A 1,119,377-nucleotide genomic window follows, 5' to 3' on the forward strand; every position below is an offset into this window, starting at 1 on the left:
GTTAGTACAGGTGGCCGATTTTGGCGGGTGGCCGGTAACACAGGTTTTACCGTATTATAATAAAAAAAAAAAAATCACTTGGGTTGAGAGGGGGGGCCGATCGCCCCCATCGCCCCCCCTGGATCCGCCACTGCATTGTGACGTCACAATCCTTCTTCAAATATAATATTTTTTGTTTTCGTTTGACGCAACTAAACATCAACACAAAATTGAAACGTCAAATAAATAAAATTTATATAAATAAATAAATAAAATTATATTAATGTTAATGCAATGTTAAATTCAGCTCACTATTTTTTATTTGAGCTGTTTACCCAATGATATGTATTATAGTATGGGAGGAAAGTATGCTAAATTTGCAGTTACTCGAGCGTTACGGGGACCTATTGGGTTGTGAAGAGTAGGTCCTAAACCAAAAAAAGTTAAGTTTTCCATAAAGGGGGGATTTTCCATTTTTTAATTTAATTTTCCATTTCCAACAATCGATTTTTCCTATTATAGCGCCATCTATTCATAATTCGAAAAAATGTCTCGAATAAAAGTTACTTATTTTTACGTAAAGAATCCAAATTTGCAATAAAAATTGGGAGCTCCTATTTAAGATTTTAAAGTAACCCTCCACCCCATCTGCGTGGGGGGGTCGTGATTGGTGCCATTCGATAGACTTTTCAAAAATATTGAATACATTTATTTTGCAGTTTTTAGATCTGATGTTCATTTCGCGAAATATGTTGGGGTTCGTATTTAAAATTTTAAATTTACCTCTCCGTGGGGAGGGGGGTCGTGTTTGGTATCATTCGATAGATTTTCGAGAAAAATTCGCTTTTTTGTGAAACTTTGTGACTCTCATTTCCTTACGCCCCACTTAAATCGTCAGATTTTTGAAATATACACTCTTTTGGATGTAGGTACTTAACTTATCTTAATCTGACAATTTCGAGTTTTTCTAACGATAGATTTTTTTTCGGACCCCCCTTAACGAACTCCCCTGTATTAATAGCTAATATGGTAGAGGTACATTTACAGAGTACAAGGCTTCTCCCCATGTGACAATCTGACGCGCTCGAGGTAGTGCAAAAATCTCCGCTTGGGCTCCCCTACCATTATGTACATTATATTTATGTAGGTATATACTATATTTATACAAAGTGTCACTTAAGTTGCACACATACATTCTGGGAAACTTTTTTATTTTTAATTTTACGAAGAAAAGTAATTTTCATCATGCCAATGAAGTGCTCGCTGTAACAGGAATGACATGTCAATAAAATCTGATTAATTCATTAATTAATTAATTAATTAATCTGATTAATTCATTAATAAATAAATTAATTAATTAATCTGATTATATTCCCTACATATATATTTTTTCAAATTTAAAATATGGTAACAAGGGGAAAATTGCGTAATTGTTCTAACTGTTAGCCTAATTGTTCTAATTGTTCAAATAAAAAGCCTAATTGTTCGAATTCTACGAAGTATTAAAACAGATTTATTAGTTAAATTTTATGACATATTTTAACAGTGATTTGTGTTCTAGTAAAATTGGTTCTTTCTTTCACATGTCATTCATCTAAAAATAAAGCTAACATATTTTCGTCAAACTTGATATTCTGCATAGGTAGTACGCCTATGGATTATAATAGTTTTTGATGTTGTTGCTATCTTCGCACTGTCTTATAACTTATAATAGCTATAACCTCAATTTTATCTGCCAAATTTGAAGGTAGTATCAAAATGGTATCAAAGTAGTATTATTTTTTAAAATACGTGTGTATATCTAATGGTATATGGTATCATAAGCTTTAACAAACAGTGGAGTAAATAAAGAATCTTAAAATAAATAAATGGATTGAGACGATGTGTTTTGAAAATAGAAAATGCATAAACAGTGAAGACAAACAGTGTATTTATGAAAGTTATATATTGTTAAACAGATAAATATAAATGTAGAGCAGTTGATCAGTTGTATTTGAAAATGTTAAGAATGGAATACATGGAAAATCGACGATTCAGAAAATATATAATATATTTTCTAATACTATCATGCATGCTGATTTTCTGGAAAGTTATTACAATGGATAAAGGTAAGACTTGAATGACAATTTTTATTGATTTAAAACAACCTTGTTGTAATTAGGTACTTATTTGTCATCCAACACCTTGAATTTAAAAGGAATGATGAATAAATACATCATCATATAAATCTTACAAATAATTATACTGTAATAATGATATTTACAAATATTTGCGATGGCTCTACTTTTACAAATAATGATATTTATAGTTAAAACAAATAATGCCTAATCAAAATATAAAATTTATTTAGGTACAATTTGTCTAGAAAATGATGTATTTATTAAAATTAATATCTTAATTCTTTCTTGGTATCTTACGTAAATATGTTTGTTAATCTCCTTAACTTTTGCAAACACTATTCTAACATCTACATTGGATATGCCCTAAATATCTTAAATTATATTCTCTTATTTTCAATTACTTAATTGAATGAAGGTTGGTTATAACCATTGCAAATTCGTATCTATCTTTTGCTTTTCTTAAAAGCATCTGTGTGTTTAACCCTCTAGTGCCCTAGCCCGCCTCAAGGTGGACCGTAATAAAAGTTTCCAGGCTTACTATTTAAGTATTTTATAGCTGCAATACAGAAACCAGCCTCTAGATTATATCGGATAAGCATTAACTGTTAAAAATTTGCATTATCTCGGTTTTATAGTGTTCTACACCTTTCCTAATCGCCACTCCTTTCTATTGTGGCAGTCTTTCTCTCTTAGATTTCTTTCAAACATCGCCTTGGAGATGCCCTTTATCCATGTAGTTGCTGGTCTTCCTCGTTTTCGTTTTTCTGTGGGGTCCATTCTAACACTTCTTTGGGATTCTTCGTTCGTCCATTTGTCATACATGTCCATACCAAACTAACTGTTGTCTTTCGATGTCATCTATGATTGTTCTTTCTATTTCCATTTGTTGTCTAATGTCGTTTCTTATGTGTTCTAGTTTAGATCTTCTTGCTGACCTTCTAAAAAAATCCATCTCAGTGGCTTGTAATTTATCTTTGTACTATTTGGTTAATTGCCAAACTTCAGCTCCATAGGTTAACAATGGTTTTAATATTGTGTTGTAAATTCGTTTTTTATTTTCTGTTGTTATATTTTTTTGTCACAGTACAGAATTCAGGGGTCCTATCACTTGTTTTTCCTTTACTATCCTTTCCTTAATATTTTCTTTGTTTCGTCCTGTACTAGTTAGTTTTATTCCCAGATATATGTATTCATTGCAGCTTGTAATTGTCTCCTGTTCCAGGTTCAGGTTCTCCGTTTCTTCCCATCTTACGCATAGATATTGTGTTTTTTTGGTATTCACCTCCAGGCCCCATTTTCTATATTCCTCTATTAGTTTCCTTGCCATATATTCAAGATCTTCCTTGTCCTGTGCAATTACAATTTGGTCAACTGCATAGTGCAGCATATAGAGTATCGCATCTCCTATCGGTAGTCCCATTCCATTGCACTTCTTCTTCCATTGTTTAAGGGCTTCATCAATATATATCTTGAACAATACTGGCAATATACAGCATCCTTGTCTTATACCTTTAGTGGCCAGGAAACCTTTTGATATTTTATTTCCGTTTTTAATTTTGGATGTTGAGTTTCTATATACATAGTTCTTTGAGTGCCTGTAATACATTTATGCTGGGCTTTTCTAGTACTTCCCATAGTCTATTAATGGGGGCAGTGTCATATGCCTTTGTTAGATCTACCATGAGTAAATGCAACTCTTGGGCTCTTGACAGCCTTTTTTCTATTACTTGAATTCTAGAGAAAATGTTGTCTATTGTGGATCTACCTGCCCTAAAGCCACTTTGTTCCTCTGATTCGTATGGATGGTACTCTTCACATATTAGATCTTTTAGAATTCTTCAGTACAGTTGACTTAGTGTACTAGTTACTGTAATACCTCTGTTGTTATTTGGATCTGGTTTACTACCTTTCTTATGTATAGATGTTATCCATTATTCTTTCCATGTCTGTGGTACCGGTTTTTCATTTAAAAATCTGTTCATTAATGTTGTTATTATTTCAGCTAATTTGTCAGTACCATTTTTAAGTAGTTCTGCAGGTATTCCTTCCGGCCCTGGGGCAGCCGTTTTTTAATAAGGATATTGCTTTTTTGTCTGTTCTTCGTTTATATGAATTGGCTGTCCTGTGACCTCGACTGTATTGTGTGATGTGATCCTGTATTCTGGTCTGTTTTCCACCAATAGTGATTTGTAATGTTCTGAAATTTGATAGTGGTACTAAAAAAATTTGGGCACTAGAGGGTTAACTTAACCCAGTCCAGTCACCAATATTTTTCAGCCAGGATATTTGTTGTCTACAAGGGCCCCTTTTTACTTTGATTTCACCCTTCATAATCAGCTGCAACAACTTGTACTTATCATTTCTAATTATGTGTCCCAAATATGCTGTCTCTCTCCTTTTAATGGTGGTCAAAAGTTCTCTGCCTCTTCCCATTCTGTGCAACAACAATTCGTTCATAATATGATCGGTCCATGCTATTTTCAAAATTCTCCTAAAAAGTAAGTCTCCCCACAAGTCAAAAGCTTCTAGCTTTCTCATTCAGTCAACATTAACACAAGTTCAATACCATAAAGAAGAATAGAATGGATATACTGAATTCGCTCTGCCGAGATTCACTTTGACACATTCGGAATAGGAAACATACAACACAAAAATTCCTACCTCACACTATTAACTGCTCAAATCAACTTAATCTTTCATTAAAAAACGAAGAATTATTAGAAATAGTGGGAGTGTATACTAATCTCATAAAATTTTCTGGAGTTTATTTCTACAAAATATTTTTATTTTGTACAATAAATAATTTTCTCATTTGTTATCAATACATTATAATGGTGTAAATAAATAATTATTGATTGGCATAAAGTTTATGGCTAAGAGCAGGTATGTTTGGTTGTGTAGTAATTTCCAGTCACGCCTAACAACTGAACTTCCCAAAAAAGAAATTACTAACGTCACTAGACAGTTGTGTCTCAGAAAAGCGAATCGACTTTATAACATTTTACCCTCGGATATTGGATTTGCAGATTCTTTGGTTACTCAGAAATTTCCTCATCTTTAAAAAGGCTGCTCTTGATTGCTCTATTTTTGATCGAATTTCTGATTTTGGATTTAGTCCTTCAATAATTCAGACTTCTATTTCAGTATTTCATTTTGTCCACTTGTTCAATATCTTCATTTTTTATCTGGATCCTTGTTATGACTTTACCCTTCTTAATGATAACCATGGTTTTTGTTTTCTTTATGGTTATTGTTAAACCAACCTGTTCCCCAGTATTACAAATTGTGTTTAGTGCAGGTCTTACTCACTTTCAGCGATGACTGAATAGTCAGCATAATAAATGTTATTTATATTTTCTCATTTATCTTGTTCCCTGGAAAGTTATTACAATGGATAACAGTAAGATATGACAATTTTTATTGACTTAAAACAACCTTGTTGTAATTAAGTACTTATTTGTCATCAAACACCTTGAATTTGTAAGGAATGATGAATAAATAGATCATATAAATCTTACTTTTACAAATTATATTTAGAGTTAAAACAAAAAATGTAAAATTTATTTACAATTTGTCTAGAAAATGATAGGTACATTCATTAAAATTAAAATCTTTGTAATTCTTTCTTGGTATCTTATTAATATGTTTGTTAATCTCCAACTTCTGCAATCAGGATTCAAACATCTACCTACATTGGATATGCCCTAAATGTCTTTAATTATTATAGTCTCTCATTTTTTAATTAATACTTGACATACAGTTGTTCTAACAGATCTTTGCACATGCATGAAATTATTCGTGAATTACTTTTTATACTAGACAGAATTACAGATTACTCGCAGAAAATAGTATCGCAAAATTAAGCCGCCTGTCCATAGAAACCACAATAAGTTAAACAAGTATAAGAGATACTTTGATACATTATGTACGAAGAATTTTGACGTTTATCATTTTCAGTGACATTGGCGCATTTCTTGGGTTTAAAAATGGTTTTTCATATGATTTAAACTTTTAGTCTTTGTTTGTACATTTCATTGTAATTTTTATTTTCAAACATAATTGTTAGAACAACTAACTGTTGCTCTCTTATTTGATTACTTCCGGTAATTATTTATATTTAAGCTAATGAGACAAATAATATTTTTATCCAAATTGTCAGTATACTAGGTACATGAGTCTAGCTATAGTTCTATTCGCGGTGTGCAAGTACTTGGAGGGGATACGAGAAAAGATCATGAGCGAATAGCGGAGAAATCTATCAACTTTCCTAAATAAATCATATTGAAATTGTCAAATTGACGTATATTTCATACCTACTGTCATTGAAGAAGAAAAATTATCTGTTGGTCCACAATATTGATATGATAAGCAATTGTTATATAAAAGTAAATTTAAATAATTGTATTTTGCTTGCAGCACTGCATTTTCATAATTAATTTTATTTACTACATACAATTGTTTACCCAATAACATAACCTAAATCTTACTTTTTCTTCTTATAATTTTTTTGGGCTATAGCCTTGACAATTATCCAGCAACCAGGACTAATATAATTGGCCAATATAACTAAAAGTGCGAAAAATGTTCCTGAGCTATAAGACCAGGTGTCGCTTTTCCGAACTTGCACGGTCCCAATCGAATAGAAACTTATTTGTTTATTTTCTAGATTAATGTTTAACTTTTTGTTTTTTTCTAAATTTATTTATTACTATTTATATTTTTATACTATTTATACAGGGTGTCCCGAAAAGAATGGTCATAAATTATGCCACACATTTTGGGGTCAAAAATAGTTCGATTGAACCTAACTTACCTTAGTACAAATGTGCTCACAAAAAAAGTTACAGCCCTTTGAAGTTACAAAATGAAAATCGATTTTTTTCAATATGTCGAAAACTATTAGAGATTTTTTATTGAAAATGGACATGTATAATTCTTATGTCAGGAACATCTTAAAACAAAATTATAGTGAAATTTGTCCACCCCATAAAAAATTTATGGGGATTTTGTTCCCTTAAACCCCCCCAAACTTTTGTGTACGTTCCAATTAATTCATTATTGTGGTACCATTAGTTAAACACAACGTTTTTAAAACTTTTTTGCCTCTTATTATTTTTTTGATAAGCCAGTTTTTATTGAGATGCGGCTTCTTTTTCAATATATTTACGTAAAAATTTTATGGGGGTTTTGTTCCTTTAAACCCCCCTAATGTTTGTGTACGTTCCAATTAAACTATTATTGTGGTACCATTAGTTAAGCACAGTGTTTTTAAAACTTTTGTCTCTTAGTCTTTTGTTCATAAGTCACCTTTTATCGAGATGTAGCTTCTTTTTCAAAATATACCTAAAAATGTAAATTATAAATAAATTTTCAGATTATTAACAGGTCTCTATAACCGTACTTAACCATATACAAATATGTGGTGGATTCGACAAATATTCAAAATATCTCGATAAACACTGGCTTATCGAAAAAGTACTAAGAGGCAAAAAAGTTTTAAAAATAATGTGTTTAACTAATAGTGCCACAATAATAATTTAATTGGAACGTACACAAAAGTTTGGGGGGGTTAAATGGAACAAAACCCCCATAAAATTTGTATGGGGTGCAAAAATTTTACTTAATTTTTTTTAAGATATTGCTGTCGTAAAAATGCCACATGTCAATTTTCAATAAAAAATCTCTGAGTGTTTTCGATATATGAAAAAAAATCGATTTTCATTTTGTAACTTCAAAGGGCTGTAACTTTTTTTGTGTGCACTATTGTATATAGGTAAGTGAGGTTCAATCAACCTATTTTTGACCCCAGAATCTGTGGTATAATTTATGACCAATCTTTTCGGGACACCCTGTATATCTAGTAATAGTCGGTATGATATATATATATATTTATTTTTTTACAGGCCTTTCAGGCCCAGAGCTTTGTTGTTCTTTTCCATAGCTTTCCGTTACTTGTCAACTTCTTCCAGTCTGTTATTCCCTTTTCTTTTAGGTCTTCTACTACCGCCTCTCTCCATCGCTTTCGTGGCTTTCCTCTCTTTCTTTTATAATCTGGTACTCTCCATGCCTTTTATTTGACCACTCTGGCATCATTCATTCGTTCTATATGGCCCAGCCACTGCAACCTTCTTGATTTTATTACGCTATCTATTTGTGGTTCTTCGGTCGGTATGATGTTCAAGGTATTTAATGTTGAGTTATAAAATACGTCCACCGGGATAATAGCCATTTCCTAATCATTACATTGACAGTAGGTACATGCTGATGTAGGTACATGCTGATGAAAAAAAAATGAATTAACTAGACCCCCAACTCTAGACGAGGTCCAAACGGCAATCCACATACAAAAAAGCCATAAAGCACCGGGAATAGATAAAATACCGGCAGAACTACTCAAGCAAGGAGGAAGGAATTTGACACAACAGATGTATCAGCTAATACGAGAGATATGGATAGAAGAAGAAATCCCCCAACAATGGAAGAAAAGTATAATCTGCCCTATTCATAAAAAAGGAGACAAACTGTTGTGTCAGAATTATAGAGGCATCTCTTTACTTTGTTCGGGATACAAAATATTCACAAACATCCTTAATCGAAGACTTCAACCTCTCACGGAAAAAATCATCGGGGAATATCAAGCAGGGTTTAGGCAAAATAGATCTACCATTGACCAACTATTTACAGTTAAACAAATACTAGCCAAAGCATGGGAATATGACATGGACGTTTACAATCTCTTTGTAGATTTTAAACAAGCCTATGATTCAATAGATAGAACAATTCTACCTAATATATTGGAAGAATTTGGCATACCATCAAAATTAATACGACTAGTGCAAATGACAATGACAGAAACAGAAGCACAAGTATTTATGTATTCAAGGACAGATCACTGATGCGTTTACGATAACGCAAGGACTGAAACAATGCGACGGACTGGCTCCAACGCTTTTTAATCTTGTTCTTGAATATGTAATTAGACGGTTGACGGTAAGCGGAAATAACATACTTACAAACAAATCTACCCAATTAGCAGCATACGCGGATGATATAAACATAATGAGCAGAACAATGAATGCAGCGAAAGAAACCTACGTTGAGTTGAAACAGAGTGCAGAAGCAGTAGGGCTAGCAATAAACACAAATAAAACAAAACTACTCATACAAACCAGATCAAATAGACCGGCGCAACAACACTTTATTGACGATATAGAACATGTGAATAGATTCACGTACCTAGGAATGGATCTGGTTGCAAGCAGTGAAGAAGAACCGGAAATAAATAGAAGGCTTGTGCTGGCAAATAAAGCCTATTTCGCGATGGGCCACATATTCAAATCGCGAGACGTACACCGAAAAACAAAACTCCGGGTATATAAAATAATAATCAGGCCCATAGTAAGTTATGGCTGCGAAACATGGGTGGTGACACAGAAATCTGCCAATTTATTAGATGTGTTTGAAAGAAAAGTATTACGTAGGATACTGGGCCCAATAAGGGAAAATAACAACTGGCGAATTAGGTATAATAGAGAAATATACGAGCAATATAGCGAACCAGCTCTAGCACAACACACTAAACTGCAGAGATTACGGTGGGCAGGGCACGTGGTCCGCATGCATGAGAATAGAATCCCCAGAAAATTGCTGAATGCAAGAATGCAGGGAAGAAGACCGGTTGGAAGACCTAAAAAGAGATGGGAAGACGAGGTCGATGAGGATGCCAGGAACTTCCTGGGAACGCGTTCATGGAAAAGAACAGCGGTAAATCGAAATGATTGGAGAAGCTTATTGAAGGAGGCCAAGGCTCGATTTGGGCTGTAGTGCCATTGGATGGATGGACATGCTGATGTACGTTTCATTTAATGTTTTGATTTAACTTGTTTGCAAAATCAATCATTACGTTTGTGCAAAGATTCATTGAAACAACTGTACTTACCTTAACAAATTCATTTTTAATCATGCTCTTTTATGATGTTCGTGTAAACTATTTTCTTGTGACATGTTTTTAACATTATTTTAAAAAGGCAGTTTAAAAATATCATTTTTAAATGAATAATCAACACTACACATGTAACAGCGTTACTAAGCAGTGTTTTACAATTGAACATGAAAATTGCCAATTTGAAAAGTGGATATGCACTAGATGGTGCTACTATAGCATGCATCCTACCTTTCTGCTATGGCTTGAGGTCTACTGAGGGATGAGGTGGATAATACCTACTGTATTATCAGTGCCGCCAAAAAAATCTTTACAAAGTGAATAAAACGCATAAATCAGAAAAATGAATATTTTAATTTTACAGATTAATACTTTGTCATATCAATTTATTATTTTATTTGGGAATAAGCCACAAAATTAGCGTATTCTGCACACTATAATAGATATGCACAGGTAAAACGCATCCTTATGGGGTAGACCGCATACTACGGTAGCACTTACTAGATTTGCATACTCATAGTAACCCGTTATAGGCAAGCATCCTATGTATAGATCATTGAAAAAAAAAATTTGACCGTTAAAATTTGTTTATTTTAAAAGAAAAATTCTATAGATATTTTAGGCTCTAGTAACTTGTAAATTGAATTATAATTGAATTTACTGACAACATAAAGGCAAGTAATTATTCGTTGGGAGAGTAGTATTAGACGAGATACGATGGTGAATGTTTATTTTCCGTGCCGCGCGTAATAAAAAGAGATATAGAGGAGTAACAAAAAATAGGTAAACAAATTTAGACAATGACGCCATAGTGTTAGGACAATATGAAATTATTTGTCTTGACGGTGAGTTGTTCTTATGATATCTAGGTATCTCTGATATCTTCTCTATTTTACAGAAGATGAATTACATCTTTGATATTACTCTGTCAAAAAATGTTTTCTTCAAGTCAATCTAACATAGAAATGCTGGTCTGTTATAGGTACTCTGGTGGTTTCTAATTAAGTTAATGTCACTACTTATTTCTAGTTAATGAACCCTGGATAGAGATTAAAGACAAGATAAGGGAATACCAGTACAAATTGCACCTAACCCCTCTACAAGTGGAGTTATTAGAAATGCTTGAAAAGGGGCAGAATATAGATGACATACCCACTATATATGCTATCACTCCTACCTACTACAGGTAAGTGTTATTGAATTGTTTTATGGTTTTTCTTTTGTAACTCATCATACTTCATGTGCTGGTCAAGCAGTCAATCTTTATTTAATAAATGAAAACAACGCAGGATGTTAACACATGTAGAAATACTCTAGAGTTGGACTTATTGAAATTTGCAGTGAGGAGTCATAGAGAGATGTCCGGAGAATAATATATGCTTACATCAAAAAAAAAGTGCGGGGCGGAGTACTGACAGAAGTGAATACTTCTTATAGATTCGATTCAATTCGTTTCGATTCTATTCGACCCGATTCGTTTTAGATATTTTATTTAATTTTGTAGATATAAATTTATCTAATTTTATTTAATTTAATTAATTTTATTTTATATCATTTTATTTTATTTTATATAATTTTATTTAATTTTCTTTAACATTATTTAATTTTAATTATTTATTTTTATTTATTCTTATTTAATTTTATTTCATTGTAATTAATGTTAATCAACACCTATAGGGTTGAAACCACCTCGAACCCAGTCAATAAAAGAAAATTCTCAATCGATATTTGGTATTACCTTAAAAAAATGTGCTTCACTATTGTTCTGAAAAACTGAACAAATTAACCTCTATAGGGTTGAAACCACCCAAAACTCAGTCGATACCTAAAAGTAAAATTAGTGTATAATATGCATATTACGGTATACCGCAAGGTTACCACTCGCGTCACGATTTTTGAATGACGCCAAATACCATTTTAGCCCCTTCAAAATTCCATACACAGCGATAAGAAGTGTTCACTTCAAAAAAATTTAATAGGTAGATGACGACACAGTATAAATAAAAATAAATTTATTAAGGGCCGGTTGTTCGAACACTAATCAAGAAGTTGATTATAATTAAGTCCCCTTAACAACCATCAAATAACAACACTCCTCATTCGTACGTCAATCAGTTGATTGTAATCAATTATGTTAATTACCATTATGCTAATTAACATAATTGATTGATTAATTAATTATTAATTATCATAACAATTATTAACATAATTGATTAATAAATCTCATAATTGTAATCAACATAACAATTATTAACATAATTGATTAACTAATTTCATAATTGTAATCAATAATTATGTTTTCAGCAACCCAATCAAAGTTGACATTGACAGTTGTGACAGTAATTAAATATTTGATAATGATCATTTTTGATTAGCGTTCGAACAACCGGCCCTTAGGGCCTGTTGTTCGAACGCTAATCAACAATGATCATTATCAAATATTTAATTACTGTCACCAAAACTGTCAATGTCAACTTTTTTTGGGTTGCTGAAAACATAATTAATTACAAGTATGAGATTTATTATTAATTATGTTAATAATTATTGTTATATTAATTGATTATAGTCTCAGAATTGTAATTAATTATGTTTTTAACAACCCAAACAAAGTTGACATTGACAGTAATTAATTATTTGATAATGATCATTGTTGATTAGCGTTCGAACAACCGGCCCTTACGCCCGGTTTCCGAAAGGATGATCATCTCAAAAATTATGTAATCGACGATTAACAATAGATTAAATGCGTCAGAAACGTCAACCAAACTAGTTTTAACAATAGTCGATCACCTGACAAAAGATTAATCGTTAGTTAACAGCCGATCATGAGTGTTTTGAGTCTACGAAAGGTCGATTAACCAGTTTCGCTTGTCAAACGGCGGTAAAAATGGACTGTTACCTAATCTGCGACTATCCGTCGATTAACGAGCTGTTAAGAGTTTTTTTAGTTTTTTAATTACTGTAATTAACAAATACCGGGAAAAAATTGTCAAATAACACATATATAAATGATATAAATCATATTATTCAATAAAAATAAGATTTTTTTATGGAAGAAATAATTTAAAATATTTATTTAACTTGCAGAACATGGATATCTCGGACATTTTTTATATTTTATTATATAATTTATATTTTTTTCTTTTAAAAATGTAAGATAACAAGGATGCTAGACTCATAGAGCTATTTTTTGAGAGGCCAGAGCTCTAAAAAGCAGAACATAATGATTATAGCGATGTAAATAAGAGGGAAAACGTGTGAGAAATTATAGCAGCTAACTTTGAAGACAATAAAACAGCCGGTAAATAAATTAAAAATAAATATAAAAAGTAAATATATAGACCAAAAATGAAAATACGATTATAAAATATTATAGATCATAAATAAACTGTTTTATATCTCCAACTCCCGTCACATAACCTAGCCTCATTTTTAAAATGCTCTCGTTCAATTCTTGCTCCAAACAAAAGTGACAGTACGTAAGAGAGAATGCACCTTTAGAATCTAAAGATACAAGTTTGGATTTAGAGGTTAATATAATTGAAATTTTGAAGGATAACAGCCAATTGTGACAGTATCGCTACCAAATCGTATGTCAGATCATCGATTACATGATCTATGATCATGCAATTTTACAATAATTGGCGTTTGAGAAACCCATCACAGGTTAACAGTTGATCAAATCTGACAGCCGATTAGATGATCGGAGATTTGAATAACGTTTCGGAAACCGGCTGTTAGTCTATCATTGTTCAAAAACTTGATGCCATTCAATCATAAGCCAACATCTAATGCATACCTCATGTAGTGGTCATACTTCATGTGCCTTGTGGTACTGGTATTGTGGTTGTCTTTGATTACGGCTAAACTATGGGATATACAAAAAAATGTTTATAACAAAACTAATGTGTAACAAAACTAATATGTAAAAGATATTAAATTATTTAAAAATGACACTATACTATAAAAACTTTGACATGTCACTTAAATTTTTATTACCTTGGAAACATAATCCATAGTCCTATAAATGTCACCATTGGTCTCAATAAAAATGTAAATATTTCGAAAATTATTAACTTTAGACCTATAAGACCTTATACAAACCCTTCATATATTTAAAAAATATATTAAAAAAATATTTAATATATAGGGTGTTCCATTTAAAAACTCACAACTTTGATTCATACCGTCGTTCTGACTCACCCTGCATAATCGACAATAAACAATAATTTTAAATTATAGAACTCTTTGATACACATTTGTTGTATATGCTATAGTTTAGCTGTAATCAAAGAAAACCAGAGGTTTGGCGCACTCTGTACATTTTATATAATTTGAAGTAACTGAAATTTTTTAGATATTCAAAAATTGGGCGAAACACAAAAACATGTTTTTCAAGGGTGTTAATAGTTTTTGCGGGATTAATAATATTTTTTGATATCAATACAACTTGAATAAAGTTTTTCATTTTTTACGTTTTATATGTTTAAAAAATAACACTTGGTGTAATGTTAGCCCGCCACCTCCTCTCTCTGCCACCAAAAACGTCATTTTCTCGTTTTTATTTTTTTTATATGGAATTCAATCAATTTAAAAATTTCAAAAAATTTACATTATTTATAGTTGAGGCTTTTACGAAACATGTCTCTTTTTATAAACCCGTAAGTTGAGTGTACATAACCTCAAAATTTTTTTGGGGATTACTGCAGGTCTAATTTTTTTACTGTCACTAAATTTTTTCCAATTTGTAGGTATCTCCAAAAGGCAGAACTAACCAGAATCTCCCAAATGTTGATGCTTGTTCCAAATATCCATTGGATTGTAATAGAGGATGCAGATGAAAAATCAGATCTAGTCACTAATTTAATTGCAGACTCTGGGCTAAAAGCTACACATTTAACAGCGAAAACTCCGTCATTGGAAAAGCTTAAAGCAAAGGTAAAGTAAAAGTCAAACAATAGGGAACTTGCATAAATTTTTAAATTCGAAAAAAATGTTATAAATCACAACAGAACATAATTTAAAACATGTATCAAAAAAAAAGTTTTGTAGGTCTTTCGTTTGGCCCCCAAAGGCGATTAAAAATTCAAATTAAAACAGGTGGCCTAAAACGCGTCGTGACGTCACTCCGTTGTACATTTACATTTTTCCAACAAAGTAAACAGAATTTTAAATTAGACGTTATAAACGTCAGTAGAAAATACATTTATTTGACGTTACAAGCGTTTTTAACGTTTGAACTATTCATAGAAAACTGTACTTTTACAAAATGGTTTTATTTTCCGTAGTAAACCTTCTTTCCTTTCCTTTAATAACTATATCAAACTCCAATGTCAACAAACTGGTATATATTATTACAATGACATACGATAAATGTTAATAGAATATAAATATTTTTCCTTTATTCCGCGACGAGGTATACCAAAATAGGTGGAGGCCAATAAACTAAAGAAGAAGAAGAAGAATATACCTAATTATAACTATAAACGGAACCATATAGTTAAACTGAGTGACGTCACGGGCCGTTTGACCTATTTTAAGATACCGAAGACTTTAAATTTGTACTTCTAAGTTATTATGAGTTTTTGAAGCGTGAAATTTTGGAAATCTCATTTTTATACAAAACTGAACATTATTATGTAATAAAAAAAATGTGCAAGTTCCCTATTAGGCATGCACTTCATAGATTTATTGACATCATAACCCACCTCAACCCAATTCAACAAATTTTTCCTCATATATTGGTTTTTTCGCTACCGTCAAGTTTAGCAAGAAAGCGCGGTTGCCAAATAAAAAACGTATGTATTTACCACAGCAGTTATTGGCTACACTGTTTCTCTTTGTCGTTAAGAGTGTGAAACAAAGATAACTATATATAATATACTTAAGTATCAAAGTTATGTTGTCCTATAGAAGGTTATGTAAGATTTTTGTTTATTTTTTTTTTCATCTTCTTTTATGGCCTTTGGGAGCTGTGCCCATTTAGCCAGCAACATTTCTTAAAATTAACACCTAAAACCAACCATACATCAAGACTATTATGAACTTATCGAACAATCAAGGATAGGGAAAGGAAAGTGAAGTTGGTTAAAATATAATTTGACATTTTATTTAACCTCCTTATGACAGACGTCAGTTACCATTTGCCATCTCACCCATAGAGTTATATATTAGCATAGAGAGAGTGTCATTCAGAGCAAAGTGACGACGCCATCTTTTTTATTTGGATTAGTGCTGTTTCACTCTTACGCATAGTAAAGCTGCTACAGTTGTCCTCCTCTTACGTGCCTATATTCACACTGAATGTCATCATAGATTTTCGATACAATGTGTTAGAAAGAGATGCAAGCAAACCAGTCCATGAGATCTTGTCGTCAGGAAGCGCGGAAGGTAGGCTCCCTCTATGTTAATATATACCTCTATGATCTCACCAAATATAATAATGACGTCATATATACTCGTCACTACTTCTAGCCAATCAAATGCTCGCTGTAATAGGAATGACATGTCAAGAAAATTTGATTATTCCTTATATATTTTTTCAAATTTAAAATATGGCAACCAGAGGAAAATTGTATGCGAGCGTTATTGTTTGATTCGACCATACATAAAGCGAGCATCACACTCTCGGCGAAGTTACTTCGCCAAAGTTGACCGAAGTCCGAAGTACCGTCACTACACACTCGTTCTACTTCGCGAGGAACACATTCACGCCGGGCGATAAGGACTTCGTTCCTTTGACTTGATCGCAGAGATCGCCACCGAATGGAAGTAGACCGAGGCGCAGCAAAGTCTCACAAGGTGGCCGTCTACACTCTCGTACTTGTTGAACTTCGATCGACTTTGCCGAGAGTGTAGACGGCGTTTTACAGGCACACATTGTGTGATCGAAGCGAAGATCGGTGGGATATGCGCATTTTATCAATGAAATTCGATATTTTTAAGACATTCCAGAAGCCGCTACAGATATGTAAAATGTTTTAACAACCCATTAATCATTCAGAATTAGTCGACGGATATTAGTACAGTTAAAATAATTAAGACGATAATGATTTAATGAGTGAAATTTAAAGTTTTTTCTACTTTAATGACAAAAAAAACAAGCTCATTAACAGAACCCAATTGAAAATTATTTTGCACATCATATTTGAAACATTATTTGGTTGAAAAATCTCATTTTTATATCATAACATTTTTATATCATTTTTTGGCAAAAAATATATTAATTTGTCTGGACTAAATTACAGTTCTATTTATCTTAAAAGGGATTTACTATCAACATTCACACAGTGTTGCCAAACTGAATTTTGTTATTTTGAGTGTAAATTTTCCCAGCGATCTCCGAGGGTACAATACATTGTTTGCTTTTTAAATCATTTTTTTTTACATTTCTAACATAACACACTTGAAAGCAAAATAATCGACTCACTTGCTGAATTGTACACGTTAGTAGTCTCGAATTTCCTAAATCTGTTGTCCGATTTGAGTGATTTTTTTAGTAGGTATGTTATAGCCTTCTTATTTAAGAAAATCGATGTAATATTATTGTTGCTAGACAGGTAAAGGTCATTTTATACCGGGTGTAAAAATCATACTGTGTTTTTTTCTTAAAATTCGGAACACCCTGTGGAATATTCTAGCATATAAAAAATATTTAAATTAAAACTCAATTGTAGCCTTCGGTTTTATTAACATTTTCTTTTTTGATTCATTTGCTTATGTTGGATAATAAAGAAGTTAGGTACGTTAACAACTAGCGATGTTTTTAATCAATAAATCCTCGTTTTCTGCTTAGTTTAATAAACAAGCCTAAAGTAGGCTATGAGAAATTAACAATTTAGTGAATGTCAAATGGTTAACAGTCAAAAAGTGTCTGGTTTGCTGTGAAAATTAGTAGATTTATTGTTTAAAGCTTCATTTAAGTCCGTAGTTTTTTTTTTGTTATTTGGTGGAAATGGAACGCGCTACACGAAATTTGACCCGCGATGAATGTGTTCAAGCAGTGATCTTACATAGCAAATGACTTAGCTACTATGCTATCGGCTCCTTATATTGCTAACAATTTTTTGCTAATGCACGATAATGCAAGACCTCACGTTCACGGACTGTAACCGAATATTTACAACAGGTATACCTTCGGGCTTCGCATTGGCCATCGCATAGTCCAGATCTTGACCGGATCAAACATTTGTGGGACAAAATTGGCAGAAGAATACGACAGCGTTTGCCACCTCCTAGAACCTTACAAGAGGTAGAAACAGTAGCTCTCGAGATTTGGAATGATATTGATCAAGACCAAATAGCATACCTCATTTGTAATACAGTGGAACCTGCTTAATTCGAACTTCCATAATTCGAAATCTTCTTTAATTCGAATTTTTATTCTGGTCCCTAGCATTTCCTATATAAGTAATGGTAAAAAGTCGTGAATAATTCGAATTATATTTTGGATAATTCGAACTTTTCGACTATCTTTTCTGAATATCTTAGAATCTTTGTCATTACTGAGAAGATAAATTCTAAAAAGCAGCTAAAAATTTTGGATCTCTTTGGAAAAAAAGTCGGTCTTTTTTATAGCTTGCAAATGTTTTAATTGGTATTTTTGGCCGAATTTTGTTTGGCCCATTTTTTTAGGTTGACAAAACTCGGGCAAGAATAGGAACAAAAACTTCTCCAGCGATAAAAATGATCAACTACTGTTTTTTGTTGATCAACTACTGATATTTATCATTATTTGCAGATGTTTTTGTAGGTAATCCTTGTTTTTGTAGATTTATTTTTTAATTCGAATTTTTTGATAATTCGAATTTTTTTAACGGTCCCCTGAGATTCAAGTTTCACTGTATAAAAGTACATATCTCTTTTATTATCGAACATAAGCGAATGAATCAAAAAACAAGAAGTTAAGAAAGCCTTAGGCCACAATTGAGTTTTAATTGAAATATTTTTTATATGCTAGAATATTTTTCTAAATAATAAGGCTATAACATACTAAAAAAATCACTCAAATTGGACAACAGGTTTAGGAAATTCGAGACTTCTAACGTGTACAATTCTGCAAGTGAATCGGTTTTTTTGCTCTCAAGTGTATATTTATATGCTCATCTTATTTCGCATTTTATCGCTTATAAAATTTAAATAGTAATATTTGTTGTAGGATCCTAGATGGAAACGTCACAGGGGTGTAGAACAAAGAAACATAGGTCTCAATTGGTTAAGAAATAACTTAAAACATGAAAAAGACAAAGGTTTTGTGTATTTTATGGATGATGACAATACTTATAGCATAAAAATATTTTCAGAGGTAAGGTTAACGTCATTCTTTGATCAATATTTTTAAATTCTAATAATGTTAAGGAAAGATATATAAAAAAGAATGTGTGTGTACTTTGTACGCACGTAAGAAGTTATACTTCTATTATATGATTATATGATTATATGATTATAAACGAAATTAATATACTTTTTATTTATATTTTATTTAAATATTAAATTAATTTATACTTAATACTTCTCAAACATTTTTATTAAAACAGTGCCAAAAATTAAAATAATAAAAAAATAAAACACACACAAACACATTAAAAATGCCACAAATGATTTCTGAACATTAATTGTCGGAAAAATTTTTAACTAAATACGTATTTTCTGAAAATAAAATTATATAATAAATATACTTACAATCATAAAATGTATAAAAAAAATAAAAAAATAAAAGTTTCTATTGGGATTCGAACCAACTTACCACGCGGCTGGTATTTGCGTTGTATTGGGATTCACCCGCATTAAAACTGCACCACAGAGACAGCTTGTCATTATGTGCGAAGATCGTCTAACTAAACAGATTAACCTTTTGACATTTTTAACTTATGTAAATCAAATTATTTTGATTTTGAATTGAAATGATTTAGAATTGAAAAAATACAACAAAACATAGGGTAAGAAGACAATATATTAGGTGAATATTGATAGAAATTTTGATGGTAATCAAATTATGTAAAAAAAAGTATTACATACTACTTATGTATTTTGGTAGGTTCAAGGTAGGTATCGGAGCCCGTATAACGACTAATAAATTTCGCAATCACTTGCGTCGTGCAAAGTGGCTATGTTCAAATATCATAACAAAATTTGATCAACTATTTATAAAACACTTACCAGTGAAAGATTCTTTAGCTTTGAATAAGCGAGATCTGCGGCACTCATACTAGGCACAGTTTGATGAGCTTTCACATTGGCATGCAACAAGCATCTCTTCTATGTAAATAAGTCCAAAAATATAATATGAAAACTATTTAAAAAGGCAGTATAACCATTAACTAACTTTTTGTTTGTTGTTTCTCTTCCTACAAATTTTAAAACGCAACAAGCATACATTATAACCAAACACAGTCCCACAGCTGTGCCACAGCTGCCATATTGGATAATTTTTGTCATGTCATTTGAACATCCAATCAGAACAAAGTTATAATGCGCATGCGCCCGGTCGCTAGGTTTTCCCATATAAAATTTCACCGTCATTACGCCCGTAAAGAAGTATAACTTCAAAAAACAAGCTGAAAATGCGAGCATTGTCATAACGGAAACTTTGTTTATTTACGTATTTTAATTCATAATATGGAAAATTGCTATTATGAAAAGTTGTTTAGAATTAAAAATTATGTTTTAATGTGTAATTATATCATTCTAATTTAAATGTTGTGAACTATAAAGGTACTTTACTCTTGATCGAAATTCATATTTTTTATATACCTCGTATAAAATTAATAAAATTTGATATATATGATGGTTGCATCATAAATCTTAGACCATGAAGAGCTTTTTATAAAGAATAACTTTGCTTCGTCAAATTAAAAATAAAAGAGTTATAAATGAAAATGTTGTTGGTATCCATAATTTGAGAAAAATCTTCAAATATTTTTTCCATTAGAAGGATGTAATTGCACATATCAGACTATAATTTTTTATTCAAAACAACATTTCATATAGTCGGTTCGCTAAAAAGGACACAACTTGCTAGTGATTTTAGTCAGTAATTTTGGCCAAATTGGCAAAAAACAAAAAAATTACCTACTAAAATCACTAGCCAGTTATGTCTGAGTTTAGCGAACCGACTATAATAATAATTTTCATTTCATAACAAATGGAACAGTCCATTTATCATTAGGTACTCCCATTAAAGGGAAGGCCGTATACTCGTATAAACCTTTTAAAGTTGTTAATAAATGATTGCTTTCAAAATATACTCAAATTGTATTTTTGAACATCTTATTTATTTTATATAATAATTAAATTGTATAAATTAAATAATAATCAAATGTCATTGATATTTTATTAATACTTAATTTAAAATTTACTTTGATATTTACGAAGTGTCAAACTCAAATGTAAATAACCTAACCTATGCTTTGCTTAACAAATTCAGATTAAAAAACTAGCCTACTTACTAGCAACGATTTCAGCTGACGTTTAGTGTGTCGGCAGAAAATAAAAGGATTGTGACATCACATTTTAGACTTTGATTGCGATTATCTCGAAGACGGTTAGAGATATCGAAATGCCGTTTTCAGATTTGGATTCAGAAGACAAAACTACATAAGAATCCATCTATAATCTGCTCTAAGTATTGCAGGAGCGGCAACGCACTAACGCACAGACTTTGCGAATTTATAAACGAAAAATGTTCGTTGAAAACTGATATATTTTTGTGCACACTTAAGCACAATTATGAATTCTAAACAATTATCTTAAAGTATGTAAAATATTTGCCAAGTAACTGTAGCGAAGAGATATGTGTAGGAATAAGATCCATAAACCAGGTAATGTTGACCAGTCCATAGACCATAAACCGTTGAGCTTCTCCGTCGTATAAGACTGACTTGGGCAGCCTTCTGCAAGCTGAACCATATTTTCAAATCCTCTGACATACCAATATGCCTTATAAGAAAAACCTTTAATCAATGTGTTTTGCCAGTGTTGACTTACCAAGTGGAAACGTTGACCATGACAAGGAGAACAGGGCAAAAGATCCGTGTGTCTCAAAGGGCGATGATCTACGTGACAAGATCCCAAACCGCCAGCTAGAACAAATATCAGGAGTGGCTGATGCAATAGAGAGAACAGCAACACTGAAATGGAACTGGGCAGGTCACGTGGCTCGAATGACAGATAACATATGGACAAAGCGGATACTGGAATGGAGACCAAGAGATGATGCCTATCGAAGCAGAGGTCGTCCACCAACACGTTGGACTGATGATCTAAATCGTTGTCATAAGAATTGGATGCAAGAGACCAATGGCGGCCGGTCAGGGTCGGCAGTGCTGACCCACATATTTATATAGATTTTTTTTAATATTTAATTTAATCAGAGTTGATGTCATTTGTATCTGTGAAATAAAAAAAATCTGTCAGATAATACAGACTGAATTTTATTCATAGTTTTTAAAAGGATTCGGCCAATCCGAGCGTAACTGATCCCTGCGCATAAGAGACTTTTCAAAACATGAATGATCCGTGCCATTCATCTGACTGTTTTCGGCAAGCCGACCCCAGCTCATCTCGAGCTTGACGATTTACACGTAAAACTCAACGAAATACGAGTCGAAGAGCAACCAAACGTATATTTCTCTCCGTAGGCATTAAGCGGCAGGTACGGCACATTTAAATCTGCCGATGTTTTATTTGGAAGCATCGGCAGAAATTGTAAAAAATAATCACGCCGTTTTACATCGTTTAATTGATATTGTAATTTATTTAAGTTGTCAGGAATTATCATTTACGGGACATGATGAATCGGAGCATTCGTTGAATCAAAGTAATTATAGAGAACTAATAAAATTGTTTAAGAAATACGATTTGAAATTTTCCAATTTTTGTCTGATTCGAAGATATTTAGCGGCGTGTCTAAACCAGTACAGAATGAACTAATATAATCAATTAGTTACATTTTGAATAACGTTATTGAATCTGAGATTCTGAAAACCATTTGCTTTTCGCTAGAAGTAGATGAAACTTCTGATTATCATGTCATTCACAACTATCAATTGTTATTCGATAGGCGTTACGTGGTAATATTTATGAGAGGTTTTTAGGTTTTACAGACTTCAGTAAAAGCAATAAGGCAGAATATATTTTTGGTGTTTTAAAGGACAAATTAAAATTTTTGGATATCAAAAATAAATTGGTAAGGCAAATTTACGACAGCGCTGCCGTCATGTCCAGTGAAATGAATGGTCTCCAGGCAAAAGTTAAAACTATTGCCCCACAAGCTTTATTTACTCACTGTCATGCGCATAGAATGAATATAATTTTGCAGGATACGTGTAAAAAAATTAAAGAATATCGTCTTTTCTTGCTATTTTAGCTCGCCTAAACGGACTACTGTTTTATGCAAACAGTTTGTCAGACGAGATGAAATTTTAAATCTCGGTTAGTTTTCACTGTAGCAGATTTTCGTGAACAGCTTTTTGGAAGTTTTTTTATTTTATTATCAAAGGCGACGATTTTGAAACCGGTGATATCTCGATCCGTGAAGCAATCGGTTGGAGAACTTTATTAAATGATTACTCTTTTAATTTTCTTTTAAATATTTTTAAGAAAGTATTTGCCCAAACCCATTTTATATTCATCGTTGTTCAAAATCAGTCAATTGTCATTATTTATTCCAAAAATAAAATAAGAAAGCTGGTGCAAAATCTCAGAGATTTTCGTAATGATAGAAGTTCCCAATATATACGCAGTGACGTTTTGGATTCGCTTGATATTTTCGAACCACCCCAAAAATGACAAAGACATGATACATATCTCGAAAAACGAGTATATTTTGAAATTTTGTATACCTACAAAAAGGAGACAAAAAAATCTTGCCGACCCTGTCTCTAAAGGCCACGAGCCGCCACTGCAAGAGACACAGGATCGAAATATATGGTAAATTATTAAGGAGATCTATGTCCAGCAGTGGACAAGCGAAGATTAAATGATGATGATGATGATATACACTAGTCTGTAATAAAGGTTTAATTTGTAAAACTTATTGTTTATCATAAATTTTCTTTTAGATTATGAAAATTAAAAGGGTGGGTGTATGGCCAGTAGGATTAGTAGCAGGATTGACAGTAGAAACTCCAATCTTAAATCCCGAGACAGGTAAATACCACAAAATATTTTATACCCTTGTTTATCAAAGCATAAATTTAAACATTTTTTGAGGTGTTGTAGCTTTTAGCAAATAATATTTCCTTTTGAGTAAACTACAATTTAAAAAAATATATTTATATGAGATTTTCACTTCCACAAAGCTCTTATGATTTTTTTTTTTTTTCAAAAAGTATATTTAAACCAATTTAAGAATTTATTTTATAATCTGGGATTTGTTCTCAACAATTTACTCAATAAAAAATTTGATGTCTGTATTATTTCACTAAATATTGAATTCTGTCATGAAATACCAACTTTTGCATATATTTAGATATGATATACAGGGTGTTTGGTATAGAACATAGCTTAACCTTAGATTCCTGAGATTAAAATAGGTCGATTTAAGCTAACTTACCTTAGTACAAAAGTTGATAATAACTGAAATACAGGGTGTCGAAGTTAAACTTTTATTTTATTTATTTTTGAATATTTCCTGACAAGCATGGGACAACAACACGAAATTTGGTAAGTGGTGCTGGTACTGTACACTGTACACCCTACTAAATTATGTTAAACAAACGTTTCTGGCTACTACCAGAGGCGTACTAGGAGAGGTGTACGATAAAGCCATTATTTTTCGAGATATTTGAAGCTAAAAACGAAGGAGCATAATACATTAATCAAAATAAGTGTGACTTTTCATGTATAAATTCAAATATCTCGAAAACTAATGACTTTATCGTTACGAATAAAGAGTATTTTATTTGCATAGAAAGTACTGGAGAATCTAAAAATTATGCTAAAATGGCAGTTTCATCAGTGGCGTAGAATTTGGGAAGGGTTAAACATTTACTTTCCCCTGTCGTACGCCTCTGGTATTAACCACAAACGATTATTTAACATAATTTAGCAGGGTGTACAGTACCTACACTTTCTGACAAGTACCCTACGGATATGTCAAATAGTTCTATAGTACCGGGCACACATAGTTCTTAAAGTTTAAATAAAGAATAAATTATTTAAAAAAAAGAATACTTTAAAATAATTTGACATATCCATGTAATACTTGGCAGAAAGTGTAGACCCTGTACACCCTACTAAATTATGTTAAATAATCGTTTCTGGCTACTACCAGAGGCGTACGACGGGAGAACGTGAATGGTTGACCCTTCCCAAATTTTACGCCACTGATTAAACTGCTATATTAGCATAATTTTTAGATTCTCCAATACTTTCTATGCAAATAATATACTCTTCATTCGTAACGATAAAGTCATTAGTTTTCGAGATATTTGAAGTTAAAAATGAAAAGGCACATTTATTTTGGTTAATGTATTATGCTCCTTCGTTTTTAGCTTCAAATATCTCGAAAACTAATGGCTTTAGCGTCACGAATGAAGAGTATGTTTTTTAAATAGAAAGTATTGGAGAATCAAAAAATTGCACTAAAATAGCAATTCCGCAAGTGGCGTAGAATTTGGGAAGGGTCAACCATTCACGTTCCCCCGTCGTACGCCTCTGGTAGTAGCCAGAAACGTTGGTTTAACATAATTTAGTAGATTGTACAATACCAGCACCACTTATCAAATTTCGTGTTGTTGTCCCATGCCTGTCAGGAAATATTCAAAAATAAATAAAATAAAAGTTTAACTTTGACACCCTGTATTTCGGTTATTATCAACTTTTGTACTAAGGTAAGTTAGCTTAAATCGATGTATTTTAACCTTACAAATCTAAGGTTAAGCTATGACCCATTATTTATCAAACACCCTGTATTGTGTTATAATTGCCAGGAGGATGGATCATATCTTTTCAATTTGAGTTTTTCACAATTCCTTCCTGATGAGTGAGTAACAAACTACAAAATGCGTATAGCAGAACGGTGAGACTCGAATTGAAAAGAAATGTAACCGTTTATATATATATATTTATCACCATTAATATTTTGAATTGTTTTTAAGACCCGTATTTTATTTTTTAGGAAAAGTGAAAGGCTATAGAAGCGGCTGGAAACCTAATCGTCCATTCGCTATAGATATGGCAGGCTTTGCTATAAATCTAGACCTTATCCTTCAAAAACCGGAAGCCAACTTTTCGTACAAGATGGAAAAGGGTTACCAGGAAACCGAATTTTTGAGTTTCTTCACTAAGAAAGAAGGGCTGGAACCTCTAGCAAGTAATTGTACTAAAATTTATGTGTGGCATACAAGGACAGAAAAACCGGTGGTTAGAGGAGAGGTTAAAGGTTTCGAAGTTTAGTGAAGTCTGGTATTTATTTTAAAAAATCTATTTATACACTTTTTACTGCAAAAACACGCGTACGTCAGGCAATATTTATGACGTCAGAGCATTGCTAAAACATTAGAATCAATGGTGCTCAAAGAATCGATCGCGATCGACCAGTCGATCGCCAAAGTTTTCGAAGTCGATCGCGATTCACGGAAAAATACAAATTGAAAAGATATGTTTGCTATCAAAGAAATTTGGCTAAAGAAAAATTGTTAACAATGGTGCATCTGAAAGAAAAACCTCGCGGAGAAGATAAATACAACGTTTTTTTTTTTTATTTTATAAAACAATACGAGCTAGCGATGTACAAACTATTGTGTGTATTACAACAGATGGTGCACCATCCATGACTGGCGTTAACAGTGGATGTGTTGAATTATTACGAACTTACGATGACTTTCCATCGTTTTTTCATTTCATTGCATCATTCACCAGCAAGTTTTGTGTTCCAAAATTTTAAATATGGACGACGTCATGAAGATAACAATAAAAACTGTGGATTCAATCAGAGGGCGAAGCTTGCAACAACGTCTTTTTAAAGCGCAATTGAATGCTAGCGACCCTGCGGAACACACTGATTTACTTCTTCATACAGATGTGAGGTGGTTGAGCCGTGGAAAATTTTTAGATAGGTTCCAGGAGTTACTTCCCGAAATAATTTCTTTTCTAGAAGAACAAGGGGACGACACTCATTTACTTCAAAACGAAAAATGCCTCGATAATCTGGCTTTCGTATCGCAAATCATTTGAATCTTCTTAAGTTGGAACTATAGGATAAAAATAAAACAATTATACAGGGTGTCCCCGAAAATAGTGCGTTCCTTTAAGGTTAGGATATAATACACAATGTAGAACAAAAAAGTCATATGACATTTTTTTCTAAAGTTAACCGTTTCCAAAAAAAAATTACATTGTTCGCCATGTAAGCGAACTTTTATTTTCATAAAAATAACTAATTTGGCATCACTGTACACGAACTGTTTGTGATTGAGTTTATTGACACCACAAATGTAGGTCAGACAGGTACACCTGCAAAATAATTGTACCACCCCATGTTTGAAAATCCAACAAAACAAGAATTTGTTTGTTTGTTTAGGATGAAGACAGGGTTTAATGTAAATACTTATGGCTAAAATGTTGCAACTATTTTTGAATTGTGATTGTCTATGTTTAGATTTTTGTATACATAGTTGTCAGATTTCAATTTGCATACCAAAATGTATTTTGGTTTTTTAGTCAAACGGTTGCATTTAGAAAAAAATGTTAAAAATGAAAAAAATTTAGAAAAAAAAGACTTTTTTGCTCTACATGGTGCCTTCTACCTATACCTTTAAGGAACGCACTATTTTCGGGGACATCCTGTAGATATGATGAGCGCAGTACATTCTTTTGTCAACAATTTGAAAGTATTGATTAATCAAATGAACCGCAAATAACCGCTCATTTGAATTATGTTTATTAGGAGACGGAGCTGCAAGCAGTTCATAGCGAGTTTGAAAGACGCTTCGCTGATTAAAAAACCGGCATATATTGTAACATTCATGGCTAATTCATTTTCTTGTAAAGTGATGAAAAAAATTGCCATTTAAATATCCATTACTTTCAATATGGAAATTATGTCCGTCCAAAATGAGGTACTAAAAATAATTTCGGATATACACCTTAATGGGGTAGGCGCAAAACCTTGGTCCAATACAATTTAAATGCATTCTTTTTTTCAAATCCTAAGAAAACTAATAAGTATTTTTGAAAAATTTATACGCAGAATGAAAGATTACATTATTACCGACGGCCGAAATTCCGTGAAAACTTCTGTAATGTTTATTTTAATAAGTTACAGGGGTGAAAAAAAAAAGAAAATTTAGTGTGATTTTTAATTTCAAATGAAGACATAAGTGGAAAAAGGTCGTATGTCACATTTTTTGAGAAAATTGTTTTATTAGGTTTTTGTTCTTCTAATACGTTGTTTCACTTTTTAAAATTTTAGCTAGCTTTTTAGCTAAATAAAAATAACAGGAAGGTATTAAAGCAATATGTCCCACTAGATTTTCGAATTCTAGTGGATAAAGGTGTTATGTCCAAAATCACATTTGGACATAATACCTTTATCCATGTGAAATGTGTAAATGTGGAGAATTTTTCTATTACTTTGAAGATCTGCTGACGATCTCTATTTATGTAAAAATCAAACAAACTCTTTGATAAGAATTTGAAATAATTTGGCTTCTACCTCTATAAGATATAGATACCTTAATGCCTACATGCCATTTCAGCAAGTAGATTTAAGAAAAAAAGGACAGCACATCTGACCGCAACTGAATATAGACCAAGAAGACTGGAAAACAAAACTGGTAGTTTGAGTTTGGAAAAACTGGGAAATTTAAGAGACCAAATAAAATTTGTTCCCGAAGAGTATAGATGGTTTTATGAAAACGCGATAGAGGAAAATAAAGAAAATCCCAAAAAGAAAAGAAGAACCTATTAAACAATATGTTTTTATTAATTTTACAGTTCGTATTGCAGTTTTTGAAGTTATACTTCTTTAGACGCGATTGAGAGTAAAATTTCATAATACTGCGCGCATGCGCATACAGACAGTATGTACTTAGTTGCAATAAATTGTTCAGAATTAAAAAACGGCTCCGAACTTTTGGGAGGAAATAGATAAGAGGTAGAGCATTGGATTAGAGATCGAGAGGTCGCGGGTTCAAATCCCGGACTATTCACGTTTTTTTTAATTTTTGGTAGTTTTAATAAAATATTTTTAAAAGTGGTAGGTAAGAAAGTATGTTTAATATTTAAATAAAATGCAAATATAAACAGTTAGGTATATTTATTTCGTTGAAATTATATAATAGAAGTATAACTTCTTACGTGCGTACAAAGGACACACACATTCTTTTTTTGACAATAAATGCCCATTTTTGACACTTAACTCTTTTATCCAATTAACCCTAACATTTTTTCATTATTTTGTGTGAATAAAGGTAATAGGTCCACAAAATTTAAAATATTTGGCCTTAAGTTACTTTTTTTTAATTCAATTTATAGTGTGAAAAAAGTACCTTCAAATACCTGTTTAAAAAAGTGTAGCAATGCAAATGTCTAAAATAAATAACTAACTTGGAATAAAAGACACTAAAATGTTCATTACTCAAAAACATTATTTTGTGACATATTATGACGTTTATCCACTTTATCCATTTTACACTCTGCGTTTAAATTTTAAAATTTTTCAAAAATATTTATTAGTTTTCTCAGAATTCGAAAAAAAAATGAATGCATTTAAATAGCACTGGACCGAGATGCCTATCCCCTTAAATCCAGAGCGACCGATACGAAATTGGTCTTTCATATCGTCTGACAAATATCCATCTTTGAGGCAAATAGCTCTGCAGCTCACAGCATTCTTTGGATCAACGTACTTGTGTGAGTCTGCATTTTCCCAAATTAAGGTAGTGAAATCAAAATATCGTATTCGGCTAACTGACGAACATCTCTCATCATGCTTGCGTTTGGCCCTCGGTAATTACGTACCATCATATGAAAAACTTCTGGATGATATGCAGTGCCATGCATTAACATCCAGATAATAAGATGAAAAACATGGCTTTAATTACAACTCTCTTTAGTTACAACTATCAAATAGAAATGTGCAATAAAGTTTTTTATTTTCAAAATTGTTTTTTTTTACTAGCAGTCGATCGCTGGACGCTTGCAGTTTATGTGGTAGATCCCACACAGTACAAGTCTGGGCACCACTGCATTAGAATATAACTTTTCATCATGGCCATATTTCTTGTATAGTGAGAAGCTAGGCATTATTACTTGTCAGAGATATTCTTCTTTGGTTTTGTTTACTGTACAAATAATATCTATTATTCTGTATTCTAATTAATGATGACCGAACTCGGACCCCTCCACATTGCCAAAGTTTCATGGCAGCCGACATTCTTTACATAATATAGAAAATTTCTGTTTTTTTTCTGCTGAGAATGTCGTTTTCTAATGATACCAATGAAAAAAATCAACTTGCTAACAAAGCTAAATATTTCAAATGTGTTGTAATTCATAATCTGACGCGTTCCAGTAACTGTAAAAATCGCCCTACCATTAGCAGAAAAAACAAACTTTTCTATTTGTAAACAGTGTTGGCAGCCATGACACTTTGACAATGTGTATAGCGCACTAGCACGTACGAGTCCGGGTTATCCCGATACACTATGATAATTTTGTTGTTAATAATTAATATACTGACCACACCAACGAATTGATAAATAATTTATTTACCCAACCACTTAACCACTTTGTGAAAGAAGACTGAAGAGAGTTTGGCCAGGCGACCTACCACAATAATACTTAGAGAGCCGTTACTGGACGGTACCTAACTCACCTTAATTAACTTACATACCATTTACTTATTACTTTGTACAGTCCGTCTAATTTACTTACCGTTGCACGTCATTATTTACGTTAGAGATCTAAGTTGACATTGTTGCCCAATTACAAAAAATTCGTGAATTCATTTTAAATCAAATAGGATCAAATGTGATCAAATTAAAATTAAATTAAATCAAATTAAATCAAATGTGATTTAAATTCATCACACAATTTTTGCGGAAGTGGATTATACAGCAAAACAAATATCCAATGTAAATAAATCAAAACTTTAGAAATAGAAAACAAGAATTAAGTTACAATCTTACGTTAAAGTACATAATAAAAACAGTAAATATAATGAAACAAATACTTATAGTAATGTAAAGAATATAAACAAATATGAAGTGTCATCACCGCAACTGTCAAATAAATGTTACCAATTTATGCCAAAATATCACCTTCGTTCGATTATAGTTACAGTGTATTCCGAACAAATGTGCTTCATAAAAACGTTTTATAATCCACTTATATAAATTAAATGAAACATATTATTGTGTATTTCTTTAAGTTAACATTAATAGAAATCTTTAAATATGATCTCTACGCGTATATAATAAAATATGCCTAGGGCTGTAACGCCAGTGTACTCGGCAAAGTGATTCTAAAAAAGAACACACCTACCGCCTAAATATTTCCTGTTGGTATCATGTGACGTCTCGGGCTATGACGCGGATGACGTGCAACGGTAAGTAAATTAGATGGAGTATATATAGAGTAGATTGTAAAATGCAGTGTATCAAAAAAAAATAATGAATATATTTCGGCAAGTAATGAAAACCGATTGACGTCATTAATTAGCATAAAGGCTTATTCGCTGTGAGCCTATGAGTAGAGGTGATTTGACAGTTTTCGCCTGCGCTGTTAGTGGCAGTTTTGTGCATTGAATTTGAACAATTTTACAAGAAAAGTATAAGTCTCAAACCGCGAGAGAGCGCTACCGACGAAACTCACAGAAACCTATGCCCACAGCCAATAAAAACAGAGGTAACCTCTAAATTTCACATAAACTTCTTCTTTTTCTCAATGGTCTCTTGCGTAAGCAGTCATCCAGTCGCACGAACTTATATAGTAAATATTATAATTATAATGAATAAAATAAAAAAAACATAATTACTTTTACTATTAATTCTGTGTATTCGTTCAGTAATCAGGTTACAATAATATTTCAGTTCATAATTTGTGTTTTTCTAGATAAATATCTATTTTTCTCGTTTTGTATATTTCACATACACCAATTTTATAAGAAAAGTGCAAGTTTCAAACCGCGAGAGGGCCAAGGGCGGCCCGTCGGGGTAGGCAAGGTAGGCGCTGCCTAACCTCTCCAAATGTACAATACAATAATAAATTATTTATTAATATAAATTACTTATTTCAAAATTGTAATTTATACATTTTGACACAATACGTAAGTATCTAAAATAATTTTAATTTCTCTTCGAAGTTGTAACTATTGTACGCTCCTCGTAGTACTGTTACTCACTTCTATTACGGCACTACCCTATGGTCAGGCACTTTAAAATCCGCCTAATCTAAAGAACAGAACAGAATGATATGTGTCTCTCATTCTACGCTAAGCACAGCGCTGTAACTGTGGCTTGTCTAGCCATAAGTGGACGGGAATTTCCGGGAACTTTTTGGGGCTAGGTTAGGCTACATTTTTTTGCGGCTTCGGCAATGGTTGTCTCGAGCTGCATCTCGGGATAGCCAATTGTATGTTTTAGGATCCTGACTACAAATACTGAAAAAACTAAAAGTGCGAATTTTGTCATGAAATTTGGTACGTGGGGTTAGAATAATATTTGGAACAACTTTTTCCGATATCTCTAACGCGAAGCCAAATATCGAAAATTCGCCCTGTTTGTAGATTCGCAGTAGACAGCGTTTAAAATTTAAATTTGAGTTGACTATGTCTATCTTAAAAAATGTGAACCATCACACTTGCTTGACTGCAAAATTTTAAATCTGTATTTATTTTGATAGCCGCAATATAGGGGTGTCTTCATCTTAAATGCGACAAGGTATACGAGTATATAATAACGTGTGATCCAAAATTATTGTCACCATAGGTGGCTCTGAACGACAGAGATAGCTATACAGTGCATGTCTATTATTAATTCAGATATATAGTATTTTTACTACAAAAGCGATATTACGTTTGACAGTTTTGACAGTTCTCTTACGTCAAAAATTTTGACCTACGTAATATCCATAGAGGTATATATTGACATAGAGAGAGGATCATTTAAAGCGAAGTGACGACACCATCTTTTTTCTTTGGATTAGTGCTGTTTCACTCTTACGCATATTAAGCTGCGACAGTTGTCCTCCTCTTCCGTGCCTATATTCACACCTTAATGTCATCTTAGTTTCTCGGTACAATGTGCTAGAAAGAGATAGCGCAAACCAGTCGAAGAGATCTTGTCGTCAGGATGCGCGGAGTGAAGGCTCACTCTATGTTAATATATACCTCTATGGTAATATCGCTTTTGTAGTAAAAATACTATACTTTCCAGTTTACGTTAACTTTGACAGATGCTTGTCAGTGTACGTACGTCAACTTAAAAAACACTATAATTGAACATAAAAAGTAGCAGAGGAAGCAAAATTCGACCTTTATACGAATTAAAAGGTCTTGAGATTGGGTATCATTTCAACGTGTTTTCAATCTTTATTCTTTGTTTGGAAAAGTGATCATAACAACACTGAATATAGCCGCAGTTCGCCGTGACGTCACACTCCGGCGGTCTTTCAGATTAAAACAAGACATACGTAATTTTTTTGCACGGATAGCTTTGATTCCAATAATTGTGGATCGCTCGTTATGTAGAGTATAGAGTATACCTATATAAAGGTATATGTGTCGCCTACCCGCATACTGAGGTCACGAGCCGCCACTGGAGAGAGCGATACCGTCGAAAATCATAGCCAATATATATTATTTGTACAGTAAACCAAAACAAAGAAAAATATATCTGACACGTAATGAATCATAGTTTCTCACTGTAAAAGAGATATGGCCATGAGAAAAGTCAGATTCTAATGTGTTGGCAATGCTCTGACGTCAGAAATCTTGACTGGCGTAAGCGTGTTTTTTAGTAAAAAGGGTATATTCCAAAAATCTATTTAATTACTACATTTTGTTTGTTGTAATTTTATTTCAATATGAGGTAGTATTAAAAGACACTATTTTTAGCGAATTAAATTCTGGTATTAGTATTATAGTAAATCACAAGACACTCACAAACACACATCACATAAAAAATGTAACAATTGATTGACAAACTTAAGATTTTGCATTTATTGAATTGTTTGTTGCGCTTGCTTTAACGATAGTGGCAGCTGACCTAAAACAGCTTTTCCTAAAATATTATAATGCTCAGTAAAAATTCAGATTAGCAAACACATCGCTAACTGATTTGTTCAGAAATGCGTGAGAGTGAACATACATTGAAATGTGCAATTTTATGTTTAAGTTTAATTTACTATTTTATAGTTATTACTATTATATGGTTATATATAGTATGTTATAGTTTATTTAAAGTAAGAAAACTTGTTTCGAAATATTGGAATCGCAGCTATTCTAATAATTGATATCGCATAAATTCAAATCTTTTAGGCCTGGATCCCGCGTACCAAAAAAAAGTGTATTAATGAAAAGCTGAAAATTTGTTAAAGCTGAAAATTTGTTAATAGCTTAACGGTTAATAGCTTGTGGGAGAGGTTACAGGTTTCGAACGTCAGACTACGAAAACGTCCCATGTATTTTGTTCCAATTGATTTGTTACCCTTTCATTAAATAGTCCGTTCTTTAACGGTAAAATATTGCAAAATCTCTAAATTTTAAAGAACCGCTTGGATTGACATGAAATTTGGCATACACATAGCTAACAAGTCAAAGAAAAAAAGTAATATTGTGCCGATATGTGCTTTTGCCCTGGGGGTGGTTTTCACCCCATCTTGGGGGTGAAAAAATATTCGTCCAAAGAAAGTCAGGAAATGGATAAACTGGCTAATTTTAAGTAACTTTTGTTGTATAGAGTTTTTTCACTAAGTCAATACTTTTCGGGTTATTTGGCAGTGAATATGTTCATTTTTTCAACAAAATAAGCACGCTTTTAGACAGTTTTTCGCACATAACTCAAATAGTAAGTATTTTGTCGAAAAAATATTTTTAGCAAAAATATAGCCTGTAAAAATTTTTAAAAGATGGTGTATATATCACGTCTCTACACCTAGTAGAAGCAGAGTTATAGCTAATGAAAAATAGGTTCATATTCGTCAAATTCCGAATGATTTACTTTACCGTGAAATAAACAAAAATGAAGCACATTTCGGGGAAAACTCATTACAACTTATTTAAAGTGTTTAAAAAAGCTTCATTTTTGTTTTATAAAAAAAATTTCTAGCATCAAAATTAAACAAGTTACGCTCAAAATAAAATTAGTCCCTTTTGGTTTCGGTAAAAAAATCGAGAAAATCACCCCCTAATTAGTATCTTAAATGAACTTAATCGTTACGACTTCACAAGTTTCTTGACTCGTGTATGTATTGTTTATATGATCTGTAAGTTTCATCGGTTCAAAGTCCTTATTATTGAAAGGGCTGTAGTTAAAAGGGGTTGAACGAGTCACTGATCACGAATGTATGCAAATTTAGAAACACCAAATCTTAATCAATTTTTGTCTAACAGGAAAACAAAAACATACATGATATTCAGAAAAGCAAATCTGACTTTTTTTTGTTTTTCGAGATTTTTGGTATCTCTAACAATTTTTAAGTTATTTTGAAAAAAATCATATTTTTCAAAATTTAAATTTTTAAAAATTTTACTTTGAAACCAAATTTTTTCAAAAATAAGCACTTTGAATCGATGAAACTTACAGAACATATAAACACAACATAAGTAAAATAATTTGTGGAGCGGTAACGATTAATTTCATTTAAGTTGCTAATTAGGGGGTGGTCTTCCCGATTTTTTTTTGCAAAAACAAAAGGGACCAACTTTATTTTGAGCGTAACTTGCTTAAATTTAATGCTAGAAACTTTTTGTAAAAACAGAAATAAATATTTTTTTAAACACTTTAAAAAAGTTATAATGGGTTTTCCCCAAAAAGTGCTTAATTTTTTGGATATTTCACGTCGAAATATTCTATTTGAAATTTGGTGAATATGAATCTATTTTTCATTGGCTATAACTCTGGTTCTACGAGATCCAGAGACCTAACGCGTACACCATTTTTTTACTTTTTTATAAGCTATATTTTTGCTAAGAACGTTTTTTTCGAAAAAATACTTACTTTTTGAGTTATTTGCGAAAAACCGTTTAAAAATGTGGTTATTTTGTTGAAAAATGAACATATTCACTCGCAAATAACTCGAAAAGTGTTGACTTGGCGAAACAGCTCTATAGAACAAAAGTTACTTAAAATTAGTCACTTTACCCATTTTGGGACTTATTTTGGACATATATTTTTTCACCCTCAAGAGGGGGTGAAAGTCACCCCCAGGGCAAAAGCACACATCGGCACAATATCACTTTTTTTCTTTGACATGTAAGCTATACGTATGCCAAATTTCATGTCATTCCAAGCGGTTCTTTAAAATTTAGAGCAAAAACCGTGAAAGAATGGACTAAAACTCTCATGCAAAAATCAGGCTGCTATTTACCACCAATATAATTCCTGTCATTTGACTTGATCTACGTGTCGGACTTATTAAAATGCCCAACATATTTGTCGGACAAACATTTTTTCATATATTATATAAAGTTTGTCATTGAGTAAACTTAAAAACAACCTGCTAGTTTTCACAATCATAAACTTGTCAGGATGACACTTTCCACAATTAATATAGTAGTTCCATTTTATCTTTTCCCATGCGTCATGATTTATTTTCAAAAAAATTCTATCAAAACATAAAGTGAAACTTACGACGATGTATATAGTATACAGTATACACAATATATATATACACATCGACGTACGTTTCACTTTATGTTATGACTTAGTTTGTTTGAAAATAAATCGTGATGCATGGGCAAAGATAAAATGGAACAACTATATCTGCATAGATCAAAAAATAACATTGGTTTTTGTTGTTTTGGGTTTTGAGTATTTGTCTTTTGGACCTGAGGATCTTTCACAATATACTTTAGGTAATTTCTAGTTGGAATAACATGATCCTGAATGCCAAGGAGAAAACCCTCTGTCTCGGGAAACATCTTTCCTGATGCAAACCAATAGTTCGACGCTTTATTGTCGACATATTCTTGGTTAATCTCATTGAGATGCCACCCATGCAGATGTTTACCTATCCAGGTGCGCATTTTTTCTTGCTTGGATAGGTGTTTTATGCGCATTTTTGGTTCCCTTAGTTTAAGCGCCTGAAAATAAGTTCTTAAGTTACCAACTTGTTTATCCAATTGCTCACCTATGTCCATGAGTTCTCTTTCCCCTAGATACCGCGGTAATGTTTACTCTTATTGTATTATTACTATGTATATTTATTTTATTTCTTGCTTTGTGTGAAAGATTCATACATTAGCTTAAACAAAACCGCAAAACAAAATAAATCCCAGTTCCAGGAGAACGAGATATCAGGAGTAAGGTGTTCTAATGCCTGAAGAACAAAGTCGGTACCCTCTGACCCCAAAACTACTTCCTGCCTAATGATGCACGGCCTGAATGCCCAGGAATCGCTGCCCTCTTTTTGATAACCTAAAACTCAGAAGTTGATTAAATGGTGTGAAGTAGTAGCACTTAACCTATGAGGTGAGGCATGCATTCCCAGGTATACAGTGCCCTCACACCCCTCATGTACGTTTTTTCTTTTTATTTTTCTAAACCTACATATCCCATTTTTTTTAACCTATTCTAACCATATCCGGGTTCAGTGCAATGCCAAGCCATTGAGTCCCGCTTCCTGCTATGTGACTACCTTTTCATGTTTCACTCTTCGGATTGAGACCCTACTAGTTGGCGTCTGGGTCTTCTGTGAATTGTGGGTCGATTTTCATCGTAGGTCGTCAAGTTCCTTAGACTTTCATTCGAATGATTTCTTAGTTGGTTGAAGAGTACATACACTTTTTCATTAATTTTATCTATAAGTCATAGAATCTGACAAAACTGTGTAAAGAAATAAAAGAAACCTAACGGTTACTGAACTTCTATATTTTTAATTCTAGTAAGATTCCATTGTTGGCATTACATCCATACTTTTATTCTTGAGCCTTTTTTCTTACCAAGTGGTATATTTTGTCTCTGCTGTCATATTTAGTGCGCATAGGTTGATACTTTATTTTCAAGATTAATCAAAAAGACACATGTTAGCACAAACAGTTTTTTATTATTGTATTTCTGTAATTATTATCAAAATAAATTTTATTTGATATGATTAATTTATATACACAAGGATTTTACTATAGTTGAAACGATTTTTTGGATTATTGTTGTATTCGATATTATTTACCTATCTTTTATTGAATAATATTTTTGTATATTGTAAATTAATTATAGTTCTGGACCGTCCAATATTGTTTAATATACTTTGTATTATGTATCATACAGGGGCGTGCAGTCCATGGAAGCAAGGGAAGCATTGCTTCCCTTGGTTTCCGTAGTAATGCCGTACCATCTGAGTAACTGAGATAATTTTAAAAAAATTGAACAAACACATAATAAGCAGGATTTTAAGTTGCGTACGAGAATATTTAATTATGTAGTACAAGCAGCAAGTACCTACCTAATAAGAAAAGACAAACGTATTTTACTCTATTTTTGTCATACAGTAAATAACTAAGCAATGAAATAGGTACCCATACTAGTATAAGCAGCGCTGTATGCTGCATCCTTCCGTACTCGGACCATGATCGTATTTCTACGGTGGTATTCGGAGTTATATCGGCATAATAATCTGATTTTTAAGTTGCTTCTCTCCAGCGACTCAAGCCTATGTAAAAATCATCGGGGTTAGATGGTGAGCGGTGAGTTCAAATTTGGGGCATATCTTTAGCTTATAAGCAGTTTTGTCAATTGCATACGAAGATGTTTTTGGTGAATTTAAATGGGATTTACCAGCATTTGACAATGACGGGCTTCGTTGACTGATTTTTTGAAAGTATGAAGATGGATTTTATTGAATTATTTATATAAATAAGTACATAGAATTATTTATATTATAAATACTAAATATAAATATTATTTATATAAATATATTATAAAATATGTATTAGTGTTTTGGAAAATGGTGAAAATGTGAAATGTGGGATACAGAAACCATAAATAGCTCGAGAGGATTTTTGGATAGTTTAAAAGATTATTTGAATTTTACTTTATAACTTAGCTTTTTTCAGAAATATTTCCATTCTCAGATAATTTATTTAATGTATTGCAATGCAAGATAATCGAGATTGGTTTCTGTGTAAAAAAATTAGCGTATTTAAAGATATTATTAACAAAAAGAGAGAGATGACTTTGAAAAATGCTCGAATATGATGGCAAGAAGTTAAGTTAAGCCTAAAAGGATAACGAATAGGTACGCACTGATAATGTTGGAGATGTCGAATCGTGCTACCGCCAACTATACAATTTACCAGATTTTCGATCAAATATGTCAACGAATGGAAAATAGGTTTTAAGAATTTTGATGACCGAGACTTTCTTTAGCTGTGCAATTTTAATACATTAAAAAAACACATTTTCCTGAAAAACAAACAAAATCTTTGATGCGTCTTTATGGACAATATTTTGACTTGATTTCATTAAGTTCAGAACTAACAGCTTTATATGAGACTGAGGATATTGAGTATTGACACAAAAAATATTGCCAGTGAGTTACTAATATTTTTTCCACCTACCTCTACCGAAACTATACATTTCCTGACCTGATTGTAGGGAGGAAAGGCGTACCTACTTTTCGTCCCTAGGGAGACAAGGTACTTTTACTCCCTAGGGAGTATACCTAGTAGTATGTATACGTTTTATAAAGGATTTTACTTGTTTTCTTTTCCAATTGAATATAATCTGATTAAAGAAATGTCACAATATCCACGTTTGTACAAGGAAGTTATAGACAAGTTTTCGAAAAATGGTAGAAGAACTGAATTACATTATAAATAGGTGTTTTTACAATTTTTTTATAAATTGCTTCCCCTGTTTCAAATTTCACCGCACGCCCCTGGTATCATATCAAATTACGGTTAAAACTAAAAGAATAAACACTAATTTTACTTTGATAATGGCTATAAAAAAAAGATATCTCCCAAGCCCAGTCTCAAACTAGGTGGACTCCGACGCATATTTTTAGTTATAATTTATGAAAATTAAAAATATTTACGGTACGTTTCTGATAATAGCAATAACGTAGTATTCTATAATATGTACATATACCGTACATTTAGGATTCTGTTATTGAGGCATGGATTACATTTTATGAGAAATAATACGTTCATTATTATTCATCTAAAATATATAATGTCATATCATTTTCACATAACCGTGTGATAACTTTAAGCGCATGCGCTAGCTAGTACATTATCAACGAATATAGACACTTTTATGAGCGGTCTGTCTACTTTTACACTGTTGACAGTATCAATATGGCATGCATATGAATAAATACGTAAAAAAACTTTTGTTAGATTAGATTTTGTTGTTCATTTTTGTAGTTAATCATAGGGAAACATTACTACTGAAAGAATGCGTTGTAAATAACCGTATATATTGATTTATGCAATTGAGGAACTAGGTTTTAGTAAATATTCACAAATTATGGCATATGCTGGTGATCTGCGACCTTATCGCCTTCACTGACCTAAAGAAGCGTTCACATATTTGTCAACTGCTGCAGAAAATATGGACCTCGGACTAAACGAAGAAAAGACATCAATTCACATTTTTTTTATTTAGCGTATGGCAATTTGATACACAACATTATCACACATATGTTATAGTCTAACATCTAATGTATTAATATATTCAATCGACGCTGGTGTTGCAGAGGCGAAGTCCAGAGGATCTCCATCATACTTTCTCCAAGGGCATTCGGCAATCATATGCTGGATGGTCTGTTTCTCGGCGCCGCAGTCGCACTCAGCAGAGGTACATCAATTCACAAATATGTGTTATGTTAGTTTAAGAAAACATCAAAAGAACAAAAACCAAACTAACAATATACAGTAAGCGCCACGCTACTAGATACATGGGAAGGTATCTAATTGCTATGCTTATGGGCTAATCCGGGCCGTTCTCAGATGTGACTTTCATCCCTGGCATGTTACTGTCAAGAAACTATTCACAATAATTGTTTTTCCATACAAAAAATACATTAATTAATAGTATTGTTACTCTGCTTTAAAATAACTCTATTCAAACACCAAGAATGTTACAATACTTTAAAACTTTTACAACTTTAACAAAATGACAAGTATAAACGTTAAATACAGCTGATCTATTATTTGTCAACTTTCTATGTTAATCAGTTTCTATACATTTTCTGGGTCTAGGACGTTTCATCGCCGCCGTTTCGATGCCGCCAGTTCATCGCCGGCCGATTCATCGCCAGTCAGTTAAGCGCTAACTGATATATTTCCGAATTTTCGACCAATTTTCGACAGTTACATTTATTATGTATTTTTAGTATTAATTAGGAATTCTAGGAAATACGAAATATGACCATTCCCGTTGCCATACTTAATCTTTTAATAGACTTTTAAACTTTTATAATATAAAATATAATTTAACACTACAAACTTAATACTATTTAGTATCAAATTTAGGGGAAGTAGAAATAGAACAGTAAAATAATATAATAATATTTTTTATCTTTTTATTTGCCATAAGTTTTGAACTGAATTTAACGTCGTGTCGTGTCATCTCCCATAATACAAAATCAACTGACTAACTGGCGATGAAACGGCCGGCGATGAAATGGACTGGCGATGAACCGCCGGAGATGAAACGTCCCATTCCGACATTTTCTGACGTTCTAAACGTCACTAGACATAAAAATAAACATTGCAAGAAGTGAAGGGTCCAGGACTGTAATAGCTCAATGTTCCTATGTATCTAGTAGGGTGGCGGTTACTGTATATGACACTTATTATGTCCCAACGTACGAGTCGCAAACGTGGACTATTTCTAAAACAGGTGCAAATCATCTACTCATCTTCGAACGAAAGATCTTAAATACTTGATGCATTCTGGAGAAGGCGATATAACTTTGAAATATATGAGAAATATAAAGAAAGAGCAGGTGCATAGATGTGGCATCCTTAATAAAAATAGGTAGACAAAAATCAAGAGATCTTTTAAGAGAGAATAAAAAATTTTCTCATAGACAAACTTTATTATCGCTCTTTATGGAAAATAGAGCCAGTTTTAACAAAATGAAAAGAGTGCTCTGCACAAGAGATTTGAAGTTAGATCTAAGAGTTGGCTAGTTGCTACATTTTCTCGACTTTGTTTTATGAAATTGAGGCTTGGACCTTGGAAAAAATTGGAATCATTCGAGCTGTGGGCGTATAGAAGAATTCTGGAAATATTTCGAACATAACACGTCAAAAACAAAGAGGTTCTGAGGAAGATGAAATGGAAATCTAAAATACAATCAAAACAAGAGAATCGGAATATCTCTGAACATATTACAGGTGAAGAGAGGTACAACTTGTTCCAATTGATTATGCTGGGAAAGATTCAAGGAAAAAGAAGCACAGGGAGACGTAGAATATCGTGTCTGCACAAACTGAGAGAATGGTACGGATGTACATCACATGAACTTTTCAGAGCAGCTGTCTCTAAAATCCGAATAGCTATGATGATTGCCGACCTCCGTCGTGGAGCTAGCACTTGGAGAAGATGGAAAATAACATTGATGTTGAAACAGACTAGGGACGGTCGATGTTCAAATAGGGCTGCAGTACAACTCTTGATGGCGTGTTTTGTATTATGATAAACATATTCATTTGACAATTTCCTCAAAAAAGACAAAATTCATGGTTATAACAGCAGATCCAATAAGATGTAAATTGGAGCTGGAAGGTCAGATAATAGAACAAGTGATGAAGTTTAAATACCTAGGCATCACAATATCTAGCTACGGAAGGCTCGAAACAGAAGTGGAAGATCAAGTGAATAGAGCAAACAGAGCCGCAGGTTGCCTGAATGACACAATATGGAGAAATAAAAATATCGGAAAAGAAATGAAAGGTAGAATTTACAAAACAGTCATCAGACCAATAATGACATACGCGACAGAAACACGACCCGGCATAGAGAGGACAAAAAGATTGTTCGAAACAGCGGAGATAAAAACCCTTCGAAAAATCAATGGTAAGACTCTATGGGACAGAGCTACAAGTACAGATATACGACGGAGATGCAAGGTGGATAACATTAATAACTGGGTAAGAAACAGAAGAATAGAATGGAATGACCACATAAGCCGAATGACAACAAATAGGGTAGTCAGGACAGCGAGAGACGGTTCCCCAATAGGAAGACGATCACTGGGAAGACCACGAAAACGATGGAACGACAACTTACTAGAGGCACATTGAAAAAACAGACAGAGTCATGTCTATACAAAAAGAAGAAGAAGAAGATATTCATTTGACATGAAGAGAAGTATCCATATTTCTCAAATGTGGTCTCGAGGTAACCAAGTACAAAAACTCGAAGAAGTACAAAAACTTTGTGGTACTTCTTCGAGTTTTTGTACTTGGTTATATTCATTTGAATTGAGTTGGGAGTGATACACGCACAGTGCAGAACTTTTAACACACGATACCCAAACTTGTCTAGCAGGTGTCTTCAAATTTTTCGGACATATTACAAAAAGAAGTGATGAAAATCTTTGACATTATTTGAGTTCATGAGAGTAGCACAGGATAGAAGACGATGGATAGAGATAGTTGTTCGTATGGTAGGAAATCACAACACTCAGTAATGAGGACACGACTAGAGAGAGAGCAGCTTCTACTTTAGTATTACCGAAGAAATACATATATTATTATTTTTATTTCTATGACCATTCTTTTATTTTATGCACTATCTAATAGGCGTTTGTTGGTTGCCTATTTATTAACCACCTTTTTTACGCTATTTCGCAAACATATCGGTATTTGTATTTGATTGTAACGAAACAAAAGATGGTTGATTTTGTTGTGTATTTCATACTGAGGTGACAAATATCTTGTTGTCATTTATTGTCTTAGCATGTAAAATAGTATAACACTAACCATTAATTATTGTTGTAAATATTTTTTTATGATTTTATTTGTAAAGGATTAGATTAGTTTGAAATCTCTTTAACAATAAACAAATATATTAAAAATAGATTTAGTAGCAAACTTAATTATTTATTGTTTACACATTTTAAGATATTCAAACAATGTATGGTAAATATTGTCTTGATTAATTTTCATATGCTTTTGTTAATACTGTAAAAAAGATTATAAAGGAATAATTCTGTTTGAATTCAATTTAGAAAACTTTGTTTTAATTTTCTCAATTTGAGCAATTTACTTTCGTATTTCTCTTGTTGCATGGTGAAACAAGAACATTGGCAGTTGAGTTTTTAGTTTTAATCTAAAACGATCGAAAATAAATGGAATGTACTAGGTAATATTATATTTTCTATATCAATAGGGCTTTTCATCGATTGTCATTTGTTTCGAGCTTCTGTCATAAGTTTTATAATCTGTGTATAATATTAATATACACGGATTATATGACATATGACAGAAGCTCGAAACAAATGACTGTGAATGAAAAGCCCTATTATGATTTCACTACCTGTATCAAAATGAACTTCATTATGATACAGATTTTCATTACGATACAGATTTTTAACCAATAGAATTGCGATATGGCATTCGCGATGAAGGTGGCACACGCGCAATGACCAATGGCGAGTCAAATACATACGCTTTGACAGTTATCAATATGTAAACAAACTGACAAATTTATTAATTTTGTTTGCGTTACAAAATTAGTAAATTTGAATATATTTTTTGTATTTTTCATACATGATTATTGAAAAAATCGTGTACAGTAAGGTCTCTTTTTATGCGGATTATTTTTATGCGATTTTGAAGTTATGCGGTTGGTATTTCATTCAAAAATGTCTATTATTAATAATTAGTATAATTAATAGTTGCGTTCGCGGGTACCTGAAATTGTCAGAAAATTGGATAAATGGTCAGAACACGCATGCGCACTTTAAAATAATATAAATAATATCTTTAATAGATAAATATACGAGGTATATTTACCTAGTATAATTTAATAATTAGATATTAATATTAATTAAAAGTAAATATACCTTGTATATATCTATTAACGGTATTATTTATATTAAGTGAGGTTAGAAATTGTCGGCGACAATTTGTCAACTGTACCCGCGAAAGCACCTAATATTAACTATTCCCATCCAGTAGTCTGAGAGTTTGCAATTCGGGTATTCCCCTTGTTACATGATGCACCATGCAGCTATTACATACATATAGCAATCTGAATTTCGCATTGAAAGGTATTATATATAACCTGTAATTGTTTTGAAATTAAATTTAAATGTTGCTGATTTCAAGTTGCAGTATAATAAACAGTACATTTTGATTTCTGGATTGAAGCATTTAATTATGTGTCGTAAAGTTTTATGTTCAATTAGAAGAGATTTTTGCAATCTCAATATCGTTAGTCTGCGTTTTAATTTCTTCTTTAAGATTTTATTTGACCCAATGAAGAAAAAAAAAACATCAGACACAATTTTTGGTGGACAAACGTCCACCATTTTATGTGATTTTAGAAAATCACGGAACGTATCCCTACTTTTTCAATGCAAGTAAAGTCTTCTTTTATATGCGGTTTTCTGAAGAACGTATCCACCGCATAAAACGAGATCTTACTGTATACAACTTGCATTTAATTATCATTATGAAGCTCGTACTCTATACGAAATCATACTCGCTTCATAATGGCCATCATTAAATGCTCGTTGCATAATATATTATTATATCGCATGTCTAGATGTTCAAATGTTATTAAAATGTATTATTTATTTTTTCGTGAAAATGACTTTACCAATTATAATTTTAGCTGAACAATAATAATTATGAGCGATTCGTTTTCTAAAAAATATGGTCGTGTAGTCTGCCTTTTAACGAAGATATGTGATTTTAAGGTTTATTTATTTATTTTACGAAAAATTTTAATTACACTATTACAAAAATAACTTATCACTGACTAATTAATTCGACGAATAGGACTTTTCAGCGCTTCTCATTTTTTGTTTCGAGCTTCCATCATATGTCGTATATTAATAAGTGCGTTCGCAGAGTTGTCAGGGACTAATCCCTGACCACTCCACGAACGCACTTAGGTAATATTATACACGGATTATACGTTGCGTTGAAAAGCCATATTAGACAACTTTCAGATATTTTAAATTATGTAATTGTTTTTAATAAATTCCGTATTAGATGTACAAGCTTTAATGAGTTGCTCAAATTAACTATTAGCTAAATATAATCATCTTGACTATTATTTTTAAATAATTAAGTGATGAAATATGTTTCCTTATTTTTTACATTTTACATTAGGTCCTATTTGATATAAAAATTAAAAATTGTGATATTTTATCATCTTTTGTAATTACCTATTATTGTAAATTATTTTAGAACTACGTTTTATTGTATTAAATTTTATGTAAATAAACTATACAAATGAAGTTTTATCTTAACTAGAATACATGTTTGCTTAAAATATATGGCATTAATAGGTGTAATACTGGTCCGTGTCCTTAGTAGGATATTACACGTGCATTCTGGGTAAAGCTAAATGGACTAGCGCATACTGGCGGTCAGACAAATCTTAGTATCTCCTGAGCTCGGCACATAGAAACATGACACCAACAAGTGCTCTCCTACTAGAAAAATTTGACCTTCAGTTTCTCCAAAAGCCAGTATCTATCAATGATACCAAAAGATAACGATATCTACTTAGTCGCCACTCAGGAAACTCAGTGTGTAAGAGAACATGATCATGGGAACCCCTCCAAAAAAGGGGAAAATACCAGGCTACGAACTGCTGGGTGCTACCTACCTATTATCAAACATACGGCACAGCCACATACATAAAAACGAACATAGAAAACGCATGTCTTGTTACCACCTCACCTTACAAAGACATACAAAAATCGGCAGCATCACTATCGCTCATCATTTCTCTTTGCCTTATCCCTATGCGGGGTCGGCTTCCCTAATTGCATTTCTCCACACAATTATATCTTGGGTCATATCAATGTTAATCCCCTTTACCAACATGTCCTGCCTTATCGTCTCCCCCCAGGTCTTCTTTGGTCTTCCTCTCCTGAACATGACCAAACCATCTTAACCTATGCTCCTTCTTTTTTTCATCAATTGGTGCCACACCTAGACTTCCCCTAATATACTCATTTCTAATTTGATCCTTCTTTGTCACTCCACTCATCCATCTAAGCATTCTCATTTCCGCCACATGCATTCGTTGTTCCTCTTTCTTTTTCACTGCCCAACATTCAGTTCCGTACATCATCATATCCGGTCTTATGGCTGTTTTATAAAAATTTTCCTTCAGCTTCATTGGAATTTTTCTGTCACACAACACACCACTCGCTTCTTTCCACTTCATCCATCCAGCCCTAATTCTACTGCATGCATCTCCATCTATTTCTCCATTACTCTGTAATACCGATCCTAGGTACTTAAAACTATTGCTTTTCACAATCATTTCACCATCCAAAGATACCATTTTATTTGTAGTAGCTCCATCTTTAAATGAACATTCAAAATACTCTGTTTTTGTCCTACTAAGTTTTAAACCTTTTTCCTCCAGAGCTTGTCTCCACTGTTCCAGTTTTTGTTTTAAGTCTCTTTCACTATTTCCTATTAACACTACATCATCAGCATACATTAGCCACCATGGAATGCTACCCTGTAGTTTCGCTGTTATCTGGTCCAAAACTAATGAGAATAAATAAGGACTAACCACCGAGCCTTGGTGCAATCCTACTTTCACCTGAAATTTATCAGTCTCTCCCACACCTGTCCTAACACTAGTCGTTACTCCCTCATACATATCTCTCACAATCTTTACATATTCGCCAGGGACTCCTTTCTTATTGCGTGCCCACCACAGAATCTCTCGAGGAATTCTACCATATGCTTTGTCAAGATCAATGAATACCATATGAGCGTTGGTCTCTTTATTCCTGTATTTTTCCATCAGTTGCCTTACAATGAAAATTGCATCTGTTGTTGATCTGGCCTGCACAAAGCCAAATTGATTATCGGATACGTCGGTTTCTTCACGTCTCCGTCTATTAATTACTCTCTCCTATATTTTCATGGTGTGGCTAAGTAGTTTTATAGCCCTGTAGTTTGTACATTGTTGTATGTCTCCCTTGTTTTTGTAGACAGGCACTAATATACTACTTCTCCAGTCGTCTGGCATTTGTTTAACTTCCATAATTATATTAAATAAACCTGCTAGCCAACTTATTCCTTTCTCTCCCAATGCTCTCCATATTTCCCCAGGAATATCATCTGGTCCGACTGCTTTTCCTTTCTTTATTTTTTGAAGCGCTTGAGCCACTTCCTCGTTTCTTATTCTGGTTACCATTGCTGTTACTGTCTCCGTTAACTCCACAGGCTGTCAAATTCTTCAGTTAATAAACTGTCAAAATACTTTCTCCATCTCTTTTTGACATCCTTTTCGTGAATTAGTATTTTATTATTTTCATCTCGGATACATCTAATCTGATTAAAATATCTTGCTTTCTTTGCTCTCTGTTTGGCATCACTATCACTAATGCCTATAAACCTCCAGGTAACATGTTCTAGAAACTTAGTACTATGCAGCGGTGTATGTAGGCGACTTAAATAGTCATCACAAGCAGTGGAAATACATTTCCACTCATTTCCATCACAAGCAGTGGAAATACATTTCCACTGCTTGTGATGACTACATACATTTGGAGAATTATATAAATGGGGATGCCTTTTTAGGAAAATAAGAAAGCCTTTTTACAATACAGAACAAAACAAAACAGGCATACAATCACTATAAATGCATTAGAAACGAAACGAATACTTTAGTCAGACAAATAAAAACGAAACGCTGGCAGAGCTTCTCAAAAATGGCAAAAAAAAATATGGAGAATGATCAGAGGACAAAGAAACGAAGAAATAAACATTGAGGAGGAAGAGGTAAAGGAAGCACTAGGGAAATTAAAAAATATAAAATCACCAGGAGAATATCGAATGAACTACTAAAGTACGGAAGACAGGACCTGACCAAACAACTATTAAAATTAATCGAAGAAGAATTTAATATAACCGACATAAATTTAACATGATATGAATGGTTATAACTAGGCTTACCGTACGTCCCGGTCGGTTTGCATTGGCGTCCTGGTCAAACTTGAACAACACCGATACCCCGGCCATTGATCAAGGACCCTCTAAAGTGCTCGGAACACAAGGCCAGCGCACGTGCCTTTACAAGCTCATCTACAATAAAATCGTTTTTCAAAAATGCCGAACCCCATAAAATGAACTTCATTGCTGCTAAAGAAGCTACTTTTGCATTACATACAGCATTGCACGATATAAATTTTAAAACATGTGATTGCTCCTCAGAATTAATATCGAAGCTGTTTGAGCTTAAATTCGGGTCTGCGCGTACCAAGTGCGAAGCGATGATAGATGGATGTTAAATTAGCACCGATATTGGAGAAACGTCTGAAATCTTGGCAAATCACATAATGTCAATAATCAAAAGACACGAAACAGAAAACAAGGTGGCTGCTTTGTGTGGTGATGTGATAACTAATACGAATTTCGGAAGGGTAAACAGGCGAGGTACCAACAACGTCCATTCCAGGCTCAAGGAAGGTCTCGGCGTTAACATAAAAAGCATTTAGTCCAGAAAGCCACTGCGCATCCGCTAGGAAAAATATTCTGATTCGGATTTTTTGCACAATATTATTCAAAAAGGACTCCTTTTAACAAATTTGCATGTTGCCAGGACCAAAAGATGGTCAAAAATTTAAGGTTTTTTTTTGTTTTTTCCTAAAATTATTTTTTTTTACATGGAAAAAAGTTTTTTTAGGTTTTTTGGATCATTCCAAACAGAAAAGGTCTTTAGTGACTTTTCTCTAAAAATGATAGTTTTTGGCATATGAGCGATTAAAAATTGAAAAATTGCGAAATCGGCCATTTTTAACCCTCAAAAACTATGTGAAAAACTGAAAATTTGAATGTTGCCAAGGTAGGTAGATATTCTTTAAACATTGACGGAATCCCGAGTTTTTTGCAATACAATATTCAAAACTCCTTTGTTTTTTAATTGGTAATCAAGCGTGCGCGACACTATTTTCCACCGACAGTAAAGTGCAAATGAAAGGAATGAATTCGTTATTTCGTAACCCGGCGACTTTAAGGAAAAATCCCGAAACAGGTCGATTTTTATTTTTAAGTTATGATATTGTGGCATATACGGTATACTAGTGACGTCATCCGTCTGGGCGTGATGACGTAATCGATGATTTTTTTAAATGAGAATAGGGGTCGTGTGGTAGCTCATTTGAAAGGTTATTTTATTCTCTATTCAGTAATGTAAACATTTACATAATTATTTATACTCCTTGCTACTTCTTTTTTTGTCAAATAATTTAATTTAATAAAAATTTTTTGGACACCCTGTATAAATAATTATGTAAATGTTTATATTACTGGATAGAGAATTGAAGAACCTTTCAAATGAGCTAGCACACGACCCCTATTCTCATTTAAAAAGATCATCGATACGTCATCACGTCCAGATGGATGACGTCACTAGTATACCATATATGCCACAATATCATAACTTAACAATAAAAATCGACCTGTTTCGGGATTTTTCCTTAAAGTCGCCGGTTTACGAAATAACGAATTTATTCCTTTCATTTGCACCATACTGTCGGTGGAAAATAGTGTCGCGCACGCTTGATTAGCAATTAAAAAACAAAGGGGTTTTGAATATTCTATTGCAAAAAACTCTTCGGGATTTCATCAATCGATGTTTAAAGAATATCTGCCTACCTTGGCAACATTAAATTTTTCAGTTTTTCACATAGTTTTTGAGGGTTAAAAATGGCCGATTTCGCAATTTTTCAATTTTTAATCGCTTAAATGTCAAAAACTATAATTTTTAGAGAAAAGTCACTAAAGACCTTTTCTGTTTGGAATGATCCAGAAAACCTAAAAAAACTTTTTTCCGTGCAAAAAAAATAATTTTAGGAAAAAAACAAAAAAAAACGTTTAAAAAATTTTTGACCACCTTTTGGTCCTGGCAACATGCAAATTTGTTAAAAGGAGTCCTTTTTGAGTAAGATTGTGCAAAAATCCGAATCAGAATATTTTTCCTAGCGGATGCGCAGTGGCTTTCTGGACTAATTGGTGCAGCGCACACATCGTTCATAATACAATCCAACATGCAGTTCATGGTCTTCCAGCCAAAATAGAGGCTACCGTAGTAAAAATATACAAATATTTTTCGTGTACAAATAGTACGTGTTACAAACTTAAAAGAGTTTTGTGAGACAGCTGACATCGAGTATAAAAAACTAATTAAATTCTGTCTTTATTACCAGCTGTGGAAAGGATACTGCAGCTATACGAATGCCTAAAATCTTATTTTCTTGCTCAAGTAAACTGCCCTCTCGCATTGCGACAGTTCTTCACGACAGAAATTAAAGCACTTTATTGTTGGTTTGTGCTCGGACAGTTAAATGTATTCAACAAACCCATTGAGTCTATGGAGAAGACTAACTCAACTGCGAAGAACTACAATCTTCATGATGGAATCTTCAAAAAGGATGGAAAACAAATTCACAAGCAGTTAAACAACTCTTAAATAAATTGAATGATTCCATATTATATCTAAAACTTCATGAGTGACGTTCACGCTTTTTATGACCGCTGCATTTCGTATTTAGAATTGTGGGAAGAGCTTCGACGGAGCCGAAAATTTTGAGTGGATCTGCTTCAAAAATGAGCTTAACTGGAGTGAAATAGAAAAAGCAGCAGAAAATATAAATACAATTCCCAAATAATGATTGATGAGGTGTTATTGGCAAAAGGCTTCTTCCAAAATTCTAATGAAGCTATACCGTGAAATGGGTCCACCAGCTATTCACCCATTTTCACGAGCACCATATTCAGGTGCCAAATTAAACAAAAGTTGTGGAGTTTGATATGTGTCTTCCCGGTACTTCAGCGTCAGTGGAAAAAATTTTTAAATATGAAAAAAATGTGGTCTGGCGATCGGGGGAGTGGATGGAAGAAAGCATTTTGGAAGTCTTGCTTACATGCAAATGCTAGAAACAGCAGAGATGAAAACCCTCCGAAAAATCGATGTTAACACAATATAGGACAGAGCTAGAAGTACAATAAAATATACGACGGAGATACAAGTTGGAGAACAGTAATAACTGCGTAAGAAACAGAAGAATAGAATGAAACGACCACATAAGCCTAATGACAACAAATAGACTAGTAAAAGTGGCGAGAGACGGTTCCCCAATAGGAAGACGATCAGTGGGAAGACCACGAAAAAGATGGAATGACAACTTACTTGAGGCAGGATGAAAAAACAGACAGTTATGTCTTCACACATAGAAGAAGAAGGGATGGCTTAGTATAATGGACTGAATATGACCATTTATTTCTCATTTTTGATGCTAAAGAAAAAGGCACTGGGAGTACAACCCCAATCTATGTTTTGTATCAAGCGAATGTGACAAAGTCGCTCTCCCCTATGGTAGCCACAGGAAGTGTTCTCCTAGATTTTCCACACAGCCATCATCGTCCAGTCATTGTAGAGCTGGACATACAAATTTCCCTATGTAAGTCAATTCCATGGTGTTAACAATTAAGTCTTACATAATCTTCTATAGGATAACATGACTTTGACACTTATATTACAGATAGTTAGCTTTGTTTCACATTCTTAAAAACAAAGAGAACTAGTGTAGCCGGTGGCTGCTGTAGTAAATACATATATGCTTTTTATTTGGCAACGGCGCTTTCCTGCTATTTGTTGCGGTCATGTTTGTACCGGTGGATTATGATGTCATTAAATCTATGACGTGCATGCCTAATTGTTTGTTGCTATCTCTAATTTTCCTGTCTACGCCTTCTCTGTACATATAACCGTACCCGTTGTTGCTTTGTTTTAATACCATGTACAATTGTGTGATCTACTCTCATTATTTCTCTGAAACGGTGATTTCTTATTCGTTCTTTCCTGTGGATCGTCGCCAAAAGATGATTTACTCCATAGATCTCTGCCATAAATCATAATGCTCCGGATTATGGTATTACATTATAGATATTTTTGTTTATTGGCTTTTGATATCATCTGATGACGAGGACCCCAGTTAGTATCGATATTGCTCTCCTATCCTGTATGTTTATGTACCGTATTGCGTGGTCCATTATGCCATGATTCGTAATCTGTAAACCTAGATGTTTACAGTTTTGATGTGTTCTCCACTTTGTAATACTAGGTCTTATTTTACCCCTATTATTCCCATAGTTTCTGTTTTATTTATGTTTATTTCCGGTCCCCATTTACTATATCCCAAGAGTTTCCTTGTCATGCATTATTATACAGTATGGTGTAATTAAAAGGATTATTTCGTAAGCCGGCGACTTTAAGGAAAAATCGTGAAATCCTAAATTTTTATTTTTAAGTTAAGATTTTTGGCATATGTATCTTACTAAAGTCCATTCATTTTACAGATTCCCAACTGTAAACAAACGCGCATGGAAGCTAAACAGGGTCGTCCTGAAGTGTATCTTAAAAACCAACACGCTACCTACAATTTGAATTTGGAGACTGACCAGTTTGGACCTGTAAAATGAGAATCCGCCTCGTTTAGGGCAATAAATTACATTTAACAGCCTCTTGACGAATGAGACGGCGAATAGTAACACGTGCGTTTGTTTATATTTGGGAATTTGCTATTTGAATGTGGTTTAGTGACGTCATCCGTCTGTGCGTGATGACGTAATCGATGATTTTTTAAATGAGACTAGAGGTCGTGTGAAAGCTCATTCAATTCTCTATTCAGTTATATCTTCTTCTTCTTTCTCGAAACTCCTTATGCTCCTTAGGGGCGTCGGAGCTATTCAGTTATATAAACATTAAAATAATTATTTATACAGGGTGGCCAAAAATTTTTTTTTAAATTAAATTAATTGACAAAAAAAGAAGAATGTATGTAATTTATTTAATTTTACTGCTGTCTCAAATCAGAAAAAAATCCACGAGGAAAAAGTTTTCCTGTAGTTGGCTGCTTGGCTGTATACCATATATTAGAAAAAACGACTAAAATCCTTTATAAAAGGTATATTTGTTAAAATCCAATTAGCCACTTGATATTTTGTACATCCATGTTAAAGTTCACATATTTTATCTATGTTTCCATCACGGATCAATTTTAAAAAGTTTTTACCCATATATTTTTGTATTTTGGTGGTTAGCATGTTAGAATCACGTAAGCACTGATGATGATCGGTCATCCGATCGAAAACTAGTTCTGTGATGTAGCACTTTTTAGGGATTTTAACAAATATACCTTTTATAGAGGATTTTAGTAGTTTTTTGTCAGAAAAAAATGTTTAATTCGCAAAAAAACATTGCTTTTCGTTTAAATTAATGTTCAAACTTCCAAGAGGCAGGTGGCTGGGGGTGCTGGCTTGAACATGGAATTTAAGCGAAAAGCAATGTTTATTTACGAAATAAACTTTTTTTATGTATTCTGGCAACAGCAGAATGCATTTTGAATTAAATAAATTACATAAAATCTTCTTTTTTTTGTCAATTAATTTAATTCAAAAAAATTTTTGGACACCCTGTATAAAAAATTATGTTAATGTTAATATTACTGAATATAGAATTGAATAACGTTTCAAATGAGCTATCACACGATCCCTATTCTCATTTAAAATATCATCGATTACGTCATGACCCAGACGGATGACGTCACTCGTATGATGAGTATATGTCAAATGTATATGATAAATTTTTCAAAAGGTATGCATTCGTTTTCTTAGGATTCGAAAAAAATGAATACATTTAAAACACATTGAACATTTTGATAGGCGACATTTTGCGCATATGCCCTTAACTGCCTTTATGATGTTGATGTTAATATTGCTGAATTCTAAGGCTTCCCAGAGTCGTTTGATGAGAAGACTATCATAATATGATGCTTTTTTAAGATCGACGTATAGTAAATGTATCTCTTTTGTCCTAGCGGTTTTATTTTCTATTGCGTAACGCAAAATAAGTGGTCCACCGTCGATCTTCCGACTCTAAAACTTAGTTGCTCTTCGGCTTCTCTATCTGTGTCCTCTCTTTCGATAAGTTTCGGTTTTGCAGTTGTTCTCTCAATCAAAACATTTAGTTTTTCCTCTTTTTTTAGGATTCTGAATTTAGAAAATTTCTGTTGATAGAATATGTAAGTTCACTTCACTCTTAATTGCTGGTATTACCAATTACATCCTCACTTTCAGACAAATCAGTGTCCCTTTGGTCATTGTCATTTAACTCTATAATGTCTCACTTTCTAGTAAATGGGATTGGTCAGAATCATTGGCTACAAACTCACTCCCTGATTCAGATTCTTTTATGGTTACCTTTTCTTCAATGGCTATCTATCTAATTAGCCCTAAACATCCATCCTTGGATATAGGCCCTCTTCCTTCTTCAATGTCCCTCTATCTTAGGCAATTTGCATCCATTTTGACCCGGTGTGTTTCTCCATGTCATCTGACCATCGCATTTGTGGCCTTCCTCTTTGTCGTTTGTGCTTCCACAATCTACAACGTATAAAGCCGGATTGATGTTACAACTGGGACGGGACTCGTTGAAGGATCGTCCGATATGAAAAGCATTGGCTGATTTACCTTACGACGGAACGGGGCGAGACCGGTAAGTGCCGAGGACGTGCAATTTCTATTGTTCTGCCCTATCTTTGTCGATTATCTATGTAGTTCTTCCATCATTCTTTGTAATTCTTCACTTTTTTCTGTTATTAATACAACATCGTCATCGTCAGTATATCGTAAGTGATTCAGATTTTGCTCGTTTATGTTAATACCCGAGCCATCCCAGTGTAGGTGTTTGAACACATCTTCTAGCGCTTGGTGAATAGCTTGGGCGAGATGGTATCTCCTTGTCCTACTCCTCGGTTTATTTTCGCTTTGTTTGTTTTATTAGCTTAAAAGTTGTTCTTGCCTTGTTATAATATATTTGTAATTAAATCGGTATATATGTAGTCTATTCTGCCGTTTTTTAGGTAATTCTTTACTGCCCAGTGTTCCACACGATCAAATGCCTTTTCTAAGTCAATAATGGCTACTTCGCATAAAGTATAACTTGCGCTTTTCATGTTCCATTGTATTTTAGTTATGAATAAATATCTAAATAAACCACTGTCTAGCTAAACGGCACTAATGTCAACCGCAGATGTCTTCTTACTAGTTTACTTAATCACCCAATTAGGTGGACACAAGCAAAGATTTTGTTTTTGTGTCCACCAATTTGAGTAGCCGTAAACAAATTTTGAGTTTATGGAAAAAACGCGCGACACTTAATCTGTTAATACTGATAGTTTGGACGTTGACTGATAAATATACTGGAAGATACGAAACTAAATGAACGTTTATGTACGACACCAGTGGTTTTAGAAATAGATGGCGTTAGCAGCTTTCTAGGTGCGAGATTGAATTTACCTGAGACAACGATGAGACGTATTCAGGTAGCTTTGGTTATCGGAATTTGGGGTCGGTCGGGTCGATCGGATTATAATAAAAATTATTTAATTCTTTTGATGCATTTAAATTTGAGTTCTCATTCAACGATAACAATGGCAATCTTTAAAATAATTATTGGAGTGTACCTATGTATTACTTTCTAAACTCGTTTTTAAATTAGCAAGAATAATTTTGTAGTTGTAATTTGTCTTCTAATTTGAATTCTTGAAACAAATCATTAAATATTATAAAGTTTATTTAATAAAAAATTTATTTAACGAGAAAAATACTCACTGGGTGATTTTAGATATTGTACATTTCTTATTTGCCTCATAATCTCGATAAAAAAATAGGTAGTTATTTTCGTTAATTTCAGTCTCTTCTGATAATTGTATATTTTGTTTTGAGATATTGCAAACGTATTTACTTAAATGAAATTGACTTAGTAACCCGCTCGGCCACTTTAAACTCTTCGAGAGAAAAATGGTAAGGACTCATGAATTGTTGCAATCGCGATTTCCAACAATTTCTTCCAAGTTTTTTCGTGCCGTCGATATTTTCCGAGTTAGGGGGAAAATAGTGACTAAGTATTGAATTATTTATTATTAACTTTACTTCTTAAAGGTGCCGTGTATTTCTGCGTAGGCGTCCACTGTGCATTGTATTGTCAGGTGAGATATTAGATAGTCACGATTACATTATTCTAGTACGAGTAATTTCATTAATATCATTTGGCGAATATTACCCAGCCATGACATCTTTTTCTAGACCTCTCTTACCCTCTATATTTCCTTCGAGTTCCAGTTGCCGACAACTATATCGTTCTCCTCGCAATATGTCCCTAAGTATGTCCATGATATTTTAAGCATTCGGTGCAGGCACCTTATTTCAAAGACTTCAAGTTTGTTAGTGGAGCTGGTCTTTATTATCCATGCTTTCATTACATACAAGAGAACAAGCCAAACGTAACACTTTAGCGTATTGTACAGTAGAAAAAATGAAAGAATACCCATGAACGAACATATAAAACACGCTGTATTTTCCTGTCACCGTGTCACACAAAAAATTGGCCAGCACAGGTACATGTAATAATTATTATTACATGTACTTGCGCTGGGCAATTTTCTTTGCGACATGTTGACAGGAAAATACAGCGTGTTTTATATGTTCGTTCATGGGTATTCTTTGATTTTTCCGACTGTATCTCAGGTTGAAACCCAAATTTCAGTGAACAGTCATAAGAGTCTGGACGTCGACATCTCATTGTTTATGAGAGATATTTTTCATTAAGTTAAGCCCGTTTGAGCTGACAGTCGGAGTGAGTGTATATTGTCTTACCAAGATAGACGATTATCCAGTTTTATTCCCAAGAAGTTAATCAATTCTGAATAATTTATTGTAAACTCTTTAGGAACTACTTATTAACTTTTGCTCTCAGAACGAATTTCGAATAAACAATACGTTCTTCAGACACAAAGATCAAGAAAAATATACATTCAAAAATACAAGAGCACACATATCCGATATTGATTATATGTATATTGACAAACAGAAACATCCATCATTCTCAAGTACTAGACATAAGATGTTTAAGTGCAGCTAATATCGGAAGTGATCACAACCTAGTACTTGGAAAAATCAGAATACATCTACAAAAAACAGGAAAAAAGACCCTATTGAATGTGAGACAAGAATAAAAGTAGAACAGCTACAAGACTTGTCAACACGAGATCTATACCAGACAAGACTGCAAAAAGTACTGAACGAAAACTACATAACACCAGATGAAGACAGAAGAAAGTTGGAGGAAGATTAGAGATAATATCAAAATGGCAGCAACGGGCGCACTTGGAGAACTTAAGATAAGTAAACATATACGAAAGAAAAGGAGAACACCCCATGGATCTGTGAAGAAATAAAAATAAAATGCCAAGAAAAAAAGAAAATCTAGCTAGAATACAAATTCAAAAGAACGAGACAAACATATGTGAAGAATCTAAAAGAGTTTGAAATGAGTTAAACTCAATAGTAAGAAGGAAGAAAACAGAACATTGGTAAGCATTTTCAAAAGAGATGGATCACGACTTATACGGGATGCAAAAGGGAATGTGGAAAATGATAAGAGGTCAAACAGCAGAGATGAAGGAATTGATAGAAGTAAAACATATTGATACAAATACATGGACAACTTACCTAGAAAACCTGTATCAAACAGCTAATCATGAAGAACTGGAAAACCAGGATTAGAATTCGGATGAGCAAACAGAAATTAAAGAGGAAGATATAACGAACGCCTTAAAACAGATGAAAAATCGAAAAGCACCAGGGAAAGATGGAATAGCTAATGAACTTTTAAAATACGGAGGAGAGAGACGTCACAAAGAACTGAATATCCTGATAAGTAAAATAATAAATACAGGAAGAATTCCAGAAGAATGGAGTACCACTCAGATGATAGCGTTATTAAGAAAAGTGATAGGGCAGACCCCAGTAATTATAGAGGGATAAATTTACGGAGCACTATACTGAAACTCCCAACAAAAATACTGATGAAGAAAATAATGGCGTGCATAAATATATCGGTTGAACAACAAGGATTTAGAAGGGGAAGATCATAACGATGCAGTTTTTGTGATAAGACAAATAGCGGAGAAATCATTAGAGTATAACAAGCGAGGGTTTTTCTGTTTTATATACCTAGAGAAAGCGTTTGATAGAATACAATTAAAAGACGTGATACACCTACTATATGACAAAAATTTACCACTGGATATTATAAAACTGATAGAAAACATTTATGTACGAAATAAAATAGAAATGAAAGTCAATGGAATAATAACAGAACCCATATTATAGAAGCAAACACAGGAATCAAGCAAGGAGATTCACTAAGCCCTCTACTTTTTAACATAACGCTGGATGGAATAATAAAACAAGTGAAGAAAAAAAGAGGGTAAAAAATGGGTGATAAAGAGATAAAAATACTCTGTTACGCTGATGACACCGTGTTAGTAGCAGAGTGCGAAGACGACCTACAAAGATTACTGCACGAATTCAACATTAACGCAAAAGAAATGAATATGAAAATATCAGCCCAAAAAATAAAAAGCTTAGTAATATCCAAAGAACCAATAAGATGCAAATTGGACTTAGACAATAAAAGTAAATACCTGGGAATTAATCTATCAGCCGACAATAATATCGAAGAAGAGGTTAAAGGACTAATAATTAGAGCCAGTAGAACGGCCGGATGCCTAAACGACACAATTTGGAAAAACAAATACCTTAGAGTGGAATCAAAGGACCGAATATATAAGTCATTTGACTGAAGTTATTAGACCAGTTATGACTTACACTGCCTAAACAAGATCAGATGCAAGCAAAATACAAAGACGTCTGGATACCAACAAAATGAAGATCTTAAGAAGGATTGCTGGAAAAGGACTACGGGACAGGTTAACAAGTGAGGAAATCAGATGCATATGTGGGGTAGACAATATAAATACCTGGGTAAAGAATAGAAAAGAAGAGTGGAATCAACACATAAGCAGGATGTCTGAATCAAGGATAGTAAGAATAGCCAGGGACAAGTCACCGTTAGGCCGAAGAAGTATAGGAGACCCAAGGAAAAGATGGAATGACAATTTAGGGACAGAATGAAAGGCACTGTTGAAGAAAAACAGGCAGTACTGCCTATATAAAAGAAAAAGTAAAAGAAGAAATTCTTTAGGTAGATTTTTGGTAGTATAATGTGCTTCTTTGGAGTTTTACTGAAGATTATTGTTTTCGTTTTAGTGGGAGAAAATTGTAGGCCAGTAGTGTTTGACCAATTCTCTAATTTCTAAATGACTAGTGGGTTAAGTGATTTAGCGATGTCATTGATGGCAATAAGGAAAAGTGCAACGAGTAGACCATTGAGGAATGTCGTTTAATTGGATTTTTGAGTCTAAAAAAACGTTATTTATTCGAATAAGTTTCGTCTATATAGGAAATTATTAATAAATTTTATATTTCCTGGAATTGACCAACTTAATAGAATTCTTATATCTAATCCCCAAATGGCACGCGTTATAAAATATAATAAAAGATAGCCATAAGCCAAACATACTTTATCACATCCAAATGACCCATGAATTACAGATTCAATATCCACTAGGTTGGCTAATGTAGATGTGGACTTTCTAAATCCACTTTGTATAAGGCTAGGTAGCTATAATATCAATAATTTTAATACTATCTAGTATCTATCAAGTGGATAAACTGACTAATTGTAGCAAGTTTTGTTCCATTGAGTTTTTTCAGTAAGCTAATACTTTTCGAGTTATTTGAGAGTGAATATGTTCGTTTTTTAACAAAAAAAAACACGTTTTTAGACGGTTTTACGCAAATAACACAATAAGTAAGTATTTTATCGAAAAGAGTATTCAATAAAAATATACTTTATAAAAATTAAAAAAAAAATGTCTGTAAAGTCTTTATACTCAGTAGAAGCAGAGTTGTAGCTAAAAAAGTAAGTTCTTATTCGTCAAATTCCAAATCGAATATTTCAACGTGAAATAACCAAAAAATAAAGCACATTTCTGGGAAAACTCATCGCAACTTTTTTAAAGTGTTTAAAAAAGCTTTGTTTTTGTTTTTAAAAAAGTTTCTAGCATTAAAGTAAGCACGTTACGCTGAAAATAAAGTTGGCCCTTTTTTGTAAAAGATAGTTTTAAAAAAGCCTGAAAATCGCCCTCTAAAAAGGAACTTGCAAAACATTTTTATTTCGAAAGAGATGCTATAAATTTGCTAACTCATCGCAACTTTTTTAAAGTGTTTAAAAAGCTTTGTTTTTGTTTTTAAAAATGTTTCTAGCATTAAAGTAAGCACGTTACGCTGAAAATAAAGTTGGTCCTTTTTTGTAAAAATAGTTTTAAAAAAGCGTGAAAATCACCCTCTAAAAGGGAACTTGCATAAAATTTTTATTTCGAAAGAGATGATATAAATTTGCTATAAATCACAACAGAACACGATTTAAAAAGAAAAAAAGTAGTTTGTGTTTTTCGTTTGGCCCCTCAAGACGAATAAAATCAAATTATTGTTACCGCTTCACAAGTGACTTTACTTATGTATTGTTTATAATACATATGATCTGTAAGTTTTTTAATAATAATTTTTCAATTATCAGTGATACGAAATATCCCAAAGTGTAAAGGTTTTGGTTTTCTGAATATTTTGTTTTACTGTAATACAAAAATTGGTTAAGATATGGCTGTTCCGAATTTGCATATACTCGTGATTAGTGACTCATTGAAGCCCTTTCAACTACAGCCTTTCAAAAATAAGCACTTTGAACCGATGAAACTTACAGATCCTCTATAATAAGCATACATACGTAAAGTAACTTATGAAGCGCTACTGATTAATTTCATTTGAGATGCTAATTAGGAGGTGATTTTTAGATTTTTTTATAAAAAAAGGGATCAACTTTATTTTGTGCGCAACTTGTTTACTTCTGATACTAGAAACTCAAAAAAAAAATAAAGCTGTTTTTAAACTTTTTAAAAAAGTTATGATGAGTTTTCCCCGAAAAGTTCATAATTTTTTGGTTATTTCATGTAGAAATATTCAATTTTGAATTTGACAAATAATAAGAACCTACTTTTCATTAGCTACAACTCTGCTTTTACTGGGTCTACAACTTCATAATATGTCATATTTATATAAAACATTTTTTTCACTTTTTGATAAGCTGTATTTTTGCTATGAATGTTTTTTTGGTGAAATACTTCCTTTTTTAGTTATTTGCGAAAATCCGTCTAAGAACGTACTATTTTTTGAGAAATGAATATATTCACTCGCAAATAACTCGAAAAGTATTTACTTGTGAGGTCAAGACTAGTGAAAAAAACTCTATAGTCAATTTATATTTCCAACATTTTTGCAGAAACAAAAACAAAAAAAAATTAATACAGATTAATATGATAGTGACTGCTGCGTTAAAATTTTGAATACGGGCCATGTAAAATAACCGCGTGTTCTTGGCTAGTTCCTTGAGTAGGGGGAATTTTACACGTCCCTCTAAGGCTAGTTCCAACAAATTTAAGCTAGGCGCGCCACTATACGGGCAGGTTTTAAAGACAACAAAATAATGCATAGGCTTTCGTATCTTTCCGTATTTATCAATCAACGGTTTGGATAGGAAAAGGAAATAAAACACATTGCTTATTATGACGGTGATTTACTCCTACAATCACTTTTGATCCACATAAATTATATGTACAACCTTTGAATCACACAGCTTAAATAAGTGTACGTATTTTATATATAAATATATCTATATATTTTCTCAAGATAATTATAAGCTCTGGCCCTTATGCGTGTCTCTTGCGCATCAAATACTCAAAAATAAATAAGTAGTCACAATGGGACTCGCACCAAAGCCTTGCGAGGTCATGGCAGTTTTATGCAAACATATCTTTCATAGAGAAATACGTCTGTATGATTATCTTGCAATTTGATATAAAAACGTTTATGCTTTCAAAATTATATTTATGTAAAAACTCAGAATTTAAAACACTTTTAAAAGATGCAGAACTTATTTTTCGAGACTTTTGTATATAAAATGAGCTTTAACCCGTTTTTGAAGTTCGCACCAATTCACTATATCACTACAATTCGTTTGAAAATTGTATAGCTATAAAACAAATAAAAACCTATACAAGAAATATAAAAAATATCGTTATGTGTGTTTAACATAATTACACAATATATTTATTTGCAAATATGTACATCAAACCAAAAACACACAAAGTTTCAAACAAAATATATGTATAATGTATATATATCTGGAATGTACATATATAAGCAATTCCTACTCTGGCGTCAAAGAAAACATTCATAATCAATGTTTATTATTATCACACTGCTTTTTCTGAGTAATCATAAACCTCAGAAATATAAAAATACCTGCAATTTTTGTAATAGGACTTATAAATATTATAAGTCTTAATAAACTGTAGGTTTACTTTAGAAGTGAAAGTTCCACAAAATCTTTAAAACAGAAGTATGAAAATGGCATTCTGATTGTGTTTGTTTGAATTAAACAAATCCAAAGTATTAATTATTATTATAAAGTATTAATTATTAAAGTATTATCGGCCATGCATGGGAATTAAAAAAAAAGAAATAAAGAGCGAAATCGTCGCAAGAAAGTTTTAATATAGAAATAATACCTACATAATATTCTTACGAAAAGAATAAGGAATATAATATACTGCTATAGAATATTTTTTTCTTCTCTATGTTCTTAACTACGAACATCAATTAGTAGATTTGGATAAACGTATCTAAAGATTTATAACCCTCGTAGATAGATAATTTTTATTGTTGGCGCGTAGTAGAAACTTGAGACGGATCTGAATTAGCTGTTGTTTTTCCTTACTACATATTTTGTCAATTTTCCCTTATATGCGTTTCTTTAAATTTGTAGTTTAATGTGTAGTGTGTAACCCGTTTTACCTCTTATTCCTTTTAGTTACTTTATTACAATAGTTCTTGCTTTTATCTGTGTTCAGATATTAGTTATATGGCATTTTTCTTATAGTCCTTCACTAGTTCAAAAGTAGTAGATGTCTCAATCTTGTCTTCTAATAACTCATTATGATAAGATTAAAAATTGGACCGGTTGAAACTTTGTCGCACAGAACATATTGCTGCGTACTATAGCAATTTAGCTTAGGCCAGACAGTAAAGACATCTATCTACGAAGACTGCTCCAAAAGTCTTAAACTTTTGTCCATAACTTCACGCCAAAACTTTCCAGCGTACTTTGTGGGCTACGAGCGTATTTATTAGGTTTGTTCCAATCCGTCACATAACCGTTCTTGAATAGTTACGAGTATGCGCAGTAACGAAAAATGTGTTTTAATTTTACGTTATTGTGCATGTGTGCAACGATTCAAGAACGGTAATATGACAGGTTGGAAGAAACCTATTAGCGTTTTCTGGTGTTTGTTTCTGGCGTCCGTTTATATCTACATACAATATAAGGAATTTGTATTAAGTTTTCCTTTGAACTCAAAAAGTTATACAGAGAGATTCAAATGATGTGAAAGTCCTGTCCTTTAGAGATGGACGTATAAGCAACAAGCAGGTAAAAGAATTATTTAATCGGTTTAAAAACGGTCATACGTCTGTTGACAGCTAGCCGCGTTCTGGTGAGACCTTCTATCACAACATCGGAAAACAAGGAAAGTGCGAGAACGATCTTGAAATTATGAAATAGTATATTGTACAAGAGAGAAAAAAAGACATATTTCTCACGAGCGCCGAAGTTTGTTGGCACGAGGCGAGTGCCGCAAATCAAGCGAGGGAGAAATATGTCGTTTTCTCACGTGTTGTACACTGTAGATTTTCTATGGATGTGTTTTTGTCAAGAGTCCAAATTTCAAAATTAAATAATTTAGGTGCTTTTATGTAGATTATATGCCAAAATTGAAATAAAATACATATTATACACATATGTAGGTATTTAATATTCTTAATATTGATATACTTTTATTTATTTAAAATTATAGTTACCAGTTTATATTTGAACAGTTTTGAAAGGTAATTCCTGGTAAGTTTTGATTTGGCACATTTTATTTGACAAAAATATTTGTGTTTGTATTGTGCACATTACCATGGAAACCGCGAATCTACGTATGGAACCCGTTAGAAAAAATATTTCTCACTGCAATGGCCTTTTCTCACAGCCTGAGAAATTGTTCGTTTTGAATGTATGTAAGTATTGAGAGAAGTTGCACATTGGATAGCATCCATAGAAGAAATTGTTTTCTCCGCCAATTTCTGTATAGTTCCGACAAAGATCTGATAATTTAGAGAGTGACCTTCAAACATCATTATAAAAGAGAACCTTTCTCATACTTCTGAAGTTATCATTTTTCATTTATAATATTAGCATATTTTTTGTATTAATGACGTAAAAAATTCAGTGCTAGAACCATATTATATGTATACCTAGACCATTCAGAAAATATATAATTTTTGCTTTTTACTGTGTTCAAATACCACCTTAGGTTTGATTTTATTTTCAATAAAGGTTTTCACAAATTTGAAGCAAATGTTTAGGTTCAATTTCAAGATTAAAATGTCATTCTGGCACTTTTTGGAAAGAAAAGAACTCTTAGTTCCAACCCAAAACCATTTAATTTTCACAGAAACTCAAATTAAATTTTTTCTCAATGACTATAATTTTAGTAAATGCAACAAGTGCACAATAATATTTAAAATCAACTTTACTGTAACTTCCTAAAGATATTATAGACTGTATTTTTAAAGATATAAACAAAACAAAACCTCCAATAGGAATAGAAACAAAAGAAGTACGGAGAGAAAAGAAGATAAGGAGAGAGTTCACAATGTTCGTAAAATGTAATTTTTCATATTCTAAACATCGAGCACATGTACAAAATGAATTAAATGTCTTCTAGTTGCAAATAGGTGAAGGCACAGCTTTGTGATTAATAAGAACAAAGACAGTTATAATGAGCATTCTCGAAGACATGGCTGCATGGTTCAAATTCCATTCCACTCTATCACAAAACAATATAATAATATATAACAAGTAACTGATATCTTATAATTGTTATATGTACGATGATTGTGCAACAGTTTTATATCCATATACAGCCAATACTTCTATATGTTGGTCAACATGGCAGATGCAAATAACTTTCTTGCCAACTATGGTCTGTTTTTAAACCAGGAGGAGTAATTCAAATTTACCGCGCCGTAATGCTTGTTTGTAATTGGTCCAACCTCGGGCATTTATGAAATTTTTACACGATTGGCATTTCGTAGGTTAATTAAGTTATATCAGCATTTTTGAGTTTTCTGCGTTATTCCTTTAATTTTTAGATTTTTAGTCTGCTTTTATACATAATCAACCAAAAATGAAGATGTATTTGGTGATTTTTCTAGTGACTTTCTTGAGTGTGAATCTGCCTTTTTAGATTACTCCTCTTGGTTTAAAAACAAACATTAGTAGCCGTCAATAAGGATATTGACAGCAGCATATAATTATTTTGACATTTGACAATTCCATCAAAACCCAACTGAAAAGATTTCCACTTTTCCAACAGAAAATCAACAATAGCAACTGACTTACTCTTACGTATGTATTAACAAATACGAAAAACTAGAAATACATAAAATAAAAATTACACATAGACAAAACCTAACACAAAAAAGTTACTCTACAAAAACTACCAAGAACAGTTAATTTGTTGGTTAACAAAATATTTCCTTAACAGTAAATCTCTTATTGTCCGAAGAGGAATCCCCTGCACCATTGCTTTTACTATCTAAACCTACACCTTCTAGACTAACTACACTCCTTCTTAGCACCTCCTACTTAACTAGCTAACCTAAACCTGTTACGATTCACAACCATTATCTGGAGCATTAACAAATAGTAAGTGCAGATGGATTTTCTAATTTTAGGCGATTGTTGAATGATTTTATGTAATTTACCATTTTCTCGTTTTCAAAACTCAATATGCCACAGTTTGCTGAATTCTTCAAGTAACTAACGTATTTTAGAGGCACAATTTATTTATACACAAATATAAATCAATTATAGAACTGAAGATTAAACACGATATTTATTTCTTTTAATCCTTATTTTAATATTCCGTATATGCAGGCGCGGATCTAGAAATTCATAATAGGGGGCCAGACTTACCTCAAATAAGTCAAATATTGTATTTTCCAGATTTAGCCATACGACTCACACTTACTCCAAGGATAAAATGCACTATATAATCCCAGATACCTACGGTATATATCAAAAGGATTGATAGACAATTGACGACTATTAATCTCACTGGTCGTTCTTTACCATAAAGATTAACCTTTATACCATCAATGGGTAGGTACGTATGGATTATCTAATAAAATACAAATTTTTATATCTTATCGCAAATTTGAAACGTGACTTTTCATGAGATAAGGTTTATACCCAGTGTAATGTATTTGCATTTTAAAATATCATTTTTGTTATTCTTTAAATTGACAAAAATATTTCCGTTGTTTATGGTTCCACTGGTACCCAAACAAATGCGCCTGCCGATTATTTTTCAGAGAAGGGTGTTTTATTAGATTTTATGGCCTCTTTCAATCCTTTGGACGCGGTTGTCGTGTAATTTAGTGTTGTACTGATGGCTTAAAGTTTAGAGTTAACAGAAAAAAATAATAAATAATAAAAAAATACTTATAGACTAAATACAATAGGGTGTCCATGGACCCGTTGACCCCCCTGTATCCGCGCCTGCGTGTATGTAACTGTGCATTTATTTGACTGTATTGTGAGAATTAATGTGAACATATTTTTATATTTTTCATATTACTTTCTTTAAAGTTGGCAACGCATTTGTGTCAAAGTAGTTAAGTTCTGACAGTTTCAGTGAATATTGATGCATGCCAAGCGACATACATGTTACATTTTCTTGTTGCTAGAAATGTTGTGTTGGATAGACAAGGCAAGATGAGCAAAATAGTGAAACTTGGAGCACTCTAGCCTATCTGACTATGAGTGGTCTATCTATCTCTCTTTACCACGCGGGTGACAAAGATAGCTAGGCCTCTCAAAGTGAATATTAGCGTTTCACCTCTATGGGGCTTTTCATTCACAGTCATTCTTCTTCTTCTTCGTTTTTTTGGCTTGCATATAAGTGCATCTGCCAGCACATTTCATGTAGGTTATGCGAGTCTTGCTCGAAGCAATGCACAACCTACGTTTTTATCCTTACAAATAATAATACATATATATAACTTTTCTTCAAATATCCATTATTCCATTTAACTAAGAACAAACGCATTAGCAACCATGATCGAAAATAATTCTTCCTTAATAAAGATAAATTGCCATAATTTTACCACAATAACTATAACAGACAACACTAAGCTACTTCACTTTCACGAATTATAACTAAAAATTAACTTTTCTTTGGGGATTATTTAGATAACTTCAAATAAATTTTTCATTCTACATAAAACATCCTTCGGCGGCCATTGCCGCCAAAGGTCCCTTCATTCACAGTCATTTGTTTCGAGCTTCTGTCATGTGTCACATAATATTAATATATCTACGTCGTACGTTATTGGTGTATACCAATGATACAAACCAAAGACGTATGACGTAGATATATTAATATTATGTGACACATGACAGTAGCTCGAAACAAATGACAATCGATGAAAAGCCCTATTCACAAAGCGGTCCATACCTTACTTAGTCTATTCCTATTATGTCTATGGTTTTGCTGAAGTAAGCTGGACGGATTAATTTTTGTTATTTATTTATATTAATCCAATTTGAACAATTTTGCCCAACAAGATCAAAACTACTTGAGGCTGTAATCCAGATACGGTGAACTTGTTTTCACATTAATTCACACAATGCTGTATGTGTAAATAAAACTTCTACGGGGTAGGCAATATATGACACATGTATATCCCATCAATGCATTTTCTTGTTAACCCTTTCAGCACCAGTGGACGTACGACGCAAAATCTACCGTATAGGCAAGACGCAAGACACAATACACATTAACGCATTCGCATTTGTATATAAAAATGCAGCAAAAAATAAAAATGAAATTAGCCAACCAAAACAAATTCCATCAAGGAATAATAATCTAGAGAAAAGAGTATTCGATGTATCAATTAGGTAACTATAATACTATACGACTTCAAAAAGTAATTTTTGAAATAAAAAAAAAAGATAGTGGATGTATGGGGAGTTTAATCTACAACCTCGGATAAAGAAAACAGATAATTAATAATACGCCAAAACAACTACTCTATGTAAATGATATGACATTAATTTGTAAAGAAGTGATGGGGTAAAAGGTAAAGGTTTAAAATCAATTAAACATAAAACAATTGCAACATGTAAAATGTAATAACATTTAATGTTTTAGTTGTTGTTCCATATATACATACTGAGATAAAATAATGTGAATTTCCTTTGGTAAAAGCAAAACATACGAGCCAAAAAAAAGTTTCTTATAGATAGAAACCAAAACCAAAAATTTGAACGTATTCCGTAACCTACAATGGGTTTATAGTAAAATTTTTATAGGAAGGACTTTATATGTAAATAGATTGTGTTTTATTTAACGACCAGTGATGCTCTAAAATAAATCTTATTTGGCTAAAATTGATATAAAAAAATATTTCAACACTTCTACTAATCTGATCAGTTTCCCGATAAACTTTGAAACAACCAACAATGTGATGTAAAAAAATAATTTCAAAAATACCTACATATACATCTTGCTATTATCATACATACACCCTATTTTTTATACATATTTACACAATTTTTATCACAATGTTTGAAAATTAAAAAGTTTTTATTATGGTTCTAGGACTGGACGAATAAAATAAGCATATGTCTTGTACTATAACCTTAAATTAATGTTTATGAAAAGCTTTTTGGTCAGTTAAAAGTATCGTACTTGATTATTTTACAAAATATTTGTATATTTTATTTTTTAAGGTCCGTATTCACAAAGGCCCGTTTATTGGATGGTTAACGGATGTAGTGTCAATTTAAATTTAATTATTTTTAGTGAGTTTCATTTTTAACAAGTCCAATTAATGTGCTTTTGTGAAAATGACCAAAAGTGTACGAAACTTATACATATAGTGCAGGTATGACATTTTAAACATTATTCAAAAGTATTTCCAACCTTTAAACATAATATTTTGTGTATAAAGTAGGTAGAAAATGTAAGAAAACAAAAATCATTTTCATTGTTGAAATATAAAAAAATATATAAACGCTTCAATTCTTACTCTCTCATCCTTTATTTTAAGCTTTTAATCTTTCCATTATCACAACAATCAAATAGCACAGAACACCACCAAAATGATATACAGCAAACATTGGACCCGTATATTGAATACTGCCACTCACATATATTTATCTATTATGATTCTTTCTATTATCACAGCAAAATTTATTATACTAAATTTACAATCAAGATACAGTAGAAATAAACAAACCAAGACACGTTAAATGCTACTAGGAGCACTCCCAAATCATAATTTACAATGTATAAACTTCGGAAATCATGATTTGGGATTTACAATGTATATACATTGTAAATTATGATTCGGGAGTGCTCCTAGTAGCATTTAACGTGTCTTGGGTTCTTTATTGTTACTGCATCTTGATTGTAAATTTAGTATAGTTTAAGATATTTCTAATAAAATATTGAAAGTTAAAATTTAAATAACCAGTTAAGTCTCTTTGGTGATGCATCAACTAAAAATATTTAAAGTAGACTCCAAAGCTATATTGTCAATTAAAACTCTAGTCTTTTCAAAGACGCGTGTATATAATTACCCATAACTTATTATTATCAATAATAATTTTATTATGGGTCAGATTGTTTAAAAAGACTGACCGAAGAAGTACATATTAATTAAAAATAATTCACAGTACAACTTCTGCAAATAAAAGTGTTATTTATTTGTATTTTTTTCTATGTTAAAGAAGAAAAATATTGAATGCAATGTCGCTGTTAGCTTTCATGGATCCTTAGTTGGAGATAGTAATAATAATATCGTAAAGCATTTTTGCCGGGAAGATCTTTTCGGACATGTTCCGGCGCCACTTGTATTCTTACTCCTGTTTGAGGTAGCTAGTGTCGATGTTTACACTGGCCCAGGGAAACCGACGGCTTAACGTGCTCTCCGAAGCACGGTGGACGGCTCGTATCATTTTTAGAAATGAAAATGTCGTTGTTTGTGGCGAGATTCAAACTCGTGCGCTTCTGGCTTATGAAGCCAGTATCATGACGCTGAGTTACGGCCGTCCACATAATATGGAGATATGTGGACTTTTGTGGTCTCTTTATGAGTCTTCACTTGTTTTATACTTTGGTTGTCTTGATATTTTTAGGATTCTATACCATCGATTTGCGTTTTTCATCGTTTTTCATTGAAGAATTTTTGCATTCCATTCGTTATCCTCACATTTTAAAATCTGCTCCGTAAACTTGTTTCAAAAATGCCATTGTAGTAATATTTCTACTTAATATTTCTTCTTCTTTCTCCTTTTATTGGCTTGCATACTTGTGCAACTGCCAGTACTTAATGATTTCGGAATGAAGACAGCATTTGTTTAAAATCAATATGGACCGTCGATATAAGTTTGAAGTGTACTTACTGTAGAAGTTGTGTACATGGATAAAAATACTGCATTGTCAATACTTTTGATTAATGCTTGACAGTAACAGAAAAGTAAAGAAATTATTTGGTTTCTTCCAAAACTGCACTTATTTTTAGCTCATTTTTAAAGTCAAAGTATCAAGACATTTTGTATTGTAGTATTAATTATTGAGGAATTGATAAAATGTTGATTTGTTTGCATACAACTGCCAGCGGGGTAACCTGCACTAAAAATTTAATAATAATTGGTAGTATAAAGTTTGGGAGAATTTGTAACAACAGTTATTTCACCTAATAAAGACTTCTTAATCCTTTAAATTAAAAAAAAAAAGTTAAAAATTTATAAAAATATATTTTTGAGTCAACAATTATTATTCTTAATAAGATTCAAAATGTATAAGAAAAATAGTCTTATACTTCAACAATTATAAAATTTCTTGATATAAGGAAAAACCAATATTACTAAAGAGTTTTAACAAATTTAAAAGTATATCATCAAAATACTTCTCACTAAATTTGGTAAAAAAAATTTGTCAAATATTTCTTTTACTTAATAAAATTAACTTGATGTATTCATAATAATTATGTTGATTAAAATGAAAGACAGCTTATATTTCAATTGGTTTCAGAGGTGACCACCATCCTCTAACGTATGTTTCACCCTCTTTAGGGATCATCAGAGAGGCTCTATGGTCTACCCTGAACCGAAAAGAAAATAAGCTGTCATAGTCATGTAGTTATCGTACATAATATGTACATTCAATAAAGAATTTGATGTTAGGCCTTTAGCGGATAGATGTGTACCATAATTTCTGAGTTTCACATTCTTGGTATAACCAAAAAATACAGTGAAAAAAGATCCACGTAGACTTGATCTTAAACTGAGAAACTTTCTTTTAATAACAAGATAAGTTGTTGACTCATTTTTAACCAATTACATTTATTCTCTGAAAACTGATCTGTATTACTTGCTATGGGGACCCAGCTCTAATAGTCCAAGAGGCAGGGCTGAAAATTCTCTTTGAATGTACTAAAGCTAGATTTTTCACAGTTGATTACCGTGATTGTGTAGAGAAACATACTGCGGTCGGTCAAGCGAAACGTAGAACAGGGGTTACTGAGAGGGTATCAAAGTTGCTTTCCTGCGAAGGTAATTAAATCCATTTACTAAGGCTGAAAATCAGTACACACATTCTAAATTAAATATAAATAAAAGTTATTATAGTCGGTCAGCTGTATGACGGGACAGAGCCGGTCGGTCGGCCCCAGTGAATGTACAGGGCTATTCACTATATTTTGACCCCCTTGTAAACTGCTTTATTTACAGAATTATAAAAAAATGTAAAATACAAAAGTTATTCGATTTTTAAATTATGATATTTTGACATATATATCGTACTAGTGACGTCATCCATTTGGGCGTGATGACGTAATCGACTATTTTTTTAAATGGGAATAGGGGTCGAGTGGTAGCTCATTTGAAAGGGTATTCAATTCCCTATTCAGTAATATAAACATTAACATGACTAATTATACATGGTGTCAAAAAAAAATTTTAATTAAATTAATTGTTTAATTAATAATTCAAAAAAAAATTTTGGACACCCTGTATAAATAATGATCTTAATGTTTATAGTACTGTATAGAAAATTGAATAACCTTTCAAATGAGCTGGAACACGACTCCTATTCTCATTTAAAAAAATAGTCAATTACGTCATCACGCCCAGATGGATGACGTCACTAGTACGATATATATGTCAAAAAATCATAATTAAAAAATCGAATAACTTTTGTATTTTACATTTTTTTCTAATTCTGTAAATAAAGCAGTTTACAAGGGGGTCAAAATATAGTGAATACCCTGTAGATTCACTGGGGCCGACCGACCAGCTCTGTCCCGTCATACAGCTGACCGACTATACTAACTTTTATTTATATTCAATTTAGAATGTGTGTACTGATTTTCAGCCTTAGTAAATGGATTTAATTACCTTCGTAGGAAAGCAAGTTTGATACCCTCTCAGTAACCCCTGTTCTACGTTTCGCTTGACCGACCGCAGTATGTTTCTCTACACAATCACAGTAATCAACTGTGAAAAATTTAGCTTTAGTAAATTCAAAGAGATTTCTCAGCGCTGCCTCTCCGTCTATAACTGGTCACCTTTATTCTGACAAATGAGCTCTGTGTATGCTACTAGAGGGATTGATATATGTTGTGCACGAGTAAATACAGAAGTAATTGAAAAATTGCTCAAGGCTACCACAGAAAAAACAATACTAGTTCGTGAAAACTAGTATTTTAAGGTAGCAACTGTTGGAGAAGTTAGAGGAATGGAGAAGGGCTATAGAAGAGAGAAAACTTAAAGATAGCAGGTCAAAAACAGAGTATATGTGGTTGGGAATAACAGAAATGGTTGAGGACATCGAATTTCTTATGAACATCTGAAGTGATCCAGCGAGCTGGCATGAGTGGCTTGGTGGGGTTTAAGTAAATCACTTAACCGTTAAAGCAGGGCCTATTCCAAAAATTTCTCGATAGCAGGTGCTACAGTCCATCTGAAAGCTAGAAAGATAGATACAAAAAGAATTTCTCTTCTTTCAAATTGGTTTGTGTTCTCTTACTAATATCTTCATCTTAATTGTTCAGTATCTTTAAACCAAGTCATCCGGGGATTTCCATTTTTGCCTTTTCTGGATACCAAAGAACTGTTAGAAATGTATGACACTTTAAATTCCCTGTCTTTTTTTAATCGAAGGTGCCGCAGAGAAATATATTCACATCAACACTGATTACTGTATTTATCAATAAAAAAATATACAAAGTAACACAATAGATAACAACTAACAAGGTGGCTGTATTATGTGAAATAACTGGTATTTGTATTTACATTGTCATTCCTCTTACACCATTTGATAATAACAACACAAAATTAGACCACAGTACCAGCTCTTACCTCCTCAATTAATCAATATTAACATTCATAATATATATAACATAATATATAATAAAGTTTAACTTAATATCTAATAATAAATTTTTACTCTAATAATTACACGTAATATTACAGAGCTGTTAGTTTTACCTGGACGGTAAGCTTTTCTTTAAAGAATTATCCCGCCTTTAAACGATCGATAGCTTTTACACCGCGACGAGATTTCAACTTCCATTTTGGAGTCATCTTCCGAGTTCAAATCACCAACAGCATGTTTTAATGAGAAGTGTTGATGATGTAAACTGAGACGTAGTTCCAAGTCATGAAGACGGCTCAAATTAGGAACTGAAAACTCGTTTGTACCAAAATCGTAATGGTTGAGCCCGGGTATATTAATCAGACACCATTTTAGCTACCAATTGTTTCCAGGACAAGGTTGCCCACCGTCCCAAGTAGTTAGTCCATCACCACAGTTAAGCTACACGTACTGCTGTTACGTTTAACACGTTTTTTAGTGCTGTGCACGTTCCATCCTCTCACTCACGCAACCGTCCTCGAACACTCGAAACGAAAAAAGCTATAAGACTTCTTAGCCTAAAATTATAGGATGCCCTTGTATCCCTTGGGATCACATCCTCGTGGAATGTATTTTATAAAAAAATCCAAAACTTCAACATTAATATAAATAAAAAAAAACAACGAAGAAAAAGCTCGAGAGACTGGCGCTGTGGTCTGAGGTTTAGCTTATTAGAAAAATATGTGGTTTGCTCTTTGTACTTCAAAAAGGCATCAATGTCAACAATAATAGTTCGGACTAATAGAAACAGATATGAAAACACACAAAAAGGGAACCGAGAACAGTCTAAGGGTCATTTTTTGTGTAGATCAATTCGATTTAATATCAAAACCAAACTGTACCAGTAATGTTCCAGAAAACTGGTCCAAATTTAATGTTTAGTGTTTATCTTTATCTTCATATACATACCACGATTCATGCCGAGTTCATGACGCTGTAGTTGATCTCAGATAGTCTACAATTATTATAAACGTCAGTTGTAAACTAATACCAGATGTAGTGGTACTTTTAATTGTTTATTTTTTTTTTAATGAAATACAGTTTATGTTTAATTTCGGTTCAGAAATGATCAATCATCCCCTTACGTACGTTTCAGTCTCCCCAGACCTCATTAGTGGAGCTACCTGATCAGCTCTGAACCAAAATGAAACCAAACTGTCTATTGTCTATTTTTTTCTAGGCGAATGGACGGAATGTGACTGCATATTCTAGAGTTCCTTTCGTCTCCTTTATTCGTCGTCTGCTTGCCTTATAAATTGTTAAAAGACAGATATTAAGGATGTACCCAAAAATTGGTTCCATGAGAGGTTTTCAGATTTACGGATATGGAACTTCTCATTTCATTTATTTTTTATTTATGATTATATATCGTGTTTCTTTAGTCTCGATTAAAATGATTTTTGTAAAGAATATCCATATGGATATTCTAATACTAAACCCAATTCATCTACACAAAAAAACCTTCCCAAGCCATCCCTTCCCCGTTCAAAAATATATCTCTACTAGTCCTTATGAGATTTCCAGTAACCTATGTACAGAGTGTAAGCCGGTATTGCACACAGATATGGTAACGTGGGGTGGGAGAGGACGGCGGCCGTTATTTCCTCTTGGCGTGGAGCATCTCCATGAGGAGGGTTTGCGTCGGAGCGCTGCCACTGCAGTGTTTGTGGTAGAGATGTTCTTCGCCTCGCGCCGCTAAGCTGTGGATTTCCGGTAACAGTTGTTGCATCTTGTTGAATTTATCCTAAAAACGAAACATATACATAAATAAATATAATTTACGCTATTACTATAAACACTACAAAGCTAGCAGATAAATCTTAGTTCTAGCAGGGTGGTAATTGATGTTAATCAGGACAATTTGGCCAATCTGTCTTAGTTTGCTAATTAGTTTTCCTTCACTCATTACTATTCGGTTCATAATTGTTTCAAACTCTTTTTGGATGAAATTGAGATAGGTAACAATACTGTCATCAAAGATAGAGCTTCTGATCCAGATGAAGTGCAATCAGAGATCATCAAACTCTTCGATAAAGAATGCAAAAAAGGAATTAAGTGTCATATTCAATGAGATATAAAACACTGAAAAATACCTAGGCAAACACTTTAAACCGAGTTTATAGCTCTGCCTCAAAAGTGCCTCGATTATAGAACAATATGCATCACTATTCGCCGTGTGCAAGTACTTGGAGGGGATACGAGAAACGATCGTGCGCAAGTCGCGGAGAAACCTTGCAACTTTCTAACATAATTCATTGTCAATTGAAATTGTCAAATTGACGTATATTTCATATCTACTGTCAATGAAGAAGAAAAATTATATGTTGCTCCACAATATTGATATGATATGCAATTATTATATAAAAGTAAACTTAATTAATTGTATTTTGCTTATAGTAGTGCATTTTAATAATTCATTTTATTACTACATACAATTGTTTACCTTTTAATAACATAACCTTAATATTACTTTTTCTTCTTATAATTTTTTTGGGCTATGGCCTTGACAATTTTCCAGCCACCAGGACTAATATAATTGGCCAATATAATTAAAAGTGCTAAAAATGTTGCTGAGCTATGAAACCAGGTGTCGCTTTTCCGAACTTGCACGGTCCGAATATCACTTGTAAAAACTATTAAGTCGTACATCGGAGCTCATGCAGAACTCTTCAAAAAATTACTGCTAACGCATTGTGGTCTCCTGAGAGGTCTTTGAACAAGAGATGCTCTATTCAGCATATAGTTATAAACTGTTTTTCCAAAATAGCAGAAATGTGAACTGTTTCATTGAGTTTCAAAAGGCATTTAAAAACGTTCAATGGAAGTCCTGCAAAATAGTAGAGTTGACGGCAAAGACTTACGAATACTCAAAAACCTGTAATGCAAACAGTCAACTTCTGTTTTAGACAACCATTAGAACACTGGAGAAAATTCTACGAGGAGTCCGACAGGAATGCCTAATGTCCCCTCTCATATTCAACATGTACTCATAGCCAAGAAGCCCTAGAACACACGGAAGTAGGAATACTATCAAATGACACAAAGTAGTTGAAATTAGTAATAAATATGGCCTAGAAGTTAACACAAAAAACCAAAATCATGAAAATTATCAAAGAAAAAGTAAAAAATTAGATGTTGTATCACATTCTGATAAATGAAACCAAATATCAAATATCTCCATGAGGACAAGTATCATGACTAAAGAACTAACGAACCTGATCTATAACATGCACAACAGAACGATACGGATCTTCAATGTGTAAAATTATCATTGCCAGAATACTTGCCAGCAATCGATAACGAATAGGCATTGGAAGAAGAAGTGACATAAAAAGAGTAGATTATTACTACTCTAAAATCTTTGTTATGAAAACAGCTGTTGTAAAACTTCGTTTACTTTGGAAGAACTGAATCCATTTCTTATAAAATGGAGCTTCTTCTTTAAGTGCCGTAACCCAATTGGACGTTGGATATCATCATCACTACCTTGACTCTATCTACCGCTGCTCTAAAGAGTTCTTGGAGCTGCATTTAAACCAGTCCCTTAAATTTTCAACCATGACTCTTTCCTTCTTCCTATACTCCTTCCTACTCTTATCTTTCCCTGTATTATCAGTCTTAGCATTACGTATCTCAGATGTTGTAAATTTCTTATTTTTATTCTGCTCATTTCGTTCCATTTTCCGCAACACTTTCGTGTTCGTTTTCTTCTGTGCCCATACTATTCTAAGCATCCTTCTGTAACACCACATTTCAAATGACTGTAGTTTGTTTATGTGTTCTTTCTACAATGTCCAGCTTTCAAGTCTATATTGTAGTATCGAAAACAACGAGCATCCGAGAGCTCTAACTCTCAACTCCAATCTACGGTCTTTGGAGAATTGGTTTCGTTTTTACAAACACATTACTTGCTATTTATATCCTGGACCTTGGTTCAATGTAGTTTTGAACCAAGATGCAAAAGATGCTTAAATTCAGGCTGTCTCAAATGACTATATTTTAGATATGTAATAAAACAGTTAAGCAAAAAAATAGGTTAACCCATTTTAGCCCAGCGTTGCCATATGGCAACGAGAATCGGGTGTCTATAAAAATATTCCTAGTGTATAAAATTTGTCTTTTCTAACACAGGTGATGCTGTAGATCGCTTCAGTAAGATTGTCTTAACACGTGTTTTCTACTCTTGCTGTTTTTTGTGAATTTACACGTTGGCAAGGGATGTTTGTAAACAGCGAATTTTTGTGGTTACGTTCAAAATGGACATTCAATTCAAGTAAGTAATATTATTTGGTTACGTTATAATTTTTCGCGTAATTTCATAATAAATATCAAGTAAACAGATGAAACTTTAATAATAATGTCATGTAATCTTGTCATGTCATGTCACCCTTGTCAAATTGTATATCCACTTCCTAATTTCTCGGTCTGTGCCCATTGAATTGGCAAGTACCTAGCATCTTCGAGCAGGGAACCATGGCACCCTTTTAGCATGTGTTCCACTTTATCTATTAACATCGACTTGTAGTCATAACATTTTAATATATTACATTATGTAAACCATATATGATGATGTTAACACTATTTACAGTGTGCTAGTTTCAAAATACTCGGCAGGATGTAAGTATTCCCACATTTTTCATTTTAACAGTCACATTTTTAACCTTTTGCTTTAAACTAACGTGCAAATACTTCATTCTAGGCACTGAAGATGTTCTGTTTAGAACGAAAACGTTCTGCAATCCATGACATTTTATAGTTTTAAATAAACGATTTTATACCAGAATACATCTCGAAGTTTTTACTTCTGTATTGGTTTTTTAATAATAATGTTGTAAAATACATAAAATTATTAATTGAGGTCCATTTATAGTGACCGTGATATCGGCGTTGCCATATGGCAACGCTAGGTCAATACGCTACTATTTAATTATTTCTATATTTATTTCTTCAGACGGGGTTGCATATGAAGATGATTTAGATGTGGATCAGATACACGTATAACTTCCTGAGCCTAATATTCAAACAGACGAACAGTCGGGGGGCGATAAAGATACTTTCGATATAAATCTACTACCCGGGGGGCATGCAAATGCTGAAGTTGTATTAGACAATAACCAAATAATAGATGGTAATATTGGCATCGACAACATTTGGGTCAACAAAGAGGATGAATCATGTACTACGCCGCGTTTTGAGTCAAAAAGAACTTTTCTTGGATATTTGTATAATAGTGGAATTGGTCAGTATAACAGTAGAATGGGTGGAACTGACCTAATGGACGGAGATGTCAGTCAATATAGGATTGCAATACGTTTGAAGAAATGGTGGTGGGTGATATTTACGGGTGATATGGTTGGCTGATGTATCGATTTTAAAAGCTTGGATTATTCATCGATCATCTGTGGGTACAGAAAATGTCACAGCTGGACTTCGGATGTGAAATTGCAAATATATATCTCTATCTCGATAGATCATCCATAAATAAAATTATTTTTTTCAATTTAATTGTGGCTTATTTCCCATCTAAATAGTTAATTATAAAAATGCCACAAGGAAAAAGCTTCAGAACAAGATCATCCAGAATCATCAATACATCAAGAAATAGTATTTCCTTGAACAGAATTAGTGATGATTTGAGGTATGACGGAAGAGATCATCTTTTGGTACCCACTTCAGAGAAAAAAAGAAGAGACGAGCAGGTGAATGATGTTCGTTAATTGTTCGTACAATGTGCAAAAAATGTAATGTATGTCGTGTTATGTTTTTAACATGCATGTGTCAGTAATTTTCTGAAATTGTCTGTGCGATCTCATAAAGACCTAGCGTTGCCATATGACAACGCGCATTTTTGAAAAAACTACAAAACTTTTTTTGAAAATAATAAATATTTTTATTTAATTTAACTCATTGTGGATTAAGTTTAGCAAAAAATTGACAATTTTCGAAAAAAAAATTAATTCGGGCTTTAACGGGTTAATATTATACATATTATATAAAAATATTATACTAAGTACTAATGGGCATTAGAGACAGATTAGAAGCTATCGAGCGCTTATAAAATATTACCCATTACTAAACAACTCAGGAACACGGTTTATTATCTTTAGAGTAGCTTCATCAAAACTACTAGTTACTATGATAGTTGACGAATGTTTTAGAAGAGAATGGCCAAGAAGAATATGTCTAGTAGATCTGGAGTAGTAATACTGGCAGATCAGGTATAGGAATTTTTGGCACAAGGGAAAACACAGGTGGAGATTATCTAAAGAAAAAAAAAATGCAACCCAAGAAAAAGCTAATCAGTACATTCAGGAACATTAAGTACTGACACTTACCTGTACTTGTGGATAGCATGTAACTGTGTATTCGAGTAAAGCTTGTTGGACTTGTTCATATCCCTCTTGGACGTGTTTCCTATTGGTAATCCCTCGAACATCTACAAAATATATATTTCAGAATTAGTATTACTGTATTAGTTATTAAAAAAGTATACTTTTAGCACAAAATATCTCTTCAAAATATCAATAAGAGGTGCAGCATGCTTGGAAAAATAAAAAATATTACCAACAGGAATAATTTAGCGTTTTCTGCTTAAATGAAATAACTAACAAACGAACTTTTTGCAAATTAGATACAATTTAACAGTCCCTTAATCATTTTTTTGTATAAAAACTTGGGATATATTATTATTATATGTTTAACAAGTAATATTAATTAAACCGCGCCTTTTTTGTCCATATGTGGTACTATAAATTTTATGATTGCTAATGAGTCATTCGCAATAATATAAATGCAGTAATTTGTCAACTAAAAGCAAAATCTTGTTCGTTCTTGGTGGACGTGAATATTTTTGTAATAGAAATATAATAAACCGTTTTTGTTAAAAGAGTAACAATTATGGATCAAAGTACACCGTAACATAAAGAAAATGTTAAAAGGTTAAACCATCACTAAAAAAGGCAAACTGAGCAAAACATATTTATATATTTTGTTAATATTTGACAAAATATATTTGTTAGTTGACAACTCTTGACTTCCGTTCTGTCATCTCAGTCTCTATTTAAATACAATGACTTTTCTGCATCTTGTGTCTATTGAAGACGATATTCATCTCATAAATTCGTTTTATATCGTTTAAATCTCTATTGAATTTTTTTGGCCTTTTATTAATTTATATCTCCCTTTTCGCGAGGGACTTCCTGAAGCCTACAACACATCGTCGACGATGTAACCACGTGGAATAGAATAAAACCAACTAAAAATTGCAGCTGACTCTAAGTGCACAACGGCTATTTGAAAACATTTGCATGGCAAACACCTAGATCTTCATATTCTGGAGCCAACTGGATTTCGGCGGAACTAAAATTGAGGGCGTTTTTGGAGTATTTGGAGTAAATTTACACGAACACGTTCTTTAAAAGATACGTTTGTAAGCTTTTAATTAAATCTTTTGTATTAAAATTTATTAATTATATTGATTTTCGAAAATACTGACAACGATTTGACATTAAAAACCCCCGTTATGCAGGCCAATAAAACGAAAACGCCCTCAATTTTAGTTCCGCCGAAATCCACGAGAGGTCGTCATTGTGACTTAACATCGCCAATAGGGCTTTTCATCGATTGTCATTTGTTTCGAGCTTCTGTCATGTGTCACATAATATTAATATATCTACGTCATACGTCTTTGGTTTCTATCATGGGTATATATCAGTAACATACGACGTAGATATATTAATATTATGTGACACATGACAGAAGCTCGAAACAAATGGCTGTGAATGAAAAGCCCTATAGGCAGGATTTGCTTGTACAGTCGACTCTCTCTATAACGAACACGGATATTACGAGGTTTCGCTTATAACGAGGTACGCTAGATGTACGAGATATTGAACTATAACACCTCTATAAGGAGGCATAATTGGTTATAACGAGAAAAAATGAAATCAACAATATGTTTTTTTACCTGTTTTTAGCGAAGTAATGGCTATAAATAAATACCTCAACTGCTTGTATATAGAAATTCCCAATATCTGTGTTTCGAGGCCAGTGGTGTAATAAACACCGCCTGCAATAAACTTCTTTCTGTTTATGTGTCGACCGATATTGAATACATATTGTAGAAAAGTTACAATTTACGATGGTAAATTTACGATGGTACGAAGTTTCTTTGTTCAGGTCGACCATCGACACCTAATAAACTACGTGAGGCATCAAAACATTTCAATATTATTTTTGTCTGATATAACGAGATCCGCTTATAACTGTATTCATAAAATTTAATTTCATTTTATTGTGAAATCCCAAATAAATATGATTAGTTATATTTTATTTGTCCCTTCCAAGACTCATTGTTCATTTTTTTAGAAGATAAAACGAAGTTCCGTTTGAGTGACTGAGCTAGGTGAAGCCTTAACAATCTGCTACCATCATCATCATCATCGGCTCTATAACCCATAGTGGGTCTTGGCCTGTTCCAGAATCAGCTTCCATTCTTTCTTATCCCTCGCCTTGGTTTTGCAATTTCATACTCTTAATACTCGAATCGACTCCCATAGTTCAGATTTAATTGTTATACATTAACCACCTCACTTTCTGTGGTAGTTCGAATATTGCAAGTTTGAATAAAGTTAATGAAGATTCAATTTAACAATTATTACTAAATCTGCAAAATTTATTGGCAGCGTATTACACTGTATATTGTATATATATATAGCTCTAAATTAATAGTACAGTAATCACCAGCAAGGAAGAACCAACAAGGCGCATCTTTAGTATGCTGTGGAGAAGTTTTTTCAGTGAGATTCTTAACAAAGAACAAAGTATCGTGATCTATGTTGACAACCGTTTCCTGTATTGGCATATTTATATGACAAAACAAAAAATATAAATATTGCGGAATGATTCTATAATAAAGGAGGATGTTCTAGTCTCCCACGCTTTTTGAACATAAAAATATAAAAGAATTAAATAATGTAATTCTGAACCCTTGAACTGAGACGTCGAATTAGTTCAGATCGTGTTAATTGTGGATGTTCAGGTATAGCCGGCTTCTGTGGTGCTTCTTCAGCAGCAGGTTTATTATTGGGTACCAGTTGATTATCAAGATGGTCAGATTCTATCACTGAATCTTCAATTTCATAGATAAGGTTTGGATGTAAATTAACTGGAGGAACTGAAAGTTGGATAGATATCAGAAGATGTATGTGAGCTTCTTGATATTGTGGCTGATAAAGAATTACTTCTGGTTCGTTTACAAATGTTACATTCTTTTTATGTACCATGGATTTACGAATTTGGTCAACATCAATAAGTTGGATTTGGTAATGTAACAATCCATACTCTTTAACAATTGTGGCAAATTTTCAAAGTTCCTTGTTTCCTTGGCAATACTTTACTTCTACTCTCTCTCCCACATTTAACTTTCTTGCACCAGGAGATTGATTTTCTGATCTGGCAAGTTTTGGTTGATGTGGATGCAGTGCGTCGAGTTTGATTCTTAAACTTCTGTTTAAGTACATCTCAGTTGATGATTTCCTACAGAAGAGTGGAGTCGCACTATATTTTAAAAGAATTTCTTGTAGTTTCTTATTCATGGGTATACGATCAGTAGACATAGTTTTTAGTTTCATTTTTAGGGTTTGAACGTTTCGTTCAACTAAGCCATTTGTAGCAGGATGACCAGGAACAGTTTATATGGTTTGTTATATCATATGAATAGAATATGTCTTGTCTTCTTCAACTGCCAGTAAAATAGAGAAAACAATAATTGTCACATTATAATCATTATAAAAATCATCTAAGTAATTATTTTATCGAAAGATATAATAAATTGGCGATGAAGATGGGATATTATAGGTTGGATATGAAGACAAGAAAGTGCGTTGGTTCTTTCTAGCTGGTGGGCAATGTAGTTTGTTTAATCTTACCTGGATTAAGTAGAAGCATAAACTTTATACAGATATAGTCACTGATGTCAAATTTCAACTCTTGCAATTTGACAGTGATGTCATTAAAATGATCGGCCAGACTCGGGACTCCCAGCAATCCCAAATTGAGGAGGTCAAATTTCTGGCCGTTGTGGAGGGTGGTTTCGTCGGGTAGGTTATTGTGCGTGCGCTGGTGTATGTGATCCAGCACCAACATATCCGACCATGAATGCTGCAGAAGTTTCATTTGATCGTCCACCTAGAAGAAATAAATATGTTTTATAAAGAGAATAGTTGTGAGTGTTAGTTATAGATACGTTTTTTTGGCGTGATTTGTACGTGATTCCTGATTGTTGGTGAAGATGGTTTGGTTGGAGAGAGTATCTCCAAGCCGGAAATGATGTTTAACTACGAAAAAACAATACATTAAAGACGCACAAAAAACCACATGACATTTCATAGGTTTGTATGCCATGAATATGATTGCATATACTAAAAATAGTATAGAAATGACATACACTTAATGAGTTACTTTTGTGTGAAATACACAACGCTCTATAGCCGTGACTCTACAAGTCATGTTGTTCTTTTTTATATAACCAAAAATAATCTATGTAATCAATCATCTTCTCAGTTTTTTAATTTTATTAGATATTTTATATCAACTAAATAAATCTGGTCAAAATAAATCTGGACACTTGCATTCTTTTTTTAAATTCTGCAGGTGTCGTCCTCTATCGTTTCTCATCATATCATTTATTATTTTTAAATGATATGATTATAATCACCGTATCATTTATTATTTTTATTAGTTCTACTCCTATTCTGAGTATTGGGAACTAATCTTTGTTGGAATTTTACGGTGCTGGACAGGCGGGTGGTGAGATGCAACTTGAAAGATCTCCCTCGGCCTTCTTTGCTCCGGCGATTCGTTGGCTTGCAAATTTTAGAAGCCACGATTGGTGTAACCAGAAGATTAGTTCTGATGAGGTTTTATTTTTAATATTGTTAATATTAAAAGTAAAACTTTCGCTCGTCTTTAGCAGATGCCGCCACGGCATCCATATCGTCATAATCTTTCGTTTGTGGATCGAGGCTGACGGCCAGAATTTTAGAGGTCCCGAGAGAATCAAATATGTGCTCTCTGAAGATACTCTAACAAGAGTCAAAACTAGTTAGAGCACTTTTGGTGCTCTCTGAACTAACTAAAATAAGACGGCTCTTGTTTCGATTCACAACGAAATGATTATTTATTTTAGCAATAAAAATAATTCAAAAAATGTATTGCTAATAAACAAGATAAAGTATTTTTTGCCAATTGTCAAAATGTTGTTTCTATGCTGACGCGATCATTTCAAAACATTAAAAGAACCATTTTTAATGTTATGGATGAACGTTTTTATTAGGTTTGTTCCAGCAGAATCTTGAACTGATTCAGGATCGTACTGAGCGTGCGCTTTACATAAAACGCGTTCCAGCAACGAGAAGTTCAGGATTATAAATTCGCGGGGATTATTGGTTCTGTGTTCTAGCCCAAAGAACTTTTAATTCCGAACCAATCTAGAATCGTAAATTCGACCCTCGATTTTAAACTGGATTTTTAGTTGCACATGCGTAAATCTTGATTAATCGAATGTCGAACTACATTGTTTATTTTTGTTATTCTATATGTGTCAGTACAGTGTATCAGCTTTTTCTGTATTGTTGAAATACTTACATAGTAGTGTTTATATAATTTGAGAGCTTTATTGAAAATGGAAGATTTCGATTCAGACATGGATAGTTTAAGTAGTGATGAAGAATTATTATTATTATTAGAAAATCATCAAGAAGCAGGCGCTAGAAACAGAAATTATATTGAAGAAATTGTTCCTCAATATAGTGATGAAATGTTTGTGGAACATTTTCGAGTATCAAGAAATGTATATCATCAGTTGGAAGAAAAATTTATGCAAAGCTCATATTTTAATGCTGAGGCAAGTGGTGGCAATGGCAAGTTAACAATCAAACACCTGAATGACAATATCCTATGTCATCTATCAAATGCCAATTTTAATTTAATAAAATGCATGTGTTCCAGCCACTGCCAAAAACTGAATCGATTCTGAATAAACTAGGAATTGACATGCGCACTCAAAAGTTCCGTATTAGTTCAGAATTGGTTCTGAAAATGTCTGCTGGAACAAACCTATTATTAACGTTTGCCTCCTCCCATTAAAACCACCATTCTTTTCTTGATGTACCTATCCGTGACGAATGTTGGTTATCATCATGCCAATCTTTATCTTATAGCGGAAAAGTTGTACAGATGTTTTGTTGAACCATGTCCTTAGTCTTCTTCCTGGACCCTGTTTTCCAAATATTTTTGGAAAACCGAGTCCAAAAAAAAACAAAAAAAAACGGGTTCCAAAACCTTCATACACTGACAAAATAAAAAAAATAAACAAAATGCAAGTTTCTGGATTTTTTTGACCAGGAGTGTATTTCACTATTCGCATTACCGCACCGTCGAGATCAATATTTCATTACGTCATATTCCACATTCTTATTTGATATCTTTATTAACATTCTCTTCATTATTTCCTAGTTTTTCTACTAAACTTTTAGTAGTAAATATTAACAACATTACATATAATGCACAAATAATAAACTGGTTTTTTCCACTTTTAATTACAAGTGCTACAGCAATAAATAATAATTTGAATAAATATTCATAGCAACAAACTGCGTTGGCTAACATAACAGCAGCAGTTACCTTTGACCTATTTGGATTACATGTGTCTCCACCGCATCGAACTATCTGTGTACTATTTCACTTAACTTGCGAATATTAAAAGTCTCTTATGTGGATTAAAAAGTGGAGCATGGAAATTAAAAACGGCTCAATTTAATTAGTGCACGCAGCGACAGCGTTGCCAAATGCGCAAAAAATAAAATTCGAATTAATTAATGGCAAAGTGGGTGTTAGTTGCCGAAAGATATAGTAGTCTGAAACTGAAGCATTAAATTGGATATAGTCCATTGGCATATAAAAAAAAAAAAAATAATTTGAAAATTTTGTATCCTTCTTCTCCTTGCATTTAGGGTCTCATGTGGAGGTTGCTGATCAACATGGCTATTTGCACTTTCGAAACTGCAGCACCGAATAATTCGACCGATGTATCCCTGTCTTTTTCTGCATTATAAGCTTTACGAACCCATGCCTCTAGAGATGTGTCCTTATGAACAATTAAAATGTATGATCATCAGTCCTAGTCTATTTCGTCAGTAGTCCATGCTATACCAATCTTTCTGCGCTCCTTCTACACCGTCTTTTCACCTCAGTTTTGGAAATCTCCAGCTCTTATTTCCCATAGTCACTGACATAGGATTCATTCCCGAATTGGATTCATTTGGGAAGGTAGTTTTCATTCCCTTTTGATAACTGTCATGCCCTATCCTGCCCAGCTTAGCCTAGGTATTTTTAATAAGAATAGTTACATCCCTGTTACATCTTAAAGCGTTAGACAAAGTCAAATGACTACACCTATGGCAGATACTAAAAGAAGTAGGCGTACCAGAACATTGAATTTCTTCATGACACTTCTTAATCTTGTTCTTAAAGTTCCCTCTCCTATCGGAAGTTGGATATCATAAAGTTGGCTGCTGCTCTGAATAGTTGTAATGAACTACAGTTAAACCATTCTCTAAAGTTCCTCAGCCAGGAGATGCGTCTTCTTCCTATGCTTCTTCTTCCTTGGATCCTTCCTTGCATAATAATTCCCAGCAACTAATATTTTTCTCCTCTGGTAATGTGACCCAAATATTCCAGTTTTCTAGTTTTTATACTTTTCATAATTTATAACTCCTTATTAAACATCGTAGCACTTCAACATTGGTAATCCTTTGAACCCACTGAATTTTCAATATTCTTCTGTAACACCACATTTCGAACGCTTCTATTCTTCCTATGTGTTGTCTCTTCAATGTCCAAGCTTCCATTCTGTATAGCAATATAGAAAATATGTAGCATCTTAGAGCCCTCAATCTGAGAGGCAACTGAAGGTCTTTGTTTGTAAGCAGTGTCTTCATTTTTATAAATGCTTGCCTTGCAGTTTCAATTTGGACTTTAATTTCTTTGCTTTGGCCATTTTTGTCATCAACCCAGGTTCCCAGATATTTGTATGTATGTCTTAACTTTTTCTATTTGGGTTTATTCTATCATTAACTTTTCATTTCCATGTTCTGTTTTTGAGACAATCATAAATTTAGTTTTTTTCTTGTTTTTTTTAGTCCGTATCGAATGCAATAATCGTTAATTCACTTCTTAATACGAACACACTATTGGAGAAGTGCTGGACACACTTTCAAACAAATTCCATCCAGAACAAGGTATCAGACAAATATTGTCTCCACAATTATCTAACATAGGGAGGTTGCCATGCGAAGAGCGCTTGAAGGATGGGAAAAGGGCATGTCAATAAATGGCCGAAAAATAAACAACCTACGTTTTGCAGATAACACAGATCTTTTTTCAAATAGTTAAGAAGAGTTAAGGCTATGGGTACATAATTCGCAAATATTTTACGTGTATCTATACTTTTTTGGTCTTTACACGGCAAATTACGTGTAGTAAAATTCACACTGGTATGGATATGTAAACATTACTAGAATATCATTCTACTTGAAAATGTCATCATTAGTTTAAAGAGATGGGTTTTGAATGTTCTTGGATAACTGTTATTTTTATATTGTAATTGCAAATTATTAATTCAGTTAATCAGTGTGATAATTTTTTCACTAACTATGTATTCAGTGATTGTAATAATTTATTTGTACAACAAAGACTAATACTCAATCGAGAAAAGAGGAAAAGTGTTAAAGTGATTTTTTAATAATATATTGTTATGGAACGCTTACAATTTTGAACATCTTTACCAACAAAATACTTGGATCACAGAATATATATTATCCTGATGTATTCTCTGCTTGGATCTTCCACAAATAATACACAATAAATAACTTTTTATTAAGTTCACGTCTTAAATCAATTATTTATCAAATACACTATATATCAATAATATTTAATCAATAACTCAACATATTCCCGATGCAATGTCAAATATTTAAAATTGTCTCTGATTGTCAGTCTCTCACTGACAATATATGCTGACAATATTATATTCGGCTGAGTGCGTTGTAAGACAAAGATAGATTTGGAAAATATTACCACGGCATTGTGTTCATTTTTTTCGAATCCTGAAAAAACCAATAAATATTTTTGAAAAATTTAAATGCAGAATGAAAGACTAAATTATTACCGAGGGCCGAAAGTCCCTTAGAATAAATATAAAGTTTATTTTAAATGATATATTTGAAATTAAAAATCACACTAAATTTTCTCTTAGTTTTTCACCCCTGTTACTCATTAAAATAAACATTATAGAAGTTCTCAGGGACTTTCGGCCCTCGCTAATAACGTAATCTTTCATTCTGCGTTAAAATTTTTCAAAAATACTTATTAGTTTTCTCAGGATTCGAAAAAAATGAATCCCCATTTGAATAGCATTGCAGCCGAAAATACGTACCGATCCTCTTAATCGATCTCATTGGTTAAATACGAAAGATAAATACGAGGCTCGTACTTGGCTAACTTGGCCTGCAGTTAAACATATGCATATACACACACTCAAAAATGTTTTGCATATTATCTGTAACGCCACTGAACGTTTCTCATTTGAAATTTTTTGCACTGATTTTTTTTTTGTCGACTAAAATAATTTATTTTATTGCTTGTTTTTTGTTTCTTAATCGTCGCAAAGATTCTCAGTATTCATATTGCGTTCATCAGTTTTCGAAAACCGATATTTGTAAAAATTGGTTTGCGTTTTATTCACTTTGTAGTGAACAATATGAATAGACGAGTGATATCTGAGTTCAACAGAGCTAGAATCGTTACTTTGATTGAGGAAGGCCACACACAAGTCGACGTTGCTGTCCGGGTTGGAGTTAATCAGAGTGATGTGTCTCGGATTGTGAAAAAATATCGAAAGACGAATTCTGTTAGCGATCGTCCAAAAAGCGGAAGACCCAGAATGACTACCAATGTCCAAGAACGCTTTTTAACGTTAACTATCCGGAGAAACCCCTCTATGACTGCCCCAGCTATTAGAAGAGAGCTCCAGCAAGCTCATAATATTGTAATTTGCGATCAGACTATTAGAAACAGGTTACATTCGGCGAATTTATTTACAAGAAGACCATTGTTTGTACCAAAGCTTACGTTAGAGCAGAAAAGGACTCGACTGGAATGGGCCAATGAACATTTACAATGGCATGACAACAGATGGGGAAACGTGTTATTTTCTGATGAAACCAAAATTAGCCTTTTGTCGGATAATCGCCGAATTAGGATTTGGTGGAACCCAAATCGACAGGATAGACTTAACCAACCTGCCCAAAGAGACCCATATCAAGGTGGCTCCATAATGTTTTGGGGCGGCATCATTTTTATGGACGACAATGCGCCTCCCCATCGTACGAGACATGTGGCAGATTTTTTAGAGACAGAAGATATCGTCAGATTACAATGGCCACCTTGCTCACCTGACCTCAATTCCATTGAGCACGGATGGTATATGCTCAAAAGAAAAATTCAGTCCCGGCAGCCACCTCTAAGGACACTACAAGACCTTAGAATAGCAGCGATTGAAGAATGGGGCACCATGGACCAGAACTACATTAATACACTTACAAGAAGCATGGGACATCGCATTCAGTCTTGCATTGAGGCAAGAGGTGGAAATACGGCATATTAAGTATTAGTTCCTATATCTGTACAAATTTAAAAAAATATATTTATAATACATATTATAAATAATAATAATAAATTGTTAATCCTTTAAATTTTGTTTATTGTTTTTTTCAAAACATTCAATTTTATATAGAGTGAGCACGTAAAGGTTGGAATAAATTAATTTTCTCGAAAATGGACGATTTTGGAAAAAAATCCCGAAACAGGTCGATTTTTAGTTTTAAATTGCGACTTTTTGGCATATTTATCATACTAGTGACGTTACCCATCTTGGCGTGATGACGTCATCTGTAATTTTTTTAAATGAGAATAGGGTCGTGTGATAGCTCATTTGAAAGGAAATTCAATTCTCTATTCAGTAATATAAACATTAACATAATTATTTGTACAGGGTGTCCAAAAAAATTTTTTTTAATTCAATTTATTGACATAAAGAGAGGAATGTGTGTAATTTATTTAACTCAAAATACATTTTACTGCTATCAGAAAACAGGCAATAATGTTTATTTGACAAATAAATATTATTTTTTGCCTAAATTCAATATTAAATCCGCCACCCAACTTCCTCTTGACAGTTTGAACATTTCATTTAAGCGGAAAGGAATGATTATTTTTCAAATAAACATTTTTTTTCTGTTTTCTGAGAGCAGTAAAATGTATTTTGGACTAAATAAATTATATGCATTCTTCTTTTTATGTAAATAAATTTAATTTAAAAAAAATTTTTGGGCACCTTAAATAATTATATAAATGTTTATATTACTGAATAGAGAATTAAATTACCTTTCAAATGAGCTATCACACGACCCCTATTCCCATTTAAAAAAAAATCATCGATGACGTCATCAAGCCAGATGGGTGACGTCACTAGTATGATATATATATGCCAAAAAGTCGTAATTTAAAAATAAAAATTGACCTGTTTCGGGATTTTTTCCAAAATCGTCCATTCTCGAGAAAATGAATTTATTCCAACCTTTACGTGCTCACTGTATATAATAAAGTATTTTGTTAAAAAAATAGATTTTACCAGATTTGGCGGATAATTTTGAAAATATTACATTATGCAAAACATTTTTGAGTGTGTGTAGATAGGCTGGTCATGTCCATAGACTCCCTAATGCCAAGTTAATCTGGGAAGCCTCCCTAATGCCTTGCCAAGTTAATCTGGGAAGAAGCCACTGACAGGAAGAAGGCCATTAGGACGCCCACGAAGGCGATGGAAAGATAACATTATGTCAGATCTAAAAACAGTGTGGCTACCCACTGACCCAACGTTGTAAGCGAGTTGGCAGTCAGCGAAGACACACCGCGAGTTGTAGTGCTACGAGAAGTTAAACTTATCAAAGGCAAAAACCATGATAGTGGATAGACTATCAGCAAACGGCTGTCCAGAAAACTCTATCTCCAACAATTAAAATACTTTGGACATTTTATAAGAGCACACACAGAAAACATGGAAAGAGTTATTATCCAAGGAAAAGCAGATTCGAGAGGAAGATCCTTCGATTTTGCCCTAAATAATCAACCGGAGTAAGCGATATTTAGATCCTCTCATTATATGACCGAAGTATTGAACCTTTCTCATTTTTATGACATTGATCAATTCTCGCTCTTTGTGCATGGTCTCGTTGGATATGTGTGCTGTCCATGGGATTCTGAGCATTCGACGGTAACACCACAACTCGAACGCTTTTAATTTGTTGAGATTTTTCACTTTTGTTGTCCAAGTTCCACATCCCGTACGAGTTCTATTCTGGTCGAAATTTACAGCCAGTCAATACAGCTACCCAGATATCTAAAGTGGTCCACCCTTTCCGGGATTTCCTGAGTCAATATAAGAATGAGTTAATATGAAATAACTAAATGAATAAAAAAAAATCTGAACAAAAAATCATTAGATAATTAGATGTGGGATAGATAATTACTGCAAAATATTCTTTGGGAAAGAATGCATAAGTAAAAATCAATAAAAGAGCGGAAATACAGAACCAAAGAAAACCAATAGAAAATCCAAAAATGTAAATCCATACTTTTAAATACTTGTTCACGTTGTTCTGCCTTTTTCATTTGAATGTCAATATCAAACAATTTTAATTTATTATAACCGTAAAACTTATAGGTCTGGATCTCGCGTATGAAAAAAAAGTTGATTAATAGCAAGCTGAAAATTTGTTAATAGCTTAAGGGTGTCTAGTCGGACAAACTTTGATATATGGGAACACTGGAACAGGTGAAGTTTTAGTTGTGGAACAGGTTAAAAATTTGGAACGGTCAGATCACGAAAACGGCACATGTATTTTGTCCGACAGAACAGACTTAAACTCTCCGAACAGAGATTAAACTCGCATGCAAAAATCAGACTGCTATTTATCAACAAATGGGCGTTTTAATGAGTGGAACATGTAGAATAATATGTCAAATGACAGGAATTATGGCAGGTGATAAATAGCAGTCTGATTTTTGCATGAGAATTTAATCTATGTTCGGAGAGTTTAAGTCTGTTCTGTCGGACAAAATAAATGTGGCGTTTTCGTGGTCTGACCGTTCCAAATTTTTAACCTGTTCTACAATTAAAACTGCCCCTGTTACAGTGTTCCCATATATCAAAGTTTATCCGATTAGACACCCTTAAGCTATTAACAAATTTTCAGCTTGCTATTAATCAACTTTTTTTTCATACGCGGGATCCAGACCTATTAGTTGTTTTAATTAAAAATTAGTCTCGTTTATACGTCCATTAAAATGATTAAAGTTATATACCTCTCAGATTTTAATTTTTCTAGAATCATATTCTTGTAAAAGAACCGGCTACAAACACTTATAACCCGGTCTATATAGACATTTCAAATAACAAAAATTGCCGGAGAGCCAAATTTTGGTGGAGAGCTAGGGTATACCATAACAAATAAAGTTTAAAAAGTCCCCATCGATCCCATGTGTGCGTCAAAAGTTATTCGGGGTCAAAGGTCAAAATTTGAGATTTTTTGGATTTTTTTTGAAAACGGTAAGTTTTATCAAAAAAAACCTTAAACCAAAGTTGTAGATCTTAAAATTCTCTACAAAAATAGTCCTTACTATTTTTTACCTAAGAGTTGCCATTCCTAAGATATCGCGATTCAAAGAGTCACATTATACATGATATCCACACGTTTCCACACCACCTGGGAGTTAGTGTACTCGGCGCGTTTTTTACCGTGGTTTCCCCTGTAGGCCTACTCCACTAACTGTTTTGACAATTTTAGGATAATTTAAGGAAACAATACCGGTTATGTTCTAGATATTACCTTATTATTGATATTGATTATTGATATTGCTATTGATTATTAGGTTAACTATTGTTTTGATTTATTTAGATATTTTAATCAGATTCATATTCTTGAAAGTCTACTTCAACAGTCAAGTCTTCTTCGATTTCATCTTCTTCCTCTTCCTCTTGCTGGATGTTCAAAAATTGTTCAAATGTGACGGTCTCTTCATTAAAATCACAGGAGTCTTCCTCTGTTGTACTAAACTGGACATTAGAGCAAGACTGACCTTGGCAGTTGGTACACACTAGAGAACACAGCAACCCGACTTTATAACATCCACATTTGGCACTACAACCTTTTTTGCAATTGCAAAAAATAGTGTTAAGGAGTTTTTCTGGAGCAGGTGGGAGTAAGGTTTTAATCGGTTCCAGAGTATTATCTATTAATTTCCAACCCCAGTCTTCTGGATTCAGTTCATTGCCTAGCCATGTTTGAACTTGATAATATACTCGATACAAATGTTGAAAAGCAGATGCTGATGTTGGAGGAAGACATGATAGTTGTACTTGTTTCTTGTTTCGCGTATTTTTTACAAAAGTTAAGTATCGGTATTTATCAAGACAAATAATTTTTTTTGGAGCTCCATAAACCGCAAGAAGAAAGCGAATTCCTTCCGTAATTATTGTTTGCGGTGTAGAATCAAGTTCTGTAAAAACTTTACAGCAGTTAGTCAAATCTTTTTTTTTTTCGAATAATTTAAGTACTGACGTTTTGCCCCTTCTGTACATTGCGGATGTAGTGTCGCAGCCGGTTATCGCATGTAAAAATAAAATGTACTTTTGGCATTTGGGATAAGCCGATAAACTATTCGAAGAATATATCTCTGTTCGCTGTTGAGCCCTTCCAGGTTTCAGAAAATAAATAACTTTATCTACTGGAGTCCTTGCAGTAATCAGTACCAACAAATCAACATCTTCACCAACTACAATTGTTGTGTTTTTTGTCTTAAATTTATCAATTGCTGTCTCAATTATAAGGACATCTGCGTCATTTTTAGCTTGTTTCACTTCAATATTCGCAGCTGTTAATTTGTCAGTTAACATGGAAATGAAACGAGATTTATTATTAATGTTGGCGAAAAATTGTTGTTGATTCGCTGGAACTGTTATATTTTCATCAAAGATAATCTCGGAACCCGATGATGTTTTTGTAGTTCGACGACGTTGTTCTGCAGCTTTAATATTCTTTGTCGAGTCATTGTAGCCGTCAAATACCACTGTCACTGTAAGCCCGTAATGTCTGCGTAGATACTGAACATATTTATCAAAAATAACGCTAAAGGTTTCTTCTCGATCCCACACAACGTGATGTAGTAGGTACCCTCCATCAATAATGTAAGTAGGGTTTCTACGATCAACCTCAGTATTGACTGATTGAAAGCAATCATAAATTGCTGACTTTGTTGTTTTACGCATTCCAGCTGCATCGAAAAGTGATAAGGGGTAAGGAGCTAATTCATACTCAAAAAATTTTTCAATCTCATCCTCAAAAGCTTCAGTGATACTCATGCGTTGAAATAATAATACAGGATCTATAGCTACTTCTTCTTCGTGAACTTTCACGGTACTACTCGCTTTCATGGTAACGGTACTAAATGGTAGACTCTTGTAATAAGTACTTATATTCACTTGAACTGAACCTTTAGCACTAAAAAAACAGATATTATGAACCAGACCTATCGACAATACTGTAGCCATTGCCTATAATAGACAATCTGTTCTTTTTTAAACAATGGTATAGCCAAATGTTTTTCCAGGCCACGTGGATAGAGGAAATTCAGTTTGGGACTGATTACCTTTTGAAGAAATATTTTCAGAATAGTATAATATACTATATAAGAGAGACACAAATAGGCATTTATACTTGTCTTAAGGGCCACATATGTATATACGTGGCTTATATGTGCATATAATGTATAAAGTAACTTTTAGAATCGCGATATCTCAGGAATGGTAACTCTTAGGAAAAAAATTGTAAGGACAATTTTTGTAGAGAATGTTAAGATCTACAACTTTGGTTTGAGGTTTTTTTTGATAAAACTTACTGTTTTCGAAAAAAATCCAAAAAATCTCAAATTTTGACCTTTGACCCCGAATAACTTTTGACGCACACATGGGATCGATGGGGACTTTTTAAACTTTATTTGTTATGGTATACCCTAGCTCTCCACCAAAATTTGGCTCTCCGGCAATTTTTGTTATTTGCCAAGCATTTTGATGTCTAAGTTGACCGGATTATTAGAAATCATCTATAGTTAAAAATTTGACCTGGCAACAATGCGGCGTTTCAAAAGGCAGACAGAATAAGTGTATCAACCTGATACGGTGGGGTACCCTTAATTAATTATATCAATTTCATCAACCATATCGTTTTCCCACGTATTTTGATGCATACAATGTATATGCAGAGTTTATTCGTCCATTATTTCCCGTCATATCCTGATAAGTTCTGTTTTTAAATTCAACAACTAGCGTATCATATTTTCGAATAGAATTTAGTAAGTTTTTTCTTTATTTAAAACCACATCAACCGCGCAGGGTTATTAGTGGATATAAGAAAACAAGAAATATTATATTAAATCAAGGGCGGATTCAGAGAGGGGGACATGGGGGCCATGTCCCAGAATTTAAAAAAATATAAATTTAAATATTTGCAGTTCAAATGTTTTTAGTTTCAAACACATATATAAGTACAAAACACGGGATAAATATGTCTTCTAGATTAGAATTGAACAAAAGCAGCAACGGAAGCTTCAAGAATTACATAGGATGTTTTGTAAATCAAAATGTTGATAATTTTACAAAGTACCAATTGTTAGAACGACTTTGTCAGCCATCAAAATGATATCAATTTCCATATTTTATACACACAAAGAATAAAAAAGAAGAATAAGAAAGAAGAATGAAAAATGTGGTCACAGTAAAAGAATAACAGCCCAAAGCCTTGTCACGAAACCTTAAACATCTTTCGCCAAACTCATGGAGCCATACAAACCCATGAGAAAACATCATACCACAAGGAGTGCGTTCAAGTTGGGCTGGATATTCTACAAAGTTATCGCAACCCGCAAACGGCAGTCAATAACTAGATAGAAAAAGAAAGACTACGACCAATATTAAAGTCTATAGTGTTCTTAGGTCGACAAAATATTCCTCTAAGAAGCCATCGTGATAATGGCCTTGTGCTTCTTGACAAAGATGCTGACCCTATCAATGAGGGACATTTTAGGGAATTGTTAAAGATTAAAATCGCATCAGGAGATGAGACTTTTTAACAATACAGGTTACAATAACGGTAATACAGGTAACAATACAGAACAATAATGAATCAGGTCCACAGTTCAAATTATTGGGTGCGACCCAAAATAATGACAACTCTACCCTTATCGATAATAATCTACGAGAAGTGCAGGGCTTTAAGGTGGAATTACAAAACAAATATTTTGTATGTCTTTGTACTCACTTTATAATGCTCAAATGTGATCTGGATTTCAATGCATATTTTTTTATAATTCTCGTATCAAAGTAGGCGTGTATAGATTCTGGAGACGACCCCAAATTATTACTCTGTCACATTTGAGAACACGTGGAACAGCTTTCTCTAAATTTGAGATACATACATACTAACAACATTCGTGAAGACTTTGTCAAGTTCCAAACTTGTTGAAAGAACTGATCCAAAGAAATGTGTAAGAATCGGTACTGACTTTAATAATTCTTTAATAACGATAAGTATTGAATGTCTTTATGGCACTTAAAAGTGCCTTAAAACTCACCATTTTAGACCTAATTTTTAAAAAATTTCCTCCAGTCCCCCGCTATCAAAACCCATGGCCCCCACCGAAAATCGGTCCTGAATCCGCCCTTGTATTAAATACAATTATATAATTTGATGTCTCTTAAATAGGTTAACTATAGGTTTGTTCCAACACGACCGAGAACCGTCACGAAACGGTAACGCTCCTGCGCAGTAAACAAAATCCGTTCCAACAAAAATATGATCGTCATCGGATCGTCCTTCCCACTGTTCCAACAAGAATAATCTTTCGATGACGGTTTCGTGATGATCATTTCAGTAATCGGGCAAATGCATGATGTGCTCGTTGGACTGACTTGCGCACTAGGATTTAATTCTTTAAATTTTTTGAGCCTTTGATCGACTGAAAGCACACAATCTGTCACCAACAAAAATGACAAATATATGATAATGATAGGTAAATCAGTTATCAGTCAGATAAGCGTTCCAACATCGGTTTCCAAATTACCGTCATGGGACGATAACTATAACTGGGCAATACAATTACGAACATGCGCACAACAAACGGTACAAGTAGTTTCGTGACGGTTTCTGGACCGTCCAAAAGTTCATGTTGGAACAAACCTACTGTTAAGAGTTTTATCAGTCAGATAAGCGTTCCAACATCGGTTTCCAAATTACCGTCATGGGACGATAACTATAACTGGGCGATACAATTACGAACATGCGCACAACAAACGGTACAAGTAGTTTCGTGACGGTTTCTGGACCGTCCAAAAGTTCATGTTGGAACAAACCTACTGTTGAGAGTTTTATCAGTCAGATAAGCGTTCCAACATCGGTTTCCAAATTACCGTCATGGGACGATAACTATAACTGGGCGATACAATTACGAACATGCGCACAACAAACGGTACAAGTAGTTTCGTGACGGTTTCTGGACCGTCCAAAAGTTCATGTTGGAACAAACCTACTGTTGAGAGTTTTTGGTGAGAACTGTTTTGAGATCACCATCTGTGTTTCCATGGAATCTTCTTTCTTCCAGGAATTGCGGACAGTAGGATATGGTTGACGGTCAGTGGATCTGAGCAGTTTGACTAGATTGGTGGTCGTTCTTCTGTTATTAAGTATTTGTGTGTAGGCAGAATGGCCAATTCGTAGACGGTTAATAATAACTGGGTTTCTTCTGTTTGAAGGATTATCCAGGACAGCATTTATTTTTGGGCAGATTACATTTAACTTTGTACCTAATTTTTCCCAATGATTTTGCCATGTATTCCTAATTGGAGCCTAATTCCTAAGTGGAGCATAGAGCTTCAGTGAAAACGCGCCATCGGGTTCTATTTTGCGCTAAAGTCTTCACCTCATTCCAAGACTTTCCTTGGTCTTTTATCTCGCCCATGATGGATCTTCTCCAAGTTTGTGCTGGGCGACCTCTTTTTCTTTTTCCTTGGGGATTCCCCTTTAGGGCAATCTTTGCAATGCTTGACTATGATACGTTAGCAGTGGCGGATCCAGGGGAGGGCGATGGGGGCAATCGGCCCCCTCTCAAACCAAGTTATAATATAACTTAGTTTAGTTATAATATAAACATTATAAAACCATTCATTTACATTTAGCCAATCGCCCCCCCCCCCCTCTTGACGATGCTGGATCCACCACTGTACGTTAGGAAATTGTAACTTTTTTCCATCAAAACTATTTCCCATTTTTTTTTTGGATCCGTATCTGTACGTGAGAATAAAAACGAAAACATACAGTGCGCTTTGGATATTACGTAAAATGAACAAATAATCGAAAGTGAAAACCGCCTCAAAATTTAGGCCAAGTTCAAACGAGTGTGGACCGCGCTTTATCTATCTTTGTTCAGCCAATGCGATGAGTCAGAATATTGCAATAACTTTATAAAATGCTTTTATTCTCTTTAACAATGACGCACTGTAGCAATTTTTATAGCCTTTAAACCAAGGTAGTAGAAGTTGGTAAATTGTAGTGAAGCAATAGATCTTGTTAAAAACTAGTTAAATCTTTTTTGTTGCTGTTGTTTCTTTTTATATAATTTTAAGTTATCACCTAGAGAACTGTCGAATAAAAAAGTTAATTGCCATTTGTTAATTCTTTTGTTTTTATGAGCTAAGAATTATATTTTCCAACTCTCGTAAAAACGTTAGAAACTATATTTTTTATTATTTTCTATCTTCTTAACGGATCTTTACTGAATGCCAACGCTTAGTACTATTTCGAACCAAATAATACAGGGTGAGTCATGAGGAACTGTACATACTCCTACCTCGTATAGAGGCCCCTATGGGGAATAACAAATGACCATTAAAAAGTGTCTGCTCCCATTGTTTAATAATATACAGGGCGAGTTTCGCATTTTGACAGACATTTGTCTTCATCATACTTTTTGAACGATCAAATCGATGTGTCTCTTATTTTGGTCAATCGTTACACTATTACCACCTAATCAACTGATTTATTCACACTAAAAAAATCAGGTCCGGCTTTAAAAAATTAGTTCGTTTGGGCCTTAGAAAAAGTTTCACCCTGTAACGCATTTGAAAACTCTAATATGAATTTTACAAATTAGACAAATTGGCAATTAAAATGGCATATTTATTTTTTCCCCACACGATTACTTAATTTTTTATAAAAAAAATCAAATTTGACTATGAATTAAAAGTTTGGTAAAATGAACCATAGATTTGAAAAAAAATAACTTTTATTAAAAAAATTAACTTTTATTACAAAAATTAATTTTTTTTAACAAATATTTAATTTATGTTACCACCCAATCAACTGATTTATTCACACTAAAAAAAGATCAGGCCCGGATTTAAAAAATTAATTCGTTTTGGTCTTAGAAAAAATTTCACCCTGTATACGCTTTTTGAAAACTCTAATATGAATTTTACAAATTAGACAAATAGGCAATAACAATGGCATATTTATTTTTTCCTCACAAGATAACTTAATTTTTTATTAAAAAATCAAATTTGTCAAAATCGGAATTTTAACCTAAAAATGAAAAAAAAATGAAATCACGGTTTGACTCGCTACAACTCTGTTCCATTTTAATATTTTTATTTCTGAAATTTTTACAGCTAATATCTCTTACCATTGTGAAGACTATGAAAATTGTTGTAGACTTTCAGTCTTCTTTTCGTAAAAGATATGAATTTTTACAAATAAAAGATGCAGATTCCTAAATTGCAAAGTTAAATCGCAAAAATTGAGTGAAAAAATTTAAAATTTATCTATTTGATCACGTCTATGTTAAACTATAGAGTACAATGAGAAGTGTTATGAGGAGTTATAAATCTAGACGTGTTATAGAAACAAAAATGGTGAAACTTTTAATTTTAAGAAAAACGTTGTTTAATTTTTTTTTATTTTTAAGGTAAAATTGCGATTTTTACTTTGATTTTTTAATAAAAAATTAAGTAATCGTGTGGGGAAAAAATAAATATGCTATTTTAATTGCCTATTTGTCTAATTTCTAAAATTCATATTAGAGTTTTCAAAAAGCGTATACAGGGTGAAATTTTTTCTATGACTCAAACGAACTAATTTTTTAAAGCCAGACCTGATTTTTTTTCTAGTTTGAATAAATCAGTTGATTGTGTGGTAACATAAATCAAATATTTGGTTAAAAAAATTAATTTTTGTAATAAAAGGTAATTTTTTTAACTCTATGGTTCACTTTACCAAACTTATAATTCGTAGTCAACCTATTTGTCTAATTTGTAAAATTCATATTAGAGTTTTCAAAAAGCATATACAGGGTGAAATTTTTTCTAAGACCCAAACGAACTAATTTTTTAAAGCCGAACCTGATTTTTTCTAGTTTGAATAAATCAATTCATTGGGTGGTAATAGTGTAACGATTGACCAAAATAAGAGACACATCGATCTGACCGTTCAAAAATTATGACGAATACAAATTTCTGTTAAAATGCGAAACTCGCCCTGTATATTATTAAACAATGGGAGCAGACACTTTTTAATGGTCATTTGTTATTCCCCATAGGGACCTCTATATGAGGTAGGAGTATGTACAGTTCCTCATGACTCACCCTGTATAACCAATTCGGAAAAACACAATTTCGGAATCATACCTATAATGATGAGGCAAAGAGAACTGAAGTATTAAATAATTTACCTTGAAAGCAAATCTCAAATTTAGTATTTTTTATTTTAAAAAAATGCACAACGCCCAAGTGGACCAAGAACCGTGTATCTAATATTTACATATTAAACATATTAAAAAATATATACAGTTTTATGTATCCACTGAATATAATATTACATATGTACAGTTTTAATTGCAATAAATATGGATTTGACAAATTATGTGCATATGCAAAGGCATAAGTGGGTAGAACTCATATATCAGGTTCCTCAAAGACGCCCGTTGTAAAACTTCCTACAGTGTTGCCACGTCATACAAATGCACTACAAACAATACATGGCTAAAATATTGTTCTTGTGTTTCTGGTACACCCACGGCGCTTCTGTGACATGTGACATGACGCCGGCAGAAATACGACCTGACGCAGAGAGGACAGAAAGATTGCTCGAAACAGCTTCGAAAAATCGATGTTAAGGCTCTATCGGACAGAGCTAGAGGTACAGATATATGACGGAGAGGCAATGTGCATAACATTAATAACTGGGTAAGAAACCAAAGAGTAGAATGGAATGACCACATAAGCCAAATGACAACAAATAGAGTAGTAAGGACGGCGAGAGATGGTTCCCCAATAGGAAGACGATCAGTGGGAAGACCACGAAAACGATGGAATGACTACTTGGCACATTGAAAAAACAGACAATTGAAAAAACATGGACCAAATGAATTAAAAACACGGTGCAAGATTTGTGGTTTTCCAAAACAAGTCCTCTCTACACCTACCCTAAAAACCTTTTGTTATTCTATTATACATATTGCTCACAATTTTCAGATACTACTCATCCTTTCTTATTCAGTTACTACTCTGTAGCGTTACAACCCTTCGTGGGTTTTAGGCGACTCAACAACATGCCTCTATTCTTCTCTGTCTTGAGCAATATCTATCCAGTTCTAGGTCTTCTTCCAGTTGGGACTTCGTTCCATACCAGCCTTACTGTTCTTTCGTCAGAATGTCTTCTGAGGTGTCCTGTCCATTGCAGTCTTCTGCACTCTATTTCTTTTATTATGTTAGCGTCTGGGCAAGTTCTTCAAACTCTTTGTTAGTTCGTATCCTATATTATCCTGCTTCATCAAGCAGCGGTTCAAAAATATTCAGTGACCTCCACAAAACCTCTTGAGGTACGCTATCATTCATATGTTATTTAAAGATTAACAATGAAAAAGAAAAATATATTCTTCAAAATTATAAACACCACTCTTTAACCAGGCACAAAATTGTCATAACTTTTATTTTCTGTTCCCCGATCTTTTTTGTAGCCTAATTAATTTATTTTCGGATTTTACCTTGTACTTGTTTCTATAACAGTACTGTTTGTAACAAGTTCTTCTTCTTCTTCTTCTTTTTATATAGACATTACTCTGTCTGTTTTTCAATGTGTCTCCAGTAAGTTGTCATTCCATCTTTTTCGTGGTCTTCCCACTGATCGTCTTCCTATTGAGGAACCGTCTCTATCCGTCCTTACTACTCTATTTGCAGTCATTCGGCTTATGTGGTCGTTCCATTCTACTCTTCTGCTTTTCACCCAGTTATTAATGTTGTCCACCTTGCATCTCCTTCGTATATCTGCACTTCTAGCTCTATCCCACAGCGTCTTACCATCGATTTTTCGCAATGTTTTCATCTCTGCTGTTTCTAGCATTCTTTTTGTCCTTTCTGTATCAGGTCGTGTTTCTGCCGCGTATGTCATTATTGGTCTGATGACTGTTTTGTAAATTCTGGCTTTCACTTCTTTTCCGATGTTTTTATTTCTCCATATTGTTTCATTCGGGCGACCTGCGGCTCTGTTTGCTTTATTCACCTGATCTTCCACGTCTGTTTCGAGCTTTCCGTAGCTGCATAGTGTGATGCCTAGATATTTAAACTCCATGACTTGTTCTTTTATTTGACCCTCAGCTCTAATTTACACCTTATTAGATCTGCTTTTATAACCATGCATTTAGTCTTTTTTAGGGAAATTAACATGTTAAATTTTCTAGCGGTTATATTAAATTCGTGCAGCATACGTTGTAAATCATCTTCACTTTGAGAGATTAGTATTGCGTCTGCATCGTCTGCATAGCAGATTATTTTAAGTTGTTTTTCTCCCATTTGGTATCCTTTTTTTGTTCTTACTTTTTTTATTATTTCGTCCATGATCAAGTTGAACAACAGAGGACTCAGGGAATCTCCCTGTCTTATCCCATTGCCAGCTTCAATTGGGTCAGTGAGTTCTTCATTTACTTTTATTTTTATTGTGTTGTTCTGGTAGATATTTTCGATCCTTTTAATTATTCCTAGAGGTACCTCTCTTGCGTACAATAAATGGATAACGTCCTTTAACAAGTTCTATAATAATAATTACCGGCAACACTGTGTGGCGAGAAAGAACGACAACTGGTTAAGTAAGCCAGTACAGCAAGCAAGTAGGTAGACAGAATTGAATAATAAACAATTGAAAGCGAATCTGAAACAACAACTTTCCCCGACTAATACTATTCGGAACACTTTCCATTTTTGCCATAGAATTCGCTTGTTACGATCCACCATTTCGTAATAGACAGTAATAATATAGAAGTAATGACCTAGTGACAGTGACCTAGATAAAGATTGTTATTATTATAAAATCGACAAAGAATGAGGAGGAATAGATGAATTGGCCGGATTTTTGTATAGTGATGAGTTGTTCTGAATATATGATAAATGTATCTGCATTTTTTGATAACTACTATGATGGCCTTTGTATATTTCGGGATTTTTTATTTAATGTTTTGACGGGTTTCTGGAGAAGAATGTTTGTGGTAGGTTCAGTAAATGGACGTTAGGCATATTATTTGTGAATTTTGCATTTAGATAAAGACGTGTTTTAATAATATCAACCATAATAAGTGAATGGCTGAATGTAACGAATGCCACCTTCTTCTTCTTCTTCTTCGTCTAGCCATTCACGTCCACATCTGAACATAAGCCTCTTCAAGTCTTCCTTTCCATTGTTTGTTGTTGTACGCTACTTGTAGCCAATTTCTCCCGGCAGTTCGTTTCAGATCATCTGTCCATCTCATAGGAGGTCTGCCTCTGGGTCTTTTGTGTTCGTATGGTCTCCAGGTTAGAATTGTTCTGTGCCATTTGTTAAGATCGCTCCTAGCTACATGTCCAGCGTATTCTCATTTCAATTTTAGTGATTTTTTAACCACATCGGTGACTTTGGTTTTCTGTCTTATCCATGTGTTTGTTTTCCTGTCCTTAGCTTTTGCTAAGCTGTTTCCATCGCGTGTTGAGTGACACATGAGTATGTTCATATTCTTTTTTGTGATTGTCCATGTTTGTGCCCCATATGTTAATATCGGAATAATGCATGCATCAAAAACTTTAGATCTAAGATGTAGTTGAATTTGCTGATTTCTGAGTATATAGTTTGCCGAATGCTGCCCATGCTAACTTTCTTCTTCTTTGAGCCACCTATTTTAGCAATATTCAAAGATTAGCAATGTTGTCGTTAGAAATCAATAAATTCAATACTTCTAATAGCAGTTAACTTCTAAGTTAACAACAGACAACATTTTTTTTAAACTAATCATTCTAAGCCGGTCAAATCTCTACAACCTATTATTAATACATAAATATAGAAGGCCAAATAAGGTCAATGACTAATTTTAATTAGGGTGGTCAGTAGGGGGAAGTTTCCGATCACTTTTTCGCTGAAAAAAAAAATAGGGACTGACATTCTTTTCATAATAAGTCATTTAATTTTTGAGCTAGAGACTTTTTTTATTTTTATAGATAGATATTTTTAAATACTTTAAATTAGTTTAAACAAGTTATCCTCGAAAAATGCACAGTTTTCCCGTCTTTTGAGTTTGAAACTACAATATTTAGCATTTGACGAAGAAGAGCTAACATAATAAAGTATAGCTCGATTACTATTGGTCTTAAAGAAAATAAAAAAACTGTGTTGTTTATTTTTTCAAAAGATACATTTTTGTTAAGCAAAGTTGTTTTGATTATAATTCAATACTCAATTCTGCTAATAACTCAAAACTTTTGAGTTATTAGCAGATAACTGATTAAAAACATTGCTTTTTTCGATATAAAACTAACACTTTCGATAGCGAATAAATCGAAAACTATTAATTTTATCAAAAGAATGTATGGAACGTTTTTTGCTTAGAATGAATGTTTTTACCAACTTTTGCGGTCAAAATAAAATAAAAAATTTCCACCCCGAGATGGGGTGGCAACCACCCCCATGGTAAAAGCGACTTTCGGTTTCATATAGATTTTGATCCTTGGACTATCTACTAGACTTATTCTCAAATTTTCAAGCAAATCGATCTATTCTGTAAAAATTGTGAGGTTTTGTCCTATTTTGAGCTTCATTACTTGGACTAAATGACGACTCGAGATGAAGAATTTGAAGATTACTACGAATCTTTGAAAGAAAAACATTGAGGACCATATATGGCGGAGTGAACTAAGAGGGTCTGTGAAGGCGAACTAATTTTATAGACTTGATGTTTCGGTGATGCAGATGTAGATATCGTGAAAGTGGAAACTATCAGACTAAACAGCCAAGATGGAAGGCCACATTATTGGAAGGAGGAAAGTGATTCTGTTAATATGCTAAATAGGCCGGTCGGAAGAAGAAGAAGAAGAAGAAGAAGAAGAGGGCGACCTAAACTCGGATGTCTGGACAATATGTACGAAGATTTAAGGGAGATTGGAGTAAGGGGATGGAGAAGACAGACAGACGACAGGAAAGGATGGAAGAATATCTTGAGACAGACAGGCTCACGAATAGTTGTAACGCCAACTGATGATGAATATGACCACTCCGAGTAACTTGGAATACAATACAACATATAGAGCAAATGAGCTTTTATGTGTCTTAAAAATTGTGATCAATGATTTTCAAACCCAGTTACATTAAAACAAATATGTTTCAAAATTTCGCAATTTTGTCAAAGAAAATGCATCAAACTATTACAGTACACTCTCTATATAACGTTCACGGATATTACGAGCGTTCGCTTATAACGAGGTACACTAGATGTCCCATGAAATTCCTATTGAACTATAACACCTCTTTAACGAGGCATATTTGGTTATAACGAGTAAAAATGAAATCGAAGAATATGTTTCTTTGCCTGTTTTTAACGCAGTAATGGCTATAAATAAATACCCCAGCTGCCTGTATATAGAAATGCCCAACATCTGTGTTATTATCGAGGCCAGTGCTGTAATAAACTTCACCGCCTGTAATAAACTTCTTCCTGTTTATCTATCGACCGATTTTGAATATTGTAGGAAATTTACAATTTACGATGGCGAAGTCTCATTGTTCAGGTCGACCATCGACACCTAAACTACGTAAGAGGCATCAAAACATTTCAATATTATTTTTGTCTGATATAACGAGATCCGCTTATAACGAGGTAATTAGTCCGCCATTTCAGTCCTCGTTATAGAGGGAGTCTACTCCCTGTATAAAGAAGTCCATCTGGACCAAAATTGATTAACCAGGAACATATTGCTCGGCCTATAATGTCTAACTTGGATATATTGTATGAATATATTTTTTAACAAGTTTACTTGAATTGCTCTCTCAACTGCTACATTGTTGGCGTTTACCGTCTGACGCCATGCGACCTCTTAATCACGTGATAAGATTAACGCCTCCATAGAATAAGAATTGGAGCAGACTTACCTACTTCTAATCTGTTAGGCGCAGGAGTGGCGACCCCATAAATTCTTAATACGCAATTTGCTGAGAAATGAGATGCAAATAGTTCATCTACTGTTGTAATTAGTTCCTCATTTGCAAGTGATCAACTTGGAACAAACGATTTATTCAAATACTTGACTAGACGCGACGCGAAAGACGTAAATTGTACTGTTTCTTTATAATATAAAGAAACAGTACAATATACGTATTACATGTAATTTGAAGGATTTCACTCACAACTTCTACTGAGCGTATTATACCAGTAAACAAAAATAATTATTCTCCAAATCTTGAAGTTCCTTCTTCTTCTTCTTCTTCTTTGAGTACCGTTCCCACATTTATGATAAGCCAGGTCCAAATTTATGAAGTATTAATGAAGGATTCTGAGCCATGACTATTTCGTCCTACCAATTCCTCTTTTTCCGTCGATCTTTTCGTTGAATATTAACTGCAGTATCCAGTATCTGCTACCTCTCAATATATGCCCCAGATATTCAAGTTTTCTCTTTTTTATCATCTTTGTCAAGTCACCTTCGCCTTGACCTTATCTTGTTAAGACTTCTATGTTTGCAATGCGTTGAACCCATGATATTCTGAGCATTCTACGATACGGCCACATCTCGAAGGCTTCTAATTTGTTCATCATATTAACCTTCATGATCCAGATTTCACATATAATAACACAGGATACACATTAAATTTTAGGAACTTGAGTCTTAATAGTAAGTTCAGCTGAGAATTGCTCAGTATAGATCTAAGTTTTATAAATGCTCCTCTTGCAACTTCTATACGAGTTTTAATTGCTTCATCATTATTTAGTGTCTCGTTTATCCGAGACATTTTAGGTATTTAAAATGGTTAACTTTTGTAATCGGCTCAGTGTTAACAATTAGTTGCATAGGGCCAACGTCTTGTTTACTAATCACAAGTAACTTTGCCTTTGATGTATTTATGCAAAGTCCGTTATAGGAGCATTCTCTAGTGACTCGATCTATAAGTAATTAAAAATTTTCGATACTTTCAGCCATGATCGCTGTGTCATCTGCACATCTGATGTTGTTAATAGTTTCCCCCGCAATTCGAACTCCACACCGCCCTTCCAAGGCTTCGATAAATTTTATTTCCGACTGCACGTTAAATAAAGTTGGGCATAACAGACGTAAATTAGTTTCTGTACTTCCCAATGATCTTTGAAGTAATGGTAGTAGCATTGAGAACAAAGATTCCCCAATCCTTCTCTGAAACCGAATTGTTTGTTTCCCATTGTTTCTTCACATTTCTGCTTAAAATTATCTTGAGAAGCCGTATGAGAGTTACTCATGAGACTAATTAGTTGAAGTAAATTAGTTGACTAAATAACAGAAGTTCCACAATTTAAAATATTATTGGAAGGAAGATATTTTGGAAGAACCACATGTGATTTTTTCCTATCAACCGATCTTCATTTGCAAGCAGTAAAATATAAGTATTGTGCACGTAACTACTTTCACCTATAACGACTGTGTTATCGATATATCTCTTTGTTTAACCCCTAATAGCATTGTCGTTATCAATTGTTTTCAAATACTGGCTCCAAACAAAGTTTTGTACTTTAATAGTTATAGCTTCCCTACATTTATACTTTTTTATCGATATTTTCCTCAATTCTTTTAGTAAACAAAATACAGGAGTGGAGGCCCATGGCTTCTATTTTGGTCTCTATTTTTCTCAAATTATTTCTGTTTTTCGTATTTTCCTTCCAGTCCGGTATTCTTAGTTGTCTTACATCGGTTTTAACCTCTTCTAACCACTTCTTTTTTGGCTTCCTCTTCTGCGCTTTCCGTCCGTTCCTTCTGTTAATATGTTTTTTGCATATCTGTGGGCATCCTATAAACATTTCCCATCCCACGTGCTTTTTGTGCTTTAACTTTTTGTAGTATGCGTGGTTCATTATACAGTTCCATTTCTTCCTTATTTGTTCTTTACCATACGCCGTCATTGGCTTTAGCTGCTTCATGGATCTTAAGTGATATCTTTCTTTCCAATCATTCCAATTTCTGTATATTTTCCGACTTAACACCAAAGTTTCGCTGCCATACATAACCGAAGGTTGCACAGTCGGTTTGTAAATCCTGACTTTTGTAATCCTGGATATTAAATCCAGGATTACAAAATTAAATTACAAAAGAAAAAATTAAATTTTGTAATCTGGACTCCCTGTCTGTTTTAATTTCCATAGTTTTGACTAAGTACCCAAGTTACTCCTTCAATTATATCATATATGCAATCAAAAAACGCTTTTTGGAACTGCATTAAGTTAATAAAAAGATTATTTTGTTTGGGTTAAATAATATCGGTCTTCAACATAATGAGCATGTTGGTATGCTGGCGAAAAAAAGTGTAAAAAATGATTTGCCTAATAAACATCCTGTAAGTTTTTGTGATGCAGTCTCTTATATTAAAATGAAATACCTCACAGTCTGGAATGAATGTTGGTCACATCATACTTATACCAACCCTTCTAGGTACTGTAGTATACAAAAGAAAATACCGAATAGAACGTGGTTCCAGCCATATAATTATTCAAGAAAATACATCACAACTATAACACGTCTTCGTTTTGGTCACGCCTGTTATCCCACACACCTGCATAAAATTCGTGTTCTCGAAAATGATGTCCAAATTGTGATAAAAAAAGGTGATTTAGATCATATTTTTTTGAATGCCAAAAATATAAGAATGAAACAGATCGATTTATTCAACAGCTACAGAGACTTAAGATACCAGCTCCGTTTAATATCCTTAGTATCTTAGCTAATGGACAAGAGAGTATGTATAATGCATTGGTGATGTTTCTGTCAAATACCAAAATAGTTTTGTAGTGTCAAGTATTAAAAGTATATGTATGATATATGCATGAATATAGAGAAAATGTGGTGAGCAACTTGGACAGTCCATAGCAAGGCAGCTTTCGAATTGAGTAGGGAGCCGCGGAAGATAAAAAAAAAGAAAAAACTTGCTGTGGAACTTTGAGGACCTCACCGTCTTGTTTATTATTATGTATTCTTATATTATTATACTTATATTATTGTTATTGTTATTAAATTTTTTGGTAGATCGTTTTTGAACACACCTATGATGTTGAAAGGAAGCTATAATTAGCTTACCTTAGCTTAGTACCATCTTTTTATTTCAGTACCTAAATTACGTCTCAACAGCTACTGAACTAATTTTTCTTCGTTATTGATATTTTATGGACTTACCAGGAGAGTCATTTGATAGGGGTCAGGGGGCATTTGCCCCCCCCCCCTCTCTTGACCCTGAAAATGACTGAAATTTACAAAAAATACATAAAGTTCATGCCATTAAAAAAACTTAGTTTTGATCATTGTGTTTGGCTCCTACAGCTTTACTTCCTTTAGCTTCACTTTCTTGATCCAGTTTTTCAAAACAATATTCTCTACTTCTACTACTTATTCTTAGGTTATCTTCGGGTTCCATTTTCTTTGCTCCCATTTCAAAGTATTTTGATTTATTTTCGTTTATGCATAATCTAAACGTTTTCAGTTATTACCACATCATATTATTATTGACACATACTAAAAAGACTTGATACGACGCGCGACGCCGACGTGACAAAATTCATGTGACTAATTGATTTATGTATTCGAAGTTATTAATGACTTCTTCAAATTCATGTATCAAATTCAATTCTAATTCATTTTTATCAATATTTTAATCAACCCGTCGCAATGTACGGTAGAAAAAATCTAGGATAAAATGCAATTAATTAACCCAATAATGAAATAAGGCGAGACGAATAATGAAATAGGGACACAGGAAATGCAAGGGAAGTCTTAGAATAGTTACTTACTACACTACTAATCAAATTGTTAGTCACTTGAGAACATTGAGCTACAAATTATATTTACATGGTAAATATAAAGGGTTAATATTTTCTAACGCAGAAATGCAGCATTCTATGTGTGTGCGAGTTCTATCATAAAATAGTTTTTATAAATTGTGCGGTACGTGCATATTTATTTGAAAGCATTTACTTATACAGTGTAGATGTAGACCAAACGTCTGGAAACGTCTAATGATCTCTTAAATGGATGGCCCGAGTTCTGCAATTAAGGTATTGGAGTGAGGTACATAAATCCATACTGGATACGTGAAAACCTTACTCAAAAGACACAAAAACTAAATATATTGTCGGGTATAGGAGGTACTCAGTTAATCGGGCCATTTTTTATAGAAGGAAATTTAAAAAGCGATAATTATGAAATGCTACTTAGAAATACCTGCCCTAAAAACAAGTTTGGAGCCAATTTTAACAAGATATGGCTTCAGCAAGACGCAGCTCCACCTCATTTTGGTGTAAATGTTTGGCGAATTTAAGAATTAAGTAAAATTTAGATCAAACATTTTCGGGACGATGGATCGGTAGATTAGGTAGTACTGAATGGCCTCCTCGTTCACTCGATTTGAATCCTAATGATTATTTCTATTCGAGATACTTGAAAAAGTAGAATTTGTAAAACTAAATCAGCAAGCGTTGCAGAGCTAAGGCAAAGAATTATCGATGAATCCATAAGCGATAAATCCATAATTCATCTAGCAACATGGCCACAGCAACTAGAAAACTAAACAACCTGGTGTGGAGTAGTAAAATAACTAAAAACAACACGGATTTAAACGGAATCATCTTGTGTGACGTGGAGCAATGATGAAACAGTGAAATTATATACGAGATCTCTTCAACGTGAAATCCGTAGCAGACATTTTTGTAAATTACGCAAAGAAAAAATCCTGTATATTAAAATCAGAAGTGGAAAAAGCTATACAATAGGGCAAAGAGCAATAAAGAAATTGGAGTTGACCAAATTCCTTGGGAACTAGGTACTTAAACTCTTAGATAGTATGAGCCAGCCACCCACAGACTTTTTTAAGTAAAATCTACAAAAGCTGCAAGCTACAAGATTGGTTACAGCTATGTTCATAACGAAGCCAAAAACCGGGAATGCATCTATATGTAGCGACTTCAGACTGGTAAGCTTAATGAGTCATACCTTGAAAATCCTTTTATGCATTCTGAAGAATATACCCGTGGAGAAGGGAGAAATTGGGTAATAAAACAGCTTTGATGCCGAAACGGTCTGTAAACTCGAGAGACTTAGTTCTACGTGCGTCTCCTTCTAAAGAAAAGAAAAAAAACGTGAATGTCTGCTTTATAGATTTAGAAATTCAAACTTTCTTTTTGAACATTTGGAGTGCGCTGTGAATTGCGATGGAGAAAGCTCCAAACAGAAGTGGAAGATCAAGTGAATAGAGCAAACAGAGCAGAAGGTTGCCTAACAAACCTGACACAGAGAGGACAAAAAGAATGCTAAAACACAGCAGACATGAAAACCCTTGGAAAAATCGACGGTAAAACACGATGGGACAGAGCTAGAAGTACGAATATAACTCCTTGCTTAGAAAAAAGTCCATAAAGGTGATAGATTGGACGTAAAAAAACTATCTTGGCCACGGAACATTAAACAATGTACGAGGACTCTTCACGTGAAAGATCTATCGAGAGAAAGATTCCTCGATGCTGTTGGCATGATTATAGCCAACGTTTGAAGACTGACACAATTTATAAACACAGCAAATTTAACAAAATCAAAATTATTTCACCACCTATCGAATGTCATATAATAAAAAATTATTTTGTTCATTAGCATGTCGATTTAATTTGTTAAAATGCACGAAGTAAACCATTTATGATTTATTCCGAGTTTGTTCTCTGGAAATACATTGCAATAATAATGGTTATTTGTTTAGTTAGAACATTAGGGATCATAAATACCATATTACTGCACTTTAACGCTCATTTGGATATCTCCGCAGAAATTCGCCCACCTCGTTGGTTTTTATTCCAATAAATCTTAATTTGGTAAAGACTCGTTGCTCAATTCCAAGTTAACGTTCGACTTGGTTAGATAACTGGGTCGTTAGTTGCACATTGCTCTAGCTGTTTTTTCTATTTCGTATCTTTTCCAGGATCGCAATAAGCTGATATATAGACGAATTATAATTTAAATTAAGTTAAAACAACAACGCCATTAAGAGCGTCATAATTAAAATAAACTGCGCAATTTAAATCCGTCCGTTTCTTTTCTAATTCTATAGATCGGCATTTTAACTCGAAAATTCAAACTTAAAGTTTGTAATACATTTTTCAAAACCACTGTTAACAAAATTAAATTTAAAAAGGAAAGTATTCAACAAAATTAAAACAACAAAGTTTTACTTTTTATGGATACTGGCAGGCATTTAAAGATACAATGAATTGTTCCCTTACATGTGTAGGGGTAACATTTTATCAATTTTCAATGAAATATCATAGGTACAACGAATTATTGTAGGTACATTATGGTAGGGGAGCAAAGTATGCTAAATTTGCAGTCACTCGAGCGTTATGGGGACCTATTGGGCTGTGATTATTAGGTCCTAAAACCAAAAAGAGTAAAAGTAAAATTTTTCATTTTAGTGGGGACTTTCAATTTTTTAATATAATTTTCCATTTCCAACAATCGTTTTTTCCGATTATAGCGCCATCTATCCATAATTCGAAAACATTTCTCGAATAAAAGTTGCTTATTTTTACGTAAAGAATCCAAATATGTAATAAAAATTTGGGGTCCCATTTAAGATTTTAAAGTAAGCCCCCAACCCCACCTCCGTGGGAGGTCGTGTTTGGTACCATTCGATAGATTTTTAAAAAACATTTTGAAAGTGTATTTTGCAGTTTTTCGATCTGAGGTTCATTTTGCGAAATATCGCGGGGTTTAATTTTAAATTTACCCCCCCCCCTTTCCGTGGGGGGTCATGTTTAGTACCATTCGATAGATTTTTTAAAAATATTGACGACGTGTTTTTTAGTTTTTCGATCTGACGTTCATTTCGCGAAATATTCGCTTTTTTGTAAAAGTTTTAAACTCATTTCCTTACGCCCCGCTCAAATCGTCAGATTTTTGAAATATACACTCTTTTGCATGTACTTAACTTACCTTATCTTAATCTGACAAATTCGAGTATTTTTAAGGATAGATTATTTTTTCGAGCCCCCCTTAACGAACTTCCCTGTGTTAAGAGCCAATATATGGTAGAGGTACATCTGCAGGGTACCAACCAGGTTTCTCCCCAGGTTTGCAGAGTAACTGCATAAATCATCGCTTGGGCTCCCCTACCATAAACTGTGTATTAAAAACGTATTTCCGTCGACTGTCCATTTATGATCAATTTTAACACCCTCAAAATCATTGATTAATAACCCCTATTAATGCATGATTTTCTATTAATGAACGATTTCATTATAGGCAACACAACATACATTGCTTGCATAAATTAATTAACGCTCTGTGATTGGCAGTGACCTGTGGTGTAGGCAACCAAACATATACCTATTTATATTCCCACTAAAAAATTTAAAATCAAGTAGCCGCTGTTAGTACTATCTGTCATTGTATGTCATTATTTACTTTATTGTTTAAAATTCTGTGTATTTGAAAAATCAAAAGATGGATATATCTTTATTTCTGAAAAGTACGGTCGACGGAAAAGTTTTGTAACGAACTCGTGAATTAAAATGGCGATTAACAATCTCGAACATTAACGCGCTCGCACCGCTCACGCGTTAAAATATCTCAATTGTTAATCGCCCTTATTAATACACTTGTTGGTTACATAACTATTAAAAATACCATAATTTTCCCTTGCAGTTTAGTTATGGTAAATATTGCTTTGACTGTTTATATATCTTTTATAAGATAAAGATAGCAATACCACAGTAAAACCAAACACCATAACTTACCTTGAGATCTTTAAAGAATATCGAATTCCTCGCCCAATCGACTTGAGAAAAGAGATTTTGGTCCAAAACTTTACACATTAGTTCAAATAAGTCCACTTCACACTGATTGTACGTCTGGTTTTGTAAAAGAGTGTACAAAGAGTTTTGCCATTCGCGATCGTCAACGGCGGCAACGAAATCCCTAATGAGCGGCGACACTTTACTCGAAGGCGGTACACTGCTGCCCGGTACGACAGTCTCGAATTGGAACACTTTGGGACTAAGGGGTGATGTGGTGGTGGAGTTCGCTTGGGCCCAGAGTTTGTTATCCGGGCCCATGACCATCGACGAGTGACCTCCAGGAACGCCGACGATCTGGAGAGCGGGCTGCTGATTGGACGTGGGCTGCACCAACGAGGAGTTCACCTGGCAAAATAAAATACTCTCTTAAATATGAGGAAATATTAAATAAGGAAATAAAGGATTATAGTAAATTAAAAACAATTACATTATACATAAAAAATTGCATTACCAATATAGTTACTAATTTATAAATATTAAGAGGACATAAAGGTTTTGAGTGGTCACTTATACTCCTTTCTCCTTCTCATTCCTTAAACCCTTGTCAGCAGAGCATGGTGACACTCTAAATATTGTTAGCTTGCTGTCTTCATTGGGTGCGATCCTGTGCCAGATGGACTGCATCATGTAGGGATTTGGTCTTCACTTGGTCTGCCCATCGTGTTGGAGATCTTCCTCTTGGTCTTCCTCCTTCTACCTTTCCTTCTACTACCAACAGTTCCATGGTACCCGTTCTTCTGGCTATGTGGCCAAAGTAATTTAGGTATGCTGGGTTTACTTTTTTTAATAGCCTGTCTTTTATATGAAGCTCTTCCAGAATTGACAGATTGGTTCTGTCCAGGACACGCTTAGAATTCTTCTGTAGACGCACAGTTAAAAGGCTTCGATCTTCTAACGATTTTGTTTTAAAGTTCATGTTTCAGCTTAAGTAGCAATGGGACAAATAAGGGCATTCACCAAACTCAGCTTAGTATTCCTTGTTATTGTTCGATCTTTCCATATTTTAATTAATTTAGCTGCTTTTGCGGTTTGTAGCATTGCTAGTCTACGCTTGATTTCTGAGGAGCAATCATCATTGTTGGTTATCACGCAGCCCAAGTATACATATTTGTCTATTATTTCCACCGCACACATCTTATGGGAAATATAATGTCACTCAAATTCAATAAAATTTATAAGAACAGATTCGTTTTAAATTAACGGTCAATTCTGATCATTGCGCCAACTCTTAATTATGATTAATTACGGCGCAAATTGCAATTAAAGTTTATCGAAATCACATTTTTGGAGTCCATAAAAGTGTCAGTTACAATCACTATTGCTCTGGGTGCTATTCAGCCCGCTGGCCCTAAGCGGATTAGTGAAACTATTATAATAAGATGCTTAATAGCCCGAGAAGATTTTTATGGAGTACCGATAATTTGGGTATTTTAAAATATTTTTTCTCTCTCTCTCTAACTTATGTACAGCTGGTTCCTAAAAAAACTGATACGACTCAATAAGATTTGATCATTTTGAGCAGTGTATGATTGGTCTGACAATATATTATATTTATTATGACAGACAAATAATAAAATAAACAAACAAACGGCCATTTTTTGAGGTTGACGTTATCTGACCAATTTTAAGATTTGGCAGTAACAGTGACAGTATGTAAATAATAAGTATTTATCCTTCAAAATATAATAAATTAAATATAATTAAACTCATATTCATTATATCACACCTCATCAAAAGCTTTTTACAAGAACATAGTCAGCGATTTTGATATGGCTTAGAGCCAGACTACATCAAGATCGCCTATAAATCGTGCTGGTAATTGCCTTGCAGCGAGACCAAAAACAAAAAGAAGAAGAAGAAGAAAGTACACTGCTCAATTTTCTGCAAAATACGCTTTAAGAGTCGTATCAGTTTTTTTGGAACCAGCTGTACGTACCCATTTGATTCCTGATTTATTTATATCAATTTCTGCTCTTATTATTGAAAATTCAGAGTTGGCGCAATGATAAAAATTGACCGTTAATTTGAAACGAATTTATTCATATAAATTTTATTGAATTTGAGTGACATTATATTTTCCATAAAATGTGTGCGGTGTCCTTTCCCACTTGGTGTATGTGCGTTAGATTACTATTTGCCCCGTCTATCATTTCTTTTGTTTTTACGGTGTTGATCTGAAGTCCAAAATCTTTGCTTATATGGCTTAGTCGTTAGTTGATGGTAATCATTTTGACTTAATTCGCTGCTAATGTGGCTTTTTATCGCTTCTCATTTATTTTGGCCACTTGTCATATGTCGTATAATATTAATATAGCTACGTCATACGTCTTTGGTATGTATAATTGGTATATACCAATAACGTATGACTTACATATTATATTAATATTATAAGACATATTATATGACAAGTGCTCGAAACAAATGAGAAGCGATAAAAAGCCCTATATAAGTGTGTTATCTGCATATCGCAGGTTACTGTTTGTTCTGCCTCCTATAGTGATTCCTCTATCCCAATCCTCTAGAACTGATCTCAATAGACCTCCCTGTCTAACGCCACGTTTGATTTCGATATTGTCTGACTCTTCTGTCCCTATTGCACCTACTTCTTCTGGTTTATGTGGGTCTACTATTATTTTTATTATTGTATTTTTGGTTCCATTCTGTCTATACGGTCTACGTGTCCAAGTACATAGTTTTATAGCGTTCATTATATGTATTGCCCCAACTTCGTTTAATATCTTTAAGCATATTTTTTTACACAACTGGATCTAGGTCTGGATCCCGCATATGAAAAAAAAGTTGATTAATAGCAAGCTGAAAATTTGCTAATAGCTTAAGAGTGTCTAGTCGGATAAACTTTGATATATGGGAACACTGGAACAGGGGCAGTTTTAATTGTGGAACAGGTTAAAAATTTGGAACGGTCACACCACGAAAACGGCACATTTATTTTGTCCGACAGAACAGACTTAAACTCTCCGAACAGAGATTAAACTCTCATGCAAAAATCAGACTGCTATTTATCACCTGTCATAATTCCTGTCAGTTGACATATTCTAAATGTTCCACTCATTAAAACGCCCATTTGGTGATAAATAGCAGTCTGATTTTTGCATGAGAGTTTAATCTCTGTTCGAAGAGTTTAATTCTGTTCTGTCGGACAAAATAAATGTGCCGTTTTCGCGGTCTGACCGTTCCAAATTTTTAACCCGTTCCACAATTAACACTGCCCCTGTTCCAGTGTTCCCATATATCAAAGTTTATCCGACTAGACACCTTTAAGCTATTAACAAATTTTCAGCTTGCTATTAATCAACTTTTTTTTCATACGCGGGATCCAGACCTAATCATATTATATCTACATAATTTGAATATTATGACCAGTTTGTAGTAACTAAAATAAAAATAATCCAAAGAAAATAATATACCTGTAAAAAAATACAAACAAATTATTAAAATATACAAAAAATAACAATATTAAATAAGAAATATATATGAAAAAAATTAAAAATCAATTTTAAGTTTAAAAACTTGAAGAATTACCAAAAACAAAAATACAGACAAACGGAATAACAGGACATAACATCAAGTTTTCAATTCTCCATATTGCTCACAATCCAATTCGTTAGTTTCATTTAATAAAATAATGGCAGCTTCATCGATTTATATTTTTTTAAATAAGGATCTTTCAAAACCAGTGATGAAGTTTTTACTACACTTCCAGCCGAGCAAATTGATCTATCTTGACTCATTCCTAGATTACAGTTGTACTTTCAGCCCAGCCTTTTTAAAAAACTTGACCTTTGATGATACTTCTACGAATTCGAAGGGTTCGAATTGATAATGCTCAAATGTATTGAGCCTTATTCTCTATACAACCCTGGGCAGTTGTCTTCAGCCTAACAAAATCTGCAATCTGCGCTTTCTGTCAGTCCAATTAATTCCATTCATGTGACATTTGAGGTGACAATAATTCGTAGTTCATTTTTTATCCATATCAAGTAGATTTATAGATCTCTCCTTCGAAAGTTTATGTGTAAAAGTCTTCGAATGATTAAGATCCATTTTCAATGTCGGTATGTCTAGGCAACCATAGTAATCTTATTTTGTTACTTTTTCCTATCCGAATCAGATTTTGAAAACAGTTCCAAACTAATTTAGAATCAATTAGATTCGATTTCAGAGCCCTTAATGACTGGCTATCTGATACAATTCTTATAGATCTGTCGTAATGATTGTTTACTCCAGTCCCAAATCCTTATCGGTTAGAGTTAGAGTAGTCTATACATCAGCATTGATCTGCCATTATGAAATTCGTTTTATTCGAATCACATTCGTCTCTTCCTAAAAATGACGGTAAACGACTTTTCGAAATTAGGTTGCATTGCATCTGGTATTTATCATTTCTAACTTGGGATGATTTTTTATTATCTCTTAAGATTTGATCACAGTATCATTTCGCCCTGCTTCCTAGCGTCGTAACAGCCTAACGGGTGAGTCGACATCGCTCTTGTCAGGATTAAGCGTCTTACTATTAAAGCCTGACATTTTTCCTGCCTTTGACAAAAATACAGAATGATGAAAAAATAATTTTCAACTTTTGTATAAGTACATAAATTTTTGGAAAAGACTGTAAACTGGAAAAGACTGTAAGACTTGTACACACTTCTAAGTAGGTCAAAACGGCAAACAGGTGTATGTTCTCAAAAAATTTTTGATAGTGTGTAAAAAGTTTTAATATCAGCTAAGTACTTTCAACACATAACGTGCCATCATCAGAGCTTCCTAAAAGGACATTTAAGATAAGATTTTTTTATAAAAAATGAGTGAAAAACTTACGTCCTCTTATAAAACCTTCATAGAAGAGCAATTGCTAAACGACACAATAAAATACATGGATACTGGGCAAAAGCCACAGATATCGGGTATAACAACCCCTTAAAATTAATAAATTCACATCTAAATTATTTTACATATTAAAAAGACAACATCGCTGAGTCAAACCATTTTGAGCCCACGTGAACAGCTGAGGAAGACTGTCATTTATTAAAATGATAAAGAAGGAACCACAATCTTATGCGACCTCTATATTCGTAAATAATAATTAAAATTAATTAAAAATTGAAAATGACTAAAAAGCCATGTATAGGTTTTAATTTTAATTATTATTTACGAATATAGAGGTCGCATAAGATTGTGGTTCCTTCTTTATCATTTTAATAAATGACAGTCTTCCTCAGCTGTTCACGTGGGCTCAAAATGGTTTGACTCAGCCATGTTGTCTTTTTAATATATAAAAGAATTTAGATGTGAATTTATTCATTGTAAGGGGTTGTTATACCCGATATCTGTGGCTTTTGCCCAGTATCCATGTATTTTATTGTGTCGTTTAGCAATTGCTCTTCTATGAAGGTTTTATAAGAGGACGTAAGTTTTTCACTCATTTTTTATAAAAAAATCTTATCTTAAAGGTCCTTTTAGGAAGCTCTGATGATGGCACGTTATGTGTTGAAAGTACTTAGCTGATAATAAAACTTTTTTTACACACTATCAAAAATTTTTTGAGAACATACACCTGTTTGCCGTTTTGACCTACATAAATTTTTGACATAATGAGTAAATTATAAACATAAAAAAGTATTTCTAAACAGTTGGTACCTCAATATTGTCAAATAAAAAATGCTTTTGTTTCATGTATAGAACTGAAAAGGCCTTTACTTTGCTTTACGGAGATCTAATATTAGGTACATACAAAAATTACTTACGCATGATACATTTTACCACACTGTAGCTTTTACATATTCTCTCGATTTTTGAAGACCAACAATATGATTTTAGGTTTATCCACGGCCTTAGAAAGAGCGACGATTCCTCAACCAATATATTTTTCTGCCATCTGGTCCTCTATATTAATGTCTATTTTATCTTATAGGATATTCTGCGGTAACATATTTATTGCGCATGACGTCCAAACTAAACAAATTCCCCAATATATCCAGTGGGAATACAATATATATTCCCAATCATTTAAGCTAAGTCAGTCGGTCCATGTTCTTGCAGTGTCATATATCTAACTTAATGAACTATTAAGTGGCACACATAATTATTGAAAAGAACTACTGGATTTTTTTTTTATTTTCTCTCTTATGTATGGTGTGTTGTCCCAGTTTTCATTGACCCTTATTAAACGGTCTTTAGTGCTAGCAAAATAATCACGCGTTCAAAAATGTAATGTTTTCTATAAAAGACCCACTATCACCATTTGAATACTTTTCTAGATTCAAAAATAAAAAACACAATTATGTGCATGTGCACAACATCCTTGTAGTAACAAAACAAAGACCTGAGAAAATAATTGATTATAACTCATTAAAAGAATTAATTTTCAACCTGCTGGGAAGACAACCAGCTAAAAGATAAATTACGTTGATTTAGTAATTATTAACCTTTTACCTCCCACAGAATAATCAATTGTTAAATGTGCAGTGTTTAATTTGTCCTTATTCTGAAGATTACGAATTGCCCAATCATTGTAATCCGAGAATAAAAATTAAATACAAAAAGTAATCGAATTAATTATTACAATGATTATTATAACAATTTATAATTTTCATGTGCATATCTATACAGTGCGAATGCAAAATTCGGTGCTCTCCTATAACTACACATAGTTTCAAAAGTTATGCATCACCCCTCTAATTCACGATGTTTACGCTTTTATAAATTCGTATCTTTATCACATATTTAATGGGTCTTTTTTTATAAAAAATATACCTTTTTTGGTTTTTTATTTTATTTGAATACCCATTTAATTGACCTGGTTTTGCCAAGGTGTAAACATTTGAAAATTTATTCTGGTGAAATTTTTGAAAACGTGATTAAAAATGAATCGTACTATAATTTCTGAGTTGGACCGTATAAGAATTATCGATTTAGTTGAAGAAGGCCATTCACAGCGGTTCATGGCGGAAAGAGTGGGTGTTTCTCTGAGTGATGTCTCACGGATATGGAATAAGTTCCTGGAAACAAACTCGATACGGAATAGAGCTCCGTCTGGTAGACCTCGAGTTACCACTGATCGACAGAATAAATATATCAGAATTTCCATCCGTAGAAATTCTTCTATGTCTGTGCCAGCCCTCCAAAGAGAATTCAGGCATGTTGCAGGAGTAAGAGTATCGTTGGCTACAATAAGAAGAATTTTAGACTCAGGTTTGAGGAGTGGTCGACAAATAAGAGTTCCTCAGCTATAATCTAGACATGTTTTGGACCGCCTCTAGTGGGCTCAAGAACACATACATCTCCCTCAACAGTTTTGGAATTTTGTGCTTTTTTCAGACGAGACCAGAATCTGTTTAAATAGTATAACCGGCGAATTCGTGTGTGGCTAGTTGTGCAGCTCTTGTTGGCTCTCTCCACACACGAATTCGCTGGGTATCACTATTTAAACAGATTCTGGTCTTTTCTGAAAAAAGCACAAAGTTCCAAAACTGTTGGGGGAGCTGTATGTGTTCTTGAGCCCACTGGAGGCGGTCCAAAACATGTCTAGGTTGTAGCTGAGGAACTCTTATTGGTCGACCATTCCTCAAACCTGAGTCTAAAATTCTTCTTCTTATTGTAGCCAACGATACTCTGACTTCAGCAGAATGCCTGAATTCTCTTTGGATGGCTGGTACAGACATAGAAGAATTTCTACGGATGAAAATTCTGATATATCTATTCTGTCGATCATTGGTAACTCGGGGTCTACCAGACCGAGCTCTATTTCGTATCGAGTTTGTCTCCAGGAACCTATTCCATATCCGCTAGACATCACTCTGAGAAACACCCACTTTTTCCGCCACGAACCGCTGTGAATATCCTTCTTTAACTAAATCGATAATTCATATACGGTCCAACTCAGAAATTAAAGTACAATTCATTTTTAATCACGTTTTCAAAAATTTCACCAGAATACATTTTTCAAATGTTTACACCTTGGCAAAACCAGGTTAATTAAATGGGTATTCAAATAAAATAAAACACCAAAAAATGTATATTTTTTATAAAAAAGACAAATTAAATATGTAATAAAGATACGGATTTATAAAAGCGTAAACATCGTGAATACGAGGGGTGATGCATAACTTTTGAAACTATCTGTATTTTCTGAAACAGCTGTTCCGTCCCACCACGCATATTTTGCTTTTATCTCTTATTAAGTATTTTATTAATTATTTCTTTTTCATATTTTATTTAATTAACAGGTATGCGTGTATGTCTTTACGTTAGGTTATCAATGGGGTCCTATAGATGCAGCCCCTAAAGTACCTAAGGGACGCCAAGCTTACATAGCGTTCACATATACGCTCAGTCATGTTTTAAACGTCATAAGTGACATATTTATAAACAGTTTTAAACCCATCCCAACAAGTGTAAGGCAGTTCAATTGCAGAGTCAAATGCACTTGGAAAAGAAGAAGAGCCATTCATCGTCAAAGGTAGCGTTCCATATTTTTACATACACACACATTCAATTAATTTATAAATTTTGCTTATAACTTATTTCATTATAATATAATATATAAAAACCAGTACCGATTAAATAAATATATTATCTTAAATCTGAACTCATTAGTTAATAGAATTTTAAGATTGGTCCTTCGAGACGGATTTGCTATTAGTTAAAGTAATTTTTAAATTAAAACGCGATCATATTTATTATAAACTCTTAAAATATAGCAACAGCAATTTAAAAAAAATGGGTACCAGAACTAAGGCGCAAGGCTAACTAGGGGTATGTAAATTGTTCTGATATTTTAAATTACTGAAAATGGCAGATGGGACCCATTCTGTAAAATTATTTTAAATGAGATCATACCTCTTTTGTTATTGACTATATTCATTATTTTCCTATATTTGTAACGATTTTTTGGAATCATTTCAGACAAATCGTAGAGTAGGTATCAAGTTGGTAATCAAATCTGAACGTTATGATAACCTGACTTAGGCTTTCGTCTCTTAGGCAACGTCAATTGCAAATTGATACAGTGGCAGAACTTCTAGTGGAGCGGAATGTTGAAGGTGAGCAATAAGCCAAGAGTGTTGTTATATTTTTAAGGAGAAGCTAACCAAACCGTGAGTAGAGAGCAACTCAGATGAGCTCTACCTTGAAATGGCTCTCAATCAGCGTTTTTGGCTTGCAGCGTAGTATTATCTGCAAAAGGGGAGTTTCTTCTAGGACGTCGTAACTCATCAGGAAGTTCGTTACCAGTGTAAAAGCTTGGCTGGAGGGAATGGAACTTTCTTCTTTTGGCACCTGGCGAGTATGTGCAAGGAGTTTTCAGGGCCTCTTTAGCTTTGATGTTGGAGCTGTCTATCGTGCATAAGACGTATCTTTTGCCGAGACAACTAATTTTCTCCTCTATAGTGGAAATATTAGCAAAGGAGTCAACTAACAATAGTTCGCCCATTTCCTCAGAATTTTTCTTTCAGTAGCCAAAATGGTGTTACTTTGGTATTTGTTTAGTGACGCACATCCAGGAAATTTGCTCTTTTTCTTATCCTGTCTAGGGTGTTTCTGATGTCGATGTTCCAGTTGAGAGTTCTGCTTAAATGAACTCCGACATAGGACACCTAGGATCTGAGTTCGAGTCTCTCTCGAAGAATATGTAGGTACTATCTGGTTCCTCGCATCTTCGTATCGAATGCTATGAGGATTTCTGAATAAGATACACGGGTTTCAGAGGGATTAAGTATAACTCTCCATTTGTTGTAACACCTCACGATTTTTTGTCAGTTATTTTGAACTCTATCGATACAGTTTTATGTTTTAGCGTCCTATGAGCGGTACCTGCGGAAAGGAGTGCAGTATCGTCAGCACATAGCAGGACAGACTCGGGCCTGCTGATGGGGTGGACTCGGGCCTGCTTATCGGGTGGAGAAAGGCACTCATGTAGACGCTGTATAAAATTGTAGCTAAAATTGAGCCCTGATAGACCCCAGCTTGTGTACTGAATGGTGTATCATAAATGGAGTACAAGAGAAAGGTCAAATAAGACATTATAACCGACAGATAGTATGACACATCCCTGTGAGGGGGAATGTTGGTTATTTGAACAAATACAGAAACCTTTAGAAGAATGTATTTAAGGAAGCTGAACCTGTATACCGATCAGTGCAAAAGGGAACTTATGAAACCACAATAAGAGTTACATTTGTTTTGACGTATCTAACTATCTAAAATATCTATTTATCCAGGAAATTGTTTCTAAAATATTCTAAAGTAAAGATTATTAATGATCTTAACCGGCAAATTTGTATAATTGGCAGTGGGCGGCAATACCAATTTACCAGATGGCTTACTTGGCCTCGATCTGATAGGCATTAGCCATGTTTTGAGTGAAATCCTGAGAGGTATTGTACAATGAGATATCAAATTATGACCTTTCTATGCTTATTGTACATGCTTTCAAACAATTGGAGTGGGACGCCAAAGAAATAAATGTCGACGGTAAAAGGCTCTCCCACCTACGATTCGCAGACAACATAGTTGTTATAACGTACAACTTAAAAGAGATTAGAACTATGCTTACTGAGTTAGATGCCGCCTGTAAAAAAGTTGGTTTAAACATAAATTTTGGAAAGACACAATACATGACAAACCTGGTACCAAACGAAAATCCAAAAGTCGACGTCAACGAAATAGCATTGGTCCATAAATATAAATACTTGGGGCATGAAATCCAAATTGCCAGAGACAATCAAACTGCCAAATTACAGAGAAGGATCACCCTAGCATGGGCCGCATATGGAGCTCTATCAGACATCTTCAAGAGCAACTTGCCAAATTATTTGAAAAGGAAGACGTTCAACCAATGTGTGCTTCCAGTCATGACTTACGGCGCCGAAACATTATCGTTAACCCAGGCCACAGCAACGAAACTTAGAGTGGCCCAAAGAAGAATGGAACGGTCACTACTTGGACTGACTCTCAGAGACAGGGTCAGAAACGAAGAAATCAGAAGGACAGGTGTCACAGATGTCATAGAGCGAGTAGCATGGCTGAAGTGGAATTGGGCTGGCCATGTAGCCAGAATGAAGGACGGGAGGTGGACCCAAAAAATTACAGTGTGGAGACCAAGAGAAGACAGAAGAAGTAGAGGTAGACCACCTACACGATGGACAGACGATGTCAAAAGGATTGCTGGGAATTGGTTGCAGAAAGCCCAAGATCGACAAAACTGGAAGAAATTAGGGGAGGCCTATGTTCAACTTTGGATGCAGAAGGCTGGATGATGATGATGATGATGCTTATTGTAGTTAATTGTAGATGATGTCTCTGACTTGCTATAGTATTAGTTGTTAGTATTGCTGAGTTCTTTGGCAGTAGAGAAAATTGTTCTGAGAATTGCAGTATTGGCAACCAGATCGAAGAAGTACACAGAAATACCAAAGAAGTAAGTCAAAGAAGAGTGCTTAGCTAACGTTAGGATAACCTAATGTACTTTTGTCTACGACGCAATTATATAGCTTCTAATAACTAGACCTATGGTTTTTAAATGTGAATTAAACCCTCTCCAACTCCAAGCCATTTCTCCCATACTAACCTGGCCTAAAGCTACTGCTATGGGACTGGGCGACGAATCTGGCGATGAGGTAAGGGAGGACACTTGAGGTATTTGTATTTCTTGTTTGATGTGGATGTTGGCGAAAGGCGAAGTGCCCGGTTGTCCGGAATACATATCGGGCCCTAATCCGCCCCTCAACGTTTGAGCCGCCAACTGCCGCTGCCGCATTATCTGCAGCTTTCTGGCCCGATCCCTCTTGTACATGGGTCCGAATTTATTTCTTCCGCCCCTCATCCTGTCTGCTCGAACAGCTGAAATCAAAAAATCAATGTCAAAAAAATTATAGGTCATGTCAGTAGGTAGTAATACAATGGTAAAGACAGTGTTAATTATAAAAGAAATAATTTAGAGAGCTCAAATCAAGATTTTCTTTCAGTTTTCTTCAAACTTTTTTACTCTTTTAGTCCAAACAGAAAGTCTTATTTCAACTGGATTTGCTATTTTGTATTTGTTACAATAAAGAGTAACACACTGTATTTAAAGTATACGTGGATATTGAGGTCTTACCACGCGCGATTTTTTGAATTTATTGTTTATTTGTTTTTTCAGATTATTTAACTTTTAGTCTTTGTGTATATTTTAATTTTAATTTTCAAGCATAATTGTTATTGTTAGAACGGCTAACTGTTGTTCTTTTAATTTGATTAATTCCGGTAAGTACCTGTTTATTTTTTACACAAATGTGACAAGTAACATTTTTTAACCTATAAATTGTCAGTAAACTACATGAGTGTGGATGTGGATAGTCATGTCGAACGAAAGCTTATTTGTTTATTTTCAAAATTACTGATTAACTTTTTGTTTTTAAAATGTATTTATTGCCATTTTATATTTACCTTTATACTAGTAATAGTAGTATGATGTTCAAGCTGTTTAATGTTGAGTTCAACAATCTCCTCAACAGTGAAAAAAGAATTAACCCTTCAATAAAATAACTTCATAAAATACGTCCATCGTGATAGTAGCCATTTCCTAATTATTACATTACCAGTAGTATGATGTATCAATGATATTACACATCGACGTACGTTTTACTTTATGTTTTGATTTAACTTGTTTGAAAGTGAATCATGACGTTTGGGCAAAGATAAAATGGAACAACTATACCTGTTAATCAGTGATGAAAACAAGAATAAACAGCATCTTTTGTTGATTAGTTTTCATCCATTTCCTCATTCATTTCTTATTTCTGATTTATTGCAAAGCGAAATTATTATTGATATAAATAAGGAAATGTCAAAAGCATGTTGATCGGGTCATACGAAATGCACGTTTTCCTAGAGAAACACTAAAATCATTTCATCATAACAACGCTTGTGATTTAATGCACTACAATTTAATGTAACATGGATAAATAAAGTAATATGTATAATAATTATATGGCATTCTTATTGAAAATATATTTCACTTGGTGTATACAGGGTGTCCAGAAACTCTACCGATAAACGAAGACAGGAGATTCCTCATACAATTTTAAGACATTTTAACACAATTCATCTAGTCCGAAAATGCTTCCTTAAGGAGCTAGAGCCCTTTGAAGATGGCGTCTTGTAATTAGTTTTTCTTAAATACCTCCATAACTCTTCTATTTAGAAAAACAAAAATTGGTACGCATATTTATCTTCCAGAGATAAACCGATTTCATCCATTGTGAATTTCTAGTACCGGTCATAGGCGTCCGTTTTGGGTAGGGCAACGGTTATTTTATCGCATATCTTTTTTGTCTTTAACTTTTAGCATTTTTGATACTGGATTATTATATTGTGAGATATTCTAGTACTAAAAGTTACTCTTGATTTTAGTCGGTAGAATACACCGTTTTCTAGAATAAAGTATGTAATATGTATAATTATATGGCGTTCTTATTGAAAATATATTTCACTTGGTGTAGAGATGTTTGTAAACTGAACTTTTAGTGATTTTATTATTAAATAAAAGAATTATGCCTTTACAAAAATTCACTTTATAACAAATAAGTTACAAATAAAAATTCTATACTCGATTTGGAAATGCCTAATAGCACAGTTTCTATAGCAGAAGAACAGTCTTTATACAGAACTTATTAAAGCAGAAAGATTATAAATGTCGATACCTTCTTGTCCCAGTTTTATACAGGAACTTATAAAAAATACTACCTCGGCAAAGTTCATTTCCAATACAACATAAAATGTAAATGAGCAAGACCTCGGATTGAAGCTAAAACTGCACGCCTCAATGCAATCTAAAAGCCAATTAGAACCAGAATAAACATAATCCAATTGTTTATTTATCTAGACAAATGCCGCTAAGCGAAACCAAATGACCGAAACCGAGAGTTTGAGATAGCCTTGGCATTCTTATTCTTGAGTTGCTTGAGTACACCTTTGCCGATATAGTTGTATCTTTGGCAGTTTTTGTACTTTTATTTTTGTGCAAGCTTTATGGTTTATCTCTTGTTCGAACCCCGGCCAATCGGCTTGACAAGTCAGTACCTATTAGCTACTGAGCTCTGGCCGCCACTAGTAAATAAGTGCACATCATGTTTTTCAATCACTCCAAATTTGTACTAGATTTGTTTTTTATGTAAAAATTGTATTTGTATTTATATTAATATGTATTAAAGAACGAATATGACTCAGTACTACCAACAGCCAAGTTATGAAACGCTATGGCGGATCGCAAATCTAGATATACCCCAACAGCAGTGGCCAAGATGTATATAAGTAATATAGTAAGAGAAAGGATGGGAACGAAATTTTCCAGCAGCTTTAAAACAACAAAGGGATGCAAAGAGATGAAAATGTATGCACATTAAACTCTGGAGACGATTAAGTCGTTATGGCACAAAATGAAGAAGATGTAAGTTTTATGGTCAGAAAATTGGAAGAAGAGTATTGTAAGAATGGTCTAGAAATAAATTTTCAGAAAACATAATACCTAGCAACAAGTGAAAAAACAGTAAGAAACCTTGAAGTGGATGAAGATCAAAAATAAAAGGCTTAAGTCATAAGGAACGGAACAACAGAAGATGAAATAAAAAGTCGATTGGGTCAAACAAAAACGTGTATCAAGCCGTTAAATCCGGTGATATGGGACAGCCACATCACAAAAAACACGAAAACAAAAATTTTCCGCTTAATAGTCCGTAGCATTATGACTTATGGGGCAGAAATCTGAATACTGAACAAAAAAAAATGAAATAAAGTTATGGCCACCGAAATGGAATATAAGAGAGATAATAGAGAGTTACAAAAATGGATAAAATCAGAATCGAGGAATTTAAAAGGAGAATGGGGGTAACTAAAAATGTGCTGGAATATATAGACTATAGACGAAAAAAACTAAATTGGTATGGGTACGTCAGAATAACAGATAGGAATAGGTGGATATCGAAAATACCAGATTAAGGAGTCCCATGCATGGTGAGCACGGTGAGATAAGAAAGTTACAATATCTCGGCCACGTTATGAGAGGGGATAATATGTATTGCTGCAAACCATAATGCACGGAAAAATACAGGGAAAACGAAGTATTGAAAGAAGACGCATCTCCTGGCTCAACAATCTGAGAAAGTGTGGTATAATTGCGGTTCCGTCGACTTGTTCAGAGCTGCAATCTCAAAAGTGAAAATAGCCGTGATGATTACCAACCTCCTTAGAGGAGACGGTACCTAAAGAAGAAGAAGATGGTGAGCACAAGAAGAGGCAAACCCATAGGGTCGTGGAGGGAGGAGGGATCAAGTAGACGATGCAATGGAAAGAAGAGACAGAACGGAGAATGGCAGGGCGGAGAGTGTTGAGAATAGAAAGACATCGGTAAAATCTTATATGAATCAAGTTACCATATTTTTCAGTTTACATAAAATAATATTATTCCAGTGCATAAAGTTAATTCGTGGATCCTTTTATATTTAACTATAAACCGTAGAATAACGATTTCTTTCTTGATTTCACCTCAAAAATGCACCAAAAAAGTAGATAATTAAGTGTGTATACCACTTTTATGTTAGAAAATGCCACATCACTCCGTTCAAGGACTAAAGATTGTTATAATATGGGTCCATTATAACGAGGAATTTTTTAAACCAAAATAACATTCTATTCTGCCTCGAGATCAGTTTGAACTTCCCTTCTCACGGATTGAATTTGAAACGATGGTTCTAATTTACAGGGGGATATGATTTGTTATCGTTGTAAACTGTTTCGATATTTTTAATTTTTACTTATTTTAAAATATAGAAAAAAATCAAATATTTTAGTCTTGTATTTTATTTGACGTTTCGGCTTCCACATCAGCAAGTTTTCCAAAATCGATTTTTTTGGACGGAAATAAAAATTTAACAAAATTCGCCTCTTGATTCTTCTATGATTTGTGTGCCTATTCGTCAGCGCATACTGCATATTGTAGATAAAGAAGTCGACCTCATACATCCTTTCATACTTGCGACCTGAAAGCCACTTTATGTATACCTTACAGAATATGTTTAAGGCTGCCGATAGGTTCTAGCACCTGCCGATACCTGCAAGAACTCTTCTGCATCAAAGTATTTTTTGTCCAACAAAAAGTTAATGAATACATAGTTACTATCGCCAGAGTTTCGCTTTCTGGACAAGGCCCATGAAATCTGGGTGTCAGCTTGTATATGAGTCGAGCCACCTTTAGCTTCCACTCGGCTGTACTGGTCTCACAGAATTATTCACCAGGCCGAGTATAAAGAGCCTCTCCATCACAATGTTCCAACGCTCCCATAGAGGTCGTCAGAGGATTAGTACTGGACAAACTGCAACAGTTATACAAGTATCTGAAATAGTATAAGCAGAAAATACAAGTACCCATGTATATCGATATTTTTCTCGTGACACAATTGCAGCCATTATTTTTGATTTTGGTATGTTCGTTTTTGGAGATCGGGAAGAGTGCGAGAATTACAGAGCAATAACCCTATTAAGGTTGATCTGAACCCCCCCAAAAATAAACTACACATTCAAAAAATTTGAAAAAAATTGAGAAGGTATATGTGATCACTAGAAGTATTTTGACAAATTTTGAGCAAACTTCATGTTTTCGTTTTCGAAAAAACTCAAAAAAACTCCTTTTTTTCAAGTATAAAGCTGGAAAACTAAACATACAATTTTGTTAATTTTCTTACAGCATAAAGATATAATCCTAGGAAATACTTATGAATTTTTTTAAAATTTTTGAATGTACAGTTTTGCCACAGTAAGAAAAAATAATATGTTTCGGCTTATAATAAAGCTACCGGTAAGAAATTGGATAAAATTTCAATAACAACATATATAAAACTGTAACAATGGAAAATATTTCCAATAAAATGTTGAATATTTTTTCCTAAACATATGAAAAATCTCGATAAACAAGAATTATATCTTGAATTGCCGCTAATAATTTGTGCAGTCATGACATGGCGCCATCTACACCATCGGTAATATTTATGTTCGATAGATAGCAGTGCCTTCTGCTTCAATCGCGTCACACAGAATTTTATCCTAACAGCGTTGCCATATCAATTACTTTGTACAACAAAATGTTTTAATGTTAGTAGGTAATATAAGCCTACTACTATAACGTCTATTTATAACGCATCAACGTGACCTTCTGAAATTAATTTAACTACTTTTGTTGAAATGTTTTCAGTCCCCTTGGCCGTATTAGATTTTGATATATTTAGGGCCGGTACTTTCTGTTTCGATTAAACCCTAGTTGGCAATTGGCATTTTAATGTTTTTAAGTACCATAAAGTTGTCTTTTTTTATTTGTATTTTTTCATGTATCTCTGAAGCTTTGTATTTGACTATATTTTGAATTGGAATTGGAGCAGTCTTCATTTGTCAAATAGTGTTTCTAATAACTACCATCGATGGTATTTCTCTTTTGTCGCACTTTTATGTTTATTAAAGATTTTAACTGAAATTATTACTTTATCTTTAAAATTTTCATTGTCCATTACTTTTTGCATTTGTGGTGAGCTAAATTTAAGGGAAAACAATTGGACGATATGTAAATTGATATGGAGTAAGAGCAGTAAATAACCACTTCTAAAATTAATTGAGGAGAGGTTAAAAATATTTTCACCTTCATATTAAAAATAAAAAAGGATCAATATACAAGGAATAATAGGTAACAATCAATTTTAAAAATCTTACATCTATATTGATTTCTTCTCTGTACAAAAACAACAGAAATAAATAAGACAAAAGAAAAAATGTGTTGTCACTTAATAATAGGTATGTTAAATAAACGTATTGATTAGTCTGATGGAAGTAGAACTTAAAACTGTTATATGGAGCTAATCTGGATCGGTATAAATTAAATGAGAAAGAAAAAAAATCTAATAAACAGTTTCTTTAAGAGCAGGAAGAGAAAGATTATGGAATATTAGAAAATGAAAACGGCGCGGCAGAATAATCATCGATAAAGAACTAAAAAGAGGAAACGCGATAACGATATCTGGAACAATTGTTTTATCTGATAAGAAACGAAGAACAACCAGAAATTGCTATCAAAATAAAAAATATAGTAAAGCAGTGTGGATTGTTTCTGTGTTTGAAAAAGGTTATGGGTTTTTACGAGCTTGTCCGGACGGGTCAGTAAGTGACAATAATATTGTGGAAGTTAAGTGACTGTATTCATCCCGAGAATATACATCTCTAGAGGCAGCCGAATCCATAAAAACATGTAGCTTGTTAAGTGAATGTCCCTAAAGAAAACAATAACTTCTTCTTTAGCCTGGTTGCATCCACTCCTGGACAAAGGCCTCCCATGAGTTCTCCACTCTTCTCTGTTTTGTGCTATTTGGTACCAGTTTCTCCCCACTTTTGCTTTGAAGTCATCTAGCCATCGTCTTTGTGGTCTTCCTCTGCTACGACTATGCTCGCGTGGTCTCCAATGTAAAATGTTTCTCGTCCACCTTTCATTGTTTTGCCGTGGCACGTGTCCTGTCCTATCCAGCTCCATTTCATTTGCGCAATTCTTCCATTAACAGATTTCACCTTCGTCCTGTTTCGTACGTCCCATTTCGAATATGTTCTCTCAGAGATACTCCTAAGATAGCTCGTTTGATGGCCCTCTGTGTTGTTCTTAATATATTGGCTGATAACCCTGTAAGTGTCACGGTCTCCACTCCATAAGTCATAACTGGTAGAATACAACTGTTGAGTATCCTTTTTTCTAGATTTATTGGTATCTTTTTGTTTTTCAACACATCACTGAGTCTTGCAACTGCTGCCCAAGTAATTCAGATTCTTATAGCTATCTCGTCCGTTTGATTCTGTTTGCCTAGTTTGATCGTGTGACTCTTCGACACTTTCGATCTCACTTCCAACTAAGTCGATTCTGATATTTTGGTTTGTCATCACTTTTGTTTTATTTAAATTCATTTTTAAACCGCCTTTCTCAGATTCATGTTTAAGCATCTTTAATATGTAGATTGGTTCTTCTGTATTGTTTCTTATGAGCACTATGTCATCGGCAAATCTTAGATGACTTCCTTGCGTTATTCATTCCGTTTAATACGGTCCAGAGTTCTATGGAATCGAATGCCCCATTGTACAGCAAGAACAACAATACAAATGAAATATTAACGGTAGGCGGCCAGCAGTCTGAGAGAGTAAAAAATATATTTACTGGGAACGATAATCACAGAAAATAACGATTATACTCCAGAAATAAGAGAGAATTGAAAAAGCACGTGCCAACTTCGTGAAAATGAAAAAGATTTTATGCAGCAAAGATCTGATATTGGCCCTCAGAATAAGGCTAATTATATGTTATGTACACAGTGTGCTTTACTAAGGAGCTGAATCATGGACATTAAATTGAAATGCAATAAATCGACGAGCAAGTCAGAGAAGAACTAGTTTTGGTGTTAGTGAAATAGTTTTGAGTATTTTTTTCTGTTAACAATCATTTTTAATATCTTTATTATAACCTTTTTGGACCTTATTCTGCGGTATCTCATGAAACTGATTACGCAAAAAGATCTCATGGGAATATTTTTCTCAAGAAACACGATGTTTTCGCCTTGCTTAAACATATTTTGCCGAATTTAAAATCAAAATCCTATTCTTTTATTCTATTCTTTTTCTATCATACATTGACTTTATTCTCTCAGATATTTTTAGTTCTTAACACGTTGATGAACAGAACGTCTATAGACGACATTTTTAAAATAACGAGTTATGACAAAAAATCGGTAGATTTTTGTACACATTACATCTACAGATGCATATGAAATATAATACGACATCCATGGTCGTCGTCCACATGTTTACAAAAAACATATTGTTTCCATAAAACAAATTTAGCAATTTCGCTATTACACTGGCGGACAAAAAATTTAGGTCACTAGATGAATTATTTGATGCCTTGGATTTCCTAAACCTGTTGTCCGATTTGAATGAATTTTTAAGTATGTTATAGCTTTATTATTTAAGAATCTTAATGTGTTAATATTGTTGCTAGACAGGTAAGTGTCATTTTATACCGGATGTAACAATCATACTGTGTTTTTCCTTAAAGTTCGGAACACTCTGTGGAATATTATAGTATAGATAAAATATTAAGATTAGAACTCAATTGTAGCCTTTCTTAATATTTTCTTTTTTGATTCATTTGCTTATGTTGGATAATAAAAAAGTTAGGTACTTTAACAACTAGCCATGCTATTCATCAATACAGGGTGTTTCTAAATAAGGGCGACAAACTTTAAGGGGTAATTCTACATGAAAAATAATGACAATTTGCTTTATAAATATATGTCCACAAATGCTTAATTTCCGTGATACGGATGTTGAATTTTTTTCTTCCAACTGACGGTTTATTTCTTGCTCTAAAACCGATTGAGATATGCAACTGAAATTTGGTAGGTTTTAAGAGGTAGTTATTGCGCATTGTTTGACATACCATTAAGAATTTTATATTCACCATTGGCGTTCATACGGGTATAAATATTTTAGATACATCCGGTATGCACGCCAATGGCGAATATAAAATTCTTAATTGTATGCCAAACAATGCGTAATAACTACCTCTTAAAACCTACCAACTTTCAGTTGCATATCTCAATCGGTTTTAGAGCAACAAATAAACCGTCAGTTGGTAAGAAAAAATTCAACATCCCGTATCACGGAAATTAAGCATTTGTGGACAATGTTTATAAAGCAAACGGTCACTATTTTTTCATGTAGAATTACCCCTTAAAGTTTGTCGCCCTTATTTAGAAACACCCTGTATTGATGAAGAACATGGCTAGTTGTTAAAGTACATACCTACACCTAACTTTTTTATTATCCAACATAAGCAAATGAATAAAAAAAGAAAGTGTTAAGAAAGCCGAAGGCTACAATTGAGTTCTAATTTCAATATTTGAGGCGTCCAGGGCAACAGTGGCCTAACCCACATCCCACAATTTTACCAAAATGCTTTTAATACATTAAAGTTATGCATTACTTCAGTGTTTTCAGATGCAGAGTGGCTGAAGCAACCATTGCTTGAACTAGTCTGCATCTAAAAACACTTAAATAAAGAATAACTTTAATGTAATAATATCGTTTTGGTAAAATTGTGGGATGTGGGTTAGGCCACTGTTGCTCTGACCGCCTCATTTTATCTATGCTATAATATTCCACAGAGTGTTCCGAACTTTAAGGAAAAACACAGTATGATTGTTACACCCGGTATAAAATGACATTTACCTGTCTAGCAACAATATTAACTCATTAAGATTCTTAAATAATAAAGCTATAACATACTAAAAAAATTATTCAAATCGGACAACAGGTTTAGGAAATCCGAGGCATCAAATAATTCATCTAGTGACCTAAATTTTTTGCGCGCCAGTGTATATTCTACTTTGCAAAATTCATATAGTGTCACAACACTTGCTTATACATTTGACGCCCTGTCCGTCAACGTGTTAAAAAGTTTATGTATAAACAAAATTTGTGCTAATACATTTTTACAAGATTGCAAGCAGTCATAAAATTTTATTACCATTTTTCAGTGTGAGATAAGAGATGACTAACAACTGGAATATTTAGTTACTGAGAAACATAATATGCAATTAGTCTATGATGTGAGGCCGCTCTCGTCTGAAAAAAATTCTGATTTGGTTTCTTTGCGGATTCCTATTCAAAAATGTCCCCTTTAAATAAATCGGAAGGGTGCCGGCGAAATTTTTGGGTAGAAATTGTCTAAACAATGTTTCTAAACAAATTCACAAGATTGGTAATTGGTATTTAGTGTAACTCAATCTGAATCTTTCTGAATCTATTTCGATTATGACTGGTCGATGTTGGCTGCGGGGGGAAACTATGGAGTACGGTTCGGAAGCTTGGGAGTAGTTGCAACTGTGAGTTACTCGAAACCCAGCATAGATCGAGGTTGCGCCTTTGCGCCATCTCCTATAAAAGAAAGTAGTTTTATCTTTTAGACTATGAATAAGGTGAATATTGATTTCTTCGGCCAACTCCAGGAGTTTCCCCCATTTACATATGGTGACTGCTTAAGTCCTGTAAGTCCTAAACTGTAGGTTGGTTGTTGGTTTTCCACAGTTTTGTCGTGCGATATGATTGGCGTATGTAATTGATACATTGTAAATAATTAAAAAAATAAATAAATTGTTTAAAACTATGGTAATAATAATATACAAAATTTAAAGAGAAGTAGTCCCGGTTGTGTGGTAGCTCCCGCATGAAAAATGTTTCCCATTCAGTTTCTCTGGAATTTCTGCTCAAAAATGTCTCCTTTAAACATTATGAGAAGGGTGCCGGACGGCATTTTTGGGCAGAAATTGTTTAAATAACTTTTTTCTACAGCCTTGTTAAAAATGCAATTTTTAGCACTCCATACGAGCGTTAAAAATGCTACTTTAAGGCACTAGTGCTTTAAAAATTTTAAGGCACTGCAGTTAAAAGTGAATTGTCAAATTGTGAAACGTCAAAATATTTATATTTCATATTTCATTTATTAACATTAATATTAATAGTACAACTTGCTCAATTTGAAAAAGGTAGTTTAAAAGGTTTTTTAAAATTTAATTTAAACTGTATTATTGCATTTTTAACACGTTTGTAGAAAAAACTATTAAAATTTGTTAGAATATACTTACAACAATAAAAGTAGATGTTATTCTATAGTTGTTATATTATGATTTACGTATTGACAGTATAGACGGTTTTGATGTAATGTCAAGAAAAATATAAAAATGGAATGTCAGTCAAGTTCAAGTAAAAGTTTTTGTAGGTATTGTCATTGTCCTGTAAATGAGAATGAATAAATTATAATTGTTGATATATAAGACGTTTGTAGAAAAAATATTGTACGTGTTAAAAAGTACATTTTTAAGGTACTCGTGTGAATTGCAGAATTCGCTTCGCTGATTCTGCAAACTTTCACATGCCTGCCTTAGACGTGTACTTTTAAACTTTTAACATAAACATAGAGGAAGCTTTTATATGAAACAGATGGTCACGTTTATAAGGATGCTTGTTGACGAGGGATGTTACGGCCGCAAAGCGGGCGGTGGTGAGATGACGGTGACTACGGACGTTGTCAGATCTATGCACCTCCATAGTACCTACTCAGTTGGAACGCAAAATCCTATGCTAAAACGTTACAGGGCCGTAAACTTCTACTCACTATATATTCTTTGATACATTTTAAAAAGAACGGTCTAAATTTAAGATAGAACCGACTACTCTTCATAATTTTGAAAAAAAAACTTTAATTCAAGCACTTGGCCATTTCAGATATATTAATATACATAAATCTAAGTTTTTAAACTTCGAAAATGCGTATTATCGCATTTTTCAGATTTTAAATCGCCCTTAACTCGAAATCTATCAACTTTTGAGAAAAATGACAACACACCTTTCTTGTTAGAATGGCCCAAAAAACCTAAAAAAATATTTTCCGGAGCAAAAAGGGTGATCTTTTGAATTTCTTAAAAAAAATTTTAAACAATTTCTGGCCAAAAATTTCGCCCTGCGCACTTCATATTTCCTTAAAGAGAACATTTCTGAATAGGAATCCGCAGAGAAACCGAACCATAATTTTTTTAGACGGGAGCGGCATCACAGCATGGACTAAATGTTTCTTGCTACATTATTTTACATTGTTATTAGGCCTTGATAAAATTACTGTCTAAACAATTTGGCAACAGGACCAATTGAGCCAATGGGTGTAAGGACAGAATAGTCTTCAGGTTTCTACATTATTACAGAGTCATCATGTAGAAATCTACAATTAAGTTGAAAATGTTACCACAGTAACATGCTACAGTACAGCCATCTCTAGGATCAGAAACAAATTAATTAAGGGTTCATATCAACCTTAAACACCACATACAACATTCTAGGTAACATACTAAACATGAGACTTAAATCATGCACTCAACGAATATTAGGAGAATACCACAACGGGCTCTATTCAGACTAGGGAGATCGACAATAATTAATTCCATATATACAGTAGAGGAAATAATTCAAAAATCAAAAAAATACAACAGAGAAATGCACCTAATATTCATAGATTTCAAAAGCGCTTTTGATACAATTAATCGGACTAAAATTATGGAAGAGCTAGAGCATTTTGAGATCCCAGAAAAATTAAGATATAAAATATGGTAACAGTGAGCCTAAAGAACACCACAGCGACGATCAGTTTCAACAGAACAAATTCTGAGGAGATCAAAGTAAACAAAGGCGTGACATAAGGTGGCTCTATCTCCCCAACACTGTTTAACCTGATATTGGAAACAATAATAAGAAGGACAAACTTCGCCAATAAAAACATTATTACAGATCAACTTCAAGTATTAGCATAAGCAGATGATCTAGTCATCATACAAAAGACGAAGATGAGACTTATAAAAGATATTATCCTTGTTTCCTTATTAGATAAGGAAACAAAGAGAATAATAGGGCTAGAGATAAACCAGTACAAAACAAAATACGTGGCGATAGGGACGGATGACACAACAACTCAGAAATATCTAATAACACAGAACCATAAATTTGAAACTGTATCCACCTTTAGCTAATTGGGCGTAACAATAGGGAAAACCGGAAAAGAGACAACAGAGGAAAGAATTCTGAAAGGCAAAAAGCATATAGAATGAATAGAAATCTGATGAGAACTAAGACTCTAAGTAAGAGAACAAAGTTGAACCTTTATAATACTTTAATAAGACCTGTTGTTACATATGGGATGGAAACAACGACGATTGACAAGAAAGAGAAAGATAATCTTCTGAAACTTGAAAGAAAAATACTGAGAATGATACTGGACCACAATGTAACAAGTGAGGGAGAAAGAAGAATGAAAACAACTGCCGAAATTGAAGAAGAATTAAAGGGAAAAAATATAGTCAGATACATAAAATTTCTTCGTTTATAATGGATAGGACAAGTGTAGAGAAAGGCCTAGAAGAAAATGGCTGCATGATGTAGAAGATATAAAAGAACAATGAATGTTAAAGACTGGCAAGTTCAGTGCAAGGTCAGGAAGAAATCGAAAAGAGTCACAACAGCAACGAAGACACACAGCAAGTTATAAATGGCATAGAGGAGTAATTCACCACACCAAAGAATAGGATTTTGAGCGCCGTGGCGTTAGCTATATTTCCTAGGGTATTTGTAATGTTTAATGAATGAATGCATGAATGTTACTGATCGCCTGTTGCCCTGTTGGCCTTTTACAGATCATTTTCTCTAATTCGTTCATATTGTTTGATAATAAAATATTATCTCGTCTGCAAATCTCAGGTTTATCATATTATAATAGCGTTTGTTGAAATATAATATTCCACTGTTTTCTCAGTTAAAAGATGTATTTATGTCCATACAGGCTTAATAATGGCAATATAAAATAGGATTTTATAATATAAAATAAAGTTTTAAGCGACAAACTGCATTATGGACATAAAAAGGAAGTCAAAAGTCGAGCTAAATATATTACTACAGTGGACATTAATAGCAAACTTAAAACTAGCGATATACAGTTGATTTACTGGCGCCGCCGACCTTGACGGAAGTCTCTCGTACTATAATTAGCACAATCAACTTGTGTATGTTGGTCTATTATAAATGAAATGATTCCTTGTTCATTTCATGCACATACGAGCATAGACTGCAGCAACACAATCAGGGATGTTTACGTTTCATCTGCCTCGTGAAATTCAAATAAATCTTTGTTATACTAGTTAGAAATAAGGCGTAAAAGCGGCACAAATGAACAAAGATTGACTAAAAACTGTTTGTAGATGCACAAAGGTTAATTCTTTGCCGCGCAATGCAATTAGATGACGTGATGTAGGATGTAGATGTTGTTGATTATTGGTTTTTGAATTAGAAGAGGCATTTTCGTCCATGATTTACAATTGGAATGTTCTTTAAATGAGGTGGTGCTACTCTTATATTGTAGGATGTAGACTGTAGAGTGCATATACTCTGTGACAGAAAAAAGAACATCAATTCTCATTCAAGGTGTGGATGTGTGGAACAAACTTATATGGATCAAAATGATCGCGAGTTTCCAATGAGGATATGGTACTAAATAAAAATTGCTACTGAAACACAAATATATATTATGCTTCACTAGCAGCTGCAGGAATATGAAGGAGTTTCTCAGGCATTTGTCCGGCTTTAACATTATTATTATTACATATTTATATTTTCAGAAGGATAACATCGAGAGAATAATTTTTGGAATACAAAATAACTAATCCACGTATTAAATTTTTAATTTCCGACTTCTTTATCAGAAATCCGGTTAACTCGATTATAAACCACTTCGGTTCTTTGAATTTATTGTTTCGTTAATTAAATGAATTGATTATGTATTGCGATACAAACACACTTATATCGGCAGTTCCGTATGATTTAATACAGATAAGGATATGGAGCAGTATTATATTGCTGCATTGTATAGTGGGTGGAGTCACTATGCACGGTCAATCGAATTAATCAATATGAACTATTAGATATACAAACCCAATGAAGCGTGTAGGCAAAAACGCAGAAACGCACAAACACTTGTGCACAATGCTTTATTTAATACAAAATGATGATTAATACAATGTTTGCGAATGAATCTACCATTGAAAACTCATCATACCATTGTTCTGTTTGCCTTTAACAATTTTTTAAGAAAATTATTGTTTTACAAAATTTGTAATATTTTACAATATTGTTTTAGAAAATTTTTTAAACAGAAATTATTTGTTTCAACAATTAGAACATTCTTTACCCACAATTGTTATTAAAGCCTCGTGAATTTGCGACAAGAAACATTATCTACCAATTATATTTAAGTTAATATATTACTACCAATAATTATCATAGTCATTTTCTTGGCCACTTTTTTGGCAATTAAGAAACCTTCCACAACATATTTGTACCATATGTGAAACAAATTAACCTTATTAAAATTCAAATTCCCATGGCAAATTAGAACAAGATTTTACTATTGATGGATGATAAAACACATGCAGTTTGATTCACCAAAGTATTATATGAACCATAAGTATTAATTTTAGCATTTCGAACAGAAACATGATCTTGAAATTTTCCAGACAATTTTTATCAGTTATTTTCAAGATAATACTGTAATTTATACAGTGCGCTGGAATAAGTGTTACGCCCCCCCCCCTTATTAACTTATTTATTTTTAGCACATAAGCAAAATGCTCGGACAGGTCGATTTTTAAAATAATTATAGTATATTATAGCATCAAGATTTCGAACTGTATGCGACCCCTCTTCAGGTGACAGGCATAACTTTGATTTTTTAAATAGGAAAGTACATCATGTGACACCTCATTTAAAAGCCTTTGAAATACAGATTACAAAAATGTATAATACTTTAATCCTTTTTGAGTATGCTCAAAATTTCGGTCGAATTCTTTTTAAACGCATTTATTTTTTTCGAATCTGAGAAAACTAATATTTATTTAATAAACTGTCGAAACCCAAAAGACTCCATCTTTAAACAAATAAATGTTTAAAAATAATAAAATCTTTGGATTTCTTGGTTCGGAAGCAGATCCTCTCTTATACCTATTCCCCATCCTTCTAAAAATTGCAAGGAAAAGGGTGATGAATGTAGAGACATGGGGAGTCTACATAGTTGCACTCCACAACATATCAATTCACCGAGGTAAAGATCAACAAATCTGCTTCCTAGTACTCGATACGTGAGTAAAACCGTGGGTAGTTAAAAGGCATTATATTTAATTTTGATTCAGAGATCATTACCATCTTTCTATGGACCATTTCGAACTCTTTTGTTCTCGTCAGGAATAATATTTATTTATTTGTAGTATAATGTTCAAGTATTTTTGAAAAATTTAAACGCAGAATGAAAGATTACAACATTACCAAGGGCAGAAAGTCCCTTAGAATAAACACAAAGTTTCTTTTAAATGTTATATTAGAAATTAAAAATCAGACTAAATTTTCTATTTTTTTCACCCCTGTGACTTATTAAAATAAACATTATAGAAGTTGCAAGGTACTTTAGACCATCGATAATACTTATAATCTTCATATAATCTTCAGAGTTTCAGAGTTATATAAACTTCAAAGTTACTTATAATCTTCATGAATACTGAATTAGAAATAATTTTTTTCAATGTTATTCATCGAAGAATAATTATTTTCAACGAGAACTTTTTAGTAATTGAGGGGATTAGATGCTAAGGGGTACAAGTGATAAAATGGTTTTGTTGAGAAAAACGAAGTCAAAGTTAAATTTACATAGTAAATTCTACAGCGAATAAATCATTTATGGACTTACTTTAAATTAATTTTATACATTTTATTTATCTAATTATTGTAAAAGCTTTTGTAAAGTTAATATTTATTTTCATTCAAAATATTTGAAAATTTGAAAAAACCTTCAAATTTTGCACTTGTTTCTCTTTGCCACTTACTACTTGAGTACCTTAGGAATTTCTTAAAGTAAAAGAAAAGAAAAATTAAGTAAAAATTAAACTAAAAAGGGAAGTTCCCTAGGTTGGCTGTATACCATATAGTTAAAAAACTCTTAACATGAAGTAAAAACCACTTCTACGTAATTGGTATATTTATTAAAATTTAAAAATCCCAATGGATTGAATAAAATGTGTCCAATTCAGAACGTTTTCGGACCTATCAGTCCATCATCAGTGAATTTGAATACTTGCTAAATAGCCCCAGAACCAAACAATGGTTGAAATTATAATTCGATCTACATTATGTCAAAGTAATATTGAAGAGGCTAAACGCCGATGTTAAAAGATATAACCTCCGGGAACATGGTGAAAAACCTCTGGTTGTTTAAGTTTCCTGGTAGGGTTTCACCATGTTCCCGGAGGTTATATCTTTTAACATCGTCGTTTAGCCTCTTCAATATTACTGAATGACTTCAATATGACATAATGTAGATCGAATTATAAATTCAACCATTGTTTGGTTCTGGGGCTATTTAGCAAGTATTCAAATTCACTGATGATGGACTGATAGGTCCGAAAACGTTCTGAATTGGACACATTTTATTCAATCCATTGGGATTTTTAAATTTTAATAAATATACCAATTACATAGAAGTGGTTTTTACTTCATGTTAGAGTTTTTTAAAAATTAAACGTTTTTAATTATGAAAAATTACTTGTTACATTTTGTGTTCTAATTTCACTTATTTTGTATACTTTTTTAAGGGCTTGATTTGCAAAGATGCTAAACGATTCCCTAAAATAATATCAAACACCTTATAGGCAAAGGGATACAAGTGTAGTTATACTTGTTTGCAGCAAACTCTTTTTAAATATTTCGAAAGTAGTCAAACTAGAACCTGCGATATGTTGCCACCAGTAGCTTAATTCACCTGTATCTCTTTGCCACTAAAATTTTAGTACTATCTAGTATTATTTTGTGCGCTTAACTCAGTTTACAATATTTTGTCACTTGTACCCCTTAGCATCTTATCCCCTTAATTATAATTTTAGTAGACCCACAAACAGAAATCATGTTTTTTGCTGATACTCCTCAAAAAATATTTTTTTTCGATTATTTCATTCATAGGAGATTCTGACCAATAGAAAGCTACAGAAATCTAAATTAAATTGATAATTTTTGATAACTTCCCGTCGTCAAGTATATTACGTCAGATGCCCTTCGTTGCTACGAAAAAATACATTCAGTGACATTAATCTCAATTAATGTTTTAAAAATTATAAAAGTGATGACTTTCAACCGTAAAATATTTATAACAACTGTGTGTTTAATTGTACTAATTTGTACTTACATAAATAAATTACAATAAAATTTTGGTTTTGAACAGTTTTATTCATGAAATAATCGCAACAAATTGCACTCGATCTCTAAAATTAATACAGAATTTTAAAGCTCTTGTGCAATTACTACTGATAACACTTTATTAGGGATTATAATTTTCACAATCATATAACCGAAAATAATATTTTTCGCGGCGTTCATTGAAAGTTATACTCTTCACCGCATTTTTCGGAGTTATACTTTTCGTAGGCGGCGGCGATATTATAACTGAAAAACAAGTGCCCACAATACATAAAATTCGTAAGAGATTTGTTGAAGAATTTGACTATAATGGAGGCAAAGAAAGTACGCTCACGTCTACTACTATTCCGGTCGTATCTATGTACGCATCTATGTTTTATACTTATTGAGTTTTTATCAGTGATTATACTGAAGTTTTAGATAACCTTTTCTTCTCTTCTATATGTCAAATTTGTTATAAAAATATGTTTATCGTCATTTTAACCGAATGTTTTCGAAATCCAATGCATTGGAAGCTACTTGTGACTTCCGACTATCCAAACCGCCAGACAATTCGGCCTGTTTTGCATAAGGGAAGTACAGAGTCTTTTGTTAAAACCCACACCATAAACCATGACAATACGTACAGTATACATATTTCCTTTATGTTGTTTTTTAAGTTCGATGAGACGGTTTACCAACACGTAGCAGCACAGCTCTGTTTTGGTGAAAGTTTTGGTTTCATTTTTACTGGCGAAATTTTAAATAATAATTAGGTAACGTCGGTTTTGTAACTCTTTTTGGTACTTATTGTCGACTATGGAATTGGATCCATATGAGTCGTGCAGAGGCGTATTAGGAAACAAAGAAAATTAGTACATTACGCATGATTTCCAACAAATGGTGTCACACAACTATAAGTCTAGGATGAGGGATATAGCGAAAAGCCAAATGTAAAAGAGTGTGTGTACTTTGTACGCACGTAAGAAGTTATATTTCTATTTTTATGATTTTAAGGAAACAACTATATTTTAAACATTTTAATTGTATTTTTATTTAAATATTAAACTAATTTTAATACTTAAAATAATACCAAAAATTAAAAATAACGCTAATACGTCATTTTTTATGAACTGGAGCGTTCCCACAATTGCTTTTCCCTTGAGGAATCATAGAAAATTTAAAAAACGTCAGATTTTCTACACAAATGTTTAATTTTAATAGAAGTATAACTTCTAACGTGCGTACAAAATACACACACACACATTCTTTTTTCTATATTAATAAGTCCAAAAATATATATAAAAACTATTTAAAAAGTCAGTACATATATAATAGTTATTTATGATATAAATGTTAAAAGTACACGTTTAAGGCACGCATGTGAAAGTTTGCAGAATAAGCAAAGCGAGTTCTGCAATTCACATGAATGCCTTAAAAATGTACTTTTTAACACGCATATCATACAATTTTCTACAAACGTAATTACAGGACAATATCTACAAAAACTTTTACTTGAACTTGACTGACATTCACTTTTTATATTTTTTTGACATGTACATCAAAATTGCCTATACGGTCAATACGAACAGCAGTGCCTTAAAAATTTTAAAGCACTAGTGCCTTAAAGTAGCATTTTCAACGCTCGTATACAGTGCTAAAAATTGCATTTTTAACACGGTTGTAGAAAAACTCACTTTTGTCTCTGTTTTCGCAGCTTTTAAAAACTTTCTTCTACGACCGTATTAAAAATGCAATTTTTAGCACCCCATAGGAACGTTAAAAATGCTACTTTAAAGCACTAGTGCTTTAAAATTTTTAAGGCACTGCAGTTAACAGTGAATTGTCAAATTGTGAAACGTCAAAATATTTATATTTCATTTATTAACATTAATATTAATAGTACATCTTGCGAAATTTGAAAAAGGTGGTTTAAAAGGTTTTTTAAAATTTAAAACAATAAAAGTAGATGTTATTATTCTATAGTTGTTATGATTTACGTATTGACAGTATATTCAGTTTTGATGTAATGTCAAGAAAAATATAAAAATAGAATGTCAGTCAAGTTCAAGTAAAAGTTTTTGTAGGTATTGTCCTGTAATTGAGAATGAATAAATTATAATTGTTGATATATAAGACGTTTGTAGAAAAAATATTGTATGATATACGTGTTAAAAAGTACATTTTTAAGGCACTCATGTGAATTGCAGAATTCGATTCGCTCATTCTGCAAACTTTCACATGCGTGCCTTAAAATTGTACTTTTAACACTTTTATATCGTAAATAACTATTAAAACACAACTTAACATACCTAACCATAAATAAAAATGACAACAACACATTCTTTAACCACAGCCACCATATTGGATAATTCTTGACATGTCATTGGAATACTTAATCAGAGCAAACGTATAACGTATCTGCGCGTAGCACTAACAATTTTTGATGAATTCGCGCACACTTACATTTACTCCCAAGCGCGCCTAGAGAAGTATAACTTCAAAAATATTGCTATAAACCTAATCAAAAGCCTTGGACTAGACAGGAAACTTTGTGTACAGGGTATCTCAAATAAAATAAGTGGAAAGTGAAGTAGACAGGTTAAACATTAATATTGCAGTGTTGACAAGAACCAAGAAAAAATGTAGAGAATCAGAAAGTTGAGGAAAATATGATCAATTCTCTGGTGGGGTTCATAAAGAAAAGAGACCACAAAAAGGAATATCAATCAGCAGATACAGAAGGTTTAGAAAATACATAACAACTTGGGAACCACTTAGTGAGCAAATAATAAAAATTAACCTATCAATACAGGAATGCAGAGTTAGTTTATTGGGAATATACGGAATAAATGAATAAATGATGAATTGGTACACAACAAAGATTTTTCGTCGAACAGTTACATGAAGAATCAAGAAGAATTGGTACAAGAGAAATCTGATACGGCGACTTCAAATCAAGAATAAGCAAAGCAACAGATGATATGGTAGTTGAAAAATTTGGAGAAGATATGTACCTACCTTGAATGAAAATTTCCAAATACTAATAAATTGATATATGCAAACAGAACCAACTGACGTCCAAGTCTGTCCAAGACGTTACAGAACACAGAGAGAGGTCCATCATGCGAAAGTGACTATTATTTTTTGAAGATAAAAATAATGAAGCCAATAACTCAGCATTTATTTTTCTAAAAATCACAAGTGGTTGGCAGGCTTAAAATGCATAATTTGCTTGAAACTTTCGAAAGGTGGTGCTATAGAAGAATTTTAAAAATTTCTTGAGTGGAGAAGATTCGAAACTCCACCTACTGAGACTATAAAAAGCATCAAGAAGAGAGAGACTTCATGGTTGAAGAACTTGCGATATTAGTATAGTATTGATACAAGCACGGTATTTAGGGTGGCAGTGAACAAATTTAAGATAATTATGATGTAACCAACGTTCTGAAAGGACATTGTACGTGGTACATGAAGAAGAGGTTATAATTTGTGCTCATACGCCACATTAAATTAGGCAGTCTAGTTTTTATCCATGTTCGGTGTATTCATCATTCGACGAATACACCGAACATTAGGAAAATAATGTTGAACGACATAAATTTAGAATCAGTAAGCGAATACATCTACCTGGGACACATAATGAAAGTCAACAAACTGCCGAAATTACCAGAAGAATAAGGTTAGCGTGAGCAGGATTTGGAAAACTGAGTTGGATCTTAAAAAACACTAAAATAGAACATCTTCTTTCTCATAATCTTTAGTGCCCTTCAGGACGTCGGATAAACTAAAATAGAACAATATTTTAAAACCAGAGTTTACGGCTAGTGTATCCTCCCTATACTCACGTATGGTTCACAGACGTGGACCCTCACCAAGGCCAATATGGACATAAATAGTAAAGGCACAAAGAGCGATGGAAAGATCAATGCTCGGGGTGAGACTTATAAGACAAAAAAAAAACAAACGACTGGATTAAAAGCAAAACCAAAGTAAAAGACGCAGAACATGCTGCCAAATTAAAATTGAGCTTCGCAGGACACAATACCCGACTGAAGGATAAAATATGGAACCACGAAATACAAAAATGGAGACCATGGCTGGGAATGAGAAGCAGAGGAAGGCCACAAATGAGCTGGGCCTATGACATTAAGAAGATTTGAGGACTCAACTGGAAGCAAGTGGCGTAAAATAGAAAACACTGGATTGAATTGAGAGAGGTCTATGTCCAAAGTTGGATTACTTAAGGCTAAAGAAGAAGAAGTTTTTATCCATTGAAAACAAAGGAGCGAATTGAAATAATAGTGATGGTCAATTTAATTGATTTTGATCCATTTTGATTTCCTGAGTAGTTCTCAACTCAGTTTTTTTATTGTTTACAAAATTACATTGGCACTTGGAAGACTTAAAATGCAGACTAATAGGCAGATCGCTTTTTACTCTCATATTAATCTATTAAAAGATGATTGCACATAATGATTCTCACCATTACATAGAAAGGAGGAAACTTAGAAATAACATATTGTCAGATTTAAGAGCAATGGGGCTACCCACTGACTCAACTATTAATTATGGACGACGTGCGAGATGAAATCGAGTTGTGCAGTTAACCAAGACTCACCCCTGGTTGTAATGCTACGAGAAGAAGAAGAAAAAGAATGAGGAAACTACTAAAATATTAATACACACACTGTTTACCGATCCACTGAATATTATATTCTCCTCCAAGACACGTCAAAATTTCCCATTCTTTGCTATTCTTTTGTTACGCCACGAAGCATTCTGTTTATAATACGGGCATTCTGTTTCTTTGGTTCCTTACAACGCTGTCTTTACTTTTTATTTTACTCCGGTCCTGATGTTCCGTTGGGAACGAATTTGTGTCAACTTTTGTCTGGTCTTCATGAAAGTGAAATTAACACACAATGCTATATATTTAATTTTGTTTGATTACAGTTATTACATATTACGAAGTCAAAAATTGTCGCCACGAACGTATTTTCAGGCTTTTCAATTAGCCTAATTCGCTTGTAGTTTGTTTTTTCAAAAAAATATTTGTTAGTACATAGCAAAGTTGCAGAATACGTTTAATACAGTGTGGATAAATTTAATTTTTTTTGGATATGAGAGGAAAAGTATTTATGGTTGTAAAAAATAGAAAAATAAGCATTTAAAAAACCACGAAAAAGGCTCTAAAGGCTTGAGGTTTGAAGAGGCTCTAAAAGATATTGATGAAGGCATCTCAATAAATGAAGTCAAGATCAGTAACCTGTGGTATGCAGATGATACAATAGTGTTTTCCAATACAATAGAAGGGATGCAAAACTTAATGAACAAAATAACGGAAACAAGTAGAACATAATATGGACTGGATATAAACACCAGCAAAACCAAGCTAATGATCATCAGCAAGCAAAACATAACTGGAGCAAATCTGTGAACCAAATGAGAATTGAACGTGTCTTACAATACAACTATTTGGGAACTATAATCAATGAGTCTTGGGACAATACCCAAGAGATTAGATGTCGCAGCGGAAAGGCAAAAAGTGCATTCTTGACTATGAGCTCTGTGTTCACGAGCCATGACCTCACCCTAGAAACAAAAATAAGGCTCCTTAAATGTTACGTGTATTCAGGGCTTCTATATGGAGTAGAAACATGGACATTAAAGGCAGAAACTCTATCAAAACTTCAGGCTTTTGAGGAACCCGAAGACACCATGGACAGACAAAGTCACCAATGAAAAAGTGCTACGGAGGATTAACACAACTGCAGATTTAGTCAACATCGTGAGGCTCGTAAGCTGCAGTACTTGGGACATATAATAAGAAATCAAGGCAGATACGAGCTACTCCAATGCATTTTGCAAGGTAAAATTGAAGGAAAAAGAAGAATATCCTGGCTTGCTAACCTAAGAGCGTGGTATAGAAAGACCTCAACACAACTATTCCGTATAGCAACCAACAAAATCATCAAAGCCAGAATGATCGCCAACGTTCGGAACGGACAGGCACCCTAAGAAGGAGAAGTAAGAAAATGACTACGAAAAGGAAAGAAGGAAACTTACGGGAATGTGTTTCAACTGCAGCCAAAATCGATTTTTAGTTCTAATGTCTCTTTACAGCCAAATATCACTTGGATACCAAATAAAGGTATCCACTTTGTACAGAGGTACCTAATCAACGCTGCAAGATTAAAGTAGTTTCGAGAGTACCAAGACTTCAATAAAAAATAACTGATGTTGTTCTGAAGCTATTTCCTTGTGGCATTTTTGTAATTAAACGTTAATAAAATCATTTTCTAGTTAAATTGTGGCTTATTTCCCATTTAGAATAGTTAATTACAAAAATAACTGAGCTACAGATTTATTTACCGATGAATCCTGATTTATGGATGTAAACCAGATTTGTGTCGAATAAGAATATGGAGACATTTCCAGGAAGTCTACACATACAGAAATGGTAAAATAATTGCATGGGTGAGAATTATAGGCGACCTCGATCGGTTTCTGACAGCCCAGCAGTAGGTACCCCAATACCATTCTTCAACCTAGTGTTGGTCCACATGTCGCACGTATTGGGTCAAACGCATTGACCAACGGGAGTATTGATGTATTTGTATAGCCAGCACAATTCCCAGACCTCAAATCTATTGACCATTGGGACATGCCTCAAAAACGAATACTCCAAATATGGACAACATGCACAATGCATTTCTTGTTAGTATGTAATTCCATTTTATATAAATCTAAACGAAAATCCCAACAATGTTATCACAACGCATTAATTATTTGATCTCATACGTATTTTCCTCTATTTCATATATAATTGCAGTTCCTTTCATTCTTCGTATATATTTTTTTCAAAAAACAACCTCCATTGTTGCTTTTTTTCGAAATTTTCTTTTTTAGTAATCTGGCTCTGTCCAATGCGAGATGTTGAATCAAGGCAGGTCCAATGTCTGATATTTTTAAGCCATTAAATCTTGCGTCTACCGGGGCCCCGTTTTCCTTCAATCTTCCCCTGGATGATCAGTTGCGCCAGGCGGTAATTTTCGTTTCTCATTATGTGTCCCCGGTAACTAACTTTTCTAACTTTGATGATCTTTAGCAGCTCCGTATCTGTGTCTCCTCAGAACATTTTCGTTGGTGGTGTGGGTTGTCCAAGGTATTTTCAAGATCCTTCTATAAAGCTAGAGTTCAAAGGCTTCTTCAAAACTTATTCATCAGCGATATGTTAGCGTCCAGGCCTCCGTTCCATACACTAGTATTGATCATACAAAGCAATGCAGAAAACGACATCTAAGGTTATTATTAATGCTACTGTCACATAATAAGCTTTTCATTTCGAAAAAACCTTGTCAGGCTGCTTCTATTCTCGCTCTTACTTCTTGTATCAAGTTCTTTGGGTTATAAAATTTTTTAACAATGATGTGATTTGACTTGTAACTACAGTAAATATCTGTTTATTGCTTTTGTCTACACTCGAGAGTATCTAATTTTGCCTGGAAATGTTTATGACAGATTCCGGTTTTGAAAATCGTTTTCTGCATTTATAGTGGCATACAAGATGAGAAAATTCTTCTGCAACAGAGATATAAGCATCCCTCTACAATTAAGAATGCTAAGCTAAGAGGCTACGTATTTAACAAGCTATTATACGGTGTAGGGGCCTGGACTCTCTAATAGAACAACATAAAAAATATTGAAAGTTTTGAGATGTGGTGCTACCGTCGAATAATGGTGAAGTTAAGTTGGGTTGAAAGAGTCACAAACTTTGAAGTAATACGAAGGATAGGAAAAGACCCAGAAATTTTGTTAACGATAAAACGAAGAAAACTCAAATATTTGGGTCACCTGATGAGAGGACATAAATACGCATTACTTCAAAATATAATGCAAGGAAAAATAGAAGGAAAACGGAATCCAGGCCGTAGAAGAATGACATGGTTGCGGAATTTGAGAGAGTGGTTTGGCTGCACCACTAATGAACTCTTTAGGTCAGCTGTAAACAAGGACAGGATATACTTGATGATTTCCAATCTCCGATAGAAGTGGCACAAGGAGAAAAAAACGACATCTAAGGCTGATATTAATGCTACTGTTACAAAATAAGCTTTTCATTTCGAAAAAACCTTGTCAGGCTACCTCCATTCTCGTTCTTATTTCTTGTTTATAATCAAGTTGATTGTTCAACGAGCAGCCAAGACATTTGTATTGCCTTACGTATTCAAGCTGTTGGTGGTTCACATAATGTATTGGAAGGGGTAAATTTTTTTGTTTGATATTTTCATAACTTTGGTTTTCGCAGTATTAATCTTCATCCCCATTTTTTCAAAACTCTCAGTGACCCATTTGTATATTTATTTATTGCAATTAACTCATTTGTCTGATAGTAGTTGTCCCATTTATTTTTTAATTTCCTGTCTGTACTTTAATACAAAGCAAACAGTTAAAGAGTCTTATTATCACGTTTTTGTCGTATAATTGCCTAATTTGTAATGGGTAGAGTGTGTTACGCATTTTGCTGACCTGAATTTTGTAGAATGCATGGGATCCTACAAACCCAGATGAGTTTCATCACCATCACCAGATTGTGTGATTTAAGCGAACAGTAGTAGGCGTTTTGGTGTCATGGGCGCCAATTGCGATTCACTTCGTTTGCGTTTGTTTGAATGCGTAAGTACAAAGCGAAACTATTATGGATATTACCTCACTCGAATTTGAAAAAATTTTCAAGTTTTACTTGAATGTACTCGATAATCGAATGGCAATTTTCTTCTTCTTCTTCTTTAATTAGGCCTCTTGGTCTGTTCTTAACCGATGTTGAACTTGTATTCGTAGATGTGATGTTGACTGCCAGCTATCTCGCCACCTTTTAAAGGATGTTCCTATTGGTCTCTTGCCTGTTGGCTTCGAATCCCTGCTTATACGGGCTATTCTCTCGCTGTCCATTCTCGTCACATGCTGATTCCACTCTCATCTTCTCTGTCTTCCCCACCGTACTATATCTTGTATACAGAGATCTCTTATTCTGTCGTTCGGTATTCTGTCTTCTGTCTCTTAGTGTTTTCCCAGTTATTGACCTCAACGTTCTCATTTCTGATGTTCTCAGTATCCTCTTGGTTTCTGGTGTGTCACCTCTTGTTTCTATCGCGTACGTCATGATCGGTCTTACACATGATTTGTACATGCGTACTTTCCCTTCCAGCCTCGTATCTTTGTTTCTCCAGATGATATCCCTCAGACATCCTGACACGTAATTGGCTTTATTTGCTTGCTTTCGGACGCTCTCTTTAACATCTCCATAACTACTTACATATTTCGACTCCCAGATATTCGAATCTCGAGACTTGTTCAATTAGTTCGTTGTTAATTACTAATTTGCATCTTATGGGTTCCCTTGACACTACCAGGGATTTTGTTTTAGCTGTTGATATTTTCGTGTTGTGTCCAGGAAAACAGACAAATGACAACATATATTATCACTAGTATTAGGAACCTAATGGAAAAAAGCATAGGTACGGGGCGAAAACTGGTATTAGCATTCATAGACCTAAGAGCAGCATTTGACAAGGTAGAACGGCAAATTGTAGGGAAATGCTTGAGGAAAATAAATGTACCAAATACCTTGATAAACATTACAGAAAGTATTTACAACGAGCTAATACCTACTTACAAATTACAGGGAAAAGATTGGAAGAATTTAATTACAAGAGAGGCATTAAACAAGAAGATAGTCTCAGTCCTTTGCTATTCATAATAGTAATGAACGAATTGATAAAAAATACTAAAGTGAGAACCAACCAACTAGAGACAATAATAGGATACCATAGATAACAACCGGTATAAGTCCTTAATGTATGCGGACGACATACTACTAATGTTAGATCCCGAGAATAAAATGCAAAAACGAATGGATATATGGATAGAACAAATAATAGAAGAACTAAAAATGGAAATAAATGAGGAAAAAATAAGATAATTATAATCAGCAGCAAAGAAGATAATGAAATAAAGATAAAATGAAAAAATTTAGAACTGGAAATACATAGTTACAACTTATGAATACCTGAGAAGCATAATATTAACGACGGAAAAATAGACTGGGAAATGACAAATAGAGCAAAGGAATCAAACAAGTTATATCTGCTATGCGTTAGCCTCAATACTAGGAAAAAGAGGAGTTACAAAAGGGACAAGGATAAAAATATATATAACACAACACTCATACCGACGTGCTCTATGCAAGTGAAAACTGGACAATTCTGAAAAAACATGAGATGAGACACATAAAATTGATATTTGGAAAGATAAAATGGAATAGATTAAGCAACGAGACTATTAGGATATCATATATAATAGTCTCGTTGATATGATAACCAAGAACAAATAATGAATAAAATAGCAAAGAGACAAATGAACTGGTATGGGCATTTGATGAGGATGCACCAACAGAATTTCCAAGAAAAGTCCAAGCAGCAAAGAACATCGTAAAAAGAAAAAGATGCAGACCAAGAAAAAAAATGGATACAGCAAGTAGTAGAGGCCGAAAAGTTAAACAAAAATCACTCGAGGAATTAAAAGTAAAGACAGGAAATTGAAAAGAATTGAAGAGACGGGTGAATGGAAATTAAAATAGGATAAAAGGGCCGAAATTCGAAACCCTGATAAGGTAAAAGCAAGGGGAGAAAGAAAACAATATATTCGCATACTTTGGAATTAAAATAGTTTGTTATTAAAGATTCCTGTAAAATTGTTTGTACCAGGTCCAGTTCTATTATTTTGGTAGCAATTCATTTTTTCCATATTTATATTTCTTTTTCACTTTTCATCGAGCTTTTGTTTAAGGCAAGTATGCATTCTAATTTATTAACAATAGCTGTTGAATGATAATGGCTTCAAAGGTTGAAAAGGTGTGTAGCTAAGTGGACATATGTCTCTATTTCGATGACGTCAAAACGGATCAAATAATAATTACTGATAAAAGTTATAGCAGGTATCTATTGTGTTCTTGACTGCATGCTTTAATTGATTTATATTTAACACACCCAATGAGAACGGGTCAGACAGCATTTTTGTTTGAAGACATTCAGAGTCTGAAAGAAAGAGTTCGAAAAAAAGACATTTTTACAAACTATTTTTTAAGAACGTCATAGCTTGAGCCACTCTGCACCTGAAAATACTTAAATACTTAAATAAGAGATAACTTTGTAATAAAAGCGTTTTGGTAAAATTTTGGGTTGTGGGTTACTGTTGCTCTGAGCGCCTCATTTCATATCGCCTCAATATCATTTTTTAGCTCGAAAAAATTAAACTATCACGAAGACGAGACTTTTTATCCAAATAATATTTCACACACATCGTACAAAATAATTTAAAATTTGTTTTCGTTAATGACCTTGCTACATTTTCTATTTTTATATACAAAAAAAAACGGCGCGTGGACTTGGGAGTGCCGACAGAAGTGAATACTTCTTATAGCGCGTTATTACCATATGTGGGTTAATGAAATTATTTTATGTCGACTTATTACGGACTTGTGAATATTTTTTTAAAATAACACCACACACTTTTTTTACAAAAATTTTGTCTATTGATAATAGTAATTTTTAAAATTAAAATGCTGTGAGCGACAAATTTAGAAAAATCATTTTTCGGAAACTATAAATCCTAGAGACTTCTACCAAACGTCATTTTAAAGAGGAAGAATGGAAGTTTCTTTTCTGTGAAGCGATGCCTATACCTATATCCCCGTGGAAAAAAGTTATGGGGCAAAAAACAAAATTGATTTCTTTCGTGTTTTTTTTTTGCTTTTTCTTTTGAATATATTTTTGTAACAAAGGAGGAAAAAGGTTTAAAACTTAGTAGGACAAAGACAGAGTATTTGGAATGTTCATTTAAAGATGGAGTTACTACAAATAAAATGGTATCTTTGGATGGTGAACTGATTGTAAAAAGCAATAGTTTTAAGTACCTGGGATCGGTATTACAGAGTAATGGAGAAATAGATGGAGATGCATGCAGTAGAATTAGGACTGGACGGATGAAGTGGAAGGAAGCGAGTGGTGTGTTGTGTGACAGAAAAGTTTCAATGAAGCTGAAAGGAAAATTCTATAAAACAGCCATAAGACCGGCTATGATGTACGGAACTGAATGTTGGGCAGTGAAAAAGAAAGAGGAACAACGAATGCATGTGGCGGAGATGAGAATGCTTAGATGGATGAGTGGAGTGACAAGAAAGGATGAAATTAAAAATGAGTATATTAGGGGAAGTCTAGGTGTGGCACCAATTGATGCAAAAATGAGAGAGCTTAGGTTGAGATGGTTTGGTCATGTTCAACGTCGAGACGTGAATCATCCAATACGAAGAGTAGCTGAAGTGCAGATTCCTGGAAGGAGTAAGAGAGGAAGACCAAAGAAGACGTGGGGGGAGACGATTAGGCAGGACATGCTGGTAAAGAGGATTAATATTGATATGACCCAGGAAAGAATTGTGTGGAGAAATGCAATTAGGGAAGCCGACCCCGCATCGAGATAAGGCAAAGAGAATGATGATGATATTTTTGTAACAAAAATATTTTTGACTTTAAAAGGTGATATTTCGATAGTAAATTTCATCTGGAACAATTTTTCTGTAGACGTGTTTGTACCAAAAGTGCCTAGAACTTGCCAAGAAGGTGCCTTAGAAAAGTGCCCTTTTTTAAAAACGCACTCCTTTAAATGGTAGCACTCCGCGGTTTTTTCATATTTACAGGTCCATTGACATATGAAACAATAAAACCCCGTTAACGTTGTAGTTCTTTTCTAAAGTACATATTCAATAGCCTACAAGTGAAATTTACTCAAATTTTCTAGTTTCCTTTGTTGCGCCACCAACTTTACTGTGGAGATGATCCTAACCTGATGACATTTCATAACAATCCGAGACGATTAATAGGAATGCTCGTAATGCGATTGACAACGTGTAGTTTGAATATTAATAACAATGCACAATAACTTGAAATCTTTGTTGTTGCGATTTAACTTTTTTTGTGGGCACGTGCCTAGGAATCTGGGTCAATTGGGCATTGTTTCTTTATGAAGACAATAAATAATCTCACAGTCGGTCTATCTTTTTGTTCCACAGGTGAGCAACCACTATTGTTTAACTATTTTAAAATTAACTTGAACACAGATAGCATGTGTAGCTGTATTGTTACAATGTAACAGAAATATCTCAAAGCGAGATATGTGTTAACTTGGGGACAAAGACGATCGTTTACTCCATGTTGCTAAATGAATTAATACTTTAGTTTTGGTTTTTCCAGCACATTTACATAATCTGTTCGAATAATTATTCGAACATGTAAAAATTATTGAAAATATTTTTAATTAATGTTGTTCTGAAGCTATTTCCTTGTGGCATTTTTGTAATTAACTATTCTAAATGGGAAATAAGCCACAATTTAACTAAGAAAATGAATTTTTAACGTTTCGACGTCCACATCGGACGTCGTTGTCAAAATACAACAACGACAACTACGTCCGATGTGGACGTCGAAACGTTAATAAAATTGATGGATTTGACCGTTACTTATGGAAGTTCATTTCATCTAACAATAAAACACTGAAAACGTTTGTTTTCTATACTTCCACAAAATTTATTACAACTATGTGACTACAGCTGTTTCGGCAGAGTGCCTTTCTCAAGTGAATTAGTTTACTATGTTATGTGTTTGCCTTTTTAAAGTCTTTAACTGAAGAGGTTGAGTAGTGGGGAGCTGTTTGTCTCGAGTTGGTCATTCAGAATTATATCTTTATTTTTCAATTTATTAATTTCCATAGATTCTAATAAAGATAGCTTAAGGCCTTTATTTTGAATATGCAAAATTTTAAACTATTCATTAAATTCTTCTTCTAACCTTCTAGATCATAATCATTCTTTTAATGAACAGTTTCAAATTCTGCATATTCAAAATAAAGGCCTTAAGCTATCTTTATTAGAATCAATGGAAATTAATAAATTGAAAAATAAAGATATAATTCTGAATGACCAACTCGAGACAAACAGCTCCCCACTCCTCAACTTCTTCAGTTGAAGACTTTAAAAAGGCAAACACATAGTAAACTAAATCACTTGAGAAAGGCACTCTGCCGAAACACTGTAGTCACATAGTTGTAATAAATTTTGTGAAAACAAACGGTTTCAATGTTTTATTGTTAGTTAATAAAATTATTTTTTAGTTAAATTGTGGCGTATTTCCCATTTAGAATAATTAATTTTTAATTAAGTCCATCTTTGAAATGCAACACTGCCAACAGTGCAACTATCTATAAAGGACAAATGTTTAGTATTATGTGATGTGTCTAAAAGACGTCATGTGTTTATGAAATGACTTTCTATCCCGGTACCACCCGCTTCACCCACCAAGTACCAGGGAAACTCGCCTCTTTTGAGCTCAGTGACAGTGTGTCTTTATAATAAACATAGCAATAATGAAAAGTCACATTCTAGTGGTTTGACAGTTCTCTTACGTCAAAAATTTTGACCTACGTAATATCGCTTTTGTAGTAAAAATACTATATTTCCCCATTTGTAGATACATATGGATTTGAGACTGCGCCACTTTTTAAATACTATACAAGAAGACTACATCACACTGAGTAACGGAGCGAACAATTCTGAGTATTTCACTACAACACGCACAATGCTGAAGATAATAAGAATCTAAGAGATCACAAACAGATTAGAAGGAATGAGAAACATAAAATGGCCTGAGGCCCATCGGTTGGTAAGAAAATCTGAAAATAGATAACGTAGAATAACAACGTGGAGACCGAAACAAACTAAAAGAGAAAAGATGCAAAATCTGGGTGATGTATGTCCAGCAGCGGACAAATATGTGATGAAAAAGAAGAAAAACACATTCCACTTTTAATGAAATGTACATATTATATGCTTACTAAAACGCATTAAAAAGTTCCTTCACGGTTATATACCTTCCATGTTTAGCATCTTTCTCTGTAAATGTTTTTTCGACTCTACACGTATTTTACCTTTTACCCCTCCATCTACTGAGCAAACTAACAAAAGCAAGTTTTCCATTTGTGGTTATTCTCTTCTCTAAACCAATTTGTTTTTCTTACAACAACGTCTTTAAATAATTACTTATTTATTTTTAATACGAAATTGTCAGCATTCAAATTCATTCCCAACATTAAACAGGTACAAAGAAATACAGGTACTATGAAGCAATCTTCAACAACAAATTACGATTTTTTCTTCGCACGCATTGCGTGTCTTGTACAAGATTGATAAACAAAACGTTGTAAATAATGCTTCGTCCAGCAGCGCTCAGGTAACCATTAAGCCGCGTTTACACGGCGCGATTTTTGTGTGATTTTTAGCAAGATATTAAGCGAAAATAGAAAGAGTTAATTTATTGTATTATTGTAATTGCCTTTAGACAAGGCGAAAACGGCGAGTTCGTTGGGAAAAATATTCCCATGAGATTTTTTTGCATAATTACATTCGTGAGACATCCCAGAATAAGGTTCAAGAAGTCGCCCACGTGAAAAGTGGGCCAATTTTTTTTAACAATTTTTTTTAATGAAATTGCAAAAATCAATATGTTTGGCCCGGACAATTTTTTTGTAGGTTTTTTGGACCATTCTGGATAAAAAAGGTCTCTTATAATTTTTCTCTCAAGTTGATCGTTTTCGAGTTATAAGCAATTTAAAATTGAAAAAAAAACGAAAAATGGCGATTTTTAAGGCTTAATAACTCGGTTAAAAGTTATTATTATAAAAGTCAGAAAGTGACTAAATCAAAGTTTAATGCCTCCCTACAAGATACCGAAGAAATTTTTGTCATTATTTTATTACTAAGCTGTTATTTTTAAGTAACAATATTGAGCGCCATGGACGTGGTAGGCGGCCGTAAATGTGAGTGCAAGTAAGATGCACAATTGGACTGCCGGAGTGGCATCTCTCTCGCACTCAGCATTTACGGCTGGCTACCACGTGCATGGCGCTCAACATTATTACTTAAAAATAACAAATAACAGCTTAGTAATAAAATAATGACAAAAATTTCTTCGGGATCTTGTAGGGGGGCATTAAACTTTGATTTAGTCACTTTCTGACTTTCATAATATGTAATAACTTTTAACCAAGTCATTAAGCCTTGAAAATCGCCATTTTCCGTTTTCTTTTTTTAATTTTAAATTGCTTATAACTCGAAAACGATCAACTTTAAAGAAAAATTATAAGAGACCTTTTTTATCCAGAATGGTCCAAAAAACCTACAAAAAAATTGTCCGGGCCAAAAATATTGATTTTTGCAATTTGATTAAAAAAAATTATTAAAAAAAATTTGGCCCACTTTTCACGTGGGCGACTTCTTGAACCTTATTCTGGGATGTCTCACGAATGTAATTATGCAAAAAAATCTCATGGGAAGATTTTTCCTAACGAACCCGCCGTTTTCGCCTTGTCTACTTGTACATTTTTTTATTCTTTCTGAAGTTGAGTCTACAACTCGATGATTGTCACTGCGTCTTTACGTCCACTTCATGCATCATTATTTGTTGGCTATCTCTAAATATTCTGGTGATTTCGACGTATTTCAAAGTGTTGAGAGTTGCTCTTTTTATTTTTTTCTATATATGCATTTATTGTATGGTTTGTATGTTTCCATCACAATTAACTCATCGTTTCTTCTTTAATAAGTCTGTAAAGTGCACATGCCTATGTTCATTGTATGATCTAATGTCTAATGTGTTCTAATACTTCATTCACTTAAACCTCATGTTCTCTAGCGTCCAAGAAAAAAGGTAGATGTATGTTAAGTATGCAGAGTGAAAACGATATGATACGACACCGATTACTTGTTTTACTATTTATACAAAACGGTCAGATTATGTACAGTAACTTAGCTTTTGAATACATACAGTAAAGAGATTTTGATAGTTCCATTGCTGGATGAGAACAATGACAAAAAAGGACACACAAATAAGTCCATCTGACACGATATAGCAACGAACAGGTCAAATTAGATTCAATAATTTTTCTCGAGAAATAATTTATCGACTTGTTACCATACTACATTCATTCCCAAGATAATCGGTGGACGTGTCATGTGTAGCAGCTTGTCATTGGTTACAAATTTATTAATTTATCTTCGGTTTATGGTCCTTCGGTTTATGGTTTACGGTCTTCTCTCCAGTTCAAACGAGGTGTTCCCCTTTTTCCTCTTCCGTGTGGAGTCCTCGATAAAAAATGGTGAAAAACTTGATCTTTTGTCATTCTCTCCGTAGCTGTTGGATTACGATATGATCTATTGTGTGCTGTGCCTTCATGATTTATTTTATTTTTATTTGTTAGTTTAAATTTCTAGAATACAGTGGACTAAAAAGCTCAAGTAACTTGTAACTGGGTTGAAAAACTTACTAGTAGATTGTTGGTTTCGATGTTGTTCATTGCTTTCTTTTAACTATTTTAGCCAAAATGTTCTTGTAATTATGTTTTGTTTTGATGTTTTGTTGCATCGAATTTTTATCGTAACACATTCCCTGTGCTGTACTAAACATCTCACATTCTTGTTACGCAGATGCGTAACGATGCGTAACCCCTTTTTACCTTCAAACTTTGCCGTCTTCTTCTTCTTTTAGGGCCTATTCGTTTCGAATATTGGCGATTATTCAGGCTATAAGTATTTTATTAACTGATGCTTAAAATAGATTAGTTGTTCTTCTCCCAATTCCTCGCTTTCCGAATACTTTACCTTGAAGGATTACCTTCAGTAATCTGTATTTAGTGCCGTTTCTCATTATGTGTCCGAGATATTCTAACTTTCTCCTTTTAATGGTATAATACATCACCTCTCTTTCTTTCCTCACTCTTCGTAATACGGTCTCGTTGGTTATCTTGTCCGTCCATGATATTCTTAGGATTCGCCTGTATAGCCACATCTCGAAGGCTTCAAGTTTTTTCTCCATTGCTTCAGTGAGTGTCCAGGATTCAACTCTTCAAACTTTGCCATATATATTATAAAAACTTCGTATTAGAAAAAATCGTTAAACTGATCGTATAAAGACAGTCTTAGCGATTTACAAAACTGCCACAAAGTATTTGCTAACTAGCCGGTCTATGTTAAGCAATGAGAATAAGATATGCTGAAATTTAACGTAATAAGAGATTATTTGAAAGCCGAGAGAATAGTGCTGTTGGTAGGTATGACATAATTTAATTATATTATAAAATATAGCTTTATTTTGTGAAAAAAAAAATGATCTTTTATGACTTGTTTTTTAAGTCTTATTTTAAAATTGATATTATGTACATATTAAGAAGGCCCCAAGAAACTATAATTACCAACAATATATGTAATAAACAAGCTGAAAATGCGAGCATTATCATAACGAAAACTTTGTTTATTTACGTATTTTAATTCATAATATGGAAAATTGCTATTATGAAAAGTTGTTTAGAATTAAAAATTATGTTTTAATGTGCAATTATGTCATTCTAATTTAAATGTTGTGAACTATAAAGGTACTCTACTCTTGATCGAAATTCATATTTTTTATATACCTCTTATAAAATTAATAAAACTTGATATATGATGGTTGCATCATAAATCTTAGACCATGAAGAGCTTTTTATGAAGAATAACTTTTCTTCGTCAAATTAAAAATAAAAGAGTTATAAATGAAAATGTTGTTGGTATCCACAATTTGAGAAAAATCTTCAAATATTTTTTTCCATTAGAAGGATGTAATTGCACATATCAGACAATAATTTTTTATTCCGAATTTCATATAGTCGGTTCGCTAAACTCAGACACAACTGGCTAGTGATTTTAGTCAGTAATTTTTACCAATTTGGCAAAAAAAAATTACTAAATAGTTAATAATTACTAAATAATTAGTAGTCTTGCCAATTTTGACAAAACTGGCAAAAAACAAAAAAATTACCTACTAAAATCACTAGCCAGTTATGTCTGAGTTTAGCGAACCGACTATAATAACAATTTTCATTTCATAACAAATGGAACGGTCCATTTATCATTAGGTACTCCCATTAAAGGGGAGGCCGTATACTCGTATAAACCTTTTTAAAATTGTTAATAAATTATTGCTTTCAAAATATACTCAAATTGTATTTTTGAACAACGTATTTATTTTATATAATAATTAAATTCACTATCAAATGTCATTGATATTTTATTAATACTTTATTTAAAATTTAGTTTGACATTCACGAAGTGTCAAACTCAAATAATGTAAATAACTATGCTTTGCTTAACAAATTCAGATTAAAAAAACTAGCCTACTTACTAGCAACGATTTCAGCTGACGTTTATTGTGTCGGCAGAAAATAACAGGATTGTGACGTCACATTTTAGACTTTGAGGTCGATTATCTCGAAGAGGGTTAGAAATATCGAAATGCCGTTTTCAGATTTGGATTCAGAAGACAAAAGTATGTACATACGAATCCATCGAGAAATCTGCTCTAAGTATTGCAGGAGCGGCAATGCCATAACACACAGACTTTGCGAATTTATAAACGAAAAGTTTTCGTTGAAAATTTTTAATAGTGACTGACATTTTTGGTATTTCAAACTAAAATTAATACCCCAAAAACAAAAAAGGTGTAATTAGGAAATGAATACATTTCGTCTTTTGATGTCTTTACGTTACGAATTTCGCAATTACTTTTTACCAGAGCTTGACAAAGATCCGACGTCCAGATATTGAATAATAGGTACTCATAAATTTTTATTGACACTGACACTTTTTTTTCTTAAAAAAAAAGTGGCAAAAACGTTATTAGATCAAGCCAGAAGTGGATATTTTTTATTACAACGGTTACTTTTTAATATTCAGTTTTATTCATTTTTCTTTCTTTATGCTGTTCACTGTAAGTTACAGCCTCATAAGCGTGTCAACAAAGTTTTTTTTTTTGAAAAAAAAAAATTCAGGTAATTCTGAATCTACTACTATACGTTCAACAATTGCAGAGTGGTAAAATCGATGGATTCGACCGTTACTTGATGGAAGTTCATTTTATATAACAATAAAACACTGTTGTTCTGAAGCTATTTTCTTGTGGCATTTTTACAATTTTAACTATTTATAATGGGAAATGAACCACAATATTATTAAAAAATGATTTTTATTAACGTTTCGACGCCCAAATCGGGTGCCGTTGTCAAAATACAAAATACTACTAACATAAACAAAAATGTTGTTGCTTAGTAAAAAAATTCTTCTAATAATTTATTTAATTTGACTCATTTATATCGGCAATTCAGATACATATGATACATTTTAAAGTAGAAGACTTTAAAATGATATTGCCAATATTTATGAGTTGCGTTCCTGGGACGACTTTACTGAAAGATAGTTCATTCGATTACATGAAATCAACCCCAACTCAAGAATATCCGTCACAAAAAAAATCATAGCATGTGATCTGTCTTTAAAAAGACAACCACATGCAACGGTAACATTAAAATTCTCGCGTTAGAGATCTCATAGTAAATCACAAGGGAAAACCAGGAAAAACCTCGTGATACTATCCCGACATCGTAAGTATTTGGTCTTACATATAATTTACTCTCAAAATTAATACCAAATTCTGACTTTACTATAATTTTGTTTAAATTATAAATAATATCAATAATACATGGATATATAAGTAATACTAAAATATAAAATAAGTACTAAAGTAAGAAACCCATTATGAACGCCCGGCACGGCACAGACCGGCACGGCACAGCACAGGCCGGCACGTCCAAAAACCCATTTGTAACGGCCGGCACGGCACGGCACCGGAAAAATGATCATATATTTTAAAAACTATCGTAAAATAAAAGTTTTTAAAAGACATAAACTACACAATTTTAATGAATATGCATCATGCTAAAAAAACGAATTCATGGTTAAAAGATAATGTACAATGTACGTACCTGTCCATTGATCAAAATTTTCGGATATTTGTACCCATGTATTGTCCTTTTTCTTACTATCATGATAACTTGAGTCCGATGCATCATACAAAAATGGGTATTCTCTGACACTCTCAATGAAAAAATCTTCAAAAGAAACAACGCGCTTTCAATTAAAAAATCAACAATATATCTGCTTATTACCAACAATTATGACGCACTGGCGCCGACTGGCCGTTCAGGCCGTTCGACTTCAACGGATTTTATTCTCCTCGGAGAATTTTGGCCGTTCCGTTTGCGTGCTGGCCTGTGCCGGGCCGAGCCGGCCGCTCATAATGGGTTACGTTGCATTTAAAACTATACAAATGAATTTGGACTGTCCTGTGCCGGGCCGGGCTGTGCCGTGCCGGCCGTTCATAATGGGTTTCTTGCTTAACTCTACTATTGACTTACTAATTGTGGTATTTTCTTTCTATTGACTTCCTCTTTCAGTATGGGTATCCACATCCTACTGCATTCCACTGAGGAATTTGCGACACAATTGGTTTCGTTTAGCATAATTAGAGCCGCTTCTTTGATTTTTCTCTTTTTACTATCTGTTTTTTTCAGGACTATACTTGAATCTCTCCACTGAACTCTATGTTCATTATCCCATGCGTGTTGACATATTTGAGATCTATCAAATTCTCTATTTTTAATATAAGATTGATGTTCACTTATTCTAACGTTTAATGGTCTTGATGTTTCACCTATATAAAACTGTTCGCATTCACAAGGTATTTTATAAATACAATTCTTTGTCCTTTCTTGTTCATTGTTAGATTTAGTTTTAGATAGAATAGATCTCAATGTGTTGGTTGTTTTGAATGTTGTTGAAATGTTGAATTTATTTCCTATTGTTTTAAGTTTCTCGGATAGTCCTTTTATGTATGGTATTGATATTTTCCTCTTATTATTTCTTGTGAATGTTGTAGGATCCCGTTCTATGTTGTTCTGTTCCATTCGATCCAATCTTGACAATTCCTTATTTATAAACGATAAAGGATAATCATTTTTTAATAAAACAAATGTTAAGAATTGTTTTTCTTCTAAAAATGAATTTTCTGGTTTTTTAAAAAAATTAATTTTTTTCCTGGTTTTCCCTTATGATTTACTATGAGATATCTAACGCCAGAATTTTAATGTTACCGTTGCATGTGGTTGTCTTTTTAAAGACAGATCACATGCTATGATTTTTTTTGTGACGGATATTCTTGAGTTGGGGTTGATTTCATGTAATCGAATGAACTATCTTTCAGTAAAGTCGTCCCAGGAACGCAACTCATAAATATTGGCAATATCATTTTAAAGTCTTCTACTTTAAAATGTATTCTGAATTGCCGATATAAATGAGTCAAATTAAATAAATTATTAGAAGAATTTTTTTACTAAGCAACAACATTTTTGTTTATGTTAGTAGTATTTTGTATTTTGACAACGGCACCTGATTTGGGCGTCGAAACGTTAATAAAAATCATTTTTTAATAATATTGTGGTTCATTTCCCATTATAAATAGTTAAAATAATAAAACACTGAAAACGTTTGTTTTCTATACTTCCACAAAATTTATTACAACTATGTGACTACAGCTGTTTCGGCAGAGTGCCTTTCTCAAGTGATTTAGATTACTATGGGTTTGCCTTTTTAGAATACAGAGTGGTAAAATTTGGATCTCTTTTGTGGATTTTCATGAATTGCCAAGTTGATGTAGATACTTTGAAAACTACTACAACTTCCACCTGTGTCCCTAGCAAATCCTTCAGTGAGTTCCAAAAACCCCCCAAGTGCTCGAAATAGCTACTTACAAAAGAGTTTCAAACTTTATTCAAATATAGCATTACTTGAACAATATACCAATGAAGCCACGAAACAGTTATTTACCAAAAAGGGAATAGACAAAAAAATTTTAACTGAGGCATTTTTTTAACTTCGGAATTAAAATTGATAATCGTTGGTATCATCTTGAAAATAGGCACTAGTCCAAAACGCTATTAATGAATTTTGACCAGACAGAACTGAGATACAATAGGCCATTTCAGGATTTTGACGTTTATGTCACCGCTGCTGGGAGGAAATTAATAAAAGTGTATTCGCAGAGGCAGTCAGGGTCTAGTCGACGACAAGCGGAGCATGCCATGACTAAAAGTCCGCTTCAAAACAAATAAAATACGAACGAACGTATTTTATTTGTTTATATTTTTTGACATTGTGTTTCTTAATTTTTTTACCGCTTTAATAGTTTTCTAGTTGTATTTTGAGAACATTTTGTTGTTGATTTTGTGTAGTTTTTACGTCTCCGCGTCTCACAGCGGTCGAATCACTGTTTTATGTGAGCTCCACACTCTCGTCGAAGTCGATCGAGGTTTAACAAGTACGAGAGTGTAGACGGCCACCTTATGCAACTTTGCCTCGCTTCGTTCTACTTCCGTTCTCTGTCGGTATGGCGCGTCCGGGTCAAAGGGAACTTTGCGGTATCGCACCGCTTGAATGTGTTCCTCGCGAAGTAGAACGAGTGTGTAGAGATGTACTTCGGACTTCGGTCAACTTTGGCGAAGTAACTTCGCCGAGAGTGTGGAGCCCGCTTATGAGACGAGATAGAGTAGGGCAAAATGTTACTCATATAACTTTGAAAGAGTGAGAGTTTTAAATATCTCAGAGCGACAATCATCTTAGATAACGATATTTACGGAAGAGATAAAAGACAGAATTCAGACAGCAAACAGTTTTATGTATAGCCTCCATAATTATATATCCAAATTATTTATATTCGTGTCAGGCTCTTAGATTTAATAGTGTTATGGAGGCTATACATAAAACTGTTTGCTGTCAGAATTCTGTCTTTTATTTCTTCCGTAATATCGTTATCCGTAATATTTAAAACTCTCACTCTTTCAAAGTTTTATGGGTTTATTGTAACATTTTGCCTAACTCTATCTCGTCTCTTTCAATCTCTTAGTTACTTTGATGAAAAAGCACTTTCTATTTGAGTTTGTCGCTCATTTTTTGCACAAATTGGCGTAGCTCATACTGGTCATTTATTGTTTTTGTCTTTTTTAACCCTTTACTACTGATGACGTCTAAGAACGTCACGCCCTTACTACTGCCGAATGCGCATGACGTCTTCAGGCGTCATATAAAGATATGTATGCACAACATTCGTTTAGAGGTTACGGTTACTATTTATTTGATTTTGACTGAAACAAGTTGTATTTGTATTGAGTACGTAGATAAAAGCGTATTTATAACGTCGGTTTAGATTCATATTCTAGATGAAGCAATTCCAGGGCCATTTCGACCAAAACACTGCAATGTAAATACAGCAAAAAAATGAGTTAGCACCCAGGAGCTCGATTTTTGACCCTTCGCTTCGTTATCGAACGTATTCGCTTTGTATACTAAACAGATTCGAAGTGATACGTTCGATAACGAAGCGAAGGGTCAAAAATCGAGGTCCAGGGCCTCGATTTTTGACCGTTCGCTTCGTATACTAAACAGATACGAAACGAATACGTTCGATAACGAAGCGAAGGGTCAAAAATCGAGGCCCAGGTCGCGTTCGGTATATTTCGTCAGCAATGAAAGGGTTAAGCGATCGAATTCTTTTTTCTTCTTTTCGTGTAAATTTCACTAAAAAATTCAATAGAAAACGAATATACTCCTACAAACCGGACATTATATATGGACGAATTTAAAACCTGCAGCAATCCATTTTGCGAAAATAGGACTTCCTCTCATAACGACGAATTTCCTTTTAAAAAGTACATTTTATCTGTAAGTGCCATCATATATTTCCACACAGACACTAAAAAGCGACGATCTAAAATAGAATTCTATTTCAGTCCTAGTTTTAGCAAATTGCTGAGGACGGATGTTATATGCATTTGCAGATATTATTTGGCATACTAACCAAGAACTCGCAATGCGTCTGCAGCTATTAATATCGTTCACTCTTCAATGGCAGCAATAAAGAAGTTCTTTGTGTCGAGATAACTAGTTATGCAATTTCAAGGTCATAGAAAGCCGATAGGCTAGTGCTAGATTATAAAATATTAACTAGAATTTGTTGTATAGTACGGGGATAGTTCGATAATTATGTGGCTTAGCTGTATGTTGTATAGCAACGACTTAGAGACAAAATCTAAGAAAAACTGTTTAATTTACTACTATAAAAAGAAAATATCTAGTCTTATAGAATCCCAATGCGACAAGTCACGCAGGCTGTTCGGTACGGTTTCGATATGTAAACATTGAATGGCGTTTAATGAACGTCATTTTATTTTGTTATATCTTTTTTTTTATAACAGCTCCAGAATGACTGGATCGAATTAGCTATTTTCGATTTTAAAACATCTGTAAAGTCCAAGGAAGGTTTAAAAGGTGAGAAAATGTGATAAAATTGTAAAGAAAATACTAAAAACAACAATATTATTGTCATATACACACAGTTATACAGGGTGTAACAAAAATACAGGTCATAAATTTAATCACATATTCTGGGACCAAAAATAATTCGATTGAACCTAACTTACCTTAGTACAAATGTGCACATAAAAAAAGTTACAGCCCTTTTAAGTTACAAAATGAAAATCGATTTTTTCGAATGTATCGAAAACTATTGGAGATTTTTTATTGATAATGGACATGTGGCATTATTATGGCAGTAGCATCTTAAGAAAAATTATAGTGAAATTTGGACACCCCATAAAAATTTTTATGGGGGTTTTGTTCCTTTAAGCCCCCAAACTTTTGTGTACGTTCCAATTAAATTATATTATTATATTCCCATTATTTAAACACAATTTTTTAAAACTTTTTTGCCTCTTAGTACAAAAGTTAAGACATACAAACATCTAGGAACCTGGGTTGATGACAAAAATGACCAAAGCAAAAAAATTAAAGTCCGAATTGAAACTGCAAGGCAAGCATTTATAAAAATGAAGACACTACTTACAAACAAAGACCTTCAGTTGCCTCTCAGATTGAGGGCTCTAAGATGCTACATATTTTCTATATTACTGTACGGAATGGAAGCTTGAACAAGAGACAACACATAAGAAAAATAGAAGCGTTCGAAATGTGGTTTTACAGAAGAATATTGAAAATTCAGTGGGTTCAAAGGATTACCAATGTTGAAGTGCTACGACGTATAAATAAGGAGTTAGAAATTATGAACAGTATAAAAACAAGAAAACTGCAATATTTGGGTCACATTACCAGAGGAGAAAAATATGAGTTGCTGAGAATTATTACGCAAGGAAAAATCCCAGGAAGAAGAAGCATAGGAAGAAGACGCAACTCCTGGCTGAGGAACCTTAGAGAAGGGTTTAACTGTAGTTCATTACAACTGTTCAGAGCAGCAGCCAACAAAGTAACCATAGCCATTATGATATCCAACCTCCGATAGGAGATGGAACTTTAAGAAGAAGAAGAAGAAGCCGCCTCTGGCCCTTAGGACTTCTTGGAGCCGGTTCGGTAATCCATTCATGATATCCTGGATATCCCACTGGGGGATATTGTGCCACTCCTCTACCTCAGCCGTCTTGAGGTCTCCGAAATATGTAGGGGCTGAACTACCTACGGTACGGGATGCTATCAAACGATTTCGGGAGACAGGTTCATTCACCCACAGGCCAGGTCAAGGCCGACATCGATGCACTAAAATTCGAGATGACCTCGTTCATTATCAGCAATGTGTTGAGAAATCGCTTTTGCACTGCTCCTGAAGCTCGTACACGTCTTTTTGAGGCGAGAAATGTTACTGTGAGTGAACGTACCATTAGAAGAAGACTGTCAGTATAAAGAAATTTGATGGCTTTCCGTCCAGCTTGCGCCCCACAGCTGCTCCCACAGCACCGTAGGTAGAGGTAGACTTGGTTTTGAGGGAAAATATGCTGACTGGAATGTGGCGAAATGGAAGAACATACTGTTCTCAGAGGAGAGCAGAATAGCCCTTAGAGGTCCAGATGGACGTCAGCGTGTCTACAGGCGCCAAAATAAAAGGTTTGCTCCATGTACTGTAACTGAAACAAGGCTTACCGAGGAGGGTCAATAATGATTTGGGGAGGTATCTATTACGAAGATCGTACTGAACTTGTGTTTGATAGAGGTAGTGTAAATGCTCAAATATACGTGGAAAAAGTTCTCCAAGACCATGTCAAGCCTTTCGCACCGTTCATGGGTCAACACTTTAGATTAATGCATGAAAATGCACGTTGCCATACCGCAAGATTCACCTGTGAGTACCTTAATGAGGTCGGGATTCAAGATTTACGAGTTACAGATTACAGGTGAAAAATCGCCTAAATGCCGTAATTTTTCAATGCGTTTGCACTGATTTTGCTATCTTTTTGGTTCTAATAATTATTGGATCAAAGATTCCCAAACATCATTTTTAGGAACAAATTGCATTTTGTAAAAAAGTTTTGTATCTGTTTACGAATTATAATCAATTAAATAATTAAATTGTTTATAACAAATTTCCACTTCCGACGCCAAAGCAAGTTTGATATTCGAATTCAGCGGGTCAAAATACATAGAAGTACACTGAAATTCCGTGGACTTTCATCGGCCACGAAAAAACGCTGGCCTTTACTATTTATTCATTTCTTCGTTTTGCAATTTTTTTATATATTTTTTTATTCTTCTAGCTGTTTAAAAGACGAAAAAAACACCTAGAAATATTTTTATTTAACAGATCCAGAGACAAGACCATAAATAATTATCTAAACGATTCTATTAAAATTCATGAACCACCTATTTTGCAATAAAATATTAGCTTTTTAATTAAAATAATTACAGCTAATATTAGATCGCGATAATGCTGAAACAAAGTAAAATATTGCCAGATGTAGTTTACCTCAATTAACTGGCAACTGGGTCAAAAAGTTGCATGCAGTCGTTTAAAAGCGACTTTGTATATTTATTCATGAACTACAAGTTCCTAATAGCAACTTTGCTGTGTAATAATAGTAGTTAATTTGTCAATTTTAGAGTGTAGCTGAGAAGTGAAAAAATATTTTGGTGAAATATGGCATGTATTCAAATCATTTTCAGACAAACTAGGATTATCTTGGAATGCCGTATCAATTGTTGAAGCTTCTCCATTCAATTTTTGTTTAAATAATATAAGTGTAATAACAAGGGCATTTCACAACAAAAAAAAAATGGTGAAGGCCTTGAATTATTTTTATCTGTCTGTCCGTCCGTCTGTCTGGAAGCACTACTCCTCCGTTATTAGAACAAATAGAACGACAAATTAGGTGTCGAATGAGAACTCATAACCTAAAAATAGTTTTAAATTTGAGAAATTTGATATCGGACTTTCGGTTCGGAATTTGCAACCGGAAGTACAACACTATGTTACACTGTCAACATGGTGTTACAAGTAACAACCTGTTTTAAGGTCTTTTTAAGAAATAGTACAAGCGATATATTATTCGACGCACGAGAAGAAATTGGTACATATTTCCGGTTGTTATATCACTTCGAGTTAAAAAGTTATGACCGGAACTTTGTCAAAAATGACTCAAAAATCGTTTATCAATCCACGCAAAGGTACACGAAGAGTTCAAACATCGACTTCGGGTTCGAATTCTCTTCACGTGAATGAAAACCGTGGATCAAAACCAAACGAGGTAAAGAAGGAGAGTGGAGTAATGAGCCAGGGCTCTGAAGAGATGCCTGAGATTACCATAGAGGAAATAAAGAACGTACATACATACTTAAAAAAAATGAAGAACGGGAAGGCACCAGGAGGCGATACCATAATGGTGGAGACCATAAAAATTGGAGGAAGTATCCTCTTGTAAAAATTCAAGGCCTATTTAATTTATGCCTTTTTCATAGCATAATTTCCAGTAAATGGAACAAGGGTCTATTGAATAAAAAGAAGTATTTGCTTTCACTTATAAGTATGTAAGTATTTACTTAATAGTAATTGAATAAAGTCATTTCTTTAATGCTTTATTTAATTACTATTAAGTAAATACTTAAATACTTGTAAGTGAAAGCAAATTCTTCTTTTTATTCGATAGACCCAATGCCCTTATGGTATAATATATAATATCGTATGGCATTTTTGCCGGGGAGATCCTTTCGGATAGTTCCAGCGCCAATTACATCTTTAACCCTGTTTCAAGTAACTAGTGTCGATGTACACTAGCCCAGGGGGACCGACGGCTTAACGTACTCTCCGAGGCACGGTGAGACGGCTCGTGTCATTATTGGAAATGAAAATGGTTTGTCTTTGGCAGGGATCGAACCCACGTCTACTGGCGTATGAGGCCAGCGTTTATGCCGTTACCCACGGCCGCTCAGCCCTTATGGTGATCATGTATAAAAAAAGGGGACCCCACAAATATCCAAAACTACCGATCCATTAGTCTCCTGTCACACATGTACAAGCTTTTTACCAGGGTGATCACTAAACGACTTGAGAGCAAATTGGACTTTTACCAACCTGTTGAACGATCACCTACTATCACTGAACGTATCGACAGAAAAAAACTGTCGAGTATAACCGACCGCTAGTACTGATATTTGTTGATTTCCAGAAAGCCTTCGAGATAATTAAACGTGATAAAATAGCGACAGCACTTGTCCATTGTCGAATAGATTACAGATCTGGACCTCAGAGGTAAACTACACTATGTCATTTCGAGCAACTGTGTTTAGCGTGTGTTTGCAACAAAGTTTAGAGCACTTACAATGTTAATAAAAGTCGGAAATTTGCCATAGTTGTTTGATAGACAATATGTCTATATTTTAATGATAATATATAATCAATTTCTATAATCCAACTAAAAAACAAGGAGACAAAATATCACCGAAGCTTTTCACGACTGTCTTAGAATATGCGTTTAAAAAACTGGACTGGGCCAACAAAGGAATACGCATAGACGGAAAGCAACTCAACAATCTCCGGTTCGCTGATGATATTGTCATAATCGCTGACGACATCAACGAAGCAAAGCTTGCAGAGCTTGCGAAAGCAGCTGAAGAGGTTGGTTTGCAAATAAATAAAGACAAAACCAAAATGATGACTAACTTGGTGTTAGAAGGATCAATAAGACTCGAAGACAATATCAAGGAAGAAGTAAGTCAATATCGACATCTCGGACACGACATCAAAATTTCTGGAGACAATCAGACCCAAGAGATAGATAGAAAAATTGGACTAGGCTGGGCAGCATATGGCAGATTGAAAGACATATTCAGCAGTGAAATTCCTTAAGCCTTAAAAGGAAAGTATACAATCAATGTGTTCTTCCAGTCATTACGTACCGAGCTGAAACACTAATATTAACCAAAGCAAGGGTGTCAAAGCTTAGAATAGCACAGCGGAAAATGGAGATGCATACTAGGAATAAGAATTGCAGTTCTAGTTAGAAATTTAGACATAAGGCAAAGAACGGGTGTGCGAGATAGAATAGAGACCTCACATGGACAAGAGAAGCAGAGGCAGACCACCAACACGTTGGGCAGACGACATAAAAAGAATAGACAGTAGATGGATGCAATTAGCACAAGATCAAACTTCCTGGATACGTGCTGAGGAGGCTTATGTCCTGCAGTGGACAAGAGAAGAAGCTGGATGATGATGATAATGGATGAAAACCTAGGCCTTTCGAAGTCCAATTGCTTGTTAAAGCAAATACTTTGTTGATATACCTAGTATTAGGATTGTTTTGTTCATGAATACAAAAGAACTGTCAAAAGGAGCGTTTTGCTTTCATGATTAAATAAAATGGTCCGATTGATAGGTCTGGATCCCGATTATGAAAAAAAAGTTGATTAATAGCAAGCTGAAAATTTGTTAATAGCTTAAGGGTGTCTAGTCGGATAAACTTTGATTTGTTTGGGAACACTGGAACAGGGGCAGTTTTAATTGTGGAACAGGTTAAAAATTTGGAACGGTCAGACCACGAAAACGGCACATTTATTTTGTCCGACAGAACAGACTTAAACTCTCCGAACAGAGATTAAACTCTCATGCAAAAATCAGACTGCTATTTATCACCAAATGGGCGTTTTAATGAGTGGAACATGTAGAATATGTCAAATGACGGGAATTATGACAGGTGATAAATAGCAGTCTGATTTTTGCATGAGACTTTAATCTCTGTTCGGAGAGTTTAAGTCTATTCTGCCGGACAAAATAAACGTGCCGTTTTCGTGGTCTGACCGTTCCAAATTTTTAACCTGTTCCACAATTAAAACTGCCCTTGTTCCAGTGCTCCCATATATCAAAGTTTATCCCACTAGACACCCTTAAGCTATCAACAAATTTCCAGCTTGCTATTAATCAACTTTTTTTTCATACGCTGGATCCAGACCTATGACTCTTATGTTAAAGTTTGTATTATGCTATCAAGTGATCACATGACACAAACTCAAATGTGAGTATAAGTGAGACAGACACTAATCCATTATGAGAACTAGTTCAACTATATTCAACTTAAGAATATCGTCTTTCTTATGCCAGGGTGGCCAAACTGTGACTCGCGAGCCACATGTGGCTATTTGAAGGATTATTTGTGGCTCTCAATAAATATACCTGAATTACTTTTAATTTTTGTATTTCAAAATGTCTTAAATTACTGACAACAAAAATAACAAAGACAAATTGTAACAATTCGGCCTTATGCAATATGTAATAAGTAAAATATCATCTGAGAATACAGGGGATTTGAGAATCGAGGATCAAAACTATGGTTGGCTTTTGGTGATAATCTAGGTGCAGTCATTCATTCTACAAAAGACGCGAGAGAGGTGTTTTCACAACTCGAGCAAGAAACAGGTAGTCTGGGCCTTCGAATAAATGAAGAGAAGACGAAATACATGCTAGTAACCAAAAATCCAAGACCAAGAGTTAGCAGAGCATAACTATTAATGACCACAACTTTGAAGTAGTAAACAAATTTAAATATCTGTGGTAATCACAGATGACAAATAACAACCACATATAAAAAGAGTCTCAGCAATCAGCATGGATAGCTGCTTGGAATAGAGCATTATACTCCCTATCATCATTATTAAGATCTAAGATGCTAAAAAGACAACCTAAATTAAGACAGTAGGTACATGCCAATTATTCGCCCAATTGTTACATGGTAGTAAAACATGGACTCTGCATCAGCGGGAAATAAATATGCTGCTGGTTTTTGAAAGGAAAGTTCTCTTATTTGGGCCTCAAAGAGATGAATTGACAGGAGAGTGAAGAAGGCGCCGCAAAGCTGAGTTGGTGACTGTATGGCACTGAAAACATCGTCAGACATATAAAAGCTAAGATAAGATGGGAAGGTTATGCGGTAATATCAGAGGAAGACAGAGGACAGAGTGTTAAATACAGTGTTTTTTGAGAGACGGTAGATCAGTAGGCCGTCCCAGAAATAAATAGAAGGATGATATGAAGAATCGAAGAATCCTGAATTAGTAAAAACTGCTTGTAGAATTATTTACATATTTGAAACAACGATGTGAACCATTTTATTTCAAAATTCGTGAATCCAAACAGTGAGAGAAAAATTGAATACGATTTTTACACTTTTAAAATAATTGTTGTTGCGGCTCGCCAAAAATTTCAAAGTTTTAAAAATGGCTCGGACTATCAAGGAGCTTGGCCACCCCTATTAGGCCGTAGAAAAGTGCTGCCAAGATTTATTCCCTACATAATTTAATGAAAAGTAACAGAATGTCATATACAAGGCATTTCAAGCCTAATTACATTGTTAATCTGAACATAAACATGGGTAGGGACTTCGACTTGAACAATATACATGTAGGATTGATTTTTGTCTTTAAATTTTTCCATCTAGCGAGCTATAGGCTAAATGTCAACTAAATGTTTTCGAGAATATCACGGTGCAATGATCAACTGGGTTATATTATGTGCAACATTGCACATACCATTGAACAACAAAAATTTGAGATTTGTAAAAATCGTCCTGTTCTATCTGTGTCATGGGTCGTAAGAAATAAGGTGTTGCTCGGTTTTATATTAAATTGATTCGGTTAATTTCCCGTGAAAATTTTTAATTTAGCAGAATTTTAATATTCTAGTGGGTGGAGCCGAAAGTGTCAATTACTCAGTCACATACTGGGATACTAAAACGATATGTCTATAAATTATTCTAACATGAACGGTATAATTTTCAAAAACAAAACACAATCTTTCTGATGCCTTTTCATGATTGGTATTGCTATATCTCCGTTCTAAGCTTGGACTTAAAATTAAAAGCAACTTCTTCTTTATGGGCAATCTATAAGGTGAGCAATTCGCACTTTCGATACCGCTGATCTCATCAAGAACTCAGCAGAAGTGAAGTTAAACCAAGCACTCATATTGTTAACCCAAAAGATGCGTCTTTTATGAAGGTTGGCTACAACCATTGCAAATTCGTCTCTATCTTCTGTTTTTCTTAAAAGTGTCTGTGTATTTAACACGGTCCAGCCTACCAAGCCCCTTTTTACTTCGATTTTACCCTTCATAATCAGCTGCAACAACTTGTACTTATCATTACTACGTATGTGCTCCAAATATGCTGTCGTCTTTCGTTCATAATATGATCTATCCACGGTAATTTAAAGCCACTTATCAAAAGCTTCCAGCTTTCTCATTAAATCAACATTAACGGTTCAACCTTCGGTACCATAAAGAAGAATAGAGTGGGCATAACGTTTCACACATTTTACCACCCGATGTCGGAATTGCACATTCAGTCATTGATTACTCAGAAATGTCCTCATCTTCCGAACATGTCCCAGATATTCCAATTTTAACTGTACTAAAAACCTCTTTTTCCATTCTTGTCAACACCTCGACATTCGTGATTCTATCTTCTATCCACCCAACGGATTCGTAATATTGGAGAATACGTTGCATCCCAGTAGTATCTTTACAGGAATTGTAACGTTCTGCTACAGAACACTTTTTTCAGTTTGTTGAAAGCATTTTTTGCGTGTCCTATTCTCGCGTAGTAAGCTTTTTTGTATAGGTACTCTTATTTTCATTAAGAGCACACAGTAGCGATCAACAAGTAGCAACAAACGCGGTCCAAGATTGCGAAAGTTCTGCGAACTTTCAAAAGTGAGGCAATAGTGCGTCGGTAATTCGACACTGACAGTGACGTTTATACTATCAAAAACGATCATTTTTATACACATAGGCGCGAAATGTTGCCAAGTCAGTGACGTTCGATTTCTTGTTATAAAAAAATCGATTTTTAGTAGTTCCAATGTGACACAAAATCTAGGCACGAGATAAAAAAGTTTATTTGAAGAAAGTTTATTTTTTTGTCTTTCTTAATGGCGGTACAGGCTCCTTTTTTCAATATTTTATTTAGTTATAAAGTAATTTCCACATACTAACATATTTCTGAAATTGGGCTCTGTACCGCCATTCTTTAATTTATTACGAATATGTGTGCCAAATATCTCGACAAAATATTCAAAATTAGAGCCGCAATCTTGGAACGCGTTTGTTGCTACCTGTTGATCGCTACTGTTTGCTCTTAATTATTGTCTCCAGATATTTATATTTTATTTTATTTATATTTATATTTTATAAATTATTTTATTCCTTTTATATTTTTAGGATTTCTTAGCGCTGTTAGACTTTTATAATCACCATCAGTTGTGTCTTTATCGTATTTACAATTTAGAGACCATCCATTTTCTTTATTGACTTCTACCACTCTGTCAACCATTTGTTGTAAATCCTCTAGTACAGAGGTCGGCAACGTTTTTAATGTAAATAGTGAAATACCAAATTAAAAATTCATGGCGGGCGCCAACGATTTTTTGACCTAACAAATATATAAATATAAACGTCTAAAAAATATACGTTTTGAATTTTTTGTCTAAATTAACAATAGTTAAAGGGCGCACTAAAATTTATTGAAGGGCGCAGTGGAGCCCGCGGGCGCCGCGTTGCCGACCTCTGATCTAGTAGTCTGGGCTGATTATCGGAGAATAGGCCATTTTTGGGAGTTATTTACCAGCAATTTTATTGCTGGAATCGAATTATAAGATCCTATATATTAATAATATAGGTATGCAAAGTCCTCAGATAGTGTGCTACTTTTTTTATAAACAAAATGGCGCACGAAAATCGTGTTTTTTTTCAATTATTGCTCTATAACTCCGAATATTTTAACTTTACAACAAAAACACTCAAATAAAAATTCACCGTGATTAAATTCTGCATAGGGACGCGTTTTTCCCGATCTGCTCCGACGAAAATTTTCCTCGGAAAATGCGGGTTTTCCCAACAAAATCTTTAATTTTCAAATAAAGTTTTAGATAAGTAATTATCTACCAATAATTAAATAATTTGGTGACTTAAAAGCCTTTTTGGTTTAGATTATAGTTCCACAAGCTGATGAAAATTAAACGAATATTTTAGCAACAATTCAATTATTAATTATTAATTTACGGTCGCAATAATAACCAAAATAATTATGATACACTTATCAAGCTTTGATATCTTATAAAGATGAGATGCCTATTTAACATTTTGTCGACAAAATATGAATTTTCTATTTTTTTGCATAATCTTTAAATGTTTAAAAAAAAAATAGTTATAAACAAATTAACGTTTCTCAGAAAGTTTTTATATTATAATTTAAAATAATAGCTAAAATGCGCATTTCAAATATCTTGAAAATGAATGCTTTAAAACTTTTTTGCAACCATTTGTAAAAAAGTTATGAAACATACGATTACTACTGTGTTTATAATTTTTTTTTAATTCTTTCAAAGCGTAGAGGTGAGTTTAAAGTACAAGCTAATTATTTACAAAAAATATCGATTATCAGTTTAACGGTTATATTTTAATTAAAGATTATAAATATATTTTTTTGTAATTTACACGCGCGAAAGTAGAGTAACACAGTACTGTAGCTAAAATTTTCACTCGGAGCGACGACCGGCCGCGTGATGTACACTTTTAATTTAATAATGTATGCTGCGTGTCAGTCGCTTCGAGTGAACATTTTAGCTCCGACTCTGTATCAGGCCTACGTTTGCGCTAAAAATTACAAAAAAAAAGTATTTTTAATATTTGATTAAAATATAACCATTGCACTAATTTTTGACATTCTTTGTGAGTAATTAGGTTGTACCATAGACTCACTTTTAAGCTTTGAAACAATTAAAACAAATTATAAACAACGGAGAACTCGTATATTTACTTTGCTGTTTCATAACTTTTTTGCAAATGGTTGGAAATTTTTTTTAAAGCATTCATTTTTAAGACCTATGAAATACGCATTTTAAGTATTTTTTAAAATTAGAATATAATAAACAATTTCTGAGAAATGTTAATTTGTTTATAACAATTTTTTTAAACATTTAAAGATTATGCAAAAAAATGAAAAATTTATATTTTGTCGACAAAATATTAAATAGGCATCACACCTTTATAATCTTTCTAAGTTTGATCAATGTCTCATGATTATTTTGGTTGTTATTGCGACTGTAAATTGTTAATTAACAATTGAATTGTTGCTAAAATATTCGTTTCATTTTCGCCGGCTTCTGAATTTATAATCTATAACAAGAAAGCTTTTATTACACCAAGCTATATAATTATTGATAAATAATTACTGGCCGAAAAAATTTATTTGAAAATTCGAGATTTTGTTGGGAAAACCCACATTTTCCGAGGAAAATTTTCGTCGGAGCAAATCGGGAAAAACATGCCTCTATGCAGAATTAAATTGGGGTGAATTTTTATTTGAGTGTTTTTGGTGTAAAGTTAAAATCTTCGGAGTTATAGAGCAATAATTGAAAAAAATACGATTTGTCGGCGCCATTTTGTTTATAAAAAAGTAGCACACTATATGCGGACTTTGCATACTAATATATAGGATCTTATAATTCGATTCCAGCAATAAAATTGCTAGTAAATAACCTTTCTTTGTACTTTACTAATTAGACCAGCGTATTATAAATATTTTTTTTTTCAAAATTTAAAGATTATGCAAAAAAAAGAAAAATTTATATTTTGTCGATAAAATATTAAATAAGCATCTCATCTTTATAATATTTATAAGTTTGATCAATGTATCATGATTATTTTGGTTATTATTGCGATCGTAATTTGTTAATTAACAATTGAATTGTTGCTAAAATATTCGTTTAATTTTCACCGGCTTCTGGAATTACAATCTATACCAAGAAAGCTTTGATGTCACTAAGTTATTTAATTATTGATTAATAATTACTTATCTAAAACTTTATTTGAAAATTAGAGTTTTTGTTAGGAAAACCCGCATTTTCCGAGGAAAATTTTCGTCGGAGCAAATCGTGAAAAACATATCTCTATGCAGAATTTAATTGCGGTGAATTTTTATTAAGGTGTTTTTGTTGTGAAGTTAAAATCTTCGGAGTTATAGAGCAATAATTGAAAAAAATACGATTTTCGTGCGCCATTTTGTTTATAAAAAAAGTAGCACACTATCTGAGGACTTTGCATACCTATATTAATAATATATAGGATCTTATAATTCGATTCCAGCAATAAAATTGCTGGTAAATAACTTTTCCATGAATTTTGCTAATTAGCCCAGAGTATAGCTAGACTCTGGACATTCCGCTATTTGAATAGTGTCGTCTGCGAACCGTATATTATTGATTTGTCGACCATTTACTTTTATTTCTGTAGTTAGTTATTCTAGTACTTCCTGGATCACTTTCTCTCAAAATGCATTGAATATAGGAAGGAGACTTGCCTACCCTTAATTTGAATTTCTTCTAAAACAACGTTGTTCTATTTTAACAGCTATCTGATTATAATAGAGAGAGCTAATGATTTTGGTCCCTCATGACAAAATTTTCATTTTCAAGTACCTAATTTGATAAGGCGACTGTGCCTGATCTTATCGAAGGCTTTGTTTTAATTAAAAAACACGTACCTTTGTACGAAATTATACCTTTGTGCAAGTACATTTACGGCGAATAAGGCTTTCCTCCTTCATTAAAACTAACAGTGACATCATATCATTAGTTTTATTATCAAAATTTATTCGTTGAAGAGAATTTATTGAAAAGCTATGTGGAAATTATTTCTTGTCAATTTCAGCTTCATGTAAGGCACTATTTTCCTATGCCAACTATACTTGTTCTAATGCCACTTTAGATCCCTTTTTGGTTGATGTTAAGATGATGTTTGGATTTCTATAATATCAACTCTAATTCCTTTGCAATTACTGGGACTGTTATACGTCTTTGGATACGTCGTCCCAACTCATCCCAGTTATGTTCGATGGCTTTGAGATCAGGATTGAATGCTGGAAAATCTAGTATCGTCTAAATACCCGTCGCTTGAAAAGAACATCCTTGTCCATTTTAAGCTACAAAGCTACAATATGATTTAGAAATTCAATAATGTCGATGTGAGCTGTCAAGGACAGGCCCGCCGGCAAGGGAGGCCAGGAAGGGTCCGTCGACCCCCACTGGATAATTACAGCTTAAGATATTATTGATAAATTTGGTCAAGATCGAACTCTGGTCAAGGAGCTATTATGTATGACTGTTTTCTTGTGAAGGAATTTATAATCTAACCATAACCAATCTACTGCTAAATTCTCAGATTTGAATAGGTTTTACGAACTATGTAAATCACGAAACTGTTGTACTGTTGTCCTGTTTTATTTTAGCTCATTGAATTTTAATTTTTTGTCGTACACCACTGTAGCTTCTACCTCATGTTTTATTCGATACCAATGACCCCAATAAACAAATACAGTGCACTTAAATAATTGTGGTTATCGTCGTATTTACTTTGCTGAAATTTAGTCTACATTACTTATTGGTTTATTTTTATTTTGAAGGTTTATGAAATGTGTAGGTTAAATTTACAATGTTGTTACTCCTATTTTTGATCTGTAAACAAATTTAAGATAATTTTTATTGAGATTTTTTCGGTATTAAAAAATGTGTATAACTGATGACGAAACTTTTATTGAAAAACTCTTAGGAGAGTTAAAGTTGATGTTCAATTAATGGATTTTTTTACTGTTTTACTGTAGAGTTTATCTACAAACCGTACTATAAATAAACATTCCCACATATATAGCAGGTCGAAAATGGAGTACATATTATGAGGTGCTTACAGCAACAGTGGCCTAAGCCACAAATTGAGCATTTTTAGATTAACATATCAATAAAAGCAGCAACATGAAATCTTCGGATTAACAAGAGTCTACACAACCTACAGTCCGTCTAATATACTTACCGTTGCACGTCATTATCTACGTCAGAGATCTAAGTTGACATTGTTGCCCAATTACAAAAAATTATTGAATTCATTTTAAATCAAATATATCTCATAATTATTGAGAAGTGGATTATAAAACAAAACAAATTAATATTCAATGTAAATAAATAAAAACTTTAGAAATAGAAAACAAGAATTAAGTTATAATCTCATGTTAAAGTAAATAATAAAAACAGTAAATATAATAAAACAAATACTTATATTAAAGAATAAAAACAAATATGAAGTGTCATCACCGCAACTGACAAATAAATGTTACCAATTTATGCCAAAATATCACCTTCGTTCGATTACAGTTACAGAGTGGTTCCGAACAAATCTGCTTAATAAAAACGCATTATAATCCATTTATAGAAATTAATTGAAACATATTATTATTTATTTCTTTAAGTTAACATTAATAGAAATCTTCAAATATTATTTCTGCGCGTATATAATAAAATATGTCTAGTGGCTGTAATTTCAGTGTACTCGGCAAAATTATTCTAAAAAAGAACACACCTATCGCCTAAATATTTCGTGTTGGTATCATGACGCGGATGACGTACAACGGTAAGTATATTAGACGGAGTATACCTCTATATTTGGCTAAATGGCGCTACATAATTTGTAGCGCCTTCCCATAACCATAATGGAAATACGAATGCAAAGATTGCATTTATCTGAAAACTCCGTTTTTGGGGTTATGCCACTGTTGCTCTGAGTGCCTCATGTGGTCGGGAGAAGCGGGAATGTTTGTGGACAACGAATGGCTTGGAGACAAACCAGGATGAGTAAGATTTAAATACCTGGGCTCCCACATAACGGAAAATGGGACACTAGAGCGAGATATTCCCCACAGGATACAGGCTGGTTGATTTAACTGGAAGCGAATGAGTTGGAGAGCGAACTCTGTCATCGAAAAATCAAGGAAGGGCTGAAAGGAAAGATATACAAGAGTGTGATGAGCCTGCGTTAGTTAACGGTGAAGTGTGCCCTATAAAGAAGATCCAGGAAAATAAGATAGGAGGTAGCTGAAATACAACTGTTGTGGATGTTGGGTAAGATTAGGGAAAAATCCGGGATGACTGCTGTCTCCCGGAAAAAAAAGAATATGTGTGTACCTTTGTACGCACGTAAGAAGTTATACTTCTATTATATGATTTCAACGAAATCAATATATTTACTTTAAACAGTTTTTTTGTATTGTATTTAAATATTAAACTAATTTTAGAAAGAACTAAAAGAATACCAAAAATTAAAAAAAAAGAATATGAATTGTCCAGATTTGAACGCGGGACCTCTCGATATGTAGGCGAATGCTCTACCGATGAGCTACCACCGTTGTGTATACATACGATCATTTCTCGGACATAAATTACAATCACTTTGGCAAATAGACCAAGTGAATAAACATTTTCAATAATACTTATTATCTTACTCCCGAGGAAGACAAATCCAGACACAAAAATTATAATAAATATATTTACTAAAAACACTAATATATTCTTTTCACGCACAACTTATTTGCGCTACATAACTTAAAAGATTTAGCGACGAACTCCATACTGTCTGTGTGCGCATGCGCGCAAAATAATAAAAATTCACTCTCAATCGCGCCTAAAGAAGTATAACTTCAAAAAGATTCAAGAGCACAGAGTGCAATGTTGGTTTGATCACATCAGACATATAAATAAAAGAGAGGTAGACGAAAACCGAGGAGAAGATGGAAGGATGTATGGTAAAGGACTTCAGAGAGAAGCTTTTAGGTGAAGAGGACATGACGGACAGAAATGAGTGGCGAGGAAGAGTCAGTGGCGGATCTACGGGGAGGGGAAAAAGGGGAAATTTCCCCCCTAACAAGGTCCATAATTAAAGAAAAAAAATTGATGAAACATAAAAATATATTAGCTGACATGATACTTCTTAAACCACAGACACAAATTAAATCCAATAAACACACTAGTTAGGAAAATTAAGGGAACTTAATTTTCTGTTTTATGTATTTTGGTTGGTATTTCATTGGAAGTTCTCCCAAAAGGCAAATTTCCCCTCCCAAGGTAAATGTCTAGATCCGCCATTGGGAAGAGTAAGGAACAGCGGCCCACCCCTAAAAGGGAAAAGCCAAGGGAATAGCCAAGAAAAGAGAAGAAGAAGAAAATGTTCCCACATACAAATTCCTACATTCCTAGAGACAGGTTTTTGTACTGACATGACATTATCATTAAAAAATGTACTCACAGGAAAATATACAAAATTATAACAGAAAAATACGAACTGGTCAAATCAAGATTACAAAGGAAAATAGGAAAAAGAGTGGTGGATACCTCTAATATAAAGTTACTCAAGACGAAAACACTTCCTATGAAGAACTGAATAGGAGGACCTTCTGTTAGTAGATTGAAAAAAAGTTTGCTGTAACTGTCTTAAGACTCTTGACACCTTGCCCTAGATGGATTTAATGTTCAAAGAGCAGTGTCGGTTTCCAGCTGGTAGATCTTGTTCAGAAAACGTGTTCTTCTTAAAACAAATTATAGAGATAAACTATGGCAGATACTCCAGGAAGCTTCAATCAATACACTCATAAAGGCTGTTCAGAATATATTATACAACAACATGGAAGCCCAGATAAAGTTAGGCAACAGAATATCGGAACCATTCAGAGTCAATAGAGGCCTACGACACTTTTTACAATCTATGCTGGTAAAGCCTCCACCAGTGGAAATTGAAATGTAAAAGGAATGGACATACAGGTGGACGATGACACTTGCTTGTATACTATGTATACCCTCCAATTTGCTGATGATCAAGAATATGTGCAAATGACAAAGAGAAACTCGAAGTACATGACACGAAAATTGAATGAGGAATTTGAAAAATGGGGTCTGATAATGAACATGGAAAAGACGTTGTACCTCTGTGTAGGAGAGGAAACTACTGACCTACAACTGGAAAACAATAAAACGATGTGAAGACTGTAGATACCTGAGAATAAATTTTAACAAAGAAGGAATGGATGACGCAGAGATAAACTGCAGAATAAATAAAGCTAGAAAATTAATTAAATCTCTGAATGAAATATTATGGAAAACTGAAATCGGAAAACAAAGAAAATTGAGAATATATGACAATTATAAAAAGCACCCTGCTGTATATACGGATCTGCAACATGGCGTCTTAAAAAATATCAAATAAGGAAAATAGAAGCCACAAAAATTGATGCATTAAGAAGAGCAGCTAAAAAAATGAAACTTGATAGGGTTCGAAACAACACAATAAAGGAAGAAATTGGTCGCATGAAGGCAAGCCGCACACCAAAGAAACATGAAACGAAAAACATGAAACATGAAACGAAAAACATGTTTCAAGAAAATAAAACACTGCTAAACAAATCTCAAAGTCCCCCTACCAATGAAACGAGTGTGATTCATGCTCATGACATATTTTTATTTTCGGAGTTCGGATTTTTATTTCATAAATGGCCGCACGTATATTGGTTTAGCAGTGTTTTATTTCCATGAAACGTAATTTACGTTTTATGTTTCTTTGATGTGCGGCCTGCCTAAAAGAAACTGTGACTGACTGCATAGAGAGAAAACAGCTTACATGGTATGGGCATGTTCAAAGAATGCCAGAAGAAAGGCTACCAAAGAAAGTAGCAAACAGGATACCACTGGAACACAAAAAATGAGGAAGCTCAAAGAAATCGTGGATGGAAGGAGTTAGAAGAACAATGAACGAACGACGATTGTGAGAAGAATATTGTAATGATAGGACGCGGTGAGATAATCTATATCTATGGAGCTACCTTAATAGATTTAGAGTTAGTTGTAATAAGAGGGATAAACAAGTAGCCACTATATATTCTCCACGTAACTCTCATTATAGAAATAATGACCCTGTATGATAAACACACTCTAAATCTCAATACGTAAAAGACTTTCTTCAACCGCAGAATCAAAAGCCAGTTTCTATTTGTAACACAATCAAAGGTTCTGTTTCTCGTAAAAAAACTTCTTAAGGCGTCTCTGTGTCGAGGCAAGAATTCAGTAATTATAGATTAATTCCCGTAAAATAGGCCAATGTCGAGCAGACCAAGATCATGATAGCGTCAGTGAGAGTAGCAAAGAAAAGTAATCTAGTAAAAGGTGCAATGTCTTCATTCGATTCGTTTCACAGTTGCGTAACAGTTGATGGAATGCACTATGGAAGGAAAGGCCAACGACTGTAGTCGCCATAATTGTAGTAAACATGATAAAAAGGATTCAAACGTTTGGAATTTATTATGAATAGTTTGTAAAAGTTTTCTTTATTTTTACAATCAGAGGTGATGAATAGTGATACGATAATACCTGTTCTGTTCTTATCGATTTTATAATTATTGGATATGAATACGTATGAAGTATGATCCTTTTTCCTTGCCGTCAGCCGATTGCAAATGACAAATCTTTCATTCGAGAATTTCTTTTTGTTTCTCTTCTCAAGGTTCTATACTTCAGTAATTTTTCTCTTTTATTATTTTAATTTTATGGCTTTATGTAATTTACTATTTTTGTTGAAAATAAGCCACACTTTAATAGTTATTTGTTATTTTTTATGATATAAGTGTTAAAAGTACAATTTTAAGGCACGCATGTGAAGGTTTGCAGAAGGAGCGAAGCGAATTCTGCAATTCACATGAGTGCCTTAAAAATGCACTTTAACACGTATGTATATCATACAATATTTTTTCTACAAACGTGTTAAAAATGCAATAATACAGTTTAAATTATATTTAAAAAAAAAACTTTTAAAAAACCTTTAATACATTGAAAGGAGATTATTTTAAATTGCATCGTATATTACGGACCTTAGCAACCATTGTTGACTTAATTGTTTACGGAAGTTTTGAAGCATCTGCCAGACGTCTGTTAGTTTTTTAAAACAAGGTTGTAGATTTTTCGTTAAAGTGCAAGAAAATATCGTAGAAAAAAGATCAATTTCAAGATATCCTGGATTTGTTGCCGAGGAAATCCAGAATGCAATAATATGATACCGCTTATAATAAGTTTGAGAAAATGTATTTCTGGCGTATTTTGAGGAGAAAGCAAAGGTGTGGAAGGCATCATCTTTGTGGTCGAATTATTCGATGATCAAATCTGTGCTACGTATAAATAGCGACATAGATATCAGCAAATATTAATATTAATGTTAATAAATGAAATATAAATATTTTGACGTTTGCTTTCAAAACCTGACATTTCACTTTTAACTGCAGTGCCTTAAAAATTTTAAAGCACCCAGTGCTTTAAAGTGACATTTTTAAGGCTCCTATGGAGTGCTAAAAATTGCATTTTTAACACGTTTGTAGAAAAATATGTTAATTAAATAAACTTATGTTAGTTTTTATTATTTAATATTTTATTAGCATTTTCAGTCGGTGAGACACTGAGTCGGTCAGATGGCCAAGCGGTCTGAGGCGCTCGATGGACAAATCTAGTGGATTTACGTTCGAGGTTCGAGTCCCGGCCCGGTGAATAGAAAAATAAAAAGGCTGTAGTCTAAAATTCTAAAGAATCTACGGCTTGGTCTGGAATAAGCTGGTGTCTGATCGTCCTATGGAGAAGCAGTACGGCAAGTGATAAGGGCTTGCGGCTCAGTGATACTCCTCCATAGATCCCTAGCGGAAGTTCGCCTAATAACGGTGTATATAGCTGGACCTCGGAGCTAAACTACACTATGTCATTTCGAGCAACTGTGTTTAGCGTGTATTTGCAACAAAGTTTAGAGCACTTAGGATGTTAATAAAAATCTGGTACATATGTATTATGTATACGTGTATACCCCATAATTGGTTGAAAGATACTAAGACCGTATTTTAATGATAATATATAACCAATTTGTATAATCCAACTAATAAAATAAGTGGATTAAAGGAACTTATTCAAAACAACACCATGTCGACATAGTGTAGTTTACCTCCGAGGTCCAGATACAGTAGAACCCCGCAAATCCGAACTAGTTGGGTGGACAGCCTGTTCGGATTCCGAAAAGTTTGGATTATCCGAAAGTTAGCCTAAGAAGCTAACGAAGATGATTTTTAAAAGATTTGAACTGCCACCGATCCCTTTATGAAACTTTATCCGCACGTTTATGCCTCCAATATTCTAAAGCTGAAAAATATTTAGATCACTGAAATATTAAATCGCTAACGCCAGTAGTTTTGTTTAGTCACGGGACATGTGAATTCGGTTATGTAACTGATTCATTTAATTTGTAATCTGGATATTGATTACACTATGTTTCTCATGTTTCTTATCTTTTTCAATGTTTTCGTTCATATATATATAGTATACCATGGGAAATGTGTATTATGCACATTCTTTTATTGATTGTGTTAAGTTTTTATAAGTATGTATAGTTCTTACGATGTCATTTGGACCAGTATAAAAACAAAATTCGACACCGATTGTCGGCACCGTTTGTAAAACATAGGCGGCGCAATAGAAATTAATGAGTAAACTTTTATTTTTAAATTATGGTTCAATATTTGTTAAACAGTAATAATGTTGTTAATTGTTCACATTTCTTTATGAAATTGACACCAAAGATAATTAAAAATACATAATACAAATGAAATTTAACGTGCTTATTAATTTGAGAACTAAAGAAATAAGACTACACTTTGAATATACACATAAAATACATGAAAACGAACAATTCCTCTTCCAGTCGAATTGTCTAATTCATGACTAATGAAGAGATCACTTTTACTACTGTATAGTATTTATACTACAAAAGCGATATTACGTAGGTCAAAATTTTTGACGTAAGAGAACTGTCAAAACATTAGAATGTGACTCTTCATTATATCCATGTTTATAATAAACATGGCAATAATGAAAATTCACATTCTAATGTTTTGACAGTTCTCTTACGTCAAAAATTTTGACCTACGTAATATCGCTTTTGTAGTAAAAATACTATACGCTCTGAGCTTGGCTGGTGTCGCTCCTAGCAGTTACTAATTCAACTTTTACCGGTAATTTTTAAATTTATTATTTAATTGTTATCGCTTAATATTTACAACGCAAAAAAGTAATTAAATTGTAATCGATTTTTTTAAGATTTTTCTAATCATTTTGACGTTCTATTGATAAAATATCAATTTCTTACTTCGGATACTTTGACAATAATCGTGTAGATGGCGCTAAGATTATAATAGATTATTTAGAATTAGATATTACGGAAAATTAAAAAAACTTAAATTCAGTATTTAAAACGTAAGTATATTTAAGGTAAAAATATATACCACAGCTTTGACCAACTAATATTGTTTATAATTAATGTTTTTAATTTTAATTTTAAATTAATCACTTTCGACATTTATGTCAAATTTCCAGTAAACGTTTACAAACTTGTCACTACTGGCGTTCGCGAATTTGTAAATATCCCCTCTACGTACGAGCTCACAGCGTATACATAGGACATATTTTTGACAAGTTGAAATATATCACTATCCGTGTGTTCAGAACTTGATTCGACACTTGTCGTGTTTATAACTACCACACCAATATTGGAAAAGAAGTGAAAGGCGCAATTTACACAACAGTTATCAGACCAATAATGACATAAATACGCGGCAGAAACACGACTTGATACAGAAAGGACAGAAAGAATGCTAGAAACAGCAGAGATGAAAATACTTTGAAAAATCGATGGGATATGGGAAGAGGTAGAAGTGCAGATATACGACAGATATGCAAGGTGGACAACATCAATAACTGGGTAAAAAGCAGAAGAGTATAATGGAACAACTACATGAGCCAAATGACAAAAAACAAAGTAGTAAGGACGGCGAGAGACGGTTCCCCAATAGGAAGACGATCAGTTAGATCTGTATCCCGCGTATGAAAAAAGAAGTTGATTAATAGTAAGCTGAAAATTTGTTAATAGCTTAAACGGTGTCTAGTCGGATAAACTGTGATATATGAGAACACTGTAACAGGGGCAGTTTTAATTGTGGTTAAAAATTTGGAACGGTCAGACTTAAACTCTCCGAACAGAGATTAAACTCTTATGCAAAAATCAGACTGCTATTTATCAGCTGTCATAATTCCTGTCATTTGACATATTCTACATGTTCCACTTATTAAAACGCCCATTTGGTGATAAATAGTAGGCTGATTTTTGCATGAGAGTTTAATCTCTGTTCGGAGAGTTTAAGTCTGTTCTGTCGGACAAAATACATGTGCCGTTTTCGTGGTCTGGCCGTTCCAAATTTTTAACCTGTTCCACAATTAAAACTTCCCCTATTCCAGTGTTCCCATATATCAAAGTTTCTCCAACTACACACCCTTAAGCTATTAAAAAATTTTCAGCTTGCTATTAATCAACTTTTTTTTCATACGCGGGATCCAAAACTAAGTGGGAAGACCACGAAAACGATGGAATGACAACTTACTGGAGCCACATTGAAAAACAGACAGTCATGTCTACACAAGAAGAAGAAGAAGGAAAAGAAGAAGAAGACATTAATATTGGTGACAAAGCAAGATAATATTTTTATTTTACTTGAACATGAGCTACACAATTTTTCCAAATGTCACTTTTGACTTGTAAGTATATATATTGTATTAAAACAGAAAATAGTGAAGAATTACCAAGAATGATGGAAGCACTAGATAGTGAATCGACAAAGATGGGACTGAACATCGCTTACAGTAAAACAAAAGCCATGACCAATCAACAAGGAGAACCAATAATTACAGTGGCACAAACAAGAATAAAGCAAGTAAAAGAGATATTCTAGGACAAATCACTAAATTAAATAAAAAATATCAGACCGAAGAAATAAAAAAAAATAATAAGATTGGCCTGGGCATCACTCGGAAAACTGTCTTTTATTCTAAAGAAAAAAAATACCCCTAATATCTAAAATCAAGACTCTTCAATCAATGTACACTCCCTCTCCTCATATATGGCTCTTAGACATGGACACATACAAAGGAAAATATGGAAAAAATAAAAATATGAAACATGAAAAATTCCATTAATTACATTATCCAATCAGCGGACTGAGCAAATTGACGTCATTAAATCTCGCATAATATATGGGACATCCTGTATAAACAATACAGTTTCAGTATAATACAATACAATAAAATTTAAAATTGATCATTAAAAGTATATAATACTTACAAATGCAATTTAATGTGCTTATTCATTTTTTAAGTACTAAAGAAATGAGACAAAAAATGTATTATAAAAATAAAATAATTGTAAGTTATGACGACGACACTGTTTATTTAGTGTTTATATTGCTTGCCGCCTTTGAAACATGAGAAGGTATTTTGACCAGATAACGATATGATTTGAGCCTAAGCACTTCCGAACAATTTGACCAATTACTCTTCAGTATTGCCCAATAAGATACGTTAGAAAGTAGTAAGCCACACCCGCGTCCATGTGGACTAATACAAGGAGTGATCAATTTTGAAGCAAGCGAATGTTTATATGGTTTATCTTTATTTCTATGCTCTTCGTAGAATTATTGACCGGACCCCAAAAATGCTTCTGGTCCAACTGACATCGTAAGAACAGTACTATGTGTATTTATTTTTAATAAATTTCACATGTCCAAATTCCTATTAATTTTACATTGTTAAATTTTCTGGTTCTCTGTACATATAATAAACATGTTTTTAAATTTTTAAAAAATTTTTCACTCTCCGTTGGTTCGGATTTGCCGAAAGTTCGGATTTGCGGGGTTCTACTGCATATGTATTAGTAATTTAAGTAAATTGTGGCTTATTCCCAACAAAAATAGTAAATTGCAATAATATTTCACAAGAAAATAGCTTCAGAACAGTATTCATAACTTTATATTTTATGCTTTATTCTTTCGTTGGTTATTTGCTGAAGGATTTTTATTTCTACTTTGATATGATTTTTTTAACTACATAAATATACCCGCATCAACCACTAAGGGTTATTAGCAGGCGGAAATGCACAGACAGTAAGATACATATTATTACATAGAAACACTTTACAATTTGGTATATATTTTAGATACTAAGTAAGGGCCACTAAGGGCATACACGATACTTTCGTTGGGGTATACTGGACACTGACCAATTATAATGTTTCACTGATAGATTGAGTGTTGTAGTTGGTACACATCGGAGCAGCCTCCTTGTTGAAGATATGTTTTTGCATAAGTAAATTACATAATATGTCCTATTTGGACTCGGTTGATGATGCTGACTTGGTCTAACTCAAACGTAGGAAATACTTTGAAAATCTTACAATCGCCATGCGGAGTTACGGCGATTGTAAGATTATCAAAGTCCTTCCTACGTTTGACAAACTGTATACTTTATAGTTTATAAGATTAGTGTGGTTCCTACTTAGGCATTCTTTGAGTTTGATGGCAGTGTGATTCCAAATAACTTGTTAAGCTCTGTAGATGTGGCCTTTGATGTATACTTTGTGATCAGCCCAAGGTATTTGATTTATGATAGAAATATTTTGGTCGGTTATTTCACTGCTTTGCCACTTCACTCACTTCCTCATTGTCGCTTATTCCCATATGGAAAGGTATCCAGGTGAAGTAAATATCTTTTTGTTAAGCCTGTAGATAAGATAATTCTTCTTTGATCTTGAGAATAAATAACTCAAAGAAGAATTGTCTTATATACAAACTGTCTTATGAACAAAAATATATATCATCTAAAAGTTTTTTTTTCATTTCACGGTTACTGAGTTCCGTCATTTTTTAGATCATTCCTTTATTCGTACTTTTTATTTTATGAATTTATTCTTTCGTTAATTATTTGCTTTAGGTTTTTTATTTCTACTTTTATATGATTTGTGATTTGTTTATGATGTAAAATCTTTTTCATTTCACTTTTTTTAGTTCCGTCATTTTTTAGATCGCTCCTTCAATTTATTATTATTTGTTTAGGTTACTCTGTGTGAAATCGGTGTAATTACTTCAGGTATCATTTAACCAACTGGCGCACCCAATTTCGAAATGTACCGAGTAAACGGTTTTAGATCCCAGATAATTGTTTATTAAGTTATGAATAACTTTAAAATGAATCCGATAAAATAGTGTTACCACCCACAACCAAAGAATAACTATTAGAGATGGAGTGGTTGGCATGTCGGTTCACAGATAGATAAATAAATAGTCACGATAGTTCATAGTGGAGTTATTAATCAAGATGACGAAAAAATCTCAAAGTACATAATATTTATGAACCGTGATATTGTTCTTTCCTCGATTTCTTTTTTTATACATTTTTTATTTTCCATATCGTACTTAAACAATTTTAATAATAAATATATTTATTATGATTCGCTTTTTGCTTACAATTCTGCCAAATAGGAAAAAACCCAATGGCAGTTTCATAGTTACGTTAGTTAAGATTGCTTAAATATTTGGTATATTTAACGTGCAGTAATCTAGATTGGAAACAACCATGGAACATTAGTAATCAGTCGAAATATCTTGGATTGAAAGACCGGTACACTACACAATTAATTTCGTAACTCATTATCGATTTTAATAATACAACTACTGTACATTAACAGTTTGTTTTCCAAGTTTAATTTAGATTTCCCTCCGATTCTCCGAATTTTTGATTAGTTATTTTCTATATCTATGCATGGACACACATATGTCACATATGTAAGAAACTGAACCTCCGAAATATGGACCTACCGGCATATGCTGTGAATTGTGTGAATCAACAGCATCCCAAATACAGCCTGGATGGTTTCGTATGAACCTGAAAGCAAACAACAGTCCACTGTTTGTGTGTTTGACAACGAACCAATCCCATTGAACAATAAAATTGTTCAATGCTTGTTTCTTGACACGTTTTACTGGACACGTCACAACCATTTCATTTTAGTACCGAAGAACTATTAATGCTAATATTTTTTTTGCCAACGGTCTTCAATGGAATAAGGAAAAAAGAACAGAAAAACATCGATTTATTCTTCATCACGACAATGTTAGCTCCCATGCATCACGTCAAGCAACTGAATATTTGAAGGATTTTTCCCTCAATTTAATTTCCATTGAAGAATTTAATGTCAAATTGCCCGTATTTATCCAACTTATCACCTAATGTCTTTTTTCCGCACTGCCAAAGAAAAGATACGTCGCCGACTATTTTCACCATCAGCATGAAGCCCTTAAGCCTTCAAAACCACTTTTACAAAATGTAGAGATCTTATAAAGATGAATATTTCGAAAAGCAATAATACTCTTTGTTTCGAACTTGTTCGTATCTTTTACACTTTTTCATTTTAAAAACTTAGGCAACCCTCGTACTATCATTTTCCTAGAATAAGTACGTAGAATACCTTTATGTAAAGTAATTTCCGTTCCACAATGAATTATCCGTTATAATATATAATGAGTAGAAAAATGTTACTAACAACAATAAGTACCCACCTCTAGAGAAAAAGTGAAAAATTGGCATAAACGAAACGGAAAGTGTGTCTGTGGCGTGCAAATCGACTTGACGTGCATAATGGTCGTGGAACAAGGATGGAAGATAGTCATTAAAAGCACGACAATTATGTAGAAAGAGAAAAAACATATGATGCAAGAGACGATCTTGGTGATGTAGGTTGTTAGGTCGGTATTAAAACGTAATCGAGGCGGTGTTGCCGATTTTGAGTTTACGTTTCTGGTACCAACATTAATGAATAGTTTAAATATTTTAATCTAAGGAGGGGATTGAAAAAGTGGATATAAAGAGAGACAAAATGTAAAAATAAAAATAAGACACAATTGCATCGATTTTGTTTAACCATCGAATATCCCTACAATCTACAAAATTTAATGAATTACTTAACAATGTAATAAAATACCAATTACATACCGATAACCATAAATGATAGCTATAATTATTAAAGTAATTAAGAGCCTTTCATTTGTTTCTTCGTATTATTATTTATACACATTAGTATTTATACACAATATAATGTGTCTTATTAAGACAACAGAACTTTTTCGTCTTTATGTAAACTGGCAATAACTTGTTTCTGCGGACGATGTGGTGTAAAAATTTTGTTGCTCAGAAAACATAAAATCTTTTCCACCATGAATGCTGATATTTTGCATCGTTGTGTTATACATATTTTCTTCTTTTGGCACTTCAATGCAGCGCGTATTACAGTATTACTATAGTAATAGAGAACAAATTTTTAACTTTTTGCTAAATATTACATTGATTTTCAGGTCTTGTAGGGTTAATGAATATGTGGGTCGATCTAAAAGAAGATACAAAACGATACGGATGAGTAGGTTTTGGAACGATGGTGCAAGTAATATACTTTAACCAAATAGCAGTAGCACTCACAATTAGATAAGCCGAATGTTAACACATTCTTTCAAAAAACGAAGTCAAGTTATCATTTATATTAGATTTGTTCTAGCATCAGTTTCAAACGGTTTGAAACCATCAGCGAATAGTCGACCAGCGCGAGTAGAGGGGATAGCACTGGTGACTGTATTATGTTCTCTCACTGACCAACTGTTTGCTGACGGTTTCTGACTAGTTTGACTGTTTGCTAGAACAAACCTAATATTATAAATGTGACCAAAAACAGTTTCAAATAAATTATTTTATGGCAAGAAGATATAGCTAGTAGTTATTGAATGTAAGGAATGTAAGACCAAGTAAAAAAATAGTTGCTTATTCTGTTCTGAACATGAAACCAAAATGTGGAAAACGACCACTGAAGTTCAAATGGTGAATGTTATAAATGAGAAATACAGCGTAAAAGTCGTCCTAACATAATTTATATAGATAAATATATGGCTATATAGTATTAGAGATCCTACAATTGTATTCATTGGAAAAACATCCTGAAAAGAAATTTGAGAATAAGACGGCCTAATGATAATAAAACGATGACCAGAAGAGAGAAAACTGTATAAGGAGCAGCCAGAAAACAAGCTTAACACATGTGTTTAAAAATGACGGATATCAAAAAGCTCCAGGTCGATGGATTTAATTATAATCAAAGATTTAATGATCATTCGCTGTACAACTATAGATTAGTCTTAGCTGCTTTTACTATTTTCCTCCACTGTTACTAGTATGTGCTAAAAATGTTAGTAGCATTTTTGATCCCTCGGCGCCAGCTGTTAGCTCTGGTTGTACTTTATTTGCTGCATGTTCCAAGGCGAAGTTCAAGAACAAAAAGGCAACATGATCTCCTTGCTTAATATCAGTACAGTACGAATGAGTTCTCTATGTATACCTGTGCCACTAGTAACAGCTTTCTTAAGATTACATTACTGTTATAGCCATCCACAAAACACCTCTGCTTACAGAATCGTATGCTTGATTAAAATCTACAAAGATTTTATGTACGTCACGGTTGAATTTCCAGATCTTTTCGAAAATCTGGTGTAGAGCAAATATCCGGTCTATGGATGATATTCCAAGTCTAAAAACACACTGGTAATCGCCTATATCTACTGCGTAGGGAATTAATCTTCTCAGTAATATTATAGGCATTAGTTTATATTTTTATATGTTGTATTAACTTAAAGGGAGTCCTCTATAATTCCTACATATGTCTTTATGTCTTTTTCTGTGGATGATTACTATATGGCTTCCAGGACGCTGTTTTAGCATTTAAAGAGCAAGGTAGCGATTTAGAAATATTTTAGAAATTATTTCAGTTCATGTCGAAAAACGGTCTATAAATAACATCATAGAAGCCATACGTTTTCGTTTTTCGTAACAGCAAACAGAAAACGTGTCTATAAACAGCAGTTGGTCAGTTATTATTAGGGAGTTTTTGTGCACACAAATACGTAAACGTAACGCATCTTTTTGACATATACGCTTGCGCATTAATGGTTGAACTCCCGTATCGCGATACGTATTACCTAACGTTACGGGCTGGTACGTTAGGTTCATACGCATACCTATCGAGCCGAAAGTCACCGAATGCACACGAGGATCTTGCCCGATTACCTACCAAATGAACATTTCATCAGCGTACTATCCGTTTATAAACATTTTAAGGTTATATTGGTTATTGGTTTAGTCTATTTAAGTAAAATTATTCTGTTTGTAATTGGAAATTGGAACTTCATAATAGATTTAAAATTTTATTGTTTTTAAGTTGTCTATTAATAAAGCAAAACAAACAAATCTTGTATTAATTTAAGAAATACAGTGATCACCACAATTAATAACTAGATAAACAAATGACCTAGTTTCAGTAAAATTTTCAAATAAATATTACCACACTATTTACATTATACCTACTGGAATTCTGATGTAGGTATACAATAATTTACAACTAAAAAGTAGGTATAAACAAAAATAAAAAAATTTTAACCTAAGGAAAAATAATATTTTTATATTTAAATAGAAGCAATTAAAACCATACAATTTCATTATTCATTTATCTTTTTTTACATTTGTATATTAATTGTATATTGTGTGAACATTGTTTTATTTTTTTGAATGTCAACGGAATTTAAAAGTGACTTTACGATTTGCTTTACGTTACGTTAAGGCAGTTACAAAAACTACCTATTTTAACATTCATCCTCTACGACACGTTAGTTGCTTTACGTATACGGAGATGCGTACGTTACGTAGCAACAAAAACTCCCTATTATCACAATTCTGATATAATTTAATTATTTAAATACTAATTAGTTAAATAATATTAAAATTAAATAAAGAACATCGTCTAGCGCGGCAGCATTGTCAAACTTTGGTATTGAATAAACAATACACTTCTTCTTCTTCACATGCCATCTCCGTGACGGAGGTCGGCAACCATCCTAGCTACTCGGACTTTAGAGACGGCTGCTCTGACAACTTCATTTGATGTAAATACATCCGTACCATTCCTCTCAGGTTGCGCAGCCATGATAATCTGCGACTCCCTATGCTTCTTTTTCCTTGAATCTTTCTCTGCATAATCAATTGGAGCAAGTTGTATCTCTCTCCACGTGTCATATGTCCGAGATATTCTAGTTTCTGGTTTTGATGGTGTTTAAGATTTCCATTTCTTTATTCATCTTTCTCAGAACCTCTTTGTTTGTGACTTGTTCAGTCCACAATATTTTCAGAATTCTGTACACACACAGCTCGAATGATTATAATTTTTTCATTGTTGCTGTATTTAAGGTCCAAGCTTCCATTCTACAAAACAGAGTCGAGAAAACTTAGCACCTACCCAACCAAACTCTTAGCTCCAACTTCAAATCTCTTGTGCAGAGCACTTTTTTCATTTTCTTAAAATTTGCTTTTAATTTACTGGAAGTATGTAATCAGCTGTGGGCTGTGGAGTTAATCATTGTTCCAAGATATGCATATTGGTCTACTAGTTCAACATTGGTTCCGTTTATGAAGATATTCTCGTTATTTCTTTGAGTTTTCGATATTCTCATAAATTTTGTCTTCTTGACGTTCATTGTTAGACCGTATTCTTGTCCAAACTCCGCTATTCTGGTCACCATCCTCTGAAGATCCTCAATATTTTCGGCTAAGATGGCAGTGTCATCCGCATATCTAATGTTGTTAATGGGAAGTCCCTTTACCTTTATTCCAACTGCTTCTCCCTCAAGAGCTTTACACTAGAGAACCTAAAAAAATCACTTATCCAGGTTCACATGCTAACGCAAGAGCTATTTTAATTCTTATATCTTTCCTTTTTCTGTTGCACCCCGAGGAATCACTGGACAGTTTCTAATACACGAACAATATTAATGTGTGATTACAAAACTACCGTTAGCTTTCCATAACTATAAATTCTAACACAACTAAGAATGACATGACAGCGTCTGCGGTATTTTTAATAGATAAAATTGCATTGCAAATGTCATGTTTGGTTCGATTTAACGACAGTTCGACTAGAGGACACGTTCCAACAAACACGTGAGTGAACAAATAACACTGTATAAAGAAAACGGTAAAAACCTTATATATTTCTATTACTATTTGAACTTCTCCTGGTATGTTTTAAGCAAATTGTATTAAAAATTTTGAGTTTATAAACAAATGAAGGTACAAACTACATTTCGAAAGTTATGAAAAGTGTCCGTGATAAATATGAAAAATTGTTCGTGTATTACAAAATACGTGTCTGAACAGTAAAGGATGTAAAAAAACTTCTCAGTGTACTTTTCTGGCAGAAAAAGAAGGTAAGTTCATGTCAAAAATGTGACAATTCTCTTAAGAACAATAAGAAACGGAATCATAAGGAAAAAATCAATCTACAGATTGAGGATACAACAGATAGAACGGATGAAATAAGGCTTAAGAAAGATGGAGATAAGAACATGGATAAGAAAGTGAATGATCGAAAATAATTTCAACAGCTAACATAATGTATGCTTATTTGGGAAGTAATTTTGACCATTTTATTTTAAAAACGTATTTTACTTACTCACTAAATTTTCCGACCATCGGTTATTTCTACATACCTGAAACAGAAAATAAAATATTTAAAGAACTTCCGAGTACAAACAACAAAAAAAAATAAAAATATTAATTTCTTTTTTTCGCAAAATTTGTTATGTGTACACTTTTATTCAATTTCGAAATGGTTCCCTTTTGTTTCTTATTTCGATAAAAGTCCATTAACCTATGGAGATCCCTCAACTACAATTTTTGTTCAAGTTCAAACAATACCTACTTATTATAGACCAGGAAGCATCTGTAAAAATATTAGTACATTTGGATGTTGAGAGGTGACTTATATTTGTTTGCAGAAATTGCTTGAAAATAACTCATATAATAATATTTGAGTTATCCTCCCACTGAAAAATGTCCGGAACATTGTTTAAATAATCGGTTTAAATAATTAAGATCGGTTCAATATATTTTGCAAAATAAATTTTGCAACCCAGCTTTCGCAAAAAAAATTCAATTTTTTAAAATGTTGCAGGACTGAAAATATAGCAGACAGCAAGTTTAATTTTATTTACATATAGAAGAATACTGTTTCTTTCATTTGCAATTTGCAAACTTAAAATCGGTTAACTACCGCAGCGTCAGGAATTTTTTAAAATAAACAATAATTTTTGGTGCTAAGCACAGGACAGCGGATACGTTTGCTCTGATTGGGTATTCCAGTGACCTTTGATAATAATGATTGATAAATTTTAATTTTTAGTACATTTCGATATAAATAAATAAATTTGTTTATTGCAAAATAAAAACACATACTCTATCCTTTAAAATAACACTTTTTTTAGCAAACAATTTATTTGTTCATATATTTTAACTTAGAGAATAAAAGTTTATGATTTTTAAACATTTGCAATTGTTCAAACAATATTTTACAAACAATAATCAAATTAGTTTGATTTTTGTGGAATTAAAATATTGAAATACAATAAAATATAGAGTAAGAAAATAATATATTAGATAAAGATTGGAAGAAATTTTGGTGGAAATCAACTTGTGTGAATCGAACACCGCTGTCCTGCGCGTAGCACCAAAAATTAATGTTTATTTAAAAAAATTCCTGACGCCGTGGTAGTTAACCGATTTTAATTTTGCAAATTGCTAATCAAAGGTAAAGTACTCTTCTATATGCAAAAAAAACTAAACTTGCTATCTGCTTTATTTTCAATCCTGCAACATTTTGAAAAAATGAATTTTTTTTGCGAAAGCTGGATTGCACAATTTATTTTGCAAAATCTATTGAACCAATCTTAATGAAATTTACACTATTGTTTTATTATATCATAACGTTTTTCTGTATACAGCGGTAAAGTGTGGCATATAAAGAAGATCCAGGAAAAGAAGATAGAGGTAGCTGAAATTATGTTAAGTAAGATTAGAAGGGACAGGATCAAGAATGACTTGAGAAAGTTTCTACAGATCTGTTCCAAGAAGGACGAAGGATAGAACTGTTAGAAGTTGGTGGAAAGAGAAGTAGAGAAAACCGAGGCGAAGATGGAAGGACTGTGTGGCAGAAGGAAGGGAGGTGAAGACAGTCAGACAAGGTGGAAATGTTGGGGTAACACAAGCTATGAGAAATGAAGCAGGTGAACTGATAATGATGGAAACAGAAATCGTAGAGCGATGGAAGGAATACTTTCGGAATTTACTAAATATTGAAAGTGAGATGGAGGAATCAGAGACTCCAAGAAGTAAAGAATGCAATAGCATCTCTTAAAGATCACAAAGCACCAGGAAATGATGGTATAAATGGAGAATTGATAAAAAAAGGAGGAAACGTTTTACATAAAAAATTGTATGACATTATTCTCAGAGTATGGCAACAGCAGAAAATGCCTAGAGAATGGAATGGAAGCGTTATAATACCCATACATAAGAAGGGAAATAAAGAGCAATTCCGAAACTACAGAGGCATATCGCTTATTACTACAGCGTATAAGATTCTATCAATTATCTTACTAAAGAGACTCACTCCGTATTCGGAAGATATTCTAGGCGACTACCAATGCGGCTTTCGAAGTGGAAGGTCAACAATAGATCAAATATTTACCATCCGACAAATATTAGAAAAAAACTGGGAATTCAACCGAGATGTACACCAAATCTTCGTAGATTTCCAGCAAGCATATGACTCGATAAAAAGAAGCAGACTATGGCTAGCAATGCTAGAAATGGGAATACCAAGAAAATTAGTGCAGCTCACTCAAATGTGCGTGGCAGACTCATATGCACAGGTAAAGACAGGAAACAGAACATCGATGCCATTTAGTATAACATCAGGGCTTAGACAAGGAGACCCTTTATAACCATTGCTATTCAATTTGGCTTTAGAATACGCAATAAGTAAAATATCGTCTGAACTAACAGGGGGATTCGCAAATCGAGGATCAAAACTATTGTTGGCCTTTGCCGATGATCTAGATGCAGTCGCTCATTCTACAAGAGACGTAAGAGAGGTGTTTTCACAGCTCGAGGAGGAAACAGGTAACCTGGGCCTTCGAATAAATGAAGAGAAGACGAAATATATGCTGGTGACCAAAAATCCAAGACCAAGAGTTAGGGAGAACGTAACTATTAATGACCACAACTTTGAAGTAGTAAAAGAGTTTAAATATCTGGGAGCAGTAATCACAGAGGACAATCACATAGAAAAAGAGGTCTCAGCAAGAATAGCTGCGGGAAATAGAGCATTATACTCCCTATCATCATTATTAAGATCTAAGCTGCTGAAAAGACAATCTAAATTAAGACTGTACATGTCAATTATTCGCCCAGTTGTTACATATGGGAGTGAAACATGGACTCTACATCAGCGAGAAATAAATAAATTGCTGATATTTGAAAGGAAAGTCCTCAGAATGATATTTGGTCCTCAAAGAGATGAATTGACAGGAGAGTGGAGAAGGCGCCGCAATGCTGAATTGGTGACTCTATATGGTACTGAAAACATCGTCAGACATATAAAAGCTAATCGGATAAGATGGGCAGGTCATGTAGTAAGATCAGAGGAAGACAGAGTGCTAAAGACAGTGTTCTTCGAGAGACCAGACGGTAGAAGATCAGTGGGCCGTCCCAGAAAAAGATGGAAGGATGATGTTGAAACCGATCTATCTAGGATTGGGGTACAACAATGGCAAATCGAAGCGCAAGATCGCAGACGATGGAGGGCCATAGTGGATGCGGCGAAGACTCACCCCGAGTTGTAAAGCCAGTCAAGAAGAAGAAGAAAACTGTGTGGCAGAAGACTTGGAGAAAAAGGTTTAGGTGAAGAAGGCGATGAACAGAAATGAGTAGCGAAGAAGAGTAAGGAATAGCGACCCCTGAAAAGGGAAAAGCTGAGTAGAAAGAAGAAGAAGAAGAAGTTTGGAGCAAACTACAGAGAGAAATATAAAAAATTAGAAAAATCCACAGATTTGAGAATAACGTAGAGAGAGTATGTAATATTTAGTCATATGGATAACAAATAGATGATACACTGGGATAGAATAGATAAATAGAAAAAAAATGTGAGTCGACCAAAAAACAACTTATAAAATCAGTTAGTAAAAAAAATTAATTGTCAAAATAAATATAAAAATCAGATAGGTATTACGATTGTAACCCAAAAAACTTAAAATTCCAGCAACATATTTCCTTTCATTCTCTCTACCATGTACCACATAATTAAACTCGATTGAAAAACTTTCTATTGCCACTTATGGCCTGTCAAGTTTTCGAAAGAAAAAGTATCCCCCAGGAAATCATTTAAGGAGCGATCCTCCCATTATGTGGATAGGTGGCAGAAGTCGATCAAAAAGTTTTTTGATTAAGTGGTATCATTAAGAAAAACATCAGTAAATAACAGGAACAAACCAAGAGACTACGGAATACTTTTTTGTTCCAATTCTGTATAGAAGAACCTTTTGATAGTATCGTTTAGCTGTTACATCAATTTAGATATTTAAACTACTATTTACCTATATGTTTACTTTTTACTATTATTATTCATTTAAAAATTCTCGGGTGTGACTAATACATTCACTTGTTCATACAAAAATGTTCAAAATCCATACGTGTATTGTCGCCTCTAATAGGGGGGCGATATCATATGCGGGTTGTTTGGTTCAATAATTAAAATTAAAACCATTTTACATCACTTTAGGCCATGCTAAAATTATCCCAAAGTTTGTCAGAAAGAACTGCTAAGCACACACTTTTCAGGAAACAAAATAAATATCATTTGACAAATAACAAAAATATAAAATGAAAAAAGCGAGGGTCAATCATGAAATACAAGCACGGAATTAGACGAGGGTATACAAAAAGTAGATAAAAAAGAGAGCGTATGAACAAAAGGGTAGTTGTTAATAAGCGGTAATAATAAGTAAAATTTGCGGTCTATGTTTGAAGAATAATAGTGGAAACAATTATTTGTAAATATTAGTTCCTATGTGCAAAAATTAGTTCTCCATTAAAAGATGTGTTTGCAAAAAGTATTAGACAGCCTCGGAATATGAACGGAAAATACGGAATTCGAACTGAGGCCTATAGGATCAAAACCTGCTAGATCCATGTTTTGAAATTTTTCAGGAGACTAAAAAAACATTAAAAATTTAAATTTTCCAAAAAGTATCTGCCGTTTCTCAATCAAAAGTTCATCAATAAATGTCATAAAATGGCACACTCATTTGGTATACAGCCTTTTTTCTGCATGCCCCTTACATCTTCAGGAATTTGTACTTTTAGTTTTTATTAGCAGATTTTGATTCTAAACCCACATAATTTTGTCCAAATGCCCTCATTGGAATGTACTTTGAGCTTAAATTGGCGGTATTCTATAGCCCTCCAAACCCTCCAGTAGTTGTAATCTCCCTCTTAGGATCATCCTGGTTACACCGTTGCTTCATTGTTCATAACAAAAATGGACATAGCAGGGTTTGATTTTAACGTCAACATTCCACTGGTATTTTAAAGCGGATTTAGAAGGTTTTGAGCCGAAACCTTATGCCTGTAAATTTATACTTGAACTTTGAAAATGTATAAAGGGAAAACGAAAAATTTGGATTTAGCAGGGTTTGATTCTGATGGGCTCAACTACAAGGAACAAAAAAAGAGAGCAACAGAAAAGAGTAGTGATACTTGTAAAATATAAATAAAAGGCACGTATCCACTATGTTGGCGTACCTCTTGCGCTCCACGCTCCCTGCAACTGGTCCGATTAAGGCATGCGCTCCTCTACAAATAAACGCACTGAGCGCTGAGAGGGGAGCGCGAACGTATCCACTATGTGGAGCAGTTACAGGGAGCGCGGAGAAAAGATTCTCGAACGTAGTGGATACGTGCCTTAAGAGAAACATCACAAACATCAATATAATAAATAAAAAAATAATTAAAATACACATGAACGTTGTAGAGTTTTCATTTTTCTAGTAATAACTGCCCCAAAATTTTGATTGTGCTATATCAAGGTAAGCCTTGTTGTGCGATGGTTACAATTGTTAAATAAAATATTCTTTCAAGTACAGTCTTGTGGCGATAACTCGCATTTTGCGGTAAGTATTTTCCGTTTTTTTCTTTCATGATAAAATATAGAAGGAATTTATCGTTCTAGTCTTTTATCGCTGGGCTTCATAAAGAAGCTGCCTCGGTGTCATGTCGTCACCTTTCCCGCTTCTTTGTCTTTTTGCCGACCAGATAAAAATGGATTTCGATCTGAGTTTGAAGGGAAGGTCATTGCTTGTTTGTGCTTCAGAACACATGGCCTCTAATGTTGATGAATTTGATTTGGTCCTGTATAAATCTCTGGTTAAGATTTATAGGCTCATTGATCTTTGTTAATTCATTATAATTCATTATTTCTTGTTTTTTTTATCAATATGTTATTTATCTGCTTATTACCACCTAAAGTCACTTTTTGTGCATGTTGGACTATTTATCGTTATATAAAATGGCGCCAAACGTGGGGATTATCTTCTTTTTGGCCATTATAGCGTTATAGAAAGAAGACTTGCAACGTATATGCCAAATAACCAGTCCAAACAAAAGAAGACTTTTTTGATGAACTCAAAAGTGATCGACGAAAAAGGAAATAATCGAAAGAAAATACTACTAAGTTATTTTAATAGGTGGATTGATTATATAAAAACGATAAAATATTGGGACAACGTGGAATCATTAAAAGATTTGTTTTGCCAAGTAACAAAAACAAAATTTGTTAAAAAGGGGTGATGGGGCGGCAATGGCCGCCGAATAAGGTTTTATGAAGCATGTCAAATTTATTTGACATGCATATTCTTACAAAAGATTACATTTTTAGATACAATTTGTACAAGGTAAATATTTTAGTGTTGATATTTGTTGTTATTGTAGTAACATTATTGGAATTTATTTTTATCGGTGGATCGAAAGATTTTCGAACATGTTAGTTAATGCTTAGTTTCTTAGTTCAATGCATATTAGAAGAAAAATTATATATTTATAAAATATTTTATATTGCTTTATTCAAGAGAGTAAAAGCCAAGAGAAAAGAAAGAACAGGAACAAAATTTGTATTTTGAGAACGATTTTCGAGGTGGAAACAGAAACGTCAAAAAAAACTTATTTTAAACTGAAATTATGGTTAGTTTCCAGTAAAAATCGAATTGTATTTTAGGAGTTATTTAAATGCATTTTTGAGACAGATATTTGAAGGCTCTACATAATGATATGTAGAGCATATATTTGCCTAATTCCATTAAGAGATTAGTTGAGTGTGTCGCGTAAAAATGTACGAGATCGATGAAGTAATTCCGACTTTAAAACTAGGTCAGTTGTCGAGCAGTTGTTTGTGTAACTAGCTGAAATTTAACTCTTTCAATAAATTACTAGAATTATCACTGAACTTTTTTTGCCGGCTTTGTTCAATTTTTATTCAGGATAATAATATTGAAGGTTCGAAACTTTTGTGACGGGTGCCTCCTTCCGTTTATGTAAACAGTCTTTACAGAAGTTTTCAACTCTTGCATAATTCAGAAAGTTAAATGGATTTTTTTTCTTTATTAGCATACGGAAGGTGTTTCGTAGACAGTACGACACTAATCAAGTTAAATCTGGATTATAGTACAGCAATGAGTTTGTTAATAAACAAATGAAAACGCATTCCGATCTTGAAATTGAAACTTGAAAGAAAGTATTTTTGTTAACACAAAACTTACACTGAAGTCAAAACTTCTGATGTATGATGGATTATTGTAATGCTATAAACATTACATATTTGTTAATTTATTTATAAACAATTATTTTATTGTAATTCCTTTAATAATTCATTAATTTGTTAACTTCTTCTACTGGTTTTACTGGTTTTCGTTAAAAATTAATTGGCACCCTCTCTCGTTCTTTCCTGTGGGCAACATTCTCCGTCCATTTGTAATTAAACATTGAATTCTATCATAAGACATTCATGTTCTATGTTCTATGCTATGGACATGCTCCATGTCAATGTCAAGCCCCACCGATTCTATCAAAGTCAGTCTCTCTGAAGATGAATGGTTCTTATATAATTTTTGTGACTACTTAAGGCCCCATTTAGCTTGGTAACATTTATTTTCCAACAACGTTCATTTGGGATGAGTACTTTATTTTACTATTCGACCTAGAGTTGTATGCTTATATTCACAGTTCTTTTAACATATTTTTTCATATTTAACCTCACTTCTCCAAAATCACTTTTCTTAATTTTTTAATTTTATACTTTCTTTACTTATATGCATGTAGGAATCTTACAAAATTTAACTATTTAACATTACTAATAATTCTATTTGCTTTATCCTTGTCATCTGCTAGTTTTTTTGATTATTTTTTGAGGAATGGCAAGGAACTTTTCAGTGCTTCTTGATGTCACTAAGACGCAGCTTGTACTCTAGTTTTTATTGTACAATACTTAAGTAACCGTCCCTCCCTTAGGGAGAAATTACTGAGGCCTCCATCGCCGGCGATGCACCAATTAGCAACAACTACCAACTGCAGTAGACCTGGTGGCCACATCTCGGAGCCCAGAGTCAGTCGCAGAACCAACAGTCAACCTACACCAAGAAGCCAAATACAAAAAGCCATAATAAGTATAATCTAAAATGTTAGCTTTCGGCAAATATTTGATTTGATAATCCATCATTTTCTTTATATTTTTAATGAAAAATAAACATGATTAGTTAACTTATTGTTTTATTTAAATCAATCTAGATCTAGATCCTCTTAATTCATATTTTTTATTAAGACTATTATGTACTCACAACCTGAGAGACTGAGCTGGGCTAGCATAAACGACGACTATCATAGTCAATTGAAATATTATTTTCCAATGGTATTTCAATTTTCTGTGGTAGTTCATCGTATGATAAAATTTAAATTATCCAAAAGGATTAAAAATACTTCAAAACGTTTTCGGTCCTATCAGACCATCATCAATTAACTAGATCAGAAATTAATTACAGGTGACAAGGCCTTCAAGACAGGGACAGGTGAAAGTTAATTTTTAGTTAACACTAAAATAATAAACGTCCACTAAGTGAGTTCGTTAGAGAACAATGTGGCTTCCGGGATATCATAAGATAGGCTAGACAGAGACGCAGGGAGTGGATAGACCAGATCAGTAGAATGGATGATGAGAGGCTCGCAAAAATTGGTACAAAATGGTACAAGAGCTGGACGCCGCCCGGAGTCTAAGACTTGGTTGTAAGAATGAACAAAACTTAGTACGCATTAAGAAGAAGAAGAACACCTGTGTACATACATCCTCAGAGCTATAATTTGTAGTTTTCATGATATAGTCAAGTCACAATCCAGTGCCTTGTGGACATCTATAAACATTTTATGCAAGTCATTTTTTATTCCTTGACACATAAGATATACTGAAAAAATGAGACCTATTCTCAATTCCTTGAGCATTTGCTCATTGTTTCAGATATCGTATAGCAACTTATGAAGTGTCGTAATCAAGCTTTCTCAGCTTCAAATAATAATGTGTTTCAATGACAATTTTCGGACGATACAAATACTGACAGAAAAAGCTAAATGATGTCCACAGGATTTATGTACAGCAGTAATTGTATAGACGTATACAGAAAATAAATATCGACTACTGCTTATCAGTATATGGGTCAATTAGTATTAGTTTACAGACCTTAACACAAGCAACAGACACATTATATGCCACGCTCAAACTCAAAATGTACGAAAAGCAGAACAATTTTTAAGATCTAACGTTAGAACATTGACTGTCGGTGAACAAACTACGCTTTGAAAGAGACAATAAAAAGATAGATACAGAAACATGTAACTTTTCCCTTTTTTTTTTGAAAAACCAAAAATCAGTAGGTAGACACAAATATACTTGTTTCTGCTTATTTTATATAAAAATCCCTTCGTATAATTCACGAAATTCTTAAGAACCATAATGCTAATTCAAACAATTTATCTGATGAACTTAATTAAGTTTGAATTAATTTTAAATAAAATGAATGCTTGGAATATATTTAGTAGGTAATAGAAAAAAGAATCTAAGGTCTGGTCATGGTTATTTTAAATCAGAAAATTAAATTAAGAAGATTAAAACTGAATCCAAAATATAAGAGACCTTTTACATTATTTAATTTTTATCCGAATTTAACGATACATATTCAACATCATAGACGAGTATACCAGCAGATTAAAATCATTCTAATGGCTTTTTTCAACATGTAACAGTGACACTGTTACATACTATCATTATGAAACTGCCTATGAAAGGTTTCTAAATCTGAACATGTGTAGATTTCACCTTTTGGTTACGAAAAATCAACACAAAATCAGGACGCAATAATAAACGCGAGTTTTATTGACATGCTCCATCTAGTGTTAATAAAGCAAATGCATATTGCGATATTTTTCAAATGTTCCGATGTATTTTGATTTTATTGATTTTGGCGAGTGTGAAAATAAAGTGTTGCTATTTGGTAAAATACAGGTGAAAACTTTAAATAAACCAATTAATAGCTTAATTGTGCGATCACCCATCAATTTCCAGGTCAATATTGTGTTAATAGTGAAGAAAATAAATAAATTTAGGACAACCAAAATGTTTTTTATTAATTTCGATCGGATGACAGGGAAGTGATCTGTAGTTAACTAGAAAACTTACAATGAAGTAAAAAACACTTCTTGTTTAAATGGTATACATACATATTTATAAAATTACAAAATAGTGAAAATATCCAAAAGGATTACAATTTTCATCCGAAAATTTCTGTTTTATCAGACCATCATCAGTGAAAACTGGAGCATTTGCAAATAGCCACTTTAAAGGGGTAAAAACCTTTGGATTGCATTTTGAATGTTTTAAAAATTAAATTAGATTAGATTAGAAGTAGATTTAACAGAAAAGGAACATACTGAACCCTAAACGAAATGGTGACAACATGTGAGTCTGACCAAAGATACAAGCCAACTGGTATCTTATTCTTCAAGTGCCATCTCCGCGACGGAGTTTGGCAATCGTCATAGCTATTCGAACTTTAGAGACAGCTGCTCCGAAAAGTTCATTTGATGTACATCAGTACCATTTTCTCAGGCTTCGAGAATATCTACAACCATGCAAACCTTACCACTGTGTGTCATTCGTATTCATCTGACAGTTACTATCACTTTTTCCAGTACAGTTAAGTAGAAGGTACTACATACAGTCCCTCTCCTTGTCATAGCCCATTTTTAAAATGGAAGTATAATGGATTCTTCCTTTGCTATCTGTTCTTATGAATGTTAGTTTTGGTATTTGAAGTACATATTTGAAATTCCACCATAGTATGGAACTGTCTGTTTACTGTCATGTGCTGCTTTAAAATCTACGGATATATTTAGGGTAGGTATTGACATCTAATCCTAGGGTTTTCTCACTTTAGGGTACTTTTATTTTAACTTAAAAGCCTTGTCTCTACTTTTGAGGTACTGCATAATAAAATGAATGATGCACTGAGTAAATTTCTGGCTTATAAACTTCTTTTATTGTGAAAATTATCTCAAAATACAATTTATATCTGATATAACTTTTATATGAAACAAATACGGAACGAGTAAAAGAGAGTCCAGAACCTCAGTCAAACACTTGAAAGGAGCAAGAATATGATAAGAGCAAAAAAAATATGAAATATTGTTATTTCTTTTACGACTAAGAAACGATGTATCCTGTTTCGAAACTATAGGCCCTTTTCTTAACGAAAAAAGGCATAATAGTATGTATAAGAATTGTCATAAATCCAATGGAGTTCTTCGTTGCGCCAAGAGGAACCTATGTATCAATTTTAAAGGCTCTACGGCTTTTTCTTCAAGAAGAATATATAAAGAAGGATATGAAAAGATTGTCCACAAATTCAAAGTTTTTTTCTACACCAAGAGAAACCTGTCCTTCAAGAGTTCTTATGCACAGACGGATAGACTATAATGACACGATTTCACTAAGGAACTGACGGTTCTTTGATAATTACAAATTGGTAATTTATGACAACATTGTAACTGAGACAAACCGCCAAATCAAAGCGCCACCGTAATTGGAGATAGCTACACCGACGAAATCTTCATAGAACCAGAAATCAGACAAGGTTGTATTTTATCCCCAAGACTCTTCAATGTTTACTTTAACCATTTATTTAAAAAAGAACTTGAGAGACAGTCGTATGAAATAAGAACCGGGGAAATACTTAATGTACCTAATTAGATATGCGGACGATACAGTAATTCTGTCAGAAAACATTGAAGGTCTCCTAATTCTGCATATCGTATTCACCCAGTAGGAGAGGAAATGGGCATTACTCAATTACTCGATAAACTCAAACAAAACCAAATTTTTAGTACAGTTCACCAAATATAGCTGAAAGTGTGAAAATAACAAGATCATGATGGGTATTCGTCAAACGACGGACCTCGCACTCGCACTGACGGTCCAGACCGTTTGTATGTGCCTTCTCATTTCATTGTTAGCGCAGGCAATGGGAATTTCACACTTTCAGCTATATTTGGTGAACTGTATTTAACCTTAACCGACATCCAGATGCAGAGCTTCGATTAAACGGAATTTTAAGTTGAGAAAGTTCAAAATCACATATTTAAGAACTGTCATAACGGATCAACTAGATCCAAACAGAGAGATAAAATGCAGAATAGCAATGACTAAAACCACTTTTCTGAAAATAAACACCTGTCTCTCTTTCACATATCTCACAATTTAGAACTAAGACAAAGAATGATTAAGTGCTATGTTTAGTTAAAGCAGGAGTGTGAACCCTAACAATATCTAGCATGAGCCGAATTGAACCATTAGAAATATGGATTCATGGACGGGTGTTGGACGGCAAGGAAAACTAAGGAGAAAGTACTAGGAAGGGTCAACACAGATAGAGAATTCCTAAAGATTGTTAAACAACGGAAAGTGTCTTGTGTGGGACATAACATCTTTCCTCAACCTCTTCCATCCACTGTTGGATATATGTCTCCTCCATATTCTTCCATTGTTCTCTATCTCGTGCCTTCTGTATCCAATTTCCTACTGTTTTCCTCAAGTTATCCATCCATCGTTTTGGTGGTCTACCTTGGTGTCTTTTATCTTCTCTGGGTCTCCATTCTATGAGTCTTTTGGTCCAGCTATTATCATTTAAACGTGCTACATGTCAAGCAATTTTTTCGATGACATCTGTTACTTTGGTCCTCTCTCTCACTATCCTATTTGGTACCACATCTCTTCTTGTTATTCCCAACATTGCTCTTTCCATTTTTCTTTGGGTTATTCTCAATTTATTTGCAGAATGTTTAGTCAAAGTTATGGTTTCGGAACCATATGTTATTACCGGCAGTATGCATTGGTCGTAAACTTTTTTCTTCAAACAAATCGGTAGCTGTTCCTTTTAGAATATGTCGCATCTTGCCAAATGCTGCCCATTCCAAGCCTATAAGACGCTGGATCTCACAAGTTTGATTGTCTTTTCCTGTTCTAATTCCATGCCCTAAATAGATATAGCTAAAAACCTTACGTACATATTTCGTCCCCACCTACTCTCTCATAACATCACTTGGAACTAAATTGGTCATGTATTTTGTTTTTTGAAAGTTTATGTTCAGGCCTACTTGTTCTATTACCTGTTTTAGTTCTGCTTTTTGTGAGCTTTTTTTAAACTCTGGGCTAACTGACAATGTCATCTGAAAAGCGCAAGTGGCTCAGATATTCATTCTGGTGATTGTGAATATCTGGGACTTATAATTGAGGGGAAATCGGAGCCACTGAATCTCAAAGGAAAAATAGCAAATCGGCACAAAGAAAGCAGGTTTCTTGGCTAAAAGATATTCGTGAATAGCGTTACCAGGTGTCCCGATTTGCGCGGGACGTCCCGATTTTCAGGGGTCTGGGGTTGCGTACCGATTTGTACCTGATCGGGACACTAAATGTCCCGATTTTCACCCACGAAAACAAATTTCAGGAGGACTTGCAGTGAATTTTATAACTATGTTATGAAAACAAGGCACTCCTGAAAGCGGCAAAATCGAATGAAAAATAGAATTTTAATAAAAAATAAATAATTTACTTAATCTGCGATTTTTGTTTGTAATTTTGTCTGATTATTATTATTATGTAGGATTAAATACAGATTATAGAAACACCTTGTAGGAAAGGTAAATACGGCGATACCGTGTAATTTTCAGGATCAACTCCGAATTGCATGAAAATTTGGACAGCTTGTGCCGTTGGTTCCTTTTACTCGGGGGGTGACAGTCACCCCCAACTAGGGGGTGACTGTAACCCCCCGAAAAACCGCGCGTTTAAAATAAGTCCGAAGATGGATAAATTGAATAATTCTAAGCAATTTTAGTTCTATGGAATGTTAACTTAGTTAATACTTTTCGAGTTATTTACGATTAAAAATGTGTATTTTTCGACAAAAAATTCAAAATCACGCTTTCAGGCGATTTTCACAAATAACTCAAAAAGTAAGTATTTGATTGAAAAAAATATTCTTAGCAAAAATGTAGCACAATATAAAAAAATGAAAAAAATTGTGAACTCAGGTAAAGTCTATAGACCCAGCAAAAGTAAAATTGTAGCTCATGGAAAATACGTTCTTATTCGTAAAATTTAAAATCAAATATTTCAACGTGAAATAACCAAGAACTGAAGCATTTTTCGGAAAAAACCAATTAAAACTTTATTTTTATGTTTTAAAAAAGTTTCTAGCATCGAAACTAAACGAGTTATGCTCAAAATCAAGTTGATTCCTTTTTTTTTTGTTAAAAAAATCGTGAAAATCTCCCCGACTTAGCACCCCAAATGAAATTAATCGTTACCGTTTTACAAACAATTTACTTTACTTATGGACTTTTTACATGATTGAAAGGGCCTGAACGAGTCACTAATCACGAGTGTATGCAAAATATGAATAGCCATATTTTAACCAATTTTTGTCTTGCAGAAAAACAAAATGAATCTATCATATTTATAAAAGCAAAACCCACCTACTTTTTGCTCCTTGAGATTTTCAGTATCCCTAATTCTTTTTAAGTTATTTTGAAAAAAGGGCATTTTCCAATATTTTAGGAATTTTTTTTTACTATAAAACCATTTTTTTTTTCAAAACTAAACACTTCCAATCGGTAAACCTTACAGATCGTATAAACAATACACATATAAAGTAAATATGGTAAAGCGGTAACGATTAATTTTATTTACGGTGCTAAATAAGGGGATATTTTCACGATTTTTTTTTTACCAAAAAAGGAGCCATCTTTATTTTGAGCGTAACTCGATTAGTTTTAATGCTAGAGACTTTTATATAAAACAAAAATTAAAGATTTTTTAAATACTTTAAAAAATTTGAATAGGTTTTGCCCGAAAATAGCTTAATTTTTTGGTTATTTCAAGTTGAAAAATTCGATTTGGAATTTGACGAATAAGAACGTATTTTTGATGTGCTACAACTTTGCTTTTACTGGTTTTATAGACTTTCTGAACATAAATTTTTTTTTTGCTTTTTTAAAAGCTACTTTTTGCTAAGAATATTTTTTTTCGATAAAATTACTCGAAAAGTATTGACTTAGTTTAAAAATTATATAGAACAAAAGTTTTTGGAGTTAGTCTGTTGATCCATTTTGGGACTTCCTTTAAACGCGCGTTTTTTTACCCCCGAGAAGGGGTAACTGTAACTGTCACCCCCCAAGTAAAAGCATCCAACGGTATAAGTTCAACTTTGAAGTAGACAGTAAGTATAACCTAAAACTAGATTTTTATGCAATTCGGAGTTGACTCTGAAAATGACACTCCAAAACGGTCATTTACTGGGCTATTGTTGTTTATTTGTCCCGATCTACAACCCTAAATCCCGATTTGTTTTTGCTTATGTACCGATTATAAACAAATCGGACCTGGCAACACTATTCGTGAATGAACTCAGATACCAAATGCAGAGCAATGATTCATGCCTCCATGTGGCATGTGGCAGAAGATCGAGAATATTAGCAATACTTACCGGCAACGACGGATAATTCTGATATGGTTCGTGAAGAAGTTATCAATCGATTTTATGCTGATGCCAAATTGAGATTAATTCCCTATCTCAAAAATTATATTCTTCTCTAGTATACCTATACAAGGTTTATGTAGACGAAGAAGTCTAAGTGGTTTCGGCACCGGCTGCTATCTTTGATTTGCTATCTAATCATGTTCTATTGCGATATTGGCGCCACTCCTGTCTGGCTATCTGGCTCAACCGCCCCATACTCTGACAAAAAAAATTGTTACTGATTTCCTTTTAATCCTAAGGAAAATGAGATTAAAAGCGATGTTATCCCGACAATAATATAAGAGTCTAATTTAATATTCTTTCAATATCTACATCACATTATTATTTCATTTTGTACTTCAAGAAAAATTTTTGCACCAAACAACAATTTCAAATAAATAAGAATATCGTCATAAGGTAACTGTGAAAACCAATGAAAATTGTGTGGAAAGTGTGGAGAATGAAATAATAAACTGGGATAAAATAGTAGACCGAAGAAAAAATGAACCGAAGAAAATAAAGTCTTACGAAGCCTTAAATAACTCATGTAATAAATCTCAGGAATTACAAATCATGTACATCAGAAGTTCACCAATGAAAATCAGCAGCCAAATAATTATTTTTTTCTCGGTATAGAAATACGTAATACATACAGTCTACAGATACATTGGGCTCCGACAAACCGTCAAGCTTGGATGATTCCCCGACCAAAAGTACGATTTACACGAGTTAAAACCCATTTAACGAATTGGCACCGTCAAGTAGGTACCAGAACCAGGTACCGCTGACATGATTCATAAAATAATCACAGGAAAACGAGTGAACGTCCACTAATAACCGCTAAAAATACGGCAACTCATTATTTCGCAGAGGCCAATTCAGAAGTACGTAAATAAATAATGATTTTGTTGATACCGTAATTCCCAGTGTTTAGAAATGTAAATAGCCATCAAGGTAAATATGAACATAAACAGACTTTACCATATATTGTTAAGCTACTTATTTACAATTTGTTCGTTATCCTTTTTTTTTCGTGTTCGCCTGTACATCATTTTTTTTAGGTCTGGATCCCGCGTATGAAAAAAAAGTTAATTAATAGCAAGCTGAAAATTTGTTAATAGCTTAAGGGTGTCTAGTCGGACAAACTTTGATATATGGGAATACACTGGAACAGGGGAAGTTTTAATTGTGGAAGAGGTTAAAAATTTGGAACGGTCAGACCACGAAAACGGCACATGTATTTAGTCCGACAGAAGACAGAACAGACTTAAACTCTCCGAACAGAGATTAAACTCTCATGCAAAAATCAGACTGCTATTTATCACCAAATGGGCGTTTTAATGCGTGGAACATGTAGAGTATGTCAAATGACAGGAATTATGATAGGTGATAAATAGCAGTCTGATTTTTGCATGAGAGTTTAATCTCTGTTCGGAGAGTTAAGTCTGTTCTGTCGGACAAAATAAATGTGCCGTTTTCGTGGTCTGACCGTTCCAAATTTTTAACCTGTTCCACAATTAAAACTGCCCCTGTTACAGTGTTCCCATATATCAAAGTTTATCCGACTAGACACCCTTAAGCTATAAACAAATTTTCAGCTTGCTATTAATCAACTTTTTTTTCATACGCGGGATCCAGACCTATTTGTTTTCGTCATCTATTTATGATCTGTAAGATAAATTATAATATGGTATAGGAAAATAATTTGTTAATCTATAGATAATCTGCAGGACAGTGTCCTATGACAATTTGTTTGACCTTTGACCTCATGAGGTTCTGTGCTAGGCTTCTAGGCTGATTTTGTTGAGTAATTTGGACTCTCAATTTTTTGTCAATTTTAAAGCGGTATCAGTGTCATGAGACGCTCTTTAAACGCTATGAATGGGTTAGGAATTCCAAAAAAAAACTCAAAGCATGATAAAACTGAAAATTGCCAAGATGTTATTAGTAGTAAAAATTCAAAACGACGAGAAATACATAGTTTAGAGTTTAGATATAGTCGGTTCGCTAAACTCAGACACAACAAACTATCTAGTGATTTTAGTAGATATTTTTTTTGGTTTTTGACAATTTTGCCAAAATTGGCAAAATTACTAATTATTTAGTAATTGTTAACTATTTGTAATTACTTTTTTGCCAATTTTACCAAATTGGCAAAATTAGTTGCTAGCCACTAGCCAGTTGTGTCTGAGTTTAGCAAACCGACTATACTTGTTTTTTTTTGCGTTTTCCGAGATAATTAGTTTTAAACTATCCAGCATAAGTCTTCTCTAGTCTTGGGTGGTTTAGGAATTACAATAATTGTGCATTTTGCCACTATAGGGGATAGTAAAGTAACCATTTTTTAGAATTGCGTTAAATATGTGTTGGGTAATAATGTATCTCTTTTTTTCTTCGTTAAGTATATCTACGTAAGTAGGTCACATCGGGGATATTTTCCGGGTTCAAGCCTGTTTGTTTATTGTGATGCATTTGTTTGCCAGTGAATTTTTCTAAGTGTACTTCAAGTTGATGGAGATTCTAAAAACAATTGAAGGGACAGAGGGAAAAACGATGAATGTCAATTTTTGGTCATTTTGTGCAATCATTTTGTGGTAAGATTTTTGTGCAATCTGTTAGCTTAGAAAGAGTACTATCAACCTATGAATGGAGAAGGGGAAATACAGATGATCTTAAAATCACGTCACAAGATTGAACGCAAGGGGTAAAAACAATGAACATGTAACTTTGTTTCTCATTTTATCGAAAATGCTTGCAGATAGACATTCATCGTTTTTCCCCCTGGCCCCTGACCCTTCAATTGCATCTCGTTGACGTTGACACGTCGTCTAGGGCAGCGGTTCCCAACCTTTTTTAGCTTGAGGCACACTAACTTAGAATCTCGTTCATCCACGACACACTTGGGTAAATAATCTCTATAATGGGTATAATTTTTACTGTTACTTTCTTGAAAAATTGTCACTATTTCACTAAATTGTTAAAATCATTAAATCTAGTGAAATTTCACTAAACCTGGTAACACTGGTGAGATGTGAGTGTCTTCAAACGCTATCGCCACAAGCGGTAATATGTTGAACTAACGCACGTCTGCATATGATACTGCTGCTACCGCATTCTGTTGGTCGAGTGTCGAACTATTGAAACAGAAGACAAGCGCAGAACAAAAGTTTTATTCAATGAAAAATAGTCGGTAAAAGTTATTATCATGGCGAATTAAAAAAGTAAATACTAGTAAAAAAGACAGTAAAATTTCGCGGCACACCTACAGGGACTTCAGGGCACACCAGTGTGCCGCGGCACACTGGTTGGGAACCTCTGGTCTAGGGGATAGGCTGGAACACTTTATGTACAGTGTATGGTGGCGGTATTGTGAATGAATGAGTTTTAAAAAGCACAAAGACTTTCTTGCATACGAATCAAGGGTGATATGAGATCCAGTTCTATTGCAGCCTTAGAGATAATGCTAGACTTTCTGTCACTGCAGATAGAGAGTTACGCTAACATAGACCCAGTACCTAAAACACAGTTACTGAATATCTAGAGATACTAAGCAGTGTAACAACAAAGAAGACGTTCGCAGATTGGCTGCAAAAGAGATTTCGAAGAATCACTAAATGTTATTGGAGCAAATTGGAGTTAGACACAGAGTTTATCACTGCAAATTGGAGTTAGACAATCAAATTATACAACAAGTAATGACTTTAAATACTTACCTGGGAATTAATCTATCAGCCGACAACAATATCGAAGAAGAGGTAAAAGACCAAATAATTAAAGCCAGTGGAACAGCCAGATGCCTAAACGACACAATTCGGAAAAACAAACACCTAAGATTGGAAACAAAGGCCCGAATATATAAGTAAGTTATTCCTATTCCACGAACATATGACTGTTTTGGATTATCTCAACAACGAATATTTTACTGTGCGCAATATGAAGAAAGAAAGTAAATTTCAAATTACATTGTTGCTTATTGGAATAATTATTAGAGCCATTTACTTTCGTACTTCTTATGTTGCACACTAAAATATTCGTTGTCGCGATAATCCAAAACAGTCGTATATTCGTGGAATGGCCTATAGGCCAGTTATGACTTACACGGCCGAAACAAGACCAGATACAAGCAAAACACGAAGACATTTGGAGACCAACGAAATGAAGATCTTAAGAAGGATTGCTGGAAAAGGACTACAGAATAGGGTAAGAAGTGTGGAAATCAGACGCATATGTGGGGTAGATAATATAAATACCTGGGTAAAGAACAGAAAAGAAGAGTGGAATGAATATATAAGCAGGATGTCTGAATCAAGGATAGTAAGAATAGCCAGGGACAAGTCACCGTTAGGCAGAAGAAGTATAGGGACGCCCAAGGAAAAGATGGAATGACAACTTAGGGGCAGAATGAAAGGCACCGTTGAAGAAAAACAGGCAGTACTGCCTATATAAAAGAAAATGAAGACTAAATATTATAAACAAGGTTAGTTAGAACAACACACAATGACTCAAATTACAAGAAGTATAAGAACAGGGGTTAATTGTCCTAGCAAACACTTATGTGACAGTCAAGCTGCACTGAGCACTCGAAAGCTCACAACGTATGAGTCCGTAACAGTTTGGAACTTCACATACTTTCTTGTGACTGACAAGTACAACAAAGTAATTCTGTTGGAGTACTCGGGCCTAAAGCCATTCCTGGTAACGAGAATCGAAAAAAAACTTAGTGCAGCATACTGTGAAAATATCCCAGATATTGAGCCAGATCAATGACAAGCAGAAGGTTATTAAAACCTTCTGCTCGCTCTGCAAAAATACTCCTAAAGCTTCAGTACACTGAATACATGGTAATAACATTCTCGTAATAACTAGTGTTCTCATTGGACACTGCTGCTCATTCTGATATCTTCTTTGTAAAATGAGCAAAGAGGACAGAGCGACATGCATATTCTGCGAAAATGTAGATGAAACAAATGGCCGAGTACACTGGCTGTAACGGCAGCTTAATGGGTCGCTAAACACAAATTTCTTGAACAGGTGTATTTAGAACCTGATGTGGTTAGATATAACAAACGCAGTCGCTTTGTTTTCTAGAAGCCGTCTATTATAAACCGGCAGTACTGCAGCCAAGAAGCTTATTGTACAACTTCTATTTCCTCATGATACCCTTTCCAAGATTCGGGAACCCTGTACCAGTTTATACAGGTCCAGTGAATGGATACCATATATTCTTGGAGTCACTTGGTTGCCGCCAAAAAGTATTTGCCACCTGCGATATAATACCTCGCAGTTATGACAGATATAGTTGACTCTTCTCTTTCAGGTTGTCTGTTAGAAAATCTGCAGCCTAAGTCTCCATGAAACAATCCTATTGTATACAGGTGTCCCTTCTCTGGCACATGTGCAGTAAGGAGCTGATTCCTGCTTGCTTTCCATTACTTCAGTTCTATTAGCATAAGTCCTTCCAAAATGTATAATTCCAGTGTGACACTGTTATGTTCCGCAAGCCTGTCGAGTTCCTCTCGCCATTCTCACACTAACATAGAGTCCACCTTAGGGCTTATGAGTGCCCCCATGGCCGCTTGGCTATTGGTGTATATATTGATCCGCTTCAGAAGGCTTCCGCTATCAAAAATAATTGCAATAATGGAAGATGTGAATAGACACTTTTGATAAGACACTACATATATTTTATAATTAAGAATCAATATTTCTGTCATCGAATGTGTATTATTTAAACAAGGTATTCAAATTATCTCCATTAACGGAATAACAATTAACTTTTACGAATCCATTAAACGTAAAAACATGTCTAGAGTGTTAATAAATTCATGTTATTTATAAAATTCGAATAAAATTGTTAGAACCTCATCATTGAGGAGTCCACAAAATTTGCGTTTACTAGAATAATTGAAATTCTCGGAATATACGCGTAACTGTTTACGAAGAAATATAAATAGTTGGTGAAAAACTAGCAACAGTAAAACTAGAAGAAATAGTTGGTAAAAAGCAAGCGAACCAAAACTTGCACAAACGAATTTAATGAAGAACTTAAGAAAAACGTGATCAAGTGACTAAAAGGACATATACCTTAATAACCACTTAATGCAATATCCCGTGTCTGACACGGTGCGGCTTGCCGACAAATTCAGGTACTTGCCCGTTTCTCACACGTCCGACCATAGCACAGCGCTATTCAAACATGCTATGGTTATTTTTGGTTCATAACGAATTTATTACGGTATTTTTAACCCTAACTGTATTTTAGTTCAAAAGTTTTATGGCCGTTTTTAGTTTTTCGATTCTGTCAGGTATGTAGTAGATGTTTCTTGTGTTACATTTGTTGCAGTAAAAGGGATGAAAAAGGAAAGAGAATAAGGAAGGAAACAAGGTACATATTACTGCAGAAATTGTAATGTGGGACTTTGTGCTATGTGCTATACCTTGGTTTATGATTTACCAAACGAGATTAACTTTTTCAAATAAAACTTTTTTGATTTTTTTTATTTATGCCTTTACTATAAATAGTCCTGTCGCCAGGGGGGGTACAACGGCCTCCTTAATTCAGATGGACTTACCCAAGTTTTTTTTATATATTTTGACCCGTAGAATACGAATTTTTTGGGTAACAGTTGATCCGGATGTCGATAAGATTGTTATAGACAAAGAACTTGAGGAATTACATAACAGTGATTTCTCGCAAAACAAAACATATTTTTGTATTTTTTGGGTCATTTTAAGCAAAAAATATTCCTACAAGTTTTTTCGTAGAATGCATAGTTTTCGAGATAACCGCGGTTGAACTTTCAAAAAATCGAAAAATTGCAATTTTTGAACCCGAATAACTTTTGATTAAAAAATAAAGTAGCAATTCTGCTTACCGCATTTGAAAGTTTAAGTCAAATTATATCGGTTTTGATTATTTGCATTGCTAAAAATTAATTTTTTTATTGTTAAACTAATCTATAAACACATAGGTTTCCCGTGCCTAATACATGCGTTTTAACGCATGCTACGTAGAAATTGCCTCGCTTGCACTTGTAGCTACCCTACTTACTCGTTCGATTTTAAATGAGAAATCATTAGAAAACATCACTCACATACTAGGTGTTTACTACAGTTTACAGCTTGGTTTAACAATAAAATAATAAATTTTTAGCAATGAAAATATACAAAACCGATATAATTTGACTTAAACTTTCAAATGCGGTAAGCAGAATTGTTACTTTATTTTTTAATCAAAAGTTATTCGGGTTTAAAATTTACAATTTTTCGATTTTTTGAAAGTTCAACCGCGGTTATCTCGAAAACTGTGCATTCTACGAAAAACCTTGTAGGAATATTTTTTGCTTAAAATGACCCAAAAAATACAAAAAGATGTTTTGTTTTGCGAGAAATCGCTGTTATGTAATTCCTCAAGTTCTTTGTCTATAACAATCTTATCGACATCCGGATCAACTGTTACCCAAAAAATTCGTATTCTGCGGGTCAAAATATATAAAAAAAACTTGGGTAAGTCCATCTGAATTAAGGAGGCCGTTGTACCCCCCCTGGCGACAGGACTAAAATATACGTCTCTAATATGTTTTTGCTTTTAATTATGCACAAACATTAACTTTTCTAACGTAAAAATACTAAAACAATTTTTTTTAAACTCCCCTGTCATGAAACACTTATTACGCCCCTTAAAATCATTTTTTTTAGTTATTTTACACGCATCATCAAATTAGGGTGTAAAAAAATTGATAATTTTTTTACAGTAACCTCGAAATTAATGTGTGCATTAAGTGCATAATTTCGTCCATGTTTCACAAGTTTTCATGTTTATCTACCTTCTAATTCCAGACCTATAACTGTCTTTTATTGTGATAATTATATTTTATGAAAAGAAACAAAAGAACTGAAAAAAGATTATACGAATTCAAACAAGATCAATGTCGTAGTTTGGTTCAGGCAAACTAATGGGTGCGTTCACCAGACCAGTGCGCTACGTCAGCGCTCTGAAACTGTTTAAGATTTTTCGGGTGAACGTCACGTCAATTTAGGCTAAACTTCAACGTATTGACGAAGCGGTCGCCATTTTATTGAACGTAGTATTTGTATCGCTTCAATATTGAACGTGTTTAAGAAATATATTGTAATGGCGCGATTATTTGAAAATATTTATTTTACAATGGTTTTAATTATAAAGTAATTGAAACTTGGGAGATACATAATTGTATATGCTCACGAAATTGTAAATTTGTGTATTAATGAACAATATTTTCAACGTAATTCATATTTACGTGATAATTATTATTTATTTATGGTGGTTCATCCAATGGTTCTGCTCTGCCAAGTCCAGCACAGCCAGCAGCACCAAAAATTATTTCTTGTTCATTTCATTCTCAAACATCAACAAAGGTAGTATATTATCCATTTTTGAATTAAATTTGTTATAGATACGTCCAATTTATCGTTGAACGATAAGTATAATAAATCAACAAAAACAACGAATCTCGTTTTAGGTTAGGTTCATACATAGAACAGGTGGGAACACAAAAAAACCAACTATGAAAGTGTCAAACGGAAAAATACCATTCACCAGACTAAACGTAGTTTTAAAGCGCTGCAACATAGCTGTTTAGTTGAAACTTAAACCGATTATTTCTGGTGAACGCAGCCAATGTTTACTACTTTATTTCCTCGCACTAACAAAACAACCTACTAAATTACTTCCACAGAAAATACTTAATTTAAGTGGTCAAAAAAAGTGAATTCTTCCACATGACTGCGTTTCCCCAGAATTAAAGATTTTAGTTGTGTGTACATGGCTTAAACTAGCATGAAGTAGGACGAGGCCGACAGAGCAAGAATAACGTAACATTGAATGCGACGTTGTCGGAATAGGTCATTTATCAAACGTTTTACCACAAATATGTAGTTCTTTTGGGTACCTACAAGTTACTTTGATATTCCATAACAAATTTTATATATTATGTAATTATCTGACAAAAGACCAAATTAAAAAAAATCGATGTCGTATAAATATGAACAGTAGTAAAAAAGGAGACTATATTCGCCATGAAAAAGTTATATAAAGATGTATCTTCTTCTTCAAGTCCGTCTCCTATCGGAGGTTGGAAATCATCACAGCTATTCTTATTTTACTGGCGGCTGCCCTAAATAGGTCGATGGAACTGCAGCCGAACCATTCCCTCAGATTTCTTAACCAAGATATTCTGCGCCTACCGAAACTTCTCTTACCCCTGATTTTACCCTGAATGATCAGTCTCAGCAGCGAGTATTTGTCACCTCTCATAACATGGCCAAAGTATTCAAGCTTTCTTCTTTTAACAGTAAGTACAACTTCACATCCTTTTCCGATCCGACGTAAAATTTCGGCATTCGTCACGTGGTCCACCCAAGATACACGTAGCATTCTACGGTAACACCACATCTCAAAAGCTTCAATGTTTTTAATGCTGCCCATCTTGATGGCCCATGACTCAACTCCGTATAATAAAGTGGAGAAGATATAACACCGCAGCATACTCTCAGATCAAGATTTATGTCACGACTACAGAGAAATATTTTCATCTTGTTAAATGCTGATCTAGCTATTTCTATTCTTGCTCTTATTTCTTTTGTTTGATCGCCTGTATGATCCAGGCAAGCTCCAAGGTATTTATAGGAGGATACCCTTTCTATAACCGTGTTATTGACAACCAAATCATTCCTGGCGTGTGGATCTTTTGTTATTACCATCCATTTAGTTTTTCTGAGGTTTAATGTAAGTCCGTAGCTGTTGCAGTAGTGGTTAGTGCGTTCCATCAGTCGTTGCAGATCTGTAAGATTGTCTGCTAATATCACTGTGTCGTCAGCGTATCTCAAATTATTGATTGTATTTCCGTTGATCACTACACCACAACTAACGTCCGACAGAGCTTCTTTAAATATGACTTCGCTATAAAAATTAAACAAAAGAGGAGACAGAATACACCCCTGTCTTACTCCTCTACATATTTTGATCTCCTCAGTCATTTCATCATCTACCTTGACTCGTGCTGTTTGATTCCAATACAAATTAGTTATTATTCTAATATCTTTTTCATCAATGTTCTTTTCGACTAGAAGTTGTCTCAGTCGGTCGTGTCGGACTCTATCGAAGGCCTTCTCAAAGTCTATCAAGCAGGCGTATACATCCTGATTGATATCCAAACACCGTTGAAATAGTACGCCCACACCAAAGAGCGCTTCCCTCGTACCAAGGCCGTTCCTGAAGCCCATTTGTGTTTCACTTATATCTTCTTCAAGTTTGCGGAAAATTCTATTATGAATGATTTTTAGAAAAACTTTAAGCATATGACTCATCAAGGCAATCGTTCTGTAATCCGAGCACTCTTTTACATTTGATTTTTTAGGTATTAAAATGAATGTGGACCTTAACCAGTCTTGTGGTATTATTCCAGTATCATATATGTTGTTAAATAACTCGAGTATCATGTTCATCACTTCTCCATCAATAAGTTTTAATACTTCAACCGGTATTTCATCAGGCCCTGGTGTCTTACCATCCTTGGTGTTTTTTAAAGATGTATGTGAGTCATTAAAGGGTTTCCAGTTTCTATTCGTCATGCAGGTTGTCAATTGACTTCAGCTTCACGTATTAAGGATAAGAAGCTCTTCTTCGATATTCATCCCGTAGGTTTCCACTTAGTTTTCTGGTGAATACTAAAGGAGAGATTGAGTTCAAAAATTAGTTAAAACAAAAAAATAACAATAGAAACATCTAAGTCGTCGAGCTAATTACTAAAAAGAACATGTTTTTGTTGTACATATTGTTTAGATTAGAAGGTATTTGCCATTTGATTTACTGGAAATATTTAATCAAAGTGTTTGGTTATACTATCGCCGTTTTTCCATACAATCAGTGGGTCATGTTGGTTTCATCAAATTTTTGTTCATGTTTGAACAAAGACTTTTAGCAGTAAAAGTGAATCTTCCTGTAACATTGCAGCATACAGGTACTGTAAGTCAATGTATTTCCAACATTAGGCTAGCGCCAACATTAGAAGCAAAACCAAAGTAAAAGACGCAGGAGAACATGCTGCCAAATTAAAATGGAGCTTCGCAGGACACAATGCCCGACTGAAGGATAAAAGATGGATTCACGAGATACAACAATGGAGACCGTGGTTAGGAAGAAGAAGTAGAGGAAGGCCACAAATGAGATGGGTCGATGACATAAAGAAGTTTGGAGGACACAACTGGGAACAGGTGGCGCAAAATAGACAACACTGGATTGAATTGGGGGAGGCCTATGTCCAAAGTTGGATTACTGAAGGCTGAAGAAGAAGGCTAGCGCTAGAAGAATACCAAGACAAATGAAACTTAGGATTACAGGAGACTAAAGGATACCGATTACTTGGAAAATAAGTTTTTGGACTCCGAAAATTAAAGAAATTTTACCTTTGATCAACTTTGTATTTTCCATTGAACAAAAAACTCTTCTGTAGGATGTTTAAAAACTCTTGATATTCAATTGCATTTTCAGCATTTATCTTTATACATATCGTTGTTCTGAAGCTATTTCCTTGTGGCATTTTTATAATTAAGTATTTTCTATGGGAAATAAGCCACAATTTTACTAAAAAATGAATTTATTAACGTTTCGAAGCCCAAATCGGGTTTCGTTGTCAAAATACAAAATACTATTAAAATAAACAAAAATGTTGTTGCTAAGTAAAAAAATTCTTCTAATAATTTATTTAATCTGACTCATTTCTATTGGCAATTCAGACGTATATTATACATTTTAAAGTAGAAGACTTTAAAATGATATCGCTAATATTTATGAGTTGCGTTCCTGGGACGACTTTACTAAAAGATAGTTCATTCGATTACATGAAATCAATCCCAATTCAAGAATATCCGTCGCAAAAAAATCATAGTATGTGATCTGTCTTTAAAAAAACAACCAAATGCAACGATGACAGTAAAATTCTCGCGTTAGAGATTCCATAGTAAATCACGAGGGAAAACCAGGAAAAAACCTCGTGATACTATCCCGACATCGTAAGTATTTGGTCTTACATTTAATTTACCTTCAAAAAATTAATACCAAATTCTGACTTTAATATGTTTGAATTATAAATAATATTAATAATACATAGATATACAATAAGTAATACTAAAATATAAAATTTGTACTAACTCGATATGTTATTGACTTACTAATCGAATTGCCAATAGAAATGAGTCAGATTAAATAAATTATTAAAAGAATTTTTTTACTTAGCAACAACATTTTTGTTTATTTTAATAGTATTTTGTATTTTGACAACGAAACCCGATTTGGGTTTCGAAACGTTAATAAATTCATTTTTTAGTAAAATTGTGGCTTATTTCCCATAGAAAATACTTATTTATACATATCGTTGTGTTTTCGCTATCTTGGCATGTGAGTGTGAGAATAGTCGTATACATTTATTGAAGGCCCTTGTTTTTAGATCCTGTGAGTATATTTTATTCTTTATTGTAGTCTTTTCATCTTTTTATTTCCTCTTATTAGGTAAACTCTACTAGACGAGATTTGGAATAACCTTTTATTCCGACAATACATCTACGATCTACTCTTGAATTTACAATCCTGTCTTCTTGTTGCTTCATCTAAAGATCGCTGCTAGCATACTCAGGCATGTTATGTTACTATAACGACCATTATTTCATTTCAAGCTACCAAAAGTGTTCCTGGTGAGTGTTTCTTCAAAACACGTGTAGAAAAATGGTGGAGTCGCACTACTTAACAAACACTAAATTTTAAGAGTTTAATGAAGAGTTTAGGTGGTTGAGAACCAAAGTTATGGCAGTTTTAATTTTAACTTAAATATGACGTATCAAATACGTGCATTCATTATTTGTCCCTCCGGATATGACCTTATGCAGTGACGGTTAGTTTATCGCTTCATACTAGTAGCAGTATTTACATACTAGCGTTCACGTATCTGATACGTCACATTAAAGTTAAAATTAAAACTGCCTTAACTTTGGTTCTCGAGCACATAAAGGCTTCGTTAAAAGCTTAAAATTTAGGTTTTTGATCTAAATTAATAATTCGTTGAGTTCTGATATTGTGGAATAATCAAATATAAGAGAGAAAACATTAACGACAACGTATGTTAGCTTAGATATTAACCCTCGGATGACCAAAGAGGGTAAATTTGGACCCCAATGCATGTTTTTATTTAATAAATTCAGAAATATTTTCAATTTTAAACTCATTATTTTTTTATTTGACTTTAATATCATTCTAGATACCCTCATATTTTGTAATAAAAAAAATTCCCTATATTTTACGAAAAACAAAAATATTTTCTGAATTTGGGGTCAAAGACGAACTCCCTTGGTCTTCCATGTTCCAATTTTATATTAACTAAATACCGTCCATTATGTGGAATTGCATGTAAGAAACATTTCAATATTTAAAAAAAAATGTTTGTTAAACCTGTGGCGACGTAAGTAGTGTATATTTGAAAATTTCTTTAGTTCTAAGTTCAGATTGATGATTCCTGTTTTTGTTCAGTTGTAATAAAAAATATGTTTTACTAATGTTTGTTTATAATTTATTGATACAATAGTAACATTAGCATTACGAATACATTATTACATTTCTTAAAACAACTTAATTTTTTGGTCAATTGTCATTTTTGACTTGGGGTCATTTTTTACCCCCGTTGGTAATCCGTGTATCAAAAAAAGGTTGGTCATCGAAAAGTTAAGCAAAATCTCAATTTTTAATGGTCAAAAACAGGAGTTAAAGGATCGGGCCAAGAAATCCAATAAGTAGATATTGTTGTGTAAATATAGAACTATCTTTGTCTAAATTTGATGCCATCTTATATTCTCAAGAAAAGTACTCTCAGTAAAAAATACAAATATACCTACAATATACAAAAGTACTCTCAGTTCACAAATAACAAAAAAAATGCGATTTTCGAAAAATTGGTTATTTTTAAACAGCTGTATCTTCGAATATACTAGAAATAGTCATTTGAAAGGCATTTAAAAACACTTTCAGGTTCTTCAATTTTTACCTCAGTTGGTTAAATATGGGCAATTAATAGAAAATTATAAAATTTTTATTTTCGTTCTTTTTGACTTATAAAATAAAACTTTATAACCCTTTAAATATAGGACAAAAAGGGCAAAACCTAGGGGAAATAAAAAATATATAGGCTACTTCTTTAAGATACAATAATATTCTAAAATTTGGTAAAAATCCGCGGACCCCTCCCCCTACAAAAATGACCGAAAAGTAAAATTTACTTTATTTAATAATATACAAAAAATACCCCACCCAACGAGTTGGTCGGAATACCCCAAATAGTTGGTTGGGTGCTTCTCAAAATAGAAATACTTATGCATAATAAAGCGACAACATTGCTTAACATGCTCAACACGTTAAAGAACCAATAATTTGGTATGAAACTAAGACAAGGTTTTTGTTTTTAGATTAAGTTAATATTACAATCGTTGATTATTAAAAGCGACGCTTGCGGAATAAATTACAAAGGCTAGTTTTTAATGAACATTTTAAAATTAAGATTAGCATATTCGAGAAGAAAATAATCGTGATGAATGAAGCTATTAACATTTTAGAGTCTTTTAAAATCTAAGTTAACAGACCTCATTTCAACCGGTGACTGTAAGCAAAACATGTACCAATCATTAAAAAGTTTGGGGGAGAAGGGAAATATGAAACCTAATTCGAATTCAGAATTAATAGGTACAGCCACAAAGGAGGAGTTATTATAAATTGCCGTGCTTCAGAAATATCGAGAACACGAGAAGGCTTAAGAGGAATATTTCTTTTGTTATCAATCACCTTACTAGTTGATTTTTAATTCAAACCAAGAAACGGGAAAGAAATATTGAACCAGGCAAAAGCAATCTGAGAAGAAAGAATATGTGATGACTACAAGATATGGAAGACTGAACGAAAATAGATGTTAAATGAGGAAGGAGCTGCTAAAGCAAAAAAGTGGTAAAAAGACTTATCATCAAGTGTGGTTGAAGTAAAAGATCAATAGAGAAATTACAAAAAGCTAGTAAGTCCTCGAATTCGCAGGAATATTCCTCCCAGATGGGACTGAACACGTTCACCATACCATATCGGATGACCATAACTAACGTTGGAGCTCCGTACCCCGGAGCAGATGTCAACTCAGATCATAACCCGCTGATAGCAGTAATGCACTTGAAACTCAAAAAGATAGTAAGACGTAAAAATAAACCATCACTTGATTATACGAAATTAAGAAAAACAGAAATACATCAAAAAATGATCCAACAAGTCAACTCAAATCTAACACAAGTAGAAGAAGAAATTTTAACATCAGAAGATGTCAATGAAAAATGGAATAAAATACAGAAGGCATTGCTAAAGGCTGGGGAAGAAAATTTAAAGCCTGCAAAGACAAATAAAAAGCAGAAGTGGATGACTTCGGAAATTCTAGCATTAATGGAAGAGAGGAGAAAAGCCAAAGGGAGAAATGAGCCAAAATACAAAGAACTGCAAAATAAAATTAAAGTAGAGATAAAAATGGGCCAAGGAAAAGTGGTTAACAGAACAATGCAAAGAAATAAAAGAGTATGACAGAAAATACGACAGCTTTAATATGCATAAAAAAATAAAAGAACTAACAAGTACCAAAAAGCGAGCACACTATGGGATACTTAAAGATGATAACGGTAAACTCATCGCAGAAATCAAAGATAAATTAAGGTTTTGGCAGGAATACATAATTCAACGATGATAGAATGATACAAGAAGAACCACAGGAACAAACAGGACCGAAAATAATAATGTGCGAATTAGAACAGGCAATTAGAAATGCAAAGACCGCAAAAGCAGTAGGCCCAGATCAGATACCCACTGAGCTAATTAAATGCATTGACGAAGAAAGACTGCATATACTTTTAGATCTGTTCAACAAGGTATATACAACAGGAGTAATACCTCAGGATTGGTTGCTGTCCACATTTGTAACACTACCAAAGTCAATACATGCGACAGAATGCTCCCAGTACAGAACAATTTCTTTAATACGCAACACACTTATGATATTCCTCAAAATAATATATGGAAGACTATAAAAAAAAATAGAGGAAGATATAGATGACACCCAGTTTGGCTTCAGAGGAGGACTAGGAACGAGAGAGACTCTGTTCGCTTTTAACATTCTCGCGTGTGACTGGCTAAATGACACCCAAGTCTATGCCATAAAAAAAAAACGTTCTCGCGCAAAGACGACTAGATATGACAAAGATCTCTATGTCTGCTTTATAGATTATCAAAAAGCTTTTGATAGAGTACAACATCAGAAACTCATAAAACTTTTAAAAGATAAGAATGTGGACAGTCGAAATATACGGGTTATTGTCAATCTGTACTGGAATCAAAAAGCAACGGGTAAATTCGAAAATGTCGAAACAGAGGCCATAAAAATCAAGAGAGCTGTTAGACAGGGTTGCGTGTTGTCTCCATTGTTATTCAATCTGTACAGCGAAGCTATTTTTAAGGAAGCAATATCAGAGGAAGAACAGGGTATATTAATAAACGGAAAACTCTTGAACAACATAAGATTCGCAGACGACACCGCTATTTTTGCAGACAGTCTAGATGCACTGCAACTATTAGTAAATAGATTACATCAAGTCTGGACTATAGGGCTTTTCATTCACAGTCATTTGTTTCGAGCTTCTGTCATGTGTCACATAATATTAATATATCTACGTCGTACGTTATTGGTATTACCAATGATACAAACCGAAGACGTATGACGTAGATATATTAATATTATCTGACACATGACAGAAGCTCGAAACAAATGACAATCGATGAAAAGCCCTATGGACTACAAATGAACGTTAAGAAAACCAAGTTCATGATTATTTCTAAGCAACATATAGTAGGAAGTTTGGATATTGAGGGAAAACAAGTAGAAAGAGTGAATAACTACAAATATCTGGGAACCTGGTTAATGAAAACAATGACCAGGGTAGAGAAATCAGGACACGCATTGAAATTGCAAGACAAGCATTTATAAAAATGAAAAAGATGTTTGTTAGTCGAGACCTTCCTCTGGAGCTGAGGATAAGAGCCTTAAGATGCTACGTGTTCTCGACTTAGTTGTATGGAGTGGAAAGCTGGACACTAAAAGTAGAAAATATAAAGAAGTTGGAAGCCGTTGAGATGTGGTGCTATAGAAGGATTTTGAAAATACCATGGATCCAACGAGTTACAAATGCAGAAGTGTTAAGAAGGCTGCAAAAGGATTGCGAGGTGATAAAGAACATCAAAACGAGAACGCTAGAATATTTATGCCACATTACCAGAGGTGCGAAATATGAGATATAAAGGCTCATAATGCAAGGTAAAATTAAGAGTAAAAACTCCATAGAGAAGTAGAATTTCCTGGCTGAGAAACTTAAGAGAGTGGTATAGTTGCAGCTCAGTAGATCTTTTCAGAGCAGCCGCCAATAAGGTACGGATAGCTGTGATGATAGCCAACCTTCGATAGGAGAAGGAACTACAAGAAGAAGATTGAAAAAAGAAAAGTATCATATTAATAATTTATTCGTTGCTGTAAATAGATATTTCGAGAACATAGGTACATGAACCTAAAATATAGGTATAGCTAATTTAAAACACCGCAGGAACAACTATGTTAACCAAACAGGAAATTACTAAGAAATACAATTTGTTCCAGAAACAAAACTTGCATTTTTTGTGTTATCGAACATCCTCGTATATTTCAAAATATTCTTAGTTTTCCATTAGAAAGTTCTTATACCTCGTGGTCATCAATAATGAACTCATCAATTTCTAATTTGTGCGTACCGTTAGGTTATGAGAAAACTAATTTTTGTTTCATTGCACAAAAGTTATTCACAAGTATTAAAATAAAATTTAAATTATTTGTGTGCCTTCTAAAATTATAGAAAATATAGCGGTTTTTTAGTTGATATTTTTACAAACTAGTATGACACAACTTTAATTTTGTCGTATTTTCCACTGTTCTAGCGACTGTTGGGAACTACATAGACGAAAGACATACTCGAATAATTGTTAATATGACAATGTATCAAAAGTTGTTTCCATCCTAGTTGAGAAAAATACATAGAAAACACATATTTCAAAAGAGGTGAGACAGGGTTAATTACTTTCGCTACTACATTCAATATACACTCAATTTTTTAAGTAAGAACATCGAGGACCTATAATCTAGGAATGTTTGTCAACTGGGATACGACTATCAACATAAGATGCAAGGGTGACAACGACTACTTCGTTGACTACAGTTTTAATATCTGCAGGAATTCTTGGTTATGGTAAGACAACATGGATGGTATATAGTTAAGTTGTGCTCACTACGGAGAGCAATGGATTGTATCCTCGCTCCGACCCTTGCTCCCTGGTATTTATATTCGTTATATTCGTTATATTCGTGAATTCTCGCATTTAAAATAATGTAAAATAAAATAAAAATGTATACCATTTTTTTCAGTTGCAATGCGAAGGCAAAACAATCTTACTTTTCAATTAGAATACGGAGCGCAGTCCAGTCCTCTGAATCGCGATTTTCGGCTCTTATTGGAGCCTCATCGGAAAGAACGTAGGCACTGTTCTCCATACCCCCATTGACTAGCGTCGAGAGTTTTTCCCACCCATTGCAACCGAAGTGAAGGTATTAGGTGACTAGCGTCATCTGGCAATTGAAAGATGAAGTTAGGTTTCAATCCTAATAGCAAATTAATAATATTGAAAATATTAAAAATATTACTAAAAGATTTTTAAATTGAAAACTTATTGGTACATTTCCCTGGTGACACCTCCAAGGCTTCTACAATTTGCAAGCCAAATGGATGCTGCAGTGAAGACAAAGGGAAGGAATTCTACACTATGCAATTCACATCCCCCGTCTGCAGCTCGGTAAAGTTCCAACGGAAAATGCACCTGGTTACTCTACGGAGTAATACGACTATAAAATAAAAATGTATACCATTTTTATTTAGTTGCAATGCGAAGGCAAAACAATCTTACTTTTCAATTAGAATACGGAGCGCAGTCCAGTCCTCTGAATCGCGATTTTCGGCTCTTATTGGAGCCTCATCGGAAAGAACGTAGGCACTGTTCTCCATACCCCAATTGACTAGCGTCGAGAGTTTTTTCCACTTATTGCAACCGAAGTGACGGTATTAGGTGACTAGCGTCATCTGGCAATTGAAAGATGAAGTTAGTTTTCAATCCTAATAGCAAATTAATAATATTGAAAATATTAAAAATATTACTAAAAGATTTTTAAATTGAAAACTTATTGGTACATTTCCCTGGTGACACCTCCAAGGCTTCTACAATTTGCAAGAGAAATGGATGCTGCAGTGAAGACAAAGGGAAGGAATTCTACACTATGCAATTCACAACCCCCGTCTGCAGCTCGGTAAAGTTCCAACGGAAAATGCACCTGGTTACTCTACGGAGTAATACGACTATAAAATAAAAATGTATACCATTTTTATTCAGTTGCAATGCGAAGGCAAAACAATCTTACTTTTCAATTAGAATACGGAGCGCAGTCCAGTCCTCTGAATCGCGATTTTCGGCTCTTATTGGAGCCTCATCGGAAAGAACGTAGGCACTGTTCTCATGCCTATGTGGCATCTTTCAATTGCCAGATGACGCTAGTCACCTAATACCTTCACTTCGATTGCAATGGGTGGGAAAAACTCTCGACGCTAGCCAATTGGGGTATGGAGAACAGTGCCTACGTTCTTTCCGATTAGGCTCCAATAAGAGCCGAAAATCGCGATTCAGAGGACTGGACTGCGCTCCGTATTCTAATTGAAAAGTAAGATTGTTTTGCCTTCGCATTGCAACTGAATAAAAATGGTATACATTTTTATTTTATAGTCGTATTACTCCGTAGAGTAACCAGGTGCAATTTCCGTTGGAATTTTACCGAGCTGCAGACGGGGGATGTGAATTGCATAGTGTAGAATTCCTTCCCTTTGTCTTCACTGCAGCATCCATTTGGCTTGCAAATTGTAGAAGCCTTGGAGGTGTCACCAGGGAAATGTACCAATAAGTTTTCAATTTAAAAATCTTTTAGTAATATTTTTAATATTTTCAATATTATTAATTTGCTATTAGGATTGAAAACTAACTTCATCTAACTTCATCTTTTAAAATAATGTATTTATTTTACATAGAGATCGATAATATAGTTTGGTTCGCTATGTAAAATAAATACATTATTTTAAATGCGAGAATTCACGAATATAAATACCATGGAGCAAGGGTCGGAGCGAGGATACAATCCATTGCTCTCCGTAGTGAGCACACCCTTAGAATCCCAATATTCGTATAGTATAGTGGGTAATGATATTTTTGTTGCCGTTTAAATGTACACGGGGGCTACATTCCGAAATCAAATGTAGAATTGAACAAACGACCTTTTTAAAATTGAAAAAAGTTTTAACGAAAGATCACATAAAAGTTTCACTAATTACTCATGTAAAAACCTGGAAGCTTTCGAAATGTGGACGTACTGGAGACCGCTAAAAATTCTGTGGTGTTTCATAAAAACGAATGAGTAAGTGCGAATGAATCGCAGCATATGCTTGAAGAATCAATTTCATTTTTGAGTGCACGGATTTTAATAATTCCCTCCACCGACCACGAATCGGTTTCGTTAGGACGTCATTTTTAAAGCTTTGTTAACCACTTTGTTGAAGTTCAAAGTTTACTCAAACTTTTACACATAAACTATATACCCTAAACTTCAAAGTGGCGCTAGTTAGGTTGCTTAACTGTTATAAACAAAGTAGCTGTGAATTAAATAAAAAAAGTGGCTAAGTTTGACTGTAATTAACCTAGGCGAAAAGTTTTTTTGAAAATGCGTGTAAAAATACCAGTTTTTCAAATCCCATTGTAGTTTTAGTCTACGAGTCAATATTAACAAAGTTATTCAAATTGTTTATAAACCAAAAATGACTCTACTTTAGTAAAATGTGTTCGAAATGATAAAAATGACTTTTTAATGATTTCTTTTACTTTCAAAAACATAACTATTCTTTTTCTACGCGGTTTCCACAGAATTGTTATATCATTATTATTTTCTGAACAATAACATTGCAAAAAAAAGCTCTTTGGGATAAACAAATTGAATAAAATTTAAACCAATTGACGAATCGTCTTAAATTTTTTTTGAATCAACTTTTCGTGTAATACGAAAGTTTTAAAATCATTTTCGCAAAAGTTATATACAGGGTGTTTGATAAAGAATGGGCCATAGCTTAACCTCAGGTTCCTGAGGTTAAAATTGGCTGATTTAAGCTAACTTACCTTAGTACAAAGTTTATAATAACCGAGATACAGGGTGTCAAAGGTAAACTTTTTTTTTATTTATAATTTAATATTTCCTGACAGGTATGAGAAATATGGTATGTGGTTCCATTTGGTATGTGGGTGTTTTTTGGGCCGAGAAAAGTAAATTCCCTACCAAAAATTATGTATTGCCCAGAGGGCGCCACATACGCCTTTCAGCACTCATTTATTACGTTAAATTTTTTTTACCCCTCACTCTGTATAATTTTGACATTAAAATTTTCATTCTCCTATTATTTTTACTTAAAAAATGTATACTTCTTTAATCTCCCTAAACTCAACCGTTTTCGAGATAAACGCATTTTAAATCTGCGATACACCATCATTTTTAGCATTAATATCATTGTAGTTACACCCGAAAAATAACTTAAAACCATAATAATTGTGCCAGTTCTTAAATTTATGTCATTGCATCGCAAATTCCATTTGAAGAAATTTGCGATACATTTTTGGATAATTTTATGGTTTTAAGTTATTTTTCGGGTGTAACTACAATGATATTATGCTAAAAATGATGGTGTATCGCAGATTTAAAGTGCGTTTATCTCGAAAACGGTCTAGTTTAGGGAGATAAAAGAAGTATACCTTTTTTAAGTAAAACTAATAGGAGAATAAAAATTTTAATGTCAAAATTATACAGAGTGAGGGGTAAAAAAAATTGAACGTAATAAATGAGTGCTAAAAGGCGTATGTGGTGCCCTCTGGGCAATACATAATTTTTGGTAGGGAATTTAGTTTTCTTGACCCAAAAAACCCCCACATACCATATTTCATGTTGTTATCTCATACCTGTCAGGATATATTCAATTAAAAAATAAAAAAAAAGTTGTACTTTGACACCCTTTATCTCGGTTATTATAAACTTTGTACTAAGGTAAGTTAGCTTAAATCGGCATATTTTAACCGCAGGAACCTGAGGTTAAGCTATGGCCCATTCTTTACCAAACAACCTGTATAACGTCACTCAGATTCAATAAAACTTACACGAATAGATTCGTTTCAATTTAGCGGTCATTTTTTATCATTGCGCCAAGTCTTAATTATGATTAATTACGGCACAAATTGCAATTAAAGTTAATCAAAATCATATTTTCGAAGTTCATAAAAGTGTCAGTTACAATCACTATTACTCAGGGTGCCAGTCAAAACAGCTTAAAAAACCCAGCGGGACCTAAGCGGATTAGTGAGTGATTTATGGAGTACCTACCGATAATTTGGGTATTTTAAAATATTTTTTCTCTCTCTAACTTACGTACGTACCCATTTGATTTCAGATTTATTTATATCAATTTCTGCTCTTATTACTGAAAATTCAGGCGCAATGATAAAAAATGACCGTTAAATTGAAACAAATCTATTCATATGTTTTATTGAATTTGAGTGACATTATATTTTCCATAAGACGTGTGCGGTGTCCTTTATTTTGAAATTTCTGAAGCAACAAATGCAGACCAAAATTCAAAAATTGCCATTTTAAACTTTTGCTCATTTACTAAAAGAGGGATATTATAAATAAGATGTTTAATTATCCTATTTTTACCTGTGGCGATTTAAACGAAAAAACTGCCATTTTTGACACTTATTTGTTAATAACTATAATTCTCGTCCGAACTGTGACGGGCATTTTTGTATTTATAATTTATTAGGTATATAGTACCCAAAAAACCCATTTGCAACCTAAGTGTCCCGAACATGGTATATTTTTACCTTATTTCCCTGGCGTACATATTTTTTGTCGAGCCATTTCAGATATAAATAGGTGAATGGAAAGTGCGTTGAGCAAACAAAAACGACGGAAACAGCGGTTTCATTCAGAGAGTGTTATCGAATATCGTAGATATGGCAGTAGGTGAAATAAAAGCAAAATATTTGATATCGATAAAGGTGCGTTAATATCCGGTTTTTATCTGAACGATGTGGACCCAAGTCGGGTTCTTACAATTTTATTTTTGATTTATCAATGATTCGAGAATTTTACTATATATTACATGAAAAAATTTTTAACTGATTTAAAAATACTGCAAGCGTTTTGGTATTTATAGTCTAAGAGCTAGTGAACCTTTTGACTAACGGTCGTCCTGTAAGGCTAAAAATTTGTAGAGTGATAATTCATAGCACACCAAAGCTAAAAACCATGACCTGGCAGGCCTCAGCGGTGCACGTGTATCTACCAGGTGAATCGAAAAGTGCAAATTTAGGGGGTAAAATAAACTTTCTCCTGTAAGGTTTAAATTTAAGTATGTGTTTGAGTAAATCATTTAGAAGAAATGTGTACAATGACAGGCGATTCTGAAGAGCATAAGACCTTGCCAGGCGGGGGGAAAGATTAGGGGTTTTTATTAAAATTATTCTTTTTGCATCGAACAAATTTTTTTTAGGCTTTTTGAATCATTCCAAACAGAAAAGGTTCTTAGTTATTTTTCTCTTAAGTTAATAATTTTTGTTATATAAGCGATTGAAAATTTTGAAAATTGCGAAATCGGCCATTTTTAACCCAAATCGGACATTTATCTAAAAATTTCAATATTGGCAAGGTACGCAGATATTCCTTAAACATTGATTGATGAAATCCCGAAGAGTTTTTTGCAATAAAATAACGAAAACCGCTTTGTTTTTTTAATTGCTAATCAAGCGGGCGCTACACTGTAGTATAATTGAGGACGTTTGAGCTTGCATAAATTCATTATCTCGAGAATGGGCAAATTTGAAGAGAAATCCTCAGACAGGTCGATTTTTATTTTTGAATTAGGACTTTTTGGTATATATATAATACTAGTGACGTCATCCATCTGGGCGTGATGACGTAATCGATTATTTTTTTAAATAAAAGTAGGTGTTGTGTGATAGCTCATTTGAAAGGTTATTTAATTCTCTATTCAGTAATATAAACATTAACATAATTATTTATACAGGGTGTACAAAAAAAAATTTTTCTTCTATTTGTCAAATTTAATCAAAGTTAATTAATTAAAAAACATTTTTTTGTACACCCTGTATAAATAATTATGTTATTGTTTATATTAGTGAATAGAGAATTAAATAACCTTTCAAATGAGCTATCACACAACCCCTACTCTCATTTAAAAAAATCATCGATTACGTCATCACGCTCAGATGGATGACGTCACTAGTATTATATATATGCCAAAAAGTCCTAATTTAAAAATAAAAATCGACCTGTCTGAAGATTGCTCTTGAAATTTGCCAATTCTCGAGATAATGAATTTATGCCAACTCAAACGTCCTCACTTATACTACAGTGAAGCGTCCGCTTGATTAGCAATTAAAAAACAAAGGGGTTTCCGATATTGTATTGCAAAAAACTCTTTGGGATTTCATCAATCAATGTTTAAAGAATATCTACCTACCTTGGCAACTTTGAGATTTTTAGATAAATATCCGATTTGGGGTTAAAAATGGTCGATTTCGCAATTTTCAAAATTTTCAATCGCTTATATAACAAAAACTATTAACTTAAGAGAAAAATCACCAAAGACCTTTTCTGTTTGGAATGATTCAAAAAACTTAAAAAAAATTTGTTCGATGCAAAAAAAATAAATTTAGGAAAAACCCCTAATCTTTCCCCTCGCCTGGCAAGGTCTTATGCTCTTCAGAATCGCCTGTCATTTTACACATTTCTTTTAAATGACTTACTCAAACACGTACTTAAATTTAAACCTTACAGGAGAAAGTTTATTTTACCCCCTAAATTTGCACTTTTCGATTCACCTGGTAGATACACGTGCACCGCTGAGGCCTGCCAGGTCATGGTTTTTAGCTTTGGTGTGCTATGAATTATCACTCTACAAATTTCTAGCCTTACAGGACGACCGTTAGTCAAAAGGTTCACTAGCTCTTAGACTATTAAGTGAATATAGAGTATTCAGGAATAAAATCAAACATTCCTATTTTTTGTACTCGTCACATTTCTAAGCCTTGATCGTTCATTATCACTCTTGTATAGTACATTCTTTCACGGTTTTTGCTGAATATTTTAAAGAACCGCTTGGAGTGACATGAAATTTGGCGTACGCATAGCTAACATATCAAAGAAAAAAGTGATATGGTGCCGATGTGTGCTTTTGCCCTGGGGGTGAGTTTCACCCCATCTCGGGGGTGAAAAAATGTATGTCCAAGATAAGAAATGGATAACCTGACTAATTTTAAGCAACTTTTGTTCTATAGAGTTTTTTCACCAAATCAATACATTTCGAGATATTTGCAAGTGAATATGTTCATTTTTGAACAAAATAACCACGTACGGTTTTTCGCAAATAACTCTCAAAACGTAAGCATTTTGCCGAAAAAATATTCTTAGCAAAACTATAGCCCATAAAAAAGTGAAAAAAACTGTGTATATATTAGGTCTCTATACCTAGCAAAAGCGGAGTTATAGCTAATGAAAAATAGGTTCATATTCGAAAAATTCCAAATAGAATAATTCAATGTGAAATATCCAAATAATGAAGCATTCTTGGGAAAAAAACATTTCAACTTTTTTAAAAGTGTTTTTAAGAAAGCTTTATTTCTGTTTTTATCAAAAAAATTTCAAGCATCAAATGTAAGCAAGTTACGCTCAAAATAAAGTTGGTCCCTTTTGTTTTGGCAAAAAAAATCAGGAAGATCACCCCCCAATTAGCAACTTAAATGAAATTAATCGTTACCGCTTCACAAGTTACTTTATTTATGTTGTGTTTATATGATCTGTGTAAGTTTCATCGATTCAAAGTGCTTATTTTTGAAAAAAATGTTTTTTTCAAAATAACTTAAAAACTGTTAGAGATACCAAAAATCTTAAACAATGAAAAAAGTCGGCTTTACTTTTCTGAATATTTTGTATTCTTTTGTTTTTCTGTACGACAAAAATTGGTTAAGATTCGGTGTTTCTAAATTTGCATACACTCGTGATAAGTGAGTCGTTCAAGCCCTTTTAACTACAGCTCTTTCAAAAATAAGCACTTTGAACCGATAAAACTTACAGATCATATGATCAATACATCCGTGAGTAAAAAACTTGTAAAGTGGTAACAATTAAGTTCATTTGAAATGCTAATTAGGGGGTGATTTTCCCGATTTCTTACCAAAAAAAAGGGAACAACTTTATTTTGAGGGTAACTTGTTTACAGATGCTAAAATTTTTTTTTAAAAAAACAAAAAACAAAAATAAGCAGTTTTTAAACACTTTAAAAAAGTTAAAAAGAGTTTTCCCCAAATAAGTGCTTCGTTTTTTGGTTACGGCACGTTAAAATATTCGATTTGGAATTTGACGAATCTGAACCTATTTTTCATTAGCTATAACTCTGCTTCTACTAGGTAGTGACCTAAAATATACACATTTTTTTTTTCTTTTTTACGTGCTATATTTTTGATAAGAATTTTTTTTCGACCAAATAGTTACTTTTTGAGTTATTTGCGAAAAACCGTCTGAAAACGTAGTTATTTTGTAGAAAAATTAACATATTCACTCGCAAATAACTCGAAAAGTATTAACTTGGTGAAAAAACTTTATAGAACAAAAGTTGCTTAGAATTAGTAATTTTATCTATTTCCGGACTTATTTCGAATATATATTGTTCGCCCCCAGAAGGGGGTGAAACTCACCCCTAGGACAAAAGCACACATTGGCACAATATCACTTTTTTTCTTTGACTTGTTAACTATGTGTATGCCAAATTTCATGTCAATCCAATCGGTTCTTTAAAATTTAGAGGTTTTGGAATATTTTACCTTTAAAGAACGTACTATTAGTATTTTGTATGTTGAACCACAATTGTTGGTGTAATGAAAATTACATTTTTTCTTAATAAACTACTGTTTGATGTTCCGATTTCCACTCCGGAAATCGTTCTCAAAAATGAAAAAAAAAGTTTAAAAATTCTGGGAAAATTTCATAACTTGACCTTTTCAGGTTATGTCTACTCTTCAAATAAATGAAATTATAGTCTCGATCTTGTTCGATCCAATTTTTGTTTGAGGCTCTTTTGTAGCGCGTTTTACTTCAAATTTAGCAAATACTATGAAAAATCTTTCAAAATAAAACTATAATTTTATTTTCCATGAAACTGAAAATACATTTTTGCGCCACGTAAATAATATTTATATCAGCTCTTTTTTTCAACCCTGTTTGTAGCTGAAATATTGTATGCGCCACTCATTTTTACGGCGAGTAGTGGTTTTTTTATTCTTGTATAATATACATCTTGCATCTGAAAATATCTCTTTTGTAGGTCACTCTCATTCAATCGAAAAGGAAAGTACACACACATATGGTTATACAATCTTCGTTTGTTATACCTAAACCGAAAAAAATGAGACCCAGAAAGCGTAAATAGTCTTTCGAATTGCATACGGGGGTGTAGAAAAGAAATGAACCATATCAGTGTGTCCGTGGGTGAAATTTCTACAATTCTCATTCTCCCGATATGGTAAAATGGAGCAGTACATTTCACGGAACAAAGGAACACCTACTGTGTGCAAACGGCCACAGAACGATATTGATATTATTATATAGGAGGAATGATTTGTGTTTTTCGGTGCGGAAAAAATATGGGATCGGTTGAGACAATTGCAACTTGTTATTGCTCAAAAAATTGCTCAATTGTTTGTAACGTTTCTCAGTTTTAAAAGGATTTGAAAGTATTTTATTTCATTTAAGTGTTATTGTTTATATGAGATTGAGCCACAATTATTGGTGAAACAAAAATTGCGTTTTTAAATAACTAATGTTTGACGTTTCGACTTCCACTCCGGAAATTCAAAATTCAAAAAATAAAATGTACAAAATATAAGACTAAAACACGATTTTGATGTAAACCCATCCTTATACCTTGTTCTCTCTACAAGGTGTCTCAAACTTATAGGAGAAGCATTTCTTTTCTTCCACCCGGTATAAGCTCAAAAAAGTAGTTTAAGTAAATATTTGTGCAACAATGTAAATACCAAGAAAAAACTAAAATAATAAAAAAATGTTGTTCTGAAGAAGTTATTTCCTTGTGACATTTTTATAACACAATTAATTAAATTGAAAAAAAAAATTATTAACGTTTTGACGCCCAAATCAATTAGTAAGTCAATAACATATCGAGTTAGTACATATTTTATATTTTAGTATTACATGTACTTATATATCTATGTATTATTAATATTATTTATGATTTAAAAAACATATACCTATCTTATATATTAAAGTCAGAATTTGGTATTACATAGTTTTGAGAGTAAACTAAATGTAAGGCCAAATACTTACGATGTCGGGATAGTATCACGAGGTTTTTTTCCTGGTTTTCCCTCGTGATTTACTATATAATCTCTAACGCGAGAATTTTACTGTCCACGTTGCATTTGGTTGTCTTTTTAAAGACAGATGACAGATCACATGCTATGATTTTTTTGTGGCGGGCATTCTTGAGTTGGGGTTGATTTCATGTAATCGAATGAACTATCTTTCAGTAAAGTCGTCCCAGGAACGCAACTCATAAATATTGGCAATATCATTTTTAAGTCTTCTACTTTAAAATGATATGTCTGAATTGCCGATATAAATGAGTCAGATTAAATAAATTATTAGAAGAATTTTTTACTAAACAACAACATTTTTGTTTAATTTAGTAGTATGTATTTTGTATTTTGACAACGACACCCGATTTGGGCGTCGAAACGTTAATAAAATTATTTTTGTTTTCAATTTAATTGTGGCTTATTTCCCATCTAAATATGTAGTTAATAATAAAAAAATATTAGCGGAATCCGCCATTGGTTCACGAGAAAATCAACTTTTAAAATGAGCATACTTTTTGGTGGTTCAACACATTTGTGGTTAGGTTTATTTTTATTCATAACATTAATATTAATGTTTCTAAATAAAACTAACCATCCATTTTCTAAATAAAACTTAATTAGTGAGTGTGTGTGGGTAACTAATTATTTAAATGATCGTTTTTATGAATAAAATATTTTTTTATTATTACATTCATTATTATTTTAGATAGATACGAATAAGCAATAACTGACTGTATTCGTACCGATAGTGATAACACTGGGAACAATTTGAAAAGAAAACTGTTGAGATTGATTTTTGAGTTGTTTTATAGTATTCAGGTAAATTGTAAATAAGTTTTTCTTTATCACGGCAGATTTTTTCTCTACCCCAGAATATAGCATGGATCATAGGAAGCACTATTGCTCTCCTGTTGGCTACTACTACTACTACTAAAATAGTACTTTAGAGCTAACTAAAAAAGCTTCAGAGGTCTTAGTTCTCTTAGCTGTCTTAATTCTTTGCATATTAAATAAAGTCCGTTTTCAATAGGAAAAAATAGAAAAGAAAATACCTACGGTACTTTCCGGATCAGTATCGGGCTCTATAAATTCAGCCCATCATCAGGTCCCCGATTAAGGTTACTTAACCAATATCGATTCAAAGAAAACGGTTTAAGGTATGTATAGTTATCCTGCTGTTATTATGTAATGTTATACAGGGTGTAACAAAAATACAGGTCATAAATTAAATCACATATTCTGGGACTAAAAATAGTTCGAATGAACCTAACTTACCTTAGTACAAATATGCACTTAAAAAAAGTTACAGCCCTTTGAAGTTACAAAATGAAAATCGATTTTTTCGAATATATCAAAAACTATTGGAGATTTTTTATTGAAAATGGACATGTAGCATTCTTATGGCAGGAACATCTTAAAGAAAAATTATAGTGAAATTTGTGCACCCCATACAAATTTTATGGGGATTTTGTTTCCTTAACCCCCCCCCCCCCCAAACTTTTGTGTACGTCTCAATTAAATTATTATTGTGGTACCATTAGTTAAATTCAACATTATTAAAACTTTTTTGCCTCTTAGTATTTTTTCGCTAAGGCAGTTTTTATCGAGTTGAGGCTTATTTTTCAATATGTTTACATAAAAATTTTATGGGGGTTTTGTTCATTTAAACCACCCAAATGTTTGTGTACGTTCCAATTAAAATATTACTGCGGTACCATTAGTTAAACACAGTGTTTTTAAAACTTTCTTGCCTCTTTGTATTTTTTCGAAAATGCACCTTTTATCGAGATGTGACTTCTTTTTTAATATGGTTCAAAATATCCCTAAAAATGTAAATTATAAATAAATGTTCATATTATTACCAAGTCTCCATAATCGTACTTAACCATATACAAATATGTGGTGGATTTGACAAATATTCGAAATATCTCGATAAAAACTGACTTTTCGAAAAAGTACTAAGAGGCAAAAAAGTTTTAAAAACATTGTGTTTAACTAATGGTACTACAATAATAATTTAATTGGAACGTACACAAAAGTTTGGGGGGATTTAAAGAAACAAAACCCCCATAAAATTTTTATGGGGTGTCCAAATTTCACTATAATTTTTTCTTAAGATGCTACTGCCATAAGAATGCCACATGTCCATTTTCAATAAAAAATTTTCAATAGTTTTCAATACATTCGAAAAAATAGATTTTCATTTTGTAACTTAAAAGGGCTGTAACTTTTTTTATGTGCATATTTCGTCGGCTTACTGCAACCAACCAACCAACTCCATTTTAAAAGTTTTGGGAAATCTACCTTTTAAACTTTAATTTGAAATTGAAAATCGACTGAATTTAAAAGAATTATTTAATAACTGAAAAATATTTTTGTCACACTTTTCAATTATTAAATCATTATTTAAATTCAGACGATCTTTCATTTCAAATTAAAGTTTAAAGGTGGGTTTCTCAAAACTTTTAAAAATGGAGTTGGTTGGTTTTGGCAGTAAGCCGACGATTTGTACTAAGGTAAGTTAGGTTCAATCGAATTATTTTTGATCCTAGAATATGTGATTAAATTTATGACCTGTATTTTTGTTACACCCTGTATATAGTTATGTCAGTTCATATTTTATTAGTTGTCAAAATATATTTATCGAAATGTCCTACTTATTCAATCTGAAGATATAATAAATTGGCGACGAGGTAAATCATTGAATAACCAGATTTTTAAATTACATATCAAACATGGATCCAGATCAATTTAAACAATTTATGATGGTAAACCAGGAAATTTTAGATCAACGGCATAAAAGTTTGGCAAGTACTTCAAATTCGAATAATACTAATCATTTTATACCTCTAATCGAAAATTTTAATGAACAAAAAGAAAAATTCAAAATTACCTTCAATGACTTCTGCTAGACTACTTCGATATGCATCATTTTTATCAGGATTTATCAATAAAAGAAATTTCAACATACGATCTAACCTATCAAAATATCAAAGATGCCACAGACAAAGATTTTTGCCCATTTTATCAAGAATTAAATCTGATTTAAAATCACAAAATCACAATGAACATGATTTCACTTTAGAAAACGAGATCCTTTTGAAAGGTCAGAGAATTGTTATTCCAACTCAACTCCAACGACTGGTCCTATCAGAACTCCACAGAACTCATATAGGCATTACAAAGATGAAACAACTTGCAAGACAGTATTGCTATTGGAAAAACATAGACAAAGACATTGAAATTATGGTCAAGTCATGTCAACCTTGCGCTGAAATTCAAAAATCACCTTCAAAAGCTCCACTACACCACTGGGGTACTCCGACAGAAAATTGGGACCGCATCCACATTGATTATGCGGGTCCATTCCAAGGTTTTTATTTTTTTGTTGTGGTTGACGCTAAATCACGATGGGCTGAAATCAAAGTTCTTAGGGATGCGCCAACATCAGAAAAAACCATCGATCTTCTGTTAGAGATATGTTCTACTCACGGATATCCTCAAGTTATGGTGTCAGACAACGCTACAATTTTTGTAAGTGATCAATTTAAATTTTTTTCGAAAACTCATGGTATTTTTCAAAAGTTTATTGCTCCTGGTCATCCTGCTACAAACGGCTTAGCTGAACGAAACGTTCAAACCCTAAAAATGAGACTAAAAGCTATGTCTACTGATCGTTTACCCATGAGTAAGAATGTACAAGAAATTCTTTTAAAATATAGAGCGACACCACTTTCCTGTGGAAAATCACCAGCTGAAATGTACTTGAACAGATGTTTAAGAATCAAACTCGACGCACTACGTCCACCAAAACTAAGCAGATCAGAAAATCAACCCAATGGTGCAAAACAATTAAATGTGGGGGAGAGAGTACAAGTACGGTATTACCAAGGTCACCAGGAACTTTGGCACAATTGTTAAAAAGTATGAATTGTTACATTACCAAGTCCAACTTGATGATGGCTATTGTTTAAAACGTCACATTGACCAAATTCGTAAAACCATGGTACCTAAAAAGAATGTAACCTTTGTAAACGAACCAGAAGTAATTAATTATCAGCCACAGTATCAAGAACCCCCCCTACATCTTCTGCCATCTATCCAACCTCCAGTCCATTTACATCCAAATCCTATCAACGAAAATGTAGTTCAAATGATAGAACCTGATCATCCTGATAATGAACTGGTACCCATTAATGAACCTGCTGCGGTACCCATTAATGAACCTGCTGTTGAAGAACGTAATGATCTTCCACAGTTAAGAAGATCTGAACGGATTCGACTTTTCAAGTCAAGATTTTAGATTTAGGTTTTTAATGCTTTTGTATTTTTTTAAGTTCAAAATAGCGTGGGAGAATATAGTATCCTGCTCTATTTATAGTAGTTGTTATGTAATGTTATATATATATATTAGTTATGTCAGTTCATATTTCATTAGTTGTCAAAATATATTTATCGAAATGTCCTACTTATTCAATCTGAAGATATAATAGTATGTATATGATAAATGATAAATGATGCAATCGAAGATATGTGGTGAAGATTGACGAAGAACATCATGATTAAAAGATATTAGACAATAGACTGAAAGGTCATCCACCGAATTGTTCAAAGCAAATCCTAACGTCCAAATCTGATCGCACATATTCAAAAGGATAACTAGAGGCAGAAAATTAGATAAAATCTGTTTTAACACTTTACGTTTGTTGCATTGCGAATATCTTTTTGGTAATAACAATTTTCACTTTATGTATTCCTCACCTCAAGCGAATAATTATTTAAAATGTACATACACACTGTATTTATTTCAACACCAGAAAAACTCGAATCCAAATCGATTTTTCATTGTTTTGCAATTGCCAGTAAATCTAGTCAAATGTTAAATGTCACTCTTGCATTATTATTATCTGAAAATATAGTTTACGGCATACTTGAGGCGATTCAGAACTTCTGAAGGATCATAATTTAGTCAAAACAATTTAGGTTAGTTACATAAGAGCGAACATTGAGTAGCAAAATTATTTTAAGACAACGAACGCTATAAACCGAGATATTTTTCTAAATTACAATATTCATAGACAATTTTGATCTGTGAAAGTGTTCATCATCCAGCCACAAAAATCCACTGCTGAACATAGGCCTCCTCCTATTGTTTCCAACCCCGTCTATCCTGCGCCGCTCTCATGCAGTTTTTATCTAGCCTTCTTAAGTCGTCAGTCCATCTTGTAGGCGGTCGACCAACGCGACGCTCGTCTTCTCTTGGTTTCAATTCCAATAACCTCTTTGTCCATCGCCCATCTGTCATTCTGACTATGTGTCCTGTCCACCTCCATTTTAGTCTGGCTATCCTTTCGATGACGTGAAAGTGTTGTGTTTAAGCAAAGCCTTAGTTTTGTTCCTTGCAGCTTTATTTGGCATTTGTAAAGAACTAATATACATACATAATGTATGGTTAACTTTTGTCATCGGTTCATTCGTGACAATTAGTTGCATAGGGCCGACGTCTTGTTTACTAACCACAAGTAACTTTGTCTTTGTTGTATGTATTTATGCTAAGTCCGTTATTAGAGCATTCTCTAGTGACTCGATCTATAAGGAATTGAAGATCTTTGATACTTTCAGCCGTAAACCCTGTGTCATCTGCATATCTGACGCTGTTAATAGTTTCTCCCCCAATTCGACCTCCACACTGCGCTGCCAAGGATTCGTTAAATATTATTTCTGAGTAAACGTTAAACTAAGTTGGGGATAACACACAACCCTGTCTGATACCTCTTTGAATGCAAATTTTGTCTGTTTCTTTACCGTATACCAGAATAGAAGCTTCTTGATTCCAATATAGATGTTGTAAAAATCACCTATTCCAATCATTTCTAGATATTCAAGCAGCCTATCATGTTGAACCTTATCAAACGCTTTCTCAAAATCTATAAAGCAGACGTAAATTGTTTTCTATACTTCGCACGATCATTGACGTAATGTTAGCATTGAGAACAAAGCCTCCCTTGTTCCCAATTCTTTCCCTGAAACCGAATTGTTTGTTTCCCATTGTTTCGTCACATTTCTGCTTAATTCTATTAAGAATTATCTTAAGAAGTAGTTTGAGAGAGTGACTCATGACTCATGACAAGAGTGACTTCAGACTAATTAGTCTAAAGCAGCGGTTCTCAATCTGTGGTACATGTACCACTGGTGGTTCATATCATTATTTGAGGTGGTACACAAAACGCAAAAACAGCCAAAATCAGCACCAATATTATAGTTCATTAGATTACCTAGCTAGATATAGGTATTTCAGTTAGGTGGTACCAAAAATAGTAAAAAGTATTTGATGGTACAAGATTGAGAACCGCTTGTCTAAAGTCTTTATATTATGATGTATTAAATTTTTTTGGGAGTGGGATAAATGTAGACTCCAACCATTTCACTTTGGTGAATATCAAAAGGTCACATTATATCAGACAGAAGATAGGAAACAGTGTGTATAATAGGAGTCACAAATCTAAGTGTGGCACAAATTAATGTCAAAATTAAAGAAAAATGATAAGTAAAGATAGAACACGTTCAATAATGAAATGATAATCATTGAATACGAAGAGGGTTTGTAACGACTTTTGAATGTCATAACCAGAAAGAGAGATAGCTTGGGGCTGAATATAAACACAAATAAAACAAAAGTAATGGCTGTTACACGTGCACCAAATGCCGACATTAATATTCGTATCTGTAACAAACAGATAGAACCCGTACAAAGATTCCAGTATCTTGATTGCTGGATAACAAACGATCTTGACCACGAGGTTGAAATACGTGCTCGTATGGAGTAGGTATGCTAGGTCAGCTTTTCAAAGAATGAAAAAATTTGTAATAAACTCTACATTATCGTTGCATATCCGATACCAATTTGAAAAACATTAATTTATTCCATATTGCTATTGGGACCGTGCAAGTTCGGAAAAGTGACACCTGGTTTCATAGCTCAGCAACATTTTTGTCACTTTGAATTATATTGGCCAATTATATTAGTCCTGGTTGCTGGATAATTGTCAAGGCCATAGCCCAAAAAATTATAAGAAGAAAAAGTAAGATTTAGGTTATACAGGGTGTTTCTAAATTCATGCGACAAACTTCAGGAGGTGATTGCTCGTATGAAATTAATATGGGTTCTTCCTATAACAAAATTTCCTCAGCCCAACCCTTAAGGGTGATATCACCCATAAAAGGTGGTAACTAAAATTGAGTTTTTATTTATTTTTTTTAATTTCAGTAAAGCTAGAAACTTAAAATTCTGTAATTTTCGTGCACTCGCAAAGGACTAACCACGTGTATTTTTTCAATATTCCTGTTACATTATACGGGGGTGAAATTAGCAACCCTTACTTTATTTCATATCAAAACTTTTTTTTCGAGACGAAGTTGTATGAAATAAAATTTAACTTAAAATCCTTGTTTTATTTAAAACTTTTTTTTATTCTTAAATTTTTTTTCCCAAAACCAATAGCTGCAGAGAAAAAAAATAAACATCATAATTTATAATTTTTTTAATAAATTGAGTGGAAAACAGTAAAGATGTAAAATGTAATACGATTCATAATAAATGCTGGAAATGACTAGCCAAAATACATGAACGTAGCCTACGTGTCATGGATTGCCGTACACGTTCAAAGATTTGAGGTGTATTTCTTATGGTGTCACACGCTATTTGAATACGATTCTTCAAATCGTTGATATCAACTATGGGTGTCGTGTAGACTAATGATTTAAGGTAACCCCAAAAACAGAAATCACAAGGATTTAACTCTGGAGATCGAGGAGGCCAATGTTGGGGCCCTCCTCGGCCAATCCAACGGTTGGGATATGTTACATCTAAATGTTGCCTAGCAGTCCGACAGAAGTGTACTGGAGCACCATCGTGCATGAACCACATGTTTTGTCTGATATTCAGTGCGATGTCTTCAAGTAGTTCAGGGAGATCATTTTGTAGAAAACTGGTGTAAGAAATTCCATTTAATGGCTGAGCCAGAAAATGTGGCCCAATTAAGTTATCCCCTACTATACCAATCCATACGTTCACTGAAAAAACATTTTGAAAATGGTGCTCTATAATCTCATGGGGATTAAAAAATGTGCCTCGTCCGTAAACAATACATTATTTTAAAATTGAGGATTTTGTCGCATTTCGTGTGTTAACCATTCACAAAATCTAGCTCGTTGAGGAAAATCTCTAGGTAAAACAGCTTGAACCCGTTGGATGTGGTAAGGATATAACTGCTGCTCTTTTAAAACTCGCCACACCGATGAATGGCTGATATTTAAGGTGTTGGCAATTATTTTAGTGCTTGTTTCCGGGTGTACATCAATTTCATCTAAAATTGCTTGTTCTACCTTCTACCATTACATTTCTAACTGTCCGGAAACGACCAGTACTGTTTGAATTTCTTTTTAACATTCCAGTTTCGGATAAGCGGTTGTTAGTACGTGCAAATACGGAATGATGAGGCGTTATTCGTTGCGGATATTTTTCAGCATAAAGACGTCTAGCTTGTCGACAATTACCATTTGCCATACCATACACAAAATGCATGTCGGCCATTTCAGCGTTTGTATACATGTTATAAAATAAACAATACACAGATAATGCAAAAATAACAACCTACGAACTTACAAGTAAACTTCGATTGGTAACTACCAACAACAGTGTTTGACATCAGTCTACTAAAATTTGAATAAACATTAAGTAAACACGGTAAATGTCGAAGTGACAGCAGCCTACTATTCTAAAACTTTGTAATTAAAAACATTAAGGTAGAGGTGGTCATTTCCAGCATTTATTATGAATCGTATCACATTTTACATCTTTACTGTTTTCCACTCAATTTATTAAAAAAATTATAAATTATGATGTTTATTTTTTTTCTCTGCAGCTATTGGTTTTGGGAAAAAAATTTAAGAATAAAAAAAAGTTTTAAATAAAACAAGGATTTTAAGTTAAATTTTATTTCATACAACTTCGTCGAGAAAAAAAAGTTTTGATATGAAATAAAGTAAGGGTTGCTAATTTCACCCCCGTATAATGTAACAGGAATATTGAAAAAATACAAAAATACAGAATTTCAAGTTTCTAGCTTTACTGAAATTTAAAAAAAAATAATAAAAACTCAATTTTAGTTACCACCTTTTATGGGTGATATCAGCCTTAAGGGTTGGGCTGAGGAAATTTTGTTATAGGAAGAACCCATATTAATTTCATACGAGCAATCACCTCCTGAAGTTTGTCGCATGAATTTAGAAACACCCTGTATGTTATTAAAAGGTAAATATTGTATGTAGTAAATAAAATTAATTATTAAAATGCAGTACTGCAACCAAAATACAATTATTTAAATTTACTTTTATATAATAATTGCTTATCATATCAATATTGTGGAGCAACATATAATTTTTCTTCTTCAATGACAGTAGGTATGAAATATACGTCAATTTGACAATTTCAATTGGCAATAAATATGATTTATTTAGGAAAGTTGCAAGATTTCTCCGCTATTCACGCACGATCGTTTCTCGTATCCCCTCTAAGTACTTGCACACCACGAATACGGATTGGAAACATGGACTCTCGGAATTACAAGTATGAGGCGTATAGAAGCCTTTGAGATGTGATCTGAAGATCTCTTGAACAGAGCACGTGACCAACAACGAGGTGCTGAAAAGAATGGGAACTGAGAGAGAACTCCTATGTATTGTAAAAAACATAAAAACGAGTTATCTAGGACATATTTACAGAGGAGAAAGATACAGCTTTTTACGACTCATATTGGAAGGGAAAGTGGAAGGAAGAAAAGGTCCAGGAAGAAGAAAATGCTCCTGACTGAAGAACGTAAGAGACTGGACAGGCATGGACACACATTCGATACTATGAACAGCTCAAGATAGAGAGCAATTTGCTGTAGTTATAGCCAACCTAGCAGTAGTGGAGAAGGTACCGTAAGAAGAATCGCTGAGTCTCCAGTTCCCCGAAGATGTAGGAGAGAAAGGCCAAAGAGGATAGAGTAGATAGTTCGAAAACATATAGTTTTATGTAACCATCTAAATAAACAACACGTCATCTGTTTTACAATAAAAAAAATACTAGAGTACTGGTAATAGTACAACTGTTTCTTTAGTTCTAAAATAATGACAAACTATCATTTTTTGACACACTCCGTATAAATATCTTTCTTTATTCCTTCCTGATCAAAGTACATTGCCTCAGACCACCTCTTTAACCGAAAGGGCTATGACCCACTTTCCTCTAACGGTACCTGCATTCAAACGTTTAAGAAAGTTATTTGTCTATCATATAACTTTCTAGGGATCCGTCTATATCAGTACATCCTAGTCCAGTTAATGGCCCGACAGATGTGCCTTTTCTACTCCGACAAAGATTTGACAGAGATAGGAACAGGTATACGCACATACCCATATAACCGGTCTTACTGTGTTGCCGCGTGTACAGGTGTATCCTAAGCCCAAAGAGTAAACAAAAGGTACAACGGGTTGGAAGTTCTTTTCTAATGAATTTTAGTGGATTTTATGAATCAACAGAGAGAAGGTATAATGTTCGAAGATCTTAACAATTATACGTATATCAATGATAAAAATATAGGTAAGAGTCCTAATGAAAATGGGCAAGAATAAATAATACAGGTAATATTACGTGAAAAAGAAGAAGGAACCATTAAAAACATAACGAGAGGAAAAATCGGGAAGCCACATCTGAAATTTTATAGATAATTACACGAGATAGAAGAAATATTAACGAAAAAATAAAAGAATAAATAATAATATATTAGATAATTGAGATAAATGAAAACCATTACAGAGTAACTGGTAAAGCTTAATGGAATAAAATATAATGGAATGAAATAAAAAATTGAGGTCATATACAAATATAATGAGCAGGTCATAATATTGGTAATCTGTCCATGGTAACAAAAAAAAAGAAAAAGACATTAGATGAAGTGAAATGTTCTTCTTCTTCTTTTTGTATAGACATGACTCTGTCTGTTTTTTCAATGTGCCTCTAGTACTAAGTGGTCTTCCCACTGATCGTCTTCCTATTGGTGAACTGTCTCTCGCTGTCCTGACTACCCTATTTGTTGTCATTCAGCTTATGTGGTCATTCCATTCTTTTCTTCTGTTTCTTACCCAGTTATTAATGTTATCCACCTTGCATCTCCGTCGTATATCTGTACTTCTAGCTCTGTCCCTTGAGAGTCTTACCATCGATTTTTCAAAGGGCTTTCATCTCCGCTGTTTCGAGCAATATTTTTGTCATTTCTGTGTCGGGTCGTGTTTCTGCCGCGTATGTCATTATGGGCCTGATGACTGTTTTGTAAATTCTGCCTTTCATTTCTTTTCCGATATTTTTATTTCTCCATATTGTGTCATTCAGGCAACCTGCGGCTCCGTTTACTCTATTCACTTGATCTTCCACTTCTGTTTCGAGCCTTCCGTAGCTGGATAGTGTGATGCCTAGGTATTTAAACTACATCACTTGTTCTATTATCTGACCTTCCAGCTCCAATTTACATCTTATTGGATCTGCTGTTATACCATGCATTTTGTCATTTTCAAGTGAAATGTTGATCTTAAGAAATAGGCAAGAAAATATGATCGATAACAATAATTATTGCAATAACAATAAATGAAATTATTGCACTGAATCAGTGCAATGGAGAGTCTATGTCAACAGAAGGACATAATGAAAGATGGAGAGATCAATGCATGGAATAAGTTTAAGAAATGCAGTATTACAAGGCAAATATGGAGATGTGCGGGACAAATTGCAAGAATAAAAGACGATAGATGGACAAAAAATGTAGCTTGAGTGTAGACTGTAGAGTGTGATCAATTGGATAGCAGAGGCGCAAAACAGAAGAAGATCGAAATATCTGGAGGAGGCCTATGTTCAACAATGGACAAACCAGGGCTGATTGATGATACTAACAGTTACTGTTATTGTGTCGGTAAAATAATCCGAGGAATATCGTCACACCAATGGGGAGACCAAATAAAGAGAACCACCGGTTACTCTCTGTCTGAGTCAGCACATCACTCTCAGGAGCAGGAGAGAGAAGAATGGATAGCAACCATACGTCGAATACCATAACGTTACCATATTCTTACAAAGAATAAATGATAGAAGAGGAGGTAGGGTTTTCTTCTATTGAACTTTTCGATGGTTCTGTAAGAGTTAACAAATTTTATGTTGTTTGGAAATTTTAATCCGTTCTAAGAAACTTTATAAACAAAGTGGTTTATAATAATGATATTTTATATTATGCCTGAACTGATTATGTAGAAAATAATGAGTTAGGTTTTTTACATTTAAGTACTTTTTGTACATCAGTATACTTTTCGTTGTTATGGAAATAAGAAAAACAAAAATTGCTGGTTGTATATTGCTTAAAAATGAGTTCTAACATTGATTAGCTAAATAGTAAAGCAGAATCGCGGTTGATAGCGCCAAAATCGGAAGACTCTTACAAAAAAGAATTAAATTAAATGGATGGAAGAGGAAAAGGTAACAGATACAGATGAACGAGTTGTGCTTGCTTACCTTCAGAAAATGTCGGAACAGTTATTAGTGTCAAATTATTAATTTGACGTTATAAGGTATGTGCTCCTGTCAGGTCAGTTCAATATTTAAAACTGTTGATGTTGCCATGGTAACTTTAAAACACGCGCGTTTTTTAAAGTTGAATTTAAACACGCTGAGGCGTACTTTAAATAAGCAAAATGGGGTACCAATAAAAAATATATCTATTTTCAAATTGTAGGCACAGAATATAATAAGTTTTAAAATAAACGTACACGAAAATGTATGCCTTCAATAAAAATGTTGAAGCAAGAAAGACAGAGTAAAAAATGACGAAAATATACTAGAAAATGTTCCTCTAATGCTTTTTACTTTTCTAGAAGATTCTGACATCTTCTAGAGTGCATGTTGGCAAATTAGCCATAATGTAAATAGAGGTGTAACCAGGGTGACCCTAAGGGGGGGGGGTTACAACTACTAGATGGTCCCTGGGGATATGGAATAGTAATGGTGTAAAGCGTACAGAGCTCAATCAAATGGGGGGGGTACAACCCTTAAACCCCCCCGGTTACGCATATGAATGTAAATAATCCTTAAAATAAAAATGTATACCATTTTTATTCAGTTGCAATGCGAAGGCAAAACAATCTTACTTTTCAATTAGAATACGGAGCGCAGTCCAGTCCTCTGAATCGCGATTTTCGGCTCTTATTGGAGGCCTCATCGGAAAGAACGTCGGCACTGTTCTCCATACCCTAATTGACCAGCGCCGAGAGTTTTTCCCACCCATTGCAACCGAAGTGAGGGTATTAGGTGACTAGCGTCATCTGGCAATTGAAAGATGAAGTAGTATTCAATCCTAATAGCAAAATTAATAAAATTGAAAATATTAAAAATATTACTAAAAGATTTTTAAATTGAAAACTTATGGGTACATTTCCCTGGTGACACCTCCAAAGCTTCTACAATTTGCAAGCCAAATGGAAAGTAGAATTCCTTCCCTTTGTCTTCACTGCAGCATCCATTTGGCTTGCAAATTGTAGAAGCCTTGGAGGTGTCACCAGGGAAATAAATGTACCAATAAGTTTTCAATTTAAAAATCTTTTAGTAATATTTTCAATATTATTAATTTGGCTATTAGGATTGAAAACTACTTCATCTTTCAATTGCCAGATGACGCTAGTCACCTAATACCTTCACTTCGGTTGCAATGGGTGGGAAAAACTCTCGGCGCTGGTCTATTACGGTATGGAGAACAGTGCCTACGTTCTTTCCGATGAGGCTCCAATAAGAGCCGAAAATCGCGATTCAGAGGACTGGACTGCGCTCTGTATTCTAATTGAAAAGTAAGATTGTTTTGCCTTCGCATTGCAACTGAATAAAAATGGTATACATTTTTATTTTATAGTCGTATTACTCCGTAGAGTAACCAGGTGCATTTTCCGTTGGAACTTTACCAAGCTGCAGACGGGGGATGTGAATTGCATAGTATAAAATTCCTTCCCTTTGTCTTCACTGCAGCATCCATTTGGCTTGCAAATTGTAGAAGCCTTGGAGGTGTCACAGTATAACGAGAGACAGTAGAACTACTCTCCGAAAAATTGGAAGTAAAATCTTTCAGCGCGCATGGCGACCGCGCAAGGTTCCCAGTCGCTAGACTACTACTCTTGCATTGCTAGTCGCGTAGAAACGTACGGGTTTTAGCAAGGAAAACCCGCATCCACCACTGGTGAATTACCAATTGCGTACTGCCGGTATTATTTCTTGAGATCAAAGTGCCGACATAAGCGAGGTTTTACTGTCCCTCTTTGTACTGTGCTATTGATTCTGTATTTTCATTCCTAATACACTAGTTTTTACTTACGATCTAGGAAGATATCCGATACGTACCTGAAACAAAAAAGAAAGCTATTCAGTATTGTAAATTTAAGCATAGTCAGATATATTTCTAAGAGCTGAATTATGTTCTCTACGGATGTCCTTCAAAGATACGTATAAGAGGTTTATATGCATGATATGCTTCAAAGGTATTATGATATTTTAATTTATTAACAAATATTCGGACATCAAAACCAAGTGACAACATCGCATGTCTGCTACTTTATATAACTTTTTTCACCATTTATATTATATTATTATTACCAAGAGAAAAAAAATACCGTTGAAGTTGCCGAAAATCTTTTGACATATACTTTATTCAAATTTTTTTACAAAAATTGAAAAGCTACATGACAACACCACCTGTGTACTACGTTTATATAACTTTTTTTTGCCGTTTATTATTATATTATCGTTATCAATAGAAAAAATATTACCGTTGGAATTGCCGATGCTCTTTTGGAGTTCAAATGTTTTGACAAAATTTGAAAAGCTAAATGACAACACCGTCTGTCTGCTACTTTTATATAACTTTTTTCACTATTTATTATTTATCATTACCAAGAGAAAAAATAATACCGTTGGAATTGCCGAGACTCTTTTGGAATACACCTCATTCAAATGTTTTGACAAAATTTGAAAAGCTAAATGACAAACACCGCCTGTAAAATTTTATATAACTTTTTTCACCATTTATTATTTATCATTACCAAGAGAAAAAATAATACCGTTGGAATTGCCGAGACTCTTTTGGAATACACCTCATTCAAATGTTTTGACAAAATTTGAAAAGCTAAAAAATGACAACACCGCCTGTCTGCTACTTTTAAATAACTTTTTTCACCATTTGTTATTATGTTATACTCATATACTCCATTAAAATGTTACATTTTTTAAGCCGTACCTTGCAATTTTATTTCTTTAATGTATAGGGGGGATCAGTAGAAGTTCAAGTTTTTGGGGTCGCCACCCTTGTCCCCCGGCCGCCATCTTGGAAATGGTGTGCAAAGGGGTTTCGCGCTATATCTGGTAAACTACCAACCCTACGGAAAATCTAATAAAACATACAATGTAGCAAATTAAATTTTCAACAATTTTATTTCTATTACTTTTTATCGTCAAGTGACCAACAAAAAAGATATAAACAAAAATATGTAAAAAATTTTTAACAAGATTCCTTTTGGAGGTTATAACTTTTTTTCAATTCATTTTAAAATAAAATAACATTATAGCAATTTTGTAGAGGGTTTTTCAGCGAACAATTTGCACTATAAATTTGTTTAATTCTATTTACTTATATAGGTGTTACAGCGCTCCAAACTTGACCAGATTCTCGAATGCTCATAGGGATATAATAAAAACAAAAGTTAGACTTAATTTTCTATCTATATATATTTTTATTCATACAATTTATTATGATTTTAACATTCCTATGCTATTATTAATCTGTTTTTGACCTTTCTCCCCACTATAAAACTTATAACCCGAAGCATATATAGAAACGGCCCAAGAAGTTGTTTGAGGACAAATTCGCCGGTTCAGAAGAAGAATGACGCAACCGCATATTGCAAAATTCTTAAGAAGAGCAAAAAACGAATTTTTGTTATCAAAATCATAAAGTATGATCAAAATTAGCCATTCACCACACCGTGGTCAGGATCTCGAGATATAAGCGTTTTTTGGGGTGTGCCGCTTGTTTATGAAGTAACATAACTTTTTTCCTATTGTATATTTTGACTTAAAATTTTCCAAAAAACTTCTTCATGAATTATATTTTATTGTTGTGTTGGTTAAAATTATAAACTAAAAAGTTCGTCACTCAACTTTTTTAAGTAAACATGAAACTAACGAAATATGATGACAAAATGTTTAAAAACTAACAACTCCTTTTTTAATGTGTTTAAATATTTAGGACAAACCCCATTGTTATCTACATACTTCAGAGAATAAACAGTAAAATTTTCAAAAGGAAATATTTACAGCGACCAAAGATACAGCGAGGTAAATTTGAAAAATCATCAAAATTGATTTTCAGCATTTTTGTATAAAATTTGATTTTTGAACATGTTCCACCAAATCTAGATAAAAATTAACTTCATATTCGGATTCAGCGACCTCGAAAACATAAAAATAGACCAAAATTGGTCATTCACCTTAAATTTGATTTTCGTGGTCGGCATAAAGATTGCTGCCGCTCGACTAATAATATAGATAGAAAAGTATTTTTTTTTATTGTATTCCTATGAGAATCTGGTCAAGATTGGAGCGCTGTAAAACCTAGATAATAAATAAAATTAAACAACTTTATAGCGAAAATTGTTCATTGAAAAATCCTCTACAAAATCGCTATGATGTTATTTTATTGTGAAATGAACGGAAAAAAAGTTATAACCTCCAAAAGGAAACTTCTTACAAAATTTTCTCATATTTTTATTTATAACTTTTTTGTTGGTCACTTGACGATAAAAAGTAATAGATATAAAATTGCAGAAAATTTAATTTGCTACATTTTATATGTAATTAAATTTTTCTGTAGGATTGCTAGTTTAGAAGATACAGCGCGAAAATCCTTTGCACCCCTTTTTCCAATATGGCGGCCGGGGGACAAGGGTGGCGACCCCAAAAACTTGAACTTAAGCTTCCACTGAACCCCCTACACATTAAAAAAATAAAATTGACTCCTCTAAGAAATGCAACCTAAATGTAACATTTTAATGGACTATTAAAAAAAATAATACCGTTGAAATTGCCGAAACTCTTTTGACATACACCTCATTCAAATGTTTCGACAAAATTTGAAAAGCTAAATGACAACACCGCCTGTCTGCTACTTTTATATAACTTTTTTCACCATTTTATTACCGTAGGGATTTCTCGTGATAACAATGAGAAATGTTATTTTCGTTCGTGTAATTTAATTCATCATTTGTAATTTAGGAAAATAAATTAAAAACCGGATGCTTCATTGTCATGCGATTTCTGTTTCCTCTATGAAATATCATTAAATACTTCCAGGACCGTGGAAACGAGCGAGAGCGAGATCGTGGCGTTTCGTTGCATTTTAGACGAAAAAAGCAACAATGTTAGATACATGAACTTAACCCCAAAAGCTTTGCACCACCAAAAATTATAGACGGAGAGCTAGAGCCGAAAAATCATCGTCATAAGTAATATGGAGTTTTTCCTGTGAAATGTGTCCATTGTATATTGACAATTATGACCCCTTTCAGGCTGACACCTCAGTGGATACAGGAAGTAGCAATAAGGGATTAAAGGGGAAAGTTAGTGCAGTCATTAAAGGTTTTCACCTCCTATTTTGTTAAACCTCCATCGATTTGCATGAAAATTGGTGACTAGTTAGAGCATACCTCAAGATATAAAATTGATTTGGTGCCAACTTGTACTTTTACCTTGGTGGTGAATACCACCCCTTCCCGCGGGTGAAAACAATTTTATTAAAAATAACCCCACAAATCGATAGAGGGACAAATTTTAAGTAAAATTTGTTATATCATGTTATTAAAATAAATCAATACTTTCTGAGTTATTAAAGATCAAAGATTTGTCTATTTAAGAGCACATGCGTGAAGTTACGGATGATAAGAAGAACATATTAAATAATTGTATGTTAGTAAAATATTATTTTTATATTATTTCGATTTTAAATGAATTTTTTCTGTCAATATAAACTGAATATGACCAGAAACTGGGGGTGTCCAATAATGGGTACATTTGACATATTCGAATACGCTTTTGCTAAATTTATAATATCGAAATAATATAAAAATAATCTTTTAGTAACCTACAATTAATTAATGTGTTCTTATTATCATTCGTAACTTCACGCATGTGCTCTTAAACAGACAAATCTTTGATCTTTAATGACTCAAAAAGTATTGATTTATTTTAATAACATGATACAACAAATTTTACTTATAATTTGTCCGTCTATCGATTTGTGGGGTTATTTTTAATAAAATAGTTTCCATTTCCACCCCTAGAAGTGGTGGTATCCACCCTCAGGGTAAAAGTGCAAGTTGGCACCAAATCATTTTTATTTCTTGGGGTATGCTCTAACTAGTCACCAATTTTCATGGAAATCGATGGAGGTTTAACAAAATAGGAGACCTTTAAAGACTACACTAACTTTCCCCTTTCATCCCTTATTGCTACTTCCTGTATCCACTGAGGTGTCAGCCTGAAAGGGATCATAATTATCAATATAGAATAGACACATTTCACATGCCAAACTCCATATTACTTATGACGATGATTTTTCGGCTCTAGCTCTTAGACTATTATGTTCATTTTAAAAGTTGATTTTCTCGTGAACGGATTAACGAATTACGCTATTATTTTTATTATTTTAGATTTTTTCTTTGGTATTTACACTGTTAGAGAAAGGTTTACTCAAACGTCTTTTTTGAGTTTATACCAGGTGGAATAAAATAAATGTTTTTTATATTAATTTTGAGTTACCCCTTAGGGAGGACAAGGTACAAGGGTATACATCAAAACTTTATCATAGTTTAATGTTTTCTGAATACGTTGTTTTTTGAATTTCCCTTATATCTTTAAAAACAAAGAAAATGGACGGTTGTATTCTTTAACATGATATGTGTTTAAACTGAAACGATACTAAATTAACAATAGAAAATATTAGTTAACAAAACTTTAAAAACAGAAAGACACATAACATAACAGTTCTGATGGACAGTTAAAAAAGTTATTTGTAGACCAGACGAGCAGTATGTACAGCGCAACATAAGAGATACGAGATTGTTTAATGGAGGCTCTGTGATGTTTTGGGGTAAAATTTCCTTGACAGTAAGAACAGATTTGGTGTCTTGACGTGGAGGCTCTTTTAACAGCGAAATGTACACTAGAGAAATGTTGTTTCCTTGTACACTTTGTTTCTTTCTCACCTTATATAGGAAATATTTTCATCTTAATGCATGATACAGCAAGGCCTCCTCACGTATCGCGTGTACTTACTCAATATTTGAGTGAGGTAAGTACTCAGATATTGAATTGGCCCGCTCACAGTCCCGACACGAATCCTATTGAACAATTATGGAATATTGCCGGTAAGCCCCTTCTTGCTTGCCTTCAAGATATAGAAACTCTAGTATTGCTATCTGATACTCCACGTACCAAAATCAAATAGCCCGCTTAATATCTAGCATGGCTACGCGAGGTGAAGCCCTTATTAGAAGAGGGTAAACAGGCATTAGTTTACGTTATCTACAGTTTTGTTAACTTTTGTTATTTTTTATTGTTAATTTAGTATTGTTTCAGTTAAAATACATGCATATCAGGGAAATTGAAAAAAATCAAATGTTCAGAAAACATGAGACTACAACATGATTTCAATGTATACCTATGTATATGTTACAGTTCAAGTTGATTATCCAGTTGGAGTTGATTATTCCTAGTTCGAGTCAACTCAAACGGCTGGTTTCAGTAAATGTTGATTATAAATATAAAATGAAGATTTCTATTCAACATTTACTAGTAAAAGTAGACTCCAACTAGTTAAAGTATACTCTGACTCTTCCCAATGCCATTTAGTAAAAGTTGATTCACACAAACAACCGATTCTATTTAGAAATTAAATGTCACTGGATATTAGTTCAGAAAATGAATCATTTTGGCTCGCAATTTTTTCGTTTATCATGGATTTACTTGAAATCTTCACAGAATGTAGGGAATAGCCCAAGCAGTGCCGGTTTATCCACTGGGCGCTTGAGGCTGGCGCCCAGGGGCCCGGGGCCCGAAGGGGCCCGTTCCTTTTAATTATAAAAAAAATGAAGACGCTAAATAATCTACATATTCTCCGAAAAAAACCTCATACGCAGATACGCCAATAAAAAGCCTATGTTCTATTATTACATTTCTTCACGCCTATACACAGTGGCGTAGCCTAGCTCTACAAGGGCCCCGTGTCAGTGTTTGTGGCGTGCCCTTTTCCAAAAACTACAGAAAGTTATCAGATTTAGCTATGTCTCGAATTCTATTCAAAATAATCGCATAAACTTAGTTTTTTTAGTTTCTAATAATTTCATTTTGAATTGTGGGGCCCAAATAATAATAGGTATATCTCACTTTTCGGCTTTAAAATAAGTTCTCTTTTAAAATAGAAACAAAATAGGTTCTTTTAAAATAGTTAAACGAAAGACAAAAATAGATGTACATACATCTAATTTATAGATAAAGAATAGATTATTCTCGAAAATGACATATACGCAAACAACAGTACAAACCCTTTCAAACATTCAAAAGTAAAGTGATTACAAAAATTGCAATTTGGCATTATACAGTGGCCTCTAAGGCTAGCACTCCACTTGCGATTTGTAGTCGCAGCAACAAAAAAATCGCTGTCGCAGAAAATTTAGAGTCTAGAAAATTAGTCGCTGTTTTCAGAATCGCGAATTGAATGCTACAAGGGTGTGACATCAGCTTTTAAATGTTTTTTTACTCTAGATAAAGAAGTTAAGACGTCAATTAATACTTTATGCGAGAAACATAAAAACGATGTTTATGAAACCAAAGAGAACTTGCATAATGAAATTACCCATTTTGTAACATGCCAAAATTTGAATAAACATATTTTATGAAAAATTTTATGTCATCCAGGATGTAAAGGCAACTTTTTCTTATTTGACGCGTCAGGTGAGCGGTCTTTTTCGGCTTTAAAAAGAATAAAAACATATTTAAGGTCAAATTTGGGTCAAAAAAACCTAGACGCATTATCACTATTGTATAATATAGTATATAGAGAATGAAGAACTGGAAAAACTGAATTCTGATAATATTATATGGAAGTTTGCGAATACCAAGTCAAAAAAAAATGATCTAATTTTTGTCTTTATGTATTTTTTAGAATATGTTTTTTTGCTTGTCATGTGTTGTTTTGTGGAACTTTCTATTTTTTATTTATTTTTTTGATTATTTTTTACGTTTGCTATTCTTCTTGCTTGTTTAAAAAAATTACTGTATGGATTTTACAATAAACCTTTATAGTTAATGCATGTGCTTTCTTGTTAAAAAACTGACAACGAATAGCAATGAAGGGGGCCCCTAAACCGCCAGCGCCCAGGGCCCGAAGTTAGGATAAACCGGCACTGAGCCCAAGGATCATTTTCTATATCATGCCGCTGTACGATGAAACCTTAGAGGTGGTTGCCACCCCATCTCGGGGGCGGGAATTTTTCATTACATTTTAACCAGGGAAATCGATGGAAAATGCACTTCTAAAAAAAATTGCTCCTTACGTTTTCTTCGTAAAACTAATATTTTTTGAGGTATTCGCGGTTGAAAGTGAAAGTAACAGTTTTTCAACAAAAAAATCGACTTTTTCGAGGGTTTTTTGAGAATAACTCAAAAAATATACAGTGAATAAAAAATCAGTGAAATTTGTAATATTCCAAGCCAAATAACGGAAAAAACTCTGCATTTTTCGAGGAAAACTTACAGAATATTTTTTTAAGTATAAAATTAGATTATTAGACCTTTCAAAAAAAAGTTTCTAGCATAAAAATTGAGCGACTTATGATCAAAATAAGGTCGGTACCTACTTTTTTCTACGAACAAATCAGTGAAAACTACCCTCCTAATTCAAATTGATCTTCGGCCTTCTGTAATTCTTTTTATATATGTATTATTAATACATCCAAGAAGTTTGACCTATTTAAAATTTAGAAAAATTGAGTTAAAAGAGATAAAATTGGAGATTGGAGAGATACATTTTTTTTTCAAATTTCGTCAAATATGTCTTATTTAAAATATCTCTTATCTTTTATTCAAAATATCTCCGAAAATATTAGAGATACAAAAAAAATTATAAAGTATGTAATTAATTGTATCTTTTTGAATTAAAATTAACCTTTGCAAAGGTTTTCTTTACAGTGAACATTTAGCGAGGTATAGCCGCTTAAAACCTCTATTTACAAGCAAACAACTCCTTATTCGAGCCCTTTAAACTCACCCTACTTAAAAACTAAGGGACCTTACGGAATTTAATTTATAAAGTCTTTATATATAATTTAGCTCTTATGGCTATAAGATAGCCCACCAGTTATAGACAAACACGAAGATGAGATCGATCTCGATGAAGATGACTAAAAAACTATTTGTATTTGTATTTGTAAATTCGTATTTTTGTGTAAATAAATGTTTTTGTACGTAATTCTACTTTTTTTCTGTATAGATCTATTAAATTACTTAAAAATTGCAATGTTATTAAGGGTGATTTTTAAGGGTTGAAGTATTATGATATTATTATATCCTAAAGCATAATACAGTCATTATTTAACCAATCAAAACCAAATTTAACCCATATTAAGGTTTACAATGTTTTATATAATTTTTGACAATAAGGGGTACTTTACACCCCTAAATATAATCAACGCCCTTTGGCATGATATAGAATATGAAGTACAGGGTGAGATGATCCTAATCCCAAATTTTTATTCAAATCGATGCAAGCCGAAAACATTATTTTAGGATAAATATTTTTTTATATATAGCTCCAACAAGGGTGGTTTTAAGAGTTGAAATATTATAATATTATATCCTAAAGCATAAAACAATGATGATTTAACTAATAAAAACTAAATATTGACCATATTACAGTTTAAAATGTTATTTTATAATTTTTTACAATAATTAGGGGTAGTTATCACCCTTAAAAAACCAAAAGCGTACAACGGCTCAAGATAGAAAATGTACTAGAGGGTAAAATGAGCCTCATCCCAAATTTTGTGTACAAATCGATGCTGGACGAAAAAATTGCGAGGTTTTTCAATTTTTTCAGCTTTATTTCCTGGCCTATATGTTCAAATCATGATAAGTAGTTGAAACGGTCAAAACAAAGAGACGTACAGTCATCAAAAAAGCACGTGAGATTATACTCGTGTAATCAACATTTACTGAATGGATTCAGTAATAGTCAACTCAAACTAGTAAAAGTTGAATTAAATTTTTCAAATCAACTTTTACTGCTCGTTTTAGTTGGAGTTGACTCGAACTAGGAATAGTCAACTCTAACTGAGAATCAACTTGAACTGTAACATACATAAATTTGAGTAAACCTTTGCCCCACAGTATAAATACCAAAGAATCATCTTGATACATTATATGAAAATAATTGCCATGCAGACGGTTCGTTTTTTCTCAGTTCAAGTCTCACAAATTCCGGATGATGTAAAAACCATGAAATCGGGTCTCTCAATGTCCTCCTGATGATGGGGGAAAACCATGAAATACGTTTAAAGGAATGTAGAGACCCGGTTAGAAAGGAAATTATTATTTGTCTGCTGCGTATCCGGTCTAGTCTAGGGATTCTAGCGTAAAAACGTAAACGTAAAAACTTAGGTCTAATTTTTTCATTGTACTCTTATCTCTCAGCCATATGTAAGCACCAATAGACCATGGTGTAACCACTATCTTTTTAATCAGTTTTATCAAAAAATTACTTCTAGGTCCCATTTGCTATATTCTTGTATGTAGTCTCTAAAACACAAAGCAAAAAATCGTTCTTTCTCGCTCTCTATTTCATCTCTCTGGGTCGTATAGTGGCATTAAGAGGAAACAGTAGCGATCAACAGGTAGCTAAAACGCGTTCCAAGATTGCGGCTGTAATTTTGAATATTTTTTCGAGATATTTGGCACACGTATTCGTAATATAATAAAGAATGGCGGTACAGAGCCCAATTTGAAAAATATATTAATATGTGGAAATTACTCTGTAATTAAATACAATATTAAAAAAACGAGCCTGTACCGCCATTAAGAAGAACAAAAAAATACACTTTCTTCAAATAAACTTTTTTATCCGATGCCTAGATTTTGTGTCATTTTGGAACTACTTATGAAATAAAAAATTTTAGTAGTTCCAAAATGACACAAAATCTAGGCATCGGATAAAAAAGTTTATTTGAAGAAAGTGTATTTTTTTGTTCTTCTTAATGGCGGTACAGGCTCGTTTTTTTAATATTGTATTTAATTACAGAGTAATTTCCACATATTAATATATTTTTCAAATTGGGCTCTGTACAGCCATTCTTTATTATATTACAAATAAGTGTGCCAAATATCTCGAAAAAATATTCAAAATTATAGCCGCAATCTTGGAACGCGTTTTGGCTACCTGTTGATCGCTACTGTATCACCTTAAAGTTCAAATCAAGATTCTGTTAATGTTTTAGATTAGTGAGCTAATAGTCCAGGGCGCATCTGCTTTGAGATGGACGTTGAGAGGTGACTCAAATTTTTTTGCAGAAATTGCTTGAAAATAACTCAAATAATAATATTTAAGTTATCCTCCCACTCAAAATGGTCCGGAACATTGTTTAAATAATCAAAATGTCAAAATAGGAAGGAAAAATTCGATTTTTTATTGGTTTTTTGATTATAACTTTAAAACCATTCATTTCTGAGAAAAGTTGTACTGACATAAAAGTTGCATAATTAAATTTCCTACAATATAGAATTGGTAAAAAATTTAAAAAATAGTCACCCTTGTTGCAAAATAGAAATAATTGCGAAAATACCATACCAAAACAAGTATTCGCATAGGACCTTCATATTTTACCCAGAAAAACTTTATGATATTGTAAAACAACACTGTAAATTTCGTTAAGATCGGTTTAATATATTTTGCAAAATAAATTTTGCAATCCAGCTTTCGCAAATAAAATTAATTTTTTTTTAAATGTTGCAGGACTGAAAATAAAGCAGATAGCAAGTTGAATTTTTTCTTGCTTATAGAAGTGTATAGTACCTTTCATTTGCAATCTGAAAAATTAAAATCGATTAATTACAACGGCGTCAGGAAATTTTTTAAATAAACATTAATTTTTGGTGCTACGCGCAGGACAGCGGTGTTCGATTCACACAAGTTGATTTCCACCAAAATTTCTTCCAATCTTTATCTAATATACTATTGTCTATAAAAATCAAACTAATTTTATTATTGTTTGTGAAATATTGTTTAAACAATTTCATATGTTTAAAAATGATAAACTTTTATTCTCCAAGTTAAAATATATGAAAAAAGAAAGTTTTTGCTAAAAAAGTGTTATTTCAAAGGATAGAGCATATGTTTTTATTTTGCAATAAACAAATTTATTTATTTATATCGAAATGTAATAAAAATTAAAATGTATCAATCATTATCAAAGGTCATTGGAATGCCCAATCAGAGCAAACTATCCGCTATCCTGCGCGTAGCACCAATAATTAATGTTTATTTAAAAAAATTTCTGACACCGAGGTAGTTAGTCGATTTTAGTTTTGCAAATTGCTAATGAAAGGTACAGTACACTTCTATAATCAAAAAAAATTTCAACTTGCTACCTATCTGCTTTATTTTCAGTCCTGTAACATTTTGAAAAAATGAATTTTTTTTGCGAAAGCTGGATTGCAAAATATATTAAACCGATCCTAATGAAATTTACAGTATTGTTTTACAGTATTATAAAGTTTTTTTGGGTGAAATATGAAGGTTCTAAGTGTAGCACAAATGGTTGAAAAACGTAAAATGCGAATACTTGTTTTTGTATGGTTTTTTCGCAATTATTGCTATTTTGCAACAACGGTGACTCTTTTTTAATCTTTTAACCAATTCTATATTGTAGGAAATTTAATTACACAACTATTATGTCAGTACAACTTTTCTCAAAAATGAATACTTTTAAAGTTATAATCAAAAAACGAAGAAAAAAATCGAATTTTTCCTTCATTTTTTGACATTTTGATTATTTAAACAATGTTCCGGACCTTTTTGAGAGGGAGGATAACTCAAATATTATTATTTGAGATATTTTTAAGCAATTTCTGCAAAAAAAATTGAGTCACCTCTCAACGTCCAAATGTACTAATATTTTTACAGATGCGCCCTGGTCTATAAGTATTATTTTCGATTATCTCGGAAACTGCTCACTAGCAAATTTGGAGGATACGCCCAAACTTCTCCTACATTTAAGGTTTTCATTTGTCACATACCTTGAACTTGAATGACGACCAAGTTTATTACGTCCTGAAATGAATACTGAAAGGATTAGGCGTTGATTATAATATGACAAGGCATTAGACCACTGTCTGTACATATTGCTTTTCTTCGTCCATACTTTGCTTTTTTCCTCTTTATTTCTCAGAAAACTAGTGTTGTTCTTCATCATATTTCTCGAGTTAGGTTCTCTTTATTCATTTACCCGTGTTCAACCTATTAGTTAATTTTGAAAACGCCAGGAAAACGTATATTCTTAGAAAATGCGTCTAATATGTGTAAAACACTTCTTATTCAACCAATATTTGCATTGTATTGGTTAACAAAAGATCAAAGGGGTCGAAATTTGGCAAAGATTTGAACTGAAATTGAGGACAACAATACGCACCAGGTGTCCCAAGAAATTCAGAAGCTACTAAAACAGGTTAGCTTACATATCAAACACAAGATAATAATCTATAGGTAATTGTGCTTTACTGATATCTTGACAAATGAAAAAGATTTTTGTTAGTTGGAGCGACATTTTAAGCTTGCCTTTGTGAAGTTACCTATACATAAATACAACTGATCAAAATTTGTATGGAAACAATGTAAGTACGACATTGTTATTATAAAATAAAACGTATAAAACGTGTAACTTATAATTTTATTTACTTATTTTTTTTAATAAATATGTGTATGCATCTAAAGTGCTAAACTGTATTTTCTGGTAATTTTTAAGTCCTCTTGTCCCCAACTCTTTTCCATAAGCCTTCTATACCAAGTCATACCAAGTTTCGTTAATTTTCACATACTTAAACACTCATACATTTTCAACAAGTCGTTTGTTGAGTAGAATCATTTTTTAATTAAGTATTTTCTATGGGAAATAAGCCACAATTTTACTAAAAAATGAATTTATGAACGTTTCGAAGCCCAAATCGGGTTTCGTTGTCGTTGAAATGGATAAACGTTAATAAATTCATTTTTTAGTAAAATTGTGGCTTATTTCCCATAAAAAATACTTAATTATAAAAATGCCACAAGGAAATAGCTTCAGAATCATTTTTTGTCATCTATTGGATACTCTCTACCTTATCTTGTGAAAACATTTATTTTTATTTACTTTTCTCCTTGGAAATCATAATTTTGATAACTAGAGCTTGCAACTGTTCAGTCCTTTTTGTTTAAATATTTACTAATAGTCCGTTCTTTATCGGTAAAATATTGCAAAACCTCTAAATTTTAAAGAACCGCTTGGATTGACATGAAATTTGGCATACACATAGCTAATAAGTCAAAGAAAAAAAGTGATATTATGCCGATATGTGCTTTTTCCCGGGGGTGATTTTCACCCCCTTTTGGGGGTGAAAAAATATTCGTCCAAAGTAAGTCAGGAAATGGATAAACTGGCTAATTTTAAGTAACTTTTGTTATATAGAGTTTTTTCACTCGAGTCAATACTCGAGTTATTTGGCAGTGAATATGTTCATTTTTTCAACAAAATAACCACGCTTTTAGACGGATTTTCGCAAATAACTCAAATAGTAAGTATTTTGTCGAAAAAACATTCTGAGCAAAAATATAGCCTGTAAAAAACTAAAAAAAAATGGTGTATATATCACGTCTCTATACCTAGTAGAAGCAGAGTTATAGCTAATGAAAAATAGGTTCATATTCGTCAAATTCCAAATGGAATACTTCAACGTGAAATAACCAAAAATTAAGCACATTTCGGGGAAAACATTAAAACTTATTTAAAGTGTTTAAAAAAGCTTCATTATTGTTTTATAAAAAAAATTTCTAGCATCAAAAATAAAAAAGTTAGTCCCTTTTTGTTTTGGTAAAAAAATCGAGAAAATCATCCCCTAATTAGTATCTTAAATGAACTTAATCGTTACGACTTCACAAGTTTCTTGACTCATGTATGTATTGTTTATATGATCTGTAAGTTTCATCGGTTCAAAGTCCTTATTATTGAAAGGGCTGTAGTTAACAGGGGTTGAACAAGTCACTGATCACGAATGTATGCAAAATTTAGAAACACCAAATCTTAATCAATTTTTGTCTAACAGAAAAACAAAAAAATACATGATATTCAGAAAAGCAATGCTGACTTTTTTTGTTTTTCGAGATTTTTGGTTTCTCTAACAATTTTTAAGTTATTTTGAAAAAAAGCATATTTTTCAAAATTAAAAATTTTACTTTGAAACCAAATTTTTTCAAAAATAAGCACTTTGAATCGATGAAACTTACAGATCATATAAACACAACATAAGTAAAATAATTTGTGGATCGGTAACGATTAATTTCATTTTAATTTGCTAATTAGGGGGTGGTCTTCCCGATTTTTTTTGCCAAAACAAAAGGGACCAACTTTATTTTGAGTGTAACTTGCTTAAATTTACTGCTAGAAACTTTTTGTAAAAACAGAAATAAATCTTTTTTTATACACTTTAAAAAAGTTATAATGGGTTTTCCCCAAAAAGTGCTTAATTTTTTGGATATTTCACGTCGAAATATTATATTTGAAATTTGGTGAATATGAATCTATTTTTCATTGGCTATAACTCTGGTTCTACGAGTTCTACGAAACCTAACGTGTACACCATTTTTTTTACTTTTTTATAGGCTATATTTTTGCTAAGAACGTTTCTTTCGACAAAATACTTACTTTTTGAGTTATTTGCGAAAAACCGTCTAAAAATGTGGTTATTTTGTTGAAAAATGAACATATTCACTCGCAAATAACTCAAAAAGTGTTGACTTGGCGAAAAAGCTCTATAGAACAAAAGTTACTTAAAATTAGTCAGTTTACCCATTTCCGGACTTATTTTGGACATATATTTTTTCACCCCCAGGGCAAAAGCACACATCGGCACAATATCAATTTTTTCTTTTAAGCTATACGTACGCCAAATTTCATTTCAATCCAAGCGGTTCTTTAAAATTTAGAGCAAAAATCGTGAAAGAATGCACTATAAAGACTGTAGGACTAGGACACAAAATTGGATTTAAAAATAATATAATACACAACTAATTTCTATATAGTTTCTTCGCATTATGTTCTGTTAGAACCATACTTTATCTACTTATGTAGATTTAAGAATAATGATATGGTTGTAACTGACCCAAATTCTTCATATTCTTCAAGCAGAGTGTTTTCTTCTACCTCCCCATAGACTGCGATTTCTCTCCCACATAACGATTTCCGAAGTGTAAGTCCAAACGTCAAATAAATTTAATTTGAAACTTGAATTGAAACTATTATTTTAGTTTTACAAATTAACACTTTGCCATATAGTCCATGTGGTGAGACCGCTTCCGTCTGAAAAAAATTTCTGATTCGGTTTCTTTGTGGATTCCTATTCAAAAATGTCCCCTTTAAACAAATCTGAAGGGTGCCGGGCGGAATTTTTGGGCAGAAATTGTTTAAACAATTTTTTTAAACAAATACAAAAGATCATGTTTTTTTGCCCTGTAACATATATTTTTAGATTTTTTGGGTCAATCGAAACAAGAAAGGTATCTTGTAATTTTTCTCAGAAATTGATAGTTTTGGAGTTATAGGCGATTTAAAATCTGAAAAATGCGAAAATACGCATTTTCGAGGCTTAAGAAGTCATATTTAAATTAGTATTTTTGAAGTTGCCAGATACTTAGATTGAAGACTGAACATTCAGTTTCAAGATTCTGAAGAGTGATTGCGTCTAACTTAAATTTATACCGTTGTTTTTTAATTGTTAAATATGCGTGTTTATCCGATTTTTTTGCCGGTTCGGCGCGCTCCATTTCAAAAATCTCCTATTTTCCTCCGAAAAATATTTTTTCTAGATTATTTGTGTTATTCTAATAAAATAAAATAAGTTTCTTGTCATTTTTCTCAAAATTTAATAGTCTTTAAGTTATAAGCGATTTAAAATCCGAAAATGACAAAGAAACGCATTTTCGGATTTTAAATCGCTTATAACTTTAAAACTATTAACTTTTGAGAAAAATGTCAAGATACTTATTTTATTTAGAATGTCCCAAAGAATCTAGAAAAAATATTTGAAAAAACGGAACGCGCCGCACCGGCAAAAAAATCGGATAAACACGCATATTTAACCATTAAAAAACAACGGTATAAATTAAAGTTAGACGCGATCACTCTTCAGAATCTTGAAGCTGAATATTTAGTCTTCAATTTAAGGATCTGGCAACCTCAAAAATACTAATTTGAATATGAGTTTTTAAGCCTCGAAAATGCGTATTTTCGCATTTTTCAGATTTTAAATCGCCCATAACTCGAAAACTATCAATTTCTGAGAAAATTTACAAGATAGCTTTCTTGTTCAGAATGACCCACAAAACTCAAAAATATATGTTCCGGAGCAAAAAAAACGTGATCTTTTGTATTTGTTTAAAAAAATTGTTTAAACAATTTCTGCCCAAAAATTCCGCCCGGTACCCTTCAAATTTGTTCAAAGGGGACATTTTTGAATAGGAATCCACAAAGAAACCGAATCAGAAATTTTTCCAGACGGGAGCGATCTCACCACATGGACTAATATCAATTTACTATTTTAGGTGGAAATAAGCCAATTTTGTGGCTTATTCCCAACTAAAATATTATTAATTTCTAAAATTAAAATAATAATTCTTCTGATTTATTTTTTTATTCACTTTGTGTAAAGATTTATTTTGCGGGCACTGTATGTATACCAATATGGCTAAACAACACCATAATCTTTTCTCTGAAGGGTTTGCGCACAATAATGAAAGGCAACAAACCGTTTGTAGGCTAAATGCATGGCTAAATGTTTATTAACTTGTGAATATATATATTTGTTTCTACAGTTTTCTTACATTTCATTATATTCCACAAATCCTTCAGGAATTTTCATATCGCGATCGGTAGACTGCATACTATAACAGATATGCAAAGGTAGACCGCATACTATAGTAGCACCTAATAATTGTGTTATTCTCGAAAGCCTCTTCTAACTTTACAGTAGTATAAAATTAGTTCAGATTCTAAAAATAATTATCGTACTTTTCGATTGAATGAGTTGAAAAATTCCGTCTGTTAACGAACTGTTTCATTCCGAAACACCTAAAAAGTCATTCACCAGAGCCCATCTACCTGTGGTACCCTCGAGCAACCAGATGCGGCTAAAAAATTGTTTACATCCAAAACGATTTTTGTTTCGTTTTGATTGGTACAGAAGAATAGCCCAATATTTTATTACGAACAGGCAATGACCACATTCAGTACCATCGCGAAGTCGGCGTATTAATAAAATAGACTGTTTAAATTTTCTTGAACATATTATCTAAAGATTAGTTAGAGGAGACCAAAACAGTAAAAGTGGTTGATTTTTATTGTTATGACCACGTTAGTCCTAATGTGATACTAACAATGTTGTTATGTGTTTCTTAGAAGTCTTGACCTACATCATCGAAATTAAATGGCAGCAGCTGCTTAATGATGTGGTCAGGCAAAATTATGCTATTGTTCATTTCGGCAACTGCTTATTTGTGGCTGCAATCTGAATCAGTCCAAATTTTAAGAATATTAATGTGTGTATGCTATTAAATTGTGTCTCTTCTGATTAAAAGACTCTAAGAAGCTATAGATGATATAAACAGGTGTAAAGTTAATTTAAAATATTGTTAAATACACATTTAGCCTTTAAAAATGTACTGACATTAATATTAGAAGGGATGTGTATACATCTGACTCTGTTTAATAGCAATTAAATTCTTGTGTTTAACAGTGTCAAATGCCTTCAACAAAGTAGGCAGAAGAAACAATTCAAAAATCATTTGAAGAAATAACAATTGGAATAAAAATCAACCCCAAGGCATATCATAAATATTAGATATGGCAATTATACTATACTAATTTCAGAGACTGCACAAGGGGGTCGGGACAAATAAATCCCCACAAATTATACCTGGACAAAAAAATCCTTGAACAAATAATCCCCGGACAAAAAATTTCCACAAAAAATCCCGGACAAATAATCCCCACAAATTTTTTTGGACAAAATATCCCCACAAAAAATCCCGGACAAAAAATCCCCAAGATGTAGTTTGCTGCCGAATAGTTATCTAAAAGTTTTCCCGAAATTTTAACAAATTTCGAATTATGAAATTGCTGAAAACTTCAAATTTTACATGACAAAAGAGTGTGAGTTTTTCCAAAAATCGTGGAAGATATGTTGAATGAGCTAAGGCCCCGTTTTCATGTCAGACGCGTTTTGATAATGCGCGATTACAACTACATACATTTTACTGAAGACCGTTCACATGCTAACGCGGGTTTTAGGTCATTAAGACGCGCGTTGGCATGTGAACGGTCTCAAGTAAAATGTATGTAGTTGTAATCGCGCTTTATCAAAGCGCCTGTCATGAAAACGGGGCCTTAGCTAATTCCCCATATTTTCCACATTTGTTGAAAAAAACTCACACTTTTTGTCTTGTATAAACAAATAAAGTTAACAAAAATATAACACAAATAAAGTTTTCAGCATGGAATTGGAATTCTAAATTTGTTAAAATTTCAGGAAAACTTATACTTATACTTATACAGAGAAATATATACCTTTTATAAAGGATTTTACTATTTTTTTTAGAGAACTATTCGACAGCAAATATTTCTTGGGGATTTTTTGTCCGGGATTTTTTGTGGGGATATTTTGTCCAAAAAAATTTGTGGGGATTATTTGTCCCGTGGTTTTTTGTGGTGATTTTTTGTCCGGGGATTATTTGTCCGGGGATTTTTTGTCCAGGGATAATTTGTGGGGATTTTTTGTCCGGGATTATTTGTCCGGGGATTATTTGTCCTAGCTTCTGTACAAGACCTACAGGCGCTCATCATGGATCATGTAGTAGATACGAGAGAGGAAAGTTAACTAACACTTTATTACACGAAATTTATGACAATTGCAAAGACACAGCTTCCAATTGCAAAAACACTTGAAGCATAAGAGGTAGCCAGTAGAAAAAGTATTATGTAATACATTGTTCATAATTTTCTTGTTGCTTTTTCCAAGTATAATAGTATATTATTATTTGTCTTTGCCACTCCTTAGGTAAGCTAAAATTTTTTTAGCAGAATGAACTAAATATACATACAAATGTCTTAAAACATGAAACACATACTATTTTTACCCATAGATGTAGATTAAAATCTCTGTTTACTAGTTTTACAAAAAAATAACCAACTCACATGTTGCAAATGGTAAAAAATTTGTAATTGCACTCAGCCACTTAGCCATAATAACAAAAAGCAACCGTTTAATTACACTGCGACAATTAAAGACATAAATAAAAGTCGGTCTGTGTATCTCAGTATTACATTCACTTACCAACTGTTCTTATCTCTTGGAATAACATAACAATTAACAAGTACATACAACCTTTTTGAACGTAACCGAATGGTTATTGATTACTGACTTGTTTACAGATAACGCCGAAATGACGTAATTATTAGTCGATTTTAAATATACAGTAAATTCTACATACAATACATTACAAAAGTTACTTGACTGTTTTGCTGTTTTTTAACTTCATTCTGTGTAAAAGAGGATATACGATTTTTTAGTATCTTGAGATAAAATCCCCCAGAGATATATTGCCCGTTGATACCCTAACCCTAACCCATTCGAAGATAATCCCATTAACCGTATGACTCATTATAAATTTACCAGTGAATTTAAATCTTCAAATAGACTCTCCATAAACATATCAGCACAGTTAAAAATACCAGTAAAAATACATTCCACCCAGGGCCGGATTTAAGGGAGGGCAGGCTGGGCAGCTGCCCGGGGCTCCCACATTCTGAGGGGCCCCCACAAAACCCCAAAACATAAAAAATAGCACATTATTCACATGAAATAATTTTTGTTTTATGCAAACACACAATTATGTTATATCAAAAATAATGTCTTATTTATCGTTATCTTGACTTGGCACTACGCCACTGAGTATAATAACAGTGATACCTCATTCAAAACATTGCTTACTCCACATTTAAAAAGTTTAAACTCAAATTGGAGCCAAACTTGCCTCCTACGCCTACAATAATTTATTTGTCTACTAAATCATATACATATTTTTTAAATACCCTTTTTGCATGGACTGCAAAATACTCAGAACGTAATCAAGTGGAATTCAGTCCTTTTTGTTGAGTCATAATTTTCTAATTTGGTTACGAGTTTGACCTTAAATTATCCCGACAAAAATCGTGGAATAAGCAAATCTGGCACTAAACACTTAAACCACTCATTTGTTTTCTGACTTAGTTGCTACTTGCAGAAAGAATAATAATTGTCAGCTGTAATACGATTTACGATAATCTAGTATTTTAACAGCAATATAACTCACCTGTTTGTATTATTTCGGACTGTTACCCCTGTTGAAAAAGGTAAGTTTTTATTTTATTTTTATGACAGCCTAGAATTTTCGTATCTAGTATTTGGGGATTCAAGGGGGTACTCAAGGTGAGAAATTTGACCTAGGACTTCAGGTTTTAGAAATGCGACCAGGAGTACTGTTTTAAAGTCACCGAAATAGTACAAGTGATATATTATTCGACGCGCCTTCGCAAGACGAGAACAAATATATATTTCCGTTTTCATGACTGTCTGTCCGTCCGCAAATACAGCTCCTTCATTATTAATACAGATATAATGGCAAATGAGGTGTCCAATGAAAGCCTATGACCCAAGGATGGTATTAAATATGAGAAATTTGACATCGGACTTCCGGTTTTAGAGTTGCAACCGTAAGTACTGTTTTAAAGTCACCGAAATAGTATAAGCGATATATCATTGACGTGCCCTAGCAAGATGAGAAGAAATGTAAAGTTTTGGTTTTTATATCATTTCCGATTAAAAAGTTCTAACAAGAAGTGCCATTATAGTCGCAAAAATAATACATGTAACACATCAAGCGAAGCGTATTGAAAAGTTGAGTTTGAATCTTTAGTTCCGGTTTTGAAGTCATTTCAGTTTAAACAATGATGATCCAAAGTGTAGTAAAAATGGCTCAAAATTAGTAAAATCTCGGTTCAAATATTTTCCAGTTCTACTTTCGATTACTTTGGGTGAAAACCTAGGACTTACGAAGTCCAATTATTTGTCCTATTATTTCAAAATATATTTATAAAAGTATATCAGCATTTTTTTTATTTCTAAAAGGGAAAACCCTATACTTGGCTGTATACCATAGTTATAACAATTTTTTTAATGATAGGAGGTAGGGCCCCCACTGCCTTAAATCCGGCTCTGATTCCACCAAAGAATATAAAAAGATTCTTAGCAATACGACACTGCCGATTCATAAATATATAGAAGATGCAACCAAAAGTCGACTGAGCTCCAGAAAATCTCCAATACAAACCGCAGAATCAGCCGCAGCCGCCGGCTTCAACATGATCACCAAATGGATCCATTAATGGTCGGAAGCTGTAACGGTCACGTTACAAAATTAGCTCTTTAATTATTATTATAATTATTTTCCCTCGGTCTCCATTTAAATTCTCTAATTTCTCGTATAGGACTACTGGGGTGACGTCACTAAAAGTTGCACTATTTTTTTTCTATAAAACATTTTGATCTAAAACTTACCAGAAAACTTCTCTGTACTCTCTACTTTCAAATAAACGTGATTAAGAAGCTAAATTTTAAACTTCGTCACACAACTTTTGCGATTAAACTTTGCAATGCACAAATCCGCACCTTTTTCTTTGAAAAATTCATAACCTTTATCATGATAAGAATAAAAACTTGAAGCAGGTACCTTTGTCTTCAAAAATGTTAGAGCTATATATTGTAAAAATTTCAGAAAAAAATATTAAAAAGGAACAGAGTTGTAGCAAGGTAAACGCAAAAAACGTGATTTCATTTTTTTTATTATTTTTAGGTTAAAATTGCGATTTTGACAATGTTCCCCCACATAAAATTCAAAATAAACCTCATTTTCGTTTTCAGCACCCTCGAAAATATAAAGTATAAATAAAATTAGCCATTCACCCCTCCGTGGTCAGTATCTCAAAAACTAAGCGCTTTTTTGAGGATGTCCCGCTCGTGTATAATATCACAAACAATTGTAACGTGATAGTATGAAAAAATAGAGGACGCGGCAACGGTGTTACAAGTGATGGTCGGATCCAATGCCAAAATCTACACAGACATATTAGGGTGCACTAATAACCAAGATGTCCCACTTAACCGCATGAGAACTCAACATGGTCGATGTGCGTATAGCTTGCACAAATGGAGCTACCATCACCGTCATGCAGCTGCGGCGAGGTCCATTCTATCAATATCCGTTCCATAGCTCTTTAAGTTACTTTGAGTTTGTGGGCTGTTGTTATTAAAATATCATGTTTCAGTTCAGTATGTCAGAATGTTTTGCCTTTAAAGTATGCATTTCTTAAGTTTGGTTTGAATACCGTTTGTAATCTTCCAAATGGTGCCCATGCTAATGAACATTTTCTATTTAAATCAGTCTTTGGGTTTTAAGCTTTGATAGTTCGATTTTTTGTCCTAAGTATATTTACGACTCAACCTTTTCTATATTGTTATTGTCCAGCGTTACATCCTCATTTATATCTAGAGATTCGTTTGTTAATTAAAACATAAAGTAGCTTTAAATTGGTTTTGTAGTTGTAAACAAAACATAGTTTTTGCTAAATTTATTTTTAGTTTCTTTTGATTTTAACTAATAGCATTTCCTGCAATCCTTCTGTCTTCTGTTACTACTGCAACATCATCCGCAAATGTCAGATGGTTCAAGTTTTCGCCGCATATCGTCACTCCTTTATTTGCCCATTTTAGAGGTCGAAATATGTATGCCACTTTTGACTTGCCACCATATAGTCAACATGTGAACAAGTCAATTTTGGGCTCAAATGGTACCTGGAGCATAATACATTGGATATTTTTTACATCCATGTTTAAGTTCACATTATATTTTATCTATGTTTCCACGGCGATGCCCTTTGGTTCCAAATGCCGAAAACGTGGTCATGAGCCTTTAAAAGCGTATATTGTGTATACACTTCGGAATTACTTTCCTTCTTAAGGGTTTTTGGCTTCGCTGATTACGAATCTGACATTATTTTTTCTGAAAAACAAAATGGAGGATCCAACATGGCGGAAAGAAATTGAAAATATCAATCAAATCGCAATTTTTTTTTGTAAAATTTGGTAGTTTAAGTTCGCTGATTACAAATCTAATATTATTTTTTTAAAACAAAATGGCGGATCCAATATAGCCGAAAGAAATTCGAAAATTTTATTTTAAAATATTTGTTTTAAAATTTTGTATTATAAGGGACTTTTGAAATTGCTGATTACCAATACTTTTTCTTTATGAAGTACAATACTCAGAACCTATTACTTATGTACAACCGCCCATACATACTCAACAATCGCGAGAATCATGTAATATGCGTAATTTCTGACTTTTGTATTCAAGCAACTGCCAGCAATGCATAGGCAGTTATAGGCAGCTACACCAAAGTGATTCTGTATCTTCTTAGTATATACATATTTTAAGATTAATAAACATTAGTCGCAGAATTATGCATAATTTTGTACTTTTTGAATGTATCTTTACAAAATTTTGATAATTTCAAGTATATTTTCAATACTTATGCATTAACAAATTTAAGGCATTTATTGTTACTAAATCTTAAGTTAACTTACATCTTACATTACTACATACTTAAAAAAGAAGAATTTGCTTTAGTGCGATAAAATTGATGAACTACAAAACGTTTTACAGCGTTTTCAGTATAAGCGTTCTTTTTCACTTTCTCTGCCGGCCAAAAAATAACCTCAGACATGGCTCACTTGTTCCTGAGCTATGACCCAGAATACATCCAGTCTAATCCTTATACCTGCGTATTACTACGCTACACTCTACGATAGTAAGAGAAAACAACTGTAATCATGAAAATTCCTAGATATGATTTTTTTTTCGCCTCATGACCTCGTTTTCAGCATTTGGAACAGTTGTGCGACGGATTAATTGTAAAGGGTTTTTACCCACATATTTTTGTATTTTGGTGGTTAGCATGTTAGAATCACGTAAGCACTGATGATGATCGGTCATCCGATCGAAAACTAGTTCTGTGATGTAGCCCTTTTTAGGGATTTTAACAAATATACCTTTTATAAAGGATTTTATTCGTTTTTGTAATATATGGTATATCTACAGGAAAATTTATCCTCGTGGATTTTTCGAAATATATCTTCTAGAGCTAAAGTAAATAGCTTGGTTGAGATAAAATCTCATTGTTTAACCTTTCTCTCTAGGTTATTTTTTCTGTTTTTGCTTCCGTTTAAAAAAATGGTTGAAAAATGCTTTCGATGCATTATTTACACTCGTTTTTAACTAAATAATAGTGGACTGAGAAATATACCATAAATAAATGCATACTACCATAAATAAATGACACATATCTCACAAAGGCAACAAGAAATGGTGGAGAAAAAAAGGCAAGGATATTGAAACTCGTACGTAAATTCTTCTTCTTTGGCGATCATCATGGCCCGCCCATTCTACTCTGCCTGCAGCGATTCTGAAGAGTTCTATTTTTCCACTCCACTGCTTTAAATTTTTCAACCAGGACGTGCGTGGTCTCCCCGGTCGTCTTTTTCCCTCCACTTTCCCTTGTATGACTAATCGCATCATCTCATAATTTTTTATTTCTTAGTATGTCACCAAAGTAGCTCATTTTTCTTTCCTTCACTGTGTTGAGTATTTCTTTTTTCATCTTTCTTAATATTTCCGTTGTGGCAAGTCTTTTTTCAGTTGCATCCGTAATTGTCCAGGCTTCAACTCCATATAAAAGTACAAAGAATATGTACATAGCATCTCAATACTCTAGTTTTAATTTAGTGTTTTCATCTTATTGAAAGCGCTTCTGGCCATTACAATGCGTCGTTTATTTCGAGGTTGCGGTCCCATTTTTAATTTAGTTCACATCCCACATAATTGTATCTGGAATTCTCTAATGCTTTTCCTTTCTCCTTTTCGTACGGAAATAGTTCAGGTTTATTTGATTACGATTCAAAAAAGTTATTTCATTGAAATAACACTCAATCAAATACGCCAAGTTTATTAAAATTTCCAATATGAAAAATGTTTTATTCAAAACAAAACCGTTATCTCATTGATTGGTTCCATTTACGATTCATTCATTCGCATCTCTACACCGATAAGGATTCAAACGGAAATGGTCGCTTTTAAAAAATGCCTCCGAGTCGGTAGTGTTGAATAAATACGCGAACGCTCCAATCAATTCACTATAGGCTCTTTCAAGGTGAACAAGAAATAGCTATAAAACCGAATCATAAAATTTAATATTGGAAAATAGGCTTTTACGTTAATTTAGAAATATCTCGATCTACGAAGCCACATAAGAGTTTACTTGGTTTCTAGTTATTAATTGCCGAAGGAAGCCATATTGGGAGCATTCAGTTGTGAATATCTGAAATGAATTCAAGCGAAATATGTTTGACCTACGGCATAAATAAATATCATCTTTTGTCGATTTAATAATTATTGGCCTTGTCATCATTTTCTTTGCCTTTGTCCCTTATGCGGTGTTAGCTTTCATAATTTCGGCGTTAAACGTTAATTTACCTGTGTAACATAGTTCCTTCACCCTTAACATTGAAATTTGGTCTTTCACCTAGAGGGCTTTTCATTCATAGTCATTTGTTTCGAGCTTCTGCCATGTGTCACATAATATTAATATATTATCTACGTCATACGTTATTGGTATATAACAATGATACAAACCAAAGACGTATGGCGTAGATTTATTAATATTATGTTACACATGACAGAAGCTCGAAACAAATGACAATCGATGAAAAGCCCTATTCCTGATTTCTTCTATAGCTTGGGTCTCCTCTCTATCTAGTACCGTTGTTATTTCGCCAGTCTCCTTGTTGTCTCTCATAATCATTGTTTCTGTTCAAATTTCTGTCCTGAACTCTACCACGTTTCCCCTAAAATTGGTCTTATAGTTCAGCACTCTATTCTGCTGCTCATATGACGTGTCTTCTTCTTCTTCCTTCTTGTATGTAGGCATTGAAGCCTGTTTCTTCTTCAATATTAGCCCCCTAAATTGTTTAAGTTATCGCACCATCTTTTTCTTGGTCTGCCAATACTTCTACGTCCATTTGGTGACCTATCTCGTGCTATTCGTACTATCCTATCCTCTGCCACTCTACTAATGTGTTCGTTCCACTCCTGTTCCCGTTTTGTCTTACATTGCATGATCTTCTATGTTTTCGCTTCTCTCCCTATCCAACAGACTTTTCCCCTGATATTCGTCAGTATTTTCATCTCTGTTGTTTCTAGTAGTCGTCTCGTTTTAGATGTGTCAGGTCTTGTCTCCGCCGTGTATGTCAATATAGGTCTAATTGCTGCTTTATAGATTCTTGTTTTTGTGTCTTGTCTTAGGTGTTTGTTCTTCCAGATTGTGTCATTAAGAGATCTCGCCGCTTTACTTGCTTTTAAGCTTTGTTTGTCGTACTTCCTCTTAAACATCTCTGTAACTGGTTATATCTATTCCCAGATATCTAAACCTTGCTTCCTGCTTTATTATTTTCCCATCAATTTCGATTTTACATCGTAGTGGGTATTTAGATGTTGTCATACATTTGGTTTTTTCTCCTGATATTATCATATTGTGTTTCTTGGCTGTTGCATTAAAGATGTGTGTTAATCTTTGGAGATCGTCTTCTGTCTCGGTGATTATTGCGGTGTCGTCTGCGTAACATAATATTTGGATTTCTTTGTTCCCCATTCTGTAACCATGACCTTTACGTACTGCTTCTATTATTTCGTCCATTATTATATTAAAGAGCAGTGGGCTTAATGAGTAACCTTGTCTGACTCCGCTTTGTACTGGTATAAACTGCGTTAGTTTTCCATTTATCTTTGCCTGTATTCGATTATGAAAATAGATGTTTTCGATGGTTTGTATAATATTGATTGGTGATATCACGTGTAATATGACGTGTCTATTGACAAAAATTTTGTCAACGCCTCCTGTGGTGTGTCAAACTTGCATGCTTCCATTATTATCCTTACTTTTTCCGAGCTTGCATTTCGCGTCAATGTATTGACTGTTGCTTCTGCCGCGTATTTTCTAACCAGGTCTCTGGGCATTCCTTCCGCTAAATACGCTTTTTTCAACTGTTCTACCAAATCTTCTATTTCTGTCACGTCACGTATGTTGTCGCGTCCCTATAGACTTGTTTCTTCCTATTCAGCTTAGCTATCACCAATTTAGGGCTCACCAGTCTTCCCACCACCACAGAAAAAACCCAGTACCTTCTGCTCTATCACATGTACGGGCAAGATATCAATATAAATAGCTAAAAACATAAAAAAGAAAGGAATTCCACCAGCTTTCACAACGAACAACAACTTAAGCAAATACATAGAACAATATGCGCCAAAAGAAAAAGCAATTACAGAGTGGTGTATAGGTACAGACTGATATGTGGTGACCGTCAGTGGCGTAACTAACGCCAATGCAACCAATGCGGTGCATTGGGGCGCAGGCCTTAGGGGGGCGTAAAAAACTGATATTCTGGAAAAATTTTAGCAAAAAAATATGTTGAAGCAAAACTCTCTGTAGCTTCCCGAAAATAAAAAATGTAAAAAATATTCGTGGTATTTTATTCCGTTAGCGCCATAACAGACGAGCAACTGTGGCCGGCCACAAATACCCCTAGTTGATGGTATAGAAAATAACTTATATTTCAATAATAACTTTGAAATTTCATGTTTTAGAGTCTCTATTAGTCCCAATTACTGCAGCAGTGGAGCTATTTTTTTATTTTCACGGTGCAAGTAGATGGCGCATAAATCGTTTAATTTTCGAAATTTTTTTATGAAAATTCCACACCTGTAATTTTGAACCAATCAAAATACGTTATTTTGACAGATCACCATGGCAACGGAGGTATTTTATCGGAAATTTTTTGCTCGTGGTGTACCCAACAGCGAATTATAGTGGAAATTTTTTGACGTTTACAATAACAGAACATTTTTGACAGACTGGTTTTTATTTGTTTACATAATTTAGTTTTGATTCATTTTCTATCACTTGTAGTTACTCAAAACTTATGTAAAATTGAAGAATATACTATTTTCTATCTTGAAATGGTATTCCCATGCAACTACAATGAGTAGAAATTACGAATTTGAAAGCCTAAATAATTGCTGACAAAGCTATGGCGCGCTATTAATCTGTTCATGCAGCTTTGGATTTTCAAATGCAAATTTGGTGTGGAATTTTCTTACCGAATACCACGCGAAGTCAAATTAATATCCGGAAATTTTTTTTTGATCATGAATATTTTTAGAAAATTTTCAAAATATTCATGATCTCAAAAAAATTTCCGGAAATAATTTGACCTCTAGTGGTATTACTAGTGAAAATTATTTTACATGTACAGTATTTCTCATGATCATTTTTCAGTGCGTAACAAATGATAGGAAAAAGGGTAAGTCCGTGATAATACACATTTATGACATTTATTCTAACATGACATTTTAGTTAAATCTGACAGTTCACATTTTATTTTCAATTTGGAATAAAAACAAATCAAAGGTGTTTCTTGCATTTATAAAATGATATTTTCTTTGATTTGTATAGTCTTATAAATTATACAGATTATATTTGTAATATTATTATGTAATTAAAAAAAAATTATTTTTTTATTATGGCGCCATCTATTGACAACTAGAATAACTAGAATAAATGTTATAAAAATGTCACCGACGAAATGTAATCACCGACGTGCCTTTTTTTCTGTCACATACAATTTAATGCGTTAGAAAGAAATCGAAAAACTGTGACGCACTGAAAGATGATCATGAGAAATACTGTACTTCTTTTTATAATAAATGCTCATACAAATTTTCAAAACAATTGGTACAGTCCTTCCTTTTTATTTTAGAAATTAACAAAAAAGTATGTGAATTTCGTACTTTTATACTCGGATAGCCCCTTAATTTTACTTTCAATTAATTTTTTGAATAATAATGTTTTTTAATAATTAACTTTAAAATTACTGTTATATTTCTTGGAATAATTAATAATTGTTCTCTGATTGGATATTGCTTGTACAATGTCGTGTGCTGAAATAGTATCCCCTGAAAGTACGGAGAAATATCGTTAGTTTCGTAGGAGGTTGTGTGGGGGGGGGGGGGGAATAAGTCTGGGAATAGGGGCGCACGAGGAATACTTGCATTGGGGCACAGGTCAGACTAGTTACGCCACTGGTGACCGTCCAAGAAATTACCTCGGTCAAACTGGCAGAACCTTTAACAAACGTATAGCAGAACACAAAAGAGCTTTTAATAGTAGAAAAACAGATTCTACGTACGCACTTCACCTTCTAGATCATAATCAGTATTTTAATGAACAGTTTCAAATTTTCATATTCAAAATTAAGGCCTTAAGCTATCTTTATTAAAATCTATGGAAATTAATAAATTAAAAAATACAGATATAATTCTGAATAACTAACTTTGTCAAACAGCTCATCACTCCTCAACCTATTCACTTAAAGACAGAGTACATCTTTTCAATATGATGCAAGTCTTCGAAATGCCGCCTCTTAAATATTATTGAAACTTAACTTTTATTTTATTAAATGAAACTACACAAAATGAACGAGAACTTTTGTTTTAAAAACCAAACAGACTCTAAATTAAATGAAATATGTATTAACATTACATTAAGTAACATTTACAAAAATTATAATTTTACCCTTCTGACTTTAATTTTGGTAAACTCTAAAGAATTCTGTGGAAAAATGGAAGAGCTAATTTCGTTTCATAATCCTGTCATACTATCCCGGAGGTATCACTAAAATTTTGTTTTTTGAATTATCCGAATATCTCTTTTCTTGTAAGAGCTGTACCATTTTTTGTAAATAAAAACACTGATTGACTCATAAAATAGAGGTTGGATTGATAAGATTAGAATGGCCCGCATGCAGCCCAGATCTCAATCCTATTGAGCATTTATGGGATGAATCAAAAAAAGTTATTCGCCGACATCCTAGACCAGCGGCTCAAAGCGTCGATCGCCAAAGTTTTTGAAGTCGATCGCGATTCACGGAAAAAATACAAATGGAAAAGATATTATCTCTACTATCAAAGAAGTCCGGTTGTCACATCCACAACGGTTACTAGACCCATCGAAATCATGGGCAAAGATTGGAAAGCGTGGAAATTTGGAAAGTTAAAATTGATAAATATTATGAAGTGTATATACTTTTCTTTGCAATTTGACGAATCAATCGATATGGCTGGTACCGCCCAGTTGTGTATTTTCATTCGGATGGTATTTTCTGATGTTGGGTTAAGAAGATATGTTAACAATGCTGCCTCTGAAAGAAAAAACTCACGGAGAAAATACAAATTTTGTTTAAAATTTACAATAATTAACAATACGAGCTAACGATTTACAAACTAGTGTGTATTACAACAGATGTTGCACCCTCCATGATTGGGACTAACAATGGATGTGTTGCTTTATGTCGAGCTGACGATGACTTTCCATCGTTTTTTTTTTTCATTTCATTGCTTCATTCACCAGCAAGTTTTGTGTTCCAAAATTTTAAATATGGACGACGCCATGACCATGGCAACAAAAATTGAGAATTCAATCAGAGCGCAAAGCATGCAATAACGTCTTTTTAAAGCGCAATTAGAAGCTAGCGACTCTGTGGGACACATTGATTTACTTTTGCATACAGATGAGAGGTGGTTGAGTCGCTGAAAATTTTTTGATAGGTTCCAGGAGTTACTTTCAAAAATAATTTCCTTTCTAGAAGAACGAGGGGACGACACTCATCTACTTCAAAACGAGAAATGGTGATCTGGCTTTCGTATCAGATATAGCAAAACATTTGAACCTCCTTAATGTGGAACTACTTTAGGGTACAAATAAAACAATTATCGACATGATGAACGCAGTACATTCGCAGTGATGACAAGAGAAAGGATTTAAACAACTTTATATCGTTGAAAAAAGGGTAACCTGTCATTTGAATTATGTTTATTACGAGACGAAGCTGCAAAAAGTTCACATCGAGTTTGAAAGACGCTTTGCTGATTTTAAAAAAGTGACAGATATTGTAACATTCATGTCTAAACCATTTTCATATGAAGAGATGGAAAAAATTGCTACTGAAATATCCATTACTTTCAATATGCAGATCATTTCCGTCCAGAATGAGGTACTGAAAATAATTTCGGATACATACATACACCTTAAATCCAGAGCGACCGATACGAAATTTTGGTCTATCATAGCGTCTGAAAAATATCCGTTTTTGAGACAAGCAGCTCTGCAGCTCACAGCATTCATTGGATTAACGTACTTTTGTGAGTCTGCATTTTCCCAAATAAGTGTCGTGAAATCAATGAAAGTTAGTGAAGGTAGACTAACTGGCGAAAATCTCTCATCACTTGCGTTTGGCCCTCGGTAATTACGTGAAATCATATATGAAAAACTTGTGGATGATATGTAGTGCTATGCACCAACATCCAAATTAATTACAATTCTCTGTAGTTACAACTTTTTATCAAATAGAAATGTGCAATAAAGTTTTTTGTTTTCAAAATTGTTTCTTTTTACTAGCAGTCGATCGCTGGACGCTTGCAGTTTATGTGGTAGATCCCACGCAGTATAAGTCTGAGCACCACTGTCCTAGACCTTCAGAAAATTTGATCAGTTATAGCTCTCGTAGAGGAATATCGGGCTATTCTCCAGGCTAGGATAACACATCTTTATTCGATGCCAAACAGATTGCGAGCAGTCGTTGATGCAAGAGGTGGACATACCCGCTATTGAATTGTTTTGTTTTGTAGTTAATTTTGTTTTGTTGTGTTACTTTTAATGCGCTTGAAAATTTTAATGAGATAAACCTTTAAAGCAAGTTTTTATTTACAGCTCTTACAATAAAAGAGATATTCGGATAATTAAAAAAAAAACAAAACCTCAGTGCCTAAAACAATACCTACAGGATAACACAAAAGAGTATGAAACAAAATCAGCCCTCCAATTTTTCCACAGAATTTTTTAAAGTTAGGAGAAATTACAACGCTTCCATTCACCCCCGTATAATGCCATCTAAGCAAAAATTGGTTGTTACCGGAATAATAACGAACGACATTAATACATGTACCTACAAACTGATGCAAGAATCTTGAAAATCGGAGTGCAAATAATAAAGTTATAGATTGTCGAACTTAATAAAAAATTTTGGGTGGTGGAATTTTGTGCCGGTGAGTGTATTTTTAACGTTGAATGACAACTCAAGATATTTGTATATTTATCAATGTATATTTTTTTATCAATCGACATTTGTAGTTTACCCTAGTATATAAAACGGGCAGCAATTGTAACGGTAACCAAGTTACTTGCTTTTAACACAAAAGTTGTAGTTAAAAATTGGAACAGAATTTATTAAAAACCCATCCATTTTAGTCGATTGTAATGAAGAAGATAATGAACTCCACAATCGTAATTTATTCAGTTAATGGCGTCTCTGGTTTTTAATTGCAAATTACCCATTTTTACGAATAGAAGAAGAGGTCGCTTTTTGAATGCAATTGTTGTGTTAAATTGTTTGTTTTTCGATTTCTGTGTTGAAACTATAAAAACTAGTAAGTCTTTATTACCATATACGTGGGTTTTCCCCGGAAGATATTTAAAAGTAAATAATAGTAATTTCCTATTAGCATCAGCAGAGCAAATTAGAAGTAGAAAGAAGGGTTATTTCTAGGGTGCGATAAAAGGGAGGCATTAAAATAAGTAGTCTTCTTCTTCTTCGTCTAGCCATTCACGTCCACATCTGAACATAAGCCTCTTCAAGTCTTCCTTTCCATTGTTTTTTGTTGTACGCTACTTGTAGCCAATTTTTCCCGGCAGTTCGTTTCAAATCATCTGTCCATCTCATAGGAGGTCTGCCTCTAGGTCTTTTGTGTTGGTATGGTCTCCAGGTTAGAATTGTTCTGTACCATTTGTTTAGATCGCTCCTAGCTACATGTCCAGCGTATTCCCATTTCAATTTTAATGATTTTTGTACCACATCGGTGACTTTGGTTTTCTGTCTTATCCATGTGTTTGTTTTCCTGTCTTAAATGATATGCCAAGCATTGCTCTTTCCATCGCGTGTTGAGTGACACATGAGTATGTTCATATTCTTTTTTGTGATTGTCCATGTTTGTGCCCCATATGTTAATATCGGAATAATGCATGCATCAAAAACTTTAGATCTAAGATGTAGTTGAATTTGCTGATTTCTAATGCTGCCCATGCTAACTTTCTTCTTCTTTGAATTCCCTATTTAGTATTATTTTTTGTCTGAAAAAAATACAGCTTGTCAAATACACAGTGACACTTAACGATTTTGTCCACTTGCCATATCAATACTACCACACTAATATCAATACTGCACAGTGTCACCATATATTTCACAAATCTGTAGTATTACCTAAGGTACTCGTTTTATTCAGGCTGAGTCGACTTGGGGCTTTTTGATATTTGCCAAAATATCACAATATTTTTAAAATATCTCGATATTTTTGGTGAAGTAGTTCAAATTTACCGCGCCGTAATGCTTGTTTCTTACTGATCCAAGAGAATATCCATAAACTACGTCGTAAAAATTTTGGGCTTTTTAATCTCCCCTTCCGTCGTAAAGCGTCGTTTATAGTTGACCTCCCTCCCCTCATACCGACGTCGCAATTGCAACTCATAACCCCCCCCCCCTTTTTAGGGATTTTTTTTAAATTCCATGTTATTTCTGGACTTTTTAAAGTTAGCTATCAAAGTTTATTTACGAATATATCCAAATCAGTATTACTATGTAGCTCATTAATACCCGCGTACTTTTTTCTCTCAATCCACTGTACAACTAATTAGCTTTATTGAGACAAAAGACAATACTTTGATCGGAGTTCCTATGCTTTCTTAACTGCATCATATAAATCTTGATACTAGAACAATATTTTATTGTTTGTTATTCTGTACAAAACTGCTAGCAATATTATTAAGGCTGTGAGTGATAAAAACGAAATGGAAAGTATGCGATAAAAGTAATATACCTACTAATTCTTTTTAATCCTACAATAGGGTATATTTTTTATATTCGTGAACATCAAACGACGTCGGATGTGCACTCATGGCCCCCTCCCCCTGTCGTATAGCGTCGTAATAAGCAAAGACCCTCCCGCCCCTTTTTCAACGACGTAGTTTATGGATGTTCCCCAACCGCAGGCAAGTTTACTATACTAAATTATCAAATTTTGATTCTATTGACATTTATGAAATTTTGACACTATTGGCATTTAAAATTCATGGGCGAATTAAGTTATATCGACGATTTTTGTGTTTTCTGCGTTATTCCTTTAATTTTTAGACTTTTAGTTTGCATTTATATAAAAAAAACAGCGACGTATTCGGATAATATAATATTTTATGGATTACCGCCAAAGGCCGACATGATCAACCAAAAAGATGAACCTGGTGATTTTTCTAGTGACATTATTGGGTGTAAATCTGTTTTTTGAGTTTACTCCTCCTAGTTTAAAACAGGGTATAGTTCTGAATTATCTCTGTTCGAAACATACAATAATAAACCTTTTCCTCTTCTGTGACATCAAAAATATCGTATATTAAATTATCGTAAAACTTGGATATAATTAAAAAATTATTAGGTTAATAAAATGACACGACGCTTTTGAGTTAAAATGCGCAATTTTGAAATTACAACACCGATATTTTTAATTGTCCTAATAACCCAAAAAAGCAGATTGAATTTGCCAGGCCCAGAAATTAGCCTTAATCAAATAGTCAAATACAGAACATACGCTTTATAAAAGTGGACGCTATTTTTATCCCAAGAAAGCAGAGACGGATTAAAACAATTTCCATATTATGGAATAAAATCCATTAAAAAAAAGATGAAAAAAGTATTCTGTAAGTAAGAAAATTAGGTTAGAAGCTTTCGGTTAGAATATTTTATCCAGGTACATACATGCAACATAAATGGACGTGGAATATATTTATAAGTTGAAGACATCAAAATTAATAGTATCATATTTATTTCAAAAAAATTAAATCCTTAAGTTTGATGCTGTTCTGTTATATTACTCGAGTTATTACGTTGCTGCAAATTGGAAGATTTTTCAAGATTATACATTTTTGAACCTTTAGGTGTACCAATAACTACAGTACATCGCTTTTTGGTCCATAGCTTTTGACCCATCCACCTAGTCGGCCTGGCTACGGTTGTAGAAGAGTTACCTCGAAAAGAGATATCCGTTTTATTTTGATGGAACTTCGGATAAACTGCCATTACAGTGCAATTTCTGTAAGAGACTTCCTACAGGAGGTTAAAATAGCCAAGTTAAGAAGTAAATTGTAGGAGAAACACCAAAAAGCCTACAAATTGAAATGGGAACTATAAACCCAACAGAAACTTTCAAATACTTAGGAGTCCAAATAACTTCAAAAGAAGGGAGTAACGACGAAATACATTCCAGGATTGGCCAAGAAAGATAGCCACCAGGCAGCTACACGGACTGTTATGGAATAATAAAATTACAAAAGAAAATAGAAGAATATATAAAACAATAATAGAAAGTATTGGGTTGTACGACACCGAGCTCTGAAAAATAAACCAAAGAAACAAATAAAAAATTAAGGCCATGGAAATGAACTATTGGAGACTATGTTACCGGCTTACTAGACTTAATAGGGTGAGAAACGAAGATATTAGGAGAGAAATGGAAATCGATCTAGATATAATAGACACAATCGAAGCCAAAAGACTCAACTGGTATGGACACCTTCAGAGAATACATACCTGAAAATAGATGGCCAAAAAAAAAATAGAAAATGGACTCCTCCCACTAGAAGAAATCGAGGTAGACCAAGAAGATCCAGGAGAGAAGATGTCGAAGATGCAATGACCGCCAGAGATCTAAAAACTGAAGATTGCTTCGACAGAAAACGCTGGAACTTATTAGGATGCGAGAAGGGACGCCAGCTGTAGAAGACGTATTATTATAAAAAGTAAGTGGACGACTTAGTAGAAGAGGCCTCAATGAAACTCTACTAATTACAAGAAGACGGGGTATTGTTCCAGATTATAACCTAGACAACAGATAAATTTTTTCTCGGCAACATTACTTAACACTGGGATGAACAAGATTAAAGATGACACTGGCATTTTGAGGTTTGGAGAATGAGAAATTAGAAGATATTATGCTCAAGTTTACATCGAAAGACGAAAGTTTCAGCTGGACTCCCAGATTACGAAAACGCCGATATAATCGACTTATAACACTTAAATGACTATTTGCAACAATAAAATATACATAATATGTACTTAAGTAATTTAGATATCCATGAAAATTAATTTTTAAGGGGATGGGTATTACAACAAACTTTCGGCTTCAATGCTATTTAAATGGGATTCATTTTTTTTTTGGAATCCTGAGAAAACTAATAAGTATTTTTGAAAAATTTAAACGCAGAATGAAAGATTACATTATTACTGAGAGCCGAAAGTCCCTGAAAACTTCTGTTTATTCTAATAAGTTCCAGGGGTGAAAAACTAAGAGAAAATTTAGTGTGCTTTGGAATTTCAAATATCTCATTCAAACGAAATTTGTATTCTATCTAAGGGACTTTCGGCCCTCGGTAATTAAGTCTGCGTTTAAATTTTTCAAAATAGTTATTAGTTTTCTCAGGATTCAAAAAAAATGATTACATTTAAAATACATTGAAAATTTTGACAGGCGTCAAAATTTTGCATTTTGTTCCTTTCCCCTTAATAATTTTATGAATTTATAAAAATATATCTAGACTTATATAACACTATACAGGGTGTTTTAAAAAAGGTACCACCGTCTCTAGGATAGGTAAAAAACTGAAAAATAATTGGAGTTTGCTTAGTAAAAAATTTTTGTAACGTCATCCGTTTTCAAGACACAGTGGGTTGAGGAAAAAAATTTACACATTTTTTACGATTTTGCCCAAACTACTGGAACATTATAATGCAATTTTGTGGGTTTTAAGAGGTAGTTATTGTGCATTTTTTTTACATGCACAATAATTTTATATTCATCATTGGCGCGCATACGGGTAATGGTCTGCATTTAAAAAACATAGTACGCCACTGAGATATTTCAATTCCCCGTTCAATTTATGACAAATCTCTATTTTCCTTTTTTTTCCATAAGACTTTATCCAAAAACGCAAAAAATAAAACATCTTAACCCTTACAAAGTATTCGAAAAAGTTTCTATACATTCATATAGAACTTAATTCGAATCCTTTGGAAGCATTAAGATATTTTATTTTTTGCATGAAAACGGCATGCCGTATAAAAAAAGGGTAGATACATTATTTTTCGCAAATTGAATTAGGAATTCAACAATGATTTTTAATTTGAAATATCTCAGTGGCGTACTATTTTTTTCTTTAAAAAATTCAGACCATTACCCGTACGCGCTTCAATGATGAATATAAAAGTCTTAATTGTAAGTAAAAAATGCATAATAACTACCTCTTAGAACTCACCAAATGTCATTACAATGTTGCCAGTATTTCGGCAAAAATTGTGAAAAATGTGTAATATTTTGTTCTTCAACGCCCTGTATCCTGAAAACGGATGGCCTTACAAAATTTTTTACTAAGCAAACCCCAATTATTTTTCAGTTTTTTACCTGTCCTAGAGACGGTGTTACCTTTTTTGAAACACCCTGTATATATTATGTATGTATATAAACTAAACCAGGTTTAATATTTTAGAGAGTATTAAATTCTAGTTTTGCCCAGAGGAAACTATATTATTTATGTATTTCACAAAGAGTTTGTTTGATATATGGCATAACGGAATAAATAAGGCCGGCACTGAAAGCAAACTTCAACAGACTTGCTCACTTTCACATTCAACATTGTGAAACCGACATCGACTCAATAACGCACCAAAAAACACTTCAAAATATCTCTCGATCACACTTAAGCCAATAAAATGCTAAAAGTCGACTACCGCAACTTACATTTTGGTCAATTAACTTCGTTCATTAAAAGCGAAATTTTTGGCAATTCCAATTCGCATCGATCGCAACTGATATGCTTTATTAGTCCAGGAGCCATTCAGTTGCACGTATCAATATTCTGTTCACGAATATCATGAATACAGATTTGTACAATAGGTACGATATGTAGATTTGTATGCTCTAATAATAATTATTAAATCCAAGATGAAAGGAGTTGTGCTTCATCTAAAGGAGGCATCTCCTTTGAAAATACATCTCTTTCATAATACAGAAACTTTTTAATTCCTGGGTTTTTCGGCCTTATAAATAAATTTTCAATAAGCACTTTAATTAATAATAATAAACATTACATAAATAGAGCACTAAAATTTACATTGCACTTGTTGGCTTGGCGTTCTGTTGTGGAATGCGAGCTTGACTCTTGAAAACACATGGCAGAATTCAAATTGCCGTCCGTTAAGGACCGTATTTAAATTTTTTTGCCAATGGTACATTTATAAAAATAAAATCAATTTATTAAATTATGATATATATTGGAGAGATCCTTGATGTCAGTTTTGTTGTTTATACAACGTTGATCTTTCTTTATATGAATCATCTCCAATATACATCTTTTGTTATAGTTTTGTTCTTTTTCTAAAGTCTGTACATTTTCAAAATCAAAAGCATGGTTATCTTCTATGGAATGTTTGGCTAATGCTGTAGTGTTTACCTTGTTGGTTTGTACACTATACACTTTCATAATATGCATGTAATTTTTTTTAATTTTGAACAATAAGAGTACACCTAATCTACAAGATAATCAGCATTTTTTCTTTAATCTAATTTTACTAAAACTGTTTGTAATCTAGATGTCATCTGGTTTTTTGACATGAAATGACCACTTCTTTGTTGTGGCTGTACAGCACTAACTCTGGTTTTCACGAACTACTCACGTCCATGTTATGGCTACAGTGCACAACACTAACTAATAAGCCTTGCACAACTTCTCACATTACACAGCTCGAACGATTTAGTCCTCTTAAGCCTTCGCATCTGGGGTTAGTTGATAAGAAGCTGAAGTGCTTCATGGTTGGGATGTTTATGGAGCCTCTCTTCATGTCTCCGCATGCATGTCAAATAAACCGAATGAAAATCAAGCAAATAAAAAAATAACACGGAAGAACAAGAACAAATCTCGAGAAGTAGAAAAAGAAATACAAAAATTGGATTGGATGATTAAGAATTTAGATTATTTATTTTATGATCAACCCAATCAACTAAGTTGGTATTCTAATTTCTGACTCTGGCTTTTATGGCTCATTCTTGCTCTCATATTTGGTCCATCCTATGTATAAATATGTTATGCTAGATCATGATCAAGATCTAGTATTATGCACAAGGATTACTGTGACGAAGGTGAGGGTGGACCAGTTACTTGCCGATGCAGAAATGTACTGGAACAGCTTATTCGTATGAAACAGCAAGACAATCACACAACGACAAGAAGTTAACATTGAACAAAGAATGTTCTCCTTCGATAAATGACATGAATATGCCACCACATTATAGGGAATATCCAAAAGTTTCCGACTTCCTGGATTGGTATTCAAGAGATTTCTCATATAACGAGCTACTATTATCTGTTGAAGCAAATTTTTGAATTTTTCAAAATAACTGCATTTTCAACAAGAAAATAGCTTCAAAACATAATTCAGGGAGGTTCATAATTTAGATGATATGTAATAAATGTACGTACTTATATACTTATTCACACTTTTTTATGTCCCTATGGTAAAGAATCCTCATGTTCTCCGTCCCCTAGACATGTGAATCGTGGCCTAAACCCTTAGCGCTTGCTCATTTGTAGCTTGCTACAAGACAGCAGTACTCTTCAAGAAAACATAAGAAAGCTGGAAGTCTTTGAAAAAACAGTCCTAAGTAAGACATTTGGACCTTTTAACATATGAAAATACATGATCAGGTACAACCATGAACTCTACCAACTGTTCAAAGAGGCACCGATCGGCTGACCATGTAGTGTAGTGACTGAGTGTAGTGAATTAGAGACCGAAAGATTGCCGAAAAGGGCCCTAGATAGTAAAATACAGGGCGCAAAACCAAAAGGAAGGCTACGGAAAAGGTGAGAGGATAAAGTGTTAGCAACATTTGCTAGACGTAAGAATTGTGCTCTAAATGGTACCGAGCTCTGCAGAACCCTATTTTCTTCTAATATACAAAAAGTCACTGATGAACTATTGAAAAAAATCTGTAACGACAAGAGAGACCGTTATGCTGGAAGATTTTGTAAAACCTCAATACGAACCCAGTGCCAAAATGTAACGTTGGATTTTTTGGAGACTGCTTTGTTCCTTATACGAAAATTTTGTTTATGAATATGCACACGATTTGTATCCAATATTGCATATATTTAACATATTACTCCTTGATTCTTATACATAATACTTTGGCCAAAAAGTGTTAAATTTATAGAAAAACTTCGAATTAATTAATTTGGGTACCAATAAATGAAATATCGCCTGGCTCCGGGTCTATATCGTTCTGTTAGCAAACCGACTGAACGTTTTCTAAAATTACTCAACGCTGGCTGTTGTAAGGTCTTGTAGAATTGGTACATAGCACAGTTTACTTTTAAACAATCCTAAAACCTACATAAATTCTTAGTCAAACACTTGTTACCCAATACGCACGTCGTTATAAACATTTACTTTGGAATTCTCTAATTTGAATTAGTTTAAAATTGGGTTATTGCTTCAATAAAAATATAACTATTGAGTTTTCTGCATGTCCATACCCAGTGAAAGTAGTTGTCTAATGATCAAAAATCAAGTTTAAAAATTAATAGTTTGAATAAATGAAGTTATGGGCACAAGTAAACTCATCACCGCAACAAAACCAGGATTTTAAAATAAACCTGGAGAGATTTGCAAACTTATCACAGGCATAACTGCATCTTGTGGCAAATAAACACCATAAAATGACCTTTGACCGTTTCTAAAAGTCAGGAAACTGCACTTGATCATTTTGGTGCATTATGTCATAATAAATAAATTGTTAATATAATATTCCTTCCTGAAAATGATTTATTAAGGATGGTTTTTCTTCTTGTTCTATCTTCTTTTAGGCAATTGGCCTCTTTCCGTTTTCTTGGATCGTGCCTTTATTTTATATTGCCATTCCATCTTTTCAGTGGTCGGCGACATTTCTTCTACCCAACAGCGATTTGTCTCTTGCTATCTTGACGATCCTATCGTACGTAATTCTGCTTTTATGATTGTTCCATTCTATCTTCCTATTTACTATCTACTTATCTATCTTTTCCACCTTGTATGCTGTTCTGGTTTCGTCACAATTTTCGATGCCGCAGTGTGGTGCCCGTGTCAAATTTCTGTCTATGTCATTACTGGTTCTATAGCCGGTTTTTAATTAAAGTATAAAGTCTTAGTTTGCATTCTAATGTGTTTGTTACTCCATATTAAAATCTTTAAACATCCTGATGATGACTATTCTTTTTGATTTCTGAGCTGAAATGACCATGTTTAGCTTCTTTATTATTATGGTCCTTCCAAAAAGGAGGCAAATCGGACCCGGAGAATTACATAGGAATTAACTTATTAAACACAACATTAAAATAATTAACAACCAAAGTGATAACAAACAAACTGAATGAGATTGTAACATTAGTAGAAAAACAACGTTTTATTCTATTCACCGCACACGCGTGCACGTGCGAATGCGCGTGCATGTAGCTGTTAGTGAATTTTTGTTCTCTTAGCTTAGTGTCAACTATTTAAAAATTGTGACATTTTGTAATATTCACCTTATTTTTCAAAGTGATTGTGATGGAATCGAATAATTCAGGTAAGAATGAATATTCTTGCTTGAAATATTTATAGAAAGTGTACTGTTATTTTATATTATTTTTAGAAAGTCAAAAATAAGCCATTTTATAGTGACATTTCTGTTTAATTTTTATGTTCATAAGACATTTAGTTATATTATCGCCTCCGACCGAGCAATACTATTTATTTTATAGCATTCTGCATATATTTGGCTAATTAATGGCGTACAATTTAACTGCGGATAGCTGCGGATGCCCGAAATACAGGGGTTTCTAATTTTGCTATATAGGATGACGTCACAACAATAAAAGTACCTACTTATTTTGTTTTAATTATAATAAGTTACGATTTCTTTTGTTTTAGGTACATCTGGTGACTGTTCTGGCCTAAGCATAGTGCTCCGTAAATATCTTTGCGACCAAATGGAGCTACAAGATTTTCCTAATCTAGAGGACAAATTAAAATATTTGGAAATTCACTTATTGAACTGGTATATCTGATAATTTAATCATTTTAAAACAAAGATTTCGAGATTTTAAAATGGCGATGATAGAGAAATGGTTAAATACTCAAGCAAATAAAGATTGGTTAGATGGAACATTTAAAACTGGTAGAAAACAAATAAATGGAACCAAGTCGGCTTTCTAAATTATTTGAGCACTCCAGTGAAAGAACAAAAAGAAGAAAAACAGAAGAAATACGTTCTTTGCTTGATGGTAAAGTTATCGTTCATGCAGCACAGCCATTACAGGCTCGTGGAAAGAGGAATGCTTCAAAAATACCAAAAGAGATCTCAGAGATCCCAGCTACTGCAAGAAAATACAGGAAGTTAAACTTCTTTTAACTTCTGACCCACTATTAACAATTTTAAGCAGCAAAAAACGTGTACAGAAAAGGATCAAACCAGGCTCATTTTGTTCTGAAACATTTCGAATGCTGTTACCTACCGGGTGACCCCAAATACTGAGTCCGATATGTCAGATACCGACTGAGGTATAAGTAAAAACCTGCATATTTTGTATTAATTTTAAATTTTGTTTTTTTCTATGAAAAATACAAGTAAATTTTTAAAAAACATTTTTTTTCTTTGATTTGTACCAGTTTTAGTAGAAATATGCTGTAAAATAATTTTGGCCGCCTAAATCCATTAAATCGACGTATGTGACGACGCTATATTTATAATAAGGCAAGTTCAAGAGAAATTATTAAAATACAACAAACCAGCATATTTATGTTTCGTGGACCTTAAGAAAGCATTTGACAGGGTCAAATTAAAGGATGTTATTCATTTGTTATACTCAACAGGTACTTCTAGACATAATTAAAACGATCGAAAACATCTACCAGAACAACACAATAAAAGTAAAAGATAAATTAACTGGGGGATAAGACAGTGGGATTCCCAGAGTCCTTTATTGTTCAACCTAATCATGGATGCAATAATAAAAAAAGGAAGAACCAGAAAAGGATACCAAATGTGAGAAAAACAGCTTAAAATAATCTGCTGTACAGACGATGCAATACTGATCTCTCAAAGTGAAGATCATTTACAACGTATGCTGCACCAATTTAATATAACCGCCAGAAAATTTAACATGTTAATTTCCCCAAAAAAGACAAAATGCATGGTTATAACAGAAAATCCAATAAGATGTAAATTTGAGCTGGAGAGTCAGATAATAGAATAAGTGATGAAGTTTAAATATATACGCATCACACTATCTAGCTATGGAAAGCTTGAAACAGAAGTGGAATATTTTAAGTGAATAGAGCAAACAGAGCCGCAAGTTGCCTGAATGACACAATATGGCGAAATAAAAATATGGGAAATGAAATAAAGGCAGAATTTACAAAACAGGTATCAGACCAATTATTACATACACGGCAGAAACACGACCTGATACAGAGAAGACAAAAAGATAGCTCGAAACAGCGGAGATGAAAACCCTTTGAAAAATCGATGGTAAGACACTATGGAACAGCGCTAAAAATACAGATATACGACGGAGATGCAAGATGGATAACATTAATAACTGGGTAAGGAACAGAAGAATAGAATGGAATGGCCACATAAGCCGAATGACAACAAATAGAGTAGTAAGGACGGCGAGAGACAGTTCCCCAATAGGAAGACGATCAGTGAGAAGATCACGAAAACGATGGGACGACAACTTACTGGAGGCACATTGAAAAAATAGACAAGAGTCAAGTTTATACAAAAAGAAGAAGAAGACTATTATGTTGAAATTATGGACCAATCTTGATAAGTTATCCTTGCATAGTTGACGTGGGTAATTAAAAACAAAAGAAAGTAAGTCTGCTTGAGTTTGTCCTCATCTAATCTGCTTCATTTCTTCAATACTTTTTGCAACCCAACACGGTTGGCCCATGCGTCGATGGTATTATTAGATATTCAAATTAATTAAACCCATAATGCCATTATTATATTAATTAGTAGAACTAATTTGCCTAAGTTTATACACGCGTTCCTATAGCACGTGTGCTATATGGAGTAGTTTATTTTTGATGGAAGCATGGCTTCCCTCGTACACACGCTACGAATATTTCAGCTCAAGGTAAAAATTTATTTAAAAAAAATGTTCTCTCGTGATTAAATTATTAATAGTCCAATCATGACCTTAGTCAAAATTTTGTTGGAATGATAACCTTGGGGAATTGGGTCAAGTAAAGCAATTAGATACATTTGAAAGTTTTATAAACATTGTTGTATTGTTAAGTATCATTGAGTTACTGATTAAAGTTAAATAATATACATAAATATGTATTAGAAAATAGGAAAAACGATGTATAAGATTGATAAGCCCTATTTGGGTTGAATACGTGAAATTAAATAATAAAAAAAACAAATGCAACGAATTTTTTGTTTTTTTTTTAATCAAAATATACTTAAACTATATTAGGAAATAGGTTTATATCGATGTCAAACTATTGAGAATACCAAATGGGGGGCGGCAGAAGTATTTATAACATTCTTTTTACATCGTTCCCACATTTGATTGTTTTCTCCAGGTCAATATTTATACACTCCCCGGCACAAAATTCCGCCACTAAATATGTATTTTTGATTAAGTTTGACAATTTATAACTTTTTTATTTTGTATTCAGATTTTCAAGATTCTTGTATCAGTTTGTAGGTACATGTATTGACATGGTTATTATTCTGGTAATAAACAATTTTTGCATAGAAAAGACAAGCTTCCATCCAACCCCGTAATGACTTAATGGTATTTGCAATTTGCATCCCACGTGTTGGGAAATTCAATACCTTACCTAAGGGCATTATACTTGTTGCCATATATCCATCCTAAGGCGTTTTATTTAAGTATGACCCTTTAATGCATTCATATGATATTTAAAAGATTTTTATCCAAATATTTCTTTGGTGTCTCAGCTCGCATCCAATCTGTCTAACACTGATGATGATTTTTATAAAATCGAAAACGTTTTGTTGTGATGTAGCGCTCAAAGGGATTTTTAATAAAAATTTTATACCTTTTACAAAGAATTTTTCCAATTTTTGTGATTGATGGTATACAGTCAACTACAGGAAAAATTTTTCTTTTTCTTGTGGATTCAAAAATATTTAGAGGCGGAATTTTGTACCGCAGAGTGTACCTACCACTTAAAAACTTTTCCCTTACTACGCTTTTAAAAACTAAAATTTCATTCAGTCAAATTCCACTATTTTGTTTAAAAACTAAGATAGTGATAGGTGGAGCTCATTTTTTTTATCGCGGTTACATAGCCACATGGTATGTGTATGTGTGTATGTTCGACCCATATTAATAATGAATACCGTGGGAGCCTAATTTGATAAAATTAACAACTGTCGGCAAGCTGATAGTTTGAGTTTATGGTTTACATTTTCATATTTTTTATGTTTGAAAAACTTACATTACATATTTAAAATGTTTTGTAATACAAAATTGCGATTGTAGTAAAATATCGACAGAGAATTTTTGTAACTTTAACTGTATTGCATAATATCTAGTATGTACATAATCATACTTAGTCCAGAAAGCCACTGCGGATCCGCTAGAAAAAATATTCTAATTCGTATTTTTTGCACAATCTTACTCAAAAAGGACTCCTTTTAACAAATTTGCATGTTGCCAGGACCAAAAGGTGGTCAAACATTTTTTAAACGTTTTTTTTTTGTTTTTTTCCTAAAATTTTTTTTTGCATGGAAAAAAGTTTTTTTAGGTTTTTTGGATCATTCCAAACAGAAAAGGTCTTTAGTGACTTTTCTCTAAAGTTGATAGTTTTTGACATATAAGCGATTAAAAATTGAAAAATTGCGAAATCGGCCATTTTTAACCCTCAAAAACTATATGAAAAACTGAAAATTTGAATGTTGCCAAGATAGGTAGACATTCTTTAAACATCGATTGATGAAACTCCGAAGAGTTTTTTGCAATACAATATTCCAAACTCCTTTGTTTTTTAATTGCTTATCAAGCGTGCGCGACACTATTTTCCACCGACAGTATGGTGCAAATGAAAGGAATAAATTGGTTATTTCCTAAACCGGCGACTTTAAGGAAAAATCCCGAAACAGGTCGATTTTTATTTTTAAGTTATGATATTGTGGCATATATGGTATACTAGTGACGTCATCCATCTGGACGTGATGACGTAATCGATGATTTTTTTAAATAAGAATAGGGGTCACGTGCTAGCTCATTTGAAAGGTTCTTTAATTCTATATTCAGTAATCTAAACATTTACATAATTATTTATACAGGGTGTCCAAAAAATTTTTATTAAATTAAATTATTTGACAAAAAAAGAAGTAGAAGGACACGCTGTATAAATAATTGTGTAAATGTTTACATTACTGAATAGAGAATTGAAGAAACTTTCAAATGAGCTACCACACGACCCCTATTCTCATTTAAAAAAATCATCGATTACGTCATCACGCCCAGACGGATGACGTCACTAGTATACCATATATGCCACAATATCATAACTTAAAAATAAAAATCGACCTGTTTCGGGATTGTTCCTTAAAGTTGCCGCTTTACGAAATAACGAATTTATTCCTTTCATTTGGACCATACTGTCGGTGGAAAATAGTGTCGCGCACGCTTGATAAGCAATTAAAAAACAAAGGAGTTTGGAATATTGTATTGCAAAAAACTCTTCGGGGTTTCATCAATTGATGTTTAAAGAATGTCTACCTACCTTGGCAACATTCAAATTTTCAGTTTTTCATATAGTTTTTGAGGGTTAAAAATGGCCGATTTCGCAATTTTTCAATTTTTAATCGCTTATATGTCAAAAACTATCAACTTTAGAGAAAAGTCACTAAAGACCTTTTCTGTTTGGAATGATCCAAAAAACCTAAAAAAACTTTTTTCCATGCAAAAAAAATAATTTTAGGAAAAAAACAAAAAAAAACGTTTAAAAAATTTTTGACCACCTTTTGGTCCTGGCAACATGCAAATTTGTTAAAAGGAGTCCTTTTTGAGTAAGATTGTGCAAAAAATCCGAATTAGAATATTTTTCCTAGCGGATGCGCAGTGGATTTCTGGACTAACTATGCTTCTTCATTGTATTTCTATGTCGATATTAGATATCCAGTTTCTTGTTCTTGGTGTCCAATTCCAAACTTTTGTTTTTTAGTGATTTTAGTGTTTTTTAGTCTTTTCTCCCACTCGTATAGTTCTGTTCAATTTCGTTGTATATTTCCTCTAGGTTGGAGCTTATCTCAAAATCAGAATAGTCTACTTCCTATTTTTTCAGTCCCGTCTTCTATCAAGGTTGGTGATTACTAGGAGAATCTATTTGTATAAAAATACCACAATAACAACTCTTTGTACATCCAAAACGATCCATTGTCTAATATCATTAAGCCACCTTATTTGTCTAAGCCTAAGCCATGCCATTACCAGTATGTATTTATGAGTTGCGTTTCTGGGACGACTTTATTGGAAGATTTTTCCTCGTGATTTACTATTGGATCACTAACACGAGAATTGTACCGTCATCATAAGTGGTTGTCGTTTTAAACACAAATTCTGACGGATATTCTTAAGGGGAAAGGCGTAAAATGTCGCCTGTCAAAATTTTAAATGTGTTTTAAATGTATTCATTTTTTTCGAATCCAGAGAAAACTAATACATAAGTATTTTTAAAAAATTTAAACGCAGAATGAAAGAATTCATTATTACCGAGGTCCGAAAGTCCCTGAAAACTTCTATAATGTTTAGTGTGATTTTCAATTGCAAATATTTGTCAAAAGACACTTTTTATTTATTCTAACGGACTTTCGGCCTTCGGTATTCGCGGTGTGCATGTACTTGGAAAGGGAAACGAGAAACGACCGTGCGCGAGTCGCGGAGAAATATTGCATCTATCTTAAATAATTCATATTGTCAATTGAAATTGTCAAATTGACGTATATTTCATACCTTCTGTCATTGACGCAGAAAAATTATATATTGCTCCACAATATTGATATGATATGCAATTATTATATAAAGGTAAATTTAATTAATTGTATTTTGCTTGCAGTACTGCATTTTAATAACTGATTTTATTTACTACATACAATTGTTTACGTTTGCTAAACATAACCTGCATCTTATTTTTTCTTCTTATTATTTTTTTGGACTATGGTCTTGACAATTATCCAGCAACCAGGACTAATATAATTGGCCAATATAATTAAAAGTGCGAATAAAAGTACAGAGCTTAGAAATAGAGGTCGCTTTGCCGAACTTGCACGGTCCCAATAGTATTTTTACTACAAAAGCGATATTACGTAGGTCAAACTTTTTGACGTAAGAGAACTGTCAAAACATTAGAATGTGACTTTTCATTATTGCCATGTTTATATATAAGAGAACTGTCAAAACATTAGAATGTGACTTTTCATTATTGCCATGTTTATAATAAACATGGCAATAATGAAAAGTCACATTCTAATGTTTTGACAGTTCTCTTACGTCAAAAATTTTGACCTACGTAATATCGCTTTTGTAGTAAAAATACTATAATAACGTAATCTTTCATTCCGCGTTTAAATTTTTCATAAACACTTATTAGTTTTCTCAGTATTCGAAAAAATTAATACATACATTTAAACACATTGAAAATTTTGACAGGCGACATTTTGAGCATTTCCCCTTAAGTTAAAGTTGATTTCATGTAATCGAATGTAGTATCTTCTAGGTTAGGAAACAAGAATATCTAGGAAAGTCGCCCCAGGAACGCAACTCATAAAACATATTGGCAATATAATTTTAAAGTCATATAGGTATACTAAAATGTATAATATAATGTCTGAAGTATTGTTAATTAATATAAATGAGTCCGATAAAACTGAAATTATTAGAAGAATTTTTTGCCAACCAACAAAACAAAATTTGTTTAATTTATTAATATTTTTTTATTTTGAGAACGATTTCCGAAGTGGAAATCGAAACGTCAAATAAACTTAATTTTAAAGTAAAAAAAATCAAATCTCATAAATCTCATAAATGTCTGTCTGACACATGGAAAAAATTACAGTTAACATTTAAGTTAATTTGAATTGAGTTAAAGTTGCACGACAGAAGAAATTAACTACGATTAAATGACTGTTCAGTAAGTAAATTCCGTCTAAAATTTATTTTCTACTTAAAACAACTCACGACTTCAAATACCTCGTCGATTGTGTAACAAAGACGGCTTTCTGGTCTGCTATCCATTATAAAACAAATGTGTTTAAGCAATTATTTCGTATTGCGTTTAAAGTAAGTGGTTCCAGCGTTAAGAATAACCTATGCAGGAGCATCCACAAACTTTTGATAAAAAACATGACCTGAAAACTCTAACTTGGAATGTAGATATCTATAGTCGGTTCGCTAAACTCAGACGCAACTGACTAGATAGTTTAGTCGATAATTTTTTTGTTTTTTGCTAATTTTGCAAAAATTGGCAAAATTACTAACTATTTAGTGATTATTAACTATTTAGTAATTATTTTTTGCCAATTTTACTAAAATTGGCAAAATTACCGACTAAAATATCTAGAAAGTTGCGTCTGAGTTTAGCGAACAGACTATATGAAATATAGTACTATAGAGCGTTTCACTTTAAGAACGGAACGTTGTGTAGATAGGGCTATGTAGTTCTTATGGACGATAGAAGCGCGCCGATGCCACGCCGTCTGACTAGAATGAAGCGTATACCGGCAGTCTAGTAGAAACACGAGAGTTTTGGCAACACTGATCTGCATAATCCAAACGTTCCATTCTTGCTCTTAACGTGAAATAAAGTATACTCGGCTTAATTTTGTGCCTTTCTTCCATTATGCATTGATCTTTCGTGAAGTTTGAATAGGATGGTGTAATTGGATGGAAGTACCAAATGAAACTTACGAGTATCTTCTTATCTTCTATTGTGTTGTGCATCTTCAGGAAACTTTCACTTGCTCGTATTTTATTTATATTTTTTTTATTCTATTATAATTATTGTTTTCTATTATTAAATTAAATTATTCTATTAAATTATTTATTATTATACCTAGTGTGACCAACTCCAATAAGTCGAATTCGGGACAAGGCTGAAAAAAAAACCTGAAATCCGGGACTTTTCAATGAAAATCGGTCCATTTTGTTTAATATATAACTTTATCGTAATTTTATTGATTATTTAACATTTTTATGTTAACAATGATATTTTTGATGGGATTAAGCCACATTTGGTTGTAATGATAATGACGATAATTATTAAAACACAGAAACGAAAAAAAGTCCACAGTTTGAGTTTTCGTACAACCAGGTACATATAATAATATAGTACCACGATATAAAATGCATGCGTTTTGTGTGTGGTATTAGTAGTACACTCTAGAAATTGTCGACTTTTTTTCGTCCCACCAATTCAATACGATGTGAATTCTTAGAAGAATAAAGTTTTCAAAATTTCAAAATAGAATTTTACCAAAACGTTGAAAATTCGGATGGCCCGGAAGCCTTGTCCGGGACGCCGGACACGACTTCGTAATTCGGGCCATGTCCCGGATTTTTAGGACTAGTTGGTCACACTAATTATACCTACTACCTTTTACTAAGTGGTCTTTCAGACAACATAGTCAAAACTTAGGACTACCATTTATACTGGAGCGATTTTCTCGTAATTTTATGAGACCAGGTTGAAGAATGCTCTAGTTTGGGTCAGACCAGATTTAAATGTTAAAATCTGATTTTTCGAAGATTCGATCAACAGCCTCACTGTCAGGTATCTGGATATTAACGAGAATGGCAACATTGGCTTGTGCAAAATTAGGGGTTATTCTTAGAATAACAGTAAAAGGGTTGATTTTTCAAATTGCATTTGTGATATATCACAGATTTACAAGTTTCTACTGTAGGCTTCACAACTAATTTTGTTTACTAAAAGATTTCTTGTTAGAAATGGGTTTTCTTGAATGTAGTAAATTGAAGCAGCTTTCCTGATTTTGCAATTGAAGTGAATTTAAGAATGACTAAAAGAATATAAGAATTGGTTGGAAGCACCTGTTCATATACAATAGTTACAGAATAATGTTAGGTTTCGTTTCATTTCAGATTGAGCGTATATTGAGGGTCAATAAGAGTTTTGTGCAGTATTTGGAAAATCGCCAAGAGTTGCCATTTTGTCAACGAGATTATAATAAACTTGCCATTAACTATTATTCGCAAGCGTTATTGGCCTCGATAACGAATATGAGAAGAATTGCCATTCCGATCATATGAATTTAAACGCAATAAGTATGTACTTGTTAGAGCAAAATGAAAAACCTACCTACAGTTGAGTCCACGAGTCTTTACCCGTGCGTCATCATTTAAAGCATACGAAATGATAAGTCGAAATGATAAGAAGTCGATGATAAGTCGGAAATTGAAATTTACTAAACGCAACAGGAAGTGACAGTAAGTAGCTACTGCTCCTATTACGGGTTAAAATTTGAGATATCAAATATGTGTTTTATCTCGCCAGGTATTAATGACGCACGGGTAAAGACTCGTGGACTCAATTATAAATGAGGTATAGTCGTGTGTATACCTCAATCTTTAGTGCACAATCTTTATGTAACTTGAATAACTTGTGTTTTTTTCTACTGTTTGAGTAAATATAAGAAACACCTTGAGATATTACAAGATAAAATATACACAGATCCTGAATCGAGAAATAATAAATATCAAAAAAAAATTTTGGTAATTAAAAATACGGTGCACACTTATGTCGATAATCGCTAATAATTACAATGTATTAACAACCTAATAATTTAATTCTACGACTCCAATTAAAACTGTCATTAAGAAATGTTTATTACAATTTTAATATTTTCCTAGTTTTTTTTTGAGGTTATAAAGCTATAATTAATATTTTTTATAATTGGATTTAAATGTCGATTAAAATTACAACATTGTATATATTTTTAGGTTTTCATTTTTAAAATGTTCTCTCTTTGCATGTCTCCTTTGCCGTTCGAAAAGTCAATACAAAAATCACAGTCGTGTACATGTACAGTAACCAGTGGCGGATCAAGGGGAGGGGCCACGAGATCGTGACCCACTCCAAAACGAAAATAAATATCAATTAAAAAAAAAACGACAAGCGAGAGCTGTCAAACAAAAAAAAATTAGACCCATCCAAAAAATAATTGAAAGCCCACTTATCCTAGGGACGGTAAGACTAAGTAAGTGACCTTGCATCAGAGAAAAGTAATTAAATCACCCTCAAGATACATGCCCCCCGCCCCACAAAAAAATTTCTGGATCCGCCACTGACAGTAACTTAATACATATTGCCGATCATTACATATATATCGAAACAATATTTGGACAAAGTACAAAGCAAAAGTTTGCCCAACTTATATTTAACAGAACTAACAATATCAACTACTTTGGTTGTAATCTAAAAGAGAACTGGGACATGAGCAAAGAAATTAGAATAGGTATAGAGAAGTCCAGAGCTGCATTATTTAAGTTGAAAAAACTGTTATGTGGAAACAATATTAGTTAAGGTCTGAAAATTAGATTAGTGAGATGTTATGTGTTCTTTGCTCTTTTGTATGGTGTCGAGTATTGGACTTTAACGGATACACTTCTCAAAACACTGGAAGCCTTTGAAATCTGGGTGTATCGGAGAATCCTACCCTTAGTTGGGTGGATGGAGTTCGTAAACTCAATTTAATTATACAAAGCAATGTAGACGGAAAAAGATGGCCAGATTGAAGAAGAACATCATGGCTTAGAAACCTGAGAAAATGGTTGAACCAGTGGCGGCTCGCGACCTCAGTATGCGGGTAGGCTACACATATACTTCGGGTAGGCGACAAAAAATATCCTACAATTTGTAATACATTTTGAGCCGTCTTGCAATACTAAATGTAATCTATGAGCGCAACAATGTGTAAAAATTGCTTTTGGAGCATCTACTTTAATTTTTGATTGTAATCCGTTTAAAGAGCCAGCCATTACACTTGCACCATCGTAAAATTGAGCAATTTATTTATTTTTGTAATCATATGGCTCAAGCACGTTTGAAATTAAACTATATAGAGCGTCTGCAGATCTATTCACGCTAACATCAAAAAACCCTAAAAATCTTTCTGTTACCTGACCAACTTTTTTAACAAAACGGATTGTTAAAGTACACTGTGATTTTTCGGTTATATCAGTAGTATCGTCCGCTAGTATAGAAAAAAATTGACTTTCATTAATTTCTGTTGAAATTTCATTTTTTACGTAATCGGCAAGGCAATCTATTAAATCATTTTGTATTGTTTTTGACAAACCCGTGAACACCCCTTCTATTTGATTTGAAAGCACTGTCAATAGTTTGTTTATTTTTTTCTAACCGTTTTAAACCTAAGCAATTGTTTAAATGTTCTTTCGAAGATTCATGTTTTTTTACACTAGCTGATAAATTTTTCAAATCTGAATATCCCTGACTCACCCAAACATTTTGCTTCAAATTTGAGAGCAACAGACAAGGCCAACAGAAAAGTGAGTTTTTAAAATAACTTCCGCTTAGCCATTTATGATTTTCATACCATATTGTTTTAAACGATCTCGAAAATGGTCGATTGTCTTTTGTCTTATCTGTGGATAAAATTGTTAAATTTGGTAAAGGCCGGCCCATTGAAATAATTTCTGACCTTTCTTGATTTTGGCGCCTTGAATAAGGCGTCTCGATCAAACTGCATATTACATCGTTTAAAATATTCATATTCGATGACTAAAGTTTTTCCACCAATAAAACTAACACACCTACGTTTCAACAACGTCAAATATTACTTATTTTATTTTTGTATCAAATAATAATTTACTCTTCGAATAAATTGATAAGTTAACAATTAACCTCGCTTTAAATTTTTAATTATCTATAAATTCTAATAACACTTCTATCTATATCTATAAAATATAATGGACGACTGACAAATAACTATTCACAGATTTATTTGTCGTTAGTGAATTATTACTAAATTAATATAAAATTCAAATGCCCTTCAATAGACCGATCTCAAATTTACCTGTTTATTATTCAGTTTTCATAAACAAATTTAATTTGTCCTACCTAGTTTTATTCAATACTTAACCTACTAATAACAGCCAAAATCAAAAAACAAAATTATTTAAAACAGTTTCACAAGACACAAGTGAAGCAACTGATAAAATTTTGTAGGTCCGGCTATAAGACTCTGTGCCTATGCGCCCTTTCAAAATCGTAGAATACGCGAGACCTGCAGCAGGCCTGCTCGCGTAAACAGAGAGAGATCGCACGTCAATTCGGGTGTTGGCGTCGTTCTATTTCAGGCTACGTTTTCAAGTGCCTGACCCAGGAAGAATATAGAATCTTATACGGTACTACTGATACTACAAGGAGCGTACAATAATTATAACTACGGAGAAAATTTTTTGGATATTTTTAAAAATAATTTGGATAATTTTTGCTATTTTATTGTAGATATTGTGTCAAAATTTATAAATTACAATTTTGAAATAAGTAATTTATATTATTGTACTACATTTGAAGAGGGTAGGCGGCGCCTACCTTGCCTACCCCGACGGGCCGCCCCTGGGTTGAACAGATCCTCTGCATCCCTTTTCCGAGCTGCCGTCAACAAAATTACTATAGCCAATTTGATAGCCAACGCTCGATAATCGAGCACGGCACATGAAGAAGATCAATACCACACCAATCTTACAAGTTCTTCAACCATGAAGTGTTTCTTCGTGCTGGACTGAGTTTGCCTGCTATTTTCCCTTGCATACAATTCTTGCTTCGTCTAAATTTAGTATGTGTGCGAATAAAACCAACAAAATATCGTATTCACCAACATACACTGAGAATGACTCACGTAACAACGATCAACATTTAAAAATTCAAAAACTTACCTAATTAACGGTTACACGTGGCTTGTTGATTTCCGTCTATAGTCTATATATAAAAGCACAGGTAGGATATATTATTATGTTGTTTACTTTGACGATGGTTATCTAATCTACTCTACACACGAATAACAAACGTTTCAAGAAAAAATTAACTGTGTATATCAAACTGGAATATTAGAAATCAGTTGGTGCAAATACATCTTCATGGACGGGGTCGAGTTCGCTCCCAATGGTAAGAATTTTACCTGAACTAAAAAAGATAGAGTCCGAATTGGCTCCCATAGACAAAATTTATTTTACCTAAACATGTCGAAAATATCACCCAGCGTTGTCACTTCTTTAAAATTTTCTCTTTTTGTTAGAAACAGGTACCTTCCTAGAAATATCTATGGGAAAGGAGGAAGACCTAACCCTTCGGTCCTAACTTAACTTTCGGGTATTAGAGTGTAGAGCGCAAACCGGCCGATTTCAGGTAAGAGCGCAAAACGGTCGAGCGCATACCGGCCGACACCGATAATTTGTGTTAAAATTGCCACATATGCCAATGTTGAACTAAAACAAACTCTAAAAGTATTTGTCTAAAAGTATAATTTTCCCATAAAAAGTCTATATCACTATGTAAATTTCCTAAGCAGTATAAATATTACACGATTTGGCAACAATGTCTAATGTTTCCGCGATTATATGAGAGCCTACCCGCATTCATGCGGGAGCCAATTCATACCCTTCTAAAATATACCTGAACGAAGCGGAGCGAACTCGACTTCACCCATCTTCATACCTCACATTTTTCTTTTAATTAGAAGCATGTTTACACTATTATACAAACATTGGAAAAGTCTAGGGATATTTTTAAAGAGACGTACTTAATTTCTTCTGGATTTGTAGTGTTTAGTAGTAGGTAGTTAATATACAACAAAATTTGTTGAAATGTCAAAAATAACGAGAATGTCTTTCAGAAATGTTAAAAATATCGAGAAGTACAATTAAAAAAAAATAGGTCATCACAAAATATGGTCGTAATAAGGAAAAAAAAACAAAATTAATGGAAAGCTTCCACCCTGGTTTATTAAGGCTTATTGGTTATTGACAAAATAAGATTGTCAATATCCTGTTGAGGTACGTTTGTCCATTCTTCTATCAGACGCTCTCGGAAACGAAACGGCGTGTATATTTTACCCGTATGATGGAGTAATTCTTCGTTGAAACATGTCCCATACATGGTCGATGGGATTCAGGTCGGGGGATTGTTCTGGCCAAGGCAACACATAATATCTTCGGTGGTAAGCTAGTATGTCACTGGGCGTGCGACATGGTGAACGAGCATTATGATGCATGAGATGGAAGTTTTAACCAACCGCATCAGCAACGGATGAAGGATAGGTTGTAGAATGGTGTCGAGGTACTGCTGAGCTGTAAGGAACCAGTGTTTGAAAAAACGATGTACCGACTATTATTCCACTCCATAGCATTACTGCACCACCTCTGTATGTATAAATGTCCTGAACATGTTTTAAGCGTTCTACATTTCCAGATAGTTTCCACACTCTTACTTGACAAGAATCTGGATGAAATCCAATGCTCCGAGAATAAAACTATAGCCCAATCATTTGCATTCCAGTTTTTATATTCTTGACACCCCTCTAATCTTGCAGCTAGATTCCCTCTGGAGATGGGTTGACATTTCAATGGCCTTCGATTGTAGAGATTGGCTTCATAGAGACGATTTTCTACAGTATAACCGCCTATAGTTGCCTTGCGTGCCCTCTACAAGTCGCTAAACAATTCAGGTGATGTAAATGTTGGTTGTCTTCTAGCGGTTAACACTAAAAATCGGTCTTGAGCTGCAGTTATAGCCTGCTTACGTCCTAGATGACGTTAGGCTGGACTTCCAGTGTCACAAAAATGCCGCCACAATTGATAACACTTTGGGAGAAAACAATATGTATTTTCAATGCACTAAGTAAACAAGAACTTAAATGAACAAACTCGAAACTAGCAGAATATTTAGTGCAGTGTAAAACCTATAGTTTGTTCCTCTCCAGTAATTAGCTTTGTCAAATATTCGTTATCACTTTTGCCGTTATGGTTTAATAATAAAATCTACAGGATGAGCCACTGCATAAATTCAATTGAAATTAAATGATCACGTGAATTTATTTTTATTAATTTTATTATGTTATGAAAATATCCCTACATTTTTTCCGATGTGTATGTTTTGTGTACACAGCTTTTAGAGAATTCAATCATTTAAAATATAAACTAAAAAATAGCGATGTAGGAAACTGTGAAACTTGCTTACACATTTAGGTACTTATGACCATTTAAAAGACTTTATTAATAATCACAATACAGAAGCAATGTGTAACATAATTGCATAATGTATCCTGGTTCCTACTGCATATTTTAACCATTTAATGATTTCTGCAAAATCTACACTTTTGCAATTCCAAGAAAACTCTCAAGTAGTTCCGCCTAACTTTCTTTTTGTTTAACCTTAACAAATGTTCCTGGTATGACTAATATACGAAGACAAAAATATAATTAATAAAGTGGTAAGATATTTTCAGAAGTTACTTTTTGTGGTGGTCATGAAATGTGAATTTTCATAGTATTTTTTGATTACCTTATTTTTCTTTTACAGAAAATATTTCTTATAGTGCCACGATACATGTTGTATAATCAATATAGACCAGGCAGTAATTTGGTGTAGTAATTAAACTAATTAGTTTTTCCTCATAAGTTGCTTGAGTTAAGTACAACTTTTAATTAATCAATATATTATGAAAAATCAGTATTTTCCTACTTCAGCAACTATTGGGTTTAGAACAATTTTCAAGAGGAAAGTTTTGCAATTAAATTTTACATATTTTACATGTGGTGAAAAATCTTTAAAAATATTATTATTAATAAAAAATACTAAAAATCACATGAAAAATAGTTAAAAAATGTTTTTTAGTAGTTTGTAGTAGTAAATGTAGTTTTTTTTAGTTAAAAAATGATTTTTAATATATATAATAATCACACAAAATTTCAATAAAATAAATCAGTTAGTTTTTGCACAATAATTTAGCAATCAGAACTATGTTTGAAAAAAAATAAATAATTTTCAAAATTATGCAAGTCCAAAACTGAAGTCTTCATGTACTTGAAAATGTATGATATTTATTTATTATATTTATTACAACTACTACAGCTGTTTCGGCAGAGTGCCTTTCTCACTGTGAGAAAAGCACTCTGCCGAAACAGCTGTAGTCACATAGTTGTAATAAATTTTATGGAAGTATAGAAAACAAACGTTTTCAATGTTTTATTGTTAGATAAAATGAACTTCCATCAAGTAATGGTCGAATCCATCAATTATTATAACATATTTACCACGGCATTAAAACTTTTAAGTCCATTTGAAAAATTTTAAGTCATTAATTGGGAGAGCATGGGGACATTCGTTAATATTTATTCCATTTTAAGCTAATAAACAATTATTAGAATAACTTTTTAAATCGTTAACCATTTTATTTCTCAAAGTAAGAGGAGGGGAATTAGAGAAATACTACCAAACCGAGAAAAATTCATACAATCTAAAAAAACTTAGGAAAAATTTAGCACAAAAAAAAAACAAAATCCATAAAAAGTCATATAAATACTTTTTATAAGTATGTACACCAGTTTTTCTAATTATACAGTCATACATTCGTCTTGGTTATATAAAATTGTTCTTGAATTTTTGGTTGCTAAACTTGAGCAGTGGTTTTGATAGCAAAAAATATATCAATGGCATATTGGAAGTGATCACCAACAGGTTGAACGGTCGAATCATATACGAGTAATACAAACACCTATGTTGCCAAATCAAATGCCAAATTGATAGAGCAACCAGGATATTCTCCACACTACACGAGAATTCCTGTGCTTCACTTTTATGTCTTAAGCATTTTATCATCGGGCATAGAAACGTGGCTACTAACTAATGCCATGTATCAGAAACTGGAAGCCTCTGAGATGCGGTCCACAACATTCCTCTTGAAAAGCACTCTCAAAAGTCTGCACTTTTCACTGAAAGTATTTCAAATTCTGTATTTCTCCACATTCACAAAATGCGTCGTTATTTGTCTTTATACTCTATTTAATGAGGTTCTGTTACGGGAGCAAAGCCAGTGAATATGCGGTTAAGTGTTCACCAGGTTCTTCAGTCCAAGTCCATTCCATGAGGTGACTCTGGCTGTTGGAGTAACAATTCGGAGAGTTCGGCGTTAAAGCTTCTCATAAATCTTTTTCTTGATTTAAGCCAGCTTGTTTCTGGCGGTTACTCGAACTGGTATAATTGGTGTCTTTCATTGAAAGTTTTTCTGAACTCCTCAACACTAGAGATGCATCAAGTCAAACTAGTTTGATTTTACTCAACAAACTTGACTTGACTTGAAAATCAAACTTTTTGTATAAAAAAGTTTGACTTGATTTGATTTCGATATCTTTAGGTTTGACTTGAATTCAAACATCTTCAAACAGTTTGAAAAGTTTGAATATTACGCAACGTGTTTATTTTCAAATTTAAATGAGACCGCCTACGCCTTTATTTGTTCATTGGCGGATTAACGGGGAGTGGGGAGGGGTAGGGGAAATTCCCCCCTCCCAACAAGGTCCAAAAAATTTTTTTTGACAAATTTCAATAAACATAGAAATGTATTGGCTGATACGATATTTAAACGGCAGACAGACAAATAAAACCCAATAAACGCGCCAGTTAGGATAATTATTAAGAAAGCTTAATGCATATTTATACATTAACTTTTTTAAAATTTAAACCCAACATTTGTAGCCTGTATCCGAAAAAAATTTAAATTGTAGATATAAAACCATATAGACCTGGATCCCGCGTACCAAAAAAAAGTTGATTAATAGCAAGCTGAAAATTTGTTAACAGCTTAAGGGTGTCTAGTCAGACAAACTTTGATGTATAGGAACACTGGAACAGAAGAAGTTTTAATTGTGAAAAAGGTTAAAAATTTGGAACGTCAGACTACGTAAACGTTCCATGTATTTTGTCGGACAGAACTTCCAATTGATTTGTTACCACTTCATTAAACTCTCATGCAAAAATCAGACTGGTGTTTATCACCAACTGGGCATTTTAATGAGTGGAACACGAAAAACATGTCAAATGACAGGAATCATGTTGGTTAGTAATAGCAGTCTGATTTGTGCATGGAAGTTTAATGAAAGGATAACAAATCAATTTGATGTTCTGACCGACAAAATGCATGGGACGTTTTCGTAATCTGACATTCCAAATTTTTAAACTGTTCCACAATTAAAACTTCCCCTGTTCCAGTATTTCCGTACATCAAAGTTTGTCCGAATAGACACCGTTAAGCTATTATAGGGTGACAAAATCATAAACTTAAAAAAACGGGACACATCCAAGGAGCAGTGGCGCATCTAGAATTTTTCTCTGGGGGGAGAGGATTCGTTGGGCGTCGAATTTTTTTGTAGATATTGTTTGTGAAAGTCATGTTATATTTTCCGACGATTTTTTGTATATTTTTCATATGCCCTGGGGGTTTAACCCCCAAAACCCCCCTGGTTGCGCCACTGCCATGGAGGGTTTGGAGCGATACCCAAACAGGTAGGGGAAATTAAAACATGGTCTTTTAGCTAATTTGGGACCTATAAATCCTTTTCAATTTACTTTTGAATGTGTAATTTACGTACGATCAAGACTGCGAATCAAAAAACTATAAAACTCCGCCAGAATGGCATGGATCAACAACCCGTCAGAACAAAACAGGGAAGAATACAAAATATCGAGAGCAAAAGCCAAATCAACAAATAAAAAGAAAAAAAATGACTGGTTTCGCTGGAGGATATTGAAAAAGACAGAAAAAATTATCTAATACAACAATAACTTTACAAACAAGTCAAAGCAGCAAAAAATAAGCCCAGCATTAACACAAGAGAATTAAAAAAGGAAAAAAAGAAAAACCTTGTTTGAGGACAGACAGATCAGCAAAATATGGGAAGAATATTACGAAAAAATGGTATTCACTGTGAAGGAAATACACTGCGATGAAGAAGTAAGGCCGTACAAGATAACGACGAAGGAAAAATTTTCACAGAAGATGAAATAACTGTGGAATAAAATACGGAGGAAGAGAATAACGTAAAGGAATAAACCCGCTAATACAACAAATATGAACAAAACAGACTACCAGCCGATTGGAACGCAGGTATTATAGTAGGTACCTATATATAAAAAAGGAGATCTAGAGGAGTGTGAGAATTACAGAGCAATAACTTTATTAAACAACACATATTATAACATTCTAGAAAATATACTAAACATAAGACTTAAATCATGCACTGAACGAATATTAGGAAAATATCAGAACAGGTTCAGACCGGTGGAGGTCGACGATTAATTCCATACATACAGTGGAGCAAACAATTCAAAAATCGAGAGAATACAACAGGGAAATGCACCTAATATTCATGGATTTCAAAGCGCTTTTGATACAACCAATCGGACAAAAATGATGGAGCAGCTAGAGAATGTTGGAATCCCAGAAAAATTAAGACATATGCTAACAGTGAGCCTAAAGAACACCAGAGCAAGGATCAGTTACAACGGAACAACTTCTAAGGAGATTAATGTACACAAAGGCGTGAAACAAGGTGACTCTATCTCTCCGACAGTATTTAATCTGATATTGACAATATCAGATATGTATTGACATAATCTGTAATCATGAGGATGACAAACTTGCAAACAAAAACATTATTACAGATCAACTTCAAATAGTAACATATGCAGATGATTCAGTCATCACAGCGAAGACGAAGATAACACTTGCAGTTGGAAAATTGCATAAGGAAGCGAAGAGAATAATAGGACTAGAGATAAACCAGCTCAGAGCAAAATGCATGGCGATAGGGAAAGATAACCCAACTCAGAAATATCTAATAACACAGAACCATAAATTTGAAACTGTATCCATCTTTAGCTACTAAGGAGTAAAAATAGGGAAAACCGGAAAAAGAGAGAACAGAGGAAAGAAGGACAGAAAAACATCTACACGGTAGAAATCTGCTGAGAAGCAAGACTCTAAGTAGAATATGAACCTATATAAGACCTTAATAAGACTTGGTGTTACATATGGGATGGAAACAACGATGATTAACAAGAAAGAGGAAGATAACCTTCTGAAATTTGAAAGAAGAATAATGAGAACAATACTAGACCACAATGTAACAAAAGAGGGAGAAATAAGAATGAAAACAAATGCAGAAATTGAAGAAGAATTAAAGAGAGAAAATATAGTCAGACACAAAAACTCAACCCAACGCAAATACGGGACATTTAGGCGTCCCGTGATACTTTTTCGGGACTCCGGGACAAATCGTTAAAAAACGGGACAATCCCGTTTTTACAGGACGTTTGGTCACCCTAAGCTATTACCAAATTTTCAGCTTGCTATAAAAATCAATTTTTTTTGGCAGGTCTAATAACCCTTTGGTTAGTTTTGAATTTTAAAGAAATACCAACGAATATACATCAATACAACTTTTGTATTGCGGTACATATTTTCGAGTGAACTAGCAGCTTGGTACCACATGTTTTTTCGAACAAATGCCTTTTTTAATAAAAGAAAGTCATAAAAATTCCAAATCATTTTATTTTGAGCTGTCCATTGAAAAACCAAATAGTCTTATTTTATTGTCACCCTTAAGGGCATAGGCGTAACATGTCGCTTATCAAAATGTTCAATGTGTTTTAAAGGTATTAATTTTTTTCAAATCCTGAGAAAACTAATAAGAATTTAAAAAAAAAAATTTAAACGCAGCATGAAAGATTACATTATTTCTGAGGGACGAACATCCGTGAAAACTTCTATAATGTTTATTTTAATAAGTTACAGGGGTGAACATAAAAAGGAAAATTTAGTGTTGTTATTAATTGAAAATATTTCATTCAAAGAAACTTTTTATTTATTCTAAGAGACTTTCGGCCCTCGGTAATAACGCAATCTTTCATTCTGCGTTTAAATTTTTCAAAAATACTTATTAGTTTTCTCAGGATTCGAAAAAAATAAATATCTACATTTAAAAGTTTTAAATTAAAACACATTGAAAATTTTGACTTTTATGTGGCACTCATTGTATTATTAATTTTCTTATCTTAATTGGCAACTAACATGTCTATCTCGACAAAAAAGTATATCTACTAAATAAATTATTTTTCAAACTATTTCAAACTAGTTTGACAAACAGTTTGAATTTTCAAACCTGTTCGATTGACCAGTTTGACTTGACTTGAAATATTTGTCAGAAGGATTGACTTGAGTTTGACTTGAAATTAAGTCAAACTCAAGTCAAGTTCAAACATTCAAGTCAAACTTGTGCAACTCTACTCAACACATTAAACTCCTCAACGGTGCTCTGGTGATACGAAACCAGCTGCCTGGTACAGTAAGGCTAGAAGTAGACGTAGTTATTCTGCAAGTTTCGTTTATGGGTGGTGACTTGTTGACTTGATGATAGGCATAAATTCTCTTAAGAAACACAAGGCCTCTGCTATTTACTTTAAGAGCTATGGATTTGCACCCCATTTACTCACTACAAGTTTCCAGAGAAGGTTGTTTCTCATAGAAACCTTTTGTCTTGAACACTATCGGTGGTATTTGTATGTTAGTAAGGCGATCTAGTATGACGGGTGTTGAAATTTAATGCACACTTGGGTTTTGGCAGGTTTTCCAGGTATTAGGTTGACATCATGTTTGGAGCATCTTCCATTGTCGACTCTATCTGTGCGAAGTTTTTCCCTTTTACAGCGATACCAAGGCCCAAGATCGTCAGCGTAAACAAAGTTCTCAGCTTGGGGGTGCATTCGCTGGTCGTCTATGTAAAAGGACGGCTCCAGAACGCCTCCTTGGGGTAGGCCGTTTTATGAGTTCGCGATCTGCTATTCTTTCCACTTAGTACAACGCAGAAGCGTGTATGTATTATAAACATAGTAAAGACTCAATGATCTTTACCAGATTGTAGTCAAGCACAAGGTTGTAGGTCTTAGCAAAAAGCCTATAATTTGTTTTATTCGTACACTAAAAGCATAAGACTATTTTTGATAATCAACCGTTCTAATTTAAAACTTATTGATTTTCGAAGCCCTGCTTACATTGAGAAACAAGTTACTATAAATATATTTTTTCTAGCGCAATCACTGGATTTTTCATATTTTTTTATTAATAATTAATCGTTTATCGTCTATTTCTATTGCCACGCATTACTGCTCTCTTTTTATCTAACGTAGATTCTATAAACATACGCAATTAAAAATAATACCTTCGTTTTCTTTTGACTTTGACCCAATTACATATTTATACATATTGATGTATCTAAAAATTGTTAAGTAGGTTATTTTTGATGAAGTAATAGTCCTCTTTTATGTATTTCTGAATAATTTATCTATGAGATGAAGTAATGGTGTACAGTGGCGGACTAAGATACGAATGTAACTTGTAATGTCATTTTTTTGGTGCATTTTTGGCATAGCAACCCATGTCCATTCGTCATCTAAACATGTAGCATGTAGCTTATTACATATTTTTGTATTTAGGACGCTCTATTTCACTTCCTACCATTTTTAACATTGTCCCTCCATTGTCTAGTGGTTTCCATCGATATATTCTTTTTTGCTTCTACTATTTGCTTCTACTACCGTGATTAATTTTTTTTATTATTTGTTCTATTCTATAAAATCTTGTTCTTTCTTCTGCCATCCTTTGTCTCAGTAGTTCATCATTGGACGATCTTTTCTTTAGTCGTTCTCACTGCCTTTTTCCCTAGAGATTGGTCACCATTTGTCATCAACGTTCAACAGCTGCATCAATTTCAACAGCTTCTAATCTTTTTTATATTCTTCTGTTTGTCTCCAATTCTCGAATCCGTACAATAAGCTAATTTTTACTGAAGTTTCATATATGTCAAATTTTGTTTTCTTTGTAATGATTATATTCCATAGAATACCATTAAGAGAGGAAATTGCTTATTTCACTGTTACTATTCTGCTTTCCATTGCTTTGTTGCCCCTTCAAAATTGACTCCAGGTGGTTGTAATCTTGACAGTGTGCTATTAATTGCTCTACCATTGTTCAATGTTAGATCACTAGCTTCCCCGCTCATACAGAGATAGTTGGTCTTTTGGATGCTGACTCTTGAACCCCAACCCCAGATTTCGTACTCTCCAATCAAACTGCGGATCATGTACTTATAATGTATGTATATTGGTTTGTGTTTTAGAATCCAATTCCCATCCCTTGAATTTTTCGCTTATATACTCTTTTAAAGCTATTGTCTCATAGATTTTTAACAATGTCGGCAATATACAATATCCCTGTCTCAAACCTTTATTCACTGAAAATTCGTCCGATATATAATTTCCAATTTTTACACTTGATTTTGTTCAATCGTATAGATTTTGTAGAGCTGTAATGAGAGTGTGATTTATATTTGTATTTTTTACGACTTTCCAGAGCTTTACTGTTGTGTTGGTACTGTGTCGTATGCTTGTGTAAATCAAGAAATGCTACATGTATTTCTCTATTAGTTGCCATTTTCCTCTCAATGATTTGTTTGGGACAGAATATATTGTCGTTACATGATCTTCCCGTAATCTTCTGTCGCCTGTTTTATATAAGTTCAGCATGTACTTACCTGGTAAGACCCCATTTTAACAGTCCCCGTTTCAGCGGTTCTCGATTCCACCGACCCTTTTCAGCAGTCCCCGGTTCAGCGGTACCCATTTCAGCAGTCCCCGTTTCGGCGGTTCTCGATTCCACCGACCCGTTTCAGCGGCGTTTGGTTCTGCAGCATGCCGTTTGAGAGGCATCGTTCAGGAAAATGAGTAAAAACAGGACCCTCTTGGAGACAGTAGTTTTAACAATAAAAAATGAACATATAAAATTATTTTTTCTTTTTTTATATGCATTTTTTCATCAGCTTTTCATTGAGCCTACATACAAGCACGGAACATAAAAAATATCTAAGTTATTCTAATTGTTTATAAGCTAAAAAGTCAGGTTTTTTCAAACAGTTTTTTTAATAACAATTTCAATAAAATGTTAAAATTTTTTTAATACGTCTTAAAATTAAAGTCTCAAATAATCGACTGCGATCTGCTAAATATCTCACAGAGTCACTGTAGGGCAAGAACAGTTGTATAAACAATTGCTCTCTGGGATAAACAAATTGAATAACTTATAAACTATTTGGTCGATCTGGTTGAAATTTAGCACACTTAAATAACTCATTAATTGACATAATTTAAAGTCATTAAATTTTACGTCATTGTGCAAAAAATAAAGTTATTAATATTTATAATTTACTGCAAAAATGAGGGTTTTTTGCAATTATCTCGGTCAATTGTTTATATATTACAATATGCTTACCACCAAATTAAAGAACTTTTTAAGATCTACATTTATTTGAAACATTTTTCTCTAAAATGTACAAGAAACGTTTTATAGTCAAAAAACTGCTTTTTTCATTCTTTGCAATTGTTTAAAAAAAAAGCAAAAACAGCTGTACGTCTTCACGGAATTATCATCAGTTATCCCTCATCTAACGTTTAAAACTTTGAAAACCATGTAGAACATTTTTACCTGAAATCGATGATTTTTTCCCTATTAACTGGGGTATATACCAGATACTTAGATATTACCTGTATATTTTCAAACAAGAATAGGTTAAAATAATATTCTACAATAAAACTAATTACTTATCATTTTCATATTATTATTTTCTTATTGAGACCGCTCTATTGGGGACCGCGTTTATGGGGACCGCTGAATCGGGGTATCGCTGAAACGGGGACCGCTGTATTGAGACCACTCAATCGGGGACCGCGCTTATGGGGACCGCTGAATAGGGGTGAAACCACTTACCTATACCCGTAGGTCCATAAGTTTTTCCATTTTTTGGACCAATTATGGTAATATCCTCAATGATTTCAATGTTTTTACCTTGTATATCCTCAGTACAATATTTAGATATTCACTTAAATTTGATTACAAACAATTCTTTATTCAATTTATTACATTACTAAAATTTTATTTAGTCCGCTGATAAAAGTAATCAAATAAGTCTTGTTCATAAACTCTTTTCTGAACTTCTTTGGAACCGAATAAGAATAACAGACAAATTAACAAGTTCGTCAATTGTTCAGGACCAAAATAAATGATGCATAAGTTGTGTTCAGAAACTGTTTTTTCTTTCTATGCTCAAGTTTCGCACATGGCCAGCTCGTTTTATTATTGCTGGATCGTGATCCGAACACAAAATATAGCAGAAAGTTTAAAACAGTGTATAAAAAATAGTTTATACCAGAGGTCCTCAAACTATTTTTTCTCGTAGACCACTTTAAAAAATTTATTGGTTTTTGGTGGACCCCCTGCTGCTACATTTTTAAAATCGCGAATGAACTCCGCCGTTGCGTTAGCCGCCATCTTAATTTTAAAGGAGAACAGTTTTTGCCCAATATCTCTGCCATTTTTAACTTTTCGACAAAAAGTGTAAGGGCTGAAATAGTTGAAAATATGATTTCCTATAATTGTTTTTATTATAAATTTTTTTGTGCCGTCGATATTTTCCGAGTTGTGGGGGGAAATAGTGAAAGTTAGAGCATAGTTATTGAATTATCTCATTTATTATTAGTTTTAGAACAAAAATGTACCTAACAAAAATAGAGAGAATGAAATTTTATACAATTTTGATCTCTTTCATTTTTTTTGCTAAAATCAATATTTCAGGTAGTACGTATGCGGTAAAGGCGCCAGCATAAGACCTGATTGGTTTGATAGCAGTGGTTTTTGTTCAATCTCTCCGTCATTTTTAACTTATCGACAAAAATGGTAGGAACTGAAACTGAAATTGTTCCAAATAAATCGTGTTTACAATAATTATTACAATTTTTTTTAACCATTTTTTTCGTATTGTCGATATTTTCCGAGTTAATTGTACTTTACAGTAGACGCCTATATTTTTGTCTCTGATATTATTTCACGTATTTTTGTTGTATCGTAAAACTATAAAAATTATTTTAACCACTTAAAGTCCTGTGTTTTGGCTATATGTGGGCAAATTTTCAGTCAAATCGAAGGACATGTATTTTGGGAATGAAGGAAAATGTAAAAAACGTTATTTTAACGTTTTCTACACTAAAATTCAGTACCTCATCATCATTTCAAGTACCTTGGCAGCTGGTTAAATGTAAATTGTGACTCTGATGAAGAGATAATAGCTAGGATCGAAATATCACGGAAGACTTTTATGACCTGGAAACCAGTTTTATGTAACAGAAACCTGTCGATGAATATTCGAAAGAAGGTGCTGAAATGTTATGTGTGGTCTATCCTATTGTATGGTTGTGAGACATGGACGTTAAAAACCACAATGCTAAACAAAATAGAAGCATTCGAATTGTGGTGCTATCGACGAATCCTAAAGATATCGTGGGTTTCGCACACTTCCAATGAAGATGTTCTTCAAATGCTGAATTCAGAACGTCTGCTCATAAGCATCATAAAGAGAAGAAAAACAGAATACTTCGGCCATATAATTAGAGGACCTAAATACCATCTGTTTCGCCTTATAATACAAGGAAAAGTGGAGGGAAAGAGATGGATTGGTCGAAAGAAACTTTCATGGCTGCGTAATATTAGACAATGGTGTGGCTGCACAGTAGAAGAATTATTTCGCGCAGCAGCCGATAGAGAGAGATTTCAAGAAATTGTAAACATGATGACGGCCAACGTCTGAATACAGACACGGCACCTAAAGAAGAAGAAGGTCACAGTTGATTGTAATAGTAGGGGAGGAAAGTATGCTAAATTTGCAGTTACTCGAGCGTTATGGGGGTTGTGAAGAGTAGATCCTAAAACCAAAAAAAGTTAAGTGTCAAGTTTTCCATAAAGTGAGGGACTTCTATTTTTTAATTTAATTTTCCATTTCCAACAATCCCCCAAAAAACCTAAAGAAGAAAAAGACACTAAAATTAAAATTTGATCAAAAACTTCTTTTTAATCAAAATAACTTGATATAATGCGTTTTATTTTTATTGGCATACATATTAGTGATTCAGCCAGTTACAAGTTAATGTTTTAGCCCTAACTAACCTACATAATCCTAACTACCCTAAGCGAATATCCGAAAGAAAAATTAATAATTATAACAAAAGGATAATGCGTTATAATGACATTTTTGAGACCCTACCATTAAAACATATTTTTTCCATTGATATTTTAAAAAAATGCAAATTTGTTTACATAAGTACCAAATCACTATAAAATTTTCTTGGACCTCCACTTACAACTTGTGAACTCCCATTTTTATTTCACGCCAACGTAGACCTCCGTTGAGTTCCTCGTGGACCTCTGGGGTCCAACTGGACCACTTAGGGAATCACTGGTTTATAGGGTGGTATTAGCATTTTGGAAGAAAGTTTCTGGTACGACTGTTTTAAAGTATCTTTAGCTCGTATTATGCGATATGCAGCTTCATTAGCGATTTTATCTGTGACTTCGGTATACTTACAATACATCAATCTAGCTGGGTTTATTGTTTAACTATTGCTATTTTTATAATCGACATCATCAATTTTCTTATGAATATCAATCTTAAAATCCAGTAGAAAACCTTTTATTTCCCAATACATTTGAACTGCATGAGTTGCAAGGGATACACAATCCACGAACTTTTTGTTAAGTATTACAGTCCTCTTAGTCCAGGGTAATAAGGATTTTCTCGGGACACTCAAAGATCCAGGTAGCTGACTACTTTTTTAGTTATTGTAGACCTATAGGAAGAAAACCTACCTGTTTCCTGCCTAGAGTTCGCGTCCGTTTTTTAATTATTAACAATTTAATGCAAAAATCGCGATTTTTTCGATTTTTTGCACTTCATTCAAAAACTAAATAGTTGACATAAAATTACAAAATTTAGTTTTTTAGAATATTGGAAAACCTTCAAAATGCCGATTTTTGAAAGTTAAAAAGTTTGTTGTTTGTAAAAGTTGTTTGTAAAAATTTGTTGCTACGCAAACTACAAAATAAGTGAAAATAGTTGTTTGTTAATAACTTTTACTAAAACTACCTTAGAACTTTAGTGTTTCACCCAAAGTTGGATATTGGGGTACTTAACAAACCCTCAAAATTTGAGACCGATCCAATAATTACTTTAAGGGCCGGTTGTTCGAACGCTAATCAAAAATGATCATTATCAAATATTTAATTACTGTCACCAACTGTCAATGTCAACTTTTTTTGGGTTGCTGAAAACATAATTATGGATTACAATTATCAAATTAGTTAATTAATTATGTTAATAATTGTTATGTTAATTGATTAACTAATCTCATAATTATAATCAATTATGTTTTCAGCAACCCAATCAAAGTTGACATTGACAGTTGGCGACAGTAATTAAATATTTGATAGTGATCATTGTTGATTAACGTTCGAACAACCGGCCATAAGAGTAATTCTATTTGTTTATCCCAGAGACCTTTATTTTGCAATAAGATAAGACAAAAAATAATGAAGATAGAGCAATTCTGAGTATGCCAAATGATAGTAGAAGAGTGATAGTATCAAAATGTATTAAAAAAAGATAAAAAAATAATTAACATGTCAAAAATCCTAATGCCAAATTTTTAAAATTTTGTAGTTTATAAACATTTAGAATAACTTTAAAAATGTTGTCCGTAGAAACAATATTTTTATGTATTCGAAAAGATAGTATTTTACAACGAATTTTCAAATAAAAAAATTTAGCCTGGGCTCAGGATCGGTCTCAAATTTTAAGGGGTTTGTTAAGTACCCTAGTACCCAATTGGCAACAATGTTTTTACAAACAATAGGTACCAAATTTTGGTAGGTAGAACTTAAAAAATTGCTTTACGAAATAACCTACTTTTCACATGATCGAATATTTTAGTACTTTCCCAAGTTTATAATATTAATCCTGCAAAAATGAGATCGATAAACTGCATAATATTCCCAATACTGACATACGGATGTGAATCTGGACACTAACACAAGCTGAAAGAAGAAATATAGATACCACTGAAATGTTACGAATTCCTTGGACTGACCAAAGGACAAATAATTCAATTTTAAACGAGCTAAAAGTCAGCAAATTTTTGATGCTAGAAACTTTTTTACAAAACAAAAATAAAGCTTTTTTAAACGCTTTAAAAAAGTTGTGATGAGTTTTTCCCGAAAAGTGCTTAATTTTTTGGTTATTTCACGTTGAAATATTCGATTTTTTAATTGGAATTTAACGACTAAGCACCTAATTTTAGAATACTTACTTTTTGAGTTACTTATTTGCAAAAAACCATCTAAACGTGTTTTTTTTTACTGAAAAATGAACATAATATGAATAAAATGAATATAATATGGCAAATAACTCGAAAAGTGTTGACTTGGTAAAAAAACTATATTGAACAAAAGTTGCTTAGAATTAATTAGTCAGTTTATCCACTTCCAGGTCCAGTCTTATTTTGAACGTATCCCTTTCACCCCCGAGAATGGGTGGTACTCACCCCCAGGGCAGAAGCACACATCGGCCCAATATCACTTTTTTTCTTGTTAGTTATGTTTATGCCAAATTTGGCGGTTCTTTAAAATTTGGAGCAAAAATCGTAAGTAAATGGACTAATAAAAGTTAATATTTACTTTTTACTTTTAATTTTATTTGGTGTATTTGTCGTTTGATAAAAATTTTGTACGAAATAAAGTTACGCAGAATGCCAAACATAGTAAGTAAACAACTTAATTATCTGTGTTTTTATCTAAATATTTGCCAGGGTTTGATAATATTTAAAAAGTAGGTTATTCCGCGTAAACATTCAGTTTGAAAATACTTGAAATTTGGGAAATTTTAGAAGTGCAAAAAGTATGAATAGCATATATATTTAAACAGTTAATTCATGAGAACTAGGTATATTGTTAAAAACTTTCACTTTTAAATACGAACATGCTTTAGGAAATTTACGTACTTCGTATCACCTTTTTTCTTCAAAAACTAGCTATAAATATGTAAGTTTCCATGGATTTAACACTGCATATAAATATCAGGTTGATTAATGATTATGGGTTGATCAACGTAAATCTTAGACTCTAAGATAAGCGAAAAGAAGAAAGATATATGCCACTGAAATGTTGTGTTGTAAAAAAATGTTACGAATTTCATGGACTGATCACAGGACAAATAATTAAATGAGCTAAAGGTCCGCAAATAGCTCTGCAGCCAAGTCCACCTCCAACAATTAAAATACTTTGGACATGTTAGGAGAGCAGACACAGAATACATGGAAAGACTTATTATCCAAGGAAGTGTAGAAGGCCAAAGATCATGAGGATCCCAACAAGATGGATCAACCAAAATTAAAGGAATATGCAAAAGACCTACACCGAGAGAACAATTTCTTTTCACCTAAAACACTGATTTCTTTGAGCTATCTTTTTTAACAGTTACCATATTATATTAACTTAAACATACCGCTTCACATAAAGAAACGAGTTTTTTAAACCCAACTCAATAATTTCTTACTAATTCTGATAATTTCTGATAATTTCTTCAATACTAAGAAATGCATTAATGGTTACATTTTAATTTTTTATCCTAAAGTTTTTGTTTCTTAAATTGAAAACTACAAATATTTGGCAGTATAAGAAATATATGTCAGGTTAATCCATATTTATATTTGTGAACAAGAAATTTTCTTGCAATCAAATAAATATTTTAAACCACAAGAAATAATTCTTCAGAAATACCCTCTGTAGTAACTGTGGTTATTAAATAAAAACTTTATCATTAATGCCGAAATGCTACTTGCAAAGAGATTTTCTTCCACAAAAGAATTGCGCAGTAACCATTATTCACTATTTGTGATTTAATCTCAGTGTTTGGCAAGATAGATGGATTTTGGATTTGTTAGTTTTCTTTAAAATCTAAGGGATACTTTGAAGGTACGTACATAGGTATATAAAAGTAAATTGATTAATTTAAAATGTAATAATAATATTGTTGCATATCCGAATATGTAGTTCTAAAAGAAACATAGTAGTATCTTTATATGCATTTTAGATATCTATAACGAATGATGGACAACTCTGAAAGAAAGGATCTTATTCTAACTGGGAAATAAGCCACAATTTAACTTAAAAAATGGTTTTATTGACGTTTCGACTTCCATCTCGGAGAGAATAATATAGTACACAGCTTCAGAACAATATTGAAAGAAGCTATTAACCAACTAGGGGCTTCCATAAATGGTAGAACTGTATACAGGTAAGTTCCTTTATAAAAATGTGTATACTTATGTATAAACTATACGTTGCTTGAATGTATAGTCTTGTATATACAATCCTACAATTCAACGTTATATCAAACATGGCATGTGCTTTATATGTCATAAAGAAATATTAGTTAGTCTAAAAGAAACATCTTAACAGTTAAGAATTATACCTTAATATGTATTAAATGACTTAAGATGTAAACTAATAATACTTTCCCGTAATAAAATTTCTTAATGATTAGGTTTGCTGTATCTTTTGGATTATATAAATAAATAAAATTACAATAATATATGTCTGCTTCAATGTTTTACATTGGTTGTATTTTTCTTCTTGTTTTAGCTAAACAATGTCTATTGTTTATGAAAAAACAAAAGATGTAGATCTTTGAAACACACTCAGTGATCAAAAGATCCACAGGTACTGGTTTAACGACCACTCGTACGAAATCAAACAAATGAAATAGAGAATGTGGAAAAATCCCCTTACGAATAACTCACACATCCACTATTTCTGGCTGGGAAAAATTTTTCGAATAGAATCAAAGATCCAAACACCAGTTCTTAGAAATGTGTTTCGCCCTCTTCAACCTCCGTGGGCTCATCATTCAGGTTGGGCGTAGATTTACGCTCCTGTTATGTCTATGTCTCGGATGTTGTTTTTTGATGGAATGTGTCTAAAGATATTCAACCTCTCATCTTTACCGATGAGCCCACGGAGGTTGAAGAGGGCGAAACACATTTCTAAGAACTGGTGTTTGGATCTTTGATTCTATTCGAAAAATTTTTCCCAGCCAGAAATAGTGGATGTGTGAGTTATTCGTAAGGGGATTTTTCCACATTCTCTATTTCATTTGTTTAATGTCTATTGTGTGACTTAATATTATACAGATAAATAATTAATATTTCATATACAAAAAGAAAAAAATTAACAAAATATGGTAGGATAAATAAAGCCATGTTTAAACTAAATATGATTGATTATTATTTTTTGTTGAAATGCCAAGAAATGTTTTTGGATTGTAGACTGTTTTACTGATATCTACCGTTCTTATACCAAAAAATAATAGTTTTTATGTGGACCCGTGTATTTGTTTTTTTTTATTTCCTTTTGTCAAAATAAATATGTACTTATATCCTCATAATTTTTTTTTTATTAAAATAAGTTTACTCTTTCTTCATAACGGTTTTGTTTTAGGTAATTGCTGATATATAAAGTGCTATTAACAAAGAGAAGGAAAAATTAAGGAAGTTGGATTTGCCTCACCATCCTTTTATTATTGTAGGTTTAAGAGTGGAGAAATTATTTGTATGTATTAATATCTAACGTTTTATATCCTGTTTTTATGATCTAATAAAGAATAATTTTACCTTAACATAATGATTTTTTTCGGCGTATGTAATATCACTTTACTTTTAAGAAATGTATTATTAATACATTAATTAATAATGGTAAGATAAAAATATTCCTTACTAAGACATATTATTGCTCAGAAAAGAGTTTTGTAATGCCAAGAAAATTCTTATGACAAATATAATTTCTTTCTGACAAATGGGTTTGCAGTTTGCAAGAAAGTGATAGTTCAATCATGTTTAAGATAATATATTTGTTTGGTTGGGTATATTAAAATTTATTTGAAATATTTTAGAAAATTATATCTTACATACAAAGATATATTTCTTAGGCAATATGCCAAGTCGATCGTTCTTAAATATTAATAAAGTTTCTTTACGTCAAGAATTTTTTTCTCTCGGTGTATGCATAGGCTAAAAGAAATAACCAGGGACAGAGATTTTTGGAGACGAACAACGTCTCCATCGAGGAAACATGTACTCAGGATAGATGTCGATGTAAAGACATTGTAAATCCAAGCATATTCTACCTTTTCCTTTAACTGCATATCTTTATACCGTCAAAAGAATATCAAGAATTTGCCCAAGTGAGTCACTATACACAATATTTTGTATAAGTAATAGGTAAGTAAGCAATAAATGAAATATAAACAAAATATATACTTCGGTTTTCTTGTAAAAAAGTAAAGAAATTATAGAACGAAGTTTAATAAGTCACATAGATGATTTCAGTTTGTTATTAGGTTACTGCATGTACACTGGATCCACAATCCACTCACATAATAATTTAGAGCGGATCAAATTAACACTCAGAACATCAAAGATGTTTTTTTAAAAACCGCCTACATGAAAAAGATTCGGTCCCAGGGCGGTTAGGAATATCCCAGATTTAATAAATTGTGACAGGCCTTAAACGAAACGCATAGACAAAACAAGTCATAAGAATGAAAGAATGTAAATACCCGATTGAGATTGCCAAAAGATACATTTTAATATGTACTTATAAATTCCCAGCAAGAGAAACAAGTTATAATGTTCCTAAAATAGTCAAATTATGACATACTATAGGGAAGCACAATTAGTGAAAGGGAGACCAAGTTGCTCAAAGTGGATAACGGATTTAAAGATTTTAACACATTTCAGTAATGCCAAAAGCGAAACAAATAAGAATAAGATAAGCATAAATTGACACAATAAAAAGAATAAAAGGAGTTTATGATCCGTCTGTCATAGTATGTCTGGGTATAATTAAACAAACATAAGCATAAACATATTACTATTTCTACTGTGAGCAGAAATTATGTTTTATGGGGCAGTGCCTATCTCGGCCCATGAAACAGGTAGGTCTTTTAAAAATGTCCCAAGTCGGCGCAAAGATTAAAATTGTCGTGCTTTGTAAAACATAGTGCAAAAACAGTGACATTAGTGTACTTTAAACTAGAAATAGATGTATGTGTAAATCACTCATTATTAGTTAAGGTCTATTATTTGTTTCAACTGTTAAAAACACAGAAGAAAAGTTTAAAGAAGATTGCCTTACAATCGGCAATCTATTTTTATTTTAAAATGGATAAAAAGCTGAACCTTTACCATAATACATAGAAGCTAAATTAGGTATAAGTTTTTGACCTTTTGACTACATGAGCAGAGGCGTAGCAGATACCCAAACAGCCAATATGTCTCAAGCATCTAACCAAACTTTATCCTATGTATCAGTAGCGAAATCTACGGCCAACATTTCCGACAAAGAGAAACTGTTTCTTAAATTCGCAAAGAACACAAAATTTCTGTATACTATTGAAGGAAGGGGTATTGAGGGTAGGATGTTTTTAATAGCCGTGTTCGCGCTGCATGCCCCGAGTATGCCCAGAGGGAGAACGCCTGCGCATTACAAAATTGGACGTTCAATACGGTCGAATATTGCCCTCCGAAAACGGAATGCGCAGGCGTTCTCCCTCTGGGCATACTCGGGGCATGCGGCACGAACACGGGTAATAAGAAATTTTCCCTAATCTACATTCAAAGATAAAATTATTATTATACCTACTATTTATAATGGGGTACTAATACCTACCTGTTAATCTTCGAGCCGACCTGGGGGGTTTTTAAAATGTACCTGGGGTATCGTAAAGGACTAAAGGATTATAGTGAACCGAGATGGGAATACCCCGTTTTGTGTGTAGAAAGGTAAAACTAAGACAATTATTAAATGATAAATTATTAAAAAAGCAGACTGAAGAAGTAGAGGTAGACCACCTACACGATGGACAGACGACGTTAAAAGGATTGCTGGGAATTGGTTACAGGAAGCCCAAGATCGACAAAACTGGAAGAAATTAGGGGAGGCCTATGTTCAACTTTGGATGCAGAAGGCTAGATGATGATGAAATTATTAAAAAACGATTACATCCATCTAATTATTATTATTATAATACGTCAAGTGAATAAAAAATTGTTTTTTGTGTAATCATTTAAAAAATATCGCTTTTTTTCTTGTCATCGACAATAAAAAGTGTCAAGATTTCACTTAACTGGACAACTACAAATAGCTATTGCAAGTTCTGGAGTTTAAATGGATCAAAATGAACGTTTTTTATAAAACGTTGTTTATTTGAAACAACGAAAAAGACTGATTTAAGAAGAGGCATACAGTAGTTACACTTAAAGGTGTAAAAACAACCATAGTCACACTGATTCAACACTATTGAAATATGTACCTTAATTTATTTCTAAGGGTTAAAAATTAAAGGAATCCCGTAGTGGACTAAGTGGACGAACAAAAACTACTATTACCCTGTGAGTACATGGTGAGAAATCTAGAATCTAGACATTTTGCTACTGGACTACACTAAAGTAAAAGTGAAGACTATAGCGGATGTATGAATTCTAAAAATTTGGAAATGAAAAAAAAACAGTTGCTCAACCTAGAACAAAAACTTTTCTGTGTGAGCACGTTTTCGTTACATTTGGAACAGCATTTTTCAGTGTTTCAGTCACCAATAAGACATGTCGTGTCCATTACACTATCGAAGCCACAGAATAGTTCGAACAATGGACAAAGATTCTTCACAAATCTAGATCATTACAAATGGACATCAAAGAAAGCAAAAACAGTTTTACGTCAGATCAGACCATTCTCATAGAATTATCTTGTTTAACTATACTAGTACTATGAAAATTTATAGCAACAATTTGAAAGAAGTGGCATCATTTAGCTAAGTGGAAACTGTTCTCCCATTAGATAATGGTCCTGTCAAGTATGCGATTGCAATAATTGCCAAAATGTATTAATTTTTTTTTAAACTAACGAATCTTAGTCTAATTACACCGCGGTAAATACTTATTTCGAAGAATAATTGAAGTAATCGAACTGAGATGAAAGGTTTGCTAAATTAGAATGTGTTTGCAACAAAAGGGTTGAATAAACAGTAGATAGACTCTTTGGTTGGACAAGTACTTGTCCAACCATCCGAACTAATTGGGGGCCGAACAGCCTGTTCGGATTCCAAAAAGTTCGGGTTATTCGAAAGTTAGCCTAACTAATAATTCAAATCTTTCGTTGTCGTTGATTTTGAGTCGCAAAACGTTCTCGCAAGAGTGTGGATAATATTTTTGGACTAGTTACAAGAGAACCGGACTAAGTTTATGTTTAACTTTAATAAGCATTACGTATAAAGTATGTATTCATTTTTAAGAAATTTCTGATTGTCAAAGTCCTATTAATCCTACATTGTTCAATTTTGTAGTAATACTTTGTATCATAAATATATTTGTAAGGTTTTGTCTTGAATTTTTAAATTTTTTTCACTTTCCGTTGGTTCGGATTTGCCGAACGTTCGGATTAGCGGGGTTCTACTGTACTAACTTCATTAAATGAGGCGGATTAATAAAAATGATCGGAACATAAATTGAATACAAAAAAGTGATCAGAAAGAAGTAATTGGAAAAAAAGGAGTGACATTTTCATTGTGATACACACCATAACAAAAAAATTATATTGACTATTTTTTAGATAGGTACTCTTAATTATTCAGTTTTGCACCTCAGAGCTAAATTTTTATCAACATCTTAATCATTTTATTATTACATATTTACGACAATTTTTATTGCGATGATAGTGCTACAGCAAACAACAAGCCTTTAAAAGATTTTCCATTATTATTAATCTAACAAAAAGAATTTAGTAAACACAAAAGTGGATCGCCAATAATTTGGCAGATTGTATTTACAAACATAAATGTTTTGTATTCTGAATTCTTTCCACACGCATATTGTGACATGAAGTATGTACTTCATCGTGTATGACCTCATTTTCGCTGTGACCTAATTTTTAATGATACGTGTAAAAAATATTTACGATGAAAAATCAATCAAGATTGCGAGATGAAACAATAAGTATACTGGATTGATGCAAAACAAATTTTTGAATCAGATAAAAATACAGAATATTGAAGATGGTAATTGAGAACATTAAATAATGAAGAAAAGCCAAGAAAAGAACATTCAGTCCATTATATCACTTCTTTATAAACTAAAAAAATACTAACATTATTGTCAGATCCTTAGAAGGGAATTTTGTATGTTACGAATAAAATGAATCCCAAATGCTAGAATATGAAGAAAAATACATTGAAAATGCATAAGACAAAAAAGTTACTACTTAGAGTAAGGTCTGGGAGAAGTAAACTGCTGGGGCAATGAAATGAAAAATCTCCACTAAAGCCATGAAATGAATAATTACAGAGGGTTTGACCTACTGAAGAACCGATGATATAGAAAACAGAACTCATGTGAATTGTATATGTAATACAATTGAATAAATGGCGTGGAATAAACAGGGCATCAGGAAAGAACTGGACAAGAGGTGGAGTCATGGATTAGAATATGAAGTGATGTTGACAAGAGATGACAAAATGGAGATGGCTAAGATGAGTTAAGATTCAGAAACCAAACACGCAGAGTCCAGTAGAAAAACCATAACGATAATACCTACAACAGTTGGAGCTCAACGCCTTGGAAAGAAATCAAAAGTAGGCTAAACATAATAACGAAGTAAACAATACCTGGTTCTATTAAAAGTATAGGAAAAAGGAGATGTACAATGAAAGAAACATTTTCCCTTAAAAAACAGATATTTCTTTCCAAAATTTCCAAAATTTGATCAATATTGAACTGATGGAATATAATATGGCACAGGCACCAATTACATGCTGTAATTACTTGTGCTATAGGGACTTTTGTGTTAAAGTTGATTTCACATACCCAAATAAACAATTTTTAAAGAAGGTCAACCCCAAATGCACTGCAAAAACAATTTCATTTTAATCTCGTAGGGTAAATTTTTTAAAAATCTGCAAATTTTCAGAATGAGTGAGGCAATAATTTAAGACTAAATCATGAAATGGAATTTATTTTGTTTGGGTTTGGAATCCTTCTTTTTTGAACCATGAACCATGATACTCAAATGAATTTGTTTACCAACTTTGTGAATTAAGATTCTTATAATAGGAAATCATGAATACCATAAAAAATCCTTCAAATGTTATAAACAACCAAAAAAATGTGTTATGAATAATAGAAATAATGATACAACATGGTCAGGGTTTAACACAAAATAGCTAATCGACTCAAAATAGTTATTGAGGGTGTAAATAGTTTACTTCGGACATGTTTTAATCAATTTTGATGGATTGGAAACTATTAAGAAACAATTATCTATAATTAAAGCAAAATTAGAATAGTGATTATATTATAGTTGCTTTCCCGCCAAATTTAACATTTCTACATATTTTATTTTTGAGATAATCGGTATATTTGTGAGGTTATGATTTGGATCAACACAAACATGTTATTGTTTTTTTCAAAAATATTTCGTTTCTTTTGTAATCATTTAGACCTGGATCCCGCGTACCAAAAAAAGTTGATTAATAGCAAGCTGAACATTTGTTAATAGCTTAACGGTGTCTAGTCGGACAAACTCTGATGTATGGGAACACTGGAACAGAGGAAGTTTTAATTGTGGAACAGGTTAAAAATTTCTAACGTCAGGCTACGAAAACGTTCCATGTATTTTGTCGGACAGAACTTCGAATTGATTTGTTACCATTTCATTAAACTCTCATGCAAAAATAAGACTGCTATTACTAACCAACATGATTCCTGTCATTTGACATGTTCTTCGTGTTCCACTCATTAAAATGCCCAGTTGGTGATAAACACCAGTCTGATTTTTGCATGAGAGTTTAATGAAATGGTAACAAATCAATTGGAAGTTCTGTCCCAAAATACATGGAACATTTTCGTAGTCTGAGGTTCCAAATTTTTAAACTGTTCCACAAATAAAACTTCCCCTGTTCCAGTGTTCCCGTACATCAAAGTTTGTCCGGCTAGACACCGTTAAGATATTAACAAATTTTCAGCTTGCTATTAATAAACTTTTTTTGGTATGCGGGATAGGATACCAAGCCTATTGTATTGGTATATCCTACCAAGATTTTTTCGTCAGTTTTGAATATTTTTTGAATACTAATACAGAGGTGCATATAAAATAGAGTAAATGGAAGGGTAAAAACTCACCTTCTAGCTTCATCCCAACTTCCAGACATTTTTGAAACCGGCAAAAAGGGCACCTCTTCCTCTGGGTTTTGTCAATATGACAACTCCTTTCAGCGACGCACGTGTAAACTTTCTTATTTTGCACGGTTCGTTTGAAAAATCCTTTACAAGATTCACAGGTAAGCAAGCCGTAGTGGTACCCCGAAACTTTATCCCCGCACACTGGACACAGTTCCTCAATTCCGTCTTTGGTGTCTGAAATGTCTCCAACACCGGTGAGAGAAGTGGCGGAGCCGGCTATCTGATAGCTTGGGCCCATGTCGATCCCAGACAGCGTGTTGACTCCTGTAGAAAACAAATAAGAAGGGTCAATATTATTCTGGGACATCATCATGGATTGTTGATAGTGATGTTGCATTCCCATAGTTTGCTGGCAGCTACTATAAGGGGTGGATATAGGGGGAGAGTTATACTGGGGCGGTAAGGGACTGGGGGCTTGGTTATTCATTGGGGAATCGCTAGAGTTCGCGTTAAATGGGGACATATTCAAAGACAACAGCGAGGAGTGGCTCTCCATTTCGAGTAACATTTCACAAAATAACAGTCTACCTAAACGTCATAGTAAATAAAACACAATGCACTGCACAGTTATATATCCAGAAGAGAGTTGTAGTATAATCCAAAAAGTGGCACACACACGCGTTCAGTGAAATCGAAACCGTTTGTTATTATGAAAGAGTGGAAATAACATAATAGCAACTACCATCAACGATTCGCAAACTGTGAATGTAAACTGACCAACAGAACAGCAGCGGACGAAACGCGACGTCGGCACACCACCGCGAACTGCCGAAGTCTATCGACGATTGTCTCTCGTCTGCGTTCTCTCTCGTTCGTGTCGCCGCTAGCAGCACAGGGCCACAAATGATTAGGAGTCCATGCAATAAGTGAAAGTGAGTTCGGGACCAGTGACCTACTTTCCAATGAACCAGGTCTATGTTAGAGCTGTGGTGGTGTAGTCATACATACATACACACTTACATCACACACCGGCGCTGTTGCCGCTCCGTCCAACATTTTACTAGATACGGATAATTCGGACAAGGTTACTAGGATTTTGTTGGAGGTGACAGTGTAGGAGATTACAGGAAAGTGCTGTACGATATATTTTTAATTACTGAGTGGGAAAATAGAGCAACAATACTTCAATTATTAAAAAGAACATACTTTCAACAAAACATTTCAATATAGATTTTACTCTGTATTTTTAAATCAATTTGTCTTTATTTTCTGCTGAAGAAGTACAACTGAACAGATTTAACTGAAACCCTTAAGGTCACTTGCACCGCGTCAACGAACGTCTGTCGTGTCTTTTCGTCGCGGTTACAGATAAATGGGTTTTACTGTAAATGACTTTACAGTAAATACATGCGGTCTACCGTCGCGTTTCTGCTATAACTTGCGGTCTACCTATGCGGCTAAACAACACTTTAATCAACAAATCTTTAATCAGAAGGGTTTGCACACAATGATGAAATTTAGCAAACCGTTTGTAGGCCAATGTAAATAGTAATAAACATTTTCGGGAATATACAATAAACTTATTTCTTTACTATTATAAAAATAACACCATAATCTTACTGGTTAGGGTGCTTGCATGACTTGTTAAAGTTATAATCATTGACTGCCTTTCTTAAATTAAAGTGCATGAATTTTTTCTTTAATAATAATTAGGCTGTAGTGTTTTGCAAATAATTATGTTATGTACATATAAACTTTGGTAAATAGTTAGGCTGCATTTTCTTTGTAAATTATTAGTACCCTTTCGTTTTACATTTATTTTCCTCCAAATGTTTATTACATACATGTGAATACATATTTTCTTTTACGAGTTTTCTTGCATTTCACTATTTTGCACAAATCCTTCTAGCCCAATAAATGACCGTTTTGGAGTGTAATTTCCAGGGGCAACTCCGAATTGCATGAAAATTTGGATTGAGGTTCTATTTACCCTCCACTTCAAAGTTGAATTTGTGCCGTTGGTTGCTTTTACTTGGGGGGTGATATTTACCCCTTCTCGGGGGGTGAAAAACGCGTGTTTAAAGTAAGATCGGAAATGGATAAATTGACTTATTTTAAGCACCTTTTGTTCTAAAAAGTTTTTTACGTAAGTCAATACTTTTTGAGTTATTCGCGATTTAAAATGATGATTTTTCAACAAAAAAAACTACGTTTTCAGACAGTTTTTCCCAAATAACTCAAAAAGTAAATATTTTATCGAAAAAAATATTTTTATCAAAAGTGTAGCCTATAAAAAAACGAAAAAAAATGGTATACCAGTAAAGTCTACAAATTGAGTAGAAGCAAAGTTGTAGCTCATGAAAAAAACGTTCTTATTCGTCTAATTTCAAATCGAATAATTCAACGCGAAATCACCGAAGAAAGAAGCGTTTTCGGGAAAACCATATTAACATTTTTAAAGTATCGAAAAAAAGCTTATTATTTGTTTTTTACAAAAGTTTACAGCATCATAAATAAACGAGTTACACTGAAAAAAAAGTTGGCCCCTTTTTTTGGTAAAAAAATCGTGAAAACCTCCCTCTATTTAGCACCCTAAATAAAATTAATCGTTTGGCTTTACCATCTATTTTAACTGTATGTGTATTGTTTATATGATCTGTAAGTTTGATTGGTTTGAAATGCTTATTTTTGAAAACATTTGGTTTTATAGTAAAAAAAAATTTTATAAAAATTTTTGAAAAATTTCATTTTTTCAAAATAACTTAAAAAGTATTAGTTTTAAGAAAAATCTTAAAGAGTAAAAAAATGTATGTTTTGCTATTACAAATATGCTAGTTTCATTTTGTTTCTCCGTAAGACAAACATTGGTTAGGATATGGCTGTTCAAAATTTGCATACACTCGTGATTAGTGACACATTCAAGCTTTCTCAATTATAACCCTTTCAAAAATAAACACTTTAAACCGGTGAGACTGACAGATCATATAAAAAATAGATAGGTAAGTAAATTGTTTGTAAAGCGGTAGCGATTAATTTCATTTGGGGAGCTAAACACGGCGAGATTTTCAGATTTTTTACAAAAAAAAAAGAGGGCCGTCTTTATTTTGAAATATTGAAATATTCGGTTTGGAATTAGACGAATAAGAACGTATTTTTCATGAGCTACAACTTTGATTTTATTTGATTGATAGACTTTACTGATACACCATTTTTGGGTTTTTTATAAGCTACACTTTTGCTAAGGATATTTTTTTCGATAAAATATTTACTTTATGAGTTATTTGCGAAAAACCGTCTGAAAACGTAGTTTTTTTGTCGAAAAATCAACATTTTCAATGGCAAATAACTCAAAAATTATTGACTTAAGTAAAAAACTCTATAGAACAAAAGTTGCTTAAAATCAGTCAATTTATCCATTTCCGGTCTTATCATGAACCAACGGCACAATTTCAACTTTGAAGTGGAGGGTAAGTAGAACTTAAATCCAAAGTTTCATGCAATTCAGAGTTGCCCCTGAAAATTACACGGTATCGCCGAATTTCCCGTTCATTTACTGGGCTATTCAGACATTTTCAGATTGCGATAGAGAGACCGTACACTAATGGTAAGCGTCCACAGACGCAAAGGCAAATTTGCCTCTCGATGCAACCTTTCGGCATTGCCGATAATGCGATCCGTACGATGCGGATCAGTGGACTCAGTTACATACGTTTTTGTACAAGGCAAACTAAAATCCGTTGCGTACGATGCGGGCCTGTGGACGCTTGCCTGTAGAGAGCTATATGAACGCGTATATACGCGAGGAATGTCTTGCTCGTGAGTTAAGATGTATCAAGACACATTCAAAACGGTTGTGGAATTTCCCCGTGATTTTAATATTAGTTTTTTTTGTATACTTTAAAAATTATAGAAAATATACCCAAGCAAGTTTTAAAATTTAAGGAAATTTCTCCCAAGTAGGCCATGTATCCTTATGTGTCTTTTGTTCATTCCTACATCCTCATTATCACATCTTAGCTTTTACAGTAAGGGCGGTTTACATGACTTAAGCTCCCGTGAGACTGAAAATTAAAAATATAAAAATATGAACTTTTTTAAATAATAATAAAAATGTATACCATTTTTAATTTTTTTAAATAACTTCAGAATCAAAGTTGATTTAAAAAAGTGTACTTCCTGGTCAATCTGATGGAAATTCTGAGAAATTTTGTGATCCGAATTCTAGGCACCGAGATATCGATAACCACAACTAGGCAGCAGTTATAGAAAGGATGGAGTATAAGTAGAGACACATAATACCTAGACTGCGTGCTGCAATCAAAAATTGTTCCCTCGGTGCTACAGAGCAAAATGACTGTAAACAGGATATGCATCTCTTTCTAATCGGAGGGCAGTGGAAAAGTCACGTGGTCGATAAACCCAAGTCGATTACATAGTAAGATTAGAAACAGATGTATACCCTGTTTACAGTCATTTCTCTCTGTCGCACTGGAGGGAACAGCTTTAGATTGCAGCGCGAACTCTAGGTATTATATGTCTATGGGTTGGGTTTCGACGTAGTTGGCCCTTCATTTTTAGTTCTTTCCCACACATGAGTATGTGAAGGCCAGATTACCAAGGTCAAGACTTTTTTGATTGTAGATATCTCGGTTGGATTTTAGATTTTTTGACCTTTAAGATTTTTGACAATTATCGAGGGGTTAGCCCGATGTCTCAACCTCCCTTAGAGGACCAGGGTTTGATTTTGGAGTGATCCTTCTCCTGTACGGTTTGCTTTCACTACAGCTTAAGAGTATCGCCTACCCTACCTGTTGGTCCACGGGTGATATTTTATTTCCCACCTACCCGCCAGCTAATTTAGAGTGGGGTTTAGAAGTGAATATGGAAAAAAAAGAGAACATGAGTATCGGAGGAGACCAACATAGCCTCCTAGTAGAGAAAACTCAAGAAATAAAATTATGCGAAGACTACAAATACCTGGGAGTAGAGATCACTCATGACGGAAAATTAGATGCATCCATTAAGGAACGAAATGTACAGGGAAGGAAAGGCATATTCTTACTGAACAGCGTACATTGGGATAAAAACATCTCTAAGGAAAATAAAAGAAGAATATACAACACTATAATATAAACATCACATCACAACATATGGATGCGAAGTTTGGCCCCTAAAAGACAGAACAGAGAAAATGCTTAGAGCAACAGAAATGGACTTCTGGGGCCGTTCGGCAGGAATATCTAGACGGGACAGAATAACAAACGAGAGAGTCCGAGAAATCATGGGGGTTGTACATATACTATTGTTGACGACATCAGGACGAAACAACTCAGCTGGTACGGACACGTAAGGAGAATGCCGGAGAATAGAATACCAAGACAGATTCTCGAATGGCAACCAAGAGGTAGGCGCAGACCAGGAAGACCTAGAAGAAGTTGAAGAGAGAACGTTGACAAAGAAATCAGGGACAGAGAACTGGAGGACGATCTATGGAATGACAGAACGAGATGGAGATTGGAAGACGTCGAAGAACGTTGTGAACCAATATTCAACGATCCAAATATTTTGTAGCAAAATTCTTGGTTTTGGTCAAAAACGAATTTTGCTTATTTTTTTTTATAAAAAAATATACCTATTAACAAAAATTAAAATTTTAAAAAGTATTCTAATAAATTTGTTACGGAATTAATCACAATTAAAATATTTTTTCTACAACCGTGTTAAAAATGCAATTTTTAGCACTCCATACCAGCGTTAAAAATGCTACTTTAAGGCACTAGTGCTTTAAAAAAATTTTAAGGCACTGCAGTTCGTATTGACCGTATAGGCAATTTTGATGTAATGTCAAAAAATATAAAAATTGGATGTCAGTCAAGTTCAAGTAAAAGTTTTTGTAGATATTGTCCTGTAATTACGTTTGTAGAAAAAATATTGATGATATGCGTGTTAAAAAGTACATTTTTAAGGCACTCATGTGAATTGCAGAACTCGCTGTCGCTCATTCTGCAAACTTTCACATGCGTGCCTTAAACGTGTACTATTAAGACATATCATAAATAACTAATAAATGCTTGATTTTGACGTTTTGGATTCCAGATCAAAAATCGTTTTGATCGGCCTAGACAGAAACAGAAAAGACGAAATAAAGTATTTATAATTGTTAAATTGTCACTAATTAAGATTTCACAACCGAAAAGCTTTACAACAATATAATTTTTTTTAACTAGTTTATATCAGAAAAATCTTTTTAAAATCAAATAAAGTAACGCTTGTATGTTAAACAGCATAGAAAACACCGACCGTGGCAACGCCGCTTTCACTATTGGAGTAATAAAGTCAGGGGGAGCGGCGGTGGGGTATGGAGGGGATGTCCTACTGACCCACATACACTCGGCGCATCATGTGGATCTCGCGACGCAGGGCAGGACAGAGGAAAATAGAAGAGAAGTGGGAAGGAATCGAGGCGGCTAGCCCTTTACCTTCCGCACTTCTCCCTTAGTTTACCCGTTTATTTTGATATACACGTGTTCGCGATTAGGTGGGAGGGGCGCGGCGTCAGGATTTCGTGTTGACTTCTTGCAGCACAATGCGGCGGGATTTGCATAGTTTCGAGAGGAAAACAGCCTGAATTATTTTGGATAGATTATTAATTTTTTTAAAACCTTTGAAATTTAAATACCTACCAAGAAATGTTTAAGAATTTTTAGGAACGCGTCTTGGGAAAAGAACTACCAACAAATCAACGAATATAATTATCTAGGACGAACCAGAAGCAAAGAAAGTTAGAAATTGATAAAAATTTGAGAAAAGAAAAAAAAAATAATATAAATAAAGACATACCTACCTTATGCCTTTAGAAGTGAGGGAAGTTCGATAGTATCAAATGCTTTATGGAAGTCTATAAACGTTAGAACTAGAGGTCTATAGCAGCAGGGGTCACCAATTATATTCCCTGAGGGTCCGTTTCGCAAACCTATGAGACTTGCGGGGTCCGGATTGAATGCTACCTGTGTCCGGTTGTTCTGATTCGGTTTATTTGAGGATTCTTGTTAAAAAATATCTTAAACAAATCAGAAGGGTGCCGAGCGAAATTTTTGGACAGAAAAATTGTTAATACTTTTTTTAACAAATTCAAAATATCACCTTTTTGCCCCCAAAAATATGTGTTTAGCCCCTCAAAAGTTGATAGATTTCGAGTTTTAATCGATTTAAGCTCTGAAAAATGCGAAAATGAACATTTTCGAAGCTTGAAAACTCATGTGTAAATTATTATTTTTGAGGTCGTCAAGTATTAGGTCTGGATCCCGCGTATAAAAAAAGTTGATTAATAGCAAGCTGAAAATTTGTTAATAGCTTAAGGGTGTCTAGTCGGATAAACTTTGATATATGGGAACACTGGAACAGGGGCAGCTTTAATTGTGGAACAGGTTAAAAATTTGGAACGGTCACACCACGAAAACGGCACATTTATTTTGTCCAACTGAACAGACTTAAACTCTCCGAACAGAGATTAAACTCTCATGCAAAAATCAGACTGCTATTATCACCTGTCATAATTCCTATCGTTTGACATATTCTACATGTTTCACTCATTAAAACGCCCATTTGGTGATAAATAGCAGTCTGATTTTTGCATGAGAGTTTAATCTCTGTTCGAAGAGTTCAAGTCTGTTCTGTCGGACAAAATACATGTGCCATTTTCGTGGTCTGACCGTTCCAAATTTTTAACCTGTTCCACAATTAAAACTGCCCCTGTTCCAGTGTTCTAATATATCAAAGTTTATCCGACTAGACATCCTTAAGCTATTAACAAATTTTCAGCTTGCTATTAATCAACTTTTTTTCATACGCGGGATCCAGACCTATATGTACCTAAATTGAAGTTTAAACATTAAATTTCGAGATTCTGATGAGTAATCGGGGCTTATTTCAATTTAGACCGTTGTTTTTAATTGTTAATTATGCGCGTCCACTCGACCCTTAAGACGCCGCAGCGGCGCGTCGCACTATAATTTGCGTATCGCACTATATGATTGGCTTATTTAATTAGCACATTGGCAATAATTAACTGAATAAATAAAGAAATTATAAAAAAAAGTAATTATCTAATATATTAAAGGTTAATAATATGTTATAAAATTTTAATAAATTTTCGCATAAGTACGTATAATATATTAGGTCTGGATCCCGCGTATGAAAAAAAAGTTGATTAATAGCAAGCTGAAAATTTGTTAATAGCTTAAGGGTGTCTAGTCGGACAAACTTTGATATATGGGAACACTGGAACAGGGGAAGTTTTAATTGTGGAACAGGTTAAAAATTTGGAACGGTCAGACCACGAAAACGGCACATGTATTTTGTCCGACAGAACAGACTTACACTCTCAGAACAGATTAAACTCTCATGCAAAAATCAGACTGCTATTTATCACCAAATGGGCGTTTTAATGAGTGGAACATGTAGAATATGTCAAATGACAGGAATTATGACAGGTGATAAATAGCAGTCTGATTTTTGCATGAGAGTTTAATCTCTGTTCGGAGAGTTTAAGTCTGTTCTGTCGGACCAAATACATGTGCCGTTTTCGTGGTCTGACCGTTCCAAATTTTTAATCTATTCCACAATTAAAACTGCCCCTGTTACAGTGTTCCCATATATCAAAGTTTATCCAACTAGACACCCTTAAGCTATTAACAAATTTTCAGCTTGCTATTAATCAACTTTTTTTTCATACGCGGGATCCAGACCTATATATAATTGCGACAGAGGCGCACGTATACTCACATAATGTGCTACGCGCGACGCTTAACAATTATTAAAACACAACGGTCTGTATTGAAATAAGCCCAGATTATTCGTTAGAATCAAGTTGAATGTATAAGCTTTAATTTAGCATCTGTCAACCGGAACAATAATATTTTACACCTAAGTTTTCAAGCCTCGAAAATGCGCATGCGTATTTTCATATTTGTCAGATTTTAAATCTCTTATATCTCGAAAACTATCAATATTTGAGTAAAGTAACAAGAGACCGTTTTAGTTACCCAAAAAACCTAAAAATACGTTTTTCGGAGCAAAAAGGTAATTTTGAATTTGTTTAAAAAAATTGTTTCCTGTGTGAAACAAATGTACAACCTGTCTGAAGTTTGGAATGAGTTTAGTGCAAATGATTCTTATTAGGGAGTCGAGATATTCATAGGCCAGGGTAATAAGACAAAAATATACCCTGTTCGTGACACTTCAGCAGCCAGGGTACTGAAGCGTTTTTTCGACAAGTAATACCTATAGGAACAAATTGTAACTATTTCCTGCGTAGGATCTGGCGGCCATTTTTATTTATAAACAATTAACTGTCAAAAAATGGCATTTTTCCTTTTTTTTAAATCAATGGAAAACAATGAAACTTATGATTTCTTTAGTACAAATATCTTTGAGATTATGGAAAAAGCTTTAAAATGACATATTACAAAGTTTGATATACTCATTTATTGTTAACATAATTGTGAAAAAAGGTCTGAATTGCAAAAAAAATTATTTTCGCAATAACTGCTGTAAAAATAGTGTACAGGTTTGAAATCTTTGTCAAATGAGGGTTCTTTGGTGCTTAATATGTGATAAAAATTTCAAAGCGATTCATTCAATTGTTTAAATTTTATTCGAATTGTTTATCTCAGAGAGCATTTTTTTTGCAATAACATAACTCAGAAAAAAATGACGTTAGAACCATTCCACAGGTGTCAAATGGAAGAGCATCAGCTATATTTTCAACTTGGTTTCGAGAAAGCGAATAAAAAATGCATTTATTAGTAATAAATAATTATGCAAAAGTATGTAAATCTTTCCTTATAAACTTTTTGAATAACTTTTTCCAAAAAAATTAACTTTTTTTGCCGTTTTAAGTGCACAACTACCAAGTAATGGTATTTATATCATAATTGATTAAAAATTGTAATAAATATATATAATTTCTTATATACCAAAATAAAAAGTTTATAAGGAAAGATTTACGATACTTTTGCATAATTATTTATTACTAATAAATGCATTTTTTATTCGCTTTTTTTAAACCAACTTGAAAATATAGCTCATGCTCTTTCATTTGACACATGTGGAATGGTTCTAACGTCATTTTTTTCTGACTTATGTTTGCAAAAAAAATGCTCTCGGATAAACAATTTGAATAAAATTTAAACAATTGAATGAATCGCTTTGAAATTTTTATCATATATTAAGCACCAAAGAACCCTTATATGACAAAAATTTCAAAGCTGTACACTAATTTTTACAATAGATATTGCGAAATTATTTTTTTTGGCAATTCCGACCTTTTTTCGCAATTATATTAACAATAAATGAGTATACATATCAAACTTTGTAATACGGCATTTTAAAGCTTTTTCCATAATCTCAAAGATATTTGTACTAAAAAACCCATAAGTTTCACTGTTTTCCATTGATTTGAAAAAAAAAGGGAAAAATGCCATTTTTGACACTTAATTGTTTATAAATAAAAATGGCCGCCAGTAGCTGAGATGTGTACCGACTTTTAATAAAGTTCATTATTGAAAAAGCTGCTTGGCACACATAAGTTGAGGCAAACATAGTACACAATTTCATGGCCAAACATTTTCAAAATTGCAAAACATTATATTCTGAAGTTAGTCGCGGTATGCACAAAACTAGCCTACGGTCCGGATGCGGAACGCGGTCCGCTAATTGGTGACCCCTGGTCTATAGTACTCAATTGATTTTTCAATTAAAACTTTTATGCACTGTAGGTGGTCGTTTGTACTGTAGTTAGGGCGAAAACCAGCCTGTTCTCTTGGCTGATACAGCTCAAAATTTGCTTCCAATCGATTGGTTATTCTAAGTTTATATAAATGGTTGAGTATAAATAGTTTTGGCTTTTAGAGTAACTTAGGACTTATATGGCTTATAATATAATTTGTTGTATGAATGGTTGATGTGCTATCATTATTTTGTATAAAATATATGTATTATACGGACCAGTATATTCCACACGTCCGTGTATTAGGAAAAAGGAAACGGAGGTTATATATTAGACAAGTCGGGCGTTCATGTATACAACGTGGGCGGTATGATTGGTCTATTTACCCTATTATATACCTACGTTGATGCATTTTAACGGTTGCTGAGTAGATTCTTAAAGGATTTCAAAACATTATCAAAGGATTATTTGAAGTGTGATAATGATGACTTTGATATAAAAAAAATGTGATGAATTTATGTTTGTTTAGATATATGAGCAGAAAACAACAATATACACTCAGCTGTATCGACTTGAACAAGTCTACAAACAATTTAAAATTTTCAAGAACACTTTAAAGAGCAAGCAAAAGCTTATTACAGAGGATACATTGAGGATTTGGGGAAAAAGTTGATGAAGATCCTCTACAATTTTTGGCGATACATTAATAAAAAATAACAACAAACAAAAAGGTTAAAAATTCGAATTATATGTATTGTCATAGATAAAGAAAGGCAGAGAGGAAGAAGAATAACATCTAAATTATCTAATTGTATAATAATTTGTATGCATAATTTTGTCAATTTGTATTACGTCAAAATAGTTCATTTTTAAAATATTTAATTTTTTCATTCACCCTGTAAAATAGGTATTGTCGAAGTGAAGATCGGTGGGATATACGTATTTTATCAATGAAATTCGATATTTTTAAGACAATCCAGAAGCCGCTACAGATAAAATGTTTTAACAGCCCATTAATCATTCAGAATTAGTCCACGGATATTAGTACAGTTAAAATAATTAAGACGATAATGATTTAATGAGTGAAATTTATAGTTTTTTCTACTTTAATGACAAAAAAGCAAGCTCATTAGCCGAACCCAATTACAAATTATTTTGCACATCATATTTGAAACACTACTTGGTTGAAAAATCTCATTTTTGTTGGCAAAAAAATATATTAATTTCTCTGGACTAAATTACAGTTCTGTTTATCTTAAAAAGGATATGTTACTATCAACATTCACACAGTGTTGCCAAACTGAATTTTGTTATTTTGAGTGGAAATTTTTCCAACGATCTCCGAGGGTACAATACCGATTGAAATTACCCAGTATGGTATTGTTAGTTATAAATTTCTCTTTTAATAATGGTAAAATAATTATATGATCTTTGGACAAATGTTTACAATTTTATCAGTGCGGGTAGATTTGATAGAAAGTACTTATGTATAAGAACAATTAGCCGGCGAAAGCTTGTGTATACGAAAGACATTTTGTTTTCGGAGTTATGAGAAATATTTGGAAAAAGTCGAAATTTTAGATTTCCGAGAAAGTGGAAAAAGTACTGACGACTGGGAAATTTGGAAGCGTTGATATATAACGTAGTAAGGACATTTGTTTGGACCAATGGAACTGAAGGGATGTCATTGATGGAAGGCGAATTTGAGCGAAGAGTTTTTTGGCAAGGAAAGAACAAGGCAGTGTGTATTCAGGATAGCTAAAGGTAGCCGTTTTGTGTTGAAAAAGAAGTAAAAAAAAAGTGTCGGTCTTCGTTAACCAAAGCCTTAGAGGCACCCGTAAACACAAAGTATTAAGTGAAATTTTTTTTTAAGTTAACATTAAATTCAGTGACAAGTCGTAGCAGTTGTACCAAGGTATCCAAATTTATATTTCTCTATATCAATATTCTCTGTTGCGAGCATTTCGGTTTTCATTGGTTTCATCGACGTCTACATAAATACTCCAGACTGATTGGAGTTTTTACATAAACAATTTCGTAATTTTTAAATTGACGTTAGTTTAACAGTTGTAATTCATTTTTGTATCTATACTGGGTAACTTTCTATTAAAAAAAAATAATTTGCGGTATTTTTCATATTCGTTTACTTACATTTATTTGCATAATTATATTAATGGGACTTGTGCGTAGTCGGTTCAGTTCGGCTATTCCTATTCCGTTCCGCGGAACCTTAAGTTCGTTTTAGGGCTACTGCTAGCGTAAATTTGACGCCCGTGGAGCCTTAGCCTCATCAAGCAGACATAGTGCACAGATCAAATTCTCGAACACAAATGTCCAAAACAAAGCATATTCTGTTTTAACAACGTTTTGTTAACGTCTTTTTCTGCAAAAATACGCTTTAACTTGAAATGTTATGGGTTTGTAGAGAGGGCCGGATCTAGGTTACTCCGTAAGGGGGGCAAGTTTAAACTTGCCGCCATTTCAAATACAAAGTCTTTTTTGTTCATGTCTTTTTTGTAAGTATCCGCCAATAGGCCTGCCTTCACCTTAAGATCAGAGATCATTAATTCGATATCCATTCAAAAATCCAAACTTTTCATTGACATTTTCCAAAGCTTTGAATCTAGTACATACTTAACTCTACTACCAATCTGTCAGTGATTTCTAGCATTGAACTTTTGAATAAGTCTTCTTGGGAACGGTTGACAACTTCATCCTCACATAGTTCGTAAAACATGGCTTTCTTGTTCCTTCTTTTCTCCTTAAATTCTTCAGATACGTCGGTTAAACTAGCAGGACACTTTGCTTCATCAAGGGCTTCTCGTGGCGAAAAATCTCTAGAAGATTTAATAAATTGCAGAAGTCCCTGCACGTGTTTTGCAGCGTGATCAACTGTTAAATCGTCGTTTTGAAGAAACTTCTGCACATAATCAATCCTTTTCAATTGGGAATACCAGAAACAACAAAATGCTATGAATTCAAAAGTTTTCAATTTTTCCAACAAGGACTTTTGGTATCAGATGTTGATAGAGGGTCGTTAAGTAGTTCTTCCAATGCCAGTATAACTTTACCAAAATGCTTATACACAGCTTCGACGGCCTCTATTTTTGCGGACCATCTGGTTTTACTTTGTGATTTCAAAGTTATGGGTACGTGCTTTTTTAGAACTTCCCATCTGGAAGTGGAAGCACTTATTTATTTATTTAGCGTATGGCTTAAGTATATCACAGAAGTGTGGAAGCACTAAAAACGTTGTACAGCTGGTTCCTAAAAAAACTGATACGACTCTTAGTAAGATTTGATCATTTTGAGCAGTGTATGATTGGTCTGACATTATATTACATTTATTATGATAGACAAATAATAAAATAAACAAACAGCCATTTTTTGAGGTTGAAGTTATCGGACAAATTTTAAGATTTGGAAGTGACAGTGACACAGTGGCGGCTGGTGACTCAAAAATTTGGTAGTTCTGCAGTATTTTTTGGTTTTTTTTAATTCAATATCTTTTAATCGTTGTATTTTACAACGAGGCTTTTAGTTTGATATTTTACACCATATATTTATTCATTATATATCTATTAAAAAATAATAAAGAACTTACCGATTTTCTTCTTTTCAAATTGAAGATAAATCCAATTATATCAAAAATAGCAATGGTACATTATGGCACACTAGTAATTGTTTTATAGTTTATGTTTTTAGTAGAATTTTATCGATAAATACGCGAAACTAAGGAATGCAAACGAAAAAACACTACAAACAAAATCGCCACAACAATAATTGCATTATAGGGTCTTACGAACTAACTACACACAGAGCCAAATATATTATTTTTTTTATAAATAAGCTCGATTCGTCGATTTTTTTAAAGCAAACTTGTCTATAACTTTTTCATTAAAGTTTGGTATTTCTTTTATAAGTGTTTTTTCTACTGACAACATGGTTAATGCTACAAGTCGGTCTTCAGTCATGGAATTTCTCTACAGTCAAAATTGTAACCTAAGAATTTCTAAACACGGCACAGATGCAACGGTCACGAATAACTGTCGTGAATTGCAGCTCGCAAACACATTTCCGAGGCCGTTAATCAGCCGATTGCCGAAGCGCATCGGCTAAGATCGCCGTTTGCCTAATAAATGCATTTTACCGCTGCCAGTGTTTCGGTTGTTATCGACGCGGCTTCACTGGAGCAGCAAATACGTAAAAAGATTGCTTCACTGGAGCACCAAATACGTAAAAAAATTATACGGTTTCACTAGAGGAGTAAATACGTAAAAAAAATAATATTAATCATCGTTGTTGGTGAATTATTATTAACAGTTGATGTTTAATATGATAATATGGCAGATTTGAAATAAAACTATATTAATTATTCTTTAATAATTAAGATTTGCTATGGTTGTTTGGTAGTTCTGCAGCTCAGCAGCACATAAAGAAAAGCCGCCACTGCAGTGACAGTATGTAAATAATAAGTATTTATCCTTCAAAATATAATAAATTAAATATAATTAAACTCATATTCATTATATCACACCTTATCAAAAGCTTTTTACAAGAACATATCCAGACTACATCAAGATCGCCTATAAATCGTGCTGGTAATTGCCTTGCAGCAAGACCAAAAACAAAAAGAAGAAGAAGAAGAAAGTACACTGCTCAATTTTCTACAAAATACGCTTTAAGAGTTGTATCATTTTTTTAGGAACCAGCTGTACAAGCTACCAAGAGATCCAAAAAAGCTTTAAGCTTCCGCCGAAGTCTCAGCAGCATGCACTCCGACCAAATTCAGGGAATGTGCCACACAGGGCACAAAATATGCCAATTCATTTAACTCGAGAATTCTTGCTTGAACACCTTTATATTTGCCTTTGCCGGCCATATTCGTCTCGTTGTCATATGACTGACACCGGCAAGACCGGATTTTGTATGTCAAGACCAGAGTGCGTCCAGGGAGAGTGTAGCCAAGCCCGGAAACCAGAGCAAAATATGGCCGCCCTCAGTGATCACTGCTTGCCCTAGTCGCACACAAAAATATAAATTTTACATAACTGTCAGTTGTAAAAAGAAGATTGAGGTTATATAGAAACTGCAAAAAATGAAAAAATGCAAAATTATATTTTGATTAAATTAATGTTATGTTATTTTATTAGAACTGCTTGTTTTGAGAAAGTCTGAAGTGCCTATAGATAGTGCAATGTTGATTCGGAGAAAAAAGACGTTAATTCATAACAGAAACTAAATTAATCTGAACCAAATCATTGTAAACAAAATTCTGGTCTCATTATGGATGGGCTGCAGTGGAGCTTGCAATAATTGGTTTCACACTGATTGTGTAAAAATATCATTTGCTTCTTAAAAAGCTAAAACGGTATTGTGATAATTTTATAGAAAAGGTGAGAGTATGAGTTGAAGTCATTTAGGTTCGGATGTGTGGAAGATACTGGGAATAAGATAAGAAGCTGGTCAAAATAGTAAAGCAGAATACATAGCTTGGAAGGAGTTAGTATGGTTATTGTTAATGAAAAGTATAAGCATTTATCAGTTATTCTGCAGGTGAATTCTCCCAGGCATAAACTGTTGCTAGAAAAGGGGTAAGATCAGATGAGGATGCTGGAGCTAAACTGGTCTGTTACTTACAAGATTAGTTTTTGTGATAATTTGCAAAATGTGTTTAGGTGCCTCTTTTAATACTAGTGACATAACCAGTGTTTAAACATGGATTAAAAAATAGTGTGTGTAGTTTTATGTATGTAAGTTATACTTACAGTAGACGCCCTCTTAACCGACCCCCCTTTAACCGACCGACCCTACACCTTTTTGGATGATACTATTTTTAGATTAGAGGTCATACAAGTTTCATAATTTGTCTTGTTAGTGATATTGTTAATTACATATGTATATACACATCGACATTCGTTTCACTTTATATTTTGACTTAATTTGTTTGAAAATGAATCGTGACCCATGGGAAAAGTTATAGTGGACGGACTATATGTACATACTACTTTTTTGTTTATAGATCATAAAATATATATATATTTTTAATAGAGTTACATATGTAATGTCTTTCTGAGGGTGGTTTTAAAGATTTTCGGTTTAACCAACTTCTTGATTATCCGACCTATGGGCAGCTCCCGTCATGGTCGGTTAAGAGAGCGTCTACTGTATATATGATTTCAACTATTTCAAGGAAATAAATAGATTCAAAACAAACAGTTTATTTGTAATTTATTTAAATATTAAATTAAATTTTAATACTTACTACTTTCCAAAAGATTTCATTAAAAGAATAGCACAAATTAAAAAATTATAAAACATATATTTACTAAAAACACCAATATATTTTGTTCACACTTTATTTCCACCGATACGTAACTTGAAAGATTTAGCAACTAACTTTATATTGTCTGTGTGCACAATAGTGCATACTGTTAGTTTTAAGGCTGTATGACACTATGCATTTTCTTCTATCATTTCTAATATCGTTTCTGATATGTCAAAAAAATGTATAGTGTCATACACAGATACAAGAAACGATATCAGAAACGATACAAGAATTTGTGTCAGGCACAGATTCTTGTACAATAATTGCGCCAATTTCTGCGCAAAGAGCAAAAACGTAAAACCTGCTGGTAAAACTTCTAAATGTCATAATGGCGGCTGAAAATGAGATCATATGATTTATGTCTTGATGAATTTATTTGTGTTTTGTAGGCATTATTTATAAATATTTTATTGATACTTAATATACCGTTTGGTATGGACTACTGTTCTACTAATAACCATATATGTAGAATAACTTTGGGTTTCATATTGCATAATTTTTTAATAGAGGAAAATACAATAGTTCCAATTTGGATCAAACTGAAGATAATTATAATGCAAATATTTTAGCACAAATATCAAAATAAAATAAAAAACACAAATAATCAACAGTCAACGTAAAAATTCTAGTTATTATAACATTAAAATATTTGTTTTTAAAAGTTTATAAATTTTATAAAATCCTTAAAATCAGCTGTAGACGCAGTACTACCATACCAATGTAACGTGACAGGGCGACAAACAAAATTTCGACCAATCACGTTCCGAATTTCATACAGTTTTCGATACAAGAACTTGCATAGTGTCATACAGGGCACAAATGTACGTACAAGAAATGATACAAGAAAATGTATACAAGAAACGATATCAGAAACGATATTAGAAATGATACAAGAAAATGCATAGTGTCATACAGCCTTTATAAAAAACTCACAACATTTTTCCCAATCGCACCTAATAACTTCAAAAATAGAATCAAGCTAGAAACATAAAGCATAAACGAACTTATAGGTGTTTAATTCAAAATGACAAAAAACATATAAACGTTTTTTGGACAGAAAAGTAATAGACCACTTGTGCGTTTAGATTTGTCAATTTTAATCAAAAGCTAAGTAATGACTGCTAGGTCTGTATGAATTTTTAAGTCTGTATTACTCATTATTCATCACGAATAGCTGGTAATGTATCCACTGGAAATGTATCAGAAATTTTAATACCTCTTCTTGGTTAATGTGGAAGAGACAGATAAAATTAATGGAACATTGCTGGAATAAAACTTATGTTAAGCGCTGGTCCATATTCTCCACTTACTGCGGTCACTTTATTAAGTAAGCAGTATCTGTAGGTTTTCATGTGATTCAGCTAAAAGAACTGTATCATCAGCGTATCTCAGGTTATTTATGATCATGCCATTAATTCTAATGCCTATGTTTATTTCATCCATTCTCTTACTTAATATGTCTTCCGAGTACCTATATATTAAATAATATTGGTGAAAGTATACACCCTTGTCGAACACCTTTTTTTTTCATTTCTATTTCTTCTGATGTTATGTCTTCTATTCTCACTACCGCTTTTTGGCCATAGTATAAGTATATAGCGAGCCTATAAGGGTCCGTTTTTCCTTTAGAAATATGGAAACCTAAAAACTGTTAATTGTAATAAAATGAATTATTCTATACCTATACAATATTGTGACAATCAATTGATATCGGCCCTGGACAGATAACGAAGTACAGGTATATTTGTGCTCTTCACAATTTGTTAGTTCTTGAGTGGTGAATCAATATCTATGAAAGATTTTTTAATTTTTGCATACTGGTAAACAAAAGTATGTGTTACATCTCCTACTGTAAGTAAAACTGTAAACAATTTAAAATGATTGATTTAACATGTAGTGTTACCACTTTAAATTCTTAACCTGTCCAAATCAACCGGAAACAAAAAGCTGACAAGTTTCTTTGCTAGTGACATGTGAGCGATTTTACTAATTTGATTTTTAAGCATTAATATTTATTTTGAATTGACTTTATTTATTTTTAAATAAGAACACTTATATTAATTTAAATACACAGACTTACTTCATATTATTTATTTACCACACTAACTTACAAGAACAATAAACACTTAATAGTATTTAATTTATTAGGAAATACTACACATTATCAAATCTAACTTATATTGTACTTTACAAAATTTATCTAATCAAAAATACCTCCAAATCGTACGCTCTAATACAGTATCTCGTCGTGGCTTTATTAGACTTCTCACTCATTCACAATCGTTGCCTTAAATACTATTTACAGTTTTTCTAGAACAAAAAGAATGATAGCGTCATTTATCTGTTAAAATAGTCTCCCTTTGATTCTAGAATGAAAATAATATTTACATAAAATAAAGTAACATTTACATGTATCCAGAAACTGGTGCCAGTCTCACTGGAATGCCAGTGGCATGAAAAATAGACCACCTTTCTATTCAAGGCAGCGCTGGCAGACAGCTCTGGACTGGCGCAAAAAAGTGTTTACACTTGAACAAAACCCTATACAAGATGACTCTGCCAGATCCTTGGTAGAGGAAGAAATTAGAATAATCACAAGAAACTTCCTTGATGGACAACGGATCATCCAAGTAACGAATCAAGACTGCTAAATACCCCTCCTGGATTTGAAAGGTGACTGAAGAAACCATGGCCAACAGACTTAATAAATTAACTATTTATGTGAACTAATATAAAATATATTATACAGGAGAGTTGCCACATGGCAGCTTCTCCCTCATGTGTTCAACATTCACACCATTTACTTATAGCTTCATGATCAGATGGTAAATTAAATTGTGTATTAAATAAAAAAAAATGTCAAAATATTTTTTATACCTAAAGGTGGAGCAGAATCTATTTCCTGAATTTCAGTTATACAATTTTGATCGCTTATGGAAGATGTTTGTTGTCCTTTATATACTTTCTTATTTTGTACACCAATCCTTTTTCTCGGCGATTCCAAATTCAATTCTTGTTCTGCATTACTTCCAATCATTGCAGGAAGTATTTGTATTGTACGATGACCTGATACTAAAGATATAGGAAAAGTCAAACAATGAGGAATGCACATAACTTTCCCCTTGTTGCCATATTCTAAATTTGAAAAAATATATAGAGAATAGTCAGATTTTTTTGATATGCCATTCCTCTTACAGCAAGCATTTCATTGGCTAGAATTAGTGAGGAGTATAATATATGATGTCATGGTAACTGACGTCTGTCATAATATTGGAGGTTACATTTATAATGTCAAATTATTGTTTTCAATTTATATTTTATTTATTTAGTTTATATTTTAACAACAGTTTATTTTTTAAATAACTTTACTTTCCCTTCCGTATCCTTGATTGGTTGTTTAGGTTCGTAATGGTTTTCTTGTATGGTAGGTTTAGTTAGGCATTAATTTTAAGAAATGTTGCTGGCTAAATGGGCACAACTTCCAAAGGCCACAAAAGAAGAAGAAAAAATAAACAAACAAAAATCTTACATAACCTTCTATCTAAGCTTTCTATACTATAGGAAAACATGACTGACACTGGGTGCGTTCGGATGACCACAGCGGCTGGACAGCTGAGCCAGCAGTAGCTGTCAGACGTCACCGCTGGAAGTCAGCCTCTGAGAGATTTACTAAGCTTTCCCTATCACAGCTGGATACAACCACTCAGCCGATTTCTGCTGACAGTCAGCCGCTATGGTCGTCCAAACGCACCCACTTATACGCTCTGAGCTTCGCTGGTGTCGCTCCTAGCGGATTACTAATTCAACTTTCACCAGTAATTTTTAAATTTATTATTTAATTGTTATCGCTTAATATTTAAAACGCAAAAAAGTAATTAAATTGTAATCGATTTTTTAAAAATTTTGCTAACTGTTTTAACGTTCTCTCAATGAAATATTAATTTCTTACTTCAGATACATTCACAATTATCGTGTAGATGGCGCTTAGATGATTTATATCTAATTATAATTAGATATTACAAAATATTAAAAAAACTTAATTCAGTATTTAAACCGTAAGTATACTTAAGATAAAAATATATACCACAGCTTTGACCAACTAATATTTTTTCTAATTAATGTTTTTAATTTCAATTTTAAATTATTCACTTTGACATTTATGTCAAATTTCCAGTAAAGGTTTACAGACTTGTCACTACTGGCTCTCGCGATTTTTTAATTATCCCCTCTACCTACGAGCTCAGCGTATATTACAGATACAGTTGGAAAAATGAAAGAATACCCATGAACGATCACATCAATCACTTAATTTATGTTTGTTGTCTTTTTCTATAAATAATAAACGTTTGTTATAGAAAAAGATAGGAAACACAAAATAAGTGATCAATGTGATAGTTCATGGGTATTCTTTATTTTTCCCACTGTAGTTATCTTTGTTTCACATTCTTAAAGACAAAGAGAAACAGTGTCACCTGTAGTTGCTGTGGTAAATACATACCGTCGAAAAAATGAAAGAATACCCATGAACGATCACATCAATCACATATTATTCATCTATCTCTCTCATTTATTATTTATGAAAAAAAAAACAGCAAATACAAAATATGTGATTGATGTGATCGTTCATGGGTATTCTTTCATTTTTCCGACTGTATATGTTTTTATTTGGCAACAGCGCTTGTTTCCAAACTTAACGGTAGTGAAAAACTAATAAATGAGGAAAAATTTGTTGAATTTGCTTGCCGTCAAGTTTGTACGAGTACCAGTGGGTTATATTTCATTAAATATAATATGAAGTGCATGCCTAATTGTTTAACTTTTAGTTTATCATACTTTAACAATGAATTAGGTGGCTCTCTGATCCAATATAAGTACTGTTATTATTTCCACTAAAAATGGTTACAGGAACAATTTTTGAAATTTTTTGACTTGATTGATATGACACATTTTTAAAATTCTGATCAGTCTGACGTAGAGGACATTTTGTTTGAATAATAGGTTTGTTCTAGCAAACAGTCGAACTAGTCAGCAAACAGTTGGTCAGTGAGAGAACATAATACAGTTATGAGTGATATCCCCTCTACTCGCGCTGGTCCACTATTCGCTAATGGTTTCAGACCGTTTGAAACTCGTGCTAGAACAAACCGATTGTCTGTAAGAAACAAATCACAATAACTGAATAAAACAGATTTTCCCACCTACCTCTATCCAAAGTATACATTTCCTGGCCTCATTGTAGAGAGCATAGTCATATTTTTTCTCCCTAGGGAAACAAAGTACTTTTAATCCCTAGGGAGTAAAAGTAAAAGTGATGTTGACGTCATACTATGTCATAGCATAGATGAAATAACTTATTGACACCCTATACTATTACTCTATTTTCTATTCGGTAAGTATCCATACATTTTAAATTTTATTTATAGATGTTGCAAAATGGTAAAAACAGTAAATTGTTATTTTGATTTAAAAATTTTTCATTAATAATTTGATAGTTATACTGTACCTACTTGTTAGTTTTAGTTCTCTAATAAATTTTGTTAGTTCTATTGTTGATTGAATACACAAATTCCTGTATTCAATTATGATTCATGTATTCAATCAACAGTTATAAAATATTTTAAAAATAAAAAAAAGACTTATTTGAGGGAGGTGGAAAAATGTATAACATGGGAGAAGTGCCTTTTCCTCCCTTGAATGATTACTGTAGTAAACTAGTAAACTTTATTCTTGGGAGGAAAAGGTGCACTTCGCTCTCTTGTTATACAAATATCTATAGGTGTTAAATTGGTGAATAAACAAAAAAACCAATATAAATAATTAAATACTTTCGCTTTCTTCTCTAAATATTGTTGGTACAGCAATGCATTTTAATTTTCTGCTGCCATCTTGTCTAACTTTTTTCCACATGTCAGAAGTAGTGTTCCTAAACATTCAAAAATTGAATACAATATTTTTTAATGATATAAATATTATAAAGAGAATGCATCAAATGCAAATACTCAATTAATTTTACTTGAAGAACTTACTTCACAAACAACAGCATATTTGTTTGGATCTTGTTTTAACCCTATATTTTTAATCCACACTTTCCGTCGTTCAGATTCTTTTGGGAAAGAATTCATTTTCACATTATTTTTCCCCAATCGACTTCGCAACCTTTTACCTTACAGGAAGGCATTTTTCAACCTGAATAATAATAGTAATAGTAATTTAATATTTCTCTCTATCTAGTTAAGTGAGGTTAAACCAGAGTAAAGTAAACGAAAAATAAACAACTGATCATCTGTTTACCCCTTCCATATTAATCCGGAAATCTGAGCAAAAGATGGCGGAGCCAATCAGCTTTTAGCGTATACGATGGCAACACTCTTCCAAGACGCACACTGGTCAAGACCTTCGTTTTCCACTGTTTGCATTATGTCTCGTGTAAGACCTTCTGCTGTTTTATTGCTTACCGTGAAAAAACCCAAAAAGCTTTCATCAATCACCGAGCTGTTTTTTTTTAACATAGCGGATTATTTTAGTCATCTGCTCGTTGTGGCTGATATCTGGCGTACAGTCAAGTATGAGGGAAAAGTATTTAGCATTTAAAACATCTTTGACTATGTCTTTCCTGATTTCATTCACTATAATATTTAGAAATTCATCTTGTATTTGATGGGAAAAGTAGGAAACTTGACCTTTCCTATGACGTTCAATGTGCTGACTTAAAGGAACATTGTAGCGAGCAATAAGATCAATGGTATTAAAAAAAGAACCACTGTCTGGATTACTGAAATGAAATCTGTCACCTCTCTCGTTCCTCGAAAGGCCCTTCCTTGCTTTGCAAGATACAATACTGTGCCAAATACACAATGCAACACAGTTACGTTCTGAATGTGTTAACAATGCAAAGGTTCACGGTCAGTACAACTGTTTAAAAAATTTATGGTACTTACTAATTTAGCATAATGCTGTTTGTCTTACTACCCAAGTTATTTGAAACCGTTTAAATCTGTTTTTTGCCGTTGGAAAAAAAATTGCCGCCCCCTCGAATTTTCCGCCGGGGGCAAGTGCCCATTTCCCCCCTTGTTCCGGCCCCCGGCCCTGTTTGTAGACACCTAAACAAGACGATAGACGGGTATTATAACATTCTGCTAAAAATTAAAAATGATTTTTCAACTTTTTTTCTGTTTCAAAAATTATGCAATACTTTTTGTGATTTAGTGTATATTAATTTATTTTTTTGATACTTCTAAAAATATCCGAATTCAATTACTCTTCTTGTAAACTCTAATTAAACTGTTCACCGCAGAATCGAAGTATGCAAAGCAAAAAAACTGCGGTTATTTTAGTTGTCATATCCCGTTGAAGAGTATTATTTGAAGCTTCCCGAGACCGCCCCCTGTGGCTTTAAATGAACGCAGAAAATCGATTTTCCTACAATTCCCAGTCGTATCACAGCAATCTGATCCACGGATCTCAAGGTAATAGAGGAAGTTTAAAAAATTTTTTGATAAAGTGGAAAAAAATCATAAAAGCTATATTTAATGTACTTACTGGGACAATATTTCCCATAGGATAGTCAAAGAGGAACAAACCAAGAATATCATGGAAATAATATACGGTAGATCAGTGAATATTAAATAAAGGATAGTAATATATTATAGTAGGGGAGGAAAGTATGCTAAATTTGCAGTTACTCAAGCGTTATGGGAACCGATTGGGTTGTGAAGAGTAGGTCCTAAAACCAAAAAAAGTTATTAACTATTCAAAACAACAAAAAAAGTTAAGTAGTTTACATAAAGTGAGGGACTTTCCATGTGGGGGACTTTCCATTTTTTAATGTAATTTTCCATTTCCAACAATCGTTTTTTCCGATTATAGCGCCATCTACGTAATTCAAAAAAAAATGTCTCGAATAAAAGTTGCTTATTTTTACGTAAAGAATCCAAATCTGCAATAAAAATTAGGGGCGCCTATTTAAGATTTAAAAGTAGCCCCCCACCCCAGCTCCGTGGGGGGCCGTGTTTGGTGCCATTCGATAGATTTTTCAAAAATATTGCATAGGTGTATTTTGCAGTTTTTCGATCTGATGTTCATTTCGCGAGATATTGCGGGGTTCGTATTTAAAATCTCCCCCCCCCCCCCCGTCCGTGTGGGTTATGTTTGGTATCATTCGATAGATCTTTGAAAAATTATGAACACTTTTGGTTTTTCGATCTGACGTTTATTTCGCGAAATTTTTTGTGAAACTTTGTGACTCGCCCATTTCCTTACGCCCCGCTCAAATCGTCAGATTTTTTAAATATACACTCTTTTGCGTGTACTTAACTTACCTTATAGGTCTGGATCCCGCGTGTGAAAAAAATAATTAATAGCAAGCTGAAAATTTGTTAATAGCTTAAGGGTGTCTAGTCGGACAAACTTTGATATATGGGAACACTGGAACAGGGGAAGTTTTAATTGTGGAACAGGTTTAAAATTTGGAACGGTCAGACCACGAAAACGTCACATGTATTTTGTCCGACAAAACTTCCAATTGATTTGTTACCCTTTCATTAAACTCTCAAGCAAAAATCAGACTGCTATTACCTGTCATAATTCCTATCATTTGACATTTTCTACGTGTTCCAGTCATTATAATGCCCATTTCGTGATAAATAGCAGCCTGATTTTTGCATGAATTAATGAAAGGGTAACAAATCAATTGGAAGTTCTGTCGGACAAAATACATGTGATGTTTTCGTGGTCTGATCGTTCCAAATTTTTAACCTGTTCCACAATTAAAACTTTCCCTGTTCCAGTGTTCCCATATATCAAAGTTTGTCCGACTAGGCACCCTTAAGCTATTAACAAATTTTCAGCTTGCTATTAATCAACTTTTTTTTCATACGCGGGATCCAGACCTATTATCTTAATCTGACGATTTCGTGTTTTTCTAAGGATAGATTTTTTTTCGGACCCCCTTAACGAACTTCCCCGTATTAAGAGCCAATATATGGTAGAGGTACATTTACATATTTACAGGGTACAAGGTTTCTCCCCATGTGATAATCTGACGCGCTCGAGCAACTGTAAAAATCCCCGCTTGGGCCATTACCATTAGAACAAAACAAAAAATTAATATATGGAATTTAAAGCCAAATCTGGAATATTATTTACTGTAATACACTGCAATGCATAATTTAGGGATATAGAAAATTATACTCATTTTCATAGTTGATTTTTTCGTGAACAGATTAACGGATTCTGCTATTTTTTTATTTTAGATTTTTGTTCGGTATTTACACATTTAGGCAAAGGTTTACTCAAACTTCTTTTTTGTACTTATACCGGGTGGAAGAAAATAAATGTTTTTCTTATGTTAAGTTTGAAACACCCTGTAGGGCGGACAAGGCACAAATGTGAGTATACATTATACATCGAAATCGTGTTGTAGTCTTATATTTTGTATACATTTTGTTTTTTTAATGTCCCAATGTCCCTAATATCTTTAGAAACAAAAAAAAATAGACGGTTTTATTCTTTAAGACGTGTTTTAACCATAGATTTTAACACATAGATTAGGCAAAGTCCAAAAAATAACGTAACGCGGAGCAGTTCGGGTCGGTGGTCTATGTATCTCTCTCTATCGGCGCTTAGCTTTCTCTCTTTAGCATCTGATGGCCGCTGCCTCTGTGTCTGTGTCGTTCCATTACTCCCACTACTGGGTGATACGCTCACACTCGTACGACAGACAAAGATAGCTAGGGGTCGCCAACTTCTTGAAAATTTCAAGATCTTGTCTTGACCTTGTCTTGATTTCAAGACAAGAAGTAATTTTAGATTTCAAGACAAGACAAGAAATTTTATGTCAATACCAAGATTTCTTGTCAAGAAATCAAGAAATCTTGAAATATCTTGACTAATAATGAAACTCTAAAACGTATTTATTTGTGAAAAAGATAACATTATTTGGACATAACATAACATTTTAAATTGAACACTTTTTTGCTAAATCGATTTACAAAAATGTAAATTAAAAATAATATAATGATACTTACCTAATTCTGTTGAAAATTTTTTGCTCAATTAGAAATCCAATGAAATCAATTAATTTGTGGTCATCTGATTGAATACAACCAATAAAACCAACATTATACTGAAAACAGATCCCATGGGCTGTTTTCACTCAATCATGTAGCTATGGATACCTACATTTCGTTTCATTTCGATTTTGACATTTCAAATATTCAATATTTCAAAATGTCACGATTTGGTTGTAATACTGATGAGAATATTAATGAAATTATCGAATCAAATATACCAAAGAATACTGTTTACAGTAAAAAATTTGTATGGAAAGCGTTTATGTTTATAAAAATTACGGGGCATAACAATCCCAACTCAATAAAACCGTACTTGAACATTGACGAAGAACATCATAATAAAATTATTAACAGCATGCGTAGTGGAAATACATCTTCATCAGTTATAGAAACTAACATGTCTGGATCTTCATTAAATTTTTCTAATTGTTCCTTTGTTAATTGCACATTTAAATAAATTGTTTCTGCTCTGTATTTTTTTTCATAACCAGCAAAAAATTTTCTATCCGAATAACCCTCGAACATTGATAAATGCTCAAAAATTTTTTAACAACTTTCTCAAGCTTGTTGCTTACAGGCAACAGACCTCCGCCTACGGCGTCGGTCTGTTTCCAAGCAACAAGCTTTCGAAATCTGTTATAAAATTTTTTCGAACAATTATCAATGTCCTTGGGTTATTACTACTGAAAATAAAATTGCAAACTAGATTTTATTTTAAATAACAAATTTAGCACCTTTTTGAAATCGGAATTGCTAAACCATGAATTAAGGCAGATAACACTTCTCATGGAGTCAACGCCCAGCCGATTTCTTGGCTTTGTTCTTGTTAAAGCTGCGCTTGAAAATAGTCTATCCGCAGGTACAGATGTTACTGGCGTTTCCAGAAAAACCTTGGCCATTTTCGATAATGACGGAAAGATATCTTCGTGTCTTCTCCACCAATCAAGTATATTCTCAGAATCTTCTGAACTAATAGGATTTATGCATTTTTCAATTTCACACTTCATTGTAAGTTATCATTTATCAGCTATCTAAATAATATCTAAATCAAGTTCCTTATCTTCTTTTTTCAGATTAAGTAGTTAGCTTTAACTATTTCTTCAAATTTTTGGTACTGCCTCTGATTGTAGAAGCTTTCCCCAAGATGAAGAGGAAAATGCCTCTACTTTGTGCCGAGGATCCAAAATAAGAACTATACCGTATAATATACAATTAGTTTTATTATAGTTTTTCAGTATTTTATCTCTCGCAGCTTGAATTCAGTAACGTCTCTATCAATTTTATTATCAAGTTCATGAGCCCAACATTTTCAGTTTATCTAAAAGTAAGTTTACTTCAATTACCACCAATGGGAGTGTGCAATATTTTTTCCCTTCGAGTATTGAGGAAAGTGTTTTAAAGCTTCTCAGATACTGACAAAATTTACTGATCAGAACCCATTCTTCATCTAATATTTTGCAATTATGTTATTTTGATGTTGTCACAAAATATAGTTAAAACATTTTTTACACTTAAACACCATGTGCATCTTTAAGGTTGAATGCCACTTTGTAGGCACATCTAATTTTGGCATAGTCATTTAGTTATCTTACAATGTATGACCTCGCAAGCACTTAAGGTTAAGTGTTGCATTTGCCCTGAGTTTTTGATATTCTTTGACAAGATGTTTAATTTGACTTACAGGCGAGTTGAAATCCAAAGCAGTATCATTTATATCATTTTCTACTTCGATCTCATCCTCCAAATATTCAAAATCCTTTTCGATGTCGACACTGTTATGATTTGGTTCAATCATTTTTATGAAATCCTGGACAGCTAAGTTAAGAATATGTGCGAAACATACAAAATGCTTATTTAAGCATGCAACTACACATCAAATTTGGCGTTCGCCAAGGAAACAACTGCAGATCGGGGTCTCCCCCAGTGGCAGTGGAGGCCCTGTTAGCACGCAACGCAATAAAAAGGTCTCCGGGGAATCAAAGGACCTGGTAATCAAGAAATTTCAAGATCTTGAAATTTCTTGAGTCAAGACAAGATATAAGATGTCAAGAAAACGTCAAGACAAGATTTTTTTAAATTTCTTGATTTTTTCTCAAGACAAGACAAGAAGTTGTTGTCAAGACAAGAATTCTTGTCTTGTCGACCCCTAAAGATAGCTAGACCACCGTACTTGATATTGGCGTTACACCCCGATGCATTGAGTGGCATATCCCTAGCCTGGTCTATTGTTAATATGTCTATGGTTTTAACTGAAACAAAAGTTTGAGAGACTCTGCAGGGAAAAAAAGGTACAAACGTGACATACATTGAAATTATGTTGTAGTCTCATATTTTGCGAACATTTTATTTTTTTAATTTCTCCGATATCTTTAACAACAAAGATACTAGACGGTTTTACTCTTTATTATGTGTTTTAACTGACGACATGCGATACGTGAGGAGGCCATGTCTTATCATATAAAAAGATGAAATTATTTCCTGTATATAGTGCAAAAGGAACAAAGTGTTTAAAGAAAGAAAATGTGTGCAATGTACCTTTCGCTATTGAAAGAGCCTCCACGAAGACACCAAATCCGTACTTACTCTCAAGGAAATTCCACTCCAAAACATCACATAGCCTCCATTAAACAATCTCGTCATTTCACCCAACCATCATGGCTAAAGAAGGTCAGTCAACTATTCCTCTTCAGCCATGATGGTTGGGTGAAATGCCCACTCCATAAACAAAGCTTTAATGTATTTGTAACGTTTCTGTGACAGTATTTTCATGTTTTTTCTGTTTGGGGGTTGCACGGGACCATACACAACTGGAGCATACATGACTATAATAGTAATGCAGTTAGAATTCTAATGTTTAATAAAATGCTCACGCATACGGCCCTAAGTAGTGGTACTTCTTTTTATATTGACCATTAGCTCCGATGATGACAATTTTGTCAAAAGCGCTTAGCTAAGGAAATAAATACTTTTTACACTCTTGATATAAAAATTTTTTTCACTTCCTTGATGAATAAAAAAGGACTCATGAGGGGGGTAATAATTTTGTAAAGTGTGGGCCCAAGGTCTAATACTGTCCTATATATTGTTTCTATATAACAATTTAGTCGGTTTCTTTTGATTGTGGCAAGGATCTTATATTTGTGCTTAGTAGCATAATAGCATTGTAGTTATAGCAGTTAGTTGGATCCCCTTCTTAAAAATTGGTGTGATGTGTCCGTTTTTCCATTCTGCAGGCAAATTTTGACCATCAGTTTGTACATCCGTTTTAGCAGCTTCTCTCCACTGTTCATGATGAGTTCGTGGTTAATTTCATCTGGTCCCGGAGTTTTTTTGAGTTTTAGTTGCTTTGCGACATCTTGATTTCTAGATAGGTAGAAGGGTCTTACTCTGCATCTTTATTATCTCTCATTTCGTCATCTTCTGGATATGTCTCTTGGATAGTTTTATATAGATCTGTAAAAAAATTTTCTCAATCTTCTTTGTTATTTTTATGATTGTCCAATCTAAAACTGACACATCCAAGTTTTTATCTTCTTCTGTAGAAATATGCGAGTATCGATATTTTGCATTCGATACATTCATCATCATTCTCTTTTATTTTTCCTTGTACTTCATTTGACCACCACCAAGTCTCTTTATCCTCAAACTTCTTTCATGAACTAAATTGTTACCTGACGTTTTCCCAAGTATTTCAATAGCCGTCTCTCTAATACTATTGGCCATTTGTCTCCAATATTTTTCAATATTATATTATATTATTATACATTTAAGTTTTTAAAATACGAATGAATGTTCTTTTTATTGTTTGTCTATTTATCTCTATAATACCCCTGGTGAGTTATGATGACTGCCATGATAACAAATTAATGTTTCCAACCTGTTTAATTTTGTCTTCGTTATGTTGAATACTATTTTTTTCATCTTTCGTGACTTTACTTAAAAATATTTTTTTCAAAACAAAATTAACAATTTTTTTTATTTGCAATTATGGTAATAAAATAATATGTCGATTTTTTTGTTGGTTAAAGTCAAGACATTCCTTTTGGTGTAAAATTGTAAGTGGGTCAGCGGTCTATTTCCAGCCCACTTTAATGCAATTATAAACAAGTAAAAAGTAAAACTGAAGTAGAACTTAAGTCACGCGAATCACTGATTAATTCACTGTAGATATGAACCAGCAGCTATCGATTGGAATATAATGTAGATTGTAAAAACGAAGAGTGAAATATTTTAGGATCAGATATTCGACCTTGCGCCACAGATTGAAACGAAATGAACCGATTTGAAATCACCTCATAATTATTACATGTTTGTATACATTCATATAAGTATATGTTCATTTTGTATCTGGGTCACTTTATCACATTATCTTTTAATTGAGCCAACTTTTGCACTGTCGCCCTTGACACAATATCACGTCAACAACTAAACTTTTTTATTTTTTTACATGACATATTTCATTCACTGGTGAGATTTTTTGTAATATTCTTGTTTTATAGCTCTTTTACGATTAATTTTAACATCTTAAAAAAGTTCCGAAACCGTTGTCTTGTGACATGTGTAGGTTAAAAATTATTTTATACTATAGTCCGTCCCACCTTGACTTTACAGTATAGGGAACATAGGCAATGCAGTCCTTATGAGAGTTATTAGCGCGGTGATTCCGATTTTATCAAAAAGAATTTGTATTCGAACATTAGCGAGATTAAATTAAAACTGTTTTATAAAGGCTATCTACAATTTTAGGATTCATATGCGTAATAACTATAGTATATCCAATAAACTTATACGAATATAAACGCATACGAATCCTAAAATTGTAGGTTGTCTTTCTAAAACAGTTTTAATTTAATCTCTCTCATGTGCGATTACAAATTCTTTTTGATAAAATCGGCATCACCGCGCTAATAACTCTCATAAGGACTGCATTGCCTATGTTCCCTATACTGTAAAGTCAAGGTGGGACGGACTATAGAATAAATCACAATATTGATTGTAATAAAACTTACATTTTACATTTGCTTTGACCTTTCGATTGCCAATCCGGAAATCATTTTCAAAATTACCTAGTTCCCTAGCACCTTCCTTCACCTCCCACCACTACATACTCCGTTTTTGATAGACTAATTGATAAACTCCATTTGGTACATTCTTTATCTATTTTTCTTAGCATGTAGTAGATAATATATCATCTTGATTATCTGCAAATATTACGTGGTCATCTTGCAAACTGTACCCATTCGATCACATTTTCTTTGAAAACTTCCTTCACATAAATCATAAATCTTAAAGAGAGTAGACTCAATGCAACAGACTTGACGACGTCCTTTGGTCACCTTACCTTTTTTTGTCACTTTTTGTCCAATCTTTAGTGAACTCGTCATGTCATACAACTCCCTCAGAGCATTTATATAAATCGGTGGAATTCTCTTGTCTTCTAGCAACTGCCACCGATTGGCTAATGGGGCCCTATCATACGCCTCTTGAAGGTCAACAAATATCATGTGTGTCTCCATATTGTGGTCCAAGTGCTTTCAAACTGTTTGTTTCATGCAGAACGCATTATCTATACAAGAACGACCAGTACGAAAGCGACTCTGATCTTCTAACCCTCCGAAATTCTTACAGTATGTTGCCTTTATTCTTGTAGAATGCTAATATGTGCAGTTTTCCATTCTGGGTGTAAGCTCTTCGCCGCTCAAGAATAAATTATAATTAAATAATAACCCAATAACTGAAATGGTTTAGCAGGGCCATATTTAAACAAGGCAGAGAGCTAAATAGTCAACTAGACCTCTCAAAAGAAATTAAAAGAGGTATTGAAATAACAAGGTCTGGTTTCAGAACATGCGAAAAATACTCTGTAACCCCAAGCTATCAGTCACAATAAGATTGAGAACACTAAAGTGGGCTCTATTATTATATGGCTGTGAGACCTGGACATTAAAACAGTATGACGTCAACAAATTGAATTCATTCGAAATGTGGTTGTACCGCCGAATGTTAAGAATAAGCTGGACCAGCAGAACTAGGAATGAAGAAGTACTGGAAATAATGAACACACGTCCTCATCTGGTCTATACATACTATCAAAATTAGAAAGACGTCATATCTAGGACACATAATGCGCCATAGGGAATTTAAGCAGCTCCAGGTAATATTAAAAGACAAGATCGAAGGTAAAAGGAGAACAGGAAGAAAGAAAAAATCTTGGCTACGAAACATCAGAGATTGGACCCACACAACAGGAAATGACTTAATTCATCAAGCCCAGAACAGAGAGAAATTTGCAATATTGATCGCCAACCTCAATTAGAGGTTAGGAGAGGGCACTTAGGAGGAGGATACTTAATCAGTTCTATCGGTCTTCTTGGAGTCTTCCCATTTTTCATAACGTTGGCGTGGTTTTATTTTCTTCAGTTTCTTCGCAGTATGAAGCATCATGCTTTGCGTAGCCAATATCTTGAAATTCTGCTCGATCTTCTGTCAGGATTTTTCCATATTATTCTACCCATATTTCCGGGGATATGAAATTTAACCCACTATTTTTTTTCTATGTATTCTACTGCCTTCAATTGTTTTCCATTCTTCTTGTTCTTTGTCTTTTGTTGCTAGCCATTTATTATACGACATATTATCTTTCTTGATCCCCATATGATCTTCCATTTTTATTCTTTACACTCTCCACTTCTGCAGTAACTAATATTGGAGCTTCGTCAATAGGTTGAATGATTTCGTTGATAAGCATTAATAGTAAGGAGTAACAAACATTGTTTAATTTCAAATTCAACCTGATTCAATACAGAAACTGGGTAGACTCGTTTTCAAAACTTATGTCGTAGATTTTAATGGACAACAAAAAACTTTAAACATTGTAAAAGTTCAAAGACTTAAGACTAAGAATTAATAAATACTGAAGCTGGCACACAAAGAAAAAGAGGACGACAACGAAGAAAATGGACGGAATCAGTAAAAGGAGACTTGGGTTTGTTGGGAGTACAAAACTAGATAAACCTAGCATAAGATAGGAAGAAATGGAAGGAAGGGCAGTGCCTATCTCGGCCCAAGAAACAGGTAGGTCTTTTAAAAATGTCCCAAGTCGGCGCAAAGATTAAAACTGCCCGATATAAAATATACCCAGCTCGGCCCATGAGATATTAATTGTTACAATCAAATAATTTTACATCTCAATGGAAAAAAACACATTTATAGAATACCATTCTATTGGTAAGGAAACCATTGAGGCCTTGGATCTCTAGAGCCTGTTTGAGCTGATGTTATATGTCTTGTAGTGTCATAAAACTTTTCTTCATTTCGTTGTTGGTTTCCTTTAAATGTAAATACATTGTAGTGATGCTTTAAGTAAATGGTGATTAGATTCATATAAAACCATCTAATATCGTTATTACAAAAACTGTAATGCATGAGTGATGCTTTTCAATTAAAATTATTGTTAGATTAAGTATATGATGATCATTAAAAACAACAGTTAGTTATTCAGTCATCACTCGATTTACGTTCATCGAAGATGTTCGTAATATTTATTCATTTCCATTTTAATACGGGAATCCATAACAGAAATATCCTTGAGTTTATTTAAAGAAAAGATTGTTTGATTTTAAAATGTGTTAGATATAAATTCTATTATTGTGGCTGTGGCTGTCCAACAAAATAAGTATACCAAGTTAATGTATTACTTTTTACGTGTATATTCAATTATTCTTCTCCTTATTGAGCCATCTCCTTTCGAAGAGTCATCTACGTGACCCAAGTCCTCTCTTTGATTATGTTATCATACAGTAAGAAAGGATTTTCCTCTCTTTGATTGTGCTTAGTAATTCTTTAGTGTCTCTTCTTGGCAACTTTTTGTACTTTTGTACTCATGACATTCTCAGCATCCGTGTTTGTATATATACATCTCAAAGGCATTTATTGAAGATATTCTACTTTAGGCGCGATTCGATTGAGGGTAAAATTGTATATAAATCTGCGCGCCTGCGCACACAGACAGTATGTAGTTCCTTGCTAATCTTTCAAGATAGGTATTTATGTATCTGTATCCGTGCAAATAAGTCATTAAAAGAATATATTAGTGTTTTTAATAAATGTATTATTTATTATAATTCTTGTGTTTTTGGATTTGTGTTTCTCTGTAGTAAAATAATTATTTTACACTACATAACAATTTTACACTACTTGTCGCCGTGTTGTGTAATTATATTCGAAAGTTACATGTCAATTAGAAGTACCTCGCTGGTGTAGTTGGTAGGGCGTTAGCTCCGTGATTGGAATGACGCGGGTTCAAATCCTGGGCGATTCATATTTTTTTTTATTTTTGGTTGTTTTAATAAAAAATTTTTGAAAGTGGTAGATAAGAAAGTTAATTTAATTTTTAAATAAAATACAAATAACCTTTTAAGTATATTTACTTTGTTGAAATTACCTATATAATAGAAGAATATCTTCTTACGTGCGTACAAAGTACACACACATTCTTTTTTTTTCTGTTTGAGAGTTCATTGTCCAATTTTCACAGCCATAAAGCAAGACTTTTTTGGTTAGTCTCCTGTTTTTACAAGGTTTTAACAAATTTTACTGGAAGTATAGTATCTACCATTCTTCTCATATTCATTCACATTCTTCTCATGTACCGAACAGCTGTTTTCTCTCTATAGTATTTGTAAGTGATATGCATTACTTGTTACATGTGCATTGAGCTGATGAAAAACTTGTACTAGAGAATAGAACCAAACGACAGAATTTAGATCCAAGATTCCACATTCGTAAAGGTGGACATTAGGAGAATGCGAGCAGAAGAATCACTTCTTAATGAGCATACAATTAGACAGGTGTGAACACATATTTTTCATATCATTTTTGAATTAAAATTACCAACTTTACTCATGTGAAAATTATTAATTATATTGTTATTATAGTATTGAAATTATTTGCAGATCCCGTGATTGATAGTCAAGGGTCATAAAATACTAAGTCAATAATTTATTAAGCGGCTACTATTATACCCGTTATTTTCGCATTAAATTTATTGTTTTATATTTTTATAATTATAGTCTCCCGTTTTATACCGCTGACGCGACTGAGATTATAGCAGGGTAGTCTTCTATCTCTAGGGCCTACGGTATACAAGGAAAGTAACAGGGCCAGTAGTGCTACGCTTCAACCGCCTATTATTACCCCTTTGGAACCTCTTTTATTACCCCTTTTTTAGGAAAAAGTAAAAAATAAAACATAAAGTTCATTCAAACCCTTCTTTCAGTACGTCAATGATAGAATGTCGAAATACATATATACTAACCTAGAATGACAATTAGGGATTCCAATGAACTGTCAGTGGTGGCCGGTGGATGGCTAAACTGACATGGCCATAGACATAGTTAAGGGGGGTGGTCATGGCGTATCTAATGTTTACATTGAATATTGACAAATTTGTAAAGAATATCCTGTTTGGTTTTGTTTTTTTGTTAATTGTGTAGCGAAATTTGTGAAATTGTGATAGCAAATTAAATACGAAGTGGTTTAAACATTGGATACGCCTATGGATGACAGTTTCGCCATCCATCAGCCATACTATATCACGTGATTTGGAATGCCTAATTGTAATTTTACCCCTTGACATTGTGAAAGTATGCAACTATCCGTCAACGGATACATCATTTTTTGACTTCTATGTATAATGGTAGGGGAGCCCAAGCGGGGATTTTGAGCCCTAACTCAAGCGCGTCAGATTATCATATGAGGAGAAACCTGGTACCCTGTAGATGTACCTCTACCATATCGTCGCCTTAGTACTATAACTTGATAACTCCAAAATTGACGTTTTTGAGGTAACTAGTTCACAAGATGTATTTCATTTGCCTCCATATTGTGTAAAAACTTGATAGCTCACTTCAAACGGGTTAAGTATTTATTTATGATTGACGAAAGTTGATAAAACTCAAATGCCACTAATATTCAGTGCTAAAACTTGACAAGATAAGTTATCAAGCTATTATTTAATCGAAATAATCGTGAATACGACATACACTGAATGCTATAACTAGATAACTCGAGTTATCTAGTTTTAGCACGTGTTTCTCTGAAACCATTGAACTTACCACATAATTGCTATCTGTTTATTCGGTTCATTTTAATGCAACAATTCGAGAATTGTTAGCAGATCTGTCAACCTCCATGGCAGAGGGTTAATTTTCAACAAAATAATGTTTAAAATATTAGTTGTATTAAAAAGTTCACTTATATGCGACTTAGCAAAACATGCGACATTACCAAATGTTAACATTATGGTAGTGCTAAAAGTTGATAACTTTAATTTTTCATGTTTTTTTCCATATTGGAAAAAAATTTACACCATATTCCTAAATAGATCAGTTGCCAAAAAGTTAAGGAACAGTATTTTAGAGCCGCAGAGTGAATTCCGTATTTACCAACATCATGGTAGCAGCACAAATATCTTTAAAATCTTTAAACTCGTTTATCTCAAAACTACTAATTTCGAGTTATCAAGTAGTATTAAGGCGACGATATATTGGCTCTAAACACAGGGGCGTTCGTTAAGGGGGGGGGGGCCGAAAAAAAAATCTATCCTTAGAAAAACTCGAAATTGTCAGATTAAGATAAGGTAAGTTAAGTACATGCAAAACAGTGTATATTTCAAAAATCTGACGATTTGGGCGAAGTAAGGAAATGGGTGAGTTACAAAGTTTCACAAGAAAAAAGCGAGCGAATATTTCGCGAAATGAACGATAGATATAAAAACTAAAAAATACGTGCTCAATATTTGTCAAAACTCTATCGAATGATAACAAAGACGACTCCCCACGGAGAGGGGTGGGGGTAAATTTAAAATTTTAAATACGAATCCCGCAATATTTTGCGAAATGAACATAGATCGTAAAACTGAAAAATACACTTATTCAATATATTTGAAAAATCTATCGAATGGCACCAAACACTACCCCCCATGGAGGTGGGGTGGGGGGTTACTTTAAAATTTTAAATAGGAGCCCCCATTTTTATTGCAGATTCGGATTCCTTACGTAAAAATAAGTAACTTTTATTTGAAATCTTTTTTCGAATTATGGACAAATGGCGCTATAATCGGAAAAAACGATTGTTGGAAATGGAAAATTAAATTAAAAATGGAAAGTCCCCACTAAAATGGAAAACCTTACTTAACTTTTTTGGGTTTTAGAACCTACTCTTCACAACCCAATAGGTCTCCAAAGTGCTCGAGTGACTGCACATTTAGCATACTTTTCTCCCCTACTATAATATTCACGATAGAGAGAATTCGACAAACTATGATGCACTGTTTGGTATGAACTTTACGCTACTTCCACAAAAATTAAAATTTATAGTAGGCCTATATTTATAGTAGGATCTTAAGACCTTCTTTATTTTAGCATAAGTAATAACCTTAAACATTTTGACCGGTTTAAAAAGCATATTTTTGAAAAAAAAAATTATTTAAAAGAATCATAATTTTTCAAATTCTCGTAAATTTCATTTTCTTTTGATATAACTCCAAAAATAATCGACACGTAAAAAATGATAGAAAACCAAATTTTATCAGCTTTAGCTAAAAACCGTTTAAATGGTATTTTCAATGGCTATAAATAGTATTAAACTTAACCTTTTATATCCCTTATTTTTTTTAAGATAAAAGGTTAACGAGTCCAGGTTATACGGTGCTGGCAGTAAAATTTACGTTTTAAACCTTTTTATCTCGGTTATTTTTTGTCCTACAAAAATAATAAGAAATTAAAATATTTTCTAAGGAAAAAACTAAAATTTGGTTTTCTATCATTTTTTACGTAAGTATAGTGATTATTTTTGGAGTTATTGCTACTTCCACAAAAATTAAAATTTATAGTAGGCCTATATTTATAGTAGGATCTATAAGACCTTCTTTATTTTAGCATAAGTAATAACCTTAAAAATTTTGACCGGTTTAAAAAGCATATTTTTGAAAAAAAAATTATTTAAAAGAATCATAATTTTTCAAATTCTCGTAAATTTCATTTTCTTTTGATATAACTCCAAAAATAATTGACACGTAAAAAATGATAGAAAACCAAATTTTATCTGCTTTAGCTAAAAACCGTTTAAATGGTATTTTCAATGGCTATAAGTAGTATTAAACTTAACCTTTTATATCCCTTATTTTTTTAAAGATAAAAGGTTAACGAGTCCAGGTTACACGGTGCTGGCAGTAAAATTTACGTTTTAAACCTTTTTATCTCGGTTATTTTTTGTCCTACAAAAATAATAAGAAATTAAAATATTTTCTAAAGAAAAAACTAAAATTTGGTTTTCTATCATTTTTTACGTAAGTATAGTGATTATTTTTGGAGTTATTGCTACTTCCACAAAAATTAAAATTTATAGTAGGCCTATATTTATAGTAGGATCTATAAGACCTTCTTTATTTTAGCATAAGTAATAACCTTAAAAATTTTGACCGGTTTAAAAAGCATATTTTTGAAAAAAAAATTATTTAAAAGAATCATAATTTTTCAAATTCTCGTAAATTTCATTTTCTTTTGATATAACTCCAAAAATAATCGACACGTAAAAAATGATAGAAAACCAAATTTTATCAGCTTTAGCTAAAAACCGTTTAAATGGTATTTTCAATGGCTATAAATAGTATTAAACTTAATCTTTTATATCCCTTATTTTAAAGATAAAAGGTTAAAGAGTCCAGGTTACACGGTGCTCGCAGTAAAATTTACGTTTTAAACCTTTTTATCTCGGTTATTTTTTGTCCTACAAAAATAATAAGAAAGTAAAATATTTGCTAAAGAAAAAACTAAAATTTGGTTTTCTATCATTTTTTTCGTAAGGATAGTGATTATTTTTGGAGTTATTATCAAAAGAAAATGAAATTTACGAAAATTTAAAAAATTATGATTTTTTAAATCATTTTTTTTTTCAGAAATATGTTTTTTAGACCCGTCAAAATTTTTTGAGGTTATTACTTATGCTAAAATAAAGAAAGTCTTACAGGGACTACTACAAATTTTAATTTTTGTGGAAATAACTTAGGTACCTATGTTTTATTTTTATCTTTTTCCTAAAACATTCGAAAGAGTTCTCTTATTTTCATCATAACTTGCTTAGCTTTGATGCTATCAACTTCATCTGGAGCTTGCTTGATAGGTATTCTTGAGTACATTGGACAAATGTTTAGTAAGTATACGAGTATGTTATAGAATGCATCGTTTTCGATTTATAACAAAAACCGTTTTAAAAAAATATACATTTAATCACCTATTCACTTTTAATTAATTCTAAAAGGTTTTTCAAGTAAGAAATCTATTCGATTTTTGATTATCTTCAATTTTGGTAATTCTAACTATTTTGTTAAGACCTATAGTTTTTGAATTATTTATGAAAAACCGCTTTACACCATGGATTTTTTTTCACGAAAAATTCAAATCTTTGATCTTTAATAACTCAAAAAGTATTGATGTATTTTAATAACTTGATATAACAAATTTTGCTTAAAATTTTCCCTCTATCGATTTGAGGAGTTATTTTTAATAAAATAATTTTCACCACCGAGAAGGAGTGGCATCCACCCCCAGGGTAAAAGCGCAAGTTTGCAGCATGTAACTTTTGTTTCTTGAGGTATCCTCTAACTACTCACCAATTTTCATGCAAATCGATGGAGGTTCAACGAAATAGGAGGTGAAAACCTTTAGACTGCACTAATTTTTATTTTTCACTTTCACCCCTTATTGCTACTTCCTGTATCCACTGAGGTGTCAGCCTGCAAGGGATCATAATTATCAATACAGGGTGAGGCAGATAACTGGCCTATTAGAAATATCTCGAGAACTAAAAGCAACAGAATCATGAAAATTGGAATACAGGGGTTTTGAAGGATGATCTATTAAATGAAAATATTTTCATCTCTTTGCAACTTCCGGTTATACCGGAAGTTGCTTATAACTTTGTTTTTTGAAATGGGACACCCTGTATATTTTTATATCTTTGGATTCTCTTCGATGTCTTCTTTCTTAAAATATGAGGATTTGTAATGTTATACAGGGTATTTTAAAAGATAATTACGTTTGTTTATTAATTTCGTAGCAATATTCACACCCTGTAGAATTGTAGTAGTTTGACAACTAAAACTCTACTTACGTTCAAATGATTTTTAATATAGTCTACTATTGTTAAGAATCATTAGTATAGCTAAATTTTTAATTTTAGTATACAGGGTTGGTCGAAACTCGGAATGAGTATTTTCTGAGTTTTCTTAAATGGAACACCCTGTATTTTAGTATTGTAATGAAATGATATTTTATGGTACTTTTTTATTTCTTAAGCATTCCCTATACCTAACTACTTTAATTTGTGCTAAATTGTTAGTCGCACCAACAATCTTAACTACGTAGCTATTTTGATAGCTAAACCATTATTGGTAATTTTAAGGATCGGTCTGGATTAAATGTATTTATTTCTGAAAAATTGTTTGTGATTGAATATTTTCACGGCCAACCTAATAAAATTTTACGTATTTTTTGTTTCAATTAATATTTAGCTTGAATCACCAATAACTCACAAATTAAAGCAGTTAGGTATAGGGAATACTTATAAAATAAAAAAGTACTATGAAATATCATTTCATTACAATACTAAAATACAGGGTGTTCTATTTAAGAAAACTCAGAAAATATTCATTCCGAGTTTCGACCAACCCTGTATACTAATATTTCAAAATTAGCTATACTAATGATTCTTAACAATAATAGACTATATTAAAAATCACTTAAACGTAAGCAGAGTTTTTAATGTCAAACTATTACAATTCTACAGGGTGTGAATATTGCTACGAAATTAATAAAAAAAACGTAAATATCTTTTAAAATACCCTGTATAATATTACAAAATCTCATATTTTAAGAAAGAAGATATTAAGGAGAATCCAAAAATGTAAAAATATACAGGGTGTCCCATTTAAAAAAACCAAGTTATAAGCAACTTCCGGTATAACCGGAAGTTGCAAAGAGATGAAAATATTTTCATTTAATAGATCATCCCTCAAACCCCTTTATTCCAATTTTCATGATTCTGTTGCCTTTAGTTCTCGAGATATTTCTAATAGGGCAGTTATCTGCCTCACTCTATATACAATGGACGCATTTCACGGAACAAACTCCATGTTACTTATGACGATGATTTTCCGGCTCTAGTTCTTAGTCTAAGAAGCACTATAGAGCAAAGGATGCCCGTTAACTAGACAATCCTGGACTGACGATCTGATGCGTGTTAGCAGTAATTGGATGCAAGTCACACAAGACAGAGATCTATGGAAAGAGATCAGTAAGACATATGTCCAGCAATGGACAAGTACAGGTTGATGACGATGAATAGCTGGAAGTATTGATAGTGGCACGCATATTTTTTTCAAATATATGAATCATTATCTTCAATTTCTCTAGACTCTAGACCATCAACTACCTTATTCTTGATCTATCCCGTAGACGCCTTCTGGCTCTGCGTAGAGCTGGTTAACTTCGGCATTACTACTCCGATCACACGTATAGTACTCATTGCCGATGACATAGTACTCATAAGCAACAATACAGAGGAACTAATCTACATGATAAAGGAGCTTAAACAATAATCTGGGAAAATCGGTTTAAAAATGAATTTAAATAAAACAAAACTGAGATGACAAATAAAAATATCACAATCGACTTGGATGGAAGTGAGATCGAAAGTGTCGAAGAGTATACATACCTAGGTCACACGATCAAACTAGGCAAACAGAATCAAACGGCAGAGACAACTAGAAGAATCAGAATGACTTGGGCAGCAGTAGGAAGACTTAGTGATGTGTTAAAAACCATGAAGATACAAATAAATCTAAAGAAAAAGGTATTTAACAGTTGTATTCTGCCAGTTATGACCTATGGAATGGAGACCATGACACTTACCGAGGTATCAGCTAATAGATTGAGAACGACACGAGAGGGCGATCGAACGAACTACGTTAGGAGTATCTCTGAGGCTGAGGGAACAGAATACTCAATGAGGACGTGCGAAGCAGGACGAAGGTGGAAGATGTAATTTGAAGCGGCGCACATGGATTCGCTCCCAACCCCTATAAAACCACTTTTATTGTACACGAGTTGGCTCCGAAACTCATACCCGAAAGTTAAGTTATGACCGAAGGGTTAGGTCTTCCTACCTGAACCCGGGAGCGAATCTATGTGCAGAAATTTGAAGAATATCGCAAATGAAATGGAACTAGGTAGGACACGTAACTCGGCAAAACATCGAAAGGTGTTCGAGAAACATTGTACATTGGAGACCACAAAAGCACAGTCGTATTAAGGCAAGCGTCCACAGACCCGCATCGTACGCAACGGATTTTAGTTTACCTTGTACAAAAACTTATGTAACTGCGTCCACTGATCCGCATCGTACGGATCGCATCATCGGTAATGCCGAAGGCACCGAAGGGTTGCTTCGAGAGGCAACTTTTGCGATGCGTGCCGATGAATCATTCGGAATGCCGATCAGTGGACGCACTCTGTTCGGAATTTCGCTTGACCCAGTGGGAGCTAATCTACGGTTATTTGCATTTGACGATCGTCTTCTTGGTAATGAATAGAGAGCGGAATATATGCAACACAACATTACCAAAATATGCGCATATATATGCATTACTTTTACTACAAATATGCAGGTATTTTTTCTAAATTTGTCTAAATATGCAAATGCATATTAAAAATACTCAAAAATAAAACAATATATTAAGTCGTAAGATCTTCAGAAAAGTTGCCTTCAAAAATACGTACAACTTTCCTCAAACAATCGAAGCCCTCATTTTTTTCTAAAACATTTTTTAATTTATTTCTAATTGTAATCCCTGTATTTCCGCGAATTTTTTGACAATGAGCAGAAAAAGTGTTAACAAGATTAACCGAATCACTTAATTGTAAATTCCTTTGTTCTAATGACTTTATTAGATCTGGTAAAAAACTAAAATTAACTTTTATGAACATAAGTTCTTTAGCAATTTGTACGTTACTTAAAGAACAAAGTACGTTACTTAAGCTGAAGAACAAAAGCGGAATTGTCTACAATTTGATGGATTTTTGTATTTTGATGCTTCTCTCTATGTCCGTCTTTATAGAAGTAAAAGCGAATTTGTCGAATAAAAACACTCTTTCCAGAAAAATTTCTTTTGTGGGACATGATGCTTTTATTTGTCAGTTCCTCATTTAAAAAATGAAATGTGAAAATGAATGTAACTTACGATTTTGGAACAGGCCTTGCAAAATACTTTGTCTCCACTTAGCTTTAACTCGGGAAAACACTTTATCCAAGCACTTTTTTGAATGGTAGACATATTTAAATTTAATATATACCAATCACTTCAAAAACACTAAATACGATACAACGTTTACTTTAAACAAATGTTGGCCGGAAACTGACAAAATAATTATTAGACCCTTAAAAGCAGGTAGGTACCTACGACTTGCTACGCTAATAAAATAATATTTTTCTGGGAACACCCATAATTGTTAAATTCAGGTAGTAATGGGAAAGTCCAGATGAGCGATAGATAGATAAATAACGAGCTCGTTCATATCGAAGTTATAAAATTCCAACTAAGAGAGAAAAATTTTAAACTTTTATATAATTTATTTTTAAAATATGCAAAATAAATCGTGTTTAGCTTAAATATGCAATGTTGTGTTTGTTGTCTGAAAATATGCAATATATGCATCTATATGCACTTTGCATATATTCCGCTCTCTAGTAATGAAACAAGTAAACTCAGTTTTAACTTTTATTTTAATAGGTATATTCAGGTAAAAATATTACAGTCTGTGATAAGTTGATTATGGGGATTGAAATATCATAAATATTACTCATTTTTCATGTTTATTGGTCTTTTTTAAGATATCTTGAGTATCCAACTATGAAAATTATTCTCGTTAAAAAAACAACACATTTTTCTATCTTAAATGCAATGAACTTTTTAAAAAATATTAGACTTGTTAATGATGTTCCTGAGAGAAGTGTAAAATTGATGCAAGCCACTTCATTGTCCTCACAAAAGATGAAAAAGTGTGTTACAAGTACATAGTTTAAAAACACAGAAAATATTTTACCGATTTCTGAAAGGCAACTTTAATTAATCTTTAAAGAAACTTTTACTGATGTAGTTACTATTTTCCATTTAAAGCAAATTGTAACAGCTTTGTGCATTCCTTTATATTCAAATGTATAATACGTTAGAAAATGGTTGCTACTATGCGGTCTACCGTCGTTTTTCTGCTATAACTTGCGGTCTACCGAGAGGTATATAAGCTGTAATATTACTATGCCGATAAAGAATGTTTACAAATCATTTTTGAATGTATTTTTTAAAAACATATAGAGTTTGTGTTAGGTTTTAAAGGTCTAAAGTTAATAATTTTCGAAAAATTTAAAATGACATATGATAGTTTTACCAGTGTAGTGTCATTTTTAAATAATTTAATATCTTTGACATAGGTATATCAATATAATATACAATGTGATTACTATTTGCAAATTAATACAATTTTTTTTCATTTTTTTAAATTGATACCCTGTATACTGTATATTAGTATTGCATTTTGTAGTAAATATTACAGGCTTCCTTTTGGTATCAGGTTGTATGTACCTAGTATGTTTCGTTTTGTAAATATTTAAAAAAGAACTATATATTTTACGTTTTTGCGGATTTCTTATTACTAAACAAATACATTAAAATGTCATATTTTACCATACTAATAAATATAGTTAATATGCATAAATTAATTACTAAATTAAATAAACGACCAATTTTAAAGTCTACCTTAGTAATTTTTCTACCCTAGCAGGTAGTGGCATCGATAATCCGATCGCTTCCGATACAGTGGACGCGGTATGAAAAATTAATCCGATGCGTCCGATGCGGACCTGTGGACGCTTCCCTTTAGAGGAAGACCACAAAAACGATGGCTAGACGACATCAAAACAAAAATGGTGAGAAACTGGCACCAAATAGCACAAAACAGAGAAGAATGGAGAACTCATGGGGAATCCTTTCTCCTGGAGTGGATGCAAACAGGCTGAAGAAGGAGAATGCTGGTGAAAGTATGCATCTCTGTTGAACTCCTTTTCCGACTGCAAAAATCTCTGAGTTTATTTTTGAGATTAAGATGTAGGTTTGAGATTAATCTTAAATGTTTACCAACGATTCCTGATATTTTTATGAAGGACTAAAAATAATTATAAGATAAAAAAACAATAATAATTAATCAAAAATCCAAAAGTAACTACAGCTTTAATGGGGAACATAATGATAACTAAAAATATACAAAAATATTAGTAGACCGACATAGAAGAAAAATCTGTTATTCATACAAAAATAAAATGCTGATATTTCGAGAACAATGTGTATTTTTATCGCAACTGATAACAAAAGTAGGTTATCTCATTAGTAGCAATTCTATAATATTGCCAGTGGGTCAGCGCTGTGTTTATCTCGCGTACACAACAATTCTGATTTCATTAAAAGTGAAATGATTAAAATAAAAATAAAGTTAATTTGTTTATAATACCGCTGTTAGATAGAGATAGTTGAAATGAAATGATGTGTTGGATTAGGTAACTGCCGTAGATTTGCCATCAATGGGATTAGATAAGGCTCGTTTAAATAATTTTGATAACTGCGATATTTCGGTTAATTCGGTAATTAGAAAACGTTAGAATGTTGAATTCGGATATTGTTAAACCAAGTACCTTTTTATTCTTCTTCTTCCTCTTTGTAAGCAATTCTGCTTGTTCATTGGCGGATTGATGCCGCTATGGAAGGTTGTCACTCCATCTTTTGCGCGCTAGGTCGATACTTCTACCGATTGGTAATTTATGATCAAAATCGGTTACGCCATTCAGAAGTTATCGAGTTCCAAAGGTATAATCCATTTTACCATTATCGTCGAAATGGTTTATGTAGTTGTAGTGGTTACGACGCTAAATTGATAGGGCAATCCGAGTTCATTTACCGGACATCCCAATATTTTTTTTCAATCTATTTCGAATAGAAAAAAATCTAGTGTACATTCGATGGACACTAGAACTAGATCATTTGAGAGATAATGCTATAAAGGCGACCATTTATAACGCTTAACGTGGAATCCAGAAACATTACATTCAACTTTATACCTACATTTAATTTATAAAAAGCTTTGAAAAACTCCTGATACAAGAATAAAAAACCGCTAAACGCCGTAAAAATGAGTGATTTTTATTTTGGTGGAAAATAAAATTCTAGTTTTATTTTAAAATATGTTTCCATAACATTTGCTAAATTTTAAGTAAAACTCGCCACACAAGAGCTTCAAAATACAAACACTATCAAAGTTATCCTTTTGTGGCGCGTTTTACTTCAAATTTAGCAAATATTAGAAATTTATTTTCCACCAAAATGAAAATAGCCCAGTCGGGATAGCATTTGACCTTGCATTAGGAGCTGCCCCAAATTTTATTTTGTCAATCTTTAGAGGGGGTCAATAGTAGTGTAATTTTAAAATCTCGACTGAATTCCACCATTGCGTTAGCCGCCATCTTGATTTTAAACGAGAACCGTTTTTGCTCAATATCTCCGCCATTTTCGACTCTTCGATAAAAAGTGTAGTTACTGAAATTGTTGAAAATACAATTTTCTATAATTTCATTTATTATAATTTTTTTCGTGCGGTCGATATTTTCCGAGTTATGGGGGGGGGGGGAATACTAACAGTTAGAGCATAATTATGGAAATATTGAATTATCTCGCTTATTATTAATTTTACAACAAATATGTACGTGCACAAAAATGAAGAGAATTACATTTTCTACAATTTTGATCTACTTAATTTTTTTGATAAAGTAAATATTTAAGGTAGTACGTACGCGGTAAAGGTGCGAGGGTCAGACCTGATTGATTTTTTAGCAATTGTTTTTGTTCAATATCTCCGCCATTTTCAACTTTTCGACAAAAAGTGTAAGGACTGAAATAGTTGCAATTACGATTTACTACAATTTTTTGAGAAAACCAGTGGCGGGTCTACGAGGGGGGGATGGGGAAATTCTCCCCAAGAGGGTCCAAAATTAAAAAAAAATTTGTTAGAATATAAAAATATATTAGCTGACATGAAACTTAAAACATCGACAGACAAATTCAACCAATAAAACCCGCTAGTTAACGAAATGAAGTGAACTTAATGCATATAAGATATTATTTATGTCTTTTATGTAATTAGTTTGGTTGGTGTTTCATTGAAAGTTTCAAACATTGTATAAAATATTATTCTCTTTATTTTTGTTTATGTACAATTATGTCGTAAAGTTAATAATAAATGAGACAATTCAATAATTATTATGCTTCCCCTCCGCTTCCACTATTTCCCCCCTTAACTCGGAAAATATTGATCGGATAAAAAAATTGTGCAATAGAATATGTAGGGAATTGCATTTTCAAAAATTTTATTACCTACCGTTTTTGTCGAAAAGTTGAGAATGGCGGAGATATTAAGCAATAACGGTTCTCTTTTAAAATCAATATGGCGGCTAATGCAACCGAATTCAGTCGAGATTTTAAATTTACACTACTTTTGATCTCCCCTAATGGATAAAATTATCAAATTTGGGGCAGCTCTGAAACACGATTCAATTCAATAATTATGCTTCCCCCACCACTTTTTACTATTTTCCCACTTATCTCGGAAAATATTAACCGCATGAAAAAAATTGTTAAAAAGAAATTGTAGGAAATCATATTTGGAACAATTTTAGTTGAAAATGGCGTAGATATTGAACAAAAACAATTGCTATAAAATCAATCAGGTCTTACGCTCGCGCAATTACCGCATACGTGCTAACTTAAATATTAATTTTAGCAAAAAAATGAAAGAGATCAAAATTGTGTAGAATTTAATTCTCCCTATGTTTGTATAGGTACATTTTTGTCGTAAAAGTAATAATAAACGAGATAATTTAATAATTGTGCCCCAACTGTCCCTATTTTCCGCCATAACTGGAAAATATCGACCCCTCGAAAAAATTGTAATAATAGAAATTATAGAAAATAAAATCTGCAATAATTTTCGTTGGTATACTTTTTGTTGAAAAGTTGAAAATGGCGGAGATATTGAGCAAAAACGGTTCGCGTTTAAAATCAAGATGGCGGCTAACGCAACGGCGGAATTCAGTCGAGATTTTAAATTTACACTACTACTGACTCCCTACAGATCAGAAAAATAAAATTTGGGGCAGCTTCTAATGCAGGGTTAGGCCTGTTATTCGTCCAACCCGACTGGAGTAAAATACATTCTCGCGCCACGTGCCTAATATTCATATCAGCTCCTTTGTAACTGGAATATTGTATGCGCCACTCATTTTTTTATTCTTGTAGCTACTATGCAGTACATGCACCTGTCATTTTTAGCCTTAAAATATATTTTTAAATGATCCTATTTTATTGATTATACAGTAATAACTTTATTGTTGTTAATTAAAATATATTTCTCCAAGTAATGAAAACCGATTGACATAATTAATTGTAATAAAGAATTATATACAGTGCGCTGGAATAAGTGTTATCCCCCCTTATTAACTTATTAGATAGATGGCAGAAGAAGCATCGGAAGAAGACGAATTTCATGGCTGAAGAACATGTGAGAATGGTTTGGATGCAGCTTAAAACAACTATTTAGAGCTACTTCCTCAAAAATTAAAATAACTATGATGATCGCCAACCTCCGTAGCGGAGATGGCACCTGAAGAAGAAGAAGAAGAATTAACTTATTTATTTTTAGCACATAAGCAATACACTGGGACAGGTCGATTTTGAAAATAATCATAGCATATTATAGCATCAATGTTTCGAACTTTACGCGATCCCTCTTCAGGTGACAGGCATAACTTTGACTTTTTTAAATTTGAAAGTACATCACGTGACACCTCATTTAAAAGCTTTTGAAATACTGATTACAAAAATGTATAGTACTTTACTCCTATTTGAGAGCGTAGGCGCAAAATTTCCGTCGAATTAATTTTAAACGCATTATCGCGTTATGTGGAATATCGCGGGATTCGTATTTAAAATTTAAAATTTACCCCACACCCCTCACCGCGGGGAGTCGTGTTTGGTATCATTCAATAGATTTTTGAAAAATATTGAGCAAGTATTTTTAAGTTTTTAGATCTATCATTTATTTCGCGAAATATTCGCTTTTTTCTTGTGAAACTTTGTGACTCGCCCATTTCCTTACGCCCCGCTCAAATCGTCAGATTTTTGAAATATACACTGTTTTGCATGTACCTTATCTTAATCTGACAATTATATTTAAGGCAGATCTAATAAGCTTCTTCGTCTCTTCTTCTTATACTTGTAGATCTGTGGATCTGTTAATTATGTGTGGATGTGCTCTATCTGTGTTAATGGATGTGCTCCTCCATTATTTTTACATGACAGTAGATCAAATATTCACGATTAGGCATGGAGAAAGCTAGAAACACATTTCACCGGCTATTTTAAGCAACCAGCATGTAGCTGTGAAATGTTATGACAGATCTAAGAATACCATCTGAGATATAAGCAACCATGTAGAGCATTTCACGTTTCGTCAGCTATTTTAAGCAACCTTGTGTATTGTAATTACAAGAATGTAGCTGTGAAATGCTATGACATATCTTGGAATACCGAAGAAGTTCTTCGGCCTTCTTAAAAAACTGTCAATTCTTTATAATTATCTCAAACAGAGAGAGAGGCACCATCTTAACTCCTCTTTACCAGCATTGCGTTAGAAATCATCTTGCAAAAAATAAACACATAACGCTCCTCTTTAGAAATTAAGGTCTTGGCATTAGATACCTAATATATTATGAGGAAATACAACTAGGGTCAAAAAAGATTTCATTAAGCTGGAAAATGTCGATAAAACAGTTGGCTTACGAATCAAGGAAGATACAACAAAATATATTGTAATAACAAATTCAGAATGACGGGATTCAGAATAGGACAGTAAGTTACAGTGGACCACTACAACTTTTAAAGGGTTCATTTAACTATTTGGGAACTACGAATCAATACTACTGACCACTGACAACAACATTAAACAATATACAGTGTGTCAATTTGAAAAGGTACAACCCTCTATAATTTGGCCCCTATAGAAAATCTAAAAATATGTAAAAGCACGTCAAATTTATTTGTGAGGGGGACATTTTGTAGACCAGTTTTCAACTAAAAGTTACATCAGTCCTCTAGCGGAGGCGGACACAACCCCCAAAATCTTTAATGGAAAGAGGGGTTGAGTGGCACCTCATTTTAAAGGTTGTTTAACTACCTTTTCAAAAATGCCACATTTTAATAAATCGTAAATTTTTGAAATTAAGATAAATATATATGTATAGAGAGAATAATATAAAATTATAAAAACCGACCATCCCTGTAGAAAACATCAAATAAAATGATAGGTTCCTATAAAATCATATAAATCTATTACATTTAATCACATTTTAAGCTTCCTTTGCTCTGATGAATTGCTCTTACTTGAATCCCTTGATGTACAACAAACACATTATCCTCATCCGCTAGTCTAAATCTTCTTAATGGCTTTACAAGCTCGACAATTAGCCCTTTTGGCAATACAACTAATTTTCCAACATTTCCTTGTTGTTGATGCATTTTTCTCCCACCGGAATAAAACAACAGACAACAGTTTATCCGCTTGAAAATGGGTCAAGCTGCTGCTTCACCACGAATTAGGTCACCCAGTTTCCGGTTTGCCAGCATTCAAGTAGTCTGTGGCGTATCTTTGAGGTTTTTATGTGTATCATAAACATTTTATCTACAGGAAAACGCGTTAAAATTATTATAATAGCTGTTTACTTGTTGCATTTGTGCTACAATGCATTATCTCGAGATTTTTTTCCAAATATTTCTTGGAAATAAACCACAAATTGTAAACACGCACTTTATTATTAATAAATTTGGTTTTTACTATATACTATCAGATAAGCAAAATATGACTGTTGTAATTATTATATAAAAATATCAGTACATTCTTCTTCTTAGCCTTCCATCGTCCATTGTTGGATAAACTCCTTCCTTCGATATCTATCTTCAGCAACATACTTCCAATTTGTTCCGGCTATTTTTTAATGTCATATGCCCATCCCATACCTATGTGATGGTCACTTCCTCTTGGTCACTTACCTTTGGAGGGCCTTTCATGGTCTTTTTGCCGTGTAGCCTACAAAGCTTCATTTGAGTTTGGTAATTTTTGTTGTAATATCCTCATATAGAATATGTGATAGAATGCTGAATTACAAAAAAGTTGTAGTAAAAGTAGAGCCCTAAATGGTACGGGCATGTACAAAGAATGCTGGAGCACAGGTTTTTTTTATTTAAAAGTATTTTGCAATCTGTTGAGTGTCAACAATAAACAAAAGTGATTACATTGACTAAGGACAAGAAAGATTTTACCCACTGGTAAAATCAAAGTACAATTTTTATAAAGTTGTGTAGAAAATAATTACATTTTATAACTACTAACTAATTAGTTTAAAAGTTTACTCTAAATGGTAAGTCCAATGGTTTGAACCTCTTTAACCTACGCTGTTCTTGGGAATTGTCTAGGAGGTTAAGTGCAAACTGGTTTTCATGATCCTCCAACTTGGCAATGTATGCAGCGTTCGTTTTGTGATGACTTCTTGTACCATATCCGTTTTAAGGTCTCGATGAATAATTCTGTTGTTGATGTACCAAGGTGCATTAGTGATGGTTCTGAGGGTTTTTGATTGGAAGCGTTAAATGATTTCGATGTTGTAGTGACTGGCTGTTCCCCATAGTTCCAACCCATATGTCCAGATTGGCATAAGTATTGCCTTATAGAGCAGCAATTTATTATCCAGATATAGTCTTGATGAACGGCCCATTAACCAATACATATTTCTGAATTGGAGACCTAGTTGCTTTCTCTTGGTCCAGATATGTTTCCTCCATGTGAGACTTCTGTCCAAATGAATACCAAGATATTTTACCTCGTTAGCTGATGGTAATTGGTGATTGTTTAAAGTTACAGGAGGATAAGTTCCTTTTCGTATTGTAAATGTAACATGAATAGATTTTCTTTCATTGACTTTAATTTTCCATTCCAAAAACCAAACTTGTACTCTGTCTAGATACGCTTGAAGGAGATGCGAGGCATAAATAGGGTCTGTATGTGAGGCTAGGATTGCAGTATCGTCGGCAAAAGTTCCTAGCATCATTTCTTCTGTAGGTGGTCTCTCCTCTAGTGGTTCCTGAATAGTTGGAGGTATATCTGCGGTAAACAAGAGATACAAGGTAGGTCCCAGCACGCTACCCTGTGGTACGCCAGCTTTGATAGAATAGAGTTTGGAAATTGCAACTTGGTATTTAATACAGTAACACCTACCTGACAAATATGACTCAAGAAGAGGTCCGTAAAGTTGGCTTGTCCACTTTTATATAACAATAAAATTTTCATGCCATAATTTAGTGCTCATTTAGTGCTAATTTTGTACCGCAGTCCCGAATTTTGTGCTCTTTATTTATTTAAAAAAGCAGGTGGACAAGCCAGCTTAACGTTAAGCTGGCTTGTCCACTCTTAGTACACAATGAAAAAATAAAATTATTCAGATTCTAAATAGGCTATAATTTAGTGCTCATTTAGTGCTAATTTTGTACCTTAAACATTATAATGAAATATTTGTTTAAACAATTTGTTATAAACAAAATTTAAAAAAATTAAAAAATCGAAAATTTTTTTATGCTAGAATTTAGTGCTCTTTATTTATTTAAAAAAGCAGGTGGACAAGCCAGCTTAACGTTAAGCTGGCTTGTCCACTCTTAGTACACAATGAAAAAATAAAATCATTCAGATTCTAAATAGGCTGTAATTTAGTGCTCATTTAGTTCTAATTTTGTTCCGTAAACATTATAATGAAATATTTGTTTAAACAATTTGTTATAAACAAAATTTTTAAAAATTAAAAAATCGAAAAAAATTTTATGCTAGAATTTAGTGCTCATTTAGTGCTAACAAAATATCCATATCGTGAATTTTGTGCTCTTTATTTATTTAAAAAAGCAGGTGGACAAGCCAGCTTAACGTTAAGCTGACTTGTCCACTCTTAGTACACAATGAAAAAATAAAATTATTCAGATTCTAAATAGGCTGTAATTTAGTGCTCATTTAGTGCTAATTTTGTACCATAAACATTATAATGAAATATTTGTTTAAACAATTTGTTATAAACACAATTTTAAAAAATTAAAAAATCGAAAAAATTTTTATGCTAGAATTTAGTGCTTATTTAGTGCTAACAAAATATGCATATCCTGAATTTTGTGCTCTTTATTTATTTAAAAAATCAGGTGGGCAAGCTTAACGTTAAGCTGACTTGTCCACTCTTAAAATTTAAAATATCGAAAAAATTTTATGTAGGAATTTATTGCTCATTTGGTGCTAACAGTATCCATATCCCGAATTTTGTGCTCTTTATTTATTTAAAAAATCAGGTGGACAAACTAGCTTAACGTTAATCTGGCTTGTCTACTCTTAGTATAAACAATGAAAACATAAAATTATTCAGATTCTAAGTAGGCTATAATTTAGTGCTCAGATAGTTATAAACATTATAATAACATATTTGTTTAAACAATTTGTTATAAATAAAATTTTTAAAAATTTGAAAATAGTAAAATAAATTCTTTTTTAAAAATTTGTTATAAACAAAACTTTAAAAAGGTATAAAAATGTAAATATTTTTATTTTGCAACTACAGTAAAACCCAGATATATATTATTTTCGGTCCTTTACTGTAATAGTAACTAATAACTTACTTTTTGCTAACAAAATATATATTTCTTGAATGTTGTGTCCTTTGTTTATTTTAATCGAGCCTAAATCATATTATGTGATATAAAAAAATATTTTAATAATTTATATACTGTCATGTATTATAAATAGTTTATTCCGTTTAAGATAATTTGACCTTAGGAGCCAGGATATCACATCTTTAAAGATGGCACGTCATAAAACCTTTTGTATTGAAAGGGACTTTTATGCGTGAAATATACCTCCAATAGTGTTTTCTCATAGTTTTTAACTACAGTAGAAAAAATTGGAGACTTTAACCTTCGTCGGGCGGCATAGGTACAATTGTAACTTTTGAGTTTTCAAATTGTGATAACTTTCTTTTTCAAAGAGGTAGAGACTTGAAGCTTTGTGACATCTTTACATTTATCCAGTAGATTATGTGAGCCAAATATAACAAAAAAATATTTAAAAAATGAATAACCATTTTCAATTTCGTTGCAAAACGAAAATACAGCCGAACCATATTCCAGTCCAATCAGAGAGTGCTGCAAGCACCTCTACCGGTTTCGAAACTTATTAGTCTCTCATCAGGAGGCACATTGCTGCTCTCCCTGATCCAACCAAAACAAACTCCAGCGTGCAGTCCCGAATTGCAACGAACGAAATGGCATAGATGCCCTAGCGGCAACTGCTAGCAAAAGACTAAGTTTTCACTCTAATGGCACATAACATATCCCACCAGAATGAAAACAATGGGAACCTTCTCTGGTTACACCTCCGAGGCTTCTACAATTTGCAAGCCATACGGATGCTGAGACTAAGGAAGATGAGGGAATTCTACAATTTACAATTCACGTCACATCTGCTCAGCGCGGTAAAGTTCCAACGAGACTGGTTCCCTTCATACTCCACACAGAGTAAATGTAAATCAAAAATGAATAACCATTTTCAATTTCGTTGCAAAACGAAAATACAGCCGAACCATATTCCAGTCCAATCAGAGAGTGCTGCAAGCACCTCTACCGGTTTCGAAACTTATTAGTCTCTCATCAGGAGGCACATATGCTGCTCTCCCTGATCCAACCAAAACAAACTCCAGCGTGCAGTCCCGAATTGCAACGAACGAAATGGAATAGATGCCCTAGCGGCAACTGCTAGCAAAAGACTAAGTTTTCACTCTAATGGCACATAACATATCCCACCAGAATGAAAACAATGGGTGGTCGAAAACAATGGTCGAAACCGGTAGAGGTGCTTGCAGCACTCTCTGATTGGACTGGAATATGGTTCGGCTGTATTTTCGTTTTGCAACGAAATTGAAAATGGTTATTCATTTTTTATTTACATTTACTCTGTGTGGAGTATGAAGGGAACCAGTCTCGTTGGAACTTTACCGCGCTGAGCAGATGTGACGTGAATTGTAAATTGTAGAATTCCCTCATCTTCCTTAGTCTCAGCATCCGTATGGCTTGCACATTGTAGAAGCCTCGGAGGTGTAACCAGAGAAGGTTCCCATTGTTTTCATTCTGGTGGGATATGTTATGTGCCATTAGAGTGAAAACTTAGTCTTTTTTTTTTTTAAAATATTTATTTAGTTCCTAGAAGAAGGCCTAGATAGTTCCGACCCCCATAAAAGACGGCATAGGTACATTTGTACCTTGTTAATTTTTTTAAATAAAGGTTATAAAAAACAATATATTTTGTTATTAAATGATAGTTTATTTAAATAAAAATACAAAACTGAATGTTATTGTGGATTTTCGCAAGACATACATGTCGTTTTAGACGAAGAAGGTTCGTCACACACAGGTAGAGAACACACTACACAACTTTTCCTCGTTTTACGCTGTTTTTTTTTTAGTTCGTTCCGACACACATGGTAACTTCCGGTTATTGGCGTAGATCCACGAGTACTGTGAGATACTTGAGGTGGAGCAACTATAGAAAATATTATGTTTCGACCAAGGACCATTTCTACAGCACTACGAAGAAAATGACTCGTCATCATCATCCGGTTTTTACTTCGAGATTGAACTGAATGCAAACAAAGATCTTTAGCAAGATCATTCAAAAATTTCCTGCGTTGGTCCTTTGTTTTTGGTAATGGATTGTGCTCTCGATATATAATGTAGGATGCTAAGCCAGTGACGTCAATCATATTATAAAAAAAGGCCAAGGGCCAACGTAATGTTCGACGCTTGACCGTATACTCACTCAGCATTTTATCCATAGTATCAACCCCCCCCCCCCCCTTTGGTTTCATTGTAGTACTTAATAATTTCCGGCTTCGCTACTTCAGTGTTTTCTACTTTGCCTGTAGTATGTATGGACGAAAGTACCACTACTGCTTTATTTTTCTTTGGCACATAAGAACATACAGTAGCATAAGGATTGTATGCGAAATTAGTAGAAAAAACAGCTCTTTCCTTATTTACTAGCATATTGGTGGGTAGAAATCGTTTGTTCTTTCTAACTGTGCCCACTAAAGTCATTTGCCATGAGTTCAAGACTTTAGCCAGTTCAAAACTGGTAAAAAAGTTATCTGTTGTAAGATGTGACCAGATCCAAAACTGTTCGTTCGCCAACGTTAACTTGTCGTGAACCAGCTGCTGGTTTTCCAGTATAAGGCTGACCTTGTAAGGGATACGCATTTGATGCATCACAAGCCCAAAAATCCTTGATACCATATTTAGCGGGTTTGGAAGGTATGTATTGCGTAAAACTTGTACGGCCTCTATACGGAAACAATTGTTCGTCGATGGTTATGTCTTCGAATGGTTTGTAGCCTTGTTGCAAATTTTTATTTAGCATTGTCCAGATATATCTTAGGGGTGCAGCCTTATCGGTTTTTTGCGTTCTTCCCGGTTACTTTCATTGTCAAATCTGATAAATCGTAACATGGTCTTGAAACGATCACGAGACATTTCTGCACGTATTAACGGCAGAGAATCCATACTCCACATCTCACACAAGTTGTCTTTGTTACTTCTATGTACACCAGCAACAATTAGAATACCAAAAAATGCGTTGAGCTCACATTCAGTAAATGGTTAAAAAATTTTTTTGTGGAGGCCGTCTTGAAGCATTCTGGAATCTTTGCGCCAATTCTTTGTTAAAAGCCTCACAGACTCTTTTGCCTTTTCTGTTTGTTTCACACTAAAATTATGTCACAAATTTCTGGGCTCATAATTGACATGAATACTTCTTTAGGTGTAAATAAATTACTCTTAGCTGCAGGCCCATCTTTTTGTCGTAGGCTATTGCGAGGTTTTGTTTGAGCACTGCGCATTTGATCATTACTCCATTCAGTTCCATCCTTGGATATCAAAATTTTGCTTGAAGATTGAGGTTCATTCTCTATATGCTCGTCTGAGTCGTACTCGTCTGCCTGTTCTATGATAAATTCATCTTCAATGTCGGACTCCTCAGCATTTGTTGTTAACAACGATGCAGGACAATTTAGTGTAGCACAAATGCTGAGCTCAGTACATAATACTAATGCAGTTATGTACTTCCTTAACGAGTGGACTCGTTTAGGTGCCCCTCAACCTAAAGAATTCACGTGTGGTGGAGGAAAAGCGCTCATAATCGCCAGCATTAAAGCATTCACTCAGTACCGCACCATCGAAGAATATGTTAATGCTTCTGACCTCCCTCAATGTTTTATTAGAATGGATGTTGCTCATTTCATTAAATTGTACGTTAATTTTTTGAGTGACTTGACAAAATCTAAGAAAGTTAAAGTATTTTATAAAGCTGCTATAGGACAATTAATATTATGTCAAACTATAGAAAGAGCAACCACTATTCTAAAAGCAATTTTAATAGTGGCTTCTTGCGAAACAGATGGATTACTCATTAATACAAATGAAGACAGTAGTTGTGAAACGCAAAAACAATTTTTAAAAAATATAGTTCAGCCACATGGTTTAGAAGAGGCTCTTTTCGACGAAGAAGTAACAGAAAAATGGGAATCAATGAGGCCAACTAATGAATCTATTTTTGACGACACAAACGAAGAAAGTGAAAACTTAACAGATAAACCAATAAATTGTTGGTCAGATTGGTTTGAAAATGTTGAAAAAGAAGTCGAAATGGTGAAAACAAAAGAAATAGGAATACATGACAATCCATTTAATTTGCCAGAATTTTGCGCACGTTTAAAGAAAGACATTAAAAGCTTCCCGTTATGGTCTTGTATTTGGGTACAAAAATTTGGATTAGGTAAAATTCCGGCTTCCAGTTCTGCAGTAGAAAGCGAAGTAAAAAATATAAAAAAAGATTTATTTGAAAAAAAAATTGAGAGCAGATGCAGCAGTTAATGCAATTTTAGAGTACCTGGTTGGTCGCTCTAATATAATTCAAGCGAAAACTGATGCAATGGAAAACAAAGAAGATAACGTTGAAATTACTACAGGATCTGGAAATGAATCGGAGAAAGATCTTGATGCAGAAAGAAATTTAATAATTGCTACTGAACCAAAGTCAATCTCAATTAAGGAAGATAAAGAATTCGTAAAAGGTATGTAAAAGCTTCTAACTGAAGTAGGTATTTCTTATTCATTACACCTTGTTATATATTTTACAACTATTTTTATTTTCTCTCATGTTTACAGATACAATTCAAGAAGAGAACGTAAGAATAATTAATACCAAAGAAATAATATGCCAATTGTGTTCATCCAGTTGTGCACAACAAAAAAAAAAGGGAGTAGTGAAATGTTGTGCAACAACTGCAATGCTGTAAACAACGTACAACAAATAATCGACTTAGGAAAAGAAGAAAATTAGCGTGGTCAAGTCACTAAGGCATCAAAAAATACAACTAAATATCGAGAACAAAATCTGCAAAGTTATCAAAATACTTGGATCAAAACCAAACTACTTTTGATTCACTGTTTCAAGATAATTTGCAGAAAGTGCCTATTCTGAAGAATGGAAATGCTTTAAATTTAAAGGTAAAATTAATCAGTTTATATTAAATATTACTTTGTGTTGCAAAATAGTTAATAGTGAATAATTACTTAATTTAAATGAACTCAGTTCAATCAAATTATGAATTTATTACGATAAACAAAATAATTAAAATATTTAAAATTTTATACCGGTTTCTTTTATTCTAGGGTGTGAAAATTAAAAACAATTGTATTCATTTTATAACACGTGTGCAATAGATTCAATTGTACAATCGTTTATTGTTGGAGCAATAGACCCTTCTGAAGTCGAAAATGCATTAAAAACATTACAAAAGGATTGTCCATTTATTGCACTTGCACTATATATAAAAAAGATGGGAGTTGCACAATCTTATGTAAAACGAGGCAGAATTTTACTGGAGTTTCATGAAAGTGCTATACAGAAGACACTAAACAAAACAAATAATGAACTTCAAAAAGTAATACACGTAGACTGCAACACAAATGCTTTTGACATTATGTTAAAATTAATGGAAAAATTACCAATTAACAGAATAGTCATAAACTGTAATAATGGTTGCCCTCAAAGAACCCGAGAAACGAATTATTATTTTTTGGATAACTTACTCTTTAAGGAAGCTTTAAGCGAAGTGGAAATGCAAGAAGCATTAACAGCTGACAGAGATTGTAGCAGAAGAGGATGCTGAGGACAATCAGAAGTGCAATATGATTCAAGTGGTACGTTTTAAATGATTAAAATCAACAAAAGTATTTTATTTTTCACGTGTACACATAAATTAAAGAAAATCCATATACTTAAAATAATTTCTTTACAGGTCCAATTATCTTAATTCAATTAACGGACATCAGAACCTTAACTCATCTGGATAACATCCCGATAAAATTTCCCGATGTACTTGGGACCTCTGATTATTATTTACTGGTAGGAGTAATCCGTTACATTAACAATGACCTTACGTCGACTAATGGATTAGGAAAACTGTCCATGGGACACTACACAACAATCTGTCGCAGAAATAATCTGTGGACCGAGTTTAATGATCTCAATGCAGGAACACAAAGAACTCTAACCAAAGATGTGGACAAAAAAGTCAACATAGAATTTCTAATATACATTAAAGTTGAAAAAACGTATAAATAAAATCAATTAAAACTGTATCACCATGCCTTTATATTTAGACTGTAATTCTTTTCTACATTAATAAAGAGCACCAAATTTGATCTCACGATGTCTTATTTAGTTATTTGCACACAATTTGCGCTAAATTGGATCACTAAAAAATTTCGTTTTTATTACTGTTTAAAATTTTAATGTTTTATAATAATCTTTATGGTACAAAATTAACACCAAATGAGCACTAAATTATTGCATAAAAATTTTTTCGATATTTTAATTTTTAAAAGTTTTATTTATAACAAATTGTTTAAACAAATATTTTATTATAATGTTTATGGTACAAAATTAGCACTAAATGAGCACTAAATTATAGCCTATTTAGAATATGAATAATTTTATTTTGTCATTGTGTACTAAGAGTGGACAAGCCAGCTTAACGTTAAGCTGGCTTGTCCACCTGCTTTTTTAAATAAATAAAGAGCACAAAATTCAGGATATGGATATTTTGTTAGAACTAAATGAGCACTAAATTCTAGCATAAAAAATTTTTCTATTTTTTAATTTTTTAAAATTTTGTTTATAACAAATTGTTTAAACAAATATTTCATTATAATGTTTATGGTACAAAATTAGCACTAAATGAGCACTAAATTATAGCCTATTTAGAATCTGAATAATTTTATTTTTTCATTGTGTACTAAGAGTGGACAAGCCAGCTTAACGTTAAGCTGGCTTGTCCACCTGCTTTTTTAAATAAATAAAGAGCACAAAATTCGGGACTGCGGTACAAAATTAGCACTAAATGAGCACTAAATTATGGCATGAAAATTTTATTGTTATATAAAAGTGGACAAGCCAACTTTACGGACCTCTCAAGAAGAATTTAAAAGCTGTGCATACCTTGTCAAATGCCTGCCTAACGTCAAGAAATGCCGCTGAACAGTACCTTTTGTGAAACTTGTTGGATTGTTGAGTGATGGGACCGAAATCCAAACTGGTGGTCTGGAATTAGATTTTTGATGCAGACTTTAGACGTGATTGGCAAGAGGCTGATTGGCCTGTACGATGTAGTTTCTTCTTGAGGTTTCCCCGGTTTTAGAATGGTTATTATCTGAGACACTTTCCATTGATCAGGAAAGTAACCTAAGTTTAATATGGCATTGAATATAAACGTTATAAGTTTTATGCATTTGATAGGTAATTCTTTCAACACTTTTCCACTGATCAAATCGTACCCTGGAGATTTTCTATCGTTTAAATTATTAATAGCTAAGATGACTTCGGACGATTTAAATTTCGGAATAGGCAAACTCATTTGATATGGACTTTGAAGAAATGAGAATACGTCTACTTCCACAGGTGAATTCATTTGATTGGGAGTAAATACTTCGGAGAAATACTCTGCAAAACAACTTGCTTTCTCTTGTGCACTACGAGCCCATTGTCTGTCCGATTTTCTGATTGGAGGTGACGGTTTCTGGGGTTGTTTCAGTTTTCTCGTGGCTTTCCAGAGCGAATAATCGCTATCTTTAGTGGAATCTAAATTTTCCAAGTAGTACTGAAGTGATTGATTTTAGAGCTTTTTTAATTCCCTTGATGCACTATTGAATCTACGCTTATCAGCAGGATATCTGGTCTGTTGCCATCTTTTCCTCAATCTTCTCCTTAGCAAAATTTCTTCTTTGACAACTTGTGGGCAGTCATTTATTATGCATTTATTTTGTATTGTTGGTGTTGCTTGCCGGGCAGCTGATTGGATATTTGTAGTTAGTTGTTCCACAGCAAGAAAAAGGTCATCTTTAGTTTTTAGTGGAATGTCTAGAGACACCTTGTTCTCCAGGATAGATCTGAATTTTGGCCAGTGTGTGCGTCTGTTATGAAGTGAGGGGGATATTTCTTTAATAAGTACCTGGGTTCCTGTGGAGCACAGGTGGCCGAAAAGATTACTGAACTGGAACCCGCGGGGAGGAAGATGGAGAGGAAGACCTGCTGTGAGATGGAAAACTTACATAGGAAATGATAGATAGAGACCTCAGAGATGGCGACTGGGAGAATAGAGTGCTATGGAAGACGAAAACGGCAAACTCATTATGGGAAAAAGTCAAGAAGAAGAAAGTAATTCAGCGAACTAGTACGGCTTAATATAAATAATAAATTGAATAAAATACTTTGTTCTTGGAAAAATAATCATTTTTATTAAAATTATAATTATTCGTAACAGAAAAACAATAATATTGAGTTAAATTCGCGGTCGTACGGACAAACAGCCTATGTCAAATTTCTCACATTTAGTACCATCCTTGGATTATAAGCTTTCATTTGACACCTCATTTGTCATTCTACCTGGTATAATGACGGAGGAGTTCACGGACAGACATACAGACGGACGGACAGACGGACGTGGACAATTCAACGTTTTCACATTTTTTCAAACTTGGTGAAAACAATCTTAATTCGTAGTCGATTTTATTCGTAACTGTATCTTTTCTTTTAATTTTTGGAGAAAACCACATCCTTTTATTTATTATTTTTTATATTATTTAATTATACAAGAATATATTGATTTATAGCATGTATCAATATCTTCATTCGATGTATTATATTATGATACAATATATCGATGTATAATTTTTTTTGCCATCCCTGTTGGGACGTGATTTGGGAATTCCCCGCATGTAAAAGTCCTTACATGTTCGCTAAATTACTTTCGACTCGGCTAAATTGGTTTAGACTAGGCCGTACTAGTTTTTCGACTCGGCTAAATTGGTTTAGACTAGGCCGTACTAGTTTTTCGACTCGGCTAAATTGGTTTAGACTAGGCCGTACTAGTTTTTCTTGAAGTGTGATTCTTTACTATATCAGGATAAACTAGTTTGGCCTAGGCCCAAACTAGTTTGGCCTGAAATCCTAGTGCTCCTAGTAGCATTTAACTACATCTTGATTATAAATTTAGTATAGGTAGATATATTCTTGGACTTGTTCTCTCTCATTGCCATTTATATACGTCTCATCTGTGTTTGTCATTGTCTTTGTTTTTGTCATATTCATCATAGTTTGTAGTTCCTCGAATGTGATCGCTATAATCACGATCATAACGATGTCGTCAGCGAATCCGAGATGATTTAACCTGTTGCCATTAACGTTGATGCCATATGTTATAACGCGCGATTACAACTACATACATTTTACTGAAGACCGTTCACATGCTAACGCGCGTTTTAGGTCATTAAGACGCGCGTTGGCATGTGAACGGTTTCAAGTAAAATGTATGTAGTTGTAATCGCGCGTTAAGCGATTGTCATGAAAACGGGACCTTAGCTCATTCCCCATATTTTCCACGATTTTTGAAAAAACTCACTTTTTTGTCATGCATAATTTAAAGTTTTCAGCATGGAATTGGAATTAGAAATTTGTTAAAATTTCAGGAAAACTTTTAGATAACTATTCCACAGCAAATATTTCTTGAGGATTTTTTGTCCGGGATTTTTTGTGGGGGTATTTTGTCCAATAAAATTTGTGGGGATTATTTGTCCGGGATTTTTTGTGGGGATTTTTTGTCCGTGAATTATTTGTCCGGAGATTTTTTGTCCCGAGATAATTTTTGGGGATATTTGTCCGGGGATTATTTGTCCTAGCTTCCTTCTAGGGCCAGATTAAACAGTTTTGATGCTATTACTTTGGCTTGTTCTAACTCCTCTTTTAAGGATGGAGGATGGGATTGGTATTTTCCTTTAGTTGTAGTAGTGTTACTATCATAGTTGTGTTTTCATATACACATTATGTATTAGTTGCTTATATCTCAAATCTGTCAAATGCCTTTTCATAGTCTACGAAGGCATGAAATACGGGTAGTTTTGAAGAATTTTTTTCTACAAAAATAACCAAGAATGTTTAAGCGTGTTTTAGATTATCTTATATTGTTTAAAGAAAACAAAAAAAACAGTTACGTTATGTTTTTTTTGTTTTGAAACTGTTTTTTTTGTTTTGAATTCTTGTGTAGGAATGGCTAAGCTATGTTATACAAAATTACTAACTAAAATAGTGGGCTTAAGAAATCAAATACTGTAACAACGCCACAGGAAGAAAAATATCAAATATTGACCCCGCCGGTAGGAAAGGTTTTGGGTAGACCTGGCTAATAAAAGAACAGTGAGTACCTAGCAGGAAAGTTCAGACACCCAAGGGAAGTCTATAGATGTGGACACCAACTGATAGCATAATTTGAAAAGTTTGAGCACATTCAGAGTCGAAATAATAACTCAATTCGCAACAACAATGCTCTATATGAGTGTTTATTTTAAAACTTAAACGTTCTATATATCACTCTTTGTTAGCAGTATCCCTGCTGATAATAGTTCATGTTTGAATTCCTCGATTAAAAGATTCTGAAAATGTTTCTTCCATTTTGTTTTTCACCGCATTTAGCATCTTTTTATTGAACCTTTTTATGTACGCCTCTGCCCTCATTCTAATACATTACAAACTATGTATATAAACCAACCAGCTTTACACTTTCATCCTGATCTAAGCGATTTACTCCCGTTAAATGAATTTATTTATTTTTACTAGGTCATGTAATCCATTCGAGTAGATATAAAGTCTACTTTGTAGAATCCAAGATTTGCGTCTTACAAAATCTCCATCCAGATGGGAATGGGAGACAGACAATAGATGTAATTGGGTCGCGCTTTGTTTTATTGTCGCGGCTTTGTCTTGACGTTTATTGTATTTCAATTTTTAGTGGATACTGGATACCTTTTACGTTTTATTGTAAAAATTTTGTGGGTCCTTTTTTTTATTTTATTAGATTTTCAATGTAATGACACGGTGGTATTCGCTAACAGTTCTGAAGCCTTCGAGGTGTTAATGAATAGGTAGAATCACAAAAGTAAGTCAGAGATGTGGACTTTTACTAAACATTATGAAAACAAGATGTATGATGATCATTGAAGAGTCAATTTTCTGTTAGTAGATATTGTGACGAATTACCAATAGCAAATAACAGGTTCCGTCTCGACAGCTCGTTACATGTAGACATCTAGAAGTATGACTCATCAGACGAGCGAGGAAAAGATTTCTCGAGAAAGATCGCCTACGCATTACTAAAGTTGGGCGGTTCCGTTTTTCTGGAACCTTCAAGAACATGCCTTGTATTTTTGTCATCAATCCCCTTTACCAACATGTCCTGCCTTATCGTCTCCCCCCAGGTCTTCATTGGTCTTCCTCTCCTACTCCTTCCAGGAATCTGCACTTCAGCTATTCTTCGTATTGGGTGATTAACGTCTAGACGTTGAACATGACCAAACCATCTTAACCTATACTCTCTCATTTTGGCATCAATTGGTGCCACATCTAGACTTCCCCTAATATACTCATTTCTAATTTTGTCCTTCTTTGTCACTCCACTCATCCATCTAAGCATTCTCATTTCCGCCACATGCATTCGTTGTTCCTCTTTCTTTTTCACTGCCCAACATTCAGTTCCGTACATCATAGCCGATCTTATGGCTGTTTTATAGAATTTTCCCTTCAGCTTCATAGGAATTTTTCTGTCACACAACACACCACTCGCTTCTTTCCACTTCATCCATCCAGCCCTAATTCTACTGCATGCATCTCCATCTATTTCTCCATTACTCTGTAATACCGATCCTAGGTACTTAAAACTATTGCTTTTCACAATCATTTCACCATTCAAAGATACCATTTTATTTGTAGTAACTCCATCTTTAAATGAACATTTAAACCTTTTTAAAGGTTTTAAACCTTTTTCCTCCAGAGCTTGTCTCCACTGTTCCAGTTTTTGTTCTAAGTCTCTTTCACTATTTCCTACTAACAAGACATCATCAGCATACATTAAGCACCATGGAATGTTACCCTGTAGTTTCGCTGTTATCTGGTCCAAAACTAATGAAAATAAATACGGACTAAGCACAGAGCCTTGGTGCAATCCTACTTTCACATGAAATTTATCAGTCTCTCCCACACCTGTCCTAACACTAGTCGTTACTCCCTCATACATATCCCTCACAATCTTTACATATTCACCAGGGACTCCTTTCTTATGGAGTGATCACCACAGAATCTCTCGAGGAACTCTATCATATGCTTTCTCAAGAACAATGAATACCATATGAGCGTTTGTTTCTTTACTGGCTTGTATTTTTGTATTCAATATAAATAAGGATGGAATTTTTAGGAGTGGTTAGTCTGTAAAATAAATTCGTCTGTAACTTGTATAAATAAATTCGTATAAACGAATCGAGAGTATTATTTTAACCGTAAGCACGCTACAATATTATTCAATATCAATTACGGCTAAAGATATATTCAATATCTTTCAGCAGTCACATCCTCGCACTAACGGAACACATTGAAGAGGACTTTGAAGAAAAACTTACAACAGGGGCTATGACACAGATTACTTTCGTAGATTTGATAGCAGCCTATGACACAGTAAGACACAAAACATTGCTCCGCAAATTATACGACACTCTCAACGACCACCACCTGGGTAAGGTAGTATATTCCTTACTGCAAAACAGACTTTTTCCGTTATGCTGGAGGGCAAAGTAAGTAGGTGGAGAGTTCAAAAGAACGGTCTCCACAGGGAAGTGTTTTAGCAGCAATGCTCTTCAATTATATACAAACGACCAACCTACGCCGACTGAAACCAAACACTTCCTCTATGCTGACGATTTCACAATATGTGCTCAAGGAAATAGTTTTAAAGAGGTGGAAGAGAAACTCCAAACTGCCTTAAAAATAATGACAGTGTACTACCTGCAGAGGTCCCCGAGACCCAATCCCTCTAAAACCCAAGTCTGCGCCTTCCACCTTCGCGCAAAGGAAGCCAAGCGAAAACTCCAAATTGCGTGGAATGGTAGAATTAGAAGACACAGACCAGCCTGTATATCTTGGAGTAACGCTGGACCGGTCCCTCACCATCACAGACAATATTGCATAAAAACGAGAGGGAAAGTAACAACTAGGAACAGCATACTCAGAAAGCTAACGGGAAGTAAATGGGGTAAACGACATGTCCGGACACGATAAGTAAAGTAAGCATTCTTATACAGGGTGTTTCAAAAAGTTATGTCATAAATTAAATCACGCATTCCAGGGACAAAAATAAATTGATTGAATCCATCTTACCTTAGTACAAAAGTGTACATAAAAAAAGTTATAGCCCTTTGAAGTTACAAAATGAAAATCGATTTTTTTTCATATATCGAAATGTCTTAGAGATTTTTCATTGAAAACGGACATGTGGCATTCTTATGGCAGCAACATCTTAAAAAAATTAAAGTGAAATTTGTGCACCCCATAAAAATTTTATGGGGGTTTTGCTCCCTTAAACCCCCCCAAACTTTTGTGTACGTTCCAATTATATTATTATTGTGGCACCATTAGTTAAACACAATGTTTTTAAAACTTTTTTACCTCTTAGTACTTTTTCGACAAGCCAGTGTTTATCGAGATATTTTGAATATTTGTCGAATCCACCACATATTTGTATACGGTTAAGTACCTATGATATACCTGTTAATAATCTGAAAATTTATTTATAATTTACATTTTTAGGTATATTTTGAAGAAGAAGCCACATTTTAAAAATACTGTGTTTACCCATGATGTGTTTACCTAATGGAACCACAATAATAGTTTAATTGGAACGTACACGAACATTTGGGGGGTTTAAAGGAACAAAACCCCCATAGAATTTTTATGTAAACATATTAAAAAAGAAGCCACATCTCGATAAAAATTGGCTTATCGAAAAAATACTAAGAGGCAAAAAGTTTTAAAAACGTTGTGTTTAACTAATGGTACCACAATAATGAATTATTTGGAACGTCCACAAAAGTTTAGGGGGGGGGGGGGGTTAAAGGGAGCAAAACACCCATAAAATTTTTATGGGGTGCACAAATTTCACTTTAATTTTTTTAAAGATGTTGCTGCCATAAGAATGCCACATGTCCATTTTCAATGAAAAATCTAAGAGATTTCGATATATGAAAAAAAATCGATTTTCATTTTGTAACTTCAAAGAGCTGTAACTATTTTGTGTACACTTTTGTATCAATTTATTTTGTCCCCGGAATGTGTGATTTAATTTATGACATACCTTTTTGAAACACCCTGTATATTATATCGGTTTTATAGCGTTTTACGCCTTTCCGTTCGTAATCGCCACTTCTTTCTATTGTGGCAGTATTCCTCTCTTAGATTTCTTTCAGACATCGCCTTGGAGATGCCCTTTATCCATGTAGTTGCTGGTCTTCCTCGTTTTCGTTTTTCTGTAGGGGTCCATTCTAACACTTTTTGGGGATTCTCCTTTCGTCCATTCGTCTTACGTGTCCGTACCAACCTAGCTGTTGTCTTTCGATGCCATCTATGATTGTTCTTTCTATTTCCATTTGTTGTCTAATGTCGTCGTTTCTTATTTGTTCGAGTCTAGAACTTCTTGCTGACCTTCTCCAAAAATCCATCTCAGTGGCTAGTAATTTATCTTTGTACTTGTTGGTTAATTGCCAGACTTCAGCTCCATAGTTTAACACTGGTTTTAATACTGTGTTGTAAATTCGTTTTTTATTTTCTGTTCTTATATTTTTTTGCCACAGTACCGAATTCAGGGCTCCTATCACCTGTTTTCCCTTTACTATTCTTTCCTTCATATTTTCTTCGTATCAATATAAAAATGAATGACGAACAACAATTACAAAAAAAGTAGTTTTCTCGAGAAAAAACTGAAATCTTATGCAGCTTTTGGTTAATGTAATATATTATGATCTGCTATCAAACCAACGAAAATAAAAACGCATTACATGATATAATACAAAATGTGTTTCTTTTCCTCTCCTATACATTAATTGCTGAGTAAATGTTATAATGTCTTGTCTAAACTAAAACAATAAGGACTCTCCTTAAATCACTAAATTCATTTGTATACGTGATTTACTATGTCTGCGAACCGTACAAACATAGTAGACCAAACAAGTTACCAAGATTCTAGTATTGAACAAATACCTAGGCAAGCTTGACTCAAACATTTCAACAAGAAATAAACAAAGCCGCGGAGGTTACCATCACAGTGGTGGGGATTTGGTTGGGAATGGTGTCAGTCCACCATAATGGTTTACAATGTTACATAACCAAAAACCGACACCATCGTCAGAGATCAGCGGGCTTGGACGAGATATTTCATTACGATAGACCAGGCAATAAATACTTAATCAAAAAATAAGATAACGAACACGTTTCGTCTACCCGATTTCCTACTGGTGATTTACACCACTTTTCCTTTTTATTTTCTCTTTTCTTTTCAATAGCCAGTTATTAATATCTTCAGCTTTGCAGTGTTCTTTCGCTTCTTACTCTTTTTAAAAGAGCTTTCCAGATATGTTTGTAGTTTGTATGTGACAAAATCTAATTATATTTGTTTGTAGCCTTTTGGTTTTTGATACTTCTAGGTCTAGTTTCTAGGATATCATTTTCTCTTTTCTTTTCAATAGTCAGTTATTAATATCATCAGCCTCGCAAGTGTTCTTTCGCTTCTTTCTCTTTCTAAAAGAGCTTTCCAGATATGTTTGTAGTTTGTATGTGACAAAATCTTATCATATTTGTTTGTAGCCTATTGGTTTTTGCTGGGACATTGGATCGATGGCAGTATAATCCTGATTCTGATAGAAATAAGATCGGGAATGCGACTAGAACAAGTCAGAAAATCTTTCGAAAAAATCAAAAGATTGTTGTGTGATTCTTGAATAAAACTCGAAATTTGACTACGTTTATCAAACTGCTCGTCTGATCGAATCTTCTCGATGCAGTTGAAACGTGGACCCTTAAAACATCAACCGTAAATAAATTGGAGTCCTTTGAAATGTGGATCTACAGGAGAATCCATAAATTTCACGGACATCGCATACCTCAAACGAAGAAGTGCTGCATAGAATAGGCAAGGAACGAGAACTTTTTTAACACAGCGAAAGTTGGAAAAGCATCATACCTAGGTCACATACTGAGACATAATAAGTACCAATATGCTCAACTAATGAACGGAAAGCTATGCTAAACTAAAAGGAAAGGTCGATACAAAGACTGGGAAGGAAAAGACTATCATGGCTAAGAAACATCCGACAATGGACAGTGCTAAATTTTGAACAGCTGAAGACAGAGAAGAGTTCGGAATTGTAGTAACCAACCTCCATTGAGGAGAGGACACTTTAAGAAGAAGAAGAAGGTCTTGTTTCTGCATTATATGTCATGCGTCTTCTGGATAATATTCAACACCTCTTTATAAGCAAATTTCACTGGAATTATTCTGTCACTCGTTTTTATAACTTTCCTTACGTTACTAGTGGTGATTAACTTGAAATATTGTCACCATTATTCTTTCTACAATTCAGCTCTTCTTTGTTATTATTATTGTTTTATTGGGTTTGTTCTTCTTCTTATATATATTAGACCTGTTCTTGTCGTCCTAGTGGTCTTGTGTCTGTGAATCTTGCTCTTGCTATTCGGGCTAATCTCTCACCATCCATTACCTCTTCTCTATCTTCTCCATCGTACAATATCCTGTACTTTACAAGAATCTAGTATTTGATTACTTGGTATACTGTGCATAAATGTTTTCATTTTGCAATTCGTTTTTTGTTTATTGGTATAGTACTGCTGGTCCTCTACTGATCTGGTACATTCTTGATATTTAGAATTTCCTGAAAAAATACGTATGTTTTCAATTATAGTTTCTTCACTATATTTTACATATTTTCCAACAAAAAATAAAAATGTTTTCATGTTATACCAACTTGAAAACAAACATCAAATTCCAACAAAACCTATCTACCAATTTCGTTCTCAACATGGTCTTATGTTGGCAACATGACTTTGGACAAATTTCACCTGAAAGCTGTTTAATCAAATCTACCCAATTAGCAGCATACGTAGATGATATAAACATAATGAGCAGACCAAAGAATGCGGCGGAAGAAACCTAAAATAAGTTGAAACAGAGTGCATAAGTTGTAGGGCTAGCAATAAATACAAATGAAACAAACCTACTCATACAAACCAGATCAAATAGATAGGCGCTACAACAACACTTTAGAGACGATATAAAACACGTGAAATGGACCTGGTCGCAAATAATGAAGAAGAACCAGAAATAAATAGAAGGCTTATGCTGGCAAATTAAGCCTATTTCGTGATGGGCCACATATTCAAATCGTGAGACGTGCACCAGAAAACAAAACTTCAGGTCTACAAAATAATAATCAAGCCCATAGTAATTTATGGGTGTGAAACAATGGTTATAAGTTATAATATAACACAAAACTCTGCCAATGCATTAGACGTGTTCGAAAGACAAATGTTATATACGGAGGATACTGGGCCCAATAAGTGAAAATAACAACTGGCCAATTTAATAATAAATATGAACAATATAGCGAACCAACACTAGCACAATACACTCACTAATAGACTGCAGAGATTACGGTGGGCAGGGCACGTGGCCCGCATGCATGAGAACAGAATCCCCAGAAAATTGCTAAATGCAAGAATGCAAAGAAAAAGACCTGTTGAAAGACCAAAAAGTGGGAGGACGAAGTAGAAGAGGATACCAAAAACCTCTTAAAAACGCCTTCATGGAAAAGAACGAAATGTCACGGAATTTTTGTCTTTGTAATTCGGAAAGACCCAAAGTATGATGCCTGGGGAAATCGGAGAGAAAAGGATATGGGACTACTGATGAGGAAAAAACCTCCGAAACCACTATAGACTCTTCCTGCACTCTCCTATTTAACCACAATATTATGCAGCTGCTGCATTTTCGTGTTGCAAAGAAATTGAAAATGGTTATACATTTTAATTCATTTACTGTTTTGTTAAGTACTAAGGAATCTTTCTTGTTGGAACTTTTACCACGCTGAGCAGATGAGTTGTGAGTTATTGAAAATTCTCTCATCTTAATTTCCTCGGCATCCTGTATGATTTATAATTTTTGAAAATCTCGGGAGGTTGTAACCAAAGAAAGTATTCCACCTGTTGTCAATCAGGTGGTATGGGAACGATATTTATTGTTGTTTTCTGTGCTATTTCGATTGATAACTTACTTAGGTTTTTTTTATACAAAAAAGTACTGCAACTTAATACACACGATTTATTTATTTATTACGTAGTTTTTTCTTAAAATACAAACGCAAAAACATTAAAATCATAATGAGTGTATTTTAGGAACGAACCAACTCCTAACAGATTATTGTTTATAGGATTGCATTATTTTGTAATTCAAAATAACATCACAATTATGTTTAAGTTAGGCAAGGTTACGATGGATGGTTTACGATAAATCTACACATTGCTCACGTAACAAAAACATAACGAAAATATTTTTAAAACATTCAATAATAATAAAAACATGAATAACGCGTGTACTAGCCATGTCTACAAATGTTTTAAAATTTAATAGGATATTCCTTTCCAGCTGATATTACTTATATTTAGTAAGAATTTTTTTGACTGTAATATGAGAAATCAGAAAATTACAATAACAAGACCTCTATACTTATACAGCGGCGTAACCGGGGGGAGGGGTTTGGGGGTTATAACCCGCCCCATTGGGATGTACTTTCAGTTCTATACGCTTCACACTATTACTATTCCAACCCGCCAAAGACCTTCCAGTAGTTGTAACCCAACCTTAGGATCATCCTGGTTCTGCGGCCTCAACGAAGGCAACAGTTTTCTTATTGGTAGTTTTAGGATCTCTTCTGGTTTAAACCACAGTTGGCATTGGTTTAAACCATAGTATGTGTTTGGCAGTATATTCTTCCATTTTGCAATTTCTGTACCATGGTTCTTTTACTTTACCTAGTTTGTATACCTGGTTCCTTAAACGACACTGTCCAATTACCATTTCAGTTACCGTTTTGATCTCTCGTTTATGGAGGCTCATCAAATTGTTCGAAAGTTTTTGATCAATATTCCTGATTATTTTTTTAGTCAGAACCCATTAGTCCAGAGAAATAAGATTTTTGTCTCGTGACACATCCGCCTCCAGGCCGAAACCAAATTTTTTGAGTAGTATGGACATCTCTGTTAATAACCTATATGTTTCCTGCAGCCGCTTTTGACGATATACATAGTTATAAACAAATGAAGATCAAAAAACGGTAAATTTTCGCTTTTTTCGTCTATTACCAAAAAGTTAAGCATTTTAAACAAATTTGAGGGTAAGAAACTCATAAATCGTATAAAAAACTTCAATATACTTCAATACTTATAAAATTGCAAAATTAATCATAAATTTTAAGTTTTTTTAAATATTCATAACTTATGTAAAAATTAACTTCTTATTACACGGAATGCTGAGACCTCTTGTGCTTAAAGTATATTTTAAATTTCAAAGCAATTGGTCAAATAGTTTAAAAGTTATTTAATTTGTTTATTCCAAATTCATTTTTTTTGCAACACTATAAGTCAGAAAATTATGAGGTCACACTAATACTTCGGACAGTTTATGAAAGAAGAATATCTATACTATTAACTTAATTAAAGAAAAATGACAAAAAGTAATTTTAAACAGTGTAAAATTATCTTGCAAAAAAATGTCGATATTTTGCTTACTTATAAACAATTAGAATAACTTTTTAACCGTTACCCGTAGAAAAATTATTTTTTCATATGATGTCATCAATGCAGGCCACCAAAGCAAAAACTTTATCCTGGAACACAGTTGTATATTGACCTAGGCTGTAAGATTTATTATAGTTGCCCAAAGACTGTCATTAAGACTAGATTTATACAAAGTACATATATCTAACTCACTATAGTGCATTCGTCTTTATGGATTCTTGTCTTACTTTTTCTACATCGAACCTGCAGTTTGCCGCTATTGAAGCCTTTTCCGTAGTAAATGAATGCCACTTGTAGTGGGAGGTTGTATTCGTTGACTTTTTCTATTAATATTTTAAGGGTATGATGAGCAAAAACGCTTTCAAATAGACATACCAGTTCTTACTAAAACAAGAAAGAAAGACATGGAAGTGAACAGATAGATGAGTTTATACATCGTTACAGTGCAGTGGTGTAAATAAGGATCACAGAGCAAAGGCGGGCGTTTCTATACGCATTAAAAATAAGATAGCCAGATGTATCAAGGACTGAAATGCTGTAAATGAACGCATAATACAAGTTGAACTCATAGTAAAAGGTTATGGAATAGTGGTAAAAAGGGTGTATACACCCTCCAACGAAGAGAATATCGAAGATCGAAGAAATTCAAATGGATGGTGGAGCGAAGATACTAGACTAAAGGTAGCAGAGTAAAAAGCGCGCTTAAATACAGTTAATAATAAAATAACGTCATACCGCAGTGCTGGAGGTAAATAATGAAACATGGGACCTTAGATGGAGAACAATACAATCCCTAAGAACGGATAGAAAGGAAACAGTTCGTATCAGCCTAATACCGCTAAAAGACATCTTTCCACAATTTCTTTCTGAAAATAATGACCAGTCTTTCCAGTCAGAGACATCTTTTTACGAAAAATCCCAAGGACAATGAAAAGTGGTTGAGTTTCTGGACCTACAGGTCTCCCCATTGAACTTTTAAAGTATGGACCGGATACTCGTTTTTGTGTTCAATTGCTTTTTGGGAGGTGAATGGAAAACCGCATTCGTATCATATATCTTCCTCGTTTTTTCTTCTCTGGGGGTTGCCACATCATAGTTTTTTTAGGCAATTTTTCGTCTCCCATTCGGCTCACATGCCCATACCATATGAGCTGTTTTCTCTCAATATCTTCAACTATAGTGCCCTCTACACCCATTTGTTGTTTTATTACTTCATTCCTTATTCTTCCGGCTCTTGATATTCTAATCGATCTTCTGATGGCATCCATTTCCGTGGCTTCGACCTTTTTCTTATATTTCTCCGTTATTCTCCATGTCTCGGCTCCATAAAGCAGGCTAGTTTTAACCATTGTCTCATATATATTCCATATTCTTTTCTTTGATATTTCTTTACTCCATAGAACTCCGTTTAGACATGCTATAGCTCTTTGTGCTTGTATGATTCGATGTTCTATTTCTCGTTCGTCTTTTCCATTACGGTAGAAAATGACGCCCAGGTATTTATATTCGTCACATGGATTTATTTTTTTATTGTCTTCGATATCGAGTTGTTCTGCTTCAGCGCCAATTGAGAGGTATTTTGTCTTTTCTAAATTGATATTAATTTAATCACCATTTCTGGTATTCTTCAATTAGTCTTCTAAGCATATATTCCATGTCGTCTTTGTCATTTGAGGTCACCACCTGATCATCTGCAAACTGTAAAGTATATAATATGTAATCCTGATCGTTCAATTGTATGCCCATTCCTTTGATTTTCCTTTTCCATTGTTTCAGAGCTGAAGAGATATAAATCTTAAACAGAGTCGGAGAGATACCACATACATGCATCCGTATCAAACATCCGTAAAAAAGGTGATGGAAAAAAGTGTTGCAACTCTAGAGGGTGTTACAGAGGAGTGTAACAAACTCTATTTTAAGAGTTTACGGAAAGATTATAGAAGAAAGAATAGAGAATCAAGTTACGGGTGAAGAGGAGCAAAGTAATTTACCACTTATGGTATGAATGATCACTTCTTTTTCTTCTTGTTCTTCTTCTTCTAGTGCCGTCTACACTAATGAAGTTTGGCTATAACCATATGCAAATTCGTTTCTATCTTCTGCTTTTCTTAAAAGCGTTTGTGTGTTTAACCTGGTCCAATCGCGAATGATTTTCAGCCGGGATATTTGTCGTCTACCAGGAAACCTTCTTCCTTCGATTTTACCCTTCATAATCAGCTGCACAAAATAGAGATAAATGGAAAGAGCTGAGGGAGACCTATGTCCAGCAGTGGACGAGTACGGGTTGATGATGAATCAGCTGCAACAACTCATACTTATCATTTCTAAGTACGTGTCCCAGATATGCTGTCTTTCGCCTTTTATGGTAGTCAAAACTTTTGACTCGAAAGTTCTCTGTCTCTTCCAATTATGTGCAACCCCATTTCGTTCGTGATATGATCGGTTCATGGTATTTTCAAAATTCTCCTAAAAAGCCACATCTCAAAAGTTTCTACCTTTCTCATGAAGGATCAATTAGCACGAAATAAAAAACAAAGTTAATTGGAAAACCTACAAAAATTAATACATAAGTCCTTAAAAACTCGACAATATTATTGATGAAACCGTGGAAAATCATTTGAATTGAGCATTCTTCAGATTCTAATTCAATACGCTCATCTGAAATATAAATTTGAAAAAAATCAATTATTATTTTTGAAAAAGTCGGTCACCTGAGTTCGACAAAAATAAAAAAGCATTTATCTTTACAAAAGTATCATGAATTCGCTCCCGATTTTTTTATTAAATTTGTTATCAAATAAATCTCTGAAAATGGTGTTGCGCCAAAAAGAAAGGCACCATTTGCGAATTGTCTGTTATATTAAATCATGATAATGAGTCATTCATTAACGAAGAAATGTAGGTTATGTAAACATAACACAACTGTTTATAAAATAAATCGAAAGTTATAAATGACCAGCAAAAAAACGAAACTGCATTGTTTAAAAAGTGAATCTGATTTCGATGTCTGTTTACAAAAGCTAAACTCGCGAGAATCTCCATACAAGGATCGCAGACGCGAAAAGTAGGATGTCTGCAGTCTTCGGACAGTGTTGCCACACCAAGGAGGAATCAGTAGAAATATCGATTTTTTTTGCAAAAAGACAAATATGTAATGAAAAACGATGGGAGTATGTATTTAATAACTTAACAGTCGTGACTATAAAAAAATATTCTAAAATTAGAAAAGAAAGGTAAAAAATAGACAAAAATTTGTTGTCCAGGTTTCACATCCATAGAACAAAACGGACCAGACGTAGCACAATACCTACTCTTAGACGTGTGGTCAGTGACAAACTTCTACTGCACAATACAGAACGCTAATAAAGTTTTTTCGTTGCAAGTTTTATTCTGATCGAAATTTCCTCACCACTTTCAACTCTGCAGTCAATCCAGCTATCCAAATATCTAAAGTGTTCCACCCTTTCCAGAATTTTGTTACCTAATTTTAGTACTGAATCTTCGATATTAATTTTTCCGACCACCATCCATTTTGTTTTCTTTGCGTTGATTTTTAAGCCCTTTGCAGTACGTTCGTTGTTTACAGCGTTCAACAGGGTTTGAAGGTCTTCTAGACCAGAGGTGTAACCAGGATGATCCTAAGGGGGGGGGGGTTACATCTACTTGAAGGTCTCTGGGGGGTATGGAATAATAATAATGGTGTTAAGCGTATAGAGCTCAAAGTACATTCAAAAGGGGGGGATATAACCCCCAAAGCCACTCCCGGGTTACGCCTACCCAAGTAGCACCGAACGGTCGAACGGGTTTATTAAGTCTTTTAAGGATGCTTTAAAACTGTAGAATAAAACTAAAATTAAAACCATTTGGTTTTTAAGTAAACCTTAAGGTTACAATAAAACCGCTTTCAGCATAAAAAGGTCCACTCTGAAAGAGGTCAATAAAACCAGAAATAAAAGCCTTCTTAAAACTTTGTTTTCTTAAGCAACTGGTTTTAAAGCTGCTGCGAAGGTGCTTTTAAAACCATGTTAAAAGACACTTTAAGTGTAGGCAGTTTTATAGCAAACTTACAAAGGTTTCTTAAATGGAGACTTTTAAAGACAATTTACCATATTAAATGATTCTTTAAACCCATATACTCCATACAGACCAACAAATTTTTACATGTGTTATGATAGGTAGATACGTATTTGTAACCATAAAATAATAAAAAGTACATACTTGGTTATTTCGGATTGTCAAGGTAGAAAAACGCTTGCGCACCCAACTTTATTGATAATGTTAACGAAAATAGGTCTAATAACTCACGCGCCCTAAAATTTATGACATTTGGCGATTAAAAAAAATAATAATAAAACAATTTAAATCCGAAAAATATTAATTTGAATGAAAAAAATTTTATCTACAATTTTAATGTTTTAATGTTAAAATAAATCGAATTTATGTCTTAGTCGCTTATTTATAATTTTTATGTAAGCCTTATATTGTAATGTATCATGGCTTTCAGCATCTCCAGAAAGCAATATGGCCGAAAATAAAATAATACTATTTAGTCTATCGACAGAGAATTGTTAAGATTAGATGGTTTTATTTTATACCTTTCCAAGAGTATATATCCTACATAAAAGCAAGGTTATCTTGGAATTAAAACCGTTGAGTTCTAATGATGCTGTCAATAATGCCACGCGGTTTTAATGTGAATCTAACCTGAAAATCGAGGAGTCGTAGTGCTGTGTGTGTTGTATTCTTTGAAAAATAAGCTGTAATGATCAGTTCGTTTATATTTTAAGTACTTGCGACTTATTTCTTCCATACTAACTGTACTTCCACTTTTTACAACACACTACACACTACACCACTGTTTCGCTCTAAAACAAATGGCCGACCATTTTGGACATGAAAGAAAAGGAGATGAGTTTAGTTTTATTGTTTCTAACAAGAAGCATAGTTTAGTCTTTACGATAACCTAATTGATTCAGTTAAGAGCGTTTGGTTTTAATATAGCCTAATAATTGCTTTTAAGAAAAAAGAAAGAAAACTAAAACTACAACAACAAAAAAATAGTTTTAAGGCATATGTTTGACTGACATAATAGTCTTGAAATCAAGTAGTTTTAATAATAGGTTTTATTAGTCATATTAGGAGAATCTTTAAAACTGCAATAAAACTAAAAGGTAACAAATTAGAATCTAATAAAACCAAACTGATTAGTTTTAAAGTGAACTGAGAATAAACCATTTTAAAACTACAATAAGACTAATTCTCTATTAAGATTAATTAGACTTATTTGATACCCTTATTAGATACTTTAAAACTAGTGACAAATGCTTAACAGTTTTAAAGTTCTGGCAGTATGCCTACAAGGTAACTTTAAAACCATTATCTTCTTATTTACCACAATAAAACCTTTATAAATCTTAAATAAAACTAATATGTTTTTATTGTGCTACTTGGGTATGTTCTAGACTCTCTGCCATTATGGCGGTGTCATCTGCGTATCTGATGTTATTAATAATTTCACCACCGATTTTAATTCCTTCGCGACGATTATTTAACGCTTCCTCAAAAATTGGTTCGGTGTAGGAATTGAACAATATCGGTGACATAACACATCCCTGTCTGACACCACGCTTAGCGAAAGGCCACACGGGCGATAATTTACGGCGCCGTAAGAGCAGTAAACCCATTGGTTGACTGATTCCTCCACCAATTGTAGATGAAATATGAGTTAGTCAACCAATGCCTCGTCAGGTTCACTGCTCTTACGGCGCCGTAAATTATCGCCCATGTGGCCTTAGCCATAATGGAAGCTTTAGCTGAAACTTCTTGATCCAACTTAATAGGGCTTTTCATTCACAGTCATTTGTTTCGAGCTTCTGTCATATGTCGTGTAATCCGTGTATATTAATATTATACACAGATTATACAACATGACAGAAGCTCGAAACAAATGACAATCGATGAAAAGCCCTCTACAAGCGGTCTGATTGTAGTAAAGATATAAATCTGATATAAACGGTAGTTATAACATTTTCTGCTGCAATTGGATCCTAACCAAGTCATTATCAGTAAGCCATTAAACCGTTGGCAACGCTGGGCTATTGCGGTCTTCGCGAAATCAGATCATTCGCGTTTTAAAACGTAATATACCCATATCCTACGATTTTTATACATTCAAACAAAAGCAAAACCGTCCCCGTCTCCGTCTGTATTTAACATGCCGAGATCTAGGTCGGAAGATTATAAAAAATGTTATTAAAGCATACAAGAAGTTTTATTGTTGTTAAACGAAAAGGTTATGTTAGAATTGCGAAAATTTTTATTGTGTTTAAAAAACAGATCTGACTGCTATTTAGCTTTTGTAAAACCTCAATAAATATGTTAATCAACACAGATCGAAATAAAAAATTGTTATAATCAATTAAAAATCAGACATTAAGAAAATGAGCCAACTATTGTACCTGAAGTGTACGGAAAGAAAGAAGGACAAGAGTGGCTCATCAATTACCTTATAAGAAAGTGATTATAAAATATAATATATCTACCTAGCTTGAAAATTACTTGTCAGTCAAACTTAGATGGAGTCTATCTTTGTGGTTCCAGGAGTGTTTAGAGATAGGGATGTTACTGGCTCTAATATACCAAGAGAGCATCCACGGCTGAACCTCGTTGGTTCATCTATGAACCTTTCCGAATAACAACCTTCTCGTATGCTTTAATAATACTTTTTATAATCTTCCGACCTAGATCTTGGCATGTTAAATCCAGACGCAGACAGTTTTGGCAACAGTTTTGCCATCGCTTTGATGCATTTAAAATCCAAATATATAACGCATGGCACAATTCATCAAACCGTCTATATATGCATCTGTATCATATTGTCAATTACAACGTTGTTTCACATGTCCCTGGCAAAGGGCCATGCTAAGTGATGGCAAAACTTTTGCCGAAATCCTACACTTTCGCTCATTTCGTACAGTTCAAAAGAGAGAAAACGGTTTTATCAAATTGTATTTCGTTCATCATTACATCATAAAGTCCCTTAAGAAGAGAAAAAGTCCTGGACTAGACGATATCACCATGAGATGCTTAAACACGGAGGGAAAAAATTGCAGAACGAATTAATCTTATTTATAGGTCTGGATCCTGCGTATGAAAAAAAAGTTGATTAATAGCAAGCTGAAAATTTGTTAATAGCTTAAGGGTGTCTAGTCGGACAAACTTTGATATATGGGAACACTGGAACAAGGGAAGTTTTAATTGTGGAACAGGTTAAAAATTTGGAACGGTCAGACCACGAAAACGGCACATTTATTTTGTCCGACAGAACAGACTTAAACTCTCCGAACAGAGATTGAACTCTCATGCAAAAATCAGACTGCTGTTTATCACCAAATGGGCGTTTTAATGAGTGGAACATGTAGAATATGTCAAATGACAGAAATTATGACAGGTGATAAATAGCAGTCTGATTTTTGCATGAGAGTTTAATCTCTGTTCGGAGAGTTTAAGTCTGTTTTGTCGGACAAAATAAATGTGCCGTTTTCGTGGTCTGACCGTTCCAAATTTTTAACCTGTTCCACAATTAAAACTGCCCCTGTTCCAGTGTTCCCATATATCAAAGTTTATCCGACTAGACACCCTTAAGCTATTAACAAATTTTCAGCTTGCTATTAATCAACTTTTTATTCATACGCGGGAACCAGACCTATTAAGAATATTATAGAAGAACAGAGAATACCGAGCGACTGGAAAACAGCATAACAATACCCCTTTTCAAAAAGGGAGAGAAAACACATCCAGAAAACTATAGGGATATACAGGGTGTAACAAAAATACAGGTCATAAATTGAATCACATATTCTCGGACCAAAAATAGTTCGATTGAACCTAACTTACCTTAGTACAAATGTGTACATAATAAAAGTTACAGCCCTTTGAAGTTACAAAATGAAAATCGATTTTTTCCAATATATCGAAAACTATTAGAGATTTTTTATTGAAAATGGACATGTGGCATTTTTATGGCAGTAGCATCTTAAGAAAAAATTATAGTGAAATTTGGACACCCCATAAAAATTTTATGCGGGTTTTGTTCCTTTAAACCCCCCCAAACGTTTGTGTATGTTCCAATTAAATTATTATTGCAGTACCATTAGGTAAACACAATGTTTTTAAGACTTTTTTCCTCTTAGTACTTTTTCAAAAAGTCGAGTTTTTATCGAGATATTTTGAATATTTGTCAAATCCACCACATATTTGTACTTATATGGATAAATACGATTATGGAGACTTTTTAATAATATGAAAATTTATTTATGATTTAAATTTTTAGCTATATTTTAAACCATATTAAAAAAGAAGCCACATCTCGATAAAAGGTGCCTTCTCGAAAAAATACAAAGAGGCAAAAAAGTTTTAAAAACACTGTATTTAACTAATGATACCGCAGTAATATTTTAATCGGAACTTACACAAACATTCGGGGGCTTTAAAACAACAAAACCCCCATAAAATGTTTATGTAAACATATTAAAAAATAAGCCTCAACTCGATAAAACTGCCTTATCGAAAAAATACTAAGAGGCAAAAAAGTTTTAAAAATATTGAATTTAACTAATAGTACCACAATGATAATTTAATTGAGACGTACACAAAAGTTTAGGGGGGGGGGTTAAGGGAACAAAACCCCCATAAAATTTTTATGGGGTGCAGTAAGTTCACTATAATTTTTCTTTAAGATATTCCTGCCATAAGAATGCCACATGTCCATTTTCATTAAAAAATCTCTTAATAGTTTTCGATATATCGGAAAAAATCGATTTTTATTTTGTAACTTCAACGGGCTGTAACTTTCTTTATGTGCATATTTGTACTAAGGTAAGTTAGGTTCATTCGAACTATTTTTGGTCCGAGAATATGTGATTTATTTTATGACCTGTATTTTTGTTACACCCTGTATACTGGATGAAATCGCCAAAACTATAACCATACGGGAAGAACAACAAGGTTTCAACATCAAGGTTCAAGAACAACGCTTTTGACAGAGCGCGATTAAAGGACGTTTTAGAAATAATGGGAGAAAAAGGGCTAAACCACAGGCTAATTAACTTAGTACACGATATTAACAAACAATGTAAAACAAAAAAAATACGAGTAAGACATTTGACAACAGAAGATTTAGTTATAAACACAGGAATCCGCCAAGGCGATTCACTGAGCCCTTTCATATTTAATTTAATAATGGACAAAATAATAGAAAACCTTCCCAGAACAGCTGGATTTAAGATGGGTAACACGTTCTTTACGAGCCGTTTGCTACGCTGACGATGCTGTCCTTATCGCCGATTCTGAAGACAATCTCCAAAGGCTACGGCATGCATTTAATACTAAAGCTAAAGAACTAAATATGCTCATCATCACCGAGAAGACTAAGTGCCTAGTAATTTCCAAAGAACCGATAAAATGCAAATTAGAAATTGACTCCAAAACTGTGAAACAGGTGAGTCCATGTGAGTCACTTCAAATATCTTGGAGCGGAAATAACAAGCTATGGAAATCTCTCAAAAGAGGTCAGAGAACAAACAATGAAAGCAACTAGAATTTCGGGATGCCTGAAAGAAATTGTATGGAAGAACAAATATCTAAATACTGAAAGCAAAGTCAAAATATATAAAACAACAATAAGACCTATTATAACACATACGGCAAAAACAAGAACAGACACAAATAGACCGTTACAAATAATGAGAACAGTTGAAATGAGAACACTAAGAAGTATACAAGGCAAAACTCTACGTGACAGAATAAGAAGTGAAGACATCAGACAAAACTGGGGAATACAGGACATAATAAGGTGGGTCAGACAGAGACGAAGATATTGGAACAAACATATATAGAGAATGGAGGACAGCAGACTCGTTAAAAGCGCAAAAACGAATAACCCTGAAGATAAAAGACCACAGGGTAGACCACCAAGACGATGGCGAGAATGTTGGACCTCATCGTCCGGGGAAGACTTGATGGCAATTAACAGGTAGTAGCTTATTAGCATGATCGATCATGCTAGAAAGAAGAAGAAGAAGTATTTCGTTTATGGCCATCAAAGTAGATGGTACTTTTGTAGCTATCCACTTAAGGAAGTATCAACAGATATTCTTCGGCCCTCTGTATTGATACCGATTCATATACAGAAGGATTAATGAATTGTATCTTGCGCTATAATATATTTGGCTTTTATGCGTCAAAGCGATGGGAAAGCTTTGGCCGAAATCCTACACGTTCGATTCATATCTATATTATAAAATTATAAACTGTTGCAGCTATCCTCAGATATATTCCAGTAACTTTGTAACACTATTATGAATCGATTAATATCAATACATAATCAATCAATCCAAAGCAGAAAAATTTATACGCTCCAAATACCACTGATATTTATATTAAAATAAATTTCTATAATTAAATCAAACGATAGCGTCTATAATTAAATAAAACTTTTTCTATTTATTATTTTTATGGATTATTAAACGTAACACAATGTTACAAAATTATCTGATTGTTATGCATATGTACTAGAAACTCGTGGATCTTTACCCATGTTGCTAAGTCAATTTGTATTTTTAGATTTTTGCTTTCGTGAGCTGCACATAGTAAATGTGATGCTAATATAGTAAAACGGATACAGAATTATTATGAAAGAAATGAAGGATATTAGAGCATCCATTCTATAGTCCCGATTTATCACCTTGTGATTTTCACATCTTTGGGTCACTAAAAATGGAGTTAAAAGGTAGTCATTTGAGTCCGACGTATAAGTACAAAATGCCGCAAAAGAATTCTTGTGGCTGTTGCTCTAAGCACCATAAGCGAAACAATGGGATACCTACTAAAAATACTGTCCCTCTATACGCGATCAAACATAACAAAAATTGCAAAACTCAAATTCAAATGAAGCTTCGCCGCGCTGCTAGACATAAAAAGAGCAACGTTGGCAAATAATAATACAACATTGGATACCTTACAAAAGTAGACTACCTCGAGGAAGATAAAATATGAAATGGGTAGATGACACCAAAAAAATAGCCGGAACAAATTGGAAGAGGAGGACGAGGAAAACATGACGAAGAAAAAAGGCTAAGAAGAAACCACTACCGCTTGGGGCTACAATATACAAGGAAAGAAACAGGGAAGTGCTAACTGGCTATTATAAACCCTGGTTTTAGCCACAGTCCACAGTATGTACTCATTTTATTGAGGCAATAATATCTATAGTTCATTCGCTTCCAAAAAAAGCTTAAGACATTTGATTGATGGGTTTGTCGTGTCATCGCAGCTTGTAATTGGTTAGAAATTAATTTATTCTATGAAATAAATTATTTTCTAACCAATGATAATGCGACCACATGACAAACCCACCAATTAGGCGTCTGAAACTGGCGTTTTAGCTTGCTTATCTTGGAAGCGAATAAACTATAGATATTTTACTTTGGAGTTACATACTCTTCCGCCTAAGAAAGCAATGGGCTATGTGCCTTAATTGTAGTGGTAATTAAGATGAACGATACGGTTTTAATGATATTAATCAGTATTAAGCTGGATATGACATGCTTGAATTAGCAGCAGCATTGGATATGGCGATTGTTAACACATTCTTTAAAAAGAGAGAAACTCAACTTATTACCTACAAAAGTGGATAACATCAATCCCAAATAGACTACTTCATGATAAGGAAAGAAGACATACGTGAATGCAAGGACTGCAAGGTAATAGTTAGTGAGACAGTAAGCCAACAACATAAGCTGCTTGTTCTGGACATCGAAGTAAAAAGCGAAACTAAACAAAAATATCGGAGAGGACCACAAAAAATAAAGTGGTGGCTGCTGAAAGATGAGAAAGAAGGTCTATTCAGGAGAAAAATAGTAGAAAAAATATGTTGGAACATGAAAGGAAGCCCTAATACAATCTGGAGAAAAATGGCCAGTAGTATTAGAGAGACTGCTATTGAAATACTTGGGAAAACGTCAGGAAAAAAGTTTGAGGATAGACTTGTTGGTGGTCAAACGAAGTACAAGGAAAAATAAAAGAGAAGAGAAAATTATATAAAAAGTGGTAAGAAACCAGATCCGACACAGATCCTCAAAACTATATGGGGGCGAAAAAGGAAGCGAAAGTAGCAGTAGCAAAAGCCAAAGCAGAAGCGTATTCAAACCTATACGATCAACTTGATACCCGGGAAGGCGAAACGAAGATATATAAAATAGCCAAACAGAGAGCAAAGAAAGCAAAAGATTTTAATCAGATTAGATGTATCCGAGATGAAAATAATAAAATACTAGTTCACGAAAGGGATGTCAAAAAGAGATGGAAACAGTACTTTGACAGCTTATTAAATGAAGAATTTGACAGACAGCGCCTCTAGAGTCAACGGAGACAGTAGCAGCAATGGTCACCAAAATAACCAACGAGGAAGTGGCTCAAGCGCTTCAAAAAGAAAAGAATGGAAAAGCGGTAGGACCAGATGATATTCCTGGGGAAGTATGGAGAGCATTGGGAGAGACAGGAACAAGGTGGCTAGCAGGTCTATTTCGCTTAGCCTACGGCTACGGCTCCACGGGCGAGAAATTGACGCTAGCAGTAGCAGTAAAATGAACGTAAGGTTCCGCGGAACGGAATAGGAATAGCCGAACTGTACCGACTACAGGACTTGTGCGTAGTCGGTTCAGTTCGGCTGTTCCCATTCCGTTCCGCGGAACCTTAAGTCCATTTTGCTGCTACTGCTAGCGTCAATTTTTCGCCCGTGGAGCCGTTCGCAAATACGAACCAAATGACGATACGTTCGCCAATCTTTTAGTCCAGGGCGCATCTGTTTTGAGATGGACGTTGAGAGGTGACTCAAATTTTTTTGCAGAAATTGCTTGAAAATAACTCAAATAATAATATACAGTGCTAGTCAAAAGTCCGTACCCCCCCCCCCCCTCGTATCTTTTGAACGGTTATACCTATAATAGTGAAATTCGGAGGAAGGAAATAAACGGACATAAACTTCTTAACTAGTCATGACAGGTGACGTAATAGTGACAGTTGACTTTACAGCGTCACTGTGACAGATAATTTTAAATGGGACCTTATGGCAAGTGATACCTCGTTTGAAAGGTATTGAAAATACCTATTCAGTCATACTAATTTTGTTTGAGTTAAAGCTAATTTTGATGAATAAATAAAATAAATACAAAATTGTAGTTTCGAACTTAATTAATTAAAATTCAAAATCCCACCTATGATTACTTGTCAAAAAGGTTGACGTTGACGTAAAAACTACTAGAGAATTGAAAAACATCAACTTTTTTGACAAAAAAACCATAGGCGGACATTTGAATTTTTATTAATTAAATGCGAAACTACAATATTATATTTATTTAATTTATTCACCAAAACCAAAATCAACATAAACCCAAAAAAATAGTATGACTGAATAGGTATTTTGAATACCTTTCAAACAAAGTATCACTTGCCATAAGGTCCCATTTAAAATTATCGGTCACAGTGGCTCTGTAACGTCATCTGTCACTATTACGTCACCTGTCATGACTAGTTAAGAAGCTTACGTCCGTTTATTTCATCCCTCCAAATTTCACTATTATAGGTATAACCGTTCAAAAGATAAGAGGGGGGGTACGGACTTTTGACTAGCACTGTATGAGTTATCCTCCCACTCAAAATGGCCCGGAACATTGTTTAAATAATCAAAATGTCAAAATATGAAGGAAAAATTCGATTTTTTTATTGGTTTTTTGATTATAACTTTAAAACTATTCATTTCTGAGAAAAGTTGTACTAACATAAAAGTTGCGTAATTAAATTTTCTACAATATAGAATTGGTTTAAAATTTAAAAAATGGTCACCCTTGTTGCAAAATAGCAATAATTGCAAAAAAAACCATACAAAAACAAGTATTCACCTTTTACGTTTTTCAACCATTTATGCTACACTTAGGACCTTCAAAATTTACCCCGAAAAACTTTATGATATAGTAAAACAACACTGTAAATTTCATTAAGATCGCTTTAATAGATTTTGCAAAATAAATTTTGCAATCCAGCTCTCGCAAAAAAAATTCATTTTTTTAAAATGTTGCAGGATTGAAAATAAAGCAGATAGCAAGTTGAATTTTTTTTGCTTATAGAAGTGTACTGTACCTTTCATTTGCAATTTGCAAAATTAAAATCGATTAATTACCACGGCGTCAGGAAATTTTTACCAGCGGTGTTCGATTCACACAAGTTGATTTCTACCAAAATTTCTTCCAATCTTTATCTAATATATTATTTTCTTACTCTATATTTTGTTGTATTTTAATATTTTAATTCCACAAAAATCAAACTAATTTTATTATTATTTGTGAAATATTGTTTAAACAATTGCATATGTTCAAAAATAATAAACTTTTATTCTCTAAGTTAAAATATATGAACAAAGAAAGTTTTTGCTAAAAAAGTGTTATTTCAAAGGATAGAGTATGTGGTTTATTTTGCAATAAACAAATTTATTTATTAATATCGAAATGTAATAAAAATTAAAATGTATCAATCATTATCAAAGGTCATTGGAATGCCCAATCAGAGCAAACTATCCGCTGTCCTGCGCGTAGCACCAATAATTAATGTTTATTTAAAAAAATTCCTGACGCCGTGGTAGTTAATCGATTTTAGTTTTGCAAATTGCAAATGAAAGGTACAGTACACTTCTATAAAAAAAAATTCAACTTGTTATCTGCTTTATTTTAAGTCCTGTAACATTTTGAAAAATACGAATTTTTTTGGCGATAGCTGGATTGCAAAATTTATTTTGCAAAATCTATTAAACCGATCTTAATGAAATTTACAGTATTGTTTTACTGTACCATAAGTTTTTCTGGGTGAAATATGAAGGTCCTAAGTGTAGCATAAATGGTTGAAAAACGTAAAATGCGAATACTTGTTTTTGTATGGTTTTTTTTAGCAATTATTGCTATTTTACAACAAGGGTGACTATTTTTTAAATTTTTAACTAATTCTTTATTGTAGGAAATTTAATTACGCAACTTTTATGTCAGTACAACTTTTCTCGGAAATGAATACTTTTAAAGTTATAATCAAAAAACGAAGAAAAAAATCTAATTTTTCCTTCATTTTTTGACATTTTGATTATTTAAACAATGTTCCGGACCTTTCTGAGAGGGAGGATAACTCAAATATTATTATTTGAGCTATTTTCAAGCAATTTCTGCAAAAAAATTTGAGTCACCTCTCAACGTCCAAATGTACTAATATTTTTACAGATGCTCCCTGGTCTATTTATCAAGAATTCTCAGTGGCACTTAAGTAATAAATAAATAATCCCACAACCTGAAATCACATGGTAAAAGAAACGAAGATCAGAAGCTGAATATAAAAGGCATCAGTGTCCAAGACTTAAAGATACATTAGCCGATGTATTATTACCTAGAGAGAAAATTTGACATTACCCCGTAATAAAATTAAAGCAGTATGTTAGGAGGTAACAGTATGTATAAGCGACATTGTGAAAAGGAAACTGTTATAAATATTAACGATGGTATTTTGCAAGCCATTTCAGTATAAATAACAATCATAACCCTAGAAACACAGTAATTGTTGCTTCTTATCTAAATGTGTTATCAAATCTCGCCCACTACAGGCATGCGTTTGCTCCTAATAACTGTTGTTATTCTCTTCTAATTTGTTTTGAGTAATAGTATATTATTTAGAATATAATGCTAACGTGAGCAAAGAGACGCTAATTTAGTTTGCTAATGGTCTGTTCGTAGAATTTTAATTGCATATCACATCACACAGTTTTCTTCTTAAGAATGATTCGGATCTGCAAATGCGGTTAACAATCTTAAAAGTTCATCAAATTATTAGGTATTAACAAAAAAATCGTTTTCAAAAAGACTAATAATAAAAATTGTGTTTAAAGAGTGTATAACCGATAAGTTGTTGAGGAGGTTAAAGTAAGGGGTGTCCAAATACCGTCCCCTTACGCAAAATCTTAAGTTCTGAAATTTGGTTTAGAGTTAAAATAGTGGAAAAAACTTATTTAAGCAACTCAACTCTATACCTAAGAGTTTTACTAGTGCGATTCTACTAAACAAATTTTTTTTAACCAAAAATAAATAAATAATCAAAATAAGGCAATTTAGATTATTTAGAAATGGTATCCTAATTCCGTCCCCCACCCATTCCCAGATAAAATCTATGATTTTTTTGTAAAACATGATTTAAACAGTATTAATATTTATTTTATTAAATTTATTGAGATAGGAACATGTTAATACATAAGTTTATATTTATACATCCAGACATAGACATAAATCATAAACAAAATTTTTGACTTTGGTTGAAGATGAACACATCTCACAACACCACTTAAGCATTCCGAACACCTGACCCATTTTTCTCTTCGCTTTTCTTGTCAAAAACGTTTTCCAGAAATGGCATATGGTGCATCTTCAACACTAGAACTATCCTCATCATCGGTTGACACCAGTGGACGTCAAAGGGGTGTCAAAATTTCGTTATATAAAATATGGCTGTTGCTCGTGACGAAACGAGTACACGGCTGTAACAACTCAAATATAACATTCAAAGAGACCATTATCAATCGCTAAATAAACCCAAACTTACCTTGAAGAGTCAATATAAGTGTTTAAAATTTATTACACACTGTAGCAAGTTACTACAAAAACTATTTATGAAAAATTAAAGAGTAAATGAACAGAACAAAGAATTTCCGCTACTGCCACTAGTAAACTGAATCGTTTTGAGTTGCAGTACTGTCAATAGAAGTTACAGTCGGAGACGAATTTAGGACAGGGGACGGATTTTGGGCACTTTATCTTATATGTTGTAAAACTTGAGGTTGATATACTTGGCCATGGTATTGTAGGCAACAGCCATGCTTTGGTTGAAAAGATCTTTTTATTGCGCCGTCTCCTTTCGAAGGTTGATAATCCACATGGCTCATCAACTGTCCACTAAAAATTTGTCCACTAAAAATTTCGACTGATGTCACAAGTTCACATATAAATTATGTGTAACCATACAGGGTGGCTGGAAAGACCCTTTACAGTGATAATAATAATGTTACAACACCGCGCCAATGTTTGTTGGCGTCCTCTGTTAGATTTTGCTCTCACTGTCCGCAACCGCGTGAATGAAATCTTCCCGGAACGATGGATTGGACGAGGTTCTCCAAAAGTCATATACAAAATGCGCAGTGTTAAGTTTAGTAAGAATAAACAGATCAGATTGAAAGTCAGAGTTTTCAACCTAATAAAAATATTTAAAATGTTTAAAAATATATCCAAAATATTCTTAAACGATATTTAATTGAAAACTTATTGGACCATTTTCCTGGTAACACCTCCATGGCTTCTAAAAATTGCAAGCCAGATGGATGCTGAAGCGAAGAAGACAAGAGGGAATTCTAAAAACTTGTAATTCACGACCCCGTCTGTTCAGCTGGTAAATTCCAACGGAAAATTGACCTAATTTTCAGTTAAATATCTTTTAAGAATATTTTGGATATTTTGAAATATTTTAAATATTTTTATTAGGTTGAAAATTTGACTTTTATTTAGTAGATGTCGCTGGGCACCTACTCCATAACGTTGCAATGCGGGGATAAACTCTCGGAGTGTCGTCACTTGGGGCAGAGAGCAGCAAACCTACGCCTCTCTGATGATGACTCCAATTAGAGTCGAAAATCGTCGATTTAGAGTGCTGGTTTGCGCTCTCTGTACTGAGTGAAAAATCAAACAGTTTTGTCTTCGCATTGCAACAGAATAAAAACGGTATTCTTCTTCTTCATGTGCCGTGCTCGATTATCGAACGTTGGCTATCAAATTGGCTATAGCAATTTTGTTAAAAACGGTATACATTTTTATTTTTTATTTTAGATCAGATTGATGTTGTTTAGAGTTTAGAGAGTTGGTTGAGAGAAGTGTTGGTTATCGCACACGGTGATAGGCAAATAAGCCGAATGCCCTTTTGATTTTTATATCAGGTGCCCAGTGGGGAGATTACCATTAGTACATGAATGCACAAAATTAAGAAAATGATAGAAAGAACAGTTATCCCCAATTTGCACGTAGGATCTGTAGTTGTCACTGACAACACTCCATATTTATCATAATGTACAAATTAATAGATCACCGACCTAATGCAAGAATGTAGACTTATTTCCATAAAACTTCCACCATGTCATCCAGATTTGAACACTATAGAAATTGTTTGGGAACAAATAAAAAATGGAATTACAAAGCAAAAGGTTAATGTTACATTAGGAGCTACAAAAGTGTTGGTGGAACTAGTGGAAAAGGAATTTGCAAAGATAGATAACTTGAAGAAAGTGTGTGAACAAGTTGCCAAGGTTGAAAATGATTTCAGCGACGAAGACAGTGACTCTGAATATGAAAGTAGATATCCATAGTATAAAAATATGATACTGTTACACACTTCAAGTACTGGCCTAGTTCTGACCTGACTGAGGGCCAAGAAGAGTTCCTGTGCATTTCGCGTAAACAATTTTTTTGTCTATCTAAGCGACCCTAGTAGAAAAGTCTCGATAAATTTGTTTACTAAATAATTGTTCTTTTGTTATTCTAAACCTTTTTCCCGAATGTTCGGGAAGTATTTATGTTAGTATAAATAAGAAGCGATTTTCTATTAGAAGACAGTCTAATAAATCCGCGACCGAGTATTGCTTTCGTAAGTGTGTTGTAATGATATTTTTGAAATGTAATTGTATCTAATAATAAATATAAATTAGCTATTGTGTATTAGATTTTATATATAATATGTAAATAGATAAATCAGTGTAAGTATTTAGATAATTTAAATAAGTTTGTAATTAAATAATATAGGGCAGTCAATGAGAGCAAGAACAGGTTATTACCTCCGAATTCTATCCTACTGCATGGATTTTAATGAAATTTTAGGAATAGCCTGAAAATATCTCCTTATTCAAAGTCTACCTTATGCCGATATGTGCTTTTGTCTTGGGGGCGGTTCCCACCCCTTCTCGGGGGTGGAACATTTTTTGTTTAAACAACTACGGAAGTTGCTAGAGAACCTAATTCTAAGCAAAAACTGTTCTATAATTTTTTTTCGAAAACTCAATACTTTTTGAGTTATTCGTGGTTGAAAATTGACCATTTTCATTGAAATATAACACATTTTCAAACGGTTTTTTGCGAATACCTTAAAAACAATGCACCTAACTAAAAAAATTATATAAAACATTTTTCTAGGTCATAAAAAATCAAAGATATTTGTTCCTTCTTCAATCTTCTAGTTATAATACAAAAAGAGATATGGTAGGTAAAAAGAGTTTGTTTTTTTGGTGCATGCTCAAATCAGTGTATTCAACTTGAAATAACAGAGAAACGGTCGATGTTAGGTGTATAATGCTACCAATACCTTTTATTGTGCTTGAAAAGTCCTTTCAAATATGCAATATTAAATGCCGATTACATTCAAACTAAGCGAGATAGGCTGCAAAAAATTGATGACTAACGAATTTTAAGAAAAAAATTGAGACGTATAGAAGTTTTCCTTCTACAATACATTTTAATACAGTGTTATTTTTATGTTCAAAAAGTTGAGCGGGTTTAAAATGAATCGTTTTTGAAAAAAATAAAATCAAATTATAGAGCGCATATTTAAATTTTCTTAAAAATCTTCCTTTTTCTCCATGTAACTTGAAAATGATAAGAGATACTGTTATAAAAAATAAAATCAAAATGTTTATCTAGAAGAAACCTACATTTTTGTATGGCATCTTTTTTTGGCATCTCTTATCATTTTCGAGTTACATGGAGAAATAGGAAGATTTTTAAGAACATTTAAAAATGCGCTCAATAATTTGATCTCATTTTTTTCAAAAACCATTCATTTTAAACCCGCCCAACTTTTTGAACATAAAAGAACACTATAGTAAAATGTATTGTAGAAGAAAAACGATGCATTTAAATTCTTGTGGATGAGGGGTTAATATACTTCTCATTTTTTTCTTAAAATACGTTAGTCATCAAATTTTTACAGTTTATCTCCCATAGTTTGAATGTAATCGACATTTAATATTGCTTAATTTATAGGTCTTTTCAAGCACAACAAAAGTTATTGGTAGCATTATACACCTAAAATCGACCGTTTCTCTGTTATTTCAAGTTAAATACACTGATTTGAGCATGCACCAAGAAAACAAGTTTTTTTCACTTACCATATCTCTTTTTGTGTTATAACTAGAAGATTCATAAACGAAAGAATCTGTTTGTTATTTTATAAGCTACAAAAATGTTTTATATATATAGTCTTTTTAGTTAGATGCATAGTTTTTAAGGTATTCGCAAAAAACCGTTTGAAAAGGTGTTATGTTTCAATGAAAATGGCAAATTTTCAACCAGGAATAACTCAAAAAGTATTGAGTTTTCGAAAAAAAATTATAGAACAGTTTTTGCTTAGTATTAGGTTCTCTAACAACTTCCGTAGTTATTTAAGCAAAAAATTTTCTACCCCCGAGAAGGGGTGGGAACCGCCCCCAAGACAAAAGCACACATCGGCATAGGGTAGACTTTGTTTCTTGGGCTATTCCCTACTTACTGTGAAAATATCACGTAAATCGATATACTAGGATGGAATTCGGAGCCACATACCCTCATTGACTACCCATTGTTTTTATTTATTTAAATGTAAGTTAGTAAAAATAATTTAAAGTCACAGTCGCGTAACAATACGATGTACTCACACATATTTCGTTTATCTACTATTTGACATAACAATTCCGACAAATTCTCGCCACTGCATTTGAAACTAGCCATATGCTTTATTCGTTTTTCTGGAAAAGAACTAATATATTGTAGCATTTTAAGTATCCTGGTAAATATTTATTATATAATTTGCTATCGAGTAATTTATAAGCACACTTAAGCTTCATTTTTTATCTGAGAAAAATCTTTATTGGATAATAAAATTCGTTAAGATAAAGTCGTTTCACCCTTAAAGTGCAGATACTTCTCTGTTTCGGAAAACATCCCCTAATTCCAGAATATATTGCGGTCATTACGGCCTAAACTACTGCCTTTAAGAACGATGTTGGTTTCAATCGGACCGTAAGAAGGCAAGCCAGAAAGGGAGGACTTAGAATTCGGCTTCGAGAGAGCCACGACGTGTGTAGGGTGTCTTCCTTGAGGGGAAGATAACAATTAGCTAACTTGTTGCTTGAGAATAATAATTAGCCAACTTCACCAAGCCCTTGATATTCATTGGACCGGAGTAAATATTGTTTGGAGCCCTTCAGTATATGCTGTTTTGGGTAGAGATAGTGAAGCTTCCGATAATTCCTGTCAGGTGGCTGTGACACGTGCCATTGGAAGGAACAGAGGGTCACGAGAGCGTGATCCCGTACCTGTGGCCGAGAAACCAAGCTGATTAATCAATATATCGAGTAAGTCTTTTCACACATTTCACACATTTTTCTCCACAAAGAACCCGAAAACATGTGTCTTAAAACTACCATGTTTGTTTATTGCTCAAATAAATTAAACTTACATTATTTTCAACGAAAATTTTGTTTTGGTTTATAAATTCGCAAAGTCTGTTCGTTCGTTCGTGCGTTGCCGCCCCTGCTATACTTGGAGACGATCTACCGACGGACTTACACGTAGTTATGTCTCCTGAATCCAAATCTGAAAACGGCATTTGGATATCTCAGACCATCTTCGAGATAACCGACCTCAAAGTCTACTTGCATCTCGGGACAGCAATTAAGGGTCATTTAGCAATTTTAGATAGCGAGATAATTCTACAATGGAGCCACTGTAAAATTGCAAATGAAAATTTCATATTATTTCAAAGTAGTGTGTGACGTCGGCTGAAATCGGCTATAAAAGCTTGTAATCAGGACCCTAAATTGCTGTCCCGAGATGAAAGTCTTTGTTTGGTTTGACACATAAACGTCAAATGAATAGAAATGTCAAATAAATGAATTTTATTTTTCAATGTTAATGTAGGTAATGTTAAATGATGGCTTACTATTTTTTTATTTGAGCTGTCTACCCAATGAGATGTGGGTAATATGTATGTATATACCTATACGGTTATACAGCGTGTCTACTAAGTTTACTAAACTCAGTCAGACCATGGAGTTTAGGGTGTCTACATTGTAAAAATGACGTGAACCTTATCCTTCATGCTATGGCATGCTGGACGGGCCATACAGTCTGTAGTCAACACCACGAAGTATGAGCGGGAACACAAAGCGTACCAATACTCATACGCTTATGAAACGCACCTGGCGGATCATAAGGGCCTTCACATTTTACTCTTCTTCAACTTGTCTTGAGTGAAATATCTTTAATCTTTTCTATCAGCCTCTCTTGGCTAACTCTTTTTTTTTCAGACCCCGAATGGCGATTAGGTTTCCGAAGGCAGACGGGTCACTATATTTCTTTCTACTACAGATTCTTCCCATATACACCTTTTTTCCCTCAAGTTAAGGTGGAAGCTATCGTGCTAAAAACTGAATGGTCGCACGTCACGCGGCCGCTAACGATGCTTTTGGGACACCGGGCGAAATCCCATTGAAAATTAGCCTTGCTCCTGTACGCGGGGCTCTACAGGAATCGACAACGATCCCCAGCTACTCGTGGGAATAAATATGAATACTCACCAACATGCAAGGCAAGCACGGTGTTTAAATGCCACAAACCCGACCAGTGTAAACCAACCCCATTCAAAGTGCGTCAAAAATATAAACCTCAACATCGCCACATATAATGCTCGGTCGCTCTCTACCGAAGAAAGGTTCGAAGAAATGGATGAAGAACTTGCAAAAGTGAATTAGGATATTGTGGGTATCAGCAAAGTTAGAAGAAAAGGATAGAATCTTATCTCACTCCCATCAGGCCATCTGTGGTACTACAAAGGAGAAGAGGAATCGACAGTCGGAGGTGTCGGCTTCTTTATTCACAAAAGAATTGCGAACAGAATTGTGTCAATAAACCAAATATCAACAAGGGTGGTCTACTTAAACATCAAAATGAGCACCAGATATATCCTAAAGTTCATTCAAGTGTACGCACCTACTACGGGCCATTCAGACGAAGAAGTCCAAATATTCTACGACCAAATATCCTGTGCAATCAAGAAAATTCTGGCCACTTCTTAATAATAGGCGGTGATTTCAACGCCAAAATAGGTACCAAGGAAGACCCCTCTGAAATAATATTAGGAAATTTTGGAAGCGAAGGCAGAAACGATAGGAGGTAAACAACTATTAACTTTTCTTTTGGAAAACAATCTCCATCAAATGAACAGCTTCTTTAAAAAGAAAAAACACAGAAGATGAACCTGGGGAAGTCCTGATGGAAAAACAAGGAACGAAATTGACTATTTCTTAACAAACAAAAAATAATTATTTAAAGACGTAAATGTGTTAAACCAGTTCAGGACAAGCAGTGATCACAGGTTAGTAAGAGCTAAAATAACGATATTGATCGAAAAGGAAAGGCTCAAAATGATAAATAAGAAACACCCAAAGAAATGGGCAAAACCAACTAATATTCAGGAGCTCGAAAAATATATTAATGATACATTGAAAGATACAAAAACAACAGACATTAATATATTGAATAAACAAATAATCACCACAATACAACAGGCTCAAACTAAATATTGTCCAACAAACCAAAAAGATGAAAAACTAAGTCAACCTACTAAAACACTTATAGAACTAAGACGACAGATGAAAGGAGATACCAGTTCAAGCAAAGAAGCGCTAAATCAAATAAATAAGACGATCACAAAGGCAATAAGAAAAGACATAAGAAACTACAATGTAGAAAAAACAAAACAAGCAATAGAGCAAAATAAGAACATGAAAGTTTTGAAGAAAAGCGTACAAAAAGGAAAAATAGAAATCAACAAACTAAGAAACAGAACTGGAAAAGAAACTACAAACAGAAATGAAATATTAACAATAGTCGAAGAGTTCTACACAGTTATACAAATCAAGAAAAAAAGATGACAATACGCACCCTCCAAATACAGTAAAAACTGGGGTATTAAATCAAGGATCAGATTTAATGCCCGATATAACAAAATCAGAAATCAAAGAGGCTCTGAAGAAAATGAAAAATAATCGAACTCCAGGCGAAAATGGAATAGTATCAGAAGCACTAAAAATTGGAGGAAATATACTACTTGAAAAAATTAAACTATGTACTTTTCAATACCTGCCTTCACAACGCCAATATTCCAACAGACTGGAACAACGCTACTATGATTCTATTACACAAGGCAGGAGACAAAGCCAATTTAGAGAATTACAGACCTCCTCAGCCATTTATATAAGTTATTTACGCGAATAATAGTTAAGAGAATGGAAATAAAGTTAGAGACTCAACCAAGAGAACAGGCAGGATTCCGAAAAAGTTACGAAACAAATGACCATCTACAAAGTAAAAAACCCTAACAGAGAAAATAGTGGAATACAATAAACCTCTAGTTCTAGTTTTTATCGATTTTCATCAAGCCTTTGACACAGTTGAGCTTAGCAAAATATTACAGGCGCTTAAAAAATGCGGGCAAAATATACTTACAGGCAACAACCACTGTCAAATTACATACTAACAGTAATCGCATAAAAATAGAACGGGGGGTTAGACAAGGAGACCCAATGTCATCTAAACTTTTTAATACGGTCCTAGAACATGCTTTCAAGAGTTTGAATTGGATGACAAAGGGAATAAAAATAGATGGAGAATACCTAAACAACTTACGCTTTTCCGATGATATAGTCATAGTAGCTGAGGATCTAGGTATGACAAGAACTCGTTGTGGCTACAGAATATGTAGGTTTAAATATAAACATTTTGAAAACAAAAATAATGACAAATTTAGTACCCAACCAGAATATCAGTATTGTTGGGAAGGAAATAGAACTCGTAGATAGATATAAATACCTGGGACATGAAATTACGATTGGCAGGGATAACCAGACTCATGAACTGAAGAGAAGAATAGGTCTTGGGTGGGCATCATTTGGAAAACTGAGAGAAACATTTAAAAGTGAGTTGCCCACATGCCTAAAGAGAAAGGTATTTGATCAGTGCGTCCTCCCAGTCTTGACGTACGGATCAGAAACACTTACCTTAACTAAAGCCTCGGCTACCAGACTAAGAGTTACGTAGAGAAGAATGGAGCGGTCAATGTTAGGAATAACTCTGTGAGAAAAAATCAGAAACGAAGAAATCAGGAGAAGAACAAAGGTGACTGACGTCATCGAGAGGATGGCCAGGTTGAAGTGGAGATGGGCTGGACACATAGCCAGAATGACAGATGGGCGATGGACGAAGAGGTTATTGGAATGGAAGCCAAGAGAAGAGAAGAGAAGCGTCGTTTGACCGCCTACAAGGTGGACTGACGACTTAAGAAAGGTAAATCAAAACTGGATGAGAGCGGCGCAGAATAGATGGAGTTGGAAACGAGGAGAGGAAGCCTATGTTCAGCAGTGGACTTTAGAGGCTGGATGATGACTGATGACTTAAGTTAAACACATATTATTATGGGAAACTTTTTTATTTTTAATTTTACGAAAAAAAGTTATTAAAATGCTCCGCATTGTCTAAAATCTATGATTCAACATCAGAAAACAAATTTTATCTATATTATACAAGGTATGTCAAAAAATGTTAATTTCGCTCAAGAGTAAATAAAGTACATACCTCTATCATGAAGAGTTGTTCGGAATAAAAAGCTATGTTCTAATATATGCAATTATTACATCTTTCTAATGAAAAAAAAATATTTGAAAATTTTATAAAATATATGAAAATGATATTTTATTTATTTTTTCTCCACAAACAACCCTAAAACATGTGTGAACACTGACACAAAATTCCGCCACTAAAATTTTTTGATTAAGTTTGACAATTTATAACTTTATTATTTGTACTCCGATTTTCAAGATTCTTGCATCAGTTTGTAGGTACATGTATTGATATCGTTTGCTATTATTCCGGTAACAAAAACAAAACCACGGTAACTTACATGGCATTGAACGGGGATGAATTGAAAGTGTTGTATTTTCTTCTAAATTTAACAAATTCTCTGGAAAAATTGAAGAGGTGATTTTGTTTCATAGTCCTGTTATATTATCCCGGAGGCATTACTAAAATTTTAATTTTTGAATTATCCGAAAATCTCTTTTCTTGTAAGAGCTGTATAATTTTTTGTAAATAAAAACACTGATTGACCCATAAACAATATAAATATCTTAGATATCACCCGTGTTGAGCTGGCCCCCCCCACTTGCAAAAATTAAAAAACAAATATTCCTGATTTATGAGCTATTTATGAGCTCTCATATTCCGCAAACTAAAAATTTTGAGCTCGTTCCACTGAGCAGGAATTTAATATCCTAGTGGGGGGGGGGGGGGGCTGAGTCAGGCCCCTATCTTCCCGGCTTACGAGAAAGTTGTATTTAAAATGCGTTAAACTAATTATTTGGCGACTACATATCATTTAATAATTTATAAGCTTCCAAATTACGCGCATTTAGATCAGTAAATTGCAATTTATTTTGTATAGTGCAGTCACTGAAGGTAAAAATCAACGATTACCTTCAATTTCGGTGAACCTTCATCAATTTTCACGAAAATTGGTCAGTGGTTAGAGGATACGTCAAGAAACAAAGGTGACATGGTACCACCTTGCGCCTTTACCCTGAGGGTACCGCCCCTTCTCGGGGGTGAAAATTATTTTATAAAAAATAAATGCACAAATCAATAAAAGAACAAATTAAAAGCAAAATTTATTATATAAAGTTAATAAAATAAGTCAATACTTTTTAAGTTATTAAAGATCAAAGATTTTAATTATTTGTGAAAAAAATGCATGTTTTGAAAAGGTTTTTTGTAAATCACTGAAAAACTTTAAAGTTTTTACAAAAAAGTTAATAGTAGTTTAATTCGTATAGCTTATATTCTAAGAATAAACTCTTAAATCACGCGTCTTTCGATTATAGAGCTACAACCCCTTCGCAAGAAATCGACCCCATATTCCCGGCTTAAGAGAGAGTTGTTCTTAAAATAATTTAAATTAATTATTTGGCGACTACATATCGTTTAATAATTTATGAGCTTGCAAAATATACGCATCTCAATTATTGAATTGCCATTTTCTTTCTATAGTGCAGTCACTGAAGGTAAAAATCAACTAGTACCTTCGATTTCGGTAAATCTCCATTCATTTTCACGAAAATTGGTGAGCGGATTTTGATACTATCAACTTTTTCTGCATCTTATTTTTCATAGGTATTTCTAAGTACTTTGACAAGTATTTAGTACCTAAGTGTTATAAAATGCATCTCTTTCCCGTTATTTAAGCTTGAACCCTTAGATTTTAACAGTCGCGGAAAAAAATATACATTTAATTACCAATAACTTACTTTAAATTAACACTAAAGGGTTTTTCAAGTAAGCAATTTATTATATTTTTTATTAGCTTCAATTTTAGTGATGAAAACTTTTTTGTAAAAACTTACAGTTTTTGAGTCATTTATGAAAAATCGCTCTAAAGCATGCATTTTCTTTCCAAAAATTTAAATATTTGATCTTTAATAACTCAAAAAGTATTGATTTATTTTAATCACATTATATAACAAATTTTGCTTACAATTTGTCCCTCTCTCGATTTGTGGGGTTATTTTTAATAAAGTAATTTTCACTCACGAGAAGGGGTGACATATACCCCAGGCTAAAACCCCAAGTTGTTATTGTCAATTCGTGAAAATAAATGGAGATTTACCGAAATCGAAGGTACTAGTTGATTTTTACCTTCAGTGACTGCACTATAGAAAGAAAATGGCAATTCAATAATTGAGATGCGTATATTTTGCAAGCTCATAAATTATTAAACGATATGTAGTCGCCAAATAATTAATTTAAATTATTTTAAGAACAACTCTCTCTTAAGCCGGGAATATGGGGTCGTTTTCTTGCGAAGGGGTTGTAGCTCTATAATCGAAAGACGCGTGATTTAAGAGTTTATTCTTAGTATACGAATTAAACTACTATTAACTTTTTTGTAAAAACTTAAAGTTTTTCAGTGATTTACAAAAAACCTTTTCAAAACATGCATTTTTTTCACAAATAATTAAAATCTTTGATCTTTAATAACTTAAAAAGTATTGACTTATTTTATTAACTTTATATAATAAATTTTGCTTTTAATTTGTTCTTTTATTGATTTGTGCATTTATTTTTTATAAAATAATTTTCACCCCCGAGAAGGGGCGGTATCCACCCTCAGGGTAAAGGCGCAAGGTGGTACCATGTCACCTTTGTTTCTTGACGTATCCTCTAACTACTGACCAATTTTCGTGAAAATCGATGAAGGTTCACCGAAATTGAAGGTAATCGTTGATTTTTACCTTCAGTGACTGCACTATACAAAATAAATTGCAATCTACTGATCTAAATGCGCGTAATTTGGAAGCTTATAAATTATTAAATGATATGTAGTCGCCAAATAATTAGTTTAATGCATTTTAAGTACAACTTTCTCTTAAGCCGGGAAGATAGGGTGGTTTTCTTGCGAAGGGGTTGTAGCTCAATAATCGAAATGCTCTTGATTTAATAGTTTATTCTTAGAGTATATAAGCTATATGAATTATATCCGCAATACGATATATTTTAAGTTTTCTCAGCATCTTTCTCTTAAGTTAAATCAATTAAAGGGTTGTTTGGGGGTGAAGGGGATGAGCTCAAAAATCGAAACTATATAATTTCAAGAGCTCATAAATAGCTCGTAATTCTGCCGCAAAAACCGATTCAATATTCCTATTTTTAAGTAAGCTTTAAGTAAGGGGGCTGACTCAGCCCCCCCCCCCCACTAGGGTATTAAATTCCTGCTCAGTGGAACGAGCTCAAAATTTTTAGTTTGCGGAATATGAGAGCTCATAAATAGCTCATAAATCAGGGCTATTTGTTTTTTAATTTTTGCAAGTGGGGGGGGCCAGCTCAACACGGGTTTAGATATCAATAGAGGTTGGATTGATAAGATTAGAATGGCACGCATGCAGCACAGATCTCAATCCTATTGAGCATTTAGGGGATGAATTAAAAATAGCTATTCGCCGACATCCTAGACCTCCAAAAAATTTGGTACAGTTATGGTCCTGGTAGAGGAATATCGGGCTATTCCCCAGGCAAGGATAACGCATCTTTATTCGATGCTAGACAGATTGCGAGTAGCCGTTGTGTATGTATGTGGACTAGTGATGTAACGAATATCATTTTTTGAACATTTGCGAATACGAATGCGAATATCTGCTACCGACATTCGCGAATGCGGATGCGAATGCGAATATTCAGTTTTTATTAAATTTGTTTCTATTTTTGTAATGTTTCCTAAATTTGTAATGAAAAGTTAATTGATATTTAGTGTAAATCAATCTGAATCTTAAGCTTTATTACATAATGCCAAATAATAAAAAAAAGTGAAGGCTGATAATGTGATTATACAAGGTTAAGTTCTATCTATCTATTGCCCTTCATTTGTCCAAAGTTGAACGTAGGCCTTATTTTTCCACTCTAGTCCCAGTGTATCTTTTTAGGTCATCCGACCATCTCGTCTGTGGTCTGCCCCTTTCTCTTTTGTAGTCCTAAGGTTTTCAGTGAGTCTTCATTCGTCTTTGTCTTCCATCTTCCGTCTCTTTGTGTGCTGTTGTGTCTGCATATTTCCATTTGAGAGTAGCTGCATGTTTGAGGTTAAGTTACCTTTTCTTAATAAAAAAAGATGAATAGATTTTGATTTTATTAACCTAATATTATTTTAAAATTATTTTTTTTCTGGTTTTCATATTCGCAAAACATTCGCACAAATTTTGCGAATGCGGATGCTAGTGCGAATATGCAAAAACATGCGAATATTCGCGAATGCGAATGCGAATACGAATATTCGTTACATCACTAATGTGGACATACCCGCTATTGAATTGTTTTGTTTTGTTGTTCATTTTGTTTTGTGTTGTGTTATTGAGTGCGTTTGATATTTTTCAACCTTCAAAGCAGTGTTTTTATTTACAGCTTCTACAAGAAAAGAGATATTCGGGTAATTCAAAAAATAAAATCTTAGGGATACATCCAAAATAATACAAAAGGAGTAACAAAAGGAGATGAAACAATATTAGCCCTCCAAGTTTTTCACAGAATGTTTTAAAGTAAGGAGAAAATACAACGCTTCCATTCACCCCCGTATAATGCCATCTAAGCAAAAAATTTTTGTTACCGGAATAATAAGAAACAACATAAATACATGTATGTATGTACCTACAAATACAAACTGATGCAAAAATCTTGAAAATCGGAGTACAAATAATAAAGTTATAAATTGTCAAACTTAATCAAAAATTTTGAGTGGCGGAATTCTGTGTCGGTGAGTGTATTTTGGAATATCAACAAGAATTTCAAATATGTATTATTATTTTTGAGACTTAAGTGTATTTTTTCAATTTCTCAAGTGCTCAATTTATATTATACCACATAATGCATTTTTGTATCTTTATGCGTAATGTTTATTTATTTTTAATTTTGGTATAATTATTTAGTGTTCAATCAATATAACATTATGCAATTAATACTTAATGTTTATTTCTTCATATTTTTTATACAATTACAAATATCAATTGTTTTGGCATATTTGTTCTTGTATTGTTATTTTATTTGTTTGGCACGACAGCCAAAGCTCAGTAGCTATGTTACTTTCTTAACAAGCTAGAGGGCTCGGGTTTGATTCCCGGTAGTGACACCAGAAAATTTTCAATTTCTCTGGATTACGAGAAAGCGTTTGACCGAGTATAGCACGTCAATATGATGCAAATAATAAAAGGAGCAGCAATTAACAACGAAGATCTGAAAATAATTAGAAACCTTTATTGGCATCAGACCGCAAATCTCAGAATTGAAGGTGAACACACCAAATACGTAAAAATCATGCGTGAAGTGAGGCAAGGGTGTATTTTGTCTCCTTTAATCTTTAATATTTACTCTGAAAGAATATTTATCGAAGCTTTGCACTAATCTGAAAAAGATATTCTACTAAACGGGTACCGGCTAAACAACATCAGATATGCAGATGACACCACAGTATTTGCGGACAACCTCTTTGCGAACAAAATCATATAAATTATAGTCAACAATTTAGACTCAATTTAATATCTATTGGTGTGGGTTCCCTTTTTATAAACTTTATTTGCATACCCTGTATCTTTGGTGATTTTAGCACATCCAGCAAAGCACATCTTTTTAACACAATAGCACATCTTTTTTGAAAAGGTTTCCGCAGTGGCAATCGAAATGTCAAATTTTTAGGTAAAAATGTAAGTAATTGTCATGATGGTAGGGGAGCCCAAGCGGGGATTTTTGCAGTTATTCGAGTGCGTCAGATTATCACATGGGGAGAAACCTTGCACCTTGTAAATGTACCTCTACCATGTATATTGGCTCTTAATACAGGGGCGTTTGTTAAGGGGGGTCCGAAAAAATCTATCCTTAGAAAAAGTCGAAATTGTCAGATTAAGATATAAGCGAATATTTCGCGAAATGAACGTCAGATCGAAAAACTAAAAAATGCGTGTTCAATATTTTTCAAAAATCTATCGAATCGTACCAAACACGACCCCCCACGGAGAGGGATGAGGGGTAAATTTAAAATTTTAAATACCAACCCCGCGATATTTCGCGAAATGAACATCAGATCGAAAACTGCAAAATACACGTATTCAATATTTTTGAAAAATCTATCGAATGGTACCAAACACGACCCCCCACGGAGGTGAAGTGGGGAGTTACTATAAAATTAAATTAAGAAATGGAAAGTCCCCCACTTTATGGAAAACTTAACTTAACTTTTTTTGGTTTTAGGATCTACTCTTCACAACTCAATATGTCCCCATAACGCTCGAGTAACTGCAAATTTAGCATACTTTCCTCCGCTACTATTACAATCAACTGTAGCCAATCCCATATAAACACAATCTATAATTGTTAATTTGAAACAAAAAACTGAATTATTTATATTTACTCTCTTGCTTACATTATACGCCGTTTTACTATTTTTTCGCTGTCATACCAAATTATCAATACAGCTACAAAAATTTGTATTTCAGATAATGTCTGTGCAATTATGTAGGTCACCATGTGGATGAATAATAATAACTAGGTTACAGAGATAACAAATATAGGATCGGGTCCTTAATATTATTAATATTTAATGCACTGTTTAATTTATCATCTCGATTACGTATTAATAAAAAAGGAAGTCTTTCAAATCGTTTCCTGCGGCCTATTTCTTTCTTAATCGCCCAGAAAAATCTTGTTTCCTTTGCAAACGCTCGAATCTGATCTTATATGCCACTCAACGTGATCACTTGCAATCATTAGCAGCTCGTTAGGAAATATCCACGGTGTTGTTATTACTAGTAGATAGAAGATAACATAATTTATTTGAAATAATAATAATTAGTCAGTGGTTATTTGTTCTACTGTTTTTCGCTCTGACATATTAGCACCAATATATTGTACTCCAATGTTGGGAAATGTTTTGTTGTTAATTAAAATTAGCGAGATCAGTAACAGAATAGTTATTATACAGGCTGTCCAGAAACTCTACCGACAAACGAAGACAGGAGATTCCTCAGATAATTTTACCCAATTCACCTAGTCCGAAAATGCTTCCTAAGGGAGCTAGAGCTGTTTGAAGATGGCGTCTGGTAAATAGTTTTTCTTAAATACCTCCGGAACGCTGCTATTTAGAAAAACAAAAATTAGTATGCATTATCTTTCAGAGCTAAATCGATTCCATATATTGCGAATTTCTAGTACCGGTCATAGGCGTCCGTCTTGGGTAAGGCAAGTTACTTTATCGCTGAACTTTTTTGTCTTAATTTTTAAGCATTTTTAAATCTGCATTATTAAATTATGAGGTATTCTAGTACTAAAAGGTACTCTTGCTTTAAGTCGGTAGGATACACCGTTTTCTAGAAAAATCAATTTGAAAATTTTTCATTTTTTGAATTTCAAAAAAAAATTTCAACAAAAGGAATCGATTTCATTAATTGCGAATTTCTAGTACCGGTCATATGCGTCGGTTTTGGGTAGGTCAACCGTTATTTTATCGCATAACTTTTTTGTGTTTAATTTATAAGCATTTTTGAAACTAGATTATTAAATTATGAGGTATTCTAGTACTGAAAGTTACTCTTGCTTTAAGTTGGTAAAATAAACCGTTTTTTTTAAGACAATTTTGAATTTTTTTTCGAATTCAAGAGACGAAAAATTTTCAAATCGATTTTTCTAGAAAACGGTGTTCTCTACCGACTTAAAGCAAGAGTAACTTTTAATACTAGAATACCTCACAATTTAATATACCAGAGTCAAAAATGCTTAAAAATTAAAGAAAAAAAAGTTATGCGATAAAATATCCGTAGCCCTACCCAAAACGGACGCCTATGACAGGTACTAGAAATTTGCAATGGATGGAATCGATTTATCTCTGGAAGATAAATATGCGTACCAATTTTCGTTATTCTAACTAGAAGCATTTTGGAGGTATTTAAGAAAAACTAATTACACTAGTTTACACTCAAAATGCGACTGGAATGCCACATGCTGTTTTTGGTTAATTTTTGCTCTCTGAACACGAATATGATGGTAAAAACTTCCTAACACGTAAAATTTTTGAGCTGTGATTAAAAAAAGATCAGTGTTTTGATAATTTTTTTTTAAAAACAGTCATTATCAAATTCAAATTTTTTCTAAAAACTGTGCATAATTTGGCAACACTGGGATGTGTAATGTCTACGAATAACACATTAAATAAAGAATAAACCAAAGGCAATCCTTAATCGGCAAACCTACCCATTTAAACCTATTTCCAAATGTCTTTTATTCCTCTGAGCCGTATCTATTTTTATATGGGCCCCCATGTACGAGAATTTCGCTGTGGTTTGTTGACCTTTGGGTTTTCCAGAAAATGCTAAAAGTATGGAACGGCTATAAAAGCAGCTCGTTGGTAAATCACCCCCTCAGTATTGGTTTAGTGCGCATAGTGGTGTTATATCGAAAAGTGAAAGTATCCAAAGTGAAAAATGTCCGAAGTCCAGAAACGTGGTTGTGTTAACCCTGCGGATAGTTTTTGTTACATATGTGGTCAGTTTACTCCTGAATCGCAGAAAATGATAATTAATAAGAAGACAAAAGTAGCTTACCATAAGTATTTTGGATGTGTTATCGGCGATCAAGATCGGGACTGGGCTCCTCACATATGCTGCCAAACCTTTGCTGCAAATCTAAGTAATTGGTTAAATGGCAAACGCTTTTCTATGTCGTTTGCAGTTCCGATGATTTGGCGGGAACCAACAAGTCATTTCAACGACTGTTACTTCTGCATGACAAAAGTGTCTGGATTTTCAAGGAAGAGCAAACATAAAATTGAATATCCAGATATTCCGTCAGCAATAAAACCGGTTGTACATAGCGAAAATTTACCAGTTCTAGAACCCTTGGCAAATTGGGAGGAAGATTTAGAAATCTATGACGATAGAAGTGAACCCGATGATGCATCAGAAAGGGGCGATTCCTATTTACCCGAAAGCGACGAAAAAGAACCTCATTTCATCCAACAAGCTGAATTAGATGATTTAGTTCGAGATCTTCACTTGTCCAAAGAACATGCTGAACTCTTAGGTTCTAGATTGAAACTATGGAATTTACTAGCCAGTGGAACCAAAGTTACAACATTTAGGAAGCGTAACCAGGAGCTATCCTCGTTTTTCACTATGCAGGATAAAATGTGTGTTTGTGTTAATCCAAATGGGGTTATGGAAAAATTAGGATTTGCACATAACCCAGAAGAATGGCGTTTGTTTATAGATTCTTCTAAATCAAGTCTAAACCAGTTCTGCTCCATAATGGCAACAGAAGACCATCTATTCCTCTTGCACATGCAGTTGATATGAAAGAAACACGAGAGTACCTATGTCGCTTATCCTAAATGCAATAAGCTGCTACATATAAGTGGCAAATATGTGGTGACCTAAAAGTCATCGGATTATTACTAGGTCTTCAGGAGGCTCTACAAAATTTTGCTGTTTTCTTTGTCTTTGGGACAGTAGAGAAACACAGAGCCATTACCAAGTTACAGAATGGTCTCCAAGAGATCAATATATTCCAGGTCAAGCTAACATTAAGAATATACCTCTCGTTGATCCCCAAAACGTTCTGTTACCTCCGTTACATATTAAACTGGGATTGATTAAAAATTTCGCATTAGATAAAGAAGGGCATGCAATTAAACACCTTAAACAAATTTTTCCTAAATTAAGCGACGCGAAGCTGAAAGAAGGGGTATTTGTTGGACCACAAATAAGAAAACTACTAAGAGATCAACAGTTTGATGAAGAATTAAGTGATATTGAGTTAGCTGCGTGGAAATCTTTCAAAAGAATTGTTTCCGAGATTTTGGGAACCAAAAAATTAGAAATAGTTGAAAGACTGATAAGTTAAAAGATTACCAAAATCTAAAAAAAATTAGAACCTAAAATAAAAGAACCTAAAATAAAAGAACCTAAAAAATTAGAAGATTACCAAAATGTTGTAGAAGAACTACTTAAAAACTACTGCAAAATGGGCTGTCGTATGTCTCTGAAAATACACTTTTTGCACTCTCATTTAAATTTTTTCCCGGAAAATTTGGGTGCGGTCAGCGACGAGCAAGGAGAAAGGTTCCACCAGGATATTCTCACAATGGAGCAACGCTACCAAGGAAGATGGGATTCAGCAATGATGGGAGATTACTGTTGGTTCCTCATGAGAGAAACTGATACAGAATATAAAAGGAAATCAGCGTTTGCAAAAAATTTGTGTACCAAAGACTTACCATTACCATAGTTTTTTATTCTAGTTCTAAAATTGTATATTATAGTATACAAGTATTTTTATAATAAATATTAATATTTCTATAACTCAAAATATATACGTGATGGAAAATTTTGGTGTTTGAATTCGTAATTAGGATGCTTTAAACTTCCCGATACAGCTATTTTAACATCAGTCGCAACTTTTTTTTTTCTTTTTTGTTGACTAGTGTTATAAGACGCCATCTAGCTCCCCTAGGAAGCATTTTCGGACAAGGTGAATTTGGTTAAATTGTCTTAAAACTATCTGAGAAATCACCTGTCTTCGTTTGTCGGTAGATTTTCTGGACACCCTGTATTTCCAGGCTTTTCTTTAGTATTTGTATATCGTGCGATTTTTTAAACTGTTCATTTATATGGCTTAAGATTCCAATAAACTTATTTATATAAATGTTCTATTTTTCTGTACACATGTGTGATGATATAGTAGTTTCTTATCAATTTTTAATTTTATGTTGCTGTTTGGAGATCATTTGCATTTGGGATTTTCTATCAGTCGGAATATATCAAACATGCGGTCCATATCAACAAAAACAAAATATAAAAATAAACATAAATTTTGTAATTTTATGTCTGTAGAAGATTTAATGTTCAAAATCGAGGTAACCACACGGCCCCTTATAATCAACTCAATTTTGATACAAATGAGTAAGAATCATGTACCTACATTGGGAAATTTTGGTATTTATTAGGGATATAAAATTCCATTACAATTGGAGAATTTTTTCTGGTGTTTGGGATATTTTTTGAAGTCAGTACATATTTTTGTACCAACAACAAATAATATTAATGAATTGGAAAAGTACTTTAAATGTGTGTAAAATATTTTACAAAAATGGAATTGCTAGCGATAGCTGTAGCTTTGGATGAAGATGAAAGAAGGAAAAAGCGATGGGCAGTTCACCTAGCATGAATATCATAAATAGCTGGGTACTTTTTTACGCACTCAATTAAATGTTCGTCATTCATTGTATAATATAACTATAACATCTAATCTTATAAAATCCTAATGCGACACGTCACGCAGTCTGTCCTCTACGGTTTCGACATGTAAACATTGAATGACGTTTAATAAACGTAATTTTATTTTGTTATATGTTTTGTATAACAGCTCCAGAATGACTGAATCCAATTAGCTAATTTCGATTTTAAAACATTTGTAGAAGTCCAAGGAAGGTTTAAAAGGTGAGAAAATGTGATAAACTTAGTAAAGAAAATACTAAAAACAACAAGGTTATTGTGATATAAACACAGTTATTTTATACTTTTTTACGTCACTAAAACTGCGGCTAACTTCGGGTCTATTTACTTTTTTACGTTTCCAGTGAAATCCATGCTTTTGGCACTTTGTTTGATCTAAATATGGTATTTAGAATTGTTTCATTACATTTATAATTATGTATTAAAATGTATTGCATTAATTTTCTTTATTTTTCCTTATTTATCTTTCGATAAACTTGAATTTTCAACTTTATCGCAGTTGAAGTTGAAAAACAATGTTTTAAAATTATTTTTAATTATAAACATATTTTCTGTATATTAACTTTCGATATTTTTAAAAAAAGATATATTCTTGAGCAAGTAGCACATTTTTTACACACTTTCTATACACCTAATAAAATTTGATATCTGATGGGATATTGTAAAGATCTTCTTCCTTAGACTTCTACAAATATTTCAAAATAAAAAGTAGCCAAGTCAATCCAGTTCTTCTCGAGTTATAGAATAAAAAAATATATAAAAAATAACAGCCAGGAAAAAATAGAGGGTATTAGATAAAGTTGGAGGGTTCCAGAAAAAATTTAGGGAATAAGAAAAAATGGAGGGTGTCAGAAAAAATTGGAAGGAGATATGATAAAATAGGAGGATGTCACAAAAAATTGTGTGGAGTGACTAAAGAAGGCAACTGCTTGTATTCCCCGTCGCATGGCGACGGACAAAAACACTACTAAAAATATACATATAAACATACCGACAAGCCAAACTGGTCAAAAACAATAATTAAAATACAATAGTTCCCTGTGAATAATACGTTGCGACCGCAGACACGTAGTTTATGTTAGGACGGAATGGGACGGACACGGGACGGGTACGGAAAAATAGTCGTCACCCACGGGCGAGCCCGGCATGTAGACGGTGACCGTCATCGTTGTTGCCCCGTCCCGTTGTACTTGTCACTATCCAATGTCTTTCATACCACACGATTCTTCAACGTGCTCCGCAAGACAACCGTTTGGTACACGGCCCGTTCTAACATAAATCAGCCTTAAGTATACAAGAATCTATTGGTACCAATAGAGTACCACATGAAACATATAGTATTGGTATGTAGATCAAAATGTCAATAGTTTAAATTGTTTGTAAATTCAGACACTATATTATATTATACGTATGTATAAGTATAAAATTCAAGTATGTACTCCCATTGAACCATTGAATAAAGGTTAGTGGACGTTGTGAAAATTATAATTCATTACCGATTCGAAATGACGCAATTTCCATTAAGCAAGAGATGCTTCTTTTAAAGAATTTGCATGAAGTATGAAAGCAAAAGTAGGTTTATGGAATTGATTAAATAATTAATTAATTCTAAACTTGCCGCAATTATCGACAACGTTCCATTTTGAATAGAATCGAAGTCGATAAGTAGAGAGACAATATAAAGAAATATGCGATAGGTTTTTATGGCCAAAGGAATGAAGCATATGAAGGTAATCAAAATTTTTAAGTTGGAGTATGGAAACTCTTGCAAATTTTAGAAAAGGAACCCTTAGAAAAATTGTAGGTAAGACATTATGGGACAGAGCTAGAAGTACGACGGAAATACAAAGTGAAGAACATTTAGAACCGGGTAAGAACTAGAAGAGTATGTAGAATGGGACGACCACATAAGCCGAATTACGACAAAGAGAGCAGTAATAGGGGTCGACAAGACAAGAATTCTTGTCTTGACAATAACTTCTTGTCTTGTCTTGAGAAAAAATCAAGAAATCTTAAAAAATCTTGTCTTGACGTTTTAGGTCTGGATCCCGCGTATGAAAAAAAAGTTGATTAATAGCAAGCTGAAAATTTGTTAATAGCTTAAGGGTCTCTAGTCGGATAAACTTTGATATATGGGAACACTGTAAAAGGGGCAGTTTTAGTTGTGGAATAGGTTAAAAATTTGGAACGGTCAGACCACGAAAACGGCACATTTATTTTGTCCGACAGAACAGACTTAAGGTGATACAGTAGCGATCAACAGGTAGCCAAAACGCGTTCCAAGATTGCGGCTGTAATTTTGAATATTTTTTCGAGATATTTGGCACACGTATTCGTAATATAATAAAGAATGGCGGTACAGAGCCCAATTTGAAAAATATATTAATGTGTGGAAATTACTCTGTAATTAAATACAATATTAAAAAAACGAGCCTGTACCGCCATTAAGAAGAAAAAAAAATACACTTTCTTCAAATAAACTTTTTTATCCGATGTCTAGATTTTGTGTCATTTTGGAACTACTAATGAAATAAAAAATTTTAGTAGTTCCAAAATGACACAAAATCTAGGCATCGGATAAAAAAGTTTATTTGAAGAAAGTGTATTTTTTTGTTCTTCTAAATGGCGGTACAGGCTCGTTTTTTAATATTGTATTTAATTATAGAGTAATTTCCACATATTAATATATTTTTCAAATTGGGCTCTGTACCGCCATTCTTTATAATATTACGAATACGTGTGCCAAATATCTCGAAAAATATTCAAAATTACAGCCGCAATCTTGGAACGCGTTTTCGCTACCTATTGATCGCTACTGTTTCCTCTTAAACTCTCCGAACAGAGATTAAACTCTCATGTAAAAATCAGACTGCTATTTATCACCTGTCATAATTCCTGTCATTTGACATGTTCCACTCATTAAAACGCCCATTTGGTGATAAATAGCGGTCTGATTTTTGCATGAGAGTTTAATCTCTGTTCGGAGAGTTTAAGTCTGTTCTGTTGGACAAAATACATGTGCCGTTTTCGTGGTCTGAGCGTTCCAAATTTTTAACCTGTTCCACAATTACAACTTCCCCTGTTCCAGTGTTCCCATATATCAAAGTTTGTCCGACTAGACACCCTTAAGCTATTAACAAATTTTCAGCTTGCTATTAATCAACTTTTTTTTCATACGCGGGATCCAGACCTATTTTCTTGACATCTTATATCTTGTCTTGACTCAAGAAATTTTAAGATATTGAAATTTCTTGATCACCCGGTCCGGTGATTCACCGGCGACCTTTTTATTACGTTGCGTGGTAACACGGCCTCCACTGCCACTGGGGGAGTCCCCGATCTGCATTTGTTTCCTGACGAACCCAAAATTGATGTGTAGTTGCATGCTTAAAATAAGCATTTTGTATGTTTCACAAGGGGACAAATATTGCACACTCCCATTGGTGGTAAATGGAGTAAGCTTACTTTTAGACAAACTGGAAATATTGGGCTCATGAATTTGATAATAAAATTGATAGAGGCGCAACCGATGAAACATAACAAAACTAATTCGATATACTGTATAGTTCTTAGTTTGGATCCTTGGCATAAAGTAGTGTGTAAAGGTCAATTAAGGTAATTATCTCAGGTTTTAGGGTTGATTATAAGAAAATCACGATAATCGAACAAAGGGTGTATTTTCGTCTAAACGTTACAACATCTCGATGCTAACTAAACTAAACAGAAACTGAAAATAGGGTCTTTGGGTCTTTCTCAACATCTGCAAAAACATTAAAGATAAAACACACCACTCCAAGTATACATATTAAGGCATTAGCCCCACACAAGTATCGGTTCCTGGAAACGCATATGTCCCACTGGTTCCTTACCGACCGACGCATTCCTTACATAGACAGCGTAGAAGGGGCCGATTTGTTACAAGTGGCATTTTCCTCTTCATCTTGGGGAAACTTCTACAATCAGAAGCAGTACAAAAATTTGAAGAAATATTTAAAGATAACTACTTTAATAAATCCCAGAATGTTCTACATTCTACAGAATCGCAATACCAGACCAATACAGAATCCAATACAGAAGTCCAATACCAATTAGTCTGAAAAGAAAATAGCGAATTTGATTTAGATGTTACATACTTACCTTTTTAAGAAAGCTGATAATGATAAAATGATAACTTACAATGTTGGAAGTATGAGACTGAAAAATAAATAAATGAGCCTAGGTCAGAAGATTCTGCGAATATACTTAATTGGTGGAGAAGACACGAAAATATCTACCCGTTATTATCGAAAATGGCCAAGGATTTTCTCGGAACGCCAGCAACATCTGTATCTGCTGAAAGCCTATTTTCGCAAAGCCAAGAAATCGGCTAGGCGTTGACTCCATGAGAAGTGTTATCTGCCTTAATTCATGGCTTAGCAAATCCGATTTAACAATGTGCTAAATTTGTTATTAGACATAAAATCTAGTTTGCAATTTTATTTTCAACAGGATGAGGTACCTAAGTATTAGTACTCTGGGCTAATTAGCAAAATTCATGGAAAAGTTATTTACCAGCAATTTTATTGCTGGAATCGAATTATAAGATCCTATATATTAATAATATAGGTATGCAAAGTCCGCAGATAGTGTGCTACTTTTTTTATAAACAAAATGGCGCCGACAAATCGTATTTTTTTCAATTATTGCTCTATAACTCCGAAGATTTTAACTTTACAACAAAAACATCCCAATAAAAATTCACCGCAATTAAATTCTGCATAGAGATATATTTTTCACGATTTGCTCCGACGAAAATTTTTCTCGGAAAATGCGGGTTTTCCTAACAAAAACTCTAATTTCTAAATAAAGTTTTAGGTAAGTAATTATTAATCAATAATTAAATAACTTAGTGACATCAAAGCTTTCTTGGTATAGATTTTAATTCTAGAAGCCGGTGAAAATTAAACGAATATTTTAGCAACAATTCAATTGTTAATTAACAATTTACGATCGCAATAATAACCAAAATAATCATGATACATTGATCAAACTTATAAAGATTATAAAGATGAGATGCTTATTTAATATTTTATTGACAAAACATAAATTTTTCTTTTTTTTGCATAATCTTTAAATTTTGAAAAAAAAAATGTTTATAATACGCTGGTCTAATTAGTAAAGTACAAAGAAAGGTTATTTACCAGCAATTTTATTGCTGGAATCGAATTATAAGATCCTATATTTTATTAATATAGGTATGCAAAGTCGGCAGATAGTGTGCTACTTTTTTTATAAACAAAATGGCGCCGACAAATCGTATTTTTTTCAATTATTGCTCTATAACTCCGAAAATTTTAACTTTACACCAAAAACACTCAAATAAAAATTCACCCCAATTTAATTCTACATAGAAGCATGTCTTTCCCAATTTGCTCAGACGAAAATTTTCCTTGAAAAATGTGGGTTTTCCCAACAAAATCTCGAATTTTCAAATAAATTTTTTGGGCCAGTAATTATTTATCAATAATTATATAGCTTGGTGAAATAAAAGCTTTCTTGGTATAGATTATAAAGTCAGAAGCCGGTGAAAATGAAATGAATATTTTAGCAACAATTCAATTGTTAATTAACAATTTACAGTCGCAATAACAACCAAAATAATCATGAGACATTGATCAAACTTCGAAAGATTATAAAGGTGTGATGCATATTTAATATTTTGTCGACAAAATATAATTTTTTCATTTTTTTGCATAATCTTTAAATGTTTAAAAAAAATTGTTATAAACAAATTAACATTTCTCAGAAATTGTTTATTATATTCTAATTTTCAAAAATACTTAAAATGCGTATTTCATAGGTCTTAAAAATGAATGCTTTAAAAATGTTTTTCAACCATTTGCAAAAAAGTTATGAAACAGCAAAGTAAATATACGATTTCTCCGTTGTTTATTATTTGTTTTAATTGTTTCAAAGCTTAAAAGTGAGTCTATGGTACAATCTAATTACTCACAAAGAATCTCAAAAATTAGTGCAATGGTTATATTTTAATCAAAGATTAAAAATACTTTTTTTTGTAATTTTTAGCGCAAAAGTAGGCCTGATACAGAGTCGGAGCTAAAATGTTCACTCGAAGCGACTGACACGCGGCATGCATTATTTATTAAAAGTGCACGTCGCGCGGCCGGTCGTCGCTCCGAGTGAACATTTTAGCTACAGTACTCTATTAGTCGACTTTCGCGCGTGTAAATTACAAAAAAAATATATTTATAATCTTTAATTAAAATATAACCGTTAACCTTATAATCGATATTTTTTTGTAAATAATTAGTTTGTACTTTAAACTCACTTCTACGCTTTGAAAGAATTAAAAAAAATTATAAACACCGTAGTAATCGTATGTTTACTTTGCTGTTTCATAACTTTTTTGCAAATGGTTGCAAGAAAGTTTTAAAGCATTCATTTTCAAGATATTTGAAATGCGTATTTTAGCTATTTTTTAAAATTATAATATAATAAAAACTTTCTGAGAAACGTTAATTTGTTTATAACTATTTTTTTTAAACATTTAATGATTATCCAAAAAAATAAAAAAATAATATTTTGTCGACAAAATGGTAAGTAGGCATCTCGTCTTTATAAGATTTCAAAGTTTGATCAGTGTATCATAATTATTTTGGTTATTACTGCGACCGTAAATTATGAATTAACAATTGAATTGTTGCTAAGATCTTCGTTTAATTTTCACCAGCTTTTGGAACTAATATCTAAACCAAGAAGGCTTTTAAGTCACCAAATTATTTAATTATTGGTAGATAATTACTTATCTAAAACTTTATTTGAAAATTAAAGATTTTGTTGGGAAAACCCGCATTTTCTGAGGAAAATTTTCGTCGGATCAGATCGGGAGAAACACGTCTCTATGCAGAATTTAATCACGGTGAATTTTTATTTGGGTGATTTTGTTGTAAAGTTAAAATCTTCGGAGTTATAGAGCAATAATTGAAAAAAACACGATTTTCGGGCGCCATTTTGTTTATAAAAAAAGTAGCACACTATCTGAGGACTTTGCATACCTACATTATTAATATGTAGGATCTTATAATTCGATTCCAGCAATAAAATTGCTGGTAAATAACTTTTCCCAAAAATGGCCTATTCTCCGATAATCAGCCCAGACTATAGTAATTATTATTTTTAATTTACATTTTTGTAAATCGTTTTAGCAAAAAAAATGTTCAACGAATTAAAATTTATGTTACATTAAAATAATGTTATCTTTTTCACAAATAAATACGTTTTAGAGTTTTCATTATTAGTCAAGATATTTCAAGATTTCTTGTTTTCTTGACAAGAAATCTTGGTATTGACAATTTCTTGTCTTGTCTTGAAATCGAAAATTACTTCTTGTCTTGAAATCAAGGCAAGATCAAGACAAGATCTTGAAATTTTCAAGAAGTTGGCGACCCCTAAGCAGTAAAGATAACGAGAGATGGTTCCCCAATAGGAATACGATCAGTGGGATGACCACGAAAACGATGGAACGACATCTTATGGAGGTACATTGAGAAAACAGAGAGTCATGTCTACACAAAAAGAAGAAGAAGAGCAAGGGGAACCTTGTTCTTCTTTACTCAGGTTTTTGAGTACTCGAAACTGTCTTTCGGCACTTTTTCCTAGACGAAAAGGGAGTAGATAAGTGCCCCTTGTCCTTTCTACTTTCTTCTATATTCGTCGTCTCCGTGCTTATAAATTGTTAAAGCCGGAGATTCAGGATGCAACCAGAAAGCAGTTTCTTTCGACGAAAAGTCTTGGATTTAAAATATTGTTTATTGTTTTATTTCAATTATTTTAATTGTTTTATTACAGTAAACTTAATATTTGCGACACTCGCTTCCTGCCTCGGCTGGTGCCAACAAACTTCTGCGCTCGTGAGAAATATGTATTTTTTCTCACTTGTTGTACAATATACTATTTTTGTATCTAAAGACGTGTAGGTAGCGTAAAGTAGTTAAGACGTATAAAAACCCCCTGGTTATTATTCAAAACTTACTTATCAAAATGTTTTGACCTTGAAAGTAGAATTAGTTACCTGAAACAAAAGACAGTATGTTAATTTTGTTATAGTTGTACGGAACGTAAAATGATGAAAACGATAAGGACAAAGTTTAAATTGACATAATCAGAAATGGTAGCGACATTGTAGCATACGACTTTAGTAAAAAGGTTTTTAGTCCAGGGTAATAAGGTTTATACCATGACCCTTCAACAGCCAGGGTACTGAAGCGTTTTTTCGACAGGTACTACCTATAAGAACAAACTGCAACTATTTTCTTAGTAGGATCTGGCGGCCATTTTTATTTATGAATAATTTAGTGTTAAAAAACGGCATTTTTCTTTTTTTTTTCTAATCAATGAACAACAGTGAAACTTATATACTCATTTATTGTTAATATAATTACGAAAAAAGATCGAAATTGCAAAAAAAATAATTTCGCAATAACTATTGTAAAAATTAGTGTACAACTTTGAAATTTTTGTCAAATGATGGTTCTTTGGTGATTAATATGTGACAAAAATTTCAAAGTGATTCATTCAATTGTTTAAATTTTATTCAAATTGTTTATCTCAGAGAGCTTTTTTTTGCAATAACATGTCAGAAAAAAAGATGTTACAACCATTCTACAGGTGTCAAATGAAAGAGCATGAGCTAATTTTCAAACTGGTTTAAAAAAGTGAATAAAAAATGCATTTATTAGTAATAAATAATTATGCAAAAGTATCGTCAATTTTTCCTTATACATTTTTTGAATATCTTAAATACTAGTTCGCGAAAGGGAAGTCAAAAAGAGATGGAGAAAGTACTTTGACAGCTTATTAAATGAAGAATTTGACAGACAGCCTGTAGAGTCAACGGAGACAGTAGCAGCAATGGTCACCAAAATAACCAACGAGGAAGTGGCTCAAGCGCTTCAAAAAATAAAGAAAGGAAAAGCGGTAGGACCAGATGATATTCCTGGGGAAGTATGGAGAGCATTGGGAGAGACAGGAACAAGGTGGCTAGCAGGTCTATTTAATAGAATTATGGAAGTCGGACAAATGCCAGACGAATGGAGAAGCAGTATACTGGTACCTGTTTACAAAAACAAGGGAGATATACAACAATGTACAAACTACAGGGCTATAAAACTGCTTAGCCACACCATGAAAATATGGGAAAGAGTAATTGACAGACGGATACGTGAAGAGACCGAAATATCCGAGAATCAATTTGGCTTTATGCAGGGTAGATCAACAACAGATGCAATTTTCATTATAAGGCAGTTGATGGAAAAATACAGGAGTAAAGAAACAAACGCTCATATGGTATTCATTGATCTTGAGAAAGCATATGATAGAGTTCCTCGAGAGATTCTGTGGTGGGCACTCAATAAGAAAGGAGTCCCTGGTGAATATGTAAAGATTGTGAGGGATATGTATGAGGGAGTAACGACTAGTGTTAGGACAGGTGTGGGAGAGACTGATAAATTTCATGTGAAAGTAGGATTGCACCAAGGCTCTGTGCTTAGTCCGTATTTATTCTCATTAGTTTTGGACCAGATAACAGCGAAACTACAGGGTAACATTCCATGGTGCTTAATGTATGCTGATGATGTCGTGTTAGTAGGAAATAGTGAAAGAGACTTAGAACAAAAACTGGAACAGTGGAGACAAGCTCTGGAGGAAAAAGGTTTAAAACTTAGTAGGACAAAAACAGAGTATTTGGAATGTTCATTTAAAGATGGAGCTACTACAAATAAAATGGTATCTTTGGATGGTGAAATGATTGTGAAAAGCAATAGTTTTAAGTACCTAGGATCGGTATTACAGAGTAATGGAGAAATAGATGGAGATGCATGCAGTAGAATTAGGGCTGGATGGATGAAGTGGAAAGAAGCGAGTGGTGTGTTGTGTGACAGAAAAATTCCAATGAAGCTGAAGGGAAAGTTCTATAAAACAGCCATAAGACCGGCTATGATGTACGGAACTGAATGTTGGGCAGTGAAAAAGAAAGAGGAACAACGAATGCATGTGGCGGAAATGAGAATGCTTAGATGGATGAGTGGAGTGACAAAGAAGGATAAAATTAGAAATGAGTATATTAGGGGAAGTCTAGGTGTGGCACCAATTGATGCCAAAATGAGAGAGCATAGGTTAAGATGGTTCGGTCATGTTCAACGTCGAGACGTTAATCACCCAATACGAAGAATAGCTGAAGTGCAGATTCCTGGAAGGAGTAGGAGAGGAAGACCAAAGAAGACCTGGGGGGAGGCGATAAGGCAGGACATGTTGGTAAAGGGGATTAACATTGATATGACCCAAGACAGAATTGTGTGGAGAAATGCAATTAGGGAAGCCGACCCCGCATAGGGATAAGGCAAAGAGAATGATGATGATGACATTTTTTGAATATCTTTCTTGTTATTGTTCGTACAAAAAAAATTTTACATATTCTAAAACCTGATATTTTTACACGAATTTTAAAAAAGTTAGCCTGGGGCAATTAGGGCCAAAGTTAGCAATATTTTTTTTAATTTACAGCTAATTTGTGTATAATAATTAAGGATCGCCTTATATATAAGGTTGAAAACAGCGCCTTTTCGCTTTCAAAGACATGAAATATTCATAAAAAAAAGAGTGTGTGTACTTTGTGCCCACGTAAGAAATTATATGTACTTCTATTTTTATGATTTCAACGAAACAAATATATTTTAAACATTTTAATTATATTTTTTTAATATTAAACTAATTTTAATACTTAAAATAATAACAAAAATGAAAAACGACGTTAATACGTCATTTTTTATGAACTGAAGCGTCTTCTCCGCAATTGATTTTTCGCGAGGATTCTTATAAACTCTAAAAAACTTCGTGTTTGGCAAAAAATGTATACTATAATTTTTTCATGGGCTTTTTTTCGTCAAATTTTAAAATCATTAAAAATGGTAAATTATCGATAAATAATGTTAATCCGTCATTTTTTGACGACCTTGAGCCTCCCAGCAATTGATTTTCCCTTGAGGAATCGTAGAAAATCAAAAAAACGTCAGATTTTCTACACAATTTTAATAGAAGTATAACTTCTAACGTGCGTACAAAGTACACACACACTTTTTTATATTAATAAGTCCAAACATATATGTAAATAAAAACTATTTAAAAAGTCAGTACAACTATAAACTCACTTTTGTCTCTGTTCTCACCACTTTTAAAACACAACTTAACAACCATAACCATAATAATAAAAATGACAACACATTCTTTAACCACAGCCGCCATATTGGATAATTTTTGACATGTCATTGGAATAACGTATAATGTATCTGCGCGTGGCACCAACAATTTTGATGAATTCGCGCACATTTACATTCACTCCCAATCGCGCATAAAGAAGTATAACTTCAAAAATTTTGGTTTGATTTGCACTTCAATGGAGTCGTCAGTAAATGAAGTACAAACGATGCCCACTTGCAACCGACGAAGAAGCATAAAATCCGTGTGACCCAAAATTGAAATATCAACTTCAAAATCCTACAGTTTTTTGTATCTTGGGAACCAACTAATGGATTTAAAAACAGAAAAATATACAGGGTGTTCCATTAAAAATAAAGACGATAGACTATAGGTACTAGACTTGCGTGAATCGCGCTGTACATTTAAATTTATGTTTAAAAAGCGAACATCTGAATTGAAAAGTTGACGTGTACCATCGTGTTTTCATAATTTTCTCAAATAAGAACAGTTTTAAAAGACTAAGTCTTCAATCTAAGAGCACATAAAACAACACCAAAAAAATGTTGTTCCACATCCTACAAGACTGAAAACAATGGGAACCTTCTCTGGTAACACCTTCTACAATTTGCAAGCCATAACGGATGCTGAGACTAAGGAAGATGAGGGAATTTTACAATTTATAATTCACGTCCCATCTGCTCAGCGCGGTAAAGTTCCAACGAGAATGGTTCCCTTCGTATTCGTATCAGAGTAAACATGTAAATCAAAAGTGAATAACCATTTTCAATTTCGTTGCAACACGAAACTACAGCCGCATCATTATTCCAGTTCAATCAGAGTGTAGCAAGCATCTCTACCGGTTTCGAAACTTATTAGTCTCTCATCAGGAGGCACATATGCTGCTCTCTCTGACAAAACTAGGACAAACCCCGGCGTGCAGTCACGGATTGCAACGAACGAAATGGCAGGGATGCCATAGCGGCAACTGCTAGCAAATGCTTGAAAATGGTTATTCATTTTTGATTTACATGTTTACTCTGATTGGAGTACGAAGGGAACCATTCCCGTTGAAACTTTACCGCGCAGAGCAGATGGGACGTGAATTATAAATTGTAAAATTCCCTCATCTTCCTTAGTCTCGGCATCCGTTATAGCTTGCAAATTGTAGAAGCCTCAGAGGTGTTACCAGAGAAGGTTCCCATTGTTTACAGTCTGGTAGGATGTGGAACAACATTTTTTGGTGTTATTTTATTTGCTATTAGATTGAAGACTTAGTCTTTTCCTAGCAGTTGCCGCTAGGGCATCCCTGCAATTTCGTTCGTTGCAATCCGTGACTGCACGCCGGGGTTTGTCCTAGTTTTGTCAGAAAGAGCAGCATATGTGCCTCCTGATGAGAGACTAATACGTTTCAAAACCGGTAGAGGTGCTTGCTGCACTCTCTGATTGAACTAGAATAATGATGCGGCTGTAGTTTCGTGTTGCAACGAAATTGAAAATGGTTATTCATTTTTGAAGAACAGTTTTATTCCATAAGTGGTTTTTACACTGTACACGTATGGTATGATACAGTTCGTTAAGATTAGGTTGTTAAGGTGCTTTTAAAAATTTAAAAGTATACAGGGTGTTCCAATAAAAATAAAGCTTATGGACTATGCTAGGCTTGCGTGAATCACCGTATATATTTAAACTTGTGTGTAAAAATCGCATATTTATTTATATATAAAAATCAGCAATCTCAGCGCTTTGTATAATTTTTTAAAACAAAAATGGAAATAATTTTTTCTTCAAACGTCAAATAATGATGACATTACTTATCTAACTTGATCCTGTCAAAGTTTGATGTCTCCGCCGGCAGCAGTTTTTTTTCCCATTTCTTTACGGCGGAGGGAAAAATGTTGTTGTCATGGCAACAATATGAAACATGTCACAAAGCAACAATATAAATGTCATTAACAACAATTAAACATCATTTTTATTTATAGTAATATTAAAAGTAAAATTAGTTAATGAGGCATTTTCAAAATTGAAACCGTGCAAAAATGTTCCCGACTCTTGGTACGCATTGGTAATTGTTGATGATACTGATGGTCGAGCACAACTTTCAGCAATCATTCCCGATGTTGGCGAATCATGAGGGTTTAAAATTTTTTGAGCATTATCGTTCTTATTTCTTATTGAATCTTCTATATATCCTTCGGCAACCGTACTTGATTTCCAGCCCCCATGACGTTTGAGGCATTCTAGATTTCCGCCTCCATCAATTAAAAGTGTTGCTGAAGTTCGTCGTAAAGAGTGACCCGTGTATGCGCTTGCATCGTTTAAATTTAAATATCTATCTACTTTTTGGGCTACTGCGCTGATCGAATGTATTCCCATGACGCTTCGGTAACACTTTCCATTTTGGTACCCGACGACTTAATTATTTTAATTTCTAACATCTAGACGACTTTGATAGTTCTTCTTCTTCTTCTTTTGCCCTTTAATTCGTCCAATTCTGAACATAGGCTTCCCCCAGTTTCCTCCATTCGCTTCTGTTTCCAGTGCGTTCCTCCTATCTTTTTAATGTCGTCTCCCCATCTCATCTGGGGTCGTCCTCTTGCTCTCTTGCCTGTCCATGGTGTCCATTGTTGTATCGTGATATTCCACCTATTGTCCGTTTGTCTAGCGTTATGACCTGCGAAGCTCCATTTTAGCCTGGTTATATGTTGACCTGCGTCTTTGACTTTTGTTCTATTTCTGACCCAGTTGTTTTGCTTTTTGTCTGTCAATTTTACTCCTAACATTGCTCTCTCCATGGCTCTTTGTGTCTTTATTATTTTATCCATGTTTGCCTTGGTCAAGGTCCATGTTTGGCATGCGTATGTGAGAATTGGGAGTATGCACTGGTCAAACACTCTTGTTTTTAAGTATTGTTGTATTTTTTTATTCTTTAGGACCCATTTTAATTTTCCAAATCCTGCCCAGGCTAATCTGACCCTTCTTTTTACCTCCGCTGTTTGGTTTTCCTTATTTATTTTTATAATTTGTCCCAAATATATATAATCATTAACCGCTTCTATTGTGGTGTCGTTTAGTATTACGTTTCTATTGTCTTGTGTGTTTGTCATTGTTTTTGTTTTGGCAAAATTCATTTTTAGACCTATTTGTTCGGATTCATTTGCTAGTTCGGTTAGCATGGTTTGTAGTTCTTCAAAACTTGATGCTATGACTACTACATCGTCTGCATATCTTAGGTGGTTTAGTTTCTTTCCATTTATGTTTATTCCCATGCTTGTCCATTCCATTGTTTTGAAAACATCTTCCAGTGCTAATGTAAATAGTTTAGGAGAAATAACATCTCCCTGTCGCACTCCTCTGTTAATTGATAGTTGATATCTTTGATAGTTGTCACAGTTAAAATCGAGTAAAAATAGCATATAAATTGTACTATTTATGTTTGAAAATTGCTACGTTTGAAGAAAAAATAGTATACTTTATTCGGCAAAGAAGCGACTTTTCTTGACTTGCCCTCTATTACGCGCCTCACTTCGTTCGGCGCGTAATATCGGGCGCGTCAAGAAAAGTCATGCTTCTCCGCCTCATAAAGTAATATACTATTATTCCGTGAGTTCCACCGTACATAATATTATGTGTTAGGCACGTAGTTACCAAAAAAAATAATACCCCCATATACAGCATGCTAAAAGTATTTACAATTTTATAGTAATCAATTCAACTAATGCAAAAATATTCATGTATGAATCAAAAACAATAAATCTGGATCATGAAAGCACAATACAAATACAGTTCACTAGGTTATTCGCTGGATTTTATTAATACAGATTTTATAAATAGTTGAGATACTTCCTACTCATTTATCGTTTGTTTACTTTCTGTGATTGGTTTATGTTCAATTTAAAAAGGAGGTTAAATCGAGCTGGAAAATTGGTTTATGTTGAGTGGCTGAAGCCAAAACGTGAGATTTTTGAAATTCTAGGTGTGCCATTTTTTCGAAATAGACTTTTATACGAGCAAAAATTTTATTGGGTATTGCGTAGAGGTATCAAAAATTAGCACAAAAATACCGATTAATTAATTCATTAGGTAAAACTTCATAATAATTGATGGATTCGACCGTTACTTGATGGAAGTTCATTTTATCTAACAATAAAACCCTGAAAACGTTTGTTTTCTATACTTCCACAAAATTTATTATATCTAAGTGACTACAGCTGTTTCGGCGGAGTGCCTTTCTCAAGTAATATAGTTTACAATGTGTTTGCCTTTTTAATCTTCAACTGAAGAGGTTGAGGAGTGGGGAGCTGTTTGTCTCGAGTTGGTCATTCAGAATTATATCTGTATTTTTCAGTTTATTAATTTCCATAGATTCTAAAAAAGATAGCTTAAGGCCTTTATTTTGAATGTGTAGAATTTGAAACTCTTCATTGAAAGAATGATTATGATCTAGAAGGTGAAGTGCGTATGTAGAAGTGTCTGTTTTTCTATTGTTGAATGCCCTTTTGTGTTCTGCTATCCGTTTGTCAAAAGTTCTGCCAGTTTGACCGATGTACGTTTTCGGACAGTCACCACAAGTTAGTTTGTACACACCACTCTGTAGTTGCTTTCTCTTTCGGCTTTTATTGTTCTTAATATATTTGCTTAAGTTGTTGTTAGTTCTGAAAGCTGGTGTTATTCCTTTCTTTTTTATGTATTTGGCTATTGTTGTTGTTATCTTGCCAGTATATGTGAGAGAGCAGAAGGTACTGGGTTCTTTCTGTGGTGGTGGATACACTAATTTCAGGGCTTTCTTATGGAGTTTTTGGTTTAAAATTTTGTTAACTGTTTGTTCATTATAGCCGTTGTTTACTGCTATTTGTTTAATGATGTTTAGTTCTATTTCGAAGTTATTTTTTGTCATGGGAATTTCTGTCAGTCTATGTATCATGCTATGGTAGGCTGCTAATTTGTGTTGTGTAGGATGGGATGATGAATTGTGTATAGTTGCGTCAGTATGGGTAGGTTTATGATATACGGAGAACTCATGTTTGTTGTGTAGTCTGGAAATCGTTACATCTAGAAAGTTTATAGAGTTATTCTGTTCTGTTTCTACTGTAAACTCAATATTATTATGAAGTGAATTAATATATGATAGAAATTGGTCAAGTTGTCTGTTAGTTCCTGTAAAGCATACTAGTATATCATCCACGTATCTCCACCAATATAAGAACTGTTTAAATACGGGATGTTTAGAAATTGTTGTTTCAAGTTGGTTCATAAATATATCTGACAGCAATGGGCTTAGAGGATTACCCATAATAAGTCCTGCACTGTTGTTTGTGTATATGCTGTCAGATATATTTATGAACCAACTTGAAACAACAATTTCTAAACATCCCGTATTTAAACAGTTCTTATATTGGTGGAGATACGTGGATGACATACTAGTATGCTTTACAGGAACTAACAGACAACTTGACCAATTTCTATCATATATTAATTCACTTCATAATAATATTGAGTTTACAGTAGAAACAGAACAGAATAACTCTATAAACTTTCTAGATGTAACGATTTCCAGACTACACAACAAACATGAGTTCTCCGTATATCATAAACCTACCCATACTGACGCAACTATACACAATTCATCATCCCATCCTACACAACACAAATTAGCAGCCTACCATAGCATGATACATAGACTGACAGAAATTCCCATGACAAAAAATAACTTCGAAATAGAACTAAACATCATTAAACAAATAGCAGTAAACAACGGCTATAACGAACAAACAGTTAACAAAATTTTAAACCAAAAACTCCATAAGAAAGCCCTGAAATTAGTGTATCCACCACCACAGAAAGAACCCAGTACCTTCTGCTCTCTCACATATACTGGCAAGATAACAACAACAATAGCCAAATACATAAAAAAGAAAGGAATAACACCAGCTTTCAGAACTAACAACAACTTAAGCAAATATATTAAGAACAATAAAAGCCGAAAGAGAAAGCAACTACAGAGTGGTGTGTACAAACTAACTTGTGGTGACTGTCCGAAAACGTACATCGGTCAAACTGGCAGAACTTTTGACAAACGGATAGCAGAACACAAAAGGGCATTCAACAATAGAAAAACAGACACTTCTACATACGCACTTCACCTTCTAGATCATAATCATTCTTTCAATGAAGAGTTTCAAATTCTACACATTCAAAATAAAGGCCTTAAGCTATCTTTTTTAGAATCTATGGAAATTAATAAACTGAAAAATACAGATATAATTCTGAATGACCAACTCGAGACAAACAGCTCCCCACTCCTCAACCTCTTCAGTTGAAGATTAAAAAGGCAAACACATTGTAAACTATATTACTTGAGAAAGGCACTCCGCCGAAACAGCTGTAGTCACTTAGATATAATAAATTTTGTGGAAGTATAGAAAACAAACGTTTTCAGGGTTTTATTGTTAGATAAAACTTCATAATTTTCGGTATGGGCAAATGATGGATACACGCTATTTAGGGGGTTGCAAAGCACCGTTCAATTAACTGCGTTTTCAATTATTATTGATTCCATTGTCTAATCGTAATCCTTTGCTTTTTCTGATTTTTCTACTTCTTCTTCTTCTTCTTCTTTAAGTTCCATCTTCTATCGAAGGTTGGAAATCATCATGGCAATGCTCACCCTGTTGACTCCCGCTCTAAATAGCTCTGCATTACTGCATTCGAGAGCATATATTCAAGAGCTATTTAAAGACGAACGGACTGAGATAGTACTAGAGCAGGAAAAGTTCGACAACGGCCCAGACATAACAGAAGATGAGGTATTAGAGGCGATAAAGCGAACAAAGAACAACAAGGCAACAGGTCCTGACCAAATACCTGTAGACATAATACGGTTAATAGAAGAACAGCAAATTGGAATATTGGTCGACTTATTTAATACAATATACAGTACAGGAATCATTCCCAGAGATTGGCTGCTGTCAACGTTCATAACACTGCCAAAAAAACCAAACGCAAAAGAATGCCAAGACCACCGGATAATAAGTTTAATGAGTCATACACTCAACATATTTTTAAAAATTATACACCGGAGAATACATAACAAACTTGAGCAGGACATAAGCGACACGCAATTTGGATTTAGAAATGCAATGGGAACGAGGGAAGCCCTGTTCGCTGTAAATGTACTTGTGCAAAGGTGCATGGATGTTAATCAGCCAGTATATATGTGTTTCTTGGATTACAACAAAGCCTTCGATAAGGTCAGACATAACCGCCTTATCGAATTACTTGAAAAGAAAAACTTAGATATGAGGGACATCAGGATCATTAGTGCTATCTATTATAATCAGATCGCTGTGGTAAAAGAGAACAACGCCTTTTCAAATGAAATACAGATTGAGAGGGGCGTCAGACAGGGCTGTGTCCTGTCTCCTACTTTGTTCAATTTGTATTCAGAGGAAATAATCCAGGAAGCACTAGAAGACCTAACCACGGGAATAAAAGTAAATGGCCGACCAATCAATAATATACGGTTTGCCGACGACACTATTTTATTAGCCGAATGTCTTGAAGATTTACAACAAATGGTTGACAGAGTGGTAGAAGTCAGCCAAGAAAACGGTTTGTTCCTAAACACAAAAAAGACACAATTTATGGTAATCACAAAAGCTCAGCAGCGCCAAGAAAGCATAACAATACATGGAGAACAAATTAAAAAGGTTGAAAAATATAAATATTTGGGTACAATAATTAATGAAACTAATGAGTACACAGAAGAGATTAAAGCAAGAATAGGACAGGCAAGAAATGCTTTCAACAAACTGAAAAAAGTACTCTGTAGCAGGGACATTACAATTTCTTTAAAGATAAGACTTCTGAGATGCTACGTGTTCTCCGTATTGTTCTATGTGTTGGAGGCTTGGACATTAAAGAAGGATGTTTCGGACAGATTAGAAGCCTTCGAGTTATGGGCCTACAGAAGAATATTAAGAATAAGTTGGGTGGATAGAGTCACGAACATCGAGGTGTCGAGAAGAATGGGAAAAGATAAAGAGGTTTTAAATACAGTTAAAGTCAGAAAACTACAATATCTGGGACATGTTATGAGGGGCGAGCGTTATAACTTGTTACAATTAATAATGCAAGGAAGAATACAGGGTAGAAGGAGTCGCGGAAGAAGACGCATCTCCTGGTTAAACAATTTGAGAGCTTGGTTTAATTGCACTTCCGCTGATCTCTTTAGAGCAGCGGTATCGAAAGTGCGAATTGCCGTGATGGTTGCCAACCTTCTTAGAGGAGATGGTACATGAAGAAGAAGACTGCATTCGAACCATTACCTTAAGTTCTAAAGCCAGGATGTTCGTTTTCCCACATTTCGCTTTCCTCGGATTTTGCCTTGCATAATGGCGCGTCTGCATTGGTAAATTTTTCGTGCGTATTGAACTAATGGTCCGTCGCAAGAATTTGCGTCGCAAATTTTTACTAGTGAGGACGCGGGGCTCAGATCATTTGATCTTCGCTCGAAAACAATAACCGATGAAGCGTGTGCGTCGGAAATTCTTACGTCCGATTTATGCGACGAACATGTCCACACTAGCACAATTTACTTCGAGCATGCAAATATTTGCGACGAACAGCTGGTACGCACGAAAAATTTACCAATGCGGACGCGCCATAATAAGTTGTAATAATGAGTATTTTTGGCCTCTCATCACATGTCCCAAATACTCAAGTTTTCGTCTTTTGATAGTTAATATTATTTCCTCTTTATTTTCTATCCTTCTAGTTACTTCCACGTTTGACCTTCTTTGAATCCATGATATTCGTAGGATTCTTCTGTCTGTAACACCAAAATTCAAAGGCGGCCCACTTATTCAGATAAACTTGTTTTAATGTCCACGCTTCCAAGCCATAAAGAAGAGTAGAGAACACGTAACACCGAAGAATCCTTAGGCGTAGTTCTAACCTTATATGCCGACAACAAAGAAACTTTTTAAGTTTAATGAATGATGCACGTGCTATTTCAATACGTGTCTTAATTTCTTTGGTTTGGTCTACATTTGATGTTATTCATGTTCACAAGTATTTGTAGTTACCCACAGTCTCAATTACAGTATCTTCAATAGTCAATTGGATGTTTGCGTGTGCTGATTTATTCATGATCATGCATTTAGTTTTCTTTAAATTCATCTTTAGTTCGTACCTACTCATGACAGCGTTCATTAAGGCGTTGCATTACGTTCTGTAAACTATGTTGTTATCCGTTATTATTACTGTATTGTCTGCAAAACGTAAGTTGTTCAAAACTTCTTCATTGATAGACATACCTTCTATTGAATCTGAGAGCGCTTCTTGAAATACCGCTTCACTGTAGACATTGAAGAGTAGTGGGGACAGCATGCAACCCTGACGGACTCCTCTCTGTATTTTAATATCTTGGGTGTCCTGGTTGTCAACTCTTACCTTGGCAGCTTGATTCCAATATATTTATATTAGATATAATTTTCATATCACGACTGTCAATATTTTTTATTTTTAATATATCTACAAGCTTTTTATGTTGAACTTTATCAAATGCCTTTTCAAAGTCTATAAAGCATAAGTACATATCCTGATTCATGTCCATGCATCTCTGGGCCAGCACATTCTAGCTGAACAAAGCATCTCTTTGCTCATACCATTTCTAAAGCCAAATTGTGTGTCACTAATTTCATATTCAAGAGTTTTAACAATTCTACTGTGTATTATTTTCAAAAATGTTTCAAGTGTCTGACTCATTAAAGATATTGTTCTGAGCAGGTTGTTGCAGGTTGCACTTGACTTTTTGGGAATTGCTACAAAGGTCGATTGCAGCCATTGTCTGGGGATTATGGCAGTCTGATATATTAGATTAAAGAGTTCAACCATTACATCAATAACGTCTTCATCAATAAGTTTTAATAATTCGATGGGCACATCATCTGGTCCAGTCGCTTTACCCTCTTTTTTGTTTTTAATGGCATATATGACTTCTTCAATGCAATTATTTGGCATTGCCGTATTGGTGGTCCGGTATCCTCTGTGATTTCTAATGACAGTTCTTCTCTTTCATCATTAAAAATAGTTGTTGGATGTAATTGGTCCAGTGACACAAACTCTCCTTCACATCAGTAATAATATCATCTTTATCATTTTTAAAGGCATTCGTTCTTTTGCTTTTTCTAGAACCTGTCATTCCTTTGATTTTTTTGTGTAAATTAAAGCTATCGTACCTTTTATCCAGATCTTCTATTTCTTTGCACCTATCGGAAAGCCACCTCTCTTTTGCCTCTCGAATTTTCTTTCTGATGTTTCTCTGAATTTTTTTTGTATTTATCCGGGTCTTTTGCTTTATGTTTTTTTCGTTCTTCCATAACTTCAAGAATTTCTACTGTCATCCAAGGTTTTGTTTTTTCTCTAAGTGGTTTTTTTCTTACTTAAGGTTAAATTATTTATTTTTACTGATCAAATTATTTCTAAAAATATATGTTTGTTGATTTCTACTCAGACGCATAGAGTGCTGAAATTTACTAAATCAAGCAAATCACTTTCACTCAACGAAAAAGGTACGTAATATCAATAAAAATGTTAATTCAGACAACAAACGCAATACTTAAAATTTGTCCAATTCTTGGTTTTATTGGGACAATAAAACGATGTTCATAAATTCATTATTTTCGTTCGTTGAGCCAATGTATTACGTTTATTGAGTGGATGAACATTCATTATGTATACCATAATATCACTTTATTGGTATTACGAACTCTGTTCACTGAGTCAACGAACACTATTTATTGATATTACGAACTCTGTTCACTGAGTCAGCGAACACTATTTATTGAAACAACAACGTCGTTAATTGACCGACGAAGACTATTCGTTGTGTCAATAACAGTGTTACTTCTACTAACGTATTTCGTTTATTTCTACAATTATTTCCGTTTATTGTTACAATTAATTCCGTTCATTCCCACAACAAATACGGTTTTCCTTACAAGCAATTCTATTCATTCTTACAATCAGTTTCGTTCATTCCCACTATGAACGTATTTTATATTAATAATTACTGAATGCAATAGCCCAATGCATGATATTAATTGATTAATAATAATTTTTTAAATCCCCCTTTTTTGTCCTTAACCTAAAGCACTTTACACTGTGTGATTTTTCATATGATTTCACTTATACAGTGTACTGGAATAAGTGTTACACTCCCCCACCCCCTTATTAACTTATTTATTTTTAGCACATAAGCAAAACGCTCGGACAGGTCGATTTTTAAAATAATCAAAGTATATTATAACATCAATGTTTCAAACTTTACACGATCCCTCTTCAGGTGACAGGCGCGGCGTAACTTTGATTTTTTTAATGGGAAAGTACGTCAGGTGACAGCTTATTTAAAAGCGTTTGAAATAGTGATTCCAAAAATGTATAACACTTTAATCCTTTTTGAGAGCGCAGGTGCAAAATTTCGATCGAATTCTTTTTAAATGCATTCATTTTTTTTGAATTCTGAGAAAACTAATAAGTATTTTTGAAAAATTTAAACGCAGAATAAAATATTACATTATTACCGAGGGCAGAAAGTCCCTTAGAATAAACAAAAAGTTTCTGTTGAATGGTATGCCTATTTGAAATTAAAAATCATACTAAATTTTCTCTGTTTCACCCCCGTGACTTATTAAAATAATCATTATAGAAGTTCTCAGGGACTTCAGACCCTCGATAATACTGTAATATTTTATTTTGCATTTAAATTTTCAAAAATAATAATTAGTTTTCTCAGGATTCGAAAAAAATTAATACATTTAAAAAGAATTCGACCGAAATTTCACGATAATAGACACACAAAAACTTCCTTCTACTACAGACTACACTTGAAAACGAAATGCAATTATTATTCGGCACTTCGGTAACACAGAGAAGCTAGGGGTATCACGATAAGGAAAAGCCGTTAACTTTCAAATGGTCAAGCAAAACATTTATTGTCTCAACAACTACGATTATTGTCACAATGAGCGCATTTATTGTGGGTATTACATGCAGTAGTAGATTGATTAATGCATTCGTTGTCACAACAATCAATTTACATCTATTCAATAATCATATATTACTCTATATTAACAACATTTGTACACTGTTTTAATGAAATCTGTACGTTGTCACTATAAACCAAGGTAATTGCTTGTCATCTACGAAATCAAGAACGTGATTTGCTGCCAGAATTAACAGTATTTATTAAATATGCGAAACTAAGATATTGGCTGAATAAATTGAGTGTTATTGATTAATGTACTCTAGTTATTCTCACAATTATTATTCAATCATTGTGACAATAAACAAATACATTCGTCAATGTCTAAAAGTTCGTTGAAACAACAAATTAAATTGTTGTGACAACGAAATACTATTCAGTAATCACTGCTAATCAATATTACGAACTAAATTTTTTTGAGTGTTCTTATCTCTTTCTATTGGAAGAAAGCTTTTCGTTAGCTCATTTCCTCATTTGTTGTTATTAACAAAATGCGTGCCATAATAATGCCATTAATGTTGTAACACACAAATCACTTAAAATGTATCATATCGACGTATACAGATATACCAACACCAAAAATCTTTTATTTTTCTTCACAACCACTATTGTATAGCAGTAGTTTATTATACACGATTTCCAATCTTCGCCGATTACAACAATTGCAAAACAAAAGGAAAGTGATCGATCATAAATAGTGCTAGGAGAGTCTTAATAAATATTTCAAATCTGTGAGCAACAACGGTTGAGTCTGAGGTGCTTTTTAAACAATAATAACAATGTGTGGCATAAACTATCACTTGACTTGTTGACATTTAGGTAGTTGTGAAGCTTGACTTCACATATTCGACCCGGAGCCTTTTTCCTATATTGCTAATACTATTGTTTCCTGCACAGAATGCTTTATAGACATGTTTATAAAGTGTTTTTTACAATTAAATTAAAAAAGATGATTGAAAATTTAAAAAGAAAATAAATAGAGAGTTAAAAGAAATAAAAATTGAAGAAAATCTTCTGTGTAAAAGGTATATTTATTTAAAACCCCAATAAAGGGCTACATTAAAAAACAGAACGTTTTCGCTCTAAAGAGAGCATCATCAGTGTTCTATGCAAGCTCTACATGCTAAGCCACCAAAAATACATGGGTTAAAACCCTTAAAACGCCGACCAAGAGTCTTACATTGGCGTGTTATATATTAAACCCTGGCGATGGGTGAAATTTAAACAAGATATACCTCAAAGCATCATATGACTATACCACGTGTATGTGGGTGGTTGAGTTGATTTCTTGTTTCCAACAGTGTTGGCTTTTACCTTTCTCTTTGTGAAGGCAGAGAAATCAACTCAACCACCCACATACACGTGGTATAGTCATATGATGCTTTGAGGTATATCTTGTTTAAATTTCACCCATCGCCAGGGTTTAATATATAACACGCCAATGTAAGACTTTTGGTCGGCGTTTTAAGGGTTTTAACCCATGTATTTCTGGTGGCTTAGCATGTAGAGCTTGCTTAGAACACTGATGATGCTCTCTTTAGAGCGAAAACGTTCTGTTTTTTAATGTAGCCCTTTATTGGGGTTTTAAATAAAAATACCTTTTACACAGAAGATTTTCTTCAATTTTTATTTCTTTTTACTCTCTATTTATTTTCCTTTTAAATTTTCATTTAATTTAATTGTAAAAAACACTTTATAGACTTGTATATAAACCATTCTTTACAGGAAACAATAGTATTAGCAATATAGGAAAAATGCTCGGGGTCGAATATGTGAAGACAAGCATTTTCTTCGATTTTTGTAATTAATGGTATACAGCCAGTTACAGGAAATTTTTCCTTATGGATTTTAAAAGAAATAGATGGGACGGAACTAATAGCGAAAACAGAAAATTAGTAACTGTATAAAAGAAGTGAGATATGAAACAAGATGAAAAAAGAAAAACCAGAAGAATTTTCAACGCTACTAAACGCACGAAATCAAAATTTCTTTGGACCAGGGCGGATCTCTTTTGAGGTGACATTCAGATTTTTGTAGAAAAAGTTAGGTGATAACTTCAATTCAATAATAACAATTTGACAAAATTCTACCCCTCAAATTTGCCAAAAACATTAATAAAAAAATTGAAATATTTAAATTTCCAGCAGATATCCCTTATAGTATCTGGCAATCTGGCAACAAAAAGAAACACCCACAGACTGGAAGTTGGGTGTACTGTCTCCTCTACACAAAAAGGGAGACATGATGGTGTGTGATAATTATAGAAGCATCACTCTACTCAAGAATCATGGCATATACAGTGTTGTCCAACGTATTGTACAACAGACTCATCCTCTACGCCGAACATTATAGTGGGAGGATATCAGTGCAGTTTCCGTCCTAATAAATCAACAAAGGACCAGATATTGACAGTGAGGTAGATCCTTGAAAAAACCCTAGTGTTTGGCGTCGACACTCACCACATATTCGTGGACTTCTACTTGCTATGGTAGAATTTCAAATACCGCTTCAACTTGTCCAGTTAACTGAACTTGCACTGACAGGAGCAGAGAGCATGGTAAAAATCCAAAACGATTTCTCAAGATCCTTCCACTGCAAAAATAGACTAAGACAGGCTGGATGGACTATCATGTCTTTTATTTAACCTGGCATTAGAAAAAATAATTCGAGAGTCCCAGATTAATACGAATGGTACTATCTTTAATAAATCAATACAAATTGTCGGATACGCAGATGACATAGACATCATAAGTAGGTGCCCACAGAATCTCTGACTGAAGCATTTCGGTCGTTAAGAGCATCTGCACAGAGAATGGGACTAAATATAAATGTTCAAAAGACCAAATATATGTGTTGTAACTAGGTCAAGCAAGCCTACACCTACAAGAATAATAATTGACGACCTAGAACTAAAAGGTGCCGACACCTTCATATACTTAGGCTCGCTGCTAACTAAAGATAACAATGTCAGTGAAGAAATTAAAAGAAGAATAGTGCTCGCCAATAAGTGCTACTATGGCTTAAGAGAACAGATGGCCTCAAAGATGCCTAGAAAAATTAATTGACTGTCTACAAAACACTAATAAGACCAGTGCTAACATATGGTTCAGAAACTTGGTCAACACAGAATGACCAAGAACTGCTCAAACGTTTTGCGCGAAAAATCCTAAGAATATGGAGTGATAAAAGAAGAAGGTTTGTGGCGCAGGCGTTACAACTTTGAGTTCTATAGAAGTTTTGGAGAACCTGACGTGGTAAAATTCATTAAGGTAGCACGCCTTAGATGGATAGGTCATGTAGTCAGACGAGAGGAAGATGCCATAGTCAGAAAAGTTTTTGACCGAAGAGGGCCGACAGGACAACGAGTAAGAGGAAGACCGAGACTTAGATACCAAGACAACTTAGAGAACGATTTAAAATATATTGGTATTAGAGGATGGAGAAGAGTTGCCAGAGACAGGGGCGAATGCAGGATTGTTCTGAAAAAGGCTTTGGCCCATAAAGAGCCATAACTCCGCTGATGATGATGATCCCTCATAATATAATAAGAAACCAAATTGAATATAACCATCAACAAGCGTTACAGAAATGCGGTAAAATCTGTAAAAACTTTTTTCTACGAGCGTGCAAAAATGTCTACTTCAGCGCACGCGTTTTAGTTTAGAAAGTTTTACTTTTCCGCACGCCTTTAGATATTTTAATATGGCCTTAAAATAATTATAATACATGCAATAAACTAATATTTAGATATTATTTACTACTTTATTTCAAATGTATCTTATTGTGTTCCTGTTTTAATGAAATTAACGCGACAATTCGATGAAATAAAATTATTTTGACATAATATTCGAAAGTCAAATCGGTAGACAATAATAACAGTCGTTTTGAATCATTGTCATGGAAACCAAGATCGTCGTCATGCTAACTAATTATATTGAAAGTTTGGTTTTGACAACCTTGTCAAAGAATTAATATGTGTATATATTTTCAGTAGCAATTGCACAAAAGCTCTGAAATGATTGAATTTTTCCCGAGTGACACTTTGACAGTTTTAATTTCACGAGCCGAAGGCGAGTGTCACTAGAGCAAAAATTCTATATTAATTTCAGAGGTCGAGTGCAATTTGTTGCGATTATTTCATGAATAAAACTGTTCAAAACCCAAATTTTATTGTAATTTATTTATGTAAGTACCATTAAACACACAGTTTTTATAAATATTTGACGATTGAAAGTCATCACTTTTATAATTTTTAAAACATTAATTGTCATTAATGTCACTGAATGTATTTTTTCGTAGCAACGAAGGGCATCTGACGTAATATACTTAACGATGGGAGATTATCAAAAATTATCGATTTAATTCAGATTTCTATAGCTTTCTATTGGTCAGAATCTTCTAAGAATGAAATAATCGATTTAATTCAGATTTCTGTAGCTTTCTATTGGTCAGAATCTCCTATGAATGAAATAATCATATTAATTAAATTAATTGATTAAGATTTGGTCATTTTTTAAAGACTCGTAGAAAAAATATTGTTCCTAACTCTTGCAGAAAGTCTCTTTTGCGCACTCGACTGCTTGCCGAACACCCGCTTCGCTTCGTTCGGCAAACTGCAGTCACGTGCGGAAAAGCATGACTTTCTGCACTTGTTAGGAAAATTACTATTCCTGATGCCGATGTTCCATCTGACCACATACTGTTGTTGGCCGAATTAACATTACAGATAAAACAAGATAATAATTAAACGGATAAAATAACAACAGCGATCTTCTAACAAACTGGATATGGATTTTGTTAGAAACGACAGTCAGGTGATTGCAAACAATTTAGAGGGCAATTTCAGAACATAGGCGTAACCAGAGGGGGGTTTTGGGGGTTGTAACCCCCCATTGGGATGTACTTTGAGCTCTATACGCTTAAGACCATAGCCCTCAGAGACCTTCCAGTAGTTGTAACCCTCCCCCCTTTCAGCTAGTTGTAACCCCCCCTTAGGATCATCCTGGTTACGCCTATGTTTGAGAATAATGAACAACAAGAATCGATCGAGAGTCATTGGAACCAAATCAAGACGATTATAAGAAGCTCAACTCCAAACTTAATGATAACTTACAAATAAAACACTGAAAACTTTTGTTTTCAATACTTCCAAAAAATTTCTTACAAATCCACAAGATTTATTATAAATTAATGTCACTACAGCGGTTTCGGCAGAGTGCCTTTCTCAAGTAATATATATTTACTATGTGTCTGAATTTTAAAGTCTCTAACTGAATAGGTTGACGAGTGGAGAGCTGTTTTGTCTCAAGTTAGTCATTCAGAATTATATCTGTATTTTTCAATATATTAATTTCCATAGATTCTAATAAATATAGCTTAATGCCTTTATTATGAATATGAAGAATTTGAAACTGTTCATTAAACGAATAATTATGATCTAGAATCTAGAAGGTGAAGTGCGTATGTAGAATGTGTTTTTCTATTGTTGAAAGCCCTTTTGTGTTCTGCTGTAACGGTCGAACCATCAATTGAGTCGTCTAGTTTCAAACCCGACAAATCCACTGAGGTCAACTGTTGGGAAATTGAAAAAAACTGTTTTGGTATGAAAGTTAAGCTTATGGGTATTCATCGGATTTGCTGGATTTTGAAACCAACCCAATATTTCAGTATAAGCTTATAAAGGACAAGATTACAACTCTGTTGATATGAATAACTCAATATTCATAAAAAGTGGATTTGTCGGGTTTTGAAAGTAGACGACCCAATTATTAAATGATAACAATCGAAAAAAGTACCAGTGGATGAGCGATGGGAAAGTCATCATGGAGTATATCAAATTAAACTGGACTAGCTGATAAAAAGAATAAACATTCAACAAATTAATAAATCAACTAAACCATTGGCAAACAAACCAAAAAATAAACTAGATACACAAAAATTAGAACCTAACCAAAAAAAACTAAAATTAATCAAGAAACTTAGTAAGGAATTCAAAAGTGAAGATAACAAAAAAACTACGAAATCATGACAGGAACCGAGTAATTACAATTTATAAACTAACCAATCAATTAAAAATTAAAGAAAAAAATCTGTAAGCCTTTAGTTATATCATTGTACCTCCTCGTACTTTGAAATCGAGCATCTGACCCAGTGAACTTTAGTTGTAAAATCAGAACTATACACCCAATAGAACGCTTTACGTTTCCTCAGATTAGTTTACCGCGATAAAGCCAGTTAAGTTATAGTGTTGGTAACAATGCGTAATTATAATGTTGTTGAATGCCATCAGTGTTGACCCAATTATGACTGCTCTCATTATAGAGTCAACAGGGACGTCGCCTTACGGCTAAAGCCAATGGAGCAAGAGTTTTGTTTTCGTGTCATTTGTTTTCATGTACAATATTAAACACATTATGTAGTGTTTCGCGTTTTTTTCTTCTTAACATATTTTTAAAAAATTTATCATGTTTTTGGACTTTTGTTATTGTAATACATATAGGAAATACTGGTATTGTTATCAAAAAGGTATATACTAAGGATATCCATAGTTTTCAATGTATTCCTTCACTCAACCGTTCTCTCCAGTTCTTTCTGTTTTGCCAGTCCCCTTCCTGCAGATGTCTTCCTTTGCTTCGTCCACTTCATCTTTGAAAGATCTTTGGGGTCTGCCTGTTTTCCTATTCCAGGCTCCACACTGTCTATTCAACGTTTTTTGTCTGCTTTTCTGACCGTCCCAGGTTAATCTCTTCCATCCTATATAGTCTCACAAACTCTTTTACTGCTTCGAAGTTGTGGTCATAAAGTACCCTTTCAGCCTAAGACACTGGTGGGTGACACACCCGTGTTCAGCTGCCCCCCCCCCACTTGCAAAAATTAAAAACAAATAGCCCTGATTTATGAGCTACTTATGAGCTCTCATATTCCGCAAATTAAAAATTTTGAGTTCGTTCCACTGAGCAGGAATTTAATATTTTAGTGGGGGGAAGGGGGCTCCCCCACTTAACAATAGGAATATTAAATCGATTTTTGCGGCAGAATTACGAGCTATTTATGAGCTCTTGAAATGATATAGTTTCGATTTTTGAGCTCATCCCCTTCACCCAAAAACAACCCTTTAATTGATTTAACCTAAGAGAAAAATGCCGAGAAAACTTAAAATATATCATATTGCGGATATATTTCCTATAGCTTATATATTCTAAGAATAAACTATTAAATCACGTGCATTTCGATTATTGAGCTACAACCCCTTCGCAAGAAAACCACCCCATCTTCCCGGCTTAATAAGAGAGTTGTACTTAAAATGAATCAAATTAATTATTTGGCGACTACATATCATTTAATAATTTATGAGATCACAAATTACGCGCATTTAGATCAGTAAATTGCAATTTAATTTGTATAGTGCAGTCACTGAAGGTAAAAATCAACGATTACCTTCAATTTCGGTGAACCTTCATCGATTTTCACGAAAATTGGTCAGTGGTTAGAGGATACCTCAAGAAATAAAGGTGACATGGTGCCACCTTGCGCCTTTACCCTGAGGGTTTATACCGCCCCTTCTCGGGGGTGAAAATTATTTTATAAAAAATAACTGTACAAATCAATAAAAGGACAAATTATAAGCAACATTTGTTATATAAAGTTATTAAAATAAGTCAATGCTTTTTAAGTTATTAAAGATCAAAGATTTTAATTATTCGTGAAAAAAAATGCATGTTTTGAAGCGGTTTTTCGTAAATCACTGAAAAACTGTAAGTTTTTACAAAAAAGTTAATAGTAGTTTATTTCGTGTAGCTTATATTCTAAGAATATGCTCTTAAATCACGCGCATTTCGACTATTAAGCTACAACCCCTTCGCAAGAAAACCATTCCATATTCCCGGCTTAAGAGAGAGTTAAGTTACTTAAAATAATTTAAATTCATTATTTGGCGACTACATATCATTTAATAATTTATGAGCTCGCAAAATATACACATCTCAATTATTGAATTGCAATTTTCAAATCAAATCATGATTTTCAATTGCAAATCAAAAGCAAATGATTTACGAAAATTTGAAAAATTTTGATTTTTTTAAATCATATTTAAAATAATATCTCCAACAATACTCGATACACGTAAAAAATGATAGATAACGAAATTTGAGTTTTTTTTATTAGCAAAGATTTTACTTGTCTTTTGATTTCTGTATGAATCAAAATAACGAAGAAACGTTTAAGCCTAAATTTTACTACGAGAACAATGTAACAGGATCCCAATACTACTATCCTAAAAAAATAAAGTATTTGAACGATTAAATGTAATACAGTTTATAGCTCTTGAAATTACCTTTCAAATAGTTGGATGTGCCTGATATCATAAAAATTAACAGAGTTATTAAAAAAAATTAATTTTTTTGGAAAAATTTTTGGAGTATAAATTTTGATGCTATCAACTTTTTCTGAAGCTCATTTGATAGGTATTTCTAAGTACGTTGACAAGTATTTAGTAAGTGTTACATAAAATGCATATCTTTCCCGTTATTTAAGCTTGAATCCTTAGATTTGAATAGTCGCAGAAAAAATATACATTTAATTACCTATAACTTACTTTACATTAACATTATTTTTAAGTAAGCAATTTATTATATTTTTTATTAGCTTCAATTTTAGCGATGAAAACTCTTTTGTAAAAACTTACAGTTTTTGAGTTATTTATGAAAAATCGCTTTAAAGCATGCATTTTCTTTCACAAAAATTAAAATATTTGATCTTTAATAATTGAAAAAGTATTGATTTATTTTAATAACATTATATAACAAATTCTGCTTAGAATTTGTCCCTCTCTCGATTTGTGGGGTTATTTTTAATAAAGTAATTTTAACCCCCGAGAAGGGGTGATATATACCCCAAGCTAAAACCGCAAGTTGTTATTGTTAATTTTATTTCTTGAGGTATCCTCTATCCGCTCACCAATTTTCGTGAAAATGAGTGGAGATTTACCGAAATCGAAGGTCATAGTTGATTTTTACCTTCAGTGACTGCACTATAGAAAGAAAATTGCAATTCTATAATTGAGATGCGTATATTTTGCGAGCTCATAAATTATTAAACGATATGTAGTCGCCAAATAATTAATTTAAATTATTTTAAGTACAACTCTCTCTTAAGCCGGGAATATGGGATGATTTTCTTGCGAAGGGGTTGTAACTCAATAGTCGAAATGCGCGTGATTTAAGAATTTATTTTTAGAATATAAGCTATACGAATTAAACTACTATTAACTTTTTTGTAAAAAAACTTACAGTTTTTCAGTGATTTACGAAAAACCGCTTCAAAACATGCATTTTTTTCACGAATAATTAAAATCTTTGATCTTTAATAACTTAAAAAGTATTGACTTATTTTAATAACTTTATATAACAAATGTTGCTTATAATTTGTCCTTTTATTGATTTGTGCAGTTATTTTTTATAAAATAATTTTCACCCCCGAGAAGGGGCGGTATCCACCCTCAGGGTAAAGGCGCAAGGTGGCACCATGTCACCTTTGTTTCTTGAGGTATCCTCTAACCACTGACCAATTTTCGTGAAAATCGATGAAGGTTCACCGAAATTGAAGGTCATCGTTGATTTTTACCTTCAGTGACTGCACTATACAAAATAAATTGCAATTTACTGATCTAAATGCACGTAATTTGTGATCTCATAAATTATTAAATGATATGTAGTCGCCAAATAATTAATTTGATGCATTTTAAGTACAACTCTCTCTTAAGCCGGGAAGATGGGGTAGTTTTCTTGCGAAGGGGTTGTAGCTCAATAATAGAAATGCACGTGATTTAATAGTGTATTCTTAGAATATAAGCTATAGGAATTATATCCGCAATACGATATATTTTAAGTTTTCTCGGCATTTTTCTCTTAAGTTAAATCAATTAAAGGGTTGTTTGGGGGTGAAGGGGATGAGCTCAAAAATCGAAACTATATCATTTCAAGAGCTCATAAATAGCTCGTAATTCTGCCGCAAAAATCGATTCAATATTCCTATTTTTAAGTAGTGGGGGGGAGGCAGCTCAACACCGGTGTCTGACACTGCCACGTCTGACAAAGCATTGTTTTAAATGAACCACTACACACGAGCCACTTTGAATGCCTGACTGATTTTAGTGGCTCAACAATGCTTTGCTGCAATTGAACACCGGTGGCGAACAACGGTGTCAGACACCAGTGCCTTAGTCTGAAAGGGTACTAATATTTATGTTACAAGCATGTATTTCGTCTTTTCTTCACTTATTAGAAGACCTAGACTACATGTTTCCTCCCCGAAAACACCTCTCTCACGTCTCTTGCAGAATGAGCGACTGTAAAAGCCAACAACAGTTTTGATCCTCAATTAAAAATCCCCCTGTCAGCTCAGATGATATTTTTATAGTAGCATAGATTATTTTTGGTATCAAATTAAATTATGTGTTTATTATTCATATACTATTCTCCCGAAAAACAAACTACATAAAAACGGAACATAAAAATTCGCTACATCAGTCTCCGTCGATAAAAATGATAAGAATATCAACCATGACCTCTTTCGTTGTCCTTATTACGTGCGAATAAAGCGAAGAAAAGATTTGTTCCCAATTTATTCCTTGTCAGTGCTTCAATTAGTTTTTGTCGATTTACGATCCAATATTGGTGGCGATCTTTCCTCAAACTTAATTTGCGAAAACAATTTCCAGAGCAATTTCAACCGTCCTGTGCGCCTTATGGAGGTCAATCGATTGCCGGCAATCGTGTGTAATATTCAGGGTTGCCAAACGAAGCGAAGGGAAACAAAAACGTAAATTTAGAGATAGATAATTGCACGGACTTGAGTTACTTTATTTAGTTGGCAAGAACAGCGTGGTTCCAGAAACAATATTAGGTATTACCTATCTCAAAAACATATGCAGGGTGGGCCAAAGAAAACAGTCCACCTAGATATTTGGCAGTATAGTCCTGTCGCCAGTGGGGGTACAACGGCCTCCTTAATTCAGATGGACTTACCCAAGTTTTTTTATGTATTTGGACCCGTAGAACACGAATTTTTTGGGTAACGGTTGATCCGGATGTTGATAAGATTGTTATAAACAAAGAACTTGAGGAATTACATAACAGCAATTTTTACATAACAGCAATTTCTCGCAAAACAAAACTTTTTTTTGTATTTTTTGGGCGATTTTAAGCAAAAAATGTTCTTACAATTTTTTTTGTAGAATGCATAGTTTTCGAGATAAACGCGGTTGAACTTTCAAAAAATCGAAAAATTGCAATTTTTGAACCCGAATAACTTTTGATTAAAAAATAAAATAGCAATTCTGCTTACTGCATTTGAAAGTTCAAGTCTAATTCTATCGGTTTTGATTATTTGCATTGCTAAAAATTAATTTTTTATTGCTAAACAAAGCTATAAACACATAGTGTTTCCCGTGCCCAATGCATGCGTTTTAATGTACGTAATCTACGTAGAAATTGTCTGTACGCGCGCCTACTCGTTCGATTTTAAATTAGAAATGCATTGAAAACATCATTCAAGCACTATGTGTTTATAGCTTTGTTTAACAATAAAAAAATTAATTTTTAGCAATGAAAATAATCAAGCTTGATAGAATTTGATTTGAACTTTCAAATGCGGTAGGCAGAATTGCTATTTTATTTTTTCATCAAAAGTTATTCGTGTTCAAAAATTGCAATTTTTCGATTTTTTGAAAGTTTAACCGCGTTTATGTCGAAAACTATGCATCCTACGAAAAAACTTGTAAAAACATTTTTTGCTTAGAATAACCCCAAAAATACAAAAAAAATGTTTTGTTTTGCGAAAAATCGCTGCTATGTGATTCCTCAAGTTCTTTGTTTATAACAATCTTATCGACATCCGGATCAACTGTTACCCAAAAAATTCGTGTTCTACGGGTCAAAATACATAAAAAAACTTGGGTAAGTCCATCTCAATTAAGGAGGCCGTTGTACCCCCCCTGGCGACAGGACTAGTAGTTATTAGATTTTAAGGAAACGACATAACAGGCCGATTTTTGTTCTAAGGGGGACACATTTTTACGATACACATACATCTGTCATTTGTCAACCCCCTCCCTTCCACTTCCCCAACGCCTTATTTTTAAATAGGGAATATACCATGTGCCACACATCATTAGAAAGGCATTGAGATGGAATATTTATTAGAAATATAAGATAATAAAAGGAACAAATAAAAGACTATTTTTATTTTAACCGAACCGAATTATTACAATAATACATACAAAGAAATTAAGACATGTTTCCTTTACAAAATATTCGAACAGACTGACTACCAAACCAAACAAAAACACAGTTCTCACATTCGGTGAAGTCGCTGCCCCTTGAAGACTATGCGTACCTATATTTATTTAAGCAACGCTAACAAAAATAATAATTATAGTTGAATATTAGATTCCACAACAGTATTCAAACATAACTATCGTTCATGTTTTTTTTTTGATATTTGCACCGTCTTTGCAAAAAAACTCATTTGAAGTACAACACCTATTAAAAAAGTAACGTAACGTCTATGGTTTGCTAACATGTAATTTTTCCTGTCACGTCACATTTACTTTTGATGTGATAGAGAAAATGACATATTAGCAAACCATAGGCGTTACGTTTCATTTTTAAGAGGTGTTGTACCTCTAACGAATTAACAGTTTTTTTGCAAAGACGGTGCAAATCTCGAAAAAAATCTTGGACGGTCGTTATGCCTGAATACTCCATCTAAATGCCTTTCTAATGATGTGCCGTACATGGTATATTCCCTATTTAAAAATAAGGGGTTGGGGAAGTAGAAGGGAGGGGGTTGACAAATCACTGATTATGTATCGTAAAAATGTGTCTTCCTTAAAAAAAAATCGACCTGTTATTTTAAACGCCGAGCTTTATTAATAATTACTTCCTGTAAATTCTGTAAAATTTGCAAAACCTCGGGAAATTCTGCCACGACTACGCTGATGGAATCACCATACTTACCAAGGGGAAATTGGTACAAAAAGATGGAGCTTCAGATGAATCCCACTATAACAACATTGATATATTTATAAACAAAACATATTGTGATGGTTTTACCAGGCACAGTACAGTGAAACAAGTTAAATATCTAGACGTCTAAGCATGAAAAAAAGATAATTAATTGGCAAGTTCCGAAAATCCCTAGTGGTGTGCAGAAACTTTCTAGAAACAAATTGGTCAATAGTGAGATCCACCATCACTTACCAGACCTCGGGAAGTAGAATCAGTCTAAGCAACACGAGAAACAATCTTACTAAGCTTCCGATAAGAGCTTCTGTATTCTGTATGCATAATAGGTGCAATGAGAACATGCCCAAAGGCTACCTTGGAAGACATTCTTGATTTGACAGTTCCACATATCTTCGTGGAAAATGAGAAAAAGAAAAAAAATCATTAATGGGATGATCAAAAAATGAATCATTAGACTCAAATCTAGATTCAAATTTGATGAAAGTCAGTATTGGGCATGACCTAAGGCTACATGCCGAAGAAATAAAACATTATGAATGAATTTACTACAAAGTTAAATTGCAAAAACGAATAGAAAATTCGATCAAAATACCATTTTTAAGCTAATAGACCAGGGCATTTAGCACAAAATAAATCGGTTTTTAAATACAGCACCTAGAGACTTGCAACTTTTTGCATTGTGTTCATGATGATGTTAGGAAACCAGTCTACTATAGAAAAATGGTTGGAAATGCATAGTTGCATTTAAAAGTGCATAAAATGCATCCAAAAGTGCATAAACATGTCAAAATATGTGTACTAATGGATAGATTTTGTTACTCTGGGGCTGGGGTTTGGTCGCTGAAGACGAATACGCCATCAGACCCGACCACCGGAGCATTTGCTGCCCAGGTTCACTGCTAAAGCACGTCATCTGAAGTTTCGAGGGTTGTCGGCACTAAATTGATGCAAACAGATTACTCGGGGGTTGTTGGTACTCATTAGAACCGACCCTCAGTGCACCTGGTGCCCAAAAACCCTCAAAACTCCAGAAGATAACATGCCTTAGCAGTGACTTTGGACACCAGGTGGTCCGGGGTTCGGATCTGATGACGTATTCGTATTAAGCAACCCCAAAAACCGCCTAGTAATCTATTTGCATGCATTTAAAGCCGAACATTTCGAAACTCCAGGAGATGACGTGCCTTAGCAGTGACAGGTGTGACAGTGACCTGACCAGGTACTCCGAGGGTCAGTTCTGATGGCCTATTCGTGTTCAGTAACCCCAAAAACCCCACGCGTAATCTGTTTGCATCAATTTAGTGCCGAAATCCCTCGAAACTCCAGAAGATATGTGACCATCGACTCGCAGGTGCTCTGGGTTTCGGTTCTGATGGCGTATTCGTTTTCAAGAACTCTAAAAACCGCCCGAGTAATCTATTTGCATCAATTTAATCCCGAAAACCATCGAAACTCCAGAAGATGACGTGGCTTAGCAGTGAAACTGGGAATCAAGTGCCTCGGTGGGTCGGTTCTGATGGCGTATTCGTGTTTAACGACTCCAAAGACCTCCAAGTAATCTGTTTGCATCAATTTAGTGCCGATAACCCTCGAACCTCCAGATGACTTACCATAGCAGTGACCCTGGGCACCAGGTGCTCCGGAAGTCGGTTCTGATGGCGTAGTAGTGTTCAGCCACCCCAAAAATCTCCGAATAACAAAATCTGGTCCTTAATATGGTTATTTTGACATATTTATGCAATTTTGGATGCATTTTATGTACTTAAAAATGCAATTATGCATTTTCACCCATTTTTCTATAGTAGACTTTTTTGCTGACATCATCCTGAACACAATGCAAAAAGTTGCAAGTCTCTAGGTGCTGTATTTAAAAATCGATTTATTCCGGTGTCTTTAGTGCTGTAAAGGTCATTAATCACTGAATTTCGCTACGCACTGTATGTTAGATTCGTTAAATTCATATTTGTTTATCGAAGAATCGTAACTTCTCACAAATCTTTCGTATTGCGTAATTCATTCTTGATTTCACGAACGTCGAATGTATAATCTGCTTCTACGCAGAAAGTGACGTAGTTGGTTATGAGTGTCTCAGTTTCGTTCGCTGGTAAGCTTGCCGTCAAAGAAATTAGAGCCATAAATCTTTCAGTAAATTGTTTTTACCGACATAAAGACTGAATTTTGTTTGTGTTAGAGCGTAAGTGGTTCAGCGATAAGAGCTCCAAAGTTTGATAAACCACAAGTGTTCTTATAGCTGACTTAAGTATTTTTCATGGGAAGAATAGGCAGTACGAAGTATTGAAATCTGTTTGCGTATTCTCTAGATTGATTGGATGATCTGTTTCTGGTGACGCCAGGGAGTTCAAATCGAGGCGTAATTTGCAACTTCTTATTGGTTGAGATTTGATTAATTGAATGTTTTAAATCCGTAATTGGTCGTTGGATTGTCGTTGGGAAAGATCGTGTGATGATTTTGGAAAGCGCGTTTTGGTTGATGAATCTGGTCGAGGTTAGAGTCGGAGGAGAGTTCAGTTAGTTCTGTTGGGGCCGTCATCAAGTGAAGTTTAGTTTTGAGTTGCAGTTAGTTTCCAGTGAAGTTAAAATGTAGTTACAAGTTTCTCCGGCCCGCTGGCTAAAGCTCTGAGAGTTTGGCTCAGCTCGGCACACATTGCGGATATAGTACGTGAACTCCGGCAATTTTCGCTGTTGTTAGGCGAATGTCGTTACGTTATACCACTTTTGGTATCATTTCTTACATGCAGTCAGATCCAGGAATTATGCAGAGGAAGTTTTCTTTTTCTGTTACTAGTTTCAACACCCTAGTTAAAGCATGAAGTTTGCTTTAATTTTAGTATTTTTTGATTCCGTTTAATGAACTATAAAACAAATCACTTTTAATATTTTTGTTCGAGTAGAACTAATTTGTTTTTGAGAATGCAGAACGCATACAATGCTGAATTTTTCGATAACAATCTTTCTATGAACTATGGAGTTTTTTTAATGAACTATGGGTAACCTGATGTATTTTTATTGTATCAATTTATTTGTAAAGTGATTTTAGTGAAGTGAATTTGTGCCTTGGACTTAGAACAACCACCAAGAAAATTCAGGACTGATAAACAAAGTATTTTTTGTAAACTTTTTATTCTTTTTGGGTAATCACGATCTCTATTTGTACACCGTAAGAGATCACAAATTTATTTTTTTTTTATTTTAATAACCAATGTTTAATTTGCTAAATACAACTTTATTATTTCTCTTTTCCTTCTCTCTTGTATCGTAAGAACAATAAAGAATTGGCTGAGTATAGTATAGAGTAAACAAGGTAAGTCACGCCATATTTGCTGTACATTTAAAGTATTTTATATATTTTTTATTTGCCTATGTTTTTGTTTTATTTTGGTTTAGCTATCTTTTCTTTTAATATTTCTATTTTTTGTATAATTTTTGGTTCCCTTAAGTGGCGCCTAATATTTTATTTTTTTTATTTTTTTTTATTTAACATCCTTATTTTGATTTTTCTAATTTTTTAATTTCTAAGCTAATAAGAGTATACTAATAACATCCTTTGAAAATCCACACCCCTAGATCTCTGGAGATTTGAGCTACCGTGGACAATTGTTCTTGATTGTGTAACATCCCCTTATATGACATATCAACATCTTGTCAAAATTTTATTTTCCATCAATATTTCACTGGCATTTGACGTGTTAATGTTATAATGCTAAATACCCGGGTCTATAAGAATGTGCTCAAGTTGTATACACTATACACGGCTGTTAAATACCTAAAACTGCAGAAGGAACAAAAGTAAGATTGAACTAAACACAAGCATCTTTCAATCGGAAACTTGCTGGATAAACGATGGAAACGATGCCAGATAAACTTCGGACAAAAATGTCGGAACAAGAATGTCTAATAGTCAAGCAGCCATCAATGCATCCCATGTGATTAGACGGAAATCACATGTGATCATGAACTATAGATGTGTTGATTTACCATAACAGATACACATACACATACACACAGCGCTTTCCAATTCCAAGATGTAGCACTGTCGTGCCAGGGGATGCATGGCATAGCAGGAAATTTATTGCCTCAACGGTGCCCCAGAGAGCTGGAAAACCTAGGAGTTTTAGCGAGCCTTACAGTATTTCGTTCTAACTCTCGAAAACATGGACACAAGACAAAAAGAGATGGTCCAGAAGAGGACTTAGAACTGAGTTAACTCTTTTCATGCCAAATAAAACTGTAAAGGGAATGAGCTAAGATGCGTTTAGGTTGGCAGACTATATCTCTCCCTTACTCCCCAATCTTCAGCATAGTAGGGCAGCTTCCGCAGAACTTGCAGTGCTTTAAGAAGGGTTGATGTTGCTTTTGTTTAAGTGCCATGGGTTCTTTTTCTTCTTTCTCAGCTTTTCCCTTTCCTTACTCGCTGTTCCTTACTCTTGTTATCTACTTATTTCTGTTCATCCTGTCTTCTTCACCTAAACATTTCTGTCAAGTCCTCTGCCACACAGTCATTCCATCTTTTCCTCCTCCTAGGTAATTATTAGAGCCTTGGGTATACCAGGGTTTCCGAGAACTTATATAATAATCAGTAGAAGATGTACAATAAGTCTTCTTCTTCTTACGATGCCTATATGTTGGAGATCGGCATGGCTATCCTAACTTTACTTGCTGCCATTCTGAATAGTCCGGTCGTCGATGTATTAACCACTTTGTCAGGTTTTGAAGCCAAGATATTCTTCTTCTCCCTGGTCCTATCTTTCCAAATACCTTGCCCTGAAGAATGAGTTGTAACAAACCATATCTCTGTTCATTCCTCATAACATATTCTAGTTTGCGCTTCATGGTGTTAATAATCTCGCATTCCTTGCCTATTCTACGTAGGACGTCAACATTAGTCACACGATCCACCCACGAAATTCTTAAAATGCGTCTGTAAGATCACATCCCGAATGCCTCGAGTTTTCTTAAAGAAGCTTCGGAAAGTGTGCAGGCCTCTACTCCGTATAATAACGTAGAAAATACATAGCATGATAGATCAAAAATGAATAACCATTTTCAATTTCGTTGCAACACGAAACTACAGCCGCATCATATTCTAGTTCAATCAGAGAGTGCCGCAAGCACCTCCACCGGTTTCGAAACTTATTAGTCTCTCATCAGGAAGCACATATGCTGCTCTCTCTGACCCAACCAGGACAAACCCCGGCGTGCAGTTACGAATTGCAACGAACGAAATGGCATGGATGCCCTAGCGGCAACTGCTAGACTAAGTTAGTCTTTTGCTGCACATATGCTGCTCTCTCTCTGACCCAACCAGGATAAACCCCGCGTGCAGTTACGAATTGCAACGAACGAAGTGCATGGAAGACTAACTTAGTCTGTTGCTAGCAGTTGCCGCTAGGGCATCCATGCCATTTCGTTCGTTGCAATTCGTAACTGCACGCCGGGGTTTGTTCTGGTTGGGTCAGAGAGAGCCGCATATGTGCCTCCTGATGAGAGACTAATAAGTTTCGAAACCGGTAGAGGTGCTTCCGGCACTCTCTGATTGAACTCGAATATGATGCGGCTGTAGTTTCGTGTTGCAACGAAATTGAAAATGGTTATTCATTTTTGATCTACATGTTTACTCGGAATGGAGTACGAAGGGAACCATTCTCGTTGGAACATTACCGCGCTGAGCAGATGGGACGTGAATTATAAATTGTAAAATTCCCTCATCTTCCTTAGTCTCAGCATCCGTATGGCTTGCAAATTTTAGAAGCCTCGGAGGTGTAACCAGAGAAGGTTCCCATTGTTTTCAATCTGGTAGGATGTAGAGCAACATTTTTGGTGTTGTTTTATGTGCTATTAGATTGAAAACTTAGTCTTTTACATAGTATGATTTTGATGATAGAGATTTTGGTAGCAAGTGGTAAATCGAGACTTCTGAAAAGAGACTTCATCAGTACAATCATACAATAAGTCAATTGGCTATATTACGACCGGTGGAGAAAAGACGACATCCAGGGAAGAAAAACAAAACGTATTTTAACAGGAATACTTACAGAATGTCGATTGAAAAAGCACCTGAAAACATTATAAATAGTACAGTAGACTCCCTCTATAACGAGAACTGAAATAGCGGACTAATTACCTCGTTATAAGCGGATCTCGTTATATCAGACAACAATAATATTGAGCATACATATGAATATATAGTTTTCTAAAACATTAACTTCCAATAGTGAAGCCATTCGGAGCAATATAAGATGCTAAATATTGTTTCCTCAACAATAAAGCTTCGCCATCATAAATTGTAAATTTTCTTACAATATTCAATATCGGTCGATAGATAAACAAAACAGGAAGAGGTTTATTAGGCGGTGGATTTTATTACAGCACTATCCTCGATAACGACACAGATGTGTCGACACAGGTCGACTATACCGCTAAAAACAGGTAAAGATACATATTCTACGATTTTATTTTTCCTCGTTATAACCAATATGTCTCGTTATAGAGGTGTTACAGTTCAATAGCAATTTCATGGGACATCTAGTGTACCTCGTTATAAGCGAAACCTCGTAATAACCGTGTTCGTTATAGAGAGAGGCTACGGTAATGTGCCAAAATGCGAATTCTGCGAGGTACAAAAAGTAACGTTTATAAATACATATACTCTAACTCTAAAGTCTAAAGAGATGTCTACGTTAGCTACTCAAATACTGAGGAGAAAAAAAAGGGGACATCTCCTAAAAGTACTAATAGTAACAGAAACAGCGATACTCGGAGTCTAGAATATTCTACATTTTCTATTTTCCGAAAGAGAGAAATCCAACAGTGTTGAGTCCATCTTTGATTTGATTTGATTTCAGTTATGGCTAAACCTTTCAAATGTAGGTATTTTATTATTGCCCTTAAGATATGTTTTTCCATTGTACCGGGTGTCCCAATAAGAATGGCTCTCGGCTATATCTCAGGAACCGTTTATAATACAGCTTTGAGAAAAAAATGTTTATAAGTAACAAAAGTTGCCTCGGGAAAAGCCTGGAAATTATTTTCATAATTGTAGATCCACCGCTGGAGGGCGTAATTGAATATCAAAAATTAAAAAATCAAAATTTTACAAAATTTACCTAATGAAAGGGTACTGGAAATCCAATCATCGTATTATTCATAAAATTCTGCGCATATTTTATTTCACAAGTTTAAGTCGACCTTTGCAAACAAGAGGTGGGGGTGAGTGAGAACCGTCTTATGAAAAAATGGCTGTAAGTCCGGTTCTGCTAAATCGAATGTTGCATACTTGGTCTTATTGAAAACAGCTCTGTTTCGTCAATGTAAGAGTCTTATTTTCGAGATAGCCTAATAAGTAATGTGATAGGTAGTAGGCGTTATTTAATTATTTTCGGAAAATTAGTTTTCTTTGGAGAATATTAAATACAAGTATGCATTTTTAATCCTGTATTACAAAATTAGACCAAATTAGCAACATAATACCGAAAACCGCATGTCGATACCTTTTTTTTATCTCGAGATATCTTAAGAAACGTGTAAATTTTAAACAACTGTTAATGTCACCGGTACATGTCACACGGAAAAGTAGTGTCCTATGGAAAAAACAAAGAATCATTTTCCAGAGGTAAACGTATATAATCCATTAAAACAACAAGTAGACAAACAACACTATAAAATATAACAAAGACATAAAAGCAATTATTATTTACTTAGTGACGACCTAAATGTTCAAATTGTTGTCCATCATTTTCGAGGCAAGCATTTACTCTATCAAGAATATATTGAACAGCAGTCTCAATGTCTGCTTTCGCAATGTTTTGAATGGCGTTTCGTATTCTCTAGATTCTAGATCATGTTTTCTCGCGTAGTGGTCGGTAGTGGTAGTAGTCTTTAATCCGTCCCCATAAATAAAAGTCTAAAACAGTTAAATCTGTTGCTATTCAATCTACTCTTGAAAGAGTAAATGCTTGCATCGAAAATGGTAGGCAACAATTTATTTGAACATTTAGACAGTCACTAAGACTAAGTAAGTAGTTGCTTTTATTTCTTTGTTATATTTTATAGTGTTGTTTATCTCATTATTGTTTTAATTAATTATATACGTTTACATCTGGAAAATGTTTATTTGTTTTTCCATAACACACTACTTTTCCTTAACCTCGTTTACCGGTGACAGTAACAGTTATGTTTAAAATTTACACATTTCTTAAGATATCTCGAGATAGAAAAAAGTTATCGACATGCGGTTTTCGGTATTATGTTGCTAATTTGGTCTAATTTTGTAATACCTAATTAAAAATGCATACTTGTATTTAATATTTTCCAAAGAAAACTAGATTTGTGAAAATAATTAAATAACGCCTCCTAGCTTGCATATAACTTATTAGGCTATTTCGAAACTAAGACACTTACATTGACGAAAAAGTGCTGTTTTCCACAAGACCAAGTATGCAAAATTCTATTTAGCAGAACCGGACTTACAGCCATTTTTTCATTAGAAGGTTCCCACTCACCCCACCTCTTATTTGCAAAGGTAGACTTAAACTTGTGAAATCAAATATGCGCACAATTTTATGGAGAATACGATTATTGGATTTCAATTGATATTGATATTGATATTCAATTACGCCCTCTAGCGGTGGACCTACAATTGAAGACCTTGGGACCAGAAGGGGACAAGCCACAATTTCGTCAAAAATGAGTTAAAGTAGAAATCGCACACTTTAAGACCATATTAACGTCCCAAACAGAAAATTTTAGCAGTTTTCTCATAGATGGCGCCGCTGTAGTTAAGTCCCGTTGTGTCACCATTACTTAATATTGCAACAGAAGGAGACAAGCCACAACAGTAATCAACATGGCGGCGGAACATTCTCGTGCATGTTAACGGAAAATAGACTTTTCTGAGTTTGATTCTGAACACAGTGACCAAGATCCGTTTTTAAATGAAAGCGAAGATGACAAAGACTATACAGTATCCAGAAGTAGCAGCGATTGGAAAAATATAAACTCAGGAACAGTAAGTTTATTAAATGTGTGGCTTGTCCCCTTATGTTATATATTTCGAACCTAAAAATATTAGGATTGTTCTAAAGGTTTTTTGTGGCTTATTCCTTTTTAGTAAAATACCTACTTTATTGTAGGAAAATGAATAGGTTATGCCCCACAGACTTCTCGAGTTCTCTTGCCAACTCCAGAAAAGAAGGCGCCTTCTAGATGGAGACACAAGGATACCCAACCACATAAAAAATTAAGCGCAAGACTAAAACAAATCTAGTTTACGAATATGTATATAAATACAAAAGGGAAGAAAATAGAACCAAAAAAATTAGGTGCACCTTGCGATTGCAAAAAACAGTGTAGGCAGAAATTGATGCTTGCCAACAGATTCTACCAGATATTGAGAATAATGAACCACTGGAGACATTGAACATTTGAACGACTTTTCAGATATTGAAAATTTTGACAACTGAATTATTTTATTGTTGCATTTTATGTTCATATTTTAGAATATAAATTTTTATACAAAAGGGGATAAGCTTCATATTTTTTCAAAAAATGTTCAAAAACTCAAAAACCGTTAAATAAACATTTGTGTTACTTTTATTGTGCATTTAATATCATATTTCCAAACGATTATGTGCCTTACTACCAAGAAAAATTTAAAAATTGGATTTCAGGATTTGAAAGTAAGTTTAAAATGATGTTTACTCCAAAATATTGTTTGGTGGCATACCCCCTTCTGGTCCCAAGGTCTTCAATTATGAAAATAATTTCCAGGCTTTTCTCGAGGCAACTTTTGTTATAAATATTTTTTTCTCAAGGCTGTACTATAAGCGGTTCCTGAGATATGGCCGAGAGCCATTCTTATTGGGACACCCGGTACAATTCCATACGAACAATCAAAAACACACTAATTGGCAGATCACTGTGTACTTTTTTTATTAAATCTATGAAAAAGAACGATTCTACACAATAGTAAAGAACATTCCTTCTAATGCTTCCCATACAAGACACGTAATTATAGAACAATCCTGAATTATATTATTGTCTACAACATACGTATGCAAAAATTTCAAACAAACATACATACCTGATTGTTCGTTTAAGATAAGTTGTTTCATTTTAGCTAAAATAATTTTGTGTAATGATAATTTCTTGAACGTCAAATACCACAATCAAATATGTTAATCTCTCAGAAGTGTCAACCCTGTAAATATATCTTAAACGAATACCGAACGGTCGAATTTCGGTATCGAGAAAGTCAATGTCGACACGAGCAAGTGCGTCGTGACGCCTCGCCTTCGGCGTCCTACTTCTCGACGTCGCTCCCTTACTCCCCCACCAGATCCGTTATAATGACGACGCCAAGAACGACGTTGACCTACTGAACTTAAACTAGATCTCGTTTTCCGTATTTGGTACACGACGCCCCAAAGGACGCGTGACAGGAATGCATCTGGGAGGGAGGAAACGGGCTACGGCACAGAACAGAAGATGAAGTACCTCAATATGAAATATTTTAAGAAAGGGATGCTTTAATAGCTCTCACAGTTCATCGCTTATAGAATACGTATTATAAAGAAATTTATTTATAAGGGATTTATTTATAGGCCTGGATCCCGCGTACCAAAAAAAAGTTTATTAATAGCAAGCTGAAAATTTGTTAATACATAGCTTAACGGTGTCTAGTCGGACAAACTTTGATGTATGAGAACACTGGAACAGGGGAAGTTAGAATTGTGGAACGTGATTTTAATTGTGGAACTTGTCATTCTGACAAGTTTATGATTGTGAAAACTAGCAGGTTGTTTTTAAGTCTATTCAATTGCAAACTTTATATTTGGGGCCTGGTTCACTAAGGGCGGATGTCACAAAACTAGAATTTTACAGGAGAGCCCAAAAACCATAAGATACGCCTGATGTACACCAAGTAATAACTGGACTCCCAACCTTTGACAAAACTCTATAATTGTAACGGTTGAGCTCTATAATTATAATTGTAACGGTTGAGCTCTATAATTATAATTGTAACGGTTGAGATTTGGACATCCGGTTATGGTTCTTTGAATAGAGCTCATTTTCAAAGTACGAACCCGAAAAAGTAAAATTAGCCAAAAATGTGACATCCGCCCTTAGTGAACCAAACCCCAGATATATAGTCCAGGGCACATCTGTTTTGAGATGGACGTTGAGAGGTGACTCATATTTTTTTTGCAGAAATTGCCTGGAATTAACTCGTATAATAATAATTGAATTATCCTCCAGCTCAAAAAGGTCCGGAACATTGTTTAAATAATCAAAATGTCAAAATATGAAGGAAAAATTCGATTTTTGTCTTCGTTATTTGATTAAAACTTCAAAAGTATTCATTTTCGAGAAAAGTTGTACTGACATAAAAGCTGTGTAATTAAATTTCCTACAATATAGGATTGGTTAAAATTTTTGAAAATTGTCGCCCTTGTTGCAAAATAGCAATAATTGCGAAAAAACATAAAAAACAAGTATTTGCATTTTACGTTTTTCAACCATTTATGCTACACTTAGGACCTTCATATTTTACCCAGAAAAACTTTATGATATATATAAACAATAATGTACATTTCATTAAGATCGGTTCAATAGATTTTGGAAAATGAAGTTTGCAATCCAGCTTTCGCAAAAAAATTCATTTTCTCAACATGTTGCAGGACTGAAAATAAAGCAGATAGTAAGTTGACTTTTTTACATATAGAAGAATACTGTACCTTTCATTTGGAATTTGCAAAATTAAAATCGGTTTACTAGCACGGCGTCAGGAATTTTTTTAAATAAACATTAATTTTGGGTGCTACGCGCAGGACAGCGGTGTTCGAATCACACAAGTTGATTTCCACCAAAATTTCTTCCAATCTTTATCTAATATATTATTTTCTTACTCCATATTTTGTTGTATTTTAATATTTTAATTCCACAAAAATCAAACTAATTTGATTATTGTTTGTGAAATATTGTTTAAACAATTGCAACAAAAAAAAAACGAAAAAATGCGGTTTTTTATTTTTAAAGGTGCGTTTCACCAATTTTAAAAATTTGAAAAAATTCAGGGTGAAATATTATGCAAAAATACACGTTATATATTTCTTTCGTGAAAACGAATGTCTTAGTTATTTTGTTATACTCATTTAAAATTTTAAAATCGTTTTAAAATTTAAATTTCCCGTCAAAAATTAAAAAAAAAATCGGACAGAACTTTTTAAAGCTTACACCTTTTTTATTTAAAGTTTTTCGCTAGTTCTCGATGCGGCTGAGATAAAAAATAAAAACATAAAAACCCTAATTAGGCTCTAGGTGGGTCACATGACCACCTAGGGGGCTAAGAATTTCAGAAAGTTAGTTTCACTATATATGCTAAACGGTGACCTATATATGGAATTCGAATCGAGTTGGGGGCACTTTTCATCATCGTACCCGGCTAGGCCCTTAAGCATTTAAAATAATATTTTTAATTTAAACTGCAATTATTTGCACTTTACAATGTTTTATTAAACATTAAACAGAAGTAGAAATTCCGAAGTTGAAATTCAACTCTTTCGGAGTTTAACGAAATAAGTTAAATTGATAAATTCAGTGGAAGTTAAATCAGCGTAACAGCCAATTCAATAAATAATCATTAAAAATCTTTTAACATTTAGCTACATTGTGTTTTCTATTTCCTTCATTATTTTGCTGTGTTGATCCCTAAACTTTGTGTAAAAATCACGCCAGTAATAAATCAAACGTACAAGTTTCACTTTTATGACCTCTACCTTTGATTAGTAAAACTCTGTGTAAATTTCTGTGATAAAAAAGACTTGTATTGAAAATACCTGTTGCAGGTAAACAAGTATATAAGACATATTTCAAGTTTTTATAGCTGGAACTAAATTGAAGAATGGACACACTTTTAGAGCAAGACCCCCTAGGAAGCCATGTCTAAACATTTACTTTTAGTTGATGGTTAATAATTAGATTTATTGCACCTGCAAGTCGGTCGTTGTAGGGGGTTTATGGTTGTAAAGGCAACGAAACGAGTACATTTTTAAAGAAAAATATATTTCACCGAATCATTGACGATAGGCGATTAATAGCTTTGATCGCGCAGGACATCCTGGGTATACCCAGAGGGAGAACGCCTGCGCATTACAAAATTGAGCGTTAGCGGAGGTCGATTATTTTCCTCTGAACACCCTCCGGATGTTTAATTCGGTGTTCGCGCAGTACAGAAAAAAGATCCCGAACGTGTCCGGGATACGCTCTCGACGTTCGAGGATTTTGTTTCGGATTTTAAGTTCGCACAGGCGCACAAAATATTTGGGAAGAATTTCTTGAGATTCTGTTCTTACTCCTTATAATTCTTAACCTGAAATATTATTGTTTTGTTAAACAACTTAGATGTAGATTCTGGTTTTTAAAGTTTTGAAATTATGTAAAGTGTTGTATCATTTAAATATTCTTCAAACAAATTTTAATATTTTTTATATTAAAGCTTTTTTAGTTGTTTTTGTCAATGTTTTCCATTTCGTATGTTTATAAATAAGTAGGTATTCATACCTTTTCTAGTATTATTTTCATTCGATATTCGATAATTATCTATTACGGTAGTATGTATTACAATAAATTATACTCTGTTTTTACTTAATTTCTTCTATTTAGATGAGCTTTATAAGTACCTACATATTCTTGTGGTTTATTTTTCAGTTTAATTTATGAGTTAAATTAGTCTCTTATTGAATATAATGAAACATAAACAACACATCAAACTTATTCTGAAACTATTCCTTGTGTCTTGTTATATTTCATTATTTTTGTGGTGTAATCAACCACAACACAATGTCACAACCTATCAAATTCAATACATGCATATCATAATTGGAAATGATTGCTTTATTAAATTATTCCTTCCTTCAGATAATGTTCAACCCCCAGGAAGTTAAAGTAATTTTTATATCTAAATATCAACAATCTTTTACTCTCTACAAAAATGTAAGCCGGATTTCGGCGTGGAAATACCACATTATATTGTCGAAATAATAAAGAAAGACGCTATTCAAATTTCTAACTTCTAAGAAAGGCATTGAATTATTGAATAGAAAGCAATAGAAAGGTAATCCTTTGACGGTTGCTTTTATTCTCTTTCTCTTTGTTGACATACACATTTGTTGCATTTGCATTTTTTTGACATTGATTTCGAAATAAGAAAGGGACAACAAAAGGCTTCCTTCTCTAACCTTAATGTATGCAACCCGTCATTACATTACCAATCCGAAAATTGTTCGCGGAGCGAAAAATCCTGAGCATGGCCAGGATAAGTTTACGTTGACGCCTGCGCCTTGGAAACTAATCCCGAACTTACTCTGAATACATTCATGTTGTACAGCGCGAAGACTACTAATAAATTAAACAGAAATATAATAATTAGGGAAGACTTACAAAATGTTATTACGAAGAAACTTAGGTGCGGTGACCACCTACTCCAGAGATGTAAGTTTTTCGGGACTTTGGAATAATCCAGGTATTTGGCAAGTTTTTTAATTAATACATAGCTCTTCTTTTTCTAAAGATGCCTCTCTTCTAGTGATATTGGCGACCACATTGACCAATCTTATTCTATTCACAGCAGCTCGAAATAGACCAGTTGACGTTAGACCGTCCATTTCTGAAGAATGGCAGGCCAGCATATACCTACATACGTCTGCAATTAATTTTTTTTTGCAATTCCGACCTTTTTTCGCAATTATATTAACAATAAATGAGTATATCAAACTTTGTAATACGTCATTTTAAAGCTTTTTCCATAATCTCAAAGATATTTGTACGAAAAAAAAACCATAAGTTTCACTGTTTTCCATTGATTTGAAAAAAAAAGGGAAAAATGCCATTTTTGACACTTTGTTTATAAATAAAAATGGCCGCCAGATCCTACGCAGGAAATAGTTACAATTTGCTCTTATAGGTATTATCTGTCGAAAAAACGCTTCAGTACCCTAGCTGCTCGAGTGCCATGGAAAAAACCTTATTACCCTGGACTATGAGGGGCGCAGGCATCATGAAGAGTCATAAAATTTATAGCATCGCACAGCTGATTTTTGCAGGATTGTTTGATAAAAACATTTATCGCCAACCGTCACTAAAGTCATTCATTATTGTACTCATTTGACGCCATTTGCGGCAGTAAAGTAACACTTTATTGTACTGAAAGAATAATTTTACTTTACCTGCCGCGATTAATCAAATTAACTGAGATTGAATGTAAGCGGTCGATGAGAGTGAGAGTAATCGATTATTTATTTGAGTGAACTTAAAATTTATTTACGTTAATTATTAAAAATATTGTACAAAATTTACGTTATTATTAATTAAATTTATGTCAGAAAGTGAAATTCTGTAGTATTTTGCAATTATATTCATAAAACATAAATCGAAACTTAAAGATTTAGTAATTAGGTACAGCAGAGCGTGATAATCCGAATAATCCGTCGATAATCCGTCGAAAACACCTGCATAATAAACAAATATATTGTATGTATTTCTGCATAAACAAAACAAAAATCCGCGGTCATATTTTGCCGTATTGTCATATTAAATCTAAAAATTGTATCCGCGATCATATTTTTTAATTTTATAATTTTTTTGCGTTCGGATTAGCAAACGTTCGGATTACCAGGGTTCGGATTATCGGCGCTCTACTGTACTTATTCAATATTGATTACTTGAACAACTATCGATTAAACATCGAAATCGGCCATCATGCAAAAGCATTCTGTCATCGTCATTACTGTCATACGAAATTAAAATTAATAAAATTCTTAAATCTTTAAGTTTTGTATTAATGCAAATATATTATGAAATGGTGTTTTTGTTACTTCGATTATATATAGGACGGTGGCAGATATTAATGATTATTTCATTCATAGGAGATTCTGACCAAGCTACATAAATCTAAATTAAACTGATAATTTTTGATAATTTCCCGTCGTCAAGTATATTACGTCAGATGCCCTTCGTTGCTATGAAAAAATACATTCAGTGACATTAATGACAATTAATGTTTTAAAAATTATAAAAGTGATGACTTTCAACCGTCAAATTAATATTTATAACAACTGTGTGTTTAATTGTACTAATTTGCACTTACATAAATAAATTACAATAAAATTTTGGTTTTGAACAGTTTTATTCATGAAATAATCGCAACAAATTACACTCGACCTCTAAAATTAATACAGAATTTTAGAGCTCTTGTGCAATTACTACTGATAATTTGTAAGCAAATATATTTCGATTTTCTACTATTCATCAAGGGAAAAGCAACTGCGATGCGAAGGCTATACTTCATAAACAATAACGTAACTATTAACGGTATTTTTAATATGTGGTATTTTATTTTAAGTGTTAAAATTGGTTTAATATATAAATAAAAATACGATTAAACTGTTTAAAATATATTTATTTCGTTGAAATTATAATAATATAAGTATAACGTCTTACGTGCGTAAAAAGTACACACACTCTTTTTTCATTAGGATGTAATTAAGTAAGTGTAAAGCGGAGTCCTCATTGAGTCGACGTTGCCGATCGACTGTGTTTATCGACATTATCGACTGTGTGTGTACGCGGCAATCGACTTTGTCGATCGACAAAAGATGTCGATCGACGTGTCGACTGGTTTTCCATGCTCTGTCGGTAAAATCAAAGGGTAGTCGAGTCGAATCCGAAGTGTGGACGTGCATTCGACCTTCAACATTCGACTACAGCATAGTCTGCCTCATCTAAAGTCTCGTGTTTTGTACTTGTCGGCAAAATGGAATGGGAAAAAGAAAAAGTGATTGCATTTATTGAAGCTTACATATTAAAAACAAATCTATGGAACACTAGAAGCAAATATTATAAAGACCGAAACATGAGACACGATGCTTTGATGGGAATTGCCAGTGAATTTAATATAGAAAAGCAGGTGGTAGAACAAAAAATAAAAAATCTTTAAAGCCAGTAAGCAAGAGAAATAAAAAACAAAGGATGGCAATAAATCTGGCAGTGGCACGGAGGATGTGTACAAAAGTAAATAGTTTGCTTATGAAAGTTTAAGATTTTTACGTGACAAAAATAAGACCAGGTCTACAATTGCTGTCTTGCTTACAAATTTTTGGCCCGATTTTTTGCAACAAATATTCAAATTCACTTTCCGACATTCGAAAAAAATTTCTGAAACCTTCGTTACATCTGTGTTCAAGGTTCAATATATCGATATCATCCTTTTTCAAATCTTCCTTCAGATTACTACCGCTATACCAATTTCTACTTTGAAGACTTTTAATTTTCTACTTTTACGCGATGATTTACGTTTTTTAGTTGTGATAATAACAAATGCGGCACAAACAATAATGGCGCCATCTTCGTCACACATTTTCTTTTCGACTGTCGACAAATATTCTGCCTACCTGGTGTGGACATCGAAGCTTTTTCGATTTGTCGGTCGACAGTGTCGATAGGCAAAGTCGATCGACAATGTCAACTCAATGAGGACGCCGCTTTAAGTAAGTGTTAATGTTTTTTATGATTGGCGATAAAATTTTGTATGCACCACATCAGTAAAGACTCTTTATCGAACTCGTCTGTTATTCGCCTCGCTCGCTATGCTCGCTCTGCTCATAATATCAGACTCGTTCGATAAAGAGTAACTTTACTGACTTGGTACATAAATAACTATTACACTTTACTGGTAATATTGTGCGACAATTTTTTAACAGTACACTCCAGTTGTCGAACGCACCAAAGTTTAGAAACCTCTATATTTACGAAACGCCCCCTCCCGAAAATTTTCCGTATTATAAAAGTTGTCCGACCCGACATGAATAATAATAATTTTTTTGAAATGTGGTAGGCTATTGATTATATATTTTAGAAAGGAACTACAACGTTAACGGGGTTTTATTGTTTCATATGGTCAATGGACCTATAAATAATAAAAACCCGCGGAGTGCTACCATTTAAAGGGGTGCGTTTTTGAGAAAGGGGTGAATTAGTCCCTAGGCACAGGGCGAATTAGGGTGAGTTCTATGCACTTTTGGTACAAACATGTCTACAGGAAAATTGTTCCAGGTTAAATTTACTATCGAGACATCACCTTTCAAAGTCAAAATTATTTTTTTTTACAAAAATATATTCAAAAAAAAAGCAAGAAAAAAACACAATTGATAGCAATTTGGTTTTTTGCCCCATAACTTTTTTCCACGGGGATGTGGGTATAGGCATTGCTTCATAGAAAAAAATCTTCCATTCTTTCTCTTTAAAATGGCGTTTGATAGAAGTCTCTATGATTTATATTTTTCAAAATATGATTTTTCAAAATTCGCCACTCACATCGATTTTGGCCAATTTTTGCTTGTTACTTCTCAAACATTGTTCTGTCACTTTTTTCTGCGTAGTCTTAGGTATATACATTGTTACATTTAATAGGAAGAAAAGTTAATTACCCTTAAAATAGTCTCCTACAGAAGGCTGTGTGGCTATTTTTAAGCAAGATATGGTTGTTCAAAATTTTATACTTTTAATGATTTTTGATATATTTTACGATTACCTTTAAATTTCTTATTAGAACGTTTTTTATGGTATATTTAGGTATATACATTGTACAATGAAAAAAGAAAGCTTATTTTCTTTACTTTAAAACGGTGTATCGTAAAAAATTCTAGGGCTATTTTAAACAAGATATGTTTTTTCAAAATGTGATATATACACATGCAATAGGTCCTACTAAGTTGAAACCATATGGAAAACATTTTTATTATTAACTTTATAAAAAAATATTGTTTATAAAATGCTCTGTATAGTCTAGAACCTAAGATGCAATCATCAGATATAAAATTGTATCAATAGTGTACGAGGTATATTAAAAAATATGAATTTCGCTTAAGAGTAAAGTACCTTTATATTTCACAATATCGAAAAGTGTTATTAAGAAAAGTTATTTGGAATTAGAAATTATGTTATAATATGCAATTATATTCTTCTAATTGAAAAAAATAAAAAAATTTTAAATTTTTTCTTAAATTACTGATACCCTTGGATATCCTACGAAGATCTTGTTTAAAAATAGTCCTAGAATTTTTTGCAATACACCATTTTAAAGTAAAGAAAACAATCTTTTGTTTTATTTTACAATGTACATACCTAAATTTACAAGGAAAAAATTCACAGTGAGAAATTTAAAAAATAATCATTAAAAATATCAAAAATTATTAAAAGTATAAAACCTTAAAAAAGCACAACTTGCTTATAGAGAGTCGTGTAATCTTATACAATAGACCATTTTAAAGGTAATTGATTTCTCTTTCTACTAAATGTACCATTGCATAAACCTAGAAATGCGTAGAAAAAAGTTACAAAACAATGTTTCCGAAATAATGGGGAAAATGTCCAAAAAATGATGTGAGCGGCGAATTTTAAAAAATCCTATTTCAGAAACTATTCGCGGTGTGCAAGTACTTGGAAGGGATACGCGAAACGATCGTGCGCGAATAGCGGAGAAATATTGAAACTTTCTTAAATAATTCATGTCAATTGAAATTGTCAAATTGACGTACATTTCATAACTACTGTCATTGAAAAACAAAAATTATATATTGCTCCACAATATTGATATGCTATGCAATTATTATATAAAGGTAAATTTAATTAATTGTATTTTGCTTGAAGTACTGCATTTTAATAACTAATTTTATTTACTACATACAATTGTTTACGTTTTAATAACATAACCTAAATCTTATTTTTTCTTCTTATTATTTTTTTGGACTATGGCCTTGACAATTATCCAGTAACCAGGATCATATGATTGGCCAATATAATTAAAAGCGCGAATAAAAGTGCAGAGCGTAGAAACCAGGTGTCGCTTTTCCGAACTTGCACGGTCCCAATAAATCATAGAGACTTTCATCAAACTTTATTGTAAAGAGGAAAGATAGAAGTTATTTTTCACTGAAGCAATGCCTATACCTACATCCCTGTGGAAAAAAGTTATGGGGCAAAAAACAAAATTGCTGTCTTTCGTGTTTTTTCCTTGCTTTTCTTTTGAATATATTTTTGTAAAAAAAAATATTTTTGACTTTAAGAGGTGACGCTTCGATAGTAAATTTAATCTGGAACAATTTTTCAGTAGACATATTTGTACCAAAAGTGCATAGAACTTACCCTAATGCACCCTGTGCCTAGGGACTAATTCACCCCTTTCTTAAAAACGCACCCATTTAAATGGTAGCACTCAGCGGTTTTTTCAAATTTAGAGATCCATTGACCATATGAGACAATAAAATCCCGTTAACGTTATAGTTCCTTTTAGCTCTCTTATTTTGAACATTATCAATAGCCTATGGGCCCAAGACCTTTAATTACAAAAATGACCCTATTCCTACTAGATAAAATAGATATATTATTTCCAAGTTCACATGGTCTCTTTTACTTACTTCCCTGAACTAAACATTCATCAGCCGATTCTATTTTTTTTATTTGTAAGCTGTCTCCTATTTCTTTCATTTGGCTTCAATATACTGATTCTATTGTAATTTTAAATAAAAATCACGACAACAGTATAACAAAAACACGAGTTTCATTTTTATGATCTTTATTTCATCCTAAATTTTATGAAAAAAAATTGGTAGAAATTTTTTATTGGAAATACCTGTTGCAGGTAAACAAATATACGTGGAACTAAATTGAATAATGGTCACACTTTTAAAGCAAGACCCCTGAGGAAGCCATGTCTAAACATTTACTGTTGGTTAATGACTAGATTTATTGCACCTGCATAGAAGAACGAGTAGAGGTGTAGAGTACTGTACGAATTGTTAGGTGGATATTTGCAGAATATGGACATCAAGCCTTTTGAGAAAAAATGTATACAGAGAAAGCAGGAACATAAAAATAGAGATAGAAACGGAGGAAGACGATTTTTTCGCTGACATCTTGCCTAAATAAAAACAAAATTTTTTGATAATATCGTTTGAAATTTCAATACAGTTTTCTACTCATTTTCTCCTCACACTTATTCGAAGAATATTCCAAATTATTAGCATTCATTATAAATCTAGGAATCCAACTTCTCGAAATAGCTATTTTCAACAGCATGTATATCAGAACCATAGGAACATCGGTGTTATAATTGTATCCGGTCTGTCACAAGCATGCGGTCTACCTGACTACCTGCGCATATCTATTATAGTGTGCAGAATAAACCAATTTTGTGGTTTATTCCCAACTAAAATACACTTGCGATCATAAAAAGCGGGTCACTCGATGAATATTATTCAAGTTAGATGTCTCGAATTTTCTAAACCTGTTGTCCGATTTGAGTGATTTTTTTAGTATGTTATAGCCTTATTCTTCAGCAATATCGCTATAATAATATTGTTGCTAGACAGGTAAATTGTCATTGTATACCGGGTGTAACAATCATACTGTGTTTATTCCTCGAAGTTCGGAACACCCTGTGGAATGTTTTGGCATAGATAAAATATTGAAATTAAAACTCGATTGTAGCCTTAGGCTCTCTTAACATTTTCTTTTTTGTTTTATTTGTTTTTGTTGGATAATAAAAAAGTTAGGCACGTTAACAACTAACCATGCTCTTCATCAATACAGGGTGTTTCTAAATAAGTGCGACAAACTTTAAGGGGTAGTTCTGCATGAAAAAATAATGACAGTTTGCTTTATAAACGTATGGCTGCAAATTCTTCGGTTTCGAGATATGGGATGCTGAATTTTTTCTTACAAACTGACGATTTATTTATTGCTCTAAAACCGGTTTATGCAAATGAAATTTGGTAAGTTTTAAGAGACAGTTATTGTGCATTTTTTGACATACAATTAATAATTCTACATTCACCATTGGCGTGCATAGGGGTATAAACATTTTAGATACATCCGGTATGCACGCCAATGGTGGATAGAAAATTCTTAGTTGTATGTCAAAAAATGTGCCATAGCTACCTCTTAACACCTATCAAATTTCATTTGCATATCTCTCTCGGTTTTAGAGCAATAAATAAATCGTCAGTTTGTAAGAAAAAATTCAACATCCCATATCTCGAAACCGAAGAATTTGCAGCCATACGTTTATAAAGCAAACGATAATTATTTTTTCATGCAGAATTACCCCTTAAAGTTTGTCGCACTTATTTAGAAACACCCTGTATTGATGAAGAACATGGTTAAATGTTAACGCAACTGTAGTAAATTGATATGACAAAGTATTACATACTTTGTAAATATTACTTATGAATTATTAGCCCAATAAATGACCGTTTTGGAGTGTAATTTCCAGGGCCAACTCCGAATTGCAAGAAAATTTGGATTTAGGTTCTACTTACCCTTCACTTCAAAGTTGAATTTGTGCCGTTGGTTGCTTTTACTTGGGGGGGGGTGACATTTACCCCTTCTCGGGGGGTGAAATAAGGCCGGAAATGGATAAATTGACTTATTTTAAGCACCTTTTGTTCTATAAAGTTTTTTACGTAAGTCAATACTTTCCGAGTTATTCGCAATTTAAAATGTTGATTTTTCGACAAAAAAACTACGTTTTCAGACCGTTTTTCCCAAATAACTCAAAAAGTAAATATTTTATCAAAAAAAATATTTTTAGCAAAAGTGTAGCCTATAAAAAAACGAAAAAAATGGTGTACCAGTAAAGTCTACAAATTGAGTAGAAGCAAAGTTGTAGCTCATGAAAAATACGTTCTTATTCGTCTAATTCCAAATCCAATAATTCAACGCGAAATCACCGAAGAAAGAAGCGTTTTCGGGAAAGCCTTATTAACATTTTTAAAGTATCGAAAAAAAGCTTATTTGTTTTTTACAAAAGTTTAAAGCATCAAAAATAAACGAGTTACACTGAAAAAAAAAGTTGGCTCCTTTTTTTGGTAAAAAAATCATGAAAACCACCCTCTATTTAGCACCCTAAATGAAATTAATCGTTTGGCTTTACCATCTATTTTAACTGTATGTGTATTGTTTATATGATCTGTAAGTTTGATTGGTTTGAAGTGCTTATTTTTGAAAACATTTGGTTTTATAGCAAAAAAAATTCTAAAATTTTTTGAAAAATTTCATTTTTTCAAAATAACTTAAAAAGTATTAGTGATAAGAAAAATCTTAAAGAGTAAAAAAATATAGGTTTTGCTATTATAAATATGCTAGTTTCATTTTGCTTCTCCGTAAGACAAAAATTGGTTAAGATATGGCTGTTCAAAATTTGCATACACTCGTGATTAGTGACCCATTCAAGCTTTCTCAATTATAACCCTTTCAAAAATAAACACTTTAAACCGGTGAGACTGACAGATCATATAAAAAATAGATAGGTAAGTAAATTGTTTGTAAAGCGGTAGCGATTAATTTCATTTAGGGAGCTAAACACGGCAAGATTTTCATGATTTTTTACAAAAAAAAAGAGGGCCAACTTTATTTTGAGCGTAACTCGCTTATTTTTAATGCTAAAACTTTTGTTAACAATTAAAACAAAGCTTTTTATAAACACTTTAAAAAAGTTTAAATGGGTTTTTCCCGAAAAGTGCTTAATTTTTCGGTGATTTTACCTTGAAATATTCGATTTGGAATTAGACGAATAAGAACGTATTTTTCATGAGCTACAACTTTGTTTTTATTTGATTGATAGACTTTACTGATACACCATTTTTTTGGGCTTTTTATAAGCTAAACTTTTGCTAAGGATATTTTTTTCGATAAAATATTTACTTTTTGAGTTATTTGCGAATAACCGTCTGAAAACGTAGTTTTTTTGTCGAAAAATCAATATTTTCAATGGCAAATAACTCGAAAAGTATTGACTTACGTAAAAAACTCTATAGAACAAAATTTGCTTAGAATTAGTCAATTTATCCATTTCCGGTCTTATCTTGAACGTATGTTTTTTCATCCCTCGAGAAGGGGTGACTGTCACCCCCCAAGTAAAAGCAACCAACGGCACAATTTTAACTTTGAAGTGGAGGGTAAGTAGAACGTAAATTTAAATTTTCATGCAATTCGGAGTTGCCCCTGAAAATTACACGGTATCGCCGAATTTCCCGTTCATTTACTAGGCTATATATGAAAATATGAAAATCTAATAAGCTAATGAAAATCTTTACAAAGTGAATAAAATGAAAAAACAGAAGAATTATTATTTTATAGTAATATAGTATTTTATAGTTTATTATATTATAGTTTATTATATTATAGTTTATTATATTATAGTTGGGAATAAGCCACAAAATTTTCTTTACCGGAATTTACCGAGCGGTTTAAATTCGGTCTGTGCAAAGTACGAAGGGTTTATTTAGTTGGGAAGCAGTTCCTTAATAGAGTGTAATTAATTATATGAGAATTTTAATTGTTGTCTTGTGCAATTAATAATTCGACCAATTACAGTTGTACTAATAAAAAAGACTCTCGTTTAAAAAAATATTTTTAGGTTTTGTATTTTTAAAATAAATAAAAAAAAGAGCGGGAACATGCTTGCATTTCTTGCTAAATTTTAAAAATTTTGAATTGTATACTTAAGTTAATTTTAGATTTAACTATGTTTTTATTTAGTTCTTTTAGTATCAATAATTCTAACAACAACAAGAGTCATTACGAAATCAGCTATCAATTCAACCATGCGGTAATGGGAGGGCCTGCTAAAAAAATAAATATTTTTAAATACATATTTCATTAACAAAAAAAAAACAGCCGCCGCACTGTAGCTTAAAGCAGAACTGTCCAAACCTACAAATCTGACAGTTCTACTATATTTCTTACTTATTACTATACACTTAAAATTTGAAGCGTTTATTTGAAAAACAACACATGTCCATTTTTTGCAAATTCGACTTTGTATTATTCCCACAGAATATTAGTTTCTTTATCCATCTCACACACTTAGTTGTGTAAAAATCTCAGATGTCCGGAGTAAAATACATAGAATATTCGGATAGTTTTAAAGAAACAAAGTACGAATATGTCAATGTCCATTTTTCTTAATTTGCCAAAATTTTAATTTTTGGACAAGTGTTTTTTTTTCAAATTAACGCTTTATTTGTTAAATTAGTGCACGGAATTTGTCTATTTACCAGTATCTCTGAGAAACTGCAACTCATTTGTCTATTTATATACAGTGCGCTGGAATAAGTAGTGTTACCCCCCCCCCCCCCTTATTAACTTATTTATTTTTAGCACATAAGCAAAACGTTCGGACAGGTCGATTTTTATAGTATATTATAGCATCAATGTTTCGAACTTTACGCGATCCCTCTTCAGGTGACAGGCATAACTTTGACTTTTTTAAATGGGAAAGTAAATGTATAATACTTTAATCCTATTTGAGAGCGTAGGCGCAAAATTTCGGAGGAATTCTTTTTAAACGCATTAATTTTTTTTGAATCCTGAGAAAACTAATTTTGAAAATTTTAAACGCATAATGAAATACTACAGTATTAACGAGGGTAGAGATCCCTAAGAAATTTTATGTTTTTTTAATAAGTCACAAGGATGAAAAAAGAGAAAATTTAGGTCTGATTTTTAATTTCAAATATTTCATTCAAAAGAAACTTTTTGTTTAGTCTAAGGGACTTTCAGCCCTCCGTAATAATGCAATCTTTCATTCTGCGTTTAAATTTTTCAAAAATACTTATTTAGTCCATTGAAATGTTACATTTAGTGTGCATTTCTTAGAGGAGTCAATTTTATTTTTTTAATGTGTAGGGGGTCCAGTAGAAGCTTCAGTTTAAGTTTTTGGGGTTGAGGCCCTTGTCCCCCGGCCGCCATCTTGGAAAAAGAGGTGCAAAGGGCTTTCGCGCTGTATCTCGTAAACTAGCTACCCTACAGAAAATTTAATTTCACATAAAATGAAGCAAATTAAATTTTCTACAATTTTATATCTATTACTTTTTATCGTAAAATGACCAACAAAAAAGTTATAACCAAAAATAAGAGAAAATTTTGTAAGAAATTTCTTTTGGAGGTTATAACTTTTTTTTACGTTCATTTCACAATAAAATAACATCATAGCGATTTTGTAGAGGATTTTTTAATAAACAATTTTCACTATATTGTTTAATTTTATTTATTATCTAGGTCAGAGGTTCTCAATCTGTGGTACATGTACCACTGGTGGTACATATCATTTATTGGCGGTGGTACACAAAACACAGAAAAAATTAAAATAGTAGTACTTAGTAAGTATTGATAATACAATTTAAAAGTATAGGTGGTACCAAAAATAATAAAAATAACTGTAGGTGGTACATCACTCAAAGAGTTTGAGAACCGCTGATCTAGGTTTTACAGCGTTCCAAACTTGACCAGATTCTCGAATTCTCGTAAAAAAATAATGCTTTTCTATCTATATATTAGACGAGCGGCATTAACCGTTATGCCAACCACGAAAATGAAATTTAAGGTGAATGATCAATTTTGGTCTATTTTTATGTTTTCGAGGTCGCTGAATCCGAATATGAAGTTTATTTTTATCTGGAGTTGGTGGAACATGTTAAAAAAATAAATTTTATACAAAAATGCCAAAAATCAATTTTGATGATTTTTCAAATTTACCTCGCTGTATCTTTGGTCGCTGTAAATATTTCCTTTTAAAAATTTTACTGTGTCATCTTTGAAGTATGTAGATAGCAATGAAATTTGTCCAAAATGTTTAAACACATTAAAAAAGGAGTTGTTAATTTATTAACATTTTGCCATCATATTTCGTTAGTTTCATGTTTACTTAAAAAAGTTGAGTGACAAACTTTTTAGTTTATAATTTTAACCAACACAACAATAAAATATAGTTCATGAAGAAGTTTTTTGGAAAATTTTAATTCAAAATATATAATCGGAAAAAAGTTATGTTACTTCATATACAAGCGGCACACCCCAAAAAACGCTTATATCTCGAGATCCTGACCACGGTGTGGTGAATGGCTAATTTTTATCATACTTTATGATTTTGATATCAAAAATCGTTTTTTTGCTCTGCTTAAGAATTTTGCATTTTGCGGTTGCGTCATTCTTCTTCTGAAGCGGCGAATTTGTCCTCAAACAACTTCTTGGGCCTTTTCTATATATGCTTAGAGTTATAAGTTTTATAGTGGAAAGAAAGGTCAAAAACAGATTAATAATAGCATAGGAATGTTAAAATCATAATAAATTGTATGAATAAAAAATATATATAGATAGAAAAGTAAGCCTAACTTTTGTTTTTATTGTATCCCTATGAGCATTCGAGAATCTGGTCAAGTTTGGAGCGCTGTAAAACCTATATAAATAAATAGAATTAAACAACTTTATAGTGGAAATTGTTCGCTGAAAAACCCTCTACAAAATTGCTAAAATGTTATTTTATTTTAAAATGAACTGAAAAAAAGTTATCAACATCCAAAAGGAAACTTGTTAAAAAAAATTTACATATTTTTGGTTATATCTTTTTTGTTGGTCACTTGACGATAAAAAGTAATAGAAACAAAATTGTGGAAAATTTAATTTGCTATATTTTATGTTTAATTAGATTTTCCGTAGGGTTGGTAGTTTACGAGATATAGCGAGAAACCCCTTTGCACCCCATTTCCAAGATGGCGACCGGGGGACAAGGATGGCGACCCCAAAAACTTGAACTTAAGCTTCTACTGATCCCCCCTACACATTAAACAAATAAAATTGACTCCTCTAAGAAATGCAAGGTACGGCCTAAAAAATGTAACATTTTAATGGACTAATTAGTTTTCTCAGAACTCGAAAAAATTAATGCGTTAAAAAGAATTCCTCCGAAATTTTGCGACTACACTCTCAAATAAGAGCAAAGTATTATACATTTTTGTAATCAGCATTTCAAAGGCTTTTAAATGAGGTGTCACATGATGTACTTTCCCATTTAAAAAAAGTCAAAGTTATGCCTGTCACCTGAAGAGGGATCGCGTAAAGTTCGAAACATTGAAGCTATAATATACTATGATTATTTTAAAAATCGACCTGTCCGAGCGTTTTGCTTATGTGCTAAAAACAAATAAGTTAATAACGGGGAGTAACACTTATTCCAACGCACTGTATAATTTGCACACTATTTAGTTAATTGCAACGTTTTATATGCATCATAAATGTTGAAAACCTTTTTATTTTATTTTATTAAAAAAAAATTATTTTATTAAAAAATTAAAAAATATTATTAAGGTAATTACTCTATGTATTAGATCATGTAATTACTAAACAATTCTTGTAAGTTAAGGTTGCCTTGTCATTAACGATATTGAATCGAATTGCTAGTAGTCCAGTCGGGTTAGACGAATAACAGGCCTAACCTTGCATTAGGAGCTGCCCCAAATTTTATTTATCTAATATTTAGGGGGAGTCAACAGTAGTGTAAATTTAAAATGTGATTTTCTATTATTTCTATTACAATTTCTATTATTTCTGTTACAATTTTTTCGTGCCGTCAGTGACAGTTAGAGCATAATTATTGAATTATCTCGTTTATTATTAGTTTTACGACAAAAATGTTCTTATACAAAAATTGAGATAATTAAATTCTACACAATTTTAATCTCTTTTATTTTTTTGCTGAAGTTAATATTTAAGGTAGTACGTATGCGATAATGGCGCGAGCGTAAGACCTGATTGATTTTGTAGCAATTGTTTTTGTTCAATATCTACACCATTTTTAACTAAAATTGTTCCAAATATGATTTCCTAAAATTTCTTTTTAACAATTTTATTCATGCAGTTGATATTCTCCGAGTTATGTGGGAAAATAGTAAAAAGTGGTGGGGGGAGCATAATTACTGAATTGAATCTTGTTTCTGAGCCGCCCTAAATTTTATAATTCTGTCCTTTAGGGGAGATCAATAATAGTGTAAATTTAAAATCTCGACTGAATTCCGCGGTTGCATTAGCCGCCATATTGATTTTAAAGGAGAACCGTTTCTTTACTATATCCGCCATTTTCAACTTTTCGACAAAAACGGTAGGGACTAAAATTGTTGAAAACGCAATTTCCCATAATTTCTCTCCAACAATTTTTTTATGCAATTAATATTCTCCGAGTTAAGGGGGAAAATATTGGAAGCGAATGGGAAGCATAATTAATGAATTGTCTCATTTATTATTAACTTTACGACATAATTGTACATAAACAAAAATAAAGAGAATTATATTTTATACAATTTTTGAAACTTCCAATGAAACACCAACCAAACTAAGTACATAAAGACATAAAAAATAACTTATATGCAGTAAGTTCACTTAATTTTATTAACCAGCGGGTTTTATTGATTGAATTTGTATGTCGATAATTAAGTTTCATGTCAGTTAACATATTTTAATATTTCAACATTTTTTTTGAAATTTTGGACCCTGTTGGGGGAAATTTTTCCATTCCCCCCCTCGTAGACCCTCCACTGGTTCTCTCGAAAAATTGTAGTAAATCGTAATTGCAACAATTTCAGTCCTTACACTTTTTGTCGAAAATTTGAAAATGGCGGAGATATTGAACAAAAACAATTGCTATAAAATCAATCAGGTCTTACTCTCGCGCCTTTACCGCATACGTACTACCTTAAATATTGATTTTATCAAGAAAATGAAAGAGATCAAAATTGTACAAAATTTAATTCTCTTAATTTTTGTGTAGTCTCAAATTTGTTGTAAAACTAATAATAAACAAGGTAATTCAATAAATCAATAATTATGCTCTAACTGTCACTATTTATTTTTTACACTTTTTGTCGAAAAGTTGAAAATGGCGGAGATATTGAGCAAAAATGGTTCTCGTTTAAAATCAAGATGGCGGCTAACGCAACGGTCTTTAGTCGAGATTTTAAATTTATATTACTATTGACCCCCCCCTAAAGATTAGAAAAATAAAATTTGAGGCAGCTCGTAATGCAAGGTCAAATGCTATCCCGACTGGGCTATAGATAAAATAATAAAGAAATGCCAAGAAATAAAAATTCAGTATTTCACATATTTTTTCTGAAGTTTTCAACGATATTAGCCCTAAACTGCAAGTTAATATTCTTGTTCCTTCTGCTCCACCAAAAATTTCCATATAAAATTAAACCGCGACATACTTTGTCCTCCTTATGCATTCCTGTAAGGAAATTTTTCCATAAATTTTCATCGGAAAACCATTTATTGGAAGCCTTCGTCCTACTAACCGAGGAGCTTTAATAACCGCCGTCACTCAATCAACTGGAAAGTGGGTCTCATTCAACGCCTCGATGAAACATTATCAAGCTCTGATCAATTTTTCTGGAAGAACCTTCGGGGAAAAAGTTTGATAACAGGCATTATTCTACTTAATTGTAAAAAGATACGTATACCAATTAGAAAAATTTTGAAAACTGCTTATAGTGCAGTAAATTTACTTGATATTTTTACAGTAATTAGGGAATAGCTCAAGAAACAAAGTCTACCCGTTTAGTCTAAGATCCGAATCTAGGTCGGCCTTCACCCATCTGCTTTCCGGATGACACATTTTTTTTGAATTCCCTCTTGTCTTCTTCGCTTCAGCATCCATCTGGCTTGCAAATTTTAGAAGCCATGGAGGTATTACCAAGGAAATGGACCAATAAGTTTTCAATTTAAAAATATTTTAGTAATACTTTAATATTTTTAAATATTATTAATATTGCTATTAGGATTGAAAACTACTTCATCTTTCAATTGCCAGATGATGCTAGTCACCTAGTCCATTCACGTCAGTTGCGGTGTGGGGAATAAACTCTTGGTGTTGGTCAGTTGGAGTTGGAGTATGGAGTAGCAGGCCTACGTTCTCTCCGATGAGACTCCAACAAGAGTCGAAAATCGTCGATTCAGGAGGGCTGGACTGCGCTCCGTATTCTAATTGAAAAATAAGATTGTTTTGCCTTCGCATTGCAACTGAATAAAAATGGAATTTTTATTGTATTTTTTCATTTTTTTTTATTAAATTTCATGCATAGACAAATATGACTTGCATGGGTTGCCTATCAAAATATTGCATCCTTAAGGGGGGTATCAACATTTCAAGCACATTTTTGTAAATTTTTTTTTGAAAGAATAGTAGAATTATGCGCATTTTTAATTTTCTTAAAAATCTGCCTTTTTTACCTAGAAAAATGTAGGGTTTTTGACAAAAATTATAATCTTTTTTTACTGTAACATAAAAACTGCGCCTTTAGTGCGCTCCTTAACCCTTAACCTTTTAAAAAGAAAGGATTTTAAATTCATGTGATCAATATGGCTTTATAGTCCTTCATATATCCTTTAAAATGGTTTTTGAATAGATACAGTATCTTTAAAATTATCGTAGTTATTGTTAAAAAAAAATAAACAACTTTTTTTTCAACTTTGGAGCATATGGAGCAGGAATCTCGGCTACTCACTTTTCACAGCTACTGGTTGAAAGCACTGCTGTAAAACTGATCAGGTTAAACAATAGAGGGCTCAGAGAATCCACCTGTATTATCCTATTGTTAGCTTCAATTGGGTCAGTTAGTTTTTCATCTACTTTTACTTTTATTTTTATTATGAACCACTTTGATATTGATGAGGAATTTTTCATGTTGACAGTTTGATTAAAAAATTACTTACTAATTACATTTTTAACTGTGTCTTCTTTCTACATACCTGAAACAAAAAATAAAGAATTTAAAACAATTCTAATATAAATAAGAGAGGTAAATATTTTTATGCTTTCATTTTATTTATTTATTGCAATACACCCATACCTCGCTATACGACCGCTCTTTATACGGCATTTCGCTATAACGGTGCTCTTCAATTAAGGCACGTTTTCGATTTACGGCCTAAAATGTTTCGCTATAGCGGCCAAAAAACTTTTTTTCGATGTAGATACATCTACATTATGGAAAATTATATTAACTCAATTATGAAAAAAATGGAAAAACTATTGATTATAGGGATTGCGGACAATAACAAACAGAGAATGCCAATAAGTCAAATGACTATCCATGAAAAACCAAAATATTTTCAAAAATTTGCAATGAAATGGAAATACGGATGAATCTGTTGAAGATGTCACATTTCAAGTAAGCCGAGGATGGTTTAAAGATAAAACTGGTTTAATTTTCATAATTGAAATGATAGAGGAAACAGCTAGCGCTGATGAGACCGCAAGAAATATCCTAACATATTAAATAGAATTGTTGAAAAAGGTAGTTATAAACTTAAACAAGTGTTTAACGTAGACGAAACGGGGCTTTATTGAAAGCGAATGCCTGATCGCATGTACATTTCATAAACCAAAAATCTGCGTCTTGTTGTAAGGTGTCTAAAGAACGATTAACATTGCTACTTAATACAAATGCCACGGGTAATTTTAAGCTAAAACCACTTTTAATATATTTTTGTCCGAAAATCCAAGGCCTCTTAAAGGACTAAATAAAAATCAATTACCCGTCATATGGAGATCCAACAATACAAGAAAGCATGGATGACTAAGGCTACTTTTGAGGATTGGTTGAAAAATCACATTTGTAGAGAAGCGAACAAATATTCGCGAGATAGACCATGTTGCATATTTAAAAAATTTGGAACCGATCCCATTGAATTTGTATGAGTTTGTATTAATATACTTGATTCCTTATACGGCTTTTCGCTTTACGGCCAAGTTTCATGGAACGTATCTAGGCCGTAAAGCGAGGTATGGGTGTATTTTTCCTGGAAAACATATTAAGTTGTGAGATAAAAAGATATGAAAGTAATAGAGGTGGGAAATTTAGCGATAGAAACCTGTACATTCGCATTGTATTGATTGTTTCCCACCTTTATTCGTATCAGAGGAGCACGTATGTCAACTAAAACTGTCACTGTCACAGAGTTGTTGTTACCAAAGTCGTCCGATACATCTAAAGGTGGGAAACAATCAATACAATGCAAATGTATAGGTTTCTACCAATAACTTTTCCACCTCTACCAGTTTCATCTCTTTTTATCTCACAACTTATTATGTTTTCCATCTTTTGCGTTATTTTGCCGGTTATTAGCGCGCTCATCACTGTATTCCAATTCCTTGTTCAAAGTCAATTGGTAAGGACTTAACTCCATTTACTTTTTCGAAGAAGATATATAATATAAGAATTATGATAAAAAATTATAATATTTTTATAAATAAAAAATTTAATATTTTATCCCATGTTATTTCACTCTTCTGTAACAAATTTTATTTCCTACAAAAATATGTTCACTATGTGTACAGTGTACACTAATTTCTAAAATTTTAAATCTTTATTGTCTGTATATCTTTTTTTCCTACTTATAAATTAAGCTGTCCAAAAATACTGGTTGCTTTGTTATGACTCCCCTTCCCCTATAAGTCCCTAAAGTAACAATATGGCTATCGAAATTAAATTCATCTCTGTAATCTGTAATTGACATGACAATTGACACCATTTCCAAGTAACCTCGATACAAAAAGGGATAATAACTATTTGGATTTAACTTCTTACTATAAAAAATACGTTACTTATAATTATTATTATATGCAGGACCGGTTTATGAAATATATATATAAGAGGAAAGTTACAAAACGAATATGTATTCTGAAATTTGATCATTTTAACTTCTTTTTATTTCCGAGTAGTGACCTGATTGTGGCTATTGATAATGATTGAAATTAACCTTTAATATACACACCAAACTTATATAGAATCATCTAATATGTTTTATTATTTTAAGCGAATTAAAGCTAAATTTAATTTTCTTTCATTGCACCTCTCTACAGGCCAGAAAATGAAGCATTTTGGCTCGCAATTTTTTCGTCCAGCATGGATTTACTTGAAATTTTTACAGAAGGTAGGGAATAGCCCAAGAATCATTTTCTATATCCTGCCGCTGTACGCTAATATTTTTACTTACTGTGGGAATATTTTTACTTACATTTTAACCATGGAAATGGATAGAAAAAGTTATTCTTAGAAAAAAATGTTTTTTACGTTTTCGTCGTAAAAATAATATTTTTCGAGTTATTCGCGGTTGAAAGTAAAAGTTTTTCGACGAAAATCGACTTGTTTAGAGGATTTTTTTAAGAATAACTCGAAAAATATGCATTTAGTCAAAAAACTGTATCTTTTGGAAAGACAAACAAAATCCTTTTTTTTTTATAATTTTTCTACGACCAATATAAACCGAGATACGGTATGTTAAAGGTTAGCTTTTTTCGTCAAATGCATAATTTGAAATATTCAAAGCCACATAACGAGAAAACTTTGCATTTTTTGAGGGAAACTTACAAAATACTTTTTTAAGTATACAGTTAGACCTTAAAAAAAATAAATAAAAAGTTTCTAGCATAAAAATTGAGCGACTTATAATCAAAATACGGCCGGTACCTACTTTTTTTTTCTACAAAAAAATCAGTGAAAACAACCCCTTAACTACCCTACTAATTAAAATTGATCTTCACCCTTCTGTAATTCTTTTAACATATGTATTATCAATACACCCAAAAAGTTTGACGTATTTAAAAGGCCCAATTTTAGAAAAATTGGAGTTTAAAAATAAATTGATTTTTTGCAAATTCGTATTTTTCACCCTTTTCTTCAAAATATCTCCGAAAATACTGGAGTTACGAAAAAATGATAAATATAGAACTAAATTGTAGCTTTTTTAATAACTAAAATTTTCCTGTACATAGATTTTCTTTACAGTGAATATTTAGCGAGGTATAGTTGTTTAAAACCTCTATTTACGAGCAAACACCCCCATTCCAGCTCTTTAAACTCACCCCACTTAAAAACTAAGGGATCTTACGAAATTTAATTTACATAGTCTGATAGCTCTTCAAAAAACTCTACAAAATAATTTGTGAAAAAACTTTTTATCACCAAAAATGAAGGAGGTATGTTTATAAAACAATTTTTTATTTAGAAAAATTCGAATACCCCGCTTGGGAGTGTAATAGAGCATTTTCAATGTATGTAGTACCACAGAGCCTTACAACATCGATCTCGACGAAGATGACTAAAAAACTATTTGTATTTATAAATTCGTATTTTTGTGTAAATAAATGTTTTTGTACGTAATTCTACTTTTTTCTGTATAGATCTACTAAATAACTTAAAAAATAAAAATTGCAATGTTATTAAGGGTGGTTTTTAAGGGTTGAAATATTATGAAATTATGTCCTAAAGCATAAAACAATCATTATGTAACCAATCAAACCCAAATTTTACCCATATTAAAGTTTACAATGTTTCTATATAATTTTTGGCGTAATAAGGGGTAGTTTACACCTAAAAATAATCGACGCCCTTGAGCATGATATAGACTATGAAGTACAGAGTGAGATGATCCTAATGCCAAATTTTTATGCATATCGATGCAAGCCGAAATCATTCTTTTAGGATAAATAAATTTTTTATATATGTGTCCAACAAGGGTGGTTTTAAGGGTTGAAATATTATGATATATCCTAAAGCATAAAACAATCATTATTTAACTAATAAAAACCAAATGTTGACCATATTAAAGTTTAAAATATTTTATAATTTTTTATAATTAGGGGTAGTTTTCACCATTAAGAAACCAAAAGCGTACAACGGCTCACTATCGAAAATGAACTAGAGGGTAAAATGAGCCTAATCCCAAATTGTTGTACAAATCGATGCTGGACGAAAAATTTGCGTGGTTTTGCCATTTTTTCAGCTTCATTTCTTGACCTAATAGAACCAAAGGAACATACCTGTGAGCGACATTAGATCTCAATCAATTTTTTTTTAAGTCGCCCTAAATTTATAAATATTTAATAATTTTTATAAACAATTAAACGTGTTTCGAAAAGTAGTTGAATGATCTGTAGTCCAGGGCGCATCTGTTTTGAGATGGACGTTGAGAGGTGACTCAAATGTTTTTGCAGAAATTGCTTGAAAATAAATCAAATAATAATATTTGAGTTATCCTCCCTCTCACAAAGGTCCGGAACATTGTTTAAATAATCAAAATGTCAAAAAAATTAGGAAAAATATTCAATTTTTTTCTTGGTTTTTTGATTATAACTTTAAAAGTATTCATTTCCGAGAAAAGTTGTACTGACATAAAAGTTGCATAATTAAATTTACTACAATATAGAATGGGTTAAAAATTTAAAAAATAGTCACCCTTGTTGCAAAATAGCAATAATTGTGAAAAAAACATACAAAAACAAGTATTCGCATTTTACGTTTTTCAACCATCTATGCTACACTTAGGACCTTCATGTTTCACCCAGAAAAACCTTGTGATACAGTAAAACAATACTGTTAACTTCATTAAGATTGTTTCAATAGATTTTGCAAAATAAATTTTGCAATCCAGCTTTCGCAAAAAAGTCCATTTTTTCAAAATGTTACAGGACTAAAAATAAAGCAGATAGCAAGTTGAAATTTTTTTTGCATATAGAAGTGTACTGTACCTTTCATTTGCAATTTTCAAAATTAAAATCGATTAATTACCACGGCGTCAGAAAATTTTTGAAATAAACAATAATTTTTGGTGCTACGCGCAGGACAGCGGTGTTCTATTCACACAAGTTGATTTCCACCAAAATTTCTTTCTAACTTTATCTAATATATTATTTTCTTACTCTATATTTTGTTGTATTTTAATATTTTAATTCCACAAAAATCAAACTAATTTTATTATTGTTTGTGAAATATTGTTTAAACAATTGCATATGTTTAAAAATAATAAACTTTTATTATTTAAGTTAAAATATATGAACAAAGAAAGTTTCTGCTAATAAAAGTGTTATTTTAAAGGATAGAGTATGTGTTTTTATGTTGCAATAAACAAATTTATTTATTTATATCGAAATGTAATAAAAATTAAAATGTATCAATCATTATCAAAGGTCATTGGAATGCCCAATAAGAGAAAACTATCCGTTGTCCTGCGCGTAGCACCAATAATTAATGTTTATTTAAAAAAATTCCTGACGCCGTGGTGTTATCGATTTTAATTTTGCAAAATTGCAAATGAAAGGTACAATACACTTCTATATGCAAAAAAATTTTCAACTTGCTATCTGCTTTATTTTTAGTCCTGTAACATTTTGAAAAAATGAATTTTTTTTACGAAAGCGGGATTGCAAAATTTATTTTGCAAAATCTATGGAACCCATCCTAATGAAATTTACAGCATTGTTTTACTGTATAATAAAGTTTTTCAGAGTGAAATACGAAGGTCCTAAGTGTAGCATAAATGGTTGAAAAACGTAAAATGCCAATACTTGTTTTTGTATGTTTTTTTCACAATTATTGCTATTTTGCAACAAGGGTGACTATTTTTTAAATTTTTAACCAATTCTATATTGTAGTAAATTTAATGATGCAACTTTTATGTCAGTACAACTTTTCTCGGAAATGAATATTTTTAAAGTTATAATCAAAAAACCAAGAAAAAAATCGAATTTTTCCTTAATTTTTTGACATTTTGATTATTTAAACAATGTTCCGGACCTTTTTGAGAGGGAGGATAACTCAAATATTATTATTTGATTTATTTTCAAGCGATTTCTGCAAAAAAATTTGAGTCACCTCTCAACGTCCAAATTTACTAATATTTTTACAGATGGGCCCTGGTCTACTGATCTTACGAAGTCTCATTCGATTTATAATTGAAAGAGCTAAAATTTAATGCTTTTCGCATAAAAAAGAATTTTTACAAAAGGCATTCAAAAATTATAAATGGAGAAAATTGGCATTTTTTTACCCTTAATCGTTAATTTTGCATAAACTATTGGCTCAAATTTAATTTAACACAGCTCAAATTAAAGCTTTGATTAGTGATGAGCAAAACAAGAACAAGACCAAGACCAGGCTAGTCTTGGTCTTGGTCTTGTTCTTGCAAGCTTGGTCTTGGTCTTGCAGCTAAAAGGCAGTCTTGGTCTTGGTCTTGCACTAGCCGGTCTTGGTCTTGCTGCAAGAGTCTTGCTGGTCTTGCTGTTTTGGTAGTAATAATTTGTACCAAACAATTTCGAATAAAATGTACATTGAAATAAATAAAGATGTGAAGAATGAAACTACATTTTTTGCTTTAAAATTTTAAAAGAATGTAGATTGTAGTTTCAAACGGATACCAATTTTAACATTATACATTCACCTAATTATTTCATTAAAAAGTATGTTTCAAATAAAGGTTTATTTTCAAATCTCAATTTTAAGTTGAATTGAGACACAACCTGCAGGCCTTTTATACATTTAATAGCATATGATATAAAAGAAAAAAAAGTGAAAAAAAAGAAGAAAAAAGAAAAAGTTATTAGTTACATTTTATTTTATTTGGAGGAAATACGCGCTTTATTTAATTATACATACTTACATACAAGGCAAAAGCAAAACTGTGTTTTTTATGTGGAGAAAAAATTTTAAAAAACCTTCAATTTTAACCAGATGTAAAATTCGAAAATTCCTATTGAAATGATGTACCTATCTAACGTGAACACTGATTTCTCATTAAAAAAATCGGAATTTTTGTCATTATATTCAGAAACTGAACCTAAGCTTTGGATTTTGCGATACCAAGCTTGACACATTACAATCGACAACGACAACCAGTTATTTTTTATTCAGGCCACAATGCTTTCACAGCATTGTGAATCCCTTTTCAAAATCTATTATATTTTTGGGCATCAATTTTAAATTCAACGACCTACATTTTTCCTCGATTATGCGAAAAGAATTGAAATAAGTGTCAGTATTTTTATTAGACAAAAAAGCGAAAACTACTGGTATATAAAAACCGTTTTTAATGGCATTTTTTTTAAATGGATTACCCTATCTATAATTACATTTTTTGTCTTACAAGTAATTTCAATTGTCCTTGAACTGTCGCCGTTTGAACACTTGCCTTCTGGACACTTTGAAGGTTGAGAAAATGAAAACCGTTTGACTTAATCAAAACGACTTAAAAATATAACCAAAATATTATGTATTTTAAAAATTCGATATTGGTTAAGGTTTATTACAATGTCAGTATATATTATTGAACTAAAAAAATAAAGTTAAATAATAAAAAACCAATTTCGCAAAAAATGTGCAAGTCTTGCAGGTTGGTCTTGGTCTTGCGTAGTCTTGCAAGGTTCGGTCTTGGTTTTTTTTCTTGGTCTTGAATACCTGGACTTGGTCTTGGTCTTGCAAACCAAAAGGCGGTCTTGGTCTTGGTCTTGCTGCAAGACCAAGACCAAGACCGCAAGACCAAGACCAGTCTCGCTCATCACTAGCTTTGATTATGTACTTCTATTTTATTTACTAAACTATTGATTTGATTCAATAAAAATAATCAAACAACACCTTAAGTGTTAAACTTAGTTAAAAGTGCCATAAAAAATGAACCAACAATTTGAAGTTTCACGCAGTTGCCAGGTTTCTCCAAGCATTGCCCTTCATAATGCTGTATTGGATTCAAAAATTCACTAATTAATACTCAAAATCAGTTATTTTTGTCTCTAAAGCTTGGACTACAAATCGCATCTTTAAAAAAATTGATTCTACCCTTTGAACCGACTCTGTGCACATACAGACAAAGATACACACACAACGATAATATATTCCGTTAAAAATGTGCCAAGGTTGTGGGTATGTATGTATATTGTTACAACAACGAAATATTGGCTATTGTTGTGAATGAAAATGAAATAATTGCGCACGATTACAATGCAAGGATTGTCTGTATCCGATGTCTAATAATTGCATAAAAAAGGTGAAATTAACACATTTTACATTAGCTACATAATTTTTATTTTTTAACGTTTATCCGCAACAGTGTGTCTAATTTGTTACTTATACAGGGTGATGAATCGACAAATGCACCATAAGAAATTCTAAACTTTTCAATTCCTATTTTCTTAATACCTCTTCTATTTTATGTAAGAATGTGTTAATACGTCAGCTGACCATTGCAACCATCTCTTCTTTGTACAATCATATTTACGAACCAGTCATATTCTTAATTTAGTCTGACCATTTAGGCCTGGCCAAAAAGAAAAGAGAAGCGGCCAAATATTATAAAAGGAAGAAAGAGACATGGATCTCAGATCAAATGCAAGAGATTGAAACAAATAATAAAGACAACAAAAAATTGTTTGAATACATAAAACAACAATATAACGGTAACAAAGTGACCAGCAAAATAAGCAAAAAAGATTGGGAAAATCACTTTAAAGATATAAATAAAAGCAACCAAGCAATCGACGCAGAAGAAGATATAACAGATAACCAAGATGAAGAAGAAGATGCACCTACCTACCAAGAATTTATAGAAGTAGTAAAACAACTAAAATCTGACAAAACTCCAGGACCGGATGAGATTAACAATGAATTGATTGCAAATGGAGGAGATGACCTTCTAAACCGTATATATAAATTAATGGTCAATATTTGGGAAAAGGAATACATGCCTGAAGAATGGAAGAACGGACTCATTATACCAGTTTCTAAAAAAGGAGACCCAACGCTTTGCAGCAATTATAGAGCAATCACGCTATTAAATACAACATATAAGATCATGACAACAATTATAAGAAATTGGCTAACCAGATACACAGAAAAAAACCTAGGACCGTATCAACAGGGATTTAGAAAAGGGAGATCAACAAACGATGCAATTCATGTTTTAACGCAAACAATCGAAAAAATTTACGAACATGGCATAAAATTACACATATTGTTTATTGATTTCCAACAGGCTTTCGACAGCATCTACAGAAAACAGCTATTAAAAGAAATGAAAAATATGAATATACCTGCAAAATTAATTTTAATCTAAGATTGACCAGAATGACAATGAAGGACTTAGCAGCAAAGGTTAAAACAGTGGATGGTGAAACAAAGAATATCAACATAGAACATGGGGTAAGACAAGGTGACAGCCTATCGACAACTCTCTTTAATATAGCCTTGGAGGGAGTAATTAGAAACACAGGGCTAACAAAAAAGACAATAATCCAAAGCTCTACGCAAATAATAGGGTATGCAGATGACCTAGGATTGATAGCTTGCGACAAGAGAAGTCTAGAAGATGCATTGCTAACATTGACAAGAGAGGCAAAAATCAGGGGGTTAATAATTAACCAGAAAAAAATACTTAATAAGTACGAGAAATCAAGAGCAAATAAATAGAATAAAATAAATAAGAATAAGTGACAATGTATTCCAAAGGGTAGACTGCTTTAAATACTTAGGAGTGATAGTAGATGGTCAAAACAGAAGAAGCATTAAGATAAATGAAAGAATTAAAGCAGGGAATAGGGCATTCTGGAAATACCACAAGCTACTTATAAGATAAAAACTTGAGCAAGAAAACAAAGACAACGATATATAGAGCGGCAATTATACCAGTCATCACCTATGGAGCAGAAGCAATGTGCCTTACAAAAAAAGATGAAGAAAAACTGAGAATAATAGAAAGCAAAAATTATGAGGAGAATATATGGTCCAATTAAAACAGATCAAGGAGAAATAAGAATTCTGATGAATCACGAAATAAGAAATCTAATGGAAGGAGAAGACATAGTGAGATTCATTAAAGCACAAAGACTAAAATGGTTTGGCCACATCCAAAGAAGAGGAGTGGATGAACTAATTAGGCAGATAACAAATTGGACGCCAGTAATAAACCGACCTAGAGGAAGACCGAAAATAAGATGGGAAGATCAACTGCGAGAGGATATATCAAAAATATAGAAATTACAGGCTGGAGAGAAAAAATACAGAATAGGAAAGAATGGAAACAGATCACAGAGAAAGCAAAAAAACACGAAAATCTATAAAGGATAATGAAGAGGGCTTATGCGGACCAATCCACCGCATGAAATGAATTAAAAGAGCTCATGAACCTGAGCGACCTATACTCTACTAGAGTGACCGGTCTATATACATTTAGGCCTGGATCCCGAGTACCAAAACAAATTTATTAATAGCGAGCTGAAAATTTGTTAATAGCTTAACGGTGTCTAGTCGGACAAACTTTAATGCATTGGAACACTGGAACAGGGGAAGTTTTAATTGTGGAACGTGTCATAATGACAAGTTTATGATTGTGAAAACTAGCAGGTTGTTTTTTAATTTTATTTAATAGCAAACTTTATATAATATATGAAAAAATGTTGGGCATTTTAATAAGTCCGACCCGTAGGCGTAGAAAATGCCAAATGACAGGAATTATTCATCTAATTTTTTCCTCTCGTCTAGCCCAAATTTGCTTGCAGTACCTTTCAAATGGTCGTCTATTTTGCGTTTCGTATTTCTGCACTCCTTCTTCTTCTTTAAGTGCCATCTTCCAGTCGGAAATTGGATATCATCATGAATATCTTTACCACTTTACCCTATATACCGCTACCCTAAAGAGTTCTATTGAACTACATTTAAACTAATCCCTTAAATTTTTTAACCGTTACACTCTCCTTTTTTTCCACACGCCTTCCTCCTCTTATCTTTCCCTGTATTATCAGTCTCAGCAGTTCATATCGCTTTCCCGTCATTACGTGTCCCAGATATTGTAACTTTCTTATTTATATTGCGTTTATTACTTCGTACTCTTTGCCCATTTCTTGCAATACTTCCGTGTTCTGTAATAGGACATTTCAAGTGACTGTCGTTTATTTGTGTGTTCTTTCTTCAGTGTCCAGTTTTCAAGTCTATATTGCAGTACTGAAAACACGTAGGTAACAACTCGTAAGTCTTACACAGAGATTAAGAAACACAAAAAAATTTGATAAAAAATTTTATTTTTAAAAGGTATATTTATTTAAAAAAAAAACCCTAAAAAGTGTTCCAATGTTTTCGCTCTCTAAAAAGAGCATTATCAGTGTTCTTCCAAGTTTTACATGCTAAGCCAGTAAAAATACATCGGTTAAAACCGTTTAAATGTCGACTTAATGTCTCACATTAGAATGTTAAATATTAAATCCAAAGGATGGATGAAATCCCTAAGGATTCTAAGGCCCTAAGGCATTATATGGCCTTCGACGAAGCACGTGGGTTGTTGAGTAAAATTCTATGTATTCACATTTTGTTGACTTTTACCTTTCTCAATGTGAAGACATAGAATTTTAGTCAACAACCTACGTGCTTCGTGGAAGGTCATATATTGCCTTAGGGCAGATCCTTAGGGATTTCATCCATCCTTTGGATTTAATATTTAACATTCTAATGTGAGACATTTAGTCGACAGTTAAACGGTTTTAACCGATGTTTTTTTGGTAGCTTAGATTTTAAAGCTTGCAAGAACACTGACGATGCTCTTTTTAGAGAGCGAAAATGTTCTGTTGTATTTGTAGCCCTTTTTAGGGTTTTTTAAAATAAATATAGGTACCTTTTATAAAGAAATTTTTTTATTGGCCGACCACTTTTTTTGAAAAAGTATTTCTATTATTCTTTAACTTTCAAATCAAAATCTAACACTCTAAAATGCGAATTTTAGGCCAAGTATAGTTTCTAGACCATGTGGTCGTCCCGAAATGTCCCCGTGTATTTTTTAAATGAGATCGAGAAGCCGCTGTTGAGCGCCACAGCGTTTTCTGAAGAACTAGCGCGTGAGTCCATGTCGGCGTCGGCATCACGCGGCCGGTATATTAGTTTTATGTGTGTCCATGTTGGCCTCTCATGGCACTTAACATGTTAAGAAATTACCTTAAAATCTCATGAACTGGCTGTGCCTGAAAACATCTTTTGCCGTTTTTAAAAAGCATTAAACAATAATAATACTGACAAATATTCACATAATTCTACTAGATAATGCCATTGTTAGCGTTTCACGCAAACACGATACTGTTTAGAAAACTAAATTTTGCAATTTTTGGAAAGTACGTAATTTGAAAAACTAAAAGTAAAAGTGGTATGTAATGCTTTTGAACACTTCGAACGTGAGATGTAGGTGTAAGAAAATCTGAGAAGCATTTTTGAACTGGTTGATAAACGAGAGAATAGTATATTGTGCAACAAGTACAGAAAGGTACTAATTTCTCACAAGTTTGAAAAGTTGCGGTACGAGCGCAAGCGAGTGCCGCAATTCAAACGAGTGAGAAATTACCTTTCTGCACGTGTTTCACACTATACTTTTTCTACAAGCACAGTTTTTCCTAAAAATAAAAATCACAATTTTCAAACGACGATTAATTATAATAGGTACCTATGTGATAAATTTTAAACTGTATTTAATTAATACCTACTAATCAATTTAAATTCCTTATACCTAAATAAATTGCACAGAAATCAGTTAAAAAATTAATGCACTGCCTTAATTTGTTTAAATTTAAACAATTATTACACATTATTGACATTATATTTATGCAGTCACGGATTTACACAAAACCTACTTCATTCGACGTCTCTTGCACAGGTTGCTAAATCCTTATTGGTTATTTGATAATTATAAAATGTTTAATAAGAATAAAATTGTAAAATAAAACAGTTGTAACATCCATAATTTAGTTTCTATGCTATAGTTAAATATAATAATTGTCTTATAGGTTATATATTTGTCTAAAGTTTAACCACGGATGTAAACAGAATATAACGTTACTCAGAATGCGGTAGTCCACGGATGTAAACAGAATATAACGTTACTCAGAATGAGGTAGTCAACTGTGCAGAAAAGAATTTTGCGGCACAGAAACGTCACTTTGCGGCACAGAAACGTCACTTTTCTGCACACTAATGTCAAATATCTTATACTGTGAGAAAATATCAAGTTTGCTTACATAAAACCGTGCAGAAAAGTGAACTTTGAATAATGGTTGTAGAAAAAAGTAATTTAATAATCATACATGAATGTGTGCACATACACATACACACATTATACAGTGCATCCATAAAGTGTGGAAACGGTCTATTATCTCATGACTTAATTATTTTCATAGTTAAAGCTCTGACAGATCGATTTTTATTTTTACATTATGATTTTTTGACGTACATATATATCCCATAATAGGGACTTCATCGATTTGGGCGTGATGACGTCATCGATGACTTATTTAAATATGAATAGGGGTCGTGTGGTAGCCCATTTCAAAGGTTATTTAATTCTCTATTCAGTAATATAAACATTAACATCATTATTTATACAGGGTTACCAAAAAAATAATTTTTAAATTAAATTAATTGCAGCAAAAAGAAGAATATATTTAACAAATAAACATTGCTTTTCGCTTAAATTAAATGTTCAAACTGCTAAGAGGCAGGTAAGTGGCTGTTTGGCAAATAAACATTTCTTTATATTTTTGGCACCAGTAAAATCTTTTTTAACTTAAATAAATTACATACCTATATTCTGCTTTTTGCGTCAATTAATTTAATTCAAAAATGATTTTTTGGCCACTCTGTATAAGTAATGATGTTAAAAATTCCACAAGGAAAAAGTTTTCCTGTAGTTGGCTGTATACCATGTAATACAAAAAACAGTAAATCCTTTATAAAAGGTATATTTAAAATCCCTAAAAAGGGCTACATCACAATCAGAACTAGTTTTCGACTGGTTTACCAGTCATCATCAGTGCTTACCTAAAATGAATATAACCTGATAAAATAATGCAAAGATTGAAATTTTGACTAGGGTTAAAAAGCTGTCGGTTATACTCACGTGAAGTTTACATGCTAACCACCAAGATATAATTTTACAAAAATATGAGGGTCAAATCCCTATATACGTTGTCCGTTAAGGAAACATCGGTTAAAGATGCCAAATAAAACATGGATGTTAGAAATATTTTACCATTATGCCCTAGGTAACATCTGAGCTGTATTGTGACTTGATTACATGGTGGAAGTCAGGTGGCAAGTGAAAGTGACAATGAGTTGGATGTAGACCTCCGAACGTTGACAGGACAGAAATGACATCTGGTATAAGCCACAATATTACCTTTTTTCATTTTCAGCCATCTAATAACTTTCATCTATCCATAACATATATATAAATTACTGATAACATCATCCACAGACATCCTCATTAAATAAATTCTCATCTACATACAACATACCATCTTATTTCAACATTTGACTATCCTCACTCTACCTACTCTTCTGTCATTACCAACACATAACACTCATCTATAGCAAAACCAAATCAAAAGTCGAATTTTCTTCTGGGTCCCGTTCTTGTTCTTCTCTCATTAATACCCCCTCCCCTACTATCATCATCTTACGACGGTTCTGCTTGTTGGACCCTTAGAGATCCGGGCAGCCTGCATGGCCTTTAAGAATTGGTCGCCTAAGTTTGAGCTTGTACTTTCTTAACGATACATACTCCTAGATTATTTAAGACATTTCTACACCTCAGTCACCCCCATTATGAGTTCCTTTTTTAAACTTATACAAATTCTAACAGCTGTCATTACATCTGTGTAATGTGGTTTGCCTAACTCCATTGACAGTATACGTAAACATAATCTCTTAACTACAAAATCTAGTTTACCGAATTTTAAATGATAATTTTCACAATGGAGTGTGTTGTTACATCAGTTCTAATTTTAACAATCTGTACACCATAGTCTTTAAATATGACAGGCTAATTTTTCAACTTCCTGTGGAACTGTCATTTCTGTCCTGTCAACGTTCGGAGGTTTACATCCAACTCATTGTCACTTTCACTTGCTACCTGACTTCCACCATGTAATCAAGTCACAATACAGCTCAGATGTAACCTAGGGCATAATGGTAAAATATTTCTAACATCCATGTTTTATTTGGCATCTTTAATCGATGTTTCCTTAACGGACAACGTATATAGGGCTTTGACCCTCATATTTTTGTAAAATAATATCTTGGTGGTTAGCATGTAAACTTCACGTGAGTATAACCGACAGCTTTTTAACCCTAGTCAAAATTTCAATATTTGCATTATTTTATCAGGTTGTATTCATTTTAGGTAAGCACTGATGATGACTGGTAAACCAGTCGAAAACTAGTTCTGATTGTGATGTAGTCCTTTTTAGGGATTTTAAATATACCTTTTATAAAGGATTTACTGTTTTTTTAATGATGTTAGTGTTTATATTACTGAATAGAGAATTAAATCACCTTTCAAATGAGCTACCACACGACCCATATTCCCATTTAAAAAATCATCGATGACGTCATCACGCCCAAATCGATGATGTCACTAATATGGGATACGTCAAAAAATCAAAATTTAAAAATAAAAATCGACCGGTCAGAGCTTTAACTCTGAAAATAATTAAGTCATGAGATAATAGACCGTTTCCACACTTTATGAATGCACTGTATAGGTATAAAATTTACTTTTTGATGTCTTAAAGAAGATATCGTTAAAATGTAAATGTAAATATATATTATATCTTCTTTAAGACATCAAAAAATATCAGTTTCATGTATAACTTGAAAAATTTGCACATATACAGGTTTTTTATTTCTTTTTTCAAATATTCATAGTTTTTATTGGTTATGCAAGATAAAAAAGATCAAGAGGAAAATATGTGCATTTTTAGATCTAAAACATCAAATCTAGGTAATCAATTTAGCCCGCGAAAAAGTAATAAAATAAGTTGAAGTAGCAAAAATAGACAGATTAATAGAATACCTATATTCTTGTGATTTGTGTTCTTGTTATTAGTGGGATACACGAAGATAAATACTTATAAAATACAAGTATTTACCCCTTTTATACAGCGTTTCAATTCTGCTTCCTTAGTTTGTTGTTCTATTTCATAAAATATGATTAACTTAACTTAACATGTTGAAGAAGCGAAGTTGTACAAATTATTGTAAATGATGCCAACACAAAAGACGGTGAGAAGAATAGAACCAGCCTGCACTCTTCAGTATTTTTTATTATTAGAGTTATCATATACCAGTAAAAATTCATTTATTTATTTTTTTTATTTACATAAAGTACCTCGACAACTATGGCCATTGGCATAAGAACACTAACATTAGATACATAATTAAATAAGATTTATACAAATTATCGAATGACAAAACTGGTAAGTATTTGAAGTATTTTATGTTGCAAAAATTATGAATTAAAATATCGACCTGCTTTATAATTATGTATTGATCTCTTTTTGCTGCTACATTACTGCATCCTCGGTTTAAAGAAAGCAAATTTGCCAAGATTGCATCTGGTTTCTGTTTGTTGTGCAAACACAGCTTTCCCAAACCAGTGAAACCTTTTTGATGGAACACAGATTGTTCATCAATCACACACCCATCTTTTAGTTGATCGTCACCAATTACAAAATAATGGTTTTTAAACTTGTCCTGGCATCTTAAAGCGGCATTTATCCTGAAAAACAACATATTCTCGCTTAAGCCATTGATTAAAAACTACTACACAGATAGTTTTTAATCAATGCTTAAGCTTAACTCATTGTTAACGGACGGCGCTTTATCTACTTAATTTAACGGGAATAAACTACAATGTTAACTGAAAATACGTAATATTTGATATTTTGATTTTCACATCTAAAATGGTTTAATCTGTATGTTGTATGTTATATACGATTGACGAGATGAAAAAACGTCAAATATAAATTTTTTCCAATATAAGGACAGGTAAGTATTCACCACTGGCGTGCATACGAGAATATAAAATTGTATGGCAAAAAATGCGCAATAACTACCTCATAAAACCTACCAAATTTCATTTGCATATTTCAACCGGTTTTAGAGCAATAAATAAATCGTCAGTTTGTAAGAAAAAATTCAACATCTCGTATCTCGGAAACGAAGCATTTGCGGACATATGTTTATATAAACTTCTTTCTAAACATATTTCCTAAACCTGTTGGCCGATTTAAGTGATTTTTTGAACATGTTATAGCACGATTCTTTAATAATACCAGTGTAATAATATTGTTGCTAAACAGGTAAATTTTCATTGTATACCGGGTGTACCAATCAAACTGTGTTTTTTTCTCAAGGTTCGCATCACCCTGTGGAATATTCTAGCATTTATAAAATACTAAAATTAAAACCTAACTATAGCCTCAGGTTTTCTTAACATTCTGTTGTTTGATTCATTCGTTTATGTTCTATAATAAAAAACTTAGGTACTTTAACAACTAGACATGTTCTTCATCAATATCATCAATATCAACGGTGTTTCTAAATAAGTGCGACAAACGTTAAGCGATAATTATTGTGGATGAAAAAATAATAACAGTTGGCTTTATAAAGATATGTCTGCAAGTGTTTCGTTTCCGAGATAAATGATGTTGAATTTTTTCTTACAAACTGACGATTTATTTATTGCTTTAAAATCGGTTGAGATATGCCAATGTTTGGTGGGTTTTAAGGCGTAGTTATTGCACATTTTTTGACATACAATTAAGAATTTAATATTCACCATTGGCGTGCATACGGGTCATATTACCCGGCCATATTACCCGTATGCACGCCAATGGTGAATATAAAATTCTTAGTTGACTGTCAAAACATGCGCAATAACCATCTCTTTAAACCTAGCAAATTTTATGTGCATATGTCAACTGGTTTTAAAGCAATAAATAAATCGTCAGTTTGTAAGAAAACATTCAACATCCCGCATCTCGGAAACGAAACATTTGTGGACATACGTTTATAAAGCCAACTGTCATTAAAGTTAGTCGCACTTATTTAGAAACACCCTGTATTGATAAAGAACATGGCTAGTTGTTAAAGTACCTAAGTTTTTATTATCCAACATAAACGAATGAATCAAACAACAGAATGTTAAGAAAACCTGAGGCCATGGTTGAATTTTAATTTCAGTATTTTATAAATGCTAGAATATTCCACAGAGTGATGCGAACTTTGAGAAAAAAACACAGTTTGATTGGTACACCCGGTATACAATGAAAATTTACCTGTTTAGCAACAATATTATTACAGTGGTATTGCTCAAGAATCAGGCTATAACATGTTCAAAGAATCACTTAAATCGGCCAACAGGTTTAGGAAATATGAGACATCAAAAATGACCAAATTTTTAAGTGGGCCGATTTCTATGCACGTAAGTTTGGTAAACTGTCACTATATCTTTTGCAGAATTGGTCCCTTAAAGTTTGTCGCACTTATTTAGAAAAACCCTGTATTGATGAAGAACATGGCTAGTTGTTAAAGTATGTACCTAACTTTTTTATTATCCAACATAAGCGAATGAATCAAAAACAGAATGTTAAGAAATCCTTGGATTTCAATTTCAGTATTTTATTAATGGTAAAATATTCCACAGGGTGCCGTGAACTTAGAGAAAAAAACACAGTTTGATTGGTACCTGTCTAGCAACAATATTATTACAGCGACATTGTTAAAGAATAGGGCTATAACATACTAAAAAAATCACTCAAATCGGACAACTGGTTTAGGAAATTTGAGACATCAAAAATGACCCATTTTTAAGGTGGTGTGTTAATTTCTTGGAGTCGTGTATATTTTTTCTTTAGCTATCTAGAAATATACTATTATTTCCCACTTATATTTCAAACCTCGCACACGGAAACTTACAAAATGTACTTCAATAACATTCAAGGCCCACAAAAATTGAGTTGAGTATTGAGCATTATTTTTAGAATATCGCAAAATTGCATTGTCGATTTTATTGTGTTATAATTCGCATCTGTGATCGCTTGTCGGCAAATTGTTCTTCTTTGTCATTCTCACTCATCAGCTGGTAAGTGTGTCAAGGACGATTGTTCTGTGTCTACGTTAATCTTTTTATAATTATACGATTACATTACTCGGCGTGTTGCGGGAATTGAAAACAGTGGAGAGGGTAAATACAGAAAATACAAAAAATTTGTGCAATATTTTATAGTACTATACTTACGTTGTGAGTTTAAACTATTGAGATACTTTTAAATGTATCCAAATTTTATACTAAAAAAATTCTAAGAAAGGAGGAATAATATAAATATAGTTATGAGTTATTTTCAGTAGTAATAACCCAAGGACATTGATAATTGTTCGAAAAAATTTTATAACAGATTTCGAAAGCTTGTTGCTTGGAAACAGACCGACGCCGTAGGCGGAGGTCTGTTGCCTGTAAGCAACAAGCTTGAGAAAGTTGTTAAAACATTTTTGAGCATTTATCAATGTTCGAGGGTTATTCGGATAGAAAATTTTTTGCTGGTTATGAAAAAAAAATACAGAGCAGAAACAATTTATTTAAATGTGCACTTAACAAAGGAACAATTAGAAAAATTTAATGAAGATCCAGACATGTTAGTTTCTATAACTGATGAAGATGTATTTCCACTACGCATGCTGTTAATAATTTTATTATGATGTTCTTCGTCAATGTTCAAGTACGGTTTTATTGAGTTGGGATTGTTATGCCCCGTAATTTTTATAAGCTCTTGCTCTTGAACACCACTTTTGGCCAACCAACTGACCGCGGTCGATCTATTGGAGTGATTAGTATTTTTTTCCTTGGTTTTCAAGCCAATCGCTTCGGCAGACGTTTTTGTCCAATTTTGAATCATATTTTTTCCAATGGGCATATTATCATACCAATGATCATTTTCGGTTTTCCAGTAACGATTTGTTCTTAGGAATAATCTATCCGTTTTAATGTTTGGGCCCCTTTTTGATAACAATTTTTTAAATAATCTGACAGGACATACGTTACTGTCGTTGTTTTCTATTAAAAATTTGCTGTCAGTACACCTTCTTGAACCACCTTGGCAAGTCTTGCTGAATCTTCTTCTTTATGTGCCGTCTTCTACCGAAGGTTGGCGACCATCAAACGATAGGTTTCTCTGTTTTGTGCCGCATGTATTATGTTCGCAGCTTCTGGTATTTGAAACCATTCTCTCAAGTTTCTCAGCCAGGATTTCTTCTTCCTGCCCAAACCTCTTCTACCTTCAATCTTGCCTTCGACGATAAGCTGTAGCAGACTGTACTTATCATTACGGAACACATGGCCCAGGTATGACGCTTTCCTCCTTTTAACAGTTGTTAACAATTCCAACTCTTTACCCATTCGTCTCAATACCTCTGTGTTGGTCACTCTGTCTGTCCAAGGAATTCTCAGTATGCGTCGATACAGCCACATTTCTAGAGCCGCTAACTTCTTTATAGTTGCTGCTGTTAACGTCCACCCTTCTACTCCGTAAAGTAGCGTAGAGAGTACATAGCATTTTGTGGCGCGCCATCGGAGGTTAACGCTTAGGTTGCGGTTGCTTAAGAGCTTTCTCATTTTTATGAATTTGGATCTTGCTATTTCAATTCGGATCCTAATCTCTACGTCTGGGTCCCACTTATCATTTACTGTATATCCCAGATATTTAAATCGGTGTACTCTTTCAATACGTTCGGCTTCAATATTCAGGTCGATATGTTGAATGTTCTTTTTACTGATCACCATAAATTTAGTTTTCTTTCTATTGATCTTCAGTCCAAATTGGTTGCCAGTTGTATTTACTCTATTTAGCATCATCTGTAAATCTTCGATGTTATCGGCTAGTATAACAGTATCATCTGCATATCGAAAATTACTTATTGGTACGCCATTAATCTTGATGCCCTCATTGTACTCTTCTAGTGCCTCTAGAAATATTTGTTCCGTGTACACGTTGAAAAGCAGTGGCGAAAGAATACAGCCCTGTCTAACCCCTCTAGAAATGGTTATGTTTTCACTCACCATATGTCCATTCTTTATGTGGGCTGTTTGATTCCAATATAGATTTTTTATAATCTGGATGTCCTTAGTGTCAAGTCCTGAAAGATGTAATAGTTCTATGAGTTTGTCATGTTTGATAGTATCAAATGCTTTCTCATAGTCGATAAAACAGGCGTAAACATCTTTCTGTTGATCCAGGCATTTTTGAATCAAGACTTGTATTGCAAATAAGGGCTCTCGAGTTCCAAAACCGCATCTAAAACCGAACTGTGTTTTACTTATGCTGTGTTCTAATTTTGCTCGTATTCTGGAATGGATAATACGCAAGAATACTTTAAGGGTATGACTCATTAAACTTATAAGGCGATATTCGCTACAGTCTTAGAATTGGATTTCTTGGGAAGGGGCACAAATGTAGATTTCAGCCAGTCCGATGGAATTTGACCAGTATCGTATATCTTATTGAACAGTTTCAATACTACATTCATGTTGTTCTCGTTAAAAACTTTTAAAAATTCGACTGGTATTTCATCGCATCCTGTTGCTTTCCCATCTTTCGTTTGATCTATAGCTTTTATCACCTCACTTTTCAATATTTTTGGTCCATTCAGATCAAGAGAGTTCGTAGAAATATGACGATAATCCGTAAACAAATCTTTTATGTAAATTGCCCAAGTCTGTAACTGTTCTTCTTTATCTACAATAAGTTTGTTGTTCTCGTCTATTAACTTACCAAACTGTTTTTTCTTGTAAGTATAAGAAAACTCCTTAATTTTTTTATGCATGTTAAAATATAAAATTCTTGCTGAATACAGGGTTATATTGTACTCGATTTGTTACAGAACCATCGTTATTTGTTTCAATACGAAAAAAGTCAATCAAACAAGCAGCAGCTTCCCCACCTCGCCAAGCTAATTCTACGGCGGTTATGTGATAGAATTTCCGTTGTAGCCCTTCAGGGGTGTCTTCGTTCCACAAATTTATCATTTTTGTTATTTCTACTGCACTCAATGCCTCTGAACTTTGTTTCCTTTTACAGGGATCCGATTGTAGTTTTCGTCGTATAGAATCGTGGGCAGCTCGCGCTTGTTGAAATACAACGCTTTTGAATGGGTCAATAATAACTTTCATTTCCTTATAATACTTTTCTTGTAAAAGCTTACTTGTTAAGTTCCACATGGTTTTGACAGTAGCTTCTTTAAACTCTGTACCATCTTTTCTTCTCATGTTCACAGCCCAATCCTTTAAAATCGACGCCAATTCTTCCACCGTCCGATTTCCATCTAATTCATATTTTCTATCATTGCAAAAGTCCATAAACGCTTTCCATACAAATTTTTTACTGTAAACAGTATTCTTTGGTATATTTGATTCGATAATTTCATTAATATTCTCATCAGTATTACAACCAAATCGTGACATTTTGAAATATTGAATATTTGAAATGTCAAAATCGAAATGAAACGAAATGTAGGTATCCATAACTACATGATTGAGTGAAAACAGCACATGGGATCTGTTTTCAGTATAATGTTGGTTTTATTGGTTGTATTCAATCAGATGACCACAAATTAATTGATTTCATTGGATTTCTAATTGAGCAAAAAATTTTCAGATCAATGAAGTGTAAACGTCAAGTGACAATTTGTTTCACACATAGTTTCAAAATTTATGCATCACCTAAAATTATGCTCATTTTAATAGTTCTTTCTTTCGTGAACAGATTAACGGATTCCGCTAATTTTTTTATTATTTTAGATTTTTCTTTGGTATTTATACACACAGGCAAGGGTTTTCTCAAACTTCTTTTTTGAACTTATACCGGATGCAAGAAAATAAATTTTTTTTCTTATGTTAGGTTTGAGACACCCTGTAGGGAGGACAAGGTACAAGTGTGGGTACATCGAAATCGTATATTGCAGTTTTATGTTTTGTGGATATTTTGTTTTTTGAATTTTTCTGATATCTTTAGAAACAAAGAAAATATGTACACGGTTTTATTCTTTAAATTATATGTTGAAACTGAAATAAAACAATAAAAAATAATAGTTAAGGGGATGGGTACGAACTTTCGGCTTCAATGCCATTTAAATGGGATTCATTTTTTTTTCGAATCCTGAGAAAACTAATAAGTACAGTAGAACCCCGCAAATCCGAACTAATTGGGGGGACAACCTGTTCGGATTCCGAAAAGTTTGGATTATCCGAAGGTTAGCTTTCAACGAAAGGAATAATTCAAAGCTTTCGTTGTCGTTGATTTTGAGTCGCTGCACCTGTCTCACTCTCTCCCTCTTCCGCCCATCTCAGATTGATGTCACTGATGCAGAGTCAGTGTCATTGCTTGTGTTTAGTCGCTAACTCGCTGTCTAGATTTACAATTTGAAGAAGCTCCATTTTTCCACGCTCCATTACAAGATGACCTCTTAGAAGTCGTAAACAACAGGATGAGAAAACGAAGAAGAAAGTGCAATTACAGAATGGATTGAAGCTGACTACAATGGGCACCAAGAATTTACGGATGAAGACATTGTAGACTTGGTTCTACCTCAAGACAACCCTAATGAAGATAAAGAAAGCGAGGAAGAAGTTTCCCTGCCATATCTAGTGTCACACGCAGGTGCCACTAAAGCTCTGGACGTGGCTCTACGTTACGTGGAGCAGAACTCTGCTGCTAGTCTAGGGCGCATCTGTTTTGAGATGGACGTTGAGAGGTGACTCAAATTTTTTTGCAGAAATTGCTTGAAAATAAATCAGATAATAATATTTGAGTTATCCTCCCTCTCAAAAAGGCCCGGAACATTGTTTAAATAATCAAAATGTCAAAAAATGAAGGAAAAATTCGATTTTTGTCTTGGTATTTTGATTATAACTTTAAAAGTATTCATTTCCGAGAAAAGTTCTACTAACATAAAAGTTGCGTAATTAAATTTCCTATAATATAGAATTAGTTAGAAGTTTAAAAAATAGTCAACCTAGTTGCTAAATAGCAATAATTGCAAAAAAACCATACAAAAACAAGTATTTGCTTTTTACGTCTTTCAACCATTTATGCCACACTTAGGACCTTCATATTTTACTCTGAAAAACTTTATGATACAGTAAAACAATACTGTAAATTTCATTAAGATCGGGTCAGGAAATTTTTTAAATAAACATTAACTTTTGGTGCTACGCGCAGGACAGCGGTGGTCGATTCACACAAGTTGATTTCCACCAAAATTTCTTCCAATCTTTATCTAATATATTATTTTCTTACTCTATATTTTGTTGTATTTGAATATTTTAATTCCACAAAAATCAAACTAATTTTATTATTGTTTGTGAAATATTGTTTAAACAATTGCATATGTTTAAAAATAATAAACTTTTATTCTCTAAGTTAAAATATATGAACAAAGAAAATGTTTGCTAATAAAAGTGTTATTTAAAAGGATAGAGTATGTGTTTTTATTTTGCAATAAACAAATTTATTTATTTATATAGAAATGTAATAAAAATTAAATTGTATCAATCACTATCAAATGTCATTGGAATGCCCAATCAGAGCAAACTATCCGGTGTCCTGCGCGTAGCACCAATAATTAATGTTTATTTAAAAAAATTCCTGACGCCGTGGTGTTAATCGATTTTAATCTTGTGCAAATGGAAGGTACAGTACACTTCTATATGCAAAAAAAATTTCAACTTGCTATCTGCTTTATTTTCAGTCCTGTAACATTTTGAAAAAATGAATTTTTTTGCGAAAGCTGGATTGCAAAATTTATTTTGCAAAATCTATTAAACCGATCTTAATGAAATTTATGGTATTGTTTTACTGTATCATAAAGTTTTTCTGAGTGAAATATGAAGGTCCTAAGTGTAGCATAAATGGTTGAAAAACGTAAAATGCGAATACTTGTTTTTGTACGGTTTTTTCACAATTATTGCTATTTTGCAACAAGGGTGACTATTTTTTAAATTTTTAACCAATTTTATATTGTAGGAAATTTAATTACACAACTTTTATGTCAGTACAACTTTTCTTGGAAATGAATACTTTTAAAGTTATAATCGAAAAGCGAAGAAAAAAATCGAATTTTTCCTTAATTTTTTGACATTTTGATTATTTAAACAATGTTCCGGAACTTTTTGAGAGGGAGGATAACTCAAATATTATTGTTTGATTTATTTTCAAGCAATTTCTGCAAAAAAATTTGAGTCACCTCTCAACGTCCAAATGTACTAATATTTTTACAGATGCGCCCTGGTCTATGCGTTACAGGTCGATGTAATGTTTATGCGTAAATGGTTTAACATCGCTGCTTCATTTCGCTACACCTCCATGCTGCCGTCGTCAATTAAAACGCGGTATCTGCAAAAAATTGAAAATGGAGTTTTTGCTATATGTGGTTTCCTTGTGACCTTATTTATGCTTCTGCAATGTCTGAAAGCAGTATCATTTTATTTACTACCAAAATAAACAAATTAGAATATCTCACAATAAAACACTGAAAAACGTTTGTTTTGTATACTTCCACAAAATTTATTACAACTATGTTATTACTACAGCTGTTTCGGCAAAGTACCTTTGCCGAGTGCCGAGAAAGGCACTTTGCCGAAACAGCTGTAGTAATAACATAGTTGTAATAAATTTTGTGGAAGTATAGAAAACAAACGTTTTTCAGTGTTTTATTGTGAGATAAAATGAACTTCCATCAAGTAACGGTCGAATCCATCAATTAAATTAGAATATGCCGTATGTGCTATATAGAGTCCTGAGAGAAAACTCTGAGAGCCGATTTCTCGGATTTAAGTTGGTTGCACATACCGAGTTTTATTTGAGGACGGCAGCATGCGTCAGAAGAAAGTAACCGAATTCTTTAAGAATGCTCCTTAGGCTACGGCTCCACGGGCGAGAAATTGACGCTAGCAGTAGCCGTAAAACGAACTTAAGGTTCCGCGGAACGGAATAGGAATAGCCGAACTGAACCGACTACGCACAAGTCCTTTAGTCGGTACCTACAGTTCGGCTATTCCTATTCCGTTCCGCGGAACCTTAAGTTCGTTTTACGGCTACTGCTAGCGTCAATTTCTCGCCCGTGGAGCCGTAGCCTTAGGGCTGCTGCAAACGTTCACAAGCAAACGCCGCAAGTTGACAAGGGAACCGACGTAAATGCGTAAAAGCTCTACTCATTTTTAAGACATTTTAAATGTCAAAAACCTATTAATCCTTGTTCAATTTTCTGGTTTTACTCTGTATGGTTTTACTCATGTTTTTAAGTTTTTGTCTTGAATTTTTAAAATTTTTTCATTTTCCGTTGGTTCGGATTTGCCGAAGGTTCGGATTTGAGGGGTTCTACTGTATTTTTGAAAAATTTAAACGCAGAATGAAAGATTACGTTATTACCGAAAAGTCCCTGAAAACTTCTATAATGTTTATTTTAAGTTACAGGGGGTGAAAAACTAAGAGAAAATTTAGTGTGATTTTTAATTTCAAATGTCTCATTCAAAATAAACTTTTATTTATTCTAAGGGACTTTCGGCCCTCGGTAATAAAGTAATCTTTCATTCTGCGTTTAAATTTTTCAAAAATACTTATTAGTTTTCTCAGGATTCGAAAAAAATGATTACATTTAAAATACATTGAAAATTTTGACAGGCGTCAAAATGTTCCCTTCCTCTTAACAAAATTTCAAAAACAGAAAGGCACATAACGTAAACAGTTCTGATCGACACCTATAAGAGTGATCTGTCAGGTGGCAGTATGCAAAATGCACAGCGCAACGTAAGAGAGGCGAGATTGTTTAATGGAGGCTCTGTGATGTTTTGGGGTAGAATTTCCTTGAGAGTAAGAACGAATTTGGTGTGTTTATGCGGAGGCTCTTTAAACAGCGAGAGGTATATTACACATATTTTTTTGAACACTTTGTTCCTTTCGCACTATATATAGGAAATAATTTCATCTTAGTGTATGATAAGACATGGCCTTCTCACGTATCACATGTCGTCAGTTAAAGATCCCGAATTAATTTACATTTAGAAAATTAATTTTTTTTTATTTTGATGTATTCAGGAGAAGGTTTTAAAACAAAATACATACATTTTTTTCTTAATTATTTTTGATTTTTTAGAAAATTGCCGTTACATATATGTAACGCTAGGAAGATATAGGAGCAAACATATTTAAAATATTTCCGATTATAATTTTCAAAATAACAAACAAATACAAAACTAGATAAATGAAAAATCATAATCAAGTTATTGTAGATGAAAATCTATGTTGCACTTGATGCACACTCCCACATTGCACTTGCAACCCATGGTAAGCACATAAGAACTACAGCGTTCATCTGCAAAACGTCTCCTTTTCTTATCAGGAATATAGGTCAGGAGGTGATCAATCTTATCATATCTTATATCTACGACTACTTTGGACGAAGATGGCCTGCCTGCATCTTTTGGTTTGGTACCATATTTCGTAAGATACGATGTTACTAGATACCTTCGAAATTCTAGTTGTGGCATAGGATCATAGGATCTATTATGTCCAGTTATGTTCAGCATCAATGCAAATAGACCATTATGTCCATAGTTATGTCCAGCATCAATGTAAATAGACACCACCATCATTTTTTAGAGCAAATTCCTACTTGGTATCTAGCTACATTCTGGTTCATAAGATCAACTTCAACTTTCCTTTCACTAGTTTTTTAGCTTTTGCTGATGATCTGGAAGGCCGAGCCTCTTCAATATTATCATATATTTCGAAATCTCTTTCACTATTTCGTAAAACAAGTTCAACAGGTGCTCTTAGAATTCTCTCGGACAGCCTGTTAAAATCATTATATTCGTCACCACCAAACTCCTCGTCTGTAAGCACATTTAATTCTGGGCAGTGGCGGCTCGTCAGAGGAGGCAAGGGAGGCTCAGCCTCCCCATAAATTTTTTACACACTCTATACTGTTTTGTTTATCATGAATCGCGAAAACAACAATTACTCTCGCTATTATACAACGTGTAAATTCCATATTATCACTAATTATCCATACGTACGGAGCATTAGCATTAGAACGCATGATCGCGTCTCAGTTTTATTACATATTATTGTAGGCAGGACCCTGAGTTATCCCGAGATGCACGAACGGAGCCGAGAAGCCCAGCTTTCTCCGTTGCTAATGCTCCGTGCAGCGCAGCAGGCGTTTAAGGAGACCCGGTCTCCTAACAGTGGCATCTACGGCGCCATCACACGCTGCCCGGAGATATACCAAGGGAGGCAGTGTAGCTTCTCAGCTCCGTTGGGTGGTTGGGTGCGTCTCGGGACAACGAATTTTAGGGTCCTGACTAAAAATAATGAAAAATCTAAAAGTGCGAATTTTGTTATGAAATTTGGTATGTGGGGTTATAATAATATTTGGAACAACTTGCTCAAATAACTTTTTCCGATATCTCTAACTCAAAGCAAAATATCGGTAATTTATCGTGTTTTTGAATTCGCAGTAGGCCGCGTTTAGAATTAAAAAAATTCAGTTGAGTATCTTAAAAAATTTGAAGCTTCATTATGTATGGACTGCAAAACTTCAAATCTGTATTTATTTTGATATGCATAGGTATCTATTTACAAATAGATGGAATTGTTAACAAATAAACGACACAAACTTTGGTATTAAACTTTTACTATTAGACTAACTATTTTTAAAATGATGATATCATGAAATTATGAATTAGGATGATATTATGAAATGTAAATAAAAAATGGTCAAAAGATGGGGCCTTAAATTACATTTTTTGGCGCATTTTTTTGCATTGTGCTAGTGCAAATTTGTCTAGATATTTTACAGTTAGGTATAGCCTCCCCTATTGTAAAAATCACGAGCCGCCACTGATTCTGGGGTTTCAGTACCTATATATTATAGCATCAACGTCTAAAGTTTCAACGGCATCAATCATCTCCAGCGCTTCTTGAAGCGAAAACACTTTTCTGGAACAAACAATACGTTACATTTCGAAAAGTTCCGATTTTACTCCCATATGTTCCTAGCGTTACATATAATATGTAACACCAAAAATTAAAGGCGTTTTTTACCAAACCAGGATAAAATTTCTAAAAATTCATATTATTATCAATAAGAAAGGACATTAATTTATTCTCAATTGAAAACACTTTAAACAAAATATAATACAATAACAAAAAAATAGTAAAAATAAAACTTGAGATCCATTTTTACCATAAATAATAAACACCGTCACATAAAACACTCAACTAAATAAACAGGTTAGATCAAATCCTCGAACCAACTGCTGAAAACTAGTAAACAAGTGTCCCTTGAAAGTCTTGCATCATCATCTAGTTAAAATTAGAATCACTTCCCGAATTTAAGGCTTAAGATTTTAGCGGTTTTGCCCCACACACCCACCCGGCAACTAAAAATTAATACATTAATATGCGAATTTCTTTTATAAGGAAAATGTAATACCTCATAAAAATTTGAAAAAATAAATTCGATTTAAATTGGAAAATATTTTCCGGTTTCACAAGGCAATTTTACTTAAGAAAAGTATGCTCCAATACTCTTTTTATAATAGCCTAACTTATCCGTCTCCCTGACGTCACCAAAGTTTTTTTAAAACTAAAATAAATATAAAGCAGGGTACAAAATTACTATACATAATTTTAAAATAATGCATTATATAAATATTACAAAAAATATGGTAACAACATTATATTCGAAGATGTCTTCCGATTTAGCATTAAAGTGAGGCATAGTTTTTCTGGAATCAATTCGCGTTTTTGTAAATCCATCCCTCAAATACGCTCCACAAATTGCTATTAGAGAAGCTTGTGTCACAAGCTTGACACATCGTTCTACACATTGTTTGTGGCAGTGATATTTCTCAATCTCAATGTTAAAAGGGTCCAAGTTAGGATTCTTAATAAAATCTCGCAGATTGTCACTCGAAAATCTAGAGAATATAGGTGGTTCTGTAAGGTGATATTCTTGCTAGTTAATTAACTCAAAGTAGTCGTTTGAGTCAAAATTTTTATAGAAGAAAGTTTGAAGACCCTCACGTTTTTTGATTTGGTTACTTCTTTTAATGTCTAGGGCTAGATCATTTGAATGTCGCAGACATACAAACTAGTGGAGCGGTTTTTTAAGATGTTCTTCTAACAGTCGTATTACATCACCCTTAACGCCAGTACAGTATTTACGACTGTTCCGTCACATGCAATAGCTGGATTTGATACTTTCTGATGTAACAAAGAGCGGAGGCACATATCCGAAATATTTGCACACTGGCTCCTGCACGCAAGTGCAAGTGTTATGTGTTCTTCCACGATCGATTGACAATAAAACTTTGTACCGTTTTTTACTTCAGCTAAAGTTTTGTCTTTGCGTCGGTACCTTTCTTCTTTTACCGTTTTTATCTCTGTATATATATTTTTTTATTTTTCCCTATCAATCGAGCTTATCACCATTTTTCTGGGACGTCTTTGATTTAATAGAAATTCGCGATCATTCAGAGACATTTTTTGAGATTTGCTACAAAGACAATTCATCAGAGTGTCACATTTGCATGCTGCAATATCGAAACGTGTAGATTTACTTTTGTCCTTAAAGCATTTAAGTTTATTTTTGTAAAATTCACTGTTTTCTCTGTTCTTAAATGGTTTCATAAATTTCATATATTTGGCATGATAGGCTTTTAAAAGCTGAATAATTCTTGTATGTTAAATTATTGGAATTGAAGCCTTTTTCCATATTTCCTCCAATTTAATTGCAACCTGTTCGGCGATACCGGAAAATTCTGGCTCTTTCTTGATGAGTTCTCTTTATCCTCTTCCAACCACAAAACTTCATCACTTGTTTATATTTAGGTAAAACATTTTCAGGTATATTTGATGGTTGCCCAAAAATGGGGCGGTCCACAGCACATCTTGATTTTATTCCCCACGGTCCTGGTTTATCTATTTTAAAAATCTTTAATTTCCAAACAACAATAATAGCAAAGTAACGCACCGCACCAAACATAAGCAAAAATTATACGCACGGACTCACAAAGTTGGAAATTTCAAAGGGGTTGGGGAGACAAAAAAATAAAACTTTAAATATCGTTTAAATTTGTAATTGACAACATTTTAAGTTTTCTTTAATTGATCTTAGATCCACAAGACTCGCACAGTCGCATTTCAACGTCGCCATATTGATTGCGACTTTTTTTGAGTCGAAATTTGAATTAGAATCAGGGCCCTGTACCTATTTTTTTTATAAATGTTTCTTTGCGTATTTATCGAATGCAACGATTCCAGGTAGAAAATGTTCTGCACCGATTTTACCCGCATTAGCACTGTATGCCAACAAAAAAGGAATATTACTGTAACACCTTTATTGCACCTATAAATATTATATCACAATGCTTTTAAGCCTACAAAATACCTGTTCCAATTATTTTCCAAACATGTCACAAGACCGATCCATTTATACAAATAGGTGATTTACAGCATCGTAAAGGTGTAAATTTCCAACAAAAAAGGCGCAAGTGACCTGTCCTATTCCTGCACGCTTCAATGAGCATTGCTCTATCGCAATCGTCTAGCAATAAAGTTACAAAAGGACCATTAAATGGTACCCTGCTGACTTTGTTGGTATACATTTAGATTTATATCGGATAGGTGTGCACCGTATATCTTTCAAATTGTTATTTGACAGTTTACTGTCGTCCCTTTGTAAAAGTACCATTGGGTTAATTGCAAAAGCATATCCGACAACAAGAGAATAGTTTCTCGACTATGACTGTATATATGTACAACAGGTAAATGCATTACGATTGATTGATTACAAGAAATATGTCTTCTGTTTTATTTATTTATTTAAAATGCTCAAAAGGCCTCGAAGGCCTAGGGCTAAAAATGTAATTAATAATATAATACAATAATATAATACTATATAAATATAACGTTTACGGACTGGGTAAACTTCCAATCAGAAATGGATGAGAAAATTGAGTTCAGTGGATTTATTCAAACGATAGAACAGTTGGAAAAAGAAACCGAGCTATTTATGATAAACATCCAGCAGGCAGCGTGGAACAACATACCTATAATACAAAGAAAAACAGTAGGAAACAATTACCCCAAAGAAATTAGAGACTTGATACAGGAAAAAAGAAAGGCTCGGAAGGTATGGCAAAGAACTCGAATCACAGAAAATAAAAATAAGCTAAATAGGCTCACACAACAGCTGCAAAGAGAAATCTCGAAAATTAAAAACGAATCAATCAATAAGTACCTGAGAGAACTAACTGATGATGAATGCACCGATTACTCCCTCTGGAAGGCAGCCAAAAAGATGAATAAGCCAGTTCAGCATATACCTCCTTTACGAAAAGAAAACAGAACATGGGCAAGAAATCCCAAAGAGAAAGTGGATGCGTTCGCTGATTATTTACATATTTCAACCAAACCCTGGGGAAACTCATGTAGACGATGAACGAATAGCTACTGATTCTGTTAACATACAACTGACTACTACAAAAGAAGTTCAAAAATTAGTCAAGAACATCAATACAAAAAAAGCGCCTAGGTTTGACCTGATCAATGGTGAGATACTAAAAAAATTACCTAGAAACGCCATAGTAAAGCTTACTACAATAATAAATGCATCCTTTAGGCATAGATATGTTCCTATCCTTTGGAAAACTGCAGAGGTTATAATGATACCCAGAGTAGGACAAGATAACCATGAATTAACATCATACAGGCCAATCTCCTTACTATCCATAATCTCAAAGGTGTTTGAAAAATTACTACTACGAAGAATGAACCACATAATTGAACAAAAAAATATTATTCCAACACACCAATTTGGTTTCGTGATAAACACTCCACAATTGACCAGATCCATCGAATAGTAACTGAAATAGAGAAAGCATTGGAAGGGGACAAAATTTGTTCAGCAGTATTCCTGGATATGGCAAAAGCATTTGACAAAGTGTGGCACGACGGTCTGTTAATGAAGCTAAAGAAAATATTTCCTATGCAACTCGTTGAAATATTGCAGTCATACCTACACCAGCGAACATTTAGAGTTAAAATGGAAAACGAGGACTCTGAGTTAAAGCAAATAAATTCAGGGGTTCCGCAAGGTAGCGTTCTTGGACCAGTACTATACCTTTTGTACACATCTGACATTCCGAAGAGGTAAAACAGTAAAACATCCAACTGGCCACATTTGCTGATGATACAGCAGTCCTGACAATAGGAGCAACTATAGAGGAATCTACGAGTAACTTACAAAATGCAATTAATGGCATAGAAGGCTGGTCCAAAAAATGGCGTGTAAAGTTTAATGAACATAAGTCAGTTCATATTAACTTCACTAACCAGAAAATCAATAATCTTCCAATTATCCTAAACAACAACGTTGTTCCTAATAAAAAACAGCGAAATACCTGGGTTTAAATCTCGACGTCAAACTAAAATGGAAGGAGCACGTTAAAAAGAAAACTGAACAGTTGAAGATAAAGTACAAAAATATGTATTGGCTAATAGGTAGGTACTCTCAACTTTCCATCCAGAACAAAGTACTAATTTACCACCAGATATTGAAACCGGTGTGGACCTATGGCCTACAATTATGGGGCTGTACCAAAAAAAGCAATTACCGAAATTTAGAAACGCTCCAGAACCGAATATTAACGAATATTGTATGTGCTCCTTGGTATGTTCGGAATGACGATTTGCATAGAGATCTTAAAATCGAATTTATTCCAAATGAAATTAAGAAAGCCGCCAGGAGACATGAAGAGAGGCTCCATAAGCATCCCAACCATGAAGCACTTCAGCTTTTTGTCAACGAACTTCAAACGTAATAATATTCAAAATAACTAAATAAAAACTTTAAATCAAAAAACCAGTTTGGAGGCTTTTGCTGTACCCAAAGGTTTTTTTCTTAAAAAGCCAGTTGATTTAAACCTGCCAACTCTGCTCAGAACAATATTATTCTAGCAGTAGTTGAACAACTATCGTTTCCTATGTAACCATAGGGTCTAGGACGTTTCATCGCCGCCAGTTCATCGCCGGACGATTCATAGCCAGCCGATTCATGGCCGGCCGATTCATCGCCAGTTAATTAGTCGCTAACTGATTTATTTCCGAATTTCCGACCAATTTTCTACAGTTACATTTATTATTTATTTTTAATATTAATTAGGAATTCTAGGAAATGACCTAACCAAACGTAAACTGACACTACATAAATTTGAACATATATACAGTCGGAAAAATGAAAGAATACCCATGAACGATCACATCAATCACTTATTTTGTATTTGTTGTCTTTTTCCATAAATAACAAACGTTTGTTATAAAAAAGATAGCAAAAATACAAAATAAGTGATTGATGTGATCGTTCATGGGTATTCTTTCATTTTCCGACTGTATTTCTACAAAGATCATTTAACACTACAAATTTAATACTATTTAATATCAAATTTGGGGGAAGTAGAAATATACAATAACAGTAAATTAATATAATAATATTTTTTATCTTTTTAATTGTCATAAGTTTTGAACTGAATTTAACGCCGTGTCGTGTCATCGCCCATAATACAAAATCAACTAACTAACTGGCGATGAAACGAACGGCGATGAAATGGACTGGCAATGAACTGGCGGCGATGAATCGGCGGCAATAAAACGTCCCATTCCGGTAACCATAGAATAAAAAACAACGAAATTTTAAGCAAAGGTTACATATAATCAAAATGGTAAGACATCAATTTCCTCTCCTCCTTCATCAAAGCGCCGAATTAAACACCACAAAAGCACCAAATATCAAATACTTTCTCTGTTGAAGGCAAAGAACTTGATATACCTACGCATATTAATTTGACCATTGTTACCATTGGCGAATATTTCCCGCAAAGGGAACCCACAATTATAAGTGCATATTCTCTTCTTATGGTGCTCTATATGTTAGCGATTACTTCGGCATATTTTATCCATTTTCTGCTGTTCCTACTATGCCTTCATAATTTAATCCCACCCAATATAGTATATTTCGAATACAAGAGTTCCCTGATTCTATTATTTTCCTTCAATTTTGCTAGTTTTTTTTTTCCACTAGTTGTGAGAGGAAATATTTCTTATTTATTAGTAGGTGTCTAAGGTATGATGTTTTACGGGCTTTGATGGTATCGAGTAGGTCTTTTTCTATTCGAGAACCTGTCTATTTGTTATATGTTCAATCCAGGAGAATTTTCAATATTTTCCTGGAAGTTTCCATTGTTCCTGGTTCCTTTTTGTGTATAAGTGTCCCCGATTCTGCTCCGTATAGCATAGTTGACCAAACATAGCAATTAGGTAGTCGTATCCTAAGTCCTAAGTTGATGCCTGGGTCACATATTAGTCCTTTGCATGAATGCGCCTCTTACTTGTTCAATTTCAGAAAAAGATTTTACATGTGTTTATTATCCAAAATTATGTGAGGACATAAAAGAAAAAATAAGAGTAAGTTGCGTAAATGTTTTATCCTGCATCAGCATAATGCACTCGGTTTACTGTAAGATAAGAGACCGAAATCATTAGACCGAAAGCAGTAGACCGAACTCATTAGACCGAAAAGCACTTTACCGAAACCTCACTAGGCCGAACAGTAGGAGACCGAAAAGCATTAGGTACATAATACAGGGTGCTCAAACAGGATTGTAATCTGAGCAAGGGTAACATGAACCTCCCTTCACCGCCCTTTATCCAGGCTTAAGCTGGATAAAGGGTGGTGAAGGGAGTAGGATATCCAGGACTGGCAGTACTGGCGAGTACTACCAAAGTACTGGCGAGTACTACCAAAGTACTGGCGAGTTTAGAGGTTGTTTTTTTGCTTTGTTTCTTGTTTATTTTTTCTTTTTCTTTTTACTTGTCTCAGTAAAAGGGATAAGACAAATGTAATTACAACTAAATGTTATTTGAAGGGTTATTAGAAACAGTTAAAATGGTGTTAATGTCCGACTGGTATATTATTGACAAATAATGACACGATTTCGAAGTCAGTTAAGTATGATATAATGCCCTAGGGCGTTATTTTGAAAAATAACGCCCTTGGCGTAAAATATCAACCTAAGTAAAACTATGGTTACCACATTTACGTTACGACTATTGCTAGTAAATTTACTTATCTGAAAACTGATTAATTCAAAATTCATTCAAATTTTTTGCATATAAAGAATAATTTAGTCGGACATTAAACGTTGAAGGCACCACGGGTATTATAGATAATAACGCTTTCGGTCAACGTATATCCCTCGGGCCAAAGGCCCTCGGTATATACACCATTGACCTCAAGCGTTATTATCCTTATAGTACCCTTGGTACTTTAATAACTATAATGTCCGACTGGTATATTATTTGACAAATAATGACATGATTTCGAAGTCAGTTAAGTATGATATAATGTCCTAGGGCGTTATTTTGAAAAATAACGCCCTTGGGGATTAAATTTAAATAACTAGTTAAATACTGTCAAGTTGACAAATATCAACCTAAGTAAAACTATGGTTACCACAATTACGTTACTACTGTTACTGGTAAAGGTACCTATTTGAAAACTAATTAATTTAAAATTCATTCAAATCTTTTGCATATAAAGAATAATTTAGTCGGACATTAAACGTTGAAGGCACCACGGGTATTATAATAATAACGCTTTCGGTCAACGTATATCCCTCGGGTCGAAGGCCCTCTGGATATACACCATTGACCTCAAGCGTTATTATTCTTATAATATCCTTGGTACCTTAATAACTATAACGTTACTCTACCCTTAATTTATTTTTACCTTCACTAATTTGTTTAACGGATGAAAATTATTTCATATCAGACTGTACAGAGTAACAAATTACACATTCTATATATAAAATAATACAAAAAAATACAATAAACAAAAAGACAGATATACAAAATCTTTAGCATAATTTACTGTAATTTTTTTAATTTATGTACCATTTCGGTCTAATGCTGTTCGGTCTAGTGAGGTTTCGGTAAAGTGCTTTTCGGTCTAATGAAATCGGTCTATTGCTTTCTGTCTAATGATTTCGGTCTAATCGTCGTGTACCAATGCACTCAGGCACGGTTCTTCCATTGCAACAGCTGCAATCGTTCAGTCAAGTCTCAAATCAGTCGTGCATCCGCCATATTTTGCAAATTTGGCCCCCAGCGATTTTCGACTGTTTCAACAATTTAAAGAACACTTGCGTGGTAGAATGTCAAGTGTATTAAATTCGCAAGTTAAGAATACATATATGATAAAAATTGATATGCCACAAGGAAGCATACTCAGAACAACATATACATATAATAGCAGTAGTTCAACAATTATTATCGTTTTCTGTATCGCGAACTAACCATAGAAACAATGAAATTTTCCTTAGATGTTACATAACCAAAAAGTAAGACATCAATTTCCTCTCCTCCTTCATCAAAGCACCGAATTAAACACCACAAACGCACCAAATATCAAGTACTTTCTCTGCTGAAGAAAAAGAAATCGATATACCTACGCATATTAATTTGACCATTGTTACCAAACTGGCGAAGAGTTGCTTAAGCGATAATGGATTATTTCAACGGTTTGTCGCTTTATACAAATGAGAGCTTCACTAACAACATCTTGTCTAAGTTAAAAACCGTGTTAGGCTAGAAAAAGTCATGTATTCTCTTAGGGAAGTTGGCACTTAATTATATAATGGATTTTGGTTAAAGTGTCATCATCAATTACGAATGCGTGAATTACTGTAACATAAAATATGGATTTGAATTAATATTAGACGTTTAAAAGTACAAACAACACAGACGGGATCTGTTTGGGGTTGATGGTGATTAGCCGGAACTTATATGTTTATAGGAATGTATTCCCATATTCCCATTGAATGTTGGTTATAACTAGAAATTCAATATACTTACTTACTAAAGCTGAGAATGGGCGGAAAATTGAATTTCCATATGGTCTGGTAAAAGATTGGGCCTCATTTTTTAATTATTTATCCTGAATGTCTACAAGAAGCTTTTGAAACTATTTTCTTGTGGCCAGGGCCTATTTTACCACTAGGCTCGAGAGGCACCTGCCCCGGGCCCATATTTTATGGGGTCCGGAAAGATCAACAAAAAAACTTTTTTATTGCAACAAAATAAATTTTCAAAATTCATTCATTTTACGAACAGGAAATGATAAATGATAAAAATAAGAGTTATAATTAAACAATGTTTAATTGTTTAAACTTATACATATTAGTCTGGGCAGATTATCGGAGAATAGGCCATTTTTGGGAAAAGTTATTTACCAGCAATTTTACCAATTTTACCGGCAACAAAATGGTGCCCGAAAATCGTGTTTTTTTAATTTTTGTTTTATAATTCCAAAAATTTTGACTTTACACCAAAAACACCCAAATAAAAATTCACCATAATTAAATTCTGCATAGATACGTGTTTTTCCCGATTTACTTCGACGAAAATTTTCCCCGGAAAATGCGGGTTTTTCCAACAAAATCTTTAATTTTCAACTAAAACTTTAGATAAGTAATTTTTTATCAATAACTAAATAACTTGGTAATATAAAAGCTCTTTTCGTATAGATTATAATTCCAGAAGCCGATATAAATTGAATGAACAGTTTAGCAACAATTGAATTGTTAATTAAAAATTTACGTTCGCTATAATAACCACAATAATTACGATACAAGGGACCGCAGACGTTCGGAAACAATTAGCGTCTCTTTGCAAAGACAATGACGTCGACTTTGAAAAGTAACAAGACACTTACTCAACACACACACTACACATTACTCCCCTGACTTAGTGATAAGTTATACAATTACGTGGCTAAAGGTTCTAGTTCTAAACCAAAGCCAAAATCAGAGAAAAAAAAAATTACGATACATAAGAATAACTAAGATTTTTGTATAAAAAGACACTGTACCTATCTAATGTACTTTACAGAATTGAAATTGGACTATTTAAGCGGTCTCAGGAATATTTTAAAATTATAAACAATTTTTTTGACTTATAGACAAATAGACCATCTCAGGAAATATACAATTAAATTAAATCATGAAAACTGTATTGGAAAAAAGCGGCAGGGCGCTTCTTTTAAAAGAAAAGGCGTTTCACTGTGATGAGTGGTTCCTGAGATATGACCGGTCAAAGTTGACCGGCATTTACGGCAAAGATATAAAAAATAAAATCATAATTTTTGAACCATCACCTTTTTATTTTTGTCCTCTTTCTCCACACCAATTTTCATATCTTTAAAATACTCATAACATATATTATTATAATAAAACTATCTATCGATATTACGAGTGAAAATTGCCAAAAATAGCAAAATTCCAATCAAAAATTAGGTTGGAGAAAATGTAATCTGAAAGTTCAAAATCGGTATACTTACGTTAAAAAAATGCATTTTCTCGGCTTCCCATGGAGCAATGTTCTTCATTATTTTTTTGTTCCCAAGTAACTCGGGTAGAGGCATCTAACTAATGCATTATTAAATGTCAAAGTTGCTTTTGTTTTGTTATAATAAATTTATTTATTTATTATAACAAAAATTTTTAATTTGTTTAAATAAAGATTGGTTTCAAATGAGAATATTTGTGTTTTTATCGTTAAAAGGTACACTTGTAGTAAGTTTATCTACAAAAAGTTTACAACTGGAAAAAATACGTAGTTTTCTTTTCTTATAAATAAATTAATCTATTATAACAAAACAAAAGCAAGTTTGACATTTAATAATACGTTAGTTAGATGACTCTACTCAAGTTACTTGGGAACAAAAAAAGAATGAAGAAAATTGCTCCATGGGAAGCCAAGAAAATGCATTTATTAACGATTGTGAACTTTCACATTACATTTTCCCCAACCTAATTTTTGATTGGAATTTTGATATTTTTGGCAATTTTCACTCGTAATATCGGTAGATAGTTTTTATTATAATAATACATATATGTTATTAGTATTTTAAAGATATGAAAATTGGTGTGGAGAAAGAGGACAAAAATAAAAAGGTGATGAAAATTATGATCCTATTTTTTATATCTTTGCCGTAAATGCCGGTCAACTTTGACCGGTTGTATCTCAGGAACCACTCATCACAATTAAACGTTTTTTCTTTTAAAAGAAGCGTCCTGCCGCTTTTTTTCCAATACCGTTTTCATGATTTAATTTAATTGAATATATCCCGAGATATTTGTTTATAAGCCAAAAAATTGTTTATAATTTTAAAATATTCCTGAGGCCGCTTAAATAGTCCAATTTCAATTCTGTAAAGTACATTAGATAAGTACAGTGTCTTTTTATACAAAAATCATAGTTATTCTTATGTATCGTAATTATCGTGGTTATTATAACGAACGTAAATTTTTAATTACCAATTCAATTGTTGCTAAACTGTTCATTCAATTTCCCTCGGCTTCTGGAATTATAATCTATACGAAAAGAGCTTTTATATTACCAAGTTATTTAGTTATTGATAAACAATTACTTCTCTAAAATTTTAGTTGAAAATTAAAGATTTTGTTGGAAAAACCCGCATTTTTCGGGGAAAATTTTCGTCGAAGTAAATCGGGAAAAACACGTCTCTATGCAGAATTTAATTATGGTGAATTTTTATTTGGGTGTTTTTGGTGTAAAGTTAAAATATTTGGAGTTATAGAGCAAAAATCGAAAAAAAAACACGATTTTCGGGCGTCATTTTGTTTATAAAAAAAGTAGCACACTATCTGCGGACTTTGCATGCCTATATTATTAATACAATCATAATATTCGATTCCAGCAATACAATTTCTGGTAAATAACTTTTCCTTGTATTTTGCTAATTAGCCCAGAATATATACAATTTTCATTATTGTTAATAAAAATTTAAATTTCTGGCGCAATTATATTTCTATTAAATAATTAATACATTTAAAAAAGTTTTTATTATTAAATAGTATTTAGGGGCCCGAAAATTTTGTAGTGCCTCGGGTCTGATTTGAAGTAAAATAGGCTCTGCCTGTGGCCTATAAGAAAAATATTATTTTATTTGGGATATACGATATAACACCAATTATTGATTTTAATCAGAACTATATCTTACATTACACGAGATTGAAGAAAGGAAACAACAAAACACAAAAGACGAGTTAGCAGTGCTCATAAGAAGGGATTTGGAGACAATAATATACCATTTATGTAAAAGGCTTGCCATAAAAATTAAACAGGATAGGAAATAAATAAAACATCACAATGAGATTTAAAACAACAAATACACTGAAACATTCTTTCCAAAACCAAACCCAACAACTCAAAGAAAAGATAAAAAAACTGTAGGTATTTATAAAATACCTTGTTGATAAAACAATTTTTATCTGGGAGAAACTTCAATATTCAATAGTAAGTGTTGGGATAACTGAGCATGGATCATAGATTAAAAACATAGATTTTTACAGATCCCAATATGTAAACATGTCTGGTATAATGAGCAAAGAGTGCAATGGAAAGATGGATCAATAGTCATGAAATAAACGGACAGCAAATGGAGGAAAATCAAAGAAGCAGCCCTCATCTTACTTCTTCTTCTTAAAGTACCGTCTCCTCAATGGAGGTTGGCTACTACAATAGGGATGTTCACAAAAAATTAAAAAGTCATTTCAAACATGTAAAACGATTAAGAAACACCCTAGGAATAATTGTCCAAAATTTCAACAAAATTGAAAAAGCCTTTCTATAAAAAATCTTTATTAGAAATCTAGCATTATTTTAAATTTCAAGAACGCTTCTCTATTGGCCTGACGTCACTAGTTGCATACCCCAAGCGCGCGCCATTCTCATAGTGTTACCCAGTATATTTATCAGTCAACGGTGTTACTGTGTACCTGTTTGACGTTTCAGGTCATTTTATTTTGTTCTCTTCTTGTTTTATCAGGGTTAAAGTGGAGTTTTATAGTGAATTTGTTTAGTTTAAAGTGGATAGACTGTTTGTAAGGACATATTTTGGGTTTTACAAAAATAAACAAATAAAATGGAAGAAGGTTTTCAGAAAGCCGATTCGTATAAACTACCGACTGTAGTGTAGATGTAACAATGGTGTATGATTTATCGGCATCTTGTAAAAAAATAAATCTACCACAGCTTTACTGAGTGTATATTCCATATAATTTTCCATGTCTTCTTTAAGCTAAAAAAATAAATGCTTAATACTCCACAAAAAAAAAATAGAGAAAGTTGTATCCATGCATTGTACGCATGCATATTGTATACATACATTGGCTGGTTATTACTTTACCTTGGTTAGGTGTATTACAAATATTTTTATTCTTCTTCATGTGCCTTGCCCGTTGTGGACATTGGCTATCATCATGTCAATTTTAATTTCATTTGAGGCGTTTCTGAATAACTCGATCGATTTTTGTCCAAATCATTGGCGTTTTTAAAAGTTAAAGTTTTTAAGTCATGGGTGTCTTTTCTTCCGCGTCCGCGTTTGCTCTCTATTTTACCTTGCGTTATCAGTTGGAGTATACGATATTTATCATGCCTCATGATATGACCGAAATATTTAAGATTTCGTTTCTTAATTGTAAAAGAGATTTCTTTTTGTTTTCCCATTCGACGCAATACCTGTACGTTGGTGTGGGTCGCCCAGGATATTTTGAGGATACGTGGGTACACCCACATCTCGAATGCCTCTAGCTTTTTCATTAATGTTTCCATTATTGTCCAGGCCTCTGCGCCATATAGCAAGACCGGAAATAATAACATTTTAGCAGCCGCATTTTTAGTGGGAGAGATATTATGTCGCAATGGGTGAAAATATTTCTCATGCATGTTGTTAAATGTTGCTATGTCTTTTTCAACTCTAGATCTTATTTCGGTTGTTTCGTATTTCGAGTTGACAACTGTTCCAAGGTAAAAAATATTTTTGAACTTAAGTATTATACATTTTCATTTCAACCAATCTTTTCACTAAATTATTAATGATTTTAATATAATATAAAGTCATACCTACATCCACATGTAGTTATTTCAAGGTTTACTTTTACTGTATGTATTATTAGAATCCCATTTTTAGGAATAGCCCAGTTTAAGGAATACAAATTTGAGGTCCCGAAACTTTTTCATTTACTCTTTAAGGGGGTAGGTGCAAAATCTTGGTCCAATGCTATTTAAATTCATTCATTTTTTTCGAATCCTGAGAAAACTAATAATAAGTATTTTTGAAAAATGTAAATGCAGAAAGGACAATTACATTATTACCAAGGGCCGAAAGTCTCTGGAAAACTTCTATAATGTTTATTTTATTAAGTTAGTTCTTTAAGTTAGTTATTTTAAGTTCTAGCTGCAACAAACCATTTCTTTTTCTGTTTTAAATTGGCTGGAAAGGTAATAAAAATCTTGTCAGAACTGTTTTTTGATGTATTTACACACCCAGGAACAAAACACCACTTATTTGGCTTTATTTTTAATAATTAAATACGTAAAAAACTGCGCACATTCAAATACACTGAGTAAATAAGTATACAAAACTAGTCGTCGATCAAAGACGTTACGACTGTTGACGTCACAGACCGTAGCCTCGCTGCAGGGTACCGTTTTTCTAGCCTCCAAGAAAATCAACATTATGAACTCATTTATCTTAAAAAATATACATTTTTAAACAGTTTTATGATTGTTACGTTTTTATATACCTTGTAATCTATTGAATTTAACTATATTTAAAAATTAGTGAACATCCCTATTGCAAACTCTTCTCTGTCTTCAGCTATTCTTATTAGCTGTTCAAAATTTAGCCCGTCCATTGTCGGATATTTCTGAGCCACGATAGTCTTTTCCTTCCTAGTCCCTCCTTCCCTCGATCTTTCCTTTCACTATAAATTGAGCATATTGGTACTTATTATTTCTCAGTATGTGGTCCAGGTATGATGTTTTTCTAACTTTCACTGCGTTGAAAAGTTCTCTTGCCTTGCCTATTCTATGCACCACTTCTTCGTTTGAGGTATGCGATGTCCACGAAATTTTGAGAATTCTCCGGTAGATCCACATTTCAAAGGCCTCCAACTTATTTATGGTTGATGTTTTAAGGGTCCATGTCTCAACTGCATAGAGAAGAGTCGACCCGACGTAGCATTTGGATAAACGTAGTCGAATTTCGAGATTTATTCGAGAATCACAAAGCAGTTTTCTGATTTTTTTCGATAGATTTTCCTGTTCTATTCTCGATCTCATCTTACTAAATCAAGAAAAATGTGCAGCAAACACATCAATAAAATGTAGTAGGCTCTGGTTACCAAAACTGAAAGAAGAAGTCAGCCATAAGAATATACCAATATTAACGAGTTAATAAGTTGATTGCAGAAAGATCAGAATTTGATATCAATCCTAGGGTACAATAACACCCTCAGAATTTGAACTCAAAATATGGCTAACGCCTATAAGATCGTGGATAAGTAAGTTAACTGTCAAATTGGAGTTATTACCCAGCGCCAATTTGTACACATTTACAGGTTAAGATTATTACTGATTTTTAATTTTAATTTTTTTTTAAACGATTTCCTGGTTCGAAATCGAAACGTCAAAACCAATGTAAAATGTCACTTTCACTACAATCAATTGTGTTTTAATCTACGAGGGGTTCGAGCGAAAACCCGATAAATACCAAAATTATGAAATCCGGTAATTTTAGTTCTGCTATATTAAAAACACGTCTCCTACCACTGATAAATATTATTCTTTGATATTAACATTTTTAAGCACAATAACTAATAAAAATCAGACATGGTAAAAACCGTTAACTCATATTTTTAAAATAACAGCAAACCGATATACTGTTATGATCTGCTTCTTATTAGTTTTATATTAATTATTATTTATTTGATTAATTATTTAATTGTCGCAAATCATACATAAAAAAAAATGAATAAAAAATCTCAGGGTGCCTTTTTATACTATTAAAAAAAATCTAAATTATCTCACGTTATACTTATCTTCTCTCGTGGGTTCAGTATCTCTTAGTTGATCCTAATCGGGATAAAATAGGGAAAAGAAATAAAGCAAAATATTAAAATAAATATACAGATTGGTCTTTTATTTATCAAAATCAATACTCTAAAAATCTATCAAAATTAAAACCTGTGGACACAGATGTCCGAATGAAATTTCTACCACTTAAATTTATTTTAGTAAAAAAAAAATTTATCGGTTTGTTCCCGATGCCTTTGGTAAAACAAACTAAACAAAACAAATTTATGTATTCGCAAGATTACCTATATTACTATTTACTTTTTGAAATATTGGAATTTTAATTCATATGCTTTTTACTCAAAAATTTAGTTTCCGAACATAAAAATCTCTTTCACATAAATTGACTGACCTTTTGCTTCACTCACTCTGATGTCTTCTCGTGACCCAAAACAGCTCTCCCTCGTTGACTATGTTAAAGGCTACTCATCAAAACCCTCTCCGTTCTCCAGCTTCAAAACGATCAGCATAGCAGCACCCATTCTCCAACAAGCCGGGCCTCTTTTGACACGTACTCGATTCAAACAAAACTCCAAAAATTCTCTGCTCTCCTTCTCACAATAATACAGAATCAAAGAGGTATTTCGTCTCAATTTGATCTGTCTCTCGTTCCACTTTTCAACACTATTCTCCACTATCAAACAACCACTGGTACTTGCTAACTATCTATTCACGAAAACGTCGAACTGCTCCTCAGCGATACCAAAAACATAATGACTTCTTTTTCAAACTCTCTCAATCATTCAAACCACTTTTCCCCTTCCAACTTGCCAAGAATCAGAAACAATCTTTTCCATTCGACAAACAAACAGTCATTTTCAAAATTATTCCGACCATCCTAATTACTTTCGGGGAACCCTTCAATATTTACTCGGGTTGAAACAAAGATATTAAAATTCCAAACTTTCTTTTAAACCACCTTTTCTAGAAAGTGATAATTACATCTACCTGTGGATTCTATAGTTCTCGTAATAAACAATCTATTTCCATTTTAAATCTAAATACATCGTCCTTTTCACTTTAATTATTCACAAAAGTCTTTAATGGTTCATCGGAAAGCTCATTAAGAGAAATCCACTTACATCCAAACTAAATTCTAATACATATTTACAGCTCAATATACAGGGTGTATCAAATTTATGTGCCCGCGTTATTTAAAAAAAAATTTAATTTAATTTTCATTTTGCTTTTGATTGATAAATTGAAAACACAATAATACATATAACTTTACTAATAAAAATACTTGATTGTAAACATATTTAGAATATAAAATTCCGGTAGAATCATTTATTTGCTTTTTCCTGTGTAAAGTTACTAATTTTATTAGAAATATTTCTGAGTTAAAAACTGATAATAATTAATTTTATCGGGAATGAAGATTACAAAATTGTTAATTTTGACAAAATACACTGGGGTGCAAAATTAACCGGACACCTTAAAAATGGATCATTTTTAATGTCTCGAATTTTCTAAACCTGTTGTTCGATTTAAGTGATTTTTAATATGTTATAGCCTTATTCTTTAACAATATCTCTGTAATAATATTGTTGCTAAACAGGTAAATTTTCATTGTATACCGGGTGTACCGATGAAATTCTGTTTTTTTCTCAAAATTCGGATCACCCTGTGGAATATTCTAGCATTTATAAAATACTCAAATTAAAATCCAACTATAGCCTCATATTTTCTCAACATTCTGTTTATTGATTCATTCGCTTATGTTGTACCGTGAAAAAGTTAGGTACTTTAACAATTAGCCATGTTTTTCATCAATACAGGGTGTTTTTAAATAAGTATGGCAAATTTCAAGGGGTAATTCTACATGAAAAAATTATGTCAGTTTGCTTTATAAACCTCTGTCCGCAAATGCTTCGTTTCTGAGATAGAGGGTGTTAAAATTTTTCTTACAGACGATTTATTTATTCCTTTAAAATCGGTTGAGATATGCAAATGAAATTTGGTGGGTTTTAAGTACCTAACTTTTATTATTATCCAACATAAGCGACTTAATCAAAAAACAAAATGTTGAGAAAACATGAGGCTATCGGCTATAGTTGGATTTTAATTTCCGTATTTTATAAATGCTAGAATATTCCACAGGGTGATGCGAACTTTGAGAAAAAAACACAGTTTGATTGGTACACCCGGTATACAATGAAAATTTAACTGTTTAGCAACAATACTATTACAGCGATACTGCTAAAGAATAAGGCTATAATATATTAAAAAAATCACTTAAATCGGACAATAGATCACATTTTTAAGATGTCCGGTTAATTTTGCACCCCAGTGTATATTCATGCGAAAATCCAATAAAGGCTATGGTAGTTTATTAAATTTCAGCACACTTTTTTTCCTGCGAAATCCCAATAAAAGATGGCGTAAATTGGAAAATGAATATTACGAAAAAAAAAAAGACGGTTACAATGGGGCCCATATTTATAACGAAAAACAAAGTCAGAGCTTCCAAGGTACCACAGCAAATCAATTGTAGTAAATTTAAATTTAAGCGTACTGAAAAATTGTTTGAAGGATAGAGAAACAAACTATTGAAATTACTGGAGTCTAATAGTAGTAGTCTAGTCTAGAAAATTTTTTATTTTGTACAAGATAACTGTCAAACTAATTAGGACTAGGCTTGTCCCTAAAACTTCCCAAAGAAAGAAACGAACATTTAGTAACAAATGTTTCTTTCCACAGCGTGCCAAAAGTTTTTTACAAAAACACTGTGTATATCCTCAGATGATATAATGAATGCTGTAGCTAACAGTGATTCTACTGGATGATATTCTAACGAAGACAATCGCGGAAAACGGTAACCAGTTAATAATAGATATTGGTTTGTATTAAAAAAAACTCCTACTCTACGACCTGAAACGCAAAAACAAATTTCATCCCAAAAGGCAACCATATGATAGACGTACCAACTACGGACAATTTACCAAAGTTATAAAAGTACCCTTCCAATAAGGTACATGTTTGGATAACAAACAGTGTAGATCGAATTCCAGACGTAAAGATGGGAGAATAATCGGAAGAAGAAGAAGACATTTTACCTTTTAATTTTCTAAAAATAATGTATGTAGATTCTATTTTGTTGGAATAATATACAGTTAAATTTTATTTTATAATTAAAAAAATTAAAAATAAAACCAATAAAATCAAATGTACTCATTCAATGAGGTAAAACCCGATAAATATCACGTTTTATGTTTTTTTTTGTAAACACGTTTTTATAAATTAAATTTAAAGTAAATTATTCGAACTAAATATTAAATTCTCTAATATTTGGCTATAATAAATGTTTGATGAAACTTCCTATGACGATTTAATACTTCTTCAAACTTTCTCAAATCTTTAATCACGATTATCTCTAAACAAGGTTTGTTAGTTATCGGGTTTTCGCTCGAACCCCTCGAAATAATATTTAATCTAGCGATGGATGCGACCGTTACTTCATGGAAATTAATTTTATCTAACAATAAACCACTGAAAAACTTTTGTTTTCGATATTTCCACAAAATTTATTATAAGTTGTCAATACAGCTGTTTCGGCAGAGTGCCTTTCTCAAGTGATGTAATTTTACTGTGTGTCTGCTTTAAAGTCTTTAACTGAATAGGCTGAGGAGTGGGGAAGCTGTTTGTATAAAGTTGGTCAATCAAAATGATATCTGTATTTTTGAATTCAGGAATTAATTTCCAAAGATTCTAATAAAGATTTGCCTTTATTTTGAATATGAAGAATTTGAAACTGTTCATTAGAAGAATGATTATGATCTAGAAGGTAAACTGCATAAGTAGAATCTGTTTTCTCCTATTAAAAAGCCGTCTGTGTTCTGCCATACATTAGTCAAAGGTCCTGCCAGTTTGACCGATGCGATGTTAGTGATGTTGATTATAGTTACTTTCGAGTATTCGTTACAAATCGTTACTTTTGTATAAAGTACTCATTTAAAGTATTCGTTACTTTGATTACTTTTGTTACTTTTGTTTTTCAGTACCGGCAATCATATCGAGAATCGCATATCTCAGTATTTCGTATAAGTATAAGATCTGATATAACCACCTTCACCGATCTATTTAATGGATAGAAATTAAATGGTAAATAGTTGTTCTGTCATTGCTGCTCCACAATATCAGTAATCTCGAGTAATCTGTTTGCATCAATTAAGTGCCAAAAACAAACCCTCGAAACTCTAGATGGCGTACCTTAGCAGTAACTCTGGGCACCCAAGTGCTTCGGAGCACCCAGGTGCTTCGGAGGCTGGTTCTGATTGCAAATTTGTGTTCAGTGGCACCAAATACCCCGAAATAAGAAAATCTGGCCCTTAATATACTGATTTTAACATGTTTTTATGCATTTTTCGATGCATTTCGTTTTATACACTTTAAAATGTAATAATGCATTTCCACCTATTTTTTTATTGTAGACCTTTTTCCAGACGTCATCCTAATCTTAAATACAATGCAAAAAGTTGCAAGTCTCTATGTACCTACTGCAGTAGAACCCCGATTATCCGGGTGCGGATTATCCGTGTTGCGGATTATCCGTGCCATGTTTTCTATTACTCAAGTTGCATTTTTGAGGTTTTATCAAAATAGCGTCATCGTAAATCACTTGACGGAAACTCTATATGACGAAAGAGAGACATAATGAAAGATTTATTTTTCCTGTTATCTTTTTTTGGTAAGTACGTATGTATGTGTATACGTACATATTATGTATGTATTATACATAAGAAATACATGTTCGGATTATCCGTGCTTTTCAATTATCCGTGCCACCTCCGGTCCCGAGGAGCACGGATAATCGGGGTTCTACTGTATATTTAAAAATATATTTATTCCTGTGTTTTTAGTGTTAAATGCCCTGATCTAATAAAAACAATGCCATACCTACATGTAAAATTAAAGTTGATGATCATAGTCTAGAAATATTATCATTTCTACATATTTTCCGGTCAATCTAAGCTATTTTTTTCTAGGCCTGATAAGAATAGTGTGTAAAAAGAACTAACATCTGGAAATTCTGTGAATTATCTACCTCGACCAATCGTATAGACATCTGTTTCTGGGGGATACGGACGTTTCGCCCCGACCGTTTCGCCCCCGACCGTTTCGCCCCCGCCGTTTCGTCCCCAGCCGTTTCGCCCCCGAACCGTTTCGCCCCCGGGATTTTACCTAACATTTTTAACTAGTTGCATTGAGTTATAAATACAATGTTAGTAATACATTTACCTATTGATCATTTTTTGTTCTTAGCTTAGGTTAGGTTAGGTTAGGTCCGTAAATTATAAGTAAGGCAAAATTAGTTTTCTGAGAACAAAATCCTTTGTGTAAGAAAATATGTAAAATTATTTCTGAGAAAAATTATGTATTAATCCTGTCTATCTACTATAAATATGTGTAACAAAGCACTTCTAAGAAAAAAAAATGGGCAATAGGTAAATGTATTATTAACATTGTATTTATAACTCAAACTAACGTTCGAGGGCGAAACGGCTGGGGACGAAACGGCGGGGGCGAAACGGTCGGGAGCGAAACGGCGGGGGCGAAACGCCCGTAAACCGTTTCTGGATGCACGCTTTGTTAAATGATATACCTCCCTCTGTTTCAGCTACTTCTCAGCGCCCTGTAATCCTGTAAAACTCTTCATAGCCTTCGCCCTTCATAGATAAAATTTTAGTTAACTGTACTGTTTTATACCGAATACTCATAGAATACTGGTCCGACTCCGATATCAACCGAGTAGATGCAATACTCAAAATCAAAATAGGTACTCGCTCTGATACGATTGGTACGAAGTAACGAAGTAATCAGAGTAATCAAAGTAATCAAAGTAACGATTTACCTCTCTGTATAGTAATCTTTACTTTCGGTATTCGTAAGTAACGAGTACTTTGTAACGAATAGTTACTTTTTCAACATCACTAACCGATGTAAGTTTTTGGACAGTCACCACAAGTCAGTTTGTTTACACCACTCTAATTGCTTTCTCTTTTAGCTCTTTCTACTATTCTCATAGTATTTTTTGCTTAAGTCGTTGTTTATTCTCAAAGGCTGATGTTATTCCTTTCTTTTTTTATGTGTATAATAAGAATAAATATTGAGATATTGAAATATTAGGAATTGAGAAATAACTACACTTTTTAATAAAACAATTCAGTTTTGTACTATTAACTCAAAAATTTCGACTTAAATTTGTTCCATGCACGATTAACTTATAATTTCCTATTTAATCAATATCTAATCCATACAGACAAAAATCAGTGATGCATTTTGTAACTGCACACTGCCATTAACTAATTAAATCATCACTGGCATGCATTAATTAAATTTAATAGACAGCTACATTGCGAACTGTTAATATAAGACTCAATTTCACAGCCGGCTCTAATAATGTTTGTTTCGACATAGTAGTGTAGGGCGACAATACATTATACATAATACAATACAAAAACAACTCAATATTAATATCCAACTTAATCTTAAACTTAACTAATATTCTGCTATACAGTATTTACATTATAAGTCGCAGTGTACGAATTTTCTCTCAGACCAGATAGATGTCGCTAACGCGTCCGTAGACATTTAATTTTTTTAAATATGCATACTTCGACAGATTAGATTCAGTTCGCTTCAGGATACACAACAGGCGGCTCTGAAGACGCTAAAAAGCAGAAACCTTGGACAGCCGATGGTGGTGGCCCCGAATTGTATTTAATCTAAAGGTCTCCTTCACTGAAAAAAATATTGTACATGGTACCAATGAACGCCAATCATTGACTTTTTTTACATTGATTCAATGAAAATTTCGTTAATACTATAAACACGTAGTCATTAAGTAATGACCATATTCATTATTACAATGTAATTCTATTCATTAAAAAATAATGAATAGAATCATTAATCCAATGAATCTTTTTATCTCTCCAATGACTTTTTTCATAATACTAATAATTTGTTCATTGTATATATAAAATTATACATCAGGATTATGCGGTTAAATTAATGAATATAAAACGTTGCACTAATGTACAGTGTTCTTAAATTACGAACTCGTTTATTGAATCAATGTTTTCGTAATATTAAATCAATGTTTTCGACTTTGATTAATAACTCGATACATTGTTTTGACGTAACGCAATCATTGTATTAATGTAATATACCTGAATCAATGATCAATTCATTGTAGCAATAATCTTGTACATAAACTGATACATTTCTTAAAACTCTATAAGTGTTTTTATTGGTGTAAAAAAATCACGTGACAACAGTTGCAGCCTCCTAGCAGACAGTCACCCTGCAGACTCTGAGGAGCGGTGTTTGGCACTAGTGATTTGGTTGATTTTTCTAAGGTATGTATTTACATATATTTTTAACTGTATTTATAAATTATTTTGTTGGATTTCTATAAAAAAAAGTTGTACTTCTATTTCCACTTTTGCAGATTGATATGGACTTTGGAGTGGCATTTGGAAATGGAAATGGACTTATTGATGGATGGGACAGCAATTTCGAAAGAATTATCTCCTTTCTTCAGTGTTAAAGTCATATCAAGGATAAAACAAATAAATTTTTATTTGAAAAGATTACCCTTGAAGACATTACGGAATGTAAGTACCTATTTCATTATTCAATCCTGCATATCCAGTATTAATTAATTTTTGTTCTCTGTAAATTTTTTTAAAAGCTAATTCGACCCATAGGTAAAAGAAAATAGGAACCATTTGAAAATATTTCTAAATGGTGTAATCTTATAAAAGATTAGTAAATTAAATATTTAGGTGATTAAACCGTAAATAATTGAAAAATATTATTAACTCTTGCAGTCGGTAGTATCTATCAAAGTAAAAATAAACATCTCAACATCTAGCAATTTTTTTCAGGATAAATTAAAATATTTCTATAAAAAAAAGTGATACCCAAAAATACAACTATGTTCACTACTTAGATTTATTTTTTTATAATAATTATTATAATAAATTGTAGATAGCTAACATGCAGTTATTCTTTGGGTTCTACATCGATATTTTGTACGAACTAATAAAATATACCATCAGAGATTTTCAGTACTCATTCTTACATCGGGAAGACCCAGCAAGAAGTCGAAGATCATATTAGATTTTTGAAATCAAAGAAAAATGCCATTCAACCATTTGCTTTTTGTATGGGTGGTGATAATTAATCCCAGAGAGATGTTGTATTTATGATAATGTTATTGTAGATGTATTTATTTTCACGATATCAGGTATACATTTCTTATATAATATAAATATAATTATATTTTTATATATTTTATAAGAAGAATCAATTTCTGTTATATTAAGTTATTCAGTTTTTTCCAAATTATATTATAAAAAGTTGTTTGTGTTAATTAAAAATATATGTTTTTTTTCTTTAAACTTATAGATAATACTTAACATTAGTTTGAGAATGGGCAAAAAATCGTTGCTTCAACCTATATTTGAAATATTTATGTAGATATTAAGTCGTCATTTTGTTTACTTATTAACTATTAATTTGTATGTTATATACAAATATACATGAATATCCCATGCACTGAACCAAAAAAGTACGTAAATATAATGAAAAAACATTGATTCAAAAACGGGGAGCATTAATTTTCGTCCAAAGATGAGTGAGTATCATTGGTCCAATGTAAGTAGATACATTAACTAATGCACAAAAACATTAATTTTTATGAATTAGTACGTTGGTTCAATGTACGTTCTAGTTAAGAATTAATGTACCGATCCATTGATTCAATGTACCGATACATTGATTCTTAACTAGAAAGTACATTGAATGAACGTACTAATTCATAAAAATTATTGTTTTTGGGCATTAGTTAATGTATCTACTTACATTGGACCAATGATACTGATCTTTGGACGAAAATTAATGCTCCCCGTTTTTGAATCAATGTTTTTTTCATTATATATACGTACTTTTTTGGTTCAGTGTTAATCAATTCCTTCTTATTTCTGGTCAGCATCCTTACTTCTATCCATGTTGTTCCCCTTTTTTCGAATATTTTTCCTAGGGTTATATCCCATGTTTGTTGTAGTCTACCTTTATTCTTTGAGTTTTTGTCTCCCTTTATTTCACCGGTTTTGTATAATCCATTCACTGAAGATGACTCCACCAACTGAGTTGCCTCTTTTCTATATATCTAAGGTTGACACTATTTCCAAATCTTCTCTTATTTGAGTGTTCTGTAGTCTATCTCTTCTGGTAACTCCTCAAATTCGTCTAAGGTATTTCCTTTCTACTGCCTGTATTTTTCTCTTTTGTCGTCCTATTAGAACCCACAACTCGTAACCAAAGGTTAATACAGGCCTATATATTGACTTGAACGCATTAACTTTTGTTTTTCTTGTTATATCTTTTTATTTATGAATTGATTGCTCATTGCATGGTATATAGCCCGATCAACGAACAATCTGACCCCAAAAAAAATAAAGGAAGGATGAAAATTTGGGAATAGGTAGTTGAAATTGTCTATTATTATATAAGAAAAAGTTTACAATTCTACAACCCCTCCATTTTACAAAAATGGAGGGGAACCTCCGTTTTACAAAAATGGAGGGGAATACCCCCTCTCGAAGATGAAAAAAATACATTCAAAATAAGACCGGAATTGGATAAAATGACTAATTCTGAGCAACTTTTGTTCTATAGAGTTTTTTCACTAAGTCAATACTTTTCGAGTTATTTGCGAGTGAATATGTTCATGTTCATGTTTAACAGTTTTTGGACGTTTTTTCGGAGATAACTCAAAAAGTAAGTATTTTGGTAGGTAAGTAATTTATCAAAAATTGAAAAAAATGGTATACATAAGGTCTGTAGGCCCAGTAAAAGCAGAGTGGCAGGGTTGCAGCTAATGAAAAGTAGGTTCTTGTTCGTCAAATTTAAAATCGAATATTTCAATGTGAAATAACCCAAAAACGGAGCACTTTTAGGGAAAAATTCATTTGAACTTTTTTAAAGTGTTTAAAAAAAGGTTTATTTTTGTTTTTTAAAAAAACTTGTAGTATTAAAAGTAAGTGAATTACGCTCCAAATATTGTTAGTCCCTTTTATTTTTTGGTAAAAAAATTGCGAAAATCACCCCCTAATTAGCATCACATATACGTGTTAACATTAGCACTTCACAAGTTACTTTGTCTATGTATTATTTATATGATCTGTAAGTTTCATCGGTTCAAAGTGCTTCGTTTTGAAAAAGCTGTAGTGAAAATGGCTTGAACGAGTCTAACAAGAAAACAAAAAATCAAAAATATTCAGAAAAGCAAAACGTACATTTTATTACTCTTTGAGATTTTTGGTATTGGTAATTGTTTTTAAGTAAATTCCATAAACAATTACGATTTTTTTCGATTAAAAAAATGTTTTATTTTAAACCCAATTTTTTCACTTCAAACTTAGCACTTTGAACCAATGAAACTTATAGATAATATAAACAATACATAAGAAAAGTAACTTGTAAAGCGGTAACGATTAATTTTATTTGAAAAGCTAATTAAGGGGTGATTTTCGCCATTTTTTTACCAAAAAATAAAAGGGACCAACAATATTTTGAGCGTAACTCACTTACTTTTAATGTTAGAAGTTTTTTTAAAAAACAAAAATAAACCTTTTTTAAACACTTTAAAAAAGTTGTAATGAATTTTCCCCGAGAAGTGCTCCGTTTTTTGGTTATTTCACATTGAAATATTAGATTTGGAATTTGACGAAGAAGAACCTACATTTTATTAGCTGCAACTCTGCTTCTACTGGGTCTGCAGACTTCACGCATACTTTTTCGCTAAAATACTTACTTTTTGAGTTATCTCCTAAAAACCGTCCAAAAACATTTTTTTTTCATAAAAATGAACACATTCACTCTAACAAAGCTCGATAAGTATTAACTGAGTAAAAAAACTCTATAGAACAAAAGTTACTTAGAATTAGTCATTTTATCCAATTCCGGAGTTATTTTGAACGTATATTTTTTCACCCCAGAGAAAAAAATTTTTGACCCCGTATTTTCCAAATGGAGGGGATGTAGAATTGTAAACTTTTTCTTATATTAATAATAGACAATTTCAACTACCTATTGCCAAATTTTCACCCTTCCTTTATTTTTTTGGAGGTTTTCGTAAAATTTTGCGTTCCCTGATCGGGCTAATTAATAGGTTCATCGTTTTTTATTAATTATATTATTAATTTCTGTTTTTGTCTTTCGTTGCCTTTTCTACTAGTAAGTATTGGAAGGCTCGTGTTTGTTTTATATTTACTTCTATGTTTATGTTTATATTTTCTTCTTCTTCTTCATATTCTCCCACGATCATAACACTTGTGTTATTTTTATTAATTAATTGCCATTTCATATTTTTTAGTATTTCATCCATATTTCTACATTTCTTTGTAGTTTTTTCTCATTTACGTCCAACATGACGACTATGTCGTAAATGAGAAAATGCATGTTTGTCTTTCTTTAATTATTTCGTCCTTGTAAATTATACATAGTGATGGACTTATTCTCCTCCTTGTCTCAGACACCCGTTTGTAGTAATATTTATATTTATGTATACTTTGTATACATAATGTACCTGTACTGTAACTGTATGTGTAATATGTACACCTATTTTATTTGTCTCAAAGTAACCCACTCTTTCACTCCCTCACTGTCTGTCTTTTAAGTCTTTGGTTTCGTCACGGCGTGCACAAGAAAGTATTGTTGTTCTGGGAATGAGATACTATAAAAACCGCATCTTTCTGATTTTGTAACCAAGCACGTGTCTGTCCTAATTTTGGAATTGTTCATTTGGAAAAGACCGACAAGCTTTCACCGGAAAGCGACCAGACGTTTTATTTCCAAACCTTTATGAATAACTTTCATAAATGTGTCATAAAAATGGTGACAGAAAAAAATCTTTAAGTACCCAGTTAAGAGTGAGCAACAACAAAAGAAAATATTTTGGTGGATATAAATATGCTTTAAATGGGAGAAAGTTGCATTTTTCAGTTTAATGAGTATTTGTTGTGACAGATAAAGGCACTAATTATTGGAAAACGTATTATTAATGTGCTCAATTAAGGTACTTAAAATACAAATGAAAAATACAGAAAATATTTAATCAAAATTAACTACATTTAAAGTTACCACAGTTTGTTGTTATTATAATTATTCAAAGCTGAACATAGTTTATCTTCGATAAGAACATTGTCATAATTATACAGTTTTCAAACGACAGTGAGCGTGTGCATTTCACCTGAAGTCGATTCCAAATTGCTGACAAAATGTTTCAACAAAATGAAACTAGTTTAATGCCTGGTTGCACCAACAGATCTTAAGCCCCAGCTTAGCTAAGCTCTACTTATAGATAGGGCCTCCTTGAGTATCGCTTACGTTGCACCATAATTTTAGATTCTTACCTTATTATCAATTATATCTAGTATTATATTGTGGTATTCTTATTGTAATATATAATAATTATATTATATTAATTCTTATGATATTCTCGACTTAAGCTTAAGATCTGTTGGTGCAACCGGGCATTAGAGTATTGTTCAATGACTATGTACATTAAATGTTATGTTTATATGGGATTAGCCACAATTAGTGCGGCAGATTCGTGCAAATATTATAAGAATTGCACATTTAATGATACAAGCATATAATTTGGTCCACATATACTGCACATATAAAGGTTCAAATTTAGATATGAGGCCATCTCAGATTTTGCCTTTTACAAAAATGGCGGTCATTCAAAATGGGCGACTATACATATGACTAATAGCACGATATCTTTTGAATGAAAAGTCCGATTTCAACCAAATTTGGTACATAGGTTCTTTTTGTGATTTACAAGATCGTTGTCGTGAACTGGAAGAATCGGTTTACCAGAAGTTGTGTTTTTCCTGGTTTTATATGTAAAACTATTTTATATTATGTAAATAATTTATTTTCAATTTTTTCACCCTGTATATATTAATTTTTCAAAATATATATTGAACTTTTTAGTTGTGTTAATTACCATTTAATAAATGCATAACGTATCTTCACATGTACCCATGTGTGGCAGATTAGTGCAAATATTATAAGAAGTATTGTGAATTTAATAGTAGAAGCATATAATTTGGACCATATATACTACACATACAAAAGTTCAAATTTAGATATGAGGCCATCTCAGATTTTGCCTTTTACAAAAATGGCGAGCATTCAAAATGGCGGCTATACATATGTGACTAATAGCACGATAAGTTTTGAACGAAAAGTTCGATTTCAGCCAAATTTGGCATCCAGGTTCTTCTTTTTATGAATAAGATCGAGGTCTTGAACCGGAAGAATCGGTTTACCAGAAGTTGTGTTTTTACTGTTTTTTATGTAAAAATATGTTGTTTTTTTTTCAATTCTTTCACCCTGTATATATTAATTTTTCAAAAAGTAATACCGCCACTGAAAAGAGTGTAAAAATATTTTTTAGGAAAGATTTTGAACTTTTTAGTTATGTTAATTACCATTTAATCAATGCATAACGTATCTTCACATGTACCTATGTGCGGCAGATTCATTTTGAATCGCCCTCGGAATCGCCGCCATTTTTGTAAAAAACAAAATCTGAGATGGCCTCATATCTAAATTTGAATCTTTGTATGTGTAGTGTGTGTGGTCCAAATTATATGATTTTACCATTAAATGCACAATAATTCTTATATTATTTGCACGAATCTGCCGTACATGGGTGAATAGGTACATGTGAAGAGAGGTTATGCATTTATTAATTGGTAATTAACATAACTAAAGAGTTCAAAATATTTTCTAAAAATTATTTTTACGCTCTTTTCAAAGCCGGTATTAACTTTTTGAAAAACTAATATATACAGGGTGAAAGAATTGGTAAAAAAACATGTTTTTACAAAAAATCAGTAAACAACAACTTCTAGTAAATCGATTCTTCCGGTTCAAGACCTTGGTCTTACACATCAAAAAAAGAACCTATATACCAAATTTGGTTAAAATGGGACATTTAGTTCAAAAGTTATCGTGCTATTAATCACGTATGTATAGTCGCCATTTTGAATGCCCGCCATTTTTGTAAAAAACAAAATCTGAGATGGCCTCATATCTAAATTTGAATCTTTGTATGTGTAGTGTGTGTGGTCCAAATTATATGCTTCTACCATTAAATGCACAATAATTCTTATAATATTTGCACGAATCTGCCACACATAGGTACATGTGAAGATACGTTATGCATTTATTAAATGGTAATTAACATAACTAAAAAGTTCAAAATATTTCCTACAAAATATTTTTATGCTCTTGTCAATTGCGGTATTACCTTTTTGAAAAATAAATATATACAGAGGGAAAAAATTGAAAAAAAAAACATATTTTTACATAAACAACCAGTAAAAACACAACTTCTGGTAAAGTGATTCTTCTGGTTCACCACATCCATCTTATAAATCAAAAAGAGAACCTATATACCAAATTTGGTTGAAATCGGGCTTTTCGTTCAAAAGTTATGGTACTATTAAACACATACGTATAGCCGCCATTTTGAATGCCCGCCATTTTTGTAAAAGGCAAAATCTGAAATGGCCTCATATCTAAAAGCAAACCTTTATATGTGTAGTATATGTGGTCCAAATTATATGCTTGTATCATTAAATGTGCAATTGTCTTACATATCGGCCGCACTAAATTTGGTTGTAATGAAAATTACATTTATACCTAAAAATACTTGACGGTTTTGATTTCCACTCCGTATATCGTTTTAAAAGATCAAAATGTAAGAATGTGTTGAAAAAGGTTGCGTATAACCGCTAGATGCTGTTTGAGTTTATGTCACATCCAACTGAACAAAAATTGAGGTTCGAATACCTACATACTGGCGCGTCCGCATTGGTAAAAATTTGCATATTTGCGTGCTCGAAGTAAATTGTGTTAGTGTGGACCGTGTGGACGTGTTCGTCGCATATATCGGACGCAAGAATTTTCGACGCACACAACGCACACGTTCCAGAGGTTATCGTTTTCGAGCGAAGATCAAATGATTTGAGCACCGCGTCCTCACTGGTAAAAAGGGCCTAGCCGGGTAAGATGATGAAAACTGCCCCCTACCTCGATTTGAATTCCATACAGGTCACCGTTTAGCATATATAGTGAAACTAACTTTCTGAAATTTTTAGTCCCCTAGGTGGTCATGTGACCCACCTAGAGCTAATTAGGGTTTTTATGTTTTTATTTTTTATCTCAGCCGCATCGAGAACTAGCGAAAAACTTTAAATAAAAAAGTTGTAAGCTTTAAAAAGTTCTGTCCGAAAAAAATTTTTTGTTAATTTTTGGCGGAAAATTTAAATTTTAGAACGATTTTAAAATTTTAAATGAGTATAAAAAATAACTATTAAGACATTCGTTTTGACGAAAAAAATATATAACGTGTATTTTTGCATAATGTTTCACACTGAATTTTTTCAAATTATTAAAATTGGTTAAACGCTCCTTTAAAAATAAAAAACCGCATTTTTTCTGCGTTTTTTTCGTTTTTTGATACAATTTTATACATATTTTTCAAAAAAGGTAACACAGTCACTAGAATAGGTAAAAAACTGAAAAATAATTGGGGGTTGTTTATTAAAAAATTTTTGTAACGCTATCCATTTTCAAGATACAGGGCGTTGAAGAAAAAAAATTTACACATTTTTTACGATTTTGCCGAAACTACTGGCAACATTGTAATAAAACTTGGCGGGTTTCAAGAAGTAGTTATTGTGCATCTTTTGACATACAATTAAGGATTTGATATTCATCATTGGCGCGCATAGGGGTAATGGTCTGAACTTTTCAAAGCAAAAAAAGATAGTACGCCACTGACATATTTTAAATTAACAATCATTTTTGAATTCCTCGTTCAATTTGAGATAAAAAAAACTATATTCTCATTTTTTCATACGACGAGCCGTTTTGCTGCAAAAAATAAAATATCTTAACGCTTCCAAAGTATTCGAATTAGTTTTTATAATGGAGGTACGAGTTTATGTACAGTCGGAAAAATGAAAGAATACCCATGAACGAACATATAAAACACGCTGTATTTTCCTGTCACCGTGTCACAAAGAAAATTGCCCAGCGTAAGTACATGTAATAATAATTATTACATGTACTTGCGCTTGCCAATTTTTTGTGTGACACGGTGACAGGAAAATATATATGTTCGTTATATACAGAGAGAGTCTGTAAAGTGGAATAAATTCAATATCTCAAATACTAATTGTTTTTTTGGAAAATGCTCAGACCCGTCGATTAGTATTTCAAATTGTCCTTTTTGACATTCAATAAAAATGTATACAGGGTGTCCCAATTTAGAGATATGACGTCATCGTCGATTTTCTTAAATGGCAACACTGTCATTTTGATAGCTAATTTGATAGGGTTTGTAAAGTTATACATAACTGCAAAATATCAAATTTTTATTCTCTACCATTTACAAGATAATAGAAAATAACAAAGTTATATCTGTAATTTGGAATATATTCAATAATTAAAATACTAACTGTTTTTTTGAAAAATGCTCAGACCCGTCGATTAGTATATCAAATTGTCATTTTTGACATATAATAATAATGTATACAGGGTGTCCCAATTTAGAGATATGACGTCATCGTTGATTTTCTTAAATGGCAACACTATCATTTTGATAGCTATTTTGATAGCGTGTGTAAAGTTATACACATCTGAAAAATTTCAAAATTTTATTCCCTACCATTTACAAGATAATAAAAAATAACAAAGTTATGAAGAACAAGAAGTAATCAAATAATAATTGAATTTATTTATTTCAATTAAGCAAATGCTCATAACGTTGCCCATTGACAATTTGACAATAATTGAGGGCAACATTATGAGTTTTTGCTTAATTTATTGAAATAATTAAATTCAATTATTAGTTGATTACTTCTTTTTCATAACTTTGTTATTTTTTATTATCATCTAAATGGTAGAGAATACAAATTTGAAATTTTGCAGTTGTGTATAACTTTACACACCCTATCAAAATAGCTATCAAAATGACAGTGTTGCCATTTAAGAAAATCATCGATGACGTCATATCTCTAAATTGGGACACCCTGTGTACATTATTATTATATGTCAAAAAGGACAATTTGATATACTAATCGACGGGTCTGAGCATTTTTCAAAAAAACAGTTAGTATTTTAATTATTGAATATATTCCAAATTACAGATATAACTTTGTTATTTTCTATTATCTTGTAAATGGTAGAGAATAAAAATTTGATATTTTGCAGTTATGTATAACTTTACAAACCCTATCAAATTAGCTATCAAAATGACAGTGTTGCCATTTAAGAAAATCGACGATGACGTCATATCTCTAAATTGGGACACCCTGTGTACATTATTATTATATGTCAAAAAGGACAATTTGATATACTAATCGACGGGTCTGAGCATTTTTCAAAAAAACAGTTAGTATTTTAATTATTGAATATATTCCAAATTACAGATATAACTTTGTTATTTTCTATTATCTTGTAAATGGTAGAGAATAAAAATTTGATATTTTGCAGTTATGTATAACTTTACAAACCCTATCAAATTAGCTATCAAAATGACAGTGTTGCCATTTAAGAAAATCGACGATGACGTCATATCTCTAAATTGGGACACCCTGTATACATTATTATTGAATGTCAAAAAGGACAATTTGAAATACTAATCGACGGGTCTGAGCATTTTCCAAAAAAACAATTAGTATTTGAGATATTGAATTTATTCCACTTTACAGACTCTCTCTGTATATGTATATGTTCGTTCATGGGTATTCTTTAATTTTTCCGACTGTAGATGTAGAAACTACTAGAAGTTCGAATACTTTGTAAGGGTTAAGATGTTTTATTTTTTGAATAAAAATGGCGCGTCGTATGAAAAAATAGGAAGATAGATTTTTTGTCACAAATTGAACGAGGAATTCAAAAACGATTGTAATTTGAAATATGTCAGTGGCGTACTATCTTTTTTCTTTGAAAAGTTCAGACCATTACCCCTATGCGCGCCAATGATAAATATCAAATCCTTAATTGTATGTCAAAACATGCACAATAACTACCTCTTAAAACCCGCCAAGTTTTATTACAATGTTGGGGTTTTAAGAGGTAGTTATTGTGGGGTTAGTTATATTATTGTTATTTATATTATAGTTATTTATATTATATTTATATATTATAGTTATTTATTATTGTCGGCAAAATCGTAAAAAATGTGTAAAATTTTGTTTTCTTCAACGCCCTGTATCTTGAAAATGGATGGCGTTACAAAAAATTTTTATTAAGCAAACCCCAAAAAGGCAAACCATATCGAAGATGGGACTCGAACAATGAAAAGTATGTTATTTTGGAAGAGGCTAAATCCATTTCCTTCGAGACATATTTTATTGTAAAGCAAGCTGAGGATAGTTTCTTGCTTAACACATTGATATGAAGGGACCATTTAAGTTTGCTATCTAAAAAAATACCAAGAAACTTTAAATAAACAATAAAGTTTCAAATTTTTTGCCGATTCCGACTACTTTTCATGTTAGTACATCATATGTTTTATACATATTTTAATAAACATGACGATATATTTTAATGTTTGAAAAGTGTAAGACTAAAAAGTAAAAAATAAAAAAATATAAAAAAAAATTTAAGAAACGCTTTTTTTAGTTACGAGTGACTAAAATTAAAAATATTATAAAAAAATCAACTAAAAAGCAAAAAATAAAAAAATTTAAAAAATTTAACACATTCGTTAAAGAAAAGCGTGGGGCGAAAACCGTTTATTCGATGAAGACGCGCCACGCTTTTTTTTTGACGAATGTGTTAGATTTTTTAAATTTTTTTATTTCTTGCGTTTTAGTTGATTTTTTTATAATATTTTTAATTTTAGTCACTCGTAACTAAAGAAAAGCGTTTCTTAAATTTTTTTTTTCATATTTTTACTTTATCGTACTATATACGTAGTATAGTATAATAGATAAAGTTATAGGATCGTGCAAAAAAATTTTTTCAGATTTCACTTTTTTTCGACTTTTTGAGTCCCACTGAGTCTAAAAAGCAAATAAAAAAAACATGTCGGAAGTATGTACGTACGGACTGGGACGTTTCGCCGTCGCCGTTTCGCCGTCGAGCCACTTCGCCGTCGGCCGTTTCGCCGTTGAGCCAGTTCGCCGTCGGCCGTTTCGCCGTCGCCATCCCGGCATTGGTTAAGTTTACAAGAACGTGATAACATACTAACTTTTTTATACTAAATGTCGCAAGAACGTGATAACATACTAACTTTTTTTTATACTAAATGTCAGTGTAAATAAAATGCTGATGTTGCTAGAAAACCAAAAACAAATCATTAAATAGATAAATATGACTATTATCAGATTCCCGGAAATAAACAATATTGAGAAAAACAATTTCAATTGTTTTTACTGTATCAAAAATAAAAAACTTCATTATGCAAAAGTGATAGTATATAATCGTTCGAAAACCATTCAAAACTTATATACAAGTAATGATCATCCCGAAATTATGTACGAATGCTAACAACGAAATGGCGACTGCGAAATGGCTCGACGGCGAAATGGCTCGACGGCGAAACGGCGACGGCGAAATGGCGACGGCGAAATGTCCTAGACCCTGTACGTACGTATGTACGTACGTAGTATGTCGCCACCGCCCAGCAAAAACTACTGGACCGATTTCGATGAAATTCGGTATGAGTAAGTTTAAGAGAATTTTGTCGAGAAACTAAGCTTTTAAAAAAAACCTCTCAAAGGGGGGCCGAAATAGGGGGGTTATGTAGGGCCCATTTTTGCAAATTTTGACCGAAATGAATGAAATTCAACTCAAAGTTAGCCCATCGATAGGTAAGTAAAAATACCGAATTTGACATTTCCAAATTCAAAATGGCGGCCAACATGGCCGACCGCCCACCCGACACATTTCCCTACCTATCTAAAAACTTGTTTAAGATAAGTTTAATTTGAAAAAGTCGTTATATAGCCTAAAGATGGGGCTATAAGAAGAATATTATCGTTTTTCAGAAAAAGTTACGGGTTGCCTATGTTTAAGGGGTCAAAATTTGACATAAATTTGAACTAGATTTTCTCAAAAATGGCTCCAAGGAATTTTTATTTTTTGATATATTTTTGATATCCTATCGGTAAATTGAATGACAATAGTCAGATTTCTTAACTCCCCATAGGAGGGGAGTTATGAATTTTTTATAAAAAAATATTCGAGTGCCCGTAACTTCCTTCTTAATAGAAGCTAAAATTTGAAATTTTGCAGACATATATGGTACTTTATTATCTATTATCACAATAAATTTTACCAAAAATATGGCTTCCGGTTGAACCGGAAATGAAGAAAAAATCTTATTTTTTAGATACGCTCTGTATATTTTTACATATTTTGAAAGAATGCAAAATTACCTTTCCAATGACATAAAATTCGTTGCTGTAGCTCAAAAACTCGAAAAGTTACGGTAAATAGAAATTTTGCTATAATCTTATGTGTGTCCTCTCTCACGCGATCATAGCAGAGCATTATTGTAGGGCAGTCAATGAGGGTATTTGGCTCCGAATTTCATCCTTCTACATTGATGTAACTTGATATTTTCACAGTAAGTAGGGAATAGCCCAAGAAACAAAATCTACCCTATATTTATACTATGGCGCTTTTTATCTTGGGGCGGTTCCCACTTCTTCAAGGGGGTGGAAAATTTGTTGGTCCAAATTAGCACGGAAGTGGCTAAAGAACCAATTTCTAAGCAAAAACTGGTCTATACTTTTTTTGAGAACTCAATACTTTTTGAGTCTTTCGTAGTTAAAAATTGGCCATTTTCATTGAAAAATGACACCTTTTCGGACGGATTTTTTGTGAATCCTTAAAAACTATGCATCGAACTAAAAACACTATATAAAACATTTTTTAGATTATAAATAATAAAGAGATTCGTTCTTTCGTAAATGTTCTATTTATAATATAAAAAGAGATAGGGTAGGTGAAAATAGTTTGTTTTTTGGTGCATGCACAAATTGATGTATTCAACTTGAAATAACAGAGGAACGGTAGGTTTAAGGTGTACAATGCTACCAACACCTTTTGTAGTGTTTGAAAAGGCCTTTAAAACGAGCACCGTTAAATGTCGGTTACTTACAAACTAAGCGAGATATGGTGCAAAAAAATATATGACTAATGTACTTTAAGGAAAAATGAGAAGTATATACATTTAACTCCCCATCCACCATAATTTAAATGCATTGTTTTTCTTTTGCAATACCTTTTAATATAGTGTTATTCTACTTTCAAAAAGTTGAACGGGTTTAAAATGAATGGTTTTTCTAAAAAATGTGATCAAATTATAGAATGCATTTTTAAATTTTCTTAAAAATCTTCCTTTTTCTCCATGTAATTCGAAAATAAAAATATTTCACCCCTGAGAAGTGGTGGGAACCGCCCCCATGATAAAAGCGCCATAGTATATAGGATAGACTTTGAATTAGGAGATTGGGCTACTCCCAAAATTTGATTAAAATCCATGCAGTAGGATAGAATTCGGAGGTAATATCTTGTTCTTAATCTCGCTCATTGACTGGCGTAATCGAAATAGAATGAAATGTAAATATTGTAAACTATTAATTTCTCAGAAAAATGAACTAATTTGAAATGAAAGTATGACTATAATATTCTATTGATTTATGCTATCTATACATCTATAATGTGTCCCCGAAATATGGCATCGAACATTTTCTCAACTGCAGGAATTAATGATGCGTAGAACCATAAAATACTTTCAAGTACACAAGGTGTTTCTAAAATATCAAAATAACGAGTAACTTTGTTATTTTTATAGAATGCCAGTATCTAGTACCATAACGATAATACGATAAAGTTCTCGGGCGGCCCTTCCGTCCAGCGTTTTTAATTTCTTTTCAGCTCAAGTAGTTATCGATCCAACCACGTATTAAGAAGTGTAAAGCTTTTCTTCGTATGCACATGACAGCTTCAATGTTAGAATTATTATTCAACAACTCTTATACATTTCGAGAGGCTCAAGACATAACCCAAATACGTGCTATCAAAAAAAGGAAATAAGCCTCCGCGTTTACCTCTTTGTAAACAAAAGCAATCATATCACAATTAAATATAAAAGAGAAACATTTCCCCACAGTGCAATTACATCTGCAACTGGCACAAATTGAAAACATTTAAATATTTTTAAATTGGTGGAGTGGGCACTGACAAGGACAGGCGGTCGCGTAGCGTGACTGATTATTAGTGACACGATTTCAAATCGGAGAAACACAAAAAAGTGTGGAATACAAGATATTTCTCATAGACCAGGCTGTGTCGTCGCCCCTGTTAGGTAATTCGATTATTGGCACAAACTTACTCAAAAAGAGGTCCTTATAACAAATCCACAGGTTGCCGGAGGTGCCGCGGTTGGAAAATTCTTTTAAACAAATTCAAAAAATCAATTTTTTCACTTCTTACAATTTTTTTTAGATTCTTTGGGGCATTATGAGCAAAAAAGGTCTCTTGTGATTTTGCTCTAAAATTAATTGCTGTCGAGTTATACGCGAATAAATTTTTTTTTATTTAGCTAATGTCTCGACAACTAATGGCCATTGGCATGGTACAGTAGGGATGGGAAAAACCTATCGGTTATAATAGGTCTGGATCCCGCGTATGAAAAAAAAGTTGATTAATAGCAAGCTGAAAATTTGTTAATAGCTTAAGGGTTCTAGTCGGACAAACTTTGATATATGGGAACACTGGAACAGGGGAAGTCTTCATTGTGGAACAGGTTAAAAATTTGGAAAGGTCAAACCACGAAAACGTCACATGTATTTTGTCCGACAGAACTTCCAATTGATTTGTTACCCTTTCATTAAACTCTCATGCAAAAATCAGACTGCTATTTATCACCTGTCATAATTCCTGTCATTTGACACATTCTACGTGTTCCACTCATTATAATTCCCATTTGATGATAAATAGCAGACTGCTTTTAAAGGGTGACAAATCAATTGGAAGTTCTGTCGGACAAAATATATGTGACGTTTTCGTGGTCTGACCGTTCCAAATTTTTAACCTGTTCCACAATTAAAACTTCCCCTGTTCCAGTGTTCCTATATATCAAAGTTTGTCCGACTAGACACCCTTAAGCTATTAACAAATTTTCAGCTTGCTATTAATCAACTGTTTTTTTCATACGCGGGATCCAGACCTATAACCTAAAACTGGTTTTTTTACTCGGCAATAATCGGTTTTTCTGATTGTTTTTTTTTTGTCCCGGTTATAACCGGTTTTTTCATTTTAAAGTAATAACCGGGAAAAAACCGGATAAGTGAAAAAAATATTGAATTCAGAAAAAATGGGAAAGTTTATCGCCCCACGCGCGCGAATATGACATTTTAAGCTGACCGAAACCGATTTGACAACATTGATGATTAAATTCTATACCGATATGGACTGATATTGAGTAAAATGGAATAGTATTGCAAACTAAAGCGCAATGTAGATCTAATCTGTTCCGTATTGGCTACTGACCAAAAAACCGAACACCGGTTTTTGGAATAACCGTTTTTTTTGACTGGTTATAACCGCCAGGTTAAACCGTAGGCAAAAATAACCGGTATAACCGAAAACCGGTATTTTGTCAACAACCGCCATCCCTATGGTACAGTGGATTTTTCCAGTTAGGTATCTAGTGTAATGTGTAGTGTGTGTGTTGAGTAATGAGTCTTGTTACTTTGCAAAGTCGACGTCATTGTCTTTGCAAAGAGACGCTAATTGTATCTGAACGTCTGCGGTCCCTCCGGTGAGTACCGATCCCACAAGGAGAGAAACTATTTTCATGTATTAATTTATAATAAACGAAAAATTCTCTACCCAGGTGAGATTCGAACTAACGACCATTTGAACCTTTCGATTTAAAATTTGAAAAACGCGAAAATGGCCATTTTCAAAGCTTAATAACTCGGTTAAAAATTATTACTATGAAAGTCAGAAAGTGACAAAATCAAAGTTTAAAGCCCCCCCCCCTACATGATCCTGAAGAAATTTGTATCATTAATTTATTGTATTGTAACAATGAGCGCTAACAGCGTACTGAGGCGGTCGTCAATGTGAGTGCGAGTAAGATACACCATTGGACTGCCGGAATAGTGCATTTCTTTCGCACTCACATTGACGGCCGCCTCAATACGCTGTTAGCGCTCATTGTTAATAATTAAAAATAACAGCTTAGTAATAGATGTCACTTTCTGACTTTCATAATAATTTTTAACCGAGTATTAAGCCCTGAAAATGGCCATTTTCGCGTTTTTCAAATTTTAAATCGCGTATAACTCGACAACAATTAATTTTAGAGAAAAATCACAAGAAACCTTTTTTGCTCATAATGACCCAAAAAATAAAAAAAATATACGGACTAAAAAATTTGATTTTTTGAATTTGTTTAAAAAAAATTGTTTAAACAATTTTCCGACCGCGGCACCTCCCGGCACCCTGTGGATTTGTTATAAGGACCTTTTTTTGAGTAAGTTTGTGCAAAAAAACGAATCGGAATAATTTACCTAACGGGGGCGACGATACAGCCTGGTCTATGTGGAATACAAGATATTTCTCAATGGGTTGTGGATTTTGATCGGGGTGGATAAAGTTTCTGCCTCTTACAAAATATCGATTGAAATTGTAGGTATCTTTAAATCGGAGTAACTGACAGAATATATGTAACGCAGTGTAAGAAGTTAAATACTAACAAGCTGTATACAATCTGACTGTTTGATTGATTGAATGTAAACGAAAGTTGATACTAACGATATAAATATTCTATGTAATACATATATCAATATGCAGATAAATCAAGTTATCTGGATAAGTGAATAATATAAAAACCCATAGTTTTTTTTAATTGTTCATCATCTATTGAAATAAAAAAAGCTTAACAGCCTTGAAGGCCTAGGGCTAAAAATACAAATAATATACCACAATAATATAATAAAATGTATCAAGTGGGATGGTTTCTTTTTCTTGTCCAATCATGCTCCTTGCCTTTACTTACTATTCTCCTTCATTTATTACTGTTTTTAGCAGCTGTTCATCATTTACTAGGAAGTCATTCATATTCATAGTATAAAGAAATGGAAGTATTAAATACAATCAAAACCAGAAAATTGGAATATCTCGGACATATTACACGTGGAGAGAGATACAACTTGCCCCAACTCATTATGCAGGGAAAGATTCAAGGAAAAAGAAGTATAGGGAGAAGCAGAATAGCGTGGCATCAAACGAACTTTTCAGAGCAGCCGTCTCCAAAGTCCGAATAGCTATGATAATTGCCGACCTCCGTCGCGGAGATGGCACTTGAAGAAGAAGGTCATTTATTACGCTGTCAAACCATCTTCGTCTGGGTCTTCCTTTTCTTCATTTCGTGATTGGGCCTCGTTTTAGGATCATCTTTGGCATCCTCTTCCTTTCCATTCTCATCACGTGTCCCATCCATCTCACTATCTGTGCTTTTATGAAGCGACTGATGCTTGGTTCGTTATACAGTTCCTCTAGCTCCCTGTTTGTTCATCGCACCCAACCTTCCTCTGTGTTTTTGCCTCCATATATTGTTCTGAGCATTTTCCTTTTCCATCTTTCGAATTTCTCCGTATTTGCTTATTTAATTGTCCATAGTTCGCTACCATAAGTCATTGTGGGCCTTATTACCGATATAGTTGCCAACCGTCGTCCGTAATGTAAGGACATATCCTTCAGATCAGCAACCCATGTGCTGTGTGGGGAGTCATACGATGTCTAAAGGCTATTACCATGACTATTTTATCCACCGTTTGGTATTATTCATAATAATGTAAATTCAACATATTTTCAAAACATTTAAACAGTTTATACCCAAGTATTTTTGGTGGCTCAGCATACATATGATTAATCTGTATCAGCCCTGATGATGATATATTTATATCGAAAACATTCTGTGATTTTGATGTAGCCCTTTTAAGGGATTTTAATAAATCTCTCTCTTCAATCCTGACCCGCCGGAGGGAGTGTAGTGGTCGACGTGATGTCGTGAATTGTCCGTCTCCAAAGATCTCTGTCTCTGGTCATTTCTTTTACCTCATGCATAGGTTTTTTGCATATTCCCGTAATTGATCGATCCATCTTGTTGGGGATCTTCCTCGTGATCTTCGGTCTTCCACCTTTCCTTGTATAATGAGTCTTTCCATGTTTTCTGTGTTTGCGCTCATAACATGTCCAAAGCACAGTATATAGAGGTTCCACAGTAAAACCACTCCTCTGTCGGCGCTTTGATCTCAAGAAGTAATACCGGCAGTACGCAATTGGTAATTCACCAGTGGTGGATGCGGGTTTTCCCTGTTAAAATCCGTACGTTTCTATGCGACTAGCAATGCGAGAGTGGGGCAAAAGCGACTAAGAACATTGCGCGGTCGCCATGCGCGACTACAGATTTTACTTCCAATTTTTCGGAGAGTGGTTCTACTGTCCCTCTTTATACTGTGTCCAGAGTATTTTAATTGTTGGAGATGGACTTTACTGGGGAGTCGTTGGCTAACTTTTAGCTCTCTTAAAATTGAATTATTTGTTCTATAGTCGGTACAAGGAATTCGTAGCATTCGTCTCCACCAGAACATTTCAGTGGCGTCTATCTTTCTTCTCTCCGAATTTCTCAGGGTCCAAGATTCACATCCGTAGGTCAGTATTGGGAATATTAAGCAGTTGATCAACCTCATCTTTAACGCTCTTGAAATTTGACAGTCCATATTGTGGTCATTTTTGCTGTGGCGACTTTTGCTAGATCACATCTACGTTTTATTTCTTCCTGTAGTGACCTGTGTTTGTGATTAATGATCCCAGATATAAGTATGAGCTCACAACCTCAAACCGATCAATTGTGGTTATGTGTCGATGATTGTTAGGTGGTCTATCCACTATCATGATATTTTTCTTTTGATATATTTAATTACAGACCAAATATTGGACTTTCGTTTTCAACCAGTCGTATAAGATCAATCAGCTCTGCTTGACTATTTGCAAGATTATTTTAGTAAATAATATACCTTTTATAAAGGATTTTCAATAAAAATGTCTTCTATTTTATCTCAAACAAAGTTGGGTGCCGTAAGATACAAGACTCTCCTTTTTGTCTTATTCTCTTTCTACCTTTTTAATTTGATGTTAAAGCTACTGTCCCTTTTTTATCTCACATTTTTTATTTGAATTTCGTATTTAGTGTTCTAAAAACATGGAAATGGTTGAAACTGAAATAAACTCTACCTTAAAATTACAAAATAGGTTTAAAGGTGAAATGTCAAATGTCGAATCGGAAAATGATTTGTTTGCCCTCAAGACCCAATACTCTTATTTATTTACGAGTAATCATGGCTCTGAAAAAGAAAATCACGCGGAAATGCTGCCTGTATGGATTTAGTTAGAATTGTTATTACGTTATGAAATATTTCGTCTTGAGGCAGATTTGAATTGCTTTCTGGTATTATTAGTAAGTGAGACATATGGCTTTTCACATCGAACAGTCTTATTAGAAATAATAATAAGACTAGTATCTGTCATTTTATTATTTTTTCTACGAGCGTGCAAAAAAGTCTACTTTTCCGCACGCGTTTTAGTTTGGAAAGTTTTACTTTTCCGCATTACTTTTCCGCACTGAATTTAGATAATATGGCCTTAAAATATTTATAATACATGCAATAAACTAATATTTAGATATTATTTACTAATTTCGATGAAATAAAATTATTTTGACATAATATTCGAAAGTTAAATCAATAGACGATAACAGTGGTTTTGAATCGTCGTCATGGAAACCAAGATCGTCGTTATGCTAACCAATTATATTGAAAGTTTGGTTTTGACAACCTTGTCAAAGAATTAATTTGTGTATTTTCATATTAATTAAATTAATTGATTAAGATTTGGTCATTTTTTAAACACCAGTAGAAAAAATATTGTTCCTAACTCTTGCAGAACGTCTGTTTTCCGCACTCGACTGCTTGCAGAACTCAGCTTCGCGTCGTTCGGCAAACTGCAATCGCGTACGAAAAAGTATGACTTTCCGCACTTGTTAGGAAAATAACTATTTTTTATTTGGTAGGTACTATAGCCACTTCGATATAATGACTTTTATTGCACGCAAACAACGTTTATAACCTCGAAATGACACTGTAATTTCATATTTATTATCATACACAGAGTGTCATTCAGAGCGAAGTGACGACACCATCTTTTTTATTTGGCTCAGTGCTGTTTCACTCTTACGCATAGTAAAGCTGCGGCAGTAGTCCTCCCCTTCCGTGCCTATACTAACACTTAGGGCCGGTATTTTCAACCTCGGCCCTTTACCCTTACCTTATCGGGCTCTTAGGGCTTACCTAAGGGCCCTTACCGGCCCTTAGGGCCGGTATTTCAATAGCTACTTAAGCTTTTGCTTAGCTAAGCCTATGTCAAAAGTTAAGGAGTAGCTTAAGCTGGGTGCCGTATTTCCATCACTTCCTTAACTAAACTGATGCTCAACTGTAAAGTTAATTGGTTTGGTACCTCTGAATACGTAAAAATGCTAGAACTAACTGTTCTGAGGTAAAAACCACTACTGTTGACATTTAATTTTATCTTGTCATTTATTTCACTTAATTTTGTGTGCATGGTACATGTGTTGTTAGTTTATTGTCTATATTTTCTCTGGTTATATTTTTATTGTTATGTTGCATTTTGCATAAGCAATAGATCCGTCTTTGTAATTTTCTTTATTGCATATATTATAGGAATATAGGAAATATCAAATTGGAATGTAAGTTTATTTTTGTAAAATAAATATACCTACCAAGCATGGTAGAAATAAATAATTTTTATGTGCCTGCACCTTCCAAAAGTAGTAAGAATTCTATTAATCGTTATTACGATTAATAAAATAATAGATTATTAGATTATTATTTTTTAATAATCTAATAATAACGTTACTACTCAAAAGTTGGTTTTCAGTAGTAATAACCCAAGGACATTGATAATTGTTCGAAAAAATTTTATATCAGATTTCGAAAGCTTGTTGCTTGGAAACAGACCGACGCCGTAGGCGGAGGTCTGTTGCCTGTAAGCAACAAGCTTGAGAAAGTTGTTAAAAAATTTTTGAGCATTTATCAATGTTCGAGGGTTATTCGGATAGAAAATTTTTTGCTGGTTATGAAAAAAAAAATACAGAGCAGAAACAATTTATTTAAATGTGCAATTAACAATTCTTCCACCGTCCGATTTCCATCTAATTCATATTTTCTATCATTGCAAAAGTCCATAAACGCTTTCCATACAAATTTTTTACTGTAAACAGTATTCTTTGGTATATTTGATTCGATAATTTCATTAATATTCTCATCAGTATTACAACCAAATCGTGACATTTTGAAATATTGAATATTTGAAATGTCAAAATCGAAATGAAACGAAATGTAGGTATCCATAGCTACATGATTGAGTGAAAACAGCCCATGGGATCTGTTTTCAGTATAATGTTGGTTTTATTGGTTGTATTCAATCAGATGACCACAAATTAATTGATTTCATTGGATTTCGAATTGAGCAAAAAATTTTCAAAATAACTCTATAATTGATAATCTATAGAAATAACCTCAAAAAACAGAAAACAAATTTTAAGCAAAGGCTTAAACCAACTCCCGTGCGAGCTTAAAATTATTTGGTTTAAGCATAGGCTTAAGCCTCACATTGAAGTGGAAATACAGGCATCTAAGCTTAAGCAAAGGCTTAAAGTAAGCTTTGGCTTAAGTGAGGTTGGAAATACCGACCCTTAGGGCCGGTATTTCAACAGCTACTTAAGCTTTGGCTTAGCTAAGCCTGTGTCAAAAGTTAAGCAGAAGCTTAAGCCGGGTGCCGTATTTTCATTATTTCTTTAACTAAACTGATGCTCAACTGTAACGTTAATTATTGGTTTGGTACCTCTGAATACGACAAAATGCCAGAACTAACAAACTGTTTTGAGGTAAAATCCACTACAGTTGACATTTAATTTAATCTTGTCATCTCTATCAATGTTATTTACTTCACTTAATTTTGTGTATGTGGTACATTACTGTCGGAAAAATGAAAGAATACCCATGAACGATCACATCAATCACTTATTTTGTATTTGCTGTCTTTTTCTATAACAAACGTTTGTTATTTATAGAAAAAGACAGCAAATACATAATAAGTGATTGATGTGATCGTTCATGGGTATTCTTTCATTTTTCCGACTGTACCGGGTGTCCCAATAAGAATGGCTCTCGGCCATATCTCAGGAACCGTTTATAGTAGAGCTTTGAAATAAAAAATTTTATAACAAAAGTTGCCTCAGGAAAAGCCTGGAAATTATTTTCATAATTGTGGGACCACCGCTAGAGGGCGTAATTGAATATCAAAAATTAAAAAATCTAAATTTTACAAAATTTTCCTAATGAAGGGGCACTGGAAATCCGATCGTCGTATTCTTCATAAAATTCTGCGCATATTTGATTTGACAAGTTTAGGCCTACCTTTGGAAATAAGAGGTGGGGGTGAGTGGGAACCTTGTTATGAAAAACTGGCTGTGAGTCCGGTTCTGCTTAATAAAATTTTGCAAACTTGGTCTTGTTGAAGACAGATCTTTTTCGTCAATGTAAAAGTTATGATTTCGAACCAACTTACTGAGTAATATGCCAGCTAGAAGGCGTTATTTAATTTTTTTCAGAAATCTAGTGTTCCTTGGAAAATATTAAATACAAACATGCATTTTTAATACCATATTACAAAATTAGACAAAATTAGCAACAGAATAGCGAAAACCGCATGTTAATACCTTTTTTCTATCTCGAGATATCTTACAAAACGTGTAAATTTAAAAACATAACTGTTACTGTCACCGGTAAACGAAATAATTCATTAAAAGTAGTGTGCTGTGGAAACAACAAAGAAACATTTTCCAGCTGTCAACGTATATTAGGTCTTTTCAACGCTTCTCATTTGTTTCGAGCCTCGTTCATATCTCGTATATTAATATTATACACGGATTATACGGCATATGACAGAGGCTCGAAACAAATGAGAAGCGTTGAAAAGCCCTATTACAAAGAAATAAAAACAACTATTTAGTGATGACATAAACGTTCAAATTTTTGCCCATCATTTTCGTTGCAAACATTTACTCTTTCAAGAGTAGATTGAACAGCAGTCTCAATTTCTACTCTCGATATGCTTTGAATGGCGTTTAGTATTCTCTGGATAATGTATTCTAGAGTAGTGTATGATGGGCAACAATTTGAATATTTAGGTCGTCACTAAGTAGTTCTTTTTGTTCTGTGTTATATTTAATTTGAATAGTATTGTTTCTCTTTATATTGTTGTTTTAATTAATTATATATTTATACGTTGACATCTGGAAAATGTTATTTTGTTTTTTTCCACAGCACACTACTTTTCATTAACTTAGTTTACCGGTGATAGTAACAGTTATGTATAAAATTTACACGTTTCTCGAGATATCTTGAGATAGACAAAAGGTATCGACATGCGGTTTTCGCTATTATATTGCTAATTTAATCTAATTTTATAAAGTATGATTAAAATGCATACTTGTATTTAATATTTTCCAAAGAAAACTAGATTTCTGAAAAAAATTAAATAACGCCTCCCAGCTGGCTTATTACTTATTAGGATGGTTCAAAATTATCACGCTTACATTGAAGAAAAAGATCTGTCTTCAACAAGACCCAGTTTTCAAAATTTGATTTAGCAGAACCGGACTTACAGCCATTTTTTCATAACAAGGTTCCCACTCACCCCCACCTCTTATTTGCAAAGGTAGAGTTAAACTTGTTAAATCAAATATGCGCAGAATTTGATGAAGAATACAATAATCGGATTTCCAGTGCCCCTTCATTAGGAAAATTTCGTAAAATTTAGATTTTTTTATTTTTGATATTCAATTACGCCCTCTAGCGGTGGACCCACAATTATGAAAATAATTTCTAGGCTTTTCCTGAGGCAACTTTTGTTATAAAATTTTTTATTTCAAAGCTCTACTATAAACCGTTCCTGAGATATGGCCGAGAGCCATTCTTATTGGGACACCCGGTACATGTGAGTTTATTATCTATATCTATATTTTCTCTGGTTAGATTTATATTGTTATTTTACATAAGCATAAGCAATAGATCCGTCTTTGTAATTTTGTTTATTGGATATATTCCTTAAAATGTCAAATTGGAATATAAGTTTACTTTTGTAAAATAAATATACTAAGCATTGTGGATGGCGTAGCCGAGTGGTAGTGTGCTAGGCTAGCGTACCGGTGGTCCGGAGTTCAAATCCTACCGCCGGCAAGAACAACTAGACATTTTAAAAAAATGTTTATAGGCCCCAGGTCGACTCAGCCGGAATAAAATGAGTACCTTGGATAAAACCAGCGGTAATAATAGGCGGTTGAAGCGTAGCACTGGCCCTGTTACCTTCCTTGTACACCGTAGGCCCTAGATATAGCAGACTACCCTGCTATACTCCCAAAGCCACGTGAGCGGTATAAAACGGGAGACTATTATTATATATTGGAAATAAATAATTTTCAGGTGCCTACACCTTCCAAAAGGAGTAAGAATTTTAATAATCGTTAATAATCCAATAATAACCTTATTACGTAAAAGTTGGTTTTCAAAATAACTCTATAATTATTAATATATAGAAATAACATAAAAAAAGAAAAACAAATTTTAAGCAAAGGCTTAAACCAACTTTCGCGCGAGCTGATGTCATATTAGTTTCTCGATACAATGTGCTAGAAAGAGATACCGCAAACCAGTCCAAGAGATTTTGTCGTCAGGAAGCGCCGAGGGTAGGCTCACTGTATGTTAATAATGTGTAATTTGTTTAATATGGAAAACCTAACCACAGTTAACATAAAGTTACAAGTGCTTATTAAGTTATTAAGTACCAACAGTTTTTGCACCAAAAATATTTCTTATTGTTGAAGTTAATTTTCCACTTTCTGTTAAGGATCTGCTATTATACGTAAACGTTGACATTATTATTTTTAGATTTTTTCGAATCTATTTATGCTTTCTTTAGGTAGGTATATTTGATTTATGAGGACTGTAAAGAAAAAAAAGGGTACAGATGTTGATGGCACTGATTTTCCAAAACATTTGTTTTCAACATCACTCCTTCCAGTTTTTACCATTTTACATTTCAGAGTTTCCGAAGCTTTTTGAAATCTACCATTAACTTTAATGGGTTTTTCCTTATCCCAAGTTTCGTGACTTAAATGGCTTAAGGCGCGGCGTTTGTTTTCCGAACGTCAATGTAGCTAATGGGAGTTTTGCATAAATCTCTAAACGAGGTTTACCTAAAGCATTCCTTATTTATTTATAAACGACAAAAGTAATTATTTTTTAAGAATAGACCGAATGGAACATGACAACTTAGAACGGGATCCTGTAACATTCAACTGAAAAAAGGATTATCTGAAACACGATAGATTTCAAAAACATTCAAAACAACAAACACATATAGATCTAGACCAGCGTTTCCCAAACTTATTTTTCCGTGGCCCGGTTATTTTTGAGCTTATCCTTCGTGACCCACTAATTTTTTTGTATACCCTGGTATGTGTGTGCAAGAAAACATTTATTTTAGTTTTATAAAATATACACTCACCGGCACAAAATTCCGAAACCCAAAATTTTTGATTAAGTTTGGCAATTTATAATTTTATTATTTGTGCTCCGATTTTTAAGATTCTTGCAAGAGTTTGTAGGTACATGTATTGATATCGTTTGGTATTATTCCGTTAAAAACAAAAATTTGCTTGCATGGCATTATACAGGGGTGAATGGAAGCGTTGTATTTTCTCCTTATTTTAAAAAATTCTTTGGAAAAATGGAAGAGCTGATTTTGTTTCACAGTCCGGTCATATTATTCCGGAGGCATCACTAAAATTTTGTTTTTGAATCATCCGAATATGTATCTCTTTTCTTGTAAGAGCTGTACCATTTTTTGTAAATAAAAACACTGATTGACTCATAAAATAGAAGTTGGATTGATAAGATAAGAATGGCCTGCACGCAGCCCAGATCTCAATCCTATTGAGCATTTATGGAATTAATTAATAGATGGTATTCGCCGTCATCCTAGGCCTCCAGAAAATTTGGTATAGTTATGGCCCTGGTAGAGGAATATCGGGCTATTCCCCAGGCAAGGGTAACACATCTTTATTCGATGCCAAACAGATTGCGAGCAGTCGTTGCTGCAAGAGGTGGACTTACCCACTTTTTGTTGTTCATTTTAGTGCGTTTGATATTTTTAATTAAATAAACCTTCAAAGCAGTGTTTTGATTTACAGCTCTTACAAGAAAAGATATATTCGGATAATTCAAAAATCAAAACCCTAGTAATACCTCCAGAATAATACAAAAGGAGTATAAAAAAAAATCAGCCCTCCAATTTTTCCACAGAATTTTTTAAAGTTAGGAGAAAATATAACGCTTTCATTTTGATACTGGAATAATTACAAATGACATCAATACATGTACCTATAAACTGACGCAAGAATCTTGAAAATCGGAGTACAAATACATAATAAAGTTACATATTGTCAAAATTAATCAAAAATTTTGGATGGTGGAATTTTGTGCCGATGGGTGTATTTTAATAAAGAATCATTAGCTCAAACAAAAATGTAATAAAACAAAATAAAAATCAAATACTTTATTAATGAGAAGTATCCAGTTGTTTCTGGTTAACTAAAAATTTCACGTTTGGAGGAAAAGATGTTAATATTAATTTTATCCTCAGATACTTCCAAACGGTTTCTGTATTTATTTTTGAGGAAAACCGGTGTTGAAAACCCCACCTCACACTTATAGGTTTTAACAGAAGGAATTAGAAACTTTATCGCCTTTTCTGCTAGAACTGGGTACTCCTGGTGGCAGGACAACCAAGAATCTATCAGTGGTATTTTGTCAAATATTTCAATATGTCAAATATGTCAATTTTGTCCTTGAATGCTCTTAATTACTGACTTAATATCTATATAAGGATGTTCTGTGTCGGATTCTACTTTAAATGGATTCCTTATCCAGGCTTTATTGCTGTGGATGGAGAGATAATATTCCTTCAGATTTGCCTCCAGTCCTAGCAGGGGTTCCTTGAAAGCCGCTGAAATCTCATCCGACAATGAATTCACGTTATACTCTTTTTGTTTTGTAGTTCTGTTAGCTTTGTAATTTCCTGCTTCTGCGCGACGTGTCCACAAATTAAGTTTTTTTGTTGCAGCTTTTTCCTTCTCCTGTACTTTAAATACAATTACATTGCTACCTTTTAATGTCATATTTAAATTATTGTTGGAGAAGTCAAAACTATCACAAAGATAGCAGTGGCATTAGTCAGAGCGCGGCCTTAAAAAGCAAGATGTGAAACGGCGAAGCTAGACGACCCGGCATTTTGCTTTCGTGGCCCGGTACCGGGTCGCGACCCACCATTTGGGAAACGCTGATCTAGACTAAGTTTTCAATCTAATAGCACATAAAACAACACTAAAAATATTACTCTACATCCTATCAGATTGAAAACAATGGGAACATTCTCTGGTTACATCTCCCAGGCTTCTAAAATTTGCAAGCCATAACGGATGCTGAGACTAAAGAAGATAAGGGAATTTTACAATTTATAATTCACTTTACCGCGCTGAGCAGATGGGATGTGAATTATAAATTGCAAAATTCCCTCATCTTCATTAGTCTCAGCATCCGTTATGGCTTGCAAATTGGAGTATATTGGGACCCATCTGCGACAATGGCGTGTGGAAAATAAAGTTCAACCACGAGTATCAATATTACAAAGAACCCTCTCTAGCAAATTACACAAAAACATAAAGATTGCGCTGGGCAGGTCACCTTCTAAGAATGAATAATGGCAGAACACCTAGTAGATCCGTTACTGGAACTATGGTGAGACTTCGGCCAGTAGGAAGACTGATACTGAAGAGATATTGAGAGTAGATAACTGGAGGAGAGCAGCCAATAGGGAATTTGCATAAAATTTTAAATTCGAAAAAAATGTTATAAACCACAACAGAACATAATTTAAAACATGTATCAAAGATAAAAAAAGTTTTGTTTGTCTTTCGTTTGGCCCCTAAAGACGATTCTAAATTCAAATTATTGCAGCTAGCCCAAAACGCGTCGTGACGTCATCCAGTTATATGTTTACATTCCGCACCAACAAAGTAAACAAAATTGTATATAATTTTAAATTAGACATTGTAACATTTTTTTATATTATAAGATTAGTGAATAATTCATGTACCTTTTATCCCTTTACAAGCAACAATATTACGCCTATGGCCTACTGCGCTGTTAATTCTCTGCCGGAATGACAATCGAAATTAGTTCATGGGATAATAACGGGACTATTTTTAATGCAGCTTGCCGAAACACAATGTTTTGAAAATATGTAGACTGAAAGTATCTTATTTTATGTTGTTATTGTAATCGGTATAGTATAAAGGCCTCCCAAAAAGTTACTGCTAGAGTTCCGTTAGGTATTACACTTTACTCAAATGGCAATGGTATTGCAATGTTTTATTGCCACTTTCCGTTTCAGTAATATTTCAAAGGAATAACTTTCCTTTCTGAAACCACCGTTAGGTCCCTTGACTTATTCTTTCGGCATCTTTATAAAATACCGCTACTTTACCTAAAAACTAAACTAGGTCGGTTCTTTTTTTGGAGTTCCATTTTTTTAGTAGGGATATATCCCCACTTTTTTAGAGGGAAAGATCGCAAAGATTGCGAAGAGAAGGACTTGGCGGCTGAGTAGCTTGAAGGACAGACGTGTGTCTCTAGTACCGCATATCTTATCTACCATATACCTTATCTGCAATATATCTTGGGAGTGAGAAGTCACTCTATGATCTTATGATCTTATCTGAGTGGTATTCACTCGCTTATCGTATCTGTATTTGGATCTAACACCCGATTAGATTCAAATTACCATATAACTTCAGTGCTTGCTTACTAGTTAAAGTAAATATAGATTCAGTGCAATTTAAGAGGCAGAGTAACTGTAAGTGTCTTAATTATACTACCTACAACTATTTCCAAAAATAGAGCAATCTATGGGTTATCTACCTCAAATATATCTTCATCTTTGGTTAAGGCTAACCTCCGATGTAATCTCATCGGCGTTCATTAATAGAACTTTTTATTCATTAAATAAGAACTTTTCATTGTCAAACCTTAAGTACAAACATTCACTAATTCATCTGTGTGATTGATTTTTTTTATAAAAACAAGTGCGGGGTGGTTTTTTATCTTTGAACTGTAAAAGTTTGTTAACTTTGTATGTTTGCATTTACTTTATATTTTCTATCCATCATTAAATTTACCATATCAGTTATCTCGAGATAAGCCCTAAAACAGTAAAGAGAGATTTTTCATGATAGATGCTTGATTTGATTTTTTTTTAATTCATAACCAGGCTCTCTTTACTGTGATTTTAATTGTGCATGTTTTTGTCATAATATGATACTTGTATTTTTATTCTATCATAATCATTGTTTATTTCTAACTGTACACCACAACACATTAATTGTTGGTACAGTTTTGATTGGTGTATATTGTTGTCTCTTTATTTCTTGTGTTTTTTGAAACTCACCCTTCTGGTGAACCATTTGGACAATAGGTATATTGTTTTTTGTTTATTTCACGTGTTTTATTTATCTACTCCTAATAAGTTCCCTGATAAGAGATTACCTCTAAATATCTACTAATTAACTGTCTATATCCTTTCTTGTATTTGGTCTCAGAACCTCATTATCTTTCCTTACCTACCTGTTTTCGTTTCTAAGGTTTCTTAATTTTCTCCTTGCAACCCCAAAAAGTTAAGTGGCGCCCTGTATCTCTTCTCTTATCTTAGGTAATTTTACCTATCTATCTTTTTATCTGTTTCTCTCTCTTCTCTAATCTACCTTCTCTTGTCTTATCTTTACGTATTTCTTCTATTGACTCCCCTCCACGTTCCAAAAGCTAGTTTCGAACACACGACTCGCTTTCCACCTACCATCTGGCTGCCGTCGCAGTGTCTCCATTGGTGACCTTTCTAGCACCATCCAAAAAGAGGTTTCCGAGGTTACAACATTATAAACGTCAGTAGAAAATACAGTTATGTGACGTTACAAGTGTTTTTCATCGTTTGATCTAATATAGAAAATTTGTAGTTTTACAAAATGGTTTTATTTTCCATAGTAAACCTTTATTCCTTTCCTTCAATAATTATATCAAACCCCAACCTCAACAAACTGGTATATATTATTACAATGACATACGATAAATGTCATTAGAATATAAATATTTTTCGTTTATTCCGCGACGACGAGCTGGCCAAATACCCTAGTAGGTGGAGGCCAATATTAGAGAAGGTGGAGGCCAAGTAAAGAAGAAGAAGAATATACCTAAATATAACCATAAACGGAACCATATAGTTAAACTATGTGACGTCACGGGTCGCTTGAACTATTTTTAAATGCAGAAGACTTTAAATTTGTACTTCTAAGTTATTATGAGTTTTTGAAGCGTGAAATTTTGGAAATCTCATTTTTATACAAAACTGAACATTATGTAATAAAAAAAATGTGCAAGTTCATCGTATGGCATTTTTGCCGGGGAGATCCTTTCGGACAGTTCCGGCGCCATTTACATCTTTAACCCTGTTTTAAGTAACTAGTGCCGATGTACACTAGCCCAGGGGGACCGACGGCTTAACGTGCTCTCCGAGGCACGGTGAGACGGCTCGTGTCATTATTGGAAATGAAAATGGTTTGTCTTTGGCAGGGCTCGAATCCACGTGCACTGGCGTATGAGGCCAGCGATTATGCCGTTACTCCACGGCCGCTCACAAGTTCCCTATTATGTATATATTATGTATAGACAATACAGATAAACCATAAATTCGGTAATGTATGTATAATTTTATATTTCTATTGAATTCTTGTGTGCGATTGACTAACCTTCCAATCGAAGGAACGCTTATTTCATTCGCTACTCTAATTACAATTTTTTTCAACGGCTCGATAATATGGAAACTTAGTTAATGAAATCTAAACTGTAGAATTGTATAAAATATTAATAAATCAGGTATAAGTGATGGAAACAAAGAGATGATGAAAGCTTTTCTTTAAAAAATATACCTTTATTAAAATTATTTCTGCACCAATGAACCGACCTAAACAATCAAAAGCTACTACGATCCACACAGAATAATAAAAATGATTATACCTGTTACCGATCTTACGCAACGCTTACCAAAAATATGTCTTTCGTTCATTTTTTTTGTTTCGAGAAGGGGGGCACGGGAGCCTTGACACCGATTATTTTCAGAACCAGTTGATGGAGTATCGTGATGAAGGCAGATAAAAGCCACGCAGGAAAAACACTGGTAATAACAGTAATGCAACAATTACATCAACCTCTCAATTAGAGAGATTTGTGTTTACTGATTGTAGTATTTTGTGTAAATAGTGAATTTTAAGTGTCAAATAAATCCGCACGCTTTATTGTTTATTTACTATAAAAATTGTATAATAATTTAACAATATAATTAAATTATGTAATATTTTTTATTGTCAAATAGCAGGTGACAAATAGAGACGATATATTTAGCTCAGGTCAACAATAAAAGAATAGCGTTTTATAGTTTACGAAGTCCGAAAATAATAATATACACATTATATAAGAGCTTGTAGCAGGCCGTTTCAGGCCCATAGCTTAGTAATTCTCTTCCATCTCCTTCTGCCACTAGCTTCTTTCCTCCAATTTTCTATCTTCTTTTCTTGTAGCTCTTCCGCAACTGCTTCCCTCCATCTTCTCCTCGGTCTGCCTCTTTTCCTCTTATCCCCCGGTGTTCTCCATGCTATGTTCTTTACCTCTCTACTGTCCTCCATTCTAACAACTAGCCACTGCAATCTTCTAGCTTTGACAAAATCGCTTATTCTCCCTTCGCCGAACATTCATAAATGTCAGCATTTGTTCTTCGCGGCCATCCGATGTCTGTCAATTTTCCTCCAAAAATTCTTCTTAACATTCGTCGTTCCCATATTTCAATTTTCCGTTGTATTTTCTTTATTAACACCCATATCTCGCACCCATACGTCAGAGAAGTTCGCAGGATAGTTTTATACAGCCTTATTTTTGTTATTCTCGATACCTCTTTGGATTTTATTATTCTTTGCAAACTGTCGCACACCTGTTTGCTTTTGATATTCGTAGATCTATTTCCTTTTCTTCCTCGCATTTATTTGTCACAAGAAGTCCCAGATACATGTAATCCTCCACCTCTTTCTAGAATTTCTCTCTAAAATGCAATTTCCTTATTTAGTTTTCTGCTTTTCTTTTGCTTATTATTCAGCTCCATGTATTTTGTTTTATTTATATTTATCTGTAATCCCATATTTCCTGCGGCCTCTAGAAGATTCTTAGCTATTTTTTTAATTCTTTTCTACTCCTAGCCAAAAGTAAAACATCATCAGCATAGCCTAGTTAGACAGTGGTGACTCTTATTATCGTTTCAAGGGCCAAATTAAACAGCGTGGTGGACAGAGGATCCCCTTGCCTTTCACATTTCTGAACTCTAAAGTATTGGCTCTTCTTTCCATTAATCTTAACTGTATGTACCAGTCTGATTATCTTAGATGGGATTTTGAACTCCTGTAGGGCAGTGCCTTCATCAGTTTTGATCTACCTACACTGTCATAATGGACCTATGGACTATGGTTAAAAATGGACCAAAAAATCCCATTTTAGATTCATCTAACCATCTGGCAACCATATTTCACCAAAAATATTAAGATCACGCGTTATTTACAGCTTGTACTAAGTGACAGTAAGGCAACTGATGGACAAATACAGGAATGAAGAGACCAACGCTCATATGGTATTCATTGATCTTGAGAAAGCATATGATAGAGTTCCTCGAGAGATTCTGTGGTGGGCACTCAATAAGAAAGGAGTCCCTGGCGAATATGTAAAGATTGTGAGAGATATGTATGAGTAACGACTAGTGTTAGGACAGGTGTGGGAGAGACTGATATATTTCAGGTGAAAGTAGGATTGCACCAAGGATCGGTGCTTAGTCCTTATTTATTCTCATTAGTTTTGGACCAGATAACAGCGAAACTACAGGGTAGTATTCCATGGTGCCTAATGTATGCTGATGATGTAGTGTTAATAGGAAATAGTGAAAGAGACTTAGAACAAAAACTGGAACAGTGAAGAAAAGCTCTGGAGGAAAAAGGTTTAAAACTTAGTAGGACAAAAACAGAGTATTGGGAATGTTCATTTAAAGATGGAGTTACTACAAATAAAATCATATTTTTGGATGGTGAAATGATTGTGAAAAGCAATAGTTTTAAGTACCTAGGATCGGTATTACAGAGTAATGGAGAAATAGATGGAGATGCATGCAGTAGAATTAGGGCTGGATGGATGAAGTGGAAAGAAGCGAGTGGTGTGTTGTGTGACAGAAAAATTCCAATGAAGCTGAAGGAAAAATTCTATAAAACAGCCATAAGACCGGCTATGATGCACGGAACTGAATGTTGGGCAGTGAAAAAGAAAGATGAACAACGAATGCATGTGGCGGAAATGAGAATGCTTAGATGGATGAGTGGAGTGACAAAGAAGGATAAAATTAGAAATGAGTATATTAGGGGAAGTCTAGGTGTGGCACCAATTGATGCTAAAATGAGAGAGAATAGGTTAAGATGGTTTGGTCATGTTCAACGTCGAGACGTTAATCACCCAATACGAAGAATAGCTGAAGTGCCGATTCCTGGAAGGAGTAGGAGAGGAAGACCAAAGAAGACCTGGGGGGAGACGATAAGGTAGGACATGTTGGTAAAGGGGATTAACATTGATATGACCCAAGTGGAGAAATGCAATTAGGGAAGCCGACCCCGCATAGGGATAAGGCAAAGAGAATGATGACTAAGTGACAGTAAGACAAATAAAAACTCTTTCAGCTTCCTCGACTATATTTCGGAAAAGTTCCTTTACGATTTGCCTCGGCGATAAAATACTACACGTATTCTACAAAAGCATAAACGGCAGTCGGATACACAATAAAAAGCAATTACATCGCCCACCGTCATCTCAAAATGGAGATCATGATCTGAAACGGATACCAAGCAAATACCAAGTTGCATAATTCGGCGATATTTTCAGAATTAACTGCTTTCTGTTGTTGATTCGAAAATAAATGAAAGGAGACCAAGTTACATGAATTATGAAGAATTCAAAAGTAATCGTTGATTGTTCGAGTGTTATTAATGGGTTTGGGTGTAAAGGGTAGCTGAACTTAGCATAAATACCAGCAAAACTAAAATATCGGTTGAAAATGTTATTAAAGGTAAGATATATAGGGTGAAAGGTACTTATGGAATAAAATGATTCCTATCCTTGTTTTAAAATATTTAAAAAAACTCCGAGACCCGTCGATTTTTATAAATAAATGTGCGCTTTTTAAACATAGCCTAGCATAGTCCATAACTTTATTTTTAATGGAACACCCTATATATTTTTATATTTTTAAAAGTATTAATATACAATCACCGGCAAAATTAACCGCTGTTGTCCGATTTTAGCGATTTTCTTAATATGTTATAGCCTTATTCTTTAACAATATCGCTGTAACAACGTTGTTGCTAAACAGGTAAATTTTTATTGTATACCGGGTGCACCAATCAAACTGTGTCTTTTTCTCAAAGTTCGCATCACCCTGTGGAATATAGCATTTATAAAATACTGAAACCTAATATACCCAACTATAGCCTCATGTTTTCTCAACATTCGGTTTTTTGGTTCATTCGCTTATGTTGGACCATAAAAAAGTTACGTACTTTAACAACTAGTAGCCATGTTTTTCATCAATATAGGGTGTTTTTAAATAAGTATGGCAAATTTTAAGGGGTAATCCTGCATGAAAAAATAATGACAGTTTGCCTTATAGGTATGTCCGCAAATGCTTCGTTTCCGAGATACGGGGTGTTGAAATTTTTCTTACAAACTGACGATTTATTTATTGCTCTAAAACCGGTTGGAATATGCAAATGAAATTTGATGGGATTTAATACGTAGCTATTGCGCATTATATAGATAGAGAATATTAAAAACTGGGTAAGAAAAAGAAGAGTAGAATGTATACATATATACACCGGTATTCAGGCGTCAACGCCCTTCCGGTAGGGATCTATGGGGGAGTATCACTGAGCCGCAAGCCCTTATCCCTTGCCGTACTGCTCCCTTATAGGCTGATCAGACGCCCGCATATTCCACTCAAAGCTTCAGATTCTTATGAATTTTATATTGACGTGTCAGCCTTCTTGTTTTTCGTTCACCGTGCTGGGAATTGAACTCGGATTCATCACAGTGAAGTGATGTGCGGCCAACCGCTCGTCCCGCTGAGCTAATTAAACCGATCGACAGAGTAGAATGTAATGACCACATAAGCCGATTGACAACAAACAGAGTAGTAACGACTGCGAGAGACGATTCCCCAATAGGAAGACGATCAGTAAGAAGACAACGAAAACGATAGAATGACAACTTATTGGGGGCACATTGAAAAAAACCGACAGTCATGAAAATAAAAACCGACAGTCACACACAAAAAAAGAAGAATAAGAAAAAAAAAGTAAAACAAAGATGAGCTATCTTATCCATTTAATTGCCGGAGAACGTAGTCAAACTTAGAACAACAAATGTCTTGATTATGGAAAAAAATTGACGACAAGCTACAGAATTATTGTAGAACTTAAAGATATTACGGCACCAATTGATCGCCAATATTCAGTAGACTACGACGCCCAAGAAGAAGGCTCATAGAGAATGAAAGTGTGGGAACAAATAGCTGTAGTTCTCAGGGGTATTATGCAACACATCATCATCATAATCATCAATTGCCCTGATTTGTCGATTGTTGAATATATGCCTCCTCCACATATTCCCTCTTCTTTTGTTCTGCGCCTCTTCTATCCAATTGGTCACAATTCTTTTGAGCTCGTCGGTCCATCTCGTTGCAGGTCTTTCACGACTTCGCTTGTCTGCCCGAGGTCTCCACTTACGCAATTTTTTGTCCACCAGTCGTCTTTCATTCTTGCAACATGTCCCACTACCTATATCCATTTTTGCCCTGTAATACATTCCATAATATCTTCAACTCAGGTTCGTTTACAAACTTTCTCGTTTTTAGTCTATTTCTTAAGTTAATTATTGCAAGCATCTGTTCTCTCCATTTTACGCTGTTCCTTCTCCATTTTTTTGCTGATGCTTTTGTGAGAGTAAAGTTTTCTGCACGGTATGTGATTACTGTTAGAACGCAGTAGTTGAAAGCTTTCCTTTTTAAATGAATTGGGACATTTGTTTTAAACACGTCTCTCATTTTTCCGAAGGGAGTCCAACCTAAAGTTCTTCTTCTTCTTCTTATATTCTTCTGAGTAGTTTACATGTTTGGATATCTCGCGTTAATCTTATTTAGTGCTCCAAATACACATATTTTTCTACAACTTCTACCCACTTTTCCACAACTTCTGCTGTTTAGGGAACACATAAGTTAACAAAAAATAATTCTTATAAAAATGTATTTTAACATGCTAGGTATTTTGTCTTTGTCTTTTTTCTATCGATCTATATATCTATCTATAAACGAGGTTCCTATTAGACAAGGCGAAAACGGCGGGTTCGTTGGGAAAAATATTCCCATGAGATTTTTTCGCATAATCACATTCGTGAGACATCCCAGAATAAGGTTCAAGAAAGAAGTCGCCCACGTGAAATGTGGTCCAATTTTTTTAACAATTTTTTTAAACCAAATTTCAAAAAATTATTATTTTTTAGGTTTTTTGGACCATTCTGGACAAATAAGGTCTCTTATAATTTTTCTGTAAAGTTGATCGTTTTCGATGGCGATTTGAAAATGGCGATTTTCAAAGCTCCCTATAAAGCTTAACTTGGTTAAAAGTTATTATGAAATAAGTTGATTATTATGAAAGTCAGAAAGTGACTAGATCAAAGTTTAAAGTCTCCCCTACAAGATCCTGAAGAAATTGTTGTCATTATTTTATTACTGAGCTGTTTTTTTCAGTAATAATAATGAGCGCCATGCAAGTGTTAGGCGGCCGTAAATGCTGAGTGCGAGAGAGATGCCATTCCGGCAGTCCAATTGTGCATCTTACTCGCACTCCCATTTACAGCCGCGTCAATACGATCTAACCGTTCATTGTTATTAATTAAAAATAACAGCTTAGTAATAAATTAATGAAACAAATTTCTTCAGGAACATGTAGGGGGGCTTTAGGCTTTGATTTAGTCACTTTCTGACTTTCATAATAATAATTTTTAACTGAGTTATTAAGTTATAAAAATGACAATTTTCGCGTTTTTCAAATTTTAAATTGCTTATAACTCGAAAACCATCAACTTTACAGAAAAATTATAAGAGACCTTTTTTGTCCAGAATGGTCCAAAAAACCTATAAAAAAATTGTCCGGGCCAAAAATATTCATTTTTGCAATTTGATTAAAAAAATTGTTAAAAAAAATTGGACCACTTTTCACGTGGGCGACTTCTTGAACCTTATTCTGGGATGTCTCACGAATGTGATTATGTAAAAAAATCTCATGGGAATATTTTTCCCAACGAACCCGCCGTTTTCGCCTTGTCTATACATCCTCTGCCGCTTCTCGCATTTCGACCGCCATCGTTTTCTGTCCATCCTTTCATCTTCTTTGATGACTCTATATCTATATCTCTCATGATGTGCCGTATATTTTCTTCACAGGCAACTGAAGGCCTTCCCCTTCTTCTTCTTTGTTATGGTATGTAATTTAAAGCTTTCTTTGGCCATCTATCTTCATTCATTTGTTTCACGTGACCATACCACACTAGTTGTCTCGTTTCAATTCTATCTACACTGGAAGGGTCTAGGAAGTTTCATCGCCGCCGTTTCGATGCCGCCAGTTCGATGCCGATGCCGGCCGATTCATCGCCAGTCAATTAATCGCTATCTGATATATTTCCGAATTTTCGCCAGTTTCAATTATTAGTTATTTTTAGTATTAATTAGGAATTCTAGGAAATGCGAGATATGACGGCGATGAAATGGACTGGCGATGAACCGGCGGCATCGAAACGGCCGGCGATGAACCGGCGGCATCGAAACGTCCCATTCCGCACTGGAATATACAGTATTTGTCCTACTTCTAATATCTTCATTCCTGATGTGATCTTTTTTGGATATACCACACGCTCTCCTTAATAATCCATTTCTACTACTTCTATTCTTTTTCTATCTATTTTCGTGATCTGCCAAACTTCTGCCCCATAAGTTAAAACAGGCTGTACCATGGTACGATAGATTGTCAATTTCATTTTTTGTCTTATATCATTAGACTATTAGACCATAGTAGAGAGCTTAGAATGGTTACCGCTTTTTTGGCCTGCTGCGTTCTGTTTTCGATGTCTCTTTTGGTAATGCCTTCTTTAGATATTATAGATCCTAAATATTTATATTCTTTACATGTTTTTGTGCTTCTAATTTCTAACTCTGGATCTTCTTCATCATCCCCGATTTTAAGGAGGGTCTTTTTTCTTCAAAACCAAAAGTACAAATCAGAAATTACAGAAATATATACTATATAGGATTACTCTTATGATGTATGCCAAAAAGTATGCATATGTTAGACGGGGAAACGCTTTTAAAAACTTATAATGTAACATACAGGGTAGCGAGAAAGTATGGAAACACGGTGATTTCTCGGAAACCGCTCGAACGATTTTTATAAATTTTGGTGGGTAGGGGTGTCCTAATGCGGCCGATATTATAGTGGTAATTACATTGTTGTCAAATCTTCCATTTTTCTGAAAATCCAATGAACGTTCTTATTTTAAATGGAACACCCTGTATAGTTATTACGTTGTGAAGTCCTTAAGAAATACTGCCTATTTTTTATGTTATGTTCCCTATACCTAAATGCCATAATTTTGGAGTTATTGCTACATTTAGTAAAAAAAATTTTTTTTAACAAATTATACAAATTAATTTTTTTGGATCGGGTAAATATTATTTTAGGTTCTTTGGGTCATTGGGAACAAAAAAGGTCTTTTGTAGTTTTCCTCAAAAGTTAATCGTTTTCGAGTTATAAACAATTTAAAACTGAAAAAAATCGAAAAATGACGATTTTCAAGGTTCAAAAAAACAAGTAAAAAATCATTTTTAAAATTACAAAGTACCTTAATTCAAGCTCAAACCTTTTTCTATCAGATCTCTATAAGAATTTTTGGCATATTTTATTCCAAAACATTGTTTTTTTTATTGTTAATAAAGTTCATATGCGAGGACGGGCTCTCGGGCTGTATTAACAACTAAAAATAATGTTTTAGAATGAAATAAGACCAAATAACTTATCGGTATCTGATAAAATAAGGTTTGAGCTTGAATTTAGGCACTTCATAGTTTCAAAAATAATATTTTTACTTATGTTTTTGAACACAGAAACTTGTCATTTTTCGATTTTTTTCAATTTTAATATGTTTATAACTCGGAAATGATTAACTTTTGAGGAAAATTACAAAAGACCTTTTTTGTTTCCAATGACCAAAAGATCCTAAATAATATCTACCCGTCCCAAAAAAATAAAGTTGTATAATTTGTTAAAATTTCTTTTTTAATAAATGTAGCAATAACTCCGAAATTATGGCATTTAGGTTTAGGGAATATAACATGAAAAATAATCAGAATTTCTAAAGGACTTCAAAACGCAAAAAATATATGGGGTGTTCCATTTAACATAAGAAAGTTCATTAGATTTCCAGAAAAACGGAAAATTTGACAACAATGTTATTACCACTATAATATCGGCCGCATTAGAATACCCTTACTCGTGTTTCCATACTTTCTCGCTACCCTGTATAATGTAATTTCATTACAGAAGGCCATACGCAAAACTGAAATTTTGCATAGACGACAAACGAGAAAAAAAAATAGATTTATCGGAAATTAATTAATTAAATTAACCGTGTTTAAATTAAATTTATTATTTTGCAATATTAAATTTATTTATATTTATTTTACATAGCTTAAAAATATTAGCTGTAGCATACGTCTGATGATTGTTTAATGCTACCACGCCGCTGGCGACTTGGCATCTTGGAGTTCTTAACAAGCTCGAGTATGTCCGGGGGGACGCGGACGTCCCTGAACGCCTTTAACGCCGTCGTCGACGCCGAAAGTGGGTCTAGTGCACTAGGTATCTGGGACGCTCCGACCTTACCACACAAAATCGATTACTAGTTCTCTTTTTGAATTTCGGTCACAGTTTTATAGTTTTTCTTCGAATGGAGGCCTTGGACGAAGCAAAAATGGTCGTAAATGAATTAAAACCGGTCGAATATTTCACTGAAATTTTTATTTTCATTCTATTGCACAAAATTATATAAAAAAAGGTGATATATTGTGCAAAAATATAAAAGAGAATAAAAATTAAGTTATGAAGAATAGATAACGTTTTATGGTACTATTAATCGGGGAGTGATGCACTGCCTGCAAGACCCTTTGTCCCATAATAGATGTCCTTATTGCTATAGAAATCCAGGTATCTGATTTTTTTAAAGAAAACTTACCTGTTTTCTGCGTATATTAGGGCAGTCAATGAGGGTATTTGGCTCCGAATTCCATCCTACTACATCGATTTACTTGATATTTTCACAGTAAGTAGGTAATACCTCAAGAAACAAAGTCTATCCTATGCCGATGTGCACTTTTATCTTGGGGGTGATTCCCACCCCTTCTCGGGAGTGAAAAATGTTTTGGTTAAAATAGCCACGGAAGAGGCTAGAGTACCATATTTTAAGCAAAAACTGTTCTATAATTATTTTTTGAAAACTCGATACTTTTTGAGTTATTCGTGGTTGAAAATTGGCTATTTTCATTGAAAAATTACACTTTTTCGGACGGATTTTTGCGAATAGCTTAAAAACTATGCATCTAACAAAAAAAAAACAATATAAAATATTTCTGTAGGTTATAAAAAAAAACAAAAAGATTCGTTCCTTCATAAATCTTCTAGTTAAAACACAAAGAGGGATATAGTAGGTAAGAAGAGTTTTTTTGCTGCATGCTCAAATCGGTGTATTCAACTTGAAATAGCAAAGAAACGGTCGATTTTAGGTGTATAATGATACCAATAACTTTTGTAGTGCTTGAAAAGACCTTTAAAATGAGCAATACTAAATGTCGATTACATTCAAACTAAGCGAGATATTCTGCAAAAAAGTTGATGAATAATGTGTTTTAAGAAGAAATGAGAAGTATATTTAACCTCTCATCAATAAGAATTTAAATACATCGTTTTCCTTCTACAATACTTTTCACTAAAGTGTTATTTCTATGTTAAAAAAGTTGGACTGGTTTAAAATGAATGGTTTCTGAAAAAAAAAAAATAAAATCAAATTATAGAGCGCATTTTAAAATTTTCTTAAAAATCTTCCTTTTTCTCCATGTAACTCGAAAATGATAATGAGATACGAAAAAAAGATACCACACAAAAATATAGGGTTTTTCAGATAAAAATTTCCTTTTTATTTTTCATTACTGTATCTCTTATCGTTTTCAAGTTACATGGAGAAAAAGGAAGATTTTTAAGAAAATTTAAAAATGTGCTCTATAATTTGATCTTTTTTTTTCAAAAACCATTAATTTTAAACCCATCCAACTTTTTGAACATAAAACTAACACTATAATAAAATGTACTGTAGAAGAAAAACGATGCATTTACATTTTGGTGGATAGGGGTTAAAATTAATTCTCATTTTTTCTTAAAACACATTAATTATCAATTTTGTTTGCAGCATATCTGGCTTAGTTTTAATGTAATGGACCTTTAATATAGATCATTTTAAAGGCCTTTTCAAGCACTACAAAAGGTATTGGTAGTATTATACACCTAAAATCGACCGTTTCTATGTTATTTTAAGTTGAATACACCAATTTGAGAATGTACCAAAAAAACAAACTATTTTCACCTATCATATCTCTTTTTATATTATAACTAGAAGATTTATGAAGGCAAGTGTCTCTTTGTTTTTTATAACCTACAAAAATGTTTGATATAGTTTTTTTAGTTAGATGCATAGTTTTTAAGGTATTCGCAAAGAACCGTTCGAAAAGGTATTACGTTTCAATGAAAATGGCCAATTTTCAACCACGAATAACTCAAAAAGTATTGAGGTTTAAAAAAAAATATAGAACAGTTTTTTGCTTAGAATTAGGTTGTCTAGCGAATTCCGTGGTAATTTTAACCAAAAAACTTTCTACCCCTGAGAATGGGCGGGAACCACCCCCAAGATAAAAGCACACATCGGCATATGGTAGACTTTGAATTAGGAGATAAGAAGAGGCTAGGCCCAAAATTTCATTAAAATCCATGCAGTAGGATAGAATTCGGAGGTATTATCCTATTCTTGCTCCCATTGACTGGCGTATATTTAGGCATCTTGTTTAATTATGAACAATTTAGTACCAAAATGCCATTTTTTCGATGTTTTACTTACCATTTAATAAACTTAATATTTGAGGGAAAATAAGCAAACTCTATCTTTCAAAACATACAAAGGCTTTAAAATGGTGATTGCCAAAAGTTGTAAAATTAATTTGTTGCTTTGAAAACTGCAAAATAAGGTAAAATCGTTAATTGTTTATAACTATTGTAAAAATCAACCTGGTTATTTGTTATTGCGTCCAAAGTTGTCTATTGTGGTCCTTAACAAACCCTAAAAATTTCAGATCGATCCATGAATTAATTTAAAAGTTATTTTATTTGTTTATCCCAGAGATCTGTTTTTTTGCAATACCATTAGTCATAAAATAATATAGATACGGTTATTCTCTGATTATGAAGGGTAAAATCGAAAGAAAAAGGGGTCCTGGTAGACGATGAAATATCCTGGCTGAAAAGCATTGGCGACTGGACCGGGTTAAACACTCAGACGCTTCTCAGAAAAGCAGAATATAGAGACGAATTTGCAATGGTTGTATAGCCCAGTAGTCGGGATACCATTTGACCTTGCATTAGGAGCTGCCCCAAATTTTATTTTTATAATCTTTAGGGGGGTCAATAGTAGTATAAATTTAAAATCTCGACTGAATTTGACCGTTGCGTTGCGTTAGCCGCCATCTTGATTTTAAACGAGAACCGTTTTTGCTCAATATCTCCGCCATTTTCAACTTTTCGACAAAAAATATACAAACTGAAATTGTTGAAAATGCGATTTTCTATAATTTCGTTCAGTATATTTTTTTCGTGCGGTCCATATTTTCCGAGTTTTTGATCCTTTTTGATCAAATCAATATTTAAGGTAGTACGTATGCGGTAAAGACGCGAGCCTAAGACCCGATTGATTTCAAAGCAATTGTTTTTGTTCAATATCTTCCTTATTTTCAACTTTTCGACAAAAAGTGTAAGGACTGAAATTGTTGCAATTACGATTTACTACAATTTTTCGAGAGAACCAGTGGCGGGTCTAAGAGGAGGGAGGGAAAATTTCCCCAAACGGGGTCCAAAATTAAAAAAAATTGTTGAAATATTAAAATATGTTAGCTGACATGAAACTTAATTATCGACAGACAAATTCAACCAATAAAACCCGCTAGTTAATAAAATTAAGTGAACTTAATGCATATAATTTATTATTTATGTCTTTTATGTACTTAGTTTGGTTGGTGTTTCATTGGAAGTTTAAAAAATTGTATAAAATATAATTCTCTTTATTTTGTTTATGTACAATTATGTCGTAAAGTTAATAATAAATGAGACAATTCAATAATTATGCTTCCCCTCCGCTTCCTCCGCTTTCCTCCTTAACTCGGAGAATATTAATCGCATAAAAAAATTGTAGAAAAAAAAATTATAGGAAATTGCGTTTCCAACAATTTTAGTTCCTACCGTTTTTGTCGAAAAGTTGAAAATGGCGGAGATATTAAGCAACAACGGTTCTCCTTTAAAATCAATATGGCGGCTAATGCAACCGCGGAATTCAGTCGAGATTTTAAATTTACACTACTATTGATCTCCCCTAAAGGATAGAATTATAAAATTTGGGGCAGCTCGGAAAAAAGATTCAATTCAGTAATTATGCTCTCCCACCACTTTTTACTATTTTCCCACTTAACTCGGAAAATATCAACCGCATGAAAAAAATTGTTAAAAAGAAATTGTAGGAAATCATATTTGGAACAATTTAAGTTGAAAATGGCGTAGATATTGAACAAAAACAATTGCTACAAAATCAATCAGGTCTTACGCTCGCGCCATTATCGCATACATACTACCTTAAATATTAACTTTAGCAAAAAAATGAAAGAAACTAAAATTGTTTAGAATTCAATTCTCTCTATTTTTGTATAGGAACATTTTTGTCGTAAAACTAACAATAAACGAGATAATTCAATAATTATGCTCTATTTATATATAACTGTCACTATTTTCCGCTATAACTCAGAAAATATCGATGGCACGAAAAAATTGTAAATATAGAAATGATAGAAAATTACATTTTCAACAATTTTGGTTGTTATAGTTTTTGTCGAAAAGTTGAAAATGGCGGAGATATTGAGCAAAAACGGTTCTCGTTTAAAATCAAGATGGCGGCTAACTCAATGGCGGAATTCAGTCGAGATTTTAAATTTACACTACTGTTGATCCTCCTTAAAGATTAAAAAAATATAATTTGGGGCAGCTCCTAATGCAAGGTTAGGCCTGTTATTCGTCTAACTGGACTAATAGCCAAACTTCATTAGTTGAGTCGGCACTAGAAGAAGAAATACCATACCAAATGAAAGTTTAAGAATTAAACTATCAATATGTATTAAAAAAAAGCTACAACGCAATTTTTTTTGCAAAATTACGGTTCCTTTTGATTTATAAATAATTAGAATAACTTTTAACTATTGCTCTTAGATATAGTACATTGTTTACCGGGTAGGAAAAGCTTAACATTCCTGGACGACTGTGAAGATTGCTAAGTCGAGGCGCAAGCCGAGACTTAGCAACACAGAGTCCAGGAATGTGGCTTTTCCTACGAGGTAAACATACTATTTTTCCGCAAATCGTTTAAAATTCGACAGATATTGATTGATTTAAAAAAAAACGCGATAATTTTATTCCCAAATAAATGGTGCTTTGAAATTCCTAATAAAATTACTTGGGTTACTATGGAAACGTATTGAGGTTGAATTGTCAAACTTGACGCTTATAAATTTAATTGCTGGTGTTCTCGAAAGTAAAATGATAAGTGATGATGAAATTTCCATTCCTGGGACTCCTCCAGAGCTGGTTGAGGCAGTGAATACTGCTTCATTAGAATTATTGCCAAAGAAATCAAGAGAAAAGTACGAAAATGCATACAGACGTTTTATGGATTATCGCATGAGTAAAAATACGAGTTCTTTCTCAGAAAATGTTGTAATGGCATACTTCCTAGACCTTTGTTTAAAGATGAAATCTTCAACATTATGGGCCAATTATTCAATGCTGAAGTCAACCCTTGCACTTAAACACAATGTAGATATATCTACATACTCAAAACTTCGTTCTTTATTGAAACGGCAAGCTCAAGGTTATAGGGCAAAGAAATCTAAGATTTTAACGAAGGAAGAAATTGAAAAATTTATCCAGGAAGCTAAAAAATTACTGTAAATATAACAAATTGATCTTAAAAATGTATTCAGCAATGACTTGTTGTTTTCAAAATATAAATTAATTCCTTATAAGCAATGTGTTTTCTATCATTTATGTAGAACACTAACAACTGTACGGAAATATCATTTCCTTACAGTAAGGAAATTACATTTCCTTACAGTAAGGAAGTCCTGACTTTTTCTTCAAGAAATTTTGACAGGAATGTCAAAATTTCCTGGCGATTTGCGGAAAAAATCTTTTCCGCAAATCGCCAGGAAATTTTGACATTCCTGTCAAAATTTCTTGAAGAAAAAGTCAGGACTTCCTTACTGTAAGGAAATGTCATTTCCTTACTGTAAGGAAATGATATTTCCGTACAGTTGTTAGTGTTCTACATAAATGATAGAAAACACATTGCTATTAAAACCTTGTAAATTACCTTAATCATTAAATTTTCTTTTTCTGGAGCTTCCTGGATAAATTTTTCAATTTCTTCCTTCGTTAAAATCTTAGATTTCTTTGCCCTATAACCTTGAGCTTGCCGTTTCAATAAAGCATGAAGTTTTGAGTATGTAGATATATCTACATTGTGTTTAAGTGCAAGGGTTGACTTCAGCATTGAATAATTGGCCCATAATGTTGAAGATTTCATCTTTAAACAAAGGTCTAGGAAGTATGCCATTACAACATTTTCTGAGAAAGAACTCGTATTTTTACTCATGCGATAATCCATAAAACGTCTGTATGCATTTTCGTACTTTTCTCTTGATTTCTTTGGCAATAATTCTAATGAAGCAGTATTCACTGCCTCAACCAGCTCTGGAGGAGTCCCAGGAATGGAAATTTCATCATCACTTATCATTTTACTTTCGAGAACACCAGCAATTAAATTTATATTTCACAATTTATTTAATTATTATTTAATTTGACAATTCAACCTCAATACGTTTCCATAGTAACCCAAGTAATTTTATTAGGAATTTCAAAGCACCATTTATTTGGGAATAAAATTATCGCGTTTTTTTTTAAATCAATCAATATCTGTCGAATTTTAAACGAGTTGCGGAAAAATAGTATGTTTACCTCGTAGGAAAAGCCACATTCCTGGACTCTGTGTTGCTAAGTCTCGGCTTGCGCCTCGACTTAGCAATCTTCACAGTCGTCCAGGAATGTTAAGCTTTTCCTACCCGGTAAACAATGTACTATTTTTCATAATCAAAAAGCTAATAATAATTTATGGACAAGTTTGAAATATTCCTTACGTAAAAATAAGAAACTTTTATTCGAGATATTTTTTCGAAATATGGATAGATAGCGCTATAATCGGAAAAAACGATTGATGGAAATGGAAAATTAAATTAGAAAATGGAAACTTCCCACTTAAATGGAAAACTTTACTTAACTTTTTTTTGGTTTTAGGACCTAATCTTCACAACCCAAGATCTCCATAACGCTCGAGTGACTGCAAATTTAGCATACTTTCCTCCCCTACTATTATTTCCAGATTAATGTTAATGCAAAAAAAAAATCATTTTACAACTTTTAGCAATCGCCATTTTAAAGCTGTTTTATGTTTTAAAATATAAAGTTTGCAATTTAACCTCAAATATTAATAGTAAATATGCAAAAATCGAAAAAATGGCATTTTTTACACTAAATTAAAAACCTATAGTTTTTCTTTATATAGGCCTAGAATAACTAGAAAAGATATAGCAGACATGGAGATCGTATTGCAGGGACCTAAGTAAAGATGATCAACGGCAAGAACTTGTTAACCAAATCCCTGACGAGGTGGAAGAAGAACCTCATATACTTGAAAATGAAGTAAGACTGGCGATCAGTAAGCTCAAATATAATAAAGCACCAGGTCCAGATATGAACAGCAGAAATTATCCAAGCCACAGAAGAATCTGGCGTATAATTACTTCATGTACTCTGTAACCAAATATGTTATTCTAAACAATGGCCTGAAGACGAAGACTGGACAAAATCTACAATAACGACAATTCGTAAAAAAGGCAGCTTTCATAAATGCGACAATTATAGAACTATTTCTCTTATATCACATGCCAGTAAAATAATGCTACATAAATATAATCAATGAGAGATTAAAAACATTTCTTCAAAGAGAAATTCCACAAGAGCAAACTGGATTTACCAAAGGTAGAGGTACTCGAGAACACCTGTTGAATATAAGACAGATAATCGAAAAATCTAGGGAATTCAATATTCCACTGTATACAGGGTGGTTCATCTTATTCGCCTCGGTCTCTGTACGGAAAACCACTTGATATTTTAAAAAATTTTCTTCACAGAAATATACAGGGCCTTTAATACTGCAACCTAAAAATAATGTGAATTATACAGGGTGTTCCAAAAAAGAGTGGTATATCAAAGTTATATTTTTTCTTATGGAATGCCCTATATCTGATGACATTATTGAATTGACCTTAAAAAATAAGCTATACTTTCATAAGGGTTCCCTATACTTAAATATAGGGTGTTTTGATTTACTTCGATTTTTATAAAAATGTAAGGTTTTAGAAAAAAATAAATATCTACGAATCTAAGAAGCAGTAACAAATTCTTTCTTGGATCTTAATAATAGACTATTTAGCATACTTAAACAGATGCTTATTGCAACAAAATTTCTTACAGGGTGGTCAAAATATGAGATTGTTCTATTAACAAATTCAAGCTGTAATAACTTACTTATTTTAAATGGAACACCCTGTATCTTACTAGTCTATCGAGTAGAAAATTTACTTAGCTTTCAATTCTTATTAGGGTTTCCTATACCTATCTAGTTTCATTTTTTAAATATTTAAAGATTTCCTAATTTGTAAGCTTTAAAAATTAGAATTAAGTACCTATATAGTGGTTATGTACAACACATCACCAACACCGGCAATATACTTAAATATCTTAGTCAAGATAGTTTCATTAATAAAATTCACATTTTTATCATTTAATCACACAGAGTGTTCTTATTTTAAATGACATACTCGATATTCTATTCTTTATAATGGAAGATATTTAAAATCTCTTCAATTCCATGTTAACATTTTCAATACACATGTTATTCTGTAAATATAAATTCCCATGTTATTCTGTAAATACCCATTTTTACATATTTTTGTACAATAGGCTCGTTTTCGTCAAAGTAGCCATTGCATTTAATTGTTTGTAATTGCGATTTAAAGATTCAAACAAAAAGTGGCGTTCTTAAATTTACTTAATAACTGTTGGGTTAAGATATGGAAAATATTTATACGGAATGAAATATAATTTAAATATCTTCCAGAATACGGCATCTAATATAGGGTATGCAGTTTAAAATAAACATATTATTCAATTTCACATGTAGGCCAAAATCAACTAAAATAATACAACACTCTGTGTGATTACATGATAACAATGAAAATTTTATTATTAATGACAGTATCTTATCTAAGTATATTGCCGGTGTTGGTGATGTGTTGTACATAAACACGACATAGGTACTTATGTAATTCTAATTTTTAAAGCTTACAAATTAGGAAATCTTTAAATATTTAAAAAATGAAGGGAGATAGGTATAGGAAACCCTAATAAGAATTGAAAGCTAAGTAAACTTTCTACTCGATAGACTAGTAAGCTACAGGGTGTTCCATTTAAAATAAGTAAGTTATTACAGCTTGAATTTGTTAATAGAACAATCTAATATTTTGACCACCCTGTAAAAAGATAGGTATAGGAAACCCTAATAAGAATTGAAAGCTAAGTAAACTTTCTACTCGATAGACTAGTAAGCTACAGGGTGTTCCATTTAAAATAAGTAAGTTATTACAGCTTGAATTTGTTAATAGAACAATCTAATATTTTGACCACCCTGTAAAAAGATAGGTATAGGAAACCCTAATACAAACTGAAAGCTAAGCAAATTTTCTACGCGATAGACTAGTAAGATACAGGGTGTTATATTTAAAATAAGTAAGTTATTACAGCTTGAATTTGTTAATAGAACAATCTCATATTTTGACCACCCTGTAAGAAATTTTGTTGCAATAAGCATCTATTTAAGTATGCTAAATAGTCTATTATTAAGATCCAAGAAAGAATTTGTTACTGCTTCTTAGATTCGTAGATATTTATTTTTTTCTAAAACCTTACATTTTTATAAAAATAGAAATAAATTAAAACACCCTGTATTTAGGTATAGGGAACCCTTATGAAAGTATAGCTTATTTTTTAAGGTCAATTCAATAATGTCATCAGATATAGGGCATTCCATAAGAAAAAATATAACTTTGATATACCACTCTTTTTTGGAACACCCTGTATAATTCACATTATTTTTAGGTTATAGTATTAAAGGCCCTGTATATTTCTGTGAAGAAAATTTTTTAAAATATCGAGTGGTTTTCCGTACAGAGACCGAGGCGAATAAGATGAACCACCCTGTATATTATGCTTTATAGATTATCGTAAGGCGTTCGACAGGGTCAAGTGGTGACACTTATGGCGAATACTAAAAGAAGTAGGCGTACCACAACACCTTATTTCGCTCATAACTGAACTCTACGAACACACTACTAAATCAGTTAAATTGCTTGCCACACTTTCAAACGAATTTCATCCAGAACGGGGTGTCAGACAGGGATGTATACTATCTCCACAATTATTCAATATATATGGGGAGCATATCATGAGAACAGCACTTGAAGGATGTGAAAAAGGCATCTCAATAAATGGTCATCAAATAAACAAACTACGTTTCGCAGATGACACAGACCTTCTTGCAAATAGTCAAGCAGAGCTGATTGATCTTATACGACTGGTTGACAACGAAAGTCAAATATTTGGTCTGCAATTAAACATATCAAAGACAAAGATCATGATAGTGGATAAACTACATAACAATCATCCACACATAACCACAATTGACCGGTTTGAGGTTGTGAGCTCATACTTACATCTGGGATCATTATTTAATCACAAACACAGGGTCACTACAGGAAGAAATAAAACGTAGATGTGATCTAGCAAAAGTTGCCATAGCAAAAATGAGCACAATATGGAAGGACTGTCAAATTTCAAGACCGTTAAAGATGAGGTTAATCAACTGCTTAATATTCCCAATACTGACCTACGGATGTGAATCTTAGACCCTGAGAAAATCGGAAAGAAGAAAGATAGACGCCACTGAAATGTTCTGTTGGAGACGAATCCTACGAATTCCTTTGACCGACCATAGGACAAATAATTCAATTTTAAGAGAGCTAAAATTTAGCCAACGACTCGCCAGAAAAGTCCATCCCCAACAATAAAAATACTTTGGACATGTTATGAGATGAGAGCAAACACAGAAAACATGGAAATACTCATTATACAAGGAAAGGTGGAAGGCCGAAGATCATAAAAGAAATGACCAGAGACAGAGATCTTGGGAGACGGACAATACACGACATCACGTCACATCACACTCCCTCCGTGGGTCAGGATTAAGAGAGAGAGAGAGGGAATAACTAAAAAAATCAGATATTCTAGTTTGTAATGGTCCCGAAGGGGCCTTTTTTTGCTTATTTCCCTGTATGTAGCCTACGTCTGGTTCAAAAAGTAATACCCTTTTCAAAATGCCATGTACGGAATTATTTTCTTATTCATAGCAGTGGCGGATATTGATATTTACGTTGGGGGGAAGGGCAACAAAAATACCCTCCGTAGATCCGCCAGTGATACATGATAATTACTTTCACTTCAATGTTATTCCTCCCTGTTTATTTTTCTGCTATATTTGTCTTCTATCACTTTTAAAATTCATTTTAAAACGCTGCTTTTCAATGTTGGGGCATAGTTTTTCGTATAACCGTTTAGGGGAGTGCATATAGATTTTCACTTCGGAAAAAATCAAACAAGATAGAACTTTTCGTATATTCATTAAGAAATGAAGAGTGAATATATATGCATAACGTGCCAAGTGACAAAAAATCAATATTTCTGTTTTTTCATTATAATGGTCTATGCAACAATGCCGTTAACCTGTATTATGGGCCAAGTGACAGCTGCATTGGAAACAGCTCTAAATAAATTCAACAGATACCGTCCGCCGTTAAGTATAGTGTTTCGTTTCCAGATAAAAACTCATTTTTCTCGATTGTGTATTTTTGTCACTTGGCCCGTTATATATCTCCACTCTTCAAATGTTTAATAAACAACACAAGTGGGTGCTTCATTTTTTATTAAACAAATGGACTACGAAGTTTGATGTTTTTTTAAATAACTCCGAAAATATAAATTTTAGAACAAAACTGACTTGACCATTGAAAAATTCAGAAAATTTGACAAAAAAAACCTTATATAAAGAATTTTCTAAAATTAAATCTGTATCTTCTATAATTTTTTATTTATAACCCTAAAGTCACCCTTCTCACAAACATAGGCGCACTGTAAACTAGCGTACGGCGAAGTGCACGGTTGAGTTATTTTAATGTAATTCTTTAACTAATGGATCAAATGAAATTTTACAAATTGAACCTAAAAGAAGAATAATTAAGCTATCTTATGGTTATAATAAAAAGAAATAAAATGTATGAGCATAAGTACGGTGGGGCCTGACATGAATTTTGTTTAAAAATGATTTAAAAATGTGTAACTAATACAGTTTTTCTTACAAAACCCTCAATTTTGCACAACTTATCTTTCAAGCATCGTACTAAATGATGTTTCATTCAAAAAAAATCTCAAAAATTTAATTCAAATGATATGACGTCTTATGAAATGTAATTTTTGAAATCTTCGTAGTTTTATAGAATCACCACCATTTTAAGACGGTATTACTCAAGTTTGAACAGATCTATTACAGTTTTATAAGTGGTTTTTTAAAGCTTAGGATGTAATCTTTAAAATGCACTAAATTATTTTACTTTAGAAATGAAATAGACTATTTCTTTTTGAGAAAATTAAGAAAGATAACAGTAATACAAAATCGAAAATTACCAGCTAAAAAAATGTTTATATAAAGTGAAGTGATCAAAACTTTTTTCTGTAAAACTTACCTAAAATACATTTAAAAAAATGTTTAGCAAAAGAATTTTTCTTTAGCTCTTATACACTATGTCTGCGTAACTTGGAACCTATTGATAACTTTTTTATTATCAGTTTTACGAAAAAAAGTTATTCTTTATAAAATACATCGTATATAATCTAAGATGCAATCATCAAATATAAAATTAAATGAATTTTATAAGAGGTATGTCAAAAAATATAAATTTCACTCAAGAGTAAAGTATCGTTAAATTTCACAATATCGAAAATTGTTATTAAGAAAAGTTGTTTGGAATTAAAAAAATTGTTTTAGTGTTCAATTACATCCTTCTAATTAAAATATTGTGAATAATAAAGGCACTCTTAAAAATTCATATTTTTTACAAACCTCGTATAAAATTAAAAAAGTTTAATACATATCTGATGGTTGCATCTTAGATTTTAGACCAGGGAGAGCATTTTATGAAGAATAACTTTTTTTCGTAAAAGTGATAATAAAATAGTTATCATAATTGTAATAAAATGATAAGTATCCGTAATTTGAGAAAAATTTTTATTTAAACATAGTTTTTAATTTCAAACAACTTTTCATAATAACACTTTTTGATATTCTGAAATATAAAGGTACTTTAATCTTTAACGAACTTCATATTTTTGACATAACTCGTATAAAATTGATAAAATTTGATATCTGATGGTTGAGTTTTAGATTTTTGACTATCCAGAGCATTTTATGAAGAATAACTTTTTTTCGTAAAACTGATAATAAAAAAGTTTTCCATGTGGTTCCTAGCTACGCAGACATACTGAATAAGAGCTTCTGTATAAGAATTTTCATATTGCAATGCCATATTCGAAATCAGTATAATCAAAAACAAAATAGAAACATATTTGATCAAAGTAAAATGAAGAATTTAACGATATTTTTAAAATTATTAATACAAAACAATTGTTATTGTTTAAACAATTAATAAACAATTAGCGGCCAAATCCGCGAGTAGAACTTTTTACTTTAACATGTACAATGTACATAAACTAACAAACAGTTTTAGAAAAATATAAGCTTGTTTGAATTTTTCCGAAATAATGCATGTTTTCGTTCTAATTGCACTCCCCTAGTTGTAGATTTCTTATTTAAGAACGACTTCATATATCGTGGGTGTTAACAAAATTGAGATCGATTTTGAGATAGTTTGCATAATTCACTGACATTCTCGTGGCGCTCTTGGCTTGACTTTTCTCTAATTGCTGGTTATACTATGACTACCATTTTTTTTATGATTTTCTATTTCAGGATTATTTGTTGTCATCCATATATTGGCTGTGAAGTTCATTGTGTAAAGAATCTTCGATGAAAAGGAACACAATAGGTATCTTTATTGTTAAGCTTTGCTAATACGCAAAATTTGATTCTACAATTATCTAACTTTTTAACAGAATTTTACAACATTCGCAACACATTCTTTACTTAACAAAACCATTAAATGTACGCAAAGAATCCTTTCTCTTTGTTAACATTTTGAAAGCGCCTAATTCTCAAATCATAAATACCGTCTCAACATGACAACTATGGCACTTTGTTGTTCGTTGAACATTTCCTCGCATCGGTCCCCTTTGGACGCGAATTATTGGCCCATTAAATTTAAAATACATACGTTATTTCGTCATAAGTATAAGCATTACCTACCTACCCACACGCCCACCCGCCATTGACTGCAAAAGCGAAAAAGTCGGAACACTCCTTTAGCTAAGTTATTTGAACTTCTGAGAATCTTTTGAATATTGTTTGGTGGATGTAATTAATGATGTGGTGATTTTTATAAATGGACTATCCACCTAAATAAGAGTTTAATTTTAGGATAGTGAAGTTTTTGCAATGAAGGCTCATGTTGTTTGTATGGTTATAAGTAGGCTTACGTTAATTGAATCGTTTATTTCAGAAAGGGGTCAAGTCACAAAAACCTGCTTTTGAGAAAAACAAAAAAAAAAACGTGTTTACATTCAACAAAAATTTTATTTATATAAAATAAAAATTCTCACTAATAACCTGTAGTGTTTGTCAAAAATTATTGTATTTTTCAAAAATTTATCTTGTTAATTTCCTTAAGAAAAAAATAACTAATGTTTTGCACTTGGCCCCTTTCTGAAATAAAGTTGGTGTTTACATTCAAAAAAATTTTATTTATATAAAATAAAAATTATCACTAATAACCTGTAGTGTTTGTCAAAAAGTATTGTATTTTTCAAAAAATTTCTTGTTAATTTGTTTAAGAAAAAAATAAATAATTTTTTGCACTTGGCCCCTTTCTGAAGTAAAGTTGGTGGTTACACAATTTTTAAGCAAGGAGTCACGCGTTGTTGCATGGCCCCTTTCTGCCCTATGGCAGCAATTGATTCCTTTCTGCAACAAAAGCTGTATTTGTACGTTTAAATTAAAAAATTCCACCAAAAACTCATTTTGTCAAAATTAGTCACTTGACCCCTTTCTGAAATAAACGATTCAATTACGAAGATCCAAATCAGGAAGCAGAAGAGGAAAAGGCTCATTTTCGTTTTGCTTTTCGCTTAATTTGTGTTATTCATATTTAGAGTGCAATCAAAATTATTATGAACTGAAAACATATTAATAAATGCGAATATATTTTTATTAAAAAGAAAAAGAGATAAAATACAATTAATACAAACAACACTAAAAATTTGCCCAGTTTTATTATTCGCTCACGCTTGCTATTTTTCACTAGAGTGCACTTTCTTCAGAATATGTATTTTTGTCGTTAAGTTGAATTTACACGTAAGCAAGGCATTCTTCCATCGTCCCCCGATTGTGAGACCACATTTTTTTATCTGTGAAAAAATTCTTTCCACTGGCGCTGAAGTACGGGTCCTGGACAATTGCCCGAAAACAGTTTCCCGAAAGACAATTCCCCGAAAGCAATTCTCCGAATGGACAATTCCCCTAATGGACAATTCCCCGAATGGACAATTGCCCGAATAGACAATTGACAGATAAACAATTGCCCGAAAAGAGAATTGACTGAAAAATATATTTAAATAGTTATTGCTTTATATAAGTTATTACTGTTGGATTGTGTTCGACCTAGCTATCTCGTTAATTGATTTATTATTATAATATATATTTTTTATTCCATGTTTCCTTCACACTTTACTCAGGCTTAGGACTAGCAGCGTACCGCTGACGTGTTTAGAACTTGGAATAAACATCCAATTTGTCATTTTTTTGAGATTTTTTATTTTTTTGAATCATTTTTACAGTTTATTTAATTTTTGGTTACTTTTTTTAAATTTTTAATTTTTTTGAATTTTTTTTAGAGTTTATTTTAATTTTTATTGATTTTTTAAATTCATTTATGCCCATGATCTTTATATGTATTTCGTATACTAATACGATAAATTATGTGCTATTCCCCGCAAAAATTCGTAAGTGTTCGCAGGGTCGTAATAATTGTTTACCACACTTGCAATCCGCTCTGCACAATCTGTTCAATTTGAAGTTCATGTAAGCTGTGCTCCAGCTGAATACCTTTAATAAATCTCAAAATGTTTGGATGATCTGCGGAAATCTGTTGTTCAAACCCTCGATTCAATCCTTCTATGGAATTGTTTGTTTTTGGTAAACTTTCTTGGACCCCATCATAACAATTCTACAAATCATGTGAAAATAAGGGCAAACGATGTTCTCTACCTCTTTGTGGACGCCCGATCCAGGTATCTTCAAAATAATCAATTACTGACTGAGCTTCTGCTGTCAACACATCTTGCTCGCAAATCGTTTCAAATGCCTCCACTACGTCTGCAGTAGGAACAAATGTTAAGGCCGCCAATTATTGGAGCTTTAAAGCAAAATCTGAATCAGTTTCAAATCTTCTTTTTAAACCGTCTGATTGGTGTTATTTTGGTATTGTTACGTTGTTAGATTGCCATGATAATCTTGCGGGGGTTGAATGTCGAGTTGAAACACTGACTCTAACTTTATAACTTTATTTACGACTTACAACATCAATCAACATAAGGTTACTAAGATGTTGTTTCGCGGGGTAGTCCTTTAGGACACCATTCTCGCAGGACGGCTCACTAGCATAGTAACGATCTGAATAATAACAATACTACAATGATTCTATCTCAATCCCTCTGTGGGCTATTTATTTCTCCTTATAATTTGAACTTTGAAAAGTAAAACTATACGTGAACATCTACGAGGTTACACAAACAAAACTGTCTTAATCAGCCTTCGTTTTGTTTGCATATTTAGAAACAATATCTTTTTGTAACAATGAAATTATTTAAAATTATATATGTTACAGTTCAAGTTGATTCTCAGTTAGAGTTGACTCCAACTAGTTGGAGTCAACTCCAACTGAAACGAGCAGTAAAAGTTGATTTTAAAAATTTAAATCAACTTTTACTAGTTGGAGTTGACTCTTACTGGATCGATTCAGTAAATGTTGATTATACGAGAATCTCCTTTGTCACCTTTAGTACCATCCTTGGATATTAATCTTTCCTTTGACACCTCATTTGTCATTCTACCTGCTATAATTAACGAGGAGTTATACTCGCTGTCGGACAGATGGTACTAGGCAGTACCGTGGTCGAAAAATTGTTTAATAGTTATTTATGTACCAAGTCAGTAAAGTGGCTCTTTATCGAACGAGTCTGATATTACGAGCAGAGGAAGCGAAGCGAGCAACAGACGCGTTCGATAAAGAGTATTGAGGTGGTGCGTACAAAATTTTATCGTCAATCATAAAAAACATTAACACTTACTTACAACTTTGAGGAATTTTTTTTAATTTTAGACGAAATAAAAAATTCGTATGACAGTAATGACAGTAATGACAGATGACTTTTGTACGATGGCCGGTTTTGATGTTTAATCGATAGTTATCAATATTGTATACCTACCTAATTACTAAATCTGTAAAGTTTTTATTTATTTTGTATGAATATAATTGCGAAACACTACAGAATTTTACTGTTTGACATAAATTTTATTAATAATAAGATAAATTTTGTACAATATTTTTAATAATTATTAAAGTAAATAAATTTTAATTTCACTCAAACTATTTTTGTTTCTAACGATATCTTCCATCAAGGGTTTGACCTACACACAAGCTTAGAGGCGATTGCAATAACCGCATGGTGTCCCAACAAATTAACAATTTGTTCTATATATATTCCTCCAAACTATAACCTATTCAGTACAGAACTAAAAGATCTCATAAAACAACTCCCAAACCCCTTCATCTTAGTTGGAGACTTCAACGCACACAGCACAACATGGGGCTCCCAGCGCACTTTTGGGAGAGGAAAACTTATAGAAGATATCATAAGTAACTCCAACATCAACCTCTTGAATACAGGGAGATCTACATATTTCCACATCCAATCTGGAACATCTTCCTCCATAGACCTAAGTTTCTGCGATCCTGGAACTGCTCCTTTGCTTCAGTGGAAAACACTAGATAGCTTATACGATAGCAATCACTACCCCATCCTTATCTCAAGTCATATCACAGAAACTGCAGAAGTCAAAACCAAATGGAAAATTACCGGTGCAAATTGGAGTTTATTCAGCGATAATGTTGAGGACCTTTCAAACCAAGTAATTTTCAGGGAAAACATCGACGATGCCGTAGAGCAATTTAAAAATTGTATCCTAACTGCAGCTGACCAGTGTATAGGCAAATACATTATTAATTCCTCAAGAAAGACTGTCCCGTGGTGGAATGACTCCTGCAAACTAGCAACAAAAGAATACAAGAAGGCTCTTAATAGATATCGTAAAACCCGTAGCACTGAAGATCTTATTTATTTTAAGAAAATGCGTGCAAGATCCAAACGAGTTTTGAAGGAAAGCAAAAAAGAATCATGGAAAAAATTTGTAAACAGCATAACTTCAGATACCCTTCCCGCTCAAATGTGGACCAAAATCAAACAAATGAGAGGACTAAACACATATCGAAAAATACCCGCAATAACAGACGGAGATAACATCATTACAAATGATAACCAAATAACAGAAACGCTAGCCAAATACTTTCAAAACAAAACTAAGTCTGAACTCTCCGTTCCGTACCCCACAAACCACTCGCCACCTATCCCTATCCAAACCAATCCAATAAACCTTGCCTTCACAGAAGAAGAGCTAAATTTGGCAATATCATCAATGAAAAACTCGTCTGCAGGTCCTGATGAGATCCCATCTATTTTTCTCAAACATCTAAATACAGCAACCCTCTCGAAGCTGCTCGCGCTCTTCAATAAGATATGGTTCAGCCAAAATTTTCCGAGTCTCTGGCGGCCGTCGCTTACCATACCGATAAGAAAAAATGACTCATCCTCCAACGCTCCTAACGCCTACAGACCAATTTCACTAACATGCACAATGTGCAAACTACTAGAAAAGATGGTAAATAAACGTTTGCTTTGGTTTCTTGAAGAACACAATCTGATAGATGTAGCACAATCAGGATTCAGACCCAATCGAAGTACGATGGATAACCTGGTACTACTACAATCAGAAATAACCGAAGCTATAGCAAACAAGAAGGATGTCGTCGCAGTTGCCTTAGATATAGAATGTGCCTTCGATACAATAAACAGAGCTGCTATCATCAAAAAGCTTGAGAAACTCAATTTAACGGGTAACATTCTCTCCTTTATAAACAATTTCTTACAAGAGAGATCATTCAAAGTGGTTGCAAACGGGAAAACATCTTCAACGTATATCTCACAAAATGGAGTTCCTCAAGGCTCAGTTCTGAGCCCCACACTTTTCCTTCTTAGCATTAACGATATAGGCTCTCTCGTTCTCCCTCCCGTAAAATACTCTATATACGCTGATGACCTCGTTCTCTACTGCCAAGGTAAAGTTATAAGAAGCATATGCTCTTTATTGCAAAATACTCTTAACAACTTTCTAAACTGGTCCGCCAAAATTGGAGTCAAATTTTCATCTAGAAAATCCAAAGTCATACACTTCACTAGAAGACATCACACTCACCCTCCTATACTTCACCTAAATGGATCTCCTCTTCAAGTGGTTGATAAACACAAATTATTAGGAGTAATATTCGATAAAAGACTTACATGGAGAGATCAAATACAGAACACAAGAACAAACTGCCTCAATAGAATCAATATCTTAAAAACTTTGGCTCACCATCAATGGGGTGCAGAAGAGGAAGTCCTCTTAAGAATTTACAGAACCTTGATCCGCTCTAGGTTGGATTACGGAAGCATTCTCTACATATCAGCGTCCAACACTCAGCTTAAAAGCCTGAATACAATTCACAACACCTCCTTACGCATTAGCCTTGGAGCATTTAAATCAAGTCCTTCTGAAAGTCTCTATATCGAATCTTCTGAACCCCCACTTTTTATAAGACGTCAACGCTTACTACTATCTTACTTCTCTAGAGTATCTGCTAATCCGAAAAATCCAGTCATTAAACTAATTAATACCCCCCACCCTGTTTCAGATAATACTCAACCTCGATCACATTCTTTCTCACAAATTTTAAAAACTCTGCTAAAAGATACAGATTTAACACTCACAACTCCTGTTACTACGTCCAGTATTCCTCCGTGGACCAAAAAGCTACCTACTGTCGTTACCAGCTTAAATCGATACAAAAAAGAAGAAACGCCCAGAACTCTCTTGGTACAGAAATTTCAAGAACTTATACATACACAGTACTATGACAAGATTCTTTACACAGATGCCTCCAAAGAAGAACATGCCGTCGGTTGTGCCGTTACCACCTCAAATACAACAGTAGCATCATATCGACTTTCTCCCAGATGCAGTATACACACAGCTGAACTGTACGGAATACTTAAGGCATTAGAGTTGCCCACCACTAACGAGAAATCATTCGCGATATGTTCCGATTCTCTTGCTGCGATTGGTTCTATCAAAAATATATACTCCTTACATCCCATTGTACAGAGCATCCACAATATCTGCCAACAACAGTCAAAAAATGGTATTTCAGTAACCATCATCTGGATACCATCCCATGTTGGTATCAATGGAAATGAGAGCGCTGATCAAGCAGCAAAACAGGCCTGCTCTCTTGAAAATCTAGAAAACATGCAACTTCACCAAGATCTAAAGGCTAAAATCAAGAGCAATGTATTAAGCACCTGGCAAACACACTGGAACATGCAAAATACAAAACTACGCACAATCCAACGAACTGTTACCTCCATCACCATGCCCCAAATGAGCAGAAAAGACAGTACTATTATCAGAAGGCTCAGAATAGGTCACACTCGTCTTACACATGGATATCTGATGTCCTCTGAAAATCGTCCTCGTTGTGAACATTGTGATGAGCCATTAACAGTCCAGCACATATTACTGGAATGTGTCCAGCATAGAGTTCAAAGAGTCCACTACAACTTTCCAAACAATTTAAGTGACCTACTCGGTTCTACAAACATGTACAGTGCCATAATTTGTTTCCTAAAAGATTGTCACCTTTACTATTTAGTGTAATTGTAATATTAAGTTGTTGTAACTTGTACAAAAACAAACTGTAATTATTGTATGTAAATAATATTGTAAAATTTTGTACCAGTGTCAATGGCCATTAGTTGCCGAGACACTTTAATTTAAATAAAAAAAAAAAAAAAAATTTCACTCAAATAAATAATCGATTGCTGCCATTGACCACTTACATTCAATCTCGGTTAATTTGATTAATAATCGCGGCAGGTAAAGTAACATTCTTCTTTCAATACAACAAAGTGATACTTTACTGCCGAAAATGAGGGCAAATGAGTACAATAATGAATGATTTTAGTGACGTTTGGCGATAAACAATGATTTTAAACAAATTCGCAAAAATAATTTTTTCACTTCGTACAAATTTTTTTTAGATCCTTTGGGCCTTTTTTTTTCTAAAATTGACTGTTGTCGAGTTATTAGCGACTTAAAATTTGAAAATCGCCAAAATAACCATTTTCAATGTTTAATAACTCGGTTAAAGGTAATTACTGTGAAAGTTGAGCGAGCAGCCGTGGAGTAACGGCATAATCGCTGGCCTCATACGCCAGTGCACGTGGGTTCGAGCCCTGCCAAAGACAAACCATTTTCATTTCCAATAATGACACGAGCCGTCTCACCGAGCCTCGGAGAGCACGTTAAGCCGTAGGTCCCCCTGGGCTAGTGTACATCGACACTAGTTACTTGAAACAGGGTTAAAGTTGTAATTGGCGCCGGAACTGTCCGAAAGGCAAAAATGCCATACGATATTATATATTATGAAAGTCAGAAACTAAAAAAAAATCATAATTAAAGCTACCTCTATAAGATCCTGAAGAAATTTTTGTCATTATTTCATTAATAAGATATTATTTTTAATTATCAACAATGAGCACTAACCGTGTATTGAGGCGGCCGTCAATGTGAGTGCGAGTGAGATTCACCATTGGACGGCTGGAATGGTGCATCTCTTTAGCACTCACCATTGACGGCCGCCTAATACGCACTTAGCGCTCATTGTTAATAATTAAAGATAAAGCTTAGTAATAAAATAGTGACAAAAATTTCTGCTGGATCTTGTAGAGGGGGCTATAAACTTACTCACTTTCTGACTTTCATAATAATGGATTTTAACCGAGTTATTAAGCCTTGACAATGGCTATTTTCGCATTTTTCAAATGTTAAATCGCGTATAACTCGACAACAATCAATTTTAGAGAAAAATCACAAAATACCTTTTGTGAAGTGAAAAAATTATTTGTGTGAATTTGTCTAAAAAAAATTGTTTAAACAATTTATCGATCAAGGTACTGACTGGCACCCAGTAGATTTGTTATAAGGACCTCTTTTTGAGTAAGTTTGTGCAAAAAATTCGAATCGGAGTAATTTACCTAACGGGGGCGACGATACAGCCTAGACTAATTTGAGCATATTCAGTAACATTTAATTTCTAGAATCGGCTGTTTATGTGAATCAGAATCAACTTTTACTAAATGGCATTGGGAAGAGTATACTTTTCCTAGTTGGAGTCTACTTTTACTAGTAAATGTTGAATATAAATCTTCATTTTATATTTATAATCAACTTTTACTGAAACCAGCCGTTAGAGTTGACTCCAACTAGTTGGAGTCAACTCCAACTGGATAATCAACTTGAACTGTAACATATACATCTTTTGATACATATTATATTATACAGTAAGGAGTTTTTTCCCTTACTGTACATTGGATTCTTCTAAAGAGACACTGAGTGAAATGGAAAAAGCAAACACGATGTCTCGAGTCGGGATATCCTTGTCTTATAGCACTTATCATACTTTGGATGTTTATTCCAAGTTCTAAACACGCCAGCGGTACAAGTGTGAAGGGAACATGGAATAAAAAAATAGATATTATAATAATAGATTAATTAAGGACATAGCTAGGTCGAACACAATCTAAGCAGTAATAACTATTTAAATAGGAAGTAAGTTACCGAATGTATAAAGCAATAACTATTTAAATATATTTTTCGGTCAATTCACTTTTCGGGCAATTGTTTATCTGCCAATTGTCTATTCGGGGAATTGTCCATTCGGGGAATTGTCCATTCGGGGAATTGTCCATTCGGGGAATTGTACATTCGGGGAATTGCTTTCGGGTATTTGCCTTTCGGGAAACTGTTTTCGGGCATTTGTCCTAGATCCCTGAAGTACCAGGTCCACATTTTTTAATTTGGTACCTCAAATGCTAATTGTGAAAATGGGTGAATAGTTGGAACCATTTCTCGGAGTAACTAGCTTCATTAGAATTTTGGAGGAACTCTTTTGCCAATAACACCTTATCAAATAGCTTGTCAATCATTATTTGGGTTTTCGATTGAGGTTTTGCATTTTATTTTTATTTTCTGCTGCTTTCTCGATTTCCCTCTAGTTAAGCTCATTTTTCAAACAGATCCACTCAAAATCTCAAAATATGAAATACAGCACTCATAAAAAGCGTGAACGTCACTCATGAAGTTTTCGACATATATGGAATCTTTCAATTTATTTAAGAGTTGTTTAGTTGCTCGTGGAAGACATTATTTGTTTTTCATCCTGTTTTGAAGATTAGTTTTTAACTTTATCCACTCCAGACCTACATCTGTCGCAGATGAGTTAGTCTTCTCCACAGACTCATACCTTAAGGTATGATTCCGAAAGCGACGCAGACCGCAAACCGCAGATTGCAGTTACACTATCGTCTGCGGTCATACCAATTCTGAACTGAACTGCATTTACGAGCGACAACAGCAGTGCGCGACGCGAAGTCATAATAGTATAGTATTAAAAGCCGTGTTAGTAGGATGTCAGACGAACTGAACGACAATAAGTTAATTTTAATAAAAGAAAAAGAAAATCAACTAGAGCTCTATTTAAAAATAGACCATTTGAAGGAAATTATTCAATACTCGTTAAAAATCATCTAATGGCCAATGAAGTTTTGAAAAACTCATTTGGAACCAGCAAAAATACGTGATATCGTAGTTATCAGTAGTTGGTAGTTGTATTGTTACACATTGGCGACCACCGTTTCTGATGGGCGCCATAGTGTTACAGATTGTATTGTAAAATTCTCTGCAGAATTCATGTTCAATTGGTTACCTATAAAAAAGGTTGCTAAAAAGAGAACACCATATTTGATGTTAATAACGAAACAACAAACAAATCGGAGACGCATAATATAATATTATACAGTGATGAGAGCGCTAATAACCGGCAAAATAACGGAAAAGATGGAAAACATAATATACATTGTGAAGTAAAAAGAAATGAAACTAGTGGAGGTGAAAATTATCGATATAAACGTATAAATTAACATTACATTACATATTTTCCCACCTTTAGACGTATCGGAGGAGTATGACATCTGTCACTGTGACAGGAGAATTTTATAAAATAGTCCTGTCACAGACGTCTAAAGATGGGAAACTGTGTAATGTAATGTTAATTTATACGTTTATATCGATAATTCCCACCTCTACTAGTTTCATCTCTTTTTACTTCACAACGTATTACGTTTTCCATCTTTTGCGTTATTTAGCCGGTTATTAGCGCGCTCATCACTGTATTGTATTGTAATGTATACAGTGATGAGCGCGCTAATAACCGGCAAAATAACGCAAAAAATGGAAAACGTAATACGTTGTGAAGTAAAAGAGATGAAACTAGTAGAGGTGGAAATTATCGATATAAACGTATAAATTAACGTTACATAGTTTCCCACCTGTAGACGTATCGGAGGAGTATGACAATAATTGTCACTGTGACAGGAGAATTTTATAAAATACTCCTGTCCCTGACGTCTAAAGGTGGGAAACTATTTAGGTAATGTAATATTAAGTTTATATCGATAATTTCCACCTCTACTAGTTTCATCTCTTTTTATTTCACAATGTATTATGTTTTCCATCTTTTGCGTTATTTTACTGGTTTTTTAATATGTTCAGAAAAAAATATTTTTCTAAAATATTTTTTAGACCAATTAACGTTGGAACTTCAAATATTTTATATTTAGCAGACCAAGGCAGTGACAACCATGTCGTAGACCTTAAAAGTACCGTTTCTGAATAGAATTTTCTGCACGTATGAAAGTGGCGCCATCTTTTTACAACAAATGAAGTACTTCCTGAGAGACAATTAATCAGATTTTACAGAATGAATTATTCAACCACCAGTGAGGATTTCTTTGAATGTACAAATAGAATATTTGATAGAAACGGTTACCTATGGTACAAATAGAGATGATTCGAAGTGTTTGTGTTAAAAATGAAAATATAAAAGTTTTATTTTCTTCTTCTTATATCTGTCTTTATACGAAAAGTACATGTATTATTGAAAGATATGTACATGAGATTCGGCATATATATCCAGCCCTCTACTTTTTTCTAATATTTCTTTTGCACCAAAAGAAATCCACACTACCTGCTATAAACATAAGGTATCCTTTCATGCGTTGTTCGTAGATTTTAAACAAGCGTATGACAGGATAACAAGGAATAAAACGTATGAAGCATGGAGTTCCTTGGACATACCCGCAAAACTACTGCATGTAAGACTGACTTTGAATAGCACATATTATGTAGAGGTTTCTCATCAGTTTTAGTGAACAGAGGTCTTAGACAAGGATATCCTTTATCCACGGTGATTTTAACTAAGTATTGGAAACAATAATCATAAATGGCTGAGTTAAAACGACCGGATCCATATTCAACAATGAGCATCAACGTCTGGCCTTCGCTGATGATCTTACTGTTTTAGCGAAAACAATAAAAGAATATCCAAAAACCCAATTAGATGTAAATTAGTAGTGGACGACCATATTTATAATCGAACAGGTAATGGATTGTAGATACTTGGTGTGGAAATATCTAGCAACAGGCACCTGAGGCATGAAACAAAACAGCAGGCAACGAAATCAGCGAGAATATCTGGTTTTCTGAGGGATATAATCTGGCGGAATAAATATATGAGCACCGAAAGTCCGCACAGTAGTTAGACCCGTACTGACATACGCAGCTGAGACAAGGACCGAGACAACAAAGACCAAACAAATAATGAGATGAAAACCCTAAGATCTATAAGAGGTATTACACTCAGAGATAGAATACGAAACGAAGACACATTGAGAGAGCTAGGCGTTCAAGACGTAGTGAGATGGACGCATGTGGAGAGACCACGTAGATCGGATGAACCCTGAACGTATGGCGCAATAGGCGAAGACACAGAAGACCAACACAAAGCGACCCATAGTAAGACCAAAAAAACGACGGTCGAGAGCTGGAGCTCCGGATCGCAGCAGAGACTGTAACAGAAGAAACAGGACATAGTCCTATTACAAGAAAAAGAAAAGTAGAAGAATAAAAGAACAGACTAGAAAAGGAATGAAACAATTTTGACCTAGAAATAAACCAGAAAAAGTACATGATACTCGGAAATACAGAGCAAAAGGATGAGGGACAGTTTACTTTAATATCTAATGAAGCAAGGGAGTATAAGAAGACTAAGTTTTCACTCTAATGGCATATAACATATCCCACCAGAATGAAAACAATGGGAACCTTCTCTGGTTACACCTCCGAGGCTTCTACAATTTGCAAGCAAAGGCAAAAGCATTTTTTTCAAGGGAGTATAATTTCGAGAGAGTGGTCTGGTAAAAATCAGGAAGAATGGAACTGAATGCCAGATTAGCAAAGGGAAATAAAAAGATAGGAAACCAAAGACCACTGATCAAATCCAAATATGCATCGAGAAAAACAAAGCTAAGAATATATAAAACGGTAATAAGGCCCACAGTGACGTATGGTAGTGAAGTATGAAAAAAGCAAATACGGAAAAATTGGAAAGATGGAAAAGGAAAATGCTCAGAGCTATATATGGAGGCAAAAACACGGTCGAAGGAAACAAACAGGGAGCTAGGGGAAATTTATAACGAACCAATATGAGAGAGTGAGATGGATGGGACACGTGATAAGAATGGAAAGGAAGAGGATGCGAAAGATGATCCTAATACGTAGCCCAATCACGAAAAGAAGGAAAGGAAGACCCAGTCAAAGATGGTTTGACAGCGTACAGGAAGATCTCACAAATGGGGGAATTATATTAGTTGGGAAGAAAGAGTAACAAACAGGGATGAATGGAGGAGAATTTTAGTAAGTCAATTTAGTAAACAAACTGTACTTACAATTTCTTAACATATGATCAAAACACGTGAGTTTTCTATATGTAAGAGCATAAAGAGGCATTTCTACATGTAAGGCACCAGAGAAGCAATTATGGGATTGACACTGATGACAGAAAGGTATCTTGAGGTTCAAAAACGGCTGTATGTGTGCTTTGTCGATTATAGAAAGGCCTTAGACCGCATAAGACATGAAACATTGATTGAGGTGCTAAAAGAAGTAAGGTTGGACAGACATGACATAGCTATCATAAGCAATACATACTTGAAGCACACAGGATGCATTCGAACAGACAACGGAAACACCAATTACATAAACATAGACGAGGAGTGCGACAAGGGTGCATTCTGTCCCCTCTATTATTTAATGTCTATGCCGAACATATAATCAGAGCTTCTCTTGAAGATCGCGCTGAAGGTACCAGAGTCAATGGAATCATCATTAAGAATCTAAGGTATGCCGATGACACCGTAGTATTATCGGAAACAGAAGACCAATTAAAAATATTGATGAACATATTATCAGAAGAAAGTCACAGGCTGGGCTTGGACATTAACTTTATATATATATATATATATATATATATATATATATATATATATATATATATATATATATATATATATATATATATATCGGTTTTAAAACGTTCTCCTACGTCTTCCGATGCCTAGTCGCCATTCACTTCGGTCCATCCAAAGGTCTTCATCCAATTCTCTTTCTCTCATTTCTCGATTTATGCCTTCTCTCCAACTCAGGCGGGGTCTTTCTCTTTTTCGTCTACCATGAGGGGTCCACGTTAGGATTTGTTTCGGGAGTCGTTCTTCGGACATTCTTTGTACGTGTCCATACCATCTAAGCTGTTTGGTACTAATGTCATCTACTATTGTGTGTTTCACATTCATTATTTCCCTAATTCTGTTGTTGGTTACCCTTTCTAATCTTGATTTTCCTGCTGAGCGCCTCCAGAAATCCATTTCTGTTGCTTCAAGTTTTCTCTTGTATCTTTCTTTTATTTGCCATACTTCACTGCTGTAAGTGATTATACTCTTAACAATTGTACTGTATATTCTATGTTTGTTGTTGTTTGATATTGACTGGTCCCAGAGGATGCTATTGAGAAGGGTAATTGCTTTTCTTCCCTGGTTGTTTCTTTCTTCTATCGTCCGGTCTACGCTTCCTTCTTGTGTGATGGTCATACCAAGGTATTTATATGCGTCGCAATGTTTAATAATTTCGCCATTCCCCAGTGTAAGGTCCTGCTGTGTCCCACCGATACACATATATTCGGTCTTCTTTATGTTTATTTCCAAACCACCTTTTTTGTACTCCTCTATTAATTTCCTTGTCATATATTCTATATCATCGTAGTCTTGCGCTAGTACAAGTTGGTCGTCTGCAAATGACAAAGTGTATATTGTATTGTTGCTGATCGGTAATCCCATGTTTTTGCATTTGCGTTTCCAAAGTTTTAGAGTTTGTTCGAGGTAGATCTTAAATAATGTCGGTGAAAGGCAGCACCCTTGTTTTAGGCCTTTGCTAATTTGGAATCCTCTCGATAGCCTGCTTCCAACTTTCACCCTTGATGCAGTTTTGGTATACAATTGTTTCGTCGCTGTTATTAAATTTGCGCTTATATTGGTTTTCTCTAATGCTTCCCATAATTTGTTTTGTGGGATGCTATCATACGCTTTTCTTAAGTCCACATATAACAGATGCACCTCCTGGTTGACGGCCAGTTTCTTCCAATAATCTGTGTAATACAAAACAGATGGTCAACCGTTGATCTCCCTGCCCTGAATCCTGCCTGTTCTTCAGCTTCTATATCTTTATATTCGTTTTCGATTTTATTTTTAATCAGTTTTCCGTATATTCGGCTGATCGAGTTCGTTACAGCGATGCCTCTGTAGTTGTCACATTGATCCCGTCTGCCTTTTTTATGTATGGTGGATATCCATGATGTCTTCCATTCTTCTGGGATTTCCGCTCCGTTGATGCATCTTTGAAAGAGTTTAGCCAGGTTTTCATATAATTTTGTTGTGCCATATTTTATTAGTTCAGCTGGTATGTTCCCTGGTCCTGGTGCTTTGTTAATTAACATTAACTTTTCCAAAACCAAAATCATGTCATTCCACAAGAACCCCCATGAACAAATTACACCCAATATAAAAATAAATGGTATCACCCTTCAGAGTTCCCAAAGCTTTATATACCTGGGCAGAGAGCTAAATAGTCAGCTAGACCACTCAAAAGAAATTAGAAGACACATTGAAATAGCAAGGTCTGGTTTCATGAACATGCGTAAAATGCTCTGTAACCCCAAGCTATCAGTCACAATAAGATTGAGAACACTAAAGTGTTATGTGTGGTCTCTATTACTATATGGCTGTGAGACCTGGACATTAAAAATGTATGATGTCAACAAATTGAATTCATTCGAAACGTGGAGGTACCGCCGAATGCTAAGAATAAGCTGGAACAGCAGAACTACAAATGAAGAAGTACTGGAAATAATGAAGGCATGTCTTCATCTGATCAATACAATCAAAATTACAAAGACGTCCTATCTAGGACACATAATGCGCCATAGGGAATTTGAGCTATTCCAGGTAATATTAGAAGGCAAAATCGAAGATAAAATGGGTATAGGAAAAAAGAAAAATTCCTGGCTCCAAAACATCAGAGATTGGACGAAGAGAAATTTGCCATATTGATCTCCAACTTCAATAGAGAAGACACTTAGGAGGAGGAAGGACACAACCAGTTTTTGGCCTTAATCTATTCTTTGCAAGACATTTGCGTTTGTAACTCGATGAACGCATGAGATGCGAGCAACTATCTCTTTCCATTGACTTTTATCATGGATTGCTTTCATGGACTCACGAGATTGTCTTGCCACTGGTTTTCTGTACTTGATCTGTCCACAGACTGGTTGAGCGACCTCTGCCTCTTCGACATTCAACGTTTTAGAATCCAAGATGGCGAAATTAGATTTCTAATCAGAGCGAAAGAGTTGCAAGACTTGATAGGGGAGGAAGTGTAAGACAAGAACTGTTTATCTACTCCATCAATGAGAAAATAAAGAATACAGAACTAAATGGAAAGAATATATAAACAGAATGGATGAAAAACGATCGACTAAACAAATTACAGAGTAGGTGCGCCCTAAAAGATGGAGCGAAGTTTGATGTCGAAATAGGTAACAATGTAACAAATATGCCTAATTCTTGGAATGAAGATGAAGAGAATATTGCAAAGAAGTTTTCATTATATACTTCCGTCTTTTTCAATTCCAATACGGATTTCTCTAAACTCTAAACTGGTTCCCAATTAATGTTTTTAATAAAAACAAATAACATAGCAGAAGACTAAAACCACTCACCACCCTGTCGCAGGTTTGTTGTAGCTTACCGCGTACAATATGAAATAATAATTAAATTGTCAAAACAGTCGAAATAACAGTTACCACACTATAAACAGTGGTTCTATTATATCAAAAAGTAACAGTAACCTACTTCTTTAGTGCTAGTACCACCGTCTGCTGTTCTGTTACCAAAAAGCCAGTCACTCGTGATTGCATCTTTCCCGCCGAAGAAAGTAAAACCGTAGTCGTACCTACATAATGTGCGTATGAAATTTCTCCTAGATTATGAAACAACAGCAGCATTTCACATAATATTGCAGAAAGTGAAATATTCAGATACGTAATCGACCAATTTCACTCTCATCTTTTCGTCGTTGGTGAGCTTAGCGGGCCACCTGCACACGTAACGCCGTAGCGCTTTAGTTGGGGCGCTTGTTCGATTTAGGGAGATATTTTTTGTTTGTTTAAACTTTGTTTTCAAAACTGATTTTTGTTGTCAAGATTTTTAATGATAATTTTTTTTTCGAAGTATCTAAGTAAATTTTAAAGAACCGCTTGGATTGACATGAAATTTGGCATACGCATAGCTAACATGTCAATGAAAAAAAGTGATATGGTGCCGATGTGTGCTTTGCCTTGGGGGTGATTTTCACCCCATCTCGGAAGTGAAAAAATATATGTCAAAGATAAGTCCCGAAATGGATAAACTGACTAATTTTAAGCAACCTTTGTTCTATAGAGTTTTTTCACCAAATCGACACTTTTCGAGTAATTTGCAAGTGAACATGTTCATTTTTCAACAAAATAACCATGTTTTAGACGGTTTTTCGCAAATAACTCATAACGTAAGCATTTTGTCTAAAAAAATATTCTTAGCAAAACTATAGCCTATAAAAGAGTGAAAAACGGCGTTAGGTCTCTATACCTAGCAAAAACAGAGTTATAGCTAATGAAAAATAGGTTCATATTCGAAAAATTCCAAATAGAATAATTCAATGGGAAATATCCAAATAATGAAGCATTCTTGGGGAAAACACGTTACAACTTTTTTAAAGTGTTAAAAAAAAGCTTTATTTCTGTTTTTACAAAAAAAAATTTCTAGCATCAAATGTAAGCAAGTTACGCTCAAAATAAAGTTGGTCCCTTTTGTTTTCGCAAAAAAAAAATCAGGAAGATCACCCCCCAATTAGCAACTTAAATGAAATTAATCGTTACCGTTTCACAGGTTACGTTGTGTTTTTACGATCTGTAAATTTCATCGATTGTAAGTACTTATTTTTGAAAAAATTTGGTTTTAAAGTAAAATTTTTAAAAATTTTAATTTGAAAAAAAATTTTTTCTTTTCAAAATAACTTAAAAATTGTTAGAGATACCAAAAATCTAAAACAATAAAAAAAGTCGGCTTTACTTTTCTGAATATTTTGTATTTTTTTTTTGTTTTTCTGTAAGACAAAAATTAGTTAAGATTCGGTGTTTCTAAATTTGCATACACTCGTCATAAGTGACTCGTTCAAGTCCTTTTAACTACAACTCTTTCAAAAATAAGGACTTTGAACCAATGAAACTTACAGATCATATGATCAATATATACGCGAGTAAAAAACTTGTGAAGTGGTAACAATTAAGTTCATTTGAGATGCTAATTAGGGGATGATTTTCCAGATTTCTTACCAAAAAAAGGGACCAACTTTATTTTTTTTTGATTATAAGTCGCTTAATTTTCATGCTAGAAACTTTTTATTATTTTTTTTTTGAAAGGTCTAATAGTCGAGGAAATGAAGCTGGAAAAATGGCAAAGCCTCGCAATTTTTTCGTCCAGCATCGATTTGTACAAAAATTTGGGATTAAACTCATTTCACCCTATAGTTCATTTTCTATATTGAGCTGTTGTACGCTTTTGGTTTTTTAAGGGTGAAAACCACCCGTAATTGTAAAAAATTATAAAATAACATTTTAAACTTTAATATTGTCATCATTTGCTTCTTATTAGTTACATAATGATTGTTTTGTGCTTTAAGATATCATATCACAATATTTCAACCCTTAAAACCACCCTTGTTGAAGCTATATATGAAAAGTTTACTTATTCTAAAAGAATAATTTCGGCTTGCATCAATTTACATAAAAATTTGGGGTTAGGATCATCTTACCCTGTACTTCATACTCTATATCATGCTCAAGGACATTGATTATTTTTAGGGGTGTAAACTATCCTTATTGTCAAAAATTATATAAAAACATTGTAAACTTTAATATAGGTAAAATTTGGTTTTGACTGTTTAAATAATGATTGTTTTATGCTTTAGGATATAATATCATAATATTTCAACCCTTAAAACCACCCTTAATAACATTGCAATTTTTATAAGTAGACAATTTAATAGATCTATACAGAAAAAAAGTAGAAATAGAAAATTACAAAAACATTTATTTACAGAAAAATACGAATTTACAAATATATAAAAATACACATACAAATAGTTTTTTAGTCGTCCAGTATACGAACCGGCTCTGTGGTATTATATAGGTATTACATTGATAATGCTCTATAAGGGGACTATTCGAATTTTTCGAAAAAAAAAAATAGTTTTATAAACATAGCTCCTTCATTTTTGGCGATAAAAAGTTTTTTCAATAATAATTTTGTAGGATTTTTGAAGAGTAATAAGACTGTGTAAATTAAATTTCGTAAGATCCCTTAACTTTTAATTGAAGTGGGTTTAAAGGGCTCGAATAAGGGAATGTTTGCTCGTAAATAGATGTTTTAAACAGCTATATCTCGCTAACTGTTCACTGTAATGAAAATCTATGCATAAGGAAATTTTAGCTATTAAAAAAGCTACAATTTAGTAGTTTATCATTTTTTTCGTATCTCTAGTATTTTCGGAGATATTTTAAAGAAAATGATAAAAAAATGCAAAATTGCAAAAAATCAATTTTTTTTAACTCCAATTTTTTTAAAATTAGGCCTTTTAAATAGGTCAAACTTCTTGGGTGTATTTATAATATAAATATAAAAGGAACTACAGAAAAATTGGTATTCAATTTTTAGTTACAAGGGTAGTTAGGGGGTTGTTTTCACTGATTTTTTCGTAGAGAAAAATAGGTACCGACTTTTTTTTGATCATAAGTTGCTCAATTTTTATGCTAGAAACTTTTTATTATTTTTTCTGAAAGATCTTATTGTATGCTTGAAAAAACATTATGTAAGTTTTCCTGGAAAAATGCAAATTTTTGCCGTTATTTGGCTTTGATTATTTCAAATTATGCATTTGACGAAAAAAGCTAACCTTTAACATGCCGTATCTCGATTTGTATTGGTTGTAAAAATATCATAGAAAAACAGTTTCGTTTGTGTTACTAAAAGATACAATTTTGATATCTACAGTTTTTTTGATTAAATGCATATTTTTCGAGTTATTCTCAAAAGAACCCTCTAAAAAAGTCGATTTTTCCGTCGAAAAACTGTTACTTTCAACCACGAATAACTCGAAAAATATTAGTTTTACGAAGAAATTGTAAAAAACATTTTTTTCTTAAAATTACTTTTTACATCGATTTACATGGTTAAAATGTAATAAAAAATTCCCACCCCCGAGATGGGGTGGCAACTACCCCAAGGTTTTAGCGTACAGCAGCATGATATAGAAAATGATCCTTGGACTATTCCCTACCTTCTGTGAAAATTTCAAGTAAATCCATGCTGGACGAAAAAATTGCGAGCCAAAATGCTTCATTTCCTCGACTATAATTGTATACTTGAAAAATGATTATTTAAGTTTTCCTCTAAAAATGCAAATTTTTCCCATTATTTGGCTTTGAATATTTCAAATTATGCATTTGACGAAAAAGCTAACCTTTAACATGCCGTATCTCGGTTTGTATTGGTCTTAAAGATATTATTGGAAAAGAATTTGGTTTGTGTTACTAAAAGATACAATTTTGGTATCTACAGTTTTTTGATTAAAAGCATATTTTTCGAGGTATTCTCAAAAAACCCTATAAAAAAGTCGATTTTTTCGTCGAAAAACTGTTATTTTCAATCGCGAATAACTCGAAAAATATTAGTTTTACGAAGAAAATGTAAAAAACATTTTTTTCTTAGAATCACTTTTTCCATCGAACTACATGGTTAAAATGCAATAAAAAATTCCCACCCCCAAGGTTTTAGCGTATGATAGCGGCATGATATAGAAAATGATCCTTGGATAATTCCCTACCGTCTGTGAAAATTTCAAGTAAATCCATGCTGGACGAAAAAATTGCGAGCCAAAATGCTTCATTTCCTCAATCGACTATTGGGGCCGACCGACCGGCTCTGTCCCGTCATACAGCTGACCGACTATAATAACTTTTATTTATATTTAATTTAGAATGTGTGTACTGATTTTCAGCCTTAGTAAATGGATTTAATTATGTTCGTAGGGAAGCAACTTTGATACCCTCTCAGTAACCCCTGTTCTACGTTTCGCTTGACCGACCGCAGTATGTTTCTCTACACACTCACAGCAATCAACTGTGAAAAATCTAGCTTTAGTAAATTCAAAGAGATTTTTCAGCGCTGCCTCTCCATCTATTAGATAATGAACGAGATGGAGCCGTCGAAACACATTTATAACCAAAGACCGGATAGAGTGAGGAGAAGAGGCAGACCCAGAGCACGATTTAAGGAGCACGTGGAAGACAAGAGTATAGAAATTGGAAAATCAAGGCTAAAGATTGGAAGGAATGAAAAGCTGATTCTAGAACAAGCCAAAACCCACTATAGATTGTAGAGCCAATGATGATGATGATGATGAATGATGACACAAATAAATAAGTAGGAAAATCACATGAGCAACAGAACAAGAACACAAAACGTGACACATTTGGCGAACATAAACATTCATCTCAACCCTGTCTATATTATAAGTAAATAGGGCATTTTGGAAATCCCAAGCCAATATAGCAATAATTCATAAATGCCAGAACAACGCAAGAATCTTTGTAGATTGCCTTATGAAGGGGACAATCCCTTGTGACATGCTTACTATCACTAGAATGGCAGAAATTCAAGAGATGGTACAGGGTAAGTTTAATGTTAATGGTCATAGAATCAGAGCAATGAAGGATAAGATCCAGAAGAAATCAAATACATAATGATATATGTATGATAAATGTTGATATGTGATAGAAAATACAGCCCCTTGAAATAGAAATACAGTAGAACCCCGATTATCCGTGCTCGTCGGGACCGAAGGGTGGCACGGATAATTGAAAAGCACGGATAATCCGAACATGTATTTCTTATGTATAATACATATCTGCGTATAATACACATACATAGTACTTACCATAAAAAATAACAGAAAAAATAAATATTTTATTATGAGTCTCTCTTTCGTCATATAGAGTTTACGTCAAGTGATTTATGATGGCGCTATTTTGATAAAACCTCAAAAACGCAACTTGAGTAATAGAAAATCATAGCACGGATAATCCGCAGCAAGGATAATCCGCACCCGGATAATCGGGGTTCTACTGTACTACCAAAACCTTTCGGATAAGCTCTTTGTTTCAGAAAATCGTCTGTAAATTAGGTTTTTATTACTGGGTGGTTAGGAGCTTCCATATTTTCCATTATACTCCTGAAGGGATCCCATTTTACTGAATGAATAGGGATGTTCACTAATTTTTAAATATAGTTAAATTCAATAGATTACAAGGTATATAAAAACGTAGCAATCATAAAACTGTTTAAAAATGTATATTTTTTAAGATAAATGAGTTCATAATGTTGATTTTCTTGGAGGCTAGAAAAACGGTACCCTGCAGCGAGGCTACGGTCTGTGACGTCAGCAGTCGTAACGTCTTTGATCGACGCGCGACGACTAGTTTTGTATACTTATTTACTCAGTGTATTTGAATGTGCGCAGTTTTTTACGTATTTAATTATTAAAAATAAAGCCAAATAAGTGGTGTTTTATTCCTGGGTGTGTAAATACATCAAAAAACAGTTCTGACAAGATTTTTATTACCGTTCCAGCCAATTTAAAACAGAAAAAGAAATGGTTTGTTGCAGCTAGAACTTAAAATAACTAACTTAAAGAACTAACTTAATAAAATAAACAATATAGAAGTTTTCCAGAGGCTTTCGGCCCTTGGTAATAATGTAATTGTTCTTTCTGCATTTACATTTTTCAAAAATACTTATTAGTTTTCTCAGGATTCGAAAAAAATGAATGAATTTAAATAGCATTGGACCAAGATTTTGCACCTACCCCCTTAAAGAGTAAATGAAAAAGTTTCGGGACCTCAAATTTGTATTCCTTAAACTGGGATATTCCTAAAAACGGGATTCTAATAATACATACAGTAAAAGTAAACCTTGAAATAACTACATGTGGATGTAGGTATGACTTTATATTATATTAAAATCATTAATAATTTAGTGAAAAGATTGGTTGGAACAGTTGTCAACTCGAAATACAAAACAACCGAAATAAGATCTAGAGTTGAAAAGGACATAGCAACATTTAACAACATGCATGAGAAATATTTTCACCCATTGCGACATAATATCTCTCCCACTAAAAATGCGACTGCTAAAATGTTATTATTTCCGGTCTTGCTATATGGCGCAGAGGCCTGGACAATAATGGAAACATTAATGAAAAAGCTAGAGGCATTCGAGATGTGGGTGTACCCACGTATCCTCAAAATATCCTGGGCGACCCACACCAACGTACAGGTATTGCGTCGAATGGGAAAACAAAAAGAAATCTCTTTTACAATTAAGAAACGAAATCTTAAATATTTCGGTCATATCATGAGGCATGATAAATATCGTATACTCCAACTGATAACGCAAGGTAAAATAGAGAGCAAACGCGGACCTGGAAGAAAAGACACTCATGACTTAAAAACTTACGCCAATGATTTGGACAAAAATCGATCGAGATATTCAGAAACGCCTCAAATGAAATTAAAATTGCCATGATGATAGCCAACGTCCACAACGGACAAGGCACATGAAGAAGAATAAAAATATTTTTAATACACCTAACCAAGGTAAAGTAATAACCAGCCAATGTATGTATACAATATGCATGCGTACAATGCATGCATACAACTTTCTCTATTTTTTTTTGTGGAGTATTAAGCATTTATTTTTTTAGCTTAAAGAAGACCTGGAAAATTATATGGAATGTACACTCAGTAAAGCTGTGGTAGATTTATTTTTTTACAAGATGCCAATAAATCATACACCATTGTTACATCTACACTACAGTTGGTAGTTTATACGAATCGGCTTTCTGAAAACCTTCTTCCACTTTATTTGTTTATTTTTGTAAAACCCAAAATATGTCCTTACAAATAGTCTATCCACTTTAAACTAAACAAATTCACTATAAAACTCCACTTTAACCCTGATAAAACAAGAAGAGAACAAAATAAAATGACCTGAAACGTCAAACAGGTAAACAATAACACTATGAGAATGGCGCGCGCTTGGGGTATGCAACTAGTGACGTCAGGCCAATAGAGAAGCGTTCTTGAAATTTAAAATAATGCTAGATTTCTAATAAAGATTTTTTATAGAAAGGCTTTTTCAATTTTGTTGAAATTTTGGACAATTATTCCTAGGGTGTTTCTTAATCGTTTTACATGTTTGAAATGACTTTTTAATTTTTTGTGAACATCCCTATTAATGAATAAAGTAATAACATACCTAGGGCTTACAATACCGAACTAAAATCTGAATACCGGTATTTGATATTTGAAATATCAGGATACCGGTATTAAAACCGGTATTATGTATTAATAAAAAAATTACTAGTTATATTTTTACTTACCTCAGTTGTTATATTGACTTGCTATATTAACAAATAATATATGAAATCCTGAAACAAGCTGTTTATAAATAAAACTTGATCCAAATTTTTGGGCGATAAACGATTTCTTTTTAGGTTTGTTAACTGCCCAGACTTTGAAAATACTGTTTCCACAGGTATTGACAAAATACTTTGCCCAGGTATTGACAAATATCTTATTCGCTCCGAGCGTTAACAAAGTGTCAAAGCAAAATCGACCGACCTGCTCATAGTGGCGGTTTTTTGAAAGTTTGTAAGGACGCTTTGTGTATGTTTAAATGGAGCATTTAAAAAAAATGCCGTGTCACGCTAGTGATATTATGTATTAATATAAACAGAAAATAAAAACGCACTTAATCTGATATTAATTCTTCACTTTCCAATATTGATTATCAGTTTGATTATGTATACATAACCTCACTATCGCAGTTTATGTCAATAAATATTTATTAACGAAAAAGAAAATATTTTTGTTGCACTATAAATTACACTATAAATTAATAACTAATGAATTCTAAAAATTGTATTCGGTTATTATCACTACAAAATAAAATATTAAAGTTTAACAAAATAATCCCATAAGACTCAATGTTAAAACGTCCTTACAAAATTTGACAGCGTGGCACGTGACTGTAAATAGAGGGGAGACCACGGGGAGACGCACAGTGCGAATAGCTAAATAATAAAGTTCAGGGAAAGTGGATTTGTATTTTTTCCAAAATTCCATCGGGTTATTTTTTCTTGCGAAATGTGGCATTGCAGATTTTAATATTTACAACGAAATTGTTTGTTTATCTTCAAAAAAAAATTTCTTGTAATTAATTAATATTATTTTAAATTAGATTTAAATTGTGCATAAATTAATTTTTTATCAATTAATGTAATACCAAAATACCGGTATTTTTACATAAATACCGGTTTTCAATACCGGACAAAATCGTCCGGGATTCCGGTATTCGGGATCCCGGAATCCCGGTATTGTAAGCCCTAAACATACCGACATTATAAAATATTAGGGGTTCACAAAATTAACGTGCTTAGTACAAAATGAGAACGAGGCATTTAAAACGCCTCGCCACAAACACTACAATTTAACGGATGATTTCACACAAAAACATAACACTATACGTGCGAGATAAGGCAGGTTTCTACATCCAGCCGACTCCGTTCTTTGAAATATTTCTTTGGGTGTGACTCAAAATAAAAATTTTTAATTAAACTAATTAAGCATGAAATGCAACTTACAAGTCCTGGTGTTTGTAAGGAATGAGGTAATCATCAATACGTAGATTTATTTTTGTTCTTTCACAGCTACTTAATGTCCTTTGCAGAAAAACTTTCAGAAGAAATAAAAATTCTCTGGTTAATTTGTCAGTTCTTTTGACTGTTATTCCATTTATTTTAGATAATATTGTCTTATCAATCATGGATCATAGGTTTTGCGTTAAAATTAACCAAAATTTTTCATGAAGGAATGGCAGTTGGCCTTTTCTAGTAATATTCTGCTCAGATTTGGTACTGCAGGATTGACGTCACCCAATGTTGGAAGCGACCTTGGTATTTGGTAAAAGCAGATTCAATGAAAGATGGAAAGAGAAGATTGAACGAAGAAAGACAGAACAAATAATAAAAATTGAAAATTTACGAGACAGCAGAAGATAGAATTTAAAAATATTGAATATGGAAGCATTTTGGAAACAAGCTGGCTCTAAAACCGATAAACGAGTAGGAGCTTGGGTAAGGACGGAAACCAGGCTAAGCTTCAGTGAAAGCCTAGGTAATCGCGCCACTATCTTCCAAGCAGAAATTAATGCTATCGAGATGTACCTGCAAGAACAATAAAGGGGAACTGCAGGGACAGATCTATAGAAATTATATCGAATAGCCAAACGGCATTAAAGGCACTGGAATCGGATCGAATTGATTTGAAGTTAGTTTGGAACTATAGGGCTTTTCATTCACAGTCATTTGTTTCGAGCTTCTGTCATGTGTCATGACATCACTCTAATAAAAAAAAGATAAGGCTCCTTAAATGTTACGTGTACTCAGTGCTTTTATACGGAGTAGAAACGTGGACATTGAAGGCGGAAACTCTATCGAAACTTCAAGCTTTTGAGCTATGGTTGTACAGAAGGATCCTGAAGATACCATGGACAGACAAAGTCACCAATGAAGAAGTACTACGGAGGATGAACACAACCGCAGATTTAGTCAACATCGTGAAGGGCCGTAAGCTGCAGTACTTAGGGCATATAATGAGAAATCAAGGCAGATACGAGCTACTCCAGTGCATTTTACAAGGTAAAATTGAAGGAAAAAGGGCCCCAGGACGAAGAAGAATATCCTGGCTTGCTGACCTGAGAGCATGGTATAGAAAGACCTCAACACAACTATTCCGTATAGCAACTAACAAAGTCATCATAGCCAGAATGATCGCCAACGTTCGGAACGGACAGGCACCCTCAGAAGAAGTCATGTGTCACATAATATTAATATAGCTACGTCATACGTTATTGGTATATACTAATAATTTAATGATACAAACGAAAGACGTATTACGTAGATATATTAATATTATGTGACACATGACAGAAGCTCGAAACAAATGACAATCGATGAAAAGCCCTATTTGCAAAATTTGGTTCGGTTCGGAAAAAGTAACAAAGTAAATTTCCTCTGGGCTCCTGGATACATTGGCATTCATTCATCATCAACGCGTACTCGTCCACTGCTGGACATAGGTCTTCCTCAGCTCTTTCCATCTTTCTCTGTTTTGTGCGGCTTGCATCCAGTTGCCGACAATACGCTTCAGATCGTCAGCCCATCTGGTTGGTGGTCGTCCTCTGCTTCGTAGTGCTTCTTCTCGTGGCCTCCACTCAACAATACGTTTTGTCCATCGGTTGTCTGATAATCTGGCGACGTGTCCTGCCCAATTCCACTTGAGCGACGCGATTCTTTCGACGGCGTCCGTTGCTTTTGTTCTACGACGTATTTCTTCGTTTGGGAGTCGGTCCCTCAGGGAGACATCCAACATCTGGCGCTCCATAGCCCTCTGAGTTATGCGCATCTTGTTCACTACCTTTTTTATGTTTCCGCCCCATAAGTGAGTACAGGCAACACACACTGGTCAAAGATAAACGCTGCCCAGACTAATCCTATGCGACGTGGGAGCTCGCACGTCTGGTTATCTCTTCCCAACCGAATTTCATGTCCCAAGTACTTATAAGATGCAGTCTGCTCAATATCCATTCCATCAACAACAATATGACGATTTAACACCAGTTTAGTCATTATTTGCGTCTTGTTGATATTAATCTTTAGTCCGACCTCTAAGAAAGCGTGATATAACTTGTTCAACATTATTATTGAATCATCCATACGATCGGCTATAAGGACGATGTCATCTGCGAATCTCAAATGACTGAGCTTCTCTCTATTTATATTGATAACATATTCGTTCAGATCTGCCTTCTTAAAAGTGTGTTCTAAAAGGGTTTTGAACAGATTTGGTTGTGATATTGGCATTAACAGGTTGTGATGCATTAGCAGGTAGTGGCATTAAATGGGACCAAATAGCGGACCTTTTTTCAGAGTAGGGGCAAAAGAAACATTCATAATAGATCCAAAGATCCACTAGATATGAAATATATGAATAGGAGTGATTTGCGAATCATTGTAGATCTCCTAAGAGGACAATGTCGTCTTAAGGGACACATGAACAAAATCGGAGTGACAGAAAGCGTGACTTCTAGATTCTGCCAGATTACACGTCCTAGATAATAATAATAATATTATAATAATATTATTAATAATATTATTACATAAATAATATTATATTATTATTACACGCCCTAGAAGTGTCACTTAAAGCCATAATACCAAGCCACTTCGTTACAATGGCTGGGCTGAAGGGACAACTTTAACCTAGCCTTTATTTTTTGTTTATTTTGTGTGATTTTATATTCAGATCATAGAAAGTATAAACAAAAAAGATAAAACTTATTCCCGTTAAAATCCCATAGTTTGTCGTTTAAGAAAACATACCTACAAACTAGGTAAGGTGAATGAACCATGGTGCAGAAAATGCGAAATGGAAGAAGATATTGTCATACACATTATATGCCATTATAATGTGCTAAGATTAAAATAGTATTACTTAGTAAGTCTAGATAATACAATCTAAAAATATAGGTGGTACCAAAAATAATAAAAAGAACTGTAGGTGGTACTGTGGTACATGACACAAAAAGTTTGAGAAGCGCTGTGCTAAGTGTTATTAGGCAGGAATTCCCTGGTCAACTGAGGCTTGAACCAGAAGATATCCTAAAACTACCAATAAAGAGACTGTCGGTTTTCGCTGAGACCACAGAACTTACTATGAGTTTAATGGAAAAAAACAAGCTATGGTATAAATGTATGTATGTACGAACAAGTGCCAAAAATAACGAGTAGTATCGAATGAACTAAGAAGACAGCTTTCGAAAAAAAAAATTAGTCTAATTTTATATTTGAAGTTTATTTGTAGATAATATTATAAAAAAAGAATGTGTCTGTACTTTGTACGCACGTAAGAAGTTATACTTCTATTATTATCACTTCAACGAAATTAATATACTTCAAACAGTTTATTTATATTTTAATATTAAACTAATTTTAATACTTACTACTTTTCAAAAATTTTTATTAAAACAATACCAAAAATTAAAAAAATAAAAGGATAAAACACACACCAACACATTGAAAACTGCCACAAAAATGATTTCTGAACAATAATTGTTGGAAAATTTTAAACTAAATACGTACTTTCTGAAAAAATAAATAATATAATAATATACTTACAATCATAAAATGTATAAAAAAAATAAAAGTTTGTATTGGGGATTGAACCCGCGTACATTGGCGCGGTTAGTTCTGAAATCCAAGCATCTTTAGATTTTGGATAAGGAGACATGCTTCATGTTGGAAGATATAACAACTGAACGTTTTAAACTTTTGACAGTTCTGAATTTAACCAAATTAGTTTGATTTTTGTGGAATTGAAATATTAAAATACAACAAAACATAGAGTAAGAAAACAATATTAGATGAATATTGGTAGAAATTTTGTTGGTACTTAAATTATGTAAATCGAAGCATTACATGCTAGGTAGGTTTCATTTACATTTTCCAAATAGGTAGGTACCTTTGTAACTTTTTAGTACGATACTGAAACATTTACAATTACGTACTTACCTGTTGCTTTTAAAAACTATTTAAAACGTCACTACAATTATAATCTTGCTTTTTTCTCTGCCCTCACAACAATAAAAACTAATATACACAACATTTGTTTACCCATAACCGACATATTGAACAATTATTGACAGGTCATTGTAATTACCCAATCAGAGCACGTTTAACGTTTCACCTGCGCCCAGGATAAAGACTTTTGATGAATTCGCGCACATATAAATTTACTCCCAACGCGCCTAAAGAAGTATAACTTCAATAAATTATAATATAATAATAAATTACTTGTATGTGTAACAAAAAGGAAAACTTCTGTTGGAGTGAAAGTAAAAAGAAAGATATAGGTACTCCAACAGAAGTAAGGAAAAGAAATAGAAAGACACTAATGGGATATAGATGTAGAGAGATGGGCTGTGTAAGAAAAGGGTGAAGTGGCTTCTACGTTGAGAAGCCGCAATAGGAAAAAAATAAAAAATACTACTAAAGTGCAGTAGTACTGAAGAAAGGGGAATTAGAAGGGATAGAAGTAGAAGTGGGAAGAGACAGAGGCAAACTGAATAGAGTTGGCTAGCAAGAGATGCAAGAAAACCACTTGACACTCAAGGATGGATACGGCTCGTTTGCATGCCTGTCGAAGAACAGTAGCTCTAAGTAGATAGTAATGATGACTAAAAGGTGAAATAATAAAATAAGAATAATGTACTGAAAATGAATGGAGATGAATAATGACTAAAAACGAACAAAATAAATAAAACTAACTAATCATGGGCGCCATGAAAATGATCTTCGATCATTCTCCCAGGTATCTTATACTGCTGTCAGATATTAAATATATCAAACCTGTAATAATGAACATAAAGGAATAATAAAAATAAATGATATACAAAATAAATAAATATTTATTAAAATAACTACTAGATTTTTAACAATCTCTGAGTTAGACAAGCATATATCATGTAACTCTAAAATGACATAAGTTATACAAGAAGCTATATATATTTTAAAGATAACAACAATAATGTTATCTGTTACAAACTTAAATATAAGTACCTCTTACTAACATATAGGGTACAAAATTACATAAGTCTTCTACCAAATGGTTATAGTACGCCTGCTACGTACAACTAAAGGAAACCGACGAAGATGAAAATAATACAAATAAATAGGCCCAAGCCTCACTAAGAGAAAATACAATACTGAATAAAGCAAAATTAAATATACAAATGAATAAACGTTATAGAAGTGAAGTTAAGAAAAATACCGACAAAATGACCTAAATTAACCGAGCAAATGCAATGAAATAAAGTAACGACGAAGTAACCGAACAAACGAAATAAAGCGAATAAATACAATATTTGGGAAACAAGCAAGTAATGTTACAAAATAAATTTACCCGAATTACATAAACCAATATCAAAGCAATAATAAAGTATTAAAAACCTAATTTTCTCTAGGCTTATTCCTGTGCACAAGAAGTTACCGTAGATACAAAGTTTGGGAACCAAATAATCTAATATACAAATACATATGTCAAAAAAACAGAGGTAACCTAAATCTGGAAAAAAAACATAGTGTATTTAACAGATAGTCTGAAATATAAAAAAAACCAATAGTTACTAAAACTCCTCACTAAATGTTCCCAAACGAGGTTGCGGTTGCATCCTAGAAAATGAGCATCACTATGATGCACCTCCATGCCCCCCCGTAGGCCCAGGTGGCAGGACGAAAAGGAGCTGGAATGTCCCCCAAAAAGCTTGTTCCCAAAACATACTCCCAGTTTGACTTGGCGGTAGCTGCAATAAGGTCAAGGTGGCTTCCCTAGGTAGTCAAGGTGGGTACGACATCACATGAGGGTTAGTTTTCTTCCAAATGGCTAAAAACATATACTTCGTTTGATTTCTCATATAAACCGGTAAACAAAAGTAAAGAGAAGAAGAAATAATCGAGGAAAACTTTTTAGAAGCAATAACGTAAAAAAACAACCATTAAAAATGGAACAAAAACTAATCTCAGGTAACCTTGAACTATTTTGAGTTTGAAAACATGAACAAATAATGGCATTGCATTTGAAATAGGAATATAAAATATGACTTATCTGAAATAACATGAGATTAAGATAGTAATAGCCATCTACATACATTTTATATACCTTAATGAAATGGTATTGAACCAGACAAAGATAGTTACATGACAATTTATAGATATATTGGACATGAAAATTTATAGATATATTGGATGTTCAATCGGTTTAAAACGTACAGAGAAATGGTAATTATTTCCAATATTAATTTGAGGACTTCAAAAATGTTTGGTTATGTAAAACCAAAAACCCCATTAATATAAAGATCGATATAAAGATAATATAAAGATCGAAATAATCTACATCCTTCACCTAAGGGACTGGCTAAGAACATTTAACAATGAACCAACTATTTCATATATTCAAGGTTAACTAAAAAACATTAGTAGAAAAAACGATTTACCGGTTAATTTTTTATTCCTCTTCCACTGATGGTACTCCCATCCTTACTCCAGGAAACCCGTACTCCAGGAAACAAGTGGTGGTAACTTTTTACTATACTTCCAAACTTAGTTGAAATAAAAATTAATTTCGAAGAAATTAACCGCCATTTACGGTACTAACCACCAACACCAACCTGTCAACCTCGCAGCCACCGGCCAAGTGCCTCTCATTCCTCCCACAGTCAGCGAGGAAAACGTCAAACTCTCACGGAACACGAATTAAACGACAAGGAACGGTTCAACAACTATGTTCCGTACAGTGTGACGTCACATGAGAAGTCCTTTACGATAAATTAAAGAATTTAAATGGGAGGTCAAGAGAAAATAATTATTTTTTTAAAAATAATTACAGCGCTAAAAATGATCATATAACGGGTGGACCGTTACAATCCCCTCCTACTCGGGAAAAAAATTTTTTAACCAAAAAAAATTTTTTTTTTTTTAAACTTCAAAATATTAACAACTAAATTTACAATAGTCTAACAATCCACGTTGATTCGCAAGATTACTTCTAAATATAAACTAATGGTCAAGGAAAAATAAATCAATACATGACTCAAACTCATACTAAAATGTTACTATGTTACTCTCTGCTACCAAATATTAACATATATTGCTCAAAAGTCAAAACAAAACTAAATATTGTACTTAAGTTCATAATAATAACTGAGTGTCGAATTGGGCACTAAAACCAAAATTGAACTATCCATGGACATCAGATTTATAAAGGGTATATCCAAGAACGGAACAACCAGGAAAAGGTGTGAGCCAATTCGAACCATATCAAAAGTAAATGTACCAAAGTGAATAAAAAAAATCAGTAACTAAAATAGGTAAAGAATTGAACACTTTATCCAAAACTGAACTAACAATGGACACCAGATTCATAATAGTATATCCAGAGAAGAACAATCAGGAAGATTTATGGAACAATTCTCACTAATGTCAAATAATACCAATAATAAACATACCAAAGGAATCCAAAATCAATAACCAAAATAAATGTGGAATCGGACACTTAATCCAAAGTCGAACTATCAGTGGACACCAGATTCATAAAAGGCATATCCAAAGAAGAACGACCAGGCAAATTTATGGACCAATTCACACCAATACTAAACCACATAACAGATCAGGTCTACGTACACCCACATCCGGTAATACGAACCTATCCAACTAAATACACAAAATAAATGAAGAATCGGACACTTATCCAGAATCGGACTATCAATGGACACCAGATTTATATAGGAGTATATCCAAAGAAGAACGATCAGGCAAATTTATGGACCAATCCTTACTAATACTACATAAACTAAATTATTGGATCCAATGGTAACTAATACTGAACAAAATAAATAAATTAGGTCTACATACACCCTCATCCGGTAATATGAACCTATCTGAACTAAGTAATCAAAATAAGTCAGAATAAAAAATTACTAACAGACTAAGTAACAGAGATGTAACCTAACTAAACAAAAGGTAAGGTAAATACTTAAAGTGTATTGACTAAAGTATTCTAGAAAATACATAAACTAATTCATGCTGGTATTCGCGAACTATAGCATGTTGCTACAACAGATGTATGAGAATAACCAGACTTAGATAAGGTACTAATATAAGAATAAGTAAGGAAGAAAACAGAATGAATGGTGAACTTACACGCCCACGTTGGGCGCCAGTGTAACAAAAAGGAAAACTTCTGTTGGAGTGAAAGTAAAAAGAAAGATATAGGTACTCCAACAGAAGTAAGGAAAAGAAATAGAAAGACACTAATGGGATATAGATGTAGAGAGATGGGCTGTGTAAGAAAAGGGTGAAGTGGCTTCTACGTTGAGAAGCCGCAATAGGAAAAAAATAAAAAATACTACTAAAGTGCAGTAGTACTGAAGAAAGGGGAATTAGAAGGGATAGAAGTAGAAGTGGGAAGAGACAGAGGCAAACTGAATAGAGTTGGCTAGCAAGAGATGCAAGAAAACCACTTGACACTCAAGGATGGATACGGCTCGTTTGCATGCCTGTCGAAGAACAGTAGCTCTAAGTAGATAGTAATGATGACTAAAAGGTGAAATAATAAAATAAGAATAATGTACTGAAAATGAATGGAGATGAATAATGACTAAAAACGAACAAAATAAATAAAACTAACTAATCATGGGCGCCATGAAAATGATCTTCGATCATTCTCCCAGGTATCTTATACTGCTGTCAGATATTAAATATATCAAACCTGTAATAATGAACATAAAGGAATAATAAAAATAAATGATATACAAAATAAATAAATATTTATTAAAATAACTACTAGATTTTTAACAATCTCTGAGTTAGACAAGCATATATCATGTAACTCTAAAATGACATAAGTTATACAAGAAGCTATATATATTTTAAAGATAACAACAATAATGTTATCTGTTACAAACTTAAATATAAGTACCTCTTACTAACATATAGGGTACAAAATTACATAAGTCTTCTACCAAATGGTTATAGTACGCCTGCTACGTACAACTAAAGGAAACCGACGAAGATGAAAATAATACAAATAAATAGGCCCAAGCCTCACTAAGAGAAAATACAATACTGAATAAAGCAAAATTAAATATACAAATGAATAAACGTTATAGAAGTGAAGTTAAGAAAAATACCGACAAAATGACCTAAATTAACCGAGCAAATGCAATGAAATAAAGTAACGACGAAGTAACCGAACAAACGAAATAAAGCGAATAAATACAATATTTGGGAAACAAGCAAGTAATGTTACAAAATAAATTTACCCGAATTACATAAACCAATATCAAAGCAATAATAAAGTATTAAAAACCTAATTTTCTCTAGGCTTATTCCTGTGCACAAGAAGTTACCGTAGATACAAAGTTTGGGAACCAAATAATCTAATATACAAATACATATGTCAAAAAAACAGAGGTAACCTAAATCTGGAAAAAAAACATAGTGTATTTAACAGATAGTCTGAAATATAAAAAAAACCAATAGTTACTAAAACTCCTCACTAAATGTTCCCAAACGAGGTTGCGGTTGCATCCTAGAAAATGAGCATCACTATGATGCACCTCCATGCCCCCCCGTAGGCCCAGGTGGCAGGACGAAAAGGAGCTGGAATGTCCCCCAAAAAGCTTGTTCCCAAAACATACTCCCAGTTTGACTTGGCGGTAGCTGCAATAAGGTCAAGGTGGCTTCCCTAGGTAGTCAAGGTGGGTACGACATCACATGAGGGTTAGTTTTCTTCCAAATGGCTAAAAACATATACTTCGTTTGATTTCTCATATAAACCGGTAAACAAAAGTAAAGAGAAGAAGAAATAATCGAGGAAAACTTTTTAGAAGCAATAACGTAAAAAAACAACCATTAAAAATGGAACAAAAACTAATCTCAGGTAACCTTGAACTATTTTGAGTTTGAAAACATGAACAAATAATGGCATTGCATTTGAAATAGGAATATAAAATATGACTTATCTGAAATAACATGAGATTAAGATAGTAATAGCCATCTACATACATTTTATATACCTTAATGAAATGGTATTGAACCAGACAAAGATAGTTACATGACAATTTATAGATATATTGGACATGAAAATTTATAGATATATTGGATGTTCAATCGGTTTAAAACGTACAGAGAAATGGTAATTATTTCCAATATTAATTTGAGGACTTCAAAAATGTTTGGTTATGTAAAACCAAAAACCCCATTAATATAAAGATCGATATAAAGATAATATAAAGATCGAAATAATCTACATCCTTCACCTAAGGGACTGGCTAAGAACATTTAACAATGAACCAACTATTTCATATATTCAAGGTTAACTAAAAAACATTAGTAGAAAAAACGATTTACCGGTTAATTTTTTATTCCTCTTCCACTGATGGTACTCCCATCCTTACTCCAGGAAACCCGTACTCCAGGAAACAAGTGGTGGTAACTTTTTACTATACTTCCAAACTTAGTTGAAATAAAAATTAATTTCGAAGAAATTAACCGCCATTTACGGTACTAACCACCAACACCAACCTGTCAACCTCGCAGCCACCGGCCAAGTGCCTCTCATTCCTCCCACAGTCAGCGAGGAAAACGTCAAACTCTCACGGAACACGAATTAAACGACAAGGAACGGTTCAACAACTATGTTCCGTACAGTGTGACGTCACATGAGAAGTCCTTTACGATAAATTAAAGAATTTAAATGGGAGGTCAAGAGAAAATAATTATTTTTTTAAAAATAATTACAGCGCTAAAAATGATCATATAACGGGTGGACCGTTACATATGATTTCTTCTAATGTAGCATAATTTGATTTATTGTGGCTCCTATCAATGGGAAATTATTTTTTATTAGGATTCGAGTTTACCTTTAGCGACATAGGCGTAACCAGGGGGGTTTAGGGGTTATAACCCCCATTTGGTTGTACCTTGAGCTCTATACGCTTAACACCGTTACTATTACCCCCCTTAGCATCATCCTGGTTACACCTCTGTTTAGCGAAAGAATTTAATTTATCATACCCACATATACATGCAATAAACTTACCACAAAGTGCAAGAAAAGGCTAGCCAGAGAATGTACATACCTAAAAAAAAAACATAAAAATTATTATAAACAAACATTCATATACCGGATTTACACTCAGTTCTGTTGGACAGGGAATTGGGCAGGGAAGTGGGCAGCGTGAGTGTGTAAATAGGTCACTCGCGCTGCCGCTGCTCATGCCGCTGCCATTGCACGGCGTTCCTTCGAATGTCGGTTTTTTGAGACGGAAGTCAAAGGAGAGGCAGCACGAGCGCGAGTGCGTGTTCACATTCAGCCATTCTCGCTCACTTGTGCTGGCGTTTGAGTGAGAATGGTCGTGTTGTTTCGTCGTTTCTAGATCAACTACTTAGTTTTTATATTCTGTTGTAGTAAAACAAGCCTATTAAGCTACGCCCATATTTTTACTAATTAGCAGATTGCTATAAATAATTGAACTTCGAAAATCATCCAAGAAATACAATCAATATTAATTTAGGGAACAACAATAATAATTTTTATAATTGCGATGAATTTCTTTCATCCACCATCTTCTTTGACGACGGCGCGGCGTCTTTGATTTCTTTTTAAAACATTCAAATAATTATGACAAGACATAATGCTGTCGTCGCAATAACCTCCACGTCTTCCACCGTAGCGAGTCATTCGGTAAATTAAAATGAAGTGAGTTGTGGTTGTGAGGACTGATGTGAACACTTCACTCGCGTCGATATGTCAGGCAATATTTCTGGCAGCGGCAGAAGCAGTGGCAAAGACTGAGTGTAAATCCAGCAATAGACCCAGAACCTTTCGTTGGCATAGCAAGAAGCACGGCCAAAGGAAAGATATCGGACTGGGTTGAACGGATGAAACGTAACTACTGGTACGGACAAATGGGTGGGTCTCAAATGGGAACATTCGAAGGCTTTTATACATGAACCTTCGAAGAAGAGATCCATATACCTACAATATAATATACAAATAAAATAAAGTTTATAAAATACCATCGTTATTATCTTGGTTTTAATCCCTATGCGGTCATTTGATTTCCACCTCACTTAATGTCAATCCTAGACTTTCCAATATATCCGTTCTTAATTTTATCCTTTTTTCACTCCACTCATCTATCTAAGCTTTATCATTCCCACCACATGCATTCACTGTTCCTCTTTCTTTTTAACTACCCAACATTCAGCTCCGTTCATCAGCTGATCTTATGACAGTTTAAATAATAGATTTTTCCTTTCAGTTTCATTGGAATCTTTCTGTCACACAACACCATTTCTGTCACCCCGCCTTATCCCTTAACTCTACTGTATCTTTGTCAAATTAAGTTTTAAATCTTTTTCATTGAGAGCTTGTCTTCGGTGTTCCAGCTTTTATTATAGATCCCTGTCAGTATTTCCTACCAACATCACAGTATGAGCATACATTAAGGATCAGGGAATGTTATCCTGTGGTTTCCCTGTTATTGACTGGTTTCTCCATTTTTTCGTCAGTTACCATATAATGAAAATTAGGCGTTACTATAGTATGCGGTCTACCTGTCTCTATATATAATAATGTGCAAAATAAGCCAATTTTAGTATCTAAATTGATATGACAAAGTATATCAATTTGCAAAATTAAAACAATAAATCTTCTGATTTATGCACCTTATTCACTTTGTAAAGATTTTTTTGCTAGTATGTACTGTATACCTACCTGTGTGGCTATCTATTTTTAAGCTTTTCTCAGAAGGGTTTTCACATTATAATTAAAATCTTTACAAAGCGAATAAAACGCACAAATCAGAAGAATTACCATTTTAATTCTACAAACCAATACTTTGTCATATGAGTTTATTATTTTAATTGGGAATAAGCCACAAAATTGGATTATTCCCAACTTAAATATTAAATAGAGATATAACAAAGGATTATATATTAATTCTTCTTATTTATTATACGTTTATAAATGCGACGATAGACCGCATACTATAGTAGCACCGAAAATTACATCCACTGTTGACTTGCCTTGAATAAATCCAAACTAATTTTCGGTTCCACATTTTTAAAGTGGAAGCTAAATAGTTTTATTGTCCTGAAACTGGTATCTTTATTTAAATTTAATTAAAATAATTTATGGTAGCGGTTCTCAATCTGTGGTACATATCATTATTTGCGGTGGCACAAAAAACGCAAAAACAGCCAAAAGCAGCACCACTATTATAGTCAATTAGATTACCTAGTGACATGAGTATTTCAGTTAGGTGGTATGTACCAAAAATAATAAAAAGAATTTTGTGGTACATGACTCAAAAAGATTGAGAACCCCTGATTTATGGACTATCACAGTCTAACAATCCAAAAGTTAAGTAAATATTTTTACTGTAATACTGCTGTATGCTGTATTACTAGTATTACCGATAAAAAACATTGTAAGAACATCAAATACCTACTCTAGCGTGAAATTGTGGTTCACATAAAGAATGAATGGACTATGTATAGTGCAGCACATTGCTGCTCACCTACAACTATTGTTAATGTCATTTGTGTAATGAAATCTTCAAGCAGTATTCACCTACCACACGCATTCAATTGATTGCAAAACGAGAGATTTAATGAAACTATACAGTTAAAAAGATTAAATGACGTAATCGTGAGTCATTTAATATTTATTACCTATTTAAAAACTATTTATAATTAATAGGGTGATTGAGAAATGTGGGTAATAAAGTAATATGTGTCACTGTCACTTAACATTTTTGAGGTTAAGTGTAAAAGAGAATATGTAACTTTTGCACTTCCACACTTTGTAAAACACGAAAATAAAAGAAAGGGGTAACTTTTTAAGAAAATTAATTTTTTTGTACAACAGAATACATATTATATAGGTCAGACAGTAAAAACCTTCAAAAAAACGGATAACTGAACATAGAGCTAGTTTGGTCAAAGGAAAACTGATTTCCCATATGCAATCATTTGTAAATAAATAAAAAAAAAAGAAAAAAGTAGACTTATTTGATTTTTTTAAACTAACCGCTTGATCTTATACTGACCTGAACAACTAGATATACTCCACGCTGTGGGTGAAAAATAGGTCGATTTCAGGATATAATTTAGGAATTTTTGAAACCTATCAGGTGTTGTAAAGGACGATGCCAGGAATAACTTCTACTAAAATGTGACCAAAAATATTGTGAGCTTTTTTTTATTGCGATTTTCATTTGTTAAATTTGCAATTTTTAAAGATTTTTAATTTGGCAGCTTAGGATATTGATTCTAGAGAAAAACTTTTTAATAGAAAGTTGTACCTAGTAAATTAAAAAACCTACAATTTGCTATGGTAAGTTTAATTTCGTTTATTGGTTATTGCAAAACAGCCTGCGAAAGGTCCAAAATGGCCGTTTTTTACAATTGCGGTATTTATTGTACAAATATTTTTTTATTTTTTAAAGCTTTAAAATGAAGATCTTTCAATTCCAAACATAAAAAAAAAAATGGTAAGGCCGGATTAACGAATTTATTGCTTAGATATTATAAATTGTTTATCCCAAAAGGTCAAATGTCGAAGGCTATAACTTTTTGTTGGTGAAACAGTTGGTGAAACATCCAATCTCCTTCTAAAGAGTTATATTTTCACATTCTGATGTAAATAAATGCGTAAAACACTTTTAAACCTCTAATTTTTGGGTTTGAAAATAAGGGGGCAAATTTCGTTATAAACATTTAGAGCTGAAGCGGCCCTGTACATCCTATGAGTTTTTAACTTACAGATTATTGTTGCTGAAGACGAAACGAAGATTTATAAAAAAATAAAAAATTTCTACGACCAACTGAAGCCGAGCTAAATGTTGGATTTGAAAATAAGGGGGCAAATTTCGTTATGAACATTTAGAGCTGAAGCGGCTCTGTACATCCTATGAGTTTCTAACTTACTGATTTTTACATGAAAGTTTAATGAAAGGGAAACAAATCAATTGGATGTTCTGTCCCACAAAATACATGAGACGTTTTCGTAATATGACGTTCCAAATTTTTGAACTGTTCCACAATTAAAACTTCCCCTGTTCCAGTGTTCCCGTACATCAAAGTTTGTCCGACTAGACATCGGTAAGCTATTAACAAGTTTTCAGCTTGCTATTAATCAACTTTTTTTGGTACGCGGATAGAAATAATCCTTTATAAAAGGTATATATTTATTAAAAGTCCCTTAAAAGGTTACATCACAATCACAGAACGTTTTCGATTTGAAAAGATCATCATCAGTGCTGAAACAGGATCATAACATGCTGAGCAGCCAAAATAAAAAATATATCTGTAAAAACCCTTTAAAAGTATTAGATTTATAAGACATTTACATTGTTGTGTTTAAATGTCAGTGGTGAATGAAATTGTTCTAGATTTAGCACTAGGCATCATAGGAGAGTTGTTAACTACCGCCCGTAATGTGAGGATATACAGAAAAAACGCGGACCCGGAAGAAGAAGACATTCATGGCTTCAAAACTTAGCCAATGTTTTGGACTTACATCTACATCGATCGAGTTGTAGCCAACATCCACAACGGACAGGGCACATGAAGAAGTAGAAATAGTATACATTTCCAAATTTTGCTTTGCTGCGAGTTAAATATAATTCACATTAACATTGAGATTGTGAACGTGGAGTCTGAAGGCAAAAACAAACAATTTTAATGTGGGGGTTAATGTGTTAAAGCCCCTACCAAATTATTCCCGGTATACACTACAACGATTTATAGTATCGATGTGACTGCGCAGTTCGGCTGTGCAGTTTATCGAACGTCCATTGAGTGTACATACGTCTACAAAATTTGCATCGATGATCAGTTTTCTGCAGAAGCTCAGACTATAAACATGTCATCCACGATAGAAGACTACGACGCGCTTGTGTGATGTAAAGATTGACTTCTCAAAAGAAAGTCATACTCTTACCTAAATTTATTAAATGAGTTAAAAATTCATTAAGTCGAAGTACCACAAACCCGGAACATATTTCATCAGTTCCGGCCGGATTTTGATGACATTTTGGCTTTGTTGAGTTCCTTCTTGTAAGAAGTCCGCAAGTTATTTATTTTCTTTACTACCGTCTCCCTATTGACATTAGGATCAATAGGTTTGTACTTAATAAATAGCTTATCGTTTTTCTTAATGCGGTGAAGAACTGAATGATTGGTCCAACTTCTGTCTACAAACTACCAACAGTACGATAAAATTGTGCAACCGCGATCGACACCGATTTATCGAATAAATTTTGTTCCTGCCTGCCAATCGTTTGCACCAACCTAAAATCCTCACCAATTTTCGTACCCACCATCGATAAAACTGCACAAATGAACTACACATGCACATCAATACGATACATCGTTGTCGTGTATACTGGGCATTACTTTAAAACAGAAACGATAAAAAATTGTGTTTGTGTTTTATTAGCACTGGTTTTAGCAACCAACTGGCTAATCAAGGATCAAAAATTTACTTTACAGTAAAAAGTACCATCTGCAATTAATCTGACTGTCAGAGAAATACTGGTAGTAGCACTTGAAATTTACTATAAACTTATCGACCGACAATGTATGTACATTCGCGATAAAATGACTGCGACGACCCAATTCTCAGTCCCAGTTCTGGCAAATTTATTGCAAACCTTGACTGTGATCGTCTGATATTCCACACGGACTACGCTGCTGCAGTTTCATGCGATTTAAATAAATTTATACAATCTAGACAGAGCTTTGTTTGTCTAATACTCCAGGAGAAATGGGAGGGATTATTTATATTTAAAAAATACGGATATTTAGATATATAACAGTCATATAGCCTTAAATTTATGTTAGGGGATGCTTAGAAAGAAAATCTCTATTTTGAAAAAAAAAACGTGTATAAAAATCTATACCATGGGACCAAAAATGGTGAAATGAACATAATAAAATAGGCAAAAATAATGACAACATAATACATGACAATAGGCTGCACAGGCGAAGACCTAGACTTAGAAGGAAAAATAATAAAAAAAAACACTAAAGAATATCTAAGTGGAAGCAGTGGCGGCCGGTCAGGGTCGGCAGGGTCGGCAGTGCCGACCCACACATTATGGACACATTGTAGATTTTCTAAATATTTAATTTAATCCAGAGTTGATGATATTTGTTTCTGTAAAATAAAAAAATCTGTGAGATAATACAGACTAAATTTAATTCATTGTTTTTAAAAGAATTCGATCAATCCGATACGTTACGTGATCCCTACGCGTAAGAAACTTTTCAAATAGGGCTTTTCATCGATTGTCATTTGTTTCGAACTTCTGTCATATGTTGTATAATCTGTGTATAATATTAATATACACGGATTATACGACATATGACAGAAGCTCGAAACAAATGACTGTGAATGAAAAGCCCTATTAATAATCCCAGCCGTGCATCCGATTGCGATTGTATGAATTCTTTTTTATAAGATCAGCTTCGCTTCGACGGCAAGCCGTCCCTAGATCTACGATTTGAAGCGCTGCGCTGTGGAATATTAGACAACCAGTTATACATTTCTCCACAATTTCACCCGTATTTGAATGGCAGGGTCCGGCACATAAACAATCTGCCGATTGGTGATAGGTAGACACAGCAGCAGGCAAGCCACGTACCCTGCTAAAGTGCGCTCGGGATGAAATTAATTATGAAATAAAGTAGCTTTTGGAATTTTAAATCTCGGTTAGTTTTCACTGTAGCAGATTTTCGTAAACAGCTTTTGGAAGTTTTTAATTTTATTTTATAAAAAAGGCGACAATTTTGCAAGTGATGATATTATCTCGATTCGTGAAACAATCGGTTTGAAAACTTTACTAAATGATTATTCTTTTAATATTTTTTTTACATATTTTTAAGAAAGTGTTTACCCAAACTGATGTGATATTCAATGTTGTTGAAAATCAGCCAACTGGCATTATTTATTCCAAAAATAGAATAACAAAGCTGGTAAAAAATCTCAGAGATAGTAATTTTCAATATAGTATACGCAGTGACGTTTTGGATTCGCTTGATATTTCCGAACACCCCCAAAAATACAAAAGTATGACATAGATCTCGAAAAACAAGTATATTTTGAAATTGTTGATACTATTATTATTTGTGCAAATAGATACTCCTTTTTTTCAAATTTTGAAGATTTGCAAATTTTTGAAGCTTTGCAAAAATTTAAAGGTTACGCCAAAGAATTTTCAAAATATCTATTAGACAAGTGTATTAAAACTATGCATCATTCTTTAATCAAATAGACAACTAAAGAAATGAATTAAAAGTTTTATATGCTGATCCAAATATTTTCGGAAGATGGGATAAGTTACAAAATATGTATAATTTTATATACTGCAATTCATTGCAACAAACTGTTCCTGAAATTAATAAATTATTATCATGAATTCTCTCATTGCTACCAACTTTTGCCTTAAGGTGATACAGTAGCGATCAACAGGTAGCAACAAATGCGGTCCAAGATTCCGAAGGTTCTACGAACTTTCAAAAGTGAGGCAATAGTGCGTCGGTGATTCGACACTGACAGTGACGTTTATACTATCAAAAACAATAATTTTTATACAGATCGGGGCGAAATGTTGCCAAGCCAGTGACGTTCAATTTCTTGTTAAAAAAAAATCGATTTTTGGTAGTTTCAATGTGACACAAAGTCTAGGCACGGGATAAAAAAGTTTATTTGAAGAAAGTGTATTTTCTTGTCTTTCTTAATGGCGGTACAGGCTCCTTTTTGCAATATTTTATTTAGTTATAGAGTAATTTCCACATACTAACATATTTCTGAAATTGGGCTCTGTATCGTCATTCTTTATTATATTACGAATAAGTGTGCCAAATATCTCCACAAAATATTCAAAATTACAGCCGCAATCTTGGAACGCGTTTGTTGCTACCTGTTGATCGCTACTGTTTCCTCTTAAATGAACGGGATTTCTCTTGTCTCAAAAGTGTCAAAACGTATTGTCGAAACACCATGAAACAAAAGAGTATGTCAAGCTTTTCTCAAATGTCAATAGAAAAAAACTATTAAAATATCTCCAACACATTAATAAATTTTACGATGATGTTATAACCCATTTTGCTACGTCCAAACAACATAGACTAAAGTTAATTTATAAACATGTTTAGGATCTAAATCTAAATCTAATGTGAAAAAAACAAAAAAAAAACAAAAAAAATAAAAAAAAAACAAAAACCAAAAATCAAAAATCTTCTATGATGATTGAAGCCTTTCAATTAGATGGTATACCTATCTGAGGAGACAAAAACCTTGCCGACCCTGTCCCTAAAGCCACGAGCAGCCACTGAGTGGAAGTATAGAAAACAAACGTTTTCAGTGTTTTACTGTTAGATAAAATGAACTTCCAACAAGTAACGGTCGAATCCATCAATTAACTAAAGAATATAAATACCTGGTAGTTACATTGACGGAAGACGCGAAGAAGACTAAGAAAATGCAGAATCGAATAAACATTACACGATCGTGTAAGAACAGATAGAATAAAAGAAATGATGAAGCTAGAGACAACATTAACGGATACGATAGACAGAAAACAACTTTCCTGGTACAGACACATGAGAAAAATGAATGATGAGAGATTACCGATTAAAACCTGGAAATGGGTCCCAAAAAGAAGAAGGAAAAAAGGAAGGCCAAAGAAAATTTGGGTCATGTATTGTGTTTTGGAAAAGTTAATTTTAAGGCCAACACGTGTACAAGAACTCTGAAGGTCCTGAAGAAGTTGACAGGCATGTTCTACCCGGTCTGCAATAAGGATTATGTCGTCTGCAAACCTCAAGTTGTTCAGAAACTCCCCATTTATGTTGACTCCAATATTTTCCCAATTATTGTTTCTCATATCATTATATAATAAAGCACTGAATAGAAGAGGTGAAGACCATGGAAACGAAAAGGTGATGGACAATTATTGAGGAGGCTACATAGAGTTGTAGAGCCAGAATGATAATGGTAGATAAGAGTCTTGATAAAAAATTTTTTTTTATGTAAACCAAATCTCCTCTCAGGAATTTTTACATCCAACTGGACCACTGGACCAAAAGATTAAGAACAGATAGTACTTTCTTGGCCGTACTTTTTCGGAAACGAAGTATGTAGATAGTGTGCTCGAGGAACTTCTTAACCTCTTGTTTGGATGTAAGAAGATTGTGGTTACCCAAGTTGCATAGTGATAAAAGGACACAAAATGCTTTTGTTTTTCATTCTAAAATGTTCCAAATATCAGAGAAAATCACATTCGAATGTATTTTTTCTACATTATTAGCGGCTCCAATTGTGAACACAAAAAAACTCTATCCAAAATAATGAAATCACTAAGGCTTCTACTAAATCTCTTAGCGAATCTAACATGTTTCAAAACAATATCCTGTATTTTTCATAGTTAAATTCAGGAAACCATCTTTCTTATGTTCTAGATGCTAGACAAAATGAAAGAACGAATACCATATATGTAATTGAATTATATTTATATTATATTTGAGACAATGGCTACACATCCGTGGAGTTGTTTACATCATATTGTTGTGATTTTACTTATTTATTTATTAACTAATTTACACACACTTATTTAATTTATTACATTTATTATATACAATAATTTATAACACACCTAAAACATATATTTTATACAGTGCGTTCATAATGTGTGGAAACGGTCTATTATCTCATGACTTAATTATTTTCAGAGTTAAAGATCTGACAGGTCAATTTTTAATTTTAAATTATGATTTTTTGACGTATATCCCATAATAGTGACGTCATCTATTTGGTCCTGATGACGTCATCGATGATTTTTTTTCAATCCTCTATTCAGTAATGTAAACATTAACATCAATATTTATACAGGGTGGCCAAAAAAGAATTTTTTAATTAAATTAATTGACGCAAAAAGAAGAATAAACGTAATTTATTTAACTCAAAATACATTTTACTGATGCCAGAAAGTATAAAAAAATTTTATTTCATAAATAAACATTGTTTTTCGCTTAAATTAAATGTCAAACAGCAACCCACCTGCCTATTTGAGTTAAATAAATTACAGATACATATATTCTTTTTTTTGCGTCAATTAATTTAATTCAAAAATTATTTTTTGACCACTATTTTTTGACTTTTTTGTACAAATAATGATGTGAATGTTTATATTACTGAATAGAGAATTAATTACTTTTCAAATGAGCTATCAAACGACCCCTATTCCCATTTAAAAAATCATCGATGACGTCATCACGCCCAAATCGATGACGTCACTGTGATGGGATATATGTCAACAAATCCTAATTTCAAAATAAAAATCGACCTGTCACAGCTTTAAGTCATGAGATAATAGACCGTTTCCACTTTATGAACGCACTGTATACACAATTACAATTTATGTTTGACATCTATAATGCGCGACATTCAGATAACGACTAAACTTAAAGCCCGAAAAATTCAACTTAAATATACTACAACCCTATGTTCTATCATATTCTAATGAATAAATGGTCTGAATAAATGGCTCCGTCTGAAAAAAAAGGAACAGACACGCAGAGGAAAACAATTAAAATTATTCGAGTCTTTTCTTTAAACCGGTAGTATTTTCGAGACAGTCGTCTGGTAGAGCTTCTAGATTCTAGAATAATGCAGAATCAGTAGACGCTAACTACCTGAAAACAGGTATGAATACTTCACAACTGTTTACCCGAGAGCCCGATTTCGAGATCACCAATTGTAACAATATACAATACAAAAAGGTGAGTGTAATAACTCGACAATATTCAAAATTTCAATAAAAGGGGGCGACATCAAAACAAAAATATAATATTGTTCTGAAGCTATTTTCTTGTGGCATTTTTATAATCAAGTATATTCAAATGGGAAATAAGCCACAATTTTACCTAAAAATGATTTTATTAACGTTTCGACGCCCAAGTCGGGTGTCGTTGTCAAAATACAAAATAATATTGTATATATATACAATATTATTTTGTATTTTGACAACGACACCCGAGTTGGGCGTCGAAACGTTAATAAAATCATTTTTAGGTAAAATTGTGGCTTATTTCCCATTTGAATATACTTGATTAAAAATATAATAAGATTTTATATTTCTATCTACTTTGATTTTTACATATGTATATGCATTTAGACCGGGCAGTATCGTCGCCCCCGCTAGCGCAATTATTCCGATTCGATTTTTTGCACAAACTTACTCAAAAAGAGGTCCTTATAACATATCCACAGGGTGCCGGGCGGTGCCGTGGTCGAAAAATTTTTTAAACAATTTTTTTTAAACAAATTCACAAAAATAATTTTTTTATTTGATTTTTTTTAGATAATTTGGGTCATTCTGAGCAAAAAAGGTCTCTTGTCATTTTTCTCTAAAATTGACTGTTGTCGAGTTATACGCGATTAAGAATTTGAAAAATGCGAAAATGGCCATTTTCAAGGCTTCATAACTCGATCAAAAATGATTATTATGAAATTCAAAAAGTGACAAAATCAAGATTCAAATACCTTCTTCAGCGTTCTGAAGAGATTTTTGTCATTAATTTATTACAAAGCTGTTATTTTTAGTTAGTAACAATTAGCGCTATAGTCCAACTGTATCGTCGCCCCCCGTTAACGGAACTATTTCGATTAGATTTTTTTGCACAAACTTACTCAAAAAGAGGTTCTTATAACATATCCACAGGGTGCCGGGCGGTGCCGTGGTCGAAAAGTTTTTTAAACAATTTTTTTTAAACAAATTCACAAAAATAATTTTTTTATTTGATTTTTTTTAGATAATTTGGGTCATTCTGAGCAAAAAAGGTCTCTTGTCATTTTTCTCTAAAATTGACTGTTGTCGAGTTATACGCGATTAAGAATTTGAAAAATGCGAAAATTGCCATTTTCAAGGCTTCATAACTCGATCAAAAATGATTATTATGAAATTCAAAAATTGACAAAATCAAGATTCAAATACCTTCTTCAGCGTTCTGAAGAGATTTTTGTCATTAATTTATTACAAAGCTGTTATTTTTAGTTATTAACAATTAGCGCTATAGTTAAACTGTATCGTCGCCCCCGTTAGCGGAACAATTTCGATCAGATTTTTTTGCACAAACTTACTCAAAAAGGGGTCCTCATAACATATCCACAGGGTGCATTGCGGTGCCGTGGCCGAAAAATTTTTTAAACAATTTTTTTTTAAACAAATTCACAAAAATAATTTTTTTATTTCCAACAATTTTTTTTAGATAACTTGGGTCATTCTGAGCAAAAAAGGTCTCTTTTAATTTTTCTCTAAAATTGATTGTTGTCGAGTTATATGCGATTAAAAATTTGAAAAATGCGAAAATGGCCATTTCAAAGCTTCATAACTCGATTAAAAATGATTATTATGAAATTCAAAAAGTGACAACATCAAGATTGAAATACCTTCTTCAGCGTCCTGAAGAGATTTTTGTCATTATTTTATTACAAAGCTGTTATTTTTAGTTATTAACAATTAGCGGTATAGTCCAACTGTATCGTCGCTCCCGTTAAGGTAGACTTCCGCACCAAGCGACCGAGACAGGAGACCGCGACAGGCGACAGATAGGCGAGGTCTCCCCACGACTGCTCTCAATGCAATTATATCAGGGTAGTTCTGCAGCCCGCGACCGAGACCAGCGACCAACTATCGTCTATTCGCGACCTATCTGTCGCCTGTCGCGGTCTCCTGTCTCGGTCGCTTGGTGCGGAAGTCTACCTTTAGCGGAACTATTTCGATTAGATTTTTTTGCACAAACTTACTCAAAAAGAGGTCCTTATAACATATCCCATGTTTAAACCATTTTTAGACCACGGCACCGGCCGGCACCTTGTGGATATGTTATAAGGACCTCTTTTTGAGTAAGTTTGTGCAAAAAAATCTAATCGAAATAGTTCCGCTAACGGGGGCGACGATACAGTTGGACTATACCGCTAATTGTTAATAACTAAAAATAACAGCTTTGTAATAAAATAATGACAATAATCTCTTCACGCCGCTGAAGAAGGTATTTGAATCTTGATCTTGTCACTTTTTTAATTTCAAAATAATAATTTTTAATCGAGTTATGAAGACTTGAAAATGGCCATTTTCGCATTTTTCAAATTTTTAATCGCGTATAACTCGACAACAGTCAAGTTTAGTTAAAAATGATCAGACACCTTTTTTTACTGAAAATGACCCAAATTATTTAAAAAAAAATTGTCGGAAATGAAAAAATTATTTTTTTGAATTTGTTTAAAAAAAATTGTTTAAAAAATTTTTCGACCACGGCACCGCCCGGCACCCTGTGGATATGTTATAAAGACCTCTTTTTAAGTAAGTTTGTGCAAAAAAATCGAATCGAAATAGTTCCGCTAACGGGGGCGACGATACAGTTGGACGATACTGCTAATTGTTTATAACTAAAAATAACAGCTTTGTAATAAAATAGTGACAAAAATCTCTTCAGGAAGTTGAAGAAGGTATTTGAATCTTGATTTTGTCACTTTTTGAATTTCATAATAATCATTTTTAATCGAGATAGGAAGCCTTGAAAATGGCCATTTTCGCATTTTTCAAATTTTTAATCGCGTATAACTCGACAACAGTAAATTTTAAAGAAAAATGACAAGAGATCTTTTTTGCTCAGAATGACCCAAATTACCTAAAAAAATTTTTTTGAAATAAAAAAATTATTTTTGTGAATTTGTTTAAAAAAAATTGTTTAAAACATTTTTCGAACACGGAACCGCCCGGCACCCTGTGGATATGTTATAAGGACCTCTTTTTGAGTAAGTTTGTGCAAAAAAATCGAATCGGAATAATTGCGCTAGCGGGGGCGACGATACTGCCCGGTCTAATTCTTTTTTCATGCATTTTATTCCTATCGAACACCTAATGCTTATCTTAAAAAAATAGGTCATTTATTCCACAGATTTGCCAAAACAAATACAAATAAATGCTAAGGTTAAAGTATTTCTCATGCAAATTACGTCCGACCTGGCGAAATTTTAAAATACCACATTTCGCGTAAAAATGAGCTTCTCCTATGTCGGTAAACGTTATATTATTATTCAAGGAAAATTCAAAACAGTTGGAATGGAATACAGGTCAATGCGACCCACTGGCACACTACACTAGACCTAGATATAATTATTATCTCTCTGAAAACCGATAGCGTGGATATTTTTGTTCGAAGCGTATGTTCAAACTCATTAATATTATTATTGATTGCTAATAAGTTTAGGCTTGGATAATTTTTTAACGTTTGTAATATTGACAGAAACGATCACAAAAAATGGAAAGATGTGATGATCAAAAGAAGAATATTAGCTAAAAAATAAAGTTTTGTAAATAAGTAATTTCTGCAAATAAACTTTAACTTATGACTTATATGTTTAATACATCATTTATGTGTGTGTCTTTTTTGTAATTTTTCAGAAAATTTGTAATAGTAAGCATGTAAGTACCGGACCAATGGAGGCTCAGTATTAGTTCTTCAGCAGACTCTTGGGGTCCAGTCCTGGACATAGGCCTCCCCTTGTGTTCTCCATATTCGCCTGTCTTGAGCTACCTTGTGCCAGTTGCTTCCTGCATTTTCTTTAATGTCGTCGATCCATCTTTTTGCAGTTTTCCTATGCCTCATTTGGTTCCATAACATCTCGTAACGCGACAGTAACCGGACAAATTGAATTATTCTGTTTATTTTTGTTAACGTGGAAACTAACTGTTATTACAGTTATAACAGAAATTATGTTTATCAATTTAACGAATCAGTATCAGTAATTTATCAGTAATTTATCCTTTACAAATGATTACTAAGAAAGTTGGGAATGTCTAAAGACGGTTGTCGGCTTAAAGATTTTACGAATTATTTCATTATTTCTTTGTCTAGGTATATGGAAATTTAAGGAACAATAAGAGGGATAAACTTTTAAAAATACAGTAGAACCCCGCTTATCCGTACTCGTCGGGACCGAAGGGTGGCACGGATAATTGAAAAGCACGGATAATCCGAACATGTATTCTTATGTATAATACATATGTACGTATACACATACATATGTACCTACCATAAAAAATAACAGAACAAAATAAATCTTTCATTATGAGTCTCTCTTTCAGCATATAGTGTTTCCGTCAAGTGATTTACGATGACGCTATTTTGATAAAACCTCAAAAACGCAACTTGAGTAATAAAAAATCATAACACGGATAATCCGCAGCACGGATAATCCGCAGCACGGATAATCCGCACCCGGATAATCGGGGTTCTACTATATTGTTAAAAGTTTGTATGTATTTAAATATTTGTTTATGTTAAAAGACTTTTAATATATTCTGAAACACGAAATATAAAAAGTGTTAAACATGTTTATCTCGGTACTGATTCGTTAAATTGATAAACATAATTTCAATTATAACTGCAATAACAGTTATGTAGTTTCCATGTTAACAAAAATAAACAGAATAATTCAATTTTGACGTTACAAATTGTCTGTTACGAATTTGTATAGTTACGAACTGTCGCCGTTACGAGTTGTCCGTTACCACTTGTCCGGTTGCGAATTGTCGCCTTACGAGATGTCTGGTCAAGGCCTCATTTATGTGCTCTCGGTTGCCATTGTACTATTCTCTTTGCCCACTTCTCTTTTCTTTCTCTTGCCACACATGTCCTGCAGTCCTGCCCATTTCCATTCAGATTTTGCTATAGCTTCGATACCATCTTTTACTTTGATTCTTCTTCTTCAATCTTCGTTTTCATTTATTCAAGGAAAATTCAAAACAGTTGGAACACAGGTCAATGCGATCCACTGACACAGTACACTAGATCAAGATATAATTATTATCTCTCTGAAAACCGATAGCGTGGATATTTTTGTTTGAAGCGTACATAATATATGTTCCAACTCATTAATATTATTATTGATTGCTAATAAGTTTAGGCTTCGATAATTTTGTAACGTTTGTAATATTGACAGAAACGGTCACAAAAAATGGAAAGATGTGATGGCTAAAAGAAGAATATTAGCTAAAAAATGAACTTTTCTAAATAAATCACTTATTCTGCAAACTAAACTTTAATTTGTGACTGATATACTAATGCATCCTTTTTGTGTTTGTGTTTTTTGTAATTTTTTTCAGGAAATAAATTCTAAATACCAAGCGGGTACCAGGCCAGTGGAGGACCAGCATTATCGTACCAATACACAAAAAAGTAACAATTAAAAATCCTATTAATTAGCATACAATCGGCATGCTTAACACAACTCCTAAACCGCTAACTAAGATGTATTTCCAATAAGATTAATGAAAATAAAAAATCGATGAAGAACAACATGGCTTTCGGCAAAATAGATCAACTCCAGACAAATTAGAGAAAGGCATTGGAATATAGCAAATCTGCCTAAAGTTTTTGACTGCGTTTGACTTCACAATAGCTTAAAACTATAATAGACCAGGGCGCATCTGTAAAAATATTAGTACATTTGGACGTTGAGAGGTGACTCAAATTTTTTTGCAGAAATTGCTTGAAAATATCTCAAATAATAATATTTGAGTTATCCTCCCTCTCAAAAAGGTCCGGAACATTGTTTAAATAATCAAAATGTCAAAAAATTAAGGAAAATTCGCTTTTTTTTCTTCGTTTTTTGATTATAACTTTAAAAGTATTCATTTCCGAGAAAAGTTGTACTGACATAAAAGTTGCATAATTAAATTTCCTACAACATAGAAGTAGTTAATAATTTAAAAAATAGTCACCCTTGTGGCAAAATAGCAATAATTGCGAAAAAAACATACAAAAACAAGTATTCGCATTTTACGTCTTTCAACCATTTATGTTACACTTAGGACCTTCATATTTCACCCAGAAAAACTTTATGATACAGTAAAACAATACTGTAAATTTCATTAAGATCGGTTCAATAAATTTTGCAAAATAAATTTTGCAATCCAGCTATCGCAAAAAAAAATTCATTTTTTCAAAATGTTACAGGACTAAAAATAAAGCAGATAGCAAGTTAATTTTTTTTGCGTATAGAAGTGTACTGTACCTTTCATTTGCAATTTTCAAAATTAAAATCGATTAACTATCACGGCGTCAGGAATTTTTTTAAATAAACATTAATTATTGGTGCTACGCGCAGGACAGGGGATAGTTTGCTCTGATTGGGCATTCCAATGACATTTGATAATGATCGATACATTTTAATTTTTATTATATTTCGATATAAATAAATAAATTTGTTTATTGCAAAATAAAAACACATACTCTATCCTTTGAAATAACACTTTTTTTAGCAAAAACTTTCTTTGTTCATATATTTTAACTTAGAGAATAAAAGTTTATTATTTTTAAACATATGCAATTGTTTAAACAATATTTCACAAACAACAATAAAATTAGTTTGATTTTTGTGGAATTAAAATATTAAAATACAACAAAATATAGACTAATAAAATAATATATTAGATAAATATTGGAAGAAATTTTGGTGGAAATCAACTTGTGTGAATCAAACACCGCTGTCCTGCGCGTAGCACCAAAAATTATTGTTTATTTAAAAACTTTCCTGACGCCGTCGTAATTAATCAATTTTAATTTTGCAAATTGCAAATGAAAGGTACAGTACACTTCTATAAGAAAAAAAAATTCAACTTGTTATCTGCTTTATTTTCAGTCCTGCAACATTTTAAAAAAATTATTTTTTTTTGCGAAAGCTGTATTGCAAAATGTATTTTGCAAAATCTATTAAACCGATCTTAATGAAATTTACAGTATTGTTTTACTGTATCATAAAGTTTTTCTGGGTGAAATATGAAGGTCCTAAGTGTAGCCATAAATGGTTGAAAAACGTAAAATGCCAATACTTGTTTTGTATGGTTTTTTTCGCAATTATTTCTATTTTGCAACAAGGGATTTTTTAAATTTTTAAACAATTCTATATTGTAGGAAATTTAATTACGCAACTTTTATGTCAGTACAACTTTTCTCAGAAAGGAATAGTTTTAAAGTTATAATCAAAAAACCAATAAAAAAATCGAATTTTTCCTTCATATTTTGACACTTTGATTATTTAAACAATGTTCCGGACTATTTTGAGTGGGAGGATAATTCCAATATTATTATTTGAGTTATGTTCAAGCAATTTCTGCAAAAAAAATTGAGTCACCTCTCAACGTCCATCTCAAAACAGATGCGCCCAGGACTATAATATTTATCCAGTATATACACGACGGCAGCAAGCTTATGAAACACAATTAAAATAGAACAACATCGAATCTGGGATACATACTTCGAAACGATAAAAAATACTATCTGCTACACGTCATCATTCAAGGAAGAGTAGAGAGAAGAAAAGGCTGGACTACCTCAGTGTTGAACAGATATTTCACCTTGAAAAAAATAGAGAGATTCAACTTGATAGGGAAGCGTGTAAAGAAGTGATCGCCACCTTCGTTAGAAGACGGCACAATATCTAAGAAGATAATACACTCGATATTTTTATCGTTCGCAGGTCTGCGTCTGCACCCTTTTAAAGGATAAGTATTAATTAAAACAATAATTAGAGGATGCAAAATTCAATGGAAAGGCAAGTGCTCTACAAAAAAACTTAATCTAAATGAGGTCATAGGCGTAACCAGGGGGGGTTTGGGGGTTATAACCCCCCCCCCCCATTGGGATGTACTTTGAGCTCTATACGCTTAACACCATAGCCCTCAGAGACCTTGCAGTAGTTGTAACCCCCCCTTTCAGGTAGTTGAAACCCCCACCTTAGGATCATCCTGGTTACGCCTATGAATGAGGTTGGAGATTTAACAAAAGTGAAAACTTACAGAGTAAGAGCTAGAAGTCGTATCATTCTCCAAAAAGATAAGAGATGAAATAGGCAGAATTGGCTACTATGTGAATACAAAAGTGAAGGAAGATTTCCTCGGAACAGATGGAATGATGATCTTAAAAAAATGCTATTATAAAATGGACGAACAACCAGTAAAAGAGACAAGAGAAGAATTATATCGTGTTCAATAAATTTTTCGAACATGTAAAACTATTAAAAGTATTAATAATAAAAAATATATCATTTTGAAATAAATGTAGATGTTTCCTCTTTTCAGTGGAAAAGACAAACCTAATGGTTGAAGGATTTACGCAGATGGATTAAACAGACATTTCTTCAGCTTCACGTGCAATGATTGGCAATATGATTGAACCATTAGAAAACTACAGAACCAAAGTTAATATTGACTAGATCATTACTTCATTATTTGTTTTTATAGTTTTCATTTATCAAAATTTTTTCTACTACTCAGACCAAATCTCTAATTACGTGATACATTCCTCACACACTATCTTACAAAACGAAACATATGGACTATGTTACAAATGACATCTTAATTTTTAAAGATTAATGTGCCAGTATAAATATTGAACGACGAAATTATTACAAATGGTTTGCCGCTGTCTTGAAAATATGTTTTATAACAGTCGAAAGAATCAAAATTGTTTAGTTGATGACTTCATTTGTAAGATTGATTAATAAGATTTTAAAATTATAAAAAAGAATAAAATTTTACATGTAGAATGATGCCCTGAATCATTTTTAGCTTTCTTGATTAGATGTCTTATTTGTAGCACTTTCTTTTTCTTTAAGTGCCGTCTCCTAATCGGAGGTTGGATATCATCATCACTATCTTTACTCTATCCACCGCTGCTCTAAAGAGTTCTATAGAACTGCATCTAAACCAGTCCCTTAAATTCTTTAACCATGACACTCTCCTTCTTCCTATACTCCTTCCGCCTCTTATCTTTCCCTGTATTATCAGTCTTAGCATTTCATATCGCGGTCCCCTCATTACGTGTGTAACTTTCTTGTGTAGAACCTAGAGGATGACTAAAATATGGGGACATCATGATAGATCTTCAACGAGTCTTACAAAAACCTAAAAACAGCCTGAAACATCAGAGACGACAAATCAGACGAAACACAACAGAGAAACTCTATTTGATCTATTATTATTCAATTGAAACCCATCTTTGGTCAGTAAGTCTTGGAAACAATCGCAATTACTTAACTGATGTTCTGCGATGTTCGTTACGTTTTCAAACGTCACAATGATCAGTTCCTATTACATATTTGTATTTGACTGCCATTAGTGCCATTTTAAGTATTGCTACTTAAGAATGAAGTTGTTGAAAATCCGTCAAAATTTTCCACCATTGCCGGAAAATGCCGCATGCGGGCATTCAATTTTTGTGTGCTGAAGGTTGCAACAATTCCAAATTCATAGGCGAATGCAAGTAGTGTATCGAAGCGCATGTTTTGTGTATCCAATTGTCAAGCAATGGTGTCGAATTAAGAGTGGAAGAGAGGAGACGAATGATAAGCCACAGCCAGGTGCATTGAGTGCTGTATCAGCAGACAGGAATTACCTGATTAAAGAAATTCGTCGAATATCAGTCAGAACAACTTCATAAAATATTGGTGTATGTATATGTTACGGGCAATAACGTAAATCCGGTCAATAACGTTAATAACCGGTGAATATCGACAATGGTCTGTTGAATTAGTCATTGTCGACAATGGCCGGATATTAACGTTATTGTCCATAGAAACTGGACATTGATGATAATTTTAAATTCTTGATATCATTTCCATCATTGTCCGGTCAATGTCAACAATGCCCGTTGTTAATCGGTCATTGTTGAAATTTAGACTAAAAGATATGTTATGTTTAGTATTTGCTTCATTTCTGTGCTCGTGCTGAAATTACTCGTACATAGTAAATTTATGTAAAAAGTGTTACAAAATGCCATGGTTCACTATCTTGTCAAAATAAAAATGATTAGCCTTCAAAAGCTATCTAAAAAAAAAATAGAACATCATACCTAATTTTATTTATTTATCAACATTGGCAATTTGCTTTTGGCCACTGTCGTTATTGACAGGTTATTAATGAAAACTCTAATTTTAGGTTATTTTTTTTTACATTCGCCAATAGCTAATGTTATTGTCGTTAATGGACGGACATTGTCGCTAATAACCAGGGGAAATGGTCATTCACAACAATGCCCGGTCTTTAACGTCAATGGCCAAGTTACATCATTGTCCGTAACATATATAGGGTGTCTGCGTAACTTGGAACCATATGGGAAACTTTTTTTATATCAATTTTACGAAAAAAAAGTCGTTCTTTATGCAAAGTGCTCTGCATAGTTTAAAACCTATGACGCAATCATCAGATATCAAATTTTATCAACAGTATACGAGGTATGTCAAAAAATATGAATTTCGCTCAAGAGCAAACTACCTTTATATTTCAAAATATCAAAAAATTTTATTATGAAAAGTTATTTGTAATTAAAAACCATATTCAAATATACAATTGATCAAATATCATTTTTATTTATTAGACATGTAATAACTCTTTTATTAATAATTTTAGGAAAATAAGTTATTCTTCATAAAAATCTGTGCATGGTCTAAACCTTAAGATGCAACCATCAGTTATCCAAGTTTGTTAATTTTATACGAGGTGTGTCAAATAATATGAATTTAGAAAGAATGCACAGATTTTTATGAAGAATAACTTTTTTTCCTAATATTATTAATAAAAGAGTTATTACATGTCTAATAAATAAAAATGATGTTCGGAATCAGTAATTTAGGAAAATTTCAGAATTTTTTTTTCAAGTAGAAGACTGTTATCGCATATTTGAATATGGTTTTTAATTACAAATAACATTTCATAATAAAATTTTTTGATATTTTGAAATATAAAGGTAGTTTGCTCTTGAGCGAAATTCATATTTTTTGACATACCTCGTATACTGTTGGCAAAATTTGATATCTGATGATTGCATCTTAGGTTTTAGACTATGCAGAGCACTTTTTAAAGAATGAGTTTTTTTCGTAAAATTGATATTAAAAAAGTTTCACATATGGTTCCAAGTTACGCAGACACCCTGTATAATATGTCCAATCTTCTTCTTGTAGTGCCTATCCATTTCGGATGTTGGCGACCATCATGGCAATCTGTACCTTGCACACTGCTGCTCTAAAAAGATGTGTGGTTGTTGTGTTGAACCATGTAAGTAGATTTTTCAGCCAGGAAATCGTTCGCATTCCTGGTCCTCGCTTTCCTTCTACTTTTCCTTGCCAGATTAGTTGCAGCAGTCCATATTTTTCACTGTTCCTCATGATGTGACCGAGGTATTCGATTTGGTTATTTTATTGTGATTAACAGCTCTTTTTCTTTTTGCATTCTCAGCAAAACACCCTGATTAGTAATGTGGTCGGTATAAGATATCTTCAGAATTCGACGATAAAGCCACATTTCAAACACCTCAATTTTCTCGCAGGTGGCGTTTGTGAGAGTCCACGACTCAACTCTGTACAACTGTATAGGAAAGATATAACATCGTAGTAACCTAATTTTTATGGGTATCGACAAGTCATGACATTTGAATAACTTTGCCATTTTTTGAAACGCAGATCTTGCTTTCTCTATCCTACATTTGATTTCTATGGAATGGTTCCAATTTACATTGACGTTTGTGCCAAGGTAAGTGTATGTTTTTACTCTTTCTATTTGTTGACCGTTCACACTGATTCGTCCAAATTGCTGTTCCTTCTTAGAGATCATCATACATTTTATTGTCTTAGTGTTTACCGAAGGACCGAATCTCTGACTGACTTCTGCGATTCTGTTCATTAACGCTTGGAGGGCTTCAGCACTGTCAGCGAATACCACTGTGTCGTCTGCGTATCTTATGTTATTGATACATTATCTGTTAATTCGAATTCCGGCTTCAACATCCTCCACTGCTTCTTGAAAGAGTAGATGTTAAATAGCAGTGGTGATAGTTTACATCCCTGACGGACCCCACGTTTGATTTTGATATCATCGGATTCTCCTGCCTCTGTCCGGATATAATATGATGTTTGATTCCAGTACAGATTGCTGATAATCCTTAAATCACAGGTGTTTATTCCAATATTGTTTAGTATCTCCATCAGCTTGTCGTGCTTTACAGTATCGAACGCTTTATGGTTATTAATAAAACATGCATAAATATCACAATTTACGTCTCTGCATCATTGAATTAGTACTTGCATACTAAATAGATCATCTCTTGTTCTCCCACTGCATTTCGAAAACCAAAAATATGTCCATAATATCGTACAAAAACTGAAAATCGGAGGTTTCCACAATTCCATATTTGGGTAATTAAACCATATATTTCTTTCTGATGCTATTTTTTTCATAATTCAGCTGTTATTGTATCAGTACCAGACGACTTATTTTAAAAAACTCCTTAGGTATATATAAACTTCCTTTAATTTTCGGAAGGTCCATGAATTTCTCTCTCAGCTAATAAGACTACAGGTTCATTTTCTACCTCTTCTGTATTCTCATGATTTAGTATCTCATGGCAATCCGGCCTATTCTGTAACTACAAATTTAATAGAAATGGGTCAAATCGATTAGAGGTCAGCAAGTTCTCTTTTGCAAGGGTTTGCCCAAGAAAGGGCAAAATTAGTGCGGAATCGCATATTTCGGTAATTAAACCATGTTTCTTTCGATAGTGCTGATGCTACTTTTTCATAATTCAGCTGTTATTGTATCAGTACCAGATGACTTATTTTAAAAAAACTCATTAGGCATATTCATAATTTCATTTTCGGACGCTCCATGGTCCATGAATTTCTCTCTCGGCTCATAAGATAAGACTACTTACTCATCAATGGATTTCTCGTTTCAGTAGTCGTTCACACAGTTTTCATATTATTTAGAAAGTTATAACATTTATTAGGTTTTAATAACTACAAGGTGCATTTTTATCTCTTCTGTATTCTCATGATTTAGTATCTCAAGGCAATATTCTTTACATCTGCTTAGAATGCTTTCATCATTAGTCGGTGTAGTTCATTACAAAATTTTTCCCTAGGTTTCACTCTTTTGTTGGTTGTCTCTTATCTCTGTAGAATTTTCTGTATCGCTTTTCTTAGTTGCTCATCTCCATCTCTTTTATTTTTAAATCGTACTTGTCTCGTTTCTTTCTTCTCTACACTTTTGTTGCCTTTCTTCTTTTGACGTTGTATTCTTCCTGGTTACTTCTTGTTGCTAGTTTTTAATCATTGCATCTTTCTTTTGCCTTATGATCAATATACATGCAGCGTCAAACCACGTTTCAATGCTTCTTTCTGCTACAGTTCCTAATGGGTATGTTGCCATACCCCTTGTTAGCGCAAACCACTTTTGCCGCTAAATATTTAAATTAAATTTCAAAAAAACACACAACTGTAATTTTTACGCAGATTACGGAAGAACCGTTATTGCGCATATTATGCCCAAGAGAGTGCTACCAGAAATTCGAAAATGGCGATAACATATTTCGTACCGTTCGCGAATACCAAAAATTTGGACTAAATCAACAATCGGAGTGATACAGAAATTGTCAAGTTTCTATTTTGGTGCATGGAAGAGTGCAGAGGTGACTGGAGCCCCAGATCCGTAGCCGACAAAAGCAAACGAGATAGTAAGAAAAGTACCCCATATTTACCAGTTGTGTTGTGTGTTAACCGGATCATCAATTTATGTTAGTTTACGAGATTAAAGTTAGCAGACTTATATAATACAGTTCAAGAAGGAAAAAATCATAATCTAAATATCGTGCGCTAACACACATCTAGTAGATTTTCATCTCTACTTAATTCCATTTATTTATTTTTTCCAAATTCCCTTATTTGTCCGTTTATACAACTGCCAATTATCAGATTTTGAGCTGGAGTTAGTTGATATTTACCTTTTCCATCTGGGGATTGTTACATCATGAAGGCCGTTTATCCTGCAACATCCGTATAATGCTCTTCTTTTCTAATTTTTGCACAATCGCCCAGTAAAATGATGGGATAATGTCCGGGTGCTTTATCGCATTCTCATTGGAGCAGGCCATGGAAATAATCTTTAATATCCACGTCAGTTCCTTCAGTGGACGCATACACATTAGGGTGGATCGATTATCGCAATATTTTAAAAAAATTGACACATTGATTTGGAATACCCACCAAAAGTTTCCTTTAGTAACGACAATAAAAAAGTGTGATTACAACTTTTTGATAAAATTACATCTTCTGCCCTCTACCGGCCTTTGAAAACGAAAAAAAAAAATGGAGTAATAATCACAAAATAAAAAAAATTGACAAATTGAATTGTAATACCCACCAAAATTTACCTTTAGTAATGACAATAAGAAAGTATTATTACGACTTTTGGATAAAATTTCATCTTCTGTCCTCTACAGGCTTCTGAAAAACGAAAAAAAAACAATTTATTGGCATTATTAACAGAAGCCCAGTCCTGGCGGCCCTGGTTTGTTTAGTATATTGGTCCCATCTTCGTGGTGCTGGGGTGCTGCGACTTTGAACTTTCAAGAAACAAACTGAGAACAGCAAGAGATCAATGAAGAAATGGTTTTATGCAAAACTCCCCCGAAACTTTGAATGCCATATATTTTGAGGGAATGAAAGAAAATATTGAAGGCAAGCCCCACAGAAGAACCGCACTCGAAGAACACGTTTCATTAGTTCAAGAGCCAGGCTCCACATTTTTAGGTCACGCAGTACCCCTTACTGGATCGGCTCTAAGCATTGGTCAAAGTATTGTGAACTTTTTAGAGAGTTATAGGTATAATCTAGAAGAACTAGTGGTAGAAGGATATGACGGAACTGTGGTAAATACCGGAAGAAAAAATGGTATAATTTCTCAACTAGAGTTAAAGTTAGGCCGCCCTTTACAAATATTTATCTGTCAGCTTCACGCTAATAAATTGCCTTTACAGCATCTTTTCCAAAAGGTTGACGGTAAAACTCAAAGTCCAAGAGCTTTTGTAGGAACTGTAGAAAATCAAATAGTGCATTGCGAAAATATGCCGATTATAAACTGTGACATTATTGACTGTGAGTTACCAGAAGTAGATTTAATTGACTTTAGTACCTATCAGAAATATTTGTTTCAAATAAATTTGTGTCGCAATTTCTACAGGGGAATGTTCTGTGGATTTATTAAATCAAAGCCCTGGAAAGTTAAGTCATTCACGATGGCTAATGTTGGCGAATTGCATTATACGTCTTTATGTAAGCACTGAAAATCCAACATCAGAATTAAAGGAACTGACCAAATTTATTGTCACGGTTTATGCTCCTTTATGGTTTCAGATCAAATGCAATTCATCATGTGTGAATGGTGCAAAGCATGTTTTACAAACAATTAAGCGTAGTCGATACTTAAAGCAAAATTTGAAAAGTTTTATAGACCCTGCAATTTAAAGAAATGCCTATTTTGTACATCCGGAAAATCTTCTGCTATGCATGCTGCATGACACTCAGCGCATATAAAAGAGGTTACATTTCGTTGCATTCTCAATGCAAAACTAAGGCCAATAATGATGCATCTAACATCCGATTATTTATTATTCCACAAATTAATTTTGAAGCAGATGATATTGATCTTATTGATTGACAAAACAATAAAATAACTTGCCCTCCATTGCTTCAAGGTTTGAAAGTAGAGGATTTGAAAAATATTATTTCCGGATCTCCTGAGAAAATCATTGACATCGCTACATTTCCCTGTCACACCCAATCTATAGAGAGAATTGTGAAGCTCGTAACTGAAGCATCTTCATCGGTTCTTGGATCACAAAAAAAAAGACAATTTTATCAAAGCAAAAATTGATTCGCGCAAAGATATACCAAAATTTGAGTCCAAAAAAGACTACAAACAATAGATAATCAAAATTAAGGGGGAGGGTAGGGAGTGGGTAGAAGAATAAATATGACATATTTAAAATGACATGTTTAATGTCCTTCAATGACATATTTAAAAAATATTTCAATGGGATATCATTTTTATAATAATAACATGTACTTATTACTTAACTTTTCATTTAAAATCATAAGTTGGTATTTTTTATTTTTTTTTATTTTTCAACCCCCGGTAGAGGACAGAAGATGAAATTTTTTTGAAAAATCGCAAATAAAGATTAGGTTTGTAATACTAATTGGCAACTTTTGCGCACTATTCCAAAACAGTTTTCGAAACTTCGATTTTTCGATCCACCCTAATACACATTTATAATTGTTATGCTAGTGAATTTGATCATACCCGTTATCAGATACGCGTTCCCAAATATTGAATAAAAAATATTTTAAATAAATTTGAAATTTATTATTGTGAAGAGATTTTCAACTTGTTTAGATGTTGGTTAATGTTCGTCTGCCATTCCTGTCTTATTCATTTTTCTTTGATTTACTTCAGTTTTTTTTGTTAATTTTTTTGTATTGTCTGTCGTGCAGTAATTTAAAAAGTCTTCAGATGTAAATTAAAAATCATTAATCTACATTGCACAAATTATAGAAAGTGTATTTGCTAATATTTTATTAGCATAAATTCCATAAACTGAATAAATTTTTGCAATTCAATTATTTGAAGTAAAATAAGCCTGATATTCGATAAAAAAGTAATTTAGAATCTTCAATCGAAGTGCTACTTCGTGTTAACAAAGTAACTAAGTACTTGGAAATGTCGTCGAATAAATAATGAATACCACTAATGTACCAATTTATCAATAGCAAATAAAATAAAAAATAAGCAGTTCGTTCAGTAGTTCAAATGGTATTGGTAGGATACTTGATTATTAATTGGAAGTTCCTGATTCACATAATACAGAATAAATGCCAAATCCTAAATTTTTCCTTTTATCATCTCATCATCATCTTTGGCTTTTACAACTCTTTGTGAGTCTTTGCCGCGTTTACTATTGTCTTCCATTGGTTCCAATCCTGTGCTATTATTTCCCATGGTCTCACTTCCATCTTTTCCAGGTCCTCTCCAACTGCATCTTTCCACCCTTTTCTAGGTCGTCCTGCCGATGTTCTACCATCTGGTCTTTCTCAAAACACATTGCTAATCAGTCTGTCGTCACCACTCCGTACCACGTAGCCTGCCCATCTTAGTCTATTGGCTTTTATGTATCTCACGATGATTCTCTGCCCGAAGAGAGTCTCTAATTGATTTTTGTATCTGCTCATCCATTCATTTGTCACACTGTCCCTGCAATAACCGTATACTCGCAGGATTTTGCGTTTCCATACTAATAGTTTTTTTATTTCTTTCTTTCTCACTTTCCATGTTTTACTTCCGTATGTCACTGCTGGTCGTATTATGGTTTTGTTCAATTTAATTTTGGCACGTCTGCGAGAAGCTTTGACCCCATTAGATGTTGAACGGCAAAGAAAGATTTATTCCCCGCCAGGATTCGTATTTCAACCTCCCGTTCTCCTGTGTTGATCAGCTCAAAATTATGATCGTTTATGGTAATGTTTTGTCCTATTCGCTGTCGTTCCTTTCTTGACACGACCATGTATTTAGTTTTTTTTTTTAGGTCGACGTTTAGCTTTAGTGTTGCTTCTTCAAGGTTCGAAACTATATCCTTAACTTCAAGTGTTGTTTGTGCTATTGCATCTACGTCATCTCTGCATCTCGGCATCCCTGCCATTTCGTTCATTGTAATTCGTAACTGCACGCCGGGGTTTGTCTTGGTTAGGTCAGAGAGAGCAGCATATGTGCCTCCTGATGAGAGACTAATAAGTTTCGAAACCGGTAGAGGTGCTTGCTGCACTCTCTGATTGAACTAGAATATAATGTGGCTGTAGTTTCGTGTTGCAACTATTCATTTTTGATTTAAATGTTTACTCTGATTATAGTACGAAGGGAACCACTCTCGTTGGAACTTTACCGCGCTGGGCAGATGGGACGTGAATTATAAATTGTAAAATTCCCTCATCTTCTTTAGTCTCAGCATCCGTAAAGCCCATGCCGCACTGCAGGATGCTAATATGGTCGCTTGGAGGGTGGATTTTAAAGGTGGATGGGCGCTGCATCCTGGACGCAGTGAAAGAGTGAAATGAAGTCAGAAATTAGTATCCAACTGACTGCTGAGGAATCGTTTGTTTTATTTGTTACGTTACATTTGGTTTGTTCTTTAGTATATCGTCCTATTAGAGGTAAAACTCACTAACTACACTTTTCAGAAAGTGGAGAAAAATCGACTTAAAGGTAGGTACAAATTGTTTTTTAAATTCACCTGACTTGAATATTCGATTTTGTTAATGCAACTGCAAAGAATAAATAAAACAGATATTTTAAGCCATGGTTCGTCATATAGTGGGTCTGCTGGGTCCCAAATTGCCCTTCTTTTATACACAGCACTTATTACGCTTTCCTCCATAACCAGGCTATCCGGATGGAATATCAAACACGACTGATATGGGTGGATAGACGCCTGGCGAACCACCTGATGGTTAGATGGTAATGGGAAGCCACTGCGGCTACCGTCGTTTTGTTAGCGTACGGCTCCACGAGCGACAATTTTACGCCAGCAGTAGCCGTAAAACGAACTTAAGGTTCCGCGGAACGGAATAGGAATAGCCGAACTGAACCGACTACAGAACTTGTGCGTAGTCGGTTCAGTTCGGCTATTCCTATTCCGTTCCGCGGAACCTTAACTTCGTTTTACGGCTACTGCTGGCGTAAACTTGTCGCTCGTGGAGCCGTTCGCCTCTTCGTGGTTTAAGTAGCTGGATGGTCGCCTGGCGGGTATCTACCATCCACCATCCTACCAAACTTCCTGCAGTGCTGCATCGGCCTTATGGCTTGCAAATTTTAGAAGCCTCGGAGGTTTAACAAAAAAAAAAAGTTTCCATTGTTTTCAATCTGGTGGGATGTAGAGTAATATTTTTGGTATTATTTTATGTGCTATTAGATTGAAAACTTAGTCTTTTGTATTAGTTTTACTCCTAACTGAGTATCGGGAGCAAGTTTTCGTTGGAATTTTGCCGCGCTGAATAGGCAGGTAGTGAGGTGCAAATTTTAGAACTCCCCGCATCTTCTTTTATTTAGCATTCGCTTGGTTTGCAAAGTAATATAATTCTTTTAAGCAGATGTCGCTACGGCATCCACATCGAGTTATTTTGTTGTGATTCGGTATAAAGAGGCTTGATTTGTTTCAGTTCGTTCAGAGATAGTCATATTATACACCCTCTGCAGATCTTTAATGGGGGCGTTTAATACGCTCTCTGAACTAACTGAAATATAGGACAATTTTTTTTATATTAATACAGAATTCAAATTTTAATCTGTTTTTAAATAAAGCCATGTATTTTTTTTTTTCGTTAAAGCCTTGAAAACTGAAAATAAATCTGCCATGTGACTTACAACATAAAAAAGAACCACGCCATTCTTAGCAATTACCTCTCGGGAGTTAAGCACAAAGGAAAAACCATTATCTTTTATTGTCCGTACAACCGTTTTTAATCGATTTTCTACGGATGAACAATTTTTATGGCAGAAATCGTCCTGTTTTGCAATCTTTAGTCAAATATGTTCCAATTTTTTTTTAGTACAAGTTGTTGGAACTTTTAAATGTAACTACGCAATGTAGAAACTACACGGCACTAATAAAATAAAAGATATTTTCTCATGAGCTCCTTCAAAGCAGCATTCGAATATCCACCATCAGTGTATTAGTTTTATGTCTTGGAATGGCATCCACAATTCCAATAATTATTGTAACAAACATTATTAAAGCAATCCTTGCCAAAATTACTTAGTCTGGGCAGATTATAATTTATCGGAGAATAGGCCATTCTTGGGAAGAGTTATTTACCAGCAATTTTATTGTTGGAATCGAATCTTATGATTCTATATATATTAATAATATAAGGTATGCAAAGTCCGCAGATAGTGTGCTACTTTTTTTATAAACCAAATGGCGCCCGAAAATCGTGTTTTTAAAAAAACACCCAAATAAAAATTCACCGTAATTAAATTCTGCATTGATACATGTTTCTCCCGATTTACTTTGTCGAAAATTTTCCTCGGAAAATGTGGGTTTTCCAACAAAGTCTTTAATTTTCAACTAAAATTTTAGGTATTATTTATCAATAATTAAATAACTTGGTGATATAAAAACTCTGTTGGTATAGATTATATTTCCAGAAGCCGATGAAAATTTAATGTACAGTTTAGCAACAATTAAATTGTTAATTAAAAATTTACGGTCGCTATAATAACCACAATAATTATGACGCATAAGAATAACTATGATTTTTGTATAAAAAAGCACTAGACCTATCTAATTTACAGAATTGAAATTGGACTATTTAAGCGGCCTCAGGAATATTTTAAAACTATAAACAATTTTTTGGCTTATAAACAAAGAGGAATATCTCGTGAAATATTAAATTAAATTATGGAAACGGCATTGGAAAGAACGCGGGCAGGACCCTTCTTTTAAAAGAGAAAACGTTTAATTGCGATCAGTGGTTCCTGAGATACAACCGGTCAAAGTTGACCGGCATGTACGGCGAAGATATAAATAATAGGATGGTAATTTTCAAACCATCACCTTTTTATTTTGGTCCTCTTTCTCCACACAAATTTTCATATCTTTAAAAGACTCATAAGATACATATGTTATAATAATAAAAACTATCGGTATACGAGTGAAAAATACCAAAAACACCAATATTTCAATCAAAAATCAGGTTGAAGAAAATGGAATCTCAAAGTTCACAATCGGTATTCGTTAAAAAATAGCATTTTCTCGGCTTCCCATGCAGAAATTTTCTTAATTTTTTTTTGTTCCCAAGTAACTCGAGTAGAGCCATCTAACTAACGCATTATTAAATGTGAGAGATGCTTTTGTTTTGTTATAATAAATTAATTTATGTATAAGAAAATAAAACTACATTTTTTTCCAGTTGTAGACTTTTTTTAGATAAACTTACCACAAGTGTACCTTTTAACGTTTAAAATACAAATATTCTCATTTGAAACCTGTATAATTATTTAAACAATCTTTATGTTGTTCTGAAGCTATTTCCTTGTGGCATTTTTGTAATCAACTATTATTCTAAATGGAAATAAGCTACAATTTAACAAAAAAAATAATTTTATTAACGTTTCGACGCCCAAATCGGATGTAGTTGTTAAAATACAAAATTTTTCGTTGACAAAACAGAAAGAACTGGAGAGAACGGTTGAGTGAAGGAATACAGTGAAAACTGTGGAAGTCCTAATACTTTATACTTTATCTAATATGCATTTTATGTACAGGTTCATAAGGAATCTGCATATTTACCTCTATAAAAAGGCTCTTGAATTTGTCTCAATTCAAAACTTTTCACCCAAAACATAAATGGCAGAATTTGGATGAATCTTTCTAACTATACCGTAGAAACAACATTGAATAGGTTGACTATTCCAGTGAATAGCACTCTTTTAATTAGCTAATTTTTGACACTGAGCCAGAGTAAAAATCTTGTGTAATCTTGTCAACATTGGAAAAAGTTGATGGCATTAATAAAGTTCTCTACTTAATTTGAAAATACTTGATATTTTGGCTGTAAATCCTTTGAAAAGTCATTCATTTTTTTGGCGTCCTCTTTCTCCAAATTACTGTGCTTCAGGCCCTGATATTTCCACTCTAGGGCAATCTTCAATGTTTCCCGGCAGATTCCAGATTCCATCTAAATACTCTACTGGGCCCAAACAACTTTTCCGGATTGGAAATCTAAACGTCAAACAGCAGTTTAAAATGTAATTTTCATTGCAATCAATTGTGATTGTAATAAAAAAGAAGTCAAACTCTTGAACTACTTTCAACATGAACACTACTTTGAACATGTTTATGTTTAGAAATAACTAAGAAGTAAAAAACTTCGAATATAAAGTATAATGATATAATTTATTGTAAAAATTTAAAATTCATCCAAATGGATTACGATTCTCCAGAACGTTTTCGGCCCAGTCAGACTATCATCAGTGAAATCTAGAAGTATTTCCACGTTAAAATGATCAAAAAGGGGTAAAATTTTGACTCTTAAACTAAGCATGTGGCAAATGTTAAATTGTAAAATTAAATACAATTTAATATTATAAACATGTAACTTAGAAGTTTTATTAACCAAAATGTGGACCAGTTTCAACCACAAAAAGAATGTAAGTATTTGCCACATACTTACTTTAACAGTCAAAATTTTACCCCTTTTTTAGTCATTTTAACGTGGAAATACAGCTAAAAAAGTACAATGGAAGCCGACAGGAAGATGAAAAAAAAGGCAGGCCCATAACGAGATGGTAGGATGACGTGGAAGACCATGAAGATCATGAATATAAGACAATGGCGGAGAAGGACAAAACAGAGATCTGAATGGAATGACATAGCCAGACAGGCAAAGACCCATCCAGGGCTATTATGCCAAAAGAAGAACGAGGAAATGCTTACTTCTTGGTTTCACTGATGATGGTCTAATTTTTTTAAATAAATTATACCATCAAAAGTGAGGCGATAAACTACCCCAGATAATTGAAATAATATTCGAGAATAGTATTTCAATCAACCATGATAGCTATCGTCTACCCTAGACTAAGACTAGCTCAATCTCCCAAGTTGTGAGTCCACCTTGTCCTAATCAAAAACATAAACAATGAAAATCCAGAATGGAGCAAATAAAACAATAATATTTAACTAGTATTTAGTATTTTTACTTCTTTATAAGATTGTAAGTTGTTTTAAACTATGGTATACAGCCGAATCTATGTAGGACAAATAATCACGGACAAAAGATCTCCACAAATTATTCCTGGACAAAAATCCCCAGACAGTTGTATACGGTTGATAAAGTATTGTTGATCTTTTGTAGCATTTCAGATTCAACATTGGCAAGGACATTTTGTATACCAATTTTCATATTATCCCTTGTTATAGGTTCGTAGTTGTATACTATGTATATTCTTGATGCACCCCCAAAAAATAGTCCAGTGGAGTTAGTTCTCCAGGTCTTGGGTGCCATTCCACAGAACTACAGAACCACCGTATCCAGTGCAACTGACGCTGTAGTTATTATTTTTAGTACATACAGTAGATTTATTGTCCGATGCAGTGTTGCTCAGTCATGTTGAAACCACATGTTTCGTCTATTTTCCAAGGTAACATTCTCTGACAAGTCAGGAAATTATCTGTTAAAATCCTAAGATTTTAACAAAATTTTTTTGGACGAAGTATCAAATCCCCAGAAATACTCATAAAATGACGGAATAAGGGTGAAAATTTTCCAAGGGACAAGTACAGTCAAACATTAGGAGACGTCATGCCAACATTTTTTTTGATAGTTTTGAAATAAATATGTTTATCAAAAATGAATAACCATTTTTAACTCTGATTGGAGTACGAAGGGAACCATTCTCGTTGGAACTTTGCAGATGGGACGTGAATTATAAGTTGTAAAATTTCCTCATCTTCTTTAGTCTCAGCATCCGTTATGGCTTGCAAATTGTAGAAGCCTCGGAGGTGTTACCAGAGAAGGTTCCCATTGTTTTCAGTCTGGTGGGATGTAGAGTAACATTATGTTGTTTTATATGCCATTAGATTGAAAACTTAGTCTTTTAAATATGTTTTAATTTATTTAGTTGGCAGGACTCATAAAATCATGAAAATTTCATTATTTTCATTACGTGTTTGTATATGTTTTATAATAAACCCCCTTACCCCTTTTGAAACCATCCTGCCCAAAAAATTACTTCATAAATTAGATAGTATCCTGTCATTCTGTGGATAAGGCAGGACTCAGAAATTCATTGTAACACCCCATTTTTTTATGGATAATCTAATTTTCACAGGAAAATTTCATAGGAAATCTGTGGACTTTTCCACAAATTGTAAGTACTTCCTCTAACCTTCCAGTATTGCAAAGGGCAGGGCTCAGAAAATCGTCGCCTACCTTTATCTCGCCGTCGCCTATAGTTATCTCCGTCACGAAGGTTGGCAAACATCATTGCTATTCTAACTTTTGACACTACAACCCAAAAGAATTCAGTTGAGCTACATCCAAACCATTCTCTGAGATTTCTCAGCCAGGACATTTTTCTTCTACCTATGCTGCGCCTTCCTTGAATATTTCCCTGCATTTAGAGAACTATTCGAAAGCATATATTTCTTGGGGATTTTTTGTGGGGATTATTTGTCCGGGATTTTTTGTGGGGATTTCTTGTCCAGGGATAATTTGTGGCGATTATTAGTCCGGACCCCATACAGCCAACCATTGGGATTTAACTTTAATTTTTTATGTTTTTAAAAGTTTGGTATTATACTGAACAAATGCTCTTTGTATATAGTAGTGATGTTGATTATAGTTACTTTTGAGTATTCGTTACAAATCGTTACTTTTGTATAAAGTAATCGTTTACAGTATTCGTTACTTTGATTACTATGATTACTTTTATATTTGAGTACCGGTAATCAAATCGAAAATCTTATTTCTCAGTAGATAGGTATTTTGTATAGGTATTCCGATATAACATTATCAAAGATATAACAACTGTAAAAACATCATTTCCACATTTTTTTGGCCCGTCTAAAAACTAGTAAGTAATCAAGTGTACTGGTTGTAGATACAATAGTGGTTACTCGCTCTGATACGATTGGTACGAAGTAATCAGAGTAATCAAAGTAGATACAATAAATAGTCGTTACTCACTCTGATACGATTAGTACGAAGTAATCAAAGTAACGATTTGCCTCTCTGTACAGTAATCGTTACTTTCCGTATTCGTAAGTAACGAGTACTTTGTAACGAATAGTTACTTTTTCAACATCACTAGTATATAGACCAGCGCGCATCTGTAAAAATATTAGTACATTTGGACGTTGAGAGGTGACTCAAATTTTTTTACAGAAATTGCTTGAAAACACCTCAAATAATAATATTTGAGTTATCCTTCCTCACAAAATGTCAAAAAATTAAGGAAAAATTCGATTTTGTTCTTCGTTTTTTGATAACTTTAAAAGTATTCATTTCCTAGAAAAGTTGTACTAACATAAAAGTTGGGTAATTAAATTTCCTACAATATAGAATTGGTTACAAAATTTAAAAAGTGTCACCCTTGTTGCAAAATAGCAATAATTGCGAAAAAACCATACAAAAACAAGTATTCGCATTTTACGTTTTTCAACCATTTATGCTACACTTAGGACCTTCATATTTCATCCAGAAAAACTTTATTATACAGTAAAACAATACTATAAATTTCATTAAGATCGGTTTAATAGATTTTGCAAAATAAATTTTGGAATCCAGCTTTCGCAAAAAAAAAAATCATTTTTTCAAAATGTTACAGGACTGAAAATAAAGCAGATAGCAAGTTGATTTTTTAAATATACTGTACCTTTCATTTTCAATTTGCAAAACTAAAATCTATTAACTACCACGGCGCGGCGTCAGGAATTTTTTTAAATAAACATTAATTATTGGTGCAGGACAGCGGATAGTTTGCTCTGATTGGGCATTCCAATGACCTTTGATAATGATTGATACATTTTAATTTTTATTACATTTCGATATAAATAAATAAATTTATTTATTGCAAAACACATACTCTATCCTTTGAAATAACACTTTTTTTAGCAAAAACTTTCTTTGTTCATATATTTTAACTTGGAGAATAAAAGTTTATTATTTTTAAACATATGCAATTGTTTAAACAATGTTTCACAAACAATAATAAAATTAGTTTGATTTTTGTGGAATTAAAATATTAAAATACAACAAAATATAGAGTAAGAAAATAATATATTAGATAAAGATTGGAAGAAATTTTGGTGAAAATTCCACACCTGTAATTTTGAACCAATCAAAATACGTTATTTTGACAGATCACCATGGCAACGGAGGTATTTTATCGGAAATTTTTTGCTCGTGGGATACCCAACAGCGAATTATAGTGGAAATTTTTTGACGTTTACAATAACAGAACATTTTTGACAGACTGGTTTTTATTTGTTTACATAATTTAGTTTTGATTCATTTTCTATCACTTGTAGTTACTCAAAACTTATGTAAAATTGAAGAATATACTATTTTCTATCTTGAAATGGTATTCCCATGCAACTACAATGAGTAGAAATTACGAATTTGAAAGCCTAAATAATTGCTGACAAAGCTATGGCGCGCTATTAATCTGTTCATGCAGCTTTGGATTTTCAAATGCAAATTTGGTGTGGAATTTTCTTACCGAATACAACGCGAAGTCAAATTAATATCCGGAAATTTTTTTTTGATCATGAATATTTTTAGAAAATTTCCCTCGTCTGCGACTCGGGAAATTTTCAAAATATTCATGATCTCAAAAAAATTTCCGGAAATAATTTGACCTCTAGTGGTATTACTAGTGAAAATTCCACACTTGTAATTTTGAACCAATCAAAATACGTTATTTTGACAGATCACCATGGTAACGGAGGTATTTTATCGGAAATTTTTTGCTCGTGGGGTACCCAACAGCGAATTATAGTGGAAATTTTTTGACGTTTACAATAACAGAACATTTTTGACAGACTGGTTTTTATTTGTTTACATAATTTAGTTTTGATTCATTTTCTATCACTTGTAGTTACTCAAAACTTATGTAAAATTGAAGAATATACTATTTTCTATCTTGAAATGGTATTCCCATGCAACTACAATGAGTAGAAATTACGAATTTGAAAGCCTAAATAATTGCTGACAAAGCTATGGCGCGCTATTAATCTGTTCATGCAGCTTTGGATTTTCAAATGCAAATTTGGTGTGGAATTTTCTTACCGAATACCACGCGAAGTCAAATTAATATCCGGAAATTTTTTTTTGATCATGAATATTTTTAGAAAATTTCCCTCGTCTGCGACTCGGGAAATTTTCAAAATATTCATGATCTCAAAAAAATTTCCGGAAATAATTTGACCTCTAGTGGTATTTACTAGTGAAAATCAACTTGTGTGAATCGAACACCGCTGTCCTGCGCGTGGCACCAAAAATTAAGGTTTATTTAAAAAAATTCCTGACGCCGTGGTAATTAATCGATTTTAATTTTGCAAATTATAAATGAAAGGTACAGTACACTTCTATAAGCAAAAAAAAATTCAACTTGCTATCTGCTTTATTTTCAGTCCTGCAACATTTAAATTTAGTATTTTGTATTTTGACAAGGGCACCCGATTTGGGCGTCGAAACGTTAATAAAAATCATTTTTTAATAATATTGTGGCTTATTTCCCATTATAAATAGTTAAAATTGCAACATTTAAAATAAATGAATTTTTTTGCGAAAGCTGGATTGCAAAATTTATTTTGCAAAATCTATTAAACCGATCTTAATGAAATTTACAGTGTTATTTTACTATATCATAAAGTTTTTCTGGGTAAAATATGAAGGTCCTAAGTTTAGCATATATGGTCGAAAAACGTAAAATGCGAATACTTTTTAAGGTGACTATTTTTTAAATTTTTAACCAATTGTATATTGTAGGAAATTTAATTACGCAACTTTTATGTCAGTACAACTTTTCTCAGAAATGAATAGCTTTAAAGTTATAATCAAAAAACCAATAAAAAAATCGAATTTTTCCTTCATATTTTGACATTTTGATTATTTAAACAATGTTCCGGACCATTTTGAGTGGGAGGATAACTCAAATATTATTAGTTGAGTTATTTTCAAGCAATTTCTGCAAAAAAATTTGAGTCACCTCTCAACGTCCATCTCAAAACAGATGCGCCCTGGACTAATACTTTATACTTTGTACGCCCTATCGAGGTTCAAAGGTTCATAAATACATTTTCTTTGGGCGTTTGAAAACGTGATTCTATTATTATGAAACGCTTGAATATATATGTTTTCTATTGCAACGCGTTGTCAAACACGCATACCAATTTCAAATTCACCTGATGTGTAACTATTATGAATACCTGTAGCCGGTTCTTAGCAAAAATGCCAATTTTAAAACCCAATAATTATCGAAGTATGAAAAACGGGAGTGGTCGCAACATAACAAGTTTCCATAATGCGAATCATCGAAGTCGAACAAGTTACAGCGAAAAGTAGGCCAGGCCGCCATTTTTAATAAAAATCGAGAGTTAAAACGCGTCCGTCGTTGCCCGATTTGGTGCGATTCGATTCATTTTTTTTCTGCCCCTTCCACCGGCCGTTTGTTTAACCTACTGATCTAGTGACCATGGCCACTTTTGCTTTCGATGATAAATGAACTGAGAAAGTTATTTATATTGAATTGAAAGTAAGAGTTGTTGTTAGCGTCGTTGCAATTATTGGCTTGGTACATTTTATTATACAATGGGTTATGCTAAATTAAGGCAAATATTGATATCTGAGTTGACAAAATGAAAATAACACTTATTTATATAGATACGTAATGAACGGAATGTCTAACTTCTCACTAAATCATAATCATGATATTTAATTTTTTACCGATTTTTCATATTGGATAATCATTATTTTGGGCGTTGAATGTACTCTAAGCATCTTAAACTATGTTCTGTCATTGTGGCATCAACTGGTGCAACATTACTCTGTAATACCGATCATAGATATCTAAAACAACTATTTTTTAAAACAATTTTAACATCATAAGTTATTGACCTGTTTCGGGATTTTTCCCTTAAAGTCGCCGGTTTACGAAATAATGAATTTATTCCATTTGGCTTTTTGTCACACTGTATACGTGTAAGTATGTATATTGTATATGTATGTATATTCATCCCATGTAATTCTGACCCCATTAACGAGAGGAGTTACACAAGGAGACTAGACAAGGAGACTAGTCTCCTTCAGAGAGTCTTCTCTTCTAGTCCCTTCTAGGAGAGTTACAAAACTACAAATTGGTCAACATATTGTATTCATTCATGTTAATGGCAACAAATTAAACCACCTCAGATTCGCTGACGATATCGTGATTATAGCGAGCACATTCGAGGAATTACAAATTATGATGGAGGAACTCACAATCAGACATATAATGCAACAGGTTTTGGAGTTACATAATATATTTATGCTTGACATAAGCCTCCTTAGGACTAAATGTAGAACGTAACACAAGCTTCCAGAAATCCAAAATTATGAAATTTATCGGAAGGAACTTAGAGTGACTAGGTTCTACACTACTTCAAGAAATTAACGCACCATCTTAGAAATGGGTCATTTTTTATGTCTCGAATTTGCTAAAGCAAATTCTTGCTTTTTAAGTTTTATTCTTTAACAGTATCGCTGTAATAATATTCTTGCTAGACAGGTAAATTTTCATTGTATACGGGGTTTACCAATAAAACTGTGTTTTTCTCAAAGTTCACCACACCCTGTGGTATATTCCAGCATTTATAAAATACTGAAATTAAAATCCAACTATAGCCTCAGATTTTCTTAACATTCTGTTTTTTGATTCATTCGCTTATGTTGTATAATAAAAAAGTTAGGTACTTTAACAACTAGCCTTGTTCTTTATCAATACAGGGTGCTTCTAAATAAGTGCGACAAACTTTAAGGGGTAATTCTGCATGAAAAAACAATGACAGTTTGCTTTATAAACATTCGTTTCCGAGATACGGGATGTTGAAATTTTTCTTACTGACGATTTATTTAGACCCGTATGAGCGCCAATGGAGAATATAAAATTCTCAAGTCATTTATTCATGTTAATATACAAAAGTAATTACATACGTCAAAAATAGAACAACTTTGGTTCATAGATATAAAATACAAATATAAAATAATTATTCACAGATATATAATACAAATATAAAAACACAAGGCATAAATATGAAATAATAAAGACATACATTAATTTAAGACAAACACTTTCTGGGTTCCTAAGATCCTAAGAATGAACAAAGTACAATACAAAGGACATAAATGTATTTATAGAGTAAACTGTCATTATTTTTTCATGCAGAATTACCCCTTAAAGTTTGCCGCACTTATTTAGAAACATCCTGTATTGATGATGAAAAACGTAGCTAGTTTTATTATCCGACATGAGCGATTGAATAAAAAAAACAGAATGTTAAGAAAATTTGTGGCTATAGTTGGGTTTCAATTTCAGAGTTTTAGAAATGCTAGAATATTCCACAGGGTGTGGTAAACTTTGACACAGTTTATTGATTGGTACACTCTTTATACATATAGTCGGTTCGCCAAACTCAGACACAACTGGCTGGTGATTTTAGTAAATAATTTTGCCAATTTGCTAAAATTGGCAAAAAAATAAGTACTAAATAGTTAATAATTACTAAATAGTAATTTTCCCAATTTTGGCAAAATTGGCCAAAAACAAAAAAATTACCTACTAAAATCACTAGCCACGTGTGTCTGAGTTTGCGAACATACTATACAATGACAGTTGGCCGGTCTAGCAACAATATTATACATAGATATTGTTAAAGAATAATTAAAAAAAAATCACTTAAATCGGACAACAGGTTTAGGAAATTATAAACATCAAAAATTGCCCATTTTTAAGGTGGTAGGTGGTGCGATAATTTTTTGGAGTAGTGTATAAGCTTAAATTATGTCTAAATCCACTGAGTGAAATTAAGCATCTACGAAAAATATTAGACTTGGAGCTTACTTGGAATTAGCAAATCAAAGGAATAACTGAGCGTGTTTAAAACCAGACATGATATTTATATTGATATTATAGTGGATTGATAACATATTCGTAAAGCCAACAATTACTTATGCAAAAGTGACCAAGTGCAGCAAAAAAGGTCCATTCTCAAACGAAGTAAGGTCTAGAGCTGCATTCCCGGGACACATTTCACGGGAAATCAGTAAAAAATGGAAATCCCGATTCCCGGAAATTTTTACAGATTTCCCGGGATTTTAAAGTATTTTATTTTAAATTATAAGCGGAGATATTACTAACTCACAATGAATAGATGATTCTGATACAAGTATTATCTCTGCTTAATAATCATTTTAAATCATTCCACTTAAAATATTTATTTTTCAATTATATTTTAACCCGGGAGCAGTCGCGCTCACTTCTGTCACGTAAGTAGTCGCGCTTAGAGAAAAAATCTCAGAATACGAATTTAAATCCAAATTTAAAATAAATTTCTATTGTATAATATTTTTATTGACTTGTTACGTTAAAAATATCTATTTCTAACAATTTTAAAGCTAATTGGTTCTCACCAAAGCCGTAAAGTTCACAAAAAAAATAAAAAAAAATTAAAAAAAATCCCATGCATTACTACAATCTTCCTCGAGGCACTTACGAGTTAAAAGTTATTTTACAAAATTTTGCTAAAGTTATCACGGAAGAGGATAAAATGTTAGATTTTTTGGCGCGACTGCTCCCGGGTTAAACCTTCCAATTTTGGGGTAAAATCAGAATGTATCACATCCGTCATCATAAACATTCTTTTGTTATATATATGTTTTGCATATGTTGTATATATGTTTTGCAATAAATTGTTTTTGTCTTAGCTTTTATATCTTATACTGTACATTGTTGACGATTTATCTAATTTTAGTAAATTGTAGTTGTTATTTGTTATTTATATTATGTTTTTCTTTTGACTGTATGTAAGCTTTGTCCATAAAATTGTAAAAATTTTCAGTGGCAATAAAGCATATTTCTATTCTATTCTATTCTATGCGACGATCCGATTAATTTTGAAGCATCCAGAATTATAACATAAATATTTATTTTGAATTAAAATTATGTTTATGAAGAATTAGTACATAGGAAATTTAATACGGTATTAGATTAGTGTAAATCAGCTGACCTGAAGTTTAAAAAATTACTCACTTCACTAAAAAGCATCAGACCTACATCAACAGAAAGTGCGTTTTCAACTTCAGCAAATTTCTGTACAAAAAAAGAACCAACCTGAAAGATCAAACACTCAACAATTTATTTTTTTTAAAACGTATTTCAATAATAAAAACAACGAAAATTTAGATTACACAAATTTATAATTTTTCTATTTTTAAAATTTTCTTTAAAATTTCTAATTTTCTTTTAAATTTTTGAATTTTTCTAAACATTATTAATTTGTAATCAAATTTTTTATACTAATTGCATTGACAAATTAGAACAAAAACAGTTTCTTCTTTTTATTTTTAAATTTCCCGATTCCCGGGAAATCCAAATTATCAACTCTCGATTCCCGGGAAATCGAAAGGGGCTGGGAAAATGGAGCTATAGTAAGGTCCAAAGATTTGATTGTCTCGGAATCATAGGGAATTTAAGGGGCATACCAACAGCAGCAGTGTTTTGCACAAAACACTGAAATTGCGGTATTTTGCACTCTTTATGTTGTGTGTACATATATATTTTATGTATTAATATTGTAAAACATATTGAAGAATAAGAGGGTTTCGTCCTCCAAACATTCCATGTATGTTCCTAGAATGTACACACATGATATTGAAAACATATGTCCTCAAAAGTACAAGAATGTCCCCTAAATGTGCCAGGAAAGTCCTGTGTCAGCATTTTAAACATTCCTTGAATGTCTTGTTGGAACATTCCATCAATGTCTACGAATTTTCTTTGGACATTCACAGTATATTTTTTATACATTCCCTGGATATAGTCGCTGATGTGACATAATACCTCCGATTTGTTTTTTCATGAGTTTTCTAAGAGACTAAAAACTTTTTTTACAGTCACCTCCTATTTTCATATGATATTTTTTGACATGAGTCAAAAAATGAAAGTGTAGAATTTGGAAAGTATAACTTATATTTCAACTCCCACCGTACTCTTGTATCAATAGCAGGAAACTTTTTTTGCGCATATTTAATTATCTTTAGGTATGCAATTTTTCTGCAGAATATCTTCTTCTTCCTACTTTATAAATAGGTTCAATGCGTTTTACTTCGGTTTTTAGCCTCAATTGACATTGTCTGACATCTTTTCCTCGGTCGTCCCAATGATCTTCTTCCATTTGGCGATTTGTCTCTTGCTATTCGTACTATTCTATTTTCTGTCATTCTTTCTATGTGTTGATTCCATTCTATTTTTCTTCTTTCGGTCCACATGTTTATTTCTTCTTTTGGTCCACATGTTTATTTCTTCTATACCACTCTCGCTCGTATTTCCTCACTTCTTACTCTATCTCTTAGAGTTTGGTTTGTTATTTTTCGTAAGACTTTCATTTCTGCTGTTTTCAGCAGTTTTTGTGTTTTCACCGTATCTGCTCTTGTTTCCGCTGTGTACGTCATTATCGGTCTTTTTATTGATTTATATATCCTGGTTTTCGTTTCCATTGTGAGGTATTTGTTTCTCCAGATTGTGTTGTTGAGACATCCTGCTACTCTGTTCGCCATGTTCACATGTTTTTGTACTTCATCCACTTTTCCGTAGCTTGACAGTTCTATTCCCAAGTATTCCGTTTCCATCACTTGTTCTATTGTTTTGTTATTTAGACCAATTTACATCGTCTCAGTTCCGCCGATATTACTATCGATTTAGTTTTCTCTGTTGAGATCACCATGTTGTATATGAGAGCCGTGTCTTCGAATTCTTTAATTAATCTTTGTAGGTCATCTTCATTTTCGGGTGTTATTATGGCGTCGTCGGCGTAGCAGATTATCTTTATTTCCTTTTCTCCCATTCTATATCCTCTTCTTTTTTTAACTTTCTTTATGATTTCATCAGATTAAATATTAATGGGCTCAGCGAATCTCCTTGTCTAAATGTCAGTTTCATACTTGATAGGTTGCGAAAGTTTTCCCTTACATCTTATCATAGCTATATATCAGGGGTGGCCAAGCTCCTTGATAGCCAGAGCCACTTTTCATTAGTTAAAATTTTTCGCGAGCCACAATATTAAAAACGTATTCAAAAAGTATGTGAAGAAGGTATGTACAATGTTTTTTACAGAACTTTTATTTATTGAAAACAGAAATAAAATTACGAAATATTAAAACTTAATTACATTTTTTTCCTTATTCTTCTTCTCGTTGTCCTTATGCCCAATAAGAGAGTCAAACTTTGCTATCATCTATGACCTATCAATCTTTTACCCATTTCTTCCACGCCTTCCGGCCTTCTTCCCATTTCCTTCACCTGTTGTGCTGTTTTCTGTCTCTGGGTTCCGATTTCCTGGATTTGTTCCATCCACCCCTTTCTACGTCTGCCCCTTCTTCTTTTCCCCTGTCTCTTGGCATCTGCCACCTTCTTTACTAGTCTGTTCGCGTTCACTTCCAGTTATATGTCCAAACCAATTCAGGTTTTTTTTTAATTTTTTTTTCTCTGTTGGTCCCTGTTATAGCATGTTTCTAATGTTTTCGTTCCTTTCCCCGTCCAACATTTGTTTTTCTTCTTTTGGCAATTCTTTAAAATTTGGTGAGTCATTTGTGGTAGCACTTATCAGTAATTCTTTCAGATGCTGGTTAGTTAATACTGATATGTGTTAGGATTTCACGAATTTTAAAATGGAATTAAATGGCCCATACAAGTACGTTTTTTCTAATATGGAAATAATTGGACAAGCATCCTTTTTTAATTTAGAGTATGTACTTCGATTTTGGTACAAATTTCCAAAATTCGGTAATCGGCGTCGACTTATAGTTTTATTTTCGAGCTTGATCTTCTTGCGTCTCTATTAATTTTAATTCACCAGATGTTGTTTGGGTCATATATTGGTAATACATACAAAAATTCACAAGAGACGATTTAAAATATTTTAAGTCTTGAAATAAATTTTGGACTTAGTAAATATTCCTTCTGGCTTTTTTATTTACTCGTTAAGTTTTTATAGTTTAATATTGTAACAGATTTTTTTTAAGTCAAGTAAAATGACTAAATATGTATACAAATCGGTCCGGAGTGGGTTGATTATTGACTTTTATGTCGCGCCACTCTTAATATTCTTTCGTGCAGTTTTCTATTTTTTTAATATCACTCTTAGCACGGATGAAAATGGAATTTGTTACAAAGTTGCATTTGGTCTTTCATATTTGTTGTCAGTAATTTAAAAGACATTCTGAAACACATATGCAACGGTAATAATTTTTTTAAATAATAACACAAAATTTAAAAGGACCTCGGGTACATTTATCGAGAGCCACAAGCAATTCTTCAAAGAGCCGCATGTGGCTCGCGAGCCGCAGTTTGGCCACCCCTGCTATATATCTTTATATAATATATTCTCAATGGTTTTTATTAAATCTAGTGATATTCCCTTTTCATATAATAAAAATGTATCGCGTCCCGAATTCTCACTCTATCAAACGATGTCTTCAAATCTATCAGGCACATATATGCTGGTTTGTTGTATTCCAGGGACTTTTCTTTTATTTGTCTTATTACAAAAACTGGATCCGTGCATGATCTTCCTGTCCGAAATCCTTGCTGTTCCTCTTGTAGAGTTATGCGTTCGTTTATTTTTGTCGCTATAATTCTTGTTGTCAATTTGAGTGTTGTATTTAAAAGATTTATTGCCCGATTATTATTTGGGTCTTTCTTATCTCCTTTCTTGAAGAACATCAGCATGATCGCTCTCCTCCATTCATCTAGTATTCTGTTCGTGGTGATTAATTTATGAATAAGAAGTTGCAGTTGTTGTACAAGGTGATCACCTCCATAGTTATTCCTTGTTTCACATATATTTGGTAGATTTCGGTCTTTTCATCAGTTACTATATTTGGCGTTTCTGGTAAAGATACTTCGTTTTCTTTTTTAAACATTTCTGTCAGGAAGGCCACCCATGTATCCTCATTTATGTGCTCTATTTCAACTAGTTCTTTCATTTCGCTTCTTTGTTGTCTTATGAAGCGCCATACTTGTTTCTGTTGTCCATAGAAAACCATCTCTAGTCCTTTTGTGAATCTTTCCCAGTAAGCTGTTTTTGTTTTTCTTACCAATGGGTGAGTTTCAGTTACTCTTTTATAGTCTTATATTGATTCATTCGTTTTTTCTGACTATTTTAGGAAAGCTTTATTTTTTTGGTGACATTTTTGTTTAACTACTAGTATAAGAATATGATAGAAAAAAATTGGATAATATCAAAGTAAAGAACAATAACAAGTTAGAGTCACATGGGCAGAGAATGTGATACGCGGTAACGACAATCGTCTTATAAATAATGTGTTTTGGGAAAGACCAGAGGGGGATGGGAGAAGGTCTGTAGGACGGCCTAGAAAAAGGTGGAAAGATGCAGACTTACACGAAGAGTTTTAACGCCATTGATGATGATGATGAAAATAAAGATCTAAAACAAATTATTCTTAACGTGTTTTTGGTAACATTTTATTTTTAACCAAGAACCAGTTAATTAGAATATTAACATAATATACCAATGAATCACCCGGTATACTATGGAATTATCTCTGATAAAGTGTGCACATGCATCCAAACATTTTTTCCACCTACCTCTACCGAAAGTATACTTTTCCGGACCTGATTGTAGGGAGCAAAGTTGTACTTTTCCTCCCTAGGGAGGAAAATATTTTTCCTCCCTAGGGAGGAAAAGTAAAAGTGACGTCATGGTATTTCATTCATGTAATATAACTTATTGACGCCCTGTACAATATCTATTTTCTATTACGTAAGTATCTATACATTTTAACGTTTATTTAAAAACACTCTGTATTTTGTAGAATGGTAAAAAACACTAAATTGTTATTCTGATTTAACAATGTTTACATTAATAATTTGACTTATATTTGACAGTTGACAGTTATATTGTACCTACTTGCTAGTTTTAGTTCTAATAAATTTTGTTGGTTAGTTACATAAATAAATTAAGTAAAAATGATAAAATGACTTGTTATTTGAGGAAGGTGGAAAAACCATATGTATAACATGGGAGTAAAGTGCCTTTTCCTCCCTTGAATGATTACTGCCCTCCGCTACGCGTCGGGCAGTAAACTTCATTCTCGGGAGGAAAAGAAGCACTTTCCTCCCTTGTTATACAAATAGCTATTATCTCACATGGTGCGCCGTATCACCTTATACGTCCAAGTCATTGTAATTCGTATGCTATCGGTGTTTACTGGCAGTTTCTGTTCGATTTTTTTGCGTAAATAGGACGACTCGCTTGTCTGATAAAATTGAAACATATTTACTCGCTGTTGGTGGCTAAGCGACCTTGGCACCATTCGCTAGAAGCAACTTAAGTCAGATTCGCTTTCGTTGACACACTGACCTACTGACAGTGACATACTCAATACGCCGAACGCTCCCAACCACTCTCACTTTTTAGATTATCATGTAAACAACATTTAAACAATTTATCTTTAATGCTGGAAACGTTAATCTAACGTGTAGGTGGCGGTATATCTTAATTGCGATTGAAAATCATCGTTTCTTGATAGCTGGTATTATCCGTAATCTAAACATCTACACAACATAGCATCAGCCATAAACAATACATACCAAAATATCAATTCTTTTAAAAATTGATAATCTTTGAAAATAATACACTGGAGTGCAAAATTAACCGGACACCTTAAAAATGGGTCATTTTTTATGTCTCGATTTAAGTGATTTTTTAACATGTTATAACCTTATTTAATATGTTACTAAACAGGTAAATTTTCATTGTATACTGGGTATACCAATGAAACTGTGTTTTTTTTCTTAAACTTCGCATTACCCTGTGGAATATTCTAGCATTTATAAAATAATCAAATTAAAGCCAAACTATAGCCTTATGTTTTCTCAACATTCTGTTTTTTTATTCATTCGCATACGTTGGACCATAAAAAAGTTAGGTACTTTAACAATTAGCTATGTTTTCATCAAAAATAAGTATGGCAAACTTCAAGGGGTAACCCTACATAAAAATAATGAAAGTTTGCTTTATAGATCTATGTCCGAAAATGCTTTGTTTCTGAGATAGAGGGTGTTAAAATTTTTCTTACAAACTGACGATTTATTAATTGCTTTAAAACCGGTTAGAGATATATCCTAATGAAATCTGGTGGGTTTTAAGACGTAGTTATTGTACATTTTTTCACATACAAGTAAGAATTTAATATTCACCATTGGCGCGCATACGGGTAATATGAGCCGTCATATTACCCGAATGCGCGCCTATGATTAATATTAAACTCTTACTTGTTCGTGAAAAAATGTACAATAACTACGTCGTAAAACCCAGCAAATTGCATTTGCATATCTCAACCGGCTTTAAAGCAATAAATAAATCGTCAGTTTGTAAGAACATTTTCAACACCCCCTATCTCGGAAACGAAACATTTGCGGACATACCGTTTATAAAGCAAACGGTCATTATTTTTTCATGCAGAATTACCCCTTAAAGTTTGCCATACTTATTTAAAAACACCCTGTATTGATGAAAAACATGGCTAGTTGTTAAAGGACCTAACTTTTTTATTATCCAACATAAGCGAATGAATCGAAAAACAAAATGTTGAGAAAACATGAGGCTATAGTTGGATTTTAATTTCAGTATTTTATAACTGCTAGAATATTCCACAGGGTGATGCGAACATTGAAAAAAAAACAGCTTGATTGGTACACCCGGTATACAATGAAAATTAACTGTTTAGCAACAATACTATTACAGCGATATTGTTAAAAGATAAGGCCATAATATATTTAAAAATCACTTAAATCGGACAGCAGGTTCAGGAAATTTGAGACATCAACAATGACCCATTTTTAAGGTGTCCGGTTAATTTTGCACCCCAGTGTATAATAATAAAACTACTGTAACGTTTACAATAATAATTATTATTACTAGCTGTTATTTTAAGCTGGAATATTCCAGGGAAGGCAATAGAAAAGGCGTAACATCTCGTGGGTATCGAAATTTTTACTGCCTCATGGTTTTTTATTAACATAAACGCGACTCGAGAATTTTTGGGGTCGTTGAACACGACTACGCTATCAGAATCGACCTGCGGAGCACCTGGTGCCCAGGGTCACCGAGTAGGCACGTCATCTGGCGGTTCGAGGGCTATCCGCACTAAATTGATGCAAACATATTACTTGGAGGGTTTTGTAGTCTCTGAACACTAATATGCCATCAGAGCAGACTCCCGGAGCATCTGGTGCCCTGTCTCACTTCTAAGTAATGTTGGAGTCATCGATTTTCGGCATTAAATTAATGCAAATAGATTACTCGGGGGATTTTTGGGGTCGCTGAATACGAATATGTCATAAGAACCGACCCCCACACCACCTGGTGCTCAAGGTCACTGCTAAATAATATTACCTTCTGGAGTATGGAGGGTTTGTGGGCACCAGGTGGCCTGGCGGGTCGGTTCTGATAGCATGTTATTGTTCAGCGACCCCAGTAATTTGTTTCCATCAATTTAGTGCCGAAAACCCTCGAAACTTCAGATGACGTGCCTTAGCAGTGAACCAGGTGCTCCAGTGGTCGGTTCTGATGGCGTATTCGTCTTCAGCGACCCCAAAAAACCCCCGAGTAATAAAATCTGGCCCTTGATACACTTATTTTGACATGTTTATGCACTCCTGAATATATTTTTTCTATTCTCATACAGTGTGTCAATTTGAAAAGTTGCCACCCCTATAATTTGGTCTTGGCCCCTATAGAAAATCTAAAAATATGCAAAAACACGTCAATTTATTTGTGAGGGGGACATTTTGTAGACCAGTTTTCAACTAAATTACATCAACCCTATAGCGCTGGCGGACACAACCCCCAAAATCTTTAATGGAAAGGGGGGTTAAGTGATTAATCCTTTTGAAAATTACCTTTTCAAAAATACCACATGCCTTATATTTCTTTTCAGTACTTTTGGAAAAATCTTGGACTCAATACTCTAAAAAATTTTGGAGTTCTGAACTCGATACTTGATATCTTTACGGTTTTACTTGATTTTTCTATAATAAATAGAAAAATACTTTAAAAAAATACTCTAAATACTTCAACACCCCAAAAAAATTCAATTTGGAGTTCAATACTCCAAAAAAAAATTTTTGAGTTCTGAACTCGATATTTAATATCTTGTATAAGGTTTCACTTGATTTTTCCAAAATTACTGAAAAGAAATATAATATATGTGGTATTTTTGAAAAGGTAATCGAACGATCTTTAAAATGTGGTATCACTCAACCCCCCTTTCCATTAAAAATTTTGGGGGTTGTGTCCGCCCCCGCTAGAGGGTTAGTGTAATTTAGTTGAAAACTGGTCTATAAAATGTCCCCCTCACAAATAAATTTGAGGTGTTTTTGTATATTTTTATATATATGAAATTACTGAACTGCTCATGATCGCCAACTTTCGAAAGACGACGGCACCGTGAAAAAAACACCTTTTTTCTACATTTATTAGTTTCCACCAATTATTTAATTTAAACACAAACTACAAATATTTACTAACTATATTTCTTAACAAATTTCACTACCTTATGCTTTTTTTTTATTTATTTAATAGGCAAAAAATATTTAGGAAAATTGTGTCGAGGTCTTTGAAGTTTTTACAATTTGAATATAATGGAATTATCTCATAGTTAATTAACGTTGTGTGTGTTCGAGTGTAAACAAAAATCTAGGTCGGCTAAATAATTAAAAGTTTTATTGTTGCTTTTTTGCTGTAGAGCTGTTAATTATTAATTATCGGGTTGGAATTATTGTAATTTAACGTGGAATAGACAATATTTAGCTTTGTTAAAGGACAGCGAGATCCGAGAAGCCCCTTTGATAAATAAACAGGGTGTAACAAAAAGGCAGGTCATAAAACTGCATCACATTTCTGGGACCAAAAACAGTTCGATTGAATCGAACTTACCTTAGTACAAATATGCACATAAAAAAAGTTACAGCCCTTTGAAGTTACAAAATGAAAATAGATTTTTAGACCAGTAAGGATCTGTGAAAAAACGTCTATTTTTGGATGAGAAAGGTGGCATTCGGATTTTTGCAGATAAAGTTAGGTGACACCTTCAGTAATAATAATTGACTTATGCTCCTTCTCAAATATGCCCGGAACATTAATAAGAAATTAAAATATTTAAAAATTTCGAAAAACGTCGATTTTTTTCTGCTTTCTTTGCTTATAACTGTAAAACGATTCGTTTTGGAACAAAGTCGTATAAAAATAAAATAAAGATAATTGAATTTTGTATGATATACGACTGGTCAAAAATGTCTTAACGTATTACCTTTTTTTGCAATATAGCAATAAATACAAAATAAGGGGGCAAAATACGCCTGTTGTTATTCAATGTTTTTAACCACTTTGGTGGCACCATGGACGTATAAAAATTATACGTCCATGGGTGGCACTTAGAACCTTAGTAATTCACTTAGGAAATTCTTTGTAACATACTTAAATTGTGTACCAAATTTCATTAAAATCGACCTAAATGTTTTTAAAAAAGTTCAAATTTTTTAAAATCTTTCTGAACAAAAAGTAGACCATTTAGAAGTTGTCTATTTTTTTTGCATATAAAGAGGTGCTCTACCTATCTAATACACTTTACAGAATTAAAATCGGATTATTTAAGGGGCCTCAGCAATGTTTTAAACCTATAAACAATTTTTTGGCTTATCAACAAATAGCTTTGTTTAATAATAAAAAAATAAATTTTTAGCAATGCAAATAATTAAAACCGGTATAATTTGACTTAAACTTTCAAATGCTGTCAGCAGAATTGCTATTTTATTTTTTAATCAAAATTATTCGCGTTCAAAAATTGCATTTTTCGAATTTTTTAAAGTTCCACTGCGTTTATCTCGAAAACTATCATCCTACGAAAAAACTTGTAAGAACATTTTTTGCTTAGAATTACCCAAGAAATACAAAAAAATGTTTTATTTTGCGAAAAATCGATGTTATGTAATTCCTCAAGTTCTTTGTTTATAACAATCTTATCGACATCCGGATCAACTGTTACTCAAAAAAATCGTGTTCTACGGGTCACAAAATACATAAAAATCTTGGGTAAGTCCATCTGAATAAAGGATCCCGTAGCACCCCCTCCTGGCCACAGGACTACTTTGTTTATAAGCCAAAAAATTCTTTATACCTTTAAAACATTGCTGAGGCTGCTTAAACAATCCGATTTCAATTCTGTAAAGTGCATTAGATAGGTGGGGTGCTTTTTTATATGTAAAAAATTGACAAATCTTTGCATGTTCTAGTTTTTGTTGTGCAAGATTTTAAAAAATTTTAATTTTTTAAAAAAAGTTTAGATTGCAAAATTATTATTCAAAATCTAGTAAGTCAATTTTAATGAAATTTGGTGTACGGTTTTAGCACATTACAAAAATTTTCTAAGCGAATTAGGAAGGTTCCAAGTGTAACCTAAGTGATGGAAAATCATTGAATAAGACAGGCTTGTTTTGCCCCCTTATTTTATATTTATTGCTATTTTGCAGCAAGGGTGATAAATTAAGACATTTTTAACCAATCGCATCTGATAGAAAATTTAATTATCTTTGTTTTATTCCTTTACGACTTTGTTCCAAAATGAATCGTTTTAAAGTTATAAAAAACAAGCTGAAAATGCGAGCATTGTCATAACGAAAACTTTGTATATTTATTTCTATTATGAAAAGTAGTTTAGAATTATTAATAATTATGTTTTAATGTGCAATTATATCATTCTAATTTAAATGTTATGAACTATAAAGGTAGTTTACTCTTGATCGAAATTCATATTTTTTATATACCTCGTATAAAATTAATAAAATTTTATACAAGGTGTCCCAAAAGTAGTGGAACGGTCGAATATTTCGCGAACTGAACATCGGATCGAAAAACTGAAAAATACGTGTTCAATCATTTTCAAAAATCTATCCAATGACTCCAAACACCAACCTCCACTACACCCCCTGGAGGTGGGGTGGGGGGTAACTTTAAAATCTCAAATAGAAACCCCTAGATTTTCTTGCAGATTTGGATTCGTTGCGTAAAAGTAAGCAACTTTTATTTAAGACATTTTTTCGAACTGTGGATAGATGGCGCTATAATTGGGAAAAACGATTTATTCTGATGCCATGGGTAAATTATAGAAACGGTCTAATATCTCGGGAAATACACTTCCAAATGAGAAACAAAACAAATTTTTTTAATACTTTTCGAAAACCTATCGATTAACACTAAACATGACCCTCCAACCCATCCCCCTGGAGGTGGGGTGGGGGGTAACTTTAAAATATTAAATAGCAACTCCCACTTTTTATTACAGATTTGGATTTGTCATGAAAAACTAAGCAACATTTATTCGAAACATTTTTTAGAATTGTTGATAGATGGCGCTTTAATTGGAAAAATCTGTGTTGTTGGTGCACCAATGAAGAATCTAAACCCCTACTTAAAAGATACGAACAGCTATATGAAGAAGACCCTTTCTCGGAAGCGACAATACAGGCTGGGGAGGAAATGTTACATGCGATATCTGCCAACAGAACGGAAAGGTGGTGCAAGCTGGTCACGAGTCTGGACATGAAACAAAACAGCAGACGTGCCTGGAAGCTGATTCGGAATCTTGGCAACGATCCCGCTGCTCCGGCAGTCAACATGACAGAAGTCACACCCGATCAGATAGCCCATCATCTTCTAATGAACGGTAAGACGACATCAAGAAAGAACAAGGTGAGAGCTCAACGGAATATCGACGAAGAAAGAGATGTTCTAGGTACCTCTTTTTGTCTAGAGGAGATGAGAGGCATAGAGAGATCCATCAAATGAAAGATAATAAAGCGGCTGGCCTGGACGACATACGAACAGAGCAAATAAAGAACTTTGGACTAAAAACCGTAGAGTGGCTCGTAAAAATGATGAATTGCTGCATCCGTACATTACAAATCCCCAAAATCTGGAGAAAAGCTAGAGGGTAGCCCTCTTAAAACCAGGGAAGGATCCGGCGGATACAAAGAGTTTTAGACCTGTATCTCTCTTGTGCCACCTTTTCAAGGCCTTTGAAAGAATGATACTGAACCGGATCGCAGAATATGTGGAGACTAAAATTATTCCAGAACAAGCAGGATTCAGGCCCGGAAAGTGCTGCTGCAGTCAAATTCTTAATCTCACCCAACATATTGAAGATGGTTTTGAACGGAAGGAAATAAGAGGAGTAGCGTTCATAGACCTAACTGCCGCCTATGATACAGTTAACCATCAACGGCTACTCGCAAAACTCTACGAAACTACAAAGGATTTCCGACTAACAAGGTTAGTGAAATGTCTCCTCCAGAATAGACGCTTCTACGTAACGCTCCAGTCCAAGAACAGTAGGTGGAGGGACCAAAAAAATGGGCTACCACAGGGAAGTGTCCTCGCGCCGATTCTATACAACATATACACCAACGACCAACCCATACACCAACAAACAAGGCAATTTATTTACGCTGATGATACAGCGGTGGCAGCTCAGGGAAGAACCTTCAATGAAGTCGAAGTGAAACTGACAGATGCCCTGGGAGACTTAGCTCTATACTATGATAAAAACCATCTGAAACCCAATCCAACAAAAACCCGGGTATGTGCTTTCCACCTGAGAAACAAGCATGCCCGAAAGTCGCTGGAGGTGGAATGGCGTGGTCAGATGCTGGAACACAACAAGACGCCAAAATACCTTGGCGTCCGTCTGGATAGAAGTCTGTCTTACCGATACCACTGTCAAGATGTCAAGAAGAAAGTAAGTGCCAGAAATAATATCATCCGCAAGCTAACTAATACAAAATGGGGAGCACAACCACACACTCTCCGCACTTCTGCCTTGGCATTATGTTTTTCGGCCGCGGAGTTTGGAGCACCAGTATGGGCAAACTCTGCTCACGCAAAGAACGTCGACGTGGCTCTAAATGAAACGGTCCGTATAATATCGGGTTGCCTGAAACCGACACCTATCGAAGAGGTATACCCCATTGCTGGAATTGCTCCACCACCAATCAGGAGGAAGGTCACGTCAGAGGTAGAACGGAAAAAGCAGGAGACGGACCGAAGACACCCCTTATATGACCACCAAACTCAGCCAAGCAGACTAAGATCTCGGAAAAGCTTCCTGAAAACATCAAGATCCATCCCCGAAGCGCCAGAGACGCGCCGAATACAACTATGGCAAGCGTCAACTACCGCGACACATTTTCCTCCCTCGGAGGAAATGGCTGCTGGACACAATTTACCGTATCCGACTTGGAAAGCGCTAAACAGACTAAGAACCGGCGTTTCACGTTGTGCTAGTAACCTGAAAAAATGGGGATACCAGGATGACGATACCTGCGACTGTGGCGCGGTTCAGACCAGCCGGCATCTACTATCATGCACAGAGATGAGAGAGACCTGCACAGAACAAGACTTAATTATAGCAAATGACAGGGCCATCTATGTGGCCAACCATTGGAAATACAGAATTTAAAGTTGTTGGTGTTCCGGACACGGAAAGTAAGTAAGTAATTGGAAAAATACGATTTATTAGCGCCATCTATCAGCATTTTTAAAAAATGTTTCGAATAAATGTTGCTTAATTTTTCACGACGAATTCGAATCTGCAATAAAAAGTGGGGGTTGCTATTTAAGATTTTAAAGTTACCCCCACCCCACCTCCAGGGGGTAGGTTGGAGGGTCATGTTTAATGTTTATCGATAGGTTTTCGAAAAATATTAAAAACCTGTTTTTTGGTTTCTTATTTGGAAGTGTATTTCTCGAGATATTAGACCTTTTCTATAATTTACCTATGGTATCAGGATAAATTGTTTTTCCCAATTATAGCGCCATCTATCCACAGTTCGAAAAAATGTCTTGCATAAAAGTTGCTTACTTTTACGTAACGAATGCAAATCTGCAAGAAAAACTAGGGGTTTCCATTTAAGATTTTAACCCCACCTCCAGGGGGTGTAGTGGGAGTTGGTGTTTGGTGTCATTGGATAGATTTTTGAAAATGATTGAACACGTATTTTTCAGTTTTTCCATCCGATGTTTAGTTCGCGAAATATTCGACCGTTTCCCTACTTTTGGGACACGGTTGCATCATAAATCTTAGAACAAGAAGAGCTTTTTATGAAGAATAACTTTTATTTGTCAAATTAAAAATAAAAGAGTTATAAATGAAAATGTTCTTGGTATCCATAATTTAAGAAAAATATTCAAATATTTTTTTCCATTAGAAGGATGTACACAGACACAATACTGGCTAGTGATTTTAGTCAATAATTTTGCCAATTCGGCAAAAAAATTATTTCTAAATAGTTAATAATTATTACTAAATAATTAGTAATTTTTACCAATTTCGGCAAAATTCTCAAAAAACAAAAAATTACCTTCTACAATCACTAGCCAGTTGTGTCGAGTTTAGGGAACGACTAGGTATAATCAAATACTATGGACGTCCATAGTATTTGGTATAATACATAATATTTTATAGCAAATGGAACAGTCCATTTATCATAAAGGGGAGGCCGTATTTATACTGGTATAAACCTTTTTAAAACTGTTAATAAATTATTGCTTTTAAAATATTTATACTCAAATTGTATTTTTGAACATCTTATTTATTTTATATAATAATTAAATTCACTATCAAATGTCATTGATGCTTTATTAATACTTAATTTAAAATTTAGTTTGACATTCACGAAGTGTCAAACTCAAATGTAAATAACCTATGCTTGGCAAATCGAGATTTTAAAAAAAGTAGCCTACTTTCTAATCAACCATTTGAGCTGACGTTTAGTGCGTCTGTAGGAGATAACCGGATTGTGACGTCACATTTTAGACTTTGAGCTCGATTATCTCGAAGACGGTTAGATATATCGAAATGGCGTTTTCAGATTTGGATTCAGAAGGCAAAACTACATAAGAATCCATCGATACACCTGCTCTAAGTATTGCAGGAGCGGCGACGCAATAACACACAGACTTTTGCAAATTTATAAACGAAAAGTTTTCGTTGAAAAGTAGAAAAAAAAACCAATTTTTTTGAAATTTTTAAATATTTTATTTTTTTTTATTAATGTTCCGGGCATATTTGAGAAGGAGCATAAATCAATTATTATTAACGAAGTTATCACCTAACTTTATCCGCCAAAATCTGAATGCCACCTCCCACATCCACCTAAAAACAGATCCTTACTGGTCTATTTTCCCAACATATTGAAAACAATTAAGAGACTTTTTTATTGAAAGTGGACATGTTACATGTGACATTCTTATGACAGGAGCATCTTAAAAAAAAATAACAGTGAAATTTGTGCACCCCATAAAAATTTTATAGAGGTTTTGTTCTCATAACCCCCCCAAATATTTGTTTACGGTCCAATTAAATTATTGTGGTACCATTAATTGAACACATTTTTTGTAAATTTTTTTTGCCTCAGTACTTTTTCGATAAACTAGTTTTTATCGAGATATTTTCACTTATCAACACTTTTTTAATGGTAAAGAACGAATAAATAGAGACTTGGAAATAATATTATGAAAATACAAAAGATTCTCTAATCTTACTTTTAGCCCAGTAAATGAACGGGAAATTCGGCGATACCGTGTAATTTTCAGGGGCAACTTCGAATTGCATGAAAATTTGGATTTAGGTTCTACTTAACCTCCACTTCAAAGTTGAAATTGTGCCGTTGGTTGCTTTTACTTGGGGGTGACAGTCACCCCTTCTCGGGGGTGAAAAAACATACGTTCAAGATAAGACCGGAAATGTATAAATTGACTGATTTTAAGCAACTTTTGTTCTATAGAGTTTTTTACGTAAGTCAATACTTTTCCGAGTTATTTGCCATTGAAAATGTTGATTTTTCGACAAAAAAACTACGTTTTCAGACGGTTTTTCGCAAATAACTCAAAAATTAAATATTTTATCGAAAAAAATATCCTTAGCAAAAGTGTAGCTTATAAAAAACCCAAAAAAATGGTGTATCAGTAAAGTCTATCAATCAAATAAAAACAAAGTTCATGAAAAATACGTTCTTATTCGTCTAATTCCAAATCGAATATTTCAAGGTAAAATCACTGAAAAATTAAGCACTTTTCGGGAAAAACCCATTTAAACTTTTTTAAAGTGTTTATAAAAAGCTTTGTTTTAATTGTTAACAAAAGTTTTAGCATTAAAAATAAGCGAGTTACGCTCAAAATAAAGTTGGCCCTCTTTTTTTTTGTAAAAAATTATGAAAATCTCGCCGTGTTTAGCTCCCCAAATGAAATTAATCAATACCGCTTTACAAACAATTTACTTACCTATCTATTTTTTATATGATCTGTCAGTCTCACCGGTTTAAAGTGTTTATTTTTGACAGGGTTATAATTGAGAAAGCTTGAATGGATCACTAATCACGAGTGTATGCAAATTTTGAACAGCCATATCTTAACCAATTTTTGTCTTACGGAGAAACAAAATAAAACTAGCATATTTATAATAGTAAAACCTACATTTTTTACTCTTTAAGATTTTTCTTATCACTAATACTTTTTAAGTTATTTTGAAAAAATTAAATTTTTCAAAAATTTTTAGAAACTATTTTTAAAGATATTATTCTTTAGCGGCGAATCGATTGATGGTAAAATTGTGCATGAACCACGCGCCTGCGCACACTGACAGTATGTAGTTCTGACAGTATGTAGTTCATTGCTAATATTTCAAGATAGGTATGTATGTATCTGTAACCGTGCAAATAAGTCATTAAAAGAATATAATAGTGGTTTTAGGAAATGTAGGTATTATTTATTATAATTCTTGTGTTTTTGGATTTGTGTTTCCCTGTAGTAAAATAATAAAATATGTAGGCATAACATTTTTACAGTTTGTCGCCGTGTTGTGTAATTATATCCGAAACTTACGTGTCAATTCAAGTGGCTCGATGGCGTAGTTGGCAGAGCGGTGGGACAGAGAACGGAAGCACACGAAAGGTCGCGGGTTCTAATCCTGGACGATTCATACTTTTTTTTATTTTTCGTTATTTCAATAAAAAATTTTTGAAAGTGGTAGATAAGAAAGTTAGTTTAATTTTTAAATAAAATACAAATAAGCTGTTAAGTATATTTACTTCGTTTAAATTACCTATATAATAGAAGAATATCTTCTTACGTGCGTACAAAGTACACACACATTCTTTTTTTACTATAAAACCAAATGATTTAAAAAATAAGCACTTCAAAACTTACAGATCATATAAACAATACACATACAGTTAAAACAGACGGTAAAGCCAAACGATTAATTTCATTTAGGGTGCTAAATAGAAGGAGGTTTTCACGATTTTTTTTACCAAAAAAAGGGACCAACTTTTTTTTCAGTGTAACTCGTCTATTTTTGATGCTGTAAACTTTTGTAAAAAACAAATAATAAGCTTGTTTTCGATACTTTAAAAATGTTAATAAGGTTTTCCCGAAAAACGCTTCTTTCTTTGGTGATTTCGCGTTGAATTATTCGATTTGGAATTAGACGAATAAGAACGTATTTTTCATAAGCTACAACTTTGCTTCTACCCAATTTGTAGACTTTACTGGAACATCATTTTTTTCGTTTTTTATAGGCTACACTTTTGCTAAAAATATTTTTTTCGATAAAATATTTACTTTTTGAGTTATTTGGGAAAAACGGTCTGAAAACGTAGTTTTTTTGTCGAAAAATCAACATATTAAATCGCGAATAACTCAAAAGGTATTGACTTACGTAAAAAACTTTATAGAACAAAAGGTGCTTAAAATAAGTCAATCCATTTCCTGCCTTATTTTAAACACGCGTTTTTCACCCCACGAGAAGGGGTAAATGTCACCCCCCAAGTAAAAGCAACCAACGGCACAAATTCAACTTTGAAGTGGAGGGTAAGTAGAACCTAAATCCAAACTTTCATGCAATTCGGAGTTGCCCCTGGAAATTACACTCCAAAACGGTCATTTATTGGGCTATTTATCATTTAAAAATATGTTAGATTTTACAAAATGTTCAAAATATCTCGATATAAACTGGCTTACCAAAAAATACTAAGAGGCAAAATAGTTTTAAAAACACTGTGCTTAACTAATGGTACCACAATCATAATTTAATTGGAACGTACACAAATATTTCGGGTAGGGGAGGGGGGGTTTAAGGGAACAATACCCCCATAAAATTTTTTCACTGTTATTTTATAAGATGTTCCTGTCATAAGAACCCAAAATGTCCATTTTTAATAAAAAATCTCTAATAGTTTTCGATATATTGGAAAATATCGATTTTCATTTTGTAACTTCAAAGAGCTGTAAAAATTTTTTTTATGTGCATATTTATTTGTACTAAGGTGCGTTAGGTTCAATCGAACTATTTCTGGTCCTAGAGTATGTGATTTCATTTATGACCTACCTTTTTGTTAAAATACAAAGTATAATAGTTATGTTTATTTATGACTGTAAACGAAATTCTTTACTTTTTTGATTTTATGTTCTGTTTTCGATTTATTTTTAATGATAGTTGTTTTCGCACCAGCATACTAAATAATAATTATAATAATTTAGTATACTAGTCAAGTATAGAAGAAAAACATATTTAACACGTTGAGTGCCACCATACATACAAACAAAATGATTCCACAGGCCTTTATACTTTTTTGTCATAAATGCATCTAATAATCTATACTTCTTCTTCCTTCTTCTTCCTTCTTGTATGTAGGCTTTAAAGCCTGTTTCTTCTTCAATATTATCCTCCTAAATTGTTTAGGTTATCGCACCACCTTTTTCTTGGTCTGCCAATACTTCTTCGTCCATTTGGTGACTTATCTCGTGCTATTCGTACTATCCTATCCTCTGCCATTCTACTAATGTGTTCGTTCCACTCCTGTTTCCGTTTTGTCACCCATCCATTTATGTCTTCTATATTGCATGATCTTCTTATGTTTTCGCTCCTCTCCCTATCCAACAGACTTTTCCCTGATATTCGTCGGAGTATTTTCATCTCTGTTGTTTCTAGTAGTCGTCTCGTTTTAGATGTGTCAGGCCTTGTCTCCGCCGTGTATGTTAATATAGGTCTAATTGCTGCTTTATAGATTCTTGCTTTTGTGTCTTGTCTTAAGTGTTTGTTCTTCCAGATTGTGTCATTAAGAGATCCCGCCGCTTTACTTGCTTTTAAGCTTTGTTGTCGTACTTCCTCTTCAACATCTCCGTAACTGGTTATATCAATTCCCAGATATCTAAACCTTGCTTCCTGCTTTATTATTTTCCCATCAATTTCGATTTTACATCGTAGTGGGTATTTAGATGTTGTCATACATTTGGTTTTTTCTGCTGATATTATCATATTGTATTTCTTGGCTGTTGTATTAAAGATGTGTGTTAATCTTTGGAGATCGTCTTCTGTCTCGGCGATTAATGCGGCGTCGTCTGCATAACACAATACTTTGATTTCTTTATTCCCCATTCTGTAACCACGACCTTTACGTATTGCTTCTATTATTTCGTCCATTATTATATTAAAGAGCAGTGGGCTTAATGAGTCACCTTGTCTGACTCCACTTTGTACTGGTATAAACTGCGTTAGTTTTCCATTTATCTTTGCCTGTATTCGATTATGAAAGTAGATGTTTTCGATGGTTTGTATAATATTGATTGGTATGTTTCTTCCATACAGTAAATGTAAGACGTCTTCGACTTGGATGCGATCGAAAGCCTTTGTCAGGTCTATAAAACATAGATATGCTGGTTTATTGTACTCAATGGCCTTTTCTGTGATTTGTCTCAGTACAAATACGGCGTCTACGCAGGATCTTCCGGATCTGAATCCTTGTTGTTCATCTGATAAAGTTGTTAGTTTATTGATTTTGTTGGTTAGGACTTTTGTGGTTAGCTTAAGTGCGGTGTTTAGTAGATTTATACCTCTATAATTGTTGGGGTCTTCTTTGTCTCCTTTTTTGAACATTGGTATCATTATGCTGTTTCTCCATGCGTCTGGTATCTTGCAGTGCAATATTAGTTTTTGTATAAGTTTTGTCATCTCTAGGGTTATACTTTCTCCTCCGTATTTTAGAAGCTCGTTGGTTATTCCGTCTGGTCCTGGTGACTTCCTATTTTTGAGTGAATTTATGGCTACCCCTACTTCCTGAAAACTGATTTCAATTTCGTGTCTTAATTCAGGTAGGTTATTATTTTGATTATATTATATTTAATCTATACTTAACATGTACATTTACTACAAATGTGTTGTTTTAACTTAAAAGTTAATATTTTTGTGTTCTCTTCTTATGGTAACACGTTGGTCACACGTGGACGAGAGAAAGACTAGAACAGTGATTTCCGAAGTGGTCTATATCGACCTCCACGGGGCGATATAGACCGGGGGTCGATATAGACCACGCAAGAAAAAAGGGAAGAACTAATATAAGGATTAAAAAAATGTATTGGCTGGTTGGAAGAAACTCCACATTGTCGATGTATAATAAGTTATTACTTTACAAACAAATACTGAGACCTGTATGGACTTATGGATGCCCGCTATGGGGGTGTACTAGAGCTAGTAACTAAATATAACAATAATACAAAAATTCCAGAACAGAATACTGAGAAATATTGTAGAAGTTCCTTGGTAGGTGACAAACAGTAACCTCCATAAGGACCTAGGAATGGAAACCGTCGATCAAGAAGATGGCAGGAAGTCACGAGCAACGACTTCATAGGCACGAGAATATTAAGGCAATCCAGCTCGTCGATACTACTGGGCAAACTAGAAGATTGAAGAGGACAAAACCTTTTGAACTGGATGCTCGAGAAATTATGTAAGCATACTAAAGAAACTCCCTGTACAACATTAAAGAAAACATGTGAAAAGAAAATAAATAATGTTGATAAACTCGGTTCGCTTAACCGAGACGGGTTTTGACAGATTCAGAGTAGGAAACATACAACACAAAAATTTCTACCTCACGCTATGAACAGCTCAAATAACAACGTAGAATGAAGTAAACACTTCTGTTGTATGTAGGTATATAATTTATTAAAAAATTCTTAAAATTTATCCACAAGGGAGTGGAAGTACAACAAAACGTTTTCGGTCAAACTGACCATCCTCAGTGTAAACGTCCAGTGTACAAGTAATTGAAACTAGCCACTTGAATAGGTGTAAAACCTCAAAATAACATTATTGCTACAGTATGAGCTGTGTAGTAATCGACAATAAGTCGATGTCTTAAGATTAAAAATATATCACATGTGGATGTATGTCATCCTTGCTCGGAATTTACACAAGGTTGTGATCAGGTGAGAGGTTAACAACCAACTGGAGTTGGTTGTTAACCTCTCACTGGAGTTGGTTGTTAACCTCTCACCTGATCACAACCTTGTGTAAATTCCGAGCAAGGATGACATACATCCACATGTGATATATTTTTAATCTTAAGACATCGACTTATTGTCAATTACTACACAGCTCATAATGTAGCAATAATGTTATTTTGAGGTTTTACACCTATTCAAGTGGCTAGTTTCAATTACTTGTACACTGGACGTTTACACTGAGGATGGTCAGTTTGACCGAAAACGTTTTGTTGTACTTCCACTCCCTTGTGGATAAATTTTAAGAATTTTTTAATAAATTATATACCTACATACAACAGAAGTGTTTACTTCATTCTACGTTGTCTTAACAAAGGTATACAGCCAACTACAGGGTTTACCCTTTTAAAGTTTTAGCTCAAATAACCTTACTCTTTCATTAAAAAGAAGAACAATTATTATAAATAGTGAGATTTGACACGTTATCTTAACCTTTTTTGACATTATGTAACTTTGTGGAATTTATTTCCTCAAAATATTTTTATTTTGTACAATAAATAATTTTCTTATTTGTTATTAATACGTCATTATATTATGGTGTAAATAAATAATTATTGATTGGCGGAAGTTTTATTTTATTATTTACTATGAGCATGTGTGTTTGGTTGCGTAGTAATTTCCAGCCACGTCTAGTCTGTCAAAATGTAACTAATTTCGCAAAAAAATAATTATTAAAATTACTAGATAGTTGTGTCTCAGATTAACGAACCGACTTTATATCAATTATTTTATACTTATAATATTTTTAGTACAAACACAATCAGAATTATCTTGAACGACCTTGTTAGAAAATAAAACAAAAACAAACTACAAGTTTGTTATAAAAATAAATCAATTAAGTATGTAGCGTACTTTTATTAAAACTATAGGTATGTAATTTGCATTAGAACTTATGTAATAAAAAGGACATTGCTATTACCCGTAGATACCCTTGAGAGGTAGGTGCTAATTAACCATTTTAAACGATACATTAGCGTGCAACAAGTCCAGGGCACATACAAAAGGACATTGTAGGGAAAGGCGATGCATAGATGAGGATAAAATTAAAGTAAAAAGGATAATAAAATACTTTCTCCAGAAATGGGAGGATCCTGTAAAAACATTAAAATAAAAACCAATTAGATATCTTTTCTTCTTCTTCATGTGCCGTGCTCGATTATCGAACGTTGGCTATCAAATTGGCTATAGTAATTTTGTTAACGGCAGCTCGGAAAAGGGATGCAGAGGATCTGTTATACCATTCTCTCAGGTTTTTAAGCCATGACGTTCTTCTTCGACCTGGCCCTCTTCTTCCGTCTACCTTGCCTTGTATTATTAAATGGAGTATATTATATCTCTCTGGGTGTCGCATAACATGGCCAAAATATTCAAGTTTTCGATTTTTAACTGTTCTGACGACTTTTATCTTTTGGATTGCCTTTTTTATCAAAAGAATTTATTTATGTTGTTTAGAAAGTTACAGTGGGTGATCATATTATTAGAGCCACCTCAGAAAATTTTACTTTTTTTTAATAATGGTATGTAAGTTTTTTCTTTATACGGTCCACGTTGCCTTTGATACTTTAGAAATGGATGCTATGTTTCTGTTGGAGTGATTAGTATTGAATATTAAAGTTTTTATTTCTGCTATTTTCCTTGGTGAGATGTCTTTGGATTTCCCATGATGTTCTGGTACCACTAGTGTAACGAATGCGCAATTTTTACAAAATTCCCAAAAAATAGTATATGCTTGTCAGAATATCACTAGAGAGCAATGGAAACTCGCAAAGTTTATTATAACTCTAAACACCAAGAATACAAAATAATAGGCACACAAGTTGCAAGCTAGGCTGGGCAGCACTGACAAACAATGGCATCTGGGTCACGCATTGTCACACATGCATGTTGCCACTATTGTCAGACTATTTATTGCACTTTCATAAAGTGCAACAAGACAGCCAAATGGAAACAAATCCATTAATATATGATATAGCTCAATTATGTACCCTTCCTCTAAAACATTGAATTTCATTAAGTGGCTCTAATAATATGATCACCCACTGTATATGCAAAAAAATAAAATAGGGTGCTGCACCCTTATAGCTATTTTGATTTTTACCTCGTATCTAACGACTTCAATTATAATATAAATCACTAATTTTGAGTGATGTTTACCAAACTTCAGGTCATAACTTTTTAACTTGAAATTGCATCACAAATGGAACTAAATATTCGAGCTTAACTTTTCAACGTGCATCGATTGATATGTCACATGTACTATTTCTACGACTATAATGTTTTTGTATATAATTTTTTAACCAGAGGTAATATAAAATCCGGAAGTATATATTATTTGTTCTCGTCTTGTTAAGGCGCGTCGAATAATATATAGCTTGTAATATTTCGGCGACGGTAAAACAGTAATTCCGGTTCCAAATCCGGAACAGAAAGTCTGAGGTCAAATTTCTCACCTTTAAGGGGGGAGGGGTATGGTTTGAAATCAACATATCAAGCACATTTTTGTGATTTTTTTTTGAAGCTATGGTAGAATTATTTTATTTTTAAATTAAATAAACGTATTAAGTACAATTCAAAGAATATTTAAGAAAAAATTCAATCCAAAATATTGAAAAATAAGACATTGGCGACAAATTTTGGCAGGCAGCTCAAAAAAAGTGGATTTTGCGGTGGACATCAGAACTCATCACTGGATCATACGAAACAAAAATTCAAAAAGATTTAATTAGCTTATGAGTTTCACGAGGTAACAACGTCGCGTTTTTTATTTTTAATAATTTTTTGAATTTTTGGTATCACTCACAAGTCAAAAATACGAAACTTTTGATAAAAATTTTGTGAAAACCAACAGATTTAATATTGTTGAACAAAAAATAAGCACAAAACGAAAAACATATCGACGTTGTTACCTCACGAAATGTCTAAAGAAAATCTATGTAAAATTTCAGGTAGATCGGTCCAGTAGTTTTTCAGTTACAATGTCCACCGCATTTGAAAAAGCAGTTTTGAGAAAAATGTGTTTAAAGTTTTGACAACTGCATCTTCATCTTCTGATTTGTCTGCCAAATCGTAAAGTGATGAACATTGGAATATGTTTTTTGAATTGCGGAGTAATCTACAAAAGAGAAGGCGAACAGTTGTTTAACGTTTCTCACTACGCTTAAGCGTGCTGGCGCCAAGCCGCGGCAACGCGAGTCGAAGATAGGGATATTCAACACCCTGTTTCTCTGGTAATTTTACTCCGATTATTTTGAAATTTTCAGAGAGTATTCTTGAAAGTATGCACTTTTATTTGAAATAATAAAAAAAATTAAATATTTCAAACCATACCCCCCTTAAAACTTTCACAGTTTATTGTTGTAAAATATACACAGCCAAACTTATATAGAATCACGATGTATTTCAAAGAATAAATTTATTTCTTTTGAAAAAACTTTATTGTTGAGAAGAATAAAGGTTTTTATTGAAAATAAATAAATCGATAAGACAATCAGATAGTACAGATCGGTACGGTATAGGTTATTTGCTTGAGTTGCAAATTGAACGAAAATATGCCTCCTGTGGGGTTATATAACTTTCAACGGGGAAAGATTATTATTGGTCTTGTAGAGCAAGTACAGTTCTCAGAGGGACATAGCTGTAGAGCTAGACGTAACACAGGGCGTTCTGTCCAAAACTAGAGTTGCACAAGTTTGACTTGAATGAGCATTGAACTTGACTTGAGTTTGACTTAATTTCAAGTCAAACTCAAGTCAATCCTTCTGACAAATATTTCAAGTCAAGTCAAACTGGTCAATCGTACAGGTTTGAAAATTCAAACTGTTTGTCAAACTAGTTTGAAAGAGTTTGAAAAATAATTTATTTAGTAGATATACTTTTTTGTCGAGATAGACATGTTATTAGTTGCCAATTAAGATAAGAAAATTAATAATACAATGAGTGCCACATAAAAGTCAAAATTTTCAATGTGTTTTAATTTGAAACTTTTAAATGTAGATATTTATTTTTTTCGAATCCTGAGAAAACTAATAAGTGTTTTTGAAAAATTTAAACGCAGAATGAAAGACTGCGTTATTACTGAGGGCCGAAAGTCTCTTAGAATAAATAAAAAGTTTGTTTTGAATGAAATATTTGCAATTAATAACAACACTAAATTTTCCTTTTTATGTTCACCAATGTAACTTATTAAAGTAAACATTATAGAAGTTTTCAGGGATGTTCGTCCCTCAGAAATAATGTAATATTTCATGCTGCGTTTAAATTTTTTTTAATTCTTATTAGTTTTCTCAGGATTTGAAAAAAATTAATACATTTAAAACACATTGAACATTTTGATAAGCGACATGTTACGCCTATGGCCTTAAGGGTTACAATAAAATAAGACTATATGCTTTTTCAATGGACAGCTCAAAATAAAATTATTTGGAATATTTATGACTTTCTTTTATTAAAAAAGGCATTTATTTATTTTGGGCCAGTACGAAAAAACATGTGGTACCAAGCTGCTAGTTCACTTAAGTTCACTCGAAAATATGTACCACAATACAAAAGTTAGTATTGCTGTATATTCCTTGGTATTTCTTTAAAATTCAAAACTAACCATAGGGTTATTAGACCTGGATCCCGCGTACCAAAAAAAGTTGATTAATAGTAAGCTGAAAATTTGTTAATAGCTTAACGGTGTCTAGTCGGACAAACTTCGATGTACGGGAACACTGGAACAGGGGAAGTTTTAATTGTGGAACAGTTTAGAAATTTGGAACGTCAGATTACGAAAACGTCCCACGTATTTTGTCGGTCAGAACATCCAATTGATTTGCTACCCTTTCATTAAACTCTCATTAAAAATCAGACTGTTATTACTAACCAACATGATTCCTGTCATTTGACATGTTCTTCGTGTTCCACTCATTAAAATGCCCAGTTGGTGATAAACATAAACACCAGTCTGATTTTTGCGTGAGAGTTTAATGAAATGGTAACAAATCAATTGGAAGTTCTGTCCGACAAAATACATGGAACGTTTACGTAGTCTGACGTTCCAAATTTTTAACCTTTTCCACAATTAAAACTTCTTCTGTTCCAGTATTCCCATACATCAAAGTTTGTCTGACTAGACACCGTTAAGCTCTTAACGAATTTTCAGCTTGCTATTAATCAACTTTTTTTTGGTACGCGGGATCCAGATCTATATGGTTTTATATCTACAATTTAAATTTTTTTCGGATACAGGCTACAAATGTTGTGTTTACATTAAAAAAAAATTAATGTATAAATATGCATTAAGCTTTCTTAATAATTATTAATTATCCTAACTGGCGCGTTTATTGGGTTTTATTTGTCTGTTTGCGGTTTAAATATCGTATCAGCTAATATATTTATATGTTTTTATAATCAATTACTTTTAATGGGAAATAAGCCACAATTTTACCAAAAAAATGATTTTATTAACGTTTCGAAGCCCAAATCGGGTTTCGTTGTCAAAATACAAAATACTACTAAAATAAACAAATATAAATGCAATATAAATGAGCCAGATTAAATAAATTATTAGAAGAATTTTTTTACTTAGCAACATTTTTGTTTATTTTAGTAGTATTTTGTATTTTGACAACGAAACCCGATTTGGGCTTTGAAACGTTAATAAAATCACTTTTTTGGTAACATTGTGGCTTATTTCTCATTAAAAGTAATTGATTATAAAAATGCCACAAGAAAATAGCTTCAAAACAACATTTCTATGTTTATTGAAATTTGTCAAAAAAAATTTTTTGGACCTGGTTGGGAGGGGGGTATATTTCCCCTACCCCCACCCCCTGTTGATCCGCCAGTGAACAAATAAAGGCGTAGGCGGTCTCATTTAAAATTGAAAATAAACACGTTGCGTAATATTCAAACTTTTCAAACTGTTTGAAGATGTTTGAATTCAAGTCAAACCTAAAGATATCGAAATCAAGTCAAGTCAAACTTTTTTATAAAAAAAGTTTGATTTTCAAGTCAAGTCAAGTTTGTTGAGTAAAATCAAACTAGTTTGACTTGATGCATCTCTATCCAAAACCTATGCTAGGTAACAGGAACTAGGAAAGCTCAAAAATAAAGCAAGGGAAAGTCGCCAAAAGTGATAACGGCTCGCCACGATCGTTTAATTTTCCAATCAGCTGGAAGACAGCCAATCATTTCTCACCTGCAGCTCCAAAGGCAGCTTTTGGAAGCTACAGGTGTAACTGTTTCAGTTGAAACGATAAGAAGAAGAGTTAGTGCTAAGAAGTATACAGCAGGAGACAGTTATGGGTTCCCGAGTTATCCAGGCAGCACAAGATTGATCGCCCAAATTGGTATCTTCACCACCAAAACTAGAACATTGGGAATTGACAAAATGTGCTATTTTCAGAAAGTCAGTCTTCTTCTTCTTTATGTGCCGTCTTCTACCGAAGGTTGGCGACCATCAAACGATAGGTTTCTCTGTTCTGTGCCGCATGTATTATGTTCGCAGCTTCTGGTATTTGAAACCATTCTCTCAAGTTTCTCAGCCAGGATTTCTTCTTCCTGCCCAAACCTCTTCTACCTTCAATCTTGCCTTCGACGATAAGCTGTAGCAGACTGTACTTATCATTACGGAACACATGGCCCAGGTATGACGCTTTCCTCCTTTTAACAGTTGTTAACAATTCCAACTCTTTACCCATTCGTCTCAATACCTCTGTGTTGGTCACTCTGTCTGTCCAAGGAATTCTCAGTATGCGTCGATACAGCCACATTTCTAGAGCCGCTAACTTCTTTATAGTTGCAGCTGTTAACGTCCACCCTTCTACTCCGTAAAGTAGCGTAGAGAGTACATAGCATTTTGTGGCGCGCCATCGGAGGTTAACGCTTAGGTTGCGGTTGCTTAAGAGCTTTCTCATTTTTATGAATTTGGATCTTGCTATTTCAATTCGGATCCTAATCTCTACGTCTGGGTCCCACTTATCATTTACTGTATATCCCAGATATTTAAATCGGTGTACTCTTTCAATACGTTCGGCTTCAATATTCAGGTCGATATGTTGAATGTTCTTTTTACTGATCACCATAAATTTAGTTTTCTTTCTATTGATCTTCAGTCCAAATTGGTTGCCAGTTGTATTTACTCTATTTAGCATCATCTGTAAATCTTCGATGTTATCGGCTAGTATAACAGTATCATCTGCATATCGAAAATTACTTATTGGTACGCCATTAATCTTGATGCCCTCATTGTACTCTTCTAGTGCCTCTAGAAATATTTGTTCCGTGTACACGTTGAAAAGCAGTGGCGAAAGAATACAGCCCTGTCTAACCCCTCTAGAAATGGTTATGTTTTCACTCACCATATGTCCATTCTTTATGTGGGCTGTTTGATTCCAATATAGATTTTTTATAATCTGGATGTCCTTAGTGTCAAGTCCTGAAAGATGTAATAGTTCTATGAGTTTGTCATGTTTGATAGTATCAAATGCTTTCTCATAGTCGATAAAACAGGCGTAAACATCTTTCTGTTGATCCAGGCATTTTTGAATCAAGACTTGTATTGCAAAGTCTTGATTCAAAAATGCCTGGATCAACAGAAAGATGTTTACGCCTGTTTTATCGACTATGAGAAAGCATTTGATACTATCAAACATGACAAACTCATAGAACTATTACATCTTTCAGGACTTGACACTAAGGACATCCAGTAAAAGTTAGTATTTGTCTAAAATCAGTAATCTTGAAAGTCAGTATTTGTCTAAAATCAGATGACCCACGAAATCGTGTACTTAGAGGTCGAGGAAGACAAGCAAGAACGAAAACTCTCAGATTTGTTCACAAATATACCAGGTAAAGTGTAATGTTCTGGAGAGGAATTGTGATCCGTCAAAAAACTCCTTTAATTTTCATCCAATCAACTTTAACTGCTCACAGGTATGTTCATAACCTGTAGTTAGGCTCTGGAGCGGTGCAACAGGAGAAAATTTTCCACATACCATGAGAGTGACTAAGAGACATCATTGAAGCAGAAGGTATCCCTTGTTTGGAGTGGCGTGCTTGCTCACCCGAGCTTAACCCTATAGAGTATTTGTGGGATATGCTTAAAAGAAAAGTTAGAGCTCGCCGGGATAATCCACAAAACACCGCAAGGCTAGTACAAGCTGCTCTTGAAGGATGGAGCAACCTACCACAACAAAATGTTGATAATTTGATTAGGAGCGTGCTCACGCAGACTGAAGCTTGCATATGGACTTGAGGTGATAACACTGACTTCAAAAAAAAAAAAAAATAAACAACAATTTAAACAATATTTGTTTTACATTGAAATTTTTCATGCTATTGACTTTAAAACAACTAGTTTCAATTTGTTTGTTAAATACATTATTGTTTTATTTAAGAGGATCGGTTATTTTGGGCTGCAATGCTATTCAAATGGGGATTCATTTTTTCGAATCCTGAGAAAACTAATAAGTATTTTTGAAAAATTTAAACGCAGAATGAAAGATTACGTTATTAGCGAGGGCCGAAAGTCCCTGAGAACTTCTATAATGTTTATTTTAATAAGTTACAGGGGTGAAAAACTAAGAGAAAATTTAGTGTGATTTTTAATTTCAAATATATCATTCAAAATAAACTTTTTATTTATTCTAAGGGACTTTCGGCCCTCGGTAATAATTTAGTCTTTCATTCTGCGTTTAAATTTTTCAAAAATATTTATTGGTTTTTTCACGATTCGAAAAAAATGAACACAATGCCGTGGTAATATTTTCCAAATCTATCTTTGTCTTACAACGCACTCAGCCGAATATAATATTGTCAGCATATATTGTCAGTCAGACACTGACAATCAGTGACAATTTTAAATATTTGACACTGCATCGGGAATATGTTGAGTTATTGATTAAATATTATTGATACATTAAAAGTTATTGATTAAATATATTGTATTTGATAAATAATTGATTTAAGACGTGAACTTAATAAAAAGTTATTTATTGTGTATTATTTGTGGAAGATCCAAGCAGAGAATACATCAGGATAATATATTCTGTGATCCAAGTATTTTGTTGTTAAAGATGTTCAAAATTGTAAGCGTTCCTTAACAATATATTATTAAAAAATCACTTTAATATTTTTCCTCTTTTCTCGATTGAGTATTAGTCTTTGTTGTACAAATAAATTATTACAATCACTGAATACATAGTTAGTGAAAAAATTATCACATTTATTAACTGAATTAATAATTTGCAATTATAAAAATAACAGTTATCTAAGAACATTCAAAACCCATCTCTTTAAATTAATGATGACATTTTCAAGTAGAATGACATTCTAGTAATGTTTACATATCCATACCAGTGTGAATTTTACTACACGTAATTTGCCGTGTAAAGACAGAACAAGTAGGGATACACGTAAAATATTTGCGAATTATGTACCCATAGCCTTAATTGTTATGTATTTGTCATTAAATTGCTTTAAAATAAATATTAGGGGAGTGCATTTAGATTTTCACTTCGGAAAAAATCAAACAAGATAAAACTTTTTGTAATTTCATTAAGAAATGTTTAATAAACAACATATCAAAAAGTTCTACTCGAGAAGTGGGTGCTTCATTTTTTATTAAACAAATGAACAGCGAAGTTAGATGTTTTTTTAAATAACTACGACAATATAATTTTTAGAAAAAAACTGACTTGACCATTGAAAAATTCAGAAAATTTTACAAAAAAAACCTTATATAAAGATTTTTCTAAAATTAAATCTCTAGCTTCTGTAATTTTTTATTTATAACGCTAAAGTCACCCTTCTCACACACATTGGCGCACTGTAAACTAGCGTTGGAAGAAGTGCACGGTTGAGTTTTTTAAATGTAATTCTTTAACTAATGGATCAAAAGAAATTTTACAAATTGGACATGAAAGAAGATGAAATAAGCTATCTTATGGTTGTAATAAAAAGAAATAAAATATATGGACATAAGTACGGTGTGGACGGAAAGTGAGCCTTACATGAATTTTGTTTAAAAATGATTTAAAAATGTGTAACTAATACAATTTTAACTATAAAACTCTCAAATTTGCACAACTTACCTCTCAATCATCTTACTAAACGATGTTTCATTTAAAAAAAATCTCAAAAATTCAATTCAAATAATACGCTGTCTCAAAAAATGTAATTTTTGAAAACTTCGTAGTTTTACAGAATTCCCATCACTTCAAGACGGTATTACTTAAGTTTGAATAAATCTAATACAATTTTTTTCATATTTTTTTAAAGCTTAGGATGTAATATTCAAAAAACACTGAATTATTTTAGTTTAAAAATGAAATAAACAATTTCTTTTTGAGAATACTAAGAAAGATAACAAAAATGTAATACAAAAACCGAAAAGTACCAGTTGAAAAAATGTATATACAGAGTGATCAAAACTTTTTTCTGTAAAACTTACCTAAAATATATTTAATAATAAGCTTCAACAATAACAAATGTTCAACAAAAAAATTTTTTTTAGCTCTTATACAGTATGTCTGCGTAACTTGGAACCTATTGATAACTTTTTTAATATCAGTTTTACGAAAAAAAGTTATTCTTTATAAAATACTCTGCATCGTATATAACATAAGATGCAACCATCAAATATCAAATTTTGTTAATTTTTTACGAGGTATGTCAAAAAATATAAATTTCACTCAAGAGTAAAGTACCTTTATATTTCACAATATCGAACATTTTTATAAAGAAAAGTTGTTTGGAATTAGAAACTATGTTCCAATATGTAATTATATCCTTCTAATCGAGAATTTTGTTTTTTTTTAATATTATTTCAAATTAATTAAACCCAACATCATTAAATTTTCACTTATTATTTATGATAACTGATGTATTATTAATTTTATCAAGAAAGTTATTCATCATAAATAGCTGTGCATGGTCTAACACTTAATATCCAAATATAAAATATTATATTTTATCAATATTATACGAGGTATGTTAAAAAATTATATTTCGCGCAATAAATATGTAGCTTTATAGTTCACAATATTTCGATTAGAAGAGTGTTATTGCATATTGACACATCGTTTTTAATTCTGAACAACTTCCCATAATAAGAATTTTCAGTATTATGAAAAATATAGGTATTTTACTCCTAACTGAAATTTTTATTCATTGACATATCTTGTACAAAATTGATAAAAATTGATATTTTTTGATTGCATTTAAAGTTTTAGAATATGCAGAGCATTTTACTAAGAATAACTTTTTTATTTATGATCCCATTTCAACAATTTTTTGAATATTGAAGAGATAGATTTTGAGATAGATTAGTTCTTTCTTTCTAATACATTTTAATTTTTAATATTATTGTGAAAATTATTTGTTTATCTTTTTTTTAAGAATAAAATTCCATATTTGTTTGATTGGATTCTACTTGTTTTTCATTTAAATATCCGCCATTTTGGATCCGCCATTTTGAAATTTTAATTTTTAATCTTTAATTCAGATTCAACAACCTGTTAAAATAAAGACAATAAATGTTTTAGAAAAATGTTCTTTTTTATGTTCTTTTTAGAAAATCCGCATTTTGGATCCGCCATTTTATAGTTTATAATGTTAACATTTAAGTTACGTTTATCAAAGCTCTCAAAAATAAATATATGTAGAAATAAATACATTTTGTAAAGAAATTATGATTTTACAACTATTTTTTAAGTTATCCGCCATTTTGGATCTGCCATTTTATAATTTAAATCATCAAAATGTGATTCAGATTCAGCAACCTCTCAAAAATATCCACATATATGTAAACAAACACGTTTTATAAAAAAATTCGGATTCTACAACTGCTTTTTAAGGATTTTTAGAGTAAAATCCGCCATTTTGAATCCGCCATTTTGAATTTGCAAATTGTAATGTCAGATTCGGGTTCAGCATAATCAAAAATAAAACAAAAACATTTTTTATCAAAATAAAATGTTGAATTCACCCATATTCTTAACATTATTTATACAAAACAATTGTTGCTGTTTAAACAATTAATAAACAATTAGCGGCGAAATTTGTGAGTAGAACTTTTTACTTTAACATATTTATAAACTAACAAAAAAAGTTTTAGAAAAATATAACCTTGTTTGATTTTTTCCGAAACATTGTATCTTTTCGTTCTAATTGCACTCCCCTATATTGTTTGACTTCGTGTGTTCGTTTTTTTAAATTCGCACGAAATAATAAGAAAAATCAGATGATTCCATATAAGTTTGGTTGTGTGTAGATGAAAGCAATAGCGTATATGGTGCTGATAAGAACAATGTATCTGTAATTACGTATTTTTTATGGGAAATAAGCCACAATTTTAATAAAAAATGAATTTATTAACGTTTCATTTTTTATTAATAATTTTTTAATAATAAAATAAATTAAAATAATAATTAAATTATTTTAATAAAATTTAAATTAAATTTAAATTTAATAAATTTAAATTTATTATTATAAAAAATTAATAAATTTTTTTATAAATAAATAATAAATTAATAAATTTAAATTTTTAATAAATTATTTATTAAATTATATTATTTAAAATAAATTAATTTTAATTTAGAAACGTTAATAAATTCATTTTTTATTAAAATTGTGGCTTATTTCCCATAAAAAATACGTAATTATAAAAATGCCACAAGGAAATAGCTTCAGAACAACAAAATGTATCTGTAATTTCGGAAGAGGTACTGTTCTATTTCTACTTTTTTGTATGTTATGCGACATAAATAAAGGTCCATGATTCAGATTGTATCTGATTTAGTCACTTTATTTTTCTGTCTGAATTACCAGGTTTACAAATGGTGGATTAATGGTTTAATTGGAGCTTGATGTAAACCTTTATTAACTGCGGCCATTGATTAATAACCTACACAGTAGAGTCTTTAATCAATGGGTAGTTTTTAATCAATGCTGTGGCTAAATTTTTACCTACTTGTAATCTTCAATTAATCTTTTCAGAACTCGTACATACCTGAAACAAAAACAGTACGTTAAGGTATCTATACAATTGTTTAAAAATTGAATTTAATGCCAATAAAATTTAAAAGTTCAAGATATTCTTAATATCCAACTATCAGCACTGAGAAAGAGGAACATAAAATAAAAAAAAATAAGTTTCTGCAGGTACTATTTTAGCTCCAGCGATTCTGGTACTATGTAGTGCATTGACCTTCTTCTTCTTTGAGTGCCTCTCCTATCGGAAATTGGATATCATTAGGGCGATTCTAATTTTATTCACTGCTGTTTTGAACAATTCGTTAGTGGTACAGCCAAACCACTCTCTCAAATTTCTCATCCAGGACATTCTTCTACGGCCTGGATTTCTTCGTCCTTGGATTTTTCCTTGCATTATATTTTGTAGGAATGTGTACTTTTGTCCCCTCATCAAGTGGCCTAAGTATTCAAGTTGTCTCTTTTTTATATTCAGTAGAAGTTCTCGCTCGTTATTTATTCTGCGTATTACTTCTTCATTTGTAATTTTATCCACCCAACTTATTCTTAGTATACGGCGGGAGCACCACATCTCAAAGTTTTCAAGATTTTTAACATTCCTCTGTTTAGAGTCCATGACTCAACACCGTAGAGCAAAGTACTGAATACATAGCATTTTAACATTCTAGTTCGTAGATGAATACTAATATCACGATTACAAAATAAATAATAATTTCATTGATACGGGTTCCCAAGTATTTGTATTCGTTTACTTTTTCAAGTTGGGTACCGTTTATTGTGATACTAGTGTCATTTATTGGATTCTTACTGAAGGTCATATATTTGGTTTTTTTGACGTTCATCCTTATGCCGTAGTTATTACATATCTCATTCATACTTTCAACTAGATGTTGTAGATCTTCCGCTGTTCTTGCCATTATCACAGTATCGTCAGCATATCGAATGTTATTGATAACTTCTCCATTGACTATTATCCCTTCGTTTGCATATGAGAGAGCTTCTTGGCATATTTGTTCGCTGTAGATATTAAACAAGAGCGGTGACAATATACAACCCTGTCGTACCCCTCTACGTATTTCTATTTCGTCCGATGTTTGATCTTCTATTTTTATATTAGCTCGCTGATTCCAGTACAGATTTAATATTATTTGTATGTCTCTGGTGTCAATGTTCTTACTCTCCAGGATTTCTTTGAGTTTACTGTGGCGTACTTTGTCAAAGGCCTTTTCAAAGTCTATAAAGCAGGCGTATACCTCTTGGTTAACATCTAGGCATCTTTGTGTTAGAACGTTCAAGGCAAAGAGAGCATCCCTTGTACCTAATCCTTTTCTGAATCCCATCTGTGTATCGTTAATATCGATGTCTAGTTTTTGATAGATTCGGTTGTGGATGACTCTAAGAAATATTTTAAGCAGTTGACTCATCAAGGAGATTGTTCGATGATCTGAACATTGCATTGCCTTAGTTTTCTTCGGTATGGTGACAAACGTAGACAGCAACCATTCTTGCGGTATTATACCAGTACTGTATATTGTATTGAATATATATGCAATATTATGGTTACGGATTTATCATTCAAAAGCTTCAGCAGTTCTGTAGGGATTTCATCAGGTGCGTTTGCTTTTCCATTTTTAGCGTTTCTTATTGCGTATTCTACTTCTTCTTTCAATATGTCTGGTAAAGTTGCATTGCTTATCTGAGTTAAGTTGTTTCTATCGTCTTCAAATAATTCATTCAGGTATTCTGTCCATCTTTTTATTTTATTCTCTAGATCTACAATAAGATTTTCATCTTTGTCTTTAAGTTTACCTATTTGGCATTTCTTTATGCTTCCTGTTATCTCTTTTACTTTTTTGTGCATATTGAACGCATCGTATTTTTTCTCATAGATTTCCATTTCTTCACACTGTTCTTTAATCCACGCCTCTTTGGCTTCTTTTATTCTCTTTTTTATGTGTTTCTTTATTTCTTTGTATTTGTCTAGGTAATTCTTCATCTTTCTTCATCTTTTCTTCATTGACCGGCCAAGGCCAAATATCTAAACAAAAACAAAGATTGTCACATTTTAATGTTGTAAAATGTCATCTACCCTTCCTAATGTTAGGTGGTGACATCAAAAATATTATTTGAGCCTACGGCCAGATGAGCAACAATTAGTATATGACTGAATAGGTCTTTTCAATACCTTTCAAACGAGGTATCACTTGCCATAAGGTCCCATTTAAAATTATCTATCACAGTGGCGTTATAAAGTCATCTGTCACTATTACGTCACCTGTCATTACTAGTTCCTACGTCCTACGTCCGTTTATTTCCTCCCTCCAAATTTACTATTATAAGTGTAACCGTTCAAAAGATACGAGGGACGGACGGACTTTTGACTAGCACTGTATAAAAAAAATCCTAATGACTATTTTGCAAAATACCAGAATACTATACCTATTAATTATAAGAGAAAAGTATAAAAAGGCTGTTGCAAACACTACGCTTTCAATAGTAGTTACGCCACTGGCAAAGAGCTAAAATAGTAGGTAGTATGTTTGAAATAATCGACAAGTCTGAAATATATAAATAAACTATCGGTGTGGCCTTACTGCACCTAAACACTAGTTTTTTAAACCTTGACATGCTTGTCATCTATAATATTATGAAGTAGTGCCAATGCTAGTGGGTCAGTGTGTCGTACAATACAATAAAATACCCTTAGTGCAATAGATAATATCAGTAATTGTTAAGTTTTTCACTATTATGCATGCGAGTGGAGGTCATGAAAAACGTACGCAGAATATGTTATGCGTCTATATTAATTATTTTCTCTTCAATGACATTTCCTCTGAAATTAAAAATACTTAATTGTTTATTTCGTTTCAAGGTGGAGCAAAATGCAAAATTATGGATACGAGAAAATTACACAAACAACTTTTTAAGATAAGGAAAACGATGATAAGATACTGCTTGCAGTAATGCAGAGGATATCAAAAAATTAATAAAATATAGACATAGTGGAATAAATTCAATATCTCAAATACTAATTGTTTTTTTGGAAAATGCTCAGACCCGTCGATTAGTATTTCAAATTGTCCTTTTTGACATTCAATAATAATGTATACAGGGTGTCCCAATTTAGAGATATGACGTCATCGTCGATTTTCTTAAATGGCAACACTGTCATTTTGATAGCTAATTTGATAGGGTTTGTAAAGTTATACATAACTGCAAAATATCAAATTTTTATTCTCTACCATTTACAAGATAATAGAAAATAACAAAGTTATATCTGTAATTTGGAATATATTCAATAATTAAAATACTAACTGTTTTTTTGAAAAATTCTCAGACCCGTCGATTAGTATATCAAATTGTCCTTTTTGACATATAATAATAATGTATACAGGGTGTCCCAATTTAGAGATATGACGTCATCGTTGATTTTCTTAAATGGCAACACTGTCATTTTGATAGCTATTTTGATAGGGTGTGTAAAGTTATACACAACTGCAAAATTTCAAATTTGTATTCTCTACCATTTAGATGATAATAAAAAATAACAAAGTTATGAAAAAGAAGTAATCAACTAATAATTGAATTTAATTATTTCAATAAATTAAGCAAAAACTCATAATGTTGCCCTCAATTATTGTCAAATTGTCAATGGGCAACGTTATGAGCATTTTCTTAATTGAAATAAATAAATTCAATTATTATTTGATTACTTTTTGTTCTTCATAACTTTGTTATTTTTTAATATCTTGTAAATGGTAGGGAATAAAAATTTGAAATTTTTCAGATGTGTATAACTTTACACACGCTATCAAAATAGCTATCAAAATGATAGTGTTGCCATTTAAGAAAATCAACGATGACGTCATATCTCTAAATTGGGACACCCTGTATACATTATTATTATATGTCAAAAATGACAATTTGATATACTAATCGACGGGTCTGAGCATTTTTCAAAAAAACAGTTAGTATTTTAATTATTGAATATATTCCAAATTACAGATATAACTTTGTTATTTTCTCTTATCTTGTAAATGGTAGAGAATAAAAATTTGATATTTTGCAGTTATGTATAACTTTACAAACCCTATCAAATTAGCTATCAAAATGACAGTGTTGCCATTGAAGAAAATCGACGATGACGTCATATCTCTAAATTGGGACACCCTGTATACATTTTTATTGAATGTCAAAAAGGACAATTTGAAATACTAATCGACGGGTCTGAGCATTTTCCAAAAAAACAATTAGTATTTGAGATATTGAATTTATTCCACTTTACAGACTCTCTCTGTATAAACATATTATAGACATAATAATTATATAAAATACAACAAGAGCACTAAAACAGACATTAACCATACAGTCCATACAGTACCAATTCTAAGTTTTACATAACCAAAAACTTTTCGGTTTCATAATTTTAATAAATCTGCTTATTCTACAGGTGCTTAATTAAACTAAGATACTTCCTGTAATATGCCTCTTTTATGCTTCTATTTAGTATTTTCCAAACTTTTTAAGCATTCCCAGACCTGTAAAATATTTTATTGTGGTCATTTTTCAAAGTAACACAACGATCAAAGTCAGTTTTGATCACATATACATACTGCAAATAAATGGAGGTATGATGAAGCAAATAAATAGCTAAGGGAAATAAGACTAGGGCTTCACGAGTTACAGACCGACGCTTGCAGGAGCAGTAAAATTACGGCGGCAGTACAGCAGTAAAATCATGGCTCCATTGTGAGCGGCAGTTTACAGTGCGCATAACGCCACTTCTTGGTCTTGTAGCGGCTCTATTAAGTTTAGTATGACAGTATCAGTGGTAGTTTCTTGTGCGTGTATATAGATATAGCAGATAAAGTAAATAGATAAAATAAAATAAATGCATAACGATAATAATAATAATAATATAGTATGGATCATCTGATTCCAACAAAAAGTTGCTTTTTATTAGACCAGGGCATTTAGCACTAAATACACAGGAATAAATCGACTTTTAAATACAGCACCTAACTAAAGACTTGCAACTTTTTGCATTGTAAATGCATAATTGCAGTTTAAAGTGCATAAAATGCATCCAAAAGTGCATATATTGTTAAAATAATTATATTAAGGGCCAGAATTTGTCACTCGGAGGTTTTTGGGGTAGCTGAACACAACTACTCTATCAGAACCTATCCCTCCGCAGCACCTGGTGGCCAGGGTTATTGGTACTAAATTCATGCAATCAGATTACTTTAAGGTTTTTGGAGTCGATGAACACGAATACGCCATCAGAACCTACCCTCGGAGTACCTAGTGTCCAGTGTCACTGCTAATGTATGTTTACTAATAGCAGATACTGTACCAGGAGCGGCTCGTGATAGTAGAAGGTGGTGAGGCACACTACACATGAGGAATTTTATTATGATGGTTAGCTTCTCTTTAATGACCGGAAGGTAGATTTTGTGACGTCATAGTAACGCTAGGACGAAGCTAGGACAAATATTCACGGACAAAAAATCCCCACAAATTTTCCCTGGACAAAAAATCCCCAGACAAAAAATCCCCGGACAAAAAATCCCCACAAAAAATCCCGGGCAACTAATCTCCACAAATTATTTAGACAAAATGTCCCCACACAAAAAAACCCGGACAGAAAATCCTTAAGAAATATTTTCTGCCGATTAGTTCTCTAAAATTTTCCCGTGAATGCGATCGACTCAAATGCTTTCAGCCCCAGTGTATAGAGTTATTTTGAATTCCAATTCCATATCGAAAACTTCAAATTTTACGTAACAAAAGAGTGTGAGTTTTTTCAAAAATCGTGGAAGATATGGGGAATGAGGTAAGGCTGTGAGAATAATGTTCCAATATTATTTGCTTAAATCTTCTGTACACTCTGATTTGAATAACTATGTTAAAAACATTGCCATTATCCAAAAAAATTTGTGGGAATTATTTGTCCGAGATTTTTTGTGGGGATTTTTTTGTCCGGGGATTTTTGTGGTGATTTTTTGTCCGGGGATTTTTGTGGTGATTTTTTGTCCGGGATTATTTGTCCTGAAATTATATGCCGAACCATCGCTAGGGCGTCTACAGAACGGCGCCGTATTTATTTTAATGCTTGCAAACGATATTAAAATATGAAATAACAATTTTATTCGCAAAAGAATAGCAACGAAAGCTCTAAGCCTCCAACAGGTTCACACTCATAGGAGCTGTTTTTTAGCTCAAAATAATTACTATAATACCACATATCAAATCAATATTAATCAGATGTTTCGTCCTTCCTTGGTCTCATCAGCGTTGTACAGCCATATTAAGCAAACATACCTACTACATGACAACAACGGACAACTGATTCTGTTAATATTAATCAGTTGCCAACATGAAATTATTGTACGCAAACAATGTACCCATAAACACGTGATAACTTCATTTTAGAACCAATCTTATATTCTAAATGTATTGAATATAGGGAAATACAAACAAGCAAGTAAGCAAATTACTGTTAGATTATAAGATTAATTTTTATGTTAAGTAAACTAAGGGTTAAACTTCGTTTTTTTGGTATTTTATTTTATGTTTTTTTTTATAAAAAGTGTGCTTATAAGAAAAAAATCATTACAAAAGAAAGCATGATTTCTAAATTTTTTATTTATTTATTTAATTGGCATTGATAAATGTCACACAGCCAGTATGACATTGATAAAATCTTCTAAACATAATCTAAACTAATATAAAATTATATCTAAAACTACTTTACAAAACTACAATATAAGCGTCCATAGCAAATAAGGGAAGCAAGGTCAAGTACTTAACTTCATAACTACAAATACACATGTTGAGGCGTGCCTAAAGGATGGATGAATTTCGTTCCCAGAGTTGGTGGCACATTTTTCAAATTTTGCCGCTTTTACTGTCCCATTTTAAGAAATGGTAGTATGCTAGACAAGGAGGTTTGAAGCAAGCCTCATCTGTAATGATTTGAGAAAGTTGGAATGAGATGCATAATGCATATAATACTGGCACGTGGAAGACGGATACAAAGATAAAGAGTCAGGGCCGTACCGAGATTTTTTTCATAAAAATAAAGTTATTTAGGAAATTTCAAAAAGCTAAATTATATTTAAAAAACTGATTATGAAATAACGAAATAACGTAAATAGTCGATTGATATACTGGTGAGGCACTGCCTCACCTGCCTCATAGGACAAGCCGCCACTGTACTGTACGGTAAGCTACAAACACCTGCTTATGTTTTTATACCTCCTGATAGCTAATATTGAGAGAAAGTGGAATTTCTCCATAAGCGGAATACAATAATAATACACAAATTCAATTTAATTGGTTGGTAAATATTTGAAAAAACGAAACAAAGGAGATATATAGGGAATAAAAAATAAAAGGTAAAAACTTACAATCAAAGCATCAACTGCGAAACCAACAATATTTCGCGTGTGTACACTTCTCGAAGTCTCGAATGCATCTCATTCTTTATATCATAGGGGAAGAATTTTTGGATTTCAAGTGGTAAGCCTCCGATCCTCTTCTTTCGCGATACATGTGAATTTCGAAAACATGTTAGCAAGGAACAACACAGGCGTCGACAAGGATAAAAAAGGGATATGATTTCGAACTATTTAAACAACCAAATCAAATGGGAATTCCAACGGCAAACGCGCGTCGTCATTTGGAGTTTGAAGGATTTTTGGACAACAGGTGCACCAGAGGGTCGGTTCTGATGGCGTATTCGTCTTACGCGACCCCAAAATCCCCGAGTAACAAAATCTGGCCCTTAATAGACTTATTTTGACAAAAATATTTGGAAAGCGAGGTCCAGGAAGGAGAACATCCTGGTCAAAGTACCTAAAAATCTAGTTCAACACAAAATCTGTGTAGATTTTCCGCGCTGTTGCAAATAAGATAAAGATTGCCATGATGATCGCCTACATACGTCACGGATAGGCATATCAAGAAGAATTTTGTAATCATGACAACAAAGAAACAACAGTTCATCATCATCACTGGCTCGACAACCCTTTCTGGGTCTTGGCCTGTTCCAGGATTCTTCTCCATTCTGATCTGTTTCGTGCTTTTTTTCTCCAGTTTTTTATTTTTAAGGTTAATATATAATTTTCTATTTGTTCTAAATATCTCAGCTTCGGTCTTCCTCTTGTTCTTTTTCCTATTGGCATCTGTTTGAATATTTTGTTTGGTATTTCGCCTTCCTCCATTCTTTCTACATGTCCCATCCAACGCAGCCGTCCTATTTTAATGAATGGTATGATATCCGGATCCTGGTATATTTTGTATAGTTCAAAGTTGTACCTTCGCCAAATTCCGTTTTCTTTTGTGCCCTTATATATGTGTCGCAAGATTTTTCTTTCAAAGGTGGCTAGCAATGTTTCCTCTCTTTTAGTGAGTGTCCAGGTTTCTGAGCCGTATGTGAGTACCGGTCTTATTAAGGTTTTGTATATTTGGCATTTTGTTTTTCTTGCTACGTTATCTGATCTTAGTTGCCGAATTAAGCCATGGTAACTTTTATTGGCAATAAATATTCGCCTCTTCACTTCCTCCGCTACATTTGCTAGACCAAAGTTGTGTCTACTAAAATCATCAATATTTTTTTTATAATTTTGTATTTTATCGTTGTTTTCAAAAGATATTGCAATACATAACATTCACTAGACATTCTCAACTACCGATGACGACACAATCTTCACACATACATAAGCAGTCACATTGAATTTTTTGAACTATCTGAATACGGCTATCAAAAGCGATCGAGCATGGTCTTATTTAACTTGGGTTTAGTTAATTGCCGTTCAAAGCTGTCAATCTTATTCGGTCTCCGTGATTGACTCGCGTAATTATATGAATTTTAAACAAGCAGGTATACAGTAATTGTGAAAAGTCTACCATGGCCATTCGTTGCCGTATAAGGCAGTTTGAAGAAATTATTAGGTAAGAATCGTATGCTATGAGGATAATCATAGTGAAAGATAAAAAAAATGATAGTTCGTTGAAATAAAAAGCAATGGAATAAACAACAGATGGGAAAGAAATAATCTTCCACCATGTGAAAATAAAATAGGCAATCAAATAGAATTCATAATAATTGAATCCGTTATTTCAAGTCTATTAATTAAAACTTTTCAGAATAAAAAAAATACATATAGGTATTTTTCTTGTAAAAAAATCTTTGCTGTTAAAGAAACTGAACATGGAATAAGTTAAATACAATAAATATGTATATAATTTTTGTGAATTTTATTTATTATGAAAAAACATTGATCATACAGATATTTTAAATGTAAATTTCTGGACTAATGGTTTTTTGAAATGACCTCTCTGATGTACAGATAAATCCGTATTTTCACAAATTTTCAGAAGAACTTTTAATTACTCATCGTGATTTGCTTGATATTCATTACTTGCTGAACTTGTTGGCCATGTCAAAACCTCTGTATGGAAATTTTGGTATTCTGTTGGAATGGGTCTAGGACGTTTCATCGCCGCCGTTTCGATGCCGCCAGTTCGATGCCGATACCGGCCGATTCATCGCCAGTCAATTAATCGCTATCTGATATATTTCCGAATTTTCGACAGTTACAATTATTAGTTATTTTTAGTATTAATTAGGAATTCTAGGAAATGCGAGATATGACGGCGATGAAATGGACTGGCGATGAACCGGCGGCATCGAAACGGCCGGCGATGAACCGGCGGCATTGAAACGGCCGGCGATGAACCGGCGGCATCGAAACGGCCGGCGATGAACCGGCGGCATCGAAACGTCCCATTCCGGTTGGAATATATTGCTCTAGGTTTTTCACTTCAGACATTTTTTTTCTTTCCATTGATTGATACTTTACCATCATATATTCTTATGTAGGAGTATTATTACTTGATGGTAAGATGTGCCTGGTTCCCATCCTCTGTAAGAGTTGGAAATCATGACTGACTAAACAATCTATGGATTCACGTGTTGTCACAAGACCTGGTGTGGTTTTGGAAAATATGGAATGTGAAACTTTGGAAATAATAAAAGTAATTTTTTGTCCTTGGGCTGACGACACAAGCAATTTTTTTGTTTGCTTTAAAAATATAAACCGAATTTAACTTGAGACTGAATAGTGGTTTTCAAAGCAATTTCGAAAACAAAATCGTCTAAGCTAAGATACAGTTCATTATAAATTCGCAAAAAAATTAGTCCATATTTTTAAACAACTGACCGAATTGAAACGAATTGTTAATGCTAAAGGAATAAAAAACCGTAACATTTGTAATCATTTGATCTTCTAAAACAACCTATGTATTTTTAAATTCAACATTAGAGCAGGTGATTTAGCATTGTGTTAGAAATTTGGCGATGTTTTTATTAATGGAAAATTAAAACTACAGGTGATGGTCCAGCTGGTAATTTCTTTTTTTAATCCACCTGCTACAAATAGATAATTTTTTTTGAAGTATAAATAGAATAATATTAATAATCTACTATCTAAAATGAGATTCACCATAATTTCAGTTGAAAATGTTTTTTTTGACGTTTCGATTTTCGAAATTAAAATACAAATTAAATTTAATTACCACAAATTAAGTTTAATTTGTGGAAGTGGAAATCTAAACGTCAAAATAAATGTATTTTCATATTATTATTATCAATTATCGAATTATAATTATCAATTATTCAATTATCGAAGCTTGTTCATCTTTACGGTGAAAATCGTTTCCTCGGAAAAACTCAGTACTTACTCACTTATTCCTCTTCACTCCATGGGGAGCATAGGGTGTCAACTGTCTCCTCCATTCTGTCCTATCCTTTGCACTGATCTTTACTTTCGCCCAGGTTTTTCCAATAATAGCATTGATTTCTTTCTCTACACTTCTTTTCCACGTTTCTACGGGTCTACCTAGTCTTATCTGTCTATGTAGTGTGTATTCTAGAGCTTGCCTCGCTATGTCTGTGTCAGGTCTCCTTAGTGTTTGCCCCATTCAACTCCATTTACTTTTGCATATTGTCTTAGATATAGGTTCCTGGTTAGTTATAGTCCATAACTCTTGGTTTGATATTCGGTTTGGCCAGTAAATGTTAAGAATATTCATTAGGTATTTATTTATGAACACCTGTATCTGTCCGATACATTTTCTTGCCACTTTCCAAGTTTCTGCTCCGTATAGTAGCACAGTCTTCACGTTGCTGTTGAATAATCGTATCTTGGTTTTACTTGTCATCTGACGTGCATCTTATGCCGTAAAGATCACAATTAAACGCATATTGAATGCGTTTTGAGCTATTCCTATTCTCCGTTTTACGGCCTCCTCCGTCTCTCCTTTGTTGATCAAAATACTGCCCAAGTAATTAAATTTCTCTACTGTTTCTAATTCCGTGCCTCCCAGTGATATTCCCACTTCTCTTGGCGTATTTATTTTCATTATCTTAGTTTTCCTGACCGACCTTCTTCCCTGCCTCTGCTACTTTTTCAGTTTTGCATTGCATGTGCTGTCTTTTTTCTGTTAAAAGGCATATATCATCTGCAAATTCCAAGTCGTCAAGTTGGTTAAAAACATTCCGTCTGATTCCAATCTTATTACTAGTAGCCTAGGACATGATTCAGTCGATTACTATCAGGAATAAGGTTGGAGAGAGCACACAACCTTGCCTTACTCCTGTACCAATATCCATTTGTTCTGTTAACTTCCCTTCGTGGACTATGAGTGCTGTGGCCCTTCGTAGAACAGTTTTATTTTGATATATTTGGGAGGCATTCCGTATTTCTCTAGTAATTTCCATAAGGCTTTGCGATCTAGACGATCAAACGCTTTCTCCAACTCTATAAAGTTCACATCTACGCTGTGAGCTCGTACGTAGAGGGGATATTTAAAAGTTCGTGAGCGCCAGTAGTGACAAGTCAGGGAACTTTTTCTGAAAATTTGACATAAATGTCAAAGTGAATAATTTAAAACATTGAAATTAAAAACATTAATAGGAAAAATATTAGTTGGTCACAGCTGTGGTATATATTTTTGCCTTAAATATACTTGCGTTTTAAATACTGAATTAAAGTTTTTTTAATATTTCGTAATATGTAATTATAAATTAATCTCTTCATCTAAGCGCCATCTACACGATAATTATGAAAGTATCTGAAGTAAGAAACTAATATTTCATCAATAAAACGGTAAAATGATTAGCAAAATCTTAAAAAAATCGATTACAATTTAATTACTTTTTTTGCGTTGTACATATTACGCGATAAAAATTCAATAATAAATTTAAAAATTTCCGTCGAAAGTCGCATTAGTAATCCGCTAGTTAGCGACACCAGCGAAGCCCAGGGCGTATAGCTTATTCTGACACTCTAATGATTGCTCTATAATAGTTCTCATCGTACAGATATGGTCAATGCAGGATCTTCGTACCCGGAATCCAGCTTGGTTTTCTCGTATCACTTCTTCTTATCAAATTTCTTCTTTATTCTTTCAAGCATGATTCGGGTCATTATTTTGCTTGTCGTGTTTGGATGTGTCGCCAATCAATTTTCACATTTGGATGTGTCCCCCTTCTTAGGAATTTTTACAATTAGGCCTTGCGTCCATTCTCTCGGTAGCTATTCGGCTCTCCAAATTTCATTTAAAATTGTGTACCTGGTTAAGTGTATCGTGAGTGTGTACAGTATAAAGGTGAACGTTTCGATGTCTGCTTTGATCTGTAATTAACTCAGTACGGATATTGTCTATTCCGGCAGCTTTTCCTCTTTATGTTTTTAATAAAAAACAGATTCAAACAGAACACAAAGCCCAATGTACAAAAAATTTCTTTCGATGGTAAACGATACAAACCAATACATACTGAAATTTGTTGATCTAAATTCTCAATCAATAAAAATTCAATTAAAACTGAAATTACCACTTCTGAATCCAAATTAATATTTCTTATATTTCTCTCTCAAGTTCTTTTCGATATTTGTAATACTATATCAAAAATACTTCTTAATAACATCATTTATAGACAAAAAATCCAGCTCAAGGACATCCGAAACATAAAACAAAGTGGTAAATATCTCTCCTCACACTCGGAAAAGGTAGAGAGAAAAATCGGTAATCGAAGCTTGTTCATCTTTACGGTGAAAATCGTTTCCTCGGAAAAACTCAGTAGTGTTGAGTTATTCAGGTCAATGGGCCAGATGTACTAAATTAAGTTAAGAAGCCAAATAAAGGACCAACCCATTTTCAGACGGTAATTCTTTTTAATTAGGTCAAATAAAGTGTAATAAAACGAAAACATCATTATTTGCAAATTGAATAATAATTTTGGTATTTTTAAAGTACCTAATAATAAATATAAAAAAACGGTTTTTCATTTTTATGAAATAAATATTATGATCTAAAAATAAAGCTTTCGTCTTTAGTAGTGTCCTCCTCTGCGGAGTTAAAAGCTGGAGTCTTAAGATGCCATAAAACGGTTAGAGTTAGAGGCGTTTGAAATGTGGTGCTACCGACGTAGGTTGAGGGTCTCGTATATACACCACACAACTAACATAACTATTCTCCAGAGGCTAAGAAAAGACAAAGAAATAATTAACACCGTAAAGAACAGAAAATTGGCTTACTTCGGCCACAGTATGCGTAGTGTGACCAACTCCAATTCAGTCGAATTCGGGACAAGGCTGAAAAAAAATACCTAAAATCCGGGACTTTTCGATAAAAATCGGGCTATTTTTTTAATATAGAATTTAATATCACCATTTTATTGATTATTTAACATTTTTATGTTGACAAATTTTTTTTTGATGGGATGGATTGTAATGATAATTACATATTTGTTAATTTTTGACGTTTCGACTTCCAATCCTGAAATCGTTCTCAAAAAAGGAAAGATTAGAAAATCAACTGATGTTGGATTTCCATGTAAATAGAACCTTAGATTAATATAAAATATACTTATCATTTTTATCATTATTTAATATCCATGCTTTTGAATCGTCTTTTCAGAAGACGATAATTAAAATACAGAAACGGGAAAAAGTCCAGAGTTTGTGTTTCCCTAGAACTATAAGTTTGTTCCTACAGAAGTTTCCAACTGTCACCGACTCTCAGACGCAGGCGCAATAATAATTTCGCCGTTCCAACAAGATTTTCTCTGATTACTAGTCAACAAAGTACACTGTTCCATGAAATATTTAATCAGTTTGAGATTAGTTTCTGACAGTTTGAAAAGTTTCCGAACTTTTTGCAAACTGGTAATCACGGACATGCGCAAATTAGTCTAATTTTGATTTACTCACATGTGCTCACACTTCACACTAAATAACTATTTATATCAATTAGGTACCTTTACCTTTGTTTTGATTATTTTGTTGATATAAGTACATATTGTATTTTAGTGTTTTATACTTTTTTATAATTTATGAAACAATGAGTGACAGTGAATATTCGTCATTATCCTCTATGAGCGACTCCAGAAATTTTATTGGAAGATAGAATTCGTCCTAAAAATAGTTGAAAGTGAAAGTTCTCGTTTCCCTCGTTTTCCAGAATGCTTACTTCTTCTTTCTTTTCTTTTCTCTGGGCACTGCTCTTAGAATATTGTTCCAACAAAAATCACAAACTAGTTCGCGGCTGGTTGAATTCGCACATGCGTATTGTGCAGCAGTCAGAAACTGGCATGAACTAGTTTGTGATTCTTTGTAGGAACAAACCGTATAATAGCACGATATAAAATGCATGCGTTTTGGATGTGCTATTAGTATTACACTCTAGAAATTGTCGACTTTTTTTCGTCCCACCAATTCAATTTGATGTGAATTCTCAGAAGAATAACGTATTCAAAATTTCAAAATAGAATTTTACCAAAACGTTGAAAACTCAGATGGCCCGGAAGATTTTGACACGACTTTGTAATTCGAGCCATGTCCCGGATTTTTCGGGCTAGTTGGTCACACAAATTATGCGTAATGATAAATACCGACTACTACAGTTGATTCTACAAAGCAAGATTGAGGGCAAGAGAGGCCCTGGACGTAGACGTATATCCTGGCTGGCCAATCTTAGGAAGTGGACTGGTCTAACGTCAACTGATCTATTTCGAGCTAGTGTAAATAGAATAAGATGGGTCAATGTGGTCGCCAACATCTCCAGAAGATAGGCACCTTTAGAAGAAGAAAAATAAAGCACTAAAAACTTTTGTTTTCTATATTTCCACAAGATTTACTACAAATTAATATCACTATCTTTCTCTCTCTTGTCGTTTCCCCATTACTGAGGATCGTGATTTCTTCCAATATTCCTAACAATGTTTCTCCATTGGTCTCTATCTTCAGCTGCTCTAAGCAGAATGAGTTTCCAGCTGAATGCTTTATTTGGTCAGACCATCTAGTATCTAGTTGGTGATCCTCCTCTTACCATCCCCGGAACGTTTCCAGAAACAATTAATCTCTCCAAACTGTCGTCACCTCTGCGAACCACGTGACCAAAGAATTGCAGAATTCGTTGCAGAAATATCGTAGACAGCCTTTTTTAATATTGAGTTGGTTTAGAATGGAAACGTTTGTCCTATGAGCTGTCCAATGTATGCGCAGCAGTCTTCTCCAGCACCACATCTCAAAGGCATCACTTTTTTGGCGCTCGCATGCGCGAAGAATCCAAGTCTCTGCTCCGTATAGAAATATTGAGAATACAAGGGCATTCACCAATCTCATCTTGATATTTTGAGAGATAGATCTATCTTTCCAAACTTTAGTTAGGCGACTCATCGCATTTTTTGCCATACCAATACGTCTCCGAACTTCTGCTTCACAGTTACTATCGTTAGTTATACTAGACCCGAGATAGATAAAGGTGTTTACTATCTGGTATTCCTGTAACATGTTAGTCAGTTGAATAGTGTCGAATCTGTCGGCCACCATTATTTTTGTCTTAGCTTTATTGATTTTCAGACCAACTTTATTGCTTTCGTACTCAACTCTTCGCAGAAGATCAAACATTTCTTGCTCATTTGCTGCTATAAGTGTAGTGTCATCAGCAAATCTTAAATTGGAGATTTTCCTACCTGCTACTGTTACTCCACCGGCCCATCCTTCTAAAACCATCCTCATGACATGTTCACCATAAATGTTAAATAAGTCAGGTGACAACACGCATCCTTGTCTAACACCTCTCTCGGTCTTGAATTGGTTTGAGAACTTCTGATCTAGTCGTACTGTCGCTATATTGGACTGGTACAGATTTTTAATAAGTTTCACCAGGTGCATTGGTGCGCCCATTTCTATTAAAATTGACCAGATTTATCCAGCTTACACAATCAAAAGCCTTTTGGTAGTCAACGAAGCATATAATCATAGGTACTTGAAATTCTCTAGACTTTTCAATGACTTGTCTCACGTTCAGGATTTGTTCCCTTGTACCTTTACCCTTTACAAACCCCGCTTGTTCCTGAGGTATTTAGTAATGTAGATAGGTTTTTAATCTGTTTTTGATGATGTGCAACAAGATTTTACTAGGATGTGTTATTAGTGACAGTGTGCGGTAGTTTTCACATCTGGTAGTAGTTCCTTTGTACTAGTCCACTATGTACAACAGTTTTGGAAGAGTGTCTTTCTCAAGTGATGTATTTTACTGTGTGTCTACACTGTATAGTCTTTAATGGAATAGGTTGAGGAGTGGGGAGATGTTTGTCTCAAGTTGGTCATTCAGAATTATATCTTTATTTTTAAAATTTAGTAATTTCCACATGATTCATGGTGATCAGTAAGAGGGGTAAAGTCGTAACAAGGATCCAGATAAAAAATGAAGATATCGAACAAGTGGACAAAATTAAATACTTAGGGAGTCTGGATTACAGAGGATCTAAATCCGAAAACACAAATTCGATGAAGAGTAGAGCAATCAAGAGCAGCCTTTTTGAAGATGAGTAAAGTCCACTCTAGTCTTCTTTATGATGTCGAATCCTGGACTGTTAATGTTGATTTAATGAGAAAGCTGGAAGCTTCTGAGATGTGGCATTTTAGGAGAATTTTAAAAATACCGTGGAATGATCATATTGCGAACAAAATCATGTTGAAAAGAATGGGAAGAGAGAGAACTTTTGACCACCATTAAAAAGAGAAAAACAGCATAGACGCTTTTCAGAAAAGCAGAAAATACGCATTCGACTTCGAATGGCATATTGTTATATATTTCCTGTCCTACTGTATGGGGTAGAAGCGTGGACTCTAACGGAGGCTATGCTTAAACGCTTGACAGCCTTTGAGATGTAAGTATACAGACGACTACTAAATATAAGCTGGCTCGACAGGGTTAGAAATACTCTGGGCTAATTAGCAAAATACAAGGAATAGTTATTTATGTACCAAGTCAGTAAAGTTACTCTTTATCGAACGAGTCTGATATTATGAGCAGAGCGAGCGTTAGCGAGCGAGGCGAATGACAAACGAGTTCGATAAAGAGTCTTTACTGATGTGGTGCATACAAGATTTTATCGCCAATCATACAAAACATTAACACTTACTTAATTAAATCCTAATGAAAAAAGAGTGTGTGTACTTGGTACGCACGTAAGACTTTATACTTCTATTATTAAAATTTCAACGAAATAATTATATTTTAAACAGTTTAATCGTATTTTTATTTAAATATTAAACCAATTTTAACACTTAAATAAAATACCAAAAATTAAAAATACCGTTAATAGTTACGTTATTGTTTATGAAGTGTAGGCTTCCACAGCGGAGTTGCTTTTCCCTTGATGAATATCAATGACAATCTAAATAAATACCTATATTTGCTAACAAATTATCATTAATATCTGTCACTGTCCTATATACAGGGTGTCCCAAAAGTAGTGGAACGGTCGAATATTTCGCGAACTAAACATCGAATCGAAAAACTGAAAAATACGTGTTCAATCATTTTCAAAAATCTATCCAACGACACCAAACACCAACCCCCACTACACCCCCTGGAGGTGGGGTGGAGGGTAACTTTAAAATCTCAAATGGAAACCCCTAGTTTTTCTTGCAGATTTGGATTCGTTACGTAAAAGTAAGCAACTTTTCTTCAAGACATTTTTTCGAACTGTGGATAGATGGCGCTATAATTGAGAAAAACGATTTATCCTGATACCATAGGTAAATTATAGAAACGGTCTAATATCTCGAGAAGTACACTTCCAAATGAGAAACCAAAAAAAAAGGTTTTTAATACTTTTTGAAAACCTATCGAATAACACTAAACATGACCCTCCAACCCACCCCCTGGAGGTGGGGTGGGGGCTAACTTTAAAATCTTAAATAGCAACCCCTTCTTTTTATTACAGATTCGGATTCGTCATGAAAAACTAAGCAACATTTATTCGAAACATTTTTTAGAATTGTTGATAGATGGCGCTTTAATTGGAAAAATACGATTTATTAGCGCCATCTATCAGCAATTTTAAAAACTGTTTCGAATAAATGTTACTTAATTTTTCATGACGAATTCGAATCTGCAATAAAAAGTGGGGGTTGCTATTTAAGATTTTAAATTTACCCCCCACCCCGTCTCCAGGGGGTGGGTTGGAGGGTCATTTTTGGTATTTATCGATAGGTTTTCAAAAAATATTAAAAACCTGTTTTTTGGTTTCTCATTTGGAAGTGTATTTCTCGAGATATTAGACCGTTTCTATAATTTACCTATGGTATCAGGATAAATCGTTTTTCCCAATTATAGCGCCATCTATCCACAGTTCGAAAAAATGTCTTGAATAAAAGTTGCTTACTTTTACGTAACGAATCCAAATCTGCAAGAAAAACTAGGGGTTTCCATTTGAGATTTTAGAGTTACCCTCCACCCCACCTGTAGGGGGTGTAGTGGGGGTTGGTGTTTGATGTCATTGGATAGATTTTTGAAAATGATTGAACACGTATTTTTCAGTTTTTCGATCCGATGTTTAGTTCGCGAAATATTCGACCGTTCCACTACTTTTGGGACACCCTATATAATCGAATTAACAAAAACACCATTTCATAATATATTTTCATTAATACAAAACTTAAAAGATTTAAGAATTTTATTAATTTTAGACGAAATAAAAATTTCGTATGACAGTAATGACGATGACAGAATGCTTTTGCATGATGGCCGATTTCGATGTTTAATTGATAGTTGTTCAAGTAATCAATATTGAATAAGTACCTAATTACTAGATCTGTTAAAGTTTCGATTTATGTTTTATGAATAGAATTGCAAAATACTAGAGAATTTCACTATCTGGCATAAATTCAATTAATAATAACGTAAATTTTGTATACAATATTTTTAATAATTAAAGTAAATAAATTTTAAGTTCACTCATCGATTACTGCCATCGACCGCTTACATTCAATCTCAGTTAATTTGATTAATCGCGGCAGGTAAAGTAAAATTCTTCTTTCAGTACAATAAAGTGTTACTTTACTGCCGCAAATGGCGTCAAATGAGTACAATAAATGAATAACTTTAGTGACGGTTGGCGATAAAAGTTATTTATCAGCAATTTTATTTCTGGAATCGGATCTTATGATTATACATATTAATAATATAGGTATGCAAAGTTCGCAGATAGTGTGCTACTTTTTTTATAAACAAAATGGCGCCCGAAAATCGTGTTTTTTTCAATTTTTGCTCTATAACTATAACTCCAAAGATTTTAACTTTACACCAAAAACACCCAAATAAAAATTCACCGTAATTAAATTCTGCATAGAGACGTGTTTTTCCCGATTTACTTCGACGAAAATTCTCCCCGGAAAATGCCGGTTTTTCCAACAAAATGTTTAATTTTCAACTAAAATTTTAGATAGGTAATTGTTTATCAATAATTAAATATCTTGGTAGCATAAAAGCTCTTTTCGTATAGATTATAATTCCAGAAGCCAATGGAAATTGAATGAGCAGTTTAGCAACAATTGAATTGTTAATTAAAAATTTACGGTCGCAATAATAACCACAATAATTACGATACATAAGAATAACTATGATTTTTGTATAAAAAGACATTGTACCTAATGTACTTTACAGAATTGAAATTGGACTATTTAAGCGGCCTCAGGCATATTTTAAAATTATAAACAATTTTTTGGCTTATAAACAAATAGAATATCTCGGGAAATATTAAGCTAAGTTAAATCCTGAAAACGGTATTGGAAAAAAAGCGGCAGGAAGCTTCTTCTAAAAGAAAAAAACGTTTACTTGTGATGAGTGGTTCCTGAGATACAACCGGTTAAAGTTGACGGCATTTACGGCAAAGATATAAACAATAGGATCATAATTTTCGAACCATCACCTTTTTATTTCGGTCCTCTTTCTTCACACCAATTTTCATATCTTTAAAATATTCATAACATATATTATTATAATAAAAACTATCGATATTACGAGTGAAAATGGACAAATATAGCAAAATTCCAATCAAAAATCAGGTTGGAGAAAATGTAATCTCAAAGTTCAAAATCGGTATACGTTAAAAAAATGCATTTTCTCGGCTTCCCATGGAGCAATTTTCTTCATTATTTTTTTTTGCTTTTGTATTTATGCAATGCATAGTTACAAATGTACTGCTCGAATTTGAAAATAGACAATAAAATATCTAACAATAGCACGGGCAAAATACGTAATCGTGAGCCACGTTCGTTATTCACTAGTAATGTCAACCCGCCTTTAACGACATCTAGCTGTTTTTTTATTGACTATTGCATTACACGCATGTTCTGAAAATAGGCAAAGATTAGTAACTGTAGATTTATCTGGGAGAAAACCATGTTGTGAGATTGTTATTGATTCTTTTACAAAATTATATATATTTAAATATAAAACATTTTCAAAAATTTTAGCGACTGCATTCAAGATACTAATTGGTCTATAATTACATATGTCACATTTTTTACCATTTTTATGTACAGGAGAGATCACAGCATTTTTTAAATAGCTAGGAAATCGATTTTGTTCAATTGCTAAATTAAATATAAAAACTAAAGGCCTAATTACAAACTCAGCACAACCTTTATAAATATAAGACGGTATCTCATCAGGTCCTGTGGACTTTTTTGGTTTTAATTTTTTAATGCTATTTAATATATCAGAATCTACAACTCTAGGAAACTTAAAAAGCCCCCAGCTTTCTTTATTTGAACTATAATCAGTGTCATGAGTTTCTGCATATACAGACTGAAAAAACTGCAAAAGCGTTAGCTATATTCAGAGAACCCTCGTAGCTCTCGGTGCCAAATACCATCTTCATTGGTACCCCACTAAGACCTGCTTTTCCTTTTAAAAATCCCCAAAAACTACTGGTATCATTTGTTAGGTTCTTTTCTATATTTTGTTTATATAATTTGTAATCATTTTTTGTTTGAAATTTTATATTTTTTCTGAGTGTTAAATACATACTCAACTCTTCTGCATTTGCCTTACCTTTTTTAACTAAACAATGCAGACGATTTTTTAACCTAATATTTTTAACCGCGAATTTTATAGCGAATATGGTAGCCAACGTGATATCCAACGATCGATAACGGTCATGGAACTAGAAGAAGAAGAAGAAGAAGAAGAAGAAGAAGAAGAAACGTGATTGAAATTGGTGTACAGAAAGTACAGATATTGGTAATAATAAGTTACCTATATTTTCGCCTGTCCTAAGCATGCCTAAAGTATTCCCGATTCCCACAACCATAAATGTAAACATAATAATAATAAATCGGTACAATATGGTCAGTGAGCGAGTCCAACGAAATTTAATTTAATTTATTTTTAGTCGGACGGGGACGACTATCGTTTTGTTGAAGCTCAACCTACTGACCTACTTACCCAGTGACATTGGCATCACTTTTATTTTCTTTATTTTGCATTCATGTTTAAAATATATGTCGTAGTTACAGATAGTGCTGCTAATTTTTATCTGTTGTTTCAATTATTTTTATTGTTTGACTAAAACATTTATTGGTATATCAGTACAGGCCATATACAGTGGCATGTAAAGGTTGGAATAAATTCATTTTTTCGTGAATGGGTAGATTTTGGAAATAAATTCCGAAACAGGTCGATTTTTATTTTTAAATTACGATTTGTTGACATATATATTATACTAGTGACGTGATCCATCTAGGCGTGATGACGTAATCGATGATTTTTTTAAATGAGAATAGGGGTCCTGTGATAACTCATTTGAAAGATTATTCAATTCTCTATTCAATAATATAAACAATAATATAATTATTTTGTACAGGGTGCCCAAAAAATGTTTTAATTAAATTAATTGACACAAAAAGAAGAATGTATGTAATTTATTTAATTCAAGATACATTTTACTGCTGTCAGAAAATAGAGAAAAATGTTTATTTCAAAAATAAATATTGCTTTTCACTTAAATTAAATGTTCAAACTGCCAAGAGGCAAGTGGGTGGCAGAATTAACATTGAATTTAAGCGAGAACTAATATTTATTTGTCAAATAATCAGTTCTTCCTATTTTCTGATAACAGTAAAATGTATTTTGATTTAAATAAATTACATACATTCTTAATTTTGTCTCAATTAATTTAATTCAAAAAAAAATTCTTTTGGACACTCTGTATAAATAATTATGTTAATGTTTACATTACTAAATAGATAATTGAATAACCTTTCAAATGAGCTATCACACGACCCTATTCTCATTTAAAAAAATCATCATTACATCATCACGTTCAGATGGATGACGTCACTAGTATGATATATGTCCCAAAAAGTCAAAAAATAAAAATCGACTTGGTTCAGGATTTCTTTCCAAAATAACCCCTTGCACGAAAAAATGAATATCTTTTCTTTCTTCCAACCTTTACGTGCTCACTGTATATCTGCCTAGATATACAAGGTGTAACAAAAATGCAGGTCATAAATTAAATCACATATTCTGGGACCAAAAATAGTTCGATTGAACCTAACAACTTACCTTAGTACAAAGGTGCACATAAAAAAGTTACAGCCCTTTGAAGTTACAAAATGAAAATCGATTTTTTTAAATGTATCGAAAACTATTAATAAAATATATTGGTGTTTTTAGTACTTATATTTATTATAATTTTTGTGTCTTTGGTTTTGTCTTCGTTGGAAATAGGATAATTAGTTTAAAATATAATAAAAAGAAAATTAAAAATTTGTGTAGAAAATCTGACGTTTTTTTAGATTTTCTAAGATTCATTTTTTTTTCAAAGTAATTGCGGGTAGGCTACAGTTGATAAAAAATGACGTACATACTACCGTTATTTTTAATTTTTGGTATTATTTTTAGAATTAAAATTACAGCCAAAATCCCGACGGCCAAAACACCGACACGCCAGAATTCCGACAGGCCAAAATCCCGATATGCAACAATCCTCGCATAAGTAAAAATTCCGACCACTACATTTTGAATATTTATTGTTTCCTTTTCAAATGCAATACCAAATCATATTATAGAGTATTGAAATTGAAAAATTATTACTTACTAATGTATTGTATATCTTATTTAGGTAGAGACTGCCTATAACTTGATGTAACTAACTTCACAGGTACTCCAGGGAAATAAGGTTTTTGTCGAGACACTTGAGCAGCCAGGTTGCAAATGGGTTTTTTGGGTACTATTTACCTAATACATTATAAATACAAAAATGCCCGTCACAGTTCGGACGAGAAACTTAGTTATTAACAAATAAGAGTCAAAAATGGCAGTTTTTTCGTTTCAATCGCTACAGGTAAAAATAGGATAATTGAATATCTTATTTATAGTACTTTTCTTTTAGTAGATGAGCCAATGTTTAAAACGGCCGTTTTTTAATTTTGGTTCGATCATTTGTTGCTTCGAAAATTGCAACATAAAACTAAAATTTTGAAAATAAAAAATTTGCTATAACTTTTGCGAAAGTGACCTTACGACTTTTATATTTCACAAAAAGTTGAGTCAAAGAGTCTATATACTGCACAAAAAATTTCAAGGCGACTCGTCAATTAGTTTAAATTTTATTCAAATTGTTTATCCCAAAGAGCTTTTATTTGTAATGTTATTGTTCAGAAAATAATAATTATATAGAAATTCTGTGAAAACCACATGAAAGAACAATAGTCTTGTTTTCAAATTATTGAAGAAAATCATTAAAAAGTAATTTTTGTCACTACGAAAACATTTTACTAAAGTAGAGTCATTTTTGGCTTGAAAACAATTTGAATAGCTTTGTTAATATTGACTGTAGAGTAAATTTACCTTGGAATTTCAAAAGCTGGTATTTTTACACAAATTTTCAAAAAAAAAGTTTTCGCCCATGTTAATTACGGTCAAAGTTAGCCACTTTTATTATTTAATTCACAGTTACTTCAATATACATAAAATTCTCCTGTAACAGTGTTAGTTACCATACTACTACTCCGAAATAGTTTGGCCGATTTTTATGAAATTTTACAAGTATATCCTATGGGACTGAGAATAGGTTTTAATCTATTTTTCATACCCATAAGCTATAAAGCGGGTTGCCCTACTGACCTTTTTTTCAATTTTTTTGGACAAAATTGTCTATCTTAATTTTATATGATGTAGGATTGAAAAATACATACAACCCTTAATTTACACTTTTCCATCACCAACCCCTATTTGTTAATACCCATCTATATATTTCCAACTATAAAATTCTCCTGTCACAGTGTTAGTTGTCATACTCCTCCGAGACCGCTTGACCGATTTTTATGAAATTATATATTATATGTATATTCGGTAGGTCTTAGAATCGGTCTTAATCTATTTTTCATATCCCTGAGTGATAAGGGGAACTCCCCCTAACATTTTGAAATGTTAGGTGGGGATTTACGTACATCACGTACTCTACAAGACTACGAGTACATACAATTTAAAAAAAAATTATGATCAAAATCCATCAACAAGCTCTGGAGGTATTAATCGCAGCATATGTTTGAAGAATCAGTTTCATTTTTCGAGTGCACGGATTTTAATATTCATTTCCACCGACCACAAATCGATTTCGTTAGAACGTTAATTTTAAAGCTTTATTAACAACTCTGTTAAAGTTTAAAGTTTACTCAAACTTTTACGCATAAACTATATACCTTCAACTTCGAAATGGCGCTAGTTGGGTTGCTTAATTGTTATAAACAAAGTAGCTGTCAATTAAATAAAAAAAGTGGCTAACTTTGACTGTAATTGACCTAGGCAAAAAGTGTTTTTTAAAAATTTGTATAAAAATACCAACTTTTCAAATCCTAAAGTAGTTTAAATTTATGGTCAATATTAACAAAGTTATTCAAATTGTTTATGAACTAAAAATGACCCTACTTTAGTAAAATGTTTTCGGAATGATAGAAATGACTTTTTAATGATTTTTTTAAAACACTTTGAAAACATGACTTTTGTTCTTTTATGTAGTTTTCACAGAATTGCTTTTACATTACTATTTACTGAACAACAATATTGCGAAGAAAAAGCTCATTATGATAAACAAATTGAATAAAATTTAAGCTGATTGACGAATCGTCTTAAATTTTTTTATGCATTATATGCACTGTTTGTTTCAACTTTTTGTGCAATATGAAAGTCTCAAGATTATGTTCACAAAAGTTATAGCAATTTTTTTATTTTCGAAATTTTAGTTTATTTTGCAATTTCTGAAGCAACAAATGATCGAACCGAAATTCAAAAATTGACATTTTAAACCTTAGCTGATCTACTAAAAGAATAATAGTACAAATAAGATATTTAATTACCTTATTTTTACCTGTAGCGATTTAAACGAAAAAACTGCCATTTTTGACACTTATTTGTTAATAACTAAATTTCTCGTCCGAACTGTGACGGGCATTTTTGTATGTATAGTGCATTAGGTATATAGTACCCAAAAAACTCATTTGCAACCTGGCTGCTCAAGTGTCCCGAACATGGTATATTTTTGCCTTATTTCCCTGGAGTAAGGGTGTCAAGACAGCATTGACAGGGGACAGTTGCAAGCAAGGGGGGGGGGTAACCTAGAATGTACCCACATTGTAATCTAACTTGTAACCAATTGATTTATTATTAAATACCTTAGCTAAACCAAAGTCTAGTTATTTTACTATCGTATTTAATACATGGTGTCAGGTGTGGCTGCTCGTTTGTCAACCATTGTAATAGTAAAGTGAGAAAATGGAATTTCGACCACCTAGTTCATTATTTGATAGTGCTAATCTTTCAGAGAACTGGCCTCGCTGGAAGCAAAAGTTTAATATATTTATGACAGCTTCAGGTAAAGACGAGAAAGCAGAAGGGGTGAAAATAGCAAAAGTTGTATGGGTGATGAAGGCATTGATGTGTACAACACTCTTGATGATGACCAGCAGTCAACTTTAGCGAAATAATTACTAGTTGCCTTTGATAACTATTTTATACCCAAACGAGTAATACCAATGGAAACATTTAAGTTTCACACATTACCACAATGTATGTTAACTATAGATCAGTATGTTACTGAATGGAAGAATCAGGCGAAATTATGTGATTTTATTTGTGATAACCTTGAATGCAAGAAGTCATATGAAGAACGAATGATAAGGGATAGAGTTATCGTAGGTATAAACTGTCAAGAAAGTCAGTTAAGGCTTTTACGCGAACCACAGCTTGATGTGAAAAAAATCCTTAATTATTGTAAAACTCTTGAACTAAGTAAAGAGCACATTAAAGTATTAAAACCAGATGAAGAAGTTTTTGTTGTAAAACATGAAAAAAGTGCTTCGAGACAGCAAACTAAAATAAAGTGTGCAAAATGTCTGTATGGACATCTGCCAGAAAAATGCCATTTTGCAAAGGCTTGTCCAACAACAGAAGAGGTAGTAGTATCGAGTAAAGAAGAAGACGTTAGAGTAAGAATGGTGAGCCAAACAGAGGATGATCATGAACTGTTTGTTAATACTGTAGTGACCAATAGAATAAAAGACTCTTGGTTTCCTACAGTATTAACAAACAGTTCATGATCATCTTCTTTTTGGCTCACCATTCTTACCCTAACGTCTTGTTCTTTACTCGATACTACTACCTCTTCTGTTGTTGGACAAGCCTTTGCAAAATGGCCTTTTTTCTGGCAGATAGCACATGTTCGATTGTAGGCTGGACATCTTAGCGGGAAATGTTCATACAGACATTTAATAAGTACGGGTACTAATTAATGTGTATTTTGAAAGAACAAATTATTTAAACAGTTCATTTTATAATATAAAAGCTATACTTACTGAAATGGAAGGTTGTAAGTGGCACGATAATATCTATTATATGAAAGTAAACTTGAATTCAGGATTTGATTATACATATTTTATTGGACTATATATTGACAAAAAAAAATTCATATTAAATGGTAAATACTTTTGTTTAGTAACAAAAAATAAAAAACAGATGGCCATAAACAAAAAACAAAAAATATATGTAATTATATTTTAAAAAGAAACTTATCAAACCTGTCGGAATTCTGGCCTGTCGGGATTCTGGCGTGTCGAGATTTTGGCCGTCGGGATTGTGGCTGTCGGGATTTTGGCTATCGGGATTTTGGAGTAGACCCGTTTAAAATATATGTATTTCGTTGAGATCATAATAATAGAAGTATAACTTCTAACTTCCGTACAAAGTAGGCACACACACTCTTTTTGTTTATTTTCAAAATTGTTTTTTTTTACTAGCAGTCAATCGCTGGACGCTTGCAGTTTATGTTGTAGATCCCACGGAGTATAAGTGTAAGCACCCCTGCTGTAGGGAAACCATTGGAACCATAATCACCATTTAAAAGAAATAGCAGTCAGATGCATAAATAGAAAGCCTAGGAGAATGGCCGCACTTCTTAAGGTGAAGAGTGACTTAACAAAATATTAATATTGCAGTAAAATTATGTGAAAATTTAAATTTTTTGTTTAATAAATATACAAAAACGTTAATACCATCAATTATGTAATAGCTAATATATTTATAATTATAGTTAATTATAAGATATATTTTTTTCCTCACAAACACAAAAATCAACTTTTTTACCTAACTCCACTTCTGAAATAATTTAAAAAGATTTAAGCAATTGATTCGTTCGGATAATTTCGCTACATGCTTATGACGTAATTTATAAATTTTTTCTGTAAATTGGACCGATTTTTTGGGGAACTGTGTCAAGGACAACTGACTGTTTTTGGACCATTCATTTACATTATCTCGATTTAATTCGGGTACCAATCAGGTGGAAAAGTAGAATTCATGTCAGTTATTTGGTTGTTTGTTTTGTGTGTAATTGCGTTATCTTCGCGTTGCGTAGGTTTGAATGTTGATACGTGCGCAGCATGCAAATATTTTTACAAATATTTGGCATAATCCATCATTAGTTTTGTTTGAGGCGCATTTGTCAGATACGTGTAATACATTCCATAGTTATTTTCGAGATGGTGATGATTCAGTTCTATAATGAACTAAACTAGAAAATTATATATTATTTATATTTTATTCAGAAGAAAAAGTGACGGAGCGGTTCCGCAACTATTGGGAATTCGTTCTCTGAATGTGGCGCTACTTGTAGTCCAGGGTAATAAGGTTTTCTCCATGACACTCGAGCAGCCAGGACACTGAAGCGTTTTTTCGACAGGTAATACCTATAAGAGCAAATTGTAACTATTTCCTGCGTAGGATCTGGCGGCCATTTTTATTTATAAACAATTTAGTGTCAAAAAATGGCATTTTTCCCTATTTTTTCAAATCAATGGAAAACAGTGAAACTTATGGTTCTTTTAGTACAAATATCTTTGAGATTATGGAAAAATCTTTAAAATGACCTATTACAAAGTTTGATATACTCATTTATTGTTAATATAATTGCGAAAAAAGGTCGGAATTGCAAAGATAATTAATTTCGCAATATCTATTGCAAAAATTAGTGTACAGCTTTGAAATTTTTGTCATATAAGGGCTCTTTGGTGCTTAATATGTGATGCGATTCATTCAATTGTTTAAATTTTATTCAAATTGTTTATCCCAGAGACCATTTTTTTTGCAATAACATAAGTCAGAAAAAAATGACGTTAGAACCATTCCACAGGTGCCAAATGAAAGAGAATAAGCTATATTTTCAACTTAGTTTAAAAAAAGCGAATAAAAACTGCATTTATTAGTAATAAATAATTATGCAAAAGTATCGTAAATCTTTCCTTATAAACTTTTTATTTTGTTATATAAGAAATTATATATATTTATTACAATTTTTTATCAATTATGATATAAATAACATTACTTGGTAGTTGTGCACTTAAAACAGGGTAAAAAAGTTAATTTTTTTGGAAAAAATTATTCAAAAAGTTTATAAGGAAAGATTTACGATACTTTTGCATAATTATTTATTACTAATAAATGCATTTCTTATTCGCTTTTTTTAAACCAAGTTAAAAATATAGCTCATGCTCTTTCATTTGACACCTGTGGAATGGTTCTAACGTCATTTTTTTCTGACTTATGTTATTGCAAAGAAAATGCTCTCTGGGATAAACAATTTGAATAAAATTTAAACAATTGAATGAATCGCTTTGAAATTTTTATCACATATTAAGCACCAAAGAGCCCTTATATGACAAAAATTTCAAAGCTGTACACTAATTTTTGCAATATATATTGCGAAATTAATTTTCTTTGCAATTCCGGCCTTTTTTCGCAATTATATTAACAATAAGTGAGTATATCAAACTTTGTAATATGTCATTTTAAAGATTTTTCCATAATCTCAAAGATATTTGTACTAAAAAAATCATAAGTTTCACTGTTTTCCATTGATTTGAAAAAAAAAGGGAAAAATGCCATTTTTTGACAGTTAATTGTTTATAAATAAAAATGGCCGCCAGATCCTACGCAGGAAATAGTTACAATTTGTTCCTATAGGTATTACTTGTCGAAAAAACGCTTCAGTATCCTGGCTGCTGAAGTGTCACGAACAGGGTATATTTTTGTCTTATTACCCTGGCCTATTGGCGGCGGAACGTGTTACGGAACGATCGCAACGATCGCATTTTAGTTCCGCTATCTCCGTCCAACGTATGCTACTTTTGCGAATTTGTCAATAGACTTGTTGAAAAATGGCGTCAAGTACTAATTATCAATTGGAAAATAGCACAGACGGTAAACAATCCTATATTAGTATATAAGCTCGCATATAAAGAAAGTGATAGGCTGTCACGACTTTTAGTCCAGGGCGCATCTGTTTTGAGATGGACGTTGAGAGGTGACTCAAATTTTTTTGCAGAAATTGCTTGAAAATAAATCAAATAATAATATTTGAGTTATCCCCCCTTTCAAAAAGGTCCGGAACATTGTTTAAATAATCAAAATGTCAAAAATTGAAGGAAAAATTCGATTTTTTTCTTCGTTTTTTGATTATAACTTTAAAAGTATTCATTTTCGAGAAAAGTTGTACTAACATAAAAGTTGCGTAATTAAATTTCCTACAATATAGAATGGGTTGAAAATTTAAAAAAAAAATCACCCTAGTTGCAAAATAGCAATAATTGCGAAAAAACCATACAAAAACAAGTATTCGCATTTTACGTTTTTCAACCATTTATGCTACACTTAGGACCTTCATGGTTCACCCAGAAAAACTTTATGATACAGTAAAACAATACTGTAAATTTCTTTAAGATCGGTTTGATAGATTTTGCAAAATAAATTTTGCAATCCAGCTTTCGCAAAAAAAATTCATTTTTTCAAAATGTTACAGGACTGAAAATAAAGCAGATAGCAAGTTGAATTTTTTTTTGCTTATAGAAGTTTACTGTACCTTTCATTTGCAATTTTCAAAATTAAAATCGATTGATTACCACGGCGTCAGAAATTTTTTGAAATAAACAATAATTTTTGGTGCTACGCGCAGGACAGCGGTGTTCGATTCACACAAGTTGATTTCCACCAAAATTTCTTCCAATCTTTATATAATATATTATTTTCTTACTCTATATTTTGTTGTATTTTAATTCCACAAAAATCAAACTAATTTTATTATTGTTTGTGAAATATTGTTTAAACAATTGCATATGTTTAAAAATAATAAAATTTTATCATTTCAGTTAAAATATATGAACAAAGAAAGTTTTTGCTAATAAAAGTGTTATTTCAAAGGATAGAGTAGTTGTTTTTATTTCGCAATAAACAAATTTATTTATTTATATCGAAATGTAATAAAAATTAAAATGTATCAATCATTATCAAAGGTCATTGGAATGCCCAATCAGAGCAAACTATCCGCTGTCCTGCGCGTAGCACCAATAATTAATGTTTATTTAAAAAAATTCCTGACGCCGTGTTGTGAATCGATTTTAATTTTTCAAAATTGCAAATGAAAGGTACAGTACACTTCTATTCGCAAAAAAATTTTCAACTTGCTATCTCCTTTATTTTCAATCCTGTAACATTTTGAAAAAATGAATTTTTTTTACGAAAGCAGGATTGCAAAATTTATTTTGCAAAATCTATTGAACTGATCTTAATGAAATTTACAGTATTGTTTTACTGTATCATAAAGTTTTTCAGGATGAAATATGAAGGTCCTAAGTGTAGCACAAATGGTTGAAAAACGTAAAATACGAATACTTGTTTTTGTATGTTTTTTTCACAATTATTGCTATTTTGCAACAAGGATGACTATTTTTTAAATTTTTAACCAATTCTATATTATAGGAAATTTAATTACGCAACTTTTATGTCAGTACAACTTTCCTCGAAAATGAATACTTTTAAAGTTATAATCAAAAAACGAAGGAAAAAATCGAATTTTTCCTTAATTTTTTGACATTTTGATTATTTCAACAATGTTCCAGACCTTTTTGAGAGGGAGGATAACTCAAATATTATTATTTGATTTATTTTCAAGCAATTTCTGCAAAAAAATTTGGGTCACCTCTCAACGTCCAAATGTACTAATATTTTTACAGATGAGCCCTGGTCTATTTAGGGAGCGGAGCGTTCACAAGACGAAACACAACTGTTACCGCTCCATCGGGAACTGCTCCCTCACTTTTTTCTCTAACAATAAATGGAACTAGATTGGAAAAACATTCTTTAAAATTATCTTTTGGTATATTAAATCGGATATTTAGTAGTACATATATTTTACCTATACAACATCTCTGTGTGTAGGCCCTGACAAGCTTTGTGCACAATTTTATGAATGAACAAGGAATAAAATGGATAACAGCAGTTACTGTATTTAACAAAATATACGTAACCGGAAAAATACCCCAAAGCTGAAAGTCGACCTTCGTAACTATACCAAAAAAAATAAATGCTAAAACGTGCGAAGAATAGTTATTAGCCTAATGAGTCACTTACTTAAACCTTTTTAAAAGTGAAAGTGATACACAGCAGAATATATAAAAAATGCGAAAAACAGGTATCATGGACGCAGTTTGGATTCCGCGATGTCTTAGGCACACGAGAGGCTCTATTCGCTGGCCAAGTGCTTATGCAGAGGTGCAGGGATGTCAACTGTGACGTCTATATTTGTTTTATCGACTACAAAAAAGCATTTGATAGAAATCCACAAGGAAAAAGTTTTCTTGTAGAAGACTTGATTTGATAGAGACTTGAGAATCACATATAATTTATAATTATAACCAAACTGCCAACATTACAGTGGACGACCAAAATTGATATAGGCAGTCTCCATAGATAGAGGAGTGAGACAAGGATGCATTCTGTCGCCGGTATTATTTAATATATACTCTAAACATATCTTCGAGCAAGCGCTGGGAGAACTACAGAAAGGCATATTAGTCAACGGTAGTGTTGCCCAAATGCAAGACCAAGACGAGACTTAGACAGTCTTGGTCTTGCGCCAGTACGCATGGTCTTGGTATTGCGCTCCCAGTCTTGCAGCATGAGTCTTGCAAGTCTCGCAGTTGCCCATTAGCCTATTGCATATCTTAGAACAACGTAACAGCTTGAATATCATAGCCAAAGTAAAGACTAGCTAAATTAATAAGTATCTAAACAACTGACAACGGGTGGGGTTTGAACCCACGATCTAAGTGATACCTGCCTATGTTTTAACTATATATATATATATATATATATATATATATATATATATATATATATATATATATATATATATATATATATATATATAATCGGTTCATAACGTTCTACGACGTCTTCCGATTCCCAATCGCCATTGCTCTCGATCGTAGCACATGTCTTCGTTCAAGCCTCTTTCTCTGATTTCCCTATGGATTCCTTCTATCCAGCTTTTCCTAGGTCTTCCTCTTTTCCGCCGTCCTTTTGGTGCTCATCGTAGCACTTGCTTGGGTAATCTGTCTTCTTCCATACGTTGTACGTGGCCAAACCATCTTAGTTGCTTTGTTTTTATATCGTCCATTATTGTATGCTTTACATCCATTATCTCCAATATTCTTGTATTTCTGATTTTTTGTATTCTTGATATACCAGCAGATCTTCTCCAGAAGTCCATTTCAGTTGTTCTGAGCATATTTTCGGATTTTTCTTTAAGTGGCCAAACTTCGCTGCTGTATGTTATAATGCTCTTAACAATGCTGTTATAGATGTTACGTTTATTTTCTTTGGAGATACTTTGGTCCCATAGGATTTTGTTCAATAATGCGATAGCTTTCCTTCCTTGTGTGCACCTTTCTTGGATATTCTTGTCCAACGTTCCATCTTGTGTAATTTTAAGACCCAAGCATTTTTTTTAATGTTCTAACTAACTGAAGTTAAAACTACCTCTTAAAACCCACAAAATTTCATTTGCATATCTCAACCGGTTTTAAAGCAATAAATAAATCGTTTATAAAACGAAGCATTTATAAAGTAAAAATGTTTATGAAGCAAACTGTCATTACCTTTTTGTGCAGAATTGGGTACCCATTAAAGTTTGCCATACTTATTTAAAAACATCATGTATTGATGAAAAGCATGGCTAGTTAAAAAAGTACCTAACTTTTTTATTATAGAATATAAGTGAATGAATAAAAAAACATAATGCTAAGAAAATATGAGGTTATAGTTGGGTTTTAATTTCAGTATGCTATTGCATGCCTGAATAATAAGTTAGCATAATGCTAGAATATTCCACATAGTGAGAAAAACCACAGTTTGATTGGTACATCCGGTATCCAATGACAGTAATTGACCTGTCTAGCAACAATATTATTACAGGAATACATACGTCGGAAAAATGAAAGAATACCCATGAACAATCTGTCTCTCTCAATTCAGATTATTAATAATCTGTCTCTCTCCTTTGTTATTTATGAAAAAAAACAGCGAATACAAAATATGTGATTGATGTGATTGTTCATGGGTATTCTTTCGTTTTTCCGACTTTTTTATATTTATAAAGAAAAGGACAACATAAATATTAAAATAAAAATCACTTAAATCGGACAACACGTTTAGGAAATTTGAGACATTAAAAATGACCCGTTTTTAAGGTGGTGCGTTAATTTCTTGGAGAAGTGTATATCGTTAAAATAATATTTCGGTATTTTGTTTACACGATATCCGGTATGATCAGTACTGTTGTCTCGTATCATTATCTTATGATACTTTTAAATAATAGCTGCGTTGTTTCGGCAAATTTTGTTTAGCCGAGTGATCACATAGCACAGTCAGCATAAACAATACATACTAGTCTTACTATAATTATATGTATACCGATAAGATTTCTGGTGTTTGGATTCCTAGAAAACTAATAATAAAAAAAATAATTACTTATATACATACGTAAGTCTATTTTCTATTAGCTAATGTGACATGTTTTTAAAAAGTTTGTATACGATATTCGATATTACTGTAGGCGTCGCAACGCAGGAATGTTATGTTATGATTAGAAGACGACTATTCTCAAAACCTGGACAATTAATTTCAGAGCGAAGAAGTCAGCTGCTGGGCGGCTGCTGGGAAAGAATGTACAAAATATTTTATTTTTACATTATAATACATAATGACCTAAAAGTGTTTTTTTAATGGATATTTTGATTCGCTATATATATTATATACTCCCTAAAACGGTTTACTGTAAAGAGACCGAAATCATTAGACCGAAAGCAGTAGACCGAACTCATTAGACCGAAAAGCACTTTACGAAACCTCACTAGACCGAACAGCAGAAGACCGAAAAGCAATTCTTTTTAGTTGTCGCAGTAAAAGAGATAAGACTAATGTTATTTGGATGGATATTATAAACAGTTAAAATGGTGTTAACGTCACTCTATCCTTAATAATTTATTTTTACCTTCACTAATTTGTTTAACGGATGAAAATTTTTTCATATCAGACTGTACAAAGTAACAATTTACACAGTCTATAATATACAGAGAGAGTCTGTAAAGTGGAATAAATTCAATATCTCAAATACTAATTGTTTTTTTGGAAAATGCTCAGACCCGTCGATTAGTATTTCAAATTGTCCTTTTTGACATTCAATAAAAATGTATACAGGGTGTCCCAATTTAGAGATATGACGTCATCGTCGATTTTCTTAAATGGCAACACTGTCATTTTGATAGCTAATTTGATAGGGTTTGTAAAGTTATACATAACTGCAAAATATCAAATTTTTATTCTCTACCATTTACAAGATAATAGAAAATAACAAAGTTATATCTGTAATTTGGAATATATTCAATAATTAAAATACTACCTGTTTTTTTGAAAAATGCTCAGACCCGTCGATTAGTATATCAAATTGTCATTTTTGACATATAATAATAATGTATACAGGGTGTCCCAATTTAGAGATATGACGTCATCGTTGATTTTCTTAAATGGCAACACTATCATTTTGATAGCTATTTTGATAGCGTGTGTAAAGTTATACACATCTGAAAAATTTCAAAATTTTATTGCCTACCATTTACAAGATAATAAAAAATAACAAAGTTATGAAGAACAAGAAGTAATCAAATAATAATTGAATTTATTTATTTCAATTAAGCAAATGCTCATAACGTTGCCCATTGACAATTTGACAATAATTGAGGGCAACATTATGAGTTTTTGCTTAATTTATTGAAATAATTAAATTCAATTATTAGTTGATTACTTCTTTTTCATAACTTTGTTATTTTTTATTATCATCTAAATGGTAGAGAATACAAATTTGAAATTTTGCAGTTGTGTATAACTTTACACACCCTATCAAAATAGCTATCAAAATGACAGTGTTGCCATTTAAGAAAATCAACGATGACGTCATATCTCTAAATTGGGACACCCTGTATACATTATTATTATATGTCAAAAAGGACAATTTGATATACTAATCGACGGGTCTGAGCATTTTTCAAAAAAACAGTTAGTATTTTAATTATTGAATATATTCCAAATTACAGATATAACTTTGTTATTTTCTATTATCTTGTAAATGGTAGAGAATAAAAATTTGATATTTTGCAGTTATGTATAACTTTACAAACCCTATCAAATTAGCTATCAAAATGACAGTGTTGCCATTTAAGAAAATCGACGATGACGTCATATCTCTAAATTGGGACACCCTGTATACATTATTATTGAATGTCAAAAAGGACAATTTGAAATACTAATCGACGGGTCTGAGCATTTTCCAAAAAAACAATTAGTATTTGAGATATTGAATTTATTCCACTTTACAGACTCTCTCTGTATAACATAGTACAAAAAAATGCAATAAACAGAAAGACAGATATACAAAATCTTAGCATAATTTACTGCAATCTTTTTTAATTTATGTACCATTTCGGTCTAATGCTGTTCGGTCTAGTGAGGTTTCGGTAAAGTGCTTTTCGGTCTAATGAGTTCGGTCTACTGCTTTCGGTCTAATTGTCGTGTACTCCCTAAGACGACCCTCAGTTCTAACTGCAAGACGCAAGAGTCTCGCAGGCTTAGTCTTGTTCTTGCTCAAGTCTTGCTAAAATTAGGCGGTCTTGGTCTTGCGAAAACGCAAGAACAAGACCAAGACCGATTTTGGGCAACACTAGAAGTCAACGGAGTGCGTCTAAACAACATTAGATATGCCGACGATTGCAAAAAATAATGTCGCCCAAATCAGATATAAGTAGAGAACATGGACTTGATCCCAATACGAAAAAAACAAAGTATGTAGGTGCATGGTAGTCAGTAAGCGCGAAATATTAAATATACGGCTTTTGGTTAACCAACAAGCAATTGACAGGGTGGACAGCTGCACATACCTTGGTACTAACATAAACAGCCAATGGGACCACTCTTGTGAAATAAAACAAAAGCCACCAAAGCGAGATCAGCGTTCATAATGATGATGTCTCTTTTCAGAAGTCACGATTCCACTTGGTACCAAAATCTCTATAATCAGATGCTATGTATTTTCTACGTCGTTATTATACGGAGTAGAGGCCTGGACACTTTCCGAAACTTCTTTAAGAAAACTCGAGGCATTCGAGGTATGGTGTTACAGACGCATTTTAAGTAGTGTTGCCCAAAATCGGTCTTGGTCTTGCAGTCTTGGTCTTGTTCTGGCGTTTTCGCAAGACCAAGACCAAGACCAAGACCGCCTAATTTTAGCAAGACCAAGACCAAAACTTACCGTGCACGACTTGAGCAAGAACAAGACTTAGCCTGCGAGACTCTTGCGTCTTGCAGTTAGAACTGAGGGTCGTTTTAGGAAGTATATAAGTTCGGCTATATTCTTAGATGCTCTGTGAGAAACAAAAAAAAATTGTAACAATTTTGAAAATTGGACTTTAAGAACAATACCATAAACATACATATCGAATCAAAATATCTATTAAAAGAACACTCGACACATTTGACATGTACTCAGAGGTCATTAAAAAATAAAAAATTTTAGTACACTTTCTCAGCAGCCGACTTCTTTGCTCCGAAATTAATTGTTCTGGTTTTGAGAATAGTCGTGTTCTAATCATATTCATATAACACAACATTCCTGCGTTGCGACGCCTACTAGGTCTGGATCCCGCGTATGAAGAAAAAGTTGATTAATAGTAAGCTGAAAATTTGTTAATAGCTTAAGGGTGTCTAGTCGGAGAAACTTTGATATATAGGAACACTGGAAGAGGGGAAGTTTTAATTGCGGAACAGGTTAAAAATTTGGAGCGGTCAGACCACGAAAACGTCACATGCATTTTGTCCGACAGAACTTCCAATTGATTTTTTACCCTTTCATTAAACTCTCATGAAAAATAAGGCTGCTATTTATCACCAAATAGGGATTATAATGAGTAAAACACGTAGAATATGTCAAATGACAGGAATTATGACAGATGATAAATAGCAGTCTCATTTTTGCATGACAGTTTAATGAAAGGGTAACAAATCAATTGGAAGTTCTGTCGGACAAAATACATGTGACGTTTTCGTGATCTGACCGTTCCAAATTTTTAACCTGTTCCACAATTAAAACTTCCCCTGTTCCAGTGTTCCCATATATCAAAGTTTGTCCGACTAGACACCCTTAAGCTATTAACAAATTTTCAGCTTGCTATTGATCAACTTTTTTTTCATACGCGGGATCCAGACTCCAGACCTATACAGTAATATCGAATATCGTATCCAAACTTTTTAAAAATATGTCACCTTAGCACTTATATAAATTTACATAAATAATTTTTTTCATTCTTAGTTTTCTAGGAATCTACCCAGAAATCTTATAATATACATTATTATAGTAAGACTATTATGTATTGTTTCTGCTGCACAGTCAGCAGAAACAATACATATACTATAACAATGTATACACTGATGTGTCCTGTGTTACGAGGTCACTCGGCTAAACAAAATTTTTGCTAAAACAGCGCGGCTATTACAGTGGAACCTCGATAACTCGGATTAATCGGGACTGCGACCGATCCGGGTTATCGAAAATCCGAGATAGCCGGAGAATATGGTAAAAATTAATAAAATACGGTATACTTACAGATAAACTCCGTTAGAATTGAAATAACATGAAATATATTTATAAATATGCACAGTACCTACTCATTAAAATTACTAAAAAAACACCAAACCCAAACATAAGCAAATGGAAGGGAACAATACAAGACACACAATACTAAAGACCATTGTTTATAAAAGAATTTTTTAAATAGTCTTTCCTAAACAATGCTGCTGACAGTTTGAAATAAAAAGGAATAGATACTACAGACAGGTGGCTGTTGTTTCTGCGGCGTGTGCTATGAGTCATTTTTAATATAGTACAGTTCAAATTACACACATACACATTATCTCTCAAATATTATATTACATACATTTTTATTGTTGAAAGGTTTGTCTGATAATTAACTATTTTGATTGGAAATAAGCCACAATTAAATTGAAAAATACAAAATATTGAAAATCAAAATGTTTATCTGATGAAAATCGGTCCGGGTTAGCCGGACTTCCGGGTTATCGGGGGCCGACTTATCGGGGTTCCACTGTATTTGTAAGTATTATAACCAGACAAAAGTATAGAGATAATACCGGATATCGTGTAAACATAATACCGAAATATTATTTTAACGATATACACTTCTCCAAGAAATTAACGCACCACCTTAAAAAACAGGTCATTTTTAATGGCTCAAATTTTCTAAACCTGTTGTCTAATAAGTGATTTTTTTTAATATTTTGTCTTATTCTTTATAAATATCGCAGTAATACATAGTAGATATTGTTGCTAGACAGGTCAATTATTGTCAGTGTATACCGGGTGTACCAATCAAACAGTTTTTCTCACTCTGTGGAATATTGTAGCATTATGCTAACTTATTGTTCTAGCATGCAATAGCATACTGAAATTAAAGCCCAACTATAGCCTCATATTTTCTTAACAGTATGTATTTTATTCATTCACTTATATTGGATAATACAAAAGTTAGGTACTTTTTTTCTTTTTTAACTAGCCATGTTCTTCATCAATACAGAATGTTTTTAAATAAGTATGGCAAACTTTAATGGGTAATTCTGCACGAAAAAGTAATGACAGTTTGCTTCATAAACGTTTACTTTATAAATGCTTTGTTTACCAAATAGGGGGGTTGAAATTCTTCTTACAAACTGACGATTTATTTATTGCTCTAAAACCGGTTGAGATATGCAAATGAAATTTTGTGGGTTTTAATGGGCAACTGCGAGACTTGCAAGACTCTTGCTGCAAGACCAAGACCAAGACCAAGACCGGGAGCGCAATACCAAGGCCAAGACCAAGACCAGGTGTACTGGCGCAAGACCAAGACCAACACTGTCTAAGTCTCGTCTTGGTCTTGCATTTGGGCAACACTAATTTTAAGACTTCTGTGGGTAGATCGTGTGACTAATGTTGAGGTCCTACGTAGAATGGACAAGGAATGCGAGATAATTAACACCATCAAAGAGCGCAAACTAGAATATCTTGGTCATGCTATGAGGAGTGAACAAAGATATGGCTTGTTGCAACTCATTCTTCAGGTAGAGGTATTTGGAAAGGAGGACCAGTGAGAAGAAGAATATCTAATATCTTGGCTTCAAAACCTGAGAAAGTGGTTAAGTACATCGACAACCGGACTATTCCGAATAGCAGCAAGCAAAGTTAGGATAGCCATGCTGATCGCCAACATCCGGAACGGATAGGCACAGTAAGAAGAAGATTCAACATCAGTTATCAATGCAAGCATGGGGTAAGACGGAGGGTGCCTGAAAGGTTAAATGTTAATAAAAAATGGCCAAAATTAATTTTATCACATACGACTTGTCCTGCTTTAACAGTAAATACCTAGGTAAAAATAAAGATTTTTAATTACATATTTAATTATGTACCAGAATAAACCAGCTGCCGCACTGTAGCTTAAAGCAGAACTACCAAAACCTACAAGTCTAGAATAGTAACATATCGTGTACTTGAACTATACCAAAGCCCATTTTATAAAGCTTATTTAAAAGTGTCTGATGAACCAATGATGCATGATCGAAAAAAGCCTTGGAAAAATCTGTGTAAAAGTGTTTGTTTAAAATTTTCTATAGCCTTTATTATATCAGCTTGATCAGTCGCTAAAGAAAAACACGGTTTTGTCAGAGGATTAATTTACTGAAAAAAAAAAACAATAAATAAAAAGATCTTATTTCACTGAATGTACAACTTGTACTCCCCTACATGTTGCCACAATCCTAAAATAATAATATTTTTGGTCTGGGGCTTACAACATGATTTTTTTTCTTCCATTTTGATGAGGTCCATTAGAGCAGTGTTATTAATTGACTGCTTCAACTATGGGAGTAGAACAATATTTTACGAGATTTTCATGTCCCGGGCCGATATTTCGTCCTACATTTTCCCGTTCGGCACGCGCCACTCATCCCCCAACTCGGGGAGGATTGTCTAGCCGACCTACTGACCTGATTTTCTCATCGACGCTTGTGACGTAACAGACGGTTCGACCCTCGCACACGCAATTTCTCCTTTTCCGGGAGAGTCTCCGGTCGGCATCCGTTTCCGACCTCTTTTCCTCTTCCAACGCCAAATTCGTGATGGTTGGTGGTTTATAATCGGTAGAGGAGCGTAAGAATATACGTAACATAAAGGAATCATTAATTATTAGGTTAGCTTGCATAATGCATTTAAAGAAAACAAGATTTATTGCTGACTGAAAATGAAAAGTGGGTGTTAAACGAATACGAAGAATTGGTTAGCTTGAAATATTTGATTAGTGTAAAAGTCATGACTTGAATCACACCACTTGGATTCTTCCTTGGATTTAACAAAATAGAAATGATCTAATAAATGAGTTTGAGCTGCTCTTAATGTTTTCTTAAATAAAAACTTTAACTTTTTGTGGCAATTATTTCCACTTTATAGCGGATTTCACTGTTATATCTCTTCGTTTTCCCGTTAATCTTCTTTTTATAATTTTAATGGATTGATTTCCTCTTGTTTTTATTTGTGGCAATTATCTCCTCTTTAAAGCTACATGGATTTCTCTGTTATATCTCTCTTGATTTTCCTGTCAATCTTCTTTTAATAATTTTAATGGATTGATTTTTGTCCAGCATGGCAGTTATGTGTTTACAATATTATTATTTTACTGAATTTAAATGCTCCACGATAGTTCTCAAAAAGTGCAAGTTGTCCTGAAATCCTCCACATGACATTGAAGCATGATCATTCTCAAATATTCCACATTATCCTGAAATCTGATATAATCTGGAAAACAAGGAAACATTTCCAGGATTCGCCATCAACTCTTACTTTTTTTTTCAACACCATCGATCCCGCAAAGGTCTTGCTCAATGTCTTCTCGCTTCTAAGATTCCTCAGTAGAGTTTCTTCACTGATCGCTCTTCTTCTTCATTGCAGGATACAAGAACAGAATAAGTAAAGGTAACAGGGCATATTATTACGCATATAAAAAACAGCTATCTTCTAAAATACTAGGGCAGAATTCGAAGATACAGTGTTGTACAAAACACTAATAAGACCCATTGCGACCTATGGTTTTGAAACAAGAACCCAACTGAAGAAACGAAAATGGCCTGAAAAGTTTTGAAAATAAAATGCAAAGGTATTTGGGTCTCTCCAAAATTCGAATTTAAAACGCACTAACAGATCCAATCCATGTTAGAACGGGCCTACGACCCTTCCCGCGACCCATCCCTCACGCATGATGATATATATATATATATATATATAGAAGACAAGAAGTCTTTGCTGACAGTAAATAGAAAGAAATTTAGGATATTGGGTTATGCAGCAAATGAAAAGTGTACTCTTTCAAGTTTCTTTAATCCAAGCTTTCGGTTATGATTATAACCATCATCAGGGTGCTACAATGATATTTTTTCTATGTAAAAGAATATGAAAACATGTATAAATAAATAGTACTTACAAACTTATTGAGGATATTTCAAATGTGATGTCATTGAGAAGAAATGAGATGCAACTTGATCAATGGTCATGCCGATGCCTCGAATCCAACAAAATTTAATTTAATAAGCGGTTTGTATTATATCACCATTGCAGGAACGACCAATGAGCAAAGGTTAAGTTGTTATGAAGTATCACCCGGTGACGGGTTTGGCATGACATTTGGCATGACATTCTTTTTTAAAAAGTCTTGTTGATATTTCAAATGTCATGCCAAACCCGTCACCGGGTGATACTTCATAACAACTTAACCTTTGCTCATTGGTCGTTCCTGCAATGGTGATATAATACAAACCGCTTATTAAATTAAATTTTGTTGGATTCGAGGCATCGGCATGACCATTGATCAAGTTGCATCTCATTTCTTCTCAATGACATCACATTTGAAATATCCTCAATAAGTTTGTAAGTACTATTTATTTATACATGTTTTCATATTCTTTTACATAGAAAAAATATCATTGTAGCACCCTGATGATGGTTATAATCATAACCGAAAGCTTGGATTAAAGAAACTTGAAAGAGTACACTTTTCATTTGCTGCATAACCCAATATCCTAAATTTCTTTCTATATATATATATATATATATATATATATATATATATATATATATATATATATATATATATATATATATATATATATATATATATGTACGTTATTCAGCTACTGTAAGAGCCACGCCGCGACCCACCTGAAATCCGTCCACGACCCACCAGTAGGTACGACCCACCGGTTGGGAAACGCTGCTGTATCCTATTCAACATCACATTAGAGAAAATAATTAGAGAGTCAAAAGTCAACACCAGAGGAACAATAATAACAAAAAGTGTACAAATACTGGCATTTGCAGATGATGTTGATATCATAGATAGAAGCGAAAGAGAAATGATAAAAGCATTTCATGTGATAGAAAGAGCGGAACAAAACAGTGGCCTAAATATCAATGAAATAAAAACCAAATACATGAAGGCCAGCAAATCGACAGGCCAAAGAAATCTACAGAATCTGACAATAGGAGCCTATAACATCGAAAGCGCGAAAAATTTTACATATCTAGGTTCACTAGTTACCGCAGATAGCAATGTCAGCGAAGAAGTTAAGAGAAGAATACATATTGCTAATAAAACATATATAATGGACTAATTAAAGATCTAAGATCTAACAAAACCAAATGCAAAATATACAAAACCCTGATAAAACCGGTCCTTATATATGGATCAGAGACATGGACACTGTCGAAAAGCGATGAGAACTTATTAGGTACGTTTGAACGAAAAATCCTTAGACACATATATAAGGGGGTGAGAGAAAATGACGTATGGCGCAGAAGATATAATTTTGAACTATACGCAGCTTACAACGAACCCGGCGTCATAACATCCATAAAGATCGGACGTCTGCGCTGGATGGGATGAATGTTAAACGGATGTTGGAGACTGAAATACCAAAACATATAATGAGGCAGACACCAGTAGGGAGTAGGGAGAAGGTTAAAGGGAAGACCTAAACTCAGATACATGGAACGAGCCGAACAAGATCTGAAAACACTTTGCCCATTGGAAGAACCAAGCAAGGAACAGAACAGAATGGCGGAAAATCTAAGAACAAGCCAGGATCCAAAAAGGGTTGTCGAGCTATTGATGATGATGATTTGGGTCTCTCCAGGAACAAAATGGAGGTTATATAACGAGTTAATTAGACATATTTTATAAATGCAGTTTTTTTATTTTTTTGGTATATTATCAGGTTTGGTCTTTAGATTTTTAGTACGCGAATATTAATAAAGAAATGTTTAGATTATTAGATCAAAGAAAGGCTGTTTTTCTGTTTCATCGATTATGAGAAAGCATTCGAAAACGTAAAACGCGAATCTGCAAGTGTTGGAATTAGATGTCAAAGATATAAGAGTTTTCACCAATTTGTATTGCAACCAGACAAGAACAGCGCATCTTCAACATTTCAATGAAACGGAAGATTTCTCAATAAAAAAGGGAGTAAGGCAAGATTGTATACTTTCTCTAATGTTGTTTAACTTATAGGTAGAAAAAACGTTCGCAGAAGCAGTAGCAGAATCTAATTAGGGTATTAAAGTAAACGGCATAGCTATTAACATTATTAGGCATGCCGATGATAAAGCGATAGAGCTGGATAACATCGAAGATATTCAATGTCTTTTAAATGATCTAACCCTTGCAGATGGAGCTTTGGGTTTGAAAACAACTATTAAGAAGACAAACACAATGATTATAGGTAGAAATAATTACCCAAACGCAAAGATATGTAACTTAGATGTTTTGAGAGAAAAATCCTCAGAAAATTCTTTGGACCTTATCACGACCCTAATCCAATACCGAATGAGAGCAAATGCTGAGGTCAAGCAGATGTATAGGTCGAGCGTCATACTCCAAGAAATTAAATCAGCGTCTAAGATGGGCTGGCCATGTCCATAGACTCCCTAATAACCGCCTTGCCAAACTGATCTGGGAGGAAGCCCCCACAGAAAGAAGGCCCTTAGGACGCCCACGAATGCGATGGAGAGACAATATATGGTCAGATTTAAGAACAATGGGGCTACCCACTGACCCAACTATCATGGACGACCGTTCGAGATGGAAGCGAGTTGTGCAGTCAGCCAAGACCCACCCCGGGTTGTAGTGCTACCAGAAGAAGAAGAAGAAGAAGAAGAAGAAGAAGAAGAAGAAGAAGAAAGATATGTAGCTGGAGCAGAAATCGAAAAAGTCAGACAGTTTAAATACTTGGGTTGTCTGCTAAACCTACCAACCTTGGGACCTTCAAACTGAAATAAAGAGCAGAGTAGAACAAGCCAGAAATACTTTTTTGAAACTTCCTAAATTGAGGACGTATCGCAAGTTGGATTTCAACGTGAGGTACAAGTCTCTAAAATGTTACGTTTGTTGCTGTTCTCTTATACGGAATGTAAGCATGGACGTTAAAGTCCAGATCCAAACTTCTCTTACTCCTTCGAAAGTATAATATGTCCCATCCGTTACATCTTCGGGTTTTGCTACTTGATTGTTGTTTATCACCTTCATATACTTAGTTTTATTAGTATTAACGTGTATGGTGTATTCCACGAATATACGACTGTTTAGGATAATCGCGACGACGAATATTTTAGTGTGCAACACAAGAAGTACGAAAGTATTTTGCTCTAATAATTAATCCAATAAACAACAATATAATTTGCAATTTTCTTTCATCCTTCATATTTTGCACAGTAAAATATTCGTTGTCGCGAAATCCAAGAAAGTATTATATTCGTGGAATGGGGTATAGCCCCATTCTTTTTGCTGCTGCTTCCAATGCCGTGAACGACTGGACCAGGCCAGCCTTTCTTTTTGATATGATATCGATGTCGTCTGTATAGGGCTTTTCATTCACAGTCATTTGTTTCGAGCTTCTGTCATATTTAGTATAATCTGTGTATAATAATATTATAGACAGATTATACAACATCTGACAGAAGCTCGAAACAAATGACAATCGATGAAAAGCCCTATACGCTAGTATTTGTACACTCCTATTTGAAGCGACCTTAGACAAGTAATATAACTTATGCACACTCCCTCGTAAAATCGTCCACTTAAAACAAAATTGTAGCCATTACAAACAACTCAATTATTCGAGTTTCGACGTTAAACAAAGCAATTATTAGCATATACATATTTGTTTACTGCATTTTTTCTATATAATTTTTTTCAAAGTAAAGTAGGCCAGGGTGAAAACGTCACGTGGTCTACGAATTCACCTTGAGCGTTGCCGCGTTTGAGATTTGCAGAGTGTCTTTAGAAGCTTGGAAAATATATTTTGTGATAAAAAATGTTGACAAGCGGTGTTGCCAAAGTGTGGAAAATATCTGTGGCATTATTACAGTCCCAATGTAAATATATGTTACTATATTAAAAAAGAGAAAATATAAGACTGGAGTCCTAAAACACTTACATAAACTAATGTCACGATGAGAAAACGACAGAGAAAGAAAAAGAGACAGGAGCAACGTAATTTACTAATAATACTGTACCTAACTTATTCTTTTTTCAATGGACTTTTGATTTATTGAAGTCTATAATTCGTTGGCTTTAAAAGACGGTGTCGAAGTTTGAACCAGATATGGGCGTACGTAGATCGTCTGATCAAGTTAGTCAATAGTTTTTAAGAAACAAATGCAATTTTGACAGGACATTTAACCCTGTGATGTATCACCAAAGTTAAATATAACGTAAAGTTATCCTGTAGTTAAGTTATAATCGTCGAATTGGTGTGATGTACCATATTTAACTTAACTTGCTAAATTATGTCAGGAATTTAATTAAAACTGAATTCCTGACATTACACTGTTTCCTCTCAAAATTATTTTTTTTCTTTCATTTAATACAACACAGTGGCTCAAATGTAGATTTTTACCCATTGACATATAGCCCAATAAATGACCGTTTTGGAGTGTAATTTCCAGGGGCAACTCCGAATTGCATGAAAATTTGGATTTATTTTCTACTTACCCTCCACTTCAAAGCTGAATTTGTGCCGTTGGTTGCTTTTACTTGGGGAGTGACATTTACCCCTTCTCGGGGGGTGAAAAACGCGTGTTCAAAATAAGGCCAGAAATGGATAAATTGACTGATTTTAAGTACCTTTTGTTCTATAAAGTTTTTTACGTAAGTCAATACTTTTCGAGTTATTCGCGATTTAAAATGTTGATTTTTCGACAAAAAAAACTACGTTTTCAGACCGTTTTCCCAAATAACTCAAAAAGTAAATATTTTAACGAAAAAATATTTTTAGCAAAAATGTAGCCTATAAAAAACGAAAAAAAAAATGGTGTACCAGTAAAGTCTGCAAATTGAGTAGAAGCAAAGTTATAGTTCATGAAAAATACGTTCTTATTCGTCTAATTCCAAATCGAATAATTCAACGCGAAATCACCGAAGAAAGAAGCTCTTTTCGGGAAAAGCTTATGAACATTTTTAAAGTATCTAAAAAAAGCTTATTATTTGTTTCTTACAAAAGTTTACAGCATTAAAAATAAACGAGTTACACTGACAAAAAAAAGTTGGCACCTTTTTTTGCTAAAAAAATCGTGAAAACCTCCCTATATTTAGCACCCTAAATGAAATTAATCGTTTGGCTTTACCATTTATTTTAACTGTATGTGTATTGTTTGTATGATCTGTAAGTTTGATTGGTTTAAAGTGCTTATTTTTGAAAACATTTGGTTTTATAGTAAAAAAAAAATTCTAAAAATTTTTGAAAAATTTCATTTTTTCAAAATATCCTAAAAAGTATTAGTGATAAGAAAAATCTTAAGGAGTAAAAAAATGTAGGTTTTGCTATTATAAATATACTAGTTTCATTTTGTTTATCCGTAAGGCAAAAATTGGTTAAGATATGGCTGTTCAAAATTTGCATACACTGCCATTAGTGACCCATTCAAGCTTTTTCAACTATAACCATTTCAAAAATAAACACATTAAACGGGTGAAACTGATAGATCATATAAAAAATAGATAGGTAAGTAAATTGATTGTAAAGCGGTAGCGACTAGTTTCATTTGGGGAACTAAACACAGGGAGATTTTCATGATTTTTTACAAAAAAAAGAGGGCCAACTTTATTTTGAGCGTACCTCGCTTATTTTTAATGCTAAAAACTTTTGTTAACAATTAAACAAAGCTTTTTATAAACACTTTAAAAAAGTTTAAATAGATTTTTCCCTAAAAGTGCTTAATTTTTCGGTGATGTCACCTTGAAATATTTGATTTTGAATTAGACGAATAAGAACGTATTTTTCATGAGCTACAACTTTGCTTCTACTCAATTTGTAGACTTTACTGGTACACCATTTTTTTCGTTTTTTTATAAGCTACACTTTTGCTAAGGATATGTTTTTCGATAAAATATTTACTTTTTGAGTTATTTGCGAAAAACCGACTGAATTCGTAGTTTTTTGTCGAAAAATCAACATTTTTAATGGCAAATAACTCGAAAAGTATTGACTTACGTAAAAAACTCTATAAGACAAAAGTTGCTTAAAATTAGTCAATTTATCCATTTCCGGTCTTATCTTGAACGTATGTTATTTCACCCCCGAGAAGGGGTGACTGTCACCCCCCAAGTAAAAGCAACCAACGGCACAATTTCAACTTTGAAGTGGAGGGTAAGTAAAACCTAAATCCAAATTTTCATGCAATTCGGAGTTGCCCCTGAAAATTACGCGGTATGGCCGCATTTCCCGTTCATTTACTGGGCTAATATTTGTTTGTTTTGTTTGTGCCGTCCAAAATCATATTTTATTTTATCTTATAAAGGAATTTTTATTGCAAGTAGCCAACCACAGTCGCCCGCCTGGGATGGCACGTTTAATTTACATAAGCATTTATATACATATACAGCTAATATAATCATCGGAAACTACTTTGTAGATCCACAGCGTAGCGCTACAGCGTGGTCCGTCTGTTTTGAGCCTAAGGGTACGAACATGCCGGAGATACATGGATGAGCGCGGTGTAGGTCGCGATCGCGGTCGAGGTTTACATCGATGACGAGCAGAACATGTCGAAGATACCTTCCTTTCAGTGTTCTATGCGGTTTCCATATAACCAAAACTTGTCGCAACCTGATTACAACAAGAAATTAATAAATACACCAGCCGTATCTCCGGCGAATGTCACGTGGTTTAAAAACCACCAATAAACTTTAATTTACCACGCGATCAGCAGCTCAATCGGAACGTAAAACAAACTATTTTGTTTTGACATCGACATCGCTGTAAACAGTGATGATAGGTGGCGAGGGTGAACGGGTGACACACCCTTGGTATGTGCGATCTCATAAGAAAATGAAGGTTTGTTTTGACATTGATGTAGCGACCGAAATCGCGACCTACACAGATACATGTTAACCGTAGACAAGGCATACTGAGCAAAGAAGCGTAACGAGCGGCAGTCGATCGGTGGTCTATCTATCTCTTTTTACTAAGCGATACTGCTCAAATTATGACGGACAAAGACGGCTAGACCACTCAAAATGAATATTGACCAATGGCGTCCTTGATATTGGCGTTACACCCCGATGCATTGAGTGGCATATGATTAACCTCGTCTATGGTTAACATGTCTCTGAACCTACACCGCGCACATCCATGTATCTTCGGCATGTAGCACCACTCATAATTATTATGAAGATCTAAAACTTTTCGTAATCAGAACTCTTTGAATTTGACGTTCAAAGATTACATTAATGTATTTATATATATTTTTAATAATTATGTTATAATATCAAGAAAGGAGACAAAGAAGACCCCAACAATTATAGAGGTATAAATCTACTGAACACCGCACTTAAGCTAACCACAAAAGTCCTAACCAAAAAATCAATAAACTAACAACTTTACCAGATGAAAAACAAGGATTCAGATCCGGAAGATCCTGCGTAGACGCCGTATTTGTACTGAGACAAATCACAGAAAAGGCCATTGAGTACAATAAACCAGCATATCTATGTTTTATAGACCTGACAAAGGCTTTCGATCGCATCCAAGTCGAAGATGTCTTACATTTACTGTATAGAAGAAACATACCAATCAATATTATACAAACCAGCGAAAACATCTACTTTCATAATCGAATACAGGCAAAACAGGCAATACAGGCATAATCGAAGATAAATGGAAAACTAACGCAGTTTAACCAGTACAAAGCGGAGTCAGACAAGGTGACTCATTAAGCCCACTGCTCTTTAATATAATAATGGACGAAATAATAGAAGCAGTACGTAAAGGTTATGATTACAGAATGGGGAACAAAGAAATCCAAGTATTATGGTATGCAGATGACGCCGCATTAATCGCCGAGACAGAAGACGATCTCCAAAGATTAACACACATCTTCAATACAACAGCCAAGAAATACAATATGATAATATCAGCAGAAAAAACCAAATGTATGACAACATCTGAATACCCACTACGATGTAAAATCGAAATTGATGGGAAAATAATAAAGCAGGAAGCAAGGTTTAGATATAACCAGTTACGGAGATGTTGAAGAGGAAGTACGACAACAAAGCTTAAAAGCAAGTAAAGCGGCGGGATCTCTTAATGACACAATCTGGAAGAACAAACACCTAAGACAAGACACAAAAGCAAGAATCTATAAAGCAGTAATTATTAGACTTATATTAACATACACGGCGGAGACAAAACCCTGACACATCTAAAACGAGACGACTATTAGAAACAACAGAGATGAAAATACTCCGACGAATATCAGGGAAAAGTCTGTTGTATAGGGAGAGAAGCGAAAACATAAGATCATGCAATATAATATAGAAGACATAAATTGACGGGTGAAAAAACGGAAACGGGAGTGGAACGAACACATTAGTAGAATGGCAGAGGATAGGATAGTACAAATAGCACGAGGTAAGTCACCAAATGGACGAAGAAGTATTGGCAGACCAAGAAAAAGATGGTGCGATAACTTAAACAATTTAGGAGGCTAATATTGAAGAAGAAACAGGCTTTAAAGTCTACATACAAGAAGGAAGAAGAAGAAGATGTTATATATAGTAGTTACTATAAGAACTCTGTTCTCGAAGAATTGAATACTTTTCTATAATATTTTTCAATACGTGAGATTGTCCGCATATAATATGTACTCATGTTAAATATCGTTTTATTCTCTAGCTTTTAGATGTTATTTCTATAAACGCTTTTGATTTCACAAATAATAATTTACAGGAATTTTAATTTTTATTGTATTTCCACCACATACATTTTAAATTAAAGTTAATTTATACAATTTAAATTTAATCCGAAAGGGTATATGGTGCAGATGTGGACAATGTATTTGCAATTTCAGAAGAGATAATGTTCTATTTCCACTATTTAATATGCTTTACGTCATAACACATAGGTACAGGTCCATGATTCCAATTGTATCTGATTTAGTTTCTTTACTCTTCTGTCTGAATTACTAGGTTTCCAAATAAGGTGGAATTTATGGTTTATTTGGAGCTTGTTGTAAACCTTTATTAACGGTAGTTAAATTATTACCTACTTGTAATCTTCAATTATTCTATAATACATTCTTTTGAGAACTCGTACATACCTGAAACAAAACAATATGTTAAAATATCTGTACTATATGTCCAAAAATTAAATTTAAATTTTCAAGATAATCTGAATCTTCAACTATCAACATTAAGAAAGAAGAGTACATACTAACATCGTGTAACGAATAAGTTATTTCAGACCTCCCCAATATAACGGTTCCAACTCGGCAGCGTGTTCAAAGTACGATGCTGGCGCGATGGATAGAGATGGGCTTACTGTTCTAGAAGATTCTGGAATAACCTATTTATTTATATGAAGCAATTTTGTTATTTTAGAGTAGTTAATAATCTCGAAGTGTAAGCTTCTAAATAAATAGTATATAAATTCGAACCATTAGTTTTATTTAAAGCACGTTACAATAGGTATAAACAACGCTTTTACCACATAATCCCAGACAAAAAATCCCCGGACAAGTAATCCTCACAAATTTTTTTGGACAAAATATCCCCACAAAAAATCCCGGACAAAAAATCCTCAAGAAATACCGGGTGTCCACTTATATTTTCTCCCATTTTAACTGCCTATAACTTCTAAACGGCTCAAGATAAAAATATGCGGTTTTCACTAAAATGTTTTATTTTAGTAAAAGTTTTGTCTGAATGGATTGAATTTTTTATATCGCTTTCAAATACGAAATAAAATATGGCGGATTTTTGAAAAAAACGTTGTTGACATTTTTTTAATGGAACACCCAGTATATTCTTTTGTAAATTGAAAGAAAGGTCATTCACCTATCTAGCGATATAAAGTTTTTCAAAATCGGTTGTCAAATCACTGAGTAATTAATTTTTAAAATGAGAGGTGCAACGTGGATATCACATACCTAAATAACATAACTAACCAACTTACGTGATTTCCACATCTCTCATTTTAAAAATTAATTGCTTAGTCATTTGACAACCGATTTTAAAAATTTTTATATCGCTGGATAGATAAATGACCGTTTTTTCGAGTTTTTAGGTAAGTGACCATTTTTTATATCACTTTTAAATAAAAAATGGCGGATTTTTGGAAAAAAAAACGTTGACTTTTTTTATTAAAACACACAGTATATTTTTTTGTATCTTGAAAAAACGGTAATTTACCTATCCAGCGATATAAAATTTTTTAAAATCGGTTGGCAAATGACTGAGCAATTAATTTTTAAAATGAGAGAAGCAATGTGGAAATCACATAACATAATATCATTTTGCTCAGTTATGTTATTTAGGTATGTGATATCCACGTTGCACCCCTCATTTTAAAAATTAATTACTCAGTGATTTGACAACCGATTTTGAAAAACTTTATATCGCTGGATAGGTGAATGACCTTTCTTTCAATTTACAAAAAAATATACTGGGTGTTCTATTAAAAAAAAGTCAACAACGTATTTTTCAAAAATCCGCCATTTTTTTTTCGTATTTGAAAGCGATATAAAAAATTCAATCCATTCAGACAAAACTTTTACTAAAATAAAACCGCATAATGTGAAAATAAAATTTTCAGAGAAAACCGCATATTTCTATCTTGAGCCGTTTTGAAGTTATAGGCAGTTAAAATGGGGAAAATATAAGTGGACACCCGGTATTGGCTGCCGAATAGTTCTTAAAACTTTTCCCGAAATTTTACCAAATTTCGAATTCCAATTCCACGCCGAAAACTTCAAATTTTACATGACATAAAAAGTGAGTTTTTCAAAAATCTTTCATAGCTACTCGGGGAGAGGCCAGATGGGAGGTCTGTAGGACGGCCTAGAAAAAGGTGGAAAGATGTAGTCAGAGAAGATCTGGAAAAAATGGGAGTGAGACAATGGGAAATAGTGGCACAGGACCGACAAACATGTAAGGCAATAGTAAACGTGGCAAAAACGCTCGATAAGTTATAACGACATTGATGATGATGATGACTAAATATTTTTGGCGTTAAATTTCCAAAAAAAATCAGGTTTTTTTGAATTACAATCGAGATTATCGTTTTCAAGGCCAGCGGAAAAGGAACAGGTTTTTTTTGCATTACAATCAAGAGTATCGTTTTCAAGACCAGCAGTTATTATCACGAATACGCAATATTTTCAACATAGTTATTCAAATCAGAGTGAACAAAAGATTTAAGTGAATAATTACAACATGATTCTCACAGCCTTAGCTTATTCCCCATATTATCTTCCACGATTTTTAAAAAAACTCACACTTTTTTGTCATGTAAAATTTGAAGTTTTCGACATGGAATTGGAATTCGAAATTACAATTCATGCTTAATCTTAATTCCTATTCATTATTTTCGTGCCAAAAAGCGGTTTCATGGCGATTGCTATCTATAACTCTCATGCACTGAGGCTGAAAAACATTTGTGTCGATTGCATTCACGGGAAAACTTTTAGAGAATTATTCGGCAGCAAATATTTCTTGGGGAAATTTTGTCCGGGATTTTTTGTGGGAATATTTTGTCCAAAAAAATTTGTGGGCATTATTTGTCCTGGGATTATTTGTCCTAGCTTCTTCCAGAATATGTGATATTTTCAGTTGTGTATGACTTCATACCTTACATATATTTCCCCATTATTCTCATTTCCTTTTTCAATAATTATATCGATTTATTAGTTTCTCGCCTAGGGTTATATCTACATCGTAGGGCCGGCGATAACGGGTCTGCAAGGAATGCACTGCAAGCTGGCGCCCTTGTTTGGGGGCGCCAGAATGAGCTACTTTTTTCTGCTGGTGTTTTGAAAAATATTAATTTAAAAAACCTAAGGGCGCCTAAACTAAATTTACATTCAAGATGCAGTAGAAATAAACAAACCAATACACGTTAAATGCTACTAGGAGCACTCCAGAATCATAATTTACAATGTATAAACTTTGGAAATCATGATTTGGGATTTACAATGTATAAACTTTGGAAATCATGATTTGGGATTTACAATGTATATACATTGTAAATTATGATTCGGGAGTGCTCCTAGTAGCATTTAACGTGTCTTGATTTGTTTATTTCTACTGCATCTTGATTGTAAATTTAGCATAAGCTAATTTTGCTGGCGGGCACCTTATACCCTAGCGCCGGAACTGAATACTTCTTATTTATATCGTATTTCGAGTTTTGTTTTGCCTTTTAATTGCATGTAACCGTAAATAATAATTTTAAGGAAAACAGTTTTAACTTTGGCAACAGCGTCAACAGATATATCTGCTTGTATTATTTAGCTTGCATCCAAATGGACGTCCTTGAGATGCGATCGGCGGTATTTATTTGTGTGTGTGGAATGAATGATAAAATAGTAAACTTTTTGGATACTTGCACATTAATAATTAGCATCCAAGGCCGAAATTCAGCACGTTTTTGACTTTCTAACTTAGATTTATCAAGACGTCACGTTGGCGTATGTAATAGTCAAAACATATTTGAATATTGGAGCAGTCTAACAATAACAGGTATTATACCTTACTTACTTACTTAGTCCTAAGCCTTTCTACCTTTAGGTGTAATACCGGATTTATACTCAGCCCTGTTCGGCAGGGAATTGGACAGGGAAGTGGGCAGCGTGAATGTGTAAATAGCTCACTCACGCTGCTGCTCGTCATGCTATTGCTATTGCACCTACATACCCCAAGAATCGGTGGCGGAAGTCAAAGGGAGGCAGCGCGAGGACGAGTGGGTATTCACATTCAACTACTCTCTCTCTCACTTGCCGCCGGCAAAGCGTCAAGTGAGTAAGGGAGCAAGACGATACTCTCATCACATTCCTTTCTTGTGAGTCATTCGGTAATGAGTTGTGAGGACATTGACGAGGAACGGCGAGGGACTGATGTAAACACCTCACTCGCATCGATATCGTATTTCGGGCAATATTTCCGTCAACGACAGCAGCAGTGGCAATAGCTGAGTATAAATCCGGCATAAGGCTGGTGGAGTTGAGTTGGGCATTGTAGTCTCCATGCTTTCCGATCTTGCGTTAGGTTTCTTGCACTTTCCAATGTCAATCCCTTCTTCTCGACTTCTTTCCTGATTTCATCTACCCACATAACTCTTGGTCTCCCTCTTTTGTTTTTCGGTGAAAATGAAACTGATGGAAGAAGAAATATGGACAATAATAACAGCCTACGGAGTAAATGAAGATGCAAGAAAGGAAGAGAAAGATAAATTTTTCGAGGAGCTCCAAATACAAATTGATAATGGGGAAGAAAACATAATTGTAATGGGAGATCTAAACGGTAGAGTCGGAAACAACAACAGCGGAATAGAGGAGTGCATGGGAAAAGAAGGAGAAGAAATGCTAAACAGAAATGGTGAAAGAATAATAGAAATATGTATGGAGAACAAACTAGTTATAACAAATACAAAATTTAAAAATAAAGAAGTACACAAATACACGAGAGTACAAGACAGCAGAAACGAAAAATCAATCATAGATTACTTTTTGGTAAGCAGCAACAAATACAGGATACGAAAGTGAAAAGAGGCTCGGAGATTGGCAGTGACCACCATCTAGTAATAATGAGAATGAGAACAACAGAGGAAAAAGAAGAAAGGTAGTAAATGAAAAAATAAAAAGTTACAAATTAAAAGAGGAAATATATAAGAAGAAATTCCAAGAAAAATTAGATAATACTTTGAAAGGTAGGGCAAAAAATACAAATATAGAAAAAAAATGGGAATATCTAAAAACCAGCATAATCAAAGCAGCTGAGGAAACTTGCGGGAAAGCAAAAATAGCAAATACTAACATGAGGAGAACAGAACGGTGGACGGAAGAAATACGAGAGAAAATAAAGAACAAAAAAGACAAATGGAAGAGATACCTAAGCACAAAACACCCGGAAGATTACGAAGCATATAAAGAAAAAAGGAAAGAGGTTAAAAATAGCGGTGAAAGCAGGAAAGGAAAGGTCATGGGAGAGATTTGGACAAAAAATGACAAAACATTATAGGGAAAACCAAAAACTCTTCTACGGTGCATTAAAACAACTCAGACAAAAGAAAGAGCACATTATGCCGAATATAAACGACAAGAATGGAAACGTACTAACAGAAGAAAAACAAATAATGGAAAGATGGAGAGAACATTTCAAAGAGCTAACTCATGTAGACAAGGACAACATAGGGGAGATATAAGAAAGGAATGAAGAACAACAAGTGAAATCCATAACAAGAGAGGAATTAGAGAAAGCAATAGAAAGAGTAAAACTGGGCAAAGCACCAGGCAAGGATCATATCACCTCGGAAATGATAAAATTCATGGGGACAGAGGGAATGGATAGCATGAAAGAACTAATGAATGATATCATAAATAGAGCAGAATTACCAAAGGACTGGAAGAAAGACATTATATTACCAATACACAAAAAGGGAGACAAGAGAAACTGTAATAATTACCGAGGTATCACCATATAAAGTATCCCTGGGAAGGTATTAGCAAGAATAATAGAGACAAGAATAAAAACCCAAATAGAAACAACTATGGAAGACACACAGTGTGGATTCAGGAAGGACAGAAGCACGCAAGACCTAATATTCACATTAAGACAAGTAAGTGAGAAGGTAATCAAGAAGAATAGAGAGATACATATGTGCTTCATTGACCTGGAAAAGTCGTTTGACAGAATCCGAAGAAAGGACGTTTGGAAGACACTAACAGAAAGGGGAGTCGACAGACACATAATAGAAGTAATAAAGGATATGTACAAAAATAATACAAATACAGTAAGAACCAATAACGAGGAATCCAGAGAATTTTCTACAAGTCAAGGCGTCAAACAGGGATGCGTGCTGAGTCCACTGCTATTCTCAGTGGTACTGGATGAAGCGATAAAGAAAGCCAAGAGAAGAATGAGAAAACTAACATTAGGATATTGGCAAATGAAACAGACTCAACTATCGGAGCTACTATTTGCAGACGACATGGTATTGATAGCAGAAAACAGAGAGGACTTACAGAACAATCTTGAAATCCTAGAAGAAGAACTATCAAACATAAATATGAAAATTAATACAGAGAAAACAAAAACAATGATAATTTCAAATACGAGGAAGACACACGCAATAGAGTTAGACGGGAAACAACTAGAGCAAGTGGAATATTTTAAATACCTCGGAGTAATAATCGAATCAAATGGTAAACAAGACATGGAAATAAACGAGAGAATGGGACGAACAGGAAGCTTATTAAACACTATGAAAACAACATTTTTTGGGAAAAAAGAGATACCGGAAAAAGTAAAAACGGCAGTCGTTAAATCAGTAGTTAGACCAACAATCATGTATAGCAGCGAGACATGGACATTGACGGGGAGACAAAAATCCAGAGTCAATGCTATGGAAATGAGGTTCCTGAGGAAAATAGCAAACAGAAAGAGGACAGACAAAATACGAAACGAAACAATTAGACAAAACCTAAAACTAGAACCAATCAATGAAAAAATAGTAGAAGGACAACTTAGATGGTTCGGGCACGTGTGTAGAATGTCGAACGAGAGGCTAACAAAACGAGTGTTCGAAACGAGAGTGCAGGGGAAAAACAGGTACCTACTGTGTTAAAATAACACAGGCCGACAAAATTAATTTGACCAATATCCGGACCCATAGATCAGAATATATTCTTAACAGGATTTTTTGTGCCCCGAATCCGAATCTGAGCTCCGAATTGCCAAATTGGCTCTGGTTTCTGGGATACCCTAAATTAAAAGTTCAAAGATATACCTAATTCTTCCATTAAAACTTTGCACAAGCATGAAATCATTCACGAATTACAATGTCTTTTTTACTCACAGAAACAATGTCTTTTTTTCTTGGCAAATCTTTATATTTTCGTGATGGGGAAGTTAAGAGGATTTCGAATATAAAATAAAATATAGGGTGTTCCATTTAAAAAAACATAAGTTTGGTCTGCCACTATGTTATCGAACACCCTGTAACATTCAGTTGGCTACAATTTTTGTTATTAACTTTTATTGCTATCTATTACTATAGCGGATCTACTGAGCTTTATCACACTAATCAATCACCCTGTATATTGAATTTAAAATTATTTTAAGACGAAAAATTTTTTTGTCTTTACTTTTTAAACCACAGAAATGTCTGGCAATAATTATAATTCATATTTCTAATAATGTTTAAAAAGTAATGACAAAAAAATTTTTCGTCTTAAAATAATTTTAAATTCGATATTTTAACTTGTAATGAATGCAACCTGTATCAGTAGCCAGATGGCCGGTACGGTGTTCGAGGAAGCATATTATATTAAAGAACCAGCTGTCTTAATATACTTGTTTTTCCGACGATCTTTGTCAAAACACTATTAGTCCATTCTTTCACGGTTTTTGCTCTAAATTTTAAAGAACCGCTTGGATTGACAAGAAATTTGGCATACGTATAGCTTACATGTCAAAGAAAAAAAGTGATATTGTGCCGATGTGTGCTTTTGTCCTGGGGGTGACTTTCACCCCCTCTTGGGGGTGAAAAAATATATGTCCAAAATAAGTCCGGAAATGGATAAACTGACTAATTTTAAGTAACTTTTGTTTTATAGAGCTTTTTCGCCAAGTCAACCCTTTTCGAGTTATTTGCGAGTGAATAGGTTCATTTTTCAACAAAATAACCACATTTTTAGACGGTTTTTCGAAAATAACTCAAAAAGTAAGTCTTTTGTCGAAAAAAACATTCTTAGTAAAAATATAGCGTATAAAAAAGTAAAAAAAAATGGTGTACGCCTTAGGTCTCTGGATCTCCTAGAACCAGAGTTATAGCCAATGAAAAGTAGATTCATATTCACCAAATTTCAAATAGAATATTTCGACGTGAAATATCCAAAAAATTAAGCACTTTTTGGGGAAAATCTATTACAACTTTTTTAAAGTGGTTTTTTAAAATAAAAGCTTTATTTCTGTTTTTACAAAAAGTTTCTAGCATTAAATTTAAGCAAGTTACGCTCAAAATAAAGTTGATCCCTTTTGTTTTTGCAAAAAAAAAATCGGGAAGACCACCCCCTAATTAGCAACTTAAATGAAATTAATCGTTACCGCTCCACAAATTATTTTACTTATGTTGTGTTTATATGATCTGTAAGTTTTATCGATTCAAAGTGCTTATTTAAAAAAAAAATTGGTTACAAATTAAAATTTTTTAAAATTTAAATTTTGAAAAATATGCTTTTTTTCAAAATAACTTAAAAATTGTTAGAGATACCAAAAATCTCGAAAAACAAAAAAAAGTCAGATTTGCTTTTCTGAATATCATGTATTTTTTTGTTTTTCTGTTAGACAAAAATTGATTAAGATTTGGTGTTTCTAAATTTGCATACATTCGTGATCAGTGACTCGTTCAACCCCTTTTAACTACAGCCCTTTCAATAATAACGACTTTGAACCGATGAAACTTACAGATCATATAAAAAATATATACACGAGTCAAGAAACTTGTGAAGTCGTAACGATTAAGTTCATTTAAGATACTAATTAGGGGGTGATTTTCTCGATTTTTTTACCAAAACCAAAAGGGACTAACTTTATTTTGAGCGTAACTTGTTTAATTTTGATGATGGAAATTTTTTTTATAAAACAAAAATGAAGCTTTTTTTAAACACTTTAAATAAGCTGTAATGAGTTTTCCCCGATATGTGCTTCATTTTTGGTTATTTCACGTTAAAGTATTCCATTTGGAATTTGACGAATATGAACCTATTTTTCATTAGCTATAACTCTGCTTCTACTAGGTGTAGAGACGTGATATATACACCATTTTTTAAAAATTTTTACAGGCTATATTTTTGCTAAGTATATTTTTTCGACAAAATACTTACTATTTGAGTTATTTGCGAAAAACCGTCTAAAAGCGTGGTTATTTTGTTGAAAAAATGAACATGTTCACTGCCAAATAACTCGAAAAGAATTGACTTAGTGAAAAAACTCTATAGAACAAAAGTTACTTAAAATTAGCCAGTTTATCCATTTACTGACTTTCTTTGATCACAATATCACTTTTTTTCTTTGACTTGTTAGCTATGTGTATGCCAAATTTCATGTCAATCCAAGCGGTTCTTTAAAATTTAGAGATTTTGCAATATTTTACCGTTAAAGAACGGACTAATATGTTTTGCTTCGGTTTGATTTTGCTTTTCTAGGAATGAATAAACTAGCACCAGTACCAAGTCAAACCAGTAATATTAGTTGGAATAATTATATGCGTTTATTATACGACATGTACAAAAAAGAGTCTAAAGGTCATTTGGTTTTGCATTTAATAAAAAAATCAGTATTTCTATTTATAATCATAGTGTTAAATAGTCAAGTACTCACGTATGTGGGTGGCAGCATTTACACGAAAAAAAGTTGAATAAATAAATTGTTATGAATCCTTATTATCACAGAAGACAAACACTTTTAGTAAAGATGCCAGAAGTTTTCCTAGATGTCTACCAAATTTCATTTGCATGTCTCAACCGGTTTAAGAGCATTAAATAAATCGTCAGTTTGTAAGAAAAAATTCAACATCCCGTATCTCGGAAACGAAGCATTTGCGGACATATGTTTATAAAACAAACGGTCATTATTTTTTCATGCAGAATTACCCCTTAAAGTTTGTCGCACTTATTTAGAAACACTCTGTATTGATGAAGAACATGGCTAGTTGTTAAAGTACTTAACTTTTTTATTATCCAACAAAATCAAATGAATCAAAAAAGAAAATGTTAAGAAAGCCTAAGACTATAATTGAGTTTTAATTTAAATATTTTATATATGCTAGAATATTCCACAGGGTGTTCCGAACTTTAAGGAAAAAACACAGTATGTATTATTGTTACACCCGGTATAAAATGACATTTACCTGTCTAGTAACAATATTATTACACCGATATTCTTATATAATAAGGCTATAACATACTAAAAAAATCACTCAAATCGGACAACTGGTTTAGGAAATTCGAGATATCAAACCATTTTTAAGGTGTTCCTTTAATTTTCCCGGTGTGTTATTTTCGGTTGTAAGATAGTTTTTGTCCTTCAAAGTTTATTAAAAATAAAAAACAAAAATGAATAATTTTCCTACGGCGCACGGCGTGACGCTGTACGCAGCCTACAGCCTCTATCGGAATCGAAGACCACCAGCTTAACCCTTATCCGGGCAAGGTGGGTCCAAAGGGCCCGAGACGCCAATTCTTTTATCATAAAGTGATAACAAACAATGTAAAGAACATCAAAGAGATGCTTACAATAGGTGTTATATCTATTCTAAATGAATTTTAAAAACTGATAATCATTGTTCTTCTTCTTCTTCTTCCTCTTTATAAGCAATTCTGCTTGTTCATTGGCGGATTGATACCTCTATGGAAGGTTGTCGCTCCATCTTTTGCGCGGTCGGCCGATACTTCTTCTGCCGATTGGTGATTTATCTCGTGCTATTTTGACCACACGTGTCTCCCCCATTCTGGTTATATGGTTGTTCCATTCTTTTTTTCTATTTAGTGTCCATTCGTTTATACACTGTACGTTACATTGTCTTCTAATATCTTCGTTCCTCTTTCGATCTCTCAGTGTATTTCCTGTAATTCTTCTCAGTACTCTCATCTCTGCCGTTTCCAGTAGTCTGTGTTGTGGCTGTATCGGGTCTTGTTTCTGATGCATATGTCATTATTGGTCTTACACTGGCTTTATAAATTCTTGACTTCATCTCAGTGTTAATATGTCGGTTTCGCCATATAGTGTTATTAAGGCATCCTGCCAATCTATTTGCTTTTTGTACTTGATTTCTCACTTCTTTGTCTAGGTCTCCGTAACTTGACAATGTAATTCCAAGGTATTTTACTTCCATTACTTGTTCAATACTGATACCATCAATTTCTATTTTGCATCTGATTGGTTCTTTACTGATTACTAAAGTTTTAGTTTTTTGAGATGAAATTGTCATATTGAATTCTTTTGCTCTTATGTTAAATCTGTGGACTAATCTTTGCAGACTATCTTCATCTTGGGCTATCAATATTGCGTCGTCTGCGTAGCAGAGTATTTTTACTTCTTTGTTTCCCATTCTATATCCTCTTCCTTTGTTGACGTTTTTGATGATTTCATCCATGATTAAATTGAAAAGCAGAGGACTCAATGAGTCTCCCTGTCTTATTCCGCTGCCTATATCTACAGGTTCTGTAAGCTGTCCATCTATTCTGACTTCCATCTTGTTATTTTGGTAGATGTTCTCAATAGTTTTTATGATATCTAGAGGGATTTCTCTATTATACAGAAGGTGGATTACATCCCTGAGTCTTACTCTGTCAAATGCTTTCTTTAAGTCAATCAGACATAGAAATGCTGGTCTATTATACTCTAGTGATTTCTCAGTAATTTGCTTTATGACGAATATTGCATCTGTACACGATCTTCCAGTACGAAAACCCTGTGTTCATCTGCTAAACTTATCCTCTGATTCATTACGTCTTGTAAGATTTTAGTTGTAAGTTTTAGGGTAGTATTTAACAAGTTGATACCTCTGTAGTTCTCTGGCTGCTTTTTATCTCCTTTTTTGAATAGTAGGATTAGTTCGCTCGTTCTCCATTCTTCCGGTATTTTACCGTGTTTTATGATTGTGTTAATTAATGTTGTTAATTGTTCTGTCATTGCTGCTCCACAATATTTCAGTAGTTCGTTTGGTATTCCATCCTTACCTGCAGCTTTTCTGTTCTTCAGCTTTTCGAGTGTTTTTCGTACTTCCTGTGCACTTATATTAACATCTTCATCTGTTGTAATTTCTGGTGTTTCCGGTTCTAGCATTATTTGTTCTTCCTCTGCATAAAGCTTTTTTAGATAGTCAATCCATGTATCCTTTTCTATGTGTTTTGGTTCTATTAGTTCCTTTACCTCCATTCTTTGACCTCTTATAAAGCGCCATATTTCCTTTTGGAGACCATAAAAATCATGTTCCATTTCTTTCGAAAAACGTTCCCAGTGATCGTTTTTTATTCTTCTTACTACTGAATGTGTTTCGTTTCTTAGGGTCTTATAATTATCGTATGCCTCTTGTGTTTTAGTTGACATGTATTTTAGGTAGGCTTTTTTCTTCTCTTTACATTTTTCCTTCACTTCTGTACAAAACCATGGAGTTCTTCGTCTTGGAAGCGATTTATTTTTATTAATGTTTCTTTCACCAAGAACTTCCTTGGCCTTCCATTCATTGTTGGAATGCAATAATATTGTTAGGTAGGTACCTATACATATTTTGAAATAAATAATGCATCTGCTATCAGTCGCTTGGTATCGATGTTAGTGTCGACAACTAAATTCCTAAAATTATATTGAATTACAGTGAAAGTAGATAGTGCCAATAAAATGTCTTTAAAACAATTATCAGCTGCAGAACTGCAAGATATTGCTAATAATTTATGGGATTCCTATGATAAAGAATCTCCTGAAGTGGCATTGAAAGTACTCTGAAATTGAAGATAATATTTTGGAAGCAAGTGAAGAGGATGATCAGCAAGTAGTAATGAGTGATAATGAAGAAGAATGTGTAGCTACAAGTTCCCAGATTTCAGAGTGTGTAATTTTTGAAACTAAGGATGGAATTAACTGGAAGAGTTAACCACAACCGACAAGATGTATGCGATATTGCGACATAATACAAAGTAAAGTGCACAAAGTAATGTTAGTCTCTGGTCAAAGTGTAGATGATCCTGTTGATTCCTTTTGTTTGTGGACGAAAAAACTGTGAACGAAATAGTGAAGTGTACAAATAAAGAAGCCTAAGAAGTCCTGGGGATACAGAACTGGAAATATTGCGACTCTACAGAGCTATATGCCTCTATTGGACTACTACTAACTGCAGGGCACCTGAGTGTAAACCCATAATGTAGATATACTTTGGAGTAAGTTTTATGGACCTACTATATTTAAAGCTACCATGTGATTAAAACGATTCAAAAATTTGCTAAGATTTGTCCGATTTGACGATAAGGACAAGAGGTTTGAACGAAGAAGGAACGACAAATTAGCAGCAATACGCGATGTGTGGAATCAAGTCAACCAAAACTTTCTAAAATACTATTTACCAGGAAAACACATAACGGTAGATGAGCAACTTGTTCCGTATCGAGGTAGTCTTTATTTGGCTCCAAATGTTTATTACTTGTGAATAAATATTTTTTCTACAAAAGTTTTCTTGCATTTCATTATTTTGTGCAAATCCTTCAGATAGATCGCACCCTCGAGGTAGACCGCATACTATAGTAGCACCTTTTTTAATTTAGATAATTTAAATTTAACTTTAATAAAAAAATAAACAAGAATATTAGAAATATATGGGTAAATATGAATAGTACATACAAGAACAGTAGTGGGTCCAACGGACCCGAGTTGCCGGTTACGTAAGTAAAATGTGTTGCCCGGATAAGGGTTAATGCAAGGAGGACGGACTGTGAGTCAGACAGAATTACATACCCTTTAAAATATAATGTGCAATTAATTGCTTAATATTCACAATATCAAGTTGTTTACATAGATCTCGTTGTCTTCAATTCTTTTCTACATATTCCAAAGGACGTCTGAAAAATTTATTGATGACAGGTGCGGAGAAAGTACAAAAATCCTTTTATCTGAGTTACTATCCAGATGTGTCACCCTTTAAGTTATCTTTTTTCTGTCGGAACAAACAAATAAGTAGCCAATGAAATAAAAATGTATACCATTTTTATTCAGTTGCAATGCGAAGGCAAAACAGTCTTATTTTTCACTTAGAACAGAGAGGCAAACCAGCACTCTAAATCGACGATTTTCGACTCTATATGGAGTCATCATCAGAGAGGCGTAGGTTTGCTGCTCTCTGCCCCAAGTGACGAAACTCCGAGAGTTTATCCCCGCATTGCAACTGACGTTATGGAGTAGGTGTCTAGCGACATCTGGCAACTGAAAGTCTAAGTTTTAAAGTTTTCAACCTAATAGACGGGTCGTGAATTATAAGTTTTTGAATTCCCTCTTGTCTTCTTCGCTTCAGCATCCATCTGGCTTGCAATTTTTAGAAGCCATGGAGGTGTTACCAGGAAAATGGTCCAATAAGTTTTCAATTAAGTATCTTTTAGGAATATTTTTAATATTTCTATTAGGTTGAAAACTTTAAAACTTAGACTTTCAGTTGCTAGATGTCGCTAAAGTGCATTCACATAGCAAATTCCCAACTATTGGCCATGAGCCGATGGGTAGAGGGGATTTGACAGCTTTCTCCAGCGCTGTTAGTGGCAGTTTTGTGCATTTATCTGATAAATTTAAATGGCGCGCCATGGGTAGAGGAGAGGGGATTTGACGGTTTTCGCCACAGCTGTTAGTGCAACGTTGCCACATTTAGTAGATTTCTACTTTTTTGGTAGATTTTTGATATTTTTTAAAAAATTCTAGTAGGCAATATTTTTTAGTAGATTTTTGGTATATTTCAACATTTTCTTATGACTAAAATAAAATTTGCTTTTTAATAGTATTTACCCCATTTCTAAATTAATTTTTAGACATTTTGTTACAATTTCCCAATGTCATTACCGAAAATAAGATTCAGGGGTGGGATTCTGTGTACAATCGCTAACACCAGGTTTGTTCCAACACGACCGAGAACCGTCAGGAAACGGTAACGATCCTGCGCAGTAAAGAAAATCCGTTCCAACAAAAATATGATCGTCATCGGATCGTCCTTCCCACTGTTCCAACAAGAATTGTGATCTTTCGGTGACGGTTTCGTGATGATCATTTCAGTAATCGGGCAAATGCATAATGTGCTGGTTGGACTGACTTGAGCACTAGGATTTAATTCTTTAAATTTTTTGAGCCTTTGATCGACTAAAAGCACACAAGCTGTCACCAACAAAAATGACAAATATATGATTACCGTCATGGGACGATAACTGGGCGATACAATTACGAACATGCGCACAACAAACGGTACAAGCAGTTTCGTGACGGTTTTTGGGCCGTCCAAAAGTTCATGTTGGAACAAACCTACCGCCGACCGCTTTCTATCAATGTCAATATATTTGAATTTTTAGTTTCAGTTCAAATATTTTCTTGTTTTACAAGTGTCACTTCAGCATCAACTAGCAAAACTAGAAAATAATTCAATTAAAACTAAAAATTCAAATATTTTCACGACAATTGACATCGATAGAAAGCGAAGTGTAGATATCTACAGTGCACGGAATCTAGCCCCAGGACGTAGATGATGAATATTAAACAGAAATGAAACTGGATTCTGGTGTAACAAACTTGCAGATTTCAAGTAGCAGTGCAATCAGTACCTATTTCAGGTGTTATTGAAGAGTTCTGGTATTCGGTGGTCGGTGAGCCTGTTAGAAGCTAACGATGGAAAACTAAAATATCTAAGGCCCGGTCTTTTCACCTCCGAATAAAAGTTATTCGGAGGTTATTTGACAGATTTACATGTAATCTGCCGGATAAACTTCCTAATAAATATTTATTCGGAGGTGAAAAGACCGGGCCTAATTATAATATATGTAACTTTGCAAAACAACAAATGTTGTGTTTGCGTGTTTCTAATGTAAAATGCGAAATAATTGTTTGAAGAATGTGATCCAGATATGCAGATGTTAAAATCAGTGGATGACAAAATATTATATATAAATATTAAATATGAAACTGATAAAAATTAATTATAGTTGGTCATTTTGTTCCCCAGTTAAAATATAAAAAAGTTTGGTTTTTGTTTACAAACAGTCATATTAATTTCTAGTTAAACTCCCTCTGTGGCTCAGTAGTAAGAGCGCCTACTTTTGGATCGAAAGGTCCGAATGGTCGTGAGTTTGAATTTCACCAGGGTGGAGAATTTTTCGTTTATTATAAATTAATAAATGAAAATAGTTTCTATCCTTGGGGGATCGGTACCCACCGGAGGGACCGCAGACGTTCGGATACAATTAGCGTCTCTGCAAAGACAATGACATCGACTTTCCAAAGTAACAAGACACTTACTCAACACACACACTACACATAAAGTCTACTTTACACTACATGATTTATCACGTGATTTATCATATGATTTTGCCCATGACGAGCCGCATGACAATGCTTATGATAAAACACAATGCTTATGGCAAAATCATATGACAAATCACACAGTGTAAACATGTAAATTTTACTCCATGACCAAATCATATGACAAATCACATGATAAATCATGTAATGTAAAGTCGACTTAACACTAGCTACCTAATTGGTAAAATCCACTGTACCATCACCATGCCAATGCCCATTAGTTGTCGAGGCATTAGCTAAATAAAAAAAATTTCTAGTTAGTCAGCTGTTATTTTTATTATAAAAAGTCATAAATTACATACAAATATATTAATAAAGTTTTATAGTATATTTTAGTTTTTGATAAGTAGATTTTAGTAAGCTAAACTTACAGTTGATTTTCTAAATAAAATGTGGCAACGCTGTGTTAGTGGCAGTTGGCAGTTTTGTTTTGTGCATTTGATAAACTTCACAAACTGAAATGGCGGGTAATATGGATTTTTCAAAAAAGAAAACAAGATATTGCAGCTGTTGTATTGATTCATGTAAAAATATTGAATATAACAGTACTGGATGCAGTTATTATATTCGGAAACATTGCGTACATGTCCTGTGTCAACTAAATCCTTTCCTTTTTTGGTGTTGCTGATTGAAATTGGATATCATTGGAAATAAGACTGAATCCAGTATAATGTTTAATATCCATTTTGATAGAATTCAAACAAATTACAATTCATACAAATTGCAAATTTTAATAATCAAAGCAGTAAGCACACAAAAATAAACAGAGGTAACCTTTAAAATGTTAAATAATTCATATAAACTTATTCTTTTTCTCAATGGTCTCTTGCGTAAAGCGTCGTTTAAACACAACGATAAGTCACAGCAACTAGTTGTGATGACAAGTTGAAACGCTGTTTAGACGCTGCGATTCAATGCGATACCACCTTCAACCCAACTCCAACTTTGATAAGTTGTGCGATGCACCGTTTACACACAATGATAAGTTGCAACAACTCGATTCACCTTGATAAGTTGTTTGATTTATCGCTGTGTTTAAACGACCCTTAAGCAGTCATCCAGTCTCACGAACTTATATATTAAATATTAAAATTATAATGAATAAAATAAAAAAACATAATTAATTTTACTATTAATTCTGTGTATTCGTTTAGTAATCAGGTAACAATAATATTTCAGTTCATAATTTGTGTCTTTCTAGATAAGTATCTATTTTTCTCGTTTTGTATATTTCACATACATAAATTTTATCAGAAAAGTATAAGTTTCAAACCGCGAGATAGCGCTACCGTCGAAACTCACAGCCAATAAACAAACGCACGTGTTACTATTCGCCCTCTCATTCGCCAAGAGGCTATTAAATAGCTTTGATCGCGCTGGACAACCCGAACGTACCCAGAGGGAGAACGCCTACGCATTACAAAATCGAGCGTTCGCGGAGGTCAAATTTTTCCCTCTGAACACCCTCCGGCCAGATTTTTAATTCGGTATTTGCGCAGTACAGAAAAATGATCCTGAACGTGTCCGAGATACCCTCTCGACGTTCGAGGATTTTAGTAGTGTTCGCGCAGTACAAATCGAGCATACCCAGAGTAAGTTCGGGATTAGTTTCCAATGCGCAGGCGTCAACGTAAACTTATCCTGGACATGCTCAGGATTTTTCGCTCCGCGAACAATTTTCGGATTCGCAATGTAATGACGGGTTGCATACATTAAGGTTAGAGAAGGAAGCTTTTTGTTGTCTCTTTCTTATTTCGAAATAACGCTGTGTCTAGGTACACGCTAACGTGTACGCAATTAAAAAAGTTAGGTACACGCGAATTAAACTTCATTAAGCCAGTGACGTCATTATTTAGCGTGCGCAGTGACTTTATATTTTGGTACACGCTATTTTGATATGTTTGGTGTTTGTTGTTTGTTTGATAAAAAATATTTTTATTAAGGGAAGGGGAAGGGAAGCAAAACTATTCAGATATTTCAAACTTAATTGTAATAAAACAATATGCATGTATATAAAAGTATATTATATTCAGGTTAGCAAAATAAATATTACTTAACACGATATATACAAAATACTGTTAAAATAATTATACCAGTTTATATTGGTGTTTATTTTTGCTGTGGTGTTTATTTTTATTTATACAGGGAGTTGCACTTGTTACGATTTTAATAGAAAATTGGTTATAACTTTGTAAATACCCTGTATAACATAATAAACCTTTATATTTTTGTGATGTGGAAGTTAAGAAGATTTCAAACATAAAATAAAATATAGGGTGTTCCATTTAAAAAACATAACTTTGGTCTGCCACTATATTATCCAACTCCGCTGTAACATTCTAACTAATTTTAGTAATTTTGTAATATGAAGCTTAAAGTTTGCTAAACATTTTGTTACTAACTTTTATTGCTATCTATTACTCTAGCGGATCTACTGAGTTTTATCACACTAACCAATTGCCCCGTATATTTTATCTTATTACTTCTGCTACCCTTAAATTAAGGGCCTTAATCACGAATTTTTGTCTCTTATCTTTTTCATACTGTTTTAAAATGTTGTTAAACTAATTAAAAGAACTAAATAATTGTCCACACTCCATAGTTAATTAAAAAAAAAACACTAAACAAGTAAAAAAATAAGGAAACTCTTTATAAATCAATATAAACATAGGCGATTATGTGTAAACATAACGCGATTAGACAAATTCTAACCACACTCTGACACTCACAATACTTACAGATACTTTACCACAGCATACACGCGGCTCAAATTAGCGTGTACCAAAAAACCCAGTCATAGTACACGCTAAATAATGACGTCACTGACTTAATGACGTTTAAGCGTGTACCTAACTTTTTATTTGCGTACACGTTAGCGTGTACCTAGACACAGCGTCGAAATAAATGTCAAAAAAAAACGCTGTGTCTAGGTACACGCTAACGTGTACGCAAATAAAAAAGTTAGGTACACGCGAATTAAACTTCATCGAGTCAGTGACGACATTATTTAGCGTGCGCAGTGACTTTATATTTTGGTACACGCTATTTTGATAGTGTTTGTTGTTTCTTTGATACAAAATATTTTTATTAAGGGAAGGGGAAGGGAAGCAAAAATATTCAGATGTTTCAAACTTAATTGTAATAAAACAATATGTATATAAAAGTATATATTCAGGTTAGCAAAATAAATATTAGTTAACATGATATATACAAAATACTGCTAAAATAATTTTTATACGTAAATTAATTATACCAGTTTATATTGGTGTTTATTTTTATTTATAGCGAGTTGCACTTGTTACGATTTTCATAGAAAATTGGTTATAACTTTGTAAATACCCTGTATAACATAATAAACCTTTATATTTTTGTGATATGGAAGTTAAGAAGATTTCGAACATAAAATAAAATATATAATGTTCCATTTAAAAAACATAAAAGTTTGGTCCCCTGTAACATTCTAACTAATAACTAATTTTAGTAATTTTGTAATATGAAGCTCAAAGTTTGCTAAAATTTTTGTTACTAATTTTTATTACTACAGTATTTCTCATGATCATCTTTCAGTGCGTCACAGTTTTTCGATTTCTTTCTAACGCATTAAATTGTATGTGACAGAAAAAAAGGCACGTCGGTGATTACATTTCGTCGGTGACATTTTTATAACATTTCTTCTAGTTATTCTAGTTGTCGATAGATGGCGCCATAATAAAAAAATAATATCTATTATTATAGCGGATCTACTGAGCTTTATCACACTAAACAATCGCCCCGTATTTATCTTATTACTTTTGCTACCCTTAATCACGAATTTTTGTCTCTTATCTTTTTATACTGTTTTAGAATGTTGTTAAACTCATTAAAAGAACTAAATAATTGTCAAGACTCCATAGTTAATTTAAAAAAAAAAACACTAAACAAGTAAAAAATAAGGAAACTCTTTACAAATCAATATCAAAGTGTAAACATAACCATTAGACAAATTTTAAATTCTAACCACACTCTGACACTCGCGATACTTACAGATACAATACGACAGCATACACGCGGCTCAAATTAGCGTGTATCAAAAGCCCAGTCATAGTACACGCTAAATAATGACGACACTGACTTGATGACGTTTAAGCGTGTACCTAACTTTTTTATTTGCGTACACGTTAGCGTGTACCTAGACACAGCGATTTTTTACTTGTTTAGTGTTTTTTTAAAATTAACTATATGGAGTGTGGACAATTATTTAGTTCTTTTAATGAGTTTAACAACATTCTAAAACAGTATGAAAAAGATAAGAGACAAGAATTCGTGATTAACGGTAGCAGAAGTAATAAGATAAAATATACGGGGCGATTGATTAGTCTGATAAAGCTCAGTAGATCCGCTATAGTAATAGATAGCAATAAAAGTTAGTATCAAAAATTTTAGCAAACTTTGAGCTTCATATTACAAAATTACTAAAATTAGTTATTAGTTAGAATGTTACAGGGCGTTCGATAATATAGTGGCAGACCAAACTTTTATGTTTTTTAAATGGAACATTATATATTTTGTTTTATGTTCGAAATCTTCTTAACTTCCATATCACAAAACTATAAAGGTTTATTATGTTATACAGGGTATTTACAAAGTTATAACCAATTTTCTATGAAAATCGTAACAAGTGCAACTCGCTGTATAAATAAAAATAAACACCAATATAAACTGGTATAATTAATTTACGTATAAAAATTATTTTAGCAGTATTTTGTATATATCATGTTAACTAATATTTATTTTGCTAACCTGAATATATACTTTTATATGCATATTGTTTTATTACAATTAAGTTTGAAACATCTGAATAGTTTTGCTTCCCTTCCCCTTCCCTTAATAAAAGTATTTTCTATCAAACAAACAACAAACACTAAAAATATCAAAATAGCGTGTACCAAAATATAAAGTCACCGCGCACGCTAAATAATGACGTCACTGGCTTGATGAAGTTTAATTCGCGTGTACCTAACTTTTTTATTTGCGTACACGTTAGCGTGTACCTAGACACAGCGGTAAAAAATAAGGAAACTCTTTACAAATCAATATTAAAGTGTAAACATAAGGCGATTAGACAAATTCTAACCACACTCTGACACTCGCGATACTTGCAGATACTTAATACCACAGCACACACGCGGCTCAAATTAGCGTGTACCAAAAAAACCCAGTCATAGTACACGCTAAATAATGACATCACTGACTTGATGACGTTTAAGCGTGTACCTAACTTTTTTATTTGCGTACACGTTAGCGTGTACCTAGACACAGCGCAAAAAAAATGCAAATGCAACAAATTTGTATGTCAACAAAGAGAAAAAGAAAAAGAAAAGAGAATAAAGGCAACAGGCAAAGGATTAACTTTCTATTCAATAATTCAATGCCTTTCTTAGAAGGTAGAAATTTGATAGTCTTTCTTTATTATTTCCACAATATAATGTGGTTATTTCCACTCTGAAATCCAGCTTACATTTTTGTAGAGTAAAAGATTATATAGATATAAAAATTACCTTTAACTTCATGAGGGTTGAACATTATCTGAAGGAAGGAATAATTTAGTAAAACAATCATTTCCAATTTTGATATCTATGTATTGAATTTAATGGGTTGTGGCATGTATTATGGTTTATTACACCACAAAAATAATGAAATATAACAAGACACAAGAAATAGTTTCAGAATAAGTTTGATGTATTGTTTATGTTTTATTATATTCAATAAGAGACTAATTTAACTCATAAATTAAACTGAAAAATAAACCACAAGAATATGTAGGTACTTATAAGTTCATTTAGATAGAAGAAATTAAGTAAAAACAGACTACAATTTATTGTAATACATACTACCGTAATAGATAATTATCGAATATCGAATGAAAATAATACTTGAAAAGGTACCTACTTATTTATAAACATACGAAATGGAAATCATTGACAAAAACAACAAAAAAGCTTTAATATAAAAAATATTAAAATTTGTTTGAAGAATATTTAAATGACACAACACTTTACATAATTTCAAAACTTTAAAAACCAGAATCTACATCTACAAGTTGTTTAACAAAACAATATTTTAGGTTAAGAATTGGAAGGAGTAAGAACAGAATGTCAAGAAATTCTTCCCAAATATTTTGTGCGCCTGTGCGAACTTAAAATCCGAAACAAAATCCTCGAACGTCGAGAGCGTACCCCGAGCATGTTCAGGATCTTTTTTCTGTACTGCGCGAACACCGAATTAAAAATCCGGAGGGTGTTCAGAGCAGTGTTGCCGATGTCACGATATGAAATTATGTTAAGCGGTTGCTAAAATTATCAGATTTTGCCAAAAATTATGTTAAATTTTTTTATCGCCAACCCCTGCCGCAAGCCACAGACCTTGGACAAAATTTCAGTAGAATTGCTCCTAATTTTTCGGTAGAAATTGTCAAATTTCGGTTGATTTTATGTTTTACTTCTTTTGCTATCACATTGCAAAAAAATTATACTTTATTATACTTCTATTATAGGTACAAGTATTCAAAAATAAACTACCTTCGTCATCATATATTATGATGATCAATAATCATCATTCATCATAAAAATCACTCAAAGTTCAAAATCGGTTTACGTTAAAAAATGTATTTTCTCGGCTTTTTATAGAGCAATTGTCTTCATTTTTTTTTAATCCATAAGTTACTTAGTTTGATATTATGATATTTTTTATATGAAAACCACAATCCTCAATAGTATTCACTATTCAGGTAGGTACATTAGTCCCAAAATCAAATATAAAAGGACAAAGGTGGTCATAAAATTGATATATGTATCTGCTGAACATGTGTCGCAAGTCGCAAGCTAGTAAATGTAAATGCAAACAAATTGAAGGATTCTTGAAAATTTACTAAACTCTATTGCCAAATCTATCCGTAAAAAATTATGTTAAAATTATCAATTATGTTAAAAAAATATTTATTATCAGAATGCCATAAAAATTATGTTAAAATCTGATAATTATGTACAAATCGGCAACCCTGGTTCAGAGGGAAAGATTTGGACTCCGCGAACGCCCAATTTTGTAATGCGCAGGCGTTCTCCCTCTGGGTATACCCAGGACGTACTGCGCGATCAAAGCTTTTGTTTCGGATTTTAAGTTCGCACAGGCGCACAAAATATTTGGGAAGAATTTCTTGACATTCTGACCATTATTCTGTTCTTACTCCGTGCTCCGTCCAATTCTTAACCCAAAATATTGTTTTGTTAAACAGCTTGTAGATGTAGATTCTGGTTTTTAAAGTTTTTAAATTATGTAAAGAATTGTATCATTTCAATATTCTTCAAACAAATTTTAATATTTTTTATATTAAAGTTACATACATACTAAATGTTTTCCATTTAGTATGTTTATAAATAAGTAGGTACCTTTTCTAGTATTATTATCTTATTACTATTCATTCGATATTCGATAATTATTATCTATTACGGTAGTATTAAAATAAATTGTACTGTTTTTACTTAGTTTCTTCTATCTAGATGAGCTTATAAGTACCTACATATTCTTGTAGTTTATTTTTCAGTTTAATTAGTCTCTTATTGAATAATGAATCATAAACAACACATCAAACTTATTCAACTTATTTCTTGTGTATTGTTATATTTCATTAGTTTTGTGGTGTAATAAAAAACAACACAATGCCACAACCTATTAAATTCAATACATATTATATCAAAATTGGAAATGATTGCTTTACTAAACTATTCCTTTCTTCAGATAATGACTGCGTTCACCAGATGCAAACACGTTCACAACTGTTTGCGCTTTGATTCTTAAACTTGTTGACAGCGAGCTGAACGATTGGTTGTTTAGGCACCGAACAACCGTGGTTTAGGTTAAAATTTGACATTTTACCATAGAGGTATATATTAACATAGAGGGAGCCTACCTTCCGAGCTTCCTGACGACAAGATCTCATGGACTGGCTTGCTGCATCTCTTTCTAACACATTGTATCGAAAATCTATGATGACATTCAGTGTGAATATAGGCACGGAAGAGGAGGACAACTGTAGCAGCTTTACTATGCGTAAGAGTGAAACAGAACTAATCCAATTAAAAAAGATGGTGTCGTCACTTCGCTCTGAATGACACTCTCTCTATGCTAATATATAACTCTATGCATTTTACTTGCTTGGTTTGAACGTAACCTAAAATAAATTTTCTCAATAAATCATTTTTTGAAATTATTTTTTTTTATTAAAGGAAAAAAGAAAATGGATTTAATAGATAATAACGTAGCTGAATGTCTTCAGTAGCCGTTATTTTATACATATATAAAACCCTTATAAATATATTCTATAATATATACAATTGAAATTCCCGCCATATTTTTTCAATATTCAACACGCAACAAAAGACGCTAATCAAATTTCTAACTTCTAAGAAAGGCATTAAATAGAAAGTTAATCCTTTCCCTGTTGCTGTTATTCTCTTTCTCTTTGTTTAAATACAAATTTGTTGGTTGCATTTGCATTTTTTGTTGACATTGATTTCGAAATAAGAAAGGGACAAGAAAAGGCTTCCTTCTCTAACCTTAATGTATGCAACCCGTCATTACATTACGAATCCGACAATTGTTCGTGGAGCGAAAAATGCTGAACATGTCCAGGATAAGTTTACGTTGACGCCTGCGCCTTGGAAACTAATCCGGAACTTACTCTGACTCTGAATACATTCGGGTTGTACAGCGCGAACACTGCTAATGTGCTAATTGCCCTAAACGAGGCGGATCCTCATTTTACAGGTAGGGGAGTGCATTTAGATTTTCACTTCGGAAAAAATCAAACAAGATAAAACTTTTTGTAATTTCATTAAGAAATGTTTAATAAACAACATATCAAAAAGTTCTACTCGAGAAGTGGGTGCTTCATTTTTTATTAAACAAATGAACAGCGAAGTTAGATGTTTTTTTAAATAACTCCGAAAATATAATTTTTAGAAAAAAACTGACTTGACCATTGAAAAATTCAGAAAATTTTACAAAAAAAACCTTATATAAAGATTTTTCTAAAATTAAATCTCTAGCTCCTGTAATTTTTTATTTATAACGCTAAAGTCACCCTTCTCACACACATTGGCGCACTGTAAACTAGCGTTGGAAGAAGTGCACGGTTGAGTTTTTTTAATGTAATTCTTTAACTAATGGATCAAAAGAAATTTTACAAATTGGACATGAAAGAAGGTGAAATAAGCTATCTTATGGTTGTAATAAAAAGAAATAAAATGTATGGACATAAGTACGGTGTGGGCGGAAAGTGAGCCTTACATGAATTTTGTTTAAAAATGATTTAAAAATTTGTAACTAATACAATTTTACTTATAAAACTCTCAAACTTGCACAACTTAACTCTCAATCATCTTACTAAACGATGTTTTATTAAAAAAAAATCTCAAAAATTTAATTCAAATAATACGATGTCTCAAAAAATGTAATTTTTGAAAACTTCGTAGTTTTACAGAATTCCCACCACTTTAAGACGGTATTACTCAAGTTTGAATAAATCTAATACAATTTTTTTGCTATTTTTTTAAAGCTTGGGATGCATTCTTTAAAAAACACTGAATTATTTTAGTTTAAAAATGAAATAAACAATTTATTTTTGAGAAAACTAAGAAAGATAACAAAAATGTAATACAAAAACCGAAAATTACCAGCTGAAAAAATGTATATGTACAGTGATGAGCGCGCTAATAACCGGCAAAATAGCTCAAAAGATGGAAAATGTATTAGGTTGTGAGATAAACAGAAATGAAACTAGTGGAGGTGGGATTTTATCGGTATTAACTTATAATTTATATTACCATTATGGATAGTTTCCACCTTTATACCTTTAAACGTCAGCTAGTTAACTTCGGTCATATTTCTACGTATGACGTTCTTTCAAACCTAGTTTTAATAAGTTATGTATGTCTTCTTCTTCTTTTACTTATTGGCCTCTACCTTCATGGGTATTTGGCTAGTCCATCGTCTTGGGATAAAGGAAAAATACCTTATTCACCTACAATTTAGAGTTGATGTCGGAAAAATACAACAAAGGTAAAACTTTTCTCGTACAAGGATACAACACGGGACAAATACAACACAGGCAAAAACCTTTCTAGCTCAGGGACAACTGCCGATCATTACAAGATATCCCTGGTGTAGGCCTGGGCGAATTATACCTAGGGATATAACCCAATAAAAAAAGAAGAATAAGATCATTACAAGATTGCGTAATGTGACCTCCGTTAGTTGAGGTGAAGAACCCAGATGATTACAGACTGTTTAGGTATACAAAATATTGTATTGTTATTTTACCCAGATTTGAATTATCTAGTCGTATGTAATTTTTGACATATTGTTCAAATTATTTATTATTTTATCCATTCATTTCCAATATTTTGCTTTCCTCATAACTACGTATGACGTTAACATGACATTAACATTTTTTTTTATTTCGCATAAAGTAAAAATCAATTGAAGGCAATAAAGCAAAATAAAAACAGTTTAATTAGTAGTAATTTTTTATTCTAAAACTAACTTAATTACTACCATGATTTTAGACGCCTCGCATTCACTCATGTCACTACAGAATTGTCGAAGGTTGTTTCGAATCCCACAATTGTGACTTTTTTGCAATAATTAAATATTAAAATTTGAAATTATTGAGTTATTAACTCTAAATTGTAGATGATTAAGGGATTTTTCTTTTATTCTGTCAGGATGAGCCAAAATACCCATGCAGGTAGAGGCCAATAAACCAAAGAAGAAGAAGACAGACATAACCTGATAAAACTAAGTTTGAAGGAACGTCATACGTAGAATTAGAATTATGACCGAAGTTAACTAGATGACGTTTAAAGGTATAAAGGTGGAAACTATCCATAATGGTAATGTAAATTATAAGTTAATACCGATGAAATCCCACCTCCAGTAGTTTAATTTCTTTTTATCTCATAACTTAATACATTTTCCATCTTTTGAGCTAGTTTGCCGGTTATTAGCGCGCTCATCACTGTATACAGAGTGATTAAAACTTTTTTCTGTAAAATTTACCTAAAATACATTTAATAATAAGCTTCAACAATAATAAATGTTCAACAAAAAAATTTTTTAGCTCTTATACAGTATGTCTGCGTAACTTGGAACCTATTGATAACTTTTTTAATATCAGTTTTACGAAAAAAAGTTATTCTTTATAAAATACTCTTCATCGTATATAACATAAGATGCAACCATCAAATATCAAATTTTGTTAATTTTGTACGAGGTATGTCAAAAAATATGAATTTCACTCAAGAGTAAAGTACCTTTATATTTCACAATATCGAAAATTTTTATAAAGAAAAGTTGTTTGGAATTAAAAACTATGTTCCAATATGTAATTATATCCTTCTAATCGAAAATTTGTTTTTTTTTAAATACTCTTTTTTAATACATTTTAATTTTTAATATTATTTTGAAAATTATTTGTTTTATCTTTTTTTAAGAATGAAATTCCATATTTGTTTGATTGGATTCTACTTGTTTTTCATTTAAATATCCGCCATTTTGGATCCGCCATTTTGAAATTTAAATTTTTAATCTTTAATTCAGATTCAACAACCTGTTAAAAATAAAGACAATAAATGTTTTAGAAAAATGTTCTTTTTTATGTTCTTTTATGAAAAGCCGCATTTTGGATCCGCCATTTTATAGTTTATAATGTTAACATTTAAGTTAGGTTTATCAAAGCACTCAAAAATAAATATATGTAGAAATAAATACATCTTGTAAAGAAATTATGATTTTACAACTATTTTTTAAGTTATCCGCCATTTTGGATCTGCCATTTTATAATTTAAATTATCAAAATTTTATTCAGGTTCAGCAACCTCTCAAAAATATCCACATATAATATGCAAACAAACATATTTTATAAAAAAAAATCGGATTTTACAACTACTTTTTAAGGATTTTTAGGAAAAAATCCGCCATTTTGAATCCGCCATTTTGAATTTGCAAATTGTAATGTCAGATTCGGGTTCAGCATGATCAAAACTAAAATAAAAACATTTTTTATCAAAATAAAATGTTGAATTCACCCATATTCTTAACATTATTTATACAAAGCAATTGTTATTGTTTAAACAATTAATAAACAATTAGCGGCAAAATTTGTGAGTAGAACTTTTTACTTTAACATATTTATAAACTAACAAAAAAAGTTTTAGAAAAATATAACCTTGTTTGATTTTTTCCGAAACATTGTATCTTTTCGTTCTAATTGCACTCCCCTAAGGTCCAAATTTGTCAGTCTGCAAATTCAAATTGTATGTAAGGTGTTGGTTTTTAAGATATTATTTTGTGTTATATGTAATTTATTTACAGTAGTAATTGTTGAGTTATTAATTAATACTGGTCGTGTTTTATAGTTTTTTTATTATAAGTTTTATAGTGTGTAGTCTGTTTAATAATGAACTTTTAATATACATACATAAATCAAATATTTATTGTCCAAATGTAAAAATAGCTTGTGGTAATCACTTTTATAAAGGTAAGAAAACCCAAAATTTTAATTTATTGATGTTTTAAAAAGTTTTATTTCCTTTTCTGGATATGAAAAAGTATACATAATGCAGTTTCATAATAGTCCATTCACTCACGGTAAAATATATGGTACACCTCAGTTCAGTACCACCCTGTTTAGCTTCCATGTGCGTTTGTTTACAGTTGGGAATCTGTAAAATGAATAGTTTAGACTTTAGACACTAGACACCTACTCCATAAACGTCAGTTGCAATGCGGGGATAAGCTCTCGGAGTTTCGTCACTTTCACTTGGGGCAGAGAGCAGCAAACCTACGCCTCTCTGATGATGACTCCAAATAGAGTCGAAAATCGTCGATTTAGAGTGCTGGTTTACGCTCTCTGTTCTAAGTGAAAAATAAGACAGTTTTGCCTTCGAATTGCAACTGAATAAAAATGGTATACATTTTTATTTCATTTTATATTAGTTTTACTCCTTTGAGTAACTAGGTACATTTTCCGTTGGAATTTACGTGAACAGACGGGGTCGTGAATTGTAAGTTTTTGAATTCCCTCTTGTCTTCGTCGCTTCAGCATCCATCTGGCTTGCAATTTTTAGAAGCCATGGAGGTGTTACCAGGAAAATGGTCCAATAAGTTTTCAATTACATATCCTTTAGTAATATTTTTAATATTTTTCAATATTCTTAATATTTCTATTAGGTTGAAAACTTTAAAAACTTAGACAAACAAGTAGCCAATTGCATTTAATCTGATGCTACAAACGTGCACGCTCCTCATTTTTGAAAATATCCTCATATATTAACCCGATACTTAATCATCTAGACTCGCAGGAAACTAAATAATTTATGACAGTTTTAATATTGAGGAAAAGGCCTGTCAAAAACAGTTAAAATGTTAGTGGCGTCATTTTTCCACTCCTTTACGATCGAAAGAGTTCGGTTTTTTATTACAGGCGCAAGTGTGCAGGAATTGAGGGACCACCCAATGGCAGTTCATTATCGCTGTATAAAAATATTTCATAATTTGAAGTGTATGTTTACCCTTTTCTTCATAGACCAGGCAATATAACCAAGAGAGAAAAAAATAAATGAGCAGAAATAGCAAGACTGGATTCTAAAAAGATAGTCTTTTAATTATGTTGTGGCGTGGCTGAAATATTGTGAAAATAGATGAAAGACTGATATTGACATTGTGAAAATGTTAATTGACATTATACCCCCAGTCAATCTGTGAAAAAACATCTTTATGTACCATGTCCTTTAAGAACGTTGGTTGCCATCATCTCTATCTATCTAATCAGCCCTAAACATTTATCCTAGATATAGGCCTCCTCTTCCTTCTTCCATGCCTCTTTATCTTGGACAATTTGAATCCATGTTGATCCGTGTTTCTTCAGGTCATAATCTGACCATTGTGGTTCCACGGTTATCATCATACTTATCTTAATTTTATTCACTGCCACCCTAACTAGCGTGCTTGTATTAATACCATACCAATCTCGTAAATTCTTCGACCATGAAGTCTTTCTTCGTCCTGGACTGCGTTTGCCTGCTATTTTCCTTTGCATAATATTTTATAGCAACCTATATTTGGGACCTCTCATTACATGTTCGAAGTTTTCTCTTCTTAATGCTTTTTATAATCCCAGTGTTCTAGTACTGTGGAATTTTGAATCTTCTCTACCCAAGAAACTTTTAAAATTCTTTTATAGCACCACATTTCAAAAGCCTCAAGGCGATTAGATCAATTGAATTAAATCAACTATTGAATTGAAAAAACATCGATGTCACGGAAAACGTACAGTACTTTTGACCGAGATAATTGCAAAAAACCCTTATTTTTTTTTGCAGTGATTTATAAATGTTAATAATAACTTTGTTTTTTGAATAATGACATGTTTTTTGAGCAATAATAGGTATATACAGGGTGTCCCAAAAGTAGTGGAACGGTCGAATATTTCGCGAACTAAACATCGGATCGAAAAACTGAAAAATACGTGTTCAATCATTTTCAAAAATCTATCCAATGACACCAAACACCAACCCCCACTACACCCCCTGGAGGTGGGGTGGAGGGTAACTTTAAAATCTCAAATGGAAACCCCTAGTTTTTCTTGCAGATTTGGATTCGTTACGTAAAAGTAAGCAACTTTTATTCAAGACATTTTTTCGAACTGTGTATAGATGGCGCTATAATTGAGAAAAACGATTTATCCTGATACCATAGGTAAATTATAGAAACGGTCTAATATCTCGAGAAATACACTTCCAAATGAGAAACCAAAAAAAGGTTTTTAATACTTTTCGAAAACCTATCGAATAACACTATACATGACCCTCCAACCCACCCCCTGGAGGTGGGGTGGGGGGGTAAATTTGAAATCTTAAATAGCAACCCCCACTTTTTATTGCAGATTCGGATTCGTCATGAAAAATTAAGCAACATTTATTCGAAACATTTTTTAGAATTGTTGATAGATGGCGCTTTAATTGGAAAAATACGATTTATTAGCACCATCTATCAGCAATTTTAAAAAATGTTTCGAATAAATGTTGCTTAATTTTTCATGACGAATTCGAATCTGCAATAAAAAGTGGGGGTTGCTATTTAAGATTTTAAATTTACCCCCCACCCCGTCTCCAGGGGGTGGGTTGGAGGGTCATTTTTGGTGTTTATCGATAGGGTTTCGAAAAATATTAAACACCAGTTTTTTTTTTCTCATTTGGAAGTGTATTTCTCGAGATATTAGACCGTTTCTATAATTTACCTATGGTATCAGGATAAATTGTTTTTCCCAATTATAGCGCCATCTATCCACAGTTCGAAAAAATGTCTTCAATAAAAGTTGCTTACTTTTACGTAACGAATCCAAATCTGCAAGAAAAACTAGGGGTTTCAGTTTGAGATTTTAAAGTTACCCCCCACCCCACCTCCAGGGGGTGTAGTGGGGGTTGGTGTTTGGTGTCATTGGATAGATTTTTGAAAATGATTGAACATGTATTTTTCAGTTTTTCGATCCGATGTTTAGTTCGCGAAATATTCGACCGTTCCACTACTTTTGGGACACTCTATATATTTATTATATTCATTTATATCATCTGGTCCAACCGCCTTATGGTTTTTTAAACTACACTCACCGGCTCAAAATTCCGCAACCCAAAATTTTTGATTAAGTTTAATAATTTATAACTTTATTATTTGTGCTCCGATTTTCAAGATTCTTGCACTAGTTTGTAGGTACATGTATTGATATCGTTTGATATTATTCTTAACAAAAAAAATTGGCTTGCATGGCATTATACAGGGTGAATGGAAGCGTTGTATTTTCTCTTAACTTTAAAAAATTCTGTGGAAAAATGGAGGAGCTGATTTTGTTTCACAGTCCTGTCATATTATCAAAAACACTGATTGACTCATACAATAGAGGTTGGATTGATAAGATTAGAATAGCCCACATGCAGCCCAGATCTCAATCCTGTTGAGCATTAATGGGATGAATTAAAAAAAGGCTATTCGCCGTCATCCTAGGCCTCCAGAAAATTTGGTAAAGTTGTGGCCCTGTTAGAGGAATATCGGGCTATTCCCCAGGCAAGGATAACACATCTATATTCGATGCCAAACAGATTGCGAGAAGTCGTTGCTGCAAGAGGTGGACGTACCCGCTATTGAATTGTTTTGTTTTGTTGTTAATTTTGTTTTGTTAATTTTAGTGCGCTTGATATTTTTAATTAAATAAACCTTCAAAGCAGTGTTTTTATTTAAAGCTCTTACAAGAAAAGAGATATTCGAATAATTCAAAGAGCAAAACCTTAGTGATACCTCCAGGATAATACAATCCACATTTTTCCACAGAATTTTTTAAAGTTAGGAGAAAAAACAACATTTCCATTCACCCCCGTATAATGCTATTTAAGCAAACATTTTTTGTTACCGGAATAATAACAAACGACATCAATACATGTAATACCTACAAATTGATGCAAGAATCTTGAAAATCGGAGTACAATAATAATGTTATAGATTCTCAAACTTAATCAAAAATTTTGGGTTGCGGAATTTTGTACCGGTGAGTGTAGATATTCTACTTGTGTGACTTCTATGTTTCTATTGTAAGTATTTATGTTACGATTGTCAGAGAAAATATCTGGTAAGTAAATTTGCCAGATTTCACATAGAAATAAGCTAAAAATTAAAAGCTGACTGATCTTTCTGTGCACCTCAGGTTAAAAGCCTTAAGATGCTATGTTTTCTCCTCTTGTGTGATGCTATTGTACGGAATGGAAAACTGGACGTTGAAGGTAGATCGAAACTGGAAGATTTTGAACCCCAATGTTGCAAAAAATTAAAGGTTCAATAAATTAAAATAATAACGAATGTAGTCACAAAAACCATTCAAGTACAACAAGCTGAAGTATTTGGGCCATATTTCCAGAAAAGAGAAATATTAATGGTAAAAGAAATGTAGGAAGAAGAATTTCCTAGGTAAGCAAATTCCACTCCTCAGAGAATGATACAAGTACACTGCATTAGATCTTTTCAGACATAAGAATAGCTGTGCTGATACCGTCAATATGAAAAAAATTCACAATGAATGTTTTCCCAGCAAGTATAGTTCTTCTCCTAGATACTTTTCCTTGTATTAATAAGTTAAAAGCATAACTCGAATAAGCTCGTATTATAAAACATTAACTTATCAAGTAAAATTTAGTTTGAAAGTAAAACAATTTATTCTACAGATTTGCGTATTATAAACGCAAAGTAAATTAACTCTGGTAGTAAATCTGCGAAATAAACTATTCTTTAGTTTTCTACCAAGTAAATTTTATTTAACAAGTAAATTTGACAATAATGACAGTTTCAATGTATTTTCGGCTGCTGTGAAAATATAAGTAATACCTAAGGTTCAGTTTTAGACCAGTGGTTCCCAACCTTTTTCCCATGATCGCCCCCTTAGACAGGTTTCACCGGTTGTGAATACTATAATCGCCCCCCTCTCCAATTAAATTCCAAACAAAAAATTATTCAGTACAATATTGATTTATTTTTACATTTCGTAAAATGATACATGGTAAGTCATCATTCAATCTTCACTTGTCCACTGCTGGACATAGATCTCTCTCATAATTGTCACTCTATTTCGATCTTGTGCCGCTTGCATTTTGTCCACGTGTTGGTGAACATGGTTAGTAATAATTGTTAATTTCTCCCTTGGGCCTGGTGATACTCACATAATTTCTTTATGTCTGGCTCAATGTTGGTTCCTCAGAATAACCACATGATGATTTCTGGGGAATTTGGTCAGACCTTCTCTGTATATTTTCTTCAAAAATAGATAGTTTGTCAATGAATGCTCCGACTACTCCCTTCGCTTTGGCCATATTTATGTTCTTCCTTTGTAATTCCAGATTCGTTCCATTTAATTTTTCAGAAATATCTGATAGTTAAGCGATGTCATTTCGCTTCTCTTGTAGTGCTGTACTCAGTGTGGGGTCAGTCATATCATCATCATTTGGCTCTACAACTCTATGTGAGTCTTGGCCGCGTTTACTATTTCCCTCCATTGTTGTCGGTCCTGAGCAGCTATTTCCCATTGCTGTACTCCCATTTTGCGTAGATCGCTGGCTACTGTGTCCTTCCATCTCTTTCTTGGGCGACCAACTGACCTTTTTCCATCGGGCCTTTCCCAGAATGTGGCGTTTAGAAGTCTTTCGTCACTTGATCTTAGTACGTGACCCGCCCATCGTATTCTGTTTGATTTAATGTAGCGTACTATGTTTTCATCTCCGTATATTGTCTGGAGTTCATCATTGTGTCTTCTTCTCCATTCTCCTGTTGTCTCTTCTCTGCAAGGCCCATATATAGTCCGCAGTATCTTTCTTTCAAGTGTGGGGTCAGTAGTTATCAGAAATTCGATAATAGTATCCATGAGACTGCAGAACCGCCGTAAGCAATTCCCTTTCGAAAGCCAGCGGACTTCCATATGTAGTACTGTAGTAGCAATGTATTAAATATCTCATCATTTTCTTTACAGAGTGTCAGAGTGTACGAAATATTTCATCATTCTTTGGTTTTGCTTTAATTTTATTTACCTCATCTATGACAAGACCAATATTTACATATGAAGCACAGACATGGACCTTCACGAAGGAAAATATGGAAAGAATGGCCAATACTTAAAGGGCAATGGAAAGAAAGATGCTGGTTATCAAGATAAGTGACAAAAATAAAAATACATGGATCAGAAATAATACCAAAGTGAAAGATCTAAACAAACATGCAGCTACTCTCTAGTTAAAAACATGATAAAACAACAGACAAAAAGACGGAAGTTGGAATGAAGCGACAATCCACTGGAGACCATGGGACCGTAAAAAGGGAAAGGGCAGACCACAGATGAGATGGTCGGATGACCCAAAAAGATACGCTGGGACCAGATGGACAGGATTAGCACTGAACGAAGAAGAGTGGAAAAATAAGGGGGAGGCCTACGTTCAACTTTGGACAAATGAAGGGCAAAAGATAGATAGATGACAAAACGACCACAATTTTGGCCGTACACTTTTTGTTGGAGTCAGATCGGCAGGGTCGGTACCTACTCTCATCATTCTTATCCCACTTCTATCCCTTTCTCTTTTGTGCGGATGTTCACCCAATACGAAAGCTCGATAAAAGGAAAATGCAGAATTAATTATAATGTATTACTTATCTATAGAATTAAAACGTATCATGATTCATAGCCCTCTGTTACTAGACGAGATGTTTGCGTTATTATTACCTGCATTGGTGTACATTTAATTACTTTTTATTATCCTATGGATATCCGATCGAAAGTATTGTTTTTTCTTCTCTATTACCCATTTCTCTTTTCCCAGATGCTAATCGCCCACCTTATCGCCCCCTTTTCTCTATTGACCCCCATATCGCCCCCTTCGCTCTATCGCCCCCCTGAAAATCTCAAATCGCCCCCCGGTTGGGAATCACTGTTTTAGACTATAACCATTTTCTGTTTGCAACTACGTAGTTGAATATTTAGAAATGTACTTCTTCAGTAATAAACTAAAAACTATTAAATTTTTTATTTTAATAACTAATTTACAATAAAATAAAATAAAATTAGGCAAACGGGTATTACATTTTTAAATTCTCGAACTCATCCCCATATTGATGTTTTAGTTGTAGAATCTTTTCTTTAACTGCCAACTCTAGTTTCTGTTTTTCTAATTTTAAAATGTCTCTACTTAACTCTTTCTTTTCTCTTCGAACTTTAAGAATTTTTAAAATCTTTCTTCTTCACACTTACTATTTTTGTGATGTGGGACCCTCGATACATAATTAGGTCTTTTACACTTTTTCGGTAGTTTAACATGTTCATTTCCAGTGCATTGTTCAAGACTACCGTTGATCCTGTACTTCTTCAGCAACTTGTGCAACCCCACCTAAACACTGACGATTTATGTAATTTTAGTAAATTGAATTGTTATTGTTTTGTTTTCTTTACTTTTTGTAAGCTTTGTCGATAAAATTGTACAATTTTTCATGACAATAAAGCATATTTCTATTTCTATTTCTATACCTTCATTACGAAGAAGTTCATCAAATGGAGCGGTGCTATCATAAATATTTACTATTGGCTGCGTTCCACTAGTACTCGCCATGGATAAATATTTCACCCCAATGGAATCTGTCGCTTGAAATATATTTGAACCACCACCGGTTTTGTAAATTTCCACTTTTTTATTGGCCTTATCTTTTTTGGCTTTATTTAATGCTACCATAAAGAAGTCTTAACTGGCCTGCATTTCTTATTCCACTTTGTGCCGTTGCGCGTTGCAATAAACTCCTCGGTGATAACCTCCCATACTTCGTTCTTCAATTTTACTCTTGCGCCATCCGTTTGTTTATTGTCAATTACAATAAAGTATTGTTTTACGATTTCTAAAATGTTTTCTTTCTCCTGTTCTGTGTACTTTTTTCCTTGCTCTCGTTTCTTTTCAGCCTTATCCATTTTTTGATAATAATTTATATACAGTTGAGTCCGCGAGTCTTTACCAGTGCGTCATTAATACCTGGCGAAATAAAACACATACTTTTTATTTAGCATCATTCTCTTCCACGCATGAAATTAATGACAAACCAGCTGCCGCCTGTTATTAAGTAAAGACACATGTTATTTTTATGAACGATTTAGACTCAGTGCATTGAAAGGAGATAGGTACAAAGAAAGACGATTGGGGATGTCTTCACATATTTTAAGTACAATTTCTGACGTTTTGGTTTGTTTACTTTTGTGGCTGTCAGTTTGTTGAATTTTTTGCTGTTATTTTGTCGAATTTTTGCATTTTGAAGTTTTTTATAGTATACAAACAGTTGTTTTCACAACTAATTTTATATTGGAGTTAGAAATTTTGTAATAAGTTTATGTTATTTTACGATAAATTTTGAAAACGTACAAAGCTAACCTCATTGTTGACACAGTTGAATGCTTGTGTTTAAGGTTCCGCCAAAGTGAATAAAATAAAAAGAAAATTTGTTATCGTTTTTTTTTATAAATTGTTTATTTATTTATTAATCAATGATAATAAAATAATTTATTAAGCTACTTCAAATGTAGCTGTAATTATGCACCAAAATTTTAAAGCAAAACTTAAATTTGATATTCTATTTATTTGATAACGTCAAATTTTATACTATAACGCGTGATCGGAATAATATCCACGTGCCGTTGCGTTTAGTAAATTTCCGACTTATTTCGTATGCTTTAAATGATGACGCACGGGTAAAGACTCGCGGACTCAACTGTAGGTATTTCTAATTTAAAAAACATATATGGTGACACTTCAGAAAGGCACAAAAATAAAATTAACCTGATTTATATAATCTTTTTCTTGTTTCTTAGACATATTTTGTACACCGCCATCTGTAATTATACTAAGAAACTACAAACAGTTTTCAATAAATATTTTATTCATTAGTTAGTTATTTACTTGGTAGTTTTGCTTTATAATACCGAATTTAATTAACTTGTCGATTTAGTAGCAAAGTAAATTTAACCCACAGATACTTATTTGATGATTTATTTGTTGTTTATAATACCGGCCATTAGAGATTCATTAGATAAGTTTCATAAGTTTTACTTCAAACTATTTTTGTTGTTCTTCTTAAAGTGCCCTCTACTCAATAGAGGTTGGCTACTACAATTGCAAAATCACCTCTGTCTTCAGATGCTCTTATTAGCTGTTCAAAATTTAGCCCTGTCCATTTGCGGATGTTTCTTAGCTACGATAGTATTTTCCTTCCTAGTCCTCTTTTTCCCTAGATCTTCCCTTTCAGTATAAGTTGAGCATATTAGTACTTATTACTTCTCAGTATGTGGCCTAGGGACCTGTGGTCCTACGGAATGGAAGCATGGACATTGAAGAGACAACACATAAGAAAAATAGAAGCGTTCGAAATGTGGTGTTACAGAAGAATATTGAAAATTCAGTGGGTTCAAAGGATTACCAATGTTGAAGTGCTACGCCTTTAAATAAGGAGTTAGACAATATGAACAGTATAAAAACAAGGAAACTGGAATATTTGGGTCACATTACCAGAGGAGAAAAATATGAGTTGCTGAGAATTATTATGCAAGGAAGGATCCAAGGAAGAAGCATAGGAAGAAGACGCATCTCCTTGCTGAGGAACCTTAGAGAATGGTTTAACTGTAGTTCATTACAACTGTTCAGAGCAGAAGCCAACAAAGTGACCATAGCCATTATGATATTCAACCTCCTGGACCGGCCTTGATTCAACAATCCTTGTCTAAAGCCAGATTGGACAGAGACAGATTTGCCAGTGTAGTAGCTAACCTTCACTAAAGAAGAAAGTAACCACAAGAAGAAGATTTTCAAATGTCGCAATGACTGCATGAAGTAAGTCCATTATCATGTAATAACTTTACAACTGAACACTGTAACATTTTGTAACACTCTTTACAATCTAATTTTTCTTTGCATGCAATGACAACGACTGTAGTGCCAATATATATTCCCGCGATTTTTTCGTCTGTTCTTTCTTGGCCTATAACTTCGAATTTAAATCTTTATTTTTAGACATCTTCGTTACAGTTACGTATATTTGGAGTGCAAAAAACACAAGACGAAAAATGCTACATTTCGCTGACAACATGGGTGTTCGTTTTTAAAATATATCAAATATACACTCCAGATGGTTTTTTTGATTAGTTCAATTAAAATTTTACTATAAATCTTAGCGAAAAAAGGAGCAAAACGTTTCTCGTAGGTATAATATGTAAAAGTATAATCAAGAAATATTTAAAACTATTATGCGGCATAAAAACATTACAGATGAAATAAAAGGCAAGAATAGAAATGGTTATATACTAGAAGAAAATAAAATCCTATAAGTAGATGATTCATATCAATATCTTATCAACATCAGTTTTAGTAGACGGTTTGGAATCACTGGTTCTCAATATTAAAAGAGGAGTAGGTACGACAGGGATGCCTCTTGTCGCCCCTGCTTTTAAAAGAATGTTCAGAAATTTTCTGAAAATCAAGAAGTAGACAAGGCGAAAACGAAGGGTTCGTTAGAAAAAATATTCCCATGAGATTTTTTTGCATAATCACATTCGTGAGACATCCCAGAATAAGGTTCAAGAAGTCGCCCACGTGAAAAGTTGTCCAATTTTTTTTAACAATTTTTTTTAATCAAATTTCAAAAATCAATATTTTTAGCCCGTACAAATTTTTGTTAGGTTTTTTGGACCATTCTGGACAAAAAAGCGACTAAATAAAAGTTTAAAGCCCCCCCTACAAGATCCTGAAGAAATTTTTGTCATAATTTTATGACTAAGCTGTTATTTTTAAGTAATAATAATGAGCGCCAGCACGTATTAGGCGGCCGTCTATGGTGAGTGCGAGAGAGATGCCATTCCGGCAGTCCAATTGGTCTTCTTACTCGCACTCACACTTACAGCCGCGTCAATACTCAATACGCTCTTACGGCTTATTGTTAATAATTAAAAATAACAGCTTAGTAATAAATTAATGACACAAATTTCTTTAGGATCATGTAGGGGGGCTTTAAACTTTGGTTTAGTCGCTTTCTGACTTTCATAATAATTTTTAATCGAGTTAAAAAGTCTTAAAAATGGCCATTTTCGCGTTTTTCAAATTTCAAATTGCTTATAACTCGAAAACCATTAACTTTAGAGAAAAATTAGAAGAGATCTCTTTTGTCCAGAATGGTCTAAAAACGTAAAAAAATTGTCCAGACCAAAAATAATAATTTTTGCAATTTGATTAAAAAAAATTTGGACTACTTTTCTCGTGGACGACTTCTTGAACCTTATTCTGGGGTGTATTACAAATGTGATTATGCAAAAAAATCTCATGGGAATATTTTTTCCAACGAACCCGACGTTTTCGCCTTGTCTAAAGGAATAATTGTGAACGGTAAATCAAAAATGTTTTGCGATATGCGCACGACACAGTACTCCTAGCTTCTGCTGCAGAAGACCTGCAAACATTACTTGATAGTGTCGTCGAGAGCTGTAAGTAAGCAGGTCTGGGTCTGAACATACGGAAACCCAAAATACTCGTAATAAGTAAACGACAGAATATATAACCGTCGCGTCTGTATAATGTAAATAGTACCAACTTAAGCAAGCTGATCAAATTGTTTAACTAGGATATCAGTTAGACGTTAGACTGTAACGCAGAGTCACGGTGAAATTTGATCCACAATTGAGCAGGCCAGAGCCGCTTTGAGCAGACTAAAATTTGCATTGCGGATCTGCTACTTCGCTGCTACGTGTTCTCGGTCTTACTTTATGGTGTCGAGTGTTGGACTGTGGATAAAAGTGGTATAAATCGTCTTGAGGACGATTTTCGCCCTCGAAAATGTGTTTTGAAATGTAATACTATAGAAGAATTTAGAAGGTTTCTTGGGGAGAAGATTGGACACTCCATAATACTAGAACGTCTCATTAAGACTACTGAGATTATAAAAAGCATCAAGAAGATAAAGCTGGAGTAATTCGGACATGTAATGAGAGGTTCCAACCCAAATATAGCTTGCTACAAAATATCATGCAAACGAAAATAGCAGGCAAACGCAGTCCAGGACGAAGACAGACTTCATGGTTGAAGAACTTGAGAGATTAGTACGGTATTAATACAAGCATGCTATTTAGGGTGGCAGTGAATAAAATTAAGATAACTATGATGGTAGACAACGTTCTGAGAGGACATGGTACATGGGGCTATCTGAAAGAAAGGAGTATAATACTATGGATATTATTAAAAATTATTAGAAAAAATGATTAAATACAAACACTTTGCTTTATAATGATTATTTCATTCATAGGAGATTCTGACCAGTAGAAAGCTACATAAATCTAAATTAAATCGATTATTTTTTGATGATTTTAACTTCCAATCGTATAGTAAGATATTTGATCACGTGTTTAATTCTGTCCAATCAGATTAAAATTATACTGAGAATTATCTACTGTAGAAAATTGCCGATATAATTTTTTTAAGTAGATTGTTTCTGTTTAATGGCAACCAGTTTCCTAGTTTTGACAACTGTCACATTTAAGAAAATATCCGTAATATACGTATTAAAAAATAATCTTACGAATATCACACGACAGTAAGAATAAATAAGAAAATAATGCTTCATTTTTACTCAAATTTGTTGTCATTGGGCAATAGCCACTCGAGCCCTGCGGGCTCTCGTGTCTATTGCCAGACAACAAATTTTCGAAAAACTGTCGCATTATTTTCAATTTATTCTCACTCTCTTATGATATTATACCCGATAATTTTTGATAATTTCCCGTCGCAAGTATATTACGTCAGATGCCCTTCGTTGCTACGAAAAAATACATTCAGTGACATTAATGACAATTAATGTTTTAAACATTATAAAAGTGATGACTTTCAACCGTCAAATTAATATTTATAACAACTGTGTGTTTAATTGTACTAATTTATACTTACATAAATAAATTACAATAAAATTTTGGTGTTGAACAGTTCTATTCATGAAATAATCGCAACAAATTGCACTCGATCTCTAAAATTAATATAGAATTTTTGCCCTCGTGACACTTTTACATAATTTCACTCGCCTTCGGCTCGTGAAATTAAAACTGTCAAAGTGTCACCCTGGAAAATTTAATAATTTTAGAGCTCTTGTGCAATTACTACTGATTATTTCATTCATAGGAGATTCTGACCAACAGAAAGCTACAGAAATCTGAATTAAATCGATAATTTTTGATAATCTCCCGTCGTTAAGTATATTACGTCAGATGCCCTTCGTTGCTAGGAAAAAATACATTCAGTGACATTAATGACAATTAATGTTTTAAAAATTATAAAAGTGATGACTTTCAATCGTCAAATATTTATAAAAACTGTGTGTTTAATGGTACTTACATAAATAAATTACAATAAAATTTTGGTTTTGAACAGTTTTATTCATGAAATAATCGCAACAAATTGCACTCGACCTCTGAAATTAATATAGAATTTTTGCTCTCGTGACACTTTGACATAATTTCACTCGCCTTCGGCTCGTGAAATTAAAACTATCAAAGTGTCACTCGGGAAAAATTCAATAATTTCAGAGCTCTTGTGCAATTACTACTGATAATATTGCTACTGAGCTGTCCTCTCAGATTGAATGCGTCTCATTTTTTTTCTCCTGCTAGCTATGATATCAACTTCGTCTGCAAATGCCAAATTTTTACACTTTTTGTTATGACTGTTCCTCTGATATTGCTTGCTGATTTTCAAATTGTTTTCTCCAGAACAATATTAAATAGGGCACATTTTGAGGGCATGGTTTGAAATTAACATTTCAAGCACTTTTTCTTTAATTATATTTGAAATTCTGGTAGAATTATTTTATTTTTAAATTAAATAAACATATTCATAGACCAGTAAGGATCTGTGAAAAAACGTCTATTTTTGGATGTGAGAGGTGGCATTCGGATTTTTGCTGATAAAGTTAGGTGACACCTTCAGTAATAATAATTGACTTATGCTCCTTCTCAAATATGCCCGGAACATTAATAAAAAAATTAAAATATTTAAAAATTTCGAAAAACGTCGATTTTTTTCTACTTTCTTTGCTTATAACTTTAAAACGATTCGTTTTGGAACAAAGTCGTACAGAAATAAAATAAAGATAATTGAATTTTGTATGATATACGACTGGTCAAAAATGTCTTAACGTATTACCTTTTCTGCAATATAACAATAACTACAAAATAAGGGGGCAAAATACGCCTGTTGTTATTCAATGTTTTTAACCACTTTGGTGGCACTTAGAACCTTAGTAATTCGCTTAGGAAATTATTTGTAACATACTTAAACCGTGTACCAAATTTCATTAAAATCGACCTAATAAATTTTGCATAATAAATTTGCAATCTAAATGTTTTTAAAAAAGTTCAAATTTTATAAAATCTTTCTGATCAAAAAGTAGACCATTTAGAAGTTGGCTAATTTTTTTACATATAAAGAGGTGCTCTACCTATCTAATACACTTTACAGAATTAAAATCGGATTATTTAAGGGGCCTCAGCAATGTTTTAAACTTATAAACAATTTTTTGGCTTATAAGCAAATAGCTTTGTTTAATAATAAAAAAAATAATTTTTAGCAATGCAAATAGTTAAAACCGGTATAATTTAACTTAAACTTTCAAATGCTGTTAGCAGAATTGCTATTTTATTTTTTAATCAAAAGTTATTCGCGTTAAAAAATTGCAATTTTTCGATTTTTTGAAAGTTCCACTGCGTTTATCTCGAAAACTATGCATCCTACGAAAAAACTTGTAAGAACATTTTTTGCTTAGAATTACCCAAGAAATACAAAAAAATGTTTTATTTTGCGAAAAATCGATGTTATGTAATTCCTCAAGTTCTTTGTTTATAACAATCTTATCGACATCCGGATCAACTGTTACCCAAAAAAATCGTGTTCTACGGGTCAAAAAATACATAAAAATCTTGGGTAAGTCCATCTAAATAAAGCCCGGAGCCCGTAGCACCCCCTCCTGGCCACAGCACTAATTTGTTTATAAGCCAAAAAATTGTTTAGAACTTTAAAACATTGCTGAGGCTGCTTAAATAATCCGATTTTAATTCTGTAAGTGCATTAGATAGGTGGACTGCTTCTTTATATGTAAAAAATTGACAAATCTTTGTATGTTCTAGTTTTTGTTGTGCAAGAGTTTAAAAAATTTTAATTTTTAAAAAAAAGTTTAGATTGCAAAATTATTATTCAAAATCTAGTAAGTCAATTTTAATGAAATTTGTTGTACGGTTTTAGCACATTACAAAAATTTTCTAAGCGAATTAGGAAGATTCCAAGTGTAACCTAAGTGATGGAAAATCATTGAATAAGGACAGGCTTGATTTGCCCCCTTATATTATATTTATTGCTATTTTGCAGCAAGGGTGATAAACTAAGACATTTTTAATCAATCGCATCTGATAGAAAATTTAATTATCTTTGTTTTATTCCTATACGACTTTGTTCCAAAATGAATCGTTTTAAAGTTATAAACAAAAAAAGTAGAAAAAAATCGATGTTATTCGAAATTTTTAAATATTTTAATTTTTGTATTAATGTTCCGGGCATATTTGAGAAGGAGCATAAATCAATTATTATTAACGAAGTTATCACCTAACTTTATCCGCAAAAATCTGAATGCCACCTCTCACATCCACCTAAAAACAGATCCTTACTGGTCTATCAGTATATTTCAAAGATTATTAAAAAAAAATTCAAGACCAAATATTGAAAAATAAGCCAACGGTGGCAAATTTTTACAGGCAGCTCCAAGAAAAAATGGATTTTGCAGTAGAACTGCAATGGATCATATGAAACAAAATATTCAATAATATTTTATTAGCTTATGAGTTTCTCGAGGTAACGCTGTTGAGTTTTTTAGTTTTAACGATTTTTGAGTTTTTGATATCAATCAAAATACAAGTCAAAATAACGAAATTTTTGTAAAAAAAGGGTGAAAATCAACATATTTATTATTGTTGAACAAAATATATCTCGACAGAGTTACCTCACGAAATGTCTAAAGAAAATCTACGAAAAATTTCAGGTGGATCTCTCAAGTAGGTAGTTTTTGAGTTACAATGTCCACCGCCTTTGAAAAAAGCAGTTTTGAGAAAAACGCGTTTGGTTTGAGAACTTTTATTTAAATTGGTTTTTTGTCTGTCAAATCGTAAAGTGATACACGCCGGAATATGTTTTTGAATCGTAGAGTAATTTACAAAAGAGACACTACGCTCAAGCTACTGCAAAGCGAGTCGAAGGTAGAGATATTAAACATGCTTTACTTCCGGTAATTGTACTCCGGTCAAGCTGACAATTTTAGAGAGTATTCTTGAAGTTTATTATTTATTTATTTATTTCTTTATGTACTTTTATTTAAAATAATAAAAAATCAAAAATTTAAAACAAAAAAATTTTCAAACCCTACCCCTCCTCCCTAAACAGCATTCGCACTTAATTAAGCATGGTATTTCCCTCAAATATATGTGTTTCTATATAATTATTTATTATCTCTGAACCTATTTCTTTTTCCCTAATATTGTTCTGAAGCTATTTCCTTGTGACATCTTATGCAATCAACTATCTTATTTAGGAATGAGCCACGATTTAAGTTTGAAATTAAATTTATTTGACGTTTCAATTTCCACTTCGGAAATCGCTATCTAAATACAAAACATTAATAAATTAAGCATTTATTTAATTAGTTTAATTTATTAATGTTTTGTATTTTGATAACGATTTCCGAAGTGGAAATGGAAACGTCAAATAGATTTAATTTCAAACTTAAATTGTTGCTTATTCCCAAATAAAATAGTGCATTCTATTTTCACATTGCTATTAGTTACTTAAATCTTTGAAGGGAAATTCCGTGCTTAAATAGATGCAAACACGCATAATACGTAATATGCAGCACGCGTCATTTAAATCAAAATAAACAAAGTTATAAATTTGAAAAATGTTAGATTCCCTTCATTGTTTTTGTTTTCTTTGAAAGAATTAAATAATATAAAAATATGCACGATGATTTAGTCCTATTGAACGAATAATTAACAATATTAGTTATAATTAAAATGACGTTGGCGTTGACTACTTGCAAAACATTTTTGCACAATACCTGCTCATGGATTAGGCAGTGAAAAATAACATATATTCTGAAAATTGTTCATGGACGTAATTTTTAAGTTTTCTCAACATTCCAATATTTGTTCCTCTTAAATTTGGTGCTCCGTCAGTTGTTACACTTACTAGGTGGTTACAGCGTTAATTTAAAGTTTCCAAACAGTTCCAGACTACCTCAAAAATATCGTTTGCATTTGTTGAAATTTGCCAAAAACTAACAAAACTCTGCCGGAAACCCAAATAATTGCCCGCGTTATGTTGAAAATTTGCGGAAAAACTATCCGCTGCGAATTTGTTAATTAATAGCTGCATTATCTATATTTATTTATTAATTGGAAAGAAATCCTTTGTAAAAGGTATAAAAATTTTTTTTTTTATTAAAAATCCCTTAAAAGGGCTACATCACAACAAAACGTTTTCGATTTTTTTTTTTTTTTTTTTTTTTTTTTCAAAAAATCATTATCAGTGTTCGATAAACTGGATGCTAGCTGAGCCACAAAAGAAAAATATTTGGGTAAAAACCCTTTACATAAAATATAGATGCCTTAAAAGTGCATACTTCAGTAAAAAGGCCTGTGATGGTCACATGGCAAACAGGATAATGCCCTAAGGTAAGGTATACAGGTTTCCCAACACGTGGGATCCAAATTGAGTTGATCACATTTCAATGACTTAATGATGTGATCACATTTCAATGACATTAAGTCATTGAAATGTGATCAACTCAATTTGGATCCCACGTGTTGGGAAACCTGTATACCTTACCTTAGGGCATTATCCTGTTTGCCATGTGACCATCACAGGCCTTTTTACTGAAGTATGCACTTTTAAGGCATCTATATTTTATGTAAAGGGTTTTTACCCAAATATTTTTCTTTTGTGGCTCAGCTAGCATCCAGTTTATCGAACACTGATGATGATTTTTTGAAAAAATCGAAAACGTTTTGTTGTGATGTAGCCCTTTTAAGGGATTTTTAATAAAAAAAAATTTTTATACCTTTTACAAAGGATTTCTTTCCAATTTTGTGATTGATGGTATACAGCCAACTACAGGAAAACCTTTTTCTTTTCCTTGTGGATTTTATTTATTAATATTAGCACTAATTAAACAAATCTTTAAATGAAAATAATTCACTTTTTCCCCGCGGGCCGCAAAAAAAATGTATAAAGGGCCGCATGCGGCCCGAGGGCCGCACTTTGCCCACCCCTGGTCTAGTCCATTCTCTAATATTCCTCAGACAAGATTTCTTCACAAGCCTGTTTTTACCGAGTATTTATCGCTTCGATGTGGCCCAGATACGATGTTTTTCTTATTTTAATTGTGTTCATAAACTTTCTGCCTTGTTCAATTCGTCTTAACACTTCTTCGTTTGAGACTTCTGCAGTCCAATGAATTTTCAGAATTCGCCTATATAGCTACATTTCGAATGCCTCCAATATTTTTTCGAATTGAGCTTTCAGAGTGCAAACTTCTGCCCCATATAATAGTTGCGACCAAACATAACATTCGATGAACCTTATAATACGTTCTTTAACGGTAAAATATGGCAAAGCCTCTAAAGTTTAAAGAACCGCTTGGATTGACATGAAATTTGGCATACACATAGCTAACAAGTCAAATAAAAAAAGTGATATTGTGCTGATACGTGCTTTTGCCCCGGGGGTGGTTTTCACCCCCTCTTGGGGGTGAAAAAATATTCGTCCAAAGTAAGTCTGCAAATGGATAAACTGACTAATTTTAAGTAACTTTTGTTCCATAGAGTTTTTTCACTAAGTCAATACTTTTCGAGTTATATGCCAGTGAATATGTTCATTTTTTGAACAAAATAACCACGCTTTTAGATGGGTTTTCGCAAATAACTGAGTAAGTATTTTGTCGAAAAAACATTCTTAGCAAAAATATAGCCTCTAAAAAATTTTAAAAAATGGTGTATATATCACGTCTCTATACCTAGTAGAAGCAGAGTTATAGCTAATTAAAAATAGGTTCATATTCGTCAAATTCCAAATGGAATACTTTAACGTAAAATAACCAAAAATGAAGCACATTTCGGGGAAAACTTATCACAACTTACTTAAAGTGTTTAAAAAAAAGCTTCATTTTTGTTTTATAAAAAAAATCTAGCATCAAAAGTAAACAAGTTACGCTCAAAATAAAGTTAGTCCCTTCTTTTTGGTAAAAAAATCGGGAAAATCACTCCCTAATTAGTATCTCAAATGAACTTAATCGTTACGACTTCACAAGTTTCTTGACTCGTGTAAGTATTGTTTATATGATCTGTAAGTTTCATCGGTTCAAAGTCCTTATTGAAGTTATACTTCTTTAGGCAGGATTGAGATTGAGGGTGAATTTATATTGATCTGCGCGCATGCGCACACCGACAGTATGGTATTAGTCGTTATACGGGCTCTGATTGGGTGTTGAAATGATCTGTCAATAATAAATAATTGTTCAATATGAAGGTGAACAAATGTATAATATATTAGTTTTATTGTTGTGAGGACAGAAACAAAAAAGTTTATAATTGTAGTGACATTTAAATTGTTTTTAAAAGCAACAGGTACGTAATAATTGTAAATGTATCATAGGTACCTACCTATTTGAACCTACCAAAATACATGGTATGTAATACTTTTATTTACATAATTTGATTACCATCAAAATTTCTATCAATGTTCACCTAATATATTGGTTTCTTACTCTATGTTTTGCTGTATTTTTTCAATTCTAAATCATTTCAATTCAAAATCAAAATAATTTAAAGTCTAAGTTTTTCAACATAATAAAAATATTTTTAAAAGATTTTTAATTGAAAAACTTATTAGTCCATTTCCCTGGTGACACCTCCAAGGCTTCTACAATATGCAAGCCAAATGGATGCTGCAGTGAAGACAAAAGGGAAGGAATTCTACACTATGCAATTCACAACCCCCGTCTGCAGCGTGGTAAAGTTCCAACGGAAAATGGACCTAGTTACTCTATAGGAGTAATACCAATATAAAAATAAAAATGTATACCATTTTTATTCAGTTGCAATGCGAAACCAAAACCGTCTTAATTTTTACTTAGATTAGAGAGTGCAGCCAGCACTCTTATCGACGATTTCACCTCTTGTTAGAGGCTCTTCAGAGAATGCATAGGCTGCTTTCTCTAATCCTTGTAAAAATCTTTCGAAATATTAGTCCCCCACTGCAACTGACGTGAAGGTAGTAGGTGCGTAGCGGCATCTGCTAAATGAAAGTCTAAGTTTTTCAATCTAGTAAAAATATTTTTAAAATAAAATATTTTTAAAAGATTTTTAATTGAAAAACTTATTAGTCCATTTCCCTGGTGACACCTCCAAGGCTTCTACAATATGCAAGCCAAATGGATGCTGCAGTGAAGACAAAGGGAAGGAATTCTACACTATTCAATTCACAACCCCGTCTACAGCGTGGTAAAGTTCCAACGGAAAATGGACCTAGTTACTCTATAGGAGTAATACTAATATAAAAATAAAAATGTATACCATTTTTATTCAGTTGCAATGCGAAACCAAAACCGTCTTAATTTTTACTTAGATTAGAGAGTGCAGCCAGCACTCTTATCGACGATTTCACCTCTTGTTATTCTCTAATCCTTGTAAAAATGGTATACATTTTTATTTTTATATTAGTATTACTCCTATAGAGTAACTAGGTCCATTTTCCGTTGGAACTTTACCACGCTGCAGACGGGGGTTGTGAATTGCATAGTGTAGAATTCCTTCCCTTTTTTGTCTTCACTGCAGCATCCATTTGGCTTGCATATTGTAGAAGCCTTGGAGGTGTCACCAGGGAAATGGACTAATAAGTTTTTCAATTAAAAATTTTTTAAAAATATTTTATTTTAAAAATATTTTTATTAGGTTGAAAAACTTAGACTTTCATTTAGCAGATGCCGCTACGCACCTATTACCTTCACGTCAGTTGCAGTGGGGGACTAATATTTCAAAAGATTTTTACAAGGATTAGAGAAAGCAGCCTATGCATTCTCTGAAGAGCCTCTAACAAGAGGTGAAATCGTCGATAAGAGTGCTGGCTGCACTCTCTAATCTAAGTAAAAATTAAGACGGTTTTGGTTTCGCATTGCAACTGAATAAAAATGGTATACATTTTTATTTTTATATTAGTATTACTCCTATAGAGTAACTAGGTCCATTTTCCGTTGGAACTTTACCACGCTGCAGACGGGGGTTGTGAATTGCATAGTGTAGAATTCCCTCTCTTTTGTCTTCACTGCAGCATCCATTTGGCTTGCATATTGTAGAAGCCTTGGAGGTATCACCAGGGAAATGGACTAATAAGTTTTTCAATTAAAAATCTTTTAAAAATATTTTATTTTAAAAATATTTTTATTAGGTTGAAAAACTTAGACTTTCATTTAGCAGATGCCGCTACGCACCTACTACCTTCACGTCAGTTGCAGTGGGGGACTAATATTTCGAAAGATTTTTACAAGGATTAGAGAAAGCAGCCTATGCATTCTCTGAAGAGCCTCTAACAAGAGGTGAAATCGTCGATAAGAGTGCTGGCTGCACTCTCTAATCTAAGTAAAAATTAAGACGGTTTTGGTTTCGCATTGCAACTGAATAAAAATGGTATACATTTTTATTTTCAAAATAATTTAATTTAATTCAAAAATTTCAAAACCTTAATCCGTTTAGTTAGTCGATCTTCGCACATAATGACACATTGCCTCAGTGGCGAAGCGTTTAAGGCGAATGAACCCCAATACCGCGCTGATTGGTTCGAATCCCAATAAAAACTTTTATTTTTTTATTTTTTTTATACATTTTATGATTGTAAGTATATTTATTATATAATTTTATTTTCAGAAAATACGTATTTAGTTAAAAAATTTTCCGACAATTAATGTTCAGAAATCATTTGTGGCATTTTTAATGTGTTTATGTGTGTTTTATTCTTTTATTATTTTAATTTTTGGCACTGTTTTAATAAAAATGTTTGAGAAGTAGTAAGTATAAATTAGTTTAATATTTAAATAAAATATAAATAAAAAGTATATTAATTTCGTTTAAATCATATAATAGAAGTATAACTTCTTACGTGCGTACAAAGTACACACACATTCTTTTTTTTTAAAGGGCTGTAGTTAAAAGGGGTTGAACGAGTCACTGATTACGAATGTATGCAAATTTAGAAACACCAAATCTTAATCAATTTTTGTCTAACAGAAAAACAAAAAAATACATGATATTCAGAAAAGCAATGCTGACCTTTTTTGGTTTTCGAGATTTTTGGTATGCATCTCTAATTCTCTAACAATTTTTAAGTTATTTTGAAAAAAAGCATATTTTTCAAAATTAAAATTTTTAAAAATTTTACTTTAAAACCAAATGTTTTCAAAAATAAGCACTTTGAATCGATGAAACTTACAGATCATATTATAAACACAACATAAGTAAAATAATTTGTGGAGCGGTAACGATTAATTTAATTTAAGTTGCTAATTAGGGGGTGGTATTCCCGATTTTTTTTTGCCAAAACAAAAGGGACCAACTTTATTTTGAGCGTAACTTGCTTAAATTTAATGCTAGAAACTTTTTATAAAAACATAAATAAAGCTTTTTGTAAACACTTTAAAAAAGTTATAAGGGATTTTCCCCAAAAAGTGCCTAATTTTTTGGATATTTCACTTCGAAATATTCTATTTGAAATTCGGTGAATATGAATCTATTTTTCATTGGTTATAACTCTGGTTCTACGAGGTCCAGAGACCTAACTCGTACACCATTTTTTTTTACTTTTTTACAGGCTATATTTTTGCTAATAACGTTTTTTTCGACAAAATACTTACTTTTTGAGTTATTTGCGAAAAACCGTCTAAAAATGTAGTTTTTTTGTTGAAAAATGAACATATTCACTCGCAAATACCTCGAAAAGTGTCGACTTGGCGAAAAAGCTCTATAGAACAAAAGTTACTTAAAATTATTCAGTTTATCCATTTCCGGACTTATTTTGGACATATATTTTTTCACCCCCAGGGCAAAAGCACACATCGGCACAATATCACTTTTTTTGACATGTAAGCTATGCGTATGCCAAATTTCATGTCAATCCAAGCGGCTCTTTTAAATTTAGAGCAAAAACCGTGAAAGAATGTACTATCAAGTACATTTTTTTTTTTTTTTTTTTTTTTTTTTTTTTTTTTTTTTTTTTTTTTTTACATGGCTTTGGCAGAGCCAATTAGCCAGACTTGTTTTTCTGAGTGATTGCAAATTCATAGTCATAAATTTCTTATAACATAAGTATGTACATTCTACAATTTTATTAAACAATGCTAATAGCCATACTCAATTTCTTATTTGTAAACATTGACATATTATATATCCTTTTCAAGCTATTTCTATTCTGACCTTTATCTCCTCTACAGCACTTCAAAATCTTAGATTTTTTAACAACAAGAAACATCCCTAATATAATAAGCATCTGATATATTAACTACAGAGGTCACTAGAGTAATAGTTATAAAAAATTGAGTTCAGTAAAACGGAAAAAACCAATGGTCCAGATATTAAGAGATATTCAACTTAGCAATGACATATTAACAAGTAACTGTTTAAAACAAACAACAAACAAGCAAACAACAGGATGAATATATTGTTATTTGTATCAATAGATCTTCTTCTTCTTTTGGTGTCTATTCGTTTCGAATATTGGCGATCATTCTGGCTATAATTATTTCATCAACTGATGCTGTAAATATATTAGTAGTTGTTGTGGAGAACCATTTCCTCAGGTTCTTTAATCATGATATTCTTCTTCTCCCAATTCCTCACTTTCCGAATACTTTGCCTTGAAGGATTACCTTTAGAAATCTATAAATTTATATTAAAGCCGTTTATTATATTAGTGCCCTTTCTCATTATGTTTCCGAGATATTCTAACTTTCTCCTTTTAATCGTATACATCACCTCTCTTTCTTTCCCCATTCTTAGATAATTTTGTAATTACACATATTTTTTTTGATGTACTGCTCTGTAAAACGTTGAAAAATTCCTTGCAATATCTTCCCGCCCTGTATAACTGCAACCCAAGAAGTGAAATTGAGCAATACTTTTGTCATTAAGTCTGGTAGAGAGACATAAAAAGCGTCTGAGAATGTTTTTCGCACGTTTTTCGGCGGATCTCCTGTTCTCGTTTATTTTTTACTTTTTTTTTCAGTCAGATCAATGCACTTTCTGTGTTCGCACTCCGTCCCATTTTTGAAACATATTGTGTTTGATCTTAGTGCACATAATACCGTTGTCACTTTATTACAACTTCTTACAGTAAAAAAAAAATATGATTTTGATAGATTTATCAAAAGGCTTTTTGTGAGTTACCAGAAAAGGATAACTCTCTTTTAAAAATACGGTTAGTGAACTCAGTTCTAGGAATCTTTTATTTTAAGAACTGAGCTCACTATCCATAATATACAGGGTGTCCAGAAACTCTACCGACAAACGAAGACATATAAAGAAAGGATATTCCTCAGATAATTTTAAGACAATTTAACCCAATTCACCTAGTCCGAAAATGCTTCTTAAGGGAGCTAGAGCTCTTTGAAGATGGCGTCATGAAAGTAGTTTTTCTTAAATACCCCCAGAACGCTTCTATTTAGAAAAACGAAAATTGGTATGCATATTTATTTTTCAGAGATGAATCGATTCCATCCATTGCAAATTTCTAGTACCGGTCATAGGCGTCCGTTTTGGGTAGAGCAACGAGTATTTTATCGCATAACTTTTTTATCCTTAAATTTTATGCATTTTTGACACCGGATTATTAAATTGTGATGTATTCTAGTACTAAAAGGTACTCTTGCTTTAACCGCTTAACGCACCGATTTATTTGCAAAAATACGTCACACAATTATCTATTTATTTTATTACAGTAAAATAAACTACGAACAAGACTATTGTCACTAGATAATCTAAAGTAAAAAAAACGCATATCTTATTGGAAAAATATAAAATAACAAATACACTCATTTGTTCACCCGAGTTAATTCGGTTATGCAAATATAGAAACGTAGTTTAATACCGAGTTAACTCGGGTGAGTGCGTTAAGCGGTTAAGTCGGTAGGACACACCGTTTTCTAGAAAAATCGATTTGAAAGTTTTTCGTTTTTGGAATTTAAATTGAAAGAACTTTTCAACAAAAAGCGAAGTATTTTACCAACATAAAGTAAGAGTAATTTTTTGGTACTCGAATACCTCATAATTTAATAATCTAGTGTCAAAAATGCTCAAAAATTCAAGACAAAAAAGTTATGCTATAAAATAAATGTTGACCTACCCAAAACGGACGCCTATGACCAGTACTAGAAATTCGCAATTAATGAAATCGATTTATCTCTAGAATATAAATAAATGTACCAGTTTTCGTCTTCCTAAACAGTTTTATTTTGATTTTTTTTTTTTATTCAAAAAGCGAAAATTTTCAAATCGATTTTTCTACAAAACAGTGTGTCCTACCGATTTAAACAAGAGTACCTTTTAGTACTAGAATACTTCACAATTTAATTATCCAGTGTCAGAAATGCATAAAAGTTAAAGATAAAAAAGTTATGCGATAAAATAACCGTTGTCCTACCCAAAACGGACGCCTATGATCGGTACTAGAAATTTACAATGGATGGATTAGATTTATATCTTGAAGATAAATACGCGTACCAATTTTTGTTTTTCTAAATAGAAGCGTTCTGGAGGTATTTAAGAAAAACTAATAATAAGACGCCATCTTCAAAGAGCTCTAGCTCCCTTAGGAAGCATTTTCGGACTAAGTGAATTGGGTTAAATTATCTTAAAATTATCTGAAGAATCTCCTGTCTTCGTTTGTCGGTAGAGTTTCTGGACACCCTGTATAGAACCATCGAAAAAAATTCATAATTAACGTGGGCCATGAATTCATTGGCATTATTCATGATTATTCTTCTTTTTTTTTAATGAAAAAAGGCTACAAAAGTATGTTTATTTGGGCTATTCATAGTGAAAGGTAGGAATTTTTGTGTTATATGTTTCCCACAATCAATCTGTCAAAATATTCCCAAGCTGCATCAATGGATTTTATCATACGATTATAATATGATAAGATTCGTAAACTAAGGGCCGGTTGTTCGAACGCTAATCAAAAATGATCATTGTCAAATATTTAATTACTGTCACAACTGTCAATGTCAACTTTGATTTTGTTGCTGAAAACATAATTATTGATTACAATTATGAAATTAGTTAATCAATTATGTTAATAATTGTTATGTTAATTGATTAACTAATCTCATAATCATATTCAATTATATTTTGAGCAACCCAACCAAAGTTGACATTGACAGTTGTGACAGTAATTAAATATTTGATAGTGATCATTGTTGATAAGCGTTCGAACAACCGGCCCTTAAAGTCAAACAATTAGGCATGCACGTCAAAGATTTAATGACATCATAACCCACCCGGTACAAACTTGACAACAAACAAATTTTTCCTAGTATATTAGTTTTTTCGCTAAAAGTTTAGCAGGAAACCGCTGTTGCCAAATAAAAAAAAAACATATATGTATTTACCACAGCAGCTACTGGCTACACTGTTTCTCTTAGTCTTTAAGAGTGTGAAACAAAGATAACTATCTGTAATATAAGTGTCACAGTCATGTTGTCCTACAGAAGGTTATGTAAGATTTTTTTCTTTATTTTATTTTTTTTCCTCTTCTTTTATGGCCTTTGGGAGCTGTGCCCATTAGGGTGCATCGAAAAAATAAAAGTTGGAAATGTTATATCTAATAGCGTGAAAAAGTTGCTAGGATTATTTTTCAGCATATTAGTATTTTTAATCTTTTTTCTGAGCAAATTTTCTGCCCCCCACCCAACGACCTTGAATTTTATTATATATCTGATTTTTACGGAAATTTCAATTTATATTATTTGGAATAAAATATGTGCTAACTCGATCTAAGATCAATTAAAGAAAACTTAAAATGTTTTCAATTACAAATTTAAACGATATTTAAAGTTTTATTTGTTTTTTTAGTCTCCCCAACACCTTTGAAATGTCCCGCTTCGTGAATCCGCGCGTGTAATTTTCACTTATGTTTGGTGCGCTGCCTTACTTTGTTATTATTGTTGTTTGTAAATTAAAGATTTTTAAAATAGATAAACCAGGACCATGGGGAATAAAATCAAGATGTACTGTGGACCGCCCCATTTTTGGGCAACCACCAAATATACCTGAAAATGTTTTACCGAAATACAAACAAGCGATGAAGTTTTTTGGTTGCAAGAGGATAAAAAACTCAGCAAGAAAGATCCAGAATTTTCTGGTATTGGCGAACAGGTTGCAATTAAATTGGAGGAAATATGGAAAAAGGCTTTAATTCCAATAATTTAACATACAAGAATTATTCAGCTTTTAAAAGCCTATCATGACAAATATATGAAACTTATGAAACCATTTAAGCACAGACAAAACAGTGAATAATACAAAAATAAAATTCAATGCTTTGAACAAAACTAAAACTACACGTTTCGATCTTGCAGCATGCAATTGTGACACTCTGATTAATTGTCTTTGTAGCAAATTTTAAAAAGTGCCTCTGGATGAGCGCGAACTTCTATTAAATCAAAGAGGTCCCAGAAAAATGGTGATAAGCTCGATTGATAGGAAAAACAAAAACAAATATAATCAGAGAGAACAACGGTAAAAGAAGAAAGTTATCGACGCAAAGACAAAACTTTAGCTCAAGTAAAAAACAGTACCAAGTTTTATGGTCAATCGATCGTGGAAGAACACATAACACTTGTGCATGAGCCAGGGTGCAAATATTTCGGATATCGGTATCCGCTGTCTGATATATCAGAAAGTATCAAATCCAGCTATAGCATGTGACCAAACAGTCGTAAATACTGGAGCTAAGGGTGATGTAATACGGCTGTTAGAAGAACATTTTAAAAAACCGCTTCAGTGGTTTATATGTCTGCGACATTCAAATGATCTACCCCTTAGACATCAAAAGAAGTTTACCAGTGACCAAATCAAAAAACGTGAGGGTCTTCAAACTTTCCTCCTATAAAAATTTTGATTCAAACGACTACTTTGAGTTAATTAACTAACAAGAAACGTGAGGGTCTTCAAACTTTCCTCCTATAAAAATTTTGATTCAAACGACTACTTTGAGTTAATTAACTAACAAGAATAACACCTTACAGAACCACCTATATTCTCTTGATTTTCGAGTGACAATCTGCGAGATTTTATTAAGAATCCTAACTTAGACCCTTTTAACATTGAGATTGAGAAATATCACTGCCACAAACAATGTGTATAACGATGTGTCAAGCTTGTGACACAAGTTTCTCTAGCAGTTTGTGGAACGTATTCGAGGGATGGATTTATAAAAACTCGAATTGATTCCAGAAAAACTATGTCTCACTTTAATGCTAAATCGGAAGACATCTTCGAATAGATTGCTTTTACCATATTTTGGGTATATGCCCATAACTTGGGTGACGTCAGGGAGACGGATAAGTTAGGCTATTTTGTTATAAAAAGAATGTTTTAGTATACTTTTCTTAAGTAAACTTTTTAATTGCCTTGTGAAACCAGAAACCAGTTTGTTGAGATTGGAGTTTGATACAGTTTTTGAAGGAAAGGAAAGACGGTTTACTATGGAAAATAGTATACGCGTATACGCTGTGAGCTCGTACGTAGAGGGGATATTTACAAATTCGCGAACGCCAGTAGTGACGCCAGTTTGTAAACGTTTACCGGAAATTTGACATAAATGTCAAAGTGATTAATTTAAAATTAAAATTAAAAACATTAATTATAAACAATATTAGTTGGTCAAAGCTGTGGTATATATTTTTACCTTAAATATACTTACGTTTTAAATACTGAATTTAAGTTTTTTTAATGTTCCGTAATATCTAATTATAAATAATCTATTATAATCTTAGCGCCATCTACACGATTATTGTCAAAGTATCCGAAGTAAGAAATTGAAATTTTATCAATAGAACGTCAAAATGATTAGAAAAATCTTAAAAAAATCAATTACAATTTAATTACTTTTTTGCGTTGTAAATATTAAGCGATAACAATTAAATAATAAATTTAAAAATTACAAGTAAAAGTTGAATTAGTAACCGCTAGGAGCGACACCAGCGAAGCTCACAGCGTATACGCTGTGAGCTCGTACGTAGAGGGGATATTTACAAATTCGCGAACGCCAGTAGTGACAAGTTTGTAAACGTTTACTGGAAATTTGACATAAATGTCAAAGTGATTAATTTAAAATTAAAATTAAAAACATTAATTATAAACAATATTAGTTGGTCAAAGCTGTGGTATATATTTTTACCTTAAATATACTTACGTTTTAAATACTGAATTTAAGTTTTTTTAATGTTCCGTAATATCTAATTATAAATAATCTATTATAATCTTAGCGCCATCTACACGATTATTATCAAAGTATCCGAAGTAAGAAATTTATATTTTATCAATAGAACGTCAAAATGATTAGAAAAATCTTAAAAAAATCGATTACAATTTAATTACTTTTTTACGTTGTAAATATTAAGCGATAACAATTAAATAATAAATTTAAAAATTACCGGTAAAAGTTGAATTAGTAACCGCTAGGAGCGACACCAGCGAAGCTCAGAGCGTATAGGCTCTGAGCTTCGCTGGTGGCGCTCCTGGCGGATTACTAATTCAACTTTCACCGGTAATTTTTAAATTTATTATTTAATTGTTATCGCTTTATATTTACAACGCAAAAAATTAATTAAATTGTACTCGATTTTTTTAAGATTTTGCTAATCATTTTGACGTTCTATCGATAAGATATGAATTTCTTACTTCGGACACTTTCACAATTATCGTGTAGATGGCGCTAAGATTACCGTTTATTTCAATCAACGATATTACGGAACATTAAAAAACTTAAATTCAGTATTTAAAACGTAAGTATATTTAAGGTAAAAATATATACCACAGCTCTGACCAACTAATATTTTTTATAATTAATGTTTTTACTTTTAATTTTAAATTAATCACTTTGACATTTATGTCAAATTTCCGGTAAACGTTTACAGACTTGCCACTACTGGCGCTCGCGAATTTGTAAATATCCCCTCTACGTACGAGCTCACAGCGTATACGCTGTGAGCTTCGCTGGTGTCGTTCCTGGCGGATTACTAATCAACTTTCACTGGTAATTTTTAAATTTATTATTTAATTGTTATCGCTTAATATTTAAAACGCAAAAAAGTAATTAAATTATAATCGATTTTTTTAAGATTTTGCTAATCATTTTGACGTTCTATTGATAAAATATGAATTTCTTACTTCGGATACTTTCACAATTATCGTATAGATGGCGGTAAGATTAATATATTAATTTATAATTAGATATTACGGAACATTAAAAAAACTTAAATTCAGTATTTAAAACGTATTGTATATTTAAGGTAAAAATATATAACACAGCTTTGACAAACTAATACTTTTTATAATTAATGTTTTTAATTTTAATTTTAAATTAATCACTTTGACATTTATGTCAAATTTCCAGTAATCGTTTACAGACTTGTCACTACTGGCGCTCGCGAATTTGTAAATATCCCCTCTACGTACGAGCTCACAGCGTATACGCTGTGAGCTCGTACGTAGAGGGGATATTTACAAATTCGCGAGCGCCAGTAGTGACAAGTCTGTAAACGATTACTGGAAATTTGACATAAATGTCAAAGTGATTAATTTAAAATTAAAATTAAAAACATTAATTATAAAAAGTATTAGTTTGTCAAAGCTGTGTTATATATTTTTACCTTAAATATACAATACGTTTTAAATACTGAATTTAAGTTTTTTTAATGTTCCGTAATATCTAATTATAAATTAATATATTAATCTTACCGCCATCTATACGATAATTGTGAAAGTATCCCAAGTAAGAAATTCATATTTTATCAATAGAACGTCAAAATGATTAGCAAAATCTTAAAAAAATCGATTATAATTTAATTACTTTTTTGCGTTTTAAATATTAAGCGATAACAATTAAATAATAAATTTAAAAATTACCAGTGAAAGTTGATTAGTAATCCGCCAGGAACGACACCAGCGAAGCTCACAGCGTATACGCTGTGAGCTCGTACGTAGAGGGGATATTTACAAATTCGCGAGCGCCAGTAGTGGCAAGTCTGTAAACGTTTACCGGAAATTTGACATAAATGTCAAAGTGATTAATATAAAATTAAAATTAAAAACATTAATTATAAAAAATATTAGTTGGTCAAAGCTGTGGTATATATTTTTACCTTAAATATACTTACGTTTTAAATACTGAATTTAAGTTTTTTTAATGTTCCGTAATATGTAGTTATAATTTAATCTAAAAATCTTAGCGCCATCTACACGATAACTGTGAAAGTATCCGAAGTAAGAAATTAATATTTTATCAATAGAACGTCAAAATGATTAGCAAAATCTTAAAAAAACCGATTACAATTTAATTACTTTTTTGCGTTGTAAATTTTAAGCGATGACAATTAAATAATAAATTTAAAAATTACCAGTGAAATTTGAATTAGTAATCCGCTAGGAGCGCCACCAGCGAAGCTCAGAGCGTATACCCGTGAACGATCACATCAATCACTTATTTTGTATTTGTTGTCTTTTTCTATAAATAACAAAGTTTCTTATAGAAAAAGATAGCCAATACAAAATAAGTGATTGATGTGATCGTTCATGGGTATTCTTTCATTTTTCCGATTGTACATAATTACATATTACACTATTTCTATTTTCCCTAATTTCAAAAATTTTTCAAACATGTGACAACGTGTAACTGTGTAACTAGTGTCTAAACTAGTCTAAATGCATAGTATGTATGTATCATCTTATAGTAAAACTTCTGACTGCAAAATATAATTTCAAGGTTTGCGGGACGCGAAGTTGTGCCAAGTTCCGGAGATCGCAAAAATAGATATATCGTCACCTGAATGCAGAACTAGCTTAACTCACATTTAAGATATTTTACAGGAGAGCGATTTTAATGTTTCAATGTGTCATAATTTAAACAGTATTTGGTTAAATGGTGAAATTATCTCAGTATAGTATATTAGGAACCTTTTAAATGTGTTATTAGGAATGAGACGGATTAATGATAATTTTTTTATAAAAAGTGTGACTTAGGATACTACTGACTTATAAATTCTACTGCAGAACTATTGTAAGTGCGATGTTTGGTACATAAGCTACTTCTGCATTAATACATTTCAAGCTTAGAATAAATTTAAGATTAACATAGGATACAAATAAAAACAAAATCGGTAAAATTTAAAACTTTTTAATTTTTATTAAAGATTTACAACTCAAAATCAAAATACCAAAGAATACTATGAAATGGTCAAATTATTAAACTAACATATTAAATTAATCTTCGTCAGTTTCCTGTTCGGGAATGTTACTAGCTTGAAGATTAGTGAAAAAGTTATGGTATTCCGTAGGTATAACCTTGTTTTCACACAAAAATAATAAGTCTTTATATTTCGCGGCAGGAATTGGAACTGGTGAGCTTCTTAACATTCTAAGTTGATAGGTCTCTAATGAGTCTAACTTTTGGTGGCTCCTTTTCAATTCCAGAGTATTAATTTTTATAAAATCTTCTTCAAAACTATATTTAACGTTAAGTTGGTTTGGGCATTTTGGGTCAACCATAATAACTTTCAAATTATTAAATATGACTTTGCAACCAAGTTCAGTTTTATCCCAATTTTTTGTAGTTTTGGCTAACAGGTCCTTTAAATCGTAAAAGTCCGCCTGAGCCATTTCTTTAATTTTATAAGGTCGCACTTTACACGCAGTCCTTGCTAATGTGTACCACTGCTGTGGACTAAATATAGGGATTTTTTTTGCAGCTCTTTCGATAACCCCATGTACGGAGTCGCACTCATTTTGTGTATGTCCCTTTTCTAGAAAACTGTGAGTAATTTTAACACCATATTTGGCGGCACAATACATGTACAGACAATATATAAATCGATTGCGATTTTGTCCAGTGCAGTTGTCACTATAGAAACTGAATTCCTTAATTCCATTTCGTACCATTTCGTCAATGAAACTTAATATGCAACTACCGATTTCACAAGCACCCCTACATGCTAGCGATTCTGGCCACATGTAGCAGTATCCCTGTTTGTTAGCAGCATCGTACACAGTCAGATTGTAACATGCAAGCTTACGTCTATAGTAGAGGAGAGATACTTCAGCTTTAGGACATAACAATGTTTTTTGTAAGTCGTATATAGCCATGCAAAACGAATTATCAGTTTTAGCCCTCTCTTTATCTAGTTCTTTATTTGCTCTAGATAAGTCCTTGTTTTTAAGATGAGCTTCCATTGCAGAACGAAGTTCTTCCTTTTCTGACGGAGAAGAATTAGACAATTTGTTGCAAAAATCGCACTGGTCTTTTTTGGGAATGAAAAAACCCAAATTAAATTCATTGTTAAATACCTCTCTATATATAGCATAAGAAGCTATGGTATTTATATTGTTATCACTGCAATATGTTTTATATAAACGGTACATTTTGCTGATATTGAGGTCAGGTGGCAAATATTTTTTAGTGCTATTTTTTCTGCAATAATGGCTTTCAATCAAAGCAAATGACTTAATATGATGTCGTACTGAATCCTTAAAATGTTTTGGCAATCGAGAATTACATTGTACTTTACCTCGTAAATCTGCTTGTGGCGATATTGAATTTGAATGATGAGTTTTTTTAACTACTGTTTTGACGATTTGATGACTTATTCCCAGGGTATTTAAGAAAAATGTTTGACATACCTTGATTGTGTTGACTGGACAATTCTCTTGTGGAAAAGTATAAAAATACGACAGCTTTCTACGACTTTCACAAGTATCACCTTCTGGAAGCTCAACTGCATCCTTCTTTTTTCTGGGGTGTTTTGTAGGCTTCACAGTTAAGTTCCGCAAAACAAATTCTCTCTGATAATTAATATCTCCCAATTTCCAAAAATCTTGAAAAATCTGGACGCGATGTTTTTCCTGAAATTTCGTTTGACATTTAAGTCTGCATGTTGTGGGACATGGCGGTTTCATAATCCTTTCTGAAACCTGTTTAGACTTCCAATTTACATAGGCCTTGCCGGAGTTTCGTAATTTCTTTATTCTATTTCTCCTCCAATTATCTGGGTTTCTTTTTCGCTTACGAGACTTGGTGATATCTGGTATTTTTTCCTCAGACACTAGGGCATCCTGCTGGTCTAAATCAAAATCATTTGGATTAAAATCAACATCTGAGCTTCCATCTGTAGCATATGGGTCACTATTTTCATCAGTTTGATGTGAGATGGTCGGTAAAAGCTTACCGGTAGATGTGGATGGACGCGTAATATCATCTTGGTGCTGAAGGACCTGCTCTTGAAGGACACGTGTTGCAAAATTTACAACGCTAGGTGTAGGATTATGGGAATCTTTAGCTTCATCACGTTGCTGCAACCGTGGTTGTTCGATGGATGTTTGAAGATCTATGACGTTATCTAGAGGTGAACAATAACCCAAACAATTATTCGGAGATTGGCGATACTGCTCTGCTTCAGGTACTAGTAGGCTTATGGAGGTAGGTATTGGTAAGTCGTAATATTGATTATAATGTTGGGAAAACTGCTGTTCTATCGGTGTCTCGAGCTGGCAATACTGTTGTTCTTGGTGTACGGGAGAGTGTAGACATCTTAATTCACCTAGATCTCCGTAGTACTGCTGGTTAGTATACAATGTGGAAGGGCTTTCTACCGTAGCTATAGATATGGGACTACCTGCCGTATCATTACTTGATTCTCCAGAATTCTCATGTTGTGTTGGATTCATAGACATGGCCATTTTTACCATTAACGCACCTGCAACAAATTTACAATGAGCTTACAGTCAGCATAACAAGAACATATTAATTGCAGACATTTAAAATTAATTGATACAAATTAAAATACTCAGAAACCAGGACGTACGTTAAACCTTATTTCACTTGTTCAAATTTACAATTTTTGTCCCAATAATAATGTATCCCCAAACTGCCGTCTGTAGCAACGCATTGTTCAATATAAAGAATTATATATTATTTAATAACGAAATATGTATGTGTGGTTAGTAATTCTGCGATATTTTCTCAAATATATCATAAAATATTGTGAAATTCAACACGTGCCTAATAGTTATATACAATTTATAGCACGTGGCAGAATAAAAACACAGCCCTTTAATGCGTACCTACTTTCTACCAAAAGCATCTTAAAAACAAGATTCACAGTTTTATTAATTCACTTATTAGATAAAAATTAGATTCACTTAATAGATAAAAAACTACTAATAAAGCATATTTATTATTAAAACTTACCTCGTTTCATTATTGTTGTTAAAATTCACACTCACTGCAACTCTATTTGGCAAAAGAACAAACGTGAATATCCAACAAGACGATGGAAATGACTAACCGATAGCCGTTGAATTATCCTATGTAAATAGAAGATAACAAAAATAATGTTGGCGCGCATTGTTATTGAAAATGCAGAACAATCCTAACTGTATTTGTATTTACTTAGGATTATTCTGCATTGATAAAATAATGATTTGCTAGTTAGGATTATGATGTTCTATATAGAATTTCTATTAGTAAATTTAAAGTTATGAACTTAAGATTGTTCTGCATGAAAATATACGATATGTATTACCTTTATAAGGAATAAACGAAAAAAAAATTTTTTTTGAGTTAGGATAGTTCTGCATTCAAGTGACGATATGTGTTCTACAACATCAACAACTTCGCACCTATGAATGGCACTTGGAAATTAAAATTCAATAACTTAAAAATGATTTCACACTTAATTAGATCTGGCGGGAAGAATATGATAAAAAACGTTCATATAAATACACAGACAGTGTGTTTGGAAACAATGGAAGACATTTTTGAGAAAATAAATTTGTTAACAAAATGGCTACACTACAGCTACTTAAATGAGGACAAAATTATCAATGTTTGTCATAAAAATTATTTATTTAATCATAAAAATGTATCATCAGATTACTTAAAAAACGTGTAAAAATAACACAATATTATATTCCAAAAACTCTGTCATAGGGGTTGGATTATTCCTTAATGTAGGCAACCTGTTTTACAATGTGTGTCACTGAAAGTTGTCTAAGTAATTCAAAAGAAACAGGGTGATATCAACACACACTTTGTTGTTTCGACAAGGATCGTTTTTCGCTTAATTGAACATTGTTATTGTTTCATGCGGCCTTTGTTATTTTATTTGCTTAATTTTAACGATATATGTAGTTAAAAGTTTATTTGTAATATCAAATAAGAGCTCGTGTAAAATTTATCAGAAAAGGTATATGGCTTGAACATAAATTCAATTCATCAAGTCCAAATTAGCAATTATTATAATAGGTCTGGATCCCGCGTATGAAAAAAAAGTTGATTAATAGCAAGCTGAAAATTTGTTAATAGCTTAAGGGTGTCTAGTCGGATCAACTTTGATATATGGGAACACTGGAACAGGGGCAGTTTTAATTGTGGAACAGGTTAAAAATTTGGAACGGCCAGACCACGAAAACGGCACATGTATTTTGTCCGACAGAACAGACTTAAACTCTCCGAACAGAGATTAAACTCTCATGCAAAAATCAGACTGCTATTTATCACCTGTCATAATTCCTGTCATTCGACATATTCTACATGTTCCACTCATTAAAACGCCCATTTGGTGATAAATAGCAGTCTGATTTTTGCATGAGAGTTTAATCTCTGTTCGGAGAGTTTAAGTCTGTTCTGTCGGACAAAATACATGTGCCGTTTTCGTGGTCTGACCGTTCCAAATTTTTAACCTGTTCCACAATTAAAACTTCTTCTGTTCCAGTGCTCCCATATATCAAAGTTTGTCAGACTAGACACCCTTAAGCTATTAACAAATTTTCAGCTTGCTATTAATCAACTTTTTTTTCATACGCGGGATCCAGACCTATAAGCACACAATGTACAATTCGAATACGACAATTGTGCCTTACGCAAATTATTGAAAAGAAAGGTTGCCGTTAAGCAGGAAGTAAATTTATTGCATGTAGAGTTGAGAAAGGGATAATATGTCAGTATCCCACAAAATAAACTATGAGAAGCATTGGAGAAAACAAATATAACCATGAGTTTAATAAAAGCAACGAAACAAATGTATGCTAATTCTAGGGCAAGAGTAAAAATTGGAAACAGCCTATTGAAGGGATTCCAATCCAGCAAGGGTCTTAAACAAGGCTGTTGTCTCTCACCGACATTATTTAAGATTTACCTCGAACAAACTCTAAAACTTTGGAAACGTAAATGCAAATATATGGAAAATATTGAAGAATCTCAGATGCAGAATCCACCAATTTAATAAATTAAAATGGTAGAAAACTGAGATCCTTCGTGTTTGAAAGTTCTTACTGGTACATCCTCAATCTGCGACTTTTTCAATTAATAAGACAGCAGACGACGAATATAGAAAACGAAAGGGAAACGATCACATTTCGCTTTCATTCGTCTAGGAAAAACGGGCAGCAGAGGATTACTTTTATTATTATTATTATTATTATCCAGATTTAGCCATACGGCTCACACTCCCTCTAAGGGGAAAATTGACTCATCCCAGATACCTACGGTATCAAAAGGATTGAGCTCTGGTGGGACTCTTTCCGTGTTATCGAGCCCTAGGTGACTTGGAATGCAGGTGTATCTCCCAGAAATGTTCGTACGCATCTGGCCGTCGCGAGTAGTACAGCTTTCTGCATGGTCTTATAAAGATGTTCATTCAGACCCAGCTTTTTTATGCTTTCGAGGAGGGTCTTCGGAATGACTCCAGTAGTAGACATAATAATCGGTATCGTCTGGGTACTTTGCATTCTCCATTGCCTCCGTATTTGAATTTCTAGATCTCTGTACTTGGCGATCTTTTCAGTAAATTTACTACGTAGATTATTGTTGTTAGGTATCGCCACATCAATTAGTGTTGTTTGTCTTGTTAATTTATTAACTAGCACGAGATCTGGTCTATTATGTGCCACTGTTTGGTCTGTGAGCACAGTGCGGTCCCAGTATAGCTTGTAGTTGCCATCCTCAAGCATACTCTCAGGGACGTATTGATAATACGGGAGATGCTCTGTTTGGAGAAGTCCCAGCTTGATAGCTATCTCTTGATGAATGATTTTTCCCACTGCGTCATGCCGTTCCTTGTATTCAGTTGCAGCAAATGCCTGGCAGCCCCCTGTAAGATGTTGGATGGTTTCTTGGGCTTGACATCCATATCGGCATCTGTCGTTTTGAACTTGAGGGTCTTTGATGATATATTTCAGGTAATTTCTGGTTGGTATAACCTGATCCTGAATGGCCAGTAATGAACCCTCCGTCTCAGGGAACATCTTTCCTGATGTCAACCAGTAGTTCGACGCTATATTGTCGACATAATCTTGGCTGACTTCATTGGGATGTCGCCCGTGCAGAGGTTTACCCATCCAGGCGCGCACTTTTTCGTCCTTAGTAAGGTGGTTTATGCGCATTTCTGGTTCCCTCAGTTTGATCGGTGTTGTGTCATCTACTGCGCAGATAGCGCGATGTAGAGTAGATGTCTCAGCCTGCATCTGAAAATAAGTTCTTAAATTAGCAATTTGTTTATCTAATTGCTCACCTATATCCATAAGTCCTCTTCCTCCTAGATTCCGTGGTAATGTTGTTCTTTCTACTGCACTTTTAGGATGGTGTTTTTGTGCCTTTGTGAAGTGTGTTCGTACTTTTCGCTGAAGAGCTTCTATATCTGTTTTTGTCCACTTAACAATACCAAATGAGTAGCTAAGCGCGGAACATGCGTAGGTGTTTAGTGCCTTAAACAAATTTCTACTGTTAAGGTGTGAGCGAAGCAGCTGTTTTACCCTTCGTATAAACTCAGTAGTTATCTCTGTTTTCATTTGTTTATGGTCAATTTTCCGCGCTTGCTTTACTCCAAGATATTTATACATATCGTTTTCACCCATGGCCTCGATGTTCTGGCCATTTTGCATATCAAATCCTCCGGGCTGTACTTTTCCTCTGACTATATTTAAAATACGACACTTATCTAGTCCGAAGTGCATATTAATATCATTAGAAAAAGTTTCTACAGTTTTTAGCATCTCGTCGAGTTGGTTTCGAGTGGAAGCCATTAATTTCAAATCATCCATGTACAATAAATGATTAAGCTTCGCCACCACATTGTTGTTATTTGTTATTATTATTATTATTATTATTATTATTATTTGCAAATATATGGAATTTACGTTAAAGAACAATACTATATACGAGTACACATTAATATAAGTATAATCACCTACAGCAGTGAAGTATGGCAGATAAATGAACGATACAAGAGAAAACTTGAGGCAACGGAAATGAATTTCTGGGGACGTTAGACAGGGATATCGAGATTGAAGGGAGATTGAAGGGGAGGGGAAATCATACAATAGTAGAAGATATTGGTACCCAACAAAGATGGTATGCACACGTCCAAATAATGCCCGAAGATCGACTTCCAAAACAAATCCTAACATGGCAACCTTATGATAGAAGGAAAAGAGGAAGACCTCAGAGTTTGAGAGAATGCATAAATCCGGAAATGAGATATAGAGGACAGTGGCGGATCCAGCAGGATAAAGTATCGTCAAGAGGGGGGACCATTTGGCCAAATTTCTATGAAAAATAAATAAATAAATGAATGTTTTTATAACCTTTATATATAACTTGGTTTGAGAGGGGGCCGATCGCCCCCATCGCCCTCCCCTGAATCCACCACTGATAGAGGAAAGCCCATGGACGAACCGAGAAAAATGATGCTTGTGTATCAGAAAATGTATGTATAGTCGCGAGTCCAGGACTGTTTCTAGTTGAAAAATGTTTAGCTTTTGGGCCAAACAGAACCAAGATTACATAAAAATATTACAGAATATACAGGCACAACTTTCCCACTAAAGATGAATAGGACCTATAGCCCTTACTTTTTTATTTTTATCTATAGCGACCCCTCGAGCTAGACTTCGAGACGATCCCCTTGGTGCTAGTGAAAACGAGAGAACCGTTAACCGTTTTAAGAGTCCAAGTTATTTCCTTCAAGAGTTATAGCACCTTTGCCAATAATTGTGTAACATCTGCGGATTTGGTTATTTAACCATAATTTGGGATCATTGTAATAAATAAAATATGCACAGTGTACAAAAAAAAATGTTGTTTTCATTTACATTTTAGCATCTTTCACGACTAATACACACTGACACGAGTTGACAGATAAAAGAGACCTAATTAACACACTTTGGTTAACCTAATTTTTAACATAACTGACTACAAACTGTACCTTTGATCACAAAGGGTACCTACCCCCCGTTAAGATAGGCAAAATGCCCTCACTCCCAGAATTCAATTTTTTTAATTTTTTTACGTTCTATGCAATTAAAAAATGAGATAACGCGGATTTTTAGCTCGCCACCCCCTTTCCCCTCCCCCCACAGCCAAAAAGGTAGATTTTTAGATTTAATTTTTTTTAGTTGGGTTGCAATTGATTTAAAAATTTCAAAAAATTCACACATGCATCTGAGACTTTAACAAAACATGTCCATTTTTTATGGACCCGTAGGTCGAGTGTACATAACCTCAAAATTTTTTTAAACTTTTTTAAAGCTTATAGCTTTTTCTTGGAGGGGGCTGCAGGTCCAATTTTTTTTGCATCTTGTGTATTTTATCAAAAGCTATCTCTCTGATTTTTTTCAGATTTTTCCGTTAGGTGCGCCATCTTAAAAAATCCGGAAAACTATTTTTTTATGGGGTTTATGGGGATTTTCTCCATTTTATACACTGCAACATAGATCAACTCAAGGTTTTGTTAATAGATTATGCATAATTTGAAATAATTGAGTATTTTAGGATTATCAAAAATTGGGCAAAACACGATTAAACCCCCCCCCCCCCCAAAACCATGTTTTTTAAAGTTATATAAGGGTTTTTGCCGACTTAATGATATTTTTTGAGATCGATACAGCCTAAATATTTTTTTTTCATTTTTTTACTTTATATGTGATTAAAAAATAAGACTCATCGCATTTTTAGCCCACCACCCTCTCCCCCTGTCTCCACAAAAACGTCAATTCTTCTATTTTTTTTATTTAGTTAAGTTGCAATTAATTTAAAAAATTTATGAGGCTTCTACAAAACATATCTATTTTTATAGACCCGTAGGTCAAGTGTACACATAACCTCAAAATTCCTTATTTATTTTTTTAAAACGTATTTTTGACTTCGATCGATACTTGTTTTATCGATATTTTTTTAAAACGTCCATTGAATTATACATCTCTCTCGCGGACGGCCGCCTCAATACGTGCTTAGCGCTCATTTTTAATTATTAAAATTAATAGTTAGTAATAAAATAATGACAAAAATTTCTTCAGGCTCTTGTAGGGAGGCTTTAAACTTTAATTTGGTCACTTCCTGACTTTCCTAATAATAATTTTTAATCGAGTTATTAAGCCTTGAAAATGGCCATTTTCGCGTTTTTCAAATTTTAAATCGCGTGTAACTCGACAACAGTCAATTTTAGAGCGAGATCAAAAGAGACCTTTTTTGTTCAGGTTGATCCAGAGAATCTAAAACAGATTTGTCCGAAGTGAAAAAATTGATTTTTTGAATTCGTTTAAAAAATTGTTTAAACAATTTTCCAACCGCAGCACCCTGTGAATTTGTTTAAAGGACCTGTTTTTGAGTAAGTTTATGCAAAAAAACGAATCGGAATAATTTACCTAACGGGGACAAGCATACATCGTGGACTATTTGCATTATGAGCCAAATGTAGATGGTTTGGAAAACATTAAACGATAGATATCTATGTTTTGTATATCTTGTAGATGAGAGTTGCGCAAACGCCAACATAACCATAGGCTGTTCTGTTGTTCGCATGTAGCTGCCATAATATAATATGTATGGCATGGAAGATATTCTACAAAAATAATCAAGCCAGCAGAATATCTTGCAAAACTCTTTGACAATACAGATGTTATACCTGTAATAGACGAAGACAGCGATGAAGACTTTAGAACTGTTAAGTGTAGTACCAACGAATATAACTCTCCGAATACTCTATGAATATACCTATACGGAGCTATATATTCTTTGGTAGGTAATACTTTCCTCATTATTTTTATGGTGTTTTATGTGACAGTAAACGTGAAGCAAAATGACATTATACGCAGAGATACATATAGGTTATGTAGATGGTACAAGCACATGATTGAATAATTAGAATATGTATAATGTAAGGTAATATTAGGGTACCTACTAAATACAAACTAATGAACAAAGAACAAAATGTTTTGATTTATAAAACTACAAGAAGTATGATATATTAAAATGTACTTTTGTAATTTATAATTTAATAATTATTAGCTATTCTAAATGGGAAATAAGCCAAAATTTAACTAAAAAATGATTAACCTTTCGACATCCACCACAGATATCGTTGTCAAAATACAAAATATTAATAAATTAAACAAAAATGTTGCTTGCTAAAAAAGTCTTGTATTAAAAATATCTAATAATTTAATTTAATCTGACTTATTTATATTAGATCGCCCAAACCCTTTTTTCAGTGTGTCACAGATTATCAAATTCTCTCTAACGCATTACAGATGGAAAATAAAATCATTTTTTAATTAAATTGTGGCTTATTTTCCATTTAGAATAGTTAATTACAAAAATGCCACAAAGAAATAGCTTTAGAACAACATTTGCGATTTAATTGCAAAGCCAACTTAAAAAAAATAAAATCGAAAAATTTACGTTTTTGGCTGTGGGGGAAGGGTAATAGGGGAAGTGGGATAATATTGCGGCGAGTCCTAAATTTTTAATCACATAGAACGTAAAAAAATAAAAAAAATATTCAGCATATTAGATATTACAAATTATAAGAATAATTCAATTTCAAAAAATATGATTAGACCCGCAAAAACCCTTACAAAACTTTAACTAAATAAAAAATAAAAGAATTGACGTTTTTGTGGGGGCAGGGGGAGGGGGTGGTGGTCGTAAAATGCGATGAGTCTTATTTTTAATCACATAAAAAAAAATGAAAAAAAATATTAATGTTGTATCGATCTCAAAAAATATCATTAAGCCCGCAAAAACCCTTATATAACTTAGAAAACATGGTTTTTGAGGGGTTTAATCATGTTTTGATCAATTTTTGATAGTCCTAAACTACTCAGTTATTTCAAATTATGCATAATCTATTAACAAAACCTTGAGTTGATCTATGCTGCAGTCTATAAAATAGAGAAAATCCCCAAAAACACCCTAAAAAAACAGTTTTCCGGATTTTTCAAGATGGCGCACCTAACGGAAAAGTCTGAAAAAAATCAGAGAGATAGCTTTTGATAAAATACACAAAATGCAAAAAAAATTGGACCTGCAGCCCCTTCCAAGAAAAAGTTATAAGCTTTAAAATAGTTAAAAAAAATTTTGAGGTTATGTACACTCGACCTACGGGTCCATAAAAAATGGACATGTTTTGTAAAAGTCTCAGATGCATGTGTGAATTTTTTGAAATTTTTAAATCAATTGCAACCCAACTAAAAAAAAATTAAATCTACAAATCTACCTTTTTGGCTGTGGGGGGAGGGGTAAGGGGGGTGGCGAGCTAAAAATCCGCGTTATCTCATTTTTTAATTGCATAGAATGTAAAAAAATTTAAAAAATTGAATTCTGAGAGTGAGGGCATTTTGCTTATCTTAACGGGGGGTACCCTTTGACGCACCCTGTATTTATTTACTGAATGGATTACCAAGTTTCAAGATTATATTTATGTCCTCTATATACGGAGTTAGCTGTAACTTTAGTAACCTTGGATCTATCGACCGCAAACTTAAGCGCTTACACAGACAGACGGGGCGGCGCGCGGCGTACGTCGACTGAACCCCCGCTGATTCGAAAGCGACGCATCCCTTACTATACTTTGATGCAGTGCCACACACCAGGCGCTCTTAAAATTTTCGTTGCATCGGCGTTCCCGCGACCCATCACTCCTAGAAACATAATAAGGTTCAAGAAGTCACCCACGCAAAAAGTGGTCCAAATTTTCTTTAACAGTTTTTTTTAATCAAATTGCAAAAATAAATTGTTTCGGTCCGGACAAATATTTTTTAAACTAGAAGGGAAGTTCCCTAGGTTGGCTGTATACCATATAGTTAAAAAACTCTCAACAAGAAGTAAAACCACTTCTATGTAAATTGGTATATTTATTAAAACTTAAAATCCCAATGGATTGAATAAAATAAGTCCAATTCAGAACGTTTTCAGACCTATCGGTCCATCATCAGTGAATGTGCATACTTGCTAAATAGCCCCAGAACCAAACAGTGGTTGAATTTAAAATTCGATTTACATTATTTAAAAATAATATTCAACAGCCTGTTGAATATTATTTTTAAATAATGTAAATCGAATTTTAAATTCAACCACTGTTTGGTTCTGGGGCTATTTAGCAAGTATGCACATTCACTGATGATGGACCGATAGGTCTGAAAACGTTCTGAATTGGACTTATTTTATTCAATCCATTGGGATTTTAAGTTTTAATAAATATACCAATTTACATAGAAGTGGTTTTACTTCTTGTTAGAGTTTTTTAAATATTTTTTAGGTTTCTTGGACCATTCTGGACAAAAAAGGTATCTTGTAATTTTTCTCTAAAAATGATAGTTTTCGAGTTATAAGCAATTTAAAATTTGAAAAACGCGAATATGGCCATTTTTAAGACTTAATAACTCGGTTAAAAATTATTATTATGAAAGTCAGAAAGTGACTAAATCAAAGTTTAACCCCCCCCCCCCCCTACATGATCCTGAACAAATTTGTGTCATTAATTTATTACTAAGCTGCTATTTTTAATTATTAACAATGAGCGGTAAGATCGTATTGACGCGGCTGTAAATGTGAGTGCGAGTAAGATGCACCATTGACTGCCGGAATGGCATCTCTCTCGCACTCACCATTGACGGCAGCCTAATACAGCATGGCGCTCATTATTATTACTTATAAATTAACAACTTAGTAATAAAATAATGACAAAAATTTCTTCAGGATCTTGTAGGGGTGGCTTTAGTCTTTGATTTAGTCACTTTCTGACTTTCATAATAATAACTTTTAACCGAGTTAAAACCAATGAACTGTCAATACGGATGGAATGGCCCTGTCCCATTCAAATAGTGAAGCGATATTGCCACCAACATACAAGAGAGAGGTTCTAGAGAGAGACAGACAAGGTGCTGGAGAATTTGACAGGCCGTGTAATTTGAGGTGCCTATATAAATGGACCCGATTGAATCAGTATTGACAGTTCGTTGAATGGACCTCATATTTTAACTTTCAGGGCTGATTGGCAGCACATATTTCAAAATTTAAATACTTTTTTGTATTTACAGAGTAAATAGAGTACAGAGTACCATACTTGGTGTTTAAATCAGTTTAAATACTTTTCAGAATTGTTATTTGTATTTATCAAAACAAATACCTACTTTCCTAAACTATTTGGGAGTTAAATAATTTTAAAACTATTTAAATACTAAATTAGTGACTGTTTTATATAAAGTGAAGAAGTCCTTGATTATGTTTTTATGTTACTTTAGAATTTTACTTTTATATTTCCCCGATTTAAGTTGATATAGGCAACTCAAATTACACGGCCTGTCAAAGTTTCCAGCACCTTGTCTGTCTCTCTCTAGGACCTCTCTCTTGTATCGTGGCTGCATTAATTGTCTTCCTGCCTATTCCATCCGTCTTGACAGTTCATTGGTTAAAACCGATTAAGTCCTAAAAATCGCCATTGTTCGTTTTTTTCAATTTTAAATTGCTTTTAACTCGAAAACGATCAACTTTAGGGAAACATTATAAGAGACCTTTTTGTCCAGAATGGTCCAAAAAACCTAAAAAAAAATTGTCCGAGCCGAAAACATTGATTTTTGAAATTTGATTAAAAAAATTGTTAAAAAAAAATTGGACTACTTTTCACGTGGGCGACTTCTTTAACCTTATTCTGCGATGTCTCACGAATGTGATTATGCAAAAAAATCTCATGGGAATATTTTTTCCAACGAACCCGCCGTTTTCGGCTTGTCTAATAAGTATTACTTGTCAATGAAAATTTGAGATCTTCAGAAATAGTAATTTTGTAGAAAAGAATTAAGACTTATTATGAACTTATAAAAAAGCATATTTTCGGTTTCTGCATTTGCCGAAAAATAGAAAGAACTACAACGGGATATAAAACACACGAATTTTAAGTTATAAATCGAATATACAGGCTCTTTGTATTCATACATTTTAAAATCGCCGCTATTTTTAAACTCAAGGCAAAATGGTGAACACACAAACGGATGGGAGGTAACTAACTATACTATGAAGCGAATAATATGTCGTTCAACTCTAAAAGTAGTATTTGTTACCTTGTAGCTCGGGCTACTAAACTTTGGGAAATTTTAACGAGGGAAAACATTGAACTTGCTTTTTCTTTGTTTAGGTTGATTCTGCATCGGCCAGGAATGTCTCACCGACAGCGAATGTATATTAATGGAAAGTACTACAAAGAAAACTTAACACTTCTACAGAACGATGTCTACATGCTTGTTCTATAAATTAGAAAGTCATCTGATGCCTTCATTACCATTAATCTACTGTCTGGACAGAACTGTTTAGTTTTAAATCATGATAATCGTACGAGGATTTTTCGTTAACTGTGTGGTAGCATAGAGATCGATTTTTTTCATGTTTTTGACACGTCAAAGTGAATGCCTGGTAAAATTTTTAAATAATGGGAAAAACTGAGTGTGAAGAAGCAGTGACAAAGTACAGTCCCTTGCCATATTATTATGACCACCTACGAATTTTTACAAAAATCAACTATTCCACTAGGTACGTTTTGTTTAAAATATGATTTTTAAATTTAATTTTGTTATGCAATGTTAATGTTATGCATTAACTATAATATATTTAATAATAAACAGCAATAAAATATTTGAAAATATTACATACATATTTATATTTTTTTAATATTTTGTTCAACTTCTGACCTTAATCAGATGGAAAATATTTGGGAGCTTTTAAAACGAGAAATTTCCGATGAAAAGGTCATTAACGAAATTGTTTTGATTAAAGGACTAATATATCGTTGAAACCATAATGACAAATTGAAGCAAAAAAAATTTAACTGCATTCAAAGTATGCCAAGCCGGGTATTAGCGGTAATCAAAGTTAGAGGGGGCTCAGCAAAATATTGAAAAAATAAAAATATGTGATATTTTTAATGTTTTATTGGTGTTTATTATTAAATATAATACATTTAATAATAAACAGCAATAAACCATTTCAAAATATCACATATTTGTATTTTTTAATATTTTGCTCAGCCCCTCTAACTTTGATTACCACTAGTACGCGGCTTGGCATACTTTGAATGCAGTTAAATTTTTTTTGCTTCAATTTGTCATTGTGGTTTCAACGATATATTAGTCCTTTAATCAAAACAATTTCGTTAGTGACCTTTTCATCGGAAATTTCTCGTTTTAAAAGCTCCCAAATATTTTCCATCTGATTAAGGTCAGAAGTTGAACAAAATATTTAAAAAATATAAATATATGTAATATTTTCAAATATTTTATTGCTGTTTATTATTAAATTATTATAGAATATTTATTAAATATATGAATAACATAAACCTTAACATTGCATAACAAAATTAAATTTAAAAATCATATTTTAAACAAAACGTACTTAGTGGAATAGTTGATTTTTGTAAAAATTCATAGGTGGTCATAATAATATGGCCAGGGACTGTATATGTAGTTGCATAACAATCGAACCACTTTATAACAGTTTTGAATTTTATTATTTTTAGAAATTATCTGTCGACTCAAAATAAAACTTAGAAAGTGTAATTTTAATATATGATTTAATTTATTTAAAGGTGACTAAAAGCTTATTATAATGTAAAATATTATACGCCGCGCCATTTCTATTCTGTAATAAAGAGCTGTGGGATTTTTTAGCTTTTCTATAAATGCTCAATAGGGTTTAGATCGGGACTGTATACTGGCCACGTAGCTACTCGATACCCTGAAAATCGACTTATGCAATATAGCCCTGAACAATTCTAGCTTGTGTGTGGCTCGGCATTAATATGCACAACTATTAAGACCAGTCTCAGGCTTGATGATGAAAGATAAGTTCGTTCCAGCGGTCGTTCGCTCATTAATACAGCACACTGCAAACCCCTCATCTTATCTCATACCTACTTCTACCTTCGGTTAATGCCATACAGACATTCTAAATAGGGTTTAGATCGAGACTATATACTGGCCACGTAGCCACTCCATACCCAGAAAATCGACTTACGCAATATAATCCTGAACAATTCTAGCTTGTGTGTGGCTTGGCATTCATATGCACAAGTATTAAGACCAATCTCAGGCTTGATGATGAAAGATAAGTTCGTTTCAGCGGTCGTTCGCTCCTTAATACAATACAGCAAACTGCAAACCTCTCACCTTATCTCATAACTACTTCTTCCTTCGGTTAATGCCATAAAGACATTCTGGTCCTACAAATCTGATCCGTCAGTGAAAAAACAGACCTACATCGCTCCATTGTCCAATGTGATGAATGATCTCTTGCAAAATTCGAGCGTGCTGAGCGTTCGGCTTGGATAAGTTTTAGACCGGTTGCAAGTCTTGTAGTTAAGTGTCTGTTCGTAGGTCTTATAGTCGTAGTCTTATCTCAGTAAACTTTAATAGTGGTTAAAATATTTTTACGAGGGAAAACATTGAACTTGCTTTTTCTTTGTTTAGGTTGATTCTGCATCGGCCAGGAATGTCTCACCGACAGCGAATGTATTAATGGAAATTACTACAAAGAAAACTGAACACTTCTACAAAACGATGTCTACATGATTGTTCTATAAATTCGAAAGTCATCTGAAGTCTTCATTACCATTAATCTATTGTCTGGACAGAACTATTCAGTTTTAAATCATGATAATCGTACGAGGATTTTTCGTTAACTGTGTGGTAATATACGCTATGAGCTCGTAGGTAGAGGTGATAATTAAAAAATCGCGAGCGCCAGTAGTGACAAGTCTGTAAGATTTTACTGGAAATTTAACATAAATGTCAAAGTGATTAATTTAAAACATTGAAATTAAAAACATTAATAGGAAATAATATTAGTTAGTCAAAGCTGTGGTGTATATTTTTACCTTAAATATACCTACTTACATTTTAAATACTGAATTTAAGCTTTTTTTAATATTTCGTAATATGTAATTATAAATTAATCTAAGCGCCATCTACACGATAATTGTGAAAGTATCCGAAGTAAGAAATTAATATTTCATTAATAAAACGTTAAAATGATTAGCAAAATCTTTAAAAAATCGATTAAAATTTAATTACTTTTTTGCGTTGTAAATATTAAGCGATAACAATTAGGTAAATAATAAATTCAAAAATTACGGGTGAAAGTTGCATTAGTAATCCGCTAGGAGCGACACCAGCGAAGCTCAGAGCGTATAACTACTTATGTATATGTAGATGGCACGATTTTCTCCACGGTTTTGACAGGCCAAAGTGATCAATTTGTGAATTTTTTAAATAATGGAAAAACTGAGTGGGGAGAAGTGATAAAATACATTCAGATAAGTTCTAAATTATGGAATAAATTCATTTTTTCGAAAATAGGAAACTTTGGAGAAAAATCCCGAGACAGGTTGATTTTATTTGTTAAATTACGATTTTTTGACATAACGCGATAATAGTGACGTCATTCATTAGAACGTGATGACGTAATCGATGATTTTTTTAAATGGGAATAAGGGTCGTGTGTTAGCTCATTTGAAAGGTAATTTAAATTTCTATTAAGTAATATAAACATTATCATCATTATTTATACAGGGTAGCCAAAATAATTTTTGAATTAAATTAATTGATGCAAAAAGAAGAATGTATGTAATTTATTTAACTCAAAATACATTTTACTGATGTCAGAATATATAAAAAAATGTTTATTTTGCAAATAAACATTGCTTTTCGCTTAAATTAAATGACAAACCCGCCTGCCCCTTGGCACATTTTTTTCTCGTTTCTGACAGCAGTAAAATGTATTTTGCGTTAAATAAATTAGACACATTCTTCTTTTTGCGGCAATTACTTTAATTCAAAAATTATTTTTACTATCACCCTATACAAATAATGACGTTAATGTTTATATTACTGAATAGAGAATTAAATAACCTTTGCAATGAGCTACCACACGACCCCTATTCCTATTTAAAAAATCATCGATTACGTCATCACGTTCAAATGGATGACGTTACTATTGTGAAAAATGAATTTATTCCATAATTTAGAACCTCTCTGTATATTTACTTGCATAGAAATCGGACCACTTTACATTTTTTAATTTTATTATTTCTTAGGAATATGTCGCCAACTCAAAATAAAACTGACTGATGACAACTTAAGATGACTAACTTATTGAATGTAAAATATACGCTGCGCCCTTTTAATTCTACCTTAATAAAGAGCTATGGGATCATAATCTCCAAGTGCTTTTATGGTTTTAGCTTATTCTACAAGTGCTCAATAGGATTTAGGTCGGGATTGTATACTGGCCACTCCAGACCCTGAAAAAAAACTTTTGCAATATAGTCCTGGATAATTCTGACATCTTCTCTCACACAGCAAAAAATAGACCTTCATCCAGGGTTCGAAAGATATACAATACATATATCGAGGATATCAAGATAGGTAAATATTTTGTGAAAATAGAAGATGTAGGTGTGTACATAAAGGGCCAATTAGATGTTTCTTTGTATCGATGAGCGCGACGGGTAGACGCCAATTATATCAAAAGACCAAACTCATATTATTTTTTATAGAGCTTGGCCTAAATTAATTAGAGACTAGAGTTCGTATTTTGGGTATTTGTAAATACAAAAAGGTTTAATTTATGCAGGTGCCTATACAAATTATTTGTTTTGTGTCCACGAGTCAGCGCCAATAGATCTGAAAGGGTCTCTGTCTTTTAAAGCCGGGATCCAATCAGGTCCTATTTTACCACTAGGCCCATGAGGCCCCTGCTTCGGGCCCGCATTTGAATGGGACCCGAAAAGATCACCAAAAGAATATTTTTATTGAAAAAACAAATTAAATTTTTAAAATTATTCAATTTTACGAACAGGAAATGATAACAAAGGGCCTAGCCGGGTAAGATGGTGAAAAGTGCCCCCAGCTCGATTTAAATTCCATATAGGCCAATTTTTAGCACATATAGAGGAACTCACTTTCTGAAATTTTTAGCCCCCTAGGTGGTCACGTGACCCCCCTAGAGCCTAATTAGGCTTTTTATGTTTTTATTTTTTATCTCAGGTGCATCAAGAGCTAGCCAAAAACTTTATTAAAAAAAGTTGTAAGCTCCAAAAAGATCTATAAGAAAAAATTTTTTTTTTATTTTTTGGCGGGAAATTCGAATTTTTAGAACAATTTTAAACTTTTAAATGACTCTGAAAAAAATACTAAGACACTCGTTTTTACGAAAATTAATTATAATGTGTATTTTTGCACAATCTTTCATCCTGAATTTTTTCAGACTTTTTAAATTGGTGAAACGTACCTTTAAAAATAAAAAACCGCATTTTTTCAGTTTTTTTTTTCGTATTTTGAAACAATTTTATACATATTTTTCAAAAAAGGTAACACTGTTACTAAAATAGGTAAAAAACTGAAAAATAATTGGGGTTTGCTTAATAAAAATTTTTTGTAAAGCCATCCATTTTCAAAATACAGGGCGTTGAAGAAATCAAAATTTTACACATTTTTTACGATTTTGCTGAAACTACTGGCAACATTGTAATAAAACTTGGCGGGATTTAAGAGCTGGTTATTGTGCATATTTTGACATACAATTAATGATTTGATATTCATCATTGGCTCGCATAGGGGTAATGGTCTGAACTTTTTAAAGAATAAAGATAGTACGCCACTGACATATTTCAAATTAACAATCGTTTTTTAATTTCTCGTTCAATTTGTGACAAAACATGTATCTTCTTATTTTTTCATACGACGCGCCATTTTTATTCAAAAAATAAAAGATCTTAACCCTTACAAAGTATTCGAACTTCTAGTAGTTTCTACATCTACATACATAATAAACTGATACATCCATTATCAAAATTAATTCGAATACTTTGGAAGCGTTAAGATATTTTATTTTTTGCAGCAAAACAGCGCGTCGTATGAAAAAATGATAGATATGAAGATAGATTTTTTATTGCAAATTGAACGAGGAATTCAAAAATGATTGTTAATTTGAAATATGTCAGTGACGTACTATCTTTTTTTCTTTGAAAAGTTCAGACCATTACCCCTATGCGCGCCAATGATAAATATTAAATCCTTAGTTGTATGTCAAAACATGCACAATAACTACCTCTTAAAACCCGCCAAGTTTTATTACAATGTTGCCAGTAGTTTCGGCAAAATCGTAAAAAATATGTAAAATTTTGTTTTCTTCAACGCCCTGTATCTTGAAAATGGATGGCGTTACAAAAAATTTTTATGAAGCAAATCCCAATTATTTTTCAGTTTTTTATCTATTCTAGTGACGGTGTTAAATTTTTTGAAAAATATGTATAAAATTGTATCAAAAAAACGAAAAAAAACCGAAAAAATGCGGTTTTTTATTTTTAAAGGTACGTTTCACCAACTTTAAAAATCTGAAAAAATTCAGGGTGAAAGACTGTGCAAAAATACACATTATAATTAATTTTCGTAAAAACGAGTGTCTTAGTTTTTTTTTCAGATTTATTTAAAAGTTTAAAATTGTTCTAAAAATTCGAATTTCCCGCCAAAAAAATAAAAAAAAATTTTTTCATATAGATCTTTTTAAAACTTACAACTTTTTTAAATAAAGTTTTTGGCTATCTCTTAATGCGGCTGAGATAAAAAATATAAACATAAAAAGCCTAATTAGGCTCTAGGGGGGTCACGTGACCACCTAGGGGGCTAAAAATTTCAGAAAGTGAGTTCCTCTATATGTGCCAAAAAGTGGCCTATATGGAATTTAGATTGGGTTGGGGGCACTTTTCACCATCTTACCCGGCTAGGCCCTTTGGTTTAGACCGGGCAGTATCGTCGCCCCCGCTAGCGAAATTATTCCGATTCGATTTTTTTGCACAAACCTACTCAAAAAGAGGTCCTTATAACATATCGAAAGGGTGCCGGGCGGTGCCGTGGTCGAAAAATTTTTTAAACAATTTTTTTTAAACAATTCACAAAAATAATTTTTTCATTTCCAACAATTTTTTTAGATAATTTGGGTCATTCTGAGCAAAAAAGGTCTCTTGTCATTTTTCTCTAAAATTGACTGTTGTCGAGTTATACGCGATTAAAAATTTGAACAATGCGAAAATGTCATCCTTTTGTCTCAATGAGATAGAGTAAGTATTTTTTAAGTTATTACCGATTAAAGGTAATGAATTCAATAATATTATAGTAGGGGAGGAAAGTATGCTAAATGTGCAGTCACTAGAGCGCTTTGGGGACCTATTGGGTTGTTACCATTGACTCCATTTTCAAGGCTTCATAACTCGATTAAAAATGATTATTATAAAATTCAAAAAGTGACAAAATCAAGATTCAAATACCTTCTTCAGCGTCCTGAAGAGATTTTTGTCATTATTTTATTAAAAAGCTGTTATTTTTAGTTATTAACAATTAGCGCTATAGTCCAACTGTATCGTCGCCCCCGTTAGCGGAACTATTTAGATTAGATTTTTTTGCACAAACTTACTCAAAAAGAGGTCCTTGTTATAACATATCCAAAGGGAGCCGGGCGGTGCCGTGGTCAAAAAAATTTTTAAACAAATTCACAAAAATAATTTTTTCATTTCCGACAATTTTTTTTTGATAACTTGGGTCATTGTGAGTAAAAAAGGTCTCTGGTCATTTTTCTCTAAAATTGACTGTTGTCGAGTTATACGCGATTAAAAATTTGAAAAATGCGAAAATGGCAATTTTCAAGGCTTCATAACTCGATTAAAAATTATTATTATGAAATTCGAAAAGTGACAAAATCAAGATTCAAATACCTTCTTCAACGTCATGAAGAGATTTTTGTCATTATTTTATTACAAAGCTGTTATTTTTAGTTATTAACAATTAGCGCTATAGTCCAACTGTATCGTCGCCCCCGTTAGCGGAACTATTTCGGTTAGATTTTTTTGCACAAACTTACTCAAAAAGAGGTCGTTATAACATATCCACAGGGTGCCGGCCGGTGCCGTGGTCGAAAAATTGTTTAAACAATTTTTTTTAAACAAATTCACAAAAATAATTTTTTCATTTCCAACAATTTTTTTTAGATAATTTGGGTCATTCTGAGCAAAATGGCCATTTTCGCATTTTTCAAATTTTTAATCACGTATAACTCGACAACAGTCAATTTTAGAGAAAAATGACAAGAGACCTTTTTTGCTCAGAATAATCCAAATTATCTAAAAAAATGGTTCGAAATGAAAAAATTATTTTTGAAAATTTGTTTAAAAAATTTTTTGACCACGGCACCGCCCGGCACCCTCTGGATATGTTATAAGGACCTCTTTTTGAATAAGTTTGTGCAAAAAAATCGAATCGGAATAATTTCGCTAGTGGGGGCGACGATACTGCCCGGTCTAGTTAGTTATATTCATAAACCATAAACTATTCTTATCATAAAACTGCAATAAGAGTAGGTAAAGAGTAGGTTTTAGATTGCCTTGTTGGCATTTTAAAAATAAGCAAAATTTAAACACCTCTCCGAAGGATTAACAAGAGGTACAATTTACAAGAGGTATAGTCACGTATTTGTCATAATATTATTCAAAATGCACTTTTAAATATAGGTATATGGTTTGATGTTTGATGCCGTTTTTTGCGAAGATAAAGTATTGCTTGCTTGTATTAGTTTTCAGTCCTGTTCTTTTTAAGTTAGCTCAACTAATCTATTCATTAATCAGTCCCTAGTCGTTTTATTAAATTTCTTTGAACACTTATTTTTCTTAACTAAGTAATCGTTTCGTTATTATCATGAGTTACAAACATTTAAGTGGCAGTGAAAAACGAAAAAAACCAAAAATCAAGAGAACAGGAACGGCAGGCACAAAAAGATGCAATACTGTCAAATTTTACAACCCACAACAGTGTGCAAAAAGGAAGTTCGTCATCCCATCCTGTGCTTCTTCTTCTACGGCACTACAGCCCAAATTGAGCCTTGGCCTCCTTTATTTTTCGCCTCCAGCCTTGTTTATCTGTCGCTGCTCCTCTCCATACATGGACTCCTTAAAATTGTTGGGCATCGCTGCTTACTGTGTCTTCCCAGCACTTTCTTTGCTTTCCAACCGGTCTCTTTCTCTGCAACCAAGCGTTCAGTGCTCTCTGTGGTAGCCTCACCTCTCTCATTCTTATCACATGTCCGGCCCATTGCAATCTTTGTATTCTGATGAAGTTGGACAGGGGTGTTTCCTTATAAAGTTGATAAAGCTGGTTGTTGTATCGAATTTACAGGTCCTAGTTTTCTCCTCAGTACTTTACCTTTGAATGTGTCGAGTTTGTTTTTGGATGTTTCTTTCAAGACCCATGCTTCACGGCCATAGCATGCTATTGGTCGAATTAAGGTTTTATAGATTCTCGTCCTTGTATTTCGGTAGACACTTTTAAACCGAAATATATGGGAGAGGGCAAAATAAGCTATGTTTGCCTGTGTTATTCTCCTCCGTATGTCTCTATATTCTAATCCATCGGCATATATTTCTACTCCCAGGTATGAAAACTTTCCAACCGTTTCAATGTCATCTTCATGTATAATGTTTTGTGGGACTATTTCTTCTCGTCTGTATCACTATTTTTGATTTTTTTCTGTGTTAGTTTCAAACCCTAGCGTTTTCGTTTGCGTTTTTAACTCTGCGTATGTTTCCTGTGCTCCTGTTGATGTTCTACTCATAATATTAATATCATCGGCATAAGCGGCCAGTTGAACCGTCCGGTTGGTCAGTAGGTTTCCTCGTACAGTCTGCATTTGCCTAACCGCATACTCCAGTGCCAGGTTAAACAATATTGGGGCCAGCCCATCTCCTTGTCTCAATCGCTGCGATATTTTGAAAAAGTCTGTCAGGTGGTTTTGTGCTCATACACATGCCTGAGTTTCATCCATTGTGTCTTTAATGAGCCTAATTAGCTTATGTGGTATTGCGAATTCAGCCAAAGTATAGTCTCTTCCTTTTGACTAAGTCGTATGCCTGATTGAAGTCTACAAACAAGTTGTGAACATCAATGTCGTGTTCCCATGATTTGCTAAAGACCTGCTTGACTGTAAATATTTGGTCCATTGTCGATCTTCCCCGTCTGAAGTCCGCCTGAAACTCTCCAATAATATTTTCTGCTAGTGGTTGGAGCCGCTGGTTTATAATATACTTACGTGAGGACTTTATATGCTGTACATAGTATAGATAAACTCCACGGTAGTTTTTGCACTTCAAACAATGTTTAATTATTGAAATATAAATTTTATTTATTTTAATATTAAATATTAAAAATTTTATTAATTAAGTGGTTCCTGAGATACAACCGGTCAAAGTTGACTAGCATTTACGGCAAAGATATAAACAATAGGATCATAATTTTCAAACCATCACCTTTTTATTTCGGTCCTCTTTCTCCACACCAATTTTCATAGCTTTAAAATACTCATAACATATAATATTATAATAAAAACTATCGATATTACGAGTAAAAATTGCCAAAAATAGCAAAATTCCAATCAAAAATTAGGTTGAAGAAAATGTAATCTCAAAGTTCAAAATCGGTATACGTTAAAAAAATACATTTTCTGGGCTTCCCATGGAGCAATTTTCTTCATTCTTTTTTTGTTCCCAAGTAACTCAGGTAGAGCCATCTAACTAACGCATTATTAAATGTCAAAGTTGCTTTTGTTTTATTATAATAGATTAATTTATTTATAAGAAAAGAAAACTACATATTTTTTCCAGTTGTAAACTTTTTTTTAGATAAACTTACAAGTGTACTTTTTAACGTTAAAAACACAAATATTCTCATTTGAAAGCTGTATAATTATTTAAACAATCTTTATTTAAACAAATTAAAAAATTTTGTTATAATAAATAAATAAATTTATTACAACAAAACAAAAGCAAGTTTGACATTTAATAATGCGTCAGTTGGATGGCTCTACTCGAGATACTTGGGAACAAAAAAGAGTGAAGAAAATTGCTCCATGGGAAGCCGAGCAAATGCATTTTTTTAACGTATACCGATTTTGAACTTTGAGATTACATTTTCTCCAACCTAATTTTTGATTGGAATTTTGCTATTTTTGGCAAATTTCACTCGTAATATCTATAGTTTTTATTATAATATTATATGTTATGAGTATTTTAAAGTTATAAAAATTGGTGTGGAAAAAGAGGACCGAAATAAAAAGGTGACGGTTCAAAAATTATGATCCTGTTGTTTATAACTTTGCCGTAAATGCCGGTCAACTTTGACCGGTTGTGTCTCAGGAACCACTCATCACGTTTTTTCTTTTAGAAGAAGCGTCCTGCCGCTTTTTTTCCAATACCGTTTTCACGATTTCATTTTATTTAATATTTCCCGAGATGTTCTATTTGTTTATATGCCAAAAAATTGTTTATAATTTTAAAATATTCTTGAGGCTGCTTAAATAGTCCAATTTCAATTCTGTAAAGTACATTAGATAGGTACAGTGTCTTTTTATACAAAAATCATAGTTATTCTTATGTATCATAATTATTGTGGTTATTGTAGCGACCGTAAATTTTTAATTAACAATTCAATTGTTGCTAAACTGTTCATTAAATTTCCATCGGCTTCTGCAATTATAATCTATATGAAAAGAGCTTTTACATTACCAAGTTATTTAATTATTGATAAACAATTACTTATCTAAAATTTTTACGGTGAATTTTAATTTGGGTGTTTTTGGTGTAAAGTTAAAATCTTTGGAGTTATAAAGCAAAAATTGAAAAAAACACGATTGTCGGGCGCCATTTTGTTTATAAAAAAAGTATCATACCATCTGCGGACTTTGCATACCTATATTATTAATATATAGGATCATAAGATTCGATTCCAGCAATAAAATTGCTGGTAAATAACTTTTCCGAAAAATGGCCTATTCTCCGATAATCTGCCCAGACTATAAAGGAAATGTTTGTCCAGAAAGAAATATATACAAATCAGTAGTGAGAAAATAATATGTTTTGTGGATGTAAGAATATATTATTGATTAAACATTCATGTCCAGACTACAATTACAAGTATGCAATTTGTTACTTCAAGGAAGTTCAGAAGTAATGTGTTGTATGGTTTGAATATCATGGTCGCAAGCACAATCTGGAGACTAAATTTTATCCTTGTCAGAACATTTGCTCTATCCGGATCAGATTCTGTTTTCCAAAAACTGATAAAATTCTAATAATAAATAGTAGGTAAGCTAAATCAGAAAGATAAGGACATATGTACCTTCAAAAGGGTATATTGGATTATGGTGTTGAAGTGAGTACCTCAGCTGTACCGAAAAGGTTTCTGGAAGTTGGCTGGAAGGTAAGAATAGTGAAGAAAAAACAATATCTAACACTTAGCATGGGCCAAAAAATAGCGATCATGCACTGTTGACACCGGAAAAAGGTGATTTTCACTGATGAATCCAATTAGCTTCTCTTTGTAAAGACAATGAAGTCGACTTTAATAAGTAACAAGATATTTACTCAACACACACACTAAGCATTACTCCCTATTGTGAAACCGTTGGGACTGGCTGAATGACTAATGTCTATCTATGCCATTAAAAGTGATAGGTAAATCACATTTATTTGTGTAGGGATATAAATTAAGTTTAGTTAGATGAAGTGAAGGTGGCGAGATTATTATCCAACAGACTGTAAAATGTCCTTTTAAAAAATTGTTTTGAGTTCTTTCATAACAAATAGCACTGGAAGCTTAGTCCCTGTCCCTATTAAATGCATGATGAATTCTGTCAAATACATTGGGTTAGTTCAGTCGATCACAGCGGCTGGACAGCTAAGTAAGTGGTAGCATTCAGATGACACCGCTGGAAGTCAGCCACTGAGAGATTTACTAAGCATTACCTATTAGTGCTGGATACAATCACTAACCTGCTTTGTGCTGACACTCAGCTGATGTGGTCATCAGAACGCACCCATTGAAATAATATTTAGAAGGATTGTTCCATTTCTGGAAACATTTGACAGAATATTTCAACATGACTTGGCCTTTTGTCACAATTTAAGATTGGTCCAGAATTTTTGGTGGAAAAATAAAGTAAAAGTGCTTGGTTAGCCTGGTAATTCATCCGACTTACTTAATATTATGACATATTCTCAAGAAATGCTTAGCTAAGATAAATTGCATTACAAAAGAAAAGATTATAACAAGTGCTATACAAGTGTGGTTCCACAATTATGAAGTCAAGAATATGTGCGTTAACCTAGTGGAGTCAAAACCAAGACGGAGGTCATTAATGCTACAGGAGGACATACTTCGTACTAATGTATAGATTTTTCAGTCTACTTGTGATAACTAATATGTTTGTTGAGAAAGAAATATATACAGAGCAGTATTGAGAAAGAAATATGTTTTGGCCATATGGCCTTTGTGTGTAAGGCTGTAACAATAATAATTTCAATGGTAGAGTATCCACATGTAAAAGTGTCAGAACGGTTTGATCCATCGACTGCATTGTGTTGGTTACAATAATTTCACCCACAATAAGATATTCACTAAGGCATAAACCTTGCCACCTAGGGTACTAACTCTTCCTTAACACATTCACAGACACAACTGCATATTCAGACACTTACTGCATATAAAGCCATATCGTGTGTCCGCTAATGTGTTAAAGCAAGTAGTGAATAAGTCCACATCTATCTAAGTACTTTGTGGCTCTTGGACCTACACAATTCTAACTCTAACTTTTCTCAATGAGATTATTTGACATTTAAACACCACATAACGAACATTAGGTGGTGGTTTATGTTATCTTTTAACCATAGATTTTGCCAAACTTAAAAGAACAGGTGAAGAAAAGTGAATGCTTTATTCAATATCCTAATTTTAAGTGGATCGAGATAACAAAATTAATGAAATAATAATGTGGAGACAATTGACCAAGCCTGAGTGTTTCACCCATAGATACAAAATACCTAGACTGCGTGCTGTAATCTTAAACTATGCAACAGAGAAAAAGAGTGTATTGGGTAAAGATGCCCCTTTCTAATCGACAGGGTTTATCCAATGGCGTTGGGTTTATTCATAATGTGACTTTCCCACTGCCACATATTTGATAAACCCCGCTGGTTAGAAAGAGATGTCTATACCCAATACACTCATTTTTTTCTTCGCACTGCTAGCATAATTTTAGATTGCAGCACGCAGTCTAGGTATTATATGCCTATGGTTTCACCAGAGGCTAGTCTTATACCTAGATGATAGAAACATATAATTTTTTCTCATTTAAGGTGCATAAATCTGGCCTTATGCAAAAATTTGAATTATGTGAATTAATTTGAGAAGAATTTTCTTCTATTTTATAAATAAAGAAGCAATTTAAGGTTTGTTTCCATTTTAACCCCTTCGGCACAGACCGTCATACGGCAAGTCTCACCTATATACTAATACAACTAATTAAATATGGGTTTCCCCACCTTTAGATGTGAATATGAACATTTGGATTGAACAAAAATACTTTAAATATGATGCAGACGTCTGCACCGCTGTATATGGTGAATGCAAACTCACGATGCACCTGTGTGAATGTCATAGTGTGACAGTCAAGCATGATGCACACGGGTGCATCACCGTATTGAAGGGGTTAAGGAACATCATTTTTTTTATCCACCTAGGTAAAATATTATCATTTAACCTTCGTCAGACGGGCCTCAAAATATTACACAAAAGACGGGTCAGGGTTTAAACGGACCCCATTCTTATAATGTTATTTATAATTGTTACACTTTACACATATCATACTTGTTTTTCTGTATATGCCTCTACAGCACAAATGGCATTGCCCCCTTTTATTTTTTTTCTCCTAACCTAGGACAAGTTGAGAGAACAAGAAACACTGTTGCTGTATCCTACTTACAAGCAGACAGACACAGTAGTCGTTAATTTCGCTTTCAATATCACTTTCGCATAAACACAGTATGGAAATGCACAAACAAAAATGAGTGTGTGCACTGAGAGAATTTAGACCATAAACAGGTTTAACAAACTCTCTCTCTCTCTCTCTCTTGTCGTTTCCCCATTACTGAGGATCGTGATTTCTTCCAATATTCCTAACAATGTTTCTCCATTGGTCTCTATCTTCAGCTGCTCTAAGAGCTTCGCAGAATGAGTTTCCAGCTGAATGCTTTATTTGGTAAGACCATCTAGTTGGTGATCATCCTCTTGATCTTCTCCCCGAAACGTTTCCAGAAACAATTAATCTCTCCAAACTGTCATCACCTCTGCGAACCATGTGACCAAAGAATTGCAGAATTCGTTGCAGACATATTGTGGACAGCCTTTTTTTAATATTAAGTTGGTTTAGAATGGAAACGTTTGTCCTATGAGCTGTCCAAGGTATGTGCAGCATTCTTCTCCAGCACCACATCTCAAAGGCATCAATTTTTTGGCGCTTGCATGCGCGAAGAGTCCAAGTCTCTGTTCCGTATAGAAATATTGAGAATACAAGGGCATTCACCAGTCTCATCTTGATATTTTGAGAGATAGATCTGTCTTTCCAAACTTTAGTTAGACAACTCATCGCATTTTTTGCCATACCAATACGTCTCCGAACTTCTGCTTCACAGTTACCGTCATTACTTATACTAGACCCGAGATAGATAAAGGTGTTTACTATCTGGTATTCCTGTAACATGTTAGTCAGTTGAATAGTGTCGAATCTGTCGACCACCATTATTTTTGTCTTAGCTTTATTGATTTTCAGACCAACTTTATTGCTTTCGTACTTAACTCTTCGCAGAAGATCAAACATTTCTTGCTCATTTGCTGCTATAAGTGTAGTGTCATCAGCAAATCTTAAATTGGAGATTTTCCTACCAGCTACTGTTACTCCACCGGCCCATCCTTCTAAAACCATCCTCATGACATGTTCACCATAAATGTTAAATAAGTCAGGTGACAACACGCATCCTTGTCTAACACCTCTCTTGGTCTTGAATTGGTTTGAGAATGTTGAATACCCAGTAAAAATAAGCAACGGCAAATCTAGGGGATTTTTGTTATTGTATGATGTAGTTGGAAACAATGATATATAAGTGTCAGATGTCAACTAAAAAAAAAAATGTGTCAAAAAGAAAAATAAATGTTGATTTTGATGTTTAAGTTATTTGTAGAATTATTGAGTTTTCTTTTAAAATAAAACTGACTAGAAGTACTTCGGTGTTTAATTAACATCCACGCAATTCTGCAAAACATCAGGTTATGGGCCCAGATCACTTGTTTTCGTGAGTATTTCGCCAGTAAAAAAAGTCAGTGTTGAAGAGCCTGTGTCGGTAGTTTGCCGCGGCCAACGAAAATAAAAAAGAAAAGCTGAAAAAAAGGTGAAAAAGAAGCTCGAGTATATATACATAAAAAAAAGAAAAACATAAATCCGAAAAATGGAAAATTCATCGGCTGCGTTGAAACTTAGTGGTGGTGACAACTGGGTAGCCTGGAAATTTCAAACAAGGGTAGTGCTAAAAAGCCGTGGTTATTATGACATAGTAATAGGAAAGTCTGTGAGACCGAGCACTACTGGAGATGACCAAAAGAAATGGGATGCTGGTGATTCAAAAGCACAAGAATTTATAGTAACCAGAATAGAGCAAGGCCCTATGACACACATTTTATCCTGTGAGACCTCGAAAGATATGTGGACAAAGTTGAAGTCTGTCTACGACAAAGAGTCAGAGGTGAGCATTCATTTAATGCAACAAAAGTTTTTTCTCTTGGAGTTTTCATCAGGTAAAAATGTTGCCTCATTCATATCACAGCTTGAAGAGATAAAAAATAAGCTAAAGCAAGCTGGTGAAGAGCTGTCCGATAAAATGATCATGACAAAAATACTTATGGCATTGCCAGAGGAATATAAGCATTTTCGGTCCGCATGGGAATCCGTACCATCTGATAAACAAACTCTAGATGAACTTACATCAAGACTACTTATCGAAGAAGAAAGAAGTAAGTCAGCACAGGGCAGCACAGCATTGGCGATGAAAAGTGATACAAGCAGAGAATTTAAAGGGCAAAAGAAAACCAGGTTAAGGCTCCCCCAAACCAACGCGGAAAATTCGCATTACCTGCGGAATTCCGTACCGCATACGATTCGCATTGAATTGTTTCCACTGTGGTAAGTATACAAGTTCAGACAAGTACGATTTTCGTCGTTCGGGCATGCGTTTTGTCTGCGTATTTATTCGTCCGGAATCTTAGTTCGCACTCGACAGCGTTTTTATCAGTTTCGCAGTGGTTTCGCATGTGAAAAAATTGAAAATGGAGAGAATTATTGAGTTGGTTCGAAAGTATCCTATTCTCTATGACCTTTCTCATGAAGATTATAAAAATGTAAGGAAAAAGGACAAGATTTGGACTAGAATAGGAGAAGAAATAGGCGAAAATGGTGAGTAGTTTTACGATTTGTATTGGTTTATTTTTCTACATCTAAGACTAAAGAAAAGCAGAGGCCTAAACAATACTATATTTACTGCAAGAAGAGTCCATTATTTTCATCGTGAACAATTTATTCATAGTCCTGAATTAAAATACGTGGCAAATTTTTCTCGAACAGAAAATGCCAGTCTTGCAGCTCTCCTTGGGTCATTGTCCAAATTTTGAAATCAGGCTCTGGTGGATCTAAAAGTTCTATGAATCTATCATCACATTTTTTTGTCCTTAGAAAATTATGCAAAATACATGCAGTTTTCACAATGAGAATACTAGTATCAATTTTTGTTTCCATTGGTCTGTAGAATATACGCCATTTTTGTGCCAATATTCCGAAAGCGTTTTCTACTACTCTTCTCGCTTTACAGAGCCTCACATTATAATTTTCCTTGAAAATATCTGTTCTGCTTTGACTGTATGGAAAGGGCCTCAACAAGTATGGTTTTAGTGCAAAGGCTTCGTCTCCAATTAAGACATGGGGGAAAAGTTCATTCTGGCCTGGGAGATTTTTCGGCTCAGGTACACCCATCTGATTTGTTTCAAATCTTCTTCCCATGTTGGAAGCTTCGAATATTCCACCGTCGCTGTTTTTACCAAAACCGCCAATATCAACTGAAATGAATCTATAATCTGGGCCAACAATAGCCATTAATACTGTAGAAAACTTATTCAAATAACACCAATAATTAGATCCTGTTTTGTCTGGACACTTGATAGTAACATGCTTGCCATCGATGCTACCAATACAATTTGGGAATCGCCAGGTATTTCTAAAACCTTCAGATTTTTTCCATATTTCTGTAGTTGGTTCGGGCAAGTAAATATGTTGCAAATTTCTACATAAAGCTTCACAAACTTCTACAACTATGGCACTTACAGTCGAAAACCCGACTCTAAAACTATGGCCTATTGTATAAAATGTATCTCCGGTAGCCAGATACCTAAAAAAGAGTATTTTGTTTCAGGGGATGAGATTAAAAAAAATGGAGGAATCTGCGCGATACGTACGCTAAGTACATAAGAACTAATAAAACTAGAACTGGACAAGCGGCAAGCGATAAAAAAAAATGGATATGGGCAGATCATATGGAATCGTTCAAACCGTTCCTAAATTTTGCTAAGACTGCATCCAATGTCACAGATGTTGATACACAAGAATCTGAAGCATTCCCAAATATAGAATCACCCGAAAATATATTAACGGATGAAAATTCCGCAGTACAGAAACCAACGTGTAGTAAAAATCTACTAACAACTCAGACAGATGATTCCCAGAATAAGATTCAACCCTCCTCATCGAAACCTACTCGAAATGAAGCTCCTAGGGTTACTCTTTCAAATGAAACTCCTTCTACAGGCAGAACAAACAGAAAACGCAATTCTGAGCCATCCACATCTGTGAAAGATATGATCAGTTATTTTGAGAGCAAAAAGAGAGTAGTGCATGATGCTACCGATCAACTGTTTTTGGCTCATGCTTCTACGGTAAAATCTTTCTCTCCTAGAAGGCAAATTGAAACAAAAATGAAAATTGCGCAAGTTATCATGGAGCAGGAGTTGCTTCAATTGGAGGAAAGTTCTTTGAATAGCCATCAATCTAGAGCTGAAAGTACAGACACCTATCAAAACCCCTCTTCCGTCGGAAGTATTTCGGTTGTATCCCTACCTTCACCAAATGACACTGCATTACCTAAACAATCGAATACTTCTGGGTTCTATGAAGTGAATTGTGAAAATAATTATATTACACTACACAACTTGGCGCAGAGTTGCAACCAAGCAGCTTCTCATAATCCATCAGTTTCCAACTATGTCAATTCCTTTGACCCTTACAATACATAAAGTATATTTTAGAGTTATTTTGATCCTTATTCTCTTTTACTGTAGTAAATTAATGATATAAATAATGCCTGCAGTTTTTTTTTTCATTTTCTTAACTTAATGTTATGGCTAACCGTTCTTCGGGAGAAATAGCTTCTCGGTAATTCGTGTCTGATTTTCTAATATCATTTTCTACAAGGTGCAACAGTTCATCGAAACAATCTATTGTCATTCTAAAATAAATGTAGCATCTTTTATCGTCTTTTCGTAGTTGAGGCATCAGCGTGTGATATTCCCCACATTTCAGTCTTTCTAGATTGATATCATGAACCCATTTTCTTCTTTTCCTAAGATTAAATTCATAATATAGTCCATATTGTTGTTTTAGGATAACTATAGATAATAATTTTACCTTGAATTGTCGTCCTCCATTGCTAACATTACAAGAGCTTCTTCTTCATCTGATGATGTATACATTTTTGTGAAGAATTGAGATCACTGAGTAGTATTCTTTGTTTTTCGTTGTCACCAACTCTTCTCAATACTAGACACATACGAGTATGACGCGAATATATTCGCTTCAATATGAAGTTCTTTACGAATTCCGTCAGGAATTCGACTGCGAACTTTCCGTCACGAATCCGCTGCGAATAATTCGCGTTGGTTTGGGGGAGCCTTAAAGTGCCATTTTTGTGGCAGAGGTGGCCATATTGCGAAAAATTGCTTTTTCAAGAAGAAAGAGAGAGATAATAATAGCCAGAAAGACATAAAAGTATGCAGTCAATGTAAAAGACGAGGACACAACTTACAAGAGTGTTGGTTTAATAAAAATAAAAATGAAAAACAACAGACAAGCAGAGAAGAAAATAAAATTGACAGTAATGCATTCATGGTATATACTGGGAGTAAGAAAAATAAAAATGAATGGTGCTTGGACACAGGAGCTAGCGAACATATGTGCTGGAATCAAGATCTGTTTGAAGAATTGATAGAGATAAGCTATAAAAAACAAGTAAAAGTCGGAAATGGAGAAAAATTACCAGTTAAAGGTATTGGAAAAATAACTCTATGGGCATTTAATGGTAAGAAATTTATAAAGTCAACCCTGTCAGATGTATTATTTGTGCCAGATTTAAAATTTAATTTATTCTCAGCTGGATGTGCCTTAGATAAAGGTTATAAGATGTTTTCAAACAATGAAAAATGTGAATTTTATAATGACAAAGGAGAAATAAGAGCATTGGCAACACGGGATAACAAATTATACAAAATGTTATTCTCACAAGAACAAAACACTGAAACCTTTGCAAATATTTTAATTTCGGAACGCACCCCTAACGAAAACTTGTCTGACGGTCAAGTTCAAGAAAACAGCTGTTTAGTAGATGTATTTTTATCAGAGTGTAATTCTGCAAAAACAACAGAAAGTTTGAGAGTTTGGCACTGCAGACTAGCACATCAAAATACTACATATGTGAGAAACTTTTTAAGGCAAAATAACATTGATTTTATAGACGAAAAATTCGTGTGTGAACAGTGTTTAACAGGTAAACAACACAGAATACCATTCAAGTTAAGTGAATCAAGAGCAAGTGAGCCATTACAATTAGTGCATACAGACGTATGTGGCCCTATGGAAGAAGAGTCTTTAGGGGGAAATAGGTATTTCCTGTTGTTAAAGGATGACTATACAAATTATAGGTACGCGTATTTCATGAAAAATAAATCAGAAGTTAAGAAACACCTTAAAAATTTTATATCATTAGCCGAGAGAGAGACAGGCTACAAGATGAAAACTTTACGATCAGATAACGGTTTAGAGTTTATGAACCAAGAAATAAAGGAGATGCTTGACTATCAAGGCATAAAACATCAGAGATCAGTAGTGTATACGCCTCAGCAGAACGGTAGGGCTGAGAGGGAAAATAGAACCCTAGTTGAATCAGCCCGAACTATGATACAAGGGCAAAAGTTGAATAAAAACTTGTGGGCAGAGGCCATACATACAGCAGTGTATGTTTTAAACCGAACAGGCCCTAGTAGCATAAAAAATGTGACACCTTATGAATTATGGTACAAAAAGAAAGTCAATAATATTTCTACACTCAAGAGTTTTGGTTCTAGAGTATCAGTGCATGTCCCAAAAGAGAAGAGATTAAAATGGGATGCAAAAAATATGTTTGGTTTCTTTATTGGCTACAGTGAGGATGTAAAAGGTTACAAAATATTTGTCCCAGACAAAAATAAAGTTGAAATTCATCGAGATGTCATATTTTTGCCCGAGAAAACCATAGAAATAAAAAATGGGGAGACAGACATGAATAAAAACATACAGATGATATGTGAGGAGATAAAGTCAGAAGAAGATGACAGTGAAGCAGAAGAACCTCAAAATAATAGAGAAGAAAGCAGTGAGAGTGACCTCGAAACTGATAGCAGTATTGAAGATGTGAATGAAATAGAGCAGGAGCATGGATATGACCTGAGAAGACATATAAAAAGACCCTCAAGATATGATGATTATGTTCTGGATGATGACGAAATGAGTTTGTTGACTTTTAGTGATGATGAAGAACCCCAGACGTATGATGATGCAGTGGCCAGTAGTGAGTGTAAAAATTGGAAGAAAGCTATGCAATCAGAAATAAATGCGTTGCTAGAAAATGAAACATGGGAGTTTGTGCAAAGTAGTGATGGTCAAAAAGTCATTGAGTGCAAGTGGGTGTTCAAGAAAAAGAAAAATGAAAATGGTAAAGTAGTGAAATATAAAGCTCGTTTGGTAGCTAGAGGTTTTCAACAAATTGGTATGTGTTTTAATGATATTTATAGTCCAGTAGCAAAATTACCATCAATAAGGATTTTCTTAGCCATGTGTAATACTTTTGATATGAAAATTCATCAAGTAGATGTTTGTAGTGCATTTCTAAATGGGGATATTAAAGAAAATGTTTTTATTTCACTCCCAAAGGGATTTAAAGAAAAAGAGGGCACTATTTGCAAATTAAGAAAATCCTTATATGGTTTGAAAAGTTCACCTAAAAATTGGAATGACAAATTTCATAATTTGATGCAAAATTTGAGTTTTTCAAGATCTGAATATGAATATTGTCTTTATATTAAAGTAAATGAAAAAGGTAGGATATACATTTTGCTGTATGTTGATGATTTGCTGTTGGCAGGTACAAATGATCAAGAAGTTGAGAAAATAAAATACATTTTAAACAAAAACTTCAAAATGAACGACTTAGGTCAAATAAAACATTTTTTGGGTATGTGCATAACTCAAAATTTGTCTGAAGGCAAAATAAAAATTAATCAAACTGTTTACTTAAAAAATGTTTTGAAGAAATTTGACATGTCAAGCTGCAAACCATCAACAACACCAATGGATAATAATTTTCACCACGATTTTCTCAAACGAAAAAAATCTGAGAGCATAGAGATAGAAAAGAAATGTAGAGTTGCTATAGGATGTTTGATGTATGCAATGTTATGCTCAAGACCAGATTTGTGTATAGCTATAGGTATATTAAGCAGGTATCAAACATGTGCAAGTAACGATTTGTGGGTAGCAATAAAAAGAGTATTGAGATATATTCAAAGCACAGTTACTATGAGTTTGATATACTATAAACATAAATATAAACAGGAAAATTTGATAGTAGGGTACTCAGATTCAGATTGGGCAGGTGACCGTACTGATAGAAAATCTACATCAGGATATGTATTCAAAGTTTTTAATTGCACGGTGTCATGGGCATCACGGAAACAGTCTACAGTCAGTTTGTCCTCTACTGAAGCTGAATATGTTGCACTAAGTGTATGTGTGAGTGAAGCATGTTGGCTAAGATACTTAATGTATGATTTAAAAATAAAACCTGATTATGTAGCGGTTCTAATTCATGCAGACAATCAAAGCGCTATAAGGGTTAGTAGAAATCCGGAATTTCATAAAAGACTAAAACATGTTGATATTAGATTTCATTTTGTACGAGATAAAATTAAGGAAAATATTGTTGTATTAAAATATCTTAATACAAGTGACCAACAGGCTGACATATGTACAAAACCATTAGGTTTAACTCTGTTTAAAAAATTTAGAGAGTTGCTAGGTTTAGAATAAAAAAATTAATTTAGATCTAGGAGATTTACCGTTGAGGGGGGGTGTTGAATACCCAGTAAAAATAAGCAACGGCAAATCTAGGGGATTTTTGTTATTGTATGATGTAGTTGGAAACAATGATATATAAGTGTCAGATGTCAACTAAAAAAAAAAAATGTGTCAAAAAGAAAAATAAATGTTGATTTTGATGTTTAAGTTATTTGTAGAATTATTGAGTTTTCTTTTAAAATAAAACTGACTAGAAGTACTTCGGTGTTTAATTAACATCCACGCAATTCTGCAAAACATCAGAGAACTTATGATCTAGTCATACTGTCGCTATATTGGACTGGTACAGATTTTTAATAAGTGTCACCAGGTGCATTGGTGCGCCCATTTCTATTAAAATTGACCACAGATTTATCCAGCTTACACAATCAAATGCCTTTTGGTAGTCAACGAAGCATATAATCATAGGTACTTGAAATTCTCTAGACTTTTCAATGAGTTGTCTCAGGTTCAGGATTTGTTCCCTTGTACCTTTACCCTTTACAAACCCCGCTTGTTCCTGAGGTATTTGGTAATGTAGATAGGTTTTTAATCTGTTTTTGATGATATGCAACAAGATTTTACTAGCATATGTTATTAGTGACAGTGTGCGGTAGTTTTGACATCTGGTAGTAGTTCCTTTTTTGTGTAGTGAGATATAAATTGAGGTACACCAATCAGATGGCCATTTTCCTGAATTCCAAACAGCGACACAGATAGAATGGATGATATGTAATCCTTTGTCACCTAGTAACTGTAGTATTTCACATGGTATTGAATCAATGCCTGGGGATTTATTTCTCTTTAGTGATTTAATTGCATCTTTGACTTCAGTGAGTAATACAGTAGGTTCTCTAGGGTAGTCAGAAGGCCACTGATTTTCAGCTGATACCTCATTATTTTTATATAGCTCGCCACAGTAGTTTCGCCACGTTTCCAATATTTCATCAGTCTTTGTCTTTAAATTACCTTCCTTATCTATTTAACAAACAAGCTATTTTAATTATATAACCTGGAAGATAGTAAATGACATAGGAAAGACCTGGAAGATAGGAAATTACCTCCTGAATTAGTGAAGAAAGGCCCTTGCAAATCTACGTTGTCATTGTTTCACTAAATTGAAAATTAGAAATACTGCATAGATAAAAAAAAACTTTACAAATAGGGCTTTTCATTCACAGTCATTTGTTTCGAACTTCCGTCATATGTCGCATAATCCGTGTATATACACAGATTATACAACATTTGACAGAAGCTGGAAACAAATGACAATAGATGAAAAGCCCTATACGCTCTGAGCTTCGCTGGTGTCGCTCCTAGCGGGTACTAATTCAACTTTCACCGGTAATTTTTAAATTTATTATTTAATTGTTATCGCTTAATATTTACAACGCAAAAAAGTAATTAAATTGTAATCGACTTTTTTAAGATTTTTCTAATCATTTTGACGTTCTATTGATAAAATATGAATTTCTTACTTCGGATACTTTCACAATTATCCTGTAGATGGCGCTAAGATTAATTTATAATTACATATTAGGGAACATTAAAAAACCTTGAATTCAGTATTTAAAACGTAAGTATATTTAAGGTAAATATATATATAGTATTTTTACTACAAAAACGTTATCACATAGGTCAAAATTTTTGACGTAAGAGAACTGTCAAAACATTAGAATGTGACTTTTATAAATATCCCCTCTATGTACTGAGCTCACAGCATATAGAGGATTCACAAAACTTAAGCTAACTTTCTACAAACATTTATTGAACCTATCCTGCATTATTAAAAAGGTAAATTTCTTTTATTAAATAAATATTGTGCAATTTTTGCATAAACCTGGCAGAAGCTGGGAAAGATAATAAAGGTTTGTATGTGTATGTTTACTTAATTTAACAACTAAATCAAAAAGATGTCAAAACTGTTAAGCTAAATGCTGAAAGAACAGCTTTACAAATTGGTATAATTAAATACAATGCTTTGGTAATATGACTCTTGTGTGATACAGAATGTCAAAACAATAATAATTGAAAAGTAATAACAAGTAACAAGAATGAGTTTTTGTTGATTTAATTATGTGTTTCAAGTACATAAGAAAATTTAACGGTTAAATAAGAGAAATCGGGTCATAACCTAAAGTACAAGCTTCAAAGTAATCAACAAAATATTATTTAAAAACTCTTATCTAAACGTAAATAAATACACATTTTGTATGACCCTCGTATGTCGTATGTTTAGAAATGCACATGGCCGGGCTGTCAAAACAATGGAAATACTGACAGTCAATGTTCTGTTGATTTAATAATGATTTTAGGTACAAACATTAATTCAACTGCTAAATAAGAGACACCATTGTATAAACAAAAGTGTAGGCTTTTATATTCTGGAAAGAATAACGTCTAAAAAACCATACGCAAGCGCGAACCTCAATCAGCCCAGAAGAATCTACTTGCACCTGCACTTGAACCTGACCTGCCAAAGCAAGGAACACAGATTCCAGGGGTAGCCTAGATAATGGCCAATTTAGGTGCAAGACTAGGTCAAGGAATGCATACAATAATAATTAGCATAATGATGCACTATTGCCTCGAGGGTCGATTTATTTGTTAGATTTAGAGTGTTGCATACCTAATTATTTAAAGTTTGAGATAGGATGCCCTTCTTCCCCGGCGTAACCTAGGACAACGACAAGTTGAGAGAACAAGAAACACCGTTGCCGTATCCTACTTTCATGCAGACAGACATGGTAGTCGTTAATTTCGCTTTCAATATCACTTTCGCATAAACACGGTATGGAAATGCACAAACAAAAGTGAGTGTTCTATAGTGAGAGAATGTAGACCATAAACAGGTTTAATAAACAAGCTATTTTAATTATATAACCTGCAAAATAGTAAATGGCATGCACGGGAAATTACCTCCTGAATTAGTGGAGAAAGGCACTTGCAAATCTACGTTGTCATTGTCTGTTACAACTTCCAATTCCACCTCGGCATCGGCATTGACCACGGAAACCGTAGTGGACGTGCCGTTTTCATTTTGTACTTGTACGGTAGATACGGCAACAGAGCTGGGAACGCTCATACCCGACGTTTCTTCATGCATTGTTTATTCAATTACGCACTTATCCCGAATTGATAAACTAATTCACCACGCCTCAAGGTCCAAAGAAATCTCGACCTTCAAATTCGCGCCAAGGTTTCACAAATATCTATTTCTCACAATGATGTAAAATCGAACCGTGTATAAATGTAGGTCTCTAGGCCACTTCCCTTACACTTTGCATTCAGACAGACAGACATGACTGCACTGGTCAAGCGTACTGCTGCTTACATAACCTGAAATTGTTCATTCGCATTTTCATCCTCTAAACGTATCTAATATATCAAATAAATCCTTTTACGATTTTTAATAACAATTTATCCGGCTCAAATGCCTTTTAATTTACTTTTTCATTAAATACAATGCTCCGTAGACTTTCTCGATATTAAGTAGGTCAAAGTTGTTTATTCATTCTGTTGCGTCTATTCGTATTACATAACTGGTATTCGAATTCAGGTTGTATTTATAATGCCTAAAGATGTATGTTTTATTCATTTACTATTCGCTTTAATGCTACAATTTGGAAAAAATACTTTGCATTCCATATAGCACGAGGAGAAGCAGCGCGCAAGCGTTCTCAAAATTTGAATTTAGGCGCCAACCAATAATTACACAAAATTACTTGCGCAAGATAAGCAATTATTTATGTGTATTTATTATTTATAAAAACAAATTGGACTATTGTGAAATATCATATTTTAAAATAAACTATTTTAAGTTGAAATTAATACGAAATTTATTACTCATCCTACCTTAGAAGCAGTATATATCATAGAAGAGTATATATTATGTACATATTGTAAAACATTTAAAGGTTAAGATACATTATCGTAAAAATAAAGAATGTAAACAGCCGTGATACATAAAGCATAGTCTTTAAATCCAAGGACTTAAAAAACTCAACAATATAAGTTACTGGTCAATTAAAAATTAAAGAAACGGTATACCTACGTACAGAATAATTTTATTGTTCTCTATTTATCAAAAATATCTCTCAAATGTTCTTCTCTATCTAATAATAACTTTTTGATATGTTTAGTGTTCTAATCAACGTTTTTGTTATTATTTCAATTCCTTTTAAATAGTTCCTTCTAACTACAAGCCTCATGTATGTTTTATTGTCATTTATTTCCTTACCTGACTATCGATGAACATTATCGATTTCATATTTATTTTATCTACTGTAATATTAGATTGTGATTTATAAAAATAAAACAACAAAATTGTAATCATTTATTATGTATTTAAATAAAAATATATCAATACACAATCTGTGGTGTATAAAGTATTGCCTAAATTTCAGGTAGTAAACATGTCGGTCAAATATTGTTAGGTCAGTCAGAAGTGATTTAAAAACGTTAAAAATGTTTAAAAATGTTCTCCAACTCGTCCAAGGAGCGTAGCCTGAAGAATAAGACGCTAAAAAAAAAGAATGTGTGTACTTTGTACGCACGTAAGAAGTTATACTTCTATTATATGATTATAAACGAAATTAATATACTTTTTATTTATATTTTATTTAAATATTAAACTAATTTATACTTACTACTTCTAAAACATTTTTATTAAAACAGTGCCAAAAATTAAAATAATAAAAGAATAAAACACACACAAACACATTAAAAATGCCACAAATGATTTCTGAAACATTAATTGTCGGAACATTTTTTAACTAAATACGTATTTTCTGAAAATAAAATTATATAATAAATATACTTACAATCATAAAATGTATAAAAAAATTAAAAAATAAATGTTTCTATTGGGATTCGAACCAACTTATCAGCGCGGTTGGTATTGGCGTTGTATTGGGGTACATTCGCATTAAACGCTTCGCCACGGAGACAACGTGTCATTATGTGCGAAGATCGACTAACTAAACGGGTTAACTTTTGACATTTTTGAATTACATAAATCAAATTATTTTGATTTTGAATTGAAATGATTTAGAATTGAAAAAATACAACAAAATATAGAGTAAGAAAACAATATATTAGGTGAATATTGATAGAAATTTTGGTGGTAATCAAATTATGTAAATAAAAGTATTACCGTTGGTTGAGGTATACCTCAATCAACGGTATTACATACTATGTATTTTGGTAGGTTCAAATGGGTAGGTACCTATGATACATTTACAATTATTACGTACCTGTTGCTTTAAAAACTATTTAAAAGTCACTACAATTATAACATTTTTTATTTCTGTCCTCACAGCAATAAAACTAATATACATATTATACATTTGTTTACCTTCATATTGAACAATTATTTATTATTGACAGATCATTTCAACACCCAATCAGAGCCCGTATAACGACTAATACCATACTGTCGGTGTGCGCATGCGCGCAGATCAATATAAATTCACCCTCAATCTCAATCGCGCCTAAAGAAGTATAACTTCAAAAATTTTATTACGATTTGGAGATACCTTTTGACTGAGGAGTAATACAGAATTGGTTATTTTTTTTTAAGATCTGAATTAGGAAACTAAACTTGCGTATTATAATCGGCCCACTTTAAACTTTTGACTTAAACTATATTTATTTCTGAAACTAATTTCTTGCTAGCGAAGGATAATTCTAGTAAACAAATGCTATTTTGGACTCAGTATATATATGAGAAGCAGAAACTTAAGCCAAAAAAACAAAAATATCCATATACAAAACCAGTGGCGGCTCGTGATTTTTACAATTGGGGAGGCTATACCTACCTAACTATAAAATATCTAGACAAATTTGCACTAAAAAAAAAAACGCCAAAAAATCTAATTTAAGGCCCCATTTTTTTGACCATTTTTTATTTACATTTTATAATATCATCATAATTCACAATTTCATAATAGGTTCGTTCCAAGACGACACATTTGTACGATCCCTTGAACCGCCACGAAATCGATTGGACTGTTTTAATGCGCAGAATCGCCCTTGAACGGTTTTCTTTCGATCTCGATCCGATTACCGGTACGTAACCCTCTTGGAACGAATTCGTGTACCATTTCAAGTTCGAGTTGCGCCTGAGCCATTTTCAGTGCGAGTACCACTGTACCACTAGTAGTTTGCTAGATGGTTATGGTTAAAAATTAATATTTCTAATGTCCACTTTACATCAACAATAAATTGAATAAGAAATTGACAAAGTTATTCAATACCAAATTTGACGAGTACAAAATGTATGGTTTGTAAAAGAAAGTGAAATAATTTGATGAAATAGAACAATTCGATATGTTTTATTTTGTCAATTTTCTTTTTATTCACGGCAAAATTGGATTTAGAATTGTATTTTGTATAAGCCAAATTTGACCTTAAATAACTTTGTCAATTTCTTGTTCAATTTATTGTTGATGTAAAGTGGACTTAACATGTTCATTAAACATCACTTCAGCTTCAAAACCTTCCCCAGAATCGATATCTGACATTAAATCGTTGTCTTCTATGAAAAAAGAAAATAATAAATTATCCATTTTTATAAGATTAATTTGAAAAAAAAAGAATTAATAATTATTTAAACGGAAATCAAGATTCACAGGTACTAATAGCGTAAATTGTGGATTATTCTATTATTGAATCATCAGCTGATCTCATAGCAGTGACCAGTAAAAATAAAAACAATCCTAACTGCGCAAGTCAGTACAAATAGTTTCTGCTTGAAGGCATGTATCAAAAGGGCCGTTCAGTTACCGATTTCGAAGCGGTACATGGATCGCTTGGAACAACACGGTGTACGATACCAATCATCGTTCATGTTCGCTTGGAACGCATTTTTTATAATGCGCATGACGAGGGCAGTACGAAGGACGGTTTTCATGTCACTTGGAACGCGCCTAATATATCATTTTAAAAATAGTTAGTCTAATTGTAAAAGTGTATTACCAAAGTTTGTGTCGTTTATTTGTTAACAATTCTATCTCTGTAAGTAGAAATATGCATATCAAAATAAATACAGATTTGAAGTTTTGCATTCCACAGGTTGAGGTTCACATTTTTTAAGATACTGAACTAAATTTTTTTAATTCTAAAAGCGGCCTACTGCGAATCCGCACAAACACAGTAAATTACCGATATTTTGCTTTGCATTACAGATATCGGAAAAAGTTATTTGAACAAGTTGTTCCAAATATTATTCTAATCCCACCCCACATACCAAATTTCATCACAAAATTCGCACTTTTAGTGTCTTTATTATTTGTAGTCAGGATCCTAAAATCGTAGAGGAGGCTGCTGGCCGATTAGCGTGTGCGTTAATCCCCGGGCAGCGTGTGCGTTAAGCGATAATGGAGTCTCGGGTCTCCTTAAACCATCCTTAAACGCTGCTGGGCTGCGCGGAGCATTAGCAAGTGAGATTTTCCGGCCAGCAGCCTCCTCTGCAATTTTAGGATCCTGACTACAAATAATGAAAATACTAAAAGTGCGAATTTTGTGATGAAATTTGGTATGTGTGGTTAGCATATTATTTGAAATAACTAACTTGTTCAAATAACTTTTTCCGATATCTCTAACGCGAAGCAAAATAGCAAAGTAAACAAAACAGTGTAGCATGTGTAAAAAATTTATGGGGAGGCTAAGCCACCCTCGTCTCCTCTGACCACCCGCCACTGTACAAAACTCTTATACAACCCGTGTTGACATATGAATCGGAGACATGGACCATCTCCAAGGCAGATGAAAACCTTCTGCTTATATTTGAACGAAGGATCCTGAGAAGAATATTCGGTGGCATATGTGAAAATGGTGTTTGGAGGAGGTGCAACTACGAGGTATAGGTACCACATATTATATAAACATATATTTGGGGGTAAAGACGTAGTATCTCTTATAAGAATAGGAAGACTAAGATGGGAAGGACTTCTAGCAAGATCACAGCACAACAACCCTCCTAGAAGAATCCTTATGTCACAACCTCTGTGGGAAGTAGAAATAGGGGTAGGCCAAAACTCAGATGGAAGGATGGTGTGGATAAGGATGGGAGAAAAATAGGCGCAGCAAACTGGTAACGGTTGGCAATGGATAGGACTGACTGGTGTAATAGACTTTGGAAGGTCAATGCTCTTTCATAGGGCTGCAGCACCATTGATGATTTTAAATTTCTTGCTTTTTTTTTCTACTAATTTCTTTTTATAAGTACTATACTTTTTGAAAGATAATTTAATATGCTTTAATATTTTATCACCAACCGTCACTAAAGTCATTCATTATTGTACTCATTTGACACAATTTGCGGCAGTAAAGCAACACTTTATTGTACTGAAAGAAGAATTTTACTTTACCTGTCGCGATTAATCAAAGTAACTGAGATTGAATGTAAGCGGTCGATGAGAGTGAGAGTATTCGATTATTTATTTGAGTGAACTTAAAATTTATTTACTTTAATTATTAAAAATATTGTACAAAATTTACGTTATTATTAATTAAATTTATGTCAGAAAGTGAATTTCTGTAGTATTTTGCAATTATATTCTTATTCGTTTTCTTCTTAGCCTTCTATCGTCTACGTTTGGACATAGGCCTCTCCCAACTCCTTCCATCGGTCTCTATCCTGAGCAACATATTTCCAATTCGTTCCGGAGTTCCGGCTACTCTTTTAATATCATCAACCCATCTCATCTGTGGTCTTCCTCTCGGTCGTTTACTTTGGTAAGGTCTCCAATGTTGTATCGTTGCATTCCAGCGTTGGTCTTTTTGTCTAAGAGTGTGGCCTGTGAAGCTCCATTTAAGTTTGGAAACTTTTGATGTTATGTCCTCGACTTTTGTTTTTGATCTTACCCAGTCGTTCCTCTTTTTATCTGACAGTCGTATACCTAACATTGCTCTTTCCATAGCTCTTTCTGTTGTGGCTAGTTTATTCATATTTACCTTGGTTAGGGTCCAGGTTTGACACCCATATGTCATCATAGGAAGGATACACTGGTTGAACACTCTGGTCCTCAAATATTGAGGTATTTTGCGGTTCTTAAGTATCCAAAAAAGTTTTCCAAATCCTGCCCATGCTAGTCTTGCTCTCCTATTAATTTCCGCACTTTGGTTTTCTTTGTCAAGTTTCAGGATTTGGCCTAGGTAGATATATTCCTGGACTTTTTCTATCTCACTGCCATTTATAGTTATACATCTGGGGTCATCTGTGTTTGTCATTATTTTTGTTTTCTTCATGTTCATTTTCAGGCCGACGTATTGTGAGCTGCCAGCGAGTTCCTCTATCATAATTTGCAGTTCTTCGAATGAGCTCGCTATAATCACAATGTCGTCCGTCAGCGAATCTGAGGTGGTTTAGCTTCTTGCCATTAACGTTAATGCCATAGGTTGACCAATTTGTCGTTTTGAAGACGTCTTCTAGTGCTAGGTTGAAAAGCTTTGGCGATATTACGTCTCCTTGTCTCACGCCTCTCTTAATAGGGATGTGATTTGTATTTTCGTCTAGTTGTACTATCATAGTTGCATTTTCATATATATTATGTATTAGTTGTCTCTATCTCGAATCTATTCTACAATTATTAATAGCTTGTTCTATGGCCCACATCTCGATACTTATATTATATATTATATTCATAAAACATAAATCGAAACTTTGCAGATTTAGTAATTAGGTACTTATTTAATATTGATTACTTGAACAACTATCGATTAAACATCGAAATCGGCCATCATGCAAAAGCATTCTGTTATCGTCATTACTGTTTAACAAAATTTTTATTTCGTCTAAAATTAATAAAATTCTTAAATCTTTTAAGTTTTGTATTAATGCAAATATAATATTATGAAATGGTGTTTTTGTTAATTCGATTATTAGGACGGTGACAGATATATATATAAGTAGTGGGGTTCCTACGGTCTCCTCCGCATCCCACATTTCGCTCGCCATCGTTTTCTATCCACCCATTCGTTTTCGTCAATAGCTCTATCTGCCATAGACTGTTCTATGCCTTTCTTCCATGTTTCTGTAGGCCTTCCTCTTCTTCTTCTATTTATGGGTGTGTAATTTAATGCTCTTTTTGGCCATCTTTCCTCTGACATCCTCATAACATGAACCATACCATAGCAATTTCTTTGTTTCTATATGGTCAACCGTGGAATATAAACTCTTTGTCCGTCGTCTTATTTCCTCATTTGGTACATGTTCTAATCTAGATACTCTGCATGCTCTACGTAAGTAATCCATTTCCGCTACTTCTATATTTTTTCTTTCCTTTCCTGTGAGTTGTCAACACTCTGCTCCATAAGATATAATAGGTTCCACAATTGTTCTGTAGATTGTTAACTTTGTGTTCAGCTTCACCTTGTTAAGACCATAGTAGACCATTTAAAATACGAGTTGATTTCCTTCCTTGCTGTATCCTATGCTGTATGTCTCTTTTTTAGTTCCGTCTTCTGATATTAGGCTTCCTAAATATCTATATTCCTTACATTTCCTTATATTTCTTAACTCTAATTCCGGATCTTCGGTTTCCTCTCCTATTCTCAAATATTCCGTTTTCTCCATGTTCATACATAGGCCCCATTTTTCATATTCGATCTGTAACTTTCTTAGCATATAATCCATATCATGTTCATCGTTGGCAAGAATTACTTGGTCATCAGCAAAAAACAAAGTTGTTAAGCAGTTTTCTTCAATCATTATTCCCATCCCAGCAACTGTTTTCCTCCATTGCTCCAGAGCTTTCTGGATGTATATTTTAAATAGTGTTGGCGATAAGCAGCACCCTTGCAGACCTTTTGTAACAGGGAATAGTTTCGACATAGATTTTCCCTGTTTAATACAACTTTTCGGATTTTGATACATATTTTGAATTGCTCGCACATATGCTTCGCTTATGCCTATCGTGGTCAAAATTTCAAAGAGTTTCTTTAAAGGTACCGTGTCGTAGGCTTTTTCCAGATCAATAAATGTTAGGTGAGTAGACAGATTCCTTGCTCTTCTTTTCTCTATTATTTGTTGCATCACGAATATGTTATCTGCGCACGATCTAGCGGCGCGAAAACCACTTTGTTCTTCCATGTCCTGAATTTCTAATTCCACCCTTTTCTTTAATACTCAGCCATACAACCTCCCCATTGCACTGGTTATACTTATACCTCTGTAGTTTTTGTACAAAGTTTTGTCTCCTTTTTTGTAAATCGAGCTAATGTATGCACAATTCCAGTCTTCTGGTATTTTTTCTCCCTGCAACATGCATTTGTTGAAGAGATCCGTCATTATTTCGTGCAGTATGTCTGGTCCATATTTTATCAGTTCGATGGGGATATTTCCAGGTCCTGATGCTTTCCCATTTTTTGATTCTAATAAGGCTTCTTTTATTTATTTTGTAGTCATTCTTCTAACTTGTTCATTTACATGACAGATATTAATGATAATTTGTTAGCAAATATATTTATTTAGATTTTCTACTATTCATTGAGGAAAAAGCAACTGCGCTGCGGAAGGTTACATTTTATAAACAATAACGTAACTATTAACGGTATTTTTAATTTTTGGTATTTTATTTTAAGTGTTAAAATTGGTTTAATATTTAAATAAAAATACGATTAAACTGTTTAAAATATATTTATTTCGTTGAAATTATAATAATAGAAGTCTTACGTGCGTACCAAGTACCTACACACACTCTTTTTTCATTAGGATATAATTAAGTAAATGTTAATGTTTTTTATGATTGGCGATAAAATTTTGTATGCACCACATCAGTAAAGACTCTTTATCGAACTCGTCTGTTATTCGCCTCGCTCGCTCTGCTCATAATATCAGACTCGTTCGATAAAGAGCAACTTTACTGACTTGGTACATAAATAACTATGAGTATAAATTTTTCACGGATTGCTTATTATTTATATGTGTAGATATGTGCAGATAAACATAGAAAAGTGTTTATTTGATGTTTATAACAATAATAAGAAATTTGTCAAAAAGTTTGCCTTTGCAGTTAAAAATTGCATATTGTTCATTTTTCATAATTAATTAGTGTTCAAGTGTGTGTAAGTTTAATGAATACTACACCAGAGCATTGATTAATAACTACACAGTAGTTAATAATCAATGACCAGAGCAAGCCGCCCAAGGAATTTATTGCATTAATAAAAAATGGATTTAGCCAGCGAGCTGTTGCTGTACAACACTGGATATGACATGTTCAGTGGTTCGAAGAGTGTTTCCAACGTTATGAGGAGACTGGATCCTTTAGTTGACGACTTGGAACAGGTAGAAAGCGATTTACAATTGCTCGTGATGATCACTTTATTGTGTCAACGATATTAGGAAATCATCACCTTAATGCCGTTCAAGTGCAACCACAGCTTCATGATATAAGAGGAGTGGTTATTAGCAAGTGGACAGTAAGACGAAGACTGAAGGAAAATAATCTGACTCCTCGAATATCTGTGATTGGTCAAAAATTTACTGCAGGTCATCGTCAAGCACGCCTGCGTTTTGCATGGGATCTTCTGAACTGGATGTTGAAACAATGGGATCTGTTCTGTTCTCAGATAAGACCAGTATAGGCCTCTATGGTAGCGACCGAAGAAGGAAAGTGTACCGAAGACGAGAAGAGCGATTTACAGAATGCTGCATTGAAGAGCGTAGTCCTTATGATAAAGATAACACATTAGCATTCATATTTCATATCGTGTAACTGCTAACATTGAAGAAAGATTGGGACAAGACACCTCATTAAAGATCCGGATTGGATAAGTCCTAGTAGAATCAAATGGCTATGCTTGCAGCGAAATTCAATTCCGGAGTAAGCTCCTCAATCGGATCTCCGGGAGGAGCAGTTACAAGTATAACAAATAGATTAAAATGCAAAGAAAACATGAGAACGAGAACAGGCACATGGAAAGTGAAAACCATGGCACAGGAAGGTAAAATCCAGAATGCAATCCAAGAAAGGAATTAAATATTCTAGGAATAAGCGAGATGCGTTGGCCAGGCTCAGGAACCGCAAATATCGGAGAACACCGCGTATACTACTCTGGAACAGATAACGGCAAACATGAATTAGGTGTCGGTATTATATTGACAAAAGAAGTTGCAAAATCTGTTGACAACTTCATCACAGTCTCAGCAAGAGTTATGCTCATACAACTGAAAGCAAGACCAATCGACATCAATATAATTCAAGTGTATGCACCTACAACAGAAGGAACAGAAGAAGAGGTAGAAGAACTATACCGTAGCATTGATGAAGTCGTGAAAAGGTCGAAAAAGCAAGACCTAACAATTGTCATGGGTGACTTCAATGCCAAAGTTGGGGCTAGCAAAACATCATCTGCAGTTGGACCATTTGGACTAGGAAACCGGAACGATCGGGTAGATACATTGGAAATTTTTGCGGAAGCAAATCAATTAGTAATAAGGAACACCTGGTTTAAGTTACACCCAAGGAAACTGTACACCTGGAAATCTCCACAGGATTCTGTGGGAAGGATTGTGAGAAATCAGATTGATTACATACTAGTAAATAAGAGGTATAGGAACAGCTGTACATATGTCAAAACATACCCGGGGCAGACATAAATTCTGATCATGTACCAGTTGTAGGTAATTTCAAAGTCAGAATGAAAAGGGTTACAAGTAAGTCGATGAAGAGGTATGATATTAGAAAACTGAAAGATCCCAATGTTCAACTGAAGGTGAGTGAAAACCTCAATACAAAGATGCTAAAATGCAGAAATGCAGGAACTATAGATGAAAGTCTAACCATCATACCAGAAACAGTGAGAGAAATAAAAGAACAACACCTGAAAAAAGATACAGAGAAACGGAAATCGTGGATGATCGATGAAATACTCGAGCTTATGGATTAGAGAAAAAAGAACAAAGAAAATCTCAAAGAATATAAAAGAATACATACCATCGTCAGGAGAAAGATAAGAGAAGCAAAAGAGAAACAAAAAACAGAACAATGTCACAGAACAATGTCACAAAAAACAGAACAGAACAAGGATGGAAAGGCACCGGAACTTCATGAAATACCTGCAGAACTGCTAAAGCTATTAGATGGAGCACAAATAAAAATAATAGCTGAAATATTTAATGACATATACAAGGCAGGAAAAACACCAGCAGAGTGGCTCAAATCTGAGTTTGTACCGTTGCCGAAAAAACCAGGAGCAAAAGTTTGTGAAGACTATAGAACCATAAGCCTAATGAGCCATCTTCTCAATCTGTTTTTAAAAGTCATCCATAATAGAATTTACCGAAAATGCGAAGAACAAATTACGCCCAATCAGTTTGGATTTGTGAACGCCGTTGGTACAAGGGAGGATTTATTTAGCGTGCAGGTGTTGTTTCAGAAATGTAGAGATGTCAGCTGTGATGTTTTTGCATGCCTGATTGACTACAAAAAGGCTCTCGATAGAGTCCGACATGAAAAAATTATGGAAGTGCTGAAGAGGACAGGGATTGACGGAAGAGACCTGAAAATAATAGCTAACCTGTATTGGAATCAATCCAGCAGTGCTCCCACTGGCGGATCCAGGGGAGGTGTCACGGGAGTCATGACCCCCCATAATTGTAAACCCACGTATACTAGGGTTCCACGTACCCACTAGAATTGAACGTGTCTCACAATACAACTATTTGGGAACTATAATCAGTGAGTCGTGGGACAATACTCAAGAGATTAAATGTCGCATCGGAAAGGCAAAGAGTGCATTCTTGACTATGAGCTCTGTGTTCAAGAGCCATGACATCACTCTATAAACAAAAATAAGGCTCCTTAAATGTTACGTGTACTCAGTGCTTCTATACGGAGTAGAAACGTGGACATTGAAGGCGGAAACTCTATTTGGTGTTTCACTACACACAGAAGTCCAACCTGCTCCTGCATCGATTCAAGGCATATCTATCCCTTTGCTGATTCTTTTCATGGTAGTTCCTGCATAGTGCTGCCAAGTCCGATTTGTTTTTAATCGGTACATAAGCAAAAACAAATCGGGATTTAGGGTTGTAGATCGGGACAAATAAACAATAGCCCAGTAAATGACCGTTCTGGAGTGTAATTTTCAGTCAACTCCTAATTGCATGGAAATCTGGTTTTAGGTTCTACTTACTGTCTACTTCAAAGTTGAACTTGTATCGTTGGTTGCTTTTAATTGGGGGGTGGCAGTTACAGTTACCCCTTTTCGGGGGTAAAAAACTGCGCATTTAAAGTAAGTCCTAAAATGGATCAACTGACTAACTCTAAAAAACTTTTGTTCAATATCATTTTTAAACTAAGTCAATACTTTTCGAGTAATTTTATCGAAAAAAATGTTCTTAGTAAAAATGTAGCTTTTAACAAAGCAAAAAAAAGTGTATGTTCAGAAAGTCTATAAAACCAGTAAAAGCAAAGTTGTAGCTCATCAAAAATAGGTTCTTATTCGTCAAATTCCAAATCGAATTTTTCAACTTGAAATAACCAAAAAATTAAGCAATTTTGGTGCAAAACCTATTACAATTTTTTAAAGTGTTTAAAAAAAATCTTTAATTTCGTTTTATATAAAAGTCTCAAGCATTAAAACTAAACGAGTTACGCTCAAAATAAAGTTTGCCGCTTTTTTTGGTAAAAAAAATCATACAAATCTCCCCCTATTTAGCACAGTAAATAAAGTAAATCGTTACCGCTTTACCATTTACTTTATATCTGTATTGTTTATACGATCTGTAAGGTTTACCGGTTGGAAGTGCTTAGTTTTGAAAACTTTTGAAAAATTGGTTTTATAGTAAAATAAAATTTTCCTAAAATATTGGAAAATAAAAGTATTAGGGATACTAAAAATCCCAAGGAGTAAAAAGTAGGTAGGTTTTGCTTTTATAAATATAAGAGATACATTTTGTTTTTCTGTAAGACAAAAATTGGTTAAAATATGGCTGTTCATATTTTGCATACACTCGTGATTAGTGACTCGTTCAGGCCCTTTCAATCATGTAAAAAATACATAAGTAAAGTAAATTGTTTGTAAAGCGGTAACGATTAATTTCATTTGGGGTGCTAAGCAGGGGGAGATTTTCACGATTTTTTTACCAAAAAAAAAAGAAGTCAACTTGATTTTGAGCATAATTCGCTTAGTTTTGATGCTAGAAACTTTTTTAAAACATAAAAATAAAGCTTTACTAAAAAAGTTTTAATTGGGTTTTCCCGAAAAGTGGTTATTTTACGTTGAAATATTTGATTTGGAATTTGTACGAATAAGAACGTATTTTTCATGAGCTACAACTTTGTTTTTGCTGGGTCTATAGACTTTACGAGTTCACAACTTTTTTCATTTTTTTTTATATTATGATACATTTTTGCTAAGAATATTTTTTTCGATCAAATACTTACTTTTTGAGCTATTTGTGAAAATCGCCTGAAAACGTGATTTTTTGTCGAAAAATAAACATTTTCAATCTTAAATAACTCGAAAAGTATTAACTAAGTTAAAATTCTATAGAACTAAAATTGCTTAGAATTTTCAATTTATCCTCTCCGGACTTATTTTAAACTCGCGGTTTTTCACCCCCAACTAGGGGGGACTGTCACCCCCCGAGTAAAAGCAACCAACGACACAAGCCGTCCAAATTTTCATGCAATTCGGAGTTGATCCTGAAAATTACACGGTATCGCCGTATTTCCCGTTCATTTACTGGACTACAAGGTGTTTCTATAATCTGTATTTAATCCTACATAATAATAATAATCATCAGATGAAGTTACAAAAAAAATCATAGATTATTCATTATTATATTCATATATTATATTAATCATATAATATTCTTCAACCAAGAGGCCTGTTTTCTACAGATTCCTTTGCGTCCTTCGATTTTACCCATCATAAGTTGAAGAATATTATATCGGTCTCCCCTTACTACATGTCCAAAATAGGCCATCTTTCTACATTTGATGTTATCAAGTAGCTCGCGAGTAGCATTTGCTCTCTTAAGGACTGTCACATTTGTCAGCATAGCCGTTCATGGTATTTTTAGTGTACGTCTGTGCAGCCACATTTCAAAGGCCTCCAAACGATTAATGGTGGATATTTTTAATGTCCATGCTTCGACACCGTATAAGAGGACTGACCAAATGTAACATTTAATCATGCGCTAATCAAGTTGAAGTTGCAAGTTATTATTACAGAAGAATCACCTCATTTTTAAAAATGTGCGGGCTAGCTCGATTCTACATTTTACGTCTTTCCAAAGTTATTCCATAATTCCATATTCCTAAGATATACATATGTTAAACAGAGTCGGAGTCGCCCATCTCCCTGTTTTAGCTACTTATTTAGCCAGTTAGCCGAGGCGCAGTCGATCGACAAGTTTAGTGGATTTGAAATCGCTGGTTCGAGGCTCAGCTAGATCATGAAATTAATAAAAGGCCAACGCCGTAGTATCACACTCAATAGAGACTACGACTTGGTCTGGAATAAGGAGCGGTACGGCAAGGGATAAGGGCTTGCGGCTTGGTGATACTCCTCCATGGATCCCTAACGAAGGGCGTTGACGCCTAAGAACGGTATATACATACGTTTTTATGGAAGGGGCATGGAAGGTAAAATGGGTCACTGTTGCCAAAATAAAACAAATCATAACGTTTCTTATAAATATAAAAACGTGTATTGCTTTCAAAATTACATTTAACGATTTGGTTGGTCACAAAAATTGTAAATTGGATATAAAAATAATTTCCACAAATATATAGGTACTATCTTCCAAATCTTTTTTCCATTATTGTAGTAGATGAAAAAGTTTTGTACTTTTTTCGGCCTGTGATGCTTAATTATTTAATTGAAATTAAAACAGTAATTGAAAGAAATAAATAAACAACAATACAATCTTTAGTGGCCATTATATAAAAGAAAAATTGACTATTTTTTTATACGGGTAATCGGGGAAGATGATGTTGTTAAAATTTAATCTTAAATTATAGTTATAAAAAAGTTCTTATGCCTTTTGTTTTGCATTTTCGAAAATTGCCCTAGAAATGATCAACCTTTGAATCTGAGCTGTTCCTTCGTATATTTGATAAATCTTCGCATCTCTCATCAATTTTTCTACAGGATATTCGCTGTTGAATCCGTTTCCACCAAAAATCTGGACTGCGTCGGTTGCACACTTATTCGCTATATCAGCAGCGTAACATTTAGCTACCGAAGCTGCTAGAGTATTTCTGACTCCTTGGTCTACTTCCCAGGCAGATTTCATCCAAGCCAGACGAGCTGTTTCCACCCCGATGGCCATGTCAGCTAACATGAAGGCTACACCTTGGTGGTGAGCAATAGGGACACCGAAAGCTTTTCTTTCCATGGCGTATTTGGTCGCTTCGTCAAGCGCACGTTGGGCCAGCCCCACGGCTCCGGCAGCAACCTAGTACAAATAATATTATGATTGTGATTTTCAAAATAAATATCAAAATTAAATAAATAATGCCGGAGCCATTAAAAAAATGGCTCCGGCAGCAACCTAGTACAAATAATATTATGATTGTGATTTTCAAAATAAATATCGAAATTAAATAAATAATGCCGGAGCCATTAAAAAAATGGCTCCGGCAGCAACCTAGTACAAATAATATTATGATTGTGATTTTCAAAATAAATATAAAAATTAAAAACGATGAAAATAAATATTGAAAAAACAGAAGCTTTAGTAATATCGAAAACTCAAGAAAATATCAATGTAAAGCTAACTAATGAAACCATTACACAAGTAGAGTCCCAAGGACTTCAAGTATCTAGGATCAGCAATGAATGGACAAGGAAATATAGAACCAGAAATTATACTATGCACTAAATAAAATTTTTATTAGGAAGAAGGAAGTAAATTGAAAAAAACTGTATGACTTGTATACACTTCTAAACACACATTTTTAATTCAGTTAGGACTGATTATTCATGTTACACTGAAATTTTTAGACATGATGAAGGACGCGTGTCTACGGAAATCTGACGCGACCTCTATATTAAGTAATTTGTAATTAATTGAAGAAGTGTCCTTTTTTTTAATATAAATTTGCACATAATTACACGCCTTACCATCTTTCATTTATTATATTCCTACTCTTTAATACATGTAACACGAAAAATGGTTCTCTTACTATACTGAACATATAGTTTAAAAAGTTATGCATCACCTAAAATTATGCCCATTTTCATAGTTGATTTTTTCGGGAACATATTAACGAATTCCGCTAATTCTTTTTTAGTGTTTTAGATTTGTCTTTGGTATTTACACAGTTGGGCAAAGGTTTACTCAAACTCCTTTTTTGAACTTATGGGTGGAAGAAAAAAAATGTTTTTCTTATGTTAAGTTTGAGACACCATGTAGGAAGGACAAGGTGTAAGTGTGGGTATACATTGAAATCTTATTATAGCCAATTGATGGATTCGACCGTTACTTGATGGAAGTTCATTTTATCTCACAATAAAACACTGAAAACTTGTTTTCTATACTTCCACAAAATTTATTATTTACAACTATGTGACTACAGCTGTTTCGGCAGAGTGCCTTTCTCAAGTGATATAATTTACAATATGTTTGCCTTTTTAAGTTTCTAACTGAAGAGGTTGAGGAGTGGGGAGCTGTTTGTCTCGAGTTGGCCATTCAGAATTATATCTGTATTTTTCAGTTTATTAATTTCCATAGATTCTAAAAAAGATAGCTTAAGGCCTTTATTTTGGATATGCAGAATTTGAAACTCTTTATTGAAAGAATGATTATGATCTAGAAGGTGAAGTGCGTATGTAGAAGTGTCTGTTTTTCTATTGTTGAAAGCCCTTTTGTGTTCTGCTATCCGTTTGTCAAAAGTTCTGCCAGTTTGACCGATGTACGTTTTCGGACAGTCACCACAAGTTAGTTTGTATACACCACTCTGTAGTTGCTTTCTCTTTCGGCTTTTATTGTTCTTAATATATTTGCTTAAGTTGTTGTTAGTTCTGAAAGCTGGTATTATTCCTTTCTTTTTTATGTATCTGGATATTTTTGTTGTTATCTTGCCAGTATATGTGAGAGAGCAGAAGGTACTGGGTTCTTTCTGTGGTGGTGGATACACTAATTTCAGGGCTTTCTTATGGAGTTTTTGATTTAAAATTTTGTTAACTGTTTGTTCGTTATAGCCGTTGTTTACTGCTATTTGTTTAATGATGTTTAGTTCTATCTCGAAGTTATTTTTTGTCATGGGAATTTCTGTCAGTCTATGTATCATGCTATGGTAGGCTGCTAATTTGTGTTGTGTAGGATGGGATGATGAATTGTGTATAGTTGTGTCAGTATGGGTAGGTTTATGATATACGGAGAACTCATGTTTGTTGTGTAGTCTGGTAATCGTTACATCTAGAAAGTTTATGGAATTATTCTGTTCTGTTTCTATTGTAAACTCAATATTACTATGAAGTGAATTAATGTATGATAGAAATTGGTCAAGTTGTCTGTTAGTTCCTGTAAAGCGTACTAGTATATCATCCACGTATCTCCACCAATATAAGAACTGTTTAAATACGGGATGTTTAGAAATTGTTGTTCCAAGTTGGTTCATCTGATAGTAATGGGCTTAGAGGATTACCCATAATAAGTCCTGCACTGTTGTTTGTGTATATTTGATTATTGAATTCAAAATAGTCTTGATTTATGCAAATTTCAAGGAGGTGTAAAATTTCAGATGCAATGATCGGATTTGTACTATTATGGTCTAAAAGATTTTTAACTAAAACAAAAGTTTCTGTAGGAGGAACACTAGGAAAAAGATTTTTTACGTCAAATGAAATTAGTCTGGAGTTGTTGGGCAATTGAAAATGTTGTATTTTATTAACTAGTACTAGTATATTTTTTACGGTGAATTTAGCTGAAAATTGAGTGTATTCTGTAATAATATCTGACAGTTTTTTTGAAAGTTTATATGACGGAGCTGTATAAAAAGAAACTACAGGCCTTATTGGGTGGTCAGGTTTGTGTAGTTTAATAAAAGAGTATAATTTAGGAGGTTGTGTCAAACTACACAAACCTGACCACCCAATAAGGCCTGTAGTTTCTTTTTATACAGTTCCGTCATATAAACTTTCAAAAAAACTGTCAGATATTATTACAGAATACACTAAATTTTCAGCTAAATTCACCGTAAAAAATACACTAGAACTAGTTAATAAAATAAAACATTTTCAATTGCCCAACAACTCCAGACTAATTTCATTTGACGTAAAAAATCTTTTTCCTAGTGTTCCTCCTAAAGAAACTTTTGTTTTAGTTAAAAATCTTTTAGACCATAATACACTCTGGGCCAAAATTAACGGGCCACCTGAAAAATGGGTCATTTTTGATGTCTTATATCTCCTAAACCTGTTGACCCATTTAAGTGATTTTTTTAATATGTTATAGCCCTATTCCTTGATAATATAGTTATAATAATATTGTTGCTAAACAGATACATTTTCATTATATATCGGGTGTACGAATCAAACTGTGTTTTTTTCTTAAAGTTTGCATCACCCTGTGGAATATTCGAGCATCTGTAGAATACTGAAATTAAAACCTAACTATAGCCTCATGCTTTCTCAACATTTTGTTTTTTGATTGATTCGCTTATGTTGGATAATAAAAAAGTTAGGTGCTTTAACAAGTAGACATGCTCTTTATCAATACAGGGTGTTTTAAAAAATGTTTGGCAAAGTTTAAGAGGTAATTCTGCATGAAAAAATAATGACAGTTTGCTTTATAAACTTATGTCCGCAAATGCTTCGTTTCCGAGATAGGGGGTGTAGAAATTTTTCTGACAAACTGATGATTTATTTATTGCTTTAAAACCGGTTGAGATATGCAAATATAATTTCGTGGGTTTTAAGACGTAGTTATTGCACATTTTTTGGCATACAATTAAGCATTTAATTTTCACCATTGGCGCGCATACGGGAAATAAAATTGCTCATATTACCCGTATGCGCGCCAATGGTAAATATTAAATTCTTAATTGTATGTCAAAAAATATGCAATAACTACGTCATAAAACCACCAAATTGCATTTGCATATCTCAACCGGTTTTAAAGCAATAAATAAATCGTCAAATTGTCAGAAAAATTTCAACACCCTCTATCGCGGAAACGAAGCATTTGCGGAGATAAGTTTATAAAGCAAACTGTCATTATTTTTTCATGCAGAATTACCCCTTAAACTTTGCCAACATTTTTTAAAACACCCTGTATTGATAAAAAACATGTCTAGTTGTTAAAGTACCTAACTTTTTTATTATCCAACATAAACGAATCAGTAAAAAAACAAAATGTTGAGAAAGCATGAGCCTATAGTTAGGTTTTAATTTCAGTATTCTACAAATGCTAGAATATTCCACAGGGTGATGCAAACTTTAGAAAAAAACACAGTTTGATTCGTACATCCGGTATACAATGAAAATTTACCTGTTTAGCAACAATATTATTATAACGACATTGTCAAGGAATAGGGCTATAACATATTAAAAAAATCACTTAAATCGGACAACAGGTTTAGGAGATATAAGACATCAAAAATTCCCATTTTTAAGGTGGCCCGTTAATTTTGGCCCAGAGTGTAGTACAAATCCGATCATTGCATCTGAAATTTTACACCTCCTTGAAATTTGCATAAATCAAGACTATTTTGAATTCAATAATCAAATATACACAAACAACAGTGCAGGACTTATTATGGGTAATCCTCTAAGCCCATTACTATCAGATATATTTATGAACCAACTTGAAACAACAATTTCTAAACATCCCGTATTTAAACAGTTCTTATATTGGTGGAGATACGTGGATGATATACTAGTATGCTTTACAGGAACTAACAGACAACTTGACCAATTTCTATCATACATTAATTCACTTCATAGTAATATTGAGTTTACAATAGAAACATAACAGAATAATTCCATAAACTTTCTAGATGTAACGATTACCAGACTACACAACAAACATGAGTTCTCCGTATATCATAAACCTACCCATACTGACACAACTATACACAATTCATCATCCCATCCTACACAACACAAATTAGCAGCCTACCATAGCATGATACATAGACTGACAGAAATTCCCATGACAAAAAATAACTTCGAGATAGAACTAAACATCATTAAACAAATAGCAGTAAACAACGGCTATAACGAACAAACAGTTAACAAAATTTTAAATCAAAAACTCCATAAGAAAGCCCTGAAATTAGTGTATCCATCACCACAGAAAGAACCCAGTACCTTCTGCTCTCTCACATATACTGGCAAGATAACAACAAAAATAACCAGATACATAAAAAAGAAAGGAATAATACCAGCTTTCAGAACTAACAACAACTTAAGCAAATATATTAAGAACAATAAAAGCCGAAAGAGAAAGCAACTACAGAGTGGTGTGTACAAACTAACTTGTGGTGGCTGTCCGAAAACGTACATCGGTCAAACTGGCAGAACTTTTGACAAACGGATAGCAGAACACAAAAGGGCTTTCAACAATAGAAAAACAGACACTTCTATATACGCACTTCACCTTCTAGATCGTAATCATTCTTTCAATGAAGAGTTTCAAATTCTGCATATCCAAAATAAAGGCCTTAAGCTATCTTTTTTAGAATCTATGGAAATTAATAAACTGAAAAATACAGATATAATTCTGAATGACCAACTCGAGACAAACAGCTCCCCACTCCTCAACCTCTTCAGTTAGAGACTTAAAAAAGCAAACACATTGTAAATTATATCACTTGAGAAAGGCACTCTGCCGAAACAGCTGTAGTCACATAGTTGTAAATAATAAATTTTGTGGAAGTATAGAAAACAAAAGTTTTCAGTGTTTTATTGTGAGACTTATTATAGCCTTGCGTTTTCTGAACATTTTGGTTTTTTAATGTCCCTGATATCTTTAGAAACAAAGAAAATAGACGGTTTTATTCTTTAAAATGACGTGTTTTAACTGAAACAAAACTAAATTAACAATAAAAAAAACAGTTAACAAAACTCTAAAAATAGAAAGGTACCTAACGTTAACAACTCTGGTCGCCACTTTAAGAGCTATTTGTCGGCTAAGTGAGCGGTATGAACAGCGCAACATAACGAGGGACGAGATTGTTTAATGGAGGGTCTGTGATGTTTGATTCGAATTTCCTTGAGAGTAAATACGACTTTGGTGTCTAACGTGGAGGCTCTTTAAATAGTGAGAGGTACATTGCACATATTTCTTTCTTTGGACACTTTGTTCCTTTCACACTATATAGTGGAAATAATTTCATCTTAGTGTATGATAAGACATGGCCTCCTCACGTATCTCATGTCCTCAGTTAAAACATATATTAAAGAGTAAAACCGTTTAGTTTTTTTGTTATTGAAGATATCAGAAAAATAAAAAAAGAATAAAATGTTCACAATACATAATTTTGGAGTATACCCAAAGTGTCTCAAACTTTTGTTTCAGTTAAAACACATGTTAAAGAATAAAACCGTATATTTTCTTTGTTTCTAAAGATATCAAGGACATTCAAAAATCAAAATGTTCACAAAACATAAGACTACAATACGATTTCGATGTATACTCACACTTGTACGTTGTCCTCCCTAAAGGGTGTCTCAAACTTAACATAAGAAAAGCATTTCTTTTCTTCCACCAGGTGTAAATACAAAAAAGAAGTTTGAATAAACCTTTCCATAAGTGTGTTAATATAATCAGTTACTCGTTTTACCCTAATGTGTACGAGAATTACTCCCAGGGTTACCCCTAAGAGTTTAGAGAATTAAATTTCATGTACACATTCTCCCCACTTTTTTTTGTCTCTTGCTAATATCCACGCTCTAATATCTCTTGCTTCCGTCCACGTTTTTCCTCTCTTCTTAAGTGTGTCTCCAATCACGTCATCCCATGTTTTCCTTGGTCTGCCTCTTCCACGTTTGTGTTGAATTCTTGCTTCCCACACTTGTTTGACTGGTCGGTTGTCATTCATTCTCTGCAAATGTCCCCACCAACTTAATTGTTTATTTTCTACAAACTCCAACACAGACGGAATTTCTAATTCTGCTCTGACATCTACATTTCGTATTCTATCTCTCCTAGTTATCCCCTTGACCTTACGTAAATATTTCATATCCATGGATTGTATTCTGCTTTTTTCTCTGTCATTAAGGACCATGATTCAGACCCATAAGTTAGAATTGGTCTGAATATAACTTTGTATACATTCACCTTTGTGGCTTTTGATACTTCTCTTTTACTTATAAATCCTTTATTTAATGCATGGTATGTCCGAGCCGCCTTCTCTATTCTGTCATTTATTTCAACATTATGTTTGCCTGTTTCTTGTATAATTACTCCCAAATAGCGATACTGCGACACTTGCTCCAGTTCTTCATATTGTAATTTAATTTTTAGATTTTGTTGTTCATGTGATACTGCCATTACTTTGGTTTTACTTTTATCTATCTTCATCCCATTTTCTGCTAGTATGTCGTTCCATATTGTAAGGTTTTCTTGCAAAACTCTTTCACTTTCTGCTGTAATGACAATATCGTCTGCAAATGCACATTCCGTGATTTCTATTCTCTGAAGATTTTTAAATCCTACATACAGCTTTCTTTTTATTTTATTGTTACACTGTTTCAGGATATTATCCATAAATATAATGAATAGTAAAGGGCTCATCACACCACCTTGCCTCAGACCTTCAGCGGTTTTGAAACTAGATGACTTTGAATTTTGGCTTATGACACAATTAACATTATTTTGATATAGGCTTTGTGTAATCCTTATTAATTTTTCATGGACGTTTTTGAGGTGCAACATTTCCCAAATCTTTGCTCGTGGCACTTTATCAAATGCTTTTTCCAAGTCCATCAAGTGTGTTAATACCGAAGAAAAATCTTACGCAATAAAAAAATTAGCGGAATCCGTTAATCTGTTCATGAAACAATCAACTATGAAAATGAGAATAATTTTAGGTGATGCAGAACTTTTCAAACTATGTTTATATAGTAATTAATACTTACAGGTGGCCTTGTCATGTCAAAAGTGCCCATAGCAATCTTAAATCCAGCTCCTTCACCAATTAAAACGTTTTCTTTGGGTATGCGAACATCCTCAAATGTGATTCCTCTTGTGTCTGAAGCTCTCTGTCCCATATTTATTTCCTAGAAAGATTTTTTCACGATAAAACATTAATGTATTTACAATTTAATTACAATGTAATTTACAATGATAAATACTTTAATAAATGTTGTTTAGTATATAAATACTACTGACAAAATATTTTGAGAAACCTCAGACGTCTATTTTTTGAGATATTTCAGACGTTGACTAACAAAAAGGGACAGCTTACTTGGAATTACTGTTACAGATGGATAAATCGCTATTATATTTAAAAGTATTTAAAAAGTTTAAACATTTAAAATAACACACGAAAATATATCTATTTTACCCAAAACCGAAATTTACAATGCACAGGCAGGGGCATCTTGATTTTTTTAAGTGGGGAGGGGGGGGGGCAAGCATTATATATACAAATGTAAAGACTAAAATAGTTTTGTACACACTTATGACTACAGATAAACAGGGAGATGTGTGTAAAATATATAATTCCTAACTAAGCGCTTTCGGCTTATAAAGCCATCTTCAGAGCTATGGTCAAAAAGTTAACACCACTATGAAGAAAGATGGATCCCATGTACGATATAAAAAGACTTCTATTTCTTATGCAGTTTTTAATGATAGAAAAAAAACCTTGTCTGTCTGTTGAAAAATTGTTCAATGTTGCTGTTGGTTTTGTTGCCGGAAAAGTTAAAAACATCAAATACGACAATCTGCATGCTGACACCGTACACTTCAGATGGTAGGGTTTTTTGACCTTACCGTGATCAAATATTCGTTATCTGTAATGTAAATTTTTTGTGTGAAAGTCCTTTGTGCTAGTATTTGATGTTTTTAACTTTTCCGGCAACAAAACCAACAGCAACATTGAACAATTTTTCAACAGACAGATAAGGTTTTTTTTCTATCATTAAAAACTGCACAAGAAATAGAAGTTTTTTTATATCGTACATGGGATCCATCTTTCTTCATAGTGGTATTTTGAACTTTTTGACCATAGCTCTGAAGATGGCTTTATAAGCCGAAAGCGCTCAGCTAGGAATTATATATTTTACACACTTCAAAAGTACACTTCTCCCTGATTATCTGTATTATATATATATATATATATATATATATATATATATATATATATATATATATATATATATATACAATACATTATATATGCGAACATAACACAAATAAATCACTATACTAATAAAATTGATGTATTTTTTGTAAATTTCAGTAATTTTCAGCTTATCAAATGACGCCCCTGTGCACAGGAAAGATAAAAAACTGCATTTATAAAAGATCTCAAAACTTTTTATCTGGGTGTATCTTAAAGGCCACTAATGCATGGTATACACCACGATTTATTGTAGCGATGTGACTGCGCAGTTCGTTTGTGCAGTTTTATCGGTGGTCTGTACGAAAATTTTTTTTAAAACAAAAATCATGACAAATACAAATGACAGAATAAATATTAATATAAATAATGTCAATATTGAGGTTGTTGACGAATATACAGGGTGTCCCGAAAAGATTGGTCATAAATTATACCGCAGATTTTGGGATCAAAATTAGGTTGATTGAACCTCACTTACCTATATACAATAGTGCACACAAAAAAAGTTACAGCCCTTTGAAGTTACAAAATGAAAATCGATTTTTTTTCATATATCGAAAACTCTTAACATTTTTTTATTGAAAATGGACATATGGCACTCTTATGGTAGTAGCATCTTAAAAAAAAATTAAAGTTAAATTTGTGCACCCCACAAAAATTTTATGGGGGTTTTGTTCCCTTAAACCCCCCCAAATTTTTGAGTACGTTCCAATTAAATTATTATTGTGGCACCATTAGTTAAACACAATGTTTCTAAAACTTTTTTGCCTCTTATTACTTTTTCGATAAGCCAGTGTTCATCGAGATATTTTGAATATTTGTCGAATCCACCACATATTTGTATATGGTGTACGATTGTAGCGACCTGTTAATAATCTGAAAATTTATTTATAATTTACATTTTTAGGTATATTTTGAAAAAGAAGCCACATCTCGATAAAAGGTGACTTATCAAAAAAGACTAAGAGGCAAAAAAGTTTTAAAAATACTGTATTTAACTAATGGTACCACAATAATAGTTTATTTAGAACGTACACAAATATTTGGGGGGTTTAAAGGAACAAAACTCCCTTAAAATTATTATGTAAACATATTAAAAAAGAAGCCGCATCTCGATAAAACCTGGCTTATCGACAAAATCTTAAGAGGTAAAAAAGTTTTAAAAACGTTGTGTTTAACTAACGGTACCACAATAATGAATTAATTGAAACGTACACCAAAGTTTGGGGGGGTTTAAGGGAACAAAATCCCCATAAAATTTTTATGGGGTGGAAAAATTCCACTATAATTTTGTTTTAAGATGTTCCTGCCATAATAATGATACATGTCCATTTTCAACAAAAAATCTCTAATGGTTTTCGATATATTGAAAAAAAAAACGATTTTCATTTTGTAACTTCAAAGGGCTGTAACTTTTTTTATGAGCACATTTGTACTAAGGTAAGTTAGGTTCAATCGAAATATTTTTGACCTCAGAATGTGTGGTATAATTTATGACCAATCTTTTCGGGACACCCTGTATATATATATATATATATATATATATATATATATATATATATATATATATATATATATATATATATATATATATATATATATATATATATATATATATATATATATTTAAAAACATGAGATGTAGATCCTTGAAACACACTCAGTGATCAAAAGATCCAAGGTTAATGGTTTGACGACCACTCGTACGAAATCAAACAGATGAAATAGAGAATGTGGAAAAATCCCCTTACGAACAATTCACACATCCACCATTTCGGGTTGGGAAAAATTTTTTAAATAGAATCAAAGATCCAAACACCAGTTCTTAGAAATGTGTTTCGCCCTCTTCAACCTCTCTGGGCTTATCAATAAAGATGAGAGGTTGAATATCTTTAGACACATTCCAATCAAAAAACAACATTCGAGACCTAGACATAGAAGGTGCGTAAATCTACGGCAAGTCCGACAATGACAGTCTCAAGTTTTAATTCCCTAATTACTTAAAGTAAGTAAAATATATGTTTAAAAACATGAGATATATATACCTTGGTCAAATAATCAAAGCTAATAAAGAGAACCAAACAATTGAAGTACAGAGAAGAATCAGATTGGCGTGGGCAGCGTTTGGAAAGTTAAGATGGATACTAAAAAGCACAAAGATACAACGGTATCCTGTGCATCCTTCCTGTTCTGACGTATGGCTCAGAAACATGGACATTAACAAAGGCCAACATAAACAAAATAGAAATAACTCAGAGAAAAATGGAAAGATCCATGTTGGGAATAAAACTACAAGACAGAAAATCAAACAAATGGATAAGAGAGAAAACAAAAGTAAAAAATGGAACTGAACATATTATTATAAAAGGGTTAAAATGGAGATTTGCGGGCCACAATGCGAGACAGGAAGATAAAAGATGGAATGCTGAAATACAAAACTGGAGACCGTGGACAGGAAGAAGAGGAAGACTTCAGATGCGATGGAAGGACGATATTGTTAAAGCTGCAGGAACTAACTGGAAAATCGCAGCCAAGGACAGACGGAAATGGAAAGATTTGGGGAAGGCCTATGTCCAAAGTTGGATAGAAATGGGCTAAAGAAGAAGTACGAAAAGTAGCGCAGACTTTGGGTTGGTGCAAAAGATTGGTAGGCAGGAACAAAATTTATTCGATAAATCGTTGTCGATCGCGGTTGCACAGTTTTATCGTGGTGTTTGTAGTGTGTAGACTGAATTTTGGCCAATCATTCAGTTCGTTCACAAAATCTTATTGTAGGCGGACTCATGCACGTCAAAACATGTCGCAAGAAGATTGGAAGAAATTGGAAATGAATCGATGCAAATTTTGTAGACGTATGAACACTCAATGAATGTTCGATAAACTGACAAATGAACTACGCAGTCACATCGCTACGATAAATCGTTAGCGTGTATACCGAGCATAAGCCTTATGATAAACGAGCATGCATTTTACATTATACGTCCTGAGCTTCGCTGGTATCGCCACCTACTTAGCGGATTACTAGTACAACTTTCGTTGGAAATTTCGCTTGAAAGAGAAAAGTATTGCCTATCCTCTGTGAGTTTCGCTGGTAAGGCTGGTATCGCCATCTAGCGGATGACTTACTGTTTGGCCCGGAAATTTAAAGAGGAAAGGAGAAAAGCAAATAATAATTGTTTCATTATTATTTAATTCTTATCGTGTAATACTGACAACGTAAATAAGTAATTGGATTGTAATCGATAGTTAACATCAATAAGTAAGTACAGAATTTATTATTCATTATGATTATTTTAAAGATTTTGCTTAGCGTTTTGAAGTTTATGTTGACAGATATTAGAAAAATTTTATTCTGCAAAAAGTATAATAATTTAATATAATAATTATAGTATAATACTTCTTAAATATTAAATTATGCATTTATTGCACTTAAATAATTAATTAAGAGCGTAAACGTAAAATTTCGCACCAACTCTTTTTAAATGCATTACTCTTTTTTTCGAATTCTGAGAGAACCAATAAGTATATTTGAAACATTTAAACGCAGAATGAAAGACTAGGAACGGTTTTCAACTTTCAACTGAAAAAAATGTCACTAACACATGTTGCAAATATAAATATTATGCATTGTTATTTGGGTCTTACCTTCCTCTTTTGATATTTAGATGTTAAAAAATTAGAAAGTTAATACTTTAATCACAAAAAAATCAAAACCTGGTGTTCCTATTCACCCCACCAAGCGGGGTGAATGGGAACACTTGCATTAAAAACTATTGTGTTCCTATTCGTATATTTGTATGGTCAATAGAAACAGGTAAAAAGTGTCCAAGGTGTAACATATACATATACCTAAATATTAAGATTGTATTGTTGGAAAAATATATTGTTGAAATGAAAAATATTTTTGAAACTCTGATTTGGAATTTTTCTCTGAAAGACTATTAACCAGTTTCTTTAATAGTCTAGGAAACTTATCTTTAGCTATTGTGGATTCATTCCTGCCTGGTTCTGTTTTCAATTCCTCAACTATTTTGCGCCACATAATCTTCATAGATCTTGTTGCGTCTTGACATACATTTAAACTTTTTGGACAGCATTTCTGATGATTGCAGAAAACCGTATAACTATTGCAATTATACACGTAACATAGAAACACGTTTTGCAATTTATGGTTCTTTCTATTCTCTTTGTGTGGATTATTATAATATGTATAATTTGTCGTTAGATGAGATATTGTTTCGTTTGGTCTTACCCTATAGAGATATTAGATAAAAAAAGTAATTTCTAATGTGTGAGGTGAATGGTAACACGGAAAATATTATGTTCCTGTTCACCCCACATATCTCAAATTCATGACGTGAACAGTAATACTTGTTTGTTAACAAAAAAGTTAACAGATAAATCAAAATACAATCGTGTTATACTGTTGTAAAGACTACAATAAACAAAAAAAGACTACTCTTCAATCTATTTTGACAGAGATTTTGTACTTACTGAGAAGTAGTTTCTTAGGATGAGAAATAATCTCAAAATTGACGACTTTGTTTGCACGCCGAAAACATAGGAACCAGTGACTCCAACAACACAAACCTAAATTTCCTAAAGCCATATCACATTAGCCAACTTGAAAAAAATTAAATAGCCCAACTAAAGTAATATATATGTTAGGAAGATTATTGTTATTGTTTAGTAAAGTTTTGTTCCTATTCACCCCATTTTACGGTACGCATCTAAACATTCCGTATATGTATTTGGAACCTAGGAGTTTTCTATTGGTTCGTTGCAGCACGCGGTAATATTTTAACCAATAGGCGGCGAGGTTCCAAACGCATATACGGAATGTTATTCGGTCCCAAATTCATATACGGAATGATAAATATTCGTACACTAAAAAAATAAGTTTTTATTGGAGTCTGTTAAAAGGGGATTGATTTTAAAATACTTGTTACTGTATTATTAAATAAAAATAAAACAATTATAGTATTTGGAATGTTATTTGGTGCGAAATTCATATACGGTATGTTAAATATTCGTAGAACAAAAAGACGATTTTTATTAAAGCCAGTTAAAATGAGCCATCATTAAATGCTCGTTGCATAATATACTATTAAAAACCAGTCTCATTTTAACTGGCTTTAATAAAAATCGTCTTTTTGTTCTACGAATATTTAACATACCGTATATGAATTTCGCACCAAATAACATTCCAAATACTATAATTGTTTTATTTTAATACAGTAACAAATATTTTAAAATCAATAGCCTTTTAACAGACTCTAATAAAATTATCTTTTTCGGTGTACGAATATTTAACATTCCGTATATGAATTTGGGACCGAATAACATTCCGTATATGCGTTTGGAACCTCGCCGCCTATTGGTCAAAATATTACAGCGTGCTGTAACGAACCAATAGAAAACTCTTAGGTTCCAAATACATATACGGAATGTTTAGATGCTGACGGTACATTATTATCGAGGGTCAAAAGTCCCTGAAAATTTCTGTTTATTTTAATCAGTTACAGGGGTGAAAAAAAGAGAACATTTAGTGTGATTTTTAATTTTAAATGTCTCGTTCAAAAGAAACTTTTTGTTTATTCTAAGGAACTTTCGGCCTTTTAAATGAGACATTTACTAAAAATTATATGCAACTCTTAATGCAGAACGTAAAATTTCCAGTTAAAGTTCACTAACTTGTCACTACTGGCGATCGCGAATTTTTAATTATCCCCTCAACCTACGAGCTCAGAGCGGATAACAGAACATTTCATAGATCTCAGATAAGCAAAAATGATTGGGATGTATCAATAGTTTTGAAAAAAAAAACAGTAAAATTAATGAAATTTTAAAGTTACTAGGATATTACGAAATAAAGCAAAATATGTAGTAAAGTCTTCAATAGAATTCAGCAAGATCCGGTTACCGATACTAAATGAAGAAGTTACCTACCATATCAGTACGAATGTACCAACACTAATGAAGTAAGAGCAAGCCAAAGACAAATCTGTAATCAAACATAACACACAACTAATAATACGCACAGAAATATCTTAATCGACGTTTCCGATGGCCTGGAAGGAAAGTTATATTGTACCTGTACTTAAGAGTGGTCTGAAGGATAATGTTGAAAATTACCGTGGTATCTGCATCCAATCTGCTATTCCTAAGCTTTCTGACTGCCTTGTAGCTAAGCAGCTTTCTTGGTCTTGTCGAAATTTACTATCTGAGTCACAACATGGTTTTTGCAAAAATAAGTCCACTGCGACAAATTTGGTATGCTATCAGTCTGACCTTACTCAGATCGAGGATCGTAAGCAAATCGTTGCAAATACACAGATATCTCTAAGGCCTTTGATCGTGTGGATCATCAAGTTCTTTTGTGTAAGTTGGTCTTGTTTGGTTTTCATGCTGGATTTGTGAAGTGGATAAAAAATTACTTAACGGGTCGCAGTCAAAGGGTGAAGATTGGTAGTCATCTCTCCGATGAAATAAAAGTAAGCTCTGGAGTTCCTAAGGGTGGTCATACTTCACCTCTACTTTTTAACATCTTTGTTAATGATATAATTGACTGCTTTCGTAATAGTAAGTGTCTAATGTTTGCTGACGATTTAAAATTCTGGAGAGTTATAGAAACGATTAGAGACCAAGATTTGAGGATTTAGACTGTTTACATGCCTGGTGTGTTCAAAATAGACTTAATTTAAATACCAATAAGTGCTCTTTCATAAGTTTTACACATAAGGTTGGGAGGGTTGAAACGAGTTATACTATATGTAACCAACCACTCAATCACGTTTCTTCCATTAAAGACTTAGGTGTCATTATGGATGAAAAACTTTCTTTTGTAGAACACATTAATACTATTTCTGTAAAGGCATCTAAGCTTCTAGATTTTGTTATGAGAAATTGTAAGTGTTTTTCTGTGGTAGCAACGAGATTGGTTTATTGCTCAATTATTGTTAGATCCTTGTTGGAGTACTGTTCGGTAGTTTGGTCCCCTTACTATCAAAACCATATCGATACGGTCGAGAGGATCCAACATAAATTTTTACGTTACTGCGCATTCAAATCTTATCTAACTATAGTTAACCATGATTACTCAACTGTAGAGTCCCATCTCTCTCTACTTCCTCTCAGATTACGTCGTGACATCTCTTTTGCGGTCTTTCTGCATAAGTTGATTAACGCACACATTGATTGTCCAAGTCTCTTGCGCCAAATTGATTTTAATCTTCCCTATCGAGCCCTTCGCTATCATAAAACATTCAATGTCTCTTACCACAGAACATCCTATGGTTTTCATAGCCCAGTCGATAGGTATATGGGATTATTGAATATTAGTAATGTTGATGTTTTCAATATTTCATTGGATCAACTGAAGAGATCTCTGGCTTTATGATGTTCATTGTTGTAAAAATTATTCATTATTCTTAATACGTCTTGTTAAATTTAGTGTTATATGTTAGGTATATTTATTTGTTACATCTTATATTTTAGGTATATTGTGATTGTTTGTATTATTGCATTGTATCTTCTTATGTGTACTACTTTTTTGTGTTGATGCTATTGGTTATTATTATTATTATTTACTTTATAATTACACTTTTAATGGGGGTTTCCTGTATGATAAATAAATAAATAAATTTAATATTAATCAACGGTTTAATAAAACGTTACTTTTAATTTTTAGCTATAGAAATCTAAACGTAGCTGATGCATGAAAAGTAAGACCTTATTCATTTAACTGACTTATTAATATGAACATATACTACCGAAATTTTATTTTCCTGAAACAAAAAAAAAATCAATGAATATGTACCCACCTTCCTTCCAGGTGTTACACCTGCCCATTCTCTTTCTACAATGAATCCAGTAAAAGCTTTACTTGCTGGTGCCTTCGGGTCAGGATTTGTACGAGCTAATACAAAGTACCTGTAAAATAAAAGAAAAAAATATTAAAATGTATAAGATGAACAGTATCATAGTACAATTTATAATTTAAAACCCTTTTGTTCACAACCGGGTATCCCTTCTCATCGACGTACATTTTGTTAAATAATTTTTTTAACAAATAATTCACTAATAACCTCCCAAATCCCTCATGGATCGACTAATTCTCCATAGATGTATCAGCTTACAGATTTATTTTGTTTATTTGAACCAAAATAATTTTCGTTTTATACATGAACTGCATTCGTGTACTGTGTGTTGCATATATGTTGTGTATGGGATTGTCGATGATTTTTGTGATGTATGTAAATAGGTAGTATTCGGAACGCACTCAAGTTGGTAATATTGTAAGAGTGACGTGACAGTGACAAGGACAGTGAAACGGAAATAAAAGCATTCTGAATCTAGACACGATAGATACAAGTTGTTTCATTATAACCTATCCTCCAAAGTTAACCTAGGAACCCTACCACGTGTTACATTATAACATTACATGGTGCCGAACAAGATCGAATACGTTAAGAAAAGATATAAGTGCAATGGAATTCAAGGCAGCTATAAACTCGATGCAAATGTCAGGTAACTTGTATGAAAATTGGAAATTCTTCATACAAAGATTCAAAAACTATTTACAAGCTACAGAATTAACAAAGAAACCTGAAATAACCCAGTGTGCACAGCTATTACAGTTAATAGGGGACGAAGGGTTCAAAATATATAACACGTTTAAGTTCTCAACAGAAGAAAAAGACAAGTTAGAACTGTTAATAAAAAAATTTGAAGCATATTTCAAGCCAAAAAGCAACGTGTCAAATGCAAGGTATTGCCTGTTCACCAGAAAACAAGAAGAAGGTGAGTCAGTAGACAAATTTATAACAGATATTATAAACAAGGCAAAAAATTGTGAGCTAGAGAATTTGGAGGACAGTCTGATTAAGACTTGCATAACTTGTGGGGTAGCAGATGAAACGATGAGACAGAGACTATTAGAAGATGAGATGAGCTTGGAAAAAGCAATCAATCTGTGTAAAAGTATAGAAAGTTCGAAAATCCAGTCTGAAAAAATGAAGTCAGAGGAGGTGCACTACATAAAGAAAAGAAACTTCAATAAGAAATATGTAAATAGAGAACAGTGGGAAGACAGAAGAGTGAATCCAACTCATTCAAAGTCCCAAGACGGCCAGTTCAATGGTAAATCTGGAAGCAGTTCAGGGTGCAGTAGGTGCGGAATGGAGCACAGAGGCCAACCATGCAAAGCATATAAAGCTAAGTGTAATTTATGTAATAAAATAGGGCATTATGCAAAAAAATGTTTTCAAAAACAAATTAAGTATGTAGATGTAGATGATTCAGAATCAGATGATTTGTTTATAGGCTTGGTAAATACTAAAAATAGCAGTTTTGATGATGATTTCATGATAAATTTTGAAGTTAACAAGCGTAAATTAAGCTGTAGTTTAGATACAGGGGCAATGGCAAACGTAATATCAATAAATAAGTTAAATTCTCTAGAAGTTAATGTTGAACTACAGAAAACAAACTGCAGGTTAACGACATTTTCGGATGAAACACTTAGAGTCATTGGAAAATGTAGTTTAGAATGCAAGTATAAAGATAACATGTACAACATAATGTTTTATGTGGTAGAAATTAATTCACCAACGGTATTAGGTCGTCCTACATGTAAAGCTTTAAATATATTAAAAAGAATCAATACTATAGAAAAAAGTGAAAATAATTTGAATTCTAGAGAAGTTACATTTAAAAATGATTACTCTGATGTGAAAAAAATATTTAAAGAAGTTTTTTCAGGTATAGGCTGCTTGGATGAGCCATACAAAATCATGCTAAATGAAACTGCACAACCAGTTATACATCCTCCAAGAAAGATTCCACTACAATTAAAGGAGAAACTAAAACTTGAATTAGCTGAAATGGAGAAAAATGGAATAATTGAGAAGGTTGATGAACCTACAGATTGGGTCAACTCGATAGTCTTGGTAAGAAAACCAAAAAGTAATTCCATAAGAGTTTGTATAGATCCTAGAGACTTGAATAAAGCTATCAAAAGAGAGCACTTTCAACTCCCTACGATTGATGAAATAGCTGCAAATTTAAAAGGTAACGTTTATTTCAGCAAGCTTGATGCCTCAAAAGCATTTTGGAGCATAAAGCTTGATGAAGAAAGTAGTAAATTATGTACTTTTAACACTTGCTATGGTAGATATAAATTTTTAAGACTGCCTTATGGCATTAGTTCAGCAAGTGAAGTGTTTCACAAAAGATTCAGTAAAATATTTAACATGGAGGGTGTAGAAACATATATTGATGATTTAATTGTTTATGGCTCATCAAAACAACAACATGATAAATGTTTATATCAAGTTTTAGAAAGAGCTAGGATAAATAATGTCAAATTTAATTATGAAAAATGTAGTTTTGGTGTAAAAAATGTAAAATTTTTAGGATTTAATTACAATAAAGATGGTCAAAGTGTTGATAGTGATAAAATTAAAGCCATTCAAGATATGAAAAAGCCAGAAAATAAAAAAGACATACAGAGATTATTAGGAATGATAACGTATTTGTCTAAACACATAAAAAATTTGTCAGACTTAACCGCACCTCTTAGGGAATTAATTAAAGAAAATGTAGAATGGCATTGGTCACATAAACATGATGAATGTTTCAGTAAAATTAAGGAAATAATTTCAAAAAGCCCAGTATTAAGACATTTTGATATAAATGAAAAGTGTTTAATATCGGTTGACTGTTCAAAAGACTCAATAGGAGCTGTACTCTTACAAAAAGGTCAACCAGTAGCTTACATATCAAAGGCTTTAACTTTAACACAACAAAATTATGCACAAATTGAAAAAGAACTTCTTGGAGTTCTGGTGGCATGTGAGAAATTTCATAATTATATATATGCTTCCAAGTTTGATATAGAAACTGATCACAAACCATTGATATCCATAGTAAAGAAACCCTTAATGAATGCGCCACCACGACTTCAAAGAATGTTATTTAAATTGCAGAGGTATGACTATAATCTGATGTATAAAAAAGGTAAAGAACTATATATAGCTGATACGCTATCGAGATGTTGTTCGGTTTAGATATTGAACTAGAATCACAAATTTGTTTAGTAAGATTAAACATTAATGTTTCAAACAATCAACTGCAAAAAATCAAAGAAGAGACTAGCAAAGACAAAACTTTAATTGATCTAAAGACTTTCATAAAAAAAGGTTGGCCAAAAGAATTAAATAATGTACATAAAGATTTAAAAGCATTTTTTAAGATTAAAGATGAAATAACCTTCTTTGATAGTTTGTTGATGAGGAATAGTCAAATTATAATTTCTCATGTAATGAGAAAAGAAATGTTAAAAAGAATTCACTATGGCCATCAAGGAATAAATAAATGTAAAATGTTAGCTAGACAATCATTATATTGGCCTTCCATGACAGTTGACATTGAGAATGAAGTTAAAGGTTGTCCAATTTGCCCACAATTTGAAAATGCAAAGAGAGAACCTTTGACTCCACACAATATCCCAGAACTCCCCTGGGAGGAAGTTGGCTCTGATATATTTTACATAGGTCAAAAAAGTTATTTAATGGTGGTAGATTATTACAGTAAATATCCAGAAATTTGTCTGTTGAACGATACAACCAGTTCAACTATAATTACACATTTAAAATCGATATTTGCTCGTCATGGAATACCAAAAATATTTTACTCTGATGGTGGACCACAATACACAGCCAATGAATTTGTTAAATTTTTGTCAAGAATGGGAATTTAAAAGCATAAAGTCAAGCCCAGAAAATCATAGATCTAATGGTCTAAGTGAAAGATATATTCAAACCCACAAAAAAGCGCTAAGAAAATCTCTTAGAGATGGTAAAGATACATATTTAACATTGCTACAACTTAGAAATACACCAATTGATTCAAATTTACCATCACCATCTCAACTTTTAATGTCACGAGTACTTAGAACTCAGATTCCCACCACTGACAAAATTCTAAAACCAAAATTATGTAATTCTAAAATAGTAATCAGCAATTTTGAGAAAAGACAAAACAGTCAAAAAGCTTATTATGATAGAGGGACAATAAATTTAAAACCGCTTAAAAATAATGAAAAAGTTTATATTAAAGATAAAAACAAATTGAGAGAAGGTCTTATCACACATAAATTAAGAGATAAAACCTACTCGATTAAATTAAGAGATTCTGGGTCAGAAATTGCAAGAAATAGACAATTTTTAGTTCGCATTCCTGCAACTTCTGACGATGAACATTCAGATAACGAATCTGAAACTAGTGAGTCACAAAATTTTGAAAGTGTCTCTGATAACCATTCTGATCATCACTCTCCAATAAACTTACCTCCACAAACCTCTTCAGGTCGAATTGTTAAAAAACCTGATAGACTAGATTTATAAGTAATTTTATTATAAAATAAAAGGGGGTAAAGGGTGAATGAAACAATTGTGGAAATTTATAAATGTTTATTTAAAGATTTGTTAAAGAAAGTTATGTTTATTTTGTCATTATATAAAGAGGGGGATGTGATGTATGTAAATAGGTAGTATTCGGAACGCACTCAAGTTGGTAATATTGTAAGAGTGACGTGACAGTGACAAGGACAGTGAAACGGAAATAAAAGCATTCTGAATCTAGACACGATAGATACAAGTTGTTTCATTATAACCTATCCTCCAAAGTTAACCTAGGACCCCTACCACGTGTTACATTATAACATTACAATTTTGTTCTTTGACTTCCTTTACTCCGCTATTGTTGGTATTTTCTTGTTGTTGTGTTGATGACTTCTTCCTCTAGTACCAGCAACCAAAGCCTGCTGCATTCTGCTGATGGATTTTTCTTCATTGAGTAGGATGAGTATTGAGTCGCCCACTTGCAAAACTCGTTATGTCCATTTTTCAAAATTTTCACAAACATCAAAAAACTGTAGAATAAAAGTAATGTTTATTGAAAGCTCCTTTCACATTCTAAAGGTTTGTACATTATAATGTATGTCCAGTGGCCTAAAAAATATATGTTAACATTTAGGGGGGTTTTAAGGGGGGTTTATTTTGGACATAACGAGTTTTGCTACAGTATACTGGATTAAACGAGTTTTGCTGCACTATATGGGAGATAAATATTTAAATAAAGAGACACCTCATTTTAAAAACTTATGTTTAATGTAACAAAACTGTTTCAGAAATAGATACAAATAAAATGTGTAGATTATTTCAGTTTAAATCTATTAAATGTCCATGCTTATATAGCTCTTCTCGAGCATCATCGATCTCACCAATGTCTGATTCGTTGTCTTGAGGATTAGAAAAAGATTTCTGTTGGTGAAAAAGTTTTTTTAAAGAAAGTGAGATCCTGAATATGTTCCCATTCCTTGGTAAAATGGTTTGTCAGAAGTGTATTCAAGTCATTTAATTTCAATTTTTTATAGATATAATTCCTTCGCAGGTTTTGATTTCAAGGTTGACAACTGTTTCCCAGGCTTAATAATACTTTTCCGACGCCTAAGCCTAAACTATAATCGTTGTCGAAACTGTTTTGAAAATAATCATAGTTAACTTTAAGACCTTCGTAATGAGAGCCTTGGTACCTACTGCTGCTATAGTCCTATCATGGTCAACTCACTTGGGAGATCTTGACTGGTTACATTTTTACCCTCACAGTTATGTCTTGTACTTGAAGGGACTCAAGCTTTTACAGCATTTTTTTGCATATATATTTTGCTTCTTCTTCTTAAAGTTCCCTCTCCTATCGGAGGTTGGATATCATAATGGCTATGGTCACTTTGTTGGCTGCTGCTCTGAATAGTTGTAATGAACTACAGTTAAACCATTCTCTAAGGTTCCTCAGCCAGGAGATGCGTCTTCTTCCTATGCCTCTTCTTCCTTGGATCCTTCCTTGCATAATAATTCTCAGCAACTCATATTTTTCTCCTCTGGTAATGTGACCCAAATATTCCAGTTTTCTAGTTTTTATACTTTTCATAATTTCTAACTCCTTATTTAACCCGCCATTACACGCGCTATGAGGGAATCCCTCACCATATTTGTTTATAACCAATGAAATTGTGTAAAGTAATACGATAACCTTAAGCACCCAGGAATGCCTCTAGCATGGTTTATGAGAGGGTATGAACAAGTTATAGAATATTTCAGGCGATCAGTGTGCTGTGGGATAGTTGAAAGAAGAGACATCCCTCTTCAAGTGAGAGAATTCCTCACTGCGCGTGCAATCACGGTGAAATCACGTTTCTGTTATCTCAAAGAAACTTTTAGGTTTTTATTTAATATTTAGGTAGGTTTAATTAAAATATTATTGTTTGGATTAGGTTAGGAACAGTGGCACACCGAGCGGGGGGTTTGGGGGTTAAAATCCCACCCAGAGCATATAGAAATATATATAAAAGAAAGTAGGAAAATGTAACTTGTCTTTCACAAATAATACAAAAAACTTTCGATGCCCAAGCAAACCCCTCCTCCCCCCCCAGAGGAAAATTCTAGGCGCGCCACTGGTTAAGAACCCATTTCTAAATTTACCTATTCTAGTTGGGAAATAAGCCACAATTTAACTTGAAATATTGATTTTATTGACGTTTCGCATTCCACCTCGGACGTCGTTATCAAAATACAAAATATTAATAGTTAATTACATAAATGCCACAAAGAAATATCTTCAGAACAGTTGTTAATTGTAATTTGCATTTTTAGTAAAATGAATTCGCGTAAAGAACGTTAATTTCTTCAGTGGCTTGCTGAAATTGAAAATTAAGAAAACTTGCTTTTGATCTATGTAAATTATTTTTACTTTTGTTTTGTTAAATTAATAAAAAAAAGTTGGTTTACGAGACTTTCTATAATATGTGAGTACAACCCATTTTATATTTGTACATGTTGACATTCATTCTTCCTCGAAATAAGTCGAATATATGTAGGTGAGGGCGATGCTCATACGCGTGCAACCACGTCACAATAGAAGACGCGTGTAACGGCGGGTTAAACGTCGTAGCACTTCAACATTGGTAATCCTTTGAACCCACTGAATTTTCAATATTCTTCTGTAACACCACATTTCGAACGCTTCTATTCTTCTTATGTGTTGTCTCTTCAATGTCCAAGCTTCCATTCCGTATAGCAATATAGAAAATATGTAGCATCTTAGAGCCCTCAATCTGAGAGGCAACTGAAGGTCTTTGTTTGTAAGCAGTGTCTTCATTTTTATAAATGCTTGCCTTGCAGTTTCAATTCGGACTTTAATTTCTTTGCTTTGGTCATTTTTGTCATCAACCCAGGTTCCCAGATATTTGTATGTCTTAACTTTTTCTATTTGGGTTTGCTCTATCATTAACCTTTCATTTCACATATTTTGCAGATATTTCAATGAGCTTGCATCCCCACCACGTTGGTCTTTGGGCACATATCCTTATTCAAGGAACTTTTTACGCAATAACTGAATTCTATCTCTTGATACACCTAGGGTGTTTACAAAGAGATTTTTCCACACTGGAATTAGTTCTGGCCAACCACCTCTTAAAACAGGTATGAAATATTTCGTTGATACCTTTTTCTTCTAGTTTTCCTCCTTTCCATTTTTGGCCTCCGATATCGTGTTGCTGCCAACCCGATAACATTAACACAAACCCTATAATGTCTCAGAATTTAATAAAAACAGCATACAGCGAAGAATTGGGTAAGCAGAATCATACATATTTCAGAATGGACATAACGAATTTTGCAACAGTTTAATTATGTTGGACAAAACGAATTTTGCTGCATTATGAAAATGGACGTAACGTGTTTTGCAGCATTTATTGATTTTCTGATACGTTTTAAACAGGTTTATAACGACTTTTGCAACAAGACATATACCTATTATGTTTTTGGATGCAGGAGAAGAAACTCTACAAAATAGCGGTCTTATCTCAATTTTGAAAAAAAAAAATGGACAAAACAAGGTTTGCAACTGGGCGATTCAACTGTTTCTTTGACGTTTCTTATTTTTATGCCTGTTTTTTTCATGGTTATTGATGCATCTTTCCATTGTACTTTGTGCTCGTTGTCCAAGGCATGTTTATACAGGGTGTCCCTAAAAGATTGGTCATAAATTATACCACACATTCTCGGTCAAAAATAGTTCGATTGAACTTGACTTACCTTAGTACATATGTGCTCATAAAAAAAGTTACAGCCCTTTGAATTTACAAAATAAAAATCGATTTTTTTCAATATATCGAAAACTATTAGATATTTTTTATTGAAAATGGATATGTATCATTCATATGACAGGAACATCTTAAAACAAAATTATAGTGAAGTTTGTCCACCCCATGAAAAAATTATGGGGTTTTCTTCCCTTAAATCCCCCAAACTTTTGTGTACGTTCCAATTAATTCATTATTGTGATACCCTTAGTTAAACACAACGTTTTTAAAACTTTTTTGCCTCTTAATATTTTTTCGATAAGCCAGTTTTTATCGAGATGCGGCTTCTTTTTTAATATATTTACATAACAATTTTATGGGGGTTTTGTTCCTGTAAACCCCCAAATGTTTGTGTACGTTCCAATTAAACTATTATTGTGATACCAGTAGTTAAAAACAGTATTTTTAAAACTTTTTTACCTCTTTGTCTTTTTTTGACAAGTCACCTTTTATCGAGATGTGGCTTCTTTTTCAAAATATACCTAAAAATATAAATTATAAATAAATTTTCAGAGTATTAACAGGTCTCTATAATCGTACTTAACCATATACAAATATGTCGTGGATTCGACAAATATTCAAAATGTCGATAAACACTGGCTTATCGAAAAAGTACGAAGAGGCGAAAAAGTTTTAAAAACATTGTGTTTAATTAATAGTGCCACAATAATAATTTAATTGGAACGTACAAAAAAGTTTGGGCGGGGGTTTAAAGGAACAAAGACCCCATAAAATTACAAATTTCACTTTATTTTTTTTTAAGATGTTGCTGCCATAAGAATGCCACATGTCTACTTTTAATAAAAAATCTCTAAGAGTTTTCGGTATATAAAAAAAATCGATTTTCATTTTATAACTTCAAAGGGCTGTGTCTATTTTTGTGCGCGCTATTGTATATAGGTAAGTGAGGTTCAATCAACCTATTTTTGACCACAGAATCTGTGGTATAATTTATGATGACCAATCTTTGAGGGACACCCTGTATATCTGGGATTTCTCGAAGTCTCTGTTCTTGATGTTTCATGCTGGTCTATCCTGACACTTAGTGGTCTTGCAGTTTCGCTTACGTAGAAATTGTTGCATTCACAGGGTATTTTATAGATGCAGTTTTACGATCTTTCTTGTATGTTGTTGGGTTTGGTCTTGGACAGGATAGATGAGTGTTGGTTCTTTTGAAAGTTGTTGTGATGTTGTACTTGTTTCCTATTCTTTTCAATTTTTCTGGTAAGCCCTTTCTAAAGTATGTCCCTGTAAGTTGTATCCATATGGAAAACTTTTTTATTATTAATTTTACGAAAAAAAGTTATTCTTTATAAAAAGTTCCGCATGGTCCGAAACCCAAGATTCAACCATCAGATATCAAATTTTATGAATGTTATACGAGATATGTCAAAAAGTTTGAATTTCACTCAAGAGCTTTATTTTTCACAATATTGAAAATTGCTATTAGAAAAGTTATTTGGAATTAAAACTATATTCTATGCAATTACATGCTTCTAATTAAAAAAATTTTTTTTTTTTAAATTACGGATAGCCAACATTATTTTCAGTTATTTCAATTCTGATAACTCTTTTATTATTAATTTTACGAAAAAAAGAGATTCTTAATAAAAAGTTATAGATGGTCTAAAACCTAAAATACAACCATCTTATATAAAATTTTATTAATTTTATACGAGGTATGTCAAAAAAGATAAATTTAGATCAAAAGTAAAGTACCTCTATAGTTCAGAATATTTCAATTAGAAGGATGTAATTACGATGTAATTACACACTGAAACATAGTTTTTAATTCTAAATAACTTTTCATAATAACAATTTTCGATATTGTGAAAAATAAACGTACATATTTTACTCTTGAGCGAAATTCATATTTTTTGACATACCTCGTATAAAATTGATAAAATTTGACATAAGATGGTTGTATTTTAGGTTTTAGACCATGCAGAACTTTTTATTAAGAATCACTTTTTTTCTTAAAATTAATAATAAAAGAGTTATCTGAATTGAAATAACTGAAAATAATGTTAGTTATCCATAATTTTTCAAAAAACAATTTTTTCAATAAGAAGGATGTAATTGCATACTAGAATATAGTTTTTAATTCCAAACAACTTTTCATAATAGCAATTTTCAATATTGTTAAAAATAAAGCTACTTTACTCTTGAGTGAAATTTAAACTTTTTGACATACCTCGTATAATATTCAAAAAATTTGATATGTGATGGTTAAATCTTAGGTTATGGACCATGCAGAGCTTTTTATGAATAATAACTATTTTTAGTAAAATTAATAATAAAAAAGTTTTCCATATGGATACAACTTACAGGGACATACTGTAAATGGCATTGTTGTCATCTTTGACTCCCTTCTTTTGAATGTCTCTGGAATGCTTGTGGTGTTTTGTTGTTTCTTTTCTCTAATCGTATGACAACGAGTAACGGTTTCTTGTTTTTAAATGACAACAGGTACTCATTTTTAGTCAAAACCGTTATAGCATTGTTTATATGGGCCATTCCACGAACATACGCCTGTTTTGGATTAGTTCGACAACGAACATTTTACTGTGCAACATAAGAAGTACGAAAGTAAATGGCGCTAATAATTATTCCAATAAACAACAATGTATTTTGCAATTTACTTTCGTTCTTCTTATTTTGCACAGTAAAATATTCTTTGTCGAAGTAATCCAAAACAGGCGTATGTTCGTGGAATGGGGTTTATAGGGATAGTTGGTCAGCCCAATAGGAAAATTTGTTTGATTCAAATTGACACAGTCACCAGATGTCCCCACAATTTCTGTCAGGGTCGCAACGTCAAAATGCATAGACCCCAACTTGGATACGATCCTGTTCATAACACCCCCACTCGCATACATATTAAGAAAAATAAATATATATGGAAGAACATATTTAGAAATTTAATTAATGATGTCATGATATTATATATATGATAATGTATAGCAGCATGACATCATTAATTCAATTTTTAAATATACTCTTCTATATATTTATTTTTCTTAATATGTATGCGGATGTTATGAATAGGTTCGTATCCAACTTGGTGTCTATGCATTTTGACTTTGCGACCCTGACAGAAATTTTGAGGACATATGGAGACTGTCTCAATTTGAATCAAACTTATTTACCTATTGGTCTGACCAACTATCTCCCTATATAAACAATGGTTATAGTATGATACAATAATTGATCCAAAAGATGGCATAACCCAGACATCCAAAGTGAAAGTTATCCTCCAACACCAAATTGTTCTATATGGTCCACATAATGTTCAGAAAAAAGTCACACCATTTTGAGCGTCGGGTTTGAGGGGGAGGAGGGGGAGAGGGGAGAAATCGGTAAATTCGTAGTTTTTTACGTTTTTCACCAATATTTCTAAAACTATGCTGTTTAGCATGAACAACCTTCTATACAAAAATGTTCTACATTAAATTTGAAATAAAAAAGGCTCAATGCATAATCCTTCTAAAATGAACGGTTCCAAAGTTACGGAGGTAGTATAGTATAATTGGTCCAAAAAAAGACCTAACCAAACATCTAAAGTAAAAGTTTTCCTCCAACACCAAATTGTTCTATATGGTACACATATTATTCAGTAAAAAGTTACACCATTTGGAGCGTCCGGTTTGGGGGAGAGATGGGGGAGAAGTCGGTAAATTAGTAGTTTTTTTACTGTTATTCTGAAGCTATTTCCTTGTGGCATTTTTATGGTTAACTATTTAGATGGGAAATAAGCCACAATTAAATTGAAAAAATAATTTTATTAACGTTTCGAAGCCCAAATCGGGTTTCGTTGTCAAAATACAAAATACTACTAAATTAAACCAAAATGTTTTTGCTAAGTAAAAAAATTCTTCTAATAATTTATTTAATCTGACTCATTTATATTGGCAATTCAGACGTATATTATACATTTTAAAGTAGAAGACTTTAAAATGATATCGCCAATATTTATGAGTTGCGTTCCTGGGACGACTTTACTAAAAGATAGTTCATTCGATTACATGAAATCAATCCCAACTCAAGAATATCCGTCACAAAAAAATTATAGCATGTGATGTCTTTAAAAAGACAAAATTCTCGCGTTAGAGATTCCATAGTAAATCACATAGTAAATTAAAAGAATTTTTTTACTTAGCAACAACACTTTTGTTTAATTTAGTAGTATTTTGTATTTTGACAACGAAACCCGATTTGGGCTTCCAAACGTTAATAAAATTATTTTTTCAATTTAATTGTGCCTTATTTCACATCTAAATAGTTAATCATAGTTTTTTTACGTTTTTCGTCAATATTTCTAAAAGTATGCTTAAGCGCAAACAATGTTCTATACAAAAAGGTTCTAAATAAAATTTAAAACAAAAAAGATCCTATACATAATTGTTATAAAATCAATGGTTCCAAAGTTACGGAGGGTGAAAAGTGGAGGTTTTCGATTCTTTTTCTATTTTTTAGGTAATTGATGATGATTTTGGGTGGTGAGGTTGACGTTTCTTCAAGGGCTTATCACTAACATACCATCGGCCACTGAAATAGCAAATTCTATTTACAAAACACAACCCTGTTAAAGAAAATTTCTTTCATCAGTAATAATATTATAAATTGCCCAAAAAATATAAAAAGTATCGAAAACCTCCACTTTTCACTCTCCGTAACTGTAGAACTGTTGATTTTATAACAATTATGTATAGAACCTTTTTTGTTTTAAAGGACATCGCACACATCTTATGGAAAATATAATGTCACTCAAATTCAATAAAATTTATACGAATAGATTCGTTTTAAATTAACGGCCAAATCTTATCATTGCGCCAACTCTTAATTATGATTAATTACGGCGCAAATTGCAATTAAAGTTTATCTAAATCACATTTTTTGAGTCAGTAAAAGTGTCAGTTACCATCATTATTGCTCTGGGTGCTATTCAAAAGAGCTTAAACCCCCCGTTGGGCCTAAGCGAATTAGTGAAACTAATCCTCTGATTTATGGAGTACCGACAATTTGGGTGTTTTAAAATATTATTTCTCTCTCTAACTTATGTACGTATCCATTTGATTTCAGATTTATTTATATCAATTTCTGCTCTTATTATTGAAAATATAGAGTTGGCGCAATGATAAGATTTGACCGTTAATTTAAAACGCATCTATTCGTATAAATTTTATTGAATTTGAGTGACATTATATTTTCCATAAGATGTGTGCGATGTCCTTTCATGAAGAACATTTTTGTATAGAATAATGTTTACGCTAAAGCATAGTTTTAGAAATATTGACGAAAAAACAAAAAAAAAAACTACTAATTTACCGACTTTTCCCCCATCTCTCCCCCAAACCGGACGCTCAAAATGGTGTAACTTTTTACTGAACAATATGTGGACCATATAGAACAATTTGGGGTTGGAGGAAAACTTTTACTTTAGATGTTTGGGTTAGGCCTTTTTTTTTGGACCAATTATATTATACTACAGTAGAGTCTCGATTATCCACCATAAACGGGCCGACGGAAGGGCGGATAAGCAAAAATGGCGGATAATAGGGAGCGTTAAATGAAACACAAGTTTAGGCCTTAATGATTTCCAGACTCCGATAGGAGTGGCACAAGAAGAAGAAGAAGAAGAGAATCAGTTTACTTTTGACTGACATTGGACATTGTAGATAGAATGATTTAGGATGAACGAAAAAAACTAGCGGTTTTCATCTGCCTTGCCGATGTATCTCGTTTCGTTGCTGCCAATACTCGCCATCCTGTAGCATCATAATATCGACAGCTCTGGCTTCTTGTTGCTCGACGTATTTTATCTCATCTTAAAAAATTTTTACTCATTCTTTAATATTTTCAAAGTTATATAAATTTGAAAAAAATTTTTTTCTTAAATGGTGCGGCGGATAAAACGGAACGGCGGATAACCGAGACTCTACTGTACCTCCGTAACTTTGGAACCGTTCATTTTAGAAGGATTATGCATTGAGCCTTTTTTATTTCAAATTTAATGTAGAACATTTTTGTATAGAAGGTTGTTCATGCTAAACCGCATAGTTTTAGAAATATTGGCGAAAAACTTAAAAAACTACGAATTTACCGATTTCTCCCCCCCCCCCAAACCCGACGCTCAAAATGGTGTGACTTTTTTCTGAATATTATGTGGACCATATAGAACAATTTGGTGTTGGAGGATAACTTTCACTTTGGATGTCTGGGTTTGGGTCTAGTTATACCATACTATTATTACTAGCAGGTTTTTTCTTCCTGAAATGTATTTTCATTAGAGCAGGTGTTTCGGGCTCTATCTATAGGGATTAGATAATTCCTTTCTTGATGTTTATGTTGTGGTTAAAGTGGTAATTTGAATATCTGTTGGTGTAATTTGGCTTTTTGCAGAGATTGCAGTAAATCCTAACAAATCCAGGCTGTGATATAAAGAGAGGCAAAATTTACAGCTAACATTACACAAATTTTGATCCCCCAAACTGAATGGACCAACGAAGTTAAATATTCAAAACCTAATCCATACATACCAGTTAGCAACTCCACCATTGGTAATCCACATCTTTTGTCCATTAAGTATCCATTCGTCTCCTTTCTTCTCAGCGCGTGTTTTAATTCCATTCACATCAGAACCAGCTGATGGTTCAGTAACGGCATATGCAGCCACTAAAGGCTCTTCTATTAATCTTCCTAGATATTTTTTCTTTTGTTCGTCGTTACCAGTTAACAAAACGGGTGTTTGCTAGAAAAAAAATTTATAAATAAATGTTGGTTATAAAATTTGGAAAAACATTCTCCGTTGATCACTCTGTAACAAAACTCTTAAATTGTAGAAATTTTCAGCTTTTTTTTAGTACGTAACATAATTTGTTAGAAAATGTACTACTAAATTCAAAATAACAAGATTCGGGTCAAATATCCTAACGGTGCTCTGGTTTTAGAGACGTACTGGAATTATACGAAGATCAAGGAGAACAGAGAATAAAAAAGAAGAACAAATAAGGAAGATTAGAAGAAAATGTGGAATAGAAATCCGCTTTTATTCTACTCAATGCAGAACGTTGCATTTTAATGGATGGACAAAATATCAAACATAAGAGTACTCCAAAAAGTTGGCGCCCCTACTCTGAAGATGGGGTTGGGGTTAGTCGAAACAAAGGAAACAACTGAAACGGGCTATTTATTTATTAGTAGTGTGACCAACTAGCCCGAAAAATCCGGGACATGGCCCGAATTATGAAGTCGTGTCCCGGCGTCCCGGACCAGGCTTCCGGGCCATCCGAATTTTTAATGTTCTGGTAAAATTCTATTTTGAAATTTTGAATATTCTTCTAAGAATTCATATCAAACTGAATTGGTAGGACGAAAAAAAGTCGACAATATCGAGAGTGTAATATTAAGATTAATGCTCGGGGTGAGGCTTATAGATAAAAAACAAATAAAATGGATTAGAAACAAAACCAAAGTAAAAGACGCAGGAGAACATGCTGCCAAATTAAAATAGAGCTTCGCAGGACACAATGCCCGACTGAAGGATAAAAGATGGAATCATGAAATACAACAATGGAGACCGTGGTTAGGAAGAAGAAGCAAAGGAATGCCACAAATGAGATGGGCTGATGACATAAAGAACTTTGGAGGACACAACTGGAAACATGTGGCGCAAAATAGACAACACTGGATTGAATTGGGGGAGGCCTATGTCCAAAGTTGGATTTCTGAAGGCTGTAGAAGAAGAATATTAATAACACATCCAAAACGCTGCATATCATGGTATTTGGTATTATAGTTCTACAAAAACTCAAACTGTGAACTTTTTTTTCGTTTCTGTATTTAAATTATCGTCATTATCATTACAACCAATTATTGTGGCTTAACCCCATTAAAAATATCATTGTCAACGTCAACATAAAAATGTTTAATAAATAAAATGATGATATTATGAAAGTCCTATATTAAAACAATGGCCCGATTTTCATTGAAAAGTCCCGGATTTCAAGTATTTTTTCCAGCCGTGTCCCGAATTTGACTAAATAGGAGTTGTCACACTATTATTAGCCTACTTCTGATAGGGGGATCAATATGGTCTGTCAATTAACTAGATGTTGATCGTAAAGTCTAATTGACAATGGAGATATTGGTTAGATAGAGCACAAGCAATTAATCGTTCGTATGCGAACGAATCTAATTTTATGAAAATGAAAAGGGTCCTGATGTAGCGAAGATTTAACATTAGCTCTTAAAGTACGCCTAACAAAATGTTACGTATACAGTGGAGTGAATCATGGACGTTAAATGTAGAGACAATGAGACGACTTAACGCCTTTGAAATGTGGACCTATAGAAGAATTATGAGGGTTTCCTGGGTAGATAGAGTTACGAACAATGAAGTACTGAGAAGAATAGGTAAAGAGAAGGAAGTTGAACTTACAATTAAAGAAAGAAAACTACAGTATCTCGGACATGTGATGAAGAAATCGCTTTTGGTGTCCATGCATGGGTAATAAAAATGTGCACAATTTGCAAATTGCAGTGTGCAAAAATTTTCACCCCCGAAATGGGGTGGAAATTATTCTTATTCTCAAATTTTCAAGCATATCGATCCATTCTGTAAAAATTGCGAGGTTTTATCCTATTTTAAGCTTCATTACTTGGACTAAAAGGACATGGTATGTGAAGGATTCCAAGAAAATCACTTTCTTTATTAATTCTACTTTTTTTTTGGTGGTTCCGAAAAAAAAATGGGGGTGCATTATAGAAATTTGTAAAATAACACCAGTAAATGGATAATCGCTGAAAATTTTTTTACTCTAGCATAGGCGGTTCAGATGGTTTAAAAAGGGGTTTTTAAAATGTAACACCCTGTAATTAAAAAATGGGCAATTGCGTTTAAATGAAACCTATACCAAAAAATCATACACTTATTTGTGATTAATCTCCACAGGGTTTCTTCTTAATTTTCATTACAGTCAGGGAAAAATATTTTTTTTTAAAACATTTTTTTAACCCTCGTAAGGCGGTGCGGGGTGCAGCTGCACCCCAGACCTCGTTTTTCCACCTATCTTTTTTAATAAATTTTTTGGTTTTTGTCCATTTTTTTATTCGCATTAAATTCAATTCTAAACGCCACCCATTACAGCATTTAAAACTCTTTGCATTTACGCGCTTTTTTGGAAAAATTACTGTAAGCTGCAAATGATGAAAATTTCATATCCTGAATTAGACGTTTCTGATGTTCCACCTGGAGTTAACAGAGCTACGGAATAAGGTCGGTGTTACTTGTGTCAGAGAAAAAAGACCGAAAGTCCCGGCATAACTGTACTGTGCGTAAAAACTTTGTGTTGCTCACTCTGTGAAAAATTTCATGTGTTTGTCTTGCAACGATAATATTTTTTTTAAGAAGAAATGAGTACTTTGTTTGTAAAATTATGTTTCAAAGTATAAAAAACAAGTCCTAATTATCTTTCAAATCAATTTCACGACGTTCACATATAAAAAAATGGATATACAGATGTGGTGCAAATGCACCCCGCACCGTTATTTAAGAATCTAAGCACCGCCTTACGAGCAGTGCCGAGGCCCCTAGGCAACCCAAGCTATGAGGCCCCTTAAGAAACCTAGGTTTCTCCGTTTTTAATAATTTTTATTTTTGAAAATGTCCTTTCTCCTGTTGCGAAATAACCCAAAATTGCTGTAAAGCAGGAATAAATTGTTTTCCCTGCAAGTTTGAAGCTGGGCTATAAAATATTTGAACTGTTATAGTTAATTTTCAAGTTCAGATTCAATATCATCAGAATAGTTTTTATCTAGTTTTGAAGCACACTCCTTTATTTGAGTATCACTCAATTTTGGAAAAACACAAAAGTCCAAATACTGAAAAAAAAATAGTCTTTTTCCAAATACTGAGTTCATTGACCCGTACACTGTCAACCGACGACTCAGTTCAGTAATTAGAGTATAGTAGAGAATATTCAGAGTATTGTAGGTCGCAGGCCCTCTGCTCGTAATAAGCAAAATTATCTTTTTGGAATTTTAAGAACTCCAAAAGTGAATTTAGAAGCTGAACTGCAGTTTGAAGTTAAATCTCTTCTCTCTGCAATGAATTACTGACAGCGTTGATGCGTTCTAAAAGTGTTACCCAAAACTCATTCATTATGAATGTTTATTCTTTTTTTGACATTTATTTCAACAAATACTTAGCCTCATGAACTGTTTCAGCTTGCTGATTAGTGTCTTCAGCAAGAGTATGAAGAGCAGATTTGAAAGCGTTTTAACCTTTAGGCAAACGTCTTATGGCATGTGCTGCTTGTTCTTATAAGGACTAGATCGTGGCGAATGAGATCGCTTAAGCATTAGATCATAACTTCCCAACGGTGGGTAGAGGATGAAAAAAAGTTGTACACAGACTGAACAAACCCAAAATACGATATTCTATTTGAGGGAAAATACGTCAGCCAATCTCTTTTAATATTTGTTCCACTAATTTGTTTTCGAAAAACCATAGATTGTATAAAAATTTTGTAAATTCAAAATTTCTTTTTGACGCTGAAACACTTCCATCAAGGTTTTTACATCCTGAAGACCTTTCCCAATCTAAAATGTCCATACTTCTTTAGTTACTGTATTCCGTAATCCTATGCCGTTTTCCGAATTTAGGACCCAATTTATCTTTTACTTCAATTTTTAACTTAGTTTCGGTTTCCGGTTCTTTAACTTCTTGAACTGGAATAGAACTGTCGTTACATGTTTTTTCATCTTCTTCAGTTAGGGAAGCTATGTTTCCCTCAATTATTTCTATTCGTCACGTGCATTTTCATTGGTTGCTGATTCACTAGCTATGGATTTCCGCGTGAAACTGAGTTTAAATAAGTTTTGCTTATGTTTTGGATTTTGATTAAGGATCTTTTCTTTCTCCGGATTTTTCTTGTGTTTTTTTACTCACTTTCGATTCTTGTTTCCATCTGTAGTACTGGTCCTTCTACCAAAGGGCATTTATTAGCGATGTATTCCCACAGCATATACTTTCTATGTGAACAAAAGTATGCATTGTAATGTGGCTTTATACGTCCACCATAACTTTTATGATATTGCTTTGAATCTTTCAACATTTTTTCGTTTTGGTCCCCGCGAGGCCCCCTTTGGGGCCGAGGCCCCTAGGCAACCGCCTACTTTGCCTAATGGTTAATCCGGCACTGCTTACGAGGGTTAAAAACTTGTCAACTTTGGGGCGCCACCCCCGCTAAACGGTGGGTGTTAGACATATGCTGTCGGGAAATAAATAGTAGGAAATATAGTCCTCTTTATTTTACTATTAACTAAATTTTTTGCAAAACGTACAGGAAGGGCTACGTTTCGGAAAAACCACAAATTACCCCCTTTAAAGGGATAAAAAGGGGTGTTCCAGGGCGAAATTTTTTAAGAAAGGTTAGTCTCATAATTAGCACCCCTTGATATACCAGAAAAAAAATAAAGCCGGACTTATGTCCATTTTGCGAGGTTCGACCTCTGTTTCCTACACTATAAGCAGGTTTTGACAAACTTGAATTTTATTTTGTTTTATGGGGTTTTAAAATAAGTAAAACTTTTTATCAAGAATGGCATTTTTCACTAAAATTGAAAAGAAAAAAAAATTTCCTTTTGGGCACCCCATCCGTGGACACACTGTATATTTTAAATATGACTGTTTACTTACTCCCAGACCGCTGCCTTCTAAAGCAGTTTTGATTCCAGTACATCCATAGGCGATTTCTTCAGCTATGACACATCCATCGAATACTCCCATTTCCATACCACCTAAAACAAACATACTATGTACATTGGTTAACAACATGATAGACGCAAGGTACTATGAAATTGGGGTATCTCCAAATTACCGGGATATTGAATACGCACAGAAGAATAAATCTATAAGCAAATACACCCATCGGAAAACTCTAGGGATATTTTTATATACGAACATCATTGTTATATCATAACAAAATTAATAAAAATAAATTCACGTGGTCGTTTAATTTCTATTGAATTTGTACAGTTGCTCATCCTGTAGATCAGCGTTCCCCAAACTTATTTTTCCATGGCCCGGTTATTTTTGTGGTCATCCTTCGTGACCCACTAATTTTTTGGCATATCCTGGCGTACGTATACATGGAAACATATTTAAATATCTATTATAGTTTTATATACCTATTAATAAAAAATCATTAGCTCAAACAAAAATGTAACAAAACAAAATAATAATCAAATATTTTATTAATGAGAAGTATGCAGTTGTTTCTGGTTAACTGAAAACTTCACGTTTGGAGAAAAAAATGTTAATTTTATGCTCAGGTCGGTTCGACTTCCAAACGGTTCCTATATTTACTTTTGGGGAAAACCAGTGTTGAACAGTGAAAACCCTGCCTCACACTTACAGGTTGTAACGAAAGGAATTAGAAATTTTATCGCTTTTTCTGCTAAAACTGGGTACTTCTGGCAGCAGGACAGCTAAAAATATATCAGTGGAATTTTGTCAAATATATCTTTGAGAACCCTATCACACGATAGTTCAATTACTGACTCAATATCTAAATCCGCAAGTCCTGTCTTGGATTCTACGTCCACTGTAAATGGATTCCTTATCCATGCTTTGTTGCTGTGGATGGGGGAAAATATTCCTTCAGATTTGCCTGCAGTCCTGGCAGGTATTCTTTGAAAGCCGCTGAAATAACATTCGGCAATAAATTCACATTATACTCTTTTTGAAGTTCTGTTAGATTTGTAATTTTCTGCTTTCGCGCGACGTGTCCACAAATTAAGCAAATATTTTTTTGTTGCAGCTTCCACCTTCTCTTGTACTACATTGCTACCTTGTAAGGTCATATTTAAATTGTTGAAGAAGTCAAAAATATAACAAATATAGGCTACCTTAATTAACCTTCCGATGACCAACCTTTTTTTGTTACACGGATGACCAAGGGGGGAAATGACCCCAGGTCAAAAATGTCAAAAATGACAATTAACAAAAAAATAAAGATTTTTTTTTAATTTTTTAATTTTTTTTTGGCATGGACTTTATGTCATTCAGCCAGTCACAACATGAGTATTAGTGTCATGTGTAGTGTGTATGTTGAGTAAGTGTCTTGTTACTTTGCAAAGTCGACGTCATTAGCGTAAAACTACTTGTAATTACACATAATAGACGCTATTTTACTAAACATCAACTTCAGAATATATTTATTATTCGTAAAATATAGGGAATTTTTTTTATTTCAAAATATGAGGATATCTAGAATGATATTAAACTCAAATAAAAAAATAATGAGTTAAAAATTAAAAATACTTTTGAATTTATTAAAGAAAACATACGCTGGGGTCACAATTTCCCCCCCCTTGGTCATCCGAAGGTTAACCGATTGACATCATGAAAACTGTCTTTAAATCGAAATATTGCATCCCTAACCGTTGGTGGATGTTGTTATAAGAATATTGAAATTTTTTCCTTCAATTATTCAATTAATTCAATTAAAGTTTTTTAAACGTTCCCTTTTGATAGTCACCGCACTTCGCAGTCTAAAAGAAGATTTTCATGTGAAACGGCGAGGCGACCCGGCATTTTGCTTTCGTGGCCCGGTACCGGGTCGCGACCCACCATTTGGGAAACGCTGCTGTAGATTTTTGTGAGTAAAACAAAACGTCAAAAGTGATAACGAATATTTGACAAAGTTGTAGGTTATTTGACAAACACTATAAGTTTTATACTATAGTAAATTATCTCCTAGATTCGATTTTGTTCGTGATATACAGTTCTTGTTTACTTTAACAACCAAAACATCCGTAGTTCTTCGATATAAAATAAACTATTTATACCGCAGTATGGTTAGAACGCCCTCTAACGGGGAATAAGTGAAATGAATGTCGACTCGATTCAAGTTCTCTGTTTAACCCAGGTATGACAATACCACGTTTTGGTGGAAATTTGTCTTCTGCAGAGCCTCCTTGACAACGGGCAGACCTAGAAATAGTACTATCGAGGGATGGCAGGAGACAAATTTAAATCAAAACGAAACCGTAGATTTTCTATTTTACTAATGCCATACTCTGTATTAGCCCGTCCGCACATGGAGCGACGCTCGAAGCACTCGGCTCGATTCAAATCGCGTAGATTTCTCCCTGCCACTCAAGTTCCTTCGTTGTGGCATTGGGCTCCGTACACGAGGCGTTTACGATTGCAAAATCTCCTCGTCTAGTACGACTCTCGTCTCTTGCGATCCGTAGTGCACGAGAAAGTTCGAGTGAGACGCACGTTTTTAGTCATAATAGGTAGTTTATTTTATTTGTTTCCTTCGTTTTTTGTTGTTTTTTTGCGCTGAATGAAATTTTACTTTTATTTAAAGATCGGTGCATGTTATGTTCATTGATTGTAGTACTACCTACTAACTTTGTGGAAATATATTGTTTGTAATATAAAATTCTATTGAACTTTTGTTTCTAGGTGTTTATTATAAAATTCTTTGGAGAAATAGAACCCTCCATTGTATAATGCTCATTGTATACAAATGATACTAAAAATGTAACAATACCGTACTTTTTACAGATCTAAATAGTCGTTTGGGTTGATAAATAAAAAAGATGTGAGCAAACTGAATCGACTAGTGTGCGGAGAGCAATCGCTTGTGCCGCAGGGTTCGTACAAGACGAGCAAGACGCGCGAACCTCGAGACCTGTTTTCGATCGACTCATGTGCGGACGGCCTTGAGTACAAAGACTCGATTCATACGGGTTCTCTGAACCGTAAACTGGAATATTTTCCTAAGGCCGTCCGCACATGAGTCGATCGAAAACAGGTCTCGAGGTTCGCGCGTCTTGCTCGTCTTGTACGAACCCTGCGGCACAAGCGATTGCTCTCCGCACACTAGTCGATTCAGTTTGCTCACATCTTTTTTATTTATCAACCCAAACGACTATTTAGATCTGTAAAAAGTACGGTATTGTTACATTTTTAGTATCATTTGTATACAATCAGCATTATACAATTGAGAGTTCCATTTCCCCAACGAATTTTATAATAAACACCTAGAAACAAAAGTTCAATGTTTTCAGAATTTTATATTACAAACAATATATTTCCACAAAGTTAGTAGGTAGTACTACAATCAATGAACATAACATGCACCGATCTTTAAATAAAAGTAAAATTTCATTCAGCGCAAAAAAACAACAAAAAACGAAGGAAACAAATAAAATAAACTACCTATTATGACTAAAAACGTGCGTCTCACTCGAACTTTCTCGTGCACTACGGATCGCAAGAGACGAGAGTCGTACTAGACGAGGAGATTTTGCAATCGTAAACGCCTCGTGTACGGAGCCCAATGCCACAACGAAGGAACTTGAGTGGCAGGGAGAAATCTACGCGATTTGAATCGAGCCGAGTGCTTCGAGCGTCGCTCCATGTGCGGACGGGCTAACGGTGCCTTTTGGTATTGTCATACCTGGGTTAAACAGAGAACTTGAATCGAGTCGACATTCATTTCACTTATTCCCCGTTAGAGGGCGTTCTAACCATACTGCGGTATAAATAGTATATTTTACACCGAAGAACTACGGACGTTTTGGTGGAAATTTGTCTTCTGAAGAGCCTCCTTGACAACGGGTAGACCTGAAATAAATAGTACTAACGGGGGATGGCAGGAGACAAATTTAAATCAAAACGAAACCGTAGATTTTCTATTTTACTAATGCCATAATCTGTATTAGAGTACAAAGACTCGATTCATACGGGTTCTCTGAATCGTAAATTGGAATATTTTCCTAACGGTGCCTTTTGGTATTGTCATGAGAACTTGAATCGAGTCGACATTCATTTCAATTTTGTTATGTGCTTCGCTATTTTTTAAATTTGTAATAATTATAAATTGAAATAACCTTCTACACTAAGCAGCAAAATTAACTCACTACCTTAAAAATGGGATATTTTTGATGTCTCGTATTTCCTAAACCTGTTGTCCGATTTTAGTAATTTTTTTAATATGTTATAGCTTTATTCTTCAAGAATATCGGTGCAATAATATCGTTGCTAAATAGATAAGTGTCATTGTATAACGGGTGTAACAATGATAGTGTGTTTTTTCCTCAAAGTTTGGAACATCCTGTGGAATATTCTAGCGTATATAAAATATTGAAATTAAAACTCAACTGTAAACTTAGGCTTTCTTAACATTTTGCTTTTTGATTCATTCGCTTATGTTGGATAATAAAAAAGTTAGGTACTTTAACAACTAGTAACGTTCTTCAATACAGGGTGTTTCTAAATAAGAGCGACAAACGTTAAGGCCCAAATCTGCATGATTATCTGCATGATATGTCCGCAAATGCTTCTTTTCCGAGATACGGGATGTTGAATTTTTGCTTTCGTAGGTTTTAAGATATAGTTATTGCGCATCTTTGGCATACAATTAAGAATTTTATATTCACCATTGGCGTGCATACGGGTAATATGACCGGGTAATATAATCCGTATGCACGCCAATGGTGAATACAAAATTCTTATTGTATGCCAAAAAATGCACAATAACTACCTTTTAAAACCTACTAAATTTCATTTGCATATCTCAACCGGTTTTAGAGCAATAAATAAATCGTCAGTTTGTAAGAAAAAATTCAACATCCCGTATCTCGGAAACGAAGCATTTGGGGACATATGTTTATAAAGCAAACGGTCATTATTTGTTCATGCAGAATTACCCCTTAAAGTTTGTCGCACTCAACGTCCATGGTCGCACTTAGTTAGAAACAGCCTGTATTGATGAAGAACGTTGCTAGCTGTTAAAGTACCTAACTTTTTTATTATCCAACATAAGCGAATGAATCAAAAAGCAAAATGATAAGAAGGCATAATGCTACAGTTGAGTTTTAATTTCAATATTTTATATACGTTAGAATATTCCACAGGGTGTTCCAAACTTTGAGGAAAAACACACTATCATTGTTATATCCGGTATACAATGACATTTATTTGTTTAGCAACAATATTATTACATCGATATTCTTGAAGAATAAAGCTACCTATATCATATTAAAAATCACTAAAATCGGACAACAGGTTTAGGAAATACAAGACATAACAATGTCCCATTTTTAAGGTGGTGCGTTAATTTTGATGCTTAGGCTACGGCTCCACGGGCGAGAAATTGACGCTAGCAGTAGCCGTAAAACGAACTTAAGGTTCCGCGGAACGGAATAGGAATAGCCGAACTGTACCGACTGCATCTAAACATTCCGTATATATATTTGGACCATAGGAGTTTTCTATTGGTTCGTTGCAGCACGCGGTAATATTTTAACCAATAGGCGGCGAGGTTCCAAATGCATATACGGAATGTTAGTCGGTCCCAAATTCATATACGGAATGTTAAATATCGTACACCGAAAAAGATAAGTTTTTTTAGATTCTTTTAAAAGGAGATTGATTTTAAAATACTTGTTACTCTATTATTAAATAAAAATAAAACAATATATAGTATTTCGAATGTTATTTGGTGCGAAATTCATATGCGGAATGTTAATTATTCGTGGACCAAAGAATGGGACTTTTTATTAATCAGTTAAAGGAGACTGATTTTAGAATACCTATTTTATTAATGTATTATTAAAGAAAAATAAAACAATGATTAGGTACCTAGTTGGTGCGAAATTCATAAATGGGATGGTATAGATTTGAGAGACATATTTCTTTATTTGACTATTAGTAAGGTTTCGATTTCTCAGAATTTTTAATGACTTGCACGTGTTGTTAAGTATGTTTAGATCTGTTTCAGCTGTGTTATAAGTGTGTGTGATTATATTCAGATGAATATAATCTTATAAAATGGTGCAAAGGTTTTAAAATTTTGATTACGGTTAAAAAAAGTTGTAGGTTACACTCACGTGATCTTACATGCTAACCACCAAAATATTTGTAATTATGTAATATATGTAAATAAAATTTGTAATATTATATTTTGATGGTTAGTATGGTAAGGTCACGTGAGTATAACCTACAACTTTTTTTAACCGTAGTCAAAATTTTAAAACCTTTGCATCATTGTATCACGTTATATTCATTTTAGGAAGGCACTGATAATGATTGGTCAACCAATCGAAAACTAGTTCTGTGATGTAGCCCTTTTTAGGGATTTTAAATAAATACCTTTTATAAAGGACTTTATTCGTTTTTTGTATTATTAAATAATTAGAGAGAAATAACACAATGCAATAGGAAATGAAACAAAATATATTTACAGAAATAATACAGTAACAAGTATTTTAAAATCAATCTCCTTTTAAAAGACTCTAAAAAAACTTATCTTTTTCGGTGTACGATATTTAACATTCCGTATATGAATTTGGGACCGACTAACATTCCGTATATGCATTTGGAACCTCGCCGCCTATTGGTTAAAATATTACCGCGTGCTGCAACGAACCAATAGAAAACTCCTATGGTCCAAATACATAATATCTGTATATTATACAGAATGTTTAGATGCGTACCGACTACAGGACTTGTGCGTAGTCGGTTCAGTTCGGCTATTCCTATTCCGTTCTACGGCTACTGTTAGCGTCAATTTTTCGCCCGTGGAGCCGTAGCCTTAGTGTATAATAAAATCTAAACATATAAATTGTGTTGACTGTGGATAGATAAGAACTTTTAAATATTATTTTTTGTTTGAATTTGAATAGTAATCATACCTATGATAAAAAACAAGTAAGCAGTTATAATAATTGTGTCCTCAAAATATCTTATTTATATTATATTATGATTACCTTGATTCACTTATCTGATAATAGTACTTAACAGGGATATTTATAACATCAAAGTTCAATACTTTTAAAGGATGGAATAACATAGATAACAAAATATTTATTAGTTTGATTGAGCAAAACAACTTTTTACTTTGGACTTAATCACTAGGTACTCCACGATAATTATAGGTTGATTTGATTACCATTTTATTTACAAGAATGTCAAGGCCGTGTTTAACAAAAGTGAACAAAATACAAACTATTTCCTCAAAAGTCATCTGTAATAGACGGAGAGCTAGAGCCGAAAAATCATCGTCATACGTAATATGGAGTTTTTCCTGTGAAATGTGTCCATTGTATATTGACAATTATGACCCCTTCCAGGCTGACACCTCAGTGGATACAGGAAGTAGCAAAAAGGGATGAAAGGGGAAAGTTAGTGCAGTTATTAAAGGTTTTCAGCTCCTATTTGGTTAAACCTCCATCGATTTGCACAAGAAACAAAACTGATTTGGTGCCACTTGCACTTTTACCCTGGTGGTGAATACCACCCCTTCCCGCGGGTGAAAACTATTTTATTAAAAATAACCCCACAAATCGATAGAGGGACAAATTTTAAGTAAAATTTGTTATATCGTGTTATTAAAATAAATCAATACTTTTTGAGTTATTAAAGATCAAATATTTGTTTATTTAAGAGCATTGTGTGAAGTTACGGATGATAATAAGAACATGTTAATTAATTGTATGTTAGTAAAATATTATTTTTATATTACAGTAGAGCGTCGTATTACAGTGATCCGAACCCTGGTAATCCGAACGATCGCTAATCCGAACGCAAAAAATTATAAAATTAAAAAATATGATCGCGGACCGAATTTTTTGGTTAAATATGACAATGTGGGTAAAATATGACCGCGGATTTTTGTTTTGTTTATGCAGAAATACATACAATATATTTGTTTATTATGCAGGTGTTTTATTGCTTGTAACTAAAACGTATTTTGAACATATGTTCGATAATCCGAACAATTTGATAATCCGAACTACCCCTGTACCAATTAGTTCGGATTATCGACGCTCTACTGTATTTCGATATTTAATTGAATTTTTTTTCATTATAAACTGAATATGTCCTGAAACTGGGGGTGTCCAATAATGGGTACATTTGACATATTCGAATACACTTAACATACAATAGGGAACTTGCACATTTTTTTTTATTACATAATAATGTTCAGTTTTGTATAAAAATGAGATTTCCAAAATTTCACGCTTCAAAACCTCATAATAACTTAGAAGTACAAATTTAAAGTCTTCGGTATTTTAAAGTAGTTCGAACGGCCCGTGACGTCACCTAGTTTTACATTAGTTATTATTATGGTTATATTTCGCTGTGTCTAGGTAAACGCTAACGTGTACGAAAATAAAAAAGTTAGGTACATACACGCGAATTAAACTTCATCAAGCCAGTGACGTCATTATTTAACGTACGCAGTGACTGTATATTGTGGTAAATACATGCTATTTTGATATGTTTAGTGTTTGTTTGATAGAAAAATATTTGTTAAGGGAAGGGAAGCAGAACTATTCCGATGTTTCAAACTTAATTGTAATAAATCAATGTATATAATAAAAGTATATATTTAGGGCCGGTTGTACGAACGCTAATCAAAAATGATCATTATCAAATATTTAATTACTGTCACAAATGTCAATGTCAACTTTGATTGGGTTGCTGAAAATATAATTATTGATTACAATTATGAAATTAGTTAATCAATTATGTTAATAATTGTTATGTTAATTGATTAACTAATCTCATAATTATAATCAATTACGTTTTCAGCAACCCAACCAAAATTGACATTGACAGTTGTGACAGTAATTAAATATTTGATAGTGATCATTGTTGATTAGCGTTCGAACAACCGGCCCTTTTAGCAAAATAAATATATGTATTTAGTTGACATGACACGTACAAAATATTGCTAAAATAATTTTTATACGTAAGTTAACTATTATAATCAACTATTCTAAATGGGAAATGAGCCACAATTTAACTAAAAAAAGATTTTATTAACGTTTCGACGCCCAAATCGGATGTCATTGTCAAAATACAAAAATTAGTCAGATTAAATAAATTATTAGAAAAAATTTTTTACTAAGCAAGAACATTTTTGTTTAATTTAATAATATTTTGTATTTTGACAACGACGTCCGATTTAGACGTTGAAACGTTAATAACATCATTTTTTTAGTTAAATTGTGGCTTAGTTCTCATTTAGAATAGTTGATTACAAAAATGCCACAAGGAAATAGCTTCATAACAAGTTAATTATTATTGTGAAAGCTTTAGGTCTTCCTTTTATTTTAATTTTGGACGGTAATACTAAATATTGTAAGTATATACTAAATTGTAACATATTGTACTATATTGTAATACTAAATACTGTATTTCACTTATAACTAAAAAAATATATATTAATTTATAGCCTCTTAACTTTTTCATACTGTTTTAAAATGTTGTTAAACTCATTAAAACAACTAAATAATTGTCCACACTGCATAGTTAATTTAAAAACAAACACTAAACAAATAAAAAATAAGAAATCTCTTTACTAATCAATATTTAAATTAAAGTATAAACACAACGCAATTAAACAAATTCTAACACTCTGACACTAACTTTTTTATTTGCGTACACGTTAGAGTGTACCTAGACACAGCGTTATATTTAGGTATATTCTTCTTTTCCTTCTTTAGTTTATTGGCCTCCACCTACTTGGGTATTTGGCCAGCTCGTCGTAGGGTAATAAAGGAAAAATATTTATATTCTAATGACATTTATCGTATGTCGTTGTAATAATATATACCAGTTTGTTGAGATTGGAGTTTGATACAGTTTTTGAAGGAAAGACAAGAAGGTTTACTATTGAAAATAAAACCATTTTGTAAAAGTAAAAATTTTATATGAATAGTTCAAACGAACAAAAACACTTTTAACGTCACATAACTGTATTTTTTACTGACGTTTATAATGTCTAATTAATTTTGTTTACATTTTGGTGTAAAATTTAAATGCAAAACCATATGACGTCACGACGCGTTTTTGCTGGCTGGAATAATTTGAATTTTTAATCGTCTTTAGGGGAAAAACGAAAGACAAACAAAACTTTTTTATCACTGATACATGTTTTAAATTATGTTCTGTTGTGATTTATAACATTTTTTTCCAATTTTAAATTTTATGCAAGTTCCCTAATGTTCTTTTTACCATCCGTAACTTCACGCATGTGCTCTTAAACAGACAAATCTTTGATCTTTAATAATTCAAAAAGTATTGATTTATTTTAATAACATGATATAACAAATTTTACTTATAATTTGTCCCTCTATCGATTTGTGGGGTTATTTTTAATAAAATCGTTTTCACCCCCGAGAAGGGGTGGTATCAACCCCCAGGGTAAAGCTGCAAGTTGGCACCAAATCATTTTTATTTCCTGAGGTATGTTCTAACTAGTCACCAATTTTCATGCAAATCGATGGACGTTTAACAAAATAGGAGGTGAAAACCTTTAAAGATTACACTAACTCTTCCCTTTCATCCCTTATTGCTATTTACTGTATCCACTGAGGTGTCAGCCTGAAAGGGGTCATAATTATCAATATACAATAGACACATTTCACATGCCAAACTCCATATTACTTATGACGATGATTTTTCGGCTCTAGCTCTTAGACTGTAAATAAGAACAAAGCTCTGGAAATTTTTCAAAAACAAAACTAGTAGAGTTCTTCGTAAACCCTTCTTTCAGTCTAACAATAAAACACTGAAAACGTTTGTTTTCTATACTTCCACAAAATTTATTACAACTCACCTTCTATTACTTACTTACCTTCTTTCAGTGCTTGTTATTTTTAATATGTGCACTACATAGCAACAAAAAATTGAATAACTGATTATTTCATTCATAGGAGATTCTGACCGATAGAAAGCTACAGAAATCTAAATTAAACTGATCACTTTTTTGATAACTGCCCGTCGTCAAGCATATTACGTCAGATGCCCTTCGTTGCTACGAAAAAATACATTCAGTGTATTCAGTGACATTAATGGCAAATGTTTTAAAAATTATAAAAGTGATGACTTTCAACGGTCAAATACATATTTATAACAACTGTGTGTTTAATTGTACTAATTTGTACTTACATAAATAAATTACAATAAAATTTTGGTTTTGAACAGTTTTATTCATGAAATAATCGCAACAAATTGCACTCGATCTCTAAAATTAATATCGAATTTTAGAGCTCTTGTGCAATTACTACTGATAATTTCTCAAGGAAAATCAACTTATTGCATCAAACAAACATATTGTCAGACAACAACATATTATATCAACATATTACATCAAAATTAAGGGAACTTAATGCATAAAAGTTATTATTTTTTGAGTTTATCAACTTTTTTATGTCTTTTGGTTGGTGTTTCATTGGCAGTCTCCCCCACCCCTCAAGCAAATCTTGTCTAGATCCACCACTGGCTATAGATCCAATTTAGAGCAGAGTACCATCATCATGAGTGGCGTTACATCTCTTTAACAGCCTAAAGCCTTCTTCAGAACAATCCTCCATTCGCCCCTGTCTCTGGCAACTCTTCTCCATGCTCTTATTCCAAGAGATTTTAAATCATTTTCTAAGTTGTCTTGGTACCTAAGTCTCGGTCTTCCTCTTGCTCGTTGTTATAGCAGAGTATGTTAAATACTATACTTTAACATATACCTACATAGAGTTAAATACTTGCTTCTTTAGTAGGTTAAAAATATTTGAATGCATACTAATACATTGCCAGGGATTTCAAAAATGTTGTGTTAGATGAAAATATGTCGTCCTAATTGTTTTAAGAGTATACAGTAGCATGTCATCAATACAGTGCGTCCATAAAGTAACGCATAAATTCATTATTTCGTAAACCGGCGACTTTAAAGAAAAATCCCGAAACAAGTCGATTTTTATTTTTAATTTCCGATTTCTTTGGCATATATATTATACTAGTGACGTCATCCATCTGGGTGTGATGACGTAATCGATGATTTTTTTAAATGAGAATGGGGTCATGTGATAGCTCATTTAAAAGGGTATTCAATTCTCTATTCCCTAATATAAACATTAACATAATTATTTGTACAAGGTGTTAAAAAAATACTTTTTTAATTAAAATAATTGAGACAAAAAGAAAAATGTATGTAATTTATCTAATTCAAAATACGTTTTAATGTTGTCAAAAAACATGAAACAATGTTTATTTGACAAATAAATATTGTTTTTAGCTTAAATTCAATGTTAAAGCTGCCACCCACCTGCCCCTTGCCAGTTTGAATCTTTTCGTTTAAGCGAAAATCAATGTTTATTTGCCAGAAATTTTTTTTCTGTTTTCTGACAGTAGTAAAACGCATTTTGAATTAAATAAATTACATACATTCTTCTTTTTGTCTCAATTATTTTAATTAAAAAATGTTTTTTTGAACACCCTGTATAAATAATTATGTTAATGTTTACATTAGTGAATAGAGAATGGAATACCCTTTCAAATGAGCTATCACGTGACTCCTATCTTATTTAAAAAAATCATCGATTACGTCATCACGCCCAGATGGATGACGTTACTAGTATGATATGGATACCAAAAAATTAGAATTTAAAAATAGAAATCGACTATTTCGGGATTTATCTCCAGAGACGCCCATTCTCCAGAAAATGAATTTATTCCAACTCAAACGTCCTCACTGTATTTGTTTATAAGCCAAAAAATTGTTTATAACTTTAAAACAGTGCTGAGGCCTCTTAGATAATCCGATTTTAATTCTGTATATATATATATATATATATATATATATATATATATATGTCAGAAAATCAGAAATTAAAAATAAAAATCGAACTGTTTCGTGATTTTTCCTTAAAGTCGCCGGTTTACGAAATAATGAATTTATGCGTTACTTTATGGACCCACTGTATAACTTCGGGAGACACTATCATACCTTTTTTCGTAAGGTCTGCGAAACTTTGGCAACAGTGCTTCGGAATTGTTTGACATAACCTGAATACGACATTAACTCATAGGCGCGCTAAATGGAAGTAATAAAAAACAATTTTGTTATTAGTAAATAAATATTTATAAAAATAAACCAAAATGGGTGAAAATTTTATGTTAACATAATTATTTGCACGAAATAATAATGATAAATAATTATTTCGTTATGAAGCGAAACAAGACCCATCTTATTTTATTTAGTTCATAGAGCGCCAAAGGCACTTTAACTTTAAATCCTTGCATTAGAATTTGAAATATTTTTACGAAAAATATACTTATACATATTATAACTAAAACTCACAATTAATAATAATCTATTTCACAATTTGCCAAATAACCTGAAAGCACTCCTCAACAAAAATTTAGTTCCGGACAATTTATTGGGTTACTTAAAATGTATAAATATGTTACACAAAATTTAACTTAATTAATTGTTACAAATGTTCAATTGTTCTCAAATTCTAATTAATTGTTAAAATGATTGATTGTTATAAATGTTAAATTTAATATTATTACAAATGTTACAGCAATGTCGCTAATAACCTTTGGGTGGATGCGACTTTATCTCTTTAAATAAAAAAAAATCTATTTTTTCAAATAGGCCAACAACTTAGTTCTATTACACAAAAATATAATAAATTAACTATAAACAATACTTTCCTATGAAACAGCAATAACAATAATTCTTAAAATGAATGAAAACTACTGCACTGAACATATATCGATAAAAATAACCGAGCATATACGCTGTGAGCTCGTACGTAGAGGGGATATTTACAAATTCGCGAGCGCCAGTAGTGACTGTCTGTAAACGTTTAAGGGAAATTTGACATAAATGTAAAAGTGATTAATTTAAAACTAAAATTAAAAACATTAATTATAAAAAATATTAGTTGGTCAAAGGTGTGGTATATATTTTTACCTTTTTTTATTTAATGGCATAGACATTAATCATTCAGCCAGTTGCAATAATATACAATCAGAGGCGGCTTTACCTATTGTGCAGGGTGTGCGGTGCACACGGGCGCCGAGATGTTGGGGGCGCCAAGCGCCAAAGAGCGGGTCCTGGGTCCTTTACTTTGTTTCAACATAAAACTATAAAATATGAAATTTTTTAATTATAAGGCGGAAGATGAATCCGTAACTGACGCCAAAATACATTAGTAAACTTTTACTATTACCTATTAGATATCGCAATTATACTAAGTTTGACGAACGCTTCAAACTTTTAAAGCAAAATAGTGACACTTTTTCGGTCCTTCAAAAATTAAAAGACTGGAAGGATTTAGAATTAGATACAAAAAGAGCATATTGTTCTAATTTAGAAAATAAATTGTGTCATGTTGGCTCTTTAGATGTAGATAGGTTTGAGCTCTTTAATGAAATACAATTATATTACCAATCTTTATCGATGATTCTACTACACCTTTGGATATTTTAAATTCTTCTTCTCTAAGTGCCATATCCGCGACGGAGGTCGGCAACCATCATAGCTATTCGGATTTTAGAGACGACTGCTCTGAAATGTTCTCTCAGGTTGCGCAGCCACGATATTCTGCGTCTCCATATGCTTTTTTTTCCTTGAATCCTTCATTGCATAATCAATTGGAGCAAGTTGTATCTCTCTCCACGTGTAATATGACCGAGATATTCCAATTTTCTTGTTTTGATGGAATTTAAGATTTCCATTTCTTTTTTTCAGCTTTCTCAGAACCTCTTTGTTAGTGACGTGTTCTGTCCACGATATTTTCAGAATTCTTCTGTACACCCACAGCTCAAATGGTTCTAGTTTTTCATTGATGCAGCATTCAAGGTCCAGCTTCATTTTAAATTACTTGTATACAAATAAATAATTACATTATTACATTCAGTGTTCCCAAATTTGTTCACTGCTCTTAGAATTTACCTCACATTGCCAGAGACAGTAGCGCACAGTGAAAGATCATTTTCTAAATTAAAAATAATTCAAAATTATCTAAGGTCAACATAGTCTTAGTCGATTGACAAATTTATCACTAGTAAGTATTGAACATGAAATAAAAATCAAAGTAAGTGATATTATTTCAAGATTTTTCTAATTCAAAAGCACGAAAAGTATCTGTTGTATAATAATTATAATTATTATATGTTGTAATAAGCGCCTATGTGCGTCCTTTAATATTTATTAATTAGTTTTTTTTTTAAATAATCACAAAGTTGTTCTTTTTTATTCATCTAACAAATTCCTTCCTAAAAGTACTATTTACTCGTGTACTCAAACCTGTCAAATTTCCTCAACCAATTTTCCTCTATACCTCATAGATAAAAAAGTTTATTTTTAATTAAATATTTTTAACAGATTTGGGTAGGTTGTTCTGACGCCGTGAATACTTATTGGCTCCCGACATAATTTAATATTGCACTATTTGCATCTGGATTTTTGTTTACATTATAAGCGTACCTAATACCCTCTAATACTCTATGTACTATTAGTACAGGTACTAGGTATTATAGGTACCTATTCGACTATTCCATTTTGACTGCGCGTCAAGCGAAGGGCGCCAGGGCATCGATTGCACACGGGCGCTACATGTGCTAGAGCCGCCTCTGTATACAATCCTATCCCTAATACAAAATTAAATGGAATCAATATACTAATACAATAAATAACACAACACAATAAAAATACAATAAAAAAAATGATGGATTTCTGATAAAGTGATATAACATTTATGATAAAAAAGGATGCAAATCTGAACTTAAATCATAAAAAATTTCACTCCCGCGTACAAAAATATACTTACGTTTTAAATACTGAATTTAAGTTTTTTTAATGTTCCGTAATATGTAATTATAAATTAATCTACTAATCTTAGCGCCATCTACACGATAATTGTGAAAGTATCCGAAGTAAGAAATTCATATTTTATCAATAGAACGTCAAAATGATTAGCAAAATCTTTAAAAAATCGATTACAATTTAATTAATTTTTTGCGTTGTAAATATTAAGCGATAACAATTAAATAATAAATTTAAAAATTACCAGTGAAAGTTGAATTAGTAATCCGCCAGGAGCGACACCAGCGAAGCTCAGAGAAAATCTGACGCAGGTTTGTCAAAATGACAGTGATAATTTCTTTAGGTTGCCTAATTAGTTATTAGATATAATATGTTCGATTTCTTGTTAGAAATAAAAAAATTTAGTAGGTCCAAAATGACACAAAATCTAGGCATGGGATAAAAAAGTTTATTTGAAGAAAGTGTATTTTTTTGTTCGTCTGAATGGCGGTACAGGCTCGTTTTTTAAATATTGTATTTAATTACAGAGTAATTTCCACATACTAATCTATTTCTCAAATTGGGCTCTGTGCCGCCCTTCTTTATTATATTACGAATATGTGTGCCAAATATCTCGACCAAATATTCAAAATTACAGCCGCAATCTTGAACCGCGTTTGTTGCTACCTGTTGATCGCTACTGTAGCCGCTTAAGATAAGTTTTAATTTATTTAAATAAATGAGTGAAAATGGAGTGAGTCAGATAAGGAATTTGATAATACTAAATTTGAATTTACAAACTATGCAAATAAGAATGTCACAAAAATCGGGTATGTACTGAACATGCATGGTATTACACACTGTTTGGGAATAGCCAACCAGAAAAGAAAATTTTCTCTTATTCTGTTTTTTTTTCTGAAAATGTTTTAATTGGATTTTTTTGGTGATTTATTAAAAACTGAAAATTATTCACCCATGTTTTGAATTTTTAGAGTAGAACCTTTGTCACGTTTTCCAGATACCTGTAGCTAATAACTCAAAGCTCAAAGAATAACTCAAACAAAAGAATATACAGTGTGGAAGACACTTATGGAATAAAGTCCTAATTTTAAAAAATTATAAAAAACGCTGAGACCCGTCGATTTTTAAATAAAAATGTGCACTTTTTAAACATAAATTTAAACGTACAGGGTGATTGATGCAAGTCTAGCAGAGTGCGTAAGCTTTAGTTTTAACGGAACACCCTGTATATTTTTATATTTTTGAAAGCTGCTTACTAACCTGATTTCAACGAACTATATCACATGGCGTGTATTATGAATAATACGGGGTGAAATTTTGAATTATAAAGTCTGGAAACCACTTATGGAATAAAATTGTTTATGTCCTTATGTCCCTTAGAAAATTATAAAAATACTGGGACAAGTCAACTTTTAAATTCAAATGGGCGTTTTACAAAAATAAATTTAAATATACAGGGGGATTCACGCAAGTACAACATAGTCCATGATCTCTAGTTTTAATGGACCATCCTGTATATTTTTATGTTCTTGGAAGCTACTTTACAACCTCATTTCAAAAAAGTGTATTATTTAGCGTTCATTATGAATAATACAAGGTGAAATTTTGAAATAATTATTTATAAATTTCGTCAAGACATTAAATACAAAACCCAATAGATTTATAATTAGTTTAGAAAATGTGTGTCTTTATTGAGCTAATTTAAAAAATAATACCATTATTTAAAGTATGATAAATTATTAACTTTAAAATTTTATGTAGGTATTTAAAATCTTGACGAAAATTATACATAATTTTAAAATTTCAACTTGTATATTATTCATAATAGGCCCTACATAATACCCTGATATTTAAATTTATGTTTAAACAGTGCATATTTAAATTTAAAAGTTGACATATCCTAGCGTTTTTAATAATTTTCTAAAATAAGGACACAAACAATTTTATTCCATAAGTGGTTTCCACACACTATAATTTCAAAATTTCACCCTGTATTATTCATAATACACCATACATGATAATATAGTTCGTTGAATTGAGGTTGTTAAGCAGCTTTTAAAAATATAAAAATATACAGGGTGTTCCATTAAAAATAAAGCTAAATTTTATTCCATGAGTGCCTTCCACCCTATATACAGGATGGTTGATTAGTGTGATAAAGCTCATTAGATCCGCTACAGTAGATAACTAACAATAAAAGTTAATAACAAAAATTGTAGCTAACTTTGAGCTTCACATTACAAAATTAGTTAGAATGTTACAGAGTGTTCGATAACATAGTGGCAGACCAAACTTATGTTTTTTTTTTTAAATGGACATCCTGTATTTTATTTTATATTCGAAATCTCCTTAACTTCTTCATCACAAAAATATAAAGATTTGTCAAAAATATGAATATTCGTTACATCACTAATAGTGATAAAAAATATAGGGTATTCCATTTAAAATTACTGAGAAAATAATGTACTTACGTTTTGACTCACCTTGTATTACAAAAAAAAAAATTAGCTATACCAATCATTTCTAAAAATTTTGACAATAAATAAAAAATATGGCAGCAATAAACCATTGCTGTTGTGCTTTTTACGATTTTCATATAAAATTGGCTATAACTTTGTCAATACACTGTATAACATAACAAAAATTTATATTTTTGTAATGTAGAAGTTAACAGGATTTAGAATATAAAATAAAATACAGGGCGTTCCATTTAAAAAAATATAGATTTGGTCTGCCACTATGTTATCGAACACCCTGTAACATTCTAACTAATTTTGTAATTTGAAGCTCAAAGTTGGCTACAATTTTTATTATTAACTTCTATTGCTATCTATTACTATAGCGGGTCTACGGAGCTTTACCTATTACACTAATCAATCTCCCTGTAAATAAATTCTTAGAAAACACTCCAGACTCTAGGTCATTTAGTTTTTTCCAATTTATCCAATTTTATAAAAATACAGTTTTTATATTTAGGTTGTTATTAAGTCAAAACCTTTTTGGGAATTATTGTGTTCACTGGACTATCCTTTTTTTTCGGGAGTATGTTGATGGACTTAACATTAATCGACTTATAAAATGGAACAAGTCTTTCAACTGTAGCAAATATGTGCAAAAAGGTCACAAATATGTCTAAAAAGGTCTTGTGCAGCACTCAAACGATTCAGTAATGAAATAATTGTTGTAAATTAATATTATTGGTAACAAAAACAGATATTTTAATAGATAATATATGTATTTATAAAAAACTTACCATATTTTTCAGGAATATGATTATTGGTGAGCCCCAAGGCCCAAGCCTTTTTAAGGATGTCCAAAGGATATTTTCCTGTCCTATCATGTTCAGCTGCTACTGGGATAATTTCTTCTCTGGTGAATTTCCTAGCTAATTCCTGGAATTCCCGTTGAGTGTCATTAAGAGCTGAAATAAATCAAATGTTAAAATTTTCAATGTAGTAAGCCAAAAGTCGTGAGTTTGAATCTCAGCTGGATAGGAAATTTTTCATTTATTAAAAATTAATAAATGAAAATTGGGAAAAGTAACCAAGTTACCTAGAAGTAACAGTAGGAAAACTCAGCAAAGACAGAATACAGGAGAAAATCCAAAAGGGTAATCAAGCTTTTGGAAGGAATAAGCAATTACTTAGATCCAAAAACATCAACAAACCAACAAAAATCAGAATGTATAAGACACTGATCAGACCCGTTATCAGGTATGCAATGGAAACAACGATGCTGACAAAAAAAGATGAAGAATATCTAAGAATAGTAGAAAGAAAAATAATGAGATCAATATTGAGACCAAAAAGAACAATCGACAGAGAAACAAAAATGAAGACCAATAAAGAAATTCAAAAAAAAATGGGAGGTGAGAAATACTACAGCCAATTGGCTCGTTGTATAACTTCCGTTAGCAGCCTCATTAATGTCTAGTGTCTGTACCAGGAATCAAACGGGCTACCTGGCTTAATATGTCAGTACTACACAGAACTATGGTCATCACAAACTTTAATATTCTATGGCATTCAATTTTATGGTTATGGTCATGGTTAGAAAAAGATTCTAACCATGTGTTTCATGCTCGTTCTAATAATCTAATGTCCAGTTACGCCAACAAATAAACGAATGATTTTTTGATTTGGATTGCTCGTTTATTATAAAATATAATAATTGTCAAAAAGCTGTCAATTAAAAACAGAAATTTTAACGATTCTCCCAAAAAATATTAAATTTTTTACCATCAAATAAATAACAGAACACTTTTCTTTTCTTTCGAAAAATGTTAAAATATAATATTTTTGGGAGAATCGTTAAAATTTCTGATTTTAATTTGACAGTTTTTGACAATTCTATTTTAAAATAAACGGGCAATCCAAATCAATCGTTTATTTGTTGGTGCAACTGGACATAAATGTCTGATTTATTGCTTCATAAAGATAAGATATTATTATGTCTATAAAGTGCCCATAATTTTCATTATTTTATGTTTCGCACAATTATACTTATTTATTATGGAATACTACTCTAAAATTTGAGATTTGGTTCAAAAATTAATTAAAAAATTAACACCATTAAAAATTTTAAAGCTATTAATTACCACTACAGTGAATATTTACTTAAAAAAATATTCATATTTCATAATATTCATTTGATCTAAAGAAGGCAGACTTGACAAACTGAAAGACATACATTCATTCAAGAAATTCATAAAAACACTGAATACTTCTTCTTCTTCTACGGCACTACAGCCCAAATTGAGCCTTGGACTTCTTTATTTTTTGCCTCCACCCTTGCTTGTCGGTGGCTGCTCTTCTCCATACACGGACTCCTAAAAGGGCTTGTGCGTCGCTGTTTACTGTGTTTTCCCAGCGCTTTCTTCGCTTTCCAACCGGTCTCTTTCCCTGCATTCTAGCATTCAGTGCTCTTTTTGGTAGCCTATCCTCTCCCATTCTTATCACATGTCCGGCCCATTGCAATCTTTGTATTCTAATGAAGTCTGACAGGGGTGCTTCCTTATAAAGTTGATAAAGTTCGTTGTTGTATCGACTTCTGAAGATTCCGTTTTCCCTCACAGGTCCTAGTATTCTCCTCAGTACTTTCCTTTTGAATGTGTCGAGTTTGTTTTTGGATGTTTCTTTCAGGACCCAGGCTTCACTGCCATAGCATGTTATTGGTCGAATTAAAGCTTTATAGATTCTCATCTTTGTATTTCGGTGGACACTTTTAGACCGAAATATATGGGAGAGGACAAAATAAGCTCTGTTTGCCTGCGTTATTTTCTTCCGTTATTCTCCATATTCTGATCCGTCGGCATATACTTCTACTCCCAGGTATGTAAACTGTCCAGCCGTTTCAATGTCATCTACATGTATAATGTTTTGTGGGACTATATTTCTTCTCGTATGAGTCATTATTTTTGGTGTTTCTGTTAATTTCCAGACCTAGAATTTTTGTTTGTGTTTTTAACTCTGCATATGTTTCCTGTGCTCCTGTTGATGTTCTACTCATAATATTAATATCATCGGCATAAGCGGCCAGTTGAACCGTTCCGTTGGTCAGTAGGTTTCCTCGTCCAGTTTGCATTTGCCTAACCGCATACTCCAGTGCCAGGTTAAACAATGTTGGGGCCAGCCCATGTCCCTGCTTTAGTCCCGGCGAAATTTTGAAAAAGTCTGTCTGGTGGTTTTGTATTCGTACACATGTTTTTTATTATCCACCACAAATGCAACTCCACATTCTTTGCTTCCTTGTTCCTTCCCACTATATAGAATTGTGTGCGTTTTAGTGTCCTTGACACCTTTCCCCAGCCATCTTGTCTCCTGAAGAGCAGTAATCAAGAGCTTATAAACACTGAATTGGAGATACTTAATTAGCTTATTTCTATCAAACAATGCCTTGCTATTCACCTGTCAAATGTTTTGGTTATGCAATTATAGGTAACTAAAAAATATCGCACATCCTGTTCTAAACCATAGCAACTCAAAATATTAAAATTTTACAGGAGGGAAAAACAAAATATTTGCTTTGATTACTTTCTAATACCTTTTTAATTTTAGGTATAGCCCAATAAATGACCGTTTTGGAGTGTAATTTTCAGGGGCAATTCCGAATTGCATGAAAATTTGGATTTAGGTTCTACTTACACTTCACTTCAAAGTTGAATTTGTGTCGTTGGTTGCTTTTACTTGGTGGGTGAAAAACGCGTGTTTAAAATAAGCCCGGAAATGGATAAATTGACAGATTATAAGCAACTTTTGTTTTATAAAATTTTTTACGTAAGTTAATACTTTTTGAGTTATTCGCGATTGAAAATATTGATTTTTCGACAAAAAAACTAAGTTTTCAGACAGTTTTTCGCCAATAACTCAAAAAGTAAATATTTTATCGAAAAAAAATGTTCTTAGCAAAAGTGTAGCTTATAAAAAAACGAAAAAAATGGTGTGTCAGTAAAGTCTATAAATTGAGTAAAAGCAAAGTTGCAGCTCATGAAAATACGTTCTTATTCGTCTAATTCCAAATCGAATAATTCAACGCGAAATGACCGAAAAATTAAGCACTGTTCGGGAAAAGCTTATTTATATTTTTAAAGTATCTAAAAAAAGCTTTATATTTGTTTTTTACAAAAATTTTTATCGTTAAAAATAAACTAGTTACACTGAAAAAAAAGTTGGGGTCTCTTTTTGGTAAAAAAATCGTGAAAACCTCCGTCTATTTAGCACCCTAAATAAAATTAATCGTTACCGTTTATCCTTTATTTTAACTCTCTGTGTATTGTTTATATGATCTGTAAGTTTGACTGCTTTAAATTTCTTATTTTTGAAAAAAATTGGTTTTATAGTATAACAAAATTTCTAAAAATTTTTGAAAATTTTTGTTTTTTCAATATAACTTAAAAAGTATTCGCGATAAGAAAAATCTTAAAGAGTAAAAAAAATGTAGGTTTTGCTATTATAAATATGCTAGTTTCATTTTGTTTTTCCATGAGACAAAAATTGGTTAAGATATGGCTGTTGAAAATTTGCATACACTCGTGGATAGTGACCCGTTCAAGCTTTTTCAACTATAACCCTTTCAAAAATAAGCACTTTAAACCGGCTAGACTGACAGATCATATAAAAGATAGATAAGTAAGTAAATTGTTTGTAAAGAGATAGCGATTAATTTCATTTGGGGAGTTAAACACGGGGAGATTTTCATGATTTTTTTACCAAAAAAAAAGAGGGCCAACTTTATTTTGAGCGTAACTCGCTTATTTTTAATGCTAGAGACTTTTATAAACAATTAAAATAAAGCTTTTTATAAACACTTTAAAAAAGTTTATATGGGTTTTTCCCGAAAAGTGCTTAATTTTTCGGTGATTTCACCTTAAAATATTCGATTTGGAGTTAGACGAATAAGAACGTATTTTTCATGAGCTACAACTCTGTTTTACTCGATTGATAGACCTTACTGATACACCATTTTTTTCGGTTTTTTATAAGCTACACTTTTGCTAAGAATATTTTTTTCGATCAGATATTTACTTTTTGAGTTATTTGCGAAAAACCGTCTGAAAACGTAGTTTTTTGTCGAAAAGTAAACATTTTCAATCGCAAATAACTCGAAAAGTATTGACTAACATAAAAAACTCTATAGAACAAAAAATGCTTAAAATCAGTCACTTTATCCATTTCCGATCTTATCTTGAACCTATGGTTTTTTACCCCCGAGAAGGGGTGATTGTCACCCCTCCAAATAAAAGCAACCAACGGCACAATTTCAACTTTGAAGTGGAGGGTAAATAGAACCTAAATCCAAATTTTCATGCAATTCGGAGTTGCCCTGAAAATTACACGGTCTCGCCGTATTTCCCGTTCATTTACTGGGCTAGTAGTAGACATTTAACTTTTGTCTCAATATTTTACCTTTACAACTGAACTAGAGTAACATAGAAAAAATATTTATTAAAAGAAAATAACAACTAAAAAATGACATTTCCCTCCAAAAAAATTTGATTTACTATATTTTTTCATGAAAGAAACGGTAAAACACATTGGTGTTATAAAGTCGCTTTATGAATTAATACTTTAATACAATTTTCACTGGAAGCTAGTGGTCCTTGTTTTCACAAATTCGAATGATAGGTACTGTTTATACCAGACCAGACCATGAGCTTTGATGTAAGATTTTTTTATTTTTGAAGTTATACTTCTTTAGGCGCGATTGAGAGTAAATTTCATAATACTGCGCGCATGCGCACAAAGACAGTATGGCGTGTAGTTGCTGAATCTTTCAAGTTATATATAAATATATCAGTGCATGAAAAGGTGTGAAAAGAATATATTAGTGTTTTTAGTAAATATACTTATTATAATTTTTGTGTCTTTGGATTTGTCTTCCTCAGGAGTAAGATGAGTATTATTAAAACATTATATTGTATATTTATTATACACCTTGTCTGTTTGTTACCGTGAATTGTCATTAGGTACGTCCGAACCGATACAGACACAGTCCTCGTAGCGTATTTGGTATAGCATTCGGTTAGAGATCGAGAGGTCTTGAGTTCGAGTCCGGAGCAATCCTACATTTTTTTTATTATTTTGAAAGCGGTAAGCACAAAATTAGTTTGGTGTTTAAAAAAATTAAAACAAACTGTTTAAAGTATATTTATTTTGAAGAAATCATATAATAGAAGTATAACTTCTTACGTGCGTACAAAGTACACACACATTCTTTTTTTTTAATTGTGATATTGTTTCATTCCACCTACTGAAATGTTTTTCAAGTTGAGATATTACAGTTTTCTGCTGAGAAAGGTGATGCAAAATGCATTTTATTGGTGAGATAAACACAAAAATTAAATTTTTGGGTTAAGTAATGCTCTTTTGAATGGATGTGCAATATATTTTTTGGTCTATTGAAGTCAATAATATATTTTTTATCCTGTATTAATAGTGTGACCAACTTCAATTCAGTCGAATTCGGGACAAGGCTGAAAAAATATCTAAAATACGGGACTTTTCAATTAAAATCGGGACATTTTTTTAAATGTAGAATTTTAATACATATCATCATTTTATTGACTATGTATTTAACATTTTTGTCACGTTTATCATGTTTCCAATGATATTTTTGATAGAATTAAGTCAGAATTGGTTGTAATAATTACATTTTTAAAGAATTAAATAATTAAAATGCAGAAAGTCCACTAATACTGGTATTAGTATTACACTCTAGAATAGAAATTGTCGACTTTTTTTCGTCCCAAAAATTCAATTTGATGTGAATTCTTAGAAAAATAACATACTCAAAATTTCAAAATAGAATTTTACCAAATATGTAGTTGAAAATTAGGATGGCCCGGACGCCTTGTCCAGAACGCCGGGACGACTTCGTAATTCGGGCCATGCCCCGGATTTTTCGGGCTACTTATTAAGGACGACCTTTTTCTGTGTATCATTAAAAAAAAACAGAATGAAAGAAGACTAAGACTCGTATGGGAAGAAGTCCCAACTGGAAGACCATGTAAACACCCTTGACTCCAGTGGCGAGATAATATTGGGACCATGCAAGTTCGGAAAAGTGACACCTGGTTTCATAGCTCAGCAACATTTTTCGCACTTTTAATTATATTGGCCAATCATATTGGTCCTGGTTACTAGACAATTGTCAAGGCCATAGCCCAAAAAAATTAAAAGAAGAAAAAGTAATATTAAGGTTATGTTATTAAAATGTAAACAATTGTATGTAGTAAATAAAATTAATTTTATTTTATATTTTTTTATTTTAATCGACAGTATCAAAAAGCTAGTCAAAGCGTACACACCTTAATTAACCTTCCTGTAAATAAATCAAAATATCTTAAGTTAAACAGTGAAATTTATATCAATTTATAGCAAATTTTTGTGGTATCTCCTGCATTCACAGTGTTTTTAATACAATTGTGTAATAGTTGGTTAACACGTTGACGGACAGTGCGTCAAATGTATAAGCAAGTGTTGGGACACTATATGTATTTTGCAAAGTAAAATAGGGAAAAGTGCAACGTCTATAGACGTTGTGTCACTTTACATCAATGGAAATTAGACGTCTATAGACGTTCTGTCCGTCAACGTGTTAAATTGCAATTAACAGAAAATAATTCAGTGTTTTTACCCTTTTTTGTGGTAATTTACACATCACGAAAAAAACTGAACTCGTCCATTATCTGTAGGCAATTGATAAAGCTCACTAGTGTACAGGACCGGCTTTTAAATTTTAATTTAGAAAATGAAGTGTATGGAATGCAAGAAAGATGGTACCGAAGAAGAAATGCTTTATTGTGATAGCTGTGACCGCCCAGTTCACAAAGATACTTATTGTTCTGGTCTGTGTTCATCAGAAATTAGGGTTATGGAGTTAAAGAAGAATCGTGTTCTGCAGTTTTTGTCAAGAATGTAAATCTGGAATGAAACTTGTTCCAAAACTATTCAAATTAATTGAAAAACTGCAGAATGAGGTTGATGATATGAAATTGCAGAATTCTAAAAACCAAGAAGAGGATATTGTAAGTGAGGTTTTTGAAAGACAAAAGAGAATGAACAACTTAATCATTCATAATCTAGGTGAATCTGTGGATAGAAGAAATGCTGCTTCTGATGATTTGGATACTGTGACCTCAATTTTCAAGGATATTACTCAAGAGGATATTAAAGTTGTCAAAGCTGTTAGATTTGGTAAGAAAAACAAAAATGGTGCTCGTTCCCTAAAAAATGTATTAACAAATTCTTTTGATGTAATGAATATTTAAAAAAATAAGATTCACGTTGCCACAGCAAAAAAGATATTTATAAATTCTGATCTAACTCCCCAGCAACTCAACAAACTAAATAAAGTTAAAGAGGACCTCAAAAAACGCCAAGAACAAGGTGAGAAAGATTTATTTATACGATATGTTAAAGGTATACCTGAAATTTGCAAAAATGATAATTCCACACAAAAAAACTAGACACAACGAAACATATAAGCTCACCTCCTTTATTAATTTATTATCAAAATGTTGGTGGATTAAGAACTAAAGTCTCTGGAAATTGCCATAGCTAGGAAACTTGGTTAACTTGTGATTATAGCGATGCAGAATTAGGACTTATTGGTTATAATATGTTTAGAAATGATCGCAATCCTGCTTATACAGGAAAAACTAGGGGGTGGAGGCGTGTTAATTGCTGTTAAAAATGACATAAGTGCGCAGAAAGTGATAATCCCTGATTGTGAAGTAGAACAAATGTTTGTATCACTGAAAATTAATAATAAGTGGATAGTTATGGGTGGAGTTTATATCCCTCCTGCATCCGACCTAAATGTATACATGTTACATTGCAGTTCAGTTGAATATGTTATGGAGAAGTGTGGAAACTTGGTACTGTGTGGTGATTATAATTTACCAAATGCTTCCTGGAGTAATGACAACTTTGGATTAAATGTTGAATGTCCTGATGACTCTCCTGCTGTGTATTTGGCCAATTCTTTTGGTTATTTTAACATGTTTCAAATAAACACTTTACCTAACAGTCATAATGTCTTTCTAGATTTAGTATTTACAAATTTAAACAATGTTGATGTAGTTATTCCACTTGATTCGCTATTTGATAATAGTATCCATCATTCGCCTATAGTTGTAGAATTAACTGGTTTTGAAAAGCATTATCGACTGAACTACGAGGAATTTTATTATGATTTTAAAAATGCAAATTATGTCGGATTAAATGATTACTTTGCAAGTATTAATTGGGACTTACTTTTATCAGATGATGTGAATTACAGCTTAGCAGTAATTTATGATTTTATGTATACAGGTTTTGACTTATTTGTTCCGATCAAAAAATTTAAAACAAGTTCGTTTCCGATTTGGTTTAATGGTAAATTAAGGAAGTTGATATATTTAAAAAAGAAAATACATAAGCAGTATAAATTATTTGGTAGAAGGGATGATTATTTAAGATTTCTCAGTTAAGAGATGAATGTAAACAAGTCTCCTCTCAATGTTATAGTAACTATTTGAATAATATTATAGAGAATGGGATTCTATCAAATCCTCGAAATTTTTGGAAGTATATCAATAAGAAACGTAAAAGTTATAATCTGCCATCTAATATGTTCTACGGTGATAGTACAGGTGATAATGCTCAAGACGTAGTTAATTTATTTAGTAAGTTTTTCTCAACTACATATTCTAATTCTAAAGTTAATCAGATCCCAATTTTTAACTATCAGCAGAGTGTAAATGTGAATAATTATAGTATTGAGCTCTCAGACATAATTGATAGTGTTTTAAAGATGCCTTGGAAATTATCGCTTGGACCAGATTGTTTGCCAGCTTATGTTCTCAAGCATTGCATTTTTACTCTCGTAAAACCTATCTGCTACTCATTTAATTCCTCATTGAGTACTGGCATCTTTCCTGATTTTTGGCAAACTAGTTATTTAACACCAATTTTTAAGTCTGTCAATTTTTAGAGTCAAATACGACAATGAAATATCAGAACTCCAACCCATAACAGCGGGTGTCCCCCAGGGAAGTGCACTGGGTCCTGTCCTGTACCTACTCTATACTGCCGATCTTCCAACATCACCTGCCACAGCAACAGCTACATTTGCAGATGATACTGCGATCTTATGCTCCAACAAGAATCCAAACATCGCATCAGAACTACTACAAAATAACATAACTGAAGTCGAAAAATGGTTACAAAAATGGAGAATTAAACCAAATGAGCAGAAGTCGATACATGTAACATTTACGACCCGTAGAGGAACCTGTCCACCTGTATGTATTAACCGTAAACAAATACCACAGAAAGATTATGTAAAGTACCTTGGGATTCACCTGGATAGAAAACTGACCTGGAAAAAAACACATATTTTCCAAGCGAAAACAATTGGGCCATAAAGTGAGAGACATATACTGGCTAATAGGAAAACAATCCCAGTTATCAACACAAAATAAATTACTCCTATACAAAGCGGTGTAGAAACCAATTTGGACCTATGGGATAGAACTGTGGGGAACAGCCGCAAATTCTAATATAGAAATTATACAAAGGTTCCAATCCAAAATGTTAAGGATGATTTTAAATATACCGTGGTATATCACCAACAACGCCGTACATCGAGATGCAGAGGTAACTTATGTAAAGGAAGAAATTACATATCGGATAAAAAATACAAGGACCGATTGCGGGAACACCCAAACCACCTAGCAAGGAACTTAATGCAGATGTGTGCAGTGCGCAGGTTAAAACGTAAAGTGACTAGTGATTTAGTGTGAGCTAAAAACAAGTGTAGTGCTTATTTATGTTTTCCCAGAACCAATAATAGTTTAGTAGACTAACATTAAGAGCGGCATATTAATGGGTATGTTCGCCACATGTCAATAGTTTAGCCGACATAAATATTACTTAATGCTTCTATTACTTTGTAAAAAACGGCAGATTGTAATAAATTGCTATGTCAATAAAAAAAAATTAAGTCTGGTAATAAAAATGATGTTGAAAATTATCGAGCGGTTTGTAACCAATCTGTATTACCCAAACTTTTTGAGTGCCTTGTAAATAACTTTTTGACATGGAATTGTAAAGATATAATTGATGCTAGACAACATGGCTTTTCTAAAGGTAAGTCTACATGCACGAACTTAATATTGTATACTAATTTCATTGCTAATTCAGTTGAACAGAAGGGTTAACGCTATCTACACAGACTTCTCTAAAGCCTTCGATAGAGTTAACCATGATCTGCTTATTGCTAAATTAAAAGGCTATGGGTTTGGAGTTAAAATAATTGAGTGGATAGGTAGTTATATATCTGGTACATGTCAGAATGTTAAATATGGAAACTGTTTATCTCAACGAGTATCTGTAACTTCAGGAGTTCCTCAGGATTTATTTTATATATATTAAATGTAACTAATTTCTCATATTGGGCCTCTCTTATTTAATATATTTGTTAATGATATATCCTCAGTGATTAAAAGTAGTAATTTTCTAATGTTTGCTGATGACCTTAAAATATTTCGAATAGTAAATAACCTAGTTGACGCCTCTTTGTTACATAATGATATTAAAAGCTTAGCTAGTTGGTGTGAGGTAAACATGTTATACTTAAATATAAAAAAATGTTTTAAAATTACTTTTGGAAGATCAAGAGAGCAAAAAGTTTTCTTTTTAGATTATAAATGGATATGTTCCAGATCCAGAGTTACTAAGTTTAATAAGTTTTAATGTTAATACTAGAAGAACTCATAACACTGAGATTTTCAACATTCCATTCCACACTACAAATTATGGTCAAAATGAACTCATTACAAGAATTTTACGAACTGCCAATAAGCACAGCAATAGTTTAGAGTTATTTGGAATATCTATAGCAACATTTAAGAAATCAGTTGAGAGATTTTGAGCATTATTTAATAACTTTTATTAAATTTTGTTTAATTTTAATTTTGGTTTGTTTTTTTAACGCAACCTATTGAACCTATGCTTTGTAAAGGTTGACATCGTATTTTTGTAAAAATGGTATATCCGTAAAATAAATAAATAAATTATTAAAATGCACTACTACAAGCAAAATATAATTAATTTAATTTACTTTTATATAATAATTGCATATCATATCAATATTGTGGAGCAACATATAATTTTTCTTGTTCATTAACAGTAGATATGAAATATACGTCAATTTGACAATTTCAATTGACAATGAATTATTTAAGAAAGTTGCAAGATTTCTCCGTTATTCGCGCACGATCGTTTTTCGTATCCCCTCCAAGTACTTGCGCACGGCGAATAGCAGGAGACCTTAAAGCTATGGGTGTGGAGAACTGAATGGAGATTGCTCAAGACAGAGAAGAATGGAGGCATGTTGTTGAGTCTGCTAAAACCCATCAAGAGTTGTAACACCATGGAGTAAGTAAATAAGTAAATTAAAAAATGTCCTATTGACTCAAGTGAGCAAACATTCAAACATAAATATTTAAACATTATTTCCACATGTATATTTTATTATTATTAGAAACAAATATGACCCATTTTGTAGACAATTTGCTATTTGACTAATTTTTATTGTGACATTAATACATATATAATGATATTAAAAAGAAAGTTAACTATATGTTGAATATTGTCATTAAAAAAGGTCAGTCCGTATTTTACTGATTTAATGTTATTGTGAAAAAAAAAACAAGACAAAAACATAGAATCCTTGAAAACATTCAAGAAGTAATAGAATAATTGCAAAACATACCACAGACTGGGTTAATCTGATCTTCAATAAATCTTTTCTAAACATTTAACTTAACAATAAATAACACAAACAAGATGATAAAAATGAAGTGAAATTGGTAAATTTTGTAATGATGTACTTTAACATCATGCATTTATCAGTCAACAGATTAATGCAGAATACAAAACAGTAAATAAATATTTTTACCGACTTAAAAATAAGTAAGAAAAAAACTGATAAACAATTTCAAATTCATCAATTAAAATTGCTTATTAAGTTCAATGTCCATTCAAATTTGCAAAAATTTTCATAACAAAAATTAACCATAATTTCAAATCTTTAAGAAAATGGTAAAACATAAATAATGGATGTTTAATCAGTATGCTTGGAACCTTCATAGTGTAAACACACACTGAAGACGAGTTCATTCATTACAAAGCAATTAGTGAGCAGGTTGTTAACTAGTTGATTTATACAAAAAAAAAAAATAGTTAAGAAACATGGTTTCCGAGAGTAGCGAAACAGAAGAAGAGGAAGAAATGGAAATGGATGATGCCGGACAGTGGACAAAAGTGAAAAGGAAAAAGAAAAAACATTTGGCTAATCCAGCAAAAAAAAAAGAATCACACAACCACAACTATCTCAACAGCAAATGCAAGATATAATAATTGGACCACAATCTTCTGAAAACATAACACAACAAACTCAGCAAAACTCACAAAAAGATATCAACACTCCAAGTCATCAAAACATGGTAACTAACAACAACACACACAACTATTCACTTCAAATGAAAACTATCAGTAATAAAAACTATAAACAATTTTTTTTTAACAACTCATCAAGAATTATCAAGGTTACAGTTGGCTAATTATTGGAGTGTTGGAGATCCAAACTCTTCAGATGTTATAATAAAATAATAAAAACTAGAAGTGGTTTTATTTTAAAAAGTAATCAGGATAATAAACACATTAAAACAAAGCTGAAATCATTAGTCCAGTCAAGTGTGGTCCAAGAATACAAAGAAACAAATTATAACCAAAATCAATCAACACCACATAAATCACAAAACACAACTTTCGTCTGTGTTATATCATCGGTAGAGTTGGATATTGAGGATACACATATAAAAGACCACCTTACCAATATCGGAATAACACACAGGTACTGCAAAAGAATTACATCAAGAAAAACCGGAAAACTGACACCTCTGATTAGAATAATTACGGGAGATTACTCATCATTTCAAAATCTATTAAGCGAGGGAGTGTTCTTTAAGAACTACCACTATGCTGTTTATCCCAGTCAACCACCCGAACCTTCTATTATCCCATGTTCCAAATGCTTACTATATACCCACACTACAGAGAACAGCACCACATCAATAAGCTGTAGGAAATGCCAAGGAAAACATTCAACACAAATGTGCACCTCTCCTCTTCCAGAAAAGTGTTTGTCATGCAACGCCGAAGACCACCAAGCATGGTCACCTAAATGTCCTAACAGACCAACTAAACCTATCGAAGGAATTCCTAATGCGCGCATTAAGTCTATGAACAAAAAATCCTCCGAAATGCCATCAGAAATTACTGGTACAAGCAGAATACATTCACCAATGACATATCATGATCATATTATTGAAACATATACTAACAAACTAAATAATCCTAAAAATAAAGATTGTCAAGCAATCATAATTAAGCTAAAAAAGAGATTTGTACATCTATATAACATTGATACTACCCCAGTATTTAGCGAAAATCGACTATTTATACTCATGTTCGATCTGGAAAAACCAACCAATGACTCACCAACTATGCCACAGGAAGGCCTTACAATATTTCAGGATAATGGCTCATAAGGTGAGATTTCTTTATTCAAATATCAATAGTTTTCAACCAAAGAAATATTTAATATACAACTATTTACAAGCTAACGAAAGCAAAAATAAAGATTTTAACCCATATTGTGACTGGTCTATAATCCAACAAAAAGGAAATATATTAAACCAAAACTTCAGAGGAGGCAGTCTTATACAATCCAGAAAAACATGGAAGATGTTTAAACAACCCTCTTACTTAATAACTGCATTCATGTCTTATTTCCTTTTAAAGACTCCAAATTACATATTTTCATAGTCTATATTCACAATTCCTCACTAATTGAAGAAACTATCTTCATTAAAGCATCCCTTTATGATTATTCAACAATCATTGGTGATTTTAACCCAAAATCAAGCCCCTCACATGAAACAAATCAAATGTTTTCTTCAAAATTCTAATTTTTGTCAAATACCTACTCCTCTTACGTTTATAATGGCAGGTAACCCAAGCACAACTCCAGATATATTAATTTGTTCTAAAAATATTATAAATAATATCACAAATATACTTGTAACTCCAGACCTGGGAAGTGATCATGGGAATTTGATTTTAATCTACATCATGTTCCTGACCACATTAATGAAATTAATCTTCCCAATATAGCAAAATGTAATGTACAAAATGTAAATAGTAGAATGAAAGATTTTTTGAATATAAGACATGACATTTGCCCAAATTACATTAAAAATTTCAACACTATGTTGTCTAAATTAATAATAGAAAATTCGCCCAGCAGAAGAAATCACCCTTTAATTACAATCTTCCACCCTTCCTTTTGTCTCTGATTAAATTGAAGAGACAGTTACTCAGGCAGATCCAAAAAAATGAGACACATGCATTAAAATCGAAATTTAATGAACTAAACAAAGATATTCACAAACTTATATCACAATTTAAACAACATAAATGGATTCTAGCATGTAAAAGTATAAACTCCATGAAAGGAAAAACATACTGGAATGAAATAAAAAAACTGTCTAAATATAAATCGTTTATACAACAGATTTCAGAACTGATATATGATGGCCAGACATATAGTACAGATGAAGAAAAATGTAGTGCTTTTGCTAGATACTTTGAAGAAACCTACAAAAATGAGGATAACAATTTTGATAGAGATACCTTAGAGGAGGTGGATACTTGGTTTGGAAGTTTTTATGAAAATAGTCGTAATCTGAATGCTCTTCAGGACATCACAGAAGATGAATATGACGAGGCTCTATATAAAGGAAAAAACACAGCTCCAGGCAAAGATTCCATCAATCGTAAAATCCTTAGACAAATAGATCCAGATATTCATAAGGAGATAGTGAGCATATATAACTATTGTATCATGAATCATTTCTTCCCTGATGAGTGGAAGACAGGCATTGTAAGAGTTATTCCTAAACCTTATATTAACCATCAACTACCCCAAAATTATCCTTCTACGCCCAATCACCCTTCTCCCAGTAATTGGAAAAAATTTTGAGAAAACTATCCAAGGAAGATTATATAATGAATTAAACCAACATATTCCAGCACACCAGTTTGGATTTAGAGAAAAATCATCTACAATCCTTCCTCTTTCAATAGTAACATCCAATATACAGGCAGCAATATTGCAAGGACTAAAGGCCGCTGGAGTTTTCTTGGACATTAAGAAGGCTTTTGACTCCGTTTGGCATAGAGGATTGTTATATAAACTTCACAGAATGAAATGCTCCCCTTCTCTAATATGGATTATTGACGAATTGCTTAGAAGACGCAGGTGTATAGTTAAGATCAATGAAACATATTCCCATTCATTTTCAGTGCAACAAGGAGTTCCACAAGGTTCACCACTCTCCCCTCTATTGTATAATCTCTATTGCAGTGATATCATATGGAAAAAATTTAATAAAGACAATGGGCTTATTGCAGAGGCAGGTGGATGACACAATATCTTGGATGAATAAATGGAGATTAACAATAAATCCTTCTAAAACAAAACTAATAATATTTAACCGTAGAATCCAAGATCACTCACCAACTATAAACATATGCGACAATATTATTAAACCCTAACAAACTGTTAAGTATTTGGGAATAGAAATAGATAACAAATTGAAGTTCAACCACCACACAGCAGTTATAAAAAGGAAAATTATAACTAGAGCAAAACACTTCAGAAGTTTAACATACAAGAATGAGGGAATTACGATTGAAACAGCAGCCAATATTTATAAAATGATTTGCAGGCCCATGCTGGAGTATGGTTCTGCAATTTTCTATAATTCTAAAGGTCCTGTAAAAAATAATATAAAAGTGGCTGAAACAACTAGCCTTCGACAAATTACTAGAATGCGTCATCCTGATAATCCACTTCATAATCCATCAAACAGAATGCTGTATGATAAAACTGGAATTGAACCTATTAATGAGAGACTCAATGAGCTGTTTAAATATCTCTTTATTAATGACGATAACAAAAATTTGATTGAGCCCCACACTGTGAAGATACCAGAGGACAGTGCCCGTAGATATCCAGGAAGAACTCTTTTTGAAGAAATCTGCTACACATCAAGACAATAAACAACTCTATTTAAATCATCATCTGTATTGTAACTAATTGTCAGTGATATTGTGATTACCGCCACATACAAATATATTTTTTAAATTATTGTATTGTATTAATATTAACAAAAAACATATTCAATTCAATTCAATTCAGTTTATTGATGTCAATATACAAAGTATTTACATAAGTCAAAGTCTGTTAAAATGCATCATTGAAATACATTGGCAAGCTAACACTTAATAAGTAAAATCTATAAAATTTTATCACCTAGTCTAAATATTTAATACAAAGTTAGAATATTAGCATAAAAACACAAGAGCACACAGAACATTTAAGAGAGCTGTAGGACTATCACAACAGGGTAGCCCCGAGATATTCCTCCTGAGAATAGTAAGCACCCACCAAAAGAAGTTCTTTGATTTTTATTTTGTATGTATCTAAGGGCAGTTCTCGAATTATTAGGGGTAATTTATTAAAGAAATGTATAGCCAGACATGATGGGCCATCTCTGCACCTCTCCAGCCTACGAAACTTTGGGGCAAGGTTCCCTCTAAAGCGTGTGTTAATATTATGAATCTGTTCATGAGTCTGGAATTTATGCATATTGCACATATACAGGGTGTCCAGAAACTCTACCGACAAACGAAGACAGGAGATTCCTCAGATAATTTTAAGACAATTTAACCCAATTCACCTAGTCCGAAAATGCTTCCTAAAGGAGCTAGAGCTCTTTGAAGATGGCGCCATGTAATTAGTTTTTCTTAAATATCTCCAGAACGCTTCTATTTAGAAAAACGAAAATTTTTATACATATTTACTTCCCCGAAATGAATCGATTCCATCCATTGCGAATTTCTAGTACCGGTCATAGGCGTCCGTTTTGGGAAGGGCAATGGTTATTTTATCGCATAACTTTTTTGTCTTTAACTTAAGCATTTTTGATACTGGATTATTAAATTGTGAGGTATTCTAGTACTAAAAGGTACTCTTACTTTAAGTCGGTAGGATACACCGTTTTCTAGAAAAATTGATTTGAAAGTTTTTAGTTTTGGGAATTTGAAAAAATAAATTGAAAAAAATTTAAAAAAAAAATGATGTATTTTACTAACTTAAAGCAAGAGTAACTTTTAGTACCCGAATATCTCATAATTGAATAATCTAGTGTCAAAAATACTTAAAAATTAAAGACAATAAAGTTATGCTATAAAATAACTGTTGACCTACCCAAATCGGACGCCTATGACCGGTACTAGAAATTCGCCAATAATGAAATCGATTAATCTCTGGAATATAAATAAATGTACCAGTTTTCATCTTTCTAAACAGTTTATTTTTAATCTTTTTTTTTAAATTCAAAGAACGAAAAATTTTCAAATCGATTTTTCTAGAATACGGTGTATCCTATCGACTTAAAGGAAGAGTACCTTTTAGTACTAGAATACCTCACAATTTAATAATCCAGTATCAAAAATGCTTAAAAATTAAAGACAAAAAAGTTATGCGATAAAATAACCGTTGCCCTACCCAAAACGGACGCCTATGACCGGTACTAGAAATTCGCAATGGATGGAATCGATTCATTTCTGGAAAGTAAATAAGCATACCAATTTTCGTTTCTCTAAATAGAAGTGTTCTGGAGGTTTTTAAGAAAAACTAATTATATGACGCCATCTTGAAAGAGCTCTAGCTCCCTTAGGAAGCATTTTCGGACTAGGTGAATTGGGTTAAATTGTCTTAAAATTATCTGAGGAATCTCCTGTCTTCGTTTGTCGGTAGAGTTTCTGGACACCCTGTATAAGATTATCATATACAGTGAGCACGTAAAGGTTGGAATAAATTCATTTTTTCATGAATGGGCAATTTTGGAAATAAATCCCGAAACAGGTCAATTTTTATTTTTAAATTACGACTTTTTGGCATATATATCATACTAGTGACGTCACCCATCTGGGCGTGATGACGTCATCGATGATTTTTTTAAATGAGAATAGGGGTCGTGTGATAGCTCATTTGAAAAGTAATTCAATTCTCTATTCAGTAATATAAACATTAACCTAATTATTTATACAGGGTGTTCAAAAAAAATTTTGAATTAAATTTTTTGAAATAAAAAGAAGAATGTGTGTAATTTATTTATTTCAAAATACATTTTACTGCTATCAGAATACAGGAAAAAATGTTTATTTGACAAATAAATATTGTTTTTTGCTTAAATTCAATATTAAAGTAGCCACCTGCCTCTTGACAGTTTCAACATTTAATTTAAGCGAAAAGCAATGATTATTTTTCAAATAAACATTTTTTTCTGTTTTCTGGGAGCAGTAAAATGTATTTTGAATTAAATAAATTACATACATTCTTCCTTTTATGTCAATAAAATTAATTCAAAAACAATTTTGTTGGGCACCCTGTATAAATAATTATGTTAATGTTTATATTACTAAATATAAAATTCAATTACCTTTCAAATGAGCTATCACACGACCCCTATTCTCATTTAAAAAAATCATCGATGACGTAATCACGTCCAGATGGGTGACGTCACTAGTACGATATATATACCAAAAAGTAGTAATTTAAAAATAAAAATTGACCTGTTTCGGGATTTTTTTCCAAAATCGTCCATTCTGGAGAAAATGAATTTATTCCAACCTTTACGTGCTCACTGTATATACTGGCAAGGTAATGTTAATATTTTCCAATCTATAAAAACTTGTCTGCAATCGGCTCTATATGGCAAGCCTGCGACAATGCGAATGGCCCTTCTCTGCAGTCTGAATACATCCTTCGCTCCTGCACTATGGCCCCATGCGAGAATAGCATAGGAGATATGTGAGTGACACAAAGAAAAATATGCCTGCTTTAGTATGGAAGCGGAAACACAGGATGAAAGTCCACGAAGCAAAAATGTATTTGATGATAGCTTTGCCACTAAAGAGGTGGTATGAGCATCCCATATCAGACCAGGGTCCAGCAGAACACCAAGAAATTTAGCACAGGATGCATTGTCCAGTTCATCAGGAATATTTATAGTTGAAAAAAGTAAGGACTGTGTTTTGGTTGTATTGAGAAACAGCCTATTAGAATGGAACCATTGTTCTGCCTCCGACACTGAACCCCACGAACTCCCCACTGCTGTTACCAAATCCTTACTGCAGGATGAGATTGTTGTGTCATCTGCAAAGAGAGTGAAATGCGCAGTTTGACATGAAAGTGGTAAATCATTGATGTATATCAAGAATAATAAGGGACCCAACACAGAGCCCTGAGGAACTCCTATGCGCAAGCATCCTCTCTCCGATTCAACACCTGCAAATCTCACCCTCTGGCAGCGGTCCGTCAAATAATTTTTTATCAATGATATACTGGAGATTGAGAAGTTATATTTACTCAATTTAGCAGTAAGAATTTCGTGGGACACACAATCGAAGGCTTTACTTAGGTCGCAAAAGTTGGAAGACACATAGTTACCTTGTTCAAAAGCATCTTGGATGTATGTTACAAGATTCAAAATACCCTGAACAGTCTTTAAACCCTTTCTGAAGCCAAATTGAGATTGAGCCCGTTAGACTCAAAGAAACTTGCTATTTTTCCAGCAAGACATTTTTCAAATATCTTCGAGAATATAGGTAACAGAGAGATAGGTCTGTAATTAGACATTTGATCTGTCTCTCCCTTTTTAAAAACCGGAATGACCACCGCAGTTTTTAAAACTTCAGGAAAAACCCCCTCAGCTATATACTGTATTAATGTATATTAATTGGTCGATGGCCTTTTGGTACATTGTATCAGATTCAGATTTAGATTCAGATTCGGATTCAATAAAGTATGTCTCTCTCTCTCTCTCTGGATGTCTAATATTTGAGAACCAAATGCAAAAAAATATACTTAGAAGATAAAGTGTGAGCTGCATAACGATAATTTGATTAAAATATTTGAAAACAGTATCAAATGGACGGCGTTATGCATAACTCAACCAAGCGCCATTTCTTTAAAATCGAGATAACAGCGGATTCTGGTGACACATAGCTAAAACTATCTTAGAAAAAGTATCTGTTATTGTAATGTTATTAAGAAAAACAAAATTAAACCAAGCGACATTCTGTCTATTAAGGGTTTTTAGTTTTGCATAAAAAGACTATATCCATAACGGCCATTCTTAGTTTCGCAACAGTAGACTAAGCGCCAACTAAGCGTCTTTGGTCTGGTTATGCTAAACTAAGCGTTTTTCCAGAATAACATTTTTGTACCTCTTAATGTACACATTAATTTTAAAGTTCCGGTCAAAAAATGATTGAATTTTTTTAACCCTTTGACTGCGGGAACCTCATCCCGCTCGAGGCACTTTAGGTGGGCGGTTCACGCCCATTCATTTAGAAACCATCTGATGACATTATATTTTATATTTTGTTTACGTTATATTTTGTTTATACGCAAATAATCGCTAACCGCAGCGAAGCGGTTAGCCCTGTTGCATATATATGCGTTTCCCGCACATCTCGTGCACTACTGAAATTACGCAAATATGCGGTTCCCGCAGTCAAAGGGTTAAAGTGAAAATGTTGTGTTTATGTATAATCAAATTGAAAAATACAAACAATCTATATAAAATATATAAGGCATAAAATAGTTCTAAGAATAAAAAAACATGATTCACTTCAGATTGCTTCAAATACCCTAACGCTTTGTATAAAAACAAAATACTAAAATTCTACAAAATTCAATGCGTATCAATTGTCAATGGTTGGGATTGCAAGTTATTAAAAAATAAATCTCATTTTACAACTTCTTAACACTGTCTGAGCATTAAAAAAAGGTATTGTCCTTTTCATGATCATTTTTCAGTGCGTAACAAATGATAGGAAAAAGGGTAAGTCCGTGATAATACACATTTATGACATTTATTCTAACATGACATTTTAGTTAAATCTGACAGTTGTCACATTTTATTTTCAATTTGGAATAAAAACAAATCAAATGTATTTCTTGCATTTATAAAATGGTATTTTCTTTTATTTTAGTCTTATAAATTATATAGATTATATTTGTAATATTATTATCTAATTAAAAAAAAATATTTTTTTTATTATGGCGCCATCTATCGACAACTAGAATAACTAGAATAGAGGTTATAAATGTTACCGACGAAATGTAATCACCGACGTGACTTTTTTTCTGTCACATACAATTTAATGCGTTAGAAAGAAATCGAAAAACTGTGACTCACTGAAAGATGATCATGAGAAAAAGAATATCTATGTACCGCTGTTTAGTACACTAACGCTTCGAATAACAACAGATTTTTAATAACTTAACAAAATTCAAATTATGAATTGTCAATGGTTCCTACCGCAAGCTAATAGATAAATAAATATCATTTTACAATGACAACACAGTCTTGGCAATAAAAAAAGGTATAGATGTAACATTAGAAGAAAAAATGTAGAAAATATTTTACCACTATTTAGATATTTATAGGCTTTTATACAAAAATACCAACTTCACGAGTGCTTGAAAAATTTATCAATAAAGTCAATAGATGACCAATAAAGTTAACAATCTTAACACACTGTACATTTTTCTTGGTTTTTTTTTATGTAATGATTCTTTCTAATGTGTAGATTAAATTTTTTTAAAAATTGTTTTCTTTAGTTTTCCAATGTTTAAAAACTCTGTATAGGTACTCCAATTTTTTATTGATATAATTTTAACTGCATTGGAATTAAAGCTATTGAATGGTAAAATAAATTTAGAGCAATAAAGTACAAATGTATGTATTTAATGATAATTGAATTGATTATGTTGTAGCAATACACATTTAATATATAAATTAAAAAAAATACTAGTTTACCTATTCATTTAGTGATTACAAGAGGCATATTATCGCAATATTTTGTTTTGCATTAATAGACCAAATGACATAAATGGTAGTTGGTCTAGTAATGTATAACAGCTAAACTTCCTAAAATATATTTAAAGCATAAGTAGACCAAGCGACATTTTTTTTTCTAGATTATGGTAGGTGCGTTTATATTTAAACTTTGCAACCAAAAAGAGTAATATGTGATCATTCTTCTGTTAAAATTTTGTGCAATTATGTTAATAAATGCATTTTTAAGAAACGAAAAACTTTGAAACCATTTATCTCAAAACTATGTTTTGGCGCTTGGTCAAGTTATGCGTAACGCCGTCCAAATAATAACACTGCCTTAAATTATGATCTTTTGTTTGTTTTAACTTTGTTCTAAAGAAAGGTGAAAACAATTGGAATAAAAATAAAAACAATAGATAGATTTTAAGAGAGGGTAATAAATGCCTTCAAAAAATGGGGAATTATTGATAAAAACAAAGACAAACAAAGACATAACAAGACCACTTCTACCACATAACTGTAAAAAATTCTTTACACACACACACACACACACACACACACACACACACACACACACACACTAACCATTAGGTGCTGGACGATTAAACTGCCACACGAATCCGGGACATTTTTGTGAAAAATATGCAAATATACATTATTCTAATCCAGTAACAAAAAAAATTTTGCGGAATATCCATTAGTTTAAATAAAAAACTACTTTGAAAATTGAAATTTTTACACCTTTCTGGATGATTAAGCTGTCACTAATTTAAGACATATTTTATATAATAGAATTATGTAGTTACTACTAACCTTTTATTTATTTTATTTTAGGTCGAAATGTTTCATATTCTTTATTATAATATGAGATTTTACTTAAAAATTGATAAATTTAAGGAAATAAAAAAATTTGCATCTTGTGTTTTGATGTTTTTGTTGCAACAACAATCGACACTTGACATATAATGAAATGTGCGAGGTTCCAATTTTTGTCGTAGCTTTAACCCAGTTTCGAATATTGATGGGAATATTAATCAAAATATTGATGAGAGTGTTTTGACAAAAAGAAAATTCATCCGCAGTAGAGTTGTAAAAACAATGGATTTTAGGGTTACATGATATTGTTTTAAAAAGGGAGGTATGTAACTTACTTAAAAAGTAGAAAAGGCGAGGTATTAGTGGATATTATTAAACGATGCGTCCGGGAAGCAACAGACCAGTGGAAAGGTTACTGGAATTTAAAAAAAAATGTGCCTATATTTACAAAACTGTGTATAATATGTTGATTGATGATTATGTAGGATTCATTATATTATGACAGCGATGCTAAAGAATATTTAAGAATATAGTAGAAGCCATTAAGCAGAAATACAAATGGTACGACGCCCGTAGGGCGTCGGAGTGTATTTCTCCATGCAGACAGCCGCAGGACGTATATATGTGTGTGTATTGCTCCGTAGGAGCAATACACACACATGTTTTATCTTAATTAGTTTTGTTTATGGTAAAGTCTGGTTTGGTTAGGTTAGGTTTGGTTTGGTTATGTTAGGTTTCCAGACCGTGAAATAAACTACCGACACCCGTAGGGCGTCGCTGTGTATTGCTCCTATTACTCCTATACAGGTTAGGTTCCCAGACCGTGAAATGAACTACCGACGCCCGTAGGGCGTCTCCCTGTATTGCTACTATTGCTCCGTATAGGAGCAATACACCCACTAATATGGGTGGGTTGTGATTGCGCGCAGCTGTCAAATATCTCTTGCGGTTCTCTCACTCTAATACCCGCAAGTTAGGTTTGGACCGAAGGGTTAGGTCTTCCTCCTTTCAGACCGCTGCGCGCAATTGCAATCTGCCCACTAATATATATCTTATAATAAGAATTTATTACTTCACTTTAGCTACTTCATTTTAATTCTACTTTTAGCTTTTAAATCTCATTAAATCTATGAAGAATGCTTTAAATTTTTAATTTGAATATGCAGAAATCTAAAAGTAATATAATAACTGACATCTAAAACAGTATTTTGAAGTGTATTAAACTTTCTTCCGCATAAAATGTACCTTTATATGCGTATAATTATTATATTCGATGCTTGAGATGCTAAACATTTTTATAGATTTGGCAACGCCGCCCGAAGTTCTCAATATGGGGACTAAAAAGTGTAAAAAATTCAATTTTCAAAGTTGTTTTTTATTTAAACTAATGGATATTCCGCAAAAATTTTTTTTGTTAATGGCTTAGAATAATGTATATTTGCATATTTTTCGTGTGGCAGTTTAATCGTCCACCACCCACATTACTAAATAGTAATTATATTATATTATACATGGCTAAAGGTTCCAAACCAAGGCCAGAAATCAAAGGAAAAAAAAATTACCTATGGTATATTTAAATTAATGACTTTAATTTCATCCATAACAAAAGTGTTTATATTTATTCAGTCTTTGTTTAAATAGGTAATTGCCCTGAGACATTCAAACTTTAGAATAAGATGGACTTTGGTATATTAGATCAATAGATACTTACTAAAATTGTAGCCCCCAGGTGCAGAAGAACTGTATTTAGCTAAACTTGGGCTTAATCGAACTCCTTTTTTTAAAAACTCCTTGGAAACCTTAAAATATACATTGTGAACAGCAAAATTAACAATAAGTAGTTAAAACTAACCTTCTGAAGACATGCCATTTTAAATAAATGAAAATATTTAATAATCTTTACTGATGATCTAAACGTACACCAGGATTCGAATTAATACTAAATTTGAAGTAGAATGTAGAATCAAAATAGATTATAAAACAAAATACAATTGCACTTTAACCTTTGTACCTAGCTTACCAGCAGCCTTTTGAGTTTTTTACATTTTTATGCATTAGTTGTCAGTGTCAGTTTTACGTCATTAGTTGCTGGGTTGTCATTAGATTTACTTCTTCGTTTTCGTTTTATGCTGTTGTTACATCGAATATAATTGTAATTTGTTCTGTGGTTATACTGGATTACAAAAACGCTGTGTCTAGGTACACGCTAACGTGTACGCAAATAAAAAAGTTAGGTACACGTTTAAACGTCATCAAGTCAGTGACGTCATTATTTAGCGTGTACTATGACTGAGTTTTTGGTACAGGCTAATTTGTGCCGCGTGCATGCTGTGGTCTGTGGTATTAAGTATCTGTAAGTATCGCGAGTGTCAGAGTGTGGTTAGAATTTGTCTAATCGCGTTATGTTTACACTTTAATATTGATTTGTAAAGAGTTTCCTTATTTTTTACTTGTTTAGTGTTTTTTTTAATTAACTATGGAGTGTGGGCAATTATTTAGTTCTTTTAATGAGTTTAACAACATTCTAAAACAGTATGAAAAAGATGAAAAACAAAAATTCGTGATTAAGGGTAGCAGAAGTAATAAGATAAAATATACGGGGCGATTGATTAGTGTGATAAAGCTCAGTAGATTCGCTATAGTAATAGATAGCAATAAAAGTTACGGGGCGATTGATTAGTGTGATAAAGCTCAGTAGATCCGCTATAGTAATAGATAGCAATAAAAGTTAGTAACAAAAATGTTAGTAAATTTTGAGCTCCATATTACAAAATTACTAAAATTACTTAGAATGTTACAGGGGCGTTCGATAATATAGTGGCAGACCAAACTTATGTTTTTTAAATGGAACACCCTATATTTTATTTTATGTTCGAAATCTTCTTAACTTTCATATCACAAAAATATAAAGGTTTATTATGTTATACAGGGTATTTACAAAGTTATAACCAATTTTCTATGAAAATCGTAACAAGTTCAACTCCCTGTATAAATAAAAATAAACATCACATCAAAAATAAACACCAATATAAACTGGTATAATTAACTTACGTATAAAAATTATTTTAGCAGTATTTTGTATATATCATGTTAACTAATATTTATTTTGCTAACCTGAATATATACTTTTATATATACCCTATTCCACGAACATACGCCTGTTTTGGATTACTTCGACAACGAATATTTTAATGTGCAAAATAAGAAGAACAAAAGTAAATGCAAATTACATTGTTGTTTATTGGAATAATTATTAGCGCCATTTACTTTCGTACTTCTTATGTTGCACAGTAAAATATTCGTTGTCGAAGTAATCCAAAACAGGCGTATGTTCGTGGAATGGCCCATACATATTGTTTATGTTTTATTACAATTAAGTTTGAAACATCTGAATAGTTTTGCTTCCCTTTCCCTTCCCTTAATAAAAATATTTTCTATCAAACAAACAACATGCACTAAACATATCAAAATAGCGTGTACCAAAATATAAAGTCACTGCGCACGCTAAATAATGACGTCACTGGCTTGATGAAGTTTAATTCGCGTGTAACTAACTTTTTTATTTGCGTACACGTTAGCGTGTACCTAGACACAGCGTTACAAAAATAGGCAATCTCGTTTAAGATTGCAGCTCCATTGCGTATTTCGTTAATTTCGGTCGGAGACGTTTTTTGTAATTTTGTCTAATTCGTTCCTCTATTTGCGCATGTGTAAGCAATGTCATATTGAATTTCGTGCCAAAATTTAAATCATCTGGAGTGGACCTATCACCGCTAAAGACAGTTTTACATTATGCTATTACATATGCTAGGCAAGTAGGCAAGAGCCATGCAAGACAGATCACGCTACTGCGCATGTCCATGCGCTCTAAATGGTATTTATTGGATGTAGTATTTTGTCATTGAATATATTTAATTATGAACTGAAATTACCAAGTGAAATATCTAAAGTTAATATTTTGATATATTTCTTCTATTGGCAACAATGAAAGCAGAAATAGCTATGTCTGTAAACCTGTATTGCCCCAGTTCCCAATTGGCTCCGTGCGTCTCCCCTCTACTTACAGTCACGTGACACGCTGTCAGATTTTGTCAGAACGTTTTAACCACCGAACGGTGGTTGTTCGGTGGTTTTAACATTAGGTGCGTTCGCGGGTACAGTTGACAAATTGTCGCCGACAATTTCTAACCTCACTTATACCGTTAATAGGTAAATATACAAGGTATATTTACATTTAATTAATATTAATAGCTAACTATTAAATTATACTAGGTAAATATACCTTGTATATTTATCTATTAACGATATTATTTATATCATTTTAAAGTGCGCATGCGTTTTGCTGCTAATTTGTCGCCGACAGGCTCCCGCGAACGCACTTGATAGTATAATTTAATAATTAGTTATTAATATTAATTAAATGTAAATACACCTTGTATATTTATCTATTAACGGTATTATTTATATTAAGTGAGGTTAGAAATTGTCGGCGACAATTTGTCAACTGTACCCGCGAACGCACCTTTTGAGTCTTATGGGATTATTTTGTTAAACTTGAATATTTTATTTTGTAGTGATAATAACCGAATACAATTGTTAGAATTCATTAGTTATTAATTTATACTGTAGTTTATAGTGCAACAAAAATATTTTCTTTTTCGTTAATAAAGATTTATTGCCATAAACTGCGATAGTGAGGTTATGAATACAAAATCAAACTGATAATCAATATTGGAAATAGAAGAGTTTATATCAGATTAAGTGCGTTTTTATTTTCTGTTTATATTAATACATAATATCACTAGCGGGACACGGCATTTTTTTTAAATGTCTCATTTAAACATACACAAAGCGTCCTGATAAAATTTCAAAAAACCGCCACCATGAGCAGGTCGGTCGATTTTGCTTTGACACTTTGTTAACGCTCAGAGCGAGCAGTTAGTGCTAGGTTTGTCAGTGCCGGTTTATCCACTGGGCGCTTGGGGCGGGCACCCAGGCGGGCCCCGGAGGGGCCCTTTCCTTTTAATTATAAAAAAATAAAGTCTCTAAATAATTTACATAATCTCCAAAAAAAATATCACACGCAGATACGCCAATACACTGCAAACGCAATTGTTCTATTGTTACATCTCTTCACGCTTATACACAGTGCCGTAGCCTAGCCCCACAGGGGCCCCGTGTCAGTGTTTGTGGCGGGGCCCTTTTCCAAAAACTACAGAAAGTTGTCAGATTTCGTCATGTCATTGATTAAAAACTACCTAGGTAGTGGGTAAAAACTGTGTAGGTTATTAATCAATTAATATCAAATTATATCCAAAATAATCGCACAAACGGAGTTTTTTTAGTTTCTAATAATTTCTTTTTGAATTTTGGGGCTTAAATAATAATTTATCTCACTTTTCGGCTTTAAAATAAGTTCTTTTAAAATAGGAACAAAATAAGTCCTTTTAAAATAGTTAAACGAAAGACAATAATAGATATACATAAATCTAATTTATAGATAAAGAATAGATTATTCTCGAAAATGCCAATACCCAAACAATAGGTACACACTCTTTCAAACATTCAAAAGTAAAGCGATTACAAAAATTGCAATTTGGCGTTATACAGTGGCATCTAGGCTAGCACTCCACTTGCGATTTGTAATCGCAGCGACAATAAAATCGCTGTCACAGAAAATCTAGAGTCTAGAAAATTAGTCGCTGTTTTCAGAATCGCGAATTGAATGCTACAAGGACGTATCATAAGCTTTTAGATGTTTTGACGATGCTAATGAAACCAAAGAGAACTTGCATAATGAAATTACCCATTTTGTAACGTTATGCCAAAATTTGAATAAACATACAATTTATGAAAAAATTGATTCTTCCAGGATGTAAAAGCAACTTTTCCCAATATTTTAACTTTACTGCAAATTTATTTGACGATACCAATTTCTAATGCGTCAGGCGAGCGGTTATTTTCGGCTTTAAAAAGAATAAAAACATATTTAAGGTCAAATTTGGGTCAAGAAAACCTAGACGCATTATCACTATTGTATCTAGAGAATGAAGAACTGGAGAAACTGAATTGGAATAATACTATATGGCAGTTTGCGAATGGCAAGTAAAGAAAAAAGTGATCTAATTTTTGTCTTTATGTATTTTTTAGAATATATTTTTAAATGTATTTTTTGGATTATTTTTTACGTTTGCTATTCTTCTTGCTTGTTTAAAAAATATATTTTATGGATTTTACAATAAACCTTTATAGTTAATGCATGTGTTTTCTTGTTAAAAAAAAGAATGTGTGTGTACTTTGTACGCACGTAAGAAGTTATACTTCTATTACATATTATGCGATTTTAACGAAATTGATATAATGTAGGTTTAAACAGTTTATTTATATTTCATTTAAATATTAAACGAATTTTAATACTGACTACTTTCCAACAATTTTAAAAAATAAAAGAATAAAACGCACAGAAACACATTGAAAAATGCCACAAAGAAAAAATGATTGCTGAACGATAATAATTGTTGGCAAAAATTTTAAATACGCATTTTCTGAAAAAAATTATATAACAAATATACTTACAATCATAAAATGCATAAAAAAATAAAAACTTGCATCGGGATTCGAACCCGCGAATTTGGGGACGCTTTGATTCGTAATCGAAGCCTAGACTCACTCATCCAATTACACATTATTTGTCATGTGGAAAAATAGGGCAATTGAACGTTTTACTGTGTGACAGTTGTTCTGAATTTACCTAATCAAATTATGTAGTTTGATTTTTGTGGAAGAAAATATTAAAATATGACAAAGCAGTAAGAAAACAATATATTAGATGAAGATTGGTAGAACTTTTGTTGGTAATCAAAGTAAATATGTAAATCAAAGCATTACATACCTACTAGATAAATAAATCTACGCCAAAAAATCATAATTTAAAAATAAAAACCGGACCTAATTTCGGATTTCTCTCTAAAATCCCCATTCTTGAGAAAATAAATTTATTTCAACCTAATCCAAATGTATAATTACAATATGATTATAATAAAAACTACTTACCAAATTAGAATGAGTTTTCCTTGTCCAAAAGCCCAAAAATATATATGAAAACTATTTAAAAAGGCAGTATAACTATTAACTAACTTTTGTTTGTTGTTTCTTTTCCCACAAATTTCAAAACGCAACAACCATAAATAATCAAACCACACAAAGAGAAATAAAAACAACATTCTTTTTATTTCTCTATGAAACCACAGCTGTGCCACAGCCGCCATATTGAATAATTTTTGACATGTCATTTGAACATCCAATCAGAACAAAGTTATAATGCGCATGCGCCCGGATCGTAGGTTTTAACATATAAAAATTCACCCTCATATCGCGCGTAAAGAAGTATAACTTCAAAAACTGACAATGAATAGCAAAGAAGGGGGCCCCTAAACCTCCAGCGCCCAGGGCCCGAAGTTTGGTTAAACCGGCACTGAGGTTTGTTCTAGTTTGTTCTGTAATTTTGAAGTTTGTTCTAAAAAAATAAAAGAGTTATTAAATATACACCAAGTTTACGTAAAGCTGTACTGCCCATATAGAATCCAAACGATCAGAGAAAATCTGAATAAACCACAAGTTAGTGCTAGGTTTGTTCTGCATTTTTGCCAAAGCGTGTAATTTGTTCTGCAGATAAAGAATATATTACACTGAACTGAATATGTACTACTCAAACACGGAGCAAAGCAGTGATCTCTCCCACATCACTGGAGCAAACATAAACATAACATAACCTAAACTAAACTACTAAACATACCCTTGATTTAGACCAATAATAAGCGACTACCGGCTACAGAACAAGCAAATACTATAATAGTCACATGGTGAGCCGTGTGAAGTTGGCACCTCTAAATACGATTTAAAAAAAAAATTTATTTTTTGATTGTCCATCAAATGTCCACTCTTGTCCAGCAAAAATTTTTTTGTCCACCTTTTGTTTACGAGATACTAAATAAACGTGAAATAAGGCCCAACACCCTGAAGTCAAAAAAACGTCGTAAAAACTGATACGTTTGATTGTCCAACTGTTGTCAAAGTCGAAGACATTTTGCTTTGTAAGACCATTTGCTTCTGCAACTTCATTGTTCGTGTTCGAAGTCAAAATTATTTTTGTTAGACACTTCAGCACTGCTACAAAATTTACACTGATTGATTGATAGCAAAGCGTCGTACCTCGACGACCACCTAGTAGGACAGAGTTTTTTCAAGGTTAACTTGATAACACACGAGTCGGTTAATTCTTTTAAACATTGCCATCTTGGTAGGCTTTGGCCGAAAAATACCACGAATATTTTTTTTTACATTTTTTATTTTCGGGAAGCTACAGGGAGTTTTGCTTCAACATATTTTTTGCTAAATTTTTTCCAGAATATCATTTTTTTGCGCCCCCTAAGGCCTGCGCCCCAATGCACCGCATTGGTTGCATTGGCGTTAGTTACGCCACTGATGTACACATGAAATAATCATACGAGTGAATAAAAAATTCTGTCCATGATGCGAAGAGATATTTATTCGAACACAGGCTAAAAATCTCACTTTCGTCCATGCTGCGGACAAAAAACTGAACTATTTTACATGTAATATAATTAAATAGAATATTTTCAAGTATATATATTTTAGAAAATGAATTGAACACTTTTTCAAATAACTATAACTGATGAGCAAGTTGCCTGTTCATAGCTTTTGCGCTATGATCGCAATTGCGATCAACAAAAAAAAAAGAAAAATAGAAAGTGTACAAACAAAAAAAAATGCCAAAATATGTCTAGACATCAGTTGGACAGTCAAATCTATTAGTTTTTACGACCTTTTTTCAAAGTCCAAGTGCTTGGCCTTATTATGGGTCAAATATATGTATCATTTTCTAAAACAATGTGTGAAAATGCGAATATTGCATCGCTCGAGCGTGTGGAAAAGTAACCTTTCCTACACGGCGTTGAATAAAAATATCATTTTTTGGAATTCGCATTCATGATCCATTGTTGCTACCAAACTAAAAAATATTGCAGAGAAAAAACCAATGTTTCACAAGTAATGAAAATGTCTGAACACGAATGGACAACTATTGGACAATCCAAAGCTGTTAGTACAAAAAATCTTTTTCAACTATTTTTTTCAAAAAAGGTGGACAAAAAAACTTTTTGTTGGACAAGGGTGGACATTCGACAGACAATCAAACGTGAAAAAAATTTTCAAAAATTCTCATTTTTTGGCATTTTACTAACAAACAATAATTATTGCTAATTTAAATAAACAAAAGGTGAACAATTAAAAAAAATGCCTGGACAAGTGTGGACAACAGTTGGACAATCAAACATATCAGTTTTTACGACGTTTTTTTTTTGACTACGGGGTGTTGGGCCTTATTTCACGTTTTTTGAGTATCTCGTAAACAAAAGGAGGACAAAAAAAATTATTGCTGGACAAGGGTGGACTTTCTATGGACAATCAAACGTGAAAAAAAATTTCCAAAAATTCTCATTTTTTGTCATTTTTACTAACAAACGATAATTATTGCTAATTTAAATAAATAAAAGGTGGACAATTAAAAAAAATGCCTGGACAAGTGTGGACAACAGTTGGACAATCAAACGTATCAGTTTTTACGACGTTTTTTTGACTTCGGGGTGTTGGGCCTTATTTCACGTTTTTTTTTAGTATCTCGTGAACAAAAGGTGGGCAAAAAAAATTTTTTGCTGGACAAGGGTGGACATTCGACGGACAATCAAACGTGAAAAAAATTTTCCAAAAATTCTCATTTTTTGACGTTTTTACTAACAAACGATAAATATTGCTAATTTAAATAAATAAAAGGTGGACAATTAAAAAAAATGCATGGACAAATGTGGACAACAGTTGGACAATCAAACGTATCAGTTTTTACGACGTTTTTTTGACTTCGGTGTGTTGGGCTTTATTTCACGTTTTTTTAGTATCTCGTAAACAAAAGGTGGACAAAAAAATTTTTGCTGGACAAGAGTGGACATTTGATGGACAATTAAAAAATAAAAACATTTTTGAAAAAATCGTATTTAGAGGTGCCAACTTCACACGGCTCACATGGTGTCACAAGTCACCGGTACCGGCTACCTATCCATTGCCAATATATAAAGGCGGCTGCACAATTGACCGGGAACGAGAACGGAAACGGGAACGAGAACGGAAACTGAAAGCATCAGCAGATTCACAATTAAATGGTAAACAGCTGTTTTGTGTCACTGTCACTTGTGCTATTAATTATTTTTCTTCTCAAAATAAATTTTGTGGAACGATCTTTTTCTAATTTTATTAAAAGAACATGTCTGTTAACTCTAAAAATATGGATTTATTTGATGACGAGCTTTTAATATTTTCGTTTTTTATGATCTTGGAACTAATTTACACAATATGTGTGCAATCGCAAAGGTTTGTCAGCATAAAGATACAAAGCATATCATTCAAATATTTATATTATTATTGTATCTAATTACCATATAAGTACGTACTATGATCTATATCAATCATACGGATGAGGACATTTTTCCAATAAAGAAATCAATCGTTCGTCATTTATTTTAATGCAAAATGTATAAAAATTGTCACTAAAACTTGGTCACACACTTCTAATAACAAATTTTTATTGGGCATTTGACAGTATTTTTAATACTGCCTTCTGATTGGTTCCGGGAATACAACGGGAACGAGAAAATGGTCAACTTTCCCGTTTCCGTTACCGGACAGCTTCTCGTTCTCGGTTATATTGTGCATCTACAACATTAATTTACGTAGAGGTTAACTTTTTTCCCGTTCCCGTTTCCGTTCTCGTTTCCGTTCCCGGGCAATTGTGCAGCCGCCTTAACTCTAGTAGTGATTTTTTTCAGTGAACTAGTCTAGTAACTTTGGCAATCTGGCTGGCAACACTGCGATGCCGAAGAGCCGAAGTTGCCGAAGCGGCGAAGCCGGAAATTGGAATTGCTTCTGCTTCCATTCCGTTGCAAATTGCAATATTTTGTAGATAAAAAGCCGATCAGGTTTTCTTGTGGAATTATCTACATATTTATAAACAAAAATAAAAACCTCAGGAACTTTACAGATTTATTTACGTTTAAGAAGTAAGTAAGAGCATCTATCCTTACTAATTTTAATCTAGAAGCAAAGTAATAAGCCGATCTATAAGGGTACAGATGGCGCCTACTAACAGTATCAAAAAACATGTTTGTTTAGTTTCTTTATTTTAGTTTTAATATTGTTCTCGTATTTTTTAGAAAAATGAGCAAATACTCTGAAAATGAGGATGATCCTTACGAAAGCTCGGGTGATGAGTGGAAAGAGGAAGAAGAGGTAAGAAATAGTCATTGTTATGAGGCTTTGTTGTTTTTTGGGAAATTTCAGTTATGAAGGCCATGCATAATTCATAATAATATAACTGGTTTTTTGTGCTGTGTTCTGTTTGAGATATTTGTAAATTTTTGTTCGTTTATTATGGCCCTTATTTGAGCCCATGAGAATCAAAACCTGCTAAATCATAAATTTTTTGTTCTGCTAAATCCAAACTAAAACTACAAATTTCTGAAGATGTAGGGGCATGCAGAAAAATGACAAATTTAGTATGCCATTTTATATTTATTGATGTCCCTTTGATTGAAAAATGCTGGATACTTTTTGGAAAATTTACATTTTTAATGTTTTTTAGCTTCCTGACAAATTTTAAAAACACTGATCTAGCAGGTTTTGATTCTATAGGCCTCATCTATTCAAATAAAAATGTTCCTTATAGACTCACAACTATGCATTTTATCCTATGATGATGTACATGAAAGTTGTTGTACATGAACCCGGGATGGTTTCTGACATAGATTTATAATACTCTAGATTGCGCCTTACGATCTTAAAATGGGTGACGGTTGCGACAGAGATAAATGAGCCTATTTGGTCGGTAGTCTCTTTTTAATTTAAGGGGAATATCGACGACGTGACTATCCCACTTTATCGAGTATTATGTATTGACAGTTGGAGCGGGTGGTGATGAGAAATGGTCTTTGGTCTTCGGACGTGGATAATCCTGGTTCGAATCCCATACCAACTTTACGTTTTTTATTTTTAATTTAATCAATATTGCGTTTATTAGATATTTTTACATCTGAAAAATGGACCTAAGTAAATCTAGCAGATAATAAATGTATGTATAGTAAGTTAATATTGGAATACATAATTATTTGTGAACTGCATAGTAAAATAAAAGTGATTCGTTATTAATATAAATTCGGCCTTATTCGAATGACGTGAATAATGTTTGTATTGCTTCTACCTTTTTAAAAAATTGTAATAATAGTTTCATAAATAAAAATAATGTCTAATTACTTATAATTGAATCGGTCATTTCAAAAACAGCAAAGTCCACAATTTTCAGAAACTAGCTTTTTGAGAGGAATAGACTCCTTTAAGATAAACGTTGTGTGCAAAAACGACACCAGTCCAGTAAAAACATTAGGAACAAAACTACAATATAACTCTGAATTTTGATGTCATCCATTTCATCCATCTTTCGACTATATAGGTACCTAGTTTTCTTTGCTCTTCTGTAAAATTAGGAATATGTGACTCGTGTCTCGTGTTGTTTTTGAAATGACTGATTCAATTAATAAATCGATGATGGTACATTATGTTGATATTAATTATTGGTAATTTGTACGAATATTTTTAACAATTACTTTATACTATTGTACCATTAACTTATTAAAAAAATAACATTGGCTTTTATATTTTTAAAAATCTATAGGTACCTACACAGTTTTTCTTATTTGTTATATATTTCTTTGCTTAGATTTATTTTAGAGATATAATAATATCTAATAAACGCAATATTGATTAAATAAAAAATAAAAAAAGTAAAGATTGGTATGGGATTCGAACCAGGATTATCCACGTCCGAAGACAAACGACCAGTTCTCGTCGCCATCCGCTCGAACTGTCAAATTATCTAAAATACTCGTCGATAGAGTAGGATAGTGACGTCGTCGATACTCCCCTTGAATTAGAAAGAGACTACCGACCAAATAGGCTCATTTATCTCTGTCGCAACCGTCACCCATTTTAAGATCGTAAGGCGCAATCTAGAGTATAATATATCTATGGTTTCTGATTTGGTACTACTAACCTAAGTAAAAAAGGGGCTTGCCCCCCCATAATTATTTTTATTTTTTTTGACAAACTGTTCTTTTTTAATTCTATGTGATGTAGAACCAAAATATACATTTAACTCTAAATTTTCACTGTTTTATCGCCAACTGTTATTTTTTAATAGCCATCTAAATATTTCCTCTTCTATATAAATAAAAATGAATGTTTGTATGTATAGTCGGTCCGCTCTAACTTTTCACATGCGTCACGATTCATTTTTAAAAAAATTAAGTCAAAACAAAGTGAAATGAACGTCAATGTGTATATAGGGTGAGGCAGATAAAGGGCCTATTAGGAATATCTCGAGAACTAAAGGCAACTGAATTGTGAAAATTGGAATAAGGGGGTTTTGAAGATTGATCTATTTAATGAAAATATTTTCATCTATTTGCTACTTCCGGTTATACTGGAAGTTGCTTATAACTTCGTTTTTTTAAATAGAACATCCTGTATATTTTTATATTTTTGGATTCTCCTCGATTTCTTCTTTCTTAAAATATAAGGTTTTGTACATTCTACAGGGTAGGTTAAAAGATAATTACGTTTTCTTTTTAATTTCGTAGCAATTTCCACACCCTGTAGGATTGTAGTAGTTTGACATAATAAACTCTATTTATGTTCAAATGATTTTTAATAAAAATAAAATACTAATAATTGTTAACTATTGTTAACAATTATTAGTATAGCTAAATTTTTAATTTTAGTATACAGGGTGGGTCGAAACTCGGAATGAGTATTTTCTGAGTTTTCTTAAATTTATTGTTAATAAACGGGGCAAGCCCATTGACAAAACAATTGAGCAACATTTATAAACATTACAAACAAATACTAAATAAAATACAAAATCATAAAATAAATATGTATATAGAATTACAATTAAATTTAACGCTTCAGAGATTGTTTAAAGGCACTTAAGGACAAGTTAAAAAAATCTGTCTCATGAGGCAACCGATTAGCATGAACAAGAAGTCTGACCAGACTTATATTCACAGAATAATTAGTTCGACGAAAAGGAATATAAAATAGTGTATTCTCACGAAGGACACGGGAAGGAATGTGGAAACAAACCAATTGAAGCAGTTCAGGTGAATGTATCATTCCGTTAACCAATTTAAAAATGAAGATGTGATTGAAATTAACTCGTCTAGTAGACAGAGGATCAAGTTCTAAGTATCTCATCATATCAGAATATGAATAAGGTCTGTGTAATTTAAAGGCACAGTGCATAAAGAACCGTCTTTGCACTCTCTCCAACTTTTGAACAGAGGATTGGACAAAGGGAGACCAGATTATAGTGGAATTTTCCACTATTTTTTTTTTTTTAAATGGAACACCGTATATTTTATCATTCCAATGAAATGATATTTCATGGTACTTTTTTACTTCTTAAGCATTCCCTATACCTAACTGCTTTAGTTTATGCTTAATTGTTAATCGCATCAACAATCTTAACTTCGATGGTATTTTGATAGATCAACCATTATTGGCAATTTTAAGTATCAGTCTAGATTAACATGTGTGTATTTCCAAAACATTATTTGTGATTGAATATTTTCACGGCCATCCTAATATAATTTCACGTATTTTGTGTTTCAATAGTTAATGTTTGGCTTGAATCACCAATAACTCACAAACTAAAGCAGTTGGGTATAGGGAATGTTTAAGAAATTAAAAAGTACCATAAAATAGCATTTCATTACAATACTGAAATACAGGGTATTCCATTTAAGAAAACTCAGAAAATATTTATTCCGAGTTTTGACCAACCCTGTATACTAAAATGAAAAATTTAACTATACCAATAATTCTTAACAATAGCAGACTATATTAAAAATCATTTAAATAGAGTTTATTGTGTCAAACTACTACAATCCTACAGGGTGTTAATGTTGCTAAGAAATTAATAAGAAAATGTAATTATCTTTTAACCTACCCTGTATAATACAAAACCTTATATTTTAAGAAAGAAAAAATCGGGGAGAATCCAAAAATGTAAAAATATACAGGGTGTCTCATTTAAAAACCAAAGTTACAATCAACTTCCGGTATAACCGGAAGTAGCAGAGACTAAAACATTTTCATTAAATAGTTCACACCTTAAAACCCATGTATTCACATTTTCATGATTCTCTTACCTTTAGTTCTCGAGATATTTCTAATAGGCCCTTTATCTTCCTCACCCTGTATACATTTTGTATACTATATACTATGCACATTGGCGTGCGTTTCACTTTATGTTTTGATTTAATTTTTTTGAAAATGAATTGTGACACATGGGAAAAGTTAGAGCGAACCGACTATATGTATGTTTGTATGTTCCTTAGCAAACTATGTATTTTATCGTATGATGATCCTAATGAAAGTTGTTGTACATGAACCCAGGATGGTTTCTGATTTGGTACTACCAACCTAAGTAAAAAGGGAGCTTGCCTCCCCATAATCATTTTTTGGACAAACTGTTCTTTTTTAATTTTATGTGATGTAGAACCAAAATATACATTCAACCCTAAATTTTCATTTTTCTATCGCCAATAGGTATTTTTTTAATAGCCATCTAAATATTTCCTCTTCTATATAAATAAAAATGAATGTTTGTATGTGTGTATGTATGTATGTTCCTTATAGACTCACAAACTGTGCATTTTATCGTATGATGATCTTAATGAAAGTTGTTGTACATGAACCCGGGATGGTTTCTGATTTGGTACTATCAACCTAAGTAAAAAGGGGGCTTGCCCGCCCATACTTATTTTTTATTTCCAAAATCGTGGTATGCGTATTATATTAAAAACTAATCGTTATACTTCTACAGTAACTATGTTAAAGGCGCTTCAGTGGTTTTCAATAAAACAGAGACTACTATTTTACAATGTTGTTAATTTATAAAATAATTAACTGCTTAGCCCCACCTTATTTTCACCAGTTTATTTGTTTTCATAGTGACATAAATGACCACAACACAAGAAATAAAAAAAAATTATGTTAACAGAGTAAATCTAACTAACTCAATGTAATCTTTATTTATTTATTTATTAGACAGGAAACCCCCATTACAAAAAATAATAGTACATTTTTGATTAAAGGCTATATCAAAACCTAAATAGCATCCAATTAAGAAATGCTTAAAGATACATATACAAAATTAACAAAAAGTTACTTAAATATTAAATCCATTAGGTCAGTGGTTTCCAACCTTTTTGTACCTGCGCCCCCCTCTAAAAAAATAAAATTCTTGCACCCCCTTAATTTTTTAACAATCTAATTTTACAAATCCTCAACTCAATCTTGAAAATTTGCTATCACTAGATAATTCTATTATCATTTCCTGCTCTGCTGTCGTAAGGCCAAAACCATCATATTTTTTAATCACAAACGGGTTTCGAATCCATTCATATTTGGACATGTCAAGATCTTTAAAGTAAAACGAGAATTGCTTCCATAGATTGGTCAAATTATTATTAATACGAACTTTACTTTCTTCTATTTCATCAGCAAGACAGGTAATTTTAAAAGTGGGAACATGTCAAAATTTTTCAAACTTATTATCCACAGTTCTAATTTTTTCATAAATGCAGTAATCTTGTCTTTCCGCGTAAATGCATGCATTTGAGGCCCTTGCATTGATTTATTTAAAATACTGCACCTTTGAATAATATTAACTAAATACGCAAGTTTTACAAGGTATTTCGTGTCATAAAACAAGTTTGCTTATTTTCTATTATTATCAGTAAATAATATGGCGATCGCTTCTTTTAGCTCAGACACCCTTTGAAGTATTTTGACACGAGAAAGCCAACGTGCCTCACAATAATATAGAAGTCATCTATATTCTGAACCCATGGCAGCACACAATATTGCGAAAAGCCTTTCACATATTGGGCTATTTTTGATAAAATTTACAGCTCTTATAATAACTTCAAATACTGTTAGTAGATCTTCACCCATATCTCCTAAAACAAGCGATTGTCTATGAATTGTGCTATGCGTAAACTGCACGAAGAGCCTTTTGAACTCGTGCCTGTATACAGGCATTTTTTCCTGCCACAGATGGAGCTCCATCTGTGTATAGTCCCACAGAATGTCATTTTCAATGAAAAAAATTATCAATGATATTAAAAACTTCACTTGCTGTAGTATTATCTTCAATAAGTTTACAGAATAACATGTCTTCTCTAACATCAGTTTCCACAACATATCTTACATATATGTTCTCAAGTGTGCATCCTTAAAATCGGTAGCCTCATCAACGCGAAAGAAGATAGTTTTACTTTTTCTATTAATTGATTGAAGAGATCTTCAGATATTGGTCTTCCCATCGTATTACCTGCAAGTGGAATGATTTTAAGTTGATCAGCATATAATTTACTGAGCATCATAGCTATTATACCAATAGATGCAGATAGAATTAGATAGCAGGTAGATTCATTTTTTTTTACACCTATTCGACTTCTTTGGTTTGTATTCGAAAGTGATATTTTGGAAACAGCTGCACGCCCCCCTTGCAACACTTTCGCGCCCCCCTAGGGAGGCGCGCCCCACAGGTTGGAAACCACTGCATTAGGTACATAAGATATCACTAGTAAACTGGTACATAAGTAATAGCAATATAACATTAAAATATTTCCAAAAGAGTTCTCTTAAATGACTGCAAAGAGTTATTAAACACACCCAATCTATCTTCTCTATTCAAAAACTCTAGGGATCGATCAATGAATGAGTGTCTACCATAATTTGTTGCATGAAAGCCAATAAAAAATAAATTATTTTGTCGTAGCATTCTCTGCGGAACAGCAAATTTGATTTGTGAAAGAATTTCTGGACATGATATAATTCCATTCAATAGTTTGAAAACAAAGCAAATATCAAACATGGTTCTTCTCTTCTCCAATGTATCCAGTTTAAGATACTTTAAAATACGAAAATAGTTGTGCTCAGAAATCATATTCAGATTGAACATATAATTATAATATCGTAGAAATTTATGTTGCACACTCTCCAGTAATGACTTATAGACATTATACTGAGGAGACCAGATAATTGACCCATATTCAAGCTGTGATCTGACCAACCCAACGGCCTCCAAAGATAACCCTTTACAATTTCTTAGAGTAAAACCTAACATCCTGTCCGCTTTTACTGTTAATCCATTTATATGATCACTAAAATTCAGTTTGGAGTCAAATAGTATACCCAAGTCTTTAGCTACCTCATTTATTTTAAGATTTTGCCCATTTATAGAATAAAATGATGGTATTCTATTTTTTTCCTATGAAATGAAATCTGAAAGCATTTATCAATATTAAGATCTAAAAGATTTTGTTCACACCACTGAGAAAGACTATCCAGATCTTTTTGTAGTAAACTAATGTGTTCATTACGTATAGTTAAAAATAATTTGAGATCATCAGCAAACATCAGAAAGTCACAATACTTCAAGACTTTTTTGAGGTCATTAACAAACAGGTTAAATAACAAAGGAGAGCAGTGCCCCCCCCCCCCCCGAGGAACCCCTGAACATACCTCAATCACACTAGATATAAAGTTACTGATTTTAACTACTAGTCTTCTCTCACTCAAAAAATTAAGCACCCATTCCACCAATCTATCAGAGAAACCTATATTTCTCAGCTTCTCAACTAATAATAAGTGATTGACCTCATCAAATGCCTTGGAGAAGTCAGTATACACAGCCTCAACTTGATACCCCCTCTCCAAGGCATCCAACAACTTACCATATTATACAAGCAAGTTGGTCATTGTGGAACGACCTCCTCTAAAACCATGCTGTTCATCAATAATGATCTGTTTGCAATGCCAGTTCAAATAACTATACATGAGACTATCAAATAACTTTGGGATAGATGATTGTATGGATACACTACGATAGTTCTTAACATCATTTCTGGAGCCTGTTTTAAATATAGGAGAGATAAACTTTCTTTCCAGATAAGAGGAAAAATTCCAGTAGATAGAGACAAATTGAACAGTTTACACAATGGCTGAGATAATGAATATTTACACTGTTTCAAAACAAGATTTGGAATGCAATCAGCAGCGATCATTAGCTTCTTAGGAAGAGTCCCTAACTTTTCGAAAACCTCAGATACACATATCACAGGACAATCTATGTTAATTTGGCTATAAGATTTTTCAGGAGGCATTGCCTTTGCATTTGAGAAGACTGTAGAAAAGTGATTAGCAAATAAGTCAACAATTTGTTAACCATTGGTAGCAACTGAATTATTTAGAACCATGTTTTTTGGAATATTCCTTGATGTTCTCCTACCATTAATGAATTTCCAAAAATTCTTTGGATTACTAATCCATTCCCCATTTACAGATGTCAGATAATTTTTGTAACACTCTTGACTCAATCGTTTACATTGTGCTCTCAACATACTAAATTCATGATAGTCCCTTTCACTCTAAGACAGCTTATATTTATGTTTACTCTTTTTTAGTGATATCAATTCTCTTAATTCCCTAGAGAAGTAAGAGGAATAGCTGAAGTAAGAGGGATAGAGTTCAAAATTTTTTTGTGGAATAAAACATTGAATACCAAAAGTTAATATGTGATAAAAATCTGACACAACAGTGTTCGTTCTTCGTTCTTTGGCATTTCGAGCTCATATCAATATTTGTCAGGGTTTTAACATTAATTATGATCTGGTTAATCAAACATTTAAATTGGATAGCTTGGAAGTAAGAAGGGCTAAATCAGATTTAACAATCATTTATAAAATATTAAATGGTCTATCTCATTGCCCAACTATATTACAAGCTATAAGCCTCAATACTGTCCAAAGACGGGTTTCCCCAATTTTTCGCATACCTTATCATAATACGAACTATTGCTTTTACTCCCCATTGTCACGCACCTTGCGTCTAATTAATCATAATCAAAACAGTCTTGATCCATTTGTGGACAGTCTTCGTGTATTTAAAAGAAGCATACATAATTCAGTAACTGAAGTAAAGTACTAAGTTCCTATAATTTATTAATTATTTATTATTGTTACTAATTTAATTTTGTTGGTTTTTATTGTTGTCATTTTTATTATCTTTTGTTATTTGTTATTTTAGGTTAAAATTGGTTATCTTTACTGTTTACCATATTATTTCATTTTTTTTATATACATTTTTTTGTAAATTGGCTCTGCCGTTTATTGAATAAATAAATAAATATCATTATGTATAAATACATTGTTTCAGTTTACTGAAAATAAGTAATCATTTAGACCCTCATAATTACCATTCTTAAAATCAAAATAAAATTCCTCTACTTTAACGGCCGGTTTCACAAAGTTAACTTGTGGTTAAGAGATAACCAGAGGTTACCCCAAAATATGCGTTTTAGTTTCAGGTCAATGGCGAAGTATGGTTAACTCACAGAAATTTTAACCAGAGGTTGGAGTGGGTTACCCTTATGGGTATACCCAGAATAACAATTATGAAACTGAAACGCATATTTTGGGGTAATTTTGAGGTTATCTCTTAACCACAAGTTAACTTTACTTTGTGAAATCGGCCGTTAGTGAATCTAACATTTCATTTTTCCCTATTTTAAAATCACAGGTATAAGAGGTATGATGTCACAAAAAAGTGGATCTAAAGACTTACAACATTCCATTGAATTATCATTGGTAAAAAGAAGATCTAGAAATACATTGCTGCTATTTGGTGTATTAATCATTTGGAACATATTATAAAAACCATATGTTTGTGCTAGATAAAGAGCTGGAGAACCTGAAGAACAGTTTACTTTAACACCATTATTAGAATTTGACCACTGTACACTAGGGAGATTAAAATCACACACTATGTAAAACTTGGTATCAAGATATGTAGCACAGATTTCTTCAACAGCCAGACAGTGGTCACTGTATTGATCATCAGTTGATCCAGGTGGTATATATACACCGCCCACCACAAAACTTGTTCCAAAATATTTACATAATATAAACAACTGTTTGATGTGGCTTTCAGTTTTCTTAATAATTGAAGCTTGGATGTTACTTTTAACCAATACCAGTATGCCACCGCCTCTGGTTTTTGATGTAACTTGCATATTCCTGTCAGCTCGAAAAACATTATATAGCTTTTACCCCCACCAAGCTTCTCAGATAAGATGACCTCGTTTAACCAGTTTTCTGTAATAACAATGATATCATAGCTTGAACAACTCAGCATTAAATTCAACTCGGCTAATTTAGTGCGAAGTCCACCAACGTTTTGATAATACATTAGTAATGGGGTATTAGCTAGTTTTTTCTTTTATTATTCGAGCCATTATCTGAGTGTTTATCCCTTTTGACTACTTTTGGACACCCATTGATGTAACGAATTATTTAACAACTATCGTCAACTTCATTGTTTTTATCACGAAGTTCAGTTAATGCTTTTTTAAATTGGTCTCTCTGTCTTATCTTAGTCTTATCTGAAGTGATTTTATAATCAGATTCTACTAAGTTTTTCTTGGCTTTCAACACTCTTTTCACAAAAAGTTGATCAGTACAGATAATTTTTAATGGCCTGCAGGATCCAGTCTTTTTGCACCCAATCTAAGAACCTTTTCAACTTTGTCTCGCCCATCTTCACCAATACTCATAATATCAAACACCTCTTGGATCACTTTCCTTTCATCCTCAATCCTTCCTGAGAGATCCTCCTTATTTGACTCCATTGCATTATAAATTATTAAATTTCTGGATCTAATTGTTCTTTCATGCATCTCGTTGATCACTTGCTCTGAAATTGATTCATTCATCAGATTATTACCATTGGCATTGTTTCCACCAGAAACTAATTTCTTTAGTTCAACAATTTCATTTTGTAGCTTCTGACTCTGCTTCAACATTGTTGGAATCAGCAGCACCCCCCTGTTCGCAATTTTTACACAAATATGACAAGGTACGCCTCTTTAAAAGTATGCATCTCCACTCCGTTTCCGTCAAATCACTGCACTTTCTACATATTATTATTTAGGAGTTTTCGAGAATATAATGAACTGCCCATGCATTTGAAAGATTATAAGTCATTTTTAAGATTCAAAAGTGAATTAAGGAAATGTATTAAAGATTTATGAAAATATGAATTTTGGAGTTACCTTTTTTCACTGTATGTGTCTTTTGTATATGATGTACCTATTTGTTGGCTTTATGTTTTATATATATTTTTTTATTTTGTTATATATTATATTATATCACCTGTGATTTTATGTCAGATATACTACAACAGTGTGATTACCTGTAACAAATAACTTTGAATGTATAACATAAGTTTCTTATTGTAATTTTTGTTTTAATTTATGTATATTAGGTTTTTTCTACTTCAAATAAAGATCTATCTATCTATCTATCTATCTATTTTTTGGACAAACTGTTCTTTTTTAATTTTATGTGATGTAGAACCAAAATATACATTCAACGCTAAATTTTCACTTTTCTATCGCCAACCGTTATTTTTTAATAGATATCTAAATATTTCCTCTTCTATATAAATAAAAATGAATGTTTGTATGTATGTTCCTTATAGACTCACAAACTATGCATTTTATCGTATGATGATCTTAATGAAAGTTGTTGTACATGAACCTGGGATGGTTTCTGATCTGGTACTACCAACCTAAGTAAAAAGGGGGCTTGCCCCCCATAATTATTTTTTATCTTTTTTTGGACAAATTGTTCTTTTTAATTTGATGTGATGTAGAACCAAAATATACATTCAACCCTAAATTTTCACTTTTCTATCGCCAACCGTTATTTTTTAATATTCATCTATTATTTCCTCTTCTATATAAATAATAATGAATGTTTGTATGTATGTATGTTCCTTATAGACTCGCAAACTATGCATTTTATCGTATGATGATCTTAATGAAAGTTGTTGTACATGAACTGAGATGCCACATCCGCGAATATCGAGAATCAATGAAATTAATGAATTCAATGGAGGGTATGATATTGTAAAGTTTGTGAGAAGTGAAAGACTGTTATGGCGGCATGTCTAGAGACGAAAAGATACAAAAACAATAACGAAAATATTGCAATAGAGGTCGACATGAAAACGAAATAAATGAAGGCCTAGAACCATATAGTTATTTGACGTTGAAGATGACCTGAAAACTATGAAAGACGACCTGAAAACTATGAATGTACGACAATGGAGAAGGACATAACTATACAAGCAGATATCAATCCAGAGTTATGATGTCAAAAGAACAAGAATAATTGAAAAATACTCTTATTTGTTAATAGCCAGATTAGTAACTTAATAATTTCTAACCGAGTTCGAAAACTGACCAGTAATAATTATCAGTTGGAAGAGCAGTCATCCCACCAGACATCTACCGGTGTCATTTCTTACTCAGTAAACAGCAATATAGTTGTTTATGTATCGAAATTAGGAGTGACGATTAATTGTTATTTTACCTTCTCAATGTATGTAACTCTCAAGTAAATTTATTATTAATTTGTTGGGCCACAATCACCAAGGAGAAATAAAAAGGAGAGGATGTCTTTATCCCGCGTATTCCGATGATTCCAACAGATTTGCCATTTGATTTCAGGTATCTATAATTTCCCGTGCCCTTGGCTTTTGCCATGACGATAAACAAAGCGCAATTTTTTGGAACTAAAGAGCATGTGAACTTTAGTAAATTTATATAAATTTCTAAGGTGGTACGAAGTTCGCCGAGTCAGCTAGTTTAAAATATTTTAGTAATTTAAAAATTATCTTTGCAGGTGAAGAAAAACAGCAGAAGATCCTCTCAACGTTTAAGTAAAAAGCCCCGAATGACAGTGGTTGAATATGGTAGTAGTGACGATTCTGATAGTGAACCTGCAAGAAAAAAGTCAAAAAATGGTGTTACTAAAAAGGCAAAAGTTCAAGAAGAAGATGAAGATGATGACGATTATTCAGCTGAAGAAGACGAGGATGAAGAGATAAAAGAAGAAACAGAAAAAGTAAAAAATTCTGGGACAAAAGCAACTTCAGGTACTACTGGTAGTCCAGTACCTGCTGTGAGACAAATGGGAAATCGCAAGTTTATACCAAAAACTTTGTATTCAGAAGACTACACTGTAAGTTATTGTTATCTAATTGAATCGGTCATTTCGAAAACAATCTATGTCCATATTTTGGGTAAAACGACTATTCGATGTAAGATTTAAATCAACCATTCCGCGCAAAAACAACACTAGTTACTGTTTATATTGTATGTTTAAATATTGTATGGTAGGTCAGTATGTTTTCGGTCAGTTGTACTTGTGTATTTTGACTGTTTCTTGCTTATAATAAAGAAAGTTTTAGTACAAACATTAAAAATCATGGTTCATTTCGAAAACAATGTCCACAAAATTAAAAACTTAATATTAAAAACTAAGGAACATTTAGTCTTTTTCTTGTATGTACATGTACATATTATGCACACTTGAGTCCAGGGTTCTTTAGGGAGCATCCATAAACTACGTCGTTGAAAAGGGGGAGGGGGACTTTGCTTATGGACATCCTAAGTCTTGACGTCACAAAATTGGGAGGAGCTTATATTTGGCTCCAAACAATTCTGTTTATAATGTTAGACACTCATAAGGAATTTTTAATTTATTGTTTACATGGTTTGTGTGACAAAATAAGACTTTTCATTTAGGTATTTAGTTAAAGAAACATGCCAGTTAAGAGATTATTATTCGTTTTTGCCCAAGTGAGTTAATTTAATTTATATGATGCAGTTAAGAAGAAAGCATAGGAACTCCGGTAAAAGTGTTGTCTTTTGTCCCTATAAAGCTAATTATTAGTTGTACAGTGAATTGAGAGAAAAAAGTATGTATGCGGATATTAATGAGCTACATAGTAATACTGATTTGGATACATTCGTAAATAAACTTTGAGAGCTAACTTTTAAAAATCTAGGAATAACATGGAATTAAAAAAAATCACTAAAAAGGTGGGTCATGAGTTGCAATTGCAATGTCGATATGAAGGGGGTCAACTGCAAACGACGCTTTACGACGGAAGGGGGGAGGGTATTAAAAATTCCAAAATTTTTACGACGTAGTTTATGGATGATCCCTTACCCGTGTGTCATTAATACCTGGCGAGATAAAACACATACTTTTTATGTAGCATCATTGTTTTCCACATATGAAACTAAGGACAAACCAATAGGGAACTTGCACTAAACAATTTTTTTGCATAAAATTGTTAATTTATGTTTAAAAATGTTATATTCAAAATATTACGTCTTAACAATGAATAGTGTACGTACAACATCTGATCAAAGTTCTGCGCCAAAAAATTTCCGTTTCAAACAACTTCAAAAGCGCGAGCTTGGGTCTGACGTCACAGGCCACTCTTATCATTTTTGCCCGTTCGGTGGGCTATTGATTTGAATGCAGTTTGCCATTGCCAGTTGTGCGTGTCGAATAACTGTGACGTTTGCTCGGCATTTATGTTATTGTATTTAGTGTAGTTTAGTGTATTTATTGTGTAGTATACTTTATCAAAATGGAAAACAAATCTGCGCAATATAAGTACTGTATAGTGCCGGGATGCAAAAGCACAACTGTCAGAATATCCAACAAACATTTTTTTACTCTACCAAAAGAACCAAAACGTCGATTAAAATGGCTAAAGGCATGCAGGCGAGATAAAAAGGATATTTCACAAAAAAACATAAGTCTTTATGTCTGTGAGGATCATTTTGATGTAAGTATTTATCTAACTAGGTACCTATTTTCTACTTAAAAAAAATATTAGTTATCATTTCATGAAAAGTGCCTACTTATACTTGTTTATTTGTTGCAGTTGGAACAAGATATGGATAACTATATAAAATTCAAGATTATGGGTGGTCCCAAAATTATTAAGTCAGGTGTCCCGCACATATTTGATTGTCAACCAGACAGAAAACGAGCTTTTTCTCAGCCTGTGAGGGAAGTAGCCCTTAAAAGGGTTAAACGACAGCTTCTTGAAGATGCCGCTTCTACATCTAAGTCTGTTTTAGAGGATAATGATGATAAGAGACAATGTGATCCTAGTTTCACAAAGTTAGTACAATCAGGACCTGAATTAAACCAATCAGCTTTACCTCAAAAACTGAATAATGCATCAACACAGACTCACATCAAAATAAGAAGTAAAGGTATTCAGTGCAAATTTCAAAGGAGTGTTACAGTCGGGTTGTCGCCATTGAAAATACATAATAAGGATGCAGGAACTTCACCTATAAAAGACTTGCAAATATTTGAAGATACAAAAAGTGAATCAGGAAGTTCTGGATTTGAAGAGTATAGTGAATATAGTGGTAGTGACGACTGTTGGTACAATGAAAGTGATTCTTTATCTTGTGATGAAGATACGAAAGAAGAGGAAGCAAAACAATTTAAAAGTTTGTCTTTGAAGTGTACAGTGATGAAGTTACAATACAGACCTAGACTGTATATGGGGCTACCAGAATATGCATTTTACACATTTCAATTAATGTAAAAATATTGTAAGACTCAAACAATGCATCTATTTTTAACTCTTAAAAAGATAAGAACAGGACAAACATTTATGTCTCTTGGAGATGATTTCGGCATAAGCGAAAGCAATGCATCGAGAATATTTGCAAAATCTGTTCCATTACTTAGTAAATATTTAAGATCTTGTATTTTTAATCCCCAAGTGAGTTCAGTTAAATTAAACTTACCCTTAGCATTTCGAGCTCGTTATAGTAAAGTATTTTGTATTATCGATTGCTTAGAAATTGAAATTGAAAAACCATCAGATTCTGTTAAACAGTCCTTAACATGGTCTGAATACAAAAAGTGCAATACTCTAAAATATTTAATTGCTTGCACTCCTGATGGGATTATTAATTTTATTTCTACTGTTTCGGTGGAAGAATGTCGGATGCAGTTATTCTTGAACATAATGGTTTTTTAAATGTTCTTCCACCGAAAGTGGCGGTAATGACTGACAGGGGTTTTAAACACATAGAGCATTTGTTAGTTAGCAGAGATTGCCAATTAATTAGACCACCAAGTGTATCTTCAAGTACAAAACTTACAAAAAGTGAAGTATTTGAAACAAAAAGAGTAGCTAGTTTAAGAATTCACGTTGTGAACGAGTTATACGTAGATTAAGAGAATTTGCTTGCTTAGCCCCCCACGCCTGTATTGATAGCAAATTGATATCACATACAGATAATATAACAAAAATTGTTTGTGCACTCATAAATTTACAGTCAGGAGTCATATCGGGAAAGTAATTGTAAATTGATTTTTTTGTATATCTACTTAATGATTTTGTGATCGAAATACAAGGAAAATACGATCGAAATACTAGGAATTTTCAATTAAAGACGATTAAAATGTACTATTGTACTTAATCGCTTTCTTTTGAAAACCTCTCGTGAGTAATAGTATGTACTTATACGTTATAAACACTTAGTAGTTTCTAAAGATTTATAAATTTCACTTTAAAGTAAATAAACTGATTGTAGAACTATGCAAGAATACAAATAATAGCTGGTAATTTCCATTTAAATACGATTAAAATGTAATATACCCGTAATACCTAATCGCGTTGTTTCCGACTGCTAGCTAGCCCGGTTGACTGTGGCCTCTGACGTCAGACGAATAGAAGGACGTTCAAGAGCCTTTTAATATATTTGAATTTTATAGCAGTTTCAAAACGTCGTAATTAGCGTACGGGTTAAAAATATTTGTTTTTTTCGCATGCAAGCGTTTTTAAGATCATGTTACCTTATGTTTTTTAATATTATTTTAATATTTAAAAATTTATGCAAGTTCCCTATTGCCTCCGGTTATTAAGTAAAGACACATGTTATTTTTATGAACGCTCTAGACTCAGTACATCGAAAAGAGATAGATACAAAAAAGACTCTTGGGGCGTTTTCAGATTTTAAGTACAATTTGTGTTTGTGATGATTCTGGTTTGTTTTGGTTTGTTTATTTGTCGCTGCCAGTTTGGTGCCTGTCATATTTGTCACTGCCAGTTTGTGCCTACACAAACAGTTGTTTTCACAACTAATTTTATATTAGAGTGTAAAATTGTGTGGTAAGTGTATTCTATTTTCTATTTATTTTGTACAAAGTTAACCTCACTAGTTAAGGAATGAATTTGTTTAGGATTCCGTAAGAGTGAAATAAACAACAAAAAGAAAATATTTTATTGTCAAATATTTATATTGATAAATATTTAATTACCTTCACTAATGATATTAAAACAACTTATTAAGCTACTTCAAATGCAGCTGTAATTCTGCACCAAAATTATAAAGCAAAACTTAACATTTTATTTATTTGATAACGTCAAATTTTTTAATATAATCCGTGATTGGAATAGTAGCCACTTTCTGTCACTTGCTGAATCATGAATCATGGACAAGTGTACATAATGTATTATCTAAATTTCTATGTATGTTGACTGTTTCTTGCTGAAAATAAAGAAAAAAAATTAAAAATTATGGTTCATTTCGAAAACAACATAAGAGACCAAAATTAAAAACTTAATATCAAAAAAATATGCAACATTTAGACATTTTTTTGTCTTTCAGAAAGATGCATTTATAACCCTTAACCCTCCGTTACTTGCACACGGTGTATGAGACTGGTCCTTTAAATAACTTCCTATAACTCTGATTGTAGTGGAGATTTTGAATTTCTGCTGCATATACCTCTTCAGTCATCAATCAACTGTGGGTGAAATCCACGGGCAGTGTAAAAAAGAGTATTGTACTTTTATTATTAGGCAACACGGTGCGGTATAACGGGTGTGAGTATTTGTGCACAAATTTTTGTGTTTAAATCAGACATCAACAGTTTTAATTAGTAAGGTAATTTAAGATCTTTTTCTTTTTTCAATGTTTATACATTTGTTTATTTATATTTAGATATGGATTACGAGAAGAAGAAGCAAAGATTATTAAAATTATTTGAGGAAGTATCGACTGACGAGGAAACATATGAAGATGATGATGAACAAAGTTACTTTTTATTAAAGTAATATAATGTTGACACAAACGCAAATCTACAAAATTATATGAGCATATTATATTCATTAAATAATATAATTGTACACAATTTTGCAAATTTATTTATTATTTATTTTTTTTACCTTAACACCGTAAGGTACAAGAGGACGGCTTAAGTAAGTAAGTAAGTACAATTTTGCAATTTTTTTTTTAAATATTGCTGACCCATATTTTTGGACCCGGTCTTCTGCACCGTGCGCGAGTATTCGATCACAAAAAATTGGCGCGAGTAACGGAAGGTTAATAATTATATAAAACATAGTATTGTCCTTTTCATGTTCATTTTTCAGTGCGTAACAAATGATAGGAAAAAGGGTAAGTCCGTGATAATACACATTTATGACATTTATTCTAACATGACATTTTAGTTAAATCTGACAGTTGTCACATTTTATTTTCAATTTGGAATAAAAACCAATCAAATGTGTTTCTTGCATTTATAAAATGGTATTTTCTTTGATGTGTATAGTCTTATAAATTATACAGATTATATTTGTAATATTATTATCTAATTAAAAAGAAATTATTTTTTTATTATGGCGCCATCTATCGACAACTAGAATAACTAGAATAAATATTATAAAAATGTCACCGACGAAATGTAATCACTGGCGTGCCTTTTTTTCTGTCACATACAATTTAATACGTTAGAAAGAAATCGAAAAACTGTGACGCACTGAAAGATGATCATGAGAAATACTGTATTACCTCAGAATATCAAACTATTAATGGAAAGATTCTTACGTTTCCTGAAAAAGTTACACATTGTACCATATTGTTTTCAGTAGTAATAACCCAAGGACATTGATAATTGTTCGAAAAAATTTTATAACAGATTTCGAAAGCTTGTTGCTTGGAAACAGACCGACGCCGTAGGCGGAGGTCTGTTGCCTGTAAGCAACAAGCTTGAGAAAATTGTTAAAAAATTTTTGAGCATTTATCAATGTTCGAGGGTTATTCGGATAGAAAATTTTTTGCTGGTTATGAAAAAAAAAATACAGAGCAGAAACAATTTATTTAAATGTGCAATTAACAATTCTTCCACCGTCCGATTTCCATCTAATTCATATTTTCTATCATTGCAAAAGTCCATAAACGCTTTCCGTACAAATTTTTTACTGTAAACAGTATTCTTTGGTATATTTGATTCGATAATTTCATTAATATTCTCATCAGTATTACAACCAAATCGTGACATTTTGAAATATTGAATATTTGAAATGTCAAAATCGAAATGAAATGAAATGTAGGTATCCACAGCTACATGATTGAGTGAAAACAGCCCATGGGATCTGTTTTCAGTATAATGTTGGTTTTATTGGTTGTATTCAATCAGATGACCACAAATTAATTGATTTCATTGGATTTCTAATTGAGCAAAAAACTTTCGCAATGACCGATTCAATTATTTTATTATACAGTATATTTGAATCAGTCATTTCGAAAACAACACATGTCACAATATGTAAATTTTTCAGGAAACGAAAAAAAATCTTTTCATTTAGTTGGGTGTTTTGAGGTAATACTATATTTTATATAAGTATTATGGGTTATAAATGCATGTTTGTAAAAGACAAAAAAAGGAGACTAAATGTTACTTGTTACTAGTTTTTTTGATATTAAGTTTTTATTTTTGTAGAGTTCTGTTGTTTTCGAAATGAATAATAATTTTTAACATCTGTACCAACACTTTCTTTAATTTCAGCGAGAAATAGTCAAAATATGAAACTTAGATATATTATGTGTGTATTTTACATTGTCAAAAAACTAAACAATATTTCATATGTTTTAAACTCATAAACGTTAATATGGCTAAGGACATAAATTGTTTTCAAACTGACCGAAAAACATACTGACCTGCCATACAATATTTTAAACAGTAGCTTATATTGTTTTCGTGCGGAATAGTTGATTTCAATCTTGAAATCAGCATGGAGTCGAAAAGTCATTTTACCCCAAATATGGACTTATGTTGTTTTCAAAATTACAATTTCATTTACATTCCGATAAAGTTTTCTCTAAACGAGTTGAAAATAATATATTGCTCTGGTTCATTTTATTTTATAATATCATTCTCTTACAGACTGGCTCCTTTGTCATTCTTAAAAAAGATGCTGAGGGTGATGCTTCCAAACACCCATGTATATGGAGGATTGACGGGAAAGCACTTTTACAAAAATATGAAGCATATGATGAAGATGGCAAAGTTAGACATAAAAATACATCCATAGTAAGTATTATTACATTCTTTAACATTAAACGCCTGCTAGATTTGTTTGGGTTGTGTTTTATTGTTACTTCTTGATTCAGTTATTCTATTTTTATTTTCCCCTTTTCATTGTTATTATAGTCCATTCGCCCACTTTGATAGATTCATTGTAGAGAACATACTACACAAAAATTCTTACCTCTCACTATTAATACCTCAAATAAACTTCTGTTGCAGACTTCTTTAATTGAAAAAAGAAGAATAATCATGAATAATGGGAGTGGATATTCATTACTTTTCATTAACAACTTTCCATTTTTTGTAAATACTAATATGTAAAGTAGTACTGGGTATCTAAGAGGTTCGAGGTGTGGAATTCAGTAAATAAGGGTTCCACCTGTTGTATGAAATGGTCCCTTGTTTACGGAACTCCACACCTCCAACAATAGCACCCCGCTGAGCTGATTATTAATGAGCCTCTTAGGGAGCGTTCAAGTATTACGTAACGCAATTTTTGAAGATTTTTAACCCCCCCCCCCCCCAACCTGCGTTACGTAATACTTGAATGGTACCTTATGTACCTGGTATGGGCAACCATTATACTATAACAATCTCAAAACTAAAAGTTGGAATAGGGATCAGCGAATGGAATTAAAATATTTTTCTTTACATTAAATGATCCTATAAAATAAATATTTATGTTAGTTTTTCTGAAACATCTTAGTAGTCTCACTATTCCAAGTAATAATAATATACAGAGTGAGTTTTATAAATGGAACTGATATTTTTTGCGTTTTGAATCCTTAAGAAATACTTATTATTTTTCATGTAATGTTCCCTATACCTAAATGCTACATTTATTTTAACAATTTTTAAAGTTAATCATTTTTGAATGAAACTATTATTTAAAAGCAAAGAGAAAATGAATTTTTTTTTATTTATTAAACACCAATAAGATGCTTAAGGACATTACAATCTGATCAAATAATGTGATCAATGAGCAACTTATTTCTAACCTAAATTACTACTAAAAACTTAAGACTAAGGACAAACTCAATAGTACCCCTTAGGTTCTGTTAATATATTGCACAAATTTTAACTTGTACCATCACTTGCACCGTGCACTATTTTTCACTTCACTAACTCGAAAGGCTTCTTCCTCTTGAGTCTTCTAGCTAGATCCGTGTTGTCGAGGAGCTGGATGGCCTCAACATTGACGTGTTGAAGAAGTCGTTGTTCGTGACTCTTGGCAAATTTTTCTATTGTCTTGTTAACAGTATCCATGTCTAGGTCCCTATGGAGGTCACTGTTCCTATAGTACCATGGAGCGTTGACAATGTTCCTTAGCACTTTGTTTTGGAATCGTTGAATGATGTTTAAATTAGTATTACTAGCGCAGCCCCATAGCTGGATGCCATATGTCCATATAGGTTTTATAATCTGTTTATACAAAAGTATTTTATTGTAGATCGAGAGAGTGGATTGTCTTCCCAATAACCAATACATTTTTTTATACCTCATGTTAAGCTGTTCTCGTTTCTTTTTAACATGGGCCCTCCAGCGTAGCCTAGCGTCTAGTGTATATATATATATCGGGTGTTCTACAGCATTCGCCGTTTCCCGCATCCTATTCGCCATGCTTTTCGGTCACGAATATCTTCCTCGTTGAGTTGTCTACTGTTCATTGCTTTCTCTACATCTTGTATCCATGTTCTCTTCGGTCTGCCTCTTTTTCTTCTCTCGGGTGGTACATACTGGATCATTTTCTTGGGCCATCTTGTTGGTCCCATTCTCTGGACATGCCCGTACCATATTAATCTTTTTTGTTCTATTCTGTCTATAATATCCTTTTCTACTTCCATTCTTTCTTTTATTTCTTCGTTTGGGATATGCTGCAGTTTAGATATTCTGCAGCTTCTTCTAAGCGCGTCCATTTCTAAAGCTTGAAGTCTTTTATTTTGTCGGTCTTTTACTTCCCACACTTCCGAGTTGTACAGGACAATTCCTTCCACGATAGTTTGGTAGATTTTTTTCTTTGTCTGATTCTGCAGTCCTGTACTCCACCAAATGCCATTTAGCTGTTTTATAGCTTTTCTTCCTTGGCTTATTCGATATTCTATATCTTGATCGCATGTGGAGTTTTTGTCAAAAATTGAACCTAGATATTTAAATTCATCACATCCTTTTATGTATTCCCCTTCTAATTCTAAGTCTTCAGTATCACCTCCGACTACAAGGTATTCAGTTTTCTCCATGCTCATTTCCAAACCCCATTTTTGGTACTCCTCTTTCAATTTTCTAATCATGTAACTGGCGTCATCTTTATCAGCAGCAATCACAACTTGGTCGTCAGCAAATAGCAACGTATACAAATAAGAATCTCCTACTGGTATCCCCATTGTTTGGCATTTCCTAGTCCAATATTTTAACACATGTGTAAGGTAAATTTTAAATAAAGTGGGCGACAGACAGCATCCCTGCAAAAGGCCTTTCGAAGTTTCAAAGGTATTTGAAAGTTTCGTTCCAATTTTAATTGCTGTTGTTGCATTAGCATAGAGATCTTTTATTGTTTGGATGTATTTTCTATTTAAAGTGGTTTGTTGTAATACCTCAAACATTTTTTCTCTGGGAACGGTATCGTATGCTTTTTTTAAGTCTACAAATACCATGTGAGTTTCTAGATTTCTAGCAGAACGTTTTTCTAGTAATTGCCTTATGCAGAAAATGTTATCTTTGCATGATCTACCTGCCCTAAATCCACTTTGTTCTTCGGAATCTTGCCACTCCTTTTCTATCCGTTTCTTTATTATTCGTCCGTACAGTCTTCCAACTGAGCTGGTCACACTAATGCCTCTGTAATTATTACAATTTTTTCTACCACCCTTTTTGTATATAGGGGTAGTTATGGAGTTTTTCCACTCAGAGGGCACGCCACTATTGCCTGAAAGGCATCCGTTGAATATTTCAACTAAAATTTCTTTTGCCTGTGTCGTGCTGTGCTTAATGAGTTCAATTGGAATACCTCCGGGACCAGGAGCTTTATTGTTTTTCATTTCTCTTAACGTTTGTTCTAGTTCTCGAATAGTTATATCTTCTAGTTGTTCCAGGTTGTTTGGGGCGATGATGGTTTGCCTTACATATTCCTGTCTATTCTCTTGCAATAGGTTTCTAAAGTATGTTTCCCACTCGTTTACACTTATAAGGGATATCTGGCATCTTTCTTGTACGTTTTGTCTTGTATTTGATATTGTTCTCCAAGCTTCTCTGCTTTTTGTTCCTCCCATAAGAGTGTCTATTTCTTCACATTTCTTCAGCCACATATTTTCTTTGGTTTTAATCACTTCTTTTTTTGTTTCCATTCTTATTCTTGCGTAGGTTTTTCGGTCTTCTGAGCAATTGGTACTGAGCCATTTTTGATATGCTTCTTTTTTTTCCCTCGTCTTTTCTTTTAAAGAATCTGTAAACCAAGGGTGATTAGTGTTATTTGAGGATTTTTCCCCTAACGCTTCGAATGCAGCTTCATGTAAGCACTTTTTTAGCCGATCGTATTTTTCATCTGCTGTTCTTGTATTAAACTGTGTATTGGTTATCTTTTGGCTCAGTCTTAATTTAAAAAGAAAGGAGATTGAATTATCTTTCAGTGCGTCGATGTTGTATTTGTACTGAGGCGGGTGTTCTTCTGTAATCTCTTCCTGGGTCTCTTCAATTTTGTTGTTCAAGATATATGGAAAGTATAGATCTGCTCTGAGTAAAAAGTGGTCAGTTCCACATTCTGCACCTCTATAGACTCGTACATCTTTCGTCACAATTGATGATTTCTGCTTCATGATGACGTAATCTATAATCGATTTCAATTGTCGGGTTGGCTGCGTCCATGTGTATTTATGGATGGATCTGTGTTGAAAAAATCCATTCGTTATCCGTAAGGAATACGCTTCACATAGTCCCACAAGTCTTGTTCCATTGTTGTTAACAGTTTCTTCGCCAAATCTTCCCACAATGTCGTCATTGATCTTTGACCCTAGTGTAATACCTCTTTCTTTGGCGTCTAGTGTAATACCCAAATATTTTGCGGTATCGGCGTATGGTATCTGGGTATTATTTACGTTAACAGGAGTGTATTGTTTTTTCTTGTTTGTAAAATTTATATGTACTGACTTCATTTCGTTTAATTTAATTCGCCAGCGTTTAGTCCACTTGTTAAGTCTGTTAACAGATATTTGTAGTTTTCTTGCTGCTTCTTCATGGTCTTCACCTACGGCTAAAACGGCAGTGTCATCAGCAAAGGTAGCTATTGTGTTATGATCTACTTCAGGGATGTCACTAGTGTATAATAGGTATAGGACCGGTCCTATCACACTACCTTGTGGTACACCTGCATTGATTTCCTTTAGTTCCGAGTAGGCTTCTTCTTGTTTAACCCTAAAAAATCTCTCTGATAGATAAGATTCCAATAATTCTGTGTATTGTCTTGGCAAAATCCTGCTTAATTTGTATTTAAGTCCTTCGTGCCATACCTTATCAAAAGCTTGCGCCACGTCGAGGAAGACAGCGGAGCAAACTTTCTTTCCTTCCAGCGACCTCTCTATTATATCCGTTATTCTATGGACTTGGTCGATAGTTGAATGACTTTCTCGAAACCCAAACTGGTGTGATGGAATTAGAGCCTTAGCATCTATAAGAGGTTTCAACCTTTTCAGCAAAAGCTTCTCGTACAGCTTTGAAATTACAGGTAGTAATGAAATCGGTCTGTACGATGATACTGTATTTGGTTGTTTTCCAGGTTTAAGGATCATTATGACCTCAGCCACTTTCTATATCTTGGGAATATATCTTAATCTGAACGAGGCATTTATAAGATATGTCAGTTTTACTATGGCTTTTCTAGGAAGTTGTTTTAGGATTTCCCCAGTAATTAAGTCAAACCCAGGTGCTTTCCTGGGATTGATGTTTGATTTAATTTCGTCGACCACTTCTTTTGGGGTGACTAGTTTAATTTCACCTTCTTCCTGTATGATATTTTCCCATTGTAGTGTGTTATCACCTTCATTTGGTTGGAATGTTTCCTCGAGATATTCAGCAAATTTATTAGCCTTCTTTAAATTGCTTTTTGCCCAGCTTCCATCTGTATTTCTTAGAGGAGGATTTTGCATTATCGGTCGTTTTAATTTCTTAGTGGCTCTCCAGAGGGAATACTCAGTTGTGCTATCATTTGTCAATTCTCTTAGATAGTTACTAATTGCTTCGTTTTTATTTTTTCTAATTTCTCTTTTAAGCTGTTGTGTAGCATTATTTAGTTTTGTTTTATCAGATGGAGCTCTAGAGCATTGCCAGATCCTTCTGAGTTTTCTTTTCTCTTCGATTAGCGTTCTAATTTCTTTAGGGTAATAATTATTACCTTTAACTCTATGAATCAGTTCAGGTGAGTTATTCCAAGCGGCTTGTTGAACTTGTTTAACAAAACATTCCGTTTCTTCATCAACTTCATATCTAGTTTTTAGTGAAACTTTCAGACTGATTGTTTCTTCTAAGTGAAGCTGAAAACTCCGCCAATCTGTTAGCCTATAAGTCAGTTTAGGAGGTGGCTGGCTTTGAATAACAGTATCACTCACTGTGAGAAGGATGGGTGAATGATCGGAGTTCATGTCCCATGCTTCTTCAATATGTAAATAATTAACAGAAATATTTCTAGTTATAAATAAATCAATCAGGTCTGGAATTTTGTTGGGATCAGTAGGCCAATACGTCGGTTTACCTGTTGAAAGTGTTTCGCATTTTAATTGCTTAACTGCCTGCAAGAGTGCCTTCCCCTTGGTTGTGATTAACCTAGAACCCCAATGGGTGTGCTTGGCATGAAAATCACCACCAATTATAAATCTTTTGTCATGTCTATTCAAAAATTCTACATATTGATCTTTTTTGATGTTATGTTTTGGTGGAGAGTAGACAGCGGTAACGATAAGCTCAAAAGATTTTGTTTTAACACTTACTGAAGTAGGTTGGAACATTTCTGTTTTGTAGCATATTTCTTGATGATGTCTAATGGTTTCTTTCACTACCACCTCTGGCTGTATTATCCGGATGTAAGGTATGGTATACTTTAAATCCTTTAAAATGAATGTAGGTTTCATTTGTAAAATGTGTTTCAGAAATGAGACAAATGGCAATTTTTTCAATGTCTAGGACAGTCTGCAGTTCTTGTTGATGCTGCAGTAGTCCATTTGCATTCCATTCCATTATCCTCAGACTATCTGGCATTAAAGTTCTTAGGAATAGCTCCTTTGGTGCTATATTCTAATCTAGTAATGCGCTCATCCATTTTGGTCAATGTTTCCAGTATTTGTTGGAGAGTGCTCTCAATGTTTGAGCTGTGTTTTGGGTTAGTACTTTCAATTTCTAGATTACCTCTAGCGGCTTGGCTGTAGGTTTTTTTGTTTTCGTTTGTTTTGTATATCGGATTCTGCTGTTGCACCCTTTGCGGCTGTTTAGGTATTGTAGTTCTCTTATTTCGATTGTCTTTTAACTTCTGCATTTCTTTTGCTACCATGCATCCTCTGTAGTTTGCAGGATGACTTTCTCCACAGTGGACACATTTTGGTTGGGCATTTTTAGGTTTATCACAATCGATAGTCAGGTGCTTTCCGGTACATCTAACACATCGTGGTTGCTTTGCGCAATATTTTTGCGTATGGCCAAAAGCTTGGCATTTTTTGCATTGAGGCACGAGTTTGGATTTTCTTAACGGCAAAATCTGAACTCTAACTTGTAATATATCAGAAATTCCGAATATTTTATCGATATTTTCATCGTGTCTAAATGATAACATGAACATATTAAGAGGTTGTTTAGTATTATACTTTAGCTTGGGTGTAGCTTCGATGAGCTTGTAGCCACGTCTCCTCATTTCTTGGACAATATTATTAGGCTCTACAGAATGGTGTAATCCAGTGGCTATTACTTTAATGGGCCTATTTTGCTTGTTTTCATAGGAATGCCATGAATATTTCTTATCATTTAATGCTGCGGTAAGCAGTTTAAAATCTTCTTCTTTCTGTAAATTAATTTTAATAGTTTTGTCGTTGATGACTTTTATTTGAGCGTTTTGATAGCTAAGTACCATAGCATGAAGATCGTTAAAGTTGTTCTCCCCTTCTACTATAATCGGTGGAGGTTTCTCAGTTATTTTAGGTTTTTCAGGACTTTTTGTGTTGTTATATTCTTCTCGTGGTGGTGTTAGGGAAGTGTCCATTTTCCTCTTTTTCCTGTTTTTAGCACGAATCCACTCTGTTTCCTGTGCAAGATCATCTTCGTCTGTATGATACTCAACCGTCTTCTTATCAATATTGTTAGACAGTTTTTTCTCGAGCAGTGTATATTTTTTGTTTAATTCATCAAACATTTTTTGCATGTTAATTAGCTGGTTTTGTAGTTGTTGAGTAGCTTCTACGGCCTTGTTCCTCTCGGCCTCAGATAATTTCCAACTGCTAAATAGCATTTGTTCATTTTGTGAACGTTGATAATTTTCTTGAAACAGCACATTATTCTGCTAAATTTGGTTGTGGAAACATTTTATTGTGTTTCTACTTGAATTTCCATTTTACACTGAGTCACGAGCACAGTTTTATATGGAATCTCTATTCAGAATTTTTTAATGATTTAACAAAAATAATTATCAAATAGAAATTAACTACTTACTCAGACTGCCGAAAATCTGGTAATTTTTTTTCATTCCATTGACTGATCACTTTATCACTAATTGCTATTTTATCGCTTTCGATTTTATTAATAACACGCGAAAAAAGACACTCTCATTCACCTTGACGGTGCGGATATGATGTATCTTATCTATTTCAATTGTTTATTAATATAGTTATTTGCAGCTCTGAAAAACTCTTTGTAAACACGGAGAGCCAACACGTCCGTTTTGTTTCGATGCTCGATACAATCTAAAATGAAAAATGACGATAAAAACTCAAAAACACGTAAAAAATTTTATTTTTGAAATTAGGACGTACGTAATGATGATTTTCTTTTTTGTTCCAGATGATCTAAAACCTGAAATAATATTTGTCGGACCAAAAAATTGATTTTTAGATTTGTTTAAAAAAAATTATTTAAATAAATGTAGCCTTAACTCCAAAAATTATGGCTTTCGGTAGAGGGAAAAGTGAAAAATAAGTAATAATATGTATTTCTTTAGGACTTAAAAATGCAAAAAATATACAGGGTGTTCCATTTGAAATAAGAAAGTTCATTAGGGCATTTTCTTCAAAGTAACTTAATATATCGCACCCTCAGTGCAAGACTGCAGTAACTCAAAAATTTTACGAAAATGAAGTAATCATGGAATTCGATTGTAAACATGCATATCTATCCAATGTAAAACTTTAGTAACTTTCAAATGCTTAACCGGCTAAATATTACAACAACAGTTTAACTTTTTTGCGTTTTTGAATATAAGTTCCGTGCAAAACTGTTGTAACTCTAATGTAACAGAGTTACAACAGTTTTGCACAGAACATTGCAATGGCTTCGATAACAAGCAATGAAAGGCACGAAAAAAGTAAGATATTTGTTATTATAATATCTATATCTGTGGTGTTTAATTTTAATATACAACGTGTCTACGTAATCCATTAACGGCCGAGACAATAAAAAATATTTACGAGACCAAACTATTCATGTAAATTTTATGTCCTTTGTGTGACACTATATTTTCCATAAGATGTGTGCGATGTCGTTTGACCATTTATTTGTTAGATTAGATTAAAAACACATAAATTAAGACTAATTATTTACGACCAAAAAGTATTTTTTCTCATGAAAGGAAAAACAGTTATCTTAAAACTTGTGTATTGACAATACTGACAGGTCAAAAATATCTATTCTCAGAAAACTTGCCAAAGAACAGCCAAAAATTCAAATGGCCAAAAAGAAAGATTTGGTATACTTATGCCATTCGGGTATGATACCAGAAGCCCACCATAGTTTTTATAAAAATATTTTGGCACAAGATGATGTACGAGAAGAGGACAACAACTACGGGACAACCTGTCAGTAACGGCCACTAAAAATGAAAGAACTATTGGTCGATATAGAAAGGTGGCCGGTATTACCAGTTTTTGTAGTCTAGATATACATAATTGGTTTGGAGAATTTTTAAACTGGCCGTTAGTACAGGTGTCCGATGTTAGCAGGTGCATGGTAACAGAGGTTTTACTGTAAAAGTAAATGTGTCTACACTTTTTACAATGTTCCCCGTGCAAAACTGTTGTAACTTTGAAATTCTAATACTAAATGTGTAGTGATTAACAATTTTTTCCTTGCAAAAGTGTTGTAACTTTGAAATTCCTAATTTTTTTTGCATTAATATTATTTTATTTCAATTTCTATTTTTGGTTAATGTAATATAGGCTGAAAAGCATGCAAAATCATAATTAAATGTTAATTTTTCTTAAAACTTGTCTTATTTCACCGATATTAGCACGAAAATAAACAAAATCGTCTTTATCTCGAAACTTACTTATTTTGACTTACTGCAGTCTTGCTCTCTTGCATTCAATATTATTAAATGTCTTAACCCGCGAGTAGTCGCGTCGTTAGATAGAATCTAACATTTTATTCTTTTTCGCGAATAGCAAGTAAATAAAAATACTATAAAATAAAAATTTGTTGTAAATTCGTATTGTGAGATGAAATCTAACACGCGACTGTTCACGTTACAGAAGTGAGCGCGAATACTCCCGGGTTAATATATTAATTGATAATATATTGCAATTATTTATCTGAAGGAATAGGAAAAGAAAAATTTTTTTGAAGTGTGTTAAAGTTTTATAATTCCTAGCTGAGCCCTTTCGGCTTACAAAGCCTTCTTCAGGGCTATGGTAATAGGTTTAAAGTACCACTAAAAAGAGATAGGGATCCCGTTTCAATTGAAAAAATTATTTCTTACGCAGTTTTCTTTAAAACTCTGTTCAACTGTTGAATATTCAATTGTAAATAGATGTAATAATTATAAAAAATAAAAACATCCAGATCAGCACATTTCACACTCCGAACAAAGTTTATAAAAAAACTGAAATTTTTTTTTCAGAAAGTTATATACATTTTCTTGTATCGTTTCTTGTACGTACATTTGTGCCCTGTATGACACTATGCTAGTTCTTGTATCGAAAATTGTATGAAATTCGGCACCATTGGTCGAAATTTTGTTTGTCACCCTGTGTCACGTTACATTGGTATGGCATTGTAATTGTAGTACTGAGTCTACAGCTGATTTTAAGGATTTTATAAAATTTAAAAACTTAAAAATTTAACATTTTAATGTTAACCAGAATTTTTACGTTGACTGTTTGAGGTCGATTATTTTTGTGTTTTTATTTGATATTTGTGCTAAAATATTTGCATTAGAATTATCTTCAGTTTGATCTAAATAAGGAACTATTGTATTTTCCTCTATTAAAAAATTATGCAACATGAAACCCAAAGTTATAGTTTGAACTTTACTAGGAGCTAAATATATGGTTATTAGTAGATCCATACCGAACGGTATATTACGTATCAATAAAAGATTTATAAATAATATACCTACAAAAACACAAATAAATTCATCAAGACATATGATCATATTTTCAGCCGCCATTATGACCATGCACAATTATGACATTTAGATGTTTTACCAGCAGGTTTTACATTTTTGCTCTTTACGCAGAAATTGGAGCAGTTCTTGTACAAGAATCTGTGTCTGACACAAATTCTTGTATCGTTTCTGATATCGTTTCTTGTATCTGTGTATGACACTATGCATTTTTTTGACATATCAGAAACGATACAAGAAAATGCATAGTGTCATACAGCCTTAATGGTACTTCAAAAAAGCTTTGACGATGACTCTGTAAGCAGAAAGAGCTCAGCTAGGAATTATAAAACTTCACACACTTCAAAAACACACTTTTCTTTTCCCATTCCTTCAATTGTCATAAGTGTATACAATATCAGTCTTTTCAATTAATTATTTATTTTTTACAGTACACTGGGTGGTCTCCAATGGACAAAGATCTGTATGCACCTGTGACTGTTGATGTGATTCAACATAACAATCAAAACCTTAGGGTCGAACTCCACTGGGACAAATTGAAAGACATTAATGCTGACAGTGATTAATTTTAGGTCCTAGTTTTTGGGATCCATTTTCATTCTTTGCAAGGAGTTAATATTTAAAAATTATCTGTATGTAGTTGTTCCATTGTATCTTTGCACAAACGTCATGATTCATTTGCAAACAAGTTAAATCAAAACATTAAGTGAAACGTACATTGATATGTACTGTCAATGTAATAATTAGGAAAGGCTATTATTGGTGGATGTATTTTATAAAGTTATATTGTACATTTATATTTAACTATATATTATATAATAATATAACTACATTAGAACCCCGATTATCCGTGTGCGGATTATCCGTGCTATGATTTTCTATTACTCAAATTACATTTTTGAGGTTTTATCAAAATAGCGTCACTGTAAATCATTCGACGAAACTCTATACGCTGAGAGGGAGACTCATAATGAAAGATTTATTTTTTCTGTCATCTTTTTATGGTAGGTACATACGTATGTATAAACGTACATACGTATTATGTATAAGAAATAAATGCTTTTCAATTATCCCTGCCACGTCCTGTACCGAGGAGCACGGATAACCGGGATTCTACAGTATATATAAAATGTTATAATATATATTTAACACAATGTAACTTGATGCAATAAACACAATATAAATGTAAATAAATTCCAATAAACATAACAAATGCGCTAATATCACTGTTTTTGAAAATAATAAACGCCAAAATTCATAGTAAACAAGATATCAAAGACAAGTATTGTTTATCCTTGTTTAACTTATTGTGGTTTCTATGGACAAGCGGTTTAATTTTGCGATACTAGTTTCTGTGAGTAAAAAAGAGACTTAGTGTAATTCGTGAATAGTTTCATGCATGTGCTAAGATACAATGGAAAACTATATCAGAAGAAACATGTATTTTATTAAAATAATTTGCCATTAATTTGACACAGCAACTTAAGCAGCTGTATTTTTTTGTTATATGCCAGTCTTGAATTGATTAATCATTGTGTTTTAGTTAAAAAATATATTAACTCTTAAAACCCATAATGCCCATATTGACACTGCAGAAATCATTTACCTGAACTTTAAACCTAGTTGTAGACATATGAAAATCAGTGGCGGCTGGTCAGAGGAGGCAAGGGAGGCTTAGCATTCCCATAAATTTTTTACACATGCTAAACTGTTTTGTTTACTTTGCTGTTTTGCATCGCGTTAGAGATATCGGAAAAAGTTATGTGAACAAGTTGTTCCAAATAATGTTCTAACCCCACATACCAAATTTCATCACAAAATTCGCACTTTTAGTTTTTTCATTATTTGTAATCAGGATCCTAAAACTGGAGAGGAGGCTGCTGGCCGGAAAATCTCACTTGCTAATGTTCCGCGCAGCCCAGCAGCGTTTACGGAGACCCGGTTTTCTTAAGTTGTGCTCACTACGGAGAGCAATGGATTGTATCCTCGCTCCGACCCTTGCTCCCTGGTATTTATATTCGTTATATTCGTGAATTTTCGCATTTAAAATAATGTATTTATTTTAAATGCGAGAATTCACGAATATAAATACCAGGGAGCAAGGGTCGGAGCGAGGATACAATCCATTGCTCTCCGTAGTGAGCAAACCCTTTAGCTGCATTATTTATAGTTTAACGCACACGCTGCCCGGAGATTGGGCAAGGACCGCTGATCGGCCAGCAGCCTCCTCTGCAATTTTAGGATCCTGACTACAAATAATGAAAAAACTAAAAGTGCGAATTTTGTGATGAAATTTGGTATGTGGGGTTAGAATAATATTTGGAACAACTTGTTCAAATAACTTTTTCTTATATCTGTAATGCAAAGCAAAATATCGGTAATTTACCGTGTTTTTGGATTCGCAGTAGGCCACTTTTAGAATTAAAAAAAATTCAGTTGAGTATCTTAAAAAATGTGAACCTTCAACCTCTATGGACTGCAAAAGTTAAAATCTGTATTTATTTTGATATGCATATCTACTTACAGAGATAGATTTGTTAACAAATAAACGACACAAACTTTGGTAACACACTTTTACAATTTGACTAACTACTTTTAAAATGATATGATATTATGAATTATGATGATATTATAAAATGTAAATAAAAAATGGTCAAAAAAATGGGGACTTAAATTAGATTTTTTCGGCGGATTTTTTTTTGCTAGTGCAAATTTGTCTAGATATTTTACAGTTAGGTATAGCCTCCCCTGGTAAAAATCACGAGTCGCCACTGATGAAAATATTTTACTCAAGAAATGTTGTGCGTCATTGAAATATTGTAGATATTGGAGAAATATATTATTATTTTAATCCGGGAGCAGTCGCGCGGTTTGAAAAAATCTAACATTTTATCCTTTTCCGTGATAACTTTTTTTTTAATGTTGTAATATTTACAATCTGTCCTCAACTAAGAACAATAGGTAAATTATTTGATAAAAATTGAAAATTTGACCTGTAGAGGGAGATCCAGTGATCACCCTCTTTACATAAATTAAATTAAAACAAAAAGTTTAGTTATCACAGATTATTTGAATCTTCTTGCTAGGTCCACTACTTTGAATCTCTTCAGGCGTCGTACATCATTGTGATCATCAGTGAGGTTGCTGGCTAACTCGTTTGGATGAGATTCTAGTCTCTTGGAATATTTTTTGTAATATTCCGTTATTACTGTTTTTATGGATGGCACATTGAGGTCTTTCTCTATCACATAGTTTGGCACGTACCAAGGGGCATTCAGCATTGTTCTGAAATCTCTGCAGTATTTCTAGGTTAGTTTGACTGGCTGTCCCCCAAAGTTGGATACCATAGGTCCACACTGGTTTTAATATAGTTTTATATATCAGCAGTTTGTTTTCAAGTGATAGTTGAGATTTACGACCGATGATCCAGTACATTTCTCGAAATTTTATTCCTAGTCGTTTGCTTTTTGTAAAAATGTGTTTTTGCCAAGTTAATCTCTTATCAAGATGGATTCCTAGGTACTTGACAGTATCGGTTTGTGGGAGTTGCGTTTCATTTAGTGTTACAGATGGACATGTTTGTCTTCTCATCGTGAAGGTTACATGGATGGATTTACTCTCATTCGCCTTTATCTTCCATTTTTTAAGCCATATTTGTATATTATTAAGGTCTTTCTGAAGGGTTCTGCATGCTGTATTTGGATCGTGGTGAGAGGAGTGATATTGTAGATATTGGAGAAATATATTATTATTTTAATCCGGAAGCAGTCGCGCGGTTAGAAAAAATCATAACATTTTATTCTTTTCCGTGATAACTTGATGAAAAGTTTTGCAACATAACTTTCCACTCGTAAGTGCCTCGAGGAAGATTGTAGTAATGCGTGGGAATTTTCTTTTATTTTTTTTTTTGAATTTATGGCTTTGGTGAGAACCAATTAGCTTTAACATTGTTAGAAATAGATATTTTTAACATAACAAGTAAATAAAAATATTATAAAATAGAAATTTGTCTTAAATTCTTATTGTGAGATTTTTTCTCTGCGCACGACTGCTTACATGACAGAAGTGAGCATGACTGCTCCCAGGTTAATAGAAATTTTTTGAACTTTGGTAAACATAGTGAACCATCTGGCTTCCAAATGGCTTATTCCGTCACTGTGTGTCACTGAAATATTGCAGACATTGGAGAAATACATTATTATTTTAATAGAAATTTTACTCAAGAAATATTGTGTGCCACTGAACTATTGTAGACATTAGAGAAATACATTATTATTTTAATAGAAATTTTTTGAACTTTGGTAAACGTAGTGAACCGCCTTGCTTCCAAATGGCTTATTTCATAACTTACCCGATCAACAAACCATCTATACCGCGTTTCAGTTTCAGACATGAGATTCAGTGTATGGAGGAGACCTCCAATGCAAACTAAATGAGAATCTTAGTGACAACGTTGCCGCTGTCCACGGTATCAGCCGTGAAAGGTAGTATTAGGCAGGTACTTGTAGAGGATTATCGCTGTTAACTGCTGTGGAATACTAAAGGAAGATTTATTTATGAAAATTCACAGAATGGCAAACCCGCTTGCAATTTACAAACATACTGATTCTAACGTTTGAAACAGAGAATAGCACCAACAAAGTCTTTATATTCAAATTAAAGGCTTTAGAGCCTTGGCGTTGTATTGGCAAAACAAGTTGTGGTAAATGAGTTCTGGATTATATTAGGTTAATTTTAGATAATTTTAGTAAACTTTTTTTCAATACCTTTATTCCTTAGATTTTCTATGAATGTTCTATTCCTTTCTTTATGGTTATAAATAAATTTTATAAGTAAATCAAGAATAATTTTTTATTTGCCTAAAACATAGCTAAATGCTAGCTATGCTTCTAGCTTCTTTCATTGTTGCTAAATGAAGTAAAGAGTTAAATAGGAGATAGTGCAGTCATTGAAGCTTTTTAGCTCAGAAATTTTTTACTATGAACCGATTTACATTAAATTTTGGAACTAGGCTTATCCTACCCTTAACTTCAAAAGTGATATTGACCCGAACTCCGTTTTTACCCTGGGGCTTGCCATCCCCTTTTCGGTGGTGGAATTCTTTTTTTTTTTTTTTTCAAAATAACCTCAGATATCGATAGAAGACCTAATTATAAGCAAAAAATGTAGCATAAAGTTTTTTCAAAAACCCAATACTTTTCAAGTTATTGGCAATTGAAAATTCGGAATTTTCTCACGATTTTCAACAGTTTTTTGCAAATATCTCCAAAAATATGCATTTTAACGATAATGTCATAATGAACAATTGTAGCAGGTAAAAAAAATGAACAAATTGGTTTTTTAAAGAGTGTTCTAAGTGCAATATTAAGCGAGATATTGATGATCGAAGCCGCTTTTTATTTTGTGTAAAATTTAATCAATGCCATCTAGCAGAGAGCGAATAAATTTTATGCATGCTAATGAGAAAGGATTTTATAGTGATTAAAATGAGCACTGTTAAAAGTCTTTTTTACGTAAAATGAGTGGGCTCAGTGAGCTGTAATGAAAAAAATAGGAACATGTAATGTTTTTTTTATATCAATGGATTTCATAGGTGCCATTTCCACCAAAATTAAACTTAATCGTATTCCGTCTAGAATCAACTTTAATATAAAGAGTTTTATAGATTCTAGCAGTTTTGCTGCTTTGGAACACATATTTTTTGAGAAAATCACGATATTAAAAAAAAATTCGAATTTTTAAAAACCACCTTTTTTTCATAATATATCAAAAATAATGAAAGATACGTAAAAAAGTGTAATAATAAGAAAAATAGGTTTTTTTGACAAAAAATTTGGTTTGCTTGTTTTCCCCGTCACACAAAAATTGACGAAGATATGATTGATTAAAGAGCGCGCAACCACAGTCTTTCTCGAGCCCTTTGACCCTTCACCGTTTCAAAATAAAAGGTTTTTCACTACATATTATACTGAAAAAAGTTTTTTTTTTGAAAAATGGCTTTGGCATAGCCAATTAGCCAGACTTGCTGAAAAAAGTTGTAGCTCTTTTAATTACCTTCAAAATGGTTTTTTATAAGTTGTGATAGCTTCAAAATTGAAGTAGTTATGGCCCAAAAACTAATCGTATTTTCTTCTATTTAGTAAACTAAACATTTTTAAATGTATAATCATACATATTCAATGTTTTAATTTAGGGGTAGTTTTAAGGGTTAAAGAAATATGATTTTCCAGCATAGCTTTTTCGAGAACGTGGAACGATATTTAAATCCTTTTTAGTTTATCAAACGAAATTTTTTATACAATTTTTAATCGAGGGGTTGATTTTAAGTGTTGAAAGGGGTTAACAATTAAATAAGTAAGATAGATAACGTAAAATATTATTTACTCTATATTTAAGTCTTTTTGTCAAACCAAATTAATTTTTTGTAAATTTTTTCTATTTAGGGGTTGTTTTTAAGGGTTGAAAGGGGGTTAACAATATGATTAATATAGAGAACGTAAAATATCATTTACTCTATATTTAAATCTTTTATGTCATACTAAATTAATTTTTTGTATTTTTTTTTTTCGATTTAGGGGTTGTTTGCATGGGTTGTACGGTTTTCAAGGGAATGAAATGAGTTTAACATGAGGTTATTGTGTTAGAAAACACTTCACAATGTCAATGTCACTCTTTATTATTAAACACGTTTTCTGGCGATAAAATGGCTTAATGTCAATTTTTTAATTAAGGGGTTTTTTTTCACCTCTTAAAAATAAAAACCGGAATTCGGGTCAATATCACTTTTGAAGTTAAGTGTAAGATAAGCCTAATTCCAAAATCTCATGTAAATCGGTTCATAGTAAAAAATTTCGGAGTTAAAAACCTATTTTACGCTTCAATGACTGCACTAAGAATATAACTACAGTAGAACCCCACAAATCCGAACTAATTGGGGGGACCGCCTGTTCGGATTCCAAAAAGTTCGGATTATCCGAAAGTTAGCCTAACTAATAATTCAAAGCTTTCGTTTTCGTTGATTTTGAATCGCTACACCTGTCTTGCTCTCTCCCTCTTCCACCCATCTCAGATTGATGTCACTGATGCAGAGCCAGTGTCATTGCTTGTTATTAGGCGCTAACTCAGTGGCTAGATTTTCAATTTGAAGAAGTCGTACAACAACAGGATGAGAAAACGAAGAATAAATTGCAATTACAGAGTGGATTAAAGCTGACGACAATGGACACCAAGAATTTACGGATGAAGACATTGTAGACTTGGTTCCTAGGCAACCCTAATGAAAATGAAGAAAGCGAGGAAGTTGTTTCCCTGCCATATCTACTGTCACACGCAGATGCCACTAAAGCTCTGGGTTCGGCTCTACTTTATTTGGAGCAGAACTATGCTGCGTTACCTGTTGATGTAATGTTTATGCGTAAATGGTTTAGCATTGCTGCGTCAATTCGCTACACCACCATGTGTCAAAAGAAAACAACCAACTTCTTTAAGAATGTCCCGTAAGACTGCAAACGTTCTCGCAAGAGTATGGACAATATTTTTGGAATCAAGTTTGGACTACAAGAGAACCGACATTAAGTATATGTTTATGTTTAACCTTTATAAGCACTAAGTATCAAGTACGTATTCATTTTTAAGAAATTTTAAATGTCAAAACCTATTAACCCTAGATTGTTCAATTTTCTGGTTTTACTCTGTATAGTATAATAAATATATTTTTAAGTTTTTGTCTTGAATTTTTTAATTTGTTTTACTTTCCGTTGGTTCGGATTAGCGGGGTTAGGATTTGAGGGGTTCTACTGTAGTATGGGCAGCTAACGGAAAACTAAGGGGAAGTCTTTGATCAATGTGTACTCCCAGTTGTAGCGTATGGACCAGAAACATTAACCTTTACTAGAAAAGTAATCAATAAAATACAAGTGATACGGAGAGGTCAATGTTGAATATACAGAAGGGAGCAAAATTATGGAATAAATTCATTTTCTCTAAAATGAACAATTTTGGAGAAAAATCTCGAAACAGGTCGATTTTTAATTTTAAATTACAATTTTTTGGTATATATTTTATACTAGTGACGTCATCCATCTGGGCGTGATGACGTAATCGATGATTTTTTTAAATAGTAGGGGTCGTGTGGTAGCTCATTTAAAAGGGTGTTCAACAGCGCCGGATTAACCATTAGAAGGACTAGGCGGCCGCCTTGGGTCCGCGTCCCGCTCAAATCCATTAATTAATATTGAATTAAACAAACATTGAAGTAAAACCACTTCTATGTAATAGCTATAATTGACTAAAATCTTAAAAAATCCCAATAAATTGAATAAAATATTTTCAGAACGTTTTCGGACCTATCAGTCCATCATCAGTGAACTTGTATACTTGCTAACTAGCCCCAGAACCAAACAATGGTTGTAATTATAATTCAATCTACATTTTAATGTTGTGAAATTGAAAAGGCTAAACGCCGATGTTAGTAGATTTAACCTCTGGGTCCAGAAATTATCTCTAGATAATTATTGTTGCTTTACCCGTGCGTCATCATTTAAAAAGCATACGAAATAAGTCGGAAATTTACTAAACGCAACAGTAAGTAGCTACTGCTCCCATCACGGGTTAAAATTTGACGTTATCAAATAAATAAAATGTCAAATGTAAGTTTTGCATTAAAATTTTGGTGCAGAATTACAGCTACATTTGAAGTAGCTTAATAAATTATTTTAATGTCGTTAGTGATTAATAAATAAATAAGCAATTTATAAGAAAATTCAATAACATTCTCTTTTTGTCATTTCATACACTTTGGCGGAAACTTAACACAACCTTATTTATATTCTTATTCCTTAACTGTCAATTAACAAAATAAAATACCATAAAATTTCGAACTCCAATATAAAATTAGTTGTGAAAAAAACTGTTTGTGTAATAGAGTGGTTCGAAAAAAACTTTTTTTTTTATTTAAGATCGCTTTAGTGCACAAAAGTTGCCATTGGTATAGACGTGAAAAAAGCACTAATTATTTTTTTATTAATTTGTCTTCCGGTCGCGCAATGCCATCGAAGTTAGCAAAAAATTGTGAAAAACCTTAATTTTTCATATTTTTCTTAAGCAGGCCAGATAGTTTTAATTGCGTTCCTATACCATACATTAACTACTAAAAGTATGTAAAATCAATATAAATGCACTTATTATACATTTGTTTAATATCTTCCGGTCGCGCAACATAATACAAAATGAGTAAAATTAGTAGTTTTTGCAAAATTTCAAAGTTTGACTGTTTAGTACATTTTAATTATACGACTTATAGAGATGCTATTCGCGGTGTGCAAGTACTCGGAAGGGATACGCGAAACGATCGTGCGCGAATAGCGGAGAAATATTGCAACTTTCTTAAATAATTCATATTGTCAATTGAAATTGTCAAATTGACGTACATTTCATACCTATTGTCATTTAAGAAGAAAAATTATATATTGCTTCACAATATTGATATGATCGGAATGGGACGTTTCGATGCCGCCGGTTCATCGCCGGCCGTTTCGATGCCGCCGGTTCATCGCCGGCCGTTTCGATGCCGCCGGTTTATCGCCAGTCCATTTCATCGCCGTCATATCTCGCATTTCCTAGAATTCCTAATTAATACTAAAAATAACTAATAATTGTAACTGTCGAAAATTCGGAAATATATCAGATAGCGATTGATTGACTGGCGATGAATCGGCCGGCATCGGCATCGACACGGCGGCGATGAAACTTCCTAGCCTAGACCCTGATATGATATGCAATTATTATACAGGGTGTTTCATTGGGAAACGGAAATACTTTAATGGTGAATAGAGGTCACCGAGCCGGTTCTAGATATACTACATTTTTTGCCCTACCGACTTTTATAAGCGAGTTACAGGGTGTTTTATCGATTTTGCCCATTTCTTTCCTAAGCCATAACTTTAGAACCACCCTGTATATTTTTTTGATATTTGGTACACATATGTCTCATTCAAAACCCAAACGACCGACATACTAACCATAAGAAAAATCCAAGTCCGGATTAACAAAAAATTATAAAGTAATTGTGACCTTAAAACAACACCCTGCATATTCAAATTTTGAAAATCTGTTTGCATATTTGAGAAGAGCACAAAAAATTAAGTTTAATGGTTCGCTTCAATTTTTCGGCCAGACAATTTTATGACTTTAATTTTGAAATTATATTGAGTTTTTTAAGAAGTCTGACATTAAAAAACAGATATTATTAACTTTTAGTTATAAATTATTAAAGTTAATGAATAAATACTCATTTTAAAAATAATCAATACTTATTTACCACATTGGAACGATCCAATTACTAATCACAAGAAAAATCCAGGTCCGGATTAACAAAAAAAAAATATAAAGTAATTGTGACCTTGAAACAACACCCTGTATATTAAAATTTCTAAAGAAATTTTGCGTATTATAAAAGAGCATAAAAAACTGTGATTAAAGGTTCATTATTTTTTGCGCCGTTGATTTAATTATGTACATCAATTTTGAAATTATATTGAATTTTTAAAGAACAGAATGAACAGATTAAAAACTAGGTATTATTAACTTTTAATAATTTAATGTTAATGAATCGATACTTATTTTAAAAATACTAAATACTTATTTACTACGCTGGCCTCATGGATTCTCTGGATTTGTAGCTGTATGCACATTATTAAAAATTAGAATTGCGAGAATTGGGATATTTTAATGATTTAGTAAAGAATTATAAAAAACAGCTATATCCAATAAAAAACATTCGTTTAAACAATTCAACAATTTAACAAATTAAAAATATTTGAACTACAACAGTTGCTCAAAATGTCCGCCATTTTGATTGATGCATTTCCTTGCTCGTTTTAAAAAATTTCGAATCGATTTTCTAATTACATTGGGATTGTTCTTAATTTTTCTTGCAGCTTCTTGTCACCTTGACAGAATTAATCAATATGATTTCAAAATTGCCGTAATTAAATTATCTGCGCAAAAATTTGACATGCACCTTTTAACGTAGTTTTTATGCTCTTTTATAATACGCAATTTTTTTTTCGAAATTTTAATATACAGGGTGTTGTTTCAAGGTCACAATTACTTTATATTTTATTTTGTTAATCCGGACCTGGATTTTTCTTGTGATTAGTAATTGGATCGTTCCAATGCGGTAAATAAGTATTGATTATTTTTAAAATGAGTATTTATTCATTAACTTTAATAATTTATAACTAAAAGTTAATAATATCTGTTTTTTAATGTCAGACTTCTCAAAAAACTCAATATAATTTCAAAATTAAAGTCATAAAATTGTCTGGCCGAAAAATTGAAGCGAACCATTAAACTTAATTTTTTGTGCTCTTTTCAAATATGCAAACAGATTTTCAAAATTTGAATATACAGGGTGTTGTTTTAAGGTCACAATTACTTTATAATTTTTTGTTAATCCGGACCTGGATTTTTCTTATGGTTAGTATGTCGGTCGTTTGGGTTTTGAATGACACATATGTGTACCAAATATCAAAAAAATATACAGGGTGGTTCTAAAGTTATGGCTTAGGAAAGAAATGGGCAAAATCGATAAAACACCCTGTAACTGGGTTATAAAAGTCGGTAGGGCAAAAAATGTATATCTAGAACCGGCTCGGTGACTTCTATTCACCATTAAAGTATTTCCGTTTCCCAATGAAACATCCTGTATAAAGGTAAATTTAATTAATTGTATTTTGCTTGCAGTACTGCATTTTAATAACTAATTTTATTTACTACATACAATTGTTTACGTTTTAATAACATAACCTAAATCTTATTTTTTCTTCTTATTTTTTTTGGGGCTATGGCCTTGGCAATTATCCAGTAACCAGGACCATATGATTGGCCAATATAATTAAAAGTGCGAATAAAAGTGTAGAGCGAAGAAACCAGGTGTCGCTTTTCCGAACTTGCACGGTCCCAATAGTTTAATTCTATTCTAGTAATATATTTAAAATCCAAGCCTACAAGATAAATTTTGATAGTCAAGAGGAATTCGGTCGCGCAGCTTCGTCAAAAACAGCAGACTACCGAGACGCGAGGCGAAAGTGACGAATGTCAACGAAGTGCGCACAGCCACAGATAGAGATACATGTAGGAAGACCTCTACAATGGAATGTTTATTTTCTAAATTGCAACTACCATTACGCACCTTTTTCAACTCTTAGATGGAATTACAACAGCCCCAATAGAATATCCGGACCGATTGGAAAGACCCTACCTGATTGTGAAAGACTAACAGTTGTTGATTTTAATCCTATCGATTGTGAGATTCCAAAAGTTGACAAGCGTATTCTTAGCAAGGACCAGTTGTACTTGCTTGAGATATCAGAAGTTGTCAAGTCAGGACATTGTTCAGAAGACTTTGTAGTACGTGATCCTGGCCCAATGTCAAAGTTGGCATCGCTGAGCGGTGCAATAATGTGGTTCTAATATAGCCGTCTCTGTAACTGTGTCACACACTTTACTTGAAGCTTCAGTCACTAGCTTAACGCATCTTTCAACTACCTGTGTATGGCATGGGAAAGCACCTATACTCATAACAGGCTTGATGTAATTGCTCACATACTGTTTTATCTCTTCATTAGTCAATGTTCTTAACATTGGAGGAAGAGTCAATGTACTGGTGTTCAATTTGATAATTTCGTAATACTCTTTAGCTTCAAAGTTTAGGTTTGGTGGTTTAAAGATTCTGATAGAGTCACTTTCAGATATTGCATGCTTTGCCTTCATGATACACCTGAACAGCTCTCGGATATGGTTTCTTTCATCAGTTACCATAGACAAAAGTAAATTTTCGGTATGGGCAAAGTAAGATTCGAATTACGTTGTAAAACGGGATCAACAACTTGAAGAAGCTCTTCTGGTAAGTACCTTGTAGGTTCAATGATTTTGTAAACAAGTCTAGGCCCATCTGTGAATTTATGGTTTATTTTTATGGCCAACCACAGACATAGGCATATAACATTTGAGAATGAACGTGACAATCTCTCTAAGATTTTCAGAAGGTCTTTACACACTGATATAGAAACGCAAAACTCGGTTTGCAGTAGTAAGCCATCTTGAATGTGACATTGGGACAGGATGACGCGCTACAAAGACTTCTGAACAATGTCCTGACTTAATGACTTCTGATATCTCAAGAAAGTACAATTGGTCCTTGCTAAGAATACGCTTGTCAACTTTGGAATCTCACAATCAATAGGATTAAAATCAATAACTGGTAGTCTTTCACAATCAGGTATAGCGCCTTTCCAATCGGCCCGGAATATCTTATTGGGCCAGTTGTATTTCCATCTAAGTGTTGGAAAACGTGGCGGAATGGCAGTTCGTTGTAATGGAAAGACAACTCCATTGTAGAGGTCTTCCCACATGTATCTCTATTTGTGGCTACGCACGCTTCGCTGGCCATACGTCACTTTCCCCTCGCGTCTCGGTAGTCTGCTGTTTTGACGAAGATGCGCGACCGAATTCCACTTAAATTAATATCAAAGTTTATCTTATATGCTTGGATTTTAAATATATTATTGTAATAGAATTAAACTATAACATCCCTAAAAGTCGTATGATTAAATTGTACTAAACAGTCAAACTTTGAAATTTTGCAAAAGCTACTCAAATTTACTCATTTTGTATTATGTTGCGCGACCGGAAGATATGAAGCAAATGTATAATTAGTGCATGTATATTGATTTACATACTTTTAGTAGTTAATTCATGGGATAGGAACGTAATTAAAACCATCTGGCCTGCTTAAAAAAAAAAATATGAAAAATTAAGGTTTTTCACAATTTTTTGCCAACTTCGATGGCATTGCGCGACCGGAAGACAAATTAATAAAAAAATAATAATTAGTGCTTTTTTCACGTCTATACCAATGGCAACTTTTGTGCACTATAGCGATCTGAAATAAAAAAAAAGTTTTTTCGAACCACCCTATTGTGTAATATAAAAAACTTCAGAATGCAAAAATTCGACAAAAAAAAACAGCAAAAAATTCAACAGACTGACAGCCACAAAAGTAAACAAACCAGAAACGTCACAATGTACTTAAAATCTGAAAACATTCCTAAGCGTCTTTTTTGTGCCTATCTCTTTTCAATATACTGAGACTATATAGAGCGTTCATAAAAATAGCATGTGTTTTTACTTAATAACAGGCGGTAGCTTTTTTGTCTTTAGTTTCATGCGTGGAAGATAATGATGCTAGATACAAAGTATGTGTTTTGTCTCGCCAGGTATTAATGACGCACGGGTAAAGAACCCTGGACTCAAGTGTATTTACGACTGTTTACAAAATGTGCGTTCTCTGTCTCAAAATAAATAAAACTATCGGCTTACCAAATGTAAGTTTAACTAAAATAAATTTATTTTTATTTTTTGAGACAACAGATGACTTTAGAAAAAAAAATTATAAGAAAATTTTCGTTTAAATGCTGCATTCTACCCATACCTTTTAAGGAACCTAGTATTTTCCGGGACACCCTGTATTCTCTACATTTCTACATCTCTATCTTTGTATTCTTTATCATCACCTACACATATAAAAATATACCACTCACCACCGAGTTTCTGCGGTTTTCTCCAACACGGCTCTTTTGTTACCTTATCTCTACCGAGCTGTCCTCGGATTTCCTGTCCTGATATCAAAACTATGATAAACTCATGGGAAAAACTAATCAACTTATGAAAATATTTCTTTAAGACCGATTGTGAGTGCAATTCACAAGATAGTAATAGCATTGTTTAAAAAGGATTTATTTCTTAAACAATGGTAATAGTGACTTTGTAAAATATCTAACTCCATCCATTGGCCATACGTTCCTTACCATTTTATCAAAAAAATAAAATAGGTATGTTACACTGTAAATACACAGATCAAAATAATCTAGGGAACAAAAACAAAATGCCAGATTACAGAAGGATTTCAAATAATTCATTTCAAATTTTAAAAAAAGTTAAAAAAGAAACAAGAGTTGTCCTGAATATAAAATTAACATTTTTCTTTAGAATTATCGCAATAGCTCTTAATCAAATTAAAAGAGAAGTCCATAAGTCAAAAAATGGTGCAAAATAAAAATAAAAAACTAATTTGTTGCTCCTCAACTCCCAACAAACTAGTCTTTAGGTTAAGTTAGTATAGGGCCATAGGGTATGATCTCCGTAGTTGTTGATTAGTGTCCTACAACTGTTAGGCAAACTCATGATCAGATATTCAATGTCTTGTTGCGGTATTCTGTTCCACTTCATTGAGAGGCCCTCAAACAGTTGCTGTCTTCTTTTGAACGCAGTATTTTGTTGTAAAATGCGTTTGCCCAATATGTTCCATACATGCAATTGAGTTTAAATCTGGCGATTGTGCAGGCCATGGTAAAACCTAAATTTCATTATCTTCGAGGAATATTCGCACGACCCTGGCAGTATGCGGACGCGCATTGTCGTGCATTAATTGAAATTGGGGACCAGCTTGTTAGAAAAGGGTTCAACAATAAATTCGAGAATAATATGTAAGTAGTCTATTGCATTTAGAAACCGTTCCAGACAAACGAGATTGGTTCTGCCACCAAGAGTGATGCCACCCCATATCATTATAATGCTGCCTTGCTGTATAGGAACCTCCTGTACGGTGGCCAATCGTTCAGCATTGCCAGATCATCTCCAAATTCTTGTCCGTCTTGTATCTGGTGCAAATTCAAATCGGGATCCGAAAAGATTGGTCATAAATTATACCACAGATTCTGGGTTCAAAAATAGGTTGATTGAACCTCACTTACCTATATACAATAGTGCACACAAAAAAAGTTACAGCCCTTTGAAGTTACAAAATGAAAATCGATTTTTTTCAATATATCGAAAACTCTCAGAGATTTTTTATCGAAAATTGACATGTGGCATTTTTACGGCAGCAACATCTTAAAAAAAAATTAAGTAAAATTTGTGCATCCCATACAAATTTTATGGGGGTTTTGTTCCCTTAAACCCCCCCAAACTTTTGTGTACGTTCCAATTAAATTATTATTGTGGCACCATTAGTTAAACACATTAATTTTAAAACTTTTTTGCCTCTTAGTACTTTTTCGATAAGCCAGTGTTTATCGAGATATTTTGAATATTTGTCGAATCCACCACATATTTGTATATGGTTAAGTACGGTTATAGAGACCTGTTAATAATCTGAAAATTTATTTATAATTTACATTTTTAGGTATATTTTGAAAAAGAAGCTACATCTCGATAAAAGGTGACTTATGAACAAAAGACTAAGAGACAAAATTTTTAAAAACACTGTGTTTAACTAATGGTACCACAATAATAGTTTAATTGGAACGTACACAAACATTAGGGGGGTTTAAAGGAACAAAACCCCCATAAAATTTTTACGTAAATATATTGAAAAAGAAGCCGCGTCTCAATAAAAACTGGCTTATCGAAAAAAACTAAGAGGTAAAAAAGTTTTAAAAACGTTGTGTTTAACTAATGGTACCACAATAATGAATTAATTGGAACGTACACAAAAGTTTGGGGGGGTTTAAGGGAACAAAATCCCCATAAATTTTTTATGGGGTGGACAAATTTCACTATAATTTCGTTTTAAGATGTTCCTGACATAAGAATTATACATGTCAAATTTCAATAAAAAATCTCTAATAGTTTTCGATATATTGAAAAAAATCGATTTTACTTTTGTAACTTCAAAGGGCTGTAACTTTTTTTGTGAGCACATTTGTACTAAGGTAAGTTAGGTTCAATCGAACTATTTTTGACCCCAGAATGTGTGGTATAATTTATGACCATTCTTTTCGGGACACCCTGTATCAATCTGTGAACAATGTAGAGGCCTACTCACGTCTAACGCAATTTGCTTGTTCTTGTGTTGTGCCCACTGAAGTCGATGCGCGCAATTTTCTCTGGATAACATAGGCACTCTCACGGGTCTTCGAGCATTTAACCCTACGTCATGCAGTCTATTTCTAATGGTTTGGCCTCTTACAAACACCTGATGAGCCTTTATGTCGGTAAGACTTTGTGGAGAATAAACTTACAAATTTAGTAAATTTGGTAAATCCCCTAAATACCGAAATCCAGTTCAGCTTATCAATAGAAAACAAAAACATTATACTTTTAGTTGAACCCAAAATCTAACTGAAAACTTATGTACAGATCGAATCAGCGAAATCATAGCAACACATGAGGCAAGTCAATCTTCACACCAATGAAGACGGTGCAAGAAAGTCTTCTTTCTTCTTTTGGTTCTTCTCTTGTCGGAGATTGGATACCATCAAGGCTGTTCGAACTTTGTCTACAGCTGTTCTAGTTCGTTTGTGGTGCAACCAAAACACTCGTTTAGATTTCTCACCCAGGACATTCTTCTGCGGCCCAGTCAACATTTCCCTGCGTTATATTTTGTAGGAATGTGTATTTTTGTCCCCGCATTAGATGGCTAAAGTATTTCCAATTTTCTCTTTATGGTGAGTATCCCATCAGGCCTTTTGTTCATTCACAGTATCTAATACTTCTTCATTTGTGATTTGGTCCACTCAGTGCCGATTTATCCACTGGGCGCTTGGGGCGGACGCCCAGGGGCCCAGGCCCCGAAGGGATCCGTTCCTTTTAATTATAAAAAAATAAAGTCGCTAAATAATTTACATATTCTCCGAAAAAAATCTCATACGCAGATACGCCAATACACTGCAAACGCCTTTGTTTTATTGTTACATCTGTTCACGACTATACACAGTGCCGTAGCCTAGCCCCACAGGGGCTCCGTGTCAATGTTTGTGGCGGGGCCCTTTTCCAAAAATTACAGAAAGTTGTCAGATTTCGGCATCTCATTGATTAAAAACTACCCAGGTAATGGGTAAAAACTGTGTAGGTTATTAATCAATCGCCATGTCTCAAATTGTATCCAAAATAATCGCACAAACGGAGTTTTTTTAGTCTCTAATAATCTCATTTTGAATTGTGGGGCTTAAATAATAATTTATCTCACTTTTCGGCTTTAAACTAAGTTCTTTTAAAATAGCTACAAAATAAGTCCTTTTAAAATAGTTAAACGAAAGACAAAAATAGATATACATAAATCTAATTTATAGATAAAGAATAGATTATTCTCGAAAATGCCAATACCCAAACAATAGGTACATTTTCAAACATTCAAAAGTAAAGCGATTACAAAAATTGCAATTTGGCATTATACAGTGACCTCTAAGGCTAGCACTCCACTTGCGATTTGTAGTCGCAGCGACAAAAAAATCGCTGTCGCAGAAAATCTAGAGTCTAGAAAATTAGTCGCTGTTTTCATAATCACGAATTAAATGCTACAAGGATGTAACATCAGCTTTTAGATGATTTTTTAATCTAGAGATAAAGAAGAAGTCAAGACGTCAATTAATACTTTATGCGAGAAACATAAAAACGATGTTAATGAAATCAAAGAGAACTTGCATAATTAAATTACCCATTTTGTAACGTTATGCCAAAATTTGAATAAACATACAATTTATGACAAATTTGATTCTTCCAGGATGTAAAAGCAACTTTTCCCAATATTTTAACTTTAATGCAAATTTATTTGACGATGTCAATTTCTAATGCGTCAGGCTAGCGGTCTTTTTCGACTTTAAAAAGAATAAAAACATATTTAAGGTCAAATTTGGGTCAAGAAAACCTAGACGCATTATCAATATTGTATATAGAAAATGAAGAAATGGAGAAACTGAATTGTGATAAATATGGCAGTTTGCGAATGCCAAGTCAAGAAAAGAAGTGATCTAATTTTTGTCTTTATGTATTTTTTAGAATAGGTTTTTTGCTTGTCATGCGTTGTTTTGTGAAACTTTCTGTTTTTTATTTATGTTTTTAAATGTATTTTTTGGATTATTTTTTACGTTTGCTATTCTTCTTCCTTGTTTAATATTTTATGGATTTTACAATAAACCTTTATAGTTAATGCATGTGTTAAAAAACTGACAACGAATAGCAATGAAGGGGGCCCCTAAACCTCCAGCACCCAGGGCCCGAAGTTAGGTTGAACCGGCACTGGGTCCACCTAACTTATTCTTAATATTCGTTGATAGCACAACATCTCGAAACTGTGAATGGATTTTTAAATTATTCTGTTTGAGAGTCCATGATTCCACGCCGTACAAGGTACTAAACACATACCTAATGTTTTTAACATTCTTATCCGTAGAAAGAGATTACATATTACGATTATTGAAAAGTTTCTTCATTTTTATGAAAATGGACCTACCAATTTTAATGTGTATTTTAATCTCGATTTTGATCACTTCTCTTTATCTCGTTTATCATAGATCATAGCTTTCAGGTATTTGCAATTATTCACCATTTGAATGGGGGTGTTATTTATAGTAATGTGTGTATGATGAATTGGAATTATATTTTTGGTTTTATTGGTATTAATCTGTATTCCGTAGATATTACATACTCTTTTCATATTTTCTAGGAAAAGTTAAGGCTCTTCGGATGTTATTGCCAACGGTACATTATGTCTACATATATTAAAACCTTTTTATATACTTGGCTTGGTTGGTGTCACAGACTCCGCAAATTTTGTAATCCATTTTAAAAATAGTTCTAGGCTACCTAGACACCTGAAATTTTCAGGATAGCTTAGAACTAGCTAACAATGCAATATTTAACTGCTATTATACAGGGTGATTAATTATTAGTGGGGTGAAGCTCCGTAGATCCGTTATAGTAATGCATAGCGATAAAACTTAATAACAAAAATTTTAGCGAACTTTGAGCTTCACATTACAAAATTAGTTAGAATATTAAAGGGTGTTCGGTAACATAGTGGCAGACCAAATTTATGTTTTTTTAAATAGAACACCCTGTATTTTATTTTATATTCGAAATCTTAGTAACTTTTCGATTACAAAAATATAAAGGTTTGGTATGTTATACGGGGTATTTACAAAGTTATAACCAATTTTATATGAAAATCGTAACAAGTTTAACTACCTGTATAAATAAAAGCAAGCACAAGGTCAATGGTTAATTGACGTCATATTTTTTTATTTATTGTCAAAATTTTCGTAAATGTTTGTTTTGCTAATTTTCTTTTTATTGAATACAGGGCGAGTCAAAACGCAAGTACATTATTTTCTCAGTAATTTTAAATAAAACACCCTGTATTTTATATCATTATCGAAAAGTACCATTACCATACTATAATTTTTGTATAACATTCCCTATGTGTAAATTTATTAGTTTTCGAGATATTTTCATTTTTCAGAGCAAAATTATTAATAATTACGGGTCTAAATCTTTCCAAATTTTAAGTAAGCCATGACTGAATAATTGTCTAAAACTTACAATTTACGATTACTGATTATCAATCTGTAATCAAAGTTGGCTACTATTTTTGTTGTCAACTTTTATTACTATCTATTACTTATAACGGATCTACAAAGCTTTACTGACCAATCACACTGTGTGCATAAATCGATTTTTTTTAATTTCAAACTATTTTAAAAATGTGACTAATGCAATGATATTTTAAAGTACAGTAGAGCGTCGATAATCCGAACTAATTGGTACAGGGGTAGTTCGGATTATCAAATTGTTCGGATTATCGAACATATGTTCAAAATACATACAAAGCTCATAAACATAGTACATAATTTGTACATATGCACATACGTTTTAGTTACAAGGAATAAAACACCTGCATAATGAACAAATATATTGTATGTATTTCTGCATAAACAAAACAAAAATCCGCGGTCATATTTTGCCTATATTGTCATATTAAATAAAAAATTCGGTCCGCGATCATTTTTTTTAATTTTATAATTTTTTTTGAGTTCGGATTAGCGATCGTTCGGATTACCAGGGTTCGGATTATCGACGCTCTACTGTACGTTAATAAATCGATATCTACAAATTGATGGTGCCTCAGTGGCATTAGACTGCCGATCGAGAGGTCCCCAGTTGGAACCCGACTGTTGCGTATCTTTTTTTAATTGTTTTAATAAATAATTAAAACTTTATATACTTAAAATTATATATACCATTTTAAACAACAGTGGTATTTTAAAAAATACTATTTTATACTAGTGTAATTTTTGGAATCATAATTATAAATGACAGTTAATACACCTACTAAAAATTCATATTTTATAAGTTAATTACTTTCCAAATATGTTGTGTCCTACATGTACATGTATAATAATAAAACCGTGATATTATAAAAAGTACTTTTTCTACTCTATCTCATATTATGTATAAGTTTTTAGTTTGTGAAAACTGTCATTATAGATAGCAGTGCGTGAAGGATTTAAAGTGTGCGTGAAGTAACAATATATTTTAAATGGGATTTACTTTTTCGCACTGTTTTTAACTTTCGCGTTGTCATGGTGACAAGCTTTAACTTTCGCGTTGTCATGGTGATGACAATATGAGCATTGAATTACAACAAAAGTTTTGACAGTTTTGTGGTTTGAAATTAGTTAGAATTTTTAAATGTCAAAGTTCTAAAAATTGTAGAAAACTCGCTCCGTTGTCGCTCGTGCTCTAAATATCGCGTGCGTTCGCAAAAAGCATACTTTACGAACTGTTTCATAAATAACTATTTTTATTAGAGTGTAATTTTTGGAATTTTAAGCATTTTACCGTTAAATCGTTTATCGTTAAATTATTTTATATTCTTTCCTATAAATAATAAAAAGGTTTTATTATAAAAAAGTTCTTTTTTATAAAAGTGTAATTATGTTATATCCCGGTTTTACTCGACGTGTTACTCTTAATACGTCTGATACTTCATTTTCCATTCTTATATTATTTGCCCGCTGATTCAAGTATAAATTCCAAATTATTCTGAGATCTTTAACATCCATCCCTTTGCTTTTAAGGATATCGTTAAGTAAATCATGCCGTACCCTATCAAAAGCCTTTTCAAAATCTATTAAACGCGTTCAAGCATAGTTGTGTGAGAACATTTAGAGCCAATGGAGCTTCCTCTAGTGCCTCTATTCATTTTCTGAATTTCAATTATGTCTCGCTTATATCGAATTCCAACTTTCTGTAAACACGGTTATGAATGATTTTTAGAAACACTTTAAACAAATAACTCATAATAAGTATAATAACGAGATTATTCGATGATCGGAACATTCTTACATACACATAAAATCCTTTATAAAAGGTATATTTGCTAAAATCCCTACACAGGGCTACATCATAAAACAAACAGAACTAGTTTTCAATTGGTTGACCGATCATCATCAGTGTAATCTCAGAATCTAACATGCTAACCACCAAAGTAAAAAATATTTGGGTATAAACCCTTTATAATTGATCCATCATAGGAACATATGAAAAAGATGCGATTTAGAACATGGATGTATAAAATATCCAATGTTTCACGCTCGAGGTACCATGGAGCTGGTGATGATCGGTCAACCGATTGAAAACTAGTTATGTCTTTGATGTAGCCCTGTATAGGGATTTTAACAAATATACCGTTTATAAAGGATTTTATGGTTTTGTAATGGTATACAGCCAACTACAGCAAATTTTCCCCGTGGATTCTTACATACCTTGCAGACCCCTGGCTTCCAATATCTTGGTTATTTTCCCCCATTTCTTCCGGTCTTTGGTTTTTCTCTATAATCTCTCGCCTATTTCTGAAAAGTCTTGCTTTACTGCTTCCAACCATTTCTTCTTTGGCCAACCGCTTCTTTTTCCCCATTACTCCCACCTTCAGTATTGTTTTAATATTTTCGTTCCCTGACATTCGTATAATGTGACCAGTCCATCTAACTCTTTAGTCTTGTATTCTGATGTAACTATTGGTTTTCCGTACATCCTCATGATTGCTTTATTCTTTCGTCGTCTCCAAATATTCTCTGCCATCTGGATTCCTCTGAAGATTTTTCTAAGCACCTTTCTTTCCTATATCTCTATTTTCTTTTCTTCTTGCTGGTTCATAACCCACGTTGTTTAGTTAGCATACATCGCTGTCTGTCAGATTACTGTCTCGTAGATTCACAGTTTAGCGGTTCTTGACACATTTTTTGCTTTCAATATTGAATTTAGTGACCCTATCGCTTTACTCCACTTCCTTAATCTTTTCTCTAACAGTCTAACTCTTCTCCCTCTTTCCCGTGTTCGTTTAAATAAATAAATAAAAATAAATAAAACAATCAATTAATAAAATGATTCATTGTGAAACCACTCTCAGTATCAATATAATCAATATTTTTCAGCCCAATGCAATTAGTGTTTGGTATGTCATCATCATTCTCTTTGTCTTTATCCCTATGCGGGGTCGGGTTCCCTAATTGCATTTCTCCATAAGTTTCTCTCTTGGGTCATTTCAACATCAAACCCAAACCCCTTTAATGACATATCCTGCCTATTAAGTGTCTCCACCAAGTTTTCTTTGATCTTCCTCCCCTAATTATTCCAGGAACCCGCAATTTAGCAATTCTTCGTATTGGGTGCTTAACGTCTCGATGTTGAACATGACCAAACCAATTTAACCTATGCTCCCTCATTTTGGCATCAATTGGTAATATACTAATTTCTAATTTTATCCTTTTTTGCTACATCACTCATCCATCTAAGCATTCTCATTTCCGCCACATACATTTTTTATTTTTACGAACATTGAGTTCCGTACATCATAGCTGGTCTTATGGTTGTTTTATAGAATTTTCCCTTCAGCTTCATTGGAATTTTTCTATGACACAACGCACCGCACTCGCTTCATTTCATTTTATCTATCCAACCCTAATTATATTGCATGCATCTCTCTTTCCCCATTACTCTGTAATACGGATCCTAGGTACTTAAAACTCTCACTTTTCACAATCATTTCATCATCCAAAGATATCATTTTATTTGTAGTACCTCCATCTTTAAACAAAATTTCCAAATACTCTATCTTTGTCGTACTAAGTTTTAAACCTTTTTTCTACAGAGCTTGTCTCTTGTCTCCACTGTTCCAGTTTTTGTGCTAAGGCGCCTTCACTATTTCCTATCAACACCACATCATCAACATTCACTAAGCACCAGGGAATGTTACCCTGTAGTTTCGCTGTTATCTGATCCAAAATAATGATAATAAATAAGCCTTGGTGCAATCCTACTTTCACATGAAATTTATCAGTCTCTCCCATACCTGTACTAACACTAGTTGTTACTCCCTCATACATATTATCTCTCACAATCTTTACATTTTCACCAGGAACTCCTTTCTTATTGAGTGCTCATCACAGGATTTCTCGAAGAACTCTATCAAATGCTTTCTCAAGATCAATGAATACTATATAAGCGGTTGTTTCTTTATTCCTGTATTTTTTCATAAACTGCCTTCTTATAATGAAATGTGTTTGGTATGTACGAGGAATTGTTTGGCATATATGATGAAGTAAAGCAAATTAAAGTGAAAGTAAAAAGTAAAGTTAAGAAATAAATTCTCAATGTAGGTGTTCTCCCTTTTAAAATTATTTCAATTATTTTCCCGTTTTAATTCTGCAAAAATACGCGCCAATGCCTTCGTAGTAAAATGACACACTTTAAGGATAATAAAATAAAGTTGATTAAGAAAATTAATATTTGCTCATCTAAATATGCCGTGTCTTTGTTTGTACTTCAAGATAACAACAATGACTGTTAACTACACCTTATACGTGAAACACAATAATTGTGTGTGACGAAGTTAAAATGGTGCTTAAAATCGGTCGTAAGTTTGTTATTGTTCTAGGTAAGTTTCTATTGCATTCTTTATATCTTTATTTTTTATAGGTAAATAAGCGATACACACTGATTCTTATATTAGACCTTGGGCCCACACTTAAATTTATTACCTTTATCCCCCATGACACTTTTTTTATTGTTATTCAGGTCGAGCCGAACAACTTTTCTATTTCTCAAAATTTTCGGGAGGGGGCATTTTGCCCCCTTTGGTGCGTCCGACAACTAGAGTACCCTTCAAAATTTGTCAGACAATATTATCAGTAAATAAAAAGTATTTTGATCAAACAATCATGTAAAAAAATCATCATTTATGACTCCAAAGTGCGCCCCCCTAATGGGGGGCGGCGCACGCATCATAAAGAGTCATAAAATTTATACCCTCACAGCTGATTTTTGCAGGATTGTTTGATAAAATATTTACAATTACAAATAAAAGTTAAAAAACAGCAAAAATCAGCTTCGAGGGTATAAATTTTATGCACCCAAATATAATTTATAAAACACATATTAGTGCAGCCGATATGTGAAACCTTTGTGCATTTAATGATAAAAGCATATAATTTGGACCACATATACTACACATATAAAGGTTCAAATTTAGATACGAGGCCATCTCAGATTTTGCCTTTTACAAAAATGACGGGAATTCAAAATGGCCACTATACATATGTGACTAATAGCATGATAACTTTTGAACGAAAAGTCCGATTTCAACCAAATTTGGTATATAGGTTCTTTTTTTATGTATAAGATTAAGGTCTTGAACCGGAAGAATCGGTTTAACAAAAGTTGTGTTTTTCCTGGTTTTTATGTAAAAATATGTTGTTTTTTTTTAATTCTTTCACCCTGTATATATTAATTCTTCAAAAAGTTAATACCGCCATTGAAAAGAGCGTAAAAATATTTTTTAGTAAATATTTTGAACTGTTTAGTAATGTTAATTACCACTTAATAAATGCATAACGTATCTTCACATATACCTATGTGCGACAGACTCATACAAATATTATAAAAATTATTGTGCATTTAATGGAGGAAGCATATAATTTGGACCACATATACTACACATATAAAGGTTCGAATTTATATATAAGGCCATTTCATATTTTGCCCTTTACAAAAATGGCGGGCATTCAAAATGGCGACTATATATATGTGACTAATAGCACGATAACTTTTGAACGAAAAGTCCGATTTCAGCCAAATTTGGCATCAAGGTTCTTTTATTGATGAATAAGATCGGGGTATTGAACCGGAAGAATCGGCTTACCAAAAGTTGTGTTTTTACTGTTTTTTTTTTTATGTAAAAATATGTTGTTTTTGTTTCAATTCTTTCACCCTGTATATATATTAATTTTTAAAAAAATAATACCGCCATTGAAAGAGAAAAAATATTTTTAAGGTAATATTTTGAACTTTTTAGTTATGTTAATTATCATTTAATAAATGCATAACGTATTTTCACATGTACTTATGTCCAGCAGATTCATTTGAATGCCCGCCATTTTTGTAAAAAACAAAATCGGAGATGGCCTCATATCTAAATTTAAATCTTTGTATGTGTAGTATGTGTTGTCCAAATTATATGCTTCTACCATTAAATGCACAATAATTCTTATATTATTTGCACGAATAACACATAGGTTCATAGGTACATGTGAAGATACGTTATGCATTTATTAATTGGTAATTAACACAATCAATGAGTCTAAAATATTTCTTAAAAAATATTTTTACGCTCTTTTCAACCCGGATATTACCTTTTTAAAAAATTAATATATACAGGGTGAAAGAATTAAAAAAATTAACAACATATTTTTAAATAAAAAATCAGGAAAAACACAACTTCTGGTAAACCGATTCTTCCAGTTCAAGACCTTAATCTTTTACGTCAAAAAAAGAAGCTATATACCAAATTTGGTTGAAATCCGACTTTTCGTTCAAAAGTTATAGTGCTACTAGTCACATATGTATAGTCGCCATTTTAAACGCCCGCCATTTTTGCAAAAGGCAAAATCTGAGGTGGCCTCATATCTAAATTTGAACCTTTGTATCTGTAGCATATGTGATCCAAATTATATGCTTCTACGATTAAATGCACAATAATTCTTATAATATTTGCACGAATCTGCCGCACATCGCTACATGTGAAGATAAGTTATGCATTTATTAAATGGTAATTAACATAACTAAAAAGTTCAAAATATTTCCTAAAAAATATTTTTACGCTCTTTTCAATGGCGGTGGTAACTTTTTGAAGAATTAACATATACAGAGTGAAAGAATTGAAAAAAAAACAACATATTTTTACATAAAAAATCAGGAAAACACACCTTCTGGTAAACAGATTTTTCCGGTTCAAGAGCTCAATCTTATACACCAAAAATAGAACCCATATACCAAATCTGGTTGAAGTTGGACTTTTAGTTCAAAAGTTATCGTGCTTTTAGTCACATATGTATCGTTGCCATTTTGAATGCCCGCCATTTTTGTAAAAGGTAAAATGTGAGATGGCCTCGTATCTAATTTTGAACCTTTATATGTGTAGTATGTGTGGTCCAAATTATATGCTTCTACCATTAATAGACTAGGAGCCGCTATAGGTGAAATTTCTTAATCATTTTAGGCACGACGGGACCCTATAAGTTAAATAGTAGAACCTAAAAGAAAACGTTTGAGCACTGTGCCGTCACTTTTCAGTGGCACATGCGTCGACAGTGGCGCATCAAACTTTCCTTTTATGGACGGGATACATAAATTTAAAAATACCCTCCCTTATTACCAGAATTTAATTTTTTTCATTTTTTTAAGTTCTATGTGATTAAGACATAAGATTCATCGTAATTTTAACCCACCACCCCCTTCCCCCTGCCCCCACCATCATAAACTTTATTTTTCGATTTTATTTTTTTTTGTGGGATGCAATCAATTTTAAAATTTCAAAAAATTCACAAGCATAGTTAAGGCTTTTATAAAACACGTCTATTTTTTATAGACCTGTAGGTTGAGTGTACATAACCTCAAAAAAGTTTTAAATTTTTTTTTTGGAAAAAAGTATATAACTTTTTTTTGGGGACAGCTGCAGATCTAATTTTTTCTTAGTCTTGTGTATTTTATCAAACACTATATTTCTAATTTTTTTCAGATTTTTCTGTAACGCTGGTCACCTTTAAAAATCCAAAAAACTGTTTTTTAATAGGTTTTGGGGGGTTTGAACGTGTTTTTCTGATTTTTAAATATTCTAAAGGACTCACTTACTTAAAGTTACATATAACCTATAAAAAGAAAATTGATTTGATATATTATGAAGTCTATAAAATAGGGAAAATCCCCCAAAACCCCCCAAAAAACAGTTTTTCGGATTTTTGAAGGTGGGGAGCCTTACAGAAAAATCTGAAAAAAATTAAAAATATAGTGTTTGATAAAAAACACAAAATTAAGAAAAAATTAGACCTGTAGCTATTCCTCAAAAAAAGTTATACGCTTTTTTGAAAAAATTTTTTTTTTTATTTTTTGAGGTTTTGTACACTCTGCCTATGGGTCTATAAAAAATAGGCATGTTTTATAAAATCCTCAGTTATGCTTGTGAATTTTTTGAAATTTTAAAATTGATTGCATCCCACCAAAAAAAATAAGAACGAAAAATGAAGTTTTTGATGGTGGGGGTAGGGGGAAGGGGGTGGTGGCTTAAAATTACGCTGAATTTTATGTGTTAATCACATAGAACTTAAAAAAATAAAAAAAAATAATTCTGTTAGTAAGGGAGGGTAACTTTTAATTTATTTATCCCGTCCAGAAGTGGAAAGTTTGATGCGCCACTGTCGACGCATGTGCCACTGAAAAGTGACGGCACAGTGTTCAAACGTTTTCTTTTAGGTTCTACTATTTAAGTTATAGGGTCCCATCGTGCCTAAAATGATTAAGAAATTTCACCTATAGCGGCTCTTGTCTATAAATGCACAATTCTTATAATATTTGCACGAATCTGCCGCACTATATTATTCACACAAAGTTGGAATGTGTATGTATATGCGTTTGTTTCTCGAAAAACAGATTTAAATTGACGTTATCATAAGCAACTGAAATATCAAGAAATATGGTAGATAGAGAATTATTATTTGAGTAAGATAACTGTATATCAGTTGATAATTGCGAAAGACAGTCAATACTTCCTCTATTATTCCGGAAGCTACACTGAAACACTGAAAAAATATTTTTCACACACAACATTGTTGAGTTGATAATGCCGATTTGGAAACATTCTGAAAGTGTTTTTTGTGTGGCTTGTTTAAGTTCAATATTATGCGGGATTAAGAGCGTAGACGAAAAATTTCGGCCAATGCTTTTCAAAAGCATTAATTTTTTTATATTATATTTTCAGAGCCTATTTTACTTCAAATCAGACCCGAGGCACTACACAATTTTCGGGCCCCTAAATATAATTTAACAATACAGTAAAACCTCGATATAACGGACTAATTGGGGGGACGGGGCGTCCGTTAACGACGAAAGTCCGTTATATAAAAATAGGTTTAAAATAAATCAACAAACTTTTTTTAAGTTTTGTCTGCAATTTTGATGTTTGTACTGTTTGTTTATAATTAGAAATGTGTCCGCATTATGCTATAATAAAAAGTTTATTGAAATTCTTTGTAAAATACAGAGACATTTTTAATTTTTTTCACATTTGACCGGATTTTCTTGTCCGTTATATCCAAAGTCCGTTAAATAGAGGTCCGTTATATCGAGGTTTTACTGTAATAATAACTTTTTTTAAAATGTATTAATTATTATTTAATAGAAATATGTTACAAAAGAAAATAAATTTTTTATTAACAATAAATAAAATTTATATTTAAACATCGTTTAAGGGTATAGGCGCAAACTTTCGGTTTCAATGCTATTTAAATACATTCATTTTTTTTTCCGAAGCCTGAGAAAACTTTTGAAAAATTTAAACGCAGAATAAAAGATTACGTTATTAGCGAGGGCCGAAAGTACCTGAAATTTTCGATAATGTTTATTTTAATAAGTTACAGGGATGAAAAAAAGAGAAAATTGAATGTGATTTTTAATTTTAAATACATATCTTATTCAAAAAAAACTTTTTATTTATTCTAAGGGATATTCGGCCCCCGGTAATAATGTAATCTTTCATTGTGTGTCTATTTTTTTTTTAAATATTATGGTAGGGGAGCCCAGCGGGGATTTTTGCAGTTACTCGAGCGCGTCAGATTATCATATGGGGAGAAACCTAGTACCTTGCAGATGTACCTCTACCATATATTGGCTCTTAACACAGGGAAGTTCGTTAAGGGGGGCCGAAAAAAAAAATCTATCCTTAAAAATACTCGAAATTGTCAGATTAAGGTAAGGTAATTTAAGTGCATGCAAAAGAGTGTATACTTAAAAAATCTGACGATTTGAGCCGAGCGTAAGGAAATGGGTGAGTCCCAAAGTTTCACAAGAAAAAAGCAAATATTTCGCGAAAGGAATGACATATCGTAAAACTAAAAAATACGTGCTCAATATTTTTTTAAAATCTGTCGAATGATACCAAACACGACTTCCCACGGAGAGGGGTGAGAGGTAAATTTAATATTTTAAATACGAATCCCGCGATATTTCGCGAAATAAACATCATATCGAAAAACTGTAAAATACACTTATTTAATACTTTTGAAAAATCTATCGAATGGTATTAAACACGACCCCCACGGAGGTGGTGTGGGGATTACTTTAAAATCTTAAATAGGAGCCCCCATTTTTATTGCAGATTTGGATTTCTTACGAAAGGATAACTTTTATTCGAAACAATTTTTCGAATTATGCACAGATGGCGTTATAATCTGAAAAAAACGATTGTTGGAAATGGAAAATTAAATTAAAAAATGGCAAGCGCCCACTAAAATGGAAAACTTTACTTAACTTTTTTTGGTTTTAGGACCTAATAATCACAACCCAATAGGTCCCCATAACGCTAGAGTAACTGCACATTTAGCACACTTTGCTCCCCTACTAGGTATTAGTTTTTTGAGGATTCGAAAAAATGAATGCATTTAAAAAACATTGAAGCCGAAAGTTTGCGTCTATCCACTTAATTATAACTCTTATGGTTATCATTTATCATTGCCGGTTCGTAAAATGAAAGAATTTTAAAAATTTGTTTTGTTATTGTAATAAACATGTTTTGTTTGGTGATCTTTCCGGGTCACATTCAAATACGGGCCCGAGGTAGGTGCCTCACGGGCCTAGTGGTAAAATAGGCCCTGTATATTTTTGGCAAATTTAAACGCAGAATGAAAGATTACATTATTACCGAGGGCCGAAATTTGCTTAGAATAAACAAAAATTTCTTTTGGAATGAGATATTTGACATTAAAAATCACACTAAATTTTCTCTTTTTTTCACCCCTGTAACCTATTGTGCGATCTTTGACGTTCACATCTTAACGTAGGGGCTGGTTCTTTTTTTATAAAGGCGATTTGACACCGGGTCCATAAAAAACTTAAACTTGAGCAAAAAAGTACAAAATAATTAAACGAGTCGCAAAGAGGTCCACTTACCATTTTAATCCTTCCAACTGGTCTTCAGAGGGCCCCAACAATTACGTACACCAAGTCCATATATAAAAAACCTTAAAAGCTAGGCTTTAAAACACCGGAATACTAGCTTAGCCGTAGTTGACTAGCAACTGACTTCTTTGCCTTTTTCACGAACACAAGGCTTCAGTTTTTGTGCTATCAAGTAAACCTCTTTTATATCGCGATAGAAAAGCAACAAAAGGTAAGATAGAAGATGTACGTTTGGGAAACATGGCAAGACAAAGACAGAAGGATTTTGAAAAAATGATGTGTTATTTGGCCTTAAAAGCTATAATAAGGGCCGGCGTAGCTAAGCGGTAGTGTGCTTGGCTCGTGTGCTGGTAGGCCTGAGTTCAAATACTATTGCCGGCAAGAACAACTAGACATTTTTAAAATATTTATAGGCCCCAGGTCGACTCAGCCTGAATGAGTACCTTGGGTAAAACCAGTGCTAATAATAGGCGGTTGAAGCGTAGCACTGGCCCTGTTACCTTCCTTTTATACCGTAGGCCCTAGATATAGCAGACTACCCTGCTATACTCCCAAAGCCACGTGAGCGGTATAAAACGGGGGACTATTATTTATTAAAAGCTATAATAAAGCAGCTTTATTAATAGCAACTAATAAATAAGTAAGATAATTATAGTGTTTTAAGGAAAAAATACAGTAAAGAAAAGCTATACCTAGATATAAGTAATGAAATAATATAGATTATTCAATATTCACCAAACTCACCAATCAAAAGAAAAGACAACAGTGTTAATTATTTTAGAAAAATAGATATGTAAGAAGTTATGATAGGAAAAGAGTTCGAAAGAATAAAGAGAAGTAGAAAAAAAGTCGAACAGATGAGATGGATGAATCTCTAAAAGCATGAATTTAAATATTCCGATTGTAATCATTGAAACTTGGTTAAAAGAAGAGTTTAATCATTTATAGAACCGCTTTTTTAAACAGTTTCTCGTTAACAATAACAATGACACATTTCTTTAAACATTTAGTAGGTATTTTATGTAAAATATTTTTTTATTGTCGTAGTTCTACTCCTGGCACTTTCGCTGGAAGTAGATGCTAGAAGAAAAATTTTACGAGGAAGAAAAACAGTCAACAGAACGTATTTGAGTAAGTAGATATCATTAATATTTTTTATTGTAATCTATTACTATTATTCGGGTCTACCCCAAAATCCCGGCAGCCAAAATCCCGACATCCAAAATCCCGACGGCCAAAATCCCGACACGACAGAATCCCAACACGCCAAAATCTCGACACGTCAGAATCCCAACACGCCAGAATAACGACATACCAAAATCCCGACAAAACAAAAATCAAGTCAGATTTTCAAAACTATAATACGTTTTTTGTTTTATTATCTATATTTATATTTATCTTATATATTATGCATATATTTTTGTTACGTTACAGTATTATTTCAAACATGAAATATAAATAATTACATTTATTTCTGGTTTTTTGTTTATGGACATCTGTTTTTTATTTTTTGTTACTATGTTGATTTTTTAACCAAGAGGAGTAAACTAAAAAGACAGATTCACACCCAAGAAAGTTACTAGAAAAGTCACCAAATTCATCTTCTTTTTCGTTGATCATATCAGCTTTCGATGATAATCCATACCTATTATATTATACTAGCACATCGCTAAGAGTTCTAAAAACAACTGTTTTTATATAAAAGTAGACTAAAAATCTAAAAATTAAAGGAATAATGCAGAAAACACAAAAATCGCCCATATAATTTATTAACCTATAAAATGACAGAAGTGCCAAAATTTCATAAATGTCATTAGTGTCAAAATTTAATAACAGTGGAGTAAACTTGCCTGCGGTTGGACCAATTAGAAACAAGCATTACGGCGCGGTAAATTTGAATCACTCCTCTTGGTTAAAAAACATAAACAAAAGTATTTACCATAATATGAACTAATTTTCTAAATAAAGTGCTAGGTACATGAATTAATTTATTTTTCTTTTTTTCAGTGGCGCACTGAAAAACTATGTTTCAATATGCAATTGCATCCTTCTAGTTGAAATATTGTGAACTAGAAAGATAATTTAGTCTTGAGCGAAATTCTTATTTTTTGCCATACCTCGTATAAAATTGAAAAAAATTGATATCTTATGATTGCATCTTAGTTTATTGACTATTCAGACATTTTTATAAACAATAACTTTTTTCGCAAAATTAATAATAACGGGGTTATCTTAAGGCTATGGGTACATAATTCGCAAATATTTTACGTGTATCCCTACTTTTTCTGTCTTTACACGGCAAATTACGTGTAGTAAAATTCACACTGGTATTGATATGTAAACATTACTAGAATGTCATTCTACTTGAAAATGTCATCATTAATTTAAAGAGATGGGTTTTGAATGTTCTTGGATAACTGTTATTTTTATAATTGTAAATTATTAATTCAGTTAATAAATGTGATAATTTTTTCACTAACTATGTATTCAGTGATTGTAATAATTTATTTCTACAACAAAGACTAATACTCAATCGAGAAAAGACGAAAAGTGTTAAAATTATTTTTTAATAATATATTGTAATGGACCGCTTACAATTTTGAACATATTTAACAACAAAATACTTGGATCACAGAATAGATTATCCTGATATATTCTCTGCTTCGATCTTCCACAAATAATACACAATAAATAACTTTTTATTAAGTTCACGTCTTAAATCAATTATTTATATATATATATATATATATATATATATATATATATATATATATATATATATATATATATATATATATATATTGATGTGATCTTGATTATTGATATGAGATAATATTCTTATATGTCACTTAATTTAATCAATGTATTAATACTAATCTAATTAATTAACCAGATCACATATCAATATGTTTTCAATCTCAGGGCGAATTATAAATTAATTACTTACTTCCGTGGCTTCTAAATATTTCTTAATGGTTCCTAATCGGGATAGAAAAGAAAAGAGTAAAAAAAAATACACATATGGGTTACAATTATAATTAAAATATTTTTTATTTTATTTAAAAGGCAATAAATGCTTAATATTTGCTATTTCTTATTATTCTTAAACATAACATTTACAAATGGGAATCTTATTTCCTTTTGGTTTTCAATTGAAAGTTTTTATTAACATTTAACTATTAGGAGTTATTAGGAACAACTCTATTTAAGTTTGATGAAGCTTTTCTGATATTATTGCTTATGTTATTCAATTTTTTATGTGGAATTTAATACGAAAAACCCATACATTCATGTCTAAACAAATGAGACTGACCTTTTCCTGGTGAACTGAAAATGTCCTCACACAAGACCCGTTTCCTGCTATCCTTGGCTGCGATCAAACCTCGTCCTGGCTTCCAGTAATGTTCTCCTTTGAAAAACTAGCTCGAATAGCTCTCGTTCCTGCGTCTGTCGTGATGCTGTGTTCTACCTTTCTCGTAACTGCTATCTACTACCGGGACACTCTTGGCTCAAGGAGGTTCTTTTACTCTCGACCTGGCCTACTTCTCGTTCCACGATAGATACTCCACACTCACGGAACTACACCGGCTTTCTCACTCTCCGTACACTACCGTCTACTACTCGACTTCACTTCTCGACAGCTCAAAACATTCTGCTCTCACTTTGTCATCCATTCCCCTACTTTCTAAATATCCCTTCCAGATTCACAAATCAATCTTCCACCACCAACTCTCATTCGTAATATTCCTCAAAACCAATTTTTAATCTTTCTAAATATGCTTAATGGATTTCAAAAGAAAATATTTAATTCCCATTCTAAAATACTTTCTAACTATTTACAAATTTTAATGACCTATTCTCTCTTTCAAATGAGTCTTATTTAGCATAGGCTAATGATCGAAACCTTCCGCGAAAAACGATAATGAACTATCATCTATTTCACTGAGTTTTATTTAGCATAGGCTAATGATCGACCTTCCGAGAAGAACGATAATGGTACGCGTCATTCACTTTGTTTATCTAAGCACATTGTTCCGAGTTTCGTACGCTTATTCTAATCACTTCTTAAAATTAAATATAACAATTTGTTGTATACAGGTTGTTCTAAATTTATATGCCCGAGGTTGAGAAAATTAAAAATATTTTATATTAAAGTGAATTTTGTTTATAATTATCAAATTTTAATTTTTATATCAAATAGAAATATAACAAATCCCCGCCTTGTATTCGATAAAATTTATCTGCATTTTTAAATAAATTTTCTCGAGGCAAAACCAACTCCCTGTATATTTCCTTACTTTAATCTACGTCTTATATCCTAACTTACTAGCTACTTCATGTAATTCTGTCTTTTATTCGTGATATTTGTATACATCGTGAATATTATAAATTCCTCGGATCTTTTCCGAGTTCCTGTGCCTCAACTCATAACTATTTATCCCATTTTCATTATTCACGATGTACGGGCCTTCGAAAACAGGCATCAACTTTGCGCAAATGCCCCCAGGAAGATTTGATACTCGTAATGCCCTCACGAGTACTTTTTCACCCTTTTGGAAAGTCACTGGTCTTCTTTTTCTATTTTGTTCCTGTCTTTGGATATATTTTTCGTTGCTTCGCCGTAATCTTCTCTGTACGGTTTCAATCACCTGTTGATATTCTTTTGGCTCTTGGTCTTCCCATGGCCTTATCGGCAATACACCCTTCATGATGTATTCTGGGGTCTCTTTTGTTACTGTGCTCGGAATTGTATTTAGATACCTTTCTATTTCCGCCATTTTCCTGTCCCAGTGGCGATGTTGACCATCTGTTGCAATGCGAAGAAATTTCGTCACTTCCTGTATGAATCGTTCCGAAGGATTACTCTGTGGATGCCTGATGCTGACAAAATTTGTCTCTATTCCTCGTTCTCGAAGTTGTCCCTTGAAACGATCATTTCGGAAATACGTTGCATTGTCCAGTAGGATCTTTTTTGGTGTTCCTACTATGGCTATAAAATTGTCGATTTTTCTTAATATTTCCTCCCCCTTTGTGTTGCGGCAACTATATAATTTTACGTATTTTGAAAACACATCCACCATTACCAGAATATGTTTGTTCCTTTTAGTGGTCATAATTAGATCGCTTAACATATCTATTGCTACAATGTCTAGTTTGTTTCGGGCTTCAATATTTTTGGCAACATTTTCGTTTTTGAAATTCCGACTCTTATATTTTTGACATACATCGCACTTCTGGGTAATTTCCTTTGCAATGCGGTAATCCTGTCGGCTGATGTAATTTTCCCTAAAAACGAGCCAAACTTTTCTGCTACCGATATGCCCATTGTCCTCATGTAATTTCTTTATTATCTTTTCGGCCAATGTCTGTGTCACTAAATATAGTTCCTTTCCGTCTATTCTCTTAAAATATATGTCATTTTCTACTTCCGCTCTTCTTTTCTCTCTTTCCTCTAGGTCTTCTTGGTTTGTCCTTATCTCATTTAACGAATATATCCCTTCTTCTTGTATTAATCTATTTAGTCCCACCTGTAGAGTAATTGTTTCCTTTTTTCCCGTGTCCTCATCCCGTGTTAGAGCGTCGGCTATTATGTTGTCTTTTCCTTTTATATATCGGAACTCAAAATCATACTCCTGTAATAATAGAATGCCTCTATGTATTCTATTATTTACTAATCTATTCTTCATGATATGTACTAAAGCTGCATGGTCTGTTTCGATTGTGAATTTTGCTCCCAATAAGTAAAACCTCAATTTGTTTACGCAATATAGTACACTGGCAAACTCCAATTCTGTAACACTATATTTTCTCTCATGTGTTTTAGTCACTCGCGATATAAAACATATCGGCACTTCTTGGTCGTTTTGTATTTGAGACAGAACTCCTGCAAATTTTTGTATGGACGCATCAGTTCGGAGTATAAAAGGTAAATTGTAAATGGGGTGGTATATTTTCGTTCCTTTTGCGAATTCTCGTTTTAATGTTTCGAAAGCTTCCTCCTGTTCTTCTTTCCAATTCCATTTTATTCCTTTTTTAAGCAACTTTATCAGAGGGATTTCCTTTTGGCTCAAATCGGGAATCAGTTTTTTAAAATAATTAATCGTGCCAAGAAAACCTCTCAATGTTTTCAAATTCGTTGGTCTTGGGTATTCATCTATGAGCTTGACTCTGTCTTCGGATAATCTTACTGTTTTGGTGTCCAATTGAAAACCCAAATAAATGACTTCTTTTTGAAAAAATTGACATTTTTCAATGTTTAATTTCAATCCCGCTGTGTCCAATTCTTCCAGAATTATTTCTATGTGTTTCAGATGACTCTGAGTATCTTGTGAAAAAATTAATAAATCATCGATATAATGAACTATGAAATCTTCGTGGCGATTCAAAATGGTATGTAGAGCTCGGACGAGTGCAGCACAAGCACTCTGCAATCCAAACGGCACTACCTTAAACCGGTAGACAATACCATCAATAGAAAAAGCGGTGTAGTTTCTACACTTTTCAGCTAACGGTATCAACCAAAAACTGTGTTTTAAGTCAATTTTCGAAAATATGTGTGACCCGGTGATTCTTCCAAAAATGGCCTCGATGTTTAGAGGTGATTCATATTGTGATACAGTGTGCTGGTTGATATTCCTGGCATCTAAACATAATCTCAATTCTCCACTGCTTTTCTTTACTATCACAATCGGGTTAACATACGGTGAATCACATCTTTCGATGATTTGATCTTCCAACATTTTATTTATTTCTTCTTTCACCTCTTGTCGATACTTGTATGGAATCGGGTAAGTCTTTGATCGAAAATTTCCCAAGTTTTTCACCTCAAATGAATGTTCGTACTTTTTAGCCACTCTGTTTTCCTCATTGATCAAATTTTCGTAGTTTCTTAACATCAACCGCAATTCTTTTTCTTTCCCTTCTCCACATATCAATTTTCTGTCTTTTTTCTCAGATTCTTCACACATGTTTACCGTGCATTCTGCATCCTCGTTTGCATATACCTCCTCTTCAAATACCACTGTTTCAATCATATTCTTTTCACTTTCATTTTTTAGCTTTATTTCTTCTTCTCCTGAGCCCGTCTCTTCTTTTGAGGAATCCCAGGTTTCCTTTGTTTCTGATACTCTCAAATTTTCTTCTTCTGGGCTCAACTCTTCTTTTGAGGAGCCACAGGTTTCATTTTCTTTTATCTTTTTCTGACCTTTTCTCCTTTTTCTTCTTTGTCCTTGCTTCGCTGCCAAATTCATTTCCACTGTTTGTTCTTTACCTGATTCGTCCGTATTTTGTTTCTCATGTTCCTTGTCCTGTTCTTTTTCTTTTTCTTCTGTTAGTTTCATCGTATTATTTTTAAAATCTATCACTACATGTTTTTCTGCCAATTCGTCCACTCCTACTATCATGTCATGTGACATGTTTGGCATTATTACACATTGTAGTGCATACATATTCTTGCCCAGTCGTACCATTACTCGTATGCCTTCATTTATAGTTGCCAATGTCCGTTTGTTTGCGCCCACTAAATTTACCCTAGGTATTTTATAAATTAAATTTGTTAAGTTAACTTCTTCTATTAGTTTTCTGTTGACCAATGTTATTTCAGATCCAGTGTCTATCATAATTTTAATTGGTTTCTCGTTGATAAATCCATCCACAAATTTTAAATTAACTCCATTTTTCTTTTCGTTGTTTCCTGCCAATTTAATAAACTCCTTGGGGTGACAAAAGATTCCTGTTTGATTTTTGGTTTTTAGTGAGTGCCGTCGTGAAAAGACGCCGGTTGCTCATCGTTGTTTATATTTTCGTCATAATGTCTCTCTCCGTCATATTCATCTGTCTGGGTATTATTTACTTCTCTTCTATTTTCTCTTGGTCTGTCGGATCTGTTTCGGTTTTCTCGATATCCCTGTTCATTTTGTCTACCATTATTTCTGTTTTCTTGATTTGAGCGTGTGGTGTTTCTATTCTGGTATTCTCGATTTCTGTCCTCATTCCATTGCCTATTTCTTTGTTCATAATTTCCTCTTCCGTTGTCTCTATTTTCGTTTTCCCTTCTGGGATTAAAATCTCGTCTTGTATAGTCCCTCCTATTTTGATTTCTATCTCTGTAATCTTGTGTTTCTCGGGGCCTGTAATCTTCTCGCGACCTTCTTGATTTTCTTTCTCTTAGACGTGATTCTCTTATTTGTAGGAATTGGCATAAACTATCTATGTCTTTGTAATTTTGCAATGTGATATGGTCTTCCAGCGTCTCCTCGAAATGTCTTGCAATCAGTTCGACTAATTGTTCCGATGAGTAATTATATTGTACATGTTTTGCATTATTGTAAATTTGCAAAGCATATGTCCTTTCTGATACACCCATCCTATCATTGTATTTCCCATTTTGCAATTCCTTGTTAATTTCCAATTGTTGGACTTTTCCCCAGAAATAATTCAAAAATTTTTGTTCAAATTGTTGCCAATTGCCGAATTCTTCTTCTTTACTATCGAACCATAGGCTTGCTTCATATTTGAGATGGTTTCTGATAGTTTATTTTGCTGTTTCGAAATTTCCGATGTGTTGTATTTTCTTTTTCAGGCTATTTATGAACGGCACTGGGTGTAATCTTCTTACATCCCCGCCAAACCTTATTTTCACGTCATCTGTGCTATGTATAACCATTTCTCTTCTTTCTCCTACATTTTGTTGCGTCCGGTTTTCGGTGACTTGTTTTTCTATTTCTGTGATTCTTTTTTCCACTTCTTCTCTGTCTACTTGAATAGCATTTTCCAACTTATTTTCCAAATTTTCTATTTCCTTTTTCTGGCAATTCGTTATTTCTTTTATTTTGCTTTTGATTTCTTTAATCTCTGTCTCTTGTTGTCCCATATCGTTCTTGATCATTGTCAAACATCCTTTTACTTCCTTTTCATACTTTCCTATGCGTTCCTCCATTTTCTTGTTGTTCTCTTCTATTGCTTGTTTCATTTTTTGTTGTGTTTCATCCATTTTTTGATCCAATTTTTGTTGTGTTTCATCCATTTTTCGATCCACTTTTCGTTGATTGTCATCCAGTTTTTGTGACTGGAGTTGCATCAGTTGTAATAGTTTATCTATTCCTGATAATTCTTGCTGTTCTGATGCCATGATTGTCGTGTCTAAAATCTCTTCTTGGTCTGACTGTTCTTTTTGTTTTTTGTTGTCTTTGCTTTGGCTTCTTGTCACAGAAATTTGTTTTCAAAAAGTACTATCCCCGCCAAATATGAAATTTTACTAGTATGTTACCAAGACGACTTTTTCTCACCCAAATATTATAAATTGTCAATAAATATATCAAATGTAAATATCGTAAAAATAAAATATTAAATCAGTTATGTAAAATTTGTACCTAAAGAGATCTAAAATTTTATGTTGTCAAATGTAAGTATCTCACTTTTTACCACAGGCATATAAATTTTCAAATACCGGCTTTACTCTTTCTATCCTTCAAATTTGCCACTAGAAATACTTTACAATGCTTTCCACGTTGGACGACAGTTGATGTGATCTTGATTATTGATATGAGATAATATTCTTATATGTCACTTAATTTAATCAATGTATTAATACTAATATAATTAATTAACCAGATCACATATCAATATGTTTTCAATCTCAGGGCGAATTATAAATTAATTACTTACTTCCGTGGCTTCTAAATATTTCTTAATGGTTCCTAATCGGGATAGAAAAGAAAAGAGTAAAAAAAAATACACATATGGGTTACAATTATAATTAAAATATTTTTTATTTTATTTAAAAGGCAATCAATGCTTAATATTTGCTATTTCTTATTATTCTTAAACATAACATTTACAAATGGGAATCTTATTTCCTTTTGGTTTTCAATTGAAAGTTTTTATTAACATTTAACTATTAGGAGTTATTAGGAACAACTCTATTTAAGTTTGATGAAGCTTTTCTGATATTATTGCTTATGTTATTCAATTTTTTATGTGGAATTTAATACGAAAAACCATACATTCATGTCCAAACAAATGAGACTGACCTTTTCCTGGTGAACTGAAAATGTCCTCACACAAGACCCGTTTCCTGCTATCCTTGGCTGCGATCAAACCTCGTCCTGGCTTCCAGTAATGTTCTCCTTTGAAAAACTAGCTCGAATAGCTCTCGTTCCTGCGTCTGTCGTGATGCTGTGTTCTACCTTTCTCGAAACTGCTATCAGCTACCGGGACACTCTTGGCTCAAGGAGGTTCTTTTACTCTCGACCTGGCCTACTTCTCGTTCCACGATAGATACTCCACACTCACGGAACTACACCGGCTTTCTCACTCTCCGTACACTACCGTCTACTACTCGACTTCACTTCTCGACAGCTCAAAACATTCTGCTCTCACTTTGTCATCCATTCCCCTACTTTCTAAATATCCCTTCCAGATTCACAAATCAATCTTCCACCACCAACTCTCATTCGTAATATTCCTCAAAACCAATTTTTAATCTTTCTAAATATGCTTAATGGATTTCAAAAGAAAATATTTAATTCCCATTCTAAAATACTTTCTAACTATTTACAAATTTTAATGACCTATTCTCTCTTTCAAATGAGTCTTATTTAGCATAGGCTAATGATCGAAACCTTCCGCGAAAAACGATAATGAACTATCATCTATTTCACTGAGTTTTATTTAGCATAGGCTAATGATCGACCTTCCGAGAAGAACGATAATGGTACGCGTCATTCACTTTGTTTATCTAAGCACATTGTTCCGAGTTTCGTACGCTTATTCTAATCACTTCTTAAAATTAAATATAACAATTTGTTGTATACAGGTTGTTCTAAATTTATATGCCCGAGGTTGAGAAAATTAAAAATATTTTATATTAAAGTGAATTTTGTTTATAATTATCAAATTTTAATTTTTATATCAAATAGAAATATAACAATATATATCAATAATATTTAATCAATAACTCAACATATTCCCGATGCAATGTCAAATATTTAAAATTGTCACTGAGTGTCAGTGTCTGACTGACAATATATGCTGACAATATTATATTCGGCTGAGTGCGTTGCAAGACAAAGATAGATTTGGAAAATATTACCACGGCATTGTGTACATTTTTTTCGAATCCTGAAAAAACCAATAAATATTTTTGAAAAATTTAAACGCAGAATGAAAGACTAAATTATTACCGAGGGCCGAAAGTCCCTTAGAATAAATAAAAAGTTTATTTTGAATGATATATTTGAAATTAAAAATCACACTAAATTTTCTCTTAGTTTTTCACCCCTGTAACTTACTAAAATAAACATTATAGAAGTTCTCAGGGACTTTCGGCCCTCGCTAATAACGTAATCTTTCATTCTGCGTTTAAATTTTTCAAAAATACTTATTAGTTTTCTCAGGATTCGAAAAAAATGAATCCCCATTTGAATAGCATTGCAGCCGAAAATACGTACCGATCCTCTTAAATAAAAATGATGTTGGGTATCCGTAATTTGAGGAAGATTTTCAATTTTTTTTTCAAGTAGAAGAGTATAAATGCATATTATAACATAATTTTTAATTACAAACAACTTTTCTTAATAACAATTTTTGATATTATGAAATATAAAGGCACTTTACTCTTGAGCGAAATTCATATTTTTGGACATACCTCGTATATTATTGATAAAATTTGATATCTGATGATTGCATTTTAGGTTTTAGACTATACAGAGCACTTTATGAAGAATAACTTTTTTTCGTAAAATTGATATTAAATAAGTTTCCCATATGGTTCCAAGTTACGCACACACTGTATGTATAGTTACTTTCATATAATAGATGTTATTAAGTCACTTACAACCGTCCATTTCCATAAGTATAGCTTTTTCATTATAAAATGAAGTGTTTAATAATTTTCTCTTTTAAAATACTTACAGTCGGAAAAATGAAAGAATACCCATGAACGAACATATAAAACACGAATATTGAATGGGTTGCATATGTGAGTCCATATTAAATGTAGTAATGAAACACAGACTTACTCACAATCATTTAATTATACTTTGACGACCGGTTTCGATCTCTACATTATTCAGATCATCTTCAGGTCGGCGTTACAAGTAGTTAAATGCTACAATTAAAGACAACCAGAGTCAGAACATTGTCTGGTTGCACAGATGCTAATAGAAAGCCAAATTTGAAAATTTTTGAAATAAAGGTTTGCAACTGTTGACATTTCAGAAATTCGATACATACAAATGCACACCTATGAGAAACAGATACTCATAAGCATGTATAAGCACATGGATGCATGCAGTTTATGACTATTTGTTGAGAAAAGGGTAAAACTGTAAAATATTAAAAAACTAATAAAAAATATTAATCAAAATTACATATGCTTCCAAAATTCAAAAAATAATAATAAATAGTAATATTGCTTTGATCCACTTACATGCCGATACAAGGGATGCGTTGCCAGTTCTTTGATAACATGTTTATATGTCCCACTTATGCTAATTGGTTAGCTGGGAGAGGTACAGGGCAAACAGACATGTTACGTAGGTCAAAACATAGTATTTTTTTTAATTTAGTAATTTTTTTTTTAAATTATATATTTTTTTTTTCAAAAAAAAATTTACTATGTTTTGACCTACGTAACATGTCTGTTTGCCCTGTACCTCTCCCAGCTAACCAATTAGCATAAGTTGGACATATAAACATGTTATCAACGAACTGGCAACGCATCCCTTGTATCGGCATGTAAGTGGATCAAAGCAATATTACTATTTATTATTATTTTTTGAATTTTGGAAGCATATGTAATTTTGATTAATATTTTTTATTAGTTTTTTAATATGTTACAGTTTTACCCTTTTCTCAACAAATAGTCATAAACTGCATGCATCCATGTGCTTATACATGCTTATGAGTATCTGTTTCTCATAGGTGTGCATTTGTATGTATCGAATTTCTGAAATGTCAACAGTTGCAAACCTTTATTTAAAAAATTTTCAAATTTGGCTTTCTATTAGCATCTGTGCAACCAGACAATGTTCTAACTCTGGTTTTCTTTAATTGTAGCATTTAACTACTTGTAACGCCGACCTGAAGATGATCTGAATAATGTAGAGATCGAAACCGGTCGTCAAAGTATAATTAAATGATTGTGAGTAAGTCTGTGTTTCATTACTACATTTTTTACATATAAAACACGCTGTATTTTCTTGTCACCGTGTCACAAAGAAAATTGCCCAGCGCAAGTACATGTAATAATAATTATTACATGTACTTGCGCTGGCAAATTTTTTGTATGACACGGTGACAGGAAAATACAGCGTGTTTTATATGTTCGTTCATGGGTATTCTTTTATTTTTCCTACTGTACATAAGAATAAATTAGTACCCTTACTTTTAGTAGGTAATTAATTTTTCAATTTCAATGCTCTATACAGTATGGTGCAAATATCTGGAATAAATTCATTATTTCGGAAGCCAGCGATGAAAAATCCTGAAACAGGTCGATTTTAATTTTAAATTATGATTTTTTGACATATATATCATACTAGTGACGTCATCCGTCTGGGAGTGATGATTTAATCGATGATTTTTTTTTAATAAGAATAGGGATCGCGTGCTAGTCCATTTGAAAGGTTATTCAGTTCTCTATTCAGTAATATAAACGTTAACGTAATTATTTATACAGGGGGTCCAAGAAATTTTTTTTATTGAATTAAATTAATTGATACAAAAAGAAGAATGTATGTAATTTATTTAATTCAAAATACACTCTACTGCTGTCAGAAAACAGATTTTTTTTTTGATAAATAAACATTGCTTTTCTCCCAATTTCAATGTTCAAACTGCCACTCATCTGCCTGTTGGCAGTTTGAACATTGAATTTAAGCGAAAAGCAATGTTTATTTATGAAATAAATTTTTTTCTGTTTTCTGACAGCAATATAATGTATTTCGAATTAAATAAATTACATATATTCATAATTTAATTCAAAATAATTTTTCTAGGACACCCTGTATAAATAATTATGTCAATGTTTATACTATTGAATAGAGAGTTGAATAACCTTTCAAATGAGTTAGCACACGAATCCTATTCTCATTTAAAAAATCATCGATTGCGTCATCACTCCCAGATGGATGGCAAAAATCATAATTTAAAATTAAAAATCGACCTGTTTCAGGATTTTTCCTTAAGTCACTGGCTTCCGAAATAATTAATTTATTCCAGACATTTGCACCATACTATAAACTGTATATGATTTGGTACTGCATTTGAAAAGGAAACAATAAATATTCAAAATGTAGTGGTCGGGATTTTTACTTATGCGAGAATTGTGGCATGTCGGGATTTTGGCATGTCTAGATTTTGATATGTCGGGATTTCGGCGTGTCGGGATTCTGGCGTGTCGGGACTTTGGCCGTCGGGATTTTGGCTGTCGGCATTTTTTACTGTCGAGATTTTGGGTGCCACCGCTATTATTCATAGTTTTATTTCTGAAGAAATAAACTTTTAATGAGACCTATTTTCTGGTTACATCTTCGTGATTTCTATTACAGTGGAACCCCGATAAGTCGGCCCCCGATAACCCGGAAGTCCGGCTAACCCGGACCGATTTTCATCAGATAAACATTTTGATTTTCAGTACATATTTTGTATTTTGACAACGACACCCGATCTGGGTGTCGAAATGTTAATACAATTATTTTTTCAATTTAATTGTGGCTTATTTCCCATAAAAATAGTTAATTATCAGATAAACATTTCAACAATAAAAATGTATGTATGTAATATAATATTTGAGAGATAATGTGTATTTGTGTAATTTGAACTAAGCGATAGTAAAAATGTCTCCTGGCACATGCGGCCGGCAGAAACAACAGGCACCTGTCTGTAGAATTCCTTTATTTTTTATTTCAAACTGTGTTAGCATTGTTTAAGAAAGACTATTTAAAAAATTCTTTTTTAATCAATGGTCTTAGTTTTCACTGTTCTTAATACATAATAACAAAACATCGTTCCGATTGTGACTGTATGAATACAGTATTGTATTGTTCGCTTCCGTTTGCTTAGGTTTGTGTTTGTGTGTTTTTAGAAATTTAGATGTGTAGGTACATACTGTGAATATATTTCATGTTATTTCAATTCTAACGGAGTTTATCTGTAAGTACATATACCGTATTTTATTAATTTTTACCATATTCTCCGGCTAACCCGGATTTTCGATAACCCGGATAGGCCGCGGTCCCGATTAATCCGAGTTGTCGAGGTTCCACTGTACTTGCAAACCATAAGAATTTTGGATGAAAGAATACTAAAGAGGAGATCTAAAATTTGCATCTCACAACTCGTCTATCAAAGGTGGCAAAATTCCAACGAAAAGTAGGTCTCGATACTCAGATAGGAGTAAAATTAATAGGTACAAAAGAATGTCGTCGTGAAACGAAATCAGGAGGTGTATTATACGTATTTCAATTTGTTTAGAGAATTCCATAAACAATCTTACTAGTATCATTCTCAGTGGCGTAACGTGAGTGTCGGCCGCCCGGGGCGGAAGACAATTTTGCCGCCCTCTTATTTAGGTATTTTAACTTATTGTGTACTAGGTATACATTACATACATTCAATATAGAGAACTTTTCGGCGAGAACAGTTATCATTATTTTACATTATACAGGTTGGATTGACGATCGACAAAATTAAATAAAATCAATTTTTAATTAGAACTAGAACGATACTATAATGTTATATTTTTATTTTTATTGAAAAGTAATATGAATATTTGTTAGAATTAAAAACAAAACTTTCGTCTTCAATTAAAAATTTATACGTCTACTTTTTTTAAGAGCAAAGTCTGTTATTGCACCGTCAATGTCTATCGCATCGCACACCTCTTGCACAATAGACAAAATAGCCAAATTAGTTAGTCTTAGAGTACTTATTGTCGATCTTAAATCATTTTAATCAATTTCAATTTTGAAAAACTTCTCTCACAGCTGGCATTGCTTATAGCAACTGTGAAAAATATTCGGAACATTATTATAACATTGGGCAGAGTATCTTCCAGCTTGGATTTAACAATAAACTTAAATAATTCAAGCGAGTCTACATTAATCAATTCCTTTGCCTATAGCAGCAACGAAAGTCCGAAGTCGAAGTTTTTCCAGCTTGAAACCCTGCTCGTCAATTTCGTCAGATGTGTAGTCTAGATTACATTCAGTGTTGTCTGGATCTAATAATATAGCTGGCGTTAGATAAACAAACTTATCCGTTAAATTCTGTAGCTGTTAAAAGCTTCACGAATTTCTACAATAACTCTATCTAACGAACAAACCAGCTTTCGTCTCAACTCATTTTCACAAGACAAGTTAGCACCTCTAGTTCTGTCATCAAAAATATGCTTTCTTGTTATGCGCCTCCGAGGTTTTATGGAAATTCCAAGTTCTTCACACATATTTTTGCATAACCTACAGCGCCATTTGCCCATTCCTCTCTTTTCTCTGTCAATATGATCTGCAAAGCATTTATTTCTGAGCGCACAATCTTATGTCAAGTCCCCTTGTTTGTAAATATTTTTGTGCATCATTCACTTCACGTAGCATCGGTTGCCAGAGGCCCAAAAAAACAAAGAAAGGAAAATTACTGCATCGAAACTATAGTAAAGCACCTGCATCTGTCCTAGTGTTTAAGCTTTCACCTGCCTCTGTCAGTTTTTCCAAAGTGACGAGAATGTCTTTGTAATTATGCCATCTCACATTTACGGCATCGCCTGTTGCACTCCACCGCTTGTCTTGAATCCTTCTTTTGCCTGTAGCTGCTATCACTTGCCAACGATGTGTCGATGAGGAAAAAAGAATAGCAACGTTCTAAAGTGCCGAAAAAAGTTGTGCTGATGTTTAGTCATAAACGGGGAATTTCCACAAGTCAGTATAGACGTTCTTGCCAGTCGCTACAAAATATCATTCAAAGAAAAGGAATTCCTCGAATTCGTCACAAAATAAGTAATGAAAAATTCCGTGCTCCTTTCAATCGGTACGAATTTGTAGTTGCGATAAAAATATAAATAAAATGGTTCAAATATTTACAAAATATTTTTATTATTTATTGTTAAATTTTGCCGCCCCCTAAAAAGTGCCGCCCGGGGCGAGCCGCCCCTGCCGCCCCCACTACGCTACGCCACTGACATTCTTATTAGAAATCATCAGAGAATGTATATATGGATATCTCTAAACAAACTAAAATAAACCAAGCCTACTAGTATCGAATCACGACTAACAAATAGATATGGATGCCGTAACAACATCTGCTTACAACAATTCAAAGTTTTATTTCCGAAGAAATAACTTTTAATGAAACCTATTTTCTGGTTACGCCTTCGTGGTTTATATTACTTGCAAACCATACGAATGTTGGATAAAAGAAGACTAAAGGGGGAGATCTAAAATTTGTATCTCACTACTCGTCTAGCATCAACGAAGAGTAGGTCTCGATACTCAGATAAGAGTAAAACTAACACAAAAGAATGTCGTCGTGAAACGAGATGAAGAGGTGTATTATATTTCAATTTGTTCAGAGAGTTCCATAAACAATCTTACTAAAGTAGAAGCCACAGTTAGTATGCAGTGTTGGTGTTGGTCTTATGCACCGAGAGAAAAAAAATCTTGACATAAAGAAACTTTATTAATATTTAAGAAAGATCGACTTGGCATATTGCCTAAGAAATATATCTTTGTATGTAAGATATAATTTTCTAAAATATTTCAAGTAAATTCTACTATAGCCAAAGAAATATATCTTAAACATGATTGAACTATCGCTTTCTGGCAAACTTCAAACCCATTTATCAGAAAGAAATTACACTTTATGTTAATTAATTTTATTAGTCATAAAAATATATTTTCTACACATTAACAAACTATTCTTTCTGAGCAATAATATTTCTTAGTAAGGAATATTATTATTTTACTATTAATAATTAATTTATTTAATGTTAAGAAATATATTTCGCAGAGATAAACGTATATTTAGAGTTAAGTTAATATTTCTTGAAAATAAAGTGATATTACATACGGCGAAATAAATCATTGTGTTAAGGTAAAATCATTATTTATTAATAAAACAAGATATAAAACGGTATTATTACATACAAATATTTTCTCCACTCTTAAACCACTGGCTTCTACACAACAATAAAAGGATGGAGATGCAAATCCAACTTCCTCAAATTTTCTTTCTTTTGTTAATAGCACTTTGTATATCAGCAATTCACTAAAACAAAATCGTTATGTAGAAAGAGTAAACTTACTTTAATAATATTTTTTTATACACATATAGATATTTATTTTGACAAATTTAGGAAATACAAAAAAAAACAAATACACGGCCCCACATAAGAACTACTAATACTAATAATAATCAATCATATTTAGTTCAAACATGGCATTATTTAACCTACACATCTTTGTTTATTTTTTCTTTTTGTTAATGAAATATTAATTATTTATCTGTATAATATTAAGTCACACAATAAACATTGTTTAGCTAAAACAAGAGGGAAAATACAACCAATGTAAAACATTGAAGCAGACATAATAATATGTAATTTTCTTAAATTTTATAATCTAAAAGAGACAGCATACCTAATCATTAAGAAATTTTATTACGGGAAAGTATTATTAGTTTACATCTAAGTCATTTAATACATATTAACTAATTCACGGTTTTCGGCAATAACATTTCTTAGCCATAAACATATATTTCTTTTAGACTAACTGATTTCTTTATCTCAAATAAATTAATAGAAAAAATCCTCAGTGTTGCACCCGCCATGTTTGATATAGCGTTGTATTGTATATTTTTATAGAAGACGATACATTCAAGAAACCTATTATAGTTGATACATAAGTATACACATTTTTAAAAAGGTACTTACATGTATGAAGTTCTACCATTTCTGGAAGGCCCCGCAGTTGGTTAATAACTCCTTTCTTAATATTGTTCTGAAGCTATTGTATGAAGCTATGTATATATTATATCATTCTGTCCCAGCTTTAAATTGTGGCATATTTCCCAGTTAGAATAATAAGCTCCTTTATTTCAGAGTCGTCCATCATTATACCTAAAAGCATATAAAGATACTATTATGTTTCTTTTTAACCATTCGGATACGCAAAAATATTATTATTACATCTTATATTACTCAATTTACTTTTATTTAATACCTATATATGTACGTACCTTTAAAATATCCATTAATTTTTAAAGTACACCAATAAATCCAACATCCATCTATATGAACATGAACATATCACGCCATCTTGACAAACACTGACGACTAAATCATAAATAGTTAATCTGCGCAATTCTTTTGTGGGAGAAAATCTCTTTGCAAGTAACATTTCGGCATTAATGACAAAGTTTTTATTTTATAACCACAGTTACTACAGAGGGTATTTCTGAAGAATTATTTCTTGTGGTTTAAAATATTTATTTGATTGCAAGAAAATTTCTTGTTCACAAATATAAATATGGATTAACTTAACATTATATTTTTTATACTGCAAAATATTTGTAGTTTTCAATTTAAGAAATAAAAACTTTAGGATAAGAAAATTAAATGTAACCATTAATGCATTTCTTAGTATTGAAGAAATTATCTGTAAGAAATTATTGAGTTGTGTTTAAAAAACTCGTTTCTTTATATGTGAACCGGTATGTTTAAGTTAATAGGATATGTTAACATTTAAGAAATATTGCTCAAAGAAATCGGTGTTTTAGGAGAAAAGAAATTGTTCTCTCGGTGTGAAGAGCAGCAATGCTGCTCATGTCGTCATAGTGGTAGGTGCATGGCATGATACTATAAATAACAAGATAATATATTGCGCATCTCGAAGAGAAGGGAGTCGTGACGTAACTGGAGACCCAGACCCAAGTTCGTAATCGTTCGTAATGTCCGAATGATTTCCGATTAGTTTGAATTGCTCGCGGTTGTATACTCCAGGCTGTATGGTCGCCCCCGTTAGGTAAATTATTCCTATTCGATTTTTTTGCACAAACTTACTAAAAAAGAGTTAAAAAAATTAATTTTTGCAATTCGTTCAATTTGCTTAGATTTTTTGGGTCATTATAAGCAAAAAAGGTCTCTTGTGATTTTTCTCTAAACTTTATTTTTGTCGAGTTATACGCGATTTAATATTTGAAAGACGCGAAAATCGCCATTTTCAAGACTTAATAACTCAGTTAAAAATTATTACTATGAAAGTTAGAAAGTGACCAAATCAAAAGTCCACCCTACAAGATCCTGAAGAACTTTTTGTCATTATTTTATTACTAAGCTGTTATTTTTAATTATTAACAATGGGTGCGTTCACCAGACCAGTGCGCTATGTCAGCGCTTTGAAACTGTTTAAGATTTTTCGAGAGCTATTCAGGCTGCTTGTAGACGAGACAAAAACAAGCATATAGAGAAAATCTGCAGAGAAATTCAACTACATGCCGACACAAATAACACCAAAGAACTCTTTGATAAAGTCAGACTACTCACACGTAAATTCAAACAGAAATATTGGTCTATCAAAGATGATGAAGGTAATGTACAGACGGATTTGGACAAGGTTATTGATGTTTGGAGGGCGTATTGTAAATCTTTATACGCCAATACGGACCAGATGCCGGCGGACACCCCGTTTGTACCTGACTGCCAGACCTCCACTTTCCATTCTCCTTCAACAGAGACACACCACACTAGTTTTGAATCTGAACCTGACATACTTTTTTCCGAGGTGGAATTCGCTTTAAAAAGACTTAAGTTAAACAAAGCAGCAGGATATGATCTCATTACTGCAGACGTCTTGAAGCATCTTCCGGAATGTGGAGTGAAAATATTACATCGATTGTGTAATGAAATATGGCACACAGGCGTTTGGCCTGAGGATTGGAGAAAGACCATAATCATACCTCTTCATAAGAAAGGTTCAACAAATAATTGTAACAACTACAGGCTATTAGCTCTAATATCACACGCCAGTAAGGTGATCCTCTACATACTGCAACGACGTCTAGAAAACTTCATAAGTTGGCAAATAGCACCTGAGCAGGCTGGATTTGTAAAGGGCAGAGGTACTAGAGAACAAATCCTTAATGTAAGAAACATCATAGAAAAAGCCAGAGAATACCAGATCCCGATATTTATATGTTTCGTCGATTATACAAAGGCCTTTGATAATGTTAGATGGGACAAACTATGGAACATATTGACGACAATGGGTGTACCTAAACACTTGACTCACCTTATTAGCAAACTGTACTAAGATAACCTGGCATATATTCGAATGGACTGATACCTGTCTGACAAATGCACTTTGGAGAAGGGAGTACGCCAAGGATGCGTTTTATCTCCCTTATTATTTAACATCTATTCGGAGTTCATAATGCGCAGAGTCTTGGATGGTTGGGAGGGAGGAGTAAACCTAGGTGGTGTTAAGATATCTAACTTGCGTTTCGCAGACGACACTACACTTCTAGCCTCTACTCCAGAAGAAATTATTGAATTATTAAAAAAACTCGAGGAAGAAAGTGCTAAATTTGGACTCATGGTTAACTACAACAAAACCAAAATCATGGTTATTGATCGCCAACAACAGTTTCCTGAAACCCAAACTATTGCGGGATGCGAGGTAGTCTCATCTATGATATATCTTGGAGCTCTAGTTAACAACACAGGCAGTTGTGAACCCGAAATTAGAAGACGCATTCAACTAGCAAGAGCAGCAATGAGTGAACTAAACGGGGTCTGGCGTGATCGTCACATTACTATGACAAACAAAAAGAGACTCGTTTCAACTCTGGTCTTTTCCATATTTTACTATGCATGCGAGACATGGACAGTCAAAGAATCAGATAGACGACGTATAGACGCCTTTGAAATGTGGACATGGAGACGCCTGCTTCGAATTCCATGGACGGCTCGCCGTACAAATGTCTCGGTTCTGGATGAAATTAAACCGGATCAGCGTCTCTCCAGTACCGTTTACTCTAGAATTTTAAAGTTCTTTGGTCATATCCATCGGAGTGATCACAAAATGGAGCGGTTGGTGGTCCAAGGAAGGCCTCAGACTCAACGCCAACGTGGAAGATCTCCACAGCGATGGGCGGACATTACTAAAAAACTTCTCAACAAACAGTATACTGAGGCAATACATGTAACTGATGACCGCGACCAGTGGAGAAATATTATCAATCAAACTGTCCGAGCTGCTGAAGCCCAATTATGAACCACAACACATCTACTAAGATGTTAATGACTATGACGATGAAGATTTTTCGGGTGAACGTCATGTCAATTTAGGCTAAACTTCAACGTGTTGACGAAGCGGTCGCCATATTGAACGTAGTATTTGCATCGCTTCAATATTGAACGTGTTTAAGAAATATATTGTAATGGCGCGCTGATTTGAAAATATTTACTTTTACAATATTTACTTTTAGGAGATACATAATAGGGAACTTGCATAAATTTTTAAATTCGAAAAAAATGTTATAAATCACAACACAACATAATTTAAAACATGTATCAAAGATAAAAAAGTTGTGTTTGTCTTTCGTTTGGCCCCTAAAGACGATTAAAAATTCAAATTAAAACAGGTGGTCCAAAACGCATCGTGACGTCACTTGGTTTTACATTTACATTTTTCCAATAAAGTAAACAGAATTTTAAATTAGACGTTATAAACGTCAGTAGAAAATACATTTATGTGACGTTACAAGTGTTTATGAGCGTTTGAACTATCCATAGAAAAATTCGTACTTTTACAAAATGGTTTTATTTTCAATAGTAAACCTTCGTTCCTTTCCTTCAAAAACAGTATAAAACTACAATTTTAACAAACTGGTATATATTATTACAATGACATACGATAAATGTCATTAGAATATAAATATTTTTGACTTATTCCACGACGATGAGCTTGCCAAATACCCAAGTAGGTGGAGGCCAATAAACTAATGAAGGAGAAGAAGAATATACCTAAATATAAGGTTGTGTCTAGGTATACGTTACCGTGTACGCAAATAAAAAAGTTAGAGTGTCAGTGATTCCTTATTTTTTATTTGTTTAGTGTTTGTTTTTAAATTAACTACGGAGTGTGGACAATTATTTAGTTCTTTTAATGAGTTTAAGAACATTTTAAAACAGTACGAAAAAGATAAGAGACTATAAATTAATAAGTACATATTTTTTTTAGTTATAAATGAAATAGTATGTATTACCGTAAAAGATTAAAATAAAAAGAAGACCTAAAGCTTTCACAATAATAATTAACTTGTTCTGAAGCTATTATCCTTGTGGCATTTTTGTAATCAACTATTCTAAATGGGAACTAAGCCACAATTTAACCAAAAAATGATTTTATTAACGTTTCGACGTCTAAATCGGACGTCGTTGTCAAAATACAAAATATTATTAAATTAAACAAAAATGGTGTTGCTTAGTAAAAAATTTTTCTAATAATTTATTTAATCTGACTAATTTTTGTATTTTGACAATGACATCCGATTTGGACGTCAAAACGTTAATAAAATCATTTTTTTAGTTAAATTGTGGCTTATTTCCCATTTAGAATAGTTGATTATAATAATTAACTTACGTATAAAAATTATTTTAACAATATTTTTTACGTGTTATGTCAAACAAAAATACAGTGGAACCTGCTTAGTTCGAACTTCCATAATTCGAAATCTTCTTTAATTCGAATTTTTATTCTGGTCCCTAGCATTTCCTATATAAGTAATGGTAAAAAGTCGTGAATAATTCGAATTATATTTTGGATAATTCGAACTTTTCTGCTATCTTTTCTGAATATCTTAGAATCTTGTCATTACTGAGAAGATCATATCTTGTCATTACTGAGAAGAAAAATTCTAAAAAGCAGCTAAAAATTTCGGATCTCTTTGGAAAAAATAAAGTCGGTCTTTTTATAGCTTGTAAATGTTTTAGTTGGTATTTTTGGCCGAATTTTGTTAGCCCATTTTTTTAGGATGACAAAACTCTGGCAAGATTAGGAACAAAAACATCTCCAAGCGATAAAAATGATCAACTACATACTGTTTTTTTGATGATCAACTCCTGATGTTTATCATTTGCAGGTTTTTGTAGGTAATCCCTGTTTTTGTAGATTTATTTTTTAATTCGAATTTTTGGATAATTCGAATTTTTTTAACGGTCCCCTGAGACTCGAATTATCCAAGTTTCACTGTATTTATTTTGCTAACCTAAATATATACTTTAATATATACATTGATTTATTACAATTAAGTTTGAAACATCTGAACAGTTCTGATTCCCTTCCTTTAACAAATATTTTTCTATCAAATACACGTTAAACATATCAAAATAGCATGTACCAAAATATACAGTCACTGCGCACGCTAAATAATAACGTCACTGGCTTGATGAAGTTTAATTCGCTTGTACATACCTAACTTTTTTATTTGCGTACACGTTAGCGTGTACCTAGACACAGCGAAATATAACCATAATAATAACTATTAATGTAAAACTATGTGACGTCACGGGTCGTTTGAACTATTTTATACCGCTGAAGACTTTAAATACGTATTTCTAAGTTATTACGAGTTTTTGAAGCGTGAAATTTTGGAAATCTCATTTTTAAACAAAACTGAACATTATTATGTAATAAAAAAAATTGTGCAAGTTCCCTATTGTATACGCTCACGAAATTGTAAATCTGTGTATTGAGGAACAATATTTTCAACATAATTCATATTTCTCGTGAAAATTATTATTTATTTATGGTGGGAATACTTCATCATTATCCAATGGTTCGGGGGTGTGCTGTGCAATGGTTCTGCAATAGCCACCTTTACTTAACGTAAAGTAAAGGTGGCTATGGTTCTGCCAAGTTCAGCACAGCCAGCAGCACCAACAATTATTTCTTGTTCATTTCATTATCAAACAACAAGGTAGTATTATATTATCCATTTTTGAATTAAATTTGTGTTGCCCAAGTTATGGTTGAACGATAGCACGATATAAAAATAAACAAAAACAACGAATCTCGTTTTAGGTTAAGTTCATAATTCATAAAACATGCGAGAACACTATGGAGACCTACACAGAGGAGAGGAATCGAGATAGGACGACCTTGAAATTTTTGTACACGATTTTGCCTGTTTGCTTGGTTTCTCGCTAGGGCGGCGGTGGCGTAGGCATAGATGCTAGTTTTGCATTGGAGTGAATGTGAAAACTTCGAAAATAATTAATTATTCGTAGTTAATATAAGATTACTGGTTTTGGTGGTTAATATTATTTAAATATGAGTGCCAAGAAAGCTTACACTAAAAGAACTTGCTTCGTACCGGGATTTATATCGAGTTATGGTTCCGATAAAAAATTCAAAAGGGAACTTAAGGAAGTTAATAAAGACTTTTTATAAAGATTTGTCTTTATGTTATTTATAACGTTCATGGATTATACCTATTCGTTTGTATGTTATTTCCTTCGGTGTAAATAAAATTTGTGTATTACTTATTATTGGTTTTTATTTTAATCTGAAAATTATAGTGATAATAGTAGGAGGATCTTGAAAGATTTTCTGTCGAAACAATGCATTTTTTGAGACAAAATATTTCACAAAAATTAACATTAATTTTATAAAAGTCAGACTGTCGTCTGTAGTTAATTTACATATATTTTTATTAACTAAATTTAAACATCTGATAGATAAGCTTTCAGAATATAGATATGAAGTGTTCAAAAGAAAAAGCATTTTAAATTTTGATATTATTATAAATTAGTTAAATAACTTTTTAAAAACAATTACCTACAGTTAAGTTAAATTTTTTCAACTAACAAACTTTTTGATATCAGTTACAAAGATATTAACAAATTAATTTGCGGTTGAAATACCATTGGTATATAAATGTGGCAGTTAGATAATGTGACAAAATATTTCCGCTTCAAAATAAGCTGTCCTACATATTAAAGTAATGACAAATTTAATTTTGATGTCACATCTCCATCTACAATGGTATAAAAAGAATACACTTTTTACCACACGTCGATATGTTATAAGGTTAAAATAATTTATTTTTGGCATAAAACATATTCAGCTACAATCCACCAATAAATTAATGTCTAATTACGCTAAAAACAATAATAAAATGAGTTAAATAATAAATAAGTCCATAAGAGCTAATGTATTTGTAGCACCTATTCGAACACTTGCGCCTCTAGCGGCGATTGCTGAAAGTTGAATTAGAGGTTGAAAAGTTAGCCCACAAACGATGCATTGCGTTTCCACTCCTTCTTACAGGTCTCCATAGAGAACACAAAACAAAACCAACTATGAAAGTGTCAAACGGAAAAATACCATTCACCAGACTGAACGTAGTTTTAAAGCGCTGAAACACAGCTGTTCAGTTGAAACTTAAACCGATTATTTCTGGTGAACGCAGCCAATGAGTGCTAACTGCATATAAGCGGCCGTCAATAGTGAGTGCGAAAGAGATGCACCATTCCGGCCGTCTAATGGTGCATCTCACTTGCACTCACATTGACAGCCGCCTCACTTGGCGCTCATGGTTAGTAATTAAAAATAACAGCTCAGTAATAAAATAATGACAAAATTTCTTCAGGATCCTGTAGGGGGCTTTCAACTTTGATCCAGTCACTTTTTGACTTTCACAATAATAATTTTTAACCGAGTTATTAAGCCTTGAAAATGGCCATTTTCGCGTTTTTCAAATTTTAAATCGAGTATATAACTCAACAAGAGTCAATTTTAGAGAAAAATTACAAGAAACCTTTTTGGCTCCTAATGACCCAAAAAAATCTAGAATCCAGAATCTAAAAAAATTATACGAAGTGAAAAAATTGATTTTTTGAATTTGTTTAAAAAAGTTGTTCAAACAATTTTCCGAACGCGGCACCTCCCGGCACTCTGTGTATTTGTTATAAGGAACTCTTTTTAAGTGAGTTTGTGCAACAAAATCGAATCTGAATATGTTACCTATAAGGGGGGCGACGATATAGCCTGGACTATAAGCTAACAACAAGAATTCCAATTCCGGTCTCCAGTTACGTCATGCGATGCGCGAACTCGGACGTATTTGCGCTACGGGAAGATCCTATCTTGTTATTTATACATAGTATCATGGTACATGGTAGTTTAGCGATAGACTGAGAAATCACCGGTCCTGATGCGCCGCTTGGGGCAAACCGGCAACGTGGTCGGCCGTTCTACCGTAAGAAATACGTTGCTCCATGCTACTTGCACTGTATTCTAACTGTGGCTTTTAGTATAGTTTCATTCTTATTAGAAATCATCAGAGATTATGTTCTGTAGGCTTCTAATGTAACTCGTTCAAAATGAACAGTGCTATATTAGGTATCTGTTTTTATTGTGCTTCTTATTAGAGCCACTGACTAGTACATGGAGCGCCCAAATAGTTTTCTTTTTCCGTAGAATAAAGAAGATATTTTTTCCATTTTATTTTAATAACAGCAGAAAACCGTAGCATTAACAAGATTTTTTAAAATTTTAGGGGCAGCGGCTATACCATCATACGTTATTGTCATATTAGTGGCAATTGGTCAGATGATTATAGGTGGATTGTTCTACGTTATTTTGAAACTCTGCATTTTGGATAAGCCTATTTCACCACGATATCAAGCTGCGCCGGTTCATTCACGGAATGGACCTTAGTAATAATAATTTGCATCATTAATTATTTTATATTTATTAATTACCAAAATACCTTGTACTTAAAAAAGTTAATATCATAAAATTGTTTTATATAGTATAATTATAAACTATATTAGAATTAAATTAGAGAAACACTTTTTAAGATTTTTGTTTCCTTTTACCTTTCTCTTTATTCTGGTATAACCTCGTTTAGAGGCATAGTCCAGAAAGCCACTGCGCATCCGCTAGGAAAAATATTCTGATTCAGATTTTTTGCACAATCTTACTTTTGACAAATTTGCATGTTGCCAGGACCAAAAGGTGGTCAAAAAATTTTTAAACGTTTTTTTTTGTTTTTTTCCTAAAATTATTTTTTTTGCATGGAAAAAAGTTTTTTTAGGTTTTTTGGATCATTCCAAACAGAAAAGGTCTTTAGTGACTTTTCTCTAAAAATGATAGTTTTTGACATATAAGCGATTAAAAATTGAAAAATTGCGAAATCGGCCATTTTTAATCCTCAAAAACTATGTTAAAAACTGCAAATTTGAATGTTACCAAGGTAGGTAGATATTCTTTAAAATCGATTGATCAAATCCCGAAGAGTTTTTTGCAATACAATATTTAAAACTCCTTTGTTTTTTAATTGCTAATCAAGCGTGCGCGACACTATTTTCCACCGTTGCATGTGTATACAGTATGGTGCAAATGAAAGGAATAAATTCGTTTTTTCGTAAACCGGCGACTTTAAGGAAAAATCCCGAAACAAGTCGATTTTTATTTTTAAGTTATGATATTGTGGCATATATGGTATACTAGTGACGTTATCCATCTGGACGTGATGACGTAATCGATGATTTTTTTAAATGAGAATAGGAGTCGTGTGCTAGCTCATTTGAAAGGTTCTTCAATTCTCTATTCAGTAATATAAACATTTACATAATTATTTATACAGGGTGTCCAAAAAAAGGTTTTAATTAAATTATTTGAAAAAAAAGAAGAATGCATGTAATTTCTTTAATTCAAAATACATTTTACTGTTACCCGTAAACTAAAAAAAGTATATTTCACAAATAAACATTGCTTTTCGATTAAATTCAGTGTTCAAGCCAGCTCCCGCCAGCCACCTGCCTCTTGGAAGTTTGAACTTTTAATTTAAGCGAAAAGCAATGTTTATTTGTGAAATTAACTTTGTTTTCTTATATTTGAAAGCAGTAAAATGTATTTTGAATTAAATAAATTACATACATTCTTCTTTTTTGTCAAATAATTTAATTTAATAAACAATTTTTGGACACCCTGTATAAATAATTATGTAAATGTATATATTACTGAATAGAGAATTGAAGAACCTTTCAAATGAGCTAGCACACGACCCCTATTCTCATTCAAAAAAATCGTCGATTACGTCATCACGTCCAGATGGATGACGTCACTAGTATGCCATACAGACGCATATATGCCACAATATCATAACTTAAAAATAAAAATCGGGATTTTTATTTTTAAGGGATTTTTCCTTAAAGTCGCCGGTTTACGAAAAAAAGAATTTATTCCTTTCATTTGCACCATACTGTATACACATGCAACGGTGGAAAATACTGTCGCGCACGCTTGATTAGCAATTAAAAAACAAAGGAGTTTTGAATATTGTATTGCAAAAAACTCTTCGGGATTTCATCAATTGATGTGTAAAGAATATCTACTTACCTTGGCAACATTCAAATTTTCCGTTTTTCACATAGTTTTTGTGGGTTAAAAATGGCCGATTTCGCAATTTTTCAATTTTTAATCGCTTATATGTCAAAAACTATCATTTTTAGAGAAAAGTCACTAAATACCTTTTCTGTTTGGAGTGATCCAAAAAACCTAAAAAAAACTTTTTTCCATGCAAAAAAATAATTTTAGGAAAAAAACAAAAAAAAACGTTTAAAAATTTTTTGACCACTGCAAAACTGTATTATTGCAGAAACGCCGAGATCAAAGGAAATACGTCATTGATGTATTTATTGGCCATGAAAAGGTCTTTGATCGACTCCAGCATCACAAATTAATTAATATATTAAAGAACTGCGGAAATCCTAATCGAGTTAGTAGCAGCAGCAGAACGAATGGGGTTACATATAAATCGAAATAAAACAAAATTCATGGCGACTAACACAAACACAAGAGCTGGAAATGTTGACGCAGATCTAATCATCAATGATCAAAACTTCGAAGCGGTCAAAGAGTTCATATATCTAGGGACATCGGTTAACCCCAATAATAACACATCAGAGGAAATAAAAAGACGAATAATAATTGCAAACAGGTGTTATCATAGTCTATCAAAGTACTTAGCTAACAAACGTATGTCTCAAAAAACTCGTATAAGGCTGTATAGAACATTGATAGTCCCCGTTCTCACATATGGATCAGAGGCATGGACGCTAACTAAAACAGATGAATCCGCTGTCGATTTTTGAATGAAAGGTGCTACGTAAGATATTCGGAGCGGTCTGTGAGAACGGAATATGGAGGCGTATATATAACTTTGAACTTCAGAATATCTACAAGCATACGTTTGGTGGAAAATATATTATCACTATAATTAAGCGAAACCTCCTTCAGTGGGCAGGACATGTAGCCCGGGCCCCTGAATCGAACATGATAAAAAAGATTCTAACAGCGCAACCCGTGGGAATGAGAAGACGGGGTAGACCAAAGCTGAGGTGGATGGACGGGGTAACACAGGATGCCGAGAAGATCAGAGTCGGCAACTGGAAAATGCAAGCAAGGGACAGAACAGAATGGCGTAGAAAGCTTGAGAAGGTCGAGGCCCTCTAAGGGCTGTAGCACCAAGATGATGATGATGATGATTAAAAGATAAAGGAGTTGATAGCCAAGACGTACGAGTCATAGAAAAATTATACTGGCGTCAAATAACGACAGCTTGCATAAATGGAAAATCAACAGAAATATGTAAAATACAAAGAAGCGTCAGACAGGTTTGTATATAGGGTGAGGAAGATAACTGGCCTATTAGAAATATCTCGAGAAATAAAAGCAACAGAATCATGAAAATTGGAATAAAGGGGTTTTGTAGGACGATCTATTAAATGAAAATATTTTCATCTCTTTGCAACTTCCGGTTATACAGGAAGTTGCTTATAACTTCGGTTTTTAAATGGGACACCCTGTATATTTTCACATTTTTGGATTCTCCTCAATATCTTCTTTCTTAAAATATGAGGTTTTGTAATATTATACGGGGTATTTTAAGAGATATTTACGTTTTTTTATTAATTTCGTAGCAACATTCACACCCTGTAGAATTGTAATAGTTTGACATTAAAAACTCTGCTTACATTCAGGTGATTTTTAATATAGTCTACTATTGTTAAAAATCATTAGTATAGCTAATTTTGAAATTTTAGTATACAGGGTTGGTCGAAACTCGGAATAAATATTTTCTGAGTTTTCTTAAATGGAACACCCTGTACTTTATTATTGTAATGAAATGATATTTCATGGTACTTTTTTATTTTATAAGTATGCCCTATACATAACTGCTTTAATTTGTGAGTTATTGGTGATTCAAGCTAAACATTAATTGCAACAAAACATACGTAAAATTTTATTAGGTTGGCCGTGAAAATATTCAATCACAAATAATTTTTCAGAAATAAATACATAGGTATTAATCCAGACTGATCCTTAAAATTACCAATAATGGTTTAGCTATCAAAATACCTACGTAGTTAAGATTGTTGGTGCGATTAACAATTAAGCACAAATTAAAGCAGTTAGGTATAGGGAATGCTTAAGAAATAAAAAAGTACCATAAAATATCATTTCATTACAATACTAAAATACAGGGTGTTTCCATTTAAGAAAACTCAGAAAATACTCATTCCGAGTTTCGACCAACCCTGTAGACTAAAATTTAAAAATTAGCTATACCTATGATTCTTAACAATAGTAGACTATATTAAAAATCATTTGAACGTAAGTAGAGTTTTAGATGTCAAACTACTACAATTCTACAGAGTGTGAATGTTGCTACGAAATTAATAAAAAAAACGTAATTATCTTTTAAAATATCCTGTATAACATTACAAAACCTCATATTTTAACAAAGAAGACATCGAAGAGAACCCAAAAATGTAAACATATACAGGGTGTCCCATTAAAAAAAAAACGAAGTTATAAGCAACTTCCGGTATAACCGGAAGTAGCAAATAGATGAAAATATTTTCATTAAACAGATGACTCTTCAAAACCCCTTAATACAAATTTTCATGATTCTGTTGCCTTTAGTTCTCGAGATATTTCTAATAGGCCCTTTATTTGCCTCACCCTGTATATACTGTCCCCACTGTTGTTCAATTTATATTCAGATAACATATTTAAAGAAGCGCTGCATAATTTGGAATGGGGCGTGAAAGTTAATGGACTTCTGATAAATACAATCAGATATGCAGACGATACAGTTATTTTAAGTGATGGCATGAATCGATTAAAATGCCTTTTAAATGCCATTGACACAGTGGGAAGAGAGTTTGGCCTAAACATAAACTGTTCAAAAACATAATACATGGTGTTTAGCCGTTTGCCGCATCAAGATTCACGGTTATATGTTGATGGTCATATAATTCAAAGAGTACCCAGTTTTAAATATCTTTGTTGCCAAATTACTGCCTAATCTGGATCTAGTTGCCAAACAACTAGATCCAGATTAAGAGATACAATGTAGAATCGAGATAGCCCGCACAGCATTTTTAAAAATGAGGTCGTTCTTCTGTAATTATAACGTCCAAACATCAAATTCGAAAGCGCATGATTAAATGTTACCTTTGGTCAGTCCTCTTATACGGTAACGAAGCATGGACATTCAAAATATCCACCATTAATCGTTTGAAGGCTTTAAAAATGTGGCTGCACAGACGTACAGGGGCCGTTCAAGTATTACGTAACGCGCAGGTTAGGGGGGGGGTCAAAAATCTTCAAAAATTGGGTTACGTAATAGTTAAACGCCCGTTACAGTACGTTACGTCGGGGGGGGGGGGGGTTAAAAATCGCGTTACTTAACACTTGAACGCTCCCGGTACTCAAAATACCATGGACGGCTATGCTAATGCTGTTCGCGAACTGCTTGATAACATCAAATGTAGAAATATGGCCTGTTTTGGACACGTAGTAAGGGGAGACCGGTATAATATTCTTCAACTTATTATGATGGGTAAAATCTAAGGACGCAGAGGAATTGGTAGAAAACAGGCCTCTTGGTTGAAGATATCAGAGAGTGGACAGGAATAAAGAAAGTAGAGCAACTATTTAGAATAACTCGAGACAGAGACAATTTTGCCATGTTAATCGCCAACGTCAAGGGGACTTGATAGGGCACGTTAAGAAGAAGATATTAATTAATAAAAGAATAATATTTAGATGTTAAACATGCTTTTTTATGTAGATATTTTTTTCAAGCCTTTGTTTTTGTAGGACACACGGCCATACTGCCCAATGTTACAGCCGCCCTTGAGTGATTATTTATTTTTCAATATGATTCAATATTGAATATAATTCGGAAACATGTATAATTCTATAAAACGAAAACAAAACATGTCTTAATAGTAAAATCAACTACTCATCTGAGATAACATAAAGTAAAATCAACAAAGATGAAACATTTCCAATAAATTCTTTTATCAGAATTTTGATAAGATAAATATTTCTAATAATCTGCGATATAGGTGTGTATTTCAGCTGGAATTTGTAATGAAAAAAACGTAGAAATATATACTACAATGAAGTTTTTAAGATCGACAGTGTGCTACATTGCCATCTTGGCAAGTAAGTATATTTTTGTAATTAAATACCGAATTGACAATATTTATTTTTTTGCATTAGGTTGTGCACCTATTTAACCATATTATATATTCTTATTTTGCCTTATTATTATTGCTTTGTCCATAACACTGAGTTCAGTTTTCTTATACATTCTCGTGTTAGTATATTCTTTCTATTTTTCTCGGTCGTTTATCTATTTGATATTATGAATCCTAAATAGCTTTTGTCTCTTCATTTATTTTTATCTTCCTTCATATATCTCCAGTTGTTTTATATTGTTACTTTCTGTTGTTTATCTCCAATCCATTTCTAGTGTCGCCTTTATTATGTGTGATAACTCACTTGACAGTCAACCAAACTTAAGGTACTAAGGTATATTGGAGTTCATTTCATATTCGTATTCCCATTCCTTCGCACTTTCTTTGCCATGGTTGCACAGTTTTCTCTAGGAAAATTTCGAACAAGATCGGTGATGTACCTATAGCGTCTTTGAAATAATCTTGTCTTAAATCGGCTGTACGGTTTGTTACACATTGTTAAAATTTAGATTGCTTTTAGTGTTTCTGTTAATTTGTTTCTACTCTAGTAACTCCAGTATCGTTTATTGTTTCCAATAGTTTACTTATACTATTCAGCCTCATGCCTTTTTGAAGTCAATAAATGCTAAATTGGCTGGTCTATTTCGCGTCATTCTTTTTCTGTGAATTGTTTTAAAGCATAAATTTTGTACAAAATTTTCTTGCTGCAACTTTTGAACATTTAGGAATTTACGTATTGTTGGATGATTTTAGTTTAAATCTCTTCAATGCATTTGTGAGTTGAGGGATAATGGGTAAAACAATTTTAGAATATGATTAGGTATATTATAAGAATTTTTTCAAGTAGTTTTATTAAGACTTTTATGATGTAGTATACGGGGTAGAATAGGGTGGATATGTTCTAGTTTTTGGTATGATTTCATCAGATTTTAACTTTATTTTTAGTTCTCTTTACCCTCTGTGCCGATGAGGTTGAAGGAAGGAGAAAAATTTTGATGGGGCGAAAAAGCATTACCAGGACATATCTTCGTGAGTATTAGAAAGCACAATAGCACTTATTAGCATGTATAAATCTTTAGCAGTTGGATTTGGAGAGATATGTGTGCTATGTCATTTAATCGAGTATACTTTATACTATACAGTTAACCAGCCTTAGGCAGAAGTTTAAATAAAATATCGACATGGAATGTACAAACACTTTACTACTAGAGGGAAACTCACAATCGTCATCTTACATATCAGGATATCAGCGAAACGGGGTGGCCTAGTAATAGAGTGCGTCAACTTGATAGATACAGTTATTAAGGGAGTGCATATATAGATTTTCACTTCGGAAAAAATCAAACAAGATAGAACTTTTTGTAATTTCATTAAGAAATGTTTAATAAATAACATATCAAAAAGTTCTACTCGAGAAGTGGGTGCTTCATTTTTTATTAAACAAATGAACTGCGAAATTAGATGTTTTTTTAAATAACTCCGAAAATATAAACTTTAGAAAAAAACTGACAACCATTGAAAAATTCCGAAAATTTTCCAAAAAAACCTTGTTATAAAGATTTTTTTAAAATTAAATCTGTAGCTTCTATAATTTTTTATTTATAACGCTAAAGTCACCCTTCTCACAAATATTAGCGCACTGTAAACTAGCGTACGGAGAAGTGCACAATTGAGTTATTTTAATGTAATTCTTCAACTAATGGATCAAATGAAATTTTACAAATTGGACATGAAAGAAGAATAATTAAGCTATCTTATGGTTATAATAAAAAGAAATAAAATGTATGGGCATAAGTGCGGTGTGGGAGGAAAGTAAGACTTACATGAATTTTGTTTAAAAATGATTTAAAAATGTGTAACTATACAATTTTTCTTATAAAACTCTCAATTTTGCACAACTTACATTTCAAACATCTTACTAAACGATGTTTCATTCAAAAAAAAAATCTCAAATATTTAATTCGAATGATACGACGACGTCTCAAAAAATGTAATTTTTGAAAACTTCGTAGATTTACAGAATTACCACCACTTTAAGACGGTATTACTCAAGTTTGAAAAGATTCATTACAATTCTATAGATGCTTTTTTAAAGCTTAGGATGTAATCTTTAAAATGCACTAAATTATTTTACTTTAGAAATGAAATAAACTATTTCTTTTTGAGAAAATTAGATAGAAAATATAACAAAAATGTAATACAAAACCGAAAATTACCAGCTAAAAAATGTTTATACAAAGTGATCAAAACTTTTTTCTGCAAAACTTACCTAAAATACATTTAATAATAAGCTTCAACAATTATAAATGTTCAACAAAAAAAAAGCTCTTATACAGTATGTCTGCGTAACTTGGAACCTATTGATAACTTTTTTATTATCAGTTTTACGAAAAAACGTTATTCTTTATAAAATACTCTCCATCGTATATTATAATCTAAGATGCAACCATCAAATATCAAATTTTATTAATTTTATACGGGGTATGTAAAAAAATATGAATTTCACTCAAGAGTAATGTACCTTTATATTTCACAATATCGAAAATTGTTATTAAGAAAAGTTATTTCTATTTAAAAAATACGTTTCAGTGTTCAATTACATCCTTCTAATTAAAATATTGTGAATAATAAAGGCACTTAACTCTTAAGAACAATTCATATTTTTTACATACCTCGTATAAAATTGAAAAATTTTGATATCTGATGGTTGTACCTTAGATTTTAGACCAGGTAGAGCATTTTATGAAGAATAACTGGTTTTCGTAAAATTGATAATAAAATAGTTATCATACCTAATTGTAATAAAATGATGATGGGTATCCGTAATTTGAGAAAAAAATGATTTTTTTTTATTAGAATAATGTAATTGTATATTAAACATCGTTTTTAATTTCAAACAACTTTTCATAATAGCATTTTTTGATATTCTGGAATATAAATGTACTTCACTCTTTAACGGGATTCATATTTTTGATAACTCATAACTCTTATAAAATTGATAAAATTTGATATCTGATAGTTGAGTTTTAGATTTTTGACTATCCAGAGCATTTTATGAAGAATAACTTTTTTTTTTCGTAAAATTGATAATAAAAAAGTTTTCCATGTGGTTCCTAGCTACGCAGACATACTGTATAAGAGCGTCTGTATAAGAATGTTCAAATTGTAATGCCATATTCGGATTAGCATTATCAAAAACAAAATAGAAACATATTTGATCAAAGTAAAATGATGAATTCAACTGTATTTTTAAAATTATTTATAAAAAACAATTATTATTGTTTAAACAATTAATAAACAATTGGCGGCCAAATCTGTGAGTAGAACTTTTTACTTTAACATGTATATAAACTAACAAAAAAAGTTTTAGAAAAATATAAACACCCCCTCTGTGGCTCAGTGGTAAGAGCGCCTAACCTTTGGATCGAAAGTTCCGAATGGTAGTGAGTTCGAATCTCACCAGAGTCAGGAATTTATTTATTTATTATAAATTAATAAATGAAAATAGTTTCTGTCCTTGTGGGATCGGTACTCACTGGAGGGACCGCAGACGTTCGGATACAATTAGCGTTTCTTTGCAAAGACAATGACGTCGACTTTGCAAAGTAACAAGATACTTACTCAACACACACACTACACATTACACCTGAGTTAGTGATAAGATATACAATTACGTGGCTAAAGGTTCTAGTTCTAAACCAAGGCCAGAATCAGAGAAAAAAATATAAGCTTGTTTGAATTTTTCCGAAACAATGCATGTTTTCGTTCTAATTTCACTTCCCTATATTACTATTCAGGAAAGGCATACGATTTTCAGTATAGAGTGTGTAATAATTATTAGTAAGTAATAATAAAGGTTAGGAGAAAGGCATTAACGAGGAGTTAAATGCTGATTTAAATAGAAGGTGTTCCTTAGCTGGGACAGCATTTGGTCAATTATTACAAACAGTGTTTAAAACAAACTTAGGTACCAAATACTCTAAAGGCAAAAACTTTCGATCAGTCCGTGTTGCCAGTTCTAACATATGGAACTGAAACTTGGGCTTTTAACAATAGCGTAGTCCACAAACTTCAAGTGACTCAGAGAGTTATGAAACGGAGAATGATCAACTTTAAGCTCAGCAATCGCAAATCCAATAAATAAATAAAAAGTTGATCAAAAGTAACAGACGTGATCCAGAAGATTGCCATGTTAAAATGGACCTCGGCGGGACACATAGGAAGAATGGAAGACAACCGTTGGACGAAGCGAATTCTCGAATGGCGACCAAGGGCAAGCAAATAAAATCATCTTAATGGACAATATTGAAGATCAAAGCGAACCGGTCACAAGCAACAATCATACGCCAGTGCACGTGGGTTCGAGCCCTGCCAAAGACAAACCATTTTCATTTCCAATAATGACACGAGCCGTCTCACCGTGCCTCGGAGAGCACGTAAAGCCGTCGGTCCCCCTAAGCTAGTGTACATCGGCACTAGCTACTTAAAATAGGGTTAAAAATGTAAATGGCGCCGGAACTGTCCGAAAGGATCGCCCCGGCAAAAATGCCATACGATATTATTATTATACAAGCAACAAAGATGGTTCAGAAACATAAGAAACTGATGCGACGTATCTGATATAAGCAAATGGTTTTCTTTTAGTCTGTGGGATTATTGTGCTACTGTGAATCCCGATTTACCTACCATAAGTTTAGATTTATACACATTTCCAAAAGTTTGGAATACTTACAAATAATATATCTACGCCTATGGCGGTTTCAAAACTGTTGTTAATATTCATTCTAGAGCAGTGGTTTTCAAGCTTTTTGAGGCATGTACCACAAAATACTTTTTATTATTTTTGATACCACCTAACTGAAATACCTATTTAGCTAGGTAGTCTGATTAACTCTAATAGTTGTGCTGATTTTGGCTGTTTTTGCGTTTTGTGTACGACCGAAAATAATGATATGTACCACCAGTGCCCACATAACAATGATGTTCGCATCATGTTCAAAGCATATACTACCAATATTCGACAGAGTATATTCTTTTTAGTACATGCGTAGTACAAGCATAGCATGTACCCTAAAAACATTCTAAATTTCATGTTCTTTGCACATACTTTAAAGAATATTCTCGTACCAAATATACTGAGCACATTCGTGTACGTAGTATCTCAGAATATTCGTAAAAGTATATTATTGGAATATACCTTCATCGAATATGCTTTAAAAGTATATGCTTAACACATACTTGTACTGTGCTTGTACGTATGTACTTTTAAAATATCTTAAAAAGAATATGTATATATGGGAAGAATAATGTTAGCCTTATAGATTATCAACTTATTATTTTTAGAATAATTAATAAAATTTATGAATGCAGGCACCCGGACGAATTCATTTCTTAAAATTGTTTTAATTGTAGGTATGGTAAAAAAGTTTAAAAATTAATTTGTATAATAGAAAAAAAATCGTTTTCATAATTGAAATGAATTTACCATTTTGATTTTACCATGAGTATTTTTAAATCGTTGGAATTTATTAGATACATGCAATTGCTGTTGATAAAAGAATACACCATTGCCACTATTACGAGATCGTAAAAGATCGGAATAATGCAAACGGAATAACGGAAATGACCCTTCTCATTCTACCTGCATAGGAATTAACAAAGGTTTTATGAAAATAAAAACGCAAACACAAACACTACACAGGCACAGGGCACAGTCATTTGTATCCAATCTATGATTGATGCTGTGTTAGGAGGAAGCCGAACGACAAAGTATACTAGTAACTAGGACTAGGAACATACATAATAATCTGTTTATTTTGTTTGTGGTGCTTGAAAATATTAAATTCATTTTGGTAACTCAATATTACTTAAATAGTAGGTAAGTACAAAATATATAAATTTTAGTTATAGTTTAGTTTCACTAAATATTATATAATATTTATATCTAGGTATAATATTTATATATTCAGTATGTTTATTTTGATATGCACATAATACCTAAATATAATATATACTTACCTATATAATATTTATACAAATAACTAAAATTTATATGTACCTACTTACTTTTTAAGTAATATTGTAAAATGTACTAATAACATTCTCGTATGCAATTTGAATATGTAAATATGATACTTGGTAGAACCTAGGACGAGATTAGGTGATGCTGAAAACATACTTCTGGGCAATATAGCACTTGCTTGGAATATTTTTAAAAGTATATTCTTCCCACATACTAAAAAGATGTGCGGTAGTATATTCTAAGTATATAAATAGAAGGTTTATAGCACTTGCTTGGAATGTTCCAAAAAGTATATTCCTGGTATATACTGAAAAGAAGTGCGGTAGTACATTCTAAGTATATACATAGAACGTTTAAGTACTGTAATGTAGTACATACTCAGCATCTGCTCTGCACATTCGTAATGGTAATTACGCATATTCTCAGTATACACTTTTTCTGAAAAGTATGTTCTATGAATCTACTAAGAACATGAAATTGTTATGTGGGTGGTACATGTAGTAAAGATTGAGAATCGCTGTTCTAGAGCGTTTTTAAATGAAAATGATAAAAAATTTGAATCGTTTTTAATCATTTTGGTCACATTCAACTGATTAGCGTATTTACACATTGGGTGCGTTCGGACGACCACAGCGGCTGGACAGCTGAGCCAGCAGTAGCTGTCAGACGTCACCGCTGGAAGTCAGCCGCTGAGAGATTTACTAAGCTTTCCCTATCACGGCTGGATACAACCACTCAGCCGATTTCTGCTGACAGTCAGCCGCTGTGGTCGTCCGAACGCACCCATTATTACAGTCTTTGTTTAAATTGGATTTGAGCCGTTTAAAAATGCCTAGAAACGTGATATCTCATTTTGACAGATCTAGAGTAATTGCTTATTCAGGGCTTTATTCAAAGTGATATCGTGAATATTTTTGATGTTACTCAGAGTGCTGTATCGAAAATTAAAAAAAAAACAAGATCCAAGATACAAACGACGTGAAGGATCGCCCCATAAATGGCAGAACTCGATGTACAACAGCAGCACAAGGCTGGCAGATAACATTGATAGCTCGAAGAAATCGTCTGGAATCTACAAGTGGTATAACCAGAGAAATTGCTAGGCATCAAAGACTGAATATTTGACGGCAAACAATAACACGCAGACTAAATGCTGTAAATTTGTATCGTAGAAGACCCTTACGTGTTCCCAAACTAACATACCTACGCAAAATGGTAAGGTTGCAATGGGCTAGAGAAACGGTGGATCATGATCCTAACTGGAATAACGGGATGTTCTCTGATACGCGAAGAACACTGGCGACGACAAGCCCGACTAGAAACAGCCCAGCCGCGTGTCCCATTTGAAGGTGGCAGTGTTATGGTTTGGGGTGGTATTATGAGTGGTAGGTACACCGACGCCACTGCTGGTTCTGCAGAGAAGAGTCACTGAAGCTGTGTACATCTAGGAAGTTTCAAATCCTGTCGTGCGTCTATTCCGAGAGGCAGTATGTGATAGATTTTTGTTTATGCATGACAACGCACCTCCTCATCGAACAGCAGCAGTAGTATTCGCCCTTGAATTCCCCTGACATGAACTTCATTCAACATGCTTGGGACATTCTCAAAACACGCATCAAGAAGCGAAACAATCCCCCTATTACACTTCGAGAACTAAAAGATACTGCTCGTGAAGAATGTGAGAGAATTCCGTAAGCCCAGCTCGACCAGTCAATCGGCAGCATGCCAAATCGCCCATGGAGAAAATACTGATTATTAGTTTTATTAAAAAATATTTTTATCTAAACTAATTTATTTTTTAATGTAAGTGGTACGTTTGTAAGTTTTTGACTCCGAATAGATTAAATCATTTTTTGCATAACGTTTATCTGATTTTGAGATTTATTTAGCATTGATGAGAATTGAAGCAAAATAATGTTTCAACTATTCAGAAGAGTTTATTTTGTAAAAATCAATAAAAATATGAAATATTCCAAACTTTTGGACGTATGTGTATTACTACTTAATTTATTCTTAAAATGATTTTATTCTTTTTTTAGGTGGAAATGCTGTTCCTGCGTATGTGATAATAATCCTTGTAGGAATTGGTCAAATCATCCTGGGAGGGATATTGTACGTTGCATTGAGGAAGAAGATCATTGCTGCACCTGTAACGGCATCATATGCAGTGGCTAGACAAGAACCATAAATTTTATTTGTCTAGAATATTATTTTCTAAATATGCATCTTTTTTAAATTATTGTCTACGTAAATAATAAGTCTAGAAATATATAAAAATTGTATAAAATCATGTACCTATATTTTTCAATTTTTATAAAAAACAACCCGAAATTTAATATTTTACTGAATTAACATTATCATTTCTATCTACACTCACCGGCACAAAATTCCGTCACCCAAAATTTTTGATTAAGCTTGACAATTTATAACTATATTATTTGTGCTCCGATTTTCAACTTCATGTTGTGCATCAGTTTGTAGGTACATGTATTGATATTGTTTGGTATTATTCCGGTAACAAAAAAAAATAATGTGTGTACTTTGTACGCATGTAAGAAGTTATACATACTTCTACTATATGATTTCAACGAAATCAATATACTTTAAACAGTTTATTTATATTTTTATTTAAATATTAAACTAAGTTTAATACTTACTACTTTCCAAAAATTTTTATTAAAACAATACCAAAAATTAAAAAAATAAAAGAATAAAACACACACAAACACAATAAAAAATGCTACAAAGAAATGATTTCTGAACAATAATTGTTGCCAAAAATTTTAACTAAATGCGTATTTTCTGAAAAAAAATATATAATAATATACTAACGACCGGTTTCATAATCAACTTAAAGTGAACATCAACTAAAGTTCACTTTAAAGTTGACATTTACCCATACGAATTGCATTGATAAAGGTACCAACTTAAAATTTAAAGTCCACTTTAACTGATTATGAAACCAAGCGTTACAATCATAAAATGTATAAAAAAATAAAAACTTGCATTGGGGATCGAACCCGCCTATTATAGAGCTGTTAGATTGGAATACCAAGCGCTTTACCATTTAGCCACCTAGACGTATTTCATGTGGGAAGATACACCAACTGAACGTTTACACCTTAAACTTTTTGACAGTTGCTTATTACTTATATGAATTTAATCAAAGTATTTGATTTTTGTGGAATTCAAACATTAAAATACAACAAAACATAGAGTAAAAAACAATATATTAGATGAAGATTGGTAGAAATTTTGTTCGTAATCAAATTATGTAGATTAAAGCATTGCCTACTAATAGGTAAGTACATTATTTTTTACATTTTCCAAATAGGTATGTAGATAATTACAATACTGAAAAATTTACAATTACGTATCTGTTGCTTTTAAAAAACATTTTTAAAAAGTCACTACAATTATAACCAAGAGATAAGAGCGCGCATCGGAAAAGCTAGATCAATCTTCAACCGTATGGGGGCGTTTTTCAAGAGCCACAACCTTTCTCTTGGTATAAAAGTAAGAATGCTGAGATGTTACGTCTTCCCTGCCCTTTTTTATGGTGTTGAATCATGGACCTTAAACGAGGATATGTGCCGAAAATTGGAACCATTCGAGATGTGGCTATATCGGAGAATAAAATCCCATGGACTGATCGGGTCACAAATGAGGAGGTCCTTAGAAGAATGGGGAAGAACCGAGAAGTACTAACCACCATCAAATCTCGAAAGTTGGAATACTTGGACACATTATGAGAAATGAATCCAGATATGCCCTCCTACAAGCCATCTTACAAGGAAAAATAATTGGAAAGCGAGGTCCAGGAAGAAGAAGAACATCCTGGTTAAATAACCTCTGAACCTCGTTCAACACAACATCTGTGCAGCTATTCCGTGTTGCTGCAGATAAAGTGAAGATTGCCATGATCATCGCCAACATTCGTCACGGATAGGTATATCAAGAAGAAGACAATTATAAACTTTTGTTTCTGTCCTTACAACAATAAAAACTAATATACCTACGCATGGGCTGCATGCGGGCTATTCTAATCTTATCAATCTAACCTCTATTTTATGAGTAAATCAGTGTTTTTATTTACAAAAAATGGTATAGTCTTACAAGAGATATTCGGATAGTTCAAAACACAAAATTTTAGTGATACCTCCTGGATAATATGACAGGACTATAAAACAAAATCAACTACTCCATTTTCCACAGAATTTTTTAAAGTTAGGAGAAAATACAACGCTTCCATTCACCCCTGTATAATGACATGCAAGCAAAATTTTTGAAGTTATACTTCTTTAGCCGCGTTTGCGAGTAAATTTCTTTGTGCGCGAATTCATCAAAAGGCTTAGTCCTGGGCGCAGCTCAAACGTTATATGGGCTCTGATTGGGTGTTAAAATGATCTGTCAATAATTGTTCAATATGGAGGTTGTGGTTAAACAAATATTTGTTTACTTATATAAATACGTGTGAAAAAAATTGTTGAACCTGTACCCAAACTTGTTTTTACTAAAAGATTTTTTTTACCTTGCTCCGATTGCATCAAGCATAGGACAGAAAAATGCATTCACATGCTGATGCTCTTTCGAGCAAGCCATGAAACGCAAAATGAAGCCACTGTTAAAAATTAGAGGAACATCTTTGCTACGTGCTACGAACTATCGTCACAAATATCAACGGCAATCTCATCTAGTTCAAGATGCCTAGTAGTCCAGGGCGGATCTGTTTTGAGATGGACGTTGAGAGATGACTCAAATTTTTTTGCAGAAATTGCTTGAAAATAGCTCAAATAATGATATTTAAGTTATCCTCCCACTCAAAATGGTCCGGAACATTGTTTAAATAATCAAAATGTCAAAATATGAAAGGAAAAATTCGATTTTTTTATTGGTTTTTTGATTATAACTTTAAAACTATTCATTTCTGAGAAAAGTTGTACTAACATAAAAGTTGAGTAATTAAATTTCCTACAATATAGAATTGGTCGAAAATTTAAAAAATAGTCATCCTTGTTGCAAAATAGCAATAATTGAGAAAAAAAAAAACATGCAAAAACAAGTATTCGCATTTTACGTTTTTCAACCATTTATGCTACACTTAAAACCTTCATATTTTACCCAGAAAAACTTTATGATATAGTAAAACAGTACTGTAAGTTTAATTAAGATCGGTTTAATAGATTTTGCAAAATAAATTTTGCAATCCAGCTTTCGCAAAAAAAATTCATTTTTTTTAAATTTTGCAGGACTGAAAATAAATCAGATAGCAAGTTTAATAAGTATAGAAGTGTACTGTACCTTTCCTTTGCAATTTGCAACATTAAAATCGATTAATTACAACGGTGTCAGGAAATTTTTTAAATAAACATTAATTTTTGGTGCTACGCGCAGGACAGCGGTGTAGAATTCACACAAGTTGATTTCCACCAAAATTTCTTCCAATCTTTATCTAATATATTATTTTCTTACTCCATATTTTCTTGTATTTTAATATTTTAATTCCATAAAAATCAAACTAATTTTATTATTGTTTGTGAAATATTGTTTAAACAATTGGATATGTTTAAAAATAATAAACTTTTATTCTCTAAGTTAAAATATATCAACAAAGAAAGTTTTTGCTAAAAAAAGTGTTATTTCAAAGGAGTATGTGTTTTTATTTTGCAATAAACAAATTAATTTATTTATATCGAAATATAATAAAAATTAAAATGTATCGATCATTATCAAAGGTCATTGGAATGCCCAATCAGAGCAAACTATCCGCTGTCCTGCGCGTAGCACCAATAATTAATGTTTATTTAAAAAAAATTCCTGACGCCGTGGTAGTTAATCTATTTTAGTTTTGCAAATTGCAAATGAAAGGTACAGTACACTTATATAAGCAAAAAAAATTCAACTTGCTACCTGCTTTATTTTCAGTCCTGTAACATTTTGAAAAAATGAATTTTTTTGGCGAAAGCTGGATTGCAAAATTTATTTTGCAAAATCTATTTAACCAATCTTAATTAAATTTAAAGTATTGTTTTACTGTATCATAAAGTTTCTGTGAATGAAATATGAAGGTCCTAATGTAGTATAAATGGTTGAAAAACGTAAAATGCCAATACTTGTTTTTGTATGGTTTTTTCGCAATCATTGCTATTTTGCAACAAGGATGACTATTTTTTTAAATTTTTAACCAATTCTATATTGTTGGAAATTTAATTACGCAACTTTTATGTCAGTACAAGTTTTCTCGGAAATGAATACTTTTAAAGTTATAATCAAAAAACGAAGAAAAAAATCAAATTTTCCTTCATTTTTTGACATTTTGATTATTTAAACAATGTTCCGAACCTTTTTGAGAGGGAGGATAACTCAAATATTATTATTTGAGTTATTTTCAAGCAATTTCTGCAAAACAATTTGAGTCACCTCTCAACGTCCAAATGTACTAATATTTTTACAGATGCGCCCTGGTCTATAGGAAAAGATCCATGTCTGAAGTATGCGTTTTGAATAAAATGAAGTATGGAATCTAATCTACATCTGATTGTACCTACCTAAGAGAGTAGTGTTAGGAATATTACGCGAGTTAACAATAATACTGTACATGTGCTACATAAAGCGTTCGACTTCGTGCGTTGACATCAACTATGGAACATCCTCGAAGAAACGTGAAGAAATACTTAGAGTGGCAGGCACGGTCCACGGGAAAAGAAGTCGAGGAAGATCGCCAACTATATGCATAACTATCATTAATCATTACGAAACTCAGAAGCAAGACTCTACCACAATAGGGAACTTGCACATTTTTTTATTACATAATAATGTTCAGTTTTGTTTAAAAATGAGATATCCAAAAATTCACGCTTCAAAAACTCATAATAACTTAGAAGTACAAATTTAAAGTCTTCTGTATCTTAAAATAGTTCAAACGACCCGTGACGTCACAGAGTTTAACTATGTGGTTCCGTTTGTGGTTATATTTACGTATATTATTCTTCTTCTTTAGTTTATTGGCCTCCACCTACTTGGGTATTTGGCCAGCTCGTCGCCGGGAATAAAGGAAAAATATTTATATTCTAATGACATTTATCGTATGTCGTTGCAATAATATATACCAGTTTGTTGAGATTTTAGTTTGATACAGTTTTTGAAGGAAAAGAAAGAAGGTTTACTATTGAAAATAAAACCATTTGTACACACATGTCACATAACTGTATTTTCTACTGACGTTTATAATGTTTTTTATCTTTGATACAGGTTCTAAATTATGTTCTCTTGCGATTTATACCATTTTTTTCGAATTTAAATTTTATGCAAATTCCCTATTGATACAATAGGGAACTTGCATAAAATTTTAAATTCGAAAAAAATGGTATAAATCAGAACAGAACATAATTTAGAACCTGTATCAAAAATAAAAAAGTTTTGTTTGTCTTTCGTTTATCCCCTAAAGACGACTAAAAATTCAACTTAGACCAGTCACCCCAAAACGCGTCGTGCCGTCATGGGGTTGTATGTTTACATTCTACACCAATTGTATATATAATTTTAAATTAGACATTATAAACGTCAGTAGAAAATACAGTTATGTGACGTTACAAATGTTTTTGATCGTTTGAACTATTCATAGAAAAAAGAGACTAAGTTTTCATTCTGGTGGGGTGTAGAATAGCATTATGTTGTTTTATATGCCATTAGAGTGAAAACTTAGTCTTGTTGTAGCAGTTGCCGCTAGGGCATCTATGCCATTTTGTTCGTTGCAATCCGGGACTGCACGCTGGGGTTTGTTTTGGTTGGATCAGGGAGAGCAGCATATGTGCCTCCTGATGAGATACTAATAAGTTTCGAAACCGGTAGAGGTGCTTGCTGCACTCTCTGATTGGACTAGAATATGGTTCGGCTGTATTTTCGTTTTGCAACGAAATTGAAAATGGTTATTCATTTTTTATTCATTGAAAATTTGTACTTTTACAAAATGGTTTTATTTTCAAAAGTAAACCTTCTTTCCTTTCCTTCAAAAACTGTATCAAACTGCAATCTCAACAAACTGGTATATTTTATTACAATGTCATACGATAAATGTCATTAGAATATAAATATTTTTCCTTTATTCCCCGACGACGATCTGGCTAAATACCAAGTAAGTGGAGGCCAATAAACTAAAGAAGAAGAAGAATATACGTAAATATAACCATAAACTGAACCACATAGTTAAACTCTTTGACGTCACGGGTCGTTTGAACTATTTTAAGATAGAGAAGACTTTAAATTTGTACTTCTAAGTTATTATGAGTTTTTGAAGCGTGAAATTTTGGAAATCTCATTTTTATACAAAACTGAACATTATTATGTAATAAAGAAAATGTGCAAGTTCCCTATTGCGGAAAATCGAGACAAATACAGTACAAGAGATTTCACAAAATCACGATGCTTGAAATCAAGCTACCGACTAGGAAGAAGTATAAAATCCAGAAGGACAAAATTTTGGTTCTTCTTTTTCAATGAAAAAGTTCATGGACTTTTTGTGAAATTAACTCAAAGAACAGAACAACAAAATGGCTACCTGTTGTGACAAAAACAAAATGAAGTTAATAAGACAAAACGCTTTTTTAGTACATGTCTTAGAAACATATGGATCTGTTCCATTTGAAAACTTGCCATTCAAAGTCATGTTAAATCTTATAAATTCATCTTAGTCTTAATATTCCATGTCCAACTTTGACTATAGACACTTTCTCTGCATGCAGCTACGTTGTGTATCATTAATTGTATAGTACATTCATTTAAGCAATTCACCTCGCAATTCTAAAGGCCTTCATGGATTTGTTTGAAATTTTGACAGTACCTCAAAAATGATGCAAATAACAAACCTGACTTGGTACTAATGTATGCTTCCACTCCGGGGGTGAATGCCACCCTTTCTCGGGGTGGAAATTTTAAAGTTCAAAATGATACCGGAAATCGGTAGAGAATTGAATTTTATGAAGAAAATGTAGAACAAAATTTTTTACTTAACTTAAGAATTTCTGAGTTATTCGCGATTGAAGATTCCAAAAAAAAAACACGGTTTTCAATAGTTTTTCGCGAATAACTCGAAAATTACACATTTTCAGGAAAATATCATCCTTGTTAAAATTTAAGCTTATAAAAAAACAAAGAAACTAGTCAGTTTTAATTAAATTTTTTAGATAATTTTATGCAACTTATGAGTAATTGAAAACGAATTTTTTGTTTTTCGTAAATTTATGCAAATATTTGAGCTCAAATAACGGAAAAATGATTAATTTTTCATAGAAAATGTTACTAAACATTTTTAAAGTACTTTTTTAGACCTTCAAAATAAGCTTTGATAAAAGCCTCTAGCATGAAAATTAAGCAAGTTATGACGAAAATTAGTCAAATACCTCGAATTTATAAAAGAAAATATGACGGTAAAATGTATGCCATGTGCGTCAAAATTAATATTAATCGTAGCCCATGTAAAATTAACTTTATTTATGTTCCTACAATACGTTCCAAAAGTTTGAATTATTTAGAAAAATTAAACTTTGAAAAAACTTGTTTTAAGTAAATTTCTTTTCTTTCGATTTTTCAAAAAATACGTTATTTTTTTCAAAATATCTCAAAAACTATTGGATTTATGAAAAAAAGTGTTCTGACCAAAAATTTAGCTTTTTTTATACTGAAAATTTTATACTCTCGCTTTTAAGCGAGATATAAGCATTTAAAATATTGATTTCAATGCAAAGGGAGCGTATTTTTAGCCCTTAACATTAAAATTATCTGTACAAAAGGGTGAAAGATTGCAGCTCTCATGATCTTATAGCTTATGAAATTCCCTACAAAATGATCTGAGAGGGAGTGCAAAAAGCTTAAACAGAAGCCGAGTAATTGTTAAAAAACCAAATACATTTTTCTAGAGATAATGTTTGAAAATTACGGAGCGTCTAAATTTTGATGTTTTTGGAGTATTTATTCTTTTATACATGCAGTGCCTGCTTTGTATTTACATATCGGGCAACAAAACTCTCAATTTTGCTGATTGGGGATGGACAAAAGTGAATGGCACCTTATACCAAACAAAATGACGGATATTCCTGCACCAGAAGAACTACATTAAATGATATTTTGCAATTGCAAAAAAGGATGTGCAATCTTGCGGTTCTTGCTCTGGTAACAACTGCCAAAATTGTCCTCCTGTCGACCAAGAAGAAAAGGAAGTTGATACAGAAGAAATAGACGAAATTGGAAGTTGAAGTTAAATTATTAATATATACTTTAAGTCATATTAATTTTATATTTAATTAAGGGCCGGTTGTTCGAAAGCTAATCAACATTGATCACTATCAAATATTTAATTACTGTCACAACTGTCAATGTCAACTTTGGTTGGGTTGCTGAAAACATAGTTAATTATAATTATGAGATTAGTTAGTCAATTAACATAACAATTATTAACAAAATTGATTAACTAATTTCATAATTGTCATCAATAATTATGTTTTCGGCAACCCAACCAAAGTTGACATTGACAGTTGTGACAGTAATTAAGTATTTGATAGTGATCAATGTTGATTAGCGTTCGAACAACCGGCCCTTAATGTTGTAAAATAAATATTTTTCATTCTCATCAAAATGTGAAATTTAAAAAGTTTAATTTCCCTCAAACGTATATTTTTATGGGATACAAATTTTTTAAATATATTATATCATAAGCAACAATTAATTTTCATTTTCTTAACGAATTCCATTACTTCAAGATTTCAACAAGATTTTTTCCCTAATTTTTATGAGAAGGGGTAGTTTTTACGGGTCGATTCAAATGAAAAACTTGAATCAGGTTTTTTTTATTTAAATAATATATATTTTTTCTATTTAAAATCGAAAATAAAATGATTTTATAATCTCAGCCATTTTTTTAATAACTGTATGAGGGCTAGTTTTTAAGGGTAGTTACATATAAACATATTGAACTATGAGTTACATTGTAAAAAATAATAAAAATTAACATGTTTAAACATATTGCTGTCTATAACTGCTTCCATTTATTAATTTTCAATTTTTTCCTAAGTTTCATTGTTAGGTGTGGTATTTGATGGTTGTATTATTAAAAAAATTAACTGTCTGATTTCTTGTACTTGAAGGAAAGAAATTTTCCTATTACGATCCAAAATAAAAAAATTTCATGTTTCTTGAACATATTTTTTAAATAATCTTTGTATGAGGGGTTGTTTTTAAGGGTTGTGAGCTGTAAAATATCATAATATTAAAGGCATGATTCAAAACAATCAACATTTAACATAATTGAACATAATTATAGCTTCACAATAAAACACTGAAAACTTTTGTTGTCTATACTTCCACAATATTTATTATTTACAACTATGTGACTACAGCTGCCTTTCTCAAGTGATATAATTTACAATGTGTTTGCCTTTTTAAGTCTCTAACTGAAGAGGTTGAGGAGTGGGGAGCTGTTTGTCTCGAGTTGGTCATTCAGAATTATATCTGTATTTTTCAGTTTATTAATTTCCATAGATTCTAAAAAAGATAGCTTAAGGCGTTTATTTTGAATATGCAGAATTTGAAACTCTTCATTGAAAGAATGGTTATGATCTAGACTAGAAGGTAAAGTGCGTATGTAGTTGAAGTTAAAGTGTCTGTTTTTCTATTGTTGAAAGCCCTTTTGTGTTCTGCTATCCGTTTGTCAAAAGTTCTGCCAGTTTGACCGATGTACGTTTTCGGACAGTCACCACAAGTTAGTTTGTACACACCACTCTGTAGTTGCTTTCTCTTTCGGCTTTTATTGTTCTTAATATATTTGCTTAAGTTGTTGTTAGTTCTGAAAGCTGGTATTATTCCTTTCTTTTTTATGTATCTGGCTATTTTTGTTGTTATCTTGCCAGTATATGTGAGAGAGCAGAAGGTACTGGGTTCTTTCTGTGGTGGTGGATACACTAATTCCAGGGCTTTCTAATGGAGTTTTTGATTTAAAATTTTGTTAACTCTTCGTTCGTTATAGCCGTTGTTTAGTGCTATTTGTTTAATGATGTTTAGATCTCGAAGTTATTTTTTGTCATGGGAATTTCTGTCAGTCTATGTATCATGCTATGGTAGGCTGCTAATTTGTGTTGTGTAGGATGGGATGATGAATTGTGTATAGCTGTGTCAGTATGGGTAGGTTTATGATATACAGAGAACTCATGTTTGTTGTGTAGTCTGGTAATCGTTACATCTAGAAAGTTTATGGAATTATTCTATTCTGTTTCTATTGTAAACTCAATATTACTATGAAGTGAATTAATGTATGATAGAAATTGGTCAAGTTGTCTGTTAGTTCCTGTAAAGCATACTAGTATATCATCCACGTATCTCCACCAATATAAGAACCGTTTAAATACGGGATGTTTAGAAAATTGTTGTTTCAAGTTGGTTCATAAATATATCTGATAGTAATAGGCTTAGAGGATTACCCATAATAAGTCCTGCACTGTTGTTTGTGTATATTTGACTATTGAATTCAAAATAGTCTTGATTTATGCACTTTAATTTGCAAAATTATATCACTTGAGAAAGGCACTCTGCCGAAACAGCTGTAGTCACATAGTTGTAAATAATAAATATTGTGGAAGTATAGAAAACAAAAGTTTTCAGTGTTTTATTGTGAGATGAAATGAACTTCCATCAAGTAACGGTCGAATCCATCAATAATTATAGCCCATTTCCGCCTTAATTCCTTAATTTTCAATTTATTTGAGTAAGGGGTAGTTTTCAACCCTTAAAAATAAAAAGCATACTTTGCGACCAAGTCAGGTTTGAAGAGGAGGGTAAGATGAACTTGATTTAAAATTTTCAAGAAGATCGATGAAGACAATTAGAATTGCGAGGTTTGGATCAATTTTAAGCTTGAATGATTGTACTAGTACACATATTAAGTACGAGACCTACAGTTTAACGTCGACTCCCAATGAACAACTAAATATAGAGGGAGCTATACTAGTCAGATTACAATTTCATGGTTTGCCAGGGACTTCGAAGCTGCGACCATGGCTATACATTTTAATTTTCAGCATCAAAGCCAGATACACTCACCGCTGAGTTTCTATAGAGCGTTTCACGTTGAGAATGGAACATTGCGTAGACAGGGCTATGTATTTCTTATGGACGATAGAAGCGCACCGATGCCACGCCGTCTGATTATAATTAATTATATCGCGGCAGTCTAGTAGCAACACGTGTCTGAGAGTTTGGGCAACACTGATCTGCATAAGCCAAACGTTCCGTCCTCTACGTGAAATAAAGCATTAGGTCACTTATATAATATTACGCCAGTCAATGGGAGCAAGAATAGGATATTACCTCCGAATTCTATCCTACTGCATGGATTTTAATGAAATTTTGGGCCTAACCTCTACTTATCTCCTAATTCAAAGTCTACTCTATGCCGATGTGTGCTTTTATCTTGGGGGTGGTTCCCACCCCTTTTAGGGTGGAAAATTTTTTGGTTAAAATTACCACAGAATTCGCTAGAGTACCTAATTCTAAGCAAAAACTGTTCTATAATTTTTTTTTGAAAACTCAATACTTTTTTAGATATTCGTGGTTGAAAATTGACCATTTTCATTGAAACATAATACCTTTTCGAACGGTTTTTTGCGAATACCTTAAAAACTACGCATCTAACTAAAAAAACTATATTAAACATTTTTGTAGGCTATAAAAAAACAAAGAGACACTTGCCTTCATAAATCTTCTAGTTATAATACAAAAAGAGATATGGTAGGTAAGAAGAGTTTGTTTTTTTTTGCTGCATGCTCAAGTCAGTGTATTCAACTTGAAATAACAGAGAAACTGTCGATTTTAGGTGCATAATGCTACTAATACCTTTTGTAGTGCTTGAAAAGAACTTTAAAATGAGCTATATTAAACGTCCATTACATTAAAACTAAGCGAGATATGCTGCAAACAAAATTGATAAC

At 33.0% G+C, this 1,119,377-nt stretch overlaps 7 protein-coding genes and 1 long non-coding RNA gene across 9 annotated transcripts; 4 read left to right on the forward strand and 4 right to left on the reverse strand.

Moving 5' to 3' along the window:
• The first annotated feature begins 1,690 nt into the window (after positions 1 to 1,690).
• LOC114327544 (galactosylgalactosylxylosylprotein 3-beta-glucuronosyltransferase I) lies at positions 1,691 to 34,429 on the forward strand. Its single transcript, XM_028276213.2, has 6 exons — positions 1,691 to 2,087; positions 11,071 to 11,227; positions 14,793 to 14,979; positions 19,199 to 19,345; positions 24,102 to 24,189; positions 26,162 to 34,429. The coding sequence occupies exons 1-6, from the start codon at positions 1,979 to 1,981 to the stop codon at positions 26,437 to 26,439; spliced, it is 966 nt and encodes a 321-aa protein (XP_028132014.1). The 5' UTR covers positions 1,691 to 1,978; the 3' UTR covers positions 26,440 to 34,429.
• A 39,556-nt stretch (positions 34,430 to 73,985) lies between these two features.
• Positions 73,986 to 898,699, reverse strand: LOC114327543 (nuclear hormone receptor FTZ-F1). Its single transcript, XM_050641953.1, has 7 exons — positions 897,899 to 898,699; positions 343,452 to 343,775; positions 128,156 to 128,427; positions 116,509 to 116,913; positions 84,915 to 85,173; positions 81,321 to 81,421; positions 73,986 to 76,729 (listed from the first exon to the last, which is right to left on the reverse strand). The coding sequence occupies exons 1-7, from the start codon at positions 898,083 to 898,085 to the stop codon at positions 76,583 to 76,585; spliced, it is 1,695 nt and encodes a 564-aa protein (XP_050497910.1). The 5' UTR covers positions 898,086 to 898,699; the 3' UTR covers positions 73,986 to 76,582.
• LOC114327542 (uncharacterized) lies at positions 362,584 to 366,878 on the reverse strand. 2 transcript variants are annotated; one of them, XR_007695959.1, is made up of 2 exons: positions 366,535 to 366,878; positions 362,584 to 362,818 (listed from the first exon to the last, which is right to left on the reverse strand). It is a non-coding gene; the product is annotated as an uncharacterized LOC114327542 (long non-coding RNA). The 2 variants fall into 2 exon arrangements; XR_007695960.1 differs by lacking the exon at positions 366,535 to 366,878 and adding an exon at positions 363,386 to 366,528.
• On the reverse strand, positions 857,084 to 860,912 carry LOC126879053 (uncharacterized). The gene is made up of 2 exons (XM_050641943.1): positions 860,513 to 860,912; positions 857,084 to 860,018 (listed from the first exon to the last, which is right to left on the reverse strand). The coding sequence occupies exons 1-2, from the start codon at positions 860,520 to 860,522 to the stop codon at positions 857,533 to 857,535; spliced, it is 2,496 nt and encodes an 831-aa protein (XP_050497900.1). The 5' UTR covers positions 860,523 to 860,912; the 3' UTR covers positions 857,084 to 857,532.
• Positions 898,700 to 912,619: 13,920 nt separating the features above from the next.
• On the reverse strand, positions 912,620 to 994,728 carry LOC114329076 (probable medium-chain specific acyl-CoA dehydrogenase, mitochondrial). The gene is made up of 8 exons (XM_028278090.2): positions 994,287 to 994,728; positions 994,146 to 994,233; positions 969,341 to 969,508; positions 950,142 to 950,242; positions 944,980 to 945,191; positions 930,060 to 930,168; positions 921,029 to 921,169; positions 912,620 to 913,397 (listed from the first exon to the last, which is right to left on the reverse strand). The coding sequence occupies exons 1-8, from the start codon at positions 994,302 to 994,304 to the stop codon at positions 912,975 to 912,977; spliced, it is 1,260 nt and encodes a 419-aa protein (XP_028133891.1). The 5' UTR covers positions 994,305 to 994,728; the 3' UTR covers positions 912,620 to 912,974.
• An 8,625-nt stretch (positions 994,729 to 1,003,353) lies between these two features.
• LOC114329078 (uncharacterized) lies at positions 1,003,354 to 1,039,323 on the forward strand. The gene is made up of 5 exons (XM_028278091.2): positions 1,003,354 to 1,003,563; positions 1,003,717 to 1,003,792; positions 1,016,374 to 1,016,712; positions 1,023,754 to 1,023,900; positions 1,034,908 to 1,039,323. The coding sequence occupies exons 2-5, from the start codon at positions 1,003,721 to 1,003,723 to the stop codon at positions 1,035,040 to 1,035,042; spliced, it is 693 nt and encodes a 230-aa protein (XP_028133892.1). The 5' UTR covers positions 1,003,354 to 1,003,563; positions 1,003,717 to 1,003,720; the 3' UTR covers positions 1,035,043 to 1,039,323.
• A 19,355-nt stretch (positions 1,039,324 to 1,058,678) lies between these two features.
• On the forward strand, positions 1,058,679 to 1,093,681 carry LOC114329075 (uncharacterized). Its single transcript, XM_028278089.2, has 3 exons — positions 1,058,679 to 1,059,254; positions 1,066,871 to 1,066,954; positions 1,093,379 to 1,093,681. The coding sequence occupies exons 1-3, from the start codon at positions 1,059,215 to 1,059,217 to the stop codon at positions 1,093,537 to 1,093,539; spliced, it is 285 nt and encodes a 94-aa protein (XP_028133890.1). The 5' UTR covers positions 1,058,679 to 1,059,214; the 3' UTR covers positions 1,093,540 to 1,093,681.
• A 5,496-nt stretch (positions 1,093,682 to 1,099,177) lies between these two features.
• Positions 1,099,178 to 1,107,694, forward strand: LOC114329074 (uncharacterized). The gene is made up of 3 exons (XM_028278088.2): positions 1,099,178 to 1,099,347; positions 1,100,328 to 1,100,411; positions 1,107,444 to 1,107,694. Exons 1-3 carry the CDS (start codon positions 1,099,302 to 1,099,304, stop codon positions 1,107,590 to 1,107,592), a joined length of 279 nt encoding a protein of 92 aa, XP_028133889.1. The 5' UTR covers positions 1,099,178 to 1,099,301; the 3' UTR covers positions 1,107,593 to 1,107,694.
• The last annotated feature ends 11,683 nt before the right edge of the window (positions 1,107,695 to 1,119,377 follow it).

The sequence above is a fragment of the Diabrotica virgifera genome, chromosome 1, assembly GCF_917563875.1.
Source record: "Diabrotica virgifera virgifera chromosome 1, PGI_DIABVI_V3a".
NCBI classification, from domain to species: domain Eukaryota; kingdom Metazoa; phylum Arthropoda; class Insecta; order Coleoptera; family Chrysomelidae; genus Diabrotica; species Diabrotica virgifera.

Bases quoted from the DNA above. Each gene is read 5' to 3' on its own strand.
- LOC114329078 (XM_028278091.2), top strand. From the start codon at position 1,003,721: ATGAGCAAATACTCTGAAAATGAGGATGATCCTTACGAAAGCTCGGGT. The intron at 1,003,793-1,016,373 runs GTAAGAAATAGT...TTATCTTTGCAG, and splicing joins AGTGGAAAGAGGAAGAAGAG to GTGAAGAAAAACAGCAGAAG. The intron at 1,023,901-1,034,907 runs GTAAGTATTATT...TATTTTTTACAG, and splicing joins GACATAAAAATACATCCATA to TACACTGGGTGGTCTCCAAT.
- LOC114329075 (XM_028278089.2), top strand. From the start codon at position 1,059,215: ATGGTGCTTAAAATCGGTCGTAAGTTTGTTATTGTTCTAG. The intron at 1,059,255-1,066,870 runs GTAAGTTTCTAT...TTATTGTCGTAG, and splicing joins TAAGTTTGTTATTGTTCTAG to TTCTACTCCTGGCACTTTCG. The intron at 1,066,955-1,093,378 runs GTAAGTAGATAT...TTAAAATTTTAG, and splicing joins AGTCAACAGAACGTATTTGA to GGGCAGCGGCTATACCATCA.
- LOC114329074 (XM_028278088.2), top strand. From the start codon at position 1,099,302: ATGAAGTTTTTAAGATCGACAGTGTGCTACATTGCCATCTTGGCAA. The intron at 1,099,348-1,100,327 runs GTAAGTATATTT...CTTTATTTTTAG, and splicing joins CTACATTGCCATCTTGGCAA to TTCTCTTTACCCTCTGTGCC. The intron at 1,100,412-1,107,443 runs GTGAGTATTAGA...TTCTTTTTTTAG, and splicing joins CATTACCAGGACATATCTTC to GTGGAAATGCTGTTCCTGCG.
- LOC114327543 (XM_050641953.1), bottom strand. From the start codon at position 898,085: ATGCATGAAGAAACGTCGGGTATGAGCGTTCCCAGCTCTGTTGCCGTA. The intron at 81,422-84,914 runs GTAAGATTAAAC...TATATTTTGTAG, and splicing joins TATGCTTCTACTTAATCCAG to ATGTTCGAGGGATTACCAAT. The intron at 76,730-81,320 runs GTAAGTGTCAGT...TTTCGTTTTTAG, and splicing joins CATGCTATCCACAAGTACAG to GATAAATTCAACAAGATGCA.
- LOC114327544 (XM_028276213.2), top strand. From the start codon at position 1,979: ATGTTAAGAATGGAATACATGGAAAATCGACGATTCAGAAAATATATA. The intron at 2,088-11,070 runs GTAAGACTTGAA...ACTTATTTCTAG, and splicing joins AGTTATTACAATGGATAAAG to TTAATGAACCCTGGATAGAG. The intron at 14,980-19,198 runs GTAAAGTAAAAG...TATTTGTTGTAG, and splicing joins TGGAAAAGCTTAAAGCAAAG to GATCCTAGATGGAAACGTCA.
- LOC114329076 (XM_028278090.2), bottom strand. The intron at 969,509-994,145 runs GTAAGTATCTAT...GATTTATTTCAG, and splicing joins ACCTGGGGGCTACAATTTTA to CTCTTAATGACACTCAACGG. The intron at 945,192-950,141 runs GTAAGTAAACAG...TTTTTTTTCTAG, and splicing joins TAGAAGGCAGCGGTCTGGGA to CAAACACCCGTTTTGTTAAC.